General features: G+C 50.9%; 14 protein-coding genes, 5 long non-coding RNA genes, 1 other non-coding gene and 1 pseudogene across 65 annotated transcripts in view; 13 read left to right on the top strand and 8 right to left on the bottom strand.

Moving 5' to 3' along the window:
• SETD3 (SET domain containing 3, actin N3(tau)-histidine methyltransferase) overlaps positions 1-66,457 on the bottom strand; it is a 69,364-nt gene extending 2,907 nt beyond the window's left edge. The window contains exons 1-11 of one of the 5 annotated variants that reach the window (XM_019952542.3): positions 66,302-66,457; positions 53,855-53,964; positions 51,224-51,316; positions 48,871-49,019; positions 46,791-46,863; positions 46,229-46,485; positions 10,293-10,351; positions 9,317-9,431; positions 4,533-4,607; positions 3,351-3,517; positions 2,383-2,468 (exon numbers count right to left, since the gene is read on the bottom strand). In XM_019952542.3, coding sequence (XP_019808101.1) covers positions 2,383-2,468; positions 3,351-3,517; positions 4,533-4,607; positions 9,317-9,431; positions 10,293-10,351; positions 46,229-46,485; positions 46,791-46,863; positions 48,871-49,019; positions 51,224-51,316; positions 53,855-53,957 — 1,177 coding nt within the window. In that variant the 5' untranslated portion in view covers positions 53,958-53,964; positions 66,302-66,457. Of the gene's footprint in view, positions 1-2,382; positions 3,518-4,532; positions 4,608-9,316; positions 9,432-10,292; positions 10,352-46,228; positions 46,486-46,790; positions 46,864-48,870; positions 49,020-51,223; positions 51,317-53,365; positions 53,584-53,854; positions 53,965-54,078; positions 54,220-66,301 lie in introns of those variants that run through there. The other 4 variants (XM_019952534.3, XR_002179914.3, XR_002179915.3 and 1 more) reach the window with 4 other exon arrangements.
• On the top strand, positions 66,000-86,178 carry CCNK (cyclin K). Of its 6 annotated transcripts, XM_073800062.1 has the most exons (13): positions 66,589-66,737; positions 66,897-67,025; positions 70,542-70,696; positions 71,179-71,427; positions 71,905-71,986; positions 73,493-73,624; positions 77,469-77,574; positions 78,077-78,134; positions 79,098-79,267; positions 79,618-79,889; positions 80,594-80,627; positions 83,445-83,516; positions 84,790-86,178. In XM_073800062.1, exons 4-13 carry the CDS (start codon positions 71,231-71,233, stop codon positions 85,434-85,436), a joined length of 1,770 nt encoding a protein of 589 aa, XP_073656163.1. In that variant the 5' UTR covers positions 66,589-66,737; positions 66,897-67,025; positions 70,542-70,696; positions 71,179-71,230; the 3' UTR covers positions 85,437-86,178. The 6 variants fall into 6 exon arrangements, with proteins under 6 accessions (XP_073656162.1, XP_073656163.1, XP_073656161.1 ...); XM_073800061.1 differs by lacking the exons at positions 66,589-66,737; positions 70,542-70,696 and adding an exon at positions 66,000-66,017; XM_073800060.1 differs by lacking the exon at positions 70,542-70,696.
• A 432-nt stretch (positions 86,179-86,610) lies between these two features.
• On the bottom strand, positions 86,611-170,395 carry CCDC85C (coiled-coil domain containing 85C). Of its 9 annotated transcripts, none has more exons than XM_033850634.2 (8): positions 169,299-170,395; positions 107,150-107,223; positions 105,647-105,709; positions 96,514-96,621; positions 91,700-91,795; positions 91,163-91,381; positions 90,743-90,841; positions 86,611-89,833 (listed from the first exon to the last, which is right to left on the bottom strand). In XM_033850634.2, exons 1-8 carry the CDS (start codon positions 170,104-170,106, stop codon positions 89,744-89,746), a joined length of 1,557 nt encoding a protein of 518 aa, XP_033706525.1. In that variant the 5' UTR covers positions 170,107-170,395; the 3' UTR covers positions 86,611-89,743. The 9 variants fall into 9 exon arrangements, with proteins under 9 accessions (XP_033706525.1, XP_073656165.1, XP_033706527.1 ...); XM_073800064.1 differs by lacking the exon at positions 105,647-105,709 and adding an exon at positions 100,647-100,685 and having other exon boundaries at positions 169,299-170,392; XM_033850636.2 differs by lacking the exon at positions 105,647-105,709 and having other exon boundaries at positions 96,514-96,618; positions 169,299-170,383.
• LOC141277926 (uncharacterized) lies at positions 132,578-139,950 on the top strand. Its single transcript, XR_012329837.1, has 2 exons — positions 132,578-133,666; positions 133,892-139,950. It is a non-coding gene; the product is annotated as an uncharacterized lncRNA (long non-coding RNA).
• Positions 170,396-200,881: 30,486 nt separating the features above from the next.
• Positions 200,882-230,223, top strand: HHIPL1 (HHIP like 1). Of its 4 annotated transcripts, XR_012329836.1 has the most exons (11): positions 200,884-201,416; positions 208,212-208,858; positions 211,624-211,767; positions 214,119-214,447; positions 214,774-214,900; positions 216,890-217,035; positions 220,201-220,282; positions 221,695-221,790; positions 222,706-222,788; positions 225,095-225,687; positions 230,098-230,223. XR_012329836.1 is itself a non-coding variant. In XM_073800058.1 (10 exons), exons 1-10 carry the CDS (start codon positions 201,135-201,137, stop codon positions 225,613-225,615), a joined length of 2,457 nt encoding a protein of 818 aa, XP_073656159.1. In that variant the 5' UTR covers positions 200,884-201,134; the 3' UTR covers positions 225,616-225,711. The 4 variants fall into 4 exon arrangements, 3 of the variants coding, with proteins under 3 accessions (XP_073656160.1, XP_073656159.1, XP_033706516.1); XM_073800058.1 differs by lacking the exon at positions 230,098-230,223 and having other exon boundaries at positions 225,095-225,711; XM_073800059.1 differs by lacking the exons at positions 211,624-211,767; positions 230,098-230,223 and having other exon boundaries at positions 200,882-201,416; positions 225,095-225,711.
• A 128-nt stretch (positions 230,224-230,351) lies between these two features.
• On the top strand, positions 230,352-266,494 carry CYP46A1 (cytochrome P450 family 46 subfamily A member 1). Its single transcript, XM_033850624.2, has 15 exons — positions 230,352-232,537; positions 239,096-239,176; positions 239,766-239,847; positions 246,403-246,476; positions 246,948-247,034; positions 253,025-253,163; positions 253,849-253,959; positions 255,552-255,702; positions 255,880-255,942; positions 258,005-258,077; positions 260,600-260,684; positions 261,342-261,452; positions 264,677-264,765; positions 265,536-265,602; positions 265,783-266,494. Exons 1-15 carry the CDS (start codon positions 232,416-232,418, stop codon positions 265,951-265,953), a joined length of 1,506 nt encoding a protein of 501 aa, XP_033706515.1. The 5' UTR covers positions 230,352-232,415; the 3' UTR covers positions 265,954-266,494.
• An 8,713-nt stretch (positions 266,495-275,207) lies between these two features.
• EML1 (EMAP like 1) lies at positions 275,208-473,158 on the top strand. 5 transcript variants are annotated; one of them, XM_033850621.2, is made up of 23 exons: positions 329,242-329,464; positions 389,916-390,098; positions 406,288-406,423; positions 418,305-418,439; positions 429,624-429,652; positions 432,965-433,094; positions 433,673-433,822; positions 434,592-434,661; positions 436,357-436,467; positions 437,322-437,417; positions 438,961-439,095; positions 439,823-439,922; positions 441,438-441,592; positions 443,809-443,934; positions 444,187-444,318; positions 447,202-447,269; positions 450,122-450,210; positions 467,968-468,065; positions 468,176-468,263; positions 469,584-469,679; positions 470,935-471,065; positions 471,632-471,795; positions 472,951-473,158. In XM_033850621.2, exons 1-22 carry the CDS (start codon positions 329,257-329,259, stop codon positions 471,755-471,757), a joined length of 2,592 nt encoding a protein of 863 aa, XP_033706512.2. In that variant the 5' UTR covers positions 329,242-329,256; the 3' UTR covers positions 471,758-471,795; positions 472,951-473,158. The 5 variants fall into 5 exon arrangements, with proteins under 5 accessions (XP_073656157.1, XP_033706512.2, XP_004322856.3 ...); XM_073800056.1 differs by lacking the exon at positions 329,242-329,464 and adding an exon at positions 275,208-275,318 and having other exon boundaries at positions 471,632-473,158; XM_004322808.4 differs by having other exon boundaries at positions 471,632-473,158.
• A 28,916-nt stretch (positions 473,159-502,074) lies between these two features.
• EVL (Enah/Vasp-like) lies at positions 502,075-667,549 on the top strand. The gene is given in 15 exon segments (XM_033850618.2): positions 502,075-502,592; positions 604,372-604,540; positions 616,465-616,642; positions 644,696-644,759; positions 648,624-648,679; positions 650,421-650,545; positions 650,547-650,651; positions 651,386-651,507; positions 655,178-655,238; positions 659,342-659,405; positions 661,019-661,085; positions 661,187-661,249; positions 665,020-665,086; positions 665,519-665,576; positions 667,345-667,549. Coding segments are annotated over 15 exon segments (1,242 nt in total). The 5' UTR covers positions 502,075-502,587; the 3' UTR covers positions 667,383-667,549.
• A 139-nt stretch (positions 667,550-667,688) lies between these two features.
• On the bottom strand, positions 667,689-742,473 carry DEGS2 (delta 4-desaturase, sphingolipid 2). 8 transcript variants are annotated; one of them, XM_073800052.1, is made up of 7 exons: positions 742,153-742,293; positions 734,991-735,085; positions 732,181-732,342; positions 731,953-732,043; positions 723,500-723,562; positions 672,006-672,748; positions 667,689-670,225 (listed from the first exon to the last, which is right to left on the bottom strand). In XM_073800052.1, the coding sequence occupies exons 6-7, from the start codon at positions 672,720-672,722 to the stop codon at positions 670,079-670,081; spliced, it is 864 nt and encodes a 287-aa protein (XP_073656153.1). In that variant the 5' UTR covers positions 672,723-672,748; positions 723,500-723,562; positions 731,953-732,043; positions 732,181-732,342; positions 734,991-735,085; positions 742,153-742,293; the 3' UTR covers positions 667,689-670,078. The 8 variants fall into 8 exon arrangements, with proteins under 8 accessions (XP_073656153.1, XP_073656152.1, XP_073656155.1 ...); XM_073800051.1 differs by lacking the exon at positions 734,991-735,085 and having other exon boundaries at positions 742,153-742,292; XM_073800054.1 differs by lacking the exons at positions 734,991-735,085; positions 742,153-742,293 and adding an exon at positions 733,092-734,984.
• TRNAG-CCC (transfer RNA glycine (anticodon CCC)) lies at positions 695,233-695,305 on the bottom strand. Its single transcript has one exon. It is a non-coding gene; the product is annotated as a tRNA-Gly (tRNA).
• A 271-nt stretch (positions 742,474-742,744) lies between the features above and the next one.
• YY1 (YY1 transcription factor) lies at positions 742,745-773,164 on the top strand. Its single transcript, XM_033850617.2, has 5 exons — positions 742,745-743,570; positions 756,930-757,092; positions 765,219-765,279; positions 766,987-767,145; positions 767,978-773,164. The coding sequence occupies exons 1-5, from the start codon at positions 742,898-742,900 to the stop codon at positions 768,158-768,160; spliced, it is 1,239 nt and encodes a 412-aa protein (XP_033706508.1). The 5' UTR covers positions 742,745-742,897; the 3' UTR covers positions 768,161-773,164.
• Positions 743,578-749,869, top strand: LOC141277925 (uncharacterized). Its single transcript, XR_012329835.1, has 2 exons — positions 743,578-744,901; positions 745,332-749,869. It is a non-coding gene; the product is annotated as an uncharacterized lncRNA (long non-coding RNA).
• Positions 773,165-779,958: 6,794 nt separating the features above from the next.
• Positions 779,959-793,813, bottom strand: SLC25A29 (solute carrier family 25 member 29). 2 transcript variants are annotated; one of them, XM_019952397.3, is made up of 5 exons: positions 793,677-793,812; positions 788,704-788,836; positions 788,095-788,138; positions 782,286-782,369; positions 779,959-781,968 (listed from the first exon to the last, which is right to left on the bottom strand). In XM_019952397.3, exons 2-5 carry the CDS (start codon positions 788,738-788,740, stop codon positions 781,219-781,221), a joined length of 915 nt encoding a protein of 304 aa, XP_019807956.1. In that variant the 5' UTR covers positions 788,741-788,836; positions 793,677-793,812; the 3' UTR covers positions 779,959-781,218. The 2 variants fall into 2 exon arrangements, with proteins under 2 accessions (XP_019807956.1, XP_019807965.1); XM_019952406.3 differs by lacking the exon at positions 788,704-788,836 and having other exon boundaries at positions 793,677-793,813.
• LOC117311008 (small nuclear ribonucleoprotein E-like) lies at positions 783,150-793,781 on the bottom strand (annotated as a pseudogene).
• Positions 792,972-813,670, top strand: SLC25A47 (solute carrier family 25 member 47). 3 transcript variants are annotated; one of them, XM_033850616.2, is made up of 7 exons: positions 792,972-793,556; positions 806,216-806,355; positions 808,454-808,497; positions 808,807-808,878; positions 809,591-809,773; positions 810,426-810,762; positions 811,061-811,489. In XM_033850616.2, exons 2-7 carry the CDS (start codon positions 806,328-806,330, stop codon positions 811,339-811,341), a joined length of 945 nt encoding a protein of 314 aa, XP_033706507.1. In that variant the 5' UTR covers positions 792,972-793,556; positions 806,216-806,327; the 3' UTR covers positions 811,342-811,489. The 3 variants fall into 3 exon arrangements, with proteins under 3 accessions (XP_033706507.1, XP_073656148.1, XP_033706506.1); XM_073800047.1 differs by lacking the exon at positions 806,216-806,355 and having other exon boundaries at positions 792,995-793,556; positions 809,608-809,773; positions 810,426-813,670; XM_033850615.2 differs by lacking the exon at positions 806,216-806,355 and having other exon boundaries at positions 792,995-793,556; positions 808,807-809,773; positions 810,426-813,670.
• A 971-nt stretch (positions 813,671-814,641) lies between these two features.
• On the bottom strand, positions 814,642-849,210 carry WARS1 (tryptophanyl-tRNA synthetase 1). 2 transcript variants are annotated; one of them, XM_019952383.3, is made up of 11 exons: positions 849,115-849,210; positions 843,578-843,756; positions 837,653-837,866; positions 836,413-836,521; positions 828,302-828,421; positions 827,410-827,592; positions 822,400-822,500; positions 820,378-820,490; positions 820,016-820,189; positions 817,125-817,265; positions 814,642-815,955 (listed from the first exon to the last, which is right to left on the bottom strand). In XM_019952383.3, exons 2-11 carry the CDS (start codon positions 843,689-843,691, stop codon positions 815,794-815,796), a joined length of 1,431 nt encoding a protein of 476 aa, XP_019807942.2. In that variant the 5' UTR covers positions 843,692-843,756; positions 849,115-849,210; the 3' UTR covers positions 814,642-815,793. The 2 variants fall into 2 exon arrangements, with proteins under 2 accessions (XP_019807942.2, XP_019807932.2); XM_019952373.3 differs by lacking the exon at positions 849,115-849,210 and adding an exon at positions 848,095-848,319.
• An 11-nt stretch (positions 849,211-849,221) lies between these two features.
• WDR25 (WD repeat domain 25) lies at positions 849,222-990,734 on the top strand. Of its 2 annotated transcripts, none has more exons than XM_073800048.1 (7): positions 849,222-849,349; positions 852,288-853,134; positions 931,257-931,404; positions 944,252-944,382; positions 986,983-987,153; positions 989,528-989,668; positions 990,260-990,734. In XM_073800048.1, exons 2-7 carry the CDS (start codon positions 852,328-852,330, stop codon positions 990,479-990,481), a joined length of 1,620 nt encoding a protein of 539 aa, XP_073656149.1. In that variant the 5' UTR covers positions 849,222-849,349; positions 852,288-852,327; the 3' UTR covers positions 990,482-990,734. The 2 variants fall into 2 exon arrangements, with proteins under 2 accessions (XP_073656149.1, XP_073656150.1); XM_073800049.1 differs by having other exon boundaries at positions 849,282-849,358.
• Positions 990,735-995,990: 5,256 nt separating this feature from the next.
• BEGAIN (brain enriched guanylate kinase associated) lies at positions 995,991-1,040,095 on the bottom strand. Of its 10 annotated transcripts, XM_073800043.1 has the most exons (9): positions 1,039,911-1,040,077; positions 1,023,176-1,023,204; positions 1,021,801-1,021,880; positions 1,007,691-1,007,780; positions 1,003,400-1,003,561; positions 1,002,067-1,002,133; positions 1,001,504-1,001,611; positions 999,036-999,119; positions 995,991-998,086 (listed from the first exon to the last, which is right to left on the bottom strand). In XM_073800043.1, exons 3-9 carry the CDS (start codon positions 1,021,851-1,021,853, stop codon positions 996,728-996,730), a joined length of 1,923 nt encoding a protein of 640 aa, XP_073656144.1. In that variant the 5' UTR covers positions 1,021,854-1,021,880; positions 1,023,176-1,023,204; positions 1,039,911-1,040,077; the 3' UTR covers positions 995,991-996,727. The 10 variants fall into 10 exon arrangements, with proteins under 10 accessions (XP_073656144.1, XP_033706502.1, XP_073656145.1 ...); XM_033850611.2 differs by lacking the exon at positions 1,021,801-1,021,880 and having other exon boundaries at positions 1,039,911-1,040,082; XM_073800044.1 differs by lacking the exon at positions 1,007,691-1,007,780.
• LOC141277923 (uncharacterized) lies at positions 1,039,208-1,057,138 on the top strand. The gene is made up of 3 exons (XR_012329833.1): positions 1,039,208-1,039,902; positions 1,048,362-1,048,411; positions 1,056,142-1,057,138. It is a non-coding gene; the product is annotated as an uncharacterized lncRNA (long non-coding RNA).
• A 21,613-nt stretch (positions 1,057,139-1,078,751) lies between these two features.
• LOC117311181 (uncharacterized) lies at positions 1,078,752-1,090,082 on the top strand. The gene is made up of 3 exons (XR_004525438.2): positions 1,078,752-1,078,927; positions 1,088,583-1,088,684; positions 1,089,743-1,090,082. It is a non-coding gene; the product is annotated as an uncharacterized lncRNA (long non-coding RNA).
• A 43,624-nt stretch (positions 1,090,083-1,133,706) lies between these two features.
• Positions 1,133,707-1,136,605, top strand: LOC117311180 (uncharacterized). The gene is made up of 2 exons (XR_004525437.1): positions 1,133,707-1,133,975; positions 1,135,852-1,136,605. It is a non-coding gene; the product is annotated as an uncharacterized lncRNA (long non-coding RNA).
• The last annotated feature ends 2,676 nt before the right edge of the window (positions 1,136,606-1,139,281 follow it).

The following is a 1,139,281-nucleotide window of genomic DNA, read 5'->3' as shown; positions in this document are numbered from 1 at the left end:
TGCTCTGAGCATTTTATCTCCTGGCACATTATCTTCAAAAGACCAAAACATGCCGATCCTATTCATGCTCAAGAAATACAACCGTGCTTCTTATGTAATTATGAGACAGTATCTCTTTCAGAGCAAAACGCCCTACAGCTGTCACTATTTACAATTCAAATGGAGGAACTTCTGCTGCCAGCAAACCAAACTTTTATTAGTATTAGCGAGAGTGATTCAAAGAATGCATCAATTGTCTTGACAAGACAAACTGTCTATGACTAAAGAGAAACTAAAGAGAATCAATGGAGCTAAGATGATTCAAAAGCAGGTTTGCTGGGTTTTTTTTAAGAAAATAGAAGTTAATCTAATATTCAGAAAAGAAATTTCTTAAGTTGCATTTGTTAGCAAAAGGTCATGATGAAATTCAGGATTTTTAGATTTTTGATCCTTCAGTTTATATTCTCTGCATAAAGCAATGAAGGTTTTTAAAATGCTTTTTAAGTGGAAGAAGTTTCTTTTTAGACGCCCCCAACACTAAGGTTACAATTTCTGTTTTCCTCCTCAACCTACCGAGTTGCACCCTTTAATTAACATTGGGAAGGTGAGGGGCTGAAGCAGAGTTTTCTCTCTGCCGCTCTTAACAGTGATACTGGACTGGCTTCACATGCCTGGAGAAATAAAACCCACGAAAGGCCATCACCCTGCCTGGAACACTCAGGAAGTGAACCACAGGCTCTGGGGGCAGGTTTCTTCCCCCTCTTCCCTCTCGCTGACAAGCCCTTCCTGGATTTCCTGCATTCCCTGCCCACCGCAAGAGTGTGGTTTAGTGGCCCCCAGCCTGGCCCCTGGACACCCTGCAGCGCTAGAATCTCTTCCGTGGGCTATCGGTCTTGCAAACCCGCAGGAGCCACGTGGGGGCCTGGGGTACAGGCCCTGAGGTGGCAGAGCTGGGTCCCAAGTCAGGGTCATCGCCGGCCAGCTGAGTGGCCAAGTTATGCTCCTCTTTGCATGGGAGCTTCTACGTCAGTCAAGTGGGAGCCCCACCTCCCTCCAGCAAGGCTGATGAGGATGAACAGAGCCTGCACCACGTTCAGCATCGAGCCCGGCACAGAGAGAGGGCTCCCAAATTATAGGGATTATCATCGTCGTCATCCCTCATCAGGATATGAACTGTGACATTCAACTTTGTAACCCTATATTACACCCAAGAAAAGCCCACGGTTAACCCTTAACTCGTGTTCACTAAATTGAAGTGAGGAACCAGCGCCAAAGCACAAAACCACCAGAAGCTCCCACGTGAGTGACAGGGAGTCTAGAGCAGTGTGGCTGCGAGCGAGGGACAAGGACCACCTATCACCTCTCTGGGCTCTGCAGTTGGTTGTCTGTGTTTCAGGACTCAGTTTCTTCTACTTCCAATGTCAAGCCACGACCTGGGCGGCACTTCTCTGGCCGCAGACATGAAGGGAGGGAGCCAGACGGCAGAGACCAGCAGACTCCCTCCACGGGCCGTCATTTCTGCTCCGGCCCCGGGCTGCCCTTGCTCTAGCGCTCCGACAGCTTCCTTCAGAAGAACACTTGTCTGTCTCTTCAGTTAGGTGGCACGCACTCACTGTCACTCATTCCCACCCAATCCGCTGTGCACAGGATCCAGGGTAGTTTACAACAGCAAACTCACACACAATTAAAAATGGAACCTCACAACCAGGGGATTTGGAGGAGTATATTTTCAGATGAAAAGTGAAAACACAACCGCAATAGATCACATCTCAGTGCCAGAGATCCCAAACGGCTTGTCTTAAGGAAACATAAAAGTAATGCTCAATGCATACATTTAACTTTTTGTGCCTGAAATAAGAGGCTGTAGACAGGAATATCTGCAGTTTAAACAGGTTCTGTTTGCAGTGTTATTTACTCCAACTGGATGCCTGGCACTGAAAGGCCTGCTGGCAATCTCGGATTCACACTACAGAGCTGGTTAACAAATGAAGGCCTCTGGCCCGCGTGGGTCATGGCCGACCACCCGACTTCAGTGTCGAATGACCATTCACCGCGAGGACATTTGGGCTCTGTCGTCCCGGGTAACAGGCACATCAGAAGCTCCCATCTACAAGTGTCGAATTTTGATACAGGCAGACAATCCAAGATGTATTAAGTTTTCTTCCAATGCAGTAGAGAATTATTTGTTTATTACAAGCGTATACTGACAACACACTGAGGATTTAATAAAATACTTCCAGGATAAAACAGATCAATTTCTTCTTTCTCCAATATTACCTCTTCCCCCCAAAGTGCTTTAATTTTAAGTAATTTTATCTTTAATCTGAATCCCTCTGTCTCACACTTCATGAATTAAAAAAAGAAAAAAACTCAACTTTTTTTTTTTTTTCTGAAATGATTTACCTTCGGTCATGCAGAAGACTCGGAGAAAAGCCAGAAGTTGGGCAGAGATGGGTGGCTCCGTAAAATGCAATGCAAAGACACTGGAGCTGACGAGAGGAAGAAGAGAGATCAGGCCCTGCTGCAGTGGCCTCCTCGCCCCACAGTGAAATCTCTGAATCTGCACTCCGTGTGTGGTCCTCAGGGAGCCTGGGCCAGCATGAGGGACCCCACCTCCTCACCAGAACTCTAAAAACAGAATTTTCAGCCCTGGCGAAATGCGGAAGGCCTGGGCTGGCCGAGGAGGGTGGCGGTAACCATCACTGCCTGCAGTTCTTAGTCTAATAGCCTTCATCTCGGGTGCACACAACACATCAGGAGAATTAAGCATACCCATGGCTCCTAAGAAAGGTTAACAATAATTTATGTTGAGTTCACATTTTAATCATTAATCAAATATTGACAAGTTCAATAAAAAAAGGTCTAGATAATCCATTTTCATTAAGAATGGTGCTCTCCACTCCCTGGAGAACCAATAAATCATAATTCTTGTCCTTATCATTTTGCACCTCAAATGCAAGAAAATCTTAAGATTTGATTTAACCAGAAATTCTTGAAATCACTGAGTATCATGACTTCATTACAGAAACTAATGGTGGCAAAGAATTAAATGAAACGAATTGATCCAGGTCATTAACCTTTTCAAGGTGAAAGGCATTAATGACGTGGAGACACTTATTTAACTGAACGAGGATTTCAGGCCACATCCCCTGGAACTGGCTGTGGACGCTTCCAGCGACACAATTATGTTGATCTGAAAACGCTGGTAGATCACCATGCATCTGCACGGTTTAACTTTGCAGTATAACAGGGATGAAGGGATAAAGACAAACTACGGTAGAGAAGCTTTATTAACACGCCAGTTAAACACTACGCGACTGGAAATATTTCAAGTACCACAGTAAAGAGCTGACAGATTTTTTTCTACGTACGTTGGGATGCCAGCGCGAGCCAGGACCTCGGCCTTCATGGCGTACAGCCTGTCACTTTTACTCACTCCAAGCTTTATTTTCACTCTGTCGTGTGAATTATTGTCAAAGAAAAAACCACTGTGGATCACAAACTCTGCATTTGACCGAGTGCCATAAAAAATGTAAATCTGAGATGCAGTAAAGAAAAAATAAAGGGATATAAAAGAAACTTAACATCCATTCTCAGTACAGAGCAGGGCAAAGGATCAGTTCTCATATATTTAACACAACTTCACACTAAGGAGACAAACAGCTCTGAGGTGACCACGTCCCTGTCCTGAATATCGTGTGCTGCCGGGCGGGGCCGGGCGGGCTGAGGAGAGCACACGCCGGCCTCCTAGCACCCAGAGGAGCCGGACCCCTCGTCCCAGCCTTTCTCATACCCCCTCACACTCCCAGTCACAGCGAGACTGCTGCTTTACGACTGCACTTTAAAATTCACCATGTTCTTTTCTCCCTCTCCTTTAACTACAAGAGCGTCTCCTGGAACCAGGGTTTAAGGCAAGTGTCTGTCAGAAATCCACTTCTAGATGCTGCGGCCATTCTGCACTGTCTCCAGGCACTTTGTTAGGCTAGTATTTTTCACTCTGTCCCAGCTCGAACATCAGTGGTCTGTGTCGGTTCTGTCTTTTGTGTTCCCTGCTTGGTCACAGGACTGCCAGGCAGAGTGCAGATGTCCATTCGCGCACATGTTCAACCCCACCCCAAATATTACTTAAAACTTCACAGATTAAAGTGAAAGTACAAGAAGGCAGCTCTTGCGGTTCCTGATTCCCTTATGGTTTTGCCGCTTAAATAAACTGCCTCCTTTTAAAGAAGGTTCTAATCAACAGAAAAAGATACGAAAACAATGCAGTTTATACAATCGAAAAATCTGTTCTACTGTCGTAACACAGAATTTATTTTCAGTTGACGGTGTTACACACAGTAGATGGGCTGTGCAAATAACTGCGTTCACATCTTTCTCCCTGGTGGACCCGAACGTCCCATTCAGAGCACGGCATATTTATTACGGCTTTGGGTCTCAATATGTATTCCAGAAAACAAGCCTTAAATACAAATCTCAAAATTTTCTGCCCAAGTTAAATACTTTTTAAAAATGATCAACACAGTTTGAAGTGAGGGACTCCGTGTGGAACCCACCTGCTCTCCGGCCCGGAAGTCCTGCAGGGCTACACACTCACAGCGGTCGTCCTCCAGGTTGTAGCCGGTGGTGATCTGTACACGGGAGGAAGGATGACAAGACAGCGTCTAAGTGCTCTCGCTCAGGAGGGCCTTTTTCCGGCGATTAGAGGATAAAAGACACGCAAAGCTACTTAAAGGGGTGCACTCTGCTCGCTTCACCAAACTGAGCAAAGAACTGCTTGGTTATTTTCATTGATTCTACTCACACCAGAAATCCTTATGGAAGACCCCGTACCTGCAGTGAGGGACATACTCTTCGGAAAATGTATCGTATAGGTTATCCTTGCTGGTCTCAACCAAACATAATCATTCATTACAAAGTTACAGGCTTTGAGCTCATCCCCCCCTCCCCCGCCATCTCCAGCCACCCACCCACCCACAGGACCTGCGCTCCCGCAAGGAGGGAAGCGGGATCTCTGGAGAACTCGAACTGACTTGCAAACAGCATCTTTAGTATTTGGTCATTAAGAACACAAGGCGGGTTTCCCACTGGATAAAGAATGAGGGAGAAAGAAAAGCTCTGTTTCCGAATTATGTACTTATTTTACTCTGGAACTAGAGAAATTAAAACTTTCAGATAAGCAAAGGAAACATAAAACAACTTAGTTGTATCCTATTCAGCCTCTTTATGCTGAAAGCTATCCTGTGAGAGTTTCTGAACCCCCAAATCCACTAACCACACTGACAATCCGCATCTCTTCCTAATCTCTCCTGTCAAGGGGTGTGGGAGGGGGGCAGGCGATGTCGTGGTCTCGGCACTGAAGTCACCACAAAATTCTCTGGGCCTCAACTGGTCAGCATTTTACCTTCCGAGTCACCCTTTGCATTTTGTTGGTCCTGCCGTCCCCTGGCTCTTCTCACCCAGCTCAACACGTGCAAAACCCTTCCAACTGGTCTCAAATTCCAGAACTGTCCCTCCCGTGTCCCGTGTGGCATACGTGTTTGACCTCCTGTTTAAAACTTTTCAGTGGTGCTCCACTTTGCCTTGCAGAAAACATCCAAATTTTTGAGCAAGGCCAGTTTACAAGGAGGCCCACACCTCCCTACGGTCTCTGGACACGCCACTCGCCTGCCACTCCGGGCGCCGTCCCCGCTCCCTCGTGCCTGCAACCACCTTCAGCTCCTGCTTTGCCTGAGCCCCGGCTTCTCTGGAGATGCCCCCCTTCATCCCACCCTCCCTCTCTGTTCCCCAAAGCCTCTCCCACCCAGTAATAGGGTATTTATATCTGTGCACCCCCCACCATCCAGACCTGCAGCCTAGCCCTTTTCACCTCGGCGCCTGGAGCTTAGCTCACCGGGCCCAACACCTGACACTGCCCTCGCCCTTGAGAATATCTGCTTGATGCAGGGAAAAGAATAGGCTCTCCAATTTATATTAAAAGCTCCTTCTCAGAAGTCTGTCCCTCAGAGCAGCCCCCAATCTCTTAGATTGTCTGTAAATGCTCATTAATTACTTCGATCTCCTCATTTTATCCTGGAGAATCAAAATTCAAGACGGCTACAACTGCTACTTTGCTATTCAAGGTATCAACAGCTCAAAAGATTACTTTTGAGTCCAGGGAATGGCATTTGGGGATGGAAGGGCAGATAACACTCCTCTTTAAACCCAGTATCCCCAGAACCAAGACCAATGAGAAATACGAAAGCAACGAGGACTAAATGAAGGCAGGTGTTCTGGCTCATTTTCACTCACAGAACAGCTTAAACACTTGATAAAAAAATCAGCTCCATGAAGTTCCTGCCCAATATCCAAATCACTTTTATGACCCCCAAACATGACCCTGATGATAAGGTACAGAGTGGGGATTGCCCATGACCTCCCAGCCCTAGAAGGCTGGCATTCCATGGTGCAGGCAGTACCCAGGGGCCTGACAGGAGCACGAACAGGCAGAAGGAAGTCAGGGGAAGCAGGAGGGAAGGGGGAGGGCCAACAATCTATAAGAGGAGCACGCGGAAGCACAGGAGACAGACGGTGGAGGACAGGAAGGGAGGCCCGTGGGTGGGGAGGTGTGGCCATCCTATGCGTGGTGCTCAGGATGGCCCAGCCTGGGGAAGCAGCGGGAACAGTCAGCACAGAGGCCCTCGGTGGGCGTGTAGGGCCCAGACAGACTGGGGTGTAGCGAGGACAGGCTGAGCAGGGGGCCCTGTCTGCTACTGTAAACACCTGGGCTTTCACCTTGAGACTGGAAGCCTCATGCACATCTAAATGTTTCAGATCTTCAACACTCAAACAGAAGGGCCTCGAAAAAGAGCCCCCTGCAATTCTGCTTGAATCTTCCAAAGCCCTTTCATCCTGGTTGGTAGGGTCACGTATCCAAATACAAGGGCTGATCATTCCAACACGCTTTACCTGTTGGAACTAATACAGAGGCCGAAGCCCACTTAGAAGCATCCTTCTCTGTATAAACTGAACAACCTCAAAAAAGGGAAAGCAGACCTGTTCCCGTTAGTTCTGAACAAGCCACGCAGAATTTAGATACATTATGCCTCACAGCCCAACACGCCGCCTTATAAACCTGTCTACGCTTGTTTCTCGGAGTGGCTAGGAAATAGATCACGTTCGCTAGAGTCTCCAGCCCGGCCTAGATATTCATCCAGCCTCTTAATTTCTCGTGCTTTTCCTTGCTGCTGCTGGTTTGGAATCACTGTCACAGGCTTGATTCCTCCATCTCTACCCCCATAACCAGGTTTGGGGACACTGTTAGAAGCACGCAGCGTTGCTGGGTTACAAATTTCTATCAGCTCCCCCAGCGGTAGTCAGATCAGACAGACAACGACTGTCAGGACAGACACACACAAAAAAGAAATCTACTGTCTGAAAAGCTAAGCCTTCCTTTCAAGTACCTTACTTTAAAAGAGATTAGCTGTTAATATGCATGACATACAACCTCGTAGTGCTAAAAGAGATTCTGAAATCCTACCAGACAAAATTTCCCATCAAGTGTTATTTTTACGGTGGGAAACTGTCCAACAAAGGTGTAGTAGAGTTAAGTGTGCAGAGAAGACAACCGCTGCAAGAAAAAGCACTAACATCCTGGATAAACCTTCTCAAGGTTAGCAGTGTTTCTGCCAGGACTGCGGTGGCTGAGACCTGATGAACAGTATTAGGAAAAAGACAGTATTAGTAGTTGTCATCAATTCGTTATTTTTATTTTGAGATAAACTAACTTTTTTTTTTTTTTTTTTTACTTTTAGGGGGGGAAAGAGTGAGTAGTTTACATGAAAGCCACACAAAACCAGTGTGTATGTGAGTATGTGAAGGTGCAAATGCACAGCAAGAGAGTGGGAGAGACGTGCAGAAAGCCAGTAGCCAGCTACCCAGGAGGCGTCGAGTGGACCAGCCACGGGGCCGCCGGGGCCCAGGACTGGCAGGGGACCTCCGAGTTTCACTGCAGAGGCTTCTGTTTTCTTTAACTGGTTTTCTTTGTTTACAGTAAAGTATGTACTTGTTAAATTTTAGAAAGAAAAAAATAAACCCCAATGATCAATCAAGTTTGGGAACCAATGACCTAATCCAAGAAAAAGAAAAATGTTACTGTCAAATATTAAAAGCTATTTGAAAAATTTTTAAACGTCAATGTTATAATCATTTAAAATAGCTCTGAAAGAAAACAAAAAGAACAAAATATAAAATTGTATTCATTAATGAAAATAAATGATAAAATATGCTAATACGCCTCAAAACGGCTAAATTAAGCACATCTAAATTAAGGCAAAAATATAATTATAAAAGTATAGATATTCTTTTTCTCCAATTTAAGAGTGTGCTGTGGCTAGGCCTTCCCAGGTTCACACTAGGGTTTCTCTCAAGTGTTTGGCACACGTGGCATGTGTTCTGGCCATTCTGTGGAATTAGATGTGAAATACTCATTTATAGCACCAGTCTATTTACAATACTGCTAATAATAACAAAGAAAGCTGACACTGAGAAAAGATGAACAAAAAACTAACCAAACCACTATACGATTATAATATTTAAAAATTCAAAACGTTCTGAAGTTGATCATATTTCCAACTAGTAATATCAGGAAATCTTTCTCGGCACAGAGAGCAGAGCAACCTGCTCCGAGGTTCAGAATCTGAAGAATGCTGAGAAACAGAGGCAGCCTCCTCTATGCGTCATGATTAACAATCCTCACAGCGTCTCCCTATCTTTCCAACGTCTGATGATGCCAACTGGCTCCTGCATCCAAGGCCAAGAGCCAAACGCCGAAGTGCACCTCCTCCCGCCCCACTGCCAGGGACACCAGGACTGGCTCCTGAACAAAAGCAGGTTAATCAACGGGGCCAAGGATGTGTCTGCATAGCAGGTGAAGGGAGAGGGGGCAGGAAAGAATCAGAGAAACTTAAGTAACTGACAATACAGTCAGCAAGGAGAGAAAACAAGCAACACAAAAGGAAAACCCAGAAGGAGAAAGGATTTTTTTTCAATAAATTGGTATTTTAAAAAGAATAAGAAAAAAGAAACTTTGGTTTAAGTCTGTCGTCCAATAAGATAAGAAAATGTATGTGTCTAGGCTGGAATCGTGGCTTAGCAAAGAAATGCAGTTCACTGTGGCTTCTGAAAGTGATATAAGACTCACGTTTTCAGGATTAAGTAAACACAGAGAAAAAAACGCCAGCCTCTCCTCATGGGGGGCGAGGTTTGGCGTTGTCTGCTCCTCTTGGAGGGGGCAGTAGGGGACAGTGACTTGCAGGCAGAACTTCGCCGGTTAATGAACACGACCCGAGGAGGTCCTTACCAGGCCGTTGGTGTGATTGCACATGTCCCACAGAGGAATCAGCGCCAGGGTCACCCGGGAACCATCCTCCGTGGGAATCTGGTTTTGTCGAGTCATAACGGAAGAGACCGCCCACCTGTAACAATCAGAAAAAAGGGGAATTATGGCCGGCACATCTGAAAGCCCACGGCAGTCACAACTCAACCAAAACCGAGGTGTGCCTGACCTCTCACGAATTTTCAAAACCCTTTCCTAAGTCGCAAAGGTGATGTTCATCATCATTTAAAATTAAGTCTAGGGTAAAGAGAAGAGGAGGGGGGATATGGAAGGAAAAGGGAGCCAGGGGAAATCTAGGAGTGAGAGATTAAGGGAGGACGTTCCCGGGAGAAAGCGGCCTGGAGGAAGGGCCTAGAACAGAGTCAGCCAGGCCTCAGCTGGTCCCGGTCCGCGTTGCTGCGGAGAGACCCCACCCCTCTTTTACCCAAACGCTGACTCTGTACCTATTTTGAGCCTCACTGAGAAGCAAACACTAACTCCTTTCTGATCGGAATCCTCTAAGAACTCTACAAAATGTGGAATGGTATTTTTTTTTCCTATGTTGTGCACTGCATTAAATCTTTTTGTTTAAAAAAAGTCCCTACTTTAAAGAACTAAAACAGTCTGTTTGAAAAAAAAATCCTCACCCCACACTAATGTTAACCTTGAGCATCACGTGGCTCTATCAACTAATCCCCACCAACACAGGTTAATGGCAATTTCCACATGGCTATTAAAACGCTGCTCCCTGCCCCGGGGTCCAGTGTAACTTCCAGAAAGAACAATCTCTTTTTTAAGGCTTTAAATGGTCATGCAAGTCACCTCTTACCCAAGCCCTTCGCACTTCTGAGATCCCAATTTCACTCAGAAACCACCCTCCAACACATGCCTCGCACATACGTACACCACACCCCACACACACCCCAACACACACACACACACACACACCCCTCACACCAACCTGTAGTCCTCATAAGTGAAAGAATCCTTCAAGGGCAGTTTGTGGGCATGAGGATGGGTCTGGGAATTAGAAGTTTTAGAAAGCAGAGGTGAAAAGAGAAAAAGGGAAAACAGAAATCAGTCAGCAAAATTTCATTATTTAGCTGCCTAACAGATCCTAACAAGAGCCAAATGAAGCAGGAGGCATCCAGCCGCGCTACTGAGGGATCATCGTGCTATTATGCTCTCACATCACTGTCAACTTAATTTGTTGTGCCCAGCAGCCGCCATAAATCTGCTGCTTCATATTTCGATACCAGGACCCACAGACACGGCACAGAAATAAAATTTAAGGTGGACTGAGTTTACAAAAGGTAGGCACACCCACACCGTAAGTCTCTCGTCTACACGGAAACCCGGAGTCTCCAAGTCAGGTGTCTGTCCCAGCCTCCCTTTGCATCTCTTGCCTTAATGTGCTGTACAGCCCTCACGAATAGTCCAAATCTCTTCTTGCATCAATAAAAGGAACAACTAAAGGCACTCTAATAAATTGAAACTTCTTTCATTTATCTCTGACTTAAAATCATTTGGAAGGAAATCAACTTGTTACGTGCAAATGAATCACACAACATGGCAGATGCAGCTCAAATACAGAAAATCAAGAAAAACACAGTTTGTGAAATTATGAATTACATTTTACAAACAAATGTAATAAAGATAAAATCGAGATCGGCATATGTGAATTCTACTCCTTTTCTTTTTGTCTCTGGACAAAAGAACATTTGATAAAAATATCCAAAACTCCACACTTTAGAGAAAATTGTACACATCTCACATCCTCTCTCTCCACAATACTCCCCCCACCTTGGGCCTTTCGAGCACTTAAAAAACTGTGTCTCAACTAAGAAATTCAAAGCTGTAACAGTATAATTTTAATCTTCGGTTTCCATTACAGGCTGACAGACAGATTGCAGTAAGTGATCAAATGGTGACTTCTGAGATACCAATGCGATTCGGCTGCACCGTCTCTGCAGCACTGCAAATGCACGGAGCCCCGTGCAGTGTGCAGTTCTGACTTTTGACGCATTACCATCACAAGTGCATATGGTAATTTATCATCGCTCACTGCACTGTACTCGCTGGCACCGTATGCAGGACAGTAGGGGATGAGGTAAAAGTGGCTCGAACCGTAAATCAATTAGAAAACAAAAGCTTGTGCTCGGCGCGCAATTTTAGGCAAATTATATATTACAAAAGGCTGCCAATTGGGTGCTAGCTCCCAGGTGCCTGCTTCTCCCCTCTGATCCTAAACCCAGTTTTAACCCTTTGGAAGAAAAGTCAACATATGGAAATACAGTCACATAATATGTAAATGTTCTGACAATAAAAATGAAATTAAAGAAGATATAATTTAGGTCAAAATATAAAATAAAAAAAATAAAATAATATCGCTCAGGGGCATTCTCCAGCTGCATTATTCTAGCTAGGAAGATGAGAAAAAACTATCTCTGGTTTAAAAAAAAAAAACCCAATACCATGGTCAAGCACAGCAAAGATTCGAGGAGAAGCTTCTTATTGCCTCTTCTTTGTAATGAGTGAAATGCAAGCCTGTGTCCTAAGAGTCCTAAAGAAGCTTTCCATTTAATTATGGAACTTGACCATAAGGGTGCTCAGGTTTTTCCTCGTCAGAGTACAAATTCCGCAGATAAGAACTGCCCCTCCACCCAAAACTAATTTGATGATAAGTACCATAGAAATTTTTCAGAACTTTAAAGAAAAGAAATTCCATTGCTAAAATTTCCTTTCACTTATAATAAAATGAAGCTTCACACAGTCTGACCTGCTGGGAATGTTGCACATCCTATCTCTTCTCAAACTCTAGGAGGGGGGAAAGCATTGTTGCTTTTGTTATTTTAAAATGTTTTAAATTCATTTAAGCTGGGGAATGCCCTGTGGTATTTTGAAAGCTGGTAAATTCCAATGCTAAAACCCCTGAGTATTAAAAATTCGACCCCTCCCCCCTCGAAAAGTTTGACTTACTGAATAGGAGAAGAGATGACAATTTTCAAAATTAGAATGCTGAATGTCAAAACGACTTGTGGAAGAATGTTCCAAACACTCAAAGATCTTTAAATAGCTTTGGACTCTACGAAGAAAACTCTTCAAACAAGGGCAGCCTCCCCAAGGACCAAAAAGATGGAAAATTAACTCTCCAAAATGTCTCCCTTCCTACTATTTATATACATTTCTTACCAAAAATACAAGTTTATGTTCACAGGCCTGACGAAGTCGTAAAGAATACGCAAGGGAAAAAATACGCAAATGCTTTCTTCAGGTTAATTTTGAAGATTATTTTGGCTATAGAGTTACGTAATATTTGCAGAATCTGTTAGAAATAGTTGTTCTTATCTGCTTCAAAAATAAGGTGTGCCCACTGTACGTAATTCTGGTTTAAAAAAAAAGCTATTCTACCACAGACACATGCACTTAACAGTTATACTGAAGTGGAATTTGAGGCTATAGAGAAAGGCAAGTATCTTCCATTTCAACGGGGCCCTCACTGCTGTGACACCAGCGCCACCTACTGGCCTCATGGCGGAATCGGTTACAGCTGCAGAGTTCTTGAATTATTTCCTAGGGCAAGGCCCCCAGAGCAACTTATCCTAAAGCAAACCGGGGTTTATCCAGAATGGCTACTGGCTCAGCTTTACTCAAGAGAAATTTGGTTTCTAAAAAAAAAAAAAGAAGAAAAAAAGAAACCAACCTACCTCTTTAAATTATTATATAATAGTTTTACAAGGATCTTGAAACATTCAAATATTGAAGTGATTTTCACGTGAAAAGCATTTAACTTTAAAAATAAGTATTTTCACATACCCTGAAAAAATAAACAAGAATAAGAAATATGTCTATTCCAAACACTAAGCTCTGGACAGAATTTTTTTTTTTAACACATCAAGCCTTAACGTTTAAAAATACATTTTCCAAAAATTATAATATTAACCTGAAGTTACTTGAAAGCTCCTAAAAATGTTCTTAGATGAAAGTCACTAAGTTCACACTTTATGGGGAGGATAACTGAACACTCCTCATTTATAGAGCAAAATCTTATAAGGGTTTTGTTTATCTCCAATAGAAGACATTCCTAACCTGTACTTTAAAAACTGTAAATGAAAGCAGAAAACTTACTCATTGTGGCTAATTAGTTTGAGATAGCTGTTTCCAAGATCTAGCTACACATGGGATGAGTGAGGGTCTGTCTGGCAGTAGAGAAAGACGACAGTGATGGGGTCTCTCAGGTACCAGGGCCCAAAAGGAGCAGGCCATAGGGTCCACCAAGCATTAACTTCCTCCCCACTCCCCACCCACCCCATAAATACAGGTTTAGAAACAAGCCCATATTTTTTAAGTGATCGACATTTTCACTTTCTTGTGCATTATAAACATCTGAAGTTGGAGATATGAACAGTTCCTGTAGCTCATAATCAGACTTGAAGCCCTATAGAGCTTACTTTTAAAAGAGGATTCTTGTTTCCTTAAGTCAAGCCTGACAACCCAGGGACGCTCTCTCCCATTCCCTCTTCTACCATAGGAGGTGTTCCAGATGAGACACAGTAATATTGTACCTAGTACAAAATAATCACTACGTTTGGGGAAGATTAATATCTAAAATCGTTTGTTTGGCTTCAATAAAAAGAAGTAATATTGCTAAATATGTAAGTATGACATTTTGAAGAATTTACCATATTGCATGGGTCTGGTAGCTATGCTTAAGGAAATTAAAAACCACTACAGTCAGCATATTTGATCCTTATTAAAGTTCTGTCTTGAACTATCACTCACATAAAACAAAAATAAACCAAGAAGAAATTTAAATAAAACCTATGGATTACAAGAGTTGAAGATGAAAAAATGAACAATATTCTGCCTTTTAAAAATTGATTTAGCATGCAGCTTCTCTTTATAGTCCCTTGATAAAAATGAAATCTCCCTAACAAACACTTAATAAAACCTGTCAATATCTCGGGAAAGAAAAATGACACAAATGCATTAAGTATTAAATACCCTTGGAAAAAGTCACATATTCCATGAATTTTTGATGTACTATCTTGACATTAATGTAAAACCTTGATATTTATAATTGACAGATATTTAATAAAGTATAAAGAAGATGACTGCTGTGTAGCATGCAAATTTTTCAGGTTGATCAGAAATGAAAGATACAGACATGTACTTAAACTAAATAAACAGTTAATATGTGCTACACGAATCAGCTGCAGCCTTATTTTAAGCTCACACAACAAATCTTGGTGGAGAAGCAAAATAAGCAGAATTCATTATTCTGTGAATTCCTAATTCAGAAACATCTAGTATGTGAAACAGCTTTGCAACAGCTCTGCACAGAAACAAAATACATTTGAGTTAAAGCTGCTTCTTGTTTTTAATATTTAACAGTAAACATTTCAAAAAATAAAATAAAGACAAGCACTTTCATAAATATATGGACAGGTATTTCCTAAAACAATTCTTTAAAAAAAACCACATTTAACCTAAAGAAAGATTCAAAACACTCTAAGGAAATTAAACAAAAAAAGATTAAAACACACAAATGGCCTCTAGGACACAAACACTTCTCAAAATCAGATCTTTACTTTTCTAAAGAATACTCATCTCTAACCTTGACCAGTTTTTATATGGAAACTGAGTTGAATACATTTAATAATCACCTTCAATGAGGCATTTAAATATATTAAAAGGAAAGTAGCTCAGTTCATAAAAATGACTCCTAAATACTGTATTTTAAAGAATTTTACAACCTGCTGTAATATATAATCAATTGTTAACTTGAAAAATATGTATGGTAGTTCAGTGACCTATTAATGGCTCTATAGTATCAGGAATGACAAAACATAATTTAGAAGTTGTACCTATTTTGTTCTGATAAAAAACCACAGTAGCATGCAATTTGAACTTCCTAACTAAAACATGTCGAAGACTGTATTTGGCATATGTATTAAAAGGCAGGGGGCAGGGAAGGGGCAGAAGGAAAATTTACACTTAGAACACTGAGGTTCCCCCTCCTGCTCCAAAAACAGGCTAACTAGAAGCAGCACGTCAGGCAGCAATCTCTAGTAGGTCCTCAACCCTCCTGCTCGTATTTCATTTTCTAAGTGGATATAACACAGTTTAACTGAATGACAAATTGCAAAATATCTTTTGAATCTAGAACTTAGTTTTGATGACCATAAATCAGAATCAAAGCACGGTTCACGCGTTTGGCTCTTGAGGGAAAAAAATCAATTTTAAAGACTTTCATTTTTAAACACAGATTACACCCAACTCTTCAAGGAATTTTTCATCATAAAGTTCTTTGAATTCACTCAATACGATCAAATAAATACATCAATACACATTAAATTTAAACTGTCTGCTTTTCCCTTATACTTAATTTTTATAGCAAATGGGTATTACCTTATAATACAAAAATTTTAATTAAGTAAATGAGTTTAGTAGAGAAATATCAACGCTGTTCAATAAATTCATGAAATTACTTTAGGATGGAAGAATTGGTTTTTTCATTGGAACACTGAAATCTATAACCTACATCCAGTTTAGATTAAATTGAAATCTACTGAAACACTGAAAAAGATATGCCTGTTTAAAAACTTTATTGGTTACCATTTGTATTCCCTGAAGAGGGGCAATCAGCCACGAATCAAATTTAGTCATAATCAATCTACATTTTTGACTGTCAATCATTTGTTCACTCAACAAATATTCATTGACTCAGAAAAAAGCTGAATAGGTTAGGACTAGAAATTCAACAAATACTGCATTTACTGACTATCTTGAATGCTCTGCGAGGTGCTGTGTGACAGGAGGACACAGTCACTATCCTCACAGGGGTCCTGCCAGGCAGCAGTCAGATAAGTGACTTTAAAAAGAAAGGTGATGCCAGAGGTTACAGCCCAGACCCTCCTTCTCCGACCACCAGGTTTCTCTGCTCTGTGTCCTCCCAGTCCTGGGCCCTTCTTTCCCACCGTGTGCACACGCGCACGCATGCGTGTGTGCAAGTGCGTGCGTGCGTATGCATGTGTGTGCGTGTACACGCACACAGGCACATTCGGTTCACAGTTCTTTGCCCGAGGAGGTGAGCGGGGCAGGGACGACGTCCTTTTTACCACTAGGGAACCCCCGGTGCCTCGCAGGATACCTCATTCAGAGAAACGCTCTCCTCCACAGTGAGAGGGAAACGCTCCCCCTGCCCTCTGCCCTGGGCAGCAGCGAAGGGCGAGCCGCGACCTGGGGGCTAGGAGATTTCCTCTCGGTGGACCCGTCATGGCCAAAGTGACAGGTGGGACAGAGGAGTGGCGACTCCAAAGGTGGCGAGAGGCAGCGCCAGGGTAAGCAGGCGATGTGGCGGTGACCAGACCCCACCCCAGGGTCACGTGCTTGCCACGCTCCTCCCCTGCAGCACCGCACACAGGCACTGCCCACGGGCTTCCGGAGAAACAGATCTGGGCTTCCTTTCCTTCTGTCTGCCATCTCTCATGAATAGGGTATTTTCCCACTATCTAGGGTCAAAGAATCTTCTCTCTTTTTTCCCCAAAAATCTATCTTCAAGCATATCTGAGAAAGCTTTACTCTACTTTAAGAATCCAATAAGGGGCAAAATGGACCAAGCCCAGCAGTTCCCTGTCCCAAATGGCCCTCCACCGTGCCACTCCAACTCACCCCAGCAGCGGTGCACCTTAACAGAGACAGCCTCATCCTCCCTGGTCACCTCAGATCACCTGACGCCGAGCCTCCGTCTCCTCATCTGAAAAGGGGGTCAGAGAGCAGCCTCTATCTTTTTTCTAAGCTCTTAAATCTTTTGTTTCTTTGCCTTTGACACTCCCCACCCCCAAATATCTCAATCTGCTGATTAACTTGAGGACTCCAAACCATGATCGAATCTCTCTTCTGGTCTGCAAAAAGATAATAACTCCAGCAAGCAAGCAATACTTGCAACTCCTCAACTTATCACCAAAGAAACTAGAAATAAACAGAATGGTAAAAAGCAGTTTTCATTTTTAGAAGGATGCATTTGCATCAGAAAAGCAGGCTAGAATTATTTATCATCAGCTTCATAGAATTTTATTTTTCATTTCGGCTACTTTAGATTTCAACAATTCAGGATAGAGACTTTGGACTCTGGTTAAATTAATCAAGCTAGCATGATTCGGGGCACCAGTCATTCATAAGAGGAGAGCATTCTGACCACCATTATGAAGCCCATCTCCTTGATAGGGAGACTGACGTTCAGAGATGCATACAAACCTTGTCCCAGAAAAGGAATTACCGTGGCTTGGTACACAGGAAAGCTCTCTGTATCTCTAGAAGACAGAGACACAGAGACAGACAGAGAGACAGAGAGAGACTGAGAAACTGAGAGGGAAGGAGGAAGGGAGGGATTAACAGTCACCATTTACTAAGCAGTCTGTGCAAGGAACTCTTGAGAGCTTTACTGAACTTTACGTGTATTACATAATTTAATCATCCTGCTTCCTGTGAAATAGGCACTATTAGTAGACCCATTCTGTTGCTGCAAAAACTGAGGGACAGAGAAATTAACAGCATGTCCAAGGTCATTACCCAGTTAATAAATGATGGGGCTGGGATAATAACCAGGCAAAAGTTTTCTGGAGCTTACTGAAAGGCAAAGGATAATTAGTTGTCCCGCTTTTATAAATTAAGGTTAAGTTCTGATACGGTAAACACGTTTTTTTCCTGTTGAAATTCTAGGAAAATGCTTGGTAAATATTGCTCTCATTTAAAATTCAGCACAGAGATATTTTAAAGGACATTACAACGCTTAGAGGCAGGCAATATTACCAAAACTAAGAATGTTTATGTCTGTTATTTCCAAACCACCAGAAAGCACGCCATATTTAGTTAAAGTTGCTATCTATAGTCATAAAATCTCAGACCCAGGTGGTAACTTTGAGATCATCTAGCCCAATTCCCCTGTTATTCTGGACATGAAGAACCCTGGTCCCAGAAAACACATATGTACCAAATACATGTAGATAGGTACACTCTTTTCCTTTAATACACTTTAAAACATAGAGGTCATATCTGGAATTCACTTTCTGGTATTTTCTTCATTAGAATTATGCCACATTGGTGTCCCAACAACTTCCAATATTACATTACCTGGAACGCCTACCATTTTCATGATAACTGTGAACAGCCTCTAAGACACCCCGCAGCTTTATCAATCATTAAACCAGTGTTACCTCCAAGTGCTTACACGGGTGCCATCTCTTTGGCTACTTTCAACTCTCCTCGTTGTCAAGTTGTTAGAGAAATGAACTTTGGCGCCTTAAATGTCCTGCCTTTAAGCCTAAAGGAAGCTGAAGTCACGAGCAGCTAGTAAGCGATGAACCCAGGGGTGCACCACGGAGCCTGAGAACCCGCGTATTTCAGACTTGGGATTCTGATAAAGACCGGCCACATTCTGACGTAATACATCAGTCCTAAGGATTCAGGAGGGTTCCCACAACTGAGCAAGCCTCTGAAACCCTCACATGCTCAGGCACATCACATGGATCCACACATCACATACGCTACTTGGTCACCAGCTGCTATGAGCTAACCCTGGTAAATCCCAAGGATAACAAAATCCAGGGTAGAGGTCCCTGCTGCACACAGCCAGCTGCTGGTCACAAGGGAGGTGGGTAAGAGTGGGTGGCTGAGATCACAGCACCAAGGTTCAGTGCGTCTTCGCGACCCCTGCAGGTGCTGGGGTCCACAGGGAGCGTGTACGCGACCAGTGGTGAGGGCGCTGGTGCCCCCACCATCGCAGACTACTCCTCTCCCTTCCTTTTCTGTATTCCGGATGCTTAAACTGTGCTACAAGGTACCAAAGAGAAAATCCCCAACACTACTTCTCTGGGTCCCCTTCCCATCAGGAGAGCAAAAGCACAAATGTTCCAAGCAAGGAGGAGAGGTACAGAGGCCACTCCTCTTGCTCCATGGCTGGGTACACAGGAAAGCTCTCTGTATCTCCAGGAGAGAGACAGACAGAAAGACGGAGAGAGACAGAGGGAGGGAGGGAGGGAGGGAGGTATGAACAATATAAAGTCACTGATAAAGAGCTATTGCTCAGAATAGAAAACCTTTTTTGTATCCCCTGAAAAGGGAACTTTCAAACGTATCACCCTGAGATTTGATAAATAAAAAAATTTTTCTAACATTTTTGGTAAAAATGCCCCCATTAAAAACTACAGTGAACTGAATTACAGGGCTACAATGTGTTAGAGGCACAACAGGATGTTATTACAGTAAGTCAAGACAACTCACTTGACTAACCAAGTGTAATTTAAAATGTCCGTGCCTTTGGGTAAAGTAGCTGAGAGCTTTCTTTTTGATTAAGCAAAATTATTTTATATTCAGCTTCAGTTGATAAAAAAATGTCCCTCTCTCCTTTTGAGTCCAGAAAAGGTACCATAACTCTTTCGAGCGTTGTTCTACCAAAAGATAAAAATTTAAAAACCAGGCTATTTCCCTACTGGCATCAAAATTTCTTAGGGAAAAGAAGTCATAAAAAAAATTCTTCTGTAAAGTTAGAGTCTACCTTGAAACAGAACCAGGTATAAAATCAAGAAGAGGAAAAGGGCCGATCAAATCGTGCAGGACTGTACCAGGCTCTGCCCAGCTTCCATCTCTGAAGATAAGCCCAAGTGAGAGCCCAGCAGGACGAGTGAGACAATGCAAGTCTACTTCTTTTTCCACAAAAAATATGCTTTGCCTTATATTTCCTTAATTAGATGCTTTACTGATCAATAGTTATGAGATGGATTTCACTCTCGTTTTTATCAGAGAAAATACTGTCTCACTTTCTAAGAATAATACCATTTTGTTGGAGCAGTCAATATCTGGATACAAATTTTCAGTGAAAGAACAGTTTAATCAGTGCATAGCTTTTAAGCACTACCTATAAAACAGGCAATTATCAAATTGTTCACTTGGAACCGAAAGCAAGAAATCCAATATATTAACTTAAGTCACCTTTCGATATAAGATGACTTTTGATTACAGTCATATATGAGAGAAGATTTTAGAACTGGGTTTTGAAAACCAGGTCTAACTCCTAACCCAGAGTCCCGAAAGTTGGGGAGCACTTCTATTCGGGGGGGGCAGGAATGGCAGTGAGAGAAGCCCCGGGAAGAGTGAGCTTGAAGGGTCAGCAGGAACGTCACAGAGGTCGAGGAGACAGGGCAGTGGGACAGCCACGGGATCGGACAACTGGTGGCCCAGGGACCCACCAGGGGGTATGTCACTGGTGGGGCAGTGGGAGGGCCTAGACCACAGGGGCTCGAAGAACTCTCAAGCATGGAATATTCTTGGTACATGCTGTGGTTAAAGACAGAAGGGGACAGGACGTTATCTCAAAGGCACAGGGACGTTCTGTAAACCCAAGGGCTAAAGCTGGGCAGGAAGGAAAGGATGAGAAAGATGGGGATGGAGAGACGGCACCCAGAGCAATGTCACAGAGCTCTGGGCACGGGCCACCAGGCTCACCTTAGCTGCTGGCCAGGACTCCTTCTCAGAGGGACTGAGGGAGGCAAAGACACAAAGAAACTGAGATGGAGACAACAAGAAATAGAAGAAATTCCTGTCATCTGGTCTGAGTTTTCTCTTAGTAAACTGGGAACGGGTGAGCCTGGGGGCAGCTCAGGGCTGCAGAGACTCTGAAACAACACCTGGGGGATGAGACGGTCAGCGAGGTGTGATAAGGCATCTCTCTGGCCAGGCTACGGTTTGACCTGGCTCAGAGTTAACTGTCACCTGGACACTCCTGCTGATGCTCTGGGGCCCGGGAGCAGAGGCTGAGACAGGATGGTGCGGAGGCTGCAGGTCTGCTATAAAGGGCAGCACAGCCACCTGCTTCATAACAGACACGAGAGAAGAGAGTTTAGATTTAGTCTCGAGCTTCTCAGGCTGGGGAAGGCGGTACAGAGAGAACCTCTTTCTAAACACTTAATGAATCTGCTGCAAAAAGAAAAAAACCTGTTTTCCCATCTGCACTTCCAGACACATATAATAAAGTGACATTTTCCAACATAGGTTTTTCTAGATCATTAGCTTTGTCAATTAAGACTCTCCTCGGCAAAATGGCCATTGTTTTTTCTAGTCATCTTCTAATTTCTAAAAAAAAAAAAAAAAAAAGTTGCAAAACCTGGAAGTAATCTTATATATCCCTGAAAAAAACGTGACGTGGAAAAGTTTCCCCCAATTTTCATAACTACAATTTGATATTACTTTCCAGATCAGAAAGATTTACCTCCCTTCCACTGATTCACTCTGCCAACCCTAAGATGGTTTGATATCCCTCTTCCTTCAAACCTTCAGATGCCCTCCAGTGACCTCTGCGTTTCCAACACAGAAGTCTGCAAAATACCAGCTGGTGCCTGACCTTACACCATATTAAACTGCTCTTGAGTTGATCCATTCATTCATTCACTCGTTTACCCACTCCCTTATTCAACAAATATTACAGAGTGCCCACTCTCGAGTGAAATGCTGTGCCAGGGAATGGGGAACAAGTAAGCAAGATGGCTCAGGCCCCTGCCTTCCTCCCAGAGCTTCCTGTCTGCTGGGTGGCGGGTACTAGACACAGTTATGGTCGGGATGAGAGCGGCTGAGGGGAAGAGTGCAGAGCAGGGGGAAGTGATACAGTCTGGCAGGGGGTGGGTGGCAGGTGGATCCAGGGAGGGAGAAGGGACGGGCACAGGGAGCCCTGGGCTCTCCCGCTGAACCTGTCAAACGCAAGGAGCTGATAAACACAGCCGGACTCCAGTTCACTGTTCCTGCTACGGGTCAGGCCCCGTGGGGGACAATGAGTAGGACGGGTTCCCTATGCACAAGAGTAATGACACCATCGCAGGGCATCCAGGTGGGCAAAACATGACTGTGTTTTGGCACCAGAACACATGCCGTGTGCTGGAATCACAGAGAAGGGGCTGCAGACGTTGTTGGCAACAGAGCGATCAGGCAGTGACTCAGGGAGGAGGGGGCACGTGAGTCAGGTCTCCAGGTGGGAAGGGAGAAAGTGCCCCAGACCGTACCAGGAACATCGGTGCAGGAGGAGGAGGGGCTGAGGTGTGCTGGGTGGAAAAGCTCATGTAGGGAAGCAGCAGGGAAAGGCTGGTGGGCACGCGAGGGCCCTGCAGAAGGCGCAGTGCACAGGGCAGCAGCTCTGGAGGGGCCCTACTGGTCAGCTGCCTCACGTGTAAAGGGAAGACAGGGCCCACCCCCGAGGTCTGCTGGCACCTGAGAGGCATCAGTAAGTTAGTAGCCCTCCAGAGGAAGGGACTTAAATTCAGTAGACATTGGTAAATTAATGGAAATGATGAAGAAGGTCTTCTTTAGGGAAAGTAATGTACCAAAGGATGGATCAAAACAGAGAGCAGAGGAAGTGGAGAGTGTGGGGAGGGGGCTGGTGAACCTGATAAAAACATTGGGTCTAAGGTGGCAAGGCCTCGGCCAACCACCAGTGAGAACTGAGTCCCCAAGGAGCAGAATCCTGCCACCAGTCAGGAGATGGAGTGCAGACGCTGGTCCTCCTCCAGTCGAGCCCTCAGATGAGAGCACACACTGACTGCAGCCTGAGAAACACCCTGGAACACAGGACCCGGTGAGGCTATGCCTGGATTCCTGGATTCCCAATACCACCCATGCGAGAATAAGGGTGCATTGTTTTAAGCCTCTAAAAAACAGACAACTATGGGCCTGGGAGTACTTCTCAAGAAAGTTCACACGAGCACATACATACCTTATCGGTCAGGATGGGCTAGGAGCTGCTGTAGTAACAAGTGTCTTCAGTAAATGTTAGCACCTTTCTGCCTTTTAGGAAAGGGGAAATGAACATATTTACTGGAAAAAAAAGGAAGAAGATGCACAGGATGGGGAATAAGTGACAGGACAAAGACACGTGGGCATTATGTTACCAAGAGCACAGGTAAAGGGTTGGCCTGGACAAGGAGAGAAAGGTGAAGACAAAAGAGGATGGTGACGGTAAGGGGAAATAATGAGAAGGACACAGAAAAGGCATGGAAACTAAAGGTGGACAAAACACCTCAATTCTCTTCCTATTGGAGGCAGGAGCTTGTGCTTAGAATGAGGGGCATTTGGTCTGCTTTACGATCATTAGTGTGGTGATACTGTCTCTTGTCCCCTTGGCCCCACTTGTGCTCAGCATTCACTCAGTCACCTGAAAACTAATACTTTATTTCAATCCTAAATTTACAGCTTTTGGAGACATCCAAGTTCTTTGAAACATATGCTTTGTACTCTGAACAAAGACACTGGCTAGTTAAGATGTGATAAACAGTTGCTTCTACACTGGCAGTCTCAAAGAGGATCAAATCCAATATAGAAACCCATCTGAGTTTCTTTAATTTCCAAAGTTACTTATGAAAATCAGGCAATGTGAAGGCCTCCATAAGGCCCACCTCATACGCTTATGGATTTATTTTGGTCCCTTCAATTCCATACACCTGCTTTTGATCTGTAAAACAGATGAAAACTGTGATACACAAAGGGAATTGTGAGACATTCTGGACAGGCTCCAACAGCAAGCTCTTTGCTCTTCCAAAGTCCTACAGTCCAGGACGCTGCTGTCTGGGTGCACTGCATCCAGGCCTCAGTCCAGACCTACGGACACCAAGAGTGGAGCTCAGGAAGCGCCATTTTTAACAAGTTTGCAGGTGACTTATACTCACTTGAGTTGAATCTAGGAACTGGGTATATTGCCAGCTGCCACCAAGGAGGAGGTAGTGAAGATCTTTGCTATCTGATTAAACCCCTCCCCATGCCTTGCAGGTACATATGCACATGCAGGTACATATGCACACACAGATGAATGGTGGCAAAATGCAGTCTGGGAGAAGCTAAATTTCACACTAGGGTTTCTGGCCCCATCTTTGTCCAGATCTGCCCACTTGAGGTTCCAGGTCATTGAAACTCTGCCAAACAGAATATATAAAACTTTACTTCTCCTCCTTAAGCTATTGTATTTTCTAATATTTTCTACTGTACATATGTATGGTTTCTAATTTTAAAATAATTTCACTTAAAATAAAAGAAAAAAGTCAAAAAGGCCGCTGAGAGCAAGGCCAAGGACTCAGCCATATTACTTTTTCCTCTAAAGTAATCTAAAGGTCTCCAACTCCATCCATATTACTTAGATTCTCAGGATCTCTAACACAGTTTTGGACCTGACCTGCAAATAACTGATAATTAGAATTTATTCAACTTATATTTATCATGTGCCAAACGTCAGGCTAGGAGCTGGGGAAACAAAACTGAAGAAAGTCTGTTCTCAGCCCTTTAGGGGCTCAAAATGGCCCCATTAAACAGAAATTAGTGAAATTATGCAGGTGACTCATTAATGAACAATTAAACTTCTCAATCTGCTGAGTAGTGAAGATGCAGGTAAATGCGGCGCCGCTGGCTCACGTATCACTTTCCTCCCCACGACAGAACCTCCGTGCCCGTCACCCCTGCCTAACTTCCTAGTGCCAAGGGCCACGGTCTCTATGTCAGGAACTCATCAGCCCGCTTCCAGAGGACTGGTCACTGTGTGCAGAAAAGGGTCTGACTGAGGCAGGTGCTGAATGGCATTATCATCCAAATCAACTCTACAGTAACAATAAAATAACAATTAACATTTATTGAGTACCTACTATATGCCACACACATAAAATATCCTAGGCATTTTACAGTATTAACCAAGTTAAACCTCGCAAGGAACCCTGTGAGATAGGTACCACCATCACCCCCATTTTACAGATAAAGAAACTATGCCCCAGAAGAAACGTGCCCCAGGTCACCCAGCTAGGAAGTGGAGGAGTTTCCAAATCCATTCATCTCACTTCAAGTGCTGCCTCTATAAATATAACACATATAATGGTAAGAAATTTGTTGAAAAGATTATTGGGTGGGTCCACGAAGCGGGCACCCCACGTTCCTGCGAAGATCTGTACTTCACAAAGTCCTCTTACACTTCTCAGTCAATCCTCCAGGACCAACATGAGGCAGTGACCGGCGCCTCCAATGTCAGATGTGGAAACTGAGGCTAGGTGACCTGCCATCTCTAGGTTATTTGGAGGCAGGGCTGTGACTCAAACCCAGCTGTTGATTCCAAATTAGCACCTTTCTGGCACACACCATTCACACAAATGCAGAAAAAGGGGAACTAGTGTGGCCTTAAAATAGCAACATGTGTTTTTAAGGATTTTAAAGCAAGATCTAAGCATCTAACCCTAGAACCACTGATCGCCTTGTCAGGGTCAGTTTCAACAGCAGAACAATTACCATCCCACAACGTATGCTGAACAAGGTGATATTTTCCCCATCTGACCACTCAACAGCCATAAATTCTTATATAAAATTAGATTTTAATATAAGAATACTATGAATGTACCGGACATGACCATTAAACACAGGGACAATTTCTCATAACAACGCTTCTGTCCTTGCCACCCTCTTGAAGAACAGCTGTCCACGTGGTTTAAGGGCACCACTTCTGAAGGTATTCTCTCCTCCTACCGATCCTAAAACATCACAACCTATTTTACTAGGATTTGAATATTTAAGTGGTCAGTTTTGTGGAAGACCTGACAAGTAGGCATACAACTGAGCTACAATGGAAAAACTACCAAATTCCCTTCTCTCTGGCAAATGTCTAACCATGACGCTTATATGCAAAGAACGAGATTACAGTCTAATTAAAACAGCACACTTCAGAGTCAATTTATTTTATGAATTGCATCTTTCGTGTGGGCATTTTCATTATGGTTGTAACCTGAAAGTTAAAAAACCACAAGAACAAATACTCTAAATCAAGTCCCTAATAAGCAAGTTGGAAGGGGAAAAAAATCTTCAGTTTCTGCACATGCCAGGCCATTTACTTCATGCTTTAAACGTTGCCTTTAGACCACCAAACACTGAAACTGTAGCTCTAGATGTTAAAATGCTCCATGGAAAGCTCCTGATAATTAATGTACTGAGTTTTGTTTTAAATAAAAGGCTAGGGGCACAGATGTGGAAGAATCAAGATTTTTCTCAATTTCTTCTCATCCCATACACATGAGTTAAAGAGAGACGGCTCATAGACTTAAATGTGAAAGGTGAAGCAGTAGACCTTCCAGAAGCAAACGTACAGAACATCTTCACAACCCTGTGCCAGACCAAGCCTTCCCCACCTCAGCACGCCTGACATTTCGGGGCAGATGATTCTTTGTTGTGGGGAATGTCCTGGGCGTTGCAGGCTTGGCGGCATCCCTGGCCCAGCTGTGAGAGCCAAAAATGTCTCTGTCCTCCAAGGCGCAGACCGCTCTTGGTTGAGAGCCCCTGGGTTAGGCAAAGAATTCGTTAAAGGACACAAAAACACACCACCTTTAAAAAATAAGACTGATAGATCAGACTTGATTAAAATTAAGAACTTCTGTTCATCAAATGATACATTAAGAAAGCACTAGGCAAGTCCCAGTCTGGGAGGAGAGAGTCAAAACATGTCTTATAAAGGGCACGTAATCAGAAGAAAATGCCAAATCGCAAACAGGCGACGGGGCGGGGCAGGAGGGGGGGGAAAGCTACGGTTTAACACTTACAGAGTTTCTGTTTAAGGTGATGAAAAAGTTTTGATAGAGGTGATGGTTGCACAACACGATGAATGTAATTAACGCCACTGAATTGTACGCTTAAAAATGGTCAAAATGGCAAATTTTATGTTACATATATCTTGCCTCAATTTAAAAACTTAATAACATAATATACTACTCTCCCCAAAAATACACACTGGACTTCAAAGATTCACTGCAAAAAAAGTGAAATATATCATAAATCACTTTATACTGACTATATTTTTAAAGGATAATCTTTCAGCTCTATTGGGTTAAATAAAGTATATTATTATAATTTTGTTTTAAATGAGTAAAAGATTCCAACAGGCACTTCCCTGAAGGAGATACCCAAGTAATTAATAAGCAGGTGAAAACACACTCAGCACCATTAGTCACTGGGGAATGGAAGTCGGGACTACACGCATGCCCACAGGACGGCCCTGCAGCCCAGGCTGGGAGGAAGCTGAGCAACCAGAATGTTCGAGCACTTCTCCCGCCACCAAATGGGTTTAGTCGCTCAGAAAATGGTTCATCGATATCTACTGAGGTTGGGTGGTCACATATATGACCACCCAATACCCCAGCAAGTCTTCTTCCAAGAACACCCAGGAGAAAGGAATGCATAGGTCCACAAGAAGACATATACAGGATTACTTACAGCAGCTTCGTTTACAACAGCCAAAAAGTGGGAACCACCAAAATGTCCATCCATAAGAGAATGGATAAATGTGGTTATTCAAACACTGGAAAACTATGCAGCAACAGTAAGGGAGTCAACTACCGCTACACCCAGCAACCTGGATGGATCTCACAGACATTACACTGAGCAAAGGAAGGCAGATGCAAGCGAGTACACGCTGTACAACCCTAATGACAGGAGGCTGGTGAGCAGGCAAGACTGACCCATGGTGACAGAATCGGAATAGTGGTCACCTCTGGAAAAGGGTGGGTGGACACAGCCTGGGAAAGGAGACTGGGGAGCTTCCTGGAATGGTAAAAATGTTCCATATCTTGACTTTGATTTAGCTACTTAGTATAAAGACTAATCTATACTTAATGCATGTGTGCTCTAGTGTATAAACTAAATCTCCATTTAAAAAGTCAACAGAACATTTCCCAAACTGTTCATCTTTGCCACAGAAGGTACTACTACGGAGAGCTACTAGATGGCCCTGCCTTTTTTTCTATCATATATTTATTCCATTAATATTGACCATTCTAAATAACTGGCGTTGCAAAGGCTTATTTGTTATATATGATATAATCCATCAATAGATACACACTATGTTTACCTTTTTCCATTACTTGCCATGTGGAGAGACTGAAGATAAATCTTATCAAAAAACCGTTTATAATGTTTGATGTTTGGACCGGCTTAGTCTACGTAGGGAGTCTCCTGGGTTTTTCACCACCCAGAAATTTGACCAGCATGCCTCCTAGGTCTTTTCACCATCCCGACAAAAGTGCTTGGCAGGACAGGCCCAGGAAGAGAGCCTGACACCACCTGCCATCTCTCCGACCACACTGAGAGTCCCTCCCTGTTCCTCTGCTAAGGCACCAGGATGAGTGTCTTGCTGAAATTAAGCACCTCCTTTAAATTAAAAAAGAAAAACAGTAGGTGAAGCTGGCTTGGAAAGATTTTTTCTTAATGCAGGTTTGATCTGGTCCACAGCTATGTTCTTATGTGCTTTTCATTCCTAGAGCAGCCTGTCCAGGAAGCTACTGCTACCCACACACTGGAAACAAAATCCAGAATTGCGTCCAAAAGTGTTGACACCGTGGGTCGGTCACCACCTACTCTCGGCCTCACCCAGGAGTTGTATTTCTTGGTAACTGGTTACCAAGCTCTCGCTGCGCGCCAGCACTCACTGGGCTGGGTGCCCGATCCACGCAGGCCAAGCCCTGCCTCTGTGGTGCTTCCGCTTTAGCAGGACTCGTGAGTACACGTCCACCACTTAAAGCATTGTAACTGCTTACGCTGAAATACAAACCAGATTAGTTACTGAGCCGTGGGCACCCCGTAAATGCTTACAGAGTGAGCGACCAGCTCCCTTGGTTACAGGGTGAAGTCAGCATGATACTGGAGATCCGGAAGGTACATTAGACTCAGGTAGGAATCTAAGTTCTTGTGTACCAGTAACTGGGTATGAGTTCAAGTCCTGGAACAGACAGACCAGCAAATAGTCCTCCGTTTTGTCAAACAGGAATCACAGCCAGACCCGGGAGGGTGGTTGTGAGGACTCAGTGTGCTTAATGAGTATCTGGGCACCAAATGAAGTGCTACTGCAGCGCCGGTCCTGCTTTCCCGCCCCCGTGCAGCCTGTCTCTCCACCCTCACTTCCTCTGCCCCGTGCACACCACGCTCCAGCTGCACTGAGTGGCCAGCCTGTGCCCTTTGCCCACTCCCCCCAGTAAAGCCCGGACCTTCCTCGGGGTCAGTTACCTCACCCGCCTCTGAGAAGCCTCTCCTGACTCCCCAGTCTCTCGGCTCTCCCCTCGCCTCTGGGCTAGCGCCCCCTACCCCTCGCTCTTCTCTTACGGGACGAGATTTGGTTTTCCGCTAGACGGAGAGCTCCTTGAGGCCAAACCACGTCTGCAGCCCCAGCACCTACCAGTGCTCTGCACACATCAGTGGTGCTGCGTGACAGAGGCTGACTGCCAGAGAGCAAAGGCCTAGGCGCAGCGGGACTTCTGCGTGATTCTGCGACGTGCGGGGGTGTGTGTGTGTGACACGGACAGAACTGATCCCTGCCAACAGACCTTTCTCGGCTTGGGAATAATACTCCTAAGTCCTCCATACACCCTGGTCCAACACTTCACACCCTCGAGGAAGCTTCATTTCACATCTACATTAGCAGTAACTGAAACACTGCCCTTGTCACTACACCGCCCACGTTCAGGTGACGAAGTTCCAGCATTGACACCCAGCAGCTGTATCTAGGAGGTCCCTCTGGTTAGCGTAATGACCTGTTAACAGGAAGCTGCTGTCCTTCTGCTTCTAGAAACCACAGCCACTAGACTGATGAGAAGACCACACAAGAGCAAGGACCTCCACGCTGATGGCAGCAGTTCTGATGTAAACGCCACCAAATAAAATCTAGCTTATTAATTTTAAATGATTTCACAGCATTTAAGGAAAAAACATGAGGCTGACACAAAGATTTCAGAACTCATTAGAGACAGTCTTGAAATCACTAATATATTTAAATTGAACGCTGCTCGTCTGACAGCTTTGCGTTCAGACGTGCTATTGTGCGTGTGTCACTACGGTTAAGGTTGGGTGAGCGCTTCCATTAAAACCTTCACCTTCACGAGCTTATAATTTCACAATGAAGATTTGCTCCAGGCTTGACTTTTGCATACAAAAGGTTTCTGCTTGAAATATCTATTCCAAAGTACAAAATAAACCTGTCTGGACTGAAAACTCAGATACAAAGATTACTTTCGGTGCCTTGCATTCAAACAAGTTAGAATAAGCTAGAAATTTAGGATCAAAAGTTTCCTTTCTAAACCATAAAGGTTAGAAATAGAGAAAGGCTGGTAAAGTCAGCTTAGGAATAAGGGGGGAATAGTAAACTTAAAACCAGTTTATTCCAGAAACCTCAAGGTCATCCTAAACTAACTCTCTCCCCAACTCCTCTCATCCAGTTTGTCAGCAGATGCGGTCAATCCAACCTTCAGATACTTCTCAAACTCCTCAGGCTACCTGGTCTTCTGGCCTCCCTGCCACGAGGTTATCTTTAAGCGAGCAAACAAACCCAGGCCAACCTGATCACTCTGCTGCCCAGGGCTCCCTACGACATGCAGGGCAGAAACCCCAAAGCCTGCTGAAGGCCCTCGTGCCCTCCCACCCTCCCTCCTTCCTGCACCCTCCATCCCAGCTCCTGGAAATGGACTTTTCTGTTTCATCCTCCTGCCTTTCACATCCAGTACTGGAACTTTCCTTTCTGACATCACAGAAGTGTGCTCAAATCCAGCTTCTGGTTAATTACATTAACAGAATGCTACGTTTTAAAACCACATTTTATTCCCTGACAGCTCGGCTGTGAGACAGGGTGGGAGGTAATTGTGGCAACTGAGGCTCAGAGAGTTTGAGCCACTTGGGCAGGTGGCATAAAATACAACTACTGAGGCCACAGCCATTTCACCCCATAATGGTCTGAGCTACAGGAATCCCAGGGAGATGCAGGGACCCAACTTCTGGGAGTTGGTCCCTGCTGCAAACCCCGAAATGACCTCCCTCAAATCCAGCGGCTGCGGCCTTTGCTTGGCCTCGGCTGTCTCCCCTCCTCGGAATGTGTCCTGCCGCCCCCCAACTCCACACCTTTGCTGACAGTAGTTCCCTCCCTCTACCAGACAATTTTGCCTTTCGAGCCCCAACTCAAGTACCACCTGACTGCCCCCCAGGAGCTCAGACGGCAGTCACTGCCTCAGTTTCCCATTTTTGCTTTTCAACGTCTCCTGCCAATTGTTTTCCTCCCATCTCTACTATAAATTTCTACAAGGCAAGGACTCAGATTACTTCTCTATCTCCTTATAGCACCTACCACTGGCCTGGAGGAGAAGCCAGCATTCAGCAAAACACCATTATTATTAGAAGGTATTTTAAATAGGTAGTTATTTGACTTAAAATTTTTAATGAATACTATTATAATTTTTTTCCTGATGAGGCTGAATGTAAATAAAAATAAACACAGTATCCATGATATGTTTTCAATCACTAATATTTAGAACTCACTTTTCCTTGTACGCCAAAAGAATAAAATTGATTTGTGAAATGAAAAAATTACCCAAATTGCAACACGTGACAAAGCTCAAGGACTAAAGAACACAGGTGGGCCTAAAAGTAACAGCTCCCCAAAAATATAATTCAAGCTTAAACTGTCAATAACTGTAGGGCATTTTGCTACAGTCATATGTGAGCTGGAGATACCCAGTGATTTCCAGGAGGAAACAGCTGGGGAGAGGGTCAGAAGGAATGCATACGGCCTCAGATGGCCACACGACAACACGCCGAGGAGGAGCCGTTCCCTGGAGCAACGTAAGGAGCAGCCATCAGGCCCAGCACAGCCAGAAGCCCTGGCTAGAGCGGAGTCAGCGGAGGCAGCATGGCAGTGGAGGGCATCAGGAAGCCCTGGCTAGAGCAGAGTCAGCGGAGGGAACATGGCAGTGGAGGGCATCTGGTGGGAAGTGAAGAAAAGTGGCCCAGAGCACATCTGCAGAAGGCTCTGAACCTGAGCATAAGAGCCTGGTCGTGAACACCGGGTAAGAATGAAAGCACAACAGAAGCCGACAGTGTTGTGAAATACATTTCACGTCACCTAATCTTTTGGAAAATATAGACGGTATTTTATTTTTTACAGAGAAAAACACAGTAGCCCAAGAGAGTATAAACCAGTTTTATGGACAGCTACTAGATTAAGTCTGCTAAAAGCAGAGGATGTGATAAATCCTCCCCTCACTGTAAGTTTCACATCTGGGAAGACAGAGGAAGAAAGGCCAGGGCCATGGAGCTTTGGGCAGAGTGATGGCATGCTCTGTTAGACTTGCGGCAGTCCTCATTTACATGGCTCCTCTGATGTCCCAACAGGTTTAGGGACATCAGAGGACCTTTGTACAAATTGGAAGAAGTTGCCTGCCTGTTAGGATGCAGCTTTGAGGGGACACAGCTTAGGGAGCCGAGGACAGGTTGGACTTTGGCCATCCACCTCCCACGAGGCCCTGGCCATGCGAGACTCACTTGGAGAGCTGGCAGGCAACCGGCTCCCCACTGAACAAGCTCTGCCCGGGCTCTGTGTGCCAGGCACTGTGCCGGCAACAGTGCCACGGTGGCGCCTGGAGAGCAGGGTCACTCCAGAGGAGAACACGGATAATAAGTCAATACACAGATTTTAAAAAAGCATGCTAACTGTGATGATGAATTTTATCTGTCAACTTGGCTGGGCCACATGCCCAAATATTTGGTGAAACTTTATTCCGGATGTGTCTGTGAAGCTGTTCTTGGATGAGCTTAACATTTAAATTGGTGGACTCTGGGTAAAGCAGATTGCCCTCCCTAATCGCTCTCCTTCTCATCTAGTCAGCTGAAGGCCTGAACAGAACAAAAGCCTGACCTCCCCCAAGCTAGCGGGAAGTCTGCAGCAGAAGGCCTTCAGACTTGAACTAAAACATCAGCTCTTCCCTGGGTCTCCAGCCTGCCCGCCTGGCCTGTAAATTTTGGATTTGCCAGCCTCCATAATCATGTGAGCCAATTCCTTAAAATAAATCTCCTTCTATACACATAAACACATCCTGTTGGTTCTGTTTCTCAGAAGAGTCCTGACTAACACACTAACATAGTGGATAAGGCAGATCTACTTCAGGGTAAGGGAAAGCCTCACTCAAACTGCAACATTTTAGCTGAAACCAGAAGACTGAGAAGGAGGCAGCCATGCACAGAACTGGGGGAAGGCACTGCAGAAAGGGAGCAGATGGGGCCAGGGAGGCTGGGCGAGACCAGCGAACTGATCACAGCCAGGGGGAGCGGGCTGCAGTGACGGGGAGGAAGGGGTACCCAAGGAGTCACCTGAAGTGGGAGGAGAGGCCATCTCAGCAGCCCTGCCCTTTGAGTTTTTCCAAGTGTGATGGTAAACCAGCAGCATGATATAATTTATGTTACAAAAAGATCTCTCTAGTTCTGCACACAGACCCAGACAGGAGGGTTAAGAGTGGAGAGACCCTCTGGAAGGCAGGACAGTGGGCTGGACTGGGTGTCCGTCATCACTGGAAGGAAAATGAATTCCAAAGTAAGAGAAACGACAGTAAGAAAGCCACTGGCCATTTTAAACAAGTCAGAATTGCTCCAGACCAAAAATAAAGCAAACAAACAAAATTAACTGACTTGAATATTGAAAAAACTTGTACATGTGACCATAGTCATTGCTGGTGACCACGAAAAATTAGAAAGCTATCTGAACACAGAAAACAGGCAAACAACCCCATAGAACAGAAGAGAATTAAGCTAGGGAACACAGAAGACAAGTCTGCTCCTGACCCCCTGCAGGTTCCAGAAGAGCCACAAAACAGATGATTGAGTGACAGGTGGCCTGAGTTCTGGGACTCTCAGGGGGGCAGGGAGGATTGCAGCCTGCAGAGAGCACAGGCTCTAGGGTCTGAGCCAAACCTGAGACCACCCGTGAGGCCCGGCAGGTCTGCTCTTCAGGAGGAAGGAGGAATCGCACCTCTCACTGGACGCTGACAGGAGGAAATGAACTAAGGCACAGTGTCTGACCAGTTTCATTAAATGCTACTTGCTGCTGTTTCAGCTACTGGCTGGTGGCTTTATTCACCCAACAAACTGCGACTGAGCCCTTGCTAGGTGTTAGGCACCTTCCAGCTGAGGATAAAACACAGTCCCTGCCCCCAGTGTGCTGACATTCTGGTTGGGAAGACAGACAAATGAATGAAGAAATACACATATGCTGTCAAGTACTAATGTGCTTTGAGGAAAAAATAGGCCAAAGGCGAGGTCAGAGAGCAGCGGGGGCCCGTGTCTGAGATCACCTTCTCCAACCACCACTGCTCCCATTTAAAAATGACAAAAACCAAAAGAAGTCCTCCTCCACTTCTCAGCTGGAAGGACTCTTCCTTCTCTTTCAATCTATGTCCTCAAATATCACTTTTTACCGAATTAATTTTACAGGCCCAGCAAGCAAGCTTCTGACTAACGTGGTAAACTGTCGATTCCAAGCAGGGGCACCTTGCAGAGAGGTGTCTGCTGAACAAATGCCTCAGGCGGGGATGGGGGTGGGGTGGGGGGTGTAGACAGGGAGGGAAGGAGTCGTGGCAGAAGGCAAAATCTAGTCTTTTGCTCTCGAGTCAGGAAACGACTCAGATGAACGTTCCAGGGAGGCATGCTTTGCCTCTGTACAAGGGCTGGTCCTCTAAGCAGTCCTCACGCTGGGACGGGCTGCCTTGTCAGATCGGGCTCTGAGCAGGGACCGTGTTCTAGCAGAGGCCAGAGGACGGCCCAGGAGAGGGTATGGCTGACCCACTGAGTCTGCAGGGCTGGCGTCTGTACGCTGAGCCCCGCAGAGATGCCTCTTCTCCACTCCCACACAGCCTGGCTGGCGGGCACCCATGTCTCCTTTCTACAGATAAGGGAACTCAGACTCCAACTTAACCTGACCAGATTTACCTAGCGGGTGACAAGCTCAGACTCGGACGGACTGTTCTTTCTTCTACAGGACACCGACTCCTCCGAAAACTGGCAAGCTGGGTGCAGAATGGATGGCTAGGCAGAGTGGGAAGAAGCTGCTGTTAACAAGACTATTTAAAAATTATTATATTGCATGGGCAATTTTTTGGATAATCTGCCCAGCAGAAACACGCTGCTAAAATGAGTTTCCGTAACGGTAAAAGATGTGATCCACCTGATCTAACGCCCCAGGGCTAGAATGAAGCACTAAATACTCAAAGCAGAGCGCCTCTGCAAATGCAGGAAGCAGAGCCCGATGAATACCAACAGCAAAGCCCCACCTACGCTCGGGCTCTCAATTCCAAGGAAGTCAGGCGGAGGGGACTGCGGTTGTGTCTACTCCACAGCACCTTATGGAGTAAGGGCAACAGAACACAGGCGCCTATGTTCCCTGCCTGTGAACACTCACTAACCTACCGACTCTGTTAAAGCGGTCGTCCTCACCATCTCACTCCATGCAGGTCTACACACTCCCTCAAGCTCACCGGAGGGTGAGCTCGATCCACTCTTCCGCTTGGTACTCAAATGCAGAGGGGGTGGACAGTCCCAGCTGTGCCTCCACATGCAGCTGCCGAGAGGTCCCGGCCCAACCCGAGTAAACAGGATGTATTAATAATATAATCCCTGATGTTATGGAGGTTCCTCTACTGCCTCTAATTCCTTTTCATGCTTCTACTGTAAATGCTTTTCTCCCTGAGAGAAGGCGAGAAGGATACGCAGAGTGGCCATGGGAAGGTTGCAGCCTAAGCCAGAATTTCTTAGGTCATAAGCAATTATGAAAGCAGTACAGCTGTGCAGGGAAGGGACGGAATCTGCATGTCAGCGTCAACCAGCATGAGTGGCTGCCAATGTGTCTGCTCACTCAGGAGAGTGTTCCCGTAAGGGCGCTTGTCAGAGGTCTCAAAAAACAGAAGCAGGCTCTCGTCTTATCACACACACTCAAAACAAAACAAAACAAAAATAAAACCAGAATTCCTATCCCAGAGAACAGGGAATGTAATCACCAGATACAGACCTTAGGGGGCTGGGAAGAAAAGCAGGTTTCAAGAAAAAACAATTTTGAAGCTTTTGTTTTTAAACTTGTATTTTCAAAAAAGTTCTACTGATCAGACTTGTGGGAAAGACCCAGGACTGGTAAAGCGGGGGCTAGAAGGGGAGAGAAGGAATTGTAGAGAAGATGGGTCTGTGGAGATGAGGGAAGTGGGAAAAACAGCCTCTAGGGTCGGGAGGATCTGGCCTTCAATCCTGACTCGCCACTCAGCCCATTTCCTCACCTGTAAAACGGGGTGATGCCCCAAAGACTCGGGCCCTAGGACTGGAGGTTTCCGCTGAATCTAATTTGGTTAATTCTGTCTCAGATTCTCATGGGAAGGCAGTAGTTCCTGGAATAAAAGGCAAGAAAGCTCTCACAGTGCTGGACACATAGGCAGCATTGCCATGAATGATTACCCTTGTAATGGCTTTGTTGGACTTCCGTTCCCAACTCTGATCAGCAAAGTTGGAAGCTTTTCTCAAGGGGCCCAGGTGACAAGCCGAGCAAGGGCAGGAAGGCTGTCGTTCACAGGAGGACTGCCAGACAGAAGAGCCAGCGGGCCAGCCAAGGGCAGGAGACAGGAGTGCCCTAGCAACCACGGCAGCCTGGAGATCTGGGAATCTTACCTGGAAAACTTCTACAGGAGGACACAGAGCGTGGGGCTGCCCAGCCTCCCCGCTTGTACAGACACCACAAAACGGTGACCTTCCTCAATAACTGCCAAGAAGGAATATGCGCCACCAACTGGACGCAGGTATGGCTTCCCCCATTTAGAACCAGGAATACAGAGAAAGAGCATTTCGTTTCTTGAGCCCCTCAAAGGCTGCTGAAACAAAAACTGGAAAAAACAAAGAACACTAGATTCCCAGCAGGTGAAGTCTATATCTATTTGAATTGCTATAACATTATACAAAACAAGCAAACTGTTAAAACCACAAATTAGATGTCTTTAAATGTCATATCTGCAGCCTGTATTTATAAAAATGGTGAAAATTAGATACACGTTCAGAATGAATAATCTACAAAGTCAGAAACCTTAAATAAGGACATGATAAGGACAACACTCATACACATTTAACACAAATTAGTAATGCACAAGGTCAGCTATCAGGAAAAAGCAAGGACACAGGTCAGTGCATCTCAGCAAGACAGCCAGAGGCTCTACAAAGATCACCAAGTCGCTGGAAACTCTCCAGAGAACATGCAAGCCTGAAGTGATTTTCCTAAGTTCCAGTGTTTCCACTTTTTTATAACATTAAAAGTCAAGTTGGTAAGGACAAAACAAAGAAAGAAAGAGAGAGGGAGCTTCATCAGCTTCATCCCAGCGTGGGGGAAAGCCAGCAGCCTACGGCGTCCTCCGCATGTGCCCTCTCCCACCTCTGCACAGAGTGAGACTGAGGCTGGACGAGGGCCCCTCCAGGAGCTGGAAGGAACCCCAGCAGGTGCCCTGTGCAGGCCCAGGGGATGGCACAGCTTTCTGCAAGATAAGAGCCCAAGAGAGACTTTGAACAAGACTGCCCTGCCCTTAAAACCAGACCACTTCTGGGCTTCCCTAGTGGCGCAGTGGTTAGGAATCTGCCTATAAATTCAGGGGACACGGGTTCGAACCCTGGTCCAGGAAGATCCCAACTGCTGCGGAGCAACTAAGCCCATGTGCCACAACTACTGAGCCTGCGCTCTAGAGCCCACGAGCCACAACTACTGAGCCCGTGAGTCACAACTACTGGAGCCTGCGCGCCGAGAGCCCATGCTCCACACAAGAGGAGCCGCCGCAGTGAGAAGGCCGCGCACTGCAACGAAGGGTAGCCCCCACTCGCCGCAACTAGAGAAAGCCCGCGCACAGCAATGAAGACCCGACGCAGCCAAAATTAAAATAAACAAAAACAAATAAATTTATTAAAAAAAAAAAAGAACACTAGACCACTTCTTTGCCCCAAAAGTAAGACCAGAAAGAGCTGTAGAGAAAGACTGTGACCTGCCGACCCCAGTCTGGGAGGGCTCGGGTCCGGCCGGCCTGCTCTGACCTGGGCCTGGGAACCCCACATCTCCCACTGCTCCTCTGCAAAGGGAGGATGGACACTGCCTCCCTCACAGGGTGACTGGCAGGACTAAAGCCCTGAGGAGAGAGCCCAGGGAGGGTCACACCGATGGGGCCGCTCTGTCCCCACAAAGCATCTTCTGTTAGTGACCTCAGGTCCATATAACAAGCTCAGGAGCCACTCCCACCTCCCGGTCCGGCCAGTGCTCCAGGGCACCCGGCACAGAACACGACTCACAGGATGGGAAGAGGCCCCTCGGACTTCGGGCACAGCTTGGAATCAGAGGGCTTCATTCTCTCCCCATCACATCCTGCACCTCCAACCAGTGCCCTCACCACAGAACCCACATTTACCTCGATACCCCCAGCCACTGAAGCGCCTTCTCTCATCCCCACCCTCGCCTCTGACTCACCTCCTCGGTGTCCCATACCCCCCACCCTGCGTCAGGAGTCGTGACATTGTCAGGAATTTGGCTGAGAACAAGAGCGTTACGTACGGAACACACGTGCCCCCGGAAGGGAACTTACGTGGGAACGAGGGCAGGAGCAGGGTATCCAGGAGGTGGTGCCCACGGCCAGGCTTTCAACTTTGTACTATGTTTACAACTTTTTCCTAAGTCGAAAAAATTATTTCAAGATAAAAAGTTCAAAAACACCTCTTTGTACCCCCAGGGACATTAGTCCCGGTCCCCAGGTGTGGTGCCTCACGCTTGAGATCCTCAATAAACAGTGGTTGAATGAACAATCAGGAGGATACAGTGGGCTAAAAACAAAAAGAAAGGGGAGTGAATCCAAGGTCAGGAGGAGAAGGTGGGTTGGTTTATCTGGAAGGAAGACCCTTACACAGGTTTCTAGGCGGAGGGGAAGGGCCAACGGAGGGAGAAGCCAGCTACGGAGAGCCCTCCAAGCTCCCCATGGCCTCAGGGATGACGTGGAGTAAACCTGCACATAAACCGGGGGTGCCCGCCACCACCTCAGCCACCAGCGGAAGTTCCATGAACGCAAGTGCACATCCTCCGTTGCGGGGCTCTCGGATACGCGCACCCACACGTGCCTAGGACAGCATTTGACGCCCACGTACATCGCCTGCATGTGTCAAGGCGCTGGATCTTTAAAGTATGCTGAGTCCCAGGGGTTTTACTCAAATCTGATGTTATTCCTGTAGGCCTCATGCATGATCAGATCTTCTCTATGAACTTCAGGAAAACAGAGGTAAATCTATCTCCAGCAAAAATTCACGTCTGTGCTCTTCTCCTGTGGCTCCAGCAGGGACAAGGAGAACAGCGAGAAACGGGACAGCAACTGACGCTCAGCCACAACTGCCACGGGATGCCGAGAGCCAGAAGTGGCACCTTCCTTGGCCTCTGGGCAGGCCCTGTTCACAGCAAGCTGTGAGTCTGGCTGCGCGGGTCTCCTGCCACCACGGGCCTGGCCAGGTGGGAGAAGCTGCCTGTCCGGCCAACTTAACACAGCCTCCCCCCATCCTGCAGCATCAGGCAGGAAAGGCGGAAGGCTTGAAATAAAATTCACAGCACTTAACACACACAGGCGTTTCTCCATCAGCCCTTCCCCTGTACCTCTCAGATTCGATCAGCGCAAAAAGAGGAGATCCAAGTAAGGTGGGATAAATCACTTAAACGATGAGATCAATGGGGAAATAGTAATTTTATAGATATGCCTCTATGCTGTTCAACCCCGTACACTTGAATTTACTTAAAAGAGCATCACATTCAAGCTCAACAGCACAGGAAAATGTGCTCATCCCAAGAGAGCTCTTAACCTTGGGACAGCTGGCGCTCCACATCGCAGTGCCCAGCCCACTACATGGGATTGTCAACTAGACAAACAGCTCATTCACAGGATCTGCTCATTTCTTTTCCATTGACACGGGTGAGAAATATTTGGACTATCATTCATCTACGTTAAGATATGATTTTCTTCATTTTCTCACAATCACACCACTTCAAAGTTGGGTTTAAGCCAAATCCTACTTTTTTTCCCACTGATTTCTATCACAAAACTAGTCATATATTTCCATGCAACAGTCCCAACTTGGAGCTGAACTTTGGAATGTCCTGGTCTGTCAGGCGTACTTTTATAGGTTAAAGCTCTGCAGCAGTTTTAAGGGCCAAGTTCTGCCTCTACTATTAATCCTCTCTTCTTCCCTCGCGTCCCCCTTCACAAACTGACAGGAAGAAATTCTACCACCACTCAGGTTCTCAATCCCCACGAGCCTTTTCCAGCGTTTGGCTGAGCCACAATTTCTAAATTCAGCTTCCTGAGTTTGGGTGCTGACATTTCTCAACCATGAAACTGCAGCAGAATGTTTCACCAGCAGGTGTGAGATCTTAACTGCAGGTATGCACAAAAAATTCCCTGAGTTTGAGGCTTCTGGTTACATACTATCATCTGTTAGATACCTAAAGGACACACTGTATACTGCACATCTCAAGAAGAATACAATGCAGGTACAATGTAAAAACCTTAAAGAACCGTGAAGCCCAAGCGCTACTGCACAGAAGAGGACGAGCAGAGTCCTGGAAAGACTTTTAAACCAACTCTGTGAAGCAAACTAAAGACAGAAAGTAACCTGAACTACCAAGCGGCCGCACTCAAAAGCCTTTGACCAAGAAAATATGCTGGGAGGAAATTATTTTCCTAGTTCTTAGGCAACAACAAGCAGACAGAGAGAGAGAGAGAGATAGGAGAGAGAGAGAGGTTTCTCTAAACATTAAGAATGCAATGCAGAGAAATTTACCTAGAAGCATTTATAATTCCTAGAAGTTAGTATTAGTGCCAGTTTTCTTTTAGAATAAACATCCTAAAGGCTGACGCAAGATGACTATGAACACGTCTCTGTGCTCCTCTCCCAGGGACTTGGGATCGCCACCACACAGGGACCAGCCGTGCTTGCGTCACACTGCTGGTGCCCCCAGGAGACAGTGGCCGGGCCGGGGCTGGCAGACCTTCAGGCCAGCGGCCAGCTCAGGAGAAAAAGAATGAGTTTCGGCTCAGAGCAGAGTTTGGTCTGCATCCCCAGAAAAATGACTTTAAATTGGAAGTCATAACAAAAACCTGCGCATCAGGTTCTGGAATTTGAGCCCCCAAATGGTACGCCAGGGTTTGTGATTATAGCACACATACACGTCTCTGGGAAGAGGGTTCCCAAGACCCTGAAAAAGGTTAAGAGCTACAATGCAAAAGAAAAAAAAGAAAAAATCAAACTGAGGGCAGGTCGCTGTACTGAAAATGTTAAACATGAACTGCTGTAATCCTACTCACTCTCCCCTGAGTGATAACGCATTGCTGAAGTGATCTGTCTACTAAAAGGGAGAAAAAGCCCAACATCCAAGCCTGGAAAAGCATAAGATGTATGGTTTGGTACTGAAGTGAGAAAACATGACACACAAAATAACAGCAGTACCGTGTTAACATTCATGTTTACTCTCAATTGTTACTGAAGACTTCTATAAGCAGTGGGAACATCCTGAAACTAGAAAAACAGCTAGACTCAAAATATGATTTTTAAAAAGATAACTCTTGCTTAAATCCATTTTTCTTTGTCATGAATTCTTATGCAAAAACCTTCTCCTCCATAGCCTAGACCCCCTGGTTGTCTCAGCAGTACGTCTCATTCTGGGCTGCCTTGAGGTCCTATTCCATCAGGCACAGAAATCAAATCATCAATTAAGAAATTTTCTGCCAAAGCTCATTCTGATGTATTTTCAATGTGCAATCATATCTTCTGCTGCCTATTTTTACTAACGTTAAGTGACTGTCACATTTTCTTTTACTGAAAAAGAACCACCCTTAGACTGGCCACATTGTGGGGCTCACGGCATTTACTCCACATAAAGCCACGCTTCTCCCGCTGGAATGTGGGTTCCAGGGATGCACAGCGGCAGGTAGGGTCATGGGAGAAATTGGGCTGTTTTCCTACAGTGCCAGTCTGACCTGACAGTAAGTCATTTCACATGATTGTTAAACCACAGCAAACAAACAACTGCACACATTTTTAATATTTAAAAACATGAGATAAAAAACCAATGACAGTAACAACAAAAGCATGAGATATCGAAGCAATCTGAGTTTGTGAAGAGTCACTTGGGTCTAGGCCCTAGTCCTGCAGGAATACTCTTCACTATCCATGGCCAATAGGAGTTTTTAGTAGGAATGTTAAGAAATACTACCATAAGGTACTGCAGGGACAGGGGAGATGCAACTTAAAACAATTAACACAAAACAACCAAATGACACGGCCTGAAGGATCAAAACACAAAACAGTAACAGAAATGGAGCATTTCTATGACAAGTACTGCTGTACTGAGGGCCTCACGCAGATCAACTCATTTCGTCCACTCAGCAACCCTGGGAGACAGGTGCTGTATTATCTCATTTTGCAGAAAAGGAAACAGAAGCACAGAGACCTGGCAAAAACGATGCTGTGGGGATTTGAACCCTGGCAGGTCAGCCCCAGAGCCCACCCTCTCCACTACCATGCCACCCTGGCTCGGGTGGCTTCAACCGTGACCTCCTTGGTGTTTCCTCATGCCACAGGCATTGCAGCCCGGCACTGTGCTGGGGGCTATGATGAACAGCCCAACTTGGGCTGACAGCAGTTACACTGAAAAATGGGTCTTCTACCTAACAGATCAGGAGACAAACACAGAGGGGTAGGGTAAAGCAACAAATGCCAAATTATATTTAATTTAATAGTAAATACATTTATTAGGATTTCAACTCAGGTTTGTCTGACTACAAAGCGCAGGCTCTTTCTGTGCGGCCTCTCTCTCTTGGGCAGATTATCCCACTGCTGCTTCGACCCTTCCTGAAACCACCCTCAGTCAGAGCTGCCCCGTTCGGGGCACATGGTCCTTCCCCTCCCATCAGTTAAATGCCCCCTTCCTGACTGAACTCTCACCAGCTTATGTGGAGAAATGATGATAGCCCACCACATAAAGTTCATTTTCAAAATGCAATTTCAAGGATCTCGACTCGACTCCTTGGTCCAAGTCTGTGTTTTTAAAGAGTAACCTGAATTTTACACTTAGAGTTTTTCAATCTTTGTTCCCCTGTACTTACATCCTTAACAAGTCAAACATCTCCAAACCTAGTCTTATATCTGTAAGTTTTTAAAAAGAAGTGATGTTTGTTAAACGACAGCAAGCAGAAAAGCACTTTAAAATATATTCTCCTAGCTACAGCAGGCAGCTAAAGCCGGGGGGATCTGGAACTGGCCCACGAAGACTTTCTGACATATGGAGACAGTGACCAGCAACCAATGCCAGTCAGGCCCTAGGCATCCAATCACTAGAAGGGATTGATGGTGATTTCTGGAATCACATAGGTATTTGAGGTGCTCTGTCCTCTATATATAAATACAAAGCAGGGGGTCTCGGCCTTAGCACTATTGACATTTTGGGCTGGACAATTCCTTGTTTGGGGGCTGCCCTGCACATCAAGAGAAGTTCAGCAGCAACTGCAGCCTGGAGGCCAGTGGCATTCCCCCCACCCCCAAACCTAACAATCAAAACTGTCTCCAACTGTTACCAAATACTCTCTCAAGGGCAAATACCCTCTCAACCGCCCAGCTGAGATGCACTGATGTAACACAGAAGAAGCTATTATGTGGTCACAGACATACCTTGCTTTCTCTTCGGTTTGATGCTTTTGACAGTCAAGAAAAGTACAGTTTGATTGCATCTTTAAATCATTTTTAAAATTTATGATTCTGCATATATATTTTTTTCTTTTTACCTTTTGAACCCTTTCACCCATTTTTAAAATCACAACCATTATTTTCAAATACTCAAGATTGGCTTAATTATGCAAAAAAGCCAACATTTGATTGTCTGATAATTCCACATTTGGATATACCTTGTTTCACATTTATTAATCAAAGTTTCCAATAAAAAGGAAGAATAAATAAATAAAGGAATACTAAAAAGGAATAACGGATAGATTCATTAACGCTTTAAGATTGTGGTTGTTTTTTTAAAAAGGATATTCGGATTCATTATAAGTTATCCAAATTGTTCTTGTTAGTCATGTGAGAATTTTATTACTCTTAGAAAAACTTCTGAATTAAAGTTTATTTTTAGAATGTTCTCTAGTTCCTGAGATGTTCATAATAATACTATTTACTACACAGACTGTGGTATAATTCAGTCACCTAAACATCATCTAAAGGGGTTTATTTCAGAGGGTTATTAAGAGACCTGGCATGAGACGGTTCCATCAAAATGAACAGAGTATTTTAGTGACTCACGGTCATTTAAAATCTCATTGAACCTTGAAGCAAAACTGCACTACTTTGTTAATACTGAAATAAACAGACCGGTGAGTGTAATGAAAATCCAAAGATCACGCCAAGCCAGTTGTCGGGAGACTCGACATCGTTCCAGAACCCTCGACCTGACCACAGAGGCAGTTCCTCTCAGGGTAGGCCGCCAGCCTTCGCCATCTCACAGCCCCGATTTGAGAAACACATTCCTGAAAAGAGCTGGTTTCCAGTTTGTTGCCTAACAATAGGAAATAACAAAGGTTTAGACCTGCTAGGGCCAGCTTCGCTTTTATTAGTCATTGAAGAAACACAATTAAGAACTAGGAATAGGGCTTCCCTGGTGGCGCAGTGGTTGAGAGTCCACCAGCTGATGCAGGGGACACGGGTTCGTGCCCCGGTCTGGGAAGATACCACATGCCGCGGAGCGGCTGGGCCCGTGAGCCATGGTCGCTGAGCCTGCGTGTCCAGAGCCTGTGCTCCACCACGGGGGAGGCCACAACAGTGAGAGGCCCGCGTACCGCAAAAAAAAAAAAAAAAAAACTAGGAATAAAAGCACAACCCTTTCAGGTCACGAAGAGCCACGTCACACTTTAGATTGCAGGATTGTAGGTGCAAACTAACCGAATAATCAGAGTTTTGGCCTGGCTCCATCAATATTTTTCAAACCAAGCACACTCAAAATAAATGCTATATACCTGTTATATGATAATTCTTAAAGGCTTCCTGAAGTTTAAAGTTTAGAAAAGCAGCGACTTCTACTTGAAGACAAGAGTCATAGTTTTTTATGTATCTGAAGTATTTGATACAGGGGAGGATATAATTTTGAGTGTGACATTCTTGCACAGTAGGCATGCTGTAAGGTTAAATGATGAACACCCAAACATTATTTCCTGTAGCAATGAAAACAGAGCAGAGACAGACCAGCTAAGGAACAACCAAATCAAGCCTAATCCAGGTTATCCAATTACCCAAAGAAAAGGGAAAGGGAGCAGCTCACCTTCCCACTTGCCACCTATTAGGTACAGCAGCCCAGGAGCTGATTCGTGGGCATATGAGAAAGGGGCGAGTCAAGAGGCAGAGACACTCGCCCTTTCTTAGCTCCCAAGGGAACCCTGACACTGGCCCTCAGCTGTCTGAGTGCTGTTCAGCTGGAAAGGAAAGAGAACACTGGCTGAACTGCCAAAACACAGCAAGGAGCAATCAGGTGTAATTCAAATGTTCATGACCTTATAGAGATTTCCATATGACACGTCTACTTAGAACTAATCAAAATTAATATAATACACAGTACACTTTGCAAAACATAAAGAAATCAATTGTCAATATTTTACTACTAATATACGTATGAAGAACCCACAAATGGACTTTCATTTCCTTGGAAAATTTAGACATGGGGCATATCTTTTTGTACTAGATAGATTGTAGAGCTTCTAAAAGTCCATGGTTGTCTTTCGTTTTCAGAAAATGCAGTGACTTTCATAACTTAGGAGCAACCGCTGCTTGTTTTAACACTGGGCACTGAGGAAGTCAGATGTATTCCAACCACATTTCAGTGACATTTCTGTAAAAACAGAAACAATGCACTCGATGCCTTTTACCTTAAAAAGCAAAATGTTTAGGTGGAACATTTAAGCAATCAATTTCCCTCCTTCCCCACCCTGTAACACATCCTTTAAACAGCTCCCAGCCGCTCACCTGGATGACCTTATAGAAGTAGGCGTACTGCCGCGCTGTGTTCTTATACTGGCTGAAGACGTCATGTATGGCCTGTGTGGACTGAAGGTAGCGAACCTCATCCTCTTCGAAGTAGAGAGGGGTGTCGTATTCGCTGGGGAGGGTCTGAATGTAGGGCTGCCAGAAAGAGTTAGGGTCGGCTCGCTCACACAGCAGATGAAAGGCCAGTGTGATGTTTCCCATGGCTTGAAGAATTCGGTCTTGAGAATACAAGGGCCCTGAATTAACCCAGAAGGTAACAGCATCAGTTCCACACACTGCTTTAAAAAGTGTTTATTCAAAATATATATTAAAGTTATAGGAATATCTTGATAGTCATGTAACATTTAAGGTAAGGTGCCCTCTTCTTTTGACATTCTTCTACTATGTCAGATTACAAGTGTGGAAAACACTTCATGTGGATTTGGGGAAATATTTCACTAGTTGAGAAAACAACCAAATATAGTCCCTAGCGCCACAAAATGACATTTTATATATTTTTATCATTTTTGCTCTACCTTGAACAAACAGAAATTATTCTCACCCAGCACTGAATTTTTAGCAGATTCAACAGTCATTAGTAATTTTCGTGGAACCCATAAAAATAATTCTTCTGCCTAGGAGGAAAAAAATAATAGTAGAATCACCAAGACATGTTACAATTGTCAATCCAGCTACATCTATGGTCAGAAATCCAATCACAATGACATACAACTTAAGGTTGCCTATAAGCATTTTATTTCTAATTATCAAATACGCTTTTAAATGTACACGTTTATGTCACAGTTAAATGAGTAGAAGCATCGTCTCGAATCCTGTTTCCAAAGAAAAACTATATACACTGGGGAAAAAAAAAATCAAAAAAGCAATTCGAAGCAAATATAACAATTTGGGAATAGAGCACAAGGGTGCTTATTTATTCTTTGCTGTACTTAAGTTCTAAAAACAAAACAAAACAAAATTCTACCTCCAACAAAAACCCTAACCTGCCAGTGTGAATTGCTATCGAGTTTCTGAGCTAGAGTAACATTCCTTCCTCCACATGCTTGACCTCAAAGCACACGGATACCAGCGAAAGCACAAGCCCGTAAGACATACTCTGGTTACTAATTTTTTCCCAAGGCATTATCTCACTACTTTGGCAACATGAGATGCTTCTTTCAGGAAGTCCTGTCCATGTGTCTATACTGCCTAAAGCATGCACATCAACATAGTACCTTGAGTGGGGTGATGGTGTCACGGGTATATGCATATGTCCCAGCTCATCAAAACATATACGTTAAATATGTGTGATTTTGTATATCAATTATGCCTCAATAAAGCTTAAAAAAACATGCACATAGTGAAGACGGACCACCGCTAAGATATTCTGGGCAGCATCCATACTAATGATGCTTCTCATCAGAGATGAGAACAAAGTGTGACAGCTGGTTTACTCTTGCCATTTACCAATGTCTACTATTTATTTTTATGTGTGTCTCATCCCTTACTATATCAGCCTCATGAAGGAAGAGATCCTGGTGTTTTGGGAAGCATGGTATAATAACAAGCAAGGTACTATTCACACACGAGATATTTAACAGGTATCTAATAAACCAGTGTATGGTTTATCAAGGTATCACTGAAAAGTAAACTACGACTTGACCAGAGATGCTGCTGGAAGTTTGAAGGGACCCAAATAAATAACATCCATTTCCTCCACCCAAGTTTTGAACCAACTGAGAGAGACACAAGAATACAACAGATGGTGACACAAAATATCACCTACGGAATCCCAGAATTAGACAGACTCCCCACCTAGTTACAGGCAGGACTGGAGCCCCGACAGGCCTCCCCACGTGTGGCCTGCCCTGTAAAACTCCCAGGGTGGAGAGAGCAGGGGAGAGAACACATATGGCAACCAGCTCCCACGGAGAAAAAGGCCAAGCCCAGATCCTTCTTCCAGAACCATCAGATCGTTACACCTCCTCTCTAGGAGCGGCATGAAGAGGGCCAGAGAGAGGCCTAGAGCCCCGCCGGGGGCTGCTGCTCCCTTCATCTGGAAGGAAGGGCCGAGAGTGGAGAAGAGCTTTGTCCCTTAGCACATGGATATTTCTCTTCTTCTTTCCCCTCCCCTCTGCTGCTGCTGTCTCCGTAAGTGGTACCTCCAGCCACTCAGTTACCCACTCCAGAAAACCGGTCCGCATCTCAACACTGCCCACCCTCCACCCCACCCACATCCAATCCATCACAGGGCCCTGTGTGCTCTCCCTCCAAACCACCCAAGCTCACATCCTCCTCTTCACTCAAATCTCAAAAGCCCACAAGACATGTTCTCTGGTCTCCTAACAGAGGTTCGGAGATGTGACCCGACTTGCCCCACTCACTGGCTGATAGCACAGTTCCAAGGAGGACAACCTGGGAGGGGCTGTCTAGAGCCCTGGGCTGAGGCCCCTCAGGACCACGGGGCCAGCCGGGAGACTGCAGGTCAGGGAGAGGGAGGTGGGCTGCACGCTGCCGACACGCCCACAGTGTGCTCAGGACAGCCCGAGACACCTGTCTCCAAGTCCTGGGCCCTCCACGCCACACCACCCAGATGCTCTTAGAGCCCGCCCCCCAGACCAGCAGCTCACCTACAAACTCACCTTGATATCTCTTGTCGCTCTCAAACCGAAGCCCTCTTCTTTGAAGTTCACCATTTCAAAACCCTCAACAGAGGCTCCATTTTCAGAGGCCCATTTCATTAGATCAGGAAAGTAATCTTCTCTTTTTCCATCAAAAGTAACAGACAGACCTATATCAATCCGTGTTTTAGAAAACAAGAGCTACTTTTAGAACATATCAGTCATGTTGCTCTCAGAAAATAAAAAACAGACCACTGGAACTACCTACCTAGAAATAGTAGTAAGACTCCGATCTTGAAAAAAAAAAAATCAAAACTGACCACCAGATGTCACGGTACATACCTTAACTAGTGACAGGAAAGGTGAGTTAAAATCCTGAACGCCCTGCTGGTTACAGAGCAATAGCTGCTGGTCCCAGGTGATATGAATATTGGCGGTCAGGTTCTATTAGGTGCACTAACAGGGATGGGGAAAGCCTTCATGACCACTGCAGGTTCCTAGAGCAACCTGCCATCTCTCATGTGCACACTTGCTTTAACAAAACTCACATGAAAACAAAAATCAGTAGCTCACATACATACATGCACAAGGAGACGTCTGTAAGGAGGAGCCCTAGACCCTGATTCTAAGAGCACAAAACTGGAACGCTCTGAATTTCGTCCAGCAACTTAAATGAGCAGCATCTATATGTATCACTGTAAGCGAAACACAAAACTTAACACTGGTTTTCTGAAAGTCCAGTAGTATGATACCATTTACGTAAATTGTTAAAATACCAATTACTACCATCTATTTGTATGGGGTTATATATGAAGCAGAAACACATTCACCGTAAAGACAACGCCCCCCGAGGGGGAGGGGAGGGGAGAGGAGGGAGTGGGATGGAAGTGTGGGGCTTCAGCTGTGCCTGAAACGCCTAATTTCTTAAAAACAAATATAAGAACCAATCAAAGCATGGAGGGAGGGGAAGAGATCGGACCAGTAGCTGAGAAGGAAGGAAAGAAGAACTTGAACCCACAAGACTCTGGCATGTATCCAATTGAGATAGTAGCTGCTTAGGTGTTATTTTCGGCACTTTTCAGCACGTTTGAAATATCAAAAAAGATGAAAAGCCATGCATAGGAAAAATCATTATTTTTCTGAGGAATAAAGAGAGAGGAACAGGAACTTCGACCACATGAGGTGCTGGGCACAGAACCCAGCCCAGGGCCTGTGGCCATGTCCCCAAGATACAATTCATGGTTAACTAGATCTGTGAAGCAGGACTGCCTGGCCTGACGCCGTGCCAGGCTAGGTCTGCAAAGGTACCTGCTAAATGGAGAAAACTGATTTTGTTAGGGATACTCTAAAACAGAATTTACTCTTCCCTTATTGAGAACTAGTGAATGCTCTAGCTTCAGTGCCAGTTATAGTAAATGGTCTCTACTCAGCACAGAAACTCAGGATATAAAAAAACTTTTCAGCAACCAATTTGGTGAGCCAGGATTAGCACAGTCTACCATTTAATGCAAATTAACACATTATAAAAGAACCCGTCCCCATTGAGGGTTTGAGACTATCTAACCTAAAGACTGCACGTTTGCAGATGTGCATGGGAGAGCGGTAAAACTACTCCCTAAGAGGGCAAATACAGAACAAACCGTCTTCCCACTAACTTTCATGGCAATAAATAAAAGGGGAGTCAAAGAAGTTCTCTCATCCTTCTGAACGCAGGCTCCTTATTATGCTTTCTCCTTCTACCTTCCGTGTGGCCTGCATACAAATCTACTTTTTGTGCTTTACAGCACAAAAACAATAGGTATATTGAATACGCTTTTCCGAATTGACACTTGGCCCCATTGCCAGCCTGACTGGGAATCATTAAGATGCCTACTGAATACACCCTGGAAAAACACAGCTTGAGAAATATAACTACATCTCTTATTAAATCAAGACATATTTGAGCTCATTGTAGATCTTGACAAGACACTAACCAATCCGTATATATTTGTGTGTTGACCACACAACACCATGTACTGGCCTCAAACCCTAAAGGAAACACAGGATGCAAAAACAAATTTAAATATGTATTTCATAAAATAAAAATAAATGAAAGTTATACCATCTTAGTCCCCAGATAGAAAAACTGTCCCCGCTGAAGCTCAACATTTTTATCCCTTCCAAAGCAGCAAAGGCACCTCAAACATGGGGAAAATCCTGATGGATTCCCAATGCAGTTTCCCTCCCAATATCTAGGAGCCCTTCTACAACCACCACCCAGACAGGCACGGAGGCCTGAGGGTTGATGCCGAGACCTTCATTCTCAAAGCCTCTCTGCTTATGCCAGGTTCCACAGGATATTATTAAAATGTGATGATCATTTGAGGAAATTTACCTTTTTGTTTTTTTCGTATTTTCTCAACTAGAGATCGGATCTGCACATACTCTTCCCATTCTTTTCCTGGGCCAGGGGCAGGACTACTGCATTCTGTAACACAAAAACCATGGCACCGAAACATTTCTTTCAGCTTAACCTGTTAGTCTTCAGAAGAAAGAGGATCTGGGTTTTGTTGTTGCTGTTGGTTTCTTTTTAAAGAACAAAGGTATATAGCCGTGATGACAGAGGTGAGAAGTATAAACCAGGTATACTTTTTTTTAATTAATTAATTAATTAATATTTGTTTTTTGGCTGCGTTGGGTCTTCGTTGCTGCACGCGGGCTTTCTCTAGTCGCGGCGAGCGGGGGCTCCTCTTCGTTGCGGTGCGCGGGCTTCTCACTGTGGTGGCTTCTCTTGTTGCGGAGCACGGGCTCTAGGCAAGCAGGCTTCTGTAGTTGAAGCATGCAGGCTCAGCAGTTGTGGCTCGCAGACTTAGCTGCTCCGCGGCATGTGGGATCTTCCCGGACCAGGGCTCGAACCCGTGTCCCCTGCATCGGCAGGTGGATTCTTCACCACTGTGCCACCAGGGAAGCCCATAAACCAGGTGTACTTTTTAAAGCACGTAAACCCTCTGAAACCACCCAGGCCACATATTACACTGTGACCACAGGACACAGGTGTGAGCACCTAACTTGCATCTACCCCATTCTTGCTGCTCTGATCAATTTTCCTCAGAATACTCATAACAGGAAAATCTAAAAAGCTAAGCTAAAATGCAAAACATTTTCCTGAAAACTCTTGTGGATGGTGAAAAGAAGGTATATTAAGAGTCAACATTTTTTTCTAGTTAAACTCCATCAATGATTCCCTAAGGGAACCAGTTAAATTGGACATAAGGACAATTAGTCAACAAACATTTCACATCCTTGTGTAAGGCTCTATAATAAGCACTCTGGGGGAGTTACAAAAAGAGATGGCACAGTTGCCGCTAAAAAAGAAGCTAAGATTCTGTCAGGCCAAAACCGAAAGACCTACCCGCCAAGACCGGAGCCATGGCAGTGGAAGGCCGCACCCCGGGCACCCGGCCTGTCAGCGGCCCTGACCTTTTAAGACAGTATCAGTTTAAAGAGAGAGACCCCGACCACATTCCTGATAAACCTCCTGGCCCCCTTTGTTCCCCACAGAGAAGACTAGATGTGGTAAATAATCAACAGGGGTTGTGGGGGTAGGAACTGGGAGATGGGGACTGACACATACACACCATTGATACCATGTATAAAATAGACCACTAATAAGAACCTGCTGTATAGCTCAGGGAACTCTACTCAATGCTCTGTGGTGACCTAAATGGGAAGGAAATCCAAAAAGAGGGGATATATGTATATGTATAGCTGATTCATTTTGCTGTACAGTAGAAACTAACACAACATTGTAAAGCAGCTATACTCCAATAAAAATTAATTTAAAAATTAATAATAATTAACAATAACTATACAATAATTAACAATAACTATAACAATAATTAACAATAACTATAACAATAATTAACAATAACAATAATAGTTACGCATTGACTCATAACTTAGGTTAACCAGTCTTACTTCACTCTTCCATCAACAAACACTGACTGAGGCCCCAGAATACAGGAGCCTGTCCTGAGGCCGCCTGCAGTCCAGCAGGAGAGACAGGTGGGGGCGGGCAGGTACAGCCGTGCTCTGTGGGAGCCCACACTGACCTTCTGGGGGGCTCCCCACCGGGGGATGGGAGAACTCAGGGAGGGACCTGACCCTGACTCAGTTGCTGCCTGCCTGCCTGCCTGTGTCAGGGAAAGAAAGCGCAATTTTTATTTGGGGGTTAGCCTCTCACATAATCTAAAATAAGGGGCCAAGAAAATGAGACAAACGTAGTTAGTTAATCGAGTGACCACAGCTAAATCTGAAACATACAGAGCACCAACTTAAATTCCAATTTAAAGAAAGAAGGTACCAGCTTACACTAACTTGCTAAAGCAAGTATCGGCACTTAACAGATACTTAATTTCCTAGAGCAAGAACGGATAACCTCCATACGTGAAACTGGAAAACTATTACGAATCACTGAAAGTAAAGGGAAGGGAGCCCAGTTCCTACGTTTGCTCTCTGAGCGGCACGCTGCACTCACCTCTGGCTTCACGGCCCAATGACCTTCAACCTTCACGTGCCGTAGCTCACATGGGGCTCGAGACACTCTATTTACTGATGCAAACACTGCGACTCAGCAGGGTTAAGGAACTGGTCCAAGGCCACACTGTTAAAAAGCAGTGGAGTTTGGCCTGGCCCACCGGTGCAGGCGGGGGGGTAGTTATCTACATTCATTCGTTCTGTCGTCCAAGCCTCCTTTAACCATAGTTACAGTTGGTACCATACCTGTTAGGTAAAAGTTACCTGTTGGAACCTGTTGGTACCGTACCTCCATTTTTACAGGCAGGGAAGCTGCAGGCTGGGGAAGATCTGTAATGTGCCAGGCCCCATGGCTAAACAAGCTGCGATCTGAACACAAGCTTGTTTCACCTCCTGCTCCCCAGACCAGGGACCCCCACGCGGTGCATGAGTGTGAGGAGAGAGACACACGTGTCCCACACAGAGGCGGGAAGGCCGAGCCGAGACTTACTCTGCAACAGCTCACTGGTTAGGTTCAAGGTTTCCTTCGGGGACACGCTTGCCGTAGCACCAGTGCCTGATTTCTGCGTTTTTACTCGACTCTTCTTACCCATTTTCTGACTACGGAGAAGAAAAAGAAAAAACAAAGAGAAAAGCATTACATTTCCAAAGAACAAAACTGAGTAATAAAACGTGGCACAGCAGTGGCTCGGCCTTGAGACATTAAGATCTTACCTCAAAGGTGCCATATCCTGAAGTTTCCCTCCAGAAAAAGCAACGTGTAACTAATACTAGTATTTGGAGGCACTCAAATGTGAAAAAAAAGCTGCTTTGTAGTCTCTGGAAGAAAAGTTCGTTCCTTTTCACCTACAAAAACTACAGTAGAAGCAAGTTTTACTCTAGAATTTTTTTCAAATTACATAGACTTCATTGTATATCCTAGTATTCTGTGATACTACATAGATAGAAGTTACATCTACATTCATGTATCACATGGCCACAAAAACCTATATATTCTCTCCTCCCTCTGCTTTAAACGAATAATTTCCCATAAAGAGTAACTATATCGTAAGCAACAGATTAGACCCTCTAGACACATGCTGAAGACATTTTAGAGATCAAAGAAACTTCAGAGAGCTAATTCAATTCCTTAATCTTGCTTCAAGGAAAATCCAAAGTACCTTGCCCAGGGTTTCACAGGAAGTCGATGGCAGACCCTACCCTCGAAAGAGGTCTCCACTGCCTCCCAGCCTGGCACTTCAACCACCCTGGAGCCCTCAATGGTCTAACAAATAAGAAATGGCCAGGATATGCCACAAGCAGACGAGACAGTGGGACAGGGGATGCACCGATAGACACCGGGCAGAGATGTTTATAACATCTGTCTGAAAACATTTTATAGCAGTGAGTCAGGAGACGTGTCTTGAAGAAAGAAAGGGACTGGGATGTATGAAGAAAGGGTGGGCAACTCAAAGGCAGGGCAGGAATGAGGGAAGCACATGGCAGGGCAGGGGGCACAGCACCCCAGGTGGAGAGGTCTCTGTGGGGAGCGGCGGGAAAGAGGACCCCAGCTGCAGGAGGGCTGCAACTGTTGTCTGAGGACTTTGATCTGAGCATTCCTCCTAAGACAGAAGCGCTTGAGGATGACAACCCAAGAAGACGGAGAGAGATCCCCCCAGAGAAGCCACTGGAGCCACCCACACTAATGAATACCACACACCACGATGATGCTCCATGGACCCCTCGCCAACAAGCTACAATTAATCTCAAGGGAGAACCAAAAGGCGAACTCTGACCTACTTGTTTTTTACAAAGAGAAATGACTATTGTAGTGTGGAGAGCTGTGATGGGACAAAAGGTTGAAAATGCATATTCTCCTGCAGCCTAGCTGATCACTGATTCCACTGCAATGACTCCATGCAAATACAGGCCATGCTAAAACAACAGAAAATAGCATTCTATTAAAGGGCTATCTTATGTAGCTTCTCTGATGCGTCTGATGCATGAAGTATACTTTGTAACTTACGTATCTAAAAAGCCTTCTAAAACACAAGAGTGGAACACATTGTGCCAGGCACCCTGGAACAAAAGTGAACAGATAACAATACCTAAAACTTCGGCAGCAAAGAGAATTAGTTATTTTGAGATCAAAAGCAGAAGGAAAAAAAAAGTGTGGGGTGGGGGGAGCAGGCGGGGGAATGGTTTAAGCACCTTTCCTTAAGCTCAAGGACTAAACGAGAAGGAAGCTCCCGGGTTTACTAGCTCACGGCTGAGAGCCCTGGACAGAGCACCTCCCGCTCTTCTTTGCACCAGGCCCTCTCCACATCTACCAACGGCATCTCTGCGGAGGACCACTGAACTTGACCTGAAAACAACCAAGACTACCAGTAAGCCTGGAAAGTAGGGCTTTAATCACACTTCCAAATATAGCTTGGCAGGAAGAACTGTGAAGCCCGCTGTCAGAGATGGGCTTGCCGGCCTCTCCCTGCCAGCGTGACCTTCTGTGTGTTAGGTGTCAACTCAAAAACATCACTCAGATAGTAACTCCAAGACCCTTCCCTCCTCTTAGCAGGCCTGGGGCACAGTGAACCCAAGGCAGCCACGCCCCGCCTACACCAGTCTCCCCAGCACGAAGACCCGAGGGCTACAAAACAGGCTTCTTCACTCTGCCTGCAGCCCCTTTCCCCTCCCCACCCCAAGTCTTCCCTCAGGAATCCCTCCAACTCCCATCACTCTCTGGCATCTAGATACCTGTCCTGAAATAACAATCGTTAATTAAAGCAGCAGCAGTAGTGACCCTGTGTGCAGTCCTTAACCTCTGCCAGGCACTGGGCTAAGATCATCTCTTCATTTGATCTTCCCGGACACTCTAATCAGTAGGTATTAGCCTCATCTTTTAGATGACATTCTCAAAAAGGTGAAGTCCTCCATCTTTGTCCAAGGTTAGAGGTGCAGTTAGAACTCAGGTCTGCCTGACTCTAAAGCCTGTGCTCGGCCACTGCCCCACTGCTTCTGTGACATGCAGAGCAAAAGCACAGGGCTCTGCAGGGAGCAGGAGGGCGGACACGTCTTCCAGACCCGACAGCGACAACATCCGGCCAAGTGGTAACACCCCTGAGTATCTCAGGCCACCTGCTCGTCTTGAATTCATCTCTTGCTTAGACTATAAGTGTCCTGCGTTCTCCCTGCCCAAGCCCACCCCTGCCACTTAAATCTGCCCCCACTGAGTAACAGGTACCAATATACAACACAGGTGAAACTTCAAAACACATCAGGAAATTAGCACCTGGGAGAGCAGCTGTCCTTGAACTTCATACACATGAAATTATACAACATGTAGGCTTCTTTTGCTCAACGCAAGGTCTTTCCATGGCTCTAAGGTGACACCTAACCTCCCCAGCACAGCCCTCAGGGCCCTTTACTGCTTCACCCCATTTTTCTTGCCCGGCTTTATTCTTCCCATCACCGCTTACACAACACAGCTCTAGGATTTGCTCTTGTTCTCCCCTTTTCCTGAAATAAAGCTACCCTCTGCTAACCCTGTCTCCTCCTGGCAAAATTTTTCACATACTCAGTCAAAATGTCCCCCATGGCCTTGAGGAAATTCCGGGCTCCTCCATGCAGCCCTCACTTCCATGCAAATCTGTAAGAACGGGTCAAGTTCAAGGTGATTAACAGATGCTAAAGGCTTGGCTTACCTTGAGATCAGTCTTTTGGAATTCTCTTTGGACTGTTTCCCTCCCACAGGGATATAAGCCCTAAAGAGAGAAAGCAGCCTGCCCAGGTTAGACAGTAAGAATCTACCAGTAGGCATTAACTCGCTTCTCAATTAAGGAGGGGTAGGGAGATGGCTGTCCTTCTCCCCAGGGGATGTACCTCCCTGGGGTACAAGACCCTAGGTCCAGACCAGCTCTTAATCTGTTCTACCTAGAAACCAGGTTGACAGTGACCTCACCCAGGAAAGCCTCCAGTCACTTGGACCCACTCTGTCCCGGAGCTCCTAATTACTCAGCCCCCGGCGCACTGAATCAGAGGCATGTCCTCAAGTGTGTACTTGAAGAACTAACATTTCTGGAGGGCGGGGGTTCTCTGTACCCAGTTCTATGGCCCAGCAGCCGTTTTTCTGAACTTTACAGACGTCAATGTCTATAAGATTCATTTGCCTCTGGATTCGATATGGTTTGGCACCAATTCTTCTCGCATTTGTGTGACCAATGTACCACCTAAAAGTACCTCAAAGGCGGTAGCCCCGCATTTACTTCTTTTCACCCCACAAAGCATTAGGCCCTCCTGCCACCCTCTGCCAGCTCCCTCAGCCCCTCGGCCCCATGCCATCCTCTGATCCACACGCTCCCTCTTTTCTGCGGCCTACGTGCCTTCAGCCCTTGGTGACGGTGTCTGAGTCTTGACTCAAACCCCAGCTCACCGACGGCCCCCTCCTCACTCCACACCCTGCAGAGCTCAGCCCTGGAGCCCCCACGGCCTCACGCGCTGTAGCTGACATCATTTATGTGCCTACCTCACCCACTGGTGTGGCTTTCTGTCTTGTGGCAGAAAAAACCCAAAGCTTCCATTTCTAAATTATCTGTAGGGTCTAGTATGGTGCCACGGACACAGTTGAGGGTCAAATATTTGTTGAATGAAGGAAAATCTTATCTGAATTTACTAGTGTTACTTATGGGTAAGATTTATTTCCCATCACAATAGTAAGATTATACAGCAAGGAACCATTTTGATATATTCTCCCACCAGTGACAGAACAGTAGCCAAAATGAGACATTTACTTAATACTTAACTACTACTTCTAAGAACTAGGATGACTCTTAAAAGTCAAAACATAAATTTATACATATAAAATTCACATTTAAAAAATAGTTTCCTTTGGGAAACCGTAGTTTGTTGTTAGAAAAGCTTTAAGGTATTAAAGTTCATAAAAGAATCTCTCCAATAAACACAAACTGAATTTTTAAAGTGTTTTTGGTCTCTTAGAAAACAACCAAGCAGGAATAAGTCCATTTCCAATAGAAATGGAAGAGCTGCTACTCAAGCACAACTTCAAGCTCCAGGGGCACTTGTGACTGGGGGCACGAGCATCTGTACGGCTCTCTGCACTGGCCAGACACGTTCCCGCCACAGCCTGCAGAGGCCAGTGGTGATCACTGGCCTGGCAGGGTGCTCAGGCATGGCTATGACTTGGCCAAGAGCCCACAGCCAACAAGCAGCGGACCTACAGCTTCAACCTGAAACCCTGTGTTACATCCAGCACATTTGCAACTAAACAAGGTCTCCTACATCCACATGCCAGGACCACACCAGCTGCTGCAGAAGATGACCACAGCCAGATGAGGGACAGCCAGCCCTGCGGGCCACAAGGGTGAGGAGATGAGGACCCTGGACTCAGCCTGGATAACTCCTAAAATGTGCGGGCAAAGTAACCAAACAGAGAGGGGTAAGGAATAAAGTACAGGTAAAGAAGAAGGACTAGATGTTCAGATTCAGTCTGAGAAAGTGTTAGAATCCAGGCTGAGTGGTTTCCTAAACTCAACCCCCTTCTGCCTTGTTTAGCTAACAAAGATTTCCCCAACTTCACGGATTTAAAATAACTACCTACCCTGTTCATTTATGATTCAAAAACTTGTTACATAAAATGAATAATTTTCATTGTGAGTTCAGCTGAATCCGGGGCTAGATTCCAAGTTTCAACAAATGAAAGAGCCAAATAGGTATCCTGAATATTCTTAGTGCTCTCAGTGGAAAAACAGTACCTATTAGTTTAATTCATCAACTTCCTACAAAGACCAAATATTTCTCTTCAATATTTATTTCAAATATGTATATTAGAAAAATACAAAGATGTGCTAAATTAGATATGTGTATGCACACACAAAGTTAAATGCCAAATTTTAGCCGAAGGTACAATGCTAAATGAAAGATTTTTTCCCCCAAAGTTTAGATCAAAAGCAGGTATAATTTCCAAATTCTTAATGAATTATCTGGGGAAAACAAATATACAGTAAAAAAGGACTTAAACAATACTTAAGACAAAAGAAAATAATATGCAGAAAAGCAATAGGATTGACAGGCAAAAGGATTCTACAGTAAACAATTACAGTGACAGTCCTTCAAAGGAAGGGGCATCTATAAAAAGAAACAGCAAGCTAAGAGTTCCACACATATCTACATTGCTTCACCATCAAGATATTTTAAAAATCTACAAAATCCTCAAAATCTGGCTCTTTATAACACCATAAACTATTTAGCAAGTCCATAAACAATCTCTCCACCTAAGAGATACAACAAACTTTAGAAAACAGTAAAATAGACGGCATATTCAATTATTATTTAAATTGCTGACTAATATGCAAGTGTCATCTGTAATCAACAACCACTTCTGACCAGTGAAGTGATTCTTTCACACATAATCTGCCTAAGTGAGGAGAAATAAGAACACAGTGCATTTAAGGAACTTGGCTGATGGCGTGGTGGGCGTGGTGAGGGGGATACTTAACCCATTTTTACAAAGTATACTTCACACCTACTGAACAGACCAAGATGGAATTCAGCTGTGTGGGGTTTTTTTTCTTTCCCCCAAAATTCTAAACGGAATGAATGTATATTTGCGATATTCTTGAGTTGCTTTCAACTAAATACAACTAGAATAAACATTTTTGATTATACTTATTTGGTAATTTGGTAAACCAGAAAACCTTAGCTCAAACCCAGCATCTGTTTTTCAATGTATGCTGCATCTTCCCAACTTTACAGCTGGTTTGACTAAGGGAGAGAATGGTCCTAGGGCTTCCTCCCACCTCAGGCTCCCAGCTGTAAACGGACTTGAAGGGAGTGTGAAGCCTGCCTAATCTTTTGGAGGAAGAAAAGAATCTCACTAAAATACTTCACAGGCCATTAGGATCAGATTACTACATACTGAATTAAATACACAGACTACAGGATGATGGCCTAGGAAAATGAAAGCACTCCCAAATTGAAAAGCATTTAACTGTGCTAAGCTCTCTCTCCTCCAAAAACTGATGAAGCATACATGGTCCTTGCGTTGGTACCATGTTAACTGAAATACTGGAAACACCTCTCTTTGCACAGTAGCAGGATCTAGTAACAGGGTCAAGCCTTACTAACTTATACAGGTTCAAGTGGCTAACTAGCACTCATCATTCCAATCTCTATCAAAGGAGACACTGATGTGTCACAGCTCAAAAGTACCAAGAAGTCAGGGCAAGCAGACAGGCGAGATGATGGAATTAATTTCAACTCAGTAGCTACATACATACCAAGATGAATGTAGACCTATAAGCTGCATGTAATTAAAATTTCAATCTTTATACAGAACAATCTGGGCTGTCATATATACATATATAGATAGATACGTAGATAGATACAGATATACACAAACTTGAGATTTAAACTTGCTCTCTACAATGTTTTTGCTATATTTCCACTAATACACATGATAATTTTAGAGACACTTAAACCATCTTTGATTGACTTTTCAATACATAATAGTCTTAGTTTTAAACTGCTATTGAATTAAGTTGTAAATACACTTAAAATGAGGCTCCTATTTAAAGGAAGTTGCAAAACAAACTCTTCATAAAGCAAAGAATCATTCAGTATCATGAATAACCATTTCCTATTATAGCTTTCTAAAAGAAAAATGTTAAGGGTGAAGGAACAGTTAGCTATAATCTGTCAAGAAATTACTTTCAAACCACCCACATTCCTCCCATAAGGATTCTAGATTCTAGAATTGTGGAACATCAGGTTTGGAAGAGACCTCTGGGGCTATCTGTGTTAACCCTCAAGCCTGAACATCTTTAAAATAAAGATATCTAATATTATGTAGCAGGTATGGTTATCAAAGTGCTTTGCTCTCCACTGCCAAATTCAACCCAAGGAGATGAGTCCCCAACTTACTGTGGTTCACGTTCAGATACTTCAACTTTAATACAGATGGTGCAAGCGCATACACATTCAGTAGAAACCTTGAATTTTTATCTTTTCCCAGGCTAGTGATATGCAGTGTGATACCCTCTGGTGATGCTGGGCAGTGGCGGCAAGCCTCAGCTCCCCGCCGGTTACACGGAGCATGAGCGTAAACAACGAACACACTTACAACCCTTCTGAACAGACAGCCATTCTGTTTTTCACTTTCGGTACAGTGTTCAAAAAATAACATGAGATATTCAGCACTTTATTACAAAACAGGCTTTGTGTTAGATGATTTTGCGCAACTGTAGGCAAATGAAGTGTTCTGAGCGCTTTTAAGGTCGGCTAGGCTAAGCTGTGATGTTTGGTACATTAGGTATGTTAAATGCATTTTCGACAATGGTATTTTCAACACGCTATCAGGATGTAACCCCATCATAACTCCAGGAAGATCGGTATAGCTAACACTGCCTTACTTTTCTACCAGCCAAGTGAATGAGTGAATTCATGCTTGCATTCAGTGCACATTTCTTGAGTATCTAATATGAAATGCAGGGATAAGTGAGACGTGGTCCCACAGTCTTGAGGATAAGGTGGTAACCAACTACACCCTTTGTTACGTAAACTGACCTTCAGCCAGATACATGTGCTACATTAAACAACTGAGTTTTGGAACCTAAATGCAAATTATTCATGCTGTCACGTTGTTTGTTTCTGGGCTGTTGAACCTGTGTGTGCCCTGGGGCAGGCCCCCAACATGACCGTCTTCATCATAACTGCATCATCAAGCATATTTCCTATATCAGGAACTGAGGTAAGCATTTTACACTCTAGACAAAGAAAGATATTATGCCCACTTTACAGATGAGAAAGCTGAAGTTTAGTGAGGTTAATAAATTTATGCAGCATGACAGACAGCTAGTAGCACAGCCTCATCAGCACAGCTCGATGTCAAACGTCACTGATGCCCAATAGTATTTCATGGATTCAGTGCAAAACCAACCCCCTTAGAGAGGCTCTGAAGGTTCATTATCTCTGAAATTCTAAATAACAGTATTCCTTTGCAGTTGTAAAACATACCATGTAAAGCTTTTACCCCTTTGGCCTTTTAAAACTATAGAGTCATTATGCTGGCCTTGTCCAAATACAAAGGAGTGGCCTCAGCTTAAATTTGGGACATGAACAAAACTTCCAAATTTTATGATAAAGGCAACTTTCATGAGTATTTTTCAACACTAACCCTTACTTTCTCTTAACTGTGCTTAACAGAAAACTATTGATACTGAAGAGTCAGGCCTATTTTCTGAGATTGAAACCTTAAAGGTTTGGTCATAGAATTTTTAGGCCTTGTTATGTTCTAATGAACTGTATCGTAAACAAAGGGGAAAGTGAAATTCAGGATGGTAGATAGGTAATAAGGCTAAAATACTGCATACTTATTAAGAGTTCTATGTAGACACCTGCTTATCTAATTCTCTAGACAATTTTTTAGTCCTTCTAAAAAATAGTGAAAGCACTTTTTCCTGCCCTGTCCCTCTGCCCCCCGTCCCTCTGTACCCCCATTATTCAGCCTACACATGTAAGAAGTTAAAATTTTACTCTGGCTTGGTAATCAGTATCACTCAGCTCCCTTTCAAAATCTTAACTTCAGAGCTGGACTTGTCTTCCATTGCCAGTCAAGAGTGTTTGGACTTATCTTGATTATTAATTAACTTCTACTTGGAAAGGACTTGAATAAGAAAAAAATGTTCAAAGTCTTAACTTTGGTATTTGAATTTTATAATCATTTGGAATCATTTTTCTTCCATTCAAATATATTTCAGTTGAAAATTGTCAATAGCTGTGTTTGTACCTCTGGTTTTACGATCTGTTTACTTCTAAACCTAGAAGAAACTCCCAAATGGAAATGGAGTCTACACAGCTAATCTCTGGCTTGAGTTACTGAATGAATTTAACAACAAAAAGGATTCTATTCTGTTAATCAACTTTTTCCCCATAAGACTATTAAAATGACTTGAAAAAAAAAAAACAAGTCTCAACTCCTTTGTAATAAAATATGTGTATTAATATTTTGTTAGAAATTTATTTTTACTTTGAGAATAAATATTATGTAAATTATATATGCAGATCAAACTATTTAACAATCTCCAATTTTATGAGTAGGAAAATGAGATGACATAAGGAAATCCAACGTACAGAAGTCAATTTTGTCAAGTAAGGTACACTTGTATATGCAACAAAAGTGAAAACCAGAAAAATTTAAAAGCCAAGGAATCCTTAATCTGACCCCCTTAATATGACTCAGAATGAACTGATATCCAAGATAAACACTTCTTCAACTGTAGCAAGAAAAAAAGGATGCACAGCAAATCAAAATATTCTTTCTGATAAATTAATGGGCCCAAATATAATTCTTGTTCATTGAGAAAACAAATTAACTGGCCACAAGCAAATTCCAAAGTACCATAAGAATAAAGATATATTCACTCTTCACTACTCTGTTAAAAGTGTTTAATGCCATAGTAATAAATGACTCCATTTCCTTTGTGCGGGAACAAAATCTAGGTCCCACTCCCAGGACTGAGGTACACGAAGAGAAAACACACTTGAAACTCTTCCTCCCTACTCCTCACAGAAGCCAGAGAAGACAAACCAGTTTCTAAAGATAAAAAAAACCTCCCAGTGATAGATATTCATCAAACTACACCAAAAAAGATACAGTATTATTAGTTACATTTCTAAAAGCTACTGCAGATTAGTGATAAGAAAAAAGGAGACTATGTAATTCAAACATTTTGAGAGATTTGGAAAGCTTCAAACTAAACTGACATCTAGTAAAAAGAAAGAGAAACCCTGAGCCAGGAGGTAAGGTTTTCATTCATATTTTTACTAAAATTCCACGCGCCACAGAGTAGGTACCTGGTTCCCATTGAATTCAATGATTATCTGCTAAATATTTACTGCGAGCAGACTCCAGCGTACTGTAGATACTCTCCTCCAGCTGTCATCTCCTTTGCCATTCTCTTCTGGATCATGAGAGCGGCAAGTTTTAAGGAAACGGTTGTGACCAATTATCAGAGCTCTCAGAACAAAACAGTTTTCCAGGGGTTGAATTTTAGAATGGAAAACTATTTCAGTACAACCTTCACAGCTCTCTCAGTTTCCAGTGGCTTCTAAAGCAAAGGTTTAATCGTCACTGAAAACGGGGCCTAAGTGTTCAGCAAGTGTTACTTTCTTCCTGACAATCTTATTGCACTCCTATCAACAGAACTGAACAGAAACTTTCATTTCTACAGCACACGTAGACATAAATGTTTTAATCTGCGAGTCCAACACCATTCCTATCCCAGGGATCACTGGAGAAGAGATGAGAAGCAGCAACCATTTTACTCGTTCAGACTAGAGTTTCATTTCAGACATTAAGTTACAACTTTGAATATATATGAGAGGGCAGACAGGAAGGGGTAGCAGAAGGAAAACACAGGCCGTTGGGGCCCAATAACAAGCTGTTCTGCGGCTCTCTGAGAACTTGGCTTTTCAAATTACTATCCTAGGCCCGAGAAAAACTCCTTAAAATGCTGGAACTTTTCCAAACTATCAATCACAGCAGCCCCAGCAACTAATGTGCTAAGATGAGACTGCATACATAGTAGACTCTGTATGGACACAATATATCATGGTTCAAGTAAGTCTTGCCAAATTTTAAGGGTACAGAGGAAAGCTGCGTTTATTTTGCTATATTCTTAAGTTAAATTCATTCACTTAAAATGGTAAGAAAAACCTTTCCAAAATTATTTCTGGTTCCTTCAGTTTTGAAATAGCAGTAGGGTCATTTTGGAGAAAAAAATCGGGGAGGAAGAGGTTATCATCTACACACGGCAAAATTCAAACTTCTCAGTGTCCAGTTCTGCCAGTTCTGCCAAACGCATACAGCTGTTGTAACCACACCACTATCAAGCTCTGTGCAGATCCATCACTAAAGGGTTAACTCTTCGGAGGCTCTTAAAAGCAAAATTCACCTGTCAACATACTTTAAAAAGGATTTTTTCTTTCCAAACATCACCTCCTTCATTTGGAAATGCAAAACGTCACCTCCTTCATTTAGGATCCCAAGTGATCCTACACCAGTCAACACACGGCAGGGGTAAGCCCCCCCCTCCCCCGCCGCAAGTGGCGCCCAACGCTAATCGGCTCCTCCCCCGCCCACCCCCCCCCACCCCCGAGTAGACACTGGGGATAGAGGATACACAGTTGCATCGCCAGGCTGGAGCCACGAGGAGGAAGAGTTTGATGCTGGAATGACAAACTCCAAAGCACTGAATTCTTCTCCCTAGTAGGGCACGGAGCGTGGGGAAGATGGCCAGGGCGCGTGGGAAGAAACATGACCTATTTTCAATGACTGTTTTTATAACTGGAAATTGAGGGAGAGAAGCAGGGGCTAGTCCCCGAGCACCCCCGAGGGCACCTGAGGTTTGGAGAGAGGAACATGAGAGCCACACCGTCCTCGCCTAAGCAGCCGAGTGACGACGGGAGGGAGGGAGGGAGAGAGGAAGGAAACGGGTGCGCGAGCCAGCCCCACGCAGAGCCGAGCCGACGAAAGCGAGAGGGACCGACCCCGGCCCCACCCGGTGGATGCCGAGGGGCCGGGCGCTTCCTGCACCTGCTGCCACCTCTGGGCGGGCAGAGCGGGGAACGGAGCTACGGCCGCCGGGAAGGGACGCTGGGCAGCGGTGAGCGCGCCCCCGCCCCAGGAAGGCCGGAGGGCAGAGACCGTGCGGCGCCCTCCGACCTCGCCGGGCCCCCGGCACCCAGCCTTGCCCGCCGGGCCGCAGGGCGCACCCCGACCCCTGCACCCTAGGCCCAGAGCGGCCGGCGGGGCGCGGGCCGGACCACGGCCGAGGGGCGCCGGCCGGGGTTGGGGGCAGCCTCGCAGCACTCTGGGCGGTGGGGGGGGGTTGCGACGCGAATCTGCCCCGCGGGCCACGCGCGCGGAGGGGCCGCCGCCGGCACTCACCTGCCCGCTTGCCCCTTCGCGCAGCGGCGGCGGCGCCACACTCCGCCGGGACCCACAGTCCACCTCAACCAAGCCCCAGGCGGTGGCGGCGGCGGCTGCGGCCGGACAGGCGGGGGCGGGACCGCTGCCTGAGACGGCCCCGCCGCCGCGGCCCAACCCGGTTCCGCCCGCCCCAGGCCCCGCCCCCGAGCCGCCGCCGCCGCCGCCCATTGGCCCGCGGTTCAGTCGCATGGGCGCGGCACCGCCCCACCGCACCCCGACCGTTCCGCTCGGGTTCCTGCCCAGCCATTGGGCCGGCGGGCTCCGGGGCCAGAGCGGCCTGCTCGGCCCCCGCCAGGTTCCGGGCCATAATTGGCTGGGCTGAGCCCATGCCCGGGCGTTAATTGGAAGACCGGCACCCCGAGCCCCGCCTCTCGCGCCCAAGTTCCGTTAGCAGGTTCGGTTGCTCCCGAATTCCCTCTCTCCGACGGGATGGGCCCTCTGGTGGGCTCCTCCTCCCTCACGCAGCGACCGCTGACCCGCGGGGAGGGGCCAGGAGAAGACTGGCGGCTCGTTCCACGTTTGAGAGCTCTACTTTCTTCTCATTGGTTGACAGGCGTCCCTCCGGTCGCTTATTTCTAGTCCCGGACGCAGCGCGATGACGTAGATTTCCCGACATTCCACGTCCAAGATGGCCGCAGTCAAGAAGGAGAGACGTTGCTAAGGGGCTTGCCTGAGGCGAGGGGTGAGTGACCGACGGACCGCGGGCAGGGCCACTCAAGTCCCGCGTACCTGGAGATCGGATTAGGGTATGGCCACCTGCCTCCATCCGCTGGCGGAGTCTCTCTTTCCGGCTTCCGCCTCCCTCCGCTACCCCCCGGGTGCAGATCGAAGTTAGCGGGCGACGGCGGGGCGGCGAGACGCGCTCCGGGAGAGGGTCTGAGGCGCAGGAGCGGGTCAGGGAGGCCGGCGCGGACCGTAGAGCAGGTAGCGACGCTCCAAGTGAAGGGCGGTTAGGGTTCGGGGACTTTCTGGAAGGTGGGGAGAAAGGGCAGGGGTCTTAGGCGCGCACACACTCAGCGGTCCAACCGAAGACTACCCACGTCTTTCCGGTTATTTCGCAGTGTGTTGGTCCCAACCTTGGTAACGCCTGAGACTTTGGGTATCGTTCCATATCTGGGGTACTCTGACTTCGGAATCTGAAGACCCGTGTAACAAGGGTGGGACTAGGAATGAGGAAAAGGCACTTCCGCGGTTAGTTTCGTTTTTGCCGACACATCACGCTTACCGACCCTCTCCTGGGTTGTTTGGTTTGTTACCAGAGGAATTGTTCTTTAGAAGGTTGAGGCGTAAGGCAAGAGGATATCTAAAAGCTCTCAGACTATTCCCCGCACAAAGCATGGTCGGTAGCGCTCCCGAAATTTGGCTTGCCAGTCGAACGGAGCTTTCGCTAAATCTTCTGACGTTAGGAACGGCTTCTCACAGCATTTAGTTGAAGATGGCCTGTTTTATGTTTTTAAGGTAAACTTGATAATGCTTGTGTATCTCTTGTGTATCGTTAAAGATACCTAGCACACTGCCTTGCAATTCTGGCGCTGGTTAAGGTTTGTATGAATGATGTTGCTAGAATGAAAGCTCCACGAAGGAGCTTTATATCCTCAGCATCTAGAGCACTGCCTGACAGATAGTAAACTGTCTTCATTGCTGAATGAATGGATGGATGATGGTAATAGTTGCGGTATTGATAGACATTTGGTTAAGATTCTTAGTGTTCTTAGATGCCTGCTTGTTAAATAATCTTGACTATGAATGTAATAGTTATCCAGGATTGCTTTGTTTTTTCAGAGTGACTACCGTTGGTGTCTAATTTTAGTTTTGTTTTTTTTTACTTTTGTCTCCTTTTGATTATCTTTTGATGCTTTGTTGAGAAACATTAGTTGATTCTTGTATAAAGCATGTTAAACATTCCATTTTGAAAACGTAGCTTACACCAACAAGCAATAAAGAAACATTTTACTTGCTAATGAGATCGTTAACTCTTAAATGCCATTTCTAAAATTGAACGTCATAAAGAAAAACAATGGTCATAGTTTTGGCTTACAAAATAAATTGTTCGTTTCAGGAGATTATATTTGAAAGCAATGAGAGTTTGCTAAGTATCTAGAAGGAAAAATGTTTTGTTGTCTCTAAAACTAGGTCAAGACAAAATCAAGAAGGATTAAGTTCAAGGTAATTGAGGAGATTATAAAGAATATCTAATTGGATTACATCTAATTCTATTTTCAGGGTCAAATAAATGATATACCAAAATACATGCAGATAAGATTGTGAAATTATTGTTCATAGGTTTTGAGGAATCTTAAAAGTGCAGTTAATGATAGAAGACTGGAGTCTGATAAATGTGTCAGTTTTTGCAGAGAGCAATTGGGTGGCTTTGGATGCTAGAGCTTATTAGTAATCTGTTTTAGAGTCTTGTTGGGACAACAAGAAGAGAGCTTCTAAGTACTTGGGAAAAAGGGCTCATACCCTCAGACCAACAGAGCTTCAGTTTAAGAAAACCAGGTGTCACAAATCATGTTTTCTTTTGTTATAAGTTTACTAGACTGGTGGTGGATGGGGGATTGCTAGACATGAGTCTATTTAGATTTCCTTAGGGCACTGAACATAATCCCTCTTCCTATCCTAATAGACACAAGAGAGAAGTATACTGGGTAAGGTCTAGTTAGATGGATATATGTCCGTTCAAATTACCAAACCCCAAATGCTGATTAATGGGTTGATGTCAACCTGAAGAGAGGTCTTTAGCGATAAGTTGCAGGGCTCTGGCCTTGCCCTTACTCTGGTTAGCACTTTTTTTTTTATTAACAACTTTAAATATATGAGGCATGCTTCTCAAATTAAATGCACTCAAAACCTGTAGTGATAGTTAGCCAGTATGTTAGATGGCATTCAGGATTCAAGAGTTCCTAAAGACTGAAATTATAGACCAAAACTAACAAGATGTAAATTTGCCAGGAATTATTAAATTTATCAAAACTCAGTTGTGGGGCTTCCCTGGTGGCACAGTGGTTGAGAGTGTGCCTGCCGATGTAGGGGACATGGGTTCATGACCCGGTCCGGGAAGATCCCACATGCCGCGGAGCGGCTGGGCCCGTGAGCCATGGCCACTGAGCTTGCGCGTCCGGAGCCTGTGCTCCGCAAGGGGAGAGGCCACAACAGTGAGAGGCCCGCGTACCACAAAAAAAAAGAAAAAAAGAATAGATATTTCTACTTAGTATTTCCCCGCTTTTCTTACTTAGATACTAACATAGCTATGTATGCTTTCCTGTACCTTGCTGATCCTGGAAATTTCTTTATACAAGTACTTACAGATCTTTCTCAGTCTTTTTTAATAGCTACATGGTACGCATTTGTGTTAATGTACCATATTATTCAACCAGTGCCCAATGGACTTTCACGTTGTTTACAGTTTTTGCTGTTATAAACAATACTTTGAATGATCTTGTGCACTTGTTGTTTCATAATTGTGATCTTATTGTCAGAGTAAATACTTAGAAGTGGAATTGCTAAATCCAGGAGCAAATGTGTATGTAATTTTGTTAGATATTGCCAAATTCCGAATCTCTGTGAGAGTGGTTCCGCTTTGTACTCCCACCAGCGACGTAAGAGATTACCTGCTTCTCCCTGGCCTTGACAACAGAGTGTATTGTCAAACTTTTGGACTTTTTGCTAATCTGATAGGTGAGAAAATATATCTAGTATGACATCTAACTCCCAGCTCTTCATACTCTTACTGAGCATCTGATTGGGAACTCTTCATACATACTGAGGCTTTAGTTAACCGGTCTCCCCCAGCCCCCACCCGTTGCCCAGTTCAGTCACACAGAGTGTAAATTAGTTCAAGAAGATTACTTTTCTCCAGGTAGTACTTAATTCTTCCTGTTGGAGGGAACATTTCTCTTTAGAGCTCCCAGGTGCAAGGAGGAGAGCGGTCAGCCCTCCATGTCACCTTTCCCACCAGAAATGAGGCAGCACACAGGAGAAGTTAGGCTTCCAGATTAACTGATGGCCCTGGCCCAGAGCCTGGCTGCCGAACTGCTATTTTCTTGCTGAACCAGACCAACCTGGTTCTAGCTACCTCTTTTAGAACCCTTTTGCTGCCCTGTATGAAAATGTCTATTCTCTGATCCAGTTTACAAACAATTTCCATATTATAATGGCCTCTAGGTGAGAGTCCTTATTTTTTGTTTTCTTTTCTCAGCATACAGCTTTTAGAGAATCTCTTCATTCTGAATGAAAGAGAAGAGGATGAGAAAGCAAGAAAAATTTAAAGGAACTCCTTCTTTCCCTTGTGGACTACCTCCCTCCATCCTTTCTCCCCAGATCACTACACCCACACCCGATCTACATTGCTCAGTTCAGTGGCTTGTGCAGATATGAATTCATCCAGTCTGGTGGCTTTTCTAAGTGAAAGTACCTAAATGAAATCAAGTAAACTAAAAAAGGGAAAATTTTGACTGGATGCTGGATGGAAGAAATGGATAATTTTGGAGGATAAATCTTTTGGGGGGGTTAGGACCAACCTGGGTTTTACTGAAGAACAGAATCTAGACCAGCATAAGGGAGGTGGGCCTAGTGAAAAAAGGCAGAAGGAAATGAGACAGAAAAGCTCCTCCTTTTAAGCAATGAAATTTGGGATTTATCGTACTGTGAGTCACTTAAGTATTAAATTTGTGTTTGGAGGTACACCTGGGCTTCTAACTACCAATCAGTAGTGCTTCTTCTATTGAAATTTTTTATCAAGTACAAATCTGTGATCGTAGACTGTTTATAATGATTGGGATTATTTAACGTGAGGTATCCCTTTCCAACATTACTGCTTCTTCTCTTTCTTTTAGGATTCTAACATTTTCAGAAAGTCTGTTGGAAAGAACAAGTCTACTTCAATAAATGAAGGAGAATAAGGAAAATTCAAGCCCTTCAGTAACCTCAGCAAACCTGGACCACACAAAACCATGTTGGTACTGGGATAAAAAAGACTTGGCTCATACACCCTCTCAACTAGAAGGACTCGATCCGGCCACTGAGGCCCGCTACCGCCGAGAAGGGGCTCGGTTCATCTTTGATGTGGGCACACGTTTGGGACTGTATCCTGATTCTGGGACCTGTGATAGACAGACTCCCCACCAGCACCACAAATTAAATTAAATGCTATAGACAAAAGACCAAGTAGCATCCCTGACTAAAGCAGCTCTTAATTAGCTTTCTTATTTAAATGTTGCTTCAGATTTGCTTGGCTCTTCAGGGATTTTCTATTTCCTTTTTATCATTTAAATGTGTAGAATTAGCCTTTGAGCAGGTGGCCACCAGGATGGAAAATAGCACCCAGTGACCTCAGTTGAAGTATTTCTAAAGGATAGTGAAGCCCTGCCTTACTAAAGCATAGACTTCAGCTTGTACCAGAATTCCGACACCCGGAGATTCCCATTCGCCTGCTTTGCCACTGATAGTGTTTGCTTTCCCACTGCTCTTGTTGTTATTGTTTGTCTTTATTGTTTTTTCCACATTTAACTAAGACGTAACCTGTAAAAATTCTTGGCCAAAACCCTTAACCAGAACAACAGACACTATGATACCCTGGCAACTGGAATAATTTATTTTCATCGCTTCTATATGTTTCATTCCTTCAAGCAATTCCCAAGATATGTAAGTGTTTGAATTTTATTATAATTTTCTATCACATGTTATTATTTCCACACAGTTTAGTGGACAGATTGTAATCTCTCTTTCTATTTTATTTTCCAGAAAGTATTTATTTTTGTATGGTACATATTATATATAAACAAAAACAGCCTAAAATTTGTTTTTTTCCCAATTAACTGTATTAAAGTATTTTTAAGTTTTTTATTTAGTCCAATATGAACCATAATCATATTGTACTTAGTGTGAAAATTTGCTTCCTTGTTACTTTTCCCAAGATAAAATTGGCCTTACAGTTGAGAGCCAACAAAGGCCAAGACTGCATAAGTTCTTTATGCCATATCCGTTATTCTTCAGTTACTCCTTAAGACATGGACTGTCTTATGCTCTGTGGGAGAGTCTGCCTCAAGTAGCTTTCAGTCCAGGGTAGATGGTATGACAGGTACAAAACACACTGTAGAGAGTGAGGCCATAGGAGAGGTACAGAAGGAAGGCTGTAGCATTCAAGGGAGAGATTAACTACATCATAGAGGGATCGAGGAAAATGCTGGGGAGGAGGTGCCAGCACTGGGTTAAGCCTTGACTGTAAGTAGGACTTACCCGTGCTGAGATGGGACAGAGCAGCAGTCCTACAGAAAGCAGCGTGAGCCAAGGCCTGGCGGAGGCCTGCGCGGCAGCCAGGAGGCCTGTCGGCGGGAAGGGCATGCTGGGACCCTGGGTGCTAAGGTAGACTGAACCAGACCATAGTGGGCCTTGAATGCCAGACTAGGGAACTGTGGCTTCAGTAGGTAAACTGAAGTGATGGAAGGGTTTCATGAAGAAGAAGAATTAGATGTAACAGGAAGTTAGTCTGCTGGGGGTCTTCCTTTTGCTAAGATTTTACTTAGTTTTGTACACATCTTCCTCATTAATTTGTGACGTTCTAGGGGAAGGAGACCGTGTCAGGATCCGCTTTGTACCCCGGCACAGGATCTCACTGATGTCTAACGTGGTCAGGATTCTGTGAAGGGAGGGGCATGTAGGAGAGACTGGAGCGAGCGGGCAAAGAAAAGCTGAAGGTAGAGGGTGAGAAGATCGCAGTGGAGTAGGAACTGGACCAGGAGCCAGGCAGCGTGAGGAAGGAAAAAGAAAGCGTGAGCAGTGGTGCAGAGACGAATTCCAGAGGACATGCATTTGGGTGCACCAGTCAGGGAGTCAGTGTCTTTAAGATTGCAATGTGAAAAGAAAATTTGTTTCTGTGACTTTTTTCCCTTTCTGGTGGCTACTTTGTTTACATGACATTTTATTCAGAAAACTAAATTTAAAATAATTTATGAAGCCAAATGGCGGGGCGGGTGGAATCTTTGTATGTGACATTTCCTTCAAGATTTTAGAGTGTCCAGGTGTTTGCAAATGAGAAAGAAGCTGGCAGGAGAGTGAGGGAGCCCAGTTTGTTGTGAAGGCCCAAAATGCTTTTTCTGTTCTGTGTGAGCTTTGATAACAGAGTCTCAGGAGCTTTTGTCTCCCTTTTAGGTGACAGGAGCTTGTTGTCTCTTTCTGGCTGGGAAAGTAGAAGAAACACCAAAAAAATGTAAAGATATCATCAAAACAGCTCGGAGTTTATTAAATGATGTACAATTTGGCCAGTTTGGAGATGACCCAAAGGTAAGAGTCATAACTTCCTGCCTTCAGGCCTTGATTCCTCACAACAGCATTATGATAGAGTTCCCTGTATTGACAACGGCCGTGGCCCTGTATCTGCCAGTCCCCTGTGTCCTTAAGAGGACTTATGCAGAAGGTATTCTTCCTTGCTTCTGTGAGAAAGGAGGGAAGATAACGTAGCCTACACTTAGGTAGCATCTGCTAATGTGCCATGCTGGGTTGTGAGCCCGTTAGGGGCAGTAGCACATAGAACATGTGTGAGCAAAGTCCTCTCATGGCCCTTAGCACTCCTAGGCCCAGAAGCAGTTTGGCTTCTTGGGTTCATCTCCAGCTGGCTTCTGGGAAGACAGAATGTACAGATGCTGGATGTACAAGTGTGTCTACGTGTGCTGTGTGTCTTTTGCTTCCCAAGAGTGGTGGAAGGTATTAACATTTGCAGACACCCAGGTTGATATACTATCCATCCTGTCCCTTCCCCACAACCTCTGCTAATGTCAGGAAATGGTGGTAAAATAATTGTATACATGATTTTATTATGTTCTAAAGAGACCACTTTCGGGTCGGTGGCAGCTTTCCTCCTCCCCTGTTCTTGTCAAGGTCCCCCCATTGTAACCCTTATAGCACTTGCGAATTAGCCTTCATAATGTTTGTCACAGCTCACAATTGGATAGATTTTAACCAGATAATCACACAAAGAACATTCCTCTTCTCAACTGTAGATCTGTGAGAGCTAAGACCCTGTCTGTTTTGCCTGATACCTAGTGCAGTGGCTAGATAGAGTAGGCATTCAACAGGTACTTGTTGAATAAATGACAAACTAAGGATGTGGGGAGAAACTCAGAATCACAGTTAAAGCAAAACTAAGCCAGACGATGCCGTTCAGCACGTCCACAGCCCTGTTTTTCCTAGTCAGCTGGTACTGCCTCCACGGTAGTCGGCCTCCCCCACCCAGCAGAATCTGTGTGTGTGTCTGCAACGTGTGTGCCTTCCAGGAGGTAACAGGCCCAGAATGCTTTTGCACATACTGTGGTCGTGATTTGTAAGTAATGTCAGTGTGGATAACTCTGTCCCTTGAACTTATTTTATAAATCCATTCACCTGTTTATAAAAATGTGAGCCCATGAGGAATTCATACTAACAGTGGTCAAAAATGTACTTTTATAAAAGTAACGTAGCATCAGATAATGTTTCCAGTGCCTGTGGGTTTTTGATTTTCACACAGCAGGGAGACAGTTGTAGGAATGTGTTGTGCTTTAGTCAGGTCTTGGTCACAGGGGCAGAGGGACCTTGTGGCTGATGAGCTGTAGTTACGCAGAAGGAGTCGCAAAGATCTGGAAGCACCGCAGGGCAAGGGAACGTGGCAGCAGCTGGCGTGTTCTGTCCAGGACGCCTTTGGAGGAGTCCCCTTCTGCTTTCAGCCTTTACCCACTGTACCAACACATCAGGAAACTGAGATCCCGGCCAGGCACAGTGAGGCAGAAGTTTTGCAGCTCCAGGGCCCAGAAGTCAGGAAGAGGGCAACAGCCATGCTAATGAGGCTTTTAAGCCAGGCCAGCCTGACTCAGGTGGGCAGAGGGGCTTTGCAGCCTGCCCTCCCCTCTCTCATGTGCAGTCTCCCCAGGCATGACTGGGTGTCGGGGCCAAAGGAAGGAACCCAGGATCTGGGAGCGGTGAGGACATTGCGGAAGACATTTTCCTCGCCGGAGAGGAGAGGAGGGAAGTTTGGGGAGAGGTGGCAATGTAAACAATTAGAAAAAATACGGTCCTGAATCATGTGCAACTTTTTTGTCTTACTTAGCTTTGCCCTAACTCTGTGGTTTCTCCCTGTTACATTAATTTCTCGTGTGTTCAACAAATATTTGTTCCAGGCTCTGCATTAGGCACTAGACATGAACAGGTGGCAAAGCAGGCCTGGCTTTTGCTCTCATGGATTTTACAGTTGAGTGGTGGGACAGATTTTAATCGAATATTCAGATAGCCAGCTACCTGATTATGAGTTGTGATAAATGCTATAAAAGTTATTGAAAGGTGCGGTGAGGGCATTCGATCTGGGAACCTAAACAGGTGCTCCAGACAGGAAGTGTGGGGCTGAGGGAAAGTTCCCTGAGGAATCATGTTGGCACACAGACCTATAATTATTCCATTAATTGAGTATTTGAAACACAAAGGGAGGCCAGGCCTTGGGCTGTCTCGTAATACTATATGGGCTACAGTCTGGACACTTGGTAAAAGATTGTTTCTAAATTTAAGGGATATGTTGAAACTTCTGGAAAACAGGTGGTAACAAAAGTGGGGTGGGGGGACAGTGATAGTGGGATTTTTTTTGATACTGTGTGAAAACCTTAAGATTTTAAGACGCTTTCCTGAGAGAACACTTGGGAAACAAGGGTGGAAAGACATTCACCTTGCCCTGCCATTTGGAATAACACTCATGGTAGAATCATCTCTACATTCTGTGAAGTGTGGTGCCATACTTTAACCTGAAAGCCAGTTATCTACGTGGCTTCTCTTCCCAGAGTTAACGGGTTTATGCAGCTGTTAATGATGAGATTGTCAGTCTCTCCAAGGCCCTTTCTTCTTCGACTCAAACAAGTGATTGTAATTGTTCTTGCCACACAGAGCATCTTAATTGTATTTTACAATCAAGTAAAATTATAAGTGCTCGGACAGTCAGGCTCTACAGAGGTTGAATTCAAGAAGTTGTTTATGGACATTAGAAAGCATAATAAAAGAAGAGATTCCATTTACAGTAGCAGCAGTAAAATAATATATCCAGGAATAAACCTTATAATAAATTTGTGGAAACCATGTTGGGGAGGGGAGGCTTTAAAACTACTGAAGGACTGAAAAGAAGATTTTCATAAATAAATTTTTGATAGGAAGATTCAGTGTAGTTTAAAATGCCCATTTCCCTAAATTATTCTGTAAATTCAGTGAGTTCCCAATCAGAACATCAGTAGCTTTCATTTTTCCTAGAATGATACTAAATAAAATGATATTAAAATGCAGGTGGTGGGGGGAACATGGCTAAAACAAGAAAGGTTTTTAAAAGAGGAATAATCATTGAACTGTCCCTTCCAAATGTTAAATCTCTGATCCTGGTACAGAAGTAGACAAACAGAGCAGTGAACAGAAAAGATTGTGTGTGTATGCGCACGTGTGTGTGTGTGTATAGACAGTTCAGGATGTGGCTTAATAGAGGAGAAAATGATAATTTACTTAGTAAATGACATTGGGATACCTTGTTTCAGGTAGATGAATGATTAAAACACAAAAATGATGTTCCCCCATTCTCTCTCTCTTTCTCTCTCTCTCTCTCTCTCTCTCTCTCTCTCTCTCTCTCTCTCTCTCTCTCTCTCTCTCTCTCTCTCTGTGTCTCTCTCTCTCACACACAGACACACACACACAAAATTCACTGTCCAGGTTTGCATGAAGCTGCCACTGTCATAATCTTTCTTGCTTAAAATTTTCAATGTAAATGCCTGGAAGATTGCATTTTTTTAATGGAGGTCTGGAAGGAAACTAAAGTATCTGTAAAGTAAAGGTCTATTTTGTAAAGGGAGCTCATCTGTATGGAAAATAATAACATTTCTAAGAATGTTTACTTTGTTTCAAGTAGGTTTTAAAAATTAACTGATTGTTTTGTCTTCCTACTTTTAGTTCTTTTCAGAATTTATCATTGTCTGTGAGCATGTTAAAGGCCTGAGTGGGAGAGAGGAGAAAAGGAATGAAAAATACTTGCTAAAATATAACTTGAAGAGAGAATAAAAGGAAAGCTCACTTTTTTAATGCTGTTTCTGACATGTGATTGAAATTACTGTCTCAACATTTGTTATTTCATTTTTAGGAAGAAGTAATGGTTCTGGAGAGAATCTTACTACAGACCATAAAGTTTGATTTACAGGTGGAACATCCGTACCAATTCCTACTCAAGTATGCGAAACAGCTCAAAGGTAAGAAAAAAAAGTTAAGAGAACTTTTTCATTCTGAAATCAGATCTTTATAATAATTTGATGATACTCAGATTACGCTTCTCAAAAGAGGACAGCAGAAAGTTCAGTGTGTGAAGTACCTAGGCCATAGCTTGCCAGACAATTCAATATTATAGCTGTTAACGCTGTTTCCTTTTATGTATAAACAGATTCTGTCATCCAGTTGCCAAGTGATATGAGGCAGGAAAATGAGTAAGGATTTTTTAAATAGCCTAATAAAATCAGGCTTGGAGCCAGGTTTCCCATAAATGGTGGTTCAGTGTAGGTCATGCAGAAAGAGAACAGAGGTGGGACTTGGGCCTGCTCATTTGTCCTTGTTTCCCAGGCCGAAGCTCTTTGCTGTGTATTGGGGGTGGTGCTAAGCACACAGTAGGCTTTAAATAAGTACTTGTTGCTTCTCATTCATTCTTCTTTTTTTTTTTTCCTTTCTATTACTAATTTGCCTTTTCTTCCCCGTTTCTAGGTGATAAAAACAAAATTCAAAAGTTGGTTCAAATGGCTTGGACATTCGTAAACGACAGGTACATGGGTTCAAATGTTGGTTTAATTATGGTGTTTTAAAATAGGTAGGGACTTTACGTGTCATCTAATCCAAACCCCTTATTTGGTAGTCAGGAAACTGACTTGCCCCAGCTTAAGGAGCCAGTTAACGGCAGACTTGGAGTTAAAGTCCAGGTCACCTGCTTCCCGGCAGAGGGGATACCCTGCCACATCACGGTGGTATAGGATGCTGAAATCTTATCACCGGTTTGAAACATAAGTCCTAAACAATACACCAGAGAATTTTGACAAGTATATACTTAAATCCATTTCATTTTGCAAAATTGCAAACTATATATTTGCAACTTTATACTTCCTTGTAGTGGTTTTAGAGCCTTGATGTTCTTGGAGCTGAGAGATCTAAGGAGGTGCTGGATAGGGAACAGAATGCCCGCGAGTTGCCATCATGTAAGGAGATGGTTCAGTGCTAGGGTTCCAGCCGTTTGAAGAACTTAAGCATTTTCATTTGTATTTCATGACATAGCAATTTTTTTTTTTTTTTGCGGTACGCGGGCCTCTCACTGTTGTGACCTCTCCCGTTGCGGAGCACAGGCTCCGGACGCACAGGCCCAGCGGCCATGGCTCACGGGCCCAGCCGCTCCGCGGCATGTGGGATCTTCCTGGACCGGGGCACAAACCCGCGTCCCCTGCATTGGCAGGCGGACTCTCAACCACTGCGCCACCAGGGAAGCCCAACATAGCAACTTTTGAATGTGCTGGAATTCTGATTTTTTAAGGAACAAATTAGTAGCTATAGTTAAAGTAACTTATCTCGGTACATTTAGAAGACTAAAAACTTGCTTCTTTATAATACTTTATTTGATCATGTATAGGGGAAAGTAAGCAAACTGACATTTAGATATGGCATCTAATCTCCATGCATTGGGTTAATCATAAACGTTTGCTCATCCAAGTCAAGTCACCTCTTTTTCTTGTTGAACTAGTCTCTGCACGACCTTGTCACTACAGTGGGAACCAGAGATCATAGCAGTGGCAGTGATGTATCTTGCGGGACGTTTGTGCAAATTTGAAATACAGGAATGGACCTCCAAACCCATGTACCGGAGATGGTGGGAGCAGTTTGTGCAAGACGTCCCTGTGGATGTTTTGGAAGGTACGGGGCGTGCTGAGCTTTCTGCAGGGTGTTCCACATTAGATCATTCTTCCCTGTGAGGAAGAATGAGTCCCGAGAATGGATTCTCCCAAACAAGTCCATGCAAACTATTCTTTAATTAAATTCTCTAATGTAATGTTCATTCTATCCAAACACATAGTTTTGGTGAACTAAAAATGCACACCAGTGCTGTGCACACCAGGGATTGGTGAATTACAAATATGACAGCCACATATTGGCCCTTGTAGGGGAATCGCACCTGCAAGGGAAATGGGAGTATGTTTTTTTCTAGGTAGAATTTTATTTAAAATATCAATTTGTGGCAAATGTAATTGTTTCCTATCACTTAGACATCTGCCACCAAATCCTGGATCTTTACTCACAAGGGAAACAACAGATGCCTCATCACACGCCCCATCAGCTGCAGCAGCCCCCACCTCTCCAGCCCACACCGCAAGCACCACAAGTGCCACAGTCACAGCCGGCTCAAGGCTCCGAGCTGCCCCAGCCTCCGCAGAAGGACTCGCAGCAGCCAGCCCAGCCGCAGCCACCACCACCGGCCCAGCAGCCCAAGAAACCGTCCCCGCAGCCTAGTCCCCCCCGGCAGGCGAAGCGCGCCGTGGTGAGTGCGCCAGGTTGGCACTGGGTGCGTCCGCTTCCTGTGGCGACACCCCACCTGTGTGTGTTCCCCTTTCTGAGGCAGCACACGGAACACCAAAAGCAGGGAGTGACACGATCCACCTCCCCGTCTGCCTGCATGGCCACAGGCAGCCTGACAGCTGGCGTGGTCAGAGGAGAGGTACCTTTTGGAGCCAGGACGGCTCTGTCCTCCTCCAGCTGCTGCTGCCTGTGTCAGGGCCCCAAAACGTGCCCGGGTGTAGTTTCCACATCTGCACACTGACTGCCGGAATAGGTGTCTCCCATGTCTTTAAACTTGTAAAAGTTTCTCCCCATGGTAGCAGCCGCTCCAGTGGAGGAAGCCGTACGTTGTGACACAGACCCCAAGGAAGCCCCACGGGATAGGGGCGGTCAGCAAGCACCCTCACCACGGTTAAGACAGCTCGATGGAGGGCATGAAACTTAGTGCTCAGAACTCACTAGTCAGAAAAGTTAGTAATTCTGCCTGCTGTCTGATTTGAAAGGGGAAGAGGAGGGAGGCAGAAATGATCTGTTAGGTGCCATGGTTTGCTCTGCAAGTTCAAGCCAAAATTAATTTTTGTCTGAGTCCACGTTCTGGCTATGATTCTGTTCAGTGCCTGAATAATCAGTTTTTCCTCACTGCATCTAGGGCCTTGGTTAACAGTTGTGTATTTTCTTTTGTAACAGGTTGTTTCTCCCAAAGAAGAGAGCAAAGCGTCAGGTAATTTTATGTTCTTGTGTTTCGTTTTTTAGTTTTATATGTTGTTTATCAAGACTTTAAATTCTTAGTCAAAAGTTGTTTCCTTTCAGATTTAGATTGGCCTTAAAATTTAACGTTAGAGCCCATCAAAAACTTTACGCTAGCTGCGTTGTCTTCTCTGTGTATTCCCTGACTGTATATTTTTGGATTGTACTTTAACAGTATCAATACAGAAAAAAAAAAATTAGTGGCAATAAAAATGTGCTTGGTAACATAAGTCATCCCTCGGTATCCACGGGGAATTGGCTCTAGGACCCGCCTTGGATGCCAGAACTCGCAGATGCTTGGGTTTCGTAGTCCACCCTCCCTGTCCACGGATGCGAAGGGCCAACTGTATATCAAAATATAATTAGGAAAGTAGGCGAACTGCTGCAGCAACATTTATTTTTGGAGGTTAGTTAAGCCCACCACAGTCGACAGAGTGAAGGGCCCCGGGCACCCCCAGACTGAGCACCAAGCAGCAGAGCGATGGGTAGAAAGGATCGGAGCCGCAGTAGGCGTGCTGCCCTGCTGCTTACGGGGGCAGGCTTCTTTTAAACACGTTTTTTCCCCCATATTTGTGGAGCCCAGAGTTGATTAACTTGTTTCTGTATTGGAAACTAACAAAGTGTGAGCAAAACCTGAAAGATCACAGAGGAGAAAACCAGAAGTGTTTTGTCTCCGGGTCAGCCTGTAGTACTGAACCCTGTGCTGCCACAGACCATGTTTACTCATTTCTGTTTCTCTGTCACTTAGTTCCAGGGTAGGAACCCAGTGAATTATTTATTGAACTATTGTGAGATCTTCAAGTTACAGTAAAGCTCCTTTTTCTCAGGATCTTTGTGGGGATGATGAGTTCATTACAGGGGAGTTTTTTTAGCTCCAGATGGGCAAACAGTAAGTGCGAGACACAGAAGAGGGGGCTGCACTCCGTGCCGCATGGATGTTGGGTCAGCTGAGCTGGCGCTGTGTCTTCAAGAGGCAGAAAGGAGCCCGGGTGGCCTTGGAGGGGGACTTGCCTTGAGCAACAAGGGCTGACAGGGTGGAGCCTTCAGGCAGAGGAGCACAGTGAACAGTGGGGTGGAGAATTTGGGAGATAACAGGGAGGGGAGTCTTACTGGACTGTGAAGGGTTCAACAGGAGTAGCTTTTGCTAGGACTGAAAATGTGCTAGAAGCAGGTGGCAGCGCCCACCTGGTGGAGGGTGGGTTCTGCATAGGCAGGGGAGCCAGTGGAGGCGTTTGAGCAGGAGAGTGGCACGGTCTGAGTTCACTGTAGCGAGAGTTCCCCTGGCAGCAGTAATGGCAAGAGGGTGGGGAATGGGGAGGAGCCTGCGAGCCCCAGAGTGAGACGTGGTGTCGGGGGTGCCTTGGGGCCTGGAAGCAGGACCCCACTGTGCTCTGGGTTGCAGAGGGCTGGTGAGCGCTTGACATGTGACCTACTCCAAAAACACCACGTGCCCTCAGTGCAGAAGACACACGGATCTCTAAGAGTTAGAGAAAAGAACATTAAAAATCTCATTAATAAAATTCTACATTGATTCCACATTAAGATGACAAAATTCTTGATAATACCAGGTTGAATCAAAGACCGTATTAAAATTAATTTCACCTCTTTGTACTTTTCAGCGTGGCTACTAGAAGATGTAAAATTGCCTGTGTGGCTCTCCTTATATTTCTGTCGGACAGCACTGACCTAGATGACCTCAGCTCAGCCGTCTGTGGGAGGGGCTGGAGGGGGGCGCCTGCGTGAGAGGGGTGGGCTGCTTGGTCTCGGGACAGGGCCCAGGAGCCTGCTCCATGGTTTGGGAGGAGAGATGGAAGGCAGAGGCATAGATCTGCAGCTCCTCTGCCTAGAGACGGGGGATTTGGTCTCTGAGGAAGAGAATAGAGAGAGGGATGTCCCTGGACCTTGAACCCAGCCTGTGTCTGGGACACAGGAAGCCAAGAACGTTGAGCAGTGCCAGAGCAGAAGCAGAGCAGAGCAGCGTACGAGCCAGAATAAAGTGAGTTTCAGGAAGAAAGAACCAAACCATACAAGCGAAAAGATGGCATTCTTCTCTGGTAGTGTGCGCGCACCCTGTACCGTCACAAACGGAAGGTGCTGGATGTGGCGTAGCCTGTCTTGGCGACTTAGGATTGTCAGTGAGGATGCTGGTTACATGCAGCCGCTCAACCCTAAAGGATGGGCTCTGTCCTCTGCCCCAAGCGGTCCCAACTACCTTGCTTTTCTGTCCATTCGCCAGCCTCCAGGTCTCTACCGACGCCAGTTCAGGTGTGCTGCTATAACTAGGAGTAAACATTTGTGAGAGAGAAAACAAACTTAAGTGTGCCTAGACAAGAGATAAAAGGTGCCGGCTTCTCCTGGGAGCACTTGGGGCCCTTCTCGGTGCTCTGTGTGTTAGTGAGGACCCTGACGGGTACCCCTTGGTAACTGAGATGCAGTCTGCTGCTCTCATGTCATTGGAGGGCTCGTCTTAAGTGGTCAGGAGGAAGTTGGGCAGAGGTGGAAAATGGGCTGGCGGACTGTAAGAAGCGAGAGGGTTTTTACTTTTGGAAGGAGGTGAGAGGCGTGGGGTGGCAGGAGCTGGAGGGGGGATGTATTTGTTTCATTTGTTTTGTTCTTTTAAAAGGATGGTTTAGCTGGTGCCTTCCTCAGCTTCCCTTCAAGCCTTGGTCATATCAGCCTTTTCCCCCAGAAAATTCCTTAACAGTGCATTTTTCTTTTTCTCCTCTCTCGCTCTCTCTGACATACTTACTCTATATGAAGAGTAGCTTTTTAATCTACTTTTTCTTTTCAGAACCACCACCACCTAAAATTCCTAAAATTGAGCCCCCTCACCCTCCATTGCCTCCAGCCCATCCACCTCCAGGTAAGTGTTGCCTGCAGGCAGCTGGGAGGGCCAGCTTTTCTCGCTGCCTTTTTGAAGGGCACACTTGGGAAATCCTGGGGAGGATTTATAGAAGAACTTCAGAAATTTAGAGAGACATTAATGACCTAGGATTTTTCAAAAAATTGGTTTTTTTACAACCAGATAGCTTGAGGATGTGAATTCTAAGTATATCTGAATATTCTCTGACCTCTCGCATCCAGAAATGGTGGAGGATAAATGACTTTAGAATCAGTTTTAGGAAAACAAAGCCCTGCAACTTAGGAACATTGTCGAGATCTGGGCAGATCGCTGTCGACCTTAGACTCCAGGCTCTTGCGTCGGCTTCCCGTTGGCAGGGCGTCTCCTCAGTACCCTTTGGAGAGTAAGCAGTTGTTCATGGAGTCATGTGGAGAATAGAGTGAAAAGGCCTTTACAGGCACACAGTGAACTGGGACGCTTCCTCAGCGGCATTAAAAATAGAGGAGAAAGGTTGTAAAGAACTTTCATTCTTCAGCTGTGGCAACACTTTGGAAGGTGAAGTGTCCAACTAGAGAAGGCAGGAGTTAGGGTGTGTGTGCCAGAAGGTGGGAGATACTCCAGCGACTTCTGAGCTTCTGGGGGCTTCAGCTCTTCCAGTCAGCTGCTGGCCACCAGGGAGCCGGGGCGGGGAGCGGTGCCCCCGCCACACAGGGCACGGGCCAGAATGCCGCTCATGTGGGTCGTTGGGGTGTCAGAGGCCGTCCCGGCGTGTGTTTAACGCCACGTCACTCGTGTGACCACCTCTCAGGCGTCCTGCCAAATGCCAGTGCCGCCCGCAGACGGTGCTGCATCCTGGCCCTGGGCTCACAGCCTCTGGAGGCAAGACGGGCAGAAAGAAGGGGCCCCGCGCACGTTTGTACTAGAAAGAGGGCTGGGGGTCTGGGCGGAAGGGACTCCATGCGCCCCCGGGACTGCCCGTGCCTGGTGCGCTGGGGAGCGGGGAGGGAACACCCAGAGTGGCTGGAGGCGAGGTGCAGGGCCTGCGTGACAGCACATGAGCCGCTGGCTTCGGGACACGGGCGCAGGCTGTGCTGTCTGGCCACAAAGGTGACAGCTGCTTGCCGCTCCTCTGGAAGACGGCCCACGGTGCTGTGACAGGGCCAGGAACCCCCGGGGTGGCCGTGAGCTGTTGGGGTTGCGGGGGGGCTTCCCTGCCCCGAGGGAGTTGGTGGATCCCCCCCTACACGCGCAGCCCCCAGGGGCGCCCTGCCGGGAGCCGTTCCAGAGCTGGCAGTGGCCTGTCTCCCTTCTGCAGACCGGAAGCCACCCCTTGCAGCCGCCTTGGGCGAGGCTGAGCCGCCAGGCCCCGTGGAAGCCGGCGACCTCCCCAAAGTCCAGATCCCCCCTCCGGCCCACCCGGCCCCGGTGCACCAGCCTCCACCACTGCCGCACCGGCCCCCGCCCCCGCCGCCCTCCAGCTACATCACCGGCATGTCTACCAGCAGCTCCTACATGTCCGGAGAGGGCTACCAGAGCCTCCAGTCCATGATGAAGACCGAGGGCCCCTCCTACGGGGCTCTGCCCCCTGCCTACGGCCCGCCGGCTCACCTGCCCTATCACCCCCACGTCTACCCCCCAAACCCGCCCCCGCCGCCCGTGCCACCGCCGCCAGCCTCCTTCCCGCCACCCGCCATCCCTCCCCCCGCCCCTGGCTACCCGCCCCCCCCACCCACCTACAACCCCAATTTCCCGCCGCCACCCCCCCGCATGCCGCCCACCCACGCAGTGCCCCCTCACCCTCCTCCAGGCCTGGGCCTGCCACCGGCTAGCTACCCGCCTCCAGCTGTGCCCCCTGGAGGGCAGCCGCCTGTGCCCCCACCCATCCCGCCACCTGGCATGCCTCCAGTCGGGGGGCTGGGGCGGGCAGCCTGGATGAGGTAACCTGGCGCCCTTCTTTCTTCCTTTGTTTTTTAAAGAAAAGTTTTTCTAATTAACTTGAAAAGTAGTTTAAGTGGGTAAGCCGCAGGGTACCTTGTATAATGCTACACAGTTGTAGTATGGGAAGAAATGGACCGGACCCCCAAGGTGAAATTGGGGTGGTCCTCCACATCTGGGGAGTGGGGACAGCAGCTCTCACTGGAGCCCAGGCAGAGCCGGTTGTGACCCGACTGTGCGTTTGGTCTCAACCAGTGTCGTCCGCGAGTCCTGCGCTGAGTTACTTTACACTAGTGAGAATGTTAACCAGCCATATTGGCTCAATAAATAGCTTCAGTAAGGAGTGAATTTCCTTCTAGAAATCAGTGCCTATTTTTCCTGGAAACTCCATTTTAAATAGTCCGGTTCCATCTGAAGTCAAGCTGTTGTCATTGCTGTCATTCCATGATGTTCTCTCCCATGACACGTGTAGGTCAATTGAACCATATTTTTGATTTAGAGATACTTACATCCTTTGCGTTTAAGTTATTTTGAAGGGGTTGACTTGCTGGATGGCTCTATTCTTTTTCCTCCAGGAAGAAGGGGAGAAATGTACTTGGAAGTAATGTATGTTTACATCAATTTGCAAATTCCTGTACATAGAGATATATTTTTTAAGTGTGAATGTAACAACATACTGTGAATTCCATCTTGGTTACAAATGAGACTCCTTCAGTCAGTTACCCAAATAAAATCAGTTCTGAAATGACGCCTTTGTTTGTTACGGGCACGAGGTGGGGCTCCAAGCCTTAGCAGCCCCTGGGTTTGCAGCCCAGAAGCAGATGTTCTCCTTCTGGACCCTGGGGGCCAAGCAACAGGCAGTGGAGGAACGCTGCCCAGGAGAGGCCTGGCCACCGGCCAGACCCAAGCCCCTCCCTGGGCAGTACCCTCATGGGGCAGCCTCCCACGTCCAGTGCCTGCGTGGGCTTTCTTGGGAGGAAGCAGTTGAATTTCAAGCTGGTTTGGAACTGTCAGTGTCCCTCCAATAGACAGGGTCCTGGGTTAGACCAGGGTTTGGATTTGAAATGCTTTGCATTTCTGGCCTATGACTAGAGGCCATGGAGCAGCAGTCAGCGGCCCCCACCATCCACCCTGAGGGGCCCCATCACCCAAAACAAATGAGCACTGCGTACCCACCAGAGGCTTGCAAGAGCCTTTATTTATCTAGCGCAAAGTATACACTATCACAATCTTCTGTTACTCCTTTTACTAAAATAGTTCAAATCAATGTTTTTACCACACTATCAAAAAGTTCTAATTTTTTTTCTCTCCCCAAATCAAAGTGGTTCAATAGAAGGTAGAAACGGGCACAGGAGTCCAGGGCTCCCAGCTCTGCCCAGAGCTGGGGAGGGGGCGGCCCCAGTACTCGGGCGGTCACATCCGACAGAAGGTAGATAGAGCGCGGCTGCCGGCCTGGGGCCAGGGGCCAGGCGGTCCGCCCATTCCCAGAGAGCAGCACAAGTACTTCCCCCACGTTATGAAAAATATACACCTCTCCCGCTCTGCAGTCATGCATTTCCTTTGTTTCTTAAAAAAAAAAAGTCAGTAGTATGTATTGTTTCCTCTCAAGTTTTCAAGAAAAAAAAAAAGGTCACTTTTTTCTCTTTAAACAACACTGATGTGTGGCTAATAACTTTTGGATAAAAATGTGCTCAGTGGATTCCGACTCCAGGATGGGCTTGGCCACCTGGGATGAGGCTGGAAGGGTGACATCCATCACAGTGGGAAAGGAAGCCACAGCACAGGTGTCACACGGGGCTTCGGGCGCTAGGAACAGTGTGTTTATGAAAGGACATCAGGTTCAGCAACACCCCACCACGAGCTCTCAGAGCTGAGGCTCCAGATGGGAGGTTCGCCGGTGTCACCCCCTGCACACTCCCTGCTAGTGGCAGAGCAGGGACTCACCCCGAGCTGGCCCCCGGGACCCTCCTCCCAGCCATGGGCTCCCGCTGCAGCTGGGCCCCAGGCCGGCGTGGGGCGCGCAGAGGCGCTGCAGGCTTTTCGACAGCTTACGTTAAAAGAGATGCCGTCACAGGTACGATTCTGCCCTCAAAAGCCATTCCCATGCAGTGCTGGCTCCGGGACACAGGCAGGGGCAGGAAGGAGACGTCGGCACCAGCTGGTGCTGCCTCCATGGCGGGCGGGAGGCTGCTTCTGGAGGGAACGCCTGACCCACTCCTCGGACGCCACCGCAGCACTAGGGGACAGGGTCACCTCCCTCTGGCAGGGAAAGGTCCCTTGGAGGCTGTTCTTCCCTGGGTCAGTTTGCAGGAGACCTGCAGTCACCAGGACACCTGACTTATTGCTTATTTTCAGTGGTGGCCAAGCCAGCCTGACCCAGACGTGACACACGGGTTCTCAGATGTGGCTCCCACCCAAGAGACCCAGCCCCCCCTCGAGCTGCTCCATGGTTCTTTGGACTCCAGGACCCGGGAGGGGGCCTCTGCCCTCCAGCTGACTGCCCACCCGGGCAGAAGCCACCCAGAACATGACCGAGGATGTTCACCCAGCTCCAAGTGCACACCCCTAATGACAGGGAACTCACCACATGACCTAGGGACCAGCTCCTTCCAGAGAGCCCATAGCTTCCTGTAACACCCAGGGCAAGAGGGCCGTGCCCGACGCCGTCACCGGCACCCGTTCAGCACTCCTCGGGCACAGTGAGGGCCGCGGGCCTTTCCCCTGAGTGTCGACCCAAGGGTGCCGATGGCAGAGAGGCGGTGGGGACGGCTCAGCGTCCCTGCTGGGGGGAGGGACGGGGCAGCCTCGTCCGTCCCCTCACCTGGTCCCCATCCCTCGCGTGAGCCTCGGATGAGGCCTGTCCGGTGCCAAGCCAGCCTCTCGGGCTCTTCGCTCGCCCGCGCACAGAGCTCTAATGACCACTGGAGTCCAGCGATGGGGGAGGAACTGCAGACAGCGGGTGGACGGGGGCTGGTTACAACAGCGGCCTGTCCCCGCCCCCCAGGCTCTGGGATCTCGTCTGTGATACGCCACTGATCACTTACGCCCTCGGGGCCGCACTGCCCTCGCACACAAACTTTAAAATTTACATGTCTCGCTTTACAGTTTATACACGATCCTTTTACACTGAAGGTCTTACTTGATCCCCAGAGCCCTGCAAGGAGGACCTTAGGCTGCCCACTCTGCAGGGGAGGACTCTGAGGCTCAGGAAGGGAGGTGACCGTCCACCGAGAGGAGGCAGCAAGGCAGCGGAACTCAGCTGGGGCCTCCGCCCCTCCCAGCCCACCCACCAGCCGCCTCTCCAGCAGGAGGACCCCGTTGGCTCGCGTGCTGTGAGTGAGGATACAGGCTGACTAGAGCTGATGGCCTCGAACCTCTGAGCCCTCCTTTCCCGACCAGGGGCCCAGAGAGGCTGAGTGACTTGCTGAGGGTCACACAGGAAAATGAAAACCAGAGCCAAGCAGGGCTCCTCCCAAGGAGGGCAGAACTCCTTCACCTACGGCCACGCGACTCCGTCCACAGTGATCCAAGAGGGGTCCAAGCTCCGGGGGCAACCGTTCCTGAGCAGAGGCCTGGCCACGGCCCGGTGCCACCCATGCAGAGAGAGAGGCCCAGCCCAGAGACTCCACACAGCCCATGATGCGAAGCACAGAAATGGAGGTGCCTCGGGCCCTGGGCAGGAGGGACCCAAAAGGATAGGGCACAGCCTAGGACAGGGTGAGGGGACACTGCAGAGTGTGTGGCTAGGGGTAGGGGCATGAACTCTAAAAACAAGCAGAGCCGGCAGCGGGGAGGCTGGGCCCTGGGGCCAGAGGAAGGGCCGCGGGTGAGTTTCCTCGTCCACGACTCTGGGGACCCACTGCTTATGGAGCCAGTGTTCAGGCCACAGCAGGCGGGTCAGAAGTGGTGCCCCGTGCATCAGTCCAGCTGCCAGCGGCCTCTGTCCAGCACAGGTGGCAGCCGGGGATGGAGGTCTTGATGAGGTGCCCCTCCACCAAGGCTGGGCACAGCCCGGCACGGTTCCTGGGCCGGACATCTCTGAGCAGCCTCAGCCTCTCGCCAATGGAGCCCAGAGCCCAGGCCCCCGAGCAGGAACGAGGTTGTCCAGGCCGCTCTGCTGCGGGGAATAGTCTTCCCGGTTTGCTGGTGTGTGAGAGGTGGGAAATGGAGTCGCACCCCCGGCAGCCAGGCCACAGCAGGCAGCGTCCTATGTACAATTCACCATGGAAAAAGAAGACAGTGGCTCGGCGCGAGGGCCTGCCCACGTCTGGGGACCCCAGGCAGGGCCAGTCCACGTCCACAGGGGAACGGCCCTACAAAGGCCCTTTGAACTGGTTTCCAGACAGGTGCTGCCGGATGGAGGGCTTGGAGCTGGCGGCATCTCCCAGTTTTCTCCAGACCACCTGTGGGGAGGGGCGAGCTGTGAGTGGAGGGCCCATCCCAAGCCTGCCCAGGGGCCTGTGCGCACAGACTGCCCCATCGCTCTTCAGAATCACCTGCGTCCCGAGAGCCATGGGGCCAGGAGGGGACACGGAGGCTGCGTGAGGCCCAGAGACCCTCAGAGTACGTCTTTGCACGTCCACCCTTCACAACCACACCTCCCACCCCGAGCAGGTCACATCTGGGGGCAGACTTGGCCTCGCGGCTGTCCAGTGGGGCCTACAGACCCAGGAGGCGGCAGAGGAGGGGGATTCGGGGCACCTCATCCCAAGCGAGGCCCAGGTGCACCCCGTGATCCACCTTCCCTGCTGGCTCCCTCACGAGTCCAAGGAGACCATGCGTACTGGCCAGGCGGGTCGGGGGATGACGCTCTGCCTCCCCAAAGACCCAGAGAAGCCCAGCTTCCAAAAGCCAAGGCAGCTAGCTCCAGGGTGGGGCGTCCTGCAGAATGGAGCGTTCCACCTGCACCCCCGTGAACAGCACCTGTGCGCTGGCAGCCAGCAGGGGCACCAGCATGCTGGGAGGCTGGGAGCCAGACAGACATCAGGGGACAGGGGCCAAGGGTCAGGATAAATGGGGCGAGCAAGACCAGAGATCAGGGACCCTGTTCTTGGGGAGGGAAGGGGGGAAGGAAAGAAGGCGGGGAAAGGAGAGAGAGGGAGGGGAGGAAAAGGAAAGGGGGAGGGGAGGGGAAGGGAAGAGGGAAGGGCGGTGGGAGGGGGAGGAAGTCAAGTGGACAAAGAGAGGCCAGGGCTCCCGAAGCCCCAGCACCCGCTCCCAGCCCCCCAGGTCACCGGCCCCTCCTGGGGGAGTAATGGCCACACAGGGCCCGCCCCCCCAGGTCACCCCCGGCCCGGCCCCAGGAGGCTCACGTTGCACATCTCTCGGACGATGGCCTTCTCCTTCTCACTCAGGTCCTCCTCACAGCTGTCCTGGAGCTGCCGGTCCAGGTTCTCATGTACCTCTAGGACCTGCAGGGGACAGGGCCCAGGGTCAGGGGCGGAAGCCACCAGGCAGGCCTCAGGCAGGTCGCCCTGAGCCCCGGCTGCAAACGGGAGCCGTGGGGTCCCGGGACGGAGGGGTGGTGTGCAGGGAACAGAGGCATGGAGAGGCCTAAGGGCCAGGTGGTCCTTCCCCGCTTCGCGTCCTCTCCCCGCGGTACAGCGACACCGGGGACGCTGCACGAGGGAAGCAGCACCCCGTGTCAGCATCGGGGGCAGAGCTGAAGACAGGTCACGCGGGAGCAAGGAGGACAGATGGGGTAGGGACCACTGTCACACGGGGGGACTCACTCTGCCCCCGGGCCCCCACTTGGGCCTCAGGGCGGCCCGGCTCATGCACGTCAGGGGTGTGTCCCGGTCACCGCCCGCACAGGCGCGAGTGTGCCGTGTCTGTGCAGCCGTGCCAGGCCTCACACCCGGGGGACCGTGCACTGCATCCGCGGCGCGCATACACGTGAAGGGATGGGGATGCCATGGTGGGAGATGCACCGCAGGGCGTACCCGGAGGCCCTGAGCAGGGCACAGGAGGAGAGTGGGCCTGGGAGGCCTGAGCCTCACCCCCCAACCCCCATCCCCGACCCTGGGGAGTGCCAGCCCTCCCCCCACCTCCCCCAGGCCTCAGCTTCCCTGGCCGCTACCCAGCACCCCGCGGAATCCCCACACCACGGTGCTCCAGGCAGCCACGGCCACCCAGAGACCAAAGTCCCTGCCCTGCCGCTCAGCTGCCCCCAGGCTCAGAAAGGGCAAACGTGGGGTCCAAGGTCACAGGCTCCTGAAGTGCAGCAGGATCTGGGGGCCCCCGAGGGAGCGGCAGGGCCTGGCCCTCACCTTCATCGCGTGTACGACAGCCTCGGGCTTCTGTCCCGCAGAGCTGTAGCCACCCGAGGGCGGCGGGGACAGCTCGGGAACCGTGCAGGCCGGGCCCTGTGGGAAGGAAGTGCGTCTCAGCTCGCCCTGGCTGGCTCCCAGGTGGCAGCCACAAGTGTGCCAGCAGCTGGGAGAGGGCACTGCGTCTGTGGGGCCAGGGCCCAGGCGGGAGGAAATGGGGGTGGAGGTGACGGGGGAGAGGAGGCTGGGCGTGAGGCCGGGGGGCAGCATCGGGACTCCCCACACACATCCCGCAGGCTCCTCTAAACAGCCCACAGGGAAGGTCTGCTGTCTGTTTTGCCGGTCACTCGGGAAGGTGCGAAGGACCTGGGCTCCAGCCCCAGGCGGCCTGCCTCCTAAGGTCTCTCTCCCTCCCCGGCCTCCACCCCCCAGGGCATTCCTGGGGCTTCCAGCCCTGACCCTCCCAGTTCTGTCCGGCCACCCAGGAACAGTGCCACCTCTTTCTGCCAACACCCTAATTGGCAACCATGTGCCCACCACCCACATCAGCCTGAGGGGCCGGGAGGCAGGCCGGGAGAGGAAGGGACCCACTCCCTGGCCCTCTGCCCGCCCGTGTCGGAAGCCAAGTGTCTGTCTGCCCGGCTTCTCCCCGGCTGGCCAGGTGTCCATGGGGCGGAAGGCAGGGCTTTTGGCTGGGGCTGCAGCGGGGACCCCGGCCCCAGAGCAAGGTGAAGAAGGGATCAGGGCCGCACAGAAGGAGCCCACACACAAGGAGGCCGATGCAACCGCGGGGCGGCAGGAGCCGGGAGGTCAGGAGACGCTGGGAGGGGACCTAAGGGGAACCGGCGGATGCTGGAAGGCAGAGATTAAACACCAAGAACACCAAGTGCGTGAAGGGGAGACCCTGGCGTCCTTGGGCAACCTTCCTGTCTCTGAGTCTTGGTTTCCTTCTCCGTCGGTGGCCCCCGATGACCCCTCCAGAGACCAGGCCAACTCAGTGAGCTCGGCTGATGAGGCCATCGCCCTGGGACCCTGCCCAGCCAGGCCACGCTGTGCGGGGACCCTCGGGGCCTGGAATCTTCCACCACCAGCAGCCACCCTCTGCCTTCTCCCCACCGGCCCGCGTGGCCCGGACCTGATCCCAGGGCCTCGCAGGCTCGCCCTGCTCTTGGCTCCAGGCAGAGGCCAGACCCCACAGCCTTGATGTCCGGCAGAGCTGGGCTTGGGCAGGGTTCTCCAGGCAGGCCCGACCCACTCTGCACCTCGGTTTCCTTGTCTGCACGACAGCTAGAGTCCCTGTGTCCCAGGCTGTATGGAGAGCCTGGGATGCTGTTTCCCTAACTCTGGCCCAGGCTGCCCGGTCTCTGGATCCCGGCCGGGTATGTCATGCGGGGGAAACCAAAGCGGCTTCTGGGAGACAGGTGCCGGGTGGGTCACACACACATAGGTGCGCACCCTGAGGCAGAAGGCTGCCCTCCCCACTAAAGGCCAGCAGGGGGCGACCGCACACAAGTACAGCCCAGGAAGGCGCCTGGCCCTGGGCTCCTCTGGCCTCAGGTCCTGTCTGCGCCTGGGGCTCCCTGACCGCCCGCACTGTAAGGGGACCGATTCTGAAGCAAAGACTAGGAGTGGCCACGATAGGCCGTGCAATCCAACCGCTTCCTGGGCCACCCCACCAAACAGACGGCAGGTGCTAATGAGAGCGTAGCCGCGGCTTCCTGCGACTGAAGCCACCACCGGACAGCAGTCAGGACCGCGACCTTTAGAGCATTTCCCAAACCCAGCTCACCCCTGCAGGCCTGCCATGGCAGGAGGACCACAGCCTGGAAAGCCCGGTGATGCCTCCCCCCGACCTCCTAAGAGCCCACTCGGAGCAGAGCAGCCCACGGAGTGCCGCTTGCCACCCTCTGCGCAGACGCTGTCTTTCTATGCTCCCACTTTACAGATGAGTAAGGGGAGGCTGCACGACTTGCCAAGGCCACAGAGCTAGTAAACCAGGGGGCCGAGCCTCCCCCCCGGGTCTGTGGGACTCCAGCGCTGGAGCCAAAAGTGGGGAGGTGCTCCCAAGAGCACTGAACACAGGCGTCCACACACGTGCCCGTGCAGGGGTGTTCAGAGCAGCACGAGTCACAACAGGCAGAAAATGGAAACAAACCAATGCACAGCAACTGATGAACGACACACAAGATGTGGGGCACCCACACAGCTGTTGCACATAAAACTCTGTCCAAATTTATGTGGACAATAAAATTTGACAATAAAAAGCAATGAAGGTCTGACACAGGCTACGATGTGGACGAATCTCAGAAACGCGGTGCTAAGTGAAAGAAGCCAGTCACAAAGAATGGCATGTTTTATGATTCCGGTTTATATGAAATATCCAGAAAAGGCAAATGCAGAGAGGCAGCAAGTAGATTAGCGGTTGCCAAGGGGCTGGGGGCGGGGGCTGCGGGGAGGGACTGCTAAGGAGCACGGGGTTTCTTTCCAGGGTGATGAAAATGTTCTGCTGCGATGACTGCACAAATCTGTGAAGATTCTAAAATCCACTGAAATGGACACTTAAATATAGTCAACTGACCAAAAAAAAGTAGGGAAACCAGTTTCCCCGAGGGAGCTGTCAAAAGCCTCCTCCTCTCAGACCCTGATGGGTACAACCTCCGTTGCTCGCTCCACTGACAGGCAGTGGGTGGGAGAAGTGGGTAGGGATGGGGTCGGGGAGGGTGGGGACATCCAGCCGGGCAGGGAGGAGGTGTCCCCACCCCACAGGGTCACCTGCTTCACCCCGGGATTCTCTGACATGTGGACATGCAGGTAGCCTTACAGAAAATGTGCCCACACGTAGCTGTGGAAGAGACGAGGCCCCCAGCAGCATCAGAGCACAGGGGGTCCCCCCACATAAACCTCCTCTCCCTGTGGACCCACGGGCCCTCCAGGGCCCAGCAAGGGCTCAGCGCCCTATAAACGTCCCAAGGGGCCTGGCCTCTGAACTCCCACCTCAGCTCCGGCCCCTCTACTGCCTCCTCAGCAGCCTCTGTGGCTGCCCCTCCCACAAGACACCATCACCCTCTCCATCTGCCCCAACAGCCTGCCCGCGGCCTCGTGCTGCACGCCGGCACCCGGCCTCCAAGCCCAGCTTGGCCTGGTGCTGGCACGCACTAGCCATGCGACCCTGGCAAACCGTCCCATCCCACCCCACCCCACCCCAGTGGGCCTCAGCTTCCTTCCCTCCAAAGGGGGTGACAGCCCATGGCACGCAGGCAGCCTAAAGACAGCACAGGGAGCCCCTCCTAAGGCCTCCTCCAGGAAGCCTTCCGGAAGACTCATGCCCTCCGCTAGCACTGGCAAGGCCTCAGGGGCTCAGCCTCGGGGAGTGAGCTCCCTCTGCTCCCATCTGCACGTCCTAGGAGCCAGCCAGGCTTGCACAGCACTTTACAGTTTGCAGCTCACCAAGAAGTCTTCAGTGCCCTGTCCCGTGAGCTGTTAGGATTCCCACAGTCAATCAGAATGAACAGAGGGCAGAGGGTATGAAGGGCTGGGGGAGCCGCTCCTGTGGGGGCAATGCAATGCTGGGCTTTGAGAGCCCTTCATCATGGAGCCTCATTCAGCCACGGGGCTCCTGGATAAATATTTGGATTATCTGTCATCAGCAGGCTTTGCTGCCTGCACAGCGTCAGCAGCTACATTCCTGGAGAAGGTGCGAGGGCCTCAGAAGAGAAACAGCAGAGCGCTCGGCCAGCAGCCAGCGGCAGCATCGGCCTGCTCCTGCCAGCGCAGAGGCCCAGGGAGGAACCCCGGGGCTGCCCTTGCTGGCTGGGATGGAAGGGAGACAGCCGGGCTGGGACCCTGGGGGAGAGTCCAGGCCCACCTTGCAAGGGACCTCAGGCCAGCTCGGTTTCTCATCTGTTCCGTGGGGACTTCTCACCAAGTCCCTGCCTTGCTGCAGGGCTTCTGTGTGTGGAGAGCGCCCAGCACGGCCCTGCACGTAGCAGATGCTCAATAAACATCTACAGAGCTCATGCGAACGCGTGCTTCTTGGGAGGTAGTTTTTGCACATTCACAGATTTGTACAGTCATCCAACAGAACGTTTTCATCACCTCCTCCCGCCTCCTGCCAGCCCCTGGCAACCACTAATGTACTTTCTGCTTCTGTAGATCTGCGTATTCTGAATACAAGAATACATCCCTCGGTCACAGAGGGATGACGGGCACATTCACCCACAGGGAGCAGTCCTGAGCCGGGCATGCACATCCCAGGGAGCTGGCCGCACGCTGCCCTCCCTGTCCCACCCAGGGCAGGTCAGAGCCCAGGCGAGAAGCCAGGATCACCTTGGAGGCGCCCTGATGATAACGGAAGCCCACGGTCATAAACTTGAGCTCCTCTCCCACCTCCGTTATAAAGTCTGGGGTAGTCGCCCTCACGTACACACAGGGCAGCCACTCCCTGCTGTGTCCAAGGAGTGACAGAGGCGGACGAGTTGCACAGACAGACAGCGGCTGGGCCGCGTGGCCTCTGCCCCAGCCTGCACTGCCGGCAACGGTATCCCAAGTTGGGCCCCCACCTCTCACCACCACGCCGGGCCCTTACAAGGTTCTAAGGGTCGAGGGTGGAGGGTCAAGGGTCGGGAGCCCAGGCGCCGTCCAAGCCTTGCCCTGGAAGCAGCTCGGGCAGAAGCTGAGGATCCCAATCCCAGCTCAGCCGTGGACCATCCTCGTGCCCTGGGCAGGTCACCAGCCGGTCTGAGCCTCACCCCTCCACTTCCGGAGGTTGGCGGTCCACATGGGAACAGTGGGGCTCTTGGGAGAGGGACACTTACATTCTGCAGGGCATCCTGGTAGGAGGGCGGCAGGCTGGAGAGCTGGGACTCCGAGTGGTACGGGGAGAAGCCTTTCCGCAGTGTCCGGAACTCTCCGGAGCCTGCCTGCTGCGTGAGAGAGAAGGGGAGAGGGGTTAGAGGTGAGGGGCGAGGGGCTGGGCTGAGGGGACCGAGGATGCTCCCGTCAGGTCCTCGGACCGCTGGACGAGACACCCCTGCCCGGTCCAGGCAGGGCTCCCTCCGTGGGTTCCCTCCGCTCTGTTCCTCACACCTGCCTGGAGGCCCGGCCTGTGCACCCTCCCTCCGCCCCCACCCCAATTTGATCTCACTGCCACTTTCATCAGTAGCCGTTGACGTCCATCTCTCTGTTCAAGTGTCAGAGCCACGAGGCCAGGGGCTTCGTTTCGCTCCCTGCTGTATATTTTATAAACGTTTCTTGCATGGCTGAATAGACAGGTGAGTGAATGGGAGCGTGGCTCGCCCCGCCCCGCCCCCCTCGTTCCTCTGCTCCAGCACCCTGCACTGGTCCCCGAATGGCCTGGGGAACGGCCTCTGCAGCCCCTGGGGCCCACGTCCTCGGGGAAGTCCTCCCGCCTCCACGGGGCTGGGGCTGCCCAAGGTGTGAGCCTGCAGAGCGCTCTGACACGCTGCCCGGGAGCCTCCGCCGTCAGAAAGCAGCTCGTAAGTGTGAGCCCTGGGCCTCACCCTCTGTACCCACAGGTGCCGGCGCAGCCGGGCTCATGACTAATGAATGCCCAGGGCACGCTTAGAAGGAAGGGGGAAGCGGGAATGAATGAATTACTGAATGAATGAGTGAGTGAATGAATGAACAAGCACCTATGTGGCCTTAGGTGGTTCCCCTCGGGGCAAAGCAGAGCCCCGCAGAAGCTGGGGCTGGACCCAGAGGCGGGGGGACCCAGGGGTCACGCTCAATCCAGCGGAGGCCCCCTGGTCCCGCTGAGCAGAAACCTTGGCTTCTGGACCCTCTGCATCACTACAGCCCCGGGGTGGCGCTTCTGACCCCAACACCCTCTTCTACTTCAAAGGAACTGCGGAAACACTTCTGGGCAGATAAAATGCAGCGGAACGTCCCATAAATCAGCAGCAGGCCGTTGAGTTGCCCAAACAAACCCTTGGAGGGGAAGAGGCCAGGGCTGGGGGAGCAAGACAGGGCGGCAGCCACTCCTGGGGGCCCCTCCTCCTCTCCAGCACTCCCCTGCTCTGCCCGGGGGGCCCCGCACACACCCATCTTCCCCCCCCGCCGCCGCTGGACCCAGGCCCCCATTTCTCACGGGGCCTCCAGCCTCATCAACTCCCTGGGTTCTGCCTTCCCGCCCCCATCAGACCCAGGTCAGACGCCCCAGGTCTCAAGGGCTTGGGCACACACAGCAGTGCCCTGTAAGTATCTGTAGGACAGGAGCAGAGGCGGCCCGGAGGAACAGGAGAAAGGCAGTCACTCCCCTCATTACCCCACTCCCATCGCATCCCCACCCCAGGCTCCCGCCGGCCTGAGGAGAGCCGAGACCAGCCGCCTAGCTAAGAACTGTTCCCGTGGCCTAGGGAGCACCGGAGTGTGGCCAAGGTCACCAAGGGACACAGAGGGGAGAGAAGTGGGGTCCCCTGAGTTGCAGCAGGGTCTTACAGGGGGATCTCGGTCACAGTCCTCTATCTTAAAATGGGACTGTCACGCACCGACCAAGGCCTGTTTGGGTTAACCTGAGGCGTTAGAGCCCAAGGCATACTGACCCTCCCTGGCCCAGCCAGGGGTCTATCTGAGCCGAGCTCTGCCACCGGGTGCCAACAGGAAAGAGACGCCGCCCCTCGCCCAGCACTCATTCACCCTCCCATGGGGATCCGCCCCCCCAGCTCCATTTATAGGCAAAAATCCCAAAGCCAATTATTTTCCTGGCCAGATCTCTGTGACAGTTACAAAATCTTCTCCAGTGGAAAGCGTGTTCTCAACTCAACATGCTGAACGTCCACCCCTGGGGCCGCAGGCCACACACACACTGGCATGGATTTGACCACAGGGCCAGGCATTGGAGCCACTGCTCTCTCCCGTCGGCCCCTGGGACCAGGACGGCGGGTGCTGCCCTGTCCTTACCCGCACCCCGTCTAGATTCTGCTCTGGGCTGAGTCTCCCCTCCTCCACAGCGTCTCTGATCCCGGACCAAATGGGTTCAGAAGCAGCCCACGTGCTGCTACTGAAAACACAGGTCTGTGTGTCTCCTCCCTCCCGGCAGATAATTCCCTGGGGAGGAGGTGTGTGTGCAAGAGGGTGGGGAGTTTTCACTTAGCAGCACGCAATTCCTACCCCTGCCTCCGGCGATGTCCATAACTATTTGCGAGCCCACAGCACTTTATGAGCAAAAAGCCACAAAGCTGGCGGGGAGAATGCTGGGGCAACGCAGCTAATGACGCATCGACATGAAGCAACACGACTGCACTTAAACCCAATTAAAACTCCTGCCTCTTGCCTCTTGGTGCCCTGGAAGATGAAATCCCTAGGGTTTCACCACTGAGGTGGAGCGAAGCTGAAGGGGCCTTCTGGGGTGGCGGGGCGGGCAGGACACGGGGCGCACCACTGCTCCCCAGGAGAGGACTGCCCTGCCCCCCAGGCCCCCTAACGGGGTCCCTCGGGACACAGGGAAGCGGATCTGACACACAGAGCAGGAGCTGGAACAGGGTTGCCCGGATCCTTAAAAGGGAAGGAAACGATCCAGTGCTGCAGCTACGGCAACGGCCGCTTCCACCCCGCCCTGTCCCCCACGAAAAAGCAGCACAAGAGTTCTGGACCGGGAGGGAGAGACCCAGGAGGCTGCAGAGCCTCCCATCCCACTGTTAAGGGCACCCGGGGCCTCTGTCCAGGGCCATCACTGCAACGCTATCCAGCTCAGAGTGGGTCGCGGCGGGTGGTGTGAACTCAGGCTACCCCAGCCTCTCCGGGCCTCTGTGGGGCTGCAAGGAGGCTCCCAGCCACAGAAGCACCTAGTCATCGCCTGCCCAGCGACTCCTGCTTGCAAAGCCGGGGCATCCCTGAGGCCACCTGCAGAGCCTCCTGGGGAGCACCGTCAAAGGAGGTGCTGAACAGAACCGGGCCAAGGGCAGAACTCAGAGAAAACAAGGCTAGGCGCCCACCTCCCCGCCCCTCCACTCAGGGCTCCTCCCTGGGGGGCCGCTTTCTGCGCTCGCTCAGAGGCAGCTACTCGCCCTGCCTTCCTGGTCCCAAAGGGCTCTCAGCCCCTTGGGTGGGCCGCAGGCTACAACAGGACATGGTCCTACCGGGTGCACCCAGGCAGGGAGGCAGCGCCTGACAGGTGAAGCAGGGCCTGCCACTGCGGAGATGGAAGGTGAGCACCGACACGGGGGCGCCCGGGCGTCCCCACCTGGCAATCCGCCCGCAGGTGACCGCTCAGATCCCCAGACGCAGGGCCCATGGGCCGATGTGTATGCAGTGACCAGGGGCAGGACCCCATCAGTGGGAGCCAGCCCTCAGCCTGCCAGTCCTCGTGGTACAGGGAGGTGTCGGTGTCTCTATCATGGGGACAGGTGACAAGTGACACCAGCCCCACTTTCCGAAACCCTAACACAGGGCAGTGACGCCTACCTCCCAGGGGTGGCAAGGCTGTAGCGCTCGGAGAGGGTGGGAGCCCAGCCCTGGGCGCTGGTGGGTTCCTCCTACTTCCAGGCATCCCTGGACACCTTGCCCGAGGACCTGGGCCAGCTGGGAGCCAGCACTAACTCCTGTGGCCTCAGCAAGCCCTCACCCTACCAGGCACTGCAGGTTCTCCTGCAAAGTGCAGATCTCGACCTGCCCCCTGACCTCACAAGCTGGGCAGATCCGGTGAGAGGTGGGTAAGCGGGGGCCCGGGTGCAGCATCACAAGAGGCCACTGTCTCATAACTCTTTTGCTGTCACTTTGTAAAACTGGGCAGTAACACCAGCTCAGAGAGAGGGCGGATCCCACAATGAATCTAAAGGCAGGACCAGGGCACCCTGGGTGGTGGTCAGCTCCCAGGAAGAGATGGGAGGGCGCTGCGGGGGGCACCCAGAGCAGACAGGGCATCACACAGCACTGCAAGCAGCCCCCACCCCACACAGCACTGCAAACAAGCCCTGCCGGGCAGCTCTACCTGAAGCCAGCTTCTCGGGCGGCCATAGGGGCGGGGCAGCTGGAAGGGAAGAGAGCAAGTGTCACCCAGCGATGCCAACCACGACCCTCACCTCTGCCCTCCCTCCCCTGGACGCCCACTAGCCCAAAGCCGCCAGGACCTCGGCTGGGCTGCAGTAGGGAGGCCAAGGGCCGAGGTCGGGGTCCCCAAGGCGCCTCACAGGAGCCCCGTGTTTTTAGAAACTCCAGATTGCACAAGGACTGACAGCGCGCCTACCACACGCCAGGAACTGGGGCCCAACCCCTTCACAGCCCTCCCCGAGGCTCACACCGGAACACAGCTGCCCTTCTGAGAGGCACCCCGAGATCCCAGCCAGCTGGGCGAGGCCAGATATCTGCCGGTCCTCAGGGCGAATGTGGCCTGCAAGGTCTCTCACGAGAACATACAGGTCCTACCAACCAGATTTACCTGCTTTTTTCCCCCTTTAATTTTACGAGAACTCATTAGCAGGCCGTGAATCAAAGGGGCTGCGGCGTGGCCGGGGATCCAGCGGGTTCTTCCGGTTACTGCTCAGACGAGGCAGCGTGTCGTCCACGTGCGGTTAACGCGTGGCTGATGTCTCACCCGCAGCTGGCACTGCCCCCTACCCCCATGCGACTTCAGGTCCTAAACCATTTTTCAAACCCGGATGTGTGTACTGCCCAGAACCACGTGGCCTGTAACTGATGGGTACCGCACTGACCGTCATCCCCTCACGGGTCCCCTGGTGGGACCATTACTTGCTCCGATGAGGTGAGTGAGGGGCGGGCCATGTAACCTCTGTGGAGGCAGGTGGGGGACTCTGGAGGGCACAGGTGTTGCAAAATCCAAACCCCATCGCAACTGAGTGGACCTGAGCAACTCGCCCACTCCCAGGTCTCTGTTTGCCTGCATGTCAATTGGGGTCCAGTAGGACACTCAGCTGCTGGACGGCCCACGGGTGAGGTCACAGTGGCTGACCCCCGACCCTTATCGCCAGCCAGCCCCGGCCCTCAGTGCTTTCCGTGATTTGCCCTTTAATCCTGGAGCAGACACCGTTAGTGTCCCCGTTTCACAGCTGGGAAACCTGAGGCACAGAGAGGCTAACCCACTGGCCCAATGCCACCCAGCTGGTAAGTGGCACTTTGCGGGTTGGAACCAGGCCCTCTGGCTCTGGGGTTAGCCTCTTACCATGCTGAGCACCTGGTGTCTGGCTCACGGTGGACACTGGTTAAGCCTCGGGCGTAAGGGACAGAGGTAGAGTTCCTTGTCTCTTCCTGCCCACGTTGCTAGACTGACCATCTGCTTGGATGATGGAAAGAGGGGGTTTCCTCCCTGGCTGAGGAAGAGGCTGGACTGGTTCTAAGGTTCTGCTAATGAAGCAGATGAAGCCGTCCGGAGACCACATCTCTCAGGACAGAAGGGGCGGGGACATGACAGCCAGCCCCGGAACACCAAACAGGCGAAGCAGGGACAGCCCAGAGCCTGTCAACAAAGCAGCATGGCACAGAAGATGCCAGCGAGCAGCACTGCCACCACAGACACACCATGAGGCCAGCATCTCTGCAGGGCCTGGGCAAGGGGACCAACCAACCAAAACAGCCCTCCCTGGGGAGGCGGGAATCAGTACTGAGGTGTCAGCAATGGGCTCAGATAGTAGCAGACCGTTCCTCCGTCCCAAGGCCTGGATGGTTCGAAACGCAGACAAAAGGCAAGAAGGAGCAGTCCATCAGGGACCAAGCCCGGCTGAATGGGCGTGGGCTGCCAGACCTTGAAAAATCCCAGGCTCCCAAGACCAGGAAAAGGAGAGAAGGGCAAGCACTGCCTGGGCGCCCCCAGGTTCCAGTCAGTGCTGTAGCAGGCATCACCATCGCCCCTGTCTTATAGGTGAGGAAACCAGGCGCCGGGACATAAGGTATCTTACCTAAAGCCACACAGCCGGTGAGTGGCGGAGCAGGGATTATCTGAACCCAGACTCCTCTGGGGCTCAAACCCACTTTCTTATAGCGTCAGGCCAACAGCATCATTGCTACAGGTTGAACTGTGTCCCAATCAAATTCATATGCTGACCTGTTGACCCCATGCTCCCCAGAACTGTGAGACAATACATTCAAGACATTGCAGCTGCTTAAGCCCCTTCTGCACGCACCCCGCTCCGACAAAGTGCATGGGTCTTTGTTACAGCAGCTCTAGCAAACTAATACAATCACCTGTCCCAGGCCTCAGTTTCCCCATCCATGCTTGGTGTAAATCCTGGGGTCACTTCCAACCTGAGTGTACAGTGACCCTGTGTGGCATGGCAGGATGGGAAGAGCGGGCGCCGGGGCCAGGCGAAGGGGGGCCGGCTGGGACCCGTCACAGCCACGGGCCTGGACCACTGCCTCCTCTCCCCCAGACGGCCGCCCGCTCCTGCCCAACCTGCTTCTTGCTCTTTTGTGAAGCTGGCTTCTGGGCACATGCGGAGCCTTCATTGATCAGCCCAGCAGGGAAGTGAATGGAGGGAACCACAGAGCGTAGGCCCCTGCGTCAATCAGAGCCGCCTCCAGCCCAGCCCGGCTAGGCACAGAATCCACGGGAAAAATCGTATCACATACTGGGCTCCAGATGAATCACTGCAGAGGAAGCAGCTGTGTTGATGAAATTTTAAAGCCGACATGAGAAAGAAAATATGAACTGCAATACAGTAATTTAGCCTGTGAACACTCCGGCACATTTTTAATTAAAGCTGTTTTGGAGTTAAATAGAGGCCGTGGAGGGAGAGGGTGGGCAGTGGGGAACGGGAATCCACAGCGGCTCTCTGCCCTCCCACCCAAACCCCAAAGCCACGTCACCCGAAGATAGTTAAAAGAATAACATTGCTCTCCCCTGCTTTTCGCCAAAGGCAGATTTTCCACTTGCACAGAGCTGGAGGTTTCTGTGCAATCTGATTTCACTGAAAAGATATAGGTGCCAGAATCATGAAATCTCACAAGCTAGAGCCCATGAGACCGTGGCCAGAATCCCACCCATGGCAGCAATCTCCTTCTTCAATATTCCCAAACACGGTCACCCATCACCCCCATCCATCCATCCATCCATCCATCCACACTTGATTACCTCCACAGATGGTACACTCACTACCTTATGAAGCCACTCTCCCTGGGTTAAGCAGACCTTCCTCATTCTGGGCAAGAGCCAGCCTCCCCTCCCAGCCTGGGAGACCAGGCAGGTGCAGCCAGGGTTCCCCAAGATGCATCCACCAAGTCCAGTTGGGCATTGAGACACAGACGTGACCACTGAGACCCAGCAGCCCAGTCCTTGAGTACCTAACAGTCCAGCAGGGGTCAGGGCCAGGCTTCACAAGGAGGATCCCAATATCCCATCAGCAAGAGAGGCAGCCTATGGGGCTGAGAGCCCAGAGCAAGTGCCGGGCCACCTGGGGGAAGGCTACTGGCAGGAGGCCAGGAGGAAGGAGGCTAAGAAAACCCCATCTTCCCTGGACCAGTACTCATCAAAATAAGACCAGTACTCTACTTGTGGGCTGAGCCCTGCCCACGGAGTTCTCCCCACCTCCACTGTCCTCCACAGCCCTCCCGTATACATGAGCCTGCTGGCCAGGACAAGGAGGCAGCACAAGAGTGCCCCCTGTGGGTAGGCCTCTGCCTGGACACCACTGTACACCCACCCCACCCCCCCGCCGGCCATGCACACAGCAGGTGATCAGTTACACATGGAGTGAGTGAGTGCCCATTTTACAGGTAAGCAAACAGAGGCCAGGGGAGAGGAAGTGGCTCAAGGGTCCTCATAAAGCTGATGCCACCGGAGCCACCCTAGGAACCCAGAGGCAGGCAAGGTGTCAACCGCTACCAGGAAGCCCTGAGCAGGCCAGAAGCGGTCCTCCTCTCACTGTTTCTCACATCCCCTGCGTGGCTCAGAACAGCAACGCCCTCCTCCAGGGCACCCACCCACCCTCAAGGCCAAGCCCTGGTGGCAGCGGGTGGCAGGGGCAACAGGAGTCCCACCCATGACCCTGGAGATGCCCTGCCCGCACCCTGGCCCCCGGGTGCTTCTGCATCCTGTAGCTTGAGGGTCAGCCCTCGGCTGAAGCAAGGGGACCAGGGCAGGTGGGTACGCAGTGCACTGGAGGGCCAAGGCCCCAGCACCACACGGCTGCCCCCTTCTTGGGATGCTGGGTATGGCCCTGACACCGCTCACTGGGAGACCCTGGGCAAGACCCCCACTCGCCAGCAGAGTCCTCGTGAGGAAGAGACGAGGATAGGACCCAGGGGCCCCACCCCCATGACACACACAAGCACCCACGGCTATCACCGGAGCAGCTCAGCCTCACAGGGCTTCATCTGGGGAGAAAGAAAAGTCTACTCAGGAAACAAGAAACTTGGCACACTGGCACACTGGATGGTCTCGGAGTTCCCAGCACTTCTCCTGTACCAGCGAGGAGCCGGGCCAAAGCACGTTCTTGTCCCTAAAGCCCCATCTGCCTGAAGCCAGCAAGCCTGGGCCCGGGCGAGAGGTCGCGCCCCCATCTGATGGCTGTGTGTTTCCGGAGAGCCTGGCGTGGGTACAGGTCGGGGACAGAAGCCCACTGCTGCTGCCTCCAGGACAAGGACAATGTCCCCAGTCTGACCCCTGGGAGCAGGTCAGAGCAGGCTTGGTGGGGAGGGACCAGGCAGAGAAACCCCCTGCCCAGGTGGCGGCCCGTACCCCTGATGCTGCAGACACAGGGCCCCGTCAACCTCCACCTCTGCCCTTGTGGGCACGGGGCAAGGGGACACAGCTATGGGGGGCTCCCTTATGAGACCAGGGGGCTCCCAGAGGCAGGAGGAGGAGGAAGGACTGCCACTCTGCAGCCTGTCCTTGTCCTTGGAAACAGGACCACAAGCCATGCCCTGCCTGGACCGCAGAACAGCATTGCAAATGGCATCCCAAATCTGGGGTCCAAGCTCTCAACCTGCTTCTCCCCAGAAACAGTGACACAAAGAACAGCTGGACTGGGGCAGACTCACAAGGCTGCTGACCCGCTGGTCGGAGGCTTCCACTGCCAGAGCGAGGTCCTGGCCTTCACCCTGCTGTACATGGCTGAAGTGAGTGACTCGCTTCCCTACTCGCTGGATGGGAACCAGCCCCAGAGCAAAGGCCCCCAAGTCCTGAGGCTGCCCCCATCGCTCCTGCCTACAGCGCCTGCAGCCCGCCCCACACACCCTCCTTAGCCCACATGGAGTGTTCAGGTCTAAGGAGCCCTAGCCCACCGCCAGGCGAGGCCCCAGCCCCTCCCTGCCCTTGCCAGCCCCGAGGAGCCAGCATATCTTGTAGCCAGGCCCTTCCAGCACCTTAACAAGTGACACATTTTGTTTGAAAACAAGCCTTGCGATTCAGTGCCTGGCTATGCGCCTGACACAATGCGGTGGCCATGGGATGTGGGGGAGCAAAGACCCAAATGTGAACCACATACTCTGCAGGGTCCTGCCGAGCTAGGGGGAATTTCCAGCAGCCCCTGCGAGGGCGAGAGGTGGGATGGCAGCTGTCGGGCTGCACTTGGGGCTGTGAGCATCCCAGCCGCCGCCCAGTGGGCAGAGAGGGTGTCTGAGCAGGGCAGTGGCGCCAAGCCCACTGGTCGCCTAGCAACGAGGCCAGGCAGCTGAGCCCTCCCTGGGGCTGGTTCCCAGAGAAACGCTCTGGGCATCCCGGCCGGCCACTTATGGGCCAGCAGATGTGGCAGGGGAGAGGGATACTGAGATGAAGTCAGGGATGAGTACAAGGGAGAAAGAGGCTGGAGGGTCAGCCGAGCCAGCTGGCCCCAGACACCCCGACCAACCGGGCTGATCACAGCCCCCCATCACCACCCTGCCAACAGCAGGAAAGGCCCCTCGTCCTGGCAGCCACGCCCCCTCCACGCTCCAGCCGCACTCGTCAAGGGCACAGACGCCTACCCCCCACCTCTCATCCTGCACCACCTCCTCCCCGCACTGACCCCATCACCCATCTCTAACCCGCCGTCCCTGTGCTGGGGACAGGCCAGGGGCAGGCCAGGGACGAGGCCTGGCCTCACCTGTCTGTGGACTCAGGCCAGGCAGGAGGGAGGAGGGCAGACCCCAGCCCAGAGAGAAACTGGCACAGCAGGGGCAGGGAAGTTTCCATGGGGGTCTGAGCGGGGACAGGCCAGCCCGCCTCTTGGGCCTTGATGCGCCCATCCAGAGGGCAAAGCAGTCCATTTCTTCAGCACTTGCGTGTGTGTTCTGCACCATCTCTGGGACGGGCCCAGCGCCAGCCCCCAAGGGGCTCGCAGACCACAGCGGGGACAGACAGGGAAAGGCTGTGATGGAGGGAAGGCAGGTGGCCGTCCTCGGCCAGGTGTCCCAGGAGGTGACTCCGGGCAGGAGTCGGGGGCAGGTGGAAGGTTAGGGGTGGGAGGGGGGAAGGGAACCCCAGGCGTGCTGGGGCGAGAGTGGTGGGTGGGCAGCAGGGCCTGCGCTGGCCCTCAGGGTGGGGTTGGCCCACAGCCAGCCTACCTGTGCCAGGAGCTTGTCACCCTCCAGCAGCTTCACCTTGGTCTCCAGCTGCCTGATGTAGGTGGACGAGGGATCTGTAACGACACAAAGGGGGCATGTCACCCGTCGGCAAACTGTATCCAACAGGAGGGCCCACCCTCCCCTGGGCCCCCTCCGGTGGGCCTCTGAGCCCAGGTTTCCCTGACCTGCAGAAAGTGGGTGATGGGTTCCCTCACCAGCTCGTCCTGAGCTGATTCCTTCAACTTCCACAATGCTTCAGGTCCAAAAAGAGTTCTCACAAATGCTCCCCTGATGGGACCCTCACCCAGGGGCAGCCCACCCCAAGGCCCAGGGTCCAGGGAGGCCCTCCCCTGCTCGGGGGGAAACTGAGGCCCCAAGCATGCCAAGTCAGCGTCTGGGCTTCCTCCGCTCCATCCTGCCTGACGCACAGAACTTCTACAAGCGATCTGTTTGGGGGGCTGCATAACACAGATAACCCACCACCCCTCCTGCAGTCAGAGGCCAGGGAGACACCTCCAGCCACACGCCCCCAGTTCCTGAGCGCGGAGGGGGTGAAATCCACCTTCCCTCACCACACTGACCCCGCTGCACAATCACATCAGAAGTGGGAGAGGGACTGCCCCGCTGGCGTGGCGGTTAAGAATCCTCCTGCCAATGCAGGGGACACGGGTTCGAGCCCTGGTCCAGGAAGATCCCACATGCCGCAGAGCCACTAAGCTCGTGTGCCACAACTACTGAGCGCCTGCCCTCTAGAGCCCGCGAGCCACAACTACTGAGCCTGAGTGCCACAACTACTGAAGCCCACGCACCTAGAGCCTGTGCTCTGCAACAAGAGAAGCCTCTGCTCGCCGCAACTAGAGAAAGCCCACGCGCAGCAACGAAGACCTGACGCAGCCAAAATATAAGCTAAGTAATTAATTAATTTCTAAAAACCACCTTAAAGCATCCTGTCTCTATTAAAAAAAAAAAGAAGCGGGAGAAATTCCGCCACCCTGGCTACCCACGGCCCTGGTCCTACCTCCCCATTGGGCTGGAAATCAGCTCAGAGGAGAAAACTAGTGACTAACTCACTCCAGGCCAGGACAAGGGAGCCTGCCTGGGTGGAGGCCAAGGGTGACATGGGGCAGAGAGGGCAAGGGGAGGGAGGCAGAACACGGGACAGGGAAGGTTAACACAGGGTAGGGTAGGCAAGGGGACGGAAGAGTCACAGCAGGTGCCCGTGCCGAGGGAGGAAAGGTGGGTCTGAGCACCTCTGTGACAGCATAGGGTACCTCCCCCAGGAGGTCTGCTGCCACCTGCTAAGGGACGGCTATGCTCCTCTCACCCGCATGAGCGCCCGGCCAGAGGCCACACAGCCCAGACGCCAGCCTGGGCCCTGCCCACCCCTGGGCCAGTCGCTGTTCCTGCTGCACCCACCGGCCCCGATCCCCAGCAGGACTCAGGGTCTTCCCGGACCACACCAGCGGCCCTTCATCTCAGAAGGCACCAGACCTTCGACCAAAGCCAGCTCCCTAATGCCCCACACCACTGCCCCCCCGGGGGGGCTTTTAACCTTCCCAGGTGGGCAAAGGGGGCTGAGGTGCAGGCAAAGGACAAGCTGGACTGTCATGCATCCACGCCAGCACAGTCAGCATGACCGCGGGCGAACCCTGGGCCCTTAGGTGTGTGACGCGGACGCCGTGCCCCTCCCCAACAGGGCCTGCCGGCAGAGGAGGGGTCCACGGGCGCCCTGTGAGGATGGGGCGGCCAGTGGCCCCCTCCCCAGGGCCCCAAGCCCCCTGCGCTGGAGGCTGGCCCAGGCTTCACGAGCTTCCGCCCATCAGCAGCGCCGAGCTGCCGCCTCTGACGCGCCCCCAGTTACAGGAGGTGCCCGTGTGCCCCTTGACCTGCCTGCTGTGGGTCACCGTGTTCCCCAAGCATACCCTCAGGAGCCTTGTCTCCCCAGCCCTGGACCAGGCCCAGGAGCCCTCAGCCCCGCCCTGGGCAGGAATGGGGGGCGGCCCACCCCGCCCCAATTACATAACCAACTCCTCCCCCCTGCTCCCTGCCAGTCACCTCTCAGGAATGCGGAGCCTCCTAGAGAGGAAGAGGGTCACTGGCCAGGCCACTCCCCCTCACTCCCAGGGAGACCCTGGTGACACAGGGCAGCTCTGCGAGGAGCCCCGCTGTGTGACCTGCGAGAGGCGCCATGGCTTCTTTATACACACGCGGGGCAGTGGCGGGGCAGGGTGGGGGGACCGGACCCCAGGCGGGGACTGCAGAGGCTTCCCTGTGCCCAGGGCCCGGGCAGGGGACCCTCAGCAGTCACTACAGTTCACGCCCCATGCTGGCCCCCGGCCTCGGTTTACCCGTCAATCAGCCCAAACTGACCAGCAGTTCCCACATCGTGTCCGCACCCGCCCTCACAAACAGGCCTGATGGGAAGGGCCTCAGTGTTCCAGGGGTGCTGGGCCCTGTGAGCAGGGGGACGGAGATGGGGTGCAGCCTGGCCTCCCCAATCCTCTGTGTCCTCCACCTGCTGCCGGCAGGAGGGTTCCCTGGAACACCACCCGGGAAACAGCGGATTAGACCCTCCCAGCTCCCTCAACCTTACACGTTAAAACAACCACTGACCCCTATGTGGTCCCCCTCTGGGTGGGGTCGGCGGGGGAGGGAAGGTCCCCCCCATTCACCCCCGTGTGACGCACGGCAGCCCCTGCACCTGGCGCCTCCTTGAAGGCTCACAGGGGCCAAAAGACATCGTTCCCCGTTTTCCAGACGAGGAGGCCACAAGGAATAGTGTCCCTACTTGCTGGCAGGTGAGCAGGGGGGCCCAGAGCCCAGACTTCCAGACCCTCTCCCCACCACCCAGGCCCACCCCCATAGGTCAGTGCTCAGGATCCCAAGTGTCCCGCCGCTCTGAGAGGAGCTGACAGCACCGTGCCATTTTGAGAAGCCGGCAGAGGTCCCTAATGAGACGTGGCTCTTGGTCAAGCATCTCCCCTGGACGCCCCACTACTGCCCAACCCTCGGGCACGGCCGCAAGCCAGCCCCCTTGCGCACCGCAGCCCCACCAGGGATGAGCTGCCAGGCACAGCCCTGAAGCCAGAAGGACCAGCCACCTGTGTGTGACCAGCGACCTGAGTCAGGTCACTAACTCTCACGCTGCCCTATACGGTCACAGAGCCACCCTGAAGGCGGGCACACCGCCCGCCCATGGTCTCCTGGCTATGGGGGCGATTTTGTGTCCCTCTGCCATTCCGATGCGCTGAGCCAGGAGCTCCCAGCCCTTCCCTTCTCTGTCAGACTGCCGCTGGAGCTTGGCCTGGGTGGGAGGGAGTCAGCAGACGTTCCGAGCAGCTTAGCGCCCGCGCCGGGCAACAGGCGGGCCGGGCACACGGCCACTCCACAGCCTCACGCCCACCTCCCAGGATGGCAGTCGGGAAGAAGGAGCGGCGACAGAGCCAGCGCCACGAGAAGGGACACAGGCCATCGCTCACCCCACAAACCACAGGCCGCGTCCATGGCCCCGGAACAAGGAGCCGCTCCACTCGGCCCATCTGTCTGGGTTCGCCCCAAACCCCAAGAGGCTGCAGAGGATGAACTACACTTCAGACATCAAGGTTTGTTGGGTTTTTCTTTTAAATTTCAAAAGAACAACGTGAGAAGCTTAAAATGCCTTTAATCACCCGGTGCTCCCAATGGAACGTATCCTAAGGAATGAATTGCAATCATGAAGAACGCAGACAGCGTTACAGTGACCCAAACTGGAAACAACTCTTCGTCCAACAACAGCAGAGCGTTTATACCCTTGTCGCCAACCAACGACGTTTAGGAGAGTCTCTCTCCTCAACGGTAAGAAAAACACTTAAACGCCAGTGAAAAGAACTGGACACAAAACTACAAGTAGAATGGCTATTATGTTTAAAAATACTGAAACAGAAATCCAGGAACGAGGCACACAGAGATACTGACCGTGGTGTTGCTCACGAGGAGATGGGTGACTTTATTTATTCACACTGTTTCTTGTTAATTTTCAAGTAATCTCCCTTTAGAATAGGGAGAAATCTTTCTTTATAAAAAAGGAGAAGGGACTAAACGATTGTACCTTCACATCGCAGAGTCCCGTGTTAACGTCAAGGGAAACAGAAGGGTGGCCCAGAGGATGGCGTGGAAAGTGGGCCCCATCGGCCACCCTCTGCCCACTGCCCCCAGCTCTGCTCTGGGGGCCTTTTCCGAGGTCCAGGCTCAGCCCCGAGCCTGCCCGATCCTGCAGAGTTTAACAGGCTATGAGGCCGCCTTCTCAAAGACCCAGATAAACCTCCCCGGCCACACGGGACCCCGTCCCCACCGCCCCTACCCTCAGCTCCCCAAGCCAGGCTCTGCATGCTGCCAGGAGCCAGGGAGCCGGACATCTGGTCACCTGGGGGTCAGAGCAGGTGCCCTGCCGTGGGGACGAGTGAGAGCTAGGTGGACCCTCAAGTCGGGGTTGGTGGCAGGGGCGAGAGCAGGAGGGCAGGGGATGCCAGGAAGGGCCCGGCTCCCTGGGAGGACGATCCTTCCCAGCAGCCTCGGGCAACTCACAATCCCACGGGGCGCCTCCATGCCCCCGCCTCTTGGAGACAAGCGTGTAATTAAATTAATCCCAGGTTTGCAGTAACAAGGAGTAGAGCCAGCAGGGAGGGAAGAGCCATTTCCTGGCTTGACTGCTGGGCGGGGGGGTGGAATGAGGGAGGTGACTATGAAAAGGATCCTGAGCCAGGCTGGCCAAGGTATCCCCTGGACATTCCCTGACCCTCCCAGGGCCCACTGGTCCAATTCTGGGGGACTCACGATCCACCTTCCATCTGGAGTGACAGGGAGAGCTCCCGCAACATTCTCGCCCACAGGAGCCTGAACATCAGCCCTCCTACGCCCCTCCTCACAGGTCCTTGTTCCCGGGGCGTGCAGGACCAGAGCAGCCCGTGGGTGGGTGGAGTCCTGGAGCCGAGGGTCTGCAAGCCCCTCCCCACTGGCGCTGATCGGCTCCACCGAGAAGTCCTGTGCCAGGTGCCGGCGTTGACCATCAGGGCACTCTGCCCTCCCGGAAGCTGCCAGGTCACATCTCCACCCCCTGCAGCCTGGCCCCCTGCCTGCCTAGGCAATGTCACCCCAGCCTCACCATCGGTCCAAACTGCAAGAATTTGGGGGCCAGAGGCCATGTCCAACCACCCCTGTCACCCCCTCCCCACCTAGCTCACCGCTAAGCACGCAGTAGGCCCTTGGAAAAACCTGAAGACCTAACAGGAATCAGTCCACGGGCTGGGTCGAACAGGTTTCCCCAAACGAGTTGACTCTTAATCCTATGAGCTCCCACCAGCAGCAGCTGCAATGACAGTAAGAAGCACTCAGCCTGTGACAGTGACCTGGCACCCCCAAGGCCACAGAGGGTACAGCATGCCAGCGGCCAAGGGCAACTGTCCCTCAGACCTCAGCCCACAGCATTTACCCTGTTGTCTTGTGCCAACCTCACCAGGAACTTTCATCTTAATTTGGGTGAGACAAGGATTCGCATACAAGTGGGTTACGTGGGAGGTGACCCCAGGAAGCCCAGGTGAGGGTGTGGAGAGGTGAGGCGGGGAATGGGAGCTGATGAGAAGGGTGTGAACCCGCTAGGGGTCTCACAGTTGCTCGCCTGCCCAAGGGCTCCCTGGTGGGAGCCGCTCATGGCAGGAGGGTGGTGTTCATGCCCCAGGAGTGCCCACCTGGAGGGGCAAGCTCCCAGGCAGAGCTGCAGGTGCCCACAGGTGAAGCGGGTGGTGGGCACGGAAGCGGTGAGCGCCACGGGGATCTGGGCAGGGCGCCCACAGTATCTGCCACAGCTTGGGAAAAAGTACGACTTTCCCTCTCTGCAAAGGAGGAAGTGGATGGAGACTGAGGGCAGGGGACTGGGGGGCAGCACCGTGACACACAGCCACGTGCGGGGCCTGATTCTCCAGCTGCTGCCTCTTCCAGGGTCCCCACCAGCCCTGCCTCCCTTCTACCCCCTCTCCCTGAGCGGGGTCCCTATAAGGTCTCGGGGACAGGCAGGCTTTGCGGCAGGTCATCAGCAGGAGACTCAGCAACGCCACACCTTGGGCCCCTGCTCACACCCAGCAGCTCTGCCGTGAGATGGCCGGCATTTCCACAACGCAGCCCGGCTGATTCAATTCCCTTCTCCTTCCACTTCATTACGAGGGGTCGGCTGTGGCACCAGGGCCAGTGGCTCCACCGAGGTGGAAGGGCCTCATTAGACAGAAGCACCCTCACCACTCCAGGCTTCCCTCCCTCTCTGCCCCAGAGGATGAGGGCAGCTCCTGAGAGCATCTGCCTTCCCGTGAGTCGGTTCCTGGGCTTCTCTCCTTTCTCCCGCGCCCCAGGACTGGCCCCCAAGGGGACAGGGGAGTGCCACACATACCTGTGGGCCGTGGAAATCAAAACCAAGTGGGGCAGGCCCACTCTGCACCACGGAGCCTCGGTCTCCACCCGTGCCTCCCGCCTGCCCAGGATGTGGTGGAGCTGTCAGCTCTCACAAGTAACCTCAGACACTTCACCCCCATGTGGAGGTATCCCCATCCCCCCACAGGCACAGAAACAAGGACGCGGTGATGCACAAAGTCACACAGGCAGGGCCACCAGGAGAACCGCCCCCAGGGAGCTCGGACCAGCCCCGGGCGCCAGGGACAGTGCTATGGTCTGGATGTCGGTGTCCCCCAGAATCCATATGTTGAAACCTAATGCCCAATGTGATGGTGTTAGGAGGCAGGGCCTTTGGGAGGTGATTAGGTCACGAGGGTGGAGCCCTTGTGAGTGAGATTAGTGTCCTAACCAAAGAGACCCCCACAGAGCTCTCTTGCCTCTTCCGCCAAACGAAGACACAGCAGGGAGACAACCGTCTGTGAACCAGGAAGTGGCCCTCTCCAGACACTCAGTCTGCCAGCACCCTGACCTTGGGCTTCCAGCCTCCAGACCAGAGAGAAATTCCTGTTGTTTATGAGCCACCCAGTCTGTGGTATTCTGTTATAGCAGCTCAAACAGAGTTAAGACACACAGAGCAAGGCGAGGTCGTTCCAGCAAGAAGCAGCAGTAACCACACGCTTAATGAGCACCAACGGTGTGCCTTACTTACAGGCAATCGTCCTCATCGTCTCTCACTGTGAGCAGGTACCGACCCCTGTTTACAGATGAAGAAACTGAGGCTCCGGGATGTGAAGTGACAGCTGCAGACCAGGCAGTGACGGAGCAACCTGCTCTCCCCAGGCAGCCTTTCCTACCTCGGGCTCAGTGCAGCCCTGGGCTCAAGGCAAAGGCCACACTTTCTGCAGTACCCAGTGCTGCTGGGAAACAGGCCGGTACTCAGTGCCAGAGCGGCCGCTGCCCTCCCACCCTGCCCACAGACCAGGCTGGTGTCCCTGCTGCCCTCACCTCTGATGAATGCACAGCCCCATCAAGGCCCGGGACACTGATCCGGCGGAGCCTGGGAACGGTCCTGTCTTCTTCAAGGACTTGGAGGATGTTCCAACCCCAGGCCCACCTACTCCCCAGACGCTGAACAATCCCAAAGGTCACCAAAGGACTGAATCCTTGCAGAGCAGTGGGTCCCCAAATCCAGGACTAGAAAGGCAAGTTACCTGTTTCACGACCGTCCAGGCTACCAGGGGGCTGTGAGCTCCCCATCACTAGTGAAAAGCAAGCAGAAGCTCAGTACTGGACGGAGCCCCTGGAACACTGAAGTTTCCCCACGTAGCTGGGAGGGGGGCCCCGGTGCCAACGTACTCACTCTACTACCCTCTAGATCCCCCAGGGACCCTGCCAGGTGGGCGGCAGACGGCCTATCATATAGAGGACAAAAAGAACGCTCAGCGAGTGAATGGGTCCACCCAACGTCGCAGAGCCAGGCACCGGCAGGACCAGCAATCACGCGTGCTCGTGTAAGGGCATGGTCCCCTACTGCGAGGGTCTCTCAGCCTAGTGCAGGAGCTGCAGGAATAACCACGTTTGCGGAAGGGCAAAGGGTGGAGTGAAGAGGCTCAGCCCAGGGATGAGGGGGGCCGAGAGCAAGGATGTGCTGATGGGGAGAAATCAGGGACTCCTTCCTGAAGGAGGTGGCATCTGAGCTGAGCACTTAAGAGCAAGCAGGACTCTGACAGGCAGACAAGGCAGGGTGGGGATGGGGAGGATGGAAGGCGAGTCCCAGCTGAGGGCGCATCTGCCTCCTGGCATACATCGCGGCCCCAGGAGGTGCGGGCTGAATGTGAGACAGATATTATTTATGGATGAAGGCGAAAAGGCTGAGGAGGCATATCAGAGGAACATCAGGTTCCTGCGAGGAGGAGTGGCAGCGCTGGGCGGGGAGGGCTGCCCCTGCCCCTCCCTCCTCCAGGCGGGCCTGCCCACCTGAGCTGCCCACCAGTAGGTCTGCATGGTGGACAGGCCAAGGCAGCTGGCTGCAAACTCCGAGATGACTACCAGAGCCTCGGGCGTGAAGAAGAGTTCCCCTGTCCACACAGGACATCGAGAAGGGACCCTTCTTTCCCATTCGCACACGCAAATGTTACTGAGCGCCTCTTATGTGCCAGCAGACGCCAAGCAAAACCCCAGCCCTCCCAGCACGCCCCTAATCCTCACACCGAGCTATCCCCGTTTACTGCAGAGGAGCCTGAGACTCAGAGAGGTTAAGTAGCACATCCAAAGTCACACAGCGAGAACACTGCAGGGCTGGGATTTGAACCCAGGTTTGTCCAGAGCCAAGGTTCTTTCCACCCTGCCTCAAAGCTCCCCCAGCAGCCCTGGGGGCCCCATACAATCACCCTGGGCCTCGCAGAACATCAGCACCATGGTGGCTGGCACTGCTCATTCCAAGCCTTGACTCTGCCAGGGAGACACAGAAACCAAGGTTCAGGAGGGGCCCAGTAACCGGTCCAGTCACAGAGTCATAAAGCAGGGCTGAAAGTCAAGACGTGCGCGTGCGTGCGTGCGTGCGTCCATCCCCAAACCCGGTGCTCCTGCAGGCCGCCCACCGAGGCAGAGAAGGGCAGGGCTTAGGAAGACTCATGGCTCCCCTCCCCTCCCTGAGCAAACATTCTCTTCGTGGGGCAGTTCTGGAGACTCTCAGCCTCTAAGACTGGGCCCAGGCTCCAGGGAACTCCACCCTGGACGGCGTTCTCCTGGCCCTCTCGCCCCTGGGACCCCCCACCCCAGGGCACCTGCAAGCCCCAAGACTCTGGGCCTCATGGGGTCATGAATGTCCGAAAAGCTGGCCCCCAGCCCCTCCCAAACTCCCCCCTCCATGCCCTGATACGTGGGATCCTGGAAACCTCAAATCCCACATCCCCAACTCAAGTGGACAGCCGTGACCCCACCCTCTCCATCCTGAGCCTGCAGAGGCAAGAAAATTAATGGACACAGAGAGAAACGAACAACTGCATTGATGAGAACTGAGATCTCGCCACGCTGGCCGCTCGGCCTCTCCTGACGAGGCGCACGGCTGTCTCCTGGCTTCCACCTGCCCCTCCGTGTGCCACACACACAGACCAGGACCCCACGGATCGGTGCTCTGTCCACCCGGGGCTGCCTGGCATTTAATTCAACCTGCGCTGAAATCTCGACGGAGTGGCCAAGCAGGAGGCCGAGTCCAACCCGGCTCATTTAGAACACACTCCAGTTTGGGGCCTCCCTGGTGGCGCAGTGGTTGAGAGTCTGCCTGCCGATGCAGGGGACGCAGGTTCGTGCCCCGGTCCGGGAAGATCCCACATGCCGCGGAGCGGCTGGGCCCGTGAGCCATGGCCGCTGAGCCTGCGCGTCCGGAGCCTGTGCTCCGCAACGGGAGAGGCCACAACAGTGAGAGGCCCGCATACCGCAAAAAAAAAACAAAAAGTAGAATACACCCCGGTTTGGATCCGCCTGCAGCCACAGGTGCTCTCAAGCTGAAAACTCAAACTTATTTTTCCATCTACCACTTGGGAGGCCCGACCATCCCAAAGTGAAACTGCGTTATTACTTCAAAACCAGGGGAAAACAGGAAAAAAAGAATTCCTTTCCTGTGCCTTCAATTATCAGGCCCAGAAATTAACCTGTGTGCTTAGGTGACTGTTCAGGTGTCAGCACTGTTCATGTCCCCTCCCCCCCAACCTGATTTAACTCTGAATGATTGGGAATTATTGATAGAGGCTGAACAGACCACCTAGAGGCCCCAGCACAGCCACCTAGCCACACAGAAGGCAAGTCACACCTGGCCTGGGTCTCCCTGGGGACATTTTAACATTTGATCTCTTCTCCCCTGGAACCAACTAAACTGGACTCCAGCGAAGGGGCCTGGATGCCCATACATTTTAAACGTCCTCCAGGTGATTCTAACGTGCACACAGGGCTGGGGACCCCTGATCTATGCTGAGCAGTGACTGTTCAAATTGTCCCCCTCTCGGGCTCCTTTCCCGAGGGACCCCACACCTCCTGGCCCTGACTACTCACTGGGGCTCAACCCCTGCAAACACAGCCGTACCACAGGGGCTCCGAGGCGGCCAGGACATGCGGGACGGATGTCTGAAGGTGGTGAGGAAAGGGGGTAGGCGGGTAAACATTCAGGGAGCCCCTGAGTGTATGTGCCAAGCCCCTTGGTAGCCAGAAGTGGAGACCTTGCTGGTTTCGGGGGAAAGGGAGTTTGCTTTCATTGTTAGACATCATGCATGTCTCTACCAAGCATGTACAGCTGGTGGGCCCAGAATGGAGCCAACTGTCCAGCAGAGGAGGCAGGAGGGAGGGGGCAGGACAGCAGGGCACACTCCAGCCGCCTGCAGAGGCGGTGAGGTGCGGGGAGCTGTGGCAGGTGGAGCGGGCCCAGCACACAGAAAATCTAGGTGCGGCTGCGTCATCGGCCACAGGGGAGTGGCTGGAAGTCCAGCCGGAGATCTGACACCTCAGCAGGAACCCCGCCCTGCGCGTGAGCGGCAGAGCTGGGGCTCAAAGCATAGGAAGCAAGAGAAAGAGAAAGAGGGGCTCCCAGCAGTCAGCTCTGGCGGCAGCACCACATCTGGACAGTGCTTTGCGGATTCAGTAAAAACGAGAATAAGTCATCACAAGAAAGGTGGAGGGATTCCCGGGGTGGCGAGGGCCCGCAGAAGCTCTGCGCGCCTGGCACGCATGCCCTGCAGCATTCTGTGCCGGTGGGGGAAGGCTGAATTGTTTCATGAAAGGGACTGCGGCAGGTGCGGAGAGTAAAAATTCAATCCCAACCTCACACCACACACAGAAGGCAGTTCCGAGAAGGACAGAGAGTTCTACGGGAAAAAACAACTCTAAAGACGTGGGCTTGTTTGATACAAAGCGGGTGACAACTTATGCTACAGGCAGGAAGCCAGTCACAAAACACCACATCTTGTACGACTCCATTTATATGAAATGTCCAGAGTCAGCAAATTCACAGAGACGGAAAATAGATTGGTGGCTGCCAAGGGCCGAGGGGGAGGAAGAACAGGGAGTAACTGCGGACGAGCACAGACTCTCTCTCTGGGGTGATAAAAATGACCTGGAATTAGACAGTGATGGCTGGGTAACTCTGTGAACGTAGTAAAAAGCAATGAATTGTATACTTTCATATATATATTAACTGTGTGAATTTTGTCTCAGTACAGCTGTTGTTAAAAGAGAACAACTCCAGGACTTCCCTGGCGGTCCAGTGGTTAAGACTTTGCCTTCCAATGCAGGGGGTGCAGGTTCGATCCCTGGGCGGGGAGCTAAGATCCCACATGCCTCGCGGCCAAAAAACCAAAACATAAAACAGAAGCAATATTGTAACAAAATCAATAAAAAGAGCAACTCCAAAAAGGGAGGAAGGGAGGGAGGGAGGGAGGGAGGAAAAACAAGAAAAAGAAGAAAAAAAAATAAAAAGAGCAGTTCCAGCTTTCAAGTAGGAAAGGATTTGTTAATCAAGAAGCAAAACGAACAAACCATAAAGGGAAGGCCTGTCACACTCAACTGTTTGAACATTAAAAACCCTGCCCAACAGCAGACCACAGATCTGTGAGCACAGTCAGAAGACCAGCCTCCTGCAAACAAAGACAATGAGATAGTTTCAGCCATTTGACCGACAGAAAGTGAATAGTGGTCACTCATGTGATGGCAAGAGCGTAAGAAGCAGGAAGCAGGACATGGGGCGCCCTGGCACAGCAGATCAGACAGCCACCCGGCATGGCTTCCCGCCACTGAAGATGCACCTGCCTTCAAGGACCCCCGGCGGTCCAGGCGTGCAGAAACAGGTACAAGAACGTGTCCCAGCGCTGGCCAAAGTAGTGAAAAAAATGGAGACCACCTCAAAGTCCTCCCTGGGAGACCAGATGAATTGCGGTTTAACCAAACAATGAAATACTATGCAGAACTGGAAACGAATGAAGTGGAATTACAGGTACCATCAACAAGGATACATCTCAAAAGCACGATGGGGGGAGGGGCGGGGAGGCAGAACTGAGGGACACATATAAATGTGACATCATTTATAAAGTCGGAAAACCTGCAAAGCATCATCGTACGTTGCTTATGGACATACAACCTGTAAGAGAAATAACATCTGTGCAGGAGAGGGGTTAGGTACCGAATTCCTGGCGAGGGAAGGTTCTGGGGAGGCAGGGGTGAGGAGGTGACACACAAGATGCCTCAACTCTACCTGTAACACTTTATTTCTCAAAAGGATCTGATGCTAAAAGGCTTTATTGTTGGCGATCTGATAAAGGTGGGCAGTGGAATCAATAGCCTCATTATTCTCCAAGCTTGTTTCTTTTTATATATTTCTTCACAATAATAGTAATAATAACATTTTTTAAGTAAAAGGAAGAGAGTTGGGGCAGCGCAACAGACGCTCCAGAAAAGATACTGGAAGCTTTTGATGTTGGAACACCCCCTCCCTCGGTCCCAATTCCCGGGCTGCCTTTGGAAAACCTCACAACATCCCTGGCAACGAGCCTCCTTTGGTGCCGCCCCCCACCCCTTGGGAGCAGTGAAATGGCAGCAGGTCAGGAGCCTATGGGGAGGAAGGGCCACAGGGATGGGAGGCTGACAGCAGTGGGAAACCACCCTCCCGCAGACCGCTTGGGGACAAGAGCGGGTTCCCTCTCTGCCCCAACTGCTCTGTGACCTTGAACAAGCCCTTTCCCTCACCCAGGCCCAGAGAGATGCAGGCAGGAGGCCCAGGTGACCCAGAGGGTCAGAGGGCAGGACAGAGATGTGACCCAAGAGCCCCTACAAGGCCGCATCCCTGCAAATAGGCAGCAAGGACCCGCCCGTTAAAATGACACAGACTCGGCACGAGGACAGCAAACTGCCCCTCCCCCTTCACAGAAAACCCACAGCAGGTGACTGCCGACCAGAAGATCACGGACAACACTGGGCTTCAGGGTGCATCCCCCGAGGTCCCGGGGAGGGCGCGTCCTTCCAGCCAGTGAAGGACCAACTCCTTTTGTGGCCAGGGCGTGTCGCAAGAGGAGAAAACTGGTGAAACGTTGCAGCTCCGGCAGCACCCTCGGGCCTCAGTCTCCCCAAATGACACCACAATAAAGATATCAGCCTGCACTTATGAACTGTACTAGGCAGACTACTGTCCACCCAGATGCCCACGCTCAACCCCTGGAATCTGTGAATATGTGACCTCACGCGGCCAAAGAGACTTTGCAGATGCGATTAAGGTTATGGCGGTCAAGAGGGGGGATTAGCCTGCATGATCCAGGTGGACCCAATTTAACCTCATGACTGTGTAAAAACGGAGAGCCCTTCCTGGCTGTGGTCAGGAGAGGTGACTGAGGAATGGTCAGAGAAACGTCCTCTTGCTGGCTCTGAAGACAGGAACGGAGCCACGAGCCAAGGAATGCGGGTGGCGTCTAGAAGCTGGAAGAGGCAGGAGAAGGATTCCCCCTCAGGTCTCCAGAAAGTGCGCAGCCCTGCGGACACCTTGATTTTAGCACTTCTGACCTCCAGAGCTCTAAGATAATACATTTTTTCTGTTCAAGCCACCAAGGTTGTAATTTGTGACAGCAGCCGTAGGAATCTAACAGAGGAACTAAAAGCTGTGGCTGTGCGACTTCAGGTGACTTGCCTAGCCTCTCTGAACCACAGTTTCATTTAAAAATGAGATTTAAAACACCAACCTTGGAAGGCTGCTGTGAGGATTAAGAAAGGTAGCAGCTCTAAAAGCCCCTGGCATCGCGCCTGGCAATTCCTTAGTAGATGCTCAATAAAAACCAGCCCCAACCTCTCCACTGCTCACACTCCAGTGGCATGACCTTGATGGGAAAGAACGGCGAGCTGAGGCTTCCACGCTGCCAGCTGAGGGCACACCAGCATCAGGTCACCATGGAGACGGCAGAAATCAGGCCACACTCACCTCCACTGCATGACTGCCCACCTGGGGCCTGGCCCACCCGAGCCCCCTGCATTTGCCTCCCTTTCAAATCTAGCAAAGGCTGATGCATCACCACAAACTTTTAAAAGTGAATCCAATTTAGGAATGTCGCACTCGGAGGTTATCTGAAGCAAAGGTGGTATTGTTTGCTCATAAAGCAAATGCCCCCTTCTCTATTTTAAGTTGAGATTTTTGTAGAGCATGGAGTACAGGGACCGCTGAGCTGGCTGTGATGGGGGAACAAGCCGAGGCCGGTTCCATACACCGCAGGGAAGACCTCCCCACCGTAAACAGAGTCCTGGGGCGGGTGAGGGTCCTGTGTGCCTGGACCACTGGGGCTGGACAGACCCTAGTGACTGACAGCCAGCGCCCAGCCCTGTGTTCGTGGATGCACAGCAGGCAGCCTAGAGGGAGGGAGGGAATGAGCGAGCAGGTGAGTCCAGGTTCAGCCCGCCGCCTCCCAGCAAATTGCGCCCCACCCCAGTTCAAAGCCCCCTGGGAAACAGGTCTCAAAGAGACAGTCCGAGCCAAGTCCAGGCAGAACGTGGGTCTAGAAAAGAAGAAAGGAACGTGGCGAAGAAAGGAGAAATGGCTCAAGCCGGCACTAACCGGGCCCCAGGCCCATGTGGCAATGAGAAGCCCAGGCTGAGGGAGACCAGGGAGGACGTCCGTGGTCACAGGTCGCCTGGAGGTCTGATTCGAATGCTGCAATGATGGGGCAAACCCCGAAGCTGGGGGTCCAGGTGTGAGACTCAGGGAGAGGAAGGACAAAGCTCTCCCAGGCCAGAGGAGCCTGTGCCCAGATGGCTACCACGCCAGGAAAATGGAGGGGTCTCCTCCGGGGTTCCAGGGCAGATGGGCAGGACCCGGGCTGCTGCCTGGGGGTGCCGTGAGCTTGCTGTGTGACCAAACCGCTCTGAGAAAGCTCACAGACCTGCGTGTCCACCCCAGGTCATCGTGGGGGCCTTCTCAAGGCTGGCTCCAGGGAGGCATGGACCGGCCCAGCTGGCAGCAAGGAAACGGGCACCGCCCCAGTCCCCACCACACAGCAGAGAGGGCCTGGGCGTGGGGTCGGCAGGTCCGAGCCGGCTGCATTTGCTGGACAGGGGCATCCCCGCCCAGGCCTCAGTGTGCCCTGGGAAGCAAGAAGACAGAGTAGGTTCCCCGAGCCTCCCAAAAGGAAGGGTCTGCTCCCTGCACAACACCCTTCCAGAGAAGGGCCACGGCGTTGCAGGTGTTGGTGCTGATGGGGGGCTCTGGGTGTCCGGGATTCACGCGTCACCCCAGGTGCACTCCGGTCCTGCCATCGCTCATCGGCTCAGCTCTCTGAATGACCCTGCGGCCCGGGCTGCCTTTCACCCAGTAAACTAAGTCGAAATTGCCCTTTGGACCCACAGCTTTCCGCGCAAGGGAGAGGGTGCACAAGCTTCCAGGACTCAAAGGTCACCTGCTCACCTTGGGCAGGGCCTGGAAAACCCTCCACTTCCCACCGTGACCTCAGTCGGTGGCTCACAATGGGACTGGCAAGCCTGGAGCTCAACATCCTACTCGCCACGCACTTGGTCACCCCAGGCCGCTAAGGACGCGCCGGGCGTGTGATCCTCCACGGGAGAGGGACCTGCCCTGCGACCTCACATTAGCGACTAAACATCTCTGAGCCTCTGCGTCCTCATAATGGGAGGAATGATGCTTCTCCTCACTGGGCTGCGGGGAGGACTCTGGAACACCCAGGCCAGGCCCCTGCAGCCTGGAATTGGGGCGGGGGGGGGTTTGGGGGGTGGAGACAGTCTTCTCACAGATCCTTCCAGAGCCTCCACAAGCACAAGTTCAGAGTTCGCATCCCCGTGCGGCACCTGAGCAAGGGACCTCCCTAGGGCCTCGGTCTCGCCACCTGCAGAGACAGGCCTGCTTCTCAGGGTGGCCCGCCGGGCTGCTCTGTGACTGCGCGCAGGGCCCCTGCGGACCCTCCTCCCACCACCCAGGACTGCTGGAGACATCCTGTTCCACTCGCTGCACGGATCTGCCCCCCTGCTTTCCCGCCTGAACTCCCCCTCCCCCCATGCCCTCGCTCCCTCACCCTCAGCCGAAGGTGACTGTGATTGTCCCCACACGGCAGCTCCTCCACGGCGCCTCTGGCCAAGCCTTGGCTGCCGGGGAGACCCCCAGTCCCTGCCCGAGCTGGCAGGTGAGGCACTCCCCCGGGATGCGCTGGGTCCTGGGCTGCAGGGTGCTTCTTACTGGAGTGTGCCCGCCCCACACGCCCCTTTGCAAGTTCTTGCAGGGCTGTGTCACACACCAAGACAGCACCCGGGGAAGGCTGGCAACCCTCGCATTCCTGTACGCTACACAGAGCAGGAAACACCAGCCCTCTCCCCGGCACCAAACACCCAGCCCGGGCTCTGAGAGGGGACGGTGAGGCTCGGCGTTGGAAAGGGCGGGTGGGCACCAGCAGTGAGGGGAGCAGATTCTATGCACCAGGGGCCGGGTCCTGCCATCACTTGCTGTGTGACCCTGGGCAGGTCCCCTCCCTTCTCTGGGCCCCAGAACACCTCTCTGCACAATGAGGGAGTTGGAAGCCTCCAAGGGCCCTTCTGGCCTGGTGAGCACAGGTGGGCACAGGCGGGCGTGGTGGGCACAGTGGGTAGGGGCCATCACTGCAGCACTCCGCCAGCCCACGCAGCTGTGTTTCTTTAAGAAAGATATGAAGGCTAACAGACCCAAAGGTCAGGAGAGCTGGTGCCAGGATGAGGTCAGTGTTTGGTTACTAACGAGAATAAACAGACCTCAGTCCTGCAGAGGAAGGGCCCTGCTGGAGAAGCAGCATGGGGAAGTGAGGTGGGCAGGACCAAGGAGCCTCCCTCTGCGTCATCACGCCCACAGACGACAGGTGACAGCTGGCCACCAGGAACTGCCCCACAGCCAACTCCCAGCCTCAGCAGGGGGACAGCACAAGGCCTGGAAGGGGACCCCAAAGGGAGCAAAAGGGCCTTCAAGGTCAGCCCAACCTCTCTTGCTAACATCAGGGTAACGATGGACCCCGAGGTACTCACCAACTTGCCTGAGGTCACAGGCCATCCTGGCCCCCAGGCCCTACAGTGGACACATGTCAAATCCCAACTCCCTTCTCCTCCCTGGCATCTAGCCAGCTGTTTGTGCCGGGCAAGGTGACAATGACAATGACAATGAGAGCCAGAGATTACAATCACGTTGGATAAAATAAGAATCCACACTGATAAAAGACACGTCCACACACACAGCCCGATGAGGGAGAAGGGGAAGGCCCCTCACAGCAGAATTCCAGCTGCTGGGTGCAGACGGACAGACAAGTTAGCAAGTCATCATTACCACCGCCAGAGCGGTGCCAATGGACGCAAGCCTTGTGGGCGCCCGGTGAGGATCAAGACACCTGTGTGACCTCAAAGTGCCTCCCACAAGTTACTTATTAATTACAAAGTTATATGTACTAACCTCACAGTGGGGAGACCTCCTGACCCAACGGATGGAAGTTTGCTCCCAAGACGGGCCACACCAGGTACCTCCTGGCAGGACAGGCCGACAGCACAGCATCCCCTCGGGGCCGTTCCTGCCCCAAACACACAGTCTGCATCCAACCGTGAGCCAAACGCGGGGCTGGTCTGTGGTCTTCAAAACGTAGATGACATGTCAAAGGCGGAGGGAGGAGACTTTCCGAATGAAGGAAGGCTAAAGGGAGTGTGTGATCCTGCGCTGGATCCCCGATCAGAAAGCAACTGCTCTAAAACACCGTGCTGGGACGCGCAGCGGGCCAGCTTCAATCTCCCGACACTGTCACCGTACTGTCACCACCTAAGTGAAAGTCCTCGATCCTAGGAAACCCACACTGGAGTGTTGAGGCTGAAGGGGTATGTTAACCCCAACTTCTCTCAAATGGTTCAGGGGAAGGACAGCCCACCTACAGAGAAGGAATGACCAAGTGATGAGGAAACTAACACATTCTCTCTTAGGGATGTTTAAGGGCAAGAATGGGACATGCCAAGCAACTCGCAGCCACACACATCACCTCCGACATGAGCCATGAGCCATCCCGGGCGTCACCCTGCCGTGCTGCCCGGAGTGTTGTCCACGGCGGGGCCTTGGAGTCCCTGTCACAGCCCCCAAACCGACAGCCCTCCTCCCAGGCAGAGGCCGACCGCCGACCTAAAGCACTGCGTGCAGGAAACGTAGCTGCCAACACGCCAGGACACAACCTATGCTTTCCAACAACAGAGCGCCAGTCACGTAAATTCTGGTTAACTCACTTGAAGGGGTGTTGTATAGACACTAACAAGGTTTACGAAGACCAAGAGGAAAAGCGCGTCTGATGCAATGTTGAGGGAAAAAAGCCAGATTCTACACTAAACACACAGCAAGATAACCAGCAGCCAAAACACGCCGGGGGCGGGGGGAGGCGGGATAGGTGGGGGGGGAGGCGGGGAGGGGGGGGGGGATAAAACACTGCCATTGTAGTGGGAGATATTCAGAGCAGGGTCGGGGTGCGGGGGGGGACTGGGCTAAACATGTTTTTTTGGTTTTTTTTTTTTGGTTTTTTTTTTTTGCGGTATGCGGGTCCCTCAGTGCTGTGGCCTCTCCTGAACTGAACTGTCACCTAAGCACACAGGTTAATTTCTGGGCCTGATAATTGAAGGCACAGGAAAGGAATTCTTTTTTTCCTGTTTTCCCCTGGTTTTGAAGTAATGATGCAGTTTCAGTTTGGGATGGTCGGGCCTCCCAAGCGGTAGATGGAAAAATAAGTTTGAGTTTTCAGCTTGAGAACACCCGTGGCTGCAGGCGGATCCAAACCGGGGTGTATTCTACTTTTTGGGCTTTTTTTTGCGGTATGTGGGCCTCTCACTGTTGTGGCCTCTCCCGTTGCGGAGCACAGGCTCCGGACGCGCAGGTTCAGCAGCCATGGCTCACAGGCCCAGCCGCTCCACGGCATGTGGGATCTTCCCGTGACCGGGGCACGAGCCCACGTCCCCTGCATCGGCAAGCGGACTCTCAACCACTGTGCCACCAGGGAAGCCCTGGGCTAAACATGTTTTGATTTTCTTTCTACTTTTCCAAATCTTCCTGTTTCTCTAACAAGAAATAAAATCGCCTTAGAAATAAAATCGATCAAATCAATTCCCCGCCCTGCACAGCCACGGAATTCCTCTCCTTGTCGGAACTGGCTCACACCAGCTGCCTCCCCAGGTAGACGTGCCCTGGACACAAGGGACGAGACCCAGGAGCTCTCGGGCCAGAGCTGCCTCTGAGCGGTTGCCACCCAAGGCTGCCCACTTGTCCCGGCCAACAGAGGGGTCTTCAGACCAGCACAGGGGCAGGTGGGAGGGTCTGGACTGGGAGATCCTGGGATGAACCCTCTGAGTCTCAGTTTCCCATCCGGGAAACGGTGATGGTCACACACGTGGTGAGGTCACTGGAAGGCAGCAGCGCTGGCAAAATCGCCTTGAATAAAAGTACGGGGGCAGACGGGAATGACAAAGCCCTCATGGAGCAATTCTAGAGCCCTCCCCTGCAGCAGGCCAGGAGCCGGACAGGCCCTCGGCACTCCCCATCTTGACTCTCAGAGCAGCCCCACGAGGCCACAGCATCAGGCTCGCTTTGGAGAGCCAGGGAGGGGGCTCGGTAATGTCCAGTGGGTCCTGCCCTTTCCCCGAAGACATTCCCATGCCACTGAGTAAGAGTGCAAAGGAGACACTCCCTCTCAGAGGGCCCTGGAGGGAGTCAGCTATTCAAAGCATGCTCCTCCGCCCAGGTGGGTCCACGGCCTGGAGAGAGGTCACACATGCAAGAAAACTCCCAGCTGAGAGAGTCCCTGTGCTGGTCGCACACCCCCAAGGGCGCAGTTTGGTTAATTAACAACCACTGCCCAGCTCTGCCCCGACGCTGGAGCCCGCGGGAGCCTGAGAAATCCCTTCTGCAGGGAACCAAGATCCAGAGAGGGGTCCAGCCTCTTGGGGAGTCGCAGAGCCAGGATGAGAAGCCAGGGTCCGCCCACTGCCCCCCCCCGCAGCGTTGGGGGGATTCCAGCTGCACCAGGGGACTGGCTGCAGCCACAGGCCAGCGCCCTCCGTCCAGCCAGGGCAATTCACTCACGTGCAGGCACCATCAGGTGGCACTGCCCCTGGAGGGCACCATGTGGGGCATCAATGGCCTCTCTGCGCCAGGCCAGGTGGAGCCCTGGCCTGCCACCCCTCACTGTGTGGTCCCAGCCTGTACGGTGGGCTGGACCAGAACACCTCTGACGTGGTTCTCTGCTTCTCGCGACTTCCTCCTACCCCGAGGCCCAAACGCAGCCTGGGCCGGGGCCCATCCCACAGCGGGAGAGAAGCCTCAGGCGGCACCGGCCCTTCTCCAGGGCTCCAAGGGGAGCGAGGGGAGAAGCAAGGCTTATTCCACACCCCCTGCCTGATGGCGGGCAAGCTCCTGGATCTTCAGGACCATCTTCAGTCCCCAGGCTCCAAAATTCAGTGATTACACAGGCGGCGGGGCAGTGGGGGGGTGGGGACAGGCAGCAGCAGGTCCTCAGGGAGCCACAGCGCAGACAGGCCCTGCCCGAGTCCACCCCACGCCACGCTCTCCCTCCCAGGCCTGCAGGTGCCTCACCTCTGCCCACAAGAAGTAGGACCCCAGCCTGTGGCCCTGTCGGGAAGGGTGCTCACAGGGCAGCCTCAGGAGGCTGTGCCCGTCCGGAGCGATGTCCCCCACAGCTCCAGGGTCCCTCAGGAAGCAAGAGCACCCGAGGGTGGCCTTCGCATGGCTGCCCCTGCTGCGACAGGCAACACTAAGCCTAGACGTGTCTGGATGTGAGCGCTGGAACCGCCTGAGCCTGGGCGAGCTCCTCTGGCAACCAAACCTCACTGGCATCACTCCATTTACCCGGCTTGAAAAGACACTCGCGCCCTGGGGAAAGACGTGCCGGGGGGCCAGCTGGGGCCTCCCAGAGCGGTAGGGTCAGAGGGGCAGAGGAAGAGGGGCTTCGAACCACAGAGCTGTGCCCCGATGGGCAGACCCAGGCCCAGATGACGCTCAGTGGGTGCCCCCCACCGTGCCAGGCCCTGGAAGCAGACTCTGAGCACAAGGGTTCACCCTGGGAGCTCGCAGCAGCAAAAGGGAGGGGGCCAGAGTGAGGCACCCGCAGACAGGGCAGCACACGCCCTCCGAGGGCCAGGCTGCGCCAGGGCCGCCTCTGCCTGGGGGCCCGGCTCGGTCCAGCCACATTCCACCCATGAGCTCCCAGCACCCTGCCTGCACGCACTGCGGCCTAGGACACTTCCGTGGGAGGCCAGACCGAGGATCGGGGGCCAGGCGGGAGGGCGGGAGGAAGGGGACTTCACACCCGGCCCCGCCTGGTGACTTGGGCCCCTGAGTTGCCACTCTCCCAGCTGTGAAAGAAGCACCTTTGCTGCAGAGCCGGTAAGATTCAATTAAACTCAATTCCGCAGGACACAGGACGTGGGGAGGCCTGACCCCCAGCGATGTGTACGTCCCCTCCTTCCCCTCCCCGGCCACGCACGTGATGACCTCGGTGCAGAGCTGCCCACTGGGCCTCTTGCTTCCTTCAATGCCATCCTCCCTCAGAAATGCCCAGCAGGCAGCCAGCCAAGGGTCAGCCCCACGGAGGGGCCTGTGTGTTTCGCCACAGCCCACGTCTTTGGGGGAAGGCCACCCTCCCACAAAACAAAAGCACTGTCTGGGGCAGAAGACAATGACGTGCCCCAGCAGGCTGGCCCGCTGCCTCCTGGGCTCGTGCAGCCCCCGGCAGGCAGCAGATGTTCGGAGGGACAGACGATCCAGCCAGCCGGGGCCGAGGTCCCTCCCCGGCCACAAGTCCTGCTCCCCATTTTGCCTCTGCTGCCCATGACCTTGCACCCCTCTGGCAAGCCTACTGCTCACTCAGGTCTCAAGGGCGGTGGCCACCCCCACCCAGTGCCACAACAGAGCTGGAGCTCCCTGCCTCTCAATCCTCAGAGGAGGTTAACATGCCCCTGGGTGCCTGGCACCCAGTACAGAGACGGGGACTGTCACCACGTCGTACGGGAACTGAAACTGAGCCTCCAAGGGGGCAGCCTGACCACAGCCAGAGGGCACCAGAGCTGGGGTCTGAATCAGGGCTGCCTCACAGGGGCGGGGTGACGTCCAGCGCCCACCCCGGGTCAGTCTGGCCGCGCAAGCGGAAGAGAGATAAACTATCCGGGACAGCGCACCGCCTGGCCCGAGTGACACGTGCTCCCCGAGGGCTGTGCTGGAGACCAGACATTGCGAAGGAGCCACCCACTTCTCCTTCCCCTGCACACCTCACACTCACACACGTGAGCTCGCACGTGTGCACGTACGCACACACTCCCACGTACACACATTCACACGGGGTGCACCCACACAGGTGCCCCGCCTCTCTCCAGGGTCTCAACACTGAGGAAAAAGTATTGAGCTGGGAAGCAGTCGAGGAGTCATTTATTTTAATTATTAAAACAGCGCCACTTACTCTCGAGCCATCTATAATGCCACTTAATTACCTAGTACATAAAACTGCCTTTGCATCTTAGCAGAGCGATAAATCAGCTCAGAGCCAGAGTTGTTTAAAGCATTCTAGCCGAAGATTCGGGGGGGGGGGGGGCACGGTGAGAAATCACCCCTCGGCGCCCCAGGAAGCGATAACCCAGGTCTCTGCTCTGAAGCCACATCCACGGCAGGAACAGACGGGCCGGCTCCCGCCGGCAGGGTGTGGGCTGGGAGGCTGGCGTCCTCCCTCCCGCTCCTCTGTCCACTGCTCGGCTGGCCCCTGCCCTGCCATGCTCCATCCTTTGTGTGGTCCACAATAGCCCTGCCAGATGGCATGGCGTGGCCAGCGGCCCCTTCAAGCCAATCGCTCATCCTGTCGGGACCCAGCAGGAGCTGTGGGCAGGACACTCGGGAACTGGCCCAAGCCACGCCTCGCTCGCCCCTGCCCTGACCGCCTCCTGGTCCCTGGCCCTCAGGCACAGGCGGCCTAGGGCACAGCTGGACCATCAAGAGGACCTCAGGCAGGTGTATCGCCGCCAGGGGAGTAGGCAGAACCACGGGGTGATTAAGTGGTCACTGTATCTGCAAGACACCGGGACGAAATGGGGAGGGCGACAGAGCAGGCAGGGAGACGCCGGGCACCACACTCCCCGAGTGCTGGCAGAAGGCGCAGTGCTTCCCAGCAGGCAGGCATAAATCATCCCCTCCCATGGGCTGCCCTGGCCTCCATGTGCCAGCAGCCCCAGCGTGCTTCTCCAAGGGAAAGGGGTCCTGTGCACGGCACACGAGGGAGCAGGTGGGCTCTGCAACTCCTGGGGACACGCCAGGCTGGGCTGGCCGAGTCCCGCCTTCCCTCTGAGGATGGCTCCCACGGCGCACGGGGCAGGGGGTGGGGGGATGGCAGGCACCAGTCCTAGGCAGTGGACCCCTGGGCTGTCTCCAATCTCAACTATCACAAGCACCGCTGCCATGAGGGCCTGGGCGTGCCCCATCTGCACGCGTGCTGCCCGCTGTAGGATAAATTCCCGGCAGTGGGATTGCTGGGCCAAAGGGGACATGCCTCTGCAATTTTCTAAGTCACCAAACTGCCCTCCATAGGGGCTGGCCCCATTCACACTCCCATTAGCATGCATGACAGCCTCCGTCTCCCATTAGCACGTATGAGAAAAGTTTTCTGTCTCGTCCTTTGTTCTTTGAAGAGAAGGAGTTAGCCGGCTGGAGGCCTTTTAGGCTCCGCATGCCGCCTGCTCGCTGCTTTCTGGTCCTCTCACCCGGGGAAGTGCCTCCTCTGGCCGGTGTTGGCCCCCCCGCACCCCTGGCTGGCATGGCTGGAAAAGGGGAGCAGGACCCGGCTCACCCCGGGACACACCCCCCTGCAGCTAGGCAGATGTGTGTATCCCAGCGTCGAGTTCAGCAGGCACAAGTCACCCCTTTTCTGAGGCCCCCCTCCTCCACAGAGCCTTCTAGAATTGCCCCGCTGGGGACGCGTGCTCTCCAGCTACCTGCACCAGAGCTTCAAGCTCTCTTTGATTCTCGTCTCATTGTGTCACCTTTTCCCTGAATCAGCCTCCACCATCTGACTGTGAGCTCCCTGAGGGCAGGGACTCGGCCAACCTGTGTGTGCGTCTCTCAGGTCATGTGTGTGCGTCTCTCAGGTCATGTGTGTGCGTCTCTCAGGTCATGTGTGTGCGTCTCCCTGGATGGTGCCTGGCATGGATCCTGACGGCGGGAAGTGGCCGGTTAAAGCCGTCAGGGAGCTGAGGCGGGGGGAGCTGGCTGGTGGCTCATCCGGGCTCATCTCCCGATACCAGGAACAATGTCTAGCCTGTCAAGCCCCCTCGGGGACGCTCCAAATTAAACTGTCTTTACAGAAAGATGGGCATGTGGCCAATCTGAGACCTTCGGGACAGACTGCATGGGTTTACAGGGCGACTGGATGGAGGGTGGGGAGTAGGTGGGGGCAGATGCAGGAGAAAACGGTCTGTGAGGAAAGTGTGCTTGTCCCCGGAATGCTCTGGAACTGCCAGGAATACGGGCGGGAGCAGCGGCCACCGGGGACAACCAGCCCCAAAGAAGAAGGGAAACGGCCCCTCCCCAGGTGGCCTCAGGCCTCTGAGCACGCAGCCAAGCGCCACTCTCGGAGCTTAGTCACGGGCCACTGATTGCTCTGTCCCCCAGCTGGGTTCACCAATGACAGTCAGCTCAGGCGAAAGCACAGCCGCTTGGGGACCCTGGTCCCCAAGCACTGCGTCAACTCCTGCCACCCCTCCCCTCCTCCCAGCCAGTCCGCAGTCCTCTCACAGCTACCGGGCTGAGGGGCTGTGTAGTCACAGGACCTGACAGGTCAGATACGACGTCACCAAGGGAGAGCTGACCCGTGACACTCAGCTGATGGGGGCCTCCCTGCATCCCACCCCCAACATATGGGGGTGGGCCTGGGTGGGCAGGGGTAAGGGGGGCTGCAGAGGGGGACGGGGGTCCTAAGACAGAGGCGCACCACCCTGGGCCTCACTCGGGGATGCGGCCCCTGTAGCTCCCGCCCTTGGCGCTCACCGTCTCAGGGCAGGCGGCAGACGTGCCCACTGATTGCACGAAGCTGGGATGTCCATCCTGCAGAGGTCTATTTACAGACACAAAACTCGTTTGCCCCATCACTGCGTTTGAGCCTCCCAACAGCCTCATGGACCAGCTTACATTAAGTTCTCCCATCTCACCAACAAAGAAACTGAGGCTCAGAGTCCACCACTGACCAAGTGCACTCCACCAATGAGGGCGCAGGATGCAGCCCAGATCGTCTGCCTGCAGGCCCAGACACAGCTCCATGCCCCACCGAGAGCGTCTCACATGGTACAGACACCTGCCTGCCAGCCGAGGCAAACAAGACTGCAGAAGGGGGAGGGGGCCACACAACGAGCCTGCACAACCCAGCAGAGCACGGCCTGAGCACACCGCTCCATCCCACTGAAAGCCCGGGAGTTAAAGCCCAGGGGCGGTCACAAGAAAACGCCAGCCCCAGAGGCCAGCTACCGGGCCAAGGTCCCTGAACGTGGAGACAGAGGGGCCTGGAGGGGAGAAGGAAATTGAAGGAGGTAGGGTGGCTGAGTCCCACAGCAGGGCTGGGCTGGGACTCCCTCGGCATTCCCCAGACCTGCGGGGGAGCAGGCAGTGGATGGTTTGGAAAAGTCAGCCGGGAAGGGCCACGCCAGGCGCCACGGGCCTCCGGGAGCCCCGGGAAGAGGCATGAACAGCAATGAGTCCCTCCCACACCTGCCAACAGTGCAATGCCTCTGCTCCTGTCCAGGACACTTGGACATGCTGTCCCCTTCCTTGCAGTGGTCCCCTCCTCCACTGCGACCACAGCCCGGGACTCAGGCTCTCAGAGGATCTCCCAGGACATGGAGCATGCATGTAGGGGGAGGAGAGCTGACCCCCGGCGCGGGGCGCCGGGCCGGGCACCCCTCTGGCACACAACGCCCTGCACTGTGCCGAGGGGGAGGGACTTCAGTCCCCCTCGTACAAGACGGGCCACCTAGGACCCTCTACCAGAGACGATCCAAAACCTGAGTGGCACTAACCTGGGACGAGCACAAGGAGGCCTAAAGATCAGACAGGTAACGAGCTCCACTGCACTGACCCAGGGGCAGAGTGTCCCCATGATTCATGTAGCCCTGGGAGAGAGGGTGGTACGTGCCCAGGCTGGGTGCAGGCAGGCTGCCACCTCCTCCTGCCGTGTGATGGACGTGGGAGCCCAGCAGGACGCCAGCGGCACCCCCATGCCCCGCCCCACTCGCCAGCCCCTGCTGCTTCATAACCATTGTCTGCTCTTCTATTAACAGAACTGGACCCGAGCAGAACAGCCACAAACACAAACAGGCCTCCAGCAGAGCAGGGGGACCCCAAAGAAGAGGCATCATGATGCAGGAGGGGCACGCTGGCGGCCCCCCACCCCAAGGCAAGGGAAGGCAGCTGTGGGGCGCAACGGGGCAACTTTATAGAGGGTCCCGGGAGATCGGAAGGGGCGCGGCAAGGGACCCCGCATCCTCCCGGCTTAAACTGGGTGCTACTGCAAAAGGAAGCTGGTCTTTCCTGAGCACCGACTGCGGGGAAGGCTCACTCACAGCCGTCACGGCCACTGCCAAAGTCTGCTCAGCACTTGCTACGTGCCAGGCGCTCTGCCAAACACATCACACGAATTACTCAGGCCTACGAGGGATGCGCCGTCATCGCCCTATTTTCCAGACGGGGAAACTGAGGCTCCAGGGGGGTGGTGTCAAGGGCCCACATCACCCAGAATGGTAGCTGGTGGATCTAAGACCTTGAGTCCAGGGCTGACCCTCTCAGAGCTGGGCTCTTCATCCCTAACCTACGGTCTCCTGCCTCCCTGCTCCCCGCCCCCACCCGCCGCCAGCCATCCAGGGAGGGGAGGCGTCCTGTTCACCCCCTCCTGGAGAGTGAGCAAGGTGCCCAGGCCCTACAGCTCCCCGCCTGACCCTGTGAACCCTGCACCCGTTTACAGCGGGAGAGATTCTCAGTATCAGGGTCTGGGCAGGCGCCCGCCTCCTGCCAGGTGTCTGCTGCCCTGAAAAGGCCTCAAGCACGTCCACCACCCGCCCCATGCCCAGCGACCCCCTTAGACCGGAGTCCAGCACGGTCCACCGCCCCACGTGTCTCTCCCAGCTGGGCACCTGCCTTCTGCAAGTGGCAGTGGGCTCTCGGCCGCTTCACTGTCCCTCACCCTCCGCTGAAAAGAAGGGGTTCAGTGGCTCTGATCCCCAAAGCGGCAGCGGCTGAGGAGGCTGGAACTTCTGCGCAACCCGCCACGGTCAGGGTGCTGCTGTGATGCCACGCCTGCCGCACCCAGACGCCACGAGGCAGGGCGAGGCCCGCAGATCCCAAACACCCTGGCCTCCCCAAGTCACGCAGAGAGCTGCCCCAAGTCACGCGCAGAGCTGCCCCAAGTCCCCGAGCTGCCAGCTCGGCCCGTGTCTGGGCCTCCACGGGGGCCCCTCATCTGAGGAACAGGGAAGGCAGGCCCCCATCCCCAGTCTGGCTGACACGAGGATGAAACGGCAGGAGCAGTCCCAGGAGCCCCTGGAAAAGCCGCCCTGACCCCGGCACCAGGACATGGCGTGTTGACCGATGAGACAGGACAGCACACTTTTTGTAAAGAGTTCCATGAGAGCCTTGTTCTCACGGCAGAAGGGACCCCCGGCCCGGGACACCCTCAGGGGCCAGTGTCTGTGACCTTTCCCTGCTACCCATGAATTTGCTCCCTGACTCTGGCCTCACTGACCCAGGGCTAGCCCTCAAGGGGCCACTGGCCCAGACTGGCCGGAGTCAGGACATTGGGCCAGCCCCTGTGCCCTCCGGCCTCTGCCTAGGGAAGGCCAGGGTCCCAGAGTTCCAGCATCTATAGTCCTGCCTCTGCCACTTTGGTGCCCATTTTCTGCTGGGAGTGGATAGCCAGCCTTGTGTACTTGGGGGCATCCACAGCTGTTCAACAGAGCGGCAGTGGGAAAGGCCTCTTTGCTGTGTAACCCAGGCCTCCAGACCCAAGATGGGGGGCTGCTAGCCAGGTGTGTGCATTTCCGAGGGCCTGGGAAGGAGGACGATTCCAGGGCCCCTGGGCCCCCTCCAACCTCCTCCAACCTCTTCTGCCCCTCCTCGCCCTGGAACCTCTGTCCCAGGCATCTCGAGGCACATCCCACCTCCCTAGCTGCCTTGCAGGGTGCGGGCGAGCCCCAGGGGCCTCCTCTGTGGACCCCTGGACACACGCCAACGCTCAGAAGACAGCGCCCTCCTGACGGGCTGGCAGGTGAGCAGACATGAGGACACCGCTGAAGGAGAGAAGTCGCCGCCGGACCCTGTGCCCACACGGAGGGGGACGCACACCAGCTGACGAGGGTGCAGCGTCCTCAGGGAGGAGGAAGCTGGGCCTTTCTGGGGCTGCAGGACAGGGCCGGGCCACACATCCCACAACTGTAAGGATTACTGCGAGCTGTGTGATTACTAGTGGTTTGGCCAAAAGCCAGACACAGGCTCAGAGAAAAGGGCAGATAAAACATGACTTCAGTCAGGCTGTCAACAAAGGAGAGGATTACCTCGTCAGAGACAGAACTGGAAACGATGTGAGGGTGGGAGCACTCCCATCCGGCTTCTCCAGCGTCCCCACCCCTGCTCCACCTTGAACGTGGTCCTGAAAGGCAGGCAGGGCACTCTCTCCTGGGGAGGCCGGTGCCTGGTACAGCAGCAGGAACATGGGCCCCAGAAACAGCCCCCTCAGTGGGCTGGCCGAGGGTCCCAGGGATGGCGAGGGGGTGGCTGCTACAGGGAGAAAGGGGGCAGAGAGGGATGGCCAGACCCCAAGCCTCGGCCCGGCAGCCCAGCCCCTGCCCCCAAACCCGGCCACGCAACAGCCAACTTCGACAAAAGACCCATGTGACCTCATGCCTTATCCACAAAGGAAGATCCAAATTCTAACTCCCGGCTTCCCTGGTGGCGCAGTGGTTGAGAGTCCGCCTGCCGATGCAGGGGACGCGGGTTCGTGCCCCGGTCCGGGAAGATCCCACATGCCGCGGAGCGGCTGGGCCCGTGAGCCATGGCCGCTGAGCCTGCGCGTCCGGAGCCTGTGCTCCGCAACGGGAGAGGCCACAGCAGTGAGAGGCCCGCGTACCGCAAAAAAAATAAAATAAAATAACAAATTCTAACTCCCAAGTGTGGTCCCACGGCAAGGAAGCTATAAGCCCAGGAACCAGGAAGCTGCAAACCACACGACACAGGGCTCCGGTTTCTGAAGCACTGATGCCCCCAGCCAACAGGCCACTGGCCAGCGGGGTGTTTGCTCAGCTGCACCAGGCGGGATTCCGAAGCAGTGCGTGTGGCTGGGGGCAGCACACCACCACTGCCCGGGGCTCTTGGCAGTTACGGGGGGGCCCCTGGTGCCAAGGCAAAACCCGCTGCCACAAAAGTCAACGTCTCCTATCCAGAGAGGCCCTAAGAAGACAAGAGACAGGGACCCAGCTGCCTGAGGCTACAAAGCCAGGACACTCCAGAACCAACACGTGAAAACCAAGAGCATCCGACCTCACAGTGGGATCCCACGCCACCCCAGGCGTCCTCGTTAGAGCCTGAGACCTTCATTCCGATCTCACACCTCTGAGGTACCACACAGGAGTGCTGAGCGTGGTGTCTGCACACAAAGGTGCGGACCATCACTATTAAAGTTACCGTCCCAGACGCGGGCTCATTTAGGACATTTGCTGCCGCTGAGCTGGGTGGAAAGATCCTGAGCTAAGGGCCAGCCTCCACCGGGCAGCTTACAATGAGAGCAGGACGGGACCTGTGCAAGTGAGAATGGCTCCAAAGAAGGAACCCTTGATGTGGGGCTGGAAATATGCGTTCCCAAAACCAAATCACCCTCCGCAGGGAGTGACATCCACGTGCGGACATCACAGCCTCGCTCCTTTACACACCTGAGCACCTCACACACCTCATCCCAGCCAGCGTTCACCACACCCTGCAGTAAGGAAGGTTCTAACAGTCCCCCACTAGACCCATGAGGAAAGAGGCACAGAGAGGTTAACCGGCCAGCCCAAAGCCACACAGCAGCCAACACTGGGGTTTTCTGTGAACCCTCAAAGGGGCCCTGCACAGAGAGCTTCCTCCCACCGGCCTCAGGATGGTCACGAATGCGGGGGTGGCCTGCGTGCCTGGCCCCTTACTGTACACAGACCCTGTGATGTGGGTCCCTTATCAACCCCACTCTATAGAACCACAACAGGGACCAGAAGTGGCCCAGGCAGAGGCTTCTAAGGTGGTGACAGGCCAGCAGGGGGCGGTCAGAGGGGAGCATGAGGCTACAACCTGACAGCCCAGACAGGAGAGATGAAAACGCGTCCCTGGACCTCAAGATATGCCCTGCGGGCCGCTGGAAACGAGGGGTCCTCCTGGAGCCAAGTGCGCCTTATCCAGGTGTTGACCTCCTTGGCCACTGACCTCAGAAAACACAAACCTTATGGGTATATGTGGCTTCAGAGAGAAGCAGACTCGGGCCCTGATACAAATTGAAGGGCAAAAGCAAACATGGAGACGGTGGCACATGCTGGGGCTGGCGCTGGGGCTGGCAGCAGTCTGGGGGGGTCCCAGGTGACGGAAAGAAGACCCCTTCCCTGCCACCTCCCCAGCTCCAAGCAGCAAGGCCAGCCCTTAGGGTCCCCACCACCACCCACTCACTGTCCCCCCAGCCCCGCCATCCCCACCTTTGCCAGGGGCTCACTCTCTCCAACGAACCACCCCAGCGAGAGGGCAATGCACAGGAAGGAGGACTGAGTCAAAGGAAGCCCAGCACGGGGCCACCAGGCCTTCTCACCTCGCCGAGGTCTGCCAGCCGGGGCTACCACAGCAGCGAGAATAACAGCCAACAATTTAATTAAAAACACCCAGCTCTGACTGCTATGATGACCAAGTGCCCGTTGTACATGCGTGGCGCTGAGCTGCTCCCCAGCCCCATGTGACAGGTGAGCAGCAGTTCAGAGAAGCGAAGGCCGGGCCCAAGGCCAAGGTAACAGGGCGTCCCTGGGCAGGACGCTAGGGATGCGGGCCGGCCGGGTACTCCACCACCAGGAAGGTCAAACTCGGTCCATGGATGCTAGAGCGCTTCGTACCACCTCGGACTCCTTTCTTCCCCTCTGTATGCAGCAAGATTTAGGATGCCAGGAACTCCTTGGAGAAAAAGGTGGGTGGGAACCTGAATCACAGGCACAGGGTAATTTGTGGCCTGGCCGGGGGCTGACGGATGTACATATTTTGGGCAGGCAGATGCCAGGTTCCAGGACCCTGGTTTCATGAGCCAGGCTCCGCCAGGCTGATTAGAACAACAAATCCCTCTCGCCCCTTCCCTCCTGCCTCCTGACCCATGGGAAGCTGGGACCATCACACCTGCCCGGCCTCTTCGCCCTTTATCTTGGCCCTGAGCCACAGGGAGAGGGGCTGAAGGGACGGGGTGAGGGGTTTGGGCAAAGGAGCTAGAAACTGCTCAGTGTGGGCCTCCTACCCCCAGCGGGGCGTCTTCATGAGGCCCAGAGGCTCCCCACACGCGGCCCTATAACCCGAACCCTACTCCAGGCTCTGGAAGCCTCTGGAAGTCAGGGGCGGGGTGAGATTCTCTACACGCTCTCCCAAGTCCATGGGCTCACCTTCACAGGGCGGTAGGTCCTGGAGGAACCAAGAGGGTGGGCTTCCTGTGACCCTGGCTCCACACAGCCAGCCTTGATGGGGAGGGTGTGGGGAGCAATGTTTGTGAACGGCCAAGCTGCGGCCACCCTGGGAAGTCCTCCATCCCCGGGGGACAGCCACGCCCCCTTCAAAAATGAATTGGTTTTTTGGGTTTTTTTTTTTAAAGAATATGTGCAATGGGCTTCCCTGGTGGCACAGTGGTTAAGAACCCACCTGCCAATGCAGGGGACACGGTTTCGAGCCCTGGTCTGGGAAGTTCCCACATGCTGTGGAGCAACTGGGCCCGTGCACAACTACTGAGCCTGCGCTCTAGAGCCTGCGAGCCATAACTACTGAGCCCACGTGCCACAACTACTGAAGCCTGCGCGCCTAGAGCCCGAGCTCTGCAACAAGAGAAGCCACTGCAATGAGAAGCCCGCACACCGCAACAAGGAGTGACCCCCGCTCGCCGCAACCAGGGAAAGCCCGCACACAGCAAGCAAGACCCAACGCAGCCAAAAATAAATAAATAAAATAAAATAAATTTAAATAAAGAATATGTGCCAAAAAAAAAAAAAAAAGAATATGTGCCAGGTGTTAGATTTACTTCTCTTTATTATTTAATTTATTTTTACATATTTATTTATTTTATTTATTTATTTTTATAAATTTATTTTATTTATTTTTGGCTGCTTTGGGTCTTCGTTGCTGCGCGTGGGCTTTCTCTAGTTGTGGCGAGCAGGGGCTACTCCTCATTGCGGTGCGCGGGCTTCTCATTGCGGTGGCTTCTCTTGCTGCAGAGCACAGGCTCTAGGTATGCATGGGTTTCAGTAGTTGTGGCACACGGGTTCAGTAGTTGTGACTCGCAGGCTCTAGGGCACAGGCTCAGTAGTTGTGGCGCACGGGCTTAGCTGCTCCGCGGCACGTGGGATCTTCCCGGACCAGGGATCGAACCCGAGTCCCCTGCATCGGCAGGTTCTAAACCAGATTCTAAATCACTGCGCCACCAGGGAAGTCCCCCAAAATGAATTGTTTTTAAAAACTGAATTACTTTTCTCTAAGAAATAATACATAAGTTCCAACGCCAGCATGTTGGGGTGTCACCTCCTCCCCCTAGGCTGAAAGTTGTGTACAGGGCCTTTGTCACCAGGACACCGCAGGGGTCCTCCAATGCAGGCACCCACACCCCACTCCGAGCCCATCCTCCACCGGGAAACCAGAACACCTCGAGAAGTGTAAGTGAGATGAGATGGTGTCATCTCTGCCCAACTTAGATAAAATCCCAACTCCAACAGTTCCGCCCACTCTGCCCCCTCGGTTACCAGACTCCGGCCACAGTGGCCTCCGTGCTGTCCTATCCCACCTCCGCATCCTCCCTGGGCTGCAAGACCTCCAGGGAGAGCTGCTGCTCATCCAGCCCCAGTCCAGGCGGCCCTCCTCCCAGACGCAACCCCTGCCCCCATCTCTGGTCCATTCCCAGCACTCACCGGTACACAAAACCCTCTTGTCCATTGATCTGTCGGCTAGTTTGTCTCCCCAGTGAGACCTCTGACTGTTTTTCTCCTGGGAATATCCCAAGAGCGTGGAAACGGGGCCCCGACATGAAACGGGTGCTCGATAAACAGCTGACAGCACACGCCCCGGGCACCGCAGAGGGTGAAGGGCACGGGACCACTCTGACCAGGCTCCTGGACCTCTGAGCTCCACCTTCCCTGTGCATAAGATGGGATGGTGAAAACCTCAGAGCGCCACGGTGACCACGGGAGACGACGCCACGTGCCCGGTGCCAAAGGGGACAAGTAAGGCTGCCACCGTTTCTGGGGGCACTCAGAAACCAGGCAGAGATGGCCACCGTGCACACACCACTTAACATCTCCTGGAGCCCCCAGCATCCCTGCCGGCCCCGCTGCTGTCACTGCTCACCACGCCCGCAGCTGGGCGGACCACCCAGAGTGAACGCCGGCCCCCCAGGTGCTCCCGGCAGAGGAAGGAGCCCTGGGTGGCCAAGACTCTAACGGGAGCCCCCGGGGAGCTGGCTCTGCCTGGCGCGGGGGTTGTTATGGTCTGAATGTCTGTGCCCTCCAGAATTCATACTGATACCCTAACCCCCAAAGGTGATGCTGCTGGAGGCGGGGCCTTTGGGCGGAGCTTAAGCCATGAAGGCTGCGCCCCATGAATGGGATGAGTGCCTTACCATGGGCTCCAGTCCAGAGAGCTCCCTTGCCCCTGCCACCCTGTGAGGGCACAGCGAGAAGGTGCCAGCTGTGAACCAGGAACCCGACCACGCTGGCGCCTTGATCTTGGACGTCCAACCTCCAGAAGTGTAAGCAATAACTTCTGTTTCCATAACCCCCCCCAGGCAGTGGTATTCTGTTACAGCAGCCCGCACCAACGAGGAATGGGTGCTGCCCCCCTCCGCAGCCTGCACTGCCTGACTGCTCAGGGGAGGTTTAACATCACCGAAGGCCATTTGGTCTCACTTAGAAGCACAGGACCCTCTGCTGTCACCAAATTGCAGGCACTGGCTGAGGCCACAGGCTTCACAGTCGTCACCACCCTCCCCCGCTCTGGGCCTTGATGTCCCCTTAGAGGAGCGGGCTGAACAGGGCCTTGCTTGGTCAGTGATGAGGTCCCTGCAGCCCAGCTGCTCTGGCTCGAAGAGCAGTGCGTACCCAGGAGGCTGTACTCCCGCCCGGGTCGGGGCCCTGGGCAGCAGCATTCGGCCCTGGCTCCAACCTCCTGTCTCCAAAGAGCCCCAGGCAGCACCATGCCCCCATTCCACACGGTCCCCTGTCCTCCACAATCGCTGGCAGGTGTGTGCTGCGGGGTTGGTGGGGGAGGAGGGGTGTCAGCCTTCCAGAACGACTTGGCTTTTACAACCGCCGTCGCCAAATGCACCCCTCACCACGACCCCACCTAGACCCTCAATGCCCTCTGCACCTTCCCCATGGAAGGGTGGCGGGGCAGGCGAAGACAGACGAGCCTGGGTCAGGCCCAGGCAGCTGCTGGGTGACCCTGAGCAAGTCCCTCCACATCTCTGAGCCTCAGGTTCCTGCGCGTGTTAACACTTGACCCCCGACCTGCAGAAAGCCTCTGGTCCCCACAGCCCATACACAAGTGAGGGGCAGTCCAGGGCGTCTCCAGATCCTGCCTTGCTGGAATCCTGCTGCTCGTTATCCTGGGATGTGAAGGACAGACGGGGACGGCTGAATTCAGGAGCTGCCATCTGGAACCCGGGATCTCGGCCGGACATCTTTGCTCATGGAGGGCACGTTCACCTGCCAGCTTCGTGCAGGGGTTAAATTCTGCGACACCTGCTCTTTCCTCTCTGGCCTCCCACCACCTCACAGCAGAGGACCGGGGGTGGGGGTGAGGGGGGTGGGAGGGGGGGCAGGCAGCTCAATGAAGAACTGAAAATTGCTCTGGGGGTTTCTGTGTGTTCACAGAAGCAGTTAGATCTCAGCATAAATCTTTCCTGGATCAGGGAGGCAGAGATGCTGGCTGAGCAGTATCCCAACCGCAGCTGGCTCTCCCCCCAACCAGGGCCTGGCACACGCATAGCATATTCCCCCCCGCCCCTCCCAGGCCGAGGCACAGAGAACCCAACAAGTTCAATCCAGATCCGGGGGAGTGCGGGCGGAGGAGGGGATAAAGATGAAGGGGACCTGGGAGGCAGGAGGGCCTGGAATTTAGGGAATGTAGGAAGATAAGGGTAGAAAAGAAGAGAGGCAATCAGGGCTAAAGGCACATCTGCTGGGGTTCCGAGCACTGACCAGGGGCTTCGTCGACGTGAACCGATTCTGGGACTTCCCTGGCGGTCCAGTGGTTAAGACTCCGCACTTCCACTGCAGAGGGTGTGAGTTTGATCCCTGGGAGCTAAGATCCCGAGTGCCACGCAGCGCAGCCAAAAAACAAAAAGTGAAATGATTGTGTTGGCCCTCACACTTGCCCTGAGCGGTACACCAGCGGGCAGGCTGGGGTGTGCCTGCGGCCCCGCCACTCACAGCTCCGTGACCTGGGCACATTCCTAAACATGTTCCCACAAGTGCAAAGAGGGACCAAAGAAGGACCCGCCACAGGGCATTCTGGAGGATGACGAGGCCATGGGTCAGGTCCTCACCCAGGGATGGGCTGTGGAAGCCGCTCAGTGGGACGCCGGCCACCCCGCGGGGCATCCCGCTTTGATGCCCGGAGTCCCTGAGAAGCGAGCGACTGCCAAGGTCACCAAGCAAATGGCTTCGACCAGCGACGGGGAGGAAAGGCTTCCTGGAGGTGGGGACTGCAGCCAGAGGGCAGCCTTTAGGATCTCATCTGGAATGGGGCTCAGTCCCGGCCTCTGCGGGGACGGCCTGTGCTTCCTCCTTCCTGTTTAACTAGCACCACCCCCAGGATCCGGCCGAGTTCCCTGACACGGGAGCCACGGGGTGGGGCCCGCTTCCTAACACTGGGCCAGCGCAGGGGATTAGGACGCTCAGCAGGCATTATTGTGACCGAACCAGGGGACTGGCAAGGACCTCGGGAGACGCAGAGGCCCCGCGGCTTCACACCCACGGTGCTGGGCCGCCTCTGCCACCTGGGCCCATGGCACACCGCTCACCCTGCAGGGCGCAGAGGACACCAGCACCCAGTAATCGCTCCGTGAGCCTGGTGCCCTTCTGTCAGTAATGGGCCTTGCAGGGCTGCCATGAGGACCCAGCAAGAAACGGAGGAAGCTCTCTGGAGCACAGAGCTGCACAGAAGCCCGCGCCGACCGCACCGGAGGAAATCATTCACAAACGTTTCCACAAAGCGGCAGACCTCCACACACTCACGTGCTTCAGACCATCTCCGAGCCGTGCTCCGTGCAGGGAACACTCGTGCCCCAGGCCCTACAGCAGAGGTTAACCTACTCCAGGCTTCGCAGCCCTGCCCTGAGTCACAGCGACAGTCACAGGCCATCAGAGAGAAAACAAAACCAACGGGAAGGCAGCTTCCCAGCCCGGGACACCCAGGACAGAAGGTCGGCATGCTCCCCACAGGCTGACCCCTCACAGATGGCCTGTGTTTCACGGCTGCTGGCCGGAGGGATGGGGTGGAAGTCAGGAATCCGAATCACCTCCCAGGCCAAATCAGATACCTGGGGGCCGGCGATCCCCTCCATTCCCATCCAGAACTCAAGTCGCGACAGGAAACGCTAGGGAAACCCAGGGTGTGCGTCCTCCGCCCACCCCACAAATCTCCCCTGTCCAGGCAGTTCTAATGGCCATGGCTAGACTGACAGTCACATCTCCCCCCATCCCCAAAGAGAAACCACAATCCCACAAAGGGGGCCAAGGGCACATCCAAGGGGGTGACAGATCACCAAATCAAGCGGTGACATGTGGCGGGGATTTCTAGATGCCTTCGTAAAGTGTGGCTGCTAACCTTCCCCAATGACCACATCTAAGACCCAGGGCCAGAGGCCTCGAGACAGCGAGCGTGATCCTGAGGGTCCCTGCACATGGGGTGAGCCGGCCACAGTGCATGGCGTCCATTCCGGTTCCGACACACGGGACCAGGCCGGCCTGGGAGAAGGTGCTCCTGGGAGGCTCACCCCCACCTCTGCCTGGTCACACACCGTCCCCAGGACAGAACGGCGCCGTCCACTCACATGCCACGAACCTCACCTGTGGCACCTACCTCTCCGGCATGGCAGCCTCACCTCCGAGAACCTGTGAGATCCAGGGAGCAATCAGCAAGGAGCCGAGGCCCACGTCCACACAGGGATGCCGGGAGCATGCAGGGTACACACGGTTACAAAGCTCGCCCGCAGCTCCCCCAGGGCCTATGCTCACCCCGAGCCCTTTCCCACCAGACCTGCTGAGAACAGGCTTCCTGATGAGGGACGCTTGGATAGCAGCAAACATTTGCAAGGCCTCTTTCAGGCTTACAGCCCTCTTACCCCACAACACCCTGGGGACCCGGGGGGCAGGGGGAGAGGGACAGACTCTCAGTCACTCGGCAGGAAATCAGGGCTCAGAGAGGGTAAGAACACATGCCCAAGGTAACACAGCAAGTCAGCAACTCTTTCCACACCACCCTGCCCACCCCACCACCCTGGATGCCCCTGTCCGAGCCCCTGCCCACACCCATGGATGAGCTGTCCCACCGGGCCCAGGCTGCCTGGGTTCACAGGGGGGCCACCACAGGCCCCAGGGGCCCCCACTCCCGGTGAGCTCTGCAGCCGGCCGGAGGCCTCAGCGTCACAGCAGACACCGGCAGGGGATGCGGCTGCACCTGTGCCCCGCTGGACCAGTTCCAACCCCAGAAACAATACTCCTGGCCTGTCTCCTCTCTGGTTTCCAGTCTGCATCTTGCTCGTCTCTCGCGCTCAGGGTGCTTAATAAACATATATTGGATGAACAAAGGCATCTCTACCACTGCGAGCCTGCTCTGTGCTGGGTGTGGGCCCCCGACCGGCACGGAACCACCTGAGTGTCCCTGAGTCCACTTAAAGCCACGGAGACTAAGTCCAGGTGAGGTGGGCAACTTGCCCAGCGAGTGGGCGGCAAGTCACACTGGACCCCCCGGCCCGGCACACCCCCAGGGCGGTTCCTCCTCCACTGGCCAGCAGGTTCCAGGGTATGCCACCGGCACGCCATGGGGACACCACGGCGAGGACGCTGCCTGTGGTGGGCACCCAGCCCCTCCACTTCTCCGTCCCATTGGTCCAGCGTCTCCCGGGCACCATCTCAGGGGCACCTCAGGGCTCAGGGCCACCTGGGTCTGCCAGGTGTCTGCTGCATGAGCAGGCAGCTCCCTCTGAGCTCTGGGCCTCGGTTTCCTCACCTGCACTGAGGCTTCAGATGCAGCGAAGAGGAAGGGCCGGTGTTCCCACGGGGGCACAGCTCAGCAAACGCCCACCCTCCCACGCATTCAACAGGACGTGCGGATGGAGGGAGGGTGCCGTGAGTGTGTAAACACCAACACGGATACAGACAGCACCCGCTTGTCACCTAGAACCTTCCGTGGGTGCAGTCATACCACCCGGCAGATCACTGAATCCTCACCCCAGGAAAAAGCTTGCAGAAGTCAGCTCTACTCTGGGGAGGGGCTGGAGGGGGTGGGCAGCACGGGTGCTAAGAGCAATGAAATTGCCCTTCCTCCCAATTACACGTGGTAAACTCAGCACCGCACCCAAGGCCCAGCAGTTGTGAGCATTTAAATAAAGGTGACTTGAAAGCAAGAAACAGAAGCCGTGGGGAGGGATGCTTTCAGGCTATCGCACGTGACCGAGGGGAGCGGGGACAGGCTGTGTGGGCAGGCTGGAGGCTCACACGTTCACACACACTCATACAGACACACTCACACTCAGGTAGACACAAACATGTAGACAGACACACACACACATTCTCACTCACACTCAGACAGACACTCACATAGACGCACTCTCTCACATGCACACACACTCACACCCCTTCCATCCCGGCCGCCCCACGTCTTCCCCAAGCCAATCCCCTCGGCTCCCCTTCAAATCCAGGGCCCCTCTCCTGGCTCCTGCCCGACGCCAGGCACTGGGCCCAGGGCAGCCCAGGGGGGCCCTGTTCCCAGGAGCCTGGTCAAGGGGACGCTGAGAGAGGCCATGCTTCCTCGGCTTCCTGGGTCATCGCTGCAGCTGAGTTAGCCAAGAAGCTGGTGGCTGACTCCACAGTCAGGAGACCCGGTGCTCAGGGGCAGGCAGGGGGGACCCCAAACCCCAGGCTCCTGCCAGCTCGCCCCACAGGACCCCTCAGGACCCCCAGGCACCCATGATGGGCCCGGGCGCTCCAGATGCCCCTGGCAGCCAGGGGGCCAGTGACTGACTCAGCCCACCCTCCTCCGAGCCTTGCCGAAATCCAGCCCCAAAGAGTCCAGGCAAGAAACACAGATGGACGGGGCAGAGCCCAGAAGGCAAGGAGCAGGTTCAGGATCGCTGAGGGCAGGCGGGGTGCCCTCGTGACCCAGGAGGGCATGGGACGGGGGGCTGCCTGGTGACTCTCAGGGCCCTGCCCACCCCCACCTGCTGAGAGGCTGCGAGGGCAGGACCGCTGGGGGAGGGGCTCCCACACCACCTCCTGCCCGCCGCCACCTCCCCTGACCCTCACTTGTCCTCATCTTACCAACAGGACACCAAGGCACAGAGGGTGTCAGGCTGTCCGCCCGCAGGTGGCCTGAGACACCCCTGACCACCCCCATCTGGCTGCGTCAATAGCTCTGGGCGTCGGCCTGGGGTTGGGACATGGAGTGACCCCAGCAGCGGCCACTGTGGCAAACCACACACACCCCGGAGCGAGTCACCAGGGCGAGGCTGGCCACTTCATCCAAGCCTCACAATCCTGGGCCGCTGCTGGAGAGCAGACGCCTTCCAGGAACTCGGTCACCGAGGTGGATGGAGCCACTGGGACAGGAAGCAGGCGGTCTGGCCACCGGGGCCCCTGGTGAAGCAGGGGACGGGCAGCTCGGCGTGGCACGCGGCGTCGGGCAGGGGAGGCACCAGGCGCCCACAGGGCGCTCCCCACGCGGGCAGTGGGTGCCAGACCAACGACGGTTCAGACGTGGGGCCGTCCTGGGAATTCACAGCAGAGGCTGATGCGGAAACAGCCGCATGCAGCCCCGGCAGAGTGAGACATGACTCAGAGAGACCCATGCTAAGCACTGGGGGGAAAGGGTGGCTGGAACTGTGAAAAGGGGGTGGCATTTCAGCCACAGCTTGCACACCAGCAGGATTTTCCAAATGGAAATGGAGGGGAGGGGAGGGGAGGGGAAGGGGGTTGGAGGTGGAGGAGACAGTCGGGGCAAAGGCAGGGGGGTATGGAAATGCCTGGATAGCATTCAGGAACCGCTACTGGCCTGGAGTCACGGAAGCTTCTGGGAGGGGGCGTGGAAAAGGAGTCAGGGTCAGATCACAGAGAGCCTCCAGCCGTGTTCCCAGGAGCCTGGGCTTGATGTTGAGGCTGAGGGTCCCTGTGGGTGAGGCGCAAGGTGGGGGCTGTATTTCCGGAAGAACATTCTGTAAGGGCAGAGAGAGGGCTGGAGGTGGAGACCCTGGAGGCAGGGAGGCCACCTGGGAGGCTGGAGCAGAGGCGGGCCTGGGGGGTGAAGTCCCAGCACCAGCAGCGACAGAGCGGGGCAGGAGCGCCCCACACCTGGACATCACAGACCCACACTCACGGTGCCACCGGTTCACCATAAACCACGTGCTCGGCGGGGCAGCAAAGACGTGCACAAGGCGGGAGTAGGCCATGGACTGCGCCACGCCAAGCCGGGCAGACCCCCTGTGTGTCTGGACCTCCTGCAAAGCACACGGGCCCCAAAGTTAAACTCCAAGCTCTACAGCACGCAGTGTGGCATCTCAGGCCTGGGACCTGACTCCCCTCCTTCGGGGCCAGCCCCCTGATGGGCAGAAATCCAGTGACCCGCCTGATGGTAGGCCTGGCCTGGGGCATCCACTGACCCTGCCCAACAACTGCCTTTTGTTCTGAGGTCCCATTGTCCTCAATTCTCTCGCCTGCCTGCACCAGGGCCAAAGGAGGATTTCCAGAGGGATCTCTCCATGGGCTTGTGGAGAAACATCCTGTCGGCGGGACCTGCGGCTCCTGGCCTTGCCCGGAAAGGCCACAAAGCGGGTGGGGGCCAACGAGCCTCTGGAACTGGCCCCGGACGCGAGTGGTTACTCTAGCCCAAGCGATCGTTGGGCTGCAAGGTCGTCCGCAGGTGGTGGGACTCGCCCAGGCACGTGGGGCCGTGGCGGGCAGAACCAGCCCTCCTCCTCCAAACCGTCCACCCTGCTGCCACGCTCTGCCCTCCCGCGTGACCTCATCCAGTCTGGGGACCCACGGGGGTTCCCCCAAAGCTGTCCCACCTCACAAGGAGGGGGTGCCAGGCCTGCCCCTCGGACCACCCGAGGGGGGGTGGGGTGCTGACACGACCAAAGAAGCCAAGAGGGAGCACGGTACCCCTTCTGAAGGTCCCGGCGGGGACGCCCACAAGATGGGATGAGCAGAGGGCCACTCAAACTGGCATGTAAGAACTGCCAGTGATGCTCTGATAATATACTCTCAACACAACCTGTAAATCAACTATACTTCAATAAAAGGTAAAAAAAAAAAAAAGGATATTCTCAATATGCTCCCGGGGGGAAAAAAGGGATTACAAACTGTAATACAACATGGCAAAAGTTGATTTTTAAAATGCATGTCTTAGGGCTTCCCTGGTGGCGCAGTGGTTGGGAGTCCGCCTGCCGATGCAGGGGACACGGGTTCGTGCCCCGGTCCGGAAATATCCCACATGCCGAGGAGCGGCTGGGCCCGTGAGCCATGGCCGCTGAGCCTGCGCGTCCAGAGCCTGTGCTCCGCAAAGGGAGAGGCCATGACAGTGAGAGGCCCGCGTACCGCAAAATAAATAAATAAAATGCATGTCTTAGATTAGATCCTGAACAGAAGAAGGACGTTAGGGAAAAGCTAAGGAAATGTGGAGTGTGGACTCCACTCAGTGTATCAATATCAGCTCGTGAATTGTAACGGATGCACCAATATACCAGCGGATGAAGTGAGCAACCACGGAACAGGGCGCAGGGTTTATGGGAACTCTGCTATCTTCTCAATGATTCCGTAAATCTAAAAACAGTTCTAAACAGCAACATTTATTTTTAAAAGTGTGTATAACAACTCTACACATGTGGCAAGAGCTCATAAAACTCTCCACACACATAGGAGTGAGAGCACAGAAAGACAGGCGCTGTCGGAGGGAGGGTCTGAGGTCTGGTCACTCACTGTGTGGTGCTGACGTCACTGTCCTGGTTTCAATAATGCCCCGTTCTCCAAACATACGGACACCAAGGCGGGGAAAGTTGCGGGGCGGGCGGGGGGTGATGAATTGGGGGATGGGGATTGACATATATACACTGATATGTATAAAATGGATAACTAATAAGAATCTGTTGTATAAAAAATAGATAAAATTAAATTTTTTAAAAGAAGTGGTAATGACCCGTTCTCACGAGGACGTCACTGCTGGAGGGAAGGGCACACGAGAGCCCTCTACGCTACAATTGCAACTTCTTATGAGTCTATAATTAGTTCAAAATAAAACGTTAACAGAGTTTGTTTTCTAGGTCTGTGAGTTTACTTCTGTTTCGTATGTAAGTTCATTTGAATCATTCTGTTTAGATTGATTGCACATGTAAGTGACATCATGTGCTATGCGTCTTTCTCTGTCTGACTTCCTTCACTCAGTATGATCATCTCTAGGTCCATCCATGTTGCTGCAAATGTCATTATCTGCAGACTCACAGACATAGAAAACAAACTCATGGTTACCAAAGGGGAAAGGGGGTGGAGGGGATAAATTAGGAGTTTGGGATTGACAGATACACACTACTACATATAAAACAGATAAACAACAAGGACCTGCTGTATAGCACAGGGAACTATATTCAATACATTGTTAAAAAAAAAAAATTAACAGAAGGTGTATACAGACTTCCCTTTTCCACCCAGCATTTCCTCCTTTAGGAAAGAAGGAAAACGTTAATATCTGTTCTCTGCAGAGGGCAGGATTATAGGTGATTTTCAAATTTCCATGTTGAGCCTTCCAGTACCTCCCAAGCCCCCCATTACGGGCACACAATAAGCAAAGGATTGTTTAGGGGTGGGCAATACTCTGCGTCTCCGCCAGGATAAACCACAGGGGGTTGGAGTCTGCAGCCTGAAAGGACCAGGTGAGACGACAACTGTAGGGGTGTCCCCACCCCCAGCCGGACACGACATTTGTCCGGAACGAAGTCCGGAGCTCCTCACACACTCCCACCCACAGAGTCCAGACAAAGAAGGGGCTGCCTCGTTCCCCATCCCCAGTGGGGTTCATGCATCAGCAGACATTCTAGCCGCCTGGGAACTCCTGTCAGGGGACCCCAGGATAAATTAGGAAGGCTGAGCTCAGGCTTGCAAGAGGGGTCTGTGTGTCCCCAGACGGGGGCATGTGATGCACTGGGAGATATCTACAACGTGCATCATGCTGCAAAAGGGGCTTTGGAGCCAAGAGGTTCCAGAAAACGCGTTCTACCGATGCGCATGTTTCAAGTCCACTAACTGCCCCACTGCCCACAGAGAGGAGAAAAATCGCACTCAGAACTAGAATGTTCCTGATTGTCTCCTAAACTCACCCATTTCAATGGCCAGGCCTCCCACGGGAAGTGAGAAAGTGTACCGATTACTGACAATACCACCGCTGGCCACATCGCACTGGTATGCAGAGGCCGTCTGGGTGCTGGGGCCCAAGGTGATTATTTTTCTAAATTGTCTATAATAAACAGGCAATTGTTTTAGGAGAAGAAGATGCGTCCATGGGAACGATGCGGCTTGTGCGCGGAGAGGCAGTGCAAGGCCGTGGTTAGGGATGCGGGCCCCAGAGGCGGGTACCGCTCTGCCCCTTTCTCCGCGGGACCTGGGCAGCTTAACCTCTGGGCCTCCGCTTCCCCTTCCTGTCCAACGGGGAAAACAGAGGTGCCTGCGCTTTGTAAGGGCTAAAGGAGTGGATACGCAGACAGCACCGAGCACCCACGAGTTCCTACTGTTCCTACTATTACTATGCGAGCATCTTGGTCCATCCTCAAGAGCCCTAAGATGAACTGGATGGGGTCACTCCATCTAACAGAGGCGGAAGGGTGAGGCACACGGGTGTGTGTGACCTGCCTGGGCTTACACAGGTGGACCCACGACCAGAGCTCAGGACCCTCCATCTGGACCCTATCAGGTGGCACCCAGTGCCAGCCAGGTAACAGAATCACAGCCTCAGCTGGGACCCGCTGGGTGAGTTGGGCTTGGCCAAGCACAGCAGTGGGGTGTGTGAGATGCCAGAGCCCCTCTTCCCTGGACCTCAGGCGGGAGGCTGAGAGGTGGCCACGCTCAGGGCACAGGGACAGGGGCCAGGCCAGCCACCCGGGGAACTCCTTCCTCCTCCCTGCAGGGAGGACCATCCCATTCTGGGCAGGTCTTTCTTTCCTGATGGCCCCTGCCTGCCTTGGGCGGTGCTCAGACCAAACGGTAATAATGACCCCAACGTGACTCTAAGGCCCAGATATGGGCAGGGCTGGGGGACCTCAGGGGCCCCTTACAGATGAGGCCCACAGAGGGGTCCAGGACAGACTGAGGCCAGACCAAGGCCCCTGATCCTCCTCCAGGGCTCCTACAGAAGACTGCCCACCACACAGACACACACACACACACACACACACACACAACTCAGAGACACACCAGACCCTAAGTGTCTCCTGAGCAGGGCCCAGCGGCCTGCGGGGAGGGGCGCGGTGGTCAAGGCACCAGGGGCCGGGCCCCACCCACCATGACCCCCCTCACAGCTGGGGGCACTCTGCTTGAAACAGCACAGCACGGAGCTGAGAAGACCACCAAAATCCCCACTCTGCCCCCGGGAGACAGGCGGGAAACCGAGGCACAGGGAGGGGCGGTGGTATCTGTGAAATCCCACGGGCCTGCGGACGGCGTGTCCTCATCTGTGCCACGGGGCGGCGCCAGCTCCGCCTCCCCACATCCGGGCCCCGGCAGCCCCGAGGACTTCTCCTAAAGGCCCTTCATGATAAATGCACGCATGTTTAGGAAGCAAGCTCTGTAATGAGGCATCATTTCCAGATGCCAACTCACAACTCTGGCTCACAAGCATCTCCTTGTCTGAGCCTCTCGGGACATGGACGGGAATAGTGCTGCGCCAGCGAGCCAGCCCCCGGCCCCACTGGCCCTTCCCCCACCCCTGCCGCTGCCGGTCCAGGTCCCCGAATCCTACCAGGCGGCCTCAGGGCTGGCGTGCCACAGCTAAGCCCTGCAGCCACAGGCAAACCTCCGGAGCTGGGTCCCTGCCTTCCTGACCCAGGACAGGTACCGGCAGAGCAGGGGCCCAGCCAGGCCACCTCACCTTCCCTCCAGCAGGGCAGCCTCCCACTGGGACCTCCCCTTCCCCACAAATTCCCCTCCCGGGCCTGCTGGACACCTCACGCACCCCGAGTATTAAAAGGACAAACCCTAAGGACAGCAGGAAGGACACGAGAGCACGTTATCCGAGGCGGCCACCTGCTTCGGGGGAGGCCCAGTGCCCAGTGGTTCAGAGCAGGACTCTCTGGGCTCTGACCGCCCCCATTGCCATGGGCCACTCTCCCTGCCAAGACCTTCTCCCCCCTAGTCCTCTATGAATCGTGACCAAAAACAGCCTCGGTGCCTGCAGTAAACGGTCAGAACTAAGCCTCGTTCAAGACCACTGAGGGAGGTTGTGTATGCTGGTTTTCTAACACATCAGAGAATGGTGGATTTATTCCAACCCCCTATGAAGGGGCCCTTCGAGATCCCTAACCCAAGGGTCTGCTTCACTGGTGACAAAGTGGAGCCTAACGATTGGGAGGGGGAGGGGAGGATGGGGGAGGGGCCTCAACAAGGTCAGACTGTCACTCACCGCTCCCCTGACTGAGGGGCTCCGCGGCCCAACTGGACCAGCAGAGGGCCCGGCGTGGTCTACACCCGAGTGCACCGCGCCGTGGGGAGGTGGTCACGGCAGAGCAGGTGCACCTGAGGATTCCCTGCCCCTCCCCACCTCCCTGTCCCTGCGGTGGGCTGACCCCTCCTCCCGCAGGCTCATTCCCAGGTGCAGGAATAGGACACAGCAGCAGGCAGTCACTCGCGCCCGGAGGCCCACACCACTGACAGCCTCAGAAATGTCTGCCACGCGAGTACCGAAGCCACGTCACCCTCCCCGTCCTCGTGGGGAACACAGAGAACCCAGCCCAGCATGCCTTCCATCTCCCCTTGGCGCCCCCCGCATACCCCCTGAGGCCTCCTAGACCCCATTCTCCCCTTGGGACCGTCCTTTCCGCTTCTTCCAGGCACTAATCAGCGAACCACAGAAGGGCCAGTGGGGATGCCACCGGGAGACACGGCCTCTCGGCTGGATGCGGGGCTCCCCCCTCCCCCAAAGCTGCCCTGCCCCATTGGCACCCAGGAGGCTGCAAACACCAGCTTGCACATGAGTGAATGAGCACCTTTCAGAGTCAAAGTCATTGGCTGGGCGCTGGCCCGGCAGTGCAAACCGCCTTCTCCTGGCCCCCAGGCCTCCCCCTCCCCCCAGGGCCCTAAGCCTGCCATTCTCATTAAGGCAAATGAGGCACTACTGCATATATTTTCAGCGGGAGAAAAGGGAGCCCACAGACCTAGTCAAAAGTCACCAGAGGCGTGGTCTGTAGGAGGAGAGAGGAAGGATCAAGGTTGCAATTCAAAAGAAGGAAATTAGAAGACTTTCCCATTTTCATTCTGCTCCCGCTGGCAATGGCTGCTGTGCCCACAGCCGCAGGGAGTTGGCATGTGTGCCTCTGGGGGGGGGGGGGGGGTTGGGTGCGGTGGAGGAGGGCAGCAAGCGATCCCTCCTGGCCACTGCTTTCTGATTTTGGGTCAGATCAGTCCCCCACCTGGGCAAGCACTTGGAAGGTGAGGGCCTGAGGTTAGAAACTGGGCCACCGTGGATGCTGAAAGCCCCAGAGTGGCAGGAATGTCACACAGAAAAGAAGGCCCAATGGCACTGGTTCGGCTGCATGGGGAGAAGGGGCCAGGCTGGGAACAGCCACCAGGGCAAGGCTGATACCCAGGGAGGAACTTCCTCAAGTTCCTCCAGGGTCTCTGAGCCCCCATGGACCTGGTCCAACTGCCTCATCTCCCAGCTGGGTACACTGAGGCCCAGGGAAAACGAGGCAGAAAGGAAGCAACACGTAGAGAAAAGTCCAGGAAGCAAAGATGGATGTACGTGGAAACATCTACCCAACTCTAAACCCTCACATGAATACAGACAACTTCAGGAAAGAGGAACAAGAGGTGTGACTCCTGAGAACAGAGGACGGGGTGGGCGTGAGCCAGAGCTCAACACCCACACCTCCCAGACCACAGGCTCAAACCAAGCGGCCTTTAGGTTTCACTCTCTGACTCTTGCGTGGAGCCTCCTGGCAAGGCGCGTGCATTAAGCTCATTCATTTTTACTTTTTAAAGGCTTCAAGGGGAAGCAACCTAAATGTCCACTGACAGAGGACTGGATAAAGATGCAGTATATATACGCAATGGAATATTACTCAGCCATAAAAAAAGAATGAAATGATGCCACTTGCAGCAACATGGATGGACCTAGAGATTGTCATACTCAGTGAAGTAAGCCAGACGGAGAAAGAAAATTATCATATATATCACTTACATGTGGAATCTAAAAAAAATGATACAAATGAACTTATTTACAAAACAGAAATAGACTCACAGACTTAGTAAACAAACTTACGGTTACCAAAGAGGAAGAGGGAGGAGGGATAAACTAGGAGTTTGGGATTGAAATATACACACTACTGTATATAAAATAGATTACGAACAAGGACCTACTGTTTAGCACAGGGAACTATACTCAATATCTTGTAATAACCTACAATGGAAGAGAATGTAAAAAAAAGTATATTTTTATATATAAGTACAACTGAATCACTTTGCTGTACACCTGAAACTAACACAACACACTAACTAAATCAACTATCTTTCAGTAAAAATTTTAAAAAAGACACTGAACAAAATTTTTAAAATATATATATACATATATATAAATAAATTTTTTAAAAAAAATTTTTAAAGGCTTCAGGGAGGGATTTCACTCCCACTCCCACTGTGGTTCTGGATCTTTCCTGGGCCACAGACCACTCTCCACCTCTGAGAACCTGCATAAGTACACAGCCATGTTGGGGGCCCAGGGCTCCCCAAAGCCTGTCATGCCCAGATTAAGGAGACCACTGAGCATGTGTCCACTGAAGGTCAGCACAGAGCAGGGCACAGCTGACCTTGAAGCAGCAGGGACTGCGGAGGGACCAGAGGAGGCTGAGCTGACCCGGGTGTCTCCCTCCCGTCACACCCCCCCAAATAAAGCCCCAGGCCAGGAGGTTCCAGTGACCCCACCTGTGCCGCATTTTTGGAGGGCAAGGGGGCAGACTCGGGGGGGCCGGCCCCCACCCCGACCTCCCCCCCCCGCCACTTTCCCGCTCATGAGTTTGGGTTGCACCACAAACAAGGGGTCTTTTCATCCAGCATTACCCACAGTGTTTCAGCCCCACACGCTTGGGAGCGGATCACATTGCCCACAACCAGGCCAGCTCACGGGAACGAGGCCTTAACTCGGGGGACAGGGATTATGGACTCTGCAGGGAGAGAGGCGAGATGAAAACAGCACGGTGCTAGGGACCACCCTCCAGGGCGGGGACCTCGGAGGGAGGGCAGGGAGCATCCCGGGGGGCCTCCTGGACACACTGAGGAGCTGCTGCGGGTCAGCAGGAGTTCCCACAGGCGGGGCAGGGGCTGCAGGGGCTGCATGGGGGCGTGGAGCAGGGCTCACAGGAAACCCTCGGCCCCAAGCCAGGAAATGCCCTCAGCAGAGGAGTGACAGCAGCAGGAACGGGGCCCAGCGGCTGCACGGGGTGCTGGGGGCCTCCAGGGAGCTGACGCCAAGGATCGCCCCCTCCCGCCAGCCCCCCACCGCCAACTGCATCTCCAGAGTAAGATACCTCAGAATGGGGCTCTCCTCAGACCTTCCTGGCCCCCAAGGTCAGGGAAGCCCGAATATTAGCCCCTCTTCCTGGGGCCAAGCCAGTGCCTCATCAGGCCTTCAAAGGGGGGGAGGGGACATGGGGGAGCCATGCTGCTATCATCTCACCGGTTGCCCTGATGCTCCCCGCCACACACACACACACCCAACAGTGGGCTCAAGGGCACAGGAAGGGCAGTAACCAGTGGGGTCGAGGCCAGGGCCAGAACACCAGGTGCAGTGCGTAATGGCTTCACCCGCCAGGGAGCGGCTGGCGCGATGACCCGCAGGTGCACCCAGGCAGCTCGGTTAACCCCGAGATGGTGAGAATGCCTGCTGCCCGTCACAGCCACGCATAGAGGGCCGGAGGGGGACCGGCCGGAGCAGGTCTGCAACCTCCTCTACACACAGAGGGGAGGGAGGAGAGGGCCTGTGTCCATCCCCCGCAACCTACCCCACCTCACCCCACCGTCTGAAAAGCCATTTTCTTTGTTTTCGGATCCCGCAGGCCTCCTGGCCTTGTTTCGAGGATAAGGAGCTGGTGGCTGGGAGTGGGGGGCTGGGCTCTACGGGGAAGACCTCTGCAGCCTCCTGGAGCCCTGTGGCCTCTTGGGCTTGGGTGTCCTACACGTACACGTGAACCCACACACAAGGCCACCAGCGGGAGTGGCATCCGTGGCTGCAGGGCAAACGGCAAGAGCCTGGCTTGAGGCTCCTGCAGACGAGGAGTGGACGAGGGCTGCTGGTCACACATCCTGTGACTGTCCATCTCTAAGGGCAGACCTAAGCCTCAAGGGAAAGGCGGGATCTCAGTGGGTGCAGGAGGTAAGAAAGGGCAATTCCTGCCAGCAGAAGCCCTAAGGGCCTGCTGTGCACCGGCAAGGCAAGCAGACCCTGGGATCGTGCGTGGAGCCTGGCAGGAAGGGACAGAGCCCCCGACACCACGCTCACACGCAGAGCTTCCTTCTGTGCACAAGTGCAGTGCCCGGCGCAGCAAGGAGCCGTCCAGATCAGCGCTGCCGACAGAACTCTCTGGAAGGACGGAGATGTTCCTTTTCTGCAATGACACGGTGCAGAGCACTGGCAAGGGGGCTAAGCGCAGCTCAGAAACTGAAACGCTCGTGTTACTCAATCCTAATTAAGTTGAATTGAAACAGCCTCATGTGACTAGTGGGCAGCTCAGGGCTAGAGCCAGGAAACCCTGAAGTGGGGTCGCCACCCGTTAGGCAGAGGGGACAGGAGTGTAGGTGAGACGAAGGGGCCCAAACTCAGAGGGCACAGAGTCAACAGGATGGTGACCAGGATGACACTGGACTGCTGGGTCTCCAGGTCAGGAGCGAAAGGTAGAGAAAGACTGGGGGCTTAGCCCGGGAGCGATGCTTCCCAGTACGGGCAGGAGACAGCTAGAGAAAGCCAGGAGCTGCTGCCAGGGAGGTCGGCGGTGCCCAGCCACCCTGCCCTGTTCTAGAAGACAAGCCCACAGTGGGCATCAAACACCACCAAGAGGTCAGGATGAGAACAGGCCACTGGACCAAGCTGGAACTGCCTTTCCCAGGGTCCAGGACTGCCAGGGGCCAAGAAGCTGCGGGTGGGCAGGTGGGCTGGGCCTCTGGTGCTCCTCGGAGGATTGGGTGGGGAAGGAAGGGAGCCGGGGGCAGGAAAACAGAAAGGAGAAGATTTTGTTTATTGCTTTGGACTAGGAAACATGAGCCTGTTTTCAGGGGAAGGAGCCCGGAGAGACCCGGGAACAAGAGGAGGGAGACAATGGTGGGGGGAGGTCCCACGGGAAGGGCTGGGAAAGGCGAGGAGAGGCGGGGAGCCCTCCCCGCCAGGGCAGAGGGTGCTGAGAGAGGGAGAAACCTGCCGCTTAATTTTCTGTCCCGTATAAGGGCGGTGTGTGCACGTTCCAGAAAACACAGAAAAAAAAGGAGAAAGGGCACGGCGGGAGCCTCCCATTGTCCCATCAGCTCCGAGAGATGTGAAGCGGCCGGGAAATCGAGCCTTCTGAGAGCCCTGGCACAGGCAGCGTGGCCGGAACCCGCCACAAAGGGCCACTCCCAGAGCGGGCTCATTAGGGAGAGGAGCCGGTGCGGCGCGCTCCGTGACGGGCGGGCGCATTCAGGGCCGCCGGACAATCGGGCCCTTGTGGGGGGGGGTGGGAGGGTGCCTCCCGGAGCCTCTGATTCCAAGACAAGAGCGTGCCTCCTTCTAGCCTTACAACCCGGGAGCCGACGGAAAGACAGATTTGGGAAGACAAAGAGATGCTTCCCCTGACAGTGGATGGGCTATTTTTGGAAATGGGTCGGCTCTTCTCCCAAGCTGCCGTCTGGGTGCCACTGGCCCAGCCTGCCTCTGCTCCCTTGACCGCAGCCTTAAAAGGCCCCCACCCCGTCTGGGGCGGCCTAGCACCCCACAACAGGGGTGGCAAAGGCAGCGCCTCCGTGCCGATGCCTGGCAGTCTATTCTAGCTCCCAGGGCGGGGAGCTGGGGGAGCAAACCGGGCTGTGTCCAGAGCTGGGGCAGGTGCTCAGGAAATGCAAGGCCAGGCTCAGACCCAGCTTTCCACTGCTGCCTGGGAGCCCCGCCGGGCGAACCAAAGCCAGCTCCCGGGGCATCCACACGGCGAATGTCGGCAAGGCAGTGTACAAACGGGCCTGTTTCACCCTCACGGCTAATGTGAGCTGACACCAGCCTCCCCGCCCTGCGGGCCAGGCTCCGTGATGCCCCAGTGTGGGGCCACGTCCTTGCCTCCGGCTCACCTGCTGATGGGCCATCTCCAGCTTGGGCAGCCCTGCGGGCCCAGCAGCTTCTCTCCCAGAGCTTCCCACAGTGGCTCTGCAGTCAGCAGAACGCCCAGGAACGTCTACAACCACAGGAGGCTCCGGGACCAACAGGGGCCCATCTCTGGGGGCTTGTCCAGGCAGTGGCACTTTTTAAAGTTTCCTGAGGTGATATCTAATATGCAGCCGAGGTTGGGAACCACTGATAAAAGCAAACGTGTATATAGCAAAGGAAACCATAAACAAGACGAAAAGACAACTCTCAGAATGGGAGAAAATATTTGCAAACAAATCAACAGACAAAGGATTAATCTCAAAAATATATAAACAGCTCATGCAGCTCAATATTTTAAAAAAAACAACCCAATCCAAAAATGGGCAGAAGACCTAAATAGACATTTCTCCAAAGGAGACATACAGATGGCCAACAAACACATGAAAGGATGCTCAACATCACTAATTATAGAGAAATGCAAATCAAAACTACAAGGAGGTATCACCTCACACCAGTCAGAATGGCCACCATCAAAAAACCTACAAACAATAAATGCTGGAGACGGTGTGGAGAAAAGGGAACCCTCTTGCACTGTTGGTGGGAATGTAAATTGACACAGCCACTATGGGGAACAGTATGGAGGTTCCTTAAAAAACTAAAAATAGGGCCTTCCCTGGTGGCACAGTGGTTGAGAATCTGCCTGCCAATGCAGGGGACACGGGTTCGAGCCCTGGTCTAGGAAGATCCCACATGCCGCGGAGCAACTGGGCCCGTGAGCCACAATTACTGAGCCTGCGCGTCTGGAGCCTGTGCTCCGCAACGGGAGAGGCCGCGATAGTGAGAGGCCCGCGCACCACGATGAAGAGTGGCCCCCGCTTGCCACAGCTAGAGAAAGCCCTCGCACAGAAACGAAGACCCAACACAGCCATAAATAAATATTTAATTAATTAATTTTTTAAAAAAAACTAAAAATAGAATTACCGTATGACCCAGCAATCCCACTACTGGGCATATACCCAGAGAAAACCATAATTCAGAAAGACACATGCACCCCAATATTCACTGCAGCACTATTTACAATAGCCAGGTCATGGATGCAACCTAAATGCCCATCAACAGATGAATGGATAAAGAAGATGTGGTACATATATACAATGGAAATATTACTCAGCCATAAAAAGGAATGAAATTGGGTCATTTGTAGAGACGTGGATGGACCTAGAGACTGTCATACAGAGTGAAGTAAGTCAGAAAGAGAAAAACAACTATCGTCTATTAATGCGTATTATGTGGAATCTAGAAAAATGGTACAGGTGAACCGGTTTGCAAAGCAGAAACAGAGATGCAGACATAGAGAACAAACGTATGGACACCAAGGGCGGGGGAAAGCCGGGGGTGCGGGGGATGAATTGGGAGATTGGGATTGACATATATACACTAATACGTATAAAACAGATAACTAATTAAACAAATAAAAGTAAACCAAAAACAACAAGCAAAAAAAAGCAAACATGTATTTTTTAGTAACTGTTAAAAGGAAACAGGGAAGCTGGGGAGAGGCGAGGCAGCGGGATGTACAAGTTACCATCCTGGGAGCGGGGGGCAGGTTTGTTTGTTTGTTTTGAAGAAGCTGAAGACCATTTGGTGCCAAATGGAACAAATGCAAAAAAGAAAGGCAAGTGGCCAAAGGGGCTTGATCACTGTCGGGTTTAAAACAAGAGGGAGACCTCGTCCAGTGCCTCCGGGCTGCCCATTCCTCACTCCGACATTTACTGAGCACCCACCATGTGCCAGGAAGACTGGACCCCGCCCTGGGGAAGGTTATGGTCTTGGGCAGAGATAGGACAGCAAATGGCAAAAGTCCAGAACAGGTGGCCTCGTCCCGGGCAACCCCACACCAGGGAACCAGAGCCAGGCATTCTCCTCTAGCACCAAACCTGCTACCCAGCCCTGCAGGAGGTGATCGGATGGCAGAGGCAGGTAATTCCACCGGGGCACTCACCACAGCCCCTCACGAGGACAGGCTGGCCAGCCAGGGGTCTCGGTCTAAGCCAGTGCTGGACAGAGCAGTGCCTGTGTGTCACGGCAACCACAGCACCGCCACCACCCAGACCTGCCCCAAGCTGAGGGCCAGCCACCAGGCAAGGGACCTAACCACAAAGGTAACAACAAGAGGCAGGATGGGCAGGGCAGGTGGCCCCTTCCCTGTGGCTCTGCCAGTTGTAGAGGATGCTAGGGTCTCTCGGACCCTGGGCGGGGCCCATCCAAGCTTCCCATTTTACAGATGGGCAAACAAGGGGCTTGCGTTAGGTCAGGTCACAGGTGGGCTCAAGCTGCTCGTTCTGCGTCATCTAGGCCACACAGAACAGCCCTGGAGGGCACAGCCGCGTCCCCAAAGCCCCAGATGTAGCGACCATATCAGCTGCTGGGGCCACCCGTGTATTAAGTGGGGCACAGGGGAAAGGGAGGGGATGGTCTATGTAAAAGTACTGGTTTCTGAGTGCACCCCTCACACGTAACTGTGGAAAAACGCTCAGAGAAGGTCACAGCTGGAACCACTCACAGCTAGAAAAGCCCGGCCCAGGGACTTCGGGGGGGTGGGAGGGGGAATGCAGGTACAGTGGGAGGAGTGCCACAGACCCCACCTGCCCAGCATCGCCCAGTCACCCGTCAGCCCTCAGAGCCAGATGTGCCCGCTCCCCAGCTGTTCCTCCCGCCATGCCTGGCCTCTCCCCGACTCTCCTCTGCTTGTACTGACCGGCTCCACCTCCCAGGCCCATCTCAGCTCCCAGCTCCAGCCACCCCCTCCGCGGAGCTCCCGGCACACCTGAAGGGGTTGAGAGCCAAACTAGGGCACTTCCAAGATGAAAGGGGCTTGATGAACACTCACACGGGGACGAGGGGGGCGCAGGAGGGCGCGGCTCCAGCATCACGCCGGGCGGCCCCCTCCCCACCCCACATGATCTGATGTGACTTGCCTCATTGCCCTGAGCCTTTTCCTCAGCAGAAACGGGGACCCCAGGGCATCTCAGCACCGTTGTGGCCAAGCCTGGGGCGGTTCCCCCTTCCCTTCCAAGTCTCCTCTGAGTGCCTTTAGGGCTCTGGGCAGTTTGCTCCAGGGTTTCCGGCTTTCCCAGGCATGGCATTTCCTCCACTCTAAGATACCATCAGTCACAGATGCCCAATTTTCCAGAGTAAGGGAGGGGAAGACCGTGCAGTAAACACACACACTGATTCTAAGATGCACCCTGCACTGCCACAGAGGAGGGGAAAGCCCATCTTTGAATTCAGGAAATAACAAATGACGAAGGCCTCTGGCCAATGGGGAAGCAGGAAGGAGGAAAGGGAAACAGACCCTCACCTACGTCCCAGGGCTCCCGGCTTCTGCTTTGGTTAAGTGATGCTCCGCACCTCTGTTTAAACATCATACACAGGGTGATCCCAAGAACACTTACAAACGAATCGATAAAACTCCTGATCCTTCTGCCCTGCTCCCCAGACAGCAGAGACCAACAGTGACTCGTTCGAGAGCAGGCAGGCACTCATCACCAGGGGACTGACCCAGCTCCAGACCTGCCCTCTCACACTCCACCCACCTGCCCCCTCTGGCCTGTGGCAGCAGAGGACAGCAAGAGGGGAACGTGTGACAATGACCAGCTCTGGGTGCCTGGGAAGAGGGGCACCATTCCCCTGTTCATGATCAAAGGAGCATCACGTCCCTTTAGCAGACAAGTTTGTTCCTCTGTCTCCAGGCTTTGGGGGAGCCACTGGGGTCCCCTCATGGCCTCCCCAGCTCTGATGAAATCCCAGAGCACTCCCTGCCTGGATCCCGGGCACCCAGGTTGCAGGTGTGGGCAGAGCAACCGTGGGTGTAACCATCCTGTGGAGAGGTACAGTGAGGCTGCAGAGAGAGAGAGTTTGTCGCCCACGGGTGCTGCTCTACCCGAGCCCCAGGGCGGCTCAGGACTGACCCCTGACCCCACAGGTCAGGAGTCACAAGCAGGCAGACGGGGGGTGGGGGCAGGGCTTTGGGGCAGACCCTCCTGATCTGAGAACCTCAGAGAAGGTTCTCTCCCATGACCACGGTCACAGCTATCGCCACCCTGGAGGCCCCAAGCTTCCTGCCCCTCTGTCCCCAGCCTGGCCGCCACCACGACAGACCCCAGGTTAATGCTCCGGAACCGCCGCTCCCCAAGCCCGGCTACATGAATCACCGTGAGCGGCACTCAGAATTCAGACTGAGTAACCACTCAATAAACGTCTGCTCTTGTCTTCCTTCCTGCTTGAAGGGTGAATTCTCTCAGCCACCCAGCCCTGCCCGTCCACCTCCCTGACTATTCTCTACTCGCTGTTCTGTACTCACACAACCAGATGCCCAGCTCTCTGGGTGTCCCATTACAGTGGGTTCAGGAATGCCCTGTGCTTGCATGCCTCCCCCGACAGGGAGCTCCCCACCTCCAGATGCAACCTAGTCCACCTACACCGCTCTTGTCTGTGAGGGCTGAAATCCGAATTGCTGGAACTTTGGGGGTCCACCCTGGGGGCTACACACAGCACTGACCCCGCTGGGCTGACAGCTCTCCCCGCCCAGCAGCAGCTCCCCAGCCCCAAAGCTTTTCTTCCCCCGGCTCAATGTTCTGGTTCTTTCTGTTCCCACGAGGAGGCTTCCAGGCCCCAGGCCTCCCCCACGCATCATGAGAACACCTCGCAGGCCCTGGGCTCTCGGCACCCATGGTCCAGATCCACCTGCAGACCTGCTGCTGCCGCTGGAATGCCACCCCACTTCTGTTCAACTAGACAACAACTCATTTGACTCTGACACGGGGTGGGCACAAGGGCCCCCCTCATGAGCATGTGTCAGGGGGTCCCCCATCCCCACCCCGAGGAGGCAAGTCTGCAGGGTCCAGGTGACAGTGGAGGGTCACTGAACCCATCGTTTAAGGCTCAGTTCTAGGACCAGAGTAGTATCATCCTCGAGACACAGATGAGGCTTCGAGGTGCAGTAAGCTGTCACCTCACACGGGCTGCACAGTTTACACACTTCACCACACTCCCTCCTCCCTCAACCCAAGGGCGGGCAACGGCTTCCCACTTTGCAGATGAGAAAACAGAGGTCCACAGGGGTCCTGGAACTCGAGCAGGGTCGTAGGCTTCCAATTCCTTGTGCTGATGACAAGGACAAACACGGCACAGAAAATCCCCATGGGTGCAAAACACAGACGATGAGCAGCAGAGGATTTCCTTGCTAATCGCGCTGCCCCGGGAACGATACGAAACCAAGTGTGTGTCCTAAGAACTCAGAGGCCGGGCCATGGGTAAGGGGTCTGCTGGGGCCACAACAGCAGAGGGAAACCAGCCTGGCAGGGAAGCGAGGGAATGAAAAATATAAGTGAGGAGGGACTCCGTGCGCGGAAGCCTGCGCTTTCCCCATCCCACTGATGTCCGGAACCGTGAACCGTCATGCCAGGAAGCAGGACAGCATGACTGAGCCTCTGGGTCTGGACTGAGAACAGGTGCCACACCTTTGCTACACAGGTCCAGCCCCTGGAGCTCCCGCCCCATCCTGCCTGGGTCCATCTACAGGGGGCCCTGCCCAGGACCAAGCTCCGGACAGCCTTCCACTGTTGGTGGGGGTCTCCCATGGGAGTCTCAGGCTGTCCCGGTCCAGAGGGGCAGCAGGCACAGGGCGGCAGGCCCAGACTGACACCGGAGGCCAAGACTGATTCCCCAGACTGATCCCAGGCCCCCCAGCCAGCCCACGGGACTGGGAGCAGGTCACCATACCGCTCCATGCCTCAGTTTCCCCACCTGCGATATGGGACCATTTGGGAGCTCTGAACAGAATGGAGCTGGGACTGGGACACCCTCTGTGGTAAACTGTGAAGTGCTGGGCACACCCTGGTCCCACCCTGGGTTACAGGCCAGTGAGCTCCTTACCACCAGCCCCCTTTGGTATGTGGCCCTGGGGGCTCCGTACCCCAAGGCCAGTGACGGATGGTCAGGGTCAGGATGCAGAGGGAGGGGGAAAAGCTTATTCAACCTGCCCCATTGTCTTTGCTGACCTTTGGCCCCAGGCCTGACTGGGTTTAGGAAAAGCTGCCTTATTAGCATCCTGCCCAGGAGCTGCTGAGCCGGGAGGCCCCTCATAAAAGACCTATTCAGGGCCAGAGGCCCAGACCACCCTCGCTCCATCCTCCCTTTAAACCAACAAAAACACAAGCAGGAGGACAAACCCATCTTATTTTGAGAAGCTCAAATTTTTAATCCAAACTTTAAAAAGTAAACAGGGCCCACACAAAGGCTGCTGGAGGCCCCGGTTTCTGTGGGTTAGCTAAAGGGGAGTGGACCCCGTGGTGTGATGGGGGGACTGGGACAGATGTGAATGGGGACGTGGGGGGGAAGGGAGAAAGAAGGTGGGACACGCAGGATGGGGAGGGGGAGGGGAGAATTGTTGAAAGTACTTTTGTTTGGAAATTGCATCAGCTCAAAGTGGCAAACCTGACCTTCTGATGTTTGGGGTTCACCTGCCTCAGTTTGCCCCACCGGATTAGAGTAAAGAGCATCCCAGTCCAGACTTTAGTCAGCCCAGCCCAGACCTCCATCAAAACAAAACAAAACAAAACAACCCAGAGAAAGGCCTATTTGCATCCCCATTCACAGGCCCACCAGGCCCAGCCCCAGCCAGGGACGGCATACCGATGGGCCACCACCCACCACAGCTGCTTAGGGCCCTGACAGCATCCTGAAGGGCTGCAGGTACCCTGCAGCTTCCGAGACAGGATTACAGGGCCACTGCTCCCCAGCACATCCGCAAGTGCCACCAGACGCCGGCTCAGTCACAGACACTCAAGCGAGCTCTCTGTCTAAACAGCAAACAGAGTTTCAAAGAGAACACCGATGTCTATCTGGCAAACCCCCAACAGGTCCCTCTCTTTTTCATGAGGAGCCTTGGAAGAAGGATGCACGGCAAGGATGCTGACAACCGTCGAGGCTTCTGACAACTGTCGAGGCCCACTGTGTGCAGGGATAAAGGGGGCACTCTGGGTTTTGCCCCACTCTACAGAAGAGCAGAAAGGGGCTCAGGGCAGTTACGTAACTGGCCAAAGAGAAGAGGGAAGAGTGTAGACTTGAACACGAGACAGTCTGAGCCCTCTGGGTAACGGGGTTATCAGCTATCTGCTCAGTGGTCACCGATAAGGAAGTGACACTTCCCAGGACAGGAGAAGGAGGGCAAACGTGGGTCAGGAACCAAGAATAGGGAGTCAGCAGTGTCTGCTGATGAATATTATCGGCCACAATGACAGCGGGCTGCTGGAGAGGCAAGCCAGCCCACGGGTCTGGGCAGGAGAGGACCCCCAGGGCACCACCCAGGCAGCTGGGACTGAGACACCTGAATCTCAGTTGCTTTCCCAGGAAACGCTCAGAACCTCTCTGAGCCTCCACGTGCTTGGCTTTAAAATGGGGATAAGGGCCCGAGGCACAACCCTGGTATCCGACTCCTTTCGCCACCACCCAGACTGAGGCCTGTTACCTGCCTCCACCTCTGGCTCGCTCTCCGCTCAAAACTACAGGTCCAAGTACAGAAAAGTGTTTTCTAAGAGATGGGCCTTTCCTTGTTTCTAGGCATTCTACTCATATTGTTGGAGAACAACTCAAGGCCACGCCTGACTTTATGAGACAAAACTAAACGACAGCGATGCCACCTATACCTGAAATTCATGATGAGAATATGAATGTTCATGTCACCCCAACATAAAGCTTTGCCACCACAAAATCTGTGGCAGTCCTGTTCCGAGTGTGCATGGGACTGGTGGCAGCATGGGTTCTGCAGGAAACCCTACAGCTCCACCCGTCCCGCCCTCCCCCAGTGGGGTGGGAACCTCACTCCTGCTCTGTTCACTGAGGCAGCAAAACGCTGAGCCAGACGGGGTCCGCGTCTCCTTGTCCAAAACATGACAGAACTTCTCAGCAAATGTGCTCTGACACTCCGGGGCTTCAGTGCCCTGCTGAGAATCGCCCTCGCCAAGTGTCATTGATGACGCAGCTGAAAACCAGAAACGTTTCATTTCCTAGCCACAGGCAGGACTGCAGCAACCCCCCGCCTCGTACTGCACTCGGGCAAACCGAGGCCCAGAAATCTGACCCTCCCAAGGCCCCCAGGAAGCTGAGGCCGGAGAGGCTGGGCCTGGGACTCCTCACTTCCCAGATGGTGCAACCTTAACATATTAAACCTCCTAACGCTCAGCTACTCCCACTGGCCTTAAGGAGACTGCTGGTGGGAGGTGGGGTGGATACAGAGTTACCGAGAGAAACCCAAGTTGTAGCCTTAGATTGCTAATCAGTAACAAAATATCCCTCTAAACCTAGTCCTGCCCTGAACTCACAGGCTGGGAAGGTAAACGAAGGAAAAACGGTGCTGGGCTATCACCCCACCTCCCGGGGTCCAGTTCCCACCCCAGCCCGCCCCCCCCCACAAGGCACCTGCGAGGCCACTTGGCCACCAAACCAAAGAGAGAGCGCCCTGTCCCCACCCCATCCCCCTCCAGGCTGTCACTCTGGGGAAGAACAGTCACTTAAAGCCTAGATACACTTTCTCTGAACTAGGAAAGCCTTTAAGGAGAACCAGAAAGGGCTGTTTAATCTCCACCTTCAGGCAAAGAGTTCAGGCAGCAGCAAATGCCACCAGAAGTAGGAGCCAAGCCACTTAAAAATGTGGAAGGACAGGGAGGTGGGAGAGGAGACAGGCAGCAGGCAGAACCACTGATCAGAGGGCTGGGGATGGGGGCCGGCTGCTCCGCTCCTACAGAGCCCTCTGCCTTGGGCCCAACAGTCACACAGGCGTGGAAGACAGTAGCTGAGCTTTCCTGAGGCCAAAGGTCCTCCCACCCACACCCTGGCCACCGCAGACGACTGTGGCACTTCCTGTAAGGTGACCAACAGTTTACAAACCCTTCAGAGGCTTTTATCTCCACCTCAAATCCAGGAGGTAGGGATTATTGGCTCCATTCTACAGATAAGAAAACCGAGGCCTGCAGAGACAAAAAGCCAGGATTCATTCCAAGCCCGCATTCCTCTGGAAAGTTTTAGAGCCTGAGTTGAGAAAGGTCCCTGAGCCCTGAGAAAGGCAGGACTAACAACAACCGAGTAAGGCTCTTAGCCCCGGGTACTCTGGCCCACCTGCCTCTGATCCTTCCCAGCGGGCAGGCAGCAGGGAGGTCAGGTGGAATTCCAGCCCCAGCACACAGGTGAACACTGCTTAGGTTTGGGGCTGCCTGTTGCTCCAGATAAGAGAGGGAATTTCACTTTCCCTCAAAGGGCCTTTCTTTCTTTCTTTTCCATTAAAAACTTCCCGCTCCCGGACAACGGTTTCCAGGCAGGGATGTGGTGCCCCCGGCCAGCCCTACAGTGCCAGACTCTGATACTGATAAACTCCGCAGGAGAGAAACTTTTCTGGGGTCTGGCGGCCCCCGGCCCGCTGCGTATTCAGAGGGGCAGGGGCACGCCTCCATCACTTAACCAGAAAATTACCACCCAAAGCCCCACTGCGGGTGGGCTCGGGAGCCTCTGGATGCCAGCTGGAGGAGGGGTCTGGAGTGGCGGCCGCCCGCGGGGGAAGGGACTGTGGGCCCGAGACCCGCGCCGCCAGGCAGGTGCCGTCCTTACCGTGCAGGCCGTTGGGGATGCTTCGGTGGTGCGGTGGCGCCGACAGGTCGTCCAGGGACCTGCGCGTTGCGACAGCTTTGCCGTCCGGGGCCTTGTGCGGCCCGGGGGGCAGCAGCGGGGGCGGGACGTGGTGGTGGTGGTCGGGGCTGCCGCCGCTGCCGGCGCTCGACGTGCTGCTGCCGTCGCCCACGTCGCGGGTCCCCGCTCCGGCCGCGCCGCCCGCCAGCGGCCCGCTCAGGCTGGCCTGGCTGTCGATGGAGCTACGGGAGCCGGCGCCACCACCACCACCGCCGCCGCCGCCGCCACCCGCGCCCCCCGCCAGCGCCGCGCGCTCCTCGTCCAGCAGCAGCACCAGCTCCTTGAGCTCCAGGTTCTCACGCAGCAGGGCCTCCTGGCGCGCCTCGAGCTCGCGCAGCTTCTGCTGCGAGCGGGCCACCTCGTGCCACACGGCACCGGCCGCGTGGCGCCCGAAGCGCTGCCACTCGCGCGCCAGCTTGCGCCCCTTCTGCCGGTCGTCGTCGAGGAAGCAGCAGAGCTCGCGCAGTTCCTGGTTGTCGTCCTGCAGCCGCTGGTTCACGTCCTTGAGGCCGCGGATCTCCAGCAGGTGCTGCTGCAGCCGCCGGTTCACGTCGCGCATCAGGCCGCCGTGCTCCAGCATGAGGCCCACCTTCTCGCCCTCGGCGCGCCGCAGCCGCCGCGCCAGCTCCTCCTTGCTCCAGCGCAGCAGCTCCTCGTCCGGCACCTGGCTCAGCTCCTCCGACGACGCCGCCGCCGCCGCCGCCGCCGCTGCCGCCGGGGGCTTCGCCATGGCGGGGCCGTCACCGCGGCATCGCCCGCGCCCTCGCCCGGCCGGCGCTCCCCGTGCCGGGGCTGCGCTGGGCCGGTCCGCCCGCGGGCGGGGGGCGACCAGGGGCTCGTGCGGCCTGCCCCGCGCCGCCTCGCGCGCCCTCACGCAGCGCCCTCCCGGGCCGCCCGGGAACCCGCGTGTCTCGAGGCTCAGCGAGCTGGGACCGCTGCTGCGTCGGCGGCTGCAGTGCCGGGCGCTCTCCGGGCTTAGGCGAAGCAAGCGGAGGCCCGCCCCCGGCCCAGCTCCGGAGCCCCAGCCGCCCCGCCCACTCCGGGCGGGGAGGGGCGGGGCGCCGCGGCCCGGCCCCGCCTCCGGGGAAGGGAGCGGGCAAGGCACGGCCGGCCCCCACGTCCCTCCGCGCCGTGCGCCCGCCCGCCCGGGGCCCTGCCACAGGCGCCCTCGAGCCGTGGTCCCGCCCCCAGCCCGTCCGATTGGGCCTCTCCGGGGGTGTGCGGGAGGGGCGGGGCGCAAGCGGGGGACGCCGCGGAGATGGTACAGTCCACTGGCGGTTCAAGTTTCTGCGCCGGGAGGACGCGGCCTCGGCCAATCCCAGGGCTACAGGGCGCTTTTAAAATGCAGGTACGGCTGCAAGGAGGGGGAAGGTGGGAAAGGTAGGGCAGGGCTTCCCTTAAAGGAGACGCGCGGAAATGGTCGCCCAGCCCCTTCCTGGGCCCGCGTGCCCCGCCCGGCCTCCCCCGCCCCAAATAAACAAATACCCAAGATCCGAAGGACAGCTCCCCTTCTCCCTCCCGGGGGCACCAGAGTCCAGCTTAGTGTGAGATACGACGGACAATAGGACTCTGACACGGGGGTCGCTCTCCCCGGCGGCAGAGCGGCTCTTTGTCCCCTTCCCTGCCCCCGGCTCCTCCGCCCCCATTTCCACCCCCGTCCCCTGCCGGAGCGCGCCGAGGTTGCGGCGTTCCATTCCAGCCCCGGGTTGCGCACCGGGAAGGCCATGGCCTCGCCAACCGTCCCGGAGCACGGTCCGTACCCTCTTCCCTGCCAGGAGGGGGCGAGGGCGCCGGGGACATGCACCGTTCCCCCGCCAACCCGACCGCTCGTCCCGGAATTCGGGAAAGAATCTGTGATTCACGACGTGGAGACCACTGGGGAAGGTGGAAGATGGTCTCCCACTGGGGTCTTAACTGTGGGGGCGCCGAGTCGGCGGCGAAAAGCCTTCCCCACCGCAGCCTGGCCCGGCACCCGGGTCCTCCCACTGTCTGTGTGAGTCCGTCTCGTTTATCCTCGCGTCCCTGAAGTGCATTTACTGCGCGTCTGCTGCCAGCCGGCCAGAGGTGGGCGTCCCTCCCCCGGGACCCGCAACGAGAGAAAATCCGCGCACTCGACCGTGAGCGCCACGGCCTGGCGCGCGCGCCCGCGCAACAGCTGATGTCCCCATTTACAGCTGTTCAGCCATTCATTGGACAACTGTGTACAGCCCCTACTGTAAGCCAGGCCTCTTCTAGACCACTGGGGGATTCTGTAGGGGACAACGGCAGAGGCCACTGCCCTCTGGGGGGGGGGGTACTTTGCACCCTGCGGGGAGGAGGGGAGAGACGATAATAAACAAACTAGATAGCTATGAGTCTGTAATAAGTGCTGTGCAGGGGATTAAGACAAGCTGATGTCACAGAAGGTGATTATCAGTTACTTTAGATCCCGTGGTCAGGGAGGACCTCTGAGGAGGTGCGTCTAAGCTGATATCTGAGTGACAAGAAGGACAAAGATAAGGGGGAAGGGCACTCCAGGTGAAGGGAACAGCTAGTGCAGAGGCCCGAGGGTTGGCCTGTTAGTGGCCTATTCAAAGAAGGCCAGTGGGGCTGGGAGGGGGCTCGGGAAGAAGAGTGAGAGATGAGGTCAGAGGGGCCAGATCATTCATGATTCTAAGGCAGCTGGGAAAGCAGTGGGGGGTTAGCAGGATGCAATATGACCTGATTTGCCTTTTAAGAGACTCACTCTGGCCCATGTGTGGAGAAGGGATGGGGGTGGGGGGCGTTGCAGAGAGGTCCAGATTCAGGACCTCATTCCCCACCCTTCTCCCCCTCTCTCCATATAGATGTTCAGGGAGAGGATGTGCCAGGCAGAGCATAGCTTTGAGGGTCAAGCTCCAGGGTAGCTGAGGTTCCCCCAGGCAGGTGAGCCTGCTGGGGGTCACCCTCCCCACTGGGGCACTGTGCTTCGAGGACCCAGCCCAGGGCATCTGAGTTTGAGTTTGAGGAGAGAAAGGGTTCCAGCTCCCGCTTGGGAAGGGTACAGGTCTTTCTTACCCCAAAAGGCCAACCAGATTAAATAGCTCACTGGAGGCTCTCCCCAGAACAAAGCCTGAGCTGGGAGAGTGAGGGGTGAGCACAGGACACATGGGCTCACTAGGGAAGTTGCTGAGATGGTTAACACTGTTTGTGGGAACTGCCACCCCAACTTTGTGTGTGGCCCCAGGTGGTTCCCATGGCCTGCATCTCTGCCCTCTGATCCTGCAGAGCTGGCAGCTTCAGCTGAACTCTCCAAGAGAAAAAAAAAAAAAAGCTTCCATCTAGATGGGGCTTGCTTGCATCATCTACAGACTGTGGGACCATGGGTCCCCCTCACCAAGACTCACTCAGGAGAGCATCCCTAACATCCCCCTGGTGCAGCAAAGACAAGGTGCTAGAGATGAGGCTCCTGGCTGGGTGGTCCCAGGGACAGTCTTTGCTCTCCGCACCATGGCTGGACAGGCTGGGGCAGAGCAGGATAGACGGCAGGAGATTGAGAGGGTCCAGAGCTAAAAAAGGGTCCTGAAGCAAGGGGAACCATCTAAGCCAGAGCCCCCTCCCTAAGGGTCCTGCAAGAGGTGCCAAGCCCCCTCGAATACTCACCATCCAACAGACCCTGTACCCCGAGCCAGGATCTGAAATGTCAAGTGTCTTTGCTGTTTTAGCTCTGCTTTGTCATGAAATCCGTAAAACCAAATCATGGACCTCTAATACAGTAATTCTCTAGATGCCCAGTAAAAGTAGTTGTGGGTCTTTTAAAAAATAAAGATGTACCACCACTCTCCAATTTTTTTTCTTCTGAATCTCCAGGACTGTGTGTGTCCATTTAAAGCCACACAAATGTTTTTGAGAGCCAGTACACTAATACATAGTAGACAAAATAATTCCTGATCGCAGTGTCTGTGAACCTGGGAAATGGTGAGAGCACACTGGCAGTAAGCAGACTGTCTCCTCACTGAGAGGGGATGGGGCTTTCCTATCTCCTCTGTGGCTGGGGCGCTGAACAGAGACCTCAGAGCAGCCATTATTTGCTGTTTGCTGAGTGAATGTGTGACCCTTCAGTACGTGACCAATTGAGTCTGAGCCCCTCATGTTGAAGATGAGGAAACTGAGCCCCAGAAGGGAAATGACTTGCCCAAGGTCACTTTCATTCACTGATTTCCTGAACACACAAGCAAAATTGGTTAAGTATTTATGCATAAATTCATATGTGTATGTGCAATCCCATATGCATTGTGCACGCGTTGTAAGTACCACGGAAGAGCGGGGCAAAACACGTCATTGTGGGAGCATCCTAAGGCAGTGGGAGCAGCTTCCTGGAGGAGGTGACCCCCCCGGTGAATCTTGCAGAGTGAGTAGGAGTTTATCAGATTGTAGATGGGGAAGGTGAGGGTTGGGATAATCCAGGTGGAGGGAACAACAAAGCCAAGGCCTAGAGGTGAGCAATGGTGAGGGGTGTGTGTAGACACAACCATGCCTTATTGCCGGAACATACAGGAGAGGCAGAGAACAGTGGGGAATAGTCACAGAGGAAGTGTGGCCTCCTCCCTGGGGCTCTGATAGTTAACAGCAGCAACAACAGCAATAATAATAACTACCACCTCCTACCACTTACCCAGCACCCAGTGGGTGCCAGGGGTTCTAAACCAGCCCTCACGTGATGATCAGAATGGTGGTGTCATTAGCTCTTCAGGATTTAACGTGGATTCCTGTTGGCTGCTCAGACCACTGTGTGTGAACTTATGGGCAGTGTTCAGAGGCTGCTGGACGCTCGAGGGCTCTGGTGTGGCCAGTGGAGGTTTGCGTGGTGGCTGACTATTTCTGCAGGTCAGCAAGGCAGTGGCAGCTGACCAGGTCTGGGGCTGGGCTCTGGGGTTTCTTCCCTGCACCCCACCTCAGGGAGGATCCTGAACGGGGGAAGTCACCATGCACAGATGAGGGGCTATGATGAAAAATCAGGGCTCATGGAAAAGCAACTGTCATTATTATTAATAAAGGATAGTGTTGGTTGAGCACTTTTTTTTTTTTTTTGCCACGTGACTTGCGGGATCTCAGTTCCCCGACCAGGGATTGAGCCCCAGGGCCACAGCAGTGAAAGCCCAGAATCCTAACCACTAGGCCACCAGGGAACTCGCAGTTGAGCACTTTTTATGTCTCTACCCAGCACTGTGCTAACGCTTTACAAGGATTGTCCCGTTGAGCCCTCGCTGCAGTCCTGTGAGTTAGGAGCCTCTATCCCCATTTTACAAAGGGGCAAACTGAGGCTCATAGGTTAAGTCACTTGTCCAAAGTCACACAGCAAGCAAGTGAATGAGCTGGGATTGAAACCCACGACCATCTCGGCCCAAGAGTGCACCTTACCCCATAGACTACAGCCTCCTGTACTGCAATTGCTCTGTGACATCCCTTTCACTGTGATCTGGTTCTACAATGTGGAGGCCTACGCTGTGCCCAGACCATGTCCATCACCCAGCTTCCTCCTACTTCAGCCTTCCACATTGTCACCAAGACAGAGAGACTCCCCGAGTCTCTGGATGGACCACTGGGAAGAGCTTTCCAGCTCTTCCTGCTGACAGATCAGTCACTGCATGTTGTTAGCTCCATCTCACAGCTCCTCTCTCACCAACTTGCTGGTGACCCTAGGCCAGTTCCTTAACCTCTCTGAGCCACAGTTTTCTCATACGAGCCTTCCTCCACAAGGGCCAGTGTCAAGTAGCTAGCAGGGCTCTTGCCCAGCTCTGGAGAGATGCACGTGCCTCCCTTCCCTGTGCGTTCTCCCCACCCTCTGGATCAGGACAGTCTTCCCATAATGTACATTGAAATTGCACCCATTTTCCAGATGCAAACCCTGAGGTACATTGAAACAAGGGCTCTCCTGGAAGCCTAGTGCTTGCCCCTGGCAAACGGGACTACAAAGGATGCCAGCTATGGCCCTGGGCTGCCACCAGCTTCCTTCTGGGATGGGTGCAGCATGGAATATGGGGTTTAGTGATGAACTGTCTCAACTCCCACATTTTTAGGTGAGGAAACTGCACTGATGCTGGGGCTACCAGTAGGCAAGTTTGCGGGGATGTCGACCCCTTGGAGGGCAGCACTCGGCGGCCTGGGGGGAGGGTGGGCTCGTTCACTCACACCATTACCCAATGGTCAGGCCCTGTTCTGGGGATCAGGAAGTCAGTGATGCATAGGATGGTTGCCTGGAACTGCTGATGGCAAAAGCCTCAAGGTTAACCTGAGGGCAGTGGGAACCACAGAAGAGTATAGAGCAAAGAGAAAACTGGCAGACTTTTGTTTGATAGCAGGTGACAGGAGGTGTGGGGGAAGAATGGATCAGAGAGGGTCCGCTGAGGCCAGGAGACAGGCAGGAGGCTACAAAGCCAGGCTGGCCAGAGACCAGGGCAGAGGTGGGGGAAAGGTGCCTTTAGGGACCAATGGTGGGGGGGCAGGTATCAGCATCTGCATCCCTCCTCCCTGTCTCTCCCTTCCCAGCTGGAGCCACTGAAATACCCTCCTCCCCTACAAATGCTGACATCCACTCAGACCATTGCCCCGAGGAGCAGGGCAGGGAGGGATGCTCAATCACGGGGAAACTGAGTCAGGGGAGCTCTCTGCAGGACCAGCTCCCACCTCAGTGCACTTACAAACGCTATTCTCCCAACTGCCCGGCTTAAGGAATCACCACTTTCGCCGGCCCCTGGAGCCCCTCCTGGTCACCTGGGCAGCCCACCTGACCCCAGGGTAAGCACGATCCTGAATGCTGCCTTGCTTATTCCTGTGCTTTCACAACACTGCATTTCTCCCTTCTAATATACTGCTTAATTTTGCATGCGTTTGAACTTTATTTGAATGGTATTACACTTCATGTGTTCTTTGGCAACAAGCTTTTAAGTCCTGTATTATTATGTTGATATATGTAACTGTGGCTCATTTATCTGTGCGGCTGGCTGTAGAAAGAGGTTTCTCAGCCTCAGCATGTTGACAATTTGGACTGGAGAAGTCTTTATTGTCGGGGCCGGCAGGGGCCGTCCCTCGGCACTGCCGAATGTTTACCAGCATCTCTGGCCTTCACCAGTTAGATGGAAGTGGCACCCCTGCCCCTACTGTTGTGAAAACCAAAAATGTCTCCAATCTTACAAAATGATACAAATGAACTTATTTACAAAATAGAAACAGACTCACAGACTTAGAAAACAAATTTATGGTTACCAAAGAGGAAAGCTGGGAGTGGGGGGAGGGATAAGTTAGGAATTTGGGATTAACAGATACATACTGCTATATATAAAATAGATAATCAACAAGGACCTACCGTATAGCACAGGAAACTATACTCAATATTCTGTAATGACCTAAATGGGAAAAGAATCTGAAAAAGAATAGACCTATGTATATGTATAACTGAACATCTTTGCTGTACACCTGAAACTAACACAACATTGTAAATCAACTATACCCCAATTATAAGATAAAAATTAATAAACAAACCCAAAAATGTCTCCAGACCTTGCCAAATGGCCCCTGGGGGCAAAATCTCCCCCGCTGAGAACTCTGCCATCTAATTTCCATTGCATGAATACATTACCTTTACTTTTCTCCTGTTGAAGGACATTTGTTTCTAGTTTTTTTGCTGTAACCAGCAATGCTGCCATGGACATCCCTGTACCTGGGTCCTGATGCTCAGGGGCACAAGCTTCTCTGGGGTCTGTACTCTCATAGCTCTCAGAGCACAGGAGAAACCCAGGTCAAATTTTATATTCGAGGCACCCTGTATATTAAGGGAGAAAAAAAAGAAGAAACAGTATAGCAGCCTTGCCTACCATGACTTCTTTGAAATGTTTGTTTTATCAAATTGACGCTTTCGGGGCTTCCCTGGTGGCGCAGTGGTTGAGAGTCCACCTGCCGATGCAGGGGACGCGGGTTCATGCCCCGGTCCGGGACGATCCCACATGCCGTGGAGCGGCTGGGCCCATGAGCCATGGCCACTGAGCCTGCGCGTCCGGGGGCCTGTGCTCCGCAACGGGAGAGGCCACAGCAGTGAGAGGCCCGCGTACGGCAAAAAAAAAAAAAAAAAAAAAAATTGACGCTTTCACACAGGCACAAATACAATGCTACAAGATTTATGCTACTTGTCAGATACGCAGGGTTTACTCCAGGTGATAAGTTCCAGACCCCAGACACACGGTCTTTGAGGCCAGCTGTGTATCTCTGTGACTGCCGGCGTCACTGTGCTGGGAAGCGTGAAGCCCAGGCGGGCGGGCCCACCTGTGGTGGGTGGTTTTCATCTGCCTCCCCGCAGCTGCACTGTCCTTGAGGACAAAGCCCCCTCTTCTCCAGGGCCCTCAGGGGCCTGGTCCCCGTGGTGTTCCATGGGTGTCTGCAGCTGCGCCATCTGCATGAGACACCCCCGTGCCACGCCCATCCAGCCCCTACAGCCTCCAGATGCCTTGCACCCCAGGCCTTGGAGGCTGCCCTTGGCCCAGTATCTACAGCCAGCAACGCTGCCCCTCCCGGCCCTGCCCTCTGCAGACACCGGAGACCAGCCTCCTCCAGTGCCTGAATATTTTATGCCCTGATGGTGGAACGAAGTCGGTGACGACCTTAATTGTTAATGTGGCTGCTGCCCGACTGCAGCACCAGCCTTCCCCGCCCTCTCTGTCTGCTCCTCCTGTTTGATATAGCAACAGCAGTAACAGTAATTCCTCCTGTGACCTGCTCCGGGCGAGGCTGGGCTGAAGTCAAGCTGTCCCCCCAGCCCCCAGTTGAGCCCACAGCTGGACAGAAAAGCTGTGACATGAATAACTTTAAAACTGGACCATCAGGTTCACCTTTTTGTTCGTCGCTGCTCCCTGGTGCCCTCCCAGCAGAGAGCCTGGGGACTCAGTGAGTGCTTGTGGAATAAATGAACGGTACAGGAGGAAGCTGGGTTAAGTAGAAAAGCCCTGGAGTTAGAATCTGTGTCTCTGACTTGATATTTCCTAGCAGGGTAGCCCTGGGCAGTCCCGCCCTTCTCCGAGCCTCTGGACCTTACCTGGAAATGGAATCATTCCAAGCCTCCTCCTGGGGTAGAAAGAGACTCAAATGCACAAGAAAAGGTAGGTCTGAACCACAAGCCACACAATGAGGCAGGTGGGGTGCTGGTCTGCTAGGGGAAGGCCTGGGAATGCCCCAGAGCCCAGCCTGAGACTCTGAGACCCTAAGAGAAGAGTTGAGCCTTCTTTCCAGAACAGGCTCAGCACCCCCAAGACCCAATACCAGGACACAGCTTTGCGACGAAGAACCACATCTTAGCATCCTAAGCGCTCAGAGCCCCTGTGAATAAGTCAGTGTCCTAAGGACGCAGCTAGTCAGGCTAACTCTGAACAAGGCCAGTGGGTCAGCGCAGTGGTGCTCAGCTCTGGGCACTGGTTAGAATCACCTGAAATCTGGTAAAATGCAGACTCTCAGACCCCACCCCAGATCCATCCCATCAGAACATCTGGAGGATGGGAGTCCATCAGGCAGGGCTGAGAAGCGCTGGGTTAGATGAAGCTCTTATTCATTGGCAGCAGGTTTCCCTAGGAGCCACTCTCTACAGTATCTCCAAAAACTAGAAGACTACGGAACAATGCATTCGAGATTCTGAAGGAAAATTATTTCAGTATCCGGTCAATTAAGTATGAGGGTAGAGTATGACATGTTCAGATTAAAAAAATAAAAATTACCTCTCAGACATTCTTTCTCTAAACTTAGGAATTCAATAAAGAAACGAAAGGACCCAAATTCAGGAAATGGGGAATCCCAAAGTGATGGTATAGGGAAGTGGGACAGGGAGGGCTTCAGGGCTAGAAGCAGTCAGTGCAGATTGGAACAGGGAGGGAGGACGCCAGGAGGATCTGGCCAAGGAAGAGAACACAACTCATGGAGTCCTTGGGGCCTTGGATGTCTTGAGAGGAGCATCAGAGCTCTGTCAGAGAGTCTGGTGGTGAAATAGTGACAGGCACAAAGAAAACCAAGCAAGTCAAAATAAGGAGGCAACTAATAATCACCAGGGAAACCCAGAAGTCCTACAAGGAAGGAAATACAGTCATAGGACATATCGTGGCTCTGTTGGCCATAGTGTTTAATAATATGTACACAACATTGATTTAACCAAAAAATTGCGATACAGTTATACTAGGAGGGTGGGGGAAGGGGTGGCATGTGTGAGGGTGGGCGCATGAGTAGACTAAACCTTCCTGGTCCCTAAGAGAAAGGCAGTGGTACTACCTAAACTGGAGAGTCAAGAGCAGTGTACGTGTGTTGTTTTCAAATGTGGAGAAAAGTCACAGAAGAATCGAAAGTAGTTGCTTCTGGGAAGCAGGAATCAGGGGCGGAGCCATGAGGCAAGGGATTGTTTTTTGGGTTTTTTTCTTTTAAGTTTTATAACCGTATTTGATTTTTGAAACTCTGTGCATGTGTTTTGGTTTTTTTTGGTTTTGTTTTTGGCCGTGTTGGGTCTTCGTTGCTGCGCACGGGCTTTCTCTAGTTGCGGCGAACGGGGGCTACTGTTTGTTGCGGTGCACGGGCTTCTGATCCCGGTGGCTTCTCTCGTTGTGGAGCATGGGCTCTAGGCGCGCGGACTTCAGTAGTTGTGGCACACGGGCTTAGCTGCTTCACGTCATGTGGGATCTTCCCAGACCAGGGCTTGAACCTGTGTCCCCTGCATTGGCAGGCAGATTCTTAACCACTGCGCCACCAGGGAAGCCCCTGTGCACATGTTTTTAAATTAATACATTTTTAAAAAGCTTGGCATTGGACTTCTCATTAGAAACCCTGGAAGCTAGAAGATCACAGAGCAATCAGTTGCCTTAAAAGTCTGAGGGAAAAGGATTTCCTGCCTGGATTCTAGGCCCACAGAGAGCCATGTATGAGACTGGAATCTAAACATTTTCGGAAATGCAAGGTCGTCATGAAAAGGAAAAAAATGAACTGCTGTGCACCTCTCAGGAAGCTTTGGAAGCACATGCTCCTCGAGATGCTGAGAGTAGACCAGGGCACAGGAGGGCTCCCCAGGAGGGCAGGTCCTTTCCTGGTGGGAGCAGGGGGAGGGTCAGGCCCAGGCCCCAAAGCAGGGGGTGGACGGCTCAGCCTGGAAGAGCCCAGGCCCGGAGGGGCTGGGTAAGATATCCAAATGCCTGGGCGTTTGACCATCCTACCACGAGGTTAGAGTGGAACAGATAGAGAACGTAAGAAGAGACACATAAAGACCTAACACGTTTTTCTGTTGTTTGGTTGTTTGTTTTGGCTGTACCACACGGCTTGTGGGATCTTAGTTCCCCAACCAGGGATCGAACCCCTGCCCCCCTGCAGTGGAAGCGAGGAGGCCTAAACACTGGACCGCCAGGGAATGCCCAAGTTTGTTTTTCTTTAAAGCGCATTAACGCCAGGACATAAACAAACAAAGCTCCACCATAAAAGGAACCCCTAGGTACTTCCTTTTTTTTTAAATAAATTTATTTATTTTTGGCTGCTTTGGGTCTTCGTTGCTGCGCGTGGGCTTTCTCTAGTTGCAGCGAGCGAGGGTTACTCTTTGTTGCGGTGCGCGGGCTTCTCATTGCGGTGGCTTCTCTTGTTGCAGAGAACGGGCTCTAGGAGTGAGGGCTTCGGGAGTTGTGGCACATGGGCTCAGTACCTGTGGCTTGTGGGCTCTAGAGCGCAGGCTCAGTAGCTGTGGCGCAAGGGCTTAGTTGCTCCACGGCATGTGGGATCTTCCCGGACCAGGGCTCGAACCCGTGTCCCCTGCATCGGCAGACGGATCCTTAACCACTGCGCCACCAGGGAAGCCCTACTAGGTGCTTTCACAGGTAACATTTACAGAATAATAATAAAACCCTGGACCACTGGTCAACTAAGAATTGGGTAGAGCCTTTGAGGGGATGCTGAGGGAGTGGGAGCTGAAGCCTCGTCTGTCACGACCGGAAGGAATTCTAGAAACGTCTAGAATTGAAAAATCAAGAAATAGCCACGGGAGCATCTTACTGAGAAACATGGAGACCAAAACCAGAAGGAACAACTAAATGTGGAAACAGGTGTTTCTGGGGAGTGGGGAAGGGGAGGAAGGGCCGGGGAAATATTTCATTTCCTTCTGAACCTTTTCATGTTATTTGATTTTTTTTAACCTAAGTTCATACATTGTTTTGTTTGCAGTATAAAAATAATTAATCTGGGCTTCCCTGGTGGCACAGTGGTTGAGAGTCTGCCTGCCGATGCAGAGGACACGGGTTTGTGACCCGGTCCGGGAAGATCCCACATGCCGCGGAGCGGCTGGGCCCGTGAGCCATGGCCGCTGAGCCTGAGCGTCCGGAGCCTGTGCTCCGCAATGGGAGAGGCCACAACAGTTGGAGGCCCGCGTACCGCAAAAAATAATAATAATAATAATAATAAAACCTACATCCAGGCCAGGGTGTGTTAAACAAGAGAGGAGGACCAACAAGGACCTACTGTACAGCACAGGGAACTCTGCTCAATATTATGCAACAACCTAAATGGGAAAAGAATTTGAAAAAGAATAGATGCATGTATATGTATAACTGAATCACTTTGCTGTACACCTGAAACTAACACAACACTGTTAATCAGCTATACTCCAATATAAAGTGAAAAGTTAAAGAAAGAAAATAAACGAGAGAAGAACCAGCGATGCTCCCTGACAGAAGCCCCCAGACCTGACCCTCGTCAGCTGCAGCCTAGGCCCCGCAGCCTCGCCCGTTGGCGGCCGGCCCAGCCTAATCCACCCCGACATTCTTCACGGCCATTTCCAGTTCACAAAGCATTCCCTGGGCAGCTTCCTCCTCCCATCCTCCCAGCAAGCCTGCGAGGTGAGCAGGAATTATTACGCCCATTCGTGCCCACAGAAGCTGAGGTTCTGTGTGTATCTGGGGGTCCGTAACAGGTCCCTGCCATGGCAGGTGCACCTGCTACAAAGGCCGGTGGAAGACCCATTGAAGAGCCAGGGAGAGGCAGCCTCACTGGGATTTCAGGGCTGGAGTCACCCCTCCTGGGCTGGAGGCGCTCAGCAGGGAGGCTGCAAACTCTTCACTCGACTCTACAGTTTATCTTTCCTAATATGTAGCCACACACGCCACCCCCAGTGTCCGATGGAAGGAGCATTTCGCCCAGCAGGTGGGGGGTGTCCTGTCGAGGGGGTACCACAAGCTGCCAAAGAGGAAGGGCTGGCATCAGCTGGGACTCCACTTAGATGCGGCATCCTGGGGGCTGTGAGAGAGCCGGCAGGGCAGTGGCCAGGCACCTCCAAGCGGAAGGTGCAGCCGACGGGGGCAGGGACGGCTCCAGGGATCTCCATGCTTCTGAGATGGGCTCCGAGTCATGCTTATTGCTGACGAGTTTGCTGTTGTCCAATCTATCTAGGTTTGTAGCCCCAAACTCTTAAGATTCAAAAGGGCCCCTCGGGGGAGTTCCCCGGTGGTCCCGTGGTTAAGACTCCACGTTTCCATTGCAGGGGACATGGTTCCATCCCTGGTCGGGGAACTAAGATCCCTCATGGAGCATGGCACGGCAAAAAAGAAAAAACAAAACAAAACAAAAACGCCCCTTGAGCATACGCAATGGCTCAGGACCACCAACCTGGTCCAGTCCCTCCAGTGAACACACGGAGATACCGAGAGTTATTTGGAAGAAAGAGAGTCATCCATCCAAGGAGTGGGACACCCTCATCCTCCCCGGACTCTGCGCCTAGATCTTCCTGGTTGCCTGGAGAGGCACACCCAGCCCGGCTTTATAATTGCTTCTATAGCCTCATGCCTGTTAAACCCACTCGGGGGACTTCCCTGGTGGCCCAGTGGTTAAGACTCCATCTTCCATTCAGGGGACACTGGTTCGATCCCTGGTTGGGGAACTAATATCCTGCATGCTGCACGGTGTGGCCAAAATTTTTTTTAAATAAAAAAATATAAAAAATAAACCCACTGGGACCCGAAGCTCCGGACCTGCATGTACAACCACCTCCCTAATGTCCCCTTAGCCTTGTTCCCTCAGCTGAAAAGCTAACAGCCCCAGGCCTTTGCCTGGCCTTTCCTTCCCTCTGGAAGATTCTTGGGAACTCGGCCCAGCTGCTTCCCTCAGGAGCCTCCCTCCACGGGGCCCCTCCCAATGCTTGGACCAGGTTGGGTACAGAGCAGGGGCTCAGAAACACCCAGGAACACCCCTGGCTCTTGGGGGCCCAGGTAGGAAAGGAATGGGAAGGGGAGCGGCAGTCCCCCTTCTGGAGCCTGACACACCCGGGTGCACAGGGCTGGCCACGCTCTCACGAGAGCCTCCCTCCTCCCCTCCGCTGACTGAAACTGAGCCCGGCCGGGCAGTGGGGAGCAGGGAGAAGACCCCCGCAGAAACATCACACCAGCCTTCCCACACCCCTTGGCACTGACGTCCTCAAACCAGCCTGTGTGGCCTGAGTGCAGTGCACAGCTGTAAATTCCCCTGTGGTGACAGGACGGGGTTGGGGAGAGGAAGAGGGACACATAGCCTGTGTAAGTGGTGACAGAAGCTCACAGAGCCCCGCATCCCAATGGGGCCATCGTAACCATAATCTCACTAACCCTCCCAGCATCCCACGGGTAGGCCCGGTGCTAGGCCCATTTCACAGATGCAAAAACTAAGACTTACCAAGGTTTAAATAATTGCATTGCTGAAGTTGCAATTTTAGCTGTGAGCAGGGTTTCCCACACCTGCCTGGTGATAAGAATCACGTGGGACACGTGTCACCCTGACCCCTTCCCTGGAGATTCTGATCCACCACCTCCGGGTAAAGCCTGGAGTTGGTCTGTTTGACGGGGCCAGGCTGGGGATGGGGCCATCAGGAATCGCAGGGTGACTGATCCAGGACCTCCAAGCACCACCCCCCAATTCACCCAGTTTCACAACTGGGTGTGATATTTAAACAGCAGAGGTGCTTAGCTGCTCCCCCACTGCTGGACACGAGGTTTATTTCCAGGGCTGAACTATTATAAATAACTCCCGTGGGGACGTGTTTGTGCACAGCTTGGTTTTCCTGTCAGATTGTTTCCTTGGGATGAGTTCCCAGAAGTGGGATTCCTGAGTGGAAGGATGGATGTTTTCCCGCTCCTATCCACACCCCTGATCTAGTCTAGCGCCGGGACGAGGATCCGGCCTTTCTCTGGCTTCAAGGAGGGGCAGCCGGCAAGTCCCCCTTGGCACTTCCGGAGGAAAATGACAGATCTGGCCCTTTCCTGTAAGAGCTAATTACCGGCTTGACGCGTTCACGGCTGTCAGAGGGCCCAGGTGACTCAATGCCATCTTTCTGGGGCCCGCCCGGATTGGTCCGGCCGCAGGTGATGGAGTTTCTCCATGGAGGTCACAGGAAGCGAGAAGACCATCCCTCACCTCCCTGGGGAGGCAGATCTGTCAGCAGCTTTGGGAGAGGCCAGAAAGAAGGCCTGGAAACCCAGTGGGCTGATCATTCCTTGTCTTTTCAGACAGTGAAGGGCTTCTGGCCCCTGGCCCCTCTGACCTGCCTGAGGTGGGGGCCACGCCTCCAGGGCCCATCTATGGGACACTCTGGCCCACCCCTATGGGAACGCCTCTGATAGGAGCAGGGGGAGTCAGCCCTACGAGGCCAGCCTCTCAGTGTCCATGGTCCTACAGAGCCTGACACTAGTGTGCTCCCTTCTACCACCACCCACTATGAATTCTTTGAAGGCAGGCTGGTGTCTGCTCTGTTTCAGACTCCAGGAAGTGAGCTCTCTGTCCCTGGAGGTGCACAAGCTAAGGCAGCATGGACCATGGCTGGGTAGAAGGGTCTTCCTGGGCTCAGTGCCCAGCCTACGCCACTGCTTGCCCAATACTTACTCTTCTCTGGAGGTTATACCCACTTTACAGCTGCAGAAACTGAGGCACAGGGGCTAAATTGGCTTGCCTGGTGATCTGAAGCCGGCTGACTCACTCACGACTCATCACTGTTTACGGAGCACCTGCTGTGCGCCAGGCTGCCTTGCTTCCTGAGTCTCCCCTTGACCAGTTTTCCCAGCCATTGTCTGTATTTCATCACAGGCACAGGTAGCCACCGTCCATCCACTCCCACAGGAAAGGAGTTAACTCCTCTCGCCTTGCCCCAGAGCTTCCATTCACCCGGCAGTGGCCCTCTTTGGTCTCAGGGCAGCGGGGATGGCTGTTCCTGGGTGGGACTGAGGGCTTATGTGGGTTAGGCCAACCCCAGCTGTTGTGAGGGGGTAGGGGAGCTTTACAGGCGTGGCTGGGGATGCCTTTCCTGGAGCCAGGCCGCTGGCCGCCTCCTCTGAAGGACCCTCCCAGGGCCAGGACACCTGATGGTACAGGACATCCTTCCGGGGCCCACAGACCACAGAAAGTTTATAAAAACCTTCCGTGGGCAGGCCCAGGAAACAGGTCTCCCCATCTCAGCCACAGGAGATGCCCATTTTTAAGACAATTTTGGGGGAAAATAGCCTCACCAATACCATGTCAGTCTGTGCATACAACCTTTTGTGCCTCAAGGCAGGTTACTCTGGCTCTCCTTGTTCAATTCCAGTCTGTTGGTTTCAGTCCCTTGTTTCACCTGCTGAGGTTCCTGGAAATGCTGTGTTCTCATGGGGTGTTGCCATTTGCACATCTGATAAGCAAGCCTCCGGTGGCTCCGTGCAGATGCTGGATGGAAGTGAACAGAGCTGAAGGCAGAGACCTATGGCCCATCTTTAGAGACCCCCATATCAGATTGCACCGATTTACAAGGTGAACTTTGTCCCTACGTCACTCTGTCCAGGGAGTTATGACTTCCCTCCTAACTGCTCTGCTCTCCAGCCTACATTTTCCGTTCCACCAAAAGGACAACATAAGAGCTTGTCCCGTAGACACACTCTTATCTGTCACACCTCCATGCCTTGGGCCACAGTGTTCCCTTTGTCCCTTTGATGCCCTGTCCGTCCTCCTCACCTGGCTGACTCCCACGCCAGGACACAGGTTTGTAGAGTCCGTCTCCACACCCCCCTCCCAATCCATCAGGCTCCCACAGGCCCCTGGCTTCTCTGGTCGTGGCTCCCAGGCACAGTGCTGGCCCTGTCTGCCCAGCCCCCCCCTTACACTCTGGGGTTCCCGGGGTTCCCAAAGCCCAGGCAGGACCTGGCACCTGAAGAGGAAGCTCTGTACTGTTGAGAGAGCCCAGGCTCGGGGCCAGCTGGGCTCAGGCAAATGGTTGAACCTCTCTGCGCCTCAGTTTCCTCGTTTGTCCACTGAGGACGCTCGCCGGGTCAAGGCTTACTGAGGATCACAGATCATGTGGACAAAATGCTCAGCGTGGGGCGGGCTCTCTGTGTTCATCGGCTGAATGAGCCAGGCGCCACGGTCCCTGTCATCAAGTTCACAGTCTGGCTGGGGCTAGAGAAGGGGACAGAGAGTCATGCCTTAAATGAGACTAATGTGCTATGGGAGCTGCCGGGAGGAGCAGTGATTCCAGTGAGAAGCTAGGAAGGCTTCACGGTAGAGGAGATGCATGTGCTGGGCCTGAAAGGGGGCTCCCCATTTCTGTAGGCAGCAGAGTTGGGGAAGAACATTCTAGCCTTCCTGGGTGTGCTGTTTCCTACAGAGCTGCCAGCACTGGCTTTTATCATTTTAATGATGTACGGCTGTGTGTGTGATTTAATAGGGGTGAATGGTGTTGGAGCAGCCTTATTCTGTATTTCTTTGAATGCCTGTTTCCCTTTGAGGCTGGCTCTGAGAACCACGATTCCCAAAGGTATGTATGAGCCCAGGGAAATCCTTCTCTATTATCTCAAGATTGTGGAATGAGCTCAGCTCAGGAGAATTTGGGTGATTTTTAGAAGTGGTGCTTTTGAGATGATGATAACCCCGCTTGGCAGGGGAGGAGGGCAGGACCCTGGCAGCAGCAGCCTCCCTGGGGCCGCTCACGAAGAGCCTTTCCTAGCGGCCTCCTGGCCTGACACAGCATGCCGCCGCCTCGAATTCCACCATCCCTCACTTTCCTTCTTTTTTATTTTATTTTATTTTATTTTATTTTATTTTTTAAACATCTTTATTGGGGTATAATTGCTTTACAATGGTGTGTTAGCTTCTGCTTTATAACAAAGTGAATCAGTTATACATATACATATGTTCCCATATCTCTTCCCTCTTGCATCTTCCTCCCCCCCACCCCCCCAACCCACCCCTCCAGGCGGTCATAAAGACGTTCCTTCTTAAGACAAGGGTTTCTACTAAAATGTAAATATTTTGTCTGGGAGAGGGAACACTTTGCTTTATTACCGAGGGAAAGGAAGTTGGAAACTAACTTTTATTGAGCACCTACTAAGTGCTTTATTATCAAGGGAAAGGAAGATGGAAAGTTACTGTTAATGAGCATCCGCTACGTGAGCTGGGCACCCCTGCACTGCCTTCAAGTCTACGAGGCAGCCTGGCAAGGCGGGGGAGTTACCCATGCTTGCACGCGAGGCGAGGGGATGGGATCTCAGAAGGACAAGGGCTTAGCGGAGCTGAGCTGGAATTCGAGCCCAGACCTAACTCTCCACCTCGCTCTGTTCTCAACACCCAGCTGTTCCTCTTTCTCCTTGGCAGGGGGGCTCCCTGGAGCGTGAGATGAGACAATGCAAGGGTCCTGGGGGCTCCCCGACCCGGGTTCCAGGGCAGCCCTGCCCTCCACCAGCTGTGTGGCCTAAACAGTCGCTTCATCTCTTGGATTTCACCTCCCCTGTGAATAGGGTAGCAACAGTGCCTACCCCAAGGGGGGCTGTTGTGGCAACCGGAGACATGCAAAGCCGGTGACACGGTGTCTGGGCAAAAGGGCTCAGTAAAGGACAAGTCTGGTCTCCTTATCCACTTACACAGGATGAGGCATTTATAGCCCCAGCTCCCGACCTGGGGACACCCTGCCCCTTCTCTGACCCTGGTAGTGGCAGAAGTGGGACCTGGCTTCTCCTCCCCCGTGTCTCCATCCTGGGATCTGAGCAGAGAAGGCTGGTGGCAGCTGGAGCAGCTGGCCTGTAAGCGTGAGTTTTTTCACGGCGTTGGTGGCCTCTGTAAGCCACCCGATTCCCTTCTCGCTCCCGTGTTCACGCAACTGTGATCTGTGTCCCTTTTTCTTTCCCCCAGGAGCCTAGTTCACTACACAGAGGAGGCCAAATTCGGAATCCCTGCTTGAACTACTGGCCTTGGGCCCCTCTCTAAGATCCGAAGCAAGCCCTTGGCCTCCCGTGTGCCTCAGTCACCGTATCTCTAAAATGGGCAGCCCAGGGACTTCCCTGGCTGTCCGGTGGTTAAGACTCCACGCTTCCACTGCAGGGGGCACAGGTTCAGTGTCTGGTCGGGGAAGTAAGATCCCACCTGCCTTGCGGCACAGCCGAAAAAATTAAAATAAAAATAAATAAATAAAATGGGCAGCCCATCCATTTCAAATCTGCTTAACAGAGAGGAGTCTGGAGAAAAAACTAGTCCCTGACCTAGTGAAAACTGCCTTGAGGATGAAGTGCAGAAGCCACCAGCCGAGGGCGTCTGTTGATGACAGACAGGTGCTGCAGCCCACGGAACTTGGAATTGTAGGTTCCTTGAGCTGCTGGTGGGTTCAGGCTCCACCACGTGGCAGCATCTCGGGGCCTCCCTTCCTGTGGCTGCAACTCGGTCCCCACCAGGCTGGCCAGGACCCTGCCCTGGGCAGCCCGACCCCCGGGCAGCCCGTGGGAACTGACACCTCTCCACAACCTCATCCCACTTTGCAGAGGCGGAAACTGAGGTCAGGGAGGTCACGTCACTGGCAGAAAGTCTTGCAGCCAAGGTGTGCCAGTTTGCCTGACACAGAGTCTGGTGTCCTGGCCACCACGCCAAAACTGCTTCCAGGGTTATTACCATCATCACAATAGAAGACTCATACTGGTTGTAATTATTATTATTGAGGGCAGTGCCCTCGGCAGGCAGGTCTGGGTGGCTGCGTCATTGGGACCAGGTGCCTGGTTGGTGTCCAGGGTTCGGCAGAGTCCTGTCCCATCTGGCCCCAGGACTACATTGAAGATGTGAGGCCCCATCATGCGGCCTGAGTCTGCAGGCTGGGTCAACAACATGGGGTCTCTCCCACCCTCTGGCAGATCCTGGACTCAGGCAGCCACTCAGTGCCCATCTGCTCCTGGAAGCATTTGGTGATGGATACAGCAGAGATTCATGGATGGGAACACTGAAAAATCAACCAGAGGCACTCACTGTTTCCATAAAGCAGAGTCCCCCCAGACCTACCCCCCAGGCAAGCTAAGTAAGTATCCCTGCTCCAAAAGGCAGTGCCTCCTGCTGGGTAAGCGCATGGTCCCTGGGCTCAAATCCTGGCGCTCCTGCTTGTTCCCTGTGTGACCCTGGACAAGTGACTTCAGCTGCTGCTCTGTTTCCCCATCTGCACAACAGGGCAAAGCTCAAGGTCATTGTGAGGACCGCAGGCTGGAAGTGTGCTTGGCCTGTGCTGGTGTGCAGTAAACGTTTGCACCATTATCCCTCCAGGTGGGGTCAGCTGAAGAAGGGGCTGTCTGCCCTGATGCTGGAGAAGAGGTGGGGTCACCGGGACGGGACTTGATGGTGATAGACCCTGAGGCGTGGTGGTCTCCATGTGTGGCCGGGACAGCCCTGTAGCCCCAGGGGGAATCGGCTCTGGGCTGGTGAAGCCAGAGGGCTTGCTGTCCCTGGGGGTCCAGGCCCGTGTGTTTGAGCCCCTCAGGCCCCCTGGTTCCCATGGAGCTGAGAGGCCCCGGTGGAGCCTGCCTAACAGGTTCCCTGCTTCCCTGCTCCAGCCAGGATTCCAGTTCCATCTTGTTCTGGTCTGTCCTGCATCTGGGACCAAGAGACAGGGGTAGAAACTGTTGAAGACCCATTTCCAGCCTCTGGGACACAGCCCGCCCAGCTGCCCCAGCTCTGGGCTTAGAGACCAAGTCTGCGGCCTCTGAATGGGGAACCCAGCGCCAGCGCCTGTGTCAGCCCAAAGCTGGCCCTGCAGGCTCCCAGCAGGATGGGTGCCTGGCCTGCAGGCTGCCCAGAAGGCTAGCTCACAGACACAGGGTTGAGAAAACCTGGGGCACCCAGAGGGGAGGCACCAGCGTGAGCAAAGAGGAGGAGAGGGTGGATTTGCAAGGTTCCTTCAGCAAATGGACAGCATGAAGGTGATGAGGTCCCACAGGGACCAAGGTCCCCAGGGAGTGTTGCTAAGGCAGGCTGGGGTCCCAGCATCCAGGAACAGCGGAGGGCCCAGGTGCTGAGGGGTTAGGACAGGACGGGGCAGGTGGGCAGTGGCTGTGCATGGGACAGCCTCTTCCTCTCTGTCTTTGAATGAAAAAACCCAAAAAGATGGCTTAAAAACTGTTGCTCTTGGGCTTCCCTGGTGGCGCAGTGGTTGAGAGTCCGCCTGCCGATGCAGGGGACGCGGGTTCGTGCCCCGATCCGGGAAGATCCCACATGCCGCAGAGCGGCTGGGCCCGTGAGTCATGGCCACTGAGCCTGCGCGTCCAGAGCCTGTGCTCCTCAACGGGAGAGGCCACAACAGTGAGAGGCCCGCATACCGCAAAAAAACCCACAAAAAAACAAAAAAAAAAACTGTTGCTCTTTTCAGGAGAGGTAAGTGGGGTCACAGGTGACCTCAGCTTCTTGCCCTTGCATTCCTGGACAAGGAGGACAGTGACAGGATGGAGGGAGAGGCAGTGCTCCTGGAAATTCAAGATGCTGAATCCCAGCCCAGGTGCCTCCCTCCCGCCAAGGAGCCTCCGGTGTTGTGTTGGTCACCTCGGGACATGGTGTGGCCACCGGCAGGATCGGGCCGCTCTATGGGGCCCCCTGGTGGCCTGAGGAGTTCCTGCAGACACGCAGGCCGGGGCTGGCTCACTCCCGGACACCCCCTGACATAGGACCGTTCTCAGGAAGCTGAACGCCTGCCAGGTGCTTTGCTGGGTGTCACCAGGGAAAGGTCACCTCCAAACAGCCCCATGAGGTAGGGGTTACCCCCACTTTATACATGTGGACACCTGGAGGGGACTGTCCTGAATCATCAGGCTGCCGCCAAAAAACCATTGTCAGAGAAACAAGCAAGAGACAAAGTACAATTAAAAATAACATGAACATGTATTTATTTGAAAAATTAAGAGCGAGTGTGCTGGCACACACAGACTCCGGAGGATGGCACAGAACCTGGTATCACCCATGGCTTCCAGAAGGGGACCTGAGGCCTGGGCATAGGTGGGAAGGAGCCCTTTTCACCGGTTTAGTTTTGTGCTTTCTGGTTTTTGAACTCTATAGAAATATTGCCTATACTTAAAAGTACATGAAAAGGGGCTTCCCTAGTGGCGCAGTGGTTAAGAATCCACCTGCCAATGCAGGGGACATGGGTTCGAGCCCTGGTCCGGGAAGATTCCACATGCCGCGGAGCAACTAAGCCCATGCGCCACAACTACTGAGCCTGTGCTCTAGATCCCGTGAGCCACAACTACTGAAGCCCACGTGCCACAACTACTGAAGCCTGCACGCCTAGATCCCGTGCTCTGCAACAAGAGAAGTCACCACAATAGGAAGCCCTCGCACTGCAACGAAGAGTAGCCCCCGCTCAGCGCAACTGGAGAAAGCCTGCGCACAGCAATGAAAACCCAACCCAGCCAATAAATAAATAAATATATATATATATATATATATATATATATATATATATATATAAAGTACATGAAAGATCTAAACATTCACAGATTGAGCGACAGAAAGGAACTTGGAAGTGATCAGATCTTCCCCCTGTTATAGCAGCACTGACTTGCACGCCTCCAGCAATGGGAAGCTTACTCCTTAACGGGTCAGCTCCCAGTCTGGAAAGACCCTCTGTCTATGGACAGAAACGTATCTCCCTGGTTTAAACTCCCTCTCCTGGGATGACCTTTCGGGTATCAGTAGGATGTTTAGTACTGGCTGAGCAGCCCCTGGAGCCGTGGGTCCTGGTTTTAGCCTCCAACAAACTCAGAGTCCAGTTTCTGGAATCCCAGCAACAGGTGGGATTCTGAGGCCATTGTGTACAAGCCCCCAGCCAATATAGGACTCGCCCACCGCACACAGGGCAGGCAGCTGTTTGTAACACCAGGGAGAAGGCCCTGCTGCCCAGCTCCCCCAACCACTCACAGTACCCATAAATTCCTCTTGCTGCATCCTCTTGCCCCTCTTCCTCCTGTCCAGTGTCTACAGAAATGCCCTTGCATTGTCATGTTCTGATCCAGCGCCTCTGGTCGGTCTTCAGTGTCAACATCCCGGAGCCTCAGTTTCCTCATCTGTAAAATGGCTTAATAATAATGCTTGCCCTAGAAGGTTGCTGTGAGTATCAAGTAAGATGATAGTTGACGCACACTGTGGGGTGAGAGGAGCCAGAGGTGGTGATGGAGGAGATGGGTCTGCCCCACCCAGGCCGCTGCCAGTGAGTGGACAGGATGGAGCCATGGGATTTACATTATTCCAAGTCCACACTATGAATATATATATATATATATGAATATATATACATATACACATATTTGAATGTACCTACTGATGAGGGGGAGAGGGGTGGAGAGAGGTTTCCATCTGGGGTCTCAGCTCTATCCATGGCTGGGACTTGGACCCACCTGGGCAAGTCTGGCCATGTCCAGCCAAGTGATGGGTGGGCCTGACCGGATGGATAAGGAGCCTTCTAGGGGCAGGAGGGCCACACACGAGGGGCTAGGAGCACACTGGGGAAGGCAGCTGCTCCAGGGAAGCCCTATAAGATGCTGCAGCCCATGACCCTGGAGGGGGAGGGGGGGTGACCCCAGCCCAGCACGCCTGCACCTATCAAGCCCTCTGTTGCTTCAGCTGAAGCCTCAGGGGAGCACCAGCTGCCAGGCGTTGTGGGGACACCTAAGGGAGAATCTATGTTGTCAGGCAGACCCCCCCAAAGGAACTAAGCAGAACTATTTGCAACACATCTCAAGCTGGGGGACCCCAGAGCCATGTCACAACCAATGGAGTGTGGGCCCCTATGGCTTGAGACCTGCAGGATTGGGAGGGATGAGTCAGCCCCAGCCAGGGGCTCCCTGAGGCCAGCATTAGGGTACAGACTGTTCTGGGGGTACCATACAGGCGCTGTGGGTGGGTTCTGGGCAGAGAAGGGGCAGATTTAGAAGAGACACCTGGCAACAGTTCTAAGACAGCTTTAACTTATCCCACTTCCCAAGTCCAGGGTCATCAGGTGAGGGAGGCTGTCTTCATGGACTATTTCCAGGGGCCACTGTCCTTCCAGGAAGCAGAGGGAAGGCAGAGGAGATCAGGTAGCCTCAGCCTTCCTGTCTATGAAATGACAGCCCGGTTTCCAGCTGACATCCGCATGCTGGGATTTTCCCCAGACCTTTGATTTTGAAACAAGGGCTCTGATGTCTTTTGATTGCCGTTCCTTCCTTCCTTGCACTTCCAGGACACGATTGAACAGCCCACAGTGGGCCAGAGGAGTTAAGGTCTGTCCTAGAGCAAGGCTGCAGCTCCCACTGCTGGGAGCCTGGCAGGACAGGAGCAAAGCGGGCATTTATTCCTCATGGAACCTCGGGATGAGGAAAGGAGGCTTCCCAGCAGGCAGAAGCTCTCACAGTCGCTCCAGAAAAATCTCCCAGCCCCAGACCCCTAGGGGAAGTGTGCTCAGCATGTGGGAACATCTTCCCCAGGGCTTCTGAGCAGGAGTGAGGGTTAACCTCAATCTAGGGCTGGGAGAGGAGGTGCCCGTGCTCTAGAGATGCTGGGGGACAGGGCCATCATCTACCAGCCCCCCCTCCAGGGGCCCTTCCATTGCATTTCCCATCTAAGTCTTCTCCACTCCTCCTAGGGTGAGAATGCGGTTCGTTTTTACAGATGAGGAAGTGCAGATGTGAGGGTTCTGACTTAGAGACGTATCAAGGCAACAGACTAGAAGAGTGTTAACATGTGTGCTGGGAAAATAAGAAGCCTTACTTCTGGGTCCTGGTTTTAGCCTCCCTGGCAGTCCAGCAGTTAAGACTGGCATTCCCAATACAGGGGGCATGGGTTCGATCCCTGCCCGGGGAACTAAGATCCCACATGCCGCAGAGTGTGGCCAAAGAATAAGCCTTACTTTTTTTTTTCTTTTTTTGTGTGGGCTGAGTTGCACGGCACGTGGGATCTTAGTTCCCCACCCAGGGACAGAACCTACGCCCCCTGCACGGAAGCGCAGAGTGTTAACCACTGGACCACTGGGGAAGTCCCTTTGAAGTCTTATTTGAGCAAATAAATAAACCAGGCTTTGGCTGCAGGACTTCTCAGAGCCTTTAGCATGCAGAGGTGCATCCTGAATCTCTGGGAGAGGCTTGGAATGTGGCGTTTCCCAAACTCACCTGACCGTGGCACCTCACACAGCCCAGCCCCCGATAAGAGCGCCCAGGACCCCTACTCTACAGAACAGCGCATGGGAAATGTCAGAAGAGAACATGTAAAATCCGGGCCCCCCAGAACAGCTGGGCCATCTTCCCGTGGTGCAAATGAGAAAACTGAGGCTCAGGGAGGGATTTCTCCAAGGTCAGCTTAGAATGCAGATTTGAGCCCAGGACTGTATGGTGTCCAGGCGACTTTCCTCTTGGCCTCCCATCCCTCGGTCTTCAGGTTGGTCCTTGGGCCCCTCCGACTAAAGAAAGGGTTATTTATTCCTTGACGCAGGGAGCCCGCTCTCCAAGGGCTGAGCCCGATCCTGTCGGCACGGCCACCCTCTCCACACTCCCTTTCTGGCACCGGCTCCTGGGGCCATCGGGGCTCCGAGTTCAGCCTGGAGTTAATATCCCGCCCCAGCCGCCGGCCTCTCTGCACCCAGGCCACAGGCTGGAGGTGCTGCCCGAGAGGACCAGGGCCCTGAGAATCAGCCTAGAGCACCCTTTCCTAGGAGAGGGCTGCAGTGTGGCTGGGGCTAGTTCATTAAGCTGGAGGCTTCACCAAAGCCACGGGGTGATAAGCACGCGGTTGCTGCCTCTCCGCCTGATTTATCAGCAGGATAACGAGGCAGGGCTGGAGCGATGAGGCCACATAGCCGGCAGCCAGTCAGAGGGAGGAAGCAGGCTGAGGTGACAGAGTCTGCTGCCTTCACCCTCAGGGCCTCTGGGACGCATCCTGACACTGAGCCCTGGGTTCAAATCCCGGCCCCGTCATTTCCTGACCCCATCGTGATTCCTTGTCAGCAGCACCCCGTGCCTCAGTGTCTCCAACTGCATGTGACAGGGACCTCAGTGGCAACATGGGCTGGTGCAGGCAAGAGGGGAGGGAGGTCTTCGAGGGCTGCGAGACATCAACAAGCTTGCCCCTGAGTTCATGCCGCACCCCCAGAGACTCGGAGCAGCTGGGGAGACCCGGGGATCCTGCAGGCACAGGGGTGGGGTGGAGGCGGCATGCGGGTCCGTGTGGCCCCCGCTGGCACCTGAGACCTGGCGGCACGCAGCTCATGTGTACAGCCGTGCTGTGTGAGGCCTGCACGAGGTGGCACGGACAAAGCCCCAACACCCACCCCTGCAGGTCTTCAATAAACGCTAATTCTGTCTTCTGCTTTTTTCTTCTTCTTCCAAGTTTAAAATTAAAAATAGATGTTTTGAAAAGAGACCAGCAGACTGGCAGGTGAGCAGGTCTTCGGGGACGGCCTGAGCTGCCTTTTGGTGACTAGCGAGATAGGCAGAAGGGAGCCCTGACGGTCCGACGTGGTCCTAGGTGGCAGCTCGATGAGTGAGCACCCTGATCCTTGCGGACATATCTCCAACACCGGGGTGAGGGGAAAGAAGCAAGCCACAGGAGGAAAAGTACACAGCAGAGCTCAGTTGTAGCAAGTTTAAGATGTTAGACGATGTTCTATATTCTTTGTGGTGCCTGTATGCACCCACTTTCAGGAGAACGTTCCCTCAGGAGCAGAGGAAAAGGCCATGAGGCTGATGTGAGGTGCAGGAGGCGGGAGCCGACTAGGTCTGTATTGAGGACATACTACGTGCCAGGTACTCTTCTAACAGGCTCACCTACCAGCCCATTTAACAGATGAGTAGACTGAGGCACAGAGCGGTCAAGCGGCCTGTCCAAAGTCACACAGTAAGTGGCAGAGGCCACGCTCTGGATTACTAACCCACATCGCTGCTCACACTATGGCTCAGCGTTCCTCGTGTTTTGAGAAAAGACTTAAGACGTCTACAGCAGTTGTGGTTAAATATTAACATGGGTAAAATCTGGTGGTGTGTCCTCGGGTGTTCTTTCTTCTGTGCTGTATAATTTCCTGTAGGTGTGAAATGTTTACAAAAGCCTCTTCTGGCCCTAGGCCCTTTGCCCGGCCATGACCCACATCACACCGGTAGTCCAGCTTCCCCGGGTGGCTGAGCAATGACCAGCTCACCTCCCCCTCCCCCCACAGTGCTCATGAGATGACGCCTAGCATACTCTCCTGCTGCGGCTGGGTGGCCTGGGCCCTGGGGAGAAAGGATCAGCCCATACCTGGGCTGCCCCATCGAGACAGGGAGGGCAAGTGGCCCCGCTGGGCAGACAGGTTGGCCCATGGCCTTTCCCATCACTCTGGGGAAGAAACTGATGGCTGTGTACTTGGCGGGCGTCTGGTCGGCAGGAGCTGATGCATGGCTGGCTGCCCACACTGCCCCAGTCTGGCCAGCATAGGCTTTGGTTCCTCTGGCCTGTGTGTCCTGGTTCTGGCATCTGGCAGTGCCCTCTGGGCTCCCGGAAATGTGGGCAATGCGCCTGGACCCTCAGGCAATCCTCAGGACCAATGGGCTGGGACCCAGAGTGGCCAGCAGTGGCCTGGTCTCACCTCCACCCTACCCCCACTCAAGAGGTAGGAAAATTGCGGCTGAGTTTGAGGCAGGGTCCTACCTAGGGTCACAAGGGGAGTTGACAGCAGGATTGGGTGTCCTCTTGTGCCAGGAGGGGCCTGGCTGGGCAAGAAGGCAGCCTTTGGGCCCTGAAGCATCTGCTGACAGCACACACGAAGCCAGTGTTTGGGGAAGAAAATCCGGAGGTTTCCTTAGCCACAGGCCTGGCTTCCGCCACTGTTTCCATCACGTGGGGCTCAAAGAACCAGCTTTGTTCCTGCTGCTTAGGTAGTGTCCCCCTCCCCCCGACAAATGTCCCTGGCTCCAGATGGCGTTTGGTGAAATCGTCCGGGCCACCTAGCCCATGGCCCCCCGCTCTGGCAGGAGCCCAGGCCTCAGGGGCTATGACATTCACTGGTGCTTCTTAGCTTGTCCCCCGCTTAGGTAAGAAGGCAGGTTAGACGGGGCTGCAGTTGGGGGACTGCCTTGGTGGGGTGGCGGACAGCCTCTGAGAAAGCCTTTACTCCTGGAGAGTAGGCCTTTGTTATGGAGGCCACTGTGGGAGCATTTCACTGAGGGCCACTTCCCCTCCCCCTGCAAGAGCTGTGAGGGGGGCTTGAGGGCTTCCTAGAGGTAAAGTCCCCAAACCACGCCCCTCCTTTAGACTGTGAAATCCCACCCCCACCCCGGGAGTTCCTCAGCCTCCCGTTCTTCTGCACTGAGCGCCCAGCAATTCGTCAACATGACCTTTGAAGCCTGCCGACAGACTCTGGTTCCAGAAACTTCTGCTCCAGGTGACCAGATCACCGCTGGGACTCTGGACTTATTTGTCTCTCCAGATTTGGGGGTGGCGGTTGACCCTCGGACCTCAGTTCTCAAATGGGTCTGGGAAAAGTCACCAGTTTTCAGTTTGTTCAGCCTCTTTCTTAGTGGCAAGACAGGAGTAACAACTTCCAAGCTCCTACACGCCAGAGAGGAACCAGAGACGCTCAGGCACCAGCTTGCTGTGTGACGCAGCCTGTGTTTCCTCGTCTGTCTAGTGGGTCTCAACACAAAGACTCTGTGGCCACGTGCTGCCAAGACCTGTCACAACAGGCGTGTTGGGGACCCTGGCAAATGTGAGTCCGTGGTGGAGTCACCAGAGTCCGGGCCCTCCAGCCTCCCTCCCCGTGACCTCAGGCAGCAGGCCTTCTCTGAGGTCAGACAGCGCAGCACACCAGAAAACAGCCAGGTGGGCACAGGGGCCTCGAGCCTAGTGCCCCATAGCTGCTTAATAAACATTTATGAAATGAACTAACGAACAAATCTCTAGGTTCTCCACCCGGATGGGGATGGGGGCTCAGCATGACACCATGCTCTGGTCTCAGACTGTGCCTCGGTAACTGGCCATGCCAGGTGCGTATGTTGGTGGGGAGGGTGTCTGCCTGGCCATCTCCTGTGGGAATGACATTGGGCATTGATGAGGCTGTCCCCAAAGTTCATGGCTATAGCCCAGGCTCCGTGTCTCCCCCTTCTCTCCCATCCCCATACACCCTTTCCAGGGCCCTGTGTTGATGTTATTATTATGGTCTGAATGTTTGTGTCCCTCCAAAATTCATATGTTGAAATTCTAACCCCCAAGACAATGGTATTAGGAAGTGGGGCCTTTGGGAGGTGATTAGGTCACAAGGGTGGAGCCCCCATGAGTGGGATTAGTGCCCTTGTAAAAAGACACGAGCTTGCTTCCTATCACTCTTTCTGCCATATAAGGATACGATAAGAAAGCCATTTGCAATGCAGAAGGGAACCATCATCAGAACCCAGCTGTGCTGGCACCCTGATCTTAAACTTCCAGCCTCTAGACCTGTGAGAAATAAATTTCTGTTGCTTGCAAGCCACCCAGTTTGTGGTATTTTGTTATAGCAACCTGAGCAGACTGAGACAGGTATCATCACCCTGTCTGACTCCAGGCTGGGAGGAAGGGGCCATTGCAGAAGCCCTTTTCAGCTCCTGTCTTGGCTCTGCCCTTGCCCAGATCGTGTGCAGGAGGGCCCCTGAGGGCTGCATTTCCCAGGCTTCAGCTCCAGCCTCCACCTACTAGGTAGGCCAGTGAAAGGAGCTGGAAGGCCAGAGGAAGGGAGAAGCCAGGGAATTTCTCTCCCTCTGTCTCAGGCAGAATCTCTGAAGGGCTTGCCTCCTCCAGTTCCACCAGACAGACCCACTGGGTGTCCGGCTTTGACCAAGGGACCCTCGCCCCTTGGCTTTAGTAACATTTCCTGCTGTTCCGTCAGTCAGGGACTTGTGGAATATTCCTGCTGTTGCTAGTCTCAAGGTTGCCTCACTGTCCCCTGTATGGCTTCTTGGTCATCAATTCTCTGCATTAAATTCCCCTTGTTTTAAATACTTAGAGATGTTTGATCTTCTGTGTACTCTCTGGCTCATACACGGCACCTGTTTGGGCCTAAGCCACAGAACTCAGGGAGCTCACAGTCCTGCAGAATCGAATCCACCCCCAGTCCTGCCATGAGGGGTGGCACAAAGACACAGATCCCCTTCCCCAGGGCAGCCCAAAGAGACCTGCCCAGGCTGGGTTTGTGAGTTGGGGCCATGAAGGCTAAGTAGGAGTTTGCCAGACAGAGAAGATGGAGAAAGGCATTCCTGGGAGGAGCAAGTGCCGAGGTCCACTTGGGAAAGTGCCCAGGGGTGGGGGGCGGTTTGGTGCCATGAGATTCTGGGGAGGGGGGGGGGCGTGTGTGTGTGCACGTGCGCGTGCATATAGGGGGTCCTGTCTGAGCAGCAGGAGCTGAGGCTGAGTCCCGGCCTGCTCTGTGTGTTGTACACCAGGGTTGCTCAAAGAGTGATCCCAGAATTTCTTGAATTAGAGTTTTGTAGGGGCCGTAACAATCTCTGGGCCTCAGAGGTCCATTTTTAGGGGGCTGGCTTGCTCCAAAGAGTGTGCAAACCACTGCCCTGGGCTCCGAGAGGCCTCAGACCTGGTTCAGCAGGGGAAGGACCCCATGGTATTTGCTTTTCAGAAAAACCTCTCTGGTTCTGTGGAGTGGTGGTGATGGGGAGGGAGGAGAGGCCTGGGGCTGCTGGGGAAGCTGGTTCCATAACCCAGGTGCATGATACAGGGCAGAAGCTGGGGCAGGAGCTGGAGGATGGACTGGATGCCCACCCAGGAGGTACACAGGAGTGGGCGGGGGGTGGGGGGTGGGGAGGGCCGGCCTGCAGTCCCAGGCTGTCAGGGAATCTGCTGACCCAGGAGGGCAGAAAGGGAAGAAGCCTGGGGTGGGGGCCAAGGCTGGATTCTAGAGTCTGCCCCATCCTCCCCCCCCCACCCTGGGCCGACGTTTCACTTCTTGTGAGTGTCAGGGCAACACCACCAGCCCTTTACAGGCTGCAGTCCCATTTTTAAGTGATTCTGTGAGCACTCCCAACCACTGGCTCCATCGTGTTCCTCCCCTGGCCCAGTCAGAGGTAGGACCGGGAATCCAGGGGTCCAAACCTCTGGCTGGGGGCTCCTGCACGTCCTGCGCTAAAAAGCGCCGGGGGTGGGGGCCAGCTGCGTCCCAGACGGCAACGGGAAACACAGTCCACACCCAGGCCCCAGGAGGCCGGGTCACTGCCATTGTAACTGGAAAGACTCCAGGTCCAGGAGGAAGGGGCTGCCCCAACGGCGGGAACAGAGGTTGCGCCGAGTTCCGAGTTTTGCACCGCGCCCCTCTTCCTTGAGTCCCGCCGGGACGTCCCCGACCAGAGGTGACCTCCTAGCAGGGGAGGTCTCCAAACCCCAGGCCCTGCGGGGCGGGCGCCCCGGGAGGGTGCTGGCGGGGCGAGGGGCGGGCGCTCAGGGCGCGGCCGGCGGCTACTCGTGGGCCGCACTGGGCCGGGGGTGCCCTCCCTCCGCCTCTTCCTCCGCGGGCCGGGCCGGGCCGGGGCGGAGCGGGGCGGCGGCATGGCGGGCCGGCGGGCCGGGGCCGGGACCGGGGTCTGGACGCTGCTTGCGCTGCTGGCGCTGCGGGCGCTCGGCGCCGCGGCGCACCCGCAGTGCCTGGACTTCAGGCCGCCCTTCCGGCCCCCGCAGCCGCTGCGCTTCTGCGCGCAGTACTCGGCCTTCGGCTGCTGCGCTCCCGAGCACGACGCGGCGCTGGCCCGGCGCTTCGGGGCCCTGGCGGCGCGCGTGGACGCCGCGATTTGGGCCGAGTGCGCCGGCTACGCGCTTGACCTGCTGTGCCAGGTGAGCGGGCGCGCGGGGCGCGCGCCAGGGGCCTAGTTCCTAGATGGGAGGTCGGCTCTGGCAACCCCACTGGGACAAGATCAAGGGTGGGCGGCGGGCTTTGTAACCCGAGCCCCCACCCCCACCCCCGCAGGAGTAACTGGGCACGGGGCAGAGATTCGGGCATCCTGGGATGGCTCTGGGCTTTGCCATCATTAGCTTTGTGACTTGGGCTTTATCTGGGCCTCGGTTTCCCCTCCTGATGAGGTCATCACTCCCTCAGAGTTTGGGGGGCTCTTCTGCCCTGGCACCGCCTAAAGACCCCCAGTGCCGCGGCCCTGGAGAGCCCTGCCCTTGTTGGAGTACCAGGGTGGGAAGCCTCTGTCCTGCTCGGGGCTCCCCTGCGCTGCCCCCCGGGGAGATGGGAGCCGCAGACCCCTGCAGAGGGCATGGTCAAAGCGCTGGACTTGGGTTTGTCGCGGGGTTTGGGGGCACACTTCTCCCAGCGAGGGCCCTTCCCCCAACCTGGAGGAGCTGTCTGACAGCCCCTCAGTACTCCGGGATCCTGACGTGCGCTGGTGCTCGATCCTGGGTGACCCCCGGTGCTGAGATGTCCCAGGTGATTCCAGACCATACCTTGGTTTGTGCTGTGCCCTTTTCCCGGGATGGCACTCCCACCCGGCGTAGGCATAGGCACTCTCATCCTCCAAGACTACCCCAGTGAGATCCCTTTGGTGAAACCCCTCTGCCCCTGTGGGGGCTGAGTTCCCGCTTCTGCTCGCACCAGACTGTGCCTTAGCTGTTCGTTTTCCTGATTCCGGAGTGCCTGAGCAGAAGCCCTGGCCGGCAATGGGTGGAGGCTGAGAAGTCCTAAGGCTGGCCCTGGCCCCACAGCTGGGCAGTGGGAGGACCCATGAGTGGAGGGGTCCTGCCCACACAGCACAGAGTCGTAGCCTTCAGCTGGCAGGGGCAGGCGCTGATGGGAGGAGCGAGAGGGCTGGCTTAGATCCAGACATACTAGGGTTCGATCCTGGCTCTGCCACTTCCTGGCTTTGCGACCCTGGGCAGGTCATCACTGCACTTCAGTTGCATCGTGTTTACAACAGGGGCGACCCTAGCTTCCCCCCCCAGGGTTGCCATGAAGACTAAATGACACATACTCAGGGCTCAGTGGATGATTCTGCCTGGGTTTCTCTAGTGCTTCCTTGGTCCCCACTGGTTGCCCTGCCCTGAGCAGGGACTGAGTGGGGCCTACAGGCTGATTCAGGGAACACCCAGAGTGGCAGGGACTTGCTTGGTGGTCACACAACTCAGTGGTGGCACTTGGACCACGATCGTTGCCATGTGAATGAGCCATCTGGGTAAGAAATAAGGGGGGGCTGGGAGCAGACAAGGAGACAGACCCTGGGGAGCTCCAGAATGCAAGGGGGTGGGCAGCTGTCCTTTGGCGGAGTCTGCTGAGCACCTACACTGTGCATCTCAGGGGAGCCGGAATGGTCTGGTCAGGTGTCCCCCTAGCTCACCTGCCTGGAGACTCCTGGGGCAGATCTTCTGGTCTTCCCACCCTGGTCACATAGCAGAGTACGTGCATCTACCCCCCTTTTTTTAATTGAGCATTTACTATGTGCCAGGCTCAGCAGGGCCCAAAGGTGTGCAAGTCTGAGGAGGGAGAAGGGAAGGCTCAGGCCTGCTACCCCTCCCCTGGCAGGAGGCTCCCTCTCTCCTTGGGAACCTTCCCAGTACGGCCTGGCCTTAAGCAAGCAGCGGTAGAAGGGCCACTAGCATCTCACCCCAGGCATCTCTGGGAGTGACCTCATGTCTGGAGCAAGCTTGGAGAGTACACCCGAGGCTGGATCACAGTTTCCCTGCCAGGACCTCGTGGGAGGGAGGGAAGGAGAATGCTAGATGGGGGATGGTATTCTCTGCAAGCCAAGGCTGCGTCTGGATTCAGCACCTCCTGATTTCCACGAGGGGAGGTGGCCAAGGTACTTTATTTACAAGTTTCAGTCAATGACGGCATTCAGGGATCCACATCTGCTTGGACTCCAGATGGGGAGAGAGACCATGAAACCATGCCTACGCCCAAGTCCCCCCCCGAACCTGCCCCTATCTGGCACCCACAACTCCTCTAGATGCCCAGGATGGCTCCTTAGCCAGAGGCCAGTAGTCCCTCCTGGCCCCTTCAGACCCTTTCTTGGGGCTTTGCCCTCGTCCAGCTGATGCCTATGTCATCAGGAGGAGAAGAGACAACTTGTGACACATGGCAGCTCAGGTCCCAGATTGATGGGAGCCAGTCCACATAGCGAACTTCCCATGTAACTGAGATGGCCTCTTTAAGTACCTAAAATCATCAAAGCATGGGTTCTGATAGAAGTCTGTGCAAAACATGCTCTGCAGGCTCAGGTACTGGGCAGACATTTCCTCGGAGCCTATTAGGAGTTGGCCCTATGCTGGGTGCTGGGCCCAGAGGCAGTTGGCCAGTAGCAAGCTCAGTCCCAAAAGTTCCCTTGTTCATTTCAGGAGACAGACACACAGACACTTACCAGAATGGCCAAAAGCCTTCCCAAGGGTGACTGTGGAGCCATAGTGAGAAAAGCCACACTTACCCTGAAAAAGTCAGGGAAGCCTTCCTGGAGGAGGGGACACTGAGTTGCCTCTTGATAGTCCATATTGTCTGAGCATTATTTCAACAAACACATGCATCATTTCAGTTTATTCCTCCCAATGATTCTATGAGGTTGGAATTTTTTCCCCTTTTATAGATGAAGACATAGGCACAGAGAGGTTAAGGAGATTGCCCAAGGTCACTCAGGGAATGGTAAACTCAGTCTCCAGTGTGCTCTGACTCCAAAACCCCTCTCTTAATCACTTTGCCTGCCTTCTTGAAGCCCCACCATGTGCTGGGCCCTGGGGTCGCTGCCCTGGATGGTCTCACAGCCTATGGGGTGGACACACAAAGAGGTAACTAAGTCCTAGTCAAGCAGACCAGCTGAGCAGTGGGGAGCTGACAGCAGAAGTGGAGCGCTCACACTGCAAGCTACAGAATTACAGTTTGGTGAGTGTTGTGTCTGAGATACGGACAGAGAGCTGTAGGAGCATCCACAAGGGCTGGGGGATCAGGGCCCTGAGAGAATAGAGGTGTAAGGGAAGACTGTTGAGTTGTGCTTTGAGTCATGAATAGGAGTTTGCCAGATGCAGAAGTGGGCGAGGAGGGAACGTCCGATAAGAGAATATTGTGTACAAAGACTCAGTCTTCCTGGGGAATTCCCTGGCGGTCCAGTGATAGGACTCAGCATTTTCACTGCTGAGGGCCCGGGTTCAATCCCTGGTCGGGGAACTCAGATCCCACAAGCTGCATGGTGGAACCAAAAAACAATAGACTTGGTCCACCTCAAGAGTAGACGGTGGACAGAAGAAGCCTTCGGGACCCAGGACCATGGGTCATGAGTGTCAGTGACGGCACATTGGCAACCTCGGGGCAATAATGTGGGCAGGCTGTTTGCCCCTGTGCTGAAAGGCCCAGACAGCTAAGCAATGTGATACCGGGTTGGTTTTCCATGGGTTTTCTGCTGCCTCCCCCTCACTGACCACCGTGAGGCTAGTTGCCGACTGAACTCCTTGCGAGCAGCGACCGCTGCACCCTCTTGTCATTTCCTGCTCTGGACTACTCAGGCCTGGGCACCAGGTTTGTATTGTGTGTAAGTAAGAGTGCATGGGTCATGAGTAAGGGTTGGCCGGACCCAGTGGGTTTGACGCATGGATGCTGAAATTCCAGCCTGGCTCCCCGGAGGCCCTCCCTGCTCCATCTCTAGTTCTGGGTGGGGTTTGGATGAGTGGAGGCTTTCAGATTGGCTTTCAGAAGTCTGTTTTGCTCCCCACTGTGTCTCTGGAGCCGAGGACAGTGCCTGGCACAGAGTCGGTACCCAGTAAACGCTTGTTGAATGAAACTCTGCTGAGTAATCTGAGAAGAGCCCCGGTCTGGGCCTCATGAGGCCTGGGTCTGAGCCTCGGCTTGGCCACTTTTTGGCACCTGGCCTTCTTGAAGCCTCAGGTTCTCATCTATACAGTAGAAATCACAATGACCCTACCTCGCAATGACTAAATGAGGCGTGTGAACACACAGACCCTCCCTGGTCCGCCCACGGCTGCTAGCTGGACTCACAAGAGGCCCCAGGGGAACCGTGGGAGAGGCGGCACCGCACAGAGGCCAGGGCCTGGCCGTCCGGAACATGTGGAAACACTTTCCCTGTCTGGGCCTGAGCAGTACTGACCAGAAACACAAGCACGTCACCAAGTGGCCCTCAGCCCCACAGTAGCAGTCATTGGGCCAGGAGGACAGGCCGTGGTGTGACTAAAAGCCCCAGTCGTGTAAAGGGAGGGTACGGCCCCTGGCCAGGAGCCTGAGAACACGGTCAGGAGGGCAGCCTGCCACCCTCTGCCCCTGAGGGCCTCCTGTTGGAACCCAGCCTGGCCCTGCCTGTGAGGGCGGAGCGTGTGCCTGTCTGCGCCTCCCCCACTGTGGGAAGAGCATCCCCTGATGCCTCGGGGGCCCAGGCTTGAGTCAGACCTGGCCTTGACCTGGTGAGCTCACGCAGGGGGTGGGCGGGGGGTACCGGACTCGTAACAGTTACATATGCTCAGGTCCGAAGCTCTAGCCGAGGGAGTCCCTCAGAGAGCCTGGGGTGCTGAGGCCTCTGCTCTGGGGGGCTCTCAGCTCTCAGGTGGTGGGCACTGGAGCCTGAAGCTGGGAGAGGCCTGGTCACATTTGTTGCCACTGCCTGGGTTCCCAGAAAGCAGAACCCGGGGCAAAGCTCATGGCTCTTTCCCTTATTATGGTGAGAGGACGCTGTAAGCAGACGTGGCCAGGGGCAGAGGGAGAGCCAGTCGAGAATGCAGTTGCGAGTCGGCTGCTGCCAAACGTGACGGATGCTTGAATTGGCAAGACTGGGGTTCCAGAAAAACCACACAAACTGTGAATCAGGACTGTCCTGGGGCGGGGGGTGGGGGGAGGAAGGCGGAGCAGGTTATCTGTCAGCTCCCTTTTCCCAGGGGCCAAAGGTCTGTCACATCAGGCATTAACTCCCCCACATTCCGGATGGGGCCCACGTGGGAGATGAGTGGGGTCCCAAGCGTCTCATCAATGGGGATGCCCTCGGTGGGAGGTGAGGGGTGAGCCACGGCTGCTGGGTTTTGCCCTGTGACGTTAGACCCCAGGACCAGTGAGGTCAAGAAGGTCTGAAGAGGTGCCCGGGGGTGGGGGGGTTCCTGATTCATTTGTGTCACAGAACAACAGCTCTGGCAGCAGAGGACAGCCCCAGGGCCCTGCCTGGGAGGGGCTGAGCCCAAGGTGACTAAGGGATGGAGGAAGGGGGTCCCGGTGGTCAGGGGGACATGTGGGCATGTGCGTAATCAACGCACTCACACGTGTACATGCACCAGCCTCCCCGGTGCTGGGAGGATGAGGTTGGCCCGAGACCAAACCCAGATCCTCCATGTTGACCGATGGCGCTGGGTGACACTGGAGGGCCCACACCTGGGTCTCCCCATCTGTAGCACTCTCACCCTCATGGGCTCTTTTTTTTTTTAATTAATTAATTAATTTATTATTTATTTTTGGCTGCACTGGGTCTTTGTTGCTGCGCGTGGCTTTCTCTAGTTATGCCGAGCGGGGGCTACTCTTCGTTGCGGCGCGTGAGCTTCTCATTGTAGTGGCTTCTCTTGTTGCAGAGCTCCGGCTCTAGGCGCGCGGACCTCAGTAGCTGTGGCTCGCGGGCTCTAGAGCGCAGGCTCGGTAGTTGTGGCGCACGGGCTTCGTTGCTCCGCAGCGTGTGGGATCTTCCTGGACCAGGGATCGAACCCATGTGTCCTGCATTGGCAGGAGGATTCTTAACCACTGCGCCACCAGGGAAGCCCCCCTTCATGGGCCCTTGTGATGATTAAATGAATAATGGAGGGAGGAGCCCTTATTCCCTGTTAAGGGCTGGTCAGAGTGGGTCAGTGCTCAGCACAACCCCTAGGTATTCACTGTGGGCCTCCTATGTGCTGGACATGGTCTCAGGCTCTGGAATACGGCAGTGCCCAAGACAGGCAACATTTCTGCCCTCGTGGAATTCAGGTTCTGAGGAAGACAGACAATAAACATGTAAACACACTGATTTTATAATAATATCAGGGAATGTTAAGATTTTGTTCTTTGTTTTTTAAGCCGAGTCAGAGGCCAGGAGGGAATGGAGCTGATGGCTGGGTGGTCAGGGAAGACTTCCTAGAGGTGCCCCTTGAGTAGGGATCTAAAAAAAGTGAAGTGAGGGAATTCCCTGGTGGTCCAGTGGTTAAGAATCCATGCTTCCAATGCAAGAGATGCAGGTTCGATCCCTGGTCGGGGAACTAATATCCTGCGTGCCATATGGCGTGGCCAAAAAAGTTAATTAATTTTAAAAATTTAAAAAGTGGAGTGAATCATGGAGGTATAGGGCAGAGGCAGCATATTAAAAGAGAAAGTGTATAAAAAGGCCTCAGATCCTTTCTGGCACACAGTAGGTGCTTAAGACTAGCTCCTGATGCGAATGTTAGTAGTAGTGGTAATAGTGTGGTTATTCTAACAGAAGCATCAGGTGAGAGAGAAGGAATGAAGGCGAGGAGATACAGGCCCTGTGTAGCTGCTGCTGTGGTTGAGACAGTTGGTGGTAATGGACAGATGGCGTCCTCCCATTTTACAGATCAGCAGACTGAGGTTCTAGGAGATGGGATGACCTGCCCGAGGTCACATAGCTGGTAAGACCACCCCAGAGCATCCCTGAGCCGTCCCTGTCTGTGCAGGAATGCTCGCCGTATGCGGCCCACCTCTACGACGCAGAGGATCCGTCCACGCCCCTGAGGACCGTGCCCGGGCTCTGCGAGGACTACTGCCTGGACCTGTGGCAGTCGTGCCGGGGCCTCTTCCGCCACCTGTCGCCCGACCGCGAGCTCTGGACGCTGGAGGGCAACCGCGCCAAGTTCTGCCGCTACCTGTCCCTGGACGACACGGACTACTGCTTCCCGCACCTGCTGGTCAATGAGAACCTCAACTCCAACCTGGGCCGTGTGGTGGCCGACGCCATGGGCTGCCTGCAGCTATGTCTGGAGGAGGTGGCCAATGGGCTGCGCAACCCCGTGGCCATGGTCCACGCCCAGGACGGCTCCCACCGCTTCTTCGTGGCCGAGCAGCTGGGGCTGGTGTGGGTCTACCTGCCGGACCGCTCGCGGCTGGAGAAGCCCTTCCTGAACATCAGCCGGGCCGTGCTCACCTCGCCCTGGGAGGGCGACGAGCGGGGCTTCCTGGGCCTCGCCTTCCACCCCCGCTTCCGGCACAATGGCAAGCTCTACGTCTACTACTCAGTGGGTGTGGGCTTCCACGAGTGGATACGCATCAGCGAGTTCAGGGTCTCAGAGGATGACATGAACGCTGTGGACCACGACTCGGAGAGGTGGTTCCCCGGGAGCGCAGGCGGGAGGGGCGGGGCTGCGAGCATGGATGAGCCCTGGCGTGACCACACACGGCCAATTGGAGTTGTGCCCCCCAGGAGCTGTGAAATATTTTGAATGTCACGCTTGGTGAGGGGGCCGAACCCCCTGTTCTGGGGTCAGGGGAGGGGTAGTTGCCAAACAGACATCACCGGCTCATGTCCAACTCCTGGATCAGGTACTTTAGATGGTGCCTTTCATTTGGTTCTCATACAGCCCCATTTTACAAGAAGTGGAGGCTCAGAGAGGTGATGGGACTGTTAGGTCACACAGCTAGGAAGTGTCAGAGCTGGAGCCCTGGTCTGTCTGCCTGCCTCCCAGGCCCAACCCACTGCTCCTACCAGGGCACTATGGCCCGAGGCCCCAGTCTTACCTGGCCCCACCTCCTATTTCTCACCTGGACCTTCTGCCCCCCAGGCAGATTGCTCTCCTCCCCACCCTCCCCCAACAGCTTTATCTGTTCCTTGCCTCCAGGCCTCTGCTCCTCTCAACACCCAGCCTGCTCTCTGGGTATTAGTTATGCCCCAACTGTTTTCAAAACAGGTTTGACCTAGCCTGGCAAGAAGGGCATGCATAATCTGTCTCCAATGGGAAAATAAATCCTGTACCAGGTAACTCAAATAGGCAGAATTTGATACTGGGAATTAGTTCCTCGGGTGTTGGAAATGATGAAAGAGCAACCTGGAGAAGAAGGGAGGCAACTCTGGGTTTAACAACTGGAAGGAGCTGCCTCCGTCTCTTGGGCTGTGAGAAGTGGGGTTACTGGAGCCCCTGAGCTGGGGCCACTTGGTGGAAGCTAGAACCATGGTGGACCTGGGTGGGGGGAGCTGAAGCCAGCTGGAGTCAGGGACTGCCAAGACACTGCCTGAAACAGAGAGAGAGAGAGAGAAATACTGCTGCCTCTCCACCTGCTACTCCCCACTCTCCGCCCTCCAGTCTCTGGCCAATGCCTTCCACTGGCTGAACCTAGCTGGAGGCCACATAGCGGAGGAGCATGGGAAATGTAGTTTTCAGGAGCTGGCCCCCTGAAGTAGAGGAGCATGTAAGGGGAGGACCAGGACTGATCTGAGGGCAAATAGACAAATAATAGCACATGATGCATTCAATAAAATTGTAAACTCTTGACATTGAACTTATAAAAAGAAGGAGTTAAATATGCTGGCTAATGTGAGGTCTAATGTAGATTTTGCCTGTGAGCTTCCCGGCAGCCAGGGCAAAAGGAGAAAACATAATTCTCATTACCTTATATGAGGCTGCACAACCAGTTCTCCAAGAGAGGCCAAGTTTATCACATGGATCTCACAGAGGGGAGAGAGAGGGACAGAGTGGATGTGTCTTCAATGGTGACTTTTAAATATTGATTCCTGATGAAGACTGAAGATGGAATACAAAATAAACAGATGAATATATTGCAGAGTTAGGGTTCAGCAAAGGCTCTATGGGGACCTCACACGTACAAGCCAAGAAATTGACTCTTGCAGGGGCAGAAGTAGTCACAGCTGGCTCAGGGCAGAGCCAGGAGGGAGTGACCATCCTTGCCTGAGTCAGCTGTCAGTCTCTCTTCTCAGGGCTGAGACCCCAATGGGAGATGGATGACCGACAGTCTGAGCTGTCCTCTCCATGGAGGACCTGGAGTTTGGGGTTGTGTATGACTTACCAAGTCGTGTGTGTTGGCCTCACAATAGAAAGGCTTCTGGTCTTGGCTCTGAAGGTCCAAAGTCCTGGGTTCAAGTTGCTTGACATTTCTGTATCTCGGGTTTCTCATCTGTATTAATAAGGGCTTGGCAAGTCAGTCACCAATCCTGGAACACCTAAACCAGCCTAAGCATTTCGATCAGAGGGAATTTAGTACAAGGAGTTGACTACAAAGGGATTGGGAGGCATGGAGAAGGAAAAGGGGATGGTCAGGTTACCTAAAGATGAGTTCCTGTGAGAAGCTAGAGGAACAAAAGGCAAAAGCATCTTTGTGCTTCTGAGTTTTGCCCCTCCTGGTACCCAGATGTCTGGGTGGAAACCCAGGAGTCCCTATTTGCCAGCCACTGTTGCCCTTCCTGCAACCACCCCTTCTGGAGGCAGCACCAGAAACCAGGGAAATGTGGCCCCTCCCTTCTCCTTGCCTTCCATCCTCCGTTGGCAAGCCCCTAACCAGAAGCCAGCTGGCTGGCAGTATGGCGGAAGGTTCCGCCCTGGCAGGAAAGGAGGTTGCTGAGGAATGAGTATGACTGAGCACAACCCACACCATCCAGCCCACCTCCTTAGAAGCTATGGCACATGATCAATGAGAGAGTGTGTCAGAAGTGCTCAGCTTAAGTGGCTGGCGTGTGGGTAGCTGTGATGACGAAGAAACCAGTTGTGCCAGTGATTGGGTCAACAGCTTCGCTTGATCCTAACAGGGCAGGTGCTAGCTGTGGGGAGAGTGGAAAAAGCACTAGACCAGAACTGGAAGTCCTGAGTTCTAGTCCCAGCTCTGCTATCTACGGGCTGTGTGACCTTGGGCAAGTTGCTCAACCTCTCTGAGCCTCTCGGTTCTCATTGGCACAATGGCGTGAATTATTCCTCCTGCCCAGCCTGCCAGATCCTTATAAAAATCACCTGCTATAAAGGATATGAAAAGTCTTTCCAACTATGAAACGGCATCCAGGAGACAGGAGGTTTTATTGCTGTGATCTTGTTTTGTGTTTTGGCTGAGGTTTTTTTGGGGGGGGGCGGGGTGCTTATCTTCTTTTAGGATAATCCTGGAGATCGAAGAACCAGCCTCGAACCATAATGGGGGCCAGCTGCTCTTTGGGGATGATGGGTACCTCTACATCTTTACTGGAGATGGCGGGATGGCTGGAGACCCCTTTGGAAAGTTTGGAAATGCCCAAAACAAGTATGTTCTGATTTGGTTGGCTGGTGGGTTGTTTTACATACGCCTAGTTTACATACTATCCTGGAGGGGGGGTTACTTCCTCAGCCACGAAGTGTAGGGTAGTAGCAAGGGCTTTGGACCCCAGCTCAGTCTGCAGCTAGCTGGCTGGGGAACCCAGTCACTTCCTCTCATCAGTTAGAGAAGAAGAAGAATCCCCATGGGATTCATCATCATCATTATCTAGTCATGAAGAATAAAGGTGATCACGTTGTCATGGGTACCTGAGAGGTGACATCACAGAGCCTCTGGGAAGATCAGATTTTCTCTGAAGTCTGCCCAGCCCTGCTGGAGCCAGAGGAAGGAAAAGGATGTTTTTCAGACCTAATGGGGAGTGTGGGCTGGTTGGGGCAGGGCTGTGTGGATGGGCATGTGGGTTTTCTGCCCCAAGGGTCACCCAAGATGGCCCAGAAATTGAAGCATAGTCTTGCTTTCAGTTCCTCACTTCTGGACTTGAGTAGATGGCCTGCCACCATTCCCCTCCTTACACACACACACACACACACACACACACCCCTAGTGCATATAGATGAGGATATCCAGGAGTCTCAGGGCAGCCTCCTCCATTCTCTTAGTCAAAATCACAAAACCTTCCTCAGCCCAGAAAGTAAAAATAGCGAGTATGCCGTTGATTACAGTAATTAAAGTGCTCCCAATTTGTGACTTGTGCTTTCATATGTGACAGTGTAAGAATCATTGCAGCGTTCTCATGTTTGGGATGTATTTAGAGATGAAGTTGAGAAAATAGAAATTAAGGATTTGTGGATAATTGGACAGGACTTAAAACATTACTTTGCTGTTATGAGTTTTGCCCACTTATATAGCAAAGCTTGGTGCGTGGCGTATGGGCTCCGGGGAGTAATCTGTAGCTTGGTGGTGAGCAGACTGGAGCGTATGAGAGGAACTCACTGGGGCAAAACCTAGAAGTCCGCAATAGGGGATTAACTGTGGGACATCTACTGGGGGAGAGCGTTTTATCATCATGAAAGAGAATACTTGTGAGGTACCTTTAATGAGGAGGGAAAAGCTTGGGTGCTGATGCTATGTGAGAATGATGGGGTACACAGTTGCATCAAATGGGCGGACCAGCCAGTCCTGCCTTGAAAAGCAAGCCAAAGGGAGTGCACCAAAATGCTAACAGCTGGGGAAAACCACGCAGTAAGTAAGCGCATCAAAAAATCACAGATGAAGAGGGCGTACATCTTTAAGCATGTTACAGGCTCCATCATGTGTCACTTTTGTTATGCGATGAATGAGACCCAAAAGCCGCTCACCCCCAGGGGCTGCATGGAGGTTAGGGCTGCACCCCGTTCTGCGCGGCCCTGGAGGGCACATCCTGAGGTCTCCTCGCTCCAAGGGCTCCAGAAGCTGATGTTGCACGGTGCCGAGGAGTGGCCTCGCTTCCGGTCCAGAGCTGCCTGAGGGACCTGGCAAGTTGTCCCCCTCATCTTTGAGATCAGGGTGGTGTGTGTGGAGTGTGGGGTGAACTAAACCGCTTCTGAGGCCTGTTTGGCTCTCTGACATGCTGCGATGGCACTGGGGGTGTATGAGAGAGATGGCGAGTACCCCAGCCTCCCGTTTCCTGCTAAGATCTGAGGTGCTCTCTCTCCCGTCTCCCTGCCCTGGCCTGTACTCTTGTATGGGGCACTTGACTTTGATTGCAGGTGTTCATTCATTCGCTCAGCAAACACTTCATGAGCACCTGCTACGTGCCAGTCACCGTGCTAGGTGCTGGAAGAAAGCTGTAAATAGAAATAATTCTTCTGGCATGATCTGCACCCTGTAGCACAGCCCTGTGAGTAGGCAGGAAAGAGAGGGACCACCTAATATCACAGTGGATGACACCAAGGTCCGGGGAGATTAGAAAGTGTGGTAAAGAGCTTGGATTTCTGCAGCCAGGCTGCCTAGGCTGGATCCCAGTCCTATCATTTCCTGGGAATGTTTTATGCCCTTTCTGAGCTCAGCTGCCCCGTCTGTAAAAAGGGGATCACAACAGCACCCACCTACCTAAAAGATTCGTTGTGAGGATGAAACAAAGCAATAGATGGTACGTATGCCCAATACTTAGGACAGGGCCTGGGACTTGGTAAGGTGCCCCATAAATGTCGAATGAATGAATGAGGTTACCCAGCTGGTAAGTGGCTGAGGAGGTCGTGAACCTGGGGTCTCTGGCCGCACAGCCGAGGCTCTCCTTGCACCTGGGTTGGCCGTGGGCCCCGGGCCCCGGCACACCCATCCCCGCACCTGCCCCGCGCTGCCCGAGCCCCTGGCGCGGGGACACCCCGAGCCGGCTCCTTCTCTCACCCGGCCCGCAGGTCGGCGCTGCTGGGCAAGGTGCTGCGCATCGACGTGAACCGCAACGAGCGCGGCCCGCTCTACCGCATCCCGTCCGACAACCCATTCGTGGGCGACCCCGCCGCGCGGCCAGAGGTCTACGCCCTCGGGGTGCGCAACATGTGGCGCTGCTCCTTCGACCGCGGCGACCCGGCGTCGGGCGCGGGCCGCGGGCGCCTCTTCTGCGGCGACGTGGGCCAGAACAAGTTCGAGGAGGTGGACCTGGTGGAGCGCGGCCGCAACTACGGCTGGCGCGCCCGCGAAGGCTTTGAGTGCTACGACCGCAAGCTGTGTGCCAACACCTCCCTCGGTGACCGCCCCCCGCCCCCTACCCCCGCGCCCTCGAGAATCTGTCTCCCCGGATCTGCCCCCCACTCCACGGCTGTGCGCCCGCGCCTCCCTCCGTGGCCAACCGCGCCCCCGACCGGGACTTCCTTGCCCGCGCAAACCCATGCCCTCCCCCCCGCTTTACAAACTTGAACCACCACCCTTTCTGGTTGACTGTCTGGGGCCCTCTCGGGAACCTCCCCCCATCCCCTCCCTCCTCCCCACCCCCACCCCGCAAGACTCAGGACCACCCAAGAAGCCTTGTTGGGAGCCGGCCGCAGACTCACCCAGCTTCTCCCGCCTCTGCAGATGATGTGCTGCCGATTTTCGCCTACCCGCACAAACTGGGCAAGTCGGTCACTGGGGGCTACGTGTACCGGGGCTGCGAGTACCCGAACCTGAACGGCCTCTACATTTTCGGAGACTTCATGAGCGGGTAAGTGGCCTGACAACATTTCTGAGGGGGCAGGGACTGCAGAGGTGAAACGTGGGGGAATGTACAACACCCTTGACAGCCCCGGGGCCATCTGGCTCCTGTGAGCCAGGACCTGCCGTTGCGCCAACAGGCCAGAGAGGTCACCCTGCTGGAGAGAGGGGAGCTGGGGCTCCAGCTGGGGTCTGCCCGTGGGACCCGTGGAGCCATGCTTTACGGCAGTGTTGCCTCCACCCACTGAGCCCCTAGAGGGTGTGTGTGTGTGTCTGGGAGAGGGGTTGGGATGAGTCACACCCCAAACAGGTTTCAGAGGGGGTAGAACATACCTCCCAAGGCTGCTGTGGGTCAGACTCTCTCCCCAGGGGAGCTTATGGAGACCCATGACCATCTCGTTCTCCTGCTGTATAGAGGGGGGAAAACTGAGGACCAGAGAGGCCCAGGGAAGTCACACACCTGGCATGATGTTTACAAGTACAGCTGAGATGGCCTGTGTTCAAAGCCTGGCACGCTTGCTGGCCATGTGACCTTGAGCCGGTTTACTTCGCCACTCTGTGCTTCAGTTTCCTCACCTGCAAAATGATCATAGTACCTGCTTACTAGGGTTGTTTGAGACCTGTTCATACACATACAGCACTTAGAATCTAGAATGTGCTCAATTTCTGTGTTTTTTTTTTTTTTGCTTGTTTAATAAGGTGGAAGGATCTGTTGGTTACCTGAGGACCCTTCCAGCCTCCTGTGAAATGAATTTTTTGCTTGTGTGTTTGTTTTTTTGCCACACCGTGCAGCTTGTAGGATCTTAGTTCCCTGACCAGGGATTGAACCCGGGCTTCCTGTAGTGGAAGCGTAGAATTCTAACCACTGGACCACCAGTTCTTAATTATTCCCACCCTAGCCTCTCCACGTAAGGGCAGCTGAACTGGGTCTCTTGGGAGAGGAAATAAGGAAGCCCGAGGATGGCAGAATTCTTACCTCCTCCAGGCTGTTGACCTAGGGTGGCTTTGTGGCCAGTGCATCTACAGCTGAAGCTGACAGAGAACCTGACCTGGGCCTCTGGTTGCTGGGTCCTTCCCGCAGCTTAGGGTCTCCCTCTGGGACTCAGTTATCTCATCTGGAAAATGGGTCTAGATGAAACCCCTTTTTTTTACCCCGATTCTCCTTTTTCCCTTCTGCCGTCCCCCAGGAGTGCCCAAGCCACCCGAACGCAGAAATTCAATGAATTTTGCCAACACTTCCCAAACCCCTCTGCTGGGTCAGGCTTTGTGCCAGGGCCAAAGCAACAGAGTTGGCGAGTACCTCATACCCAAGTCGGGGAGACAGACCCACACTCGGTCCACTCGAGACCAGCCTCAGAGAGCCTGTGAGCAGTGCTGGGGAAGCCCAGCACAGGGGCAGTCAGGAGGGCTTCCCAGAGGAGGGGATGACCGAGCAGGGCCTGAAAGTATCAATAGGTGATTGACAGGCATAGAAGGGAGTAAGGGACAAGATCAACATTTTCTGAAGATGCCAAATTCTCCATTTCACGCTCCGAAGTGGAGGCAGCTCCAGAGTATGTGGAAACTCCAGGGCACCAGCCTTGGAGGCTTCTGAACTGGAAGTCAGCTCCTGACTGCCTCCTGCTGGTCAGCAGGTGGCGTTGAGCTGAGGGGGCAGGAACCAAGCTGGTCTTGTTCACCCCTGTGCTTCTCCTGGTACGTAGCAGGTGTTCAGTAAAGCCTGCACCTGAGTCCGGCTTCATGGATGTGCGGCCTGTGCGCTTACACGGGGCTCCGTCTCAGAAGTGCCCACGCTTGGTTTAATGCTCTGCTGTTACTGTCTTGAAATTTTTAGTACTTTTTGAACAAGGGGCCCTGAATGCTCACTTTGCACTGGACCCTGCAAGTTATGTATGGTCCTGGTTGCATGGATAATAGATGATTGGATGGATGGATTGGTGGGTGGGGTTCCCTTGGGCACCCTGCCAGGCATGACCCCACAGGCCATCCTCCTTTGCAGGCGTCTGATGTCCCTCCGAGAGAACCTGGGGACAGGCCAGTGGCGGTACAATGAGATCTGCATGGGCCGTGGCCAGACCTGTGCGTTCCCGGGCCTCATCAACAACTACTATCCACACATCATCTCCTTCGCGGAGGACGAGGCCGGTGAGCGCCCCTGAGGCCTCTCCACTCAGGCTGCCGATGCCTGGGACTGTGCCCCACCCCAGGGGTCCTTCTGGCCTGGGATTCGAGGGATGGCATCTCAGGCCTGAAATCACCTTCTGGCTGGAGAGTGACGGGTTCAGAGGGCTTGAGCCTTGCTTCGGTGTCAGTTCTCACTCATCTGAGCTTCCATTTCCTTATCTGGAAGATGGGAGCAGTGGTCCCCGTCCTTCCCTTTCCCCAACTCTCACCCTGGGCAGGCTTGCCAGGAGGGATAGCGTGACCCCACAGGTAAGAGTCCAGGGCCGTTATGGGACCAGGAAAGGATCTGTGATGGTGGAAATGCAGGCAGGTGGGGGAAGAGTGCCTCCCTGGGGACCTCCAGCTCCCTGGGTTCCTGATGGCAAATGTATCAGGGCCTATAAATGAAGCCGCGTTGTCTTCAGAACGTGGTGGGCACCGCTTTCTTGCCTGTTAGTGGGTCCCCCATTCAGGCACTTGTGTTTTCAATGCAAGGAGCAGAGGGGGAGGGGAGAGGAAGAAGGACCATGGAGGCTGGATCCCGCCTTTGTCCTTGGCCCCGGATTGTCCCTGGACAAAAGCTGAGGGGCCCCCAGTGGGGCCTGGTGGATGCTTGGCCAGGTTACTAAGCAACGCCTTTCCAGGGGCCTTTCGAGAGGTGTCCCCTGCAGGGCCCAGTGCCCAGAGCCCCCAGGCCTGAGTCTGGGAAACCTTTGTTGAACCGATACACGTCAGAGTCTAAATTTTCAAAAGGGCAGCCTCAGACCCCACCACCCTCCCTGAGCCCACTGGGCCCTTGAAAGCCATTTCTTTTGGTCATTAGGGAGTTAACATGTTTTGGAAAGGGGAGGATGCCCTCCCCCCACCCTCCTCCGCCTCCAGAGCCCAGACCCAGAGGAGGGCCTGGAAAGCCCAGTTCCCAGGGGGCCCTTCCTCAGCCCTCTGAGTGACACCAAGGGCTGGACAGCCAGGAGGAGACCCCTCAAAGACAGACAGCCCAGGGGTAGCATGTTGGTGAGTTGGGCAGGTGGCCCCGGAAGGCCCAGAGACCTGGGGGTCTGAAGCCAGCAAACGTCTCCCAGCTCCCTCTGGCCTCTGCCTCTCTGCATGATCTTCTGACACGTGCAAATTGCAAAACAAGGACCTCTGCTGGCCCAGTGTCCTCCAGGGACAGTCCATACCGCAGACACCAGGAGGGTAGTGTGGCCCTGGGCAGGGCTTAATAGTGCCATGGGGGCTCCCCGCCCATGCACGGGGTTGGGGGCTTCCTGCAGATTAAGGCTGGATGGGGCCTTGGGGTGCACCCGGTCCAATGCTGTCACTTTACGGATGGGGAAACTGAGGCTGACTTTTCCTGCCTGGTCGTGGGGTGGGGGGCACTGGACATAGCCTGGCCCCTGGAGGCCTCCCAGAGCAGGACCTCAAGCACAAGCTTGGTTAGGCAAAGGCAGACAATGGAGAAGGGCATCCAGGCCAAGGGAGCAGCACGTGCGGGGAGCTCCGAGTTGCTCCAGCGCCTGGAGCATAGGGTCAAGGAGGGCTGCACAGCCAGGGAGGGGACTGTGGCCGCTCCCAAGGGCCTCTCTCCAGACAGGAGCCCAGAAAGGGAAGTAAGGCTCAAAGCCACATGCAAATTCATAGCTGTGCCTGTGGACTCTCCAGCAGGGGCCTGCTTGCCAGGGGCCCTGCTCCCTCCCACAGGGTACATCACACCTTGTGGGCCTATTCCTCCCCCCACCAACTTGACACCCCCCCCGCCCCACTCCCACCGGCCACGCTCCCACCACCCACCAAGGCAGGGCTGGTGCTCCTGGAGGGAGGTCAGGGGCCATTGACCACTCAGCATCCTGCCCTCCCCAGCCCCCAGCTCCCCACCACAGCTGGTCTACCCTAGTTGCACAGGTCACCTCTCAAGTGTCTTCCCCTTCCAGAATTCCCCAGGTTTCCTGGGCCTTGATTCTCAAACACCTCCCTCATGCAGCCCTCCCTGACTGCACCAGTCACCAGGGACATACTTTCCTTCAAGCTCCCTTCTCACTGTCTGTATTGGCCTCTCCTTGGGGAAACCACCCCCACCCCCATCCTTGGGAGGGCTCTCCATTGCCTCTTACAAGGACAGAAGGTATTAGCATGGCTGAACCATCATAACGAGCCACATGTGGCCTGTGTCTGGGCCTCCCAGCTACCACGTCTCCTACATTAGCAGATGTTTCTGAGTTCCAGTCCTGCTTAACCGTTCACCAGTTGCGTGACTTTGGGCAAGTCACTTGACCTCTCTGGGCCTCTGTTTTCTCATCTGGAAGCTGAGAATAATGAAGCTTAATTCCTGGGCATGGGTACCTGTGGCAACAAGGGCCAGGGGGCAGGATGGGGGTGGGAGAGAGCAGAAAGCTCAATTTCCCCGAGAGCATCCGTGGCACCAGGTGCTCATAATTCCATTTCTACAAACAGAGGCTCTGCGTGGGGCTGTCCCGGAGCTGCTGGAGCTCACGTGGGGCCAAGCGCAGGGGCTGGGATTCACACTAGAGGTTCCCGAAGCACGAACTCCTCTGCCCCTGCTACTTGCCTGGGAGGCGCCTGCTGGTCAGTGGAGAGAGACTGTGTCCCCAAGGACTTGGCAGGACCTGGACCCTGGGCAACGATGACAATAGCAGCAGCAATAATAGTTCACACTGATGGAGCATCTCCTCTATGCTCTTTTCATCCTCACAACAGCCCTATGAGGCAGGCCCATTGTGGGGATGAGGAGGCTGCGTCATCAGTAAGCAGCCAGTGGGGAGCGGGGCTGTGGACCTCCGCTGGTGCTCAGAGGTGTGTGATCCTGGGCATGAAACCCAGGCAGGGACCAGAGGTGGGGCTGGGTCACCAGGGAGGAGACAAGAGTCCAGAGGTCAGAGCCTGGGAGGGTCCGGGCAGAGCAGCCGGCAGCCCGGGAGGCTGTGCTGCAGAGGCCCCTGGGCACATCTGGATGCCTTTCTCAGCCTCAGTTTCCAGTTCTGGGGACTGGAGAGTTACACTGACCTGCAGCATCTCCCCTCCTGGCTCACTGAGGTTGGGGTGCACCTCAGAACTGAGGTGGGGCAGTGGGGCTGGCTGGGATGGTATTCCAGGCAGCATTCTCACTTCTTGCCTCTTTTCTTGTCCAAGGGGAGCTGTACTTCATGTCAACGGGCGTGCCAAGTGCCACAGTGGCACGTGGGGTTGTCTACAAAGTGATCGACCCCTCCAGGTGAGTCCCCCCCACCCCACGCCCATCATGGCCTCAGCTCCTACGGTCTGCCAGGAGCCCTCCCCTCCATTACCTCATTTCCCCTCTCTACCACTCCTTAAGGTGGTTGTAGTTAATATGCCCATTTTTCAGATGAGAAAACTGAGGCCTGGAGAGGGGAAGTGACTAGCTAAGTTCAAACTGCTGGTGAGGGGCAGATCTTGGATTCAAAACCGATCTGCCAGCCTCAAAGTCCAGTTCTATTCATGCTAAGAGGGCACCAAAGATACCAGTGGGGACCCATAAATATGGGCCCCACAATCACATTTTTTTAATTCTTTTTTTTAAATTTTAGAACAGTTTTAGATTTACAGACAAGTTGCAAAGATAGTACAGAGTTTCCCATATACCCCTCACCCAGTTTTCCCTATTACTAACGTCTTACATTATCATGGTACATTTGTCACAATTAATGAACCAATATTGGTACATTACTATTCATTAAATGTCACACTTTTTTTTTTTAATTGAGGTAACTCCATACTTTAAAAACAAAAGGATGTCTCTAGTTTTTCCCTAGTGTCCTTTTCTCCGGGATCGCATACAGAATCCCACATTGCATTTAGTCATCATGTCCTGTTAGCTTCCTCTAGTCTGTGACAGCTTCTCAGACATTCCTTGTTGACCACACTTTTCTGTTGAAAGCACAAAGCTATTAATTACTGACATAACTATTTATCAAGAAAAACAAGCGCTTGCTCCTTTCCTCTCCCCGAGGTCTCAGCCCTCTTTGGGTTTATGTCATTGTGGAGCAGCACACGCAAACTTTGCATTTTTCTTCGTAGGTCTATCCTTATTTTGTATAAACATTTCCACGTTGCAACATTACCCTCAGAAGGCTCCTTTCTAATGGCGGCGTAATTTTCTGTTGAGTCGCTGCACCGTGATTGCCTGATCCGTCCCTTGGACATTTAGGTTATTTCCAGTTTTTGAAAAAAGACTGCTTCTCTAAGGAAATATCACCTAATTCATGCCAGATGCTGCCTGAGACCCACTGTTTCCTTTAGTCTGTGCCGCATCCTTCTGGGCTCATGGCCCCCCGCGCAACAGAGGGAACCCGAGGCTTAGGGATTTCTGCTCAAGGTCTCGTGGGTGGGAGGAGCCAGCAACAGGCTAGACCCCCGTCCCCTCCCTCCCTCCGTGACCCTTCTCATCCCTTTTTTCATTTTTCTCTTTTGGAATCCACGTAATTTTGTGCATCCACAACATATTGAAGAGGGGCGCCGTTCCAGAACATTTGGAAAATGAAGAAATGGGAAGCAGAGGGGGTAGGGTGGGGTCATCCGTTGCCGCCCAAACATAAACACTGTGACATTTTTTGGTGTATCTCCTACCCTTTGGCAAGACAAAAATTTTTATGTAATTTCCTTAAGGAACGAAACTCAGCTGGGTCCGTCTGAAGCGTGTGGCTATTATGTGGAGTTCAAAGCAGCCGGAAAACCCACACTTTCTGCAGCTTGGAGAAGGGTGTGAGCTGGGCTGTGTTTCAACCTCTGGGGGGAATGGCCCACGTCCCTCCTCGGTTTCCCTCTCTTGCCAGGGCTGTCTGAAAGCCACCCCGGGTCACGTGGCTGCTTCAGCCCTTGGGCTTCCCCCTCGTGCTCTTGGGACCCATTGAAGTCTTGGACCCACGTGGGTTGGTCCCAGAATAGGGTCGGTCCCATTCAAAGACTCACAGATCAACGGCCAGAAGCTCATTAAAATGGGATTCCATTCCTTACTTGTGCCCCTCAGAGATGTCCAAGGAGACCCAATTCATAGCCCTGGCAACCCTTCTCAGGCTCTTTTCTCTCCCAGCCCTCTCCAACCTCACATTCCAAGGCCCCCAGAGCCCTCAGCTCTGCTGCCAGCCCCGAGGCTTTCTCTCTCTCCCCACTTTATTCTTTAGATCGACTTAACCTTTCCCTTTGATTCTGTATCACCAGAAATCCCAGAACCAGAGGGGCAGAGAGAAACCCTCCTCAGAGACTGTGGGGAATGGGGACCAGGGTAAAGTGCAGGAATGGGGCTGTGGTGACAGTTACAGGAGCTGGACCGGCAGGCTGGGGAGAAGGACTGTGACATTTGATCACATCCCAAGGGCACTTCATGCTGAGAATTAGAAATGGCCCTCCTGCTCTGCAGGCAGAGGCTGAGCGGGCACTTGGCAGGCCGTTACAGGGGGGTCCTGTCCTGGGGTTGGACTCTCGGGGTCTGGGAGGCGTGGACCAGCAGGGTCACTGCTCCGTAAGTGGCCACTGTTGTTACCACGCACACGTGCCCAGGCCTGAATGCACACCGGCCCTTTCCCCTCCTTCCTGGCTGCAGGGGGCAGGTGATGTCGGGGGGGACATGCTCGGGGCGGGCTCCCAGGGTGCGGCTCATGACCTCTTGTGTGTCTGCAGACGGGCACCACCCGGCAAGTGTCAGATCCAAGCCGCCCACGTGAAGGTCCGGGGCCGCCTCGTCCACTTCGTGCCCAAAGAAAGTAAGTGTCCACCAAGGTGGGGACACGGCGGGAGTTCCTGCAACCCACACCCGCTGCCCCTTTTCCGGATGTGGATGCCCTTCCTTGGCCCCCATGCCCAGCACTGGGCCCCGTGCACAGGAGCTACCAGGAGTGGGTGGAGCTGCTTAAACCTCCTTCCACTCATGCAGTGTCTGCCAGTCCCAGGCCACGGTGGGAGGCTCCAAGGGGCTGCAGGCCTCACGACGAGCATGGCAAAGGGAGAAATAGCTGGTCCCAGGCAAGGTTCACTCAGAGTTCTTGGGAGGGACAGAGAAAGAGGGTATATCTCAAGATTGGAATGAGTTATTCTAGGTGCAAGGGCGCCTAGGGGAGCGTTTGGGCTGGGTCTGCTATACGAAGGCTCTGTTTTGACGAGCTTGGTGGGGAGAGAGGGGTACAAATCCTCATGGGCCGAGGGCCAGGCAAAGCCACGGTGACCACCCATGGGATCTGGGGCCATCTGAAGAGGGTATGGCCCGGGGAGAGGGCTGTTCCCCTGGGTCCAAGCTAGGTGGGAACAGAGAGTGCCCCAGTGTTGTCAGATCTTCCAGTTCTCAGGACAAGCAGACTCCATCCATCCATCCATCCACCCACCACATACATGCGCTTCACACTGGGGCTACAATGCTGAGTGAGCAGATACGGTCCCTGCCTTCTCGGGTTGTTATTACACAATCTCCCGATTTGAAAATATTGGCAACTAGGTCACAATTTTCAAAACCGCCCTGTGGGCCAAAGGAAATACTTCAGTGGGCTGAGTGTGCCCAGCAGGTCTCCAGCTGGCAGACTGGGGTGGGGGGCAGGAAGAGGGGGAGGTTGGGTGGGTGGGGGGTACCCGGCCCTGAGGAAGGGGTGCCCCACCAGGAAGAGGAAGGCTGGGGAAGCTGGCTGTTTGGGGAATTCACTTCCAGCTGCAGTTGGTTTGGGGCCTTGGCAGAGTTTTCCATTCACTCATTCAGCAGTTTCTGCATTTCTGTTAGTTACCCGCTGTGTGCTGGATGCTGGGGCCACAGAAGAAGTCAGACGAGGCCCAATCCTGGCTGGGGCAAACAGAGGGGTCATTTAGTGTCCCAGGCCCTGTGACAGAAGTTGTGCTGGGCACCATGGGGACCCAGAGCAGTGCAGAGCTGGGGGTGGAGGGGGTGGGTTGGGAAGGTCCTGGAGCCTGAGGGTTGAGCCTGGATGGAGAGGAAAGTGCATTGCAGAGGCCGGGGAAGGGCAGCCTAGGCAGTGAAGGAAGCAGGAGAAGCAGGAGCCCTGGGAGCTGGAAGTCCCTCCCCGTGGGTGGAGTGGGGGCCAGGGTGCAGGTTGGGGGAGCGTCTGCCTCATGTTCTGGCCCCGGCCTGCACTTGGTCTTGTATCCAGGCCCTTTCTCAGCCCCTGTCTCAGTGGGTTTCCAAGTGAGATGGGCCGGTGGCCCCGGGATCCCTGTCCACAGTAACTGAGCAGTTTGGGGTTTCCACCTCCCCTGAGGGAGGCAGTACCTGGCAGAGTGTCTGACGTGGAGTGACGTTTAGCCCTATGGCTGACCTGGGCCAAGCGTGAGGGCCACGTCCTGCAGGGACAAAGGGAATCACCTACCACAGCTCCCCGACACCTAATGAGTCCAGGTCCCCGTGGAGGGGTCAGTGGGCGGGGTCAGTGTGGACCACAGCCCCGCACCTAGAGAGCTCCTGACCAGCCCCCCCTGTGATGGGCAGGGGGACCAGCAGCCTTGGGAGCCTGGAGGGGAGGGCTTCACCTGAGCAGAGGGGCCCCGGGCAGGCTGGTTCCCATCCTGCTGGCCTGCCCTCCACCCACTGCAGTTCCCCGCCCCCCACCCCCATCAGCCGTCCTCAGCTTCCTCACCCTTAAACCAGAGATTGGAGCCAGAAAGCATCATTTGCTCTGAGAAGCTCTCCCAGACACTCCTTCCCTGCCACTGCGCTTAGGAATTTACAGTGTGAGAGTCCTTCCCCTGCCAGACAGGGGACTCCCAGAAGGGGAGGAGGGATGGGGGTGGGGAGAGGCCCAGCAGCAGAGGCACGAAGCACCTGCCAGCAAGTGTGTGCAGAATGGCTGCAGAAGCACCTGGCGTTCGGCTCCAGGTGGGCACCTTGTGGGGCCAGGGTGACCCGAGAAGCACGCTTGGGGCACCTCATGCTCAGGGTCTGAGTAGAGGGCAGAACGGGACATGTTTCCCTGGGGTCTGCATTCTGGGGTGAAGAGCCGGGGTGGGGTGGGGTCGCGTGGGCTGGGCTGGGGCGGCCGGGGCCCTTCCGAACACAGGCTCTTCCTCTGCGCAGAGTTCATCCGGAGGATGGAGAGCACCCCGCGGCCCACCAAGGCTCCCCGCCGCAGCCGACCCACGACCCCTCCACTTGCGCCCACCCTGCGGCCGGCACGACCCACCCCGCGGCCCGGGCGCCGTCGGGGCGGCGGGCGGCGGCGGGAACGGCTGGGCACCGCGGTCCCCGAGCCCTCGAACGGCGCCGTGCGCCTGGTGCGGCCCCCGGGCCTGAGTCCAGGCCGCGGGCGCGTGGAGGTGTTCGCGGGTGGACGTTGGGGCACCGTGTGCGATGATGCCTGGGACACCAAGGGCGCTGCCGTCGTGTGCCGCCAGCTGGGCTTCGCGTACACCGTGCGGGCCACCAAGCGTGCTGAGTTCGGCGAGGGCCACGCGCTGCCCATCCTGCTGGACGACGTGCGCTGCACAGGCAGTGAACGCAACCTACTGGAGTGCGCGCACGCCGGCCTGGGTTCCCACAACTGCGACCACCAGGAGGACGCCGGCGTCGTGTGCAGCCGCGAGAACCCCGATCTGTAGGCGAGCATCGTCTGTCTGGCCAGCTGGGCTATCCATTGTGCGTCCAGAGCCCGTCCAACCTGTGCGCGCCTGGTGCGTGCACCTGAGTCTGAGGGTGGGGGGAACGTGGGGGGTGGCCTGGGGGTGGCCCATCTGTAACGCTGTCCTGTGGTGCGTGCAGTGCACGCGTGTTCTTTGTGTGTTCCTGCCCACATGTCTTTGAAACCCCGCAGCTGCAGTATGTGTTGGGAGCCGTGTGGCCCCTGTGGGTGTGTGGTTGCAGCCTGAGGTGTTCTTTGCTCGCCTCCAAGCATCTCAAGCAGCTGCAGGAGCACAGTCTGGTAGAACCCTGAGCCCTGAGGGCAGCTGCCCCTTAAGGGCAGACATGACCTCACTGCACTAACAGAGGCACAGCCGGTGGGTGGAGGGAGGGGACCAGGCCTGCCCTGCCCACGGTGGGGAGTGGAAGGCCCCAGACCAGCTGGAGCACGGCTTGAGGAACGTGGCCCAAAGGGCGTGGACCGGTGGCCTGGCAGTCAGAGTTGCTGAAGAGAAACACGAAGGCATCTAGTAGGGCCACGGCAAGTCATCAGACTGATGGGTCCAGGGTGACCCCTGGGCTGTGGCTGTCCCAGCGAGGGTCAGGCTGCCTAGGAGGAAGCGAGTGCCGGGGTGGGCTGGCAGGGATGACTGGATGACTTCCGGGAGAAGCCTTCTGGGCCTCAGCATCACGCTGGACCCAGCCACTCCAAGCACCACGGTCGCTGGTGAGGCTTCAGATTTCTCCACTTCCGCGCCGGTGCCAGGGCCACCTCTGTCATCTCCATTCCCCACCCACCCTGCTCAGTGAGATCCCAGGGAACCCTTTGCCTCCTCAACCCAAGCCCGGGGGCCGACCGGGCTGGGGACCCAGTGAGACCACGGGTGCTCCGTCACCCAGTGCTGTGCCAACAGCGCGACTGTTTACAAACCCCTTCCTGCCTCTTTTCTCTGACTCACACCTGCCTGGAAGCGGAGGGAGGGGGTGGGAGAAGGGGGCTGGGCCTGCAGCCTCTGTCCTGCTCACAGGTGGAAGTTCCTTTGCCCACTAGGGGCCTCAGCCTTGGCTCATGCCAGGCCGGTCAAGGGGCATCAAGTATGGCTGGGCTCAGCCTCTGATAGGGGGCCAAGGAGGGGAAGCAGATAGATGGTCACCGGGCAGTGAGGACCGGATATGGCCCCTGTCGGGGAGTGGGGGAGGGCTCTGGGTGGGGCATCCCAACCCAACCTGGGTGTTGTCCTGGGAGTTGAGCTGGCACTAGGGATGGTGTGCCTGGCAGAGGAAATGGTGTGGGCAGAAGCCTGTCGGGGCCTCCCAGCTGCTCGCTGAAGCTGAGTGTGGAGTACGAGGCTGCAGAAAAAAGCTTTAGGGTCACCCTCTCGAACTCCCCCCTACCTCTGCCCTAAGTGGGGTGGGCGAGGGACCCAGACCCTTGTGGCTCCTCTAACCGTGCTGAGCCCCGCGTGGAAACCACAATTAACCCTGCCACCGAGCGTAGCCTGTGTGCTGGGCACCGTCGTAAGAACGGTGCCGCATACCTGAACTCATTCAATCCCCGCAACAGCCCGCTTCCTCCCCTTTCACAGATGAGGAAACCGAGGTGCACAGAGCTTCAATATCTCAGCTGAGATCACCCAGCCAGGCAGGGGGAAGCCAAATGTGAACACGAGCTGGCTAGCCCTAGCACCCGCCAGGTGTATAACCACTGAACTCCCTGGCTATACCTGCAGAAAGTCTCAGCATGGCCCAGGGCCCCTGCCCGCTGTAGGCTGCCAGCCTCGCTGGGAAATAGCTGATGGAGACCCCCCACTGCCCAGGGGTGGTTGACTGGGCATCTTCCAGGTCGCTGGGACATCCGGAAGTGTTAGGAGCTGGGAGGCCCGTGGGGACCATCCAGGCCAAACTCCTCACTGTGCTGATGGGGAAATGAACCTGGGAGGCTGAGTGTCCCAGGCCTTTGGTCAGATGGGGCCGAGCTAAGACTAGAGCCCAGGGAAGGCGGGGTGGCCCTCGGGGCCCTCAGAGCAGGGCAGCATCATGGCCCTGCTCAGCGGAAGGGCCAGGGCTGTTGGTCCCTCTGGCTTCGAGGTGGGGTATGGCTTTTAGTAGCCTCTGCCTCCTCTTCCTAGGGCTCCTCTGTGCTCTTTCCTGCCCCTCCCCACCCTGTGGAGCCCCCTTCCTCAGTTCAAGGCCTGGAGGACATGATGCCACAAGGCGGGGCCTGGGAGGTGGGCACCTCCCACTGCAGCTCAGCACCCACAGCCTGGGCCCACCATCTGGGGCCCGTGGCACTTTCCCCAAGTGGCAAGGGGGAGTGGTCCAGCCCTCTGCTGGGCCCTGAGTGTCACTGTTGTTTGTTGGGGCAAGTAGGGGAGGTCCCAGGCCTCATCACTCCTCTGGGCAGTGCTGGCCTTGGCCCGTCAATGTTGCAGGAAGGGTGCTTCCCCTCCCATCACCCCTCAGGCTCCAAATAAGGCTGAGGCTGCGGCCTGACTCCTGAGAATGAGGCTCACAGAGACACACTGCTGCTTTACTGGTAATAATAAGGGCAGGTGGCTGACACCGGCTGAGCACTTACTATGCCAGGCACTGTTCTAAAGGCTTTACAGATTAGTCACTCTTTAATCCTTGTATTAACTCTACGAGGTAGGTGCTAGGGTCGCCCTCCCACCCATTTTACAGATGTGGAAGCTGAGGCCCAGGGGGCCTTAGTTACTCGTCAGATGTCACACAGCCAATATTAGAAACCAGGTAGCCTGGCTCTGGAGCCCCAGCTGTGTGCTGTCACGCTGTGCTACCTCAAGAGCACTGAATTCAGGGTCCCCCTCGTTGGGCCCCATCATTGTGCGGATGGGGACACGGGCCCAGGGAGGGGCAGGGTTAGGCGCAGACTCCCTGTCCCGTGCTCCTTTCACTCCACCACCAGCCTCGGAAAGCCAAGGGAGCAGTCACAAGTGACTCTGCCCCCAGGGACTTTGATCCTGCCTCTGAGTCCTCTGAAGTCGCTGGGGATGGAGGCTGGCCTGGGCCAAGGCTCTCCGTGCTCCCTATCGGCCTCTGCCCTCACTGCCTCTAATCTGGCCTCCAGTCAGCAGCTAGAGTGATCTCTCAGAACCTGCCCAGAGAGGGACTGCCTCTGCCCAGCGTCACACAGCTTAGTTCTGGAGCCCTTGGAGCCACCGCTGCAGGGATGTCCCAGGTGTGGCCCAGCACCCAGGACTGCATGCATGGTGTCAGCCTCAGGTAACAACACTCCAGGTCTCTGGCTGGGCCTCATTGGTTCCCTGTTCACCTGCATCCCTCTGGCAAGCCTCAACTGGGCTGGGCCCTAGGTGGCCACCTTTCTCCTCTGATGACAGGAAAGGCCCACTGTCCCTGGCAGCCCTGACAGCTTCAGTCAGTGGCTGAAGGCAACCAAGCTAGGGAGCAACCTTCAGCTCCCCAAGGCATTCCTATGTTTACACGTTGCAAATGCTTGGCTGGGAGACAACGCCTGGGATGTTAGGGGTCCAGCCTTGACTGTGTGACCTTGGCAAGGTCACTTAACCTCTCTGAGCCTCATCGGAAAACAGAAGTAATCAGCAGGATTATTGGAAGAAAAATGAGGTAACATTTACAAACGTGCCCAGGACGTTCCGTATTGTTTCTGGACAGAAAGCTCAGTAGCAGGCTGTTGGCGCCCACATTGGCAGCTGCCAGATGCACAAGACAGGGTGGGAGGGGCATGCCAGGTAGAGGGGCCAGCATTAGAATGACCCAGGGACAAATCCTCAAAATGGGAGGAAGATGAGCCCCTTCAGCTAGCATGTAGAACCCACATCTTTTTTTTTTTTTTTTTTTTTTTGCGGTACGCGGGCCTCTCACTGTTGTGGCCTCTCCCGTTGCGGAGCACAGGCTCCGGACGCGCAGGCTCAGCGGCCATGGCTCACGGGCGCAGCTGCTCCGCGGCATGTGGGATCTTCCCGGACCGGGGCACGAACCCGTGTCCCCTGCATCGGCAGGCGGACTCTCAACCACTGCGCCACCAGGGAAGCCCAGAACCCACATCTTCTTGTGGGAGCATCTGTCCTCTGGTCCTGCTGCAAAAAACTTACCTTTATTGATCACTTACTATATGCCAGATGCCTCAGGTATGCAGAATCATTTAATCCTCACAACTACCCCATTAGGCACCCCTGACACTGCGGACAAAATAATGTTGCCTGCCATCCTGGTAAACGATGAATGTTGCCCGCCATCAAGCCATCAGCCACTGCAGCCACCCGCTACGGTGCGCCCTGAGGGGAATTCAAGATGGAGAAAACCTGGATACTGGCCCTGATAGTTAAGATGCATGTCTAAGGAATAATTTCAATGAGCCCAGACTCTTACATCTTCAGCACTAAAATCATTAACTTGAGATGTCTGGTTTTTGTGCTTAGCAGTAATCTTTTGATGTTTGACTACATATTTTTTATTTTCAGCAAAAACTCCTATATATGTATCCTGGCTCCACCCTGACCTCTTTGGAACAGTTCCCGAGCTATCTGAGAGGCTGTCTCCCAGGCTATAGTCCTCAGCAATGTCCCCAAATAAAACATAACTCCCAACTTTTAGGTTGTACATTTTTCTTCAGTCAACAGCTCTTTTCCAGATGATCTCCAAGTTGGCTATGTGACTGGGTCCCTTATTCAGAGGGGGGTTAGCTTTGAACCAAGGAGCTTGATCTTTCTCTTTCCCTGGTTACTGTGCCCGTGCCCTGCCTCCTAGGAAACCACTTCCCATATGGAAGCCATGTGGCCAATAGCTACCACAGTGGATAGCATTTGTCCAGATCTTCCCAGTGAAGGGCCAGGTGGTTGGCCACATGCTTCCAGGCAGCTCCCTCTGCTGGGGGCTTGCAGTGCTGCATGTCCAGGCAAAGGGCTTCCCCTGGGAGCATCAGTGTGTACAGTCTTAAGCATTCCCTGATGCTCACAGGAGAGCCGGGAGGCTCAGATGAGGTGGCGATGGGACAGAGCCAGAGGTCACTGGTATTGACCCATGCACCAGAGAATATTAATGCCCACTTCTCTCCCTAGCTTAGGTGGACAGGTTCACACTGACAATTGTACCCTGAGGCTGTCCCATGCCTGCCCCAGACTGTGGCCAGAGCAGTTTAAAATCTGGTCCTGCCCTTAAGGAACAATTGTTTGGTGTCCTCCCTTCAAATTGCCCCCAACCCCTGGAGGTTTCACAACCTAGGAGGGTCTGTCCTGGTCTCCCCGCCTCCCTCTCTCCTGCCCCTCAGGGCCAGCCAGTACGTGCCTGTGACTGCTTTTCACCACCACATGGGGGCAAGGTGGCAAGCCACCATCTCCCAGCCCTAGGGGGAGGCTGGTGCTCCCCCTAGGATGGGGCCCCATTCCCCGAGCTGGAATGGATGTCCAGCTTGCCGTGCTGGGGACAGAAATCCTGTCTCCTCCGTGCTGGACCCCACTCTTACAGCTTGGCCCTCTCTGACACCCCATAGCCCACACGCCCCAAACACTCATGCCCCTGGTGGGGACTGTCCCTGGCTGAACCTGGGAAGGAGGTATACAGGCCTTCTCTGTTTTTCCCAAACCTCTCAGGATTCTGGGACTCTGGCCCAGGGGCATGTCCTTTTCTCAGAAACCCAGCAGCATCTAAACTCTTCGGGCACCTCCTCCCCGGCTGTAAGGATCTTTATCTGGATTGGGAGGGGGCACAACTGGCCCTTCCCATCCACTGCTCTCCTTCTGGGTTGCTCCTGAGTCTAAGAATTGGGAAGTAAAAAGCCCAGAGCTGGCCTCTTCTGTCATACCCGGATTGGTAAGAAGAAGCAGGTTATAAAAGGGAGGAAAATCTTCGTTAGTAGTTCAAAAATACCCTTTGGCCACCCCGGGCACATTTCTCGGTTTCGCGCTTGAAGGGGACTTTCCGTAACCAGATTTTCACCCACTCCAACCCTTCGGACTTGGGTCAACGCCTTGGACGTTGCGGTCGCGGTCCCCCAGTGGGGCTTCCCCTTGGTCTGGGTGGCAGCCGTGTGCTCTTCATTCGCAGGCATAGGCCTCGCTGTGTCCCCGGGGTCCTCTTCACCTGTCCCGTGTGGACAGGCCGGGCAGGGGAAACCAGCTTTGGAGGTTGGGGTTCCAGGGAGAGGTTTGGGAACAGTCGGCGTGATACAGAAACTTGGAGGCTGGGATGGGGTTTCCAGGAAGGTTTAGGGAGAAAGGAAGGGGCCTAGGAACGCGCGCGGAGAAACGCCCTTATTTGGGGGCGCCAAACCGGGCTGCGAAGCCAGCAGGATTTAGCGCCGCCGCCAGGTCAGCATGCGCCGAGGAATTAGGGTTGCCAGGGACAACGCGTTCTGGGCGGAGCTGCTGTTGGGGTGGAGCTTGAGGGATGTGGGCGGAGGCTTGGGAGGCGGAGAGAAGGCGGAGCTGGGGGGGGGTCTGAGCCAGAAGTGGAGTTGTTATTGGTGGAGATCACATGCTCTGGGCGGGGCCTGGGAGCCGGGAGGAGACAGTGTTGATGTTAGGACGGAGCTTCAGGATGGGCGGTGCGAAGCCGGGGCCGGCCCGGAGAGCTGGAGCCGGAGGCGGAGACGTGGTTGGCGGGGACCGAGCTCCTGGGAGGGGTCGCAGCCGGCGGGGGCGGAGCCGAACGGGCGGGGGCGGTGCTGGGTCGCGCCAGGCCTGGGGCCGAGGCGGCGCGCGGCGCTGACAGCTGAGTCGGCTCGCGGCCTCCCGCCCCCTGCGTGCCCGGCCCCGACCCCGGCCTGGCCTGCCCCGGAGCCATGAGCCCCGGGCTGCTGATGCTGCTCGGCAGCGCCGTCCTGGTCGTCTTCGGCCTCTGCTGCACCTTCGTGCACCGCGCTCGCAGCCGCTACGAGCACATCCCCGGGCCGCCGCGGCCCAGGTGAGCGGGGGGTGGGGGCGGGGACCTGGATGGGGCTCTCGCATGGGGGGCCGGGGGACCGCGTCCAAGCCGGCATCGGGTCCAGCCTTGCCATTGCGCGCGGCCGCTTGGAAACGGCGGCAGGGAGAGGGGCGCTAACTATTCTTAGTAACAAATTACTCACAGCCGCAGCAGCTGCTCGGCGCCCACCGCGCTCTGCTGGGCCCCGAAAACGTGATGGCAGCGACAACCCTGTTAGGTAGGCGCTATTGTTACCCCATCGTTCAGACGAGGAGACTGAGGCGCGCAGAGGCAAAGTCACCTGCCCAAGGTCACACAGTTGGTAAGCCTAGATTTAAACCCAGGTCAGCCTGGTTCTAAAGTGGGTGCTCTTAACTTTGGGACTTGGATGGGGTCACTCAACCTGGGTTGTCATACACTGTACTTTGGTCACATCCCCCCTCTTTTTTAAAAATTTCTGTCCTGGTATCTCCTTTTTGTCTTCTCCTTGGTACTTCCATTCCATCCTCAGCCCTCACCCCACTCACCTTACCTCCCCCCTACTCCACCAGAAGTTCACCTTTCTGAAGTGTCATTTCTGTGTCATTCAGACGTGTCATTTCTGTGCTCCAAAGGCTTCCCATCACTTAGAACTAAATCTAATTCTAAATTAAGGCTACTCTGGGGCCAGCAAGGCCCCTGCTGGGCTCTCAGAACCCACTCTGTACTGTTCTAACCCCATGCTTGCTCACTGCTGCCTCCAGTTCTTTCTGCATGCACCCACCTCAGCTGAACCCCTCCTCCCGGGTCTTCCTTTTCCCCACCTACCCTGTGTAAAGCCCACCTCCTAGCTCCAAACTCCTTATGGGGCCATCATCCCTGAAGTTACCTTCTGTTCACCTGTTGACTGTCTGTTCACCTGTTGACTGTCTGTCTCCCCCTTTAGAATGTGAGCCCTGGGAGGGCAGGGATACTGTGTGTTCACTTGTGTATCCCCAGAGCCTGGGACATTGCAGGTGCTCAATAAATATTTGTTGACTGAATGAATAAACAAGGGTATTAGACACACTTCTTAAAACCTCAGGACACCAACATTCTGGAAGGCACCCACCTCCAGCACAAGCCGGATGCCCTGGCATTTGAAGCCTGAATCCCTGCTTGGTGGGTTTGGGAAAGATCTCTAGCTGGGGACACAGGGAGGCAACTGTTCTCCCTGCCAGCTCTCTCTCCTCCCAGGTGCCCTCTCCCACCCTTTTCCCTTACTTCACAGCTGTGTCTTCCCCTCCATCTAGATGGTTCTTCCCCCAGCCTTCTAGGCTTGTCTTAAATGCCAGCTCCTCAGGGAGGCCCTCCCTGCTCCCACACGCAAATGTATTTTGTTCATTTTATAAACTCTAAGTCACCTGAATGGTAATTGGGTAACTATTCGTGCTACCTCTTGTTAAGTGTCTGTCTCTCCCATAGGCCTGTGTCTGTCTTGTTCACTGCTGTGCCCCTGACATCTCGCTCAGCATGCACAGTAGACCCTGGATAAACTGTGATCCAAGGTGGATGGTGGAAGCCTCCTGCCAGTTCTGTTAGATACACTCTCACCCTTTCAGGTTTTCAAATCAGCCGTCAAGAGCTTGGAATTGAATGAGTTTTGTGCTCATTCTGACAGGCTTCCTCATGACTTGACCTTCTCATAAACCCAAGTGCTTCAAACACTGCAGACCTGAGCCAATCTCTGTGTCTTAAGAAGAGAGAACTTAAATCAAGCTCCTCTCGGCTACTCTCCCCACATCAATTTTTTAAATTGCATTAAAAAAATAATGTATGCCATAACATTTACCCCTTTAAAATGTACAATACAGTGCTTTTTAGTATAGTGACGGAGTTATGCAACCATCACTGCTAGTTCCAGCACATTTTCATCACTGCAAAAAGAAACCCCATAACCATTAGCTGTCACTCCTCATTGCCCCCGGAACTCCCGTAGCCCCTGACAACCACCTAATCTGCCTTCTGTGTGTATAGATTTGCCTGTTTTGGACATCTCATATAAATGGACTCATACAATATTTGACCTTTTGTGTCTGGCTTCTTTCACTTAGCAGAATGTTTCCAAGGGTCATCCATGTAGTAGCATGTGTCCATATATCTTTCCTTTTTATGCCTGAATTCTCCCTCAAGTCTTACACCACAAAATCTACATGTGACCTACAGGTGTGTGGGTGGTGGAGGAGGCTGACTATAATTTGGGTTGGGCTCTTTATTCTAAGGAGGTCAACTGAACAATGCCTATACGAAAAGATTGTGGGTTAAAAACTGGTTGGTGGTCAAATACAAAACTGCACTAAATGAAGGTTCTGGAACCTCTTTTTAGCATAAATCAGATGCTTTGGCATTCAGAGCCTGGATCCCCAAACCATGATTGGCAACACCACGGTTGACGAGAAATCTATGCGTACTGATTTCTCCAGTAGTGTGCTTTAGGGCTTTGCCAGCTTGCAGGCAAGGAACCCTCTGCCCTGCAAGAGGCAGCTGCTGTGCTCTCGCAGCCCCACTCTTCATCCTCTTTATTCTGCAAGAGTCACCAGCAAGATGCCCTCCCTGAGTGCCCTGCTTCTGTGTGCTGATTACAGACAACATCCTACTGCAACGATCCATGTAACAGCTGAAAACTCAGACCCCATGTTCAGATCCCACACAAACACTTGTAGCCTCTGTATTTCTCTGTCACTGCTCTGAGCTTCCTCATCACCCCCCACTCTCCTGGTAGTGTGGGATGAATGTAAACTTGACAATGCAAAATCTCTCTCCCCCAGTTTTTATTTCTTTTGTAATAAGTTTTTCAAAACTCCTGGGCGGTGTTGCTTCTCTCCACCCTCTCCTGCTTGCCGAGTCGCCAGGCCTGGGGGCTGTTCGACCATTGCTGGGTCGTTCTCGGTGATGGTGGAGACCCACGGCTGGCTCTGCTGGGCGGCGCATCCAGGGGACTTGGGGTGCCCAGCTGAGCACTCGACCACCGCATCCCTCTGGCACGAGGCACTTTCCTGGCCCCGCACCCTCACCCTCACTCCTAGTGGGTGGCCCACCCCTCAGCCATCTCGTGGGCTCCCGCCACCCCTCTGTGTGGCCTCACAGTGGGCTCTCCGGATGACTTCTGCTCCAGTACTGTCCCAAACTTTCTCTGCCCACAGGAAACCTCGAATTCCCACTGTGCCTGTCGCAGGGTTATAGGAAACCATGCGTGCCGGGGACCGGGCAGGGGAGGGGGATTTTTGCCCTCTCCTCTCTCCCTGGGTTGCTCTGACATATCCTGTCTACCACCAGGGGCACACCAGGTGGGCTTCGGTCCGCCCCTCCCCATCCCAGGAGTCTCCCATCCCCTCCTTGCATCATCTCTCATCTGCTGGTTTCTAACCCCTGGTCTCCGGGCCCTGCCTTCGCCCCCCACCCCCAGCGCCCCCTGCAGGAACAGGAAGGAACGGGTCGTAGGCTCCTTTCTTGCCTGGCAGTGAGGACCCCACGCCACGCCATGCCCTTGACCTTCTTGAGGTGTCACTCACGTGCCTCCCCAGGTGGCTCTGGACTCCGGTGCTTAGGGTGGAGACTCTCAGGCGTGTGCAGGTGAGGAGGGTCCAGACTCTGTTCTCACTCAGGTGACTCAAAACTGAGAATATTCTCTCCAAACCTGCAGCTTTGGGGAGTGACCATGGGTACTAGATTATTCTGGAAATACAGCCAGTCATGTGTGATGTCCACCGTCCATCTTGCTGCAGGCGGGGCGGTGTAAGTTCAAAGCCACTCCCCTCGAGTGGGCGTGGCTGCCCGGCGCCCCGCCGAGCTTCCTAGCGCAGGCCCCGCCCGCCCGCTCTCCCCTCAGTCCCTCACCTCCCGTGCCAGCCAGCGCACGCTCAGCCTTTATTCTCGCCTCCTACTTCCCTGAGCAAATGAACAGCCTGAGACAACTTCCTTCCAGGGCTCTGCCGCCACATCAGCCCCCTGGCCTGCCCTGAGCCCACGTGCCTTCCCCCCTGGGACCTCGGTGCTCCTGGCCAAGGTTGCCCGCCCCCCCCCCCCCCCCACTGCTCCAAGGCTCCAGCAATGCCCCCTCTCCTCCGTCATCACTTTTCCTTCTCTTCTGCATCATTCCTATTTTTATGTAATAGGCTGTAACACAAACCTCTTCCCCCTCATTCGCTCCAGCTGCCGCCCCCCTATCCCAGCTTTGCACGCCCACAGCAACACCCCCGTCCGAAGCCTGCCTGTCTCTGGCCCCTGTTCCTCCCTCCCCTTCTCTCTTGAAGCCACCGCCCGTCAGGCTCTGGCCCCCACCTCTCCACCCAACAGGGTTTGATCAAGGCCCAGTGACCTCCGTGGAGCTAGACGCACGGTCAGCACTTGGTCCCCATCTTGCCCTGCCACTCTGCTGCTCGGGGCAGGGCGCACCCCTACCTCCTCCTTGAAGCCTTTCTTCTCAGGTTTCCCCCTCTCTCTCCCCTGCGTCTCCTGCTCAGTCTTCCTGGCTGGTTGTCCCTTTACTGTCTGTCCCCCCAACAGTGCCTCACTCTTGGGGCCTCTTCCCTGTCTACACCCACCCCTTGTGGTCTAACCCAGTCTGTCAACACCACTTCTCTGCTGAGGAGTCTCGCATTGACATCTCTAGCTGGGAGCTCTTCCCTGAACTGCAGCCTCAGGTGCCTACCTGCCTGCTTCCCTTCCGTGTTAGATGGGCAGCGCACACCCAACCGCTCCAAGGCTGGCTCTCAGTTCCATCCACTTGTCTCAGGTTGGTTCCCAGAAGCCGATCCTGAGACAAGAATTGAAGTGTAAGTCGTTTGGGAGGCGTGATCCTGGTGGGGTTAGGGACTGGATGGAGAGAGAAGGTCAGAAGGGCAATAAAGCAAATTACCTCTGGGGGCAACTGAGATGCAACCCCCCGGCGAACTCTGGGACCCGGTGGAACACAGGCTCCCCCCACCCCACCACGAGGTGGAGGGAGGGGGGATCGTTGATGGAGGGCTGCTCTGGGGGGTGTTGAGCTGGAATTTCCAGGCTACTCCGCCTGCGGACAGAGCCGAGAGAGCACAGGGCAGAGACTCGGGTTCTGGCCTTTGGAAGCCTCTCCCCCTGCAAGGACAAGGGTGGGGGGCGGGGGCAACAGTGTCTGCTGCCCCCACCAGGCCCCCTCTCAGTCCTCCTCACCTTAGTGAGTGGTAGCTCCATCCAACCTCCCAGTGGCCCAGGCCAAAAGCCCCAGGGTCATCCCTGACCCCTGTCTCACCCGCACATCCAGTCCATCAGCAGGTCCCCTTGGCTTGGCCCACCTTCACGTACATTCAGAGTCTGACTTCTCATCTCCACTCACAGCCCCCTCACTGGTGCCCCTGCTTCTACCCCTGCCCCCCACACCTGCCCTGTTTACTCTCAGCTCTGCAGCAGCAAGGACAATGCATTTAAACCCCAATTCAGATCCCATCTCTGTTCTGCTCAAAACCCTCCAGTAGCCCCCACTTCACCAAGCTCAAAGAGAAAGTTTGGATAACAGCCCCCAAGGCCGTACACAATCTTCCCCCCATCGTGGTGACCTCATCGTGTACCAGGTTCCCCTCAAGCACTCTGCTCCAGCCACACCGCCTCCCTGCTGTTCCTTGAACTTACCAAGCACTCTCCTACCTCAGGACCTTTGCACCTACGATTCTCTTTGCCTGGAATGTTCGTCCCCCAGATACCTACGTGGCCAAGTTCCTCACTTCTTGCAGCTCACATGTCACCTTCTTAAAGGGATGTTCCCTGACCTGCCTATTTACAATAATCCTCCTACACCCATCCCCAGCTCTCCTTACCTCCCCCAAGTCTGATTTCTCTCCCATCACTGTCTGACTCCCTATTTACTTACTTATTTATTTATTCACTCTGTCTCCTCCCAGGAGAATGTGAGTGCCATGACCCAGAAAACCCCAACTGCAGTTTCGTTGTCGCCATTCTGGAAGCTGTAGTAAGTCAACTTGATGGGAATAAACAGGAGACAGGAAGTCACCAGTACCTTGGAATGTGCCTAAGGTGACACCACACAGGCCTGTTTACAATCTGGTAATCGCACTGCCGAGTTAGCATGACCAAACTATGTCCTGGTGAGAAGGACTGTGGGGGACCCTGGTACCAGCCACGCACCTGGGGCCAGATGACTTCCTCTTCCCAGCCTCGGTTGCCCTACCTATTAACTACGTTAATAATAGACCTACTTCAGGAGGTGTGGGGAGTTCAGATGCGGTCAAGCTCATCATGGTGCCCAGCATTTAGTAAGTGTTCCCTGAATGTCTCAGGTTATTCCTCATGCCAGCCCCCAATCTCTGCACCAGGGAGATGAGATGGTTTTATCCCTCTCCATCTTTCTAAGAAAACTTCCGGAGCCAGTCAGACTGGGATTTGCATCCTGCCTGGTGACCCTGAGCCAGGACTGTACCTCTCCGTGCCTCAGTCCTCCCATCTGTGAAGTGGGCCTGATAATGCCAACTTCACAAGGTCCTGTGGGGAAGGGGGCGTTCTTTGATGGCGACTTCCGGTCATCTTAATGTTTCCCATTTCTTCTAGTTTCCTTCTAGGGCACCTCCCCTACTTTTGGAAAAAGGATGAGGTTTGTGGCCGCGTGCTCCAAGATATGTTTTTGGATTGGTGGGTCCTAACTTGTCATTTGTTGCCCCTACTCCAGTCTCTGCCCCTCATGAGCCAGCTTCCCCCAATGCCCTAACCCCCAGTCCGGCACACACCCACCTCCCCAGCCCAGGTCACTCCCACCCCCAGCAGTTCCTACTCTGAGGCACACAAGGGTGGTTCAGAAGGCAAGCTCTGCCTTTTGCCAACTGCGTGGCCTTAGACCAGGCATCAGGAGCTCTCTGAGCCTCAGTTTCTTCATCTGTAAATTGGGTGGGGGTGTGACTAGGTAACAGTCATTGTTTGGGGTGGTGCTTTACACTTTTCAGAGACGTGATATGGCTTGATTCCCAGCACAACCTTTTGGGGCAAAGGAGGAGGGTAGCGACCCTATTTCATGGATTTGGAGACTGAGGGCAGTGGGGGATGCGACTCAGCAGTGAGTCAGCAGCAAGGCAGAACCTTGGCCCCAGACCCCTGCTGAGACCTGCCCCCCCACCCCCACCCCCAGGGATGGGATGCCCTGTTTCTCCAGCTGAACCTGGGCTGATCTGATGACATTCACATCTCTGGTAGCTGACAGCCTCCTTTGCATCACTTTGGTTCCCAGGGCTAAGAAGTACGGACCTGTCGTGCGGGTCAATGTCTTCCACAAAACCTCAGTCATCGTCACGAGCCCCGAGTCGGTCAAGGTAGGAGACAGAGTGGTTTCCGAGGGGAGCCCTCCTTCTCCCTGGGATGGGTGCATGAAAGTCTACCCCAGGGACTGTGGGAGAATCGTTCCAGAGTCACGTGCATTTGGGCTGGTTTCCCAAGGATCCTGAAGGGAACAGCATCTTCCCCTCTAACTACCCACTTTTTGGCAGTGGGGTTGGGGGCCTCCTAAAAGCAGGGCTGTTTGATGTGGACAGTGAGTTATTGTTACACTCTTCTGGGTTGGGAGTTTTACCCAGCTGGTGCGCACGTGTCTGGTTAGTTCACCTCTCTTAGAAGTTCCTTCATCTGCGAGGTGGGATTATAACCCCTTTCTTTGAAGACTATGATGGGAACTAAATATTGATCCATTTATTTAACAAATAAAGGGTCAAAAGATGCTTCAACATGCACTTTTCTATGTGCTTCACAATTATTAACCCATTTAATCCACAGAGGGGTAGGGACTCTAATTAGTCCCCATTTTAGAGGTGAGGAAACAGAGACAGGCAGCATTAGTTGGCCTATAATATGTGCAGGCTGGTGTCTGCCATGTAAGTACTAAGAATGGCCAGTTGGCAGAACTGGGCTTAAATCTGGGCTCTGCCACCAACTGGCTATGGAACCTTGGACAAATTACTGTTTCACTCTGAGCCATAATTTCCTCGTCTGTAAAATAGGGATGATGCCTCTCTTACAGGTGCTTATAAGAATGGAACTGATGAATTGGGAGATTGGGATTGACATATATATACACTAATATGTATAAAATAGATAACTAACGAGAACCTGCTGCGTAGCACAGGGAACTCCACTTCGCTGTACAGTAGAAACTAATACAACATTGTAAAAAACTATACCCCAATAAAATAAAATTTAAAAAAGAATGGAACTGAAATAATGTGTGTGAACCATCTAGCCCACGCGTGGCACACAGCAAGTGCTCAATAAACGATTGTGCTGTGATTCTCACGGTGGGTACTGAGCTGATGTGCGGGGATGATGCTCTGCTGAGGCAGTGGCTGTGGTGACACTAAGGGGGATAAAATACAACTTGGGGTCTAGATCACAAGACAAGTTGAATGACCATGGTGTCTCTAACAGGATGTTAAAAGTCATTTTATTTTAAAAATGTTTCATTGCAAATACAGACACATGCCTTAAGACTTTTTAAAGCATGCTACCAAAAACCATACACAAGACCTTCATGATGCTCAATGAGATAAGAACTTGAAAGACATATATTAATATGATGAATTACATTGCTTAGCATTTAAGTGTTAAATCAGCACTTCCTGGTCATGATACAATTTGTTCCTGGATACGTGGATACGATTTGCTCATCTTTTGTTAAGAATTTTTGTTTCTATATTTTTTCTTCTCTTGATCCCTGGCTTTGGGATCAGGTTAATAGGCCTCATAAGATGAGTTGGGAAATGTTCCCTCTCCTCTGTTTTCTGAAAGAGTTTGTATAGGAGTAGTGTTTTTTCTTCCTTTAATGTTTGATAGAATTTACCAGTGAAGCCATCTGGGCTTGGCATTTTCTTTGAGGGAGGTGTTTTTGTTTTCTTTAAATTATGCAGTCAATTTTTAAAGTTGATATATGGTTATTAAGATTTTCTATTTTTTCTTGAGTTTTGTATCTTTCAAGGAATTTCTCCTAAATTGTTGAAATTACTGATAAAAAGTTGTCCACAATATTTATTTATTATCTTTATCATGTCTACTGGATCTCTGGAAATGTCTCCTCTTTCATTCCTGAGAACAGTAATTTGGGTTTTCTTTTATCTTATTGAACAAGCTGGCAAGAGGTTTTTCAATCATATCCATCTTTTCAAAGACCCATCTTTGGTTTTATTGGTTTTCTCCATTGTTTGTTTCCCATTTTATTGATTTCTGCTCTTTTTTTTTTTTGCGGTACGCGGGCCTCACTGTTGTGGCCTCTCCTGTTGCGGAGCACAGGCTCCGGACGTGCAGGCCCAGCGGCCATGGCTCACGGGCCCAGCCGCTCCGCGGCACATGGGATCCTCCCAGACCGGGGCACGAACCCGCATCCCCTGCATCGGCAGGCGGACTCTCAACCACTGCGCCACCAGGGAAGCCCCAATTTCTGCTCTTTTTTATTTCCTTCCTCTACTCACTTTCAGTTGGTTCTTGTTCTAATTTTTTAAGGTGATAGCTTAGATAATTGATTTTAGATTTTGTTTCCTTTCTAATATAGGCATTTAAAGCTTTACGTTTCCCTGTAAGCCCTACTTTAGCACAAATATACCACACATTTCAATATGTTGTGCTTTTATTTTCATTCAGTTTCAAATAATTTCTTAATTCCCTTGTGATTACTTCTTTGAACCATGGATTATTTAAACGTGTGTTATTCAATTTCTAAGTATTATAAGATGTTCCAGATATTTTTCTTTTATTGATTTCTAATTTAATTATGTAAGGTCAGAGAAAGTGTTCTTCATGATTTCAATCCTTTAAAATTAATTGAAGCTTGTTGTATGGCCTAGTATATGGTCTATATTTGTGAACGTTTGTGAGCACTTAAAAAAAAAAAACATATGTTCTGTAATTGTTGGAGTGTTTTAGAAATGTCAGTTAGGTGAAGTTGGTTGATAGTGTTGTTTGAATCTTCTAAATCATTACTAATTTACTTTCTACACGTTCTAGCATGCAGAAAGTAAATTACTCTCTACTGAGAGAGGAGTGTTAAACTCTCTAACCCCATCATGGAATTGTCTATTTATACTCTCAGTTCTATCAATTTTGATTCATGTATTTTGTAGTTGAGTTACCAGGTGTGTACACATTAAGCAAAGTTATATCTTTGTGATGAGCTGATCCCTTTATCTTTAGAAATTTCCCCTTTTTCCTTGGTAGTATTCCACTTCCTGAAGTATATTTTGTTTGGTATTAATATAGCCCCTCCAGCTGTCTTATGTTTAGTGTTTCATGGCATATCTTTTTCTATCCTTTTCCTTTCTTTTTGGCCATGCCATGGGGCATGCAGGATGTTAGTTCCCCAACCAGGGATCGAACCCATGCCCCCTACAGTGGAAGCGCAGAGTCCTAACCACTGGACTGCCAGGGAATTCCCTCTATCCTTTTACTTTTTATTATTATTTATTTTTAAAAATTTATTTCACTTATTTATTCTTGGGTGTGCTGGATCTTTGTTGCTGCACGTGGGTTTTCTCTAGTTGCAGCCAGTGGGGGCTACTCTTCATTGAGGTGTGTGTGCTTATTGTGGTGGCTTCTCTTGTTGCAGAGCACAGGCTCTAGGCATGCGGGCTTCAGTAGTTGTGGCATGCAGGCTCAGCAGTTCTGGCTCGTGGGCTCTAGACCGCAGGCTCAATAGTTGTGGCACACAACTACTTAGTTGCTTAGTTGCTCCGTGGTATGTGGGATCCTCCCGGACCAGGGCTCGAACCCCCATCCCCTGAATTGGCAGGTGCACCCTTAACCACTGTGCCACTAGGGAAGCCCTATCCTTTTACTTTTAACCTATCTGGAATTTTATATTTCAAGTGGGTTTCTTATAGATAGCATATAGTGGAGTTTTGCTGTTTCAGTCAATCTGAAAATCTCTGCCTTTTAATTGGAGTGCTTAGGTCATTTACATTTAATGTAATTATTGATGTGGTTAAGTTTAAATATACCATGCTGTTGTTTGTTTTCTATTTGATCCACCTGGTTTTGTTCCCTTTTCCTCCTTTCCTGCCTTTTAGATTGAGTATGTTTTAGTATTCCATTTTATATCCACTATTGTCTTCTTAGCCTCTTTCTCTTTGTGGTTGTCCTAGGATTCATAGGATAATCTTTAACTTATATCAATCTGTCTTCAAATAATATTATATCACTTCATCTCTGTTTACTTTTAAGACTTTCTCTTTATCACTGGGCTCAGAAATGTGATTATGATCCACCTTGGTGTGCCTTTCTTTGTGTTAATTCTATGTAGGATTCTTTGAACTTCTTGGATATGTGGGTTCCTTGAGCATATTTGTAAAATTGTAATAAATGTGTTAAAGTTCTTGTCTGTGAATTCCATCATCTCCATTATTTCTAGGCTTGGTTATAGGTCAGATTTTCCTGCTCTTTGGCATGTCTAGTGGTTTTATGCTGCACAATGGACATTGTGACTTGTACATTGCTGAGTGCTCAGTTCTGTTTTACTCCTTTAAAGAGTGCTGGACTTCATTCTGGCAGATCACTTTGATCCTCTCCAGGTTGCTTTAAGGCTTTTGAGGGTTGATCAAGTGTAGACTTTTACTCTAGAGCTAGTTTAGCCCCACAACTAAGGAGTGACCCTTCTGAGGACTCTAATAAAGGCCTTGTGTCTGAGGTTTAACTGTGGCCAATGGGGACTTGAACAATTCTTAGCTTGTTTGAGCTCTGAGAATTGTTTAGCCTATAGTTACCCGGTAACTCTCCTTTCCCCAGAAGTTTTTTACCTGGTCTTGTGGAGTTTCACTCTACACATGCCCAGATTGGTAGTTATACAAACATACAGGGGATCCCTGTGCAGATTTCTGCACAGGACCTCCTTCTCTGCATAGCTCCCTCCTCTTGAGTCCTCTACCCTACAAATTCTAGGTTTTTCTGGCCTGCCTGGACTCTGACCTCTGTCTTATCAATTTGGAAAGCCTGCTGGGCTGTATTTGAGTTTATTCTTTAAATGCCTTTGTCCTAAAATTGCCTCTGGGCAGAAAGCTGTAGGGCTCCTATATTGTAGGGCTCTTGTCTTTTTTTTTTTTTTTTTCCCTTTTCCTTCTGTCATGGTTCACTGCCCACTGTCCAGTGTCTAAAAGCAGACATTGCATAATTTTTGCTTAATTTTCTGGCTGTTTATGGCCGGAGGGAAAGTGCCTAGCAGTTACTCCTCCATGGGCAGAAGTGCACTGTCAGAATGGGCAACAGGAGAAGGCAGCAAGGTGCTGGGGGTTCCCTGTACATCCCTCATGTCCCAGAGCCCAGCTCACTGGGCCAAACAAAGGATCTGTGGTTCCAGGGACAGCAGGCTGTGGGGACCCTGGTCAGAGACTGTGCCGAGGCTGTTCTGCCTCAGGGGGTGCTCCTCAGTTCAGGTTGGGAAGGGCTGGCACAGACCTTTGACCACTCAGAGGTATTTGAGTAGGGCCTGGGAGGTGGGCTTTTACTGCCAAGGTCTTTTTGCAGAAGAGGAAACCATTAGGCGTAGGATAGTGACAGAACTTGGTTTACAAATGACAGTTTGGGGGTAGGGGTGGGGTCCCTGGGATGTGGCTTGTGAGCTGAAGTCAACATTTCTGGGGTTTCCTTTGAGCTGAAAATTTGGCTTAGATTCCCAGGAGCTAAGTCCACAGTCACCAGCAGCCCCTGGGTTTAATGGATAGCAGAGATGTCACCTTACTGCGTCCCAGTGCCCACAGGGTAAAGCCAAGTGTCCCGCAGGGCAGGCTTCGGGGGTCTGGCCCAGCAGCCTCTCCAGCCCTCCTGCTGCTGCCCCTCCCCCGCCTCCACACCTCCACTCCTCTACCTGAATGCACCGCCATGTGACAGGGGTTCTCCTGCCTGTATCACAGCTTTCTCTCCCCTCGCCCCCACAGCAAATTGCCTGCATTCAAATCCTGTGTCCACCATTTACCATGTGGCGACCCTGGGCCAGTTTTAAACTTCCGTTTTTCACCTAGATGTACAATGAGCATAAAAATACCACCCACGTCTTAGGGTCGATTGGGCATTAAATGAGCTCTAGGGCGCTGGTGTGCATTTGGCATTCGTGGAGCACCTGCTGTGTGCCAGGTGCCATTCTCTGCACTTTTCACGTAGAAACAATTTTCTCTTCACAGCAACCCCACCAGGCAGGTACTCTCCCGAATCCCATCTTGTAAAATAAGGAAACAGGGGCAGAGGAGGTGAGTAACTCACCCAGGGTCATAGAGTTGGCAAGTGGTAGAGTGAAATATTTGAGCCAGATTCAGATTTAAGCCAGTGGAACCCACAGCCTGAGCTGTCAACCCCTGGGCTGTGCTGCCTCAAAAGCTGCTAGCTAATGTTACTGTTGCTACCCTCCCGCTCTTGGTGAGGAAGTGGACCCTTCCTCCAGGAAGCCTTCCTTGACTTCCACGGCTGGGTTGGCACTAACAACACTGAATCTGTGCTGAATGTCTCTCCTGTGTCCTAGAAGCCCTCCCACCAGGCTTCTCCCCTTCCCCACTCTGGTTTCAGAGCAGCCCAGGCCTTTTCTTGTTGCCACTTTGGAAGGTGGCGTGGTGTGGGCTCCTGAGTGTGGGCATGGGAGTGAGGAAGCCACCCTGCATCAGTCCCCAGCTGTGTGACCACTGGAAAAAATCACTTCACCGCTCTGTGCCCCGCTTTCCTCATCCCTGAAAGACAGGACTTCCGGAGGGAGTAGGTGAGGTCACTCATATGAGCGTCCACGCCGTAGCTGGCCCTCAGCTCAGGGTGATTATTTGGAGATGTGTTTCGTAAGAGACAAGAAAACTGCTGAGTCTTCTGCAGCTTCTCATGGGTGCACAAGCTCATGTTGTTTTTCTGGGGATGTTTAGAAGTTCCTGATGTCAACCAAGTACAACAAGGACTCCAAGATGTACCACGCGATCCAGACTGTGTTTGGTGAGAGGTAAGATGCGAGGTGTCTGGGGCGAGGCCAGGAGAGCCTCTGGCTGCAAGTGGAGGGTTCACAGGGTCCAGAGTTTTGGATGTAGCATTCAGTCCCAATACCCTGGCTGCCGAGCGCACAACAGGGGCCATCTGTGGTGGTCACCGCTCTTGTCACCAGCACCTTCCTTCTCGTCCTTTCCCCTCCGGATGGCAGGTGGGAATGCAGGGGTCACTGAGGTCGGGGCACACAATCACCCTCATGTATGTATGTATGTATTACGGTAAAATTCACATCACATAAAATTCACCGTTTTAACCGCATTGGAATTACAATTCAGTGGCATTGTTACATTCACCGTGTGGTGCAACCATCACCATTGTCTGGTTCTAGAACATCTTCATCACCCCAAAAGGTGACCCGACCCCGTCAGGCAGTCAATTCTCATTCCTTCACCCCGTTGCTCACATCAAGCGTTTGTCTCTTCCGCAGGCTGTTCGGCCAAGGCTTAGTGTCCGAATGCGACTATGAACGCTGGCACAAACAGCGGAGGGTCATGGACCTGGCCTTCAGCCGGAGGTGAGTGTGGCCGCAGACAGGCCTGGGGTCATGGCTGGTTGCTCAGAGGCGGTGCTGGGCTGCCAGCCTGGGTGGGCTGGGCAAGGGCAAGCCTTCATTGGAAGGGGCTTCACCTTCACCCAGGCTGAAGGGAGGGAGGAAGGACACGGCATTCCTGGTCAAAAAGAGACCGAGACAGCCAGCGGGGTGGGCGTCTGAGAGGCCCCCAAGTAGCCTGTGAGCGTCAGGAGCTGAATGACCACGATGCCTGGAGGCGTGGGGTCCCTGTCCCCCAGCAGCTCCCTTGGCTCAGACTTTATCACTCCTTGTCTGGGCTTTTTCATTTATTATAATTTTCATTTTTTGGTAACATTTTATTTTTAAAATAGCTGTTTTCATGAGATATAATTCAAATACTATACAATCCACCCATTTACAGGTACAATCCAATGGTTTTCAGTATATTCACAAACGTGTACAACCATTACCACGGTTGATTTTAAAACATTTTCATCACCCCCCAAATCAGTCACTCCTTATTTCCTGTCAATGCCTGCAGCTTCTGACAACCACTAATTTAATTTCTGTCTCTATGGGTTTTCATATTCTATACATTTCTTATAAATGGAATCATACAACATTTCTTTTATGCCTGGTTTATTTCACTTAGCATAATCTGTTCAAGGCTCATCCACATTATAGCATGTGTCAGAACTTCATTCTTTATTATTACCAAATGAGATTCCGTTGTGTGAACATACCACATTTAATTTTCCATTCATCAGTTGATGGACATTTAAGTTGTTTTTACTTTGTGGCTATTGCGAATAATGCTGCTATCAACATATTTGGGTGGATATATTTCCCTTGGGTATATAGTAATGGGATTGCTGGGTCATATGGTAATTCTATGTTTAACATTTTGAGGAAGATAGTCTTTTATTTTGATATAATTTCAAATTTACAGAAAAATTGTCAGAATAGTCTAAGGGACTTCTGTCTATCTTTTACCCAGATCCACTTAATTGTTTATCGTTTAAATCACCATATGTTTTGTCATTTCTTCTTTATGTGGATATATAAATATATTTATAATTTTCTCTGTGTGTGTGTGTATATACATTTTTGCATAGTGCGTGTGTTTTAAGTTATTTGAGAGTAAGTTGGAGACATTGTAATCTCTTCCCTTAAATGCTTCTGTGTGTATTTCCTATGATCATGGACATTCTTTTACGTGACTGCAGTTCAGTTATCAAAATGAGGACATTTAACATTAATCCAATACTGTTATCTAATCCATAATCCATATTCAAATTTTGTCACTTGTGTAATGACAGCTTTTTGTATTCTTGTCTAGGATCCAATCCAGGTCCATGTGTCGGGTTTAGTTACCGTATCTCTTTATTTTATTTATTTTTTTTTATTTTAAGTAATTTAATTAAATTAATTCATTTATTTTTGGCTGCATTGGGTGTTCGTTGCTGCACGCAGGCTTTTCTCTAGTTGCGGCGAGCGGGAGCTAATCTTCGCTGCGGTGCGTGCGCTTCTTATTGCAATGCCTTCTCTTTCTGCAGAGCACGGGCTCTAAGCCCATGGGCTTCAGTAGTTGTGGCACGCAGGCTCAGTAGTTGTGCCCTGTGGGCTGTAGAGAGCAGGCTCAGTAGTTTTGGTGCGTGGGCTCAGTAGTTGTGGCTCATGGGCTCTAGAGAGAAGGCTCAGTAGTTGTGGCCCACGGGCTTAGTTGCTCCACGACATGTGGGATCTTCCCAGACCAGGGCTCGAACCCACGTCCGCTGCATTGGCAGGTGGATTCTTAACCACTGCGCTACCAGGGAATTACCAGTTACCATATCTCTTTAGCCTCCTTCATTCTAGAACAGTTTTTAGTCTTTCCTTAAATTTCTTGACCTTAAGATTACAGGCCGATTTCCTAGAACATCCTTCAGTTTTGTTTGTCTGCTATTTCTGTTCAATTACACTCAGGTTGTGCCTTTTTTGGCGGGAATGGCCCAGGAGTAATGTTGTATCCTCCTTAGGGCATTGTTATCTGGAAGCATGTGTTGATCTGTCTCATTGTTGGAGATGTTAACTGCTCTCTTGGTTAAGGGAGCCTCCAGGCTTCTCCACTGTGAAGTTACTGTTTTGTATGTAGTCTGTGGACAACCGTATAAACATTTTCACCTAGACTTTCATCACAGCCTCCTCCCTGGCCTCCCCGCCTCCTGTCTCCCTCCTCCAGTGCATCCACCTGACCGCCCTGGAGAGATCTTGCTGAAACTCAGATCTGACCACATCTCTCCTCTGTCCTGAAGCCTTCAATGGCTCCCTATGATCTGAAAGATGAGGGTCAGACCTCACTCCCCCTCAGTCTGCCCCTGAGACCCCTCCAACATTTGGACCCTCTCACCTCCACCTTTCTGGAAACGCTGGGCCCTTTCTGGCATCTCTGCCTGTGTTGCTGCCATTCTCTCTGCCTTCTGTGCTACCCCAGGAAATTCCTCTGACTCCTTTGATACCCAGCTAAGATGTCACTGCTTTGGGGAACTGTTTCCTGACTTTCCAAGACTGAGTTCATGTCTCCATGACGGCTCTTGTCACATCCACTGCAAAGATTCTCATTCAATCTGCCTCCCTCACTAGACCTCGGTCCGTGAAGGCAGAAGATGTGCCCTGTTCCTGGACCCCTGCACCCAGCACGGCACCAGGCACTTCACAAGCCCTCCAGGAATGTCCATAGAATGAATACGTGGAGCGGTCTTGGTCTTACTGGAAAGTTGCCGGGAATGATAAAAGGAATAGACTAGCAGGAGGCATTTATTTAATGAATACTTGTGCCAAGTGCCAGGGTTATGAAGGCCAACCAAGGTGACGTGGTCCCACCCTCAGGAAGCTTTGAGGTTATGGGAGGACATAGATTCTAACCAGACGGCCGCCCATAGTGCTCATGATATAAATACCAGCAGCACTGTTTTGGTTGACCCTCTCCATTACACTGAACCTCACGTTTTTTTGTTTTTTTGCGGTACGCGGGCCTCTCACTGTTGTGGCCTCTCCCGTTGCGGAGCACGGGCTCAGGACGCGCAGGCTCAGCGGCCATGGCTCACGGGCCCAGCCGCTCCGCGGCACGTGGGATCTTCCCGGACCGGGGCACGAACCCGCGTCCCCTGCATCGGCAGGCGGACTCTCAACCGCTGCGCCACCAGGGAAGCCCCCGAACCTCACGTTTGAACTGCACTTTACATTTTATTAAGTGCTTTCACATTTTTATTTAAAAAATTTTAAATTGTGGTAAGATACACATAACATAAAATGCACAATCTTGCGCGTTTCCAGGTGTACAGTTCAGTGGTACTAAGTACATTCACATTGTTGTGCAACCATCACCACATATATTATCTTATTTTTTAGTTTCACAATAAGGTAGCCAGCTAAGCGATGACTATTTTACTGGAAATGCAAAATTCACAGAGTTGCATGAAAGAAGCTTTGGGAGATTCCTGTGTTTATGAAAGTGTCAGTGACCCCTGGTTAATCCGAATTCACTACTGAGGAAAAAAATAGGAACCACTGGTGAGTTTCACCTCCAGCCGTTATCCACAGAGAACATCATTATATACTTTTAATAAAATCGTGATAATGAACTGCCAGTTTCTGCTTTTCTAGATGTTAATTTTACTGATAATCTTGGTCCCAATCATTCCATAGAAGACAAGGAAATGTAAACTAGACAGCTAGTGGGAAGCAGCCGCATCGCACGGGGAGAGCAGCTCGGTGTTTTGTGACCACCTAGAGGAGTGGGATAGGGAGGGTGGGAGGGAGACGCAAGAGGGAGGAGTTATGGGAACATGTGTATATGTATAGCTGATTCACTTGGTCATAAAGCAGAAACTAACACACCATTGTAAAGCAATTGTACTCTAATAAAGACATTTTAAAAAATGCAAAAAGGGGCTTCCCTGGTGGCGCAGTGGTTGAGAGTCCGCCTGCCGATGCAGGGGACGCGGGTTTGTGCCCGGTCCGGGAGGATCCCACATGCCGCGGAGCGGCTGGGCCTGTGAGCCATGGCCGCTGAGCCTGCGCGTCCGGAGCCTGTGCTCTGCAACGGGAGAGGCCACAGCAGTGAGAGGCCCGCGTACCGCAAAAAAAAAAGCAAAAAAAAAAAAAAAAGACAAGGGGTTGGGATTTTACTGTACCGCTAACATTCCAGTCCGATATATATATATTTTTTTCGGTACACGGGCCTCTCACTGCTGTGGCCTCTCCCGCTGCGGAGCTCAGGCTCCGGACGCACAGGCTCAGCGGCCATGGCTCACGGGCCCAGCCGCTCCGCGGCATGTGGGATCCTCCCGGACCGGGGCACGAACCCGTTTCCCCTGCATCTGCAGGCGGACTCTCAACCACTGCATCACCAGAGAAGCCCCAGTCCGATATTTTGTATCTGCAGTAGCTGCAAGGGATTCAGTACTGGTGTGGTAACCAGCGCATGGGATCCAAATAGTCAATTTGAATGTGATTTTTTTTTTTAAAAAAAAGACAACTACAAAGAATCTTGCAAATAAATATATACTTGCAAACCATGTAAGTGTTATGAAAAGAAGTCAAGGGTACTATGGGAGCATATATTGGGACTACTTAGGCTTAAGAGACATTTCCCTGAGGATGTGGCATTTGGGTGTCCACCTGGAGAGAGGGCAGATGTTAAGGTGTTATGAGGCATAGGGATGGAGGGTGGGAGGGGAGACAGCTCAGGCAGAGGGGACAACATGCGCAAAGGCCCTGAGAAGGGAAGGAGCATTGGGCTTTGGAGAAGATAACAGGTCATTGTAACAGGAAAGCAGGGCTGCAGGCGGGAATGAACGAGAGCAGACAGCCTCCTGGGCCCAGGTGAGGATTTACCCTCCCTCACAACAGGGTGCTTCAAAGCATTTTAGGTGGGCAAGGGACCAGATTCGAGTGGTGCTTTCATTATATGCCTGGGCCACAGAGAACAAGACATGCAGCCAGCATGGGGTGGGAGCAGCAGTGACCAGACAGATGCTGGGGCCTGCGCTAGAGCTGGGAAACAGAGCAGGGCTGGCTGATCGGCAACGAAGAGTGGATAGTCTTTCCTAATTAAAAAAGTTACTTTTTTTTTTTCTCTTCCCCAATTTGCTCTCTTTACTGTTTTTTAAAATCTCTTATTTGGAAATAATTTCAAATTTCTAGATAAGTTTCAAGAATAAGAATAGGAGGAAAAAAACACCCTTATACCCTTTACCCAGATTGCTAACATTAAAAATGACTTTTAATTTCAAAAGCAGCACTTTCTCTTTGTAAAAATCCAGAAATATGTAATGTACAAAGGGACAAGTTCCCCCCTTTTCACTCCCTCAGGGATACCATTTTTGTGAGTTTGGAGCACATCCTTCCATACCTCTTTCTAAGCTGTATGCCAGGCAGACAAGCCAGGTAGCTGTCCCGGGACGGGGGCGCTGTGGGTTGGGAGCTCTGGGTCAGAGGACTCACTTCTGTGTAGCGTTGGGCACTATGATTGCTCAAGGACAGAGAGTGAAATGGGATAACAAAAGGCTGCAGATGGTGGCCCCAGGCAGGGCAGGTAAGGAGAGTGGGCAGTGCAACCAAGAGGTTGGAGGGGAAACTTCATGGACTCTAAGAGGCCCCAGAGGCCTTTCTTCCCTTCCTTCCCACTGTCTTCTGGAGTTTCTACATTGCCATGTCTCTTTGGGGTCGGAGTTGAAGGGCCAAGTGGCAAACAGAGGACCCATGAAACCATTAAAACAAGGGTAAAGGGACAGTGGCCATCCTGAATGGAGGGGGCTGGTGAAATCCAAGGCTTGGTTTGATTACTGCAGCCCCATCCTGTGAGCTGGGTCTTAAGGGGCGACCAGAAAGGCTGGGAGGGGCCCCCACCTCCACTCTGCACACTGGTCTCCCTTCAGAAAGGGGGGCACAGGATGTCCGCAGCCCTGGTCTGGTCCCAGTGGCTGCTGATGTCTGTGCTGTTTCCTCAGCTCCTTGGTTAGCTTGATGGAAACATTCAATGAGAAAGCGGAGCAGCTGGTGGAGATTCTGGAAGCCAAGGCGGATGGGCAGACTCCGGTGTCCATGCAGGATATGCTGACCTGCACCACCATGGACATCCTGGCCAAGGTGATGGGAGGATGGCAGAGTGGGCCGTGGGGAGGGCCACACGGGCAGAGAGCACTTCTTCCCTCCCTCTTTCCTGCTTGCTTCCCTCCCCCCTCCCCACTTCTCCACATATAAGCTGCCCCTTCTCTGGGCTGGGGGGGTCATCTGTTTTATCTCCTCGAACTTTTAAAACAACAGTGTGAGGTTGGAGCTACCTAACTCATTCTCTAGAAATGGACACAAAGAGATGCGGAGACAGGCCTTTGGCTGGTCAGTGGCAGGACTAGGACTGGATCTCAGGTCTGCCTGACTCCCAGCCCAAGCCTACCTCCCCCTCAGCAGCCCCCATGGGGTATTGCTTGACTTTTCACCCTGGCTGTCTCAGCAGTGGCCCAGATAACCCCCAACCCAGGTTAAGGATGGAGTTCAGGCACAGTGAGTGAAGTCGTCACCATTCAACAATTCACTGGGAAACTGGGTGTGAAAGAGACACACAAGGAAGGCTGCATTTCAGGGGAAGGAAGCCAAGGTTTGTTGAGTGGCTACTATGTGCCACTTAATCCTACCACATCCCACACGTTCGGGAATATCATGGGTTGTCGAAGGAGTCGATGACATGGTGCACACAACCCTTAGCTCAGGCTCTGCCCTGGGTCTTCAGTCCTCCCATCACCCACGTATGACCTTGCCCTTCTCTCTCCCCCAGGCAGCTTTTGGGATGGAGACCAGCATGCTGCTGGGTGCCCAGAAGCCTCTGTCCCGGAAAGTGAAACTGATCCTGGAGGGCATCAGTGCATCCCGAAACACTCTGGCAAAGGTACCTGCCATCGTAGCTTGTCTTGTCCTCATTTGCTGGAGAACTTCCTCCTGTGATGTTTTTCAGAATGGGTTTTGAGCTCTGATATGTCTGAAGTGACTTGCAAATCAGTTAGGATTTGCATACATCCCCTAAAGTAGGGGCTGAAAATAGAAGTGGTTTAAGTAAATTAGGAGTAAATCTTTCTCTCGTGTGAAATGATCCTGAAGCAGGACGGCAGTGCTGACCCCACAATGTCAGATATTCCTGGATTTTTCTGTCTTTCTGTTCCACTGTCTCTAGCACATCACCTCATTGTTATAAGATGGCTGCTGCAGATCCAGCTATCGCCTCCTTGTTCCAGGCATGAAGGAAGAAGAAGGGGGAAAGGTGGCACTGTTACCAAACCGAACTTGGGTCTGCTTGCCCACGCGCAGTAAAGCCAATATATTGATACTGGGTTGTGGTGAGGGAAAGCGCAGCATTTATCGCAGGGCCCCAAGCAAGGAGTCTAGGCAGCTAGGGCTTAAAAGGCCCAAACTCCCTGAAGGCTTTCAGGGAAAGGTTTTTAAAGACGGGGTGGGGGGGTGTGTGTTTGGGGTGGAGGGAGGGTGTGGGTATGTGATTAGCTTGTGGACAATCTTCTGATAACTTGGTGGTGAGGTAATCGGGAGTCAACATCAACAACCTTCTGGTTCCAACCAGTCTGGGGTCTCCGTGCTGGTGCGCAGCATACAGTTAACTTCTCCCACCTGGTGGGGGCTTCAGTATCTGGAAAACAGCTCAAAGGACATGGCTCAGAATATTCTCTGTAGCCCTTGAGGAGGAACTAAAGATTCTTGATTTTGTTTAATTGTTAAACTATTATGTTGTCTTGCTGGACTGTTTTCCTTTCTTTCTGCATTTTCCCCTTCTCTGATTAAATTCACTCTTTGGAACTCGGGGAGGGCCTAGGAGGCTAAGGTTTTTCTATAGACAAGAGGCAGGCGGAGGACATGGGGGTGGGGCTGTCTGTTCTAGGAAGACCCCATGGAGTCCTGCTCCGCTACAGTACTTGAGTTGATTCCCAGACAGATGCTCAGGGCCCCCTTCTGTACGCTGGGACTTCAGACTCTGAGCTTAGAGTCCCCTGATGCCACCGCACCTTTTCAGCAGTTAATTTCGCTCTGCTTCCCTCTGGCTGAAGTTTCCTCCTTCGATGTGATCCTAATTGCCTCCATCCTTCAGGAATCCCTTCTTATTTTCCAGTGCTCTGTGGATACTTTAAGGCGTCTTTCCCATCATTTCTAGGGATTTGGGGCAGGAAGGGGAAGCCAGTGCTCGGGCTTGGGCCACATGGCTTGCGGCACCTTAGTTGCCAGACCAGGGATCGAACCCGGGGCCCCGGCAGTGAAAGTGCCCTAACCACTGGACCGCCAGAGAATTCCCCATAGCCCATCATTCTGATAAAGTCTCCTGGCTACTTGGTCTTTTCTAGAATGTTCTCACATTCTTCCACCCTCCCAGCTTGCCGGTGCCACTGTGGATTTCTGAAGTCATTTTGGAGTTGGGGGGACAGGGGAGAGGGAAAGTGTGTGTCCAGTCCACCACGCTGAGCTGGAACTCTCATTCAGTTTATGCCGGGGAAGTGGAAGCAGCTTCGCGAGGTCCGGGAGAGCGTGCGTTTCCTGCGTCAGGTTGGCAAGGACTGTGTCCAGCGCCGCCGGGAGGCCCTGCAGAGGGGGGAGGACGTGCCTGCTGACATCCTCACACAGATTCTCAAAGGTGCCAGGGCTCCCTCGAGGGCCTTGGGAGGGCCAGGCAACGAGGGTGCCCCCCATCAGTTGACTCCAGCTGGTTCTGTCTGGCTCTAGGGGAGCGGGGAGTGGGGAGGAGACCAGGATTCTTAGTGTCCCAGGCGGCATCTCCTCCTGGGGCTCTGAGACTCGCCTTGTCTTTCAGCTGAAGAGGGGGCCCAGGACGACGAGATTCTGCTGGACAACTTCGTCACCTTCTTCATTGCTGGTTTGTAGCCACCAAAGGTTCAGAGCTTTGCAGGAGTGAAGGGGACCGTGGATGGCTTAAACCCTGGCTCAGAGATTTTCTTAGACAGTCTGAGCAGAGTTCTGCTGTGGAACTGGGGGGCTGGAGTGAGGGGAGCAGATGCCCTCTCTCTTAGCTTGGCGAGGCCCAGGAGGCTGCCTTCGTGGCCTCCCACCTGCTTCTGGAGCTGGCGATCGTGAGGATTTGTGAAGCTGCCTTTTTGGGCTCAGGAGAGGTTGACCACTTGAATTCAAGTCTCTGCCTCACTCAAAATTTATGCCGAGACCTTCCGTACACTAGCACCGGAAGATGTGCTAAGCGACCTTATTCATTTGCTCATCAAATATTTCTTGAGCGCTATCCTTCACCTGGAAAACTTCTCCTCACCCTTCAGCAATCCCTTAGGTGTCTCTACCTCACGGAAGCCCTCAGGGATTGCCCAGACTCATCAGGCCCCAGTTAGAAGCTCCCCATGGCGCCCAGAGCTCCTCTCTGCCCACACGTCTCACAGTGTTAAGTTGTATGTTTATCGGTGTAGTTCGCTAAGGTCTGTCTCCCCCAGCACATTGCGTGCTCGGTGAACCGGGGGTTATGTTGTTTTGCTCACCTGTGTATTCCCAGGGCCCAGTGCCGTAGGTACTCATAAAGATTGGATGAGATGAACGAAGACCAGGCACAGGGAAGACAGAGATGAACAAGAGGAGGGATACTTCATAGTCTGATTGTCGAGGTGGACAGACAGACAGAATTGCCTTGCTGGGCAGTGGATTTTCAGAGGAGGAAGCCTGCCTCCCCTGCGAGAGGGTCACGAAGGGGGAGGGGGTCTGCCATGTGGCCGGCGTGGAAGAGGGCCCTCCAGGTGGGGGTCACATTCGCAGATAGCCCAGGAGACCTGGAGCAGTAGGGCTGGAGCAGGACTTCAGGGCACCATCTTCTGCATGTGATAAAGAGCTTGCCGAATGAAGGCTGGCTGGTCTTCATGCTGTGAGCCAGGGGCCCGAGTCCGGGGTGTGGTTCTTCCATAGGCCGGCTCTGTAGCCTGGGCCTCAGTTTCCTCATCTGTAAAATGGAGATGTCCATCCAGCCTTCCAGCTGGGGTTTAATAACTTCCCTCACGTCCCCTCGCAGCCTACCACGAGCCCTGTGCCCCTACCGCAAGGGGCCGGGGAGAGGACAGCTGCGTCTCTCCTCCCATTGTCCTTTGAGGAAACTGAGTCACTGCTGGCAATGCAGAGCCAGGGCCAGGCTGGGACTTCCGGCCACTTCTGATTCCCCTGCCCAGCCTCCCCTCTGGGGTCCCCTGGCCGTGACTTGCCCACATTCCAGCCCTGGAAGCAGCTGGACCTCCTTCCCAGCACCTACTTGCTGGAAGGTGTAGGCCCTTCTCTTGCATTCGAGCAGCCCCTGGGGCCCCCTGGCTGGCAGTGGTTGCCACCTGTTAAGCTCCCTACCCCTTTAGAGGAGAGTGGTGCAACTCGGCTCCCTCCCTGGCCAACCGGGGTGGGGGTGGGGTTGATGCTGTCAACTTGACCAGATCCTGCCGGAACCCAGAATCAGCCCTCTGCACCTGGGAGGTCGGTCCCCGTGACAGGAGATGCACCGTCTCCAGACCTCAGGGGCTGGTGCCCGCAGCTTCATGGGCTTTGGGCTTGAAAGCTGTGCTTGACTTGAGTCCTAGCTCTGTTCCTCCTGCTGTGTGATCGAAGAGGGACACATTCCTCTCAGCCTCAGCTTGCTCTTCTGCAAAATGGGGACGAATATCCCTCCAGGCCAGGCAAGGCACAAGGATGGTTGGAGCAAGGGGCTTTTAGGGTGTGAGACACGGATGCATGGGGCGAAGGCCATTTCTTTGACAACATAGGTGGCACCAGGAACGCGGAGGTGGACAGGCGTCTCCCTCGTATCCGTACGTCTGGCTCAGCCAAGGGGGAGAAGTGAGGGCTTGAACTACCGCCAGGGGCTTGGGGTCTCAGAGGCCAGGCAGGCTGGGACAGCGGCAGCCCCGTAGGCTTCGTGGAGCCTCCGCTCTCCTCCTTTCCTGCAGGTCACGAGACCTCTGCCAATCACCTGGCATTCACGGTGATGGAGCTGTCGCGCCAGCCGGAGATCTTGGCGAGGTACGAGGAGGGGAGATGGGGGGCTCCCCTTGACGTTGGTGAAGGGGTTTATCTGATGTCTTATTCCTAGGGGACCACCTGCTCCCGTCTCCCACGGCTGAGCCCCCTCCAATGTGTCCTGCCTCCCTTCACCCCAGGGTCTTTGCACATGCCGCTCCTACTTCTAGAAGCTCCTCTTCCTGCTTTTCTCCTGGAGAATTCCCCCTCGTCCTCCTCCCCCTTCCTCTTCCCCCTCCTCAGAGGCCTTCTTAGACCCCTGAAGCATCCACACTGTTTCCCCTCCTAGCCTCCCCCCAGCTCACAGATGCCTTTTCTCCTGGGACTGTTTGCTTTGAGTCTATTTCAGTCATGAAACCAGAAGCTCCAAGAGGGCAGGGCCGTGGCTCTTTCCCTCCCAAGATGTACTCAGGGCCTGGCCAGGGGCTGGCACTGAGGACTGAACAGAATTCCAAGCAAAGTGCTGAGGGAGCGCTTGTCTGCAGCTGGCAAGACAAAGGAGGGCATCGCTGGGGAGATGGCATTTGAGCTGGGCCATTGGTTTCCTTAAATACAAACAGTGTCCCTCAAGGACTGTGGCACAGATGGGCTGAGCTAAATGTAAGAGCGCTCTGCAAATACCGCCGACAGGCTTGGGGGTGGGACCTCCGCGGACATGGGGAAGGGTCCATCAGAGCAGCGGTTGTCATCACCAGCAGGAAAGGGCAGACTGAACGATTGCCTGAGAATATAACGCCGTTGGCCCTTGAGCGACAAGGGTGTGAACCGTGCGGGTCCACTTACACATGGGTATTTTCCACTAAACACCTGCTACAGCACCACACGACCCGCAGTTGGTTGAATCCGTGGATGTGGAACCACGGACACGGAGGGCCAACTGTAAAGTTATACTCGGATTTTTGACTGTGCAGAGGGTCGGTGCCCCAACTCCTGTGTTGTGCAAGGGTCAACTGTAGCTTATGGGTGTTTAAAAATACGTAATAGTATTTATTAAAAATTTGGAAAAAAGCAGAAAAGTTAAAATAATGATTATAATGATGAATCCACCTGTGTGCCCCCCACCCAGTGACAGTTCATGATTAATTACTGAATTTTGCCAAGTATATTAGCACAACATTGCCCCACAGTTTTGCAACCTCTTCCCAAGTTCTTTTTTTTAATATTGTGTCTATGTGTATATATGTATATCATATATATATCATATATAATATCATATATATAATAAACTTTACCATTTAAACCATGTTCAAGTGTATGGTTCAGTGGCATTAAGTACATTCTCACTGTTGTGGACCCATCACCACCATCCTTCACCACCATCCATCCCCAGAACATTTCAGCATCCCAAACGGAAATCGTCCCTGTTAAACACTAACTCCTCACTCCCTGTCTCCCTCCAGCCCCTGGCAACCACCATTCAACTTCCTGTCTCCAGAAATCTGCCTCCTCCCGGGACCTCATATGAGCGGAATCATAGTGTATTTGTCCTTTTTGTTTGGCTTGTTTCACTCAGCATAATGTCCTCAAGGTTCATCCGTGTGGCAGCAAGTGGCAGGATGCCCTTCCCTTTTGAGTCTGAGTGATGTTCCCTTGTATGTATGGACCGCATCTTGTTTATCCATTCATCCATCAGTGGACACTTGGGTTGCTTCCACTTTTTGGCGATTGTGAATAGTGCTGCTGTGAACGTCGGTGTGTAAATATCTATTTGAGACCCATCTACCCAGAAGTGGGATTGCTGCATCACATGGTAGTTCTGTGTTTAACTTTTTTTTTTTTGTGGTATGCGGGCCTCTCACTGCTGTGGCCTCTCCCCTTGCGGAGCACAGGCTCTGGACGCGCAGGCTCAGCGGCCATGGCTCACGGGCCCAGCTGATCCGCGGCATGTGGGATCTTCCCGGACCGGGGCATGAACCCGTGTCCCCTGCATTAGCAGGCGGACTCTCAACCACTGCGCCACCAGGGAAGCCCTTTTGAGGAGCCTCCGTACCATTTTCTACGGCAGCTGCACCACTTTACAGCCCCGCCCGCCGTGCACAAGGGCTCTGATTTCTCCACACCCTCACCAGCCTTGTTATTTTCTGTCTTTTGACAAAAGACCCCATCATGGGTGGGAAGTGGTCCAGGTCCACCTGTACGGCTGCATATTATTCTAACGGTGCACGTCCTAAGGCTTGTACCTGCATCCCTGCATCGCTCCTTCTGCTGTTTCCAGCTGCTGTGAACCGGGCTGAAATAGGCATCTTTTTGCAAAGACCTTGTTCTGTGGTGGTTTGTTTCCCACAGCCGATTCCGAGCAGCACACACAGCGGGTGAATGTTTTAAGGGCCTGGAACGTAGTTCCCAGCTGCCCGGGCGTCTGCGTTTGGACTGGGAGGTTCTTTCAAGAACGGGGGCTGGGGAGCAGTGTGTGTAGCAGGGAAGCCCCAGGCCTCTCTCTTCACGCTTCCTCCCAGCCCGCCCTTCTTAAAACTAAGGTGGGGCATCTCTCCTTGGAGACGAACTTGTCTTTGTCTGACTGACAGGCTGCAGGCTGAGGTGGACGAGGTCATCGGTTCCAAGAGGCACCTTGACTGCGAGGACCTGGGGAGACTGCAGTACCTGTCCCAGGTGTGGGGATGGGGGAGAAGCTTCTGGGCAGAGGTGGGCGATTCATCGACCAGCCTGCTGCCTTCTTGAACCCTTTAGTACAGGGGTTCTTGAACGTCACTGCACCTGAGAATCCCCTGGGAGGTTAAAAAACTGCCCATGTCCAGGCTGCTCCAGACCAATGATACTGAGTCGCTGGGGGCGGGACCCAGCACGGCTACGGTTTCCCAGGTGATTCCAGTATGGAAACCAGCCCAGTTAGTAAAACCCAGTTAGGCCTGGGTTCCACAAGCGTTAGGCTTCCCAGCTGGGGGCCAGGCTCAGCAGAACCCCCCTCCAACCCCCAGCACAGCACAGGAGGAGGCCTTCCTCGAGCTGCCAGAGTCCTCGGGATGGTGGGAGCCCTGGTTTAGAGGGAGGCCTGGCTCGGTCTCTGGTCTGGTCTGGTCTCTGGCACTGTGGCTTTGCACAACCCCTCCTCTGGGCCTTGGTTTCTCCTTCTGTCACATGAGGGGTTGGACACGCAGAAGAGGCTAACCTTGCAGGGGTCAGGGACCCAGTTCGGCCGTGGGCGCACATTCAGCACCGTGAAATGGAGCAGAGGCTCGGGACATGCTTCTGGCACTTTCCATGGGGTCTCCTGATGTCTCTCGTTATCTCCCCGTGTGGTGTCTGCAGGTCCTCAAAGAGTCGCTGAGGCTGTACCCGCCAGCGTGGGGCACCTTTCGTCTGTTGGAGGAGGAGACCTTGATCGATGGGATCCGAGTCCCCGGCAACACCCCGCTCCTGGTGCGTGGGGGCCCTGCCTGCCTGCCCCTAGCTGGTCAATTCGGGGCTGTCCGCTGAGGTCAGGGACTCCTCCGAAGTCCGTGGCCCCGTTATCCTCCCTGGCCTCCCCGTGCATTCTTGTTTGAGTCCTACCGTAACCCTGTGATGAATTTTCTCTCCCCACCCCACTGTCCAGTGTAAGATTACAGCGGGTGATTCTAAAAGGGAGGCGCCTCATTTACAGCTGAGGCTGCCGAGGCTCAGAGAGGTTAAGTTACTTTCCTGAGGTCACAGAGCCAGCAAGGGGCAGAATGGGACGTGCCCAGTTCCAGAGCTGGCCCACATTTGCCCCAGTTCCTTCTCTCTCCACGGCCCCTCCTCCCACTGAGGTTGACTTTCTCCCCTCCCCCATCCCGTTCTCCTTTACATTTTCTTCCTCTGGCTGTTTCCTCATTCATCCATTCATTCAGGCTCCATTCATGCACAGTGACCTCCCCAAACCCACCACCTGCCCCCAAAACTAGAATGTAACCACCTATGTAGGCATCATTCTCCTGATTCCCCCCAAAAGCTGTCACCCTCCTGGATTTTGTGCTTGCCATTCCCTCGCCTTCGTGTGTGCGCACGCCCACACGAGAATACGTCCTAGGACTTGCTTTGTGACTCAGTCCAATGTCCATTAAGACAGTGTAGATTTCCACGTGTGGCTGTAGGCCATCCGTTTTCACTGCTGCGTAATATTCTGCCGTGTGAGTTGCACTATTGCACATTGATTCCGGGGTCAACAGGCACTTGAGAGGGTCCCAGCTTGTTGCCATTATGAGCACAGCTGCCGCTGTCAGCTTTCCTGTCCTTGTGTCCTGATGCAATGTGCAGATGCGTTTTTTGGGTGCGTGCCCAGGAGTGGGAGGGCTGGGTTGTAGGACAGATGACTGATCAACTTTCTAAACTAGGGACAAATTATTTTCCAAAGTGGCTTTGCCAGTTCAGACACTCCCTTGCGGTGTAAGAGAGAGTCTGTTCCTTGTCTGCCTCACCACTTAGTAGGGGCCAATTTCTTATTTTTTGCCAGTTCAGTAAGTGTAAGGGAAGTATTTTGCTGTGGTCTGGATGTGCACTTTCCCGACTACTGGTGAGGTTGGGCAGCCCTACCCTGTTTCTCCTCTTCTGTGAGGTGTTTGTTCATTTCCCTCTCTTGGGTCCTTTGTCTTTTCTTATTACTATGTAGAGTTGTCTTCACGAATTCACATGTTAATCTTTTATCAGGTAGATGTGTTGCAAATGTCATCTCTAGATAGTGGTGTGTCTTTGTTTTTAATGATCTGACGTTCTTAAATTTGTTAGTGGTTAGTTATCTTGTTTTGTCTTGTTTAAGAAATTCTTCCCTGCTTTGAAGTCAGAAGAGTATTCACTTACATTGTCTTCTACCGATTTTACACTTTTGAAAGTTAAGCTCCTATCTATCTGAAAATGATCTTGCGTATGGTGTGAGGTAAGGGTCTGTGTTTGCTGAGCCTACTATCGCAAAGCATCATGGACACAGTAGCTTAAAGAGCAGAAGTTTATTTTCCCATGGTCCTGGAGGCCAGAAGTTCAAGATTTAGGTGTCAGCGTGTTGGTTTCTTCTGAGGCCTCCCTCCTTGGCTTGCAGACAGCTATCTTCTCCCTCCATCTTACCTGGCCTCTTCTCTGTGTGTGTCTGTGTCCTAATCTCCTCTTCTTATAAGAACACCAGTCATACTGGATTAGGGGCCCCGATGACCTCATTTTAACTTAATTACCTTTTTAAAGAGCCTATCTCCAAATACAGTCATATTCTGAAGTTAGGACTTCAACTTATGAATTTTAGGGGGATGCTGTTCAGCCCCAGACAGAACCTATGTTTATTTTTACATAGGAGAAAGACGTGCTCCAGTCCCACCTGTTGAGTCTCCCGTCCCCAGGGCTCTGTCAAGCCCTCTCCAGCACGTATCAAACCTTCATCCATGTGTGCTTCTTTTTTTTTTTTTCTTGTTTTGGCCACACCATGGATTTTAGTTCCAAGACCAAGGATCGAACCTGGGTCCTCGGCAGTGAGAGCGTGGAGTCCTAACCACTGGACCGCCAGGGAATTCCGTATCTGTACTTTTTATTTTTTTTAAAACATCCTGCACCAATAATACCACCTGCCTTAATGACCATCTCTTCAGAACGCCCTTGCATCTGGCAGGGCGAGGCCCTGGGGCTGACTCTCAACCCACGTGTGCAGCTCCGTGGACCTTGAGTGGGCGGACCCAGGCTCTAATCCCGGCCCTGCTCCCTGCTGGCTGGGTCATCTCAGGGAAGACCCTGAACCTCCAGGCCTCAGTACCATCCTTGTAAGATGGGATAATGGTACCTGAGTCAACAGGATAATACAGGATAATGTACATCACGTGTCTGGCAAAAACCCCTGGCACATAGTAGGTGCCCTTTGCTGACCTTAGACCCCTCCTGGTCTTAGGCTCCCACTCAGCTCCAGGCCCCCCCTCCAGCCCTGGATGCCCTAGACTCTCACACAGAGAACCAGGGGCAGCACGGGCTTGGGGAGACACTTTGTGCAAAGGTCAGCACCCAGGGCCCAAGTTATGGGGCATGAATGGCCCCTGGGGGCCGGGGCAGGGAGCACCAACTTCAATCAGGAGGCACCAGGTGTGCAGGTGAAAGGCTAGTGGGGGCTCTGCGGCTCCCCCACCCCCACCCCGCTGAAGCAAGCCTTGTGCTGAAGAGAAACTTTGAATAGTAACAGCTCTCGGGAATCTAGAGAAAGATGGCCTCGCAGCAGACCTGAGTTTGCATCTCATTTTGGCCGCTGACTTGCCAGGTGACTTCAGGCAAGTCATGAACCTCTGAGCCTCAGGTTCCTCATCTGTAAAATGGGGATAATTGTAGCTCCCCCTGTAGGGTGAGGTCAAGCATGGGATGATGTAGCGTGCCCAGCTGGCTGGCAGCACGTTGGGCTGCCCCCTTTCTTCCTCTTAGAGACTTTTCAGGGGCCAGTGGAATTCTGCACTGGTCCAGATGGGCAGGTGGAGAGATGGCCAGGTGGAGAGATGGGTGGGGAGATGTGTGGGTGGGGAGATGGGCCGGTGGAGTAGAGCAGGGGTGGGGAGCGCGGGAGGGGGTACTCTGCTCCGAGTCTCCCCACTGGGTGACTGCAGCAGGTTGGGGAGGTTCGAGGGGACCCATCCTCGGAGCCAGAGACAAGCAGATCCTCTACCCGGCAGTTCAGCACCTATGTCATGGGGCGGATGGACACATACTTTGAGGACCCGCTGACTTTCAACCCAGATCGCTTCAGCCCCAAAGCACCCAAGTAAGTCTCTCTTCAAGCTGTCCGCAAGTGGAGACCTGGTGGGAGGTTGGTCCCAGCGGCCTCTGGTCTGAGCTGCCTGTGCTCACTGAGCCCACATAGCCTTCCAGATCACTGCGAGAGAGTTGTGAACCCCACTCTACCCACATTTACAAGGAGGAAATCACGGCTCAGAGAGGCTAGGTAACTTGCACAAAGACGAACAGCCAGGAAGGGGAAGAACCAAGGTTTGAGCCCAGCTCAGACTGGTTTTAAAGTCTGTGCTCATAACCAGTTCCTTATACTGGGAAGGCCTGTGACCTGGGCAAGTGACGGCATCCCTGCCCCCCCACACCTTGATGCTCCTATCTGAGAAATGGGAATACCAACGGCTCCCTCTAGAGGTGGCTGCGGGGGTGAATGGTTTCAAGTACTGAAGCAGTGGTGGGGAGGAGAGCCAGGCTCAGGGGACAGATGCCTGAGTCCAGACCCAGACTGCCCAGAGCTGGGCATGCGACCGGCTGAATAAGTGGAGTAAGTGACGTAGGACCTTGGGGGTGTTGCTTTGCCTCTCTGAGCCTCAGTTCCTCCATCTCTGAAATGGGAATAATAACAGCTCCTTCCGGAAGGCTCAAAGGAGGATAAAATGAGACAATGCTGACCCAGAGCTTAGCCGAGTAAGCTGTTGATGTCTTTAGCATGTTCGAAAACCAGCCCTGGCCCAAAGCCGGTCATCTTGGCTTTGTCACGACTGTCGCGGGGCTGCCTCCTGACGCCTCTCTCCCCGCACGCAGGCCGAAGTTCACCTACTTCCCATTCTCCCTGGGACCCCGCTCCTGCATCGGGCAGCAGTTTGCTCAGGTAGGGGGCCAGCGCTGGGGTTTCTGCCCAGAAGTGACTGCGGGGTGACGTCTTGTCCAGGAAGCATTTCAGAGCCCCTGGGCTGGGGGCTGGGGGCTGGGGACCCAGGCAGCTGTGGCATTTGCTGTTCATTCCCTCATTCACACCACTGACCCCCCCACCCCGCCCCCGCGCGCACAGATGGAGGTGAAGGTGGTCATGGCCAAGCTGCTGCAGAGGCTGGAGTTCCGGCTGGTGCCCGGGCAGCGATTCCGGCTGCTGGAGCAGGCCACGCTCAAGCCGCTGGACCCCGTGCTCTGCACCCTGCAGCCTCGGGGCTGGCAGCCCGCGCCCCCGCCCCCGCCCTGCTGAGGGGACCCGTGCAGGACCGGACTCCTCCGCCAGGGCCGCGCCCACGCTGTTCCCCTGCCCTCTTCCCCGGGAGCGCCCTCCACACTGGCTCCCAGCGGGCCCTCTGCGCACCGCCACCTGCTTCACAGCCCTGAGAGCTCTCCGTCCCCTGCTAACTCCGCTGCCCTTCCTGGACCAGAGCCTGCCATCGCCCAGCTGTGCTGTTGTCTCCCCCCACCTCTTTGCACAGGCCACGCCCTCTGCCAGACACCCTAACTCTTGCTCACTCCCTAAAGCCCTCTTCAGGTGTCACCTCCTCCAGGAAGCCCCCCTTGCCACCCCCCGGCTGGGCCAGGGGCTCCTCCTCTGTGCTCCCTTGGCCACCTGTGCTACCTCTAGCACCACACTGACCACACTGTATCATGAGTGTCCTTCGATGTGACTGACTGTCCTGCCAGGCTGTGAGTGCCTCAAGGGCAGAGTCTGCGTGTGATTCACCTCTGAGCCCCCTGTGCCCACCCAGGACCTGGCACAGAGTCGATGCTCAATAAATAAATGTGTTGACTGCATGAATGAACTGCCAGACCAGGCCGGGGCGCTCTGGCCTCCATTTTCTCATCTGTAAAATGGGTGCCTTGTTGAGACTGATCTCCCTAAGGGCTGAGGCAGCTCTGGAAGTTGCCCCTGGAGATGCCCAGACAATGCCACGTCGGGAGAAGACGGCCCAGGTTCCCAGGAGGGCCCCATGTTATGTGCAAGGCCATGCTCCTGGGGGGTGAGGCTGCGACTGTGGGCAGTTTTGAGAGCTTGATTTGAGAGGGTTGGGGGCCCTGGGGCCTGTGTGGTCTAGTCTGCTCCCAACAAGGTCACTGACACTCCAGAGGGCCTCACATAGGATGGAGCCCCCAGGATCTCTCTTGAGGGCAGCTTGGTGGAGCTGAGTGTGGACGCCTGGCCTCACACCCACTGCACCTGTGCACCTGCTGGCACAGGGCTGCCCCTCCTGACCTGGGCAGAGGAGGCTGCTCGGGCCCAGGGGCTGAGACCGTAACCCTCGCGGCAGTGGGTGGGTGAGGAAGCCGTCCCTTCCTCCTCGAGGCTGAGGGGTGGCCAAGGGGCAGGAAGTACTGGACCCACCATGTCCTCTGGGCCTGTCCAAGGGAAAGGGCCTGTTTCTCCTTCAGCACTTGGGAGTTCGTCATCATGCAGGAACAGCTGGCCCACTGCCCGGGGTACGTGCGCCGGACAGGTCCCCCCACCATACCTGAGAGGGCACAGATCCGGACTGGCCCCTGCTGTACGTCAGCTCCTCAGCCCCTGCTGCAGTCTTGAACGACAGCTCCGAGGGGTCTTCCCAGTTAGCAGATGGGGAAACTGAGGCTCAGGGGAGGAAGTGGCATGCTCAGCACAGGTGGGTGTTCTGCCCTAGGGTGGGGCTGCGTTCCCAGCCCAGGCTGGACATGGGGTCCCACGAGAGCAGTCGCATCTGAGCCTCTGGGCTGGGCGTCTGGCCTCTGGGACGCCTCTGTAGCTGCAGGTTCCTTGCCGAGTGAGGGTCCTCCCACTCCCGCAACCCCGGACTGACCTGAGCGCTCGGCTGGGCCCTTATCAAGCTACACTCCACCCTCTCTGTTCCCATCTCCCTGCCTTGGGGGTGGGATGGGGAGGCCAGAACCTCCTGTGGCTCTGAGAAGGGTGTGTCTGGGCCAGCTGGATCAGGTCAGCTGGGCTGGAAACCTTTCCTTTTAAGCCCCATCCCCCCAGGAGACCTCAGTGTGCACACGGCCGGTACCAACCCCCTGGGGCCCGGGCAAGATGGATGGGATTAAAACCAAGGTCCTGCAGCCAGACCTCCTGGGGTCAAATCCTACCCCATCTGTCACTGGTTACGGGGCTTTGCCCCCAGGTTCCCCATTTGTAAGGGAGGACAAATAACAGGCCCCGCATCCGAAGGTTTGTGGGAGAATTAAGAACGTTCTACGTGGACGGTGCTTAGCACAGAGCCTTTCAGCGTCAGTGCTGCACACTCAGCAGCTGTAAACTGTAACTCGCGGTGGCACCTTTATTGCTGTTACGTCCAGAGGAGGAGGCCGGGCAGTGCAGTTCCCAGAAGAGCCACACGGTGGCGCCCCGGCGCAGCTCTCAGAACTGCGGGTCCGCCGCAGGCAGGGTGGGCGGTGCCTCCCCAACCCTCGCAGGGTCCGGAGGTCCGGAGGGGGAGGGACTCGAGGCGACGCAAGCCCAGCTTCCTGGAGGAGGGGTCAGGGCGAGAGGCGCGGGTGGTCTGGGGCATCCAATGACCACTGGGATGGGAGTAGGGAGGCGGGCATCACGGTCCCTATTTCACAGATGGGGCATTGAGGCATGGCGAGGGTCAGGCAGCTGGTGGGGCGGCAGGGGCACTGCCACGCGGGTGGGGGGGTAGTGATCACTCGGTGCTTCCCCCCCCCCCCCACCTCTCCGGGCGGTGGGCCCGCGTGCGGTGGTGGGATGCCGGCAGACCCGCAGTGGGACGAGCCGGGAGGTCTGGACTCACCTGGAAGGGGCAGTTTTGGCAAGAAAAGTCCCGCGGTGGAGAAATGCCCAAAGATGAGTATGGCGTCAGGCTGTTTCCTGCTGCCTCACTAGGTCTCTCTGGTCCCCTCTGCCCTGCCGTTCCCTCCCTCAGGACCTCGGGCATTGATGGCCCTTTCCCAGCCCGCCCCCTCCTCTGTAAACCTGGACAAGGTGAGGTGGGGCTACAATCTCACTCCGGGCAGGAAGCTTCCAGCCTGCACACTCACCCAAGTCCCCCGATCCCTCAGGTTTGAGCTGCTCTAACACCTCCCCGGAAGTCACCTCCGGTGCCCTCGGACCCAGGGGTCTGGAGGCTGGTGATGGGGGACCCTCAGGCTGGGGTGGGGAGGCTGGGGTGGGGAGTGGCCTCAGGAGCCTCGTCTGCTGGTGTGGAGATGAGAAGCTTGGCCCAGCCGTGGTCAGATGGGATGTTTTCTTCCTCTGTGCTCTGGGTGCTGGGACTGGAGGCTGGCTCTGGGGTTGCCTGGCGGCCCTGCTGGGCCTCAGTGGCAGCCAGCATGGGTGGGCAGAGGGCCACAACTAGTTGCCCTGCTGGGAAGGTTCTGGATGGGGCTCAGGCCCTCCTGGTTGTCTTGGCCGAGTAGGTATGGTGTCCGCTACCCTAGTAGGTCCAGCCAGGCAGACCCCACAAGCACAGTGTGTGTGGGGTTCCCTGGGTGATCACGAGAGGGGATGGCCACCTGGAGGTGACCTCAGGGGAGGGGCGAGAGGGGGCTCAAGCCAGGGGTTCGTTCTGCGTCGCACCCCCTCTGCGTGGACGCTTCCTCCCCTCTGAGGCGAGAATCCCGCATCTTCTGGTGGCTTCCTGAGAAGTATGTGGCCCAAAGGGGGGTCTCGAACCCCTAAATGCACGTCTGCCCAGACTTCACCCTGGGCTCCTCCAGACAGCCTTGGGCATCTCTGCCTGGACATCCAAAAATAACCCCAACCGGGGGAGGGGGCAGACACTGGGGTATTTCTGGCGGGCGACAGGGGACTTGCAGAGGAGGGACATTTCTCTGAATCAGGGTTGGGATGGGGACAGATGGTCTAGGGCTTTAAAAACACTCATTCCTCCCAGAACATGGCTCTCCCACACTTTCTTCCCACTGGAGGAAACCATGGGCACCCTCCTGGTGTTGCCCACCTTAGGCAGCCTCTGCTGGTGGGCTAGCCCCAGCCAGCCAGGCCGAGTGGTCACGCCCAGGGCGGGGGGCCTGAGGGTCACAGCAGAGGATGGGGCCAGAGGAGGCCCGGAGCCTCCCACTCTCGGCGGTCCCACAGGCAGCCTCCAGCTGGCCATGCCCAGGCCCCAGGCCTGCCCTGCAGGAGGCTTCATGGACCTCAAGGCGGTGCGGCCGGGTGGGAGGTGGGGAGTCCTGGAGCCTTTCATGCAGGAGCCCGGCCTCCCAGGTGGGGTGTGGAGGGTCCCAGGGCCAATGCCAGGCGGGCAGCGGCAGAGGGCTTGTCTCCCCTCCCTACTCCCGGTCCTTGGGCCCAGCTCCGCTGGTTCAGCTTTTGGGGGGCAGAGGGGGTGATGCAGCCGTGGCAGAGCCCCTGCATCCCCAGCCTGGGGGCAGGGCCCTTCGGGCGGCCCTGGCATCCTGGCTGAGGAGGAATCCGTGATGGTGGTGTTGGCCAGCCCCGGGCCCAGCTGTACTGTGACCCCGGGCCCCTTTCTACAGACAGGGCCCCGAGAGGTGGGGCCTCACTGTCTCTGGGGGGCCTCGCCCCTGCTGTGAGCCCAGGAGCCTGAGGAGGAGGCCCAGAGTCTCCCCAGCAGCTCTGCGTCCCCTGGGCCACCCACCCCTCGCACACACCAAATGACGGCGGCTCCTTGGCCTGCGCCCAGAGGTGAGGGGTTGCCCCAAGGAACCCAGGAGCTGCCCACACCCTCACACCCCAGGGATACCCAATGCAGTTGACGGGCCTCTCAGGCTTCTTTCTTGGCCGGGAGCCTGGAGGCCACCAGGCAGCCATCAGCTTAGGGTGCCCGGGCTGGGTGGGGGTGCCCCGGGTGTGGGAAACCAGCTCCCAGAGCTGCACTGGAGTGTGTGTGTGTGTGTGTGTAAGCCCTATGTATGTGTGAGCCCATGGGTGCGTGTGTGAGCCCCACAAGTGTGTGTCCATTTGTGTCTCTCCATATATCTCTGTGTCTGGGGTCTCCCTGTCTCTGTGTATCTCTGTGTCTCGCATGTGAGGCTGTGCATACGGGTCTCAGCGTCCGTGTCTGCGTGTCTCAGGCTGCGTGCGTCTGGGTGTGTGTCTGCCGTGACCTGAGCTGTTAAAGGAGGTGTCTGTTTTAAGCTAAGGAGGTGGATACACCTGGTGTTCGGCCCTGGCTGTGCATCGCACACCCCATCCTAACCCCGACAGGTCAGGTGGTCCGCCCAAGGCCACACACCCAGGGGACGCAGGTCCATCCAACGGGGACATCCTCTGTCCTTCTTCAAGTCATGGTCACCAAGGCCCCAGGTGAGGCTCCTTGTTTGAAACGTTTCTGCCTCTATTTATGGGGCGGAGAGCCCAGGAAGATGGGGTGTCCAGCAGGGAGGAGGTGCCGGAACCCCTGAGACCCAGCTGGGGTCTGTGTGAATGTGGGGAGAGCAGGTGCCCGCAGGAAGCAGGGCGTCCACCTTGACCCCGCCAGGCTCCCATGCCCTCCCACCTCTGATCAGGCCAGCCTGACCCTCCCTCCCTCCTGGGTCACTTTGCTCCCAGCATCGGTGCTGGTTGGCTGAGCAGTGGGAACTCAGGGGCTGAGGGGGAGCGAGTGGGGTGTGGGAGGTCGCTAAGCGCACGGTCCCCAGACGAGTGGTCACTGCGAGGCTCGTGGTCGTCCTCCCCTGTGAAGCGGGACATGGCTTCCCCTGAGACCGCACGATGTTGGGGAGGGCCCGGGAGGGTCCCCAGCTCAGAGCAAACCCAGGAAATGTGCACCTCCTACCCCCTGTTCCCTTCCAAGCACCCCGACTCTGGCCAGCTGCAAAGCTCACAGGAGCAGCCCGCCCGCCCCCTCACCCTGTCTCCCTCCGCATCCATCCCCGCGGCACCCCGAGCTCTTCCCCGGAGCTTCTCCTCCACCTTGAACCTGACCCTGGGTGTCCAGGTGTCCGGCTGCCCGTCCAGGTGTCAGCCTGCTCCTCCCTGACCGCCTCCGCTCGCCCTGCGCCCTGCCCTGCCCTTCCTCCGCCACCCCCCATGTGCCCGAGAGCCCCCCAGGAGGCTGCGCCCACGTTCCCCCCAGGCCCCGGCAGCCACTGCCCATCACGGATGCCCACCGGGTGGCTGAAATGACATCACACGCTTGTGAGCTAAGACCATGCCAGGTCTCGGTGCCCGTGACAGGGACACGACAGGTGCCCTCGGCTGGGCAGTCAGGGCTGCAGGATAGCCTGGGAGGGGCCAGAGGGCGCAGGTGCACAGGTACCCGCCCCCCAAGTCCACACGCACATACATGCTCACACACACACACACATTCCCCTACACTCGTGTACACGCTCCCATGCACGCAGGTGCACACACACACACACACGCTCATGAACACACACGCAGTGGGCTCAGGGGCAGAAGAATCGAGTTGTTTTTTCCTCAATACATGTTCCCACACTAAAGAAAACAGGAAGGGACTTGGGGCCAGGGACAGGAAGAGGAAGTGGCCTGCACACAGGGAGCCGGCTCCAGCCGGGTGGGACTCAGGGGCAGACAGACGGCTGCCGGGTGGGGAGGTGGAGTGTGCCCATAGGGGGTCTACGCCCCGGTGCTGGTCCTGTCTGAGGGCCCCACAGGCGTCACCTCTCACGTATCCAGTTGAGAAACCAAGGCAGGGGTGGCTCGTCCCAGTCCCCAGGGAGGGCAGGCGGAGTTGGCCCTGGACCCAGGCTCATCTGATATCACGCTCCCCCAGCCCTGGTCCTGCAGCCCCACCTGGAAGTGGCCACGGTGGAGTCCTCTGCCTGCAAGTCCAGGTGCCTTGGTGGGGCTCTTTCTGCAGCCACGCTGCTCGTCCAGCACTGGGCACACCCGTGGTACCTGGCCTGGCCTCTGTGGTCTCGGGGGGCACCCTGAGGTGGGTTCCACAGTGTGCTCCTCTGGGGGCCCAGCCCAGGGAGCCCCAAGCACATGCTGCCGGAGATGACACACACATGATGGGGCCATCAGCCCAGCCTGCGAGGCCCCGCGGGGCCATGTGTGCCTTATGGCAAGGGCTCTGTGGGGTTCTCCCTGCCCCCAAGCCTGGCCCAGGCCTGGGTGCACGAGGTTCTCATAAATGCTCCACCCTTGTGGAGATGGAGGCACAGAGAGGGGCCATGACATGCCCAAGGACACACAGCGAGACAGGTCTGAACCCTCTCATGCCCTCCCGCTGCAGCTCCAGGGGAAACGTAAGGTGGAGGCCTGGGCACGTGGGTCCCACCTGGTTCCAGCCCCTCAGTAGAGATACAGCTGCCACCTGTGGTGCTCCAGCTGCAGCGTTATCTCGTTAGTCCTCCAGACCCAGTGGGAGAGACTCCTCCCCACTCTGCAGGTAGGGGGCGCCCAGAAGAGCTGCTTCTCTCCTTGCTGACCTGCCTCCTTTCTTTCCTGCGTGCCCTCCCAAGGCACAGGGCAGCTAGGTTTCCACTCACGCCTAGAATCCCAGTCCTGGGATCACATCTAGCTGGTGCAGAAGGAGGGGGAGGATTTCTGGGTTGCAGTGGCTGGGGGTTTAGGGCTCCAGAGACAGATCCAGTCCTTCTTTGTCTTTTTCTCACTTAAAATAAAAATCTCAGTTAGGAGAGACCCAGGATGACCAGCAGTCCTTGTTTGCCTGAGACTCAGGGTTCCCAGGATGCATGAGGACTTTCAGGGCTAGAACAGGGAAATGTCCAGGGAAACCAGGACAAGTCACTCTAAAGGGACTCCAAAGCCATTTAATCTAATTCCACCTGATGCTTGAACTCTCCACTGTGTCCTCACCCAGTAGCTGTCCAGCCCTGCTTACATACCTCCAGTGACAGTGAGCTCATTACTGTTCATAACAGCAAGAGCCAACCAAGAGGTAGACACAGCCAGGACCAGCCACTGACCACAGTGAGGTCAGAATTTGCAGAGCAGAGTGCAGGGTCCTCTGACCTGCCTTTAGGGGCAGTCAGAAAAGGCTTCCCAGAGAAGGAGACTGGGGAGGAGGACGGGGAATTCCTAACCAAGGGAACCCACAGGCAAAGGCCAAGAGGCCTAGAACCATCTCACATGGATTGAATTCCTTTGCTGTTCTCTCTGACAGCTGGTGTGGCTCTACAGCCCTCCCCCGACCCCGTCTCTGGAAAGGAGCCCCTCCTGCCTCTACTCCCCAGGTCTCCAGGCTAGGAAAGGTCTCATTGCCAATGGAAGAGCTGCTAGATGCCTTGGAATACCATTCCACCCCCCTCTCATTTTTCTGAGGCTCGTGGACCCTTCACCACCAGCATCTGCCCCCTGTTCCAGGAATCCTGCCCTGGTTTCCCCAGCCCTGTATGCCTCCCCTTTCACAAGCATCAACCTTCTTCTCTCCTTGGGGTCACTACTATCTCCAGCCCCTGCCAGGGTCCCTTGTCACTCTCCAGTTGAGCTTTCCCACTTTTCACCTTTGCACCTGCTGGTCTCTCTTCCTGGAATGTCCTTTCTTCCCCTGAAAAAACTTTCTCATTCCTCAAAGATGTAATTCAAATGCCAACTCTTCCAGGAAGCCCTCCAGTATTTCTCTGATTGGGGTTGATACCAGCCTTCTCTTTAAGTCACCGTACTCCCTCTGTGCTCTGCGTGCAGAACAAGGTAGACCTCGAGCCTGGGCGGGCTCGAGCCCTGGGACTGGCACTGAGCCCTGGGAACTCAGCCCAGAGCCCTCCACTTGCCTCACTGCCCTGGTCTCTGGCCTGGGTCCCTGTGGGGACTCAGGAGCGGGACTGGGTTGGCTCTTAGGCAAGCACACAGCAAGTGCATACTAAGTGCTTGCTGAGGTGTGTTCTCTCAACTGATATTTCCTGACCACCCCCTCTGTGCCAGACACAGGGTCACATGGCTGCCCTTGGGGGGGGTCCATCTCCATTCCCCGCCCCCCCAGCACACATGGAGCAGTTAGAACCCAGGAGGCGGAGGTGCCCCTGAGTGTGGATGGCTCCCATCTGCCAAACAAAGGCGAGGGGCACACCTTACAGTCGCCTTGGAGACAGACAGCCCGGCTCCAGAGCCCAGCTCCGGTCACACCCCTAACTGGCTTTGGGTAGGTCACTTAAGCCCTTCTGTGACATGGAGAACATAGGGGAGGCCGCCCCAGGGATCTGAGAGCAAGGACAAGGGTGGTAGCTCTCAGCACAACCCCGGCACCAGGCACATGTGCTCCAGGGTGGTATCACTCCTTGTCCTCCTTCTCTAACGCCCCTAAGTTCCCCTCACTGCGTAGGTGGGACCAGTCCCAGGGACAGAACTTGCAGGCATTCTGGGGTCCCAGGCTGGGGCGGGGGTCTCGCAGCCTGACCAAGCACCTCGGGGTGCAGTGGTTTCTTGGGCAACATTCTGAGGCTGCCGGAGAGGCCCAGGCAGGGGAGGGCAGTGCCCAGATTTATCCACCAATCCCGCCGGCTCCTGGCCCTGGAGCGCGTTCTTATCTGCCTGACCCAGCATGGGGGGCGGGGGTAGCCAGGGCTGCCGGGGCAGGACACTGTCTGGGGACTGGAGGCCGAGCAGGGCCGGCAGCCGCGAGCCCCACCAGGTGGGTGACAGCCACCGAGGGCCCTGAGCGTCCCAGCGGGCCGTGGCGGGCTGCCCGCCCATCTCCTGCACCATGTCGGACGGCGAGGGCCCCTCGGCCGGTGAGTGGCAGCGCTATATTTACCCACTGCTGCTCTGGTTGCAGCGCCAAGGCCACTGGTCAGCGAGGGCGCTGGGCCCCCCGCAGGCTGCAGGCAGCTGTGGGGCTGGACCCCCTTCCTCTGGGCCTGATGTCTGGGGGGCTGGCTCCTGGAGGGGGGTGAGAGACTTTCAAAGCTCACTGTGCCTCACACGCCCACCCACCCCCCTCCTCTTGCCCGGCTTCCCAACGGGGCTAGAGCAGGAAGCTGTTTCTGCTGCAGACCCTCCCGGCTTTCAGCGGGGCGTCCGGAGCGACCCACGGTGCAGCAGGGGCCCTGGCTGCGGCTGGACCCTGGGCGGGCTCAGGGTGCCGGCCTCTGGAATCACGTGCAAACGAGTGTGCGTGGACATTTCCCTGTCATCAGGGGGAAGGAGGAGTCCACAGCATCCATCAGACTGCCCCGCGGTCTGAGACCTCCAGGAAGTTCTGAGCTTCTGGTCTGACAGCACAAAGCAGACCCCCTCGTGGGCCCCCAAATCCTCTAGGTTGGAAATGGCCAGGGACACAGGCAGGCGGAGGGGTGGTCTGACACTGGAGTCTGCCCACATGTCCTCTGCTCTGCCCGGGGCGAGGGGCTATGGTGGGGACTGGCTGCCCATGTCCCTGGCTGGCGGCCCCTGGCTCCGTCCAGTTGAAGACAAGCTCTGATGTGGACGTCATCCTGAACCTGCCTCGGGTGGGGCAGGGGCTGGGAATATACTGGGGACTCTGGAGTCAGGCTGCCCAGGTTCAAGTTCCAGTCCCTTCACTTCCAAGTTGGGTGACCTTGGGCAAGTGGCTTGACTGCTCTGAGCCTCAGCGTCCCCAGGTGAGAAGGGAGATAGTGGTAACAGTACGTAACCCACAGGGGGTCGTCAACATTGAACGTGATGACGCATGAAAGCGTCTGCAGGTGTGTAGTGAGCGCTTAGCAGTGTCTTCGTGGAAACAGCAAGTGGGGGTCCCGGGCCGGCGCACAGAAGCCCATGGGCCTGTGCATCCCTGCCCGGCCCCCTCCAGCCAAGTCTGGCCGCCTAAGCCGCTGCGTGCCTGTAGGTCATGGATTCCTTCTCCGTCAAACGTTGCTGTGGGGAATCTCGGGCAGGTCAGGCTGTCCCGGAGGGCCTCAGGGTGCCCTGTGGGCAACAGCGGTGTGTGCCCACTCTGCCTGGTGTCGGATGGACAGTTCCAGCGCCTGGGCCTGGCTGAGTCAGATGTGGAACAGAGGGTGTGTGTATGTGTGTTGGGGAGGGGGACACCGACAAAACTGGCCTGACCTCTCCCTCTTCTGCTGGGCGCCAGTGGCGCTGGCTGCCAGGAATTGTCCGCTGAGCCAGCATGGTGGGGGAAGTGCAGACAGCCCTTTCTGGCTGGCTCTGCCCACACCTGACGCAAACCCGGAATAGCTCTCTGCCTCCACCAGGGACACAGCGCTGCTTTTAGCAGCTTGTAAAACCACCCTGCTGTGGGGATGGGTATTTCAGGAAGCCCAGGACAATATTAGCCCTTTGGGGCGATGGAGTGGGTACCGAGTGTGTGTGTGTGTGTGTGTGTGTGTGTGTGTGTGTGTGTGTGTGTGGCCTGGAGGCTGGGAGGAGACAGCCTTCACTGTCGGGTCTGGGAGAAGGTCAGCTGGTGGGCAGCATCCTTGCTCTGCCCATCCTGCCTGGGTGGGCTTCTCTGGGTGAGGTCAGTGCCTGGCTTCCTGCCTACAAAATACCGTGTGATGGTCTTTGGTCTCTGATGTCCTGGGCTTGGGATCACACCTGGTTGGCAGGAGTAAAGACAGAGACTGTGTGCAGAGACATATGTTTGTTTATGGTGAGGGGGGAGCGCTCCTAGAGTCTGTTGTCTGAAATTCAAGTCTTTCTTGGATTCCTACTGTGCAGCAGTGATTGGGCCCAGGAGGCTGCTGTGAAATATTTCCACCTATTCTCAGTATCCAGTCTCTGCGTCTGTGTAGACAGGGGGAAATTTCTCAGCTCTCTGGCCACGACCTGTGTGACCTTGGGCAGATTACTCAAGGGTGCTGTGCCTCAGTTTCCTCATCCGTTAAATGGGGACAATAATAGACGTTAGCTCTTCAAGTTCCAGGGAGGATTAAGTGACAGAAAGCATGTAACACACTGAACATAATGCCAGGCTTGTTGTTAGCAGTCATAGCTGTTGTTTTTATTATTCAACCAGTAAATGAGCTGCGACCCAGAAAGGAAAATGAAGGGACCAAACTGTCTGCTGTGTACTGGCCATTGTGGACACTCTGTTTAATCCCAGGAGGGGGGTGGCATGAACTCCACTGTATAACTAAGGAAACTGAAACTCAGAGAGGCAGACAGACTTGTGCAAGTTCACCCAGCTTTGAACCCAGCTTCCTGGACCCTGTTTGTGCAGAACCCAGATCAGATGCCCCTTCCAGGAAGTCCCACCCTGCTTACCTGGGGGGTGGGGAAGCTAGCCATCTTGCAGGTATTTCTGGCTCTCCTGTGAGCAATGGCCCTTCTCATTGGGAGACCGCTAGCTCAACATTTCTCCAATGTTACAGGCTCCAATTATTTCCAATAATTTGCAGCCTGTAAAAAAAGAAAAGGTGGTACCTTGTTAGAGCGCCAGGAAAATTCCGCAGCGCGGAGCGCAGTGGCAGGTAGTCCGCTCTGGGATTTATGGCCCTGTGCCTGGGCAAGGGAGCCTGGAGGCTAAGGTTACCGGGAGTCAGCATCATATTTATAGCAGGGACTCGCCTGCACCGAGAACTGCCAGCCTGTAACCATGTCCAGTGAAGGTGCTTCCCTTACAGTCGCCTGGCTTCCAGGCCTGGCTCTGCCCCTTAGCAAGGTGGCGGGCTGGACAGGTCACTTCCTCACTGAGGCTCGGCTTCCTCATCTGTAAAGTGGGGCCTTGCCGCATCCCTCACTGGCCCTGAGACTTACACAGTGTCTGTAAGTGCTGGCACCTGCCGGGGTAGAGGGGCTCCTTATACCCTGGGTCTGCTGACTGTCTTTTCCTGCCTTTGACCTTGTGGTGACTTTGACCTCTTGACAGAACTCCACAGGAAGAGAATCCAACCTCCGTGCTGTCAGTTCCTCCCATGTTTGGGAGAGTTTCCAGCAAAGCAAGTTTATGATTCCAAGCACCGAGGAATAGGCCGTTGTATTCTCAGCAGAGCACCTGAATGCAGGTCCATCAGAGCCTGGGGTTTGAATCCCTGCTCTGCCATTCCCTGGCTCTGTGGTCTTAGGCAAGTCACTTAACCTCTCTGGGGCTCAGTGACAGGTGGACACTTGCCCTTTCCCGAGGCTGTGGTGAGGATGGACGCCCCTAACCTGAGTAAGGGCTCAGCCAGCAGAGTGACCTCCTTTCTCCTCCTGTAAAACCTTCTTCCACCAACACCACTGCCCACTCCATCCCCCCGACCCCGGGGACTGCAGTCACATTGTTTGTACAGTTGGAAGTGGTTTTTCTGGGGAGAGGGGGGCTGGTGGCTGACATCGGGGTGGTCTACCCCTTTCTCACTCAACTCCTGGCATCCCAGAGCCAGAGACAGCCTACCCCAGCCTCCTGCCCCCAGACCTCATGGTGGGCCCCCCGCCAGTCTGCAGAACAGCGTCCACCTCCTCCAAGGTGTGGGCTGGGTTCTGCTCTCCTTTATGGTTACCGACCGACCTCTGGGCCTGGGTCTGGGGCGAGCATCTCTGTGAGGAGATAAAAGCAAAACGCTTTAATTATTATTTATTTAATAATTATTAATTATTTAGGCCCCACTCTTGGAGAGGAAGCGTCTTCCCCTGGGAGAAGCAGGCTTGGCCCCTGGGCCTCAGCATTTCTCTATGTGGCTCCCCTCCTGGCAGTGAGGGCTGTCCCCGACCCCAGACAGCAACTGGGTTCCATTTTCACCTCTTGGCTGGGAGCCAGGGAAACCTCAAGTCGGGGAGGTGCCTGGATCACTTCCATGTGGGGGGGTGAAAGGTCAGGAGAGAGACTCTGGGGGCCAGGAGGCCCGGGAGGAGGCTGGTGAAATGGTCCTGAGCAGAGAGGGTGAGGCCCACTGGGGGGTGGGGGGAGAACGGGAGGATGGGGCAGCTGCTGGGGCAGGACAGGCCGAGGCCCGATGCCGCCTCCCCACCAGGACGGTCCAGAGGACAGAGGGCTCATCCGTCAGGGACTCGGGGTACAGTGGGGTGACCTGGCAAAGCCCCAGGTGTCGGTCTGCACAGCATGTTGGAGTCGATGGAGAATGGCTTCCTGGGTCAGGCACACCTGTCCCCACCGGACACAGGCAGGTCTCTGCCCCCCCTGGACACAGGCAGGTCTTTGCCCTCTGAACTTCGGCCGGCTCAGCTGTAAGTGCGCGTGACACCAAGGCCTAGGGCGCGTCATGGGGGTTAGATGAGATGTCGCCTTCAGACTCCCGTGAACCGCGGGCCGGGAGAAGTATGGGTGGCAGCTGGTGGTCCTCAGGAATGAACCTTCAGACTGTGGCCATAGGTGGTCCAGGTACCTGTGCTAGTGACGGCAGGAAGGGCTTAAGCTGAGAAGCATCAGACCTGGCGCAGGAGGCTGGGGTCAGGGGCGGCTCGGGACCCTCCAGACAGCGCCCCGTTTCCACCACTCTCGGTTCCCACGCGTCACAGTTCACTCCAAGTCCACACTCCCTACCCGTGGATCCCCATGTTATGGAGGGGGAAACTGAGGCCCAAGAGAAAGAGAGATTGGCTCAGGGTCAGCGGCTAGAGAGTGATGAGCCCGGACTTGATTCCCTGACACAGGCCTCTCGGCACCTGTGCGCGGGCTTCAGCCCTTCACTCTTCCCGCTCAAAGCCGGCCCGTCATCCAGGCTGGTGGGGCCCTACCTTCTCCAGGGACCCTTCCCTGGAGTCTGCAGCCCCAGGGGCCCTGCACTCGTGGAGGGCGCCCCCCCACCCCACCCCACCATCTGCCCGTCTTGCTCAGAAACAGCTTGACTGGTGCCAACCTGGACACCCCTGTACCGCTCACAGGATACTGGGCGTTGGGCGATGTGTTGGGGGTTCGTTGCTGTGTGACCCAGAACAAGCCTCCTGCCCTTTCTGGTCCCAGAGGGGGTTTTTTAATTTGCATCCACCCCGGTAGAATCCTACAGGTGAGCACAGAGCTCTGCACATGTGTCCTGTGTTCAGACATCAGGCAGGGCTCAGGGGCCCCGGCTCTACCCGTGAACCTCTGAGCAGCAAATGAAGAAATCTACGCGGCTCCAGTCCCAGCTCCAGTGTCTGAAGCCCCCTCGGGGGCTTTTACGCTTAGGACAAGAAATACAGTTTAGAAGCTGTTAGGAATTCAACCAGGAAATCAAAGTTACCCTCTTCTGTTTTTTGTTTTGCTTTTGTTTTTTTTTTTTTTGCCTGTGCCACACAACATGCTGGATCTTAGTTTCCCAACCAGGGATGGAACCCGTGACCCCTGCAGTGGAAGTGCTGAGCCCTAACCACTGGACCACCAGGGAATTCCACCCCCCCCCCCCACTTCTGTTCCTTTAAAGTATTGGGTCCATTCTAACTGACCTTTCTTGAGATAGCGGGATACATTTTAAATATTTTAAATTATATTTTTTAAATGACACAAAGCTGTGGGTGTCTGCAACCGTTTATCAGCTTTTTTCTTGAAACTATGCAGGCAAAATAACATACAGAAACTGGCGGCTGAGATGGGCCAAAGCTATCTGCTATCATCCATATTTATTGATTTCCAGTTTTTGCATTGATCAAAACAGCCCCTTTTGGTTTGCCCTGTTACTCAGGACAGGCTCAGTATCCTGTGAAAAAAACAAATCTCAGTGGCTTAAAGCAACAAAAGTGTATTCCTCGCTCATGCAAAGTCTGTTGCAGGTCTGAGTAACTCTCCAGGGCAGGTCGCCTGCATGATGACTCAGTGGGTGTGACGCCTCCACAGGGACCCAGCTCCCCTTCTCACGAGGCAGGTGACAGGAGGGGCTGAGACATCACACCGGCAATTAAATGCTTCTGCCCAGAAGTGATCAATATCATCACTACCAGCATTTCATCGGCTAAAACAAGTCCTGTAGCCACACCTAATGGCATGAGGGCAGGGTACAGGCCCCCGTTAGGGAACAGATTAGGAATGTCTTCCCCGCCCCCTTAACTTTTTCTCCCAATTGACTCTTTGGAAAGTAATCCATTTTAATGATGAAATGTTTGGAGCGTATTGTACGTGCTGTGGTCAGCAAGCCTCTGAAATGTGAATCACGAGTCCTTCTGATATGCAAATCCCAAAACCAAGGGCAAGATTTTTCAAAACGTGTTCTCTCCCACAGATGTGAACCTGAGTTGAAAAGCCCCAAAATTAATTTCTGAAAGACGTGGTCACAACACCAGCGAGGAAAACAAAAGCAAGAGAAAAGTTTGCTGCTTATGGCCCCAAAGCTCTCTCGATTTATCATTTGCTCAGGCACAAAGGAGGGAGCTGGGATGAACAGTTCATGAGCCAGTTTAATCACTGAGATCAACAGATGAAAAAAATAGGACGTGCGTTTAGAAGGAAATGGTTATGCAAATATATTGGAAAAAAAAAAAAACTGTGAGTCTGTACCTCCTTCTTCTCGTACAGACACTGTTTCCTCGATTGTACGACGTCACCAAATAAATCCTGCAGCGTCAGTTTTGTTACAGGCTTTCCTACCTGACTTTTAATAGTATATAACTAAACAAATTTCAATAAGAATGCACAGCCTAACAGGGCTGTGGCAATGGACGACACACGTTGTTTTGTGTAACGAGGTCAGACCTGGTTTAAAAATAATGTTTGCAGGGACTGGAGGTGGTCTCCGAGCCCTGCCCCAAGAGTCGATGATGTCACCCAAATTGCAAGACTTAAAACTGGAATTTGGGGATACTGGGCTCCGTGTTGGGGCACAAACCTTCCTGCAGTTCTGGGCCCCGTATTTCAACATCTAAGCCAAACCGTTTAAAGAACTCTCTACCAGCTTAAAACACATTTCTAGGAATCCCACCTCATTTATTTCGGGTGGAAAAACACATCAGAGCACTGGTGCAGTTGCCGAAAACACCCCTCCTGCCACTTCTTGCTGAAGGGATGAGCTGGCGGTCTGAGTGGACACCCTGATTCAGAGTGTTTGTCGTAAGCATGTCCTCCGTGCACATATCCTGCTGGGCCCTGCAGTGTGAGGGGAGAGCTGGGTCTCCTCCTGCAGACTTGCCTTCACCAAGCCACATCAGTTTCCTCCTCTACAGGGTTAACAGACTTAAGTTATGAGGGCACTAAATAAATGCTCTCTCCCCTTTTCCTAGGTCCTTTCGCATACCTGATTCAGCATGACTCTCCTTATACTGTAACCCTATGTGGTAAACACTGTTTTTCCATTTTACAGATGAGCAAACTGAGGTTTAGAGACACTGAGTGACTTACCCCAGAGCACACAGTGGGGGAGGTGGGACCAGGATGCAGGTGTGCTGGCCCCAACCTGGGTCTCCTCTTTTGCACCAAGCAGCCTTGGAGGAGGGCCGGGAGAGCTTCAGTCCTTCCCAAGGAAGGCCAGTGGGTCAGGGAGCAGGCTTGGGAGAGGGCTTTTATGAGAGCCAAGACAGCAGATGAGATTCGCTCTGAATTCCTTTGGAAGGCAGGGGTGTGCCACCGGGAGCACCGGGGTTGAAGCCTGGACACCTGGCCCTGAGCTCAGTCCTGACATGAAAGTACTCAGTGACCTCCAGCAAGTCCTTTGCCCTTTCTGAAGAGGTTTCCATCAGAATCTGGACCCAGGAATGTTATGTGAGATAATCAGTTCTCTTTCTTGTAGCAGAATCTTAGGACTCCGCAGGGGCCTCCAAAGGCCCAGCATCTCTCTGGAGCAGTTCTCTGCTTGCTCGGTGACTGTCACCCGGCTCTGCCCCAGGACCACAGTGGGGGCTCAGCCACACCCGTGACAGTGGGGCCCCTCCACGCAGCCCGGGGCTACAGTCCATCCCTGAACTGCTGCTGGAGGGTGCTCCTGGCAACTCTGTACCCAAGAAGTGTGGCTGAGGCTGGAACAGAGCCTGGGCTGTGGCTCCACCCATTGGGCAGTCCCCACCCCAGGCCCCCCCTGTTCCTCCCAGAGAGAGAAGCACCAGCGGCCACGAGCTCCGGTTCACTGAGCATCGGCTGTGTGGCCTGCTCTGGGCAGCTCCCTCCCATCTGCGTTTGCTACCCCATGCCGTCACAGCTCTGTGAGGGACGCTGTCCCCATCTCACAGGCCTGGACACTTGTGGGTGATGAATTACCACTGAGTTCCAGCCTGGAACTTGGGAGCCCCCCCAGCAGGTACTCCTTCCTGACACCTGGGGGCGTGACCGGGAGGAAATCCAGCCCTCAGCGCTGTCAGAGGGGGACACGGGGAGGCCCTGCAGAAGCTGCATCCCTCAGCCCCCATGGAATGCCTTCCCTTTTCTTTCCATCTTGAAGCTTGTTGAGAGAGGAGGAACCTCAGCCATGACCCCAACCCAGGAGGCAAGGTGCTATAAATAAATTGGAACCACCAGGCCTGGCAGCTGCGCCGTCGTGAGACCGTCCAATTCCTGGGAGGAGCCCCACCCCAATCCGCATCCACACCCGTGCATCTGGCAGGAGGACAGGCCACAGCTGGGAGCTCCCTGGTCCTGCGGGGTCTGGGGGGTGGCCTTAACCCAGAGCATGCGGGGGTCCCAGGCTCCCAAGCCTGCCCTGAAGCTGTGGGATCAGCTGTGGGGTCAGCCGGTCAGGGAAGCTGTGCTCAGGCCCCTCTGAGTGCCACAGGGCAGCAGGAGGGTATAGCCAGTGACCTTCAGGGCTGCAGGCTCTGTGGAGAGTCCTGGGCCATCACTTTTTAAATTTTGTGGTAACTGCCTTATTGAGATGTAATTTACATACCATACAACTTACCCATTGAAAGTGAGTTATGCAACCATCACCAAAATCAATTTTAGAACAATTTTAACACCCCCCCCCCCCCGCAAAGAAACCCCTAACCCGTTAGCAGTCAACCCCCAGCCCCCGGCAACCAGCACTCTACTTTCTGGTTCTATAGGTTTGCCTGTACTGGACATTCCATGGAAGTGGAATCATACAGTACCTGGCGTTTTGTGATCAGCTGCTTTCACTCCGCATTTTTAGGTTCACTCGTGTTTGGGTGTGTGTCAGTGCTTCGCTCCTTTGTGGACAAATAGTATTCCATTGTATGGATCTAGATCACATTGTATCTATCCATTCATCAAGTGATGAACATTTAGCTTGTGTCTACTTTTTGGCTCTTACGAGTAATGCCACCGTGAATGCTAGTGCACGAGTTTCTGTGTGAACGTAGGTTTTCATCTCTCTAGGGTTGTTATACACCTAGAAGTGGAACTCCTGGATCCACGTTCACCTTTTTGAAAAGCAGCCGGACTGTTTTCCACCGAGGCTGCACCACTTTATATTCCCACCAGCAGCGTGTGAGGGTCTTGATTTCCCTGCCTCCTCACCAGCACTTGTTATGATCTTTTTGATTCTAGCCATCCCAGTGGGTGTGAAGTGGTGTCTCACTGTGGCTTTGATTTGCTTTCCCCTAGTGACTAACGGTGTTGAGCATCTTTTCATGTGCTTGTTGGCCATCACCTCTCGGCTCTGAGAACTTATGCCTCAGTTTCCTCATCTGTAAAATGGGGATAATGACAGCAGCACCTGCCTCACAGGCTGTGGTGAGGATTCAGTGAGATAATTCTAGGGTCCTGGTGCAGAGAGGCTGTCAGCAAACATTTGCTGCTCGAAGCTGCAGGCTGGGGTCCGAGCCTCTCCTCTGAGGGCTGGTGTGAAGGAGGAACATGGAGAAAGCTGGAAATCTCGAGCCTTCTGCAAGTTCCAGAGAAAGGGACAAACACCATCAGAGAAGGTGCTGACTGGCAGTGGCCCAGCCCTGGCTGACTTCCCCAGCTTTGAAGCTCTGCTCGGCTGGGCAGTCCAAGTGACTGGGCTGTGTCTATGCAGCCGGGCGAAATGCAGATGAGGCAGGTGTCCAGACCACATGCGCAGTGAAGATAAGCCCGGCCTGTCATCTGGGTTTCTGGGGAGGGGCACCTGTGGGTTTTCTTATCATGAGTTATTTGGCCTCCTCCCCATGGCTGCTCCCAAGGGGGGTGATGTTGCCCTTCCTGGATTTGTACCCTTGCGTCTGTCAAAAGAGAGCTCTGGAACTAGGCCAGGAGCATCCTCCCATGAGGTTGGGTGAGAGCCTGGGACCTGGCGGAGGTGCCAATGGTCAGGCCGATTGTGTAGCAGAAACCTGAGCCAGGAGCCAGGCGGGAGGTGAGGGAACACAGTCAGCTCATCACGGGTGGAAAACAAATCCACTGTTGGACGGCGAGCTCATTAGGCTGCCCCGGAGGGAACAATTATATCCTGTTCTGGAGCCCACCCTGATGGCCCTGGAATGCTCAGCTGAGTCTCTAACCTGGGAAGGGCGGGTCACATCCTAAGGGGGCTCCAGGCCCTGGGGGTGGGGGTGGATGCCGCAGCCTGCAGGAGTCCCAGTTTCCTTCCTCATCCTGCCACTCTGTCCACAGTCACGCGGGACACAGGTGGGAAGCAGGGACAGGGAATCAGACAGGCTGGCCCTGGCATGCCAACTCCGCACCTGGTGCTGTGTGGTCTTTGCAAGTCATATAATCTCCCTGGGCCTTTGTCTCCTCATGTGCAAAACAAGGCTGATGATACCTTATAGGATGGCTGCTAAGTGTGAATGAAATAGCACACGCGGTCAAGGGCAGAAGTGGGGGGGGGGATTCTAGTCCATAGAGCAGAGCTCCTATCCTATGCGCCTGGCTTATCAGGAGAGACTTTTAGGAGAGGAGGGAGGGAAAAAGGGTAGGGTTTCAGGTGACATCTAGCCTTTTTTTTTTTTTAAATAATAGTTTAATAAAATAAATAGTGGTTTAATAAAACTGTCCACTCCATGGGGAGACTTTGGAGAGATAAAATAAATAGTGGTTTAATAAAACTGTCCACTCCATGGGGAGACTTTGGAGAGAAACACGTCTAGCTTTCTTTTGTTCGCTGTCCGTGCACTCCAGTGTGGGCAGGGACCACGCCTTCCTCGTCTGCGCTGATCAGTAAATGTTTGTTGAATGATTAATGACCAAAGGTTGCTGCCTCCTCTGCTTCTGTGCCGGGTCACCCAGGACCTCGCAGTAGCCTGGCCCTGCGTGCGGAAGCTCTGGGATACAGACTTACAGACTGCACCATGGAGTCTGAGACAGGAAGGCCCAGCTTTTGCACCCCAGCCCCAGTGAGTCAGGTGGCTTCAACCCTAAGGGTCCCATTTTATTCTCCCCTCCTCCCTGCCTCCCCCTCTGCTCCTGCACAGTTCGGCTGAGGTGCTGTATTAATTCCCCGTGGGGTCAGCAGGGCTCGGCTCCCACTGGACGAGACTCTGTCCCCGGCCTCTCCCAGCTTCTGGTGGTTCTGGGCATCCTGGACTCGTGGCCACATCACTCCCATCTCTGGCTCCAAGGCCACACTGCCTTCTCCTCTGTGCATCAAATCTCTGTCTGCTTCCCTCTTATAAGTACGCTTGTGGTGGTGTTTAGGCCCACCTGGATAATCCAGGATAATCTCCCCATCTTGACATCCTTAATTTAATCACACCTGCAAAGACCCTTTCTCCACATATGGTAACATTCAAAGGGTCCAGGGATTAGGGCCTTCAGCCCACTGCAGGCACAAGTACAGGAATCTTCAGAGAAGCTTATAGTTTCCCGGGGCTCTTGCTGGGGACCAAAGGAAATGGCCCAAGGGTCTCAGATGTCCCCAGGTGGCTTTGCCCCCAAGGGAGGGGCAGCAAGCGCCTGCCTTACCTGTGGCCCCTCCTCGCCCTGCCCTACCCTCTCTGTGCTCTTTAGGCTTTTCTCTTGCTGTGGAAAGGGAAGTTTGGAGGCTTAGAAACCCTTTTAATCTTTCTATGAAAGATCCAAGTCTATTCTCTCTGGAAGGACTCAGTCTGGGCTGAACATCCCAGTAAGCCATGGCCTCGGTGCAGGCTGTGACCTCCGCCCCCCACGGAATGGCCGCGGAGAGTCCCACAGCAGCTGGGGGTGTGGCCAGGGGAGGAGTCTCCCTGCTCAGACACTGGTGCTGGGCTCAGAGAACATGCTGGGAAGGAATTAGTTCCCACGCCTTTCATCTTCCGGGTCTCAGTTTCCCTGCCTGTGAAATGAACCAGTCTGGAGCCAGTGCCTCCAGTGAAGCACCAGGATCTATGAAGGAGAAGCTTAAAAGAAAATAAAAAGAAACTATGCAAGCCATTGTTCACTTAGCTGCCAATCATGCCCTGAGCACCTGCTGTCGGTCGGGCCACCGCAGGGTCCTGGGGACACAGAGGGCTCTCTGTCACAGCTGGGAAGGGAGACAACTGAGAATAAGGACAATGAGAGCCCAGTAACCCGTGTGCTGTGACTCAAATTATGAGGGATAGACAGGGAAGACTTCCTGGAGGAGGTGACCCTGAGTTGGGTCTTGAGGGACAATTGGGAGGTGACAAGGGAGGGGAGAGTCTTCCAGATCAGAGGGCAGCACGATTGGCTCAGAGGCACACGAAAGCACAGCCATCCGGGGCCCAGGAAGAGCTGAGCCTCCAGGGTGCTGGAGACAGCCTCACATACAGGTCTTCCTATGACAAAGTGAGTCCTTGAAGCGAGGCCTGCTGCATGGAAGGTCCTGGGTGACCTGGCACAGAAGCAGAGGCAGCAGCAGCATTTGGTCAATCAGTCAATCAACAAACATTTGTTGATCAGCTGTAAAGAGTGTGTGGTCCCTGCCCTCACAGGGTTGACACTTCAGTGTACAGACAATGAACAAAATAAATAGCCAAAGGATGTACAATGGTGATGAGGGTGAAAAGGATGGAGGGCAGTGAATCCGGGAAGAGAGAGAGCAGTGCTTTGGAGAGAGCCCGGGAAGGTCTTTCTAAGAGGGTGACAGAGAACAGTGAGCCCTGGGAATAGCTGAGGGAAGGGAGTTCCCAGCAGAAGAAACAGCAGGGCCAAAGGCCCTGAGGTGGAGGTGCCCGATCTTTTCAAAGAACACCAGTGAGGTCAGTTTGGGCAGAGTGAATAGGGGTGTGGGGAGAGATGAGCCCAGAGAGGAGGGGGCAGGAAGGTTGTGAAGGGCCTTTCTGCAGTCCAAGAGGGGCCCTTGGCTTTGACCCTCTGTGAGGTGGGAGCTTGGAAGGGTTTAGAGCAGAGGAGTGGAGAAGCCTCACTGGGTTTTACGAGCAAGCAGCAGGAAGGAAGTGGAGATGCTAATTTCCAGTGATTCTGAGCATCAGAAGATAAGAGGTGTCAAAGCCAAGGCCTTTTGCCAGCCCAGGCTGGAGTTGTTAATCACCGCATCCCAGATGGAGCTGCTCCAGAGGCCCTCTTGATGGACCCGGCAAACGACTGGTCCAGCAATCCCACTACTGGGCATATACCCTGAGAAAACCATAATTCAAAAAGAGTCATGTACCAAAATGTTCATTGCAGCTCTATTTATAATAGCCCGGAGATGGAAACAACCTAAGTGCCCGTCATCGGATGAATGGATAAAGAAGACGTGGCACATATATACAATGGAATATTACTCAGCCATAAAAAGAAACGAAATTGAGCTATTTGTAATGAGGTGGATAGACCTAGAGTCTGTCATACCGAGTGAAGTAAGTCAGGAAGAGAAAAACAAATACTGAATGCTAACACATATATATGGAATTTAAGAAAAAAAATGTCAGGAAGAACCTAGGGGTAAGACAGGAATAAAAACACAGACCTACTAGGGAATGCACTTGCGGATATGGGGAGGGGGAAGGGTAAGATGTGACAAAGCGAGAGAGAGGCATGGACATATATACACTACCAAACATACGGTAGTTAGATAGTGGGAATGTGACCGCCTGGAGGTGTGGGATAGGGAGGGTGGGGGGGAGGGAGACGCAAGAGGGAAGAGATATGGGAACATATGTATACATATAACTGACTCATTTTGTTGTAAAGCAGAAACTAACACACACACTATATTGGAGCGATTATACTCCAATAAAGATGTTAAAATAAATAAATAAATAAATAAATTAAATAAAATAAAATGCAGCCAGCTCTCAGTGCAAACGTGCTGGGAGCTCCAAGCCCTCTGTCTGGAGACAGTGCAGCCATCACAGCCCCCAGGAGAGGCGTTTTTTATTCCAAGTCCTTGTCCCTGGACTCCGCCACGACACACACACATGGGTAGGCACTCACTGTAATTCCCGTGAGCAACACCGGGGCTGCCAGATAGAATGCACATGTCTGCTCCAGGGTGAATTTCAGATCAACAACAGGTAGTTTTTTAAGTGCAAGTAAAACCCCCAAATTTCTCCTGATTGGCAACTAGAGCATCCCTCCAAGAATATCTCCCGTGATGACGGTTCTGAACCTTCCAGGCTCACAGGACTGAGGGCCTGGCTGGTCTGGACCTTCACCCCCAGCACATCCCTGAGCCCTGTGTGTGGAGCCAGAGGGTGAGGATCTGGGTCTCAGAGCTCAGGCCTGCAGCGGCAGAAAGCTTTCTGGTCCCGCTGGTCTGAAGAACAGACATGAGGGGCTGGGGCGTTTTCCCAGGGGAGCAGTGCCTGCCTCAGGGTCTGGCGACTCCCGGCTGCCCCTCTGGGCCTCGGGAGCCCAAACCTCTTTGGCTGGTGAACCGCAGCTTGTCTCCCGGCCCCCTTTAAGAAAGTGATTTATGGCCCTGAGAAAATGGGGCTGGAGGGAGAGGATGCATGGGGGACCGACTCCAGAAGAATCAGCTGCTACTTTTTAAAAAGATGCATTAAAAATGCACATTTTGAAATAGAAGGGTTTTTTTTGTTTTTTTGTTTTTTTTTTGAAATAGAAGTTTTTTAAAATAGTGAAGCCTGAATTAGGAAACAAACCCTGAAATGTGTGGCTAATGGAAGAAATACTCCAGGAAGCTGAAAGGTAGCATAGTCAAAGGAAGGAGCAAGGGCTTCGACTCCCTGCTGAGCGCCTGCCCCTGGCTGAGCCTTGGTTTCCCCATCTGTAACTCGGGGCCCACCTCAAGATGGCCGTGAGAAGGAGGCAGGGGAGGTGGCACAGTGAGCACAGCCCGTGCTGGGGGGGGTCCTGCCTACTGATGACTTGTGCCCCACGGAAGCACCCCAGCCCCCCACCTGCCCTTTCCGCGGGGCAACCTCTGGTCTCAGCCCAGCGGCCTGGGGTCCCTGACACTTCAGCTAGTGAGACCCTTCAGGGAGAATTCCCCGTTAGAGTTGAGTCTGAGCCCTTTGGCCTGGCGCCCACTGGCCCTCTCTGGGTGGCCTGACACCGCTGGCCACCCCGGGCTCCCTGCCCAGCACTGCCAGCACCCCACCCCCTCACATCCCAAGTGCAGCCAAGCGGATGGAATTCCACATATTTCACGCCGTTTCTCGCCCTTTGGTCCTGACCGGTGCTGGTCCCTCTTCCTGGAATGCCTTATCTTTCCCAGGGATGCCCTCCTGCCCTCCCCCACCTCCTTCCCTGGCAGGGAAGGGCCTCCTCTGTGTGCCTCCATTGCTCCACTCTGTGCATCTTCTCATCAGATGCTGACCATCTTGAGGGCAGCAGTTATGTCTGAGTCATCTTTATGCCCAGAACCTGGCACGTAGCAGGTGTTCAACAAACTGTCTTGTTATTTCTCTGTTGCTTCTAGTCATTGTTCCTCCAACAGCCCTTACAAAGACTTAGGGTTGAGAGCTCTCTGCAAAGCCTTTAAGTCGTAGTGTCTGTTATCTTTTCCCTGCAACCCTGTTAGCTGGTTGTTATTAACACTCTCATTTTATGGACAAGAAAACTTAGGGTCAGAGGGTGTGGATCCATGGAGGCATGAGGGTTCAACTGCAGGGCTGCTGGGATGCAAAGCCAGAGAGCTTTCCAACCAATGCCTCATCCACCCCATTTGACAACCCCCTTGGCCCTGGGGGTTCATGGATAAATCCCTTCCCCCCTCTGGTCCTCAGTTCCCTGATGTGTAAAATGGGTGGGGCTGCAGTGGGTGATATTAAAGTGTCTCATCACTGGGGGTGGGGAGACACAAGACATTGCCACGTTTTGCTCATGCCCAGGTGTCACTGGAGTGCCTGTCAACATTCTGAAGACGTTAATTTGTCCCAGCACTAGGCTGCTTCCCATTACATCACCTCAATCCTGTGTGGGCAGTGGCATCATCAGCATGGTGGGGTCTGCCAGGGCAGGGAGGGACCCAGCTCCTAGCCTGGAAGGCTGCCTCCCTGCCCTGCTTCCCCCACGGTGGCACCCCTGACACTTGGAGACCAAAGGCATCCTTTGATCCAGGGACTCCGTCGAACCTCTGAGTGGAGTCGTGACTCGCTCCCAGAGCAGCTGCCCAGCTCCCTGTGCTGAAGGCAGAGGAGGAAGGGGTGAGGGGGCCGCAGGCCGACCTTCCGCGGCTCCCTGTCGTGGCCTCGCATTTCTGTTCTCTCTTTATGATTTCTGCTTGAGGCAAGCATCGAGTTAGACGTGGAGGTGCTGGCGGGCAGGGTTTGCTCATACATGAGTTCACTTCTTCCGAGGCTTGTTTTGAGGACAAATGAGTCAGCTTGCCAGCCGGCATGGGGCAGGGCTCCCTGGCAAAGTCGTCCACTGGCTGTGTGGTCTGAGTGAGCCTCAATTTCCTCACCTCTAACACAAGACTAGTAGCACCGACCTTGAAAAGAGTTGCATGGGCTCCACGATGCAGCTGAAGCTGGGCTTGTGGGAGCTGATGCCGCCCCTGCCCAAGACCCCGCAGTGGGCAGGCGCCCGCCCCTCGTGCCCATGCAGTGTTACAGGAGGGAACAGGTGGCCACAAGGAAAAGCTGTAACTCTAATCCTGTAATCCTGCTGATGGCTTGTCTTCCTTTCAGGAGAGGGAGGTCCGGCCTCCTGCACTGGGCCAGGAACAACAGGCCTTCGTGTTCTTTGGGGAAATTGAGATGGAGCGCAGAGGAGGATGAGTCAGGGGTTGGCGTGTTATCTTTCCTGGCAACGCTGGGGCCTCTGGGCCAGGTCCCCATTGACAAAGAGAGGCATGAATAATAGGAGGGCTGGCCTTGTGCTCCCAGCCACCTGAGCTGTGTCAGGGAGCTGAGGGGGGACCCATGAGAGCTACACAGCCTCAGATGGCATGATGACCCTAGGGGCCCAGAGGAGCTTGGGGCTAGGCTGACACTGCTCAGAGAGGCGAGGTGTCACTGTGAAGGCCCCAGCTTCCGTCTGAGGTCTCATAAGCTGTGTGTCCTTGGGCAAGATGCCTAACCTCTCTGAGCCCTCATCTCCTCATCTATGACATCCCTGCCTACCACTTATGATCATTTCAGGGGCTCCAGGATCCAGCCTGCAGAGTGCCTGGTACACAGTAGGTGGCTGGCAGGGGCAGCTATGGAAGAAAGCATTCAATGGCAGGGAGGGAGCAGCAGAAAATATCTGTCCCGTTACAGCTTCGGGCTGGCAGTGTGGTACTGGGCCAGCCTGTTTCCCGTCCTGGAGCCGCTTCCCTCCTGGGAAACTGGGAGCTCCTTCTGGTCCACCCAAAACTTGCAGAACTCTAAGTCTTTCTTTTTGGTTTTGTTTTCAGATTGTGACTATATTTCAAACACACATTAGGTTTTTTTTGTTTGTTTGCAGTACGCGGACCTCTCACCACTGTGGCCTCTCCCGTTGCGGAGCACAGGCTCCGGACGCGCAGGCTCAGCGGCCATAGCTCACGGGCCCAGCCGCTCCGTGGCATGTGGGATCCTCCCGGACCGGGGCACGAACCCATGTCCCCTGCATCGGCAGGCGGACTCTCAACCACTGCGCCACCAGGGAAGCCCCATACATTAGTTTTTTATAATACATTTAAACAATTTTTATTGGAGTATATTGATTTACTTTTTTTAAATTTTTGATTGGAATATAGTTGCTTTACGATGTTGTGTCAGTTTCTTGCTGCACAGCAAAGTGAATCAGTCTTATGTATCCATATATCCACTCCTCTTTAGCTTTCCTTCCCATTTAGGTCACCACAGAGCACTGAGTAGAGTTCCCTGTGCTATAGAGTAGGTGCTCATTTGTTATCTGTTTTGTACATAGTCGTGTATATATGTCGGTCCCTGTCTCCCAATTCATCCCACTGCCCCCTTCCCTTCCTTGGTAACCATAAGTTTCAGAACTCTAAGTCTAATTTACACTGGTGCTGATGAGTGGCTCCACTCCCAACCCCCCACAGGGCAGGGATGGGGAACCGAGATGAGCTTCTGGTGGCCAAGAGGGGCTGCTGGGAATAGGTGTGGCCAGAGGGAGGCCGGAGGCAGGAGCCAGGCCCCAGGCCAAGGGCTGGCACAGGAAAGGGTCGTTTCACAGATGAGAAAACTGAGGCTCAGAGAGCTCAAGGGATTGCCCAGTGGCAGCGGCAGCCTGCTGCCCTGCAACCCCTCACCCAGCCGTGATGTGCTCAGCGAGGGGGACCACTTTGACCCTGGGATGGCTTTTCAGTGAGAGGGAGCCTGGGAACAGTTATTCTGGGTGGGGTCAGGTGCCAGCAATCTGAGGGCCAGTGCCAGCTAGGCCCCAGGAGGGTACAGTTAGGACCTCCCCTGGGCTTCTGGAGGTGGCATCCCCTGATGGCAGCGGGGGTGCTGGCCAATGCCAATCACTTCTGATTTAGGGGGGGTCTCAGTGTGGGTGAGGGTCAGGCCAGGAACACGGACAAGGGCGGGAACATGGGAGCAGGGCCCGCCGTAGGACCCACGCTGATAAATCGTAGAAGTCACGGCAGTGGCAGCCCTGGCCCTGCCCCCCCGATGCAGGGACGTGGGCTGGGAGCGCTGGCCGTCAAGGCCACTCTGTCCTGCTCTGCCGTGAGTCACCACCTGGCTCAGGGCCCGGGAAGCTGAGGGAGGCCTCCGGCTGGGCTTCCCCTGCTTAGCAGCCTCAGGGTTCACTGGCTCCTTCGCGTTCCTGGTGGGCTGCTGGTCCTCCGAGAACCTGAACTCGGATAATAGCGTGGGCAGGGAAGTGGTTTTGAGCGGCGTGAGTTTCTGACGCACCTGTAAAGAATGCCGCTGTGTCATGGCCTTGATTTTCAGTACCTAAGACCTATGGCCGGTGGTTCTCAAACTGTAGTCACTTTGAGGGAGGGGCTCGCGAAAATCCTGCGTTCCTGAGCTGCACCCAGGCCCGTGGAATCTGCATCTGGGGGCTCCCCTTGTGCGCTGTGGGTCCCCCTCTCAGGCACACTCTGGCACTCAATGTCCCCTCACGTCCACTTTCTCAGTCCCCACCCACACATGTCCTCACACACTCCTGCACCCCATCCGTATGGACTCACGCCCACACAGACGTGCAGACCTGCACAAGTACACCCAGGCTGGGGACACAATGAAAAGAATTTCAAGCAGGACGTCAAGCCGAGCGCAGGGCCCTATTGTGACGGCACAGGTCACGTGTCAACAAAGCCAGCACTGCAGACCCTCACATCGTACATCCCGGGACGCTCCTGGATGAGCTCAGCCCAGGGTGCAGGAGCACGCGCCTGGGCGTGCACGCCCACACACACATATACACTCGTGGGCGCGCAAGCTCAGGTGCAGCAAGGCTTCCAAAATGACTTTTTCTGGGGGATGAGCGAGTGTGCTGGTTAACGCTTAACAAGCAAAATCAAAGTTGAGTCACATGTGAGCTGCTTGTCAGCGAGAAATGCCAGCTGCGATATGCAATGAATCACCGTCCTGGGGTTCATGAGTAACATTCTAATGGGGTTGTGACTAGTTTGGGAAAACTTTTCAGTCCTCCCACCTCAACGCAAATCCACATTAAACCTGCACCACTTAATTAACGCTTCAAACACCATGAAGCTCCCCGAATAAAATGCGGACATAAGGAGTTTCGTGAACAGACTTCTCTCCCAGGCAAATTGCCATGAGCAGGACTGCCCTTTCTTCCTAGGATTGAGAAGGGGAGGAAACTCACCTTTATTGAGCACCTACTGTGCGCCAGCCCCTGTGCTTAGTGGTGTGCGTGGTGCCTGGCATACAGTAAATGGTAGCTTACTGCTGTATTTCATCAGAGGCTAGGATGCACTGATTGTAACACACACTTTGTCTTCTGGACCGCTTAGAAAGAGGAAACACTGCCCTTCAAACCCTGACCCAGTCAAGGCATTGATGGCAGGGCACACTTCTGTCTTGAAGGTGCTTAAATGTGAAAAGCATGTTTCAGAGTCGATGGAAGGAGGGATTAGCCTCCCCAGTCAACAGATGGAAAGACTGAGGCCCAGAAAGGAGGGTAACTGGCCAGAGGGCCTTTTAGCCTCTTGCTGGTCTGTGATCAGAGGCTGAGGAGGGCTCAGTCTTCAGTCACACCTGCTGGGTATGCAGGGTTGCTCTGGGGATGGAGACCTGCCTCAGGTTCCCTGAAACGCTGCTGGTCTACCCTGATCTATGCAGCCTGGGGGCTCAGGGGTTCCCCACGGTGGAGACTTCATTCTCTGCAACCCCCCTCATTTGACCAAAGGCAGGCACATTGGGAGCATTTTCTTCAAAGCAAGCTTTAGAGATTATAGACATTTTGAGGACTGGAGGCCTGCCCTCGGCCCCCATAGCTCCTTCACGCAATAATTCATTGCGGGAGGATTTTTCACAGACAGCGACTGGCCTTGGAAGGCAGCAAGCTCTTGAATATGCATAGGCTCTTCCTCATAAATTATGCATTTTTTTACCGGGGCTTCCTGGGGAGGCCGAGGAGGGCTGGGAATGGTTCAGTCCTGTGTCGGAAGTCTTGCTCCCAAGGGCTTCTTATAAAGCACGTATTCCTGCCTGCCTCCCTCCCTCCCCATCGCAGTGAACTTGCAGGACGCCTCTCTAGCTCTATTAAAACACGGCACCTTGGTTTTCACGGAATCTGGGGTTTACTTGGCTGTTGCTTCTCCGATGACAATGCTGGTGGGTCTGGAGGGGCCGTCGGGGTCAGAGCAGGCCTGCGCTCGTCTGGGAGACTTGCTTCAGGCCCGCACATCTTGAAAGAAGTTTGACTTTACCGAGGCCCCCCACAGCTGAGAAGCTGACGCCCAGATGTGTAATTTACCAGTCGTTTAAAGAGCTTATGCGTCTCTGGATCAGAGCGCACTCAGGCGCAGGCAGCCCCGGCACCACGTAACAAGCGCTGGGCCAGGAGTCAGGGTAGGGCCCAGGTTCTAGCAGGGAGGGGAGGGAGCGGCTCTGCTTCCCCCAGCGCAGGGCCCCCTGCCTCGCAGGAGCCAGCCTTGGCCTCCCGCTGGTGACGGCGTGCACGCGGTGGGCACACGGGCAGTCAGGGTTGGGGTTCGAGGTGAGCTCTGCACGGCCTCCTTGGCTGAAGGTTGCTCCTCCCTGGGGGGCCCTCCCTCCTCCTCCCCAGCTGCTGCCATTGGTGCCCACTTCCTGATGTCACTGACCTCACAGCTTTCCGACAGTTCGGCTGTTCCTTGCCAGCTACGCCTCTGCCGGCCTCGTGTGCGTTCCTGGGCAGGGAGGTTTCTCTCCTTAGCGAATGTCCTGTGGCTGCCAGCACCTTCCCTGCATCCACGGCCACCACGTGTGGCCACTTCACCCTTCCTTTCATTTCAGCCTCCCAGCAGGCTGGGCAGAAATCCGGTGCATATCGTATGGTCCAGGCCTCGGCCAGAGAGGGAAGGGCTTGTCCTGGTCAGCAGCTGGGATGTGGCACTGCGGGTCTGGAGGACGCCCGTCTACACTCAGGCACTGCTTCCAGCCCAGCCCAGCCTCAACCGTCTTCACGGGCAACAGGGCCAGGGCTATGCCCTCAAAAACACCATGATTGTTCACGGATCCGAGCTAGAGGGCTAGGCTTAAACTATTCCATTTTTTTAAAAAGTCAACTTCCAGGATTTCCCTGGTGACACAGGGGTTAAGAATCCACCTGCCAATGCAGGGGACACGGGTTTGAGCCCTGGTCCAGGAAGATCCCACATGCTGCGGAGCAACTAAGCCCGTGCGCCACAACTACTAAGCCTGCTCTCTAGAGCCCACGAGCCACAACTACCGAAGCCCGCGCACCTAGAGCCCATGCTCCGCAACAAGAGAAGCCACCGCAATGAGAAGGTCGCGCACTGCAACGAAGAGTAGCCCCCGCTCAGCGCAACTAGAGAAGCCCTCATGCGGCAACGAAGACCCAACGCAGCCAAATATAAAATAAATACAGAAATAAATGTATTTTAAAAAAAAGTCAACTTCCAAATGTGTATAAGAAACAAAACCTCTGCATTAAACAGAAAAAGAAAACAAAACCCACTGTAGTGTCTTCATTTGGAAACCCAGCATTGCCAGCCATGTGGGCCTCCTTTCTCTCCCCACCTGTTCTGAGCAGGGTTGCCAGTCAAGCCACCCATCAAACGGTATCTCCTGTTCCTTCCCCTCAGCACTGTGGTAAGTTTCCCACATCGGTGCGTCACGCCCACAGTTACCGCTTTTAACGACGGCAGAGCACTACGCATGGAATCAGTCCTTGATGTTGGGCGTTACTGTGCAGGATTTTAAAAGTCACTGGTCACGGGAGATGACTTTCAGCCTTTTGTTGATTTAATCCCTGTGTCGCGTTGCCAAAGGAGGACCATCTAGCGACCGTCCCTCCTTCACGCCTCTAGTCTCCTGCAGCCTGAAACACGTTTCTCTCCCCAGCCGCTGGTATTAATCTTGGCCTCAGCAAGCAAGCACCTACCCTGGGCTGACGGTCCCCGCGTGCGGCAGCCCTGCTTTCATCTTAGGCTGTGCAAACAGTGTCTTGCTCAGCCAGTAAGTATAGAGTTGGGTTTCAAACACGGGTGCATCTCACCCAAGTGCCTCTGGTGCATGTTTCGCTCTCTGCTGTCCGAGGGCCACAGAGACGACCCTGGGGGAACCCCAGGCAAGCAGAGAAAAAGAGAAACGGAGGAATCACAGATGGATCCACAAGTCATGCCATCCAAAGCTGTAAAGTGCTTTCTCTTTTGGAAGAGCTTTGTAATTGTTAACTCACTTAATCCTCACCACACCCCTAGGGGCACTAGTACTAACAGATGAGGAAACTGAGACTCAGAGAGGCTGAGTAACTTGGGCAGAGTCACACAGCTTTCAAGTGACAGAGTCAGGATTTGAGCTGTGGCTGTCTGGCTCCAGAGTCACCTTTCTCCTCTCAGCTCTGTAGGAGCCAAGTTCAATCCAGCTCTGTACCCGTACCATCGCCTGCACAGGGCCTTCCCAAAGGAGGTGCTGAATCAGTGTTTGTCCAGTGGAGGGACTGTTTGCCAGACAGCACGCTTGTGGATAAGTTGGGAGGAGGCAGGCTGGCAGAGCCATGGCAGGGGGGTGGGGATGTCAAACACAGACCAGAATGGATCACTGAGCCTGCGGCAATCTAGCCAGGGCTCTCGTTGGGTGTTGTGAGACCTGGCTGCCCCTTCCCAGGTAGAGGAAAGTCGCTCAGCGTTTGTATTGGCGTCTGGATGGACACATGGAAGGTACGCTTGTCAGATTCATGGATGATACTGAGCCTGGGGCCAAGAGGTGGCCTGGGAGATCACAGAATGAGTATTCAAAATGATCACACCTGGGCTAGAATTGAGGGCAACGTCAACATGAAATTTGAGGGTGACAAAATCCAGCCTGAGGAGTAACACGAACGGAAATGGGTGACCAGTTAGAGAAACACCGTGGAGGTAGAAATGACTCAGTGACCGAACAGATGTGGGGATGGGTCAGGAAAGGGACTTCACGTCAATTGACTCTGACAGTGAACCCAGCACCAGGTCGTGACCTTGACCTTCAGCATCTTCATATGAACCAGAAGGGCTATAATGGCCCCTGTGCCCCTGGATTGTTTCTAAGTTTATTTTTTTCATAAACTTTTTAATTGAAGTTGACCATTGCATACAGAAAAGTGCACAGATTGTGAGAACACAGCTTGAGTTTTCACAAAGTGAACACACACGCATGCCACTAGCACCCTGATCAAGAGACAGAGCATGACAGCACCTGAATACCCCCCGCACCCCTTCCAAGGTGAACACTACCGGACTTCTCACTCTAGATTAGCTTTGCTTGTTTTAGACATCATGCAAATGGAAATACAAATGCTGGTGAAGATTTGGAGCCACTAGAACTCATGCCTGGTGCTGGTAGAGTGTAACTTGTAAGAAGCATTTTGGAAGACTGAGATTATCTGCTAAAGCTGAATGACATTCCTAGGTATGTATGCCTGATGTACGTACATGTATATAAGTGTGTGTGTGTGTGTGTGTGTGTGTGTGTGTGTGTGTGTGTAAAGACAGACATGAATACATGTATTCACTACAAGACAAGAATGTTCACAGCAGCACTTTTATGACAGCTTCAACTGCCCAGATGTTCGTCCACAATAAAATCGATCAACCATCAGTACGTTCACGCACCACACTGCTATTCAGCAATAAGAAGGAAAGAAGGATGGACAACAGGAAGGATCTCAGAGGCAGACCCCCAGGTGCACCCACAGCGAGGTTCCCTGGGTCGTTCTGAGGGAGCCCCAAGGCCACCCCTGGGAAGTGCTTAGAGCAGCGCCTGGCAGCCCCCACGTGCCTGGGGCACGGAGCTGGTGTCCTGGTCATGACTCTCATGCTGGGGTTTCTCTCTGGCTCCTCCACTAAGCTGTACAGATGTCTCCATTGATGTTAGCATTTACCATTCACGTTCCTTAGCCTCTTGGAGTCTCAGCACAGCTGCACAACACACACGAGCGTGGATAGTGACATGGGGGGGCCTCTCAGGGCAGTGGGGGACACCAGAGGGCCCGAGACGTCACTGCCTGCCCTTCACACAAATCTGCCAAGTGGGCGGGGCCGGGCCGAAGGAGGCTTTGGCTCCAGGAGGTCGCTAACCGTGGAGACCCTCCTGGAAGGCGGGGTTTGGGTGTTGGGGCTGCACTTCACACGGTGCTAACATCACAGGTCAGCTGAAGGCCTCAGGTGCCTCCTCCAGGTGGGGACGGTCTACGGCAGGGCGAGGAGAGCCCAGAGCATTAGTCAGGGTTCTCTGGAGAAACAGAACCAATAGGACAGAGAGAGAGAGAAGTAATTGGCTGAGCCGATTCCCATCATAAATCCTGCAGACGGCAGATCACGGGAGGCCGAGAAGTCTCGTGATCTGCCCCCTGCAAGCTTCAGAACCAGGAGAGCTGGGGGTGTCATTCAGTCCCAGCCCAGAGGCCTGAGAAAGGGTGGCCAAGAAGTCCCATTAGGTGTCAGTCCCAGGCTGAATCAGGAACTCCGAGATCCACCGGCAGAGAAGATGGCTGTCCCAGATCAAGAGGAGAGAATGAGCAGGCCCTTCCTCCACTTTTTGCTCTGTTCAGGCCCTCCGTGGATTGGGTGGTATCCACCTGCACTGGGGAAGGCCAACTTCTTTTTTTTTTTATTCAAGTATAGTTGATTTACAATGTTGGGTTAGTTTCGGGTGTACAGCAAAGTGATTCAGTTATACATATATATTCTTTTTCAGATTCTTTTCCATTACAGGCTATTAAAAGATATTGAATTTAGTTCCCTGTGCTATGCAGTAGGTCCTTGTTGTTTATCTGTTTTATATATAGTAGTGTGTATATGTAAATCCTGAACTCCTAACTTATCCCTCCCAAGGCCAACATCTTTTTTAATTTCTGGCTGCGTTGTGTCTTCGTTGCTGCATGCGGGCTTTCTCTAGTGGTGGTGAGCCGGGGCTACTCTTCATTGCGGGGCACGGGCTTCTCATTGCGGTGGCTTCAGTAGTTGTGGCACGAGGGCTTAGTTGCTCCGCAGCATGTGGGATCATCCTGGACCAGGGCTCGAACCTGTGTCCCCTGCATTGGCAGGTGGATTCTTAACCACTGCGCCACCAGGGAAGTCCCAAGTCCAACTTCTTTACTCAAATGCTCCTCCAGAAACACCCTCACAGATACACTCAGAGATAACGTTTCACCAGCGATCTGGGCACCCTTATCCCAGTGAAGCTGACACAGAAATTGAACCATCACACTCACTAAGGTGTGGAGGAATGAGGCTAAAGAGTGACACTGTAAATGGTCCCCTTAGTGTGTCACTCCCTTGGTTGAAAGAAATGACATCTTTGGCGAAAATTAAGAAACACTTATTAAAAGATGCACTGACAGATGTTAGACGATAGAGTTTAACACAAACAATGACTGACACCTACTGCACGTCCAGCCGCACAGTACGAAAATCAATGAGCCATTGCTGTGGATGTAAGGTGGGTTCCCCAGAGCCGTGCTCCCAGGAGAAACCGGTATAGGAGAGGGAGAAGCAGGGCAGGGAAGGGGAAACGGCCACACTAGGTGGGACTGCATCCTGCGGGGCTCTGCAGGCTGCATGGCCCCTCAGAGTCTGCCCCTACCTGAGGTCAGGGGCTGGCCTATCCCACTGGCTCACCGGGCAGTTGTTGGCTAAGAGCCATGGTGGGGGGCAGGGTGGAAGATGGGTGACAAACCCCTCTTCACCTGGAGGGCGTGGTAAAATCCAGATTCCTGAGCCCGTCCCCCAAGATTCTGATTGGCTGGGTGGATACTCTGCATCTCTAGGCAGCTCCCAGGTGCTGTTGATGCCGCTGGTCTGAAGTTCATGCCTTGAGTCCCAAGGCATTGCATTCTGCTTTCAAGGGCTGCAGACTAGGGGGGCACAGGGGCCTGTACACAGATGGGGGGTAATGAGGGGCCTGGAAGGGCAGGGCACGGCAGGCTTTCTGCAAGAGACACCTGAGGCGCAGTGGGAAGGAAAGAAGGAGGTGGCCGACCAAGTCAGGAGTGAGAGAGGCAGCCGCCCGCCTCTCAGTTCAGGAATAGAACAGAGGAAGCAGGGTGGACCGCACATGCCCGCAGCACCCTCCATGCTTGGTGAAACATGGACTAAAGTGCCAGCAGTATAGACCCAAGTCAGAGTTCAGGGACACCAACCACTGCCTCGCCCATTCCTCGACTGGTTTTTTTTTAAGTTGTGATAAAACACATGTAACGGAAAATTTACCACCTTAACCATTTTTAAGTGTGCGTTTCAGTGGTATTAAGCACATTCACATTGTTGTACAACCACCACCACCATCCATCCCCAGAACCCTCCATTGTGCAAAACGCCAACTCTATACCCTTGAAACATTAACTCTGAATTCCACACCCCTCGGCAGCCCCTGGCAACCACCATGCTACTTTTTGTCTCTATGAATTTGATTCCTCTAGGAACCTCATATAGGTGGAATCTATATAGTGTTTGTCTTTTTGTGACTGTCACTTAGCATAATGTCCTCAAGATTCATCCATGGTGTAGAACATGTCAGAATTTCCTTCCTTTTTAAGGCTGAATAATATTCCATTTCATGGTGTACCATATATATTTTTTTATCCATTCATCTGTCAATGGACACTTGGGTTGTTTCCATCCTTTGGCTATCATGAATAATGCTGCTATAAACATGGGTGTACAAATACCTGTTCAAGCCCTTGCTTTCAATTGTTTTGAATGTATAGACAGAAGTGGAATTGCTGGATCATATGGTAATTCTATTTTGACTTTTTTTTTAAATAAATTTATTTATTTATTTGTTTTTTATTTTTGCCTATGTTGGGTCTTTGTTCTGTACGCGGGCTTGCTCTAGTTGCAGCTAGTGGTGCGCGGGCTTCTCGTTGTCGGGGCTTCTCTTGTTGCAGAGCACGGGCTCTAGAGCACAGGCTCAGTAGTCATGGCACATAGGCTTAGTTGCTCCAAGGCATGTGGGAATCTTCCCGGGCCAGGGATCGAACCCGTGTCCCCTGCATTGGCAGGCAGATTCCCACCCACTGTGCCACAATAGGGAAGCCCCTATTTTGACTTTTTTGAGGAACTCAGTTGGTATTTTTTATCACACATAGATTTACTATGAATTTTAGGGAGGCTTACCAAGAACAGGATGAGCCAGTCATGACGTTCAGACAATATTTAATGTTGGGTCATCATTCTAGACTTAAAAGCCAGGCTCGGCCTCTTCACCATTGAAATTCTATTGGACGATGTTAAATGTTCACCCAAATCAACATCAATAATTTGTTCCACTTGGCAAGGAAAGATGTTTAACATTTAATGAAGCCAGCACACGATCACAATCCCATGGTGCCGAGCTGCAGTCTTACTAATAAACGGCCAGTGCTTTTCTTACAAAAAGGAGAGAAGACCAGCGTTCACCCGGAGAAGGTTTTCTGTCGCTAATGGAGTGAGGCTGGCCTTCAGGTTTCTGTAGGAAGCGAAGTGCAATCCATCATTCTGGAGTGTTTGCTTTGAAAATACGGCATGTCCACTGGGAGTCATGGTTTTCCAAAGGTCCTTTTGCTGGTTCTGCTGATTCATATTCCCATAATATTTTCCCATCACCATGGTGACTGTGTGAGAACAAGGCACAGGGAGAAACTTCAGGATTTACTTCTTATTTCACAGAACTGACATTAGACTTCTGCTGAAGAGTGGGCTGCGTGTTTTATATTTTCGAGAAGAGAGTTAGGTCCCACGAAGCAGAGTTTACTCTAGCCAAGAGAGCGCGGGGGTCAGGGGATGAGACCAGCTGGGCTGCTGGCCCTGGTTCTGGCACTTTCTAGCTGTTGACCTTGGGCAATGCTCTTTACTTGGTTCCTCTCTCTGCAAAATGAAAATGGCAAATGGGAATCTAGGATTCTCTATAGGATTGATTGAAAAAATTCAAGACATTGACAAATTGTAAAAACTTATTCAAAAAAAAAATCACGAACAAAATACAAATACAAAACCTCTACTTAGTGCAGGCCAAGGTGCTGTTGCAGGTGGTTTTATCTTGCGTTACAGTCGACGGCATTCCTTATGGTGTCTCCAGCCCCCCATTCACACACACACACACACACACACACACACACACACACACACACACACAGTCTGGGACCCCCTAGAGGCAGGAACTTTGCTTTGCCTTACCCAGAACCCTCCACTTTGCAGAGCAGGTGATTTGACTTAGTGCAGGCCTCAAGAAATGCTTGAACTGAATTCTGCTTTGCATCCAGCAAATGCTTGCCAAGTTCCATCTGCACCAGTCTGTGGGGCATAGAGATAATTCGGGGGAGGGGGCTGAGTCCCCCTGATTCTAAGACCTGCCTGTGATTTCACAGCAGCTTCTCCCCGGGGTGGGGAACAGGGGAGAAGCCCTCCTACACAAAAGGTATGCACTGAACATTAAGAGCCAGCCTTATTTCGGAAAGCGTCAAAAGCAAAAAGGTTGGTCTTAGAGTTGAGAAAATAGGGTCATTACGACGGCACGTGTTAAGTGGACTTCCCAGAAGGGTGTCCTGTCGACAGAAGTGACCCGGAGTGGGGAAGGATGTGTTCTGCCTGGCGAGGTGAGGACTAAGAGAGTCTCCCGGGGCAGCCGTGCGGGCCGGAGGGTTAAGTCTGAGCTGGGAGGGTGAAGGCTGTGGAGCTCCGTGAGCTGCCGCAGAGGAAGAGATTTTGGAAGAAATCTGGAGGAACGTGGGCAAAGGCACAGACAGCCTGATGCAACTCAAGGAACCATCAGTAATTCCACGGGGCTGGAGCACAGGAAAGGGAGGAGGTGGAGAGGAGGCAGACGGGGCGCCACGCAGAGAACCGCCACGTGCACTGTAGCATTTGATTCATGGGCACGAAGGGAATCCCTGCTCAGATGCACCAGAACAGCTGGTCAAAGGCAAAGACTTGGAACTTCACTGGCCAGAGCCCCCAGAGCAGGTATGTCTTTCTGTCATGAGTTTGGGGCTCCAGGGTGACCCAAACTGGCATTGGTTGGTTGTTTTGATGTGGACTCAAGGTAGCCAGGGAGCACCGACCCCTCCAGCGACAAGGGAAAGCCCCCGGAGGCTCCCTCTCTGGTCCTCCTTTCTCAGCCAGCCCCCGGAGCCCCCACCTGCCAGCTACTTGCCTGAGAAGCAGAAAAGGGAACAGCGTTAATCATCTCTTTTGGCAAGTCAGGCTGGCAGGGGTTTTGCAGTATTGCTGGACACTTGGGGAGCTGGAGGGTGTCAGCGTGCAGGCAGCAAGGCCTGCTCTGCAGATGGCATCCTGGTCCCCTGTGGGGACACTTGACCCAGGTTGAGGTCTTCCTGTGGGCAGAACTCATCCCTGAGATGCCAAGAAAAGTACCAACCCAAAGGGCATGGCCCTGGCTCCAGGGCCCCTGTGGTGGGCACCAGCAGGAGAAGACCCTCTGGAGCGTGTGCAGGAGGCAACCCCCGTGGAAGTCAGAGCCAGAAGTTCCACAGGGTCGTCTTCAGTAGGCAGTGCTGACCTTGAACCTCAGTAACCTTGGCCTGCCTGGCCGTGGGCAGGGAAACAAGTGTCTTCTCATTTGTGGGCATCCCTTTCTTCCCCTAGACACGCATCTAATGCAGACAGTCCGAGGTTCCTTAGCTTATGTGGTCCATCTTATTTCACTCCTTTCGGGGCCTCCCGGATAGTGAAGGGGATGCTAATCGTTTACATGTCTCCACACGACCCATCCCCATCCTTTAAGCCGTCACTCTGGACTGGGGACAGGGAATATGTGTGTCAGCACTTGGACAAGTGTCACAATGTCCTCTAGACGTCCCTGCCGTTGATGCTCAGGTTTTCTCAGGACATTACACTGGGGACCCTCAATTTAAGTGTAGGGAAAATTCCTCCCAGGCTGCATCTCCCACATGCAGCCAGCCAAGGAGGGGGAGATGTGCACTTTATTTTGCTGCTACGTCTCTTTCTCCCTTTGCCTGGGAATGGAAATGGGGCTCAGCTTGATCTAGTGCCTGTAGACCCCTCCAGCCACATTTGCCACCAGCCCCTCCTATTCCCTCCGAGTTCCAGCCACCTGACATCCATAAACACCACACACAAACTTTCCCCCCTCCTCACCCTTGCTCATCCTCTTCCATTTCTCTCTTGTCCACCCTGTTCTGATGGCACCTAAACTTCGCTGGACCATTATTCTCCACTTTCCTCAAAAGTAAATGAACTACCTTCTCTGTCCTCCTATGGTCATTTTGTAAGAGTCAGAGCTGATTCAAATGCCAGTTCTGACACGAACCCAGTAATTTTACCTCCCTGGACCTCAGTTTCCCCATCTGTAAAATGGGGATGATAATACACCTGGACAAGTAACAGGAATTATATAACTATGTAATGTGTTGAGCACAGGGCCTGGCTCATGGTAGATACTCAGCAAACATTAATCCCTTCCCTTTCCTAGCCTTCCTTATAGCAATTTCCAAGTCTATTTTCATGATCTGTGCCTGCCTCCCCCACTAGATATTGAATTTTAAGGGTCTATGGTTCAGTCCTCTGTGTTTGCCTTGGCAGAGTGATTTTCAAACTGTTTTTTAAAGAAATGATCCATAGTAAGTAATACATTTTACAGCGTAACCTGTACATATAAATATCAGGTCAGGGTGTGTTGGAATCCTCTTTGTCATTACTGATTTTGTTGTTGTTGTTGTTCCAACTGTTCCATCAGTTGCTGAGAGGAGGGTGATACAATCTCTTAGCGTGATTGTGGGCTTGTCTATTCCTCCCCTTTAAAGCTGTCAGTTTTTGCTTCATGTATTTTTTGAGGCTCTACCATTTGGCACATAAACATTTATTATTGTTATGTCTTCCCGATGAAGACATGCTGAACTTTAAATCATTATGAAGTGTTTCTCTTTAGCTTTAGTAATATTCTTTGTCCTGAAGTCTGTTTTCCATGATATTAATAGAACCACTCCAACCTTTTCCTACTGACTGTTTACCTGTTACATCTTTTTCTATCCATTTACTTTCAGTCTACACATGTCTTTATATTTAAAGTGAGTCTCTCGTAGACAGCATATGGCTGTGTCTTACTCGTGTTTCCATTCTGGTAATCTCTGCCTTCTAACTAGAATGTTTAGCCCAATAAGATTTAATGGAATTATTGGCTTAGTTGGATATTTTTCCACAGACTGGGGGGCGATAGTTCAGAGGTAATGAGAGCGATGGGGAGCGGCAGATGAAGCTTCGCTCGCTCGTCTGCCGCTCACCTCCTGCTGTGCGACCCAGTTCCTAAAAGGCTGCAGACTGATACCGGTCCACGGCCCAGGGGTGCGGGACCCCTGCTTTACACTACAGTTGCAAAATGTATTATATCTATATCTATTATAAACCCCACAAGACAGTGTTATAATTTTTGCTTCAGAAAGTTACATGTAATTTTTTTAATTAAGAAGAAAAATCGTTTTTATATTTACCCAAATATTTACTATTTCTATTTACTATTTATTCATTCATGAATATCCGAATTTCCCACCTGCATCATTTCTCTTCAACTGAAGAACTTCCTTTAGCGTTTTTTATAATGCAGGTCTGGTGGTGATGAATTACCAAAGTTTCCTTTATTTTAAAATGTCTTTATTTCATCCATTCTTGAAAGATATTTTTGCTGAATATAGAATTCTGGGTTGATGGTATTTTTTTCTTTCAGCACTTTAAAGATGTTATTCCACTATACTCTGACTCCGTGGTTTCCGATGAGATGTCTGCAGCCATTCAAACCATTGATCCCCTGTATGAAATGCGTGGTTTTTCTCTCTCTGATTTCAAAGTTTTGACTTTACGTTTGGTTTTCAGCAGTTTGATTACGATGTGCCTAAGGCATAGTTTTCTTCATTTACTCTGTTCAGATTTTGCTGAACTTCTTAAAACTATAATGTATGTTTTTGTCCAACGGTGGGAAGTTTTTGGTTATTATTTCTTCAAATACTTTTCCTGCCCCATTCTCTCTTTCCTGTCCTCTGGGACTTTTAGACTTTGATATTGTTTTACATGTCCTTGAGGCTCTGTTAATTTTATTCTATTATGTTTTTTCTCTCTCTCTTTTTCAGATTGGAAATTTTTTATTCATCTCCCTTCAAGTTTACTGATTTTTTCAGTCTGTCATTCCATTCTCATTCTGAGTCCATCCCATGACTTTTTTTCATTTTAAATTCTGTAGTTCTCAGTTCTGAAATTTTCATTTGATTCATTTTTAAGTATATAATTCAGTGGGTTTTTTTTTTGTACATTCACAAAGTTGTGCGATCATCACAACTATATATTCCAAAACACTGCATTACACCCAAAAGAAATCTCGTACCCATTAGCAATCAATCCCTACATTCCCTTCTTCTCAGCTGCTGGCAATATCTAATCTAATTTCTGTCTTTATAGATTTTCCTCTTCGGGAAGTTTTCTGTTGATGGAATCATACAATATGTGGTCTATATGACTGACTTCTTTCACTTATTGTTTTCAAGGTTCATCCATGTTGCAGCAGGTTTGAGCAACTCATTCCTTTTTATGGCTGAAAAATAGTCCATTGTGTGGTTGAACCACAGTTTGTTTACTCATTCATTAGTTGATAGACATTTGGATATTTTCCACTTTTTGGCTGTTATGAATAATGCTGCCAAGTGGTTCATTTTTATGTATTATACCTCTTGACTGAGATGTCGTATATTTTTATTAGGACGTATTTTTCTTTACCTCACTGAGTATTATAATAGCTGCTTAAATTTCTTGCCTAATAATTCCAATATCTGGGTTGCCTTAGGACTGGTATCTATTGATTGATTTTATTCTTGAAAATGGCTCTTCATGTGTAGAGTAATTTTGGATTGTATCCTGGACATTGTGAATGTTGTGCTGTGGAAACTGATTCAGTGATATTGTTTTGTAGAACGTTGATGTTTTTGTTTCATTAGGCAATTAACTTGGCTAGACTTGAACTTTACACTCTATGACGCTTGTGGTAAGTGGGAGCTCAGACCGCTTTGATCTGTCAGGCACATGTTTGGGGCTCAGCCAGAGACTTGGGCTGGGTTTACACACAAAATCTGGATTTTTCTTCTCCAGCTCTCTGCGTCGTGGGGTTCCTTCCCACTCTCCAGTGACCCTGGTTGTCTAAGTCTCCTTCTCTTGGTCCCTCTGTCCACAGGGACAACAGGCCTCCTACTAGAATTTAGCTACCTCATGCCCCCATCACAAATGTGGCTGCCCTCAGGGCAAACCCACAAAAATAGGAAACTTGCCCCTTGTGGGTTGAGCCTTCTAGGCTTTGATGCTGCTCCAAAACACATCTACTTATGTTTACCCTCTAGGGCTCTGTTGTTTTTGGTTATATTGTCCATAGTTTGTAGATTTGTATATGTTGCCTGCAGGAAGGTTGGTTTGTGAGCAATTTACTCCTCCATACAGAAGCAGAATATATACATATATATACATATTCTTAAATATTTGAATATTTGAATTTATGTATACTTGAAACAAAAGATTCATGAATCAATACTTACCTACTACATGTCTGCATATGCTATACTCCGATCATCTCTGTTCTATTCCACAATCTTTCAGTTAAAAAAGGCTGGTCTAAATGTAAACTAGATAGCTAGTGGGAAGCAGCCGCATAGCACAGGGAGATCAACTCGGTGCTTTGTGACCTAGAGGGGTGGCATAGGGATGGTGGGAGGGAGACGCAAGAGGGAGGAGATATGGGGCCATGTGTATATGTATAGCTGATTCACTTTGTTATAAAGCAGAAACTCACACACCATTGTAAAGCAATTATACTTAAAGATATTAATAAATAAATAAAGATTTTAAAAAATGCTAAAAAAAAAGGCTGGTCTCAGTCCTCTGCTAAATTGCTTTGACCCACTGCGCTGTAACGCCCGCCAGACAAGGAGCAGGTGCTCTTACCGCACAGGCTCATTGGATGAATAAAACACAAGAGCATCTCAATCCCCTGCACAAGGTTTAGAAGCTTTGCATCCTGAACATGCTATGAGCGTGGCGGTCATGATGTTGTCCCCACAGATGGGGTGCCCATCTCTGTCCCCTCCCCCTCCCACCCCTCTGGGGCTACCGTGACCAAAGCCCGCAGTAAGAGTCCTCCAGGACCCAGGACTCCCTGCTAGATGGGATTCACGGACTTCATCCGTCTCTGGCCATGCAGGACAGAAACATAAGGCTGCCAACTTTTTATTTTGTTAAACAAGGATATTTAAAAATTATAACCATCTGGGGGTTCCCTGGTGGGCTGGTGGTTAGGATTCTGGGCTTTCACTGCCGTGGCCTGGGTTCGATCCCTGGTTGGGGAACTGAGATCCAGCAAGCCGCGTGGCATGACCAAAATAGATAAATAAATAGAGACCATCTATTCTGGCCATCATTTCATAAACCAAAGGTTACAAAGATGCCAGATGGACAATCGCAGAATAAGGCCAAGTTCACTTCCTGCCATGGAAACCTCACTCCCTACCTTTGTCACCATTCCATGGGTAGGTGTTTGGGAGTCTTCGATACAGCCGGGACCATGCTGGGAGGACACCAGAAGGTCTTGGAACCCACCTCCTTCCTGTGTCGGCCAGAGAGGGGTGGCCATTCGCCCAGGGTCCCACACCTGGGAGAGAACAAATGTTCTCCAGTTTTTGCACAGGTCATTGTCCACTGAAATTCCAAGTCACTCTGACTGCGAAGACGCAGGCACTTGTTCCCGGATTCCCTCTCTGCTCCATAGACTCCCCAGGCCACAGAGCTCATTTCATTAACCGCAGCTGGTTCCCTGGGGTGGCCTCCTCCGCCCTACTTGCCATCACCCAGATATGCAGAAAACAGAGGTGGATGGGAAGAGGAACCAGCCGGACCGAGGTGGGCACTGCTCCCTGTCACACACTCCACCCTTCTTCCCGGAGCAGCACAGAGACCCGGAGATGCATTGGTGCCCACATAATGGAGGCCTCCTCCTGTCTTCTTGGAAATCACCAGCCCGTCTTGCTTAACAACCACGAGAGAAGTCGGCTGCGAGCCTCTGCTCATAAGGCTGGTCTGTGACTCCCCGTCTCCCTTGGAGGAGGGGCAGCAGGCTGCTCACACAGGGGGAACTGGCCGGTGTCTCTTCCGCACGACGACGGAGGTTGTGTGAGCATCTCCCCCACTCCCACTCTCAGGCTGTCCTACTGAGGGACTGGGGAACTGGGCCTCTGAACTGCACTTGGGGGTGGGCCGTGGAAGAGTCCTCTGCAGGGTTCAAGGGGAGATGGGGGTGGGGAGGGAAGCAGAGTTCCAGGCAAAGAGCAGAGGGCTTGGAGGTGAGAGGGTGGGATTCTAGGGGTGGGGGCTTTTCCTGGCTCTCCGAGATAGCCGTGCAGGGGTGGCCTTGTGACATCTGCATGAACTCATCCACGCTCCTCGCCGTGACCTTCTCAGGCATCTTTGGGGCCAGGCAGGGCGCAGCGTCAGCAGGCACTCCTGGGCCTGGCCGTGGCAGCTGTTGGAAGATTCAAATATTTCTGTAGAGCTCAGTATTTCTGCAGTGTTTTCCCACCCCTCCTCCGCCGCCGAATGCGCCCTTTCCTCCTGCCAGCCAGCCTCCTCTTCTGGGACCCCCTCAGACCTCCTGTGTCCAGCAGTGGAAGGGCTCCTGCCTTGCATGTCGGGGCACCTCCAGGCTCCTGTTCCTGGTCATATAGTTTGTTGCATATTTTAAATAACTCCTTTGGGGTCTGAGGCATGATAGGTGTTCAGCTGCACGCCCGAGGCGGATTTGCAGCCATGGGCACATGCCTTGCCTGCTTGTGGGTGTGACGCAGGGATGTCAGCCTTACTCACGGCTGGCCAGCAAGCAGAGGTGTAGGGAGCTGTCTGGTTGCAGCCATGAGAAGCCCTGGGCTGGGGAGAAAGCTGAAGGGAGGAAGGCTGGGAAGAGGGGGTACATTGCCAACCTCTCCCCTGAATGGGAAAGAAAGTTGAGAGTGAAAATTTTAATTGCAGATCCCACTGACAGCTTGACTTGAAGGGAAAAGATGAGCTAAATTTAACCTAGCCAGTTAAAGAAGCCAAAAATGCAATTTACTAATTAGCTTAAAATGGAAACTAGTCCAATGATCATAAAGAGCTTTGCTGGTTGCAAAATACCAAAAAATAAAAAAGGTTGTTCCTCTCTTCGTACTGACACACACTTTACATTTAATACTGTTAATTAGGAATGCAGCTTCCTGGCACACTGCCCGAGACACAGAGGCAGGGCGCCACAGCCTTCTTGAAAAGTTACAGGAACCCATGTTTCCACGTCAAATCTATTTTCTACATGCAGAGCCTCGGGAGGGAGGGAATCTGTTCTCGGGGCGTGCAGAGCCCACGGGGTGGACCGGGCAAGGTCTCGAGGGGCCAGGCTCTCCCTGGACAGTACCAGGTTCAGAGGAGGGAGGAGGGGTCCCCAAAGCAGGTGCCATGTGAGTAGACGGCATTTGATGAACCTTGAGAGATGATGACTTGGAGAATAGGGAGGATGTTAATCAGCTCGGGCTGCCATAACAACATACTGCAGACTGGGTGGCTTAAACGTCAGACATTTCTCTTCTCACAGTTCTGGAGGCTGGAAGTCCAAGATCAAGGTGCCGGCAAGTTAGGTTTCTGGGGAGGACTCTCTCCTGGCTCGAGGATGTGTCCTCACGTGGAGGGTAGGGAAAGCCTTGAGGCTCCTCTTCCTAGGAGGACACCAATCCTATCAGAGTAGGGCCTCATGACCTCCTTTAACCTTCGTTACCTCTTCATAGGCTCTGTCTTCAAATACAGTCACATTGGGGGTTAGGGCTGCAACACAGAAATGTCAGGGGGACACAGTTCAGTCTATAACACGGAGCAACGGGAAGGGACAGCACAGAGTCTGAGATGGGACAGAGTAGGGGTGTATCCAGAGAACAGCAAACGGTCCATTTCACAGGCTAGTAAGCCAAGGCCTGAACATGTGTGATACATCCCACACTGGGAAGGACGGCCTGGCCCCTGGCTCTTCACTTAGCAGGCAGTGGGGAGCCACGGGGGACCTTTGAGCTGAGCAGTGATAGGATTAGAGCCGCACTTTAGCAGGCCAATCTGGCCGCCAGGTGGAAAAGATGTTTTCGCTACTCCGGGATGTATTTTGCCTGATACGATTTTTGTACCAACTGGAAAGGCATGCCTAATACACGAGTGTAACTTATTACCCTCTACTGTTTCCTCGTAATGGCAGTCTTGGGAGAGCAGCAAGGACTTTGAATAAAACATTCTGTAGACTCATCCAGGACATTATAAATAGTCATAGCACGAAAGTAACATTTGGAAGAAAGAGCACTTTCACAGCAAATTTTCATGATACAGTTCATGTGTATACTCTTCCAACTAAAACAGATGGTTTTTCCAAATGATGGCTATCTTTTAAGACTATTTTCTTGCTTCTCTAATTTGGTGCAATATAATGTCCTACAGGCAAAAATGAAATCTTAGCAGGTAACATATCAGTTCGTATATTAAATATACAGGAGAGGCTCTCCTCTGTACCCTTATCAATGAAGCTGAAAGGAAGCAAGTATATCTGTTATAAAGGCGGGAATTAAGCACCTGTGAATTTAATTCATGCAGAATCTCAGTGACGTACAGCTGAACACATACCATCCCATTTATTGGATATGGCTTGTTTTTAATCACTAAATGACGTCATTAAGAATGCTCATAATAATGCAATTAAGGACCACAGCTCAGCGAATGGAATATAGATGAATTCTCATTTGTTGTCATTAGTAATATTGGTCATAAATGAATTCCCCTCTTGCCAAATGGCAATGATTTCACCCATAAATTTGTTCTCAAATTACCTTTCCTGTTGCCACATCTATTTGTCACCAGAGTGGCCAATATATGAAAATATGAGTTTACACATATATTATGCAGGGTTTTTTTTTTTTTCCCAAAAGATTTGAATAGCACGCTGCAGCCATACATCTTCCCAAGACTTCAACGGATCTACAAACGTAGAATTTAGAGTTCCTCAGAAACCCACCTCATATGCAAAACAAAGTGAAAAGGCACAGAAATCTTTAACCTCCTTTAAGTTTTTCTTATAAAAAGGGAAGGTCCTTTAGCAGCAAGAATTGAGTCTTTATCTGGCATGGCACCTGACCTTCAGAAGAAGCCTCACATTAAAAAAACCAAAAAGAAAAAGAAGGCTCACAGCAAATGTCTGCAGAATGAATGAACCAACAAACAAATGAACTAAAGAGCAAATAAACATAAGACACTTTTACCCTATTGGGTTAATGCCAAAATGTTCCAAAGCCCAGGAATGAATTGTGTATTTGAATAGCAAAAAAACAAAATCCCAAAACACATTTGTTTGATTGAATGAATAAATGAAGGCCTTGATAAAAAATAAATTAAAATAAAAAGACAATTTTGCGTGAAAAAAGAGCAAATAAACAAATTGAAGTTCAAGAAGTTAGATTAACACGTGCATATGATTTTAAACTTAACTTGCATTTATTAAAGTCAGATGGCACATATTTTTAAAAATCAAGCAGTTCTACAAGGCTTAATACAAAAAAATAAGAGAAAGAGAGACAGAGCAGTTACCTTCCCTCATTCCCTATGCCATCCCCACATTTCCACTTCCCAGAAGCAACTTCCTTCCAAATATTTTATCTATTCCTTTTTGAATGCATTTATCTTTCTTGAAATAACAGGGGTATAGTGATGCTTTCTGATTTTTCCAGGTTCAGGAACTTGTTATCTGTTAAATTCCCACCATGGAAGACGAAGACCTAGTTCTCTTTCCCATCACTCACTATACACCCACACATGCACGCACACTTCTCCCTGTCTTTCCAATATAGTTATGTCATAATTTTTTAATTTGATCGTTATATGCTTGTATTATTAGGACTATGGAATGCTATTCATGGTTAAGCCATATAGTATTTGATTGTGTTTCCTTTCTTGTACAATTTTTTTTGTTTTCCTGGAGTGGGTAACTGTCTTCTGTTTTCTTTGTACCTATTACTAAGTCATCCCCAAATACTCTGGCTTGTGTGTAAATCTTGCAATAGTTTCTCGTTCCATCTTCTTGGCAGTCTTTCTCCAGAGACTGTCCTCTGGCTGCAACCTGACTGGCTGCCCACTAACACAGTTATTACTGTCCATTGCACAACCGATGTCTTGGGAGCTCTCAACACATTTTCATGGGGATTCCTTTCTCCTCTGTCCTGGGTTCCTTGTTTCTTGGATCTCACGTCTTCTTCCTTGGTGACCCCCTAATTTTGGTAGAGCACAACCTGCAGTAGCTTCTTGAGAAACGGAGCCCATGGGAGCTAAGTTTTTGAGAACTTGTGTGACTGAAAATATCTTTATTCTACTCACACACTTGATTGGATGGTTTGTCTGTAATTATAGGTTGAATTTAAGTTCCACGCCAAAATTTACATTTTTGCATTTCCTTACTGTTTTCTAGCTCCTTTCATCACTGTTGAGAAATCCAGTTTCATTGTAATTCTTAATCTTCTGTCTGAGACCTGTTGTTTTCTCTCTGCAAGCTTTTTAAACATTTCCCTTATCTCCAGTGTGGTAATATGTCACAGGGATATAAATTTTCATGTTTGGTTGTCTCTCCATTGTACTGAGCACTTTGCAGGCTCTTTCAATGCAGGAATTCATGTCCCTTTGTCCTGGAAGTTTTTCTTGAATTATTTATTTGCTGATTTCCCTCCATTTTCTTCACTTTCTCTTTCTGAAACTCCTTTTATTCAGACATTGAACTTCCCAATATGATTATTGAATTTTTTCTCCTATATTCTATATTGCTTTGTCTTTTTATTCTATTTTTCAGGGAGATTTCCTTAACTTTATTATATTTTATTTTTCAATTTTTTAGATTGACGTATAGGTGATTTACAATGTCATGTTAGTTTCAGGTGTACCTATAGGTGATTTACAATGTCATGTTAGTTTCAGGCTCAGTGATTAAGTTTTATATATATATATATATATATATATATATATATATATATGTGTGTGTATATATATATATTCTCTTTCAGATTCTTTTCCCTTATAGGTTATTACAAAATATTGAGTATAGTTCCTTTTGCTATACAGTAGGTCCTTATTGGTTATCTACTTTATATACAGTAGTGTGTCTATCTTAACTCTATTTTATACTCTTCTGTGGAGATTTTATTTCTACCATCATATTTTTAATTTCCAAATACTCATTTTTTTATTTAATTAATTTTTATGGGAGTAGAGTTGATTTACAATGTTGTGTTAGTTTCTGCTGTACAGCAAAGTGACTCAGTTATACATACGCATATATCCACTCTTTTTTAGCTTCTATTCCCATATAGGTTACATGTACAGTACAGAGTACTGAGTAGAGTTCCCTGTGCTATACAGTCGGTTCTTATTAGTTATCTGTTTTATCTGCTTTAGGGTGTATATGTCAATCCCAATCTCCCAATTTATCCCCCCCAACTTTTTCCCCCTTGGTAACCATAAGTTTGTTTTCTACATTTGTCAAATACTCATTTTTATCATCTAACTTTAGTATCTTGCCCTTGTTTTGTGGCTACAATAACGTCAGCCTCTGAGGATGTTGATGATCTTTTTGTATCCTTCTGTTCTCTGTGTTGTCTGTTTCCTCATATTTCCCTGCCCTTTTTTCCTTTTATATTTTTTCAACTGTTTAGAGATCCTTGGCTCTCCATTCAAATTTTAGAGACGAGCATTCAAAAGCTGCATGAGGCTCTGAGTCCACAGATGAGATTTGTCCACAGGAGGACTTGTCAACAACTGTGATTCCTGACCTTCCTGACCTCCAGGTCTTTTCCCAAGAGTTTGTCATGGTCCTTAAAGAAGGGTCTTCCACACTCTGCCCTGGACGGCAGACACTGGGCTGCCAGGATGCAGGAACTGAGGATGGGAAGGGGCTGGGGCCAGGTTTCACCATTCATCATTAGGCTATCACTTCTTTCTCATCTTCAGAGTCTTCCCCCCTGGCATCCATTTGTGCTGAGAACACCTTAGTACACCTGTTTCAGAGATTAAACCTCCAATCTTCTGCAGGGAGAGGAAGGAGATTGGGAAGGGGTTTAACTGCTTTTGTATTAGTCACCTTGGGTTGCCATAACAAAATATCACTAACTGGGGGTCTTAAACATCAGACATTTATTTCTTGAAGTTCTGGAGGCAGTTGTCCTCTCAGGGTGAGAGAGAGAGATCTCTTCCTCTTCTTATAAAGTCACCAATCCTATCAGATTAGGGCCCCACCCTTATGACTTCATTTAATCTTAATTAACTACTAAAAGCCCTAACTCCAAATACAGTTGTCTTGCAGGTTTGAGCTTTAACATAGGAATTTTGGGAGTACACAATTCAGTCATAGCAGCTTCTTAAGCAGACTGTTGGCCAATCTTCCTGTTTTTTTTTTTTGTTGTTGTTGTTGTTGTTGTTGTTGTTGGCTGCATTGGGTCTTTACTGCTGCACAAGGGCTTTCTCTAGTTGTGGCGAGCTGGGGCTACGCTTCGTGGTGGTGCATGAGCTTCTCATTGCAGTGGTTTCTCTTGTTGCGGAGCGTGGGCTCTAGGTGTACAGGCTTCAGTAGTTGTGGCATGCGGGCTGAGTAGTTGTGGCACGCGGGCTTAGTTGCTCCACAGCATGTGGGATCTTCCCAGACCAGGGATCAAACCTGTGTCCCCTGCATTGGCAGGCGGATTCTTAACCACTGTACCACCAGGGAAGTCCAATCCTCCTGTTTTCAGCCTCTCCTGTGTTCCCACTTCCATAGTCGTGCTGTCAGTTCCTGAATCTTTGCTGGTTCTCTGGTGGGAAGTGGGGTGCTCCTTGGTTGTCCCCAGCTTGCTGGCTTCAGTTTCAGCTTGTTTGGGGCAGATGAGACCACACCTCTCCTTTACCTGTTTACCACTGTGAAGCTGTACTGAGGTTGTCCCCTCTTCCATCCTCTTTGTCCCATGGGTATGATGAGTGTCCCCAGATGTGGAGACAAATACGCATGATCCGTGTGCTGTCTTTCCCTAGAAAGTCACTGTTAGAACTTCCTTACAAGGATGATCATGTTGCCAACAAAGATTTGTTGAACAAATGAATGAAACCTCACATTTTCTGCAGCATCTCACCCATCTCATCCTTCTGACCCTCCTCCCGGAAGACATGCCATTCCTCCTTCTTTCCCAAGTGACCCCCCCGCCACACACACACACAGTGTTCTCTGGAAGTCTGTTCCAGCCACCACCTCCCTTCTCCTTGAATTGTAACCAGTTCTCCTTCCTCTGACCCTTTCCTCCTGACAAAGCCCCTTCTGGCCATGCTGCCCCACAAGGTGGGTTTTCCAGTTCTTTTCTCCTTTCCCAGCCTGACTGCCTCTTTCCTGGCCACCACTGGCCCTCAGGCCTTGCTACAGCTCATCTGTCCGGCCTCTGTGTCCCCAAATGCATCCTCATTGCCAAGGCCTCGGCCTTCTCCCTGCACTCACCTCTCTTCCCGACATCCCACTCCGTCCCTCTCAGAGTGAGACACTCCTCTGGCGTCTTCTGTATCAATAACCTGGTCCGACTGGCCAATTCCCCACCCACCTGGGAGGATGGCTGCTGGCCACACCCAGGCTCTCACTGCCTTACCTGGAACTAGGCCCGTGGCCCACTAGTTTGTCCTGTGATTCCTGGTCCCGTTTACCTGCAGTTCCCCATCAAATTTCCTGAAGCACAGCTTAATAGTGAGGCTTCCAAGGGGCTCCTCATTGCCCATGGATCAAGTCCAACCCCTTAGTGAGGGGTCCTAGGCCCTCTGCAGTGCAGCCTGATACCTCCTGTCTGACCTCCTTGTCCCATCCTTGACTTGAACAGAGCTGGATGGCTCCTCATTTCCCAGACACATTGGGTGTGCATTTCTAGCCTCTTACTTGGATGACTTTAGCTCCTCCTCTCCACTTACTTCATCTCTCAGATCCATCAAAGCCAGAACTCTGGTCCCATCCAACACCCCCAACCTGGATTCCTTCCCTGTCTGCCCTAGCCCCTGGGGGTTCAGTAATCCTCATGCCTTCATTTATCTCAAGCCCAAGGAGCAAATACTTTCTTCACACGTACTGTTGGTAAGTTGGACCTGGGGTCTGCACCCCACAGAATGAGGTCCATGGCCGTACCCTATCTTGGGGTGTTCCTCTTTCTTGTCCCCAACCAGGCTGTCAGTTTTTATTCTTGGGTAAATCTTCCGTCCTTCCCCCAGGCTCTCTTATCCCATCCTCAGCTGCTGAGGTGGTAGTTCAGGGCAGAAAAGCAAGGTTTGGGACCTGACAGGATCAGATTTAAATCCTGCTCTACCTCTCACCAGCAAGGTGACCTTAGGCCAGGCACCTGCCCCTCTGCACACAAGGGAGTTTCCCTACACATAAAATTGAGGCAGTACTACCTTCCCCACAGGCCTATGGCACGGAAGGTGACTGATGCATGGACAGCACTGGCACTCTCCCCCAGTGAGCTCCTGGGTGCCTTGGTCCCCTCCTGTGTGTTCCTATGGTGTTTACTCCCCTCCTGGACGATGAGACCCTCAGGGGACAGGTGTTGCTCTAGTCCCGTTTGTGTCCCTTGCTCCCAGCACAGAGTGGGCACTGAGTGTGTGCAAACAAGTGAGTCAATAGTCAGCACCCAGCAACCATCTGTGATGAAGAACACACAGGGAGCTATATTCCATATCTTGTAATAAACTATAATGGAAAAGAATCTGAAAAAGAATATATATATATATATATATGAAACAGAATCACTTTGCTGTACACCAGAAACTAACACAACACTGTAAATCAACTATACTTCAATTAAAAAAAAATACAGTGAACAAGCCCATGACGGGGGGAGATGGAAAAGCATCTTACCAGTGATCCCTGCTCAGAAGACCCTTTAAACCTTTGCCTTAATCAATGCGATAACTAGAGTCTGCAGACCATAGGCAAATATATTAGCAAGGGTTCCAGGATGTTTTGTTAATTACAAGTAAGCATTATGTGTCTCAGCCACTGGGATGAAAAGGGCTCTGATGGGGGTGGTAGGAAGGGACCAGGCAAACCTCAGAAGCGGGCCTTTTGCTTGACTTTCCTGATAGGTAATTCAGATTTCCAGCAACTTGTTTTTATTTCTTGCAGTTTTGCTGCTGTGAGGAAGCTGAGGGTGGCATGGTAAATATAACCGTATGAACCTCAATCATTTTTTTCAATGCATGATATGGGTATAGTCCACATCTTTCCACATTAGCTAGGATGACTATATAATCATCTGTCATCCAAACTAGAATACTTCAGGGTCAAAGGGGGGTTATTATGCCAGGACACAAGCATAAACACGGCTGCCCCAGCACACTGGGATGAGTAGTTGACCTAATATTAGAATATTTACTCTGTGATCAGTCGGTGGTATGCCGAGAACTGCCATAAAACCTCACAGGTGACACAATGGAGCAAATGAACAAAAATTCCTGAAAATGACATTTTTCGGTGGAGACGCCACAACGGAAATTTCGTTTGCCATCCACTGCAGTACTGGCATTACTCTATGGATAAGGGACGCTTTTAACACTGAGTTTCCTCAATGGAATGCCATTCTGAAAAGAGAAAACCAGGAATTCCCTGGTGGTCCAGTGGTTAGGATTCTGAGCTCTCACTACCTGCGGCCTGGGTTCAGTCCCTGGTCGGGGAACTAAGATCCCGCAAGCTGTGCGGCACGGTCAAAAAAATAATAAATAAATAGAAGGATTAAAAAGAGAAAACCAACCAATATTGCTTTTAATTTTCCATTTCACTGCAAAATATGTAAATTTTTTTGATCAACGCAAATCATTAAGAATGCTTTTCCGTTGCGGAGCACAGGCTCCAGACGTGCAGGCTCCGCGGCCATGGCTCACGGGCCCAGCCGCTCTGCGGCATGTGGGATCTTCCCAGACCGGGGCACGAACCCGCGTCCCCTGCATCGGCAGGCGGACTCTCAACCACTGCGCCACCAGGGAAGCCCAAGCATGCTTTTGATTGGCTAACTTACTGAGGGAAAAAACCCCATGGGTTTCTTAGATAGCAAGGAGTTTTCATATCCATTTGGACTATTAGCAGATTATCTGTGGGAGGCTCAGAAGTTCATGCTTCTGCAGTGTCGTCATTTTTGTGATAGGATAATGAAGTTGATAAGGCTGTGTTTATTACACAGAGCGCTGTTTCTGGTCCGGTGCCTCTTGCCCACCCCAGCCCATCCGGGACCAGCACTGCACAGGTAGTCAGAGAGCTGGGTTCACCTTTGTGAGACGAGTTGCAAGATCTGCCTCCATATGCGGGGATGAGGCTCCCAGCCTGGTGCGAGGCCCGGGAGAGCGCTAGGAGGACACGTGTTGGCTGCTGCGGGAGGGCGAGTGAATACAGAGCGAAGAGCCGCAGCCCTGCCCCCACGGAGCCCCCAGCTTCTACAGAGCTTCAAAAAGCAGGTTGGTTTAGCACAGAGGAACGGTACCGACGGCCATCCGCGGTGGAGGGGGCAGGGACTCTGGCTGGACAGAGCGGGAGTAGCTTAAGAGCTGAGCCCACAGAGGAGCGGAAGGATATTTCCAGGAAATCATGCAAGCGAAGCCCCAGGGGCAGATAACTGCAGGGTGTTTGGGGAATGAAAAGCAAAATGAGGGACTTCCCTGACAGCCTAGTGGTTAGGACTCTGCGCTTTCACTGCGGACGGCCCAGGTTCCATCCCTGGTCAGGGAATTAAGATCCCACAAGCCATGCGGTACAGCCAAAAAAAAAAAAAAAGAAAAGAAAAAAGCAGAATGGATTGACTGAGGCAGAGAATGGGGGCCTCGAAGGACTCTGGAAGCCAGGCTGCGTATCTCGGACTTTGCGGGTTTCTTTTCCTCCAATAAGGAGAATAATCTTTAAACTGGGAAGAGTTGAAGAAATGTCCCTTAGGAGAAATTGTCAAGAGCCCAAGATAGGTGAGAGATGGGGGCAGGCGGGTGGTGCTTAGTGACTGTGAATCCAGTCTCTAGGCCTCCACAAACTTTCTCGGATTTGGCCAGATGGGAGTCGCAGAAAACTGGGAAGGGAAAAATGTCATAATTTTCCAAAAAGCAGAATAAGTTGGGTTCTGGAAAATACAGATAATAAATTTGATATTAATATTGGTTCTGAGCAAAAATTTTAACAGATTTTTGAAGAGCTGGTGTAAACTCACTTGGAAGGAAATGTTGTTACGAAGTGGCAAACCAAACTTATTCCCTCTTTTCACGGGGTTACCAGGCAGGATGTACAAAGCGTTGGTAAAGAGCCTTCCCAAAACCCTGTGGAAAGTACAGAGAAAAATAGTCTGGGCCAACAGACAATTGGGTGACTTGATATTTAGTTGGACAGACACATCCAGAGTACTTATAAAAAGATCAGTGGAGATGCAGCTGGTGAGGTGTGGCCGATGTGAGAGCTCCACGCCTCCGCCAGCCCCACCCTGTGCTTCTAATGTGTTTACCAACTACAAGGGTGAATAAGACATTAACGGGTTTATTACAGCACATTCACTGCTGTCACAATGCTGATGTGTTATATACCAGACTCAAGAGTTTAAAAGATTTTGGTTCGTTAAAAGGATGGATTGAACCAAATCAAATGACGTTTTACAGGGGTCAAGATAAATCTTATCTTTAGATTAAAAATTTTTTTAAAAATCAATTAGCTCAGTACAGGTTGGAGACGACCCAACAGTAATGCATTTGAAAAAGACTGATAGGTTTATAATTGACCAGAAGTTCAATATGAACCAACAACATATAGCCTGGCTGCTCAAAAAAAAAAAAAAAAAATCAATACAGAGTTCCGTTGTATCAATAGAATCATAATCTCCAAGTTATTTAAGGGAACTGCCACTCAGGTCACACACACACACACACACACACACACACACACACACACACACACGTTCCTACGAGACAAGGTTGATTGATGTAAGGGATGCAGTCGGGTACCAGTAGATGTGAGGGGGGTGTAGGGGGCTCTCCAAGCCCTCCCAGATGAGGCAGCTTCTCCGCTGGCAGGCAGGGAGGTGGGCACTCAGCACTGGGAAACGGTGTGGGCAGAGGTCCAGAGCACTCACGTGCGTGGCACGTATGAGAGTCGTGGATAGGGGTTGCCGTGTATGTGGTGTGGCAGGAGCGTGTCGGATGCCAAAGACAGCATTTGTGGCAGGAACACAGACAGACTGGAAGTCCACACCAAGATGTGTGCATTTAATGTGGCAGGCATCAGAGAATGAAATGATGTCGTTAACCCCTCTTTGGGCAAGTTAACCCTGGAGTAACAAAGCAGAGGTGGGGAAACTGGGACACAGGCTGTTAGAGCACCCTTTCAGGACAGACAGCAGTCTGCATCAGGACAGAGGGAGATTAAACTGACCGGACAAAAGCGGGATCAATGAAGGATGCTTTGGGAAGGGCGGTTTGGGATAAAAATAACCAACAATCTTTTTAATAATTCAAGCTCTTCAACTTTGAAATGAGCCGAGTGACCGTTTGTCAGGGATGTTGCAGAGAAATACTGCTGCGTCAGCAGGCAAGCTGGGGACAAAGGAGTTTAATATTCTTTATTGATGTCAAGAATCTGTGATTAGCTCTCATTTTATGGAGTAACAGTCTTATCATGAGAAAGTGTATTTTATATTTTATAATTTAGTGTCAGTGATGAATGGTGTCCTGAATCTCTGGAATATCCAATTCTTGGCTTCGAGATTCTGTACTAACTGTATTAGTCCGTCAGGGCTGCTGTAATGAAGTACCACACACCAGGAGGCTTAAACAACGGAAATTTATTGTTTCATGGTTCTGGAGGCTAGAAGCCCCAAATCAAGGTGTGGGCAAGGGCTGGGAGGGAAGGATGGATTTCAAGCCTCTCTCCTTAGCTTGGAGACAGCCAGCCATCTGCTCCCTGTGTCTTCACATGGTCTTTCCTTTGTGTGTGTCTATGTCCTAATTTCCTCTTCTTATAAGGACACCAGTCATATTGGATTAGGGCCCACCCTAATGAGTGCATTTTAACTTGATTACCTCTGTAAAGACCCCGTCTCCAAATAAGGTCACATTCTGAAGTACCAGGAGTTAGTACTTCAACATATGAAGTTGGCAGGAGGGGGCACAAGTTAACCGAAAACACTAACTGAGAGGCAACTTCTCTGCTCTTAGAATAAAATCAGAACCCCCTGTGAGCAGGCCACCCCGTCTCCCACCGCGGTAATCTCAGCTCCCCAGATGAGCCTTATTGGCCTGAAGCAACGTCCACTGGTTCTTTGCCCACTGCTGCTTTGTGCCCTCCTTTCATGCCTCAGTCCAGTTCAGACCCTCCACAATAATCTGAAACCCTTCCTCTGGTTTTGTTTCATAACACTTAGCACAATTGGTAATGATGTATTTATTTGTACGATTGTTATATGTCGCCTACAGGGAGAAATACATTTTACATCCCAACTCAGCACACATACAGACATTTCAAGGAAAGATCAATACTTCAGGTAAAAATGCTTGTTCTTACTATGTTCAATGCACCTTGACATTTCCTATTTCATCTGTTTTTTCTTGTAGTAAAATACATACAACATAAAATTTGCCGTTTTTACCACTTTGCAGTGTATACCGTCCAGTGGCATTAAGTACATTCACGCTGTTGGACAGCCATCACCACCATGCATCTCCTGAACTTCTTCATCATCCTAACTGGAAATGCAGTCTCCGTTAAACACTAACTACCCCCCGCCCCCTCAGCCCCTGGCAGCCGCCATTCTACTGTCTGTCTGTATGAATGTGACTCCTCTAGGGACCTCATATAAGTGGAATCATGCCGCATTTGTCTTCTTATGACTGGTTTATTTCACTCAGCATAATATCCTCAAGGTTCATCCATGTGGTAGCAAGTGTCAGAATTTCCTTTCTTTTAAGACTGAATAGTATTCCGTTGTACGGATAGATCACATTTTGTTTCTCCATTCATCCATCGGTGGAAAATGGGTTGTTTCCACATTTTGGCTATTGTGAATAATGCTTCTATAAACACGGGTGTACAAACATCTCTTCAAGACCCTGCTTTCAATTTCTTTGGGTATATACCCAGAATGGACTTTTCTGTTTCTTTTTTACAAAAATTAAAGTATAGTTGATTCTGTTTCATTTTTTAAAGTGCTGAATGACTTTTTTTTAAAATTTATTTTATTATTTTAATTTTTGGCCGCGTTGGGTCTTCGTTGTTGCGCGCGGGCTTTCTCTAGTTGTGGTGAGCAGTGGCTTCTCTTGTTGCGGAGCACGGGCTCTAGGCGCGTGGGCTTCAGTAGTTGTGGCTCACGGGCTCAGTAGTTGTGGCGCAAGGCTTAGTTGCTCTGTGGCATGTGGTTATCTTCCCGGGCTGGGGCTTGAACCTGTGTCCCCTCCATTGGCAGGCGGATTCTTAACCACTGTGCCACCAGGGAAGTCCCTGATGTGACTCTTTAACTTCATGACACCTGCAGTTTGGAAGACACTGTGTTTTGTGTGATGTATTCCCAGCCTCTGCATGGTTCCTAGTCCTGTAGAACTATTTTTGGAGGAATGTTGAATTAAACTATAGATGCACAAGGCTTTACATTCCTGGGTATTTTTTTATTACTTCTCCATGAATAATGGCTACAGAGCTCCCATTTTCCTTTCTTTTTCACATGTTGTACAAATGCTGCTATTAATTCCACTGAAAGCTATGGTTATATTGTCCTAGAGAGCATACATCATTTATGACAACAACATGTTTTGGACTCAGGCCATAAATTATCTCAAAATGACGTGGAATAACAGTCTGTTAAAATGTTTGGGCACAAAATCTCACATTATTAATTAGGTTTTCAGAGATTTTCCTTGAACTTTCTCCATAAGTCTTTTAAAAATGCTGTGTAGATTATACCTAATTGACTTAACATGCATATCCTCGTAATTACACTAAAATTTGCCCCTTTTAGAGTAAGGCTTTTATCACTGTGGGGAAAAACAGAGCTGTTTAATACTCTAGGTTAAGAGTGTAATGATGATCTTTATCATCTCAAAAGCAGTGGACTGTGTTCTTATTGTTATTTGTAACTTTGCTCTGGTGGAAGTAAAATCCTCTAAGAAAATCTCCAGCTCAATTCTTCTTCGTCCCACTTCTGAATTTTCTTTATTCCCCAACCTTCCTTTGTTGGGGCCACCAAATATCATACCTTTAACATTAGAGATCAGGAATGCTAACATTCTTAAAGAGAATCATCTTTTGATCATTTATTCATGATTATCACTTCATTTCCAAGTTTGAGAATGCCACATATCAATTTTTTATTACCAATTATCCAAAATATCCTGACGTATAAAACCACAAAGCAGAGCAGCGATAGCAGAAAGATCGGACTAGAGGGGAGGAAAGATGGGAAATGAGAAAAGAGAGAAGGGCCAAGTTCAACTGTGTACGTGTGCTCAAAAGCCCTCCTGCACAGTACCCGCCTCTTGCTTTCGGGATGCAGAGGGTCAACCCGTACTGGGCGGGGGTAGAGGCTTCATGTGGCGCTCTGCCACCTCTGCGCTCTATATTTGGCACCTATCTCCTCTCCCTGTCAAAGTTCTGAAATGTGCACCGACATGTGCTCTCCTCTTTTTTTTTTTTTTTTTTGGCCACGCCACGCGGCATTCAGGACCTTAGTTCCCCGATCAGGGATCGAACCCATGCCACCTGCAGTGGAAGTGCGGAGTCTTAAGCACTGGACCACCAGGGAAGTCCCCATGTGCTCTCCTTTTGACGTCCAGCAGCCTGGCTCCGGTCCCCACTGCTTCACCAAGATGCTCCAAGTTTCCTGGGAGCCCTCTGCCACCAGACCCAAGCCCTTTCCCCAGGCTCATCCTCTTTGACCTGTCCTCTAGAGAAACCTGTGAAAAAGCCCACCTCCTTGCAAATTGCTGTGCTCTTCGCTTAATGAGACAACCCGCTAGGCTGATCGTCCTGCCTCTTTGACAGCTCCTTCGGAATGTCCTTCTCCCTTTCCAAGGGTCTTCCCAGCTCCTTTCTGACCTTCCATTCTTTCCTTTACAGTTCATGTACAGCCTCTCTGCTGACAATTCCCACATCCCCATTCTTTCACTGGCCAGCTGGTCTGCATCCCCCGTTGCTATGGGGCATTTCTAACAGGAGGTTTGCTGTCCTTGCTTGCTTGGCCTCTCTGTCTCTCCAGCTGTATTGTCCTGGAGCAGTTTCCCTCTGGCTGGTCCCTCAGCCATTCTTCCCTCTGACTGTCTGGGCCCTGAGTGTCTGGTTTCTGGAGCGCTGCAGACACCCTGGGCTGCTCCAGCTTCAGGGCACGGCCCCTGTGGTCCGATTCACACTCAGACTCATCTCTAACACTGCTCGTGCCAGCCTCCCTCCGCCTGCTGCCAGGTCTGGCTCAGGCTCCTCTGCTGGCTCTCGGGACCTCTCTTACCGTGCCCCTCTCTCTCTCTGCACACTCATTTCCCACTTTCTATATACAGGCTGTCTGCTCTTGTCCGGCCAGCCCTTGGCCTGTCAGCAGGCCCTGCTCCTTCTCTCCTCCACAATCACTAACGCTGCCCTTCAAACACCAGGTCACAGTCAAACCCACAGCACCTGCAGCCCTTGAGCGAGCCCCCCACCTCCCCATGTACTTTTCCCATTAACAATCCCTCTTGTTTTCTCTGCTTGGTTTCCCTGACCGGGACCTGGATAAGGGCTTCAACCTCTTCCTTCTGCCCACAGCATCTAATGCCAGTCATGCTATCCCATGTGCCAAACACACCAGGCACACCACCAGAGTCCCATCCCTGACAGCATCTTCTGCTTTTGCAAAGACAGGCCTCTATCCGCCTCTGAACCCCAGTGAGGCCCCCAGGTTTTCCTAATAGTAACTTTTTACTCGGTTCTCATTTCACCTACTTGTGTTCAACCTACAGGAATTAACACCTACAACTCGGACCCACTCAGAATTTTACATGTAAGTGAATTATAACTATTGTGTAACCGGGAGCATAAATGTTATGCGGTCTGTTTTGGACAAAGCCAGAGGATCACCAAACTCATATTCTTCTCTCTTGCATCCTGATTTGTTATTTGCCAGCATCTTTACTTCAGGCCATGGGCACTGAAACTCAAACCATTAACCTGGCATGTGTCCTCAGGGAATGGAAAAGTTACAAACCCGTGGATTTGTGCATTTATCTCCTACTATGATATTTTGTCCCAACTCTTCGTCTCTCTGAGATAGAGTAAATACAGATTTCCGTGGGTCCTGTAACAAGCTAACAAGTGTGTAATGTGACAAATCTGCACCCCAGGGGCTGATCAGAGGGGGAGAGAACAGAGCAGATGTTTTAGCTCCTTTAAAGGCCGCAGCCTTTCCAGCCTGACATTACCAGGGCCTCTTTTGGAAGTGGGAACCGCATCTTTTATCGGCCCAAGAGCGGAGTTACAAGCCCTGCGCTAATTCTCACTCGAGGCAGGGCCATGCTGCGGCGGAAGACGTGCGGAAAGAGGGACGAGCCTCGCAGGACGTGGCCAAAAGCGGAGTTGCTGCGACGTGGAAAGACAGCCGAAATGAGCTCGCGAGCTGTCCGTGTTTGGTCCCGGAGCCGCCCGCGGGCGCGGTGATAGCGCCCCCGGGGAGCGTGGTCTCCGGCGTCCGCAGGAGGGGTTGCCCTGGCCGGGTCGACAACCTCGCTCCCCGCGCGCCCGCTCCCACGTCTCCGCCTCTCCTTTGTCCCCGCGCCCCCCGCGTCCCGCCCTCCTGGGGGGCGCTAGCGACCGAGCGGGGAGGCGGGGCCTGGCCGCGGCGCTCCCGCAGCATCCTGACCCCGGCCGCGCGCCGCCCTGGGCTCCCGGGACCCGGCAGCCCCGCCCGGCCGCGTCCCCGCCCCGTCCCGTCCCCGCCCGGCCACGTCCCCCGCGGAGGCCGCCCCCTGGCGGGCAGAGCGGGCGCCGGGCTAGCGCGGCGGCGGCGGCGGGCCCGGGGTTGCCATGGTAACCGGCAGCGGCCGCCGCCACAGCAGGGCCGGCCCCAGCGCCAGCGCCGGCCGCGGCTCGGCGCGGCTCAGTGTGGGGGTGAGCGGCGGCGGCGCGGCCGGGCCGGGGAAGCGGGCGCTGCCCGGCGGCCTCAGCATGGAGGACGGCTTCTCGAGCTACAGCAGCCTGTACGACACATCCTCGCTGCTCCAGTTCTGCAACGGTGAGGGGCGGCGGCCGGCTGGGCGGGGGCCGCGGCCGGGAACGGGCCGAGGGGCGAGGCCGGGCGGCCGGGGAGGCCGTGCAAAGTTGCTGCGGAGGGGCGCGCGGTTCCCGCCGCCGCGGGCGCATTGTGCTGGGCCGCGGGCCCCGGGCCGCGCCTCGCTGCGCCCCCGCCCCGCCCCGCCCCGCCCGGCGCCCGTTCCGGCTTCGGCCAGTGCGCGCGGGGCGGCCGATCCCGAGGAGACCCGCGCGAGCGCACCGGCCGGGCAGCGCGCGGGGAGGCCCGGCCGCCCCGGGGCTCCGGGGACGTGTTGCTTTCTGCTTCCAAACTCACATCTGTTTGGAAATGTCTGGATGAAGAACTCGGAAAACAAATCACTTAATAACGAAACACTCCTTCGAGGATGTGCGCAGTGTTTCTCGCGGGTGGACCCTCAGGATCCATTCAGTTCTACTTTGATGAAATCATCACAGTTTCATGCAATCTAGAGCTTTTTAAATGGACAGACAAAGTGAACCAGGCTTAAAAGTGTTTCGACTGTTTTGTTTACGAGGTGATAGATTTATTTATTTATTTATTTTTACAGGAAGGAAATATTAATAGCTACCAATATGGCATCTTTAAAAAAATATAAAATCCTACATGCTTGAAAGATTTTAATCTCCCTGGCAGGGTTGAAAAAGATTTTCACGGCAGACTGCCTAGTTTATCAGAACATGATGTGTGATAATTCATGCACAAAAGTTAACCATACAGTTTTTTATATGTCGGATTTACTGCTTTATTAGAGGATCCCAAAAGTTTGTTAAAGAAAAAAAAATGTGTGTTTTATGGAATTTGCTTATGGTGCAGTCGGAATAACTTGGAATTCTAGATGCTTTGACAACTCGAGCAATTTATTTTGCAATTGTAATTGTGATTTAGGGGAATTTTTCTAGTTATTCAACACCTGTTTGCAAATTGGAGGTATTAGCCTTGGCAATAAAGATCACTGGGTGGATTCATCCTCTGTAATGATATTTTAATCTCTGGTGAAATTTATCATCTTTTTCATGGAAGAGTGTATATTCTGATAGCTTGGGCAGCTTATAATTGTCCTATTAATCACATGTGAGCCTTCATTAACTTGTAATGCCCTCTTCAGTGGAAAGGAAGAAAGTTTTGGCTCTCTCTCCACATTTAACAACATTTCAGAGTTGAAGGCAGACAGAATGTATTTGGTACTCTCCTGGCCACTGGAATCCTTTATACAATACATAGTTTAGAGTCATGGGAACGGTTTTACTCTCCACATATTGGAGCAGTTGTTTGGGGCTGGTCATATTGTTTCTAAACAGCCGTTCAGTCATGAAGTTGACCTACACATCTATTCATGAATGTGTTGGTCTTCTGCCTTTTCTTGTTAATTGCTAGGTTAGCGATATCGGTAAGGAATTTTACTGGTAACGGTGTCTAGAAGAAAGTAAAAACCAGCTCTTATATTGTATGGCTAACAGTTTAAAGAAAAATAACTTTATTATTTATTTATTGAAGCATAGTTGATTTATCAATACAACGTTGTGTTAAATTCTGCTGTACAGCAGAGTGACTCCGTTATACAGTATATACATTATTTTTCATATTCTTTTCCATTATGGGTTATCTCAGGGTACTGAATATAGTTCCGTGTGCTATACAGTAGGACCTTGTTATTTATCCCTTCTATATGTAATAGTTTGCATCTGCTTATCCCGAAGTCCTAGTCCATCCTTCCCCCAACCAGCCTTGAAAAAAAAGGACTTTAAAATAGCTAGAATCAAGCAATAGGATCAGTTCAAAATACAATCAAATCACAACTGTTGAATTGCTTTTCTTAAAAAGCTCAGCTCTGTGTTTATTTTTGGGTTACCTTATGAATAAAGTTTAAAGCAAGAGCAGCCTGTCAGGCAGAAATGAGTGTTAACTGGTGATGTCTCAGGCAGCAGATGTTTTGATGTGAAATTATTCATTTTTAAGAGGCTTCCATTAAGTGAAAATATAAATGAATACAATCCAGTTAATGACTATGATGATTCAATTAAAGCAGTGGATCACAGATACACCATTTCACCAAGAGCTAAATTAAACATTTGGATGTTTTATTAGCTACATTGAGAAAAAATTTTTTCTTTTTAAATTAGAGATTTACATGACATTGGCAGGACTACAGCAGTGTAATAGATGAACTCATAAATTTTCATATGTTGGGTACACTCCATGCTTTTGCTAGTGACAGGAACTAAAAAGTCATAGTTGTGTATTAGCTTCAGAAAATACAACCCATACTTCTTACTTGTATGACTGTCACAGTTAACGTACTCCTGGTGAGATAAAGATAGAAGTTAGTAATAAAAATGAGAAGGAAGGAAGAAAAAACGTTGTGATGAGTGAAATCTCTTTTATCCTTATACTTTTTTTCCTTACTGTCTCTCCTACTTAATTTGTAATGGATATTAAATGTGAATGTAGGCAGTATCTAGCCTCCTGAAAAGACTATCCATTCTCATCTTTTAGATACTGGCCTTCTCATTTAAGTAGAAAATGTGTGCTGTGTTTTTTCTTCAAACTGTTTAGAACTCTGTAAAGTGAGCTAGAAATCACAAACTTCTTTTATTGCCCTAAGAAAAACTACAGTAGTTGGAAAGTGGACTAAAGCTGGCATTTGTAAGACAGTTTGTCGTTTGGGAAATACTGACCATCCTTTATTCCATTTTTTTCTTCAGAGCCTTCCCTTGACATAGGTGGAATTACCATCCTCTTTTACGTAGGAAGAAACTGATGCTCAAAGAGATTTTTCTGACTTTATAAGGCCACACAGCTAGTAAAGCTTGGATACCAGTGTGATTTCTTTGTTTTAATAACAGCTATAGAGGCATAGAATTCACATTCTATAAAAATTCACCCTTTTAAAGTGTACAGTTAAGTGGCTTTTAGTATATTCACAGAGTTGAGCAAGCATCAACATTATCTAATTTTAGAACATTTTCATCACCTCCCCAAAGAAACCCCAGGACCCACAAGGACGTATTCCCTGTTGCCCTAGCCCCTGGTAACTACTAACCTACTTTCTGTTTCTATAGATTCTGCATGTTTAATATAAATGGAATCATATACTATTTGGCCTTATGTGTCTGGCTTCTTTCACTTAGCATAATGTTTCAGGGTTCATCCATGCTATAGCATGTGTCAGTACTTTATTCCTTTATATGGACAAGTAACATTCCACTGTATGGATAGATCACATTTTATTTATCCATTCACCAGTTGATAGGCATTTAGGTTGTTCCTACTTTTTGACAATCATGAATAATACTACTTGGAACATTCATGTCCAAGTTTTTGTGTGAACAGGTGTTTTCATTCCTCATTGGTCAATACCTAGGAGTGGAATTGCTGGGGCATATGGTAACTCTGGGTTTAACATTTTTGAGGAACCAACCTGGATTTTTTGAAATCTAAATGTCAAGCTCTTTTTGTTATACCTTATTGATATAAGAATAGGGAGTCAAGGAGCTGGATGAAAGAGGGAAGGAAGTGGGTGGGAAGAACATAGTGTTGCTGTTTCATTTCTGTGAGTCACTTTTGATTCTCTCATCAGTCACAGATCATCAAAACAAGTCAATGCGCACTCCTGCTTAGTTGCCATAGGTTATAAGAGTCTCAGCGTTCAAGGGGACCAAAAAGGTGATCTCATCTCATGGTTTACTTTCTTAAGCCTTTGACTGTTTCTTCAAAGTACAGCTCACCCAGGAATCCAAACGTTAAGCAGATGAACAGGGAGCAGCTCCAGCTGAAGTGGGGAGAGGGCAGTGCTCTTTGGTCCTCCTCGCCTGTCTTGCCCTCCACTGATTCAATCCACCCATCCCTCCAAAGCTTGAAATCTCTGTTCCATGGGGGGATGCTCCAAAGGTTATTCAACCCACGTTCGAGCAGTTCCAAGGGACTGGAAACTCACTGTCGCTCATGCCATCCATTCCTTCTTTGTATAATTCAGACTGTCAGTTCCTAAATGCAGTCAAAGTTTGGCCCCAGTTCTGTCCCTTGGGTCCAGAGAAAATAGGTTTAATCTGTTTTCCATGTGCTAGGTTGTCCCATGTTTGAAGACAGTCATGATGGCTCTTTCTCAAGTCTTCTTCCAGCTAAACATTACCATTAAAAAAGAAAAAAATTCCTCACAAGACACAGTTTTAGACCCTTAATCATCCTGGTTTTCCTGGTCTACGTTTGTTTTCTTTATTCTATACGCCTTTTTAAATTTGACACTACTGGATGTTGTATTCCAAGCATGGTTTTTAAATAGAGCAAAGTAGAGCCAGACACTTCACCTCCCATGTTCTTCAGTCTATACTTCTAATAATGCAGCCCAAGATCGTGTTAACTCTTTTGCTTGTCACTTCACATTGTTACCTCTTACTGGTTTTCACCTAAAATTCTTGTCTGTTTTACATGTACTGTGGCTAAGCCCTTTTTCTTTTTTTTGAACATCTTTATTGGAGTATAGTTGCTTTACAATGGTGTGTCAGTTTCTGCTGTATAACAGTGAATCAGCTATACGTATACATATATCCCCATATCTCCTCCCTCTTGCGTCTCCCTCCCACCCTCCCTATCCCGCCCCTCTGTGTGGTCGCAAAGCACCGAGCTGATCACCCTGTGCTATGTGGCTGCTTCCCACTAGCTATCTGTTTTACATTTGGTAGTGTATATATTTCCATGCCACTCTCTCACTTCATCCCAGCTTACCCTTCCCCCTCCCCGTGTCCTCAAGTCCATTCTCTACGTCTGCATCTTTAGTCCTGTCCTGCCCCTAGGTTCTTCAGAACTTTTTTTTTTTTTTAGATTCCATATATATGTGCTAGCATACAGTATTTGTTTTTCTCTTTCTGACTTACTTCGCTCTGTAGGACAGACTCTAGGTCCATCGACCTCACTACAAATAACTCAATTTCATTTCTTTTTATGGCTGAGTAATATTCCATTGTGTATATGTGCCACATCTTCTTTATCCATTCATCTGTCGATGGACACTTAGGTTGCTTCCATGTCCTGGCTATTGTAAATAGAGCTGCAATGAAATTGTGGTACATGACGTTTTAAAAATTAATTAATTAATTAATTAATGTTTGGCTGCATTGGGTCTTCATTGCGGTGCGAGGGCTTCTCATTGCGGTGGCTTCTCTTGTTGTGGAGCATGGACTCTAGGAGCGTGGGCTTCAGTAGTTGTGGCACGTGGGCTCAGTAGTTGTGGTGCACGGGCTTAGTTGCTCTGCGGCCTGTAGGATCTTCCCAGACCAGGGATCGAACCCGGGTCCCCTGCATTGGCAGGTGGATTCTTAACCACTGCACCACCAGGGAAGTCCCATGACTCTTTTTGAATTATGGTTTTCTCAGGGTATATGACAAGTAGTGGAATTGCTGGGTCGTATGGTAGTTCTCTTTTTAGTTTTTGAAGGAACTTCCATACTGTTCTGCATAGTGGCTGTATCAATTTACATTCCTACCAACAGTGCAAGAGGGTTCCCGTTTCTCCACACCCTCTCCAGCATTTACTGTTTGTAGAATTTTTGATGATGGCCATTCTGACTGGTGTGAGGTGATACCTCATTGTAGTTTTGATTTGCATTTCTCTAATGATTAGTGATGTTGAGCATCCTTTCATGTGTTTGTTGGCAATCTGTGTATCTTCTTTGGAGAAATGTCTGTTTAGGTCTTCTGCCCATTTTTGGATTGGGTTGTTTGTTTTTTTGTTATTGAGCTGCATGAGCTGCTTGTAAATTTTGGAGATTAATCCTTTGTCGGTTGCTTCGTTTGCTAGTATTTTCTCCCATTCTGAGGGTTGTCTTTTCGTCTTGTTTATGGTTTCCTTTGCTGTGCAAAAGATTTTTTAAGTTTCATTAGGTCCCATTTGTTTAGTTTTGGTTTTATTTCCATTTCTCTAGGAGGTGGGTCAAAAAGGATCTTGCTGTGATTTGTGTCATAGGGTGTTCTGCCTGTGTTTTCCTCTAAGAGTTTTATAGTGTCTGGCCTTACATTTAGGTCCTTAATCCGTTTTGAGTTTATTTTTGTATATGGTGTTAGGGAGTGTTCTAATTTCATTCTTTTACATGTAGCTGTCCAGTTTTCCCAGCACCACTTATTGAAGAGGCTGTCTTTTCTCCATTGTATATTTTTGCCTCTTTTATCAAAAATAAGGTGACCATATGTGCGTGGGTTTATCTCTTAGTTTTCTATCCTGTTCCATCACTCTATATTTCTGTTTTTGTGCCAGTACCGTACTGTCTTGATTACTGTAGCTTTGTAGTATAGTCTGAAGTCAGCGAGCCTGATTCCTCCAGCTCCGTTTTTCTTTTTCAAGATTGCTTTGGCTATTCGGGGTCTTTTGTGTTTCCATACAAATTGGAAAATTTTTTGTTCTAGCTCTGTGAAAAATGCCAATGGTAGTTTGATAGGGATTGTATTGAATCTGTAGATTGCTTTGGGTAGTATAGTCATTTTAGCAATGTTGATTCTTCCAATCCAAGCACATGGTATGTCTCTCAGTCTGTTTGTATCACCTTTAATTTCTTTCATCAGTGTTTTATAGTTTTCTGCATACAGGTCTTTTGTCTCCTTAGGTAGGTTTATTCCTAGGTGTTTCTGTTTGGCTAGGTATTTTATTCTTTTTGTTGCAGTGGTAAATGAGAGTGTTTCCTTAATATCTCCTTCAGATTTTTCATCATTATTGTATAGGTATGCAAGAGATTTCTATGCATTAACTTTGTATCCTGCTACTTTACCGAATTCATTGATTAGCCCTAGTAGTTTTCTGGTAGCATCTTTAGGATTCTCTGTGTGTAGTATCATGTCATCTGCAAACAGTGACAGCTTTACTTCTTCTTTTCCAATTTGGATTCCTTTTATTTCTTTTTCTTCTCTGATTGCTGTGGTTAAAACTTCCAAAACTATGTTGAATAATAGTGGTGAGAGGGGACAACCTTGTCTTGTTCCTGATCTTAGTGGAAATGGTTTCATTTTTTCACCATTGAGAATGATGTTGGCTGTGGGTTTGTCATATATGGCCTTTCTTATGTTGAGGCTAAGCCCTTTTTTGCTTACTTTTACATTTTCTTTTTGAGGAGGAATTTCCTCCAGCCCAAGATGATTGTAATCTGTATTGTAATGCTGTAAATAATCCCAACACTTACGTAAAATATTTCAGTGTTATAATAACGTGGAAGTTAGTCATTGCCTTAAAGGTTATGATTCTGGCTGATAGCTTTTTTTCCATCTTGCCTGGAAAGGTGTTGTGAGAGACCTTATCAGCTTCCTTCTAAATCCTATGCATGGCGTATCTACCCCTTCCTGGTGTAGCTGGGCTTCTTCCCCTGCAGGTACTACCTGTTAATGACCATGGCTGGTCAAGTCCACACTCACAACCTGCTGCTCCCAATGACATTCTGAAGTCAGTATAACAAGCTTTTGAGCTACTGCCATTTATTTTTTTCTAGTTGTGAAATGAAAACTTGTTTTCATTTCTAAACATTTATATTGGGGGAGTTAAGAATACTTTATTTAAAATCTTAGAAATAGTTTGGCATCTGTAATTCTGACCACTTTCTCTTTACTGTGATTAGGATAGGATTTTCAGGTTGGCAAATAGTTGGGTTTGAAACAGCATCAAGGACCTCGTGTGAGGAAATCACTCTGAACTCAACAACGTGAAGTATTTTCAGACCTCCTGCGTATTCTTATGTGGCGGCAGAGGATTGATTTAGGCTTTCTCTGATAGCAAAATCTATAGAAAATGCTTTCATGGGAGAGTGCATAGCAAGCACCCGTGCTAAGCAAGAACTTCTAATTGGTACACTTGGTATTCCGGCAAGGAATTTTATTTTATAGCCAAACCACGAGCATTTATGACATTATGAACAGACCCAAGCATTTTGGTGGAGAATTCACAAAACTATGCTTAAAAGTAACCATTAGTCGGTTATTAATTTTTGAGATGGTGTAAGCCTTTTCATATAGTCTTTTAAAAAAATAAACATTTTAGTTGAGTGGAGGATGGATAAAAGAAAAATAACGTCTTTGTTTCTACTGTTACAGTCTGTTCGAGCTATAAAACTAGAAGCGTAAAAACTTAATCGTGGATAGCATCGAAAATTGAACATTAAAGCATTGCTTTTATTAAAAGCAGCTTCTCCAAGGACTTAAAATCAATGGTAATTTGTACTGCTTACAAAAATTCTTTCGGGAAAACTGTGGTTATTCATCTTAAAAATCCTAGCTTATTAATAGAGGATTTCTAGGATTTGTAAAGTGTTTTAAATGCCACCAGAAACATGGATAATAAAGAAGTATGCTGTAAACCTTAAATGCTATATAATTGTTATCAATATACCGTCCCCCCAGAGCTTCCTGTTTTTCTCACTAGATATTGGACACGTACATTTAATATTCCGCTGAAAGCAGCATGCTTGTTTTAATGTCATGTAGGACTGGGTCTGTCCTTATGTGCCAGCAGGAGCCAGCACACATCCTCCTTGGTTTACTTTAAAGAAACAGCTCTTTAGAAGTTTGTCTTTCTTTAAAGTATTTATTTTTCCATTAAGAGTTAGGTAGACATACTTCCTATTGTGTTTCCTCTCAAGCTGTATCTTTACTGGAAAATACTATTTGTGTGGAAAACCACATTTTTACAGAGTACTTAGTCGTGTCTTAAAATGCAATAGCACATTTTTTTCTGCCAGTTTTCTGGAAAAGATGTAAACTCTCTGACTTTAACAAACTACCCCCTCTGTGAAGGGGCACATTTGACCGTTACCCTTGGATGGTGCAACAGGGCAGGGACGCCAAGCCCAGAGCCTGACCACAGTGGGGAGTTCCACAGGAGACCGTGGCTACCTGCAGAGGGGGAGAGAACGGGAGGTGCCAGCCCTCCGGGGCGTGGGGGCCAGATCATTGTGCATCATTGCGGTGTGGTCCAGGACTGGCTGTGTCCTTCATGCTGTGCCCTCTGGAGGGGAAGGCATTATTGTCCTGGACTGCAAATTATTCCCACAGAAAACCTTTCCAGGACAATGGGCGGCTCACATTAAAGATAATGAGGATAGAGACGGTTAGGCACGCATTCATGGAGAGAGAGGCCTTTAAGTTCACTTGGCAAGTGGAGCCGATTTCGAGTGAATCCCTACAGTGTGCACAGGACAATGAAAAATGTTTAAAACATGGTTTTCCCTAGAAACATTAGATTGCCCTAGTCATTGTCCTACACTCTTTCTCCCGGCCTCCCATCTCCATGGGCCTGGGAGGTTCAGCTCCCCAAGTATCTCACCATTTCTCCCTGCGCGTTAGCTCAGACCCTGGTCAGTTCTCATCTGGAGTTTGTTGTAAGGACTGCAGCCCCACGCTAGCCTTTCTGCCTCCAGTCTCAGCTCCTTTTCTTATTGAACAAGTGGTCGAGTACCCACCGTGCTCATCGTTACATGGATCTGAGGGTTCCAGCAACGCGCCAGGTCCACGTGGTCCTTGCTTTCAGGAAGCCGGAGTTGCTCTTGGGGAACTGGCCGCTCGTCATCATGTTCACAAGTTGTTTAATGACCCCGGGAATCGATGGTGCTGAGAAGAAGCGTAAGGCGTGTGGCCAGGCTTCGGGCTGAGGAAGGCCTGTGTGAGCTCTTTCTGGGATGAGTGGAAGCTACTCCCTGACAGGGGTTGGGGAGAGGGCGGGCAAGAGCATTCCAGACTGGGTGGGAAGCCCGGAGGGGGGGGTGGGAAGGACCTTTTGGAAACTGAAAGAAAGTCTCCTGTGGTGAAAGAAAAAGGAGCAGAGCTTGAAATGAGGCTCGGTGTGTCCTGTGGGGCCTTTCGGCCACATTGAGGAGTTTGGTCTTATTTCCAAGGAGCAGAGAGAATGTGCTGGAGAATTTTGAGGCAAGAGAGTGACGTGGTCAGATATGCAGGAATTTTTGGAGGCCGGCTGTCCCTGGAGCATGGAGGGGTGGCCGGAAGAGCAGGGGAGGGTGGAGGAGGGAGGCTGTGGTGTGAACGCAGGGAGAGGCGATGGTGATTTCCACCAGAGGGGGTACTTAGGGGCTGACCTCACCTGGACTTAAGTCATTACAAGCGGGAGGAGGAGGAATCAGGGATGCTGCCCGGGCTCCTGACTCATCCACCCAAGTGAGTGCCATGGGCCGAGATAGAAGGACCTAGAAGGACCGGCATGTGGACGATGGTTCAGTTGGGGCTTGTGGGACCTAGAAGCTGACGGGCTGAGTAGGCTGTAGGATGTGGGGACCGGAGCCTGGGAGACGTCCGGACTGGAGATAAAAAGTTTGAGAGCCATCAGTATACAGACGGTAACAGAATCCACGTTGAAGATGAGCTCACCTAAGGTGAAATTAGCTGCTGGGAATGCTCCTCCTAGAAGACAGATCTGATCTGGAAAACCACCTCCTGTTGCAGAGTCTTCAGGGCCCCCTCCTTCCCCTTTGGCGCCCAGAGCCCCCAGGGGTGCAGCTGCCTGTCTCAGCCGACTCCGAGCTCCTTCGCCTGCCACCGCCCCGGCTCCCGCGTGTTGTGAGGTGTCCTTTCTGGGTGGCCACGTAAACCCATCATCATGATGATCCCAGAGGCCTGTCATGGCGGTTTTTTTTCAAATCTCCCGTTAGACTGGCACCACTTTCCGGGCAGAGGCTCCCGGGGGTCACGTTTGTGCTTTTTTTGCTCCTGAGCTGAGCCTGCGCCTGGTGGGTTTCCTGACGGATACTGTGTGTGTGTGAAAGACACACACACCAGTCGAAACGCTTCCCATGTAACATGTGCACTAAATTGAGGTTAAACAGGGAAAGCACTCATGCCACTTTTCTATGTGCTTGAAATAATGTGTACGCATATTTTATATTATATATCGCATATGTATATAAGTACACGTGCATACATATTGGTACCCATGTCACAGGAATGTAGATACGCACACACGTGTGACATTTAACTCTCTTCCTCATCAAAGAACCAGTAGACTTAGGCATCGCAGGCAAGGAAACATTACGGGTAAAACCCAGAAACATACGGATGTGGGACAGTGCAGAGACTGGCCAGATGGAGTCAGACTCCCCTGCACAAACAGTACAGAAAGCCCCAGCTGGACACGGGTCCACTTGAATCAATAAGTAGAAACATTTGCAAAAAGCCTGGGGTGGTTTAACAGACAACACAAATTACATTCAGCCAAAGGAACTGACACAAGGAAGCAGTTCTTGGCAAAACCGGCATTTTTAGCAGGAAAAAAAGTTTGGGCTGGGCTTCCCTGGTGGCGCAGTGGTTGAGAGTCCGCCTGCCGATGCAGGGGACGCGGGTTCGTGCCCGGGTCCGGGAAGATCCCACATGCCGTGGAGCGGCTGGGCCCGTGAGCCATGGCCGCTGAACCTGCGCGTCCGGAGCCTGTGCTCCGCAACGGGAGAGGCCACAGCAGTAGAGGCCCGCGTACCGCAAAAAAAAAAAAAAAGTTTGGACTGTTAAATTAACCCCCCAAAGTTATTTTGTGTAACAAGAATTTTACCATTTCTAGAAAAATATGCTCCAGACGAGAAGCAGTTGGGTATAGTTAGAACTGTCTTATGCCGTCGCATCTCTGTACATATTAGCCCAATTACAGTGTCAGCAACAGCTGAAAATCCTTAGGAATGGAACTTAGCGATGATACTTCGTGTAATATCAAGTTTCTTGTAATGCTTACCTATCCCGTGTATAAAACATGGAGACTGCTCCCCTGGGAATGTAGGGGCACTATAATAAAGATAATGATCTGTGAGCGTGGCTTCACCAAATTAGTCCTTTAGAAAGTAATTACGCAGCCTTGCCCACACTCCGCTGCTCTCAAAGACTAAAATCTGCTCTGTGTGTCATTTCTTTGCCTTCCTAGAAAACGGCCTCGTATTGAGTTGATATAATTTAATTATATAAAAATATGTGTTCACACTGCATCTTGTACTTAATTATAGCTCTGACACTACAGAGTTGTTATTTCCCAGCCAGAGCTTGTGCTTCTTCAAAGTGGGGGCCACGTCCCATTCATCTTTCTCTGCCCCCTGCCGGGCACCATGCACGTGCGCGTGCGCATGTGTGTGTGCGTGGCATGGCAGGGGAGGAGCGGGAGACGCAGGCAGTGCTGGAGGTCCCACCAGGCAGCCTCAGGTGTCACAGAGTCTGAGCACTTACAGGTGTCCCCTGTTTAACCCTCATTCCACGCCTTTGAGGTGGCTGCTGTGATCATCTGCGTTGTGACTGGTGAGGACACGGAGCCCTAAAAGTTTAAGTAACTTGCTTAAGGTCGCCTGGCTGGTCCTTTTCAGAGCTGGCATTTGAACCCAGGCATCTGGCTCCACGGTCCACAGGCTACAAAGTGCTCAGTTGTGTTTGATGAATGAGCAACGGATCAAGAGATGGGACCGGTCCCAGACACGAAGGGATGTGGGAGGTGTTTTTCATTGGCCCCTTGCTTCTGGGAGAGGCCACACACTAATTCCTAGTCCAGATCTGAGTTCCTTCCACTGGGGTGCTGAGAGGGTCTCCGAACAAGTTCTTGTCTTCACCCACGTTTCCCTTCAAATCACACCACTAACGCACTTTCTAAAGCAGGAGTCTCGTTTATCTCTGAGTTACCCAAAGTCCCGTGGAAGCTACCCATGGCTCTGAGGATGCAGGGCTGAGTCCGTGAACAACCTCGCGCCTGCTTCCCTGACCCAGGGCGGCCTCTCCTCCCAGGTGCCTTGGAGGCTGCCCCCTGGGCTCCGGGTAGTGTCTGGAGGCGCAGGGCTGGTTGACGTGCGTCCTCACATGCTGTGCCCCTGCCCTCCCTGCAGGTACCCTTCCCCAATCCTTCTTTACCTTTAGAGCCTGGCTTCATGCCCTGGAGGCCTCCCTGGTGCATATTGAATTTAGGCGAGATTCTCTTGGTGCCCCGAGCCCGGTGCTGTGTCTCGGTGCGCTGCAAACCTTGGTTTCCCTCCAGACCAGCAGTTCCCAGAGGAGCGCATCGTGGACCCTCAGCCCCTGTGTGCTGAACCAAAGAGTGAGTCATTTCAGAGTGGAAATATGAAGCGGTCATTTGGTCTGGTAATTGCCCACTTAGAAAGTTTTAACACGCGCTGTGCGTAGCCCCCTCCCCTGCGGTGACCAGGCATTAAGGAAACTGTTCAGTCTTCCTGTCGGTAGTTCTGGTTCTTTCCATTTTTCTCCAGCAGCCTCATCCCATTTATTACTCTCTTGCTCTTCTTAGAACACTTCTTTAGTTTTTAATTGTGGTAAAACGCACCACATGAAATGGACCCTGTTAACCATTTTCAAGTGCACAGTTCAGCGGCATGAAGTGCATTCACGTGGTTGTGCAACCATCAGGAGCATCTGTCCACAGAACTCTTCGTTTTGCAAAACTGAAACTTTGCCCCCATTAAACAGTAAATCCCATTCTTCCCTCCTCTGGCCCTGGCACCCTCCATTCACTTTCTGTCTCTAAGAATTTGATTACTCTAGGGACCTCATATAAGTGGAATCCTCCAGTATTTGTCCTTTTGTAACTGGCTTATTTCCCTTGCACAACCTTTTGTGAAACTCTAGTTTCATGAGTTACAGAATCCCAAACCGAACAATGTCTGACTAAGGGTTCAAAGCTGGGTGCCGGGGGAGGGGGGTAATTACCTCAAAGTTCGAGGCTGTCAGAGTCCCTGCTGGGGTGTCACCAGATCACACCCACGTGCGTTACCAGCAGCTCTGCTCAGCCTGTGTAAAGTCTAAGCATCTTATCTCTGGAATCCCTGCGGTAAAAAGTGTGCTCTTCCCCCAGAGCTAGCGTCAGGGCAAAGCCAGACTCAAGAAGGGTGGTGCAGAGTCCTGGAAACAGGGCTCAGACTCCAAACTGCCCTGTACACCATCAAACAGCAACAGAGGCCACTTTGACAAGCAGAGAATGGTAACAAGTGTCTAAGCTCTCTTAGGAATGGGGGGGTGGGGGGGAATTTTAGGGCAGTTTGGAAAGATGATGAGGGGCATATGTTTGCTAAAGAAATTCCAGGACATATGCCTTTTGATCACCAATAGCATACATTCTCTCTCAACTAGCTAAGAATCTAAGAAAGGAAACAACAGATGTGAGGCCCATGCTCTAGGAAGGATCTGGACTGGAGTCTTGGAATATCTCTGAGTTTTTGTTCTTTTTTTTAAAAAGATCGCTGTTGCACATTTGGCACGATCTACGGACATGAGTGTCTGACTGGAGCATCACACTCACAGGACTGTTTAAAAAGATGAGCAGACGTAGCCTACACATGCCCGGAATGAGTCATTGACTCTTGAGAATTAGCACAAAAGATTGTGTGCATTTCTTTCAAGACCTTCTATAATCTATCACTAGATTACATTCCCGAGGTTCAAAGCATGGGCTTTGGAGACAGATAGGTCTGGGTTCGAATCATTGATTCTCGAATCATGAATCAATTATGAAGAAGAAGCACCCTGACCCCACTCTCCTCCCTCCCGCCCATCTGCTGCTCTGTGTCCCATTGGGCAAACAGAGAGGGGAGCCAGGGAACAAGGGGCTGTGTTGCAATCCCCTACCCCTGCCAGAGTTAGCCTCCCAGCACAGAGGACAGGGAAGGGTCTGAGGGCAATCGCAAGAGGTCCAGTGGTGGTGTCTTGAATCAAGATGTAAATATTTATTAATGTGTTACCTTTGTAACACATTAATAAATATTTGATGGTTGCCACTGCATTGATCTAGCCTAGTTCCTGATGTCACATAGGCATCCCATAAATGTTGGATTCATCCCTCTGTCAACTGTGCATTGCTTTTCCAGTACGCCAAGAATTTCTGTGGTCCTGTAGTCATGCTTTATCAATCCTTATCCCCTCCTGTTTCCATACTGAAACACGGTTTATCCTAGGGACCCAGCCTACACATTGTCTCCTGGGTGAAATCTTCCCTGATCTACCCAGGGTCACTTGGTCTTTCCTCTGCATTTCCAAATTTTGGTACGTACGCCTCTCATTGGCACTTGGTTCATTCCATCCTGCTTTATGGTTATCTGTTCAACCTTTGTTTCCACCACCAGCTAGCACACTCCTTCAGGGTGGGGACCCTGTATTGTCTTTTTTATTTGGCTTCCTTCCGTTGCTCTGCACAGGGCCTTGGTTATGGTGTGTGTCTAATAAATGCTTGTTGAATGAAAAATCAAATACTATTCAGGATTAGAGAGTTGCATTACAGAAAGATACCTGGTGATGCTGTAATTAACTTGCTTAAAAAAAAAAAAAGAAAAATCAAATACTAAAATTAGACAAAGGGCCATGCTATCTTTAAATCATCATGAAAGGCAAAGGGAGAACTTCCTGATCCTGAAAAGCTTTCCAGTATTACCAGAAACACTTCTTCATTGTTTACAGTAGTGAAATAACTCACAATCACATGTAGCAAAGCCTCTTAGTTATTGTAGAGTGGAGTCAGTGTAGGAGCTTCCAGCATTCATGGATTATACATATTCGTGTGCATACTTGGTAAAAAAACAATATATATATACAGACACACACACAATTTTATTCTGTTTATTTACCTTTTGTTGTTGTTGACATGGCCTCTAACTAAACACAGGCCAACCACTGTAATTTGCTCCAACATTGGAGGGATTTATTGAGAGACGCTATCTCCACTCTAGTATTTTATAGTTTTCAAAGCACCTTCAGATCTGTTTCTCACTTAATTCTCACATCCAAACTCTAACATAAGTTAGATAAATACTCTTTTATCATGTTCATGTTACGGACAATGAGATCCATCAGGTGACTGATGGATGTTAAGTAACTTCACCAAGGCCAGTCAGTTCAGGAAGTGACAGACCCCCAGACACAGGTCTCCTGACAAAACCCAGCGTCCTTTGAATGGTGCCATGTTGCCTTCTATACGTTAGTATCTACACTGATTGGGTAATCGGCCTTGAAAAGAGCACTTGATTAAACAAGAAAATATGATATAGATAATTGCACCTTCTATGCTGCAGATTTTGTTGTGGTGGCGGTTGTTTTCCTGGACCTTGAAAAAAAATGATTTATAGATAACGCTTTGCTTTTGGAAAAACCTGACATTCAAAAATCTGGATGCAGCATAAGCTGTTACAAGATTATTTACAGGGTTCCATAGCATCTTCTTAAAACCGTAAATTTCCTTATCTACTTAAACATCATATTTGACAAATGTCGATCTCGTGCTTCAGGGCCACATCCTGGGTAAAGTGCCGTGCTTTTTTTTTTTTTAATTCCTGTTCTCTCTCAAATCATCCTAAAGAGTGGGGTAAACTGCTGGCTTTGCAGCAGTACCTCTTACTTGTGCAGTTTTCCATTGTGGCTGAACTGTGGGTGGAAACATGCCCAGAAGTCGTATCCAGTGTTCCAACAGGTGTCCTGTAACCTAGGCTGGGCTCTGCCTGTTTGCTTGGTTTCTCTCTCACATATTTATCTCAGATGCCTTAAGATCCAATGGCCTGAGGGAGAACTAGCTTCTAAATCAGCCCATAATCCCTTATCTGTGATTTCAAAATCCGGAACGCTCTGAACACCAAATGTTTCTTGGTGACTCAATTATTATTTCGACTCATCCTGATTGGACATCATTTCGTGAGGACTGGGGGGATGGAAGGGTGGAAAAACCTCCCCTGAATTGAAATATGTGGCTTTCAATGGTTTCTATTTCTCCCTTTTCATGTGAAAGTTCTTCTGCTCTTCTGTAGAACTTTTTTTCTTTTAACATCTTTATTGGAGTATAATTGCTTTACAATGGTGTGTTAGTTTCTGCTGTATAAGAAAGTGAATCAGCTATATGTATACATATATCCCCATATCTCCTCCCTCTTGCGTCTCTCTCCCACCCCCCTATCCCACCCCTCTAGGTGGTCACAAAGCACCGAGCTGATCTCCCTGTGCTACCTTGCTTAAAAAAAAAAAAGAAAAATCAAATACTAAAATTAGACAAAGGGCCATGCTATCTTTAAATCATCATGTAAGGCAAAGGGAGAACTTCCTGATCCTGAAAAGCTTTCCAGTATTACCAGAAACACTTCTTCATTGTTTACAGTAGTGAAATAACTCACAATCACATGTAGCAAAGCCTCCACTAACTATCTGTTTTACATTTGGTAGTGTATACATGTCCATGCCACTCTCTCACTTCGTCCCAGCTTACCCTTCCCCCTCCCCGTGTCCTCAAGTCCATTCTCTACGTCTGCATCTTTATTCCTGTCCTGCCCCTAGGTTTTTCAGAACCTTTTTTTTTTTTTTAGATTCCATATATATGTGCTAGCATACGGTATTTGTTTTTCTCTTTCTGACTTACTTCACTCTGTATGACAAACTCCAGGTCCATCCACCTCACTACAAATAACTCAATTTCGTTTCTTTTTATGGCTGAGTAATATTCCATTGTATATATGTGCCACATCTTCTTTATCCATTCATCTGTCAATGGACACTTAGGTTGCTTCCATGTCCTGGTTATTGTAAATAGAACTGCTATGAACATTGTGGTACATGACTCTTCTTTTTTTAATTTTTTTTAATACAGCAGATTCTTATTAGTTATCTGTTTTATACATACTAGTGTATACATGTCGATCCCAATCTCCCAATTCATCCCACCACTGCCCCCCCCCCACCATTTTACCCCTTGGTGTCCATACGTTTGTTCTCTACATCTGTATCTCTATTTCTGCCCTGCAAACCAGTTCATCTGTACCATTTTTCTAGATTCCACATGTATGCATTAATATACGATATTTGCTTTTCTCTCTCTGACTTCCTTCAGTCTGTATGACAGTCTCTAGATGCATCCACGTCTCTACACATGACCCAATTTCGTTCCTTTTTATGGCTGAGTAATATTCCATTGTATATAGGTACCACATCTTCTTTATCCATTCATCTGTTGATGGACACTTAGGTTGCTTCCATGTCCTGACTATTGTAAATAGAGCTGCAATGAACATTGTGGTACATGACTCTTTTTGAATTATGGTTTTCTCAGGGTATATGACAAGTAGTGGGATTGCTGGGTCGTATGGTAGTTCTCTTTTTAGTTTTTTAAGGAACCTCCATACTGTTCTCCATAGTGGCTGTATCAATTTACATTCCCACCAACAGTGCAAGAGGGTTCCCTTTCTCCACACCCTCTCCAGCATTTACTGTTTGTAGATTTTTTGATGATGGCCATTCTGGCTGGTGTGAGGTGATACCTCATTGTAGTTTTGATTTGCATTTCTCTAATGATTAGTGATGTTGAGCATCCTTTCATGTGTTTGTTGGCAATCTGTGTATCTTCTTTGGAGAAATGTCTATTTAGGTCTTCTGCCCATTTTTGGATTGGGTTGTTTGTTTTTTTGTTATTGAGCTGCATGAGCTGCTTGTAAATTTTGGAGATTAATCCTTTGTCGGTTGCTTCGTTTGCTAGTATTTTCTCCCATTCTGAGGGTTGTCTTTTCGTCTTGTTTATGGTTTCCTTTGCTGTGCAAAAGATTTTTTAAGTTTCACTAGGTCCCATTTGTTTAGTTTTGTTTTTATTTCCATTTCTCTAGGAGGTGGGTCAAAAAGGATCTTGCTGTGATTTATGCCATAGAGTGTTCTGCCTATGTTTTCCTCTAAGAGTTTTATAGTGTCTGGCCTTATATTTAGGTCTTTAATCCGTTTTGAGTTTATTTTTGTGTATGGTGTTAGAGAGTGTTCTAATTTCATTCTTTTACATGTAGCTGTCCAGTTTTCCCAGCACCACTTATTGAAGAGGCTGTCTTTTCTCCATTGTATATTCTTACCTCCTTTATCAAAAATAAGGTGACCATATGTGCATGGGTTTATCTCTGGGCTTTCTATCCTGCTGCATCGCTGTATATTTCTGTTTTTGTGCCAGTACCGTACTTTTTTTTTTTTTTTTTTTTGCGGTACACGGGGCTCTCACTGTTGCGGCCTCTTCCATTGTGGAGCACAGGCTCCGGACACGCAGGCTCAGCAGCCATGGCTTACGGGCCCAGCCGCTCCGCGGCATGTGGGATCTTCCTGGACCGGGGCACAAACCCATGTCCCCTGCATCGGCAGGAGGACTCTCAACGACTGCGCCACCAGGGAAGCCCCATACTGTCTTGATTACTGTAGCTTTGTAATATAGTCTGAAGTCCAGGAGCCTTATTCCTCCAGCTCCGTTTTTCTTTCTCAAGATTGCTTTGGCTGTTCAGGGTCTTTTGTGTTTCCATACAAATTATGAAATTTTTTGCTCTAGTTCTGTGAAAAATGCCATTGGTAGATTGATAGGGATTGCATTGAATCTGTAGCTTGCTTTGGGTAGTATAGTCATTTTCACAATATTGATTTTTCCAATCCAAGCACATGGTATATCGCTCCATCTGTTTGTATCATCTTTAATTTCTTTCATCAGTGTCTTATAGTTTTCTGCATACAGGTTTGTTGTCTCCTTAGGTAGGTTTATTCCAAGGTATTTTATTCCTTTTTTTGAAATGGTAAATGGGAGTGTTTCCTTAATTTCTCCTTCAGATTTTTCATCCTTAGTGTATAGGAATGCAGGAGATTTCTGTGGATTAATTTTGTATCCTGCTACTTTACCACATTCATTGATTAGCTCTCGTAGTTTTCTGATAGCATCTTCAGGATTCTCTATGTATAGTATCATGCCATCTACAAACAGTGACAGCTTTGCTTCTTCTTTTCCGATTTGGATTCCTTTGGACGTGGCTAAAACTTACAAAACTATGTTGAATAATAGCGGTGAGAGTGGACAACCTTGTCTTGTTCCTGATCTTAGAGGAAATGGTTTCAGTTTTTCACCATTGAGAACGATGTTGGCTGTGGGTTTGTCATATATGGCCTTTATTATGTTGAGGTAAGTTCCCTCTATGCCTACTTTCTGGAGAGTTTTTATCATAAATGGGTGTTGATTTTTGTCAATAGATTTTTGTGCATCTATTGAGATGATCATATGGTTTTTCTCCTTCAATATGTTAGTATGGTTTATCGCATTGATTGACTTGCGTATATTGAAGAATCCTTGCGTTCCTGGGATAAACCCCACTTGATCATGGTGGATGATCCTTTTAATGTGCTGTTGGATTCTGTTTGCTAATATTTTGTTGAGGATTTTTGCATCTATGTTCATCAGTGATATTGGTCTGTAGTTTTCTTTCTTTGTGGCATCTTTGTCTGGTTTTGGTATCAGGGTGATGGTGGCTTTGTAGAATGAGTTTGGGAGTGTTCTCCCTCTGCTATAATTTGGAAGAGTTTGAGACGGATAGGTGTTAGCTCTTCTGTAAATGTGTGATAGAAGTCGCCTGTAAAGCCATCTGGTCCTGGGCTTTTGTTTGTTGGAAGATTTTTAATCACAGTCTCAATTTCAGTGCTTGTGATTGGTCTGTTTATACTTTCTATTTCTTCCTGGTTCAGTCTCGGAAGGTTTTGCTTTTTCTAAGAAATCGTCCATTTCTTCCAGGTTGTCCATTTTATTGGCATAGAGTTGCTTGTAGTCATCCCTTATGATCCCTTGTATTTCTGCAGTGTCAGTTGTTATTTCTTCTTTTTCATTTCTAATTCTGTTGAGTTGAGTCTTCTCCCTTTTTTTCTTAATGAGTCTGGCTAATGGTTTATCAGTTTTGTTTGTCTTCTCAAGAACCAGCTTTTAGTTTTATTGATCTTTGCTATTGTTTCCTTCATTTCTTTTTCATTTATTTCTGATCTGATCTTTATGATTTCTTTCCTTCTGCTAACTTTGGGGTTTTTTTGTTCTTCTTTCTCTAATTGCTTTAGGTGTAAAGTTAGGTTGTTTATTTGAGATGTTTCTTGTTTCTTGAGGTAGGATTGTATTGCTATAAACTTCCCTCTTAGAACTGCTTTTGCTGCATCCCATAGGTTTTGGGTCTTCGTGTTTTCATTGTCATTTGTTTCTAGGTATTTTTTGATTTCCTCTTTGATTTCTTCAGTGGTCTCTTGGTTATTAAGTAGTGTATTGTTTAGCCAATGTGTTTGTATTTTTTACATTTTTTTCCCTGTGATTGATGTCTAGTCTCATGGCGTTGTGGTCAGAAAAGATACTTGATACAATTTCAATTTTCTTAAATTTACCAAGGCTTGATTTGTGACTCAAGATATGGTCTACCCTGGAGAATGTTCCATGAATACTTGAGAAGAAAGTGTGTTCTGTTGTTTTTGGATGGAATGTCCTATAAATATCAATTAAGTCCATCTTGTTTAATGTGTCATTTAAAGCTTGTGTTTTCTTATTAATTTCATTTTGGGTGATCTGTCCATTGGTGAAAGTGGGATGTTAAAGTCCCCTACTTTGATTGTGTTACTGTTGATTTCCCCTTTTATGGCTGTTAGCATTTGCCTTATGTATTGAGGTGCTCCTATGTTGGGTGCATAAATATTTACAGTTGTTATATCTTCTTCTTGGATTGATCCCTTGATCATTACATAGTGTCCTTCTTTGTATCTTGTAATAGTCTTTATTTTAGAGTCCATTTTGTCTGATATGAGAATTGCTACTCCAGCTTTCTTTTGATTTCCTTTTGCATGGAATATCTTTTTCCATCCCCTCACTTTCAGTCTGTACGTGTCCCTAGGTCTGAAGTGGGTCTCTTGTAGGCAGCATGTATATGGGTCTTGTTTTTGTATCCATTCAGCAAGCCTGTGTCTTTTGGTTGGAGCATTTAATCCATTTACATTTACGATAGTTATCGATATGTATGTTTCTGTTACCATTTTCTTAATTGTTTTGGGTTTGTTATTGTAGGTCTTTTCCTTCTCTTGTGTTTCCTGCCTAGAGAAGTTCCTTTAGCATTTGTTGTAAAGCTGATTTGGTGGTGCTGAATTCTCTTAGCTTTTGCTTGTGTGTAAAGGTTTTAATTTCTCCATCGAATCTGAATGAGATCCTTGCTGGGTAGAATAATCTTGGTTATAGGTTTTTCCCTTTCATCACTTTAAATATGTCCTGCCACTCCCTTCTGGCTTGCAGAGTTTCTGCAGAAAGATCAGCTGCTAACCTTATGGGGGTTCCCTTGTATGTTATTTGTTGCTTTTCCCTTATTGCTTTTAATATTTTTTCTTTGTATTTAATTTTTGATAGTTTGATTAATATGTGTCTTGGTGTGTTTCCCCTTGGATTTATCCTGTATGGGACTCTCTGCGCTTCCTGGACTTGATTGACTTTTTCCTTTCCCATATTAGGGAAGTTTTCAACTATAATCTCTTGAAATATTTTCTTAGTCCGTTTCTTTTTCTCTTCTTCTTATGGGACCCCTATAAGTGGTGTGTTGGTGCATTTAATGTTGTCCCAGAGGTCTCTGAGACTGTCCTCAATTCTTTTCATTCTTTTTTCTTTATTCTGCTCTGTGGTAGTTATTTCCACTCTTTCATCTTCCAGGTTCCTTATCTGTTCTTCTGCCTCAGTTATTCTGCTATTGATTCCTTCTAAAGAATTTTTAATTTCCTTTATTGTGCTGTTCATCATTGTTTGTTTGCTCTTTAGTTCTTCTAGATCCTTTCTTGTATTTTCTCCATTCTGTTTCATTGTTTGTTTGCTCTTCAGTTCTTCTAGATCCTTTCTTGTATTTTCTCCATTCTATTTCCAAGATTTTGGATCATCTTTACTATCACTACTCTGAATTCTTTTTCAGGTAGACTGCCTATTTCCTCTTCATTTTTTGGTCTGGTGGGTTTTTATCATGCTCCTTCCTCTGCTGTGTGTTTCTCTGTCTTCTCATTTTGCTTAAGTTACTCTGTTTGGGGTCTCCTTTTCACAGGCTGCAGGTTCGTAGTTCCTGTTGTTTTTGGTGTCTGCCACCAGTGGGTAAGGTTGGCTTAGTGGGTTTTGTTGGCTTCCTGGTGGAGGGAAGTGGTGGCTGTGTTCTGGTGGATGAGGCTGGATCTTTTCTCTCTGGTGGGCAGGTCTACGTCTGGTGGTGTGTTTTGGGGTGTCTGTAGACTTACTATGATTGGGGGCAGCCTCTCTGCTAATGGGTGGGGTTGTGTTCCTGTCTTGCTAGTTGTTTGGCATGGGGCGTCCAGCACTGTAGCTTGCTAGTCGTTGAGTGGAGCTGGATCTTAGCATTGAGTTGGAGATATCTGGGAGATGTTTCACCGTTTGATATTACGTGGAGCCAGGAGGTCTCTGGTGGACCAACGTCCTGAACTCGGCTCTCCCACCTCAGAGGCACAGGTCTGACACTCGGCTGGAGCACCAAGACCCTATCAGCCACGTGGCTCAGAAGAAAAGGGAGAAAAAAGGAAATGAAGGAAGGAAGCGAGGGAGGGAGGGAGGAAGGAAATAAAAGTTATTAAAGTTAAAAATTATTAAAAATAAAAAGTTAAAAAGTAATAAAAAAGAAAGAAAGAAAGAAGAGAGCAGCCAAACCAAAAAAACAAATCCACCAATGATAGCCAGCGCTAAAGACTATGCTAAAAAAACAAAACAAAACAAAACAAAAAACGGACAGACAGAACCCTAGGACGAATGGTAAAAACAAAGGTATACAGACAGAATCACAGAAAGAAAGAAGCATACACATACACACTCACAAAAAGAGAAAAAGGAAAAATATAGATATATCTTGTGGGAAGTCTGAGGTCTTCTGCCAGTGTTCAGTAGGTGTTCTGTAGGAGTTGTTCCACATGTAGATGTATTTCTGATGTATTTGTGGGGAGGAAGGTAACCTCCACGTCTTACTCCTCTGCCATCTAGAGCTATTTTTGAGTGCGATTAGGGGTGTTGCCCCAGACCCTTCTGGGGGTGTTGGTTATTATATGCTATATGCCCCCTGCTTTTGTTCTGAGGTCAGAACCTGGATTCAGAAGCCTGTCAGGCCCCAGGGGATTGGGAAAGGGTTTGTGGACCAGTGGGACCCGATGGCCAGGCCGGCCCGTGCCCAGAGCAGTTCCTGCTGAGACCGTATCCGTGGACCCTGGCCCGACGCTTGACTGACATTCAGGGGAGAGCCTGGTTTGTAGGTGGGTGGTGCCCTGGGGGGAGCCGTGAGGCCCTTGCAGCACAGTCGTCTGTCCCAGTGCCAGTGGGGCCAGCCAGCTGCCTACAGAGCCAGGCAGCCAGCTGTGCCAAGGTTTGTCCCGGGAAAGCAAAGTTCAGGGAGCGTCTACTGACTCTGCAAAGCTCACCCCCCTCCCTCCCTCCCTCCTCCCCTTCCTTCCACAGGAATCTGCGTCTACTAGTAACAAGGCCTGGCTCTTGGCTTGTGGAGCGGAGCAGTGATACTTCGCATCTGCTTAGTATCTACAGCTTATAATTTGTTGTCTTTTCTCATCCCGTCCGCCAGCAGTTCCTGGCAAGGCTGGGCTTGGCCTCTGTCTTCACAGCTGAGGAACTGAGGGTTATGTCACCTCCCCAGAACACACAGCTCTCAGTCTGCAGAGCCTGGCCTCAGGCTTTTCCTTTTCTGATGCCTTCAGGGGCCCTGAAATTAGTCGTTGATCCAAGCCAAGTTTCTCCCTTCTAGGACTCAAAACCCAATCCGAGTGGAGTGGTGGCTCTTTTTCAGATTCCCGGGATGAATCATTTAACCTCCGTTTTCCATGCCCTAAAGTGGGCTTCATAATCCTTACAAGCGAAGCCATCTATGAGACTGTGCCTTGGGAGCTGCAGAGCCCCTGACCACACGGCACAGTATTTCCCAATTCTTCTCCACCCCGACATCCAGATATGTCTGGCTGGGGTCTCCCCATGGTGCTTCCTCCAGGTCTTTTGGGGTTCACCTGCTCCCCTTCTTTCCACGCTCTCTTTCCTGACGTCCTCAAGGGCAAAGCCTCTATTGTCTTTGAGAACGTGTGTTGCCCTGCTCGCTACTGAACCGTAAATGGTTGTTGGAGTTTATATACCAGAGGAATGTCCGCTTGGGCTCGGTGACATGGTCAACATCACCTTGGCAGGTGTGGCAGCCCAGCCCCCTCAGTCAGGTGTGCCTGGGGGCGTTAGCAAAGCTCTGTCCTTAGGACACCAAAACAGTTGGGTATAGACTGAGAAGGAAGTCAGTCAAGGAGTCTTTTCTAACCTAAATCTAATAGTGTGGATTGCAGGCAATGTCCAGATGACAATCTTTAATACACTGTAACTGAAACAGGAACTGGGAGGCTGACAGATTGGTCTACAATCCATTAGGCCTTTGGAGGAGCCATCCAGCATTCAGGTGTTTGTGGGAATGTCTCCCCTGCCAGGAACCCCTGGGTGACCCTTTCTCCCTGCATTCTGCTCCCCCTCTGTATACAATGGCCGCTACAATCTGTCTGGCTCAGAGGTTTTCCTCCATACCAAAGAGACTCCCAGAGTCAAGATTTAGGGCTGGTTTGAGGTGGGAGGGGGTGGGAGGGGGATGCAGGCCTCTCTGCAGGCTTGCGGAATGTTTCAGGGGTCAAGGAAATAATACAGACCTTTGAATAGAGGCCCCTGAATAGTTTGTTTGGAGTTCCCAGTGACTAGCATCTCAGTTACCAACTGCTTTGTTACAATTTGCTTCTCTTTAGCTACACGTTCTTACATGGTTTTTAAAGCAAGTGAACGGATAAAGTGTTTCTAAGTGTAATAATTCTCTCTTCTGATCCATGGCTAACAAGCCGAGAGTAGGCGGAGGGGCCATAACCCAAAGGATCTCTAATTTGCTCTGCTAAAAACTCCGTTCCTTGCTCTGTCGGCTCCGCGTCTTGCCCCTTAAGGCTGAATAAATTAGTTGCCGCCCTTAGAAAAAAGCGCCACGGTTTGGCCAAGGAATCTTCATTAGCTACCTTTCTGGAGGAAAGATGATTAATCTCATTATGCTGAGCAAACCCGTTTTGTATGCTTTGAAATTCCAACCTTGTCAATTTTGTGTTTCTCTCAATCAGGGACAGCAAATGTCAGTCTCATGCAAGAGAAATACTGGCTTTTGATTTAAGGGGAAACAAATCTTGCTTACTTTTTTTTTCTTTCTTTCTAGTCTTCAAGGCAAAGATTCAGATGCCCTAGCCTATACATTTATATGATGTTGTTGTTGTTGTTTGCAGAAGAAATAATCTGGTAGATTATCAAGGCCAACAAAAATAACTGTCTTTACCTGTTAAAAAATACAGAGATGTATGAAGACTGTAAACTTTGCATGTAATCATGCTAATTCAAATTAAAAACTAGTTATCAACTAAAATTAATGAAAATGTAAGTGAATTGAATACTTCTGCTTATGCTCTGGAAGCTCTGACCCCAGAATCCCTTTCCTCCCTACCAGAAGGTTGCTGATGCCTGAGTCGAGATCTTTCTCAGCTGACCAAGGCTTCGAGGCCCTGCAGACTGCAAGTCCAAGATCAACACCAGACGGTGAAGGTCCGTGTGCTTGACACACCGTAGCCTTCAACCGTGTTTTGTGTTACTGTCACTTCTAAGAGTTGACACTGTTCTTTCCTCCAAACACTGACGATGTAGAGCTGTTGTTGTCATGGAAACCTGGAGATGGAAAGGACCTAAAAGGATTCAGGGTGAAAGTTCATCTTTTATAAAAAGAGTCCGAAAAGAAGGTCAAATGAACCAATTTTCTTCCTTTCTTTTTTCTTTCTTTCTTCTTTCGGCCACGATGCACAGCACGCAGGATCGTTAGTTCCCCAACCAGGGATTGAACCCAGGCCCCCTGAAGTGGAAGCGCAGAGTCTTAACCACTGGACTGCCAGGGAAGTCCCTGAACGAATTTCATTATAAAACATCTTTTAAATTAATAGGTCATAAAACTATAAAGGAAAGAATGGGTTATATAAATGGGTTCTGTTTTACAGGACGCAGAGGCTCTCATCCCACTGCCCTCTCCCCTCCCCCCTCCCCCCTCGGTGAATCCCAGCCCGAGGACCAGTTATCTCAGAGCCAAGAGATGCCCTATCCTTTCCCACTTTCCCAGGCCACAACTGCACGGCCAGTGCAGGGCAGCTGTCATGCAGATGTGTCTCGGTGGTCGTTATTCTAGCAGAGACAGCCCCTGACTGCATGACTTTGTGCCAGACACTGTGCTACGTCTATATGCTCTTTACTCGTCACAGCCATCGGCGGTAGGCAGGTTACCCCAGGCTTAGAGGTGGTGTAACTGAGCCTCAGAGAGGCAGAGTAACTTGCTTGAGGTCACACAGCTAGGGAGGGACCGAACCAGTACTCAGACTCGGGTCTGTTTGATTATTGTACGACCCACGTTTCATGGTTCATGCACTGCCTGTCACTTTGATATCTGTGAGCTCGCATTTTCCCTGGTGCTTCAGCTGAGATCTGTGAGGCTTCGTTTGAAAAACAAACTGTACACCTTCTAATAAAGTAATGATACGCCCCCTTGTTGCGTCACAATTAACATTGATTTATTTGAGGCAAAATCTAAAATGGTCTGTTTTTTTTTTTTCTACAAAACCATGGTTTCTTCTTGTTCGTCTTTGTTAAAATGGGGAGGAATCAATATTTATTTTCAGTAGCCAAATGCAGCAGCTCTGTGTAATACTTTCTGCCGTTGGAGAGAACAATTTTGAAGGGGCAGCAGCATTGGAGCTGGTAGCATAGCTCAGAGTTGCTTTTTGCTGGGTTGCGTAAACTGAGAGGACCTTTAGGGTGTTGGTGATATCTCTTCTTTATCTTCTTTGTGATTTGAAAGATAAACCACGTTGGTGACACTGGCATTACTTCTGTGGTGGAGATGCTTATCAGCATTTTGTGTTTGCTTCCAGGGAAAAGGTGGCTCCTGTGAGATAGGAATCTGGCAGGATTAAGAATGCGGGGATTCCTGTGAAGCAGGTACTTCCGGAGGTGCCTGCTGACTTCAGAGCACAGATGTTTAAATACTGTTGTACTCTTTCTTCGTTCTAGCCTTTTCCACTTTATTTTTCCATACCATATTTGTCCCATTGACTTAAAAAATTTTTTTAATGGAAGTATAGTTGCTGTACAATGTTATATAATGTACAGGTGTACAATGTAGTGAGTCCCAATTTTTAAAGGTTATACTCCATCGATAGTTATTGTAAAATATTGGCTATGTTCCCTGTACAATATATCCTTGTAGCTTATTTTATACCTGATAGTTTGTACCTCTTAATTCCCTATCCCTATACTGCCCCTTCCCCCTTCCCTCTCCTGACTGTAACCATTGACTTTTTTTTTTTCTTTTGGCTGTGCCACGCCTTGCGGCATGTGGGATCTTAGTTCCTGGGCCAGTGATCAAACCCGTGCCCCTTCCAGTGGAAGCACAGAGTCTTAACCACCAGACCACCTGGAAAGTCCCTGTAACCATTGACTTTCGACACCCCTTCCTCTTGGAGGATTAGTACTGATACCAGATGCTGTCGGGTGACACCTGACATGTGGCCTGGGGACCCCTGTGGTCAAGGAGCTCAGCTGCAGGTCTTCCCCTCAGACAGGTGCTCTGCAAGCACACGGGGCTCCTCCCGCTGCAGGTGAAGGCACTGCCGTCTTGCAAGCTGGATACCTTGCTTAGCTTACCCGGTGGCACCTGGGGCCCCTGCTGACAGCTGGAGGGCAGTTCTTGTGGCCCCTGGTCCACGGGCTTCCTCCTCCTGGATCACATCACCTCTCAGTTTTCCCCAACTTCGAAAGGTTCATGTTTCCTTTGAAACGAGGAAAGCTCAAGTTGAAATGGTACCATTGTCAGATGCAGGTACAAGTCATACCTCTAACTGCTAGAGCGCACGGCCAATTCCTGAGGGAGGGGAGGAGTCCACTTTGCTGGAAATTTGTCGGCCTGTCTTTCTACTCTGAGTCCTTCAGCTTGACCCTGGCGGTTGGAGGTTCTCTTTTGGTCCATGTTTCCTTTGAACATCTCTGGATCATGCATGATTTTCTGATGTCACACTTCAGTCACGTGAAAAGTATTGATTCACTGGTTATGCAGATCTTCCAAATGTTGACACATTTCATTATACAATTTAGAAGAATCATATGGGCTAATGTCACCACCAAGTCATCAGAAAAGGCTTAAAGTATGGGATGCTGTCCAGCTCACGGGGGCTGATACAGACTTTCCAATGTTCTGTTTTTTTCTTGAAAGCTCAGATTTTATCATTGGTAGCAAACACTGTCAATTGTTTTCCTTGACGGGACAGGCTCACTTCATTGCCTGTTGAGAAAATGACCGCACAGCACTCCCGTCTGAATAACCGCAGTTTGCCGCGCTGTTGTTCTTTCAGGTGAAAATGATGCTCCCCGAGTCAGAGCCCACGGCGGCTGAGACGGCCTGCGGGCCTCGGGCAGCCGAGGGCCTCCTGTGCTTTCCGTTCCTCTCACAGAGGAAAGAGGCTCACTCTCGAGGGTTTGTCTGAATAACGTTAGGATATCGTGCGGCTTCGCTAAAGGCACCTTGCGTGAACTTAGCTCTTCGCCCTCGGTGGCAGCCAGGCTCTGCGCTAAGGCACAGCAGCATTGCCCCTACCCTGCTGGCAGCTTCCGCGCTATCAGCACGCGTGTCAGCACGGTGACAGAGGCAGTACTATCTGGGTATTACTGTGAGGATCGTTTTGACCTCATGGATGTCCTGAAGGGGCCTCAGGGACTCTCAGGGGTCTTTGCCCTGTGCTTTTGGAACTGCTGCTGTCAGTGTTGGAAACAGCTCTTCATTCGGCACCTTCACGGGGGTGGAGTGGGGCAGCTTTGTGCCAGGTAATGTGCTAGGGGTTGAGGATGGCTGTCCCTGTTTTCAAGGAGCTCGCAGGCTAGTGGAGAAGGGCTCAAGTAAGTGGATGCCTTCAAAACATCCTAGTAAGTGCAGTGATAATGGTCACCCGACGGGATGCTCTGGAAATAGCGGAAGGACCTCTCAGCCCAGCTCGCTCTTCTAGCAGTGGGTGGTGAGGGGTGTGTCTTGGAGGGAATAGCCCTGAGCTGATGAGCTTCGAGAGGAGAAGTAATCCAGGTGAAGAAGAGGGGGAGAGTCCCAGGAAGATTGAGTGGCTTGGGAGAAGGCTTGGAAGCAGGAGAGAGCTTGAAATACAGTAAGAGCCCTACGTATGAACCTTCAAGATGTGAATGTGCATCTGACCCCAGCAAGGCACCAGAACCTGTGCCGTCAGCGTCAGGCGTGAGTGAAATCGCAGCTCGCCCTCCTTCTATTGCTGACGATCCTTCAGCTCTACCATCTCCCACCTCCTCTCCCTCCTCCAGTCAGTAACTCTTCTTGCCTGTTCACTCGATGCCAGCCCCCGTATGCCAGCTGTTGTGCTGTACTACTGTACTTTTCAGGGTACTGTACTGTAGATTAAAAAGGTTTTCTTTATTTTTTGTGTTTGTTTTTTATGTATTATTTGTGCAAAAAGTATTATAAACCTATTACAACACAGTACTATATAGCTGGTTGTGTTATTTGGGTACCTAGGCTACTTTGTTGGACTTACGAACAAATTGGGCTTAGGAACGCGGTCTCGGAACGGCACTCGTTCGTATGTAGGGGACTTACTGTATTTGAGAAGCTACAAGAGTCCAGCTAGAGCTGGAGCACAGGAGCTGGGGTGTCACATGGGCTGAAGACATATACAAGGCAGATTGATCCCAAGCGCTGAGTATTTGATCCCAAAGACAGTGGATTTAAGCAGAGATGTGATCCAATTTGTATTTTAGAAAGATCACGCTGCCTTATGAAAAAGAGTGGGGAGGGAACGGGTAAGACTGCTGACAGGTGAGCCAGTGGAGGCTGGATGGAGTCCAGAGAGCATGTGACCAGGGCCAGACCAGGGTGTGATAGAGGAGATGAGATCTGTCGATACTGAGACGGTATTTAATATTCTGGATACTTAGGTACTTAGAGTCAGCAGGATTTGAGGATTGATCTGATGCTGAGGGTGAGAAATACGGAAGCAGCCAAGGATACTCCGAGATTTGTAGATCAATGGTAGGCTGCATGGCGCTTCATGCAGAGGTGAGGGAGCAGAGGAGGTGGTCACAGGCAGGATGGCCAGTTTAACTTCATGTGTCATGTTCCTACGCACGCACGTATGTATACATGTCTATACGTGCCCGTGTCTCCAGGTGAAGATGTCAGTGGGCTGATGGGGTCAGATCTGGAGCTCGAGACGACTCTGGTCAGAGATGTCAGTTGAGGAGTCAGCAGCAGAGGTCATGGCTGCAACCGGGAGGGTTGGTGAGGTCACCCAAGAGGAGGGGGGCTCACGTCAGGAGGGAAGTCACAGCGGCTCAGTAGGTCTGGGAGGAAGGAAACCCAGACCTGGGTCTTCTAGTCCCTGTCACGTGCAGAAAGAGTAGAGAAAAGATCGTAAGTCGTAACTCTTCCACCAAACGTTTAGTTACGGTCCGAGCGCGCTTTCAAATGTTTCACGCCAAACACGATGCTCCGCGAGCAGTACGGCCCCCATAACACATATTTTTGTTCCCGAACTAACACAGACTTTAAATCTGTAAAGGATGGTGAAAATACCAATTATGATTTATATTTCCTTAGCCACCCCTTTGAATATTTTTTTTTCTTTTAAAAATAGGGTGGCTTTCCCCCCATCTATGGTTTTCCAGTTCGCAGAAGTTCTACCCTTCTTCCTTTATACTAATAAGATAGACTGGTAATTTCAGAAGTTACGGTTTTCATTCTGTCGGATGGCCAAAGATGGGAACAATAACATCAGAAGTGCTGTCTGTCACGTGAGGTTTGGATGAGCGCTGTGCTTTGGCATTGCAGTGGCAGGAAGAGGGAAGTAGCGGGATTTGTTCCCATCTTAGAACTAAAGTAGCATCTTAGAGCTAAGTAGTATCAGGGGCATTTTCTAGTGGTTTCCCCCATGGTGGCAGGTGTGAAGCAGACGTGGGTGGGAAGACGGGAGAGTCTGGACTGGCAGTTCAGCCTTTCCCCCTCCCCAGCATCCCTGATAATGCCTAGGTTGGGCCTGAGCCATGGCTTGGCACCGGCAGCCTCACTTGGGAGGGGGAAGGGCTGATGATCACTTTCCATTTCTCTTTCCATTTTAAAATCTTTTCGAATATGTTTCTGTACTTTAAAAATCCAAATGAAAAAAAGAATAACCAGTTAAAATGTCTTCTAATCCTACACTTGGGACACTCAGACGATTTGCTTATAACCCAGACTGTCTATTAAAGGGACTCCCCCATAACTCAGGATCCAGGAGGGTTAGTTATGATGGAAGGACTGTGCGTGCACGCAGAGGATGGTACCATCTCATCAGCAGGCAGCTTGCCAGCAAGGGTTTTCGAGGCTTTATCAACCTGCTAGGTGGTTGTGAAAGTTGATCTATCTTTAAATATTTGTATTTGAAGCTTTTTAGCCCTGCGTATACACTGTGTCTTTTTGGGGGTGGGGGGTATTTTTTTCAGTATCTTCTTAGTTCTGTGTTTACTGGAAATGAATCATATGGTCTGTTGCTCTTACTCGTAGTGAGTGTTGATGTGTCCCGAGAAACCCAGACTCAACCACATTGCCTGGTGTGGAGGAAGCCTTCAGAAGGAAACTTCACACCTTTGAGGCTCAGCACGTGGCAGGTTTTCGAGGATGAAGAGGGAGAATCTTGATTTCCCAGCACCTTCGCAGTCTGGTTTCTGCATCAGAGTTTTACCGTTTGGTGTGAAGCAAATTCTTAGGAAAGTCCTATGCCTAGTTCTGGTAATAGGCAAAAACATCAGACCAAAGACGCGGAATCATTATTTTTCCATTAACCTATTGCACTTTCTCTGAGCAAACCAATTGCTACCATGTCCTGACATCATGTAAGGATCCAGGAGTAGGTTCACAACCGAAGCTGCGTTTGCTTTAGTTCAACTCCTCCATTAACAACTGTGTTAAAGTGTAACATCTAAGTAGTTGCTGTAAAGTGAACTGAAGTGCATTGATTACGAGGAGATGGGGGAAAGTGCAGGAGGAAGCAGCTGAGGGAGGAAGCCCACAGAGGCCCAGTAGCAGATTCCGGCTAAGATTTGTTTAAAAAACCCTACACACTTCCCAGCTGTGCCTTAGAGAGTAGCCCCCTCTGACATCATTTGCAGATGGAAACAGAGGCTGATAACTAACATGGTTATTACAGAAGGGATTCTTGAACTAACTTTACAATTTTTCCTGCTTTTATACAGAGCGCTTTAAATTTGAGCATCTCAGTAATATGCCCTTGTGAAATAGGGTCATTATCCCTATTGTACAGATGAGGAAATTGAATCGAGGGTCAAAGGACGTGTTAGGGGTAACATACCCCTAACCTGGGTCTTTTAAGGACTCTGGTTATTGCACTGGTGCCTTCTGCACCAGGAGGAAGGGGACATTCATCTCTTCGATCCTAGAGGTTCTATACCGTGAGACAGCAAATGAAACAGAATAGGAGCAGATCTGAAAAGCATTTAGATGAGGATCTGCAGTTGTGTTTCGTCTCTATCATGTACCTCTGTGGCTAACCACAGACCATTAACAGTAAGTGTATCTGTGGTTAGAAAACCAGAATATTCGCTCCCTGTCAGGAGGGCAGGAAAGCAGGTTGAAGCGCAGCTTCAGGGATGGCACGCCGCTGTGGAACACTGAGTAACAGGAGCAGACAGACAGCCTGGTGTGCAGAAATGAGAGGCTGGGTTGCTCTTTTTTGAACAAAGGCATTTTGCAGCCTGTGGGGTGGTGGGAAATGATGGTGAATAGAAGCTCTGGCATCTAACCGGAGGGCAGACCGTGTATATTCTCAGTATGGCTAGGACTGCTTCTCATTCTAAGGTTCTTTTTTTAAAAAAAAATTCCACCTTTTTAAACCATAACACTGTCATGAATGGTGTTTTTGAATATCAAATACAGGCGCTATGTATGAGAATCTATGTGAGAGCGAGAGGGGGAGGGGATGTGTGTGTGTGTGTGTGTGTGTGTGTGTGTGTGTGTGTATGTGTGTGGAGGGGACCCTGGTGGCTGATGAATAATCATTTAACAACATTCATTTGTTTGAATAACACTAGTAATAATCCCTTATATTTATAAGGTACATTAACATTTCCAAAGTGCTTGCCCAGATATCATTTGAATGATAATTCAGTTAGAGTTACAGCTCTTTCCTGTTCCCACCAGTGCTCTGAGGAGGTTGAGCCCCCAGCTGGGTGGTGAGGGTGGGGAAGCAGAGATGTGCCCCCCCATCCCTTCCCTCTCCGGCTTTGATCTCCTTTATTCACATTGATATCATTTTTCCACCCCCAACCTCCTCCCCGGTTCCCTTCTCAGCCTCTATTATGAAACACCTCTTGGGCCGGGTCTCCCAGAACCAGTGACTGTGGTGAGCACCTTTGTTGGGTTTGTTTTAAAATGCCGTTAATTTTCCTTTTGTTGTCACGTGTGTCGCAAGTGAAAGGCCCTTGGACTTGAATTTGCCCGCACAGGTTAGCAGTCGAGGACACCCCCTTGGAGCGGATCTGCTGGCCAGCACCTCACCGGCTCCTTTCTCCAATTGTTTCTTTATTTCCATTCTTTTGGTCCCCGTTTCAGGCTGCTGGAACCTCTCTCGAGCCTTTTCATATTTTAACACACCCTCTTTTTGGCCTACTTTGCCCCACCAGACATGCTGCTTGTCACCAGTCCAATCCATCTGTGTTTTCTGGATTCACACAAGTGCCAAAGCCTTGAAAAGCTGGGTCCCTGTGCATCGAAGGCCCAGGCCCTCCAGCAGCCACTTCCTCCAGGAAGAGGACCAAGTCCCCCTGGCCCACACATCCCCCTGTCTCTGAGAACTCACCATCCTGCCATGCCCATCAGTTCCAGGGGATGGTGGGGAGGCTGGCTTAGGATGTGTAACCAGCATCTTTTTATACTGACTCCGTTTCTTTGTATAAAATTTGTCACTTAGGAGATCCCACTGCTAGCAGAATAGCTTCTTTTCTTAGGCTGGTGCTGGCTCCCAGCTCCAGCAGCATGTGACCGTATGTGGGCCTTGTTGGCTGCACGTGGGTGTTGCTCTTGTCCTGGCCTGGCCTGGCAGAGCTGCGTCCCAGCCCAGGCATCAGAGCCGGAGCCCCTTCTGGTGGAGTGTGGTGTGGCAGAGGGTCACGTGGCCTGGCATCACGAGAGCCACAGGAGACCTGGGGTCCACGTGTGATACCTCCTCTCGGAGGCTGAATTTCTGTCATCTATGAAATTGGATTAAGTTACCAAATAAGATCTATCCCATTGGCTTGTTCATTGTAGAGACAGATGAAACAGCGTGTGTGCAAAAGACTGTGGACTGTACAAGCACTAGAGGAGGGTTGGCCTGCTTAATCTTCCAAAATGTGCTTATTGCGTGCCTCCAGCTTGCCAAGCCCACTTCTAGGCTCTGGGGAAAGAGCAGTGAAGAAAATAAACCCCAGAAGGGCATTACATCCTAGTGGGAGAGGGACAGTAAGTGAGCAGGTAAGTAACAAAGTCATTTCCTCTGAAGAAAATGAACCAGTGACTGAAATGACGTGGATTGAGTTGTCTGGGTATCACTTAGTATCACTCGGGGTTAAGTACCATTTCCTCCAGGAAGCTCTCCCTGATTGTCCAGATGAAACAAGAATATCTGTGGTTTTTTGAGTAACTTTTAGGAGCCAAGGACTTTCCTATGCGTTATTTCTAATCTTCACTCTCCTCTCTAGTGCTTATAGTATATATAACAGTTTTTAATAAGGAGACCCAGGCTCAGAGAGATCAGCACTTGCCCGATATCTCAGAGCTAGAAAGCAGAAGAAGTGAATGTCTGACTGCAGTCTCTACCCTTTCTACCACACCTCCTATCCTCCCTGTTCCCTCAGGACCATATGTTCATCCAACACTCACCATAGCCTATGGACATTGATGTTTTCCTGTGTTTTTCCCCCGTGAGCCTCCGAGTTCCCGAAGGGTGGGAACTGTTACCCATAGCACCTGGAGCAGTGCCCGATGGTTCCCGGGAGCTTATCCCAAGTTCATTAAATCCATAACCAGCTCCAGCCACAACAGGCCCTGGCCGTGTGTACGGACGCCGTGGATTTCCACTTACGGGTTCCCAGAATTCAGCTCTGTAGACTGCAGGGAATGGTCAAGCTGGATATGTTTGGAGAGAAGATAAGGGAAAAGTAAGGTTCTTTCATGTTAGAAAATTGTTTTAGACAGTAAGCATCTCCGTTCACCGAGCGATGACTTGTTTGAAAGTCTTGCCACTGAACTGTACCTTCAGCAAGTAGAGATCTGTACCTACGACAGCTGAAAAGCCTTGCTGCACCGTTGCACGTAACAGGCAATTAGCTTATCACGAGTGGTCGTTCTTGGGAGGGGTGACGTTTGACATCTGGAAAGTCTGTAGTGTTTAAAGTGTGCTTCCGTGCGTTGCTTTGGAGCAGGAAAAGGATACAATCAAGTTCTGTGGATACACTGAGCAACTGTCAGGGAGGGCTAGCATTCCAGTCCTGACCGCTCCCTTCTCCAGCGGACTGCAGTCCAGCCACTCAGAGCATCGTTACTTTGAGGCACATGCCACAGCCCTCCACAGCTCCCTCGAGTCTTGTGAAAATGAACTGTGGCTCACGTGCCGTCACGGATGGACGCTTTGCTCTGTTCACTGGCAGCACCACCCTGTAAGACAGTGGTAGTGTCCAATTTTAGTATCGCCCTGCTTCTTGAAAAACATCTTAGGGCAAAGCATGACTGTTTGGACTATTCGAGAATTCTGAGCATTAACAAATGTGATTCCATTTTAAAGGCAAGAAAGCTGAAGTCACGTCAATGCCAAAGAGAAGAAATGAGTCAGGAACGGAGAGCGTTTAGAACTTTGTTGTGACCAGGAATGTTGTACAAAACAAAGACTTCTGTACTGACTGAGGACAGAACACGAGTGTGGTTCAGAACAGTGAAGGAGACTGTTCAAGGTGGTTCCAGATACTGATTTCAGCGACTTAGAGTGTCAGGAAATTCATCCATTTATTTTTTCATTCATTCAGAGCCAGGCATTGTGCTCACGCTAGGTGCAAAATAAAGACCACGGTGATGACGGCAGTCAGAGTCCTGCCCCACAGAGAGCCATTTAGCAGCCGGCAAACACCCTGGCAGAGCAGCCGGACCTGGTCTGTCCTGGCACTGTGTCAATATCCTCGTAGCGCCTGCGGACCTAGAAGGCATGGGTGTTGCAAATACTGTCTGTTATGGGCTGAATCGTGTCCACTCCGAAATTCATATGTTGAAGCTCTAACCCCCCAGAACCTCAGAATGTGACCTTATTTGGAGATAGGGTCTTGACAGGTAATGAGGTTAAGGTGAAGTCATTAGGGTGGACCCTAATCCAATCTGCCTGGTGTCCTTATGAGAAGAGGAGATGAGGACACAGACACGTACATGGGGAAGCCCACGTGAGGACACACGGAGAAGACGGCCGTCTACGAGCTAGAGAGGGAGGTCTCAGGAGAACCCAACCGTGCCAAGACCTTGATCTCGGACTTCCAGCCTCCAGAACTGCGAGGAGGTGAATTTGGTTGCTTGAGGCCCCTGGTCTGTGCTTCTTGGTTACGGCAGCCCCAGCATCCCTCGTAGAGTTTTTGGACTCAGTTGACATGAGTGCTGGAAATACCCCAGCAGAGCATCTGGACCCAGGAGGCTTGCAGTGCACGTGCGGTGCAGGAAGACAGACAGATGTTTTTGCTCTGCAGTCTTCACCCGTGAAGGGGTTGAAGCTGTCGGTGTGCCTGCAGCCTGTGTATTGATCTCTAGGTTCATTTCAGAGATGTTTGATAGTTAACAGTTCTTTCTCTTGTTGGTTCCAAATCATTTATGTGTATTAGCCACTGGCATTTCATTTTCTTTTTTTTAATTAAAATTTAAAGGTTGAAGTATAATTGATGTACAATGTTACATAAGTTACAGGTATATAATATAGTGATTCACAATTTTTAAAGGTTATCCTCCATTTATAGTTATTATAAAATATTGGCTGTATTCCCCATGTTGTACAATATATCCTTGTAGCTTATTCTATACCTAATAGTTTGTACCTCTTATTTCCCTCCCCCTCCCCCCCTTCCCTCTCCCCACTGGTAACCACTAGTTTGTTCTCCGTATCTGTGAGTCTGCTTCTTTTTTGTTATAGTCACTAGTCTGTTGTATTTTTTAGATTCCACATATAACTGATACCATAGAGTATGTGTCTTTTTCTGCCTGGCTTATTTCACTTAGCATAATACCCTCCAAGTCCATCCATGTTGCTGCAGATGGCGACATTTAATTCTTTTTATGGCTGAGTAGTATTCCATTGTATATATACACCAATCTTCCTTGTCCATTCATCTGTTGATGGACATTCAGGTTGCTTCCATATCTTGGCTATTGTGAATAATGCTGCTGTGAACACTGGGGTGCATGTATCTTTTCAAATTAGTGGTTTTGGTTTTTTTCAGATATATATCCAGCAGTGGAATTGCTGGATCATATGGTAGTTCTCTTTATCGTTTTCGGGGAGATCTCCATACTGTTTTCCACAGTGGCTGCACCAATTTACATTCCCACCAACAGTGTACAAATGTTCCTTTTGCTTCACATCCTTCATTTTCTTTACTTTAAAATACCGGATGCATTAGCTCCTGTTTGGGACACTCTGTTAGCTGTTCTTATACAGACCGGCAGTTCTTGGGATGCCGTTTTTTTTTTTTTTTTTTCCAGACCCTCCAGTCTGGTCTGAGGGCCCCCGTCCATGCTGGTTTTCTGCCACTGCACTGTTCTGTGCCGTCATCTGTGCCGACAAGCCTCTGCTACAGAGTGAGCAGATGAACGGAAGGATGGAGATATCATTCCCTTGAGAGCCAGTCATTCAAAATGGGTGAAGTTTTTTGGGTACTTTTTTATTGTGGTAAAAACCATAGAGTGAAATTTGGGATTTTACCCCTTGTTACGTGTACAAATTCAATGACATTAATTGCGTTCACAGCATTGCGCAGCTATCACCACCATCTGTTTCCAAGAATTTTTCATCACCCCAAGCAAAAACTGTACCCATTAGGCAGTAACTCCCCATTCTTTCTCCGCCAATCCCCCAGGCCCAGGTAACCGCTAATCTACTTTCTGCCTCTATGAATTTGCCTATTCTAGGCGTTTCACATAAGTAGAATCGTACAGTATTTGGCTTTTTATAACCACCTTATTTCACTCGGCCTCATGTGTTCAGGTGCCATCCATGTTGTAGCATCAGAACTTCATTTCTTTTTATGCCTGAGTAAGAGTCAAGTTTGTGGAAAGACCACATTTTGTTTATTCACTCATCAGCTAACGGACACCTGGGTTATTTCTACCTTTTGGCTGTTGTGACTAATGCTGCTATCACGTGAGTGTACAGATACCCTTTGGAGTCCCTGTTTTCAGTTCTTTTTCTATGTATACCCTAGAGGTAGAGTGGTAATTCTGTGGTAATTCTGTTTACCTTTTTGAGGAACCACTGGACTGTTTTCCACAGAGGCTGCACCACTTTACATTCCCACCAGCAATGTACAAGGTTCAGTTTCTCCACGCCCTCCCCAGCACTTGTCATTTTCAATGTTGTTGATCATACCCATTTTAGTATATGGGAAGGGGTGTCTCGTTGTGGTTTTGATTTACAGTTCCCTAATGATGTTGAACGTTTTTTCACGTGCTTAGTGGACATTTGTGCATTTTCTTTGGAGAAATGTCTATTCAAGTCCTTTGACCATTTTTTAATTGGGCGATTTATCTTTCTGTTATTGAACAAAATGTTTGAAACTTGAAAGAAATGTGCTCCTTGAAAGGATGACCCCTCCTCATACTTGGCTTTCTAGAAAGCTTATTCTCCGAGGGTTCTAGATTGACAAGGTTATTTTAATCATCTCCTGTCCCTCCCCCTCCCACTCTCTTGGCTCTCCCCACCACCATTTTTTCTAGCATTCATCTTTCAGATTAAACTTAAAATGATACTCAAATAAAGAATCAAACTGGGACTTCCCTGGTGGCGCAGTGGTTGAGAATGCGCCTGCCAATGCAGGGGACACGGGTTCGATCCCTGGTCCGGGAGGATCCCACATGCCGTGGAGCAACTAAGCCCGTGTGCCACAACTACTGAGCCTGCGCCCTAGAGCCCACATGCCACAACTACTGAGCCTGTGTGCCACAACTACTGAAGACTGCGCACTGCAACTACTGAGCCCGTGTGCTGCAACTACTGAAGCCTGACCGCCTAGAGCCCACGCTCTACAACAAGAGAAGCCACTGCAGTGAGAAGCCCACACATCGCAACGAAGAGTAGCCCCCACTCACCACAACTAGAGAAAGTCCCCGCACAGCAGCGAAGACCCAACACAGCCAAAACTAAATAAAAATTAAAAAAAATACAATGATAATAAAATATATAAAAAGAAAAATCAAACTGCAAAATTTTGCTTTGGAAAATGCTCAAATGCGCCAATACCCTTTTCAAGTGCATTAAAGAAATTAGAGAACTAGATTGTCAATTTGTGTTATTTGAATGCCGTTTGAAGGTGATAACATTATGGAAGTGTACTCTGAGCAGTATTTGCCAATGTGTTTGGGTATGGGGGTTGGAAGCAGGGTTTCGAATGTGGAGAGGCAAATGTCCTTGTGGATAGGTCTGAATGTTCAGATGAATGGTTCCGTTGGTTGTTTTAATCTCAGTCTCACTCTCTAAACTCTCAGTGGAAAGAGAACCAGGTGGGGAGGACAGCAGCCCTTAGGACAGGTACCATGGAAGTGCATCTGGCAGGGCCTTGGACCTGAGCCCTTGGCTCTGTGGCACTGCTCCCATTGGACCATTAGCAGCTGTGAGCCAGGGAATTTGTATCTTTTATAGAATTTGGAATGAGGAATTTCCAGTGCGATTTTTTTTTTAAATAAATTTATTTATTTTTGGCTGTGTTGGGTCTTCGTTGCTGTGCACGGGCTTTCTCTAGTTGCGGCAAGCGGGGGCTACTCTTCGTTGCGGTGCATGGGCTTCTCACTGTGGTGGCTTCTCTTGTTGCGGAGCACAGGCTCTAGGCGCGTGGGCTTCAGTAGTTGCGGCATGTGGGCTCAGTAGTTGTGGCTCACGGGCCCTAGGGCGCAGGCTCAGTAGTTGTGGCGCACGGGCTTAGTTGCTCTGCGGCATGTGGGATCTTCCCGGACCAGGGCTTGAATCCTTGTCTCCTGCATTGGCAGGAGGATTCTTAACCACTGTGCCTCCAGTGGGATTTTAAAAGCTATTCTAAGAGAGTAAAATTGAGGGGGGGGTGGGAGATGGGGGAAATATAGTTTTGCTATGACTGCTGGCATATATAGCCTTTGACTGGCCTTAATCAAAAATATTTTTCCTTTTTTTTTTAAGTCGATTAAGAAAAACATCTGCTATAACTTTAGGTCCAGAAACAGGTTAATTTATCCTTTTCCTTTCTTTCTCCAAGCCAAATATTTTCTTAATTTTTGTATCTTGCCTCATTCTACAAAGGATTTTTGGTATCATGTAACACTTTGATTTTTTGGAATCATTAAAATATATATATACTTTCTTTTCTTTTCTTCCCCCCTTTGTTTTTTTTTTGCTGCTTCTTTCCTCCCCTTAAAAAAAAAAAAAAAGCTTTCTGGAAGTATCATTGACACACAATAATCTGAACATATTTAAAGGAACAATTTGATAAGTTTTGACATATGCATGTATCCATGAAACCATAACCACAATCAGATAAGGAAGATAATCATCCTCCCCTAAAGTTTCTTTGTGCCCCTTCATCATCCCTCTGCCTCGCCCACCCTTCCAACCACTGATCTTCAGTCACTATAGATTAGTTTGCATCTTGTGTAATTTTATAGAAATGGAATCATACAGCACGTACTCTATTTTCTGGCTTCTTTTACTCAGCATAATGATTTTGAGATTCCTCCATGTTGTTGCTTGTTCAGTGTGAGTATATTTTTATTCCTGACTAGCATATCCGCTGTGTGGACGTACCACAGTTTGTTTACGCATTCACTTGAAGGACGTTGGGGCTGTTTCCAGTCTTTGTATGTGCATATGTTTTTATTTCTCTTGGGTAAACACCTATGAGTGGAATGATGGGATCAGGCGGTGGGTGTGGGTGTAACCGTTTCCCAGAGTGGCTGCACCATTTTACACACCCACAGCAGCATGTCAGAGACTCAGTTGCTCCATGTGCTAGCCAGCACTTTTTTTGTCTTATATTGGTCTGACTTGAACATTCGAGTAATGCTGGTCTGATAGATGAGATGAGAAATATTCCCTCCTCTTCAGTTATCTGGAAGAGTGTGTGTAGAATTGGTGTTATTTCTTCCTGAAATGTTTGGTAGAATCTACTGGTGAAGTTGTCTGAGTCTGGGTTGGTTTGTTTGTCTTGAAAAGTTTTTAACGAAAAATTTCATTTCTTTAGTAGTACTATTTAGATTGCCTCTTTATTCTTGCAGGAGCTTTGGTAGTTTTGTCTCTCAAAGAATTTTTGTATTTCATCTAAGTTATTGAATTTATTGGTATAAAGTTATTCTTAATATTTCCTATTATCCTTCTGATCTGTAGATCTGCAGTAATGTCACCTCTGGTTCCTCATATTGATGTTTTGTGTCCTTTCTCTTTTTCTCTTTTTTTTCTCAATAATTTGACTATAGGTTTGTCAAATTTATTTCCTCAAAGACCTAGCTTTCGGTTTCATAGATTTTCCCTATTTAATTGATTTCTGCTCTGCTGCGTATTACTTACTTTCTTCTGCTTACTTTAGGTTTCTTAAGTCAGATGCTGAGGTCATTTTCCTTCACGTCCTCGTCTTCCTTCTTCTTCTTTTCTAATGTAGGTGTTTAGAGCTCTAAAACTCTCCTTAAGAACTATTTTAGCAGCATCCCACAGATTTTGATATGCTGTGTTTTCATGTTCATTCAGTTCAAAATATTATCTAATTTTCCTTTCTATAAAGCTTGAGTTAATTTTTCTGCAGGTTGTAAGGTCTGTGTCTAGATTGTATTTATTTATATGTATTTATTTATTTATGGTGAAAATACTGTCCTTTCTCCATTGAATTGCCTTTGCTCCTTTGTCAAGGATTGACTGCGTTTGAGCAGGTCTGTCTCTGGGCTCTCTGTTCTGTTCCACTGACCTATACGTCCCTTGTTTCACCAATAGCATGATGTCTAGGTAATATCAGTTCTCCAACTTCGTTGCCCTTCTTCAGTATTGTGTTGGCTCTTCTGGGCCCTTTGCCTTTCCATATAAATCAGTTTGTCAATATTCACAAAATAGCCTGCTAGGATTATGACTGGGGACTGTGTGGAATCTATAGATCAAGTTGGGAAGAATCAACATCATAAAGTATCGGGATTTCTAATACATGAACATGGAATATCTTTCCATTTCTTTAGTTCTCTTATTATTTCTTTGATCATAATTTTATAGTTTTCTGCATATAGATTCTGAATATATTTTGTTAGATTTATAACTATTTCTTTTTTTGGTGCTATTGTAAATGGTATTATGTTTTTAATTGCAATTGTTCATCAGTAGTACATGGGAAAGTGGTTGACTTTTGTATATTAATCTTGCTTCATGCAACAGCGTTCTAGTCACGTTTTAGGAGGTTTTTCTGATCAATTCTTTGGAGTTTTCTACATAAACAATCACGTCATCTGCAGACAGACAGTTTTATTTCTTCCTTCCCAATTTGTATACCGTTCACTTCCGTTTTTGGTCTTCTTGCACTAGCCCGGACTTCCAGTATGATGTCGAATAGGAGTGGTGAGAGGGGACGTCTTTGCTTTGTTCCCAGTCTTAGGGGGAAGCATCCTGTTTCTCACCATTAAGGGTGGCGTCAGCTGTAGGCTCTTTGTAGATGTTCTTTATCAGGTTGAGGAAGTTCACCTGGATTCCTAGTTTGCCTAATTTTCTCTTTATCTCTGGTCTTAAGCAATTGGATTTTGATCTGCCTTGGTGTAATTTTCTTCATGTTTTCTGTGCCTGGGCTTCATTGAGCTCCTTGATCTGTGACTTTATAATTTTCATCAAATTTGGAAATTTTTCAGCCATTATTTCTCTAATTAGTTTTTGTTCCCCCCCCCTCCTTTAGAGACTTGAGCCACACAGATATTATTAGTACACTTGAAGTTGTCTTACAACCCCCCAATGCTTCATGCTTATTCATTTTCTCTCTCTCTCTCTCCCTCCCTCCCTCCTTCCCTTGAGTCTTTTTTTTTTTTCTCTAAATTTCATTTTGGGTGGTTTCTATTGTTGTTTCTTCATGTTCACTAATCTTTTCATTTACTCTCATCTAGTATATTGTAGTTTTCCTCTCTAGAAGTTTGCCTTATTTTGTAAATATATACCTTCCATGCCTCTGCCTAACACATTCAGTTTTTTCTTTTAGCTTCTTGAACATAGGCTATACAGTTACAATAACTTTAATTTTCTTTGCCGAGTAATTCTGTCATTTCCAGGTTAGTTTTGCTCGATTGGTTCTTTTCCTTATTATGGGTCATATATTTTCCTGCTTCTTTGAATGCCTGGCGGTTTTTTGTTGGATGCCAGACGTTATGAATTTTACCTTGTTGGGAGATGGATATTTTCATATTCCCATACAAATTTTTGAGCTTTGTTCTGGGATGTGGTTAAGTTACTTGGAAACAGTTTGGTCCTTTCCTGTCTTGCTCTTAAGCTTTATTAGGGGAAACCAGAGTAGCGTTTAGTCTAGGGTAAAATTTTCTGCGTTCTCTACCCAGTGCCCTGTGGATGTTGTGGTTTCCACTCTAGCGAAGGGTGACAGGAGCTACTCCCAGCCCTGTGTGAGCTCCAGTGATTGCTCTCGCTGCTCGTATTGGATGGTTGCTTCCCCAGACCTGGGTAATTTCCTCATACGTAAATGCTGATCAATACTCAGCTGAAGATACGGGGGGGTATTCTCTGCAGGTTTCTGAAGTTTCCTCCCTTTGCAAGTCTCTCCTCTTTGGTACTCTGCCCCCTGAACTCTAGTCACCTTGGCTCTTCTGGACTTCCAGCACGGTCTCCTCCACCAAGGGAGAGCTCCAGGTTCCACCTGGTTCCCCTCCTGGCGTCGCTTCCTGGAAAGTCTTCAGGCTGTATCCTGGGGCAGTCATAGGGTTCAGCTCTTTTGCTTGTCATCACTGAGCAATCACTGCCCCTCATTGTCCGACGTCCAATGTCTTAAAAACCATTGTGTAATATATTCTGTCTGTTCTTTTTAGCTGTTTCAGGTAGGATAGCAAATCCAGTCCCTGTTGCTCCGTCTTGGCTGGAAGCAGAAGTTAATGGCACTTGAAAAAAAAGTTCCACAGTGTCAATAAGAAAGGGCAAAGAAAAAGCTTTACAGCAAGAACAATAATCACAAAAAAGAATGTGGGTGGAAGAGGTTAGATTTCAAACCTCCCTTTAGATTCTAACCTTAGAATGTTATAGCTCCACTTTTTTGAAAGGAACCTAAAAGATAAGTGCTACAACGAGGACCTAGATATTTCACTTGTAACGTCTTCTATGAACCAGTCATATCTACCGTATTATCCTGAAGATGGACCACTAGTTTCAGTATGTTTTAGAACTTGAAGACCAGTGGTCTGGCTTTAGCCCCAGTGGTGGATTTCAGACCATTTCAACTGTGCTTTTCTACCTTCATCTCAACTATTAAAGCACAGGCTCTCACATGAGGGAATATTATCTAAAACTAATCAAAACGATTCGGTCTAGAAGACAGTCAGTGTTAAGGGTAATGTAACCGTATAGAGTACTCTATTTTTTAACTTTTTGTTTATTTTTAATTTTTTTGGCCATGCCATGCAGTGTGTGGGATCTTAGTTCCCTGACCAGGGATTGAACCCAGGCCACAGCAGTGAAAGCGCCAAGTCCTAACAACTGGACCGCCGGGGAATTCTGTGGATTTTATTGATTGAATGATTGATTGGCTGGACTGTGTGGCTTGTGGGAACGTCCCTACCCTGACCAGGGATTGAACCCGGGCCACAGCAGTGAAAGCCCTGAATCCTAACCACTAGGCCACCAGGGAACTCCCTCGTAGAGTACTTTAAATAGAAATGTTCTTGTACTAATGGAAATTAATAGAAAAAAATGAAGATAAGAATAGCTTTTCTTTTATTCCTTTTGCTGAAAGGTTTTAAAACCATTGTATCAAATAAAAACTTGTTAAAGCTACCTTTTTAGATACTTTTTATTAGGTCAGTTTATGAACCGAGGCCATCTTATGGAGAAGTGTACAACAATTGTGACGAGCGAATATTGCATAGTCTCCACGTAAAATAAAAATTTGGACTATGGGTTTAGATCTTTATCAAGTTCCACCCTTAGGCTTGGCATTCTGTCTGCGCTCCCCTTCCCCACCTCCGTAACTTTAATCTTTCCTTTTATGGTAAGAATTTGGTGATCCTGCATGACTTGCTGGGGGCTTTATTACAAAGCTTCAGGTTTTTTTCTTCTCCCTCTCCTCCCCTCCTCCCCTCTCCCTTCCCCTCTCCCCCTTTCCCCTCCCTCTCATCCCAGCTGTCCCAGAGACTGGATATGCCATTTCTGCCTCAGCGCTCCTGGGCTTCTGAGCTTCAGAGCAAAGGCCAAGTTTTAGGGCAGATCACTTCACACACTGTTGGGAGTTTCTCTTCTGCTCAATTGCAGCATCTCTTGTTTGCTTTAAAACTGTAAAGTGGGTGGGGGAAAGGTATTAACGACTTTACAGTTCCTAGGTCTTTTAGTATCTAACAGAAACAAGAAACAGAATTACATCTGCAAAGGTAGGGGTGTGTGTGTGCATGCACGTGTGTGTCTGCGTGTGTGTGTGTGTATGTGTGGGAGTGCGTGTATAGTGTTAAAAGTAAATATTCAGGGCTTCCCTGGTGGCGCAGTGGCTGAGAGTCCGCCTGCTGATGCAGGGGACACGGGTTCGTGCCCCGGTCCGGGAAGATCCCATGTGCCACGGGGCGGCTGGGCCCGTGAGCCATGGCCGCTGAGCCTGCGCGTCCGGAGCCTGTGCTCCTCAACGGGAGAGGCCACAACAGTGAGAGGCCCGCGTACCGCAAAAAAAAAAAAAAAAAAATTCAAGTATTAAATATTGAAGTGTTAGTTGTTAAATAAGCATTCTAAGGATTTCAGAGAATCTCAGGGCTCCGTGGGAAGTCTTTGCTGGCTTGGTAACTATGGTTTAGGCAAAATGAAATTAGAGCATGTTTCAAGATAAAGTAATTAACACATTTCCTAAATAGGCAACTAGAGAATTTCAAGGCTGTTCTCTCTATAAGTGATTGTTGGTATTCTTCCTCTTTTGCCTCGTCCGTTATGCATTCATTGAAACCCAGTAGCTCACCTGAAATCCTGTTCTTCCTCCTTCACCTGTGTTTTGTTCTAGGTTTGACTAGTCCTCATATTACATTTCCAGCCAGCTTTTTACCCAGCTTGTGATGGGGGCGGGGTGGGGACAGTTTAATTGCCCTCTTGTCTGTGTCCCTGTATTTCCTGGGGAGTTATTTGTTGGCCAGTCTCTCCTCTGCCAGACGGAAGGTCGCGGTGTTGATTGCCGGTCTGGTCCAGAAGACGCTTGGTAACGTTGCATTGAACTGAATGGAAAGTTTGTTAGCTTTAAACTCTGTGTCACCTAAATGCTGCTGAGTCACATACTGCTTCTTAGGGTGATTCTTATGCGTTTTTTTCTGGTCTCCAGCACCACTGTTTTACAACCCAAGACTCATAAAATATCTTGATACATTTCCTTCCAGATTCAAGAGGCTCTGCTGAAGTTCCTTTAATCAGTAGGCAATGCCAGCATTTTTATAGCAGTTAAGGGCTGTTGTAGAATTCTCTCACAATCGAGTATAGGAACATTTGCTCAGCGTCATTTGAGATGGGTTTACCGATGGATGGGGTCAGTTCTTGTAATTATCTATGAAGTGATGAGTCTCAGAGCGAGAGCTCAAGTGACGGGTCCAGCCCAGGGATGTGCAAGTCTCAGAGCTCCTGACTGACCCAGTTGATCAAAGAAGAAGCCAGTCTCAGAAGTGAAATAAAGCTGGAGCCCTTCAGCCAGGAGTGGGGTACAGGGCTGCAGATCTGACAGTAGGGCTGAAATCCAGACCTTAAATGACAGAGGATATGTTGTTTCTCTATGCTACCTGTTTCCATTTTTCTTTTGCTAGTGGATACTATAGTGGTTCAGACTATGACAACAAAATATAACTTTTCTGCAAACAGTGTATAATATGGAAAACCAGCTTTTACATAGGTGTCTGCCTACAGGTTATTGACTGAAAGGTTGTTAGTCCTTATTGCTTATGTGATTGGTTCCTGAAATACTAGAACCTTATAATAAGATTTCTAAATAGCATTTGTCTAATGTTTTGGAAAGGTAAAATGATGCAAAAGTTGTATGTGTATTTTACTTAGTACCACACAAGTCCCACTGGAATTAAAGCTTGTCATTTGGATGGACCACAGGAGACAGTGTAAAGGCTAGCCCTTGGCTTCAGATTAGGTGGATGAGAAACCTAAGTTCTTCAACCTCATCTCTGAAACGGGGACAGCACCCAGATGGAGGAAGCTGTATGGGTTGGAGATAACACACTGCAAGACATAGGGTCTGACACATAGTGGGTGGGGAATAAGGGTAGCTGTTATTGTTTTGGTGCTATCCTTATTGTTTTAAATAGTTAGGGGAAAGAGAGACCATCTCAACATAAAGGGGACAGATTCTAAGTTAACCTTTTAAAATGAATCGGCCCCCTTTGAGCTCCTGGAAGATTATTACTCAGATAATAGCAGTACCTTCATATCACCAGAAGATTTAGAGGCAAGAGCCTGTTTTTATCTCCAGGTAATGAGATGATCATATGAATGGAGGAAAAAGTATACTTTCCTTGCCTTTTAAATAGAGTAAAACAGACAAGTTAGCTGAAGATCTTTTTGTGCCGCTTTTTACTGTAAAACGGTAATTAAACTTGAAAGTCATCACCACAGATAGCTACACGAAGATCTAGGGAAGAGGCAGAGCTCAAGGTCATCTTTTTACCTGTGGAACGAGGGGTGATGTAGGACCTACCTGGATCCATGACATCACTTTGAAACTCAGAAAGAAGCCGGCATTTGGCTAGGTTCTCACAAGAGGCAAGTCAGGATGGAGCCGTTGGTGTCATGCTCGGTCCATCCTTTGGCCACTAATCAGGCGCTGTCATGGGAGAGGGCTTTTATGAAACAATTCTTCACCTTAAGCTTAATGTCACGTTTCCTCAACTTGACCTGAGGTGCTGCAGACCAGGAATGGTACCTTTTAGTCTAGCCTTGACCTGTCTCGTGGGGCAAGCACTGCACATACTCACAGAATTTGTTCAGTAACTATTGTTAATGTTGATTTTACTGATGGTCTATGATAAACAATATTAACAACAGTCAACTATGGAAATACTAAACTACCATTTGTGTTGAGCACCTATCTGCCACCATCCTATTAGATGTTTCATAAACATTAACGTTTATCTTCACAAGAACGTCAGAAGACCGGTTATGGTATTATTCCTGGAGTGGTCAAGTTGTTTGCCAAGGTTACACAGCTCCTAAGTGCCAGACCCAGGAATGGAACGCTGCCCGATTTGAACCCCAGGTCAGTGTCCTGTCTAAAGCCCCAGGACCCAGACCATCCAGTGTAGGTGACACTGATTACTGGCCTTTCCAAGAGCCAGTTTACTGAACCACATTTGGACCTTGACAGAATGCCGGGAGGTTGGAAATTGTAGCCCCAGGAAGGTCTGCTGCTGGTAGAGCATCTTCTAGAGAAGTTGGCCAGCTGAGACATCTACATTAAGGTCCTCGCACCACTGTGGGTCTGGTTCTATCTCAGATTAAATCCTGTCTACCTCCTTGCCCATAGCATGATCACCATCTGAGAGATGGTTACCCAATACCGAGATAAAGGGACACCCTACCTGCCGTGTGTAAATAGATCCCCGTGCCTTCCTGAGTAAATGAGAAGGTACCCCAGCCCCAGCCAGTGGTTCTAGCTCAAAACTCAACAAGTGAAAATATAGACTATTATCCTTTTTCAAACCTTCCCTAACATCACAAAGTGCAGTGGTGCTTGAAAGAATGAGAATACTTTGAAAAAGGTTAAAGCCGCTCTCATGTTAACACTGTTTTAATGACCGCCATAGATAAATTTTAGAGGCACTGAAATGAAAATTACTTTAAAATAAATAACCTGTGAAGGTTTTATTTGGGCTGGATTCCCAATCTAGTGAGGTTTTCTTTGATAGAATTCAGATAAACTCTCCCATTCTGTGCTCCAGACTCCTATGCAATGTACAGAGGTCGGAAACGGTTCCGCGTCGGTTAAACCAAGCTTTGGGTTTTGTTTTTCATTATGCTAATCAGTTTGGCCCCAGCTGAATTGGAATGTAAAGTCATTTGAACAACACTGGCCTTTTCTGTGCACCAGAAGGCTGAGAACCTCAGGCAGCTCCCACTGCTGCCAAGAAGCCTCCAGTCTGTCCTCCAGAGTCAGTTACCTGCAGGAGCAGAAGTCAGTTCCCGACAGGTTATAGCAGCGGTGCTGGCAGGATTTGATAAGCACTAGGTTTATGGCCTGGGGGGAATTTCAGCCCATCTCACAAATGGAGGGTCTCTTAAGCAGATCAGACATTGCAGTTTTTAATCGCTTGTATTTGAAGGCAGATATTCAGGTGGTTAGGGTTTTGGTTTGGGGATTTTGAAGGGTTATTTTGGGTAAAATATTAAAATTAGACTTTTTCCTATGCAGACTTGGCAGTCTAATTAAAATAGAGCCTGATTTATGCAGTTTATTAAAGCCATCTATAGTGCAAACTGAGGCCACAGGGATGCTGTTTCGCATCATAAATTTTGGTAACGTGGAGCAGGCCTGCCTTGTCTTACTTGGTAGGTTATAGGATAGTGATTAGAAAATGCAACGTTGGGTGATAGAGGCCAACTTATTGACCTCCAGGACTGCTGGCCACCGCTGTCCGTGGGCTCAGGTCCCAGTGATGGGTGTAGCACCCTCTTCAAAGCAGCTGTCTAGGCAGACAACCCAAAAAGATCAGAGGAATACAATACTCTATATGCCAGATCCTTTTATGACTTAGAAAGCATTTTGTTAACAAAACGCTAATTTCTAATTAATTTTTCAGTGCTCTTTTGCACTACAGTGTTCAGACAGCACATAGAAGTCTTGACGGAAAAATGTTAAACTTGAATTTGCTTTGGTCATCCGTATCAGTAATAATAATGACAATAGCTTACAGCTTACATTTTGAGAACACTTACTATATGCAAAAACAGATCCCAAGTGCTCTCTCTATATTAACTCATTTACTATTACGACAACCCTCTGAGGTAGATAACTTCTGTTGCTCCCCAAATGGAGAAACTGAGGCACATCGTGATTCAATAATTTGCCCTATGTCACGTAGCTAGTAGGTAGTAGGGCTGCAGTTTGAACCCAGGAAGCTTGACGTCAGAGTTCATGCTTTTAATGACTAAAGTACATGCTGGTCCTGCAAGTACTCTCCCACACTAACTTAGCTCTAGAACCATCCCTCATCCCCCCCACCGCCTGCTTCCTGAGGCCGGAGACCTTCCCAGTTAGGTCTGCAATGGCCCAGGCTTGCACGTGACTGAAGGTTTTCGTCAGCTCTGTAGTTGCTCCCAGAGGGAAGACAGATATAAAATACTATCTTATCCTCCCCACTTCTCCCTTCCAATCAGCTTGACATTATGAAGTGGGACTTTCCCGCTTTCCCATCCAGGTCAAAGGACAAATGGAGAAATTTAACAGAACTACTGTCCATTCACAAGAAGTTATCTAGAACTTAAAGGATGGTCTCTTTCTAATGAGCAACCAGTATTCAGTTTTCATTGAAATATTTCTTTGCTGAGATCTCATGGTATAAAAGCAACCAACTTCAGGGCTTCCCTGGTGGCGCAGTGGTTGAGAGTCTGCCTGCCGTTGCAGGGGACACGGGTTCGTGCCCCGGTCCGGGAAGATCCCACATGCCATGGAGAGGGTAGGCCTGTGAGCCATGGCCGCTGAGCCTGTGCGTCCGGAGCCTGTGCTCCGCAACGGGAGAGGCCACAACAGTGAGAGGCCCGGGTACCACCAAAAAAAAAAAAAAAAAAAGCAACCAACTTCAACAAGCAAATATAATAACCTCTCATTGACAAAGCCTTTATCTCACTTGAAGAAGACTTTAAGACTTTATCTCACTTGAACTCTCAGAAAGCTGTTTTATTTATGTTAACATTCAACAAAACTTCTTTTTTTGAGAGAATTCTATGTATTTTAACACAGTATAGATTCATGTAACTACCACCACCATCAGGACAGAACATTTCCATCATCCCCCCAAAACTCCCCTGTGCTCTATCCCTACCCTAACCCTTGGCAACCACTGATCTATACTCCTTCACTATGGTTTTGTCTTTTAGAGAATATCAGATAAATGGAATCATGCAATGTGTAACCTTCTGAGACTGGCTGTCTTCATTCAGCATAATGCCCTTGACATCCATCCCAGTCGTTGGCATGTATCAGTAGTTTGTTCCTTTTTATTGCTGAGTGGTATTCCACTATGTTGCATATACCACAGTGTATACACATTTGAGTAGCTTCCAGTTTTTACCAAGTGTGAATTGAGCCACTGTAAACACTGATGTACAGGCTTTGTATGAATGCGAATGTGCATTTCTCTAGACTAAGTGCTTAGGATTGCTAGATCGCATGGCAATTGTATGTTTATCTTTACAAGAAACTGCAAAAGTGTTTTCCAGAGTGACCATACCATTTTATGTGCCCACCAGCAACGTAGGAGAGTTTCATTTGCTCCGTATCCTCATTGCATTTTGTTTTGTTAATATTTTGTGTTTTAACCATTCTGATAGGTATGCAGCAGTATCTCATTGCGGTTTTAATTTGCATTTCCCTAATGGCTAGTGACAGTGACATCTTTTCATGTGTCTGTCATCTGTATATCCTCTTTGGCGAAGTGTCTGCTTGAGACTTTTGCCTATTTTTTTCTTTTCTCTCTTTTTTAATCAGGTTATTTCTTTTCTCATTGTTGGGTTTTTAAAGTTCTTTATGCGTCTCAATCCACAGGAGGAGACAGAGAAAAAGGTTACCCCCAGGTTGCTGGCTGAAAAAGTGTGAATTCTATATTATTAGTGTAAAGGATGGAGTACGCAGCTCTAGGAAGGGGAGGAGTGCGAGAAGAGGATTGTTTGTAAGTTCTTACCTCACAGTTTGATTTCTTTAAACAAATATGTCTTGATACTTTTTTTTTTTTTTTTGGTGATACGCGGGCCTCTCACTGTTGTGGCCTCTCCCGTTGCGGAGCACAGGCTCTGTATGCGTGGGCTCAGCAGCCGTGGCTCACGGGCCCAGCCGCTCCGTGGCATGTGGGATCTTCCCAGACTGGGGCACGAACCCGCGTCTCCTGCATCGGCAGGTGGACTCTCAACCACTGCGCCACCAGGGAAGCCCGATACATTTTTTTAAAGAGCTATATAATGTCTCTTCATAAAAGGGTAACAATTTTAGATATGTGTGACTGCTTAATAAGTTCTCTGCGTTATCAGATATTTAATACGTTATTCTCCCTCAGAAGTGCCATTGACACTTGACTTGACATTGACTTAAAAAACATTTCTATGTATGAAACAGTTATACTACTTAGAAAGTTGGCAGAGCTCGAATTTCAGGGCAAGACAGAATTATATCCAGTAAGTAGAAGTTACAAGATGGTAGATTTCAATTTCAAAGGCCATGATTATCTGAATATTCCTTATGCTTTCATGTTCTCATGTTTTGTTTAAATTGTTTCCTTTGCCTGGAATGCAAAGGATTCTTCTTTTTTTGGTTGTTTGTTTTGTTTTGTTTTGCTTTTTTGTTTTCACTTGGCAATTTATTTACGATATTGTCCATATTGCTATTTGTGGATCTGTCTTACACTTCGTTTAAAATTAATTTCAAACTGCACGAGTAGTACACACACACATATATATAAAATCTTCCTAAAACATTGTAATATTACAGGCAAGTCTAAGTTTCTCTTTGACCACCACCTATAATCCCATACTTGCTGCATTCTCCAGAGATGACAATTTGTGCATATCCTTCTAGAACGTTTTCTATACATTTACATACATATAAATGAATATTGGAGAATACATATATTATTTTGTCTTTTTGAAACATGATTCTTTTTCTCAACAAGATGTCTTAGAAATTTATCCATGTTAGTACATGTGCTTCCATCTTGCTCTTTTATTTATTTATTTATTTTAACATCCTTATTGGAGTATAGTTGCTTTACAATGTTGTATTAGTTTCTGCTGTATAACGAAGTGAATCAACTCTATGTATACATATATCCCCATATCCCCTCCCTCTTGCGTCTCCCTCCCACGCTCCCTACCCCACCCCTCTGTGTGGTCGCAAAGCACCGAGCTGATCTCCCTGTGCTATGTGGCTGCTTCCCACTAGCTATTTTACATTTGGTAGTGTATATATGTCCATGCCACTCTCTCACTTCATCCCAGCTTACCCTTCCCCCTCTCCGTGTCCTCAAGTCCATTCTCTATGTCTGCGTCTTTATTCCTGTCCTGCCCCTAGGTTCATCAGAACCAATTTTTTTTTTTTTTTTTAGAATCCACATACATGTGTTAGCATACGGTATTTGTTTTTCTCTTTCTGACTTACTTCACTCTGTATGACAGACTCTAGGTCCATCCACCTCACTACAAATAACTCAATTTCATTTCTTTTAATGGCTGAGTAATATTCCATTGTATATATGTGCCACATCTTCCTTATCCATTCATCTGTCTATGGACGCTTAGGTTGCTTCCATGTCCTGGCTATTGTAAATAGTGCTGCAGTGAACATTGTGGTACATGACTCTTTTTGAATTATGTTTTTCTCAGGGTATATGCCCAGTAGTGGGATTGCTGTGTCATATGGTAGTTCTACTTTTAGTTTTTTAAGGCACCTCCATACTGTTCTGCATAGTGGCTGTATCAATTTACATTCCCACCAAGAGTGCAAGAGGGTTCTCTTTTCTCCACACCCTCTCCAGCATTTATTGTTTGTAGATTTTTTGACGATGGCCATTGTGACCAGTGTGAGGTGATACCTCATTGTAGTTTTGATTTGCATTTCTCTAATGATTAGTGATGTTGAGCATCCTTTCATGTGTTTGTGGGCAATCTGTATATCTTCTTTGGAGAAATGTCTACTTAGGTCTTCCATCCATTTTTGGATTGGGTTGTTTGTATTTTTGATATTGAGCTGCATGAGCTGCTTGTATATTTTGGAGCTTAATCCTTTGTCAGTTGCTGTGTTTGCAAATATTTCCTCCCATTCTGAGGGTTGTCTTTTCATCTTGTTTATGGTTTCCTTTGCTGTGCAAAAGCATTTTATTAGGTCCCATTTGTTTATTTTTGTTTTTATTTCCATTTCTCTAAGAGGTGGGTCCAAAAGGACAAAGAATTCTTCTTGCTTTTCCACCTTGTAAATGTTTTTATCTTTCATGGCCAACCCCCTACTTTCTTCTGTTTTTCCAAATACCATTAATATTTCTTCTCTGTGTTCATTTATCACTCTGTATATTTCTCAATTATATAACTTATCACATTGTTTTAGGGATTTGGGGACATTTGTCTTCTCCACCACAGAGAGAGCTTCTAAAGGACGGTGAATCAGTCATCTTTACATCCCCAGAAACTAATTTGATGTATGCTTCATAAAAGATACCCATTTACACATTAATTCATTCATTTACCAAATATTTATTGAGTTCTTACTCTGTGTTACATATTGGAAACATAGAGCAGTGAACCAGCAAAAAAGGTCCCTGCTTTCATGGAGCTTACACTTTATTGATGTTTTAGAGAACCAGCCTTTGAGTTCATTGATTTTCTTCATTGCTTGTTCATGTTTTATTCCATTGATTTCTGCTCTTTACTCTTTCCCTTTCTTTTGCTTGATTTGGGTTTAATTTGCTCTTCTTTTTCTAGTTACTTAATGTGATAGCTGAGAATCACTGATTTGAGAATACTCTCCTTTTCTAATAGAGATTTTAAAGCTATTAATTTTCCTCAAAGACCTGCTTTACCTGCAACCCATACATTTTGATATGTTATATTTTCATTATCATTCAACTTAAATTTTTTTCTATTTTCTCCTGTGATGTCTTCTTTTACCTAATGATTATATAGAAGTGTGTTGTTTAATTTCCAAAATTTGGGGGTGTTTCCTTTTTCTCTTATTGTTTTTATTTTTAATTTATTGTCACTGTGGTCAGAGAACATACTCTTTCAATCTTTAGGTTTATTCAGGTCTGTTTCATGGCCCAGAATATGACGTGTCTTGGTAAATGTACCATGTACACTGCTATCATTGGCTGTAGTTTCTTATACATATCAATTTAGTCAAAGTGGTTTATAATGTTATTCAGATTGTCTGTCTTTACTGATTTTTTAAATTAGTTCCGTCAGTTGCTGAAAAGGGGTGTTAAAATCTTGAGGAATAACTGTGGAACTGTCTATTTCTCACTTTAATTCTGTCAATTTTTGTTTCATGTATTTTACTTACTAATTTTTTTAACTCAATTTTTAAATTTTATATTGGAGTATAGTTGATTTACAATGTTGTGTTAGTTTCAGGTATACAGCAAAGTGATTCCTTTATACATACACATATATGCATTCTTTTTTCAGATTCTTTTTAATAGTCACTTATTATAGAATATTGAGTAGAGTTCCCTGTGCTATACAGTAGGTCCTTGCTGATTATCTGTTTTATTCATTATGCATAGTAGTGTGTATATGTTAATCCCAATCTCCTACTTTATCCCCCCCCCATTTCCCCTTTGGTAACCATAAGTTTATTTTCGAAGTCTGTGAGTCTGTTTGTTTTGTAAATAAGTTCATTTGTATCACTATTTTTAGATTCCACATGTAAGTGATATATGACATTTATCTGACTTACTTTACTTAGTATGATAAACTCTAGGTCCATCTATGTTGCTGCAAATGGAGTTTCATGTATTTTAAAGCTCTGTTACTGGGCATATTTTTCATTGCCTTTCTGATAAGTTAATACTTTTTTCATTATGAAATGTCCTTCTTTGTAGCTGGTAATACATTTTATTTGACATCTATTTTATCTGATATTAATATTGCTACTCCAGCCTTCTTATGCTTACTATTTGCATGCTATATCTTTTTCTCCATTCATTTACTTTCAATCTATCTGTGTCTTTGCATTTAAAGTGTGTGTCTTGGGCTTCCCTGGTGGTGCAGTTGTCGAGAGTCCGCCTGCCGATGCAGGGGACACGGGTTCGTGCCCCGGTCCGGGAAGATCCCACATGCCGCAGAGCGGCCGGGCCCATGAGCCATGGCCGCTGAGCCTGCGCATCCGGAGCCTGTGCTCCGCAATGGGAGAGGCCACAACAGTGAGAGGCCTGTGTACCGCAAAAAAATAAATAAATAAAAAATAAAAAAATATAAAGTGTGTGTCTTGTGGTCAGCATGTAGTTGAGTCTTGCTTTTTTCCCCCCCTGAAATTCTCAAAGGAAGAAGAAAAAGGAAAATGCAAAAAGAAAAAAAGTCTTGAGCTCCTTCAAATATTTATCATTTCCAGTGCTCTTCATTCTTTTCTGAGGGTCTGAGTTTCCATTTTATGTAATTTCCCTTTACTCTGAAGAACTTCCTTTAACTTCTTGTAATGCAGATCTACTGGCAATAAATTCTTTCAGTTTTCTTTCATCTGAAAATGCCTTAATTTGCCTTCATTCTTGGAGGATGTTTTTGCAGGATATAGAATTCTGGATTGAATTTTTTTTCATCCAGTACTTTAAAGATGTTGCTTCACTCTCTTCTAGTCTCCATGGTTTATGACAACCAGCTATTAATCAGATTATTGTTCCCTGTATAGTTATATATGTTGTTTTTCTCTTGCTGCTTTCAAGATGCGTACTTTATCTTTGGTTTTCAACAGTATGATTATGATAGACCTTGAGTATGATTATGATAGACCTTTTTTGTGTTTATTTTGCTTGCTTTTTGCATAGCATTTTGTAATTTTACATTTCTTTCCTTTATTGAACTTGGGATGTTTGGGGCCATTATTTTTCAGATATTTTTTTCTGTCCTGCTCTTTCTCTTTTTATATTCCAATTAAATGTATGTTGGACTGTTTGAGATTGTCCTAACAAGTCCCCAGGGCTCTGTTAATTTTTTCCCGCTGTGTTCTTCACCTTGGATACTTCTGATTGATCTGTCTTCAGATTTGCTTGGTTTTTCAGATGTCATGTCTGTTAATTCCATTTAGTGAATTTTTTATTGTCATAAATTATATTTTTCAGTTCTTGAATTTCCATTAAGTTCATTTTTCATTTCTATCTTTCTGCCGATACTTCCCACTTCTCTCTGAAATTTTCATTCATTGAAAAAAATACTGATTTTACATATAGAGGGTAGTCTTGATAGCCATTTTAAATTCCTTATCTGTTAGTTCCAATGTTTGTTCATTTTGGAGTTGGACTCAATTTATTTTCTTTTCTCTTGAGAATGTGTTCCATTTCTGGATGCTTAGTATGTTACTAATTTTGGATTATATCCTGGACATAGTGAATGTTAAGTTATGGAGATTCTGTATTCTAGTAGTTTTTCTCTGACAAGTATTGTTTGTTTCAGTGGATACTTTAATTGGGCTTGAACTGCAAGCTCTGCTTTGAGTCTATTCCATGCATGTGTGATTCACAGGTCAGTCAGAGATATAAAGAGGTAGAGTTTGGGGATCCCCTCTCTAGTTTTTTTTTTTTTCCTTCTGGGATTTCCCCACTCTTTTTAGTGTTCATGGTTTTCAGACTTCACTTTTTTATTTTTTAAGGACAAAAAGGCAACAGGGTTTTCTGAGTGTGTCCTCACCCCCATTGTATACAACATTTAGCCCTGGGCTCAAAGCCGTGAAAAAGGGAGTTTACTTGTATAGTTCCCCATCTCCCTTCTACCAGGTGAGTGCAAACTCCCACCAGAGTCTATATGCTTGTGTCCACGCTCCAGTACTTCTGCTGTTATTTGTATAATTTCCAGGCTTAACAATTACTTTCTGCAGCGGGTGCTGTCCAATAGGGGTTTCTCATGCCCGGAAGCAGAAGCGACTCCATGATGCTTACATGTTAATTGGGAGACATAGACAGGAAGCAAACAAGCAAGATGATTCTAGGTCATAGTGATGCTATGAAAGAAAGAAATAAGGTAGACATGACTGAAAGGAACAACTTAAAGGAAGGTTATTAGCAAGGTTCTCTGAAAAACTTCCATGTGAGTTGAGACCGAAAGAACAGAACTTGGTCATGAAAAAAATCTGGTTGAGAAATGCTTCCGGCAAAGGCAACAGCAGATACCAAATCCCTAAAGTAGGAGAGAAAGGGCAGTGTGGCTGGAGCATGGGAAGAGAGGGGCAGAAGGATGTAAAATGAGGTTGGAGAGGTAAGGAAGATCATGAAGGGCCCTGGTAGACCTTGGTAAGGGCCTGGGAGTTAGTGCCTCTAGATAAGAAACTATGATCACTCTAGCTGTAAGGGTGTGCTTACCAAACAGATTTGACCACTCCTATTGCTTTGTCCTTAAGAGTCTTGACTGGAAGATAGTATGGCCCTGTGATTATCTGCACAAACTGTCAGCATCACTGGAACAAAAACTAGGAGACCATGCAGTCAATTTCTGCCATGTGTGGGAAGTTGTAGTACATGTATTCTAATATCCACTCTAGTTCTGAGGTTCTCTGATATCACGGAAAAGAAAATGGCCTGAATCTACAAACATATCATGAAAATTAAAACCACAGTTTAAAAAAAACATGAAAAGCACAAACCTAGAGAATGAAAAGATGGTAGCAGAATGAAGCAGTACAGTTCTTCGTAATTTTAAAAGATTTCACACGGGGACTTCCCTAGTGGCGCAGTGGTTAAGAATCCGCCTGCCAATGCAGGGACACAGGTTCGAGCCCTGATCCAGGAAGATCCCACATGCCCTGGAGCAACTAAGCCCGTGCGCCACAACTACTGAGTCTGCACTCTAGAGCCCGCGAGCCACAACTACTGAGCCCACGTGCCACGACTACCGAAGCCTGCGCTCCTAGAGCCCATGTTCCAAAACAAGAGAAGCCACCGCAATGAGAAGCCCGCGCACAGCAATGAAGAGCAGCCCCTGCTCGCCGCAACTAGAGAAAGCCTGCGCACGGCAATGAAGACCCAACGCAGCCAAAATATAAATAAATAAATAAATATTTTAAAAAAAGAAAAAAAAATATTTCGCATGAGTTCTGCCTACAAGCCGTGGTCTCCAGCTTTTAAATGTTGTTGTGTTACATAATAGCAACGTGTTGGTGTGTGTTTCTTAGTCTGGTTTCTCTGGGGAGCAGCTGAGACTCATTTGCCCCTTTCCCTCGGTCTAGATGACAGCGCTTCTGCCGCCAGTAGCATGGAGGTGACAGACCGCATCGCCTCCCTGGAGCAGAAAGTCCAGATGCAGGAAGACGACATCCAGCTGCTCAAGTCGGCTCTGGCCGATGTGGTTCGGCGGCTGAACATCACCGAGGAGCAGCAGGCCGTGCTCAACAGGAAAGGACCTACCAAAGGTGGGCATTCGAGACTCACGGGAATGGTGCTCGTGGCACGTTCTTCTTGTTTTCTTTCATTCTGAGTATCCTTGTTTGTTAATTTGATTGAAGTATAGTTGATTTAGTGTTGTGTTAGTTTCAGGTGTACAGCAGAGTGATTCAGTTGTACAGACCTATATATCTATTTCTTTCAGATTCTTTCCCCTTATAGGTTATTATAAAATATTGAATATAGTTCCCTGTGCTATACAGTAGGTCCTTGTTGGTTATCTGTTTTATATACAGTAGTGAGTCTATGTTAATTCCAACCTCCTAATTTATCCCTCCCCCTCCTTTCCCCTTAGGTAACCATAAGTTTGTTTTCTATGTCTGTGGGTCTATTTCTATTTTGTAAGTAAGTTCATTTGTGTCATTTTTTTTTTTTAGATTCCACATAGCAGTGATATCATATGATATTCATCCTTGTTTGGCTTACTTCACTTAGTATGATAATCTCTAGGTCCATCGATATTGCTGAAAATGGTATTAGTTCATTCCTTTTTCATGACTGAGTAGTATTCCATTTATATATATACCACATCTTCTTTATCCACTCCTCTGTTGATGGACAGTTAGGTTGCTTGCACGTCTTGGCTATTGTAAATAGTGCTGCAGTGAACATAGGGGTGCACGTATCTTTTTGAATTAAGGTTTTCTCTGGATATATGCCCAGGAGGGGAATTGATGGATCATATGGTAGCTCATTGCAGATTCTTGCTCCAGCAAATATGTTGCTCTCTTAATATTGACAGAGAACCCAAGCTTAGAAAAACAGTGAAGCAGCCTTAGGATTGTTGAAATCATCACACAAAGTGTGATAGTATTTTTTGGCTGGACGTTGGTGAACTGTAGCCCAGTGGTGCACAGTTGTAGGTGACCCGTAAATGCTGGTTGAGTCAAGGAAGGAATGTCCGCAGTGGACCAGAGAACTGTCATTTATCCAGACTCTCTGGGATAGAGAGAGCTTGCAAAACAAAACCGAAAGCCAAAGCAAACACGATTCTTTGGGCCCCTGTGGAGGCTGTTTCACCTAGAAACTTTTGGCGACTCTCATCTCTTTCTCTGTCCTCAGTTTAAAGATTTTTATTTTATTTATTTAGTTCTTTGGCTGTGTTGGGTCTTCATTGCGGTGCGCGGGCTTCTCATTGCGGTGGTTTCTCTTGCTGTGGAGCATGGGCTGTAGGCGTGTGGGCTTCAGTAGTTGTGGCACTCGGGCTCAGTAGTTGTGGCTCGCAGGCTCTAGAGCACAGGCTCACTAGTTGTGGCGCACAGGCTTAGTTGCTCCGCGGCATGTGGGATCTTCCCAGACCAGGGCTCGAACCTGTGTCCCCTGCATTGGCAGGTGGATGCTTAACCACTGGACCACCAGGGAAGCCTGTCCTCAGTTCACACTGTTGTCCAGTTCAGCGCAGCAAACACTTACTTGATCACATGCCACATGTGAAGCTCTGAGTTGAGGACTGGGACCCAGAGGCGGGCAGGCCCCTCCCTGATTTGCTCAGAACCCTGAAGCTCATCACCAACTTTCCCTCCGCCTTCTAGCGAGTAAGCTCATTTGGGGCAAAGCCTCCTGGTTTTTTAAAATCCCTTTTTCTTTTGTCCAGAAGAGCATAGCCTACAACAGAATTCTATACCTATAAATAGTGGATTTCTGGCACATTTAGATCACCATTTCATTTCCCAGTGGTGCCTGGGAACAAAACAAAAAGCAATATTTGTGCTTTAAATAACTTTGTAGTGACCCTCTTCTTACAATTTTGGAAATAAAACGCCTCGTAAAAGCTTCTCTCCTAGTTAGTGCCCTGACGTCTGCTTCCAACCAGTATGCATTGCTCATCTTTTGCCAGAACGGCTTTTCCTCATGGCTAACTCTAGGAAACAGAATTCATCTTGGCTGTAAAATTCCTTTAGTTAAAACATTTTGAGTCTGCGGCATGTAAATGTCCCCTTAAAATTAACTTTCTTATTTTGTTTGGATTTAACAAATTATTTCACAGTTACCATCTTTTCCTTGGAGTCAGGAGAGGGTACTGTCTTGATGTTGCATATGTTAGTTTTTTCTCTGGTCTTGGATACATTTTCACACGTTTATGGAAAGAAATCTATTTCCTTGTCCTTCAGGATAACTATCACCAGCTCCATGTGAGATATACACACTGGGCGATGTCTACATTTTGAATAATCGTTTTAAATAATCTTTTTCTCCTAAGTTACAAAGCAATTAGGGTGTTTTAAATAGAAACCAGGTTATTCTAGGTATTCTTGACCTACTCGGCTTTCCAAAAATAAATCTGATGACTACCTATCCTAAAGGGTACATTTGAAGTCGCTGCTTTATATCCAACTCCAGGCTTCTAAAACTTCTATTTTTAGAAAAAGGAGGGGGAAAAATAATACCAGGGGACTGCCCAGGAGTCTTATTTTCTTGATCGAGAGTAAAGTTTGAATTTTGGAAACTTTTAACTTTTTTTCATAGTTAGATCTGATGTTTCTTTATAACATTATTTTCAAAAGTGAAAATAAACCAAAGCACGAGAGCCAAAGTCACACCAAGAAACAGAAAAAAGATTGTAAGAGAGCTGGTGAGCGGCGTGCCCTGAATTCAGTGGGCTGTGGGCCCCCCTACTTCATACGCAGTTAGAGGGTGGTGGGAGCAGAGGGGAGAAGGGGGAGTGATTCCATAAGAAGCCCTGGGTCGCTGCTTCTCTTTCAGACAGTGCCATGTTGGCACGGTATGTACACCCCTATCTGGACAGCTGGCACTCCATAGCCGTGGCTTAGTTAGGGGATATTCAGACAAGACAGCTTTGAGACAAGCCTCCTTTGGTTCTTAGAAGGCCGCATTATTATTATCATTTGCCATTCTTTGGGACTGCCATCCTAACACAGGCTTGAAGTAGCCTGGACACGTGGCATTCTAATTTTTAAATATCACATGATTTTTTCCCCCAAGGTTAATTGTCAGAAGCTTAGGGCTCAGGGTTTCGAGCTTCTGGTGCACATCTTTGTGCCGTTTGCCCAGGGACAGGGACGGCTGTGCCACAGAGAAACAGGCTGCCTCGGAAGGCAGTGAGCGTCCGTGTGGGTCAGCTTAAAGGAAGTGCGTGGCGAGCACAACGTCCCCTCTGCAGCCATCCTGAACCGTTAGACTGCAGTGTCCACTCACTGGCCTTAGTCATTGCCTGGGAGACCACGGATAATAACTCTTATCCTTTTCACGACGGTACTTCACTTATGAAGAAAGGTGTTCTGACATCTAAACTTTCACTTACTTTATCATCATTCTTCATATGACTAACCTAGTGCACCAGTGAGAACTGCAGTCTCATGAAGATAATTCACTAACAGATCAAGTTCGAGGCCTCCTGAAACAGAGGAAAGATTGTGGCCAACCCTGTAAAGTGCGAGGCCTGTGGACACACAGTTTATGGAGACAGAGTCATGTCTCAGACGCTACCTTTTCTTGGTAACCCTTTTCTGTGCCCGGGATTGGCTTTTTGTGCTAATTTTCCGTCTCTTTTTAACCCAGCGATACTGCCCTGGGTTTTAGGATTGCTATTCTCCTTTTCCTTTGCTTTTGTTATTAAAAAAAAAAAACATATGAAGAACTTGTTGCCTTGTCATGCATCTCGACCATAGAGAACCTCAGCCTGCAAAGTTTGCTTTGTTTGGGTGGGATTTACTTTCAGATAGGAAGATTTGGGGTGTTCTAATTATACTGAACTTGGGCTACCGTACAGTGGAGAAAGGAGAATCAAATAGTTTCTGGAGGCCTGTATTCTTAAAATTCTTGCCGATATTAAAGTTTTTTCAGTGTTGTGGTTGGACTGGGGGCACAGAGTGCAGTGAACAGACACCATTTTTTTGCTATTCTGAGTGTAAATACAGAAAAACGTGTGAGGAACAAGGGAGTTCCTTGCAGAATTACGTATATTGGAGAAAAATTGTGTAGGAAACAGTTAAGCAAAAGCAAGCAATAGGGGCGTGGCCAGAAAACTGTGGATCCTCGTATGATGGAAAGCCATGTAATCTTTAAAAATGTTTGTGTTCCCGGTAACAACAGGAAAGATGCTTGTGTATTATATTAAAAGGCAGAATCAGGATATAAAACTGGATATGTTGTATTTTTCAACTAAATAGACAAAATCTATGCAAAGAAGAATGGAGAGAAGTATACCAAGAGTTATCTTTCTTTTTTTCTGAGTGGGAGGATGATGATTTTTTTTTTCTTTTTTATACTTTTACTTCATTTCTAAACGCTCTTTGGTGTGTATTCTTTAATAAGCAGAAGGAATTTGTGTTTTAAAATGACTCCTTTCTTACCACTGAAGCTGATCTTCACTGCACCAAGGTCAATAGCAGAGCTCAGAGCAAATGTCCGGAGGCTGGAGCGTGCTCATGTGTGTTCTCAAGAAGACAAGGAGGGGCTTCCCTGGTGGCGCAGGGGTTAAGAACGTGCCTGCCAATGCAGGGGACACGGGTTCGATCCCTGGTCTGGGAAGATCCCACTTGCCGCAGAGCAACTAAGCCCGTGCACCACAACTACTGATCCTGCGCTCTAGAGCCCACAAGCCACAACTACTGAGCCCACGTGCCACAACTACTGAAGAGCCCGTGCTCCACAACAAGAGAAGCTCCTGCAATGAGAAGCCCACGCACCGCAACAAAGAGCAGCCCCCGCTCGCCACAGCTAGAGAAAGCCTGCGTGCAGCAGCAATGAAGACCCAATGCAGCCAAAAATAAATAAATTTTTTTAAAAAAAGAAGAGAAGGAATCATGGTGTGGAGTTAAATTCATAATAGATCCATTGTAGACATGCACGGCTAATTTCCATTTCAGTGCTAGGGGAGTGTTACAGGATTTCAGTGTAAAACGTAGGTTAAAATATACTCATTGTCCCATGTATGTGGGGATGGTCTGCTTCGCTATGCATTAACCAGCAAGAGTTCCTGTTTCTCATTTTCGATTTTGCTTGGGAGTTCAGACTGTCTTTGGCAGCTTGCCTTTTAAAAAACTTGAATGCACCTTTTGCAAACTTTTCTGTTCTTTATATTAAGAACCCCATTAATTAACAGATCGGAGAGTGAATAAATATAAGCAAAAACCTTCAGCTGGAGATGCTGACAAGCAAGACAGTCCTGTTGTTCCAGGACATCAAAATCTGGTCTCAGAATTTAGTCTCTGCAACTGGTGTTGAAAGCTGACTGCAGGTTGCCTTTTTTTGTTTGTTTGTTTTGTTTTTCTGGGGTTTTTTTTGCAGTACGCGGGCCTCTCACTGTTGTGGCCTCACCCGTTGCGGAGCACAGGCTCCGGACGCGCAGGCTCAGCGGCCATGGCTCACGGGCCCAGCCGCTCCGCGGCACGTGGGATCTTCCAGGACCGGGGCACGAACCCGTGTCCCCTGCATCGGCAGGCGGACTCTCAACCACTGCGCCGCCAGGGGAAGCCCTGCAGGTTGTCTTTAAGTAGCCTCTGCTATATTAACACTTAACCCTGATAGTCATAATCATTCTTGTAGCTACCATTTATTAACTGGGTGGGTGCAGGCCTTTGCAATAGATACTTTGTATGTATTAGCTCATTTTTACCTCTCCACAACCCTTTGAGGTAGGTATTATTGTGCCCATTTTACAGATGAGAAAGCTGCCTCTAGGAGATGGAATAATTTGCCTCCGGTTACACAGCTGGTTATGGAAAATCTGGGACTAGACCCTAGGGCCTGGCTGAACGTCCTTTCTTGCTGCCATCTGTGTTGCTTGGCTGTGCTTATGCCTCTCAGCGGTATTATTTAAATTAGCATTATTCAAATCAAACCAAATATTTAAGGAATGAATAAGGATAAGACTTGAAATGAGGTTTTTTCAAGGTTTAATTTGATTTGCAAAGTGTCCCAAATACAACAAATCACATTCAGCGTATAATTGTATCAAATATTGTATCATAGTCCTTTCACAAATCTTATTAGCTAGGTGCAACTAACAAATGAAAAACTTTTAAGTTCTTTGCAGTGAATGAAATTAATGAATATTTAGCTTAGTTCTTTATCCTGGTTAACCAAACTAGCAATTTTTCCCTCTCTCTGGTCTACTGTGCTTTCTCCTTATCTTTCTCCTTACAAATTGGCTAATTACAGAAAATAACTTGTGCTTTCTTTTAGACAGAACATGCTATAGTTTCTTCCATTTTCCTCTTTAATTGCCTTCCCCAGTTTAAATAGGTGTTCGTTAGTGATTTATAGAAAAGACTTGGTAGATATATTCAGTTTTTCAGAGACTGAGAAAGATTGTTTTTAAACGTTGTCTTATGAAAATGTTGAAATGCATATAAAAGTAGAAAAAAGTGGGCATGTGCCACTCCCTATGGGTGGTCTTTTGTTTTACAAATAATTGGCCTTGTGTGTATGGCATTATTTATTTTTGCCAGTGTATCTTTTTTTTTTAACATCTTTATTGGAGTATCATTGCTTTACAATGGTGTGTTAGTTTCTGCTTTATAACAAAGTGAATCAGTTATACATATACATATGTTCCCATATCTCTTCCGTCTTGCGTCTCCCTCCCTCCGACCTTCCCTATCCCCCCCCCTAGGTGGTCACAGAGCACCGAGCTGATCTCCCTGTGCCATGCGGCTGCTTCCCACTAGCTTTCTGTTTTACGTTTGGTAGTGTTTACATGTCCATGCCACTCTCTCACTTTGTCACAGTTTACCCTTCCCCCTCCCCATATCCTCAAGTCCATTCTCTAGTAGGTCTGTGTCTTTATTCCCATCTTACTCCTAGGTTCTTCATGACCTTTTTTTTTTCTTATATTCCATATATATGTGTTAGCATACAGTATTTGTTTTTCACTTTCTGACTTACTTCACTCTGTATGACAGACTCTAGGTCCATCCACCTCACTACAAATGTCTCAATTTTCTTTCTTTTTATTTGCCAGTATATCTTTAGGATAGGTTCCTGGAAGTGGGATTGCTGGATCCAAGGATAAATGCATCTGTAATATTGCTAGGTATTAGTGACGGGAACCTTCCCCAGCACATAAGTAATTATCTACTTTGACAATTTAGCGAAAGCAAGTTGCCTTCTCCAATTCCAAGTACAGACATCTTTTCAATTTCGAAGTAGATACTTAGGAATTCTGGGTTCATAATGGTCAGGTGTGTTAAAGTTAAACTTTGAATTTCTACACATAATCACATACGTGGTCATGCTTTGCGTAATTAAATTTATTGTGGGGCTTCCCTGGTGCCGCAGTGGTTGAGAGTCCGCCTGCCGATGCAGGGGACACGGGTTCGTGCCCCGGTCCGGGAGGACCCCACATGCCGTGGAGCGGATGGGCCTGTGGGCCATGGCCGCTTGGCCTGCGCGTCCGGAGCCTGTGCTCCGCAGCGGGAGGGGCTGCATCGGTGAGAGGCCCGTGTACCGCAAAAAAAAAAAAAAAAAGAATTTATTGTGAAACCTAATGGAAAGTTTTACTTATCAAATATTGCACACTGAGTTATTAATGTAAGTTAAAAGGATTTCTTCATCTTTAGATTATGACAGTATCATAATAACAAGCATTAGTAGATTTGACTACCTATACTTGAATTTCTATATTTACATCAACTGTAGTTTTGGAAATATATTGCCACAGATAGTACTTCATGGAAGTCTGAGTATTCCAATCCTCCCGTTTAGAAAGATGAAACCTTTTTATTTCAGGCGTACTTGTGAATGCTTTAGACCTGAGATTCTGAATACCTTTGTTAGAGATTTTTAAAGATTTTTTTGATGTGGACCATTTTTAAAGTCTTTATTGAATTTGTTACAGTATTACTTCTGTTTTATGTTTTGGGGTTTTTTTTGGCCACGAGGCAGGTGGGATCTCAGCTCCCTGACCAGGGATTGAATCCGCACCCCCTGCACTGGAAGGCGAAGTCTTAACCACTGGACTGCCGGGGAAGTCCCATGTTAGAGATTTTCAGTTCCCACACTCTGGAGTCATTTTTTTTTTTTTTTTTTTTTTTTTTTTTTTTTTGCGGTACGCGGGCCTCTCACTGGCGTGGCCTCTCCCGTTGCAGAGCACAGGCTCCGGATGTGCAGGCTCAGTGGCCATGGCTCACAGGCCCAGCCGCTCCGCGGCATGTGGGATCCTCCCGGACCGGGGCACGAACCCATGTCCCCTGCATTGGCAGGCGAACCCTCAACGACTGCGCCACCAGGGAAGCCCTGGTGTCATTTTTCAGGGATGTTAACTTGAGGTACTTTATGGGGACCTTATACTAAATAGTACGCACAGTAACAGGAAACTGGGGGCCATGAACACTGTGCATGTGACTGCATCTGTCCCTCTGACAAGGCCTGTCCACTTCAGTAGCTCCTCTCCTTCACTTCTGGTGGATTGGTGGGTCTAAAGGAACTTACGCAGTGTGAAAAGTCCCACAGAAACTCGGGTGTTTCTCTCCTGAACACTCTTATCACATGAATTAGGATCATAGATTTCAGAGCACGAAGAGCCACCCTTAGAGCATTTATAGACTGAAGTCTTTCCTTTATGGGTTAGGGAAGTAGGGTCCAGAGGGCCTTGCCTGCAGTCGCACTGCCAGTCGAGGACACACTGGAATTCACGCCGTAGCCCCCGACTCCCAGACCTGAGCTCCTTCTGATCTCTCCTCCCCCCTCTCACTTTGCCTGGGCACGAGGAGGAAAGCAACCGTTTGGGGGATGAGAACTGTCTGGGGTCTTCCTCGACTCCTCCGTGTGTGCGCGGGATGATGCAGTGGGGACACTCACTGGACCTGATTCTGCCTCAGGGACCTTTGCTCATAACTGAAATCCTGCATTTAATGTTTCTCACATTGTATTCAAGCTACGAGATTGCATCCCGGTGTCCAAAACAGAGCATTTCATCATCTGGGCGTGGCCGTGGGGTAATAGCTGCCACCTTTTACGTGCTGCTCCATGAAGGGCACTGTGTAGCTTGCCACTCCTCATTCCAAAACCTCACAGCAGCCCTGCAAGGTGGGCACTGTTATCCTATTTTACAAAGGAGCCGAGGCTTGGAAAGGTGACTTGCCCAAGGCTACGTAATAAAGCCGAGTTGAGAATGAGTGGGTCCTAACTCAAGACTCTTTGCCCTTTGTTCCTCTGTGCTCCTCCCACCATCCCGACATCCCTTCCAATGAATGCATTCTGAACATATATCATGTATCACTCATTCTCCTTTTATTTTGAGAAATTCTCCTTTCAGTGCTGTGTGTCTATGTTTTGCCCCTAAGAACAATTAAAATAATTATTTTTAAAAAGCCTTTAATGAACTGGAAGAACGTCTCATATCTTGGTGTCATCTCAAAGCCAGGGATCCATTCATCTTAGCACCTGATCAGCAGGAGATTGTGTTTGAAGCTTCCCTGGTGCTGTTTCTCTTCTGCAGTTTCTGAGATCGCTTGTCTGAAAGATGACTCATTATGGCTGTTCTTGTGTCCTGCTGCCCTCATGATCCAAGGTAGTACCTGTTCAGATTGGACATTAGGAGATACTCTTTTCTTCCAAAACTTTTCTTTATGGTGGCAGCATTTTTTCCTTGAGTGGCTAATCATGTTTAGATCCGGAAACATGAAAGAGACCTGACGAGATGTCGTGTGCAAAATAGGTATTTAGCACGCATATTGGCGTAGTCGTGATGCTATTTAAAAAGTCAGTGGTGACAAAAAGCCAAAGATATTATCAAGATAAGGATGTAGTGGTGATTGGATGTTGCCAAAATGAGAACCTTTCAACTTCTTGTCACTCCAAGTGTGGCCGCCATCCCCCGCTCCCTCCTTCTCCCCACTTCCTCTCCATATCCACTATTTTTCTTTTATGATTTCTCATTACAACTTTAACAGTTCTGTTTGCTTTTGATGCTACTCTGTTATAGTTTAATGTGTAAGGTTTATTATGCCCTCTGAGAAGGCCCGTTGCATGCAATTGATGTTCTTTTTATGGGCTTTAAAAAAGTCCCATTTCCTTTTTGGGGAGAAGGACAATACTGGATTATTGAGACTGAAGTTTGAAATTATGACTCAAGGAAAGATAAAAAAACGGTGACTCAGACGGACTTCCCTGGGGGTCCAGTGGTTGAGACCCCATGCTTCCACTGCAGGGGGTGAGGGTTTGATCCCTAGTCGGGGAACTAGGATCCCGCATGCCGTGTGGCATGGCCAAAAAATAAAATTAAAAAAAAACAACAACAACAGTGGGGCTTCCCTGATGGCGCAGTGGTTGGGAGTCCGCCTGCCGATGCAGGGGACACGGGTTCGTGCCCCGGTCCGGGAAGATCCCACATGCCGCGGAGCGGCAGGGCCCATGAGCCATGGCCGCTGAGCCTGCGCGTCCGGAGCCTGTGCTCCGCAACGGGAGAGGTCACAACAGTGAGAGGCCCGCATACCGCAAAAAAAAAAACAGTGACTCAGAAATGGCAACACAATGCCTTTTCTTGAAAGTGGGGTCTTTGTTCTCGAAATTTAGTGCAGTCTGATCAACAAATGCATGTTGAACACCTTCTGTGTCAGCATCACAGGGGCTGCTGCCGTCGTGGAGCCCCCGGGCAATGGAGTGGACAGGAATAAACAATGTGAGGACAGCGGCAAAGCAGGGACCAGGGGAGCCCAGGTCCCTGGGAGCCCGGGGAGGCTTGCCCGGGGAGCAGGGACCCGGGGGAGGCTTGCCCGGCCTGGTTTGGTGGGCATGTAAGTGGGTGAGGCAGGTCCTGGCCCAGGTGCCGGAGAGAAGCCGGGGGCCAGGCATCTTCCATCGGCCCCTCCAGGCCCTTTCCTTACCCTCCTCCAGCCAGCTCTCTGCCCCGGCAGCTGAGTTGTATGGACCACACCGCTCTCTGCTCCAGTGAGGTTTGAGCAGGGGATCCCTAGCTGGGGACTGGAAGGAGGGAGAGTGTGGCCAGAGGATCCACCCCCGACTCCTTCCACATGGGGCCCCTCGGCTTGGCTGTGTCCCCACCCCCTGGATGCAGCTGCTGCTCCCCCAGCAGCGTCTCTCCTCTTAGGGTCTGGTGACCTCCCTCCCCTTGGCCCTGCAGGCATGGGATTAGCTATAGCTGTGCTGCTGTCAGCCTGGGAGACGGGGCAGTAAGCCTGGGGCTCGGTGTGGAGTCCAGTCCACTCCCCAAGCACACGGAGAAGGATCTAGGTGATGCCCTCCCCCAGCACGATGTGTGCACCCGCTCTAACTGGGGAAGTAAGGCTAGCCCGCCTGAAACAGCAGTCCGTAATCAGGCACTCATTTGTGAGCTACAGACTGACGTGTGACAGAAGATGAGAGCGGGACAGCCAAGGAGGTCTGGGCTAACGAGGAGAGGCCCTTCGAAGCTGGAGGATGGCACCGACCAGTGGTTCTCAAAGTGTGGTCCCTAGAGCAGCAGCGGCAGCAACCCGGAAACTGGTTAGACATGCAGAGTCTCAGGCTCTGCCCCAGACCTCCTGAATCTGGGGATGGGGCCCAGCGATCTGTATTTTAACTCCAGGGGATTCTTCTCCACAGAAACAAGCTAAGGAGGTGGGAATGAGGCAGGATTTGCTTGTTGGGGGTCAGGGGGTGGATGTTGGAGCGCCTGGGTGCGTGGTGGGAACAAGAAAATTGGTGGATTGAAAGACGCCCAGCAAGCTGATATGCATACTGTAGTCACTGCCTAGGGCCTCTGTTGTGAGTTAGTACAAACAGAAATTGATTCCCTCACCGTTCTGGAGACCAGATGCCTGAAGTCAGTGCCACTGGGCTGAAATCAGGGTGCTGGCAGCATTGTCCCTCCTGGAGGCTCTGAGGGAGAAACTGGTCCATGCCTGTTGCCGGGCTTCGTGGCTGCTGTCTGGCCTCGGCTAGAGGATGTGCCACTCCAGTCTCTTGCCTCTGTCCTTACGTGGCGAGCTCCTCCTTATGCATCTTCACCTGGGCCTCTTTTTTTCCCCTTAATTTATCTTATTGAAGTGTAGTTGATTTACAATGTTGTGTTAATTTCTGCTGTACAACAAAGTGATTCAGTTATTCATATACATACATTCTTTCTTTTTTTGTATTACTAGTCTTTTTTTTAACATCTTTATTGGAGTATAATTGCTTTACAATGGTGTGTTAGTTTCTGCTTTATAACGAAGTGAATCAGTTATACATATACATATATCCCCATATCTCCTCCCTCTTGAGTCTCCCTCCCTCCCACCCTCCCTATCCCACCCCTCTAGGTGGCCACAAAGCACGGAGCTGATCTCCCTGTGCTATGCTGCTGCTTCCCACTAGCTTATCTGTTTTACATTTGGTAGTGTATATATGTCAATGCCATTCTTTTTCATATTCTTTTCTGTATGGTTTATCACAGGATATTGAATATAGTTCCCTGTGCTATACAGTAGGACCTTGTTTATCCATTCTATATATAATAGTTTGCACCTGCTAATCCCAAACTCCCAATCCATCCCTCCCCCGCCCCTCCTTCCCTTGGCAAACACAAGTCTCTTCTCTATGTCTGTGAGTCTGTTTCTGTTTCGTAGATAAGTTTATTTGTGTCATATTTTAGATTCCTCATATGATATTTGTCTTTCTCTGTCTGACTTACTTCAGTTAGCATGATCATCTCTAGTTCCATCCATGTTGCTGCAAATGGCATTATTTCATTCTTTTTTATGGCTGAGTAGTATTCCATTATATGTGCATATATACACATGGGCTTCTTAAAAGGACACGAGTCATTGGATTCAGGGCCCACCCAAATCCAGTATGAGCTTAACCAATTACATCTGCAAAGACACTGTTTCCTAATAAGGTCACATTCTGAGGTTCTGGGTAGACATGAATTTCGGGGAGGACCCTAACACAGTACATGTATTTAAAGGAAAAAGACAGAATGGAGACTGAAATGGTAGGTGAAGTAGAAAGAGGAGATAGAGATGAGGTGAGGATGGCATTTCTTCCTACTTGGGAAGGGTTCTGTCCCGGCAGAGAGTGGACCTCAGCACGGGGAGCAGATTGTGTGTGTTAGGAAAGATTCAGGATCTCTGTTTTGGAACTGTGGTGTTTTCACTGTGGAATATTAGCTCTGAGCACTGGTCTAGGCCCTTGGCTGGAGCAGGTGTTCAGAGGATGAAGAAAGAGAGAGCTTGGAGAGAGTGAAGAAGGGTGTTCTGCTCTGGCTGGAGGGGCCTGACTGTGGCTTTTTAAACTCTCTTTCACAGTTAAAAAAAAAGGTAGTCTGGCCCTCAGCTTTAGGGACTGAAAAGTTTCAGTATATTAAAATTTTGACATTCTAGGCAGTTTTGTCACTGGTCGTGTTTTTAAGAGCCTGCGCTGAGGTAGATTTAATTCTGGGATGAACAAAATTAATTCTGCTAGCATTTTAAAATAAACTTTTAATTTTAGAGTAGTTTTAGATTTACAGAAACGTTGCAGGCAGAATACAGACGGTTCCCGTATCTCCTGCACCCGGTTTCCCCTACTGTTAACATCTTATATTAGCGTGACGCGTTTGTCACCACTAATGGGACGATATTGATACATTATTATCAATCGAGGGGCATACTTTATTCAGATTTCCTTAGTTTATCCCTTATGTCCTTTTTTGGTCCCGGGATCCCATTTGGGATTATATTTAGTCATGGTGCCTCCTGAGGCTCCTCTGAACCGACAGTTTCTCACATTTTCCTTGCTGCTGAAGACCTTGACAGTTCTGAGGAGTACCACTTAGGTCATCCATCGACGGTCCTTCAGTCTGGGTTTGTGTGATGTTTTTCTCACGATCAGACTAGGGCTGGGTTTAGGGAGGAAGACCACAGAGGTCAGGTGCCATTCTCATCACATCTACCAAGGACGTGTCCTGTGAACATGACTTACCACTGTTGACGTTGACCGTGATCACCTGAGATGCGTTGGTCGGGTTTCTCCTTCTCGCCGCACCTCCGCACTGCGTGGTTTAGAAGGAAGTCACTACGCACAGCCCACACGGAAGGAGTGGAGAATGTGCCCCACCACCTCAAGGACAGAGTATCTACATAAATCATTCAGAATTCTTCTGCCTGGGGATTTGTCCTCCTCATGCATTTATTCCATCGTGCATTTATATCAGTGTGGACCTGTGGATATTTATGTGATAGTTGGGGGTATAACCCAGCACGACTTTATTTATTCTGTTGCCCACATTGCTGCGGCTTTGGCTCTTCCCATTGGCTCCTGGGTCCCTTTGCCACACCCCCCGTCAGTGTGGGTTCTGTGAGCACTTCCTTACTTTCTGGCACCATAAGATGCTCTGGGCTCATGTTGGATAGTCCCTGTCTCAGCCCTGGATTCAGGTGCTTCCCCAAGGAGCCCTGGTTCCTTTTGCTGTAGATTGGTATTAGGAACCCAGGTTTGGGCCCTGGGTCTCTCAGCAGACAGAGCTGGGAAATAGATGTGTTTATACAACCCGTGTACACAGACTTACCTATAATTACGTCTCTGTGTGTCTTTGTCTCTGTTAAGCTAGACATGAGTTCACACTGATGTCTCCTCTTCTCCATTCCACCTGGTTCATTCTAGCCTTCCCCCCTTGCTGGTCTGTAACCCCCCTCTCCAACAGTGAGAAGCCGGGCTCCTACCTTATGGCCCTGTGGGAAACAACTTTACCAACTAGAATACAGTGCTTATGTGCAGTTCCTTTTGTAGTCTTCCAGTCTCTGCTCATTACCAGAATCACTTTGTCTGCACCTTTCCTCTCCAGCCCCTTCCGTGAGGTTACGTTGCATGTGTGTAACGCAGTTAGATTCTTTTGTCACAGTCTGCATTCCGTCATGGGGTTCCCCCATCTCCTATTGACTATTATCGTATTTGCGTGTATTAAGGTTTACTCTTTGTGCTGTAAGGGTCTGTGGGTTTTGACAAATGCATAGCATCACACACCCACCACTACGATTTACCACCTGAAGAATCTCTGTGCTTCACCTCGTGACACCGCCCCCAGTCTCTGGCAACCACTGATCCACTTTCTGTCGCTATAGTTTACCCTTTTGTAGAATGTCACTTTAAATGGAATCTTGCAGTATAGAGCCTCTCAGACTGGCTTCTTTCGCTTGGCAATATGAATTTAAGACTCAAGCGTGGTTGTGTGGATTGGTTCATTCCTGTCATCACCGAATCCTATTCCATTGTCTGGATGGACCCCAGTCTGTTTATCCATCACCAATTGAAGGACATCTTGGTTGCTTCCAGTTTTCACAGCTATAAATAAAGCTGCTATAAATATTAAAGGAAAGTTTTGTGTAGACATAAGTTTCCAACTCACTTGGGTCAATGCTTAGTGTGAAGCACAATTACTGCATCCTATGGTAGAATTTATGAGCCTCAACTTTGTAAGCACCGCCAAGCTGTCTTCCAAAGCGGCCGTACCATTTTGCATTCCCACCAGGAATGAAGGAGAGTTCCTCTTGCTCTGCGTCCTGGCCAGCAGTTGGTATGTTGTCTGTGTTTTGGATTTTAGCCATCCTCATAGGTGTAATAGAGATATCTCATTATTGTTTTAATTTGCATTTCCCTAATGATAAAAGATGTTGAGCATCTTTTCATATGCTTATTTGCCATCTGTATATATTCTTTGGTGAGGTTTCTGTTCAGATCTTTTGCACATTTTTTAAATTGGGCTATTCATTTTCTTATTGTTGAATTTTAAGAGTTCTTTTTATATTCTGTATACAAGTCCTTTATCAGATATGTGATTTGCAAATATTTCCCCCAGTCTATAAATTGTCTTTTCATCCTCCTAATGATGTCTTTTACAGAGCAAAAGTTTTGTTGTTGTTTTAATTTTAATGAGGCCCAAGATACCAATTTTTCCTTTCATGGATGTGCTTTTGGTATTGTATCTAAAAACCCATCACCAAACGCAGGGTCACACAGATTTTTCTCCTATATTTTCATCTAGAAGTTTTAGTTTTGCATTTCACACATAGGCCCGTGGTCCCTTCTGAGTTAATTTTTGTGTAAGGCCTGAGGTTGGTGTCTGGGTTCATTGTTTCAGCACCACTGTTGAAAAGGTCCGTTGTCTTTGCACCTTTGTCGATTCTGCTAGCATTTGAAATGGACGTCCTTTTTCTTTCTACATTATCTGAAGTCCTGTAAGGAGTTCCCTTGAAAAGGCGAAAGTTCTGATTGCCTTTTCTGCTTGTCTTACAGCAAGACCACTGGTGCAGACCTTGCCTTTAAGAACCACCGTCAACAACGGCACTGTGGTACCAAAGAAAGCCAGTGGCTCCCTGCCAGCCCCTTCGGGGGCCAGGAAAGAAACCGCTGTACCTGCCACAGCCAAAAGGTAGGCGAGAAGCACCTTACATGAACTCTGACAGCAGTTCTGGCTCAGATGCTAAAATAAGTATGACTCTTTTATATGACACTTTAATAAAATTTCTCCTTTGAGTTAAAGCTTATAAAAGCACAATATTTGGTATGTTGCCAAAACAGGAACCATGTCGATTTATTAGTCTGCGTTCTTTTTGTTGTAATCATATAGTCTTTGAAATCTCATTCACTAAAGCCGCAGTGCAGCATTTTGTGTTTTTACTTAAACTTCTCTTTTGAAAAAACAAGTGGGAGTATATAACCTATATAAAAAATGAATATGCTTGGAATATAGCAAAATTCAGATTGCTGTACTGAGCTTAAATTTTTATCAGTAAAATTTGGATAAGCTCGTACTTTTAAATGATGCCTAACAGTGGAGCTTCAGATGTTTATGTTTGTCAGATAGAGCATAGATTGCTCTTAATTTTCTATAATTTCATAGTTGTCATATTAAAATTGTATATTTTATATGCCAGGCCAGTTTTCTAATTTTTTATGCCCTAAAAAAACGAACTATCTGGTAATAATATAGCATAGAAAACCTTAAAGAAATTCTTTCTGCAATGCTACCTCATGGGCTTGTTAGAAGAACTCGTAAAGTTCATGAAAATGCTAACTTGCTTTATGTGCACTGGGAATTCTGGGTGTGAGTATGCTCTGCGGTGTGCTGGGATACCCATTGGGCTGGTGAGAGGAGGTTTGATGCTGCATCGTGACTCGGAATGAAAATGTAACAACCCCGTCTTATCTTTTAAATATATAGTGTTTATACATAAAGCTTTATCCTTCGCCAAGCAAACTTGCATTGTGTTTCATCAGGTAGAGTTTCATGTACTTATTGTTTGTGAATTGTAAGAAAATTGGTTTTGCAGGGCTTTTTAGAACTTTAAAATGAAATTCTCCGCCTCATTTCATCCCTTTTTAATACTTCTTTGACTCATTCATTTATAATCAACATGAAATGACCTTCTGGATTCTAATTGGCAGCAGTAGATACGGGCTGTCTTTTATTCATCTAGATGTTATAAGAGTGACACTGACTTTTTAAGTGTCAGGTTGCCATCTGGTACCATTTCTTTCTTCTTTTTTTTTTAATAGTGGTAAAAACCACATCACATTAAATTTACCATCTTAACCATTTTTAAGCATACAGTTCAGTTCAGTAGTGTCAAGTATATTCTGTACAGCAGATCTCCAGGACGTTTCCGTCTTGCAGAACTGAAACTATTTATTGGCCACAAAGTTCGTTCGAATTGTTCCTTAAGATGGGAAGGAAAAACCAGAACGCACTTTTTGGCCAACCCAATATATCTCTTCAACAGTAAATCCTCCTCAGAGCCCTTGGTGGCCACCTTTTTCCTTTCTGTGTCTATGATTTGACTACATTAGATACTTCATACGAGTGGAATCATGCAGTATTTGTCCTTTCGTGGCTGACTTATTTCACTTAACATAATATCATCAAGGTTCATTCATACTGTAGCATGTGACAATATTTCCTTTTTTTTTTTTTTTAAAGTGGCTTTGTATTTTATTTATTTATTTAGGCTGCGCTAGGTCTTAGTTGCAGCATGCGGGATCTTTAGCTGCAGCATGCCGACTCTTAGTTGCAGCATGCAGGATCTAGTTCCCCCACCAGGGATCGAACCCGGGCCCCCTGCACAGGGAACATGGAGTCTTACCCACTGGACCACCAGGGAAGTCCCAGGATTTTCTTCTTTTTTAAGTCTATATAACATTCCGTTGTGTGTATATACCACCTTTTCTTTTTTTTGTTTTTTTTTTTTGCGGTACACGGGCCTCTCACTGTTGTGGCCTCTCCCGTTGCGGAGCACAGGCTCCGGATGCGCAGGCTCAGTGGCCATGGCTCATGGGCCCAGCCGCTCCACGGCATGTGGGATCTTCCCGGACTGGGGCACAAACCTGTGTCCCCTGCATCGGCAGGCGGACTCTCAACCACTGCGCCACCAGGGAAGCCCAGTATACCACCTTTTCTTTATCCATTCATGTCAATGGATGTTAGTGTTTCTTCTACCTCTTGGCTATTGTGAATAATGCTGCAATCAACATAGGTGTGCAGATATCTCTTTGAGATCCTGCTTTGAATTCTTTTGGATATATACTCAGAAGTGGGATTGCTGAGTCATATGGTAATTCTTTTTTTAATTTTTTGAGGAACCTCCGTAATGTTTTCCATAATGACTGCACCATTTTACATTCCCACTAACAGTGCACAAGGGTTCCAATTTCTCCTCATCCTTGCCCACATTTGTTATTTTCTGTTCTTGATAGTGGCCATTCTAATGGGTGTGAGGTGATATCTCATTATGGTTTTCATTTGCATTTCTCTTATTATTAGTGATGTTGAGCATCTTTTTCATATGCTTGTTGGCAACTTGTATATATCTTTTGGAAAATTTTCTATTCAATTCCTTTTCCCATTTTTAATTGGGTTATTCATTTTTTTGTTGTTGAATTGTAGGAGTTCCTTATATATTCTGGATATTAATCCCTTACCAGATACATGATTCACAAATATTTTCTCCTATTCCATACATTGCTTTCTCACTCTATTGACAGTTTCCTTTGCACCGAAGTTTTTAAGTTTGATGCAGTCCCATGTGTTTATTTTTACATTTGGTGTCATATCCAAGAAATAATTGCTGAATCCAATGTCCTAAAGCTTTCCCCCTATGTTTTCTTCTAGGAGTTTCATAGTTCTAGGTCTTTAACACATTTCAAGTTAATTTCTGTATGTAGCATAAGGTAAGGGTCCAACTTCATTCTTTTGCATGTGGATGTCCAGTTTTCCCTACACCATTTGTTGATGAAACTGACTTTCCCCCTGGTGTAGTATTGGCACCCTTGCTGAAAATCATTTGCCCGTATATGCAAGGGATTATTTCTGGGCTCTCTATCCTGTTCCATTGGCCTATATTATCTGTCTTTATTCCAGTACCACACTGTCTTGATTACTGTTACTTTGTAGTATATTTTGAAATCAGGAAATGTGAGTCCTCCAATTTTGTTCTTCTTTTTCAAGATTGTTTTGGCTATTTGCAGTCCCTTTAGATTCCATATGAATTTTAGGATTTTTTTTTTCTATTTCTACAAAAAATGCCATTGGTATTTTGATAGGGATTGCATTGAATCTGTAAATCACTTTGGGTAGTGTAGACATTTTAACATATTAAGTCTTCCAATCCCACAAAAATAGGATGACTTTCCATTTCTTTGTATCTTCTTTGATTTCTTTCAGCAGTGTTTTGTAGTTTTCTGTCTACAAGTCTTTCACCTCTTTGGTTAAGTTTATTCCTAAGTAGTTTGTACTTTTTGATGCTATAATAAATGAGGTTATTTTCTGAATTTCCTTTTCAGATTGGTCATTGTTAGTGCATAGAAATACAACTGATTTCTGTGTTTTGGTTTTTGTATCCTGCAACTTTGGTGAAATTATTAGTTTTAACATTTTTTTGTGTGGAATCTTTAGGGTTTTCCCTAAGATCATGTCATCTGCAAACAGAGGTCGTTTTACTTCTTCCTTTCCAACATGGATGCCTTTTATTTTTTTACATGTCTTATTGCTCTGGCTAGGACTTCCAGTACTGTGTTCAATAGTGATGAGACTGAGTATCCTTGCCTTATTCCTGACCTTAGGAGAAAAGCTTTCACCGTTGAGTGTTTCACCATTGAGTATGTGTTCACTGTGGGCATTTCATATATGGTTTTTACTATGTTGAGGTAGTTTTCTTCTATTCCTAGTTTGAGTGTTTTTATCATGAGGGGTGTTGAGTTTTGTCAAGTGCTTTTTCTGCATCAATTTAGATGATCATGTGGTTTTTGTCTTTCATTCTCTTAATGTGATGTACAATATTATATCAATTTTCTTATGTTGAACCATCCTTGCATTACAGGTGTAAATCCCACTTGGTCATGGTGTATAATCCTTTTAATGTGCTGTTAAATTCAGTTTGGTAGTATTTTGTTGATTTCTGCATCATTATTTATCAGAGTTATTGGCGTGTATTTTTTCTTGTTGTGTCTTTTTTTTTTTTTTTTTTTTAGTATCTGAATAATGCTGGCCTCCTAGAATGAGATTGGATGTGCCCCCACTGCCCCTTTAGTCTTTAGAGGAGTTTGAGGAGGATTGGTATTAGTTCTTTAAATGTTTGGTAGAATTCTGGAGTCATGCCATCTGGTCCTGGGCTTTGCTTTGTTGGGAGGGTTTTGATTACTGCTTCAATTTCCTTACTAGTTATAGGTCTATTCAGAGTTTTCAATACTTCATGATTCAGTCTTGATAGGTTGTATGTTTCTAAGAATTTATTCATTTCTTCTAGTTTATTCAGTTTGTTGGCATGCATTTATTCATTGTAGTCTCTTATAATCCTTTTTATTTCTGTGACATCAGTTGTAATAGTCCCTCTTTAGTTTCTAATTTTAGTTATTTGAGTCTTCTCTCTTTTTCTCAGTTTAATGGAGGATTTGGCAATTTTATTGATCTTTTCAAAAATCAACTCTTGATTTCACTGGTTTTTTTCTATTGTTTTTCTTTTCTCCATTTTGTTTATCTCTACTGTAATCTTTGTTATTACCTTCCCTCTGCTAACTTTTAGCTTTATTTGTTCTTGTTTTTTTCGGTTTCCTTGAGGTATAAAGTTAAGTTGTTGATTTCAGATCTTTCTTCTTTTTAATGTAAGTGTTTCCACAGCTGTAAACTTCCCTCTTGGCGCTGCTTTTTCTGCATCCCACAAGTTTCAGAATGTTTTGTTTTTGTTTTCATTTGTCTCTAGATACTTTCAGAATTCTCTTGCAATTCCTTCTTTAACTCATTGGCTGTTTAAAAGCGAGTTGTTGAATTTCAAGACTGACTTTTTGAAGTAGCAAGTAGTTAATGAAAACATGAGATTCTTTTTCTTTATTCTTAAAGAAAATACACTTTTTAAATTTATATCTCTTTATATATTTGGCATTTAAGTAAAAGGAAAATTTTTTTTCAGAGCAAAAAATCATAAAAGTAAAATTTGAAATGTAGATACAATTTCTAGCTTTCAGTTCCTTTCACGAGAGCATATGTCAAGCATTCTTGCACTTTGATTCTGTGGAAGGCTCTGTGTTTGATCCAAAGTAACTTTGATGTAGTACAATAATATCCTTCACTTAACAGACTGTTTATGGTTTTCTTAGACCTTGCAGGATTAATTGGCACAACTGTTAAGAATCCCTGGCAAATTGTGTTTTGAGTTCTAGTATTTGAAACATCGATTCAGGGTAGGGTAAGGCTGGGGGATGGGATTTATGCAGATGACTACAGGAGAGAGGCTCTGCTGAAGAATCTAATTGATACTTTCCCACAGGATGTGAAAAAGACAAAGAGCCCTCATGGTGCTTCGGGCCCTCTTTAAATCAGTGATGATGATAGAAATTATCTTTTAATAATAAAAGTGTACTAAGCATCAAGCTTTTAATACCATTATCACTGATCCTCCAAACAACCTTCCAAGGTAGATATTATTATCCCTGTTTTGCCAGTGGGTAAACTGATGCTCAAAGAAGTGAAGTAACTTGCCCGGGATCAAGTGAGTAGAGAACCTGGGCTCCAACGCAGGTCTGTCTGGATCCAGAGCTCACACTCCTTTCACTGTGACAGGCTGCTTCTTGCAAAGATTTCCAGGTCAGCGCTTACATCTACTCATACAAAAATGCTTGATATAATTGCTCTTCGGAAACCATCCCTTTTGTGTTCCCCATCCTGTCTGGGTGATGCTCTTTAGAAACGGTGATGTTCTGAGATGCCCCTGAGGGTGCTGACAGGAGTAGCAGGCAGGGGCGAGGGTGACTGAGCAGAGATTGGCAGCAAGTTGCAACTCTGAGAGACAGAATCGCCCATTCATATGGGGCTGCAGGGCCTGAACTCCCATTACAGGACCAGGCCCCTTGCTGTGAGCAGAAGCCTGGGTCCTCTGCCCCCCGTTTCAGCCATGTATGAAGGAGCTCACGGACAGTGCTTGCCCTCAGCAATATTATCTTAGAAGGAAAGGATGGTGGCGGGGGAAGATAGTCGGTAGCCATCATATTTTATATATGTGTGTATGTGCGTGTGTGTGTGTGTGTGTGTGTGTGTGTGTGTGTATTAGCATTTAAACAATAACCTTCCTTCTAGAAATGTTCTTAGGCCTTTGTAGACTTTTCTTTTTAATTTACAAAATAATCAGTTTTATTCATTTGATAAGCTCATGTCCGGCAGCCAACTAGAAATACGTGGTTTTCTAGGTTGTCTGAGACGCTTGGTGTTTCGGGGTAAAGCACAGTGGTTCATTTATTTTGTTCCTCTGCCTTTTGTGGGCTTCCGTGGATGTGAATTCCCATCTGTCTGGAAGTTGGAAACCCAAACAGTGGCACATAATCATTACTCTGTGACGAAGTTCCTATAGATCTCTCCTTAGAGAATTTTGAAATCCGCCTGTTAGGATTAAAACAACCTCCGAGCCATTTCAAATACATTTATAATCACGTAGGAATTTGTCTGTAATCAGAGTTCCAAATTAACCAAGCTGGGGCATCTCTGGTGTGTGGATGGGTATATGTTTGTTTTCTTTTCTCTGGGGTTTTTTCAGCCTAGTACTAAAGAACAAAATCCCCTTTGGAAATTGTCCAGCACCCAGGGGTTGTGCTTTGTGTTGCCAATTAAGACTTCGATTGGGGGCGTGATTTGGAATCCTTGGGAAAAGCTTTGTTTCCATTAGTGAAAGGAGAAAAGGCAGAAAATCCGGGGAAGACATTGTAGGGTCATACCTTCCTCGGTGGGGATGCTGGAGCTGACAATAGAATAACATTTCCACTGGCTCAAAACAATCACTCATTCTTTCCACTCCTAAGTAGAGTTTTACAATAGGGCAAAGCTGTGAGAAGAGAGATCAAAAGAACAAAACTGGTACAAAAAGAGAGCATTATTTTTAAAATGCCCTGCTCCAGTTGGAAGGTAGGATGGTAAATAGCTATGGCTTTCAAACAAACAGCTGATAGTCCTTTAGAAAACTAGTTGCACTCATTAGAAATAACAGCATTTGTAAAAGTACCAAAGTCAGTGCCAGGTACTTACATGATTTAAATCTGCTTTGGTTTTGTTTTTTTTTTCTAATATACTCTTTATCATTGAGATCCACTGAAATGTATGTGTTAAATTCAGGTTTTGAGTGTGATCTCTGTAACAAGCTAGAAATGGGAGTTGATGCTCTTGAACAGAGGAAGATGAATTGGTACTTACTCTCTTATCAGAAGTGTTGCAATTCCCCCCTCTGGGCTCAGGTAGTTGGCTTCATATGATAGAAAAAAAACTTATTTTGGTCTGTCAAATTCTCTAAGGCCACCAGCCTTCTTAGGAAATGCCTTGGTTTTTGCTACAAAGATGTCTTTAGACAAAGATAAGAGCATTTCCTAATTACTGAAGTTGCGTGACCTCAATCTGTCACAATTACCTCACCCCTTGCAGGACAAAAACCAGGTTAGTCCTGGTCCCATGTTGATTTGCCAGTGCTCAGCGTAGAGCCCAGTATAAATTGATTCCAAATGAGTATTTGTTGAGTAGATAATCGTTTTAATCTAGCGTTAATCCCTCCGGCTGTCATGGCAAATGACCTCATCAGAAAATCTTGGGTCACGAGTACAAGCTTCCCCTCAGATTAGTATTTTCTTTCTTTCTTTCCTTTTTATTTACTTATTCATTTATTTATTTATAAATAGGACCCGGCTGTGCCGGGTCTTCGTTGCAGCATGCGGGATCTTTTAGTTGCGGCATGCGGGATCTAGTTTCCTGACCAGAGATTGAACCCGGGCCCCCTGCGTTGGGAGCGCAGAGGCTTCCACCGGACCACCAGGGAAGTCCCAGTATTTTTTTCAGTTGTAAAAGTTTGAGATCTTTTCTGCAAAACTTTGGAAAACCAATTCTTGGTTTTAAATCACATAATGAAAGAAAGATGCTGTGGTAACTTATTACATTTAGCGTTATTATCTAACCATAAGAAGAAAGATGGCCATTTTCCCTCTGTTCTCCCTTTGCAGAGATTTTATTATGTCTAAAATTTAGTTTAAATTGGCAAAAACCATTGAATGCAACTGTAGTGTAAGGCAAAGAACCATTGTATTTTCAGAACTTTGGGTTTGAGAGTGGAGGTTGAGAGCAGAAGGGAAGAGAAATGATGGTATCTGCATTTCTACCCCAAAAATGCTTGCCTTAAGCAGTAAAAAATTGTGCTGTGTTATTATACAGTCTTTCACAAGCTAGGACTTCTACCACTTGCAAAATAAAGCACATGATTTCTCACTTGCTGTCCAGAGGGAGCATAACTTCTTTGATATTCCCTGCTGGTTGTTGAAGGAGACTTCTCTCAGCGAGTATACAGTATTACTTCTTCTGGCCGCCCTTGTTCCTGCAGATGTCTTGTCTTCAAGCTCTATTTTCTGTCCTTCACTCTGAGTCCTAGTAAATCCTCTTTAATTCATGAGAGCTCTTGGCTCTCAAAAGGAAATTTCTTGTTTTTTCTACGTATACAACAATAGTAGATTTTTTTAAAAGCTGAACATTTTAATGCAAATGCGTGAATGACAAATATCTTGAAGGAGCCGGATGGATTATATCCAAGTCTGTATGTGCAAACCAAAATGTTTTCCCGTTTTAATGTGCGGTGTATTCTGTAATTTATTGAAGTTTACCAAAATATTTTTCCTCGCTTTTATTACTGCAGTCGTGTTTATTCTGCTTTGTTTCCGTGCCTCTCACACGTAGATTAAACAGGTCTGTGAGTCTTCTCAGTGCATGCAGACTGAACAGTTCCACACCCAGGTGAGGAGTACTTAGACTTACTTTGTAACCCTCACTAATGCTTTGGTAGTTCTACCACCCTTTTAGTGCAGTAGCTTAGAGGGCCTTCTCCGATGCCTGCCATTGATCAAGGCTTAAATCATATAACTGTATTAATTATTGACCTTTATTGGATTTTTAGACGTCCAACATCTCTGTTCAACAGGTCCTCAAAACTAACGTACCTCGGTGTTTCATAAATTGCAGGCGGTCTTTATTTTATTTATTTATTTTTTGGCCATGCCGCACAGCTTGTGGGATCTTAGTTCCCTGAGCAGGGATCAAACGCGGGCCCTCTGCAGTGAAAGCGAGGAGTCCTAACCACTGGCCCACCAGGGAATTCCCTAGGTGGCCTTAACTAGGAGGCCCAGTAGAGAGCCAGGGGTCAAGTAACCTCAGACGTGTTGCTTTGTATCCCTGAAGCTGTCGCCTCATCTGGAGAATAAGGACAATGATACTTTTGCAGGGGATGTGAGGTTTAAATTAAATGATTCATATAAAACGCGAAGCTCTTAATACATGCGAACCGTTGGCTGCCCATGGTTCCATCACTGATCTCCCCTCTTAACTCTTCCAGCCACCAGGTTGAGTGTTGATTATTAGAAAATCGATTAACGTTTGCTATCATTGATTAATAGTCATGGCTTTTCAGCTCTTTAAGGGTGTTTTATACAAGCCTTTAAAATGCCATGAACTTACCCTGAACTCCCACAAGGACACCATGGAGGTGCCGCTCAGGGCTGCCAGCTGCTGAGGCAGTGTGCCTGAGAGCCTCGGCGGGCCAGATGCTTAGCAGAGAGAGCTCCCACAACGTGAAGTTAGCTTGGTGTTTTTCGTCACTGGAAGATCTTGAACTTTAAACATAAAGGTTTCTGTAATTTTTAGACTTCAATCCTAAATTTCAGAGACGTAACGCTCTCCTAAGATCTGTAATTTCCTTGTCCTCAAATTGAGAGTTCTAAAAATTCACATTTTGACCTTAAGGCACACCCGTGCAGATCCCAGCTGTGAGATCCTGGGGCTGTCAATTCAGAGTTTCCTCAGTGACCAAAAAGACTACGCAGAAAGTGTCTTCAGATCATCATGATTATGGTCGTTTTATTTATGTTCATTCACTCAGGGAGCGAGATGGCTTTTCAAAAGCCGATACACCGTGCAGTTTTTGAAAACGTGCTAAGAGATTATTTACTGACCGATCGGAAGTTACAGAGGAAAAAGGACTTAAAGTTGGCCCAAAGGAAGGCAGAGATGAGGAGGAAAAAGAGAATGAAGGGAAGACAGCAGAGCATCCCGTGTGCAAGGCTCTTGCACATTCTGTGTTATTTAATTGTGAGAAAGGAGGGCTTTGGAATCCAGCCCAGGGGCAGTAGTCTCACTGTCTCAAGCTTCTCAGCTCCTGCCTGTGTCCTCCGGATTGAAATTCAGGTCCGTCTCCACCCTCCCCTGACTGGAGCCCCTGAGGCTTCATCATCATCATCGAGGTCCCCCTCCTGCATCCACGACCCCAGCACCTTAACTGTCCTCTGGGGGTTCTTCCTCCCCAGTCCCTCGGGGTTTATCTGCTACCTGAGATTCCTGTGGCAGTTCCTCAACCAACGTCTTATAAAGTCACTCTTTGCCGGGGAGGTTCTCTCCGTTCTCATCTTCTCTCCTTCCCGGCGTGGAGATTTCCTCCGCGTCCATGGTTCAGTGACCCCCCCAGTTGACAGTGCCAATCCCGAGCCACCTCCTGGGTCGCAGACTTGGCGTTATCGCCCACCTGCACCTTGACTCTGTGCGTGCAGACCAGACCTCCCCCGCAGCCCCACCCGGGAGCGGCACCACCATCCACTCTCGTCCTTCTTTCTTCCTCACGGAGCGGGTGCTAAATTATAGCATCACATGCCTCTGCCTGCGACAGGGTCAGGGTGACACTACCATTGATCGTTTCATTTATTTCACCCTTTCATTTAATTAATCTTTATCAAGCTTCTATACTAGGCTCTGCAAAGAATATAAGAATGATAAATGAGATGGGATCTCAGGAAACATATGGCTTAATGATGAAGATAAAAAAAAGATACAAAGATAAAAAAAACAAACAAAGAAACTTTACAGGGCTGCCTGTAATACACTTCCGGGCTCCAAGAGCAAACCATCAACCCACAGCCCCTGCCCTGGCTAACTGACCCCTCACGCCTGTGAATTACCTGTGCGTGTGGTATCCCTTTTCCTAGGACAGGATCTTCCCTACTGTGTCATTGTAACACGTCCAAGCCCTTCATTTTCTGTCTCCCAGAAATTCACAGTCTTCAGGAAGTCTTCCCCAGACATCCCTCACCAGGCTTCCAACCACTCTAGTCCCTCTGTTTATTCAGAAGGAAGTAAGCACTTGCATGGGCACCACCTCTAAACAGAGGCATCCTATAGAGAGTGGAATGTCTTTGTCCCACGTACGCCTTTAGACCAGAGTTCTTCCTTATCAGCACTGTTGACGTTTGGGGGTGGGTCACGCTTTGTCGCAGGGCTGTCCTGGGCATTACAGGGTGTTTAGCAGCACCCCTGGCCTCTATGCATCAGGTGTAGCGGCCCTCCCCCTGCCCCCGTTGTGACAAGCAGAAGTGTCTCCAGACATTGTCAGATGTCCCTGGGGGGGCAGAGTCACCCCTGGTTGAGCCCCACTGGTCTAGACTGAAAACTGCACAAGGGCGGGGTCACCTCCCACTAGGCCCCTGGAGAGTTCTCACGGTATTGTTGGGAATCTTACCTTTCAGATTCCTCTATGACCTTGAACTACACTGATTGCCGCAGTTACAAAGGCAATGAGGAGAGGCATTGATCTCAAGTGACATTCTGAAAAGTTTTTTGATCTCTGTAGTTAGGAATTTCAAACCACTCTATCTTTTAAATATCCACATGGAAATAGAATGTTCTGTGTATATATCTTCACACTCAGCAATAAAATAAAATCACTCCGTGAAGGATTTCATTGTCATTTACTTTGTACTTTTAGTACCATCAAGAGGACCAGCTCTTCCGAACGGGTATCTCCTGGTGGTCGAAGGGAAAGCTATGGGGATTCCAAAGGAAACCGGAATCGCACGGGATCCACCAGCAGTTCTTCTAGTGGCAAAAAGAACAGTGAAAGGTAAGGGGCGTCTTACTTCTGGTTCCTGCGGTTCAGATATTGTGTGGCCTCTTTTCCCAGAGGTGAATCAGAAGACCCCCTAATACGCACACAAGCTGTGAGCCCTCCATGCCCCATACTCCTTCTCCTGACGTCACTGTGGGCGCTCATCAAACAGCTGCGGGTCACAGCTCACACCACTTATCATCCAAGTAGAAAATTACAACTTGAACTCTCAGGGCTCCTATTCAGACAGAAGTCGTTTCTGAGAATTTGCTTAGTGCCAACTCCATGGAATTTGAGAACCTGTTCTGAATTTCCATACGGAGCACATTATATTTCTAATACTCTCTGCTGCCATTTTAAAATTAATTTTAGTGGCTTGTTTGTGAACAGTATTTTCTGTGACAGACTGGGTGAAAAGTTGTAATTTTATGATTTGTCAGAAACTATTTTTAATATTGAGCTAACACCAGAACTAGGAACTATTTTCTTTCTGGTTTCATGAAACATGCTTTGAGTTTTTTCTTTGAGGTTGGTTTATAGTGGATTATGATAGCTCCCTGTTAATAGTAACATTTTATTAGTGAAAGCTAATTTGGGGCATTTTAAGAGCTTGTATTTTTTGTTTTTTGTTTTTGCGGTACGCGGGCCTCTCACTGTTGTGGCCTCTCCCGTTGCGGAGCACAGGCTCCGGACGCACAGGCTCAGCGGCCATGGCTCACGGGCCCAGCCGCTCAGCGGCATGTGGGATCTTCCCGGACCGGGGCACGAACCCGTGTCCCCTGCATCGGCAGGCAGACTCTCAACCACTGCGCCACCAGGGAAGCCCTGAGAGCTTGTTTTATGTTTAAGAATGTATTGTGTATTTGAGATCAGTTTCTCTGTCTCTGTATATATCCACTCAATGTACTTTATTCTCTCTTTTTAAACATTGTGCTTTAATTCTATTCTCTCTATTGAGCAAGGCTTAGGAAGGAATTTCAGCTTCACAGGCTAACCATGTTTTGTTTTGTTTTTTTCCAAATGTTCGTGTAAGGAGAAGGCTTAGTCATAAAGCAGTGGACTCCAACCCACAGGCTGAAAAATTTCCAAGCTTGTAAGTCCATTCTGATTCAATCCTGTAAAGGAAGCTTAAACCCTTTTTCAGTTTTATTCCTAAAAGATATGTTTCGTAGAAAGAGATACAGGGGCCTCTCCTATCTCTAGCAGGTCAAGTCCACAGTCCATTAACAATCTCAAAACCACTAACCTGGGGTTGTCTTCTAATTTAGACTATTAATAGGACTTCTTATCAGAAGATTATGCTAATTGGGTGATAATACCTTGGAAATAAGGCCAAGTAGTTACAATGGTAGCAGAGCGTGAGTGAGAGATGCAGGGTGGCCTTTAGGCTTCTCTGAATTCAGCGTAAGCTTGGAAGTTGACCTGAGATGTCTAGATCTTGGCAGTTCTTAAAAACCTGGCTTCTTCTCTGCACATCTGATTTGTATTAAGAATTTCCAAAAAGAATCTGCATTGTGCAAACTCCAGATCTGTTGTATCTTTTAAATCCTATGGCTTTGCTAAGTGTGCTGGGTAAATATTTCCATGAAAGATATTTACAAAGGGTTTTTTTGTTTTTTAATGCTACCGTAGGAAATTTTGATTTGGAAATGAGGGACTGGGAAAATTTACTAATCATTTTATAAAAATAATTCAGGCAACTAAACACGTCCATTTAAGCATAAATTCTTCGTCTCATTAGAGCCCAGGAATAGTAGTTGAGGCCCACGTAGCACTGAACTGGTTGAGTTGCACCTAAGGAGCTTCAGAGAGAAAGTTCCTGCCTTCTCGTAGGTCATTGCTGGTACCGACAGACACCTTTAGGGGCCCATGGGAATGATGGCAGCAGGAACTCCGACAGAAGGAAGAAGTAGCTGAGAAGCAATAGAGGTGAAGGTCAAGCTGGTTCTTCTGTTGCTGCCTGCCCATTTCCCTTCATCTTTCCTTTCCATCCCCATATGAAGAGCCCTACTCTTGGGCTACCTTGACCTTGTACCGAATCAGAGCTGGAGTCTAATGGACCAATGCCCAGTCCCCATGGCTTAAAGCAGGCAAAGAAAGGGATAGAGAGGTGGCCTCGATGCAATTCCCCTTTTAAACATGATCCTCGGTGGTCTAAGACAGCGTGACCTCTTCTGCATCACACACAAGTATTTGTCCATGGTGCCAGGACGCTGTCTTACGTTGTTCATGGTTCCAGAAAGCTGTCTTGCATTTTAACACATTGTCCATGTTTGGTTACTATAAACAGCAAGATGTAATGGAAAGGACACATGCTCTGGAGTAAAAGGGAGATCTGGGTTTGTAAGTGAATTTGGCCAGTTAACTTCTCTGAGCCTCAGTTTTCCCCCTCTGTGAAAAAGGGATTTTATACCTAATTCCCTTCCATCTTGTCAGAGAGCTAACTGGGTAGGAAAACACCCATCGTAGCACTTGGCACTCAGTAATGGCAGCTGTTATAAATTGAGACCTGTGCAGAGTAGAAGAAAATAATTCATGAGGCTTTCCAAAATTCTGAACTTCATTTCCTCATTGGTAAGATGAAGGTGGTGGATGACATCTGAAATTATTAGTCTATTTTTGGTCTAACACATATTAACTTACATTCACAGGACACAGTCCTATGAGTGCAACCTGGATTTTGGCAAAATGTAAAATTGGTTGGGGAGAAATAAAGTATTATACAGTCATCCCAGGTTGTCCGAGGGGGAATGGTTCCAGGATCCCACCCCCATACCAAGGACAGACGCTCAAGTCCTTTAGCCCGTGGGTTCTGCACCCACAGATTCAACCAGCCGTGGATTTCTACGATTGTGGGTGTTTAATTCCGCAGATGCAGAACCTGCGGATGCAGAGGACCGACCATGTATTCTCATGGTTGTTACTGTCACATCAGAATGAGCTGGTGTGCAGGCCCCGAGCTTCACAGGAAAGCTTATCAGAATGTGAGTGAGTGAGGTGTAGCTTTGGGTCTGTCCTGATTTGCAGAAGCAAGTCCTTCACGCAGGGCAGTGCTTTAACTTGTGTCAATCGCAGGCTGTCGGCTGTAACGCTCACAGTGACCACGCACCACACACAGCGCTGGCTCCAGTGCACCTGGCACTTCTGTGAAAATTAGGAGGCTCCTTTCAACATTTATATTCCTCAGTAATAATAATTACACTCCCTATAAACTGTACAGATCTTACTGTCCAACATAAAATACCAGTGTTTTTGATGTCCTAAGCATTCCCGTTTTCCAAGATACATTAATTTAGTTAATAATAATCATGTGTTCTGTGTTCATAGAAACTGTTATTCCTGAGAGTGTCACTTTTCGTGCTCCTGTATCTCCTTTTCTTTGGAAATGGCCGTGAGAGTCAACAGTTTCTCTTGTGACATTGTAGACTTTTATCTTAGCATAGTTAACATTTTAAAATATTTTGCTTGCAATGAGCCACAGAATTTTAACAGCCCTTATTAATCTTTGTACCGACAAAACTTTCATAAGAACAAAAGCAATATATGGCAATGTAATATTCACTTTATATGTTATTGATTGTAAGTGAATATTAACAGTTATACCGTGATTTGTGTCATAAGGAAGTATTTATTAAATTTAAATAGGGAATCGCCAATAACATTCTGATAAACAACCTGTACTATCTAATGTCGCCAGTAGACTAATCCAAGAGAGGTTTTTTAAAATTTTTTTTAAAAAATGTTTTATATCAGACAGAAAAACAACTACTGTTTGTAATGCATAGTTTATGTTAGATGTTGCTAGACTGATAAAATGTTTCAATTATCCAACTGGTTCCTCCTTTGTAATTCTGACTGGAATAGCATATATCAACTTTGTAAGCAAGACACTTTGTTTCCATCAAAAAGTTGTTGCAGTATGAGCTGATTTTGTTAGAACAAGAAGTGTTTCAGCCATCTGCTGGAAACCTTGTAACACACAAATAAACTGCCCATCTCTGGAGTAAACAAATATGAAGAAAGCTTCAAAATTATGAAGACGTCTGCCACATAAAAGTGTTCCCTTAGATCCCCTTCTGTGTTGTGCAACTGGCTGCTTTATCCAGGCCGTGAAGTTCAGAACCCTAAGCGGAACTCTCAGCTCCATCCTTCTTTAAGCTCTAGCGTTCAATGAGGCAGTCTTGTTTTTTTTAATTATTTTATTTAAGTAGAGTTGATTTACAATGTTGTGTTAGTTTCTGCTATACAGCCAAGTGGTTCCGTTATATATATAATATATATAATTATAATAATATAATATGTATATTCTTTTCTATTATGGTTTATTACAGGGTATTGAATATAGTTCCCTGTGCTATACAGTAGGTCCTTGTTGGTTATCCATTCTATATACAATAGTTTGTATCTGCTAATCCCAAACTCCCAATCCATCCCTACCTGCCCCCGCCCCCCCCGCCCGCCGCCCCCGGCAACCACAAGTCTGTTCTCTATGTCTGTGAGTCTGTTTCTGTTTCATGGATAAGTTCATTTATGTCATAGTTTAGATTCCACATATAAGTGATATCATATGGTATTTGTCTTTCTCTGTCTGACTTCACTCAGTATGATGATCTCTAGGTCCATCCGTATTGCTGCAAATGGCATTATTTCATTCTTTTTTATGCTGAGTAATATTCCATTACACACACACACACACACACACACACACACACACATCTTCTTTATCCATTCATCTGTCGATGGACATTCAGGTTGCTTCCACATCTTGGCTATTGTAAACAGTGCTGCTGTGAACATAGGGGGTGCATGTATCTTTTCGAATTATAGTTTTGTCCAGATATATGCCCAGGAGTGGAATGGCTGGATCATATGGCAACTCTATTTTTAGTTTTTTGAGGAACCTCCATACCGTTTTCCATAGTGGCTGCACCAATTTACATTCCCACCAACAATGCAGGAGGGTTCCCTTTTCTGCACACCAATGAGGCAGTCTTTTGATTGACACCTCAGGGTCCTCAAGGCTCAGCATTGCTTTTCTTTTCCTTTCGCATCACTGATGGTGGAATGTAAATCTTAATCTTCAGCCTGGGTTCAAGGTCCTTCATCTACTGGCTCCTCACCCTGTCTTGTACCCTGATATCCACAGCTTCCAACACTGGCTCTTACTTTCCCCCAGCAGGATTTATTTTCCTTTTTGTAGTAATCTATTTATTACACAAGTAAACATGTGTTTTAGGATATCCAAATGTACAAAACAGAGGAAAGGAAAATCCCCTATTATCTCAGCACTCAGAGAACTCACAGCTACCATTTTATTGTGTTTCCATCCAGACTTTATTTCTAGGGTGTTGCATGTGTGTAGGGTATACCTTTTACATAAAGAATATTCTTCTGCATACATTTTTGAACCCTCTTTTTCATTTGCTGTATGAGCATGTCTTTGTGTCAGGAAATATACTCTGACAACGTTATTTCAGATGTGGATCATTATTTATCTAGGCGAATGCACTTTTGTTGGACGTTTGGATACCAACAAGGCTTTTCTAGTCCTGTCAGACCAGCCCAACGTCTAGAACAATGCCCAGCATACAGTGGGTACCCAATAAACATTTGTTGAACAACTCGTTTTACCCCAATCAATATAACAAAACGAGTGTAGACGGATGGGGCATTATAGCCGTAACCGAATTTTAATCCCAGCTCTGCCACTTTCGTTGTGTGACTGTGAACTAGTTACTTAACCTCTTTGGGGTTTCCCTCAGCACCAGTAAAAACCAGTACCTACCTCTCAGGGCTGTTGTGCGGATTAAACCAGATGGTGTGCGTAGCGTGGGGCTGGCCGACGTTGGTGCTCCGTAGATGGTGTGAGTACTGATGTTTGCCTTCTCCCTCCCAGAGTCGGAGCTGATGTTTGTACACCTTTGCTCACCCCACTCCCCAATCTTGAGTGCCTCTCTTTTCTTTTTTTGCGGTACGCGGGCCTCTCACTGTTGTGGCCTCTCCCGTTGCGGAGCACAGGCTCCGGACGCGCAGGCTCAGCGGCCATGGCTCACGGGCCCAGCCGCTCCGCGGCATGTGGGATCTTCCCGGACCGGGGCACGAACCCGCGTCCCCTGCATCGGCAGGCGGACTCTCAACCACTGCGCCACCAGGGAAGCCCTTGAGTGCCTCTCTTTATTGGGACATTCCAGAATTCTCCAACTCCCATTTCTAATCTCACCCCAACCTGAAAAGGGAGGAATCAGAAATTCTGAAGATTTCTCTCACCTTACTCATACCCTTTCCCAGCACTGTTTGACTCACTGAGCACCTACCATGTGCAGGACAGAGCGTAAGGCTTGGCGGGAAGTGGGAAGGAAAAGCCCACGAAGACTCATCCTCTCAACAAATACGAATGACACCCACAACTGAAGAGGGCCAATGTCCTTCATTTCCAAAGGTCACAACACACACCAGCGAGGGAAAGGACAGTTAGCTCAATCGGAAAGTGGGTAAAAGGTTTGAACAGAGACAGTTCGCTGAGAAAGAAATACGAGTAGCCAATTAACTAAGGAAAAGATATTCAAACTCAGTCTTCATTAAAGAAACCCAGATGAAAGTAAGAAGATAGCATATGTAGAAAAATCTTTTTTTTTTTTTTTTTTTGCGGTACGCGGGCCTCTCACTGCCGTGGCCTCTCCTATTGCGGAGCACAGGCTCCGGACACGCGGGCTCAGAGGCCATGGCTCACGGGCCCAGCCGCTCCGCAGCATGTGGGATCTTCCCGGACCGGGGCACGAACCCGTGTGCCCTGCATCGGCAGGCGGACTCCCAACCACTGCGCCACCAGGGAAGCCCCTAGAAAAATCTTTTTATTGTAGTATTAGAAAATCAAACAGATACCAAAACCAAACAAATGCAGAGCTTGATGAATTACACTTTTTAACACTTAGTAAGTGGAGGTTTGTCCCTTGTCCTAAGTGGCATATGTATGTGTCTGGAAACTTGGCAGGAGAACTCCAGCTAATCCTTCAGGATGCCCCTTTCTCTGGGAAGCCTGCCTGAGCGCCCTGGTCTGAGTTAGCTGCCTTCCAGATTGCTTTGTTCCTGCCCATTAACTTTATCTGTAACTGTAACTCCTCCCTCCCCACCCCCCAGGGGCTTCCCACACATTCCGCCCCCCCCACCCCCGCCCCCTTAAGCTTTGGGAGGGCAGAGCTGTGTCATTTTTTCTTCTTTATATTCCTAGCACTTTGCACAGTTCTGGCACACAGTAAGTGCTCAATAAACATTCGCTGAATGAATGAAAGGATGTTACCTATATACTGTACTTAGATTTTAAAACCATAGTCATTTAAGAACTATGCAAACAGCACCACCTATTGGTAGATGATTTTAACACTACATTTTGGATTCCGAAACGTTGGAAATTAGGTGATTTAAATGAATCTTTTTTTTTTTTTCAAATGAAAAGATTGTTTCACTCCTTAAGCCAAGGGGTCATTTAGTTTTTAACAAATGTTAAAATAATAAGTGCTGGTATGGTATTCTTTATTTTGTTTTAGTTTTGAGGCTATTAGGTGAAGAGCTCAAAAGTACATACATGTATTGATAGGTTATTGTCAGTGAAATTAGGAGGAAGAGGGAAGTAATATTAATTAATAACCGTGTGTTAGATACTTTGTCACATGTTATATACGATCCTGCCGGTACCCTATGCCTCACAGTGGTTTTAGTCCCATTTTTGTAGATGAAAGAATCTAAAGTCTATGGAGGTAAAATGATTTGCCCAAATAAAACACGAATCCAACTGCCTTCGAAATCTGTGCTCCTGGGACTTCCCTGGTGGTGCAGTGGGTAAGGCTCCGTGCTTCCAGTGCAGGGGACCTGGGTTTGATCCCTGGTCAGGGAACTAGATCCCACATGCTGCAACTAAGAGTTCACATGCCACAACTAAGGAGCCCGCCTGCCGCAACTAAGGAGGCCTGGAGCCGCAACTAAGGAGCCCGCCTGCTGCAACTAAGGAGCCCACGTGCTGCAATTAAGGAGCCCGCGAGCCTCAACTAAGACCCAGTGCAACCAAAAAACAAAAAACCCTGTGCTCCTTCTGCCACGTTAAACTGGAAGTATTGGTTGGAAATGTCTATGAAGCAGTAGTTTTTGTCCCCAGTAGCAACTTCTAAATATTTTAAATAGATGGTTCCTGAATGACCCTACTTGGAGTTAACAGCTGCTTACTTAAGGGCAATTTATAAAAAGAATCATTATTTACGTAGCAGAGTATCTTGACTCCCAGCAGGGATCACATTTCATCAAGTGAAGTCATTTTCAGAAGGAGTCATGGTATGTATGCCGAGAGGTACCATTTTTGTAGACGAATAAGTTGCAGGGAAAAAACATGTTTGACTTTGGAACGGTCTCCTCCTCGATCAGGCCTTATTAATCATTTTGTAAAGCAAGTATCTCTGCTCGGAAGCATTTGGCCACTGTCAGTCTGCCCTAATTCCCGTCTCCAGAGCTCCCTGTTACATGCGTCACCCATGTGTCGGAGACCGGCTTTCAGGACCTTGGGGTAAATTAGTAACAGATACGAATGTGCTAAGCGCGGATCCCACCGCAGAGGAGCAGTGCAGGGAATACTCGTTGCATCTGAGTCTGAACGAGTTCTTGGCTGGACTCTCCCCCTTACAAACACCCAGCCCACAGTGAGTCATCTGAGTGATATCAGATGAAGGGGAAACAGCCACTTTTGACAGTCCCGGCAACCAGAGTCCACAGTGAACGTTTTCGGGGATAACATGTCACTTAGGTGATTATAGCTGCTTCGTGGTGTGAGCTCACAGCTCCGGGTGGGAGTTTTTCTTTGGGCCAACTGTCTGGTTTCCTCCTACTGCCTCTAGATCCAGCTACTGGTCTGGTGAAGGCTCCAGGCTTCCTCACGTCCTCCGTGACCCCCAGGTACTGCTTCTAGTTAGGAGAGTCTCCCGAACCTTCCAGCTTTAGGGAGTGTACAGCCAAGCTCTTTCAGCAAATCTCCTTCCTGCCAAAAACAGAGCAGTAAAAAGACCCGCACTGGATTGCACCGTGGTTCATTTTGGAGATATTGGGCCCAGCAGCCTGAGGCCGGAATAGCCAAGAGACGAGGGTTTGCTTGCCAGAAGGGAAATCCTTTCTCTCCTCTGGGCTTACTTCAGTCCTGGGCTTCAGGGTGGGGAACATCTGCGCTGACTCCAGACTCGGACAGGGATGGATGGAGCCTCATTCTGGTCCCAGAGTTTATTCACTCTCCCCCTGCCCCCAGGAACCGCACCCTGGCGGCAGAGGCAGTGCCAAGTCCCCCACTTCAGTTTTCCATTTAGCCCATTTAAGGAATGGGTGCCCAGGGACAAATTACACCACTCCTTGAGAGGCCGTCGTCTCCCGTTCCAAGTGAGTCCACAACCCGAGCGTGTTTCCAGTGTGCTGGGTCTGAAGGGTCCACGCTCAGCTCTATTGACGGTGAGTTCAAGATCGGACAGGTGATGGGCGCGCGGCTGCCATTCACTGATGTTGACCTGGGGCCACGGCATCTTTAACTTTGGATCCTCGTCATCACATGTTCTGTGGGTTTGCCCTTCTGTCAATCGTTGGAAAGATTTGTTGTCATTTTATAGGTTTGTATTTATCAGACGTGCATGTGTGAGTTGGAATAGTACCTTTTCCCAGGCTTCTTGCCTTTCACGAGGGTGGTATGTGGGCAGGAATCGTGGGTTCTAAAGTAAGCATAGTATATCTTTCTATAAAAATTGAACTTTCTAAAATAACGAAGCCTAGCGATAGTATGTTTTCTAAATACAATACCTGTATACCCAAAAGGTAAGGCATAGTTTAGAGCAAGGTGTAAAGAACTATGAGAACTTCAGTGCCTGGTACCTCTCAGTGACCTTTAGCTGTTAACACTTAGCTGCCTTTTTCTGGTCTTTTAACTGATCTTTCATCCATCTTCTTCAACATCAAAATTCCACTGGCTTCCCTATATTTGAAGTTCAAATTCCCCTATGGATGTTCTCTTTCTAAGAGGAACATAGTCTGTAATTGCTCTTTTCTATCTCTAGGGAGGGTTCCAGATTGCTTATATCTGTTTCATGGACTTGGCATCTTTCTGCTTTTGTGATCAAAGTCATGATGGAAAAATAACATTCCTGTCTTCTAATTCCCTGCCTGGCTTACCTAACCAGTAGGTTTGCTTTGTAGTCTTCCGTTTTAGCTTTTCCTCTTGTGTCCTTGCCCTGCCTGTGAATCTAATAAGATATAAAAGTTGCAGTTAAGACTTAACGCTTCTGCTTAGAAAATCACAAGAGTGTCACTCCCCCCAACGACGAGAACAAGCCAGGTGAGCCCGCCGTGGAGCCGAGGCCACCGAGTGATATGACGAACTCCAGCCCCGAAAGTGACAAGCCCCTCTTAGGAGGGACTGCCCTGGCCGCCGTGATCTTCCCTTGTCTGGCACGAGGTGACAGTCTTCCCACAGGCGGCTGTCAGGTTGTCACGGGGAGGGCTGTGCCCTCCTGCACTTGGGGGGACTCCCCATGCAGGCTCGTCCTGTGGGATGATTGCCCCTAGGGATGACCTCAGTCTCTGGTGGTGTGAACCTGAACACGGTGGGGTTCTGGTTTCCCAGGTGCCGTCATGGGGGGTCTCGGCCTGGCCAAGGCCCACAGTGGGGATCCCCACACGTCCCAGGATGTGGCCACACCCTGACATTCCTTATTCTTCCCTCTCTCCCACCCCTTCATCTTCCCCCCGCCCACCCCGTACCCATCCCTGCTGGGAGCTGGACGCTAAAAGCTCTCTCCCCAAAGCCCCTGTGGCAGGAGTTTGCTAGTTTTAAGTAAGTTCTTCAGATAATCTGCCAGAAGAGAAGGAAAACAAACCTTTCTACACGTTTAGGCAGGGCTGTTCGCGTCGTGATGAGCCACATGTGTTCCGTCTCCAAACCTTTATCTGCTCTCATAAAAAGCACATCTTTGGTGGTAAAGTCGGGATTGTCGTCTCTGGCACCTGGTTTTGGACACTTCTGCTTACGTTCCTCCTCTTTGCAGTTACATGGTTTTGTTTTTCTTTTTAACAGCATCCGTGTGACAAACTGCGGCAGCTAGTGGGGTGTGGGGTCTTCTGTGAATGAGACTAACCACCCCCCCCAGCCTCCCTTTACAAACTGGTTTGGTTTTATCTCCACAGCAAACCCAAGGAGCCGGTCTTCAGCGCAGGTAAGGCTGATTGAATGTTGGTGCGGGCGTCCCTCAGTCACCTCAGGACTTGAGGGGCGATAAGAAGTAGTTATTCAGGGGCAGCTGGGACGGGCAGAACATGGGGGTCCATGTGGCAGGACTGGGGGCTGAGCGCTCACTGTCAGCCTGTACCTGGGGGTCTGATGGCTCACGTCATACAGAAACCACCCAGAAAATGGTCATAAAGACTAAACCCTTTACTCACCCCCTTTAAACCGATTCAAGATACATCAATAAGGAGGAAGAGTGAGATGCCATTATACTGAAACAAAAGTTCTAGGTTAAGAGACTCCTGTTGCTTTGTTATCTCTTCCTTACTAATGGGGCTCCCCCCCCATCATCAACATTTACATTTCTCTGAAGGGGAAAGTTTCTGATGCATCCAGTTATAACTTTGTCTAAAAGCAACTTTTTTTTTCTTTTTCTGCCTTTGATTTCCTAAACTGCAAACTAATAGTTCATATATATCTTTCTATATGTCTTTTCTAACACATTTTATAATAAGGGAGCTGCTATTTTGAGAATAGTAACCTTATTTGAAAGTGTGTTTAAAAACGCAAAATCATTGACAAGTGTGCAACGGGTTAAATAAATTCATTTAATTTTCCAAGGTTTTTTTCCCCCTTAAGTGCACAATTGAAACATGAAAGTCGGACTTTCCTATTTATCCGCATGTGCTTCAGTATTCATTTCGTTTTCAAGAAGCATGAAATTACTCACTGAAAATGTAATCACCCTAAGCCTGCAGAGCTAGGTCTGGAGTGCACTTGTCAGAATCCCCGAAATGTGTCCAGGTTTTTCTAGCAGGGGGCCGGGAGCCTCTCGGCCTGAGGGCTCGGGAGTGCTCCCGGGCAGGCCAGTCACTCTTGCAGTGCCCCATCGTCTCTTTACCCAGCACTTCTGTCTCTGTCTCCGAAATCACAAGGGAAACGCCGGGTGACACACTGCAAAGGTAGGCGGCATTTCTGAAACCTCATAGCTCTCTGAGCAAAGCTGTGACCCAGGCTGCAGAAACTCTTTTCATACAGGCCAACAGATAGTCTCCTTGTATGAAAATGTTTTTGTGATGCAAACCACTTTGATTCGTTGGAAGTTAAAAGCATTCCTGAGCATTTACTTGGGTGGGTTTTAATGAGCAGCTATAAATTGGATCTTGATGGATTATTGGCTGATTATAGGAACTCTTTTTAAAATCTGTATAACCTTAAGAGAGCTATAGGGCAACCCCTGGATGCCCCACTGTTTGAAACCTGCACTGCTGCTGGCCGCTCCCTCTAGCACCTTTGGGTTTGGTGGGTGTGTGCTGTCATCCTAATATGCCTGAAAAAAAACCCCAAAAAACAAAAAAAAAGCATTGCTTTCCCTTGCTGCGTTTTTCGTTTTAGTTGTAGAATGTCTGACTTACCCGTACAAAACAGTGCCAAGGCTAACTCCAGCGCTTTTTTGCCCAGTCCGGTGACGTAGAACTGCCCAGTGAGCAAACCTCCACCATAAGGACTTTACCAGCACATAACAACCATATACTCAAGTAGATGCTTCACTTACGTTGATCATATGCAGCCCTACTAGGCTTCTTGTGTGTGCTGTGGGATGGCATCGTAGTCCCTTTATTCGGAATCTGCATTCCGTGATTCCCCTTACAAAGAGAATTAACGGAATCGCTTGTCACTTAAGCTGTCACACCCACCCCTCCTTGTCCCCCTTCTATCGGTCTGCTGGGTGCTTTTAGGGTCTGCAGCTGAGGTAGCCACACTGTCTGATGAGCTGAGACTTGGGTGAGGGATTAAGGAAGGGAAGAGGTCAGCTGAGGCGAGCATGGGTAGAGGCACGGAGTGGTGTGCAGGCGGCAGAGAGAGAGAAGGTTCCACGGGGTGGGGGGTAGCTGTGGCCAGTGAGGTCACGTACGGGAATAGCAGGGCAGGGCAGTTCGAGCTTTGGGTCCAGCAGGTAAGAGAGTGGGAGAAGGATTCTGAATCCATTGTGGGCCTTGACAGGTTTGGCAGCAGCATCTAGGATGACCGGGGCGGGGGGCGGGGTGATGAGAAGGCCTGCAGTGCCGTGGGCCTCAGATGGGCTAGTCCCAGCGGAGCTGGGGAGGCGGATCACAGAACAGAGCAGCTGGCACGCTGTGTGCAGGAGTGAAGAGTGTATCGCATGCATTTATGACCTGAATTGCACGCACACCATAACAGAAAAGTGGGATGGCCTCTCAACTTCCAGGCAATGTTGCATGTGGCATTGTTTGCAAATCCTTAGGAATAAGACTTACAAAACTAATTTGTAAATGTGGTACTTACGACACTATAATTACTTTATGACTTCCTCAGCAATTTCCTCTCTGCGGAGGATTTTTCTGTTGAGTGATGTACAGATATCCGTGGTCCCAACTGCCCAATTTAAATGCCATTAAGACCCAGTCCTTTGATCTGCAGTGAAGCATCAGAATGCAGTGAGTTCTGAATCAGAACAGAATTCATCAAGAGCTCACAAGACATTTTCTTTGGTCTTATTATATCCTGAAAACTGTAGCCAGAAAACCCGAAGTCGTTTCTTTTTAAAAGTCCAGGAGTTGCCCCTTGTCCATATGTTATTGGGTTTTACTTTCATCCCTATAATTTATCAAAACATCATAAGTTATTTTGTTATTAAAAATGTTTGTTTAGGGAAGGTTTATTTCCCAGTTTCTCTCTCTAATGGGTCTTTTGTTCTCTGGTTTCCTATTTCTAGCTTTTCTTTGAGCATTTTCCTCCTGCATGCATCCTAGCATGTATTTCTGCTGATTTTGTGTTCTTTACACTTGAAAGAAGTGTCCAGTGTAAAAGATACATAAAGACACATTTTTACATTGCGCTATAACACACCAATTTAAATATTGAAAGATATTTTATGAATTTTGATACTGACATTGTATATACATTGAACTCAATAAAGAATTTAAGTGGATTTCTTGTGTTAGTTGTAATTTTTTGGGGGGGTGGCATTTTTCCCCCTCCTGATGATGAAACGTAAGCACTAAAATCTCTCATGGAAAATAATTGTGGGAATCCAGTTCTTTCCTGCCTTTTACAATTTCTTACATTACTTAAGTAAGCAGAATGTCAAAGGCAAACAAGATGAAAAATTTTGTTTCAAACCGTTTGTGTTTTAGGTAGTTTTCCCTAGGACTTTAACCAGAAAGGACATAAAGGGCAAAGTTTCCGCTTTCCCATTGAAAGGCTAGAGAAAATATAACCTTTTTTCAGGTACGCTGGGCACTGAGGTATCCTACTGACCTCTTTGTTCTCTTCATAGAAGAAGGATATGTAAAGATGTTTCTTCGTGGACGCCCCGTTACCATGCACATGCCCAAAGATCAAGTGGATTCTTACAGCTTGGAAGCAAAAGTAGAACTACCAACGAAGAGACTTAAGCTGGAATGGGTGTATCCTTTATTCGTTGATTAAGTCTTACACGAAGTACTCAGTCGATGAATGCTTTTATCGAAATTCAGCTGTAGAAAATCATGTAACTAAACCATGCTGGCACAAAGTTTTTAAACCCAAAGAAAGAAAGAGGGGTACCCTGGAAGGAAAGACTAGCATTGCCCCCTCCGCCAAGTAGGGACTTGGCTAACCTTGGGGCCTAACTTCGAGTTAACACCGACTAATTAAAGAAGGAACATGAGGATGAACCCAGGACTAAATGAAGGAAATACAGTGTATGGCTTATATTAAATGGACATGTAGCACAGGTAGGATACCCTTTACAGAAAAGCAAACGACAAAGCTCCCACAAAATCTAAGCCACAAAAATCTGAGTCAGCCGTATGACTAGCGTTCTTGAAATAAAGCTGCTGGAGCCTTCATAGTATGAGATTTGGGAACATGAACGAGCTTCCGAGAAGAAAAATATGAAAGGCAAGAAAATAGAGCCCGTGAAAGAGTTGGGTTTTTATTTTATTTTACTTTATTTTTTACTTTTAAAAAACATATTTTTTATTTTGTCTTGACGTACACGAAGCTATGGGTACAGGGGTCGAGACTGTCGTAACAACCTGTACTTGCTTCCAACGGGCGAGACTGTGTATTTCATCGCGTCCGTGGTCGTGCTGTACAATGTGGAGGAGCAGCTTCAGCGGCATTACACGGGCCATAATGATGACGTGAAGTGGTGAGTCCTCAAAACTGGGATTCCTCTGACACCTGTGGGAAGAGCATTGGCAGAAAGGGTTCAGTGATGGGATATAACTAAGGAGAAAGAAAGGGATCTGAGAAAATAGGATCTTTGGGGAAAACTCTTCTTTGTGTTCTGGGTAGCCTGCTCTCTAAGACACCTTTTTAGTTTTCTATCCTTATAACACATCATCTTAACCAACCATGTTACCTAAACAAATAGCTCTAACAGACCCCTATCTGGAGGCCTTCTCGTGCTAACGGCTTCTAATTTGAGTCTTTAGTTTTTAATAAAAATGTTTTGCCTCATGTGTATGTCTGGGTCTGCTATTCCTATAATTCATTTATACCTTTGGTAGCGATTTTATGTATCTGGAAAAGATGATGGATGAATAGATGGATTTATGTATTTCTATTTATCCTGACTCCCTGGTCAGTTATTAAAATGCTGTTGGAAAAAGATGATGCTTTTGCTATTTGATATACTCAAATGACTTCTTAATAAAGATTGTATACTAATGAAGTGGTTCTGAGACTGAAATGGTATTTCCCAAGCAGAGGGTGCTTTTTCTTTGAATTTGGAAATTCTCTATAGATAATGGAATTAAGATGAAACGAAATGAGGTGCTTAGAGAATTTATCATGACTGTAAGAAGTTAGGCACTGTGTATATCTTACTTTTAAATTTTTGACCAGATTGTATTTGATCAAGGGAAGAGTGAAGCTTACCTTTAAACGGTAGATGTTTTTTAAATATCTCTTTTTAGCCTTGCAGTTCATCCTGATAGGATCACGATAGCCACAGGACAAGTTGCAGGCACATCTAAGGATGGAAAAGTGAGTTCTATTTTAATATTTTTGTAATGAACTGGTAACACAAAATAATTTTCTGAAAATTTTGCTGACGAATGAGCCTGCTTAGATATAAAATGTCTGAGTACTTCTTAATCCCTCATTTGAATTTTTTATTGCAAATTAAAGTTCTTACACTGACTTTACAAACCCCTTGAGCTCACCTTAGTTTCAGCTAATTTTTAAATAGCATTGTTCTTGCCTAAGAATCCATTAACTCTTAAGATATTTATTTACACACGTGATGAACATTAAAATGTTAAGTACACATTTAATAAGCAAAGTTAAAATCATAATAAATAATCATTTGAATTGGGGGCACGTTGCCTCTTCAGTGAATTTCAGACACCCTCTGCCATGAATTCCCTGTAATCATGACTTCAGCCCATGGAATTTGTGTCTGGGTGTCATCTATAAGGGCTGCTGGAAGGATTTTAGCCCAAATTCTGTAAGCACTTCAGCAAGACTTCAGTTTGTATCTTAAGGAATCAGAGAAGGAGCTAGTAGAATTTGACGAAGAGAACAACTCAAAACTGGCTTCCACGTACTTATTTACCACAATCTGTGGTCATTGTCATGTCTTATCCAAAACTTCTTGTAACTTTTCTGATGTCCATTTTTGTATAGCGTTGTGTATCCGTGCACAATGTATGATCTGAAACTAATTACATTAAGTTCTTCCATTTTTATCCTGAGTGCTACCATTTTTCAGAAAATATTTTAATAACATCAAATTTTAACTATGCTATTTTCCATTAAAATCCTATACTTGAAAGGAGGTAACAGGAACAACGGAAATCAGACTACTCTTCTGTAAACACAGAGGGGACAGGGTCTTCATCATCTTTTTTTTTTTTTTAACTGTTAAATGATCTTTAAAAGTTATTTGAAATTAGTAGTAAATCATTTGTTCCTCCCCTCTAGTGGCTTAACTGTGTATTTCAGTTTCTGGCCTTGAAATTGAATCAGAACCTTAGAGCCAGAGAAAATGTCATAGCTATCTGAACCATGCCTTGGCATTTACAAGTGGAGAAGTCTGGAGAGGCCGAGGGACTGTCTGCGGACGCCCAGCTACTTAGAGACAAGTCCAACCTAGAGCCTACTTCACCCATCTACGGGGTACAATGCTAGTCCTTTTCTTGATAAACCTGCTGATTATTCTGTGATGTTTTCTCCTATTAAGGAAGAGAAAAATTAACATAGTTGAGAGGGTTTTGAACTAATCATAACAATTCTAAATTTTCGTTTGCATACAATCAATTTCCTGTGGGGCCCAAGGACGTTAAGCTCTTAATACCATTGGTGGCAACCATCGTGGTGAATTGAACCACGCTTGATCCTCAGTAACGATACAGACTTTGCAAGGATAACCCTTAAATGAGACTCCATGTTCTTCATCATTTTTCATTTTTAAAACTCAGACGCATTCGATACGCACATGAGAATATCACTTCCTGTGGTACAGTTATCAATAACGGGCTCTCCTGAAGTTAAATTGGCCCCGAGAGCCACGACCTCTGGGAGAGATTGGGAATGTTTTATTTATATTAAAAGGCAGAGTCCTCAAATGCATCAAAAAAAATTTTTTTTTGACAGCATTAAAGTATTCTCATAATTTCAAGGTAAAGATAAACTCGTAGACGCGGCACAGTGGGTGACTCTGCCTTGTTTTCTAAGCAGCAGTTGCCCCCAAACGTGCGCATCTGGGATTCCGTGACGCTGAACACGCTGCACGTCATCGGAATCGGGTTTTTTGACCGAGCCGTCACCTGTATCGCATTCTCAAAATCCGTAAGTACGAGCCCTGTGGGTATTGCAGCCTTTGTCCACAGGGAGGAGAGACTCAGCTCAAGGTGGAAGAGGGAGAGAGTTAACACGCCCGTAACTGCCCAGGTGTGTGTACAGATTTGGACTCCGAAACCCCCCGCATTCCAGGTCCCCTCATTCAGAGGGCGCAGGCGCCGCCTCGGTGACACATGCTCCCAATCCGACATTTCCACGGTGATGAGAAGAGGCCCTGCAGCCACACGGTCTTCAGGCTCCTGGAGCAGTCTTGCCTGCTCTGGCCTTGAATTTCCCCTGCCTGTCTGTGCCGTCCCCGGCCGGCCTGGCTCGCTGCCTGGCCATAAGCAGGGGCTGGATGGACCTCGTGGTCTCCCAGGCTTCCTCAGGATGTGCCCGTTCAACAGGGCCACCCTTTAAAGCACTTGTTCAGCCAGTTCAGAAACATACATGTGTTCACATCAGTACACCGCGCGCCTCACCCCCAGTGCCCCCTCCCCTCGTACGGCCTTGCGGTAACCTGGTCATCGCTCAGCGCAGACCTGTGCCCTGGAGCCGCAGATGCCTTCTCCTCCAGGACGGGGGCTCTGCAGCCCCTAGGAGGCTGGTTCTAACAGAACCAGTGGTGAAGCGCAGCCCCCGACCCCTCCCTCCCGCTCCTGTCCCTTGTCACCCCACATTCCCCTGCTCCCACTGTCTGTGTGCCCAAGTCATAAGTAGGTCTCGACGGTGGTGGGTAAATATTCTTTAATGAAGATGTAGCGGGCTCTTTATTAAAAATAAAATTATGTTCCTTTTTAATCACTCTCAACCTAGTTTATTCTCAAATGTAGTCTTCCTGTGAATACCTTTTTTTTTTCCAGAATGGAGGAAGCAACCTCTGTGCCGTGGATGACTCCAATGACCACGTGCTGTCCGTGTGGGACTGGCAGAAGGAAGAGAGGCTGGCGGATGTCAAGGTCTCTCTCCAAGCCTCATGTTGGGCTATGCTGTCCTTTTCCCATGTGGAGCCTTCCCCTGCTGGCCCCTGGCCAGCTTTCTGTGTCTCGGTGGGCTGTGGGCTCCGTCCCCGCCACAGCCCCTAGGCAGGACCCCTTCACCGAGAAGCCCTTGGGCCCCCACCCCTCCCCCAATTCCCAAGGCCTGGTAGGGTTTCTTCTTCTCATCACAGCGTCTATAAGGGTTTTCCTTCCTCATTTTACAGTCACCACCCTTTTAATTCGCTCCGTCGCTCATTTGCTCGCGTTCTCTCCGTCATCCACAAATGCCGAGTGTCCCCTTTGCACACGCGTGTCGAGGAGACACCGGCGCAATGGTGACAAGTGAGATGTGCCTGCTGCCCAGCGGGAGGGCCAGGCAGGGAGCAGGGGCACGAGGAGGGCGGCACAGCCAGCACGGGGCTTGTCCCGAGCTGAGTGGACTCCGGAATGGGGTCCTCCCAGCGGTGCTCTTCCTGCAGTGGGACCCACTGGACTTTCCTTATGTCAGTGTACCTTCCTTGAGCTTTCTTATGCTTTCCTCCTGTTAAAACCATGATTGGATCTATTTTTATAGAACTGACTTCAGATTTCTCACCCTGGCATCCATTAACCGTAGATCACCTGACTTACCTAAGATTAGCATCACCACTGGACCACCTGACTTACCTAAGATTAGCATCACCATTGGATCACTTTACCTGCCTAACATTCGGAGCACCATTGGATCACCCCACTATAACTTTCTCCCTTGTTTGTGTGTGGGCTGCAGACCCTGTGTTCTAATAAGGCATTGAATAACTATCTTTATGCTGTGGCTATGCCTTCTAATAGTCTGCTCAAGTATTTAAGTCCTTGCCATGTCGCTGGGTTGGAAGCGGTCAGCGCAGGTTACTGTCCGGGTTTAAGAATGTATAACTGAATTATCAAGCACAGAGAGCCATCAGGGTCCGATTCATGGGACCAGGGTGCAAGTCGTGGAAATCAAGATAGCAGGGTGAGGGTGCTGAAGTGGTACCCAAAGAGCCAGATCCCCTGCTGGATTCCAGGCTTGGTCGGCAAACCACCGGCAGAGTCCTGGGCATCCGTATCAGGAGGGACTCCCCAGACAAGCAGGGCAGCCAAAGTGGGCCAGGAGCGATGGAGCCGAATACGATCCAGACGCCGGGGCCCTTCCAATCACGCGATGGCGATGAACCTGCAATTCTTAGTTCCCCGGCCGCCCCTTCAGCCAGAGCTCACTGTGTGCCTGCTGTGTCCCAGTTCCTGTGAGTCCCCATACGGAAGGATGACCTCGTGGCCCCATCCTCAGGGCTCAGTGCAGTGGGGGAGACAGACGAGGAGGAGAGGGGTCGGCACGTACAGACACAAGTTCAGTGATTCCAAAAGACGAATTCAGTGGGAGAAAATACCAAGAGGCCTAGTGCTTACCTTGATGAATTATTTATTTGTGGTTCAGATTGTATTTATTTTCTTAAGTGTCTTCAGAGACTTGAGACATTTGATTCTCCTGTTTTGCACCAAGTGTTCTAATGAAGCTGTATTTGCTGCGGATTTCCACCCCACGGACACGAATATAATTGTTACCTGTGGAAAGTCCCATCTCTACTTTTGGACACTAGAAGGAAGCTCCCTTATTAAGAAGCAAGGATTATTCGAGGTAAAGTGAAATTGCATCTGTCGTTTTATTTTTCACCGATGGTACTTGCGGTCACCTAGCTTTTAAGGAAGCTTCAAGGCATCCCAGTGCTAGAATTTGTTTTAATGGGCAAATGCGGGGGTGTCGTGATAAAGACTGTTCCTGGAGATCCCTGGCAGAGCTGGGGAGCCCCTCGTGTCTCATGGATAACACTGGTGATGCTGAGAAGGAAGGATCAGCACAGGCAGAAGCACCAGGAAAGGATGCCCAGGGGCTGGGCCCTCGCCGAGGCCTGCTGGCTGCAAAGAGCGAGGAAGAAGGCGCCCAGGAGACCCCAGTGGGACTCTGCAGAGAGCGATGGGCAGTCTCTGTGCCATTTAGTCCAGCATCTGCGGGCCTTGTGAGAGCACCGGGAGGGCACCTGCTGCCCTGTGGGCCCAGAGGCTGAGTCAGAGGATGCCAGGCCCATCCTTCAGGCCGTAGTCAGGGCAACACGGCCCCTTAGCCTCTCCAACACCCTCCTCTGCTCAAACTGCCTTCAACCTGATAAGTAGCAGAAATCTCTTTACTTTAGACCAGATAATCTCAGGGCATAAGTTACATAATGGTGGATAAGAATGAAAGGTACACAGTGTGGTAGCAGAAGCTGACACTATCCAGCTTGGGGTGACTGTGCTTCTAGATGGTATTAATACAAACAAAAGGATGTCTTGATTGTATATACGTATTCTTTTAAAATATTCTGCAGAAGCAAGAAAAGCCAAAGTTTGTCCTCTGTGTGACATTTTCTGAAAATGGTGACACCATCACCGGAGATTCAAGTGGCAACATCCTGGTATGGGGAAAAGGTAACACGTGATTCCTCCCAAAGCAGACATTTCTGGGTGATGTTATAAATATGAAGCCAAACGTGGCTCCTGTAAGAATTGTCTGTTAATATCATTTCCGGGTTTACTATTCGATTCCAAGGTACATAGGTACATACATGCATGTGTGCGGGTGTAACTTGGAACCAAAACACTGGGACTGAGGAAAATGAGACTAGTAAGCTGTGGACTTCTGTCGCTCTAAAAGGCTCTTTAAGCCCAAGACATTATAATGGAGCTAACAGCTTATTTAGGAGATCTGATAACAACTTATAATGGTGAAATCATCAAAGACTGTTTATTTAGCTCTACAGTATTTAACTTCTCTGGTCCACATAGTGCTTGGCAGACGCTGACTGAGTGCTGTCTGAGGCAGCATGCTAGGTGCTGAGCAAACGTGAGTCAGATGGGCATCCCCGCCGTCAGTGGGCAAACAGTGTGGTGAGGAGGTCTCCTTACTCAGAAACATTTATTTGGTCAAGTTCAATGAGCATTTATTTATTGACTTTAAATTATTTCTTTATTTCTTTACTTATTATTTATTTTGGCTGCACTGGGTCTTAGATGCGGCATGCGGACTTCTTAGTTGCGGCATGCAGGATCTAGTTCCCCGACCAGGGATCAAACCCGGGCCCCCTGCATTGGGAGCTCGGCGTCTTAACCCACTGGACCGCCAGGGAAGTTCTTCAGTGAGCACTTATGAGTGCTTGCCATGTGCCAGGAAAAATGCACTATCCCTGTCCTCAAGGATCTTAGTATTTGAGTGGGGGGTGAAGGTGAAAACAGACCCATCAGTGTAATTTCAGATTAATATGGTGACCTTTGTAGTATCCTGCTACTCTGGGTGCCGTGGACTGTATGTATACATCAGTTCATTCCACCCTTAGAACAATCCCGTGGGATAAGCAGTAGCCCCATTACACCAAGGGGGAAACTGAGACAGAGCAGTTAAGTCACTTGTCCAGAGACACACAGCTCATTTCTCAGCCACATGTAGTCTGGCTGTACTCTTCACACACTATGCTTCGTGTTAGCATGTTTTCCTTAATTATTTTTTTCTTAGTTTATTTTATTGAAGTATAGTTGATTTACAACGTGTTAATTTCTGCTGTACGGCAAGGAGATTCAGTTATACATATATATCCTTTTTCATATTCTTTTCCATTATGGTTTATCACAGGATATTGAATATAGTTCCCTGTGCTATGCAGTAGGACCTTGTTGTTTACCCATCCTATATATAATAGTTTGTATCTGCTCTTCCCAAACTCCCAGTCTGTCCCTCCCCCCAACCCCCTCCCCCTGTTTTCCTTAATTATAAAGTAATTCAGTTCATGCTTGTCTGGTGCTCTGGGAACTTCTAGAAAGTGGATCCTTGATAGAGTCACACTGCAATGATGTTCTAACCGACAGTATCGCATTTTAAAACAAAAATGAAATGAGATGGGCAGAGGTGAGCCTTTGACGATGTCCTCAGCTTGGTCTTGCTGTGTTTAGGTACGAATCGAATAAGCTACGCAGTTCAAGGGGCCCACGAGGGCGGTATTTTTGCACTTTGTATGTTGAGGGACGGCACGCTGGTGTCGGGAGGAGGGAAAGACCGGAAGCTCATTTCTTGGGATGGAAACTACCAGAAACTTCATAAAACCGAGGTAAGACGGCAAGTCATGCTATTGACATTCGTTTTGAACGTTAAACTGTTATACTGACCAGTTTCCTTGTTTGAAATCTTCAGCTTACCGTTTTGAGAATTGTTTAGATAAAATTTTCCTAAATGGGGTAGTATTTTACCAAAATCACGAAGGCAGTTTAAGTACTAAAAGGAAATTAGGTTTATAAAATGTGAGGTGGTCGCGTTTCACATCTAGAATATTTTTATCAAAGACCCAATCTCACTTTTCCAAGGGAACATTTATCCACATTTTGATTCATCGTTAAAACGTTTCTTCTCTTTTCACTTTAATTTCCATCGTGTTACTTTGGAGACATTTTCACTTTGAACTAGTGTTCACTGAGTATTTACGTTGTGCGTGGCTGAGTGCCAACACCATCTCTAGAGCTCTGACCCCTTTTGGCATCTCCTTCGCCTCCTTATTACCTGGTTAGCAGACCTGGACTCCAACAGGAGCCGGAGGCAAGAAATTCAATATCCCTTCTACACACTCACTGAATTTTCACTCCCCCAGGCCCTGGGAAATTATGAGCAGACAGATATCAAGGTCGGCATCAATCCGAAGGTTGAGTTTCTTCCTCTCTAGCATAGCATGGACACCTTGTAGAACTTTTCCAACTTCTAAGTCAGATGCACACAGCACAGTTACATCAGAGAGCAGCGTGGCATGGTGCTCTCACAGTATGAGAATTTGGTTTTGTTGATTCCTGCTCTTCATAAAGGAAGGCCTGGGCTTCCCTGGTGGCGCAGTGGTTGAGTGTCCGCCTGCCGATGCAGGGGACACCGGTTCGTGCCCTGGTCCGGGAAGATCCCACATGCCGCGGAGCGGCTGGGCCCGTGAGCCGTGGCCACTGAGCCTGCGTGTCCGGAGCCTGTGCTCCGCAACGGGAGAGGCCACAACAGTGAGAGGCCCGCGTACCGCAAAAAAAAAAAAAGGAAAGCCTTCATCTGAGTTTTGGAAATCACCTTCCTTTCATGGAGACTTTAATTGCGGTAGCATTTTTTTATAATAAGATTTGACCAGCATTTGATGAACCAAGTTACATTATAATCATAACAAATACTCCAAAGTCTCACCTAGTTTTATAGAAGATACTCATCGTTTTTAAGTATCTGTAAGTCCTCTTCATTAGCGTGGATTGTTACCCACTTTCCTCCAGTCTGTGCTAACAGAGCGCGCTGGAAGTAGACAGTTTGTATGAGGACAGGCTGCGCCTCACCGTCCCAGAACCGCAGTGCCTGGAGTCCACCTCAGGCTTTCACTGCGATTTTCTGTTCTTTGTATAAAGTGCAAGCACCTCTGTTTATTTTATCATAGCAAATCGTTCTTGGCTGGTGTGTTTTGAAATTATTTTTCTTAACACTTAGATAATCATATATGTTTGCCAACATGAGAAGTGGATTTCAAAACTAAATGAAGTCGCCAAAGAATTTAACCTTTTAAGTTATAAAAAATGTTTAGGAACTCTTATTACAGCAGATTACATATTCTTTACTTTCCACATTTTACCTGGTTCTGCTATCAGAAGTCATAACAGGAGTAAACTACTCAGTTGTATTTCTTGTTTTCATATTTTGTCAAGACAAAAATGTTTTATTCTTTGTTTTTTAAACAACCTTACTGGGCTTCCCTGGTGGCGCGGTGGTTAAGAATCCGCCTGCCAGTGCAGGGGACGTGGGTTCGAGCCCTGGTCCGGGAAGATCCCACATGCCGCAGAGCAACTAAGCCCGTGCGCCACAACTACTGAGCCTGCGCTCTAGAGCCCATGAGCCACAACTGCTGAGCCCGTGAGCCACAACTAGTGAAGCCCGCACACCTAGAGCCCGTGCTCCACAGCAAGAGAAGCCACTTCAATGAGAAGGCCGCGCACTGCAACGAAGAGTAGCCCTCGCTCACCTCAACTAGAGAAAGCCCGCGCGCAGCAGTGAAGACCCAATGCAACCAAAACTAAATAAATAAATAAATGTATAAAAAAGAAAAAAAAACCTTACTATTGCTGATTTTTTTTTAGGTATATTAAATGTTTGGAGTTTAAATGTAAGATTTGGGATCATTCACTCAAGTACTTTCTCTCTCTCCATAGCACATGCATGTGTGTATGTCATTGTGATAGGAGCTGTCATCATGATAAGTAAACAAGTATTTTGAATGACGGAGCTAAGCATTGAATGACATTTGAAATCTTTTCCATGCAGATTCCAGAACAGTTTGGTCCCATACGGACAGTGGCTGAGGGGAAGGGCGATGTGATCTTGATAGGCACCACCAGAAACTTTGTCCTACAGGGCACACTGTCCGGAGACTTCACGCCCATCACTCAGGTACGCGCCAGCTCAGCCAGCCCACCAAACACCTTCATTCTGTGCAATAGTAGAACATAAGACAGAGTTACAAAGAGGAGATTTTTCCTGTGTTTTATACTAACATCACCTTCCTCGGCTTCAGTCAGTGAGGAAGAAAAACAGATGGGAGAAATTCCAGAGTGTGCAGTAAGCCATGGTTCATGGTCCTGCAGGGCTCCTGGGTGTTGGCTGTAATATTTCAGAGCTTCTGTTTGTCTCGGTTCTTTGTAGGGTCACACTGATGAGCTCTGGGGACTGGCCGTCCACGCCTCAAAACCTCAGTTCTTGACCTGTGGGCATGACAGGCACGCCACCCTGTGGGACGCTGTTGGTCACCGGCCTGTCTGGAACAAAATAATAGAGGTAGACATGCATGTTATATTCCATCTTTCTTATAAAAATTCATCTGGAACGTGTTGATTTTTCTTTTTGCATGAGATTAATAGTGATATAAATTCGTCCCAAAGCAAATGTCACTTACTTTATCTCCTTCAAATTGCACTGCTTTAAACATTGCCTCAAGTGGTCTCATCCGTGTAGTTCGGAAGTTTGCTGTTGCATTTTTGGACAGCAAGTGAGCCTTTCCGAGTTGGTTGCTGGGTTTCCCAAGTGCAATCTCTTCTGGCTTAAAGGCTGAAAAACCCTCGTTATGAGCCTGCATTCTATTTACAGAGTACCTTTTGAATGAGGATTTATTAACTATTCTTACAGCGTACAGTTTAATTTATCTCTGCGCTTTGAGTCTGATGGTAAAGTTTAAAGTCAGCATGTCTGTGACCTTTGCAAACGGAACTCCAGTTGTACATCAGAGTGCTGAAGTATCCTTTCCCTACATAGCACACAGCAGTGTCTGCACTTACCGAGCACTGTTTGCATACCCAGCATTGTACACGTATTATCCTTAATCCTTGCAGCAGCCTTGCAGGTTGAAGTTTTTTACCCTGATTTTATTGATTAGGAAGTTGAAGCTTAGGTAAGTCAATAGCTCACCAAGGTCCCTGAATCCATGATGGAGCCAGTGTTCACCCCCAGCTCAGTCTGACTCCCAAAGTCAGGGTCTCCTGCCACAGCCTACTGTAGTGAGTGAAATACACCTCCCATCTTACTTATGCCCTTAATGACACATCCAGCCCCAGGCAAGGGGTTGCCCCTCTGTAGACCCCACACGTCCTCCTTTCGGCCCCCGCAGAGTTGCCAGCATTTCCTGATGTGCTGGGTCCGTGTTTTGGTCCTCCTGCCCTTCGCTTATTTTAATAAATAAATTTATTTATTTATTTAATTTTGGCTGCGTTGGGTCTTCGTTGCTGCACGCTGGCTTTCTCTAGTTGCGGCGAGCGGAGGCTACTCTTCGTTGCGGTGCATGGGTTTCTCATTGCGGTGGCTTCTCTTGTTGCGGAGCACGGGCTCTAGGCGCACGGGCTTCAGTAGTTGTGGCACACGGGCTCAGTAGTTGTGGCTCGCAGGCTCAGTAGTTGTGGCACACGGGCTTAGTTGTTCTGTGACATGTGGGATCTTCCCGGACCAGGGCTCGAACCCATGTCCCCTGCATTGGCAGGCGGATTCTTAACCACTGCACCACCAGGGAAGCCCCTGCCCTTTGCTTTTGGAGAAGGTCTGTAAGAGACTGGAGCTGGCTGGTCACTGGGGGAGCTGATCACTGAGATGACAGGCCTGGGGGTGACACCGCCACCAGAGGGCAGAGCGGGAGTGGCCCAGGTGGCAGGGCATAGCTACAGGAAGTGGCGTCCCATGTCGTGACCGTCCCCTGGTGGGGGCTTGGAGGATCAGATGGAATGGCGAATACATGAAGGGCTGGTGCAGAGCTGACAGCCACTGATGCAGCAGGGACAGTGATGGTCCAGGAGAGCAGCCTTCCCTGTGGCCTCGGTCTACACGGCACTCTGGCCAAAAGCAATGCCAGTTACTCCATCACCAGCCTGGCATCAGGGCACAGGCGCCAAACTGGAGCCCAGAAAGAGCTGCAGTTCCGTAGCTTCTTTACCCACTGGCCACTAGACAGAAACACTCAAGTGTCTTCATCTCAAAAATGGTATGAGCCTCAAATCAACTAGGCAGTAAAGCTTCAAGTGCACATGATTTCTCTCTGTGTGTCAGTGGAGGCCCTGAGCTTAATCACAGCTCCCGCTTTGGAAAAGCAACGCAGTAACGTCATCAGTCCCTGGAGAGTTTCTCTCTGGTCTCTCTCTTTTTTTTTCGGGTTCTCCAGTGGTACCTCAGTGCCTCCTTCCATTTCCATTTCCAGTACTCCTACTTTCTTGGTCTTCCTGTGACTAATCTCTTCTCACTTCAGTTCGTCCTGAGCACTCCTACCAAGTGATCTAAGACATAGATTTGATCACGTCATTCTTGTTAGTGAAAGGAAACAGTTATTCTCACTGTGTTTTTCCTGATGATCACAGCCCTTGACGTGGCAGTGCAGCCCACATTACTAGCATCCTCCGTAGCATTCTCCGCTTTCCCGGTCCCCACCCTGTAAACCTACTGACTCTACCTGCCATTCCTCAAACATGCCCCAAACTGTGTTGCTTCTACCTCCTTGACCATATTTTTGTCCCCTTAACACTCGATCCAAAAAAAATATTGGTGTGTCCATGTCTGCCTTCACCTATACCGGAAGGCCTGGGTCAAAGGCTTCCAGCACCAGCATGCCTCGGCCCAGCTTCCCCGTCTGACTTCACCTAATGCTCCGTCTCCAGCTCCTTTTACCTCTCTCATCAGTCTCATTTCACCTTGTTAGGAACAAACACGTACGTGTCCCACTAGAGCCAAACCTGGAACGTGCCCTGCTCATCTTGAGATCCGTCTAGGGCTACCGTGGTGTCTTGCACCCAGTGGGGGGCGTTTACCCAGTATCGACCTGATGGCATTGGGTGCAGGGGTCATAATTCCAGACGGATGGAGCACAAGCTTCCCACTCAGCATGGGGGTCAACTGAAGGAACTTCCAAGACCTGGAGGAGGAGCGTGTCTTTGTTGATCTGTCATCTGATTACTGTAGCTGTGAAAGGATATAAGACAGAAAGAGAAAAATTATAAGAGGATAAAAATTTAGTATTATTGAGACATGACCTTCATTAAAGTAGGAAAATGTTTTCCTCTCTGGAGAGAAAAGCGATTTTTTAAATGGGGCCACGTAGCCCTAAGGGATTACAGCTGTGCTTGTGTGTGTTTTATGTGATCGCACTGTGTCTGGCCATCAATTTACACTTCCTTTACAATGTTTTAGGATCCAGCTCAGTCTTCTGGTTTTCATCCTTCAGGGTCTGTGGTTGCAGTCGGAACACTGACTGGGAGGTAAGTGCATGTCAGCATGGCTTGTGCTTTCAAAGTTCATGGGAAAGAGGCTTGTTGTCTGTGTTTCCCCGGCGACAGGCACAGGGTAGCTCTTGGCTGCCTCTCTGAGCTCCTAATGACTTGCCGGGAGTTAAGTCCGAACTCGAAAGTGAAACCTGAGGCAGTGGCCCTTCACGTTTTGGACTTTGGGAAAAGCCGAGGGAAGCTGTGGACCCCTCTCCCAGAAGAGGCCCCAGCTCCACACACACAGGATTGTGGGGCTTCTCAACTTTGGAATGGGGCAACACAGCATTTCAAAGCACTGCGAATTTTAAATGCTTTTTCTTGCTGCCCTGTCAGACTTAGAGAAACTGCCCAGCTCCTGAGCCTCATGTTGGATTCAGCCAACACTTATTTGCCAAAGCGCCTCTGATATGCGAGGCACTAGCTCTGCGCTTGAATCCCAGCTTCGCCACTTAGCCGCAGTGTGTCTCTGAGCCAGTTACATGATCTCTCTGAGTTTGTTTCTTCCTCTGTAAATTGTGACAATATATCTGCCTGGCCGTACGCTGATGACTGAGGGAGACAATGGATGAAGCAGCTCCTGGGGTCGCCTGGCAGGCGATTTCGGTGGTTATTATTATATCATTGTTTCATAAGATTCGATTATACTTTTATATTGTTTGTCATAGTATCTACACGTATTATAGCTTAATTCATATACCATTGGTGATCCCCTCCTCTCTAAAGAGCGTACCACTTACGGAGAGGGAAGTGGGGAGGGGCAGCACAGGGGTAGGGGAGTAAGAGGTGCAGACTATTAGGTATACAGTAAGCTACAAGGATGTATTGTACACCATGGGGAGTAGAGCCAATATTTTATAATAACTATAAGTGGAGTGTAAGCTTTAAAAATTGTGAATCACTACATTGTACGCTTGTAACTTATAAAATATTGTACAGCAACTGTGCTTCAAAAAAAAGAATACCACTTAGATTCTGTTGCTAGGAACTTAGAGTATGTATAAAGAAAGAGTAACCATTTGTAAGTCATAGGTGGCAACATCTTAAGAGTTGGGCACCTTGTATCCAACAGAATCCTTCGTGAAAATGTTTGCACACACACACACACACACACACACACACACACTCACACACACTCCTTTGACCTCTCTTAGAGACATATGAAGCTTCCAACTCAGCAGGCTCTGAAGAACGGCTGCCAGCCAGTTACTGCCGTCAGCTACGTGCTGAGTCTGTGTGGCAGGACAGGGTATGGGACAGTGCCAGCTGCTCAGAATCACAGACAGTGCCCTGTAGGAGGAAGAGAGGTGGAACATGCAACTTAATCCTTCCCCTCTGTTTATGCCTCCCCCACCCCTGGTCCTGGTACCAGGCTTAGCTCTCCATGGGGCAGTTTAACACGATGTTTCAAAGGCACAGCCCAGACAGCCCGGTCTCTCTGCTTCTTCTATTCTGACCTCTGTTAAAGTTAAATAGCACAGGGACTTCCCTGGTGGTGCAGTGGTTAAGAATCTGCCTGCCGATGCAGGGGACACGGGTTCGAGCCCTGGTCCGGGAAGATCCCACGTGCGGCGGAGCAACTAAGCCCATGCGCCACAACTACTGAGCCTGCACTCTAGAGCCCGTGAGCCACAACTACTGAGCCCACGCGCCACAACTACTGAAGCCCGCACGCCTAGAGCCTGTGCTCTGCAACAAGAGAAGCCGCCGCAATGAGAAGCCTGCGCACTGCAATGAAGAGTAGCCCCCGCTCGCCGCAACTAGAGAAAGCCCACATGCAGCAACGAAGACCCAAGGCAGCCAAAAATAAATTAATTAAATTTATATTTTTTAAAAAAAGTTAAATAGCACACATTAAAGGTAAATGGTTGTTAGAGATGCAAGGAAGCAAAGCTGAGACGCCAAATCCAGATGTCGGGGGTCAGCCGGTCCCCTTGAGTGGTGCCGACTAGGGCCCGGAGTGGATGGTGACTCTGGCTCGAGGGACTCGCTGATGGATGTGTGTCATCAAGGTTTGAAACGGCAGCAGCAGGGAGTCCACATTCCTTTTCATCCCTGAAAACACTGGGGTCCCACTCACTGCCACTACTTGAGAACACGTGGGCAGGAGAGTTCAATCTTCCCGCCATGTAACAAACATTGACCGAGTACCGTGTCCTGATTAGAGGATTCGGAGCACTTCCGTGTCCATTATCATTTGACCGATTGGACGCTGGGCCTGCAAAGTCATTCTGGGCCTTTATTCCCATTTTACAGTTGGGGAAACTGAGCCCAGAGAGGCTAAATTCAAAGGCCAGTCCTCTACTCGCCCTTCTGCCATTCTCTGGGTCATTTCTTTCACCCAGCTGGTTGCACACCCGCATCACAGAAGGTCAGGTGCTGGCCCAGCTCTGCTTGCAGCAGCCCTGGAGGTTGTCCCGGCCCCATCCTCCTGTACCCATCCTGCCTTGCCCTGGGCCAGATCTCTGGGTGAGTGTGTGCAGTGGCCCCTTTGCTGCTTCCTCTGGCCACAGGCTGGGGGTAGGTGTTGGTTCATCTTCCCTGCCCAGGGCTTTCTCTCCTTTAATGTGTAAGTGACAAAACTCAAACACCAGGGAACCCTGCCATAGCATCAGTAACTGAATCATTTCCCATAGTACCCAGTTTGCTGCTCCTATCTTTAGGAACTGCTCATATGCAGGAAATTTTCTTTAAATGAAAGCTGGGAATAAGAATTCTTATTAAGCAAATACAGAGCATTTTTAAGCTCTTAGGTTAATTTTTTTTAATAGCCTTGCTGTGACTGTAGTAGTCTTACTTCATTTTCTCGCTAAACAATTGATTTGTACTTTTCCCCATGTTTACAACAGGTGGTTCGTGTTTGACACAGAAACGAAAGACTTGGTCACCGTCCACACGGATGGAAATGAACAGCTGTCTGTAATGCGTTACTCACCAGGTTAGAATACGGTCCATTCACTCTGACAGATTGATGAAGTTCTCTGTAGATGTCTGTAAAGAAAAAACATTCACAGGCCCCCTCAAGAGCAAAATTTAAACTATATCTGCACATAATTGTGGCACTTGGGCGTTCTCAACCTCCCTTCTTCGGGTCACTATGCTTGTGTGGGTTTTTTTGTTTGTTTCAGCATGTCAAAAAGCACCTTTATTATATTTATAATAGCCTCTCATGCACTCATGCTTTCTTGCCAGGTGCCTTTGGAGCAGTTTACTTGTGTGTTTTTAACTTTTTATTACGGAAAATTTCAAACAGGGACAAAATTGCACAGAATAGCATAATGAACCCCCAACGTACCCATCACCCAGCTTCAATAATTATCGACTCTTAGCCGCTTTGTTCACCCGTAGCCCCACCCACTGCCCCCTCCCATGTTGTTTCTGAAGCCGCTCCCAGATGTCTTATCCTTTCATCTGTTAATGTTAATAACTAGAGAGATCTAAAGAATATGAGGACCCTTTTTAAACAGCTTTATTGAGGTATAATTTACATACAATATTTTACTCTTCATGAAATGTACAATTCAGTGATTCTTAGTAAATTTGTAGAGTTGTGCGACCGTCACCACCAGCCAGTTTCGGAACCTTCCCATCACCCCCAGAAGTTCCCTCCCTGCCTCTTAGTAATTAATCTCTACTCCCACCCCCAGCCCTAGGCAACATAAGTGGCCTTTTCTGAACATCTCATGTCAATGGAGTCGTTCAACACGTCACCTGTTGCATCTGACTTCTTTTAGTTAAAATAATGTTTGTGAGGTTATTCATGTTATTGTGTGTGTATCAGTAGTTTATTCCTTTTTAACTGCTAGATAGTATCCCATTTTACGGATATGTCATGTCTGGTTCATCCATTCATCAGGGGATATTTGGATCGTTTCTGTGTTTTGGCTATTATGAATAATGCTGCTAGGAACATTGATCATATGTCCATTTTGGTTGGTTTCTTTTTTTTTTTGGCCACGCCTCATGGCTTGCGGGATCTTAGTTCCCTGATCAGCGATCGAACTGACACCCTCAGCAGTGAAAGCTCGGAGTTCTAACTACTGGACTGCCAGGGAAGTCCCCATATGCACATTTTGTACTCATAAGTCTCTTTTACTCCATAGGCGCTCGCTCTCTCTCTCTCTCTCTCTCTCTCTCCCCGCCTCTCTCTCTTTCCCTCCACACACACACAGGCAAACACACGCCACCCTCGCTTGCAGTTCATTTGTTGAACAAGCTGCTTCATTTTTCCCAGAGCATTTTCCACACTCTGGGTTTTTGTGAGTGCATCTCTGTGGTGTTGCTTAACACGTCCCTCTGTCCCCCATATTTCCTGTAATGTAATTTGGGATCTAGATCCGCTTCCGCCTCTGTGTGTATTGGTCTCCTCTTCCTACAAGAGACACATGAGGTCTGCTTGTCTCACTGTCTATGCCATTAGAGCCGTCACTGCCCAACACTTAGATCCGTACGGGGACTGGTTTTTCTATTTTAGCCTTTCTTCATTTATCAGATATAGTACTTCTATAAAGAGAAACTTCCCTTCATCTACTTTTTGTTACCCAAATAGTATACTGTTTTGTTACCCAGTCATATGGTAGAGTTAACCAAGATAAATGCTTAGCTTCTTTCCCTTTATTTACCAGTTTCCAAGATAGTGAGTTTGTTCTCTGCTCCCTTTAACAATGATAGGTTGCTGGTGGTGGTGTTTTTGGTGCCGTTATGAATTTAAGTGTATTTGGTATGTTTCAGTCTGGGATAGTTATGGTACGTGGAACCATTTATCCATTATTGGCCACTTCAGTTTGGCTCCTGAGTCCTTTTGACAGCTTGGGTTCCTGGGATGCTCGTGGCTACTGGGTAGGTCATCGTTTCTAAGCCTCGTCATTTACGCTTTTGGTTTAAGAAGCACTCCTTCTCCGTGATATGTAGGACCTTCAGCTATGTGAACACTCTTGGAAATAGCAGTTTTAGCCCTTGGAAATACTTGGCCACGACTGAATTGCCGTCACTCTGTAGGAGTCTTCCATTTTATAAGCTGATAGACGGTCGTACCTATCTCATGGTGGGGCTGTGTTCTGGTTCTCTAGAGGTAACCTCATAGAAAGAATAGCCTTTTTAGACCCTTGCACCCAAAGACTTATAACTTCTTATCCTAAACAGACAACTGCACAGCCACCTTGGGAACCTTTTCTCCATGTTGAGAAGTACCTTACTTCACTCGACATTTTAAGTGTCATATTTTGTTCTGTTCATCCCAGGCAATATTTTGCATATCCTCCTATGTGCTTCTCGTCATTTTCTTAGTTACTTTGAACCTCTGCTGAGTGCAGGAGGGCCTCATCTACAGCTGCTTTTTATCTACTAGCTCCTGCTAACATAGCAGGGTCCTTTCGGGAGTCCATTTCTGTTTCTTGTCAGTTATACTAATGACTGTCCCCTGGAGACCAGAGAGCTCTCACTACCAGTAACTCTGCCTCTCAGGTTTTAGAGTCATTGACTGGAGGCTGTGTGGGGCAGAGGTGATGAGCCTGGGCCAAATCAGGGCGGGCTGCATGTGGACCCAGTGCCCTCTCTTCATTAGCCAGCTGTCCCTTGTCAAATCAGACACGTTATTGTGGGGCTCAACCAAAGGAGGAGGCGTGAACGTGCTCTCTGAAGAGCAGAGCATTACGCAGATGACATGGGGGATGGGATGTCATCAGCAGCCGTGGCAGTGGTGGTGGCCCCAGATCCTCGGGCTGTGGCCCCCAGCCCCACAGTGTCTTGTTCGGCACTGTGTGCCCAGCACCTAGCTGAGAGGAGATGCAACAGAGTACGAAGAGGAGGTAATATATACCTAGACAGAATAGATGCTCAGTGAATATTAGTTGATGCACGAATGCAGACAGACTAACTACAGTGCATCTGACTAGATGCAAAGCACACTGTGATCATCATTATGCGTTTTCTGCTTACGCACGAGATCTTTCAGGCACGTGGGCTATACTATTGTAGATTACCGGCTGGCTCCTTTTCGGATTCAGGTATTTACAGATTTTAGACACACACACACACACACACACACACACACACACACACACACACGAAACTGCTGCGAAACCCCAGCCTGCGTTTGCAGCCGTCTCGCCGCGGCTCCCTGGGCTGTGCTTTGCTGAGAAGACATCAAACTAGGAGGGCTTTCTTCTCATTCCTTCAGTCTCATGCAAGTTCTGGATGCTGTGCTAGCAGCTAGAGGAAAAGCAAACGATTCTTAAGCTTTATGGGTGGAGCTGACCCCCAGGATGCTGGGAAGGACCAGTACACTCCAGCTGCCAGGCTTGACCGTGATAAATGCCGCCTTTGCGGTCAGTGACATAGGCAGTGTCGAGGGAAGTAATCAATAAACCAGTCTATAACAGGGGTAGAAAGAGCTTTCCTGGAGTCGAACTGAGGACTGTTGCCCAGGAGACGGCCTCTCAGATAACTCTGAGGCACTGCTCCAGAGAAGTGTGGTTTTCAGCAGTTTCATGTCTTGTCAGAACGAAGAACATCAAACAGGTCAAGGGTAGATTTCTGCAAGGTTAAAATAAACAGACCAACATGTGCACAGAAGTCAATATGGCGCCTGGTGCCTAGGAAGGGAGTCTTATCATTGAAGGAGTAACAGCTTTGGCATCCTAGGAAAGGAGGCATTTGATCCTTATTTCTAACATGGACATTCTTTTTTTTTTTTTTTTTAACATCTTTCTTGGAGTATAATTGCTTTACAATGGTGTGTTAGTTTCTGCTGTATAACAAAGTGAATCAGCTATATGCATACATATATCCCCATATCTCCTCTCTCTTGCGTCTCCCTCCCACCCTCCCTATCCCACCCCTCTGTGTGGTCACAAAGCACCGAGCTGATCTCCCTGTGCTATGCGGCTGCTTCCCACTAGCTAGCTATTTTACGTTTGGTAGTGTATACATGTCCATGCCACTCTCTCACTTTGCCCCAGCTTACCCTTCCCCCTCCCCGTGTCCTCAAGTCCATTCTCTACGTCTGCGTCTTTATTCCTGTCCTGCCCCTAGGTTCGAAGATATACAGACTGCCAACAAACACATGAAAGGATGCTCAACATCACTAATCATTAGAGAAATGCAAATCAAAACTACAATGAGGTATCACCTCACACCAGTCAGAATGGCCATCATCAAAAAATCTAGAAACAATAAATGCTGGAGAGTGTGTGGAGAAAAGGGAGCCCTCCTGCACTGTTGATGGGAATGTAAATTAACATGGACATTCTTTACTTTGGTCAGTGCACCCTTTTCTTTAATGATTAAAGCAGATGTATGTTTGATAAGCCACAAACAGACTGTTTTAGTTAGTGTAAAATTCAAGTTAAATCATGTATAAGCCAGAATGACTTCTCCGTGTCTCAGTATGTGAAAAATTTTGCGTTAATTACCTCTTTTGATCATAAATCTTTCAATAGAAAGCATTGACGATCAAAATGTTTGTCCCTTGACGTCAGGGTGGTTGCCGCCTGCCCTGTGTCCATCATGTCCCTCGGTGCTTGGCCTCTTTTTGGTTGTTTATATATGCGTGGAGATTTGCCTAGTTATCCACATTAGGGGGAAACTAAGCAGACATAGTGAACAAGTACAGAGGTATGCTAATTGGGAAATACTTTATAGGCGATATGTTTTTTCAGTTGTATCAAATTGTCATGCAAACATTGTACATGTGCTTTTAGCAGCAGGCCTAAAGCAAGCAGTGATGTATGTCATGAGTAACTTGACGGCTAGGAAAAGAATAATAATACACATTATGAAAATGATAATCATCTGTAGAGCAGAGCAAAAAAGTTGCCTATTTCTGAGGGGAGCCAACGAAACAGATCATTGAAAGGGTCAGTTTTTCTTATATGTTATAACCGTTTTGCCTTCTGGGACATTCTTTCCAGGTGCATCTCAGTTTCTCCAGCGGTACTGATATAAGTGCAACAAACAGTATGAACAATAATAGCGCAAACACCCCCTTGTTTAGGCAGTAGAAAATCTAAGGCAGCCCTGTTATCTAATGTTACTTGGGCTGAGGAACTTAGGGATGTCTGTTGTGCTGCAATGCTTTTTGCCGTCTCTTTGGCTATTTAAGCAATGGTGGCTGATAGATTTCTGATCATCTTTTTTGTAACAATATGTAAACCGTACATTCCTGCACTAGGAATTAATATTCCCCAAAGATTTTGCCACCGGGTATCTTAGTATCTTGCTAACATGGTTCTCTTGACTCTGTAATGAAGAGACAAAGGAGGTTCGTCTATTTCCTGATGTACAGACAATGGAGTAACATGATGTCCCAATAAGAGTAAACCTTCTGTTTGTCAGCTTTTAAGAAATGTATGTGCCCATCCTTGGGAAGGTGGGTCAATTCCAATACCACCTATGAAGAGAAAACCTGGGGGAGCACAGGTGATCCCTCCCAGAGTGCTCTCATTGATAGCCTCATGAATTGGGAGTTTTGTCAACACAATTTTTTTTAATTTATTTATTTTATTTATTTATTTTTGGCTGTGTTGGGTCTTTGTTGCTGCGCGCGGGCATTCTCCAGTTGCAGTGAGTGGGGGCTACTCTTCGTTGCAGTGTGTGGGCTTCTCATTGCAGTGGCTTCTCTTGTTGTGGAGCACAGGCTCTAGGCGCGTGGGCTTCAGTAGTTGTGGCATGCAGGCTCAGTAGTTGTGGCTCGCGGGCTCAGTAGTTGTGGGTCACGGGCTCTAGAGAGCAGGCTCAGTAGTGGCGCACGGGCTTAGTTGCTCCGCAGCATGTTGGGATCTTCCCGGACCAGGGCTTGAACCTGTGTCCCCTGCATTGGCAGATGGATTCTTAACCACTGCGCCACCAGAGAAGCCTGTCAACACAATATTAAACTATGGATCACTTCTCTCGTAGACTTTCCAAAGGTCATTTGCATGGTATTTAATATACAGTAGTTGCTGGCATAATTTACTCGCATTTTTCTCTTCCAGACATTTTTCAGTTAAGTAAGGGACAGATCAAGGAGCCCTAGGGTAAGTTGTGCTCAGTCTCTAAGGACTGAGGATAGTATCCGACAAGGGATGGACATATTAATAGGTTGAAAAGTTTGAACCTGAAAGATTAGGCCAGACAGAGGTTAGTCTGGGTGAGTGGTCACATTAGGAAAACCTGAACAGTCAGTGATACGTATTATGAGGGGCTTATATCGGTCTTGTATTGACCAAGGAATTTGACGACAGATCCACCAATTGGTTAGATTTTGCCCCAGTAGCTATACTCTGTGATAACTTTAGTAAAGAATTTTTTTTCCATCCTGAACATTGGGGCAAAAATATAGCTAAAAGCAAAACAGTAACCTTCAATTTTGATAGGGAGACAAACATTTAGCAAACAGTTCAATTGAACTAGTAGGATGGGTCTTCCAGACCTAGTCTGGATTTGCGGGCCACCTGTCTACTGTTGTTGTCATCTTCTCTACCTGGCTTGTTGGTTGTTTTAAGGTGAGTTTGAGGTTAGCGGTCCTCTCTATAGAGCAGTCTGGTGCGGAGGCCCTTTTTAGGTGGGGAATATGAATTCAGGAGTCAATTCCCTTCACTTTCACTGTGCGGAGTACCTGATAAGGGTCCTTCCATCTAGGTTGGAGAGAGAGTTTTTTAAAAAATGTCTTTTACAGTATTCATAATCTCCATGGTGCATCTGATCTTCATCCAAAGGTAAATAACTGTAATTAGCTTCAGAAACAAGCTTAGAATATCCTGTTAATAATTCAGTTAAACTTTAATGTAACATAGCAGCAAAGAAGCATCTTGGATGTAGGTAGTAAATACAGAAACCTCAATATATATAAAACCTCAGTATCCACAAAGGTATATTATTGAAACATAATTTTTCTTTCTAAATTATCCTCATTTTAGCCAATAAATATTTGAAAAACTAACAAAGCAAATAACTTGACCTTGAAATAATCTTAAAGATGAAAAAAAAGAACCTAATCTGATGCCCATCCCCACCCCAAATTCACATGTGAGTAAAGAGAAATTTCATATTAACTCATATGGCCAGGATTCAACATGCTGTGCTTTAAGTCCAGGGAAGAAAATGCAGGCTTTTAAATAAATATATACAATTTTGTATTAAATAAATAGATAATCCTCATTTTTACCAAATATAGTCAAATTAAGATTAAATTGTTTCCAAAATACGTCTGGTTTCAGTAAACTTGGCCTGATTACTTACATAAATGTAATTGATCATATAGGCTCTTTTTTTTTTTTTTTTTTTTTTTTTTTTTTGGTGGTACGCGGGCCTCTCACTGTTGTGGCCTCTCCCGTTGCGGAGCACAGGCTCCGGACACGCAGGCTCAGCGGTCGTGGCTCACGGGCCCAGCCACTCTGCGGCATGTGGGATCTTCCCGTACCGGGGCACGAACCCGTGTCCCCTGCATCGGCAGGCGGACTCTCAACCACTGTGCCACCAGGGAAGCCCCAGGCTCTTTTAAATTTGGCTTTGCTGGAACTTTTCATAGGGAATTTCAAATTGAACTTTCAAAAGCCCTCTCAAAGCCAGGAAGGCCACACCAAAGACTTGCCATTAGATTCTGCCTGCAATACCTACAGACTTAGGTGAATTCCTCTCTTCTCAAGGTCCAAAATATCTTGAGGTTACTGCACCTGCCAGGAACGGGCCTTCCTTATTCACCTGGAAAGGCTGCTGGGAACCTAAGAGTTTCCAAATTCTGGAGAGGTCAGGTAGAAAGAAAAGATAAATGCTTCAGTTCTGTTTACAAAGGTATAATTTACTAAATTGCTGTAAGTCATAATTAGCTTAAGGGGAAAGGTTCCCTTATCTGGAAAACAAAGATTAAAAGCCAGTAATATTTCAGATGAAAGTCACACAAATTATAATCATATTTATCAGTTCATTCAATCCCATGTAAATTAATTTTTGTTCCACTTGAGTCCAGTTTTTCCATCAGTTCTGTTGACCTTGCCTGACGATTGAGGGTGATAGTGACAGTGATAATTTCAAGAAATTTGTAAGGTTTTTGTTAAGGCTTATATGATTTGCCCAGTGACATGGGTGCCTTTGATCACTGGACACTGTGGAAAGTATATCCCAAGTGGAAAACACAATTTCTAACAGTTTCTTTGTCATCGTGAGGACATTAGCCTTGCAGCAAGAGAAGGCTTTAACCCATCAAACAAAAATGGGGTTTTCCAGGGAACAGGGAGAGCCAAGCAACCGTCGTGGATTTCCCATAGCCCTGGCTGTTTAAACTCACAGCTGTTGAATACCCATCTTAACTATCTGATTTAGGAGCAGACTGTTGCCATGTCACAAGCGTCAGGATGGCAGAAGTCTAACAATGGGGGGTTAACTTTTGTAGAAGCAGAAAATTTTTTGTATCTACATCGTTACATAATCTTTACAGATTTTGTTGTTGCCTTTGCCTGAAAGTCAGCTGGAGTATTTCCCTAATACTTGGGTTCATTCCCTTTCGTGTGAGCCTCAATTTTGATGACAAATAGCATTTTATGTCGGGACATATAAGATTTCCAAGAATTTCATATAATTTCTGGAACACCTATAACATATACTTATATAGACAGAACATTAAAAAGGCTTAACGTTATCTTTTATTTGACCACGCTTCCCATGTTATTTAACATACCAAATAAATACCAAATAAACCTAATTAGTTTAATATCTCTCTTTGAGATGCTTCAGGACAAAATCACTTTCTTTTCCCTTAACAAAATGCATTTCCATTCCATATCTTCTTTTACTGAAAACCTTATTTTCCTTGTATACTGAAATATCTCCCTTAATATTTCTAGTAGCATGAATTACATATATAATTTTTAACCCTTAAAAAACATTAATCTCTAGCAAAAACCAAGAAGCAAACAACTGTGAACTGTTTCTCATATTAACATTTCCCGATTGGCAAACTTACGAAAATTTTCTATAACGTCTAGAAACATACATCTTCTTATAGCGTAATTTCTTTTCTCAATGTGGTATAAGATGTGTGTCCAAATAAACCCAAACATCTTTAGTTTTTCTCTAATAAGAAGACAAAGAGGGAAACTTAGATTTGCTTAGCAATTAATGTTTTCGTATTTTATCTTATTTGGAAATTATCTGTATATTTAATGAATTTCCATAATTTATATTAACTTAGCAAAACTCTCAAGTTTCAAGTTACCAAAATCTGGAGGAACTATTTTTAAGTAAACGTACTATATATAAAACATAATCATTCTTAAAGAGTTTACCTAAAAACTTTTATCTCATGTGCCTCTATTTCCCTACTTATGAAAACATCATCATACCAAGTTAATTTTCTTGTTGACAAGTGTTGGAACAGAGATAACATGAGCTTATTGATTTCTTTTTTAAGATTTTTTGGGGTTTTTTTTGGCTGCGTCGGGTCCTAGTTGCGGCGCGCGGGATATTCATTGAGGCATTCGGGATCTTTTGTTGTGGCGCACCAGCTCTTCGTTGTGGTGCGCAGGCTTCTCTCTAGTTGTGGTGTGCGGGTTTTTTCTTCTCTTCTCTAGCGGCGCGCAGGTTCCAGGGGTCATGGGCTCTGTAGTTTGCAGCACATGGGCTCCAGCTGAGGTACACAAGCTCAGTAGTTGTGGCGCACAGGCTTAGCTACACCGCGGCATGTGGGGTCTTAGTTCCCTGACCAGGGATCGAACCCACATCCCCTGCATTGGAAGGCGGATTCTTTACCACTGCACCACCAGGGAAGTCCCTTAATTGACTTTCAGTAAACCTAGGTATCATAAAAGTATTATACTTAATGTTGATGACTTAAAGACATGTCTGTATTAACCAAACCAACAACTTAAACTTATTTTCATTTATTAAAGATTAATCCTGGATCATATGATACTTTAAAAATGTGAGGGGTTAGTTTCTTGTTATAGTTAGAAATATTTCATTGGTAAGCACTTACTTCTAAGTCAATTAAATAGAACTCTTTTTCAAATTAGTTTTGATAATATCATTTGGAGGTAGAAACATGCTATATTTATAATGTACATACAGACATACACACATCCAGATAGACAGACAGAGATCTCATAGTTTTCCTGCTTCAGTTTTTAAAGGTCTCATTTCCCCTTTTCTGCAGTTTTAGGTTCTACTAGTTGAGCCAAGGCTGTGGTCTCAGGCAGTGTGGGCTGTGCTTGCATTTCAAGGACATGATAAGAGTTATACCTTCAAATTTGCTTGAATACTTTTATTCAAGCATAAAAAGGAGTACTTTTATTGTCTCAGGTCAGAATTTTGAAAAAAAATGTTTTATCAAGCCAGCTTTGTTTTTTTTTTCTGCGGTACACGGGCCTCTCACTGTTGTGGCCTCTCCCATTGCGGAGCACAGGCTCCAGACACGCAGGCTCAGCGGCCATGGCTCACGGGCCCAGCCACTCCGCGGCATGTGGGATCTTCCCGGGCTGGGGCACGAACTCGTGTCCCCTGCATCGGCAGGCGGACTCTCAACCACTGCGCCACCAGGGAAGCCCGAGCCAGCTTTCTTTAATTGCACATGCAAAACTCAGTTTTAGAACGTCAGAAGAGTCCCATTCTGGCCATTTTAGAGCTATGTCATTTCTACAATTGTAGAAGCCAGCCGGAGTTCTAGTGAGTGGCTGGCCTGTCTGGGAGCTGTTAGGCGTTAGAAGCACAATTTCCTGATTTATTTCAGTTTCATTTTATTATACAGTACAAATCTTTCCAATTTTAAGCCACATTTTAAAAAAAGTCAACCAACCCAGTTCACCCCAAAGTTCCTTCTAGGCCTTTCCTGCCTGGAAATTTCTTCTAGGTTTCTTACCTGGAAACTCCATCTAGATCCCTTGCCTGGAACTTCCCACTAGGTTCCTTTCACCTAGGAAATGTACTGGTACCCCCTTAAGAGTCCAGGTCTTAAGGTAGCAGCTCAAATAAAAGTCATGGACTGCCACTTCATACAAGAAGATCCAGACATCAGGAAAAACTCACCGAACCAACCAACCTCAAGAGTGCTGTGAAGCTGGGGGGCTGGGGCTGGGGCTCAAAGGGTCCGTGTTTGCTGCCCAGCATCCATCCAGGGTAGACTCCAGCGACTTCCCTGGTGGTCCAGTGGTAAAGAATCCGCCTTCCAGTGCAGGAGACGCAGGTTCGATTCCTGGTCAGGGAACCAAGATCCCACATGCTGCGGGGCAACTAAGCCCGTGCGCCACAACTACTGAGCTTGCACGCCTCATCTAGAGAGCCCACGTGCTGCAACTACAGAGCCCATGCGCCTTGGAGCTCACACGCCATAACTAGAGAGAATCCCGTGCACCACAACGAAAGATCCCACGTGCCTCAACTAAAACCCGATGCAGCCCTAAATAAATAAATAAATAAACATCAAAGGCTGGGGGGAGAAAAGTAGACTCCAGGTGACCCCACGTGGGTTTTTCTGATATCCTGCCAGCTACGCCAAGCAATGTAGACGGAAATAATCAATAAGCCAATCTCTAATAGGCATAGAACTGAGCCAAAGTGAGGACCAAAGCCCAGGAGACAGCCTCTCAGATAATTCTGCGGCACTGCTCCAGAGAAGCATGGTTTCAGCAGTTTTATATTGCGTCGGAACAAAGAACTTCACACAAGTCAGGGATACATTTCTTCAAGGTTTAAAAGAAAGAACAGAACAGCACATACACAGCAAGTCAGGACGGCACCTGGTGCCTGGAAAAGGAATCTTATCATTGAGGGCAGACCAGCACCGGCGTCCCAGGAAGAGAGGCATTTAATCTTTATTTTTAACGTGGGTATTCTTTAGTTCTGGTCAAGGCACCTTTTTCTTTAGTGAGTAAAGCAGGTGTACGGCGTGTTTGCTAGGCCACAAATAGGCTGTTTTAGCTAGCCGAAAATTCAAGTTAAATCACGAATAAGCCAGAATGCCTTCCCCAGGCTTCCGCATGATGACATTTCTTCGCTAGCAGACACCTACCTACTGCCGCAGATGGGTTGTGTAGGATGAGCTCAGGTGGAAGTGAGACTGCTTTGTAAATCCCCTTTAAGGTTGATGTTATGTTGTGCAGGGATGGTGAGAGGTGAGCAGTTGCTCCCTGAAGTTAACCGTGTGGACTGAGAACTAAATCTTTCAGATAATTTCTCAATTCCGCAGGCACTAGTGAGAGGTCCAGGTTTCAGCGGCTAATAACCTGTATCTGGCCTTTGGTTGAAGTGGGAGGTTCAGAGCGATAGTCCCAGACACAGGTGCACGCTGGGAGCCGGTGAAGCAGAGCCTTTGGCGTGCATTAGAATCGCCCAGAGGGTGTGGGCTTGTGGAGGGGTTCTTTGGCATCCTGAGAACCACAAACCTAGAGCATTTCAATGGATCATCTGATAACCATTTCAGTCACATTTTATTACATGTTTTCATTTATGAAATGTCTTACATAAGATGGCCTAATGCTAATAAGCTAACGTTACGTGAATTTTTACTGAAACCATAGTCAACTACGGTTGCCAGGCCCCTCGTAGGTTCATTAAATATAGAACTGTAGTAGGGACAGTTCTCGAAGTTGACACGCACATCAGAGCACTTACAGAGCACTTTGTCAGTGGACCAATGGAGTTTTGATTGGATTAAATTTGTAAATTTTTTAAAAGAAGAATGGAGATTGGAAGAAGATAATTTCATGTTCGTTAAGCCCAACTGCAAATACTTAGCCTGCCTGGTCTAGTTTCAACCTGTTGAAACTTGGATTAAAAATCTAAAACCCTAAACGTGAAGATGAAAAAGGGAAAATCACAATGAACTAATGCATTGCTCATGTGATTATATTGATCTCTTCTCTAATCTTATCCGTATCATCGAGACATGGAGTTTCTCTGCTTTTATAAGAATGAACCAGAATCTGGTGTTCATTTGCATCACCCCAGCATCGAATCCCACGTCTGCTTTCCAGGTGGGACTAGAGACCCGCTGGGATGCAGCCCCTGCCACCCAGCCAACCTCTCTCCTGCCCACACAACGTCCCCAAGCCTGCACTCCACCAGGCATGCTCCCCGTCCAGGTGCAGCAGTCTCCTGCGGAGCCCCAAATCACCTGCCCCGTGTGATAAGCAGGGCAGGTGCACAGCAGCCGTACAGCTACCCTGGAGACCCTGCTGTGCTCCCACCTGGCGCACTGTCTCCCATGCCCACGGTTCACTCGTCCTTCCAGCCCAGGTCAAGCCGTGCCACGCACTCAGCTGTGTCGTCTTAGGCAAGTTACTGAACCTCAGTTTCGTCATTTGCACAGCTGGACAAATTCTCCCTGCTCTTAAAATACTGTTGGACTTAGTTAAGAGCTGTGTGGAAACCCATCCCCAGACCTTGTAAAGAGGCAATCAGTGAAACTGGCTATGGTGTTATCTTTCTCCTCCAGGTGGCCAGACCCCTGCTCTCTGTTCTTATGAGTCAGTCCTCCAGCTGATTTTTATTTGGGACCAAATGCCCGCTTCTTTTAGTCGAGTAAGTTTAGGAATTTTGTACTCTCTGAGAGAGCTGGGGGTGAGGCATAGAGAGTTTAGGGGTGAGAGGACGTGGTTCACGGGATGAGAAAGTGCTCTGGAGGTCCGAGAAATAGGCAGCGCTTGGGTTTCATCTGGCCGCTGATCAGCATATTGACTGGAACTGCTTGGTTTTGATGTATGAGGCAGACAGTGTTATTACATATTTACGAATGAGCTTAAACCGTTACATGAAAACTTTCTATTTCGAATTTTAAGGAGAAATTACAATCTCATTAGGCTGTTAGAAGTGAATTGCCAAGGGAGATTGTGAAATCCTATTTTTCATTCATCTTTAAAAACAGGTATGGGGCTTCCCTGGTGGCGCAGGGGTTGAGAGTCCGCCTGCCGATGCAGGGGACACGGGTTCGTGCCCCGGTCCGGGAAGATCCCACATGCCGCGGAGCGGCTGGGCCCGTGAGCCATGGCCGCTGAGCCTGCGCCTCCGGAGCCTGTGCTCCGCAACGGGAGAGGCCACAACAGTGAGAGGCCCGTGTACCGCAAAAAAAAAAAAAAAACAACAACAAAAAAACAGATATGGAGATGGTAGTTATACAGGTATTTTTGTCAAAACTCTTAGAATATGTGCATTTTATTGTGTGTAGATTATACCTCAAAGTTGACTTTTAAGTGGGGGGGTTTGAGAGAAGATTCTGGGAAGATGGTGAGTAGGAACCAGCAGGAATCTGTCTCTCCACCTAGACAGCAACTGGCAGAATCTGTCTGATAGAACTGTTTTGGAAAGCCAGAGTCTATTGAAGGCTTGCAACTTCCAGAGAAAGACTTGGATGGTAAGTTGCAGTTAATTTCAGTCAGTTTCAGCTCTTAGCACAGTGGCAGCGACCCACCCCTCACCTCCAGTCCCCTGACAGGCAACTGTGCATGTGTTCCTGGAGCAACAACAAAAAAACTAGCAACCCACTCAAAAATGGGCAAAAGGCTCGAATGGGCATTTCTTCAGAGAAGACATACAAATGGCCAGTAAGCATGTGAGAAGGTGCTCAACATCACTACTCATTAGGGAAATGCAAATCAAAACTACAATGAGACGCCATCTCACACCCATTAAGATGGCTACTATCAAAACAAACAGAAAACAGGGCTTCCCCGGTGGCGCAGTGGTTGGGAGTCCGCCTGCCGATGCAGGGGACACGGGTTTGTGCCCCAGTCCGGGAAGATCCCACATGCTGCAGAGCGGCTGGGCCCGTGAGCCATGGCCGCTGAGCCTGCACGTCCGGAGCCTGTGCTCCGCAACGGGAGAGGCCATGGCAGTGAGAGGCCCGCGTACCACAAAAAAAAAGAAAGAAAAAAAACAGAAAACAACAAGTGTTGGTGAGGATGTGGAGAAAAGTGCACTGTTGTTGGGAATGTAAAGTGGTGCAGCCATTGCAGAAAACAGTACAGCGGTTCCTAAAAAAATTCAAAGTAGAATTAGCATATGGTCCAGCAATTCCACTTCTGGGTACATACCCAAAAGAATTGAAAGCAGAGTCCCAAAGAGGTCTGTGTACACCCATGTTCATAGCATCCTTATTGACAATAACTAAACCATGGAGGCAATCCAGGTGTCCATCAACAGATGAATGGACAAGTAAAATGTGATATACAGTGGAATATTATTCAGCCTTCAAAAGGAAGGAAATTCTAACACATGCTGCAACGTGGAAGAACCTTGACATCATGCTGAGTGAAAGAAGCCAGTCACCAAAAGACAAATATTGTATGGTTTCACTTATGAGGAACTTAGAGTCGTCAAAATCATAAAAGGTGGAGTAGACAAAATCATAACAAATGGTTCCACGATGAAAGAGAGCTCATTATTTTAGAGTTAACAAATGATACGGTCGTTCTTATCTAAAGATCGTTGTGCTTAGGAGTGTACACACGTAGATAGCTGGTGGGAAGCAGCAGCATAGCACAGGGAGATCAGCTGGGTGCTTTGTGACCACCTAGAGGGGTGGGATAGGGAGGGTGGCAGGGAGATGCAAGAGGGAGGGGACATGGGGATATATGTATATGTATAGCTAACTCACTTTGTTATAAAGCCGAAACTAACACACCATTGTAAAGCAATTATACTGCAATAAAGATGTTAATAAAAAGAGTGTACAAGCCAGGGTGCATACATCATTTATCAGATTTTCAGCTGTTCTTTACTGTTATTCTTTGTCACAGGGGCAATGGCATTTAGCAAAGAAATGCTCAGGCTCTAGTCAGACTGCTGGGTTCGAATCCTAGCTTCTCTAAACCTGTGTGACCTTGTGCAAGTTACTTTATCATCCATGCCTCAGTTTCCTCTCCTGAAAAGTGGAGATAATATCTACCTCACAGGGGTCTATGAGGATTAAGTAAGTTAATATAGGAAGAGTTTAGAATAGTACTGGTACATAGTAGTTATTCAACAAACGTCGACTCATAATTATTTGATAGTAATTCTTGTTAGCATTTACTGTTTACTGTCATCATCATCATTATTGTCAGGGCTTGGTCAGTTGGAGGACCAAGTGCAGGTGGTCTGCCGGGCAGCTCTCTGGCCTTCTCTAGAACCATCAGCAGCAGAAGGTGGCCCATCCCCCAGCTAAGGCAGTCCTCGGCCCATTTACCCCACCCCCTCACGAGCCTGCTTTGGACAGGCTAACTCTGACTTGCCAACACCTTGATTTTGGCCAGGCATTGGCCAAGACTTCCGAAAATACCATTTCCTGATGGTGCCAGGCTATGCTATTTCCTGTAGGTCTTCCTACCTTGCGAGAAGGAAAACCAGGGGGAAGAGGTGGGGGGAGAACCCTTATTGACCTCATGATGTGCCAGTGACCGCTAGGACCTTTACAGACATTGTCCAAGGGAATCCTCTGAATTTCGATGAGAAGGTGCCGTGCTTCGTGGATGGAGGAACTGGCGCTCAGTGAGAGGAGGGACGCATTTGCTGTCCCCGAGCTCGTGGGCAGAGACCGCCCCTCCTCTAGGCTCCATTCTGGGTGCAGGTTGTCCGGCCCCCATGTGGTTCCTTTCTCCTTCCTTCCGGTTCCTGGCCCCAGGAAGGTCTGACCCCCTCCAGACTAGTCTCTCAGGCCCCGCTTCCATCCCATACATCCTGGGCCTCCCCACTCCGGCTTCACACTGGGCAGGTTCATCTGCCAGCGACAGGGGCTGCTCTGCTCTTACATTACAGTGAGCGCCTTCCCTTGTGTTTCTACACGAGCGTCACGGCCTGATTCCTTAAGCCTTCCTGATGCCAGGAACCTGGGTAAAGGAGATGCTAACTGATGGCCCATTGGAAGAGCGGCCAGGCGGGGCGGCGGAGGAATAAGGGGGGCGCTGTGTGCACAGAGGTGAGGGGAGAGGGCCCTCCAGGCATGGGAGGAGGGGGCAGTGTGCACTGAGGTGAGGGGAGAGGGCCCTCCAGGCATGGGGGGAGGGGACAGTGTGCACTGAGGTGAGGGGGAGGGCCTTCCAGGCAGCGGGGAGGGGAAGCGTGCACAGAGGTGACGGGGAGGGTCTTCCAGGCTGGGGATGAGGGGGGCAGTGTGTGCAGAGGTGAGGGGGAGGGTTTTCCAGGCTGGGGGGAGGGGGCAGAGTGCACAGAGGTGAGGGGGAGGACCTTCCAGGCAGGGGGGAGGGGCAGCGTGTGCAGAGGTAAGGGGAAGGGCTTTCCAGAAAGGGGGGAGGGGGCAGCGTGTGCAGAGGTGAGGGGGAGGGCTTTCCAGGCAGGGGGGAGGGGCAGCGTGTGCAGAGGTGAGGGGGAGGGCCTTCCAGGCAGGGGGGAGGGGCACTGTGCACAGAGGTGAGGGGGAGGGCTATCCAGGCGGGGAGGGGGTGGGCAGGAGGAAGTGTGCCAGAGGCCTGAGAGAACCCGGTCTGTTCAGGGAGGAATGATGCAGCCACATCCTGGCGGGCCTTGGGGACCCCACTGAGGAACTGAGTCTTGATCCTTCAGCAGTGGGGACAGCCAGGGAAGGTTTTTTTTAAGGGGCAGAATCTGATCAGATGTGGATTTTCAAAAGATAGCTTTGGAAGTGGTATAGGAGTGATTTAAAAGCAAATTTTGTCTCTTTGAAATAATTCATGGCTATTTTTTCTAACTCTGTAATGGCCACTAGCATTATCGCTTGTAATTGATAAAATGTTTATTCTTAACAACTGAAATGTAATCCCGCGTGTTTTTGCAGATGGGAATTTCTTAGCAATAGGCTCCCATGACAACTGCATCTACATATACGGAGTCAGTGACAATGGGAGGAAGTACGCACGGGTCGGCAAGTGCTCGGTGAGCGGGCTGGTCACTCCTCGTGGGTCTGTGCGGTTGTTTGTCACATTGCGACAGTGTGGGTGGGAATCTATAAGGCAAGTGAAACTCACCCATGTGTTCTCTCCCAGGGTCATTCCAGCTTCATCACTCACCTGGACTGGTCTGTAAACTCACAATTCCTCATGTCGAATTCCGGAGACTATGAAATCCTTTACTGTGAGTGGTTCCCCAGGTGTGGTCGGGGTGCAGATCACGTAGAACCTTCACTCTGAGACCAAATGGGGCCTCCTGCAAAAACCCACGCCCCTTACAACTTGGGCACGTGATGGCGTCTCTGGGCCTGGGCCCCTCCTCTGCACAGTACAGGAGTTGGGCTGGACACCTCCGCCTTGGCACTGAGATACTTGGGGTTTGGGCCTCCAGGAGGAGAAGGTGGGGCCCTGCAGGGAGAGGCAGAGAGAGTGGGTCAGAGCTGTCCCGGCAAGAGGGATGGCCCCTCGTGAAGGCATCACCCTCACGGGCAGAGACCCAGCAGCCCCCTGGGCCCCTCCTCCTCCCTCAGCCCCTCCTGGCCAGGTCTGAGCCCAGGCAGGGCAGCGCAGTGGAGGCATGAATGACGAAGGCTGCACTTGCTGAGCACATGCTACATGCCGTGCACTGCTTCCTCCAGCATCTGGCAAGCACCTGCCGCGCACCAAGTGCAGGGTCCCAGGGCAGAGGAGGGCCCGGTCTCTGCCCTGGTGGAAGGTACCAGCAAGTGCAGTGTGCTTCACCCACAGGCTCTCAGGTGATCCACAGCACTTTCTGGCTTGTCCCATTTTAAGGAAGAGGAAATATCATCTCAGATACAAGGCCACAGGCATCAGGAGCCAGTGGGTGGGGAGGTGGGCGCCCCCTTGTTGAGGAGCAGGCCTGGGCAGGGCTGCTGGTGCTGGAGGGAAGGGGCCTCCCTCGGGCGGGGCAGGAGGCCCTGCCTGATGTGGGGCAGGAGTGGGGGATGGTTTTCAGGGACAGGCCATGGGTCTAGAATCTTCTCAGACATGGTCTCATACTCCACTAGTGAGAGTTTAACTGGGGAACAAACAAATCACCTGCAACGCCACAGGTACTTGGTATGACTGGTTTCCGTAAGCTTCCATTCCTAACTCGGAGCTGAAGGGATGGTGTGTGTGTGTGCGTGCGTGTGCCCAAGTGTATGTTGGGAGAGGGCTAGGGAGCCTGACAGCAGGGGGTGGAGTTGTATCCAGGGGAACAGTGAGCAGACAGGGGCCTCAGAACCAGAGGTGGTCAAAGAAAAGAAGCCAGACTGGGGGAACAGACACAGAGGAGATGAGAAGAAGCGGAAGAAGTGGGGTCCCCACCGAGGCCCTGGGCCTTGGGCAGTGAGCATGGTCCCCGCAGAGCTGGGAGGTGGATGGTGTCCCCCTCCCAGAGGGCTTTGTAGCCGATGGGGCCTGGCTCCGAGGGCCCAGCCTTGCCCAAGAAGGAGAGAGGGCTTTGGCACTGATGTCACCAGACCTGCATTTGCCTTTCCAGGGATTCCCTCTGCTTGTAAGCAAGTCGTAAGTGTGGAAACTACGAGAGACATCGAATGGGCCACATACACCTGCACTTTGGGATTCCACGTCTTTGGTAAGGTTTCTGCACCTTTCATTCTGTCCAAACGTAGGATGTATCTACTTTCAGAATGACTTTCGAATAGTAGTGAAGTCTCTTGGTCGGCTTCAAACTGCTCTGCTACCCCGTGGACCCCACAGGACACACTCCCCACAGCCCTGGGGAAGGGCCAGGGCTTGCCCAGCTATGGCCAGGCGAGAGGAACCAGAACCCTTTTCTCTCGTACGAAATGGGTCCTGAGATAATTCTCTAGAACACTTGTATGAGGTAGTGCCAAACGTCCTCGATAAATGGACCAGATGGTACCCTATCAATTTATTTACCATTTGTTAGACTGATTGTATCTTTTTGGCCCTTAAACTAAATTTTTCACCTCCTTCAAAGTTTAGATTAGGAATATGTTTATAAACGGTCTAAAATAAATTGCCACAATTTAGTAGAATAAAAAAAGAAAAGGCAGTACTTATAATCTCTTTATGTATGACTGCAAGTCAGTAAGTTGGTCAGAAGTTCACAGGTCTCCTTAGGGCTGGCGTTTTGCCATCTTCTGGTGTTGAATGCTAGGACGCCCTGGGTTTACTCTAGATCTGCCTGTTAGGAAACTGATGTGCATGCAGCTCTCTCATATCCAAAGTTATTGGGACCAACAGGGTTTCCTGAAGCAATGGTCAGGAGATCCCATCCCCCAGACCACACCCCAGGCCCACCTGGGCACAGGGCTGTGGAGTCAGAGCTGCTGCATCACCCGGCCCACAGTGAGCAGACACCCCACCTGCCCAGTGCCACCAGGCAGACAGAAGCCATGAAGGGCTGACACCAAGGAACACCTGAAACACACAGGCAGTCCCAGAGTTAAAAAGCTCTTTGGAGGGCCTCTCATATGTAAAGAGTTACCCCCAAAAAAGAAAAGTTAGGAAACTGCAGGCTTAGGACTAGTCAGCTTCCCATCAGATGCTTTGGGGATAAAGAAAGCCATCATGTCCAGAACCAGGGATTCTGGCCTGCTTTCTGATGTAGCATCAAGAAGGGGCCCGAAAGAGGTGGAAGCCCTGAAGGCCTGTCACTGCGACTCTCATGCAGCAGAACAGTATACGCAGTGAGGGTTTCCTGGAACAGCCTGCAGGGAGATCATCTGAGACGAAGCGTTCCTTGGGCGTGGTTTCTAAATCGGGGACATTTCTGTTTTCGTGGGAGTTCGATGGCCAGTCCCCACACAGTGTGGCCCTGTGTCCTGGTATTTCCAGTGCTCTGTCTGGGGTCTTTGTTTTAGGAGTGTGGCCAGAAGGCTCGGACGGAACCGACATCAATGCTGCCTGTCGGGCCCACGAGAAAAAACTCCTGTCAACCGGTGACGACTTTGGCAAAGTGCACCTCTTCTCCTACCCCTGCTCACAGTTCAGGGTAAAGGCTCATCTTCTTCTCTAGCCTTACCCCACGGGGCGCACTTACTGCCTGGCCTGTTGGTAATTGAATAGAAAGGTGCTGTGAGTCATGCCACCAGTCACAGATGCAGGGGTGACCGTCATTCGGCTGCCCCAGAGCACTCCAGGTCCCCCTCCACTGCCCTCTGGGGAGAACCCCGCCCCCCCACGTGGTGCTGGCTTGTCCTCCTCTGCACTTCGTGGGCCTCCCCCCTCTGCTGTCCACCACGGCTTCCTCTGCTCCAGCCATGCTGAGCCGAGCCCACACCAGTTCCTGGAACACCCCTCTTCGTTCTTCCCAGACCTGACCCTCCTCCTAGAAGACCCTCCCCTCCACCCCTGCATCCGGTCCTCCCTCCTTTGGGCCGGCCTGTGCCTGGTGCAGCCTCTGGGGTTGAACCTCTCCCTGCCCGCATTCGTCCCCTCCAGACCAGATTCTCAATGTACAGGGGCTCCGTGTGGTTTGGCACGAATGTAGACGTCCAGCACTTCCAACCCCGCCTCGATGGCTTTGCGTTCAGCTCCCTCCATATCATTCTTCCCCAGGCTCCCAGCCACGTGTACAGCGGGCACAGCAGTCACGTCACCAACGTCGATTTCCTCTGTGACGACAGCCACCTTATCTCCACTGGCGGCAAAGACACGAGCATCATGCAGTGGCGGGTCATTTAGTCCCGGCAAGAACCCGGGGGAGCAGAACGGGCCAGGAGGTACAGACTCGAGTTTCGCTCACTCGGTCACTGTGATTTCTGCTTTGTTTGAAGAGTTCTCACAAACCTCAGGAAAATTATGCCCTTTACTGGTTACCTTAGCTTAGTGGATCGGTGAGCATCACAGCAGGTCAGCCATTCAGGTCTCTCTTTTGTTGTACAATATATAAAACACTTAATATAAAAAAGATGCCAAGGTTTACATTACGGTGACATCAAGAAGTGACTGGTGTATCCTTCATAACTTTTCTATGAACTCTTCAAAAACGGTCACAGAATGCCTTTTCAAAGATTGTATATAGGCTTTACTGTTTCACCATGGAGGTTGCTAAGTCAGATATTTATGATAACGAGGTGCTGCATCGTGATCGCTGTTGATTAACTGGTCCTCAAAGGATAAGTCGTTGGGGAAGAGAATGGATAACTGATTTGCACAACTGAATCAGGAAATGCAAATAAGACTTTATTTGGTTAACATTTTCTAAGGTTTCATTCAGTGCTCCCTCCGGGAGGCTGGTGAGAAAGGGGTCAGATTCTTCTTGTGTTAAGCAGATTCTACTCCAGATTCACTTAACTATTGCAGCAGGGTACCCAGGCATTTCAGAGTTCCAGCTAGACTGTCTGCCTAACCATATGCAGTCAGCCACCTAACGCCTACACGAATCACGTCCCCTCTGTTCCCCGCTCACAGGCCCTTGGTGAATGGTGGAGACAACGAGCCACCTTCCTCTGTATATTAATTGGCATGATATGGTATCGTACTTGTATAGGATTTTAGCAATTCATAATGAATACGTAAGGCTAGGCTTTACTATTTTAATGCTTACGGACATTGTATATTTGTATTTTAAGACCAAGTAGACCAAGTCAAAAAGATCTCTCTCTAGTGTACCATACCCCTGCAGCGGGGAGAAGTCTGGAAGGCTCCACCAGGTACTAAGGGCAGCTTCTTTTCCTGTCTTTTGTGCATGGACGGCTTATTACGCTATGAAATAAGATTGCGCTCTGATGAGTAAAACAGAGAAGGCCTTATCCATTTCAGTTGTGTGGCAGATTGAAGGTTATTGTTTACATTGGGGAATGTATCTCAGATTTTAAAATAGAAGAGTAATAAACAGACTGAAAGACGAATGTTAAGATTTTTACTTGTTCTAGGCAAGTAAATGAACTGAACCATCAACTCTACAGCACTGGTTGTTTAGAGTGGCCGATGAAGCTGAACATTGGGGAGCGTTTTTTATTCCATCTCCAGCCGGCTGCGGAAATGCCGGGCACCAGTAAACAATGTGTATTAAAGATGATTCTGTTTGTAATGTATCCTTATCAAATATATTCTATAATGAAATAAAATCTGAAAAGTGGATTTCTTATTGACCTATAATCATGAAAGTATATAAATTAAAATATTTAAAATTAGATATGATTCACACAATATTCTGTTTCATATCCAGATTTTTTTTTTCTCACCTGGGTCATTTGCAGATAAAACAGCAGTTTGCATATGGTGTGTAAGCATTCATCAGATTAGACAACTGTAAAGAATTCAACTTTTTGTTGTTGTTGTTTTTGGCCGCCCCACGTGGCTTGTGGGATCTCAGTTCCCTGACCGGGGATTGAACCCAGGGCACAGCAGTGAAAGGCCAGAATCCTAACCACTAGGCCACCAGGGAACTCCCAAGCATTTAGCTTAATTACCATACCCAGTTGTTAGTTTACTTGGTTATGTAAATATTGGCAAAAATAATCATTTTTAAATTAATAATTAAGGAATAACCAGATCAGAGAAGGGAAGGAAACCCTTATTGACTCAAAAGTTATAAGATCTACTTTTATGTATTTTCCAAGCTCGATAATGGACAAGGGGTATGTATATAAATCATTATTGCTACCTTCATACTTGCCTACATTTTAAATGAAATTCTCAGTATTAACCTTGCAGGTATTCATTAACATAGGAAGCAGTGGCCACGTACCACCACTTACCACCTCTCAGGCAAGTTCTAGGCCTAGGTTCTAGGCCTAGAACCCCGGGATTCTGCTGGAATGAGAGACCCCAGAAGCAGAGCCAGGCCTGTTCCTCCCAGTGGTCTATGGCCACATCAGCTCTTAGCCCTACTGCGGAGAGTGACAGATGACGGACTATGACCCTAATCTCGGTGAAGTGATGGTGTGGACTAAGGTGCAAGCAGTGGACAGGGGAGAGGTGAATGGAGTGTCTGAGAGCGGTTCCTGGGGTGACGTCAGCAGGGCCAGGCGGTGGGTGAGGCCCAGGTCCCCGACTGTTCTCTGGGCAGATGTTGGTGCCGTCGGCTAAGATGGGGGGCGCTGCAAGTTTGCAAGAGGATAATGAGTCAGGCCTGGTATGGGCTGGAGTGAGGTGAGGGGCCGCTGAGACATCCAAGCGTTAAGTGCGAAGCAGGCGTTTGGCTGGCAGGCGCAGAACAGAAGTCGGGCTGGAGGCACCAGCGTGAGTGATGCTCTCCGCAGGAGGCTGACGCTGAAGCCAGGATGCGCTGAGTCTGCGGGTCCTGGGCAAGCAGGGTGAGGAGAGGGCCTCCGACCCAGCCAGGGGGACTCCGATGGACTTCAAGGTTAGGTAGAGCATGAGCTGTCAGCAAGGAAGGAGAAAAGCCAGCAGAGGGCTGGGTGGGGCAGAAAAGAGACCCACACGAGGGCTGTGGAGGACCCGGCAGCCGGGTGGCTTGGTTTGGTGCTCGCTGTGGAGCCACTGTGGGCTCTTTACTTGTTTAGCAAATGGTTTTCCAGCATCTTTGTACAAAGTGATGCTGGGCAGGGGACCCAGGCGTGCTGGGAGAGCCTCAGCAAGTGGAGGAGAGAGGGCACAAGGTCAGGGGTGAGGGCATGGGGTGGGAGGCCTCCAGAGCCAGCTGGAGCTGCATGGGGGGAAAGTTCAGTGGATCCTGGCATCTGTGGACTTACATCTGCGGTTTCCACTGCATGAGGTGCACCCTGGCAGTGGGTCAGAGGGGCTGTCCGTGGTTCACTGGAAAGCCCGCTCAGACATCTTCCCAACCCCTCCAATTTTTTTTGAGGGATTGCTTCCACTGCCCAGAGGCTGCACACGGCACTCATTGGTCGTTTTTTCTCTGATTTGGGAACAGGCTACCATCATCTGATCTTTGAGGCAGAAGAGCACCCAGAAGAAGTAACGTTGGAGACCCTCTGGCCTCCTCAAGGGGGTTCAATCTAATACACAACCGGGAAGCAAGACGATAAGTCTGTACTTCTCACGAGGTAGAAACTGACTCCAGGCTACTCTCCGTACTGGTTCTCAATTTTTTTAATAGAAAATTTCAAACATACACAGAAGTAGAGAAAGCCTCTCACCCAGTTTCAAAAACTATTGACATCCTGAAAGCCTCGTTTCTACTCTCTCTCCTAACTGTGGGTGGGGAGGGGGACTGGAGTACTTTAAGAGTCAGTCCAGCAGATGGCGGACCAGGAGGACGCGGAATTCGCGTCTCCTCACAACCAGGGCACCTACCAGGCCCCGGTGGGGGACCGCAGACACCTAAGGGGACGGGCAGAACCCCCAGCGACCAGGTAGGACGTGGGACTTGAGGGGAGTGAGGGGGGAGGACAAGTGGAGGCGGGACGGGGCTGGCGACCCTGAAGGGCGGCTGGGGGAGGGGAAGGGAGCCCATGCCCGGAGGGGGAAATTGGGGAAACACTGGCAGGGCAGAGGATCAAAAGGGAGCGTGGCCAGGTTTCCCTTGACCACTTGGGACCCCGGGAGCCTGCTGAGATCCCGGCCCGATCCTCTGCCCACCAAGGCCCCCTCCAGTCAGACGGATCCTGAGGGAGCGGGAGGGAGGGAAGGGGGAGCAAAAGTAAAGGCCGGACCTCTGGGACCGGCACCCCTGAGGGGTGGCTGGGGGAGGGGAGGAGTTCCTACACCCAGCGGGACCTACCCACGGTTAGGGGTCCAGCGGAGATGGGGGAGACCCTGGGGGAGATGATGGGGGAGGGCACGAAGGAACAGAAGGCAACGGGGCCAGTGCTCTCCCTGTCCACTCAGGCACTGGGTAGCCTGCTGGCATAATCCTCTGCCCTCGGAGCCTCCCTCCTGCCATGCAGAGCCCAAGCCCCGCCCCTGCACCCCCAGCCAGGGCCCCGCCTCTACACTCAGAGACCCCCTCCAAGGCGCTGGGCCTAAGCCCACCCACACACCCGCACGCAGGGCCCTACCTCCAAACTCCGGAACGCCATACTCCAGAGGCCCTACTTCCAAAGTGCAGCCTCTCCCCTTCTGCCAGGTCCTAAGCAGAGGCCCCGCCCATGCTTGAACGTCACCCGCCTAGGCCCGGCCCCACGCTCAAACGTCACCCCCCACACCCGCCTAGGTCCCGCCCCACCCTAAAAGCCGTCCCTGCCTAAGTTCCACCCCCACCTAAACTCCGCCCCCATAGCCAAAGCTTTTCTTTTTTCTTTTCCTTTTTCCTCTTTTAGATTGGGGTTCTGTTTTACATTGTTGATTCATTGTTGTTGATTCTTTAATATTTTTATTTTTCCTAATAAATCTTGTATTTTTCTAATTTTTTTTTATTCTTTATACTTTGTTAGTGATCTCTCCTTTTGGCTTGTTCCCTAACACCCCCGTTTTTTTTTTCTTTTTTCTGTTGTGGTTTTGTTTTACCTTGTTGCAGTTGTTTCAATTATAGTTTTATTTTTCCTAATATACTTTTTATCTTTCTAATTTTATTTTATTTTTTATTCTTTGATATTGTATGGCTCCTTTTTTTCTTTCTTTCTTCCTTTTTTTTTTTTCCAACCACACCACGAAGCTTGTGGGATCTTGATTCCCAGGCTGGAGGTAGGGCCTGAGCTCCTGTGGTGGGAGCTTCGAGTCCAAACCACTGGACTAACACAGAACTTCAGACCCCAGGGAATATCAATCGGAGTGAGGTCTCCCGGAGGTCCTCATCTCAGCACCAAGCCCCAGCTCTACCCAACTGCCTGCAAACTCCAGTGCTGGACGTCTCAGGCCAAACAACCAGTAAGACAGGAATACCACACCACCCATCAAAGAAAATAAAATGAAACGACAAAAAAATACGTTACAGATGAAGGAGCAAGGTAAAAACCTACAAGACCAAATAAATGAAGATGAAATAGGCAAGCTACCTGAAAAAGAATTCACAGTAATGATAGTAAAGATGATCCAGAATCTCAGAAGCAGAATGGACAAAATACAAGAAACATTTAACAAGGATCCAGAAGAATTAAAGAGCAAACAAACAGTGATGAACAACACAATTACTGAAATTAAAAATACTCTAGAAGGAATCAATAACAGAATAACTGAGGCAGAAGAATGAATAAGTGAGCTGGAAGATAAAATGGTCGAAATAACTGCCAGGGAGCAGAATAAAGAAACAAGAATGAAAAGAATTGAGGACCGTCTCAGAGACCTCTGGGACAACATTAAAGGCACTAACATTTGAATTATAGGGGTACCAGAAGAAGAGAAAAAGAAAGGGTCTGAGAAAATATTTGAAGAGATTATAGTCGAAAACTTCCCTAACATGGGACAAGAAATAGTCAATCAAGTCCAGGAAGCACAGAGAGTCCCATACAGGATAAACCCAAGGAGAAACACGCCGAGACACATACTAATCAAACTATCAAAAATTAAATACAAAGGAAAAATAGTAAAAGCAGCAAGGTAAAAGCAACAAATAACATATAAGGGAATCCCCATAAGGTTAACAGCTGATCTTTCAACAGAAACTCTGCAAGCCAGAAGGGAGTGTCAGGACATATTTAAAGTGATGAAACGGAAAAACCTACAATCAAGATTACCCAGCAAGGATCTCATTCAGATTCGATGGAGAAATAAAAACCTTTACAGATAAGCAAAGGTTAAAAGAATTCAGCACCACCAACCCAGCTTTACAACAAATGCTAAAGAAACTTCTCTAGGCAGGAAACACAAGAGAAGGAAAAGACCTACAATAACAAACCCAAAACAATTAAGAAAATGGTAATAGGAACATACATATCAATAATTACCTTAAATATAGATGGATTAAATTCTCCAACCAAAAGACATAGACTGGCTAAATGGATACAAAAACAAGACATATATATGCTGTCTACAAGAGACCCACTTCAGACCTAGGGACACATACAGACTGAAAGTGGGGGGATGGAAAAAGATATTCCATGCAAATGGGAATCAGAAGAAAGCTGGAGTAGCAATTCTCATATCAGACAAAATAGACTTTAAAATAAAGACTATTACAAGAGACAAAGAAGGACACTACATAATGATCAAGGGATCGATCCAAGAAGTAGATATAACAATTGTAAATATTTATGCACCCAACATAGGAGCACCTCAATACATAAGGCAAATGCTAACAGCCATAAAAGGGGAAATCGACAGTAACACAATCATAGTAGGGGAATTTAACACCCCACTTTCACCAATGGACGGATATCCAAAATGAAAATAAATAAGGAAACACAAGCTTTCAATGATACATTAAACAAGATGGACTTAATTGATATTTATAGGACATTCCATCCAAAACCAACACAATACACATGCTTCTCAAGTGCTCATGGAACATTCTCCAGAATAGACCATATCTTGGGTCACAAATCAAGCCTTGGTAAATTTAAGAAAATTGAAATCATATCAAGTATCGTTTTTGACCACAATGCTATGAGACTAGATATCAATTACAGGAAAAAAAAATCTGTAAAAAATACAAACACATGGAGGCTAAACAATACACTACTAAATAACCAAGAGATCACTGAAGAAATCAAAGAGGCAATCAAAAAATACCTAGAAACAAATGACAATGAAAACACGAAGACCCAAAACCTATGGGATGCAGCAAAAGCAGTTCTAAGAGGGAAATTTATAGCAATACAATCCTACCTTAAGAAACAAGAAACACCTTAAATAAACAACCTAACCTTACACCTAAAACAATTAGACAAAGAAGAACAAGAAAACCCCAAAGTTAGCAGAAGGAAAGAAATCATAAAGATCAGATCAGAAATAAATGAAAAAGAAGTGAAGGAAACAATAGCAAAGATCAATAAAACTAAAACCTGGTTCTTTGAGAAGATAAAGAAAATTGATAAACCATTAGCCAGACTCATCAGGAAAAATAGGGAGAAGACTCAAGTCAACAGAATGAGAAATGAAAAAGAAGTAACAACTGACACTGCAGAAATACAAAGGGTCATGAGAGATTAGTACAAGAAACTATATGTCAATAAAATGGACAACCTGGAAGAAATGGACAAATTCTTAGAAAAGCACAATCTTCCAAGACTGAACCAGGAAGAAATAGAAAGTATAAACAGACCAATCACAAACACTGAAATTGAAACTGTAATTAAAAACCTTGCAACAAACAAAAGCCCAGGACCAGGTGGCTTCACAGATGGCAAATTCTATCAAACATTTAGAGAAGAGCTAACACCTATCCTTCTCAAACTCTTCCAAAATATAGCAGAGGGAGGAACACTCCCAAGCTCATTCTATGAGGCCACCATCACCCTGATACCAAAACCACACAAGGATGTCACAAAAAAAGAAAACCACAGGCCAATATCTCTGATGAACATAGATGCGAAAATCCTCAACAAAATACTAGCAAACAGAATCCAACAGCACAGGGGCTTCCCTGGTGGCACAGTGGTTAAGAACCCACCTGCCAATGCAGGAGACACGGGTTCGATCCCTGGTCTGGGAAGATCCCACATGCCGTGGAACAACTAAGCGTGTGCGCCACAACTACTGAGCCTGCACTCTAGACCCCATGAGCCACAACTACTGAGTCCATGTGCCACAACTACTGAAGCCCATGCACCTAGAGCCTGCAACAAGAGAAGCCACCATAATGAGAAGCCTGCGCACCACAATGAACAGTAGACCCCACTCGCCTCAACTAGAGAAAGCCTGTGCGCAGCAACAAAGACCCAATGCAGCCATTAATTAATTAATTAATTAAAAAAAGAATCCAACAGCACATTAAAAGGATCATACCCCGTCAAGTGGGGTTTATCCCAGGAATGCAAGGATTCTTCGGTATATGCAAATCAATCCATCTGATACACCATGTTAACAAATTGAAGAAGAAAAACCATATGATCATCTCAATAGATGCCAAGAAAGTTTTTGACAAAATTCACCATGATTTATGATAAAAACTCCCCAGAAAGTAGGCAGATAGAGAACTTACCTCAACACAATAAAGGCCATATATGACAAACCCACAACCAATATCGTTCTCAGTGGTGAAAAACTGAAACCATTTCCTCTAAGATCAGGAACAAGAAAAGGTTGCCCACTCTCACCACTATTATTCAACATAGTTTGGAAGTTTTAGCTACAGCAATCAGGGAAGAAAAAGAAAGAAAAGGAATCCAAATCAGAAAGGAAGAAGTAAAACTGTCACTGTTTGCTGATGACATGATACTATACATAGAGAACCCTAAAGATGTTACCAGAAAAACTACTAGAGCTAATCAATGAATTTGGTAGAGTAGCAGGATACAAAATTAATGCACAGAAATCCCTTTCATTCCTATATACTAATGATGAAAAATCTGAAAGAGAAATTAAGAAAACACTCCCATTTACCATTGCAACAAAAAGAATAAAATACCTAGGAATAAACCTACCTAAGGAGACAAAAGACCTGTATGCAGAAAACTATCACTGATAAATGAAAAATGATACAAACATATGGAGAGATATACTATGTTCTTGCATGGGAAGAATCAACATCGTGAAAATGACTCTACTACCCAAAGCAATCTACAGATTCAATGCAATCCCTATCCAACTACCAATGGCATTTTTCACAGAACTAGAACAAAAAATTTCACAATTTTTATGGAAACACGAAAGACCTCCAATAGCCAAAACAGTCTTGAGAAAGAAAAACAGAGCTGGAGGAACCAGGCTTGCTGACTTCAGACTATACTACAAAGCTACAGTAATCAAGACAGTATGGTACTGGCACATAAGCAAATATAGATCAATGGAACAGGATAGAAAGCCTGGAGAAAAACCCACGCACCTATCATCACCTTACCTTTGATAAAGGAGGCACAAATATACAGTGGAGAAAAGACAGCCTCTTCAATAAGTGGTGCTGGGAAAACTGGACAGCTATATGTAAAAGAATGAAATTAGAACACTCCCTAACACCATACACAAAAATAAACTCAAAATGGATTAAAGACCTAAATCTAAGGCCAGACACTATAAAACTCTTAGAGGAAAACACAGGCAGAACACTCTATGACAAAAATCACAGCAAGATCCTTTTTGACCCACCTCCTAGAGAAATGGAAATAAAAGCAAAAATACACAAATGGGGCCTAATGAAATTTAAAAGCTTTTGCACAGCAAACGAAACCATAAACAAGACAAAAAGACAACCCTCAGAATGGGAGAAAATATTAGCAAGCGAAGCAACTGACAAAGGATTAATCTCCAAAATATATAAGCAGCTCATGCAGCTCAATATCAGAAACACAAACAACCCAATCCAAAAATGGGCAGAAGACCTAAAAAGACATTTCTCCAAAGAAGATATACAGATTGTCAACAAACACGTGAAAAGATGCTCAACATCACTAATAATTAGAGAAATGCAAATCAAAACTACAATGAGGTATCACCTCATTCCAGTCAGAATTGCCGTCATCAAAAAATCTACAAACAGTAAATGCTGGAGAGGGTGTGGAGAAAAGGGAGCCCTCTTGCACTGTTGGTGGGAATGTAAATTGGGACAGCCACTATGGGGAACAGTATGGAGGTTCCTTAAAAACTAAAAATAGAACTACCATACGACCCAGCAATCCTACTACTGGGCATATACCCTGAGAAAACAGTAATTCAAAAAGAGTCATGATGTTCATTGCAGCTCTATTTACAATAGCCAGGACATGGAAGTAACCTAAGTGTCCATCAACAGATGAATGGATAAAGAAGATGTGGCAGATATATACAATGGAATATTACTCAGCCATAAAAAGAAACGAAACTGAGTTATTTGTAGTGAGGTGGTAGGACCTAGAGACTGTCATACAGAGTGAAGTAATTCAGAAGGAGAAAAGCAAATACCGTATGCTAGCACATATATATGGAATCTAAAAAACAAAAAAATGGTTCTGATGAATCTAGGGGCAGGACAGGAATAAAGATGCAGACGTAGAGAATGGACTTGAGGACATGGGGAGGGGGAAGGGTAAGCTGGGACGAGGTGAGAGAATAGCATTGATATATATACACTACCAAATGTCAAATAGATAGCTAGTGGGAAGCAGCTGCATGGCACAGGGAGATCAGCTCAGTGTTTTGTGACCACCTAGAGGGGTGGGATAAGGAGAGAGAGAGGGAGATGCAAGAGGGAGGGGATATGGGGATATACGTATGCATATAGCTGATTCATTTTGTTTTACAGCAGAAACTAACACAACACTGTAAAGCAATTATACTCCAATAAAGATGTTAAAAAAAAAGTCCAAGCCACCATGTCATTTCACGTAGAAATACTTCAGTCTGCTTCTCTGATGAGGACAGTTTATTTTATGTAACCACCATGACCTCATCACAGCGGACAGACTTAATAGCGATTCCCCGCTACTGTCTAATGCCCAGTCCATATGCAGATTTCTCCAGGTGTCAAACCAGCCCCATGTCTCAATGCCTAAGCACTGCCTGGGTGTTCGATACAGCCATATAAAGCCTTGGGCATACAGCTGCCATGTGTGCCCCCTCCCCTGAAAGTGCGGATAGGGGCTCAAGCCTGCATGTGCCCTTAGTTCCGGACCCTTGTCTGACCCTGTGGCTCACTGCCGCATTGTACCCTTCCCCTCCCACTCCCTCCACCCCTGGGTAGTATGCTTAGCTGTCCCCTCCCCCCACCCTGCCTCAGGCCCCCTCGGGACACTCCCCTCCTAGGCCACCCAGCTGGATCCTTCCCATCTTGGCTGGCGGGTGGGACCAGACCCAAGTGCCTGTTGAGAAACCTCCGCTCCCTCTTGAAGGTGGAGCCCTGTTCAAGGTGAGCCTTTCTGGCAGGGGTTCAGTCCCTCCCAGGGGGTCCCAGCTGTTCCAACTTGCCTCCTCCACGCTCTTCCACACGTTTCAACAAAAACAGGACGCAAGTTCAGACCGACGTGGGGAGGGAGTGGTGGCGACCCTGCACTTGGGACGCCTAAGGGAGTGATGTGCTTGTGGACAGAGATTTTGTCTGAGCTCAAAATGTGGATGAGCTAAGAATAAATTTGGTTGTTTCGGCTTAGAACCAAAGTAGGTGCGTAGCACCCATAAGATGAAAACTGAAAAGGTAATCATCAAAACTTGGAAATAGATTTACGTGTAAACCTTCCCTCCTCTACCCTTCTGGCTACAGGTGCGCCACCTGGTGGCAGAAAGCAGAGCTCACCTTCTCTTCCCCAGCTTGCCAATTTCCTGTCCGACCTCCTTAGACTAGGAGTGTGGGGAGAGAGAAAGGAAATTCTTTTCTTTTTTTTGAATTATAGTTGATTTACAATGTTGTGTTAGTTTCAGGTGTACAGCAAAGTGATTCAGTTATATTTAGATATATAGATATGTATATTCAGATTGTTTTCCATTACAAGTTATTACAAGATATTGAATATAGTTCCCTGTGCTATACAGTAGGACCTTTTTGTTTAACTTTTTTATATGTAGTACAATAGTTTCTATCTGCTAATCCCAAACTCCTAATTTACCCCTCCCCCCTTCCCCTTTGGTAACCATAGGATTGTTTTCTATGTCCCTGAGTCTGTTTCTGTTTTGTAAGTAAGTTCATTTGTATGATTTTTTTAGACTCCACAAATAAGTGACATCATATGATATTTGTCTTTCTCTGTCTGACTTACTGCATTTAGTATGATCATCTCTAGGTCCATCCATATTGTTGCAAGTGGCATTATTATGTTCTTTTTTATGGCTGAGTAATATTCCATTATATATATATCTATATCTATCTATATATGTATATATATATCACATCTTCTTTACCCATTCATCTGTTAATGGACACTTAGGTGGCTTCCATGTCTTGGCTATTGTATATAGTGCTGCAGTGAACATTGGGGAGCATGTATCTTTTCCAATTAGAGTTTTCATCTTTTCCAGATATATGCCCAGGAGTGGGATTGCTGAATCGTATAGTAACTCTAATTTTAGTTTTTTAAGGAACCTCCATACTGTTCTCCATAGTGGCTGCAACAACTTACATTCCCACCAACAGGGTAAGAGCATTCCCCTTTCTCCACACCCTCTCCAGCATTTATTATTTGTAGACTTTTTGATGATGGCCATTTTGACTGGTGTGAGATGATACCTCACTGTAGTTTCGATTTGCATTTCTCTAATAATTAGCAATGTTGAGCATCTTTTCATGTGTCTGTTGGCCATCTGTATGTCTTATTTGGAGAAATATCTATTTAGGTCTTCTGCCCATTTTTTTATAGGGTTGTTTGTTTTTTTTAATATTGAGTTATATGAGCTGTTTGTATATCTTGGCAATTAAGCCCTTGTCGGTCTCATCGTTTGCAAATATTTTCTCCCAGTCTGTAGGTTGTCTTTTCATTTTGTTTATGGTTTCCTTTGCTGTTCAAAAGCTTATAAATTTGATTAGGTCCCATTTGTTTGTTTTTGCTTTAATTTCTTTTGCCTTGGGAGACTGACCTAAGAAAACATTGCTATGATTTATGTCAGAGAATGTTATGCCTATGTTCTCTTCTAGGAGTTTTATGGTGTCGTGTCTTATGTTTAAGTCTTTAAGCCATTTTGAGCTTATTTTTGTGTATAGTGTAAGGAAGTATTCTAACTTCTTTGATTTACATGCAGCTGTCCATCTTTCCTAGCACCACTTGCTGAAAAGACTTTTTTCTCCATTGTATATTCTTGCCTCTTTTGTCGAAGATTAATTGACCATAGGCGTGTGTTTATTTCTAGGCTCTCTATTCCATTCCATTGACTTATATGTCTGTTTTTGCACTAATACCATGCTGTTTTGATTACTGTAGCTTTGTAGTATTGTCTGAAGTCTGGGAGGGTTATGCCTCCAGCTTTGTTCTTTTTCCTCAGGACTGCTTTGGCAATTCTGGGTCTTTTGTGGTTCCATATAAATTTTAGGATTATTTGTTCTAGTTCATGAAAAATGTCCTGGGTAATTTGATAGGGAGCACATTGAATCTGTAGATTGCTTTGGATAGTGTGGCGATTTTAACAATATTGATTCTTCCAATCCAAGAGCATGGGATGTCTTTCCACGAGAAAGGAAATTCTTATCAGACAACGATTGTTCTCACTCTCTGGGCAGCTGTTTCAGCCGACCCTTCCCAGGGAGATTCCAGAGGTTCTTGGGGAGCCCCTACGTTGCCAGTGTTCTCTCACACATAGTGTAGTCCCCTTGACCTGGGGAAAGGTGTTCTTTCCATTAGGCAGCTGCGTTCTCCTGCAGCCCCTGAGCACAGGGCAGTCCACCTCTTGTCCTCTTTCTGTGGAAGTCCGACAGCCCCTGCTGGTGGCCCTGTGGACGGGATCTAAGATGATTCCTCCTCTGGCTCGCATCTTGTCCCACCCCCAACACCGACGGGTGGGCAGTTATGCCCTCCCACACAGCCTCCTCCGGCATCTGCTGAGAGCCACCTAGTCACCTGTAGATTTTTCAGCCACTAAGTCCACAAATTCCAGGAGATCATGCTCGAGCTCTCAAGAAATTGGGGTGAGAAGGAAGCAACACCCACCCCTCCTTCTTGGGGAAAGGTGGTTGGAATCAACAGCTCAACTTTCCCCGAAAGAAATTCTCCTTACAAATACTTTTTAAGAATTTGAATTCCTGACCCTCTTATACCCTTAATGTGGTTGTGAGAGGCTGAGAGGTCTCTTGGGGACCTCCTTTGTAAACTCTGCCCGTGGTCCGGCAGCACCTTTGGAACGCAGGTCTACTGGGTCTCAGCTCCTCCCCCAGGACTTGGCTGGCATGCATGCACGCATGCACACACGCAAGTATTCATGCACACACACACGCGCGCACACATGCACGCAGGCTTGCACGGGCTCAGATTCACTGGATCTCGCCCAGCCTTTCTCCAGTTCCCAACCTTCCACTTCCTCTCTGCATGACCAGCCTGAGAGGTAGGATCACTTGCCCATCTTCTACGAGGAAGAGACCTAGGGTCAGAAAGATAGAGGTGCTTGCCCATGTCACTCAGTGAGTTGGTGGCAGAGCCAAGGGAGACCCCCCCAGTTCTCCCAAGCTACGTTCTCGGACCCATGCTCCGCAGAGCGCCATTCAAGGAGCAGCAATAGAGGATTTCCAAATAACTTGAGAAATGCCACGTGCTACGTACAGTGTGTGGTCTATGGGGACTCAAGGGAAGGCATTGGGAAGCTCTGTCATAAAGAAACCTGTTGGGACTTCCCTGGTGGTCCAGTGGCTAAGACTCCACACTCCCAATACAGGGGGCCGGGGTTCGATCCCTGATCAGGAACTAGATCCCACATGCCGCAACTAAGAGTTCGCATGCTGCAACTAAAGATCCTGCGTGCCACACCTAAAAAAGATCCCGCATGCCACAACGAAGATCCCACGTGCCGCAATTAAGACCCGGCGTGGCCAAAAAGAATAAATACATAAATATTTTTTTAAAAAAGAGAGACCTGTTTACACCAGCATTTCCCAAATGTGAGCGTTGGGCACCTGTGCTCTCAAGACACTGATTATCGGCCATGAACGTTCCATCTTGGGAGAAGCTGTGAGAGAAAGTTCATCATCCAGGAGCTGAATATAGCAAAGAAAGGGGACTCGGAGGCCACGTGATTCTCCCTCCCCTCCTCCATCCCCAGTGTCTGCTAAGAAGGGCTTCAAGGCCGTATTCTCAACAGCAGGGACGAGGAGCATGAGGGCTCTTCTGCTTTCCTGTGTTCCCAGCCAACTCCTTTAGACTATGTCCTGCTCTCCTCTAGAGCAACCAGCCTCACTGATGCACAGAATCTGTAACTGGAGACCCTAGGGTGCAATGCAACAAGCCCCTAGACAGCGGAGAACACCAACCCTCGCCTCCCTCGCCCCTTTTATTAGGCCAGTTGCCATGGCGATGGGGGGGAACCAGGATGGCAGGCACTGGGAGCGAATTTGCTTAGAATATTTCAGCTTATAACATTTGGGGGCAATCTCTCCCTCCTTACCAGGCCTGAACTAAGGAATTGCCTGACTCCCTGCTGTGTGACACGGTCTGTGGCATTTCTGAGATTCCCTTGGCCAAATGGGCTTCTTTTTTATTATTATTATTTATATATTTATTTATTTATTTTTGGCTGCATTGGGTCTTCGTTGCTGCATGTGGGCTTTCTCTAGTTGCAGCGAGCAGGGGCTACTCTTCATTGCGGTGCACAGGCTCTAGGCGCCCGGGCTCAGTAGCTGTGGCTCACGGGCTCTAGAGCACAGGCTCAGTAGTTGTGGCGCACGGACTTAGTTGCTCCACGGCATGTGGGATCTTCCCGGACCAGGGCTCAAACCCACGTCCTCTGCATTGGCAGGCGGATTCTTAACCACTGCGCCACCAGGGAAGTCCCCCAAATGGGCTTCTGTATCTTTTAGGTTACCCCCAGAACGCTTACAGCCATGACTACCAAAAAGGAGAGTGAGCTGTGATAGTCACAGTCCAGCACGCTGCCCACCCCTCACTTACACCCATGGCACCGCACACTGTTCTGTTCTCATGTGGTTTATTTGGGTTTATATTACTCTGATTCACACAGAAGTGGCAGGTGGCAGAAGTGGCAGGTTTAGAAACCACAGCAGCGGCTCATCATCTGGATCTGAAGCCAGCCGTGGTAGAAGCCAGACAGCACCCCTGTGCTGCTTGTTTCGGGAGCACCTGAGGTTGCCCCATCCTCACCTTCAATCATCCTTGGCATCGGGCTGCTGTGAAAGCACTTTCAGATGCTGTGGGAAAGGCTTTTCCCTCGTTCTGGCATGTTCACTCCTGTGTGTCTCCTTCCCAGGCTGAGGCAGCTCTCGGGCTCAGACGTCAGCAGGGTTCAGAGGAAGGAGAGGACCCAGCAGGCTCAGGACAGCCAGATGGGGAGATCTGGAGTCCAGGAGGACAGCCACGCAGCTACTGCACCCTTACCTCCCCCGAGGTACTCTGGCCGACCCCCACAGCAAGGCTGTTTATTTGTAGAATGGTGGGGCTGCAGGAGAGCTCCGGGAGGGGGTCATCTTGGGGGAGTATTTCCCCAAGTGTGTTCTGTGGAACAGCAATTCCACAAGGTGTTAATAGACCCTGGGTTTGTGAGTCAATGAGTTAGACAGGTTTGAGTATGCTTTGAGTGTGGATCTTCTCAGAGTTTTAATACATCGATGTGCATTGTCCAGAGAGACATCGTGTCCATCCATCCATCCAATAAGTACCATCTCCTTTCTGCACCAGACACCATACTAGGACCAGGGATACCAAAGGATACCAGAGTTCTTGCTCTTGTGAAGCCAGACAGCTGGTGACAGGCAGCGAGGGGTGAGCAGAGGTGGAGACCCCTTAAGCCTGGGGACTCAGGCAGGTGGCCTTTGAGCAGAGAGTGGCAGAGTGAGGGGCCGAAGCATGCAGCCATCTGGGGGAGGCCTCCTGGGTGCCAAGCACGCAGGGTCCCCAGGGCTGTCTGACCACACTCACCGCCTTTCCTTCCTGGGATGTGTCTGCAAGGCAGAGTCTCTGGAGCACATGGTGGGGGGGATGCGATTTTGTTCAGCCCTGTCTTTCTGTAGATGTAGAAACCAGAGTACTGGGAAAACAGGGATTTGCTCTAGGTCACTGTGACCTTGGCAGGGACAGCCCCCCAGCCACCTTAGTTTGTTTGTTTTTTTATAAAATAAAGTTTACTGTAGTTTTTCATGATAAAACTAATACATACCCATCACAGCAAATTCAGAAGGGAGCCCTCCCATATCCCTACCACCCAGAAATAGCACTGATACTTCTTAGTGCATTTCCTTCCTGCGTTTTATTTCTGGGAGTACATTTTTGGATGTGTTTCTGTAGTTAACATATTGCATAGACAATGCTTTGTATTGCTTTTCTCATGTAACTTTGTAAGCATTTTCCCCTGTCATTTATAACTTCATTATAAAGAACTCCGATCAGCTGCAGATAAACGGGCTGCTGTGACTAATATCACTCTCTTAGCTCAGTCCTCTCACCCCTATGGTGGTGGTGATGATGATGATAAGAAAAAGTAATAAAGGCCACACTTACAGAGGGCATTTGTCCACAATGCATTCTCTGAAGTCTCCTTCCATCAACATTTAAAGAGGCTCAAATCTTTCCCATTAGAAGAAAATCTCCCTGGTCTGTTCCTCAACTCTCGGTGCTCTGCCCACTTCTCTTTCTTCTCCGCCCCTCCCGGGGCTGTGTCCTCAGCTCCTGGGGTCTCAGTCACCTCTTCAGCTCTGATAAGCCCCCCAGATCAGTATCTTTGACTCATCTTCCTTAGCACCACACCTGGATGTCCATCTGCTTGCCCACTGGGACCTCAACTTCATGTCTCAAGTCAGTTCATCCACTTTTCTCCCCAAACCCTGTGCTCCATCCTCCCAACTGCCCAAGCCAGCAGTGGGCATCCCTCTGCACCCCTCTTTTGGACTCACTGCCCATATCGACAAGCCACCAATAATAGTCACGACTCCACAGCATCCCTTAGAGAGCCCTTAGCCATGCCCCGCACAGGGCGACTCCTTCAACACTCTCACCACTCGAGCAGGGCGCTTCTCCTTTTCGCAGGCTGCAGGTTCGTAGTTCCCGTTGTTTTTGGTGTCTGTCCCCAGTGGCTAAGGTTGGTTCAGTGGGTTGTGTAGGCTTCCTGGTGGAGGGGACTAGTGCCTGTGTTCTGGTGGATGAGGCTGGATCTTGTCTCTCTGGTGGGCAGGTCCACGTCTGGTGGTGTGTTTTGGGGTGTCTGTGGACTTATTATGATTTTGGGCAGCCTCCCTGCTAATGGGTGGGGTTGTGTTCCTGTCTTGCTAGTTGTTTGGCATAGGGTGTCCAGCACTGTAGCTTGCTGGTCGTTGAGTGAAGCTGGGTGCTGGCGTTGAGATGGAGATCTCTGGGAGATTTTCGCCTTTTGATATTATGTGGAGCTGGGAGGTCTCTTGTGGACCAGTGTCCTGAAGTTGGCTGTCCCACCTCAGAGGCACAGCACTGACTCCTGGCTGCAGCACCAAGAGCCTTTCATCCACACGGCTCCTCAATTTGGGATGATTCGTTGTCTATTCATGTATTCCACAGATGCAGGTACATCAAGTTGATTGTGGAGCTTTAATCCGCTGCTTCTGAGGCTCGAGAGTGCTTCTCTTTATGATGGCCCTCCTTTTATTGACAATGAGGAAACTAAAACTCAGAGAGGTCAGGTGACTTTCTAGGGCTGCACAGTGAGTGAGCTGGGATTTGAACCCATGTAGTCAAGTTTCAGAGTTCACGCTCAGCAGTCCTGCATCTCCAGCACTGAAGGGGCCATCACCTGCGTCCACGTCATCTCCCCATCTGTGCTGCCTCTGCCCTGGCCCAGCTGCAGCCCCACTGGCCTTGCGCCACGTGGCAGCCGAGTGAGCTTTCCAAACACCCCCATTCTCTTGCTTAAACCCCTTTAGCGGCTCTTAGGGAAAAGCTCCTTCACGCTGTGCACGGGGCCTGCTCAGAGGACTCCGGGCTCCTCTCCCACACCACCTCTCTCTGCTACCACTCTCTGTCCCCACACCTCAGCACGTCCCCTGTCAACACCCAGCCTTCACCAGTCTTTACATGTGCTCTCTGCCCCAACACTCTTCCTCCCATTTTTCCTGGTCAACCATCATAACTTTCATAACTCAGCTAAAAAGCCCCCTCCTGGGGACTTCCCTGGCGGTCCCGTGGTTAGGACTCCACGCTTCTGCTGCAGGGAGCATGGGTTTGATCCCTGGTTGGGGAACTAAGATCCTGCAAGCCACAAGGCGTAACAAAAGAGAAAAAAAAGCCACCTCCTCCAGGAAGCCTTCCCGGAGTGCCTAGTCTGATTTCTGGTCCCTCTTATGTGTTCCCCTCCCCCTCCATTGTACTTCCCTTATCACAGTGAATTGTAAGCATGGGTTTCCTTAGTCTACTTGCCTGTAGCCCTTCTGTCCATAAGCTGCCTAAAGCATAAACACTCCTCATCTTGTTCATTCTTCTTTCTCCAGCACTTAGCACAGTGCCTGGTGAGGACAGCCTATCAGTAAGTTAGGGGGATACACGAATGAATGGAGCTACAGGCAAGGTGAGCATTCGGACTTGTATTCAATTCCTAAACCTTTGCCCTTATCCCCGAATATCTTTTCCTGCTTCCAGTGTTTTACTATTGCAAACCACACTGCTGAGAACAGCTTTGTCCCCTGAGTCTTTCTTTTAGATTTACTTCAAGACAAACGCCCAGAAGTAGAATTACTGAATTAGAGGGCAAGAACATCTCTATGTCCCCTGATAGGTTTTGCAAAAACTGAATTCCAAAATTATGGTAACAATCTAGGAGGCTTTTTCTTTTGTAGCAAATGAATCCTCTTTCCTTTTCTGTGTGTCTTCCTGGTGGAAGCCGCAGAAAGCTATTTTTACCCAAAGGCTGTAAAGCTCGTCCTTCTCAGGGGAGAAAGTTGGGCGTGTGTGTGGATAGACAGTGTGCCCGCCTCATCAGCCCGTCAGCCCCTGCATGCTATCTAGTTCTAGGTCATTTGGGGAAAGCAAATTTCAATTATGTTCCAAATTAAGCAGCACTTCTGTAAAAGAAGGAACGCATGCAGACACAGATACACACACGCACACATCCATCTCCATTGGGGACTTACCTTTAAAATCCTAAGGGACAAGCAAGTTGTCAAAGCATAACCCATGAACTTTGGCAGGTGAATGCTATGAAGAGATCAAAGCTGAAAGCACTTTGGGGGCGGGGGGATCATCTGACTTCCAATGTTCGTTTTAGCAACAGCGTTCTGCAGATAAAATCTTACAGGAAGGGAGGGAGCCGCAGGGGGAGGAGAAACGGGGGTATATGTATATGTATAGCTTTGTTATACAGCAGAAACTAACACACCATTGTAAAGCAATGATACTCCAATAAAGATGTTAAAACTAATAATAATAAATAAATAACAATAAAAGAAGCCAGTAGAGAAACAAGTATATGCTGTTACATAATAAAGTCTACCTTGTATCGCTCTGAACTGAATAAAATCGGAAATGATTTCATTAAAGTGGACAGATGAGAATAAATCAAAGAGAAAAAGAAAAAAATCTTACAGGAAAATCCGCGCTATAATATGGTTGAGAATGCAGCTGCTGCGGCTTCAGGGGGCGGAGGTGACCAGAAATGCTCTCATCCTGTGTTCGCTCCCTCTCCCACCTCCCCACCCTCCATCCCACCTCCACTTGGGGCTCCAAAGTCTCCTGTCCAGGATCCAACGCGGGAGGACACCCAGGCCCAGCAAGGGCAGAGGCCTGCCCAGGGCCCCACAGTGAGTGGTGGCCTCCCTGTCTGGGGCTGACTCTCCACCTGCTGTCTTGCCAGGAGCCACTCGGCCACTCACAGGCACAGTGCCTGACGTGTCCCCAAGGAGGTCCTGGAGGTGGCTGGCTTCCCCCCAATACTTACCATCTAGGCAGCCCCGCTATCAGTTTGGTTTTAGGGTTCAGTCCAATTTAAGTTCTCTTATTACCAGCCTTTCTATCTGTCTTTTAAGAAAATCATCCATTTCATGTAGATTCTCAAATTTATTGAAATCAAACTGCAATAGTATCCTCATGTAATTATTTTGTTCTCATTTACCCCATGCAATTATAAGTCCTTTTTACATTCCTAGTTTACTTTTCTTTTCTGGTCTTTTATTTCTTGGGCTTTGTGGGTTTTCCATTTTATTTCTTCTGGAAGAAGCATATTTTAATTTCGTTTTTTGGTATTTCTGTTTTCTAGTTCATTCTTTTCAGCTTTTTATCCTAAATAATTTCCTTCTCATAATTTTTTAATTTATTTTGTTGTGTTTTAAGTTGAATGCTTCATTCCTTTATACATATTCTTGTTATATGATAAAAACGTGTAAGGTTTGCTGTTGGTGTATCCCATAGGTGTTACCCTGACGTTTTCTCATTTTCATTAATTTCTTATTAATTTGTAGTTTTAATATTGATCTCCTCTTTCAGCTCAAAGTTATCTAGAAGAGTATTTTTACATTTCCAAGCTAAATTTTTACCATATTTTTTATGGTTATTTAGGGTTTCATTGCATTCTGGTGAAATTTCTGAACTCCTAGGATAACAAGGGTAATTCCAGGAATCTTTCAGCCTCCTGGGAGAAAAAACAGATTTCCTATGTGCAGAATGCACCCTCCACCCCTCCCTAAAATATCCAGTCCTAACCCCAGGAACCATGAGTATGGAGGTTCCATGGCAAAGGGGAATGAAGGCTGCAGGTAGAATTACGGTTGCTGATCAGCTGACCTTGAAATAGATTATCATGGATTATTCAGGTGGCCCAATGTAACCACAAGGGTCCCTAATTATGGGAGAAGGAGGGAAAAGACGTGAGGGACATGTGACTACACAGCAAGGTCAGAGTGATGCCCCGTGAGAAAGACCTGACCTTAGTTGCTGGCTTTGAAGATGGCCCCTTCCTAAGGCGACATGAGCTGAGGAATGTAGGTGACCTCTAGAAGCTAGAAAAGGCAAGGAACAGACGCTCTCCTGGAGCCTCCAGAAGGAGCATCGTGATTTTAGCCCAGTGAGGTCAGACTTCTGCCCTCCAGAACTGTAAGAGAATACATGAGTGTTGCTTTTTTTTTTTAATTAATTAATCTATTTTTGGCTGCGTTGGGTCTCGCAGGCTTTCTCTAGTTGCGGCGAGCAGGGGCTACTCTTCGTTTTAGTGCGCAGGCTCCTCATTGCAGTGGCTCCTCTTGCTGTGGAGCACGGACTCTAGGCGCGTGGGCTTCAGTAGTTGTGGCACGAGGACTTAGTTGCTCCGTGGCATGTGGGATCTTCCCGGACCAGGGATCGAACCCGTGTCCTCTGCATTGGTAGGCAGATTCTTAACCACTGCGCCACCAGGGAAGTCCCCATATGTGTTGTTTTAAGCCAGCAACTTTGGGGTAATTTGCACGGCAGCAACAGGAAACTAAGACACTGGGTAAAAGGGAGAAACAGATGTGTTACTCGGCTTCTTACCTGCATTTGAAACTCGAAGTTTTCAGATCTCTGAGAAAAGAGGAGTGCAGGCCTAAACTCCTGTCCTGTCCAAGGGTATCATCCACATGGGAGAGGAAACAAGGCTGCTCCTCCCAGGTTGTGGCCAGGTGAGTGTCTTTCTCCACCAACCCTCCCAAATGCCTGGTGAGCTCTGTCTTCTCAAACAGCTTTGCTGAGACATCCCTCACATTCCTTAAAATCCACCCATTTAAGGAATACCACTCAATGGTTTTTAATATATTCACAGTTGTGCAACCATCACTACAGTATAATTTTATAACATTTTCATCACCCCAAAAGAAACTCCATGCCCATTGGCATTGCACTTGTTTACTAGGGCTGCCATAACAAAATATCACGGACTGGGGGGCGTAAACCACAGACGTTTATTTCCTCACTGTTCTGGGGGCTGGAAGTCCAAGATCCAGGTGCAGCAGGTTTGGTTCCTTCTGAGCCCTCTTCCTGGGGACTTGCAGACGGCCACCTTCTCAAGGCGTCCTTTCCTCTGTTCCAAGAGTCTCTCTGTGCGTCCTAATCTCTGCTTATAAGGACACCAGTCAGATTGGATTAGGGCTCATACTAATGGCCTCATTTTAACTTAACTGTTTAAAGGTCCTATCTCCAAATACATTCTGGGGTACACAGGAATAGCGCTTCAACAAATGAATTTTGAGCGAACACAATTCAGTTCATAACAGATAGTTATTCCCTATTCCCTTCCTGCTCCCTGACCCCAGCCCTTGACAACCACTAAACTACTTTATGTCTCCATGGGTTTACCTTTTCTGGACATTTCCTATAAGGGGAATCATACAATATGTGGTCTTTGTGACTGGTTTCTTTCACTTAGCGTAATATTTTCAAGGTTCATCAATGTTGTAGCATGTGTCAGTACTTCATTGCTCTTTATTGCCAACTAACGTTCCAGTATATGGAGGGACCCCACTGTGTTTATCCACTCATCGGGTGATGGACATTTGGGTTGTTTCCACTTTGGGGCTATTATGAATACTTCTGCTGTGAACATTTGTGTACAGGTTTTTGCGTAGATATGTTTTTATTTCACGTGGGCATATACCTAGAAGTTATATTACTGGGTTATATTATAACTTTTTTGAACAGTTTGAAGAACTGCCAATCTGTTTTCCAAAGAGATTGCATCATTTTACAATTCCACCAGAATTATGAGGGTTCCAATTTCTCTGCATCTTCAACATCACTTATTTCCCTTTTTTAATTAAAAAAATTTTAATTTATAGCCATGTCAGTGGGTGTGAAGTCGTATCTCATTGCAGTTTTGATTTGCATTTCCCTGATAGCTAATGAGGTTGAGCATCTTTTCATTGCCTGTTGGCCATTTCTATATCTTCTTTGGAGAAATATGTATTCAGATCCTTTGCCCACTTTTTAATTGGCTTATCTGTATTTTTATTATTGAGTTGTAAGAGTTCATTATATAGTCTGGATACAAGGCTCTTTTCACATATATGTTTGCAAATATTTTCCCCCATTCTGTGGGTTGTCTTTTCACTCTAATGGTATTACTTGCAACAAAATTTTTAATGCTGATGAAGTCCAATTTATCTATTTTTTTCTTCCATTGCTTGTGCCTTTGGAATCATATCTAGGAAGCCTTTGCCTAACCCAAGGTTATGAAGATTTAAACATGTTTCCTTCTAAGGGTTTTATTGTTTTAGCGCTTACATTTAGGACTATGATTTATTTTAAGGTGATTTCTGTGTATGATGTAAAGGGTCCAAACTTCATTCGTTCGTATGTGGATGTCTAGTTTCCAGCGCCATTTATTGAAGACTATTCTTTCCTGCAGTGACTTATCTTGGAGCCCCTGTCAAAAATCAACTGAACATAAGTATAAGGGTTTATTTCTGGACTCTCAATTCAATTCCATTGATCTATATTATCTACGCCAGTACCACACTGTCTTGATTACTAAAGCTTTTCAATACATTTTGAAATCAGGAAATATGAGTCCTCCAACTTTGTTCTTTTTCAAGATTGTTGGCTGTTCTGGGTCCTTTGCATTTCCAAATGAATTTTAGGATCAGCTTGCTCGTTTCTGAAAAAGAGATTTTGGCGGGGATTGCATTGAGTTTGCATTCAATCTGCGGACTGTTGCCTTTGTAACAATATTGTCTTCCAATCCACGAATGGATGTCTTTACTTTTATTTAGGTCTTCTTTAATTTCTTCCAATGACATTTTGTAGTTTTCAGTGTATGTCTTAACACTTCTTTTGTTAAATTTATTCCTAAGTATTTTATCCTTTTTGATGTTATTGTAAATAGAACTGTTTTCTTAATTTAATTTTCAGATTGTTCATAGCAAGTATATAGAAATACAATTGATTTTTTGAATATCTCTCTTGCATCCTGCAACCTTAGTGAGCTCGTGTATTAGTTTTAATAGTTTTTCAGTCGATTATTTAGGATTTTCTAAACGCAAGATCATGTAATCTGCAGATAGAGATCGTTTCACTTCTTCCTTTCCAATCGAATGCCTTTTTTTCATTGCCTAATTTCCTCCAGTACAATCTTGAAAAGCAGTGGTGAGAGTCGATAACCCTGTCTTCTGACGAGCCTCCAGTCTTCTGACGAGCTCTTTTGATTTAAAAACTCTTATTTTGTTCTCAATTATGGCTTTTCCTCCCCATTTGGAACTCCTCTTATTTAGAAGTTAGATCTCTTGAATCCATCATTTACGTGCTTTATCTTGTCAACGATAATTTCCACTTCTTTCTTTTTTTACTCTGCTTCACAAAGTAATTTTTTCATCTGATCTTTTAGGTCCCTGGATTGCAGGCCCAATCCTGCCTGCCACCTGTTTTTGTCAATAAAGTTTTATTGGAACACACTCACATCCATTGGTTTAGGGATTGTCTGTGGCTGCCTTCACGCTGTGATGGCCGAGAGGAGTAGTTGTGACAGAGACCGAATGGTCTGCAAAAAGCCAAAAATATTTACTATCTGGCCCTTTGCAGAAAAGTGTGCCAACCCTAGTTCTAGATCAGCGTCTTTTCTGTTTTTCCCTGCCTCTAATTAATCTTTTAAATTATGAAGTAATGGTTTTTGTTCTCAAGAATTGTCTTTTGTTCTCAGATTGTTCATCTGCAAGATCTCCTGACTCTCCTGATAACTTCTCTGTCATTGCCTCCTCTAGACATGTCACCTTCTGACTGCTCAGCGTGGTAGAGCATTTTTTGGGGGGATGGCAGTCTTTAAACTTCCCAAGCTCACGGTTTCAGAGGCCCCAGGCCTCCCGGCTCTGTTGCAGAAATGAGTTCCCCACAGAGGCCTGGCTGTCAGAGTCTCCAAGGCAGGTGTGAGACAGCCGACAGGGAGAGAAGTAACCAGGACATTTCTTCCGCAGGCTACTGGTGAACAGCCACCCACACTGCGACCTGATGGCTGTTGCTGGGAATGCCAAGGAGGTTGGGCTTCCTAGGTAGGAGCTGGCTGGGGCATCCTTTTCCAAAGGTCTGGAGGCTCCTGGGTAAAGGCTTCCCAGGGATCAGCAGCTCCCTCTAGGATTGCAGGCTAGGCTGGCTTGAGGGATGCACTTGGCTAAGTTTTCTTAATTTAATGAAGTGGGAACATTAAGATCCTGTTAAGTGGGAACACTCAGGCAGCCCAGGATGGCAGGACTTGGCTCCAGGCTCCTCCAGAAAGGCAGGCCTGCTCCAGCCTGGGTCCTCGATGCTCCTCTCCCAGTGCAAAGAGGTACTAAGAAGTTGCCCTCTGCCAGATGGGTACCCAAGGTCCTCCCCCTGCCCCCAACATGCACACATCTGGCCCAGCTTCCCCTAGATTGGTCCAGGTCTTTGAGTTACCGAGGAGTCATCCCCGGTAGGACCACTGCCGGCTCCTCTCCCAAGAGTTGGCCCCTCCTGGGCCTTCAAAGTGGGTGAAACATAATCTTCAGGGGAGTTGCTTTCTGAGCTGAGGCGCCTGAGAGATGGAGTCAAAGAGAAGCTCCAGCTGTGTGCCCCACACCAACCTCAGTGTGCGGAAGGCAAGGTGGGCCAGGAACAACTTATATTTCCCACCAGATGCAACCAGAACACAAGCGAGAGCTTTGGTTTCCAAAATATAATGCCTGCAGGCTCGTCCCTGCCCCACACAAGCACCGTTTGGATGAGGATGACATGTCAGTTCTGTGCTGTAAGAAGCTTGGGGGCGGGGGGCGTGGGGGGAAGAAACTCGGGGGGGACAAAGAGGAATAAGCACGGAAGACATGACTGCTGCTCTCATGGAGTTCACAGTCCAGTGCGGGGGCCAGCAAGTGAAAAGACCATTCCAGAATGGGATGGCAAGGGTGTGATGGAGTGGAGCCCAAAGCCCTGAAGCCTTTCGGAGATGGGTGCCTACAGCCCTGTGGGAGGGGGTGCCGAGTGTTTGGGGGGCGGGGAGGGGAGGTGACATGTGGGTGGAGTTGAAGATAATCGGCCAGGTAGAGAGTCAGTGGGCTGGGCGTGAGAGGAGGCAGACGTGTGTAGGTGCTCAATAAACAATGAATGAATGAATGAAAACAAATGGTGCTGTATCTAAGGGAAACAACTATTGGTAATAACTGAATTGGTCAAGGAGATTAACGGTCTGAGTGGGGATTTTCAAAAAAGGGCTGCAGGGTCACAGGTGATCCCAAGTTCCCTGAGACCTCTGTTGTCTTCCCTTTGAAGAAGACACTTCAGGTGTCTGACACGAATTAGTAATTTACCTCGGCTCATTAATATAAACCAGACATGTTCTCCTTGGTGAGTCATCAAAAGCAACTGTGTTTCTTTTTATTATTAGTGATGAGTGAGGCAATTACTTTGTTTTGGCAACCTCAGGTAATGGAGAAGATGATCCATGGAGTTGGTTCCTCACCAGTGACTCCAGGCTGGAAAAACTTCTAGAAACAGGGAGGGAGTATGGGATAACGTGGGCAGTCCTGGGGCTTGTTGTTTGCAGAAATGTGTTCGTTAGGCTCTTCATCCACTCACCCGTGCACCCTCTCAGGGTCTCACCTCCACCCTCTGGACAAGGAGGTTGCATAGGATACTCTTTAAGGACTTTTTAGCTCTATTATGTATCTGTGGCTCTATGACTAGCCTGGGCTTAACACACAGCAGAAACCCCATCTTTCCTGCCTCCCCCGTGAATGAGAAATCCAGTCCAGGAGTGCCTCAGAGCTGACCCACAGATAGCTTGGCCACTTGTCCCGAACCCCAGTACAAAGTCACTGACTTTGGTGAGCAATCTTTTCAAATACAAGAACTGGTGACTTCAGATACACATTGTTCAGGGGCCACATGTCCCCCCAAAATGTTAATTTTCTTTTTAGCAGAAGAATGGAAAACATGAACTCATGTACTTTTAAGAAATAAAGCCTTCATTCAGCAAACGGGAGAGATGCTAAATAGATGATGGGTTTAAGTGCTGCACAGTCAAGGGAAAGGGGAAGGAGCTGTGAGAATGAGGCACTGGAGAAGGGCAGGAAGGATCTTCTGGGAGCTGACTTTGTGCTTATCCTCAGCAGTGCCTGCAAGACAGCGTTAGGAGTCCCATCTGTCAGTAAGAAATGGAGGCTCAGAGAGGTCTGAGCTGCTGAGTAAAACGCAGGGCTCTGTCTCCCCAAGCATCCTCGGGCTGGTTGGACAAATACCAATGCCCATTCATGGGGAAGTGGGGCTCAGCTTAGGGCACAAGTGGTCCCTACCTGCCCACCCGGCCCTTTCTGCAGCTCAAGAAGCCCTCTAACGAACAAACATCACATGGAAGAAACCTACCAAGGAGGCTGACACAGCTGATTTCGTGAATTCACTGAGTGACGTTGGGCCGCTTAAACCTTTCGCAGTGTTCTGTGCGCCAAACCCCTTACTAAGAGTAGGATTTGCAGGTCCCCAATAGCATCCATATTCTCTGATGCTCCTTAAAGGAACTTGAATGTCTTTACTGTTCCAGGAGATTAGTAGTTAGCAGGAAAGGTTGACGGAGGCAAGTCCCCCTCACCTTTGGTGCTAATGTTCTATAGGAAGTCTGCCATCAACATCTCCCAGCAAATCATCTTCCAGTTGCAGAGTCCAAGACAGCAGGGAAAGTGCTTGATCTAGAGGTTAGAGTGCACCACATGCTTCAATAAATCAGGCTGGGAACAAACAGGCCAACATCCTGGGAGGGTCTTCTCACAGAACTTTGATATGCATGAACCAGGGGTGACCCTGCCTCTGCAGAGCACATTGGGACATCTCCAAGTGACCTGGGGCTTGTCCATTTCAGTAATTTTTAGGGTCTAACAAGTCTCTTCTGTAGCAAAGAGACCGATCTTGACCCTGGAAAGAGAGGGACAGATAAGGTTAGGAGGGGCTGAAATCCTCTGGGGCTGCTAACAGGACTGTTAGAGGACCAAGGTGCCCTTTTGAGTTTGAAGACTCTAGCTCAAAGAAATCGGGGAAGGAAAGTGGAGATGTGACAGCCAATCGCTAAAGAACTCTGAGGACAAGTGGATGGTGACGAAGAGAGATCAATCGGCAACGTGTAAGAATGATGAACAACTGCAGCAAACAAGAATGGATGGGGGACTTCCCTGGTGGTGCAGTGGTTAAGAATCCGCCTGCCAATGCAGGGAACATGGGTTCGAGCTCTGGTCCAGGAAGATCCTACATTCCTCAGAGCAACTCAGCCCACGAGCCACAACTACTGAAGCCTGCGAGCCCTGGAGCCTGTGCTCCGCAGCAAGCAATGAGAAGCACGTGCATCGCAACGAAGAGTAGCCCCTGCTCGCCACAACTAGAGAAAGCCTGCGTGCAGCAATGAAGACCCAAGGCAACTGAAAATAAATAAATTTATTTTTTTAAAAAAAGAATGGGGCTTCCCTGGTGGCGCAGTGGTTGAGAGTCTGCCTGACGTTGCAGGGGACTCGGGTTCGTGTCCCGGTCCGGGAGCATCCCGCATGCCGCGGAGTGGTTGGGCCCGTGGGCCATGGCCGCTGAGCCTGCGCGTCCAGAGCCTGTGCTCCGCAACGGGAGAGGCCACAACAGTGAGAGGCCCGCGTACAGCAAAAAAAAAAAAAAAAAAAAGAATGGATGGGCACTGGGATTTTGAGTCGGAAAAACCTTGGCTTGAGAACTGACTCCACCACTTCCTGTATCTTGGGAAAAACCACTCTTCTCACTCTGGGCCAGGAGTAGAATTGCGACCCTTCGCTGCCCTCCTACTATATGCCAGAAACCACTTAACGCTTGATGTGCTCTTGCTCAGAGGCAATTTTTAAAAAGGTAGATACGATTCCATTGTTGCTGTGATAGAGGGGAACGGGAGCATAAGTGGCGATGCTGAGAAAGCGTGACGAACTGTGTCTAATTAGAAGTGAGAAGTGAGACTCAGAGGGTTTAGGGTTTCCAGCCAGCTATGAGGATGACTAACCTTTAGGAAGGGTGGGGATTTAACAACCAGAGAAAACCTGGACGGCCTCGTGCAGTCGATGTGATTTTTCACAAGGTGTGGTTTGCAGGCGCCAGGTGGGGCTTTTTTGGACTGGGAGATCCTTCAGCTGTTGATATTGCCTCAAAGATACGACTCCCCGTCCCAGCCTTGGCTCTTTATTTACAAAGAGAGGGGGTTGCTCACTGCCTCGGAGCAGGCTGGGCACGCCGCAGGGCCGGGGAAGGTGGACTCCTCCCGCCAACTCGCACGGACGCCGGCGCGCTCAGCTGCCTTTGTAGTTGAGAGAGTCACCCCGCGCGGGGAGGGGGACACAGCGCTCCACGTGCCGCGCCAGCGCCCCGCCCACTTTGGGCCCCGCCCTCCTCCTCGGCCCCGCCCCTCACGGATCGCGCTTTCTTCTATGCCCCGGCCCCCTCACATCCGCCAGTCCCTCCCCGCCCTCGGAGCTCCTCCCCGCCCCTCACTGAGCACCCTTCCTTCGAAGCCCCGCCCCTTGCGGCCCGGCCGGGCCCTCACGACCCGCCCCCCAAGGTTCCGCCCCGCCCTTCGCACACCCCGGCTCAGCTCTCCTGGAGGCGCGGACGGTGGGGCCCCGCGCCTTTTGTGTCGGGTTTGGGCCGCCGCGCGCGCTCTCCCCTCAGTTTCGACTCGCGGGCTGACTTTGCCCGCGCGCCCTCTTGCCTCTCCGTCGGCGGCCTCGCAGCCGCCCGCGCCCGCCCGGGGACCGCGTCCCCAGTCTCGGGCGGGCGCACGCTCCCCCGGCCGGAGGGACCCGGGCGACGCTCGCCCCCTCCCCTCCACTCCCCTCCTCCCGGCGGCGTGCGCACACGGCGGCCCGGGCACGCGCCCGCCAAGATGGCAGGGGCCGGGGCCCAGCTGTCAGGCGCCGCCGCCGCAGCCCGTCCCCGCAGCTAGCGGCCCGGACGCCAGCCCCGAGAAGATGAGCCCTCGCTGCCCCCCGCAGCCCAGCGAGACGCGGAGCCGCCGCGCCCGGGGCCGGCTGCCCCGCTAACGCCCCGCGCCCCGCGCCGCGCCCCCGGCCCCGCGCGCCCGCCCCGGCAGCGACAATGAGGTGAGTCGGCGGGCGCCTGGGCGTGGGGAGGTCGGGCGGGCGGCGTCCGGAGCGCTGGGCGGGCTTCGGTAATACCGTGGGCGTGTGGGGGACCGTGAGAGGGTCTGGGGGAGTCGGAGTGGGCGGCCTTCTGGAAGCAGCGGGGTGTGCCGGCCTTTGCAGCTCGCGGGAGGCACACGTGGGGGCTGGGGGCCGCGCGGGGAGGCCGACCGCGCGGCAGGTGTGGCCGCGCCCGGCCCGGAGCCCCTCCGGCCTCCCTCCCCGGGGTTCTGTACCCTTGGTCGAAGCCTCCCTGTGCCAGCGCTCTGGGGCTTACACGTTAAGTGGTCGTTTCTTTCCACCTGGAGCTCCTTGCCGGCTTCAGCTCCCTTTTTCTTGTCCCCGTCTCCTTTCTTCTTGCACGCCGGTCAAGTGCAAGACCCGCAATGTACAACTTATTGGTTTATCACCCAGCCAGGGGGACTGGTGGTTACCAGTTCGAGAAAAAACATTGCCAGCACCCAGGAGCTCGGAATTCTCTCTCCGGAGGTAACCCAATCCTGACTTTTTGGGGATGATCACGTCCTTGCCTTTTGTCTGTGTGAATTTACCTTCGAAACATATATCCCATAAAAACTGTAGTGTCGTTTCATTTTGACTGTTTTGTGATCTTTATATAAACGAAATACTAATGAAATATATATTCTTTTGTGTCCGGCTTTTTCACTCAACGTGCTTCTGAGATTCATCCATTATGTCGTAACCGTTGTTCATTTTTATTAATCTATAGTATTCCGTTGCATGAAGTACTACAATTTAGCTATTCTGGTATTGGTAGACATTTGAATTGTTTCTAGCTTTAGACTATTAATAATAATGCTGTTTTGAATATTCTTATACATCTGGTACATTCATTTCTGTTGGGTATATACCTAGCAGTGGAACTTCTAGGTCAAAAATACCCATATCTTCAACTTTAGGAAGTAACACCAAGTTTCCAAAGTGTTTGTACCAATTTACACTCCTACCAGCAAATGTATGAGAGTTCTCGTGCTCCATGTCCTTCTCAGTACTTGTCAACACTTACATTTTAGCCATCCTGGTGAGTGTGAAGCCATCCTGGTGAGGTATCCCATTGTGTTTTCGGATTGCAGTTTCTTGCTGACTGATGAGGTTGAACATCTTTTCATGTTTGTTTGGTATCCTCTTTTGTGAAGTGCCTGTTCAAAAGTGTTTTCTTTTGGGATTTACATGCCTTTTTCTTCCTAATTTGTAGAAGTTCTATTCCAAAGTCAAGAAGATAGTTTCCTATGATGTCTTCTAAAAACCTTACTGTTCTGCCTTTCAAATTAAGATCTACAGCCCACTTGTGACTTTTGTGTAACTTGTGGAAAAGCGGTCAAATTTTATATTTAGCAGAACCGTTTATTCAGTACTGTCTATCAGAAAGGTCATCTTTTCCCCATAGTTCTGCAGTGCCACCTTTGTCATCTTCCAGTCTTCCATTTGGGATCATTTCTTTCTATCTGAGGAATACCCTTTAGAATTCCTCGTGCAGGTCTGCTGGTGACAAATTCTTACAGTGTTTGTTTGCAAATGTCATTATTTAGCCTTCATTTGAAAAAAAAAACAGATTTATTGAGATATAATTCACATACCATAAAATTTACCCATTTAGAGTATGCAGTTTGGTGGTTTTTAGTATTTTAACAGAGTTATGAAACCCTACCACAATCTAATTTTAGAACATTTTCCTCCGTTTTAGAAGGATCTTTTCAGTAGTTACAGAATTCTTGATTTACCGTTGCTTTCTTTTAGCACTTTAAAGATACCTCATTGTCTCTGACTTGGATTGTTTCTGTTGAGAAGTAACTTGTCTGTCGTTCTTTGAAAGTCGTGTTTTTCTCTGGCTGGTTTTAAAATGTTCTCTGTGTTTGGTTTTCAGCAGTTTTTTCTGTGCTGTCCTTAGTATGGATTTTTTTTTTTTTAATAACTTATAACTTAGGGCTTCTTGAGTGTTTGGCTTTATGTCTCTCATTAGTTTTGGAAGTCATGAGCCCTTAGGACTTCAAATATTGCTTCTGTCCCATTCTCCCTCACCTTTCCTTCTGGGGCTACCATTATACATGTTAGGCTATTTCACTGTATCTTCCTTCTGTGTTTTCTTAACCTTCCTTCTGTGTTTTCTGTTTGTCTCTTTGCCCTTCATTCTGGTTATCTCCTCACTTATCTCTCCTATCAATTGACTTTTTAATTTCAGTTATTATATATTTTTTGATACTTTAATTTCCATTTGCTTTTTTTTATGGTTTCCAGCTGTCTGCCAAAATTATCAATATTGTCTTTCATCTCCTTGAATATAGTATGTATGATTATGTTAATGTTTGTCCAATTATGGCAGTATTTGTGAGTCATTTCCAACGTCTGTTTCTCTTGGTTTTCATTCATATTGTCTTAGCTCCTTTTGTGCCTAGTTGTTTTTGTTTTTTAATTCCATGCTGGACATCATATTTGCAGAATTGTTTGTAGAAATAATTTGAGGCCTAAGAAGATGTTTTTCTCTTCCAGAGATAATTCACATTTGCTTTTGCCAGACAAACGGGGCACTTATAATCTGGGGTCACTTCAGTGTAGTCTCAAGGAATTGGGCTGTTTCTAAGCTGAGCTCCAGTCCTTATGAGAGCCAGCCTGTTCTGTTCACCTTTAGTGCTCATGTTCAGCTCTTCACCAGCACCTTTATCCTCCAACCTAAAGCCAAACTTTTAGGATTCCCTTCAAAGTTGGCAGAAATCTCCAGGGAAAAGTAGCCCCAAATACTGAACTTACCTCCCTGAGCCTCTGATAGCCCTTCTTCCTCCAGGCCTCCAAGCAGATATTTATTCTGCTTTTTTCCCTGCTTTTTTAGTTCTTTTCAGCTGGAGGATTGTTCTGATGTACTAAGTTCATGTTTACTGGAAGTAAAAGTCTCTGATGTATGCATGTTAGGAGCAGTTTGAGTCAATATTCAATTTCAGAGGAGACTCGAGCTACCTGGTTACAGAAGCTGTGGGGAATAACACCACCAATTTTTTTGTGTTATAACTATTTTAGATCATTTCAGTTTGTGAAATGCACTTAGAATCAAGATAACTTTAAGAATAAATCTTTATTTCCTCTTAATATGTAATTAATTGAAAAAATGGCAGATCATTACTGTAAAGCAAAGGATTTTGGAAGCAGATGCTTTCCTCTCTTCTTTTAATATTCATTTCTTTCTCCTGTCTTGATTTCCTTAATTGTTTATTTGATAAAAATTACCCCTTTCTTGGCCCACTTGAATAGAACATTTCATTTTTTGATCAATAATGACATAATAGTATTCTCAGATCCCGTTTTGGGGGGATCAAATGACAAGGCATGGATATAGAAATGAAAGTTTTTAAATACTTTTTCCAAAATGAGTCATTCAGTTACCCTTTTTCTTTACACAGATTTTTTTTAAAACGCTGCTAACCGTTTAACATGGTTCTCTGTTGCAGACTGTTTGTAGTTAAACATCTATACGTGTATATTTACATGTACCTCTTGAGGTACGTGGCTTTTGCAAATGGACCTGAATGAGTCGAGGAGGTCTGTTCATCATTACCGCTGTTGTCAGTTCATTTGATTTGCATATTTATAAGCAGTGTGGCTCATCTGTGAAAAATGCTCTTTTTTGTTCATTCTGAATTTTTTTAACGAAAACGACACATTTTTCTTGTTAGATAATCTCATGGGAGTACATAGATATGACGTTTTGAAAATGGTCTGAAATGGAGCCTCTAAACTGATGCTTTTCAGGAATGTCTCAGAAAGGCATAGAGCTAGAGATGCATTCTAACAAATAAATTGAACATTTGAGGCACATGTCCACATAGTTTAGTTTTGCTAAACTATGTGGACATGGTGAATTATCCGAGTCACTGTTTTGCTGACTTGGATAATTAAGGATGTGTCTGAATTTTTCTTAATTTTCTAGACTATTGCCTGAATTCTTATTTCCCTTTTCCTAAGAGACGTTATGTATTCTCATATCTCATTCAGAAATCATTTTTCGAGGCCTTACCGTTGCCTGATACTGGATTTGGTGGTAAGGAGGTAGAAGGGGCCAAACCTCCCCTCCCCCAAATAGTCTCTATCCCTAAAAGATTTACAGAAATTTACTAAATCCCTTTGTGCATCATTTTTCTACTTAAAAACAAAGATGCCCACATACACAGTATACAATATATTTCTGCTTATATACTTCAGTCATTTATCTGTTGGGAAGGTTCTCTTCTGTGAACGTTTTCCCCCTCTGCCTTTTATCTTTTAAAGATTTGATATATAGAAGTTTAAGATTTTTATGTTATCAAGTCATTTTCTTTGTGATTTTTCCATCGTTTCTTATGTTTTAGCATTTGTCTAGTAGTTCGGTAAGTATTAAGTTGTTTTTTATATGTAAAATTTCACAGAAGTTCATCCTTCAAATTGTCTGGAATATGAAGTAAAGATCAAAATTACATTTTTCTTCAAAATTGCTGATCAGATACTTGATTATTTTAGTAGATACGTGGCGGAGGTATCAGGAATGGTTTCTAAGTTGGATGGCAGAACAAACCTGCAGATTCCAAAATCCTCTCCAGGGCTGCATGGTAACATCGGAAGCAGGATCACCCCCAGTCTTCAGAGAGCTTGCCTGCCCCCGCCAGGGCCAGCCTTGTGTGTGTAAGGCATGGCCAGCCTACCATCTCACAGGTCTGGTTATGTGCCAGGGAACTACCTCATCTGGGCCAAGGGCACTTTATCAATTTGGAGTTCTGCAGAATGCAGTGCAGTTACAGGGTACAGCATGAGATACCCAAGCACAGACACAGTCTTCACACACCACAGTTAGCCAGCACTAGCTGACACAAGTACATCTCAGCTTATTGCTGCAGGATAGGGGCAGGGGAGCATTCCTCCAGGAATCTTTGGAAGTTGTGTTCGGGAGACCAGCTGTGGGGTTGCGGCGCTTCTGTGTGTGTACCTTCGACTCTCTTCGGTTGTTCTGTTTTTAGACCTGTACCGTTACTATATTTACCTTGTGGGTGGTGATTTTTAATATGAGCAACATCATCTTTTTATTAATGTCCTTTTGAATTTTGCTGGGTTGGTGGTTTTGTTTGTATCTAGTTACATAAACGTAAGAAATTTAAACTTAGTTTTATAATTGCACATAAACAAGCTACATGAAAATATATCGGATTGTTTCACATGAAGATTTTTTTCCCTGTAAAGGTAATCTATATACTACCCAGGTTTGAACCTTGCGGTAGACTATAGGCTCGGTGCCTCCGAGTTGAGTGAATATCATAACTGCCTTAATAGTGTGACGATAACTTAGACAAGAGTACCTCCAGCTGACGTCAGGGTGGGGTGGGAAGGACAGTGGTCCCCGCAGCAAACAGCTTTTTCTCTTTCTTAGCCTGAAAGGAGAAGACCTCATAGAAATGGCTTCTAGTGGCAGTTTTTATTTTTCTGGTTTAAATGTAGTATGTATTGAATGTGGAGAATTTGAAAACAGAGAAAGTATAAAGAAGACAATAAAAATCAGCATTGATCCCGCTGTTTAGGGATAACCCATTAAACGTGGGGTATAGTCTCTTTATCTTTTTCACGTGTAAGTGTAACGTTTTCACAAAATTGATATTATACTGTGTATTCGTATTGGGCATTTTACATTCAACATATATGCATTTCCCCTTCGTTAAATGTTCTTTGAAAACATTTAAAATAGCTGCATAATAGTCTATCAGATGATATACCATAATTTATTTACCAGTACCCCAAGTTTGGGACAGTTAGCTTTGTTTTTAGGATTTCATCATTGTAAATAATACGATGATAATGACTGTACATAAATCTTAGGGTATGTCTCTGATTATTTCCTTAAGATCAGTTAGAAAAATAGTATTATTAGTGGAACCAAAGGCTGTTGATAAATTTTAAGCAAAGAAGAGAGAAAGATAAAGTTAATGAAAGGAACTTTATTCCTGGTCTTAAATTGGAGGTTCCCCTCCCAAAAAGCAAAGGCCTAGGAGAGGAATCAGAAGTAAATGGTGTGGTTGCATCTGCTTGCCAGTGGGGGGAGCCCTGTTCTCAGGTCCTCTATAGCTACTGTGAAGATGGATTGTCTGTCTTTGTCTTTAAGGCTGTGGGAAAGGCATCTTCTGCTTCTGGGTTTGGACTTAACGTAGGAATGTGAATGACCTTTTTCTTTTTATAATATTGAGTTAGGCCACATTTGTCCCTTGTATTCTAAACAGCCTGGGTTTTAGAGTCTAATAGACCTGGATTCTGCCCCAGAGCCACTCCTTACCAGCTGACTGACTTTGAGCAAATTACATAGCCTTTATGAGCTGACACTTTTCTCAAACATAAATGAGGATAACCCTCCTTCTTTCTCGGGGTTTTGTGAGGATCAGATGAGAATACATAGAAAGGTCTCGGCTTACGGTGTCCAGTAAAGGTGAGCTGTTTACTTCCCCCACCTCAATTTGTTATGTCTGTGAAGGAGATGAACCCGGAAAGATCTGGGACAATTCTGATTTCAGATATTCTGCCCTTTTGTCAAGATTGCTATATAAGTTCTCTACCATATGTGATAATTTTTTGGTTTAGAAACCACAGTTGCTATTGATGCTTCAACTTCTAAAAATGATTCAGGGCCATTCTCTGTAAAAGAGACAAAATAGAACTACTGAAATAAAGACAAAACAGGAGGCATGTTATTTTGGGGTAGAGGAGATCATTGTACCAGGAAATTTAGATTAAGAAACAGTTACTGCAGTTGAGCAGTTAGTTGTGAAAGTCATGGAGGTGGTGGCAGAAAGGGCAGTGGGAGCCAATGTGACACGTTTTCTGAGTGTCTTAGCGGAAATGGGCAACGTCCCTTACAAGGGCTTGGTTTTGGAAGCCTCTTACTCACCTTCTCCAGTCCTTCCCCCTTGTCGTATATCTGCCCTGGGCCCCTGTGTAAAGCTTCCAGCACCTTAAACGCTCTGTGGGTACTGCCCTCCTCTCTGGGCTCTCTCTGTGGAGCTGTGTCTATTGCTCTGATCTTGTCTACTTCATTCTCCTCCAGAGGATCCTTAAGTAAGAAAAGGTCTGATGGACTAATTCATGAGTTGACCAGAGTTCAGCTACTTCCTTTTCCTCTTCACCTTGCTAAGTTCTTAGCCTTCAAATCTTAGCTTAAATGTCACTTCCTCAGGGAGGCAGTCCTTGACTCCGGCCTGGGCTGATGGCCCTTCCCGATTATTTGCCTCTGTGGCATTCCATATTTCCTCTTCTGTTATTTTATTTTATTTTATTTTTGGCCAAGCTGCGTGGCATGTGGGATCCTAGCGCCCTGACCAGGGATCGAACCCATGTCCCCTGCACTGGAAGCACGGAGTCTTAACCACTGAACCGCCAGGAAAGTCCCTCTGTTACTTTTTATATTTATAATTACTTATCTTTTTCCTCCTATGCTTCATAAAGGATTATGCTAGTTTCCATCTCTGTTGGGTCCCTAGAGCCTAGCGCTGTGCCTGGCAATTGGTAGATGCTTAATGAATATTGATGCTGCCACTTGTACGTAAAATGGGTAGTAAATCATGACATTCCTTCTGCATTGTCATGGGTCCTTCCAAGTACCACATTCAAGGCAGCTCCCAAATGAGTGAAGCTGGCATCCAAGATGAAAACTCTTTCATTATGTGCTCAATGAGTTCATGAATTACTGGGTGACAGTGCTTTCATCTGGTGTTTCCGTACCACTACCAGGAGACAGGATTTGTTTATTGATGTGTGGATGGATTCTTTTTTCCTGAATTTTCTTTGTAAGGACATTGTGCACTGTAACTCTCGATGTCCCTGATGTTTCTCGAACTTTAATGTGCGTAGGAATCCATGTGTGTATGTCCTTCCAAAATGCAGATCCCAGGCCCCATTGCCAGGGATGGAGGAATGCTTTTCATAAATCTTTTTTTTTCCTGTTTTTATTAATAGACTTTATATTTTTTACTCTTTTTTTTTTTTTTGCGGTACGCAGGCCTCTCACTGCTGTGGCCTCTCCCGTTGCGGAGCACAGGCTCCGGACGCGCAGGCTCAGCGGCCATGGCTCACGGGCCCAGCCGCTCCGGGGCATGTGGGATCTTCCCGGACCGGGGCACGAACCCGCGTCCCCTGCATCAGCAGGCAGACTCTCAACCACTGCGCCACCAGGGAAGCCCTAGACTTTATATTTTAAAACAATTTTAGAGTTATGGAAAAGTTGAGCAGATAGTACAGAGAGTTCCCATACACTCTCCACATATATAGTTTCCCCTGTTATTAATATCTTACGTGGTACATTTGTTATACTTAGTAAACTAATATTGATACAATATTATTAGCTGAAGTGCATAGTGTATTCAAGTTTGCTTGTTTTCACCTAATGTCCTTTTTCTGTTCCAAGGTCTGATCCAGGATACCACATTACATTTAGTTGTTAAATCTCCTTAGACCCCTCTGCTGTGGATAGTTTTCCAGACTGTCTTTAATATTTGAAGATCTTGACTATTTTGAGGAGTACTTGTTTAGGTACATTGTAGCATGCCCTTCTGTTGGAATTTGTTTCATGTTTTTCTCATGGTTAGCCTGGGGTTGTTAAGTTTCAGGCAGGAAGATCGCAGAGATGAAGTGACATTCCATTCCATGTTACAGAGGGTACATACTGCAGCGTGACTTATCACTGTTGACGTTGACCTCGATCACCTGGCTGAAGCAGTGTTTGTCAGGTTTCATCACTGTAAAGTTACTCTTCTAGTCCCCTTTTCATACTGTCTTCTTTTCAAGACGGTCACGATTCGTAGCTCACACGTAAGGAGGAGGGAGTCATGCTCCTTCTGCTGAGCGCTTTTTAAATTTTAATAATTAAGTATTTATTTTTGTGTATTAGAAGAAAATCAGTGCATCAAATTAGTGGCATTTTAACTGGGTTCCCCAGAAAACTGTACCCGAGATGAAGGCTCCTGTGTGTTTGGAGGAGAGCACAGGATTGATATTTGTGGGGCCCGAAGGGAGAAGCCTATATCCGTTAGCTACTGTCTCCATTTGGCAAAGGATTGCTCCACGGGGCACTAATTGCCCCTGTACATGGTGATGTTCTCAGTGGGTCCTGACAGGGCTCACGTGGCAGCCCCCTGCGGCCGCAGCAGGGACTGGACACAGGTCAGAGCCCGGGCAGAACTGGTTGCCTCAGGGGTGGCTAGGATAAGAAACAGGTAAGGCAGGAGGGGCTGAAATGACACCGACTAGGTGCTTAATGCACGTGATTTTGTGGGGATTACTTCTCTCTTTTTGAAATTTTTTTTTACTCACTGCTTCTCGATTTTCAGTCATGGCTCGAAAGTTTTCTGTGATACCAGCTTGAATTCACCTATGTTTTTTCTAGTACTTGTACAGTTTCTTTTCTTTGTCAAACATTTAAATCTTTGATCCATTTGGAATTAAATATATGGTATGAGAGCTGGATCCAATTTTAACCTTTTCTATCTGGTTTTTCAGTTATCCCAATACCCCTTATTAAAAATTTCATTTTCTGGGACTTCCCTGGTGGTGCAGTGGGTAAGACTCCACACTCCCAATGCAGGGTGTCCAGGTTCAATCCCTGGTCAGGGAACTAGATCCCACATGCATGCCTCAAATAAGAGTTCGCACATACCACAACTAAGGAGCCCACGTGCCACAACTAAGGAGACTGCCTGCCGGAATTAAGGAGCCCATGTGCTGCAACTAAGGAGCCAGCGAGCCACAACTAAGGAGCCCCCTGCTGCAGCTAAGACCCAGCACAACCATATTAATTAATTATTTTAAAATTCCATTTTCTCCCAGTGTTCTGAGATTCTGTCCTTTGTCATATTTAATTAATTTAACCTATTTCTGGATTTTCCATTATGTTCCATTGGTCTGCATTTATTCATGTGTCAATACCTCACTTTTGATTAAAGAGGTTCTATAGTGTGTTTTAATATTTAGTAGGGCTAATATTCTCTTACTGCTCTAGTGAGTTGATTTTAAAGAAAAAGATTAATTGATAGCACTCACGTTAAACAGATATGACAAAAATCATGAATGACCAAACAGTGCTTTAATCCAAGGGAACAAATCCAGAATGGCATGAGTCAGGCGTCTGTCTGCCCCTCGGGGAGAATTCTCACTTATAACATGACATGTGTGGCTTTTGAATATGAATCCAAGGAGGCATCTGTGAGGCTGGAGGACACTTACAGGCAATGCGACCCCTCGGGCCAGGATTGTCAGCACAGTTGAAGCACCCCCTCTGTCACTCTCCCTCCAAAGTATTGATGAAACTGGTTTATTTTGGAGGGTTTTGACCTGTAAAAAATACTCATTTGTCAAACCATAGAAAGTTAGATTCAGAAACTTAGAAATTCTCTAAGTCCAGTGGTTTTTAACCCTCACTGGGCATCAGCAACAGTTGAAAAGGCCCTCTTCCCCACCCTCCACCTGATGCCCGGGCCCTACCTTAGAGAGTCCATTAACCTGGGATGAGATGTTTTGCTGTTGTTTCATTTGAAATCTCCAGGTTATTTAAGTGTGCAGCCACAGTTAAGAACTGCTGATCTAGTCCTGAGTTTCAAGACTGGGGCTGGGTTTTTGGAATGTAGTAAGTGCTCAATAAGTGTTTGTTGACGAATGAATGAGCCCCTATTTCTCAGATGAGAAAAAGGACACAGACTCCAGAGGCCACTTGCCTAGGCCTCACAGGTAGTGAGGTATTAGGGGCATGAAGCTCAGATTTCTTGTCTCGCAGTTCTGGTCTTATTTTTCACTCTTCTTCACCCACGGTTTCCTCTTTAGTTATAGGCAGAAGTGGGCAAGAGCATTTGCTCTCTTGATTCGTGGGTTCATCTTTATGACCTCAACCCTAGCTCCTCCTATTCAGTACAGCAAAAACTTGGGAATGAGCCTGAGACTTCGTAGTGAGACAGCTGGACTATGCTGAAATTTCAGCCTGCGTTCAGTGTCTGCCCACCTCTAGGTAGGGGTCAGGGGGAGACAGGAAAGGAGGAGCAGGGGCACCAGGGACTGCCATTCCTTGTGTATCCGTGCTGTGTCAGGCTCTGTGCCTAGGAGTTTTCAGCTCTCTCATTTTTTGAAGGGAGGTCCATGCCTCCAGCCATAAGGTGTGTGAGATTTTAGATTACAGTGCATGATGACATTACTTTTGATTAATGCTTTGTTTGAATTCAGGCTTTATGGTTTTCTGTTAGTCAGCAGTAATGCCTAATCTCTATTTTCTCACACTCCACATTGCTTCATCCCCTAAATTTCTTAGTCACCTGGGAAAAACTCAAACTTCAGAACTGCAGAAATTGTAGAGACCAACTAGAGAAGACTTGAATTAAATTATGAGTGATTTATGTTAGAAAATTGCCGTTTGGTTTCGTTTTAAACACGTTAAGTTGTACTGGATTGAGGGGTTCTACTTCTGGAACTGTTTTAGTCCTATTAAGAGCATGAAAAGTTAAAAAATAACATCCCAACCAAAAGACACAGACTGGCTGAATGGATACAAAAACAGGACACATATATATGCTGTCTACAAGAGACCCACTTCAGACCTAGGGACACATACAGACTGAAAGTGAGGGGATGGAAAAAGATATTCCATGCAAATGGAAATTAAAAGAAAGCTGGAGTAGCAATTCTCATATCAGACAAAATAGACTTTAAAGACTATTACAAGAGACAAAGAAGGACACTACATAATGATCAAGGGATTGATCCAAAAAGAAGATATAACAATTGTAAATATTTATGCACCCAACATAGGAGCACCTCAATACATAAGGCAAATACTAACAGCCATAAAAGGGGAAATCAACAGTAACACAATCATAGTAGGGGACTTTAACACCCCACTTTCACCAATGGACAGATCATCCAAAATGAAAATAAATAAGGAAACACAAACTTTAAATGATACATTAAACAAGATGGACTTAATTGATATATTTATATTCCATCCAAAAACAACACAATACACATTCTTCTCAAGTGCTCATGGACCATTCTCCAGGATAGATCATATCTTAGGTCACAAATCAAGCCTTGGTAAATTTAAGAAAATTGAAATCGTATCAAGTATCTTTTCCGACCACAACGCTATGAGACTAGATATCAATTACAGGAAAAAAAATCTACAAAAAATACAAACACATGGAGGCTAAACTGTACGTGACTTAATAACCAAGAGATCACTGAAGAAATCAAAGAGGAAATCAAAACATACCTAGAAAGAAATGACAGTGAAAACACTATGATCCAAAACCTATGGGATGCAGCAAAAGCAGTTCTAAGAGGGAAGTTTATAGCAATACAATCCTACCTTAAGAAACAAGAAACATCTCAAACAACCTAACCTTACACCTAAAGCAATTAGAGAAAGAAGAAGTTAGCAGAAGGAAAGAAATCATAAAGATCAGATCAGAAATAAATGAAAAAGAAATGAAGGAAACAATAGCAAAGATCAATAAAACTAAAAGCTGGTTCTTTGAGAAGATAAAAAATTGATAAACCATTAGCCAGACTCATCAAGAAAAAAAGGGAGAAGACTCAAATCAGTAGAATTAGAAATGGAACAGGAGAAGTAACAACTGGCACTGCAGAAATACAAAAGATCATGAGAGATTACTACAAGCACCTATATGCCAATAAAATGGACAACCTGGAAGAAATGGACAAATTCTTAGAAATGCACAACCTTCCGAGACTGAACCAGGAAGAAATAGAAAATATGAACAGACCAGTCACAAGCATTGAAATTGAGACTGTTATTAAAAATCTTGCAACAAACAAAAGCCCAGGACCAGATGGCTTCACAGGCGAATTCTATTAAACATTTAGAGAAGAACTAACACCTATCCTTCTCAAACTCCAAACTCAAAATATAACAGAGGGAGGAACACTCCCAAACTCATTCTACGAGGCCACCATCACCCTGATACCAAAACCAGACAAAGATGTCACAAAAAAAGAAAACTACAGGCCAACATCACTGATGAACATAGATACAAAAATCCTCAACAAAATACTAGCAAACAGAATCCAACAGCATATTAAAAGGATCATCCACCATGATCAAGTGGGGTTTATCCCAGGAATGCAAGGATTCTTCAATATATGCAAATCAATCAATGTGATAAACCATACTAACAAATTGAAGGAGAAAAACCATATGATCATCTCAATAGATGCAAAGAAAGCTTTCGACAAAATTCAACACCCATTTATGATAAAAACCCTCCAGAAAGTAGGCATAGAGGGAACTTTCCTCAACATAAGAAAGGCCATATATGACAAACCCACAGCCAGCATCGTCCTCAATGGTGAAAATCTGAAAGCATTTCCACTAAGATCAGGAAGAAGACAAGGTTGCCCACTCTCACCACTATTATTCAACATAGTTTTGGAAGTTTTAGCCATAGCAATCAGAGAAGAAAAAGAAACAGGACTCCAAATCGGAAAAGAAGAAGTAAAGCTGTCACTGTTTGCAGATGACATGCTACTATACATAGAGAATCCTAAAGATGCTACCAGAAAACTATTAGAGCTAATCAATGAATTTGGTAAAGTAGCAGGATACAAAATTAATGCACAGAAATCTCTGGCATTCCTATGCACTAATGATGAAAAATCTGAAAGTGAAATTAAGAAAATACTCCCATTTACCATTGCAACCAAAAGAATAAAATAACTTGGAATAAACCTACCTAAGGAGACAAAAGACCTATATTCAGAAAATTATAAGACACTGTTGAAAGAAATGAAAGATGATACAAATAGATGGAGACATATACCATTTTCTTGGATTGGAAGTATCAACATTGTGAAAATGACTCTACTACCCAAAGCAATCTACAGATTCAATGCAATCCCTATCAAACTACCACTGGCATTTTTCACAGAACTAGAACAAAAAATTTCGGCTTCCCTGGTGGCACAGTGGTTGAGAGTCCGCCTGCCAATGCAGGGGACGTGGCTTCATGCCCCGGTCCGGGAAGATCCCACATGCCACGGAGCGGCTGGGCCCGTGAGCCATGGCCGCTGAGCCCGCGTGTCTGGAGCCTGTGCTCTGCAATGGGAAAGGCCACAACAGTGAGAGGCCCGCGTACCACAAAAAAAAAAAAAAAAAAAAAATTCACAATTTGTATGGAAACACAAAAGACCCCGAATAGCCAAAGCAATCTTGAGAAAGAAAAACAGAGCCGGAGGAATCAGGCTCCCTGACTTCAGGCTATACTACAAAGCTACAGTAATCAAGACAGTATGGTACTGGCACAAAAACAGAAATATAGATCAGTGGAACAGGATAGAAAGCCCAGAGATAAACCCATGCACATATGGTCACCTTATCTTTGATAAAGGAGGCAAGAATATACAGTGGAGGAAAGACATCCTCTTCAATAAGTGGTGCTGGGAAAACTGGACAGGTACATGTAAAAGTATGAAATTAGAACACTCCCTAACACCATATACAAAAATAAACTCAAAATGGATTAAAGACCTAAATGTAAGGCCAGACACTATAAAACTCTTAGAGGAAAACATAGGCAGAACACTCTATGACATAAATCACAGCAAGATCCTTTTTGACCCACCTCCTAGAGAAACGGAAATAAAAATAAACAAATGGGACCTAATGAAACTTAAAAGCTTTTGCACAGCAAAGGAAACCACAAACAAGACGAAAAGACAACCCACTGAATGGGAGAAAATATTTGCAACTGACAAAGGATTAATCTGCAAAACTTACAAGCAGCTCATCTAGTTCAATATCAAAAAAAAAAACAACCCAATCCAAAAATAAGCAGAAGATCTAAGCACACATTTCTGCAAAGAAGATATACAGATTGTCAACAAACATGAAAGGATGCCCAACATCACTAATCATTAAGGAAATGCAAATCAAAACTACAGTGAGGTATCACCTCACACCAGAATGGCCATCAAAAAAATCTACAAACAATAAATGCCGGAGAGGGTGTGGATAAAAGGGAACCCTCTTGCGCTGTTGGTGGAAATGTAAATTGCTACAGCCACTATGGAGAACAGTATGGAGGTTCCTCAAAATACTAAAAACAGAACTACCATAAAACCCAGCAATCCCACTACGGGGCATGTACCCTGAGAAAACCATAATTCAAAAAGAGTCATGTACCAAAATGTTCATTGCAGCTCTATTTACAATAGCCAGGACATGGATGCAACCTAAGTGTCCATTAACAGATGAATGGATAAAGAAGATGTGGCACATATATACAATGGAATATTACTCAGCCATAAAACGAAATGAAATTGAGTTATTTGTAGTGAGGTGGATGGACCTAGAGTCTATCATACAGAGTGAAGTAAGTCAGAAAGAGAAAAACAAATACTGTATGCTAGCACATATATGGAATCTAAAAAAAAAAAAAAAAATGGTCACGAAGAACCTAGGGGCAAGTCGGGAATAAAGAGACAGACCTACTAGAGAATGGACTTGAGGATATGGGGAGGGGGAAGGGTAAGCTGTGACAAAGTGAGAGAGTGGCATGGACATATATACACTACCAAATGTACAACAGATAGCTAGTAGGAAGCAGCCGCATAGCCCAGGGAGATCAGCTCAGTACTTTGTGACCACCTAGAGGGTTGGGGTAGGGAGGATTCGAGGGAGGGAGATGCAAGAGGGAAGACATATGGGAACATATGCATATGTATAACTGATTCACTTTGTTACAAAGCAGAAACTAACACACCATTGTAAAGCAATTATACTCCAATAAAGATGTTAAAATAAATAAATAAATACAAATACACACCAAAGGGGGGGAAAATGAATCAGTTTGAAGGCATAGGAGAGCTACAAGGCAGAAAGGATTTGCAGAGCCAAGATTTGGTAGAGGGCTGTCAGGTAAGCCCGACATTGGGCACCAGTTCTTCCTTTGACGCAGTTGTCATTGCTGAAATTGTCAACTGAGAAGCTGGTTAGAGCTTTCGGGAGATTCATGGGACAGGGGAGATTTTAAAAAAAAAGTTGGTATTTGCACCCTTGCCAGGGACGAGGAGCCCTAGTAAACGCCCCAGTTTTCATAAGGGCTCTGCTTAGGAGCAAGGGTGAACTTAGGCATAGACTGGCCTTCTCAGGAGCTGGAGTACTGCTTTGAATCATCTCAATATCTAACTAGATTAAGGTGACCCGGAGTGGTTTGTACCCCTGACCTACCTATCTGCGCATTAGAAACAAAAGCAAATCCTCCTAGAGGAGCCGTGAATTACCTATACAGTTTTTATTTTTAATAATAAATTTGTTTTTACTTTTGGCTGTGTTGGGTCTTCGTTGCTGCGCATGGGCTTTCTCTAGTTGAGGCAAGAGGGGCCTACTCTTCGTTGTGGTGCACAGGTCTCTTATTGTCGTGGCTTCTCTTGTTGCAGAGCACGGGCTCTAGAGCGCAGGCTCAGTAGTTGTGGCGCACGGGCTTCATTGCTCTGCGGTTGTGGGATCTTCCCGGGCCAGGGATCGGACCCGTGTCCCCTGCACCGGCAGGCAGATTCTTAACCACTGCGCCACCAGGGAAGCCCTATACAGTTTTCATATACAGTGACTGGCACTCGATCAAAAATTATCAGATATATGAGAAGATAAGACTTAACCAAAAACCAAGGGAAAACATAGACAGTAAGGACAGACATAATAAAATGATCGACTTGGATTTTAAAAGAACTATGATTAGCATATTTAAGGAAATAAGTTGTGTTTTACCTTTTCTTGTTCACCATGGCCATCTCAGCTTAGAGGCTGACTCAGACTCCAGACAAGAGTGTTTATAGTATTTCAGTGGAGGACACGTGTGAACAAGTGTGACTGCCAGTTGTCCTTGGGCGTATTTGCATGGTTCTAATCATCTTTGCTTAATCCCCTGCTGTGTAGCTTTGAGGTAGGGACAGAAGAGAATTGGAATGATGATCACAGGCTTTTAGATCTCAGAACTAGAAGAGCCCCTGGAAGTCAGTATATTGACCTTTTTATTTTTATCTTTGAGAGACGTGTACATGGTGATTGGTTTAGGCAATGTAAACACATGTGGAAGTTATTTGACACAATAAAGGTGGTGTTAAATACTTAATGTAAACATAATTTCAGTAAATATGAGTAGTTTTTTTTTTGTCTGAGCCACATGGCTTGTGGGATCTTAGTTCCACGACCAGGGATTGAACCTGGGCCCCAGCACTGAAAGCGCCAAGTTCTGACCACTGGACCTCCAGTGAATTCCCTAAATGTGAATACTTTAAAAATACTTTAGAATTTTAAATTTACTATAATAAATGTGAATTTTTTTTAAATAAAGTATAGACTTCTCTGTATTATAAATACATGACTACTGCTTATTTATCTATTTTCACATGTCACACCTGCTTAAATTTTTACTTGAAAGATAGATATTGAGTACCTACCATATGCAAGACAGTGGTACTAGGGATGGGGCGAGTGAAAGTTGGACCTTGGGTAGTAGTATGTAGCCAAGAAGGGGAGCGTGAGGCATCTGAGATGAGAGTGCCAGAAAAGAGGTATGGACAACACAGTTTTTTTAATTTATGTTTTTGCATTTGCAGTGGGCTAGGCTAGGCTCTTCTATCTTCTGTTTTCGTTCTTTTACACTTCTTTTTACTGGTTTCTTTCGTCCAGTTGGCTTTTCAGTTGCTTGAAAACAATAGTCTTCAGAAAGTCTCTCATCAATTTAGTTTAATGTCTCCGGTTCTTCAAGTTATTCATGATTTCCCTCTAATTAGTGGCCCTTTAGAGGGCTTTCCTTTCGCTGAGCTCTGACCCACTGAAGTCATTAGCAATTTAAAAATTTAAATTCTCTAACATTTGCCTGAACACAGAAAACTGTTGGGCCTGGCACACGTTTGAAGCCCTTTATACAAAATGGAAACACCACACCTTGGAGCCTCGGTGCCTATAAACAGATGAAAATCAAATATACCCATTGACGCTGCGTTCTTCTACCAGCTGAGATTTCTAACTGATCAGCTTTAGGGACTTCCTTTCCTAGGAAGAAGGAAAATGCTCTCCTCGTTTTGTGTCACTGTACAAAATAGAAGTGTAAGCAATACACTGAATCAGAGAAGAGTCCCAAATGGAAGAGCAGTACTAGAAAGAGAACCAGCTGGTCCCTTCACGAGAGCAAAGAGTGATACACCTCAGAGTGTCCACATCTGTGGGTGATGAGGCAGCGACTGTGAATCACACAGATGGATAATCGTCCACTGACTTTCATCGAGTTCACTGATTCCTGGGCTGTGAGTAGAAGACATGGTTATCCACACCTGTAGCTTATTCCTAAGAAGACAGAGCACAGGTACCTCAGGTTCAGCGTGTCTAAAACTAGACTCACTACCACTATTTTATGAGCAATTGATTTTTGACAAAGATGCCAAGACAATTCAATGGGAAAAATAGCCTTTTTAGCAAATGCTGGGACAACTGAATATCAACATACAGAAGAATGAAGTTGAACCTACCTACCTCCATATACAAAAGAACTCAAAATAGGTAATGAACTTAAATGTGGAAGCCAAAACTTTAGTCTCTTATAGGAGAAAATATGAGTAAATCTTCATGGCCTTGGGTTAGGCAGTGATTTTTTAGACATAACACCAAAACACAAATGGTATCAATAAAAGAAATAAATTGGATTTCATCTAAAGTAGAAACATGTGTGCTGCAAAGTATACTATCAAGCAAGTGAGAAGACAGTTCACAGAATGGGAGAAAGTATCTGCACGTTATATATCTGATAAGGGACTTATATCTAACATATACAAAGAACTCTTACAACTCAATAATAAAAAGAAAACTGACTTTAAAAATGGGCGAATGATTTAAATGGACGCTTCTCCAAAGAAGATGTACAGATGGCCAATAAGCACATGAAAAGGTACTCAGCATCCTTAGACATGAGGAAGTACAAACCAAACCCCAGTGAGATACCACTTCACACTCACTGGAATAAAAAGGACAGATGATAACAAATGTTGGTGAGGGTGTGGATGCTCTGCACACACTGGGTGAGTGGCTCTGTGGGTAAACCTCATTGGAGCCCTCAGACACTGGCTGGGGTGAATATAAAAGGGTACAGTTGCTTTGGAAAACAGTTCGGTAGTCCTTCAAAACATTAAACAGAGTTTCCATGTGTCTTGGCATTTCCCCTGTGAGGCACATACCCGAGAGAAATTAAACATACGTCCATACAAAACTTCTACATGAATGTTCATAGGAGCATTATTTATAGTAGCCGAACAGTGAAAACAACCCAAATGTCTGATAAATGGACAAATAAAATGTGGGCTCTTCATACAGTGGGATGTTATTCAGCAATAAAAAGGAATGAGGTACCCATACTGATACAACAGGGATGAACCTTGAAAACGTTATGCTAAGAGAAAGAAGCCAGTCACAAAAGACCACATATTGTTTGATTCCATTTATGTGAAATCCGTAGAGACGGGAAGTAGGTTAGTAGGGCTGAGGTTAAGGGGTAAGAATGGGGAGGGGCTGCCGAGGGGTGTAAGGTTTCTTTGGGGGATGATGAAAACATTCTAAAATTAGATTGCAGTGATTGTCGTGCCGCCTTGTGAACATACTAAAAAATCATTGAATTGTGTACTTTAAATGGGTGGTTTTTATGGAATAAAAAATCTCTTTCTAAATAAATCTGTTTAAAAAAAAATAACTGAACACATTGCTCTCCTTCCCAGACTTTCCTTCTTCCAAAATCCTCAATCTCAGTGAGCTGCGCAAACTAGGAACCTAGAGGCTTGATGGAGTCAGATCCAAGTGGATGCATCAGTATCATTATCATCTCTTCCTCCTTAAACTCTCTCTTGTCCCCTTCAGAGCCGTGATACTGACATACATAGGCCTTCATCATTATTAAAATGCCATAATTATATTCCGCTTTTGTTCTCTACCTCTTAAACTGTCTCCTCTGTATTTTGTTAAATTGTCAATACTCAAATCTGAGTTAATATTCTCTTCCTAAGTTTCTTCAGGATATTTCTGTGTCTTTCTGGGTAAAGTTATGACTCTTTAGCTTAGTTTACAAAGTATTGCATGAACTGGCCTCTCTCTCCCTCTTCAGAGTAATTTCCTCTGTTCTCCATATTATAAGGAGCCTACCCTCACATGTTCTTTCATATGATACCTCCTGATTATAATGCCAATTTCAAGTGGTCAGCAGCCCCCTGTGGCTACCATGCTGGACAGCACAGATTACGGAACTTGCATTATTGCATCATAAGCACTCAGTTAATACTTCTTGAATGTAATCATAGCCATTATCTATGTTCGGCATTTACCCAGCTTCTGCTTTTATACTTTTGGTGGTAAGGTGTTCCCTGGGTTGTTACGTTACTAACCCAGCCCTGGGTATCTCTTCCTTCTTCTTATATTCAGCTGGTGTTTGCTTCTCTAAAATGTCTACTAGTTGATCCAAGTACTGCATCATCCAAAACGGCACCCAGGTTCTTAGACTATGGCAGTCATTTCCTCGACTTTGCCCCAGGTTAACACACTGCTCACTTGAGCTTTGTACAACAGGTTCTAGTTTGTCAGTGGTGCTTACAGATTGTTGACTCCAGTTAAGATGTGGATATGGTGTGACTGGTGCAGAATTCAGGGCTTTATCAGCTCTCTTTCTGATATGTACATTTCAAGTTGTGCAGCCCTAATTGTTAATAAGTTTCAGCATTGGGCACAAAGTTCAGCGGGTAGGCAGTAGCTGGCTGAAAGAACTATTCATTGAATGCATGTTGAATAAGCTTAAGACTTTTAAAGGTTTTTGGAGGGAGTGTTTTCTGTCACCGAGGTTGTGATCAAGTAAATTCTAATCAGTCTTGTCTGAAATTATTTATTGCCTCACTGCTATTAAGGCACCTCTTTTTTAAAAAATAAATTTATTTATTGTTTTTTGGGGGGCTGCGTTGGGTCTTTGTTGCTGCGCGCGGGCTTTCTCTAGTTGCGGCGAGCAGGGGCTACTCTTCGTTGCGTTGCGTGTGCTTCTCATTGCAGTGGCTTCTCCTGTTGCAGAGCACGGGCTCTAGGCGTGGTGTGGGCTTCAGTAGTTGTAGAGCGCGGGCTCAGGAGTTGTGGCTCGCGGGCTGTAGAGCGCAGGTTCAGTAGTTGTGGTGCACAGGCTTAGTTGCTCCGCGGCATGTGGGATCTTCCCGGACCAGGGCTCGAACCCGTGTTCCCTGCATTGGCAGGCAGACTCCCAACCACTGCACCACCAGGGCTCTTCTTTTTTTAAATCATAAGAATATTTGATCATTATAGAAAAATTTGAAGACGACGGATCAGCAAAAATAAGAGGAAAAGCAGTTGTCATCACATCATCCATTGACAGTCACTGTTAACTTTCTGCTGTGTATCCTTTTCCACCGGGCGCACGTTAAAAAAAATGTATATATTGTGGATTTGTACTATGCATACAGCTTTGTAATCTTTTTTATTTACCAGTTCATCGTGTTTGATGACATATTTGTGTTATGAAGTATTCTAGAGCTTAACCTTTTTCAACATCTTATGAAAATTTTCAGACTTAGAAAAATCACATTATCCAGTAAATATCTATACTCCCACCACCATTTCACTATATATGCTTTGTCACTTCTCAATCCATATACCCATCCTTCTGTCCTTCTGTCAATTCATGTTGTTTTTTTTGATGAGTTTAAACTTTTTAACAACTCACTAGTATTTCACTGACTGGAAGTAGCTAGATTATCTAACCAGTCCTCATTGTTGTATATTTATATAGGTTATTTTCAGTTTATATTATGGTTGTTCTCTCATTGTTGAGTTTTGAGATTTTGTTACTCAGTGTGGATGTAAGCATTTATCAGATATGTGATTTCTCCCGGTCTGTAGCTTGCCCTTTCATTTTCTTGGCAGTGTCTTAAAGCACATATATCTTTAATTTTGATGAAGTCCAGCTTACCAATACTTTCTTCTATGGACTGTTCTTTGCCTGACTCAAGATTAGAGAGATTTTCCCTTATGTTTTCTTCTAGAGGTTTATAGTTTTATACTTAGTCTGTGATCCATTTTATATGGTGTGAAGTAAGGGTCTCAGTTCATTTTTTTCGTATGGATCTTCAGTTGTTTTGGCACCATTTGTTGGAAAGACTATCCTTTCCCCATTGAGTTGTCATAGCACCTTTGTTGAAAGTCACTTGACTATCTACCCATTCTTTTTTTTTTTTTTTTTTTTGCGGTACGCGGGCCTCTCACTGTTGTGGCCTCTCCCGTTGCGGAGCACAGGCTCAACGGCCATGGCTCACGGGCCCAGCCGCTCCGCGGCATGTGGGATCTTCCCGGACCGGGACACGAACCCGTGTCCCCTGCATCGTCAGGCGGACTCTCAACCACTGCGCCACCAGGGAAGCCCCAGTGCCTCTCATCTTGATTATTGATGCTGGGTGGCAGAGATCTGAGGGCATTGTGAAGAATTGGGAAAATACGGTGGCGGGCCCTGCGTCTTACCCCTTCTCCCTTCCACCAAGGTTGGTTATTTGCCTGGGAAAGTAAGTGATAACTATTGAGTGCCTAATTGGTGAAAATTTCATAAGAACAACGATTGAATACATGCTTTAACTGTAAAAAAAAAAAAAAATACCATCTAGCATGTACTAGGATATCAGCAAAGCTCAGAAAGCTTTCTTAAGACTAAAAGTTAGTTTCTTCCAGTACTCTCTCTCTTGAAGTCATCTTTCTCTGGGCAGTAATTTAATTGTTTTACAGTTTGTGAAAATGTGATTAAATGTAAAAGTGCAGCTTGGTAAGAAGATGTGAAATCTGTTTCTCAATTAATGTACTCAGTAATAAGGACGGCAATAGCTTGTACTAATGAGTACTCTTCACATGCCATCACTGTTCTAACCACTTAACATACACTGTCTCGTTTTACCTTCGCAGTACTCCCAGAAGGTAGGTGCTGTTACTGCTCTCTTTTCATGGTGAAAAGCCTGAGGCACAAAGAGACAAGCGACTTGTCCTTTTGGCTGGAAAGCATGGGCCCCAGCAGGTCCCAAGCACAGGAGTCACAGCCCTGTACTGCTCAAAAATTCACAGTGGTGGAGTTCCAGATACTCTGTGTATCTGTGATCCTAGCCTTCAGTTAGTACTCGATATTCCCCGTGTTTGCTATTGCATTTATTTTTTAAATCACTTGTAAATGTAATTGTTTGCCCGAGCGTAGCTCCTTCAGCATTTCTCGTATGGCTAACATAGCTCTCTGACTTCTCGTTGAGAATTTCAAGCTTTGAGGAAGTTGAGAAGCAGAAGGAAAGGACAGTTCAGTTTCTTTTGTCTGTTGCCGTTCGTGCCTAAAGGGCAGGTTGACGGCCAGCCTGTATCTGTTAATCAGCATGTAGGCTCATCCCTTATGTAGTAAAGGTCTGGAGATGGGGGTGTTTTACTGCCACATTGAGCATGTGGTGTTTTCTGAGCGTCCACTTACCAAGAGGCATGACTTCGATTCCGAGAGAGGAAAGGATTAGGATACGGAGGGCATAGGGAGCGAGGGTGGCGTAGGGCTGTTGTCACTGGAGATAGGTCTGAGGTCAGTCGCTTGAGGAAGGCGGTAAAGAGGGCATTAGGCCTGGATCCAGGAGAGCTGGGTTCTGGGCCTGCGCCGCCCAAGCTCCCTGGCAGCCTTGGTGAGTCATTTCCCTCCTCTGAACCTCATCGTCACCATCGATCTGTTTTTGAAAGGAGACTGAACTAAGTGATGTCCAAGGACGCTTCTGGTATGCTAGCCTGTGGTCCCGTGGCTCTTTCAGACCCGGGAGGACAGTGTGCTGACGTGCAAAATTAGGGCAGAATAAGTCAACCGGAGGCATAAACATAAGTATCTTTCTCGGTTGTTCGCATTAGGGAAAAGTGATCCTGATGTAAGCTACCTGGTGTCAGCCTCTGGCCCCGTCCTTGATTAAGCAGGGCTAAAGGCACAGCTTTATTTTCCCTCCCCTCTCATCTTTCCCAAAGGGAAGTACAGGGTTGGTCAAAAAGTTCGTTCGGTTTTTTCCGTAAGCTGGCTCTAGTAGCGCTTAGTTGTCTTTAACTTCATTTGAAACAATTTTGTTAGATTGTATTGTGACAGCTGTCATATCAGCATGCATTTTAAAAAAACTTATCAAAATTGGTAAATTTTTGTGTAGCCATTTTAGTATTGAAGATGGAAGAAAAAAAGCAACATTTTCAGCATATTATGCTTTATGATTTTAAGAAAGGTAAAAACAACTGAAATGCAAAAAAAGATTTGAGCAGCTTATGGAGAAGGTGCGACGACTGATCAAACATGTCAAACGTGGTTTGCGAAGTTTCGTGCTGGAGATTTCTTGCTGGACAGTGCTCCATGGTCAGGTAGACCAGTTGAAGTTGAGAGTTGATGTCAAATTGAGACATTAATTGAGAACAATCAATGTTATACCACGTGGGAGATAGCCGACATACTCAAAATATCCAATGCTATGTGCAGTTCCCTGTCTGTTACCAAGCATGGCTGGCAGTGTAAGGCTTGACTTTGATCAGGGGCACTTTAACCGCTTAGATCCATAGTTTCCCCCCCCTGAAGTCAGCATAATAATCCCTGCCTTGCCTGCCATGGCAGATGATTCTTTGGCCAGAGAAGACGGTGTGGAGAACTGCTTTGAAAGGGTTCTGTAGATGTCAGCTGTCACTGAGGTGCTCCACAGTGAGAGCGTGGGTGTGTCCATTAGGTAAGGGTTTCAGCTGGAGGCATCTCAGATGGGTTAGTACTTCCTCTTAAACAGTGGGAAGAAGCAAGAGTTCCCATCGTTCTCATCAGGAGAACAAAACCACAAGCCGCCAGCACTTCCGCCAGCTCCCTCGTTCCGTGCTGTGCAGTCTTTAGCAACGGGCTGAAATAGACCAGGGTTTCTTGGGAGGCAGTGATTCCAGCCAGATCAAGGCAGACTTTATTTTCAGGTAGACAGGGATTAGGCTATTCTGGGAACGTTCATGAAGGTCAGTAAATTATTACTAATTAATAAAATCTGCATGTTTCTCAGATTTTAAAGGCTGTCCAAGTTTAGTTTATTGGAGCCAAGAGGCTATAATATAAATTGAACCAAAAAACTCCCATAATAATCATAGTAAGTCTTTCCATTTGTATAGTACCTGATACTATACAAAAAGCTTTTACATAATTATCACAACATCCCAAGGGGTAGGTGAATATTATACTCATTTCATAGGTGAAAAACTGAGAACTTGTCCAGTGTCACACAGTTTGTCATTAGCAAACTTGAGACTAGAGGGAAAGAACTCTTTCATTGAACTTTTACTAAATGCAAACTGCTTTCACGTTTACTGTCTCATTTAATCCACATAATAGTCTTATAAATTGGTACAATCCCATTTTATAGGTGAGGAAACGCAGGATCAGAGGGGTTAAAAATGAAGTGTTCAAGCTTAACAGCTAGAAATTGACAGAACTGGTATTTGAATCCAGCTGTTTGGCTCCAAAACTCAGCACTGCTGCCCTCTGTTGCCTCTCAATTCATCTGTTCCTTCATTCATTCAACAGTGTTCCAGGCCCAGGGTCTCAGGCTCCCCAGCGTGCTCTGTTTCTAATCTGAGATATTGCCTATCACGTGAATTCTATTGGAATAGAGAGCACGTTCATATAGTACACTTATCTGTATGTTGGGAGGGTATATACAAAGCAGTGTTGTTGTTTTTATAAAAACCATACCTATTCATTGTAAAAATTCAGCAGTACGGGAAAGTACAAAAAATAAAGTACAGATGACCAGGGCATATTCAATCCCCTGGAGATAAACAGTTGTTAGCATTTTGGCTAACATGCTTCCGAACATCTCCTTATGCACATATGTACACAGATAAAAGCATAGTAATAATGAAACAGCTCAGCCTAAGAGCTGTTTCATAGTGGCTCCATGTGCATCGCATCATTTGATTCTCACCAAAACCCTATGAGACGACAGTGTTACCCCATTTTACTCAGAAGGAAACTGATGTTGACAGCAGTGCAGTAATTTGCTCCTTAGTGGTGAGCTCTGTGATCTAAAGACTTAGTCTGTAACTACTGCGCTGTGTTGTATGTGATGTACAGGCCGACCTGGCTTTACTGCGCTTCGCAGGTACTGCGTTTTTTTATTACAGGTGGAAGGTTCGTGGCAACCCTGTGTCCTGCAAGTTTGTGGGCACCATTTTTCCAACAGCATTTGCTCAGTCACTTCGTGTCTCTGTGCCACGTTTTGGTAATTCTTGCAATATTTCGAACTTTATTATTATTTTGTTTTGTAATCTGTGCGTGATCTTTGATGTTCCTACTACGACTCGCTGAAGGCTCAGATGATGGTGAGCGTTTTTTAGTAATAAAGTATTTTCTAACTAAGGTATGTACATTTTTTAGACATAATGCTATTGCACACTTAATAAGCTGTAGTGTAAATAGAACTTTTCTATTCACTGGGAAATCAAAACATTTGTGTGATTCATTGTATTGCATTATTGTGGTGATCTGGAGCTGAACCCGCAGTATCTCTGGTGTGCCTGTGTATGATGGGGCATAAGTGAGAATACACTATGGGCCTTTCTATAACTTGTTTTATTGTTTGATTTCTGGAAGTGTGTATCATACGATAATTGACAGTTTGTAATAATCCTCTAATGTTTTTACTCAACAGTAGTAACGTCTAGGCAGTTGATGTAGGTCTATACTTATAAAGACTCTTTGTATATGTACTTTATTTGAGCAATCCCTCGTTGAGGACATTTAGTTTATTTCCAGTTTTTTGCTATTTTAAGTTATGCAAGAATTAACGTCTTCGTGCCCTTTGGGTTTTAACTTGTTCTGTAGTGATTAAGAGGACAGAATCCCCCCAAGCTGAGAATCACAGGTGTTAGAGCGGTCAGTATTTCTCCATCTTGACCATGCATCAGACTCCCCTGGAGAGCTTGTTAAAACACACAGCTTGCTGGGTTCCGTCCTCCCAAAGTCTCTGATGCACTTCGTCTGGAGACAGGGCTGAGGATTTTCCTCTTTGACAAGCTCCCAAGTAATGCTCACACAGCTGGCGAAGAACCCCATTTTTGAGAGCCACTGATGTACAGGAAAAGCACTTAAATTGGAAATCAGAAGACTTCAGTTCTAATTCCAGCTCTGACAGTAGTTCTGTGACCCTGAACGGGGGGCTGTGGTTTTCTCTGTCTTTGGTCAAAGTGGGAGGATCGGACTGACCTTTTCCTTAGGCCACTTCTCGTTATCAGTGAAAACTATGAAATCCTTCAAAATCCATGTTCTTCTGATGTCGTACAGTGGCTCTCAAGGTTTGCTTCATTCAGTGCCTGTGTCCTTTTTGCCCTCTTTTTCTTTCTTTTATTCAGTATTTACTGTGAGCCCATGGAAGGTAGTATCATAGGAGAGTTGAATGGTTTGAGAGTGAGGCTTAGAAAATGCTTATTTTTTTCGTGTTAGCAAGAATACATCTTTTAAAAAAGAACCGCAGTTCCAAATTTAGTCAGCTACCTAACAAATCCCAGCGTAGCACTAGCAATCCACAGGAAGGTCTTTAATCAGTTTGTCCTCATACCTATTAATTTAAACACCAGGGTTATATGCTGGTTGTCAGAGCTTTTTGTAAGAAGGAATATAAACACCATTGTAAGATTCATGCAAATGGAACTTTTTTGGAAACTAAGAAGCCGTGCTATTTTGGATGAGGAAAAACACTACCCTGTATATTTTAGTAGGAGATCAGAAATAGAGAAAGCCTGATTATCAGAAATAAAATATGAGAAAGAGGGGCTTCCCTGGTGGCGCAGTGGTTGAGAGTCCGCCTGCCGATGCAGGGGATGCAGGTTCGTGCCCCTGTCCGGGAAGATCCCACATGCCGCGGAGCGGCTGGGCGCGTGAGCCATGGCCGCTGAGCCTGCGCGTCCGGAGCCTGTGCTCCGCAACGGGAGAGGCCGCAACAGTGAGAGGCCCGCGTACCACCAAATAAATAAATAAACAAACAAACAAAATAAAATATGAGAAAGAAAAACTAGCTTTTAGAGGGAAAAAAATACATTTATCTAAAGCAGGACTTTTCACGTTACACCTCTCTTAGGCATATATTCATGTAATTCCTTTGTCATTATCTCTGCTCTCAGAACATGTGTGAAATGAAGGTTTTCCTTTTTAGTGCTTGCAGATTAGGAAGAGCTTGCATGGCCTGGATTGGTGCCTAGACTTCAGACCTTAGGGAGGACCGCTGGCTTTGAGGGCAGCATAGGTGCCTTCAGACCTGTGTGGGTTGATTTTACATGTATGCATTTATGCTCCTTTAATTCCCTGCCTTCAAAATCAAATATCTTCATCCCTGCCTTGCCAGTAGGTGCTAGAAATTCCCACAGTGTTCATTCATTTGGTCGTTGCTATGATGTGAATGTTCGTGTCCCCCCAAAATTCACATGTTGTAATCCCTATGTGATGGTGTTAGGAGGTGTGGGGCCTTTGGGTGATTGTGTTACGAGGGTGGAGCCCTCAGAAGTGGGATTAGTTCTCTTGTGAGAGAGACCCCGCAGGGCTCCCTGGTTCTTTCCACTGTGTGAGGACCCGGTGAGAGGTCTGTGACCTGGAAGAGGGTCCTCGCCTGACCATGCTGGCACTCTGATCTCAGACCTCCAGCCCCCAGAACTGTAAGAAATAAATTGTTATAAGCCACGGGGTCCGTTACGCCACAACCCAAGCGGACTAAGCCGGTCTCCATTTCTGAAGGCTCCCGCTGGACTAGTCCCCGGAAATTACCTTCCTTACTTAGCCTCTTAAGAGACACTTAACATGCCAAAGCCTTTGGAATCCATTCATTCTTTCAGTTCTTTAGAGCATTTACTTAATTAATCTGTTTGTTTATTCATTCTAATTTCCTAGCCTCTGTGGAAAATACAGATATGAACAAGACATTCTCTGATCCATTAGATTTCTTCTTTGACTTCATATTATTGTGCATTTAGTGTGGGTTGGGTTTATATGTGCCTCTCTGTAGTGGGTTTGGTTTGTGACTTCCAAGCACGGTTATATTGGAAAGGAAGGAGTGATAGGGGTGGTTTTGTGAAGTTAGGAAATTAGAGTTAATTATGGTAACTGCCTCAGAATAGCCAGAGCCTGGGGGAGGGGACTCTGTGAATCAGTGCCTGTGAATCAGATGTTCCCTTTTTGTCTTTAAGAGACTCACAAGTGTGATAGCTGGAGAGAATTCAGAGAAGCACTGAAGGCTGGAAATTCTGGAAAACAGGGCCCCCCCAAATTTCAGATGATTTGACCTAGGAAGACAAAGCAATAATTTAGAATTGACTTCAATTATTTGAAAGGATTTCTTTTACAAATTAAGAGGATATAAATGAGGCAGAAGCAAAAAATGGACCAGATAGGAAAGAACTTCTCATCCTTTCCAACCAGTTCATTGGAATGGATAGTAAGCTAGGTTTAGATATTTTAGGAAAATTACCTAAAACTTGGAGAAAAGGCAAATTGATTATTATGTGCCCTTCCAATGTCACTCAAGAGCATTGTCTAGCAAACCTGTCTAAGGGGTATCTGATATTCTTGGAGTTGACTTACTTTTGTAAAGTTAGATTTTAACTTGTGAAAAATTGATAAGTGACAGGTGATCTTTTTCTGTCCAGAAGAGATCTAAATGATTTCTGTTTAGTAGAAGAGATAACCTCAAAAGTTACAGTTTAATTGCTGTGTAGGATATTAACCAGTTTTGTATCTAATTTGGCAAGATTATTACAGCATTCTTTTTTTCCACCACCTTTGAACCAGCTTTGCCATCCTGCTGGTTCCCTCATTAAGGACTTAGTTAATACATGCATACTATATATTTGTGAGAGAGTTATGTTTTTAGCTTTTTGAAGTTTATACTTTGACAGAAATGAGTGCTTGTGGAGGATATAAGCATCTTAGGTAGCTTACCCAGGAGTGGGGTTTGACTAATTTGACTTCATGTCCTTTCAGCCCTGAATTCCCACAATTTTGGGTGTTTATATGAATTCTCTTGGTCACCTGGGTAGTAAATTGCATTTATGGATCATCTAATTATCTGACCTGAATGAATACTTAAAATTCCTGCTTTATCAAGATCTCAGATAGCACGAAGTAGAAAAGGATCATTTCTTTTGTTGTTAAGAATAGCACTATTGGGGTTTCCCTGGTGACGCAGTGGTTAAGAATCTGCCTGCTAATGCAGGGGACATGGGTTCGAGCCCTGGTCCTGGAAGATCCCACATGCCGTGGAGCAACTAAGTCCGTGCACCACAACTACTGAGCCTGCGCTCTAGAGCCCGCGAGCCACAACTACTGAGCCTGCGTGCCACAACTACTGAAGCCCACGTGCCTAGAGCCCGTGCTCCGCAACAAGAGAAGCCACCGCAATGAGAAGCCCGCGCACCACAACGAAGAGCAGCCCCCGCTCACCACAACTAGAGAAAGCCCGCACACAGCAATGAAGACCCAATGCAGCCAAAAATAAATTAATTAATTCATTAAATAAATTTATAATAAAAAAAGAATAACACATTTATTTATGTAGCACTCACAGTTACAAAACACTGGCACACCTACTGTTGTATCTGACCCTCTCTCTTTCTTTGTGAGGGAGCAGGACAGGAATTATGGTCCCCATTTTATAGGTAACTAAGCTGAGCCTCCGGTAAAGTGCCCTTGCTGCAGGGCACTCAGCTGGTGACGAGTGGAGCTGGGACCACAGCGCAGCCCTTCACACTCCAAGCTCATCAGCAGCTGCACGAGGGAACCAGGGTTCAAGAGGGTCTTGATAAGAACAGTGAGCTGAAGTAGGGAAAAACTGAAGCAACCTAAATGCCCATCGACAGACAAATGGATGAAGAAGATGTGGTACGTAGGTACAATGGAATATTACTCAGCCATAGAAAGGAACGAAATTGGGTCATTTGTAGAGACGTGGATGGACCTAGAGACTGTCATACAGAGTGAAGTAAGTCAGAAAGAGAAAAACAAATGTATATTAACGCATACATGTGGAACCTAGAAAAATGGTATAGTTGAACTGATTTGCAGGGGAGAAATAGAGACACAGACGTAGAGAACAAACGTATAGACACCAAGGGGGGAATCAGCGGTGGCGGGGGGTTGGGGGGGGTGATGAATTGGGAGGTTGGGATTGACACATATACACTAATATGTATTAAATGGATAACTAATAAGAACCTGCTGTATTAAAAAAAATTTTTCAAAAAAAACCAACTATAAAATCCTACATCACGGCTCCAGACCCCTTGCACACTGACTTACCAGTCCTGACTCTCATCCTGTAGTTTTGTTCGTCTGTGTGCTCTGTTCCTGACTGTTGGAGAGACCTGAGATGTGTCTGAATCTTCCTTCACCCTCCCTCCCCTCTCAGGGATAGAGCGTTGCTGGACACACAGCAGGTGCCCAGGAAACAGTTCTCGAATGAATGTAGGAATTTGCTTTACGTGCTTGTATATCTTGATTCTCCCTCTATTCCTGGTAAGACTCTCTCGGCAAATTTCTGTCTCTCTGGGTGACATCGGAGCAGCTGCACTTGTTCATTCAAAAGGATAATCTGCCCTTTTATTTGATGCTTGCACTGGAAAGAGGACTGCTGACTTAACCCAATTTCATCTTTTTATGAAATCTTCCCTAAATCTACAAACTGCTGATTCGTTAATTCAGCAGATATTGATTGACTAGTCCTGTGTTCCAGGCCCTGGGGTAGAACGGGAAAGACGAGGCAGGACCTCCTCTTGTGGGGCTCCCACTCCCTTTGGCTCATGGCCCTGGTGGTGTCTTAGTATTTTTCTTTTTTCTTTGGCATGCAGGATCTCAGTTCCCCGACCAGGGATCGAACCTGCACCCCCTGCAGTGGAAGTCTTAGCCACTGGACTGCCAGGGAAGTCCAGTGTCTTAGTATTTCTGTTGAAGTATTTTCAGTCTTTGCCCTGTTTCATGAAACACAACGTGAAACAACTGAGTTGTGAAAAAGACTCTCTGAAACCTGCCCCCAACCTATCAACTTGTCTCTCATCTGCTGCTGCCCCTGGAGTCCACAGCCCACCATCTCTCACCTGCACAGCTGCAGCAGCTTCTCCCACTTCCATTTCCTTCTAAAAATGAAAATCAGGTCATGGTACTCCATTGCTTAAAGCTCTTCAGCAGCTTCCCTGCTGATAAAGCCCTGCTTTCCCCTCTGTCTCCATCCCCCTCTACTCGCTCCTTCTCCGTTCCGGCCACACTTGTGGAAGGGCAGAAGCCAAGCTAGTTTCCTCCTCCCTCGGGCCTCTGTACCAGCTATGTTGTCTGCCCACACTGATCTTCCCCTGGTATTTGCACAACTGTCCCTACTTGTCATTCACATCTCAGCTTAAATATCCCTACCTGAGAGGGGCCTTTCCTGTTACCTCTTTTAAGTTCAGTAGCTCCTCCCCCATCACTCTGGTACTTTGCCCTATTTTACCATCTTTTTCTTATTTATTATCTTACTTCCTTCATTAGAATATGAAACTGAAGGCTTTAGCTTTTCACACAGAAATTTGTTGAGGGAATGCAAGGATAGTTTTCAATAACCTGGTACAGATACTTAGAGAGTGCTCATTGGGTGAGAGGGATTGATGTCGACAGGAATGAAGAAGTAATTACCAGTAAACTCCTACTTCTGAACAGTGGGAGACTGAAAAATGGATTCTGATTGTGTTTGCTTAATCGTGGAATGATTTTTTTGGATAGCTTTTACTTTATTTTATTCTTTTAACATCTTTATTGCAGTATAATTGCTTTACAATGGTGTGTTAGTTTCTGCTTTATAACAAAGTGAATCAGTTATACATACACATATGTTCCCATATCTCTTCACTCTTATGTTTCCCTCCCTCCCACCCTCCCTATCCCCCCCCTCTAGGTGGTCACAAAACACCGAGCTGATCTCCCTGTGCCATGCGGCTGCTTCCTACTAGCCATCCATTTTACATTTGGTAGTGTATATATGCCCATGCCACTCTCTCTCTTCGTTCCAGCTTACCCCTCCCCCTCCCCATATCCTCAAGTCCATTCTTTAGTAGGTCTGTGTCTTTATTCCTGCCTTACCCCTAGGTTCTTCATGACTTTTTTTTTTTTCCTTAGATTCCATATATATGTGTTAGCATACAGTATTTGTTTTTCTCTTTCTGACTTACTTTACTCTGTATGACAGACTCTAGGTCCATCCACCTCACTACAAATAACTCAATTTCATTTCTTTTTATGGCGGAGTAATATTCCATTGTATATATGTGCCACATCTTCTTTATCCATTCATCTGCTGATGGACACTTAGGTTGCTTCCATGTCCTGGCTATTGTAAATAGAGCTGCAATGAACATCTTGGTACATGACTCTTTTTGAATTATGGTTTTCTCAGGGTATATGCCCAGTAGTGGGATTGCTGGGTCGTATGGTCTTTCTATTTGTAGTTTTTTAAGGAACCTCCATACTGTTTTCCATAGTGGCTGTACCAATTCACATTCCCACCAACAGTGCAAGAGTGTTCCCTTTTCTCCACACCCTCTCCAGCATTTATTGTTTCTAGATTTTTTGATGATGGCCATTCTGACTAGTGTGAGGTGATACCTCATTGTAGCTTTGATTTGCATTTCTCTAATGATTAATGATGTTGAGCATTCTTTCATGTGTTTGTTGGCAGTCTGTATATCTTCTTTGGAGAAATGTCTAGATCCTTTTTGACCCTACTCCTAGAGAAATAGAAATAAAAACAAAAATAAACAAATGGGACCGAATGAGACTTAAAAGCTTTTGCCCAGCAAAGGAAATCATAAACAAGACCAACAGACAACCCTCAGAATGGGAGAAAATATTTGCAAATGAAGCAACTGACAAAGGATTAATCTCCAAAATTTACAAGCAGCTCATGCAGCTCAATAACAAAAAAACCAACAACCCAATCCAAAAATGGGCAGAAGACCTAAATAGACATTGCTCCAAAGATAGCTTTTACTTTAAATAGAATTCTCAACATGGAGGCAAGGGATGTCTTTAAAACTTTTGTTTTGAAGTTAAATAGTTCAGGTGACATGTAGTTTGGGGGGAGGAGTTACTGGAGCAGGACTCACACGTTCCCTGTGCTTTCAACGAGGTGAGGGTTTTGTGTGGTTTTAAATTTTTGAAAGGTTAATTCAACTGGAATAAAAGCACGTTCAGTGCATTCAGCACATCTCTGACAAAGAAATCTATGCCTAAGATTGTGCTCTGCCTTGTGAAGGCTTAGAAAGGACTGAAAACAAAGGTCATTGCTAGTGGGCTCCCCACCGATTCAAAATAGGAGAGTTCAGAGCCGGTGGTTCCATATCGTGGCGGATTTCTCTTGACGCTGTATTTGCATAGCAAGCATGTTGTTTCACCTGGAATGTCTGTACATTTCTCTTTTTTTAATATTTATTTATTTATTTGGCCGCACCGGGTCTTAGTTGTGGCGTGCGGGGTCTTCAGTTGCAGCATGCATGCGGGATCTAGTTCCCCAACCAGGGATCGAACCTGGGCCCCCTGCATTGGGAGCGCGGAGTCTTAAGCACTGGACCGCCAGGGAAGGCCCTGTCCATACATTTCTGGTGGAGGTTGTGAGGGGCTAAACCCCTCAGGTCTCCTGTCACCAGCCCCCTTAGACACTGTCCCCAGTGACTCTCACCTGGTCAGAGGCCTAAGACACGTGATGGACAGAGATTACTCCTCAGTACAAGACTTTTGTACAGTATGTGAGATTTTTAAAATAATAGCTGTTGATTGTCACAGGAATTGCTGAGTTTTAGAGCTTATTGTCGGCTGGCTTTGGTCAGGAGGGCGCTCAATGGGATTTTGCAACATGCGGTAATATTAGCCACCGTGGCGTGCGGTTAACGTGTGCCAGCACTTCCTCTCCCCAGCATCCCACACGCACGCTGTCATCCCCGTTCTGAGATTAGAGACTGAGGCTTAGATGGGAGCGAGTTTTCCCGAGGCTTCTCAGGCAGGTAGTAGCAGCACTGGGTTCAGAACCCCAGTCTCCATAACCTCTGTGGAGAGGAGGCGGGGAGACCCCCACGTCCGGGTCCCGGGTTGGCAGGGTGGGAAGTGGGTGGAGGCGGGAAGGCCCGGCTGGGGTGCCGAGACTCCATTCTGCAGTGAGGAGGAGTTGTGGGTTTTCCCTGGGAGGTGCTGGGGTGGGTGACTGTGCCGGAAGGGGTCAGATGGCAGGGTGATCAGGAGCTGGGGTGCGACCAGGAAGGCCACTGAGCACACTCTCGAGCGTCTCTTGTTAGGCTCATCCCCCTGCTCAGTGGAACATCTGCGGCCAGGCCGTGAGGACAGAGCCGGATTTTCAGTCTTGTCTGTAGCTGGTTTCCCTTTATGCTCCCTCCCGCTTGGTCTGTATGCAGCACAGCCGCAAGTGTACGGGCCCGTGCATGTCAGAGCGTACCTGCTCATATGATGGGAATGCTAGTCTCTGCTCAGATGCCCAGTCCTTGTTTTGTTGCACATACATCATGGCTGTGCAAACCTAAAAACGTAACCTAAAAAAGTGGCAGAGGGGCTTCCCTGGTGGCACAGTGGTTGAGAGTCTGCCTGCCGATGCAGGGGACACGGGTTCGTGCCCCGGTCTGGGAAGATCCCACATACCGCAGAGCGGCTGGGCCCGTGAGCCATGGCCACTGAGCCTGCGTGTCCGGAGCCTGTGCTCCGCAACGGGAGAGGCCACAACAGTGAGAGGCCCGCGTACCGCAAAAAAAAAAAAAAAAAAAAAAGTGGCAGAGGAAACATTGGTTGTGATGCCTCAAACCCATGGGGCCTCAGGGCCTGGAACTCATAGATTGTGTCTCTGAAGGAGCTGTGAGGAGGATTCAGTGCCAACACTTAAATCATGACTCCACTTCCTTGGGAAATCGACCATCTCACGTGGAAGCCATGCTGCGGCAGGCTGAGCGTGTGCGCCTTAAGCTAAGGAAGGACACCGGTTTCAAACATCCTTCTCATGTGGCTTTCCAAGATTGTCCCAGGTTTGGGAACACCTCCTGTCACCCACCGTGCTTCTGCTCCGTTATCCCCACGCCTGTTTTTCTGCGGAAGCCTCGGGCAGCCCGCACGGCCAGTACAGGCAGCAGGTCAGTACTGGGACCTGATGGGACAGCCGGGCCCAGTCAGGAGGCTTCTGTTCATAGGATGAGACCGGGAAGAGGAAGTGAGTCCAGAGTGACAAGGGTGAGCGTGATGACGTGTAGCTCGGAGAGGCCTCAGAAGGTCAGCGCTGATGGGGCTGCCAGGTCATCTAGGCCTGGTGTTGCCGGGCTGACTCTGGTCCTGACCCTGGTGGAGGGAGGGGAAAGCCCGGTAGCAGGTAGTCTGGGGCTCTTCCATTTTTATCAGTTTTGTGTTCATATCAGTTTCATGTTCCAAGTAAGTGGCATTTAAAAAAACAAAAGCCTAAAAAATTACTGTCTGGTTGTTCCTTCGTGTTACAAAGGGAACGTAAGTCACAGAGTAGGAGCGTGCTTTGTCACTGGTGGATGGCCTGGGATCACTCTTTTTCAAAGCATTGTATGGTCACAGAAGTGCCACTTAGAGGGGAGTGGAGTGGTCAGGAGTCCCTGTTCCTGACACTGGTGTTATTAGTTATCAAGTGGCCAGGTGCGATTGCCCAGCCTCTGAAGCACACTCCTTCCCAATCTGGTCCGAAGGCCATGTCAACTCAGGTTTTCCTACTTCCTGGGGCAGCTGAACCACCTTTTCAGCCCTTAGCCGTCTCTTGTCTGGCTGTCAAATCTGGGGATTAGCCAGGGCCAGCTGGATGAAGGAACCTCAAAGGTTTGCCATGTCCCAGCCCTGTCTCAGGGCCACGGCTGCCTGACAGTCTGTGGAATAAGTCCTCTTAGGGAGGTAGCCTGAGGCAGTTGGGTCTGTGGCGTTGGAACCCCAAGCAGGCACAGGGGTTAAAAACTGTGGCATTAAACCTAACCAGGTGCAGGCGGGACTTCCCTGGTGGTCCCGTGTTAAGACTCCACGCTCCCTATGTAGGGGACCTGGGTTTGATCCCTGGTCAGGGAACTAGATCCTGCATGCATGCCACAACTAAAAATCCCTCATGCCGCAACTAAGACCCGGCACAGCCAAATAAATAAATAAATAAACCTACCCGGGTGCAAGTCATTGCTCTGCCACTTCATAGCAATATGATCTTGGGCAAGTTACTTAACCACTGTGGCCTCTGTTCTCTTATTAGTAAATTGGGGAATCTCATAAAATTATGTCTCAAATACACTTGGTGCTAGGATTTGGCGATTTTTCACCATTTCTATCAACTCTACTAGGACCTTAAAAGAATTGCCCTGAAAGGTATAACCAGCTCTCCAAGAGGAGATTCTTGAGTCGCCGGTGGAAACCAGGCATGAAGTCCAAAGGTTCTCTAACCCACCAGGCCTCATCACCACGCTGGACCTTCCTGGCGGCCATGGTAGAGCACATCTGGCAGTTCTCACCGTGCCCAGTCTCTGGGGGTTAAGGCCCCTGCTACTCCCTCCATGCCTTGCAAAGAGTACCGGGAATGTAGGTTTTGACCTTTATTAGACCAACCAACAGATCCGTCAGGTCATTGTGGGGTGTCTGCTGTTTACTACCCCCGCCCTCAAGGGTGGGAAGGATGGGCAGTGGGTGCTCGGTCTGGTGTCTCCTTTCCCTCGAGAAGCTTGCCCCTACCCCTATCCATCTGTGACTCTAACCAGGTAGTTTAATAAATTAAAACATCATATCATTTTATTTGGTATGGGTAAATTGTTCTTCCTAAGACTTGGATAAACTCTACTGCTTTTTTTTTTTTTTTTAAAGGACTTAGGACAGTGATTTTATCTGCATATCCATTTATCTTGTATTCCTGTCCTGAGAATCACAGGACAGAAATACCTTGCCCCTCTTCCCCCTGGGAAAAAAATTAAATGAGCTCCTGTGAACAGACAGAACTTCAGTGCCAGGGTGGCCTCACATAGAGAAGAGCCGTCCCAGCGCTGTCAGCGAGAGACCACCTTGTGAAGTAATGAAGACAGTGAAGAACATCTCTGTAACTCTACATGCTTGTAAAGAACTTTCACAAGTCCTGCCTTGTCGGGTCCTTGCCCCCATCCTGTGACAGAGGCCTGGGCAGGATCCGCATTCTTCCCGTTTTACATACAGGGAGTCTCAGGCTGCCGGTGATCACAGAGTTAGCAGGTGGCAGGTCTGGGACTTAAACTTGGGTTATTTAGTGACTCTGCCTCTCCTGCGTTTTCTGATCTATCACAGTGCGGCCAGGAAGCTGCCACCCCTAGAGGGTCTCGGCAGAGGCTGTCAGGAATACTGTGGAAGGCATCTGGGCCGGCGTAGTTGACGACTGCTGTGTGGTTTGAGGGACAGAGGACTCCCCAGAGTATCCTGCTCACCAGTCAGTCGCCTCAGTTGGCCGTCATCACTTCATTACTTTAAAGAGGAGCTCCTTCATCCTGAGCACCTTTGTGTGAATGCACACATGCCCTAGCTTGCTTTTGCTCCCTGATAGAAAGCTGCGGAGGTTCGCTCAGCAAACCTTTACTAACTCCTCCCTGTCAAGCTCTCTACCGGGCCCTGGGAATACAGACATTAACTTACACAGACCTCCCTCAAGGGCCTCATAGATGTGGGGTGGGCAGGGTGCTGTAATGCAGCGCAGTTGACAGCAGAGAGAGCAGCTGACCATCCTGCGGATGGGTCAGGCCCCTGGGGACGGAACAGCCCAGGGAACAATGGGGGCCACGTGGAAGGGTGCAGCCCATGTGGGGAGCAAGAAATAATCTGGGCTAGTTGGTCTGGGGACCAGAGGACAGAGGGCCTGGCTTATTTTGGGAACTGGGAGTGTCTAGCTGAATTTTGGGGGCTGTGAAAAGTTTTAATGGAAGAAAGTTGGAGAAATAAGACTTTGTGTGTTGCGCTGAGACATTTTTACTCAATCCCGTGACCACCGAGGAACTAAGGGTTGAAATAGGTGGACATCAAAGTCAGACTGAGCACAATTGTTCTGGTAGATTGTTAGAGAAGGGACGGAACCAGGAAGACCGGTTACTAATGCAGGAGTCTACGAGGGAAATGCTGAAGGCGAGAGCCGAGGCAGTGGGTCTGGGAGTGGGGCAGGGTCAGATTCAAAGAAACCTTCCTGAGGTAGAATCAGAGTCAGTGACCGGTGTGAGGGAGAGGAGAAAAGTCAAGAGTGACTCGCCGGTTTTTATTTGAGATCTGCCTGCCTTATTTTATAAAGATTTGCAATCCAGATGCTACAGTTCTCCTTAATGGCAACTTTTAGAGCACAGCCTCAGCTCACTTGCCAAAGCTCGCCAGCTCGGGCTTTACAAGCGGGGAAACATTCCTCTTTTTTTGGCTGACGTCTTGTTTCCTTTTTCTTAACTTCTGTTCTGAAATTATTACAGCAGTTTTTGTACTTCAAGGAATTGGAGCCTGGTACATATTAGGTACTCAATAAATGAATAATCAGATAAATGAGGTCACGCTTCCTGGTTGACCTACAGGGTGATGTTGTTCGTGGTAAAGTGCTGGGCATAAAATGTGAATTCTGTCATTCCAGAGCAGCTTGTGCATTTGTGCTAAAATAATGTTTGATAGTGGAAGGGTAAAATACAGAATTCTGAAGAATTTCCGGTAGCACGCAGCCCGGTATCAGTCTCCTCTGCGTTCGCTGCCCACGGTGGTCATCGTACCTGACCCTGAGCACAGCGGCGGCCGCGGGAGGGTGAGGTGACCCAGCAGCGCGCGGGGGAACAGATCGCGCTCTGGTGCCTTTACACTCTTGCCCCCCACCCCATCCCCCGTACGGTTCTTGCTGGGGGGGGGGGGCGTGTGTTGTGTGATTTCCCCAGGATCCCAGGCGTGCCTGGGGTTCCACTTCTTGCCCGGGACTGACCCAGCTCCCAGCGTGGAGCCTCAGCGTTCGCTGCGTTAATCAGACTTGCTGGAATGATCACGTGGTCCTCTAGCTGCCTGCCTGTCAGCTGCTGCTCGTCAGCAGCTGGCTGGCTGGAGGCTGCAGGCCCGTCTGCAGAAAGCCTTCTACTTCAGAATATGGGGGGTCGGGGGGTGCAGACCCGCCTCTTTCTTCTGCACTTTGCACCATCTGACTGACTAAACGGTTGTCCTCCGAACCAGAAAGGCTACCAGGCAGTATAAGGAAATTGTCTCTGACTAGGTCATGTTTGCATTTGAAGAATTCAGGTATGTTCTGGGTTTTCTACATCAGTCTGCCGCTGGGTTTTTGTTCTCGCTAGGTTTTTGCTGTGTAATGACAGCTTAGGCTCTGGCTCCTTCTCACAAAAGAAGGGTTCTTTTCTGTGGCGGGGTTTCTCCCGGTCACGGGGGCGGGAGGCGCGGAGGTGGTACCGGTCCAGGCTGTTTACTGCAGGACAGATGCAGCGTGGGTAATTGGTTTGATCGTGTGTGAATGTGCCGAGGACCCCACCTTGTGCCTCATCTGAGCTGTGCTGTTGCTGGTGTAGAGGTATGAATACAGAATAGGAACTGCTTATCCAGAAGGAGTCTCTTGCTGCCTTTTGTTTTTCTTCCTTTGTCAAACTCATGGAGCCTGACTGCTCTTTTAAAAAACGCTAACTGTAGCGGTGAAGGTGAAAATCCTGCAAGTCCGTCTGATCTGGGCTCTGATTTTGCTCGTTGTGAATAGTGATCTCGCGGCTGGGCGGTTTTCTGGGAAGTACCCTCATGATGTTTTGTTAACAGGGTCCTTCTTTGCTTTCGTCAGCTTTTCAGCTGCTGTAATTATCAATGCTCCAGATTAGAGTCTTTTGTGAATCTTATGCCTTCTCTTTCCTCCATCTCTCCTCCCCGGGTATGAATGCAGGGGCGGGGGGGGGGGGGGTGCTCCAGAAGAGATAGTCTCTAAGAAATGAAAATAAAGGAGCTGGGATGGGAGGGTTACCGGCTCATTCTTGTGCAGGTCTCCACCTCTTCGGAGCGTACGGAAGACAGTGTGTCTGTTTCTAACCTCTGACAGCTCATTTCTCAGATGGAATTTTTGTGTATTTTAGAACTGGACGAAAATACCATATTGATGGGCGAAGAAGTGATTGTGTGGGAACCTCCACAGGCCTTTTTCGTTCCCTCCAAATGTTGCTGCAATAGACATGAAAATGATAGTAGAATTACCGCCTTTCATTACTTGTAAGAGGAAACTAGAGACCTTTTGATCAAAATCAAGGGAGAGGATGAGAGCATTATCAGCTTTCCACAAGGAAAAGCAGGGCTACGGAGCTTGTTCCCGCCCTTTCTATAAACTTGGGGCTTTGGATCCAGGAAGTTATCCTTTGTTTAAGAGCGTGCCTCTGCATTATTTCTAATGGACTGGGTTTGTGAAAAGAACATTCTTCCTACGTGGCAACGTGCTCGGATGACATGGGGTGACACCGTGACCAGAACTGACAGTTTTAGGATAGCTCCATTAGATAACTAACAAGAATTCATTTAATGCCTGGCATGTAACAGTAGATAGGTCCTTAGGGAATGAATCGTGAGTCTTGGGTTCTAATCCGAGTTTCAGAATTGGCTTTCCTGATCCTTGTGAGAGTTACGGAAGAGCTTTGTACATCGTAGAAAGTAGTACGATGGTGAGGCTCAGATTTTATTGCTAGCATTTGTTTGAGATGGAGTAAGTCTTGGCTTTTGCCTCTAACAAGCTTGGAGCCTTTCGTTGCATTTTGTAGTCAGTGGGGAGGGATGCATATCAACAAACCCACTCCCACCGTGGTGGCACCTAGTCCCGGAGCCAAGAGCTGGGTCTGATGAGGTGGAAGGGGATTGAGTTAAAGGCCACTGCTCTGCTGAGCTGAGAAAGTGGGGAAGTCTGTTACCCTTCAAGTTTCTGCTTAAGCTGGCCCTGAAGAATTTCGCTGAGTATGATTGCATTTTATGATGGCTGCACGGGGGCCAGACCAGGTGGCTTTCTTCTTTAGTCATGGGGCCTATGCACATGGGGGCCAGGTGATTGTGGTGGGGCAACGCTGCGCTCGAGAGGAGCTTAGCTTAGCTTTTTAGTTTAGGTCAGGTCGGTCCTGAAGCTATAGCACACAGCAGAATCACCCGGAGGGCTCATGAAAACCCACCCCCAGAGTTTCAGATCTAGCAGGTCTGGAATGGGGCTCAGGATCTGTGTGTCCGATAAGTTCCCAGGTTTTCTGATGCTGCAGTTCTGGGGACCAGACTTTGAGAACCATTGGCTTGGGGAAAGCAGACGGTGTTGTTGTCGTTGAGGTGGGAAGTCTGAGGCAGAGGCGAGGAGGGAGGTACAGGGAGGAGCCAGAAGCTGCAGTTCAGGTACGGGCAGGTGGGCCAAGGCGGGGGTGCAGGCATGAGGGGGGCACGCTCGTGGGGCGGCGGTGGAAGGGAACACTGGGACGAGAACCAGGGGACTTGCTTTATAATCCTCGTTCTGCCGTGTGCTCCTTTGTGGGCTTGGCCAGCCTCTTCATCGTTCTGAAGTCTCAATTTTCTCAACTGAAAATGGGGATAGTTGTTCTTGCCAAGAAAGTGTATAATACTGTTAGAATTAAATGAGATAACATAAACTTACTTAATAAATTATAGCACTCTTTCCACATGAGTGTAAAGGGAGTAGAGGACCCTGGGGGTCTCCATCAGGTTATCTGGACACAGCCCTCCATACACACACCCAACTCCAAGAGCGCAAGGGCCACGTTCATTTTAAAAGGAAGTCTGATTGACAGACACGTTTACCTGCCGTTACTCCCTATTGGACTCTGAGTTCCAATGTGGTCTGTCAGTCCCGTCTTTTTAACTTTGTCTCCTTAGTGCCTAAAACTGCTTGACACACAGTAAGGCCTTAGTAAGTGGCGGACGCAGTTCATTTTCACGAGGACTTAATAAGGAAGAAAAGGCAAGCAAGCTCTCTGGCCAGCTCGGCGCAGGCCTGGGATAGTACCATGGTGCCCGCTGAGTGTGCTGGTTCAGAAGAGCATGTCGAAAAGCTGACATCTGACCTCCTGAGAAAAATGTGAAGTGTCCTCAGCACACCCCCATGGCAGGAGTGCCAGAGAACTGCGAGCACACTTCACGAGGAATCTCCGCGATGCCCTCACTCTAGAATGGGCTGCTGATTGTCGTGACGTGCCGGGGCCCAGGGCCCAAGCCTGGAGCGCTGCAGGGTCCCGAGAGCTTGAGAGACCGGGCCGGCATTTTCCAGCTGGTTAGAGGGTTTCTACCTTCCACTGACTGCAAGACTGTGTTGTCCTAACACGAGGCCAGCTGTTCTAGCTAGCTGTGCTGGGAGACGCACTGCATTTGTGTTTTTGCTTTAAAAAAAAAAAAACTTCCTAGGCGAGATGTGTGCTGAACTGATAGTTTAAGTCAACATTTACCTGTTAACTGCACACCACAGAGGCTATCCTCTGAGCCCTGCTGGAGACAACTTTGTGGCATACTGTAGTTTTTCCTCTACCTCTAGACCCAGAATAATGACTGCATCCTCTTACAGACCCTGGAATAAAGAGTTTGAAATGTGATTTTCGGCTTCGTAATCCCTCAAGTGAGAATGGAACCCAAATCAGAAACCGCTGTTTCTCAGAATTCCTGCCACTTATTCTGATTTATTTCCAGAAGGAATGTGATATATCAACTCCAGTATTTAAAATCCACAGTTGGAGGGTTTCCCCGGTGGCGCAGTGGTTGAGAGTCCGCCTGTCGATGCAGGGGACACGGGTTCGTGCCCTGGTCCGGGAAGATCCCACATGCCGCGGAGCAGCTGGGCCCGTGAGCCATGGCCGCTGAGCCTGCGCGTCCGGAGTCTGTGCTCCGCAACAGGAGAGGCCACGACAGTGAGAGGCCCGCGTACCGCAAAAAAAAAAAAAAAGTGGCATCAGGGAAGACCTGAAGTTCGCACACGAGGAGAGCCCCACCACCCCGTTCGAGTGTCCAGAGCCCAAGCCAGCTTAGTCCCTCTCGTTTCCCAGGGTCCTGTAATCCCTTGAAGAAACAGATATTTAGGTACAGTGACTTTCACATGGTAGTGAGGAAATAAATCTCAGATCAACAGGAGATGGAAACTGGGCTGGGCAGGGAAAGGAAAGGTACAGAAACTTGATCACTGAGTACCTACTATATACCAGACACTGCTAGCTGCTTTGCCCCTGGTAACTTTAACCCACATAAAAATGAAAACAGAGGCTCAGAGACATGGGACTGTCCCCAAACCTCCAATCCATAAATAATGTTAAGTGAGTGAAGGAAATGAGAACAGAGGCTCAAAGGGGTGAGGTAATTTCCCTGAAGTCACCCAGCGGTTATGGGGATCTGGTCAACTTCAGTTCAGTCCCTCTTTCTCTGATACTCTGGGCCTAGAATGCCATCCTATGAATTGACCTTGTGTCTTCCAGCCAGCACAGCCTTTCTGAGTCTCTCCTCTGGGCCCAGAGCCTGTTGTAGCTCCAGGCACTTGGCTCACCTCCCTGACTGTGGGAAAAGATGGGGAATAGAAGAGGAATATTCTGCCCCCAAGGGTAGAACAGACTGACCCCTCCTCCTAGCTCCCAGGGCTCCTAGTGATGTAGCGATGTATCAGTAGTACTTACTGTAGTGCGGTTGTGTAACAATCAGTTTCTTTCACATCCTTCTACCCTACTAGAGTATGGGCTCTTGGAGGCCAGGAGGCATTATCTTAGTCATCTTACCTCACTACCAACTATTAGCCCAGTATCAGCTCTAGGAGGGATTAGTAAACGTCTGACTATTAAATGTCTACACTACTGACATTGTGGGCATTAGAATAACTTTAATTGAATAAGTCACAGTCCCTAACTGCGGGGAGCTTACCGTCACGCTGTCTGATCCCCCAGGGCCATTAGTATGCACAGCCACGTGGGTCTTTAGTAGGGGGTGGTAGGGGCACCTGGTTGGAGTACATGGGCGGAGGGTGGAGGGCTGAGGGAGAGAAAGGTAGAGCAGCAGAGAGGGAAGGACAGAAAGTTTCACTGACTTGACAGTTTCGCCGAGTGTTTGTCTAGCCACAAGCAAAACTTATTTTGCGAAACAGATAATTTAGCTGTAGGGTGGCCACGCAGGTATATTTAAAAATACCAGTCTGTTCTCCATTATTAAGTGTTACAGTTGTTGAGTTTCGCTCAAAGCGAAGCAGTGTTGTGGAACCAGACTCCCCTGCAGTTCATACAATGTAAATTTAAAAGCTGGGACCTTGCAGAAGTCACTTTATCTCTCTTAGAGGAAAAGGGCTATTTTGAGGATAACATATAGGAAAGAAGTGTATAAATTATAAAACTTTGCTATAAATGTTTGCATTTTATATTTTGGAATCAGTTCATAGTTGACCGGTTCAGGTGCTGCTTTATAAAACAATTTTTGTTTCCATCTCCCATTTCTCTTTGCTTAGCATTCTGGTCTCTTATGTAGAAAACAAAGCAAAACTGAACTAAGAGGAAAGAATTTTAACTGGACTCATTACCTAGAGGAATAAGCCCCAGAATAGGACACAAGCTTGGGTCTGTGTAACTCTTGCTAGTTACTTAGGATGGCTGCAGAAGAGTCTCCCAACTGTGCAGGTGTGTCCTTTTGGAGGTGGGAGGGCCTTTTTGCTATTAGGATAGCCCTTCATCCAACAGACCACTTCCTGAACATCAGTAGAAAATGCAAATATGTGTCATCCTTGGTCCTGCCCTCAGGGAATTACTGTCCCCGAGAAGGTGCTGAACCAACACCAAAAGCATGGCGTGGGGGTGGCCAAAGACAAAAGGAGTCCAGGGAAAGCCAGGGGAAGTTCCACAGGGGTCCGGATAAGGTGCCTGGGCTGGGAGGAGGATCTGGTTTTTCTGTTGTGGAAGTTAGGGAGACTTGCGGGCCGGGCCGGGCCGTCTCTTGGAGCGAGTCTTAGGGAAGCATAGGATTTGAGTGGGTGAAAATAAAGGGAAGGGCTGTTGGCAGCAGTGCAGGAGCTGAGGCCCAGGGAGCCGGGAGCCAGGGGCAGTGTGCTCTCAGCCGTATTTTGGCTGGTAAAACCTGAGGAGAAGGGACTTTGTCTCACTCTCTTCAGAGTAACCCAACCTGGTTGTCTTCCTCATGATGGTCACTTCTCTCTGCCCTGAAGGTCACTATTTTGCAGAGGCACACATTTTTCACCTTTAGGGAACAGGTAAGTATTCGTGGGAGACGCATGTTTTGCAGTGCTGGCTTGTTACTTCGCACAAGTTACCTAAGTTCTTCGTGGTTTAGTCTGCCTGTCTGTAAGATGGGGGTATTACTTACCTCCCAGAGCCACTGTGTTGATTAAATGAGATTACTTATATAAAGCATCTGGCAGGGTTCCTGGCACTTAGTAGATACTCAATAAATTAATTCCTTTAATTTACCTTAAGCAGCAGAGCATTTAATTCAGACCCTCATCCTGGATTAGAAATTACACAGGAGCCAGGAAGGAGACCTGACACACTCTTAAGGGTGGGGAGCACCTCTGATCTCCCCGTTTCCTTGGCATTCAGACTCAGAATGCCAGCAGTCAGTCCGTGGAAGATAATCCTGTTTGCTGCTGAAATGTTTATGACACAGTGAACTGACTGTGGTGTGACTAGTCAGCTGAGAGCCTGGATCTCGGCTTGGTTGGCACACAGATTCACTGGGCTGAGAGATTAATTAAGTTCCCTGAAGTTGACATAACTGGGACGCTGCCGCTTTCTGCCTAATCATGATAACATAGCCAGAGCCCACCATCAAGTGTCAACATTGTCCCAGTGCCTCCCTGGTTAGTCCGTGGCCCGTTCCTCATTGTTCTGTATTCCTCCGGGTCATATCTCTTTATCTCCAGAGACTGACATGAGCAGTAGATGTCTGTTGAACTGACATGGGCCGCACTGGACAGGTTCGGTGTGTGAGCCCTCCTTTGGGGGGAAGCAGAGTGAATTACGGGGGGGAACTCTGTGGAGAGCACCATTCCACCCAGCGGGCGCTGTTGTGGATGTGGCGTAGTATATCCTGGAGCAGCTCTGCTGGGCCTCAGGAGAAGCCACTGGAGACCTCAACTGGGGGATCCCCCGTAATGGTTCCCTACTGGGAGGGTGCACTGAAACCTGACACAGGTGCCCAGGTCGCACCTCAAACCCACCGAGTCCAGGTATTCAGAGGTGGAGTCCAGGCGCGTCCATTTTTTTTTCAAGGCTCCGCTGATGACACACCTCCCTAGCTGGAGTGTGGGGAGAACCTGAGCTTGGGAACCTGAAAGCCCTAGGTTCTAATGATACTGTGTTACCTTAGATATGCCACTTAACTTCACTGGGATGTAGTTGGTCCACCTGGAAAATACAAATAATAATTTATGTGGTTCAGAGAGAACAAGATGACGGCCATGCGGGAGCGTGGGAAAGTCAGGAGCCCTGGATAATGAAAGGCGCTGTCACACGTGCTTTCAAGTTCAGCTGGCGCCTCCTGCGGCAGATTGAACCCAGGTGTGTTGAGTGTGTGGGGCTCGTACAGACACACACTGGGTCTAGAACTGACGGCCTGCTGGTTTGTGGTCTGTTGGGTTTGGTAACTGGTCACGTGGCTCTCGAGTTCATCCTGAACCCGGTTACAAGTGAGTGGGATTGTTTTCACTCCAGTCAGCCACTTAAGGGCCTGCCCGACGCCAGGACGGATCTCGCTGTGCGTCTTTGAGACTAGCTTGGCCTCTGTCTTCCTCAGCACGAGGGCTGGAGGAGAGAAAAGGCAGCCTGCGTTTACTTGTGGAGGCACTGGAGAAAACTGGAAGCGGGGAGCCCTTCCGTCCCTGAGATCACCCCTATGCCCCTGGAGCACAGGGTCATTGGAAAGAGAACCCAGAGCAGGAAGGTGGGTGTCCCTCCGGGGCTCCCTCCAGGGTATTCAGAAGCTCTGTCCTTCCTGTTTCACTGTGTGCCGTGGATCAGAAGCTGTGTATTGAGTCAAGATAGAGCCTTCTCAGGACAGATGGGGAGATGGGTAAAACTATGTGGTTGGATATACGTTTATGAACAGGACATCAAGCAAACTGTATGATTTAAAGAAGTGTTTGTACTCAGTGATGAAATTCCTTTTCCTGGAGAGAGGATGCTTTCATAGTCGAATGAACCCTGGAGCACTTCCAAAGCCAGAGTGAAGACTGTGTATTTTCCTTATTCACCAACTTGCTGAAGAGTTGAGGGCATTAGAGATTCCTAAGGTAGAGGAAGGCAGATATGTTTTGCTACAGTTGATAAAACTGTTTGTTTTCCTGGTCTTGGTTGGGGCATTATGATAATCAGGTTCCTGTGGTGATTCGAAGTGTGAATCAACTCACCCCGCCCTGACTGAAAACTTAAATACAGCCTGCCTCAAAGAAAGGTGGGCAATGCGGGGAACAAGTCCTAGTATTGGGGGGACGGCCCTTTACCAAGTTGCAATAGAACTCTGTCCACCACCAGTGCAGCTCCCCTTTGTCTTCTGCGAATGAAGCCGTCTGTGGCCTGACTGCGTCCTCTCTCTTAAAGCTTAACTCCCAGGAATCTTCCCTCTGCTCCAAAAAACGGATTTAGTCACAGATCTGCACGTGCCACTTTGCTTCCCCGTCTCTAAACTGAAACCACAGAACGCGTTTCAAGAATTCAGCGAGAGGCAGAGTGACAGGTAAGCAAAGAGTTTATTAGTAAGTATAGGATGCTTGTGAGAGATACAAGCGGGCAGGCAAGGGAGTGCCGCCCCCAGAACTTAGTGGGCTACGGTTTATAATCGAAGGAGAAGTGGGGCGGGGGAGAAGACCACCTTCGTCTTCACTCTTAAGCAGACGTCAGGCCTCCACCATCAGCTCCTCCTCCACGGCGGGTGGGGGAGTTCTCTTGCCCCTACACTGGCGAACTGGGACTGTCACGGAGCCATGGAAACGAGCAAAACGGCGGTAACATACACTGAAATGCAGTAAACCGTCTCAGGTTTCAGTGTAATGTCACCTTTTCCTCACATTTTTGTTTTTTGTGTGTGTAGAGGAGCATGTCCTAGGATTCACTAACTTCCTGGCCTCACTGGGCAGGATGTGGGCCTCATTCCACCATTATTTTAGTGTTTTGGGGGGGCATGTCTCATGCTTCTGTTGCATGGTTTTGTTGCTAAGCAAGCCTGTTCGGTTTTGTGGTTAAGCAAACCTGCTTTCTTGACTGATCATTAACTCACAGGATTCGCCCATACCTTTTTCTTTACTTAAGATTCCCTAGTGCAATTAACTGTTTAATCACCAACTTCATCCCTTTACTCTTTTCCTGTCAAAACCGTTGTTTTCTTCCCATGAAACCCTTCGAAACCCAGGACTGCACACGCTACCTTCAGGAGCCTTTTCTGACCTCTGTCGCCCAAATACGTTCTCCTTTCACTGAACTCCCATAGAGCACTCAAGCTGTATAACACATAATCTAATACTTAATGTTTCTCAGTCTGATTTTCCTGACTAGACTGAGGGATACTTGAAGGCAGAAGCAGGGTTTGTTGCATCTTCATCCCATCTGTCCCACTTGAGCAGAGCTGGATGCAGCCTGGCTTCTCGGCACTTTTTATTTGCTCATTTTTATGACTTATTTAAAACCCTCTGCCATATGCCAGTCATTGTTCTAGGCCCTAGAAGGGGAAACGGCAGGAAAAAGGACAATTTGCTGCCTCTCTGACGTCTGTTCATTACTGAGCACGGAGGCATGATTGGGATTTTGAGAGAGGTACTGAGTCTGGGGAGCAGGACCTGCTGTGCACGGGCAGGGTCTGTCCGGGCAGTAGACCAGCAGGAAGGCCTGGAAGGGCCAGGTGGTAGGGTTTCAAAGCTGTAGGGACTTAGAAAAGGTTTGAGCTAGTAAAAATGCATGTGAAGTTTAAAGAGTCGTTACGTATTTAAATGAAGTTTTTCTGGTTCTTCTGGATTCAGATGCAAACAAGATAACACCTGTGCACGTGTACCCGCCATATTCCAGGCACTTTTGTTATCATCTCTAATTTTCCCAACAATCCTATGAGCTAGGCATTATTATTACCATCTTATCTAAGAGGCACCTAAGGTTCAGAGAGGTTAGGTCACTTCCTCAGAGTCACACATCTGCTTAATTGGTAAAGCTGGAAATTGGATCTAGGTCTTCTAACTAAAACGTCAATGCTTGTTTTTATCATTCGGACCCTAATTTTGTAGAACAGAGTCTGTGAGGTATTCTGGCACTATTTGTTTTATATAATGTTTCATTGGATAAGTGAGTATATCACATTTATTGAGCCCTGACTGTGATCATTGTAACCTGCTAAGCCCTTTGTAGGCATGAACACATGTGCCGCCGTCCTCATAGGAATCCTGAGACAGCTGCTGTTATTGTCGTACCTGTTTCACAACTTGTCCAGCATCACACAGAGCTGGCATTTGAACCCAGGGCCGTCTGACTCTGAGACCTGTGCTTTTGACTGCTGTCTTAGTCGTACAAGGGGCTTCATGGGGAGCAAAGTTCTGTGGTCAGCTGTTTGAGGAAAATTGCACACCCCATGCCCTGGAGAGTAGCATGAAGGCTCTGAGAAGTCCTGTAGCGGCGGGTGTGTGTATATGTGTGAATTTTGCCCCAAGTTTCCCATGTGTGTTTGATGAAGGAACTTTTATTGCCTAACACTTAATTTTTAGTTTTAACTCTGGAAAATGCTGCTGTAGCGGAAGGAGAATCTGAGCCTGGGAATTAGAAGAGGGGGGAGAGGAGAATATTCAGAGCAAAATACATAAATGGAAGAAGAGAATAAATGGAGCCTGTGATTTGAAGTCTCGTTTAGGTGTGAGTTCAGGCTTCTGCTCTTACTGGCTGTGTCATTTGGGGCAAATCACTTATTCTTTTTGGGTCTCACTTGCCTTATCTGTAAAATATTGTTGTGAGGAAAAGTGTGATTATATACGCAAAAGTGCTTTGTTAACAGTAAAACGCATAGTTCTTTTTTCAGTTGTTATTTGCCAAGTTCATTTAGTGCCTTAGTACCTAACACGGCATCTACTAGATGTTTGAAGGACAATTAAAAGTTGTTCCATGGGGGCTTCCCTGGTGGCTCAGTGGTTGAGAGTCCGCCTGCCGATGCAGGGGACACGGGTTCGTGCCCCGGTCTGGGAAGATCCTGCATGCCGCGGAGTGGCTGGGCCCGTGAGCCATGGCCGCTGAGCCTGCACGTCCGGAGCCTGCGCTCTGCCATGGGAGAGGCCACAACAGTGAGAGGCCTGCGTACTGCCAAAAAAAAAAAAAAAAAGTTGTTCCATGAATGAATAAATTTTGTCTTATGTGTCTCTGAGTTCTGTAGCTGACATGTTACAACTGAAAAGTTTTTTTAAATGTTCCTTGAATTTTCTTTCTCAGTTGTGTTTTTGCTAGGTTTTATGTTTTTGGAGTTTAATGAAGTCACTCAATTGGAAAATCAAGAACCATGTTTCTGTCATTCACTTTGTTGTACCCCAATTTGGACTGCCAAGGCAGTTTATTTTGTGTGTTTCTGACATGTCCCTGGCAGCAAGAAACTTTTGACAGTTCCAAATGGTAAATTTCATTCAACAGTGTGCACGTGTTAGCTTTTTTTCTTTAATAAATTTATTTATTTATTTTTGGCTGCGTTGGGTTTTCATTGCCGTGTGCGGGCTTTCTCTAGTTGCAGCGAGTGGGAGCTACTCTTCATTGCGGTGCATGGGCTTCTTATTGCGGTGGCTTCTCTTGTTGCGGAGCACGGGCTGTAGGCTCATGGGCTTCAGTAGTTGTGGCGCGTGGACTCAGTAATTGTGGCTCGTGGGCTCTAGAGCGCAGGCTCAGTAGTTGTGGCACACAGGCTTTAGTTGCTCTGCGGCATGTGGGATTTTCCCAGACCAGGGCTCGAACCCATGTCCCCTGCGTTGGCAGGCAGATTCTTAACCACTGCGCTACCATGGAAGCCCTCTTTTATTTTTTACAATGCTCATTCTCTCAGATGTGCCCATCTGTGGTGGGTTTTTTTTTAAAGGAATTTCTAATGTATCACCCTCTTGATGGAATTACTCTTGATGTCTCCATGATAAAGTCTAGCTCTTTTCAAGGACTGTAAGGAGGAGAAACTTGCTGCGGTTTTGCTTTCCAGTACAGATCTTACTGATGGGAAGTACTAAGATGTCAGGGCATTCTTTACCCACTTCAAATAAGTCATTGGTTTTTTAGCACCTGGCCAAAGAGACAGAGATGGGCTTGAGGTTATTTCAATAAGTAAGATGTTGTACAAAGATCAAGAAATTTTTAAAAAGAGAGAGGCAGTCAAAATACTTTTTAGCACACCTGTTTGTTTGCTGGAATAGCATTTATTGCTAGAAAGATACTGTGTTTTGCCCAGCAGCCGTTCTGGAGAGGAGGGTTAAGTAGAGGGGAGCTAGCTTTCCGTTCCCTGGTAACTTGACCTGATCATGCAGTTTGTGTGGGCCTGACAACTCACCGCCACTCTGGGGTAGCACACAACCCAGGCCTGGCCCGGCCAAAACTCAATCCCCTGACTGTGGTGATTGGCTTAGGTGCAGGCATGTCATCTAAGAGTCCTCTAGGAGACCGCTGATGGGCTAGAGCTACTAGGAAAGATGCTGGTTTTCTCTGTCAGGATCATGAAAGCCTCAAGTCACTGGTAACCTTCTTTCCCACCATGTGGGGAAAGATGGTCTGCTAGTGAAGCCAGAGAGAGAAGTAGGGTTCAGCAAAGGCCAAAGAAACCGAATTCTCCTGGCATCGCTGAGCTTGTGTGTCCCGCTTTCCGCCCTGCTTAATCCAGGCGTATTCATGAGCCCACTTTTTTGTACTGTATGAACTAATAAATTCCATTTTTTCCCCATTAATATCTGTCACCTACAACCTAAAGAATCCCAAATAATACAAAACCATGCAAGATAAATAAAAACAGACCCAAAACTGTATCATTTTTACCTCCGGAGGAGATGACTGTCCCAGTAATCTTCAAAATTGTCAGACCACATTTACAGTGTTGTATTCCATCTGGGTGTTTAACAAAGGACTGTGGCCTAGGACACTGATATGGATGGAATTGTGTCCCCCTGAATTCATAGGTTGAAGCTCTAATCCCCAGTGTGACTGTATTTGGAGATGGGGCCTTTAAGGAGGTACTGAAGGTTAAATTAGGTCGTAAGGGTGGAGCCCTAATCCAATACGACTTGTGTTCATATAAGAAGAGGCAGAGTCACCAGGAGAGCTCGCGCACAGAGGAAGGCTGTGTGACGACACAAGGAAAGGCGACATCTATTGTACAAATCAGGTGAGAGACCTCTAGAGAAACCAACCCTGCTGACACCTTGATTTGGACTTGCAGCCTCCAGAACTGTGAGAAAGTGAATTGCTGCTTCTAAGCTCCCACTCTGGGGTATTTCGTTACAGCCACCCAAGTTGACTAATACAGGTTCGTTCACTTAACTTTTTTTTTTTTTTTTTTTTTTTTGCGGTACGCGGGCCTCTCACTGTGTGGCCTCTCCCGTTGCGGAGCACAGGCTCCGGACGTGCAGGCTCAGTGGCCATGGCTCACGGGCCCAGCCGCTCCGCGGCATGTGGGATCCTCCCGGACTGAGGCACGAACCCGTGTCCCCTGCATCGGCAGGCGGACTCTCAACCACTGCGCCACCAGGGAAGCCCTATCTTTTTTTTTAAGGTTTTTTTTTTTTAACATCTTTATTGGAGTATAATTGCTTTACAGTGGTGTGTTAGCTGATTCACTGCTATACATATACATATATCCCGATATCTCCTCCTCCTTGCGTCTTCCTCCTGCCCTCGCTATCCCACCCCTCTATGTGGTCACAAAGCACTGAGCTGATCTCCCTGTTCTATGCGTCTGCTTCCCATTAGCTATCTCTTTTACATTTGGTAGTGTATACATGTCCATGCCACTCTGTCACTTCGTCCCAGCTTACCCTTCCCGGGTCCTCAAGTCCATTCTCTACGTCTGCATCTTTATTCCTGTCCTGCCCCTAGGTTCTTCAGAACCTTTTTTTTTTTTTTTTTTAGTTTCCACATATATGTGTTAGCATACGGTATTTATTTTTCTCTTTCTGACTTACTTCACTCTGTATGACAGTCTCCAGGGCCATCCATCTCACTACAAATAACTCAATTTTGTTTCTTTTTATGGCTGAGTAATATTCCATTGTGTATATGTGCCACATCTTCTTTTTCTCTTCATCTGTTGATGGACAGATGGACAGGTTGCTTCCATGTCCTGGCTATTGTAAATAGAGCTGCAATGAACATTGTGGTACATGACTCTTTTTGAATTACGGTTTTCTTAGGGTACATGCCCCGTAGTGGGATTGCTGGGTCATATGGTAGTTCTGTTTTTAGTATTTTGAGGAACCTCCATGCTGTTCTCCATAGTGGCTGTATCAATTTACACTCCCACCAACAGTGCAAGAGGGTTCCCTTTTCGCCACACCCTCTCCAGCATTTATTGTTTGTAGATTTTTTGGTGGCCATTCTGACTGGTGTGAAGTGATACCTCATTGTAGTTTTGATTTGCATTTCTCTAATGATTAGTAATGTTGGGCATCCTTTCATGTGTTTATTGACAATCTCTATATCTTCCTTGGAGAAATGTGTGCTTAGATCTTCTGCCCATTTTTGGATTGGGTTGTTTGTTTTTTTGTTATTGAGCTGCATGAGCTACTTGTAAATTTTGGAGATGCATCATTTGTTAGTTGCTTCATTTGCAAATCTTTTCTCCCATTCGGAGGGTTGTCTTTTCATCTTGTTTATGGTTTCCTTTGCTGTGCAAAAGCTTTTAAGTTTCATTAGGTCCCATTTGTTTATTTTTGTTTCTATTTCCATCTCTCTAGGAGGTGGGTCAAAAAGGATCTTACTGTGATTTTTGTCATAGAGTGTTCTGCCTATGTTTTCCTCTAAGAGTTTTATAGTGTCTGGCCTTACATTTAGGTCTTTAATCCATTTTGAGTTTATTTTTGTGTATGGTGTTAGGGAGTGTTTTAATTTCATTCTTTTACATATAGCTGTCCAGGTTTCCCAGCACCACTTATTGAAGAGGCTGTCTTTTCTCCATTGTATATTCTTGCCTCCTTTATCAAAAATAAGGTGACCATATGTGTGTGGGTTTATCTCTGGACTTTGTATTCTGTCTGTTCCGTTGATCTATATTTCTGTTTTTGTGCCTGTACCATACTGTCTTGATTACTGTAGCTTTGTAGTATAGTCTGAAGTCCAGGAGCCTTATTTCTCCAGCTCCATTTTTCTTTCTCAAGATTGCTTTGGCTGTTCAGGGTCTTTTGTGTTTCCATACAAATTATGAAATTTTTTGCTCTAGTTCTGTGAAAAATGCCATTGGTAGATTGATAGGGATTGCATTGAATCTCTAGATTGCTTTGGGTAGTATAGTCATTTTCACAATGTTGATTCTCCAATCCAAGAACAGGGTATATCTCTCCATATGTTTGTATCATCTTTAATTTCTCTCATCAGTGTCTCATAGTTTTATGCATACAGGTCTTTTGTCTCCTTAGGTAGGTTTATTCCTAGGTATTTTATTCTTTTTGTTGCAATGGTAAATGGGAGTGTGTCCTTAATTTCTCCTTCAGATTTTTCGTCATTAGTGTATAGGAACGCAAGCGATTTCTGTGCATTAATTTTGTATCCTGCTACTTTACTAAATTCATTGACTAGCTCTAGTAGTTTTCTGGTAGCATCTTTAGGATTCTCTATGTATAGTATCATGTCATCTGCAAACAGTGACAGCTTTACTTCTTCTTGTCCGATTTGGATTCCTTTTTCTTCTTTGATTGATGTGGCTAAAATGTCCAAAACTATGTTGAATAATAGTGATGAGAGTGAACAACCTTGTCTGGTTCCTTTTATCTTAGTGGAAATGGTTTCAGTTTTTCACCATTGAGAACGATGTTGGCTGTGGGTTTGTCATTTATGGCCTTTCTTAGTTGAGGTAAGTTCCCTCTATGCCTACTTTCCGGAGGGTTTTTATCATAAATGCGTGTTGAATTTTGTCGAAAGCTTTCTCTGCATCTACTGAGATGATCATATGGTTTTTCTCCTTCAATTTGTTAATGTGGTTTATCACATTGATTGATTTGCGTATATTGAAGAATTCTTGCATTCCTGGGATAAACCCCACTTGGTCATGGTGTATGATCCTTTTAATGTGCTGTTGGATTCTGTTTGCTAGTATTTTGTTGAGGATTTTTGCATCTATGTTCATCAGTGATATTGGCCTGTAGTTTTCTTTCTTTGTGACATCTTTGTCTGGTTTTGGTATCAGGGTGACGGTGGCCTCGTACAATGAGTTTGGGAGTGTTTCTCCCTCTGCTATATTTTGGAAGAGTTTGAGAAGGATAGGTGTTAGCTCTTCTCTAAATGTTTGATAGAATTCGCCTGTGAAGCCATCTGGTCCTGGGCTTTTGTTTGTTGGAAGATTTTTAATCACAGTCTCAATTTCAGTGCTTGTGACTTGTCTGTTTATATTGTCTGTTTCTTCCTGGTTCTGTCTCGGAAGGTTTTGCTTTTCTTTTCTTCCAGGTTGTCCATTTTATTGGCATAGAGTTGCTTGTAGTCATCTCTCATGATCCCTTGTATTTCTGCAGTGTCAGTTGTTATTTCTTCTTTTTCATTTCTAATTCTGTTGAGTTGAGTCTTCTCCCTTTTTTTCTTAATGAGTCTGGCTAATGGTTTATCAGTTTTGTTTGTCTTCTCAAGGACCAGCTTTTAGGTTTATTGATCTTTGCTATTGTTTCCTTCATTTCTTTTTCATTTATTTCTGATCTGATCTTTATGGTTTCTTCCCTTCTGCTAACTTTGGGGGTTTTTTGTTCTTCTTTCTCTAATTGCTTTAGGTTTAATGTTAGTTTGTTTATTTGAGATGTTTCTTGTTTCTTGAGGTAGGCTTGTATTGCTAATAACTTCCGTCTTAGAACTGCTTTTGCTGTATCCCATAGGTTTTGGGTCTTCGTGTTTTCATTGTCATTTGTTTCTAGGTATTTTTTGATTGCCTCTTTGATTTCTTCAGTGATCTCTTGGTTATTAAGTAGTGTATTGTTTAGCCTCCAATGTGTTTGTATTTTTTACAGATTTTTCCTATAAGTGATATCTAGTCTCATAGCCTGTGGTCCAAAAAGATACTTGATATGATTTCAGTTTTCTTAAATTTACCAAGGCTGGATTTGTGACCCAAGATATGATCTATCCTGGAGAATGTTCCATGAGCACTTGAGAAGAAAGGGTATTCTGTTGGTTTTGGATGGGATGTCCTATAAATATCAGTTAAGTCCATCTTGTTTAATGTATTATTTACAGCTTGTGTTTCCTTATTTATTTTCATTTTTGATGATCTGTCCATTGGTGAAAGTAGGGTGTTAAAGTCCCCTACTATGATTGTGTTACTGTCCATTCCCCCTTTTATGGCTGTTAGCATTTGCCTTATGTGTTGAGATGCTCCTATGTTGGGTGCATAAATATTTACAATTGTTATATCTTCTTATTGGATTGATCCCTTGATTATTATGTACTGTCCTTCTTTGTCTCTTGTAATAGTCTTTATTTCAAAGTCTATTTTGTCTGATATGAGAATTGCTACTCCAGCTTTCTTTTGATTTCCATTTGCATGGAATATCTTTTTCCATCCCCTCACTTTCAGTCTGTATGTGTCCCTAGGTCTGAAGTGGGTCTCTTGTAGACAGGATAAATACGGGTCTTGTTTTTGTATTTATTCAGCCAGTCTGTGTCTTTTGGTTGGAGCATTTAGTCCATTTACATTTAAGTAATTGTCAATATGTATGTTCCGCTTACCATTTTCTTAATTGTTTTGGGTTTGTTTTTGCAGGCCTTTTCCTTCTCTTGTGTTTCCTGCCTGGAGAAGTTCCTTTATCATTTGTTTTAAAGCTGGTTTGGTGGTGCTGAATTCTCTTAGCTTTTGCTTGTCTGTAAATGTTTTAATTTGTCCATCTAATCTGAATGAGATCCTTGCTGGGTAGAGTAATCTTGGTTGTAGGTTTCTCCCTTTCATCACTTTAAATATGCCCTGCAAAAAAAAAAAAAAAAAAAAAAAATGCCCTGCCACTCACTTCTGGCTTGCAGAGTTTCTGCTGAAAGATCAGCTCTTAACCTTATGGGGATTCCCTTGTGTGTTATTTGTTGCTTTTCCCTTGCTGCTTTTAGTATTTTTTCTTTGTATTTATTTTTTGATAGTTTGATTAGTATGTGTCTTGGCGTGTTTCTCCTTGGATTTATCCTGTATGGGACTCTCTGCGCTTCCTGGACTTGATTGACTATTTCCTTTCCCATATTAGGGAAGTTTTTGACTATAATCTCTTCAAATATTTTCTCAGTCCCTTTCTTTTCCTCTTCTTCTTCTGGGACCCCTATAATTCAAATGTTGGTATGTTTAATATTGTCCCAGAAGTCTGTGAGTCTGCCCTCAATTCTTTTCATTCTTTTTTCTTTATTCTTCTCTGCAGTAGTTATTTCCACTATTTTATCTTCCAGGTCCCTTATCCGTTCTTCTGCCTCAGTTATTCTGCTATTGATTCCTTCTAGAGAATTTATAATTTCATTTATTGTATTGTTCATCATTGTTTGTTTGTGCTTTAGTTCTTCTAGGTCCTTGTTAAATGTTTCTTGTATTTTCTCCATTCTGTTTCCAAGATTTTGTATCATGTTTACTATCATTACTATGAATTCTTTTTCAGGTCGACTGCTTATTCCCCTTCATTTGTTTGGTCTGGTGGGTTTCACCTTGCTCCTTCATCTGCTGCGTATTTCTCTGTCTTCCCAGTTTGCTTAACTTACTGTGTTTGGGGCCTCCTTTTCACAGGCTGCAGGTTCGTAGTTCCTGTTGTTTTTGGTGTCTGCCCCCAGTGGGTGAGGTTGGTTCAGTGGGTTGTGTAGGTTTCCTGCTGGAGGGGACTAGTGCCTGTGTTCTGGTAGATGAGGCTGGATCTTGTCTTTCTGGTGGGCAGGACTGTGTCTGGTGGTGTGTTTTGGGGTGTCTGTGAAGTTAGTATGATTTTAGGCCGCCTCTCTGCTAATGGGTGGGGTTGTGTTCCTGTCTTGCTAGTTGTTTGGCATCGGGCGTCCAGCCCTGGAGCTTGCTGGCCATTGGGTGGAACTGGGTCTTAGCGTTGAGACGGGGATCTCTGGGAGAGCTCTCGCTGATTGATATTATGTGGGGCCGGGAGGTCTCTGGTGCACCAATGTCCTGAACTTGGCTCTCCCACCTCAGAGGCACAGGCCTGACACCCGGACAGAGCACGAAGACCCTGTCAGCCACATGGCTTTAGGCTGGAGGGCTCTGGTGTCAAGATTGCCAGATTCAAAACTCAGTTTGGCTTCTCTGGCTCTGTGGTCTCAGGTGAATTTCATCATCCACTGGGTCCTAAAGTACAGCACCCGTTCCCTGTGACTCCGAAACTAAAGGGCAGGAGTGGTGGACTGAACTCTGAGGGGAAAAAAAGTGCAAGGAAATGCAGAAGATGGACAGCCGGTGGTAGAAACCTGAAGAAGGAAGACTGGGCAGGGTGAAGCTGATGCTGCGCAGCAACAGCGGAAGCTGGAGGAGCCCATGTCAGGCTTCTTAAAGTGGACCTTTAAGGAAAGTGAATAACCTCGGGTGCACAGTATAGATAAAAGAACTAGGTTTAAACCATGTGCAAGAAAGTTCTAAATAAATGACAACGTGGGTCCATCCCTGCATGCTAAGGGGGTCCTAAGTAATTTCCTCTCCTGGACTCGGCAGCATCTTAACCCACTCTTTTCCCCTGGCTCGTGTGTCCCAGTGGTGGCTTCGAGCCGGTCCTGGGTGGTGTCTGTCCCTCTGCATGCTGGCTTCTGGCACGTGGACAGCTCGGCCAGCGGCTCAGTACGTGGTGATGGTGTTACTAGCACCTTGCTCCCTCTGCAGTTTCTTACAAGCTCCTCTTGTTTCCCCGCTTTCTCTCCTCCCTGTTCTTGTCCGCTGTCATCAGTTGCTGTGTTTTTCTCTTGTGAACTTCTCCTTGCTCCTTGTTCATAATCTGCTGTGTGGGGTTACTCCTGCGCCTGCATCCTCTCCCTCTGGTCCACATGCGGGCTTACCTTCTCCGCTGTACTTGGATTACTTCTGTGTTTCACTGTTTTTCCCATATTTTGACTTCAAGCGTTAGGGCAGAGCGAGGATGGAGTGTGGTTGCCCTCTTGCTCCTCTGGAAACTCACCTGAGGACAAAACAAGACAGAACAAAACCAACCCTGACTCCTACACAGTGGATGCCCTTCCCTCTCAAGAAGTTAAACCTTTTTATGCATCTTCTGTGCTTTTGCTTTTACATTTTCCCACCTGCACCAAGGAGTTTATACATCCATCAGTCAGACCTTCCCTGGGCTGTTAGAGACCAAGAAGAAGGGCTTCTCCCAGGCGCTTCTTTGTTTAACCTTTGCTGCCTGTGTGTTTAATTTGTTTGGTCCATAAGTAGCTCTGAGAGCTTTTGTAAAAGTCACTCAACTGTCCCATGTCTCAGTTTCTTCCTCTTTCAAATGAGTCTGACACTATAAGCGTGGAAGAGCTGATGAATACATAAAATATCACACTGAAAATTCATGGTGCCGTTCCTACACTCATAATATAAGAGTATATCATATGCGGTAATACGTGTTTGTCACTGAACATGAATATGACTATTATTGACAGTAATGGTCTGCCTTCTGTTGTTCCCTTAATTCCAAGACCAGGAACGCAGTCAGTATTAATTAAAGGAGGAGGTTATGTTTGGTAGCATGGAGAGGGTACATTGGAACGGATATTGAACTTGTTTTCACAACTCCTAGGTGTAAGACTGTGCTCCACCAAGCTGTTAGGTGTAGGGCAAGTCCTTCACACAGCTTTTCATGCCTTGCTTTTAATATGGTGATTGATAACCTCCATGTCTATCTCACAGAATAGCTTGGATAATTAGATGATATAATGTATCTCAAAGTACTTTATGTTTGCCTCACCCTTTACAGTTTACCAAGGCAGAATGTTGGCAGAGGGAGGGATGGGGCAGTGTGCTGTGGTACCAGGACCGGGGTTCAAGGTGACCTGCCACGTACAAGTAAAGTGGCCTTGAACCCCCTCTCTGAGCTTCAGTTCTCTCGTATTTAAAATGAAAGTAATGATAATAAATGTGAAGAGCCCAGCATTCAGTAGGTGCTCAGTAAATGTCTACAGAAATAGATGATTATTAGACGTATATCCTGGATGTGACATTTTCACCTGCATATTGCCAAGGGGATTTGGACCCCATAAATAAATGTGTCTGTCTTCGTGTATTTTCCCAGGTATTTTTGCCAAACTGTTTTTTATTTGTGTGAAAATACTAGTATCTGACGTAGAAAATCCTCTCTGAAAGTTTTGCTTTTGGTTTGCAAAGAATAGAACGATTCTAAGCTGGGAATCAATTAAGCAGTGATAGAGTGAATAGAAGCACAGAATAGTGGCTAGTGTGCCACATTTTCTGGAGCAGCCCTGGCCAACAGAATAGAGCACAAGCCACAGATGGGAGCCATATGCCACATTTAAAATATTTCATAGCCCTATTAAGTAAGAAGAACAGATTCAATTAATTTTAGTCATATATTTATTTAAAATACTGTGTCTAAAATATAATTTCAACATGTAATCAAGCTAAAAATTAATGAGCTCTATTAGATGACTTTTGGTACTGAGTCTTTGAAGTCTGGTATGTCCTTTACACTAGCATCGCGTCTCTACTCGGACTGGCGACACTTCTAGTGCTCTTGGTCACGTGGCTCGGGGCGTGGCACTGGACAGTGCAGCTCCGTGTCCCCATGAACTGAGAAGGAAAAGTAACTCAGACAGATCTCTTTCACGTTGCTGCATTTAGCAAACGGACTTGAAAGTGCTGAGCTAAATAGAATTTCCAGATTTGTGCAGTATTCCTTGCTCTGTATTAGGTTGCAGTGATATTGGAGGCTTCCACATACTCCTCGTTGCTCCTAATTTCTCTGCTCCTGACACGAGCGCCATGGGCATGCTGCCTGCCTTAACCCCCTCGTCTGTGGGCGCAGTGGTCCCTGAGCAGGGGAACGTACCGTGATGGGGCTTCAGCGGCAGCCCCCAGGCTGGGGGCAGTTCATAAGCTTCCGGCGGTGGGAAGGTCTCTTTTTGGAGATTTGGAGCACCTTTGAAACCTGAATGGAAGTTATTAACACAGTCCCTGGAAAAGTCCAACATGCTTAAAACACAGCATTCTGTGCAGTTTCAGGGGGTTATGGATCCCCGAAGCCAGCGTGCGCACCTCCGGTGTAGAGCGGGTGTGCCGCCTGCGCCCGTTTGTGAGGGAGGGAAGAGGCTGGGGGCTCACCACACACTTGGCTGTGCGTGGGGGTGGGTGGGAAGGAACAGACATGGAACTAGTACCAGCAGTTACCCCTGGACAGAGCTTTTTATTTAAAAAAATTCTTTATGACATGCAACATTGCCTAAACACAGAGATTTTGCTTCAACACACATACATACAAACACAACACCACCCCTCCATCCAGAATCCCATGTTAGAACTGTCCAGAAAGCGTCGACTAAAGCCATAGGAAAATAAACGTGGGCTGAGCGCTCTCAGGCTGCCAGGTGCTGGGGAAGATAAAGTAGGGCCTGGTGCCTGCCCTCCCAGAGCCCCCAGTGGCAGACAGACCCCGAAACAGACCTTGTAGTGGGGTCCAAGCATGTCCTAGGCAAACCTGGAGGAGGGGGTAATTAAATGCATAGGCTCCTCTGGGTGAGTCCTGAATTCCCCCAGAGACAGAGCCTAAAGGGAGCCCTTTCACATCAGCGGGGGTGGCCAGAGTGGCCGCCGGTGGGAGCCGGCCTGGACTGTGCTTGCGGATAAGCTCCCCAGCATTGAAGCTTGGGCCGGCTTTACACCACTTCCCACAGGAGATGGGTCTTCTTCGGGGGGTTTTGTGTGAGGACCTGACATTGTCAGATTTGCATTTTATCCAGTTACTCTTGGAACTAAGTATGTGGAAGCTGGGTTTGAAGGAGCTATAGCTAGAGGCAGGGCAGCCAGTTAGGGAGCTGTTAGTCCACGTGAGAACTGCTGAGGTTTAATCTGGGTTGCCAGTTCTTGGCAAATTATTGGTTGAGGAATAGGAAAGAAATTCCAGATTGCCTGCCAAATAAATGTGGTAGCATTAATTAAAGTAGAAACTATTAGAGGAAAAGCTGGGCATAGAGACGATGAAAGAGTAGCTAATTCCAGCCAGTGTGTTGATACCGTCCTAGGGTGGTGAGCCTCCTGCCTGGGGTTGGTGGAGTTAGAGCTGCCTGTGAACTCTGGGTGGGGGAAGGGCTGTGAAAAGAAGGAGACACCTGAGAGGCAGGAGGCGGCAGGAGGAAGAGGATCTGAGCGTCTGTCTTCTCGTAGGGACACTGAGGCCCAGAGAGGGGACTCACTTGGCCAGGCTGCTGGGGAACTGACAGGAGACCTGACGGGAAACCCAGGACCAGCTGCCCAAGTCACGTGCTTCCTGGGCCAGGGCTCTTTCCTCTGTGCCCGAAAATGAGCATCTCCTAAGTTTAAGATTTTAGAGAACAGTGCTGGTACATGGGATTAGCCTGGCATCCATCATGTTTGCAGAGCAAGGAGCTCCCAGGAAAAGTTCTGATTGACAGTCACTATCCCAAATGCCAGGCTAGGAGAGGTTTTTTTTAAAATAAAAACAACTGGTCACTTTTTTTTTTTTTTCGGTACGCGGGCCTCTCACTGTTGTGGCCTCTCCCATTGTGGAGCACAGGCTCCGGACGCACAGGCTCAGGGGCCACGGCTCATGGGCCCAGCCGCTCCACGGCATGTGGGATCCTCCCAGACCGGGGCACGAACCCGCGTCCCCCGCATCGGCAGGCGGACTCTGAACCACTGCGCCACCAGGGAAGCCCCAACGGGTCACTTTTGTACTTGCTTTGTAGAATACCCATGGCTTCCAGGTCTGCTGTCTCCTCATCAGTCCTAGGCAGAATAAGGACCAGTCACCTCATCTTACAGGTGATGAAATAGGCCAAGGGTAGAAAGGTAAAGAGATTTGCCTGGAGTCCCGCTGCTACTAAAGGACAGAGCTTGGGCTTGTCTAGGTCTTCTGATGCCAAGGTCAGGCCGTTTCACTATAATGTACTGTACTTCCCAAGTCAGCCTTCCTCCATCCAGTAATCCTCCATTTATACAGCAGCCCGAATCCAGTCCTGTGTCAGGGCCTGGGGCTGCAGAGATGACCAAAACACTATCCCTGCCCGATGGCTCAGTTTGGTGGTGGTTTCCCAGAGGACACAGTGCTGCAGTAGATACAGGTGGATGGAGCAGAGTGTGTCTGCCCTCCATATTCCCTTGCTGGGTTCTCAGGTAGGTCTGTTCTGAATCAGTTTGGGCAGGACCTTAGGCAACCATTTCCTGGCTGTGAACTCAAGGTTGAAAAAGAGACTGGTATTGGTGGAAAATAGAGGTTGACTGTTACTAAAATTTTAGACCTAGGATGCTTTGTGAAGAACTGGAGATTGTGACCTCCTTTAGGGCCTGACAGATGGAGCAGCTGGATCTGTCTCGTCACTGTCGAGTAGACGACTTCAAGGCAACGACCTTGAGGAGTTTCTACTGAAGTGCTGGGTCAGTGGGCATCCGGAAGAGGCAGAGTTCCATGGACTTATGTGCCTATTGTCATCCTGCAAAGATTTTAGTGGCATGTGTCAAAAACAGATACATTAGTTCATAGATTCCAGGCCAGCCTGATAGGGTCTTTTTAGATTTTTAAATCATGAACTCTGTTATTAGCTAGATCTAGACTGATGAAACTGGAGTGGAATTAAGCAGAAGTTGAAGACAGTCCCCCAAACCAGGAAGTGACTGTCAGATGGGTGGTAGTCGCTTAGAGGATGCCCACCCAGGGTTGTATGGAATGTGATTCCACCTGTCTGCTAAAAAGATCATATTGTAATGTAAATTGGCAAGAATGATGTTATAGGGGTAACTTTGATTCATCTTGGTGATGGGGAAAAAGGTAATTCTTGCAAACGTTGATACTTCATGGTAATAACTTGCAATGCAATTTTCTGTAGAACTTTTCCTGACACACGGGGTGAGCTGCACTTCCTTAGTTGAGAACTGCTGCTGAAGACCCCTGTGCCTGTGTAAACTGGCATCCACATGCATGGCCTTTCGTGTGCTAATTAAGCGGAGTGCTAAGCTCCACACCCCTCTGACAAGTGAAATGTTTTACTTTTCAAGAATCTTCCCCATTCGTTGTTGTATTTAATCTTCACAAGCAGCATGGTAATGAAGAAACAGACTCAGACCAGTTGAGACTTAAAGTAGTTTGAGACAGTGTTGGCTGTGTGCAGGTGGCCTCCTAATCCCGTCCCTCATTTTAAAGATGAGGAGATTATGGCCCTGAAAGGTAACTCGTTTCCCTGAGACCCGACCAGGTGTAGCTTGTATCCCGACTCCCCACTCCCAGCTCATCCCATCACACCTGCCCTGTGTGTCCCCGAGGCCCTGAGGCCCAGTCAGGGCATCAGTCACAGGAGAAATGTTAGCGTGAACAGGAACTAAACCGTCATCAGCAAAGCTGCCTGAAACAGCAGCCAGGATATTTGGACAGAGATTTTTTTTTAAGGATTCATTTTTTTTGAAAATTAATTCATTAACGAAGTAATTATATTTCCTGTCAGCGTAGGCTAAGGCACTAAGCTATACCAGCTGCCTCACCCATAACAGTTTTTGTTGGCCACACTTAAAAGCAGTATCATTGGCTTCAGGAATAGAGAATTTTAAAATAGCATGGACTCCGTTTTCAGAGCAGGGAGGGCTCTCAAAGGTGATCTGTGGTTCTCTCACTGTGCGCACAGGCAGTGATGCCCAGAGAAGCCAGCAGGCTCACCTGATCTCGAAACAGGGAGCGGCCCAGGCCTGCAGTGCCTCCCTGCTCGGGGCCTCAGTTCACCAGGAGGCGTGCGTGCTTGCCGTCACAGGGAGCCCTTTCAGAGACACCTGTCCCATCTCCGTGGGCCGCAGGGGGGCCGAGAAACTCACGGCGGGTGCAGGGCTGGGGTGCAGCGCTTGTCGACTGCCCGAGACGGTGCTGACCGTCGAGTCCTGCCTCTCTCTGCAAAGCTCAGGGACCCTGGGTACAGCATTTCGCCCTTCTGGGCTTCAGAGAATGGAGTATATTTTTATCTTCACCTCTCCCACCTCGCTGGTGAGGCTGTTGTGATGACTGAGAGTGTGAAACCCACTTCTTTAAGTGCAGATCACTATAGAAATGTTAAAGGGTGTTCTAAGAGTCAGAAATAGAGACGGCCAGCTGCCTGCTTCTTCCTTTGCTTTTTTCCTTCTCCCCTTCTCTCTCCTTCCTCTCTCTCACTGCTCCAAGTCTGTGCTGCTCTGATACTAGGACTCAGGTTTATCCTCCAGCATCAGTCAAGCTGCTGCCCCAGCCCATTGTCCTTCATGCTTTCCCTCTGCTGCCCAGGTGTAGACCTGTACAGGCGATGACCTGGGACACCTGTCTGGGGTGCTTGGTCACGGGAGACCGGCGTTCAGGTTCCAGCCCTTCCACTAGCTTGCTGTGGCCTTTCGGACGAGTTGCTTCTCCTCTGCAGGCCTGTCTCCTTTACAGCAGGCCTGCTCAACATTGGCACAGTCGACATCTGGGGCCAGGTAACCCTTTGTCGGGGAGGCTGCCCTGTGCATTGTATTAATAGGGTATCTACAGCATCCCTGGTCTTACCTGCCAGGTGCCAGTAACCTCCCTGGTTGGGAGCCACTGCTTTATGCTACAGTAAGGGTAATAGTAAAATCATGGCCCACTTTTGCAGATATCTCGTGCATCATATAAAATAAACAGAGTGAGGTATTTTCTAAAATCTGGTACCGTCTTCTGCTACCTTAATACCCTGTTCATGCCATAACTTCACAATCGTCGTTTCTAACTGCCCAGCCTGGGAATGGACCCCTCCTGAGCTCTCCCATCACCCTGTACTTTCCCGTCATTGTGCTTGCAACAGTATGTTATGTCTGACTGTCTGGACTGCGGGGATATATTTTAGTTTACTTTATATCCATGAAATTTCACATGGTGCCCGCCATTTAATAGGTGCCTGGCACATGGTTGTTAAATGAGTAAATCTCTCCCTTAAGTACAGTGCTTTTCACTTTTCCTATCGGTCATCTCCTTTGATCCCCACCAGAACTCTGTCTGCTAGAAAGGACTGGGGTTATTTCTTCCCTTCTATAACTGAGCACACATCAGAAAGGAAGAGGTGGGACTGTCCGCCTCAGCCCTGTGGCGACTTCCTCCTGTCCCGCACCCTTGCTTGGGGAGCTTGGGGAAGGGAGGGGCTGGCAATAAACTGAAGCGTTAGCTACTTTTCTGCTTTGTCCTGTCCTGGGTATATTGGTTAATACTAAATCATTCAGTGATGTTTGTGCTCCTTGTTTGTCTGTGTTGATGGTTACTTGATGGAATGAATTATGGAATGAATCAGTGAATTCCCGGAATGCTCTGATGCCACTGTTGGCACTGATGACGCTAAGTAGTCTTGACAACTTTTTCCTCCTGCCATAGTCTGAATCTCATGAAAGCAAGGTCTACTTCCAGCCTAATTAGAGTAGTAGGTCACCCAGAAGCAGCTCAGAGCAGAACGAAAATCTTCAGAAGAGCCCTGTCTGACTTGATATGCTTTTTTTCCCCCGTCTTGTCATTGAAAAAAAGTGTTGAAATTCCAAATGTAGGATTCCTTTCTCTTTAAAGGCCTCTGAGACAGTGAGCCTGCGAGACTGAAAGCCCAAAGGGTCAGAAAAACCCAGGAGACACTATATATACAAGAGGAGGCACCGGGTTACTGAGTCTTCAGCAAATACAGTGTCGACTAGTAATTTTGACAAGCAGTGAAAAGTAGTCCTGGACTAAGCATGAGGAGGCTTGGTTTACAAATCCAGTTCTGCAGCCACTGTTTGGAGACCCTGGGCAGATCGCTTTCACGTGGCCTGAGCCTCTTCCTGAGGCCATTAAACCCAAAGACAGAAACAAGTCGTTTGTTCAAAAATAGAGTTGTTGGGCCACCTTTGGCAACCATGCAAAATCAGCGGCAAACAAGCCATTCAATCCGGTCTCCTATAAAGCAGATGTCCGTTACACTTAAAATTGCTTGGATGGCCCACGTCAAAACAAAACAGTCTTTCCTGTGGCTTCCCCCTCTGAAAGCAGGAAGCATATCTTGTCAGTCTCCGGGCTCCCAGCACATAGCACAGCGCCTGCTTTAGCCACTGGTCCTAATCATCTCCCTAAAGATCCCACAACAGAAGCACTCCGTCTTTCCGGTGAGCTCCACTGCATAGGTCCAGAGCTCGTGTTCACATTCGCCTTTCATCTCTCCAGGCTAGGCAGCCCCAGTTTTCTCAGCCAGTCCTCATGTGTTATGATTGCTCTTTGCCTCACTATCTTAGTCACCCTCTCAGAGTGTTTCCAGGTGGCCAGTACCTTTCATATTGCAATATCAAAAACTGACCTCGGGGCTTCCCTGGTGGCGCACTGGTTGAGAGTCCGCCTGCCGATGCAGGGGATGCGGGTTCGTGCCCTGGTCCGGGAAGATCCCACATGCCGCGGAGCGGCTGGGCCCGTGAGCCATGGCCACTGGGCCTGCACGTCCAGAGCCTGTGCTCCACAACGGGAGAGGCCACAACAGTGAGAGGCCCGCGTACCGCAAAAAAAAAAAAAAATTGATCTCAATATTCCATGTGTGGTCCAGCCTGGAGAGGGCACGGGTTACATACTCCACAGCCTGTAGCACAAAGATAAATGAATCAAGTACCTAATCACTGTTTCTGATTCAGGTTCTGAGTGCTGATGTTGAGACGTGTGTGAGATACCAACAGGCTTGCCTTGTGATTTTGCAAGGTGACTTAGAGACATGTTGGACACTTGGGTGGAAAATCCGGAAATAGGTCCATACAGATTTGTCAGTTGATGTTTGACAGAGGTGCAAAGGCAATTCAATGGAGAAAGCATTGTCTTTCACCAAATGGAGTTGGAACAATTAGACATTAATCTGCCAAAAATTGAACTTTGATCTAATCCCCACACATTATACAAAAATTACCTCAAGATGGATGCTAAATCTAAATGGAACATACAAAGCTGTAAGAATTCTGGAAGAAACCTTGAGACGGCCTCCACGAGCTGGGCTTAGGCAAAGGGGTTGAGACACGACAGCAGAAGCAGCCATCCGTAAAAGAAGAAAAAGAGAGATGAATTGGACTTAATGAAATTAAAATAATTTTGACAAGGCAGGAGACAGACTTGGAAAAAATAATTGCTCATCCCAAAGGACTTGTCTTTGGAATGTATAGAGAACTCTCAAAGCTTAACAGTATTAAAACAGCCTGATTTTTAAAAAATGGGCAAAAGACTTGAATAGACGTTTCACCAAAGACGATATACAGATGGCAAACAAGCACATGAAAAGATACACAGCATCATTAGTCATTAGAGAAATGCAAATTAAAATTACAATGAGGTACTACAACGCACTTACTAAAATGACTGAAATGAAGAAAATATTGACAATGCCAAATGCTGGTGGGGATGCAGCTCTCCTACATCGCTGGTAGGAACAGAAATGGTACAGCTACTCTGGACAACAGTTTGGCAGTGTCTTATAAAGTTAAACATATAACCCAGTAATCTCAATCCTGGATGTTTACCTTATAGAAAAGAAAACTTACATTCACGTAAAAACCTGTGTGTGTGTGTGTGTGTGTGTGTGTGTGTGTGTGTGTGTGTGTGTGTGAGAGAGAGAGAGAGAGAGAGAGACTGTTTACAGTGGCTCTATTTATAACGGCCAAAACCGTAAACAACTCAAATGTGCTTCGGCTTAGTGGATAAACAATTCGTGGTATATCCGTATGATGGAGTACTACTCTGCAAAACAAGAGAAAAGAACCAAATTATTTAATGAACACAGTAACTTGGATGAACCTCAGACGCATTATGCTGAGTGAAGGAAGCGTCCTAAAAGGTTACATACCGTAGAGTTCCATTAGTATAGCATTCTATGAAAGAAAACTGTAGATCTGGAGAACAGATCAGTGAGAGCAAGGCGGGGGGCGGGGGGGAGGGAACGTGTGACCACTAAGGGACAATGGAGGAGGTTTAGGGGGTGATGGAACTGTATCCTCTGATTGCGGTGGTGGTTACTCAGATCCATATGGGTGTTAAATTCACTGAAATGAGATAAAACCAAAACCAAGCCAAACCAAAAGTTCTGAGGAACAAACAAACAAAAAACTCCAGTTGTTTGGATGATAAAAAATGGTTTCTCATTATTGTGTTCCTTTGGATTTATTTGATTTATAGTTAACCAAAACTACCTAATGTGTCCTTCTATCTTCAGATGATCATTAAAACCATTGGAAATCACTGAAAGGAGGCAGAAGGCTTGGCAACATTAAAATACTCAACATATAGCTTGAGATATGAATTGTTCTTGGGTTAGGTTCGTAGGCTTCCCTTGAAGCCTGAGCATAATTCAAGTTCATAGGCATTGCCTTGAAGCCAAAGAGCATATATACTGCAACTGCTGGATTCTGGGGAGGTCTTTTTAGTCAGAAGTCCCCTTGATTCATTTTATATTCTCTATATTCTAGAAGGCTGAAATAACTTGAGGGTTGTCACCCTACGTGAGGTCCTTTCTACTGGGTATTGTTTCTGATGTGAGCCAGAATGGTTTTCTTCAACAATCTCAAAGTCCCACTAATTCATAATCCAGTTGGAAGCATTATATTTGCTGCATTTGGGGTTAATTTTTTTTGTTGTTTGTTTTTGTGGGCTTTTTTTGCTTTGTTTTTGGTTTTGTTTTTTTTTGCAGTACGCGGGCCTCTCACTGCTGTGGCCTCTCCCGTTGCGGAGCACAGGCTCCGGACGCGCAGGCTCAGCGGCCATGGCTCACGGGCCCAGCCGCTCCGCGGCATGTGGGATCTTCCTGGACCAGGGCACGAACCCGCGTCCCCTGCATCGGCAGGCGGACTCTCAACCACTGCGCCACCAGGGAAGCCCTTGGGGTTAGTTTTTAATCATAGCTTTACTCAGACATAATTTACATACCATAAAATTCATCCACTTCAAGTGTACTGTTCAGGGGTTTTAGTATATTCAGTTTTGCCACTGTTACCACAGTGAATTTTGGAACATTATCGTCACCCCACAAGGAAACTCTGTACCCATTAGCAGTCCTTTCCCATTTCCCCCAGTCTCTTCCCCCGGCAACCACCAATCTACTTCTGTCTCTGTGGATTTGCCTGTTCTGGGCATTTCATATAAACGGAATTGTATGATGTGTGGTTCTTCGTGGTGGGCATCCCTCCCTTAGCCTGATGTTTTCAGTGTGCCTGAATGTTACACTGGCATTCCTTTTTGAGATGCTAAGTTGCACGAGTCCCTCTACTAAGCAGGGCTCATTTTAGTCCATCCCCACATTATACCTGACGCGGGTGTAATGGAAGCAGCGCTGGACCATGATAAATGAAAATTGTGACCCCTTATTCCGTACAAACATTTTCCCCAGCATGAACAATGGTTCTCTTTGGGGAGAGAGGACCAGAGGAGAGGAGAGGGGCCTTAATTTACTTTCCATATCTTTCTATAGTTTGAGTTTTCTAACTTTAAACAAATATAACTTTAAAGCAAGGACTAGCTGAGTGGAGAGCTAATGCCTCCCACTTTGTTTACTTTGTATCTCTCTGTTTTAAGAAAGATCTAATAAGTCATATGTTTCTAAAATTTCACTGGGATGGTTTATTTAACTGTTTCTCCTCATAATTTTTTGGTTACTTTACACAGTTGAAGCTATATTACATATGTATGTGCTCATGATTTGTTTTTGTATTTAATATTCCTCTGGATCCTTAATCATGTTTTTCTCCTTAAATTGTATTTGTGTGATATTAAAATTGCTAATGATGTTCTCTTTATATTTGCCTTATAACTTTTCCATTTATTTATTTTCAATCTTGAAGTATCCTTTTGTTTTAACTGTCTTGTGTTGACTCTGTAACTCTGGTTCTTATTTTTTATGAAATCCAACAAATCCCCGTCTGCTGACCAGTGATTTTAACCCACTTATGGTAGGTCGTGACTATTACATTAGCACAGCCATCTTCAAACTGGGGCACGTTCATTCCTGGGGGTGTGTTAAGACTTCCTGGGGCTACACTGGCAAAGATAGCTTGAAGGGAATAAGTCTCCTGAGTTCCCAGTTCTGTGTGCCTGTGCTATGCTGGCTCCCCTTCCTCACATCACCTCTCATGATTCCTCTTTTCTCACTATGTGGAAGAGAGGCGTATCGCCTGCCCTTTCCAAATCTTATGAAGATTCATTGCCTCAGGATATAATAACTTTCAGTAGACCAAACAGAGGAATAATTTGAGAATGCATTGGCCTTGAAGGAGCGTCTCCTGAGAGCAGACCAAAGAAAGCATCTATAGAAAATACCAGGGGCTTCCCTGGTGGCACAGTGGTTAAGAATCTGCCTGCCAATGCAGGGGACACGGGTTCGAGCCCTGGTCCGGGGAGAGCCCACATGCTGCGGAGCAACTAAGCCCCAACTAAGCCCGTGCACCACAGCTACTGAGCCTGTGCTCTAGAGCCTGTGAGCCACAACTACTGAAGCCTGCGAGCCACAACTACTGGAGCCCACACGCTTTACGACCCGCGTGCCGCAACTATTTGAGCCCACGTGCTGCAGCTACTGAAGCCCACGTGCCTAGAGCCCGTGCTCCACAGCAAGAGAAGCCACCGCAATGAGAAGCCCGTGCACCGCAATGAAGAGTATCCCCTGCTCACCACAGCTAGAGAAACCCGCGTGCAGCAATGAAGACCCCATGCAGCCAAAAAAACCATAAGTTTAAAAAAAAAAGAAAGAAAATACCGAAGAGGGCAGCTCTTATTTCATCTAGGCTGCCAACTCGTGCAAAGTGCCGTGCCTTATACGTGTAGCTCTCTGTTCTACAATTAAGAATTCTCTCACTGTGCTGTGTATAAGCATGTTAGAGTTCAAAATTTAGTCAAGGACAGGACTTCCCTGGTGGTGCAGTGGTTAAGAATCCACCTGCCAATGCAGGAGACACGGGTTCGAGCCCTGGTCCAGAAAGATCCCACATGCCGCGGAGCAACTAAGCCTGTGGGCCACAACTATTGAGTCTGCACACTCTAGAGCCCGTAAGCCACAACTACTGAGCCTGCATGCCACAACTACTGAAGCCCGCAACCTAGAGCTCATGCCCTGCAACAAGAGAAGCCACCGCAATGAGAAGCCCGCACACCGCAACAAAGAGTAGCCCCCGCTCGCCGCAACTAGAGAAAGCCTGCGCGCAGCAACAAAGACCTGACGCAACCAAAAAATAAATAAATAAATGTATTAAAAAGAAAAAAAGTTAGTCAAGGCTTCCCTGGTGGCACAGTGGTTGAGAATCCACCTGCTAATGCAGGCGACACAGGGTCGAGCCCCTGTCCGGGAAGATCCCACATGCCGCGGAGCATCTAAGCCCGTGTGCCACAACTACTCAGCATGCGCACCACAGCTACTGAGCCCACGCGCCACAACTACTGAAGCCCGCATTCCTAGAGCCTGTGCTCCGCAACAAGAGAAGCCACCGCATAGAAGCCTGCGCACCACAACGAAGAGTAGCTCCTGCTCACCGCAATTAGAGGAAGCCCGCGCACAGCAACAGAGACCCAACTCAGCCAAAAATAATAATAATTAATTAATTTTTTTAAAAAGTTAGTCAAACTTTTTCTGATAGAAAGTATAACTGATTTGGCCGAATAGTTTTATAGAGCAAGCAAGTTCTACCAGTTAAGTTTTATGGCAGACCTTTTTCATAAATTGAAAGAACTTAAGCTTACATCTTAAATTGCGTTTATAAATTTAGCGTATTTAGTGCACATATACCACATATGATGTTTCTAAATATTAAATCCTTCGCAACCATCTACACTTCCTGTGAAAAATTATACATGTTGTCTTAAAAATATGCAGGAGGATATATAATTTTCTAAATATTTCTAGAAGGTACATAAGCAGAAAAATTGGGTGACCAGAGTAATACACTGATTTCTGCTGTCTTATTCTATATTTCTGTTTTTAACGCTTTTTACTCCTTGTTTTTTTCCTCCCGCCCTGCCTTCTAGTGTATTATGTATATTGAATTTTCCTAAATTGAATTGAAAGCTGTAAATTCTATTTTTATTCTCCTGGTTTCTGCTCCTGACTTACTGTGACCCATGCTTGCCCCTCTTTCATCATCATTATTGTTCTAAGGCTTGTCAGTGTCTGCGCTTCCCTCAGCCTTTAATGTTCTCTGACCTCCCTCTGTTCCTCATCGGCAGTACTCCCCCACCCCCCCAACACACACACACACACAAGTTGGTATATCTGGAATTTTTGTTCAAAATTATAGATACACTTCCTTAAAAAATGGTTACTGATTATCATTGCTTATTCAAACATAGATTAAACCTCAGGCTATAAGAAGCTTCACTAGATTTTTGCCCCGCCCCCGTAATTTTTCTAACTATTTTAAAAGACCATTTGAATCATTCTGCAGTCTGCAATTCAGTGATATTTAGTACATTCACAGTGCAGTGCAACCGTCACTACTATTTAGTTTCAAAGCCTTTTTATCACTTTTATCAAAAGGAAACTCCGTACTCATTAAGTAATCTCTTCCCATACCTCCCTCCCCTCCCCTCCATATTAATTATATTTTTAATGGGTTTTTTTTGATGTCTTGACATCTTTGGGGGGCCTTGCTGGCTGGGGAGAGACTGCCCCTCCAGGGCTGGCTAATTCCTCTAGACAGTAAATTTGTTGGTGGGTCCACCTTTCATGTACAGACCAACCAGTCTGGAGTCCATACCCTCAGCCGCCCCCTTTATCTAACTCACACACCAGGCCAGTATTTCCCCTGCCCTAAATCAAGCCTGGGACAGGTACCAGACAGCTAGGGACAGGCCCTGGGCCCCACAGCCTGCTGGAATTATTCAAACCAGCCAATCCTAATCTGTTTACCCTGCTCTGCTCTTCCCACGGAAACTCCAAGAAGGGCTGTCGCCTCTGCCTTCCCCTTGCTCCTTCCTGCCTCCTGACCAACACTGGTGCTTTCGCAATCCCAAACCTCTTGTTTCGAGGGAAACTGTCGGTAACGTTAAACTTTTCTTAGAACGGCATTGTCATCACTCAGTCACCTTTATAAATGAAAATCCAGACACAAATGACCCTCCTCACCCCACCCCGCCCCGTGACAGCACTAATCTGTGAATTCTGGAGATCACATGTAAATGGAATCATACAGTATGTGGCCTTTCATGTCTGGCTTCTTTCACTTCGCATAATGATTTCAAGGTTAATCCGTGCTGTAGCGTGTGTCAGTACCTGCCTCCTTTTTATGGCTGAATAGTATTCAATTATATGCTCCCATTTTTTATATCTTATTTCTTCCTTCGTAAATTTTCTTTTCTTTTTTTTTTTTTTTTTTTTTTTGCGTTACGTGGGCCTCTCGCTGCCTTGCCCTCTCCCGCTGCGGAGCACAGGCTCCGGACGCGCAAGCTCAGCGGCCATGGCTCACGGGCCCAGCCGCTCCGCAGCATGTGGGATCCTCCCAGACCGGGGCACGAACCCGCATCCCCTGCATCGGCAGTCGGACTCCCAACCACTGCGCCACCAGGGAAGCCCTCTAAGATCTTATATACCTGAAAGTACATTTCCCCCGCCCCACATTTAAATAATGGTTTAGCGAGGTATGAAATGTGAGTATCAAAGTTTTTCGTCCAGTATTCTGAAGCTAATATCCTGTTGTCTTACTGCAGCTAGGATATAGAAGTCTGTTCTGATTTTTGTTCTTTAACTGGTCATCTGATTTTACTTGGAAAACTTTTTAGAATTTTCTCTCTGTCTGATTTTTTTTAATTAATTAATTTTGTTTTATTTATTTCCTTTTGGCTGCATTGGGTCTTCGTTCCTGCACATGGGCCTTCTCTAGTTGTGGCAAGCCGGAGCTACTCTTTGTCGCGGAGCGCGGGCTTCTCATTGTGGTGGCTTCTCTTGTTGCAGAGCATGGGTTCTAGGTGCATGGGCTTCAGTAGTTGTGGCACGCGAGCTCAGTAGTTGTGGCTCGCAGGCTCTAGAGCACAGGCTCAGTAGTAGTGGTGCACGGGCTTAGTTGCTCCGCAGCATGTGGGATCTCCCCGCACCGGGGATTGAACCTGTGTCCCCTGCATTGGCAGGTGGATTCTTAACCACTGCACCAGCAGGGAAGTCCTCGTCTGATGTTTTTGAATATTATTATAATCCTTGTATGTGCACATGCACACTTACATTTTTTACTTATCAATTCTGTTTGTCACCCTGTGAGCCTTTTCAGTCTGAGGTCTTACATCTTTCTTGAATTCTGAAAAATTCTGCCATTATTTCTGCAAATATTTCATCTCTTTGTTTTTCTTTCCTTCTCAGATGCCTTTTTCACAGAAACTGGTACTTTTCTCCTGTCCTCCTCTTTTTCACTTCCTGATGTGTCTAGGTCAGTTCTTTGACCTGATTTTGTGTTTTTCATCTCTCTCAGTTCTTCTGCTGAGGCTATGCATTGAGTTATTTCAACAATTATATTTTTATACTAAAATATTGCTTGGTTCTTCTTTCTCACTGCTTATTCCCACGTCATTATTAAATCTTTCCTTATATCTCCAATAACTTTTATCATGCTTATTAAATTTTCAAATTCCGTTTCCCATGGTATAGGTTCTCTAAAGGAGAAACTCCTGTGTGTTTCATTCACTGTTACACTGCTCTGCTACAATACTGCTTCACTTCCTACTTCATTTTTTTTTATGTTTTAGTTTTATTGAAGTATAGTTGATTTACAATGTTGTGTTAGTTTCTGGTGTAAAGCAAAGTGATTCAGTTTTGTTTTGTTCTTTTTCAGATTCTTTTCCATTGTAATTTATTACAAGATATTGAATGTAGTTCCCTGTGCTATATAGTAGGACCTTGTTGTTTATCTATTTTATGTACAGTAGTTTATATCTGCTAATCCCAAGCTCCTAATTTATCCCTTACTCCCTTTCCCCTTTGGTAACCATAAGTTTATATTCCATGTCTGTGAGTCTGTTTCTGTGTCGTAAAAAAGTTCATTTGTGTCATATTTTAGATTCCACATACAAGTGATATCATATGGTATTTGTCTTTGTCTGACTTACTTCACGTAGTACGTTAATCTCCAGGTCCATCCTTGTTGCTGCAAATGGCTTTATTTCATTTTTTTATGGCTGAGTAATATTCCATTGTGTATATATTACCACATCTTCTTTATCCATTCATCTGTCGATGGACACTTAGGTTGCTTCCATGCCTTGGCTATTGTAAATATTGCCACTATGAACATTGGGGTGCATGTATCTTTTCAAATTATGGTTTTCTCCTGATAAATGCCCGGGAGTGGGATTGCTGGATCATATGGTAACTCTATTTTTAGTCTTTTAAGGGACCTCCATACTGTTCTCCATAGTGGCTGCACCAATTTGCATTCCCATCAGCAGTGTAGGAGGGGTCCCTTTTCGCCACACTCTCTGCAGCATTTATTATTTGTAGACCAACACTGCTTCACTTCTGACACCGGATGTGGGGTTTTCACACATCAAGCAGTTCTGCAGTACCAGCTGGGTGTTCTAAGTTTAACTCAATTCTGATGCTGTTTACCTGGAGATAGCATCAGATCCCACAGGTTAAGGGCTCTGTCCCACAAGGCTGTTCCTCCCCCTGCTTCAAATGCCAATCACAAATCCAGGTTATTACCTGGGCTTCAGACCAACTGGCTATTAATTGGAGGCTCCCATGCCCCCTTCCTGGGGTTCAGTTAATTTGATAGGAGAGCTTCCGGAACTCAGGAAAGCAGATTATTACAAAGGATATTAAAGGATACAAATGAACGGCTAGAGAAGATATCAAAGGCAGGGTCCAGAGGGTGCTGAGCGCAGGGGCTTCTGTTCTCATGTTTAGGTTGTGCGCCCCTCCCAGCTTGCGGATACATTCTCTCCACCCACCTGGAAGCTCTCCAACCCTGTCCTTTTGGGAGTTTATGGAGGCTTCATTAAAGAGGTGTGACTGAGTAAATCATTAGCCATTGGTGACTGAACTCAATACAGTAAGTCCCCTACATACAAACGAGTTCCATTCCGAGAGCTCGTTCGTGAGTCCAATTTGTTCTTAAGTCCAACGGAGTTAGTCTAGGCACCCAACTAACATAATCGGCTATATAGTACTGTACTGTAATAGGTTTATAATACTTTTCACACAAGTAATACATAAAAAAACAAACAGAGGGCTTCCCTGGTGGCGCAGTGGTTGAGAGTCCGCCTGCCGATGCGGGGGACACGGGTTCGTGCCCTGGTCCAGGAAGATCCCACATGCCGCGGAGCGGCTGGGACCGTGAGCCATGGCCGCTGAGCCTGCGCGTCCGGAGCCTGTGCTCCGCAGCGGGAGAGGCCAGAACAGTGAGAGGCCCGCATACCGCAAAAAAAAAAAAAAAAAAAAAAAAAGAAAACCCAATAAAACAGTTTTAACCTTACAGTATAGTACCTTGAAAAGTACAGTACAACAGCTGGCATACGGGGGCTGGCATCGAGTGAACAGGCAAGAAGAGTTACTGACTGGAGGAGGGAGAGGAGGTGGGAGATGGTAGAGCTGCAGGATCATCAGCAATAGGAGATGGAGGGCCAGCTGCAATTTCACTCACGCCTGACGTTGATGGACTGCACGTTTGCATCTTTGAAAGTTCACAGCTTGAAGGTTCGTATGTAGGGGACTTACTGTATCAGCCTCTCTGCCCTCCTTGGAAGTTGAGGTCAAGGCTGTGGGTTGCAAGTTACAACCCTCTAATCACATGGTTGGTTCTCCAGGCAACCAGCCCTCACTCATCCTTAGGGGCTTTCCAAAAGTCACCTCATTAACATTAATTCAAGGGTAGTTGAAAGGGGCTTGTTATCAGTAACAAAAGACATCAGTTTCACTGTTATCACACAAAACTCTTTCAGGAAGTGAAGACCAGAGGCCAAGTATTATAACAAAGGATGCTTCCATTCCTCTTACACTTTGGAAATTCCAAGGGTTTTGAGAGCTATGAGCCAGAAACAGGGACGAAGACCAGATATATATTTCTTATTGTATATCACAGGTTTCTTCATTAGTTGCCTTTCTTTTAAGTCTTTTTTTTTTTTTATAGTGCTTACACTTCTCAGAGATATTATCATTTTCCCCTGTGAGTTCATCACTGTTTCCTTGGAACATTCAGTTGCCTCCGCCAGTCCTGCTGATTTATGCTGCAGATGAGTTTGGCCAGGACCTTAGTTGGGATGGAAGTTCCTTGGGGCAGAGGACCGTGGTATTATGGGCAAGGCTCAACCATTCCCTTTCCAAATGCTGAGATTTGAAAAACAAGCCCGTATCTGTCCCCTCTCTGTACCACTAATAATTCCTGTACTTTTTGAGTCCCAGTCTCTGCAGCAGAATAACTTAACAAACATTCTGAACACCCAGTATGTACCAAGAATTGTGCTGGTGGGTACAGGTGGTTATAAAAGATGAATAAAACATGGTAGCCCTTACCTAAAGGATAGTGATCTGTGACAACTATTGATAATGCTGTAAAATGCTGAAGAAACACAGCAGCAGGAATAATTTTCTCTGGGGGCCTGGAGGGCATTAGACACCTCACTGAAGAGGCGATATGTAAGCTGGGTCTTGAAGGACAAATCCAAGTTTGACTACAGTTGGTCATGAACCTTGCTAGTAGGTTTTCATAACATGTCAATGATGTTAACTAATTCTGTGTAGCCGTTTCTCTATCCTCTTTTTCTCTACTCCTAGAACACAAGGACCTACTGCTCAGAACACTTTGCTTCTTTTTAACGCAAATTCTCATGGAAAGCCAGTATTACACAAGCATAATTTTTTTCTGTATTTCTTAGTCAAAGACCCTTTTATGCTCAAATATACCACTGAGGCAGAGTAGAAGAGCGGTTAGTCTGTTTAAAGGAAAGGAAACTAAAATCCACAGAAGGTGACTTCTCCAAGCCACACAGCAACTAGATCTTAACTAGATCTCCTAAGTAAGGTGTCTTTTAGTATAGCTCCCTGATTCGTTGTCAACCATTCTGCTTCCTTTTGGGATCTAGCCCCATGGAAAACATGACTCCTTCTTGACTCCTTCAAGTCAATATAGTTGCTGTTTATTGAACATGACCAAGGGCCAGATGCTTTAGCATTTAACATCCTGTGTGAGATTTGCTGCCCTTCTCTTTCATCTGTTCATTCATACATTCATTCGTGCAGTTAGCATCTACCCTGTGCCTACTATATCCTAAACAGTATACTAGGTGCTGAGCTCAATTCATAGGAACACAGTATAGGGTGCTACCTTAAACGACATTTCTTAACTCTCTCACTAAATTGCTCTTCAAGTGTCAACAGCCCCTATCCTGTTTTTCCAATACTTTCTGTTTCCCTGACACAGTTGACGTAGGAATTGGTGGTGTACCTGCAGCCCATAGTTATTAATATAACCAGTCCTTTCATTGAACAGATGAGGAAGCCAGGGTCGAAAGTGAGGAAGTGAATGCCCCTGGACATACAGCGTACCAATGATAAAGCGTGGGCTGGAGTCCATGTCTCATAACACCCTGTTCATAAATCTTGCCACATTTCTTGCTCCGTCTCATAATCCTACTCAAGTGCTGTATTAAGCCAGATGGTAGAGTTTTTAAAAAATGCCCCCAAAAGATTCACTCTTACCTGTGACCTACTTATTGAAACCAAGAAAAAGCAGTAGTAACATGTTTGGAGGACAGAGGAAATGAAGGATGAAAGTGAAAGGCACATTTCTCACAGTGAGGATATTTACACTGAAACTAATATCTTTAGGAAATGCTCAGGAAATGAAAAAGAATACCCTTTGGTACTTTAATAATCATAATCAACTTCTGCTTCTGGCCATGACAGAGTATTTGTAATAGACTTGTCATCTTGACAAAAACAACTGTGAAACTGAACAAAATATACAAAATTCCTAAATATATGAAGGATATTGAAACTCAGACAAAATATTAAATTCTGGCTGTTTTCAGTCATTGAACAGGCGGCGCAGTACTCTGATCTTTGAGTGGAGAAACGCACATGATAAGCCCCACAATGGCTCTAGCTTTCTACCTGGAGTCTCTTTCTGGTCTTGGCACAGAATGGTGGAACCCAAGCTAAAAGTTGATCTTAGTGAGCGGAAGAGTCAGTTGTTGGAATTCCAAGCTACTGAAATAGCTGGATGTTGCAGGGCAAGGAAATAGGGAAGAGGAAGCGATGTTGAGTTTTGTTTAGGGAATTCACTTTGGGTTGTTGGCTAAGGGCTGGCTGTGCATGAGTAGAATGGCACTCTCCGTGAGACCTAGCACAGATTCCCTTCTCTAGGGCTAAGAGCTGAATGATGATGCCAGAGGTCATGCAGTGCTGGGAAATGCTGGAGATCCCTGTCCACCTGAATGAAGAGACCTCACTGAGCAGCACCTAGGCATTCAGTTGAGACCCCAGAACAGCTATGCATTAGGAGTAAGGACTATGCCCTTGAGTAAGGGACATACCCTAGGGCTAAATCAAAATGGAAGTAGAACTTAAGAAAGAATTAATCCAAGCTTGTTAACAATAAAAGGACATGCCAATAATTTACCTAACTGCCAGGACAAACTCAATACCTTTAAAGGAAGACAGCATAGCTGAGACTGTGCAGTGTATCATAACTGCAGTGTATCATAACGGGAGAGAAATTATATAGAGAGGATTATATGAATGACGGCTGACTTCTCGTCAGATACCATGGATGCCAGAAGACAGTAGAACAACATTTTTAAGGTGCTGAAAGGGAAAGGAAAAAATCTCAGAATTCTCTATTCAGAAAAAAAAGTGCCTTTAAGTATGTAAGCAAAATGAAGACATTTTTCAGATAAAAGAAGAGTAAGAGGGCTTCCCTGGTGGCGCAGTGGTTGAGAGTCCGCCTGCCGATGCAGGGGACACGGGTTCGTGCCCCAATCTGGGAAGATCCCACATGCCGCGGAGCGGCTAGGCCCGTGAGCCATGGCCGCTGAGCCTACGCGTCCGGAGCCTGTGCTCCGCAACGGGAGAGGCCACAACAGTGAGAGGCCCGCGTACAGAGAAAAAAAAAAAAAAAAGAAGAGTAAGAGAATTTATTGCCGGCATACCTGATGTACAAGACATGCTATTGGCAGTTCCTCAGGCTGAAGAAAAAGGATGCCAGGCAACTCAGATGTTTAGGAAAGGGTGAAGAATACTGGGAAGGATAAATATATATGGGTAAATATAAAAGACTTTTTTCCATAATTAAAAAATACAAACACACATACAGCGTTCTAGTGAGATTATATAATGCATAGGACTACTATACCATTAAGGGTGGGAGTGGATTTATGCAGTTATAAAGTTCTTACATTTTACATGAAGTGTACAATATTAATTCTAAGTATACTGTACGAAATTAAGAATGTATATTTTAATCCCTAGAAAGATGTCTAAAAAGTAATGTAAAGAGGAATAGCTAAAAAGTCAATAGAAAAATTAAAATGGAATTCTAAAGGGTATTTAGTTTACCCAGAAGAATGCAGGAAAGGCACAACAGGGGAACCAAAAACAAATGAGATAAACAGAAAAGTAGCAAAATGGTAGATCTCTACCCAATCATATCAATAAATTAAATGTAAATGGACCAAATATTCCAATTAAAAGGTAGAGATAGGGCTTCCCTGGTGGCACAGTGGTTAAGAATCCGCCTGCCAATGCAGGGGACACAGGTTTGAGCCCTGGTCCGAGAAGATCGCACATGCCACGGAGCAACTAAGCCTGTGCGTCACAACTGCTGAGCCTGCACTGTAGAGCCTGTGAGCCACAACTACTGAGCCCAAGCACCACAACTACTGAAGCCTGCGCACCTAGAGCCCGTGCTCTGCAACAAGAGAAGCCACCGCAATAAGAAGCCCGCACACCACAATGAAAAGTAGCCCTGCTCGCCACAACTAGGGAAAGCCCGTGCACAGCAGCAAAGACCCAACACAGCCAAAAATAAATAAATATATAAAATAAAATAAAATGAATAAAATCTATCTTAAAAAAAAAAGGTAGGGATGGGATATTTCATAACATACATATATATCATGAGCCAAGGAGTACAGGTAGCCTCTAGAATCTGAAGAAAAGGCCAGGAAGTTCTTCTCCTTTAGAGCCTCCAGAAGAGACTGTATCACTTCCAACACCTTGAGTTGAGCCCAGTGAGGCCACGAGATCTATGTCAGATGGCTGGCCTACTATTATCTTACAAAACTAAGGTAATAAATTTGTGTTGTGGTAATTTGTTATAGCAGCAGTGGAAAACCAATAAGGATGGAAGAAGATATACTAGGTATATAGTAAGCATAAGAAAGTTCCAATGGCTACATTAATATCAGATAAAGTAACCTTAAAGACAAAGAGTGTTACCAGCAATAAAGAGGGGCATTTCATACTGATCAAAGGGTCAGTTCATCCGGAAGATAGAATAGTCTTAAAAATATATGTACCTAACAAGAGCTTCAAAATACATAAAATAAAAATTGGCAGAAATACAAATCCACAATCATGTTTGGAGATTTGCCGCTCCACGGCATGTGGGATCCTCCCGGACTGGGGCACGAACCCGTGTCCCCTGCATCGGCAGGCGGACTCTCAACCACTGCGCCACCAGGGAAGCCCATGTTTGGAGATTTTAACACCTTTGTCTCAGCAATTGATACAATTAGACAAAAATAAATCAACAACGACAGCAAACCAATAAAGACATAAGATCCGAACCACACTTTTTTTTTTTTTTTAATTCATTTATGGCTGCGTTGGGTCTTCGTTGCTGCATGCAGGCTTTCTCTAGTTGTAGTGAGCGGGGGCTACTCTTCGTTGCTGTGCGCGGGCTTCTCATTGTGGTGGCTTCTCGTTGCGGAGCACGGGCTCTAGGTGCATGGGCTTCCGTAGTTGTGGCACGTGGGCTCAGTAGTTGTGGCTCACGGGCTCTAGAGCACAGGTTCAGTAGTTGTGGCACACGGGCTTAGTTGCTCTGCGGCATGTGGGATCTTCCCAGACCGGGGCTCAAACCCGTGTCTCCTGCATTGGCAGGCGAATTCTTAACCACTGTGCCACCAGGGAAGCCCCGAACCACACTTTTAACCACCTTGACTTAATTGACATTTTTAGAAAAATGCACCCAGTTTCAGAACACATCTTCTGACTACCTGCTGGACCATCAAACAAGTCTCAGTAAATTTAAAAGGACTGCAGTCATACCAGGAAGAACCAAAGAAGAAATTCTAAGTATGTTCTTTGACCACAGTAGAATTAAATTAGAAATAAATAATAATAACAGAGGTAAGATAACACCAAATATTTGGAAATTAAACAAAATATTTCTCAATAATCTATGGATAAAAGAAGTCAGGGAAAAATAGAAAATATTTTGAACTAAGAGAAAATGAAAACCACAATATGTCAAAGTTTGTGGTTTGCAACCTGAAGCTGTGCTTAAAGGGAGATGCATATCTTTGAAATCCTTTGAAAGTGCACTTTCAGCCTTCAGCTCTCACTGCCTGTGCTTTCAGCTCTCTAGTTAGAAGTGATCTTGCTTTTGTACTGTTCTCGGTGTAGCTGTTTTCCACTGTATCAATCATAACATCTTAACACATCAACTTGCTAACCTGTCGGTCTCTTCCTTTCTAACCCGCAAAAACCCTTTAAGGACAAGTAACTGCTGTTCCCATCGACGTTTCGTCTCTAGTTTCTAGCACAGGGCATGACACTTGGTGGGTCCCAGTCAATTTTGAATGAAAGATTGGGAATGGACCTTATCTTCATGAGGACCCTGTGGAGACAAGCAAACGAAGAATTATTAGCCCCATTTTACAGTTGAGAAAACAGAAGCCCAGGTTCCCTTAATGAGCCAGTGACAAGGCCAGGTTTCCATCATTCCTCAGAAATTTTCCTTTCGGGTCCTAAGTTGCTGACAGAAACGTCACCATTAGTGAGAAGCGTCTCCCCAGCAGAATTGTAGAATTTATACCGGGGTAGAACTAAAGCCTTCACCAGCTGTAACCTCATCATGTCGTCTTTTATTCTCTGGAGGCTGGGCCAGGGCACCTTTCCGTGAATGCTTGTAGGAAGCCCTCGGCGCTGGGCCTCGGCGTCCTGACCGGTGAGGGAGTCTGGCCCTTGACCTTTCAAAACGCCCTGCCCGGCTGCGACCTCATCCCGGCCCTGCAGAAAGCGCTGGAGCTGGAGGCTGCAGCCTGGCGCTTTCAGGCAGCCCACGCTGGTGGGTCTGTGCACCACGAGCTCTGTTTCTCTATTTTCTACCTAGGTTTCAGTTCTCAACTGGGGTTTGTTTCTCCGTTGCCTCTGGTTCAGCTTCCTTTTCCTGTTTGGTTTTAAGTAGAGTCTAAAAATCAAGTTGCTGCCTTCCGAGGGTCTGTGCTCTCTGATCAGCTGGCCTGGTGGGAATACAGGACTTACCTCCTCGGGTTCCCTGTGCTACAGACGTGCAGCCATGGCCACAGTGTGAGTACGGGGACCAGAGGGGACAGAGGGACGTCAGAGGAGACCGAGAATCACGGGGACTGTAGAGATCTCCCCAGATCCCCTGGGTGTACTGATGGGGAGACCGAGGACCCAGAGGGCAGAGGACTCTCTCACAGTCACACAGCAGGTTACGATGGAGCCTGCCCTCTCCGTCTGCTGGCCTGTCCACTACGCTGGCCTGTGTCTCTGGGTGCCTGTCATCTTTAATGGCTTTTTTGTGTGTGTCAGAATCACTTCCTCAGCAGTCAGGTGCCTGCCTCGGGTGGTAGAGGGGGCTCTGAACTATCTGAGGGGACTGGGGCTTGGCTGAGAGATGCTGTGGACAGGTCCTGGCTCTTCTCTCAGAACGACCTGAAAGCATCAGGGGGTTTTCTCTGAATGCTGGGCACAGAAGGAGGAGCTGGGGTGCCTTCTGTACAAGTTGAGACCTCATGGGCTGTCACAGCAGAGCCCTGACCTTCTGCTTGAGAGACTTGGGACTGACTTTAGACCGCAGATCACTTAGGCTGCTGCGGTTTAGCACATGTGTGGGCACCAGCCGGTCTGTGTCCTGAGCTGGTCATTGTGAGCGCCCTTTCCAAAGGTGAGATTACGATTCAGACGTGATTTGCCCCTGCCCTGCGACCCCGTACAATACTGTGGCTCGTAGGACAGAGCTTCATCCTCTGGGATTTGGGGCATTGACTTGATCGACTCACTGCAGCTGTGCGTCTCAGCATAAATTATAATCCCTCCCCTTAAAAATTACTTCACAGTTCCCAAACTGCTGTTTCACCGGTTTTCTTGATTCTTTCAACTGTGTTGGTTGGTTAGCTCAGGAAGGGGGCATCACTGCTGTTCTGTGGGCGAGGAGGCCTGGCCTCTGATCGGCTGTGGCCCTCGCTCAGGGTTGCATGGCTGGTTGAGGAGGGACTGGAAGGAGAACCACCCAGAACAGCTGCGTCCAGCGTTTCTCCCAGGATGCAACACGGGCTCTCTAGGAGCATTTTGCAGGGAGTTACGAGAGCTGACACACAGTAAGTGGGGCCCGTCCGATGCTTCTGGTCGGCAGGGGAGCTTTGGAGAGGGCGGCGCTCTCGCGCCATGGCGCGGCCTTGGGCAGGCTGCCGGAGCCCTTCCTCCAGGCGCTGGCAGCTCTCAAGGCCAGGGCCGCAGTTGGCCTTCCCTGCTCCTTTGCAGCCAGTTTCCTATCATCCTCGAGCTCTAGAGGACTTGTGGGTGGAGCTGCAGCAAACCAGACTTTCCGTTTCAAAGGCTCGTTAGCTTCCAAAGTGGGCAGGCGCCAAAGTCATTACCTGCCGAAAACTACACTGAAAAGCTGAGTCTACTCTATCCTGTCAACTACTGACTGCAGAAAATAGTATCAGAAGTAAACCAGGAGGAAGCAAAGCAGTTCTTAAAAGTCTTTTAAAGTTGTAGAACTCTTCGGAGTTTCCATCTTGAAAGCAGGTTGAGACCATCTACAGTAGATCACCTGGGTTAGTGGTGCTTCAGGCATCTTACCCTCCACTTCAACCAGATCCACTCTCTTTTATCTTTTTAAAGTACTCCTCGATATTTCTTTGAGGAAAAGAAGTTGTATTATTGCTGGTGATGATGATTTTGAAATCTGAAAACTACTTATTTAGTCCAGCTCTGAGGTATACACAGTGGGGAAATTGAGGCCCAGAGCTGGGGCAGAACTTGTTCTTTGGTGAGTGAGTTAGTGGTCCAGCCAAACCAAAACCCAGGTTCTCGGCACCCACCCTCCCCGTACCAGGCTGCCTGCGCTCACGGTGCCAGCGGGACCGCACGTACAGCAGCTGTGAGAGCCGTAGATGGTTTGCTTTCCACATGCTGACATAACAGAGATGTGATCGCTGGATTCCTAGGTCACCGTGGTTCCTGTGGTGGGGATGGAAAAGGCCTTCCCATCATGAAAGCGGGTCAGTCCCAGCTCCGGCCATCCATCAGTCAAGAAACATTTTCTGAGCACTCAACCCTGGGCTGGGACCGGGGAGTTCTCTTGAGCACGTGCCGGCGTACAGCACGCTCTCTCGGGCATGATTTCATTTAATGCCTACGGCGATCCTGAAGGTGGCAGCTATTGCTTTTATTGTTCCCACTTCATAGTGGAAGAAACCACGGTAGAGAGGCAGGGAGTAAGTTGCCCAGGAAGTGAGAGACCCAGGCTGGAGCGGGCCTCCTGATGCAGACGCTCTGCACTCTTGCCCCTGAGCTGGTCGAGTGGGAAGGCGGTGTTCTCAGGAATGAAGGAATCACAGGGCCTTAGTCCGGTGCAGTGTAGACCATGGTGAGTGTAGACAGGAGGCACGGCAGGAGTTGAGAAGTCGGGGGCTGCCAGGAGGTACTTCAGGGAGAAAGTGGGGTCTCAGGTAGACTCGAAGGATAGGGGTGAGTTGTATTTTTATTTTTTATTTTTATTTTCGGCTGCTCTGGGTCTTAATTGCAGCATGAGGGATCTTCGTTGTGCCATGTGGGATCTTTAGTTGCAGCATGCCGGCTCTTAGTTGCAGCATGCGAACTCTTAGTTGCAGCATGCATGCGGGATCCAGTTCCTGACCAGGGATTGAACCCAGGCCCCCTGCATTGGGAGTGCAGAGTCTTACCCACTGGACCACCAGGGAAGTCCCAGGGATGAGTTTTAAAAGGGACCGAGGGGCTGCTCTCGGTGGCAGGGAGACAGAGGGAACAGGACAGACGTCCTGAGACTGCACTAGGGGCAGTAGGAAGCGGGCGCACGGTCGAAAATCGTGGAGAAGCGGAAAGCCCAGCTAGAGCGACAGCAGAGGCGGGGCCCTGCTCACGCCCGCTGCAGCCTTCACCCCTCGACCTGCGCGAGGGCATGAGGCAGCCACGCCAGACCTGGGCATGAAAATATGAGGAGGGGCCACACGGGGAGGGACAGCGAGGGGAAAGACCCTGAGACGGGAACGGCTCGGTGCGTCCAAAGGTCAGGAAAGGAACGGGGAGGCTGAAGCGACATAAGGGGAGAGTGAAGGGAGGTGGGGCGGAGGGGCAGCCAGGCCTCATCACGCAGAGCCCGGGAGCCCGGAAGGAGTCCAGGCTGTGTCTGTCGTGTCACGAGAAGCCTTTGGAGGGGGTTACGCAAGGGGAAACACATCCGATAGAGCTTCAAGAAAAGTCACTCTGGTCACTGAGTGGATAAGGGTCTGTAGCGCGACAAGAATGGAGGTAGGAAGGCGTCGGGGAGGCTGCTGCAGTCACGCAGGTGACAGGCCACGGTTGGGACCAGTGATGGAGCCAGTGGCATAGCGGGAGAGTGGCCGGATTTGGGAGGTGCTGTGGAGGTCTAGCCTCTGGGACTGCCCGCTGGATCCAGGGTGGTGTGAAGGAGGGAAGTGAATCAAACCCAACTCGGGTGGACTCGGGGAAGGCCGGGTGCAAGCCTGTGTACTGGCTGGGTCGGTGAGGGTTAAGCCGGTGCAGGACGGCTTCCAGGGAGTGTTGGCTGAATGAGGCTGCACGAAGCGGGAACTCAGCGCGCCACGGCAGCGGGAGGACCGCACGCGTCAGTGATGCGTCTGACCCTTCCTGGTGCCGCCGGGTAACTCCAGCCCCTTCCCTCGTCTCCCTCTTGTCCTTACCGTGCTTGCTTGGTTAGTTTTCTAATGCACTTGTCACCTTCTGACATATCACATGACTTTTTAGTTTGTTGTTTGTCATCTGTCTCCACCCCACAAGGATGTAAGTTCAAAAGCAGAGGGTTTTTTGTGTTTTGCTGACTAGGGCGTCCTCAGTGCCTAGAACAGTGCCCAGCAATACACATTTATTAACTTGCTGGAATTAATTAAGTACTTTCGTTACGATACTGGAGATGGCTGGGCCACCGACGCTGCCAGCGGAGCTCCGCAGTGTGGCCTGTTGGAGCAGCGGCCAGGAGAGCAGATGTTCCGTGCGTTCTCAGCTCGTGATGGAGCCAGGGCTCCCTGTGCGACCAGTCGGTAGTCAGCTGCCTGGGCCCAGCAGTCACCACTTATTCCACAGCCCTTCAGAGCTTGAATAAGCAAACGTGGAAGAAGTCCCACGGCCTGGCCACCCCACGGTGCCCCCCAGCCCACACCCTTGCCTCTGCTACAGGGTTTGGAAGACCGTCTCTAAGGGCAGCTGGTGTTTCCTTTGACGTCTTGTCCTCACAGGCGAGTGTGAGTCCCGGAAGCTCACAACCAAACGAGCCCTCAGAGATCATGCTGTGCGTTTGCTGTCCCGGGATGTGTAGCCCAGTCATTTGAAGACGTCTTGAAACTTTGCTGTCTTCTTCTATTCAAAGAATCCAATGTGTCTGCAGTGGAGAAACACTCCCATAACGACTCTAAGTTCTTCTCATGGGAGTGTGTTGTGTTCCCTGGGCTTCCTGAGGCAGGAGATGGTTGAGAGCTAGTCTAGACTTTGACACCTGAACCCTTAAAAGAGAAAAGTAGCAGCAGTACCCTTTTCTGAGTGTTCCATGCCAAGCACTGTGCTAATTACATTGATGTGATTCGACATGTGTTGTACTTGACCCTCATCCTCGGAGGTGTTCGTTGCTGTTCCCATCTCACTGGTAGAACAGGGGTCAGCAAAGGTAGCTTGCTTGCTCCAGGTCACACTGGTATCACTTGGCAGAGTTGGGCTTTGAAGCCAGGTCTCTTGTGTTTTCAAAAGCTAAGCTTAGCTGTAGCCTCTCGAAGGAACTTGCCCAGAATGACCATCAGAGTTAGAATCAAGGCTCCTAATCTCTGTCTTTCTTTGTAGTCTCCGATTTTCCACCGTTAGTACCACCGGAGACGGGAGACCTCCTCAGCCCTCCTGTGGCGCCCACGCTTCTCTCCGTCAGTCATCTGTTCATTCACCACCTCCCCTCCCAGCCTAGAGCTGTTCGTGGACAGGGTCTGCGTCCGCCCCCATGGCCAGGGGATGGCACGCACTCATTCTGATGCGAATCTGAGCCGAACCGCCCCGCCGATAATCAGGGGTGTCAGCCGAGGCGCAGCCGGGTCTCATTCCCAGGCGATTGATTAACTTACCCTCGGGGATGCGTGTACCGCCCCAGTCCTTGGCCCAGCCAGGTCTCTACCTCTGTCCCAAGGCCGTGTTAAAACCTGTTCCACTCCCACAAGTGGTCAGAGGCACAGACTCTGGGGACACAGGCATAGAGTGGAATTTAAATACGTTTGAAGTTGGAGCAGTCCTCGTGTGCACATGGCCTGTCAGGTGGCTCCCCAAGGGAAGGGCTGCGTCGGTGGCCTCGAGAGAAAGTGTGGGAAGGGGTTGAGACAGGATCAGTCTAAGGATGTCAGGCCCTCTCAACAGTTGGTTGGAGTGTTTGTTCCAGATTCCACTAGACTTCACAGAGAAGTGGAGCCAGCTGTCCAGGCATCCGGGACACTGGCATCAGAGCAGAGAAAAGGCAAACAGTCTTTTTTTTTTTTTTTTTTTTGCGGTACGCGGGCCTCTCACTGTTGTGGCCTCTCCCGTTGCGGAGCACAGGCTCCGGATGCGCAGGCTCAGCGGCCATGGCTCACGGGCCCAGCCGCTCCACGGCATGTGGGATCTTCCCGGACCGCGGCACAAACCCGTGTCCCCTGCATCGGCAGGCGGACTCTCAACCACTGCGCCACCAGGGAAGCCGTGGCAAACAGTCTTGACCGCACATGACGTGGCAGTCTGGCTCTCCCAACCAACTTGGGTAGAAGAAAAGATACTTGGGTTTGATACCAAATTTGTTCTTCACTTACCCAAAGCCTTTCTTTAATTCTAACACTCACAAAAATGGAGCTTAGTCACCATTTGAGATTATGCGTGTTATTCTGTGCGGATCTAATTTATTGTTTTCATTACTGTAATGCAGCAGTTCTCAAAATGTGATCAGGAGACCTACTCTTTTAGGGGTCTGTGAGTCAAAACTATATTTGTAATAATACTGAGACATTATTTGCCTTTTTCACTCTCATGAGTGCAAAGTGGAATTTTCCAGAGGCTTACATGACATGTGTTGACATTGTCACGGTGACAGCCAAGGAAGTGTATACTTGTGTTTTTAAAACTTCTTAGTTTTAATTTCAAATATGGTAAATACAGATAGACTTAATCTCCATAAACAGAAGCTTTTTGGCACCCTCAATAATTTTTTAAAATTTATTGAAGTATAGTTGATTTACAGTGTTGTGTTAATTTCTGCTGTACAGCAAAGGGATTCAGTTATACATGTATATACATTCTTTTTCATATTCTTCTCAATTATGGTTTATCACAGGATATTGAATATAGTTCCCTGTGCTATACACTAGGACCTTGTCGTTTATCCATCCTATACATACTAGTTTGCATCTGCTAATCCCAAACTCCCACTCCATCCTTCCCCCACCCCCACCTCCTTTGGCAACCACAGGTCTGTTCTCTGTGTCTGTGAGTCTGTTTCTGTTTTGTGAATAAGTTCATTTGTGTCATATTTTAGAGTCCACGTGTAAGTGATATCATATGGTATTTGTCTTTCTCTTTCTGACTCATTTCGCTTAGTAGGGTAATCTCTAGGTCCATCTATGTTGCTGCAGATGGCACTGTTTCATTCTTTTTTATGGCTGAGTAATATTCCATTGTATATGGATAGGTACCACATCTTCTTTATCCAATCATCTGTTGATGGACATTTAGGTGGCTTCCATGTCTTGGCTATTGTAAATAGTGCTGCTGTGAACATAGGGGTGCGTGTATCTTTTTGAATTATAGTTTTGTCCAGGTATACACCCAGGAGTGGGATTGCAGGATCATATGGTAATTCTATTTTTAGTTTTTTGAGGAACCTCCATACTGTTCTCCATAGTGGCTGCACCAATTTACATTCCCGCCAGCAGTGTAGGAGGGTTCCCTTTTCTCCACACCCTCCCCAGCATTTGTTATTTGTAGACTTTTTAGTGATGGCCGTTCTGACTGGTGTGAGGTGGTACCTCACTGTAGTTTTGATTTGCATTTCTGTACTAATTAGCTGCCATCTCCAGTAGTTTATACGGGCGTACAGGGGTCCTGAGACCAAAACAGTTTGAGAACCACTTCTGTAACATAGTCTGTTATGTGACTGTGCTATGAAGGACACGCACAGAATTGGTAAAAGCCCCTGGTTCAGGGGGGTGGCTCCCACTGGTCGAGAGGAGGGCACTGGGATGCAGGGGCCTCCCAGCTGAACAGCCTTCTGAGATGACATCACATTTCCTGGCCTGAGTGGTGGGATCATGGGAACCTACTTCTCACAGGCGTGAACTGTTTTCAGAATAACATTTTACGTTTAGAACAAAACACCAAAGCTGTAGGCATGAACTGTTTCAGAATAAACATTTTAAGTTGAGATGAAAACACCAAACCTGTTTCAGGCCTGTTTCCATTAAGAGGAAAAAAGGTCACCCTAGAGGGGATTTACTCATTACCAAGAAGGAAGGCACCTTTCCATTGGAGACATCTGGCGTCTGCTCCGGTAGACAGTCTTGCCTCTGCAAGAGAAGGCACCTGAGTGTGCTGCCCCATGTGATGTGGTAGGATACATGCCCACTACCACCTGTGCTGTGTTCTTCCTGTTTACCCTGAATTTAGTCACGAGGAAACAATCCAGGATGGGGACGGCCCCCAACACAATTGGCCTGATCTCTTCACACACACAAAAATCAGTATCAGTGATAAACAGGAAAAAAATAGGCCCTAACATTCTAGCTTAAACGAGAGTAAGCAGACAACACAACTAAATGTAATGCATGAGCGGATCCTAGATCTATAAAAAATCAAAACATTTTGGGGAAACTTGGGTAACTTTTAATATGGGCTCTGTATTGGATCTATTAGTAAATTACTAATTTTCTTAGATGTAATAATGGTGTTTAAGTTATATATCAGAACGTCCTTATTTTAAAGAAATGTAAAAACCTTAGGATTGATGTATCATGATATCTGGAACTGTCAAATGGTTCAGAAAAAAATGACATAAAAAAGAGAAAACTTGCATGTGGCAAAAATGCTTTATTCAGGAGGCAGAGAAGCTCTATCTTGTAGCAGAAAGGGGTCTGCAGTCTAGTCCCGGCCTCCCGCATTTAGCTGTGGGACGTTGGTAAGCTTGCCCCCTTCACTTGGCCTGACTCCTCCATCTAAAGGTTCCTTACGAATGTTTCTGGGCTCTGACAGGGCTCTGTTTCCATCCCTGTTCCTTGGTCCCTGGATTGGGATGCGGTGCCAGTACGCCTGGTGCAGGCTCCCTGGTTCCCCTGGAACGCGTGCGTGTTGAGAAGTAACGGGAGGCCCAGGGTGATGGCCAGGAGCACCAGGCACTCTGCCCGAGACGCACGCACCCCCACCCTGGGCCAGACGCGCCAGGCTCCCCTTCTGCTGCGGGCGCTCTGCACCCCTGGAGTGCCGTGGGCTGCGCGCGCGCCTTCCCTTGATGGCGCAGACCGCGGCTTCTGTTCAACACACGGTCTGCTTTCTAAGGACCAGGCGTGGGGATATATTTGCTTCGTAGTCGGTACTCAGTGAAAGGGGTGTGTTCTTGGTTTATTTGTTAAATTAATGCGGGAAGAGAAAGCAGTGGTGGCCCGATCTCAGGTGGGTCGTGACCCCCTCCCCACCCCAAAGAATCCTCGAAGGCTGAGAAGCAGGATGCCTGGCAGAACTAGGCACACTCAGAAGCAAGCATGTATTCAGAGATAATTACTGAGCAATCCAGCAGGTCCCAGTTATTGGAGCTACAGAGATGAACATCTTTAAAGCAACCACAAAAAACCTGCCTCGTGGGGGAGAGAGAAAATCAGCAGACCTTCAGGACAGTGGCAGTGAATGGACAGGTGTTTCCTGAAGGCAGTGGCACTGAGCTGAGAAAGGTGAGATGCAAACTGTGGATGTAGGAAAGAGAAGTTGTCTTGAACGAGGGACATACTGGCTCAAGTAAACAGCACGTCTGCATGAGGTAAGACTTGAGGTGAAGCCAGTGTGAGGCGCCTTCTGTATCCACGTTGGAGCTGCCCTTACCCCTTATTCTTTTAACCTCCAAGGAGAAAACTAAGGTCGGGGGCTCCTGAGTGTGACCTGGAGAGCCACCCTGGGCGTTCAGGTGGCAGCGCGCAGGCTGTTGGGTCCTGCCTTTGCCGGGAGCCCCAGGGCGGAGGCCTGCCCACTGGGGGCACAGGCTGTGCTGCCGGGGCATCTCCCACGCCGAGTCTCCGAGCCCTGCTTTGCCCACTTACTCTCCTGAGTGCCTGCCCCTGGGAGGGTGATGGCCCACCCCCTGGAGAAGGTGCTGGGTGGCTTTCCTTCATGCCACTTACTGTACCTGCCACTGTTCTGCAGGTCTGTCTGGCCGGGTATCATATGTCTCAGCCTGACGGAAGAGAAAACGAGAGCTAGAGAGGTAGCGGCTGGGAGCAGGGAGTGGTGCCAGCTCATATCAGCTTACATCAGCCAGACTCACATTCACTGGGTGTTTATTGGGCGCTTAATCCCGCGATAGTTATTGTGGAGAGGGAGAGGAAGCTCCCAGTAGGGTAACCACTCACTCTGCTTTGCCTGGGACCATCCTGGTCTTAGCGCTGAGTGTCCTGCCCCACCTCCCGGGAAACGCCTCAGTCCCAGGCAAACCTGGATTCCTGGTCCTGCTGGGGCGACAAGATACGCCTTCAGGACAGAGTGTGATGAGTTGTTCTGTCTGAAGGGAGTGACCGAGCTGGGCATTGGGTTGAGCCCGTGCTGGCGGGGAGGGTGAGGTGTGATCCAGGCGACAGAGTGCGCTCCTAGGCTGACCCTCCAGAGGACCCCGAGAGGGCAGCCTGCACTTTCCCAGAGCCGCGGGTCTGTGTCTGCAGCTGGCCTCCTGGGAGCCTCACTCTCCGTAGGCCCACCCTCAGCACTGCGGTCTCCTGACTCTCAGATCCCAGGCCGCGGTGATCTGACGGTGCTCTGTAACCGAGACTTTTATTCAGCTACTCTCTCTGAGGATTAACGGACTCGGATTGTAGACGGAATGTTCCCACGGGCACGCGGTCATAAATGCACTTATTCACAGTTAGAGAGTCATGTATTCAACAGTTTGTAGTGTCAGCAGCACACAAGGGAGCAGATTTACGAAGGGGAAAGCAATAGAGCCCCTGCCTTCAAGGAGCTCACCTTCTAATGGGGCAGACGGATGCTGATGCAGATGTTGAGAAGCAGGACAGACAGGTAAGAGCTTTGGTGAGAGGCAGAGACGAGCACAGTGCTGCGGGGGCTGGTTCTTCTTACAGGTCCAAGTGCTGTACAGGTTCCAAGCTCAACCCTGGGCTTAGTTTTCCAATGAGCCTCTCTTCGTTGGACCTGTTGTTCTCTGTTCCCTTTTTGGCTTTGCACCTTTTTGCTCTTACTTTATGAAATTACACTCTGTTCTTCAAATTTTTGTAGTAAATGCCTGGAAAAGCCCCGAAAGGTATTTGTAGAGTGGAAAGGATTCCACATTCACTGCGCACAGGGAAGAGCGTGGCCAGGATGGGGTGTCACCGCAAGCCCGAGAGAGGTTCGGAGACCTCATTCCCGGTCACGTAGGGAGCGGTGGGGCGGGAGTCCACCAGCTGGTGGGACATGGAAGCTGCGCTTTTCCAGAAGGAATAGACAGAAGCAGAGGTGGAGACTGACTTCAGGCTACTTTCACTGTGTTTTCCCGTGTATTAGTTTTATCCACAGTGTATCAGTGGTTTCTTATGTCAAGTCCAGGAATATCTGTGAGTTTGTTTCACAGTTATATGCAGAAAGTTTGGGGTGTGTTTGCGCTTTTTCTTTTTAAGTGAGAGATTTCAACAGGGATTCAGTAGTGGTCTCTGACGTATAGCCTAGAGGAGTTAACTGCTGAACCAGTGACAAGACACTGACTGCTGACCCGGGGCTGGGCTTATGGGCAGAGCTCAGCACGAACGCTTGGCTGTCTGAGGGGGGCCCTGAGGTCAGACTAGCCTTGTACAGATGAGGAAACTGAGGCCCAGAGGACGCCATCTTCCTCCTCTACGGTTCTAACAGAAGAGCTGTCCCAGCTTTCTTAGTGTATGTCTCACCTGCCACTGGGAGGGAAGTTACAGACTTGAATATTTTGCTGGGCCCACAAATACCCATACAAAAGCCCAAAATGAGACTGGAATTGGACTGCTAGCTCTGCAAGAGCCTTCTCCTGGGAGAGAAACTGCTTGTACCTGCAGCTCAGAGCAGCCTGTTAGGTCCCAGGGGGCAAAAGTCCATCAGCCTGGCAGTTCAGCACCATGTGGAACAAACCAAACGGCATATTGGACTGATTCCCACTGGTCAGTGGTTGTTTGCTCACGTGAAGGCAGCCTGTCCGAGATGAGCCCTCAGGAGGACCAGTTTTGGCGCAAGTTGTGTAGGGCCAGGGCTGGGGGAGGGGAGGGGTAGCAGTAGTCCTTCTCAGTTTAGTAAAGGGAATCTTGTATGTATGTGTTTGAAAAATAGTTCAGCCATTCTGATATTTGTCTACCAAATTAACTTTCCTCAAAAAACTGATTTAGACAAATGAAGTGTCTGGTGCCTGTGAAATAACACGTGTAGTGTAGAGTTTGCATATTCATCCCCATGGAGGTGTCGAGAAGACAGTGAATATATGGCGCTCAGAGGCACTGTCTAGGCTGGAGAGGAATCAAGAGTTTACTAAAACAAAACACAAGAAAAAATTTTCATAACTAGGTGTGGTGATGGATGTTAACTAGACTTACTGTGGTGATCATTTTGCAATATATATAAATATGGAATCATTGTGTTACACACCTGAAGCTAATATAATGTTACACGTCAATTATATCTCAGTAAAAATAAAAAGTAATAAAGTGCTGACTCCTGCAAAACAAAACAAAAATCCCGAAGGGATAATAAGACGAATCTTAAGTAAACACGTGTTTTCTTGCACTTAGGGTTTGTTCGTGGTAATAAAATAAGCAGAGATAGACAAGCACTAGTCAAATGGGAACAAAAATAGGGATTTTTGATTAACCACAAGTTCAATTTGAACCTAAACTGCTAAAAAAAAACAAAAAAAACACAAAAAGGGAGCCTGTGGCTATGATTACAATTTTTAAAAAGTGGTTGATGTTGAAGCACCTAGCAGGGGCAAGCACAGCGGGGGGTCCGTTGCCGTATCATGTCCGTTGAACAGCCCCGAGAGGTGTATGTGGTGCCCCAGGTGGGCTCTGCACGCAGTGCGCTGTCCTTGCCTCGCTGGCTGCGGGCCGCCCCCGCCCGGAATCCCACATCCCCTTCCTGAACCCGCCTGGGGTTGAGAGCTCTTCAGCATTAAACCCACACTGCGGTTTCTGCAGAAAGTCTCCCCTGTTCCCTCAGTCCCTCCAGGCTGAGGAAGGTGTGTAATTATTTGTCTTATTTCCTGAGTAGCTGTGAGCAGAGACTGTCATGTGCATCTCTGCATCACTAAATGTTTTTGGACTCACTGGCATCTGTGCTTGTCAGACGAAGGCAAGAGTATCATACCCAGATCCTGAGAGAACATGTGACAGGTGGTGACTCACTGGGGTGGCACGGCGGCCTGTCACTGTGTTGTGTGAGTGGTGGATGGCAGAGCCAAGGTGCTCCTTCAGTTGTCCACTAGACTGGCAGAGCTGTCCAGAGCCCCTTTGTGCCTCTGGAGGGCGGGGAGTGGGCTGACCCTCAGGACAAGGACAACTCAAACCGTTTCACAACAAACAGGCTGCTCTGGAGAGCAGAGTTCTCCGTCGCCAGCAGTTCCATTCAGAGGCTCGGCGCGCTCTTCGGGCTGCTTTAGGAGGTGTGCTGTGTTGAGCAGGAGAGGGGCTAGGTCCTCTCCAGAGCTCTCTTCACAGGGAGCAGTCCTCAGGCCCCTGCTGTCTGCCGGGTTCTGGAGATAGTGGAGAATGAGACCCCTGTGTCCCTGCCCTCGGGGAGCCTGCACCGTGCAGGCTGTGTTACTTCGGGTCTTCCAGAAGCAGACACCAAGTCCCCCAGGACGGCTACATTCCAGAGATTTATCAGAAGGTCAGTGAAGGGTGGAGGGAGTGGAGAGGCCCAGAGAGCCTCAGGCCAAGGTGCAGGTCTGGCGTCTGCAGAAGAAGGGGCGAGAAGGACTGAGGAGGAAGCGTCTCAGCCCACAGCACAGTTCTGAGACAATCTGGGCCTGGCTGATGAGGTTTCCCCTGGGGAGGAGCCCTGCGTGGGCCAGCCATCCCTGCCACCACTGAGTCATTGGCAGACAGTAGCCCAGAGAATGTGGCCTCTGTGCAGACGTGGTGGGCATCCAGAGGGCAGCAGCTGGGACCACTGGTCAGCTCTGCTCCAGAACAGGCTCGTTTGAAGGTGATCAGAAGGGCGGCACTCCGCGGCCTTCACACAGGGACTCTACCACACGGTTCCTTCCCGGCTTGCTCCCCCAGAGGCATCTCGAGGGCTTCTGTGTCACGTGCCAGTGAGCGCTACGCCTGGGACTTTGGCTCAGATCCCTCTGACTTGATCGAGTCTGTGCTTTGTTACCTAACACTGTGCCGCGTCTCAGGATCTCTCCCAGCTCCTGAGCCAGCATTCAGAGCACACACCTACTTGCCCACTGTCACCATGAGCGCCTAAGTGCGTGAGTAGCAGTAAGTGACACAGCTTAGCCCGGAACTTGATTAGTAATTAGTTTACATTGGTGTGGGACTCTGACTTGATCTGAACCAAGGTCTAATTCTGTGTACAGTTTACTCTGATTCCTACCTTCGACTTCATGAGGACAGGGCCCCAATGACTCAGCCAGGGGAGCGGCAACTCCTCCTAATATTCTCGTAGAAGGTAACATGGTTTCGGGCTCCAGAGCTCAGAGAAGGCAAAGCTTAGTGCTGTGTTTGGTTCTCCTTTTGTTTTTCTTTTTTCTCCCTGCCGGTATGATATGGCTGTCTTCAGGGGAAGCCCATGCCTGCTCGGCTCATCACTGATTTCCCCTTAATTATTTGTTGAATGAATAATGAATTATGAGAAAAAAGATGCAGCACAATTGCACAACAAAACCCACCTAATTCACTCCCAGTACACGTGTCCACAGAGGGAGCCTCGGCACAGGGCGTGGGCGGCTGGCGTCCAGGGCACCCCAGACTCCTGCACCCTCGGGCAGAGCCGAGGGGCCAGCAGAAGGATTGAGGTGGAGCAGCGTAGGCCTGGAGCGGGTCTGAGAGCGCCGGCACGCGAAGTCGTTAGCCGGACAGCCATCAAATGTACGTAGGGATTCGTGTAACATGAGGTGAGGGGATGTGTACGGACAGGTTTGTGTGTGCACATACCCAGAATCGTTGCTAAGGTGGTGACCATCTGTACGTGTCTCCTCCGCCGTCTTGGAGTCGTAGGGGAGCCGGGTCCCGGGGAAGTTCAGCCCACAAGAGCCCTCAGGCAGGCTGCCTCGGCCAAGCTGAGGTTTCCAGGTCCCTGAGGGCCAGTCTCCTGAAAACCATCGTTTTGTCACCTGGTGACCGCTGGGACTGGGGAGAGAACTTCTCCGAGTATTTGGTTTCCCTGCCCTCTTAGAGGTGGTGAAGGGAACGGACTGTGACTTTCTCCTGACTGCTTGGTCTCCTCATCACGACTATCACAATTACACTTTCACTTCTTTATAACTTGCCGCCGACTTGCTGGGCTTTAACTTTCCGTTTCTAATTCTTCAGCCTCCCTTTCTGCTAACAGCCACTCCTCGCTGCTGTTGGGGTGCCTACCTTTGAAAACCACGTCTTACCTTTTTTTTTTTTTTGCAGTACGCGGGCCTCTCACTGCTGTGGCCTCTCCCGTTGCGGAGCACAGGCTCCGGACGCGCAGGCTCAGCGGCCATGGCTCACGGGCCCAGCCGCTCCGCGGCATGTGGGATCTTCCCGGACCGGGGCACGAACCCGTGTCCCCTGCATCGGCAGGCAAACTCTCAACCACTGCGCCACCAGGGAAGCCCGTCTTACCTTTTTAATTGGGGGATTCTAATATACTAGAGACTGAGAAAGTAAATGTTTAAGATTATTAGGCTTATATGTAAATGAAGAGGCCGGTGGGCTCTGGGAGACTTGCCCTGCGTGCTGTGGCAGGAGTTGCAGTGTGCTGACTTCAGTCATGACTACCTTCTCTCTCCGGGTGCTTCTTTTGCTTCTTCCCTCGTTTTCTGTCACATGCTGAACAGGGGAGTTTGCTCGGAAATGTCTCCATTGAAGCAGGGTGGACCATCTATTCATTTTGATTTTCATCACTCTGTTCTTCAGAAGATCACCTAATCATGTTATTGTCTACATAGCATGTGTGAAGCCACACTGTCGTGCTATCATAAACTGAGCGTTTTGTTGGATGTTGTGGAGAATATTATCTGTATCATGTATTCTAGAGTCAGACAGAACAGGTTGGAAATCCCAGATAGAGTCGCTGAGTCCCTATGTGAATTTGTATAAATCTTTCCAAGTCTCTGAGCCACTCTCTTGTCATCTACAAAATGGGGGAAATAAATGGCTGCTTCATAAGTTGCGAAGCTTATGTGCTTTAGTGCATTGTCTTATTCAACACCGTGCCTAGGACATCGTGGACAGTTGGCAAATTATAGCTGTAATTCCTTTCTAATTCAAGCACCTTTTCCCCTGAAAGTGAAGCTGGGAGTCTCTTCCATGCTATCAAAAACTTTGGCATAGAACCTCCTGTCCACTCCCCCTGGTCTTTGGAGAGTCAAAACTTATCACCGCACAGAGCGGCCCTTCCACAGACAGTTGGAAGCTCTGGCAACTAGGAAGTTCCTTTGTGTCAAGCGGCAGTTGGCCTCTGTTTCAGAAAAGGACAAAGCCAGCATCCATCCCTTGTAACTGAGGCTGACGCTTAACGTTTTCTCTTGGTCTGCAGCGAACAGAGTATCTGCCAAGCCCGGGCTTCCGTGATGGTCTACGATGACACCAGTAAGAAGTGGGTACCAATCAAACCTGGCCAGCAGGGATTCAGCCGGATCAACATCTACCACAACACTGCCAGCAACACCTTCAGAGTCGTCGGAGTCAAGCTTCAGGATCAGCAGGTGAGTGCTGGGGTGACAGGCCGTCCCCACACACACCCCTCACACACACACACCTCGCACACACACACACCTCACACACACACACACACACCTCACACACACCAGACACACACACACCCCTCACACACACACACCCCTCACACACACACACCCCTCACACACACACACACCCCTCACACACACACACCAGACACACACACACCCCTCACACACACACACCTCACACACACACACCCCTCACACACACACACACCTCACACACACCAGACACACACACACACCTCACACACACACACCCCTCACACACACCACACACACACACCTCACACACACAGACACACACACCTCACACACACACACCCCTCACACACACACACCCCTCACACACACACACACCTCACACACAACTCACACACACCACACACACACAAAACCTCAGGCACACCTCACTTCACACACCCACACCTCACACACACACCTCACACACCACACACACACACACACACACACACACACACACACACACACACACACTGGTGGACAATGGTCAGAGAACAACAAGGTCACGATTTAGAGTCAAAGGTCTGGGTTCAGTGTCTGGCTCTGTTCTCATACTCCAAGGTGTAAGATCTTGAGCAAACTATCTTTTCTGAACTTCATTTTTCACAGCTGTCTTACACAGGCAGTAATCCACACCCTGCCTACCTCACTGTGTTATTGTCATATTAGAATATAAATAAAATAATAGATGTGAAACAGCTTTGAAAAATATATTGTACAAATGTGTTAGTATTCTCTGCCTGCATACCCATAAGTAATATAGCTGTGAAGATTTTGGGTCCACCAACCCCCTAAGTCTTACTTTGGGGGGAATATCAAGATGATTTAAAGAATCTGGGATCATTCTCCTCCATAATAGTACATCCTGGAAAAATCAGATGAGGTAGTTTGTGAGTGTACCTGGTAAGTACCTGTGCCAATAAATACAAGGTCAGTCCACCTGTGTCCGCGGTAGTCGTGTACAAATAACTCAGACAGAGTGAGCTGATGTGTCGTGGACTGAAATAGAGACATGGAGAAAGGGCTCGTGTGGCTTCACCACAGTGACTCTGTTAGGGCCTCAGGCTCTCCCTCCAGCTCTCTTCTTAGAGATGGACAAGGACATTTTTCAGCAGTGAAATCGGCAGATCTGTAGTTCAGCGTTTATGAACACCTCTGCCTTAAATAGGCAGCCCTTGTCAGTCAGCCCTGGGCTGAGTTGAGCAGCAGGTTTGCTGCTATCTTTGCAAGAATCATCGTGTTCTCAAATAGGAAAGAGAACAGAAACTGAGGACTCTGTTTTTAGTGTGTTGCCTATTGAATGGGTTTCTGCTTTTGCCAAAATAGCCCTATTAGATTTCAGATTCTTGTGGCTAAAAGGGACCTCCTCACTTCAGAACCCCTGATCAAAGGTGGTCCTTCTGACCTGGAACTCTGGGTACCTTCAGGGGCATCCCTGTCCCTTGTTGATGAGCCTTACGGATAGGCAGGTTATTCTAAAAACCTTCTAGAAGCTGCTTCCCTGTTCTTCTAGTTCACTGATTCTGGCTCTGCCTTTTAGAGGCACACCGCACCATACGCTGCAGGATTTATAACACCTTTAGCCCCAACTATAGTGACAACCAAAAACATCTCACACATTTCCCTGACAGCCAGGGCAGTTCCACCCTGGTACTCGCCTTTGACGTAAGGCGCATTATCTCAGGCAGTTCCTGAATCATAGTGGGTGTTCCCTAAGTGGCTGCTTTTATTATGACAAGTTTTCCATTCTCTTCATGCCTCTTGGTTGCCCTGCAGGGCACACTAGGAAGATACCATGGTGTGTGGGAACCAACGTGAACCTGGTTCTCGGAAGCCTCAGCTTCCTTCAGAGGAAAGCACGTGTTGGGGCTCGTTTGGGAGGAGACCTTTGCTGCGTTCAGGGAGGGACTGGCAGCCGTCCTCAGTGATCTCCTGGGGAAACTCAGAGAGACTCTGTTGCCTCAAACTTAGAGATCTTCTGGGACCTGATGGAGAAGTTACCAACATAGCCTTCCAGCTGGAATTACACGTTCATCAGACAGGCTCCTGGAACATGGTTGCAACTCTGCCCAGGTGGGTGGGACACATTAGCCAGGAACACAAAAGAGATTCTCAGTAAACCAAGGTATTAGAGAAAGTGGCAGGAAACCTGGTCCATAATAACTTTTATGGACCCAGGAGAAAATATGAATTTTCACAGGTCTGATTTCCAGGCAGTATGGATTACAAGGTCAGACATCTTAAGAGAGACAGAGATTCCTGGTCTTATAACCAGAGGGGGACATCGTACATGCTCAGTGCTCTCTGTGGCTTACAGGGCACTCTTCATGTTTATTATTTCAGTCCCCCAGTAACCCCATGAGGATAATGGTATAAGAATTGTCTCCCCCGTTTTGCTAATAGGTGGACATAAAACCAGGTGATCATTTGTGGGGAAAAGGACTGGTAAGTTATAGTATCATTAGCCAGGGTCTAACCTGAATCTCACATCAAAGGTGAAGAAACCAAAAGATGTTTAGTTGAGAAGGAGTTATGGCCACTAAAAATGTTAGTGACTCTCAGGCTGAATTAATAGAAGTAGAGGCCCAGAAGGAGGGATTTTATAGTCGTGCTCTGCTCTGCACTGGTTGTACTTTCCCGTGAATGTTGGGACCAAATCTGAGTGCCGTAAATGAAATCTGTAAGGAGGAGGGCGTCCAAACTGCTGAGAGGTCTGAAAGCAGCATTACTATGTGGAACAGTTGAAGAAGTAGCAAGAGATATTTACTTGGAGGAGAGAAAAACGGAAAGGGGCATGGCCACAGTTTTCAAATCTCTGAAGAGCTCCTTCTCCATGTGGAGGAGAAATCTTACTTTTTCTGTGAAGCCCTGAGAGCAGAACTAGAAATACTGCGTGGATACTACGATGGAGACGATTGAAACTCCATAAAAGGAAGAGCTTTCTTAGAAGCACACTACGGAAGAGGGGCTGTGTTGCTTTGTGAGCCCACGAGCCAGCAGGCCATTTGGTAAGCATCCTGGGAAGAACGTCCCATCACTGGGTGGACATTTGGATGAGACCCCAGAGGCCTTTGCCAACCTGTAGATCCTGGGAGTTTTAGACCCAGGTGAACATGTGGGTCAGGAAGACCATTCCCCACCATCAGCTTTTTCTGTAAAGGGCTCTTGACTCTTCTTACTCAGAAGCCTCAGAAACCTGTTAGACAGTATTTGGAGTTACAAGGTCTCCTTGAAGAGAACCGGAAAACACTCCCACTTGTTCCTACACTTCCCAAAATAAAACATGTGCAAACATTGTTAATTGTGGGCTCTTACACAAGAAGTGTGACCTTTTAAAATAAGTTTTACTACAATGAGGTACCACCTCACACTGGTCACAATGGCCATCATCAAAAAATCTACAAACAGTAAATGCTGGAGAAGGTGTGGAGAAAAGGGAACCCTCCTGCACTATTGGTGGGAATGTAAATTGATACAGCCACTATGGAGAACAGTATGGAGGTTCCTTAAAAAACTAAAAACAGAACTACCATATGACCCAGCAATCCCACTACTGGGCATATACCCTGAGGAAACCATAATTCAAAAACAGTCATGTACCACAATGTTCACTGCAGCACTATTTACAATAGCCAGGACATGGAAGCAACCTAAGTGTCCATCAACAGATGAATGGATAAAGAAGATGTGGTACATATATACAGTGGAATATTACTCAGCCATGAAAAGAACGAAATTGAGTTATTTGTAGTGAGGTGGATGGACCTAGAGACTGTCATACAGAGTGAAATAAGTCAGAAAGAGAAAAACAAATACCATACGCTAACACATATATATGGAATCTAAAAAAATAGTTTCTGAAGAACCTAGGGGCAGGACAGGAATAAAGACGCAAACATAGAGAATGGACTTGACATGGGGAGGGGAAAGGGTAAGCTGGGACGAAGTGAGAGAGCGGCATGGACATATATACACTACCAAATGTAAAACAGACAGCTAGTGGGAAGTAGCCACATAGCACAGGGAGATCAGCTCGGTGCTTTGTGACCACCTAGAGGGGTATGATAGGGAGGGTGGGAGGGAGACGCAAGAGGGAAAAGATACGGGGATATATGTATACATATAGCTGATTTGCTTTGTTATACAGCAACAACTAACATAACATTATAAAGCAATTATACTCCAATAAAGATGTTAAAAAATAAAATAAAATAAGTTTTATCCTTCAGCACTTGTCTAGATTAGTCCTACCAAAGCTTGGAGAATTAGTTTTAATATAAAGCTGATAAGGACACAGGTTGAAAGTAATAGAGTGGAAAAAGATGAACCTTAACAGACACTAACCAAAGAAAATGGTGTGACTATATTAATATTACACAAAGTAGACTTTAAGGCAAGAATTATTAGTGAAGATAAAGGACCTTTTTAATGATAAAAGAGTCAACTGAAAAGGATGACATAACAATCCTAAATTTGTAGGCATCTAATATATCTTCAAAATATATAAAGCAAAAATGGACAGATCTAAAGGGAGAAATAAAGGAATCCAGAAGCCTGGTCGGAGATTCTGTTCATACCTGCAAGAGACTGGAATAAGTAGACGTAGAAAATTTGAAGAGCGTTATTAACCAACTTGACGTAATTTACATTTATAGAAACTACAGGCAGCCACAGTAGAATATACAGTCTTCTCAAGTGTACATTGAGCATTTAACAGGACAGACTACATGCTAGGCCACAAAGCCAATCTCAACAAATTTAAAAGGATTAAAATCATACAGAGTTTTTCTTAGACCACAGAGGAATTAAGCTAGAAATCAGTAATAGAAGGATAACTAGAAAATCTTCAAATGTTTAGAAATTAAGCAGTATACTACTAAATAACCCATAGGACCAAAAAAAAAAGTCACAATGTAAAACTAGAAAATATTTTGAACAGAACAATAGTGCAACTGCAATGTAGCAAAACTTGTGGGATGCAACTAAAGCACAGCATATAGACAAACGTATAGCTAGAAATGCATAGCTTAGAAAAAGAATGATTGAAAGTCAGTGACCTAAGCTTCTATCTCAAGAAGCCAGAAGAAAAAAATTAAACCAACAAAAGTAGAAGGAAAAATTAAAAGCAAAACCAAAAATCTAATGAAACAGAAAGCAGATACACAATAGAGAAAAGCAAAATGTTGTAGTTTTTTTTGAAAAAAAGAGTCTAGATAGACCCACATATATATGGTCACCTGATTTATGACAAAGCCCCGTTGCACTCAGTGGGCTAAAGATGGTCTTTTCAACAGATGATGACAGAACAATGAGATATCAATATGAAAAAAAAACTTTATCCCTAGTTCCCACTATACCCCCAAATTAATTAAAAATCAACCTAAATATGCAAAGTAAATCAATAAAGTGTCTAGAAGAAAATTCAGGAAAATATCTTCATTATATTAAGGGGAAAATACAGGAAAATATCTTTATGACCTTGAACGGGACACACAAAGCATTAACTGTAAAAGAAAAAAAATTAAGTTGGACTTCTTTAAATTTAAGGAGTTTTCTTTGTTAAAAGGCCCCATTAAGAGAATGAAAGGGCAAGCTACAAACAGGGAGAATATACGTACGTACACACACACATACGTACATACATATATACATGCATACATATGGGCAGGGAGAAAGAGAGGGAGAGAAATGAATATGACAAAGGATTCATATGAAGAATATATACAGAACTCCTACAAATCAAAAAGAAAAATCATACAACCTCTTAAAAATGAGCGAAATGACTGGGACAGGAGTTTCACAAAAGAGAAAAGAGCAGCGGAACAGAAGACGTGGCCAGTGAGCACGTGAAGGTTGCTCTACATCATTACCCATAAGGGAAATACAAACGAAAACTGCAATCAGAGTACTGCACGCACACCAGAAAGGCTAAAATTCAAAGGACTAAAGGCTAAAATTAAAAGGACACCAAATGTTGGTGAGGATGCAGAGCAGCTGGAGTTCCCATTACCGCTGGCGGAGGTGTCAATCAATACAGCCTGTTTGAAAAATGGTTTGCCAGAACCTAGTAAAACTCAGTATACACCTACCCTATAACCGACTCTTGGGCACCTACCCAAGAGAAATGAGTGTCTGTGTCCACTGAAAGACCTATATGAAAATATTCCCAGCAGTTTTATTCCTGATACCCAACAGTTAGAAACTACGAGAATGTCCATCAACAGGAGAATGGATAGGTTATTTATAGTATATCAAAAAATGGAATGTTATGTAGCAATCAAAAAAAACTATATACTTATAAATACAGTGACGCAGGTGAATCTCATAGATATTATATTGAGTGAAAGAACACAGAAACAAAAGTGAACATACCATATGAATCCATTTCTGTGTAGTTCAAGAACAGGCGAAAGTAACTGATGGTGATACTCAGAAACGTGGACATCTCTGGGGAGGAGTGTATTAAATGAAGCTGATCCGCACCCCTAAGTGGACTTGTAGTAATGCACATGCTCTAAGGAGAGTAAACAAGGGAATGGAACCATTGAGTAGGTACAGAGATTTTTAACTATCAGCGCTCGTAAGTTCTGTCTGTCAGTTAATGAACACTGACCACCTCTCGAGATGGTCAAGTGACAAATAGGCCATGTGTCATCTGCACATATGTCCAAAACACATTGCATGGACTCTCCTTTTTTAGAAGGCAGTTTAGAAGTTTCAGAGTAGATCTTTTCAAACAGAAAATATAAATGTTTAAATGGTCATGTCCATTGATCCAGAAATTCTGCTCATAGGAATGTTCACACAGACATATGCACAAGGATATTCAGTCCAGCATTATTTATAATATTTTCATTTTACATATGAAGAAGCTAATGCCAGTAACTTTTCCAAGTTTATTCAGCTGCAAAGTAATAAGGCCAGAATTTTAATCCTGAACCGTTTGACTCAAAACCCTCTGCTCAGTCCTTGTACCTAGTACGGTAGTTGTGTTTGGAGCAGTCGTAGACCCTTGTGGGCTATGTCTGGCTAGCAGACACAGCACTCGGTGAGCAGCCTTTATAACTCTATGCTCTAGGTGTAGATGGATCAGAAATGGTAACCCAAGAGCTGCAGTTGGAGGACAGGCCAGCCATGTGCAGCAAAGAACCCAGAGGACTTCTGGGACAGCTTTATCACACTCTCCCAGTCCAGTAGCCGAAAATCTCTGAAAGTAGAGAATCGATTTCTGAGGCTCTTTAGAGGTTAGAGCTAGGACCAGAGAAGGAATTATGGGAAGAAAGATTGCAGCTCATTATGCTGGCAGTCAGAAGCAGCACAAAGTGCTAGGCTACAGGCTTGGATTCTAAATTCAGTTCTACCATTACTTACCTTGTAACCTTGGGCAAATCACTCATTCTCCCTGGGCCTCAGTTTTCCCAACTGTAAAAAGGGAGGATTGAGTTAGACATTCTGTCTGGTCTCTGAGTTCCTTACGCCACACTGTTTCTAGATTCTGGATAGGCATCCACCTCCCCCAGTTCCCGCTCCCTCTAAGTCCCCCTCCAAGAACATAGCCAACCAGAGATGTCAGATCTTAGGATTCTAAACCTCACTTCCCCAGATCATCCCCTCGAGTACCTGGAAAGATATGTGATACACTGAAGAGTCTTCTTTTATCTTGCTTCCGTATCCCTCAACCATTCTTGATATGATGTGGTTTCCAGACCTTCGTCCATTTGAAACACATCCCTCTGGCTTGCTCTAGTTTGTCAATGTCCACTAAAAGTGCAGCACCAAAACCACACAGACACAGACCTTCTGGTATAGACTTAACCACGGCAGAAAGGAAGAGGGTCTCATCTCCCTCATTCTGGTCACTGTACCGCTATCATCGTGCCCTCTCCTCTGAAGAGCTGTGTTAACCACAAGTCACTGTGCTTCTTATCATGCATGTAGCCACAAAACCTCCAGCCCTTTTCTGACGATCTAGAGCCAAACCCAGAGAGAGAACCACCGAGGAACCTGGTTATAGATGTTGGCCAAAACTGCAGTGTCAGTATGTAACAAGTTAAGAAACTGTTGGGCTTCCCTGGTGGCGCAGTGATTGCGAGTCCGCCTGCTGATGCAGGGGACACGGGTTCGTGCCCCGGTCCGGGAAGATCCCACATGCCGCGGAGCGGCTGGGCCCGTGAGCCGTGGCCGCTGAGCCTGCGCGTCCGGAGCCTGTGCTCTGCAATGGGAGAGGCCACAACAGTGAGAGGCCCGCGTACCAAAAAAAAAAAAAAAAACTGTTGTGTTTCTTTAGCTAATTTAGTACACGTGCTTCTCTCCCTCCGTCTCTCTCACTTGCTGGCTCTTTTTTCACTATAGGGCAATCCAAACCTACCTTCCACCTGGCTGAGACTTGGGAAAAACCTCTTGTGGGTATTGCCCGTGTTTGCTATCCTCTGGCCTTTATCCAACAGCACAGCAGGATGGAGCAGTAAATCAGAGTTCTCATCTTAGTGCCCCAGCCAGCACACAGGGTGTCTTGGCCATGTCCCCTTGCATCTCCAAATCTTTTCCTGAGCTCTCCTTCCTGACCAGGGGGACAATAGACTGAGTTACCTCCAATTCAAGTCACAAAACCCTAGAGCCTCAAAGCCAGAGGAGATCCGAGAAATCATCTTGTACCTCTCCTAAAGCAGAATCTTTCCATTGTATCACTAACAGCAGGCCATCCAGCCTTATCTAGACTCTGCTTGCATATTTCCATCTCTGAGGACCTTAATATTTCTCAGTTAACACTTGCTGGCAGCCTGTGTGCTAGCAGCTGTGTTAAGAGGTTTCATATGCATAATTTCTCCCTGCCATTCCCTACCCCCCCACCACCACCTCTGGCAACCATCAATCTGTTCTCTGTATCCATGAGCTTTTTTTTTTTTTTAAGATTCCACATACAAGATAGATCATACGGTTTTTGTCTTTCTCTGTCTGACTTCTTTCCCTTAGCATAATGCCCTTGAGATCCATCCATGTTGTCACAGATGGCTAGATTTCATTCTTTTTTATGGCTGAGTAATATTCCATTGTGTATATACCACAGTTTCTTAATCTGTTCATACATCAATGGACACTTAGGTTATTTCCATATCTTGGCTGTTGTGAATAATGCTGCCGTGAACATGGGGGTGCATATATGTTTCTGATTGAGTGTTTATATTTTCTTCGGGTAAATACCCAAAAGTGGAATTGCAGGATCATGGGATAGTTCTATTTTTAACTTTAAGGAACCTCTCTACTGTTTCCTGTAGTGGCTGCACCAATTTGCATTCCCACTGACAGTGCACAAGGGTTCCCTTTTCTCCGTATCCTTGCCAACACTTTATTTCTTGTCTTTTTGATAACAGCCGTTCTGACATGTGTGAGCTGATAGCTCCTTGTGGTTTTGATTTGCATTTCCCTGATCATCAGTAACGTTGAGCATCTTTTCTTGTACCTGTTAGCCATCTGTATGTCTGCTTTAGATAAATATCTATTCGGATCTTCTGCCCATTTCTTAATTGGATTGTTTCTTTGCTATTGAGCAATACAGGTTCTTTATGTATTTTAGATATTAGTCCCTTATGAGATATATGTTTTGCAAACAGTTTCTCCCATTCAGTAGATTGCCTTTTCATTCTGTTGATGGCTTTCTTTGCTATACAGAAGCTTTTTAGTTTGATGTAGTCCCACTTGTTTATTTTTGCTTTTGTCACTTTTGTTTTTGGTATCAGATTCAAAAAATCATCACCAAGGCCTATGTCAAGGAGCTTACCACTTATATTTTCTTCTAGGGGCTTTATGGTTTCAGGTCACAAGTATGTGGAGATTAAACAACATGCTACGGAGGTGGGTTGAAGGAGAAATCAAAAGAGAAATTTAAAAAGTACCTGGAGACAGGGCTTCCCTGGTGGCGCAGTGGTTGAGAGTCCGCCTGCCGATACAGGGGACATGGGTTCGTGCCCCGGTCGGGGAAGATCCCACGTGCCGCAGAGCGGCTGGGCCCATGAGCCATGGCCGCTGAGCCTGCGCGTCCGGAGCCTGTGCTCTGCAATGGGAGAGGTCACAACAGTGAGAGGCCCGCGTACCGCAAAAAAAAAAAAGTACCTGGAGACAAATGAAAATGGAAGTATAACATAACAGAATTTGTGGGATGTAGCAAAAGCAGTTCTGCATTCTACCGCTAAGTTCATAGCAGTCAGTGCCTACCTCAAGAAACAAAAGTCACAAACAACCTAACTTTATGCCCCAGGGAACTGGAAAAAGATGAACAAAAGAAGTCCAAAGTTAGTAGAAGGAAGGAAATGACAAAGATGAGAGCAGAAATCAATGAAATAGGACTTCCCTGGTGGCACAGTGGTTAAGAATCCACCTGCCAGTGCAGGGAACGCGGGTTCGAGCCCTGATCCGGGAAGATCCCACATGCCGCGGAACAACAAAGCCTGTGCACCACAACTACTGAGCCTGAGCTCTAGAGCCCATGAGCCACAACTGCTGAGCCCACGTGCCCCAACTACTGAAGCCCGTGCCCCTAGTGCCCACGCTCTGCCACAAGAGAAGCCACCGCAGTGAGAAGCCTGCGCATTGCAATGAAGAGTAGCCCCTGCTCGCCACAACTGGAGAAAGCCCACACACAGCAGTGAAGACCCAACGCAGCCAAGAAAGAAAGGAAGGAGGGAGGGTGGGGAAAGGAGGGAGGGAGGGGAGGGAGGAAAGGAAGGAAGGAAGGAGGTGATCATTTTAAAAAAGAAGAAGAAATCAGTGAAATAGAGACTAAAAAGACAATAGAGAAGGTCAAGGAAACTAAGAGCTGATTCTTTGAAAATGTAAACAAAACTGACAAGCCTTCAGCCAGACTCACCAAGGCAAAGAGAGCAGACTCTGTGCTCATGTTAGAATGTCCACACCACCCAAAGCAATCAACAAGATTCAACGCAATCCCTATCAAAATGCCACAGAACTAGAACAATAATCCTAAAATTTGTATGGAACCTCAGAAGACCCCAAACGGCAAAAGCAATCTTGAGAAAGAAGAACAAAGCTGGAGACACCACACTCCCTCATTTCAAACTATATTACTGTAATTTTAGTATAGTAATTAAAAACCTTAGTAAATAAAAAGCATGATATTGGCATAAAAACAGACACAAAAATCAACGGAACAGAATAGAGAACACAGTAATAAACCCATCAGATACGGTTTTATTAATTTATGACAGAGGAGTCAGGAGCATATAGTGGGGAGAGGACAGTCTCTTCAGTAAATGGTGTTGAGAAAACTGAATAGCCACATGCAAAAGAATGGCTAGTTGTCCTTTTAACTAATAACCCATTTATTAGTGCATTCTGAGTATTAAGACGCTATGCAGAGGGCTGTGGGAGGCATAAATATGAATTAGAAAAGGCTCTCGCCCTTAAGGATCTTTATATCCGGAAGCCTCCATAAGATATGTGTCACTGTGTGACCTTTGCAGTAACCCCATTAGGTCAGTAGAGCCAGGATCATTATCCCCATTTTATAACTGGCGAAACTGAGACCCAGAGAAGTGCAGTGCCGCCTAGGGTGACATGGCTGGGAGGCAGGGCCAGGACCAGGACCCAGGGAACCTGACTCCCAGCTTAGGGCTGTCCTGTGGAGGTCACGACCACACTCTTTGTTAGTTAAATGAAATAACTAGTTTTCAAACCCTCAGTGTTGTATAGATCATGTTGAAAAGCTGCCGGTCGTGCTTTCCCCTTCTGCTGACCCCATCCCCGTCCCCCTGTCCTCTTGTAGCCCCAGGGGACACAATATCCTTGCCCCACACAGCTCACTTACCTTTTATTTATTTACACGTATTTCTCTCTCTTTTCCCTTTCAGGTTGTGATCAATTATTCAATCGTGAAAGGGCTGAAGTACAATCAGGCAACGCCAACCTTCCACCAGTGGCGAGATGCCCGCCAGGTCTATGGTTTAAACTTTGCGAGTAAGGAAGAGGCGACCACGTTCTCCAATGCCATGCTGTTTGCCCTGAACATCATGAATTCCCAAGAAGGAGGTAAGCGGGGCTCGGTCTTGGCCTGGTGCCTAGACTCTCTCTCATTCTACCTCTGCCCTCCTACAGTTCTGGCTGCCTGGGTGTCCTCGCCCTGCAGCTGCGCTGAGCTGATGCTTTGTGGGTTCTCAGAGAAACGCACTGCCTGACTCTAGATTTAAAGCTACGTTAGCAATTTGAAGGAGGAGAGAATGGCATTTACATCTTTTGGCCCTCGGTGAGATACAGATTTGTGCTGTGTTCCTAAAGCCAAGTGTCCAGATGCATCTTACATTTGTCATCCTAATTCGATATTCTAGACACATGTTTGGCGTAGACCGGAGGGAACGAGCAAAAATGTATTCTTGTATTCAGTCATGCGTATGTTTAGCACACTTTTACTCAACATTTACTGAGTGTTAGAAACTGACTAGACAGAATAGGTAACAAATGGGGAGATGGAGTCCTTTCCCTCAAGGCACTTGGTATCTTGGAGTAGACGGATTCATGAACTGCTAACTGTAACGTATTGTGATAAGTGCTCATAAGGTATAAGCAGGGCAGGGACTTGGGGAGCACAGAAAGGGAAATCAGGGACTGCCCCTGTGGGCTGCCAAGGGAGGCCTTGAGCGGGTGGTGACATCTGAGCTGGAGTTTTGAAGGGCAAAGAGGTGTGAGTGGGCATCCCAGGCAGAGGGAACAGCAAATACAAAGGCACGTGGGCCCGAAAGCCCAGCACACGCTGGGAAAGAGAGCGCTGCAGTGTCTGCAGACCGCGGTGCCGGTAGCAAGGAGATTGGATGTGGAATTAGAAGGGTGGCACGGACTGCACAGTGAAGGGCTCCAAATTGGAAGGCTTGGGGTGTAGACAGTGGGCTGGGGGCGGCAAGGGGCGCTAGCAGAAGCTTCCGTGCAGGGCAGGTAGAGCAAAGGAGCAAGAGCACACGCGGCCGTTCTCGGAAATTTGTAGCGTTAGCTTCAGAGGGAGGTCGCAGGCCTTCCAGGATGTTGGCATCTCGGTGGCCACAGACAGTCCTGCACTTTGCTGGAGATCTTACCTTGGTAGAGCGTGGTAGTGAGGAACTGGGCCTCGGGGTGCCCTGCTGGCCTTGAGTCCTGGTCATTTTTCTAGGCTTCAATTTCTTTAGCTATAAGATGGGTGATATGTGGTTGTTTCTAAGTTTAAATGAAGTCGAATGTATGTTAGCAGGCTGCCTGACACGTATTAATCACCCAGTATTAGTATTTGTGGGTATTATTACTGTCACTGCTGCTGCTGCTGCTACTGCTGCCAGAATTGGGGTGGGAAGTGGAACCTGGAGGGAGATGGCTTTTCAATACCTATTGTGCCTGACAGGTTGGAGCTTTGGGACCCAATTTAAACCCTAGGAGAGTTTTTTTAAGAAAATAAAGAACACGTTTTGAGTATGCTTCCCGCAGGTCGTACATAGAACTGGTACTTGTAGAGTTCTGTCCCCACTGTGAAAAGGCCCCAGGGTTTGTGGATTTTCTGCTGAGAACTGGGGGTGCGCAGCGAGGAACCACAGCGGTGTGCGTGATGAGTGCAGGGCCTGCCTGCAACATTGTAGGCACCAAATAACTGCGTAGTCAGCTGTCTTTTTTTCCACCCAAAAGCCTTGAGCTTCGTGGTGGAGGGAGCTGAGTTTAAGGTTTCCGATCCGAGCTGCCTCACTGGCCCCGGGATGTGGGAGTTAAGCTTTATTTTATCTGTACATACAGATACATTAAGGGGGGAAAAGAAGGTCTTATTTTATTCAGATGACTGATGCAAAGCAACTACTAGTTATTTTTTTAACTTCACCATAGAATCACAAGGAAATCAGCTAATCCAGCCCTCATTTTCAGATAGGAATCATGTGACCTAGTATGAAGAAATAACTTCCCGGTGCCAGGTAGTAACTCAGATTCAGAACCCCGACCTCCTGCGTCTCCTCTGGGTTGAACGGGTGTCTTTGTTGGGGTAGGGGGTGGATGTGTGCTCACGAGGTGACAGCGGCCTGATTTGAAACTTTCATCATGAATAGTAGTCGCCCATCCCGGTTCCACGGCCTTTGGTGGAGGGGAGACCGTGGGGCCGCTGAGGAGGAAGCGTTTTCTTCACCTGGGGTGTACCGCACTGTACCGTACAGAAACCTGAAGTGTGAGCTCGCTGAGCTTGTACAAATGCATATGCAGAACCCCTGCCAGGCCCTGACAGGGACCAAATCCCTCCGCCCCCTCCCAGGAAAACCAGGATGTCAAGTTCCGTGACAACAGAGCACTCTTACCTGTGTTCGAACTTCGTGTAAATGGATCATATAGTGTACGCCTGATTTCTGTCCCTCGACATTACGTCTGAGAGACCCGCCCCTGGACCCATGTGTCTCTGCAGCCGGCTCTGTCACTGTGGAGTGCCACTCCACGATACGGCTGTGCCACGCTGACCTGTAGTTCAGGCCTCAGAGCGCGGGCAGGGCACAGGCAGCCTCTCCACCAGCTACCGCAGGAGGCCTCTGCTGCAGGATAATAGTGAGGCTTCTATCAGATCCCCTCTGTATCGGCAAACTGTGTTCTGCCCTCCTCGGTGGGAGGCCGTTTGCGGTGCAGTGGACCCTTGAACCAACACGGCTTTGAAGCAAGTGGTCCACTGACAGTGGTTTCTTTTCCATGAATGCGTCTCCGGCCCTACATGATCCGCAGTTGGTCGCATCTGCGGGTGCAGAGCCGTGGATGTGGAGGCCAGCTGTGCCGTTACACGCAGGTTTTCACCCATGCAGACTCAGAGCCCGACCGCCACGTTGTTCAGGGGTCAAGTGTAGTGAGAAAAGCATGTGTTCGGAGGCAGTGAGATCTTATACTAAGTGGCCTTGGGGTAATAAACCCTACTTCCTAGGGTTGTCATGAGGGTTAAGTTTAAAACGTTTATAGAGTACTTAGTGTATCGTGCCTGGTATGGAATAAGAGCGTGAATGATACTGGTTCTTTCCGCTTTGGTCCTGTTGAATTTGCTTATCTTCTGTAGGCTTCAGCATCCTTATTTGTAAAATGGGGTCATAAGTCCCTCTTCCAGAGTTGTGGAGAGGATTCAGTTGCCCGGCATGGAGCCTGGCACCTCCTAAGTGCCCACCTCTGCTCCCTCCTCTCCTCACTGGCATGTCCTGTTCTGTGCTAGGCATCTGGGGCTCGGGCCATCGGATCGTGGACTTCCTGAGACTCAGGGTCTCATCAGCATGTCCCACCTCCCCCTCATGCGTGAGCGACACTAGTGTGGCCTCCTGGGGTCCAACAAAGCTGGCAGACACAAGATGCTTAGATACAAACCTGAAAGCAAAGGAGAGCAAATCGTGGCTGCCCAGTCTTCACACCCCTTTCTCTTACCTGATTCTCACCGCAGCCCTGGGAAGTGAGTCCCCACACAGCATGGCTGGGTTAGGAGGCTGGGGCTCAAGAGGGGAAGGGGCTTCCCTGGATGTACACCCAGGACTTGACCCACTCTCGCAGTTTGCACCCTCTGTGTGCTGAGGACAGGTCACGACTCTGTTCTTTCTTTGTTCCTTCCTGCCTGTCACCCTGGTGAAACCCATTGTTCAGCCAGAGTTCTTGACATTATTCTGGAGAAAGAACGGGCGCAACAGAGCAATGTTCTCGCTGCCTGACTTCTACGTGGAAGAGAGAGGAGAGAGTCAGACCCTTGAGAGATCTGTTTTGCTGGCCTTGTTCCTTGGCACCCACAAAACCTGTCTTTTTATGCCAGTGAGTTTTGGATACTCATTCTTCAACTTCAGGCCCAACCTAGGGAACCTAAAGCCAATTTAGCAAGTCAAATCAACAAATTAAATAATGGTCCTGCTGCCTGGTGCTTTCGGTTCCCTGGGGAGGCACAGGAGTGCAGAGCTGGCTCAGGGTTCTCTTGGGACCCACAAGGCTCTGGGTTCAGGGGTTATCTCAGTGGATAGGGGGACAGTCAGCCCCTGGGTTCTTGGGGCTTTTTCTATAGAAATTGGCACCTGGAGGTAGTTTGGGGTGTGGGGAGGAGCCGTCTGTCTCCTAACGCGCAGCCGTCTTCTGCGTGAAGGAGGAGTGCCGACATTGGCGGAAACGGGGCCTCCCTGTGGGTACCGCTCCGTGACGAGGTGTGATGGCCGCGGGTGGTGTGTGTGCTTAGGGAGACTCAGAGTGGGGCTTCTGTGGTCTAGTTGGATGGCAGAGATAATGACTGTAGTAATAATAACATCTAGGCTTCCTCTGCAAAGCCCAGGATTTTCGTTTCTTACCAGGATCTTCTCCCACATGCCCCTTCCCTGCCCTTCTTGAGGGAAGGGGCTCCCACTAACCAGGCAGCCCCACAGGTAGGCCTCAGCTGGCTAAGAAAGGACTTCTTATACTCTAAAGAGCCTATAATTTGGCTTTTATTTCCCACAGGTTGTCAGGCCGGCTACTGTTAGACACATTTATTCAGATGGGGACTTGGGGTTAAAAGAGGTGGCATGTCTGCCAGGACCTTCCAGTGGAACTGAGACTCAATTTTAGGGCTCCTGCTTTAAAATCCAGTGTTTTTTCTACAGCTCTGCAGGGCCTCAGTAGGTCAGAGGGGAGGGTCAGCCAGCCGTGGGCCCAGCCTGAGCCCACAGCTCCGGGTGGGCTTCTTGCTCTGGGGATCACAGGGGCTTGGTCAGGGCGGTGAGCATGGCTCATGGCACGTTACAGCTGCTACAGAAAGAGGACCGAGGACGCGGGCCTCGGTGCCGGCAGGTCTGCACCGTCTCAGCTCCCACACCACTGATGCACGTACCTGGACTCCCTGCGGCTGCTGTCCTCAGTGGGCGCGCACCACCGTCTGGTAAAGCCGCCAGCTGTCAGGCAGGGCAGCAGTGTTTACAGGCTATACTTGGCCACCCGGCCCAGCTCAGCTTCCCTCCCCGCTGCAGTTCATTCTCTTAGCAGACTTCAGTTCACAGTTTAGTGGCCTTGTAAAGGCAACTGCTTCCATATGCTTCCATGTGAGCCTGCTTCTGACCTTAAACAGGTCATTTCTCTGGGGGCCCCAGTTTCCCCGTCTCTGAAAGGAGGGATACAGACTTGATCAAGCTCTCTACAGGTCCTTCTAGCCCTAACGGTTTAGGTTTTATGTATATTGTCTGGACAGAGTGAATGCTAGTTCACTGCTAACAGATGTGGTCACTGTGGCCGATGCTAGAAGCAGGAAAAGCCCTGTGTAGAAACGGGAAGGAAGAATGTCCTTCTTTACTTCCCGAAGGACCTAGCACGTCCGGGAGGCAGCATTCCTCATCATCCGTAGTCCTTGTTTATAACTGAAAAATAGAAAATACAGACCAGCAAACAAAAAATTATCTCTGATCCTAAAACCCAGAGATGACTGCTGTTAACACTTACGTAGCCTTCCAGAGTTTTCTGTGTTCACATATGACTGAAGAGCTATTCCCCAGAAATAGTCTGTATGTACTGTCTTGTAAGCTTTTCTCACTTGGCACTATGGTACGCATGTCCTTCTGTGCCAAGGAAGTCGGATCTCCTCACCATTTAAGTGGCCAGAGTGTTGCACTGAGTACCATATAGAGATGTTACTACAATTTAACCAGCCTTCGGCTTGTAAGTAAGTTGTCCCCATTTTTCACTACTATATTCGTGTAACAGAGGGCTGTTACAGGCTCTCAGGCTCTGTTGTATGTTTATATGTTAATTTGTATGTATGCTTTGTGTCTCATGTTCATCTTTACACACTTGTCCGATTATATCTTGGGATATTTCTGAGTCAAACAATACATACATTTCTAAAGCTTTGACGTATCTTGCTGAATACACCTTCCGGAATGAGAGTACTGGTTTGTACTGTGTCCAGCCCAGTCGATGGTCACCCACTGCTGAGCCCGCACCAGGACCAGGCCTTAGTACTCCTATAACCTTAGCAAACACAAGAGAAGGGAAAACGTATCATTTTAATTTGCGTTTTTGTTTACTAGTATGATGACCGTTCTTCATATGCTAATTTGAGCTTTCATTTTTCCCATTATTTTCAGGAGTAGCTTTAATTAAGTACAGTACAACACGCAGGGCTGCAAACCTCCTGCGCCTTTAGTCACGTCTGCATAATTTCCCACTCCCACGGCAGGTGCGTCCTCTAATGACCAAGAGATCTTTTATTTCCTTTGGCAAACGAGTGGAGGCAGCCTGCTCTCATGTAGTGTGTTTCAGGCTCACGACAGATAATAAATACACCTCCCTCGCCCGGCTGCTGTGGCGTAGTGTTACTTCATCTGTATCTTAGGAGTCGTTGTTATTCATGCTCGGCTGCATAGACGTAGAAGAAAACATTCACTCTCTTTCATTCCCTGGAACTTTACTTCTGCTGGAGGAACTTCTTTCTGTTTAGAATCTAGAATCATGTCAGTAGGTCAGAGAGGTTCCTTGGCTGTTCCTTCATCTGGCTTCCTAAAGCAGGGAGGGGGTCTAGGAGTTAGAAGACCTAGCTGTCAGGTGTCTGGGTGCCCGTCTGAGAAAGCGTTTCCCTGAATGAGTCACTCGGTAACATGAAAAAGAAGAATGGCTCTTTTGTTGGAAAAGCAAGTGTGTAGATGAATAATTCCCTCATTAACCTATATTTAGAAATAAATTTAAAGATGGGAAGGATCTTAGAGATACTTAGCCAAGTTTTTTTTTCCAAAAAAACTGGAGGGCTTCCCTGGTGGCACAGTGGTTGAGAGTCTGCCTGCCGATGCAGGGGACACGGGTTCGTGCCCTGGTCCGGGAAGATCCCACATGCCGCGGAGCGGCTGGGCCCGTGAGCCATGGCCGCTGAGCCTGCGCCTCCGGAGCCTGTGCTCTGCAATAGGAGAGGCCAGAACAGAAAAAAACTGGAGTTTTTTTGTTTTTTTGTTTTGCCGTTTGGAGCTACTTCTCTGGTTGAAGGGGGAGGACAGAGGGGAGCTGGCCTCCCCGATGGCTCTGCGGCAGCTCTGGAGAGCACAGACCTCGGCGGGTGGTGCCAGCACCCGGCCCGTGCACCTGCTGCCGCACCCCACGGCCTCCTGTCGCGGGCGCTACAGCCAGCACCCTCGGCCCTGCACATCCCCTCTGCCGGGGTACTTACGTGTTTTACTCACAACACCTCTGTGGGGTCTGCTTCCCCGCCACCTTACTGGTTCTACTGGTGGTAGGACTGGTATAGCCTTAGTCACCAGCCATTTTCCAGGAACAGAGCCGGAGAGGCACCCAGGGAGCTCAGGAAATGCGTGTGAGAAGCAGCAGCCTTTTTGACTTCCTGAATCTCAGGAGCCCAAGTTCTGTTCCTCTGGGCTAGGACTCAGGAGGTCTGGCTCTGGTCGCAGCTCTGCTCCTCACGTGTGCCCTCGATCAGCACAGTGACCTCCATGGGCCTCAGTTTCCTCATCTGAAACATGCAGTGCTGGTTGTCCTCCAAGGTCCCCCCAGGCCAGAGGCCCTCAGAGCCCTTTGTGTGTGGTGCCCGTCGGCTCCGCGGAGGAAGAGGCCATGGTGGCCCGGAGGTGAGCAGACCTGGGTGCTGCCCGCCTGCATGCAGCCTGGGCAAATCACCTCCCTTTTCTGTGCCTCGGTTTCTCCATCTGTAAGATGGGCAGATTCTGAGGCGTTTAGCGCAGCATGACGCATGAAAGGCTGTGATGGTGACCAGCCAAGCCCCGTCCGACTAAGGCAGAGGCTCCCCCAGCACAGCGTCTGGGTTCCCCGGGAAGCTCCGCCCTCGGTGGGAAGAGCCTGGCCTGGAGGTCGGGCATCTGCTTGTTGGCCAGCTCGGCCGCCACCATGCCTGTGGCTTCAGGCGTGTCTCCTCTGCCGTGCAGGCATCGGTGCTTAGGCTGGACTAGTCAGGTGGTTCCAACAGGGACAGTGTGGGAGCGGAGAGGAGGCATTTGGTGGCCGGTGGACAGAGGGCCAGGAGCACTGGACGCATCACGGTGCGCTGGGCAGCCCCGCGTGATCCCGTACTGTCCTGCGTGTTCCACCAAACACATGGAAGCAAGGAACCTAATTATCTGAGACAGAACTTTACTGTGTTGCGAGAAAAAGCACTCCTTTTTTTTTTTTTTAATTAAGTTATTTATTTATGTTTGGCTGCGTCGGGTCTTCATTGCTGCACTTTCTCTAGTTGCAGCAAGCGGGGGCTACTCTTCGTTGCAGTGCACGGGCTTCTCATCGCGGTGGCTTCTCTTGTTGCAGAGCACAGGCTGTAGGTGTGCAGACTTCTGTAGTCGTGGCACGTGGGCTCAGTAGCTGTGGCTCGCAGGCTCTAGAGCACAGGCTCAGTAGTTGTGGCCCACGGGCTTAGTTGCTCCATGGCATGTGGGATCTTCCCAGACCAGGGCTCAAACCCGTGTCCCCTGCATTGGCAGGCGGGTTCTTAACCACTACGCCACCAGGGAAGCCCCTCCTTTTTTTTTTAATACCAGTTCTAGTATGTGCTGGATTTTCTAGGAATGCAGCCACCCCGTGCTTCGGAAGAAAATTGTGCTTTAGTTTGTTTGTAACTTTACCAAGAGTTGTTTTCTCTTTTGGAAAATCTTATGTCCAGCGTTATGGCTGGTGAGATACACAGCACCGCATTATTGAAACCGCTTGTGTCAGTAGTGGCCACTGTGTGTCTGGGGGCGGTGCCGGCACCTGACTGATGATGTCTCCTACTGTAGTTGTCTGAGCTGTTACGTGGTGCAGTGTTGTCTTATTATTGGTTACTTCTCTCTCTTCTCTCCTTTATTATTTTTTTCTAATTTATGTAGGTAGGTTATATAATCTTTAAATTTCACTTCAGTATAATACAGGGAGTGTTATAAAATGTTTGTAATAAAAAGGGGCCATTGAGTCTGAAAGGAAGGGCTAGAAGTTCTGTAAAAACGAGACGAGTTCGGTCTTCGTCACGTCTGGTATCTCCTTGGGTCGTCACCTAACAGTGCCGGCTGGATAAGGGAGGCTGGGATCTGAACACTGTTCCTCTTCTCCTCCAGAGACAAGCAGGAGAGGCAGCGGGGCCCCCGGGAGGCGGGGGGTGGGTGGGGAATGTACATTTTGGAGCCAGGGTACCGCGGTGTGAAGGAGAGCCACGCGTTCCTCCCACCTCTCCTCCGAGCACGCCTGTGCTCCGGCACCGCGTCCCTCCGACAGCGCGCCAAGCGGTCCAGACGCTGCCTGCAGGCAGCATCCCACAGGCTACGGGCTCAGCCCCAAAAGACCGCCCCCACCCCCTTCAGGAGCCAGTCACCTGTGCTTCTGACCAACAGGCCATGAGTCAGAGGGGCCTGTGCCCTCCTCAGGTTCAATGAATTTGCTAGAGTGGCTTGCAGAACTCAGAGAAATGTCTGACTTACTGGATTACCGACCAGTGTATTAGAAAGGATGGAACTCTGGAACAGCCGGATGGACGAGATGCACAGGGCAAGGCGTGTGGGACGGGCCCAGAGCTTCTGTGCCCTCTCTAGGCAGCACCCTCGCCAGCCTCCACATGTCCACCAGCCCAAGATCTCTGAGCCCCATCCTTTTGGGTTTTTTATGGGGGTTTCATTACATAGGCCACAGGCGATTGAACCCAATCTCTAGCCAGTCTGCCCTCCGTAGAGGTTGAGGGCGTGGGGACTGAAAGTTCCAGCCCTCCAATCAAAAGTCACTGCATTAACATCAGCTCAAGGGTGGTTGAAAGGGCCTGTTAGAATACACCCATCTCACCTCCATGCTCTGCAGCTGTGTCAGGAATTGGGAAGGAGCCTAAATGTTATCACGAAAGATGCCCCTTTGGCTCCTGTTTAGGAAATTACAAGGGTTTTAGGAGCTATATGCCGGGAACAGTGTGCAAAGACCGAATGTACATTTCTTATTATAAATCACAGTATCACCCTTGGGTTCAAATTTCTGCTACTCACAAGCAGTGTGACCCTGACGAGTCACTTCGTCTATAAAACGGATATAATAATACCACTGATGGCTGGAGGATCACCCCACACAATTCCTGTGTGACACCTGTACCTGTAGGTGTCCGGTAAATAAAGCTTGTTTCCTCCAGGCCTCTGCTCTGCCCCCCTCACAGGCACTGCTGTTCCTTGTCAGCAGAGGAGCGCTCTTTCGTTAAACTAGGTTCTCTCGGAACTTCCCGCAGTCACTGTCTAGTTGTCTTTCCTTGTTCCTGAAGGGTAGGGCCTTGGTGGCACCGGATGCGAGGCCCCAGGCTGATGGCCTCCAGCCCTCTGGCGGGAGTGGGCTTTTGAGAATAATCTTCCCCCTCCAAGCCTCCACAGGTGTGGAGGACAGATGGTGGAGGCCCGGCCAGCACTGATGTGGGACCAGAGAAGGGCTTAGACGTCAGGGCGCTGGGCTTCCCTTTTGCCGCTGGGACCCGGTGCGGGGAGGGACTTGTGCGGGTTGCACAGCACATCGGGGCGGAGCTGCACCCAAGCCCCCTCCCGCTGTCCCACATCACGCCCATTCCTTCCTAAAGAAGGATTTTCCCTGGGACCCAGGCCCAGGGTGGGGCTAGGAAGAGAGCTGTGGAGCCTGGAAGGCGGGGCTCGGGAGGGCTGGAGAGCTTGGCTTGTCTGTGTTCTCTCCAGTGACATCCAGTCCACCCTCCCAATGGGCAGAGTCATGCTGTCCTGTAGCTCACTCAGAGTGGGAAGACCCCAGACCAAAACTGAGGGTCCCCTCCTCCATTCCCGCTAAGACCTCAAGAAACTCTTCAAATCCGAAGATGCGGCGACCCTCAACTCATCCCAGAGTCATAGACGCTCCCAGTAGGTCACCAGCAGTGATGAGGGGAGGGGGCCAATGTCATGTGCATGTGACCAAGCCTGAGTGTGCCGGGAAGAGTGGAAGAGACGGCCCAGAGGGCACCCCACGGCATGTTGGGCCTTCCGCACAGACTGCCAGGGTCTGGGGCCCAAGAATGCTTGAAGCAGGAGACCATTAAAGCCAGCACTGGAGGCGGGAGTCCGTTTCCCCAGAACCTTAGGGCTTCTGGAGCCCCCGGAGGGGTGCTGGGAGGACCTATGTCCCAGTGCCTGGGCTTCTAGGGCAGGACCGTGAAGTTGCATTCACAGGGGAGAGGCCAGGAGCAGCCCTGCTGCTGTAGGCTGTCAGACCTTGGGCAGGACTCCTCCCAGCCTCAGCTTCTTCATCTGTAAAATGGGGTGGTCATGCCTACCTCAGATGAGATCATGGGTGTACAGCAAAGCATGGTGCTGGTGGCAGGAGTTCTGAAGACTGGCTGGCTTGTCACGAGCAGGAGGTAACACCTCAGAGCATCCAGGCTCCGTGGGAGTGTGGCTTTCCTTTAAAGGCCTTGGGCTCAGGATTACATGCAGGAATGCCTCAGGGCGTTAAAGCCTGATGCTGGCGCTGGGCAGGGAGGGGCACAGGGGCTTGCCTGGTCAAAGGCAACTTTGCTTACAGTTTGGGGTTGAATGCAGTGAATTTCAAACTGTCTATGTTGTGGAGTTCCAGGGGTTCACCAGGCATGTCCTACCCTCACACCCTGATGACAACCAGAATAGTTCCATTTTATCTTTTGGGACTCTGCAAAAAAGGAAAAGGAGCACCTGGTAGCTTGGTGCAAATCCACACGGGATGAGTTAAAGCACGTCTCTCAGAACATAGCGGTGTGGCCTTTTGTTACCTGGTTTGCTTGTGATAACATCATTCGTTGGTGCATTTCAAGCCGGTGCTGGTGATGAATGTTCCCCCAGTCTTTCCAATGTCCTTAACCGCTGCAGCGTCAGCTCCCACAGGAGGGCGCCCAGGCCAGGGGCCTCTCCTGAAGAGTGAGGCCCGGAGCCGTTTCCTCTCACTGCCCCACCTCCCGGCTTCGTAGAGCCGGGGCTGGATTCTGCTTTTCATAAACCTCTTTTCTTCTTAAAATTACCTGCTTTTTTCTCCTAAGGAAAAAAGCTGTTTTCACCTCCCTCCTGCGGAGGCCGTGGGCACTTTCTATCCCCGACAAAGGGTCACTGAGGACACCCGTTCCCTGAGGCTCCGCGTCATCTCCTGCCTGCCCCCTGGTGGCCGCTTCCTGCGCACCAGCCCCCGGGGCGTCCTACCACCTGCACCCACGGTGACTCACCAGGGCACCTTCCCCAGAGCCCCCCCACCCCCGGCGTGCCCTCCTGTCCCCACTCTTCCGAGCCCCACTCCTTCTGCAGGACCCTGGCTCTGCAGACAAAGCCGTTTCCGGCCACCGTGGCAGGGTGCCCCGCTCCTTCCCCGCACTCCCACGGTGCTCATTTACGCCTCCATCGCAGGGGTTAATGCCGCCTAGCATGTCACATTGTTCTCAGCATGTGCGTTCGGTCAGGCTGGGAAGTCAGAAAGTGTCCTGTTTGTCTCTGGACCCTCAAAAACCAGCACACTGTCTAACTGACAAGCTCTGGCTGCATCCATACAGGTGAGGGGGGGCAAACCAAGACCCGGGGACTTGCCGGTCTTGAGACCTCCAGCCCCATATTGCGATTGCACTGGATGGTCTATCCTGACACGGACGTGCACTGGGCCCGACCCCAGACCCCAGCCTCACGTGTGTTGTCCTCGTGCTTCGTGCTTGGGCTGCGAGCCACAAGGCACCCTCCCCTCCCCTCCCCTCCCCTCCCCTCCCCTCCCCTCCAGGGGCCTCCTCCTGCCTCTCAGCACATGGTCATCCACTTGGTTTGAGCTCGCTATTTGCTCATCTAGACTGTGAGCCCGTTGAGGGCAGGAGCCCCGAAGAAGGGCCAACACAACCCAGGTGTTTGGACAGTAGGTGAGCTCACTGGTGCGGTCACACATCTGTCTGTCTGTCCCTCACGTGGCCTGATGCTTCCTGCCGTCACGCCATCCTCTGCAGACCAAGACGACGTTCCTGGACCAGCACCACTTTTGGAACTGGGCGCAAGGCGAGGGGTGCTATCTGTGATTGAGGGACATGGCACATAGAATTGTCTCACACAGAAATCGCACCCGTCACCTTGGCCCGCCTAGCAGCACCCTGAACCGAGGAATACGCCTTCCCCAGCCAGCAGCCGTGTTCTCACCGACCTCCAGCTCTTTGTGGCCCTGGGGTACACGTGTATCGGACGTGGAGTCAGGCAAGTCTGGGTTCGTGCATTGCTTGTGCCAAGGCTGTGCCCTCGGGCAAGTCACTTCAGATTTCTGAGACTTAGTTTCTCCATCTGTACAATGGGTTTACTACACCTACCTCACAGGGTTGTTGTGAGGATAACATGAGATGATGTTTGTGCAAGTTTTTTGTCACCTGTAAATTACTATAACAATTTGAAGTTACTCTTTTTTTTTTTTTTTTTTTTTTTTTAGTATTTGAAAAGTTAACTAACTAACATATCAACTCCTGTGGTGATGCCTTGGGAGACACAGGGAGGCCGGGCTGCTTGGGCTGGGCTGGTGAGTTCAAGTCAAGGGTCCAAGGAGAGGCTGTACCTGACCCTTGGGGTCTCCCTCTGCACCTTGGCAGTACTTTGTAGCCTTCTTGGGACCCCTGATTTCTGAGCATCCCAGCAGCAGCCTGCTGCCATCATTGTCTTCCTTTAAAGCACTGCTGGTTTGTGTGTAGCTCCCATCCTGGAGAAGGAGGACCTCCTTCCACCGGCCCCAGGGTCATCTCCCTAACGCTAATGGGAGGATTTCTTTGGGGCTTTTCGTTTTCCTTAGATCTGACCTGGGTACCACATGCTCAGTTGGGGCTTGAGCTCCTGAATGGTCCATTATGGATGCCCGCCTCGCCAGTGCCCACCAAGTACATCTCGCGTTGGGTCGTGGTGAGCAGCCTGTGGTCAGCACAGCGACTGACAGATGACACAGACTCTGGGGGCAGAGGACAGAGTGCCAGGCCCGTGCTCCAGGCCCTGTCACACAAGAGCCTGTGAAACCTTGAGCAAGCCGTTTCATCACCCCGAGCCTCAGTTTCCTCATCGTTAAAGGTGGTTATAATAACCACCTGCAAAGTTGCTGTGAGACTCAAATGATAACATAAGTGGGAATGTGACTTGCAAGCTGTAAAGCACCCTAAGAATGCAACAGTGTCCTGGAGCACCCCATCCCAGGACACTGTCTGAGATCTCAGCCCTCAGAAACGGCCAGAGTCCTCACTGGTGTGGGAAGAAACAGTGACGTGCCCGGGGGCTGGCCCACACGCTCCTCAAGGAAAGGAACGTGTCTTTTGTTGTACCTGTCCCGCCTGGTCTCACTGGGTCCCCTGGCATCCTCCTGAGACTGTCGGGGACAGGTTAGGAATTCCTGTCCCCACTTTAAGGCTGAAGAAACGAAGGCTCACAGCAGTGATTCGCCAAAGGCTACACTAGTGAGTGACAGAGCCCAAGTCTCTGATTCAAAGTCCAGGCCTTTGCCCAGTGGGCCAGATGGCCTGTCAAAGAGATCCCAGTCAGCTGGTGGCCTCCACACTTTCTAAATCATAACCCAGCTTGATCACGGGTTGATTATTATGGGCGTTTAACCTGGCCCATCTTTATAGCGAAATGCCTACTTCTTCTGAAATAAGTCAAAAATTAATTAGCATCCATTTTCTTTTTTCTCAGTTAGCATACTCAATATCTTTCCTAAAGAATGATAATTTCCAGGTCAGCCTTCTGCCAACTTTAGCTCATATAGGATAAGAGCCAGCTCAAACATTTTAGTAAGTGACCATCCCAGGGACGCAGAAACCCAGGTGCTGGACCTGGATGCAACCTGCAGCTTCTAGAGTGGACAGGGTGTGAGCATTTGAGACCCTGCCCCCCACCCGCTTGTCAGCTGCCTGCCTTCATTCATCATTTATTCATTCAACAAACGACTGGGCTTTCACAGTGGACACCTACTTGATTTGCCTGCTTCTGCGCTTAGTCTGTTCTCCACACACAAGCAGATTGATCTTTCCATGTCTAGGTCAAGCCAGGTCGAGCCTTGCTCAGGACTCTCCAGAGACTTACAGTCTGACCCAGAATCAAATCCAAACCCTGACTGAGGCCCGCGTGGACCTCCCTGGCCCTGGCTGCCTTGCTCATTCATTTCCACCCCACTCTCTACCTCACCCACTTACTTCCAATCACAGCGGCCTCCTGGTCGCCCCCCGATTGTGCCACACGTGCCCCTTCACCCCGGTGTCCCTTCTATCTGGAATGCTCTTCCCTCCGAGTAACCCATGGCTCACATGACGCCTCGTCAGGGAGGCAGGACCCACACACCTGCCCCTTCAGCTCTTCCTGCTGCGTTCCTCCTGTTACGTGCTACCGTGTTGCCTGTCTTTCCTCTCGAGAACCAAGGGCCCAGGAGAGTGGTTTGTGTCCACAGCTGTATCCCCAGTGCCGCGCACAGTGACGTTTGTGTGATGGATGAAGGACCAGGCATATCCTGGGCCTGTTCTGTTATGGGCCGTGCACCAGCACACAGAGAGGACCAAGACACGGTTCCTGCATCTGCAGAGCTCAGTCAGGCAGAGAAGAGGGACTTGACAGTACAGTGTGGCTAGTGCGGGGACAGAGGGAAGTAAGTCCAGGGCCTCGGGAGCCTGAGATGCAGGGACAGGGCTCCAGGAAAGCCTCTGCAGAGGGCATGCTGGATCTGGGGCTTCAAGGATGGATAGAAGTTTGCCAGTTAGAGAAGAGAGAGGACAGTCAGGTGAGGAAGCCGCGCGTGCAAAGGCACAGAGACGTGCTTGAGCCTTTCACGGGGGCACTTCCCACCCTGGACGGGTGTGGGGGAATCGGTGAGGCTTGCGGAACAGTCAGGGCCAGGTCTGGAAGGGCCTAGACCTTCCCCTCGAGCCCCAGGCCTTCATGGCCTCCTCTCCCTGCCAGACAGATCTTCAGAGGTGAAAAGTTACATGCTGATGTCCTGCCCTGGCGCCGTGGCTCTTGCCGGGGCTTAGAGGGAGCATCCGTGCCGATTCCCGGCTGCCTGGGACTTCCTGAGGCCTGAGAGCCTCGTGCTCTGCCTCTGCGGCTCCTGCGCAGCTCTTGGCCACAGCCCGTGGCTTCTAAATGGACTCAGCGATGGTTTGCCCCGGCCGGCCAGCCCCAGTTGCCACTGTCCGTGGATAGCACCCCACCTGTCTCCCAGCTTTGGAGGGACACGGCATGCTGTTTGCGGTGGCAGACGGGTGGGACTGAAAGAGTCCTGGCTTCACCCATCTTTACCACCGATTGGGGGTAATTCATGCCTCTGAAACTCCATTTCTGATCTGTTGCATGGGGTTGTACTGACAGCCTGTCAGGTGGTTTTGAGAAGTAGACACGGTGGTGTGGGGCATAAATGTAGGGTATTTCACTTCTCAAGGCGCTCGCAGTCCGGCAGGGGTGCACACAGGCACCTACACAACTCTGATAAAGGACAGCCTGGGGCCTGGCGGGCGGGGCTTCACCAAGTCCCTGAGCAAGCCTGGGGCCATGGGCTTGTGGGGCAGAGGAGGGAACGTGCCACATCACAGGCAGAGGAAGCACCAGAGAAAGGCGGGAAAGAAAGCAACATTTCAGGAGGCCGCAGGCGACCGACTGAAGAACAGAGAGGTTAGGAGAGCGCACCGGGGCGAGGCTCAGAGAGTGAGTCACAGGGCCCTGGATGCCGGTCAGGATCCCGCCTGTCCTGGGGCTGGTGTGCGGTGGAGCTGCAAGAGACCCCCAGCCTCCAGAGTCCTTGCAAGTCCTGGGCCATGTTGTAAAAACTCACGCAGATTTTATGTTCTTCTCCGTGGTGTATCTGTGCCTCCTTCCCTATTTGGAATTATTTCCCATCCAGTAAAACTGATGCTCCAGGGCTTCCCCGGCGGCGCAGTGGTTGAGAGTCCGCCTGCCGATGCATGGGACGCGGGTTCGTGCCCCGGTCCGGGACGATCCCACATGCCGCAGAGCGGCTGGGCCCGTGAGCCATGGCCGCTGAGCCTGCGCGTCTGGAGCCTGTGCTCCGCAACGGGAGAGGCCACAGCAGTGAGAGGCCCACGTACCGCAAAAAAAAAAAAAACAAACTGATGCTCCAGAAGGGTGCCCTCCTGTTTCTGCACATAGCGCAGAGCACCCCACGCCGGGGAAGGGTCTGCCCAAGACACAGGGGCCTCTCCAGTTGAGGCGTGGAGGGCGGAGAGTGGCCTGGCCTCAGCGGCAGAGTGCAGGAGCAGCCCTACCGTGTGACCTCAGTGACTCAGGCACAGCTGGAGGTTAGCCAAGCCACGCATAACCGGCAGGACGTTCTTACGTGAGCTCATCTAGAAAACTTAGAATAAATCCTTGCTGAAGAACCAAATCCATTTAATTAGCTAGTTCACAGGCTCATAGCGTAGAAAAGGACCTTACAAGCCACATCAGCCAAGACCCTCGCGTTACACACAGAGAAACTAGCTCGGAAAGCCCCGCACCGGCAGCAACAGGGCTCAAATCCAGCTGTTTGCCTGACTGTGTTTCGGTAGCTCGTGATTCCCTTTGCAAACACTGCTAATGAAATGTCATCACACACTTCTGGAGCATCTAGCAGCTGGAGGTGGAGCAGGCAGCTTAGTCGGGGTCCGAGCCCTGCCACCTGCAGGGTGTGAATTCTGCGCATCCCATCCACTGCGCCTTCAGCAGTTGGAGGTAATGGAGACACTAAAGCCCAAAGAGAATTAACACTCGGCTCTGCTGACCCGCATCCTAGCTTCGGTTGCAACCTCACCTTCAGTTTCTCCAGCTGCTTGCACCTAACGCATAGCGCTTTTCTAAGGAGAAGTGGTCCGTGGCTGGTGGGGTGGCCCGGAGCTGCGTTTCTGACCACTGGATACCAAGGAGAGAAACTGCTCCTGAAGACCTCCCCTTTGGGGAGTTTTCTCAACATGACCCATTGCAGAGCTGACCTCTGAAGAGACAGGAAGCTGATGGGGACAGAACATGGGCTCGGAAGCTGCAGGAGCTCGTTCTGCTTCTGACTCTGTCACTTACTTGATATAGACAAGCTTTTAATCTCTCTGGGCGTCCCTGGCCTGCTGAGGTAACGATTATTCCACTCCTGGGATGTGTTATGAGAATTTAATAGATAGAGATATGAAATGTTAGTCACTCAGAATTCCCTAAGAAGGAGGGGCACTGGCAGAGGGCTGAGTCGTGCTATGTCAGACTCTAGGCTGACACTAACGCGTTGAAGATGCACACCCCAAGATAAGGGATGCTCTCGCTGTGTTTCAGACCAGACAACAGAGAGAAAGAGCTTCAGCCATATGCCCAAGGTCAAAGAGTGGCAGAGCCAGGACTCAGATTTAGCTCCAAGTGGCCTCAAGTCCGTGCGCTGTGTGAACGGGGAGTGCCGCTCTCAGCACCCGATGCCTGCTCTGGCTCAGCCCCGCAGGTGGGAAATTAAGTCCCAAAGAGGGAAAGCGACTAGCTACCCAAGGCCCCAAAGCCCAGCAGAACCGATGCGTTAATCATCCGGGGAAAGATCTGGACAGGCAAGGCCGTGTGAGCCCCGCGTCAGGGAGGAAGGTCGGGGTGGGGGCGGGGGGTAGGAGGTGCCAACCTTGAGCTGCCCCTCCTAGGCAGCAAGTCTGGGGGATCCCAGATTCCTTTGAAGTCCTTTGTGGTACCTTACAAAGCCGTACATGTTTGCATTTTAGCTCAGGGCAGTAAAGACGGAGCAGTCAGCATCACAAGGGAAGATGGTAAGGGAGGTGGGGCCTGACCCCAGTAGGTCACTGGTAGGGAAAGAGGAGCTGGAGGAGGGGCTGGGGGCCGGGAAGCGTTTCCCAAGGGACCCATGGGAATGATGTTTCCCACGTGGGGACCAGCACAGAAGCGCTATGCTTTCTGATGTTTCGTGTGAGAGCAGGGCTCAAGGGGAAGAGTCAGAGACAGAGAGACCGCAGGAGGCAACCTAGGAGTCGAGGAAGGCTCCACGGGGTCAGCGACCCCCTTGACTCTGGGCTTTATGGGCCCTGGGGCTTTGCCCGCTGGGGAAGTGCAGAGGCACCTTCTCAGCGGAAGGAGCAGCCACTGCACCCACAGGTATGATGGCAGAAGGGGGTCCAGGGTGGTGGAAGGGGGTGAAGGATTGACTTCCCGCGGGCCTTGAAGCCGGTTGGGCTGGAAAGCAGGCAGGAGGGGCAGGGATTGGCTGAGAGAAGCAGCGAGGAGAGGAGAGGAAATCCAAGGAACGGCCGATGGAGCTCGGGAAGAGTGGGCGGCCAAGGTCAGCAGTGCCTGGGACTCTTCCCTCGGTTGGTCACCTGTTCCCTCTGGGTCCGCACCCACCTCGTCCCCTCCCACGGCCCGCGGGGGCAAGAGGAGAGCGAGCCACGGTGGGAGGCTCCTTCTGGAAGACACCTGGCGTCACCAGGGCCCGTGGGCTGGCCCCACGAGGGGTCTGGACCCTCCTCCTGGGCCCCCAGAGCTTTCTGGAGTCGGGTAGGCAGGCGGGTTCTGATAGGTTAGCTGGGAAGCCTCATTAAACATTGAAGCGGCGAAGCCCATTTGACGGCTGCCCGGCGTATCAGTTTCCCAGTGCCCAAGCCAGGCGGCTGAGGAAGGAGAGGTAAGTGGGCAGGATGTGAGCAGCGCGCCTCCGGACTGCGCCCCGGGGCCTGCCCGTAATGGTCAGCAGGGAGTGGACCTTCCACTGCTTCTGCTTCTGCCACTGCGACTGCACCGTGCTTTGCAGAGTGAGCTGTAGGTGACGGGAGCCCCTCCCCCTCCTCCCCGCTCCTCCCGGGCCTCCCCTTCCGCTCCCAGGTGCTGGGGGAGGCGGGGCCGGAGCTCTGGGTCTTGCGACGACCTCCCTGTCACTGACGGTCGGAGGGTTGAGATGCTGTTCTGACCGAGGCCTTGCAGGAAGGGTGGGCAGACGCGGCAGCACGCGGGCTGGGCCGCGGCCAGTGTGGGCTCCGGTCCCAGCAGCCCCGTCCACTTGGGGTACCTGTGGCCTTGGGAAGTCGCTCACCCTTTCCAAGCCTCAGTTTCCCCGTCTGTGACATAGGTCTGACAGGCTCTGCCCTGGATGATTGAGCAGATTAATCACAAAAATGACGCAAAGGTGGTTTGTCACGCAGGCAATAAATGTGTGACAGATTTTATTCTATTTGAGATCCTTTTCAAGGTGTGTAATGTATGCTGAAAGGAGCTTATTAAGAAAGGGAGAAAAAATATTTTACTAGGATGATAATTAGCCTGAGGACCACAGCCTGAGTGGGACTAAGCAGGCTGGTTGGCAGCATCCTGGCCTGGAAGCCAGGAGACCTCGGTTCTCGCCCCGTTCACCCCTGTTTGGATGTGTTCTTGGGCAAGTCCCTCCCTTTCCCCTGGCCTCAGGATCCCTCTACGCCAGGAGAGGGGACCCTGCTTGCTAGCACCCAGGGTGGCACACAGGCCTCCTGCTGTCATTGGAGTGAAAGGGCCTTTGCTGTCTGGCGTACCATGCTGGTGCTTAATTGCAAGGCTGGTAGGTGCTTCTTACTGTGTGGCCTTGGGCAGTTCGCCCCTCTCTGAATTGCAGCCTCTGCATCTGCACGTGCTGACCTGGGTCTACAGGTCATTTCGACACTGGCCTCTTAGACACAGCTTTAACCACCGGTCACCCTGGGGTTGAGCCATAACTGGCGGGCCCGTGGATGAGGGTGTATTACAGGATTGCAGTGGATGATAAAACAGCTGGCCCTGGTGATCTGAGTAAAACAAAGCAAGCTGCCTCACGTAGCAGCCACTGTGAGCCTAAACTCACTCATAAGGACTGGCAGAAAGGCACTAGAAAATTGACACGGGGTAGCTTTCAGCAAGCAATCAGACTGGCAGGGCCGTGGCAGTCGGGATTTGTCTGCTGCTGAGCCAGGCTCAGGAGGTGGGTTAGGCACCCCTGCCTGGGCTTCCTGAGCATCTCAGAGGTGGTGAGGCAGCTGTCTGTCCAACCAGAGCCGAGCATCAGCATGCTGGTGTGGACAGAGCCCTGGGCTGGGAGACACTCGTCCTGGGCGCTGGTCCCAGCTCTGCCACCGATTCCTGGGTGGCCTTGGCAGGGTGGCTCTGAAGACCGTGGCCAGGCCTGAGCTTAGGCCCGGATCACAGGCTCCATTCCCACGTGTGTGTTTGCTCGCTTGGCAGCAGGAACCTAGACACGAGAAGGGAAGGCTGCACCCCATCTCAGAGTGTGGCTCTGAGCCGGTCCAAAATGGAGACACCTCTGGAGAAAGGAGAAGGAGTCAGCCAGAGAGACGGCAGAGGGGAAGGGGGCTCGAAAGGGCTTGGGGCTCTGCCCAGCCTGGGCCAGGTGGCTGTCACTTGCTGGCCAGAAATTCCATCAGGCATCACTGAGCAGGTGCTGGATCCTTGGTTTCTGGTGCTGCTGGGATCTCAGGTTCCATCTTTTCAGGAGGCCCAGGGGATGCCTTTCCTGTAGAGACTGCCTGGAAACCTGGCCTGTCCCTTCTGTCCCAGAGGAGCTGGGGGCTGGTGTCCCAGGGCCTCATAAATGTTAATGGCCAGCAGGAGGACGGCCTTTCTCATGAGAAGGTGTCCGCAGTGCTTATCTGCCTACCTCAGCTGTGTAACTTGAAGTGCGGTACCTGGGGCAGGAGCGGTACGGCCTCTGCCTGCCCTGCACAGCCAGACTCAGGGTGGAGTCGCAGTGGAGCGCTTATCCCCTCCGTGGGGACTCTTAAGTCTTTTGTTTCTTTATTATAAGCTGATGCGTCCTGCTTGTGCAGAATTTGGAAGTTCAGAAAGAGGGGAAGAACCCACAATCCAGAGGTAGCCACTGTGAACATTTAGGTGTATTTCCTTGTTTGTCCTTTTAAGTTGCAGAGATTCAGAACTAGGAGATCCTTGCTTCCATCCTTCTCACTCTATAGGAAACTGAGGCCAGGAGCGGGGAGGGGCTTAACTACGGCGTGGCCGAAATCCAGCAAGAACCTGGGTCTCCCCGGCTCCAGGTTCACTCCAGAGGGGATTTGAACAAACTGAAACGGTCCAGGGAGGCTAGCCAGGAACGGGGAGGGGCTGGGAAACAGGAATGAGGGGTGCTGGGAGGACTGGAGGGGGAACACGAGCTCCGCTCTCCACCGTCCAGGCCCCTGTCTGGTCCTGACCGGCTCCCGTGGGAACAGTGCCAGCAGGACGGGCTTCAGCCCACTGGGAAGTAGACCCCGGGTAGGCTCTGGGGTCTCTCCTCGCTGCGGCCCTTCAGGCTCTGCACAGCTGAGAGCCTGGGATACAGATCTTTCTCCTGGGTCAGGAGCGTTCATTTGCGCTCACTTCACCCAAGCACTACGTGGGCAGGGCACCTACGTGGGGTCAGGCAGGATGGCGGCAGGCAGGCCGACCCACGGTCTCCCTCTCCAGAGGCCAGTGGGTGCTGAGAGTCTGGGGGGCTGGACTCCGGCCGGGAAAGGGCGCCGGGGCTCCCCCCACTCCCCCCCTCCCCGACCCGGCGGCCGCTGCCTGCCTCCCGCCCTGCACGCTGCTCTCTAGGACCCTCTGCCTCTGTCCTCCCATCCGGCCTCCCCCACCCTCCCTTCCCCGGGAGGCGGAGCAGTTCAAGGGCATGTGTCTAAGGGAGCTGAAGTCTGCTCTCCGGCTTCCTTAGGATGAAATACGGATGCTACCAAGGCTCCTGGGGTGAGGGTGCGGGTCAAGTGAGTGACGTCTGGGAGTCTCTGGCGCAGGACCTGGCACGCAGCATGGTGGCTGCTCGATAAACTTGAGTTCTCTCATCCCGCATCCCGTCGCCTCGAGTTGGCCAAGTGCCACCCCCGCCGGTGACCACGGTGTCTCCCTGCTCGCGAATCTCCCGCTCGCGAGGCGCGTCCCCGGCTCGGCCACGGCCTGTTTCCAGCGTGAGGGGAAAGCTCTAGAATGTGCCACCTGCACAGCCTCGACAGCTGTTGGAGATCATCAGACAGTTTGCCTGGGGCCCGGTCATGCATTTATTCAACAGATATTTGTCGAGTGTTGACCGGATGCCAAGAAGTACGTTAAGTGCCGGGCACGTGGAGAACAGGACAGTTACGTGCCTGGGGGTTAAGTCGGACGGCTGTGCGCCCGGGTCCTGGCACATACAGGTGCATGTAATACGTCCTAGGGGACAGGGAGCCTGGGCTCGCAGAGTCCCCGTGAGGAGGTGCCCCCTGCACAGCAGAGCAGGGCCTGGGCCCCGCCTGTCCCCTGCACCCCTCTCAGCAAGGCTGGGGCGGGGCCGGGGGTCAGCCCCTTTGGGTCCCTTCTCCCGGAAGCCTGACCCTGTGCAGCCGGCTTTTCCTCCATCTGCTCTCCCCGGCCCCTTGCTGCTGAATGAGGGCAGTGTTCCCGAGGATGATCGCATCTCACGCTGGAATCTGCGTCACAGATGGAGGCCGTGGAAGTCTTCGGGGGCGCAGTACCCGGACCGGGCGCTCTCACCCCACCTGGGAACAGCCCTGTACCCCGTGGAGGGCGCGGGGTCGTTCACGCCCTGCTCGCTGCTGAGGCCCCAGGTCTGACCTCAGTCCTCCCAGCCCCTCTCTCCCCTTCAGTGTGGCCTCCGGTCACTCAGTGACTTGCCCTAGGGCCCTTCGGCTGCCAGCCCCCCTCCCGGGCGGGCTCATGGCCTGGGTCTGGCCAGCCTCTCCCTCCCCTCTGGTGTTGTCTCTCCTTCCCGTCCCCCACCTCATGACCCCCAAGGGTAAAAGGGCCTCCTCTGAGTCACCAGCGTGTTTGTAGGAGTGGGTGTGTGATGGGACTCCGACCTGAAGCTGGAATGTGGGCCTCAGGGGACAAGAAGTCACTCCTGCCCCAAGAAGCATCATGTCAGATGGACTCAGAGCGGATGAGCCTGCCTGTCCCATGCCCAGGCTCCTCTCTGTGGTCAGACAGGGGCTCCATCGGGCACGGGCCACCCTCTGCCCTGGCCTGCCACCAGGGTGTGCACTCTGACGCTGTGGGCTGGACCCACAAGACACCAGAACCTCACAGGCGCCCCGCTTCTCCCGATGTTGGGTCCATGTTCCACGTTCAATTTTCCTCTTTGTCACGTGTCTGTAGTGCAAATTAGCTCTTTATTGTGACTTTGCAAAACTTGTTTGAAGTGAGTGAGAGAAGGGCAGCATCTGTCTTAGTTGGAGCTCCCAGACTTGGCAAGCTTGTGACACCGAGCCCCATGGCCTTGGGCAAGCCCCCTCCCCACCTCTCAAAGCCACCAACACCCCTTCTCCGGGCGGCAGTGGGCCCCGGTGCCGGCGGGGAGTAGTTAGCCTGGGAACTGGGCCTCAGTCGGCCTCCTCTCTGAACAGGCACGGACCTGGGGAGCCCTGGTTCTGTGGCTCACTTCTAGGTGGGTCTTATCTTCATCTGAGCGAGTTCAGTCCCATTCCTTCACCTGTGCTTTTTTCCCTGGGCTTGGTGATCACACCAAGGTTCCCTCAGACCTTCCCAACTCCGTTTGATAAAATACGCCGAGTACCTGATGTGAGCCGGCCTTGAGCAGGGAGTGATGAGTGACAGGCGTGGTCTCTGCCCTCCAATCACTGTAATATCAGAAAGTGGTGTGGGAGAGGCCGAGCAGTGGAGGCAGGAGGAGGTAGGGCAGGCTTCCTGGCAGAGGCAGCTATGCAGTTGGGCCTTGAAGACGTGGTAGGTGAGGAAGGTGTCCCGGGTGGATGGGGGCCACACAGAGACGGGGAGGTGGGAAGCACAGCAGGTGATCCAGGCTTAGTGAGCAGGTGCAGAAGGCCTGCTGTGGGGGCGGGGTGGGGGGCGGTGAGTCCAGGAGAAGCGGCTGTGGGGATGGGCTGGACTCCTAACTCCATTGAGCTTGGACTTGACCCCATAGGGGTCAGACTTGTGTTTTCCAGAGATCATGTGATCTGCAGTCAGTGTGGAAGCTGGATGGGGAGAAAGGGGTGTGGGTAGAGGCGGAGGTCCCTTTGGTTGACTAAGGCACGGGTCCAGGAGAGATGCTGAGGCAGCCGCGTGAGCAGGGAGAGGCAGGTGGATTCTGCTGGGGTCTCAGACGCAGCAGCAGAGAACTTGGTAGCTAAGGAGACTGGGGGGTGGGTGGCCTGCGGTCCTCACCTGGATCCTGGATCCTGGAGGTTGGGGGCACGGCTGGCCTGCGGTGACTCGGGCACAGGACACTCCGCGTGTTTGGCTTCTGATCGCACCGCTCAGAGAATCATGGGAAGTAACTCGGGACGCGGGACAGACGGGAGTGATGACCAGACGCCCGATGCTCCCGCCCTGAGATGTCAACACAAGAGGCATCTACAGATGGGCTGTGCCCAGGCTTCCCGAAGGCCCTAGACCGTCCTGGAGGGTGGAGCCTCCTCCCCGTTCTCCTCCCGCCTCTGCCAGTGGGGCACCGTGGCCAGTGGGTGGAATGGGCCAGGAGGAAGGAGGCACGCCCCGCGCGCCCCTGGACAGACCCCTCCCCTCTGAGACAGAGGGCCTGTACTTCCTAATGCTAAGGACCCTCGCAGCTCAAAACATAGCCACGTTTTCTGAGGTTAAAAAGAGTGGGAGGCCTCACGCAACCAGTGTTGTCTCTTCCTGCCCCGTAGTGTCTAAAGTTCTAGCCGTCGCATTTTGAGATGCCTCACGCGCAGGGACTGGAGCCCCCTGGGAGCAGCGAGGGCTGCGCTCGGTCCTCCCACCCTGGCCAGGCCGGCTGGCTGAGGGTGTCAGGAGGCAGTCCAGACCGGCGGGCGGAACAAGGGGCACAAGCGCAGGACCTCCGCAGTTCACGCCGTGGCAGCTGGCTGCCAGCGGGGGTCCTGACAGCTGGCGGAGCCCGGTCAGAGCGAGGGTGCGCTCCCGTCCTCAGACCAGGGGCCAGGCGGGGGCTCCGGGGCAGGGGCTTGGCCCCGGAAGAGGGGCAGATCCGGACGCGGGCACGGGCCCAGCAGCCGAGGCCGGGTCTTGGAACAAGGCAGGAGTCCAGCTGTCAGGCCTGAGCCCCAAATGCTGGGCTGAGTGGGTGGCACTGTCCGCCGCGCGGACACCAAGCAGAGCCTGGGTGCTGTCTGAGGGCTGCGGCCCCTCACCCAGGACTCTTCTGGCCAGTCTGCCACCTGCACTCTTCATCCTACAGGCCGGTCTCAGCCGACACCACAGTGCGACTGAATTTAAGAAAGGAAGTGGCGTTTTGCGGGTAGTCTGAGCTTGGTTCTCCTGTTTACAGGTGTGTCACTTACCCTTTCTGGGCTGTGCCCTCGCCTGTTACAAGCCTTCCTGGGAGCTGTCCAGTAGGGTTGTGAGAATTACAGTAACTGTAAATTAAATTAAGAGAAGTGACCTGACACTGCTGTAAAGCAGTGTTCTCGTATTCTTTCTCTGGTTTCCTGAGAACAAGAGGAGAGGAGCCCTAAGGCCTGGGCCTCACGGAGTAGGAGAGAAAAGAGGTCCCCTCCACCGCGGATTTTTTTTTTAATTAGGAATGTTTTTTCTTTATTAAACTTGAAAATTTTTCTAATGTCTATACTGGACATATTTACAGAAAAACCTATTTTTAGAAAGAGCAGAGTTATTTTATGTTAAATAAAGCAGAACAAGCATGTTTAGAGACAGGAAAAGAAAACCAGTATTTATTTCACACCTACTAATGTGCCAAGCCACCAGATATTTGTGTAGTCACCTCTGTAAAGAGTACGCAGGCGTCTTCTCTCCTGCCCGGCCCCTGAGTTCAGCAGTTGGCATTGAACAAGGCAGGGTCAGGCAGGGCCACCCAGGGGAGAAATTTATCCTCAGGTGCTGGGAGGCCCTCCTCCCGTCAAGCAGCTGGCCCACTGCCCACCACCTGGATCCTCTTTCCCCAACTAAAGCATCCACACAGGGGTCCGGAAGCAGCAAAGCAAGGCTCACTGAAAACGTGACTGAAGCCCATACTGGGGCCTAGGACTGGGCACTGCTGAACATGGAAGCAAACTCCCGGCTTGGAAAGGACTGTCAAGCATAGAAAAGTAGAAAAGGATTCAACCCGTGTTGTCACACCTGGGGGTGGAAATCGGGCCTTCCTGGGTGGGTAGATTTGGGACCTCGGTGTAGGAAGGGACCTGCTCCCTTGGGAGGTGAGGCTTGCGTTGCGGGGATCATGCTCGGAGAGCCGGCCTGGAGGGCACCTGTGCTGGGCAGAAGCTTGCCCCAGAATCAGATGACCTGTTTCGGCTTTGAGATTCTGTTACTCTCTGTGCCGCTGTGCCCCTGGCCCAGGGGACGCCCTGCTAATCTCTCAGCTGTTTGAAACACCTGTGGGAGAAGCCTTCTGCCCATCGTGGATTTTGTCATATGCCCCTCATCCTAGAGAGGAGACAATGCCCCTTCCCCACCTAGGCAGCGAGGCGTGAGGCCAGCTTGCCCGGAGTCCCTCCCCCATTGCTGTGACTCCACAGTTCCCCAGTGACACCTGAGCTGGCGAAGAGAAGGAACAATCAGCTCCTTCTCAGATTGGAGCAAAAGCTTGATTTTCCTGTGAATGTAACACAGCACCAGCCCCGGTCTGAACAGGAGGTACACTCCACAGACCTCGCCTGTTCTGGGGCCCTGCCTTCAGGGTCAAGGGCAAGAATGTAGCCTGGAAGGCTCCACAGTTGCTCTGTCCTCTTCTGCCCACCGCACAGCTCCAGACTCCTAGATGCAGGCAGGAGGGCGTCACATCGCGGTGAGGGGCACGGGGCTGCGGCCCAGACCCGGTGCTGAAACCCCGGCTCCGACGCATACCTGCCGTAAGGGTCATTCGCCTGCTCAAAAGGCGGAATAAAATGGATCTGCTGGGTTCAGTGATTCCAAATTTTCGTTAGAACAGCTTTGTGGGGCATGGAGAGGCCAGAGCCAGATGGTGAGGGTCGAGGGCACAGTGGCAAGGAGGAAGTGGCAACGGCAGGTGCAGTTTGAGAGGGAGGCCAGAGGGGTCAGGCGAGAAGGGGCGATTCTGAGCCGTGTGAAATGGCACCCCCTTTACTGGCGCCAGGGCAGGAGCCGCAAGAAAGGGAGAAGGAGGTTTGACTGAGAGGGTGAGGTGGGACAGGGTGTTGCAGGGCTGAGGACCCGCGGTTGAGACCGTCTCCGGTGGGACCAGAGGGCAGAGGCAGGGAGAGTCCCGGGGGTCCTTGCTTCTCTGTTAACCGCTGCGCTCTTGTGCTTCTCTGCCCCACAGGCTCCTCCAGCCAGCGTCAGGTGCAGAATGGCCCGTCTCCTGATGAGATGGACATCCAGAGAAGGTAACCCCCCAGCAGCAGGGGCCAGCCTGGAGGACACACCTGTGGCTGCAGCCAGGACTCCCAGAGAGACACGGGGGCGGGGGAACAGGCCTGACCAGAAAGGAAGGGGAGCCAGCTCACTGCTGCTTTGCCAGTGACCGTGAGAGGGTGTGGTTTCACGGGGGGCAGGGGGCGGGGGTGAGCTCGCCGGCGCTGCAGCCTCGTGATCAGCCTGGCAGTGTCCTGTGTCGTTCACTTATTGAGCACAGCCCTCCTGGGTATATTAGGAGGTAGTCATCTGGGGATTCAGTAACGTGGCCAAGGCTGTACTGCTGGAGATGGGCGGACATGACCCGCCAGGCCTGTGCGACTGAGGCCCGTCCTTGACCCCGTCCTGTGCTCTGTCCGAAGGCCTCGTGAGCCCTGGTCCTGGCACACTCTCGCTGGGTGCCCTGGGTGGGTGCCACGGCCTCTCTGGAGGATCTTAACCCCTTGCCTGCTCACCTCCCGGTGGAGGTTAAAGCAGACAGAGGCTGTGAGAGCACTTTGTGCACTGCAGCTGCTCTTGGACAGCTGGGCCAGGGCTGCGCCGGTGGGATTTGGGCCATAGGGTGACGCCCTGCCCCCCCGGCCCCCTCCAAGGAGCCTCTTAAGTGTTAGAACTGGGAGGAAGGGCCAGTGCCATTGTCCTGAAGTTACAAAAGAGGTCGTGGTGGCCAAGGAGGGAGCAGCCTCCCCAGGTCACGTTGCCAGGTGAGGCAGCGCCAGGGCTTGAACCTGCTCTGTGCCTCCTGGGTGGGGACTCAGCGTCTCTGAGGGGCTTGGAGTCCCGGCTCTGTGGGAGCCGTGCTGCGGAGGCAGGCCTGGGGCCTGCATCCTCACCCGGGTCAGCGGGAGAGGGCGTGCCTCCAGGGGCCTGTGGTGAGGCAGGCAGAGCCCGGGGCCGGGAGCTGGGCAGGCGACATCCCCACCCTCAACTGGCTGTGAGACTCTCTCAGGGAGTTCTCTTCTCGAGCCTCTCCCCTGCTCTGAGCACCTTCTGGCCGCCATGGTGTACTTTGTGACCTTGGGCCAGTTACTGCTCTAGGCCTCGGCTTCCTGTTTGAAGGTAACAGTGTTAACGAAGGAAAGATGGGAATATGCTTCCCAGACTCAGGTTGGAGAGGTTCCTTTTTTTTTTTTTTTTTCGGCTTTTTAACAATTTATTTAAAATTTTAAAAATTTTAAAAATCATCAGATTTACCATATTAGCCATTTTTAAGCATACAGATCAGTGGTATTAAGGACATCCACGTCATTGTGCACCCATCCACAGAACGTTTGCATCAAAAATGAAACTCTGTCCCCATTAAACACTAACACCCGGGCTTCCCTGGTGGCGCAGTGGTTGGGAGTCCGCCTGCCGATGCAGGGGACACGGGTTCGTGCCCCGGTCCGGGAAGATCCCACATGCCGCGGAGCGGCTGGGCCCGGGAGCCATGGCCGCTGAGCCTGCACGGCCAGAGCCTGTGCTCCGCAACAGGAGAGGCCACAACAGTGAGAGGCCCGCATACCGCAAAAAAAAACCCCAAAAACAAACAAACAAATAAACAAACTGAAACTCTATGCCCAGTGAACATTAACTCCCCCCTCCCCACTCCCATAGCCCCTGGCAGCCACCATCCTACTTTCCATCTTTATGAACTTGACTACTCTGTGTACCTAATGTAAACAGAATCATACAGTAAGTGTTTTGTGGCTGGTTAATGTCACTGAGCATAATGTCTTCAGGGGGCATCCAGGCTGTATCATGTGTCAGAATTTTCTAACTTTTAAAAAAAAATTTTTTTCTTCCTTTTTAAAGTACGTAATATTGCATCGTATGTGTAGACCACATTTTTCCTATATTATTTTTCTTGCTTTGACATTTTGGCTATAGTAAATAATGCTGATATGAACACGATTGTCCAGTGGATGAAGGTGGCAGCCTTGCAGCGAGTGGCCGAGACCAGTTCCCCTGACCTCAGAGGTTCCTTTTTTTTTTTGCGGTACGCGGGCCTCTCACTGCCGTGGCCTCTCCCGTTGCGGAGCACAGGCTCCGGACGCGCAGGCTCAGCGGCCATGGCTCACGGGCCCAGCCGCTCCGCGGCATGTGGGATCTTCCCGGACCGGGGCACGAACCCGTGTCCCCTGCATCGGCAGGCGGACTCTCAACCCTGAGCCAGCAGGGAAGCCCAGAGGTTCCTTCTTATTAATTCCCGTGGCCTGTCTGCTAGCCTCTCAGGAGTATCACATACTGCAGTTTACAGGGGCTTTTACACACTTTGTTTCATTTTAATCCTCACATCAGCCGTCAGGGGTTGTTACGACCCATACTATTTCTCACATGAGCCAACTGAAGCTCAGAGAACAGAAATGACTTGCCCAAAGTAAGCAAAACTTAGTAGCAGAACCAGAACTGGCCCCCGCTCAGCCCTGTGCCAGGTCCCAGGGCTGCCTCCACCCAGAGAAGGGCCTGCGTCCTAAACACACCCTGCAGTTGTGCTCTCAGAACTGGTGAAACACCACGCACTTTATCCAACGCCACCCCCCAAGTCCAGTGTTCCAGGCCACTGGCTGCAGAGGGCCATTCAGTTTTGTCTGCAGTCGACTGTGCACAGACCGAGCGACCCCGAGAGGTCAGTCTATGAACCACAGGCATCAAACTGCAGAGCAGGGATCCTACTCCCCCTGCATCCCTGGCAGTCACCACGGAGCGGGGCCCAGAAAGAGAGGAATTGCGTGGTGCCCAGCAGTGAGGTAGGGACTCTTTAGGGTCAAAAGGGTCTTTTTCATTATTTTTTAGATCTCGGGCATAATCCTCAAAAGAACCCCATGAAACAGGTGTTCTTATGCTTATTTATGGAGAGGAATCTGAGGCCCAGGAAAGGGAAATGACTTGCCTGTAATCACAAACCAGTGAATCCCAGAACGGGAACCAGAAAGCTCTCTACCTCTAAATGACCTTGCAGTAAACCCCGGGTCCCACTTGACCTTCCTCCAAGGGGAAGGCAGCTGGGCAGCCCCGTGTAGCTCTTCCACACGCAGCGCGTACTGAGCAGCTGCTGCACGCACACCCGGCCCCAGCCCCAGACATCAGCGCGCTGCACACCAGCGGAGCAGACGCGTGGCCCACAGCCTCCCGCTCAGCCCCGCGCCCCATTACAGGCCTTCAGAGTTGGCTCTCAGCAGTTGAAGCCCTGCTGCCACCCGGGCCCACATGACTCCTCGAGCCCCTCCTCCCCCAGCATCTCAGCCCCAGGTTCTCTGGATGTGTTTGTGGGTCAGTGTGTTCACTCGTCCAGCCTTGAAGAGCAACCCAGGGCCACTCGTGCGAGGAGCTAGGAGGTTAGTCCCCGCAGAGGTACACCGCGCACTACAGCGCAGCCTCCCAAATGGCCCTCCAGATGGAGGCCAGGCCGCAGCTGGATCAGTGGGAAAGGAAGGGGACAGGTAGCCTTAGTGTCCGCTTCTCTCACAGCCAACAATGCCTGACAGTTGTTCCAGGAAACTGAGCCAGGTGCGGTAAGAATGGGTGCCCCTGAGGTCGAGTCTGTTGTGGCCATAGGCCCCCAAAAGCTAGGCGAGCTTGTCCAGCCTAGGGGAGAGCCTGGTCTGCCCAGATGTCTTAAGACTCAGCGGCTGCCGGTGCTCCCCTGTGTGAGCCCTGGAGCCAGGGCCTACAACTCTGCCTCTGTAAGCAGGGCGGCAAGCCCAGCAGCCGGAGCCTAGGGTGGGGTGAGGCGAGCTCATTGCTGAGCCCCCAGGGGCGCCGGCAAAGCCCAGCTCTGCAGCCTGGGCTCTGACGCGGAGCCGCGCGGTCTCGCCCCAGGAGGTGAGACCCACTCTGATGTGTTTGCTTTTCAGACAAGTGATGGAGCAGCAGCGCCAGGAGTCTCTAGAGAGAAGAGCCTCAGCCACAGGTGAGAGTGTCCCCTGCCTGTGCCCACTGGCGCCCCTTCACCAGATGGTGCCCAGGGACACACTGGGAACGCTGTGACCAGCTGCTGGTCGCACAGGCCTCAGAGCGTGACAGCCACGCCCGGTGAACGTGGGGAAACGAGGGAACAGAGCACGGGTGCGGGGATTAGCTCAGCTTGGCCCAGCCCTGCCCACGGGCCTCTGGTCCTCCCCCGACTCATCCCCTGAGTAGAGCGTGTCTCAGGCCCTGTACTAAGGGCTGAGGACACAGCGGTGGACGAGGCGGATGCACCCTCTGCCCCAGGGAGCTGACTGTCCAGTCAAGGACACAGACTAATGACCCTGGGTCACCGCGGGGCACATGCAGTTACCAAGTCAGTGCAGGGGTGGAGGCACGTGGAGGGGGCCCCAGCTGCCCTGGGGGTCAGAGAAGACCCCAGGGGAGGGGTGGCTTCAGTCCTGAACAGTGACTGGAGCTCAGCACAGTGAAGCAGAGGGGTTTTCTGGAACAGGGTAATGTTGATTAGTAAGCATGGGACTTCATAGCTTACAAAGTACTTTCACGTCCTTCGTTTCACTTAATTCTCTCGAAGTAAGAGAGAGCTTACTTCACTTACTGTGAAGTAAGCAGGTGAATGTTTCCCTGTCTTACTGACGAGGACCCCGGGCCCCAGCTGGTTGCAGAAGCCCCCGCTGGTGGGGATGCTGTCTGGTGCCGCCCCCTCTCAGCTGGGCCGCTGCACCCCTCGGGCTCCTGTCCCGCTCTGCCCCACCCCTGCGTTACTAATGCGGGTCTCACCCTGTCACCGGGTCACCCTTCTCCATCACTCCTGAACAACCTGGGTCCTTGGCACGGGCTCCCGGTGCGCAGGCCCAGTCCCCGCAGACCCACTGCCCTGCACGCTCCCTCCCGCGGCTCCTTCAGTTCCCGCAGGGCCTCCCCCCTCGCGCTCACTCACCCTTCACCAGACGTCACTCCTGCTGTCCTGTCCTGTCCCAGCGCAGTCACTGCTTCCCTGAGGAGGCCTTGCACGGCCTTCTGGTCGGGTTGGGGCGCCTCCTCACAGGCCAGGGCGGCCCACGTGCGCCTGCTCTAGGAGGCACTTGCCCCCCTGCCGCGGGGACAGTTCTGCCTTCAGCCATGTGATGGGTTTGCTGCTACCAGGCCATGAGCACCGTGAGCAGGGAGCCTGTGGCCGCTTGTCCCCAGCGCCCTGCACGGGGCCAGGCCTGCAGCAGAGGCTCGGGCGTTGGATGCTGGGTGGGGGACGGGGGACTGCCTAGCACGCAGCAGTGCTCCTGGACAGATGCCCCGGTCTGCCCTGCGACCCGCAGCTGCTTGCTGCTGTCCCCACAGGCCAAGGGGCAGTCACAGCTATATCTTGGGGACTAACAATTGCTGAAGCCTAGGGGGGTGCTAGGAGCTGAGGAGAAACAGAGAAGGAAAATAAGACACAATTCGTGCCACCGAAGGGCTTCTTGTCCCACTGGAAGACCACAGTTGAGCAAGAGAAAGTTAGCGTAGCTCAAGAGCTGCTAAGCAAGTATGTGACGCTGGGTCCAGCCCGGCCCCCGAAGTAGGGAGAGACTGGAACAACGCCAGGTGCATCCCGCGGGGGCTTCCTGGAAGAGGCCACCTTGAGCTGTTCCTCATCCCTCAGGGGAGTAGGCTGCCCTCTGTCCCTGCTCCCGGGGAGGCGCCCGCTGGGGGCTGGGCACTCACTGAGCGCACTGTTGTTTCAGGACCCACCCTCCCAGCGGGGCACCCCTCCATTGCAGCTGGCGCCCCCCTCTCGTGTAGCGGGCCTCCACCCCCACCCCCACCCCCTGTCCCGCCTCCACCCACAGGGGCCGCCCCCCCTCCCCCACCCCCCCCTGCCAGCCGGAGGAGCCCAGGGCGCCAGCCACGACGAGGGCTCCGTGTCCGGCCTGGCCGCCGCCCTGGCTGGGGCCAAGCTGAGAAGAGTCCCGCGGGTAAGTGTCCCGGGCCCTGGCAGACAGGCGGGCGGGTGGGCAGGACGGACCAGGCTGGGGGACGGGTTTCTAACTGGCAGAGGGGCGGGCGGGGAGCGCAGCGCCGCCCTCCCCAGCCAGACGGCACCTCCCATCTCCTCAGTCACAGTTACCGGGTTACTGAGACCACTGGGACAGGGCCGCGTGAGAGCCGTAGGTGCCTGCAGTTACGTAACCTGCTGCTAGTCCTTTACAAGCGAGGCAGGGATCTCTGCCCTCGTAGATGAGGAAGCCGAGGCGCAGGCACGAGCAGCTTGTTCAAAGCACGCAGGTCATCAGTTGCGGTTTGGAGTCAGGCCCTGGGTCTCCTGCATTTAAGCCCACCAGCTCCCTCAGGCTCAGCTGGCCCTCCCAGCCTTCCGCAGCGTCCTGGGAGGTGGGGCTTCTAGAAGGCCGTACGTGTGGCTGTGGGATTAGGAGCACCTGGGACACAGAACTGTGCCTCCTCCCCCCTCAAGCCACGCTGGCCTTGGCGAGGGTGCTGACCGTGAGCCAGTGAAGCTGGGGGTGCCTGCCAACCGTGGCCCTCCAGGCCCGGTCGCTCTCTGGACTCCAGCTCTGCCGCCAGCAGGTGGGGTTGGGGGACTAGATGGCCTCGACCTCTTCCAGCACTGCCATCACACGTGGCCCCGTCTCCCCTCGAGTGGCGTCCCGCCACGGACACCAGACCGAAGCGCGCCGTCCTCTCCCCTTAGCCAGAAGATGCGTCCGGAGGCTCCAGTCCCAGCGGGACCTCGAAGTCTGACGCCAACCGGGCGAGCAGTGGGGGTGGAGGAGGAGGCCTCATGGAAGAAATGAACAAGCTGCTGGCCAAGAGGTGAGTGCTTAGGCTTCCCCCAGACCCAGCCACTGTCAGGAGCTGCTGTTCCTCAGCGGAAGGGGAAGCCTGCCTGGCCCCAGGACCCACCGTCCCCTGGGTTCAGCCAAGCAGGGGACTGGTCGTCGCGCTTTCCCTTCTCCAGGGCTCAGTCTGAGACGTCAAGCCAAAGGAGTCCTCTGAGCTCTGCGTCCTTCCTCATTTCAGTTTAGCAAGTATCGTTGAAACATCTGCCATGTGTCAGCCTTGTCCTGAGCAGAGAGGAATTTGGAGATCATTTCAGAGATCAATTCCGAGGGAAAATAGGAGTATTCCCAGCGGTGAACGTATGACGGAGGGGCCCGTCTTGTGGGGGCCCTTACGGAGGACTCGGGAGAAGGGGTGCTGAGGTGGTAGGAGCCCAGAGGACATTACCCCTCAGGGACGGAGCAGCAGTTCCCTCCCCGTCGTGCTCAGCTCTGCGGCCCCCGCCTCCATCCTCACCAGCACATGTGCCTCCAGCTTGCCCAAGGCCATCAGCCTGTCACTATGGCTCTTCGTTGTTCCCCAACTGAATCCCAGGCAGTTGGAGAGATCAGACAGCTCCCTCTCAGAAGGGTCGCAAAAGCTTGGGTCTTACTTGTAAATGTGGTGTGGCAGCGGGAATGCCCTGATGGGGTTTCCAGGGCCATGGCTCACCCGGGCACCAGAGGACCCAGGAGTGGGCCTCACCTGTCAGCACGCTCCTTGTTGCCCAAGAAAAGCAACGGCAGGGGCCTTGCTCCCCCGTGACCCCTCCTGCCTTCTCTCAGTCTCCAGGCTCTTCCCGGTGCCCCCATGGCGGCTGACCCCGGGCGAGCGCTTTCTGTGCCGGGTCTTCGGTAAACCCACACGGCACTGCGAGGACACGGGGGAGACAGAGGCCCCCAGAGTGCAGGTAGCTGGTCTGGCACGTCTCGGCAGGGCCGGTCCAGGGCCCTGTGTGCCCAGCAAGGGAGGGCACAGGGGGAGGGGAGCAGCCAGGTGGGTCCACGTGCCGTGACCAGAGGTGAGCCGGCGACTGTGGCCGGACAGTGCAGAGCAGCTCCAGGGAGCCGGGGCGCTTCACGGAGGAGGTTCTGCACGTCCTCTGGGCCGAAGCAGCAGAGGAGAGGTTCCGTGCAGAGGAGGAGCAGAGGTGGGTGTGGTGGGTGGAGTTACACTACCTGGAGAGGCTGAGACACGCCCCCCACCCCCCAGAGCCCAGGGCCTGGAGGAGGTGGACCAGGATGCAGGCTAGAGGGGAGAGCCTCGTGTGCCCGTGCGTTAGAGTCCATTCCAGAGGGGCCTCGCATAAAAATAGAAGATTCTTTAAAAAAGGAAGTGTTTACACTTTCCCCAAGTCCAACACCAGTGCGTTCCAGTGCGTTCCAACACCAGTGACTGCTTGGCCTAGATGGTTTAGACCAAACGGAGAGGAAGTTTCTGAGAACAGGAAAAGGCCGGTGTGCCAGGAGCCAGTGAGATGCCAGAAGCTGGTGGCAGAGCCGGGCCCACCGAGAGCACTCACCCTGCACGACCGGCAAGGGGCGGCCACGCTGCTCTCTGAAGCCCACCTGGGCGCGCAGGATGCTGGGTGGAGCCTACAAGGAGATGCGCGCGAGGGCTACTTTTTTTTTTTTTTTAAAGAAGATCTCTACTTCCACTTTGTACAGACAGCTAATTCTCTATCTTAATCAGCTTGCGATGCTATAAAAATAAATCAGCATGCATGGCTTATAAACAGAATTTTATTTCTCACAGTTCTAGAGAAGTACAAGACTCCTAGAGAAGTACAAGACCACGGCACTGACCAATGCAGTGTCTGGTGAGAGCCCACCGCCTGGTCCATAAATGGCCATCTCTGCTGTGTCCTCACGTGGTGAAAGGGAGCAGGGAGCTCTCTGGGGTCTCTTTTATTTATTTATTTATTTTTTGGCTAGGGTCTTGTTAAAGCCCTTTTTTTTTTTTTTTGAATTAGGGTATAGCTGTTTTACAATGTTGTGTTAGTTTCTACTGTACAGCGAAGTGCAGTTCCCAGTGCCATACAGCAGGTTCTTATTAGTTATCTATTTTATACATATTAGTGTTTACGTGTCAATCCCAGCCTCCCAGTTCATCCCACCCCCACTTCTCCCCTTGGTGTCCATACGTTTGTCCTCTACGTCTTTGTCTCTGTTTCTGCCTTGCAAACAGGTTCATCTGTACCATTTTTCTAGATTCCGCATATATGCGTTAAGATACGCTATTTGTTTTTCTCTTTCTGACTTACCTCACTCCGTATGACGGTCTCTAGGTCCGTCCGTGTCTCTACAAATGACCCCATTTCGTTCCTTTTCATTAGGACTTCTTTTTCTTATCTGTCAAACAGGCATAGTAACAGAGCTTAGCTGATCAAAGGTCCTTGCGGAGTCGCTGCCTCCTCAGTTGCTGAGGCCTGTCCCGGCAGTGGACCAGGCGGGGGAACCGTGTCGCTGGGAGCTGCTCGATGCCGAGCGTGTCCACAGACACTCAGCCCAGGGAATCTTCACAGGCCTGGAGGGGCCTGGTCTGCTGGGTATCCTTAGAAGATTAAACGCAGGCTCTGGGTAGGAGCAGAACGTCACGGGCGCGGTGGCAGTAGCAGGCCAGGCAGGAGCTGGTGGTGCTCGCATGCAGCGTTGGGAGTGAAGACGGGCCAGACAGCCCAGAAACAAAGTACAGAGCCAGAAGTGAGCGGACCCACTGTCACGAGGAAGAAGTCGGGCGTGAGTCCCGGGCTTCTGGGAAGGGCCATAGGTGGATGGGATGAGAAGATGAGGAAGGAGCCCCCGTGGCCGGTCCCTAGACGGGGACAGGCAGCCGGTGGCCCTCACCCCTGCCAGGCCAGCTTCCCTCCTGACAGCCAGCTACCTCGTGAGCTCCGAGAGCTTTGTTTGTGTCCTGGCGGCTTCACCGAGTTGAGAGCCCCCGGGGCCGGATCTTTGGAGAGTAGGAAGGGGTATGTGTGTAGATTTGGGAATTAGCCAGAGGTAGGCCACCACTGAGGCCGGAAAAGAGCAGCGAGTTCTCAGTGTCTAAGAAGGGGGCTCATCCCTGCAGGGAGGTGCGCGCCGTGACTAGAGGGCGTCTCTCGGGTTCTTTCCTTCCTGAGCACGTGCCGCTCTTCGTGGTGTCCAGGTCGGGGAGGACATGGCTGCTGAGCTCTGAGGTAGGAGGAGCTTTAGGGCGATAGGGAAAGGCTTCCTCCTCCGTCCCGCAGGCGGCCTGCAGACGGGATGCCCCCAGGCTGACCTGTGGCGGGGGCAGCTCTCCTGCCCCTCGTGGCCAGGCATTGAGCGTCCTGGGAGGACAGCGGCCACCCGGCTGAGCCCAGGTCCCCCGGGACCTGGACAGGGTGTGGACCAACCTCCTCGGCCTTCAGGTGCTGTAGACAGAGATGGGGTGCCCCCCACCCCACCACCCAGACCAGTTTTGTGTCCAGGGTCCTGGGGCCAGCACAGAAGGCCTGGACACTCACCCGGGCATCGCCACAGGCCAGATGGGTGCCTGGACAAGTCATCTCCTTCACACGAAACAGGGGTCACACCCCAGCAAGGAGTCTCTGAGGACCAAGCTGTGTCCGCACAGAGGCGACGTCTGCTCTGTGTGGAAACCTTTAGGGCTGATTGTATCTTCCCCCTCCTTGTGTTAGGAGAAAAGCAGCCTCCCAGACAGACAAGCCGGCTGATAAAAAGGAAGACGAAAGCCAAGCGGTAAGCACACCCCACGGCCAGCCCAGCCCGGCTTCCCCAGAGGTGTGAATGCACCGGGCCTGCGGGACACCGTGTTTGGACATACACGCGGTAGATACTTCGCTGGGTGATTTGTAGGAGGGCGGGGGGACGGGTGACAAGAGGGACAGGAGGGGGTAGTGCAGGGGGACAGGGCCTGTGGGCGCTCATGTCCGTCCCCGCTGCACCGGGTGGCAGGCCTGTGCTCACTGAGCATCTAGCAGACACTGGTCTGCTTTGGAGCTCGCAGCCTCGCAGGGAAGGCAGGGAAGAGGCAGAGAAGCAGGACCCGCCAGGGAGCGCCTTGAGGGAAGGGCCTGGAGGCTGGGGAGCTCAGAGGGGCAGCAGACAGATCTCAAGGGACTCGGGGGGTTGGAGAGTACAGTCGCAGTAGGCAGTGTCTGCTTGAAGACCAGGGCAGTTATTATTTTCAAATTATTCCTGTTCTTGAAAGGCTTCACTTGAGTCCGTGGATTCCAGCAAGAGCCGCAGGGGAGCTGGGCAGAGGAACCCAGCGCTCTGGCTCTTGTCCTGAGGGGGTCCTGGAGCCTAGTCTATCCACACAGGTTCCAGGCTCCCGCCGTCACTAGGGTGGCTAACACTCTTTCCCTCTGTGTTAAGCTTTCCCTGTAAAAATAGACTCCTACTGAAACGGCTAAGTTTAGACCTTAACTACAGATGGCATACGGGTTGCATCTCGGTGGCAGGAGACAGAAGAAATATTACAACCACCAGGCGCCAGGGTACCGTGCCACCCCCGTCAGCAGGGCAAGGCTTACCGGGTGTGACCCCTGGGCTCCAGCCTTGCCAGCGGCCCTCCCTTCCCCTGGTCCCCCCGCCTGGCACATGCGGTCCCCTCGGCCCCAGCAGCTAACTCCTCCTCGGCTGCACTTCTCTGTGTAAACAGTACTCCCTGAGAAACAGGCTCCCGACCTCCAGGCTAGTAAGGCTCTCTGCTACGTGGACCCCGGGCCCCTCTCCCCACCATGCTTCTCCCTGCCCTTAGCACACACATCTCTGCTTGTTCAGACTCGCTCGTTCCTGCTGAATCGTGAGCCCTGTGAGTACCAGGCGTGCATATTCCACTGTTCCCATGCCTTGCACAGAGTATGGAGTTCATCCAGCTAACTCCCCACTAATTTCTCAAACTGCAGAGGCCTGTCTGGCCAGGAGCCCAGGAATAATTACAGGTCTCCAAAGGCGCCGGCCAGTTCCCGCCATCACAGCTCCAGCCCCAGTACCCAACCTCCCTCCTCCCTGGTCTCCAGGAAGAGTGTGTTTCAAATCCCAGGGACCCAGGAGAAATCTTTGACCCCAAGGGTAGAGTTTTCTTCCTCTGACTCTCCTTTTTCTTTTCTTTCCTTTCCTTTTTTAAGAAGCCTCCTGGTCACTGGGAGTTCTGTTTGCCTTGGTCCCCCGCAGTCAGGAGGCCCTGCCCACCCGGGAGCAGCCTCTTCCAGGGCAAGGGCTAGGGCAGTTCCACACACCAGAGCAGGTGCCGCGTGGATGGAGACACTGGAGACTGGCTTTTCTTCTTTTTCTCTTTTCTTTTTTGTTTTTTTGGCCACGCTGTGCAGTTGGCAGGGTCTGAGTTCCCCGCCCAGGGATTGAACCCGGGCCCTCAGCAGTGAGAGCACCGAGTCCTAACCACTGGACTGCCAGGAATTCCCTGGCTTTTCTTTTTTATACTTTTCAGTGTTTTCCAGATCCTCTTCATTGAACATGTACTAGGTTTATAATTAATGAGAAACAAATAAGCATTAGTTAAAGAAGGAAAACACCCCAAATGTGGAGTCAGATGTGGCTCAGGCGGGCGCTCTGCCGCTTGCTGGCCGCAGGCCAGTTATGTCACTGCTCTAAGGACGTGTTCCATGGCATGAAAACACAGCCCCCAGGCGCTGGGCCGGCAGCCTCGGGGCAGGGGTGTGGGCACGGCTGAGCCCCGTGCGCTGGGAGCGAGGATTCTTGTTAACTGTTTCTGAAATAATAATAGGATGACACAAAACAACTTACTGATTTTTTTCAGTTACTCTAACTTCACCCATAATGGCTTTCATTCTTGCCTGTTTCCTCTGGGCCCTGGTCCCCACGCATACGTGTTGATTTATATAGTTTCATTTATTCCACTCTCTCTTTAAACCAGAACGCTCAGGAGACTTGGCCTGAGACCCACGCCTAGCACGTTCTTTTGCCCCTGGACCAGCAACTCCCGGGTTCATTCAGTCACCACGCAGATACAGGGTGGGGGTTCCTGATAGGTCTGATAGGTGCCAGGTCTGCTCTCGGCGCAGGGACCAGGCGTGAGCAGCCGTGGTCCTGGCTCTCACAGGCTCGCATTAGGTGGACCGGGCGTGGTGGGTCCTGATTGGAGCGCTGAGCCTGGAGTCCTGGCCCTGGAGGTGGCCGTGAGCGTCCGAGAGCCCTCACCCCAAGGCTCGGATGGACCAGATGGGAAGCAGAGTTGACGTGGGCAGTGGCAGAAGGCGATTCTTGGCTTTGGTCAGCATTATGCTAGTTCCGTCTCGTCAGGTCGGCTGGCTGTCTCTGGTCAAAAGCTCCGGGTAGGGCGTCCCTGGTGGCACAGCGGTTGAGAGTCCGCCTGCCGATGCAGGGGACACGGGTTGGTGCCCCGGTCCGGGACGATCCCACATGCTACGGAGCAGCTGGGCCCGTGAGCCATGGCCGCTGAGCCTGCGTGTCCGGAGCCTGTGCTCCGCAACGGGAGAGGCCGCAACAGTGAGAGGCCCGCGTACCGCAAAAAAAAAAAAAAAAAAAAAAAAGCTCCAGGTAGCAGCTGTATGTGTTTTGCTTGAGAAAAATGGAGGAATTATGATTACTTAATAAATGCTATTTTCCTAAGAGTGTAGAATCTTTCCAAAATATGTGCGATAATAAACGTCAGCTTGTGTTACTGCTGCATTACTCACCTCCATTACAAGTGTCGCCACAGACTTATTCCACGGGCAGAGCAGACACGCACGGGCCGCCTTCGTGGGGCCCCGCTGGGAGCCAGGCACGGGGGTCCTGGGTGGATAGGACCATGGCCTCTGTGCTCAAGGTAGGACACAATAAACTGACTGCCGATACAGAAAAGTGCTGAGGACAGAGACGGAGCACCAGGGCCCTGAGCCCTGCGAGAGCTCCCAGGACAGGCGGCACCTGCCCCGAGCTCTGAGAGGAGCAGGCGTGCAGGACAGAGACGCGCAGCGGCCGTGTCTGGGGGATGGTGGGGTGCACGGGCGAGCGGCCGGAGGCTCGGGGCTCCGCCTGGCCCACTGGTCAGCAACATTGATGAACCCGTAGCCTGGTTGGGCTAAAGATAACCTTCAGAGCATTCTGAATTCTATTTTTCTTTTTTAATTTTTGGCCGCGTTGGGCCTTCTTTGCTGCACGAGGGCTTTCTCTAGTTGTGGGAGCAGGGGCTGCTCTTCCTTGCGGTGCACGGGCTTCTCACTGCCGTGGCTTCTCTTGTGGCACACGGGCTCTAGAGCTCAGGCTCAGTAGTTGTGGTACACGGGCTTAGTTGTTCCGTGGTATGTGGGATCTTCCTGGACCAGGGCTCGAACCCATGTGCCCTGCATGGGCAGGCGGATTCTTGACCACTGCGCCACCAGGGAAGCCCCTACATTCTAAATTCTTAACGCTTCCTCCTCTCCTGTGAAAGAGAAGTGAAGTGCTGGGGTCTCTAGGACTCAGGCTGTGTCCGTACCAAGCCTTGACCAGCAGTGCTGACCGGAAGCGGGCTCCTCCCAGGGCTGTGGAAGGGTCCCGGTGGACAAGGGGTGGCAGCGCCTCATGAGGGACAGTGAGTCTGTGGGCAGCGCTGGCCCGGGGTCCAGGCCACGTCCACTGTGTCCCCCTGCAGCCTTCTCCTCCCTGACTTCCGTGGGGTGGACCACCTCCCCACCGCGACCTGGGGTTTTCATTGGTGAATCGTATTTGTTGTTTCACTGATTATAAAAATAATATATGTTCGTTGGCTAATTTGGAAAACTGAGGTTTTCTAGATGACCTGGCCCAAAGGTCCCCCACCCAGCCGGCCTTCCTAAGCAGGCCGACAGCAGAGCCTTTCTCTTCCATTTCAGGAAGAGCCGAGCACCTCTCCATCTCCGGGGACCCGAGCAGCCAGCCAGCCCCCCAACTCCTCAGGTAAGGCGCACCGCCCTGCCAGCGCCAGCACGGGGTCTTAGCACAGGAGGGGCTCTTACAGGAAGGCGATCTGATCCCCCTGCCTCACTTTACGGTGAGCAGAGAGGCCCCGCCATCTTCGCGGCCTCCACGCCGAGCCTGAGCAGGGGCACCCTGGAGGAAAGACTGCCCAGTCTAAGCCTCGCGTCTCCCAGCCGGCCTGCCAGCACCTACCGAGTGGTGTGGGAGACCGTGCCCTGGGGCTCAGGTTCCTGGCCTTGGGCCCGTGCTCCGAAGAGGGGCACGTAAATGTCACGTTCCTGCGCCCTGCAAAACGCCAGCTGTGACCCATGTTACAGTGATTAGCAGTGAATCTCGCTCGCTGAGAAGTCAACCAAACAAGGCGGTCCTGAACCCCGCGCAGAAATCCCCCAGTCTGAGCTGTGGAGCGGGGGTTGCGATAAGAAGAGTGCCTTGAGGCTCTACGGTGGGAAGAAGCCACCGCAGTCAGTCACTCGTCCAGCGTTTCAGTGTCTGCTCTGAGCCAGGCCTGTGCTCCTGAGCACATGGTGCGGTGCAGGCTTGGGAGAGGCGGAGGGGAAGTAGCGCCCCCGCCCCAGCCAGCGGAGGGCAGCTCTTGCCAGGGGCTGGCTGCTCGCTGGGGCACGGCTCTGCCCCGCACGGGCCTAGCGTCCTGACTCTGTTGGCGCGTCTGCCTCCCTTGCGAGGCTGCAGTCTGTGCCCTCTCCTTCTCAGGCAGTGCCACCACAGTTCTTGGTGAGTGACTGCATGAACAGCTCACGTCCCGGTGGATGGGTTGTTCCCAGTCTAGGGGGTTGAGGCTCAGTGTGTTTAAATGGCTTCCTCCAGGCTGCATGCCTGGACCCTGGACGTGGTCCCAGCTCTCGTACCTGCCCTGCAGGCCCAGCGTGGGCCTGTCGGCCTGCACAGTCTCCAGGCTCAGCTCAGAGTGGTTGGCCCCCTGCTGCCCCAGGGGGTTTTCCTTCTGCCTCTCTGCTCATCCTGCAAAGTCAGTGAATTCTGTCCAGCTCGACAAATCTCTTGAAGTAAAGTGAGATGTAGTTTAACACGAGTTAAAAAGGAAAAAGGAAAGACAAATCAGCTTTGAAGCCCAGGCTGGGAAAGAACCAGCTGCAGTGTCAGGGGAGAAAGCAAGGAGTCAGGGTCCTGGGTCGTGGGCCTGGCCCCTGAAGGCGAACGTGGACCCCGGGCTGCCCGGAGAGTGTCCTGGTGGGGGCCTCCTGTGCCCTGCTCGGCCCACTGCTGGAGTCCCAGGTCGCCTCTAGAAGTCGTAGTTAAGAGGTTCCCTGACCAGCTGGCTCACGTTCCAAGGACAGACCCAGTCATGGTGAGAGGGCTCAAAGCCAGGCCACAAGGTCAACCGAGTCGAGGGAACAGAGGCTCATGTCCTGAGGGGGGGTAGACGCCGGGTGACAGCAGGGCCATCTGCACCCTGCCAGGGCCGCCTGGGCCAAAGGGGACTGGAATAAGGAGCCGGGTCTCAGCTGTGACGGGGGAGCACGGGTGGGCCTCCTGCCCGGGACGCTGTGGGATGGGGGCCACTGAGCGCCCTCCCAGCTCTGAGGCGCTTCATCCATGACGTGAACCGACAGAGGCCGGCCGGAAGCCCTGGGAGCGGAGCAGCTCGGCGGAGAAGCCCGTGTCCTCCTTGCTGTCCAGGTGAGCTGCCCCAGGAAGGCTGGCCCTGCGCCCGGGTCGGTGGGCCCAGGCGGGCGACGGCGCCAACTCACCTCTCTGTTCCATTCCGTTCCACCGCGCAGAACCCCGTCTGTGGCCAAGAGCCCCGAAGCTAAGAGCCCCCTTCAGTCGCAGCCTCACTCTAGGTACCGAACAGCCCCGCCTCTGGGGCCTCCTTTGTCCCTTGCCCATGACTAACACCCCGGATCCCACCTGTGTCCTATCATCTAACAGTCGGCCCTGGGAAAGGGTGGTCTGCGCTTCATCAGGGACAGGGCGGGCCAGCTGCTTCCTGTCTTCTAGACAGAGGGCCCGAGGCCAGGGGAGGGGAGTGACTGTCCAGAGAGGCAGCGAGGTGGAGCTGGGATCGAATCCCAGCTCTGGCCTCGCTAATTCTGACACCGGGCAAGCCAGGGGACCTCTCCGAGCCTCCACTGCTCCCCCACGCCACGAGGAGGTCTCTTCATCCCTCACGCACAGGGTGACCATGTGTGGACAACAGCTGGACACAGGAAATCTTCAGCAGCCCTGGCTGCATCCCGCAGCTCAAAATCCTGGGGGCTGGCCCAGCACCCCACCTCCTCTCCTTCCTCTGCCTTTTCCCCGGAGATACGCTGACCATATTTCCCAAACCAAAAGCTGATGTGATAACAGGATGGGTTGTTTGAAACTGAGGTCGCCCAAAAAATCGAGAGACAGTCACACAGTAGCTATGGGCCAAGTGTGGCCTGAATTTTGCAGGCTTCTAGAATCCGTACTAGGAAGTGTCTTCAGTGCCCATCACAAATTGGAGGGGAACAGCCCAAATCCCAGAGCAGGTGGAGTTTGAGCCTGGTCTTGCCAAATCAAACAAGGTGACCAGAGAGAGCTCCAGCCGGCCCAGCAGGAGTGACGATGACAGATGCGGGTGAACAGGGTGAGGGGTCTCGGCGGCAGCCAGGACTTGTGGAGGGCCTTTGTCAGCCAGGCCCTGAGCTGGGCCCTGCAGGTCCCTGCCTGCGAGGAGCTCATTTTCCTGTTGGAAAGGCCCGTAAATAAGACAACTGTGAGTTCTGAAAGGTGCTCTGGGGAAGACATAGAGGGCCGCGTGGTGGACGGGGCTGGGGACGGGGGTGCTTTAGCGAGTGGGCCTCTCAGAGGTGGCATTCGAGTTGACCCGGGTGAGAGGGAGCCTGCCCCGTGGAGACTGTGGGCACGGCCCTCCAGGCCGAACGAGTGTAAGTGCTAAGGCCCTGAGCCTGCCACCAGCCTGGCAAGTTCAAAGAACAGAAAGCAGGCCCTTGTGGCTGGCAGGTGATCGGACGTGGGGAGGGCAGAGGGAGGCACGTTTAGAGGGGCAGGAAGGAGCCGCACGGTGAGAAGTGTGGATTTTATTCTGTGTGCGGGCCCCAGTCTCCGAGCTCTGAGCAAAGGGCGCCGCGATGGAGTTGCTCTCTGGGCAGCTCGCTCTGGCTGTGAAGCGAGAGGTGGACCGGAGCCGGGCGGGAGCCAGAGCAGCCGGGGAGGCGAGGCGGCCGGGGCTGACCTGCAGCTCCCAGCAGAGCTAGCTGCTTCCTGGTCGTGGAGTAAGGACGGGCGGCCAAGTTCTGAGTGGCCAGGCGTCCCTCACAGGGCAGGAGCGTCGTCTAGGGCATTCCTACACGTAAGAGGGCTCTCCGGCTCCAGACTCACAGATGGGGCGGGTGCCGCAGGGCTCACAAAAGCTGTCGGGGTCACCATCGGGGGCACTTTCCAGGTCTGCAGATGGGGGGACCGAGGCCCAGAGAGGTGAAGCGGTTTGTCCAGGTGACTGGAAACTACAGGATGGGTATGACGGATCCAGGGATCTCAGGCCGGACCTCTTTCCACATCAGGACCCAAAGTTACTTACAAACTCAGTCAGGACCACATTTATTGAGTCTCTTTATTGAGTTCATCCAGGAGGGGTGCAGGAGCACTTTTTCTTTTCTTTTTTAACCCAGCTTTGTGCACTGGACACTAAAATTTTATTTACATAGCATTCAGTGGTTTTTTTTAATCCAGTTTTATTGAGATATAATTGACATCTAGTGTTGTGTAAGTTCAAGATGAACCACGCTGTGATTTGATATACGTGTGCATTGTAAAATGGTTACCACAGTCAAGTAAGTTAACTCGTCCGTAACCTCACACAGTTACCTTTTTTTGTACGTGTGTGGTGAGAACTTTCAGATCTATTTTCTTCGCTCCTTTCAAGCATACGATACAGTATCGTTAACCATAGTTACCGTGCTGTACGTCACACCCCCAAGAGGGAGCCCATCTTATTAGCGGAAGTGTGTGCCCGTGGACCACCTCCACCAGTTGCCGCCACCCGCCAGCCCCTGGCAGCCACGAGTCTGCGCTCTGTTTCTGAGTTTGGCTTTCCTAGATTTTACATATAAGTGAGATCATGCGGCATTTGTTTTTCTCTGGCTTATTTCACTTAGCATAATGTCCATGTTGTCACAAATGGCAGGGTTGCCTTCTTTCTTGTGGCAGAATTCTCCATTATGTAACCGTGTGATGTACATATGTACACGTGTGTGTACATACACTCACACACGCACACAGATGCAGACATGACATCTTCTGTCTCCATTCATCTGTCAGCGGACCCTTGGGTTGTTCCCATGTCATGGCAGTTGTGAATAACGCTGCAGTGAACATGGGGGTGCAGCTGTCTCCTGGGACAGTGATTTCATTCCCTTCGGCTGTGTACCCAGAGGTGGGATTGCTGGCTCGTGTGGTCATTACGTTCTTAATCCTTTGAGGCCCCTCCACACTGTTCTCCATCGCGGCGGCACCAGCACTTTAGTTTTCATGCTTGTTCTCCTTCACTGTGGAGAACACCAGCCCTCGATTTCCCCAGATGGACCTAATCTGTACAGTGACCCCTGGTAGCCATGCCAGTCTGCCAGGTCAGTGTCTGTCTGCCAGCTGTCACATCCACGATCCCTGCAGCTGGCTCTAGCCACATCATTTCCCTGAACCTGCCTTTCTCTCCACGTGGGGACAGAAAGTGTACCCTCAGCACCATGGTCCTGCTTTGAAAGGCCAAGTGGTTAGACGAGCGTTTGCCAAGATTTCCTTCCTTCCTCCCTTCCTCCGTCCTTCCGTCCTTCCATCTTTCCCTCCCCTCCTCTCTTCCACTGGTGGGATCTTAGTTCCCCGACCAGGGAGTGAACCTGGGCCCCGGCTCTGAAAGCAGCAAGTCCTAACCACTGGACCACCAGGCAATTCCCTGCCAAGATTTTCCAGGGAGGATTCATGTGCAAGAGACATGAAGTTTCAAACCAGCTAACCTTAGTTCGGAAGCATCAGGACAGTCCCCAAAACTGAAACCTTTGCCTGAGACGAGCAAAACCACATCCAAGGACGTTTCCTGAAGTAATTACACACCAGAGCCGGTTACCAACACCAGGGACACGTGTTTGTGTTGGAAGTGGGTGCCTTTAGGATGAGTGTTTAAGGTTTTTGCAATTTTGTCTCGTATTTAATGCCATCGTTACTGGTTTCCCCCAAGCCTCCGTCTAGCCAGGAACGCAGACCCTCACACTGAGGGCCAGCTTATCAGGGTCCCTTTCCAGGGGAGGCAGCATGTGACGCTGTCCGCTTACGTGGCTGCTTCTGTGTGAGAGCTGTCCAGGCAGAAGACCCCAAGTCCTGACTCTTGGGTTGGGAAATATGGTCACAGTATCCATGAGCCCCTCTCGAGGTGGAGACAGGGCATTGGAGTCCTTTTCAGGTAGCTAAGGAGCGGCCGGAGGTAGAAGCAGAAAGCGTGTGAAGGACGATGGGAGAGGGCAGGGCTGGGCCCGCAGCCGGGAGGCTCCGGGGCACCGCTCAGTCTCCCAGCACGGGGGCGCCTGCCGGGCCCCAACGCCCACCTGACCGCACCCTGCCGCCCTCTCCCCAGGATGAAGCCGGCGGGAAGTGTAAACGACGTGGCCCTGGATGCCTTAGATTTAGACCGGATGAAACAGGTGAGTGTGTCCTTCCCGGAGAGGCTGTGAAGGAGCCAGAGGCTGGGGACTTGTCGGGGCCGCGTGGGCAGGCAGGCCCGCGCTCTTGCCCAAGAGGGCCACGTGCGGCTGCCAGCAGTCGGGAGCCGGCGGTGGGGGAGGGGACACGCGCAGCGTCGGTCCCCCTGCCCCTGTCCTCACCAGGAAAAGGCTCTGGGCGCTCCCGGCCCGCCTCTGGGGCTTCCCCTTCCGGGCACCCCGGCTCCTCCTGAGTATTTCTCAGGCGTGGGAGGGTGTCTCACGTCCCACTCACACACCGTTCCCCAGCTTGGGGAGGGAGCCGAGAACACGGGTGACATGGGCAGGGGTGAGGGTTGTGGCGCTGCCCCTGCCCCTCGGTCAAGGCCACTTCTCCTCTGCTGTCCCTTCACTCCGAGGCTCTGCCCCCACCAGGAGATCCTCGAGGAGGTGGTCCGCGAGCTCCACAAAGTGAAGGAGGAGATCATCGACGGTGAGTAGAGGGCCCCCACCCCCGGCATCGCCCTGAGCCGGGGTGCACCCAGCGTCCTTGAAGACGGAGGCCTGCCTGCGCCCAGGGCGGCCAAGCAGGGGTCCAGGATGGTCCAGCCAGGGAGGCCGTCCTGGGCCAGGAGGCCTGGGCCTTGTACCAGCACGGGGGCGGGGGCCAGTCTTCCCCCCAGCGGCCAGCACCACCCTCCCGCCTCTCTGAGCAAACTGAGACTCAGATTAAGCGCCTCGTGTAAGGCCGGGGACGCCCTGCTGGTCTGCTGCCGCAGTCTGGCTTCCCAGGATTAGCCTGTGTCGAGGAGGAAGATCCGCGAGTGCATTCCCAAGCCCAGAGCGGCCCTGAGTTGTCTGCTGCTTAGCTCAGCACCTGTGGACGTAGATTACTTCTGTTTATTCTGCCACTTCTGATCACTGGGTTTGGGGTTATAAGGGCAACCGCTGCCTTCCCAGAGGTTTAGGGGTCCAAGAAGCCACAGAATTACCTATGGGCCTGACCTAGTTCACAGCCTGCTCGGCCTGGCCTGAGGGCGCGGGCATGTGGCTCCAGCGGCAGGGCCTCGTCACGGTGAATCACATCCGTCCTTCCGGGCCCCACCGTAGCCTTTGATGCCGCTGGCTCAGATCTGGAGCCAGAGGAAAAGGAAAGGTTCGGGCAGGGCTGGCTCCGCCCGACAGAGCAGTGAGGCACAGCCTGGTGCCCACACCCCTCCCCATCCCACCTGCTGGGTGCTGGTGGCGGAGGGCCGCCAGACATGGGAGAGAGGAGAGGCGGCTGGGAGCCTGCGTGGGGTGCCAGCAGAGCCGGACCCCTGCCCAGGGCTGGGTGACGGCCACACCCCGTCCTTGACCCAGAGAGCACTCAGTTCCTGTTTGCCCAGTCCCCCCACAGGCCTGGGATGGGCAGATAAGGAGTTAATGAATGAAGAGAGAAAGCAGAGCCAGAGAGGAGACAGAGGCCAACTATTAACCCTGCTCTGATGCTGGGCGCTCCCGCCTCAGGAGGGCTGCTTGTGTGGCCCCAGTGCCAGGGCTGGTGTGGGGCCCGAAGCAGGGCTGCCAGCCAGCCAGCGAGCAGAGGGCACAGGCCTCGACGGAGGGAGCCAGTGGGTGTGGGGGGGCCCCCGTCTCTGCACCTGCCACAGCGCGGCCATGGTGGACGCAGCCTCTGGGGCGGGCGGCTGAGAGGCTGGGGGAGATGTGGGCCATGGGGGTCTCCTGGAACCCTCCCCTCGTTCCCCTGCTGCTGGAGACGGGCCCGGCCCTTAGCTCTCTCTCCTGGCCTTCGGCTGCAGGCCCCCTGGGGTCTGTCCTGGCAGAGGCTCACATCTGGGGGAGGACTCTGGGGAGAGGAGCAGGGAGAAGCCCCGGCCCCCTCCGGATGGGGCGAGCCCAGGCCCGGGAGGCAGGGCGTGGGAGCCCTCCGCCTGCTCAAGGTCACCGACCTGATGCTGCCCCTGGGGGCGGGGTGGGGGGCTTGCCGGTCCTCCGACCAGAGCTGGGCTGCCTGCCTGCCCCTTACCAGTCCGTCCTCTGACGGGGAAGGGGCAGTGCCATCCTTGAGGGGCTGCCAGCTCACGAGAAGCGGCAGATGAGCCCCACAGAGGGCTTTGCTGTCACCCCGGAGTCGGCCGGAGCCCGCTGCGCTGCCTGCCCTCTGGCCTGGGGGGAGACAGAGCGGGGCAGACCCCAGGCAGGACCTGAGCAGGCCGGGGGGCGGCGCCTGAGCCTCCTGTCCCGCCCTGTCCCCTCAGCCATCAGGCAGGAGCTGAGTGGGATCAGCACATCGTAGGTCGCTCGGCCCCCGACGCCGCCTGAGACCCGGTCCAGCCGAAGGCGGGGACAGCAAGGAGCCCAGCGCCCCGGGCCTCCAGCACACACGAGCACGCACTGAAGCTAGGATGTGCTTCGTTTAAAAGTCTTAACCTGTGATAAAATATTAAAATGAGGAAAAAAGTTCAGCTCCTGGATTTTTTTAGATTCAACCTGACACAGCACACCAGGCCTATCGCCTTTTTTTGTATTTTATATTTGCCTATTTAAGTGTACATTCCTTTCGGTTTATAGAGAAGACACCCCGAGTCAGTCACGCGCCTCGCTAGGTGGTTTCAAGTTTTCTCCTAGGTGCCACCGGGAGCAGCGGCCGCTTCCACGCGGCTCCTTCCCAGCGTCCTGGTGGTTGGGGTCCATCCACGCGCCAGGCGGTCTGTGTGCACGTGGTAATAAACGCTTACCGTCCACACCCCGGCTCCGACTCGCTCGCTGTTGGCGGCTCCCGGCCGGGGAGACCTCTTTTGGGGGAAGGGCCCACGGCAGTGGCGGCCGTGGGTGCGAGGCTGGGCTGACTCAGATGCGAGGGGGGACGGGCCGCTGAGCCGCGCAGCTCAGGCACTGCCGGCGGGGGGCCCAGGAGCCGCCCCCCAGGGCCTCCTCCGGGGAGACGGGCTCTGAGTGGCGCCTGGAACATCAGCAGGGCCGGGAGGAGGCACCAGCTTACCCTCCCCGCCGCGCAGAGGGGCGCCCCGTGACTCGGGCCCAGCAAGGCGGGCAGGGAAGGCCTCCGCCCTGCCCCACGAGTCTCCTGCAGCCCCCAGGGAGGAGCACAGGTCCCCGCCTCCGTGGCAGGAGTGAGGCCCCAGCCAGTGGGAAGGCTTTGGCGTCCTTTGACTATCACGCAGGCACCACGGCACAGTGTGCCCAGGCGCTGGCCCAGCCGTCCCCTGGGGGCCACGGGAGGAGGGCCCCCAGTCTGGCTCGTGACAGTGGGGCTGTTTTCTGGCCAGGCTCTGGACACATCGTCTCACCGAGTGCTCCCAGCGACCCTGGGACACAGGAATAGGGCTGTCCTGCCGGCTGGGAGGTGAGCGGCTTAACCCACACACAGCTGCATGAGCCGCTCTCCCGGGCTCCTCCTGCCTCCCGCTGTCCAAGAACCCTGTCGCCTCGGTGCCTCGGGGAGAGAGTCCTGGCAGGTGGCGACGGGGTGCTCCCCTCTTCTGGGCAGCTGCCTCTCGAGAGATTTGTGCCAGAACCCTGCCCTGGGCCCACCTTCGGCTCTGGGTGAGGCCCAGCCGTGACCGTCCCGTCGGCAGATAAGCTCGCTGGCGGACACGGAGAGCTCGCGAGGCTCAGCTGGGCTCTCTGGGGCTCCCCTGGGCCCAGGCCAGCGTGTGTGCACAGGAGGGGCCGCCTGCCCAGGCTCAGAGCCGCATTGCCCTCCCACAGCCAGTCCAAGGGCCTCTTCCCCGGGCCACCTCAGTGGGCAGAACACCCGTGGACAGGGGTGCCTGGCACACGCGAGGCCACTCCCAGCCCTGAGCAGGAAGCCCTTGCGTAGCAACTGCCCTGTCTCAGGCACCTGAGACCTTCCTCCCCGCCCAGCTGGGCCTTCCTCCCAGCCCTCTCTCTCCCGGGCCAGCTAAGGCAGCCCCGCCATGCCCGCCCCTGGGCCGTGGTCCTCGGCCTCCCCAGCCTCACGGCTCCAAAGGGAGGCCGTCTTGGCCCGGCCGCTTTCTCTGGCAGGGAGGGCCTCGCCCAGGCATCCCTCCTGCTGCCCGCCTGCCTCTGGAAGACCAGGACCCACACCCCGACACAGCCCCCGGGCCCAGGGGCTGGCGCCAGCGATGCCTCCCCACCTCTCAGCTGGGCCATTAGCCCTCCGCACAGTCCGGCCGAGCCGCATCCCGCTTCGCAGAGACACCGAGGACACCAGCCAGCTTCCGTCAGAGCCCTAGCTCACTTGGGCAGTCACCCGTCGGTCCAGCCGCCTGTGCACCCGCCATCTGCCTGGCCTGTGGTACCTGTTCTCCTCAAGCCCCACGTCTGAGCTGGTGGGGGTGAGGGCCCCAACGTGCAGCAGGAGCTCGGCAGGCGCGGGGGTGGGGGTGGGGGGCAGGGTTGTGGCGGGAGCAGGGACGTGGCCCGAGGACCACGTGGATCTCATCTCTGCCCACACCCCCAAAACCGGCCACTCAATGACAGGGCCCCCGGGGAAGGCTGCCCCAGAGGGAGGAGCGTGGCCTCAGGCCCTGCTGGCCAGGAGCCGAGCCCGCTCCTGGGAAGCACCCTCTGTGGCCTTGAAAACATGCTGCTTTAATTTAGGGCATGGGCACGCCAGAGAAATCAGCTCCCTGGGCACAGGGCACCCAGCGCCGGGCCAGGCCTCGCGCGTGACGTCCTGAAAGGGAGGGCCTGGCCTGCGGTCACCAGTCCCCGTGCAGACCAAGCTTCTCCAGGCTGCCACCCGCGCCCGCTGTCTCCAGGCGTGGTCTCGGGACTCCAGGGGGACAAGAACAGCAGCCTAGGGTGCGGGAACTAAATGCAGCCAAACCAGTTCTGGGCACTGCACGCCCTGGGGACAGGTGACGGCCAGCCCTGCAGGTGGGCGGGGCGAGGCCGGGCAGCAGACAGAGAGCACAGGCCCTGCTCCCACCGGGCACTGAGGCGCGCGCAGCAGGGTCCGTGCTCTCGGGGCGCCGGCCGTCGGGCTCACAGGCCGTCCTTCGCCAGCTTGCACACCCGCTTCACCCTGGCGTAGGGCCCCAGGGAGTCCTCGGACACAAAGTCCCAGAGCACCTTCACCCACGAGTAGTGCTGGGGCAGGTGGTCGTAGTACTCGGGCGCGATCTTCCGCACCTGTGGAGAGGGCACATGGGTCAGAGGCCGCGCACAGGCACGTGCACAGCCACAGGCGCACGTGTGCGCAGACACACGTGAGCACACAGACCACGTGAGCACACGCGCAACCCTGTCATCTCCCAGGGTACCCGTGTCCGGGCCAGCCGGGCAGGAGGCCGCCCGGCGCTGCCCATAGGCGGAGGGGCCATTGGCCGGGGCCACCAAGAGGCGCTGAGGCCCCTGCCCCAGATGGGGGTGAGGAGGTAAAATGCCCACACCCCGAGTTTCTGATCCAGGAGCCTCGGGGTGGCCGAGTCCTGCTGAGCCAAGGTCACGCCCACGCGCCTCAGCCCGGCCCCTCTGACCTTGGCTCCCACCATACTCCCACCCCGTCGCCCTCCTGCCAGCCTCAGGACTTATTTCCCCCTCCAGCTCCCTGCCCCTCTCTGCACCTGACACCCTCAGCCCGCCTCCTCCAAGAAGTGCTCCAGCCTCAGCACCTACATGCACACCAACTGCAGGGGAGGCCTCCCCCTCCCCCCACAGAGGACACACCAGGTGCACAGGGCCTGCTTTATAACTGAAAAGGGGGGCCTAAGGGGGATGAGGTGACACGCACGGCAGGAACAGGGAGCCTTTGACTTTGCTTGGGAGAAGGAAAGGCTCACAGCTGACAGCAGCTGCTTCTGTGAGTGTCCTGGGTCAAGATTCTGGCTCTGCTGCTTCCTGAGTCAGGGACCCCTGCTCCCTGAGCCTCTCCCTTCGCGTCCATGAAATGGGCGTGATGGGCTTGAAATGCTGCGTAGGCTTGTGGTGAGGCTTCAGTGAGATGGTGCCCAGCACAGAGCAGGACCTCAGTACCATTGGCGGGGCGGGGGGGGGGGGCCTACACAGCCAGGGTGGACACACAGGCTGTCAGACTCCAGAGTCACGTGGGCCACGGCACAAACACCTGCACACCCAGACCAGCGCTCACGTGCACTCCAGCACACCAGTGGGTGAACATGCACTCACAGACATGCACATATGGACAGGCACACCTAATCACGTGTAGGAATGCGGGCACACTCAGTCTCGCACACTCAGACACCCTTCCCACGACCACAGTCTCCAACCCCCTGTGCGCGGTCACTTCTGCTCTAACCGACCAGTGCCAGACCAGAACAACAACAACTCCTCCCCCCTCCCCCCTCCTCCTCCCCCTCCCCCGTTCTTCTTTAGAAATTCTCCAACCCAGATCTCCCAAGACAGAGGTGCCAGCCCAGAGGCTTCCACTCCGAGGCAGCTCGGGCCAAGCCCCTTGGGTCACAAAGGGCAAGGCCCACCCTGTCCTCTCTGTGCCGTGAGGGGGCCCCTGGAGGGTCACAGGGCAGTGACAAGAAATGCGGAGGGACAGGGTCAGGAAGGCGAGGCGCTTCACTTGCAGTATCGTTACTGCTGCACCATTTACAGGAGAGAAAGCTGAGGCACAGAGAGGGCAAGCGGCTTGCCCCAGGACACACAGCCAGCCAGTGAATATCACAGCTGTGCTCAAACGGGTTTTCATTAAACCAAGAGGCCTGAACTGTAAAATGCCCCTTGAGCCCCTGCCCCGCCCCCCCGAATTCACCTTCCTATTCTCCAGCCAGGCACTCCGTGTGCCAGGTGGCCTTTCCTTCTCCCCTGGGGACCCCAAGTGAGCACGTAGCCATCCCGTGATCAGCATGAGAGAAAGGCCGGAGTGTGGCCCAGAGCCCTCCCCGCGTTCCCCCACCTCCCACTAAGGTGCCACTGCAGCCCCGCGACCATGGCCACGTACCAGGGGCAGGTTGCAGCCCGGGATGCTGGGGAAGTCGTGGTGTTCCATGTGGTAGCCCACGTTGAAGGTGATCCAGTTGAGGGGCCCGTAGTAGGAGTAGGTCTCGTGGCCCTTGAGGAACATGTAGTGCTCAGCCACGAAGTGGCCCGAGATGGGGTGCAGGCCCAGGCCCAGCAGGGAGCTGGCCAGCAGGTAGACCATGGGCTTGGGCCCCCAGAGGGTGAAGATGGTGGCGTTGGCCGCCAGCTGCGCCAGGGCGTTGAACACCTCCATGCGGGTCATGGCCTTGGGGTGCACGCAGAGCGGCCGCAGCGAGTAGAAGAAGGGCTGCAGCGCCAGCCAGAGCAGCTTGCGGGCCGGCGTGCAGAAGAGCCAGCCCTCGAGGCGCGTGGGCACGTCCACGTCCAGCCCGTCGCCGCCCAGGTAGCGGTGGTGGTCCACGTGGTACTTCTTGAAGGAGGAGGCGTAGGGCACACCCAAGGGCAGGTTGGCGAAGACGGCGAACCAGCGGTTGTGGGCGGGGTGGCCAGTGCCGAAGGCCGTGTTGTGCGAGATGTCGTGGATGGCCAGCGTCAGCGCGTGGTTCACGCAGCCCCCGAAGGCGTAGGCCCAGAAGAGCAGCCAGCGCCACGCCAGGCCTCGCACCAGCCAGCAGGCCAGCAGCTGCGCCAGCACCAGCCCCAGCACCAGCCACTTGAGGTGAGGGTCCGGCCGCATCAGGGCCTTGATGGCCGGGTACTTGGCTGCAGGGAGGACGGGAGAGAAGGTGAGGGGGTGCTGGCCGCGTGGGTCCAGATGCGTGCTTCCCCTCCCCCCTCCTTCAATCTTTCCTGCCATCTTCCCCGTCTTTCCCTCCACCATCCATCAAGCCCCCAGGCAGTGCTCTGAGATCCGGCACTGCGGCTCTGGGCCTAGAAGCAGCCTCGCCTGTGCTCGTGCCGAGGGAGGCAGGCAGACCTGTCTCCCCCCACCACCCAGGGGGCTCTGGGGAGACTCCCCAGGGTGGGGGTCTTTGTCACCAGCCTACACAAAGAGCAGGCGTCAGCATGGGCCACAGAAACGTAATTCCCGCCATCAAAACAGATGCCAGGAGCCACAGGTTCAGCGCACGCGGTGCTGTGTACGGCTGCTTGGTTGCTGTGGGCTTCCAGGGAGCCCGAGAGCCACAAGCAGACTCTTCGGGGGGCGGGGGGGGGCCCTGGGAGGGGGCAGGGTGGCTGGGAGAGGGGAAGCTGGAGGGCTCTGGCTTTGTCTCGGTGTTTCAGTTCGTAAAACAAACAAGATCTGAAGGAAATATGATAAAATGTTGAATACACTTATTTTGGGTGGTGGGTGTTTGTTATAGTATCTTTTGTACTTTTCTGTATTTTGTTTTACAGAAAAGGAAAAAACAATGGCAGTGGGAGCTGCCCAAGCAGGGAGGGCCTTCTCAGCCGAGGAGGCAGCCGGAAGAGAACAGGGTGGGGTGGGGGCCTTGGGGCAAGAGAGCGGTGCCTTCTAGAAACCTCTGCTTGTGGGAGGGGGCTGGCAGGCTTAAGGCTGGTGAAGCAGCTGGTGCTGTATCCAGGGGCACGGAGGGACAGGGCCGGGGGGCATCACATGCTCAAGGGGACAGTCAACCCTCCCACGCCAGGTCTGCTGTGTCCCTTGGTTCCCTGGCAGAGGAGACAGGCCCTCAGGTGGAACCAGCGTCCTGACACACAGATTGGGATCCAGGCCGGCGAGGGCAGGGCTCGTCCCAGGCACCCTTAGGACAGTCAGTACCCGTCTCCAGTGCCTTCAGTGCCCGCCCCTCCTACCCATCCAGCAGCTGGGTGGCCTCAGGCTGGCCTGTGAAGAGGGTGTCCAGGGCTGCAGCAGAGGCTGGGCCCCAAATGGAATTGGCCAGGCCAAGGTTGAATCCTGGCCTACGCTTCCCTCCTAGTGACCCAGGAAGTCGCTGCCCTTTAGTGCTCAGAATGGAAGTGTGTGACAGGGCTGCCTTCTTCCTCCCAGACCAGAGAACTTTCTGTCAGAGCCCCCCAGCAATGGAACAGGCTGCCTCACAGGTGGTGAGCTGCCTGTCCCTGGGGGTATGCAAGGAGAAACACAACAAGGACTTCTGCCCCAGAGGGGAGACTCAGGCTCAGAGTCTTCCTGCCCAAGCTATGGTGGTGCCACAAGCCCATCTCGAGGTCAGTCTTGATCCTGCTGTGTGGCCATGGTGCATTCCCACCCTCTCTGGGCCTCTGTGTCCCAGTGTGACACAGTGTGGGCAGGATGTGCCTCACGGGGTATGTGTTCCACATACCGGTCCTGGAGCCTGATGGTGGGACAGCCCGCGTCTGCTGGAGATGTTGGGGCGGGGGCGGGGGGCGGTAGTCGGGGTTCCCACATCCTAGAACCGCTGCCCAGGAAGCCCACAGAATCCCCCAGGCAGCACTGACACCCCTGCTATCTACACACCAGCACTCCCACCGAGCCTCCACCTCGTCTGGCAGCTACGGTGGTTTTGGCTCCGACCAACTGAGCAGTGGCGCTATACAGCCCTCAGGACAGCCTGCCAGGGGAGGCAGCCGAACCTCACACCCCTACCCCCGGCTCCCATTCCAGCCTCCTTCCCCCTACTGCTGGGGCCACCCCCCCCAGGCTTCCAAGCTCGGCAAGACTGCCTGGGCCCTTTGATCCTGGGAGCTTTCCCCGAAGCTGCCAAGGACACCCCCTAATCAGGCCCCGAAGGATGGTGGTCACAGCACAAGCGTCAAAGCAGAACTTAGGAAAGAGCAAGCGAGCCCAGGCCTGGCAATAAACCACAGCCCTGCTTAAGAGGGGCCCAGGGGGCCACAGCATCTCCCGGGGGGTGGAAGGGAGCAGCGTTCAGAAAGCGTTCAAATTCCAGCTCTGGATACAGGTTTAGTAACAAGAATATATAAAGATATCCTACAACCCAAAAACAAAAAGACAAACAACCCAACAAAAAATGAGCAAAGGACTTGAATAGATATTTCTCCCAAGATGTGCACCTGTTTCTCTAAGCACATGAAAAGGTGCTCAGCAGCAGCAGTCGCAGGGATGCAGCCAGCCCGACGGTGAGATCCCACCGCAGAGCCGCTAACGGCCAAACTCAAAAAACGGAAGATAGCAAGTGCTGACGAGGCTGCAGAGAAATGGGGGCCCTTGTTTGTATGCTGCTGGTAGGAATGGAAAACGGTGCAGCCACTGTGGAAAACAATTGGGCGGTTCCTCAAAAGGTTAAACATGGAATTACCATAAGACCCAGCAATTCCACTGCTAAATATATACCCCACAGAATTTAAATCAGGGACACAGACAGAAACGTGCATATCCATGTTCACAGAACTATTCGCAATAGCCAGAAGGTGGAAACAACCCAAGTATCTGTTAACTGATGAGTAAACAAAATATGGTCTCTCTACACAATGGAATATTATTCAGCCTTAGGAAGGAATGAAACTTCCAGTTACAAAATAAGTAGGACATGGGGGTGTAATGTCTAGAATGGTGACTGTAGTTATTAATACCGTGTTGCATATTTTAAAGTTGTTAGGAAAGTAGATCTTGAAAGTTCTCATCAAGAACTTCTCATCCAAATAAAGAGGGAGACATAGAGAATGGACTTGAGGACTTGGGGTGGGAGCGGGAAGCTGGGGCGAAGTGAGAGTAGCATCGACATATATCCACTACCGAACGTAAACTAGGTGGCTGGTGGGAAGCAGCCGCATAGCACAGGGGGATCGGCTCGGTGCTTTGCGATGACCTAGAGGGGTGGGATAGGGAGGGTGGGAGGGAGGCTCAAAGGGAGGGGATATGGGGACACGTGTATGCATATGGCTGATTCAGTTGTGCAAGAAAAACTAACACAGTATTGTGAAGCAATTATACTCCAATAAAGGTCTATTAAAAAAAAGAACTTGTCATCCAAGAACTCATCAAGAAAAAAAATATTTGTAACTGTGTATAGTGACTTGTTGGGGTCATTTCACAGGATACCATATCAAGTCACTATGTTGGTGGGGGAGGGATAAATTAGGGATTAAAATATACACACTACTGGGACTTCCCTGGTGGTCCAGTGGTTAAGACTCCATGCTCCCAATGCAGGGGGCCTGGGTTGGATCCCTGGTCAGGGAACTAGATCCCGCACGCTGCAACTGAGAGCCCGCATCCCGCAACTAAAGATCCCGCATGCCGCGATTAAGACCTGGCACAGCCAAATAAGTAAATATTTTTAAAAATATACGTACACAGGGCTTCCCTGGTGGCGCAGTGGTTGAGAATCTGCCTGCTAATGCAGGGGACACGGGTTCGAGCCCTGGTCTGGGAAGATCCCACATGCCGCGGAGCAACTGGGCCCGTGAGCCACAACTACTGAGCCTGCGCGTCTGGAGCCTGTGCTCCTCAACAAGAGAAGCCGCGATAGTGAGAGGCCCGCGCACCGTGATGAAGAGTGGCCACTGCTTGCCACAACTAGAGAAAGCCCTCACACAGAAACGAAGACCCAACACAGCAAAAATAAATAAATAAACTCCTACCCCCAACATCTTCTTTAAAATATATACATATATATATATATATATATGCACAGTACTATACATAAAATAGATAACCAACAAGGACCTACTGTATAGTACAGGGAACTCTACTCAATATCTTGTAATAACCTATAATGGAAGAGAATGCAGAAAAATTATATATATATATATTTTTTATATATATGTATGTATAACTGAATCACTTTGCTGTACACCTGAAACCAACACAACATTGTAAATCAACTATATTTCAATAAAATTTTTTTTTAAATCATTATGTTGTACACCTGAAGCTAATATAATGCTATAGGTCAATTATGCCTCAATTTTAAAAGCCCTTCTATTGAATTCGCTGCTTCTCTGTCACAGCGCCGGCTCCCTCAATCCTGCTCCCGGGAACTGACTCCCAAATAAACCAGCAGCACCTCCGCCGCCCAAAACACAGGCATGAAGGACTCCCGCGGGCTGCGTACAACACGGATGAACCTTGAAGACATGATGCCGAGTGAAAGAAGCCAGTCAGGAAAGGCCACATACCGTACGATTCCACTTACGTGAAATATCTAGAACAGGCAAGTTCACAGAACCAGAAAGTAGAGGTTTCCAGGGCTTGGGGGGTGGGGGGAATGGACAGTGACTGGTAATGGGTGTAGAATTTCTGTTTGGAGTCATGAAAAAGTTTTGGAAATAGTAGTGATGGCTACACCACACCGTGAAAGTCATGAATGTCCCCAAATCACATGCTTCACACACGGTTAAAATGGCAAATTCTATGTTATCCTTTACCACAATTTTGTTTTTTAAGTTTAAAAAAAAAAAATCCGGGGCTTCCCTGGTGGCACAGTGGTTGAGAGTCTGCCTGCCAGTGCAGGGGACGCGGGTTCGTGCCCCGGTCCGGGAAGATCCCACATGCCGCGGAGTGGCTGGGCCCGTGAGCCATGGCCGCTGAGCCTGCGCGTCCAGAGCCTGTGCTCCGCAACAGGAGAGGCCCGCGTACTGCAAAAAACAAAAAAACAAAAAAATCCCAGCTCCGAGCAGGTTACGTCAGCTCCAAGGCTCGTTTCTGAACCATAAACAGGTCACTGGGAGGATGACTAGATAAGGCACGGAAAGCTCAGGCTGACTGGCCGGGAGCAGACGCCCAGGTGAATCTGCGCTTTACGACGACCACCCAACAAAGTGCACCGTGAAGGCCGGCGGCCAGGATGCTGCCCGAAGACGGGCATGCTGGGGACAGCGGTGGTGGGATTAGGCTGCATAGCGCTCTCCTCCCGGGCCTGCCCACATGGCCCAGCGGCGGCCAAGTGGGCTGTCCCTGCGTTGCATGTGGGAGGCGACTTGGCTGTCCCAGAAAGGCCAGAGGCCCAGAAGGGTACTCGCTGCCCCCGGCCGGTGGAGGAAGATGCAGGGAAGGGGATGCCAAGGCCCCGCCGCCTGGAACCAGCTCAAGGTGGAGGGAGAGACTGGCAACTGGGGTGGGCAGAACAGGGGCCCCCCAAACGCGTCCAGGTCCTACTCCCCTCACTGTGAATCGGTCAGCTTCTGAGGGACCCTGGAAGTCAGGCTGCACCCAGGGTGCTGGTCTGCTGACCTCACAACAGCAAGGAGAGCCTGGAGTATCCCGGCGGCACAGCGTCATCCCAGGCTCGGGACAGTGGGAAAGGGAGCAGGAGAGGAGGTCTGGGGATGTGCAAGGTCTCCACCGGCCTCGCCAGCTGTGAAGATCGAGGGGCACAGGCGGCTCCAGAAGCTGGAAAGGCCAGGAAACAGATTCCCCCCGGAGCCTCCAGAAGAAACTTCACCCAGTGGGACCCGGGTCAGAGTTCTGACCTCCAGAACCGTAAGATAAGCGCGTTGTCCGTGGTCATTTGTCTCTGCAGCTCTAGGAAACACACAGCAACTGGACGGGGGATGAGGAAACCCCGAGGCTCTGACAGCCCAGCTGACCTCACTGCCCCATCCCTGCACTGGCCTGGCGCTGGGCGCAGCGGCAGCTCACATTCGACCCTGCCCCTCAAGGGCGCCACTGCCTGCCAGCCTCAGCTGAGGTGGACCAGCCAGCATGACGTTCGCCCAGCATCACCCCGCCAGACGGGGCAAAGGAGACGAAAGGACCCCAACCGGGGAGGTTGGCCCCACTCGGGAGGGGGGCGGGGGCAAGCCTCATCCCAGCTTGTTCCTGCCGCCAAAGGGGGTCAGAGTGAGCGGGCACATTTCAGAAGGCAGGCCTCAGTGGTGCCCAGGAAGCTGCGTGATTCCGCTGTGGGGCTGAGAGGCCTGAGGGGGTGGTGATCCAGCAGCCGCAGTGAGGTGGAGCAGGGGAGGACAGAAGTGTCTTCACGAAGGCCAGGGCAAGAAGGATGCGCCTGCAGCCCAGCCTTCAGGAATGTTCTCGCCCAGTGCCCAGGAAATCACGTGCAAAGTTCCCGAACATTTGCATACCTGAATGTCAGGTTGGAACCACAGGCCGCAGGGCTCCATCAGCCTCCCGCCCACCAGAGGTGGCCTCTGGACGCCAGCCTCCAGGGGTCCGGGCCCTCGCCCGCCCAGGCACACCTGGGAGCTCAGCCAGGCAGCCAGAGGCCACCAGCCTCCACAGGGCAGGTCTCTCCATCTTCCCCTTGGAAGGAGGCCAGGCCTGGGGCAGGCCACACCTGCAGCAGGTGAGCACAGACTGGCAAGCCAGCAGGGACAAGCACCCCAGCTCAGGGATCCAGGCCAGCAAACAGGCCACTTCCGTACCCCTCAGAGGCAAGGGCAGTGACAGAGCCCAGCAGCTGTGACCTTGGACGGTGGGCCTCTGGTGCCCCGTCTGTCATACAAGGCCAGTAAGTCGTGCGTGAGTGGAAGCAAAGGAGAACATCCTTGGGTGTCCCTTCCCTGCCTGGCCTGGCGCCCCTTCCTCCTTTCCTGACAGTTTCCCAGGGACTCAGCTGCCCTCAGCTCGGGTGCGGCCTCAACACAGCCTGGGGTGCCTGGTCCCCAGCCCCTCACCCCGGCCGACTGGGTAGGCCACAGCACTGCCCCAGCCTAGGTCTCCACATCTGGGAAATGGGGGTGACACCCCGACCTGCCCATCCAGGCTCTGGTGAGGCTGGGATGACAGCTCTGAGCCCTGGGAGCCGTTACTACTGTTGTTATTAAATACAGTTTTCTGATCTGAGAGTAAAAAACATCCCATCTCTGACCTTTGGGGCTGTGGGCTGCTCTTGGAGGTGATCTGGCCCCAGGCTTGCTTTAACCTATGAGCAAAGGCCCCATGCTCCCCGGCCACGATAGTCACTGGGCCCAGCCACCCTACTGGAAGCAACGGAAAAAGGCGGCCCACGCACAAGCCGGATGCTGGGCAGCTCAGGGGCGATCCCGAGAAGGGGCCAAACACGTGAGCTCCAGACCACCTCCACCCTGCCCAGAGGCCCTGTCCAGACCACAGTGCAGGCAGGAGGAGCCCCAGCAAGCCAGGCGACTCAAAACGGGGGGCTCAGGGGCTTCCCTGGTGGCGCAATGGTTGAGAGTCCGCCTGCCGATGCAGGGGACACGGGTTCGTGCCCCGGTCCGGGAGGATCCCACATGCCGTGGAGCGGCTGGGCCCGTGAGCCATGGCCGCTGAGCCTGCGCATCCAGAGCCTGTGCTCCGCAACGGGAGAGGCCACAACAGTGAGAGGCCCGCGTACCGCAAAAAAAAAATAATAAATTTTTTTTTAAAAAGTGGGGGCTCAGAGACAGTGGCCAGGGGGCTAGGAGCCCAGCGGATTCCAGGGGTGACACGGCTCGGAGACCTCGCTGAACACCCCTGGCCTTCGGCGGAGACCCCAGGAAGGCCCATCTAAGGAGTGGGGCCCCTCCGGACCCACCCGAGCCGCGCCGGCGAGCAGGGTCAGGCTGGTTCACTAGCTCATCTACCGCCTGCTGGACGGAGATCCATCTTCGCTCAAACGAAACAGCAAACATCGAACCTTTTCACTTCCAGGGCTTCTGGGTCCCTAGGAGGTGGGAGGCCTAGAGGCCTCCCTGAGAAGATGCTCTGGGGCCCTCCAGCCAGGCGGGCCTAATGAGGTCACTGGGTGCAGTCGGGTTTGGGATAAATGGAGCCGTGGGCTTGGGGGTACCCAGCTGCCGGGGGGTCAAGGAGGGTCACGGCAAGGAAGGCCGGACAGGCACCTGCTGGACTTAGCAAGGCCCTGGGGGCCCCAGCAAGAACCGTGTCAGCAGGAGGCGAGGTGAGAAGGTGAGGCCAAGCGCAGGCCTGGGGAGGGAGGCCTGGCTCGGGGGGTGAGATGGGAGAGATTGGGGCCAGCGGATGGCAGAAGGAGAGGACAGAGATGCGGGGCGGGGGTCACGGAGAAGGCCAGGGGGTGCTGGCCTGACAGAGGGGCGCCTCTTCTGGGGCTCAGGGGTGAGGCTGGGTAGGGGAAAGCTGCTGGCTTCATGTTCTCTGGGCCCCAGGAGAGGTGGGATGCCCAGGAGGAGGGCGAGAGTGCCCTGGCAGCCCCACGAGGAGTCCTCCGGGCCTGGCTGGACACCCAAACCTGGCCCAGCCTGACCAGGCTCTGCCCCCCTGGGGGATCTCAGCTGATGTCGGAGGGGGGAACCTGCTCGCTCAGGCCTCCAGCACAGAGCACCAGAGAAGCTGGGTTAGGACACTCACGCCTCAAGGGCTCTCTGCTCCAGTGGGGCAGCCTGGAGCCCGCATGGACAGCCACATGGAACCAGAGACAAACAGACCCATGCAAATGGCCTTCCAGCAGCAGCCCGGGCGGGGCCCAAGGCAAGCTGCCCACGAAAACAACCATTGCTAGAAGCCACACTGTCCAGGCATGACACAGAAAGGAGGGGCAGAGGCCCAGGGAAGGGTCTGACAAGGCAGGGCGAGGCCGACAGAGCCAAGACTTGACCTCAGGACCCCCCGCCTTCAGGCCCGTGGACGTGGCCGGAGCCCGGGTGTGGACGTGGTGCTCAGCAGGTGAAACGTGCCCGGCGTCTGACACACTTCCTCGTGCAGCCCTCACCACCCTGCCCGGGAGGGGACCGTCCCCCCGTCTTAGAGATGAGCATGCAAAGCTTCCACCACACGGAGAAACGACCTAATTCTCCACTGGCTCCTCCAGAGTCCACAGGGATTCCTCAGCCCCGAGAGGAGCTGTTTCCTGGAGCTGGGCTACATCGTCAGGGCAGAGCGCCCAGAGAAAATCCTGGGTCCCAGTTCAAGAGAGCCTCACTGCAGCCTGGCTCAGTCCAACTGCTGCGTGCCCTTGGGCCAGCCCCTGTCCCTCTCTGGGCCAGCTTCCTCACTCTCCGTCCCTAAGGCACCCACTCGGACAGCTCTGGGCTGTGAGGGCCTGGAGGTGGGGCCTTCCCCGGGGCACATGGGCCTCGGGGGGACAACGGAGAGGAGGCCGCAGGCCCCGAGGTGTTGGGGAGCTTGGCTCCAGCAGCTGTGAACATTTCCGTGCATTACATATATTTACATACGTGGCGAACTTGTTCATGAGGACCCAGAGGGCTCAGCAGAGGAGCCTGCCTGAAGGGAAGCAGCCTGACCCCACTGCCCTACGCTGACCCCACAGAACAGTCTCCCCGTGGACACCAGGTTATTCCCAGAAGATTCCTGACAAATCCTGCTGTGCCAGGCGTGGTGGGGAGGAAACGGCAGAAACAGGCAGCCCGGCGGGGGCGCTGCCGGGCCCTCGCCCTCCGCAGGGAGCGAGCGTCCCCACGCAGCCCCTGCTAACCGGCGGCGATAAGGTCCCTTCTCATTGGCCTCCTCCAGGGCTCCCAGGAGCACATGGGGCTTCTCCCCACTCTGGGTCCTCCACGCACCCGGGTCGGGCACCATCTAGGGCTAGATGCCCTGACTGCTTCCCCAGGGAGGTCAAGTGACATCGCAGGACAGTCCCGCTGGCTCCAGGGGGCCTTGTCACCGCCTTTCACCACCAAGCGCTCTCCAGCCTGAACATTCCATCGTGTCGGTCAGCTCGCTGTGCCCACCTGCCTCCAGCGCCTGTCTGACCCTGTCCCGCCACAAGCCACCCCGTGCGGAGCACCTTCCCTCTCCCCCCAGCGGCTGAGCACCTGTCCTCTGACAGCATCTCCAGCAAAGGCACCCAAGCCCTCTTCATCCCCTCCTTCCTAAACGGCTCCCCCGCAGCTCTGGCCCCAGTGCTTCCTAAGCCGCCTTGTTCTGCCCCATCTCGCCCCCTCCTTTCCGGTTTGGGAGCCCAAAGGCAAGCCTAAGCCTGGCTGGTCAGTGTGGGCGGTGCTCTGGGGGAACCGGGGAAGCGGCCCAAAGTGCCTTCAGGAATCACTGACCCACCTCCCGCCAAACCTGCTCTTGATTCCGGACAAATATTTGCCGAAGGTCTGGGCCGAGCCGGCCCCAGGCCCCAGAGGCGGGAGGGGCTCGCAGGCTCAGCGGGGGTGGGAGGCACACGTGCGGGGCACAGTGGTGTGTCCCGACTAGGACGTGCTTAGGACACACACACTGAGTCCCGTGACACTCGAGCCGAAACTCGAGGGACGAGGAGTGGCTCTAAGGATACAGGGCGGGCTGCCGAGTGGCTGCAGGGGGTCCTAGGGACCTCTGGGGTGAGGGGAAGGCTCCAAAACTGGACTGTGTAACTTTACTAAAAAATCACTGCACTGGGCCTTTAAAATGAGTGAATGTTATGGCATGTAAATCACTTCATAAAAGCTGGTACGAGTGAAAGAATGTGGATTAGAAGCAGGCCAGGTGAAGGCACAGCACACACATCAGTACAGAGGCAGAAAGAAGGAGAGGAAGGGGCCACGTGAGCTGGTGACTGCCCGTGGGTCACGTGCCAGGGAGGACAGGAGGGGGGACAGGCTCTCTTCAGGTCCCGCGTGGAGAAGAGGGTGGAACAGAGGCGCAGGCCGGAGTTACCAAGTTACAGCCCTGTCCTAACCCTAACCAGGCTGGGTGACCTTTGGGCAAGGGGCCTAACTTCCCAGGGTCCTGCCCTGCATTAAAAAAAATGCAAATGTCTGTAAGGCAAAAAAAAAAAAAAAAAGGAGTCGGGGGGGAGAAACGAAACGAATGAAAAAAATGTTAGGACTTCCCTGGCGGTCCAGTGGTTAAGACTCCACGCTTCCAATGCAGGGGTGCGGGTTCAATCCCTGGTCAGGGAACTAAGTTTCCACATGATGTGCGGTGTGCACCCTGCCTCAAAAAATAAAAAAAGTTCCAAGGGAAAAGACAAGGGACAGACATGGGAAGATTCTCGTTACATGTGGCAAAAGCAGGGCCACCACAAGTCATGTGTAAAAGACTCCTACGGATCCAGGAAAAGGGCTCCTCAGATAGAAAAAGGACATGAGTCGAAAATTCACATAAGGAGAAAGACAGTGAAATCATGGAAGAAACACTCAGCCTCACTAATCAGCTCAGAAATGCCAATTAAAACGGGATGTCTCAGGACCTTCCTGGTGGTCCAGTGCCTGGGACTCTGCGCTCCCAATGCAGGGGGCCGACGTTCAATCCCCGGTCAGGGAACTAGATCCCAGAGGCCGCAACTAAGAGTTCACATGCCACAACTAAAGATCCAACGTGTCCGCAACTAAAAAGATCCAGTGTGCGGCAACTAAAGATCCTGCGTGCCAACTAAGACCCAGCAAACCAAATAAATAAATAGAGAGAGAGAGAGAGATATTAGAGGGGAAGAAAAAACGGGATGTCTCCCTGCTCTCCAGCTGGCAAGGATTAAACCGCGTGCTCTGAGCTGTGGCTGACAGGTCCCTGGCACCTCTGGATGGAGGGAAACCCTGCGACGGTCGTGGCAGGTTGGACTAGAGTTGCTCAAGCTTTGGTAGGTGCCTACTGCCTCACTCAGCCTCGCTGGGAAGGGCACTGGTGGAGGTGGGCCCGGCCCTGCCCTTGGGAAGCTCAGAGTTGAGTGGGAGAGTCAGACAAAGCTATCACCCCACAAATCAATGTAGAATTACAGATGGGAGCAAAGGTCACAAGGTAACAGTGCACAGCACCCTACGGAAGGATAGGGAAGGAATAGCTGGGCGGCGGAGACGGGGGTAGACTGTGGTGTGGGCAACCAGCCTATGCCTGCCGCTGTCAAGTGCCCAAATATACCGCCCTCTCCCCAACTCAGTGGGCAGCGATGCACGTTGGTAGTTGAAATGGGCCATGATGGAAATAGCTACAAAAATTGGCAAATGCCAATTTGCGAATCAGGGTCTTTCGTTCCCTCCAGAGATTCAGTTGATTATTTAACATTTCCCAGCATACGGCGTGTGAGGGCACGCGCTGTTAGACAGTGTTTCTGAGAAAGGGACATTTAGGCTGAGACCTGAAGGATGCATAGGAGCTCCGTAGACGAAGAGTAGGGAAAAAGAATTCAAGCAGAGGAAACAGCATTTGCAAAAGCCAGGAAGTAGGAAATGGGCAGCTGGCGGGTATATTCCACCAAGTGGCTAGAGAGCAGACAGTAAGGAGAAAGGGCAGGGGCCAGAGCATGGGGGTGCCAGTACGCAGAGCAGAGATGAGATTCTAGGAAAGGAAGCCCTCGGAGGACTCAAGCCAGGGAGGACACAGTCAGCTCGGATAGGGTCCTAGAGGGACTCCCTGGTGGTCCAGTGGGTAAGACGCCATGCTCCCAATTCAGGGGCCTGGGTTCAATCCCCGGTCAGGGTGCTAGGTCCCACATGCCGCAACTGAGACCCAGATAAATAAATATTTTTTTAAAAAATAGGGTCCCAGGGATCACCTATTGTCTGTGCTGCTGTGTGCCCATGCACCCAGCACCCCTCCCTCCCCACCCAACTTAGGATCACAGCACCCCTTTCTCGGAGAGCTGCAACTCTCTGACGTCACAATGTGACACTGTGCGGTTTGCCCATCACAGCCCCCCGCCCACTGGCCAATCAGAGGACTCACAGCTCTGGCCAGAGATGAGCTGGCTCAAGGGGAGGACGGGCTACTCAGGGCAGAAGGGGAGAGAGGCACCTCTCTCTCTTCTGTGGGAATCTCAGAGCTGGGTGGACACAGGCTGCAGCCCGCCTGGAGGACAAGGAGAAGGCTGACGGCAGCAAGGACAGGGGCGGGAGAGAATGGCCGTGTGGCCGGCCGGCCGGCCCTCCACCCCTGGCTCCAGCATCTCTGTGGTTGGGTGAAGAGCCTCCACGAATGCACATACATGGTAAAACACAAAAAACAAAAACTCACAAAGCTATTTGTTTTTGAAAAGACAAATTCAAACCCTGCTTCTTATTCCGCTGGGCACACCTGGCTTGGACTCTGGTCTCCAATGTGACCAGAGTCTCGCCGGCTCCGTTCCTGCCCTCACAGCACAGGGAGCCTCAGCCCTGGCCTGCAAGGCACGCCCCCATCCAGGCGGGATCTGGAGACGGACCTTGGTCCTGCGCGAAGAGCACGGCAACCAGCTCTAGGCGAGGCCTTCCTGGGTTCTGACTTCAAGATTAGGATCCTTGAGCATCCAGTGGCCCCCCAAGGAGCTTGGTGTGGGCCACAGCGGCCAGCTGGCTGGGACTGGAGCACATCCCTGCCTGAACACCAACTTGGCCTCTGTGGCCACTGAGCTGTGTGGCCCTAGGCAAGTCACTTCCGCTCTCTGAGCCCCACTCTGGGGCCTCCTCTGTAAAGAGAGGCTGACAGTTACACATAGGATTTCCCTCAGGCTGGGAACAGCACAAGCTTCAGGAAAACAGAGATGGAAAGGCATTCCCTGTCCTTGGGGAAAACATGGGCCTTTCTGCAAGAGGTAATAATTATCATCGCAGCTAACGTTTTGTTGAGTGCTGGGCTGAGCATGAACACCACCTCATTTAATCTGCACAATAGGGACTTCCGTGGTGGCACAGTGTTTAAGACTCTGCGCTCCCGGTGCAGGGGGCCCAGCTTCCATCCCTGGTTGGGGAGCTAGATCCCACATGCATGCCGCAACTAAGAGTTTGCATGCCACAGCTAAGGAGCCAACCAGCCACAACTAAGACCTGTCGCAACCAAATAAATAAATACATTTTTTTAAATAAATAAAAATGATATTTTAAAAAAAATCTGCACAACAACTCCATAAAGAAAGTGCTACAATTCACCCCTTTTAACTCAATCAAACCTCAGTTTCCTCATCTGCTTATCGACTTGCCCAGGGTCACATGACTAATGAGTGGGTGTTGTCCTTGCCAGGAGATCAGCTCACAGCCAAGGTCTAGAGCCACATAACGTGCCCCAGAGAGATAAGGACCCGATGGGCTGGAGCAGTGGAGGGGAATCCGCCTGAAGCACCCTCCTCTGGCCCGGGCTCGGTGGGGGGTGGGGGGGGGTAATTCCTACAGGAGGGAGAACTGAGCGAGCGGGGCACAGTAGCAAGGAAGGTCCCCCAGGCGGAGGAACAGCGTGCGCAAATGCCTGAGAGGGAGGGGGAATGGCACATTCCAAGTTCGTTAGCTCAAAACTGGATGCGTGGGGAGGAATCCACAGCACACACTGCACAGGGGGAATTTGCAAAGCTCCCTGGAGAGTCAGCCCTTGAGAACCTGTGCTGTCCCCACCCTGGCCCAAGTCACCTCCCTCTCCTCCAAGTCTTCCAGGCTTCCCAGCCACCCTGTCCAGGATGCTTCCTGGATTGGTTCCAGGGTCCGTGGCTTCCATCTTGAGAGACAGATCATTCCCCATGTCCTGGCGTGCTGGGTACCACAGTGAGCACCTTCTCACCCAAGCTCTCCTTTTATCCTCATACCCACTCCTCCAGAAAGGATGATGGTGCCCATTATGCAGATTGGGAAAGTAAGTCTGCAACCCAGAGTGTCTGGATCCCTCCAGGCAGCTCTGTGGGCCAGGATACATCCCTCCCACAGCCTTCTCCACCTGGGGCCAGGTGCCCCGTGAGTCCTGTAAGGGGGAGGTGGGGGACAGCCAGGGGAGGGGATGGAAACACAGCCCTGCCTTGAAACTGCTGAGAGACAGCAGCCACGATGCCTGTGCTCCGTGGGGGAGGGAGGACCAGATGATCACCAAGTGCCCTCTGAGCCACCTGCAGGAAGTTCGCAGGCGTAAATAGTGCTGGGTTACTGCTCACCTCACAGGAGAAAACCACAGACGTTACAGACCCACCCAGGGGTCTCTAGGCCCTGAACCCCCAGCAACAGCAGGGCACGGTCATACACTAACCACTCAGTGCATCCGGTGTCTGAAAGGTAACAGGACAGATATTTCCCTAGTCTTGGGGTGGGGCAGGAAGACACCAAAGGGAAAATTCTAAAGAGAAAAAAGCCAACCTATTCAAATGCATTTAAAAAAAAAAAAAGCTTTTGTGACTATAAAGGGGAAAAGATTTGCAACGTATAAGACAAAGGGTTAAAAGCCTCTATACAAAGAGAGCTCTAACACCAACAAGCAAAAGACGAAGCCAAGAGAAAAAAAATTTTTAAATGGCCAATTACACGTTGAAACCAATCATCAAATTAAAAATTTAACCCACAATGAAATAGTATTGTTTTGTCAATCTGCTTGGTAAAGATTAAAAACGTTTGCCAAGCCCAGGTGTAGGCGAGGGTGTGGTGAAATGGCGACGGACTCTGGGGCAGGGGAGCGCGTTCACCCTGCTGCAAGCTGGCCCGGCACTGCAAAGGCCATTTGGCGGCACCTAGTAAAAGCTGTTCTGGAGGTGCGAGCCCTTTAACCCCTAATTGCGGGTAAAGGACTGTACATCCTGGGTCTTCCTGAGAGACGGATGGAGCCCATCAGGATGGGTGAATCCAAAGGATGAGCGACCACGTAGGTAAAAATGACCTCCCGGGACACTGAACGACAGAGAGGGGGGCCACCGTGTATTAGGCTATAAAATAAAAGGACAGACTCTTTGGTACAGTCTGTTTTTTAAAAACTTGTCTCTCTGGTTCAGCGTTTGTTTCCTTCGAGGCGCTCATTCTGCCCTAAACTCCGGGATTGGGGGTGGGCTTGGCGACTCCTCCGGCTGGGCCGCCGGGACCCCGGCGCTCAGCGCACGTAGGAGCCCGGGATGCGGCGGAGGACAGGTGGCTGCGGAGCTGCCTTCGAAGGCGGGGGCGGTGCATCCCGTACAAAGACAGTCCCTGGGGCCGACCTCTGCGCTGCGACCTCTCCCCAGAGCTCGAGCCCTGGTCCCGGCCCTGGGAGTGGTTCGCGTCCCACAGCCAGGATGGAGCAGCTGAAACGCGCTCCCCTGACGCGCGGAGCGCGTGTCTTAGAGCCCAGGACAGAGGCAGAGACGCAAGGGGAGTTCCAGGCCGGAGCTGGGGACCCTCAGGAACCCCGAGCCGGGGACGCTGAGGGAGGAGGAGTGGCGCTCCTACCCTCTCTGGAGCAGAGGTAGGGGAGGGCCTGCTGGGCATCCGGGCCTCAGGAGCGACCCCTGGGCTCGGGCTGTCCCGGGACACCAGACGGCCCCAGGGCTGTCCCCACCTGGGGCCCGAGCTCACCGAGCATCTCCTTGCGCCGCTGCGTGTGCGGCTGGTCCGTGTAGACCCACTCGAAGTCGCTGCGGCCCGCGCTGTTGCCCATGGTGGCGCCAGGAGCGCGGCTCAGGGCTGGGCTCCCCTCCACCTGTCTCCCTGCTCTGCGCGAGGACCAGTTCGGGCTCAGGGCGGGGCCTCCGGGGGCGGGGCCTCCGGGGGCGGGGCCGGGAGCGCCTCTGCCACCAGACCTGGGCGCGGTCGTGTCGGGGCAGAGGCGGGTCCCCGGGGCTCTCGGAGCCTCAGTTACCTCGGTTGGAAAATGAGACTGTTAGGACGCAACCCGTGCAGAGTCCCCGGACCCCACGTTGTGTGGCGACGCCCCGTTCCCTCGGTTTCACTGCGGCCCGGCCCCCCCCCCCCCCCGCGGCTGAGCACCAGTTCTCTCCGCGGCCCAGGGCCACTCGCGCTTCTGCAACCCCTGCCCCTACAGACCCACCGGTGAAAGCGCCCACCTGGCACGGGGCAGGGGTTGGAGGGTAGAGATTAAATGGATGCGACAGTGCTGGTAAAGAGAAGGGGCTCGGGAAAGGTTCGCCACAGCGATTCTCCCTTCCCCTACCCACTCCTTTCATGCAATAAGGCAGAGGACAATGAGGTGTCTGCAGGTTGGAGTAGGTAAAAACTAAGGGAATCTGAATAAAGTATGGGCTTTAGTTAATAATAATGTATGAATATTTGGTTCATTCCTTGTATATTAGATTATAATATGTCCCTATATTTTAAGAGAATTGGGTGTGGAAGCAATGGAACCATCAATACTATCTTCACAGTTTTTCTGTAAATCTAAACCAGATGTTAAAGTTTATTTTAAAAATGAAGCGGGGCTTTCCTGGTGGTGCAGTGGTTAGGAATCTGCCTGCCAATGCAGGGGATACAGTGTTCGAGCCCTGGTCCGGGAAGATCTCACATGCTGCGGAGCAACTAAGCCCGTACGCCACACTACTGAGCCTGTGCTCTAGAGCCCGTGAGCCACAGCTACTGAGCCCACGTGCCACAACTACTGAAGCCCGCGCACCTAGAGCCCGTGCTCTGCAACAAGAGAAGCCACTGCAATGAGAAGCCTGTGCACCACAACGAAGAGTAGCCCCTGCTCACTGCAACTAGAGAAAGCCCGTGCTCAGCAACAAAGACCCAACACAGCCATAAATAAATAAATAAATAAATATTTCTTTTAAATTAAAATAAATAAAAGTGAAGTGTATGGACTTCCCTGGCGGTCCAGTGGTTAAGACTCCGCACTTCCACTGAAGGGGGCACAGGTTCGATCCCTGGTCGGGGAACTAAGATCCTGCATGTCAGAGGGTGCAGCCAAACAATAAAAATAAAATTAAAATGAAGTGTCTAAAATGTACATATGTACAAATACATACATTCATAGATACATACATATATATACAGATACATATATATGTGTGTGTGTGTGTGTGTGTATATATATATATATATATATATATATATATATATATATATATAGTAGTTGTTGTTAAATCCCTAACAATATTGGAAAACAGGGACTTTTGTGGATGGAAACTGAGAGGAACCCAAGGCCAGCCACTCTTCCATGACTCCTGCACACCCTCCACTCCCCCACTTCCCCTAAGCTGGGTACCAGCCCCAGTAGGCAGGGTTCACCGAACCCCAGGAGGGACCCTGATCGGAGGCTCTTGGTCAGGGTGCTCTGGTGTCTTCAGCTGCCTGTGAGAAGCAGGAAGCACCTATGCCCAGAAGTTTTGACTATAGTGTTTGCTGTCCCAGCAGAAAGTCCTCTCCTGCCCCGTGTTTGCAGAAAACAGGCCAGAATGCATTCCACACAGCACCTCCCAGCCCTCCCCAAAGCCAGCTGAGTCTAACAGCCCGTGACCCAGAGCCAGCCAACGACAGAGAGAAATCACTCCACGAAAAAGGGCAACCACCCCAAGAATGGGAAGAACTTCACACCTGGGAAAACAGAGCCACTGGAGAAAACAGAACTGGACTGAGGAATGAGAGTAACGTCTCCCAGGAGACATAAAGGGCTATTCCAACCTATCAAAATAAACAAACACACCAGAGATGGGCAGGTATGTATTGTTCTTTAAAAAAAAAAAAAAAAAAACCCTCAGAACTTCCCTGGTGGTCCAGTGGTTAAGAATCCTCACTTCCACCGCAGGGGGCACAGGTTCAATCCCTGGTTGGGGAGCTAAGATCCCACTTGCCACATGGGGCAGCCACAGGAGAATAAAAAAACCTCTATTGAAATGAGAGGGACTTCCCTGGTGTCGCAGTGGTTAAGAATCCGCCTGCCAATGCAGGGGACATGGGTTTGAGCCCTGGTCCGGGAAAATCCCACATGCCGTGGAGCAACTAAGTCCGTGCGCCACAACTACTGAGCCTGCATGCCACAACTCCTGAAGCCCACACGCCTAGAGCCCATGCTCCACAAGAGAAGCCACCGCAATGAGAAGCCTGTGCACCGCAACAAAGAGTAGCCCCCACTAACCGCAACTGGAGAAAAGCCCACACGCAGCAATGAAGACCCAACACAGCCAAAATAAACTAATTAATCAAAAAAAAAAAAGAAATGAGAGCTGGGGGACAGGAACAGAACCCCAACATCCTTTTAATGAGATTTCTAGGAGAGAGAATGAAGGAGAGGTGACATTTACCCCTCCCCTGCCTTGTTTTCTTCAAAGAAGCCATCTCCCACTGGAATTATAATTTGATTATATGCACGTATGATTCTGCCAACCTTAAATAAATTGTTACATCATGTACTTATTTATTTGCTTACTGTCTGCTCCCTCCTCTCCAGTGTCTTGTTCCCTTGGGTTCACCCCTTGCATCCCTAATGCCCAGAAGAGTTCCTGGCACAGGAGATGACCTTAATAACAATTTGCTAAATGAAAGAATGAATGGGGACTTCCCTAGTGGCACAGTGGTTAAGACTACATGCTCCCAATGCAGGGGACCCGGGTTCGATCCCTGGTCAGGGAACTAGATCCCACATGCATGCCACAACTAAGAGTTTGCATGCCGCAACTAAGGAGCCCATGTGCTGCAACTAAGGAGCCTGCCTGCTACAACTAAGACCCGGTGCAACCAAATTAATTAAAAAATTTTAAAAGCCTACCAAAAAAAAAACAAGGAGGGACTTCCCTGGTGGCACGGTGGTTAAGAATCCATCTGCCAATGCAGGGAACATGGGTTCGAGTCCTGGTCTGGGAAGATCTCACATGCCGTGGAGCAACTAAGCCCATGCACCACAACTACTGGGCCTGCGCCGTAGAGCCCGCGAGCCACAACTACTGAAGCCCGTGCACCTAGAGCCCATGCTCCACAACAAGAGAAGCCACCGCAATGAGAAGCCCACGCGCTGCAAAAAACAACAGCCCCTGCTCAACGCAACTAGAGAAAGCCCACACGCAGCAACAAAGACCCAGCGCAGCCTAAAATAAATAAATAATTAAAAAAAAAAAAAAGAATGAATGAGTCACATCAAACAAGTAATAACTGAGGATTTCCCCAGAACAAAGGAAAGACACGAGTCTTCAGACTGAAAAGTGTGTTGTCAAGATGAAAACTTGGTTCAGCCAGTTTGGAAAACTCTGCAGCAAAATCTGCGAAGCTCCACAGCCAACCACCTCATGATGCAGGACTTTCACAGCAGGGCGCATCTTGCAGAGAAATGAAAATAGACGTTCGCCAAAGACACGGGCAGGGATGTTCATAGCAGCTTTACTGGTAGGAGCCCTGTCCTGGAGACAACACCAACCTCCAACCACAGGAGAATGGACAGACGTCTCATGGCAAATCCACCTGCTTAAAGGTGTGCCACAATCAAACCGTGGCACCAAAACCTACACCGACGTGGTGTATCATCTGAGCTTTTAAAATTTACTGTATTTCTAATGCTTTGACATCTTGGGGCATTGCTGACCCTGAAGAGACTGTCCTCCAGGGCTGGCCAGTTCCTAGAGATGTAAATGCTTGGCCGGGGAGTGTGCCTTCCATAAGCAAACTCAGACCTATCTCCAGCCCACCACCTGACCTACCTGCTCTGTACGCAGGGCCAGTATTCCCCTGCCCAAATCACCCCAGGGCCAGGTACCAGACAACTCGACAGACAACCTGAATAAAATTATTCAAACTAACCAATGCTAAGCCTGTTGACCCTACCTCATCCTTCATGGAAACCACAATAAAGGCTCCTGCCCTGCTTCCCCCTCACACCCTGGGCTCCTGACCCTTGTGCTTCCCCGTATGACCCTGGTGGCACTGCCTCTGCTCTTGGGAACCATGCAGGACAAACTGTCTTGTCCAGGGCAGTGGCCTCCTGATCTCTTGGCCTCACCACACCTGAATAATAATAAAACCTGCATTTTAAAACAATTGGTGCAGCGAGCAGGGTGTTTTGGCCTCAGACTAAAAGGATATGCTCTTGGCATACTAACTGGTCCCACCAGGTGGCAGTGGTAGCCTGGGAGGGTGGCGCCACCTGCTGGCAACACTTGTGCTTGGTGCCACTGCCGCTGGGGACTGGCGGACGTGGCCACAATTCCTGGAGTTCTGGTCTGAGCCATTACTTGCCGAGATTCCAGGAGGACGTTCCCAGGGTCCCCCTTTTTCTTGGTTGACCAGCTAAGTTTACAAAGGCCCCTCCGAAGGGAAGGAGGTGTGACTTCCCGCTAAGAGCTGTGGCCGGGCCTGACCGGGCAGCACCGATACGTGTGCACAAACTGAGCTGCCGTGAAAGGTGCCCTGCCTTTCAGCCCGGCCCGTGGGGCAGAGTCGTGCTCTTCAGAGCCACACTGCCAGGGCGCCCACCCCAGGGACTGTGGCACCCTGCAGGTCCTGGGGGAAGGGCCATCGTCGTTGTGTTGTTTGCCTTGCTGCAGTCCCATTTTCCCTCCACCCAGAGGAATAGGAGGGAGCACACTGGTGGAGACCTGCGGTGGGGTGGGGGGGGGGGGCAAAAGATGCGTCCCAGGTAGTGGCTGCTACCTAGAGGCTGACAACTGGGCTCCTTGTCCCTGCCCCTTTTTTGCTTATCGGCCCAAGACAGAAACTAAAAACCACAGAATCAAGCAGCTAAACGCCTCAAACAGAAAAGAAGAGAAAAAAAAAAAGAAAAGAAAAGAAAAAGAAAAAAAGCGGGGTAGGGGAAAAGAGAAAAAAAGGAAGAATAAAGAAAACCCTAGATACAGGGGGAGAAAGCAAAAGGTGAATAAATAAATTACATATCTTATAAATATATAAATATATTTATAAAATATATAACAAATAAATTTTACATATCGTATTTTTACATATAGTATTTTTAGTATATTTTACATATAGTATTTACATATAGTATTTTTAAATATTTTAAATATATTTATAAAATATATAATAAATTTTACATATATACATAAATTAAAGGTCCATAGTTTGACCCAACTGGAGATCCAAAATTTAGACACTAACAATTTATACAATAAATTATATGTATATCAATACATAACTGTACATAACAAAAATACCACAGAATTTATACAACAAAAAAAATTAAAAAGCACCAGTTGGCTTTTGTGCTTCTATAACATAGGTTCTAAATTAGCTTTAGTATTTGCTGACGTCACCCACTGACAAAACTTCATGGGGCTTAATCAATACTGGGGCTCAAATGATTGTCATACCTGGGGATCCCACCAAATTTGAACACTGTGGCCCCTATAATCTTAGGGAAGAAACTGAATATAAAGTAGAGAGGAAATAGATAATACTTCACTTTAATAGTAGCCTTGCCTAAATTTCCCATAGTCATAGTACTTTTGCCCTAAAATATCTCATATTGAGCAAAGACGCTCTAATGCTATGAATAATAAAATTAAAGTCTTTGGCATCTACAAATTGACCTGATAAAATGGGACCCCACAGACCCCCAATTAAAATAGTTAATATGACCCAACGTAAGTTAAAACAGGGCCGTCAGGGAGTAAAACTTTTATATAAAACCTAATTAACAAAGGGTGAATATCCCCACTGCTTCCATTTAACGACCCAACTTTGTCTATTCTGAAACCTGGGAAAAGAAAGGGTTCCTCCTGGTGGATTCACAACAGTAAAGCTGTGGTTCATGCATTAAGGCCCCTGACCCAATACCCAATTTTTTAAAGAATATTTATTTATTTGGCTGTGCTGGGTCGTCGTCGCGGCACGTGGGAACTTCACTGCAGCATGCATGCAGGATCTAGTTCCCTGACCAGGGATCGAACCTGGGCCCCCTGCATTGGGAGCGCAGAGTCTTAGCCACTGGACCATCAGGGAAGTCCCTCCGATATTATTAAAATCACTCCCTCCACCCAATCAAGACCAGTATTTATTTTGCTCTTACAGATTTGGCTAATATGCTCTGTTCAGTGCCTATATCAACAGTCTTTCTGCCAGTTTGCCTTCAACTCTAAAGGGACACACACACCTTTTGCAGGCTACCCACGGGGACTTCGACAGCTTTGCCATCACCTCTACATGAGAACACCCACTCCCCAGGGCCTTCCCCTACTACACCCTCCAGCTTCCCAGCAGGACCACGATGACTGCCCCTTCCCCTTGGTTACGCACACCACCACTCACCCTCACATAGACTTTACCCGACGGTCACCTCATGCCCCCAGCAACTGCCCCCCAAAACACACCAAGATAATATTGTAGAAAAACAGCCAACAGCAGCAAATCATATGTATCTCTTATATTAATATTTTTAACACACTCTAGGACTCCACAGAGATATTGTTAGAGACCCTGGAAATTTCAGGTCTGTTTTCTTGGGTAATGCCATATAGATGAGAACCTTCGGTATAGACCAGCCTAGAAGGACCCCTAATACTTGCCCCTGTGTCCTTCCTATTCTCACAATAGAAACTTATGGCCTACTCTCTAACATCCTCCTCTATCATCTCCCCACAAGGGTTCCTTAAAATTATGTCCAAGCAGCGCAAGGCCAATTACATTCATCATACCTATTCATTCTCTGTAATTCGAATGCGCTGACATCTTGAAGCCTTGCTGACATTGAAGAGGCTACCCACCTCCCAGGGCTAGCCACATCCTAGAGAGAATACACGGGGAGTGTGCTTTCCACACGCAAATTAACCAATCCCAAGCCCATGAGCCGCAATACTAAAGAATAACGAAGTAAAGATTTCAGGACTTACTGTGAGACAAGATGTCCACGTGAAAGAACAGACGCGCAGACCCACAGGACAGAACAGAAAGCCCAGAAACAGACCCCACACAAATGTGCTCAGCTGATCTTTGACAACGGAGCAAAGGCATTCCATGGAGAAAAGAGTCTCTTCAGCAAAGTTCTAGAACCACCGGACGCCCACATGCAAAAGAACAAATGAACCTAGACACAGACCTCACACAAAAAATTAACTCAAGATGGATCACAGACCTAACTGTGAAGTGCAAAATGATAAAACTTCTTCAAGAAAACAGGACGCTCAGGTTCGCCCAGGCCTTCGCAGATGGGTGCGCCGGCAACTGCTGGGCAGCGACACTGAGGCAGAGGAGGGGGAGGGGGGAAGGAGATCCCAGCTTCGGGGGACGGCAACGCCCTTAACCCCCCTGCGGGCCCGGCCCTGGCCGCCCCTGTGAAACGAGGGCCCTGGGGGTCCCTCTCACCCCACTGGCCCAAGGGCGCCACCTCTAGGCCAAGGCCCGCTAAACGGCCTCCTGTGACCGCGTGCTGAGCCAGGGCTTGGGCCGCGCGGAGGGGGCCCAGAAGCCGGCCTTGGGAAAGGGCATCTTGGATTACGCGGCGGGAGCGATGCCCTCTGCCCCCCAGTGCCGGGACGCCAGCTCTCAGCCATCTCGGTGGAGATGGGCCCGGCCATCACGCTCTGGTGGCTGGGCGCCTGCTGGGAGTACCACTCCCTTCGGGGACTCCCACACCACAGTCAGCAAGGTCATAGTGGGGTGTCGGGTCCCTGCCACGTGCTGCCCTCAGAGGGCTCGTCTGCAGTCCTGGCGGCTGCTTTCTGTAGCGTTACACGGCTCCTGCTGCTGGAAGCGTCCCATTCTGGCCCCGGGGATGCTCATAGCTGACTGTAAAGCGTCTGGCACTCATTGGTCGGGGAGGTCCTCTGAAGAATCTGGATTCAGGCTGCCTTGGGGGTGCCACGATGCGCCACCACCCGGGACTTCAGGGTTGGCTCCGCGGGTCGCCCAGGCCGGAGGCATGTTGTTCCCAGGAGCATAGAGGGTGCTTGCATGTGGAGTGCAGAGTACGCCTTGCTCCCGTGGTTGATGAATACCCTTTGCAGGTGAGATAGGAGCATCCCAGGTGCGGGGAGAGTTTAATCCAGGCTGTTCGCTAGGCCTGGGCACACTGGGTAGGGCAGGGCGTTTGAAACAGGGCAGGGCAGGGCTGTGACCTTCCCACCCACACTCATTGCTCTTGCTGCCTACTTCGCCTGTAACTGTAGTGTGAAGGCTGGGAAGAAGGCTGCTGGGATGGCTGGCTCCACTGGACTGGAAGAAAGAGGGAACCGGAGCAGCCAGGAGCCCCAGAAGAGGAGAAAGGGAGGTGAGGCCGATTCGACACCAGCTGTGTCAGGCTTCGAAGGATGAACCCACGAGGGCATCGGGCCACACGGCGACATTTTCATCCCTCCTCGCCAGCCGTTCCTGGCTCCCCAAGACTCAACCACGGAAGGTACAGAAAGGTGTGTGACAAGAAACTCATGGCTTTTAATCCTGGCAGGAAGGACAAGGAAAACCAAGGATAAAGATTTGATCAAGTTTTACTATTCTCCCCCTGGAGATGGGGGAGGGGGAATCAGTCATATTTAATAAACATCTCTCTCCTCAAAAAAAAAAAAAAGAAAACATAGGATGGACTTCCCTGATGCTGCAGTGGTTAAGAGTCTGCCTGCCACTGCAGGGGACACGGTTCGAGCCCTGGTCCGGGAAGATCCCACATGCCGCAGAGCAACTAAGTCTGTGCGCCACAACTACTGAACTTGTGCTGTAGAGCCCGTGCTCCGCAACAAGAAGCCACCGCAATGAGAAGCCTGTGCCCCACAATGAAGAACGGCCCCCGCTCTCTGCAACTAAAGAAAGCCCACGCGCAGCAACAAAGACCCAACACAGCCAAAAAATTCATTCATTCATTCATTCATTTTTTAATAAAAGAAAACAGGAGAAAAATCTACAGGACTTCGGGTTTGGTGATGAGTTTTTAAATGCAACAGCAATAGTACAATCCATGAAAGAGAAAAAAAATTATAGTTTCCACTTTATTAAAATTTAAAATGTTTGCTCTGTGACAGACACTGTTGTTAAAAGAATGAACAGACAAGTCACAGAGGAGGAAAAAATATTTGCAAAACACGTATCTGATAAAGGACTTGTATCCAAAACATGCAAACTACTACAAAAAGTCAACAATAAGAAAACAAATAACCCAATTAACAAATGGGTAAAAGATCTGAACAGATACCTCACCATAGAAGATATACGGGTAGCAAATAGCTTATGGAAAGACGCTCAACATCATGCCGAGCAAATTAAACAATAATGAGATACGACTGCACACCTATCAGAATGGCTAAACTCCAGAGCACGGACCCCACGAATACTGTCAAGGATGTGGGGCGACAGGAACTGGGCTGCATCCATACAATGGAATATTATTCAGAGATAAAAAGAAATGAACTAAAAAAAAAAAAAAAGAAATGAACTAATAATTCACGGAAAGATGTGGATGACTCTTCAATGCACACTGGTAAGTGAAAGAAGCCAGTCTGAAAATACTGTGCGACTCCAATTATAGAATATTCTGGAAAAGGCAAAACTATTGTGAATACAAACAGAACAGTAGTTGCCAGAGCGCTGAGGGTAGGGTTAGGGATTGATGGGGGTAGCAGGCAAAGCACAGGGGAATTTTTAAGGAGGTGAAATTATTGTGTAATAGTGACTATAAGACATTAGCAATTGTCAAAACTCGTAGAACTTTATATCACAGAGAGTGAATCTTAATGCATGCAAAAAGCCATTTAGGAGGTACGCATCCCAGGATGCAATGCAGAATATGACAAAAGAATCTAATTGTCTTAAAAATGGGTGAAACAACCTCACTGAAGGGCCTGGAGGAATAAGGTGCTGACCTAAGTAACACTGGAAATGTGTACAGACTGCAAGACTAAAGGCAAAAGAACTGTACTCTAGTTGAGAAAGTTGTTTCCTGTGGGGACATGTGTTAACAATTTTAGAACCACTCTACAAGTATCCTGGAATTGAACAATTAAGTAAATAAATGGCAGACGGTAAGAGCCAGGTTTCTTGCTGTTGGAGTGGGATGTTAGGATAAGCAACGGCGAGAGGCTGACATGTTCCAGGCAGTAATGGATTAGGGTTGGAGACGTCAACGTAAATTTATGTTTAGCTTAACATATACACAATGGTTACATGTTGAAATAGTAATAGATTGCCTTGCTTTGTTAGCTCTGAGCACCTAGAAACAAGGACATCCCAGTAGCTATGATCACATGTGATCTTCATTTCTAATACCCTTCTCCAGTGAAGAACCCAGGCTCCTTGGAGAAATGGCAGATGGTACGACTAGGGCTAGAAATATACAAGATGAGCCTGGAGCATCCTGTAATGGCTGAAAGTAAGGAAGCGCTCAACACACACGCACACACACACACACGCACACACACAGAGTGACGAGGGCATGACAAAGAGACCCAGGAGCCAACCACAAGAGTTCCCAATAGCCAAAGCTAGGACAATTTGAGCAATAAAATAAAGTAGCATTGAATCATCAGAGAAATGCAAATCAAAACGACATGAGGTACCAACTCACACCGGTCAGAATGGCCATCATTAAAAAGTCTGCAGGGCTTCCCTGGTGGTACAGTGGTTAAGAGTCTGCCTGCCAATGCAGGGCACACGGGTTCGTGCCCCAGTCCGGGAAGATCCCACATGCCGCGGGGCGGCTGGGCCCGTGAGCCATTGCCCGTGAGCCATGGCCGTGGAGCCTGCGCGTCCGGAGCCTGTGCTTCGCAACGGGAGAGGCCACAACAGTGAGAGGCCCGCATACCGCAAAAAAAAAAAAAAAAAAAAAAAAAGCCTACAAATGACAAATGCTGGAGAGGGTGTGGAGAAAAGGGAACCCTCCTACACTGTTGGCGGGAACGTAATTGGTGCAGCCACTATGGAGAACAGTAACGAAGTTCCCTAAAAAACTAAAAATGGAGTTGCCGTATGATCCTGCAATCCCACTCCTGGGCATGTATCTGGAGAAAACTCTAATTCGAAAAGATACACGCACCTCACTGTTTATACCAGCACTATTTACAATAGCCAGGACATGGAAGCAACGTAGCTGTCCATCGACAGAGGAATGGATAAAGATGTGGTACATATATACAATGGAATATTACTCAGCCATAAAAAAAGAATGAAATAGGACTTCCCTGGTGGAGCAGTGGTTAAGAATCTGCCTGCCAATGCAGGGGACACGGGTTCAAGCCCTGGTCCAGGAAGATCCCACATGCCACGGAGCAACTAAGCCCGTGTGCCACAACTACTGAGCCTGCACTCTAGAGCCCACGAGCCACAACTACTGAGCCCACATGCCACAACTACTGAAGCCCACACGCCTAGAGCCCGTGCTCCGCAACGAGAAGCCACCGCAATGAGAAGCCCGCGCACAGCAACAAAGAGTAGCCCCTGCTCGCCGCAACTAGAGAAAGCCCGCACGCAGCAATGAAGGCCCAACGTAGCCAAAACTAAATAAATTTTTTAAAAAAGAATGAAATAATGCCATTTGCAGCAACACGGATGGGCCTAGAGATTATCATACTACGTGAAGTCAGACAGAGAAAGACAAATACCATATGATATCCCTTATATGTGGAATCTAAACTATGACACAAATGAACTTATTTATGACACAGAAACAGACTCACAGACATGGAATATAAACTTATGGTTACCAAAGGGGAAAGGTGGGGAGAAATTTGGGATTAGCAGATAGAAGCTACTAGATATAAAATAGATAAACAACAAGGTTCTACTGTTTAGCACAGGGAACTATAATCAATATCCTGTAATAAACCATTATGGAAAAGAATCTGGAAAGAATAAAGAGAGATATATATATGTATATTTCGGAGATATATATATATATATAATTGAATCACTTTGCTGTGCACCAGAAACTAACACAACATTGTAAATCAACTATGGAAGGAAGGAAGGGAGGAAGGAAGGGAGGACTGAGACTTCCCTGGCGGTCCAGTGGTTAAGACTTCACCTTCCAGTGCAGGGGATGTGGCTTCGATCCCTGATTGGGGAGCTAAGATCCCACATGCCTCGCAGCCAAAAAACCAAAACATAAAACAGAAGCAAGATTGTAACAAACTCAATAAAGACTTTAAAAATGGTCCACATCCAAAAAAAATCTTAAAAAAAGAAGAAAGAAAGAAAATGGCATTGGATTATAGCCCAAAGCATTAAACAAATACCCATGAGGCCATATTGATATAAATGACTGAGTAAATAACTAAATGGAGAAGAGACAAGCCTCCCGTGCAGAAGAATTCCGAGAGATTTAGGTTCACACCCCACCCTCAAGGACAACTCCCCACTCCTCAAGTGTGGGCTGCACCATGACTTCCTTCCTTCCGAAGACGACAGTATAGGCAATTCCCTGGCAGTCCAGTGGTTAGGACTCAGTGCTTTCACTGCTGAGGACCAGGATTCAATCCCTGGTCAGGGAACTAAGAGAGAACAAGCCGCGCTGTGCGCGGCCAAGAAAAAAAAACAAAGCAAAACAAAAAAAACCCCGAAGAGGACAGTATGGAAGGGGAGGGGGAAGAGTCACTTCATGGAGGAGAAACCCGACAAGCACATCTCAGCCAGGTGACCCAGGGCAACATCAACAGTGATGAATCTCGTTGATAGTATGTGGCCTTGATATGAAGAAAGGACACTTCACCTCTGTGGTCTTCCTCCCAAACCCGTCACTCAAGTCTAATCACGAGAAACAGTCAGAAAAATCCCAGCTGAGGAACATTATACAAAACACCTGGAGGTACTTAAAACTGCCGATACCATCAGAAACAAGGAAAGCCTGAGCAAGTGTCACGGCCAGGAGGCGCCGGAAGAGACCTGACAACTGAATGTAATGTGCTGTCCTGGAAGGAAGTTTGGAACAGAAAAAGGACATCAGGGAAAAGCTGAGGAAATCTGAACAATGTATGGATTCTAGTTGGTAATAATGTATTGACATCAATCCGTGTTCACTAATTGTAGCGAATCTACCATACTAATGAGCATGAGTATAGAGAACTCTCTGGACTATCTTCCCAGTAACTGTAAATCTAAAACTGTTCTAAAATTTCAGACGTTTACTTTAAAAATATACACGAAGGCACGCAGACTATGTTTCCACTTACGTGAAGTTCAAGAATAGGCAAAACTAATCCATGGTGTTAGTGGTCAGAATCGTGGTTTCCTTTGCGGGTGAAAGGGAGCCCACCAGGGGCTGGAAGTGAGTGGTCTGCATCCGGACTGGGGTGGTGGTTACACAGGTGTAGACAATTGTGAAAATTCACGGAGCTGTATTCCTAAAATGTGTGCATTTAATAGGTTACATTTTTAAAAATTGGAGTAGAGTTGCTTTACAACGTTGTGTTAGTTTCTGCTGTGCAGCAAAGTGAATCAGCTACACGTATACATGTATCCCCTCTTTTTTGGATTTCCTTCCCATTTAGGTCACCACAGAGCTTTGAGTAGAGTTCCCTGAGCTATACAGCAGGTTCTCATTAGTTACCTGTTTTATACATAGTGGTGTATATATGTCAATCCCCATCTCCCAATTCGTCCCATGCCCCCAATACATGTTACAATTTAATTAAACAATGAACACAGGAACTTTCCTGGTGGCGCAGTGGTTAAGAATCCGCCTGCCAATGCAGGGAACATGGGTTCAAGCCCTGGACCGGCAAGATCCCACATGCCGCGGAGCAACTAAGCCCGTGCGCCCCAACTACTGAGCCTGCACTCTAGAGCCCACGAGCCACAATTACTGAGCCCGCGTGCCATAACTACTGAAGCCCGCACGCCTAGAGCCTGTGCTCCGCAGCAAGAGAAGCCACCACGATGAGAAGCCCACGGACCGCAATGAAGAGTAGCCCCCGCTCGCCGCCACTTGAAAAAGCCTGCGGACAGCAATGAAGACCCGAGGCAGCCAAAAATAAATTAATTAATTTTTAAAACAATGAACACAAAAGGAAACAATAACAGCAAAAATGCCTGACATCACCATCTACAAACACGGTCGAGAAATTTCTGAATACCTGCAATGAAGAGAAAAATGCCAAAAGCTCCCAAGAAGAGACAGAAAAGAAACAACCTGTAAAAAAACACGAGTCAGCCTGGCCACAGACTCCTCAGCAATGCTGTGCACAGGAAGCCCTGGAGCCGGCTGCCAGGTCCACCCCTCCTGCCTCTCTCCCACCTTGGCGCCCCCAGCCCACCCAGTACGCCCAGACCAGGCCAGCTCTGCCCTCGTAGCTAAGTCTGAGCAGCTTCTCCAGCTGCACCCCACAATGCCCCCACCCCCTCCCTGTGTCCCCAAATCTCTTACCTTGCACGCCTTCCCCATCTCTCTCCAAATCCTTCATGCCCAGCCCAAGTGCCACCTCCTCCAGAAGCGTCCCAGACCTGTGAGCCTGAACGAGAGGCTCATCTCTCTTCCACCCTCTCCCCTCAGCACTGGTCGCTATATAATACGGAAGAACCTTTGTATTCTATTACAAGTTAATCACTAAAGGGATGTTGCCTATAAACCTCAATTATACACAATGGCCCGTCTCTGGGGACCCTGCCTCCCAGGTAATGAGTGTTAAGCTAAAATACTTTTGTTTAGCTCATAGGAAACCTCCTGACCGGGTCCGTCTGTGAACGGCTGCGGGAAGGAAGAAAGGAACACATCCCCTCCAGAGGCTGGCGGAAACCAGGACTTTACCCTGTCCCCTTTCAGTGTAAAAGCAGCCTGAATTCTAGCTCAGGGAAGATGGTTCTTTGGGACATCCAGTCCACCACCTTCTCAGTGTGATGGCTTTCTGAAGAAAGTCGCTATTTCTTGCCCCAGCACCTTGTCTCTCCATTTATTGGCCTGTCCTACAGCAAAGCAGTAACATCTGTCTGTGTGATCTCTGTCTTCCCAGTTCTGCCCAAGGGGCAGTGCAGCCTCTAGACACAGATAGACCCAACTGGGATGGCAGCTCTGCCTCTCACCTGCCAGGTGACCTTGGGCAAGCTTCACATCCCAGCCTCGGTTTCCCCACCTGTAAAGTGGGGATAGCTACTCCACTTCCCAGGGTGGTTGGATGTAAGTGGAAGCCTGTGTAGGAAGCACCCAAGACCTCGCCTGGCACCTCGTAGGCCCTCAAATGAAGGCAGTTATCCGCTGGGAGAACCAGCTGATCACGGGATTGATGGACGCCTCCTCCGTGGGGCCCTTGGCACTCCGGGCGGGGAGCCAGGCCCTGAGCACTCTTGTTGAGATTTAATTCATGACCTTCTTTGATTAAGTCATTTCAAACATGTGGCTTAAGGATAAAATTAAAACCAGTTGGAGAAGTCCGCCCTGATTTGGCGGGGGGAGGGTTCCAACCACAGACAAACGAACCCAGTCAGGTGTGGATGGATGTTTGGGGCATGGGATGCGGTGCCAGTCCCACGGGCCCGAAGTCAGGCCCTGCCCCAGGCCACGCCGGCGCCTCCCCTGGGCCAACAGTAAACTGGGCCCTCCCCCTCCCGTGTGACTGTGGCAGAAACAGGTTCAGCAGAGACCGGAGCTTCTGCCCAGGACTGCCTGGCTTGTGCGTGTTCCAAATCAAAGCTCTGGAAGGCCCTTGGTCTCCAGGGCCAGATCCCCAGCCCAGGCCCAGGTGTGACAGTGTGACAGCCAGGCGCAGGGGCAGCCTAGGGCTGGCACGCTGCACACTCAGTCCTCTCCTGCCTCCGTCCACGCCTGTCTGTGGATCCTGGCAAGGTGTCTCCGCAGGGCCCACTCTGGACCTGGCAGCCTGCTGAGAAGCGTTCTGAAGCTCAGATCTTATTCAGGGTGTGAGGCCTCTAGGTGCCTTTGAAGCAGGAGGGGGGCGGACAGGGCACAACCTCTGAAAGAATGACACAGCCCTCGAGGACAGGACATAAACTGGTTAGAACCAGCTAGCTCCAAGAGAGCGGAAGATTCGACTTCCAGTGGACCCTGAGCCTCATTATACGCTCATTGTACTACATTAGCATAAGCTAAGTGACACACCCACCAGCAGCATGACAGTCCCCAGGCCGACCATAAAAGGCCAAAAAGTGGGCGGCGGCCCAGTGCCTGGAAATCTCGGCCCTTTCTCCAAAATAGTTGGAATAATCCTCCCATTCATTACCCAGCTCATAAAAACTAACCACCCCATATTTCGGGGCCTCTCGCCTCTGAGACAGCCCCAAACCTGTCTGTGGAGTGTGTTTCTCCCAAGGCCGGTCTTGCCTTTTGAGATGGACCGCATTCTGTCTATAATGTGTATCTCTCTAAATAGATCCACTTCTTACCTATCACTTAGTCTCTCACTGAATTCTTTCTGTGATGAGACATAAAGAACCTGAGCTTCGGACTTCCCTTGTGGCGCAGTGTTTAAGAATTCTCTAGCCATGGGCTTCCCTGGTGGTGCAGTGGTTAAGAATCCGCCTGCCAGTGCAGGGGACACGGGTTCGATCCCTGGTCCAGGAAGATCCCACATGCCGTGGAGCAACTAAGTCTGTGCGCCACAACTACTGAGCCTGCGCTCTAGAGCCCACGAGCCACAACTACTGAAGCCCGCGCGCCAAGATCCCGTGCTCTGCAACAAGAGAAGCCACCGCAATGAGTAGCCCCCGCTCACCGCAACTAGAGAAAGCCCACACGCAGCAACGAAGACCCGACCCAGCCAAAAATAAATAAATTAAATAAATAAAAGAACCTGAGCTTCATTAAGTCCTGAGACCAGGTGTGTGATTTTAATTAAAAGACAGTGGGTTCAGGGCTTCCCTGGTGGCGCAGTGGTTGAGGGTCCGCCTGCCGATGCAGGGGACACGGGTTCGTGCCCCGGTCTGGGAGGATCCCACGTGCCGCGGACCGGCTGGGCCCGTGGGCCATGGCCGCTGAGCCTGCGCGTCTGGGGTCTGTGCTCCGCGGCAGGAGAGGCCACAACAGTGAGAGGCCCGTGTACCGCCAAAAAAAAAAAAAAAGACAGTGGGTTCAAGTCCCAGTCCAGGTTTCGGCTGCATTCAAATCCCATCTGAGCTGTGCGCTTCACCTTCACTGCCGGCGCCACCCAGTGGGACCACCTTCTGAGCTGGGCCTGGAGTTGGGAGTTGAAATGCTTCCTCCCCACACCCAACACACACACCCACAGACTGTAGAAGACAGTGTCAACCAGTCAGGCCCCCTGGGGGCTCTGCTGGGGCTAGGATCACCTGCGCCATAGTGGCTTTCAAGAGAACTCCCCAGAATTCACCAGAGTGGGGGTAATGGTGGCATTGCAGGCAGAGTGACTGGGCCCCCATGTGTTCAGGTAGACCAAAAGCCCCGGGTGTGGGAGGGCCCTCTCCTTAAGGGTCTCTCCGGGGTCTGCTTTCAGCTCAACATGGTTGCATTTTCAGGGGATAATCAGTGTTTGCGGCCCACACGAATCCAAAGAGCCCCCAAGGCCTCAGACATGTCCCTTGAGAGGGTCAAGGGGTGGCCCCAGGCCAGCCACTGGCCTCTGACTTCTCCCCTCCTTGGCTTTGCCCTCACTCTCAGGGCCTCTTCCTGAATCCCAAGGGGTAGGCAATACCCCATGCCCACACCCAGGGCCCCCCATCACCACCACCCAAGCAGCCCCGGCAATGTGTCATCAGCCGTGAAGAGTTTAGACATGGGCCACCTTGCACCTAGCAGCTGGGCTCACCCACAGTGCGGAAGATGGGATGGAAATGTGAAATGCCTGTTGGTGTGGCAGCAGGAAAGCCGGAAAAGGAGGCGAGGTTTTTATGCAAAACCTGTAAAAATAAAATGTATGTAGATTCATCACCAGAGATGTGTCTGCCTAAATACACCCACGCCACAGAGGATTCTGACCAACCTATTTATGTGCTACAAGTGTTCTCATGTATCGGCGTGTCCCTGTGTGGCTGGGTGAGTGCGTGTCTGTGAGTGCATCTGGGAGCCTGGCACCTTGCTCTGTGTGTGTGTGTGTGTGTGTGTGTGTGTGTGTGTGTGTCCTTGCACACGTGAATGCTCTGGAGGAGGCCTGGAAGGATGCTCCCCAAGAGGGGAGGGCAGGGCAGGGATTACTTCCGAGAGGAGGGGCTGTGGGACCAGGGCTGTTATTTTAATGCTTCTGTCCTGTTTGAGTTTTATAAGCTTAGATCATTAAAAGAATAAAAAATATCTACATGGACCAAAAAACGTTGCCTGCCATCAAGCCAGCAGCCACTGCAGCCGCCTCCCACGGTGCGCCCTGAGGGGAATTCAGGATGGAGAAAAACGGGATACTGACCCTAAGTAGTTAGGGTGCATATATAAGGAATAATTTCAATGAGCCCAGACTCTTGCATCTTTTTTTTTTGCATTGGGTCTTCTTTGCTGCACTTTCTCTAGTTGTGGCTCACGGGCTCTGGAGCACAGGTTCAGTAGTTGTGGCCCATGGGCTTACTTGCTCTGCGCCATGTGGGATCTTCCTAGACCAGGGCTCGAACCCATGTCCCCTGCATTGGCAGGCAGATTCTTAACCACTGGACCACCGGGGAAGTCCCTAGACTCTTTCCTCTTTCCATACATAGAAAGGCACTAGAATCATTAACTTGAGATGCCTGGTTTTTGTGATTAGCAGTAATCGTTTGATGTTCTACTACTTTTTTTTTTTCCCCAGCAAAAACTCCTATATACCCTGGCTCCTCACTTACCTCTTTGGAGCAGTTCCTCAAAGCTATCTGAGAGGCACTGAGCTCTCAAGTTACAGTCCTCGGTAAGGCCACCAAATAAAACATAATTCTCAATTTTTAGGTTTTGCATTTCTTTTTCAGTTGCCATCTAATTTAATGTTTTAAAATTAACAGACCTCTCTGGTCCAGCATCGTTCAGTCTCGCCCTCCTCCACCCCCAAGGCCAACCCGCGCCCCCTGCTGGCTGGAAGGTACACACGCGTCCCTAGCCCTCACTGGGTCACCTGGCCTGTGGCCTTTGCTGTTTTGCCTCTGAGAGTCCCACCCTCCCACCCCGAATCCCGGCCCACCGAGGCAGCCCAGCCCAGCCCCTGCCTTGAACTGCCCCCGCCCCGCTCCGCCCCGTCCCCACCCCGGGGCTCCCCGGCGTGCAGCCGGTGGGAACCGGGGCACTGATGGCCCGACGGCCCCCCATCCCACCCTCCCGCGAACAAGCGCCAGAGGTAAGAAGGCCCCAGAGGGGAGACTCGCAGGTCTAGCAGAGAGCTTGGTAGCGGGGAGGGGGGGCCGCAAGGAAGGGAGAAATTCGCTTTTGGAATCCTTCTTTTAACCCCTTTTCTGCCGGCCCATCTGTCTCCTATCTCGGGGAGGGGGGCAACAGGCCCCTCCCTGGGCCACGCTCAGGGCTCTCAGCTCTCCGGGCGCCAGCCACGCCCATGCGGGGACGGGGGTGGGGGGCGGGAGCGGGGAGGGAACAGCCACCCAGATGCCACAACCTTGGTGAGGGTGGGAAGCCCTGAAGCTGCGAGTTCGGGCCTCCAAGGAGAGGGAAGAGAGGGTTCCTGACCAGAGGGAGAAGAGGGAAGAGACTCCCAGCGGAGGGCACCACTGGGCAGAGGCCTGGCATTGGGAAGGAGCCCGCGGGCTGCGGCTGGAGAGGGCGATCACAGGGGCCTCGGGAGGGGCTCCAGCCGTTGCGGGGGAGAAGGGGCAGATGACAGGCGGCCACGAGAGAGACCATTAGAAGTCCTGTAAAACGGGGGCTCCCCCCACAGTCCCGTGGTTAAGACTTCCACTGCAGGAGGCGCCGGTTCATACCTAGTAAGGGAAGTTCCGCATGAAGCCAAAAGAAAAGGAAGGGATGGAGGGAGGGAGGGCGGGAGGAAGAAAGAAAGGAAAGAAAAAGAGTGAATCCTCCTTCAACATTTCTTCTTGGGCCCCTGCTCCTGGGGCCACCTCCATGGGGTCTGGATCAGGGACACCTCCACTTCTGCAAAGAGCAAAGGGGACTGTACCTGAGACCTTGAAGGAGACAAATGCAACCAGCAAGTCAGTCAGTGGCTGAACCAGGGGAGGTGGCCAAGCCTCCTGTTGGTCCTGCCAGAGAAGCTGAGTGTGCCCCCCATCGGTGGAGTGCAGGAATGGCCTGCTCCAGGAGATGAGAGTAGAGAGCATGCCTAATAGAGCCAAGACTAATCCTTGTGCTGATTTCATCACCTGTAGGCCTAGGGCCCTGGCTCATTCAACCCCACCTGCCTCCCTGGCATGGACTGCAGCTTTCAAACCCCATTCACTGATTCACTACACCCCACCCTCCATTCATCTATCTGCCACAGGGAGAGATTTGGAGAGATTTACCCAGGGGCCAACATAGGGTCACACAGAGGGTGAAAGGAAAGCCTAGAGCTCAGGTCCTGCACCTGCTCCAAAGGGAGTCTCCAAGGTTCACCAACACCACCCCAAGGAGGGTCTTGGACCAGCTTCAACAAGCCTTTCTCCTGGGGAATTCCCTGGCAGTCCAGTGGTTAGGACTCTGTGCTTCCACTGCAGGGGACCTGGGTTCGATCCCTGGTCAGGGAACTGAGGTCCCACAAGTCTTGGTGCAGGGAAAAAAAAAAACAAAGGAAATAAAAAACAAAACAAAAAAACAAGCCTCTCTCCTGAACACTTCTCTCAGCCAGCAGCCCATCGCTGGCCCCAGATCACTCTCCCACTGCTAAGCCTTTGTTCCAGCGGTTCCCTCTGCCTGGAATAACCTCACTTAGGCCTGGCCAAAGTCCCTGAGGCTTCAAAGGCCAAGTGCCTGGTGAAGCTTCCCCAGACCCCTCCCCGGAGCACGGCTCTCCTTGGCCTGGACAGGTTGGCTTATCTCTGGGTCTTCAGTGCCTACTCAGGGTACACAGTAGTCGCCTAATAGGTGCTGGCTGAGTGCTCATCCACTCCCTGAATAAACACTCAGCCTGCACTTGGAGCTTCAGTTTCCCATCTGTGTGAGGGAAGCTAGGAAGAGCAGACATGGCCTGTCCCTCCGGGAGGGACTTCAGAACCAACGAGAACCCACCCCCTAGGAGCCCCTGGATTAAGGCACCAGTCCAGAGATTTCAACCTGGGGGCTCTGGAGCAGGATGACGGAATGTTTTCTCCCCTCCAGACCAAGGCCAAGGCTTGCATGTCTCACCTCCTGGGTATCTACACACAGAGGAGGACAGCAGAGTCCTAGACACCAAGGCTAGACAAGAGCAGGCGCTTGACCTGGGTAGACCAGGGCGGGGCGGAGGGGTAGGGCCCAGTGACCCCAAGGGATGACAGAAGCCACCAGCTTGAGGTAACCTCAGGACGCTGCCAGGGCATTTATAAACAGCAAAGCCAAACCACAGATACCAACGACCAGTAAAGTGAACTCCCTGGCGTTCTCTGCTGCCCTGATTTCCACCTTCAGAACAGTTTTCAACAATGGAGTCGACTCAGGTCACGTTCTCGTACAAAAAAAAAAAAAAAAAGCTGAAAGGGTCAAGTTCCCTCAACCAAGCCTCACTATTAACTAATCACTTGCCATGTGCCAGGCCCCAGGGGGAGGGGGATACAATTATTATTATTGTCGTTATTAGTATAATAACATATAGACGGATAACATAATAATGTTGAGTGAAAGAAGTCAGACCCAAGAGAGCACATACTGTATGATTCCATTGATGTAAAGTACAAAAATCAGGCCAAATTCATCTATGGTGGTTAAAGGCAAGGTAGCAGTTGCCCTTGGTGGGGAATTTTGGGGGCTGAAATGCGGTTTGTTTTTTTATTTTTTATTTTTGTCTGCACTGGGTCTTCCTTGTGGTGCATGGGCTTCTCTAGTTGCTGACTGGGTGGGCTCAGTAGTTGTGGTGTGTGGGCTTAGTTGCCCCGCGGCATGTGGGATCTCAGTTCCCCCACCAGGGATCGACCCCGCGTCCCCTGCATTGGGAGGCGGACTCTTAACCACTGTGCCACCGGGGAAGTCCCTGAAATGTGCTATAACTTGATCTGCATGGAGTCACAGTGTAGACATAGGGAAGAATTCATCTGGCTGCTCACATAAGATTTTACACTTTAATGTAAATAAACCAGTAAAGCTAATATAATAATACTATACCAAAATACTAATGATTGCCCCCCCCCCCCATTTTTGAGCCCCGCTGGCAGGAAGGGCCGTCTCCAACCGCCGTGTCCTCACTGCCACGCACAGGGCAGCCACTTGGCCGCAACTCTCTCTATTCAACCTCACAACTTTTACAACCATGGAAACCGCGGTTTGGTGGAAGTGGGTCTTGTCTGACTCCAGTGCCTTTCCCGGGAGGTTCTGTGGCCACTGCAGCTCTAGGAATGAAGGCAGAGACGTGAGTCCGAGGATGGAGCCAGGGTTTCCAGCGGCCTGGTGGCCAGCTACCCCCGGCCAGGCCGTGAGGGGCCAGAAGAGGGAGGGTCTAATGCTTCCAGCAGGAGGTGACGTTCAGGCTGAGGGTTTAGACCAGTGGGTGAGGTTTAGACCAGCAAAAACTGGAGGGAGGACGGCAGCCCAGGTGGAAGAAACAGCAGAAGCAAAGGCCTGGAGGGAGGCAAGTACAAGGCGTGGGCGGGATAGGGTGCCCTGGTCAGGCTGGCACACAGGAGCTAGAGGAGGCTCAGCGGAGCAGGTGTGACTGGCACAGCCATGGGTTGGCACCAGGCAATGCTGGGTTCTGCTGAGAACTCTGGGGTCCTGAGAAACTTCCAGAAGGCTTTAATGAGATGTTATTAAACAGGAGTTGTTTGGGGGACTTCCCTGGCGGTCCAGTGGTTAAGACTGCAATCCCAATGCAGGGGGCACGAGTTTGATCCCTGGTCGGGGAACTAAGATCCCACATGCCGTACAATGTGGCCAAAAACAAAAATAAAAACAAAAAAAACAGGAGTTGTATTTGAGCTAATGTCAGCCACGCCCAGATTCACAAAAAAGGCTGGAGAAAGAAGACAGTCAAGACAGGGCGGATGTGACATCACCGCCCCCCCCACCCATCCCCCCTCCCCCCACTCCCACCACCCCCACCCCACCCCCGACACAGAGCTTCGCGCGTGCCTGGAATCCAGGGAGACACAACCAGAGCCCCTCCACCCAGGTGGCTCCTGCTGAGACACTCACAGCTGTGATCACTGGCAAGGACGCTGGACACCTCCCCCAAATGGCCCTAAGGAGGACAGGAACTCTGTTGGCAGCCCAGTCAGGGACACAGGGTTCAGAGACAAGCCGATCAAGAGGCCCCTGAATTCCATCTTGGGCATGACCACCGTTAGCCCTCTGCAGGGACTGCGGGATGGGAAAGAGTTTTGTTTTTGTTCAAGAAGCTGTTACTACGTCAGTGGAGCATCTTAAAATCAATGCCATCTTAGACACAAGGACATATTTTATATATATGTGATATAAATGGATATATTTAACCTGATGTTTCTTTCATTTAAAATTATATTGTGAAAAGGATGGTGGAGAAAAGGAAGGAGAAAGGAAAGACATAATAGTGTCATCATTACTCATAGCTGGGAGTCAGTAGATAAATAAAGGACTAAGGGTGTTATATAAACTTACAGAGGTAACCACAAGTACACAGCTACAAAATTTCCAAAATATCAGAAGAAATCTTGCACCTAAATTAAGCCAATAGTTTATAAACTACAAAAATAGAAAGCGTAAAATAAGATGACTTCACTGAGTCTAAGATAGATTTGTCACATCGATATATGCAAACTCATCTGTAAAGGGACCTGCCCGTCAGATGGCTCACGTTCAACTTTAAGCTGGAGGCAAAAGACACTCCCCAATCCAGAGGACTCAGAAGGAATGAAAATAGAAGCATGGTGCAAGGGATAACAGGCAAATGCAAACAAACAGAAAGCAGGGGTCAAGTTCAAGGCAAAACATTAGGTGGGGCCAAGAGGTGCACTTTATAATGAGAATGAGTGCAAGTCACAGTGAAGGTATCACATATCTAGTATGCACCAAACTGCATTCATTTGCTCTTCGGTGCCAACCCTGCATCAAATAACACAGTATCCACATTCATACAATGAAAAAAATACAGGGAGCAAGTGAAAAGCACATCGGTAGTAGGAAATTTCAATTCATCTCTCACAGATACGTGTATTAAGAAAATTAAGAAAAATTAAGATTAGAGAAGACAATAATATAATTATTGACATAGATTTAATTAATTTTTTTAAAGATCTTTTCTTTCTTTATTTATTTATTTTTTAAAAGTTAGCCTTTTGGGCTTCGCTGGTGGCTCAGTGGTTAAGAGTCCGCCTGCCGATGCAGGGGACACGGGTTCGTGCCCCAGTCCGGGAAGATCCCACATGCCGCGGAGCGGCTGAGCCCGTGAGCCATGGCCGCTGAGCCTGCGTGTCCGGAGCCTGTGCTCCGCAACGGGAGAGGCCACGACAGTGAGAGGCCCGCGTACCGCAAAAAAAAAATTGTAAAATGGTTTAGAAGAGAAAAAACAGTAGAACTAATTCAAATAAAATAAATCCAGTAGAAATAATTTTTTAACAATTGAAAATAGCAGGAATTCCCTGGCAGTCCAGTGGTTAGGACTCAGCTCTCACTGCCCAGGGCCTGGGTTCAATCTCTAGTGGGAGAACTAAGATCCCACACGCCCCACAGTGCAGCTAAAAATAAAAGAAAAAAGAAAGATTGAAAACAGCTAAATCAGTAGTTGATCTAGTCAAGGAAAGAAAGGAATAAAATACAAATACACTACAGATGACGACAGTGGTGGTAAATTTTTCACTGCACACCCTCTGATGCCTTTAGAGCTTACCTTTTGCGGGGAGAGAGGCCATAGCGAGATAAATCAATAAGGTTGTTTCGTGTTTTGGCAAAGTCCTTGCTCCCACGGGGGTGAGTGGCCTCTGCAGCAGGACCTGACGCCTGCTAGGAGTGCCTGTTTACCCGAAGCTTTGCCCTGCGCTTTGCGTATTTTTTTTTTAATAAATTTATTTATTTTATTTATTTATTTATTTTTGGCTGTGTTGGGTCTTTGTTGCTGCGCATGGCCTTCCTCTAGTTGCTGAGAGCGGGGGCTACTCTTTGTTGCGGTGCGCAGGCCTCTTACTGTGGTGGCCTCTCTCGTCGTGGAGTACGGGCTCTAGGCACGCGGGCCTCAGTAGCTGCAGCACGTGGGCTCAGTAGTTGTGGGTTGCGGGCTTAGTACTTGTGGCTCACGGGCTCTAGAGCGCAGGCCCAGTAGTTGTAGCACACGGGGCCCAGCCGCTCTGCAGCATGTGGGGTCTTCCCAGACCAGGGCTTGAACTCGTGTCTCCAGCATTGGCAGGCGGACTCTCAACCACTGCGCCACCAGGGAAGCCCGCTTCCCATAGTTTTGATGCAGTTACACGCCGTTTTCACAGCTTGAATACTGGGTGCAAACGGTCCTTCCTTGGATGCTTTCTAAGGCGCATCTCCCTTACCCTCGGGCCGTCTGAGGGGTCGAGGCCGGATCATTGGTCCCCATCTGGACTGGTACAGGTGGGGGTTCCGGGGCCAGAGGACACTTCCGGCTTCCCAGGCCTCACAAGTCACGACCGGCCTTGGCGGAAGAAGCCTCCCTGTCTGCATCTCCTCCGGGTCAGTTGCGGGTGGGCCAACTTCAGCCCTTTACTTTGCCTTGATGGACCCCCCAACGAGCCTGGGGCCCTGCCTGGGGAGAGGGCCCCTGCCCTCCGGGATAAACATCCCCATATAACGATGCTTCCGGATGGAGAGAAAAGCCCAGAGCCCTGGGAAGCCCCAGGGAGTCCAGCCGCTGGGGCCTCCAGGGAAGGCTTCTTGGACGAGGCGGCGTGCACGCTGAGACTTATAAGTCGGGACCTCACAAAGGGGGAGAGTGAGTGTTGGGGGGAGGAGGGCAGACTTGTAACTCCACGGCCCCCACAGACCCCCTCACTCCCGCCCTCAGAGGCTTGGAACTCTGGCTCAGCAGAGCAGGGTGGGATAGAGACAACGAGAAATGATCACTTTCCAGCGGACGCCGGACGACCTCGGCCAACACACACGTCATCGTCAGTTCATAGAAATTGGTCTTTTGGCCAAGTGGACGTCCGGGGAATTGCTAATCTGCAACCTGCTGCCAGCCCCCATTCGTGAGCCCCAGCAGCCCGAGGCGCCCTTTGCCGCCCCCTGCCAGCTGGTCTGTAAGCGCCTCGCTGCGCGGCAGAGCTCGGGGCCCGGGGCCCTGCCAGCGCGAGGATTGGCCGCTCTGAGTCAGGTGCCCCCGCCCCGGGCCAACCAGAGAGGGGGAGGCGGAGTCACCGGCGTGTCTCCTGCTGGGCGGGGCTGTGGGCGGGACGGCTGGGCTGTTCGCTCCGCCCCGAGCGCCCGGCGGGGGACTGGGTGCGCCCCTCCCGGCCCCCTGGGACTTCAGGACGCGGCGCCCTGGAGCTGCAGCTCCCGCCTCCTTTCCCCACTGCCTCCCTTCCCCACTTAGTGGCGGGGCAAGGTTTTCAAACCCCGAAGTGGCTTTTTTGGGATAAAGACGCAAATCCTTGCTAGGCCAAGAGGCCCTGCGGATCGGAGCCTTGCGGCCTCTCAGCCTCCCTTCGGGCCTCGTCCTTGCCGTTGGCTCCTCAGCTCCAGCCACAGCTCCCTCCTGCCCTGGGCTTTCACCCAGTCTGTGCCCTGTGCATAGTCAGCCCTTCCCCCTCCGGTCCCCTCCCCCTCCAGCCCCCATCTCTCCTCAACTGCAGCCTCCCTCCCCCCATTCTCCAGTTACGCTGACCCGTGCCAAACTCCCAGATCAAGGCCCCTGGGACTTTGCGCACGCCGCCGCCTCCGGGGTTCACCCAACCCCACCCCCATCACGTGGTCAAGAACAGTCCCTACTTTCCAGAGCCCAGTGCCTCTGCTCTGGCCCCACCAGTTCCCTGAGGACCCACAGTTGCAGAGACTTGAGTTCAAACCCAGCCCTCTGCCTGACACATTTGTGGCCGCCCTGGGAGAATGGCTCATCGGTGTTCTTGCAAAACAGTGCAGCCAACTTAGGGAGAACTCTGCTGATTTGCCGTCACTGAGCAGGGGCTTGGTGGACATTGAACCTCCACAGCCCAGCCTGCAAGGTCAGACATGTGGAAAGGGCCTTTCAGGTTCATAAACAGCTTTTTAACATTAACTCTCAGGTTCTAACTTCAGCAACATCTGACAGTGAAAATAGCCTGTCCTCAACATGAGTCTGGTCCCTCTGGCCAGATGGCCTTCTGTGCACCTCCAGCATCAGGTCAGGCGGGGCTGTAGGGCCCACCTCCGTCTCAAGTCTGAACTCTGGCTCAGCTCTGAATCCTGTGTGACCTTGGGCAAGTTCCTTCACCTCTCTGATCCTCTGTTTTCTTTCTCTCTTCTTTTTTTCTCTTTTATTTTCAATAAAATTAGTAACAGGTACACATCTTTAAAGGACAAATAGAATTACAAGGCTTAAAATGAAAAAACGGCAGTTTCCCGACCTTCTCCCCCTCCCTCAGCCCCACCCTGAGTCCTCCCCTCAGAGGCAGCCATTTGTGCTCCTAGAAGTTTCTTCTGGCTTTCACTTTTTTTTTTTGCGGTACGTGGGCCTCTCACTGTTGCGGCCTCTCCCGTTGCGGAGCACAGGCTCCAGATGCGCAGGCTCAGTGGCCATGGCTCACGGGCCCAGCCGCTCCGCGGCATGTGGGATCTTCCTGGACCGGGGCACGAACCCGTGTCCCCTGCATCAGCAGGTGGACTCTCAACCACCAGGGAAGCCTTTCACTTTTATATGTGTAAGCGACAGGCTTATACTGACAATTACTGATTTTTCACTTTTTTTTTTTTTTTTTTTTGGCCGCACAGCACAGCATGTGGGATCTTAGTTCCCCAACCAGGGATCGAACCCGCACCCCCTAAAGTGGAATCGTGGAGTCTTAACCACTGGACCGCCGGGGAAGTCCCTGATTTCTCATTTTTTTTTTTTTTTTTAAGATACGATCCAATGGCTGCCTGCTGCTGAAAGATGAGGATTTAGCTCCGTTAAACCCTGGTACCTCCACACTTGTCCCTCGCCCTGTCCTCCCAACGTTACCACACGCCTCTAGGTCTCTCACCTGTAACAGGTGCTGGCTCCTCAGGCCTGGTGTGAGGTTAAAATGACCTCCTGGATCCTAGGAACACTTCACACAGTGCTTGGCACACAGCAGGCGCTCAATAAATGCAGCTATTCAGTGATAAATATCTGCTGATTGCTTCAGGTATATTTTAAATTTTTTATTATAAACAGTTCCAAACATATGTAAAAGTAGAGAGAAGTTAACAGTCTGATGAACCTCCAAGGACCCATCACCAGCTACAGCTACATCAACCCACAAGCCTAAGGGCAACCACTTTATATTATGGGTTTTCCTCCCATCATTTCTAACATAAATAAAAATGTAGCTATTTGTGTCCCCCTAACCTTTTTAGATAGATGATGACATGATATATACAAGAATCAAGTGGGTTTTTTTAAAATACCTTTTCATTTATTTATTTATTCTCTTTTTGGCCATGCAGCATGAGCGATCCTAGTTCCCTGACCAGGGATTGAACCCGTGCCCCCTGCAGTGGAAGCACGGAGTCTTAACCACTGGACCGCCAGGGAAGTCCAAGAATCAAGTGTTTTTTTTTTTTTTTTCCTGTTTTTTTAACATTTATTTATTTATGGCTGTGTTGGGTCTTAGTTGCGGCACGCAGGATCTTTCATTGCGACACATGGGCTCTTCGTTGCAGTGCGTGGGCTTTTCTCTACTTGTGGCAGGGGCTCCAGAGTGCATCGGCTCTCTAGTTGTGGCACCCAGGCTCAGTAGTTGTGGCGTACAGGCTCAGTAACTGCGGCACGTGGGCTTAGTTGCCCTGCAGCATGTGGGATCTTAGTTCCCCGACCAGGGATCGAACCCATGTACCCTGCATTGGAAGGCAGATTCTTAACCACTGGACCACCAGGGAAGTCCCAAGAATCAAGTGTTCTTAAGTAAACTTTTTAAAACTACTGATTACAAATGTAACACAAGTTTATTATGTGTGTTTATCTCACACAATAATCTCACTGCCCAGCTCTGTGCAGGGACCACATTGCAGGAACGTGTGGAAATTGACAGAAATGTAGGTATTTGCCTACACACCTTTTAATAACACATTTATTGAGATACAATTCTCATGGCCTAAAATTCACCCATTTAAGCGGTTTTCAGTATATTCACAGAGTTTTGCAACCATCACCACTGTCTAATTTTAGAGCATTTTCAACACCCCAACAAGAAACCCTGTACCCAGTAGCAGTCGTGCCCCATTCCCCAGCCCCAACTAATCTACTTTCTATCTCTTTGGATTTGCCAATTCTGGACATTCCATATAAATTGGATCTTACAATATGTGGCCTTTTGTGGCTGGCTTCTTTCACTTAGTATATTTTCAAGATTCATCCATATTGTAGCATGTGTCAGTACTTCATTCCTTTTTAAGGCCATATAATATTCCACTGTAGTTAAAACATTGTTTTTAACCTGCTTTAAAAAATAACAACTTAAAGAAAACCCCGCATATTAGGAAAGTAACACACATCATTGCAGGCGGTCTCCTCTGAAACATGAGTCATGCAAGAAGCTTAGAGATCATGGCAGGGAACAACTTTGTCATTCACTCATTCACTCTTTCATTTATTCATTCAACAAACACCTGCTGAGCCCTGACGTTGAGTTGGGCCCTGGAGACCCAGAGGTGGAGCAGCCCTGGCCGAGACCTTGCCTGGGTCCGTCCAGCAGGATAGCCCAGCCTGAATACAAACACTTGAGATCAATGCAGATGCTCTGAGGAGAGATGGTAACAGCAGGAAACTAGAGTGAGGGGGGACCTTGTGCTGGGGCTGAAGCAGGTGGAGGCTTTCCAAGGAGTTGGGTGGGGGTGGCAGATGGGGCAAGGGCATGGGGTGGAAAGGCCTAGCAGCGGGAACAGCATGTGCAAAGGCCCAGAGGCATAAAAATCGGCCCTATGCTTCCCTTTCAAGCAGACCCACCCAGTCAGGAAGGCTTGCCTCTCTCTGCACACACCCTCCCCCGCTCCTCTCCTAGTCCCTCTTTCACAAGCCTATTACCAGAGCAGGCCTCTTAACCAGGCTTCACAGAGAGAACCGCAGGGAGGGGAGACCGGAGGCTAGAGAAGCCAGGGGTTTCTGAAATTGGACACAAAAATTTTACATCCTCATCTCCACACACCTCTGACTGATATTTACTTTCTCATCAGTTAGGAATGGGGGCAACAGTGGTGTCAGCTGCACCCGTGACTTTGTCACCAACAGAAACCCAGATATTTTCAAATCACATTTCAACTGAAGAAAAATCTTTAAATATCATTTACACTCACTGCTACTTTAAAATGATGAATTTTAATTTTATTTATTTAATTTTGGCTGCCTTGGGTCTTTTTTTTTTTTTTTTTTTGCGGTACACGGGCCTCTCACTGCTGTGGCCTCTCACGTCGCGGAGCACAGGCTCTGGATGCGCAGGCTCAGCGGCCATGGCTCACGGGTCCAGCCACTCCACGGCATAGTGGGATCCTCCCAGACCAGGGCACGAACCCGTGTCCCCTGCATCGGCAGGCAGACTCTCAACCACTGTGCCACCAGGGAAGCCCCTGCCTTGGGTCTTTGTTGCTGCACTAGGGCTTCCTCTAGTTGCGGCGAGCAGGGGCTATTCTTTGTTGAGGTGCGCGGGCTTCTCATTGTGGTGGCTTCTCTTGCTGCAGAGCACGGGCTCTAGGCGCGCGGGCTTCAGTAGTTGTGGCCCACGGGTCCCGCCGCTCCGCGGCATGTGGGATCTTCCCGGACCAGGTCTTGAACCCGTGTCTCCTGCATTGGCAGGCGGATTCTTAACCACTGCGCCACCGGGGAAGTCCTAAAATGATGAATTTTGGACTTGCAGCTTTGGTCTTTTTATTTAATGTGCTAATAAATAAAATACACTACTACATTGCACACGTGTTTAAAATTTTTTATTAATTGCTTTTCTATATAATTGGTTTCCTCCATCTACTCATTTTAAAATACTGTTTAGAGAAGTCCATAGGTTTCCCCCAGACTGCCTCTGGGGTCCGTGGCATGCAAAGTTCAAAGGTGCCTGGTCGAGAAAGAGGAAAGTTCTCAGGGGTGGCAGTGGAGGCCCCAGGGGAGGAGCAGGGGCAAGAGGCCAGGGCCCGGACCGTGGGGAGAGCCCGTAAAGGGCCTGCCACCCGGCCTACGGAGGGCGCAGACGGGACTGGTCCTTGCGGGGAGGGAGGAAGCCACTCCGGCCACTAACCCGGTTAATCTAACCGGACCCCAAAGCCCGACTTGTGAGGATGGTCAAGGCTGCCGCATTTGACAGCCTACAGCGTGCCAGGAGCTCCAAGCGCATCCCGTGTTACTTTCGCACCTTCCGATGACACAGGCCGGGAAGGCGAGGCGGAGGTCCCCAGGGCAGCCTGTGGTTCCCTGACGCCGCAAGTCACCCCCACGCTCCGCCAGCGCAGCCTCCGGACCCTGCCTGCCTGTCCCGCCCACCCTGAGCGCAGGTGCCACGGGGCGAGGGGGCACAGCGTCCGGAGCCATCGCCCTCTTGGGACGCTTGCTGGTGCTGATTCCCCCTGGCCTGGGGGAGCGACTTTCCCAGCTGCTGCCATGGGCCTTCGGACCCGGACGCGACGGGGCGCACCGGCCATGCCGGTGGGGGGAGGTGGGCCCCATGGGCCCAGATGCGCCGCGGCGCGCAGCCTTGGACAGCCCAGCACTCGGCAGAGATCCCGAGAGTGCCACCCGCTCAACAGAGGGGGCTCCTCAAGGCCGGCCTGTAGTGTGACAGAATCCCATCTCCTTTTTTACAGGTGGAGAAACTGAGGCTTAGAGAGGCTGCGTGACTAGCTCGAGGTCACACAGTGAGTTGGTGGCAAGGCGAGAAGAACCCAAGCCCCTGAACTCCCCGGGCGGGGCCTCTCCCCACGACAGTCTGAGAAGGCAGCAGGTAGAGCCCATGAGGTGTGATACTAAGGTAGGGGCCAGCTGCACATTTCGGTGTTCCCAAGGTAAGATGTGTGTCGTAAGAGAAGTGAAAAATTTGGGCCCCCAAACAGGGACACACAGTTTGACCCATTATATTTTTTAAAGGGCCGGTGGTGTGGGGTGGGAACTCAGAGCCAGGCTACCTGAGTTAAAACCCTGCCCTCCGTCTTCCCTGTGACCTTTAATTTAAGAGCTCTGTGCCTCAGGTTCCTTACCTGTAATAGACATACCTAGTCAGGCAGGTTATTAATGCATTTCTAAAGCTGGGAAGAAATGCACCAATAGTTAACAGTGAGATTTGGGGTGATTTAATTTTGCTTTATTTATACTCATACCTGTACAGTGCAAGCTGTTTTAATTCCTGCTCACTGGAAAGTTTCGAAACACTTGGAACCTGTCTGTCTTAGTTACTGACGTATCCCAGCACTGAGCATGGTGCCTGGTGCACTGGACATGTTTGTTGACTGAATAAGTAAACTATCAAAAACAATGCCCGCCCTCTTGGAACACTCATTTGAGTAAAGAATAATTCTACCCAAAGCAATTTTGATAATATGCAGAAATAGAGAAAGAAGAAGAAGAAGAATGTATGTATATGTATAACTGAATCACTTTGTTGTACAGTAGAAATTAACACAACATTGTAAATCAACTGTACTTAAATAAATTTTTAAAAAATGAGGGCAGCACAGAAAAAGAAAAGAAAAGAAATAGAGAGCCACAGGAGGGAGGGGACCCATAGCTAAAGGGAAGGGGCAGGCTGCCTGGAAGAGGTGATGTTAGTGGCAAAAGGGGTACGGACGTGACAGCCTTTGGTAGTGTGTCCGCACGGACAGAAGCTAGGTGTGCCACAAGCTCCGCAGGGCACAGCACTAGGGAAGGGTGGACAGGTGGTCCAGCCACAGTTGAGGGCCATGAGCATCTTGCTATAAGTCTGGATTTTGCCTGGGGGCAGTGGGGACCCATGCATGCTCTGAAGCAGGAGAGAGCTAGGATGGAGATGGAGCTTCGGGAAGACTAGCTGGGGAGGCCCAGGGCAGTACCCCTTAGGGTGCCACAATGGTCCATTTGTGAGGTGGTCTGGTCTGGGAGGAGGAGAAGAAAGGGATGACATTTCTGAGAAAGTTGATCAGGAGTCGAACTTCCCACAGAGCAAATGGCCAGCCCAGATGGCTTCACCTGTGACTCTCACATGCATTTAAGGAACAAAGAGTTCCACTCTTACACAAACTCAGAATGTAGAAAAAGAGGGAAATGCCCCAGTCCTTCTGTGAGGCAGTCATAGCCTTGACACCAAAACCTGATAAGGGAAATGGGAAAAAGAAAAAGTACAGGGCAATCTCATGCATGAAATACAGGCAAAAATTCAACGTGAGTAACAAACGGAATCCAGCAATACGTGAAAAGGATAACAACACAGCCAAGGTGGGTTAATCCCAAGAGTGCAAGCAGATTGGTTCAACATTGGTAAACTCAGCATAATCTATTGCTTTAACAGAAAAAAAATGAGAAGTCATACCATCCTCTCTATGGTTGCAGATGAAATTCAAGCTCCATTCATGAGAAAAACTGTTGGCGAACTAGGAATGGAAGGGACTTCCTTGCCCTGATAAAGGGCAGCTACAAAACCCTATAACAAGCATCACATACAGTGCTGAAGCACTGAAAGCTTTCCCTGTGAGACTGAAAACACGACAAAGATGTCCATTGTCCACTTCCAGTATGGTTCAAACTGTCCTGAAGGTCCTGGCTAGAGCAGTAAGGCAAGGAGAAAAAGGGTATAAAGATTCAAAACGAAGAAGCAAAATTGTCCTTATTTAGAGAGGATAGAAAAGTCACAGAACCAACACATAAGTTACTAGGACACAAAGGTTTTAGCAAGGACACAAAGGTTTTAGCAAGGTTGCTGGATATAAAAATCAATGTGCAAACCCCGCCCCCCCCAACCCACCAGTGTTAAAAAAATTCTAGCTAAGACAATTAGAAAATGAAGGAAGAACAACCATTTACAATAACGTCAAATATAAGCCTCTTAAAACACGTACAAGACCTCTTTGGAGAAAATCATAAGACTTGATAATGAGATAAAGAGGCCTCAGTAAATGGTGAGATATACCATGTCCATGGATTGGAAGACTTAACATTATAAAGAGAGCCACTCTCCCCACATGATACATACGTTCAATGCCATCCCAGGTAAAACCCCAATGGGCTGCATCACAAGGCTCTGCACTGGGCTTACCTGCAGGGAGAAGGGAGGATCATGGTCAGGACAGGGCAATGTCTCTGGGGTTCAGCAGTGTTTTTATGGGGGGGGGAACATTTTCAGGCGAAACTGGTCCATTGCTGTTGGCCTTGTAAACTGATGCATCCCTTTGGGGGCAAAATTTGATAATTGTATATATCAAGATCTATGAAAATGTGGAATGCTTTGACTCTGTCATTGCTCTCCTGAGAATAATCCAAAAGAAAAAAAAAAGTAATTTATTCCTTGCCAACGTTATTTTAATCCTGAAAACTGGGAGGAAAAAGCCCCTCAGTATCCAGCCACGTGGCTTGAATTCTGGCCACCTACTAGCTGCTTGACGTCAGGAAAGCCCCCTCTTCTCTGGGTCCGTTTCCTCCTGTGTGGAATGGAGGGAATGGTGTCCAGCCCTCGGAGTGACTGCAAGGCACCTGGCACCCAGCCAACAGCTCCCTGAAGCCTTTCTGGAGTAAGCATGCCCCATGCTCCCGGGAGGTGACTCTCCTGAGGTTGATGCAGCCAGCTAGGCTCGGCTACCAGCCCAAGTGCCCTGGAGACAACGTCCCCATGGCTGCAAAACCCCACCATTCTGCTCTGCTCAGCACTCCCCGACCACCCCCGCTTCCGGCACCCCAGTGCTGTTCTACAAGCCGCTTCAGCTTCCCAAGCACCCACCTCCACACCCCATCCAGAGGTGCCCCGGCCAGGGCCAGCTGCTGCAGCTCACCAGAGTGGATAGCAGCACCTGGCTACAGCACAGCACCTGCTCACACACCTGCTGGCCCTGGGCTAGACCCGGCTTCAGCGCAGCTGCCCGCCTGCCCACCGTCACTCCCGTCTGTCTGGATCAACTGCCATTTCCTGCATTTCCTGTGCTCTGACCGACTTGGCAAAGGCACAGGGCGAAAGGGAGGTGGCCCCCGGCCTCACGAGCTCCTGGGTAAGTTAACGACAAGCCTCCAGGCTCGTGGCTGTCTTCCATGAGGATGGCCTCCACAACCAGCTGATCCCACCACAGAGGCCCCATCTAGGAGCCCCCGCCCTGGTCCTGCTGAGGAGTGCTCCTTGGTCTGCAGTCTCCCCACCCTGGGTCCTGAGCCCCTGGATGCTACTGCAAGTTACAGATAAAAGGCCATGTAGAAACTAGCGAAATGGGCCACGTTGTGACTTTTTTGGGGTATTTTTCACAGATATCACAAAATAAGTCCATTTCAACCCAGAGGGGACTGACTTACCCAAGGTCACATGGAGTTAGCAGAGACAAACAGAATCCAGGTCTCTGATTGTGGGCTAGGGCCCGCCCCGCGCGCCAAGCTAAGGTGCTTTACATACAGAACCTCACCTCATTCTTACAAGTGCCCTGAAAGCCAGGCCTGTTTCCCCACTGTGGCTCAGAGAGGTTAGGTCACCTGTCCAAGGTCACACAGCTAATAAAGAAGCAAGGGGGGCCCTGTTCTTCCTAGTCAGTGTCCAGCTTGGGTCGCATTTAGGACGCAGCCACAGAAGCAAAGAATTGTCAAGCTGGAGCAGGCAGGCACTGGAGAAGCCCAGCTCATCCACGGTCAAAGCCCAGCAGGACACAGCAGTGAGCGGGAGTCTGTTTGGAGGCGCAGACAAGTTCCTCCGTGCTATGTGGGGACAACAACAGACACTCAGAAGGACGTGCAACCCCCAAAGCAGCAGATGATGATACATATCTGTGGAGAATGTCCCACAGAAAATGAAATAAAATCCAGGGATCCAATCTGACGCAGAGAATGCAGATACAGAATAATGCACAAGGACTAAAAGACTGGTGGTTTCTGACGCTCGATGAAACGTGGAATTCAGAGGAATATCTCCATTTGGATTTGGATTTGCTGTTAATGTTGTATAGCTTTTGATTAGTGTACTTTATGAATACAATGCTATACACATGATTTCATTTGAAAAACCATATTGTATTTGGGTATCTATTAATAGCTTATATTGGGCCCGGGTTTGATCCCTGGTCGGGGAACTAAGATCCCGCCAGCCGCAAGGCACGGACGAAAAAAAAAAAAAAAAGAAGAAAAAGTTTATACTGTATAGAGAGATTATTTTTTAGTTCAATTTAAAAAAAAGAAAAGAAAAGCACAGCAGATGCGGGGCGCTTCCCACGGCTCACACTTAGCGGCTCCTGTGGCGTTTCCCTCCCCAACCAGAAGGTAAGGCGGGGTCAGGCTCCCGTTGCAGGAACCCAGGAGCCCCCACAAGCACGCGCTGCTCAGCCTGCTCTCCCCTTGCCTTCACACCCTTTTGTCCCAGTTAACTCGGAAAGCTTTAAGGTCGTTTGGGAGCCCAGACAGTGCAGATTCCCACTGGAAGGGACGGCCGGCCTACTGTAGCTCCAGGAAGGCGCCTCCGTCCTGTGTGCCCCACTTGCCTCTCCTGCAAATCCAGGCGGCTTCCTCACCTCACCTGGATCCCGAGGCAGTTGTTCCACTCCAGAAATAGCTCGTATTTGTTTTACAACTTTTGAGCTGATACAGATTCCAGCCTCATTTAAGGCAGAGGAGTTTCTTTGTCCCTGAGGTAGGCCAGAACCTGCCCTGAGGACAGAGCCACACCCATGACCCAGGTCCTGCTAGAATTCCTTGATGGGCTTTGGAATCAGAGCTTTGTTAAAACCAACCAGCAACTAGGTTTAAGGGCAGGGGGCCCGGCCAGGTGTTAAACCACCCCCAGGTATATGCAGTGTGTAAAGGATAGGCTGAGTTTAAAGCAGGAAGTGACAGCTAGTTAGTTCTACCCCTTCCCTGACCCATTTTGCATTGGGAATTAGAAAGACGGAGGCTCTGGGAAGTCACTTTAGTCCAGATTCCATATTAAGCACCTCTCTGTACAAGCCCTGGGAAACCAGCTGCTTGCTAACAATGGAAGGAGGAGAGAGAAACAACAGGTACCCAAGGCAGTACAGAACTACACGCCACGATGCTGCAGGGGAAGGGAGAAGGAATAATGGGGAGGGGTTGCTGCCCAGTGCGGATGGTGAGAGACGGCTCTGTCTGGCCAGGCCGCTGTAACACAGTGCCATAGGCTGGGTGGCTTATAGACAACAGATATTTATTTCCCATAGTTCTGGAGGCTGGAAGCCTGAGGTCAGGGTGCCAGCACGGTCGGGTCCAGGTGAGAGGTCTCCTCCTGGCTGCAGATGCCCGTTTTCTCACTGTGTCCTCACAGGGCAGAAGGAGCAGAGGAGCTCTCTGGGGTCCATTAGGGCACTAATCCCATTCACAAGGGCTCCACTCTCATGACCTAATCACCTCCCAAAAGTCCCACCTCTTAATTAATACCATCACATTGGAGACTGGATTTCAACACATGAATTTTGCTCGGGGAAACATTTAGTCCTTAGCAGGCTCTCTCTCTGCAGTGGTTATATTTCTTATTTTATTCATTTATTTATAAAATAAATTTATTTATTTTTGGCTGCGTTGGGTCTTTGTTGCTGCATGTGGGCTTTCTCTAGTTGCGGTGAGCGGGGGCTACTCTTCGCTGCAGTGCGGGGGTTTCTCTTGTTGCAGAGCATGGGCTCTAGGTGCGCGGGCTTCAGTAGTAGTTGTGGCTTGTGGGCTCTAGAACGCAGGCTCAGTAGTTGTGGCACACAGGCTTAGTTGCTCCGCGGCATGTGGGATCTTCCTGGACCAGGGCTCGAAATCGTGTCCCCCGCATCGGCAGGCGGATTCTTAACCACTGCACCACCAGGGAACCCCTGCATTGGTTGTATTTTAAACCGACAGGGGTTAACACAGGGAATTAATTTACAAAATCACTGGATGGGCTGAAAACAATGGGCCAGAGATCCAGGGATGGCTGAACCACGAACAAGGGCCGAGACCAGGAAGGCCACCACCGGGATTGCCGAATTCAAAGGTGTGCAGCAGGGAATTGACCCAGGGATCAGAAGGCAGGGTGACGGCTGGAGGTACAGCCGTGGATGCGCTGGTGTCTCTGTGATCTTTCTCGCCAGAAAACCAAGTACTGAGAAGCCTTGCACGGAGGGGTGCTCAATATGGGAACTGGACTGGAAGTGATTTCCCTCCAGAGCCTCTGTCTTTCTAATTCCCAACGCAAAACAGCCCTCAGCGTCAGAGAGGGGGTAGAACCAATGAACAAACGAATGAAGGAACGAACTAACTGCACTGCCACCTCCTGCTTTAAATTCAGCCTGTCATTTACACACTGCATATGCCTGTACACGGCAAAGCTGACACTTTATTTCAGCCTTCCAAAATTGAGTATCTGATCGAAGAAACCCAATTTTCACCCAGAACCCCAGCGACCAGGGAGTCTGGGAAGCAGAGCAGGGAAGAAGGTGCCCAGCCCATCCTCCTTCCCAGGAGGCAGAGGGAGAAAAACTCCCCACAGGCCCGACGCTGCTGGTGCCAGGGACTGGATGGGGAGGGAGAAGGCCTGTTCCCAGGTTTTGGTTGGTGCAGTGGGTGGGCGGCGGGGAAAGCGTGGAGCTGGGGGGCCGGAGAGGGCCAGAGTTCAGCTCCCACAGAGCTGAGTCTCTGGGCCTCTTTCCCAGGCCTGTATTTCACAGGGCAGTGGGGAGCTTTTCTGTAGAAGATCATTGATCAGGGGAGAAAAATCAATTAAAGCCCACTGACTGGAAAAGTAACTTGGGCTGGAATTTTTCTAGGGGAAAAGCAGCTCCAAACCGTAACTTATCTACTGCTCTATTAATAACACACGAAGCCACAGCCGATAAGCAGAACAAGCGTGAAGCGTATACATTAACTTTATACTGAAGAGGGAGGAGCCAGTGAAGCCGGGGAGGGAAGGATGACGTATGGGGACAGGAAAAGGGAAAGCAACAGAGGAGGAGAGGAAAGCCCGGGAAGAAGCCAGGGAGACAAGGTGCAGAAAGGAGAGAATCAAGAGGAGGGAGAGCTGGGTGCAGAGGGGGAAGCGTTGGGCGACAGGGCCGCAGCCCCACATAGGCAGCGAGAGGCCCGGGTGATGAGAGGCTGACTGTGCCTGTTCTCCCATAAATAAGAACTCTATTTAGTTCACCAGGAATATAAAAATACGCCATGCTTCTGGAAGCAGGCTCCAGCTCCTCTGCCCCGAGTCGCTGACGTAACCCATAACCAGCAGGAAGAGCCGTGATGCGATCCTCAGCCTGCTTCCTAGTGACCCAGATGTGCGCTGCCTGCCTCCTTCCAGCTTATTTCCCGCACTTGCTCAGAGCTCAGTAGATAAGCTTGTTTTCAATTCTTTACATTCTCCCTTGCCTCGCCTAAGGTGACCGTTACTAACTAAAGAGTGGGTACATTCCCGTTCCTTTCTTCGTGCTCATATAACATAAAGATTATCTGTATATCTATATCTGGGGGGGGGGTGGGGAGAGGATGGGGACGATGGAGGGGAGAGAGGAGCCGACAACATATACACACAAGCACAACCGCAAGCCTGCTGCCACACGGAACATAAACGGCGCACCGATCAGAGAACAGAGGTGGATCAAACAGGGAGGTCTTCTGCCCTGCCCGGCTGGAGTGCTGAGGAGGTGGCCTTTGAGGTGGAAGTTGAAGGATCCAGCGGGCAGAGGTGGAGCCTGGGGAGGAAGACATTCCAGAAGGAAGGAAAGGCAGGGAGGGACAAGGCACACCCAGTGTGACCGCAGAGTGACATCTTGCAAAGGAGGAAGGAGTAGGGCTGACAGGAGGCTTGTAAGAGGAGGTTAGGGCCAAAGAGCTGACTTGGGTCTGCCTGGATGGTCAGAGCTCACAGACGATGGGCGTCAACCAGGATGAGCGCGGGAAAGGCCCTTTCAGCTGAACCTACAGCCTGAATGCCTCGCCTAAGTGTCTCACGTGGCTGGACGAAATCAGGTCTAGGGGCTCTGGACTCAAATTCTTTTTTTTTTTTTGGCCACGCTGCGCAGCTTGCAGGATCTCAGTTCCCCAACCAGGGACTGAACCCAGGCCACGGCAGTGAAAAACATCAAATCCTAACCACTAGGCCACCAGGAAACTCCCCTCTGGGCTCAAATTCCACGACGCCCACCAAGTTAGTGGATTCTAACACTGCCTCTTCCACCTGAAGCAACAGGTTCCCTGAAGGCCGTCTGGTACCCGGTGGGCCTGTTCTTCGCTGACCCCTGGGTGCCTAGCGGGGTGGCTGCCACGTGGGAGCACCTAATCTAGTGACTTGAACTTGCTGCTCTCTCGCTTTCTGTGTAGTTCGCTGGGGAAACTGATGACGCCACTACACCTTCTGAGTGCTGCAGGAACACCCAGGGCTGTGGGCACAGTGAGCGGCTCTCCAGGGACGGTCTCAGAGGCAGGGGGCCGACAGGTACTAGGGGAGCATTCTCGGGTGGTAAGAAGTCAAATAACCTGCTCTTTAACTACGAGGGAAGGGGGGAGATAGGTAGAACGCTTGAAAATGGTTAACCACTTCACTACTCTTAGGTTTTTAAATGGGGAGAAAGCTCCCAGCCACCATTCTTCCTTCTGATAGGGAAATGGTACAGTTAGTTGTCTAAAGTATCCAAAAGATCTGATACAAAATGGGAAATGATGGGAAAAAAGCACAAATTTAATATGGATAATTTGGCTTCCACAAGCTTTTCTTCATTTGCTACTTTAAAAAAAATTATAAAATACTTATTTGTACACCCATGTTCACAGCAGCATTATTCACAACACCTAAAATGTGGAAACAACCCAAGTGTCCGCTGAGGGATGAGTGGATTAGCAAAATGTGATATATACATACGAAGGACCATCATTTGGCCTTAACAAGGAAGGAAATTCTGACATACCTCATGACATGGATGAATACTGAGGATATTTTGTTAAGTGAAATAAGCCAGACAATAAAAGGACAAACACTGCGTGATTTACTTACATGAGTGAGGTACCTAGAAGTCAAATTTACAGAGACAGAAAGTGAATGGTGAGTGTCAGAGGCTGCAGGGAGTGGCAAGTGGGGAGTTACTGTTCGACAGGAACAGAGTTTCAGTTTGACAAGATGAAAAGAGTTCTGGGGACGGACGGTGGTGAGGGATATACAACAATACAAACATACTTAACACCAACGAACTGCACACTTAAACAGGCCTATGATGGTAAATTCTATGTCTTTTACCACAATAAAAAAATCTAACAGTAAAAATACATGTGTGATAACTGCACACAAATATAAACAAACAAACAAACAAAAACCTACCACATAAACCCCAACTGCTCAAAATCCTAGTTCCCGGAAGCAAACGACACTGTTTTGACATGTTTACTTTCCACTTCTCCTATACCTTTCCCTCAAAAGAGCTGGGATTATAATATATACATAAATGTGCTACATTTTTGCTTATTATTGTATCGTAGCATTTTTTTCATATTAAAAACGTTTACAAAATTAAAAATCATTACATATAAAATCTATCCCGTGGATTCCATATGGACGGACCATAAAATTACCAAGAGACAACCCTTTAGACACGCAGAACGGTAACACCCCCTTCAATGTCCCTTCCCCTCCATCCCATTCCCTGGTCTCTCGTTCCCCAAGGGAACAACTTACAGTCTCCCCTGTGGCAGTAGGTCAAGAATGGGCCCCTGCAAGTTCCTCGCACCCCAGGACAAGGGTTTACGTGAGAAGCCCAGTGGGAGCAGTGGGTTCACGGCTCCACAGGGCCTGACCCCTGACTCTGCAATTCCCTTCGCCTTTCCACACAGTCACAAGATAACGCCACAGTCCTTGCCATCACGCCAGTTTCTGGGCAGGAAGGAAGAGGGGCCGTCTTCTCTTGGGGCTTTATCTTCTTATTAGGGAAGGGAAGCCTCTAATGTAACATGTTTTCCTTAATATTTCACTGGCCAGAACTGGGTCACGTTCTCCCCGACTCCTTTTCACATCCATCACTGGCTAAAGGAAGTAAGACTGCCTTGGGGGGAAAAGAAAGGGACTTCCTGGCGGTCCAGCAGTTAGGACACTGTGCTTCCACTGCTGGGGACCTGGGTTTGATCCCTGCTCGGGGAACGCAGATCCCGCAAGCCATGTGGCGTGGCCCAAAAATAAATTAAAAAAAAAAATTTTTTTTAAAAAAGGACTGCCTTCGCTGTTTAGCCAATCATGATTTATCCCGCGAGCTAAGATAGTTCCACCCTCTTCCCGAAGGAGCAGATTTCTACCTGCTACCCGAAGAAAAAACTGGGGCTCTGTAAGGAGGGAGCATTGGATGCTGGGAGAAGAGTGGTCGCTGGCCAGACACCAGAGTGGATGCCACAGGGACCTGATGTATTCTGCTAAACAAATGCACACACGTACATCCGCGTGACATACAGTAACGTGTTCAACCACTCCTCGAGGCTATTTCTAGAAGGGATTTCTGATGTACGACCCCAGCTTACATAAAGGCTATGTGAGAGTCAGCAGCTAACATCGAGCTGGTGGAATAACGTGATGGACGACGGTCAAGACGCCTCCCGTCTCCACAGGCTCCTATGACAGACACAGCCAATAAGATGAAGATCCACATATTACATCTCGTATGTAACAGGTAAGTCACTAAATTTGGATCCAAAGAAAAGCAACGGTTTGAATAGAGGATGGGGAAAGGCGATTTAAAAGCTACATACATGTGAAAGCAAGCAGTGGCTGGTTTGCAGCTCTGAACACTGAAAGGGATGAGTTCCAGTGAACCTTGACACCATGAAGTCACAGCTGAACATGGCCAGGCCCGCTACAGGTGGAAGCCAGAAGCGGACAGACTGTAGTCTTTCATCGAGTAGGCTTTGCATCTAGAATTCAGTGGTTTGGGGAAAAAAAAAAAAAAAGGGATGAGTAAGCGTCCAAGGGAAACTACCACTTCATGGCTGGAGAGATGTGTGTGAGCAGATCTATAAAACACCTCTACCTGCCTGTAACACAAGCAGCATTGTTACCTGCTTACCACTGGATTAATACATGAATCAAGGCATTTACTTCGGCAGGAAATGGTCTTTCTATGTGGACTCCCTCTTTGTTGTGGCAGTTGCACTGGGGGTTTGCTTGTAGTAAAACGTTTGCTTTGAGAGGGCTGGAGCAAAGACTGTGTGGGCTTTGTGCAGGTCAAAATAAGACCGTTTTTCCAAAGCACAGTCTCCTTAAAGGGTTTCATTTTTGAAGACACTTTTGAGAGATAATTAGAAATATACACTTTCATGTAGTTTGGGATAAGCAATATTCTTTACTTGTTTCACATTATAAACCAGTTTTCACTGTTTGAATTTCCTAGAATTATGTCTAATTTCCAGACACTTATTTGCTCGCAAACGTGGAAATTCCTACTACTCAAAAAATCTTAAGGACGAGTAAGCTAAATTCAGGGTTCCCAGAGTCTGATTACTTTAAGACTCTGCCACGCTGCTTAGCCCATGAAGCAGCATTTTCCTGTCCCCACCAACCCCCATCAAAGTACACCACCATTCATTTAACACTTAGGGCGTTCCAGGTCCTGAGTAACTCAGATGCAGGAACAGCTACGAGAAAGCAGAAGAAACATCTCTACCTTCCGGAAGCTTCCAACTCAGGAACTATCTACAAGTAATTAAAGTAAAAGACAGCTAACTGCTTAGCAAGTTGGGAATTTTCCATGCTGCGGGGAAACGGAAGACCAGGGAGGGCGTTATTTGCAACTGGAGGGTCTAGGACGCCTTGAGGCAGGCTCCGAACTGAGCGTGAGGAAGGCATTCCTTAAAGAACGGGAGTATGAACAAAGGCGGAAAACGAAGGGGCAGATTCACCAACAATGACGCTTCTGTGAGGCGGAACTGCGGGGGTGGGGTGGTGCCGGGAAGCAGCAGGAGGGAGAGTGAAAACCAGGAAGAGGTGAGGGAATTTATTTCGCACCTATTACATGCCAGGAGCATTGTGCGTATTATTTAGATCAAACGTTACAACAATCTTGCATAGTAATATTCTGATTTTACAGATCAAGAAACTGGCCCAGAGGGGGTCTCCTGGTGGCCTAGTGGTAAGGATTCCCGGCTTTCACTGCCGGGGCCCAGGGTCAGTCCCTGGTCGAGGAACTGAGATCCCACCAGCCATGTGGCCCGGCCAAAAAAAAAAGAGTGAGAAATGCGAGTAGAGGGAGGAAAGAGAAGACGACTGAAAATTGGGGCATTATTCCAAGGTGAGGTTGCCAGACAAAACGCAGGACAGCCAGTTAAATCTGAATTTCAAATAAACAAGGAAGACTTGTTTATCTGAAAAACCAAAAAACAGAAAGAAACTGGCCCAGAGAGTTCAACAAACTCACCTGAGATCACTTAGCTTATAAATAGTGGAGCAAATATTCAAAACCGGGTCTGTCTGATCAGAACTCCTATTTTTTTCCTGCTATGCCATGCTTCCTTTGAGCCCAGCCAAGGATTCGGGACTTTATTCCACGTGCAGGAGGGCTGGAGGACACAGAAGGAGCATCAACGGGCACTTCTGCTCTGACAGGGCGGACGCAGGTCCGGCATTGGGCAGACGAGAAACTCCCTACCCTCAAAGCATGTGCAGCTTTGTGGATGAGCAGAAACATTAACAGCCGTTTTCATTATAATGTGAGGACAGTGAGAGCAATTTGGTCAGAATGCTATGGAAATTCCCCCCCAAGGAAGGCTTCCTAGAGAGGTCATCTGAGCTGTTTCGGAAGAGGAATAAGGTCGAAGGAGGTGAGAAAGGATCTCCTAGGCAGAGAAAAACAGTCTGAAAACAAAGGTGTGAGCTCTTGTGGTGCATGTATCTGGGAGTAGCGGGAAGGACAGAAAACGAGGCCGGCAGGTTTAGGAATGCCTGGCTGAGGAGCAGCTCCACCCCGAGTTTGCACTGGAGTAACGTGGTCCCATCTGCATGTTAGAAAAACCCAGGAGAGCCTTGGGAACAGAGAGGGCTGGAGGCAGGTAGAGCGGCTGGTCGCCAAAGCTTTAGGTGAGAGAGCGCCAAGGCCTGCACCAAGACAGTAAGAGCAGGAATGGAGAAAAGTTGGTTTGAAAAATATTTAGGAGGACTTGGTGGCTACACACGGGGATTACGAAGCCAGAGGAGTAGATGATTTCCAGATTTCGGCCCCGGGCAACTGGGTGTGACTGGTGAGAGGGTAGGTGCCCGAGAGGAAGAGGGCAAGAAGGTTGTTAGGGAGACCCCGTGGGACACTGAGTGGGGACAGTGGATGTACGTCTAGAGCTCTGTGGAGAATCCAGACTAGAGACAGAAGCTAAGACTGCTCAGCACGCAGGTGGCTGTTAAGGCCACAGGGATGGATGAGGTGACGCAGGACAGCATACAGAAGAGGGCCAAAAGGAGGAAAAGTCAGAAGCGAGAAGATGGACAGCAGAGCTAAGGAAGGAATCCGGGGACCGAGCAGCCGGCCACATGAAGTGCAAGAAAGGATGAGAAAACGAGGTCAGAAAAGCCTCACCTGGGCAGGGCACCACAGCAGGTGAGGACACAGTACCTGCGGCTCAACAGATGGAGCAGAGACTCTCAACACAGACCTGGTCTCAGGAGGCTTCGCTGGGAATGGAAGGAGATGGGCAATGGTTACAAGGAGACACAGGGTCAAGAGACAGCCTTGTTTCTGAAGACCAGGAGAGGGATTTCCCTGGTGGTGCAGTGGTTAAGAATCCACCTGCCAAGGCAGGGGATGAGCCCTGGTCCGGGAGGATCCCACATGCCGCGGAGCAAACTAAGCCTGTGTGCTACAACTATTGAGTCCACGTGCCACAACTACTGAAGCCCGCGCACCCAGAGTCTGTGCTCTGCAACAAGAGAAGCCACCGCAATGAGAAGCCAGCGCACTGCAACAAAGAGTAGCCCCCGCTCGCTTGCAACTAGAGAAAGCCCGCGTGCAGCAACGAAGACCCAATGCAGCCAAAAATAAATATATTAAATAATAATAAAGACCAGGAGAGACTTAATCCAAAGAAAAAGAGCCAGGGACAAGAAAAGAGCCAGGGACAGACAAGAGATGACAAGTGATGGCACAGAGCCCGAGAGGAAGAGGAGGAGGGAACACAGGTAGAGACAGGACACAGGCTCATCCAGGAGCGGCCACAAAGGGAGAGCTGGTGTCTGAGGGAATGAATTCTGACCCTTCCAACTTTCTTGAAGTAGGAGGCATTGGAAGTGGGCTACTGCAGTGGGGATGGAGAGAAGGACACAAGCAGATTTCTTATGAACTTTGAGGCAAGTAATTTAAAGAATCTGCTGAGCAAAATGGTGGAGGGGGGCTGAGTCGGGACAAGTAAAAAGAAATGTCAAGTGACATCACTTAGGTGATGTCGGGGACCATAAGTCACTGCAGAACTCTACATACACAAGTGGCGTTTCTTCCAGTAGATGCCAGGATCTCAGAAGTATACAGACAAAAGTGATACAGACAAAAGGGTGACGTTTTATCAGCCATAAGCAGTGCGGGAAGCTGAGGATGCTGGTAATCGATTGTGGAGTTCTGGTCTGGGAAGGAAAGAGAGATTAGAAAATTGAAGGTTTGAGGCTGAAATAAAGGGATAACAGGAAAGACGGTGTGAGAGCTGGAAAGGATAGGAGATTGGGAGTTTAATGTTCCAAATGTGGGACTTCCCTGGCGGTCCAGTGGTTAAGACTCTGTGCTCCCAATGCAGGGGGCATGGGTTCGATCCCTGGTTAGGGAACTAAGATCCCGCATGTTGCACAGCGCAGCCAAAAACAAACAAAAAGAGATTCCAAATATGGCACTGCTCCTAGGAATGACAAGGACCAGGATATGGCAGCCGAAGAGGTGGGAATGAAGGTAGCTGGAGTTTTGGAAGCCAACATAAAGAGGCTGCAGTGACTCAGACGACTCAGGGGCTGGTATGGCCTAGGTTTGAGAGAAAGATATTACACAAGTTTAAGCGCCAGGTCTTCGATGAGCACGGGAGACAGTGAGGTGATGATAGAGAGGGGCATTGTGGGGTGATGGCTTTAGCTTCCAACCATGTCAGTCGGCACTGCCTTTGGTATGATTTGGTCAGTCACTAGGAAAAGATCCAGGCGATCCACGATCACATTCTCGCTGCAATGACACCGCTGTTTACTCAAAACAGTGCAAGGACACTCCCAATCCACCCCTCGGGGAATAAGGGGATGGCATGGTTTAGAATATGATAGTTCTTCCTTTGCATCCACCCTTTAAATCCCCCAATTAAAACTGTACACAAGCGCTAAGGAAGTTTGTTGGCAACCCTGTACTGGGACGTGGAGAGAGGAGACCGATGCTCATCCTCTTCTGTCTGCCACCTCTGGACTGCTGTTTCCCTGAGTGGCAGCTGTTGACCCCTCCGTGACGACGATACCCTTGCCAAGTCTTCCTGGGTCTACCCTTTCCAAAGCACCTCTGTGTCACAAGGGGAAAAGTGACCAGTAAGACACAAGCAGCTGGATCCCAATGTCGACCCACTTCCAAAAAGAGCTCCAGTGTTGAGAAGTTGAGTTCTGATTGACACAGAAAACACAAAAGCAGTTGTTTAGCCTACTTTTAGTAGACAGTAATCCACCTAGCTCGGGGAGATTCAAAACTTATCCCTGATATGACAAATCTCTTTAAGAAAAGTCTGGCTAGCAAATGAATTCTTATCTGCTCTAAGAAACCAAGTAAGCACTGGGTCCAGCCTATAAGGATGAGCCCTGAAACCAGCACAGAAACTGAGAGGTGAGTGGCAGAGGCTAGCTCACCTGGAGCGAGATGGTAAGAAGGAAATATAATCAGTCCTGGGAAGCATCAAGCCTTCACACTGTTTACTTACCGTCACGGCGGATTCCTATAAGCCTGAAGACTGGCACCGTTAGGCCCGTTTTGAAGCCGAGGAAATGAAGACCCGAGAGGCTACAAGACCTTGTGGATGTCACCTGGATGACAAAGGGCACAGCCAGGCCCCGACCTGTTTGGACGGCACTGCTCTGCTGCTGCCACTCATCAGTTTTGCCTCCCTAAGTACCTTTGTAGCTGGTCTACCTTCCAAGGCCTGGAACTCCAAGACCATTTCCATTATTAATCCCCAAGTTCAAGTGGGACTCTGAACAAGGAATGGCTCATAAAAAACGAAAACGAAAAAAAAGGACATGATGTCAGTAACCAAGTACTGAGAAAACCTCAGGCATCTCAGTAGCAGTTTTGGTGGATTAATTTGCTCATTTGATGAGTTTCTGAGACAAAAATAGCCCTTTTACACTGAGTGTTGTGGGCTTATCGCAAATATTTACAAATTTATCACTTAATTTATTTTATCTACTTTCTTTTCACATAGAAATTAACATTTCAGGAAAAAAAAAAAAAGCTGGTTTGCAGCCAAGCACTGGCCTTGGCACTTGGTGGTTTATTTAACTCTCAAGTCCCAGGTGAAATGTCCCCTCCTCAGGAAGGCCTTTATCTGACTAGCTTGGCCTAGGTCCACTTGTCCCCAGACTCTCCACTTCTTGTCAGGACTGCCAAGTGGAAGTGAGACCGGTATCTCTGAGCTCTCTGGTCATAGCCTGTCTCCCGTCTGGGCGCATTGTTTGGTTAACGGCAGTATTCTCCAGCCTCGAAGAGCAGGTGCTTGACAAACAGGGATGAACAGCTGGGCTCACCTAATCCGCCCGTCACTCCTCTTTAGCAAACGGAGAAAATCCCTAACAGAGGCTGCGTGTCCAGCCCACTCTCACTGAGCTCCAGCACTGACCTGCCTCACACACCGATGCAGGAGTGGCTCGGCTTCCTGTATTTCTGCGCTGCAGTAAGTATGCCGTGAAGCAAGGTACCGCGGATTGAGACAGAACTTGCCATTCATTCTGTTCAATCACACGGGTGACATTCATTTGGATGGGCAGGTGGCAGGAGCAACTGCAGTACAAAGAAGCTGATTTAGCTTCTACTTTGGAGGGGCACACAACGAGCGAAGTAGAGAAAAACAAGGCGAATTTATCACTAGAGATTTCAACTTTCCTTAGACTTATGGGCAATAACCAGATTCATCTACTGTACTAAACCACTTAGCCTCAGAAAAAGAGTCTAAGACCCTATAAAAGCGAAGGACATAAAACGTTGCAGAAATGGTGCTAGCTTTACAGACTTGTATGGTTAAGGTATTTCACCACAATTTAAGCTCCAAATCTAATGTATGCATTGATTTGGGGGGAAGGGAGGAGTATCCCCTGAATAGCCCAGGTTTCAAAAATTCCACAATCAAGAAATAGTTTAGATGATTAGGAAAATGTGTACACACCTATGGTCAATTAACTTGTATTGATCTAAACCAGGGGTAACTAATTTAGATGCAGAAACACAAATTTTCATCCTGATTTTTCTACATGTTTTATAGGAAACTCGGCATGGATCTGGAACAGGGTCCGACCAGCAAATGTAAAAAGACTTCTAGCCTAACAAAAGGCAAAGCTCTAGCTGCAGCCCCATCACTACGCTGCAATGTGACCTTCAGCAGCTCCTCTCTCAGCTGGTTTCCTTAACTGCAAAATAGAGACTGGGCTAATATTCTCCATACAGTAACCGATGCACAGCACCAACTACCTGCTAGAAGTAACTCCAAAAGAACTAGACATTAGAACTAACCAAAAAGCAATTTCATGAGACAGCCAAACTAGTTTGCAGTAAGGGAAATTACTTAGCATGAGTTCACTGCCTGAATCGTTTCCGATCTGTTAGAAATAAAAATAAGGTAGAATCAGATTTCATCGCTAGCCTCCCTATAATTAATAAATGAGAAGATACTCTGAAAAAAGGAGAGAAAGAGATACTGGGTGTCTCTCAATTCACATCCTTTATTCTTCCACCCACTCCCACCCTCTCCCCTCCTCTCCACGCATGTCCCTTCCTAAACCACATGGTCTTAAAGCTGAGTTGGAAATTTAATGGAGGTTTCCGGAAAGGAACCATTAGGAATGAGGGAGGAGAGAAGCCATCCAAAGAGCTGTGGGTAACAGTCCACACCTTTGTCCTGTGCTGTCCTGTCAAGGGACACACTCCTTGCAGGATATGTGTCACGTCTCCTCAGCCATTAGTGAGCTGTGACTTCTCAAAGATTCTAGAAACTTTACACAATTCAGGATTCTTCCAACCTTCTACTTTCTTCTATAGTTGTTGACATTCATTTCCACGGTGGACTGGAAGTCGTTGGAGCTTTTTTTTTTCTTCTTTTTTTGCGGTACGTGGGCCTCTCACTGTTGTGGCCTCTCCCGTTGCGGAACAACAGGCTCCGGACGCGCAGGCTCAGCGGCCATGGCTCACGGGCGCAGCCGCTTCGCGGCATGTGGGATCTTCCCGGACCGGGGCACGAACCCGTGTCCCCTGCATCGGCAGGCGGACTCTCAACCACTGCGCCACCAGGGAAGCCCTCGTTGGAGCTTTTGAGACACCTAAAATGGCCGAGCACTTTCACACAGAAGTCCTCTCTGTCATGGTGCCTTCATTTTTTGATGAACCAACCAACCAACCATCATTCCATGTACAAGGCATTAGGCTGTAGACGGACCCAGCCGTGGTCTTTGCCCTCAGTTGGAAGGATGAAAGCACGCAAACATGGCTGTAAAATACCCAGTTTAATTAAGTGGGGTCAGTCAATTTTCTTGCTGCCAAGACAAAAGGACTCTAGAAGTTCCGAGGGAAGGTTCATTGGCCCAGTCTACTCTGCCCAAACAGAACAGGATAAAAGCAGTGAAATTATCCCTACCTTTAGAGGCCCATGGCTCTGGAACTGCACTTTAACCTGTCCTTTTAAATGGATTTTCACCTTTAGCAGCAAACGCAAGCAAGCTAGAGCAAATACAGCACCGTGTCTTTGCATGCCTATTCATAAGGTACTCCACAGCTAAAGAACACAAGACGAGAATCTCTCCCACCATGGAAAACTCAAGACCTATCTAACAGGTCACCTGCTCTGGGGCAATTTTTAAAAGCTCTTCATGCAGCAGGTGAATAGCTGGACCGTCTCAGTGCTTTCTCCCACCTACTACCCTTCCTGACAGATAAACCCTTTTCAGCTTTCTCCACTTGACTGTGAAGTCTGTAGACCTATGACTCAGGAGCTAGGCTGCCTAACTGGGTACTTCCCCCATTTCTCTTGTATCTATGGGGAAGCATCAACTACTTGCAAAGACATCCTCCCATCAATTACTAGAGAGTGGGGAAAGTGAAATTAATTAAGCCACACAAAAATTCTCCCACAATTCGTTTTCATTTGTGAAATATTTATGCAGAATTTATAAGCTACGAAGCCAGAAATGACTTATTTCAACAGACTTGACTTTGTCAAACTGTGTGGGTGTAGCACTCCAATGGGAATTACTCAGAATTTAAAACTCAAAGAGACAATGATCTAATTTTTCACTCCCTATACCAACATCCTCAAATATCAAGTCCAATGCCGTTGAAAAATAAGCACGGACTAAACGAGATTGACAAAGTCACTTTTTAATCAGAACACACAAACCTCTTTCTCTAAAGGTTCTCAAGAAAGACACTTGCTTGCTTTAATAAGTTGGATCTAAGATTAATGTATATATTACAGTTCAGAATAATCACAGTGTTCACCTGCAAGTACACTGTTCCAAAAGACAAGGCTAAACGTTGTGAATATACACGTTTGAGAAATGCACTCAGCCGTTAAATTGGCCAAACGGGTACAACAAAGACACACCTTCCCAGCTTCTCACTTTCACATGATTTTCTTTCTTAAAAACCAGTTTTTATTTCCGTTGCTTCAAACTCAAAGTCAGGTCGACCAAAACAATGAATAAGGGCAAAACCACTTCACCGCAGCTATTCAGGAAGGGTTAATTGCTGCTAATTCGTGCCAGAAAAAATATAGGCTCTGCTGCAGGTATTAAGGAGAACAGTGCGGGAAAATTGTGGAATTTTCAACGAGGAAACAAATGCAAAGCCTGGTGGGCATTAGGAGGAGCGTCTATGCAAGTGAGAAAAAGGTGAAGACGGTGGTCGAGGGAAACAATGATTGGCTGGAGAGCGAAGAAAGGGAAGCTCAGAAGGAAATTTTCGAAAGCCACAGAAAGCCAAGCTACCGGACCAGCGGCCGGGACCCTGCTGTTCTTAAGACCTATGGGGAAGCAGGCACCCAACGGCTTCGTCTCAGGTTTCCGCGGGTCACAAAAGGATAACGGACATCCTCCCAACGGTGGACCTGGGGGCTCCGCGCGCCGCTTCCGCCCGCCCCGCCCCGCGTGCAGCCCACCTGCGCTCAGCCCCGGACCCAGCGGGGACGGGGCGCTCGCGGCGATATGTGCCGACCCGCGGCCGCCGGCGGACGTTTCCCTCCGCTGCCCGCCCGCCCACCCTCCTTTGTTCGCCTGGCCCTCCTCCCTCACTCGGCCGCCATCGCCCGCCCGAAGCTAGGCGTCAAGAGCGAGCGCCGCCCGACATGAAAAAGGAGGCACAAGCGTTTCTCGTCAAAGCAGACTTTATTGGGGCGCCGGGACCGCCCCGCGCGCGCCGCCCGCTCCCCCTCGCGGCCCCCGGGCCGCCCACCGGCCGGGACCCTGCGCTCGGCCGGCCCCGCCCTGCCCCGCAGGCCCCCTCCCCCGCGGCGCCGGGGGCCGCGCGGACGGCTCACCGGCTCCAAGGCGGCGGCTGCAGCGTCGACGCCCCGCTCCCGAGTGCGGCCCGGGCCCGGGGCGGCGGGCTCCGCAGCTGTGGCACCGCGAAGGGCGGGGGCCGCGCGACTCGCGGCGGCGGCGGTGGCGGCGGCGCGCTGACGTCACGCGCAGCGGCCAGCCAGCGCGCGCGGAGGCCGTCCCGGCGGCCCCAATCCGGGAGGAGCCCGGGTTGAGTGGGCTGGGCCGCGGCGGCGAACGGGCAGATCGATTGGCAGAGGAGGAGGAGCGAGAGGGCGAGCAGGCAAGTAGGAGCGAGGCGGGGCGGGCCGAGGCTGCACGGAAGTCTCGCGAGGCCGAGCTTGAGCGGAGTGTGGCGGCGGCGGCGGCGGCGAGATCTGGGCTCGGGGTGAGGAGTTGGTATTTGTGTGGAAGGAGGCGGAGGCGCAGGAGGAAGGGGAAAGCGGAGCGCCAGCCCGGAGGGCGGGAGGAGGCGCGGCCAAAGCGGGCGGCCGAGGCGCGGCGGGGCGCCGGGGCGAGCAGCGGCCGAGCGAGCGCGGGGCGCACCGAGGCGAGGAGGCGGGGAAGCCCGCCGCCGCCGCCGCCGCGCCCGCCCCTTCCCCCCGCCGCCCGCCCCCTCTCCCCCCGCCCGCCCGCCGCCTTCCTCCCTCTGCCTTCCTTCCCCACGGCCGGCTGCCTCCTCGCCCGCCTGCCCGCAGCCCCGGAGCTGAGGCCGCCGCGGCCGTGGCGGCCGAGCCCTCAGTCATGGCCTCGGGCGACACCCTCTACATCGCCACGGACGGCTCGGAGATGCCGGCCGAGATCGTGGAGCTGCACGAGATCGAGGTGGAGACCATCCCGGTGGAGACCATCGAGACCACGGTGGTGGGCGAGGAGGAGGAGGAGGACGACGACGACGAGGACGGCGGCGGCGGCGACCACGGCGGCGGGGGCGGCCACGGGCACGCGGGCGGCCACCACCACCACCACCACCACCATCACCACCCGCCCATGATCGCGCTGCAGCCGCTCGTCACCGACGACCCGACCCAGGTGCACCACCACCAGGAGGTGATCCTGGTGCAGACGCGCGAGGAGGTGGTGGGCGGCGACGACTCGGACGGGCTGCGCGCCGAGGACGGCTTCGAGGACCAGATCCTCATCCCGGTGCCCGCGCCTGCCGGCGGCGACGACGACTACATTGAGCAGACGCTGGTCACCGTGGCGGCGGCGGGCAAGAGCGGCGGCGGCGGCTCGTCGTCGTCGGGCGGCGGCCGCGTCAAGAAGGGCGGCGGCAAGAAGAGCGGCAAGAAGGGCTACCTCGGCGGCGGGGCCGGGGCGGCGGGCGGCGCGGACGCGGGCAACAAGAAGTGGGAGCAGAAGCAGGTGCAGATCAAGACCCTGGAGGGCGAGTTCTCGGTCACCATGTGGTCCTCAGGTGAGCGCCGGCGCGCGCCGGCCCCCGGGATGTTTTTGTTTTGAAGGGAAGCCATGTTTTATGTGTGTGATGGGCGCCGCCATCTTCTTCGCGGGGCAAGTATGGCGGCCCCAAAAGATGGCGGGCCGCGGCGGGGGCGGCGGGCGGCGGCGCGGCGAAGATGGCGGCGGAGGCGCGGCGCCGCCCGCTAGGCCGCAATGGCGTAGTTTGCTCGGGCGGGGCGGGGCGGGGCGGGGCGTGCTCGGCCAACAGCCGGCCCAGGGCCCGTTGTTCGCGGCCCCCGGCCGGCCGGCCGCGAGGCCGTCTCCCCGCGAGGCCCGGGGGTGCGGGAGGGCGTTGGCGGGGCTGCGCGGCCTGGACCTCGCGCCCGGGCTGGGCCGCCGCCTTTCCCCGGCCTTCCTCTGGGGGGCGTCGCTGTCCCGGCTCCGCCCCCGCCCCTACCCGGAGCCTCAACTGATCCCGGGAGGCGCCTTCCGAGGGGGGCGGGGGCGCCCGCCCGGCCCTCCTCTCGCCCGCCCCGCGTGCAGGCCGGATCCTGCCCGCGGCCGCGCTAGCCTTGCCCGCCTCGGCGGGGCGGGACTTGGGCGGCACGTCGAGCTCGCGTGTGTGCGGGCTCGGCGTCGGCGGGGCCTGTCACCGCGCTGCGGCGAGGGCCTTGCCTCTGCTCCCCCCGCGGCGCCTAGCGAGAGGGGCCGCGGGTTTTTGCAGATTGTTCTCAGTCCTGGGCGTTTGGGGGAGTTTTCTTTCCCTTCTTAAGTATTTGGCTCTTTGCAGGAAGGCTGGTTAGTTACACAGCTAGGAACGTTTGCCACTAAATTGATCAAATCGAGTAAAGCTGCCAGATGCTTTTTACTTGACAGAAAACTCCTTATTTTTCCCGTGAAAAGAAGGATTCTGGAAAGGGTCTTTCTACTGTTTTAGTACTGCTTTGAAGGAGGGCCAGAAAAAATATCTGGGGCAGAAAAGCCTTATCTGCATATGTAAATTTTCTTGTTTTTAACTTCGTAACTGGTGTTTTCAAGTCTTTATCCTATTATTTTATCCACAGGCTATCTTGTTAAATTGTTGGAATAGTAAATAGACTGAGAATAATCCTACCATAACTAGTTAACCTAGTACCTGTGATAATTAGATTTAAGTGGTAGAATCCTTTACGCCATAGTTACTCCAGCGCTGTCTTAATAAATTCTCACAGTTGGATGGAGCCTCAAAATGCGGTGAACGTTGAGTATTGAAGCGTTGTTAACATTCTCAGGAACGAATGAAATAGGCGAAAAGTCTGGACTGAGAAGCTGGTCTGGTTGTATCGTATCTATCTACCCCAGGCGGAGGTAACTAAAGCTGGATGGATCTGTGACTCAGGACTGAGCGAAGGAGCGGAGGTTCTGTCAAAATGTAATAGCAAGTGCTAACAGCGCTGCTGTTCTGGATTTCGGAGGGCCTGGTAGAACTGTCAGTACTTTGAGTTTAGCGGGGGCTATAGGTTTCAATGAAACATATATTTGAGTACTTAAAAGGTTATCAAAAGATCCTTTCTGTATGCATTCTGGTAGCGCAGAATGATTGCACAGTGATCATGTTGGAACTAAAAGCCATGTTTTCCCATTATTAATCGGAATGGAATAAGAGAGGGGGTGTTGGTTATTGATGAGTTTGCTGAATTCGGGATATCGTTTGAAATTTTTTAATTTTTTAATTTTTTATTTTTTTTGCGGTACGCGGGTCTCTTACTGTTGTGGCCTCTCCCGTTGCGGAGCACAGGCTCCGGACGCGCAGGCTCAGCGGCCATGGCTCACGGGCCCAGCCGCTCCGCGGCATGTGGGATCTTCCCGGACCGGGGCACGAACCCGTGTCCCCTGCATCGGCAGGCGGACTCTCAACCACTGCGCCACCAGGGAAGCCCAGGGTATTTTATATATTCTGCATTTGATCTTATCAAATTGTTAATCTACTTTTCCATACTCAGAAAACTTGGTGATGTAGGCTTTACTTGAAGTGGTACATATCAGGTTAGCTTAAAAGTCATTATTTTCTCTGTGCAGGTGGTTGCTGCAGGGTTGTACAGTTTAGGGGTATTGTAATGTCCATTTCTTTAAATTGTTACCTTGGCATGTATGGTTGGTATCTTTTGAATGGAACAGCAGAAAGGGAATCTAGTAGTTCTGTAGTAGAGTAGTTATAGATCTGAAAGAGTGCCTAGAGATCCGCTTTTTTTCTTTTCTTTTTATTGACATAATTCCCACGTGCACAGTTCGGTGGTTTTTAGTGTATTCACCAGTTTGTGCAATCATCACCACTATCTAATTCCAGAACATTTTTATCATCCCAGAAAGAAACCCCATAACTGTTATTCCCCACCCCCACCCCCAGCCCTTGGCAACCACTATCTCACTTTTTCACCGGATTTGCCTATTCTGGACATTTCGTTTGCATGGAATCATATAATATGTTGCCTTTTGTGTCTGGCTTAGTCTGTTTTCAAGATTTCATCCAAGTTGTAGAATGTGCTTCATTCCTTTTTACGGCTGAGTAATACGCCATTGTAGAGAGAAAACAGCAGGAGCTGCTTATTTTTGCAGATGAGAAAAGTAAGGTCTAGTTAAGGCTGAATATGTTTTAATATTTAATCACGGTTTAACTGTGTTTTGAATAGTTTTAATCCTTTGCTTTAAGGCTCGTGTTTGTTTTTGCTTTTTTTCCCTGGCATGTAATTAATGAACATTTCATTGTTGCCAGATTTAGGGCATAGTATTATGTATTTTTTTTCCCCTAGATGTTCATCACTATAGTTTGGGAGCGACATCCTCTTTTGTAGAACTTACTAAAAACTAAACCACTTAACTAAATCACTGGGTCGAGTAGGAAAGCTAAGAATAAGAGCTGAGTATTTAAAACATTTAGTTTTGAGAGAACCCTAAGAAGCCTTTCAAATCTTGAGGTTTCAGGTAGTTAGAATTCGTGATCTTCACTGTAGGTTGTTGGTATTTTAACTATCTTCGGTTAGACCAAATATAGAAGTGCTTTGTGCTAGATCGAGTAAAACGTCTCAGAGCAGAAAGCCATTGACATCAGAATCAGCAAATTGAAAGAAAGTCAAAAAGTATTAAATTTTTTCTCACTTTCATATATTCAGAAGGTTCAGGTTTGCCAAAAATTACTAATCCTGACCATTCCATTCACTATTTTTTCCTTTTTTACCATGCTCTTTAACACTAAGGAGAGATGCCATAAATGTAAATTCCCGTGGAGCCAAGCCCAAGAAACCCTCCAAAGTAATCATGTCAACCCCATGACCTACATAGGGCAGCCTAAGTCTTAGAGCCCAATGCCTAACCTGGTAGCTCTGGAAGCCTGGCTTACTGATAAGCCTCGGTGCTGTCAGATTGCATCTCCCGGTTATTAACCCTCCCTCCCCACCACCCCCAGTCAACAGCTGTCTCCCCCAGTAGGAAAAGAAAAATCCGTGTCGGAAGAGGCCCCAGCTCCTGACCTACCTACAACTAGCATTTTAGGCTTTTGGAAGAGAATGAATAATAATTTTTTAAAGTATGCCAGACTCCTGGGTTGATATTTACAAAAAGGTTTTCTATTTGTTTTGATGCCTGCTTTAGTAAGATCAGTTTTATTTATTTATTTATTTATCTAAAAAATTATTTTGGCTGCGTTGGGTCTTCGTTGCTGCGCGCAGGCTTTCTCTAGTTGCAGTGAGCGCGGGCTTCTCATTGTGGTGGCTTCTCATTGCGGAGCACGGGCTCTAGGCGCTCGGGCTTCAGTAGTTGTGGCACGCGGGCTCAGTAGTTGTGGCGCACGGGCCTAGTTGCTCCACGGCATGTGGGATCTTCCCTGACCTGGGATTGAACCTATGTCCCCTGCATTGGCAGGCAGATTCTAAACCACTGCGCCACCGGGGAAGCCCGATCAGTTGGTTTTGAGGCTGGGAAATTCAGGGCCCACAACAGGTTATTAGCAAAAACAATTATCAAGAACGAACATTTCCTAAGATCTACATTCTTTTGTCATCTCATGACCTTCTCTTTCTAGGTGACCAATTTATAAACTGCTCTCACTACTTCCCATGGGAAGAGTGAATAAAAGTGAAAACTTTTTATAATTTTTAAATCTGAACATTTACCAGTGAGTTGTGTCCTATCGTATTATTGGATAAACACGCAAACATTGTATTTTCAAAATTTGGCATCAGAAACACTACCTGGATGTTGAAGAAAACATTCATGTCATTACTGTTAGCAGACTATTAGGAAGATGTGGGCAGGTCTTGGAAGTTAGTCGACTCTGTTGTGTAAGGTTGTGCCTTCCTATTTATGGTGGACTTCACAGGTCAGGAGAGGAGCCATTTTCTAGTCCTAGGTGTCTTGTGTTAGTAGGTCCCATTCTGTTTAACTTTATGATTAATTATCAGTAACAGCAAGCCCAGTGGTTTCTGGGAATCTTATAGTAGCAGCATCAGATTTCCCTTTAGAGGGCACTGACCAGAGGTCTGACCTTGGCATATCTTAACTTCTGACCTTGGGATCTTTGTAAAATGACTTGTTTGAGTAGGAGGACCCCAAAAGGCATTTTTCATTTCCTTTACAGCAAAGAAATTCTACTCCTTTATGAATTCTTATGTGACAAAAGGAAGCAGTAAACTCAATTTCTTAAAGAAAACTACCCAATTTTAACATGATCTGGTGAGATAATAGGAACTCTCTTGAGTAAAATTCATAGTAACTATTCAGTTACTTTAGTCTTACAGTGTGGTTTCAGATATGAATAAACATTAATGTAAATGGTTGTGATGGGCTCTTTTCTTTCTTGTGTAAGTTATTCCCCTCAAATACAAGAACTGAGGGGCAGGGAAAGAGGCACTGTTGTGCTGGAGGCTGTTCTGTGGTGTCTGGACCCTGTCTCCTCTCCTAGGAGAGCCATAAACTTCAGGTAGAATTTCTAGCGTCTCACAGTATCACACTCTTAAAAACACTCCAAAGTGTCTTTCTCCTTTTACAGTTCTCAACTCTGCCCCCTTCTTTCCCCTTTTTGTCTTCTAGATTTTAAGCACCCCAAAAAAATAGAAGCTGCTGCCATGACTCCAAATTGAGAGTTGGTTTTTAATTTTTTATTTTGTTGATAACTCACTTGTAATTTGCAGTAATACATATGGTTATTGTACTAACTACTGTTTTATAGATTCTTGACAAGGATTGAATACAAACTGCTGGATTTTACTTCTGGGGATCTGACTGGATCACACACACACTATTCCTTTCTGAATTAGATTCTAAGGCTTAAATTATGTGAATTCACTCCCTTGCATAAAAATCCCTCAAGCACAACAGTGAGGATATACTTGATACCACTGAACTGTAAATTTAAAAATGGTTATCAGAATGGTAAATTTTATGTTTTATATCTGCACACACACACACATCATCATCATCACCATCATCCCAGAGACATATCATTGCATTCAGTAGAATCCAGGCTTCTCATAAGCCACCAGCCACACGTGATGTGGCCTTGCTTCCTCCCTGACTTCCTTCCTTGTCCCTATGCTCCCATTATGCTCCAGCCTTCCCGGCCTTCTTTGGGTTTCTTGAACTTGTTTCTTTGGACTTATTCTTACCTCTGCTTCCAATGCTCTGACCTCAGATGTTCACCTTCTTAGTGCCATCTGTTTTTCAAGTCTCAGCTCTAAGAGGCCTACACTTTCATCCTTTCAAATTAGCACCCCCCTCGCCATCGTTCTCTCTCAACCCTGTTTTTCTTTGTAGCACCGTCTGAAATTGTCTTGCTTTTATCTTCTAACTTGCTGCTTGTCTGTCTACTTCCTCTAGAGTATAAGTCCTGGGCTGTAACCCTGCAGCCTTACGATGGTACAAGGCACATAGAAGATTCTCAGTAAATAACTTAGTGAATGAGTGCATGGAATTGTGCTATAAGGCAGAATCCTAGTCTAGAGTCCAAAATACCACTCTTACCTGTTACTACTTTCAGAAAAGGAGTAGTGAGTGTGGGGGAGAGGGTGGAGAAGCATTCCTTTTTTAGAAAAAGCATGGACTTTAGTCAGTTCTAGATTCAAATCCTGGATCTACCACTTTGCCTCTTTAGATACACTACTTGGCATTTCTCCCCTGCCCCGGCCGCGCCATGCAGCATGTGGGATCTTAGTTCCCCGACCAGAGGTCGAACCCTCACCCCCTGCATTGGAAGCGTGGAGTCTTAACCACTGGACCACCAGGGAAGTCCCACTACTTGGCATTTCTGAGGCTTGATTTCTTCAACCAAAAACTTGAGGTTAATACCATAAAAGTTTTGTTTGAATTGAGGAATGTGACAGTTGCTGGCATGAAACAGGTACTCAGTAAATGATAGTATCCTTTCCTAAGGTCTCTGTTAGTGGGGAAAAGTGGAAACAGCCTATGTCTGATTTTTGTCTGTTGCTTAACAATGAATCTCAAGTATTAGCTCCCCCCCATTTCGGTGAAGGTTTGGCTTCATGGCGGTGGTGAGTATATAATGTCATTTTGGTCAAAAGTTACCTAGAATGGTCAGACCAAAGTTAATGGCCTAAGATGGAAGGTGTGGAGAAACAAAATCTAGCCAACCCACAAATAAATAAATAGGGAAGTAGGTAAAAAAATATGTAAATTGGTGAAAATCAGGATCACAGAAAAAAAGGAAGCATTAGGGTCAACCCTAATGAGCTTCCTGGCAATCAAGATAAACAAGGAAATTATACTACTGTTAGCTGATTCTAAGATAGAAAAGCTTCTAAGGGAATCAAACTTTTCTTAGGACTGAATTCTAAAATAAACTGTTTTCTATATAAGGGGCCCACTGAGTGATAGCAATGCACAGATTCCAGCTAGTATAGTGTCAGATTTCATGTAGTGTCTTGGAGCAGCCAAAAGACTTAAATGTAGCCTAATTGAAGGTGATTCTTTACTTGGCTTACTACAGTTTTTAAAAGTTCAACATTCTTTAAAAACCATAAGCATAGGACCTACTCTTCCCCTTAGGCCCAGGAGGGAGGGCAAAGTGGAATAAAGGTTTTTTGTTTGTTTATTTTTTGGAATAAAGGTGTTTTTGCACACCTCTTTTCCAGACACCATGGTTCCCATTTAATGTGTTACCTTGTTTCAGCCTTATATATGATAGGTGGTCTACTCTTTAATAAGTAAGGAGACCAAAGAAGGGTCAGTGATAGCAATGAGAGGCCTCTTGAAGGAAAGAGATCTTGATCTGGGCTTTGGAAAGCCCAGGTGGGGGATGAGAGGTGGGCAGGAAGGGAAGGAGCGTTGTGTTTATTCACATACCTTTTATCAGACATTGAATAACATTGCAAGCAAACCAGTTTGGTGGGAGCATGGAGGGCATGTGAAGCTCCACTTATGAACCTGTTTTCTAGGCCTGTAGAGTGCTCCCAGCCTTTACATTTAGTTCAGTTCCTTAGTCATTTCTTTTTGACTGTAAATGTTTTGAGTCTCTTTGCTTTGCCTCTCAAATGACTGAGAGCTTTGGTAACTTAGAAACTGAATAGCTAAGAGACAGGGACTTATTTATGTACCTTTTTAACCTTTTGAATAGTTCCATGTACAGAAAAAAGAATGTTTTTAAAATGTAAATGAATAGATTGTCCTGCTGAAACAACTCAAGGTGTGCCACCCCATTGCTGGATGGTATTGGCTAGAGTTTGTTTTTCCAACACCTTCCATCTTAGGCCTGGTTGTTGTAGGTCATTTGCCTCTAGCCATAGTATTAGTGAGCACGGGAATCATCTAATCCACACTTTTGACTAGAAGTTTTCTCAATATTACGTTTTTCCTACCACCCTACTTCTTTGAATCAATGACTTGTTTTCTCAGTTTTTTCCAAACAGGAATTCTGATATTTGGTTTTCATTTGCACTGCCCAGTTGTGTTGTATAATCACAATTATAAGTTTAAGTCACACTGATTATAGAAACTGATTTTTTTGTTTGTTTTGGAGTATAGTTGATTTACTGTGTTACGTTAGTTTCAAGACTATAGAAACTGATTTTGGTGACACTTCTAATGTGGATTAACCCTGTCCCCTTGAAACAATGAGATAATTAACTAAGTCCTACCCTCAAGGAAAACTCCAGAGAATAATATACAAAACAGATTTTAAAGCAAATTTAGATACTTTGCTTCATGAACATGCTTTACTTTGATGTGTATTTGTTTGTTTGTTTTTAATTTATTTTATTTTATTTATTTTTGGCTGCGTGGGTCTTCATTGCTGTGCACGGGCTTTCTCTAGTTGCGGCTAGTGGGGGCTACTCTTGGTTGCAGTGTGTGGGCTTCTCATTGCGGTGGCTTCTCTTGTTGCAGAGCACGGGCTCTAGGCGCTTGGCCTTCAGTAGTTGTGGCGCTTGGGCTTAGTTGCTCCGCAGCATGCGGGATCTTCCCAGACCAGGGCTTGAACCCGTGTCCCCTGCATTGGCAGGCGGATTCTTAACCACTGTGCCACCAGGGAAGTCCCTTGATGTGTATTTGATAATTACTCTGTTGCCAGTCACTAGAACTCAGTAACACATATAAGAAACTTGATAATCAGAGCTGATCAGTGAACACCTTCATTCTCTTCTATACAGTGAATCTATTTCAGTAGTCATTCTGAAATGGAAGGAATATAATAATGGCCACTGCAGGCAGTGAAAATCTGTATTTGAATACATATTATAATAGTAAAACATTTTAAAATAAAATTGTACAAAAAGAAAAAATGAATTAATACTTCTCACTTAGGTGTTTTGAACAAAGAGGGAAGCTTATGTACATATGGTCTGTAAATGCCGTTATTTGTCTTTCAGTGCATCATAAATTTCTCTTCTATTTGGCAAAAACTTATGAAGATTTTCTTTGCAAAAATCAGATAAAATGGACAAAGTATAGCAAACAGTGACATAATTTGATCTGTTGCTTTAATATGTGTCCAGTTCTTGGTGAAAATGAGGCAGACATCTTTGATTTCTTCTGGCAATAGATCCTAGCATCTTTTGTCATTTCTCTAGCAGTCTTCTTTGAAATGTGATTTTTTCCCCCTATATAAATAGTTTATTTTCTTAAATTTTGCTGTTGAATAGTTAACAACCGTCTGTTTTACAGTTTCTGTGCACTGGTCTTCAAGGAGTTCTCCAAATTAACTTCCATGAAATACAGTGTTTGTTAAGGAATAAGTAAGAAATATGTGATGATAATTTGAAGTTTTAAGTATATATTATGAAAGCGTACAGTAACCACAGCAATTATTTAGAACTTAGGCCAACAAAAGTTTTTTAAATTTTTTTTTTTAAGGAAAGAATATTGTATCACTGACATTGCTTTCAAAGTGCAGGTATATAGTGATAATCAAAAGCAGACTGATTTTTAATCAGTTTAGTTGCGGTTTTTAAAATGATGTACAGATCATGCACTTATTGTGTGTACTTCAGGGCAGATTGCTTTCACTGTGTGCCACTTTCACTTGGTGTGTCACTGATTAAGATTCTCATTAGACAAAGGTAGTTTTCTCTCTATCTGAACACATCTCTTTAGTCTCCTTTGCAAAGTCCTCCTCATTCTCTCAGTATTGGAATTACACAGCTTTTGGTTCTGAGCCTTTTCTCTTCCTATATTTTTTTTATAGATAAGATATATTTCTGCAGCTTTAAATGCAGTTTGTATGCCAGTGATTCCCATTATATTTCTCTCCAACCTAGATTTCTTTTTATCCCCAGTACGTAGCTATGTCTTACCTCCTTGAGGTCTGTCCACTAGGTGTCGCACAGTTAGCCAGTGGAGCCAAACGAAAGTGGGATTCCAGATCCTCTACTGCAGGTTGTCTCTTCCCCCATTTTCCATCTTAGCTAATGACACCACTGTCCTCCAGGAAACACAAACAAGAAACTGAGATGGCATACTTGACATCCCTCTTCCACCCCCCCCCGTCTGATTCATCACCCAGCCATGTTCATTCCTTTTCCACAATAAAACTTGAATCTAACCTGTTTTGTTTTTTTTTAATAAATTTATTTATTTATTTTTGGCTGCATTGGGTCTTCATTGCTGCACGTGGGCTTTCTCTAGTTACAGCGAGTGGGGGCTACTCTTCAGTGCGGTGCGTGGGCTTCTCATTGCGGTGCTTCTCTTGTCGCAGAGCACGGGCTCTAGGCGCACTGGCTTCTGTAGTTGTGGCACGTGGGCTTATTTGCTCTGTGGCATGTGGGATCTTCCTGGACCAGGGCTTGAACCCTTGTCCCCTGCATTGGCAGGCTGATTCTTAACCACTGTGCTACCAGGGAAGTCCCATGTATTCTGATTCTTAATCATTTGATTGTTTTCTGGGTATTTTATATTCTTGAATGTTGGAACTAAGAACTGATCCTCAAGAAGTATTTCCTCATTCGACTTCAGTTTGTGTCACCCCAGAATTCGTACGTTGAAGCCCTAATCCCTGATGCAGTGGCATTTGGAGGGTGGAGCCTTTGGAAAGTTATTAGGTTATAAAGCCCTCATGGATGGGGTTAGTGCTTTTATAATAAGAGACAGAAGCTATGTAATGTGATGAGAAATGGTGTGTATGTAAGGATACAACAAGAAGACATCTGATGTGTGGGAACCAGGAAGAAGGGATTCAATGGGCTGGCACCTTGATCTCCAGAACTGTAAGGAATACATTTCTGTTTAAGCCACCCAGTCTAGAGTATTTTTGCTGTAGCAGCCTGAAACAACTGAGACCACTTCCCTCGCCAGAATGTAAGTCCCATGAGGGCAGAGACCTGGTTTTGTTTCTGCTGCCTAGATCAGTGCCAGGCTCACAGGAGGCCCTCAGTTATTACGTGTTGAACTAATACAAGGAATGGTTGAGCCTGTGATTCCTTTATGCCAAGAGTTCAGCTTTGTTTCTGCCCCAGCACACTTGAGACATAATCCTTATCAGTGGCTTGCTCAGAGCAGCAGTGATTCTCAACCTTGCCATCATTCTTATATTTATTAGAAAGATACCAACAAGAATGTGTCTTCACTGTGAGAAGAAAAATAGTTTCAGTGAAGAAAAATAGCCTCCCTAACCACCAGTTTATTTCGATACCACTAGAAAGTTGATGTGGTAGTAGTTGTGCCTAGGCTGGAGCGATCAGAGGGTAAAGGAATTATCACAGCCCTGAGAAAAGAAATGAAAGAATCTGGTTACAGTGCGGAATCCCAGCTTTGTAACTTGTGATCAGTAGCCACATTTCCTCTTCTTTTTTATTAATGCATCCAGCGAGATTTTCTTAGGCTTCTTCATATGTAAACGGGTAACCTGGGTTATATTATCAGATTCTTTCTAGTTCCAAACAAGAGGCGGCTGAGCCTAACAGTAAAGCGCTCAGGTCTTAGAGTTCACCCGTCAGTTACTAACTGGTTAACCCTGAGCAAGTTACTTAACCTCTCTGTGTCTCAGCTTTCTCTTCTGTGAAATGAACTTGCTAATTTGCCCACCTCATAGGGTAATATGTGCAGTGATTAAAATAGTGCCTTCCCAGAAACATTCAATAACATGTCAGCTGCTATTATATTCTGTGGTTCCTTGTAATGACCTATAATGTTCCCTGAAGTGAAGAGCGGTGGGAAAGGAGAAGCATTTAAAGTTTAAAACTGTTGTATTCTGTGCTTTTCATTGTGAAGCAATTTGATGGAGAAGCAGAAATTTTCAGTTAGCATCGAGAGTTTTGAAGCATTCTATTTTCTGCTTTAGTCACCAAAGTAGTAGAAGACTGGTTTTGGTCTCTGGGCGCTTCACTCTAGTTTGAGAGACAAGGCCAACAAAAGTTCAAAACAGCGTGATTTAGAGTTCATCAATGTTATTATTCAGAAATAATCCAGGAATTCAAAGGTAAGGATCTGAGGTTGGAGCGATGGAATCAGCCAGCCCTTAGAGAATTTGAGCTAGACTCCAGAGGGTAGGCTGGGTTTGGAGAGAGGTGATGAGAAAGAGCAAAGGCAGAAACTCCTTATTCTTATTGAATATTTCCTTCCAAGCACTTCTGAATTAACCTGTGTGAAAAACAGACTGGTTGGAATATAGAGGGCATGTGCAAAGGAGAAATAAAATACTAGATATGGTAAAATGAGACCAGACAGCATAGGACCCAGAATGGTCAATAGTATTTGGTGTCTAGAATATAGGAGACTCATTGTGGGGGTCAGTATTCCTTTTCTTTTTTTTTTTTTAACCTGTTGGATTTGTGATGGTAGTAGAGCTCTCCTACATTCTTTGAACACATATTTTATTTATTTATTTATTTATTTTTCTTCATTTCTTTGGTTGCGTCGGGTCTCAGTTGTGGCACGCGGGGTCTTTGTTGAGGCATGTGGGATCTTCTGCCGCCGCGCGGGGGCTTCTCTCTAGTTGTGGCGTGTGGATTTTCCCTCTCTAGTTGTGGCACACGGGCTTTCTCATTGAGGCACACAAGGTCAGTAGTTGAGAGGTCTGTGGGCTTAGTTGCCCCGAGGCATGTGGGATCTTAGTTCCCCAACCAGGGATCGAACCCATGTCCCTTGCATTCGAAAGTGGATTCTTTACCACTGGATCACCAGGGAAGTCCCTGAACACATATTTATTGAGGACCAACCTACATGCCGACTCAGAGCAAGGCTCTAGGGATACGGGATACATGGGGATCAAAACGGACAAATATCCCTGTCTTCGTGGAGTTTACAGTCTAGTGGGAGTGGGTGACGGAAATCACACAGCTCTGAGTACACGTCGTAGTCAATAAAAATTGCACGGGTAAAGGCCATGAGGTTAGGGTGGATGGGCCATGGTACCTTGGAGGAACTTAAAAGGCCAATATAGCTGGAGCTAAGAGTGAGCGGAGAAGAGTGAAGAATGAGGAGGCTGGAGCGGTAGGCAAGAGGCTAGCTAAGAGGTGAAGGCTAGAAAATCAGATCTGAGTCAGCGTTGCAGAGTTGCTGGTTAACAGGAAGTGTGTGTGGTGGACAGAAAGCAGAACTCTGAGAAGTGGTAGGAGGAGAAGCAAGGAAGCCGAAAATAAGCCGCCAGTTAGAGAAGTGGGCGTAGAACCGGGAAAAGTGGACGCCGAGGACAGTGATGGCCAACGCTTCCCACTAGGCTAAGAAGGAGCAGTGAGGGAAAGGTTGTTGACTTTGGCATTGAGGATTTTGGTGACCTTCAAGCAGAAACAGGGTTTTAAGAGATTGAGGAGAAAGACTGGGTGGTTAAGAGGTAATGGCTATAAATCACCCATTTAAGAAGCTGCTAAGGAAAGCATTTTTTATGGTTTTAAAAATGTGTTTGCTTACATATACTTCTTTACTCAGCTAAGACGATCCATCTTATGATGTTTTTCAGATGAAAAAAAAGATATTGACCATGAGACGGTGGTTGAAGAACAGATCATTGGAGAGAACTCACCTCCCGATTATTCAGAGTATATGACAGGAAAGAAACTTCCTCCTGGAGGGATACCTGGCATTGATCTCTCAGATCCCAAACAACTAGCAGAATTTGCTAGGTAAGTTATAAGAACTTTTCCTTTCTTTTAGTTAAAGAAAGTACTTGAGTGTTGCCAGCTGTGTTTTTTGGTGCCTAAGTTACAATAGTGGTTTGTATTCTTGCTCTAGGGAAGCTTCTGAAAACAAAAGCAGTTGGTTTTTATTTTCAGTGGTAACTATGCTATGAATGTAACTGGCACCATTTTAGATTTGAATAAGATGAAGCAAATACCTACTCTTTAATTCTGTAATTGATGTTGCTTGTGAATAAATAAAATTGCACTTAATTTGTTTGGAAATGGATCTTTACACTGCCTCCTGGCCTCTTTGTATACATTTTAAATTTGCGTGTATTGTCCTGGTCTGAAGCTGCTGGAGGCCTGGGTCTGTACTGGATTTGTACAGCTGACCGCTGGAAAGGACTTCATCAGTTCCAATTTCAGCAGGTCATCAGTTAGGCTCCCGGTGTTTTGTTGATTTAAGCTGGCATGACAGGAAGAGATCAAATATTTAGGGCCAGGACCCTGTGCCTGACTATCCAAGGTGAGGAGCAGGAAGGAAGGTCTGAACCCAATGGTTGTCTATTTGTTTTGCCTGAAACCAGCCAGATTCCTATAGAAACCTTGGCCCCTTTTTACATTATTTTCTAGTATAGTTTGGCAGTTTTTATAAGGATGTGAAAAAACCCACACAGATGTAAAATTCTGAATAAAATGAAATGAACTAATAAAATCTAGAGTAGGAAGTATACTCCTTTTCCCTACTTGAGGTTGAATGGAACCTGGAACAGCCCAGGAAATTGAAGAAAGACAGAATCAGTAAGAAAGAAATCTTTGTGCTCTCCTGTCCTGTCTAACAGAGTGGAGCACCTTTTCTTTCCGCCCCCCTCTCTTGGGAGCAGAGTAGGGAAGAGCTGGAGACCCTGGGGTGTACTGGTTCCTCCCAGCCTGCCAACAACAAGCTGGGCGGCCTCTGGCCATTTGGAGCCTCAGTTTCTCCACATGTCACGTGGGTATAAGAATACCATTGTGCTTTGATAAAAGGGTCTGTACGCTTTTCTCCTTTCCAGTGAACTGTAGTTATAGGGAATATAAACATTAATTTATTTCTGACTTATCATGGCTTTAAAAAACTTAAGGCCCTATCCTTTTGTTAATGACACCGTGTTCCAGCTTTTTTTGCTGTTTGTATTTTAAATACAGATATGTGAATTGAATATTAACTGCCCTGCTCCCCTCCCCACCAGAAGTACAAATAAAAATGGAATCTGTAGGGTACATAGTTAGCAGTGAGGTCAAGAGTTTTTGGACAGATTGAGCCAAATATCATACCTGTGTTTAATGTTGTCATGTGTTCCTAAAGTTAGTCACATCTTCCTTATGGTACTCGGATTTATTAGGGTATATGGGCTGCTATCCCAGCGATAGAGAGCTGGAACACGGGAATCAAGGAGGGCTTTGTGGAGGGGCCAGCATTTGATTTGGGCCTTGAAGAACATAGAGTTGTGACAGGTGGATGGGGCTTTCATGGTGGGGCCTCCATGCCAGAACAACATGAACACAGAATACACATTCGCTGTCCAGTATATATTCAGAAAACAGAAGTAGTCAAGTTTGGCTGTGAATTAGGGTGCTTACAGGGAAATGACTGGGTTTAGGTAAACATAAACCAGATCATTAGAGCCTGTGAATACTGGGCCAAGATACGGGCTCTTTAGTATGTAGTAGACAGCTGGTGAAGGTTTTTGAGCAGTAGAGAAGGGGTTGTATGATCAGAGATTTAATCTGAGAGAATTACTTTTCAGCTGTATCCAGGCTGGATGGGTGCAGGGACACCCAGGAAGCGGGAGAAACCAGTTGAACAAGAGCTCATGAAGGCCTGAGCCAGAATTGTGGTGGGTGGCGGTCAGACTATGTAAATGTGAGTAAATGTGACAGAGATGACAGGAGACAGTGGAAGACAGAGACAGTTTGGCTGTATGTCTAGAGGGAGGGGCAAATGCACATTAATTTTTTTAAAATGCACATTAAAAGCTTTGCTCCATAGGTGACAGGGAAATTGGGAGAGGGTGCTGGTGTGTGGTTCAGAGTATGCAGTGTTTGGTTTTAGATGCTGAAGAGACATCCGTGCTGGACTTGAGATGGATTCAGGAAGTAAGTTAGGGCTAGAGCCGTCTGATGGGGGCCAGCTAAGAGCATGAGAGTGTTCTGTAAATAAGCTCTTGGCGCGGGGCAGTAGGAGGTTTTGGAGAGAAAAGAGTAAAGTCTTGGGAAGGCCCTTGTATTCAGAACCAGTGACAGAGCCAAAGGATCATTCAGACTCAAGAAAATAAGTACAGCGGACTTCCCCTGGCAGTGTAGTGGTTAAGACTCCGTGCTTCCACCGCAGGGGGCACAGGTTCTACTGCATCTCCCTGGTTAGGGAGCTAATAAGATCCCACATGCTGTGGGGTGCGGCCAAAAAAGAAAAGAGAAAAGAAAAAGGTAAGTACAGCATTCCAAGAGCCAGTAGAGTTTCCAGAAGGGCCAAGAGAGGGAAGAATAAATATTTCTCTAAATAATATATTGTGAAGTAATTCTGGTGGAGGAGCAGAGGGCTGAGGCAAGATTTTGCAGAGAGGTGGGGCCCATGGGTAGTGAGCAGTAGAAGTAATTAGGTGTTGGTGACCCTTAGCCTTGTTCCCCTTGCTGGAGAATTGGGGCAGCAATCTTAAAGCTTGTCCCCAGTTTTCTGAACAGAAACTCCAGGATGTTTCAGCTCTAAACTCAGGCACATGTCGCTAAAAGCTTCCAGGGAGAAAAGATAGGTCTACAAAAGGATGATAATTAAACCTGAATGAGAATTTTCTTCAACAGCAATAGATAATTAGAAGACAAAGGAGCAATGTTCTGAGATTTCTGAGGAAAATTATTGTAAACAGAATTCTTGATCCAGCAAAGCTATCAGTCCAACACAAGGGCAAAACAATGACAGTTTTAGACACCTAAGGATTCGTTTTATGTTACATGCATCCTTTCTGAAGAGGTTACTTGAGGGTGTGCTCCAGTATAATGAGGATGAACATCAAAGGGAAGACTTCCTAAAGAATACAGTGAACAGAAAATCAAGAAGACTGCTGTGCAACAGGCTGGAAAACTTGTTCAGTTTAGAATAGGAAGTCAGTGGGTTGTAAGAATTTCTTCAAGAAAAGTCCATTTCATTCAGTAGTGGATAGAATGAGCAAGGAGCTAGAAGATCTTGGTAGTATGGGAAAGAGTCTTCTAAAGAAGAGAAGATAGAAAGTCCATGACAAGCGTGGCAGGGTTAAGAAAACCATGGCCTGAAAATGGGGCATAATCTTGACCATATTTAAAGAGAGAACACTCATTTGACTCGACTCTAGGAAAGTTCTCTCCTTGGTAACTGAAGCTCTACTGTATTGGACTTGCAGAGCAGGAAATACGATCCTAGCACACAGTTAAATTCTTTAGTAAGCATTACTTATGTAATTACCTGAATATAGTGTGTGTTTATTATCTTTTATAATCAGCCTGTTAAAGATTCCATTTTGTATACAGAATAGAATGTAATCTTGCTCCCCTTGACAACATGTACAAAGTAAAGGTACAGGATTTGGGCAGTTGTGAGGTTGGGCTCATTCTCCTCCCCATTTTCCATAGTATCTCTTGAAAAGATGAGTAAAACCAAATAAATCTCTCTAATTGGGCAGTGGTGGTGAGAAATAGTTGAGCCTGGAATGCCCTATTCTGTTAGGGCTTCACATTTTGACAATGTAACAGCTGTGAATAGGACTTTCCAGAGACCCCAGAATGGTGACTGGGTCTCAAAGCTGTTGACAAAGAAGCACCAAGTTTCAAACTGTTGGGGGCCATATCTTATCTTCTTGGCTCATAAAAATGCACAGAAGGGCTTCCCTGGTGGCGCAGTGGTTGAGAGTCCGCCTGCCGATGCAGGGGACACGGGTTTGTGCCCCGGTCCGGGAGGATCCCACATGCCGCGGAGCGGCTGGGCCCGGGAGCCATGGCCCCTGAGCCTGCGCGTCTGGAGCCTGTGCTTCACAACGGGAGAGGCCACAACAGCGAGAGGGCCGCGTACCGCAAAAAAAAAAAAAAAAAAAAAAAAATGCACAGAACTTGTTCTCCTCTTTTCATCCACCTCCACCCTGTGACTCAGTTCTCGGCTTAAGGTGGCATGTTAGTTGCTTTCCCCTCCCCTCCATGTACTGGCATGGTAGGATTCTAGACTGGACTTGGAACTGACCAAAGAATGTTCAGGTTCCTGCTGCACTGAGCCTAGACCGCTTGTAAATCACTTAGTGTGTGTGAACAGGTATAAGAAATAATGACTTATTTGAAAGTCATGGTATCGCGGAGGTGGGACTATGGTGATTTTGTTCTTTCTTGAAATGTGTTTTTAGTAAATACTTCAAAAATTGGTCAGTGGGTGGGACCTAGAGAATTCTGTTCCCTGATTAAATTTTGTGCATTTTTCATTAACTAAACTTAGCCCTTTGAAACCTTCTGAGCAGGAAGATCAGAATAACACGTGGTTCGATCAGTCCCGAGTGGGCGGTGGTTTGTTGTTGTGGTTCACTACCCACCCTGAGGCTTTTTCACTGGTTTGATATAAAGATGAGGTGTGATGGTGGAGCTGAAATGCCATAAAACCCCTCAATATCACATGAACGTACACTAAGAGAGAACCCCTTGAACAAACTTGGGCTCGTTTGCCTTAGGCAACACAAAGAAGGGAGGTGAACGGTTCTTGCAGATGGCAGCGCTGTTACACAGGGCCTTCTGTCCCGTCAGCACAGCTGGTTCCAGTCTGGAGTCAGCTAAGCTGCTTATTTTCATTCAGGAATCACTTCTTCAGAAATGTTTCATCTTGGCTTCTGGGACATTTACAGATTTAACTTAGTCAGAACTTCTGGTTTACATAACGCCCTGCTGAAAATTGTCCAGGAAATTCCTGCAGTTAGTGGTACTGGTGTCCAGCCTTGACAATGTATGCAGAATGGCAGAGTGTAAAATCAGCAGTCACGTCATAGGGCACGTAGTCTCTATTTTTAATTGAATGGGAAACTTCTGTTGCCTACCTGGCTCCTCCATATCATTTCTAATACATGGAGGGGCCTTTCCACGTTACCTGTGCAGTTCTTTCTCAGTCTCTCAGTCCTTTATTTGACAATGGTGGTTTGGAGCCACCAGTACCTTCTGGGTTGTTAAATACAACTGGCATTTTTTTAAGGAATGAACTCAGTTTTGCCTCGGCCCATTTAGCACAGGTTGGCGGTAATAAAAGCCGTCATTTCTCAAGAGCTTAACGTACATCATCTCTTAATTTCCACAGCTTTAAGTAGGTAGCATTAATACCTTTTTACAGAATAAGAAACTGAGGCTGAGAAGTTAAGTGATTTGCTCAAGGTCGTGCAGCTGGTTGAAGCCGGCACCCAGTCACACATCCCATTCCACCTCGCTCACGATGCTAATGCTCTTGTCATCGTCTCCGGGTCCAAGAGCTTTGTAAGCTTCTCAGTCAGTGAGAAACTCGTATCTTGGTTACTTGTGACTGACTAGTTTAGGTGGGTCAAGAAGGTATTCTAAGTAGTAGTATATAATTTTAGTCTTTTTAAAAAATTACTCTCTTTTTTAGGATTTCAAATATATATATATTTTTTTATTTTGTAGGTTTATGTACCAATTGTTGCCACAAAGATTTTAATTTTAATCTTTACTCACAAAACAGAACACTTTCAATCTAGGCACGCTTGTTTGGAAAATGCCCTTTTTAGTGTTTGCATTCGAATATAATGTAAAAGGTACCTGCGTATACTGCCACTCTGAAGTGAACAAGACTGATTTGCTCAGGAGCTTAAGAGTGGCTGCAATTAAATACCTCCACTTCCTCCTTGAGTCCAAGGGTGTTTGCCCAGATGCGTTTTAAACTCTAGTTCTAAAATTAAGTATATTGCTAAATATTAGCACACATTTTAAAAATGACATTTTAAGAAGAAATGCCACTTAATAACATTCAAAAAATGAATCAAGAGTTGGGTGAATGGCACATAGGACTGTTCTCTTTACTTTTGTGTATATTTGAAATTTTCCATGATAAAACAAAATTAAGTTCCTAGGAATGAATTTAAGAAAATTTGTGAGGTCTGGGGACACTCGTAGGTAACTGGGCCACACCTATCCTACGGTCATAGGCATTTGACTGCCACTGTCCCCACGTTCAAGCCCTAAGGCGGGTGGAAGAGGGGAAAGGTTGTCAGTACGACGTATTTGTCAACCCAGTGAATGTGTTTTTAAAGTCAGAGTTTTTTGTTTTTGAGATAATTTGCATACAGTAAAATTCACCTATTTTAGGTTAGTACCATTCTATGAATTTGGACAATCATGTAGTTATCTTCACAGCCAAGACAGCATTTGAGTGGAATCATCAAAGAGTAAACATCTTAATTGGGAAGATTAAAGCTTGGTTCTTAATATACAGTTCTTATTATTAACATTTGATTGGTGTAGAACCCTGTCGTATGAATCACTATTATTTTTCAGACTCTGTTATTATAACCTCCAGGTGGCGCAGTGGCACCAAATTTTTGTGTACCTGGTTTTGTGAACTCAGACCCAAACTCTATTTAAGGTAACATAGGCTAGTTCAGAGCCCTGTACACAGCAGGCACTTAGAAGATGTTTGCTAACTGATGTGGTAATCTTCCAAGTACAAGAAAGAACAAGTATCTACACGGTTGGACTGGGGAGGATACCAGACTGAAAACGTTCTCTTAGAATTCCAAGTAGGAAATTTGTACTGTCTTGAACAAACTCCTTTAGAGATAAGTTATAGGTACCAGATGAATTGTTTCACCTCTGCTCATCCAGGATGTGGAAAGTTTAAGGAGGTGATTTCATGAGTTCAGGTTTTAATAAAGTAAGGAGCCTCAGGGAATCCTTTTCTCAGATCAGGAGTGAAGAAGGATGATACTGTTAGGGCCTTTGCTCCCTTCAAGATGACAGCAGCAGTCTTTCATAGTAAAAGAGGGGTGGTAAGTGAGCCTGCTCTCAGGGAGCATCAGCTTAGTTGTGTATTAAATATGCATCCTCACACAGGAGTGTGAGATGGCAAAGCTAGGGACAAGAACATCGGTTTCAGAGATTTTAAATCTTTTTTTCTAGTTTTTCTAGGAACTCTTAATTTCTCACCCTCTGCCACACACAGATCTTTAGTGAGTTTTGGAGAGAAAGTTTTGACAAAAGACCAAAGGTTGGTTCAGTGAAAATAGCAGGTAGGTAAGTTACCAAATAAGCAAGCTCTGGGTAGTAACTCCACAAGCAGGACTCTCCCTGACTGCCCAAGTGGTCGAAACTATAATCTCCCTCCCATCACCACCAACACCAAAACTAATAGTATGATAAAAATTAAACAGTGTGAAAAGGTTTGGGGGTTTTCCCGCCAGTCCCTAGGGGCTCCTCCCCAGAGTAACCATTACTCACAGTTTGCTGTGTTTCCTTCTAGAGCTATTATACGTATATGTATATAAATAATTCTCTGTTTAAAAGGACTTTTCTGTACCCTTTTTAAAAAAGAGTCTATTATAAAGATCATTTCTGTCAGTATGAGATGGACAACCCCCCCTTTTTTAAGCAGTTGTGTAGGATATATAGTTTTAAGACCCCCCTCCCATATCTTCCTTTTTTAAAGCACCCTTATTATCACAGCAGCTGCTTTTGGATACCTCACTTTGCTTACCTCACTTTGCTCCCACTAGGAGTTTCATCTGTGGTTTTGGGGCTGTTGGTCTTTTTTATTTTTTAAAGAGTTCGGGGAAAAGAGCAGATACTTAAATCATGCAGCTCACAGTGCCATCCTAAGCTGCACCAGCTTATCAGCTACGAGAGCATAGGCAGCCACTCAGTCCTGTTTGTGCCTGAGAATACTTACCTGTAGGTTGGAAGAGTGCTTCTTCACAGTCGCAGGTCCTCGGAGAATGTGAGTTTTCTCATCCCTTCCCCTTCACGGAAGCATGTTGTAATCTTAGTTTTTGTACCTATAGGGAAAGCATTTTAGGGACTATACGATTTATGCCAGATGAGTCTACCCATTCCTACAAACCTCTCTCTCTTTTTTTCCCCCCTTTGGTAAGAATGAAGCCAAGAAAAATTAAAGAAGATGATGCTCCAAGAACAATAGCTTGCCCTCATAAAGTAAGTAACGCTAGGGGGAAGGTGTGCATTACTGTGGATGAAGTTAGAGAGCCTGTAAGAAATCGCACTTTCTGTTTCCATCTTCATAGTTGAGATTCAGTGAGGAACTATAATCTGGTTTCTAAATTCAAGAGACTGTATCTTGTGATGTAAGTATTGTTGTTCCATAAAGCCACTTAAATTTAAGTACCATTAAATGGGGTTACTGTAGGGTGCCAGTGTTTTTATTATCACTGTACTGAATATACTCTGTTAGGATTTTCTTCTTTTTGGATTGTTAAACAAGTCAGTCTTAAGGCATTGGGTTGTGCCTCACCCATGGACCTTTATGGGACTGTGGGCTCCTTATGGAAATTTGGAAATCTTTTTGGATGTGGCTGAAGTGACCCTAATAAGACTTCATCATTTCCTTCGCAATTTTAATTTACCCTGTTAATTGTGTGTTGCTAGGGAGTACTTAATTGTTTTCAAATGTGGCTGTTTATTAGTCTTTAATGACAGCCTAAAAAGTACTTTGAGATATTGATTGGGTCTGTTTTAAACGTAATTGGAGGTGAAAATAAAGTATCAAGTAGGTGGTACAGAAAAACAGGAGGGGAGAGATTTTGAATGGAGTAAAAAATTTAAAAAGACAACAACAATTGGAGAAGGATAAATTTACTTTCGTGGTCTCCTCTCTGATGGCTGTGCACCCATAAGTTCTTTTTGTCTCTTTTTTTAATGTTCTTGCTGTGGAAATTTTGATATGTAAAAGCATTTCTGTTGAGGCCAAATACTAATAAGCTTTTGAAAACAGTTATGCCTTAAGTGCTCGTCTTCTCTCTAGCTTCTCTCTGTACTTCTTTTCCAGAAAGATTTTTTTTTTTTTCCAATTCCATTTTCTGGATGGAAACTCAGCCTAGGGGTCAAGGTGAAAAATCTGTGGTGCCCCGCCCCCCTTGCCTGTGAAGCTGTGCAGTGTTGACTCGTGCTGTCCTTCTGTCCTGCTGTCTGATCATTTCCCCATTCACTCCATTATTGGGCAACAACTGCAGAAGAAATGGTGCAGGACATGCTTCTCCCGAGCATCGCCTACCCATCTACCTCCCCCCCCCCCCCCCGCTCTGGTATCAGTTTACCTGCTTCTTTTCCTAGTGTCTCACAAAATAAATTTCTTCTGTAGTTGCCATTCCTTGGAGACCCTCTTGCTTCTTTCTCTGTCAAGAAGGGGAAAGAGGCAAAGAGAGAAGAGGGAACAGTAGGCGATGGAGAATGACAGCCCATTCTTGCAGCACAGAATACGGGGCCCACCAAAGGTAGTGGTGGACTGCCGTCATCTTAACTCCGTTTCTCTCAGTGCTTCTGTTACTTCATCTGGGGGCATAGCCGGGTGAGGCGGCCGTGGTGTAGCCGGCAGCCAGGGTGTCTGGGTTCTACTCCCAGCCTGGCTCCTACTACTAGCGTGACCTTGGGCAAGTCTACTTAAAGACATCTCTAAGCCTCAGTTTCCTCACTGTAAAACAGAAGTTTGCATTTCATGTTAAGGCCTTTTTCAGCTGTTTTTTGGGTTTTTTTGGTCGTAAATAATATTTCTACTGTAATATGAAGTAAAATGTATGTGGGGAGGTTGGGAGGGTCGTTGTATTGTGTCAGTGAAGGCTGTCAGGCGGTAGAATCGTTTGTAACAGTTTGCAGTGTGAACCACTAAGCTTCTCTCTCTGTTCAAAGGGCTGCACAAAGATGTTCAGGGATAACTCTGCCATGAGAAAACATCTGCACACCCACGGCCCCAGAGTCCACGTCTGTGCAGAGTGTGGCAAAGCTTTTGTTGAGAGCTCAAAACTAAAACGACACCAACTGGTTCATACTGGAGAGAAGCCCTTTCAGGTAGAGCCAGCCCTCCTCCCCTCCGCTGTCCCCGCAGGTGTAGGCAGGGCGGCAGCCTGCTGGAGAGATGCCGCCCAGAGAGGCCACAGTGGGGTCCTGGTGACTCACTCGGGGGGCTGCCCCAGCTCTCGCCTCCGCTGCGTGTGATCTGTGTGGTACCAGAGATGGGATGTATCGAGGTGTTTCTGGAGTGTACTTGGCGTCAGGAGAAACACGGGATTGCTCGAGAGCAAGCCTAAAACAGAAGTTCTCATGTGTTCACTGCGGGATTAAAGCAATTTACTTGCTGTAGTTAACTTATTTTTTAGAGTATATTGAACTGCTAATTGACAGGGAACTTCTAAAATTTTTCCTGTAAGAGAGTAACTTTGAAAATAGTGTTTATTGCCTTGTTTTTAGAAGCCCATGGACAAGTGAGCGAATTAGCAGTGCAGCTGGTAAATCTCACATGGTTCTTTTTGATACTTGACACCAGGAACCTTCCTAACCATTTGCCTCTTATTATTTGAAATATTTACACAAATGTTAGGATCCTAACATAAGATTTAGGAAGATTCTTGCTGTTTTGCTGAATGTTTCTTTTACGTTGTAGTTAAACAATTCATGAGGGCTACGCATGGGTCCTAGGAGTTGTCTGGGCAGAGTTACAGCTCCCTGCCCCCTAATTTAGACTGTATCTCAAAAGCTTCCCCCCAGGGCAGGGCAGGGCAAGGAGGGGCAGGGAGGAGCGAGTGAGGTAGAAGAGGTAGGCTGCTCTCCCCCCAGCAGTGAGCTGCCCCCTCCCGGGCCTGGTCGGAGTCTGAGCGGGTTGTCTCTGGTCTCTCCTCGACAGTGCACGTTCGAAGGCTGCGGGAAACGCTTTTCACTGGACTTCAATTTGCGCACGCATGTGCGAATCCATACCGGAGACAGGCCCTATGTGTGCCCCTTCGACGGTTGTAATAAGAAGTTCGCTCAGTCGACTAACCTGAAATCTCACATCTTAACACATGCTAAGGCCAAAAACAACCAGTGAGAAGAAGAGAGAGAAGACCCTTCTCAGCCTCGGGAAGCATCTTCCAGGAGTGTGATTGGGAATAAATATGCCTCTCCTTTGTATATTGTTTCTAGAAAAGAATTTTAAAAATGAATCCTACATACCCAAGGGACATGTTTTGATAAAGTAGTAAAAATTTAAAAAAAAACTTTAATAAGATGACATTGCTAAGATGCTCTATCTTGCTCTGTAATCTCGTTTCAAAAACACGGTGTTTTTGTAAAGTGTGGTCCCAACAGGAGGACAATTCATGAACTTCGCATCAAAAGACAATTCTTTATACAACAGTGCTAAAAATGGGACTTCTTTTCACACTCTTATAAATATGGAGCTCACCTGTTGCTTACAATTTTTTAATTTTGTATTTTCCAAGTGTGCATATTGTACACTTTTTGGGGATATGCTTAGTAATGCTATGTGTGATTTTTCTGGAGGTTGATAACTTTGCTTGCAGTAGATTTTCTTTAAAAGAATGGGCAGTTACATGCATACTTCAAAAGTATTTTCCTGTAAAAAAAAGTTATATAGGTTTTGTTTGCTATCTTAATTTTGGTTGTATTCTTTGATGTTAACACATTTTGTATAATTGTATCGTATAGCTGTATTGAATCATGTAGTATCAAAATATTAGATGTGATTTAATAGTGTTAATCAATTTAAACCCATTTTAGTCACTTTTTTTTTTCCGAAAAATACTGCCAGATGCTGATGTTCAGTGTAATTTCTTTGCCTGTTCAGTTACAGAAAGTGGTGCTCAGTCGTAGAATGTATTGTACCTTTTAACACCTGATGTGTACATGCCGTGTAACAGAAAGGGCAACAATAAAATAGCAATCCTACAGAAAGAATATGGCAGAAAAAGATCTGTAAGCACAGTCTTATTTCCTTTTGTTGTCCAGAATAATTATAATTCTTGAGCCTCCCAGAAATTGGAAGTTAAATAAAGCAACTCAAGTTTCCTTTATTTTGCACTCAATTCCAGTGACTTGTGGTTAAAGCGATGCATGGCTATTGTAATGCTTCCCATGTGTACTGAATTCTGAGAGAGTAGGTAACAGGCATCCCGAGTTAAGGAACTACCTCAGAGTACCCCGCGCCAGGCCCGTTGGTAATAGGATTTTGATTTTAGCTCCCCCAGCAAACGTGTGACCGAAGCAGTTTGTGCTACCCTGGCCTGTGTGTGTTCTCAAGGTAAGGTGTTACCTGGCAGGGGACGCGAGCAGAGGGGAGACCAGGCATTTCCATTGCTCAGGCCGCCTTCAGGGCAACTCCCGCAGGTCCTGGCTTGTCTAACAGGAAACGCTTATGGTTATTGGCTATTTGGTTTGAGAGCCTTGGTTCCTCCATCTAGTGGAATCTTGCAGCCCTAGCACATTGTAGCAGTTGAGCGCCAGTAGCTTACTTTTGTGCTTCTAAACAAACGGATACTGAGTGCAGATTGGCAAGGTGATTCGGTTATTAAGAAAACTGTACTCAATGAGTACTTTACCTCTCACATTGTGACCTCTTAAATGTACGATTATAATTTTTGGATTTTACTTAGAGTCAAATATCAAACTCATAAGACTGTTTTATAAACTGCCATGATACAGCAAAATCCCATTTATTCAAAATGCAAACATACTGTGTGTCTTTGTGCTGTATGCTTGACTCTGCAAAGTAATTGACGGACTAGCTAATACCAGAGATTCAGGTACAAGACGTCCAGGACATCATCAGGTCAAAAACAGAGCCCTGTCTCTTACAGCTTCTCCATTGGTCCTATACAGGAGGATTGGTGGCCTAATGACAGTGACCCTGTGGCCCTCCGGAATTTTGAAGTGCCTTCTGAATCATAGATGAAAAATTTAACTTGAGACACTTTTTTCTATTTGTTCAGAATCTGTTATCCATTGAGTAGTTTGATGGAACTGAGTTAATCAGAAGACCCCAGCTGTTCTCTGGGTAAGCCAGGCTTTGCTGTATCTGGCAGTCAGGAGAGAGGTAAGCCCATGGCGGAGGTCCCCTTCAAAGCTGAGCGTCCCAGTGCGAACCTGTGGTTCTTTGACTAGACCTGGGGCAGAGGCCTCCACCGCCGCCCGTGGTGTCAGTGCCCGTGCTTCCCTCCCCACCCCACCATCGGGTGAGCAGTCCCCGGCTGGCTGCGTTAGGCATCTGGAGCTGCGTCACCCTCACCCAGCGTTGTGCCACACTGGAGCCTGGTCCTGGCACCGTCCTCAGGACTCCTGCCCAAGGGCCCACGGCAAGACAGACTTGGGCTGTGGGGAAGTCTCCCCGGCAGCCCCGAGAGCCATGTCATGACCTACAGCAGCCAGGCTCCTGAGTTGGAGGGAGGTCCCTCTTCCTCTGTGCCTTGACCCCTTGGGGGATACCTTTGGTCATCTCTTCTGTCCCTTTCTGTCTCTGAGTGGAATAGCCATCGCTCCCCTTGACTCTTTTCTCTGTTCACATGTTTGCTCTCAATCTGCAGTTAATTTGTGAAAGGCATTTCATTGGGCGTTTGAGGAAAATGTAATGCCCAAGCTCCTCATTGACAAAGCACTCTCAACTTAACACCGGTAGTGTAGGAAACTGATAAATGAGCAGCAGCTTACAGAGTAGGGGTAGTTCTCCTTGGGTATAACATACCCATTTTGCTCGTGGTTAGAATTTATAATTTTGGTAAAGATGTAATTTACTAAAATTTAAAATCATGTTCTCACAGTGAGTCAATTGTTTTGAGGATTAATCTGATTTATAAGTAATACTGATAGACATATTTTCTTACATCTGAGCTGAAATAAATGCATGTTTCTAGCATATATAAAAACTCCAGAGGATAAGTTTACATTTAACAAGATGTTGTTTTCTATTTTTGGATTTCTTATTATTTTCCCCTTTTTTTGGTGGTAGGGGTTTAGGGGGAAGCATAATATTTGTATAAAGAACTGTCACCCCAGAGTGACATTTATTTTCCAAGGTGACATTGAGCTCTCTGTTGGTTTCATATGGTGTTTGTGTGCTGTGCGCCTAGGTTCAAGGCCTGCGGATTTGAGGAAAATCAAAGTTGTTCTTGTGGGTTTTTTTTATTTGGTTTTTACGTACATTCTTTTAAATGTCGACTATTCTGCTAAATTTGAGTAAAGCGAGACCCGTTGGATAGTACCCTGGACGCCTGATGGTGTTGCTGAGTTCTGGTTTGTTTCTTCATGATCTATGAGACCCTTCATTCAGAAGGGCGCCTGTAGAGACCGGCGGCTCTGCCTGAGCAGCTGTTGAAGCTCTTTAAGGAGGTTTACTGCTGCCGTCGCTGCTTAGCCAGACTTACCTACTGTACCTTAACCTCAGGATCGGTGTCTGTGGCGCAGGAAGCCCTGGTCTCTCTACGTTTTTGAGTTGGAACCCTGATAATCCACCCGCACAACAACTACAGGAAGGGAACACGGATCACTTCTTGTGTCTGGTTCTTCTGGTTTGGGATCAGCATGCTTAGTAAGGCCACGTTACTAATCCTCAGTTCCTTCTATATTCTTGACATCTGACCACCAGCAAAAGCAAGGACCCCAGAGGGCAGAGCAGTGGCGAGAGCTGAAGCGGTTCGTGGGCGTCCGCTGGACGCCGGGCCGCACCGCGAGGCTCCCTCTCCCTGCCCCCGCCCGCCCCGTGACTGCCACTGGATGGCCTTGACCGTGGCCTCCCGGGCACCTGACTGCAGAGCCCCTTGCCCTGGCTCCCGTTGGCAGCGCTGCAAGTGCAGCACATCGTCAGAGCTCAGACCCGGCAGGTCCAGGCAGGTGTGTTCCACCCTAACTTTGACCCCAAGAGGTTGAGGAGGAGGCGCGACCCCCCAAGCTGTGCTTCCTCGCAGCCGAGGTCGCGCGCTCCACAGTCTGCTCCTCTACTTAACAGAGGGTGGCCTCGGGGTCCTTCGCGCCTGCGCAGAAGCACTTGACTGCGTGGCTGGCTAGGTCTCCTGCACCGCAGCTTCCTGCCCTTTATGGGCCTTGACTGTCACTGCCCGGACTGTGCGGACTGTGCTCGGGTTCCCTGGTTGCCTGAAGGCCTGTAAGTGCGGGCCCTTCAGAGCCACGGCAGCAGGCAGGAGGGGCGGGCCCTCCACGAGTGGGCGTGTCCTGCCAAAGGCTTCCGGTGTCTGTCCTCATGACCGAGTGGTCTCCGGAGGGCCGGAGAGGATGTTTGCTGGAGCTGGGGCTGGATGGAGACCTGATGGGAGGGGCGGGCGGCGTGCGGTTGGCACACTTCATGCGCTCCCATTGGAAAAACCGGAAGTGATAGAACGTTGGCGTTAGGTCAGCAGGCAAATCAAAATTCGCACAGGTTGGTCACCCGGGCCCCCAGGTCTTCAGCCAGCATTCGGGGAGTCCGCAGAGGAAGGTGGGTGTGGTGGCATCACATTCATCTAAAGCGCGATGATTGGTTTTCCACAAAGTGGCAGGTTTGATCAGATTGACTGCTTTTCGTTCAAGGCACTCAGACGCCGTAAGAAACAGCCTTGGGATGTCATAGGGAGGGGGCCAGTCGCTGTGCTGTATTCTGTTTGCTGCTCTATCAGGGGGCTGCACGATGTCTGCATACAGTATGGAGGGGGAAAGGGCATCAGTACCAAACAATACCCTTTTTTCTACAACATCCAAAACTGGTATGAGGCTCTGTTATCTACAGATGGTGATTGGTTAAACTATTTTCATAGAACAATTCTGTTTTTATTCACTTTCTGGTAACTTCTGTAGGCCCTGGTTCAAGGACTTAGCATTGCGTCTCATGTACATCTTTTTCTTAAATGTTCTTTGCCATTTCTGGAATTGTCCTTGGTTTTTCCTTAGCTCATAGGTCATAGATGCAGAAATATTAATAGTATTTAAGGCATCCGCATCAAATGGCTTTGCATCCAGAAAAACATTTAACAATAACTCAGTTTGAAGCACCAAGCATGTGTAACATGGCTCTATAAACTATAATAAACGCATAATATTGTTAAGCTTTTTAACGCCTGTGCTTCTTGTTTGTTCCGCAATCTCTAAGCCACCTCTTTTCCTGAGTGTCATCACACAGTACAGCTGGCCGCAAGCTCCCGCTTGGTCTGCCGGCTGCCTCGGCTGCCCGGGGCAGATCCTTGTGGGTCTCCTTCTGGCACAGGAATGGGAACTCCTAGGATTCAATCTTTCTTGTGTTAAGAAATGCTTTCATAACATAACCTCATCTCCAAGATGGACTAATGGGCCAGAAGGAGTTTAAATGAGAACCTCACCCGCTTTTTTTTTTTTTTTTTTTAAGAATTCAGAACCTTTAAGACCCAGAGCACGGTTTCAGGCCGTAGTAAACAGCAACATTATTATAATTTGTCGTTTTTCGTTTTTGGGTTTTTTTTTGGCCATGCGGCATGTGGGATCCTAGTTCCCAGGCCAGGGGTCGAACCTGTGCCCCGTGCAGTGGAAGCGTGGAGTCTTAACCACTGGACCGCCAGGGAAGTCCCTTCACCTACTTTTTTTTTTTTTGCGGTACGCGGGCCTCTCACTGTTGTGGCCTCTCCCGTTGCGGAGCACAGGCTCCGGACGCGCAGGCTCAGCGGCCATGGCTCACGGGCCCAGCCGCTCCGCGGCATGTGGGATCTTCCCGGACCGGGGCACGAACCCGTGTCCCCTGCATCGGCAGGCGGACTCTCAAGCACTGCGCCACCAGGGAAGCCCTCACCTACTTTTTAGAGGGCACAGCCAAATGAAATTCTCATGCACTTGGGTCCATGACCCTCACTCAGTGTTAGTTCTGGAAGCTTCTGTGGCAAAAAGAAAAGCTTACTAAAACTGAGATAGACTCTTTAACACTTGGTAAATATACTGAGAACTAGATAGGATTTAGGGACTGGGGAACGAAGTACTCCCCCACCCTCACCCAGCCAGGCTCCTGTGACTTATGTACTGCAGATCAAGGTTTATTATTACCCCTTAATTCACGTGACTTTACCTCCTCTTTGCTAATGATGGAGGGGCTGCTGACAGAATGTGGCTGAGGGGGCACGTCCACGTGAGGCCCAGACTGCTGAGTGAAGGGCCAAGGTCGAGCTGAGCCGAGGAGCAGCCATGGTGAAAAACTGCGCATCTTCAGGCGTGAGATGGGAAGGACCTCGGATTGTGAGGGCTTTGGCGTTGCTTTCTGTGGGCACCCCCAGATAACAGCGAGACCAGTGTCCCTCCTTTGCACGTGCCTGTACCTCCACCCGGCGAAAATACCATTTGTTGAGAGCTGTGCCCAGGACCGTGCCCGGCATTGTGAACACCCTCTCAGTCATTCCTCCAAACTGCCCTTGGAGGAATTCCACAGATCACCCCATGCCATGGATGAGGGGCACTGGTGAAGGTTCGGGCAGCCACAAGTCAAAGCCCAGGCTACCTGGCTCCCAGCGGCACTCTGTTTGCCCCAGAACCCTCAGCCTGAGTTCATCTCCAACCCCCTTTCAAAGAAGCCCTGGTCCCTGTCTGTGGTGGACGCCATGGCCTCTGGGCTCCCAGCTAGGCAGCCTCTCTGGCTCTTAGAAGAGAGCATCTCCTGGTCTTGGATCTGGCTCTCCAGGCACTCCCACTGCCAGCAGTTTTTCAGCTCCTAGATCTGGCCCCTGCGGCCTGCCGTCACTGCCGTGCCAGGTTCCAGCGTGGGAGCTGTCACCGCACCGGAACCTCCAGTGACTCCCTGCTTGTACCCGGTAAAACCCTAAGCCCCAGCCCCGACCTACTTTTCCAGCCTCTTGCCTCCCTCTTGGAGGTTTTCATTTCCAAAGCTTCCCTGTCCTTGAATTGCCAGGTTTATTCATACCGCTGAGCACCAATGATGTGTCACGCCCCGTTTCAGGTGCTGATGGGACCGCACTAACTAAGGGTACTAGGATTACATCTAGTAGAGGAGATGGCAAGAGACGATAAAAGATAAGTATGGGGGGGTGCTGTGAAAGAAAAGAGAGGAAGGGGCTGGGGAGGGAGGGCAGCCTCAGGGCAGGAGGCCCCAAGGAAGGGTGTGCTTGCCTGTCTGGAAGCGACCTGCCTTCTGCAACGTGTTGCTTATGTACTGGATCCCCCGAGTGTCCCCGGAGCTGGTGGCCAGAGACCCGCTCCAGCTCTGCCCACCACTCCCCCACACCCCAGGCTCTGCCATGGCGAGTTCAGGCTCTGGTCCCAGGTCCCACGCTGCCTCGCACCTCCGGCTTTGGAGCAGCTCGGCCGTGGGGGGACCGCGGGTGGGGCGGGGGGTCGTGTCCGGGCTGGTGGGGACAGGTGCCCGCGTGCGCGGCGTCGAGGTGCCGGGACCCCGAAAGCCAGCTCCCCTGGAGACGCCTGGCCATTTCGGGAGCCCGAGTGCCATGGGAAGCTTAGGGGCCCTCCGCCTCGGCACCCCATGGCCCCCATGCCCGCCGCGGGCCAGGGGGAGGGGACACGGTGGTTGGAAAGGCCTTGGCATTCGACCAACACGAAGGGCACATGACCTTGGGCCTGTTGACCTTGGGCCTCAGGAGCTTCCTCTTCCTGGATGGAAGATGGGAGGCCTGCTCCACCGTGAGGGGCCGGCAGGGGGACCAGGGGCCAGCCTCGGAGTCCAGGAGGAGGAGGCACCCGCCCTCCAGGGACCAAAGGCAGGAGGGGAGTGGGTGCTCGGCTGGCCCCCAGGAGAGGCCGGGAGGGCGGTCGGGGGGGCGTCGGGGGGTCATCTGAGCGGGCCTGGGGCTGGGAGGGCTCCTGGCACACGCCCAGACCAGGGAGAGGGCGGTGCCTGCCCGTGGAGGGTGGGGCAGGGGGAGCAGCGGCCCCAGGAGGCCTGGCCATCTCGGCTGAAGTCAGGACCTGTATCGGGAGGGTGGGAGACGCTGAGGCTTCAGTGAGGGGGGCGTGGGAGCCCCCCAGGCCAGCGCTGCTTTGTCTCCGTCACCCTCCTTCCGTGGGCCAGGGGCTGGGCTGCTCATCTTCCCTCCCCCCCAGCCCCTCTCTGCTGCAGTCACCCCCTTCTAGTGCCAGGCCTCAGGCTCCCCACCACCCCTGGTGACCTCAGCATCTGTCCTAGGATGGCCCACCCCCGTCTGGCCTGTCTGTTCCTTGGCTTCTTCCTCCTGATGACCCCACCCCTGAATGCACTGCCATGGCTGCCCCCAAATTGCCTTGTCTTCACTGACACCCGCCCCCTCCAGTCTGTCCCTGGGCGTCCTGCTCTCTGATTGCCACTCCTGCCTCAGCCTGCAGGCTGCCAGCAGATCACCCGTCGCCATTCGGCCACTCAACCCCATGTCCCGGCTTCACTCTCCTGCATCCTTGCCTTCCCTCCCTCTGCGTAGGCTCAGCTCCCAGCAGCCGTAGCTAGTGGCCCTGGTCACGGTGGACACTGCCTCCCCCACGGAGCCCGGGTGGGTGCCAAGAGGTCAGGGTCTGGGTACCAACGCAGCAAGGGAGTTGAGACCAAGGCTCGCACAGAGTGGGCGCTGGCCTGTCCCAGGCTCCTCTGCTACGTGAACTGCCACTCCAACCGCAGAACTTGACGAGTCGGCCGCCAGGAGTCGGCGGGGCGGGTAGGGTGGGAGCCCAGGCTGATCCTGGTTCTTGTGAAGCTCCCGCCGGTGGGTGGAGGACGGCCGGTCGCCGTGAGGGCTGTGGGCCCACAGGGCCTGGGGCTCTGGCCTCGTGACCCTGGACAGGGCCCCCCGCCCCCCGCTGGTGTCCTCTGTTGGGCTCTTGGGAGTATTAAAGTGTGTGTGTGTGTGCAAAGGGCTGATCCGTTGTTCCTGCAGTCACAGGAGCCCGCCCCCCATGGGGGAGCCATGAAGGCCCCAGCTCTGTGTGGGGCGAGGGGCTTTTGACCAGGAGAATTGATTACATCAGTGAAGGCGGGCCAGGTGGGGCCAGTGAGGATGGTGTCAGGAGGAGGGGCATGCTTTGTTCACTCCCTGTGCCTGGGGCCCAAAGGATAAAAAAGGAAAAGGAGAGAGGCGTGAAGGGGCACGGGGAAGGGGACGCACTTTCCCACGGCCGGCCTCCCGTGCTGCAGAAATCGGGGAAAACGGTTGGTGGGTTGACTCGGGGTTTCCCTCAAACTGCATGGGGGCTTCACCTGTCTCCCTTCATTCCCCAGTGGCCCCGCCCACCTGCCACTGGCACCCTCCCTTCCCAGTCTGGAACTGCCCTTTGGCTCAGATGCCCCCATCCAGGCTTGCCTCCTCTTGCCCAGTGTAGCCCACTCACCTCACAGCCTCCTGGGGGGGTCTTCAAGGCATGACCCAGATCACCCCCCACCCCGGGCAAAACCTGCCAGCTCCTTACCGGGTCGTGATGCATTTGGCTACAAATGACAGAGAAACCAAGGAAGAGTGTGTGACTGGCCTTCCGCAGGCCAGGCTGGTTCAGTGGCCCACCAAGGCCACGGGGCCAGCTCTATCCCCACTGCACCTGCAGGCATCCTGTCCCCATTTCATCAGTAAAAGGGGGCAGGGTCAGAGGGCAAGGGGTGTGTCACAGCTGCGTGTGTCCCTTTCACAAAGCTTTCTCAGAAGCCCCAGCCACAGCTTTCATCTCACTGGCAGGATCTGGGACCCATGGCCACCTCTAGCTGCAAGGGAGTCTGGAAAGGTGTTTTTTTATTTTTCTGGACACACTGAAGCACAGAACAAACTGGGATTCTAGGCACCTGGGAGCGTCTGCCACGCCGCCCTTCCTTCCCGTCCTCCCTCCCAGGCCTTGGCTAAATCTGCCCCCTCAGCTCCAGCCTCACTGTCCCTCTGTGGCCTGGTCAGCTGTTGCCCTTCCTCCAAGACTGTTCAGCTGTCCCCATCCAGTTACTGTCCCAAGCGTAGCTGAAAGAATAAAGTAAGGAATGCTCACCCGATGAAAGGCCATGCAACTGTTCACAAAAACATGGCCGACTGGAACACACTGATAAGGAAAGGTGTCTGTTGTGGGTTGAATTGAGTCCCCTCAGACGTGTTGAGGTTCTTAACCCAGGTGCCTGTGAATGTGACCTTATTTGGAAACGGTCTTTGCAGGTGTTATTAGTTAGGTCATCCAGGAGTAGGTGGGCCCTTAAGCCAACGCCTGGTGTCCTTATAAAAAGAGAAGACAGGGAATTCCCTGGCTGTCCAGTGGTTAGGATGCCCGCTTTCACTGCCGGGGGCCCGGGTTCAATCCCTGGTTGGGGAACTAAGATCCTGCAGGCCGCATGGTTCCGGGTTGGGGCTGGGGAGAGAAGACGGAGACCCACAGGGGAAAAGGGCACATGAAGATGGAGGCAGACACTGGAGGAGCGATGTGCTTACAAGCCAAGGACTGCTGGTCACCAGGTGCTGGAAGAGGCCAGGAGAGATTCTCCCTCAGAACCTCCAGAAGGAACCAACACTGCTGACACCTGAATTTCACACTTCTGGCCTCCAGAACTTAAGAGGATAAATGTCTGTTGTTTTAGCCACACAATCTGTGGGCTGTTGTTATGGCAGCCCTGGGAAACTGCTACAATCTCCAAGATAATTGTCAACTGAAAAAAGCAAAGAACAGAACGGTCAGTACCTGGGCCGTGCTTTGCGGGAGCGTGGATGTTCCCACGTGCTGGGACTCGCCTGGGACGTGCCGGGAGGGGTGCACGGCTGGGAGGCGAGGACCCGGTTTTTCTCTTCGCAGCATAGCCTGGGTTCCGTTTGCATTTTTTTACTTTGTAATGTTAATATAGTATTCATTGCAAATAAAACAAGTAAAAATTCAAATCAGGGAGAAAATAAAGTGTCAAAAATCCACACAAACCCTACACCTCTCCCAACCCCTCCTCCCGCCTGAGTCTTTGGTAACGTTTAACCATCGCAGCATGGATGGGAGTGGGGGACCCTGGGCTTTAGCAATTGCCTGGTTTCTTTCAGAGGGAAGAGAAGTGAGAGAGAGGCCAGAGGAACCTCACGGGGGAAGGAGCTGCTGCCTGGGACACGGGGGTCAGGGGGAACACCGCTGGGTTAACAGAGCCTGTGACGTGTCTGAGGACACCCTGCCCGGGGTCACCAGCCAGCCCCTTCCTACCCTCCTGTCCCCGGAAGCTGCAGACAAGCCTGACGTCACAGGCTGATGCTGGAGATTCAACGGGGTGTGAAGGCCCAGGAGAGCTGGCCCCTCCTGCAGCGGAAGCTGGGCCCTCTCCTGCCTTCCTCTGCGGGCGGGCGGGGGCTTCTGGCTCAGCAGTTGGAAGGAGCGTCCAGGCTGTAGCTGTGGAGACTCAGCGTGTCCAGGATTGACTGCAGGAGGCTGGGCAGAAGTGGGGGTGGGCAGACATGAAGACACTCCTTTGGCAAGCGAGGCTTCCTCCAGGAAGCCCTCTCGGATCACTTAGGTTGGGCTAGGTCTAACCTCAGAGGGACAGGTCCATTCGCCCTTCAGAGCTCCACTCAGACCTCCCCTCCTCCGGGAGGCCGAGTCTGGCCTCAGCTCGTGTCCCCTGAGCCCTCCCACCTCAGTACTTGCAGAGAGCTCCTAGCACAGGTCGCCTGCCCTGCCCAGCGGGAGGATGGGCGGGGCCCAGGCCTCCCATCACCCGGTCACAACAGTCACGGAGAAGCGCTTGCTGCCCGGCTGCGACTGTGCTCAGCATGTTTGTGAGCCGTACTCCCTTAATCCTCACGCCTCCATTAGCCCCATTTTGTAGATGAGGAAACCGAGGGTCTGGAGGTACCCCGTAGCTGGCCCAGGTCAGGCAGACCACCACCATGCTGGCCCCTCTGACTCGTGTCGGGGTGGGACTGAGACCTCTTCCTCTATGATACACAAAGCCCCGCTGTCTTAAAAAAACAAAGAACACTTTATTCCCTTGGCGGTTTCTGTACAACAATGATGCCACGTGTACAAGGTGGGAGACCTGTCCTTCCTTGAGCACAGCCTGCCTCCTGGGAGAGCTTATCACTTTGCCCAAGAGGCTGAGCGCCACTCGGGGCAAAGGAGGCCACAGTCACCTCCAACTTGTGCAGAAGCATCCTCCTCCCCGCCTATTCCCACGGCCATGAGGCACTGGATGCGCCCAGGCTGCCCTGAGCTCACACCACAGCCCCGCTTCTAGTGACAGTCCCTGGAGCGTGGGCTCAGATGCCCTTCGGCCTGGAGGGGCCCAAACTGGCGGTACCTGTGCCCACTTACAGGCCCTGCGATGATTCACAGGGACACGAAACATTGAGGTTGCCTGGGAAAGACACCATTTCCTGGGGAACCCTGGTGTTGGTTCCTGGCCGTTGGTAGTGGGCCAGAGCCCCAGACATCCGCTGACCCACGTCCCCATTTTACAGATGGGCAGCCTGAAAACCCAGAGGGTGAAAAGACTTCTCCTTGCCATGGCTGTATTTACCTGTTGAGATCTCCCCTCCCACTGACCTGTGCCCGCTCCCCCACCCCGGCCCCTAGGCCAATACGGAGCTTCCAGAAGGTCTCATGGCTTCTTAGTGGTCCCCCAGATTACCCTCCAGTGGGAGCGTCAGGGGTAGGGGTATTCCCAGCCTTGCCACATGGAGAAGCTGGAGTGCACTGGCAGAGGATTCAGTTCTATGACACCAGGAGCCCCTGAGCTGCCTCTCTGTCCCTAACACAGACTGGACAGGTGGCCGAGAAGTGTCCCGAGAGCTCCGCCAGGTGGAGGATTTGCAGCGTTAGCGAGTCGCTGGCAAGCTCATGGGTGGGTCATCAGAGACCCCATGGTGGTGTGGCTGGGATCCCAGGAAAGGGCTGGCGTGTTGGCTGGGTTTCTGGAAGACTCCAAGTAACAGTGCCAGGCTGGGCGCCGCAGGGGCATCATCTCTGAGCTTCCTGACTGTACAACGTGGGCATGAGGATCCCCATTTCACAGAGGAGAAAACCGAGGATGTCAAATTTGTGGCCAGGGTCACCCAGCTCGGGCGTGGAATTCAACCCAGGTCTGATGGAGTCCACAGCCCACGGGGTCTGGGAGTCCGGTGCAGGGCGGTTGGCGTCAGGGGCCCAATTTATGTCTAGGCTGCGTTTTGGAAAAGCGGCCCCGGGAGAGGTCGGGCCCTCTGGTGCCGGGGGCCCCGGGTGTCACAGGCTGGAGGGCTGGGCCAAGGCGGGCCCCGCCGGGGCGGCGGGCACGGCATCGCCCTCGGGCCGGGCCTCCTCGCCGCGCGCGTAGCTGAGCACCACGGTGACGGTGGCGAAGGTGGCGGCGTTGACGGGGAAGGCGCGCAGCAGCGTGGAGGCCAGCCCGCGCGTGAAGACGCGCCAGCCCTCGGCGCGGTAGCTCTGGCGCACGCAGTCGAGGATGCCCCGGTAGCGTGGGGCGCCCCGCAGCCCGTCAGCCTGCAGCCGCGACTTGACCACGTCCAAGGGGTAGGTGGAGAGCCAGGACGCGATGCCCGACGTGCCGCCCGCCAGCAGCAGCTTGGGCACCAGCAGGCGGTCGCCCGGCTCGCAGCCCAGCGCGCGTGTCAGCGTGTCGTAGGTGAGGAAGTAGACGCCGAAGCTGGGGGTCTCGCGCAGCAGCGTGGACACCATGCCCCGGTTGACGCCGCGCAGGCCCTCCCGCCGGTAGACCTGCGCCAGGCAGTCCAGGGGCCCGCGGTAGGTGCGGGCCGGCCCCGCCTCCTGCAGCTGCAGCCGCGTCTTGGCCAGCTCCATGGGGCAGCAGATGACACACTGGATGGCGCCCGCCGCCGCGCCCGCCAGGAACTGGTTCAGCGGCGAGTCCCGGCCCAGGGCCCGGAGGGTGTTGCCCTGCACGCCGAACACCAGCGCGTTGATGAAGGTGAGCCCCAGGAGGGGCGAGCCCAGGCCGCGGTACAGGCCCAGCACCTGCGGGGCGCACAGAGACGCGTCAGGGGCGTTCCCGCTTGGAGTCCGGGGTTGCCCAAGCCCACCTCTCCAGGGACCCTCCATGCAGCTGGCAGCTGCCCCGGCCCACCCTAGCGGTACACGAGGATCAAGCAGAATTTTAGTAGAACCGAAGCCCTCAATCTGAGAGGCCTGGGCACTTGCACCCTGCCATTCGCAAAGCCCGGATTTGCCCGACAGTTGCCCCGACGCCACTTCTTCCAGCTCTGTGGTCTGCGGAGGGCAGCATCCCAGAGGCTGGTTCCCCGCCACACCCCCACCGGCCCCAGGCCACTCACGCCTTCCTGCTTGATGATGGCTTGGAAGCAGTGCAAGGTCCCTCGGTACTGCGGCTTCTCCACGCTCTGGACCTGGAGCCGCACCTGGAAGGAGGGCCCGGTGAAAGGCAGGCTAGTGGAGCCAGGACGCCCAGCTCCCCGGAGCCAGCACTCAGGACACCCGGGGAGGCGCTCTCCAGGAGGCCCGAGGCCAGACCCAGAAGGCAGGGAGCCAGGGAGCTTTCTGTGGCTTTAGGAGTTCCGGGGGGGGGGGGCGGGGGGCAGGGCTGGGTGTCTGTGCCTCTTCAGGGAAGGCTATCAGCGGGCAGTCACAGGGACAGCCAGCTGCAGAGGGGCAGGGGTCCTCAAGACCCCTGCTTCACTATCTCTGCACCGTGTAGTGACAGTGGGGCATGAGACATCTCTCGAGACCTCCCCACCCTCCCGGTAGCAAATCGTGGCCGACGCCAAAGGGGCTCAGGATCTAACATCCCACCACGCACTCCCTTCATCAGGGGCTGGCAGCGCGCAACGGGCACTGAAAGTGAGGAGCCTCGGGCCTCGTGGGCCTTCCGCTTGGTTTCTGCCAGTGCCCCCCGCTGAGGGCAGTGGTCATGAGTTAGTAAAGCGGTGACAGGAGAGCAGCTGGCAGCCTCCTTGGGGACCGTGTCAGCAACTCTGGGGCCTGGGGGATCAGGCTGCGCTGCCCTTGGAGCCCAGCGGGCCAGAACCTCACTGTGAAAGCGTTCTTTGTTGACCGAGAGCTTATCTCTGTCCTTGATACGCAGGCCCCACAGTGCAGAGCAGAAGCACATTTCCTGAACTCCGAATCCCTGTCACGCGGGTCGGGGTGAGCTAGGTTAGGTCCCATTCCGGGAGCTGGTCTCCGGCTCTGACTCAGAGATTATCACCATTACAGGCATAATCACTGGCTGAAGTGGGTTCGGTCACTCCCATTTCAAAGGTGGGAAGACAGGCTCGGAGATGTTTTGCAGCTCGGTCAGGCTGTCCACTCCAGGGACCTGAGTGGCTGTGTTGGTCGGGGCCAGGGTGGGGTAGGGGTGCTGGCGAGTGCACTTACAGGAACTGTTTTGTAAGGAAGAAAAGAATATACCATCTCGGCACACGAGGACCTCAGCCAACAGCTGGCAGACACTGCTCTGAGAGGCAGCTGACCACCGAGGGCACCCTGCGACGTTCACCCCAGCACCCCTCCCTGCCCTGGCTGCCAGCTCAGAGGAGAGAAGCACAACCACTCGATGAACTTGGAGAACATATTAACACCATGAGCTCTGTCTCAGGTTGTTTTCTGTGATGGGAGGCTCTTCATTTTCCCTTCAATGTTCTGGGGTCTCTGGGGGACTGTCTCTTCCTCCTGTGGTCCCCCGACACTGACACCAAGAGGGCTGTGTCAGCAGACATGACCTGAAACGGAGCTGTTCCCTCCGAGGCTGGACTTTCAGATGCCTCGGGGGAGTCTTTTAAGTCTTGACAGGATGTCATTTGAGGACCGAGGGACCCACCCCTGGAAAAGTGGTCATTCGCACACAAGCCCCGGAGGCTCCCAGCTCCCCGACGGGGCTGGGAGACCCCACGTGAAGACTCCCTGATCCAGAGGGGACTGATTTTTCTCAGCCAGCCCCCAGGGCTCCCACCCCAGGATCTGGGCTGGGCCCAAGCTCACCTCACACCCTCCCTGTCCCTAGCTGGGGAGAGACCTCTGGGGCATGGGGGGTGGGGAGGGGCGTGGCGTGGCGGGGTCCAGGCCCAGGGTCTGATTGGGGGGGCGGGGAGGGGGGAACGACAGAGAAGAGAAGCGTTGGGTTCACCTGGTCTGTACTTACTAGCGCTCTCCGGGGTGAGGCTTAACGCTCATCTACAACAAAGTTACATTTTGCTATGGATGGAGACAGCCCCTAGCTCAGAAAGTAAAGGCGGTTAAAGCAACACAAAATTTCAACATCACATCCAGGCAGGGACCCCCGAGGCCAGCCCCCAGCCTCCCCGCCCCCTCCCCTGCCCGGGCCGGCTGTTCCCTGGTGAAAGAGGGCTCAGACACGGTGTCCCTGGTCACTGTCACATCCAGTGACACAGGACAGAAAATGGCCTTCCCACAGAAACATGTGCGAAGGCGGTGTGTCTGCGGACAGCGGCTGTGGTTCTGGGTGCAACAGAGGAAAACCAAACTTTGGACTCAGATTTTAGCCCCAAAGACCTGGAGGAACAAGCTGCCAATGTTGCAGCCATAAGGCAGCGTGGATGGGCATGGAGCACGGGTGTCCCTGCGCGCATAAGACAGCGTGGATGTGGCCATGGAGCACGGGTGTCCCTGCGCACATAAGGCAGGTGGATGTGGCCATGGAGCACGGGTCTCCCTGCGCGCATAAGGCAGGTGGATGGGCATGGAGCACGGGTGTCCCTGCGCGCATAAGACAGCATGGATGTGGCCATGGAGCACGGGTGTCCCTGCGCGCATAAGACAGCGTGGATGTGGCCATGGAGCACGGGTGTCCCTGCGCACATAAGGCAGGTGGATGTGGCCATGGAGCACGGGTCTCCCTGTGCGCATTCCGGAGCCCAGGTCCGAGTTCATGAGGTTCAAGAGGTAAAACAGACCACAGATGAGAAGTTAGGATGGTGGCCGCCTGGAAAAGGGGAGGGCGGAGGTGTCAGGAGGGGAGGGGGGCTTCGGGGGGACCGGCCTCGTTTCTTCTCCCAGGTGTGTGCTTCACGGTGATTCATAGATTCGTACACGGAGCGCGTGCGCACATTTCTCTGTGTGTGACACTTCAATTAAAACAACCACCGCAGAGCTATGAAGTAAATCCCACCTTTGCCAAAAGCAAGCAATATATATGCGCCTGTGTACATGTCTGTTTTTTGGTAGAAATCATTAACAAGGTTTGGGGGAAAGGTTACATAAAGGACTGTTGTCTTTTTGTTTTCTTTTTAGTTTATATGTCTCTGTTACGGTGAACATTTTTTATGACCTACATTACTTTTGTAATAGAAAGTCAACGAAAAAAATGTGTATGTACCCGATGATTAAAAAAGCCATCAAAAAAAAATCACGTTTCCCAATTTTCTTTGAGAATGCTTAACTTTTATAATGGAAAACAGTAAAAAAAAAAAAAAAAAAAAAGGCCATTGGTGATAGAGCATTAAATCAAACCAAATGAGTGTCTCCCGAATCAGCACAATTTAGTGGTACCTGAGCCCATGGGTGGGACAAGAGTGTCAGTGGTGACTGCTGGGGGTGGGTTTTCTCCCCCTTCCGAATAAAAAGCTTGGCTTTTTTTTTTTTTTAAGAAGGAAACAATGTAAATATTTTAATAAAAACAATCCCACAGCATTTATTGTCATCTGGTAATAACATAAAGGTGAGCAAAACAACACGAATAAATGCTTTAGAACTACACTCCTAACAAAGGACACCTAACACACTGCATTGCCTTCTCAACAACTTCTCACTTCACTGATCATCTCTAGCTGGAGACACTCTGGAGCACAGTAATGTTATCTCCTTTCAGCGTGATCCGACTCAGCTGTTTTCTTGACTTTGTTTTAGCATGAATCTCTTCTGCATCATCTAATACGGAGTTCATATACTCATCAAAACCAGTGATACAGCCCTCTATCTGCATATTCACTTGCTCATAAAGCCACACCTGAATCCCAGATTTTGCAAGCATCGGACGATAAGATCGATGGGATGCACCTGCACCTTCTGCACCTTCCGGCCCCGGCCCCGGTACGCCATGGTAGAAGTTCACAAAGACCACACTACCCCGCACACCAAGAGCTTGGCTTTTTAAAGACAGCTTTGCCCAGATGGGATGCTGGTGGGCCACGGTGGCAAAAACACAGTTCCAAACGGATCTCCTCAAAGCCCACCCTCCAGGTGCCAGGTAAGGTGGGGGGAGAGGGGTGTCCCGGGGGCAGGAACCCAGTGGGGCAGAGGCTCCTGTGCTCAAATTACTGCCGGGGGTGCTGGTCATGGTTCAGAAGGTCCGAGGGAGCTAGAGACGCCAGAGCAAAGTGCCCCCCAGCCTGGCGGGCCTGACTGAGGGGCCGGGGGCGGGGAGCTGCAGAAGGCCTGGCCAGGCCTGGCCGAGTCCTAGCTCAGAGAGGCCTCTGCAAAGCTGGGCTGAAGAAGTGACTCGGAGACACTTCCTGGCTGGATGCAGCTCTGAGAGGCATTCGCAACACATGAACACGCGACAGAAACACAGCACGACGTGGACCCTGCTCGGCTGTCCTGGGCTGCTCTGGCCCGTGGGCAGGCCCCGGGGGGTGGCCAGCTGGGCAGACACCGGAAGCCGTGCGGACAGGCTGCCCCAGCACCTCACTCTCACAGGCCCATATGGGGGCTCAGGGGCTGCTGAGTGGCCAGAAAGCCCGGCCTTTCCAACTCCTCCCCAAATGCGCTGAGTGGCTTGGAAGGAATAAGGAATTCCACGACCTTCGGAACCAGCACTTCACCCGGCACAAACTGCACTGTTGAGCACCGGGCCCAAAGGCCTCAGTAATCTTGCCAACCCCTCACTGTGCAGGTCAGAACTTTACCCAGAGGTAAAGTGACTGACCCACAGTCCCATGACAGATCAGCCGGGCAGGGGGCCCGGAGCTGCACAGGCCCAGGGACAGACTTATTTTTTTTGGCAGGGGGTGGGGTGGGGGGCGGGGGAGACTTTGCTGAGTGGCTTGAGGGATCTGAGTTCCCCGACCAGGGATTGAACCTGGACCCTCAGCAGTGGAAGTGGGGAGTCCTAACTACTGGACCACCAGGGAATTCCCGGGACAGACCTTTTTAAAGTCAGAGCCAGTGCATAAGGCAGGGCCCTCACGCCTGTGCTGGAGAAAATCCCTGCCCTAGTTCACAAGACTTGTTCTCAGCCCAGGAACACCTGGGTTCCTGAAGAAAGAGGAGACAGGGAGTCCTCTCAAACCCACCTAGGGCTGACGTCCTCGCCTGCGCTCTGCCCTCGCCCCCCTGGGAAGAGATGCCAAGTTCAGTGTTCACAGCGGGACACCAGGTCTGGCCGAGTGCCTGCTGCTGGCAGCTCACCGGGCTCCCAGGGGAAGCCCGCAAGGAAGGGTCCTGACGTGGCTACAGCTGAAGGACCAAAAAGCCCCAGAAACGGGGGTATCTTATTTGGGAATTTCCAACTGGGTATGCGGACTTCCTTGGTTTCCGTTGAGGTGCCGGAGAACCTGGGGCCCGACGACGTGCCAAGGTGTGGGCTCGCAGAGGGGAACTGGGCGCCGGCCCCGGGGCCATGCTCAGGAGCCACCAGCACCCTACAGGTGCACACCAGCCCTCGGGAAACGACTGCTCAGTTTCTCAGCCCTGATCACCACCGCTCTGTGAAGATCACGGTCACGGGAAAGGCTGACAAGGTTTGATTTTTCTGCATTTTCTCCCTGAACTTTCTTTCTTTTTCAGGAAGCTGTCTGGAGGAGTTCTGTGTAAAAACGGGGGGTGGGGGTGCCCCTTGCTCTGGGTGGGAGGAAACCTGTCCTTCGGCCCCTCAGTCCCAGCTGGCCAAGCCCCAGAATGGAGCTCCAAGTTCAGCCCCAGCTGGGAGACTGCAGGGACAAACCTGGGAGGAAAGGCCGACTTGGCCCGGTGGACAAGCTGCCTCTCACCTGGGCAGCAGGGAGAAGAACCCTGACTCTACCTTCATTCTAGAACCTGTGGGAGGACCTTGGAAGGGCTCCCAAGGTGGTGCCCAGAAAGGGGGGTCCAGCCACCAGGACGCTGCAGGCCGCCCTCCAATGTCTGTGCCTCCACGAGGGCCTGAGAATAAAACCTCGACGAGAGACTCACCTTGACCGTGTCAAACGGGTGTCCCACCAGCACACCTGCCACACCTGGAGGGAGAAGGGAGGACGTGTGACCCAGATGCCTTGGAAACCGCAGCGTGGGGCACGGTTCTGGCAAGGACGTGCCTGGCACATCCGGAGAGCCCCTTAATCCTCCGCGTGAGGGTAAGTGAGGGTGACCGCCCCGAGGTCAGGCCAGCACCTGGCCAGCTCAAAGCTGGTGACCCTCCCTCCGCCCTGCTGCTCACTGCAGGTGACAACAGAAGCTCCCCCTTGGGAGGCTGCACGTGCCATTTCTAAGATGCTCACATCACTCCAAATACCTGGCACGGCTGGGGGCTCCAGGGCTCTGGACTTGGGGCCGGTCCCTCGCCCAGATTTGAACTTTCCCTGTCATTTACCAGCTGCTCGAGCTCACAGAGAACTCGGTGTCCGAGCATCACTCTCCACCTGTACAGGTGTGAAGATCAACCTCCCCAGGGCTGCTCCTGGCCCCGAAGTGCTGACCCAGGACCTGAGGCGTTCATGCCTGGTTATGTACCAGTCCAGGACCTGTCCGAATCCAGCCCCCCTCAGAGGACAAAGGCTCCCCCTCCAAATGGCCCACAAGCACCTGTCAGAGTCCTGCGTGCTGTGTGCGTTACAAACATCCCTGTGAATCAGGCAGTCTTGTTACTCTGCTTCATGGAAGAAGTGAGGCTCAGTGAGGTCGGGTGACTGCTGCGCTGACTCCCATGCTTTCCTCCCTAGAATTTCATGTGTGTACATCTTACAGTTCTTTTTTTTTTTTTTTTTTTTTGCTATATTTAAATACAGCAATTAAACAGGCTAACATTTGTTGAGTAACAAACAGTAACGTTTCTACCTTCTGGTTACCGTTCTTAGTTTTGTCCGTGTACCAACTCTCTTTCTTATGTATGTAAAGAAAGGACCATTAGCCCGTTTTACAGATGAGGAAACTGAGGCATAGAAAAGTAATATGTCCATGCCACACAGCTAGGTAAGCGGTGGAGCCGAGATCTGGACCCAAACCTTCTGGCCCTGGAGCCGCCCTCCTTAACCACTCAGAGCTAACTCCCTGTCAGAGCTGGTTAGCATGTTCATGGATGCCCAGAGTCAACGGGAGTTACTACGCTTCTTCATAAATTGAATTTTTAAAAATTTATTATTATTATTACTTTTTGGCCGCACCGCACAGCATGTGGGATCTTAGTTCCCCGACCAGGGATTGAACCCGTGCTCCCTGCACCGGAAGCGTGGAGTCTTAACCACTGGACTGCCAGGGAATTCCCCCATAAATTGTATTTTTAATCCTTGTATAATGTCCTCTTCATCTTAATGCTTCGGACCTTAAAATCCACTTTGTTTGATATTAGCTTTGCCAATCCTCCCTTCTCCCAGTCACGTGTGTCTGGTATAGTTTTGTCCAGTTCCTAATTTTCAACCTTGTCTTACTGCTTTGTTTTAGTTGTTCCACAATCTACAGCTGGGTTTTGGTTTCTACTCTGGCCTGCAGCAGTCTCAGATTTTGCCAAGACAAGAGCTCTGACGTGATTCCGTCTTATTTTATGGGCATGATCTATGTACTTCCTTTCCTTTCGACATTTTTGCTGGTTCAGGCAAACTACTATTTATCCCCTTTCTGCTTGCTAATTTCTAACTTCAGCTAAGAGTTACTTCTGCTTTTGAACACTCATAACCCTTATGTAGAAACAGGGTGAGAACCGTCCCTGCCATGGGGTGAGAGTAGGAGGCTCTCTCTGCCCTCTACTGCCCCACCCTACCCCCAAGGGGGTTCCCACCCTGCCAGCTTCCACTGATCTACAAACCCCACGGGACTCGGGGCTATCCCATCTCCTCTTCACCTCTCCCGCCATCTCGGGGTCTCTACTCCGATCGTTGGAGCCTTTCTTGACTATGGCCCTCAGTTGTAACACATGGGAGACATGCCCTCTGAATTCCTGCTCATCTGCAAAATCTGCTTCTTTAACGCCATTAGGGAAAACAGTCCTGTGCTCTGGTGAGAATTCCGGGCCCAGGCCATTAAGGGCGGCAACGTCCCAGAATCTTCCGGTTTCCAGTGCAGATGAGAAATCTGTTGTCAGCGTGTCTGTTCTCCTTTATCAATAACTTATTTATTCTATGAAGAAGCCACTGAGATTTTATCTGTAGATTTCGGGAATGTCACCAGGAGATACCAAGGGTGTTGTCTTTTTCCTTTAAAAGAACCCAGCCTGGAACTCTCCCAGCACAGACTAGCCTTTTCCTGATCAGAGAAAATTTCCTCTATTATCTATTCATCATCTCCAGACCTTTTTCTCCCTCTGGGACCCCTAACATTCAAGGTGGGTGAAAAGACACCCCAAGCCTGTCTTTCCCCTCGAGACTTCCACCTCTGTGTTTCTGATCTTCGAGACACACTTTGTTTTTATCGCTTGAGATCTACCTTCTTTTTCATTTCATGTTTCGAATTTTCTGAATTTGAAAATCCTAATTCTAGGACCTCCTCTCGTGGGCTGTAACTGGATCTCCTCGGGTTCTGGAAACCTAACACTGCCTGGGGTGCGTTGCCTGGCCTTCCTTCTCTCTCCAGCCGTGCCCCCTGCAGCCAGGCCCAGCTGGGGTGGGGGTCCCCTTCCTGTGGGTGGATGCCCCCGCCTCTGGTCCCAGACTTGCCCAGGTGCTAGTAACAGCCTTCATCAGCCTGTGGGGTGGGAGAGGCGCCCCTCAATCCCACCAAGGGCTCCGAGAGCAGGCAGCTGCATTCCTATTTTCTCCCTTGATCTGAGGGCCCTCAGGCGAAGGGCTGGCGCCCCTCACCCTAAACATCTCCATCCACAGAAACAAGAGTCGGCTACGGGCCTGCCTCCATCAGGGCCTCCAGTCCCCCAAATCCTTACCCTTTTAACCTCCCAGTCACCTTGAGAGCCAGGAAGCCTGAGGGCCGTCTCCCTGAGAGGGGCCTACAGTCACAGCAGCCAAAGTGGACCGTGTCTCCCAACTCCAAAGCCGGTGCCCACTGCCTTACATAAGCTGGCCTTTGAGGGGCAACCCGCATCCCATGACCCTCAAGGGCAGGAGGTGGGACCACTGTCCTGGAGGCGCCTGGCAGAAGAAGTGGTGGGAAGGGACACCAGGATGACTGACCTGTCCCCCATATGCAGGGTCCCACTGCCTACTGTTGAATTTCTCTCCTCCCATCCATGCCTGTGGCAAGGGGACCCCCATTCAGAGCCCAAGGTCAGACCAGGAACTGACCCGTGGTGGGGGAGTGCAGGCGGGCATTGGGACCCTTCCATCCCGGGAGACCTCGGGGAAGCTGGCAATCAAGGTCCCACCCGCACCTCCCCGGAAGGCGAGGTTGAACACGTGGCCCACACTCAGCCAATCAGAGGTGACGTACTGTCCTTCCTCCGGGCAATCTGAATCAAGAGGCACCCCAGCTGCGGAAAGGCAGCCTTCATCTGCCCTGAGCCTCTAGGCCTTGAGGAGCTCAAACCCCAAGGAGCCAGGCAGCTTCTGGGGGACAGGCCCCAGGGCAGGGGCGCCACCTGAGCAAGGTTCCTGGACGGCCCCTCTACTCCAGCCAGGCCGTGCCAGGGGCCCGGAAGGCAGGCCTGGGACACAATCCGGTCACTGTCCTGTGGGCCAGCCCCTAGCGCCCGTGAGGCTGGGGGCAGGGAAGAGCTTGGCAGCCTCTCTCCACTTCTGAGGGCCTAGGTTTCTCCTGGGTCAAATATACCAGGAGAGGGTCTCTCCTACCCTTTCCCGTCACCGCTCACACAGTGCGGGAGAAGGTGGGCACCACCAGCCCCAGGCTTCCACCTGGATCCAGGTAGGGCAGTGGGTTTGGGGGTTGTGGAGTACCTACAGCTCTCCCGGGTGCTGGACCCTGGCCTTGCCCCAACCCTGGGGCCTGGACAGGATCTCTCCCAGGTGGGCTTGGCGAGGATGGGCAGAAGGCATTCCAGGCAGGGTCCTGGGTAAGCAAGAGCCCAGAGTGACTTAACAAGTGTGTCTGGGGGGATGGGCCTGGCCTTAGGATGAGTGTTCCCAGCCCAATCCCCGTGGATCCCAGGACGCCTGCGTGAATACAGAAGGAATCCTGCGCCTCTGGGGAAAGAACCCACTCTGCCTAGCGGAAAGGGGTTGGAAGGGGTGTTGGCCCTGGGGCTGAGCCACCACTGGGGGTGGGTAGAGAAGGGTCTGGGGCCCAGGAGAAGCTGGCAGCCTGGTGGCAGGACGCTCAGGGAGGTCCCTCAAGGGGGACAGGAAGAGCAGAGAGTGGAATGGGGATGGGGGGGATTGAGAGCTGGGTCTACAGAGGCCAACCCCTCCTGTCTCCTCTGGCACCCTGGGCTTGGGAGAAATGCTCCCCAAATTACTGAAAGCTCTGGGGCCTGGAGGCCTGATTGGGTGACCGTCTGGGACACTTCCTGGGCACACCCCCTTCTCCACCAGCCCTCCTCTGGTGCAGAACAGGAAGCTAGCAACGCACTGGTTTAAATGCTAGATGCTCTCCTCTTCCTCCAGGGTGCCCACGGCTGGCAGGCAGCTGAGAGCTTTATTAAAGACAACAGGGGCAGGTGCCGGAGAAGAGAAGCACCTGATGTCAGAGACTGGATGGGGCCTGGGGACACCCAGCCAGCAGCCCTCTCCCCGTGAGGCAGAGCCCTGCCACTTCTGTCCACTCTGCTGAATTCCTGAGGGCTAAACCTGGCTCCCAGTGAATACCTGTTGAATAAATTAACTCTACAAGTAAAAGCAGAGAAACTAAAGGCCAGAGAGGCCAGTGCAGAGCCCGACGCCCGACGGTCAGGCCACAGCAGAGCCCGCACAACACACTGACTCAGGTCCTCCCGGGGACACAGGACCCCAGCGCCACGCCCCGGCTCCGGTGACACGCACGCGTGAGACCAAGGCCTAGCTCGCGCGGCGTGTCAGGCCCACTCTGCCAGCCGGGTGGAGTCTAACCACCAGCAGAACCACGTAGGAAGGGGGCGGGGCGCCAAAGCGTGACTCGGTGCCTGGGGTCGTGCCGGCGCCTTTTACGCCATCTCCCTAGGGCATCGTCCAGTGGCCCCGGCCCCAGCCCCACCCAGACGGCTACGGGAGAGGGGGTAGAGCCAGCTTCAAACTTTTTGGGTCGAGGGAGGGGACCCTGCTCCAGGTGGGCGCGGGCTGGGGGAGGGGGAGAGGGAAATGGGCTCGGGGCCTCGCCGTCCGCCGGCCTCGGGCGAGGAGGGCTGTGGGGCATCCTTCTGGCAGTCCCCTGGCAGCCACGGTACTGTCCCGGAGCGCCAGACCTCTCGTCCGAACGTGCCCTGAAGGACTTAGAAGACACCTGCCCTCGCGGACAGCGTGCTAGGCACCCTCCCGGCTTGTCGGCAATTCACGCCCACGAGAATCCCGTGAGACAAGAGCACTGTTAACCCATTTTACAGACGAGGAATCCCCAGCCTCAGGGTAAGCCACTGGGCCGAGAGCTCGCAGGTGAGCTGGCCTCCCAGCCCGGATGCCTCGCCCCGGCGTCCCGGCGTTCCCGGCCCCCGCACGCGCCCGGGCAGGACCCGCCCGCCTCCTTACCCCCAGCGCATCCAGCCAGAAAGTCGAGCGCCATTGCCGGGTCCTCGGTGAGGCCGCCCTTCCTCCTTGTCCTCTTTCTCTAGCCCCTCGCCGGGCTGGTCGCCGTCGAGGGCTCCCCCTGCCCTGCTGGGCCGGGACTCGGCCTGGCCGCCTCCAGGCACAGAGCACCGCGCAGGCTGGGGTCTGGCGGCGGCGAAGGCGGCGAAGGCGGCTCAGCGCGCGACTCCTCGCCGGGCGCACGTCCTTCGCTGGCCGGCTCGCCGGCCCTTGCTGTCGCCAGCGCACCACCCGTGGTCCCTCACCTCGGTCGGCGTGTCCGGCCCCTCGGACCTGCCGGCCGGGCTCGGGCGGGGCGCAGAGCTCAGCCAACGGGCGGGCGAGGCTCGGACAACACCCCGGGCCCTGCGCGCCGCCGCCGCGCTTCATTGGCTGGGCGGACCTGGGGCGGGCGGGGCGGGAGGCACGTAACAGGCAGGCGGGCGGGCGGGGGAGCTGCCGAGGCGCTGCAGACAAAGAATGTGCTTCGTGCGCCCGCCCGCGCCGCCCCGGGCGGGAGAGGAAGCCGGGTGTGTGCTGCTGCGGGAAGGTGGGGCCCGGCCCGGACGGGGAGCCAACGGCCTGCGCGGCCCAGGAGCTTCCCGGCGTGCGCGATGCGGGTCAGCGGGGCGGGAGGTGGCGTGCGCTCGCTCCGGATTGGGCCTGGGATCCTGGGGCCTGGGTTTAGATCCCGACTCCGCCGCCCAGCCTCAGGGTCCTCGCCTGTATAATGGGGACACGCCGCGGTAACGAACGTGGAAGCGCCAGGACCCTCCAAGGCCTGCAGGCTCGGACACTAATTGTCACACTCCTCGAGCGGCGAAACACCCCCTCGGGGAGTCTTCGCCCCTCCCGTCTGTGCGCCCTCCTGGCGGCGGCCCTGCGGCTTCCGGCCGCCTGGCTCACCTCGGGAGGGGCGAGGGGCGTGGTCAGGCCCTCGCGGGCCCGCACCTGAGCGCGAACTGCGGGAGCCGCGGAAGGTTGTGAGGCGGTGGAGGTTCCTGGACTGGTCCGAGAGCCGCGAGGCGGGAGAGGCCAGATCGCGGCGCCTCCATATCGGCGGCCAGGCGCTGTGTGGCCGGAGGGGACGGTCCTCGAGCCGCGGCTCTGGGAGGCCTGCGGGCCTGGAGAGCCGGGCGGAGGGGAGGGAGGGTGCGAAGGCGAAGTGGGAGGGCGCTGGGCTCCTGTCTACGCGGGTGGCTGGGCGGCGGGGGGTCGGGGGGGTTAAGTAGGAGCCGAATCCGACGCCGCTCCCCGCCCCTCCCCCCCAGTCCCCGAGATTGGCAGTGGCAAGGGACCCCCTCCCTGCTCCCTGGGGAGGGTCCTGGTCAGAGACTTCCCCCCTGCCCTCCTTCCCCAGCGCCTCACGAAGTCCTGATTGGCCGGTTGGGACCGGGCTTGGCTGGACGCTTCCTCACAATGGGAGTCAGGTGACACCTTCAGGCCTGCGCCCAACTTCCTTCTTCGTGCTCCTGTGGTCAGGACCACACCTTGCGGTGTGGCAGATCACACAGTTCTTTTATTTGCATTTTACTGTTTCTGAAATCGACACGGGGGTTGCCGTGGACATGTATCTCATGGACAGGTTTTAAATATTATATATACTTGGTACTAGGGGGTATATGTCAGGAGAATGTACAATAAGTAGTGAACCCTGGTGGTACAGAGGCCACTAGGAATCCGACGATTATGTGCGGTTTCCTTTTCTTCTTCTTAGAATCTAAATAGAACATTCCGTAAGCAGAGACCCAAACCCAGGTCTGCTGACTCCTAGTCCAGTGCTTGTGATGGCTGGTGGGCCCTGAGCTAGGGGTCTGGAGGCCTGGGTTTGAACATCGCCAGCCTCTGACCCAGCTCAGGCCTCAACAAGGCCCATGAGCCAGAAAAGCATGTGGGCCCCAGGAGCAGCCCAGACTCAAAACAGGGGCAGGAGTTGGCTGGAGACCTCTGAGGCCGTGGCGATTAAACTGGACAACCTACGTCCAGGTGACTCACCTCTAGGAACAGGGGGTCCCTGGGTGACTGAGGCCTCAGGAGATAAAGCACAAATGCCTGTAGCATCCGTCCCTGTTTTTGGAGGTTTGAGAGGAGAGTCAAGTGCCTTAACAGGGCAGTGAGTCAGAAGATTATTATGGACCAATTCATAAGGAGACAAAGAGGACCCGCTTTGTTTTGCTTTTAAGAGAACACAAGTGCCTTTAAGTTAATGCCATGCTTGGGGCAGGTGGCATGAGCCCTGACTCCTTGGGGGGGGCGGTCCTTGGGAAGGGGCCCAGCAGCCTGGTGCACAGTAGGCACTCAATATTTGAGCTTCAGAAAGCTCCTTGGAGGGAAGCCCTGTTCGGGCCGACCCTACAGGGATCCAGGTGGGGGAGCTGGTAGCTGGAGGGTGGGATCCTACAGGCCAGGGAGGAGGGGTGAGGTGTGAGGCCTCTAGCTGTGCATCCTGCTGGGAGGGCTTGGAAGTGGGGCTGGGCTGCGGGGGAGCCAGCCTTCAGGCTGAGGCGTGTCGGGTCTGGGGACAAAGGTCCAGTATGTGGTGAGCAGTAGAGGGGTGGGCTCTGGGGCAGGTCTGCCCACAGCGGCGTGTTGGAGAGGCCTAGGCTGTGGGTGCTGGGCAGTGGCCTCCAGCTGGGAGCACCCCAAGGGCAAGTCCAGGGTCTGTCCCATTCATCCCAGGGTGTGCTGGAAGCAGCATTTTCAAGGCCGTGAGGAAGGAGTAAAAGCAGGCACTGCGAGGGGTGCGCCGCTGGCTTACTAAACCCTACGACCACAGCTCCTGAAAGCCGCCTCTCCCTGAGAATCACGCATGTCCCCGCTGCCCGGGAATCCCTCCCCCGGCTGGTGCTCTGGGCCTGGAGCAGACCCTGGACCACATACAGTGTCACTCTAGGAACTGGACGAAAGCAGGGCATGGGGATGGGGTGGGGGGAGACCCTCCTCCCTGACCTCCTGGGCCTTCCATGACAGCTGGGGAGAGACCCAGAAGCGAAGAAGTCGTGGCCAAGTAAATGAGTACGTCCAGACAGGCCTGCGTTATTACATCAGCTGCTGGGGCCCATGTCTGTTTTTCTTCATTTCCTGAGGCTAAAATTACAGCACAGAATGTGCTCTTTCAAACTTCTCACGTTCCACGGGGCCCCAGGACACTTCCCCCTCCCAGGGGAGGCCACCTTGCGGGGCTCAGACCCCAGCCTTTAAGAGGTGGGAGGGGCCCAAGGCCAGAGCAGTATGAGGACAGCTGGGAGGGGAGAAGTGGCACAGGGGACCAGGGGTCAAGCCAGGTCACTGAATGCACGGTAGAGTTTTTATTTTGCACAACTTTTATAACTTCTTCCACAAGACAGTTTGGGTTTGGAAAATTTGGAAACACGAGCAGGTAAAAAAAAAAAATGGGTCGTAAATGTTCTCACCTTGGAATCTGATGAATTCAGTGACGGGAGGCTATTTGGACCCCGGGTGGGGTGGGGAGTGAGGTTGGAGCTCAAGGTGTCACAGGGTGAGTGGGGTGAGGGTGGACCGAGGCACCTGCTGTGTAGACCTTCTGGGGTGTTAGGCCATGCCGGAGGGTGCGCAGGGCGAGGCTGGGGGCCAGGGCAGGCGTGATTCTAGGATGGAAGCCACCGGAACAGGTTCCAAAGCTCCTGGGCAAAGGCTGGTGGGGGGGACAGGGCTGTCAACTGGCCCCCCTCTCACTTGGAATAAAACCCAAGCTCAGTGCCTCAGAGCCCAAGGTGACCTGGCTGCACCCTCACAACTCCAAGTTCATTCCCACCTCAGGGCCTTTGCACTGACTGCTTCCCCTGGGTGGCAGCTCCTCCTCCCAGCCTGGCACAGGTCATCTCCAGAACTCAGTTCCCTGCTCAACTCTCAGCTCCTCAAAAGGGGCTCGGCTGGGGGCCCCCCCACCCCATCCCCATGCCCTGCTTTCATCCAGTTCCTAGAGTGACACTGTATGTTCCTCTGTGTTTATCACCTCCCTTCCTCAGGCATGTTAGCTCCACCAGGGCCGGGACTTTGCCCCTCTTTACTAACACTAAACTGGGCCTGGCACACAGCAGGGGGTGAGCAGGCAGCCGAGGAGCCTGCCCTGGGTGAGTGAGTCCTGCCCTGTGGCCACGGGTCTCCCACCCCAAACCTCTAGGATTGGAGTCTCCCAGAGAGACCGCTAAAATGCAGATTCTAGGGCCCCACCTGGGCCCTCGGAGCAGGCAGAGGCAAAACCTGCATTGAAACTGACCTCTTCAGGGGCTGAGACCGTCTCCAAGGACAGGTTCGGGAAGCTCTGGCTCAGTTTTGCTTTTCAGTCTCAACTTGGACCCCTCCTGGCTGTGTGGCCCTGTGAGCCATCTTTGTCTCAGGTTCGTCATCTGTCAGATGGCTTCAGGAGGATTCTAGGGTCCAGAGCAAGTGAAGGAGGCCACGCAGAGTGGGCACAGAGCAGGCGCAGACCCGGCCTTGCTGTCGTTCCTCCAGAGCAAAGTGCCCGGCTCTCTGCCTTTATCCATTGACACCTTTGCAGGAAACATGGAAGATCAGAATTAATTAATCAGCTGAGGTACTGAAGGGTTTCCTAAGGGCCTCTTTTTTTTTTTTCCTAAGGTCTTCTTAAACCCTGACCCCACAGCTGGGCTCTAGGCCCTGGCTCAGGAGGGCCCTCTAATGGCTGCTGAAGATGCTGCAGTGAACAGGCGTGGTGGCTTTGTGCCGGTGCCGATGAAGGGGCTCTGCCCAAGGGGCGTCTTTCTCCCGGTGGATAAACGTCTGCCGTCTGCGTGACCCTCTGGCCTCTGGTCCAGTCTGCACTGGGAGTGACTCAGCCACCCCAGTGAGGGTGTCTGCGCTGGGCCTCAGAGGGTGGAGGGCCTGGGACCCCTTAGGGACAGTCAGCCAGTGTCCTGGCGGCCCCTCCCGAGTCCACGGCGCCCAGAGTTCTCCTGTTGGGTAGATTTTGTGGAATTCACATCTCAGTTGAATTTAGTCATCCCCAAAGCGGCCACCGCGCTGTGTGTGTGGGTTTCTTGCATCTTCCTTCAGCTGCAAACAGTCACAGTTTTCCCCAGGGCCACCTCTCCAAGTGAGCTGTGGCCTCCGCTGCGCTCCGCACCCACTTGGCCTTGGAGTGAGTGGACCGAGAGGCAGGATCGAGGGAGGCTCTGGCCAGAGTATGAGATGAACAGAAACTCAAGATGGGGAGTGACATAAATAGACACGGCAAGTGCTCCTGGTGTAAAAATAGAGCTAAGGGGAAGTGCCTGGGGCGCCCTGGACCCGGAAGGCCAGTAGGGGTGGACCCCGGCTTGGGTTGGGCTAACTGGCCAGCACAGAGGGGCTGGGCTGGGGGGAGCTCGGCCAAGCGTGGACACGTGTGCTTGCTGCCCACGGGCCTCCTGGGGCCAGGCCTGATCGGTGCCCTCTGGGGGCTCCACTGTCATGGTGGGGGCAGCTGGGTGAGCAGACCGTCCCCGGCTGACGGGCAGTGTGAGCAGGCACCCAGCGCAGTGGCCAGAGGAGGGCCGTGTGACCCCACCCAGGCGGAGTCGGTGGGAGGGTGGGGCCCCGGGCAGGGGCACTGGGTACTGAGCCCAGGGGCGTGTCCGGACGGCAGGGTGGCAGGCAGGCTCCTCGCCAGTGCCGGAGACCATGGAGAAAGGGGCTGAGAGAAAGACCTCGGCACCCTGGAACCCAGGAGCCCTGCTGTGGTTGTTGGACCCAGAGTCCAAGCTCCCCTTTTCCAGAACCTGTCCGGGCGGGAGGGGCCTTTGTCAGCGCTGTGTCCCTCCTCCCTCCTGTGGCTTCCTCTGTCCTGCCTGCCCAGCCTGGGGCAGTCACCCAGCCAGACGTGAGCCAGCGCCCGACTGGGGCAACCGAGCAGGGAGAACGGTCCCCTCTGCCCGAGCCAGAATCCCCCCTCTGCCACCTGCCCCGCTGCTTTGGGCTCTGCCCTCTGGAGCCCCTGCCACAGGCCCGGCCTTGGGCCCCTTGGGTGTCTGACACTCGGCTCCTGTGCCACTCAGCCAGGGGCCAGGCTCACCTCCCAGGTGAACCCCTCTCGGGGCCTTGCTGTCCAAATGGAGGGTGGCGGGCCGGCTTCTGTCATCCGCCTTTGAGCATCTGTTGTGCCAGCGGGGGTGCAGGTGAGCCTTCCCTCAGGGGCTTCCTGTCAGAGTGTGCCTCTCTCTCCTTCGCAGCTGGCTCAGGCGTCTCCTCCGCCCTGACACTTTGTCCCAGCCTCCCCTCCTTCACTGGCCACTGCCCCCCCAGGCCCGCCGCTTCCCCTGGATGTGCCCGTGCCCACAACCAATGAGATGTGTCCACATGCTCCAGCCAGGGTGGTCCAAGCCCCTCCCAGTCCTGGCCCGCCTTCGGCCTTCCCCCACCGCGCTCCCTGCCGGTCTCGTCCAGGTCTCATGTGCTGAGGACGCCCGTCCAGGCAAGCGCTCCTCTTGCTGCCTGTGAGCAATTTGTCTTTTTTTTTTTTTTTTTTTTGGCTGCACGACGTGGCCTGCGGAACTTCCCCAGCCAGGGATCAAACCCAAGCACCCTGCAGTGGAAGTGCGGAGTCTTAACCGCTGGACCACCAGGCAGGTCCCCCTGTTGCTGCCTGTGCAGAAACCACCCCCTTCAAGAGGGCCACGACTGCATAAAGGCACTGTGGCCGGACCCCGGCTGTGTGGGAAGCTAGGCGCCGTGTTTTGAGCCTGCTCAGGCGGTCCTGTGGAGCAGGTCCATTTGGCCAGGAACTGAGGCCCCCAGCCGACAGCCGTGTGAGCGAGTCAGCCTGGAACACGGTCCTCCGGCCCCCGGCAGGCGTCCGATGGCGCAGCCCTGGCTGACAGCTTGACTGCAGCCTCACGAGAGACCGTGAGCCAGAGCCTCGAAACTAAGCTGTTACCGGATCCCCGACCCTCAGAAATGGCGAGATAATAAACATTTGGTATCATAAGCTTCTGAGGAATTTGGGGATAATTTCTCATGCAGTAATAGATAACGAATACACTCCCCAGCCAGGCCGGGGCTGCCGGGCAGCATCTGAGTCATTTTTGAATCCCAGCACCCAGTGTGAGGCCTGCACAAGAAGGTGTGCGCTGGAATGAATGACTGACAGACGTCAATAGCTTGCTCTCCCCACATCATCAGATATGCTAGGCCTCAGGCCCTGCTTGGGAGAGAACCTCATTCCTCAATCCACGCCCCTGGGTCTTAGATCTGGGTGGTGTCAGAGGTCACCTTGTCCAGGCGAGAAGCCTGAGGCCCAGGGGGTATGGTCCTCTCAGCCCTTCCAGCCAGTGGACCCCAGGGTTGAAGATGCCTCCTGGGCAGGTCGTGAAGGGGTCACAGGGGACTGGAAACAGGAGACGCTGCAAGAAGTGACCAGAGGGTTTTGGCTATGGCCTGGGTGCCGGGGAACTGGGGAGACAAGGCCGGCGTGTGGGTGGAGGCAGGGCAGGACTGGAGGAGCCTGACCGCAGGCCCAGGAGCAAGCCAGCAGCGGAGCCGGGCCTGAGGCTGCTGGCTGGCCCTTCGAGGGTCTCTTCTGCTCCGTCTGACAGCCGGTGCCTGGAGCCTTCAAAGTCCTTACTGGCATTGGGACTTCCCTGGCCGTCCAGTGGTTAAGACTCCGCGCTTCCACTGCAGGTGCTGTGGGTTTGACCCCTGGTCGGGGAGCTAAGATCCCACATGCTGTGTGGTGAGGCCAACAAAATAAGAAAAAAAGAATTTTAAAAGTCCTTATCTGCATTAACCCTGCCCTAGGTAGCTGTCGTCCCTGTTCGCAGATAGGGAAACTGAGTCATGGGGTCCAGTTCATCGGTGTCACCGGTGGCACAGCGGGGCTCAAATTCCAGGTCTTCCCCTAACTGTCGCTGGTTGTTTCTCTCTGGCCCACGGTGTCCTCATCTGTAACACAGGGGTGGCTCCAGGGGGCCTGGCGCTCTGAGCTGAGCTCAGACGTAAAGGCGGCACCATCTGGCACCCCCACTGGGAGCAGTGGGAGCTGGGGGCAGCCCTTCCTGTTCACCCCGTTGCCAGGGTGGAGGTGGGGGCACGGGAGACAGCAGGGGACGCGCTGTCATATGCTTTGTGACCGAGGCCCTGGGAGCCAGGGCCCTAACGCCTCAGGATATCAGAGGGGGGCTAGGGTGTCTGGGAGAAGTGAGGTGGGGACTCTTCCACCCCCTTTCCCCCGAACCAGTCACACCCTAGAGATAACCCCCCCCCAAAGGTGGGTGCAGCCTTGCCTCCTGCCCGTGGCCGTGTGGTCTCAGCGCCCAGCTGGGCATGGTGCCATCGGGCAGAGCACGGCTGGGGTCGAGCCAGAGTGTACAGGCTTCTCTCCTGTCCCATTTTACAGATGAAGAAACTGAGGCTCGGAGAGTCACAGAGTAAGCCAGGAGAGCACCTGGGCCCTCCTGACCTCGTCCAGTCTTGCCAAGGAGCCCCGTTTTCTGGAAATGCCAATCTCCGGGGCCAGCCCGGTCCTCCAGTGCCCATTCTGGACTCATTGCCTGGAAATCCCACTGTCCCCCTCACCCCCGCCCCTCTAAATCCTGCCAAAAATGGCAACGTACGTGACAGATAAAAATAGTTCAGGTATCCTTGACCCAACAGGCTCCTCTCTGAGAACGTGCCCACTGAAACGCCAAAGACTCCAAAGCGTGATTATTGGAGCACTTTCTGTAATAGACCAGAGTATCAAGTACAGTCCAAAGGACGCCACTAGCTCCAAGGACACCACTAGCAAGTTGAATCATAAGGGTGATGTTCAGAGCGTCTCCTGGCTGAAGGCATGGCTCCAGGAGCCTCGTGGCTGCTGACGCCTTAGCTCTCTCAAAGCCATACGGTGGGAAGCAACAGAACTGCTCTCTTACAAAGACACTGAGGCCCCAGTGGATCACACAGTGAGAAGCGCAGGGTGAAGGCCACGCCCGGGCAGCCTGGCTCAGCCTCCTGTCCACCCAGGCCCCGCGGCCACCCCATGGGCACTGTGTTCATGCAGGAGAAGGAAGTGAGTCCCCAGGTGCCACGGTGGCAAGGCGTCCCAGATGTACTGATAAGGAAAGGAAGCAAGTCGCAAAACGATGGTAAAAAAGAACTTGTATCTGCCTGCGTCGTGCTGGGTGGCGGGGCTCTCACTTCTGTGCCGGCTGCATCTCTTTGGTCTGGACTTTTTGTTAGTAACTTGCAGTCATTCCTTTTGCTACGAAGTGTAAGAACGCGTTTTAGGATGTGTCAAGCTCCTCCACGGCGCCTCGGCCAGCAAACAGCCCCGCCGTGCCCGGGGGGGGCTCGCTCCCCCGAGCCCTTTGCATTGGCGGGGCCACGGTTGTTTGTGCCATGTCTGTCTCCCCCTAGAGGGCGGCTCGGAACTCCTCGCTCGGGCTTTGTAGGGCCGCACGTGGTGGGGCTCTGCCGTTGGTGGAGGAGGCCTACAGCTGACCTTGCTGCTAGTAATAGTAACCCTTGCCACTGGGAGGCGTGGCCCCAGCAGCTGCCCATGGGCTCTGTCTCCTGCCATCCATGCAAGACTCAGAGAGGTCACACCACTGTCCGAGTTCACACAGCTGGGAGAGGTGGAGCCAGGAGCCAAGTCTAGGCTGGGGTCTCCCCCAAACCATGTGGGGTTCTCCTGAGCCAAAACCCCTGCCCACCCTGCCACCAGACGGCCTCTTTGCCAACTCCTGTGTCAGGGGTGAGCACATGACCCTGCCCTGGGTTCATCCATCTGTCCATCCACTATCCATCCATCCAACCATCCCTCATCTACCTACCCATCCCCCACCTTTCCATCTCTCTGTCTGTCCTTCCATCTACCAGTCCTTCTCTTCTTCCGTCTATCCATCCATCCATCTCTCCATCTATCCGCCCTTCCATTCACTGACGCATTTTTTTCACGCATTTACTCATCCAGTCTCGCTAGGGTGCTCTCCCTGGGCTGGGCGCTGTGGGCTCAGGGACAAGTCCAGTACGACCCTGCCTGCAGAAGCTCACAGCTGGCTGGGGAAACGCGTAGACCTGCACAAAGCAGCCTGAACAGTGAGGTGGCATGTTTTCTGTTTCTGCTGTGGAGAAGGCTAAAGTTTGGGCATGTTTGTTCAGGAGACAAAGGGCAGGTGAAACCTGGCTGCAGTGACCAAGAAAACACGCCTGTCTCAAATGCCACCTCTTGGGGTGCCCTTTCTAGCACTGTCCCCGCCCCCACCAACACCCCCTGTCCCTTCCCTACTCTGACTCTCACTGGCACTTATCGCCCTCTGGCAGACTCTTTATTTTGGTTATTTATTGTGTTGGTTTTCTGTCTCCTCCCCTGGAACGTAAGAGCCAGGAAAGGACCTTTGCCTGTGTTTACTGCAGTGGCCCAGTGCCTAGAATGTGGCATGTAGCAGGCATGCAGCGTGTGTTGCCCAGGTGGGGGGCATGGGTGGGGTGGGCTGTTGTCCAGGGGTGGATACCATGCAGCTGGGGGCTGTGCACATAGGTAGCGGGAGTGGATCCCAACGTGAACTTCAGAGGGTTGACCTCAGGACCGGGTGCCTCACAGGATGTGGGGTGCAGGGGGAAGGGTGGCCAGGGCAATTCCTGGGCTCTGGCTCAGGTGCCTGGGGCTGGGTGGCACTTAACTACATTAGACACTGCAGGAAACATGAGACTAGACAGTTCCCTGTTCTTTCAGTTAGACAACACGCCTCAAGCTCCCTCATCATCCAAGGTTCCGGCCCCTCAAGTGTAACATCTGCAGTTGAACCCATGTCCCAAATGGATTTGCCCTGCTCAGAACTGTCCTGTCGTCACCTCCCTCCTTCTAGAACCTATGCTCCTACTAATGCAGCCTTAGTGTCTGGCTGGCCACTCCCGCAGGGACACACGCGGGGTTTGCCCTGAGTGCTCACAGACGAGAGGCAGGCACTGTCCTCATTTCATGGGTGCAGAAACGGAGGTTCAGAGAGGTCAAGGGCTTGCGCAAGGTCTCAGAGCTGGGATTTGAAGGCAGACAGCCTGGCTCCTAACCAGATGCTAGCCTGAACCTCTCTAAAGGCCAGGATGGATATCAGGACTGGCCTTGGAAAGGCTGCCTTTTGCCCTTTGTCCTCTGTCGTGGCAGCGGCCACTGCCAACCTGTGTCCCCCCCCTTGCTCCACAAACAGCTGGGCAGGTGGAGGCAGGGCTCCCCCTCTGTCAGCACCAGTCAGTTCAAGGCCAGCCTGCAGATCCTTCTGTCAGAGGACAGGAAATGGGCGGACACATGGCCCCTGCCCCAGGGCCGCCTGGACAGGGCTGCCCAGACACGGCCCTGTCAACACCTCTCCCCACCGGGGGTGACCCTGGGCAAGTGCACAGCCTCCCTGAGCCTCAGTGACCTCGAAGGGCTGTGTGGGGTCACGTGGGGGCGTGTTGAGCACACCACTGGGTTGATGGCCATGAGCGCAGGGCTCACGGGCGTCAGGGCCTGGCCCTCGGCAGCAGAGAGGGGCTGGTTGTGCAAGTATCCAGCGATCGACTCTGGCCCTGCCGCTTGCATGGCCCTGGACGAGTGCCTTTTCCGGGCCTCAGCGGCTCCATCTGTAAAATGAGACCATCAGCCCTGCCTCCCTCCCGGGACTGTGACGGGGACCCCCTGAGCTGGTGAAGGAGGGCTTGGTTAACTAAAGTGGGCTGCAGCTGCCGGGGGGTGCGTCACCATTCTTTACAGTGGTTTCCAGTGCCCAGCAGACAGAAGTGGCCTCTTATTGGAGCGGCGTCCCCTCCAGGAGTGCCCTGGTTTGGTTAGAGGCCAAATCAGCAGCCCCTGCCCCCGTCCTTCTGTTCAGTGAGCCCTGCTCAGAGCTGGGTCCGTGTTGGGCGCTAGGGACTCAGAACAGAGGCAGACCTGGCTGGGGCCCTGGGCGCAGGGAGAGAGGTATGGAAGCGGCAGGGGAAGTGTGGGCCCAGGGTGGTGTGAAGGGCGTGGAGTACAGGGTGGGCTGCCCGTGACCTCTGTTGGGGCTGCTCACAGAAGGGCTCTGGCCAGCCTCCTGGATGCTTAGTCGTCGGTGGCCTGTCGCCCCCAACTCCCTCCCTGCTAACTGGAGCTCCTTGGGGACAGGGCCAGGGTCTTATTTGCCTCAGTGCAGCCTCAACTCAGATAGTGTTTGTTGAATGAATCAGCGACGGAGCTTTGAGGGTTCCCTGGGCAGGAACAATTCCAGGGGAGTCGAGGAGGCCCCAGGACACGGATAAAGTCTGAGCTTGGGCTGGGAGGGATGGGGGCATCACAGCCTCCCAGGAGTGGTCTGGACGTGGCCTGGGGCCAGGCCTACAGGCGGTGCAGACGGTGATCCTGCTTCCCGAGCTTAAGCCTCCCGTGGTCTCCCACACACTTCCCGACACCTGGGTTCTGAGCACACTGGAACAAGGGTCCTTTGGGGTAGTGGGGAGGGAGTCCAGGTGGGCACTGACCTGCCTGCTGCCCAGCACGGCCTCTGCCTTCGGGGCCACTGGTCAGCAGGCTCCGCCCCCCACCGCAGGTATAAGGTCTGAGAGGAGCCAGCGGGGAGCTGTTGAGGCCACCCTGGTGGTGGCAACGTACCTCCCTCAGGCACGCTGACCGCAGGGCCTTCCCTACCAGCCACGCTGTCCATGGAGTTTGCTGCTGGAGCCATCGGAGGTAACAGTGGGGACAGAGGGGTCTCGGGGGGGACGCTGCTCCTGGGGCCAGCAGGAGGGGCTGGAGGGGGTGCTCTGCCCGGGCAGCAGTGGGGTTTGAAGCCCCCCGGAAGTGGCCGGCACCTGGTGTGGGCCACAGGTGCTGGGAGGACAGAGCAGTCTTCCCGGAGGCTCAGGGCAGGCGACACAGGGCCCAGGAGGAGCTTTTGGGGGGCCGGCGGGGGGGAGTCTGCACTGGCCTGGGGGGGCTCAGCCTGGGAGGCTGAGGGACTGCTGGGTGGGAGCAGAGGGTGGTCTCTGCGTGGCCAGGGGGAGCCTGGGAGCTGTAAGCATGGAGTGGGATGGCGGAGTCATGGGAGGGGAGGGGAGGCTCCAGGAGAGGGTGGACAGTCAGGACAGATGGGGCCTGGGGCCTGCCACACTGACTGCAAGGGTGGGCGCGGAAAGGGAGGGTCCCAGCCGAGCCCAGCACCCCCGTCCGCTGGCTGTGTGCACACACAGGGCCAATCCCGGCCTTGCTGACCCCCGGACCGTTTTCACTTTTGGGGAAAGGGCTATTGTGAACGCCCGATCCAGAGGTAGCTGGCCCACGGGGAACGGGCTCCTACCGGCATCGATCACACACACAGGCTATTTTGGGCGAGGCGCCCTTGGCCTTGCTCTTCTTGTGAAACAGCAGCGGCTGCCCGTCAATACTTCTGGGAACGGTGTGGGGTGTTTTCAGAAGGGGAGGGCGGTGCCGAGCCAGGAAAGACCAGGGCCCTGGCCTCATCAGTGGGTTTCCTGAGGTCCCGCTGTGGGCCGGGCCTGAGGCCAGCTGCTTCCCTGGACATTAGCCCCCTAAGGAGGAGGCTCAGAGAAGGGGCTTGACTTGCCCAAGATCACACGGCAGGAAGGGCTCCCGAGTCCTGCATCTTTTCTCCAGAGCCCAGGGAAGCCCTAGGTGGCAAGGGCTCCTGCTCTGTGCCTGGCTCCGGGTCATGGGGATCAGACCTGGGCCTCTTCCTTGAGGAACTCTAGTTCTGGAGTCAGAGACGGCAGGCGGTGGGACAGCAGCAAAGCCATATGACAGGGGCTGTGACTAACGTGTTTTCTGGCACAGAGGCAGCCCGGAGTATAGGGGTCAGGGAGGGCTCCTGAGAGGAGGTGATGCTACGGCAGGGCTTTGATGGATGAGTAGGAGTTTGGTGAGGTATATGTAAGGGTCAAGGAGGGGTAATTCTACCCAAGTCAGTCAGTCAGTCTTTTGCTTCACTCTTTGTTCCTTCACTCATTCATTCAGTTTATTCTTTCATTCATGCGTATTTCGTGAGTCCTGGGATACACAGTAAATAGGGCACAGCCCCCACATGCCTTACTGTCCTCAGATGGCCCTCACCGCCCCCCCCAACCAGGGATGAAATCCCAGGGACCTGCCCACTAGCTCTCTGTCTTTCTCATGGCAGTGCTGGGGGCTTGGACGTTGAGACCCTGGTGTCAAGACAGGAGAAAGAGATAGGCGGGTGGCACCTGGCCCTCTTTGCAGGAGGCAGAGGGTCCTGGTCCAGGAAGCCTTGAGTCCTACTCTGTCCCATGCAAACTTGTGTTTCCAGGCAGTTCCTCACAGAGGCCTGGGGTGACCTGGACTTTCCCAGCCCCCAGCCTCTGCTTGGGCTGTGTCCCCCCGCCATCACCCCCAGAGCTGTGAGGTGCAGCTGCCTCCTGGCTTGCAGACAAACCCTTCACAGACTGAGACTTGAGGGCGAGCTCGGCCTGGCTTGGAGACAGGGCCCAGCAAATTTTGGACCAAGTCTCCCAAAACACACCGCCAGAGGGGAGGCCAAGGAGTGTCCCTGGCTTTCAGAATGCGGCTCCAGTGGGCCAAGCCTCGGGAAGGAGAAACCACTAGCAGCCTGGCAGACATCAGTTCACCTCTCTGAGCCTCAGTTTCCTCATCTGTAAAATGGGGTCACGCTCCCTCACTGATGAGACACGGTGTGGAAGAGAAGAGCCAGGTGTGGCCTTTCTCAGCAGGAGCACCGTCAGGGTTCACCCACCCCCTCTCCCTGGGACGGCTCAGGCTCCCGCTCCTCTCACCGGTTCCTCTGGTTTCCTTCCAGGCGTCTGCGGTGTTGCTGTGGGCTACCCCCTGGACACGGTGAAGGTGCGGTCATCACCAGGCCCCTGCTACCCACCCCAAGGCCCCTGCCTGGGCTTAAGCCCCCCATTCATGGCCAGAAGACCTTTCTAGCCTGCTATTCAGAGCCAGTCGCCCCATGCTCCTCAGGACTGTAGTGCCCCTTTCTCCCCCTGTGCCTCAAATTTCTCATCTTAAATGGGGCTCACTGTCCCTGCTCTGCCCACAGTCAGCAAGGCTGCGACAATCAGGTGTTGGCTCTTCCCCTCCCCCAGGGCCTGCCAACCTTGCCCCTGGCCTGGAGCCACCCCTTCCTGAAGCCCACTTCTCCCACAGGTCAGGATCCAGACAGAGCCCAAGTACACAGGCATCTGGCACTGCATCCGGGACACGTATCGCCGAGAGCGGGTAGGCCTGGGGAGAGGGTCACGGCAGCAGGATGTTGGGGCCTCGGACCCCAGGGCTGCCACTCACCAACCAGCCTGGCAATACTGAGCTCCTCTCTGAGCCTCAGTTCTCTCACCTTCCAAATGGGAAAAGTTGTACCAACCTCCTGGATTCCTCCGAGAACAAGAGCCAGGGTGTCTGGCACACAGGAGGTGCTCAGAATGAGGTCCTGCCTCCAGAAGAGGGTCTAGAGGGGACATCTGGGGACTTGGAAGGTCTGGGGAGGAACCTGTTTGCATTTCTGTCCCCTCCAGCCTGGGCACCCCTTGAAAGAATGCTGGGTGGAGTCATCAGGGGTCCCAGGGTCCAGCTCGGAGCCCCGTCCAGAGGAGGGTCTCAGGGACACTTACCAAAGTGAACTTGGGAATCAGTGCCGACCAGGGGAGAGCAAAAGAGAAACAGCAACGACCAAGCTGCTAGTTCAATGTCATCGTCATCAAACAGCTGCCCTAGGTCAGGCCTGGCCCCCCGCCCTTCAATCCCTCAGCACAACCTCACGAGTCGGGGGTTACAATCCCCATTTTACAGCCAAGGAAACTGAGGCCTGAGGCAGTCTACATGACTTGCCTGAGGGAGGACAGGGCAGGGGCTCAGGACCCCCTCGGGCAGCCACTCCCCCCAGCTGGGCCTCTGGCCTGACTCGAGCCCTCGGGCCCCCTCCACCTGCCGCCAGGTGTGGGGCTTCTACAGGGGCCTCTCGCTGCCCGTGTGCACCGTGTCCCTGGTGTCGTCCGTGTCTTTCGGCACCTATCGCCACTGCCTGGCACACGTCTGCCGGTTCCGCTACGGCAGCGCCGACGCCAAGCCTGCCAAGACGGACATCACGCTCTCCGGATTCGCCTCCGGCCTCGTCCGCGTGAGTGGGGCGGGGTGACGGGGTCCCGGGACCGCAGGGGTGGGGAGAGGCTGGATGGATCCTGGGGGACTGCGGCTGAGGACACAGCTGACTCGGTAACTGAGGGCAGGCTAGGGAGCCTCTCTGAGCTTCTGTCTCTTCATCTGTAAGAGGCGTGGTGAGGTCACGCACGTGAAGCCCCCAGCACAGGGTCTGACAGGTATGAGCGAGCACGACATGTAGCCAATGTTATTAGTAAAATTATCCTTTATGTTATCTATTAACTTTATCAATGCTTACATTAAGTGTTACGTTATTCTTACACTAAATACTTACATTAATTAAATAATACATTAATATGTCATTAATAGATTAATGATGAGATTAAGCGCTTCCGTGAACTGGAGTCACATTTACCCGACACCTACTGTGTGTCAGGCCACTCTGCCAGCAGAGAACGTGTAGCTAAAGGAAGCACTGCCTCCGGCTGGGTGGGCGCAGCCGGCTTTGAACCCCACTCCACCATGGCCCGTGGGCCAGCCCGGAGCCTCCTGGGGCCCAGGCTCCCTGGCGGTCACCACGGGCCACAGGGGCGGAGGGAGGCCAGGGGCAGGGAGTGCGGGCAGCGGGCAGCGCTGCATCCTCATCCCTGTCGGCCCCGCCCCTGCTCCAGGTGTTCCTGACCTCGCCCACCGAGGTGGCCAAGGTCCGCCTGCAGACGCAGACGCACACACACACGCAGATGCAGACGCAGCAGCGGCGCCCCTCGGCCTCAGGGCCCTCGGCTGCGCCCCCCACGTGCCCTGCGCCAGCTGTGGGTCGGGCGCCAGGGCCCAAGTACCGCGGGCCGCTGCACTGCCTGGCCTCGGTGGCCCGGGAGGAGGGGCTGCGCGGCCTCTACAAGGGCAGCTTGGCCCTGCTTTTCCGGGACGGTCACTCCTTTGCCACCTACTTCCTCTCGTACGCCGTCCTCTGTGAGCAGCTGACTCCCGCTGGCCGCAGCCGGCCAGGTGAGCGGGGGCCAGGGCCTGGGGCGGTGCTGGTGGTGAGGCTCAGCCTGGCGGGGGTTGACGTGGGGGGAGGAGACGGGCTGAGGTCACACTGGCACCCAGGGCCTCCCAGGTGGGAAGCTCATTGCCCTCAACAGGAGTCAGGACAGGCCTGCTCTGGGTGGCCCTGGACAGGTCATGTCGGTGGCGAGAGCCCAGGGCTCCCTCATGGCCAGGCCCCGCCCTGGGTGCACACCAGCTCTCCTCGGGGGCCCCAGTGCGGCTTCCAACCAACGTGCCTGTGGGGCCCTCCCCGCAGACGTCTTGGGCGTGCTGGTGGCCGGTGGCTGTGCAGGGGTGCTGGCCTGGGCCGTGGCCACCCCCATGGACGTGATCAAGTCGCGCCTGCAGGCGGATGGGCAGGGCCAGCGCCGCTACCGGGGCCTCCTGCACTGCGTGGTGACCAGCGTTCGGGAGGAGGGGCCGAGGGTGCTCTTCAAGGGGCTGTCGCTCAACTGCTGCCGCGCCTTCCCCGTCAACATGGTGGTCTTTGTCACCTACGAGGCCGTGCTGAGGCTCATGCAGGGCCTGCTCTCATAGCTGGCGCCCATCCCCCCGGGGCCAACCCGCCAGCAGCTTCCAGAGGCCGCAGGGGCTGGAGGGGGCGGAGGGGAGTGTCGGGGTCTGGGCCCCAGGGGGCCATCCCCTCGGCTGACCACGAGGAGGTCAAGGGGCCCAGGGCTGGCCTGAGGGTCACAGGAGCCAGGGAAAAGCGGGCCTCTGGGATGAGGATGCGGCCGCCTGCAGCCGTCTTTGCGTGTGGTCAGTGGCTCGTACCGGCTCCCCTCCCACCTCGTCCCGCCGCCCCCTCGGCTCCCCATCCTTCTCTCCCCGCTCAGCTCTCCCTGCTGGGCAGCGTGCTCTTCATTCCTGGTCCGCAGACGCAGCCAACTGGTCTCCCCACCAGCCGGAACCCGGGTGCAGCCGCCTGGCACCCGGCACGCTCGGTCCCCACACCAGGATGCTCAGGGAGGTGTCGCCCGAGCCCCGTCACCCCCCCTCACTCCGCCTGTGGACCCGAGACTCAGCGGCGAGCTGTTGCCAATAAAACGTTTCTCGGGCAGTTCGGTGGTGTTGCTCCGTGGTCTGTGGGGCTGGTGACTGGGTCCCCATCTCCAGCTTGTCCTCAGAGGCCAAGCCCTCCAAACCTGTGTGACCAGGGCTCCCACTGCACTGACGGCACGCTGAGGCCCCGCCAGCTCTCCGGCTGGCCCCGCTCCCTCGGCCTTTGGGGCCGGGGGCCACGCCTGTGCGCTGAACCTGCCCCAGGGGGCCGTTCAGCGTTCAGCATGATGCCTGCTCTCCTCACCACCTCCATCCCAAACCCACCCCCTTTCTGAGTGAAACTGATCTCCAGCCAGTTCCAGACACCAGGATGTGAGCTGCCTTTCCATGGGGCCTGGAGGAGGGAGGCTCTGTGTGTCCTCAACACTGCTGGGTCCGTACACAGGTTATCACAATGGCTCAGAGAGGACCGGCCTACCCAAGGCCACCCAGCAGGGAGAATGGGGGTCTCACACCTGCACTTCTGAGGCCCCAGCCCTCTCTCTGGCATCACGTGGCTTCCGCTGACGGTCCAACACGAACCTTCTGGGTGCCCACCACAGCAGCCCTCTGGTAAAGCCAGACAGCACCTGCCTCGACGCTCACTCAGACACTAGCCTTGACCGTGACTTTGGACTGAAGTCCAGTGTTCACTGGTCCACCTCCAGTGTTCTGGCTGAACACAACTCGTTCCTGTTCCCAGAACACGTGGGTGGACCCTCTCCTCCGGCCTCTGCTGTCGTACGGACCCAAGCATTTGCTTACACCCTGTGCTCCCTGCCAGGGACGCCCTTCCCTCCGCTCTGCCTGGCTAACTCCACGCATCACTAATCCCAGACATCACTTCCCCCAGGAAGCTCAGCTGCTTTGAGGCGTCTCCTGCTCTGCTCCGTGGGGCCTGGTTTGTGGTCTGGTCACTTACCCACCTCCTGCCCCCCCCCCCCGCCCCCGCCGCCCCGAGACGATGAGCCGCGCACGGGCTGCACATGCCTGATGTCAGGGCCCGGCACGCAGCAGGTGCTCAGGGAGTGTGGAATGCATGAATGCACGAGTGAGTGAACGAAGGCCCGCAGTGGATTCCTGGAAGTTCATCAGGCTTGCGGTTAAAGATGCTGGGATGCTTTGGCCAGGTGCTGGGAAAAGGGGGTCTCCTAACAAAAGGTTTCAATATTCGTCAAGCCCTGTGTCCACTTGTGGCAAGAAGACGACTAGTGTGTCCTCCTGCTTTGGCCCTGGAAGGAGAGTTACTCCTTCCTCATGGGGAGGGTGGGGACCGTCGGTCACGGAGCACCAGCTCTGCTGTGCTGGGGAAGTGGCTCTGCAGGAAGGCCCGGGCCTTGCTCCGGCTGCATCCTCTGGGAAGCAGGGCCCTTCGGAGGGCGGATGTGAAGGGACAGGGAAGAGAAGGGCTGGGCCCAGTGTCAGCGGGCCAGAGCTGGGCTCTCCTACTGAACGGGGCCACCCTAACCACGTCCGGGCTGCACCTGAAGTTTCAAATGGGAGATAAAGGGTGGTCACCCAAGGGCTCCCAGAGCCTGTGCTGACTGGGGGTCATGGGGCCTCCGAGCCGCATCTGCCGCAGTCTGCGCAGGGCCTGGCCCAGCTCTCCACTGCCGTCAGCGGGCTCCTCAGTGCCCCTCAGATGCAGCTCCACTGGGCTCCCCCAGACTGGGGACAGAGGCGGAGCAAGGTCTGAGGGGTGGACATTAACAGTCACGGGGGCTGGGGACCGACCTCCCACTTCAGCCCCCAGACACCGCCGGGCCGCACACCTGCCCATCCTCATCCAGGGCGTCTCTCGGGGAACTTTAAGAATCTACTGGTTTGCAGCAAAATGTGGCGGGTGGGAGGGTCTGTGGCCCTTACCAGCAGTGACCTTGGGCAAGTCACCTGACCTCTGGCCCAGGGCCCGGCTGACCCAAACATGAGGTGTCAGTGCTCTTGTTTTACGGGCAACGGGGGGTCCCGCCCAAAGTCACTGGCCTGTGTGGGGCCTCAGCCCTGCCCTTCTGTGGCCCCGGGATGACACCCACTCCTTCTGGAGGCTCTGGCTGGTGAAGGGGCGGCTCTGCCACCCCGGGGACTTTGTTGTGGTCCCTCCTGTGACGTGGACACAATGGAGCAGAGAGAGGTTGTCTCAGCTGCCCAGGCCACACAGCCTCGCCACCTTCTGGGCTCACCTCCACGGGCCACATCCGGTCCAGCGGGAGCTGAGGCCGGGAGAGGAGACGGGATGAGCTCGTGCCGCACACGGCACCCGGCCACCCAGGTGGAAACCTCAGGGCCCTCACGTGTAAAACAGCCTGTGCGAGGGGACAGCACACGAGACAGGATGGGCACGTTGGGTCGCAACTCACTGTGTGGCCTCGGACAAGTCACATTCCTCTCCTGAGCCTCAGTTTGCCCACGTGCAGTACAGGGTGGGCGGGCAGAGCGAGCCCAGGGCTCCATTCCGGCTGGGCCCCTGGCCTGGGCCCTGTCACTACATGGCGCTGCTCTGATGCCCCCGTGCTGTCCGCGAAACAAGGACATCTGCTTGCATTCTCCAGCAGCTGCTGGGAACCTCCAGGAGGGTGGAAACCAGCACGGGGAGACCGCTGAGCGCCAGGAAGGCGCTGCTTCCAGCCTATTCCCGAAGGCTGCACCTCCACACCGTGGGGCTCCTGGGACCACACACATCCTGGTATGACCCGTGCAGGAGCTAGGGCATCCACGGAGGGTCAGGCGCAGCACGGCCCTGGGCTGGAGCGAGGCCTCTGCTCACCCCTCAAACCCCAGACGGAGCACAGTGACACAGGCGGGACCAAAGGAAGTTTATCTGTCACGAGTGAGACCAGAGCGGGGCACCCGGGAGTGGACCCTGCACCTCCAGCCAGGGCAGGCTCTTGGACCCAGGCTTCCCCGAGACAGGCCATTGCTTTTCCGAAAGTACACAGGGCGCTTGGTTAAACAGGCCTCCCACAGACACACAGCTGAGGGCCTCGAGGGCTGCTGCACGCTGCCTAGCTGTGCCCACCCGTCTGGGGCACAGGCAGGGCACTGCTCTGTGCAGACAGACTTCCACGCCAGTCAAGTGTCAAAACAAAAGCACCTGCAAAGGCAGCAGACTCCCCTCAGCGTCTGGCACCATCAGAGTAAAGCAGCCATCAGTTCTCAGGATGGAGTGTCTAGGATTACTTGGTGCAAACAAAATATTAGTATGTTCAGGGAAAACAGCTTGATTTCTGGAGTACAGTACATGCAAGGTCTGGAGTCTGGCACGCAAACTGGGAAGTTTCACCCACAGAAGACTCAATTTAGTAAAAACTGGCCCACTCTGGCCAATATTCAGAAACGTTCAAGGCCACTTCCAAGCCGAGAGGTCTCTTGGTTAAATGCTTAGCAAAGTTCTTGGCCAGCACTTCTTTTTTGATTTTGGGGGCATTGCTGAAATGCCTCTTGTGCCCATTAAGCTTCCCCACAACAATTTTTCGAAGCACTTCTTTTTGGTTTTATGATAATAACATCTTTTTTTTTTTTTTAAGGGATAATAACATCTTGATTCCAGGTATGCATACACAGACTACATATTCTTTGATAGAGCACGTTTAAGAGTATGTTTGGATGTGGGATGCTTTCAAACAGGAGCTGTCCTGTGGACCAGAACAGGCTGGCCAGTGGACATCCAGCCCAAGGCTGCACATCCTTGGGGCTGCTTTGTGGGAGAGACTCCAGCTGGACTTGCCTGTGTGGCCACTCAGTGTTACCCAGCACCCAATCACCCCACAGGGTTATGCTCACAGGAGACAGGGAATGACATTCAGCAGAAGAAACAGCATTGATACACACAGAGGGCTTATAGACACCAGGCCAGTAATTACCGTGTGACACAGCCTAAGGGAAGTGGTGATTCGACTGGGCTGGGATTCTTGGTAAATTACATCTCAGTAAATGTATAGAAAGTGAGCGTTACTCAAAGTCGTAGGACAGCTTCCGGGGAGTCATGAACTCTTTCACTATCTCGTCTGTGACCTCCTTGCGCCGGGCCTGGTGCTCGGCGATCAAGGGCTGCAGAACTTCTATGAGCTCCTTCTTGAGCTCGCCGGTGAGCATGGCCCCGCTGGTATAATCCTGCCCGGGAGGAGACAGGCCATGTGAGAAACGGCTGCGCACGCCCTGGGTACCTCCCTTGCCCGGGCACCACCCATGCAGAGCCTGGCACACGGGCGGCATAGAAAAACGAGAACCTTAAGCCATGCCTTTCTTAAAATGACTCTGGGCCCTGGTAAGCAGCCGCGACTCAGGCTGGCACAGCGAGGGGAACAACGGGGTCCGCCCCCCCACCTCGCCCACCCTCCTGCGGGGTCGGGGGACTCCAAGCCCTGAGCCCGGGGCTGCCCCCTTCAGCCTTACTGGCTTCTCTAAAATCTCTGCCGAATCTTTTTTCATTTTCTGATCGTGATGGTAACATGTACTTACTGAACAAACTTAACAAGGTACCGAAACCACAGAGCAGCAGCAAAGTAAAGAAAAAAACCCCCTGCGAAGCCAGTGCCCAGAGGCTAAGGGCCACTGCTACTATCCTGGCATGTCTCCTTTTAGACTTTTTCCGGTGCGTTGTATTTAAACATAGTGGATCTCACTGCACGTCCAATTTGGGGTCCTTTTATCACTGTCACTGGCGTACTCCCCCGTGTGATCATAAACCTCACACCTGTGTGATAATCCCTCCTGACGATTCTCAGTTAAGGTTTCCTCTGTTGTACAGAGTCTCTTCTGAACTTTTTGCTACTGTCATTTTTACCGTCTTTGCATAGAGAGCTCTTTCTTATTCAGGATTAGTTTCTTGGAAAAGATGCCAAGAATTGGAAAACCTGAAGCAGGAGCTATGAACATTCTTCGGGCTCTCTGGCTCGCTGAGAGGCACGCAGGGAACGCTCGACTCACCCGGGTGAGCCCCAAAGCGTCTGGATTACAATCAGTGCAAATACGGCACAAACCCGCTAAATTGGTAGTGGAATTGTTTCAACACTGAAGGCGTCTTGATTTCACTTCTGTTTCTCGATGACTCGTGGGATTAAACCTCTCTGTGTGGCTCCTCACTAGCGGTTTGTATTTTCTCTTTTGGGAACTATCTGTTCAGGAGGTTTCTGGGCACGTGGTCAGAACACGACCGACCTACTCAACTCTGATCTGGTCTCAGCTGAGCACCTGCCCCCCAGGCACCAGGGACACCGGCTGCCCCCAGCGTGGCTGCCAGGCCTTCCCGGTCCCGTGTGGGCACTGGGCCCCCGCCTCACCTTCCTGATCTGCTCCAGCCTGTCGTCATCCTCCAGGAAGAAGGTCAGGTACATGAAGGACACGTCCACGTCGCAGTTGCCCCCAAACTGCCGGTGCTCCTCCGTGGTGTCTCTGCCTCCGGAGAACGCGTGCTTGTTGACCTGCGCCAGCGAGAGGACACACATGCTCGTCGGGCCGCCGCCCTGCGCATGCAAGCCGGCCCGAGCAGTGGGGGGAGGCCGCGGACGCTCCTTCCCACCGAGCCCGGGACGGGCCACCGCGGGGCTCGCTGTGGAGAAGGGGGGACCGGAGGGGGGATGAGCTCTGACCCCCCCACTCCCCAGAGACACAGAATAGAATCGGGAAAGCCAAAGCACCACCTGTGCTGAAATTTGGGGAAAATGTCCTAAAGTGTCCTCGGATTCAGTAAGAGGACAGATACGAGCCATCTTCAGAGCAAAAGGGACGAGCAGGGAAGGGCGGCTGCTGCCTGCGAGGCGCGCTCTTGGCGGAGGACAGGAGAGCAGAGCACCCCCCCACCAGCCCCCCACCGTGGACGGGAGGACGCGAGGCACAGGACCGGGCTCCCGGGAGGGCAGAACCCGTGAGGAGCGCCGAGGTGGACAGGGCCCGCAGGCGGTGCCCACCTAAAGACAGGCACTTCGAGAAGCTGAAGAAAGACAGACTCAGAAACTAACAAAATGGTTTGTAGGATTGAAGATAATCTTAGAGAAATCAGGATCAAGAGGTAAGAGAAGAAAAGCCAAAAAGGGGAGACAAAGTTCCTTCAGTGTTCTTTCAACGACTATTTGAGAAACCTATCACGTACAAACGTCACCCTCATTTTCTTCCGGAAAAGGGAGTGTCAGCAGTCTCAGTGGAGACCTTTGGTAAGCCTCCCAGCAGGACTCCATAGCAGATTCCTAACCGGATCATCCAGAATCGCAGACTAACGTCAGGGGGCAGAGGCTGGCGGCCAGGAGTGAGGCCAGAAAAAGCTGGACTTTCTGGTGGGAGTGCCAGTGGCTCTGAGGGACAGCAGAAGCTCCGACCTGTCCCTGGGCGTGACGTCCCAGGGAGGCGGGAGGCACGTTTTGGCCCGCATGACAAAGGAGCGGTCCAACGATCCACATTTGAACTGAAATCTTAAATTTGGGTGGTACTCTACAGTTTGCAACCACTTTATATGTGATCTCATGCAAGCCTTGCCCCTAGTCTGCAGTTTTGTACAGCTGCTCCCACTTGACAGTGACACCTGGACAGCCATGGTCACCCACCAATGGCAGGTAAGTGGCGGGGCCCAGACAACCCAGGGCTCCTGCCTCCAGGCCACCCGAGGGCCCAAGCCGTGTGGGACCCGGGTTATGGCCCTGCCCCACTGCTTCCCAGCTGTGTGAAAGTAGGGAAGCTGCCGGACCCCTCTGAGCCCTACGTCCTTGCTTCTGAAATGGACGCAGCCCCCGGGGTGGCTGTCAGGACTCAGTGAGCTCGCACAGGTGAGCACATGGCAGGTGATCACGCAGCCAAGCTGCCGTGTCCCCGGCACTCTACTGTTGTTATTCATGGGAAGGGCCTGGAGCAGATGCCCCCTCTCCTGGCTGGCGTGGAGATTCTGCTTCTGGAGTTGAAGGTGGGCTTGGGGATTGGGAACAAGGGTCTGGCCTGACCCTGTCCTGCCCCACAGGGTGCTCGTGACCCTGGCAGCCTGGGTGGCTCCCGACCCTCCACTCACTCCTCACCCAGCCCTCGGGTCTTTGCTCATCCTGAGTGAATGAAAAATGTCGCAGAGCCAAAATGACTTCTTTAAAACTTCCAAAAACAAAACAAAATGACTTCTCTGCTAGAGGGAACAGGAGCTTCCCGTCCCCTCTAATGCACTCCGTGCTCTGGAATTTTCGGCCAGAAGTGAAAGAGAAAGGAAAGCCCTGCCGAGGCTGGGAAAGCTGGTGGCTACCACTTCCTGGAAGACAGTTCTGATACTAAGGGTTCCCCATTGTCAACCAGAATCTGGGACTTTCCAGAAGGCGTAGGGGCCCGGTGGTCACTCAGATGGGTGCACTACATGCCTCAAATCCAGTTTCTGTCACTCCTGTTGTGATCGTCCAACCTGCAAACGTGCACTTGGTTCCAAATGAAATGTCAACAGCTTTGTGGAACAGAGAGGGGACTGAACACATACTGGCAGTTCAGAACTGAGCAACAGAAGTGCGGCCCTGAAAAGTAAGGAAGTTCAAACTAATTCTGATTTCCAGTTTCTCTGGTGACCCGGAAAGTATTTACTGAGCTCCTGCTGCACGCCGGGCCGGGCATAGCACTCCCAGGTGGGACCCGACTGTGGAAGGAGGCTTATCAGTCCTGAGTCTCAGTGAGAACGCTCTGGAGAAAACCAGCCCCTACCAGCTTGGTAACGGCAGCTCGTGGGCCGTGGGCCAGGAGGGCATCTCCTGGTTTCCGGTGGAAACCTGGTCAAGCTGGTCATCCTCTCCGGGCCTCATCCTTCTTGTCTTTAAAGGGAACACACCACTATCTCCCAGTGAGGATTAAAACCTAGAAACATAAAGAAAGCACCTGGCCCAGCTCCTGGAATACGGCTGATGCCCAGAAATACACTACATTTTTTCTATTGTTTAACTGTAACTAAAGAAAATTGCCGTGATTTTGCTTCCCAAACAGTGTTGGTGAGGAAATCAGAGAAGAAAAAAAAAGAAAAAAATTCCAAAGTCTTGCCCACATGAAAAGACACAAATAAGAAAATCCCCCTGTCATCTGGGAGCGGGGACAGGCTGCCTGGACCCTGGAATTCAGGGCCCCCGTGGCAGCGGAGGCCAAAGGACAGAGCAGCACCACGCGTGCGTGTCTCCCCGGGGTGTGGCCCTGCGCAGGGGCCGCCCGCGCCCCAGCTGCCGCTCACCTTGGTCTTGATCTGCTTGGCCGTGTCTGTGAGGAAGATGGAGGAGTTGGGGTCGCTGGCGCTCATCTTGGTCTGGGCCCCCTGCAGGGCGGGGAAGAAGGTCGAGTGCAGCAGGGCTGGCTTAGGGTAGCCGATCCTGGGGGCCACGTCTCTGGTCATCCTGAAGTATGGGTCCTGTGGGGAGGGAGGGGACGGTGGGAGGCGTGGGCCAGCTGCTAGCCCGTGAGCAACCCCACGCTTCCGGTGAGCGCAAAGAGTCAGCTCCGCCCCGCGGCACCTTTTCGACCCTCCTTTCCCACCGAAGAGGGCAAAGAGCCTCCTGCAACACCCAGGATGACACAACCCTGGCCCTGCCTCCTGACCTGGTCAATGGCACACGGGATGAGGCACTGGACATCTGTCCGGTCTTGGAAGATCTGGGGGAACGAGTTGCTGAAGGAGGGAGCGGCCTGGATGGCAGGAAAACTGATCTTCCCTGGAAAGGAGGACAAAACATCTTTATACACGAGACCGCTTCCTGCTGGAACTGTAAAAGGGGTGAACAAAAATCGGCTTTCTCCCCACTGGAGAAGTAACAGTCATTAAAGAAAACCTGAAAACTACAGAAGAGCAGAAGGAAGAAAAAAACCCCTATAGTGCCAGTTTGTGTCTCTTTTCACCCATTTCCTCTCCCTCTCACACTCTGCCTTTCAGTTGTGATTCTCCTCCGGTCTGTTTTTACAGGCTCCACTTTGTACCCACACTCTATCCCATCCACGTGCCCTGGAGAGTCAGCGGTTCTCCACCCCCTGGGCGTCTGGGGTGTTCCTCGGCTTTAATTATGATACATTATGACCTCCTGGTGCATAAAACGTTCTCAATATTTTGGATGCTGCTGTTGTTAACACTGCTACTGCTATTTGCTTAGACCTGCAGAAGCGGAACTCTGGGGTCAAAGGGCATGGATCTTGGTGTGACCCTTGATAAGTGGAGCTGGGCCAGTCTACCCCTCTGCGCTGCTCAGGCATTTCCCAGGTAGCCCACGTGGCTCCAGCCCTGAAACGCTGTCTCTGTGATGCTCTTTCCCGGCAGCTGTTCTCTCCCCTCTGCAGAAAGACATGCCTCATTTCTGGGCTCCTTTCTGCCTCTGGGTGTCCGCGTGGCAGCTGCCACTGACACCAGCACCCCCTTTACAGCACTGAGCAGCCCCGGCTCTGGCTCAGGGCCTTCCCTGGGCTCGTCTACGCCCCACGACTCTATGGAGAAGGTGTCACTGTCGTCCCCATTTTATGCACGTGGACACCAGGCTCAGACTGCCTCTGTGGTTTCCTGGGACTAGTGTGCAGTCAGTGAGTGGCTGAGCCAGGGTTCGAGCCCAGGTCCCCTGGCAGCAAAGTGTGTGCAGCTCCTCGTCGCGCCTGCTGTCTCCCTACTCACTTGGGCAGCCTTCAGGGAGACACCTCTCCACTCCATGCCGGGATTCCCAGGGTTAAAAAACCCTTTCAAAAGCACCGGGTTTATGCCCCAGTTGTCAGGAATGATCTGACCGAAACATCGAAGGGTTCTGCTTATGTGAAAAGCCTCCCAATAAGGCCTCTGCGCATTTCTCTCTGCACTCTTCCTTACAGGCCCCTCACGGTGGGCCCTGGAATGTGCTCCATCCCAGCAGGCACCCCCGGCACAGAGCGCCTGCAGGCACATCCTGGGAGCTGCCTGGGGCCGTGCACCCAAAATAAAGGGGAGGGGGTCCGGAGGCCCAGCCGCTAGTCTCAGGATTGATTCTCTGCCCAAGGAGCTAAGGGTCTCAAAGGAGAGAAAGCCAACGCATCTGAAGGGGGCGTGGAGGGAGACACAGGGAGAGGGGCATAAACGTGGGCAAAGGGGCCTATCTGCTGCAGACAAGCCTGGAAGGAGAGCGAGGGAGCGCAGGTAGGGTGGGCTTCCCAGGGCCTCCAGTCAGGACCCTCCTTTTGCAGGTGGGGAAGCTGAGGTCCAGGGAGACAAAGACGGCAGGTTCCGGCCATAGAGCAGGCCCTCCTGCAGCCCCTGGGCCCCCACCAAGGCCTCCCACGCGGACTGGCGTCCCAGGAGCAGGCGGAGGACAGAAGTCATCCGTACCCTTCTCTTCCTTCTAAACCTTAAAACGAACGGATAACTAAGGAGAGGGACAGAGGGTGTCCCGAGGGATAGCTCCACATGGCCCAGAAAAGGGGCCAAAGGCATCACACCAGCTCTTGATGTTCCAGGGAAAACCCACCTATTTAAAGAGACAAACTGCAAATGCTACCACCTCAGAGAGAGCTCAGCCCCGGGCAGGCAGCAAGCGCGTCAACCTGCCTCCTGCTGAGCTTGGCTCCTGTCTGAGGGCAGCGGGGCGGGGACCGCGGGCAGCAGCGGCTCCTTACCGATGCAGTCACTGTCAGTGAAGCCGAAAATGCCTTTCACCTGGTTGAAGGTGACGTGCTTCTGTATCTTCACCACGTTCTTGTAGAAGCCTGGGCTCATCCTGCAAAGACAGTCAGAATCAAACTCCGGACCCAGAGGGTGGCGTCCACTGAGGGCAAAGCGGCAGATGGTACAACATGGCAGGCCAGACACAGGCCGGAACACACTGGGGAGGAAGGCGCTGTGACGCCCCCTGTACGCAAAGATGCCTGCGGCAGGCGAGGCGAACACACCTCTACCTGTGGAAGGAAATCAACATGAAGCTGATAAGCAACTAAGGCAAGAACACACCGGATTCAGTGGTTGACTCAGCGGCTAACATGAGATATTGAGATTCTGCCAGGGTCACTGCTGAGCTTATGGGGCTGTAAGTTTGGGGGCCCCAGTGCAGCTTTTCTGTTGAGACGGACCGTGTGCTTTCTCGTGGGAGATTACCGTTGACCCTGGAACAACGCGGGTCCACTTACACGTGGTACTTTTCAATAGTTAACACTGCAGTGCTACATGGTCTTGGCTTGTTGAATCCACGGATGTGGGGAACTTAGGCTGTGGAGGGCCGACTGTGAGTTATACGTGGATTAACCTTCTCATTGTTCAAGGGTATTTGCAACCTGTTGCTGGATGTAGTGTCCGGATAGCAACTGACGGGCCCAGGAAGGAGGGTGTGTCTCAGTGCAGCTGGTCCTCCCTGCATCCGGCCACCACTGTCCCCTCCACCGTGGGGCAGCCAGGCTGTCTGGACAGGGCGAACTCTCCTGGGTGGTGAGGGGTGTGAATACAAGGCCTGGATCTGTGGCAGCCATTCTGCTATTAGAAGGAACTAGGCTGAAGGGGCAAAACCCAGAGGGGCTTCTTACACTGCATCTTTTGACTGACATATTCAGTAGCTTTTCCTCCAGGCCCTATTATGTGTCAGGCACCATAAAGATAAAAGGAAAAGGCGGGAAAGCTGCCGTTTACTATCGGGGGCAGGAGCTGTGCTGAGTGCGGGAGATACACTGCCACTGCCCCGCTCCCCTGTGAGGCGGCAGCTTTGCCTCCACTTTCACAGAGGCTCAGAGAGGTTATGGTCATAGACCTAGTGAATCTAGGACCTGGGATCCAAACCTAGGCTCGCCTGGCCCCAAGGCCTGTGCTTTTCTCACCACATCTCACAGCGTTTGAAGAGTTTAAGGCTTCTGGCCTGACGGAGGGCCACCGAATGCCTCTGGGCAGGCACGGGGCGAGCGTCAGAAGCGCAGGGATGCCGGCTGCCTGCGTCTAGGGCAGCCACAAGGCAGGGAGGCCGGTAAAGGCCAAGGCCACCGCAGCAGGGTCTGTTTGAGTTGAGCAGAGTCCCACTCAGACAGGGAGCAAGGGCGGGGGAGGGATGGTGGCTTCCACTTCAGCCCTGGGGGCACCGGCCAGGGTGGGAACAGCGCTGCGAGGACGCGCCAGGAGCAGTGGCAGCAAAGCGCTCCCAGCACAGGTCACCCCCCCCCCACACCCCCCGACGTACACTGAACACACCAGAGAGCAGAGCGGGATAGCCACCTGCAGAGATGCCCGCTCGTTCATCCTGCGGGAACAGGAGCGACCTCCGTGCCAGGGGTCTCCTGGGGGAAAGCAGCAGGCCTCGTGCTGCCTACGCGGGGCGAGGACCAGCGCTGTCCACCACCGGGGGGGATGGGCAAGAACTCCGTGCATCCTGGGGTTGAGGCGACCCTCAATGCTAGTCCCCTGGGCAGGTCAGCCGGTAGGCCCATCCTCTTGTGTCTGGGGTCGTGCTGCATAAGATGGCCTCCAAGGCCCACAAGGAGGGAAAGTCTACAGCAGCCCTAGTATCAGAAGCAGTGCTTCTGAAGAAGACCGCCTTGACCGTTCTTGGAGGCCGGGCCGCTCTCTGGCTGCACCGAGAGCATGGCCACCCCCCGCCACCCCCCCAGGGATGTCTGTCCCCCGGGCTCGCCCCTGTGCCGATGCAGCGTGACGCACCCCGAGGCTTCGCCTTGGGGACCAGGAACAGACCCAGCTGCATCCTGTAAATGAGGGCTGGGTACCAGTTTGTCCCCCGAGAACACCTGCCCTTCACACTCACATAGCTTGGAGAACATGGCCTGGATTTCCTCACACAGGCAGGCAAATGAGCGACAGGGTTCTAAGTTGGAAGAGATTTTCAAGAGTGACACTGGGCACTCACCAGGGCCAGGCTCTGCTGGAAGCGCCCCACATGCAGCAGTTCAGTGGTCAGTCCTTATGAAGCTGCAGCGTAGGTGCTCCCGTCCACTGAGCTAACCACCCTGTCCTTTCTGTTCTTCCTTTGTCCTCACAACACTCATTCTCACCTGGTTTACTACCTGTTAAGTCCCGTTAGAGAGAACCTGACGGAGCGGCTGGATAACTGTCTTGGCTGCTGACCCCCAGCATCATCTGACATGTAGCAGATGCTCAATAAACACCTGTCCAACACTCACTGCCCGAGTCACACAGGAGGTGGCGGTCAGGATGCGAGCCCAGGCGGGCACTCTGAACCCCTCAGCTAGACCACCCCTAACTAGTAGTAACCCCCCACTGCATAGGAAAACGGGAGCTCAGAGAACTGAAGGACTTGCCCACAGGAACCAAACCAAGCCCGGCACAGAGCTGGGTCTGGACCACTGGCTTTCAGCGTCCCGGAGCAGTGTCCTTCCACCCCTCGGGGGTCCTGTCAGGAAGGCCCCTCTGGGCCCAAACGTGTGGGGGGACAGGGTGGCGGGAAGCCTCAGCCCCAGCACCGACTCCTTCCCCCATGGAGCCCCCCGAGGGGGTGGAGGAGGCTTTGTTGTGTTTCTTGTTCGTAAGGAAGACTGGCTTGGGAAGGAGCTTTATGAAGTCAGAGGTTTAGATTTTGAGTTAAACTTCAAGAAAAACAGTAAAATGCTTGAGTGTTTAGAAGAAACTCTTAAAGGGAAAAAGACACTTGAAAACAGACTTTAACATTTAAATGTCCCTCCTAACTTTAGGTTCAACATAAAATACCTAAGAAGAGCTAGGACAGGCCCTTTGTCTGGGCTTTCATCTTTACCCCACGTTCATAAAGAAAAAGGGAGTTCTTAGGGAGCAAAGGTGGCAGAATTGAAGCTGCAGGTACCAGAAAGACAGGGTGGAAACCAGTCGCCACAGACGCCACATTCTCTCAGAACGAGCTGAAAGCACGTGGGCCATGGTGGTCTTCTCACGCGGACTGTTCAGAAGTTCACGCCCCCGCCCTGACATTCTCACGGACTCGTCAGAGGTGTTTGTTTCTGTCCTATCAACATCTCAGCACCACAACAGGGGACTTTGTTTTGCTCAGTGCTGTGTTCTCGGGGCCTCGGGGGGCACCTGCCACGGCGAGCACCCCGTGACGGCTGCTTTACTGGTCTAGTGTGAGAGGACAACCCCTCACACTGCACCAGAGGGGTGGCCCGGGGTGCAGGGGGACCAGAGAGGGGTATCTAAATCTGGCTGCAGGAGGGACAGCTCCCAGGAGAAGGTGGTGCTTGACCACGTGTTTGGAAGGCAGCATAGGAATCCGCGGAGCTGGGAGTCCTGGGGTCAGGGCAGAGAAGAGCAGGGACAAAGGCGAGGGTGTGGAACAGCAAATTGTTCTGTATAGCTGCAGGGGGCGGTGACCAGAGAGGAACACAGGTCAAATCACAAGGGGCTGGTGTGCAAAGGAGAAAGCGAGAACTTTATCCTGATGATGATGGAGAACCAGGAAAGCTGTGAGCAGGGGACTGAGCCACACCTGCCTTTTAGAAAGATCGCTGGCTGGTGGGGGACCAGAGGCTGAGAGGGGCCACGGTGGGTGGGAAGAGGCTGCACAAAAGGATGCCAGTGACTGTGTGATGCCAGTACTGCCTTGTCCTAAAAAGAGCAGAACCCATGGTGTGTCTATGGGTTCAAGCAGTTGAATCAGGTCCTTTTAAGGAATAGGGGGAGAGAAATAAAACTAAGTGTCATGAAAATGATAATAACGGTGACAACTAAGGTCTCATCTAACCCTATTTCATGGACCAGACTTGCTGACTCACAGACCCTGAACAGAGGAGACCTGGGACTCGAACCCAGGTCTATTTTCCTCCCTTGGAAGGTCATGTTTCTTCATGGACCCCACAATGCCTCTGTGCCCACAAGAGAGTGGTTAAAAAAATGTAATAGGTAAAATTAGAAAATGCATTCATTTACTGGCTGCTAGAAAGGTCAGATTTCATACCAAGGCGTGTATTCCTCTCAATGGCTATAAAGCTCCCCCTCAGATCTCAGTAGTTACAGAAGGGACCCTTCTGGGCAGTGTTAACCAGCAAGCTCCTCTGCACCTACTGCTCACGCAGCCTTTGGTGTTTCCGCTACACCCCGTCTGGGCCTCTAACGAATCTCCTAACAGGGGCCACACTCCACCAGCAAGGTGGGCCCTCAAGCACTGTCCCCCACGGGCGGCCAGACCCGTGCAGGGAGCGCCATATCTTAGGGGCTCATGCAAGACTTGGTGACCTGAAGAGCATTCTTCTTGGGACGGTGGACAGAGTCTTACTTTTCTAACACACTTCTTGGTAGTCGTCTGGAATGAAGTTCAAAACCGCAGAAGTTACAGTTTGAGGACTTCCAGAAGGAAATCTTTTGGACTATTAAGTGTCTGGTTTAACTAGACTGTGAGGGAACTGTGTCACCAGTGAGTCTTTTCTCTGTAGGGAAAAAGGTACACTGAGAAAGAGAAAGACACCCAAATTGGCACAACTGACCATCCGTGGAGAGAAACTACGACACAGATGCACATCTGTCACAAGCTGAGGATGGAAATCGTATTTGTCAATAAACCAATAAACCAGACCATAACATTTAATAAGGGAAGAAAAACACCTTCCAGACCTCGAGATGCTTCAGGTGTTTCAGCTGCAGCCGTGGCCATGATGACTTGTCTACAATCTGCATCTACTTATTTAAAAGGCAGGCAGGCGTTCTCTCCTTACCCCATGTAGTCAAGGTCAGAGAAGATGAAAGTCTTCTTGATGTCAAAGCCGCAGGCGATGATGTCCTTGGCGTTCTCCACAGCGTAGCCATAGGCCTGGTCCAGGGTCAGGTCCTTCCACAGGTACTTCTCGTCATCGGTCATCTGGATGACCAAGGGCACATTGAACACATCCTGCAGCCACCTAAGAGAGGGGGGGAAGAAGGCCGTCATCTCATTTCCCTGCAGAAAAACGCCACTGTGCCTCTGAAAACACGGTTCCTGCTAACAATGTATGTCAAAACGTCCCTGCCCACAAAATCACACGCTCTGATCACACTGTGAATTTGACTCCTGTTAATAAGGGCTACAACTGTTTATTACCATGTCAGCTCTGTGCTGGTTTCCCTGCACACTTTATTTTGAAGCCTTACGAGAACTGTAGGTGGTAGGTATTATTACTCCCTCTGGCAGATGTGGAAACTAAGGCCCAGAGAAGTAACTCTTCTATGGTCACATGGACAGGGGAAGAGGAGGACGCAGGTCCACTGACTCCAAAGCAGTGCTCTCTCTACCACCCACATCCCGCTAAAGCGACACCAGGAACAGGGTGAAGAGAAGCCACAAAGGCAGCAACTCCCCAAGACCTTGGTTGTTCAAGCAGATGTGAACTAGTACTGTCTTGTCAGTTCTAGACAAGGTTTGTGACTAACATTTCTTTCTTTTTTTTTTTTTGGCAAAATAATACATATATTATCTATGATTGGCAGATATACTGCTGATTTAGTCTCTCCATGGTTCAAAAGAATTTCAAAATAACAAAGTAATTTTATACACCATACTTGATCAGTAATGTGACTAACATTTCTGATTCACTAATACAAGTGAGAACAGTCACACGACGCAATACTTACTTTGTGAAGATAAACGGGATGAGATGACCTACGTGCATTGCTTCAGAAGAGGGGCCCCTGCCCGTATACAGGTAAAATGGTTTCTTATTTTCATAGGCATCAAGAATTTGATGCATGTCTCTAAAGGAAAAAGGAGAAAAGAAAATAGTGTGATGTTCTGAGAAAAAAATCGCGGTGTGAATGCTCATTTGGAAATGATAAACAGACAAAACAACCCGGATAATCACTAGAGCTTGTTATCCTTGGCGCTTATGCTGTAAAAACAACAGGAAACTTCTTCTGAGCTGGTTCTCCTGTGATTGTTTTCAAAGTGGAAGACATGCAGATTGGGAATAATATATTTAAATGTTGGTCAGACACTGGATCTCTCTTGGAATTCCTCCAAGTATCGATGTTGACGTACTGCCTGCTTCACACACTTTCCTGGGAGCGACACCAGGCCAACACCACCCCGTCCTTGTTGAGAACCACACAGCGCCGACACTCTGCTGGCCCAGATGGGGGAAATCACAGGGCTCCCACAGTCCTGACTTAGGCAGGGAAGTGAGGGATGCCCCCAGGCGGAGATCTGCTTTGGGCTCCCTCAGCTACACTGGGACCAGGTGTCTTCATCTGGGAGTTATTCTGGAATCATCCACCCTCCCCAAGGACTGGGGTCCACTAACAGCGCACACGAAGAGGCCTCCTCCCTGGCGGTGCATCAGAATCACCTGGCCGGCTGTTTCCACACCACATCTGCCTGAGCTGTGCCTCCACAGACTCTGGTCCAGTGGGTCTGGGGTGACGCCTGGGAATCTGTATTTTTAAAACCCCTGCCGGTTCAGAATGGCCATCATCAAAAAATCTACAAACAATAAATGCTGGAGAGGGTGTGGAGAAAAGGGAACCCTCTTGCACTGTTGGTGGGAATATAAATTGATACAGCCACTGTGGAGAACAGTATGGAGGTTCCTCAAAAAACTAAAAACAGAACTACCATGTGACCCAGCAATCCCACTACTGGGCATATACCCAGAGAAAACCATAATTCAAAAAGGGTCATGTACCACAATGTTCACTGCAGTTCTATTTACAATAGCCAGGACATGGAAGCAACCTAAATGCCCATCAACAGGTGAATGGATAAAGAAGATGTGGCACATATGTACAATGGAATATTACTCAGCCATAAAAAGAAATGAAATTGAGTTATTTGTAGTGAGGTGGATGGACCTAGAGACTGTCATACAGAGTGAAGTAAGTCAGAAAGAGAAAAACAAATACTGTATGCTAAAGCACATGTATGGAATCTAAAGAAATGGTACTGATGAACCTAGTGGCAGGGCAGGAATAAAGATGCAGATGTAGAGAATGGACTTGAGGACACGGGGAGGGGGAAGGGTAAGCTGGGACGAAGTGAAAGAGAGGCATGGACATGTATACACTACCAAATGTAAAACAGCTAGCTAGTGGGAAGCAGCTGCTTAGCACAGGGAGATCAGCTCAGTGCTTTGTGACCACCTAGAGGGGTGGGATAGGGAAGGTGGGAGGGAGATGCAAGAGGGAGGAGATATGGGGATATATGTATATGTATAGCTGATTCACTTTGTTATACAGCAGAAACTAACACACCATTGTAAAGCAATTATACTCCAGTCAAGACGTTAAAAAAATCCCACAAAACAAAACAAACCCTGCCAGTGACTGCAACGTTTGGCAGGGTATGAAACCACCCTTCCAGGGTGTGAATGTTCTTTGTTTCTGGGCAAAGTATGCCCAAATAAAAGAGGAATAGCTGCCTTTTCCAGAGGTCTGGGTAGGAGAACCCAGACAAGAGTATTCTGAAAGTGACTTCTCCTTATGCCCCAGACCAGGGGCTAACAGTGCTTATCTCTGGGCTGATAGGATTAGGGGGATTCTGGTTTTCGTGCATAGTTTTGATTTTTCCCCAAGGAATGATCACCCAGTGCTTCTGAGATAAGGAAAGAATGAAACACTTGATTTTGGAAGAAAAAGAGTCCTTCTCTGTTTCTCATGAGTAACCAAATCAAACTTCTATCAGCTTATAGAAAAGAAAAAGAGCACAGCCGTCCCATGAGCTGCTCTTTTTATTTTTTTGCCGCACCGTGTGGCATGTGAGATCTTAGCTCCCCAACCAGGGACTGAACCTGTGCCACCTGCAGTGGGAGCACGGAGACCAGGTCCCGGCTGCGCTGCTCCAGATGGCTTTGCAGGAAGTCTCTGAGCACTCACGACGTGCTGTCCCGAGGGGTGCTGTCCCGAGGGCAGGGCGCCGACGAGGCTCCCGTGCTGGGCTCAGCTTTGTGAGGATGGCTTCCCGCAGGGCCCCCTCGGCTGCAGAGGGAGACAGCGCGTGGCAGATCTCATCAAACGCCTACTTCACAGACCTGAGAGGCGTTCTTAAATCTGAGCATGGCCAAAGCTTCAAGTCCTATGCCTCCCTAAACCAAGAGCCCACAGCATTATTATACTGAAGTAAATACGTCACAGGGCAGTGAGAACTGTAAAATGCTAAGATAAAAATTTGATTTAAGATCAACAAAATTGATAAAGCTTGAGCTAAAAAAACAAAAGACTCAAATTACCAAAGTCAACAGTACTAAACACTTTATAGGAGTAAAAAGGATTATAAGGGAATAATACTAGGAACAGCTGTATGCCAGCAAGTTAGACAACCTTGATGTAATAGACAAATTTACCAAAACTGACTCAAGAAGAAATAGAAAATCTGAACAGATCTATAGCAAGCAAAGAAATTGAACTAGGAATAAAAAAAAGTCACACAAAGAAAAGCCTCGGGCCAGATGGCTTCACTAGTGAATTCTCTCAAATTTTCAAAAGAGAATTAACAACAATCCTTCACAAACTTCCAGAAAAATGGAAGAGGGAATACGTCTCAACTCATGCTATGAAGCCAGTATTATTCTGATACCCAAAGCAAAGACATCAAAAGAAAACTACAGACCAATGTCCCTTATGAATACAGATGAAAAAATCTTCAGCAACTCACAAACCAAATCCAGCAACATATAAAAAGGATTACACACCATAATCAACTGGAATTTGTTCCAGGAATGCAAACTTGGTTCAACATACAAAAATCCATCAATGTGATACACGGTATTAATAGAAAGCATGACAAAAGCCACATGATCATCTCAACAGAGGAAGAAAAAGGATTTGATAAAACCCAATATTCTTTCATGATAAAAATACTCAACAAACTCAGAACAGAAGGGAACTTCCTTAAAATGAAGGGCATTTATGGAAAACCCAAAGCTACTCAATGGTGAAAGACTGAAAGATTTCCCCCTAAGATCAGGAATCAGACAAGGATGCTCACTTTCACAAGGACTGTACTAGAATTTCTAGCCAGAGCAATTAGGCAAGAAAAAGAAATCCAAATTGGAAAGGAAGAAGTAAAATTATCCTTACTCACAGGTGAAATAATGCTATATAACAAAAATGCTCCAGAATCCACAAAAAAAGAAAAAAAAAAAGAGAATGTTAAAAAGAAAACCACAGGCCCACATGGTATCATGTTAAAGCCCATGACACTAAACCTAGACTTAATATCTGATTTAACTGCACTTTCCACCTTCCCCAGAAATGTAATCTTAATCAACCAGTCTGGAATTTCCTGCTCAGCACCTATGAGGTAAACTGTCTCCTGCCCTACACCTTCGATCCCTCAAGAATCAATCTGCCTGGTAAAACCCTTGCCATTCCCGTCCACAAAAAGATGTCCTGGCCTAAAAATAGTCCTTTTTTCCCTTTTGCTAATTCCTCCCTTGCCCCACCCCTCTCCCTGTAAAAAGCTTCCATTTTGTAAAACCCCTTGGAGCGCCTTTCTAGTTGCTAGATGGGAGGCTGCCTGATTTATGAATCACTGAATAAAGATAATTAGATCTTCAAATTTATGTGGCTGAATTTTGTTTTTTTTAATAAGAACTAATAAATGAACTCGGCAAAGTTGCAGCACGTAAGATCAACAAACAAAAATCAGTTGTGGTATTTCTCTACAGTAGTGCAATATTGTGATTGATTGTAAGAAATACACATTTGGTCTTCGTTCTATCCTGTTTCAAGCACAGAGCTCCTTTAACCATTGTGGGAATTTCCTACGTGAAAAGAATGATAAAGATAGGAGTGTTATTCATATAATAAGCTCCTTTCAACCACACCAAAATTTATGTTACTTAAGTGACTTTTGGAAAGCCCATAGATAACCTAAGGAGGCGGGCTGGTTCCCAGGGGAGCTAACTCTGATTAGAGGATTGGAACTTTCAGTCCCCCCTGCCTTCGCCCCACTTTCTGGGGAGGGCGGAGGGGCTGGATATTGAGTTTAATTACCAGTGGCCAGTGATTTAAATAATCACGTCTATGTAGTGAAGGCTCTATAAAAACCCAAAGGACAGCTTCAGAGAGCTTCCGGGTTGGTGAACACATGGAGAAGTGGGGAGAGAGGTGCCCAGCGAGACCATGGAAGCGCTGTGCTCCCACACACCCTGCCTTGTGCACCTCTTCCATCTGGCTGTTCTTGAATTATACCTTTTATAATAAACTGGTAATCTAGTAAGTAAAATGTTTTCCTGACTTACGTGAGATGCTCTGGCAAATTCACTCCACGAAGCAGTCATGGGACCCTCTGATTTATGGCACGGGTAACAGTCCAGACCCGTGATTCCTGTCTGAAGTAGGGAGGTGGGGGGCAGTCTTCTGGGACTGAGCCCTTAACCTGTGGGATCACACGCTATCTCCAGGTAGACAGTGTCAGAACTGGGTATAATTGTAAGACACCAGCTTGTGCTGCAGAACCTGATGTGTGGAAACCCCACACATCCGGTATCAGAAGTGAAGCAGAGCTGCAGTGAGCACTGAGCTAGAGGAAACACGCAGGAGTGTGCTTTCCCTTCAGAAACAGCAATGAACAATCCAAAAAAGAAATGAAGAAAACGTTATCTTCAACAGCATCAAAACAAACAAAACCTTAGGAATAAATCTAACAAAAGAAGTGCAAGGCTTGGGGCTTCCCTGGTGGCACAGTGGTTAAGAATCTGCCTGCCAATGTCGGGGACACGGGTTTGAGCCCTGGTCTGGGAAGATCCCACATGCCACGGAGCAACTAAGCCCGTGTGCCACAACTACTGAGGCTGCGCTCTAGAGCCCACGTGGCACAACTACTGAAGCCCACGCACCTAGAGCCCATGCTCCACAACAAGAGAAGCCACCGCAGTGAGAAGCCCGCGCGCAGCAACAAAGACCCAATGCAGCCAAAAATAAATAAATAAATAAATTTATTTAAAAAAAGGAAGTGCAAGACTTGTACACTGAAAACTATAAAACACTGCTGGAAGAAACTAAAGACCTGGTGAATGGAAAGACGTCTATGTGCATGGATAGGAAGACTTGATATTTTAAGATGGCAACACTCCCCAAATTGATCTATAGATTCAGTGCAAAATCTCTACCAAAATCCTAGCTGCCTTTTTTACAGAAATTAGCAAGTTGATCCTAAAATTCACTTGGAAATGCAAGGGACCTAGAACAGCCAAAATAATCTTGAGAAGAACAACGTTGGAGGACTCACACTTTCCAGTGTCAAAACTTACTACAAAGCTACAGTAATCAAGACTATGTAGTATATTTAATAAACCCTTAAATATACGGTCAATTGATTTTCAACAAGAGTGTCAAGAAAATTCAACAACAGTCTTCAAAAATTGGCGCTGGGACAACTGGATATTCACATGCAAAAGAATGAAGTTGAATCCTCCCTCACATATATACAAAAATTAACTCAAAATGGATCAGAGACCTAAATGTAAGGGCTAAAAGAATAAAACTCTTAGAAGAAAAAACAGGTGTAAATATTCATGACCTTGAATTAGGCAATGGTTTCTTAGATATGACACCAAGCAACGAAAAACAAACAGAAGAAAACTGGATTTCATCAAAATTAAAAATTTGTGCTTCTAAGGACACTGTAAATTAAGAGCTAATATTTGAAAATCAAGTATTTGATAAGAAACTAGTATCCAGAATATATAAAGAACTATTATAACTCAATAATGAAAAGATAAATAACCCAATTAAAAAGTTGGCAAAGGATCAGAGGAGACAGTTCTCTAAAGAATACATAAAAACAGTCAATAAGCATATGAAAAGGTTCTCAACATCATTAGTCATTATGGAAATACAAATCAAAATCACAGTGAAATACCACCTCACACTTACTAGTATGGTTATGGAAAAACACAAAATGGAAAAGAATAAATGTTGGCGAGGATGTGGAGAAACTGGGACCTTTGTTTGCACTTTGCTGGTGGGAATGCAAAATGATGCAGTCACTGTGGAAAACAGTTTGGAAGTTCCTCAAAAAGTTAAATGGTTAACTTATGACCCAGCAGTTCCACTCCCACGTACACACTCAAGAGAACTTAAAATATATGTCCACATAAAAGCCTGTATACAGGACTTCCCTGGTGGCGCAGTGGTTAAGAATCCTCCTGCCAATGCAGGGGACACGGGTTCGAGCCCTGGTCTGGGAAGATCCCACATGCCGTGCAGCAACTAAGCCCGTGCACCACAACTACTGAGCCTGCGCGCCACAACTACTGAAGCCCGAGTGCCTAGAGCCTGTGCTCCGCAACAAGAGAAGCCACGGCAGTGAGAAGTCCGCCCACCGCAACGAAGAGAAGCCTCCGCTCGCCGCAACTAGAAAAAGCCCACAGACAGCAATGAAGACCCAACACAGCCAAAACTAAATAAATAAAATAAATAAATTTATTAAAAAAAAAAACCTGTATGCAAGTGTTCGGAGCAGCATTATTGATAACCCAAAAGTGAAAATACCCCAAATGTCCATCAACTGTTGAATGGGAGGGTATGTCCATTCAATAAAATATTTTTCAGGTATGAAAAGGAATGAAGTACTGACATATGATACATCATGGAGGAACTTTGAAAACATGATGCTAAGTGAATGAAGCCAGACACAAAAGGCCACATGTGGTATGATTCTATTTATATGAAATGTTCAGAACAGGCAAATCCACGGACACAGGAAGTAGGTTAGTGGTTGCCAGTGGTGCTGGTGGGGAGGGAGGAATAGGGAGTGACTGCTAATGGGTAGAGGGTTATTTTTTGGGGTGAGGAAAATGTTCTGGAATTAGACAGTGGTGATGGTTGCACAACCTTGCGAATACACCAGAAAAACCCACTGAATTATGTACTTTCAGAAGGTGAATTTTATGTCATGTGAATTAAATCTCAATTAAGGAAAAAGCTTTGATTGCATTCTGCCCAGAAAGAGGGCTGAGCGGGGCTTGGAGTTCTCGGCCTGTAGAATTTAAAGTGTTCGGCAGACTGCCGAGTTCTGTCCTGCACGTGCTCTCCGTAACCCTGATGTGCGGGCAGAACAGAACAACCCTACCTCGGACTATAAGCTCCACGAACATGGCCTTGAACCCAACCCGAGGCGATGTGTGGGGTGGGAGAGGCAAGACCTCACTCAGAAGCCGGCTGTTCTCTGATGTTATCTGCATGGAATTTATGATCTCAGGTAGGGATATTCTGTGCGTGTTCGCTCTATTAGTTTCTCTCTCTTTTTTTAACTTTTTTTTAACTTTTAATTTTGTATTGGTGTATAGCTGATGAACAACGCTGTGATAGTTTCAGGTGCACAGCAAAGCGACTCTTTGGCTATTATTTATGAGTAGGCCAGAACAATAGGAGGAAGAAGTATGTAATTTCAGGAAGCCTCCTGCTTATCTCATGGGAAATGCTGAACTTGGACACGTTGATCTCTTTTGTTTTGTGACATTTTATAGTTTATTGCACGTAACCTGGCATGAATCTCATCTGCTGTGTACTTGACCTTCACCTTGTGAGGTGGGCAGTTTACAGGTGAATAAACTAAGGGCCAGAGGTGAAGGGACGGGCACCATCCCACGGCCAGTCACTGCCAGCACAGGAGGTGGAACCGGCCTTCTGCCAACTGGCAACCACTCGCCGCAAGGGCCTGGAGGTCTGAGGGAACAGCACCCTGATAGTTTTCTTCATTAGAAGAAGAGGAGGGGTGGGAGGCCCTGCAGTGAGAAGACCCTGACCTGTGTGAGAAGAAGATTCCCCTGCGCAGGAAGCGGTGCGGCCTCTGACCCGTGGCTCTCTCTATTCGGTTTATCAGCTCCTTGTCAATTTTACTGCTTCCGAACCGAACTGGAAAAAAAAAGAAGAGATGCCGATCTCAGGTGGTGGGAGGTTTGGTGATATTGCTGAAACGAGAGGGAAAGCCTTGTGATCCACGCACAGTCTCAACAGACCCAGGCCTCTTCAGGCCTGAGGCTCTGGTCCCTTCCACCAGCCCAGAGTGGAGGTCACAGCCAGCAGAACAGAGAATAAATTACAGAACAAAATGCTCTTTTGTCTGGGATGGGATTCTGACAGGAAGCAGATCCAGAATGCAGTTTAGCCAGCAACTCCAGGCAACCACACACACACACACACACACACACACACGCACACGCACACACACACACACGCACACACGCGCACACGCACACACACACGCACGCACACGCACACACACACACACGCACATGCACACACACACGCACACACACACGCACGCACACACACACACACACACGCACACACACACACGCCCCCGCTGCTGACTGCTCATTAAGCTATCATTTATATTCACTCACAACCATAAATTTAAATAGTCTTTAACCGAATTAACAGCTGTCTTCAAGAGAATTTTCCCTCATTGATAGTCTATAATAAATCATGGAAAATGGCTTAGACTTAGGTAAGAACATTTTAGTTCTGTTTCTTTTTTGACAGCCATCAATGTTCTCAGAGTAAGGATTTTCCTGAGCAGGAAGCCCTCCAGTGAAGGGCTTGGCAGTGAGGACCTGCCCCCTGTGAGGAGTCATCTTTCTTAAGCTGACTTCCAGCTGTTTAGCTCCACACTCAGTATCACACTGGAGGAGAAACCTTAAGTAATCTATGACTGACTTGTACCCACTAAGTTAGAGACAACGTAAGTGACTGTAAAGATGCCCAGTTCCATGGACCTTCCCCAAGTTCTGAATTGCTCAAAAAAAGGAAAAAGCTTCTACTAAGCTCTCTACTATAAATCATTATTTTGAGATTTATTTTATATTGTTATGTTAATTAACAATAATCCTCTGGGAATAAAATGCACCACAAAAGATTTTAGGATCTATTTTCTCCTTGGCATTGAAGCTTGACTGGATGTATGATTAATTCAAATTAGAAAACATCAGTGGAATCAACTCAATGGAATCACTCCTAAAAGCTGGGGCTTTTCCCATAACGTACCGATGAGCTTGTCATAGTCAATGCCTTTCGCACTGCTTGTCTGTACTGTCCATGGGTCCACAAAATCCTCGCCTGCTTCTGTGGCATCCAGGCCACCATCACTCCCAGGTGCCGGGTCCCTTGGAGGGTAGTCAGCCTTGTAATCCTCCCCCGTGGCAGCTTTGTAGCTCATTTTCAAGGATAACAACATCTCCACTGCGGAATCAATTTCATTCTGCAGAAAGGAGCAAGGGTGAAGGCTGAGTGTATTAACGACGACTAACATTTGCCGAATGTTACTGCTGTGTGGCAGGTGTTGTGCTAACTGCTTTCACACACATTACCTCCTTTAGCCTTACAATGACCCTACGAGGAAGGCGTCATTGTCACTGTTCTTTTCCAGTTGAAGAACGTGAGACTCAGAGAGGTGAAGGAGCTTGCCCATGGACACACAGCAAGTCATGGGCCTGAACTTATTTTAATTTATGATTTAAAAAAAATCTATTTATTTTATTTATTTATTTGTGGCTGCGTTGGGTCTTCGTTGCTGCGCGTGGGCTCTCTCTAGTTGCGGAGCACGGGCTTCTCATTGCGGTGGCTTCTCTTGTTGCGGAGCACAGGCTCTAGGCGCGCCAGCCTCAGTAGTTGTGGCTCATGGGCTCTAGAGCGCAGGCTCAGTAGTTGTGGTGCACAGGCTTAGTAGCTCCGCGGCATATGGGATCTTCCTGGACCAGGGCTCGAACCCGTGTCCCCTGCATTGGCAGGCGGATTCTTAACCACTGCATCACCAGGGAAGCCCCTTTGTTTTTTTTTATCTGTTGGTCTAGTGCTACGGATTACTACCACAAACACTATAGGATACGTGTAGCGACACAATTTACACCGTTGTTTATGACAGAGTTAATGTGCTAAATGTTACTTAAACACCACCAATGCCAGCGAACATATGGGACAAGCTCCACTAATCAATTACACTGAGCTCTGCACTGGAACTTGTTTTTACAATCCACACAGGTTGAGATGAATATTTATGGAAACTTAAACAACGATGCCACCAAGGACAGCAACAGCAACTCAAGTAGACATTGTGAAAACAGATAAAGGCAAGGAAAAAATACAGACTTTCAGGTCATAAATTAAGGAGGGATTCACTGGGAAACAGTTATACTACAGCATTTTGGAGTCTTATCAAGCTGTCCAAAGTGTTTGCACATTTAGTGTTTTAAAATAAGCATAAGAAAAACAAATGTAAAATATATCCTTGGGTAAGCTGGAAACCTATTAAAGACCTCCTCTCTTCCAGGAGCCCACACTAGCCACCCCTGGAAGCCTGGCATTTGAAAAAGCAAACCTAATTAAGCAGATCAGTCATGCTATGCCCTAAAGCTCTACTCCCACAATTGGCCTTGCTGGATTAGATCACAAAGAATATACACAGTCCAATCTGCTTGCCAAGGGAAATACAAACACTTCCATTTAGAGTTTATACACAATGTGCTATAAACTGGGCTTCCCAGTGGAGAAACATCACAGCACCAAACTCCATTCAGAGAGAGCTCCTCTGTCAGGTACGGCACCTGGGCCACAGAGGACTGTTACTGTAGGGTGATTTCGCAAGCACAGATTTGTGTTTCAAACTCCGAAACCATCTGGAATTCATCGTTTAAACGAGTCAGAGTTGTGGCATCAATAGCCCCATGGATAGACCTCATGCAAGAGACAGGATGTTGGCCTACCTTAGACAGGCAAGCATGTTTTCCTCACCTCATTACGGTAGTGCCTAGGCTGTACGTGCAGCAGAATAAAGGCTTAGCAAGCATGATCTATCAAGTTATCTATGGGAGAATTACCTTGCTTTGAAGTGCCCTGAAGTCACTACCCTTTAATCACCAGCTGTGTGACATTCATACTCTATGTGGCCTAACTCAGCTTCCAACCAGGTGGCTCTTTGAAAGTCAAACATCTAACCAGGGTCCCAGTTCAAGGACCACCTGTTAACTGGAATGGGACCGAAACAGACAAGCAGGCTCGTCTTGTCCGTTTTCTTGTTCTCAATCTAACATGGACCAGGACATTGAAACAGATTTTAAAAGCTGATGTTCTGAAAAAAGCCAGACATGAAAGACTCTATATACACTACCTGATTAAATAAAGTTCCAACACAGAAGGAACTATCCACAGTGGGGGAGGCAGGGTGGAGGCCTCTCTTGGGAGAGTAGAGGCAGGGCCTGAAGCGGCCCGAGGGTGGCTTCTGTGCCATTTCTCCAACTGGATGCTGGTTACACAGGTTTGGTCATTTTGTGAAAATTCAGTGAGCTGCCTGTTTGTGATCTCCATATTTTTCTGAACGAATGATGTATTTCAATTTAAAAAGTTTACTTAAACTAAAAGAAGAAGAAAAAAGGCTCTGTTCTCTACCTTAACCCCTACGATCCAGTGTCATTTCGTGAATCCCGCTCTAACCGTCTCCCGTTAGAGCCCCCAGATTCCGACCTACCCGCCAGGAGAAGCTTTGTGAGCTACTGCTTCTGAAAGCAGTGGGTGTTATTCTCTTGGTACACGAAGGAGAAAGAACGCCGAGGGCCATGACCTGGACAGACGGCAGAGAGAGTGGAGGAAGAGCCTGCGGCACCCTCACTGGACCAGAGATCCCCGAGTAGCTCAGCTATTTCACTTAAAGTGAATTTCCAAAACATCAGGTGCTTCTAGTATGATACATTTCAGGGTCAGATACAAACTTACTCCATTTAACTCTGGTTTCATCATGTAACCTCTGATCTCTCTTGTTGAGTCAGCTGACTACGCATTAGTCAAAGACCACCCTCTAAAGAGTTATTCTAAACTGTGTTAACAATGTTCATTGCAGCACTACTTACAATAGCCAGGACATGGAAGCAACCTAAGTGTCCACTTACAGATGAATGGATAAAGAAGATGTGGTACATACATACAAGGGAATATTACTCAGACACAAAAAGGAACGAAATTGAGTTATTTGTGATGAGGTGGATGGACCTAGAGTCTGTCACACAGAGTGAAGTAAGTCAGAAAGAGAAAAACAAATAACGTATGCTAAAGCACATGTATGGAATCTAAAGAAATGGTACTGATGAACCTAGGGGCAGGGCAGGAATAAAGATGCAGATGTAGAGAATGGACTTGAGGACACGGGGAGGGGGAAGGGTAAGCTGGGACGAAGTGAGAGAGAGGCATGGACTTATATATACTACCAAATGTAAAATAGCTACCTAGTGGGAAGCAGCTGCTTAGCACAGGGAGATCAGCTCAGTGCTTTGTGACCACCTAGAGGGGTGGGATAGGGAGGGTGGGAGGGAGACGCAAGAGGGAGGAGATATGGGGATGTATGTATATGTAGAACTGATTCACTTTGTTATACAGCAGAAACTAACACACCATTGTAAAGCAATTGTACTCCAATCAAGATGTTAAAAAAAAAACCATGTTAAGTATTGTTTGCTAAAATGCTGAACATAACTGGAGTCACTAAGAGTTACTAACTAAAAGCATTTATTAACATTATTCGAATTTAACGTTAAATGACAAAAATATCACCGTCAGGTTCCTGAAATGGGTTTATAGAGTAAATGATCAACATTTCGGTCCTTTATTTATTTTAGGTTTTCAGATTTTTTTTTTTTAAAACAACTTAGCCTCATCTATTGAGCCCTGCCTGGTGTTGTAAACCCCTTTCTGTGAATAATCAACTCCTTTTTTTGGATATCACTGTTTCTTTCTTTTAAAATGTAATGGATTATTTAGGGTCCAAATAGTCAAAGTAAACTACTGGAGTGACTGTGATATGGTTGATACCATCTGGTGAGAACCTAGGAAGAGATTTTTGAAAAGACGACGACAGGGATTGGAAGTGACAGACGAGGAAGTCATGGACATGAAGAAGCTGGGTGACCGAGAGTGAAAGAAAGTGCTTAGGTGATGGTTACAGACGCAGACTGAATGGGTTACACTTCTAAAACCCACTGCAGCAACAGCAAAGAGATCTTTAAAAAAGGCATAACCCACGAGGACCAAGGGAACAGGAAGAGGATGACAGCAACAAGATTCAGAAGCTGGAAAGCGGAGGGATGAGTGGTACCTGACCGAACACGGGAGAAGAACAAATGCTAAGACAACACGGGGAACCTGGGCAGCGACTGGACTTACATTGCTGTGGAATCCCTGAGAGGTCTGGGCATTGGCGGCCCTAGGTACTCAAAGAAGTGAGGGTGAAAGCGGGCTGTAAAACTAGGAGCACTTTGAAAGTCTGTCTAAGAAGCAGTTACTGAGATCTCCCCGCTACCCGGTACATCCCCCCTCCCCCATCCAGAGGTTTAGTGTCTCATCAAGGAGAGTAAAAAGTGTCCAGACTGGAGGCGCTTTGCCCAGCGGGGGCGGGGGCGGGGGCAGTGCACAGAGAACGGGGGCTTCAGCGAGCGATCACACAGCCCAGCTCCTCTGCCCCACTCAGCTCACAAGGCTGGCGGCCGGACCCGTACCCTCTGGACAGCAGACTGGAGGAGTCCTCTCTGGGGACTCTACAAGCCTCAAAGAAGAGCTCTAAAGACCCTGACACTGAAGCCTTCCCAAGGCCAGAGAGCAGCGTGGCTGCCGTCCAGGGAAGGGAAAGCCACAGGACAAGCCCCTCCCAGCTCTGAGCGCTCCCGCTAAAGTGCCACTACACGGCTGAGCGTCACCAAACACCAGACGACGGCATCTAATGCAAAAGGCAGAAGGAACAAAAAGCTAACTTGGAAGAAACCGAGTTTATAAAGTGGGTGGAGAACACTGGGAAAACTATCACCAAGATCTCAGAGACAGAAGGACAGTGCACCCATGAAATAGGAGCAGAGAGCTATGAGGAAAGGCATGTTCAGAGGTCAAACGAGCTCTTGGAAGCCAAAAATGACAGAATAAGTGAAAAACCATAGGAGGGTTAGAAGTTGACGAAACATACCTAAAAGAAGAACAAAAAGAAAAATAAATGAGGAAAATAAGTCAAAAAATAAAAAATTCAGAGGACCAGTCTTTGAATTAAAAAAATACACAAAGAAACAGAAACCAAAACAAAAAACCCAGGATAAATCAAAGAAATGATATAATTTCTGAGAATTAAAGGTCATGAATTTCTGGTTTGAAAGGAACAACTAAAAGATCCTGTACACTGCAACTAGATCCCACGTGCTGCGACTAAGACCTGGCGGGCACAGCCAAATTAAAAAGGAAAAAGAAAAGCCAAGCAGGGGAGTTCCCAAGCGGTCTAGTGTTTAGGATTCTGGGCTTTCGCTGCCGCGGCCTGGGTTCAGTCCCTGGTTGGGGAACTGAGATCCTGCAGGCCGCAAGGTGCAGCCAAAAAACCCCAAAATGAAACAAAGACAAGCCAAGCAAAAAGCAATTAAGACAACTATCAACTCTGGAGAAAACAAAAGTTGGGCAGGAAAGGAGAAGCACTTATGCTATACCCAGTGGGTCAGCAGCGTTTACATGGAGACTGGGGGGATGGGAAGTGCTTACGAAAGTGCTAATTCCTTGTCGTCCACAGTGAAAGCCCCAAACCCGAACACCTATCAGGAGCAATATAATGTGTGGGTTTTTTTTTTTTAATGTGTGGTTTTGAGAGACGTAGGGGTTACATAGCCAAAGAATCAGCGAAAAGAATTGAAAATCGTTGTTTCTGGGAGCAGGAAACAGAGAGAGGCGGGGTGGATGGCTGCTGTGTTTCCCAGGGGCTTCCCTTTAGACTATACGCATCGATGCTGATAAAGGAGAAAATACATTTAAATTGAGAGCCAAAACACCTCAGGTGGTGAGGGAACGGAATCCTGGTAACATGACCCTACAGACGTGGCTTGGATGTGCATGTGTGCGTGCGTGCGTGCGTGTGTGTGTGTGTGTGTGCGTGTGTGTGTAGGACCCAGCTAAATGACATACCTTTGCCGCGTTTCTGGCTTTGAGGGCCCTCACGAGCTCCCCTTGAGCAGCAATGTTCTTGAACAGCTCCAGTGGAGACCCACAGCCCTGCTCACCGTTGGGCACATCTGCCATTTTCCAGGACCTGCGTTCACAGCCGGCTAGGGTGTTGGCAGATTTGCTCAGTGGTCCAGACAAGACTGTGGGGGGAGGAGAGAGAGAGATTAGCAAACCATCGCAGCTGTTTTTCCTTTACCGTAGCTAGTTCTTCTTTCCAAAAAGGTTGGAGATGAGTTATAAGAAAGGGCATAGATAATATAACATTAATACAAATATAAGCAGAAATTTGGAGCCATGAAACAGGGGAAAAGAGGAAGAACAAATGCTAATGATGAGGTCGAAAGGAATCGCTGTGATATACAGACTTAGGGCAAAGAAAGACCCCTCCTAACCAAGGGCAAGTGTGCATCTGCCGAGGTGCCCCTGTGCCTCGGCCAGTGCCCAGGACACAGGAAGGACTCGTGTCTGCTCAGGCAGCAAACACCAAAGTGCTTTAGTAACCCTAAGTTCACCACAGCTAGAAACATTTGGCAAATGGCTATTTACTCTTTATCTTAATTGCTTTCGGGATGAATTCCCAGGCCTTTGCAGTCATAACCAACATACTGCTGAACAAATGGCTTCCTTTGCTGGCCAGCTGTTCCGTTCTCAGACGAAGGGAAGTCTGGGTGGAGGCAGGGCCTTATCCCTTTTGGGTTCCAAATGAGGTAAGAATCATATACAGCCTGTCCACTCCACATGCTGCCTTATTTAACTGCAAACCTCTGAAGAAGGTGTCCCTGCACCTCCTATTGGCCATTATTTACTATTAACCTTAAGAAAGGTGGGGCACACGGCAGGCTACCTGAGGCCGCCTTGGGGCCCCTTTTGGGTTGGTCACTTCCCTTTTCTGAGTGTCAGCTTCCTCAGCTATAAAGCAGCAGCCTCGGGAACTCTGTCACCTACCTCAAGAGCTGTTATGAGAAGAAATGAGAAAAAAACGACATGGTGGCATTTTACAAAATGTAAAGCAAGGCACAAACCCATTGCAAGCATTATTTGTTAGGGCTCCAGAGCTTGGCTGAGCTCCAGTTCCATCTGTAACTTGCTGTTACACCTTGGACGAGGAGGATGACCGTGACAGTGCGGCTACACCAGAGCAGCTAACCTCCAGCTCTTAAGTGCCTGGTACTCTTCTAAGCACTTAAACCTACAGCAATCCTATGGGACAGATTTGTTATCTCTGTTTCGTAGATGAGCAAACTGAGAGGCTGTAACACTTGCCCAAGATAACGCAGTTAGTGAGTGGTCGAGATGAGATACAAACTCAAACAGTGTGACCCCAGAACCTATGCTCTCAAACATTATCCTATGGGCTACTTAACTATCATACGCCTCAGTTTCTCAACTGTAAAATGGGAATAACAATAACAACACTAACTTGCAGGACTGGTCACGGAATAAGTGCGATAATGTGGGTAAGTAAATAGTCTAGCACAGCATCAGCCACAGAGGAGAGGTTTAACGAATGACTATTTTGTGTCTTTAATCATTAAAATTTTTTTTTCTAGCAGCTCTATGAACAAAACACAAATTTGAGGGGGTAATTTATTTTTATTCATCCATTTGTTAAATATCTGTTTAAAAAATACGTAAAATTTAAACCAATCTTTATATAAGTCAATGAAACCGTAATACTGAAACCAGGATGGGACAGCAGCCAGTTTCTTTCTCCTCCTTGCTGAGAATTGCCTCAATTCCTGGAAAGGGAGGCCCGTAAAAAAGAGAAGGAATGTGGAAGAAGCTTCTGACTAGCGCTGGAGAGGAGAAACACTCAGGCCCGTATCAAACAACAACCAAAGTGAGGAAAATTCCTTCTAGCCACCAATGCTCGATGCTTTACCCATGATGCCCAATTCTCCCAACCTTCAAAGCTGGGTGGTACAGTATCTGCTCTGCATTAGCGACCAGAGGCGGACGGCTCAGGGAAGTTAGAACCGTCCTCTGAGGTTCCATGCCAGAGTAGCCGAACCGGGATCTGATGCCAAAGCCCCCCTCGAGCACGTGCTCTCTCAAATTCCAGCTGCTCCCCCTGCCCGGAACGTCTCATACCCTCCTCTGCCCGCTGTCTTACTAATTCAAACCTCGGCTCCTCTTTGCGGCCTTTCCTGACCCCTGCACCCAGGGGCCAAGCTGGTTGCTCTGTCCTTGGTGATCCCTGAGCGCTCGTGAGTGAGGTTATTAGAGCACTCACACTGCATGTAGTTACTTATGAAAATCCGTCACACAGAGAATGCAAGTACTGGGTTTTATTCTTTCATGTGCTTCTAGCACCTGGTACAGAGTAGCTCATCAACAGACGTTTACGGAATGAATGTCTCACAAATCATCTAGTTTACTTTTCCCCTTCTGGTTTATATCCTCTTATAATACCTCTGCAGTATTCCAGTTTAAGGTAGATTTCTCCTACCTGGACTTTAGAAGTCCTCTTAGAACGTCCTGACACTGCACTGAGCCTTCCGAGACTTGAGAAGAGCCAGGTTAATCCCACGTACCCAGTCTTGTTTCCTCACCCATTGCGAACACCTGCCCACTATCCTGGTCATTCTTTTTGGAATTCCCTTCGGTTTACCCTTGTCCTTCCAAAAATGTGGTGTCCTGCACGGAAGGCAACAAGTGGCTTTTGAAGTCTGCTAGTAGGACCCAAATCAAGCACAGATTAAAATTACCCTTAAAAATTCCTAGGGAAAGCGCCAGGTAGAATGACTTGGTGAGCCCCAGACGGCTAATCTACCCCTGCGAAGGAGCAGATAACTGCAGAGGATCAGCTAGATGAACTGAGCCTGCATTTAGGGTCCCTGTTGTAGGGAAAAACATGTATCTTTAACTATCAGAATCCCATTTAAGGAAGAAGAGGCACACGGGAATGAAACTTGACTGAGGAAACAGCAGGTGAGGTCTCCCTGCTCTCAGGATCATGAGGCATGTACTCACTGTGTGGGAATCACCCACACTGTAATCTCGTGTGTGTGTGCATGATGCAACTTCCTGATTGATTACAGTGCTTCGGCAGTGATCAGAGACAAAGAGAATAGAACTATCACTTCCCTCATGTCAGGCATCCATTCATTAGCCCATTTATGGGCACATACTCTCCTTTTGTCCTCCTATCTGGTCAACATTCTCCTTTATTTCTTTGTTAACTAACTTTTAGAATTTAATTTAGCTTCAGAGGTTTTTAACCCAGAGTTCAGAACCTCTGAAATGACGTCAACGGTTTGCCCGCACGTTTGCGGTTCTAAGCAGAGTATCCAGGCTTTACTACTTTCTCAAAGTGGTCCGAGATGCCAAGAGACTAAGGACCACTGCCTTCAGTGTTTACTGTGTAAACTGCAAATAGGGCTTTGAATTTTTGTCAAGGAAAACTGCTTTATCTATTTCACAAATACTACAATCTAAAACAAAGAAATGAAGCTATATCTGTGAAGTAATGTATCATCTCCTCTAAAAAAGGACTGGGAGTGAAAAGAGCAAAACTGCAGAGTCCACAGCAGGTCAGCACACAGCTAAGGAGGAAACGACAAGACTCTTCAAAATGAACTCTCCGTCCCTCTTTTTAAGGAACTTGAAACTTGTGCTCATTTTGAAAGGTTCCACTGTTCCCAAGGAGCATAACAGGCACCTGAAGAAACTGTGCACAGTTTTGGGATGAGGAATGGAAAGAGGAATTACAGAACTGTTTAACAGAACGGCAGGACAATCCCTTGGGCCACAATGAAACCATCTCACAGATAAGATCAGAATACACTGATTCTGCAATTTGGGGGAAGGGTGGCATTACGCACTACAGCCAATTCTGGAGCAGCTGAGAAGAGTGGGGTACCCAGAAGTTCCTGGATGCCTGGAATATTACCAGGAGGTGGGAGACCATCTTCCACATCCTGACCCCTGAGTGTGGATGACAATGGCCTTGGACTGTCAAGTTTCCAGAGGACAAGAAAATGATGTCTTACCAGCTAGGAGTCCTTTAACGCTTCAAACCTTGGAACAGATTGAGGTCACTTTTTCTTTTTTAAACACTGAGAGGAAAGCTTACTTTCCCCTCCAAATAATAAAATGAACATCATCTTAAAAGGCAAAGAGGACATTAATTTATATGAAGCCAGGCATAAGCTACTTATGAGTATCACAATGAGATACCGTGGATGGATATCGACTATTTAAGGAGGGCTCATCAGTGTAAAATAGGATAGCCAACATCAAAGTGCTGAAAGTCAAGCTACGAATCCAAATAGGCAGCTACTCTTCCAGTATCTCCACTCCCTACAGAAGCTGTGAGCCACCTGAACTTTGGGACAATGAGATGAAATAAAATGCACAACACCCTGGTCCTAAGAGATGCTACTCCTCATGCCCTAAGCCAAGGTTTCCAGTACTTTGGGAAAAGGCTGGTAGAAATACTAATAAACTCTAAGCCTAGCAAAGACGGCAATACATACCCAGGTTGCAGGAGGTGCTGCAGAGGTGGCCACTGGTCACGCTGGGCAGTTGAGAAGCTGAGACTGCCCAGTGCAGCTCGAGCTCCTCTTTAATAGTCTTTCCCTTTTTCTTTCAGTTTCCTTTCTAGAAAAGACTCTTCTCTCTCTCTTTTTTTCCTGTTTACCCCACCCTTTACTACTTGCATGTAGGAGCTTCTCGTAAATCACCCAATTTCTCAGAAACACTTGAGCCTCTCGACCAACCTCTTCGATGAGACTGTCCAATCAGGGGTGGGCGGAGGGGGGGATGCGGGTGGGGACCAGGGAAACTCTCTCGGGAAGCAAGACATTAGCTGGTCATTGCATCAGCCACCCCGTATCCCAGGTTGGCCTCCATATAACCTCCCCACCCTCTTCCCGTTCCCTATTCTCAGGATCAGTATGAATAACTGTGTTTGTGTATAGTCTTGGGGCGGGGAGGGAGGGGGTTGGGGGGGAAGGCGGATGGTAAATTCCTCGCCGCTGCTGTTCACGGAGGCGGCACAGGGCAGTGGAGAGATCATGAGTTCTGGGGTCAGACCCGGATTTCAAACCCAGTTTGGGAGTCTTCTTGTTACAAGACCTTGCGCAAGTCACATTCCCTCTCCGCTTCATCCTGCGTTTCCTCATTTGTGAAATGGGCATAAAGAAGCCTCGTAACTTTATCGTGGAGGGAACTAAGTGCGATACTACCGGCAAAGCCCCTGTCACATGGCAGGCACTCGTTAAAAGTGAGGGCCTCTCCCCTCGGCGAACGAGGAGGGAGACGATGAAAGGTCGGTGCCGGTGGCAGTGGGCGACAGGCCAGGTCGGCAGCGCTGGGGAGGACGGGGGCGATGGGCGCCGTGGCAGCCTCCGCGCACCCCGTGGTGCCAGAACCCGGCGAGCAGCGAGCCGGGCTCTGAGGAGGATACTCCGGGCCTTGGTGTGCAGGAGGCTCCGGGAGGGCCAGGTCATCTGGCGCCGCCCCGGCCTCCCTCCCTCTTTCATCCCCTCACTTACCCGCCCAGCCGGGGCCGTCAGCGCTGCCGGCTCAGCCACGGGTGGCCTCCTGGGCGTCCGTGGAAACGCCTTCCGGCCGGAACAACTTCCGGCCTGGCTGCGCCATCATTGGCTGTTCGCGTCGCGGGGCCGGACGGAGGCCGCCGCTGATTGGCTGGCGGCCCCGGCGCTGGCAGAACGCGACTGGGTTGCGGGGTACAGGCAGGACAGCCTCCGGGAGGACCGAGAGCTTCCGGTGCGTGTGGTGAGCGGAGGGCCGGGGGCGGTAGGGGACTGGGATCTGGCGGTGGGCCGAGCGCTCCACGCCACTCCGCGCGGGCAGTTCACTGCCGCTCGCCTGTCCTGTGTCTCCGGTTACTTCCGAACGCGCAGTGCTCTGGACGATCCTCACCTCTCACTCTTGACAGCCCGGCTAACTCCTTTGCATTCTTCAAAACCCATCTCTGGTCGTATCTTGTTTGTTGCCTTCATCAGTCTGTGGCCTCCGGCGCAGGATCCGTGTTTTGTGCTTAATCTCTGTCCATAAGACCTAACATAAGACTTGGCACGGAGTAGGTAATCAGGAATATTTGTTGAATGAGAATATCCTATTCCTTTTACTTTCTCTGTGCCCCCCCCCCACCCCCCAGGTTGCATTTCACAAATATTTCTAGATGCTGGCGATCAAACAGTGAACAGAACACAAAAAGTCCAGCCTTGGTGGAGCAGACATGCTGAGGACTGCCAATGCCACTCCCCCCTTTTGTAGCCTTATTTCTCCAAAGATGACTTTTTCTTCTGGCTGTTCTTCTTGGTTTAATCGCTCCCTCTTTCCATGAAAAAGTTTCCTTTTCTTCCCCCTTTGCCTTAGAAACATAAAAGGCAGCAAACACTTTCCCCCTAAAGTTTACATTGTCCCCAGTGGCTCACAATCTTCTCCATTTTTGCCTGTTTTTCTTGAGTCATCCTTGCCTCCTTCTCTCTCACCCCATTTGATCAGTTTTGTTGGTCCGGTCTTCAGTGTTTTTTTATCACCTCTGCTCCCTCACCTGCAGAGCATCACCTTCTGCCTTAGGCCTGCCTCGGCCTCCCAATGTTAAACTGCATCCCAGGCCCACTACCACGCCTCCTTTTCTTTTCTGTTTTACTTTTCTCCTTAGGATTTCTCACCTCCGGACATGCTCTGTTTCGCTTGGTTCTGGTCTGTCTCTCCCCACTGGCATGTGAGCATGGCGAGCACAGGGCATCGTCGACTGTCTCATTTGCCCTGGTGTTCCTGGTGCCTCGTGTGGGGCTTGGCTAGTAGCCCATGCTCCGTCAGTGTTTGTTGAATGACTGAATGAAATGTACATGAAGCAGATGGGGAGCCCTATCATCCACCTGCCTGCATTCATTCAGTCCTTGCTGCCTTGCCTTGTAGGAAGTGGGGCTCATGGGCCCCAAGCCCACTACTCTCTGATCTTTTGCTGTAGACTTCATCTTTAGTTCTGGTCATTGGCGTCTCCTGTGATTCGACAACTGTGGACAACTGGGTGGGTAGGAATCCATCCCAGTGGCTGCAGACAGGAACCTTTGTGGTGGGAACCTGGTGGGTTCCCTCTGGCAGGACGGAATGCTGTGGTGGGCGGTCCTGTGCATAGGAATTGAGACAGATGAAGTGTCTGATCAGGATGCAGGACCAGACTAAGTAGTGAGAGAAAAGAAATGCCAAATCCTTCACAGTGCACGCTTCCCTTTGTTTATAATTCGTCCGTTATATTAGTTCCATTTGAGATGGGCTGGCTTGTTGTGGAAGTTTTATTTAGATAACGGCTCTGTGTGTGGAAGGTGTTACCTGCCTGGATTGGGCTACAGGTGGGGGTGGGATTTTTGGAGGAGGTAGGCAACAGACATTTTTTGAATGATGACATAACTTGTTTGGTACCCTTTATGGGAAAGGCATGGAAGGGGTGGGATGGTTGATTCCAGGGGACATGAAACCCACTGCCCAGGGGAAGACGTGGGTGATAGACAGGCTGTCTGGAATGGCGTAACCGAGGACCCCCAGGGAGTCTTCAGGCCTCACCTGACCCCACGTGTGGGAAGAGGAGCTCAGGATGGTTTATTAAGGTAGGGGACGCAGGCTTTCCTGGAAGTGGCCTGTTGCCTGAGCTTTCAGGGCTGCTCCACCGCGCCCTCTGCTGTCCTGGATGTGTGCAGCAGCGTTGTTTTCCTCTTGATTACTTGCTTCATGTTAACTGCACAGAATTGAATTCCAGGAGGAAGTACTTCTTTGTAGAAACTAGTTGGCTACAACTGATTCTGTAGGATGTTTCAGAATTCCAGGAAGAGTTTTTTTAGAAAGGGGAAGTTGTTGTGTGAGCCTGTGTTTGGAGTGAAACTGGCAGATTTGGTTCACACCCTTGGAATGGGGTGGACCCATGCCTCAGGCACCTCTCCGCCCTGTGTTGCCGGTCTATCTCTCCGACTGGCTTGTAGTTGAGATGGGATATCTGGGGAAGAGTGTTCTAGGCAGAGAGAATAAAAGGAAGGACTGGAGCATAAAGGGAGGACAAAGGAGAGGGCAGCTGCTCTTAGCACGTGGTGGGTCCTGGTCATCTTTGCATTTCGGTATTTTCAGAACTAACCTCACTCGCGTTGATGAGTGTATGCTCTTCTTGTCTGTTGCTCATAAACAGTGCTGCAGGCTCTCTGTACACCTATCTTTGCAAACACGTGCTAGTATTTGTGTAGGACAGAGTTCCAAAGTGGGTTGTGGCAGTAAAAGCTATGTGTGTTTAAATTTACAATAGATCCTGCCCAAAGCGCCCTTCCAAAACGTCTCTTTAAAACCATGAGTCTTTCTGTCCAGGCACCCTGTCTCCATTTAGTCAGGTCCTCTTTTATATCTTTCAGTACATTTTTAGTTTTCTTTGTGTAGGTCTTACTATTTTCTTGTTGTTAAATTTTTTTTTTTTTTTTTTTTGGCCGTGCGGCACAGCATGTGGGGGGATCCCCGACCAGGGATCGAACCCGCGCGTGGAAGCACGGAGTCTTAACCACTGGACCCCCAGGGAAGTCCCAAGGCCTCATTTTTAATGTGTTTATTCTTATGGGTTTTTCAGTCTTGGATTTGCTCTGTGGCACGTTTGCTTTTGGCATGTGGTAGGAAACATCCTGCCATGCACATCTTCTGACACTTTGTTTGACCTTAGGTAGTTTGCCCTTGACGCACAAGGAGAAACTGTGTCTTCAATGGCTTCGCTGGTGGCTTATGACGACTCGGACTCAGAGCCTGAGACTGAGCCTGGGGGCAGTTTTAATCCTGCCGGCCAGATGAAAGATGCTTCAGATGCCATCAGACCTCCTGGGCGGGATTTTGCCTCGGAAGTCCTGGATGCGAAGGACAGGGGCGCACTGCCCACAAAGCATGGTTCTTGTGAAGATGCAGCCAGCTGTCGTCTCCCTCTGGCTCGGCTCTGGAGCAGTGACTCAGGATCTTGCCCCAACCAGAGGCTGCAGTGGCCCAGGACAGAGCCTGAGGTCACCTTCCCCACCAGCCAGCCTGCTCGTCCTTCCCTGTGGACCAGCCATGCTCCAGCTGGCCACGTGCCCCTGGCAGCTGCCCGCTTAAAGCAGGTGAAACTCTCCTGGGGAACTTCTGGCTCCCCTGAGCCATCTTTCTGTGCCCGAACTGGATCTGAAACCCCAGGTAAAAACGGCAGCTCTCTTCAGAGGCAGTGGTGTGAGGACTGTGTTGTACCCTATACCCCGAAAAGACTAAGACAGTTGCAAGCATTAAGCACGGAAACAGGCAAGAGTAAAGACATGGAGCCCCAGGGTCCCTGTGCAGGGCGTGCCCCAGCCCCTCTCTGTGTGGCGCCCCAAGTGTCCGAGTTTATTCAGCCGTATTTGGACTGTCAGTATAAGGAAACCAAGATTCCCAGGAAGGTACTCTTCCATCTGAGAGGCCACCGGGGCCCAGTCAACAACATTCAGTGGTGTCCAGTCTCTTCCAAGAGCCACATGCTTCTCTCAACTTCTATGGATAAAACCTTCAAGGTAAGACTTGAGTGAAATTGCTCTTTTCAGCTGCTCTTAGGAATAAACTGCTGGGCTGTTTTGTTCTTCAAAACGGTGAGGTGGGGCCTGGTTACAGGTTTCTTTTTGGGCATTTCTGGAGTTCTCTTTGTTGCCTTTGGGAGAGGGTTTTCAATGGCCCACCTGGACGGCTGGTGCGTCCTGTCCCATCACCGCCCCCCTCCCCCGAGGCGGCCTTGCCCAGGCCACCAGAGGATGCTAGCCCTGCCCCCTGCTGGGGGCGCCAGGGGCGCCCAGACACACTCACGCCCCCGGAGGATGAGGTCGCTGAGTGAGAGGGAGCAGAGGGGGAAGAAAGGCCCAGGCCAGGCCCCAGGACCTTGGGGACATCCACTGCGACCCCCACTGAGTGCCGAACAACAGTTAGCTCTGTACCAGGTGCTGTGCCGGATGCAGGGGGTGTAAAGGTCGCTGAGCTGACCCTGGCTTCCAGGCCGGCACAGTGGACTAGGGGCCACGGACTAGCGGAGAGGCGCTCACAAGCCCGCGTCGGGGCCGTGAGGATGGGGCCCCAGGGGGTTCCATGGGGGCTGAGGGCACCCCGGGGAGGGCAGCAGCTCAGCTGGAAAGGGCTTGGTGAAGGCTTCCAGGAGGGAAGTTTCACTTGGTGAAGGGAGTGGGCTTGGCTCTAAGCATGGGCAGCTATGAGGCCCATGATGGGGTGAGGGGCCCGAGGCTGGGGAAGAGGGCAGGGTCAGAGCAGGGAGGGCTCTGGATGCCCCGCCGGGGACTTCCGGTTTACGCAGAAACTCTTTTTTGGTTGTTATTTATTTATTTTAAAAGCTCCCGAGGTAAGGCAGACTTGTAGTAAGCAGTGCCCATGTGGACAGGTAGGTAGTGTGACAGGTGTGTCACACCTGCCTGGAACCTGCCCTCCAGCCCCCTCGCCTGCCCCCCGCCCCGCCCCAGACTGTCCTCTGTCCCCCTCCTCACTTTCCTCGGCCCCTAGCAAAGCCCAGTACATAGTTGGTGCCAAATACACGTGAGCCAAGCAAAAGCTTCCTGGAAAGAAAGTAGCTTTGGAGTTGCAGGGACGGGGCTTCGGGTGCAGCTTTGCTGTGAGTGGCTGGCCAGCTGCCCAAGCCGCCCCCTCTGAGTCTGGAGGCTCATCTGTGAAGGGCCTGGTTGTACCTGGGTCATGGGACTGTGTGATGAAAACGCTTCCAAAGCCCCTGGCGCAGAGGCAGGAGCCCCATAGGTGCTCAATAGATGTCAGCTTCCCCGCCTGTTTTCCTCACGGTTTTGGATCCTGCCTGCCGAGGACACTGTATTTGCACGTTTCATTTTGAGCTTTTTTTCTCAGGAGGCATTTTTGGAAGCTAAGAAAGGAAGCCCAAGTACAGTGAAGTCTTGGAAACGACCTCTGTCGATGAGTGTCATTTTAGGTGGCACGTTTGAGTCCTGGAATGACGTGTCTGTGTTCTTGTCTGCGAGGCTGATGGAGTTCTGTGGGGACAGTGTCGTGTCCCGTCTGCAGCCTGGAGCCCCAGGGTTTACATGCATATTTTTGTTGCTTTTCCTGCGAGTTCGGGGGCCCTGTGGTCCGCTCAGGAGGCTCCTCACGTCCCTGGTGTGCGTTGTCACGTGCTTGGACCCATCCCCCAGTCCTGGGGCTTCTTGGCCCTTCCTCCCGCGAGCCTGCACCTGTCCCTCTGGTCAGGAGCCTGTCTGGAGGGTTCCTGGTGGGCAGTGTCTGGCTGGCCCCTGGAGTTAGAATGATCTGGGCTCAAGGGCTGGCTCCATCCCCAAAGCTTCGTGATCTTGGGCAAGGCACTTGACCTCTCTGAGCCTCTTTCCTCGATGAGACAAGCTTGTGAGACCTACGGCCGGGGCTTCTCAGGTGGGACACACGCCCAGGTGCTGTGTGTAAAGCCCCCGGTCTGATGCCGGGCCCGTGGTGTGGTGGAGTTCTGTGGAGAGTGGCATGGTTACAGGTGGGCCACCTGAAGGGCGTGGGCAGCCCCTTCCTAGGACCCCAGGGGGTGGGGCCAGTCTGCCAGACATGGGCAGCCCAGGCTTTTGTGTGTGTGTATATGTGTGTATAGTATGTGGCGTGATGTGTGTGTGTGCACGAACATGCAGGTATTTAAATTTTTTCCTTTTTTCTTCCTATTTTTTTAATTTTTTAATTTTATTTTTTTATACAGCAGGTTCTTATTAGTCATCCATTTTATACACATCCGTGTGTACATGTCAATCCCAATCTCCCAATTCATCACACCACCCCCACCCCGCTGCTTTCCCCCCTTGGTGTCCATACGTTTGTTCTCTGCATCTGTGTCTCCATTTCTGCCCTGCAGGCCGGTTCACCTGTACCATTTTTCTAGGCTCCACATACATGCGTTAATATACGACACTTGTTGAGGAGGAGGCAAGCTTGCCGGGGGCCTCAGAGGACAGGCTGGGTCGCTGTGGGCAGAGCTGGGTGGAGGGATGTGTCTGCCCACCCGCCCTCGGGGCTGTGTCTCCTGGTGGGGAAGGGCAGGCCTGGAGCCCTGTGGGGACCGGTCTGCACCCGGCCTCAGTCAGGTGCTCTGCGGGCCCTGCTCCGGTCACTTTTGCCCAGAAAGTTTAGATTTGCTGAGCAGGGGCATCCCATGATAGTTTTGGAACACAGAGCGTCTGAGTGACGCCTCTGACTCGGGGCGTGGTGTTTGTTCGAACGTGTAGCGGGTGTTCGCGCAGAGATGAGCCTGCGGGCTGTGTGCTGGGGAGGCGGGGAGGCCCCGCGGAGGGGACCTGGGAGCAGCCAACCCGCTGTGACAGCTCATGACCAGAAGAGGGCGCAGTTGGTCCACCTTGGGACGGCTGCTCAGGCAGAGGGACTATCTGTTACAGGAAAGCAAGCCCTGCTTGGGGCAATTCCCTGAGGCCTCCCCTGGCCGTGGGGCTGCCCTGGGCGGGGCCTGGCACCGCTGCGTCGCCCATCTGTCCCGAGGACGGTGGTGTGTGCTGCAGGCAATGACGCGGGCACTGGCTCCTTGCTTGGCCTGGCACCCTCCAGGGAGCCCTGCCCCCGGCGCTGTCCGTCTCTCATGGTGGGGCTGCAGAGTGGCGTTGGGGGTGGCCCCCGGGGCAGAGTGTGGCTGCCGTCATGGCTGCTGCGGTCCGCATCTCCTGACCATTTTCTTACCGTGGGTGTCTCGAAAATCAGGGCCTCTACAAGCCATAGATGCAAATAGTCTGGCCAGGGTCCTCTCTGCTTTATGATGTTTGACAGTTTTCAGTGACAGAATTATTTGGCAAATCGACCTTAAGCAACTTTTCAGTGTGAAGACCTTGAGGCAGGGCTGGAGGAGCCAGGATGGGAAGATGGATGGAGAGCAGCTGGGGGCGGGGGGCTGGAAGCCCGGGAGGGAAGTCCCGGCTGGGGCCTTGGAAGCGCTGGGCTCTCAGGGTTGTGTGTGTACCGGTGGGCAGCTGGCAGCTTTTCCCTCCCCGGTGTCGGAAGGTGGGCCACGTGGGGGTCCTTGTGGTCGGGTAGGAGCTGGAGGGGTGCTTGGGAGGCACTGCGTGGATGCTTCATCTGAGGTGGGGACAGGATCGTGGGCGCAGGCAGGAGTCCTGGCTTGCTGCAGCCCAGTCCTGGGCGGAGAGCAGATGCTGGGTGAGTAGGGAATGAGCTAGAAGAGGTGGGTGCGACAGGGCACGCCCCCCCTCCCCCCCGCTCGCCACTCTGCACTCTCTTTGGAGGGTACCTTCCCCTTGTCTTTCAGTTAAAGTCTACCAGAGTGCCTTCTTACCGGCCCCCCCGCCTTGGTCAGGAAGGAGGGGAGAGCTTGGGGGCTGGGGTCCTAGGACTTCAATTTGAATCCTCCCTCTGCTGCTGACTGGCTGTGTGATATCAGGCAAGTTACTTCACTTCTCTGAGCCTCAACCTGTGTTATGTAAAGTAGAGGTAGTTATGCATAGCTTGCTGGGTTTTCATGAAAAATAAATGCTATTAGTTATGAATTACCTGGTGCGGCTCCTGGCACATAGGAGGCACTTACTGCGTGCTCCCTCTCTTGCTCTCCCTGGGAATTTTCACCCTTCCTTAACCATGGGGTGGTATCTCTTTCTACCTGCATTGCCATGGAACCGTGTCTGCTTGTAGATTTTAAACTTCTTGAGCATGGGAACTGTACCAAATCCACTTTTATATTCCCCAGAGCACCTGGCACAAAGTTTTGTACATGTTAAGTGATCAATAAAGATTAAAAAATTATTTTGGATTTTACTTCCAGCCTTTGGGAAAGGATTCTCTTTGACGTGCATAAATGCTCTTTGCCACTAGGGGGCACAGTAGGACAGTATAAGCTGCTCACCCAAGCTTCTAGAACGTGGAAGAATCCTTGATTCAAGGTAACATGTACAGAAATACGATTTCCTTTCTGATCAGGAGAAAAACAGCACAATCCATGTGATTGATCTAAAGAACGTGGCGCGCCAGTTCCTTCATTGCCTTAAAATGCAGCTTTGGAATTCACAAAGTTCAACTGGGCACATTACGGCAGAAAGATACTTATTTTAATATGTTCTAAATGTTCTGTGAGCGGTAAATTATGGTTATATTAGTTTTGAAAAATTTACAGCTGGAGAAATTAAGTAAAACAAAACAATGACTCATAATTCCTCATCGATGCTCCGTTTTCTTTCCTGCCCGTCCCTCCCTGGCCCTGTCGGTACTGTGCGTCTGTTCCCGTAGTTGTAATCCCAGCACGAATACCCTGCTGTACACTCTTTTCATTTCCCCCCTGTCTTCACTTGGCTCAACATGCTTGAATACCCATTCCACGTAAAGGTAGACTTCAGACTTTGAGGCCCTTTTTGAAGGAAAAAGCACAAATGGAATGTATCCTGCTTTGGCCAAACACGGGCAGCCCTGATGGTCAGCCCCGTGTGCAGAGCCCTCTGCCAGGCACCGAGAAGACTCCCAGAGGCATACGGCATGTTTCTTGCTGCCAGGGACCGACTTTGAAAATGCAGAAAACTCGAAGAATGAAGGAGAAAACAGAAATCACTGACAATCCTCACCCGAGCCAGCAGCTCATTAACACAGGGAGCTCCCCTGGTCAGGACAGCGCATCCCTCTGCGTTTACAGAATCGGTCTGGCGCTGCAGAGCGTGTGTGGTTTTGACTGTGCGCTTCCCCACCCGCATCTTTTTTTTTTTTTTTTTTGCGGTACGTGGGCCTCTCACTGTTGTGGCCTCTTCCGTTGCGGAGCACAGGCTCCGGACGCGCAGGCTCAGCGGCCATGGCTCACGGGCCCAGCCACTCCGCGGCATGTGGGATCTTCCCGGACCGGGGCACGAACCCGTGTCCCCTGCATCGGCAGGCGGACTCTCAACCACTGCGCCACCAGGGAAGCCCCCCACCCGCATCTTTTGTACTGTTTGTAAGGGGCATTTTTCTACCTCATTCAAAACTTTCCCCAAACATATTTTTCTCACTCTCTCAGATTCCAAACTTTGCTTGGTCATTTCCATGTTGTGTCCTATTGTTTCCTGCTTTTGTTTTTCAAATAGCCAGTACGGCAGTGAACATGGCTGTACATAAATGTCTTTTTGCTGTTTTAATGCATTAAGGAGGGCTTTGATTTGAACGCAAGCTTTAGCTGAAACCTTTGTGTGTGGTGAGGAGAACCTGATTAGATTGGCCAACCTCCATCAGTGCCATTGTTATTCGAGACTCCTGGGTTGCCATTTCGTATCTGCTGCTTGGTAGCTTTGTGACTTTGGGAGAATCACCTAGCCTCTCTGATCCCACATTTTTTTACTGGTAAAATGGGGATAATGGCTACCTGTTAGGGTTGTTGCTGTGGAAGAGAAATGAGAAGATGCAGCCCAGTGCCTAGCAGTGGGAGGGGCTGAAGAAACAGGTTCCCGACTCCCCTGCATCTGGATCTATTAATTAAAAACAACTGGATGAGAGACAAGTCACCCAGAATCCTCCGACTTCATGTAACTCTTGTTCTTGTGAATCTCTTCATAATCTGTCTATAGCTATATAGTTTTCAAGAGTTTCAATATTACTTCCTGGGATGGCTACTTTTAAAATTTAGAAAGTTTTTGAGATTGTCTGTAGCAAGCCATTTACCCGCTCCGTTTTCATGCACCGTGCGCTTGGAAGTTTATATTGGAGGGCTGGGTCCCCGTCTCCAAACTGATCGCGTTCAAGTGTGATGGAGGAGCATGGACCCAGCGACATTCGCCAGTTTGCAGAGTGTTTCTGTGTCTGGGCCTCTGGCAGTGCTGGGGGCAGCGATTTCCCACCCGAAGAGACCCAGGAGAGTGAGTGCCCGGTAGGGTAGGTGTGCCGCCAGGTGGGCCTCGGGTCCCCTTCTTATGTACGTTGTCCTGGAGGCTGCGACCTCTGCCTGTGATACAGATGAGAGGATGGGGAGAGCCAACCATCCTGGAGCGCCCACCACCTGCTAGGCACACCCCTAAAACACCCCATCTCGTCTTCATAACAGGCGTACAAGGCAAGCGCTGTTATTATTCCCATTTTACAGGTGAGGAAGTCGAGGCACAGAGGGTTAAGGGATTTGTCCACGGTGACACAGCTGGTAAACGGTAGAGGCAACTGGCTGTCAGGCTCCAGAGCCTGAGCAACAAAAGCTAGAAGACCCATTCTGCTCCTCTGCCTCTGAGAATAAAGGATGGAAAAGCGTATCCCCTCGCCTCGGGGGTGCCCAAGCACTGCCCAGCTTCAAAGCCTTGTGGTTCTTGTCAGGGGCATCAGGAGACGAGGTGATTTCCGTGGTGGTTTGGATTTGCATTTTTATGTATTACAGGATCCCGTTGATTTGTCATTGTTAGCGTATCAGATGATGTTAGGGTATCTTAAATGTGCTTTGTAGCAAGTAGTATATCTCAGATTCAAAGACAAGGAATTTATGGATTCAAGTGCCAGAGTGAGGGTTTATTTCAGTTTTGAAAGAATTATTCTTGACGGATTTTACAAAATGAGATTGAGAAAGGACGTGGTGTGTACAGTGAGGAGTCGTGGAACATTATGCAGATGACCGGCAATGTATTCCAAGCACGAGGCAGATCTATTGGAAATGAGAGCCGCACAGCTGGGGAGGAGGGCTGGGTTGTGGTGGTGGGCGTTTGGTATTTGGGGAGTGAATGATTAACAGTGCATCGAGGGTAATTAGGTGAAGGCGAGGAGAGAATGGGTGGTGTGTGCGCGCGCGCGCGTGTGTGTGCACGCAGAGATCATCTGGTTCCATCTGCATTTGACAGAAGCCCAGAGAGGGGAAGACACTTGCCCGAGGGCACGCAGGGAGGTCAGGTGTAGGAAGTGTTCGGCTGCTCCCCTCTCTGTACCCTATGTTTGCTCCTCTCTGTTCCCATCCTTTAAGGGTTTTCCTTCCAGGGAAAGTTCACGACCATCTGAATTGTAACAGACCGGGGAGTGAGGGCTTTAGGCTGGTCGACAGCAGGGCTGCCGAGCCTCCGGGAGGAGCTGTGAGATCCTGGGTTGGAACCTTCTCCTCGTGGGAAGTGAAGTTTTGACACTCCTCTCCCCCATATGAAAGCTGCGACGTTTCTGAGGCCAACAAATGAGATATTTCCCACTTCTCCCTCGCCTGCCAGAAGGGCCTTGTAAGCTTGTGACTTGCAGGAAAAACCCTGGGTTGAAAGAGGGATAAGAGAGGAAAGTGTGGCAGAACCCAAGCTGTGTTTTCTTTATGTCTTTTGAAAACTTCATTCGGTTTAACTTAAACAGTTCAGTGTCCCCAGTGCCAGAGGCTGATGGGGAGAAAACAGTGCCGTGTGAAGGTGCAGACTCTGTTCTCCGGGAACCGGCCTCATCCAGTCTCATCCTGTGTCATTAAGGGAAGAATAGAGCAATTTGGGAAAATGCTTTTAATGTAATTGAAAAATGCTGATTGCAAAATTGGCACACTTAGGAGTTGAGACAATCTAGTAAATTATTTCTTGCTGCTTTTAAAACTTGGACACCGAAGACTCTTAAAGGCCCCTATCTAGTGCCCAGTGATGGCTTTGTCCTCCTTTTTTTTAAGAAAAAAGGCAGAAAATTAAAGATGTAACCATAGACCCTCCACTCAAACATATGGACTATGAACATCGGGCAGGGAGTGTTTCCCTCCAGTCTTTTTCCCCATGTGCATCAGCTGATTTTAATCATAGCCTAGGTACTTTATTTGTGTAACCAGCATTAAAAACTGTCATGGTGGTCATTTCCTCTCCCAACTGCTAGGATTTTTATCCCTTAAAAGAAGGAGTGGATGAGTCTCTCCAACTTCTCAGCCTTTTCTCCCGGCTTCCGCAGTTTGTAGTTTCGTGTCTCTCCCAGATGAACACGGCTCTAGCAAAGACCCCACGAACTGGGGGAGTAGAGCGGGTTGCAGGGGCCAGAGCCCTTGAGTGAGGCCGCGGTGTCAGCCCAGCATCCCTGGAAGCCTGCCTTCACATAGCTTCCCTTTGGCAAGCTTCCTGAAGTTTCTTTACTCAACAAGAAAAAAGAGAGCATGCTTCAGCCCCCTCACAAGATACTGTGACCCAGCATGAAACGGAGGAGGGGCAGGAGGGCTTTGGAAACCTAGCACCGGGGAGGGTGTAGCTCTGCTTTGCCAGGGGTCTTGGAGCTGGTCCAGGGCTGTCTTTCCTCACGAGGAGTGAGGTGTGGGGACCTCAGGCCCTCGCAGGGAAGGGGGGCCACGGGGAGATGGGCGACACCCCCCGTCTATTGCCGGTCAAGGGCGTTGACTCTGGGACTCTGATTAGTTAGATGATCTGCGTGTCCCTGGGTTGCGCTTCTAATTTTTCTTATCTAGTTTTCTGTTGCTTTGCCTTTTTCTGTTTTATTTTTCTGGGGAATTTCCTCCTTTATCTTTCAATCCTTTTTTTCCTGGGATTTTGTTATTTCTGATGTCCTATGCTTAAACTTTTCTATTGAAGTATAACATATATTCAGAGAAGTATTCCGTTCTATCATATTTTTACATTCCAAGAGCTGTTTATTTTCTGAATGTTCCTTTTTTTTTTTTTTTTTTTTTTTTTTTTTTTTTGCGTTATGTGGGCCTCTCACTGTCGTGGCCTCTCTCGTTGCGGAGCACAGGCTCCGGACATGCTGGCTCAGCGGCCATGGCTTATGGGCCTAGCCGCTCTGCGGCATGTGGGATCTTCCTGGACCAGGGCACGAACCCGTGTCCCCTGCATCGGCAGGTGGACTCTCAACCACTGCGCCACCAGGGAAGCCCTGAATGTTCCTTTTAAAAGATATTCATAGGGTATTATTTTTTATTGCATGTTTACAAGGTCTTTTCTTAGCTCTCTGAGTTCTTTGAAATTTTTCCCATGTTTTCTGAAATGTTTCTGTCTTTTTTCAGCTCCTTTTGTCTTTTTTTTTTTTTTTTTTTTTGCGGTACGCGGGCCTCTCACTGCTGTGGCCTCTCCCGTTGCGGAGCACAGGCTCTGGACGTGCAGGCTCAGCGGCCATGGCTCACGGGCCCAGCCGCTCCGCGGCATGTGGGATCTTCCCAGACCGGGGCACGAACCCGTGTCCCCTGCATCGGCAGGTGGACCCCCAACCACTGCACCACCAGGGAAGCCCTGTCTTTTTGTTTTGGTGTCTGTGTTTCACATTAGAGATTTTCTGCTGCTCATTCTGATTCAGGAGGGAGACCCAAAAAAGCTGATGTGACCATAGGCTCTGTGTGTGCGTGTGTGCGTGTGTGTGTGTGTGTGTGGCTTGTCCACAGTGACATTGTTACAGAGTGATGAGGTAAGCTGGACCCCCACATGTGAACATCTCTGATGATTTTCTCTCAGCCTAGTCAGCTTCCCAGAGAGGAACCTTCCACTCCCTGGGGTGCGCTTAGCCCTGCTACCTGCATTCTGGCATCTGAGTGGGAAAGAGGACTGGGGTCTTTGTTTAGCATGCAAACTGCCCTCTCCGTGCCGTCCTCCAGCTGGATTTTTCACTCACGTGTGGTGCACATCTTTCCCTCTCAGTGCCCAGATCTACTTTCTTCTTTCTTTTTTTTTTCTTTTAATTGGCGTATAGTTGCTTTACAATATTGTATTAGTTTCTGCTGTACAATGAAGTGAATCAGCTATATGTATACATATATCCCCTCCCTCTTGGACCTCCCTCCCCCCGCCCCCAATCCCACCCATCTAGGTCCCCGCAGAGCACCGAGCTGAGCTCCCTGCGCTATACGGCAGGTTCCCACTAGCTATCTGTTTTACGCATGGTAGCGTATATATGTCATTCCCAATCTCCCAATTCTGTTTATGGCACACAGCATCATTTACGAATGTGATCATGTCTCCTCATCCGCGACAGCGCTAGAATTATTACATTTTTAAACGCTTGCTAATCTAGTGGTATCTTGTTTGAGAACCAAATGAGTTCATTTATGTGCAGCTCTTTTAGAACTGAGCCTGGCACCTCGTTAAGGCTGAAGGAGTGTTTGTGGTGGTGGTTCTTGCCCATTAATCTCCTGTAGTCTTGGTGTTTCTCTTACCAGAGCAATTTACATACTAATGCTATTGACCTGTCAAAATAATCGCCCCTCCCCACCCCCTGCCATGTGGTGTTTGACTTTGGTATTTCATCGTTTTATTTTATTTTTTGCAGAGAAAACCTAACATTTTTTGTGGTCAAGTCTGTGGACCTTCCCCTTTGTAACTGTCCTCTGGCTTTAGAGCATGTCCTCTCCCATCCGGGTGCTGATAAATAGTCACCTATATTTGACCTTCATCTAGAAGTGATTGGCTGGGGCCCGCTTCAATTCTCGTCATCTCTCCCTGGCTCTCCGTGGGTCTGGACAGGCCGTGCGTACTGTGATGGATGTGGTCCGGGTACCAGCGATCGATGGGTATACCAGGAGCAGCCGCGCTTGGTGACGCTCCCCACACGGATGCTGGCTACCAATGATTTAAAATGACCTTCTTCCCATCGGCTGCTTCCGTAGGGCACGGATATACCGCGGCTACCCAAGCCATTCCTCCAAAAAGAAATGTTGTTTTTGACCATAAAAGAAATATACATACACTATGGAAAAAACAGGAAGGCATAAAGAAAGAAATTGCCCAGCGCCTTTCCACCCAGAGGCAATGACTGCAGACTTTTTAGTATATTTCCATCCACTCTTCAAAAAAAATTCCACGTTGTTGAGTTCCAGCTATACATATAATTTTAAAGCACCCCCTCCCCATTACAGCAGCAGTTTTCAATGCTGTAGTTTATTGCAGTGGTTTTCAGTGTGTCTGCAAACCCCTAGGGGTCCTCGAGACCCTCTCATGGGGGTCTGTGGGGTGAAAATTATTTTCATAATAACACCTAGAAGTTCCTTGCCTTTTCACTCTCATTCTCTCATGAGTGTACGTGGAGCTTTCCAGAGGCTATGGGATGTGTGCTGTTGCCGTTGATTAAATGCAGAAGCAGCTATGAGAACGCAGCTGTCTTGTATTAAGCCAGCCATTAAAGAGATGGCAAAAATGTAAACAGTGCTTTCTCACTCTTTTATTTTTGCCTTGGAAAACAGTTATTTTTCATAAGAGATACGTTATTTATGTTAACGTGTAATGAGTTTATTATTGTTACTTTTACATAAATTAGTAAATATTTTAAAATGTCCTCGGTTTTAATTTTTAATATGCTAAATGTGGAGGGATTAAAACTCACATAAACAGCAGCTCTTTGGAGTCCTCCCTCGCTTTAGAGAGTGTCAACGGGACCAGAGGGTTTGAGAACTGCGGTTTTATCCTCATCTGTAATTCCATCTGGGGGCATGTTTGTAGTGTTCACAGCGGTGTCACATCCCCGCTCCGGCGCGTGTGTGCAGGTCAGCCCCAGCTCTGCCACTGCCGCCTCTTGTTTGGTTGGATTTCCAAACTGTGTGACCGAAACACGACCCTGCAGGGTGCAAGCCTCGCTCGGTCCCCCTGCCTCTCCTCCCTGCCCTCCATTTTGCCCTTTACAAAGATGATTTAACAGCATTACAAAATGATGGGGGAAGATCGCCCAATTCCAACGTACACTAAAATTATGATTATCCTTTTAACACCCTCCCATCAATTTCTGGTCCATATGGGCTTGTGTTTCTCACAGGGTGCACGCACAATTTTGCAGCCTGCTTTTCCCACTTAACATTCTCTCCCAGCCTCTCCTGCCACAGCGCTACCGGCTGCCTCTGAGTCGTTGGAGGGCCGTCAATTTCCACTGGTTCCATGATACTCTATCGAGTTGATTAACTGTAATTTACTTAGCTGTCCTTGGACACTTAGGTGGTTGCTAATTTTTGCTATTATAGATAATGCTGAAGTGGTTATCTTCATGCATGAAACCTTTTCTGTTGGATTATTTCTTTCAGATTGATTCCCAGAAGTGGGACTGCTGGGTCAAAGGGTTGTACATTTTCATGGGTCCAGATACATCTCCTGTCAGATTGCTTTCCAAAAGGATTATACCAATTTGCACTGCCACCACAAAGCCTGCGTAATAACCAACTATTTTGCTTAACTATCATGCCTAGAATTTTCCCTTGGAGCCCCGAGGGGGCAAAGGCTCTTATCTAAGTGAATGTGACCTATAATTATTTAGACTAACACCCAAATTGCTTTCAGAACATTTTTAACCTGCTGAGTTTAGGATTCTAATTCACATACATGCCAGCATTAAAAGTTTCACAAGTAGCAATTTCTCTCTCCCCGCTCACAGTGTGTTTACACAAGCCCTGGCAACTGGAGGAAAACTCAAGGGCTTTTATAAACAGAAGTGGTTTCTTTCTAAACTAGCTGAAGTGTTATTTTGAAAGGTACAAAAACACAAATTAAAACTCATTTTCATTGTAACCTTTGGTTAGAGAAGTTGTTTGTTCTCATCCTGGTTTCTTTTCATGTTCTTTTGCTCTCACCCAAGTGTGTTCTGAAATGTCCTGGCTCCTCAGGGTCTCGTTGTGATGCTCTTAGCCAGGTGGTGGGGGGGACGAGTGGGGAGCACGTGGTGCTGGCAGGGCCTTGGTGGGGAAGAGGAACGAGACGCACTCTGATTTGCTCCTAGGGCAGGAGCAGGACTAAAGGTGGAAACTGCAGGGGACAGAGTCAGCACAGGGGAGGGAGAACCTTCCAGCACTCAAGAACTGGTCACCATGGCGAGCGGATTCCTCTCAAAAGGGCTGAGGATGGAAGGGTTCAGGGCAGGCTGGAGCCCACGTGGCCAGTGGGCAGGGAGGTGGGTGCGGGTGTGCGTCAAGGCTCCAAGGCCCCTTCTGGAACAGTGGCTCTGCTGCCCACGGCCAGCCCCAAGCTTGGTCTTGACACGCGGCAGCCCTGGCCTGCACGTGTTCAGAATAAGGTCGCGAGTCCTCCCCTGATTTGTCTGGGCTTCCGTGTTCTCATCTGTGAAATAATTACCTCGCAGGGCTGTAAGGATCAGATGAGGTTAGATGTGTGAAACCACTTTGTAAACTCTAAACCCTTACAAATGGAAGGTGTTATCAAGAAACTTCAAGCCAGGGTTTCTTCTGTAATTGCCTCCTAAGCCTCGTTCCTAAGCACACGGGGCTGGCGGTCCAGTTTGCCTCCAGTTGCCTCGATTTGTTGAACGAATAACCTGGCGGGCGCCCACTGACGCCAGCAGCCTCTCCAGGCACCTGGGCTGCGCCTGCCTATTTTCCGGCTCAGCAGCATGACGTCGGCCGCTGGTCATTGGGGTGTAGACTTGGGACGTGCAAGCCAGGCCTTCTGGACTCTCTGTTGTACGGCCAGTGAGTTGCTCGGACCTTGTTTTAGGCTCTGTCTGTGGTGTGAGCGGCGAGGGCCCCAGAGGGGCACCAGGTGCCAGGGTGCATGAGTTGCCCCTCCGAGTCTGTATCAGGAGACCTGCTTCCCCTAGCACTTCCTTTGATTGAGCATCCGTTGGTCCAGCCATTGATTAAATGCTGGCTCTGGACAGGCTCGGAGGGGATCAGACACCCTTGCTGGCACGAAAGCTAATGGGGGACAGGCATCAAAACAGACTGACAGTGTGACAGGCCCTCCAGGGGCCCCCTGTGCTGGGGACGGGAAGACAAGGGCAGTGGGGTGGCTCTCTTGGGGACAGGGGCTGAGGACCAGCCAGACTTCAGGGAAGGGGAAGGTTGAGCCGGGTCTTAGAGGACGAGGCGGTGGGCAGCTGGCTGGGTGACAGGGATGGCCCTGCGCCGTGCTGACTGCCACGCTGTAGGGGGGCCAGGGAGGGTGGGCCTAGGCAGTGCTGGGGCCCACCGAGGGCAGCCAGGTGGGGGTTCTTGTGGGCGCTAGGCCTGGACAGTCGGTGGCATGAGGCCAGCGCCTGTTTCCTGTGTCGGGTCAGCCTCCATACTGGGCTTTTGCATCTCATTTACCCCCAGCTGCGGCACAGGGCAGTCAGCAGAGCTGGAGTCTCACTGTGGTGGGTGAGGGTGTGTGCTCAACCCTGGCCCCCGCACTTTCTAACTGTGTAGCTTTGAGTAAGTTACATAACTCTTGGGACCTCAGCTTCTCCATCAGTAAAGCAGGGGTAATCACAGCATCCATCTCAGTCATCTGACAATTAAGCAAGAAAACTCGTGGAAAACTCTTTGCCGAGCATACAGCAGGCGCTCCCTAATGTAAGCTGGCACCGCCATTAGCAGCATCCTTATGTCCATTTTACAGATGAGGAAACTGAGGAGCAGAGAGGGGCAAGCACAGAGCTGGTATGTGATCTCCCCTCTCTCTGCTCTTGCCTTCTGGGGTTGTTCCCTGTGCCCTTCCTGCTTGGGAACTCCAGAAGGCAGTCACATGTGTGTTGGCAGGGCCCTTAATCTTCGTGAGTCTTAACTAGTTCATCTGTGAAATGAGAAGAACTCTAATAACAATTCCATGACGGCAGGGAGTTTATTTTCTTCCTTTGTTGTATCTCCCCTTCTGGGAGGTGAGCTGAGCACATAGTAGGTGCTGAAGAAACATTTGGGAATGAATGAATAACACCTACTCGGTCTGCCGCACTTTTGTGGGCCTCCTTGGACCTCAGGGGCATGGAGGCTCTTGGGGCTGGTCTTGTCCACACACCTTGACGCCGTCCCCCACCTCCAATCCGTGCAGGAAGCATCCCTGCAGAGGTGGCTGGGCTTTGGAAAGGGCTTCGAAGACCATAGCTGGACACTAAATCAAAGCAATGATTGTTCCCCATCTGTTGAGATGTTTGCCTGTACACTCTCAGGTAATGGGCTTGGGCCGACGCTTGCAGCTTGTATGTCTGTTTATTTATTATTTATTTATAAATCATAAATCGAGAAAAGGTTTGAGGAGGCTTACTATAAAAGACACGAATACAGTAAAGCTGTTAAAACAAAACACAGCATGAAAAGCCACCCTGAACGGAGAAGGAGGCCCCTAAATCAGGGCTGAGCACCGCCGTAGGGCTGGCGTGGCTCTGCGTGTCCTCGCGGCCCCAGGGCAGGGGTGCAGGGATGCGCAGTCTTGCTGCCTGAGCGTAGCCACAGCAAGTGGTCCCGAGCGGGGACGTGGGCTGGCAGGACGGTGGGGCTTGGGGACAGGCATTTTATTCCAGGGCCTTGGCTGCCCTGCGATGAGATCTGAGGGTCAGAGCGGAGGCTTGGGGCAGTTGTGTAGAGACAGCCTGAGGAGTTCGTGTGCTCTCCCCGGGGCCCTGGGCCGAGTGGCCTGGGATGCCCCTCACTTTTCTGCACCTCAGTTTCTCTCCTGTCAAATGGTGCTGAGAATACGTACCCGGCTCGGCGGACCATTGTGAGGATTAAACGTGGCCCGAGACCTGGCACTTGGCAAGCGCAGTTGTTGCGAATCTGACCTGTGTGGGCTGATTCCCCTGATGAATGTGGTCCTGGGCAGGTCCTCACCCGGGCCCCCGGGTTCAGAGGGGGCCCCGCTGGAGGCGGTGGCAGGACGGGGTGCCCCCGCATGTTCTCGGCTCGTCCGTACTGACGCCGTGCACACTGAGCCTGGCCTGTTCGTTATTGCTTATAAACACTTAAGGAGTTCGAAGCAAAGAGAACATACTTTTTAATTATTTCCCTGCTTGTCTCCAGCAATGCTGTTGTCAAGGAAACCAAAACCTTTGAAAAGCTTTTCAGCTCTCTGGTCAGAAGAGGATACTTGTGCGGGACTCGTGTTATCTGTGGAAACGGACCCGTCATTCTGTAACAAAAATCTGTTTCTCTTAAAAGGGCTTGCTTCCTTCACTTCTGACAAATAGGACCCTTTTTTTTTTTTTTTTTTTAAATAGGACCTTTTTGACCCTTTAACGGACGATGGAAGGTTGTATACTGGTATTTTCTCTTTTAAAAGAGTTGCCCATATTCTTGACTCTGAGGCTTTCATTCATTGAGTATCTGTCCCAAGACTTGGGTGCTGGGGATGGGAGTGGGATGCAGAGATGAATACAGCGTCTCACCCTTCCTTGAAAGACTCCTGGCCTCTTTGGGAGAAAGAAACAGGTGGACGTATACTTCTAGTGCATCATAGCTGCTCTGGTGGGTGGAGGATAAGATGCCCTGGGGCACAAAGGATAGCCCTGGGGGCGCAGTTTCAGCCAGAGTCACAGGGGGTCTTAGAGGATGGGTAGAAGTTGTTCAGCAGGAAAGAGACGGAAGAGCATTCGGGCAGAGGGAGTGGACTGTGTGAAGGCTGCGACGCGTGGAGGAGCCTGCAGATTAGGCAGGGCTGGTCGTTGGACCCATGGACCGAGGGGAGCGAGGTTCTCTGGAGAAGTCTCAGGAGGCAGGGAATCCAGAGCGTGCAGTGTGAGGAGGTTGTAAAGGCAGGTTCTTCAAAGCTGTTCTAGTTCTGTCAGACAGAAACCTCGCTCCTTGATGCGCGGGGACACGCCACTCCTTATATCCCAGGTGCAAAGCGCAGGGACACTGCTAACATGTTCCGAGTTCAGTAATTCACTTTTGCTGCAGGAGTACAGCTTTCGCTATAATGTTTCAGTCAGCCTTCCAGTAAAGCTTTAGGATAGTTAAACCCTATCAAGGGCGTTGGTTTTATATGAAAAAACTAAATCAGTGTGAGAAAAACAGGAGTCTCGTTTTTAAACAGACCTCGTTGTTTTTCTTTGAAAACTGTAAAAAATAATTTTAGATTTATAGAAGAGTTGTAATCCAGAGAGTTCCTGTATACCCGTCCCCAGCTTACCGTGGGGCGTTTGTCAAAACCAAGATGATAACATCCGTATAATTCCGTTAACTAAACTATAGACTTTCCTGGGGTTTCACCAGTTTTTCCCCTCATGTCCTTTTCTCTTTCAGGATCCAAGCCAGGATCCCATGTTGCGTTTAGAGCGCTTGTTATTTTTATTTGTTAATTATCCGCTCTTGGGGGGGGGGGAGCTGGGGGGACAGGAAGTGGACTGAATCTTGTCCTGGCCACTTATTCTGAGCTCCTTGCACTGAGGCCCCCCACCCCCTGTCCCCCAGTCCCTGGCTGCTATCCCCTGTCAGAGCCCCACAGCCAAGCTCAGGCTGGACACTTTTTGGTTTTCAGGACCTGTTTCCTTGTGGAATCTCGAGCAGGACCCGCAGGTTGGCCCGTTAATGAGGCTCAGCGAGCACGCTCACTCATCAGGCACCAGTGGGTCCCTGTCCTAATGGCTGTAGGTCAGTGATAGCAGGTCTCCGGGGCCTTTTCTTTTTTCTTTCTTTTTTCCTTCTGGATTTAAGCCAGCCAGACCTTTGGGCTGATGTTGACATTAGTGAGGGTTTGGAGTTAGACCTCTCACTGCACGGACGTTTTTACACAGCTTTCCTGGGGTTTATCAGATAATTGAGCGTGTCTCGGGGCACTGACTGAGAGTTGAAATGTGTTACATTTAATGACTGAAACTAGAACATTCTTTGCGGACAGATAGAAGCACATCTGTAGGTGATTTGGCCTGACTGAAGTCTCAGCTTCTGATGTTTCCTCCCCTCCCTTCCCTTCCTTCTCTCACACCCCTCCCCACATTCCCCCATCCTTTCTTTCGCTGTCTTTTTCTGTACTTCCTCCCCGCCCCCCCCCCCGCCTTCCCCCACGTCCTGTCCCCGTTTGCCCTCTTTTTAGCTTTTCCTCCTTTCCACTCCCCCCTTGCCTCTTTTCCCTCTCCCCCTCCAGTTTCCTCCTTCCATTCCTTTCTGTGACAGGCCAGTGAAGCTGTTACCACAGAAACAGAAGCCCAGCAGAAGCTCTGCTCTGCTTTCCGGATGCTTCTAACGATGATGACGCAGATAATGTTGAGCTCTAGAATCAGCTGAGCCCCGGCCTGTGGCCTTCAGAGTCCCTTCATTTATCAAAGGCCAAACTGTACCACGGCTCGTAAGTCTGTTCAGTAGACGGTCCCTTTTGATTTGGCAGCTTCAAAATTTTGAGTCATCCACTTCCCCGTGGCCCCAGAAGACTGGTTGCAACCCGTGTGAAAAATACTCGGTGGAGTTTACTTATATTAACGGAGGGAAAACGCCAGGGGAAAGGCAGTGGGGCTGCCCGGTTCAGAGAGTCATTTACATTCCACCTGGGAGGTGGGTGCTGCACGGTGGTCGCGTTCTTGGGGTGGGTGCCTGATTGCTTTTAAAGGAGGTTGGGGGAAAGAGAAATATAGTTGGGGCCTTAAAAAATCTTCAGATACTTAGTTTCACTCAACAAATGTTCAGTGAGGACTTGCCAGTTCCAAGACAGGCGCTGCTCCTCTGGAGAAGCCCGTACTTGAGTAACAGAGCTGGGGTACGTGTGTGCGCGCACGTGTACGCAAGAGTGCACGCGCGAGCACACACACGCACACACACACACTTTACTGCAGAGTCACATTCCTTGATATTTGTCATAGTAATCCAGTGAGTCCAGCTGTTGTCAGTTCTGCGGAACAGCCCGCATGCCTGCACATTAAGTAGGCTTTGTGGTCCCCTCAGAGGACTATTGGCTTCTGCGTCTTCGTGGAGCTGGTTTATAGTGGTGGCAGCGTTGCTCCTCTCTGTTTGTTCAGGGTCTGACTTAGGCCCAGCTTGTTGGCATTAGCTCAGATTTGGAGTTTTGCCATTCAGCCAATAACCCAGCTAAGAACCCAGCAGGGAAGAGTTAGTTCATGGATTATATTTAAGTTAGTACTTATTCCCAAAGGTAACTTTACTTAATGAAAACCTTAAGCCTTTATTACTGTGCTTATGGGTATCTTAGCTCCAGGGTGTAAAAATAAGACTTGTAAAATCCAAGCATTATTTGTGGAAATGCAAAAACATTTTCATTAATAGAGGGTGTGACAAAAAGCAAAAGGTGCTTCTCGTTGATGCCTAAGTGGTCTTTCCGCACTCGGGTCTTTTTATTTTCATAGTCATTTCGAGCTTATTTAAATATCGTCCTTTCAGCGGTGAGTTTTAAAGGAAGGAAGCTTTGGTGTGTGAATAACTTTATCACAACCCACGGTATTTCCAGCCAGTTGCTGTGACTTAAGTTGATAATGGACCCCACACAGCAGTCACTAATGGCTGATAATCTGGAGTGTTTTTGTTATTGTGGTTTTTATTTTAGAAGAAAGGATTGAAATTAGCATAGTAAATCTCTGTGGGATCTTTGCAAATAAAAGAATATTCACGTTAAAAACAACTTTCAGGAAAGATGTATGGTAATGAATAAAACATCAGTGAGTGAAAATAAGCGTGTTTAATTATTCAAGTAGAAGTAGTAATTTAAACTAATTATTGCTTGCGGATTTCATAATTCAGTTTTTGTCTTGCAATAATATTTCCTCTGGGCCTCTGGGGCGCATCGGCGGCTGCTCCCATTCCCGGGGCGGGGCCCCCCTCCCTCCCCACCACAGCCCCTTCTCCTCTGAGCATCTGCACGGCCTCCTGGGTGGCCTCGGGCCCGCGTGGATCCCCCCTTGCACTGCTTGATTAAGCATTTCCTTGCTTATGGCTTTCTCTGGCTGCTTCAGGGAGTCCCAGACCAGTCCTGCCCACGGGTCCTAGGTGTTATGGGGGCAAGACACCTCTCCCCGCCGCAGTGTCTTAGACTTCTCTCCCCTACCCTGGCAGAAGTGACCCCAGGGCCCACGTCCCTGCATCCCCAGTTCTTCACGAGGCAGGTCCTTGCCTTCCTGGGCTGCCGCGAGTTCCCTCTCTGCTGGATGGCCATCCTCACCCCCTGCTGGAATTGATCATTTCTTTCTCCTCGTAGCTTTGGACCAGTAGGCTCTTAGGACCAGTGGTCCGTTAAAAAATTTTTTTGTTTGTTTACAGTTTTTTATTTCTTTGGCTTTTCACTTTGTTTCTGATTCTAAAAGAAAAACATGTTCATGTGGAGGAATTGAAAAGTCCCGGAGAGGACAAGAAACTGCGGGTGATGAATTGCCCGTAACTCGCGCCTGGGCCTCTCTCCTCCTTCCGCAGCTGCCCTCTGCCCTCGTAGTTCAGCTCATCCTCTGCGTGCTGGTGCTTGCCATCTTCCCCCTGGATTTTGGGGGGTCATCTTATTTATTTATTTTTGGCCGCACCGTGCGGCTTGTGGGATCTTAGTTCCCCAACCAGGGATCAAATTCGGGTCCACGGCAGTGAACGTGGACCGGGACCGCCAGGGAATTCCCTCGGGGTGTCATTTTAGCACGACTCCTGGGAGGGGCTCTAGCTCACTCTCCTTGGTGCACCTTTCTGGGGTCTGACTGGCATTAGTAGGTGCTGGGGAAGGAGTAGTAAGTGCTGGAAAGGACTCGTGCTCAATCGTGTGGGGCTTTTAAAACCCAGTGATTACTGCTGCCGCCATGAATGCCTGCGATGGTGCGGGAGCTCTGGAACCTCCCTCTATTACACATATGCCACCCTGAACAAGTCTTGACGATTCAGGTGAATTATTATTCTACCCCTCAGAAAGTAAAGGGAAAGCTTTCTCTGTGTAACTTCTTCTTCCCGAGTGCCCTCTGTCAAAAGGTAGTGACATCTGCTCTCCTGACATGCGACAGCCATTATTAGCTTGGTATAATCACACACCATTCCATCTCATGCCCAAAAGCTTTCCATCCATCATGTCAGGAAGGACAGGCTTTATTTAAGACACCCCCCCCTGCCTCTGTTATTACTTTTTCCTAAAAAAACAACCTTCTGATTTTACAGGCATGATCTGGGTGAGCAAGTGACTCATTTCTTTGTGCAGCTATTACTGTGGATGGGAACAAGACAGGAGAGCCACGGGGGTGGGGAGAGCCGTGGGCTGGCTGTCGGGGCCGGAGTCCACGTGCGGATCTGCGTCTACCAGCTGAGACCCTGAGAAGTCAGGCCAGCTCTGGCTTTGGTCTCTTATTGGGAAAACAGGAAGGTTCCACGGATCTCCAGGGCCCTTTTAAGTGGTTTTGTGATCTGCAACCTAACTTTAGCTAAATGAGGTAATGAGAGGATTACAGGTGTCACCCCAGCTCTTGCTGCAGAGTCACTGAAATGAGCTTTCCGGATGCTGAATCGGAAGTCGTTAAGCGAGCAGGGAAGTTACTAACACCTTGTGACCACCGTGAAAGAAAATGCCACGGGGATGAAACCGAGGCAGCAGCACCGTGCGGGTCCTTCCCTCTCGGAGGAACTGACGGCTGAGTTTCACTGCCTTTGTGACCTGTCTGGCCGAGCTCAGGGCCTCCATAACACAAGAGCCCAATAAATGGTTGTTGGGGTGAATGAAATTTTTCCTGTAGATCAAATCTCATCTCCCCTATTTGACTGTAAGCTTCCTCAGGAGGAAGAAACCATTTTTACTTATGTCATTAAAAAACTTATTTTTAAGAGTAGAAATACATGAATTTGGTACAAAATTCAAAAGAAATGGGTGAACTGTTTTTAATTTTTTTAGTTTAAATAACTTGGGAAAAAAATAGGCAATTAAAAGAAATCAAAGGAGACAAAGGATGTACAGAGAAAAATGGGTCTCCTCCTCTCTGCCCTCGTGCCCCCCGGTCCCCTGTCCTGAGTCTGGAAGAGCCACTCATCACTCATCTCTGAACCTTGGGGAGCAGTCCGCCCAACCGCAAACTGACTTGGGCTCAGTCGAATTAGAAGGACCTAGCTGCCTTTCCAACCAAAGCACTTATGGCCACATATTGAGAGAGTGAACTGGAGGCAAAAGCCTTCGGAATTATTGGGATCAGTGGGACTCCTGGAAGAAGCTAGCGGACTTGTCCTTTAGCGGCCGGTCTACCTGGGGCCTAGGGAAGGCCCTTGGCCTCTCTCTCCTGTGTCTCGTGAAGTGAGGCTAGTGCCACTCCGCCTGCAGGACTGCTTTGCACAGTCAGCAAGATGGCAGCCCTGAGTGACGCCCGGAGCTTCGCGCAGCCATGGTAACTCCCGGTTCCTTCCCGGTGCTTAAAATTCAAGATGGAGAATGAATATGCATCGTTTTGAATGATAATGTAAAATCATTGTGGAGGTGTGATTTCATTAATAGATTGCTGATTAACGCAACTTTTTAGGAGCCCATTTGTTGCCCAGGGTGAAGCTGGCTGGAATGAAGTGGAATTAGAATGGCCAGCCTACTCTTCTAATTGAAACGTACATAAAGTGCTTGGCCCTCAGACTTCCATCGAGATGATTGCGGCGATCAATATTCCAGTTTGTTTGGCTGGCAGCTTGCAGGGAATAGAATGGATGACGGACCTAGGGAAGCACTGCCAAACGGAGCATTAAGTTAATTCTCGTTGGCCTGGTTTCTGCCTTGCCTGATGAAGTGTCTCGAGGAGAAGGGGCCCATGCTGGTGCAGACTTTACCATGGGCCGCCTCTCGTATCACCAGAACTCAAGGTGAGATGGAATTTTGGTGGGATGATAAGTCCCACTGGCTGAGATGAATTTTGGTGGGATGATAAGTCCCACTGGCTGAGATCCCACCATGTTCCCAGCTCAGTGCTGGCGTCACACACATGATCAGTCCTCCCCGAACCTCTGAGATGTTGATGGTCTGCCCATCCTACAGTCAAGGAGCCCAGGGCTCAGGCCCATCCTACAGTCAAGGAGCCCAGGGCTCAGAGGGCCCAGGGGCTTGCCGCTAGCAGGTGGCGGAGTTGGGACTGGAGTCCGCGACTGTTTACTTCCAAAGCCAGCGTTCTTCCCACCCTCGCGTGCAGAGTAAGTCACATATTTGGATTCTCCCAAGGCTTTGAGGCTCCAACTCAATCAAGACGTGTGGGCCCCGAGTTCAAAGCAAAGGACGGAGAAGGGAAGTCTGGAGTCCTCGTGCTCACATGGATAGACGTGTGCCCGCACTGAGACCTGGATGACTGGCTTTGGAGGCCGGCTGGGCTGCTGAGTACTGATGGAGTGGGCTCGCCGCAGGAGCACAGGGCAAGCGTGTGTCCTGGTCGTCATACACCCAGGAGGGGGTGTGGGACGATTCAGTGACATAATTCAGCAGCAGCTGTTGACTGTTCACCGTGCGCGTGGACCTCCGTGTGGATAGCCCCCACTTCTTCAGGAGCCACTTTTAGGTGTTCTGTCTTCATTCTGCGGTTGAAGAAATTGAGACTTAAGCTGGTGGTGTCTGTATTTAGTGTGAGGAGCTGGGAGTTGAGTGGGAAATGCACGTGTGGCAGCAGGTACCAGGTCCCTCCTGGGCGGCTTGCCCAAGGTCAGGCTGCTACCGGTGGTAGAGCAGGAATCCGTGCCACCCAGCTTCATTAATCCCCACCCCGCCCCACGCACCTCCAGAATTTGTGCCTGTCGTATGTGTGCAGCCTGGGTCCCCTGATCGTCTTCATGTGCTTTTGGACTGGGTTCTTTAAGGTCGGGGCCGCGTCTGCGCTTCCCGGGCTCTCTGCCTTGCACAGAGTGGGTGCCGGCTAGGCATTGGTGCCGTGAGTGAATGAATGGCACACCATGGGGACAGAGAAAGGAGGGGCAGGCTCAGGGCAGTTGGGAAGATGCGAAACATGATTTAAAGACTCGGCAGTAGATCTGTAGTTGGGTCCCCTCCTTTCTCCATTCCCTTCTTTTTTCCTCATTGTGACTCAGAATTGCTGTCTGGGCAGGGGGCCACCGAGCAGGACCAAAGGTGGGGACCTGGGATGAGCCCAACTTGTTAGGGAAGCCCCGAGGCGTGCGTTGTGGGGATTCAGCATGGTGGTGGCTGCAGTTTGGGAGTGGAGTGAGTTAAGCGCAGAAGACAAAGTTTGCTGAAGTCCTTTCAGGGGAAGAAGCTCGATGCCGGGCTGAGTCTGCAGTTAACGTCGTGACAGTAACCAAAGAGTTTCTCAGAGATTAGGTATATATATATATATACACTGATGTATGTGCAGTGCTCAGACATATATATATATACACTGATGTATGTGCAGTGCTCAGACATTTAATTTGCATTGTGTCCTATATTCCTGGAAAGTTGCTTTCACATTCTTATTGATGTGCTCCCATTCTGCGGGGTACTTGTTCTCCTTTGACATGAATAACTCCCCTGTTTACTCTCAGGCCCACATACCTCTCACAGTCCGGGGGCAGTGAGGAAAAGCTTTTAATTCTAAGCGCTATTCACCTTCCCAGCTCAGGTGAGATGGGGATTGGAAAGTCAACTTGGCTTTGATCAGCGAGGCTGGCTCCTGGCTGGCTGCTGTGGGCTCCCTCGACTCCTTCTTCAGGGTGCCCTCGTTGGGAGCTGGTGCATTCCCAGGGCAGCTGCTACTGGTGGCTGCTTATTACATGCAAATCAGAGAAACCTGCCAGGCCACCTGTACTCTGGGAGCTCTGGCTATGTCCTTTCTGGAGGCTTTGGAGGCAGCTGTCCCCTGAAGCATAAATGTATTAAGAGCGGGGACCACAGTTTCACACTTTGGTGCCCAAACAGGCTCCGATGCCCAGTATTGCTAGGTTGAGTCTGGGTGCCAGAGATTGGAGCGGGGACAGAGATGTGGCCAGGCCCTCCCCTGAGCGCTCATGGTGTCTGATGAACGTCCAGACAATTATAATAACGTGGGCTGTAGGAAGGACCCTTGGCTGGCGTAAACCGGGTGTCGGAGAGCAACGAGGAAGAGAGCCAGTCCTGATGGGGGCGGGAGGGGACAGGTGAGCTGGGCCTGGGGGTTGGGAGGTGGTTGGGGTGGGAGAGAGACTGCAGGCCGAAGGCCCTTGGGTGCAGAGTACAGATGCCTGCACATCAGAAGGGGAGGAGGGGTCTGGGGTGGGGAGCCGTGGTCATGGTAGTGGCCTGTAGTGGGGGGTCGGGGCTTTGTGGGGCATGTGGCTGGATCTCAAGTGTTTCGTATAAGAAGTGGGAGCCGTGGCGAGTTTGTGTACCGGTGTGTATGCAGTTGGAGGGAAACCCCCCTGGGGAGACCTCTTCTGAGGCTCCTGTGATAATGTAGACCCCGGGGTAGAGCAGATGGGGAACGGGTGTAGCAAGCCCGACTTCAGACAGCTTTGCCCACTCCTTTATTGCAGACTCCCGAGATTTAGGTATAAATGTAATCAAAATTTAGGGGCTTAAAAATGCCTGCATTTACTGAAAATCCACTTGTACGTACATTGAGCTGCAGTATTGCCTGGCCCTGCGTGGCGGATGTTAGGGGTGAAGAAACCCGAGGTGTGGGAAGGCCAAGATCTTTCTGGAAGCTTCCACAGAGCCCCTGCCCTCTTAGTGCCGGCTCTTTTCCTTCCGGTGCCCCCCCTTCCGCCCCCAGTCTCTAAAGCTGAAGGCGGCTGGGGTTATGAGTGTTTACGCAGGCCTGCACAGGGCTCGGTGACGCAGCAGAGAGCCGCAGAGCGCTGGGTGACTCATCAGACCTTTCCAGACACCGTGGTATTTTGCTGCTCTGAAGGGACGAAAGCAATTAGCTGTTAACGCTGGCAGATGACGCTGGAAGAGTACAAAAACCTTCCCGGCTGGTCTCTTCTGTGCCTCGGGTGTTTTTGTTTTGTTTTTTTTAAAGCCATGTGAATTATTTTCTTTTTAATAATGTTTGTTTTCTTCCGGTTATTAAAATAATGTATGCTTATTGTATAAAATACATAAATGCATTAAATAGGAAATAAAATGCATGAATTATTTTTCCATTACAGTCCTATTAAGAGCGTTTTGCTTGTGCAAAGGAAACTCGGAGCACTAGACTTATTTTATTGGAGGGTCCGGTCGAGATAACTCAGATGGTTGGTTTGCAGACTGTGCTTTGGGGGCTCTGAGGGCTTCATGGAAATTTTCGGGGGCTGCCGCCAAGGAGGGTGAGCTGGGGGGCTCGAGCACCCTCCCCCCTCGCCCCGCATAGTTCTGCATTATCTGTCTCAGGTGGGCTTCCTCACGTGGCTGCCTTGGAGCAAATGGCTCCGTGGCTTATATCAGGATGGGGACTCAGTGATCCGGGCCCAGCCTGTCATCTCACAAGTGAGGAGTCTGAGGCCGTGGGGAGATGTGTCTGGCCTAAGGTGACATGGTGGCTTGGGGCTGGTCTCTGTGCTTTCTGACTCTGCATCGCCTTTTAGAATATGCATCAGAAATATTGGCAGACTTGAATGTCGTTATCCCAAGCTATGCCACCGTGCAGAGATCCCCCGCAGGGTGAGCAGGGATCTCTAAAGGGCGTGCTTTGGAGGGAAGGGGAGACCTCAGAGCAGCTGGCCCTCGAAAAGATGAAAAGCAAAAGCGCCATCATGACTGTTAGGCACACAGAGGACGAGAAGTTGCTCTGGGTGATCCCTGGTTGTATGAATAATGAGAAGAAATTAAGTAAAGGCCGTGTTTCCTGACACTGATGTATTAGAACACAGAGTAGCTTTCTACAGGAAATTGGAACAGGGATCCCTTTAAATTGAATTTGAAGCTGTGAATAGCAAGCCTACATTGGCCCTGCTTGTCCTAAAGCAAGTTAAGTAAGCAGTTTCCTGGGTAGGAGTTAAGTACTTTAGGGATACAGGTTAATGTTGAGGCCAACATGGCACGAGTTAATAAATTACCTCTCCCGTGTACTGTCTGTGAAGACGCAGAAGAGTAATTTGCTGCCCGCAGAGCCGCGCCAGATTTCTCCTACTTGTTTTATTAGATTTTTGGCCCAATACATTTGTTCCCTCTCGTTGGTTTCGTTGATAATAATTACCCACCCTCCTTCCATCTCCCCATGGATCGCTTTCGATTTTAATTGTTTGCAGTAGCTGAAAAAGTTTACCATTCTAGAAAACAAGTGTTTTAAAATAAGAACAGTCGGGGCCAGAGCCCTTCTGAGTTTCCAGAGGGAGATTGTTAAAGCTCTGTTTTAAAAGGGATTCTGAGGATGACAGCCACTGAGATCAGGAAAAAGAGCAGCCCCCAGCAGCCGCGTGAGGCCAGTCCCTGGCCTCAGGGAGCTGCTTCCTGGCGTTTGGAGCTGCTCGAGGGCCTCCCAGGGGAGGATGGAGGCCAGAGCGCGCGGCCTCCGCTATGCTGCTCAGGTGTGGCTCTTGACCCTGCGGGCCCAGGGGAAGACAGCCGTGGGTAATGGCAGCCGTACTCACTGAGGGCCTCCGGGGTGCCAGACGCCATGTGGGGCCGCTGTGCCTAGCTCACAGTCTAATAACTTAGCTCATTTACAAGGTAATTACAAGTAGCAAAGTGCTCTTTACTGGGAAATAGAGGAAAATGGCCAGCAGGTAGGGGAGAACCCGTGGAAAGACAGCATGGAAGCTGAGCTTGGAGGTGTGAGGGAAGGACTCAGGAACGAGAATGGAGGGGGCAGGGCAGGCGGTGGGGCACGGAGGCTGGGGCTGGGGGTTGGTGTGGCAAGAAGGGAGACAGATGCAAGAGCCGGCTCGTCCTCAGGTTCTCCTCAGACGAGGCATTTCCTGTATAGTTGAGTCTGTTGAAGTTTCTCAAATTATAGGACACTCTCTTAATTTTGGACCACAAAGTTTAAGCAGATCTTTTGATATTTTGTCTATCACTTAGTTTGTTCCAGCCCATCTCTCTCTCTCTCTCTCTCTCTCTCTCTCTCACACACACACACACACACACACACATACACACACACACACACACACTCATACACACAGTCTTGATAAAGCATTTAGCAGTAAATGCATCTGTGAAGGCCATGTTGCTTTGTGCTGGGTTTGGACCCCAACTTCTTAGCTCTGTGATTTTGGGTGAGCAATCGCTTGGTGCCTCAGTTTCCCCATCTGTAAAATAGAGACAGTGGCGCAGAGGGTCTCAGTTTACAACGCTCTTAGTGTCACAGTAACGTCTCCCACCTTTCTCCAGGCCAAAGGAAGCCCCTTAGTGGTCCTGTTTACTAAGGAGTTCGGGCCAAACAGCTTAAGTATTTGTGTCCTAACAGCTCGGCACCTGTTGGACACGCACAAGTTCTCCAGTGTCAGGGGCGGGCCGGGCACTGCCACCCACATGTCCTGTTCCACCTTGATTTTCATGTGATACTTGCTTTTTATCACAGAACCTCTGATGAAAACCCAGCTTTGCATAGATATGACCATGGAATATAGAAACGCAGAGTGATCTAACGTTGAAACGGTTAACGACCTCAGCTAGCAGTCTGCATGGTGTCAACAGATAGTACTGCGTTTCCTTTAAAAAGTTAAAATATCTCTTGACACTCACCCTGGTGAGTTTGCTGGTGTGCCTTGGGGTGCCCTGGTGCAGAGTTTGGGAACTGCAGTGATGTTTACCTCTTGTGGTTTTGTGAAGGTTTAAATGAAGTGTTCATTGCAAATGCTCAAGGCAGTGCCCTATACTAGGTGCTTAGTAACCGCTGGGTTCCCTTTTGGACACGCGTAGAATCGTCTCCTTGGAGTGGTGAATACACTGATCTTGAGGATGCCTAGGGATGGCAGTGGAAGGAGACAGTATTTCTGCACTTGTCATAATAGGTGATTCTAAATATGCATGTGTGTAAGTTAATAAATTAAATATAAATATTTGATTATTTCCTCAGTATCTCTACAAGTGTATATGTTCAAGATGGCCTCTCTCCTTTTTGTTTTGTTTTTAATCTTCTCATTGGGAAAATGAGGGAGTTCCCTACAGTTTGCCTTAGGTTTGGGATATTAGCAAAGGGGAGAGTGGTGTGAGTTGAGGTTGGTGACTTAGGCAGGAACCAGATTGTGAGAGGCCTCGAAGGACATGACCAGGCCTTAGGGTTTTGTTTTAGTTTTTAATTTTTTTGCTAGGCACTGTTTTATTTATTTATTTATTTTTCCTTTTTTTTTTTCTTTAACTTTTTATTTTATATTGGAGTATAGTTGATTAACAGTGTTGTGATAGTCTTAGGTGTACAGCAAAGTGATTCAGTTATACATATACACGTATCTATTCTTTTTCGATTCTTTTCCCATTTAGGTCATTACATAATATTGAGCAGAGTTCCCTGTGCGGTACAGTAGGTGGGATTTTATTCATAATGAAGTAGAGAGGTTTTACATTTTTAAAAAAGTGAATTAACTTTATTAAGGTGCAATTTACATGTAATGAAAGGCACCCATTTTAAGTGCGCTGTTGGATGAGCTTTGACAGATCTGTGCACTTGTGCAGTCATCCACCCCTTCTGCATCATCAAGATACGGAACATTTCCACGACCCAGAAAGTTCCTAGTGTCCTTTATCAGTTACCCTCTTCCTCCTAACCCCAGCCCCAGGCAACCATTGATCTGCCTTGTTATTATAGATTAGTTTTGTCTGTTCTAGAATGTCACGTAAATGGAATTATGCAGCGTGTAATCTCTGTGTCCGGCTTCTCGCACTCGGTGTAATGTCTTGGAGGCTGGTCCACATCACCGTGTGCATCAGCGGTGCGTTCCTTTTTATTGCTGAGTAGTACCCATGGCATGAAAATGCCACCATTTGTTTATCTGTTCTTCTGCTGATGGGTATTTGGTCTGTTTCCAGTTTGGGGCTATTAGAGTTAGGACTTTTATGAACACCTGTGTGTGGACATTTGTTTTCGTGCCTCAAGTAAATATCTAGGAGTGGAACTCCTGGGTTGTATGGTCATTGTACGTTCAAGTTTGCAGGAAACCACCTATCTTGAGCAGGGGTGCGACCTATTACCTGTGGGCATCTGCTGTGCCGGGCCTGTGCCGACACCAGCTGAGGGAGGAGTGCTTTAGCAGGACACTTAACACATGCTGGAGGCTTCGAGTTCCTCAGTCTCCCATCACCCAGTGAGTCCCTGGGGAGGCAGAGGACCTCAGGCCTGAAGAGCTAGAGTTGGAGCCATGTTTGGGACCAGGCTCTTTCCCACAACCTGGGTGACTTGCCCCGAAAGGGCCTGAGCCTCCAGGCTGTGGATCCAGCCGCCCTGGCCCTGGCCCTGCCCCTGCCCTGATGCTACTGTGAGCATCTCCCTCCCACAGGAAGGAGAGCTGTGAGCATTACCTCATCCTGCGGATAGGGGTGCTAGAGACTGAGCCTTGTGCCGGCTGCGTCTGCCTGCGAGGTGGGAGAGCGAGCCTTTACCTCGACGCTGCCTGGTCTGTCTGTGTGACAGACACAGAGCCGCCATCGCATTTTCCGCCCGACTTCTCTGGGGCCGCAGTGACCCTGAGCTGTTCCTGGCCACTGCCATCTACCTTCCACTGTCTCTGTGATGGTGACCTTCTCCCCGCGCTGGGCCCCGACACTTAAACTCCGTGCGTGTGCTTTTAGGTTGGCATGAAGGTCATTACTGAATTCCTCACATCCTGCTTCCCTGCCCGTGATTTTGTACATTATGCACACAATGACGGCCCTGCATTCACTTCCCTGCATCTATTAAAAGTGACCACTTTGAGCAAAGTGGTGCCGTAGTCCCAGCCACGTGCGTAAAAGGCAGGATGTGTGACTGGGACACACACCTGGGACAGGCCTAGGGGTCACCGCAGGCCGTACTGAGTGGAAGTCTCCCCCCTGCCAGCATCACCCACGATGGCAGAGCGGGCCGGGGAGTGGTCTCCACGCCGCAACTCACATGAATCCCGTCCCCTCTCCTCTGTTTTCTCACGTGGGACCCCGGCCCTGAAATGCCGCGCTCCAGGGAAGCTCTGTTCCCCTCTCCGTGGGGGCTTCGTCTCTCTGGCTTCCTGGTGCCTCTCACGGCCTGCCTCTCACTGCCTGCCCTGTAATGTGATCTCCTTCTCAGGGAGTCTTCAAATGAACAGTTTTTAGAATTGTCAAAAGCTCTGTTGGAAAACAGAAAAGGCTATTTCATGGGAAGATGATGCCCTTTTTAACTATAATTAGGCAATTCACAGAGGTTTCCAGTACAGTCCAGCATCTTGCCTGGTTGAAATTCGGGGAAAATTCTATGGTAATGTCTTTGGGGATGTAATAGTCTTTAACACATTAACAGTTTAATTTCTTCTTGAAGGTTTGGCAGCCTGGTGTTTTCATTTAGCAAGCCGAGGTAGAGTTTTACAGTCATCCACATTAATATAATGATTATAATTGTGAGCAAGTCATTTCAGACACTGACATCAGGAGCTGTTTTTATAGCGGGAGGAGATCTCAGGTAAGAAGGTGGAGCCTCACGTCTAATCTCCCACGAGAAGCATGATACGGCAAACACAGGCGGTTCACGTCTCTGGACTAGACTTCATATTTCGGGCCGGGGATGTAAAGGCTCAGAAATTCTTTCTGCACTCAGTCCTCAGAGAACACGCGTATTTGAAGTTAATGGGAAACTTTCTTTCCTGAAGAGTTTCAAGTACATGAGCCCATGCTCTGAAATTCCTTCTGGACTCTTTGTATCAGGTTGCCCCGTGCCCTGGGGTTGTGTGAGGATGCACCTGGGAGGGGGCAGCACCCACCGAGTCCCACGAGAGCTTCCCTCACCAGGCTGTGTTGCCCAGACCTCTGAGGGCCCCTGGCAGCCTGGAGCTGCCATCTTCTGGGCAAGGAGGCTGTTACTCCCCACCCCCCGGCCCCCTGCACCCCTCCCCTCCGCACGCATCAGGCCCTGGCCGCTCCCTGTCCTCTCCGCTCCTTTTGCTGGCTGGGCCGTCCCTGCCCACAGCGAATAACCTGGGTTTTGTGTCTCACCTTTCCCTTGTGAACAGATTTTTTACAGTTCTGTAGGTATTATTCATATATCATTTTGGATCCTGTTTCTGAAGCTTAATGTCTCTCCTCTTTTTATAGGCTTCCAAGTAGACGACTTCTTTCATGTGGTTGCACCACAACTTACTAAATCGTGTCCCTATTGCTGAACATTGAGGTTTGTTCCAGCAGGTTTTTTATTGTTGTTTTATAGGCAAGGCTGCGGTGATCATCTTTATGTACATAATGTTTAGCTTCTGTGTAGTTATTTTCTTGGGCTTGGTTCCTAGGGCTGGAATTTCTAGCCAAGACTCGGATCAACTTAAAGAAAAACATAAAAATTTTCTTATCATGGTAACAGCATTTGGAAAATAGGAAAAGGGAGAAAAGGGAGAATAAAGATGGCCAGTTGTCCCCTCACTTGGCGTTTGTACCCTGTGGACTAGGAGTGCCCTAGGCTGCACATAACAGGAAACGCCCCCCCCCCCCGCCCCCCCAGGGCAGCTCAACCAGGTGGAGGCGCGTGGCTCAGGGGACAGGATGCTCGAGGGGGCCCGTGGCTGGCTCCTGGGTACCGCTGAGCCGTTAGAGGTGCTGCCTGTTCTCTTCCACCCCCCGTCCTCAGTGGCTTGGCCGTGGTCCACAGCCCGCTTCCTCGTCCTCTGCTCAGCCTTCCCCATGCAGCAGCTTCCTCCTTGCCTGGCTGCAGCCTTCCCCATCCCTTCCTCTGGATGAGTCTTTTGATTTCTGTCCGCTTCTGCTCCTCAGACAGACCGTCTCCGTCTCCTGCATTTGGGCTGTTATTATAATGAGATATTTGCTGCTATTTTCTGTACCTTCTGCATTTGCAGCTGCCTGTGTTTGTGACATACCGTTTGGCCAAAGCTGCAATCTTAACAGTGTCCAGGCAGAGAAGGGGGAGCCGTGCGCCTCAGGCCGAGGAAGGGGCTCGTCTTTCTCTTTAGTGGAGCTGTCTTTCATCCTGCGTTTTGAGGCCTGCCGAGTCCCTTGGGTTAATTAGCGCATCTCCTTTGCTCTCTGCTTGGCTCCCATGCACCAGGGGAGGGAATGCACTCTTCCTGCGGCCTGTTGGTTTCTCCGGTCGACCTGGCAAAGGGAAGTCCGTCAAGCACCAACCGCGTGCAGTGGCGATCTCGAGCACAGTCCTTGCCTCAGGGAACTCCCAGGAGAGTGGAGGAATCAGCCAGAAATGCCATCACCAGCCTATCATCGTGTAAACCAAGCTGAGCGGCACAGAAATGAGCAGTTAGTGACCTGCTCTAATCCTACAGAAAATAAAAGATAATAAAAGGCTCCCATGGACCCCCACCGGATCTAACTGTTACTAACGTTTTGCCGTGTTTGTGTTGGGTCCCTCTTCTTGTTTTGTAAGGAGTAAAATATTTCTGATATAGCCAAAGGCCTGCCTCCCTCCCTGGCAATGGCTGCTCGCCTGAGTCTGGTGGATCTGCTTTTGAACTTTACTGCATGTGCTTATCCATAAACAACGTGTAATATCGGCTTTGTACTTTAAAGATTTATGGAAATATTACCATGCGCTATATCCTTTTGTAATTCGTAAAACATTAAACATTATGTTTTTGCAGTTTTTCCATACACACAAACACACACTCGCATCTGTCTGTTTTTCTGGATTATTCATTTTTAACTGCTGTGTACTATTCCACAGGAAGGACTAACCTATAGTTTGTTTATTCATTCCGCTACTCATGGAAGGTTGTTTTTCGCTTTTTATCTCTTGCAAACAATATTTCAGTGAACGTGTTCCAGTCATCCACTGCTGTATAATAAAGCACCTCCAAATTTAGTAACTTAAAACAGTAATGTTTCTTTTGCTTGTGAATCTGCAATTTGGGCCGGGCTTCGTGGGGAGAGCTCATCTCTGCTCTGCTTGGCGTCATGTGGGGTGGAGTCATCTGAAGGCTGTGCGCTCACATGGCCGAGGGTGACTCTGGCTGCTAGCCAGGTCCTTGACTATGCTGCTGCCTGGAGTGCTGTGGCCTGGGCTTCCTCACAACGTGGCGTCTGGTTCTGTGCGCGAAAGAGCCAGGCCGTAACGGGATTGCTTTTATGATCTTGGCTCAGAAGTCAGGAAGCGTCCTGTTTGCTGCATTCTGTTCGCTGGAAGCCAGTCACCAAGGCTGACTCCCATTAAGGCTGGGGGGGATCCGGCTCCATCTTAACGGGACAAACGTCACAGCTTTTAGAGCTGCTTTAAAACCGACAGCCTTAGCTCTGCTTCCTGTACACACCTGGGAGGGGCTCTTGGACCCCTCTGGGTGGGCTGACAGGCCTTGGCGTGGTGCCCCTTTGGCCCACCCTGATGTTGCCAGATTGCTGTCCTGGGTGTTTGTTCTCCTGACGCCACCACAGCACTCGAGAGTTCCATTACTTCACACCCTCTCCAGCCCTTGCTGGTAGGGATTTTGAGTTTTGCCCCTCTGGTGGGTGTGAAACAGGATCTTGTTGTTTTAATCTGTCTGTCCACCAGTGAGGCCAAGCGCCACACTGCCTCCTGAGATGGTGTTGTGTTCCCTTTCCCAGCTGGTTGCCCTAAAGAAGACAGAAACGTCAAAGGGCTATTTTTTTGGCTTATGATGTCAATTTTTCAAAAGAGAAGTGGTGAGTATCCCACAGAGTTTATTGAAAACTATTATAAAGACCTTGGAGTTATTATTGGTGTGACTCACTTATGAAAAAAATATGATCTCAGTAACTGCAGGCTGAATTTGTAATGTGATAGATTTTCATTTAATCTCTCACCTCTCTATAATTTGCCCAATTTAAAAATGCCCTGAAGCTTGCTTTCTCCTTGTCTGGGAGTCCTGTTCTTGCTGTGTGTTATCACAATAATAGTAATAAGAAATGATGCCGATATGAGTCTGTCTTCAAGCCTTGCTGCCTCCTTGGTCATTTAATTACTTCTGGTACCGATTCCCCCACCCTGGTCTCCTGCTAGAACAGCGTGTACGTGAAGCTTCTGGGCAGAAGGCCATCCAGGACTGGTAGCCATCGGGGTTGGCAGGCCCCAGGTTGGGAGGCTCACCGTGACCCCCAGGCTGGGTTGGGGTCCTCCCTGGGCCGCCTGGCACCCCACTACTCAAACACACCTTGCTTAATGACGCTGTGAGGTCCAGTGGGCAGTCTATCGCCTTCAGAAAGCCTGGCACCTGGGAGCGTTCAGGAAATGCTCACTGAATCAAATAATTCAAAACGCTTGATTATTGTAATGATCAGTCTGACCTACTGGCTTCTCTCCCAAACATCTGGAAAATAGCCACATCTGATCACGAGTTTTAAAATGAATCCCTAGGCCTTCCTTGAAAAGCGAACTTTGGGCTACTTTTAAATTTAATCAGGTTCCGTCTGAACACTCTCTCCGCGGCTTGCTGGAGAACATTATCTTCTCCATCGCCCTCCTAAGGGGCGCTCGGCTTCTTATCTGTGCTTAGAGCCGGAGCCTCTGTGCCGGAAATGAGGCCTCGTCTGTGTGCTGAGAGCTGGCTCAGATCCTCTGCAGACTCTCTGGAAGCAGCCTCTGCCTCCAAACCAGGGCCCCCGGTGAACCGTGCATGCCACTGCCTGAAGCTTCTAGGTCGGGTGCCTGCAGCGTCCTCATGCCATCGCTGCTGCCTTGCTGTCCAGACCTTGCAGCGGGCGCACAGGTCACTGCAGGAAGCTCAGGGGAGCTTCTGTCCTGGCCAGGCTCCATGCTGGTCCTGGGGAGCTGGTGATGGGTGTTGCTTCACAGAACAGGGCGGCCAGCCAGGACTGTCAATGCTGGTCTCACGGGGCTTGCCCTGTACCAACCAGAGTGGGTATAAATGAATAGTTCATTATCTGTATTTTTCAGGGGAGGAAGGCTTTGTGGTGGTTCGTTCGCTCCTACGTGGAGCCGCTGGGTCCTATTTGGGTTCTACTTGGGCAAGGCCTCCTAGGCTGGGGGGGTGGGTGCCCGCAGCTCAGGCACTCCCAAGACCATCCCACTTCCGGGGAGCCAAGTTTCCGAGCCTGTGGAGTTTTCACACCACATTCCAGGGGCCAGCAAAAGTCTAACAAGGGCAGGGCATTAGCTCCATTTTTGTGACAAGTTTGTTCACGGCCTAACAGTTTGTATCCCGTGTAAGCAAATACAAGTACCTGCTGTCTTAAACTCAGACCTCATTTGCATAAGGAGAGTAAGCAGGACATATCCTTTGCTGTTGGGGACCTACCCACTGACCCCAGGGCTTCCTTATCTGATGACCCAGGTGTGACCTGACTATGCTTTGCCAAGGGGCCCCAACCTCCTGTGGGTCTTGAAGGCGAGGACCCTCGCCGTTGCTTGGCATTTGGGCCGGAGCATCCTGGGCCCAGGGGTCTGGGGCCTGCGTTCTGGGACAGCCCTTCCCAGCTCGGATCTTGGTTTCCTAGTCTGTGAGATTCGTGGGTTGGGCTGATTTGGGGCTCCACCCAACAGCAGCTGATGCTGTCATCACCTAGAGGGCACCCGCGATGGACCAGCCTCTGCCAGGTACCTTGCAGTCACGCAGGGCAAGAGTTTAATCATTCATCGCCCTGGTAGGGATACGTAGGTCCAACAAGATGATACCTTGCCCGGCACACCCGCCCCTCCTGCCTGCCCCTCACAGCGAATGATCCCACCTCCTGCTTGGTGGTTGGGTGAAGATACAGAGGTTGCTGTGGGGTGCACAGCTAATAATTAGGGAGACCAGGATTTGGACCCGCATCTGTTAGATTCCAAAACTTCGAGGTGTGATGGGGAACGATACCCAGGCCAAAGCCCGCCTTGTGTATTTCGAAGGAAGCGTCCCTGGCAGCCTGACTCGCCTCTGTGTGAAACCCATTAGTCAGGGCCGTCCCATGCTGACGACGGTGGGACCCGTCCCGCGTTGACGCGCACTCGGCAGGCTGTTATGAAGGCCTTGGCAAATTTTTGTTTTAAAAGAGTTCTCGAAAATGACAGCCATCATTTCGGGGGTCTTTGTTAATCTAACAGTGTTTCCTGGCTGAAATGTGTGGACTGTTTACCAAAGTTCTTGCACATAATGAGCTCGGGGCAGAATTAAAACAATTCTGGCTTGTTTCAGGCCCGGTGTGCAGCCGGAGAAGCCATCTGGGGGAAGGAGCCCTCAACACGAGCCCAGGGCTATCCGGGTGGTGCCAGGGTTAGACCTTGAGGCTGTCGAAGGCCCCGTGCTAACATTTTCACCCCCAAGTGGATTTGCATCAGCACAAAGCAGTGCCCGGTTATTCTCCGCACGGTGTCACTGCACATATGCATTCCACGGCTTCGCATGGCGTAGTTTAAAAAATTAATAGACGAGCCTTTATTTCTCTCTCTGTGAGCCAATGCTTAGAATTAATTTTTTCTGGCCCACTAACTCCTGTGGTTAAAAGTACAAATTAAGCTTTCTGGGAGAATCCATCACAAAATTATTGAAAAGTCAGTGTGGAGAAGATAATGGGGCCTGTATTGGGTTATGTCTATAGGGTTATTGTTTTCTGCAATTACACTTTTCTTTGTTTTTCTTCTTCTGTGCTTTGGGAAATCAACCCGAGAATGGTCTTCCAACTCGGAAGAGTTATGGGCTATTTTTCCCGAATGGGATTGCCCTTCCCGAGAACAGTGGGCATCTATTTGACAACAGGTTATAAATTTGTGCTCCAAGTTCTCTGAAGAAAGCATGAATCTCAGACAATGGTGCTGTGGCGCGATATTTCAGGCGGGCGTGTAGAGGTGTCAGAAGTCAATAAAGTCCTCAGGCTCCAGCGTGTACCCAGGCAGCATCTGTCAAGCATTCTGTGTGGACTTTGCGCGGGATTAGAAGGTGGATTACAGCGAGTTCTCCAGCGTTTCTTGCCCTGCAACTTCCCTGTGCCCCAAAGCCCATCCTAGAGCGTGCTCCGCTCGAGCCCCAGCCCTCTGGGGGAGTGTGCCCGAGCCGCGCCATCTGTCGGCCACGCTCACAGCATCTTTCCAGTCACTAGACCCTGCTGGGTGCCAGGCGTGGGGCCGGGCAGTAGAGCACACAGAACGCAGGTGTGCCCTGCCCCGGAGAGCAGCTCCCCTGCCAGGTGGGCCCTGTGCCTGTTTCCCGCTCGTTTCTCTAGTGGCAGCTACTGAAGTTGCAGGCAGAGGGGCTCAGAGGTCCTTGATCGCTCCCAGTCTTGCTTCAAACCATCCAGAGGTGCCCCTGCATCTCCAGAAGAGAGTCCCGATTCCCCCGTGCGCCTCTGAGGCCTTCTGGGGCCTTCCTCTTCCCTTCTGCGGTTTCATCCGCGTAATTCCAGCTGGACCTTTTCCCAGGGTCCACCCCCCCACACTGGGTTGGGTGCCCCTCCCAGCGTGTCCCCACTGCCCCTAATCTCTCCCCTCACCACACTTGTCTGTCACCTCTTGGAATGTGTCCCTTTGGTTAACATGGGGGCAGGGCCGCGGGGTCTTTCTCATGGCTGTGTCCCCAGCATGATCATGGTGCTTTGTCAGTGTTTGTGGAGTGACACACGGTGCCCTGCGGGATGGCGCCGGCTCCGTGGGCTGAGCGTGACGGCCCAGCAGCCGCCAGCATGTTAGCGGAGGTCTCAGGGAAGGAGCTGGAGGTGGCGTGTAGGTGAAGGATGTGTGCTGGGGTCCCAGTCATCACTTTCTTTATTAAACTGGGCCTATCACTTGACATCCTTCGCCACTGAGGGAAAAATAGCCTGTTTCAAAGTACAAGTTCAGGGGTGTCTGGGCTGCTGCCGCTGGGAGAAAAATGACTCCTGGCGAGAGTGCTGGGGTGGGCGGGGCTGCCGTTAGGCTGCATTGACGGGCTTCCTTCCTGCTGCCCGCTCCGCTGTACCCACAAGGACACTGGGGCCAGAGGGCAGGGGGAGGAGCTGGGGCCCTGGCTGCCTGACTCCTGGTGCAGGGCTCCTTCCTGCTGTTTTTCCAGGCAGCGGAAGGGCCGAGCAGGCAAGAAGGCAGGCCTGTGCGCTGGAGTGGACGTCTTTGGCCCAACGGCCAGGTGGGTGCTTCTGGTGATTCTGCTGATGCCCCGCCTGGGGTGGGAGGCTCCTCCTTTACCGTTCCCAGCCTGGTTCCCCTGGGGAGCGCCCACCAAGGCCACTTTTCCCTCCCGGGGAAACACCTGTTGTGTGCGCCCATCGCGAGATTTGAGGCTGTGCTGTGGGTTCCCAGACGCCGGCTAGAGGCAGGCGGCGTCCCCTCTGCCCCTGGACGGTGAGGGTGGCCTGGGGCCCACGGGCAGAGGGCCGGGACGACTGGGCTCCGGTGTGGGTGGGCTGGTCAGCGTGGAGTGCGCGCTGGTGGGTGTGCGGAGCCACTGTCCCGGCCCCTCTGGGCTCCGTCCCCTCGTCTGCGGAGGGCTGGCCCCTGAGCTCTGTGCCTGTCGAGGGGAGCAGACCCCTCCGTGTGGTTCCTCCCGGTGCCGTGCCCTGCCTGCAGCTGCCCCTGAGCGGCGCCCTCTCTTCTCTTTCATCAAGGGGATGCGCGTGTGTTTTGTTTTCATCTATAACACGTTTTTCAAAAGTGCCGCACCTTAGTTTTTATTCTACTTTGAATGTAAGTTTAATTTCAATGCACATTTATGTTTAAACCTCATATGTATTAACTTCATGATACTGGTTTGTTTTTCTTCTCACCGTCACGAAGCAGTATTATCGAGCGTTCTCCTGCCTCTCTGGCACCCGCGTCATCACGATCCCCCAGGCCACTCTGAGACATCTGATAGAGTTTTCCAGAGCGTGGCAGCTTCACTTCCACCTAAGTCATTTCAGATCCTGCACTTATTGAATCAGTGAACGGTGCTGTCACTGGAAGCTTTCTACCGGGCCGCAGGTGCTCATTTGTAAAACTTTTGGACATTTTGTTTTTCTATTTGGCACTTTGTGGACGTGGTCCACCCACCTTCTAGAACTCTGACCTTCAGCTTGTCACCACTCCCCCTGTCCTTGGGGACCAGGGAGGTATGGGGGCAGGGTAGCACAGCAGAGGGAAAGGGGGCCTTGCATACTCCCACCGCTTGGGGCTCACAGGAGACCTACCTACTAGCAGGTGAGCAGGGCCCAGAGTGAAAGGAAAGAGATGGAGCCATCCCCTCCGGGTTCAGGGGCTCGAGTGGTACAGGATACAAGCCTGTCCTCTTGTAGGACAATCCACTGTTTATCTGCAAGATGCCTTTTTTTTTTTTTTTTGAGGTACGCGGGCCTCTCACTGCTGTGGCCTCTCCCGTTGCAGAGCACAGGCTCCGGACGCGCAGGCCCAGTGGCCATGGCTCACGGGCCCAGCCGCTCCGCGGCATGTGGGATCTTCCCAGACCGGGGCACGAACCCGTGTCCCCTGCATCGGCAGGCGGACTCTCAACCACTGCGCCACCAGGGAAGCCCTGCAAGATGTCTTTTATAAACAAGGTCCCAGTGGCTTGTGGGGAGGCCTAGGCAGTCCTACACATACAGCTTCTAAGAGCCTCAGAAAATCAAAGATTCAACCCAGTGATGTATGTGAAATGCCATGTCTTAGTCTGCCCGGGCTGCCATGACAAAATACCACAGACTGCGTGGCTTACACAACAGAAATTTATTTTCCCACAGTTCTGGAGACTAGAAATCCAAGATCAAGGTGCAAAGGGTTGGTATCTGGGGAGGGCTCTCCTCTTAGGCTGCAGACGGCCACCTTCTTGCTGTATGCTCACGTGGCCTTTTCTCCTGCATGGAGAGAGAGTGAGCAAGCTCTCTGGTGTCTCTTACGAGGACACTAATGCTGTCAGATCAGAGCCCCACTCTTGTGACCCCATTTTATCTTATTTACTTCCTTAGAGGCCCTGTCTCCAAATACAACCACGCTGGGGGTTTTAGGCTTCAACTTATGAATTTTGGGGGGACACAATTCAGTCTGTAATATGTTTAGCACATTGCCTGACACATGGTGGGTGCTGCTCAGTGAACATTTGTTGCACGTGAATCTGAAACGTCTTAGGTAAGATGGAATTTGCCCCAAAGGCTCTAGCCAAATCCTGAAGATCAAGAGGCCCTGGGGAGTGGTGTGTCTTCCTAGGAAGGCACATCCTGAACCTGTGCCCTTTAATCTGAGCCATCTCCAGATGCCTTGGTCTCTGACTTCCTGACCCTCCTGGGGAAGTGGAAGAGTTGCAAGGTTTGACCAAGGTGAGGGGATGATACTAATGGGGCCAAATACTGTGAAGCCCAAATTCTTAGTCTGTTTGTTAATCATAATACCTTATTTCTGAGGAATTAGCTCCAGGAAAGCCAGGAGTTTGACTGTTTCATGACCAGCATGTTAAACAGTGCCCCGCAAAAATTAGGTGCTCCCTGAATGGATGTTGAATGGGTGTTGACTTAATCGGAAGAGTTGCAGGGTCCTCATGGACCGCTTAATGCTTCCTGCACTGGCAACTTCGGACGAGGCTGGCAGGGCTGCTGTCCCCGCTGGTAGGTGAGGACACAGAGGCGCAGCCGGGACCGGGGACCGTGTAGGTGATCCAGTAAGGAAGCCTGGGCCTGCTGGACTCAAGGGGGCGACGTGGGGCAGGTCCCAGGAGGACCGGGCTGGGCAGGCGTGCACGGGAGGGGCTTGCTCTTCGGGTCCCCCCCCCCCCCCCGCCCCCGGCGGCCTGTGCCTTTCTGGCAGGTGGGGAGGGCCCCGGGAGGTGCCCACTCTGCGGTGCTCCAGTCCTCAGCCTGCAGGGACAAACCGCTGGAGAAAGCCTCCCTTCTGGCCTGCCTCGGGTCTCCATGGCCAGCCCGAGGCAGGGGTTTCCTGAGTGAGTGAGTGAGTCAATGCAAGGACACGTTAACCACCCTCGCAGGTTTAAATGGAGGCCATTTCTGCTCAGCTGGTTAACCTGTCACTCCCTTTGGCCCCTGACATTCATTCTGAGGTGCATTCTTCTTTTATTGGTGTGGCTAATTAATGCATGACATTAAAATATTGACATGGATTGATTCGGGTATCTGAACCCTTGGAGCCTCAGTTAATAAAACAACTTTTGATAAGACTAGTGGTTTTAAAACGTTTAGACTTAATTATATTTTCTAAAGGATTTTTCTAGACTCATATGACTGCCTGGCAAGGTACTTCAATTCCCTAGTTAACTGAAAGAAATTGGTTTTTCATTTGGTTTTGCTTAATACAAATTAAAAGTCATATACATTTGATGCAAGTAGTTAAAGGATTATTTATTAAAGTCTCCCTCTTTATGTATTGGGGGAAAAATCTGTCAGAACTGAATTAACTTTGAGCATGATGTGAGGAGAATCTGACAGTTGGAGAGCTGTTTGGCCTGGCGAAAGCTCATTTCTGTCTAGAACTCCCTTTTCGATTCTTCCTCCGGGATGACTGCATTTCTTCTTTGAGTTTCTTCTGTGCGGTAGATGTGTTAGCCCACGTGCATCTCACTTTCAGCGTCAGCAAGTTGTGAATTAAGACAGTGCTTGAAATGGGAGAGCTGAGGAGAATTCAGGTGTTTTATTCTCATCTCACTCAGGTTAGGAAGCCTGCCAGAGGTAGCAATTTCAAAAGAAAGAAAAAAAGAGAGGAAATGAAAAGGAAAGTATCCTCAGAAACACTAACTGTAAGAGGATATAATAAGTCAATGGATATTACCCCACTTGTAAGAGTCAACTCCTCTCATTAATTATTTTCAGAAAGCTCACTGTCACAATGCCAAAATCTCCCAAAAGCATAGCCTAACAAAAGACCTTGCAAATAACTCCATCAAATTTACCAGCCTTCAAAAGAAATCTTTTCTCCTTTCTTCTTCTTTTTTAAGGTTTTGACATAATTTCAGCCTTACAGAAAAGTTTTGAGAGTAGTGCAAAGAATTTCCAGACACCCTTTACCCAGATTCCACTACTGTTAATACCATTTTATCCTCTCTCTTTCTCTCTCTCTTGATATATAGATGTACGTGTATATACATTCGTACATACATACTTAGGTACATTTTTTTTTCTGAACCACTTAAGAGTAAGTTGCAGACTGATGGCCCTTTACCTCTAAATACTTCAATGTGTATTTCTTAAAAACAACAAATTCTCTTTCATAACCACAGTGCATTTATCAAAATCAGGAAAATAACATTGAAACAACATTATTATTTAATCTCCTGTGTATACCTTACTGAGATTTTTTTCCAACAGTGTCCTAATAATGTCCTTTATAGTGAAAGAAAACTCAAGATCATGTGTTACCTTCATTGTCATGTCTCTTTAGTCCCCTTTAGTTTACAGCCTGTAAACATTCCTGTATTTCATGACATTCACATGTTTGGAGGGTACAAGCCAGTTATTTTGTAGACTATACTTCATTTTGGGTTTGTCTGGTGCTTCCTCATGGTTAGATTCAGGTTGTAGACTTTTGGGCAGGAATGTCCTAGGGGTGATGCTGTGTCCTTCTCGGTGCCTTGTGTCAGGAGGCACATGCTGTCAGTTAGTCCTATTGTTGGAGTTACTGGCTTTGTTTGGTTAGTGTGATGTCTGCCAGGTGATGTCTTTCCAGTATAGTTACTGTTTTGCCTCTTTTTTTTTTTTTTTTTTGCGGAACGTGGGCCTCTCACTGTTGTGTCCTCTCCCGTTGCGGAGCACAGGCTCTGGACGCGCAGGCTCAGCGGCCATGGCTCACTGGCCCAGCCGCTCCGCGGCATGTGGCATCCTCCTGGACTGGGGCACGAACCTGTGTCCCCTGCATCGTCAGGCGGACTCTCAACCACTGCGCCACCAGGGAAGCCCGTTTTGCCTTTTGTAACTCAAAAGTATCATGTAGGGAGAAACTTTGAGACTAAATAGCCTGTTATCCCTCAAACTTTATCCACTAGTTTTAGCATACACTGATGATTCTTGCTGTATCAGTTCCTATGATGATGGTTGGAAAATGGTGATTTCTGACTCTATCATTTCTTCCTACTATAAAGAGACCCCCCGCTCCCCATAAGTTTATTTATTTTATAAGAGTGTGGGTTCATGGACTCTTTGTCTAACAAATTCTAATTTTTTTTTTAAATAGAATTGCTGGGATTCTTTCTCCTGTGGGTTTTTTTTTTTAATTATTTATTTTTGGCTGTGTTGGGTCTTCATTGCTGCGCGCAGGCTTTCTCTAGTGGTGGCGAGTGGGGGCTACTCTTCGTTGCGGTGCGTGGGCTTCTTATTGCGGTGGCTTCTCTTGTTGCGGAGCACGGGCTCTAGGTGTGCAGGCTTCAGTATTTGTGGCACATGGGCTCAGTAGTTGTAGCGCACGGGCTTAGTTGCTCCGCAACATGTGGGATCTTCCCGGACCAGGGCTCGAACCCGTGTCCTCTGCATTGGCAGGTGGATTCTTAACCACTGCGCCACCAGGGAAGCCCTCTAATCTGTTTTTATCATTGGACCAGTGGAAGCTCCTTCAAGCTGGCTCCTGTGTCCATTTGTCTCCATCATTCCGTGAACACCCACTTACTATTTGGCACGGCAAAATAATCCGGTCTCATCTTGTTCTATCCCTGTCCCATCTCCAAGGAGCTATCTCCAAGGAGCTCTAAGGAGCTCTGCCTTCTTTTAGTGGAGAAAGGCATTTAGAAACCAAGATTTGGGTTTTAAGTGTGCTCACCACTGCTGGGGTGTCAGTGCATCTCAGAAGACAGATCAGTAGATGTACACGTGCACATACCCATATATACCTCTATCTAGTTCTTTCCATTAAACCCACGAGTTCATGTGGGTTTCTCTGAATCCTACCCGGTGTTGTGGGGTTCATTTCGCCCTTTTCCATTTCCGTATTTGTGACTTCCTTCTCTAGTAATGTGAGACTTAGCTCCCATTTTCACAACATATTTATATACTTGCTCAATTCTAGAATGTCAAAAAGCCATTTCAGAATTGTTAACCTCTGTAAAAAAGCCTACTAATTAGGATTCATTATTAAGAGTTCTTTTATGCCTTTAGCCTGAGGGTATAGAGTCCAAATGTATTCAGATGTTCCTTGGGCTAAGTTCTTTTTCTCTTTCCCTTTCAGTGTGATTTTGTTGTTTGTTTGAAATACCATTTGGTGCATTTGTTTTTCTTTGTGTTCTATTTTTTCCTTTTCCCTCCCTTCCTTCCTGCCTCCCTCCCTTCCCCCTTTCCTTCCTTCCTTCCATCTTCCATGTGAACCACTCACATATATATGCAAGTCAAATCTATAAAAAAAGTTCTATTTAGAGAGGTATCCCCCATCCCCACACCATTTTCTCTATCCCATCTGCCCACTTCCCAGCCCTGCCCTGTAGGTAACCAATCTCATTAGTCTTTGGCTTTTCCTTCTATGTTTCTTTTTGCTCAAATGGGTAGTTTCTTTTTTCTTTCTTTCTTTTTTTTTTTTTGATGTGGACCATTTTTAAAGTCTTTATTGAATTTGTTGCAGTATTGTTTCTGTTTTGGTTTTTTGGCCCCGAGGCATGTGGGATCTTAGCTCCCCAACCAGGGATAGAACCTGCACCCCCTGCACTGGAAGGTGAAGTCTTAACCACTGGACCACCAGGGAAGTTTCTTTCTTCTCCTTTTTTTTTTTTTTTTTGTGACTGTGCCCTGAGGCTTGTGGGATCTTAGCTCCCCGACCAGGGATTAAACCGGAGCCCCCGGCAGTGAGAGTGTGGAGTCCCAACCACTGAACCGGCAGGGAAGTCCCTCTCCTTCTTTCTTCATGAAAACATATTAGCATATTATAGATCCTCTTTCACATTTTGCTTTTTTTTTTTCCCCTCCCACTTAACAATGTGTCCAATCAGGCCACACCAGTCCCTAGAGCTCCCCTGGTAGCTTTGTCACAGCTGCAGAGTATTCCATTGCATTCTCCTTCCTTTTGGCTATCATTTGGGTACATGAGAATGAACTATACTGCGTGTATCTAGGTGCTGGTAATAGTACAGTCCTTCCTGGATGTCACCTCATTTCCACCTGATGGTGGAAGAGTGGCAGTGTGCTTGGAGGAGGAAACTGAGGCTAAGAGTAGTAGCATTGACCCCATGTTATGCACACTGAGCTGGATCCTGGGGTTTGAGGTCCGTCTGTGTGGTGCTGGAGATCGAGCTCATGCACGACGGCTACATTACACACCCTAGTGGCCCGTCCTCTGTCAGGAGACGGGGATCAAACGGAGGGTGCTCCTAAAAGCAAGGCTCACATCCCTGGGTGCCATGATCCTGGGGGAGGGAGGGTAACCCAGGAGAAATTGTTGTGCATTCCATTTAGAGCTACTTTTCATATCATCATTCTGAAATTTCTGTTTGTGTGTGTACGTGTTTTATTTTTTTATTTTTTATTTTTTTGCGGTACGCGGGCCTCTCACTGCCGTGGCCTCTCCCGTTGCGGAGCACAGGCTCCGGACGTGCAGGCTCAGCGGCCATGGCTCATGGGCCCAGCCGCTCCGTGGCATGTGGGATCTTCCCGGACCGGGGCACGAACCTGTGTCCCCTGCATCGGCAGGCGGACTCTCAACCACTGCGCCACCAGGCAAGCCCTGTACGTGTTTTATAATGTATCTAATGTGTCGGTAGAATAGTATTTCTGTACTCGAGGTTGTGTGCTCAAAAAAAAAAATTTTTTTTTAATGCTAGTGATAAGTGATCAAAAAAGTTTGGAGGCTACTGAAAGAGTTGTTCTCTCAGCTGTCCTGGAGTGGAAAGAGCCTGGCTGGGCCTTTGGTCCAGAGGTGACTCTTGTGACCCGACCTGTCCCTGCCAAGCGGGGTGAGGAGCTGGGCACTCATTGATTCATTTACTCAGCTCTGCTGGGTGGTGGGTTAATGCGGTGAGCAGTGCATTGCCCAGACCTCATCTAGTGGCTCCCAGTCCAGATGGGAACTCCCAGGCCTCTCAGGGAAGAACACGGTGCTGCGGCTCACCTAGGAGAGGCGCCTAAGCGAGATTTGGTGGTTGGACACGTCTTCCAGGGAGAAACGAGTGACAGCGCAGGAGACACCTGCGAGCCTTCAGCTGAAGAGGGGCCTGGAGGAGGGAGAGCGCAGCTGCGGGTGGAGTTCACCGTGCACAGATCTTTAATCTCCCCGGGGCCTCAGTTGACTGCTGTGCACCACCAGCCCAAGGGCGAGTCTTCTCAGATGAGTGTAGATGCTTCCAGCCCAGACTCAGGCATCACCCTTCCAGACTCTTCCTTCTACTGACCAGCCACGTGAGCTTGAGATGTGTAGTGTCTGAGCACGTAACTTTCTCCCTCTCCACTCATCTCATTTAACCCTCCCATCAACATAGCATTTTTTGCATACGGGATCTTGAGGCTCAGGGAGGTGAAATGCTTATGGAGGGTCACACAGCTAGCTGGGGATTGAGGCCAGGCGGGAACGCAGGGCTGATTGCCAAGTCTGGGCTCAGCTTTTCACCACAGATTGCGTGCTTTTTACTTAGAATTCTCTTGAGCTTGAGAAAGGGGTTGTTTGCTTTAACGTTACTTTAATGTTTCTTGGAATCTATTTCCTTTGTTTATTTTACAGCAGTATAATTTGCAATAGAATAGTTTTGCATTGAGCTTCCATGTTTTAATGGTGTTTTAATGGCCTCTTAATGGTGTCTCCATGGATTTGTAGTCAGATACTTTTGTTATCCTAACTTCCTCGCGGCCTGAGCGCCCCTCCAGGCCTGTTGGACGGCTCTGCGATGGGTGCCGCGTGTCTCAGGGCGAAGAGGCCTCTGTGCGCTGGGGAGAGGAGAAGGGGACGTAGGTTGCCCGTGCGCCTGGGTTTCACTTTGCCACGTCATTGGGTCGCTCCTGGGGTTGATTTCCACCTAACAGCACCTGCCCGGGCATCATCTACATAGAAGAGAAAGTCCGAGTCTCTGTCCCCGAGTCCTTGGGGATGTGGAGGGCGTGCACCCACCCTGGAAGCCAGGACGCTGACCCCACAGGGCCTCGGTTTGCTAGGATGCCCTGCTTGCAGTTGTCCCTGTGCCACACCATAGGCTGAACCATCTGTTCTGCCTTTCTGTTTTGGAAACCGTGACACAACAGTTAGGGTCTTGCCTGGTGGAGCACAGAAGGCCCTTTAGGTCTGCGGCTGGGCCTCAGCCTTTTGGGTCCCCCCAGTGCTTGGCATGGAGCAGGGGCTCAGTGCTTGCTCATTGAATGAATGAATGAATGAATGAAGGCTTGAATGCTGAAGACGATGATAAGAAACGAGGAGGTGAAACCCAGTCCCGGGGACTTCTGTTCAGGACGAGCCCACTTGTTGGCCTTGCTCCTGGGACAGTGTCCAGCTACAGAGAGCAGGTCCCTCCATCTCTACCGCCATCCAGCCTCAGCCCTACTTTCTTCTTGGCTTCAGCAAGACCCACCTCCAAGGTACCAGCCGGTGCTCGTCGAGGGCCGAACCTTGCTGTTGTGGTGGTGTTGGCACCCAGTACGTGGTGCTCGTGCGCTAGGGAAAGCTACCCAAAGCTGGGCTCGTACTCCCGCTCTGGCGCTCACTAGCTGTGTGGCCTTGGACCAGGTGGGTGCCGAGCTCCGGCACCTCAGTGCCCTTATCTCGAAGTGGGGACAGTGTGTCCCCGTTTGCAGAGAGTGGCTGTGGGGACTTGGAATGCTGTGTGTCCTGCCCAGCACCCAGACACGCGGACATTAGTTGCTGCTGTCATCATTGTCATTACTATTACTGTGCCACCCCAATGCGATTATCTGCTGTCCCCCACTAGCACACTCCCCCCACTGCGTGTTCACCCACAGCCCTGGCGCGTTAACTCTCCCTCAGTGAGACAGGAGAGACGCTGGCGTCAGTGTGTATGTCTGCTAAGCTGCTCAGAGGCCCCAGCGGATGACTGGGGATTGAGGACCGGAGGGGCTGGAAGGGAGCGTCTGCCCTCCCTTTTCCTCGCCTTCTCTCTCTCTCCTCTCCTGACGCACCACACTTTTCTCAAAAGAAAAAAAGACATGGTTTGAGTCAGGGAGAGAAATCCCCAGGGCCCTGTTTCACACAATTGTCCCATTTCTAAACTTGAGTTAATAAGAATAAACAAAGTAGTAGGAGGGTTTGCACAGAAGAATATTATTCTGACGATTATGTAAATATTTATGTGTTCTGGCTTTCTCATTTTGTTACTGGTGTCTAATTTCTGAGTCTCATAATGAAGTGTAATTTGGAGAAGATTTGCAAAGACAGGCGCAGCCGTGAAATAATTTGATTTGTTCAGTAAACTTGGTTTCAGCTATTCCTTTTCATCAGTTGTTTTAGAACCGCTTCAAGTTCTTTGTGATTTGACAACCGCTTTTAGCCTGATGAAGATATGACTCTTAAACATTGCCAGGAATTCAGAAGAGGTTTATAATATCATTGCTTAATAAGAAAATGCATTCATCGGCAGGATATAAAATTTATGGGCTTCAAATGGATTTGAGTTTGTAGTTTTAGCCTTCTGTGCTCCTGCCATTCTTGAGGCTACGAGTGGGGTTTTTTCATTAAGTTAAATTGAATTGAATGAGCTTTTACTGAGCGCCCACTCCCTGCTAGACACAGTCTCCTTAACCCGTGCACTGCCTGTACGGTGGCAATGGGGGGCGAGCTAGCGGAGGCCCAGCGAGGTTCTGCCCCGCGCTCACGCACATCCGGCTGGCGAATCTGGGAGGTGGGATCTGAAGTTAGGGCTGAGGCGTCTGCTCTTTCATCCCCTGCTGATTCCAGGCAGAGCTGATTAGAGAGAAGAGACGGGTTGAGTGGCTTTGCATATGTTACCTGGTTTAATCTTCTCAACCACCCTGTGAAGTTCAAGTTTGTTACATTTCCTTTCCTTTACATCTGAGGAAACTAAGGCTCCGAATGGTGTGGTGACACGCCAGGTCACAGAGCTGGTGAGAGACGGAGCTGGGATTTGAACTCAGAAGCCTCTGGCTCCAAAGCCAGCGTTCCTTCTAGAACTCCTGGGGGGAGGTGGGGGGAGGAGTGTCTGCATTTCCTCCAGCATGTGGCTGACCGCCTGCCGTGAAAGTGGCCTAGCACTAGTGACTGGGGCACCTTCCTGTAAACTGAGGCAAGGGGAGGTATGGAGGCGGGGCTGGCCTTCAGTTTCCTGGGCACTTTCTAACTCTCTGCCCCAGCCAGGGCCATCTGTCCTCTCTGACCCTCCCTTTTCCCGCTGGTGAATGAATGGCCACGATGACACATCCTGGGTTGTTGGTGGGATTACAGAGAGTATGTGTGAGGCACCTGGCGGTGTGTCTGGCGCGTGGCGGGCCCTGCAGTGAGGAGCCCTGCCCTTTAGAGACCCGCTCGCTGCCGCGGCTGAGAAGCTGCCATTGCTTCAGCCCCGGGACTCCTGTGCATCATGGAGCTGATTGCCAGTGGAGACGGGCGATTCATTCGACGGCCTTTTGTGTGGCATTGTGCAGTTCAGCCTGGCACAGCACGCCACGTCCACAGCAGGTATTCAAGAGCCATTAGTGCTTATGAAGGTGGTAAAATTGCTGAGATGGAGGGAAGCCGTCAAAGTAAGAGCCTCTGGCTGTCTTGTGAAAGTTAACTCGCAAACCTAATGACTGTTGCGCTGTCGAAAAAGTGTCATCTGGGTTTCTCGCTGGAGATAGAACCCTCTGGAAGGGTAGTCGGGCAGCCCCTGATGGCTGTGCGGGGGCGGTGCTTTTTCTATGACAGTGAGTTGGAGAAATTAACAGTGGTCTCTGAGGAGCCGCACTCAGCTTAACCCTTTGAATGGCAAAAGCTTTAAAATGGATCCTGGAAATAGCTGTATATTCTTCATACCCCGCCATGTTTTCTCTGAAAATGAAAGCGACTTTGAATGTTTGAGGTTTTGGTGACAAAGATCCCTCTCCTTCGTAAAGCATGTTGCAGTGGTTGGGAACGAAACCAGCACAGCGTGTTCTGTGCTGTAGGGGAGGCTGAGAGATTCGTCCAAGCCCCACTTCTGTTCGGTGGGGGGGAAACAAGGACCCCGACTTTTGGTCCGTGTCCAGATCTATGTCAAGGAGAGGATTCATTCTTTAGAAACAAATGTGAGTAACAGCCCCTGAATAGTCATTTTCAAGTCATTCTCTGATAAAGATAGAATGCTTAATTGAGGCACATTGAATGGTTTCAGGGCATTTGGAGTAGTCCCAGGGTGGAACGTTTCTACCTGACTTCATTCTGCCATGTGGGTTAAGTGTCGTTATACCAGGGGAGCATTTTCCTCTTGGCTGCGTTTGTACCTGGCAAGTTGCACAGGAATTCCTTAATTGCAAAGTAGCTGCTCTCAGAATGCAGCCAGGCAGCCGCACTCAGTAGCCTCTTGGCCACGGGCAGCGGGCTGGTGCCAGACACCTGGGCTTGAGTCCTGTTGCGCACGCTGCTTAGCTGTTCTCAGCTGCCATTTGCTCGCTTGTAAAATGGGGCTAGGATGGGACCCCTCGGAAGGTTCTGGGGGGCACGGAGGCCGGCTAGTGTGATGCGGTGTGTTAGCTCTGCGGGGGCCGCACTGGGCGCTGAGGGACCGTGGGACAGAAAGACAGGCCCCGGTCCACTGAGGTGGAAGAAGCTCGTGTGTCCGGGGCCGCGCGACACCCACCTTTCCCGGCGACCTCTACCTTCTGGGGTATTGCGAGGCTCGTTCCTTGTTTTTGTTCCCTTTTCTTATGTAGGGAGAGTCGGAGCAGCAATTCTCAGGTCAGATTATTTGGAAGATCCATATTACCACTGATTATTTACGAAGGGACAGGCCAGGGGGAGGTAACCAACTCGATTAATTTGTCAGCGAGGCAGCTGGAAGGATGTGTGACAAACAGACCAAGCTGTCATTTGGCCAGAGATTGTCAGCGCTGGGGTTGTTCCCCCAGGAGAGCCATGATGGCAAATGTAATTGACATTTTTTATTAACCCTGAAATGATTAAAGATGCCACTGCTGACTTTGTGTCAAAGTGCCCAGTCCCTGGCATTTTGAACCAGGGTTCTGTGTTGGAGCCAGTAAACAGCCTTGTGTTTACTTCCTGCTCATCGCTTTAATCAAACAAGGCATACAGAGATCTGCCTGATTTGGTCTTGAAACCAAGCCAGGGAGCCAAGGCTCTGCTTCCTGGCTTAGGTTCTCAGAACATTCTGGTACGAGCGTCATGATGGACACTTAGAAGGCACTCTGTTCATTGACCCACTTAGGCATCAAGCGTTAGCTGAGCTCCTACTGTGTGCTGGGTACCGAGGTGTACAGAGGTGCGGGTTGGGGGCCGTCCTCTCGAGGGAGGTGTCACTACAGAGCGGGGATGGATAAATGTTCATCACTAATTGCGTGACCCAAGCTGTTGGGACCGCGACCAGGGCTGCCCTCATTGCCGGGGGAGTGAGGAAAGTGGCACAGGGGTGATTTGGGTCTCAAAGGGAGAGCGTCTCCTCGCCATGCAGGACTCACCTCAGGGGCTTTCCAGGCAGAGGTGGAAGCAGCCGTGCCTGGGGTGAGCGGGCACGTGGAGGGGCGTGAGGGGGGAGGGTGAAGGGCACATAGGGCCGCTGGCAAGAGCATCCCTGCAGGTGGGCTGGGGGCTCAGTGGAGAGCGGCGTGGGCCTGCTGCTTCCTCTCCTGCCGCCCAAGTTACTGAAGCTCTGTGTGCTCAGTTTCCTCATCTGTGAAGTAGAAGCAGTCATAATCTCCCATCTGTCAGGGCTGCTCTGAGGAGGGAATGACCCTGGGGGTAAAGCTCCCGACCAGCCCGGGCCTGGCAGAGGGCCTGCAGGCACGCCGACGGGGGAGGAGGGAGGTTTGCGGCCATGCAGAGTCCTCACTCTGACTCTCTGTTAGGTATTTTTATTCCCATTTTATAGCGGAGAAGCCTCCTCGTAAGAGGGTCAAGCAGCTGCCCAAGGTCGTACACGGCAGTGCAGGGGCTGGGAGGGTGCAGGGGGGCTCCCGGAAGAGGAGCGGGCCTGTGTAGCAAGGGGGTTAGGACGTGGCCCATCACGGCAAAAGTCGGTTTGTCGCACCGCCCCTGAGTGGAGCAAGGACTCGTATGTTTCCTGAGCACCTGCTTTGTGGCCCGCTCTCAGATGGGCGGTACACACGTTCACTCAGTCACTGAGCAGTATTTAGTAGGCACCGACTGCATCCCAGGTATTCTACCAGATCCAGAGTACCCTAGTGGGTACCTGGCGGGGAAAGAAGGAAAGAAAATAAAATTATGACATGTCCAGCAATGTGGATAATTGCTGTTTCAGCCTTGAAATAGTGGGTGCGTGTCATTAAAGTTTTATATACTAGCTCCCCTACAGCCCCAGCTAAAGCCCCCCCTGTCGCCCTCCCCCACTCCCCCCCTCCTCCCCACAGTACAGGCTTAGAACGAGATTTATCACTTGTGACTTAGACCTGTTGCTTGGGAGCCTTCCCCATCAGTTTAATCTCTTCTCCCTTTTAATCCTGTGGCTGGCAGGATGTTGCAGGGGCAGTAATTTAATAAAAGTACGCAGTTTGTAAAGCAGCTGCTATTCTGTGTACTAAGCACATTTGCCAACCTTTTCGGGGAAACCTCCAAGCTGTTCTAGGAACTTGGCGATATTGCAGGAAGAAAAAAGTTATATTTAATTTCATCCTTTGGGTTCTGCGGCTAATAGAAGCGTAAATGCGAGCCATGTCTGAAAGCCATTTCTTTATGTGATTCAGAGAATCAGGACGCTGCAATTACCCCGTGTATGAGATTTATGAAAACATTAATGCCTAACGAGAAGAAAACATCTCGGTAAGTTATTTAATTTGAAGTTGCAGGCCTGGCTGCTGGTTCCTAATTCAGACCTCGTGCTCTGCCGCCAGCCCACAGGCACTCACTGCCCTCTGGCTCGCCCAGGAGCAGGGGTGGGGCAGGGCAAGGCGGAGCTGGGTTTGAATCCCATCCGTCTGATTCCGAGCCCACCCCTCGCTCCCCAGCCCTGCACGGGCAACCTCTTTAGGTTTGTCACATGTGGCAGCTGCATGATCTGCACACATTTAAAAAAATTTACGTGCCGCATGCTTTTCCTTTCTTTATTTCGCTTTCCCCTGAACTGACATAAAAAGGGGAGTCACACACAAGCAGATGTCAAAATGACTGCCGTGCTTTGCCTCATCAACTGGAAAAGCCACCGACTGAATTACTCGCGACACCATTTCTGTTTACTCTGTTTACGGCAGATGCAGAGCGGGCGCTCGGGCTGGGGGCCGTATGTTTTCCTGTTTTTGGCGGTGGCTGAAGCCTTAATTCAAAAACAAATTAAGTCCTTCAGCTGTCACTTGATTGTTCCCTCCGATCTTTGGGGATAAATATCATCGCTCCTACCTCGTATCTCTTCTCTCTCCTTTTCCCCAAAGGTTTTCCCCCCTTAATTTTTTTCTCTTTGCCCAGAACTGAACATTTTTTTTTGACAAAAGCATGCATTATTTAGAGCCTGTCGCTTCCTGAAGTTCTTTAATTACAGAATTAAACCAAAGTAATGACAGTTTAATTTGTTCTTTCATTAATTGGGAGCGCTCCGGGCCGATGTGAAATGAATGCATTTGGAAAGCATGAGGAATGTGCGTTGAGTGATTGGAGCATGGTAATAATGATCGCTGTCGTTTAACGCCTGGCACTGGGCAAGGCGCTCTTAAAGCATGTTCTCAGTTTATCCTCCTAGCCACCTTGAGGAGGGGGTCACGCTTCTCTGTCCTGCAGATTGGATCTGGAGGCCAAGAGAGGAATGACAGGGCGAAGTCCTCCCGGGTGCCCGGAGGGAGAGTCAGGCCCGCACACCAGGTCGGGCCGCCGAGCCCCTGTCCTGTCCACAGCACCCCTCGGTCCTCAGGCCCGAGCGGTGGTCTCAGTTCTACAAGGAGCCGCCCACAGGAAGACAGGCGCAGCCTGGTGGGGTGTGCCTGCGAAGCACGCACCCGCGCCAGGCTGAATGCTGAGGTTGAACCCGTGGAAATGAAAGGAAAGCTGGGCAGGAGGGGGCTGATGCTTCGCCGAGGCTGCTGGTGGTTTTTCTACTTTGAAAGTAGCCATGGGGATGCAGAGAGGCGCGCTTGCAAGCACGGCCCGTTCCGTTTCGTTGTGGGTCAGGAGAGCTGCCCCAGAGAACCACAGGACCTATGTCTCTCTGAAGCCTGTGGTTCAGGGTGGAACCCAGGTGTGTGGGGCTCTGTCAGGCCTGCACTCCTGGGCTCCACTCTGTCCAGGGCCCGGTCCAGGTCTGCTCCGGCTTAGGACGGGTCTCATCTCCAGCTGAGGCCAAGGCCAGGGCAGCTGCTGAAGCCAAGATGGCAGTCATCAGGGCAGCTGCCTTTCCACGGACACACGTGGCCCGGGCATCGTCCTCCTCACACTGGCCTCAGGGTCCGCCAGACCTTTGGACCCTTCTGTGCAGACTTCGGATGTCCCCGTCATGTCTGCATTGGCCCTGGGCTGGGGCTTTGGTACTGGGCTTCTGGGACCGAACTGAGGGTGGACACTTGGTACCTTCACTTGTGCAGCTGAGCCATCTGGCCCGGCCAGCATCCCGAAGGGAGGCACTCAAGAAGGACCTTACTTTGTAGGGTCTCGAGTCCTGTTTGCTCCAACAGAGGGTCATTTCGGCAGCAGGTGGTAAAAGACGGGAAAGAGAACAGACGGCTAGTGGCGCCTTCCTTTGTACCTTCTACTTTACCGTAATGCCCTCTGAGCCTCCCTGCAGCTCTGGGAAGCGGTAGGCCTGGCCCCATTTTCTAGCTGTGGACATGGCAGCTCAGAGACGTGGTCGTCTGCTCAGGCCATGTCAATAGAAGGGGCACAGCGGGGTTAGGATTCGGGGTGTCTGAAGTGCCCTGTGGAATCGGACCTTGATGTCCTTGTTGCTTTCATCCGGTGTCCCCCAGGCCGCCTGCTTGCTCTCACGGTTCCCAACCCCCGGGACTCTCAGAGCCCCGCGCTACAGTTCCCCTGTGAACTTGGGATTTTATTATTAATGCGTTCTCTGCAGCGACGTCTAGATGAGTTTAGGATTAGAGGATTCAGTTACACTTTATTATTGTTTGCCATTAAAAATCATGCAAATAAGACAGAGAATAAAGCAACTTGTATTGTTTTGGACAGCAGATTTACATGTTTACTGCAAGAAAAATGACACCAAACGCCTGCAAGGTGGTAATAAGATTGTACCTCAGAGCTTTCGCTTTGTTGGTCTTTATTCATAATTTATGCCACGACAACTTCCAAAAGAGGTTTTAGACTAGTTTATCATAAAAACTTACAGCACAGCAAGAGGATTTTAAAGCTTACTGTTGTAGAGATGAAAAGAAAGCCTGGAAGCCATGTAGCTCGGGGGAGGGGGTGGAGGCGGCAACACATGCTGTAGCCGGCTGACCTGGGCCCCGAAACTGCCGCAAGCTTCCTGGTCGCTAGAGCTGAAAGGAGGCCTGCTGGGTGGCAGGCTTCTCAGTTTTGGATTAGCAGGAAGCTTTCCTCCACCTCCGTTCTCAAGCTCTTGGGTTGCCTTGTTGGGCTTCTGACTTCTCTCTGGGAAGAAGTGGGCACGGAGCCTGTCTGGGAGCATCTGGGCGGAGAAGGGCTGGTGTAGAAAGACACTCTGTTCCATCCTAACCCGAGTGTCGGAGGTGGTGCTGGGGAGCTGTTACCACGCCTTGGAGTTTAGAACCCTGGGCTTCTGACTTGGTGGTGGGGCTGCCTGGGCGATGCCAGCCTTAGGGGCAAGGACTTTAGGTCGGCCACGGAAAAGGAGGCTCAGTCCACGGTGACCCCAAGCCTTCAGTTAACTGCTACGTCTGGTGCTTCCCCAGCACTGTGACCACCTGATGTTTCAGCCCTGGGCCCACCTTCCGGCGGGCAGGGTGGGAAGGATCGACCGAGGCCCAATCAGAGTCCAGAGCAGAAGCGGGCTGGCCTTGTGCGCCTGCTCCTGGGGTCCCCAGGGGTCTTCACAGATGATGTGGAGCCACAACAGGTGCACTGCCGACGTTGATGGTCACATCAGTAAAAATATATAAATCACAGCACACGGTACACACAGCGCAGTACTGGTAATAATTAACTCAACAAAGGACAGCTCGAAAGCTAAGCAGCAGCTGTCCTGCTTTCCCTCTTCCAAAAAAAAAAGTTGGAAGCCGCGTGCCATGTCTGAAAGCTTGTGATCAAGAGTGTAGGAGAGACAGATTGACTAATGGCCAAATGAGCCTCCTGTAATCACTACAGGTATTGCTGACCTCACCTGGCTCTTGGGGGAACTGCTGTTCTCTGATGTGTGAATCCTTGTTGCTGTCAGCACAGGTTCAGGTAAAGGGATTTCTGGCCGTTAAACTCCCAGCCAAGCAGCTTCTGTAAACTACAGGCTGTGTGACCGCAAAAATCATTGACCTAAGTGCTATGGACTTATTATCCTATTATATAACTTTTCTTAATCCTTTAGAATCACTTGTTAGACTTTTATAGGTAACATAATTTTGTGCTCATTGAAGTAATGTAATTATACAGACTAATTCAAGACTATTAGAAATTTTGGGGACACCATTTATAATACCACCGAATGCATTCCAGGCACAGTTTGTTAGGGAATAATGAATATTCAACCCCCAAGAACCCCAGGCCTGGGCGTGAGCTTGGGCGCTGAGGAGGTTTGAGTTGACCGAAAGCTACTGGAAACTGGTTAGTTAGTCCTTAGCTGGCCCCTTCAGAAGCCATTAGACTTAGGGGTTGTTTCTGAGAAATGAACTTGAGACGCATAAATGTACTATGATTTTATTTTTGGGCACCAGCCTGGAGATATCACAAAGATAATTTCTGGGGAGTTAACAGCAGTGCCGGCCGCAGAGCAGGAACTTCTGCTGCCGGTGGGCATGGTGGGCATGCGAGCTTTCCGGGGGGAGATGGGACTTGTTCCTTGTCAAGTGTCAGCAGCTCTTTTACTGTCTGTGAATTGAGCAGATCAGAACCATCTCCTTGTCTTTCAGGAGGGATTTGGGGGTGATCTGGGCCGAGGGGCTCAGCCTGCTACCACCCCGGGTGCGAGTGCTCTGAGTTTGTCTAATGCAGCGCCGTGGGGCACCACTGGGCGGGTCGGGGAGGTGGCAGAAGCCGGGCCTGCAGAATGACATTTCTGTGGCCTAATGATTTTCAAAAACCATTTGTGAGATTGAGGTAATGTATTTCCCAGGCACAAGCAATTTACTCCTTCCCACCGTGCTGAACCAGGCTGTTAAATCCTCTTGCTGTGTGCATATAGCTGTCGGCACCAGGGGGAAATGGTCAAGTTCAGTGCCCCTGCCATAGCCATGCTTGGCTTTTCTGGAATTGATGAGTAACTGCTCTTTTGGAAAGGAAGTTTTTAAGAACACTGGAAAGTGTTAAGTGAGGAAAGCAGGAGGCCAAATTGTATATTCAGTGAGATCCCAGGAAAAACCAAGCCTGCAGAGAAAAACACTGGGCGGGTGCTGGCAGCAGGGTCACAGTGGCTCCTTCGCCTGAGCACAAGGATTAGATTCAGTGTCCCCTTCTGTACTTTTTCAGTCCCTTACCCACTTCCCACTGCCTAGAGTGGCAACACCTGGCACCCAGGCGAGGAGCACCCCAGCGAGAAGCACACAGATTTGGACACTGGCCATGAATCCTGGGCCCGTTACTTGCACATTGTGTAACCTTGGGCAACTCTCTTCATACCTCAGTCTCTTCACCTATCAAATGGCCCAGTTACATCTACCTCAGAGGGGTGCTGTGAAGATTCCATCACTCGGCTCAGCACCTGGCAGTGTGGGGCAGGTGGGGGTCTAAAGAAGTGATAGCCCCGGGCTTCCCTGGTGGCGCAGTGGTTAAGAATCCGCCTGCCAATGCAGGGGACATGGGTTCGAGCCCTGGTCCGGGAAGATCCCACACACCGCAGAGCAACTAAGCCCGTGCGCCACAACTACTGAGCCCACATGCCACAACTACTGAAGCCCGCATGGCTAGAGCCCGTGCTCCACAACAAGAGAAGCCACCGCAATGAGAAGCCCGCGCACCGCAACGAAGAGTAGCCCCCGCTCGCTGCAACTAGAGAAGAGCCTGCACTCAGCATCAAAGACCCAACGCAGCCAAAAATAAAAAAGAAATAAAATAAATTAAAAAAAAGAAATGATAGCCCTTGTGGGGGTTATTATATAAGTGCATGTGTTTCTTTCATAATCTTAAAAACATTATAAATAAATAATGGGAGAAAGGAGTAATGACTGAAAATGGAAGAACAAAGCAGTCCATCTAGCTGCACAGTGCCACCGACCACTCTGTCCCGACCACAATGACCACTCTTCACTTGTCTTCAGGAAAGAGGTCAGAGGGCAACCACTGCCACATGGTGCATCCAGCCCTCCAGGAGGGAAAGCATGGAGCGCGATGGGAACATCCACTGGGATTATATCCCAGATAGTCAGGAGGGCTTCCTGGAGGAAGGAACATCTCAGCTGAGACTGGAGGGAAGAGTAGGGGCCAATGTGGTGGAGAGGGAGGAATTTGCTTTGGGTACAGGGAAGGGCATGTGTAAAGCCACAGGTCGCAAAGAGCAAGGTGAGTTTGGGAAGCCTAGCTAGAGGGCGATGCGCAGGTGAGGTGGTGGTGAGAGGTGAGGCTGGGCAGGTGAGTAGGTGGCTCTCAGGCCAACTGGAGGCTTTCCCACTAGACTGGGTCCATTTGCAACCCGTATGGAGTCCCTGAGCGTGGCCAGCAGAAGCCCACAGGCAGATAAGGCCTTAAGGCCAGAAGGCTCTGAGCGTACCTCCTTGCTGGGTGTCTGCATGCGTTTTAGGGTGAGGGGCCTGCGTTTTTTGTTTCGTTTTGTTTTTTAATGCATAGTGAGAAATCATAATGAGAATGACCACCCCCATCCAAACCCCCTCACGGAGGGCTGGTGAGAACCGTGGCTTTGGTGGGCAGTGTGGGCCTGACGGAGCCTGCCCTCAGGGCTGCCCTGGAAGGCCTCTTTGGGGAGCAGAGACAGCCTGGTGCTGGCCTGTGGCGGTTGCCGTGGCAGCAGGACCTGAGTGGCCTCACTTTCTGAGAGTGGTCACCCTGTTGGGGGGTCCTGCCCTGGCTGGCGTCAGGTGGGGTGGGGGACTTAGCTGGGTCTCTGGAAAAGCTGTCAGGAGGTGCTCCCCGGGGACAAGGCTGTGTGTGACAGCCAGGACACCAGGGCCCCCCAGCCTGGGCCTGCACAAGGATTAAGTTGGAGGCCACTGGAAATAAGTCAGGCCGTGCTCTCAGGGGCCCCCACTCAGTGACTGCTGCACGCAGCCCCTCCCTGCCCGTGGGTGAAGCAGACACGCTGATCACGAACCGGCTCCTCCCCCGGCTCAGGTGGCGGGTGTCCCACCTCCCTGCCACTACTGTCCCTTGTCCCCGTCTGTCTTCCCTGCCACTCCTCCAGTGGTGCCCCCTCTGTCTGCAGCACCCCACCTTCTCAGCTTCTCTCCTTCCACCTCACTGCCAGTCAGATCCACCCCCAGGTCCTGGTGACACTTCTCCAAAATGACGTCCAGTGTGTCCTTAGCCCCGGCCTGCTCCCTCCCCTCTGGTCGTCCTCTTCACTGGTCTCCCCACAGGTTTCTGGCCTCCTGTGCAGCAGCCAGACTGTTCTTTCAAAAGGAAAGCTGACTCCTGCTTTTCTCTCCTATGTTTAACCCTTCAACAGCTCCCCATCTTTTGTGGAGGGAGACACTTCCAAAGTTCTCCGATCTGTTTCGCCCACCCCTGCTGCGCTCCCATCCACATGGGGCCCCTGGCCTCTCTGCAGGCTGGCTCTCCCCGCCCTCCCACCTCCCACCTTCCTCAGCAGCCCGCCCACCTCCCCAGTCAGAATTAAGCTTCACCTGCTATTATTATCTCTTGGAGGCCAGCTCTTTTCTCTTAGCACTGTCCCCAGTTGTAATACCCGTTTGTACATTTGCTTAATATCTTTTTCTTTCATTAGACTCTTGTGAGCTGTTTTGTTCCCCGGAGATTCTAGCAGTGAGCAGTGTTCTTGGCACGTAGTGGACCCTGAATATATAAATATCTGTGGAATAAACCCAGTGAATGAATGAGAGTTGCCCAATTTTCAAAGCCTCTGTTTGCACATCTGTAAAATGGAGGTAACTTCCCTGCTGACCTCATGGGTCTATGTGAGGGTCACATGGTTCCGTAATTTGGAAAAGTACTGTGGAAAGTGATGCACAGAAGTTAAAGTATGATATTATGACTCCTTCTAACCAGGTCACACCCTCCTCTTTCCCCGGGCATTTTTTGAGAACGAGTACTTCTTAGCATAAAAGAGTAGGGAGCAGTACGAAGCCCCTTTTGATGATCTGGCTTTAGGGTAGGTGCGCCGCGGAGGAGAGAGGCCTGCGGCTCAAGGGCAGATGTGACATTCAGCCTGGAAAAGTCCCTAACTGCCCTTCCTGTTCCCCCTGAGGTGGGCTGGTCTGGAAGAGCACCTGGCAGTGTTTAAGTGAGCTCCAGCACTGAGACCTAGAGCATTCTACCTATGTTGATGGGCTGCGGTAGTGCTTAGAAACTGTGGAGAAGGGGGGAAATTTGAGGAGACTAGATGGGCTTTCCAAGAGAGAGAAAAGGTGGTGTTAGAAGCTAACTATCAATAAAACTAACATTGACCTCTGGAAAAATTCTACAATGGATTTGTGTTAGAACTCTTGGTTCCAAGTGATAGAACACTCAATTCCTAGTAGCTTAAAGCAAAAAAGTGAATCTGTTGGTTCAAGGGTGACAATGCTGAGGGCTGTTTAGCTTCAGGCGTGGCTGCACTCAGGGGTCAGATGTCCTCATGTCTTTGTCTCACCTTCTCTGTCTCTAGGTGTGCCCTGGTCCCAGGGACACACCACCCCTGTGGTGGCTCCCTTTCAGCCTCAGGGCTACTGCTTCGCAGCCCCAATAGAGAGGAAATGCCTCTTCCCCTCTACTGCCTGCTGCAGCCCTGGGCTTGTACCCCAGTGCCTCGGGTTGTCCAGGACTGGGTTACGTGTCCTTTGTAGAAGCTTTGAGCCAGTGCCTCGTGCAACACACTAGCCGAGTGGGGCATGCGTGGTTCTCCAAGGAAGGTGGGCGCATGGACACCAGGCAAGCAGTAGAATCCATGGCACTGCAGGACTAAAAGACAGGTGTGCTGCTGGGAGCCAGCATTCAGTCACCAAAACCATTCATTCTTTTTTGAGTTCTTAGACTCACAGGATCTGTGTATATTGAGGCCGGAGACCAAGTGTATCTTAATTTGCAAAGGCACCTGACACTCATGGGGCCCAGGTCTTTAGAATCTTGACGATTCTATCTCATCCTTATTTTGCAGAAGAGCTGGAACCCCAGGTCCTCCTGGTGCCAGAGAATCTCAGGCTGTTCTTGCGAACATGGCAGGGTGGTGGTGGTGGTGTCTACCATGCGATAGTGTCCAACTAGATGGCCGTGGCTTGTTCAAAAATAGCACCCAACCTAAAGAATCAACGATTTACTTCTAGGGTGGTAGAGGTTTCTCATGACCAAAGGGCACGATACTTAGCATTCTTCTGTTCCACAGCTTAATAATAAACAAATTGGGTAGCATTTCAGAAGGGAGGTCTGCTTGTCCAAGCTATAGAGGACTCAAAACTAGGATAGCCATCCTTTGGTTCCTCTGTCCATTCGTCCATACATCTGTTCATCTGTCCATTTGTCTATTCATCCGTCCCTAAAGGGCTGTCAGTGGGAAGAGGGCTCCGTCTGACTTTGTGTTGTATTAGTCCAGAGCCGTGTATGGGACCGCAGAGCACACTGCAGGTGGGAGGTGGGTGAGCGTTGATGGTTAAGCCTGAAGGCTTTCCAGCCAGTCTGCCTCTATCTGATTCTCTGCTCCACCCCTCACCATGTGACCTGGGGCAGATAACCTCTCTGTGCTTCAGTTATCTCAACTGTCAAATGATGTTTATAATAATACCCACCTCCTTCTGTGCGGTAAGGATTGGGTTAATTCTTGTGAAGTGCTTAAAACACGGCTTCTGTGTAGTACGGTTGAGTGCGTGATTACTGTTACCTGGAGGTATGAGGTGAGGTGGTATTTTGTCTCAGAATAATGTCCAAGGTTGCAGTGCTCTCAGAAGGGTCTCCAGCTCCTCCTGGAGTCGGGCAATCCCCACCGCTGGACAGGCTGCACCACCTGCTGGGGGCCCTGCAGGCCGCCGAGGGCTCCTCCCCACTCCACAAGGAGAGTGGAGTGATGACCTCTAGAGCCCCCGCCTCCACTCTCCACACATTCTTCAGCAACCTCTGCAGACATCTTGCTCTTAATCCTTTTTACGCAAAGAAAACTCTTTTTTGCTCCTTTACATCTTCTACTGGCATTTAAAACTCCTTCCCTTTGTTCTGACCTTATTGAACGAGAGAATAATTTCTTGGAATTCTCTGTCTAATGAAAATGCTCATGTACTTACAGATTCTGATCAAGTTTCTCCTCAACCTTTACTTTGAGGAAACTTGCATCATTTGGTATAGAAAACATTTTTTTTTTTTTGCGGTACACGGGCCTCTCACTGCTGTGGCCTCTCCCGTTGCAGAGCACAGGCTCTGGACGCGCAGACTCAGCGGCCATGGCTCACGGGCCCAGCCGCTCCGCGGCATGTGGGATCTTCCCAGACCGGGGCACGAACCCGTGTCCCCCGCATCGGCAGGCGGACTCTCAACCACTGTGCCACCAGGGAAGCCCCTGGAATGGCATCTTTAAAGTGCTGATAGAGAAATAAAAATTCTCAACTCATGATTCTGTATCCTTTAAGAATGAAGGTGAAATAAAGACATTTTCAGATGAATGAGAAGTAAGTGAGAATTCATTGGAAGCAGATGTGCACTACAGAAATGTTAAAGGAAGTTCTTTAGGATGGAGGAATATGATACCAGATAGGAACTCGTATCTTTAGGAAGGATTGAAGTGGCTGTCAATGGCAAATATGTGGGAAGATATAAAAGACTATTTTTTCCTCTTAAATTAAAAGAATACATATGACTATTTAAAGCAAACGTTTTCACATTGCATTGTGGGGTTTATAACATATATGGGTGGAATACATATGACAACTATAGTGTAAAGAATGGGGGTTGGAGAAGACATTTATGGTTGCAAGCTTCTTATATTTTATGTAAACTGGTACAATTTACTATAAGAAGACTTTAAAATATTAAGCATGACATATATACAATGGAATGTTACTCAGCCGTAGAAAGAATGAAATTGAGTTATTTGTAGTGAGGTGGATGGACCTAGAGTCTATCATACAGAGTGAAGTAAGTCAGAAAGAGAAAAACAAATACTGTATGCTAACGCACATATATGAAATCTAAAAAAATGGTACTGAAGAGCCTAGTCACAGGGTAGGAATAAAGACTCAGACGTAGAGAATGGACTTGAGGACACGGGGGGCACAGGAAGCTGGGATGAAGTGAGAGAGTAGCATTGACATATATACACTACCAAATGTAAAATAGGTAGTGGGAAGCAGCTGCATAGCACAGGGAGGTCAGCTCGGTGCTTTGCAATGACCTAGAGTGGTGGGATAGGGAGGGTGGGAGGGAGGCTCAAGAGGGAGGGGATATGGGGATATATGTATACATATAGCTGATTCACTTTGTTATACAGCAGAAACTAACACAACATTGTAAAGCAATTATACTCCAATAAAGATGAAAAAAATAAAATATTAAGCATGTATATTATAATCCCTAGAGCAACCACTTTAAAAAGGTTAAGAGGCATAGCTAAGAAGCCAATAGATAAAATGGAATTCTAAAAATAGGTATTTCAAAAGAAGGCAGTAAAGGGGGAAAGGAGGAATAAAACAGAGGTAAAACAGAAAACTAATAGCAAAATGGTAGATGTAAATCTGCTCATATCAACAATTACATTAAATGTACATGGACTAAACACTACAATCAAAAGAGATTGTCAGGGCTTCCCTGGTGGCGCAGTGGTTGAGAGTCCGCCTGCCGATGCAGGGGACACGGGTTTGTGCCCTGGTCCGGGAAGATCCCACATGCCGCGGAGCGACTGGGCCCGTGAGCCATGGCCGCTAAGCCTGCGCGTCCGGAGCCTGTGCTCTGCAACGGGAGAGGCCACAAAAAAAAAAAAAAAAAAAAAAAGAGATTGTCAGAATGGATACAAAAGCAAGACTAAATTATATGCTGTTGACAAGAGGTGCACTTCAAGTAAAAAAGAAACAAATAAGCTAAAAGTAAATAGGTGGAATAAAGGGATATCATCCAAATAGTAAGCATAAGAAGACTGGAAGTATTATAATACTAACTAATAAAATAGACTTCAAGACAAAGGGTATTACCAGAGATAAGAGGGACTTTTCATAGTGATAAAATGATTAATTCATCAGGAAGACGTAACAATCTGTGTACCTAAAAACAGAGCTTCAAAATACATGAAAAAGTTTTCATAGAATTAAAGGGAGAATAAACAAATCCATAGTCATAATTGGAGATATTAACACTCTTCTCTAAGTAGTTGATAGAACAACTAGACACATCAATAAAGATGGAAGATCTGCATAACATTATCAACTACCTTAACTAAACTGACATTTATGGAACACTATACGTAACAATGCTGGGTACAGATGCTTTTCAAATTCAAATAGTACTTCTCTAAGGTAGGCCACGTGCTAGGACATAAAGCAAATATCAATACATTTAAAAAAGCTTAGAGACTTCCCTGGTGGTCCAGTGGGTAAGAATCCATGCTCCAAATGCAGGGGACCCGGGTTCAATCCCTGGTCGGGGAACTAGATCCCACATGCATGCTGCAACTAAAACATGCTGCAGTGAAAATCCTGTGTGCCACAACTAAGATCCGGCACAGCCTAAATAAATGTAAATAAATGAATATTAAAAGAGGGTTTAAACAATAGAAAGCCAAGTCTTTGATCACAGTGGAATTAAATTAATAATAAATAATAATAAGATACTGAAAAGTAAGAAAAACTCCATAAACATTTGACGGTTAAATCACATACTTCTAAATAACTTATGGGGATTTATGCTTTCGGCTAAGATGGAGTAATAGGGACCAGATTTATGCTTCAATCTTAAATAATTAAAAGAAACAGGTAAAATATAAGGAACAGTGGTTTTCAGGCACTGAACACCAGGTAGTGTAGACAGTGATCCCTGAGAGAGGGGAAACAAAATGGGATGAGCCCTGAGATTGTTGCAGCTTACAGCCCGATGAGAGTTTCTGGACTATAGCACAGGGAGAAGAAACCCAGATGGGTCCCAGTGATCTTCCTGAGTTGAGGAGACAGAGCTGGAATCCAGGAAGGGCAAGGCAGCTAGAGTTCTCAGAGTTCTCTCTAGAGTTCTGGTTCTCAGAATAGAGAACCAGAGACTAGAGAGCTGCCCAGAGAGAGAGAGAGCTCCAGAGCCTACAGGAGGTTCCCTCAAAGTCTTCAGTGAAATACTGATCAGCACACGTGTAGGAGGAAACTCCCCAAGGTGGGGAAAGAGCCACTTGAAAGGAACAGGATGAACAATCCCCAGAGCTCACAGGACCAAGAATACGTCATATTCCCATAAGCCAGAGTGGGAAATCCTTGTAATTCACAAGGGTATTGCCTCAGGAATGGAGTAAAACAACCCTAGATAAATGCTGCTCTTTTTCCTCCTATCAAAGCTTAGAGACTATCCTGGCGAGAAGTGAACTGTTTCCAAGTAATTTAATTGTGTCCCAGAACAAACCTCAAGACTATTATAGGAATACAAAAATAAAAAAAAAAATCCACTAAAGTAAAATTCACTGTGTCTTGCTTCCAAACAAAGATTACAAAGGCATGTGAAAGAAGAAGAAAAATCTGAACCATGATGAGAAGAAAAATCAATAAATAGAAACATACCTAGAAATGGCAAGATGATACAATTAGTAAATAACGTTATACCAGCTGTTATAAATATGCCTTATATATACAAAGAGGTGGAGAAAAGTATGAACAGAATAAGGAGAGACATGGAAGACAGAAGAAAGGTCCAAATCGAACTCTAGAGGTGAAAAAAAAATGTTTTGGATGAAAACTACACTAGATGGAATTAATTGCAGATCATAAACTGTAAAAGAAAAGGTTAGCAAATTTGAAGACATAGTTATAGAAACTATCTAAAATGCAGCACAGAGAGTAAAAAGCTTGGGAAAAAAAATAAACAGAGCACCAGTGAACTGTGAGATAACTTCAAGCTTACCCAATATACATGAAATTGGAGTCTTCAGAGGAAGAGAGAACAGAAAAAATTATTTAAAGAAATAAAGGCTGAGGGCTTCCCTGGTGGCGCAGTGGTTAAGAATCCACCTGCCAATGCAGGGGACACGGGTTCAAGCCCTGTTCCGGGAAGATCCCACATACCATGGAGCAACTTAGCCTGTGCACCACAACTACTGAGCCTGCGCTCTAGAGCCCACAAGCCACAACTACTGAGCCCGCACGCCTAGAGTCCGTGCTCCACAACAAGAGAAGCCACTGCAATGAGAAGCCCACATACCGCAACAAAGAGTAGCCTCTGCTCACAGCAACTAGAGAAAGCCTGCATGGAGCAACGAAGACCCATCACAGACAAAAATTAAAAATAAATAAATAAATAGAAAGAAAAAAATTTTAAATAAAAGAAAGAATGGCTGAAAGTTTTCCAAATTTGATGAAAATTAGAAACCCATATATCCAAGAACCTCAATGAACCCCAAGCACAAGAAATATGAGGAAAAAGTTTACCAAGGTACATCATAATGGAATTTCTTATAATCAATGATAAAGATAAAAATCTTAAATGCAGCCAGAGAGGGAGAAAAAGACAAGTTACATACAGAGGAACAAAGATAAGAATGGCAACAGACCTTTTATTGGAAATGATGCCAGTGGAATAGCATACTTAAAGTACCAAGAGAAAACAAACAGACCACTGTTAACCCAAAATTCAAAACCCAGCAAAACATCTTTTTAAAACAAAGGCAAAATACTGTTTCAGACATTTAAAAGTTGAAGCAATTCATTTCCAGCAGACCTGCACTAAAGGAAATGTTAAAGTTCTTGAAACAGAAAGAAGGTGATGCCAGATAGAAATTACATCTTCACAGAGGAATGATGAGCACCAGAAATGGTGAATATGTGGGTAAATGTAAATATTTTTCTTTTTATTAAAAAATCACTTTAAATGATGATTTATGTTTAAAGTAAAAATAATAACAATGTTTTGTGGAGTTTATAACATATGTAGGTATAAAATATATGATAACATGCATAAAAGCTGAGATAGGAGGAATGGTGTATATTGTTATTATGATTGTTATGATTCTTAAGGCAAGTGCTAATATTACTTGAAGGTAGACTGTGATAAATTACAAATGCATGCTGTAAGTCTTAAAGCAAATAGTAATAAAACAAAACCAAGATTTATGGTTAGTAATCTAACAATGGAGATAAAATGAAGTAACAAAAGATACTCTTAACAAAAGATAAAATGAAGTAACAAAAGTTACTCAATCCAAAAGAAGGCCAAAAAAAAATTAGGAAAGAGGGAACAATCGAGATAAATGGAAAACAAATAGCAAATTTAAGCCCAAACCATATCAGTAGTGGATAAAATGGCCTAAATACCCATTTAAAAGACAAAGTTTGGGGACTTCCCTGGTGGTGCAGTGGTTAAGAATCCACCTGCCAATGCAGGGGACATGGGTTTGATCGCTGGTCTGGGAAGCCTGTGCCACAACTACTGAACCTGCTCTCTAAAGCCCACGAGCCACAACTACTGAAGCCTGCACGCCACAACTACTGAAGCCCACGTGCCTAGAGCCCATGCTCCGCAACAAGAGAAGCAACCGCAACGAGAAGCCTGTGCACTGCAACGAAGAGTAGCCCCTCCTCGCCACAACTAGAGAAAAGCCTGTGTGCAGCAACGAAAACCCAACACAGCCAAAATAAATAAATTAAAAAAAAAAAAGACAAAGTTTGTTAGGTTGGTTAAAAAGGCAAGACCCAATTATACAATACCCGCAAGAAACCTTAAATGAAAAGACACCAAAGGTTAAATGTAAAAGGATGGAAGAAGATATACCATACTAATAGTAATTAAAAAAAAGAGTGGCCATATTAATATTAGACAAAGTACTTAACTTCGGGCACATAAACATTAAGGGCATAAATATGTATACATCTAATAAGAGAGCTTTAAAACACATGAGGCAAAGCTGATAGAACTGCATGGAGAAATAATCATATATACAATTATAGTTGGAGCTTTCAACACCATTTTTTCGATAATCAATAGATCAAGTAGACAGAAAATCAGTAAAGGTGTGGAAGACTTGAACAACACTATCACCAACTTGGCCTAATTGGCATTGATAGAACAATCCATGTAACAACAGCAGAACACACATTCTTTTCAAGTGTACATGGAATGTTTACCAAGATAGACCACATTCTAGGCCATAAAACAAGGCTCAGTAAATTTAAAAGGATTGAAATTATTCAAAGTATATTCTCTAATGGTGATAAGATTAAATTAAAAATCAATGACAGATATCCCAAATATTTGGAAACTAGACAGCACACTTGTAATTAACCTCTGGGTTCAGGGAGAAACTGATAGGGATATTAGAAAGTATTTTGAACCAAATGCAAATGAAAACACAACATATAAAATTTTGTGGAATGTAGCTAGAGTAGTTCTCAGATGGTAATTTATAGCATTAATGCCTATATTAAAGAACAAAATTTCAAATCAATGATCTTAGCTTCCACTTTACATACAAAAGAAAGAAAAGCAAATACAACCCAAAGTAAGCAAAAGAGAGGAGATAAAGAAAAAGCAGAAATAATTGAAAGAGAAAACAGATAAACAGTAGAGAAAAGTCAGTGGTGCCAAAAGCTGGTTCTTTGAGATCAGTGAAAGTGATAAACCTTTAGCCACTCATCAGGAATAAAGAGAAAACATACAAGTTACCAATATGAGGAATAAGAGAAGTGACTTAATTACAAATTCTAAAGATATTAAGAGAGTACTAAGGTAATATTATGATCAACTTTCTGTCAATGAATTCTACAACTTAGATGACCTGGATAAATCCCTTGAGAGACTCAAGCAATAAAAGCTCACTGACAAAATTAGATAACTCCAAAGCCTTGTCTCTATTAAAGAAATTGAATTCATAGTTAAAAGCCTTCCCATAAAGAAAACTCCATGCCCCAAAACTTCACTAGTGAATTTTACCGAACATTTAAGTAAGAAATAGGACCAATTTGTTATGGGTTGAATTGTGTCTCTCTCAAAATTTGTATTTCTAAGTCCTAACCCCCAGTGCCTCAGAATATGTCTTTATTTGGAGATGGGATCTTTTTTTTTTTTTTTTTTTTTGCGGTACGCGGGCCTCTCACCTCTGCGGCCTCTCCCGCTGCGGAGCACAGGCTCCAGACGCACAGGCTCAGCGGCCATGGCTCACAGGCCCAGCTGCTCTGCGGCACGTGGGATCTTCCCGGACCGGGGCACGAACCCGTGTCCCCTGAATCGGCAGGCGGACTCTCAACCACTGTGCCACTAGGGAAGCCCTGGAGATGGGATCTTTATAGAGATATTCAAGTTAAAATGAAGTCTTTAGGATGGACCCTAATCCAGTATGACTTTCATTTTCTTTTCTTTTTTTAAAATTTATTTATTTATTTATTTATTTTTGGCTGCGTTGGGTCTTCGTTGCTGTGTGTGGGTTTTCTCTAGTTGTGGTGAGCAGGTGAGCAGAAGACTGCTCACCACTCTTCGTTGTGGTGAGCAGGCTTCTCATTGCAGTGGCTTCTCCTCTTGCAGAGCACAAGCTCCAGGTATGCGGGCTTCAGTAGTTGTGGCTCTTGGGCTCTATAATGCATGCTCAGCAGTTGTGACGCATGGGCTTAGCTGCTCTCTGGCATGCGGGATCTTCCCGGACCAGGCTTGAACCCGTGTCCCCTGCATTGACAGGTGGATTCTTAACCACTGCACCACCAGGGAAGTCCCTATGTTTTCATAAAAAGGGGATATATGAAGACAGACAGGCATAGAAGGAGAACACCATGTGAGCGTGAAGACAGCCATCTACAAGTCAAGAAGAGAGGTCTGGAACAGATCCTTCCCTCACAGCCCTCAGAAGGAACCAATCCTGCCTTGATTTCTGACTTTTGACTTCCAGAACCACGAGACAATACATATCTAGTGTTTAAACCAGCCAGTTTGTGGTATTTTGTTATGGCAGCCCTAGAAAATTAATACACAATTCTTTTCAAACTCCTCCAGAAAATCAAAGAGGAGGAAGCACTTCCCAACTTGTTCTGTGAGGCCACCATTACTGTGGTACCAAACCAAGAGAAGAAATAAGATTTAGCAAATCAATCCAACATTTATTTATTTATTTATTTATTTATTTATTTATTTATATGTCATGACTAAGTAGGATCTGTCCCAGGAATTCAAGTTTAGCTTAATATTTGAAAATCAATTAATATAATACAGCCTATTGATGAACTATAAAAGAAGAACCATATGATGATCATCTCAAGAGATATAGAAAGAGCTTTTGACAATATCCAGCTTTCATTCCTGATAAAAACTTTCAGCAAACTGGAAATAGAAGATAATTTTCTCAAACTGTTAAGGAGCATTTATGAAAACATAACCTCTAGCATCTTACTTAACTGTGTAAAAGACTGACTGCTTTCCCCATGAGGTCAGGAACAAGGCAGGGGTGTTCACTCACACCGTGTCTATTCAGCATTGTTCTGGGGATTATAGCCTGTGCAATAAGGCAAGAAAAAGAAATAAAAGGTATCTGGATTGGAAAGGAGGAAGTGAACTTGTTTTTGTTCACATATGTGATTGTCTATGTAGAAAACTCTTCTGAATCTACAAAAAAAAACCCTTTAGAACTAATAGTTTAGCAAGTTTGCCGAATTCAAGGTCAATATAGAAAATTAATTGTATTTCTACATTAGAAAAGAACCTGAAATTTAAAAATTTTAAATACTATTTACAATATCATCACAACATGAAAAAAATAGGGATACATTTGACAAAAGTTGTGCAAGATTTTTTCATCAAAAAACTATAAACCATTGCTTAGAGAAATTAAAGACCTAAATATTGATAAAAAGAGAGATATATCCTGTTCATGCATCAGAAAACTCAATATTGTTAGGACATCTCCCCAAATTGGTCTGTGGATTCAACGCAATTCCAGCCCTTGAATACACACACATCCTGAAGGATTCCCAAAACTTTTGCAGGTAAATGGCCTGATGAAGGCTTGGGCACTGGCTGCACCGGCTTGTGCTAAGCTGTGCAAGCCTGACAGCGGTCTCTAGAATGATATCCTGGGACAGCAGAGACTGTCGAGGATAAACAGGAGTCCATGAGCTGGCACTGAACTAGGAGGGTCTGTGAGGCAGGAGCTGGCAGGACAGGGCCAAACGGGAGGCAAAGATTCACCCAGAAGTCTGACAGCTATTATCTCCAGGTAGTGGGATGATAGCTGCCTCTTATTTTCTTCTTTGTGTTTTTCTGTTTTTTTTGTTTGTTTGTTTTGAAAAATTTTTTGCAGAACACTTATTTACAATGTAATCAGAGAAGCAGCCATCCTGTTGTTGGTTCCTATGGGGTTTTACTTTTTGCACTTTTGTATAATTTGAGTATTTTTTACAGAGATTGTATTTGTTTTATAATATTGGGTTGGCCAAAAAGTGCCTTCGGTTTTTAAGGAAAAATAAAAGACACATTTTTCATTTTCACCAAGAACTTTATTGAGCAACATATTCACCCTTTCGTTCCACTACCTTCTGCCATTTTTTTAGGCAACTTCATAATTCCATCTTCCCAAAACTTTTTATCTTTTTGAGCAAAGAACTGTTCCAGGTGCCTTTTACAGTCTTCTAGGGAATTGAAATTTTTTCCCTTAAGAGAATTTTGTAAAGACTGAAATAAATGGAAATCCAAAGGTGCAATATCTGCTGAGTACGGCGGATGAATCAGAACTTCCCAGCCAAGCGGTAACAGTTTTTGCCTGGTCATCAAAAAACATGTGGTCTTGCGTTATCCTAATGGAAGATTATGCGTTTTCTGTTGACTAATTCTGGATGCTTTTCGTCAAGTGCTGCTTTCAGTTGGTCTAACTGGGAGCAGCACTTGTTGGAATTAATCGTTTGGTTTTCTGGAAGGAGCTCGTAATAGAGGGCTCCTTTCTAACCCCACCATACACACAACATCGCCTTCTTTGGATGAAGACTGGCCTTTGGTGTGGTTGGTGGTGATTCATTTCACTTGCCCCACGATCTCTTCTGTTCCACATCATTGTACAGTATCCACTTTTCATCGCCCATCACAATTTGTTTTAAAAACGGAGCATTTTCGTTATGTTTAAGTAGAGAATCACATGTGGAAATGCAGTCAAGAAGGTTATTTTCACTTAACTTATGTGGAACCCAAACATTAAAGTGATGAACATAACCAAGCTGGTGCGAATGATTGTCAACGCATGAGTTGGATACTTTGAGTATGTCAGCTATCTCCTGAGTGGTTCTCAATGTCTCGATTTGATTGGTATCAACTTCAACTGGTCTACCTGACCATGGAGCATCGTCCAGCGAGAAATCTCCAGCATGAAACTTTGCAAACCACTTTTGACATGTTCAATCAGTCAGAGCATCATCTCCATACACTGCACAAATCTTTCTTAGTGTTTCAGTTGCATTTTTACCTTTCTTAAAATAATAAAGCATAGTATGCCGAAAATGTTGCTTTCTTTCTTCCATCTTCAATATTAAAATGGCAACACAAAAATTCACCAATTTTGATGTATTTATTTTTATTGGGGTATAGCTGTTTTACAATGTTGTGTTAGTTTCTACCGTACAGCGAAGTGAAGTAGAGTTCCCTGTGCCATACAGCAGGTTCTCATCAGTTATCTGTTGTATACATATTAGTGTATATATGTCAATCCCAATCTCCCAGTTCATCCCACCCCCCCTTTCCCTCGTTGGTGTCCATACATTTGTTCTCTATGTCTATGTCTCTGTTTCTGCCTTGCAGACCGGTTCATCTGTACCGTTTTTCTAGATTCCACATATATGTGTTAATAGACGATATTTGTTTTTCTCTTTCTGACTTACTTCACTCTGTATGACAGTCTCTAGGTCCATCCACGTCTCTACAAATGACCCAATTTCATTCCTTTTTATGGCTGAATAATATTCCATTGTACCACATCTTCTTTATCCATTCGTCTGTCAATGGGCATTTAGGTTGCTTCCATGACCTGGCTATTGTAAATAGTGCTGCAGTGAACATTGGGGTGCATGTGTCGATAAGTCTTTTTTATAAATGCACGCTGATATGACAGCTGTCACATACAATCTAACAAAATCGTTTTGAATGAAGTTAAAGACAACTAAGCGCTACTAGAGCCATCTTATGGGAAAAACTGAACAAACCTTTTGGCCAACCCAGTAAAAAACAAAAGCCAGGCAGGTAGGCAGAGAGAAGGTGACCCGTGGCTAAAGCTATAGGTCTTGAGAGACTGTTAGGAACTCCTGGTGGGGCCATGTCTCAGTAAGCAGAACACGGAAACTGCAGTGAACGTGCACCTGCACCACATTTCACTTGTCATGTTCTTTCTAAACCTGACTTTTGTTGGACACGTAGAATGTCTCCAGTTAATACAGCAAGTCATCTTAGCACATGTGACAGAAGACTTAACTCCTTAATTCCATGAAGGCAGATTGGGCTCTCTAATTACTTAATTGAAAAAAGGTACACACTTCAGGCTGCGCGGTGCTTGGGAATTAATCTTTAAAACCTGACAGCAAACATTAAATTCAATTAGGGAGAGCGATTAGCAAAGATTCTTCTCTCCCTCACCCTGGTTACTTTGAGAAGTGGCTGACTGGGGTGCATTGATTCTGATGCTATCGTTGTGTATATATCAACCAGGAGAGCCAAGTATGCATTTTTCATTTCAGAGGGGAGTTACTGGATAATTTACGGATTGATGGATTTCCTTAAACATGTCTCCGCGGCTGATTTAGGAGGCCGTGGCCAGGAACTCAGACCTCTCTGGTTGCTGCTTTCGGCCTTGGTGCCACCGGGTTTAAGGTCTCTTTTTTCCTCCGTCTTTGATTAGGGTTATGAGCCACCCCCTCCTCGTCCCCCACCACCTCCTTCTCCTCCTTTCCCAACACCTAGCTGATAGCAGGTACCCAGGAAGTGTTTGCTGAATGAATGATTAAATGAATGACTTTAATAGATGGGGACATTTGGGCATATTTGCTTTGGAGCACATTCATTTTCTCACGCTCTCTCTCTTTTTTTTTTTTTCTGTACGCGGGCCTCTCACTGCTGTGGCCTCTCCCGTTGCGGAGCACACGCTCCGGACGTACAGGCTCAGCAGCCATGGCCCACGGGCCCAGCCGCTCCGCGGCATGTGGGATCTTCCGGGACCAGGGCACGAACCCGCGTCCCCTGCATCGGCAGGCGGACTCCCAACCACTGTGCCACCAGGGAAGCCCTCTCACGCTCTCTTTGCCTCTCTTTAGGGGAAATACAGTGTAGTGTTCACAGCTCCCATCCCCCAACCCTGCCCCTCTCCCTCTCCCCTCTCCAAGCATATTTTTTATAGTCTGACTACAAGTACACAAAGAAACATGATAGAGTTTTGCTTCATGTGTGTTTTTAAAATTGTGGTGAAATACACGTAAGGGTTACCAGCGTAGCCATTTCTAAGTGTAGGTTCAGCGGCATTGAGTACATTCATTCACATGGTTGTGCAGCCGTCATCGCCATCCACCTGCAGAACTCTTCATCTTGCAAAACTGAAACTCTGTCCCCATTAAAAAGTCTCCATTTCCCCCTCCCCGCAGCCCCTGGTAACCGCCGTTCTACCTTCTACGTCTATGATTTTGACTACGCCAGGGACCCCACATATGTGGAATTATACTTTCTGTCTTTTTGTGAGTGGCTTATGTCACTTAGCGTGTTGTCTTCAAGGTTTATCCATGTGGTGGGTTGTGTCAGAATTTCATTTCTTCTTAAGACAGTAATATTCCATTGTGTGTGTGTATATATATATATATATATGTATATATATATCACATTTTGTTTATCCATCTATCCATCAGTGGACACTTGGGTTGCTTCCACATTTTCACTGTTGTGGCTAATGCAGCTGTGAACATTGGGATACAGATATCTCTTTGAGATCCTGGTTTTAATTTTTTGAGCACATACACACACGTGGAATTGCTGGATCACACTGTAAGTCTATGCTTAATGTTTTGAAGTTCTGCTCTGCTGTTTTCTCTAGTGGCTGGACCATTTTGCCTTCCCACTAACAATGTACAAAGGTTCTGATTTCTCCACCTCCTTGCCAACACATATCTTCTTCTTTTTTTTTTTGATAGAAGCCATTCTGCTGGGTGTGAGGTGGTGTTCCATGTGTTTTTAAAACTTAGATGGCATCGTACTGCATATATGCGCTTGTCTTATGTATTCAATATTATCTTTTCACTGTTTAGCCAAGTTAACCCTGTAGATCTAGCTCATTCATTTTACTTTATTTTTTCCTTTCAAGTCATACTTGCACATCGTTTTGAGAGAACAGCAGTTCCCTGTGCTCTGCGTTTCTGCCATGAATTCTCACTTCACTTTGAAGTCTTCTGGCTCTTTCCTCTGTTACCTCTGTTCGTATTTCTAAATGTAAATGTTGCTACTTTTTGCTTTTCAGTCTGAAACCCCAGCTGTTGACCCCTAATTAGGAAGAAAGGAACTGAGCTGTCTTACCATTCTTTCAAGGCTACCCTTGACCTCTTGTTTTCTTAATCTTAGACATTTCCGTATGCCCGGGAAATACGCGTTCAGAGCTCTCATCCTATGCATTTTGAGAACCTTCAGGATGTGGTGGGGTGAACTTTCTCATCTTGAAAGGGGAGCTTATCTCTCACATCCAGTTTGTGGATCTGTGTGGGCACGCTTTGGGTTTACTCTTATCAAGGAAATAAGAGAGGGTCAGGGAATCCTGCTGTTAAGAACCGCATGCACTACCTGCCTCAAGAAGCACAGCCTCCGGCGCCGTGGCTCCTGCTGTGCTCCAGCTGCGGTGCGGTGTGCCCAGCCCTCGCTCATTCCTCACCACTGCCCTTGGGACGGGGCTCTTCTTATGCCCATTATATGGACGAGGAGACTGAGGCCTGAAGAGGCCAAGCTTCAGCCAAGTCTCAAGGCTGGAAGCATCACACAGGAGGCCCTGTGGGTGCCTTCCTGCTTCTGTGTTCAGTCCTCTGACCCACCTTGGATGGCAGGTGAGAGCATCCCTTTCTGCCAGCAGTGACACCAAGGGAGGACAGTAGCACTGCTGAGCACCTCCGCGTGCCAGGCCCTGGGCCAGCCTGGTTGGGCTCCTCGCCTGCCGGCCTTTCCCTGGGGTGTGTGGTGGTCGGCAGAGTTTCCTGGGAGAGCCGGTGGGAAGCCGAACGCAGCCCTTTCATGCACAAGTGGTCCTGGCCCTTGGAATGTACAGTTCTATACTTGAGGGCCTAAAAACACATTTCAGAGGTCATTAAGTATACATAGGGCTTTCTGCCACAAGCCTCGCTCCCCAGGGAAAGCAGAGGGGAGTGAGGGGCAGTACTTTCTCTCCCAGAAAAAAGGCCAGCTTGCCCCTCGGGCAGAGATCTGCTCTGCCTGGTTGCAAACACAGGTGTGGCAGACTCTATTTTGGATCTTAGTCTTAAAGCGGGACCCGTGCAGGTAGCCTGGCCTGGTGCGGCATCCACTACAGGTCTCAGAAAGTCCTGTCTCGGAGGACACATGTCAGAGGTGCAGGTGAGGCTGGGCTGGAACTTTTTGGTGGTGAGCAGGTGTGAATCAGGTGTGAAGGGCTGGGCAGGTGAGCGGCAGAACACAGGACATGCTGTTTCCTTGTGAGCTCCCTTAACCCCCAGAAAAAATTTTGTGAAAGTCTCCCCCTCGACTTGCCAGTCCCAAGGCCTTATTACATTTCCACGAAGAGAAGTTTAACATCTAGATGTTGCTTTGATGGTAAAATATTGGGAATCTAGTTCCACTGTGAGAGCCTTTTCCCCGTGCACAGGGGCTGAGCTGAGCCCCCAGGATCAGGCCCCCGCTTGTGACATCTGGCGCTGTGTTTGCCTCGTAGGTGTGGAACGCCGTGGACTCGGGAAGCTGCTTGCAGACCTACTCCCTGCACAGTGAGGCAGTGCGGGCCGCCCGGTGGTCCCCCTGTGGCCAGCGCATCCTCAGTGGTGGCTTCGACTCCGCCCTGCACCTAACAGACCTCGAAACAGGTGTGTTTCATTACCCCGAGGCGCCCCCTCCTCCGAGTTGGCGCCTTTCTCACTGGGGAGGTTTCTGGGAGGGGGATTCTGCAGCCGCCAGCTGCAGACGGTTTCAGGGCAGGGGCAGATGGGACGAGGGGAGACTCATACTCGGCAAGCCTGTCTCCAGGCTGTTTGCCTGAAACCGAGACTGGCCCGTAGGCTTCACAGTGGACCTCTGCCAACCTGCCCGGAGGACAGAGTCCCAAGGTTGTCCCAGCCCCAACCTGTGGAGCTGGATAGAGGTGGCTTTTTAATCAACTTCTGACATGCAATTTGTACTGAGATAGGTTTAGCTTCATCACAGCGTCCTTTGGTTGGAATCAGTTTAGAATTCCTGTCAATTCACTGTCGCTGAAAGGCTGTAAGGAATGATTCCAGCTCGTACGGAAAGCCAGCAAATGAGCTCTGCTTTCATGCCCACACTGAAAAGGCATTTGGGCGAGATGGATTCGCGCTGGCTAAATCCTAAGGGGGCTCTCAACAAGCAGCGCGAGGAGGAGAGAGGAGTCAGTGGGAGGAACTTTCCATTCCCCGGCATTCCGATGCAGCCGGCACGTTGAGCACGAATCCCGCCACAGCCCTGGAGCGGGGGCCTGTCTGTGCTTCGGGCGAGAACAGAGCCAGCGAGCGCAGACCTGGGTTCCAGCCTTGCCCCTGACCCCCGGGCCGGCTGCCCTCAGCGCCCACGTTGCCTTTTCCTCCCTGGGTTCCTCCTGGGTCACTTTTCTGCTGGGCATCGCTGCCAGCACCAGGAGGGGAGGCCTGGGTTCACACCAGTGCCCGGGGCGTCCCTCGAGCCCTCAGGCAGCCCCTGCCTGCCTGGCCCAGCTGTGGTGGTCCTGGGGTCCGTGCCTCTCCCAGAGCCTGGCAAACAGGGGGTGATCACTCCGGGGTCCAGCCACCCAGCTCCGCCCCGCAGCTTGGATGCAGCGGGTTTGTTGCTACCTGGAGTGTCCTCCTCTCTTGCTGGGTCACTGAGGGACGACCCTTTTGAGGCCATGCAGCTCCTTTGGCTGGGCCCCGTGTGCCGTCAGTGGGGTGTTGACCAGGCTGTTGGCTGTGTCGGCGGCTGGTACTGTGCCACAGGCTTTGCACACATTTCAATCCTGCCAGCCATTGTTATCCCCATTTCACAGGCGACTAGACTGAGGCTGCAAGGGCCGAGTGACTGGCTCAGGGCCTCCAGTGGTGCAGGGCAGGTGGGGGTTTGGAGCCACGTCCGTGCAGCTGCAAACCCTGGGCCCTTTACACAGTGCTGAGTGTACGGTGTTCTTTTTGGCAACAAAGACCACGCTCTTCCTGTGAGCCCCTCTGAGAGGGAGTCGAGGCTTAGGGGGTTTGGTGCCCTGGGTGACGGTGACAGTTGGGTCGCTGGTGCCAGCAGTAGGTACTGTCACTGAGCACCGACTGTGTGCAAGGCATTCCTCTGCAGCTTAACATGTGGGGTGAGGGCCCATTCACCCTTTGAGACTGGCACCACCGGAATCCCCTCGTCACACACAGGCACGGGGCACAACCAGGAAGTGGCTGAACCAGGATGCACACAGGTCTGCCAGGCTCCGAAGCCAGCTGCCTGACTGTTATACTTTGTTACCTGTGTGTCCAATAAGCCGTGCTCGGTATTGGAGACACAGAGGTGAATAAGTCCCAGGATCCACCCTGGAGGAGCTCACATCCACTGAGGGAGACAGAATTGCAGAGAGTCCCAGGGTACAGTGATGGAGAGAGATATAGGAACCGCAAGGACATCTAGCCTGGGAGATCAAGGAAGGCTTCCTGGAGGAAGTGGGACCCAAGCTGAGGCAGGAACTGGGGGACAGAGAATCAGGATGGAGTGGGGCTGGGGAGGGGGAGGGAAGTGGGTTCTCAGCAGATGGAATGAGGACGGAGTTCAGGAACATGAACCACGTGGTGTGTGTGGAAGTGTGGGGTGCAGGGAGCTGGGGGAAGTGAGTTTGGGGGTGCAGGAAGGGGAGCTCGGGCTCCACGCGCTTCCTGGCCTGTGGGGTGTGCATTCCCCAGATGCCGCTCCCCAGTCCAGTGTCACTGAGCACCCATGGGTACCTGCACTGCCTGCCCAAGAGTGGAGAAGGGATGCTTCTCACATGCTGGTGATGCTGTCGTGTTAATCAAATACAAGTTCATTTGATAACATTAATGGATTCCTAGCGGCCCTTTGTCATGATCTATCTTCTCAATCAACAGATGTTAAGCAGACATTGCCATTGTGTGTGTGTATGTGTGTGTGTGAGTGAGTGAGTGTGGGGGGGGCTCTGACATTTTCAGACGTTCGAAGAGAGTCCTCTCACCTGGGCAGTTAGGCACTGCCGCAGCAGGTGGCAGTAGGGGCCATTGCTGAGTTTGGAGCAGGAGAGAATCATGGCTCCATGTGCACCCTGGGCAGGCCTCCCTGGTGGCTGTAGCGGGCTGGGGGTGACCCGAGGCTGGGTGGGGAGCTTCAGGAGGGGATGTGGCAGCCCTGCCCAGCTGGTGGTAGAACTCGCTGGAGGGAACATTGTCTGGCCCGGTCCCAGCTGCTCCTCTAGCTGTGGTGTGTTGGGTGGGACAGGGAAAGCATGGCCGGGCCCTCAGGGCTTTGCCACTTTTTTTTTTGCACTTTTGCCCCCCACCCCTCTGCTGGGAATGGGCTCACCACCCGATTTGCCTATTGAAGGCCCCCTCTCATTCCTTCAGCAGCTACTTGTACAGGACCTGGGCTGGGGCTACCATGGTCAGCGTGCTGGATGTCCTTTGTTGCTTGGTGCGTAGGGTCCAGGGGTCTGGCCTTGCCCTTGGGGAAGGCCGCCAACCCCTGGGTGGGGCCTCTGCCACTGAGAGGTTTGGTTTCTGTGTCCATCTCCATGGCTAGTGTGGGAGCTCCTTGAGGATGGGGCCCATCCAGGTGGTCTTTGTGTCTCTGTCACGTGGCCAGGCCTGGCTCGGAGCAGCTGCTCAGCGTGCGTGCACGTGAGGCAGAGCTGAGGAGGCCCTTGCCAGGCGGGGGTGGGTTCATCAGGGGCCGCCGGAGTGGGGTCTGCACGCACGCCCACGCCGCATTCCGGCACCCCACCTGGCCCAGGGCGTGCGGGAGCCCCCGTGGCTCTCGGCCTCGTTTGACTTCTGTCCTTTCTTGTCACCGAGTCTGATCTTCCTTTTCACTTGCTTTGCCTCTTTCCGCCCTTGGTGATTTGGCTGTTCCATTTCAATCTAATTAGAACTCCCCGCCAGGAGAAAGCAGCGCAGGGCGTTCTCACCGCAGCGCTCTGGGAATTAGTCACTCGGTGCCCATTGTCGTTAATGGGAATTTGGCGCCAAGGCCATTTATCCTGGTGTCCTCAGTCAATACAGTTAAAAATCTGTGGATTCTAAAACGTCAATACCCGGCCTGAAATATGGAGGGCCAGCAACATTTTATCTCGTTAATTTATAGTTCTGACGGGCTGTTGGCTTAGAGAACAACCATGAATCAACACTTAAATAAAATCTGCTCACAGGTTAATTATTTCTGGTGCTATCATTTCAGTCTGTAATCTTCCTAAGGAAACGTCTCTGGTGCGTCAGGCTGAGGCGGCCTCGGGGAGCGCTGGTCTTCGACTCCACCAGGGCCCCGAGTGCCGCCGGCTTTATGAGTCAGCTGTCCGGCACACCACATCGGCCAGTCTCCTCAAAAGCCCCCGAAGAGCTTGAGCTCGTTCAGTTCTAAGTGGTACTGGTTCTTGCAGATTCCACCCCTTAGACCATCGCCCCCAGCCTGGCTGTTAAGGCCTGGGAGGCACACGAGGCCTTGAACTTTGCATTTGTTGGCTGCAAAGGAGATGGTCCTTTCCCTGGAGCCTCCAGGGCCCTGGATGGGCAGGGCACCCTGTCCTCCTTCCTGTGCCCAGTCAGCTCTCCTGACGTGTGTCCAGCCCATCCGGGGCATCCAGGCCGTGCCACCCGGTCCCAGCTCCCGGATGCTGGAGGCAGCCCCGTGTGGTAGGAGGAACTTGGATGGGGTGGAGACACGGCTCTTCCACCTACCCAAGCTGGGCGTCCTCGGGGAAGCTTCCTTTACTTCCGTTTCCGCATCTGTGAGATGGGTAGCAATGCCCAGCAGCTGAGGTCATGGAGGGGAACAGCTGGGATAACGTATCCAGAGTGCCTGCTGCACGGCAAGCACTCAGCAAAGGCTGCCCTTCCCTTCCCCGCCCCTGCCCCACAAGGCCCTTCAGAAGGTAGGAAATCATAGCCGTGTTCCTCTGAGCATCCGGAGAGCCGCAGTGGCTGGACCACGTCCCCAAACGGGGCAGCTTTGGTGGCTCAGTTCCAAAAGCCCCCAGAGGTCCCCCCGAGCCAGCTTCCTGGTGTCGCTCTTGATCCCACGTGTGGGTCTGGGGGCAGACCAGCAGGAAGACCGCCTTTCAGGGTCTCCCAGCCTCTCCTACGTCCTCCGCTGCTCCGTGACAAAATGGCCTGAGCGGGGTAGCAGCTTCCTCCTCGTGATGGGTCGGCACGTGCCTTTCACTTGAGCGGGCGTCCTCTTCACTCAGACCCCGCTTCCCGCGCCCTGCTGCCCCCGCCCCTGCCTGGCTCCTTCTGCTCTGGGGTCCCTGTGTCTTTCCGTGGGGGTCATGGTGCGTGGGCCCGAGTGACCGACTGGAACTGGACCCATGAATGATCATGACTTTTCTTTTCCAAGAAGTGTCTTCTGGTGTCTCCCTTGTTTTTGCATCATGACTGGGGCCTCCATCACAGGAATGCTCCAAGGAAAAGGGGAGTGACAAATCGGCTGGGCGCTCCCTGTGGGCCAGGCTGTGAGCCGTGTAGCCCTGGTTCCTGGCACCCTGCCTGGCCTGGATCAAGCCAGAATGAATAAGTGGATGTTAGGCTCTCTGCTTATTACATAGTTAGTCTTCACGCTAACCTATGGGGGAAGTGTTTTCATCCCTATTTCATGGGCTCAGAAACTGAGGCTTGGAGCGTTGGATGACTTGCAGTGACAGAGCTGGAGTTCAGCTCCGGCCCGTGTGACTGGCAGAGGCTTTGGCTGTTCAAGGACAAGAGTGGGTACCCTCAAGCACGTGTGTTTCTGGGCTGTGACCGAACAGTTTGCTTAAGCCGACTCCGGGGGAGCCCGCTCTCACCCGGGCAGCTGGCTCACCACCTGCCGAGGATAACTCGGGGCCTCTGGGAAGAAAGCGCGCCCAGACTGATCCCTCTGATGAAGTGACTGGCTGAAGGGTGCTTCTCCGGCTATCGACAGCCGCCGTCCCAGCAGGAGAAATGTTTGCCCTGACGATTTTAAAACACTTGTCAGAGGAAGGGTGAGAAGCGTCCATATTAAAAGCCCGGAGAAGAGTGTCAGGGGCTCACTCGGCTTTGGAGAAGTGGCGGCAGGGGGGCTCCTTGTTGGGCTAAAGCCTTCAGAGTGGTGCCGCCCCCTGACCCTGGGTCTCCTGGGAGGCGCTGGTGAGAGGGGCCTGGGCTTTTCCAGCCTTTAGGCTTTCCAGCACCATGACTATTCTCTGGAACAGCTCAGAGGAACCCGGTTAGGTGTCCTTCACGCGCCCGCGGACAGCAGCGGGCATGGACATGGAGCTCCCGAGGGTGTGGGCACGTCTCGTGTCATTGCTCCTTTGGTCCTCGGGGTTTTACTACTAGATCCAGATATGGAGGCTGTGCAGAGCTCTGTGCCCCAGTGAGGTCTGAGCTGATGGCGGTCCCTGGCTGCCGCCCCTCCAGTGCCCTCTTGCCCTGGGAGCAGCCGCCTGCCCTCCTGTCCTCCGTCCCACAGATACAGGCGGGACCCCGCAGACTCCTCTACACAGTGGAGTCCCACTTTCTCCTAAGCTCGCTCCTTCACCGGCATCCCTTTCCCAGCCCTCCTTTAAACTAGTCTGTTCTCAAGGCTGTGCCCTTTTGATCCCGGGCACCGGTCCCCATTCCCACCCACGCTCTTCTCCTCCGCTGAGGAGTATTTCTCTGCAGTCCCAACCTCGATTTCTCCCCCTCTTTCCATACAGCTTTGGAGTAAGAAGCTGACCTAGTTGTGGATATTAAATCAGATGTTACCAAGCTTGAGTAAAGCCCCTGCCAGCCCCGTATCTCACACTTTAGAACCTGCCTTCGAGGTCCTTCCACGCCTCCACAAACCTCTGACTAGTCATCTGCCTCTAGTTAAGCTCGTGCCAGCCCTCTGGATAAATCAAAGGTGGTTTTTAATCAACGGCACTGTTTCATTCATTACCATTATTGCACAGACGTGATGTTTTTATCTGTGTGTGTGTTTAATTGTGCTTGCACTGCAGTTTGGCTCCCTTTGTAGGTAGGACGACCTCTGTTGACTGACCCCGGAGGCTAAACACAGTCACGGCTTGTTCGTTGTCCTGGTGGTGACTTCTGAGTCCCAGAAAACCAACATAAGTTGTACCTTTGGGACCTGTTTGCAAGTTGAGAACTTTTTTTTTTTTTTTTAATTTTGGAAAATTCAGACTTGTCCAGTTAATGAAATGCAGTGGCCAAACTTGATATGAAAGAAATTTCTACAACAGCTACTGCTGTTTCTGCTGTGACTACTGCTGCTGCTGCAGCCGCTGTCTGTCGGGCCTGTCGTTTGCCTGGGGCTTGCTGTCTTATGTGCATTATTTCTAATTCTCACAACAAGCCCTGAAGGTAAGATTTATTCTCCTGAGTGCACGTATTAGGAGCCCACGGATCTGAGAGACTTGCCGGCGGATCCCGGGGCTGCTAGCTTACCTACAGGGAGCGTGCAGACGCGGGCCCGTCTGACTCTGGCCTGGACCCTCCCCGGGACTCTGCCCGGCGTGCCAAGATGGTGCTCGTTTCTGATTCACAGAGTTTGATTTGAAAGTTAGTAAGCTCCTTTCTTCGTTAACTTTGAGTCAGGAGGGTTAAATTTACGGCTGGCTGAATACTTCCCAGAGGATGAGTGTAACGATATTGATTTTCACAGGATGAGTCATACACCGCCTGCCTGGGAACACGAGCTCAATCACCACCAGCCGACAGCACCAGCCAATCCCTCGTCAGCATCTCCCCTACCGGCTCCCGAGCCTGTGATGTGCGCGCAGAGCTCAGCGGAAGGAAAGGTCACGAATCGCTCGCGGGCGGGCTCCGGGGTCACAGGGGTCCAGCCTCTGTCCCAGCGTGGCCGACTCACAAGGCCCTGGACGAGGCCTCACCTCTCTGGGCTTCCATCCCTCATTCCCCCAGCGCTGAGAAATGGGGTAATTACACCTCCCACGCAGGGTTGTGGCATGACACGTGCAAGCCCCAGGCAGGCCTGGAGGCGATAGGCGCCATCTCTCTGGAGAGGAGGGCATGAGCTTCCCTGCTCTTTCTTGGGGACCCGTACTTGGGTTTCACCTGACCTGTGTCAAGTGCTTCTTACGTGCCAGGAGCTGGGCCGGGGGCCAGACGTGCTGGGACAGAGGAGGCCCCTCAGGGCCCTGGAGCCCTCGTGACCATAGGGTCCCACAGGGGAGGCGTTAGGGTTGACAGGCAGTGTTGCCTGGCCACGCAGGTGGTCACCCTGGGAAGCTCAGTGTCTCCACCGGAGAAAGAGGGGGGCTCCCCGAGGAGGAGCGCGGCCAGTGTTACAGCTGCCTTATCACAGCAATATTGGTGACGGTGCATTGCCAGCGCTAGTCGTGTCAAGAGACCCAGTTGAGTTTCTGCGTTCTGTCTTAAACAGGCTTTTGTTTTAATGGCGATTTATAGTTTATCTCTATCATTATGGATTCAAGGAGGAAAAGAAGTGGTTTTTCCTAACTCCAAGAGAGTCTGAACAGTTCTTTTATCCTGGTTGAGATCATTAGAACAAGATCAATAAAGTCAGTGTCAGTGGACTAAATATTTTAAAACTCGGTTTCTTATAAGCAGCATGCAGTGAATAAATGGAATTTTCCATAACAAACATGTAAACAAGCCAGATAAGTCTCACGGTTAAAGGTTATATACAACTAACCATTGTGCTCAAAGTAGCATTGCCCAGGAGGGGGTGCGATAAACAAGCTACTCCCGGCTTCCCTGGTGGCACAGTGGTTAAGAATCCGCCTGCCAATGCAGGGGACACGGGTTCGAGCCCTGGTCCAGGAAGATCCCACATGCTGCGGAGCAACTAAGCCTGTGTGCCACAAATACTGAGCCTGCGCTCTAGAGCCCGCGAGCCACAGCTACTGAAGCCCGCGCGTCTAGGGCCTGTGCTCCGCAACAAGAGAAGACACCGCAGTGAGAAGCCTGTGCGCTGCAAGGAAGAGCAGCCTCCGCTCACCACAACTAGAGAAAGCCCGCGCACAGCAACGAAGACCTAACACAGCCAAAAATAAAAATAAAAAAAATAAAGAAAATAAATAAAGAAAAATTAAAAAAAACAAAAACAACAAACAAAAAAAGCTACTCCATTTATGAAAAGTTGCAGAGTAGGAACACATCTGACAGCAAAGGACCTTCACCTCCAGCGTGGCTGTCACCTTCAAGACAGTTTCTGATAAATATTTACCAGCCTTTATTTGTATCTCTTTAACTAAATGTAAAGGCAGCCCAAGGCATTGTATTCTCATAGCCTCAGAACAAAAACTCAACGTCAGTAATCTCTCAAGTTCCCTGCTCTTAAAAACTCATATCCCTTGGCTTTAGCTTTCAGTTTAACTAAGGGTGAATTCAATAATTTGAGGTTTAGTTTTTTTCAAACTGTAAGAGTTTTCCCCTTTGTTGTTTGCTGTCTGCCAGGCCCTCTAGAATGCTTTCCGTACAGCCCTCCCGACTGACGCGTGTTTATGAGGGCGTGTGACACAGCAGGGAAGGGCCCTGCCCAAGGTCGCTCCACTGGAAGTGACAGAGCTGGGGCGGGACCCGGGTGTGTGTGACTCCCCACCCCTCTGCTGTATCACCTCCCACTTTGAACAGGTTGCTGGGTGACAGTGGCTGGGGTCCTGATTTCTGTGCCACAGTCTCGCCCCAGACCTCCTTACCTCGTGTTTCCCAATAGGTATCTGTAATTATTATTCAAAACTGGAAAAATTTCATTTTGGTCCCTTTTAACAAAGAAGTACAGTGAAGGCCTAGTTATTACAAGTAAAAGTAGGAAAAAGTAGAAATTACAGCTTGTCTTCTAACTGGAAAATTTTAGTACTTAAAAGACATAGATTCTCTCTCAGTCTCTTTGGGGGATTGAGGATGAATAACGTAGTCAGAAATACATTTTTTCAGCAAAAAAGTCCAGTCATTATCTTTTAGCAACTCGACTTTCACTTTTCCTCTCATCTTTTTCCCCCATTATTGGCAAGACTGTCACGGCACTTTTTGAAAAAAACATGGCTAATTCACTGCTTTTCCTGAAATAAGCATATGGTATGTGCTATGGTCCAAGAAACAGGGAGAATTTTTTCTCCAGGCATATAGAGTTTGTTTTTCCTTTTGGACTTAAGGGTTGGCAGTGAGTTCCAAATGAGCAAGGAGTCGGCATTAGGCGCGGCTGTATCTGTCTGGAGAGAAGACTTCTGGCCTACAGGGGCCTTCTTGCGCCGGTGTGATGGTCGCAGCGACATCTGTGCTCCTTTTCCATCGAGGGGATGTAGTGATAGTCCCTCGCCCTTAGCCCCCATGTGGCTCCCCCAGCCCCCTGGCTGGAGCGAAGCTCCTGCAGCCAGCGCTGCAGGCACGAAGCCCATCCCCAGGGCACGCGGTACCGCACGGGCGGGCGGCCCCCTGCTCCATCCTCCCTGGGCGGGGGGCTTGCTAACCGGGCATGTCACGCTTGCTTTCTGACCCCGAAGTGTAGCAGAAAAGGCGAGGAAGAGTTTGGGTCCCAGACAAGTTTCAGGAAAGGAAAAGAAGAATAAGAACTGGGAATACCAGGTTTCCAATTAGACCAGTTCCTCAGGAAGTGATTTTTTTGGTCTACTTGAGAGTGTTGCTTGTCTCTTGACCTAATGAGAGGGACACAGCACACAGCATACGACAGGTCTGCTCATCTTCCTCGTGCTTTTATAGAAGAGTTCTTTACTTATTAGAAAAACAGTATTATGACAGCAATATTAGTATAATTTAAGAAGTTACCTTACTACCCCTAGAACAGCTCATTTCCTGTGGGTGAATCACGTCTTCCCTATCTTTGTTCATGTCAGTCCTTCTTTAATACTCCTGTAATTTAAGAACGGGTATCGAGCTTTGTCCCTCTTGCCACAGAATGCTATTTATCATTCCAGTTGGAAATGGCTTTTCAACATCCCACCAGGCAGAGAACCACATCTGCCTTAACTGCCCTCTCAGCTCGGACAGCTAGGCTGCTGTCTATAGTCCCGTCACCGTAGTCAGTGCAACGACCCAAACTGGCCAGGTCTTGACAGCATTGTGATGACATAGGATGACCGTGGAAATCTTTGTGAGTTGCATTTTGTAGCAAAATAGTTAAGGGGCTTGTTGAGCTTAAAGAGGTATAGAGTCTTCATTTACAAAAAGCCAAGTGTTTCCAGAGTTTTCTCTGATGACAACTGACTGCCAATTGTAGGCCCTTAGAAGATACTAGAAAAAAATCCACACAGTTAGTCATCCATCAGGGTAAAGGTGATGCTTGAACAAAGAACAAGGGAGCAGCCTCTTTCCAAGAAATCTGCGCTTTGGAGAGAACACTTTGAAAACAGATGTTTTTAATTGTTTATACCACTGTAATTTTTGTTGCCAAAAACTATGTGAACGTGTCACCTATTAAAAACTTCAGTGTCAGCACTGTTAACCTGGGAACAGTGTTTTTCTAATCCTGCTTTAAAATCCTGTAAATGAAAATTTCAGTGGATTTTGAATTAGGTTGTTAGAAATAGGAGCATATACAGCAATACCCGCTGATTAGTGGCGGGAGCCATTATTTGACATTAGGGGAACTGGAGCTTTACTAGCAAATTGTTCACAAAATCCTTTGCATCAGTGGTAGATGGAAGCGGAAAATGTCTCCCCTGTTGCTAGTGGTAAACGTCTCTTCCATTCTGGGTCCTCACGTCTCTGGAAGGAGGCTTTGGGGCTCTGACAGTGTTCAGTGTGTAAACTTAAGCTGTAACCGGGCTACTGTCAAATCACTGACTCACAAAAAGGTCCCTACATTTTAAAAAAGTGTAAGCATATTCAGTCCTGTTGCTCTTACTAAAATTATTATAACTCATTTGATTTAATAATTTCCAAGAGGTTTGTTGATACTCTTAATAAATGGCATATTAAAATATATTTTAAAATATTGTTTGTTTTATCCTTGTCTCATCTTTCAAAATGTTCTTATTTTGGTAATTGCTTTTAGACTCATAATATACTGGTACAGTAGCACATAAATAAATATACACGTGTTGGCGGTATGCGCCTAAGGGTTTCTCATGGCTGGGATGTACTGTCAGACAAGTTTGGAGACCAAGGATCTAGGCAAATTGGATTTGTCAAGGCTTCTGCTGTAACTCTCGAGAGGACCAATTGATGCCTTTCATTTCCTTACCTGGTGAGCCGGTGGAGCATTTAACTACAGTGTGGTCCTAAACACAGAGCAGGACAGCCTTCCGGAAGTGCTCTCTGAATTGAAGGACCAAGTGTACTTCCTGGGTTCCCGTAAGAGGAGGTGATGCTTGAGATCTTGGCGTTGCATTGGTATCCAGCTTCTTATGTCCAGGGGAAGGGTTTCAAGCTAATTGAGTACCAGGTGGCCAGAGAGTGAGGGCAAATGCCGCTGCTGTTGTGTTTCCAGAAAGTCTCTGTTGGCCGCCTCAGGCCCAGGGGAAGGGTTTCAAGGTTGTCCCTCCTGGGCTGTGGCACCGTGTAGAGGAAAGCATGCTGGCTTTCGAGACCTGGGCTCAGCACAAAAGATCTGTTCCCCGAGTCTGACCTGTTCTAAATGATCGACATTTCTGGCGTTTTTATGGCTTACCTCTAAGAGAGCTCAGTGACAGGAAGACAGTTTCCACGGCAGAGGTGTGTGTGTGCACGCAGACGTTTGCACAGCATCCAGGAGCAGTTGACAGCATTTCATGGCAGATAGAAAAGGTGGTCCACGTACCCCCTCCAACCTGTGGCCTGAGCCACTGTGACGTCACACTCGCATTTATTGCCCAGACGCTGACGCCACCCCACTGGCCACGCTCTATGGAAAACCATCGATGGGTTATCATGAGGGTGTGACTGTAAGATGCTGATCCTAAAAAGAATCACTTTGGAGCATTCTGCTTTTTTTGGTTTTTTTTTTGCGGTACGCAGGCCTCTCACTGCCGTGGCCTCTCCTGTTGCGGAGCACAGGCTCCGGACGCGCAGGCTCAGCGGCCATGGCTCACGGGCGCAGCCGCTCCGCGGCATGTGGGATCCTCCCGGACCGGGGCACGAACCCGTGTCCCCTGCATCGGCAGGCGGACTCTCAAGCACTGCGCCACCAGGGAAGCCCCTGCTTTTGGTTTTTAGACTCCCAGTAAATAATCTAACAAAATTAATTGTGTAGCTCTGGAAATGTTATTCAGTCTCCCCGAGTCTTGGTTTTTTCAACTGCAAACTGGATTATGTGCTTGAAATGAGTTGATGTGCATGATGTTTACAGAGCACCTAAAAGGTGGATTCAGACGTCTCGTTTATCCCTGGGGGTGGGGGGATTCAGCTAATTGAGTACCAGGTGGCCAGAGAGTGAGGGCAAATGCTGCTGCTGTTGTGTTTCCAGAAAGTCTCCGTTGGCCGCCTCAGGCCCAGGTGGGCTTGTGCTTTCCCGTGGCTCCGTATCAGATGGCATCTTAGTGTCAAGGTATTTCGTTTGTGATCTGAGTAGTTTCTAACCCTCTCTTCTCTTTTCGTGTTGTAGGAACCCAGCTCTTCAGTGGTCAAAGTGACTTTAGAATCACTACCTTGAAATTTCATCCAAGAGACCACAACGTTTTCGTATGTGGCGGCTTCAGCTCTGAAATGAAAGCTTGGGATGTAAGGACCAGCAAGGTAACACCCCTCTTCCTCACATGGCCTTTCCAGCAGAGCTTGCCTGGACATTTTGAATGATTGGGGGTGGGTCAGCATCTATATATAGGACCCTTGAGATGGAATAATTACCACTTAATATTGAATCAGTGGGAAGCATAATTTTTAGATGTTTTGAAAGAACATTCTTGAGTTGTTAGATTATTAAAGCACTATAGGTGCAATTCTATACAGCATGTTACTAAACATATTTGTTGAGCACCTACTGTGTGCAAATGCTTCCTGATGTTATAAGATGAATCAACCTCAGATTACTCAGGGGAATAATATGTAGATACAAATAAGTGGGGTGGAGAAGTGCTCTGTGTGTGTATGTGAGTGAGAGGAGGGGTGGTGGGGAGGGAGGGGCTGGCATTCAGAGCGGGTGAGCTTTCAGTTCAGCTCAGTGTAAGGAAGGCTTCTCGGAGGAGACAGTGTTCCCGTTGGGGCTTAAAGGCTGGTCGCCGTCAGTCCCATAGAGAAGTGATGTCCACTCCCGTCCTTCACCACAGCCTGCCACTCCTGTTGCTTCCCTAACTTAGGAAATGGCAAGTCCAGGACTTCCCTGGCGGTCCAGTGGTTAAAACTCCACGTTCTCAATGCAGGGGGCATGGGTTCAATCCCTGGCCAGGGAACTAAGATACTGCGTGCCACACAGTGTGGCCAAAAAAAAAAAAAAAAAAAAAGTGGCAACTCCATCTTTCTGGTTGTTTAGGCCCAAACCATCAGAATCATCCCTCTCTCCACTCTTCCTGTCATCCCCCCAACACCCAAACCATCAGCAAACCCAGTCGTAACTCAGGTTTAAGCTGCCGTTGTCTCTTGCTCAGATAATTGCAGTAGTTTCCTCTCTGGTATCTGTCTTCCCCCACCACACCCCCCACCTCCCCCGACCCCTTACGGTTTGTTCTCAACACAGTAGCCGGCGTAGCCTGTGACAGTGGAAGTCAGATGTGTCACTCTTCTGGTCAGAACCCTCCAGGCTCAGGTCTCACTCACAGGAAAAGCTGTGTCCCTAGGGCGGCCCACAAGGCCTCCTGATCTCTGCTCAGCCTCAGCCCCACCCGCCTCCTTGCCTTTCCTAGAACACACCAGCACAGTCCTGCCTCAGGGCCTTTGCACTTTCTGCCTGGAATGCTCTCCTCCCAGTTTTCTATGGAGAGGCTCCCTCCCTCCTACAGGGTTCTGCTCAAATGCCACCTCTGCAGTGAGGCCTTCCCAGACCACCATGCCAGCCACCCCTGCATTCACTAGTCCCCCTGCCACCTCTTTTCTCCCCATAGCACTTATGATCACCCGGCACACTATGGATTTTCGTTGTCTATTTGCCTTGTCTCCATCCCCTCGAATGTAAGCTCTTCCAGGGCAGGGATTTTTGTCTGTTTTGTTTGCTGCTGACTTCTAGCTCCTAGAACAGTGCCTGGCACATAGTAGGCACTCATCAGACCGTGGGTGACCGAATGAGTGGACGGAGGCAGAGGGCAGCCACACGGGATGGGGGATACAACGTGTGTGCAGGGCCAGTGGCCTGCTCGACTTGGGGGATACAACGTGTGTGCAGGGCCAGTGGCCTGCTCGACTTGGGGGATACAAGGTGTGTACATGGCCAGTGGCCTGCTCAACTTGGCCAGGCGTGGGCCCCAGGCAGTGGGACAGGCCGGGCAGAGAGGTTTTTAATGCCATGAGTCTGGGTTTGGATCAGCAGCGGGGAGCCATGGGAGGTTTGTGAGCAGGGGTCTGGGATCAGGGGTGCAGAGGGGCTCAGGGAGGGGCAGTGGGGAAGAGCCTGACTGCCTCCTGCCTCTGGGGGGGCTCAGTGATTTCAGGATGGCTGTTTCAAGCTCTGAGAAGCACCGCCCTGGTCTGAAGGAGGCACACAGCCACTAGGATGCTACAGGGTAGTTCATGATGATACCGGCATTGATCTTGACCTTGAAAGAAGAGGGTGTGGAACGTCAGAGAGTGTCCTCCTCCATTAGGGATTCAGGGGAGTCAGTGGTCCCACACCAAAGGGCTCTAGCCTGCTGCATCTGCAGCGCCAAAGCCTCTACCTAAAGGCATCCCCCTCCAGGGCCGCCTCCTGCCCCATCCTGGGCAGGTGCAGCCCCCCATCAGGTCTTCACTGAGCAGAGGCCGTTCTGCGTGGCCAGGATGGAAGGAGGTGGGACACGACCTCCACTGCCGGATTCGAAAGGCGAGTTGGTGCGTCAGACCGGCTGCTGCAGAAAGACGCTTTCCCCCCAGGCTGTGGGAAGGGGCTGCTGGTGTTTGCAGGAGAACCTAAAACCAGAGACAGTTTCCTTAAAGAGAACAGGATGTTCTATCCGTAGGTATTTTGCCTAAAGTACTAAACAAGTGGGAGAATTAGAGCATAGAGAGATGTACTCTTTTTAAAAAAAACACACATTTTTCTTTTACAAGACTTTTTAAAAACAAGAACATTTGGAAAAGAGAGAAAAGTTACCCGTAAAGAAGTGGATATGTGGACTTTTAAAAGCACTTGAACACTTGTATATGGGATATAAATACATGATAAATGAAAGAAGACATTGGAAAGTGCTGCTGGAGTTAGAAACTCTTAGTCATGCTGTTTGAAGCGGGGCCTCCTGATCAACCAGCCCCTGGTGACAGCCACGTCCCTTAGAGGTGTGCTGTTTTTAGCCTCAAAGAGCAAACACGTAAGAAATTACTCATCAAGGACGCCATCTGATTTAAGACTTTGTTAAAAATATCGGATTTTCTCCTAGGGCAGACGCCAGCTGACGTGTTCTGAGAATGCTGGGGGAGAAGCAATTAGGAGCAGATGTTGCTGTGACTGGTATCGGCATGTTTGCCAGTCTCTCCCCAGCTAATAATGTGGGTAAAGGGATCTGTGCAATATTTGTTTCTACTTCCTTTTTACCAACAATCTGACTGCCTGTCCTCCCTTGCTGGGTCACAAGGACTGTTTCCATGTGCATCAGCCAGACTCAGGGGACCAGTCTCTTTCCTGCTTCAGTTCTGTTTCCTCTGATAGGTGTGGCCCAAGTGCCTTGTACGGACCCAGCAGGAGGACCAGAGAGGAAAGGTGTGGACAGCCACCTGGGGTGGCTCTCTGCCCTCCTGCTGGGCTCCCGTGGGGCCTGGGGCTCTGTCCCAGGTGCTGAACTTTCCAGCCCTCCCTGGTGAGTGTAGGAACACCTAGGGCTGAGCGGCTTGTCTTCTGACTGCCTTCAGGGGCAGCTATGGAAACTGCAGGAGGGACACAGACCTTAGCTTAAAATCAAGACGGGTTTCCTCTTTTAAAAACAACGGAAGGACTGTTATTATTATAAAAGTAATATGCGATTATATGAAAAAACAAATAGAAACAGAGAGAAGGGGTAGTTGAGCCAGCCAAAGGTAAACATTAGTAACATTTAAATATTTTTATTTCATTGTTCTTTTCCACTGTGTGTTTTTTAAAACACTTATTTTGCTTTTCACGCAGCATTGCAAGGGTTTTCCTCGCAGTGAAATGAACTCTTGTAGGTGTTTAATGCGTCCCTCTGACGCAGCTGCTCGGCTAATTCGCTCCATGTTTTAGCCTCAGCGCTCAGGGCCGCGTCTGACACAGCAGGCACTCGATAAATATGGATCGAATGAGTCAATTTCAGATGGTTGAGCTTATTAAGCCATTTCCTGAGGTTGGATTTTAGGACATTTCCTTTTGTTTGGTTTGGTTTGCCATTTAAAGTTAATAGATGTGAAGGTGGAGATCAGGGATCGGCAAGTGCAGCCTGGGGCTAAATCTGACTTGCTGCCTGTTTTTGTAAATAAAGTTTTATCGGAATGCAGTTCCTGTCATTCATTTGTGTAACGGCTGCAGCTGCTTTCACACCACAGTGGTAGAGTTGAGTAATTGCACCGGAGACCACATGGCCCGCGAAGCCAAAAATACTTAGGATCTGGCCCATCCCTGCTAAGACGTATCTGGCTGTGGTGTGTGTCACGCTGTGGCTTGTGGGGACTGATCCTTCTGACCTGGCTGACAAGATGGGTGCCCCTGTGCCTCACCCTATTATGGGCACCCTGTGGAAGCCGTGTGCTCAGAGAATGTCTTTTCCAGAGAACCGTGCCTCAGTCAGGGGTATATGGGTCGTTTCCCCCTCTTCTTTTAATCTCCAGACAAACCATCGCAGTCTACTTTGTGATACATTCCACTGTGGGACACGTTTGTGCATCTAGTGTTTTCCACATTTGCAGTTTCTTTCCTGCAGCTTGTGCCCCAGAACTCAAACTGCTGGGTTAAAAGTGAGTCAGCATTTTGAAGGTAAGGGGTAGGTTTCCGACGATGGAGCTGAGCCCACCACTGGAGCAGGACGGTGCGGCCAGACAGCCTCTTGCCGGGTCTGAGGAGTAGTTGGAACAGATAACTTTAAAGCTACTTTACAGTTATAGACTTTCATTCCTTAAGCTTAGCCACACGATGAATGTTGGGATTCTGGACTTCTCTGGTCCAGCCCGGTGCATTACAGCAAACGGGCTCTTTGGTTCCCCTGTCTTTTCTTGGTCCATCTCTCTCTGCTCTGGTTTGATGAGTGGATCACATCCCTTGTCGCCGCAGAGCGCCTGGCTTCATTTCCGGCAGGTCGGCAGGATGTGTTCTGCACGAACCCTCCGAGCCTGCTTACTCGTGCCGACCCCGTGCTGCCAGTGCAGGGTCTTCTGACTCTTCTGTCTCCCGACGGTCTGCTTGAACGTGGGTCTGGTCTGGAACCCAGGATGTCTGTGGTCTGACCTTCATGTTACCACGGGGGTCCAAGCCCCTCCGGGCTGCCAGTGCTTATTGGCCTGAGATCCAGCAGCCCTGGGTTCCCATCCTCCCTCTCCTACTTGCTTAGCTGGCTGATTTTAGGCAAATCTCTAAACTCAAGCCTCTCCCAGTCAAGGGTTTCCCCCGTGGTATAGTAAAGGGGCAGGATGAGGTCATCTTTCAAGCAGGGCCTCTGAACTCTCCTGTGCGTACGAGAGCGCCTGGGACTCTTGTTAGGATGCAGACTCTGTTTCAGCAAGATGATGTCTTAGCTCAGACTGCTGTAATGAAATACCACAGCCTGGGGGGCTTAAACAGCAGACATTTATTTCTCATTGTTCTGGAGGCTGGAAGTCCGAGATCAGGGTGCCAGGGTGGTCAGGTTCTGGTGAGGGGGCTCCTCCTGGTTTGTAGATAGCTGCCTCTTGCTGTGTCCTCACATGATGGAGAGCGAGCAAGCTCTGGCCTCTTCATCCCTTAGAAAGGTCCCATCCACTCCCATCATGGGACCTCCACCCTCATGACCTTATCCAAACCTAATTACCTCACAAAGGCCCCACCTCCAGATATCATCACACTGGGGATTAGAGCTTCAAAATATAGATTTTGGGGGGGACACAAACATTCAGTCCTTTGCAGGTGAGATCCTGCATTTCAGCAAGCTCCCAGGAGATGCAGAGACAGACGGCCCATGGACCACACTTTGAGAAGCCAGGTCTCAAAGGGCCTCTGAACACAGAGGTCCCATGCTTCTCTCACGTGGGCACCCTTGGTCTTCGTCCTCGATTGACCTGCACCACCTGTGACCTATCTCAGCGATAAATAGGTTGTGAGCACCTTCACCTGACAGCTATTCATTTACAACTGCCTGTGAGGGGGGCTCGGTCCAGTCATGTCTGCGCCTTGGCATCTTCCACAGGACCTGGAACCGGAGCAGGTGCTCAGGGGGTAACTTGGAGTGAGCTGCTGGGGTCAGCCGCCCCTCCCATCACGATGGAGCCCTGCAGGAGCATCCACCTGCCCACATTTCGAGGGGCAGTGGCCTCCCTGGGATTTCTGCAGAGGGAGTGCGCCCTCCAACAAATGGGAAATAAAGGCTAGCTGCAATTCAGCTGTAACTGGTCATTCCAGAAGTGTAGACAGAGGCCGAGGACTTGGGAGATCCTGGGCCAGATGAGGGCTGGTGCAGTGAAGCTGTCAGCCAAGTCTGAGCTCTCATGTGCCCCAGTGTCTCGTAGATGACGGAGTGTCCAGCCTCGCAGGGCCCTGGCTCTTTGCCCGGCCGGGAATGGGAGCTGGAGAGTTCCAGATCTGCAGGGCCCACCAGCACTGTGGGAAAGGCTCCAAGGTAGTTACTTTTAGGTTTGCTTTAAGATGACTATGTAGTTTGAGCCAAAAGTTAGGATAGGTAATAAAATTTCTCCCTTGTATCATGCATTAAAGTTGTAGAAAAACTCCTACAGAGGCTTAAAAATCCTATTGCATATTTCGTGAATCACCCTTTTTGCGAGACTAAATTCTGGAACCCCAACCTCAGCAAATGACCTCTCGGTCAAGCAAAACTGAGCACTGCCAATTGGAGCAGCCCTGGAAAATCTGGGACATGTGGCTCCCGACACTGGGAGCCTGGCCTCTGCTCCAGTTCTCTTCCCTTCCGTGGGCAGGGCCGACACTGGGCAGGCTAGGGCCCAGCACGACTTCCGATGCATAGGTCTACTCTGCTCCCGAGAAGGAGAGTCTCAGGTGCCCTCAGGTCCCCACTGGGCCTCGAAAACACCGACCCCCACCCGCTCGGGTCGTTCTCAGGATGAGATCTACTCTGACAGACCAGCTCACTTTCTTTGCTCTAGTGTTGGTTTGACCCGAATCATCATCAATAGTCCATGCTTGTTCTACATCTTTCTTTCCTTTTAAGTTTGTAAAGGGCCGTCTTGACTTCCAGATCTTGAGTTCATTCCTTGACCTCCTTTGGGAGCTTTGTCCCAAACCCACTGCAGGTGTGTGTCCTATCATGCAGGTGACAGTGGGCGAGGCCTCTGGCTCGTCCTTCCCACCTGCTTGGGTTCTCATCTCTGCCTGTTGTTGTCACAGCCCCTCACTCTGCTGCAGTTTCCCCACAGAATGTAAGCTCCCTGAGGGCAGGGATTTGCTCCTTTCCTGCTGTTTTCCCTGAGCCTAGCGAAGTGCTGGCTGGATGGGATGGGACTGTTGCAGGAATGACTAACGGCCTTAATCCAGGCCAATTAAAAAAAAATCCCAAGTGATAAGCCTACCCAGGTGAAGTGGAAGCTGAGTCAGCATCTGTTAACACGCTCTTCTCCGGCACCGACCGACCTTGGCCGTCCTGCCCCGAGGGGGAATGAACCAGCTGGTCACGCAGCCAGTGGTTGCCGGTCTGGACTGGCTGCCCTGGTGCCATGGTTAGAGCACCCGGAGCCTTAGAGGATACCCACCCGCCCCTGCAGGTGGCCTCGGCCTCCAGCATTGTGAAAACTCTCCAGGTGGTTCTAATGAAGAGCCCGAGTGGCGAACCACAGCCCTGGGGGCCAGGGTTTGGGAGCAACAGTGCGAGTCCTGAAGGGTGTTTTGCAGGGTCTCTGCTGGTGTAGGTGAGGGTGTCCTGAAATGTCCATTCCTGCAGTGGCAGCTGTCGGGAAGACTCAGCACCTTCACCTCCTGGTTCCTGGGCGCCATCAGTCTTCGTGGCGTTGTAGGCCGGTTGCTTATTTGCCCTAATGAGGTTCTGATTACTCTCCATTTGTCTCTTTCATCAGCTTTATACTAAAAAGCCTTTTGTTTGGACTCTCCATACTTCTGCAGTTCTGGCTAAGTTTTGCCTTTGGCCAAACTTTTTATGAGATGAGAGCGGGAGCCTAAGGGAGGTGGAGACGGGGAAGGGCGTGGACAGCCTGGGGCTGAGGGAAGCGTGGTCGCCGCTCCGTGTGACTCGCCATGGGTCCTTGTCTCTTCCGGGCTCCCATTGCCCCACCTGTCAGGTGGCGGTGGGGTGCTCTCGGGTGGCATGGACTGGGCGGCCACCGCCTGCCAGGCTCTGTACTGGACCCTCCCTGTGTGTCATCTACCGCGACACAGCAGTCCTGGGAGGTGTACCAGGTGCTGCTGTCACCCCATCCCCCTGGCGGGGTGCCCGAGGTTCAGCAAGGTTCCAGCAGCCAGCACACGGCTGGTTGGTCGGGGGGTAAGACCTTGACCCGGTGCCTCGATTCCCGCGCCCTTGCAGGCCCTCCTGTTCACAGGTCGAAGGAAGCGCTGGTCTTGGGTGTAAATAAAGCTTTGGCAGTGAGAGCCGTGTGCTTTCTTCTTGGAGAAGCCTGCAGGGGGCAGCCCTTGAGTTCAGACGCCTGCTCGGTCCCGCCGCTTGCAGCTCGAAGCCCGGTGTCAGGGGCCCCCCCTGTGAACTTGACAGTGGTGGGCCCTGCGGCCTCAGGCCTGAAGTCACAACCCCGGCGCCTCTGTGAGGGCAGCCCTTCGGCCTCCACAGGTGGATGTGGAAACCAGTCCTGAAAGGCTCAGCTTTCAGCGCAGGGGTGGACGGCCACGGTGGGGCTTGGACCTGATCTGTCGGCCTCACCGGCTGCCTTCACAAGCGGCCAGGGGGTCCCCATGTGTCTCCTGGGTCATCCAAAATCTTGGGCGAAGCTGGGGAAGGGGTCCCTGGAATCCAGAACCTCAGACCCCTGCCCCCAGCCCAGTCCTCCTCTTCACCTTCACTCGGCAGCGCTGTCTTGGGGTGTCAAGCAGACTCCAGTTAAAAACCTGAAATGTGAGTTGCCACCTGGAGCTCAGTGTGTGACAACGGGAGAGCATGGCACTCAGGAGGGCCACGTCCCTGTGTGATCACTTGGGCTCTTAAAGATGCAGTAGGATGTATCAGAAAATATAAAGCAGACTCTGGACCCGTAATAATTATATAAATAAAATATTTATGTAATGCTAATGTATATGACCTTTGTAATTCGTTTTGCCGCTAAAATAAGCTGTGTTACATACACTGAACATCTCTCGTTGAGATTTTTTATCTCCTTGAGATTTTTAAAAATTTAATATCTTTATGAAATAGATTCACAGTTTTTGTTTTACCTAAAAACTTATTTTAGTTTGCCATAACTGATAGTATCCAAAAAAAATCATGGGTTTGATGCCCTAGTTATTTTTTTGTCTTAATATACTTTAAATACTTATTAAATTTTTTTGGTAGCAACATTTTTTCTTTTAATTAATTAATTAATTAATTAATTAATTTTTTTGCGGTACGCGGGCCTCTCACTGTTGTGGCCTCTCCCGTTGCGGAGCACAGGCTCCGGATGCGCAGGCTCAGCGGCCATGGCTCACGGGCCCAGCCACTCCGCGGCATGTGGGATCTTCCCGGACCAGGGCACGAACCCGTGTCCCCTGCATCGGCAGGCGGACCCTCAACCACTGCGCCACCAGGGAAGCCCTAATTTACTTATTTACTTGCCTGCTCCAGGTCTTAGTTGTGGCATGCAAGATCTGGGTTGCGGCGTGTGGGATCTTTAGTTGCGGCATGCAGGCTCTTTTAGTTGCAGCATGCGGGCTCTTAGTTGCGGCATGCAGGATCAAGTTCCCTGACCAGAGATCGAACCCGGGCCCCCTGCACTGGGAGCGCGGAGTTTTAACCGCTGGACCACCAGGGAAGTCCCAGTAGCAGCTTTGTTGAGATGCAATTCATATACCATACAATGCGCTCATTTAAAGTATACAATGCGTTCGTTGTTAGTATATTTACAGAGTTATACAACCATCATCACTGTCAGTTTAGAACATTTTCATCACCTCAGAAAGAAACCCTCTACCCTTTTTAGCAGTCACCCCAACTCCCCTGCCTCTATCCCCTACCCCCAGCCCCTGGCAACCACTGATCTACCTTCTGTCTCTATAGATTCACCTATTCTGTACATTTTATAGAAACAGAATCATACAGTATGTCACTTAGAATAATGTTTTCAAGGTTCACCTATGTTGTAGCATGTGTCAGTACTTCATTCCTTTTTACGGTCAAATAATATTCCATTGTACGGACAGATGCATTTCGTTTATTCATCAGTTGATAGGCATTTGTGTTCTTTCCATTTTTTGGCTCTTATGAATAATACTGTTATAAATATTCATTTACAAGTTTTTGTGTGGACATGTGTTTTCGTTCCTCTCGGACTCCACCTGGGAGTGAAATTGCTGAGTCATGGTCCCTCTATGGGTGACCTTTTGAGAAACTGCCAGACTGTCTTCCAGAGTGGTTGCACCATTTTGCAATGTATGAAGGGTCCGATTTCCCCCTGTCCTCACCTTACTTCTTATCGGTCTTTTTGCTTTTCCCCATCCCAGTGGGTGTGAGGTGGTGTCTCCTTGTGGTCTCCTTAAGGTTTGATATAGGACTGTGCAGACTGTATATTTCTTCATGAATGAGCTCTGGTAGTTTGTGTCTCTCAAAGAATTTGTTCATTACATCTAAGTTATCAAATTTATAAACATAAACTTGTTCATAATATTCCTTTATTATCCCTTCTGATGTCTTTAGGTTCTGTCTTCTCCTTCATTCCTGATATTGATAGTTATGTCTTCTTTTTTTTCCTTAGTCAGTGTGGCTAGAGATTTATTTTCTTCTACTTGCTTTGGGTGTAATTAGCTCTTCTTTTTCTCATTTCTTAAGGTAGCAATTTAGATCATTGATTCAAAATCCTTTTTAATGTAAGCATTTTAATGCTATACACTTCCCTCTAAGAATGCATCCCACAAATCTTGATATGCAGTATTTACATTTTCATTCAATTAAAACATATTTTCTAATTTGATTTTTGCCTCCTCTTTGAACTATGGGATATTTAGAACTTATTACTCAGCTTCCAAATTTGTGGGGATTTCCCTGATATCTTTCTGTTGTTAATTTCCTTGTTATTAATTCTGTTATGCTCAGAAAACATACTTTATATGATTCAAATACTTCTGCGGCCCAGAATATGGTCTGTTTCGCTGAATGTTTCATGCGCTCTTGGCAAGAATGTATATTTCAGTGTTGTTGGGTGGAGTGTTCTATAAACGACAGTTTGGTCAAGTTAGATGATGGTATTGTTCAGTTAGTTCTTCTCGATCCTTGCCGATGTTTTGTCTACTTGTTCTTTCAGTTATTGAGAGAGGAGTGTTGAGGTCGCCAGCTAGAATTGTGGATTTGTGGATTTCTCTCTTCAGTTCTGCCTTTTCTCCCTTATGTATTTTGAAGCTGCTACCACAGCTCCACTGGGGGCCTGCTTGCTGGTCAAAGCTGTTAGACAAAAGAAGACGAAGAAGAAGAAAAAAAAAGACCAAGGAAAGAAAATAGCAGCTCGTCCCCGTGCTGCGCACTCCTCCAGCTTTGCCCTCTCTCCGGGGTCTGTCTGCTTGTGTCCACTTTCAGTGTTCTCAAACGCCAGAGCCTGTCGTAATCAGTGGGCAGAGAGGCTCTGGTGGGCTTACTGGATCCCACGTGGCCCCAGGTGGACTTTGAACATATTTTTTTCCTGGCCTTGAGTTTCCCCTCTTCTGTTGGCTGGATGCCACCTGCCCGTGGGCCTCCACTGCTGTCTCCTCTCCAGGGGCTTTTCCCAAGCCCCCCTGGGTCGGGTGCCCCCCTCCTTCTCTCAGCCTGGGTTGTAGCTGCTTGGCAAGTGTCACCCCCGCACTGGAATGTGAGCCGCATGAGGGCTGGGGGACACGACGGCCTTGTCCTACCTGGCATTGTGTCCCCACACTCTATTGCTGGCATGGGGTCAGCGGCTCAATCAGTGTTTCTCGAATAAATGGTCACAGCAACCTCCATGAATCTGCAGCCTAACTCTGCAAAGATGCTATGACTTTGGGAAAGTTTGTGCAATCCAAATTCGTGCCCCAACCAAGAGCCCCCCAGCTAGAGGGCGGTGTGGACAGCTGTGCTGTTTCCAGTGCATGGATGTTCTGTGTACCCTGCCAGTGGGCAGACTCTCCCGGTGGCCACAGCCTTCCCTACCTACCCTGAGGGAAGACTGCCTGGTGGCTTTCACAGACGTAGTGCGCAAGCTGAGAAGGATGAGGGGACGTGTGAGAGGAAACCTCGTGGTGCATCCTGTAATTAGGCTGTGCCGAGCTGTCCACTCATCACGCTGGATTCAGAGAGGAGATGAAGGGTGGACATCTCTCCTCACCCGCTGTGTGCCCTTTTTATATCAAGTGAATTTCTCAGTTTTTAATTCTAGTATTTTACTTAAAAAATTTTTTTAAAAAGATGTGGTTACCTGGTTTGCCTCATTCATTTATTCATTGAACATTTGCTGGGCACCTGCCACGTGTAGGACATCTTCCTAGTTTCCAAGACTCAAAGAAGCTACAGGAAACGCCTCACGCCTGCTGTTGCCACCGTTATCCACCAAGTTGCTAGACCATGTGGGAAACCTCCCTGGCAGCTTTAGGATTGCCCTCCCCATACCACCCCCATACCCTGTGCTTCCCTCTTCTGGGGTCGTGCAGGCTGTCCACTGCGCACAGGCACCTGGCCAAGGGGGTGGCTGGGTGCTGGAATCCAGCCTATGCTCCGCTGGCCAAGCGATGCCCCTAGCATGGGGTGATCTCCACCTGAAGGAGGGTCTTTTCCCGATATGCACCAAGGGGCCAAGTGGGCCAGCCATGGCCCCATCCCTTCCCCTCTGTCTGCTCTATCCACTCCCTCTCCATCCCCGCAGCCTCACCAGGTCTGCCCCTCGCCCTCTCCCCCCGAGATGCCAGCGCTGCCCACTGCCCACCGCCTTACGTCTTCCACACCACGGCAAGTATCATCATTTGGAAACGCAAATCCGAACACATCGCCCTTGGGCTCAGGGCTCTTCCCGGCCCAGCACCCTGCAGTGCCCGTGAGAGCAGGTCCAGGCCTTCCTTCCTGGTGAGGACAGCTCCGCACCGCCCAGCCCAGCCTCCCTCACCAGGCTTGGCTCTGAGAGCCCAGCCTGCCCCAAGCCACCACCTCACAGGACTGGGGGACTTCACACCTTTCCAGACTGTTTGACTTGTCTGCCACGAGTGGGATTTACTCTTCAGAATAAAAGAGTAGATACATTATTTTCCAAAGAAGATAGAGGAAGGGGAGCTTGCAAAGGAGCAGCCAGAGACCTGGGAGGAGAGCTGGGTCCAGGGCTGCGAGCTGATGGGGATTGGGGGAGGGACTGTGGACTCGGGGTTCCAGCAACATGCAGAGGTAGAGGTGTGAAAGGATGTCAGGGACCTGGAGACGTGGTGTGCCCGTGACATGAGAGCAGAAAGGGAGGCTGTTCTCTAGACGTTCAGATTACAGAAGTAATCTGTGCTTTTTGCAGGCTACTTGCAAAATGGAAAACTGTAATGAGGACGATAACGCATTCAATTTCAACACAGCCAGAACCACCGTTGACAGTTGGGGTCCTTCCTTCCAGTTTTTCAATGCATATATTTACATTTTTAAGTAATTTCCCCCCAACTGAATATATCCTTAGTGTTTCTGTATTGTTAAACAGTTTTTGGGTGGTGTAATTTTTAATAGTTACCCAATATACTGTCATGTATTTAACCAGCCCTCTATGATCGGGTATTTATCATCTTCCCAGTGTTCCCTTTATGACAGCACTAAGGCGAACATCCCTGTGTGCAAATTCCCAGATGCAGACTTGATCAAAGGGTACGTGTGCTTTTAGGTTCTGGATCGCACTGAATCCAGAAGCCACTCCTTCCAGAAGGGATTACCAGTTCACCCTGGGAACGGGCTTGGTGGGCTAGCTCGCTTGTTTTGGGCATAGGCGAGGCGCATGCAGGCTCACCACCGTCCGGGGAAGAGCTGGTTCAGGGGGAGGGGCTGAAGGTTGGGGTGGGCGGGGCGACCGGAGGTGGAAGGAAGTGGGGCGGGGGGCCAGGGCAGCCAGGCCAGGGGGGCCTGCTTCCTTCCAGGGCCCCTGTCTCGGCCATGGACTAGGTCCCTTGTGCTCTGGTTTCCTTCTCTCCGGCCCAGGCAGGACAGCCCCACACTCTCCGTCTGTCCTGTCCAGAGTAGGCCTGAGCCTCTGTGCGTTGCCCCGTGTTGCTTCTTGAGGGTCCGAGACGCCTGGAAGAGATGGGTGCATACCGTGCACGGCGCAGGCGCCCAGACTCCGCCGAGCTGCGCTGCCCTTGGAGGTGGCTGCACTGTTAGAACCCTATTTAAGTCATACCTCCATTGTAAAGTGAGGAAAACCAATTTTTCACTTGAGAGGTTCAGCAATGTGGATACATGTGTAATTGTCTATTTCTGCCTTTCTTCCTTTCTCTCGTGTTCTGTAGCCGTAATTTAAAATTTCACGGTCTCCAACCTGATGGCTTCTCTGTGGGCATGTTCAGATCCGCCTCAGGTTCAGCAGGCACTAATTGAGCAGCTACTCTCTGCCTCTGGCTGGGCAGCCTGTGGGGTGCGGTGGGGGGTGGGGACGGGCTCCGGTGTCGGCCGCAGATCGCATGTCACGCCGGCTCTGCCTCTACTCAGCTGTGTGGTCACCGGCAGGCCCTTCCCGTTTCTGAGCCTGGGTGTCCTCGTCTGCACAGTGGGGCTGGTAATCTCCACCCCGCAAGGTGGTCATGAGGATTAAGTGAGGTCACACGTGAAGCCCCTAGCAAGGCGCATGGCACACAGTAGGTGTTCAGTTAATGCACCCTGCCATCTCCGATGATCACCACAGGGTCGTGCTTTCCATGAGCTTGGGATAATTGGCAGTCAGGAGCTGCCTTCAGCTTTGCTAAAAGCTGAGTGGGGATCGTACCTTTCCACCAGCCAGGCAGCGCGCCTGACCGAAGTGTCAAGTGCCTGCTTCCGGCTGAAGACGTTCTAACCGGTTGTGATAACACGGGCTCTCTCAAGCTGATCAGAGGCTCAGATATGCATTCCCCCGCGCCTCTGATTAATTTTTAAAAGAGAGAAATGAATTAATTATTGCCTAGTGAGCATGGATGCTCAGGGCACAGGGGAAGAGCAGACAGCGGGACCGCAGGAGATGCCTCGTTGGGAACCTAGCCCCAGGCGCCCAGGAGTTGTCCCAGGTCCGGTGAGTCCCAGAAAACTGGCCAGTGCAGAGACAGAGGAAGGTGGCGACTCAGGCCCTATCCAGGGGTGACTGTGTGGGTGTGGGTTTCCTGGATTCCCTGGGGCTCCTGGACAGTGAGATGCAGTTGGCTGCTTCTCTCCAGGTGTCCCCTCATGTCCCCCTCCCCCAGGCCCGAGGCCCACGACCTGCCCTGCTACTCCCTGGCCAGCTCCTCGGGCTACATTGTGGAGGGTCACACCTAGGAAGGCGGTCCTTGGGGGCCATATCCTGCTCCTGCTTGGCCGTGGTGGAGGAGCCTGAGGCAGTTTCTGGAGGTGCCGTGTGGGGAGAGGTGCGGTGCCCTGGGCCTCCCACCCAGCTGCAGACAGCTGGTGGCTTCCTTCTCCACGTGGTCTGAGGGACAATCGTCCCCGCCACTCCTCCACCCCCACCCCCTTGGGGAAAAGGCCCGTCCTCTGGGCCGTAGTCCTCCCATCGGTCAGGAAGGGGCTGGACTCTGTGATGGGGTCTGCACCGAGCAGAGCCCCCTCCGCACAGGGTGTATCTGGGAAGGGCTCAGCTGAGGCTTCATGCTGCAAGCAGTCAGCCTCCTGTCCCGCGCTCAGGGGAACTGGAGGCCCAGACGGGGCTGCTCCCCACCCGCTGACTCCCCAGGGTCCTGGAGTGCTTGGTCTAGATCCATTCATCAGGGGCTCCTTCAGACGCTCACCAAATACCTGCCGGGTGGCATGTGGCCACAGGATGGAGGGAAACGAGGCTCATCCCTGCTCCGAGCCCTGAGCTCACAGTCAAGGGGAAGAGACAGAATCAGGCAGAGTGTAGTGTGATGGTAGCTGCCGTGGAGGGGATGACGAGAGGCCCACAGAGGAAGGAACTGATGAGTCTGCCTGGCACTTTGGGAGGCTTGGTTGGCAGAGGGTTTTAAAGGATGCATAGGAGTGTTCTAGGCATCAAGTCTGGGTAAGGAATTCTAGGCATAAGGAATGCACAAAGGCACAGAGGCGTGAAAGGGCTTGACAGGTGAGGGAATGGTGAGGGGTCTGTGTGGCTGGAGTGCGCACAGGGTGTGTGTGTAAGTCGATGTGGGTATGTTTGTGTGTGTGTGTCCAGGAGGGTTAGGAATCAAGGTGGCTGTCTGTGCAGGGCCTCCACCCCAGCCATGTTTAGGTTGTGGCCCAGGGCTGAACACCTCGAGGGAGGCTTTAGAGACAGGGAGCCCTCGGACACCCCCGGTGCCCTCAAACAGGCACGCAGGCACCCCCAGTGCTCACGACATTGCCTTTAGGGAAGGCTCAGAGCAGAGGCTGGTCCTCTGGGAGCCCGAGCCAGCTCATCAGTTACACCTAAATGTAAAAGGGAAAGGTGTCCTCCCCCAGCATATGGTTATTAAAGCTCGCCATCTTTAAACCTCATTAAGGAGTGTTAAATGCTAATGAATTTACAGAAGGGCATCTTGGGGCCTCTGTTTCCTAGGAAACATTTGAGAGCAGGTGCTTTATAATGAGCTGTACCTATTTTAAAAGTGAGCCACGAGGCCCACTTTGATAGGCTGGATCTCAGATGCTGATGGGTAAGTGTGAACAAAGCCGGTGGAGGCCAGTGGAGATGCTCTGAGCTCTCTGAAATATCATTCTCTGGTGGTTTCTATAGAAACCACTGGCACCTAGGTAGGAGAATTGCCGAGCTCTGGAGTCTCATTTACGCAACACAGCGTTGCCTGCAGCCTCAGCAACTCGGCCCCAGCCTCTGAAGACCACTGGAGTCCTGTTGGCAGGTTGGGACTGGGTTCTGGACAAAACAGGACAGATGTGTGTTGCCACAGCTGTAATTTTGCTTTAATTATGTCTGTTCTATACCTGCTGCTTGATTTCCGCTGGTCCCCACTCTGCTTGTTATTTCAGGCCCACTGACAATGAGAAGAATTAACATTTGTGGAGCTCATTCCTCCCCACAGAGCACTTTAAAGAAACTTTTTATTATTGAAGCAGTTAAATATATACCAAAGTAGAGAAACTGATGAACCTCCAGCACCCTGTTTAAACAATTATAAACATATGGCCAAGCTTCTTTTAGCTATAATCCTACCCGTTTTCCCAACAGTCTCTCCCTCCGTGCCCCCGCTGCTGAATTATTCTGAAGCAAATCCCAGAAACATGCTAGTATTTCATTTGTACACACTCTTGTTTCTTTAAAAGATAAGGACTGAAAAAGATGATTATCATACTGTTGTCCCTTCTAACAATTTAGCAATAATTCCTTTATGTCATCAGATATTCAGTACATATTTAAGTTTCCCTGATTGCCTCATAATTTTAAACATTTTAAGACAGTTGCCTTGTTCAAATGGGAATCTGAACATTTGGTTGATAAATCTCCCAAGCCTTGTTTAATCTCTGGGTTTCTCTCCTTCTTTGTTTTCCTTGTAACTTATTTACTGGGGAATGAATTGGTTTTTTGTCCTTCATTTTCCTCACTGCATCCCCTGTGGTGTGATTTAACACATTCCTCTGTTCCCTGTATGTCTTATAAACCGGCAGTTAAGGCCAGACAGGGCTTCTCATGCTGTGGCGTGCATGCAGATCACCTGCGGAGCTTGTTACTCCAATTCTAATTGACTCTGTGGCTCCAGAGAAGGTACATTTCTAATAAGCTCCCAGGTAATACCTATGATGGAGGCTTGATAAGATTCAGGGACTTATTTTCTCTTTCCTTTTTTAAAAAAAATTTTTATTATAAATTTATTTATTTTATCTTTGGCTGCATTGGGTCTTCGTTGCTGCGCGTGGGCTTTCTCTAGTGGCGGCGAGCGGGGGCTACTCTGTTGTGGTGCGGGGCCTTCTCATTGCGGTGGCTTCTCTTGTTGCAGAGCACAGGCTCTAGGTGCGTGGGCTTCAGTAGTTGTGGCGTGCGGGCTCAGTAGCTGTGGCTCATGGGCTCTAGAGCACAGGCTCAGTAGTTGTGGCGCACAGGCTTAGTTGCTCCGTGGCATGTGGGATCTTCCCGGACAGGGCTCGAACCCATGTCCCCTGCATTGACAGGTGGATTCTTAACCACTGTGCCACCAGGGAAACGCTCTTTTCTTTTTTTCAAGAATATTTGATCAGATTCAGGCTCAGTTTTTTGAAGACGAGGTCATAGGTGGTGGTACATACTTCCATCAGGAGGCACCTAATGTCTGCTTGAACCATTTTTGATGATGATGTGATTGATCAGGGAGTTCAGGGGTTGTCTGCCTGGTACCTCATTTATAAAGTCCTCATCAGCTTTGCACCTAATGGTCTCAGTAGTTACTAATGATCATTGTCTAGATCTATGCAGTCATTAGAAGTTGGAAAATACTGGACTACTTCTATAGAGAAAGATTTGCTTTCAAACTTAGCTACCCTGAGGTCAGGAAAGCCAAGAGAAAGGCTTGAATCTTTTCCTTTATTCACAAGTTTTCAGAATAATGGGTTGCTTCCCTAGCATCTCCAAAGGTACCTAATTGGGTTTTCATGGGTGTTCTTTTTTTTTTTTTAGTGTCATTATGAACTTTTGGCTTTATAAAATATTTGCTATGTCTCAATCAGTTGTGGCCCTTATTACCGCGGTGGTCAAATTGCCCTGTATTTCGTGAGTGAGTCTCTTTAAATATGCTTCTGAATCTTTTTTTTAAACTCAGCTTTACTGGAGTATAACTTGATACAGTTAACTGCCACCCATTAGGGCGCACAAATCAGTGAGTTTTGACAGATGTACACATGTGTGGGGCCACCGCTACAATCAAGATACAGAACATTTCCATCACCCCAAAATTCCCTCGTGCCCCTTTGCGATGAATCCATTCCTCTATTTCAGCCCCTTGGTAACTACTGATCTACTTTCTGTCACTAAAGAGAGGTTTGCATTTTCCTGGACTTTTCTATAAATGGAATCATAAGTAGGTAATCTTCTGTATCTGGTTTCTTTTAGCATCATTATTTTTGGGTTCATCCATATTGTTGTTTGTATCAGTATTCCTTCTTATTGCTGAGTAGTATTCCATTGTACGAATATGTCACACATTGTTTATCCGTTTACCTGCTGATGGACATTTTGGGTTGTCTCCAGTTTGGGGCTGTTACAAATGAAGCTGCTGTGACTGTTCATGAGCAGGTCTTTGCGTGGATATGTATTGATATTTTCATTTCTCTGGGGTATGTAACTGGGAGTGTAGGTGTTAAGTGGTCTAGTATGTGTAAGTTTACATTTATAATAAACTGCTAAGCTGTTTCCCAAGTGGTTGCACCATTTTGCATTCCCATCAACAGTGCAGGAGAGTTTCGGTTCCCCCCACGCTCTGACCAACACTTCGCGTTGTCGATCTTTTCCATTTTAGCCATTGTAGTGGGTGTGTAGTGGTATCTGATTGTGGCTTTCATTTCATTTTCCTGATGACTAATGATGCTGCTCATCTTTTCCTGGGTTTGTAAACCAACCATGTGAATATCTTCTCCTGTGAAGGTCTGTTCAAATCTTTTGCCTATTTAAGATGATGATGATGATGATGAAGAAGAAGTTCTACGAATTCTTTGTATATTTTCTTCTCCCATTCCATGGCTTTTTGTGTCCTAGCTAAGAAATCTTTGTCCACTGTAAGGCTGCAAAGATTTTCTCCTGTTTTCTTATACAAGTTTTATAGTTTTTCCTTGGTTTTTTTTTTTGTTTTTTTTTTTGGCTGCGTTGGGTCTTCGTTGCTGCGTGTGGGCTTTCTCTAGTTGTGGCGAGCGGGGGCTCCTCTTCGTTGTGGCGCATGGGCTTCTCACTGTGGTTGCTTCTCCTGTTGCGGAACACGGGCCCTAGGCTCACGGGCTTCAGTAGTTGTGGCGTGCAGGCTTCAGTAGTTGCGGCACATGGGCTCAGTAGTTGCGGTGGGCTCAGTAGTTGTGGCTTGCAGGCTCTCGAGCACAGGCTCAGTAGTTGTTGCTTGTATTTTTAAGTCTATGATCCATTTCGAGTTAATTTTTGTGTATGGTATGAGGTAAGGTTTTTTTTTTTTTTTTTTTTTTTTGGCTGTGTTGGGTCGTCGCTTCTGTGCAAGGGCTTTCTGTAGTTGCGGCGAGCGGGGGCCACTCTTCATCGCGGTGCGCGGGCCTCTCACTGTCTCGGCCTCTCTTGTTGCGGAGCACAGGCTCCAGACGCGCAGGCTCAGTAGTTGTGGCTCACAGGCCCAGTTGCTCCGCGGCATGTGGGATCCTCCCAGACCAGGGCTCGAACCCGTGTTCCCTGCATTGGCAGGCAGGTTCTCAACCACTGCGCCACCAGGGAAGCCCTGAGGTAAGGTTTTTATTTTTGTCACAGTATTTTGTAGGATACTCAGTTGCTTTAGCACCATTTGTTGAAAAGACATTCCCTTCCCCATTAGATTGTTTTAGGACCTCTGTATGAAAATCAATTGGCCATGTAAGCATAGTCTCTTTCTGGGTTCTCAGTTCTGTTCATTGATTGATATAGCTATCCTTTTACCAATACCATTCTCTCTTGGTTACTGTAGCTTTACAGTAGTTCTTGAAATTGGAGAGTACAAGCCCTCCAACTTTGTTTTTCTTTTTCAACATTTTTCTGGCTATTTTAGGTTCTTTATCGTCCCATTTCAGTTTTATAATCACCGTGTCAGTGTCTACAATAAAGTACCTCCTGATATTTTGATTAGGATTATGTTTAATTTATAGATTGATTTCAGGAGAACTGACATCTTAACAATATTGAGTCTTCTGACTCATGAGCATTATATCTTTCTGTTTGTTTAGATCTTCTTTAATTTCTCTCAGCAGTGTTTTGTAGTTTCCAGTGTTGAGATGTTTCACATATTGTATGACATTTATTCCTTGGTATAAACTATATTTCATGGTTTTGGATACTATTGTGAATGAATTCTTTTAAAATTTCATTTTCCAATGTTTGTTGCTTGTATATAGAATACTGTTTACTTTCTCATTTGACCTTGTATCCTGTGACCTTACTAAATTAACCTCTTAGTCCTAGTAGTTTTTTCATAGATTACTTAGGAATTTTCATGTACATGATCATGTTGTCTGCAAATAATAGTTTCATAGCTTCCTTTCCAATGTATATGCATTTCTATCTTTTTCTCACTATATTGCAATGGCTAGCACCTCCAGTACAGTGTTGGATAAAAGTGGTGAGAGTGAACATCCTTGTCCTGTTCCTGATCTTATGGGGTTTTACCATTAAGAATGATGTTATATGTGGGGGTTTCTAGATATCTTAAATTGGCTTAAGGGACTTACCTTCTAGTCTTAATTTTCTGAAAGTTTTTATCATATGTTGGTGTTGAATTTTGTCAAATCTTTTTTCCTAGATTCAGTTAATATGGTGGATTACATTGATTTTTTTAAAAATGTTAAATCAATATTTATGCATTTCTGGGATAAACCCTACTTGGTTGTGATATATTATCCTTTTTATATACAGTTTAATTCTAGTTGCTAATAATTTGTTAAGGATTTTATATCTATGTTCATGATGATTATTGGCTTATACTTTTTTCTTATGTTGTCTTTGTCTGGTTTTGATGTGAGGTTAATATTTTCCTCACAAAAATGAATTGAGAAAGGTTCTCTCCTTGTATACTTTCTGAATGTTTGTGTAGGATTGGTGTTATTTCTTTCTTAATGTTTGATAGAATTCACCAGTGAAGATACCTGAATCCAGGGTTTTCTTTGTTGGAAGGCTTTTACTTATAAAATAATTTTTTTAAGTATAAATAAGGAAACCATAAACAAAATGAAAAGACAGCGCACAGAATGGGAGAAAATATTTGCAAATGAAGCCACTGATGAGGGATTATCTCCAAAATATACAAACAGCTCATGCAGCTGAATATCGAAAAAACAAACACCCAATCAAAAAATGGGCTGAAGATCTAAATAGACATTTCTCTAAAGAAGACATACAGATGGAATAGACACATGAAAAGATGCTCAACATTGCTAATTATTAGAGAAATGCAGATCTAAACTACAGTGAGGTATTACCTCACACCGGTCACAATGGCCATCATCAAAAAGTCTACAAAAAATAAATGCAGAGAGGGTGTGGAGAAAAGGGAGCCCTCCTACACCGTTGGTGGGAATGTAAATTGGTACAACTACTACGGGGAACAAACAGTATGGAGGTTCCTTAAAAAACTAAAAGTAGAAGTACCATAGAATCCAGCAGTCCCACTCTTGGCCATATATCCAGAGAAAACCATAATTCAAAAAGACACATGCACCCCAGTGTTCATTGCAACACTATTTACAATAGCCAAGACATGGAAGCAACCTAAATGTCCATCAACAGATGAATGGATAAAGAAGATGTGGTACATATATATACAATGGAATATTACTCAGCTGTAAAAAAGAATGAAACAGTGCCATTTGCAGCAATATGGATAGACTAGAGGTTATCATACTACGTGAAGTAAGTCAGACAGAGAAAGACAAATATCATATGATATCACTTATATGTGGAATCTAAAAAAAATGATACAGGTGAACTTATTTACAAAATAGACTCACAGACTTCAAAAATAAACTTATGGTTACCAGAGGGGAAAGGTGGGGGTGGGGGGCTTCCCTGGTGGCGCAGTGGTTAGGAACCCACCTGCCAACGCAGGGGACATGGGTTCGAGCCCTGGTCCAGGAAGATCCCACATGCCGCGGAGCAACTAAGCCCATGAACCACAACTACTGAGCCCGCGTACCACAACAACTGAAAGCCCATGTGCCTAGAGCCCGTGCTCGGCAACAAGACGAGCCACCACAACGAGAAGCCCATGCACCGCAACGAAGAGTAGCCCCCTCTTGCTGCAACTAGAGAAAGATCATGCACAACAGCAGAGACCCAACTCAGCCAAAATAAATGAATAAATTAATTAATTAAAATTTTTTTCTTAAAAAAAAAATCTGAAAAAGAATGGATATGTGTATATGGATAACTGAATCACTTTGGTGTACACCTGAAACTAACACAACATGTAAATCAACTATACCCCGATATAATATAAAAAGTAAATTAAAAAAATTATATATAGGGCTATTCAGGTATTCTATTTCTTCCTCATTTTTGTAACTTTTTTCTTTCAAGGAATTTGTCCATTTCATCTAAGTTGTCAGATTTGTTGGCCTAAAATTGCTCTTATCATTATTTCTTTCAATTTATTTTTTAATTGGCTGTAAGGTCTTCATTTCTTCCTGTTGATCTGAGTACCAATCTGCTGTCATTACCCTTCAGCCTGAAGAACTTCCTTTAACGTTTCTTGTAGTACAGGTTTGCGGGTTGTGAATTCTCTCAGTTTTTGTTTATCAAAAAAGTCTTTATTTTGCCTTCATTTTTTCCATGTCAGCCCTTTAAAAAACACCTTTATAGAAGTACAAATGACATATAATAAACAGCACATATCTGAAGCATACAGTTTGATAAGTGTCGACATGCACATATGTCCATGAAACCATCAACACAACCAGGGTTAAGTATTGATACATCCATGACCTTCAGCTGTTTCTGTGCCCCTTCATAATGCTTTCCTCCTACCCCTCCACTGATTTGTTTCCTGTCATTGTAAGTTAGTGTCCATTTTCTAGAATTTTTGTGTAAATATGGTCATATGGCAGGTGATTTTTGATTTTGCGTGATTTTTTTTCCCATTCAGCATAATTATTTTGAGATTGATCCATGTTGTTGTGTATCAGTAATAGTTCATTCCTTCATATTGCTAAGTATTCCATAGTATTCCATTGTAAGGATATACCACAGTGTATCTTTTTACATATTGATGGACATTGGGTTGTTTCCAGTGTTTAGTTATTACAAACAACGTTACAATGACCATTCATGTACATGCCTTTGTGTGGACACATGTTTTCATTTCTTTAGGTGTTATGGGCCGAATTGTGTCCCCACCCCCCGGACCCCTTCCCCCAAACTAAACTGGTATGTTGAAGACCTAACCCCTAATGTAACTATATTTTGAAAGCAGGACTTTAAAGACATAATTAAGGTTAAATGAGGTCATAAGAGTGAGGCCCTAAACCAATAGGACTGGTGTTCTTAGAAGAAGAGGAAGAATCACCAGAGCTTTCCCTGTGCACCGCATAGAGAAAAGGCCACGTGGGAACACAGCAAGAAGGCACCGTCGTCAAGCCAAAGAGAAAGGCCTCCCCAGAAACCAGCCCTGTTGGCACCTTGATCTTAAGACTTCCAGCCTCCAGAACTGTGGGAAAATAAACGTCTGTTGTGTTAAGCCCCCAAGTCTATGGAACTTTGTTATGGCAGCCTGAGCTGCCTGAGACATTGGGTAAATACCTAGGACTGGAATGTCTGGGTCATATGCTGGGGTACGTGTAACTCTTTTAGAGAAACTGCCAGTTTTCCAAATGATTGCACTATTTTACATTCCCGCCAACATTTTGTGAGGATTCCGTTGCTCTCTGTCTTAGCCAACATTTGGTATGGTCAATCTTTCTAAGTTTAGACGTTCTAAAATGTACTGATACATAGTGTGGTATCTCACTGTGGTTTTGATTTGCATTTCCCTAATGACTAACAATGTTGAGGATGTTTTCATGAACTTATTTGCCATCTGTTGATTTTTTTGATGAAGTGTTTGTTCAGATTTTTTGCTCATTTAAAAAATCGGACTGTTTGTTTTTGTAATACTGAGTTTTGAGTGTTCTTTATATTTAGAATATAAGATGTTTATCACATATGTGATGTGCAGATACTTCCTCACAGTCTATAGGTTGTATTTTCATTCTCATAACAGTTTTTTTTTAAAAGAGCAAATTAAAAAATTTTTGGTAAAGTCCGATTTATCAACATATCTTATTGGTGTACAATCTAAGTAAACTTTGCCTAACCTAAGGCCACAAAGATTTGCTCCTGTTTACTTCCAGAAGTGGTATAGTTTTGGGCTTTATATTAGTCTGTGGTCCATTTTGTATTAATTTTTATTTTTGGTGCAAGGTATGGATGGAAGTTAATGGTTTTGCATATAGATACTCAATATTCCTGTAACATTTGTTGAAAACAATATCTGTGCCTTTATGCCTCTGTGGAAAATCAGATGACTAAATATGTGTAGGTCTTTTTTGAACTCTCTCTTCAATTCCATTGTTTTCTTTGTCTATCTTTACCCCATTGTTTCCATTATTGTAATCTTATAATGGGTCTTGTAATCAGGTAGTGTAAGTCTTCCAATTTTTTTCTTTCGCAAAATTGTTTTGACTATTCTAGGTTCTTCGCATTTACATTTCAATTTTACAATCACTTTGTCAGTTTCCACAAGAAAAGCCTGCTTAAACGTTGAATGATATTGCATTTATTTAATCTACAGATCAATTTGGAGGAGGACTGAATTCTTTTTTCTTTTTATATTGACTTACAGTTTTGTTTCAGTGTTCTTATGTGAGCTTATGTGAGCTTTATGAGGGAGGACTCTACCCTAGTTTTATTTATACCTTAATTACCATTCCTCCAAAAACCAACCAACCAACCAACCAACCAGCACTCCTTATTGCTATCTAAAGGGACATTTTATATATATATATATATATATATATATATATATATATATATATATATAAAATTTTTAATTTTTGAATTTTATTTTATTTATTTTTTTATACAGCAGGTTCTTATTAGTCATCAATTTTATACACATCAGTGTATACATGTCAATCCCAATCGCCCAATTCATCACACCACCATCCCCACCCCCCTGCGGCTTTCCTCCTTGGTGTCCATAGGTTTGTTCTCTACATCTGTGTCTCAACTTCTGCCCTGCAAACTGGTTCATCTGTACCATTTTTCTAGGTTCCACATATATGCGTTAATATACGATATTTGTTTTTCTCTTTCTGACTTACTTCACTCTGTATGACAGTCTCTAGATCCATCGATGTCTCAACAAGTGACCCAATTTCATTCCTCTTTATGGCTGAGTAATATTCCATTGTATATATGTACCACAACTTCTTTATCCATTCGTCTGTTGATGGGCATTTAGGTTGCTTCCATGACCTGGCTATTGTAAATAGTGCTGCAATGAACATTGGGGTACATGTGTCTTTCTGAATTATGGTTTTCTCTGGGTATATGCCCAGTAGTGGGATTGCTGGATCATATGGTAATTCTATTTTTAGTTTTTTAAGGACCCTCCGTACTGTTCTCCATAGTGGCTGTATCAATTTACACTGCCACCAACAGTGCAAGAGGGTTCCCTTTTACCCACACCCTCTCCAGCATTTGTTGTTTGTAGATTTCCTGATGATGGCCATTCTAACTGGTGTGAGGTGATACCTCATTGTAGTTTTGATTTGCATTTCTCTAATAATTAGTGATGTTGAGCAGCTTTTCATGTGCTTCTTGGCCATCTTTATGTCTTCTTTGGAGAAATGTCTGTTTAGGTCTTCTGCCCATTTTTGGATTGGATTGTTTGTTTCTTTAATATTGAGCTGCATGAGTTGTTTATATATTTTGGAGATTAATCCTTTGTCCATTGGTTCATTTGCAAATATTTTCTCCTGTTCTGAGGGTTGTCTTTTCATCTTGTTTATGGTTTCCTTTGCTGTGAAAAGCTTTGCAGTTTCATTAGGTCCCATTTGTTTATGTTTGGTTTTATTTCCATTACTCTAGGAGGTGGATCAAAAAAGATCTTGCTGTGATTTATGTCAAAGAGTGTTCTTCCTATGTTTTCCTCTAAGAGTTTTATAGTGTTTGGTCTTACATTTAGGTCTCGAATCCATTTTGAGTTTATTTTTGTGTATGGTGTTAGGGAGTGTTCTAATTTCATTCTTTTTCATGTAGCTGTCCAGTTTTCCCAGCACCACTTATTGAAGAAACTGTCTTTTCTCTATTGTATATCCTTGCCTCCTTTGTCATAGATTAGTTGACCATAGGTGCATGGGTTTATCTCTGGGCTTTCTGTCTTATTCCATTGATCTATGTTTCTGTTTTTGTGCCAGTACCATATTGTCTTGATTACTGTAGCTTTGTAGTATAGTCTGAGGTCAGGGAGTCTGATTCCTCCAGCTCCGTTTTTTTCCCTCAAGACTGCTTTGGCTATTGGGGGTCTTTTGTGTCTCCATACAAATTTTAAGACTTTTTGTTCTAGTTCTGTAAAAACTGCCATTGGTAATTTGATAGGGATTGCATTGAATCTGTAGATTGCTTTGGGTAGTATAGTCATTTTCACAGTATTGATTCTTCCAGTCCGAGAACATGGTATACCTCTCCATCTGTTGGTGTCATCTTTAATTTCTTTCATCAGTGTCTTATAGTTTTCTGCATACAGGTCTTTTGTCTCCCTAGGTAGGTTTATTCCTAGGTATTTTATTCTTTTTGGTGCAATGGTAAATGGGAGTGTTTCCTTAATTTCTCTTTCAGATTTTTCATCATTAGTGTATAGGAATGCAAGAGATTTCTGTGCATTAATTTTGTATCCTGCAACTTTACCAAATTCATTGCTTAGCTCTAGTAGTTTTCTGGTGACATTTTTAGGATTCTCTATGTATAGTATCATGTCATCTGCAAACAGTGACAGTTTTACTTCTTCTTTTCCAATTTGTATTCCTTTTATTTCTTTTTCTTCTCTGATTGCCATGGCTAGGACTTCCAAAACTATGTTGAATAACAGTGTTGAGAATGGACATTCTTGTCTTTTTCCTGATCTTAGAGGAAATGCTTTCAGTTTTTCACCATTGAGAATGATGTTTGCTGTGGGTTTGTCATATATGGCCTTTATTATGTTTAGGTAGGTTCCCTCTATGCCCACTTTCTGGAGAGTTTTTATCATAAATGGGTGTTGAATTTTGTCAAAAGCTTTTTGTGCATCTATTGAGATGATCGTATGGTTTTTATTCTTCAATTTGTTAGTATGGTGTATCACATTGATTGATTTGCGAATATTGAAGAATCCTTGCATCCCTGGGATAAATCCCACTTGATCATGGTGTATGATCCTTTTAATGGGTTCTTGGATTCTGTTTGCTAGTATTTTGTTGAGGATTTTTGCATCTATATTCATCAGTGATATTGGTCTGTAGTTTTCTTTTTTTGTAGTACCTTTGTCTAGTTTTGGTATCAGGGTGATGGTGGCCTCATAGAATGAGTTTGGGAGTGTTCCTTCCTCTGCAATTTTTTGGAAGAGTTTGAGAAGGATGGGTGTTAGCTCTTCTCTAAATGTTTGATAGAATTCACCTATGAAGCCATCTGGTCCAGGACTTTTGTTTGTTGGAAGATTTTTAATCACAATTTCAATTTCAGTGCTTGTGATTGGTCTGTTCATATTTTCTATTTCTTCCTGGTTCAGTCTTGGAAGGTTATACCTTTCTAAGAATTTGTCCATTTCTTCCAGGTTGTCCATTTTATTGGCATAGAGTTGCTTGTAGTAGTCTCTTAGGATGCTTTGTATTTCTGCAGTGTCTGTTGTAACTTCTCCTTTTTCATTTCTAATTTTATTGATTTGAGTCCTCTGCCTCTTGATGAGTCTGGCTAATGGTTTATCAATTTTATTTTCTCAAAGAACCAGCTTTTAGTATTATTGATCTTTGCTATTGTGTTCTTTGTTTCTATTTCAATTATTTCTGCTCTGATTGTTATGATTTCTTTCCTTCTGCTAATTTTGGGTTTTGTGTGTTCTTCTTTCTCTAGTTCCTTTAGGTGTAAGGTTAGATTGTTTATTTGAGATTTGTCTCGTTTCTTGAGGTAGGCTTGTATAGCTATAAACTTCCCTCTTAGAACTGCTTTTGCTGCATCCCATAGTTTTTGGATCGTCGCATTTTCATTGTCATTTGTCTCTAGGTATTTTTTTATTTCCTCTTTGATTTCTTCAGTGATCTCTTGGTTATTTAGTAACGTATTGTTTAGCCTCCATGTGTTTGTGTTTTTTAGGTTTTTTTCCCTGTAATTCATTTCTAATCTCATAGTGTTATGGTCAGAAAAGATGCTTGATATGATTTCAATTTTCTTAAATTCACTGAGGCTTGATTTGTGACCCAAGATGTGATCTATCCTGGAGAATGTTCCGTGCGCACTTGAGAAGAAAGTGTAATCTGCTGTTTTTGGATGGAATGTCCTATAAATATCAATTAAATCTATCTGACCTATTGTGTCATTTAAAGCTTCTGTTTCCTTATTTATTTTCATTTTGGATGATCTGTCCATTGGTGTAAGTGAGGTGTTAAAGTCCCCCACTAATATTGTGTTACTGTCGATTTCCTCTTTTATAGCTGTGAGCAGTTGCCTTATGTATTGAGGTGCTCCTATGTTGGGTGCATATATATTTATAATTGTTATATCTTCTTCTTGGATTGATCCCTTGATCATTAGGTAGTGTCCTTCCTTGTCTCTTGTAACATTCTTTATTTTAAAGTCTATTTTATCTGATATGAGTATTGCTACTCCAGCTTTCTTTTGATTTCCGTTGGCATGGAATATCTTTCTCCATCCCCTCACTTTCAGTCTGTATGTGTCCCTAGGTCTGAAGTGGGTCTCTTGTAGACAGCATATATGCGCGTCTTGTTTTTGTATCCATTCAGCAAGGCTGTGTCTTTTGGTTGGAGCATTTAATCCGTTCATGTTTAAGGTAATTATCGATATGTATGTTCCTATGACCATTTTCTTAATTGTTTTGGGTTTGCTTTTGTAGGTCCTTTTCTTCTCTTGTGTTTCCCACTTAGAGAAGTTCCTTTAGCATTTGTTGTAGAGCTGGTTTGGTGGTGCTGGATTCTCTTAGCTTTTGCTTGTCTGTAAAGCTTTTGATTTCTCCATCGAATCTGAATGAGATCCTTGCCGGGTAGAGTAATCTTGGTTGTAGGTTCTTCCCTTTCATCACTTTAAGTATATCATGCCACTCCCTTCTGGCTTGTAGAGTTTCTGCTGAGAAATCAGCTGTTAACCTTATGGGAGTTCCCTTGTATGTTATTTGTCATTTTTCCCTTGCTGCTTTCAATAATTTGTCTTTGTCTTTAATTTTTGCCAATTTGATTACTATGTGTCTCGGCGTGTTTCTCCCTGGGTTTATCCTGTATGGGACTCACTGCGCTTCCTGGACTTGGGTGGCTATTTCCTTTCCCATGTTAGGGAAGTTTTCGACTGTAATCTCTTCAAATATTTTCTCTGGTCCTTTCTCTGTCTCTTCTTCTGCTACCCCTACAATGCGAATGTTGTTGTGTTTAATGTTGTCCCAGAGGTCTCTTAGGCTGTCTTCATTTCTTTTCATTCTTTTTTCTTTATTCTGTTCTGCAGCAGTGAATTCCACCATTCTGTCTTCCAGGTCACTTATCCGTTCTTCTGCCTCAGTTATTCTGCTATTGATCCTTTCTAGTGTAGTTTTTCATTTCAGTTATTGTATTGTTCATCTCTGTTTGTTTGTTCTTTAATTCTTCTAGGTCTTTGTTAAACATTTCTTGCATCTTCTCGATCTTTGCCTCCATTCTTTTGACAAGGTCCTGGATCATCTTCACTATCATTATTCTGAATTCTTTTTCTGGAAGGTTGCCTATCTCCACTTCATTTAGTTGTTTTTCTGGGGTTTTATCTTGTTTCTTCATCTGGTACATAGCCCTCTGCCTTTTCATCTTGTCTGTCTTTCTGTGAATGTCAGCACTGAATTCTTAACTTCAAGTCTTCCAATCCTTAATCATAGTATATTTCTCCATATATTTAAACCTTTATTTTTTCTCACCAGTGTTTTGTAGTTTTTATTGTACAACTCCATCACATTGTTTTTGTTTAGATTTATCCCTAAGTATTTATATATTTTTATGCTATTGTAAATAGTATTTTTCAATTTCAATTTCTGGTTATACATTGTTAGAATATAGAAATATAGTGGATATTTGTATATTTACCTTGAATTCTGCAACTGTGGTAAGCTCATTTATTAGTTCTAGTTGCTTCTTTGTAGGTTCTATTTCTGCAAAGATGATCATGTCATCTGTGAATAAAGGCAGCTTTAATTCTTCTTTTCTAATTTGGATGTAATTTCTTCTTTCCTTCTTCCTCCTGTTACCTTATTGCACTGGCTCAAACCTCTAGAACAATGTTGACTTAGAAGTGGTGAGAATGGACATACTTGCCTTTCCAATCTTAGAAAAAAAAATTTCATTCTTTTTCATAGTTACATATGATGTTAACTGTAGTTTTTTTCGGTAGATGCCCCTAGCAGTTTGAGGACATCCCCTTTTATTCCTAGTTTGTTGAGATTTTTTATCATGAATAAACGTTGGATTTTGTCAAATGCCTTTCTCACATCTATTGAAGGGATAGTGTGGTTTTTCTCTTTTATTTTGTTAATATGGTGGAATTTCTTGATAGATTTTCAAATATTAAAACAACATTGTATTACTGGGATAAATCTCACTTTATTATGATACATTATCTTCTTTATATCTTTATGGGATTCTATTAGGTAAAATGTGTTAAGAATTTTTAATGTATGTTCATCAGGGGTATTGATCTATAGTTTTCTTATAATATCTTTGTCTGGTTTTGGTATCAGAGTAATTCTGGCCTCATAAGTAATTTGGGAAGTTTTCCTTTCTCTTCAGTTTTCTGGAAGAGTTCATGTATAATTGATATTATTTATTCCATAAATATTTGCTAGAATTGACTAGTGATGAGACTGGCTTGGCCTGAAATTTTCTTTGCGGGAAGATTTGAAACCTCAAATAAATTTATTTAGTAAATATAAGGTTATTCCAATTTTCTGTTTCTCTTTGAGTGACCTTTAGTAGTTTGTATCCTTCAAGAAATTTATCCATTTCATCAAAGTTATCTCTTTGACATAAAGTTTTTCATACTATTTTAATTATTTAAAAATATCTGTATAATCTGTAGTGATGTCACCTCATTTCTCTCATTCCTGATATCGGTAATTTGAGTCTTTTCTCTTTTTCCTCTGATCAGTCTGGATAGAGATTTATCAATTTTGTTGATCTTTTTTAAGTATACATTTTTGTATCATTGATTTTTCTCTATTTCTTGTTTTTAATAAATTTATTTATTTTTGGCTGTGTTGGGTCTTTGTTGCTGCACGTGGGCTTTCTCTAGTTGAGGGGAGAGGGGGCTACTCTTCATTGTGGTTTGTGGGCTTGTCATTGGGTGGCTTCTCTTGTTGCAGAGCATGGGCTCTAGGTGCATGGGCTTCAGCAGTTGTGGCTCACGGGCTCTAGAGCACAGGCTCAGTAGTTGTGGCGCATGGGCTTTGTTGCTCTGCGGCATGTGGGATCTTCCCGGACCAGGAATTGAACCCATGTCCTCTGCATTAGCAGGCATATTCTTAACCACTGGGTCACCAGGGATGCCCTGATTTTTCTCTATTTCTTTTATTTAAAAAAGTGATCAATTTTGCTTTTAAACATTTTTTTTCTGCTTAAAATTTAGGTTTATCATTTTTTTCCATCATAGAGTGGAAGTTGAGGTCATTATTTTGGGATTTTTATTCTTTTCTATTGTAGATGTTCAGTACTTTTAATTTTCCTCTAGGTTTTGCAGCTGTATTACACAACTGTTGATATATTGTTTTTCATTTTCATTCAGTTAAAAATACTTTCTAATTACGTTTTGTATTTCTTCTTGATTCATGGATTATTTAAGAGTGTTTAGATTACAAATACTTGGGAAATTTCTACATACCTGTTAGTGATTTCTAATTTAACTCCATTGTGGTCACAAAACATACATTGTATGTTTGAATCCTTTTAAATTTATTGAAATTTTGTTTGATGTCCTATAACATGGTCTATTTTGGTAAATGCTCTGTGTGCATTTGGAAATAATGTATATTCTACTGTGTTGTGTGCAATGTTCTATAAATGTCAATTATCTCAAGTTGTTTAATAGTGTTATTCAAGTATTCTGTATCCTTTCTGATATTTGTATTTGTTCTGTTAGTTATGAGCACCTAGTTGAAATTTGTGACTATAAGTGTAAATTTGTCTAATTTACTTTTTAAGTTCTGTTAGTTTCCCGTCACTTATTTTGAAGCCCTGTTATCAGGTGCATAAACATTTAGGATTGTTGTGTTATCCTGATGAATTGATTCTTTTATCATTGTGAAGGACCCTTTTCATCCCTGAAAATATTTTTTACTGTGAAATCTACTTTGTCTGTTACTAACAGGCATTCTTGGTTTATTTTGATTACTGTTAGCATGGTATATCTTTTTCATCTTTTTACTTTAACCTATTTGTGTCTTTATTTTTAAAACATGTTTCTTATAGACAGCATTTAGTTGGGTATTGCTCTTTCATTTTAATTCTGTATAACAATCTTTTCCTTTGACTTGTGTATTTACCCTATTTTAATTTAATGTAATTTTTGATATGGCTGGGTTTAAATCTAGCATCTTGCTATTGTTTTTTGTTTGTTCCATCTATTCCTTTTTCTCCTTTTTTTTGTTTTTATGGTTTCCTTATAGATTAATTTAGCTTTTATTTTGTGATTTCTTTCTTATCTCCTTTGTTGCTTTATCATCTGTGGATTTGTGTTGTGGTTTATTTTTAGTGGTTGCTTTAGAGTTTATAATATATATTTTTATCTCATCAGTCTACCTTCAAGTCTTAACTCCTTTTGTATTGTATGAGGACCTTGGAACAATATGCAGATGTTCAATTTTACCCCTCAGGGTCTTTGTGCTATTTTTGGCATACATTTTACTTGTACGTATATTACAATCCCCTACAATACATTGTTATTATTTTTGCTAGAAACAGCAAGTTATCTTAAAAATATTTTAATAATAGAAAAGCATTTTTTATTTTCCTTCATATTTACCATTTTTTGCTGCTTTTCATCCTCTTGTGTAGATTCAAGTCTGGTATAGTTTTCTTTCTGCCTTAAGGACTTAGAATTTTTGTTTTCAACAGTCATGCATATTTTAAAGAACTTAACTGGAGAAAAATGACCTTTTATATTTGCCCAATCGTATGCCATTTCTGTTGTTCTTCCTTCATTCCCGAAGTTCCAAGTTTTCCTCTGCTATTATTTCTCTTCAACTTGAAGAACTTCCTTTAGCGCTTGTTTTAAATAGAGCAGGTCTCCTGATGACAAATTCTCTTAGTTTTTCTTCATCTGTCAAGGTCTTTATTTCACCTTCATTGCTGAAGGATATTTTTACTGTCTATAAAATTCTGGGTTGACACTCCTTTCTTTCACCATTTTCAGTATGTCCCACTGCCTTTTAACCTCCATAGTTTCTGATGAGAAATCCACAGCATTTAAATTGTCGTTCATATAATGGTTCATTTTTTCCCCAGGTGCTTTCAAGATTTTTTTCTTTGAGGTTTTCAGCAGTTGGATTGTGGTGTGTCAGGGCTTGGATTTCTTTGATTTTTACCCTCTTTGTGGCTTGCTGAATCTCTTGACTCTAAATTTATGCCTTTCACCAAATTTGGGCATGTTCAGTCAGTATTTCTTTTCTGCACTGCTCTCTTTTCCCTCTCCTTCAGGAACTCCATTGACAAAAATGTTTAAGCTTCTGATATTATCTCACAGGTTCCTAAGTCTTTGCTTATTTTTTCTTTAGATTAAATTATTTCTATTGATCCTTTTTCAAGTTCACTAAGTCTTTCTTTTGTCACTTCCATTTTGTTATTGTGCTTATCCCATGATTAAAAAATTTTTTTTTCAGTTCTAAAATTTCTACTTAAAAGTATATATATAATTTCTGTTTCTCTGTTGAAATCATCTCTCCATTTATTTCAAGGGTGTTTATCTCATTGATGATTATTTAATAGCTGTTTAAATGTGTCTGATAATATGGGTCAAACATCTGGGTCACTTCAGGGTTGACATCTATGGTTTCTCTTTTCTCAAGGGTACTGTTTACATTTTCCTGGTTTTTGTGTGTCAAGTAATTTCAGAATATATCCTGAATATTTTGAACATTATGTTGTAAGATCCTGGGTCCTATTAAAATTCTGTAGAGAGTAGTGATTTGTTTGTCTTAACAGGCAACCAAACCTGCTAGATTCATATTGCAAGTTCCTTCTCTCCTGTGGTCAGTGGCTCCATTTTCAGTTCTGTATTGAAAACCTTTGTTATGCGGAACCACTAAAGGGTTAGTTTCGGACTGAGGCAGCAGTTACATGGTACTCCACGTCTCAAAGCTTTAGCTGTGCCCCTTTGGCCGTGTTCCATGCACATGTAGCTTAGGGATTGTCCTGGGATGTGTGTCAGTTCATACACAGAAGTAGAGGATTCCCTTCTCAGCTATCTCCTCTTTGGAATTTCACCCACACTGCCTGGCTCCCTGGGCCTCCTTTCCTGGTTCTTCTGCCCAGAGCAATGGAGTTCTTTCAGAATGTTAGCCTTCTCCCTTGTCACACAGTGTCCATAACCGGGATCACTTTCAAAGCAAATGGGCCAGAGAAGATAGAGGAAAAAATAACATGAATTTCCGTCCCTTTTCCCAGTTCTTCTATTCAGGTTTTTTTCCCTTCTGGTTTTTAGGTATTTGCGCTGCACTACCAGAGCTGTTGGGATTGGCATCAGGGCAGGGCTAGGAGAGCAAGGAGATATTTTAAAAATTTCACCCGATACTCTCTGGCTCACAAGGACCCACTTTCTTGTTCCTCTGGCCAGGATGATGGATTTAGTTCAGAAGCTTTGCTGTCCATGTCTACTGTGTAATTCCTTGATTTAGTCTGTCTGTGGGTCAACACCAGGAGTTAAAAGACAAAAAAACTCCCCCAAACCCCCAAAGTAAAAACTAAAACAAAAAACTAGAACCTTACCTGTCATATGGGTCTTTCTTCAAATTTTGACTTCCCTCTTCAACCTATCAGCTGTTATTTACTTTTCAGAATCTTCAGGTAGTTGCTTCTTGAATTTCGTCCAGAGTTTTTAGTTGTAATTTATGAAAGAGAGTGAGAGACCATGGTGGGTTTGCTCCATTTTGGTTTAAAACTAGATTTTGTTCATTTTAAAAATTCAGTCTTTTTTCTCTCCAGTATGTTTTGGAATTTTCCATTGCTATGTCCTCTAGTTTCAGTAATGTTCTCTTTTGCAATGTCTCATCTGATGTTAATGCCATCTAATATAGCTTTTCCTCAAACATTGTGCATTTCATCTTTAGAAATTCAGTGAGGGGCTCATACATCCTCCATGTCTCTACTAACCTTGCTCAGTCTTCCTTCTACCTTCTTAAACATATGTTATGTATAGCTGTGATGACCATTGTAATGCCTTGCTCTGTCATCTGTGTCACTTGTGGGTTTAGAGACCAGAATCTGAGTGTTGTGGTTGGTCATTGCTTCTAGACTTCTTCTGTGGGCAGACCTAAGAAATGTTTTTCTTGTTAAGAAAAAAATATATCATTGTTTATGCTGACTTGTCCCATTCAAATTTAGCATTACAGAATTTTTCTTTAGCTTCTTTGTTTTTATATGTTTTTGATCTCTTTTAAACTGAAAAATTTTATTTCTGTCTTCCTTACCACAATTTTTTGGGTGTATGTGGACACTAGCAATGTAATGACTGAAAACAATTGAAGATTTCTCACAGTTCTTTTTGTCCATAAGGTATATCCAATTAGGGTTTACCATCAGATTACTGGTTTTCTGTTCATGATGTATATTCAGCTGAGGATCTGCCTTAAACTACTGTGCTTTAATGTCTCTTAAAATAAACCCCATTTGTGTGATTAAGCTACCAACTCAATACATGTTTAGTTTCATTTGCTTAATTTTGCTTTCACATTTTAGAGCCTGCTTTTTAAGTTAATTTTGTTGTATAATTTTATAAAATACGTACATGGTTCTGGAGAAGGGATTGGAAAACTACAGCCCATGGGCCCAGTCTGGCCTACGGCCTGTTTTTGTATGGTCCTTGAGTTAAGAGTGATTTTTGCATTTTTAAATGGCTGTAATACACACACACACAAACACATTCACACACACACACACACACACACACACACACACACACACACAAAGAGAAGGCAACAGTGACTAAATGTAGCTTCCAAATCCTAAGATATTTACTGTCTGCCCCTCTACAGAAAGCCTCTACTTTCTGCCTCCAGCCCTGTCTCCCCCGTTCTGTCCCCTCCCCTCTAGAGGCAGTCTGACTGATTTATTTATTTAGTTTCTGGTTTATCTTTCTACTGTTTTTTATGGAAGCAGACACAAACCTCTCGTATTTGCTGTACGCCCTTTTGCTCTCCACCTTGCTTTTGCACTGAGCAGTACCTCCTGGAAGCCAGCCCACAGCAGGCGGGGAGATGGGCCTCTTTTTTACAGCAGCACACATGGTATTCCAGAGTGTGTCTGGACTGATGTCTGTTTAACTGGTCCCTTCTTGTACATTTGGGTTATTTCTGCTTTTTAATTTTACAGGTAGTGCTGCTTTCAGCGGCCTTGTGCTTGTGTTTTCTGGTGTTTGCTGCTGTAACTTCGGGGTCAGTTCCTACAAGTTGGTTTGCTGGGTTATGTATATTGCCGAGTAACAAGGCACCTGCTGCTTTGCTTGGTGTCACCCGAATTCTCTCCATAGGGACCGTACCATTTTGCATTTCTGTCAGCAGTGTGCAAAGTAAGTAATGCCCAACAGCCACCTAACGGAGTGTGTTGTCAAACTTCTGGCTTTTCTAATCTGACAAGTAAGAAATGATACCTCCATGTCATTTAAAATTTCATTTCTTATGAGCAAGATTGAAGGACCAGTTACATTCCCTCTCATATGAACTCTCTGTTCACTTCTCTTGCCCATTTTTCTGTAGAGCTCTTGGTCTTTTTCATTGATTTTTAGACCCTGTCTGTGTACTAGGGACAGTGACCTTTGCCTCTAATATAAGTTGCAAATATCTCTCCCATTTGTCTTTTTTATTTTTCTTAATTATTTACCTGTTTTTTATGCCGTGCAATAATGTTTATTATTATTATTACTACTACTATTATTTTCATGTAGCCAGATTTATGCATCTTTTCTTTTATTGCTCTGGCCTTGGCGTGATGACCAGGAAAGTTTCCCCTACTCTCAGATTGCACAAAAATTCAGTCATACTCTTTTTTCATACTTGTATAGTTTCTTTTGTTTTAATATAAATTTCTGTTTTTTTTAAAAAATTATCCACAGAGCACTTTTTTTTTTTTTTTTTTTTTTTTTTTTGCGGTACGCGGGCCTCTCACTGTTGTGGCCTCTCCCGTTGCGGAGCACAGGCTCCGGACGCGCAGGCTCAGCGGCCATGGCTCACGGGCCCAGCCGCTCCGCGGCATGTGGGATCCTCCCGGACCGGGGCACGAACCCGTGTCCCCTGCATCGGCAGGCGGACTCTCAACCACTGCGCCACCAGGGAAGCCCCACAGAGCACTTTAGGTGTACACTATCCCATGTGATTGGCTACTTTTACTTGCGTGATTTTAAACCGTAGAAAGGGGCTCTCTACTCACCTCTCCAGTTTGCCATTGTGCAGAGACTCCTCGCATCTTAGAATTTGAAGAGGCCAATATATTCAAGGGGAAGGAATTGAAATCTGGGGAGAAGGGACTTGCCCAAGGACCCCCAGCCCCATCCCAGGGACTAGCTCTGGCCGGCCTGGGAAGAGGTTTGTGAGCATCTGCTGTGTGTTGGCCTCTTGGCCAGGCCTGTCACCGTCCTTCACGCCCAAGCTCTAGGTCCTGCTATTAGCCCCACCTTATAGGTGTGGGGACTGAAGCGCTGAGAGGTGAGCTGCCTGCCCAGCGGCGCGCAGCCAGTGATAGGCCATCAGGCTCAGATACCCGGGCGTCTGCCTGAGAGCTTGGCCCTCCCGCCTCCGGATGTCTGGTGGTGGCATGCATGCACTGAGCCCTTCCCTCCCCTCCCCCCTCCACGGTCTTGGAGGACCTTGGCGGATGAGGTGTTCTTGTCTCCACGCCGAGGGCCATGGAGGGCCCCGTGAATGAACATCATCTCCCAGGGCGCCTGCTGGAGCCAGTGGCGGCAGGTCCACGTGCATTGCCTCAGCCCCAAGGGCCCGCCTGCTACTGGCAGCCAGAGGCCTTTCAAGCTGTCCTTTCGTTCGTCCGTCCATTTGGTTATCTGCTCATTCACTTATCCAGCCCTTAATTCAGCACAACTTACTGATGCCTGCAGTGTGCAGACCCAGTCCTGGCCAAGGGTGTCCCAGAAATGTGACAGGCGTCTGTCCCCAGGAACTCACAGTCCTGTAGGGCGGGCAGGTGGCCTCGGCCGTCCTGGGGGGCCCAGAGCAGTGTCTCCCTCATTTTCCCTCCAGGCTTGGGTGCAGAGGACTGGCCGGGGTGGAGGGGAGGGGGGAGCTGGGCCCCCAGCCTCCCTCTTTCTGGGGTCCGGTAGCGCATAGACGCGAGAGGCTGGTTTGTTGTCCAGTCCAGGCCCCTGGTGGTGATGACTCAAAACCAGCCGCGGAGCGGGCAGGGATGCCCCAGGCACACAGTGAGTCAGCAGCGGGCCAGGACCGGAGCCTGCCCTCCAACCCCGCGCACCTCGGAAGCGGCACGGCCCGGGGAAGGGAAAGGCGAGCCTTCGGAGGTCTGTTTGGTGGGCCAAGCAGACAAGATTTTAAGGATATTAGGTGATTTTCATCACACCTGAATGTGTCTTGATCACGTCTTCCATTTTTCCCAAAGCCGTAGACTTTTGGCCAAGTGTCTGCAACTGTCTGCCGACAGGGGCCCTGGTTGCCAGAAGGGTCTGAGTGAGGTTCCCTCCGGCTCCAGCTAGTTAGGCCCTGCAGCGCTGTCCCACGCCCCTGGGATGGGACGTACCAGCTGTCGGTGTAATTAAGGTTGCCATAAAACCCACCAGCTAGACACACAAATGGCTCCTCTGCTCTTTCCCGGGGCAGCAGCAGTTGTGAAGGCAAGTGAATCATGCTCGGCGGCAATCACTTCAAAGGTCAGCCTTCCACTTACAGCAGCGCTGTTGGCAGGGATCGCCCGTAACACGGCTTGTTTCCCGGCCATTCGATTTTACGACGCCCTAATGAATTGGGCCATTTCCATCCATTCTCAGGAAGTGTACAGAACGAGGGTTTTCGTTCTCCTGGAAAAGGCAGGTGGTGTGTCGGTGGGCACGTGGGTGGTTCTGCCGGGGACAGGCCGAGGACCCGTGGCACGTCGCTTCTCTGGGCCTTCGCACCGCCCTCTGGGATCAGCTTCTCCCTGCTGCCATCAGGAGATGATTTCTGTGAAACCCCCGGCCTGTGGCTGGAACTCAACGGGCCCTCCTCTTCCTCCAGGCTTTCCTGGGTCAGTGTGTTTTCCGAGTGCGTGTGGGGATCCAGGTGCCGCCGCTGGAGAGGGGCTCAGGTGCCCACAGATGTCACGGTCCTGCCCATCGGCAGCCACTCCCTATGGGCTCTTGGGGCTGTGTCCCCGCTGCCCGGGAGGAGACGCGCCTCAGTGCACAGGCCACATCTAGGGACGTGAGTTGGGCCGGACTTATCACTCTCCCTTGATTCCCTGCTCCTCGCCTGGACTGTGGTGATGGGGAGGGCGTCGGGAAAGGCGGCAGGAAGGCCTTCAGGCCCCACGTGGCCTTGGCAGATGGAGGCCTGGGGCTGCTGGTGGAGAGGGTGGTTTAAGTCAGAGGTGACCGTGGCGCTGGGGATGGGAGGTGGGGATGGATCTGGAGCCGTGACGATGGGCCTTGCTCCCTCCCCTCCCTTCTCTTCCCACCAGAGCAGATTCCAAACCCTGCCCTGGGACAGCGCTGTTCTTTGAGTCGGGATGTTGTGCACTTCTCAGAGCACGTGTTGGGGACTCTGGTGGTCCACGTCCCCTCCCAGGCCCTAGACCGCTGCCCCAGCTCCAGACTGGGCAGGCCAGAGCATCTGCCAGCAGCACGGCTCCTATGCCCCTCCTGGCGGGGGCTCTGGAGCTTTCCTTCCAGTCCACACTCCAGGAGACTCATGGCTACCTGGGAGGGCAAAGCGGGCATGTGGGATCCTGGTGCACAGAGTGGGAGAGGAAGGGAGGGAGGAGGGTGGGCAGTTCCACGCTGCCTGGGGCACAGCTACACAGGCTGGCCAGTGTTCAGAGGCCTGCAGGACTGCCTTCACTTTTCTACCCCTGGACTACTCCTCAGGCTCCAGGGGGCCCACCCTGAAATCGCCCTAGCTGAGGGCTGCTTCTGAAAAGGCTCAGAGAAGGTAATCGTTTGTTCCCCACCCTCCACCAGGAATTTGCCCCAGCGTTTACTGAGGCAGGACTTGGCCAGAAGGAGACGGGGATGTAGGCCCCAGAGAAGCACCACACCCTGGCCCTGCGCCCTGGAGTAAATCCCTGCATCTCTCTGAGCCTCAGTGTTCCTCATCTGGAGAATGGGTCTCAAAATACCCCTCTGTCTAAATTGGATTTATGGAGTGCTGCATTTAATGTGAATTTGACTTATATATATTTGAAAGAGGATGATAGAAAATCTATGTCTGAAACATTTTGAAAGTTTGTAAACTCCAGTTTTTATTTTATTTATTTTTTTAGATATTTACTATTTAAAATTATGTTTATTTATTTCTCTTTGGCTGCTTTGGGTCTTCGCTGCTGCGCGTGGGCTTTCTCTAGTTGTGGTGAGCAGGGGCTACTCTTCCTTGGTGTGCGCGGGCTTCTCACTGCGGTGGCTTCCCTTGCTGCAGAGCATGGGCTCTAGGTGCCGCAGGCTCCAGTAGCTGTGGCGGACGGGCTGAGTTGCCCTGCGGCATGTGGGATCTTCAGGGACCAGGGCTCAAACCCATGTACCCTGTCTTCTCAGGCGGATTCTTAACCACTGCGCCACCAGGGAATCCCTAAACTCCAGTTTGTAAGTAAGTGTGAAGACAGCTCGTTTCACGGCCGGCTGCCAAGGTGCCGGAGAGCTGTGTTTATGCTGTGGCCACATGGTGGCGCCCTGGGAGCTGGTAAACAGGCCGCCAGACCCGGCAGGCGGGCCCGAGGCACTGTGCCCGCGGCCTGTTGCTCACTATTGCAATTTGAAGTCGTGTTGCCCAGGAGTTTACTGGAGGTGCGTGTTAGTCCGGGCGCTGGGACCTCCACCCTGCCCCTGCCCAGCCCTGTTGCTGTAGGCTGGAAGGTTCAGGTGAGAAAACACCCTGAAGGAAGCGGGACAGCAGCTTGCCGCTTGATTGTGTTAGTTTGGAGACAGGAGGCTGTGCAGTGTTGGTGATGACGTAAGAAAGAAAGAGTGTCTTTAAAGCTAACTTACATGCTGCGGTTCTGGTTCCGTGGGCTCGAGAACACTGGCTCCCACGATGCACTTATCACTCCAGGGACGTTAGGCTGAGGCTTTGAAAGCTGTGAATTACGTGACCTCTTCAGAAGCCAGACCCTCGCACAGAGTATCGCCCTGGCATTGATGGGCATCACTGGTGCCTTTAGGTGCCCTGGGCTAGGCGTGGGCCCTTCCCTAAGCTCTCCTTCGCTGGACCCCCGCTGCTCTCCAGGGCACCAGTCTGACTGGGGAGATCTTCATGCCTCCCTGCACCCATGCGCCAGTGGGTGTGGGGAGGGGACGCGGAGGACTGCCCACTGTGGAGGTATCACGGGGCAGGGCCTGAGGTCACCCCGCAGCAGCCCCACCTCCACGCTTGGGCTCCTCAGCCTGGGGGCGCATTTTCCAGCACCAGCCTCTCCAAACTCTCCAGCCCTCGGGGCACTCAGCGGCCCTCCTTGTCCCTGTCTGTGGCACCCGCCCTGTACCCCTGGGGCCCACCGGCATGACGGGTGCCCACTCTTGCAGGTGGTGAGAAGCTACAAGGCCACCATCCAGCAGACCCTGGACATCCTCTTCCTCCGGGAAGGCTCCGAGTTTCTGAGCAGCACAGATGCCTCGAGCCGGGACTCTGCCGACCGCACCATTATTGCCTGGGATTTCCGGAGCTCCGCCAAAATCTCCAACCAGATTTTCCACGTGAGAAACCCTGTTTGGCATTGCTTCCAGTTTCAGGGTGCATCCGTGTAGTCCCAGGCTGTCCGGGGCCCCAGGTCACTTCTGCGGAGATGGTTCAGCAGACAGGACCTTTGGAGACAGATGGGCTGCCTGAAATCTGTAGGGTCGGGGAAGGCAAAATGCAGGTCCAGGCCTGCGCAGAGAACCTTCCACTGGCTCCCAGATCGGAGTGACTCCCTAACGGTCCTCTCACTCATCCTCCGTCCAGCACAGCCTGGCTCCGGGGTAAGCGTGTGGAGGGGCGGCCTGGTCCAGATCCACGGGAACGCGGATGCACCCCCGAGACACCCCTACCCTCCCTCCGCCACCCCAGCCAGCCTGCAGGGTTCCACCTTGCCCTGGCTCAGTGGTTTTGGCAGGGGCTGTGGCTCAAGGGTTCAAGCAGGGACCCCGAAGGTAGACCACCTGCATTAAAATCCTGCATTCACCACTTATAGGCAGAGGGCCTGGGCCCGTTATTTACCCTCTTTGATTCTCATTTTTCTCTTCATAAACTGAGGGTGAGAATGTTTCTTGCCTCATAGAGAGGCTTTGAGAATTAAAAGACATAAAGAATCCAGCACAGTGCCAGGCACAGGGAGTTCTCCATAAAATGCACTACCTGTCATCACCCCACCTCTATTACCATCACCACTGTCATCATCATCACTACCGTCATCACCATCACCATCTCCAACACCATCACCACGCGTCACCGCCATCACCGACATCACTATCGCCACCCACCATCATCTTTTAAGGTTTCAAATTAGCGATGGCTAGTCTCTTTGGTGCTACCACCCTGAATTTAAAAATACATGTCACGTGTATATATACACCATCTTCCTCTCCCTGCTTTTCCCCTTGTTCTTAGAGGATTCTAAGTGACCCTGAGCCAACCTGCCTCTAGACCTTCACTTCAGGGTTCTAGTGCAACCCACCGGGAACAGTAAGCCCTGGGAGGGCCCGGAGGGTCATGTGTAGCCATTGGGGCATCCTGCCTCTGACGGCCCTGCAGAGACCAGGGAAGCAAGTGAGGTAGCGAAAGTGCTGTGTGCCTGAGCCACCAGCCCTCCTAGGGTCACACCTCCTCACCTTCTGTGCAGGCAAGCAGGCACTCTGCCCGGTAGCATCACACCAGGAGCTCATCATCAGGTTCCCATGTGCCTCTGACAGCACATCAGTCTGCAGCCATGGTTCCACCTGCTCCTGACGTCACCCTCTGAATTTGGGCTCAGTTAGAGGCTGTGGCTTCAGGACATCACCTAGAACACGGAACGCGTACAATGGAGAAGGGAGCTTTTAGGGGTGTTTCTGTGTGGCCGAGCCTGTTAAACAGTGAGATTTTCCCTCCTGTTTGGAACCCCTTGTGCAGGCGTTTACCTCCCCGCTTGGCCAGTCACCTTCTCACTTACTATGTGTTCTGGCTGCGTGGGACCCTGGGCTGGGTCGGGGACCCTTGACGGCTCACTGTGGAGGTGGGGAGATGGGCGTGTGGATTCGTTTTCTATCGCTGTATGACAAATTACAAATTACCATAAACCTGGTGGCTTAAATCAACAGAAACGTATTTTTTCAGTGATGGAGGCCAGAAATTTGTAAAAAGTATCACGGGGCTGAAATCAAGATGTCGTCAGGGCCCGCTCCCCTTGGAGGCTCGGGGGAGCGCCTGTCCCTTGCTTCTTCCAGCTTCTGGTGATACTGGCTTGTGGCTGCATCACTCCGGTCTCCGTGCCAGCATCTTCAGGTCTCTCTCTGCTCCGTCTTCACATCGCCTCCTCTGTGTGTCTGATCTCCTCTGCTTCCCTTTTATAAGGGTGCCTGTGATTTCATTTAGGGCAGTAATACGCGATAATCTCATCTCAAGACCCTTAAGTTAATTATACCTGCAAGCTCCCACCGCCTTTTTTTTTTTTTTTTGACATATAAGGGGACATTCACAGGTCCCAGGAATTAGGACATGGAAGTATTTGGTGGGACATTTTTCAGTCTACTCCAAAGGCCATGAGCCGAGGAGTGCAGGGGGCCCCTAGAAGCCAGAAAAGACAAGGGAACAGATTCCCCCCTGAGGACTCCGGAAGGAACGAAGCCCTGCCGGCCTCTTGAGTTCAGTTAGCCCAGAGAGCCCGTTTCGGACTTCTGAGCCCCAGAACTGTAAGATGATACATGTGTTGCTTTAAGCCACGACCCTGGAGGCATTTTGTTACAGCAGCAGCAGGAAACCCACACACCCCTAAGCCAGGTCTGGGCAGAGGGCCCGGGGCCCCGCGGGCAGAGTCTGGGGGGCGAGTCCGTCAGAGGCAGAAGCCCAGTTGGGAGCCTCCTCCGCCCTCTCTGTGGCCCTGCTGTTTCTCAGGAGCGGTACACCTGCCCCAGCCTCACCTTGCACCCGAGGGAGCCTGTGTTCCTGGCGCAGACCAACGGCAACTACCTGGCCCTCTTCTCTGCCGTGTGGCCCTACCGGATGAGCAGAAGGCGGCGCTACGAAGGCCACAAGGTACCTCGTCCCTGTCCCCCAGGTGGAAAATGGTCCCACTGACAACGCCAGCACGGGGCTTGCGGCCCCCGAGGGCAGGGACCCTCTGTCCAGGCAATTCGTGTTTTCTCTTTCCTGGGTGACCCCCATGCCACGTGGCCTGGTGTCCGCTCGAGGCCCCGGGCCACATCTGGGCAGGGACAGTTTCGTTGATCTGTCAGCTCACATGGACAGGTCACGGGGCTTGGGGAGGGGCGCAGGACGGAACGGGAGTGGGGCTGTTTCTCCATCTGCCCCCTTTCCCTGCTGAGGGCTGCCTCATGGGGCAGAGCCAGTGGGGACCCAGCGCCTGGCGCGGAGGCCAGACGCCATCAGCTGTGCTGGAGCTGGGCTGTCTGGGTTACGCTAAACCAGCCTTGTGACACAGGCCGATGCCGGGGCCCTGGCCTCAGGGCAGGAGCTCGGCCGCTGGGTGTGAGGCCCAGCCCTGCTCCTGGCCGGCTCTGGGCCCCAGCCCGCTCCCCTGTGGGAGGGGCGGGCGAGGCCATGCGCCCTGTGCCGCGCGGCCTGCTCACCCCGGGTCGCCCTCTGACCCCGGGTCGCCCTCTGCAGGTGGAAGGCTACTCGGTGGGCTGCGAGTGCTCTCCAGATGGTGACCTGCTGCTGACGGGCAGTGCCGACGGCCGGGTCCTCGTGTACAGCTTCCGCACCGCCAGCCGCGCCCGCACGCTGCACGGACACACGCAGGCCTGTGTGGGCACCACCTTCCACCCCGTGCTGCCCTCCGTCCTCGCCACCTGCTCCTGGGAGGGCGACGTTAAGATCTGGCACTGAGCCTCCCAGCACGGAACCTTCCAGACACCGGCCGGGGTGGGCGTGTGTGTGTGATGAGGAGGCTCTGAGGTTGGCTTCGGGGTCAGGCTCGGGTGGCCGCTGCCTTCTCCACCCTCTGAGCCTCAGCGTCCTCATCTGTAAAATGGGGACAAAATCCCGTGTGCCTCGGGGTTCTGAGGACTGCGTGAGAGAAAGCGCCTGGCGCGGTGCTGGTGACGCTCAATAAACGAGTGTTTTGCTCTTTCTTAGGTTATTTCAGCGACAAATATGTATCGGCTCCCCAGTCGCAGGCCTGCTGGAGCTTGGAGACAAAGCCTGGGGTGGGAGCTGGAGGGGGGGCAGCCCCCGGGGGCGCTGGGTCCGGGTCTGCCCACCCCCGGTCTCACAGGGCCTGCTCAGGCGCGGGCCGCCCTCTCCCTCCCCCGAAGTGTGGCCAGCGGGGTCCCCGGGTTTGTCCGAGCCCTGGGCCATCTGCGCTCCTCCTTGCCCACTGCCTGTCAGGTGTGCGCGCTGCCCACGGGAGTGCGTCTGCCCCGGGGGAGGGAGCAATGTGGAGAAGCAAAGGTCCCTTGAGGAGCCGCAAGGAGCCCTAAGCCCCAGGAGCCCAAGGTCCACCGATGGGTGGGGGTGGGGACCGAAGGTGCGCACGTCTCAGGACAGGGGCGTCCCCGAAGCCTTGGACGTCTCCCTGGAGGGGGCAGACCGTGAGCCTGTGAGGAGGGTGTCCCCGGCAGGGGGTCAGTGAGAAAACACAGGGGACCCGAGGAGGAAGCCACGGAGCAGGTGGTGCCCAGCCTGGCCTCTCCAGAGCCTGGGCTCTAGGCCCAGCTCTGCTGTCCGTGTAGCCGAGACCAAGTCACATTTCCTCCCGGAGCCTCAGTTCCCCCCTCTGTAAAGTGGTGTCAGGATCCCCAGCCTGCAGGCTTGCTGTGAGGGTCCAAGAAGGTCAAGTGTGTGGGGGTGTCAGCACCCTGGGAGCTCCAGTCTGGGAGGGGCACTGGGCAGATTGGGGGGGGCTCTGGGGCTTGCTGGGGCTGGTGGTAAACGTTTATTTCAGTGTGTCTAACCCACCCCCGGGCCCTCGGGAATCTTGGGGTCCACAAGCAGGGCATCCCAAGCGGAGGGAAGGGCAGTGCAAAGGCCCTGAGGCGGGACTCATCCTGAGGGCCGACCCCTTTTCTGTCCTTCGTCCTCTTCCCCTGCAGTCAGCACGAAGCCTGGCCTGCAGTGGGTGTTGAGCGGACGCTGTGTCCCCGAGCTGGGCTGGAGAGGCCAGGGCCAAGCGCGTGGGTGGGTGGCGAGCACAGGATCCCGGGTGTCCCTCACACCAGGGAGGTGAAGAATGGCTCAAGAATGGCTCAAGGCTCAAGAATGGCTTCTTTGGTGGAGGGAAAGATAACCGCACCCCACGCTCAGCCCTGGCAGAAGTGGAGGCCCGCACGGGGGGCTGCCCCAGCCTGAGCAGAGGGGAGGCTGAGTGTGCATCCGCTCAGAGCCTGGGCAGGCAGTGGACACTCCTGCCTCGCCCCTCACGCCCCCAGGTGGCTTCGCCTGCTCTGAGTGGGGAGCTCTGTGACCTGTGAAGCCCGCCCCGGGGTCACTTCCTCTGTGAAGCCTTCCCAGGTTACAGCTGCCTCCCGCCGCCCCCTGTGCTGGGCCCCTCTTCCCCCCGCACCCCGCACCCCGCTCCTTCAGGGCCCCGAGTGTAACAGGCGCCCTGAGCCCCGTCCCCTCCTGACGCTGCCTCCCAGCGTGCGTGCTCAGTGCAGTGCAAACTTCCCGGGCTCGCAGGGCCCTGCTCCCGGCTGCATCCCTGGCCCCTGCGTGCGGGGGGCATTCTGTGAATAACTGCAGGTAAGACCTGCCCACAGGATGTGGGCTTTGGGATCAGACGGCCGTGGACTTCAACCCCGTCACCCCCTTTCGCTATTGCGCGGTCACAGCCAGTGCTGAGCTGCCCCGTGCCTCCGTGTCCCCTGCTGTAAACGAGAACTCACAGCACCCAGCTTGTGGGGATTCATGAGGTTGGGTGCGATGGCTCTCGGCAGGACGTGTATGCAGCAGGCGCTCAGGAGCAGCAGTGGGAGTATCGGTATTAGCGATAGTATTAGCATCAGTGTCAGCCCAGCCACTGGTGCAGGAGTTGAGCCAGTTCAGGCCAGAGGGCGCGGTTGGGTTCATCCTCAGACCTGGTCTGGCGAGGCCCCCTCTGGCCAGCTCTGGCTCACTCTCACGGCAGAAGCCCCCCGTGAGCTCCTCCCACTTGACAAGTCTCAGGGAAGGCCTCTGACTGGCTGGCTTGTGTCACATGCCCGCCCCAGACCAGGGGTCCCTGGCCAGGCATAGCTGCCACTATGCAGCTGGAGGGGAGAGTGACGGGACCCCCACAGTACTGTCATGAGGGTGTGTCCCCCCAGGTCCAGCCCGAACAGCCCCTTGGCTGGCATTTGTCGGATGGATTGACCACGTGTGAATGAGCCCAGACACAGGCCGGGAGGGGAGGCTGTGCTCGTCTGGGGCGTAGCGGGGCCCGGCCTTCCCAGGTGCCTCTCGCCCGCCTCTCCTGCCCCCACCTTGCATCCAGCCCCAGATCCTGGGGTCCAGACATCCTGCTTTCTAGCCCAGCCCGAAGCGGGCGTTTTTCTGCCTTCCTTGTTGTGGAGTGTGTACTGAGTGAGAATTTCATCGCGTGGTTTGCTGACTGCTCTCCCCGCTGTGATATGTCAATATGACCACTCCTTTGTTTAATGAGCATCAGTTACACACGTACTCGACTGGCTTTGGCGTGGCTGCTGGGGTGTGGCCAGGGGATGACCTCCCTGTCCACCGAGCTGCCCGGCCCCTCCCCTGTGCTGAGTCCACACCCCGGCTACCTGCAGCCCTGTGGGACACCCTGGGTCCCAGACCCGTCACCTGCTTGCATGGGGCCTTTGTGGGCTAGGACCCTTTCGACTTCTCTCGGGGCAAACACCAGCCAAGTCTCTGTCCTTGGAGGCCGTTTCTTTACCACACTGGTCACCTGGAGCCAGCCGAAGCTCTGACCCTCCTGGGACAGGGATATCCAGGGATCCCCGGACACCACTGCAGCTGCTTCTTAGCACCCCTCCCCTGTGGATTTGATTTCCTAACTACGTGCCCTGCAAGCCCTACCCCTTCTTAGGTTATTTTACTGGGAAGAATGGCAGGTGCTCTCCGTACCCTGATCCTCTGCAAGGCGTCTAGGAGTTCACCATTTGCAATTTTAAAATAAGAGAGCTAAATTTAGAAAGTATGGAGCAGGAAAGAAAAAGGAGTGTGGGCTGCCCCTCCACCCACCTTCCTGGGGCTGAGTGCCTACCTTCGCCTCACCCGTGAATCTGAAATACAGATCCGAAGCCATCGTGGGAGAAGAACGCTTTCATGTTGAGATGCCAGCGTGGCTGTGTCTGTTGCTGAGCGAGGCTGATGCTCGCAGCCCCCGTGAGGTGGCTGTGGGCCCCACCGTCCCGGTGGGCAGAGGGACAGGCCCGGGAAGCCTGCGCTCCTCCCCTCCCTCGGGACCCATCTCTGGCCCAGCCTGGGGCTCTCCGTGCAGTGGGACAGCCACCAGTCTCGAGGGCCCCTGGGAATCTCACGAGTCACAGTCCTCAGGCTCCAGAAGGGGAAACTGGCCCAGAGGGCCCAGGACTTGCCCAAGGTCACACAGCCCTGCACTGCCTGCTGTGGGTTGAGAAGAAACATGGACAGAAGGGTCGGTGGACGGTGGGTGCACAGCCAGGGTCCTGTTGGGAGTGAGGCAGGACCGGAGTGGAGCGAGGGGTGCTTGGTGAGGGAGGGAAGGAGGGAAGGAGGGAAGGAGGGAAGGAGGGAAGCCCATCCCGGCCGTGGCTGGCTTCAGAGGCCATGGCAGGACAGCTCTGTGAGGCCTGTTGGCCGCCTGCAGGGACGAGCAGTCAGACTCTGAAGTGACCATGTAGGGGCCCGCCCTTCTGGGCCCAGACTGCAAAGCCCTCGGGGTTCCCAGCCCTGCTGTACAGTCTCACAGCCCACGTGGTGCTGACGAGGCTCAGGGCCCCTCTGGGAGCGTCTCTGAGCGAGAGCCTGCTGGGTGCCGGGGGCCATGTGTTTTCCCCTCCACCCACTCATTTGCCCCCCAGTTCCGTGAGGGTTGCTTCCCCACCTGCCCACAGGGAAACCGGGCCCCACACAGGGGAGCTGACTCCGGAGCCTCTCCACAGCCCCTCCCCCGCCAGCAGGCTGCTTCCTGGGGCGCATCTGCTCCTGGGGGTGGGCAGCCGGGCCTGCAGTGGCAGGTCAGGTGCAGGCACCCTGGAGCTACACAAAGCTGGGTGGGCCGGAGAACTTCAGGTGTGCACCTGGGCCGAGGTGGTCCCCTCCCAGTGGGAAGAAGCAGACATAAAGCCCCCTGGAGGAGGGGCCCTCCATCCTAGGCCTTGCAGAACGTTCACAAGTACTTTCTCAAGGGCATCAATGAGCATGCTCAAAGATAACCAGGCACACACAGAAACAAGGCGACATGGGCAGGAGCCAAGATAAACAGTCCACACAGACCCCACCTGATGGATGTGTCAGGCCCAGACCGTGAGCCAGCTGTGCCCGCTCTGTTTAAGGAAACAAAAGACAAGCTTGGAAATCTCTCCAGGGAATAGGAAACTATTAGAAAGTGGCATAGTGGGTTTGTAGAATGATCAGACAGAACTTCTAGAAATGGAAAACATTAATAACAAAAACTAAAAACGTGGTGGCTGTGTTGGGCAGCTGAATGGACGCAGCAGAAGAGAATTAGTGACCTGGAAGAATGCAGGTTGAGCACGGTGACACCAAGGTGTGGGTCTCAAGGAGGCAGGGACACGGAGGTAGAGGCAGTCCCAGGAGGAGGGACGGGTGGAGAAATAGTTTAAGAAGCAGCTGAGGATTTTCCTCAACTACTGAGATACACCAATCCACAGATGCAAGACTCCCTGTGAATTCCCAGCAAGGAGAAATCCACAGCGAGACACACCTCAGGGAAATTGCAGAAAACCAAAGGGAAGATCTTCCACCGCTGGAGAGAAGAAGACAGATTAGCACCAAAGGAACAACTCCTGGGAAGGGGGGGGACTGATGGCGAGTCCCACCCCAGCAGGAAGCCAGGGGACATCTCTGTGCACTGAGGGTAAGAGACCCCCGCTGACATTCTCCCCAGTGAGAATATCCTTCAGAAATGGGGCAAAGACATCTTCAGAGCAAAAAAAAAAAAACCCAAAAGAGTTTGTCACCAGCAGAGCCGAACTAAAGGACATCCTAAGGAAGCTTGAGGCAGAAGCAAAGTCTATAAGGAACATCGTATGAAATGGCAAAAACAACGTTTAGTGGGTTGAGACGATGGAAGAATTCAAACACTGGACGACACGGTGCCAGGGCGGGGGAGGAGTGTTATCATCAGGCTGCCCTGGCCTCAGAGAGGGGAGGATGGGGGGAGACACCCAAGGCCACACGTCCCGAGATCAAAAGGCAGGGGGGGAGAAAAAACTACCGAAACCCAAATTCTTTCCACCGACGTCTTTTATTAATGAATGCAAAATACAGTACTGAGACGGGGCATGCATCACAGACGACAGGAAAGCAAGCTACAGAAACCGGGGTCGGAGGGCCTCATTACATCTGAGGTAGAGCGAGGTGGTACCGGGGCGCGGGACACTGGGGGGACGAGCACCGGCCCCACTTGGGACTACGGACCACGGGGGAGCTGGGGGGTGGTCGGTCGTCGGCCACACGGCAAGAACAGCTGAAAACGTTACACATCCCTCCACCCGTTCCAGTCCCCCTCTTTGTGGACAGAGCGTCAGGGTTCCCTTGTCACTGGCTGGCGGGGGGTCTCCGCGGGACACCGTCCTTCCCTCTGAGGGGCAGGCCCCACTCACCCTCACCCGAAAATCAAGGAGCGTCGCGTCGAAAACGCCTAGGCCACCATCCAGGGAGCTGGAGGCTGAGTGCGTTAAGAAAGACCCTTTTGCTCTATAAAAATAGTTGCACTTTATAAAAGGGGGGATGCTCATCTCCGGTGGGGAAGGAGGCTGCTGTGTGAGAAACGGTCCACCGTGGCGGTGCGGGGGCGGACGAGACACGTGGGTGGGGTGCCCCCCTCCCCCGGCTCAACGGGGTCCTCGTTTGCGGGGCCGGGAGGACGGGTATCAGGGAGGCGAGGCAGCACCCCTCGGGACCCGGTGTGCGGGGTGGCCACGGCCGAGGCCTGCACGTGGGTGCTCAGTTGAGCAGGGTTCCGTAGAGCTGGGCTTTTGTGAGACTGTCCTTGCGGCTGAGCCCCGAGCCGCCAGTCCGAGGGAAGGCGGGCTGGGGGCTGAGGCGGGCGCCGGGGTGCATCTCCGGGGAGGCCTCCATGGAGCTGGGCTCCAGGGAATCCCTGGAGCTCCGAGGGCTGTGCTCGGGCTCGGGGCTGCCCCCCGCCCCACAGAGCTGCACCCCGAGCCTCTCCCGCTCCCCCTCGCTGGCCGCGTAGCTGGGCAGGGGCTCAGCCGAGCGGCCGGGGCTGAGGCTCAGGTCACCGGCCGCCCGGAGGTAGCGGGGCTCGGCCAGGTGGCCCTGGGAGAGGTCATCGCCCTCCGAGAAGCTGTCAGCCTTGTAGCTGGCATAGAGGGGGCTGGCGCGGCCCTCGGCCTTCTCGCCCGGGCCGCCTCCGGCCCCGAAGTAGCGGTCGTTGAAGCCGCCGGGCGAGGCGCGGCCGGGGGCGGCGGCGGCCGCAGCGGCGGCCGGGAAGGGGTAGGCGCCGATGTCCTCCACGCTCAGCGGCCGCCACTGGCCGCGCACGTCCTCTGCGGCCAGCCGGGCCGACCCCGGCTTGGCCCGCAGGTTCCACAGGTTGGGGGGCATCAGGGCGGGCTGGGGGCCGGGGGAGACCGGGAAGCGGTAGGGCTCGGCGGGGTACGGCGACACAGTCCTCGCGAACCCCGGGGCCGCCTCGGCCTCGAGCGGGGCGGCCACCGCAGCCGCGGCCGAGGCATAGCGCGGGCTGCTCCCGTAGGCCGCAGGCGGCGTGCGGCCGAAGAGCTCGTCGCGGCTGTTCAGGTAGATGGCCTGCTGCGAGGCGGTGAGCGTGCTGGCCTGGGCGTGCTCCTTCTCCTCCGACGCGGCGCTGAAGCTCGAGTAGGAGCTGGACGTGGGCAGCGAGGCCGCGTAGCCCCCGAAGGCCCCGTGCCGGTAGCCCGCGGGGTAGGCCGCCGCCTCGGGCTCCTCCTCCTCGGCCGCGCTGTCAGTGGAATTCTGGGCCCGCAGGAAGCCCACGTCGGTCACGGGCCCGTCCGCACTGGGCCGCCGGTCACGGCGCCGCTCCTCGGGGCAGTAGAGGGCCGTGTCGCTGCAGTAGATGTCCCCCTTGTAGGGGGGCCGGGGGCCCGGCTTTTCCAGCCTGTCGCGGAAGGCCAGGTCACGGGCTGAGGCATCCGACAGATGGGAGGACAGGCTGCCGGGGTCTGGCTTCTCCAGCACCTTGGCGAGGACGCAGGGGGGGACACTGTCAGCGTACGCCGGGCGGCAGAGCGGGGAGGGCAGGCTGCAGCCTTGCTTCTCCATGTGCAGGCTCACGTGCTCCTGGAACTCTGAGGGCAGCTAGAATGGGATGCCGCGAGGAAGAGGAGGGGACGGGGGTCACGGTCGGCCCCGGACCGGCAGCCGAGGCTGACCCACCGGGGACCTGCCCAGGGCCTCTCTAATCCCACCAGCTGGAGCCGACGCCCGGGATGCTCTATTTCGCAAGCTCCCGGGATGTGCCTGTGAACCCCTGGTCACCGCCACCCACCCAGGCCCACTCCAGTGGGGCACTGCAGAGCCTGGAGGCTGGAACCCGGCTCTGACTCAGGCCTCTCTCGGGCCTTCCCCTGAGGGGCTGACTTGCTCTCCCAGCCCCAGGGTCTCTGGGAGGGCACCCCTGGCCCACGCACGTGACTTGGGTGCTCCCAAACCAGACAGACTCAGAAACAGATGCGACAAAGATTGAGGGCCAGGCGCCCAGCGGTTTCCGCAGGAGCGCCTGGTGCCCTGTGGGGGGCGTCCCGCTACTGTTTGATCTATTTTGTGAGCGTCTTAGGTGTGGCCCAGGCTCGGGGAGGCGGCAGGTGGAAAGGCCTGGGTGAGGGGAAGGGCAGCCTGGCTGGGGTGGGAGCCCTGGGTCCGAGGCTGGGCCCTGTGGCCTTGGCCCAGTGACTCCCGTGTGAAGCCAGTTTCTTATCTCTGAAATGAGCACTGTTAGGAATTGTACCCAAACCAAACCACAGGGTTTTGGGGGGGGGGGGCTCACACAGCAGGTGGGGACTGGGGGCTGTGCCCAGAGGAAACGGGGTGGGGGGTGTGCTGGCTGTCTGGGCTTGGCAGGGAGGTGTGTATGCGGTGGTCCCTCCACCACGTACCCAGAGAGGCCAGGGCACGGCAGGATCGAGTAGGGCCAGGGGGCCTCGGGCGCAGCCAGCCCCTTCGCTCTCAAGGGTGGGACCTGCGAGGAAGGGGCCCCGAGTGGTGGCAGGGGCAGCGGTGGGCCTGGCCGGGGCGGGGCTCACGTTACCTCGGACACCTTATGGCCCCTGCCGTACGTCTGGCTGCACTGCAGCAGCTGGGCCGCTAGATTGCAGTCCTTCCTATAGAGCTCCTAAAAGACAAGAGAAGCTGTTCTGCACAGGCTCGCCCCTCGCCAAGGTCGCTGCCACCCTGACCGGTGCCCAGTGGCCAATGCGGAAACCGGCGGGCAGAGCCAGCTGTGCAGTGGGCAGCACGAGGACCCTCTCTGGGCCTCACACTCTCGCCTGCAGAACGGGGGCCCCTGCTCTGACCTGGAGCCGCTGGTGCATGGAGGGCGCCCTCCCAGGCAGTCCCACCACTGACCCGGGTGAGAAGCTCCCACAGGGTGGGGGGCAGTGGGAGAAGAAGGGCCTGCAACGTGCCCTAAAGTCCCAGAGGCCCCAGGCATGGACACCAGGCCCGGTCTCCCTGCCCGCGGCCTCTGAGTCCCTCCCAAGGGAACACAGTGGAGAGCGCCGGCAACGGCGAGGGACGAGGAACGGGCCTGCCGCTCCCACGTCTCAGAGTGAGGCCTGGACTCGGGCGTGGCTGCAGGGCCGGGCAAGGGTCAGGGCGAGTGGGGGGCAGAGGGCCTGTGTGACCCCGGGTCCGGGCGGGGACCAGCTCAGCCTCCTGAGCTGAAAACAGATGCAAACAGTAGGCCTCGAGGGGTTTTGGTTTCATCTTTGGAAAATCTCTGTTGCACGTGCCTGCCTCTGGGCCTTGGTTCCCACTGCCGGCCAGGGACCCTCTGCAGCCAGGGCTCTGACGGGGGCGGGGGGTCTGGGGTCCACGGATGGGCCCTGAGGTCCACCTGCTCCCATAGTCTCAAGTCAACCAGGCCCAGGCGTCCTGCAGCTCAGGCGAGCTGCTGAGGGCGTGGGCGCCCCTGCCATGCCCTGACCCTGGTCCTGGTGGCTGCCGCCCCTCCACCTTCTGCACTGAGGCTGGTGCCCCGGCTTGGCCTGCACAGTGGAGGGAACCCGGGTCTCCCACTCCTTCATGCATCCCTGAAAGGGTATAGTTGGTTGAGAGCTGGGAACTGGGCTTCTGTGAGGCCCCAGACTGGCTGCCGCTGGCATCAGAGGGCTGCAGGCACCGTCTGGCCAGCCCAGACCTGCCACCAAGCTGTTAACAGTCTTCTGAGAGCCGCCCCTCATCTCTGTGCACTCTTCCGCCATCTCCTACCTGTGGCATCTCCACCTGGCTGTCCAGGGCCCGGCTCCAGCCCAACGCCTGCCACCCCTCCCACGTCTCCCCCAGAAGGTCCCAGCCCAGGAGATGGCAGGTGGCTCCCTTCCAGCAGACTCGGACCCCTGCAGTCGGGCTGGACCCATTTTTTCTTCTCATAACCCACATCCCAAATCAGTCAATCACTTTGGTTCCAGCTTCAAAATATAACCAGAATCCAAGCCCCCCGCTTCCCACCTCCCTGGCCGCCATCCTGGCCAAGCCACCATCGTCTTTCTCCCAGGTTGCTGTCTCATTGACCTTCCCACTCATGGCTTTGTCCTCTACGGTCTGTCCTCAGCAGAGCAACCACTGGAGCCCAGTAAGAGTAAGTTCAGTCAGGCTACCCCTCTGTTCAAGAACCTTCAGTGGCTCCCTACTTCACTCAAAAAAAACCCCCAGATTCCTATTGAAGCCTATACAATGTGGCCTCCTGTTTTCCTTCTGATCTCAGACCCTCGGCCTCTCCTCCCCACAAGAGCCCCTTCTGGTCTCTTTGCTGGTCTTCAAGTTACTCAGACCCACCTTTGCCGCTGTGGCTCTTTCTGCCTGGGAAGCGCCCTTCCCCGCTGTCGCATGGCTAGCTCCCTCATCGCTTTCAGGTCTCGGCTCCAGCAGCCTCTTCCAGAAGCACCCGACTGAGATTCCCTAACCCTGCACCTGGCAACTCCCAGCGCCATCCCCTGCTTTATTTTTCTCTGCAGCATTTAGCACTTCTAAGTCACTACACAGTTGACATATCTATCCTGTTTACTGTCCGCCCTCCCCACTCCCCTGCTCAGATGTAAACTCCACGTGGGCAGGGCGCTTGCCTGTGTTGTTCACACGTATTCTCAGAGCCTCGTAGGGTCTGGCCCGGCGAGGAGCAGAGGCTAATCAGTGAGTGTGTGCTCAGCTGACGGGTCTGTGGCAGGCAGCGGGGCCCTTCTCGCGGGACCCTGGAAGTCAGGACCCACGGGTAGCCACAGGACTCTGATGTCCACTGAGAGTGGCCGAAGGCAGGAGTCCTGAGTGGCCACGCCCCAACCCTGGGGTCAGGAAGCCCTGCCTTGACTGGGACAGCGTGGCCCCATGCTCCCTATCTCAAGCCCCATCTCCTTCCAGTAGAGGGTCTCGCGGGATGCAGTTTGTGAGGCAGCCCCCGTCCTTCCCCGACTGCCCAGGTACTCCGTGAGGTCCTGACCATCCCATCTGTCCACCCGGCCCTGCGCCAGCCCCTCAGGGTCAGAATGGCCCGGCACTCACGTTGTCCTCCGATAGCTTGTCGATGGTCACCTTGGCCTCCAGCAGGTGGCTGTTGAGGGCGACGATCTCGTGGCTAAGCGCTCGTTTCTCTTCCTCATAGTGCTGGCCCTGGAGGTGGGGGACAGGCAGAAGAGGGAGGCGCTCAGCAGCCAGCCAAGGCCTGGGGGCTCCTGGGTCCCCTCTCGCAGCCGATAACGAGGAGGAGTTTGGAGGCCAAGGCACGCAAGGGTCAGAGCACAGAGCAGCCCATGTTCCAGTCCCGCTCCGCCAGGGAGGAGCCAGACGGCCTTGGGCAAGTCACGGCCTCTCTGAGCCTCAGTCTCTCCTCTGCACCATGGGGACAGTGATAGGTGAGTGCTGGAGAGCACCCAATCAGGGCAGAGACAGGTGGGACTGGCCCAACCCCGGGGAGCAGGGAGCGGGCAGCGTGGAAACGAGGCCTTTGGCCCAGCTCCTCATGGGCAAGGGCATGACCACCAGGCCCGAGGTCCTCACCATGGTTCCAGAGCTGGGGGCCCAGGGCTGGGAGTGCTGGGGTGTGGGGGTGTGTGGCGTGCCCTCACCATGCGGTACAGCTTGTCCTCCAGCTCCTGGTTGATCCTCTGCAGCGCCATGTAGTTGCTCTGAATCCTGGAACGGAGGCCTTGACGTCACTGCTGTGCCAGGCCTGACCCTCCCACGGCCCCCGTAGCCATACAGCCCGCTGAGGGCTGGACACAGGCCCCACCCTGCTCTAACTGCTCCTGTGCTAGAAAGCATCTGATTGAAGCTAACTTGTTGCAACATTTCCTGGGCCAGGGCCGAGGACCCCTGTAGATGAGAAGGGAAGGCCTGTTATTCACAAGGGACTCTGTCGGGTCCTCACTCAGAGCCGGTTAACTCACAGTTTACACACAGTCCTTACAAAGCTGGCGAAAGGGTTCACAGTTCAATAGCAGTTTAGCAGGGGTCTAACCTGAAGACTGTGTGATGTGCCCTGGGGTGAGTGCTGGGGACACACAGTGAATAGGATACGGTTCCCCCTGGAAGAGGCTGAGACGGAGGCAGGTGTTGGGTGGGAAGCCGTTGACGCCATGCGGTGTGACGGTGGAAGGGGCAGTGTCCATCCTCTCGACAACCTATGTGTAGTGTTATTGCCCCTGTCTTGCGAGTGGGGAAACTGAGGCTGGAGGTGCTTAAGTAGTGAGGGACAAACAGCCTCCCTGCAAATCCAATGCTCTATAAACATTTATAACAAACCAAGCCAACAGCAAAGTTTGCGTTTCCTTTCATTCTTCCTAAAAGAAGCCTGGAAAGCGTGTAATAGTTTTTAGAAGAATACCCATCTTACACGTGCAGCACGATGTTTACAGAAGTTTTGTTTTTAAGGGAGCCATTGCTCAGGGTCCCGCACCCTAGCCTGCTGTCACTGGCTGCTGTGCTGCTCAAGGGAACCGTCTCTAAATTATGGTTCACCTCCGAGGCTGGACATCATTTCCCGGTCAGAGACCCAGGCGCCAGTGGCTGGGGTCTGGGTCTAGGGATGGCTGCTCCTGTGTCTTGCTGCCGCCCCACCACATAGATACAAGAGAAGGAATGAGCAGGGGACGCAGAGGTGCCTGGGAAGAGCCTGTACCCGGCAGTAGCCAGCGCCAGTTCAGATCCTGGTGTGGCAGCTCTTGGCACAAAGCGCGACTCTTGTCAGAACCGCCTGCCCTCGCTGAGCCTTGGACTCCCCGTGTACGAATGGGGTCATCAGCTCGGGTGGGAGGCACGGCCCTGCTAGCGGCAGGTCGCCGGCCCCGCGCCCCGCGCCGCCCAGGCCCCGCCCCTCCCAGGCCCCGCGCCGCCCAGGCCCCGCCCCTCCCTGGCCCCGCGCCGCCCAGGCCCCGCCCCTCCCAGGCCCCGCCCCCTTACCTGCGCAGCTTCTCCGTGACCTTCTCCAGCTCCTCCTGCGCTCGGCGCAGCTCGATCTCCAGGTAGTGGCGGGTGGAGTCGAACTCGGTCTCGAGCTTCTCGAGCTTGTGCGTAGTGTAGGACAGCCGCTTGCGCAGCTCGCCCTTCTGCTCCTGCAGCGCGCTGCAACGACACGCGGCGGCGGGCCGGGCCGCGGCGCTGAGCTCGAGGCGCCGGTGGGTGCGCACGGGGTGCGCCAGGCCGCACCAACGCACGCGCACACGCACCACAAGCACGCACACCGCCCAGCCCCCGCCCCGGGGGTCAGGGTCTCTGACCCTGAGCCAGTCTGGCACTGGGGGGGGCAAGTGCTTGGGGCGGCTTAAAGGACCCTGGTTTAAAGAGCACCCATCGGCACCCAGTCTCTCGGTCTGCGAGCCGACCTCCAGATGGCATCGCTTACAGGGTCCCCCACTTTTGCTCCTCCACAGCGCTGGCTGGGGACGCTGAGGCCCAGAGGCACTAGTGCCACACCCTAGACCAGGATTGTCTTCCCCAAATTGACTGTGTGGTCCCAGCAGGCTGTGTGATCTCTGGGCCAGGGAGAGGATGAGCCTGGATGCCCCACGTCCAGGTAGCATCCGCCACAGTGGCCAGCTAGCTGCACAGAGCATCAGACACTCAGAAAACCACTGGCCTGCTCATGTCTCCCTTTCTCCAGGAAGCCTTCCAGGGCCAGGCTTGGCTCTTGAGGCGCTATTTTCCCCACAGACTGAGGGCTCCTCTGGGACCCCAGGCCGCCGAGTTCCCATGCTCAGGAAAGAGGAACGGGATGATTCACCCTCTGAGCCATATGCCATCAATTCACATCAGCTACCGTTGGGCACAAGGCAGGAGGGACAGGTGTGGTGGCCACACCCAGGGGACTGGCCGCGAACTCCACCAGGGCAGGGGCCACACCCTCCTGTCGGCAGCCACCCAGGTCCCAGGGAGCACCTAACCACGGGCCGACCTGAGGCACCTTCCCCGTGACTGGCTGAGCACGCAGAAGGGGCCAAGGGGGAAGGACTCACCTTAAATAGCCGGGAGGGCTGATTTCTGCAGGGAAGGGAGAGCGGCCCGGTGGGTGAGGGGCGCCAGGGGAGTTCTGCTGGCTGTTAGCCACGAGTGAGGCTAAGGTTCAAGCTGCCGTTCAGTGCCCTGGGTGTGCACTTTGCTCTGTCACTCCCTGCACTTTGCCCCCGTCACCCCCTACATTACAGTCACAACGAAGCCCAGAATGGTGCAGCCTGAAGGTGAACTCCATGGTGTCACGGGGTGGGCGGGGTCCCTGCCATCACACAGACCTGGCTGCTGGTCCCCGCCACGCACCCCCCCAGTCCACCTGCGACTGTCCTCATCTTGCCCTGGGGACACAAAGCCCTGGCTTCAGAGAGGTGTCCGGGTCGGAGTAGGGGCCCAACTGGGCTGTTTGCTGGAGGAAGCCCAACCCTCCTCAGGGGACCATTTGGAGCTAAGACCCTTTGGATGGTAACTTCTGGTGGGTTTGCTGTGGGCAAGCAGGAGGCTTCCTCCAGAGCCCGGGGTAGAGTGGGCTTCAGTCTTGGGCCCTGTCTGTAAACCACGCGTGTTACCATAGGCGCACACCCAGAGAGCCCCGATTAAGCCTTCCTGGATTCCTGCCCAGGTCTACATTCTTAAAAATAAATAAAAATAGGGCTTCCCTGGTGGCGCAGTGGTTGAGAGTCCGCCTGCCGATGCAGGGGACACGGGTTCGTGCCCCGGTCCGGGAAGATCCCACATGCCGCGGAGCGGCTGGGCCCGTGAGCCGTGGCCGCTGAGCCTGCACGTCCGGAGCCTGTGCTCCACAACGGGGGAGGCCACAACAGTGAGAGGCCGCATACCCCACAAAAATAAATAAATTAATTAATTAAAAAAATAAAGCATTGCCTACGTTTTGAGAACCTCAGAGAAGGGCGGGGTGGGTCCTCCCAAGAGTTGGTCCCCAAGGAAGATGCAGAGTGACAAGCAAGGAGGGAGACCAGTGGCAGAGTGCCCGCCCATGGCTGCCAAGCAGGCCCTGCCGCTTCCTCCAGGCAGCACGCCTGACTGACTCACTCCAAGCCCCCTGCAGCTACAGGTCCCAGACTGCCCCTGGCCCAGGCCTTTCTCCCCAGGGGTCTGGCGAGCTTCCTGGGGGCTCTCCCATGTCACCCAGGGCCCCCTGCACACATGGGGTCAGGCGTGGGAGTGGGGCGGCGGTCCCTGAAGTCAGTCATCCTGCAGGGGCTGCAGGTCACCCACAGCCCTCGGTCACAGGGTACAGGCGGGGTCCGCACCCTCGGAAAGAGGTGAGAGCACCCGTGGGGCCACCTGAGCCCCCGCCCTCCCCCACCTTGGTCACTCGCCTGCAGCCACAGCTCGGACCCTGCCGTCAAGACTCTCCACACCTGACGTGACCCAGCCGTATCCCCCTACGATGCATCCACCCGTCACCCTCCTTCCTTCCTTTCCTGCCCTGTCCCACCATTCCCTGCGCCTCACAGCACGAATGAGACAAATGTGGTCCCCGCCCCGCGGAGCTTATAGTCTCGAGGGGAGACAAACAGTGAACAAGGGAGCAGGTTCACCAACAAGGCACGTGTAGGAGGAAAATATGACAGGGCTGTAAGGTGGGCTCCGAGCAGAGCCGGGACCCGCCAGACGGGCATCTGAGCCGCGACGGCCCCTCGCGAGGCAGCCAGCTTCATCGAGCCGGCCCACCCCAGCCTCAGTTTACCCTTGGCCTCCGGATGGCCTTCCAGACATACTGGGCGGCTCTGTCCCACCACCCGTCAAGTACTGCTCTCACCTCCTGAGCCCCTCACACCCACCCACCCACCCCTCAGCCGCAGCGGGTCCGGCCCTGGGCTGCCACAGCCCCCAGCCCGCTTGCTGGAGGTACCTGGGCCCTGGCCCTGGACACGCCCCCCTGGTCCCTCAGTCACAGCAGCGCCAACCCCGGTGCCCCACCACGCCTCCCCACCTCTGCCGCTCCAGCTCCGTCGCCCAGGCTGATCCTCAGGGCCCTGGTTTACCCCTCGCCCCCTCCCCGCACATCTCAGGCCTAAGGTCCTCTGTGCCCAGCCACACACGAACCCCTCCCCAGCCTCCATCTGCAGCCCCGACCTCTCTCTAGGGCTCTACTGCCCTCCACGTCCAGCCGCCCACCGGCCTCTCCTCCCAGAAGGCCTACAGGCACCTCACAGCCAGTGCGTCCAGTGCTGACTCTTCTCTGCCCCCTGTGCTCCCCAGCCCCGGGAAGGTCACAGCTACCAGCGGTCCCCAGTCAGACCCTGAGAAGCCGTGGTGACCCCTCTCACTGCCTGTGGCCACCCTTCACAGTCCTTCACCAAGTCCTGGCCATCAACTACTCCAGAGCTTTGGACATGTCCCCTCCCCTGCCTGGTCCAGGGAGGGCCCTGGGCTGGGCACCCTGAGGTCTTCAGTCACCTGTTTGGTACCACCATCCTTTCCTGCCTTTCCCTCCCAGGGAATTTGCCCGAGCCCTGCCTGACCTCAGCCTCAGTCTCCACATCTGTAAAAGGGGGATGTGTGCACCCACACGCTGAAGCACCCGCCCTCAGGGAGCAGGGCTGTCACCGTGGTCCCTGCATTCCCCGGATCATCAGAACCGCCAAGAGACGATGCCGGGGGCAGGCACCATGGGGGGAATGCTCAGTGCCTCTGCCTCCCCCCTGGTGTGGAGTTGGCTCAGGGGGCCCCTCAGCAGATGCACAGGGAGGGCCTGGAAATCCCTCATGCGCCACCCTCCGGATCAGGGTCACCCTCCCGGCTGGGGGGCTCGGGAAGCCCTGCTCACACTGCTGCCCGGGGGGGTCCCCTCGCTTTGACCTGGGTCCTGGTGAATTGATCAGTATCTGGCCTCACCCGGCAGGGTGTGTGCTGGTGGGTGCATGCTTCGTGGTTCCCTCCTTGCCCGTGGGAAGCCCCTGGAAGGCTTCCCCACCTCACAGGGGAGAAAGATGAGCTCCCTCGGCACAGAGTGGGACCCCGCCTGCCTCCCACCAGGAGCCCCTCTGGCTGCTCAGCAGAGGCCTGAGCCCGATGACCGAGCCCAGGGCTGGTCTGTGGGGACACCGGGGCCTCGCCTCCAAGACCAGATGGCCGGGAAGCAATGGCGAGGGTGTGCTGGCAGCCGACACCCTCCCCCTCTCTGGGCCTCATCGGGGGAGTTGATGCAGATGTGGGATGGACGTCTGAGGACAGGCGCAGAGACACCGAGGAGCCGGGGAGACAACAGGTGTATTACCTGTCCCAGAGCGAGGGTGAGGACCTGGCCAGTCGGCCCTGCAGGACGCGGGGTTGCCCGAGGCACGAGGGCACCCAGGGGCTGCGCAGCCTGTGGGTGAAGAGGACAGAGCTGCTCAGAACGGGGACCGGGGGCCACGCCGGGCCCGCCATGGGCACGCAGTCACAGAGAGATGGGGGATCGTCCCCCACCGGCAGGAGAGCTCCTTGTCATCAGCAGGGTGGCAGGGTAGGAGCGTAGGAGCTGGGGGGTAGGCACCTGCCAGCCCCGGCTGCCCAACTGCATTGCTGTCACCGAGTCCCACCCCAGGCCTGCATCCCCATCTCAGCCTCAGAGGGGAGCCACGGGGGGCAGGCTCCCCCAGCTCCAGGTTTCTGTCTGGCTACTGCTCCTTCCTTGCAGGACCCGTTGGTCAGAGAGCCTGGGAGGCAAGGAGGATGGAGGGCGTGTGACCCCCGACCTCTGCTGACGGACACCAGTGGGGTATTCTGGAGGTTGTGGGACCTACTGGATGTTAGGGGTCCAGGGCAGGACCCACTTCACCCCTCCTGGCACCCCTTCTCACTCACCCTGCCTGTGGCCTGTCTGGGCTGGGCGGGGGGTGGGACAGAGGCGGGTGGATGACCCACCCCAGCCCCATGGTGCCACCCTGCTTGGGGGCAACGGGACGTACATCACAGCTTTAGGCGCAAGTCGGCTTGGTCGCCCCCTTCCTGTAGTCTCTCCAGGGAGGGCTCCCGGTGGCCTGGCTGGCCCCGGAGCCGGAGCAGAAATCTGACGGGAGGACGCTGCCCCGGACATCAGGCGTCCAGACAAGGCTTAGAGACACGGGCGAGTGTATGTGCTAAGGAAAGGGCGGCACAACCCCATTTACAAAATCACTGCGCGCAGGCGCCGCACAAGACAGCAGAAGGGAAGGAACGTTAATGTCGTCTTGGGTGGGTGGTGGGATTCTGGGCAATTAAAAAATTTTCTTTTATACTTTTCTGGATTTGTCATATTTCCTACAGCGAGGATGAAAAATCCTCACTGGCGGTCCAGTGGTTAAGATTCCGTGATTCCACTGCAGGGGGCGCGGTTTTGTTCCCCGGTCAGGGAACTAAGATCCCACATGCTGTGGGGTGCAGCAAAAAAAAAAATTTACTAAGGATCAAATTTTGCCCCTCCCCCCAGAGAAGGTTGAAAGTGTTGATTTGATAGGCTGGGGGCTGAGGGGACCGCGAGCTGCACGTCGATCACCACTTCCGTAAGCCCCCATCTGCTCATCTGTGAAATGGGCTGCCCCTGGCCCTGGCCTCCTGGGCTGATCTGCAGGCTGGGCTGGGGGAGGGGTGGGGGGAGAGGCGGCCGCTTGATCTCCATTTGAACTGGACTTTGGAAGTCCAGGCCCAGGGTTCACTCTTGGCCCATGACCCCGACGCTGCTGAGTGAACGGAGAGGAGGGGCAGGACTGGCCCGTTCCGTGGGAGCAGCCAGAGACCCAGTCTCCCCTTTGGCGGCTCGGCTGGGTCCAGCAATCCCTGGGGGAGTCCCCGTCCCAGCCCTCGCCAGCCAGTCCCCACCCCAGAAGGCCCTTCCGCTGGGGACTCCTGGCAGGTGAGTTCTCAAAAGAGTAGAAGGGAGGCTGGGACCCTGGGAAACTGAGGCCCAGGGAAGGGGCGGGGCTTGCCTGGAAGCACAGAGAATGGGGGGCATGGCTGTGACTTGACCCAGACTCTGCCGCTGGTCACACACAAGGCATTTATCCCTGACAACCGCTCTTGTTCTGACCCAGATTCTCATTTCAGGCCTATGGCATGGGGGAGCGCCTCTTCCTAGAGTTAAGAAAACTGGGGCCCAGAGAGGTTAAGCAAGATCACACAGCAAGTCTGGGATGCGGCTGAAATCCCCCGATGCCTGTGATGCTGTGCTGGGCACGGGGTGGAAGGACACGTGAGCTCTGGGGCCCGGGGGCCATCCTTCCCTCCTCCGCGGTGTGAACAAGGTTCCTGGGGGCAGAGGTGCTCCCTGGTGGGCTGTGGTGATGGGGCGGGTGGGGCTAAGGAGTGTCCGCCCTCCGGCTCCCAGGTACCAGGAGCCGGTCCCCGTGGCACCCCCGTGGCACTGCCTGTCTCCACACGCACTGTCCGCGCTCAGGCTCTGGCCCCCAGTCATGCTCCAGTGACACCAAATTGCTTGTCATTCTTCACACGCTGCAGGCAGCTTCTCATCCTGGTGACTTTGTCGCTGTGTCCCCTCTGCCAGGACGGCACTACTCCTTCCCGCTCAGGTTAACTCCTCCCCACCCAGGGCTCACTGGTGGGACCCTGACACCCATCCCGCCCCAGCCTGCCCGCCAGGGAGCGTCACTGGGGTTGAGCCTCTGTCCCGGGGCCCAGTCTCCTGCCCTCCGCCAGGTCACGAAACCCAGCCAGACCACTCCCGCCTCTGGGCAAAATTCCCCGAGATTCCTTCCCGAAGCCCCCGTCCCCTCAGACCCCCACGGCCCCCACCTCGCCCTGCGCTGGCCCCCTTCCCGCGCGCTGGCTCCAGGCTGTGCCCGAGTTACCCTGAGCCCCTTCCTCTCCACCTCAGGGTCTTTGTCCTCGCCGTCCTCTCGGCCAGGTACCCCCCCCCCCCCACCTCAGGCCCCTGCAGCCAGGGACAGCATTCCCTCCTCCACCCTCTCCCATTCCTGCAGGGACAAGGACCTGGGGACCTACCTGCCTGCCCTCCCCTGGGACCACCTCCCTCCTTCACCGACTCGTCCTGGTGCCCCGTGCTGTGTCCACGTGGAGCCAGGGACCAGCAGCATGTGCTGCGTGAACGGCTGCAGAAACATCTGCAGAAACATCTGCAGGAGAGGAGCCGATCTTGTCTCCGGGGCTGCAAGGTCCGGTGCATTTTTATATCCCCGGGGCCTACTCTGGGGTTGGATAAATGGGGGGGTAAGCCCCCCCAAGTCCTCCTTGCTCCCCTGAGGTGCTGGTGAGAGCACCCGGTCCCTCCCCCACTGGCCTCTCCCCTTCCCGCAGGGGCCGACACCCTGGAACTCATGGCACAGGGACTCGTGCCAGCTCCCAGTGTCAAGGGCAATGCCCAGCAGAGGCAGACACCATGGAACCACCCTCAGAGCTACCACTGACGGGCCACCTTGGCCAAGGTGAGCCCAGCCCTGGGAGAAGGTCTTTGCCCCCAGAGCTGCTCAGACCCAGCTGGTCCTCTCCCAGCTGGGCCTCCAGTGGGCACCTTGGGACCACCGCATCAGACTCTTGGGATGCCCTGCGTGGGCCCGGGGGCGGGTCCCTGGAGAATAGCCTCTGGCCCTGTCCCATGCTGGCATCATCTCTGAGTCTCCCTGTAGAAGGTCTGGTACCACCATCCTTCCACAAAAGGAGCCAGAGGCAACCCCTGCAGGGCCTCAGAGCCCCCTCGCCCCTGCCGCACCCCCCGTGCCCTGGCCTGTGCCCCCGTGCTTGGTGGCCACCGCTTTTCTGTGTCTCAGAACAAACAGTCTTTCTCTGTTCCCCTTGAACTTGTTCACTGCTGCACTGATTCCATCCTGTGTCCCCAGTGGGAACCTACTGAGGACCCTTCTCGAGGGGCAGGTGGGCATGAACGGTTCACCAACGCCCCCAGCACCTGCCGAGGGCCTGCCCTGCCCCAGGTGCCCACACGCACCTACTCATCTAGTCTCAGGCCACCCTGTGAGGGAGGCGTGCACCACACCCATGCGACAGATGAGTAAACTGAGGCTCACGGCAACGACGCCACACAGCCCTCCTGGGGCTCGACACCGGGCAGCTGTTCTTCCCCTCACGTTGAGCCAGGTTTTAGCGCCAATCGCAGCCCTTTACTCTTCCTTGAACCGCCTCCCACACATCAGAATCACAAGGCACAGCCACGGGCTCCCTGTGAGGGTCGACCGCGGCCAGCTTGACGGGGCAGAGGCTGGAGTCTAAGAGGTGAGCCACCTGGCGGGGTCAAGGGCAGGGGCCTGGAGTCCCACAGGACAGCTCATCCCGCTTCCTGGTGGGCCGTGAGCTTCTCCTTGGAGGGAAGCAGTCCTGGGCCTCCGGCTGGCACTGGTCTGCGGCTCAGACACGCCTGCGCAGCCCCTGGGCAGCCCCTGGGCTGACTGTAGCCATTTCACCAGCACCGCCACGTGCACGGAGAAGGGGACTCTGGACACGCCAGGCCACTGTGCAACAGCGTGTGCGTGTGTACTGGGGGAGGGGACTGTCACAGGGCTGGCCTGGGGGCCCACAGCCAGGAGGGGTCACCCACTCAAGCCAGACAGGGGGTGACCTCAAACTCTACGCCTGCTCAGGCCCTGCTCTCTCCTGGTTTGCTGACCGAGGTCATCCAGTGGAACCAGTCCCTCTTCCCTCCTCGCGGCCCGGTGACACGGACGCTCCACTGCTCTCCTGCCCAGAGACAGGAGATGGGAGACGCTGCAGGGAACATTTCATCTCGCTTCCGCCTCATCTTATCAGGCGGCTGCAGCCCTGCTCCCGCCACCCCCTCCCCCCACGCCCATCAAGGCAGAACCACGTGCTGGGAGCTGGCAGCTCTGCAGCCTGGGAGCCCTCAGTGGGCGGGTGGACCCAGGGGTGCTCAGGGCCAGGACAAAGAAGAGCAACCTGGGCAAGTGGGCGGAGGAGCTGCAGAGTCACCGCCGGGCCTTTGCACATGCTGCCGCTCCTGCTGAGAACACCCCCTCCCTGTTCTTTAGTTCATTCTGTCTACCTCCTCCAAGAAGCCCTCCCGGACCTCCCAAACCCCACTCTGGTTAGGGTCAGCTCTCCATAGACTCGGCGCCTGCACCTGTACAGATGGCAGGAAGTCACACGGCCGAGCTGACAGGCCTCCCTTTCTGCTCATCCGGCAGACTGACCCGGGAACCTTACCACATCCCCTGTTCCGTTCCTTCACTTTCTCCTCCCTGCTCAACCTCCCAACGCCTCCTCCCGCACCGCCACTCACAGCTGATGACCTCGCTTCCTTTTCCTCGGGAAAAAAGAAGCCACCCCTAGGGAACTTTCGCAGATGCCACCGCCAGGTCTCCCCACCTACCAGCATCTGCCCGCCTGTTACTATAGACAGCCCGCCAGGCAGCCCCTCCGCCCACTCCAGGCGCGGCTCCAGCTACCCTCCCCTCACTCCCAGACCACCAATTTTCCCCTCTTTACTGCATCATTGTCTCCAGCACAAGAACATGCAGGTACGCTTGCCATATTGAGAACAACCCTCTGCTGACCCTCCTGGACCTGTCCTCATTCTCTGCTCCAAGAAACGTTGCCTGTCCTTGCACCCAGCCTGCCAGGACCAATACCCAACCTGGCTCGCGTCCCCTCCACGCGACTGAACCAGCTCTCGCCGGTCCCTGAGCTCAGTGCCCAGGCGACCTGAGCCCTCAGCGGCCAATGGCACGGTCGACGCCTCCCTCCTCCTGCAAACACCATCCTCACCTGGCCGTCCTTCTCAGCCCCCTCTGCGGGTGGCCCTCCTCTCCCTGGCCTCCTAACCAGCAGGACCCAGGAATAGTGCCTCCAATCTCTCTCCTGCCCCGGGTACACTCACCCCATGGTGGCCTCAGCCACAAATACCATCGCTCCACTGAGGGCCCCCAAATCTGTGTCTCCCCGACTCCAGGCGTGCATACCCTCTGCTGCCTCTGACTCTGCTTGGATATCTCGCAGGCGGCACAGACCTGTGGGGCCCACTGTATCCCACTCCGCTCGCCCTCCCCAAATCCACAGCCTTCCCTCCCCAGTCCCTGCCCCGACCCAGCAGGGCCAGCACTCCTCCCCGAGCCTGGAGGCACCCTTGACTCCTTTGCTCTTTCCAGCGCCGCCCACCACGCTGAGTCCAACTTTTCTTGTGCGGCATTGCTACACAGCCTCCTAACTGGCTCCTGCCCTCACCTGCTCTCAGCCAGAGGGGTCCTGTTGAAGGCTAAGTCCAATCCGCCCTCCATCTCCAAAGCTCCTACATCGCCAGGGTCAGGCCCAACGTGTTCACACTGATCACTGATGGCAGGTAGCCTTCCCATTGCCCCCTGGACCTCACCTTCCAGCCGCATTCAGCACGGCCTTGCCTCAGGGCCTTTGCACGTGCTGTTCTTCTGCCTGGATCTGTCTCCCAGATACCCCACGGCTGCCCCTCTCCTCCTTCACTCAACATTCAAACGCAACTTTATTGGCGAGGCCTTTCCTACACTCTGCAGGCATCCTCTCTCCCCGTTTCCCTGCCGGGCCTGTGTGTCCTTGGCCTCACCCCCCTGGAGTGGCAGCTCCCCAGGACAGGGATTTCTGTCTGCCTCGTTCCCTGCTGGGTCCTCAGACCCTGCAGCAGAGGCTGGCAACCAGGAGGGCCCAATAAACATTCGCTGAATGAGTGAAAAACACAGAGTGAATGCATTTTACAGATGAGCAAACTGGGGCTTCGAGGGAGAAAGCGCGCCCCGCCCCAGGTCAACAGGCTGCGGGCCTCCTGGCAATCAACCCGAATTCCCCTCCGCAGCCTCCAGTGTTTTGGGCTCTTCCTTGCCTCTGAGGTCAGCGGCTTTAGGGGGTTGGCTTTGTTTGTCTGGCTCTGCCAGAAGAAGTTGCTCTCTGATTTCCATAAGGGCTGAGCGCCCTGAAATGATCATGAGAGGGTGAGATGTGAATTTCAGGTCAATAATGAGTGTTCAGTGTAAGTATGTGCAAAACACGGCATGGAAGTACTTACACTAAGTAAGCATCCAGCTGTTTACTGAGGTCGGGGAGCCCGACAAAGTAGAGGATGCCCAGTGAAATTTATTTAAACTCGTTTAAATTCCACTGGCCATTCTGTACTTTATCTGGCAGCCCGAGTACGGAGACAGAGGTGACCCCATGCAGGAGGGCCTCCAGCACCGGCAGGAGAGGTCATCCCGTGCCCGTCACGAAGAAGGCCAGCCATCTGCGTGGGAAACACAGCTTGGGCAAAGGCCGGGAGATGAGTGTGGCCAGAGCCCAGGCCTGGGGCAGCTGGCAGGAGGCCGAGAGCGCCTGGCCCTAAGTGTGGGCCAAGTGTCCGGTCCCCTTGCTCGGGGCGCCGGGAGCCCCAGGGGAGCTCCACAGTGGAAGGGACTGGCGACAGGCTCCGGCCTGGGGCTGTCCCTCTGGTGGGTGAGTCGGGACAGGGAGTCCCAAGGAGGCTGCCTCAGGAGAGGTAGGGCCAGCCACACAGCGGGCCCCAGGAAGCCCCCAAGGCCCCCCTTTCTGGCTGTGTTGGGGCTCCTTGGGCACCCCCGCCTGGCCTCGTCTTTCCTAGCACCCAGCCCAGCACCGCTGCTCATCTACTCTCTTTCCTCACCCCCTAGACTGAGGGGGCCTGGAGGGTGGGACTGTGCACACGTTGGCCCTGGACCCCTCCCCTGCCCCAAGGCCACACCTGCTCTCTGCCCAGAATCCGAGTGCAGGGGGCGTCCGCTGGGAGGACAGGTGGGTGGTGTGGTGCGACCGCGGGTGAGGCTCCCAGATGAAGCTCCCAGCGCCCGCCACGCTGCCCTGGAGCCCAGGTGAGAAGAGGCTGCCGTGCAACACTCTGATGATCAGGTTCTGCCCACCACGGAGCCCACGCTGGCTTCACTCATGTGACCACCCCACCACAGACACGGGCACGCATTAACTGGACTGGCGGTGGGGCCCGCTTTCCAGAATTCTGGGGATCATAAAGGTAATCAGGGCTGTGGGAGGCTTGTTGATGACCCTGGAGCGCGGGGCATAGGGTGGCCTGCCCAATCCCAGCACTCTCTACGTGCCCCTGGGCCCCTCCGGGATGCCCTTGGTCCCTGGTCCCTCTGCCCTCACCGCCCCACCTACCCCGCACCTCTCCACACCCACAGGAGACAGTCCTGGGGGCCAAACTGAGTCTAGAAGAAAAGAACACTGGCGTTATGATCATAGATTTTAGCAGCAGCTGGTGGTTGCAAGGCACTGGGGCCGAGGAAGGAGGCTGCTTTTCTGGGCCTCAGTTTCCCCATCAGTAACCAAAGCCCAAAGGACACCTGTGACCATCACCTCCTCTGGAAGCTTCCCCCGAGATCACCCCCATTCAATCACTCAATCACCCAGTGAGACCTACTGCGTGCCCTTGACAGTCCCCTCACTGAATCCTCACCCGAGGCCTGGCAGGGAGTGGGGAAGCTACCCATTGTACAGATGAAAGAATTGTGGCCTGGAGGGCCAGGGCCTTTCTCAAGGGCACCCAGCTAGTGAGCATGGGAGCCAGGATAGAACCCTCCCCATGGCAGCCCCTCTGGCCAGGACACAGGACACAGAGGCGCAACCCCCTGCCCTGGCAGGGCACCCCCCCATGCTGTCTGCCACGAGGGCTGAGGATCCCAGGATACCTGCTCCCGAGCACCCATCCCACAGACATCTCGTGCATCCCCGCCTGCCCCATCTCCATCCTCCCCATGTCAGGTAGCAGCAGCTCCATCGCTCAAGAAAGACACCCAGGCCTTGCCCCCGACACCGGCGCCCTGATGGGCAACGCCTCCAGAGCCTCAGTGGGCCTGTCGAGGGATGCAGGCAATGCAGCAGCTCTCAGGCTGTCATGAAGGTAGGGTGAGAGCGTGCAGGAGGGGGCCAGAGATCTCAAACAGTCAGGGCTGGCTTTCTGCCCGTGGTGAACGGGGGTGAGGCAGAACGCTGAGAAACAGGTACACGGCACGTCCTTGCTCTGAAATACTCAGCCACCACCAGGACTGGTGATGCGCCCGCTCTGGGAAAGATGCAGTCTGGGGGCACAGCAGAGCCGGCCCGCTGCCCCCGACCCTGAAATGCTCTCGCAGTCCTAATTCAGTCTATGTCTGCAGGTCACAGCCCGACACCACCCCTCGCCAGGCGGTCCTCTCCTTCACGATGGGAATAATGCCATCTGCCCAATGGTTGGGGAAACAGGGTCTGGGAACAAATGAGACCATGTGAGAGGCGGGCAGGAGGCTAACAGGGTGAAGCGGCCCACACAGCGCCAGCCACGTGCCCAGCTCCACGTTCACGAGTTCATTCGCAAAACAACCTTCCAAGTTAGGTGCTATTATTATGATCTGCGTTTTAGAGATGCAGAAACTGAGAATCAGAGAGGTTCAGAAACTTGCCCAGGTCCACACAGCCAGTAAGTGGCAGGTCTGGGATTCAAATCCAGGTAAGTCCACCTTCTTAACCACGTACTTCATCAGGGAGCCTTTGCAGAGGAGTGGGACTCAGATGGGCTGTGAGGACAGGAGACTTTGAAGGGCAGGGCAGAAGAAGGTAAGAGAGAACAGTCCATGTGGATGGTCCCTTTATAATGCCCTGACTCCCAAAGGGAGAAATCAAAGTGAGGCAGTCATTCACAGCTTAGTAAGAATTAGCGCATAAGACTTCCTCTGCTAGAATCATGTTTAGAAGTGAGGCAGAGCTGGGAGGAGCAGCTGGGTCCAGGGCTCAGGTGGCCACACAGAGGGGCGCTGGGTGCCACACAAGAGCTTTGGGTTTTCTGAAGGGTCAGTGGGGGCCCGGAGGCCTCGGAGGTGCATCCTCACTCTGGGCTTCGGGAAGGGTGTGGGTGTGGCCCTCAGGAGGGAAGGGGCGAGTGGGCTGCAAATTTTGGCCCAGACACAGAGAGGCCTCCTCCCACTGGGCAGTGTCCAGCTGCTCTGGGAGGCTGTGGCTGTCCTGACCCCGGAGACCTAGACAAGCCCCTTTCCGCCTCTGGCCTCTGTTTCCCCAAACCCCTTCGGCTCCGTGATCCCTCCTGGCTGGCAGGGGCGGGAGGCCGAGAGCCCGAGAACAGCAGAGCTCAGCTGCCAGGTGAGGAAGAGCATCCCCCCTGCCCGTGGGCCTTTGCCCACGTCGGACCCCCTGCCGGGAATGCCCTCCCCCCACTCCTCCTTATCTCCGTCCAAGCATCTCCCTCTCAGGAAGGCTCCTCTACATGCTGCTGAGGCCAGATCCCTCCGGTGGAGGCTCTCACACCTCTGAGGGCCTCTCACGGGGTGATTTTTTTTAAAAAACACTACTCCCTGAGGGGGTGGGGGGCAAAAGTGTCCCCAACACTCCCCTTCCTGGGGGGCAGAGTGGAGGCCCCCCTCTCGGGCATCATGAAGCGTGGGGAATCGCTGTTCCCCATCCTCCTTCCTCACTGTGCACCACACTTTGGTCTCATTCCAGAGCATTTACTGAGCATCTACTACGTGACAGCTCTAAGTGCTGGGGGTCAGCAGTCAGTTGCTGTTCTTGGCGGGGAGACGGATGTAAATAAGATAAATAAATAAGACAAATTGAGAGTCAGGTGGGGATGAGGGAGATGGAAAATCAAGGCAGGGAGGAGGAGGAGGCTGGGGGAGGGGCTATAATTGTACATGGAATGAGTGGTCAGGAGCACCACCCTGACCAGGGATGACATTTGAGAAAGATGTGAGAGGAGGGGAGGCAGGGAGTCACGTGGATATCTGGGGATGAACATTCCACGCAGAAGGAAAGGCACCTGCAAAGGCCCTGGGGCAGGAGCCTAAAAAAAAAACAAACCCAAAACAAGGAAAACCAAAAATATTTAAAAAACAAAAAACGAAAAAATTAAAAACACAACAAAAACACAAAACAACCCCCCAAACAAAAAAAAGCCAAAAAACAAAAAACCCCCAAACTCCCACAAAACCCCAAAAAACACAAACCCAAAAAAACACAACAAAAAAACCCAAACAAAAAAACGAAAAAATTAAAAAACACAAAACCCAAAACACAAAAAATCTCCAAAAACCAAAAAAAAATTTAAAAACAGAAAACCCAGAAAACCAGAAAACAAAAAAAGCCAAAAAACCGAAAAAAAATTTTTAACCCCAAAAACAAAAAAATCCCCCAAACCAATTAAAAAAAACCCAAAGTAAAACCCCACAAAACTCCAAAAAGCAAAAAAACACATACACACAAAACGAAAAACCAAAACCAAACCAACCAACCAAACAACAGCAGCAACAAAAACCCACAAAGAACGACGACCAAGAGGAGCCTGACCTCAAAACCATACGCGAAAATCACTTTCAATAGCTTCATGACGACAGAAGGGTTTCTTAAACAAGACACGAAAAGCGTTCATCAAAAAGTGAAAGTCTGAAAGATTCAAGAGAAATTCAACGGAATTAAAATTAAGAACTTCTGTTCATCAGAGGACCATTGAAAGAGTGAGAAGCAAGCAAACCAGCGGGAGGTGCATTTGCCACACGTGTGACTGACAAGGGCTCTCTGAAGAGCTCCAAATCAATAGGACAAGCGATGGAAAAACACACAGAAGTCACAAACGAGGAAGCCCAAACGGGCAGTAATCCAGGGCCGTGCAATTAACGCTACAGCTACCGGAGGAGCAGCTCCCCGCCTGTGGCCTGAGGGAGCCCAGGGAGGGGAGGCTGCGGAGACACACGAAGTCCCAGTGCTGCGGGGAGGGCGTGGCCTCATCTCCTAAAGCTGGCGGTGGGCGTGCCCTGTGCCCCCGCAGTGCCGCCCCGAGGTACCCCAGGGAGGCTGCACGAGCTCCCCAGCACCTGGACAGGCACGGTCACAGCAGTTTCATTCAACAATGGTCCAGGCTGGAAGCCGCCCGTCCGGATGGCCATCAGTGAACAAAGAGGTATAACTTCACTCACAAATGCCGTTCCCCAAGACAGCCAGCAATGGGCAGCTCCACGCACTCTAAGGACACCTCTCGAAAACATGATGCTTTAGTGGAAAAAAAAAAAAAGCCAACCTGAAAGCACAGGCTAATAGACACCATGTATGTGAAGTTCCAGACCGGGCAAAACAAAACGATCTCTGTTAGGGATGCTTTCAGGCAGCCAAATCGGGAAGAAAACAAGCAACCACTTTATCACAAAAGCCAGGATCCTGAAGACTTCCGGGGGAGGGGGAGGGGGCTGTGACTGGGGAAGGGTCTCGATGGGGGCTGATCCCTGGGAGGTCGGCAGCATTCAACGTGTTGACCTGGGTGGCGGTCGTCCTAAAGTTAACCTCTAAACGGCACAGATGTTTATTACTTTTTCTAGATGCCTATCACAGTTCACAACTTTGAACAATTATATTGTGGGGGGAGGGATGGACTTGGAACAGGAATAGCTCTGGGTTTCCTAGGCACCTTCTGTGTCCCAGGTGCCATGTGAGGCGACTGACCCACTTTGCTCTATGACAGAGGAGAGAACTGAGGCTCCCACAGAGGAAATGGCTTGCCAAAAGGCATGCAGCAAAGCGGCCACGGCAGTTGTTAAAACAGGCGGAGCCGGGGCAGACAAGGCAGAGGAGGGGATTAACTTGGGATTAGCGGTGCAGCGGCTCCGCGTGCTGACAGCCAGCCGGGACTCGCTAATATCTGCAAATATTTGAGTGTCACGGGAAGAGTTTTTCAAGCAGTCAGAGGCAGGAGAGCTGGGTGAGCGAGGGACAGGGGGCATGCATCAGGCCAGAGCAGAGGCGGCCAGATCTGGGGCTGGAGAAATGGACCCCATGCTCTGCTCCCAGGGGCTTCCTTATGGGGTGCAGAGGACAGAGGACACCCCACCGACCTCCACTCCCCACCCCTCACCGGTCTCCCTGAACACAGCCTTGTTTCCTCAGGCCCCCAGGACTCTGCACCTCTAGGAAGGCTTGTCCTATCTGTCCTCCTTGCAAACTCCTATTCATTCTTTAAGCCTTGGCTCAAGTGTCCCTGCTTCCAGGAAGCCCTCTCTGATTCCCCAGGCTAGTGTCTCCAACCTGGGATCCCCGGGGGCCTGTGTTTTGGGCCTGGGTCCCTGTTCTGGAGGGCTGACCTGTCTCAGCACGAGCGCAGGACCTGGTACACAGAGGGGGAATGAGCCCATCTGGGGGTGAGGGATAGGAGAGTCACAAAAGCCACAGAGAAAAGTGACAAGGAGGATAACTAGTCTGTCATGTGGACAAGAAGGTGGGTGGAAGGGCATTCTGAGCAGAGACAACAGCATGGGAGGCCTGAAAGGCAGAGAGGCATGAAGGTGACAGCTAGTTCGGGACTCAGAAGTGGGGCTGCAGCGTGGGGTGGTGGTGAGGAGAGAGGCTCGGGCAGAGGGAGCCCCAGCTGGGTACCTGCTCACAAAGGGAGCCGCTGAGGGTCACAGGACATAGTCCTTGTGGTTCGGGCACTGCGGGTGGGTGTGTGTGTTGCGTGACAAGTGTTGGACGGGGCAAAGGGCCTGCCCTCTCGGAGCTCAGTTCAGATTCCTAGGCCCAGCCTGCGATGCGGGCCCCAGGACAGGAGGAAGGACCCCGGCACAGAGCCATCCTGCTGGACAGCCAAGACCCCTTCACTTGGACCACAGATGAATCTTCTCCCACCTGAGAACCCAGAGTTGTGCAGGTCGGATGCCCCACAGTGAACCTCTACCTGGACACCTGCTGTGGGCCAGGTCCTGGGTGAGGCCCGCCAGACCCCAGTATCTCAGGTCGTCCTCCCAACAGCCCTGCAAGGTGGGGGTGCTCAGGATACCCACTTTACAGATGAGGAAACTGAGCCCCAGAGAGGGTCAGGACTTTGCCAGAAGACCCTGTGACCTACACCATGGGAGGCCATGCTGACCAGCTTCCCCTACATCCCTTGGGGCCTCTTGGTCCTGGACCCCCAACACTAAATGCAGGGCAGAACCCTACAGGGGCAGCCCCAGTACTGGCTGGGAAGAAATAGTCTGGAAAGGCCCTCGAGGTCGCTCTGAAACTACTAATAGGGTGAGAGGGAGAGGAGAGCAGGATGCTCCCCAATTCTGGGAGGCTATGCTGTGTCCTGGCCACACGGGACCCCCAATCCCACCAGCTCCTGAGCTCTGCTTCCGATGCCTCAGTGAAGCCAAGAAGCCTGGGCCCTGGCCACTGCGACCAACCTTCAGGATTCCGCTCAGGGAAGCCCTCAGACCACCCAACAAAGAGATGCTCGTGCCCTCAGCAGCTGGGACAGTGGATCTGCCCACCCGGCTCACTTGTCCACCTGTGTTCCAGCCAGGCTGGGCCATGTCTCTGTCCCTACTGCTCACAAGCTCCAGGCTGGGCATGGAGAGAGAGGGAAAGAGAACCAGAGAGGGGCCCCCCACCAGGCTGGCCTCAAGGTGCCCCATGAATACTACCTTCTTTTCAAGTCCCAGCTACGTAGTGATGCCTCCTCCACAGACAGCCCCATCCAGTAGGGGTACTGGTGAGATGATAGCTGATGGGGGTATAGAGGAGGGTCCTGGCATGAGGTCAGAGGCCCGAGCTCATCTATGTGGCCAGAGGCAGAGCTGCCGCTGTCTGGGCCTCATAAGCCCCACCTGGACCTTGACCATGATAAGGTGGGCCTGGCTGATGGACGTTTGGTTTTGTGTCTGAGCTCCTACGACCTAAGAGACTGGACTCCTCCTCCCAGCCCAAGACAGATGGGTTCTGGTCCTGTGGGACCCACAAGGGAGGGCTGCACTCCAGCTCAGCGGCCAGAAGAAGGCCCTGCTCTCATGTCCAGTCTGGGGCCTCCGTGTGGGCCCACCTGTCCCCAGGTCCCCCGGGCATTCCCGAGTGACTCATCCACAGCACTGAGGGTCACTTGGGAAGGCCCCGGGGCCCTCTCCCCTAGCCCGTGGGGCCTGCCCTGGAACAAGCTGGGCTCTGCTGGGTCCCTGCCCCCTGGGGAATGGGTGCACCCGCTACCGAGCTGCCTCCCCAGGGGTGCTGATCCTGGCCTTGGGAGGGGGGAAGAGGGGGAAGGAGGAGGCCAAGAGACCCTCCAGGCCCCGCGGATCTTCCTGAAACCCAGCAGCCAGAGCTGGGCCTCGGTTCAGCTTCCGGAAGGAAGACACAGGAGGGGTGATCCCAAAGTGGGGGTCAGGGCGCCCAAGGGAAGTTGTGAATATTCAAATCGACTGATCCCGGGCCAGCCGAGAAGGGCGCCCAGTGGAGTCCTTAAGGCTCAAAGTTTAGCACCTGGAGGGAGGCCGAGGGAGACTCTCCCCAGACGCCCTCTCGGGATTCCCCTAAAATGGCTCCAAGACGCGACTGCCTGGCCCGCCGGGAGGACCCCATCCCCCGTCCCTGCCCCCACAAAGTGGAAACTTAAAAACTCAGAACAGGCAACTGTCAGCTGGGGGATGGGAGACCGGCCGGCGCGGGGGACTGATGCGTAACGGCAGGAGCAGGGTCCCGGGGGACAATCCAGAGTCCAGGGCAGGGCCGGGGGTACCGCGTAACCCCGCGCGCGCGCCGACCCGGCCCTGGGTGGCGCACTCCCACCCGCAGCCGCATCGGCCCAAGCCCGGCCGGGGACCCCCCGCGCGGCGCTCCCCGCGGTCTAGCCGAGCGCGCGCGCGCGCACACACGCACCACACACACGCATACCGGCCCGGGCCAGCCCCGCCGGGCGGCCGCGGGCCGTAGATGCGCTCGGGCAAAGCCCTCTCCCGTCGCCCTCCCTAGCGCCCCCATCCCCGACCCCGGCCCCGGGAGCCGCGGCACGGAAGACGCTCCACTCACCTGAGTTTCTCCATGTCTGCGGCAGAGGCCTGCGAGAAACCAAACGAGAGGGTCAGCAGGCAGGAGGCGTGCGCTCCGCGGCCGCGCCGGGCGGAGCTGGGCACCGCGGGCACAGGCGGGCGCGGCGGCGGGTCACCCCCGCGCGGCTCGGTTGTTGGAAAGTCCGGCCCGCGCGCCCCCAGCCCACACTCACTGGCCGCAGTCCCTGGGACTCAGTGGGTGCGCGGGGCCTCGGCCGAGTAACAGGTGAGCCCGCCCGGGCCGCCGCGCACCGAGTTACGCCCCCCGGGGAGAGGAAGGGGCTGGCCCGGGGACTCGGGACCGCGCTGACCGGGCCGATCCCAGTCTCGCCTGCCCGAAAAAGAGGGGACCCGGACTGGCTGCGTTAACTCTCCGGCGGCCGCGGTCCCCGCTGCACCCCCCGCCCCGCCCCACCCCGCCCGTTAACCCTTCCAGCCCCGCGCTCCCTCCCGGAGGAAGCCAAGCCCTGAATTGCAGAATCTCCGAGTCGGAGAATGTTCAAATCGGGCAATTGGGGGCCATATGGAAGTGCAGAACCTGACACGCACACGATCCGAGGGTGCTAGCAGTCGGGACCTCAGACTCCTCAATCAGGGACCCTGCTGCCCTCAGCTCCTGGGGTCCGGGCCTGGCTCGCCCCTCCGGGCCCAAGGGATTAACCCTTGCGCGCCCTGTTCGCCAGCGGGGCTCCCTGCCGGGCTTGCGCAGACCCGCCCGCGCGCGCCTTGGAGACCCTCCCCGCCCAGCCCGGCGCAGCCGGGAAGCCCCTCCGAGGGCCGGACGGGGGGCCCATCGGCTGCCATTAACCCTGCGGGCGCCGGCGAACAACCCGGACCGCTAGCGGCCCGGGCGGGATCGCACTTCCTGCGCGAAGCGGGGTGCGCGGGAAGGGCTCTCCATCGCCCGGGAGAGGCCGCTCCCGGGGGCTTTTCCCCGTCCTTCCGTACCATGGCCGGCATTAAAGGGGGACGGGGGGCTGAGCCCAGGGACCACGCGACACACCTGGGAAGACTGATGGCTGCCCATCCCGGCCCCTCGCGCCAGGAGCCGCCGCCGCGTCCGCCGGGAGCGCGCTCCGCTCCGGTCGGGGCCCCACGCCGCCTCCCCACCGCCCCGCCGGGCGAGGGCGCAGCCCGGCAGCCAGCGCCGAGCTGGAAGGCCCGACCGGGGGCCCTCCGCCAGGCTCGGCCACCAATTCCCCGGGTGCTGGTCAGGCCCTCCCGAGACTCCCCTGGCCTCAGTTTCCTCACCTGCGAGCTGGGCTTGGGGGCAGGGGGAGCAAGACAAGGCGCTCTGCTGCCCTTCTGCATCGCGGACTGCGGAGGGGCTGGGGTGCGGGAAGGAATTCCAGAGGAAAGGATCCCCGAGGCGTCTGGACTGGCGGCCAGACACAATCCCCGACGCTCTAAAAGTTGTCGGAGACCACGAGCCCAGACCCCTCTATATACCCTCCTCCCCCAAGACAAAGAGCTGGCCGATTGGCCAGCATCTCCCCGACGCCCCCTATGTACCCAGGCCCACCTTTCCCAGGTTCCCATCACCGCGCTCAGCACACTAGATCCCAGCATACAGCAGGCGCTCAATAAACACGGATAATGCATGCTTGAATCCTACACCTCTCTGGCGTGTCTTTCCTGCCTCTTCCCTTCTGGCTGTGAGTTCCAGGCAGGAGCCCGGTCCCTTCACCAGGGCACCCCCAGCACCCAGCAGGCCTGGCTTCCACCCCGCCAACGCAGGGTGGGAGGAGCCCTGCGCTGCGAGGGTCAGCCCCAAGCCCCAAAGTCCAAGTGTTCCATCATCCACCCACGGTGTCTCGCTCATTCATTAGCTCTGGGCTTGGTTCTTGCGGTTCGGAGGCGGCAGCAAATGAGGCGAGCCCTGCCCTCAGGGGCTAATGGTTGAGAAATGAAACCGCGGCTTGCCTCGCGGGAGTGTCCACTCACAGCAGAACGGCAGAGATAATAAGGACACCACCGCCCAGCAGCCCCGCGTTCACCGCACTGTCCGGCTCTTCCTCAGGGAAGCAGTCACTCGCATTTTACGCGTAAGGAGAGCGAAGCTCAGAGACAGAGCCCAGCCGGGCCTGGACCCCATTCCTCAGAGACCTTTCCCACCCAAAGCCTGGGGACACCCCTCAGATGCCTCCAGTTGCCTCAGTCACTCACAGTGAATGACCTGCCAGGGAGTTTGTCTAAAATTAATAAGAATGTATTAAAATTTAATTATAAAAATCTCACATTTATTATTTATATTGAATGTTTCAGCTCTTCTCAAAGGCCTGTCTGGGGATTTCTTCCCCAAGAAGGGACTCTAGGAGAGGCTGCTGAGTCGCCCTGGTGGCAGGGGGTGGGGTGGGAGGGAGGGAGGGGGGTGGGAGGGGCAGAAGGCTGACAGGGAATGGGGGGGGGGTCCAGCCGCAGCACCTCAGCAGCCCCTGCCTTCACTCTGCTAATCCAGACCCTGAAGCCTGGCTCTGATCCTACCACGCAGTCTCCCCAGACCCAGTGACTGTGTGGTCACCACCGCCCTCACCCTTAAAGGCCGCTTCCTCCAGTCAGCCCTCCATGATGGAGGCCCAGCGGAGTAGTTGGGTTTGGCCTCCACACCAGTTCTGTACTCCCTGGGGCAGGGCCTGTGTCTTGCCCAGCTGTGTCCCGGGGCTAGCCCAGCACCTCACCCAGGGGGTGGGAGCTGTGCGTGAAGCTCTGGGTGTATGTGCAAAGAGTGTCACAGCTGTGTGTGGCTGGCCCTGTGCGGAGGGGCTATGCCTTTGGCAATGGTCTTGGTATTGGGGCCAGAGAACCACGTTTGAGTCTTGACTCTGCAAATCATAATCACAAGATTTGGGGATACTCCTGACATGCCCCTCTTCTGGATGAGGAGACCTGGGCCGGAGCATGAAGTGGCTTGCCCTGCCACCTGAGGTTAGCTGAGGCTGCCTGTTGGGCTGGGTGCAGGAGAATGGGGCACTGCGTGGGTCTCAGACCACAGGTGGTGCCTCCATTATAGGAGGGGGGCCGGGGCTGGTGGAGACCATGACTATGAGGGACCTTGAGATGTCTAGGGTCCCCAGTGTGAAATGATGGGGCAGGAAATACCCTCAAGGTCCTATCTGGCCCCTCCAGGGACCACAGGCAAGTGGGGTCCCAGTGCTCTCCTGATACAGGTAGGAACACAGGCTGGCACTCCGGGTGCCCTCAGAGGGAGGGTTCATCCCTGCCCTGGGCGCTGTCCCTCTGGTTCACCCCATACTCACAGCCCCACGCCTATTCCTGCGACACACCTGTGACATTGTCACTGTCTGTCCTAGACTCTCCTCTTGTCTCTTCTAGGTGGTCCAGCCCGGTGGCCGTCTTTATTTCACACAAGCCCCACTTGTTGGCTAAACCGGACCACACCATGCATCCCTGCCTCAGCCCACCTGCTACGTCTTCCTCCATGCCTTTGCTGGTGCTGGCCCCTGCCGCCCCGAATGCTCACCCTCCTTCACCCCAAGCCATATTCTGAGCTCCCTGCCGACCACCACGGCCCCACCACCTCCCTCCTTTCCCTATTCCCTGAGAGACTCTGAGCTTCCCGAGGGCCAGAGACAGGCCCCTCCACCCTTAGTTGCCTACTGTACAGCCCGCGCAGCCTTTGGCCCTGTTAAGGAAATCAATCCCGTTTAATCCCCATCGTGACTTGCGAGGCGGGTCTTACAACCCCCATTTTACAGATGCAAAAACAGAGGCTCCAAGAGGCAAACCCCTGCAGGTCGGGTGCAGAAGCGTGGAGGGTTGGGGCAGCTTCCCGAGCGGCCATCCTCCCGGTGGCACCTGGGCACGTGACTGATGCACACAGTAGGTGCTCCCAAGGGCAATGGAGGGAGGCGACTCTGCGTCACAAGTCAAGCCTCAACGAGGGGTCGGTAAATACTGACTGGGCCCGGCCTAACCCTCTGACCACACCCCCACCACCTGCCCTTCACTTGGCACACATTGGCCACACTGGCCACTTTGCTGGTCCCAAGCTCACCCAGCTCACTCCTGCCTCAGGGCCTTTGCACTTCCTTCCCTCTGCCTGGATCTTTCCTTCTCTGACTACCCACCTAAAGTAGCTCCTCTCTCCCACCAAATGATTTCTCATCACGCCCTGTCCCTTTGGACGCATCCTCCGTGTCCGTTTGCCTGCCCCCGCCCCTGCACCTGCACTACAAGAGACACCCCTGACAGCAGGGTCCCTCTGCTTCAGCTACGGTGTCTCCATCACCAGGGCCTGTTGCAGAGGCCTCTGATGAGCCGTTGGTGACGCCTGAATGAATGCAATCGCTCTTAATCCCCAGCCAGTGGCATCTGCTCTCCACCTCGAGCAGCCTCTGGTCTGCTCTCACGGTCCCTGTCACTCACCCGTCGTCCCATCCCCTCCCCCAAGCCCACCCCCATGTTGGGGGCACCTGAGCCCGCTTGGTACCCAGCACACACACACCTGCACAGAGCCCTGCCCAGGGAACCCCTCTGCTGATGGGGGTCAGTCCCACACTGGCTCCCACGAGCAGATGTGTGAACCCTCTACTGGACCATCTGGCCCGGGTGTGTTGCTGCCCTTTCCCACCCAAATCTTGTGATGCTTGGAAACTGTCGCGAGAAGGAAAGCGGGTCCAGGTCAAGGAGGGGTCTGCTGGGTGCTGAGGCCTCCCCTCTGCTTCCGACTCACCCTGTGACCCTGGGCGAGTCCCTGCCTCCCTCAGGGCCTGTGATGGGTCCCCTGGGCCCTCCTTAGATCTACTCTGAGCTCCAGCTTCCTTGTTCCTGACCCTGTTCCCTCACCCTCTTCTCAAGGGGAGGAAACGAGCTGAAGAGTACAGAGGGCAGAGATGGGGGGGGACCAAATCCCAGATGTGGCCCAGGCAGCGGCCACCCACCTCCCACTGACGGAGACTTGGGCTTCCTATGCAGCTTTGTGAACTTGGGCAAAACCCTCAACCTCTCCGAGCTCAATCCCTCATCTAGGGAGGATGGAAGATCTTCAAAGGACGTTGTGAGTGACACGGTGGCCACGCATGCGTATGGGCCTGTCTTGGGGATAGGGCTGCAGCCACTCCCGAGCCAGACTCTAGACGTCATCACTCAGGGTGGACCCTCTTCTAAGAGGTTTTACATCACTCCTTGCCTTCTTGCATTCACTCAACAAACATTCACTGTGTGCCCTGTTCTAGGGGACTCAGCAGTGAACAGACTAAACTAGAGGACCTTCTCTGCTCTCACGGTGCTGAGATTCCCACCGCGGGGAGGCAGATTAGCCAGGGCATCAGTGCAGTGCCCGTCCTGCCCTGAGTTCAGGAAGCGTCCGGTCACCAGTGGGCAGCAGAGGTTGAGTTGGGGGCCCCTCGGGCTGCTGTGCGGAGGACGCACTGAGGGGTGAGGGCAGGGCCCGAGGAGTCCAGCTGCAGGCACCTACACAAATCCAGTGGGGACCAGGGTGGAGGCGGGAGAGGCACTCAGATGCCCTGACAGACTAGAGAAGGGGGTGGAAGGAAGAATCGCCAAAGATGAGGCCACGGGTTTTGGCCTGAGCAGCTTGAAGGGGGCTGGGGAGAAGCTCGGGATTCGGGTCCAGACATCCCAGCAGGGATACGGACAAGAGGGTGGGGACTTGGGTTTGGAGTTCAGAGGAGGGTCCAGGAGATGTGAATCTGGGAGTGGCCAGCATGGAGACAGCAATTAGGCTTGGAAACTGGATGAGGTCGCCAAGGGAGCAAGCGTAGATGGGGAAGAGGAGGGGCTCTGCCAGGCGAGGGTTCAGAGAGGGGGCGGGGCCAGCCCAGGGCACCGAGGAGGGGCAGGCGGGGAGGTAGGAGGAGAGTGTCACGGGTGAGAAGCCAGCCTCGGGTCCCTCAGCATCCCCCGCAGGGCTCGCTGCGCTGGGCACACAGTGGGTCATCCTGATACCTCAGTCGGAATACCAAGGTGAGCACAGGTGGACGGGAAAGGGGCGAGCGCTGGCCCAAGGTCACTCAGCAAGTTGGGGGCTTGAACCCGTACCTTGGCTTGGGGCTGTCCCCAGATGGGGCCAAGAATGTCCTTCCCCTGGGGATTCTGGAGGACCTCGCTGCGGGCTGAGAGGTGCCCCGTCCCATCCCCCCGGCCGGGCCCCAAGCTTCTCTGCGTGGCCTGGGCAGGGCCTCGGCTTCCCAGCCGTGCGCCGGTACAGACGGACTAGGCCCGCGGCAGCAAACTGGCCCGCTGAGCTAAATCGGGCCCGCCGGCATGTTGTATTTGGCCTGCGAGAGGGTTTTAATTTTTTTTTTTTAAACGTTTGAGCCAACATTTAAAAATTGGGAGAGTTTACATTTTAAAATCCGTATTTTTGGCTTCTACTGAAATTTTGGAAGATCTGGCAACTCCGGCCCACATTCCCACATGGCAACAGTTGGGGAGCAGGGAAGCAGCTGCCCCCTCCAGAAGCACCTTGGGGGTCCCCCACCGGGGAGAGGCGCTATCACACCTTACGCTGGCCCTACAGACGGGGAGCCTGAGGCCCAGAGGGTGGAGGGGGCTCACTCGTGAGGTCTCACGTGGGAAAGCCCCTCAGGCCGGATCCAAACGCAGCCCTGGGGAGTTCCAGGCCTGGCGTCTGGGGTCTTGTCACATCACTAAGGCCACTTCAGAGCCGCCAGCCCGCCTCTCCTTCCTTGACCCCGGCCTGTGCTTTCTGCTCTCTTCTGCCCGTTTTGTTCTCAGGAAACGCCTGGCTTCAGTCATTGACACTGTAGTACGAGTGAGCCTGGTACCAGGTCTGTGACAGTGACGGCTGGAGGTCCCTGAGACCTTCCACAGTGGCTTCTTGTTTGCTGGACAGTGAAGGGGCGGACCAGAGTCCCCCACGACCATGCCGCCAGACGGGGCAGAGGCCTTCCCCCACCCTTGCCTGCTCTGCCACTTCCTCCCTGAACTGGCTGACGGCGCGGCTCCAGGCACTGTCCTCCAGAAAGGGCTTTCAGACGGCTGCCTGGAAGCCCGGGGTCTCCCTACCTTCCCGAAGCCCCACCTGCACCCTGGGAACTGTTCCGAGGACACAAGCCTGTCCAGGCTAGGTAGAGGGGCCGTCGTCATCACCTTCACGGCCACCATCGTCCCAGGGACGGGATTCCTGTCGTGCGCCAGGCACCTCCACTGGCCACACACACGAAGACACTGGGGGATGCGGCTTGTCCGGGTTCCCTGAGCCGGGGCACAGCCCAGCCAGAACCCTGCCGGGCCCTGCTCGCTGAGCCTCAGTTCCTAGTCTGAGAAATGGGCCAGATCCTAGTATCTCTCACTGGCCTGTTTGGAGTATTCGACGCGAGGCTGGAGCTGACCACATATGATGCTGGGCTGGGCTGGGCTGGGCTGGGGGCTGAGGCCCACCTCCCGCTTCAAGGAGCCAACACCAGCTCCTTGGGAAGGACATGCTGGCCGGGACCCAGGACAGAGCCCTGCCCCCCAGCACCTGCTGCAGGACCCCGACAGGTCCCCGAGGCCCTGTGCTGCCTTCAGACAGAATCTTCCAGAGGCCTGAGCATCACGGGGCTCCCCCGGGCCCAGTGGTCCCTGGAGTGAGGTCTGCATGGTGTGCAGAGCCTAGAGCGGAGGGTGGGGAGGTCCCGGATGGCCAGGCCCACGTGGAGGGGGCCGGGGACGCGATCCTTACTGGGTGCCTGCTGGATGCTTTCCCCGTGACAAGGCGAAAGAAAACTCGTGACCATGACCGCTTTTCCACGGCCGGGGAAACCGAGGCCCCGAGTGGGTGGGCAACCTGCCCAGGTCCTTGAGCTGGGTCCCCCTGAGCTGAGAACTCCCCGGCTGCACTTGGCCCAGCAGACCCCAGAGGAAGGGCTGGTGGTCTTCAAATACCCAGAGCTTCCCTCCAGCCACGCTGCTCCCTGGCTCTCCCTGGAGAAAGGCAGTTCAGGTCATTGGAGGCAAGTGACGCGGAGAAGCGTAGGTGCAGAGGGGGAGGTGAGACGGCCTGTGTCCAGCCCCGGCTCCTCCCGTGACCTCCCCTCGCCTGTCACCTCCCAGTGCGCAGTAGTTCCGCAGCACAAGGATGACACCGACCCGCTGGGGGTGCACAGGGATGGAGAGTTAGAACAACTCTGGTAAGCACTCGGCAAGCATCAGCTCTCTGCTACCGCTCAGGATCTTATTTTTAAAAGAACCCCTCCGTGCAGGGCGGCCATTCCGGGAGGGGCCGGGACGAGATCTCCACCACCTGGCCCTGCAGCCCCACCTCGAGCCTGTGGCCAGGACAAGGCCCTCAACAGCCCATAAGGACCCGCCCTGGTCCCTGGGGACACAGGTGGTTTGGGAGACGAAGGCTAGCAGCGAGGTGGGGTGCCGTCATCCTGACACCTGCACGACCCGATCCCCCAGGACGGCCGAGCAGGTCTCACCGAGTCCTTCTTCCCACCTGTCTGAGGCTGAAGTGTGTGTGTGGGGGGGGTGATGATGGGCTACTTAGATTCCAAGACCTCAGTCCAAGCCCAGACTCCCCAGGGGGCCCCGGGGCAACTCAGAGCCTCAGTTTTCCAACTCCATAAAATGGGCAGCTAGGAAGGACGTGGACCCACCCGTCTGCCTGACAGGACTGTGACATCCGACCTCACGTGGACGTGTCTGAGGTTCAAAACTTCAAAAGAATCATCATATAAAATCCCGCGGTGAAACACCAAGGTCTCTGCCACTGGGGGTGTGATATTATTGTTATCATTGTTTACTCGTGAGTACTCCAGAAATAGCCTGCCTGCCCCAAAGCCGGAAATCTCATCCTAGAGCTGCATTCTTCGGGTGCTTAAGGTCTTTCCCGTGACAGTGATTATGAAAGGGGGGTGATGAGGGAACTCGGAGGGGGTCAGCCAGAACTTGTGAGGAAATGGCCCATCAAGGAGAAGGGAAGGGGCCCCAGCAGACCTCTGTCCAGCTGCCCCCTGGGGGATGGGCGGGGGCTGAGACTCACCGGGCTTGGAGGCCTCTGGGGGGAAGCAGCTGGGCCTCCATGCTTGCCGCCGCCCACGCGAGTCTCCGTGGCCCGGCCCGGCCCCCCTCTGCTTGCAGCCTCCGGGGCCACCTCCGAGGACAGCTGGGGGCTCAGGGCCAGGGTCTTCTCTGGGGCTGCAGATTCTGCGAGGGGCTCCCGGGCCAGGCCTGGGTCTTGCTCGCCTGGGGAGGGCTCCGGGCTGCGGCCTCTGGGGCCCCGGAAGGCCTCCAGGGTCCCGGGGTCCAGAACCCGCACGGCGACCTCATCCAGGAATCTGGAGAAGGGCAGCCTGGCCTCCTGTCGGCGGCTCAGCCGGGCGAGAGGGCCGGTGGCAGCCCTGCTGCCAGTGCCCAGGGGCTCCGGGATGGACAGCGGGCCAGGTGATGCCTTTGTCTCCTCCTGGCCAGGCTGTTTCAGCCAGCTGGGGTGAGATGGTGGGCCCTTGGGGTTCTGACCTGAGCTGGGGCTCAGTCTGCAGCTTTGAAGGTCCTCTCTGCAGACCTCCTTCCTGGGGGCTTCGGCCCTAGGCTCCACAAGGGAGCCGTGGCCATCCTGTCTGCGGCTGCCGGGGTCAGAGCCCCGTGCCTGGAAGCCGGCCCCTGAGAGCATCCTCCTTGGGCAGTCCAAGGCCAAGCCTCTCCAAGTACCTCACTGACACCTACTTCTCTCCTCCCACGTGGCTGGGACCCCTTTGCCCTCTGTGGGGGGCGGCGGCAGGGCCACCCGTCCCTCACTGGCCAGAGTGATCAGCTGAACGCTCGCCCCCATCGATCCAGAGAGCACGTGGCAGGGGGCCTCCCGCCCCCTAAATTGATTCTCAGTAAATAGGAGCTGGACTCCAGGGCTTAGAAAGTGCTAGAGAAGGGAAGGTCATGTCCTGGGCTCTTCATCTGCCTGGGGAGGCAGCCTGCACTGAATGAGCACCTGCTGTGTGCCGGGGGGCGGGGGGAAGCCCTGGGCTGGGCCTCACACCCTGCACTCCCCACGTCTCCTCATCTCTGCCAGGTGTGGGGTTGGGTGCAGGGACATGGGTGAATATGGGGCCTGAAGGAGGGGAAATTAGAACCGCAACCATCTGGCAGAATGGGAGGGTGTGGTGGAGACTGCTGGCTGCCCACTGTCCTCCCACTCTTCCTTAGTGAAGAACCCTCCTTTTATTCTGGGAGGCAAGATACCCAACTAAAAGACTGCATTTCCCAGGCTCCTCTGCAGCCAGGGGTAGCCAATGAGATATAAACAGAAATTACTGGGTGTGACTGCTCCTTAAAAGGGATCAGAAAGCTTGGCTGTGCCCTTTTTGCTCCCACTCCCAAACTCTCCTGCTTCTTATCTAGAACATGGAAGTGATGGTCGGAGCTACTGCAGCTGTTTCGCACTGCGAGGCAAACTTGAGGCGGAAGCCATATATAAAGGCTGGAGGAACAGAAAGACAAAAAAGAACCTGGGTTCCTGATGACCACTGAGTCATCACACTAGCCCTGGACCACCTGCCTCTGGCACTGCCTTAACTTGACAGAAATAACCCCCTGTCTTACTTAAGCCCTGGTTATTTCCAGTCCCTGTTACTAGCAGCTGTGTGCAATTCCTCACTGATACACAGGGGATAAGGTTAGGAACCATGGTTGACAGCGCTATGAGGCCAGAGCCTTTGGCACATGGGGGCCCAGGGTGCAGTTAGATGGGGAGTGAGGTGGGGAAGAATACCCCAGAGAAGGGCCAGAGCCCTTGCTCCTTTGCGTGAAGGGAGACACGCAGATCCCTGGCATCTCAGGAAGCCAGGGGTCCACGCAGAACTCCTGGGATGCAGCTGCATGAGTCAAAGGAAGGCTCGCTAGGGGGTGGCAGCCCCAGGCTCTTGGCCATGATCCCCAGCCCTGGCTTCTGGTGCTGCTTGGAGGATGGCCTAGGCTCTCTTTGGCACTGCCGGCTCACGGCTGTGTACCTGGGGCCTCTGCCCATCTGGCAGTGCCGAGGTGCCTCACATCAAGTGCTGGGGACCCTTCTTTTCTGAGCTCGGCTGGACACCTCTCTGGACGCCTCACAGCACCTGTGACTAAATGTCTGAAAAGCTTCATGAGCTCACCTGCCCAAGACAGGGGTGGAAGCTGCCTGGACCTGCCCTCTCCCTCTCCCCCTTTCCCCCACTGTACCCCTAGCCGTCAGGCCCTGACTATTCAGCCTTTCTCACACCTGGCCACCTCCCTCCATCTTCAGCATCACCTTGCTGGTCCCAGGTGCCACCATGTTTCATCCGAACACCTATAATCACCCCTCCCTGGGGTCCCTGACCCCAGCTTGGTCCACCCCACAAACGAGCCAGTGTGAACTTTTAAAATCACAGACCAGATAACCAGACAACATCACACATTCATACGCCCTGCAAGGCCCCAGTGTCTTTTCTACCCTCCCCCACAGACCACTCCAGGAACTTCCGTCTAGTTCCTGGATGTGCCAAGCTCTCTCTGGCCTCACTTTGCACTTGCTGTTCCCTCTCATCATCTAACTCCCAGCTAACTTTCAGGGCCCCAGTTCAATAGCCTGTCACCTTCCTGGCCCCAGTTCAACAGCCGGTCCCCAGGCTATTGAACTGGGGCCCTGAAAGTACATGATGCTAGCATGTACCCATTCACACCTGGTCTGATCTGGACTAGCCCCAGATCAGATCAGGCACCCCTGCAGCAGCCTCTCATAACCCCTGCTCTTCTTAACATGACGCCTACCTGTAATCGACATTGCAATTATTTGTTTATTATCTGTATCCCCCTAGAATGTAAGCTCTACCCCAGCTCCCCGCACAGGGCCAGGCACATAGGGGGCACTCAACAAGTAGTTCTCGAATGAATGAGTAAGTGAAGGCACCCCAGGTCCGACTCTCTCTTCACAGGCATCCCCAGCCTGGTGTGGGCCTCCTCTGGGCTGGGCACTGGGCAGGAGAACGTGGGGAGTCAGGGGTCTCAGGCTCTTTGGAAGGCCACAGTGCTCCCAGCCACTGCTGCAGGCCCTGGAAGGCCACCCCTTTACGCATGGACACCCCCCTCCCCCGCAGCAGTCATCCAGCCCTGCTTCATTACTAGTGGGAACTGAACTTGGAGGCCGGCAGGTCCAAGGTCAAATCTACCTCCAACACCCCAACTGATCCTGGGCAAGTCACGTCCCCTCCTCATTGCCACGTGGGGACACAGCAGTACCCCGCCCCGGGCAGTGATGTAGTGACAGTGCAGAGAGCGCGCTGGGTGTCTTCAGCACAGAGCCTGGCATCTCGTGGGACCTCAGAACCCATCAGCCCAGGGCTCTAAGTTGGCCATTCCCCTACTATGTGCGGTCACAGGAATGTGCTGGGGGCCCTGGCCAGCCGGTCCTCTGAGCCTCTCCCAGAGTTGCTGGCTGTATCAGACAAGTTCCTGTTGTCATAACAACCCCCTGGCTGTCCGCCGCCTGGGCCCGAGGCCCCGGAGGATGCTGTCGGCTGCCACGGCTCGCAGCCTGGGCCTGCTCACCTCTTAGCAGCCCGGGCTGCCTCTCCTGAAAGGGCTTCCGGCTCCCCTGCCTCTTGACTCATCTGCTCCAGCCCCGCTTCCTGAGCCCCTACTGTGTGCCAAGCTCCACACCATCGCCCAGATCCTCACCCAGTCCTGTGAGGGGGGACAGCCGTGAACTGTCTTATGCTTAAAGGAGCAGCCTCTCACGGGGGGCAGGTGACTTGTCTGAGGTCACGTGGCTTGGAGGCGGCAGACCCAGGATGAGACCCCCAGAGGTCAGGCACTCATGCCCTGTTTCACTCCTGGACCCCCTCAGTCCCTCCTCTACCACCCAGACCCACCCTGCTCCCAAGGATGGGAAGCTGGTGTCTGTGAGCTCCGAGGGAGGAGGGACCCAGCTCCTGGTTGCCTCCTGGGGCTGGAACAGGAAAACCCGGCCACAGGGCACTGGTGGGACCCTGCAGCGGGGGCTGGGGGGTGGGGAGGGCAGGCTGAGCATTCGCTAAGAGCTCCAAACATCACCTCACTTATTCTCACGGCACCCCCCAAACTGGGCCGTGCTACCCTATTTTATGGAGGAGGGCACGGGCTTCGGGGGCTGAATGGTAAACAGCCATGGCCTGCCACAGGCCAGGGACTGCAGCCAACACCCACAGAGCGCAGTCACCTTCCAAGCCTCCCTCAAGCCAGCGCAGAAGTTCCTATTACCATCCCCCGCTTTCATAGATGAGGACTTTCCGGGTCCGAGGATTCGCACACTTTTCATCACCCTGCCTCTGCTTCTGGTTATTTCTGTGCTGGCCTCAGAACCCTCGAGGGCGGCCACAGGCCCAGCATTCATGCTCTGTGCCGTCATGCCTGCACTCTGAATTTGGCCCCGGCCTTTGTTCCTCAGAAGGGGGGTGCACTTGAGCCATCCAGACCTTCCAGAAAGTCTCCCGGGACAAGGAGCTCCATGCAGGAGTCCCCGCTGGTCACCTGTCTTTACAGAAGGCTATACTGCGGCTTCATCGTTCCCTGAGCATGTCTTCCAGCATAACTGGAGAGGCCTCATGGCCCCCTGCCCTCTCCCCAGCTCTGCAGCCTCCCTGCTATGGGATCACGGAACAGGAGGGACGGGGGGTTACATGAAAAGAGGCTTCACCCATCCATCCCCGTAACCATTCATCTGCTAGCACGTACCCATTCACGCCTCAGTGCGTCCTTCCGTGCCTGTACCTGCCATCCGCCTCCCATTCACCCATGTATCCATCCTTGTCATTTGTATCTCGTATCCACACATCCATCTGTCCATCCACGGTTGCATACCTCCACTGACGTGTGTCTATTCGTGCACTGATCCACCCTCAAGCATGTCTCCATCCACTCTTCCTGTACCCATCCATTCTCCCATCCGTTCTTACATCCATCCCCTTATTGACATTATTCAAGTCCCCATCCATCCAGCCCGGCATCCACGTGTTGCTGCAGTGGCAGCCTCCAGGCGCATGGCCTTTGGGGGCTGGAGCCACTGCTGCGTCCCCTTCCTGGCTGGGGGCGGGGGGACAGTGAAGGTCCCCGTCACTCTCCTAACACCTGCCACACTAGTCAAGGTCCATGTCTCCTGGCGGTAGACTGAGATCTTGAAAGGTGAGGTCTGTATCAGAGTCACCTAAGTGGTCCCAATGAAAGGGGCAGAGGGGTACATGGGGAGAGTGCGCTAGGGGGATGGAGAATTCCTTCATTTATTTGCTCACTCAGCCATTCATTCCTGTAATATTGAACCAACAGAGACAGCTCTGGTCAGCTCTTCCCACCACCAGCTACCATCGAGGGCCTGCTCTCGGGTCACGGAAGCCACTCCTCTGACCGAGAGAGGTGTTGTGCCTCAGACAGTGAGCCCCAGAGGGGGCAGGGCCTTGCTCAAGGTCACACAGCAGAGGAGGAACTGGAACCCGCGACTCCAGACTCCTATCCAGGCCTCTCCTCCAGGCTAGTGACCTGCTCTGCGGCAGGAGGGGGAACCCGGAGGGGACCCTGGGGGTGATTCTAGGCCAACACAGTGAGCCTGGGGTCACCCTTGGATTTGTCTCCAGAGATCTTTACCTGCTGTGAGGGGAGGAGACACACACACACACACACACACACACACATGCCGACCCATGGCCATGCCCTTGACCTCCACACTCCAGCTGGACTGACCCTCCTCTGATCCTCGCACGCCCCCCTCTCACCCCCAGGCCTTGACTCAGGCTGTGCTTCTCAGGCTCTTCCACCCCTCCCCTGTTCAACTCCTACTCACCCCTGGGCTTCACGAGCCTCCTGGGATTTGGGAAATTGTGAACCATCTCCAACCAAGCCCTGGATCCACGGACTGCCCTCCTCCCCTCTCATTCATTCATTCTTAACCATCCTTAAGTGCCTACAGGAGTAGGGGTGCTACTTCAAAGTGTTGCCGGGGAGACGATGCGTGAAGATGTTTATACCGGGCCTGGCACGTAGTAGGTGCTCAATAAGTGGCAGCTACCTGGGGCCAGACCCTGTACCCAAGGGTCTTTGAGACAGGATGGGGTATCGATCACCTTCCAGACTGCTTTGACTCACTTCCGCTCCCTGACCCGGAAACGACCCACTCCCCACGCCCGGCGCATGGAAAGCCAGACCCACACCACTGAGGCTCTAGGCACCCCTAGCCCTGCCCACTCAGCATCCCAGGTGCGAACAGCTCCAGGTTCTGAGGATAAGAGGAACTCGAGCGCAGGAATCTATAAATATGAGACAATAGCTCGGGAGGGTCCCTCTGCAGCAGCGCAGCCTCCCCTCGCCCGGCGCCAGCGCTTAGCAGCCGGGAAGAAGCCGCATCTGCCACTGTGCCTGCTTTTCTGTGCCGGCCTGATTATAGTGAGACTTGGGGAAATTAAGGGTTTTCGGGGACGCTGCCAGGGCCCAGGCTGCTGCCTTCCCGCCCTGTGCGTCACAGATGCCAGCGGAGCCGCCTCCATGGGCCACTTGCCCCAGCCGGCAGGGCCGCACCCGGCGTGCCTGGGACGGCACACCACAGTGTATAAGGGGCTTTCTTCCACAGTCCTCCCTGGCCCTGGGAGTGCAGAGGGCTCTGCTGCAGGCAGTGGGCAGGGGAACTGGGGCCCAGTGAAGGGCAAGGACCTGTCCCCGGCCCCAAAGATCTAGGGCACTGGGGCCTCCATAGGAGCCAGGCCCATGGAGACCCTGTCCTGCTGGCCTGGGGCCCCAAGGCCTTGACCCCTGGTCAGCTTTCGGTCTGCACAGCCCAGGTCTGTGGCTGACCTTGGCCATCCAGGGCTCCTCCTTTGTAGACACAGCTCATTCTGCCACCCCCGCTCACTCCTGGGTGCCTACTCTGCTCCCCTCCTGCTGGTCCAGGAGGCTCCAGGATGTCGCCCACGCTGTTCCTGCCCCAAAGGAACCACACTGGGGATGGGGTGGGGCCCAGACAAGGAAGGAAACACCTCTAAACCAGGCAGGAAGCGGAAACGCTAGGGCAGCAATTCCCATCCAACAGGGCTGGGGTTCAGGGAGGGAGGAAGCTCCAGTGGAGCGGCCCTGGGCGAGCCCTCCCCTCCCTGAGCCTCAGCGGCTTCGCTTCTTACTGAGGAGAAGGGGAACACCTGCCCCGCAGGTGCCGAATGAGACCACCGAGGGGGTCTGGGGCCGGCGCAAGCCCACGCGCTGCAAACGCTCAGTGAACCAGCCCCTGGTCCAGCCTCCTTCCGGCTCCTCGACCTCTCCCAGGCGGTCGGCCTCACCGAGCCCTGACCCCGGGCAGGAGGGGGCCTGCCTGCACCGCGGCCACCCGCCGGGCACAGCGGAGGGTCCCAGATCCCTAGGCCCCGCCCTGCCCCCCTCCCCCGTCCCACCCTCCCTTTCGCCGCAGGGACGCACGTGTTGGGGGGCGAAGACCCGGCAACTCGGGCCCAGGTGCTGAGGCCGGCCGCGTGGGGGGCAGGGCAGCGCGCTGAGGCCGAGTCCCCGCCCCGCCCCGCCCCGCGAGCGCGCCCCGCGAGTGCTCCCCGCGGCCGGGCAAGCGTTCCTGTTGGGGCCCCGGCGCACCGGCACCGGAGGGAGCGCCACGGGCGGGGGAGACGACGCTGGACCGTCGCCCCCCTAGCGGGAGGGGGCACGCGGGCCGCCTCCGGCGCCGCGCGGAGACCGCCCTGCCGCGTGGGTGGTGCCCGCCCCGCCTCCGCGCCCGCGCCCTGCCCTCCCGGCTCGCAGGTACTCACCGCCCGGCGGAGCCGGCCCGGCCGCCGGCCACCCGTCCACATGGCCCCGGGGCAGCCACGCCGCTCGCCGCCGCGCTCGGGTCCCGCCGCTGCCGCCGCCCCCGGCCCGCGCCCTCCCCGCCGAGGCCGAGCGCGCCCGGAGCCGGCGCGGCCGGGGCTCCCCCACCCCGCCCGGCTTCCCGCAGGGAGCGCCCGCCCCCCGCCCCCAGCCCGGCTCCTCGCCAGCCCCGGCCCCGCGCAGCCGCGGCTGATTCAGCGGCTCCCCCCGCAGCGCCCTGGTGGGGCGCACTCGGGGGCCGCGGGGCCGGACTGGGGGCGCGGGGCGCCACGTGCGCACGGGAACCGGGGAGGGAATGGCGGCGGGGCAGGGAATGAATGAACCTGCGTGAGCATGAATGGCAGAGCGCGTGAATGAATGAGTGCGGAGCGTGCGGGAGGAACGAATGAATGAGGAATGAATGCACAGGCCGAGCTTTGAGGGAAAGAGTGAATGAGCCCTTGAAGGCGGGAACCCTCAGTACTCACCTGTCTAACCCATTCACACATTCACTCAATCCATCCCTCAACATTTATTGAACACCTCCTGTATACCAGCCCTGCTCTAGGCCCTGGGGATACTCCGCCTCCTGGAGCTCACGCTTCCCAGATTTAGAAAATTCAGGGCGAAGGGTGCGACCCGCCGACTTCCCCCTGTCCCTTGCTCTGCCCCACTTCCCACTCGGTGGCCCACTCCAGCACTGCAGATGTCTGCCCCACTCTCCCTCTCTGCCTGACCCGGCACACGTGTGCCAAGGTAGCCAAGTGATGGGGGAGGGGCACTCCCTTCCCCCACCCCGCCAGCAATCAGGAAGGGGAGGTGGCCTCTGGATGGGTCAGTGTTGCTCCGGGAACCTCTAGCTGGAGCACCCCTGTCCCTGGCCCCAGCGGAGCCCAAGGCTGGCCCTTTCCGAGCCCTGAGGAAGGGCGCAAGGCGAGCCTCAGCCCTTCCTCCCCGAGGCACTGGGCAAGGCGACCTTGCTGCTCCAAGCCAGGCCGGGGCCTCCTCGAGAAGCAGCCTCAGTTCTGAGGGCATCAGAACCCCCTGGGGGCAGCTGGACAAGTCTGCCAGCCCACCCAGCCCAGCAGCAGCCGGTATTCGAACCCTGGAAACAAACACAAGGGGGCCAGGAAGGATCCTGGCTGGTGCGAAGAGAGGTCACAACGCACAGGCACTCGACTCGTGTCCTCCCTCAGGACCTCCGGGCCCATCGTTCACACGTGTTTATATAATTCCCAAGCACATGCTACCAATGAATATATTTTTTGACTTTTTTTCATCATATGGTAAAACATATACACAGAATGTACCGTCTTAACCATTTTGCAGCGTACAGTTCAGTGGCCTTAAGTACATTCACCTTGTTGTGCAGCCATCCAGCTTATATTTTATGTGTTGTGTACTTTGCAGATTCTATTCACTCATTTAATTAGGGGAGTAGGTTGCGACATTCAGGCATAGGACAGTGCTGTGAAAAGGCATTGAAAGCAAGGGAAGTGAGAAAAACAATAAAAGGAGACAGGAAAAAGGAGCCAGCAGCTGACTGGAGGCATGAATGTGGAGGCAGAGTCCTCTCTCTCCTCCCCCTCAGGCCCTGGGGACATTGTTGAGTAACAAATGGAGAAAGGGAGGTGCAGGGTGGGGTGAGCGTCAGAGGACAAGCTTCTGTCTCCAGGCGGCACACAGGGTCTACGATCCGGACAAGAGGAGAGGTGGCGGCTCCGTGACCTTCACTCCTGCCCTTTAGGGTTCTGACACCGTTCAGGCCACAGGCAGGGGTGGGAGTGGCCCACAAGAGGCAGTGGGAGCCCAACCCCCCACCCGCCAGCCCTAAGGTCCCTGCCCTCCCAGGTCCCAGGGGGACAACAGTAACGGCGGAATGTGGATGAAGTGTGCACACAGGGCTCTGCCCACATCTCCTGCCCAGACACTGGTCCTGCTCAGATGGTGCCAGAACATTCGCCAGCAGCCCTGGCTCTGCTGCTGCCAACGCTGCAGATGGCTGGGAAGGCGGGGGAGGGGCGGGGGCGCCCATGCCCAGCTCTGGCAGCTTGCACCCTTGAGCTTGGGGCCGGCTTGGGGAGGCCCCAGGAGAGCCCTTCCCCCACGCTGCACACCTAATCCCCACCCAGCAAGCCCTCTCTTCTCCCCTCCCCCAGCTCACTGATGATGGGAAGGAGGGGAGAATGCCAGCACTGGCTGGTGGTGGGGGGGGGGGGTCTCAGTTAACCCCCATGGGACCTTGTGAGGGAGGTGGCACTAGCCCTCTTGGGCTGATGGGAAAACTGAGGCTCAGAGAGGCAAAGTCCCTTGCCTAAGGCACTCAGCAAATAGGGACTAAGCTGGGATTTAGTACCTTGGTCATTCTGGTCAGATGTTCACCCCCATTCACATCTCACCTTAGGACCCACCTCTAGGCATCTCTGAGGAGAAGGTCCAGTTGATGCAACCTGAAGATCCTTGCAAGACGGGCTGGTCTGGAAGGGCCTCTGAAGCCAGTGTAGCAGGAGCCTGGAGCATCAGTGGCATCCAGGCAGGCTTCCTGGAGGAGGTGGGGTTTCAGGTGAAGGTGGGAAGAAGAGATAAAAGTGGCAGGGCTTGGAGACCATGCCCTGGGGCGGGGTAGGTGCCTTGTCCCCTGGCCTCCTGCCCTCATTTGGGCGTCTGTGGACCACCCTGGCCACAATCCCTGCCCTCTGTCTCTCAATCCCATTCCCTGGTTTTATCTTCTTCATGGCTCTTGCTAATCTCTGCGGTTACCTGATTTACTTGTTTCTGTGTGTTTACTTGATCTCCCCAGCCGGAGTGTGTGCTTTGAGATGAGAGGAGGGGAGCTGGGGAGGAGAATGAACAAATGAGTGGAGGAGTGATGGAGGGCGGGGAGGAGAAGGAGGGAGGGTTGGAGGAGGCCTCTGGTTGCGGTGGCCGAGTGGAAGAGGGAGGACAGCAGATCAGGGGTCATTGAGAGTGAGGTTCCTGTAGACACCCGGGTGTAGGAGTCCAGCCCGTCCCTGCCTCGGGCTCCAGAGTTGGCCGGTCTGGCCAGATGCGAGCCTTCTGTGTTTCCTGCTGCCTCTCAGGCTGGGATGGAGAAGTTTCTTGGAATGTGAGCTCTGGACCTTGCGGCAGCGGAGAGGTTTGTTCACGCCATGCCCCTACGGATGCTGTGACTTAGCCTCCAGGCTGCCCTGCAGGGTCTGGTGGAGCTGCCCTCTGCAGGGCCAACGCCCCCAAACCACTGCTGCCCCATCCTGTTGCCCTCACCGTCCCTCACTCATTTCTCCTGGGAACACTTTCTTAAAAGTCAAGGATTCAGGGAATTCCCTGGCAGTCCAGTGGTTAGGGCTCTGTGCTTCCACTGCAGGGGGCATGGCTTCCATCGCTGGTCGGGGTACCAAGATCCTGCCTGCCGCACGGTACGGCCAAAAAAAAGTCAAGGATTCAGTGTCTGCTTCTGGGGGTAACCAGACTTCCAGGCAACCAAAGAACAAAATTGTACCCAATTCACTCAAAAAAATAGGGGAGTCAACACCATGTAGCAAAGGCTCCAAGAAGAGTCCTGCCCTCTCCCGCCTCCCGCGGTCCTGGGCCCGCCTCACGGGATTGCATCCCACCCACAGGTCCCAGGACCCAGCTTCTGGCCCAGGGCTGTCTTTGGGTTCCTCATCCTCCCTGCTGTGTCCCTACCCTGGGCCATCCCTGTGGGAAACGGCAGCAGCCTCTCCAGGACTCTGCCCCGTGCTGGGCTGTTCTACCAGGGAGGATGGACTGGGCGCTGTGACCTGGGCTCAGAAACTATAAGGAGGAGAAACATTTCTACCAAATATTTATCAAAACAATACATGTGAATATACTTACTTATCACGCAGAAATAGACAAGCCACGTGAGGCAGAGAAAAATGAGGGCAGCCCTCCTGGAAGGAGGGGCTTCCAGGCACCACAGGACATGGATCATTTCATCCCACCGGGGACAGCTCTGGTCAGTGCCTTGTTCTCCCTCTGGACCACCTGTAGCCCCTGGGGAAGGGCAGCGTCCAGATTCCTGCTGGGAAGGGGCGCAGGCCTGGCAAGGGAGCCTCTCTCTGGGCCTGGACGTGGTGAGAGACACGGAGCACGGGATGGTACCAAGGTGGCCTCACTGGGACGAAATTGCCACTAAGTGTATACCTGCCGCCAGTGGGCAGGTGTTAAGTAAGGCCACACCTGGGGACCCAGGCTTCTTCAGCAGCCCACCTGCTTGGTCCTGGTCCAGGCCTTGGCTCCTGGGGTGGGTGGGCTCCCGCCCTCCTGCCAGGCTGAGGGCCCTTCCGCAGCTGGCCTCAGCTCCAGCCCCATTGTCAACGTCCACACGCTCCCGTTTCTGGGCCTTTGCACCTGGTGTCCTCTCACCGTGGGATGCCTTTCCATGGAGTGTCCTCCTGGAAAACTCCTCATCTCAGCTCCCAAAGTTGCCTTCTCTCAGGAAGTGTGACCCCAATCGCTGTGTGTGGCTTCCAAACGGCAGCAGCCTGGGGGTCACCAACCAGGTCGTAGGAGGGGGACCCTGCAGGGGCCTGGGCACTGGGGCAGGGAAATGGAGGGCAGCCCTCTGAGAGGCTCAGGAGGCAGGAACAGACCAAGAGGCAGAGCCTGAGGTCAGGGATGGCCACAAGCCAGGTTGCCTGGAGGCGGAGCGCCGACTCCTGGTGTGCTCGTCTGGCACTGTGCTGCATGGCATGGCTGACGGCGGGGGGCAAGGCAGTGCCAAGCGGGTGGGCTGGTCCAACAGGGTGGAAGCTGAGGGTGCCTGGATCTGGGCAGGTCACCACACCCACTATTCCCAGCCCAGACGCTCCCATCTCCAGGGAGCCCCCCCAGGTTCCCTGGCGCTCCCTCTCTCTGAAACCTGCCTTATGTCTATTCTGGGTCCTGGACAGTGTCCCCAGTACCTTTCTCACCCTGTCCCTCTATTGTTCAGGAACCTGCAATGGCTCCCCACTGCCTGACACATCCCATCCGGCGCTCAAGGCCTTCCGTGGGCTTCCATGAGTCTCCGGGAACCTGCAAAGGCTCCCCACTGCCCGACATGTCCCATCAGGCCCTCAGGGCCTTCCACGGGCCTCCCTGAGTCTCCGGGAACCTGCAATGTCTCCCCACTGCCTGACACGTCCCATCCGGCTCTCAGGGCATTCCGTGGGCTTCCCTGAGTCTCCGGGAACCTGCAATGTCTCCCCACTGCCTGACACGTCCCATCCGGCACTCAGGGCCTTCCACGGGCCTCCCTGAGTCTCTGGTGTGACTTAAACTCTTGACAGAGGTGGAGGCTCTTCTGCTTCCTCATGTCCCTTCCAGACTGCCCGCTGCCCCCCTCCACCCCCAGGAATGCCCACTCAGCTACTTTTCCTCTTGTCCCAGCTCAGAACAGGAGACAACACTCCAATAAAATAAAGGCTCATGGGCTTCAGAGCCCCTGGAATGGTTAGGGTGGGCCCCGGGTGTGGGGCGGGGTCCGCATGGTGCCACCTCTGTCCAGATGTCCCCCCTTCCTGGCCCCCAGCACACACCGTTTCACCACTTCATTCTTCAATAGCTGTAAACCCTCTTCTCCAACCAAAGGGTGACCCCTTCTTGGTGGCTCCCACCCAGGACGATGACAAGGTATGGGTGACCTGTAAGTCCCCTACATGTCCAAACGGCCACTGGTTAGGCCTCTGGCCTGGGCCCCAGGAGACCGCGGTTCCGGTCCTGTCTGCCTGGGATTCCCCGGCAAGACATTCTCCCCTCTGATCTGTTTCCTCACCTGGGGGATGGGAACCAAGCCTGTGAGCCCAGGGACAGAGGAGTTTGCAGCCTCGGTCTGGGGGTCAAAGACCCCGGACGCCCCGTCGCTGGGACGCGGAGCCACGCAGACGGCGAGGTGGGCGTGCAGGCCGGGGCCGCTGGAACTGGGCGGGCTGCACTTGGTGAAACTGGGCTGCAGAGGCGGACGCCAATTTTCCCCACTCCACTGGGCAGGAAAATTATTTCTTCGGATTCTTCTGTGTTCCCGCCGGTTCTGGGCCTGCAAGAGATCTAGAGGCTGGTCGGAACAGTGGCTGCGGCGAGCCTCAAAGTCACGCAGCGGCAGGGACACCCGCTCCGGCCGCGATTGGAGGCCGAGGCAGCCTGCCCGCAGTGGCCGGAGCTCTTCGGGGCCCTGGAGCATCTCCAGCTCCTCTTTCTGTGGGCTCTGCTCTGACGGCCCCCACGCCAGGGCAGTGGATTCGCTCTGGGCTTCTTACGTCCAAAACGAGGGACCCAAAAGAAAAGCGAGTGGGACCGCCCCGCACGTCCTCTGCCCATTATTGCTGATCCCATGGCAGCCTTGCCAGGAAGAGTCTCAGCCCCACCTTAGAGGGGAAACCGAGGCACAGAGGATGAGGTGAAAGTTCCCAGCGGGAGTGAAGAGGCTGCGATTTCTCTGCCACAACATCTGAGCTCTTCCCCGTAGCCAGTGGCCTCGCTTGTCCACAGATGGGGCCAGCCAGGCGGAGGGAAGCCGCAGCATGTAAAGCAATGGAGATGGTCCCTGTACTGAAGCGCCCAGGACAGAGAAGTCACGTCCGGGCGGTCAGACGCAGGGAGAACACAACCAAAGCCTCGCGTCTGAGGATGCGGGCCAGGGGTGGGGTCACAGCTGAGGTCTGGGAGCCCAACGTGCTGCTCTGGGGCTGGGGGGCGGGGGCGCCAGGGACCGGGGCAGCCTGGAACACAGCTAAGGTGACTGACCCAGTTGGCACAGGACTGAGTGGGTTCCCGGGACCTGGGGCTTTCGGCTCTCAAATGGGACAGTCCTGGGCAAACCAGGATCAGTTGGTCACCCTAGGCAGATAAAGAACTTGCAAGGGTTCAAGTCCAAAACGGTAGACTGGGAGGTAGCGGAAGCTGCAGGGCTAGAAGGAATCAAGTGGAGGGGGGGAGGGCTTTGCCTCTGGAAGCATTTCTGGCTGGGAGGGAGGTCAGGTCGGCGTGTTCCAAGGGTCTGCCAGGAGCTGAGCACAGTCCTGAGGGACTTGTGGGCTTTTCCTGGTGGAGCTGCCCCTCCGGGACCCGGTGTTGGACCCCACCCCTCCTCAGGGCAGCCACCCCCGGATGCTGGGTCCGGCCTCCGGGCCATCTGGATAGCCATCCCTTCATTGCTAGCGTCTCTCTGGCCAAACGAGCAAACCAGGAGGCAGAGGGAGCACAGTCAGGGCTTCGTTCAGTTCTCAGCTTGGCCTCCTCCTTTCCCTGGGAGAGGCCATTGCAGCTCGCGCCTTTGTTCCTGCATCTGCAAGACTGCATACTGACTCTTCTCTGCAAGGATGCTGTGAAGCTGGAAGACTTGAAATAAGGTCTGTGGAGGCCCTGGCATGGACCCCGGCGCACCGAGGGAGTGTAGCTTCCCCTGGGCATTGGGTCCGGGAGCAAGGAGCTTGGAAACGAATGGAACAAGTTTGAATTGCTGAGCAGGAAGACAGGGGCTGGATAGGGGCTCCCAGACCCCGGTCAGCCCCGGGGGCCCATCCACAGCCCCCAGGGGGTGCTAACCCAGAGACTGCACTTGTGGCCAGTGTCTCCCACCCACATGGCTCCCTCCCTCCCTCCTGAAGAGAACCTTGTTCTGGGGGCGGAGGCCCAGGCCCAGCCGAAGGACGACATTTTCCAGCCATCCTCACAGCCAGAACGGCCAGGTGAATCGTGTGGGGAATCGTGTGGAAGAAGGTGTTAAAAGGGATTTTTTGTCGTCGTGGTTTTCTTACAGCATTATTAAGGCACAATTGACTTACAATAATCTGCTCACACGTAAACTGCACAAGTTGATAAGTTTCGACATGTATGTCAGGAAACCATCACAATCAAGATAGCAAACATTTCCACCAACTGCAAACACTTCCTCCTGCCTCTTTGCAAGCCGTGCATCACTTCCCCCGTCCCCAGGCAACCCCTGATCTGCCTTCTACCATTACAGATTAGCTTGCACTTTCTAGAGTTTTATATAAGTGGAATCCTACAGTGTGTATTTGCTCTCCTTTTTTTATTTTTTATTTTTGGCTGGGGGAGTTCTGGCTCTTTCCACTCAGCATCATGATTTTAAGATTCGTCCATGCTGTTGGGTGTATCAGTAGTTCATTCCTCTTTGTTGTTGAGTCATATTCCACTGTATGAATAAGCTATCATTTGTTTATCCATTTCCCTATTAATGGACACTTGGGTTTTTCCACTCTTTGGCTATGATAAGCAAAGCTACTATGAACATTTGGGTCCAAGTTTGTGTGTGGACATATTGCTTTAACTTCTCTTGGGAAAATACCTCCGAGTGGAATGGCTTGATCATATAGTAGGTGTATCTCTAACTTGTTAAAACATTGCCAAACTGTTTTCAAAGTGGCTGCACCATTTTACCTTCCCAACAGCCGAGTATGAAAGATCCAGCCGTTCCACATCCCTGCCAGCACTGGATATGGTGAGTCTTTTAAATTTTAGCCATTCATAATGGGTGTGGGCTGATACCTCGCTGTGCTTTTAATTCTCATTTTTTGAATGACTGATGATGTTAAGAATCGATTTTAGTGAAGCGTCTGTTCAAATCATTTGCTTATTTCCTAGTTGGATTGTTTGGGTTATTATTATTCAGTTAGAACTGCTCTTTCTCTATTCCGGACATGAGTTCATTGTCAGAGACCTGTTTTACAAATACTCTCGGGCTTCACTGGTGACACAGTGGTTAAGAACCTGCCTGCCAATGCAGGGGACACAGGTTCGAGCCCTGGTCCGGGAAGATCCCACATGCCGTGGAGCAACTAAGCCCGTGCGCCACAACTACTGAAGCCTGCGCGCCTAGAGCCCGTGCTCCGCAACAAGAGAAGCCACCGCAGTGAGAAGCCCGCACACCACAACAAAGAGTAGCCCCCGCTCGCTGCAACTAGAGAAAGCCCACGTGCAGCAACAAAGACCCAAGGCAGCCAAAATTAAGTAAGTAAATTAAAAAAAAACAAACCAGACAAATACTCTTTACCAGGCTTTTTTTTTTTTTTTTTGCTGTACACGGGCCTCTCACTGCTGTGGCCTCTCCTGTTGCGGAGCACAGACTCCGGACGCATAGGCTCAGCGGCCATGGCTCATGGGCCCAGCCGCTCCGTGGCATGTGGGATCCTCCCGGACCGGGGCACGAACCTGTGTCCCCTGCATCGACAGGCGGACTCTCAACCACTGCACCACCAGGGAAGCCCCTCTTTACCAGGCTTTTGCTTGCCTTTTAACTTTCTTAAAACTCTTTTTATTTTTTTTATTTTTGGCTGTGTTGGGTCTTCGTTGCTGTGCACAGGCTTTCTTAGTTGCAGCGAGCAGGGGCTACTCTTCGTTGCGGTGCGTGGGCTTCTCATTGCAGTGGCTTCTCTTCTTGTGGAGCACAGGCTCTAGGCACCCAGGCTTCAGTAGTTGTGGCTCACAGGCTTAGTTGCTCTGTGGCATGTGGGATCTTCCCAGACCAGGGCTTGGACCCGTGTCCCTGCATTGGCAGGCGGATTCTTAACCACTGAGCCACCAGGGAAGTCCCAAAACTGTCTTTTGAAGAGTAATGTTTTGATAAAGTCCACATTATCAATTTTTAAAAATAATTTGTATTTATTGTGTTAAGAAATCCTACCTAGCCAATCGTTTGTTGCTAGTATGTAGAAATACAATTGGCTTTGTATCTGGCAATCTTGCTAATCTCACAGATTAGTTTTAATAGCTTTTTTTGTAAATTCCTTAGAAATTTTTACGTAGGTGACCATGACATCTGTGTGTAAAGTGTAGCTTTACTTCTTTCTTTACATCAGTATGATTCTCACTTTGTTTTGTTTTCTTGCCTTATTGCACTAGCTAGGAACTCCATTACAGTGTTGGATAGAAGTGGTAAGAGTGGACACCCTTACCTTGTTCTCTGTGTTGGGGGCAAGCATTGAATTCTTCACTATTAAGTGTAACTTAGTATTAAGCTGTTAGGTTTCTCTTAGATGCCTTTTTCAGGTTAAGAAAATTCCTTTCTGGGACTCCCCTGGCAGTCCAGTGGTTAAGACTCCACACTTCCACTGCAGGGGGCATGGATTTGATCTCTGGTTGGGGAACTAAGATCACACGGTGTGGCAAAAAAAAAAAAAATCCTTTCTGTTCCTAGTTTACTGAGTCTTTTTTTAAATAAATAAATAATTAATTATTGGCTGTGTTGGGTCTTTGTTGCTGTGTGCAGGCTTTCTCTAGTTGCGGCGAGTGGGGGCCACTCTTCATTGTGGTGCGTGGGCTTCTCATTGTCGTGGCTTCTCTTGTTGCGGAGCACGGGCTCCAGGCACGCAGGCTTCAGTAGTTGTGGCTCGTGGGCTCTAGAGCTCAGGCTCAGTAGTTGTGGCGCACGGGCTTAGTTGCTCCGCAGCATGTGGGATCTTCCTGGACCAGGGTTCGAACCCGTGTCCCCTGCATTGGCAGGCGGGCTCTTAACCACTGCACCACCAGGGAAGCCCTACTGAATCTTTATTAGGAATGAAAGTTGAAATATGTCAAAAAAATTTTTGCGTGTGTTGAGATGATCATATATATATATATATGATCATATATATACACATATATATTTTAGTTTGTCAATATGCTGAATCACAATGATTGATTTTCAAATGTTAAACCAATCTTATATTGCTGGGATAAACCCTACTTTGACATGTTGTCATTCTTTTTATACTTTGTTGAATTCCACTTGCAAATATTTTGTTAAGAACTTTTGTGTCTATGTTTATGAGGAATATCGGTCTGTAGATTTCTTCTCCTGTAATGTTGTTGTCTAGTTTTGGTATCAGGGTAATGCTGGCCTCAAAAGATAAGTTGGAAAGTTTTCTCGTCTTCTACCTTTTGGGAGAGTTTCTTTAGAATGGGTATTATCTCTTCCATAAGTGTTTGGTAGAATTTGCCAGAAAAGCCATCTGGGTCTGGAATTTTCTTTGTGGAAGCTTTTTAACTACAAATATAATTTATTTAATAGATATGGGGTTATTCAGATATCAATTTATTCTTCAGAGAGCTTCGGTAGTTCAGATCCTTCAAAGAATTTGTTCAGTTCACTTAAGTTGTCAACTTTTTTGGCATAAAGTTGTTCAAAATATTCACTTGTTATCCTTTTAAGTTCTGTAGGATCCATTGTCCCCTTTCATATCCCTGAGACTGGTAATGTATGTTTTCTCTCCTTTTTTCTCTGATCAGTCTGGTCAGAGATTTGTCAAGTTTATTGACTTCTTCAAGACCTAGCTTTTGGTTTCATTGATTTTTAAAATTGTTTTAGTGTTTTCTATTTCACTGATTTCTGCTCTTTATAATTTCCTTTCTTCTGTTTACTTTGGGTTTTTCTCTTCTTTTCTCTGGTTTCTTAAGGTGAATACTGATATCACTAATTTGAGACTTTTCTTCTTTTATATATAAGCATTTAGTGCTATGACTTTCCCTCCAACCATTGCTTTAGCTTCATCCCACATTTTTATATGCTGTGTTTTCACTGTATTCAGCTTAAAATATTTCCCAATTTCCATTGTAATTTCTTCTTTGACCCATGGCTTGTTTAGGAGTGTGTTGTTTAGTGTCCAAATGTTTGATGAGTTCTAGGCATCTCTCTGTTATTGATTTCTAATTTAATTCCATTGGGATAGGAGAACATACTTTGTAGGATTTCAATTCTTTAAACTTCACTGAGATTTGTTGATCGCCCAAAATATGTTTTATCTTGGTAAATGTTTTGTGTGCACTTAAGAAGAATGTGTATTCTGCTTTTATTGAGTAGTGTTCTATAAATGTCAAGTTCATTGATATTATTGTTCAGATCTTCTATATCCATATTGATTTTCTGTCTCTTCTATCAATTATTGAGAGAATAGTGTCAAAATCTCCCATTGTAATTGTGGATTTGTTTATTTTTCTTTGCCATCAGCTCTTGCATCATACATTTTGAAGTGTTGTTACTAGGTACACAAACATTAAGATTGTTAAGATTGTCCTCAAGCTGAACTCTTGAGGAATTAAAGTCTTTATCATTATGAAACTACCCTCTTTATTCCTGGTAATAGTCTTTACTCTTAAATCTACTTTGTATGTTCCTAGGATAGCCACTTCAGCTTTCTTTTGACAAGTGTTAATACAGTATATTTTTCTCTATATATTTTACTGTTAATTTATCTATGCCTTTATACTTAGAGTGGGTTTCTTGTACATACTGTATAATTGAGTCTTGCTTGTTCATCTTATCTGAAAATCTCTGCTTTTTAATTGGTGAGTTTAGACAATTTGTATTTAGTATGATGATTATTATGGTTAGGTTTAAATTGATTATCTTAATACTTATTTTACTATTCTTAATTCCCTTTTCCTATTTTCCTGCCTTCTTTTCTGATTAATAGAGTAATATTTATTATTCCATTTTACCCTTTTTTAGCTTAACAGCTGTGCTTCCTTGGTTGTGTATGTGATGTTGTGGTTTAGTGGTTTAGATCTTACATCTTTAATTTATCACAGTCTACCTTCAAATAACATTGTATTATTACTTCATGGTTAATATAAGAAGCTTACCACGATACACTTCCATTTCCCCCCATTCTAGACTTCAGGTTATTTTGTTGTACATTTTACTTCTGCATATACTATAAGCTCCACAATTTGTTTCCCCCCCCTTTAAACAGTAAATCAGTTTGTAAAGAGATTTTTAAAAATAAGAAAAAAAAAAAGCCATTTATCTTTACCTACATAATAGCCATTTCTGGTGCTCTTCATTCCTTTTTGTAGATCCAGATTCCTTCTGTTATCATTTTCCTTCTGCTTGAAGGACTCCCTTTAACATTTTGAGCTGTTCTGCTGGTGATGGGTTCCTTCCAATTATGATGGTCTGAAAAAGTCTTTATTTTACCTCCAAGTTTGAAAGGAATTTTCACTGGGCATTAAATTTAAGGTGGTCAGCTTTTATTCTTACGATAAAGCTGTTGCTCCATTTCCTTTTAGCTTGGATTATTTCCAACAAGAAATCTACTCTTACTCTTATCTTTTTTTTCACTGTACATAATTTGTCTTTTTATTCTCCTTTTATGGGTTTTCAGCAATTTGATTATAATATGGCCTGGTGTAGTTTTCTTTACCTGCTTCAGGTTCAGTGAGATTCTTTGCTTTGTTTTTTTCCCTGCTTGGGGTTCATTGAACTTTTTGGATCTGTAGATTTATACTTTTCATCAAATTTAGAAAATTTTTGGTCATTATTTCTTCAATTATTTTTTCTGTCCCCTCTCCTTTTTTCTCCCTGTGACCCCAGTTACACGTGTGTTGGGCCACTTGATGTTGTCCCACAGGTCAGTGATCTTCTGTTCATTTTTTAACCCAGTCATTTTCTTCTCTATGTTTAATTTTGGGTAGTTTTTATTGCTGTGGCTTCCAGTTCACCAGTCTTTCGTTTTGAAGTGTTTAATGTGCTGTTAAATCCCACCTAGTGTATTTTTCCATCTTGCACTTTGTATTTTTTTTGGTTTGAGAACACCTTTTTTTTTTTTTTTTAAATATTCTCTTCCATTACGGTTTATCACAGGATATTGAATATAGTTCCCTGTGCTATACATTAGGGCCTTGTTGTCTATCCATTCTATATGTAATAGTTTGCATCTACTAACCCCAAACTCCCAGTCCATCCCTCTCCCTCCCCTTCTCTCCCTTGGCAACCACAAGTCTGTTCTCTACATCTATGAGTCTGTTTCTGTTTTGTAGATAGGTTCATTTGTGCCATATTTAGATTCCACATATAAGTGATATCATATGGTACTTGTCTTTCTCTTTCTGACTTACTTCACTTAGTGTGATAATCTCTAGTTGCATCCATGTTGCTGCAAATGGCATTATTTCGTTCTTTTTTTATGGCTGAGTAGTATTCTGCTATATATATGTACCATATCTTCTTTATCCATTCACCTGTTGATGGACATTTAGGTTGTTTCCATGTTTTGGCTATTGTGAATAGTGCTGCTATGAACATAGGGTGCATGTACCTTTTTTGTTTTTTGTTTTTTTTTGGCTGAGTTGGGTCTTCATTGCTGTGTGCAGACATTCTCTAGTTGCAGTGAGCGGGGGCTACTCTTCGTTGTGTTGCGTGGGCTTCTCATTATCGTGGCTTCTCTTGTTGCGGAGCACAGGGTCTACATGTGCAGGCTTCAGTAGATGTGGCACGTGGGCTCAGTAGTTGTGGCTTGTGGGCTCTAGAACTCAGGCTCAGTAGTTGTGGCGCATGGGCTTAGTTGCTCCGTGGCATGTAGGATCTTCCTGGGCCAGGGCTCAAACCCATGTCCCTTGCATTGGCAGGCAGATTCTTAACCACTACATCACCAGGGAAGCCCTCATGTATGTTTTTGAATTATAGTTTTGTCTGGGTATATTCCCAGGAGCGGGATTGCTGGATCATATGGTAATTCTATTTTTAGTTTTCTGAGAACCTCTGTACTGTTTTCCATAATGGCTGTACCAACTTACATTCCCACCAGCAGTGTAGGAGGTTCCTTTTTCTCCACACCCTCTCCAGCACTTGTTATTTGTAGACATTTTTGATGATGGCCATTGTGACCAATATGAGGTGGTACCTCATTGTGGTCTTGATTTGCATTTCTCTAATGATTAGTGATGCTGAGCATCTTTTCATGTTGCACATTGTATATTTTAACTCTAAAAGCTCAATTTGGGCCTTTTAAAATATACTCTATTTCTTTCATTTTCATGCTCATGGTTTCTTCTACCTTCTTGCACATATACCTATTTTATCATCCTTTTTCCTCATTCTATCATCAGGTCATTTATGGATTCATTTATATTGATTTATTTGTCTTCTTATGGATCCTATTTTCCTCCTTCTTTGCATTCCTGGTAATTTTTTTTTTTTTGTGGTACGCGGGCCTCTCACTGTTGTGGCCTCTCCCGTTGTGGAGCACAGGCTCCGGACGCGCAGGCTCAGCGGCCATGGCTCACAGGCCTAGCTGCTCCGCGGCACGTGGGATCTTCCCGGACTGGGGCACGAACCCATGTCCCCTGCATCAGCAGGCGGACTCTCAACCACTGCGCCACCAAGGAAGCCCATTCCTGGTAATTTTTGATTAGATGCCAGGCATTGCAATTTTCCTTCGTTAGGTGCTAGAGTTTTTCATATTTCTTTAAATATTTTTGGCTTTGTTCTGAGCTGTAGTTACTTGGAGACAATTTGATTCTTTCAAGGTTTACTTTTAAGCTTTGAGGCAGATCCAGGTCAGCCTTTAGTCTAGGGCTAATTGGGCACAACCATGAAGGCAATAGTCTTCTGAGGACTCTACTTATGCCCTATTGTTATGAAATCTTTCCACTTGGGCTGGTGGGAAGATGAGCTATTCTCATCCCTGTACAAGTCCAGGGGATTGTTCTGCCTCTTCCATTCTTTCTTCGGCCTTGGTAGTTTCCTCACACTCATGCACTGATCAGTACTTAGCTAAAGACTGGAGGAGAACCCTCTGCAGATCTCTGAAGCTCTTTACCTCTGTGCAGCTCTCTCTTCTCTGGTGTTCTAGATTGTGAATTATAGCTGTCTTGGACGCTCTGATCTCTGTGTCCCAGCTCAGAGACACTGTTGGGCTCTGAGTAGGTCTCCCTTCTCTGGATGTGGCCTGGAAACTGTCTCTAGGGGACATTGGTAGTGCTCACCTCATTTGTTTACCTTCTCTCAGAGCTCCCTATCCTGGGCTGCCTTCTATCCACTGTTTGAAAAACCACAGTTTCATTAGCGTGTGTGTGTGTGTGTGTGTGTGTGTGTGTGTGTGTGTGTGTGTGTAGATTAAGATTGGAGGGTAAATCTTATCCCTGTTACTCAATTTTGGCTGGAAATGGAAGTGCTTTGCATGACTTTGGCGAAGGGAGACAGCTGGGCAAAGTCTCCCTTTGCATTCCCCCATCCTCGTTCCTGTTATCTGGGATTAAGACATGATGGCTGGAGCTCCAGGAGCTTTCTTAGATCAGGAGGTGACTTACAGCATGGAAGCTACCTTCTAAGGATGTAGGAAAAGAGAGATGGATGGAAGCAGCCCAGGACCCAGCCATGCCAGCTCTGCACGGCCAACTTCTCAATTTCTTTTCCTTGAGAAAACAAATCCTTGTGTGTTTAATCCTCATTATTTTGTGCTTTCTGCTTTGCAGCCAACCCTGATTCTAGTGGATACAGCCCCTCATCCCATCCCACCCCAATCTTCCTCTCAAATGTCCAAAGAGTGCCCAAAGGACGTGGCTCCACAGTGAGGAGTGGCGAGGCTGGCATTGCCCCCGACCACCGCTCATTCCATCTGGCTTGGGTCTGGGCAGGTCTGGGCTTCCCTCCCACCCTCTGTAGCTGGCCCATGGGTGGCCTTTGCTCTGGGCTCTACTTCCTGACTCTGCTCGTGCTCCTTGGATCCCACCCCCAGCCATGGTCCCGCACTCCTGGGCCCCACTCACCTTACAAGGTGCAGTGGTGGGACTTCCCTGGTGGTGCAGTGGTTAAGAATCCGCCTGCCAATGCAGGGGACATGGGTTCGATCCCTGGTCCGGGAAGATCCCACATGCCACAGAGCAACTAAGCTCGTGCGCCACAACTACTGAAGACTGCGCGCCTAGAGCCCGTGTTCCGCAACAAGAGAAGCCACCGCAATGAGAAGCCCGCGCGCTGCAATGAAGAGTAGCTCCCATCCGCTGCGACTAGAGAAAGCCCGCGTGCGGCAACGAAGACGCAACGCAGCCAAAAATAAATAAATAAATGAATGAATAAATGAATTTTTTTTAAAAAAGGTGCAGTGGTGCAGATGGTGTGGCTGTGTGGCAGTGGGGAGGGCGGTCCAGTGGGATGAGTGGTGCAGTGGCAGAGTCGTGCAGGGGCCAAGGGTTTGGTGGTTTGGTAGCGCAGGCAGGCAGCAGAGGTGGTGCAGGTGATGTGGGTGGTGCAGCGCAAGGGTGTGGCTTTGGTGCGGATGGTCTGACTTCGCTTCTACTTCTGCCTCCTGCTGACTGTGGTCCACTGGCAAGGGTGGCCGACACTGACTGGGAATTGTCCACCCACACCCTTCTACTCACTCCCTTGCCCGCCCTTCCTCCTCGCCAAGGGAACATCTATTTGCTCTGGTCACCTGGCTTCCTGCACGCAGCCAGCAAGCCAGTCACAGCAGTGCCATTGCCCTCCCCAGCAGTGGTCTGGGAAGGCCACTGGGACAGGTTGAGGAGACCAGAGGAAAGTATGCAGGGGTCTGTGGGGACCCATCAAAGAGACTCACAGCAAAGACAGCACCTCTTTCCCCTGAAGATGTGTTGTGGATGCAGGTGACATCGGGAACCCGGGGCTACCCTAGGGCAGGTGGAAGCCAGGTCGACACGCCACGGCTAGGAGAACAGACAAACGGAGGGGTCTGAGTCCCGGTGATGCCGTCAAGGTGTGTCCCCTTCCTTGGGTGACACGCCTTCCTATGGCTTGAGGCAGTCACATCCTGCAGGTCAGTGTCCCTGGTTGTGAGGCAGGGACAAGAGTCACCATTTGCCACGTGGTCATGAGGAGCAAAGGGCCCGAGCCGGGGACCCCCAACCAGCTTGGGCAAACTGTGCACCCCCGAAGTGCTTGCTTTCCTCCCTTGAACGGGAGGCGGCGTCCGTGGCAAGAAACCCGTGGGTCCTGGATGCCCACCTGGGGGCACACAGAGGACTTCAGTATTATCTGTAATGTTTCTATATTCTGCATTGAAAGAGAGACAGAGTTGAAACAATTGGAACAAAATGCCAGTGATTGTCATGTCTGCGCGGCGCGTGCACAGCTGTGCGCTCTTTGTTCCGTGTACTTTTCCAAAAAGAAATCAGAGGCGGTGCGGAGCTGCCCTTCCTCCCTCCCCCGTGCGGGTCTGCAGGCCCACTGGCGGGGCAGGAGTGGCCCCTGCTCTGCTCACATCGGGGTTGGGGGGGGGCACTGCCAGCCCAGCGGCCCTTGCTGGCGTCCTAGCTGCCGGCTCACGCGCCTCTCTGCAGCCCACCGTGCTCGGGGCACAGGAGCAGATGGCGCTCCAGGGGCCTCCCTGACGCCCTCCAGCTTGTCCCTGATCCCTGCCATTGTGCCGGGGCCACGCTGCCTTCCAGCAGCTCCTGGGCAAGGCTGCGCGAGGCCTGCCATGGGCTGAGAGCCGGGAGGTCCCTGCGGGGGGCCGGGGAGGGTCGGGGGAGATGGGGGCCAGGGGCGAGGGAGCGTTGGCGCTCTCCGCTGCTCCTGAACCAGCAGCTTTCAGACCACAGCTGTGTGTGCGTGTGTCGGGGGCAGGAGACACAGTCAAGAAACCTAGTGTCACTGGGGGTCCTGCTTTACTGCTTGGGGGTCAAAGGATGCCCTCAGTGGGGTCCCAAAGAGCAACTCGTATATCCCAACACATGCACAGTGACAGGAAGCCCCAGGAGGGCCCCTGGCTCCAATCAGTGTCATGTGTCCTCAGTCCCTCCTGCACGTCTCGCTGCCCCTGCCAGGTGCCCGGGTCCACGGGGGTTTGGCAGAGGATGACTTGGAGGAGGGGCTGGGTTGATGGCAGCAAGGTAAGGGATGGCGCAAACTGAGCATGACGGGAATGGGTTTGGGGAGGATTGGACTCTTTGAGGGAGAAAAGTGGGGCTGGTGGGTCCGGGTGGGTCAGAGCAGGGTTCAGTCCCGGTCTGGTTCAGAGTGGCTGAGTGACCTTGGGCCAGTCATACTGCCTCTCAGCCTCGGGTTTACCCCTTCATAAAATGGGTCTAATATTGACAACTCAGGGGTCAATAAAATGTATGTAAAACGTCCACCCTGGACTTCTCTGGTGGTGCAGTGGTTAAGACTCCACCCTTCCACTGCTGGGGGTGCAGGTTTGATCCCCGGTCGGGGAAGTTCCGCATGCTGCGGGGCAGAGCCCCCCCCCCCCCCAAAAAAAAAGAAAGAAAAGAAAAACCAAAAACGTCCACCCTGGTGCCTGCCTCATTCAATAATTCAATAACTACCACCCCCTTCCCCTCCTCCGTGGGCGGGCTGGCCGCCCGGTTCCAAGCACCGAAACTCGCAGAGGCCCTGCCCTCTGCCTACTGGGAGCATTTACTTGCTCTCTGTTTGGCCTTCTCTGGGGTCTCATGGCCACCGGGTCACCTGCACGCGGAGCAGCGGACACCTTGGGAACTGGGCTGAGACATCCCATGCGCGCTGTCTCCGTGCTGGACAGGCAGCTCCGGCCTGGCCGAGGAGCCGGCTCACGTACGGGTTAAACGCTGAGCCCTTGGGGCTATTTCACTATTATTGTTGCAAAAAGAAAACCCCCACAATTCTCACACCCGTCCTCCTCAGCAGCGTCTCTGGAGGTACAAACGTGTTAACCGTGTAAAGCAAAGCTGGAGATTTCTAAGCGCAACTGAACCGCAGGACTCCTGGCCTCCATCTTCCTCCCACACGCCCCTCCCCTCCCTCCACCCTCTGTTTCCGGGCTGGGAGCGGCGCCTGAGGTCTGCAAGTCTTCGAAAAGTGATAACAGCGATCAACGTGGGCTGTGTCGCTGGAGGTTTTCTCCCCTTCTGAAATTATGGAGAGGGAAGGAAAGAGCTCCTGTCTGTCCTCCGTGGGTTGTGTTTGCCGAGTGGCGTGCTGGCTGCGTGGGACTGTGAATGTGGGCGGTGCTCACCTTCCTCGTTGCCGTAGCTTCGTCCCTGGGACAGTAGTTACACCCGGAGGCTCCTGGCCGGCCACCAAGCCAGTCATTCATAGTGCCTCTCAGATTCATAGTAGCTGAACTGAGTGATTTTGCTGCAGTGACGAGCAGAAGCCCAGCTGAGCTTTCCAGCCTCCTCTCCTGCCCACTGGCCCAGCCTGAGAAGGCCTTGCTTTTTGTGTCTATTCAGTGAACCCTGTATTTTATGGCCCTGCCCTTGGGCCTCAGGCAACCAGGAGGGATGCTCTATCTCTTATAGGACTCTTTAGGTTGCAAAGGACAAAAAAACAACTCCTCGTGGCTTCAACATAAAGGGAATTTATTGGCTCATATAACTGAAAAGTTTAGAAGCTTCAGGTCAGGCTTGATCCAGCAGCTCAAAAGACTATCACCATAACCCAACTGTATTCTGTCTCTCCACTTGTTTTCCTCTTTGGGCTCCAAATGGTACCCCTAGCAGCACCAGCTGCTCTCCTCTTGGTAGCAAAATGTCTGCCCCACATGCTTAAATCTCCCCATCACCCTATCCTGGGGCAGAGAGAGAGTCATTTTCAGTAGCACCAAACACATCCTGAATTTTCTTCTCTTATTGGCTAGAATTAGGCTACATGCCCATCCCTGACCAATCACAATAGCCGGGGCGGGGGGAACATGCTGATTGGCTTAAGCCAACCCTGGTCACTTTTTAGAGTGAGGTTGGGGTCAACTGTGGAAAACTGAGGCTCAATTGGCCAGAGACGTGGGCAGCCAAGGGAACACAGTGACAGTGCGCCGTCATTGATCGAGCATCTGTGATGCACAGGGTCTGTCTGCCGCGCTCACACGTTATCATCTCATTTAGTTCTCATGACAACCCTGGGGGTGTGTGTGTATTACAACAAGGAAGCTAAGGCTCAGAGAGGAAAGCCATGCAGCCACGGCCACACACCCAAAAGCATGGAACTGGACGGAGGGGAGCCTAGGTCTGGCCCTTTGTGCACCGCAGGGCCCTGTGCGGGAGCCAGAGCTGGCGTCAGTTAGGCCCTCAGTGCAGCACTGGCCATGCCCTCCGCCCACCCCGGGGGATCCTGAGCTTGTGAGCAGTGTCTGGATAAGCTGTCCCCATCCCACCTCAAGTACCTGCATTATCCTGCAGAGGGTTCCCTGGCCTCGGAGCGCTGGGCAGCTGTGAGGTGCCTCTCCAGAGCTGGGGGTGGGAGTGGCAGATAAGCACCCAGTTTCTTCTTCTGGCTGTGGGTTGTGCCTGAGGGTGTTCCCCACCTTCTCTCTGAGGGTCCCCTGCAAGGTGAGCCACAGTGGTAACGGATCATTGACACAGCCCGTATGAACCTGCTGCCCACCCCACTCCTTTCCCTGTGTGCTTCCTGGAATCTCCTCCCGGATAAACAACTTGCACCCAAATCCTTGTCTCAGGATTGCCTTTGGGGACCCAAACTGAGACAGCAGCAGCTGGGACTGAGTCCCTCCCGGAGCTCGAGGGGTGCATGCTGCCAGGCACACTGGGATCGACCCTCTATCCAGCCCCTGGGCTCAGGGCCTGAGGACGGGGTCTGGGCATGGGGCATGCGGCAGGAGAAGATGGGGTCCAGCCCTCCAGGTCCAGCTGAGGTCAGAGGCCTGCACATTGTCCATAATCTGGCAAAAGGGGGCTCAGTGGACACTCTCCTGCGCTCCCTACCTGATGCGTAAATTCTCTGTATGGCTTCCCTGTCCTAGTCATCCACTCTGTTTGCATACCCCTAGGGATGGGGAGCTCACTACCACTCCAGCAACCTCCTCCATCTATCAATGGTGATTTCTTAGCACAAATACTGTGTGTTGGGTAAATGACTAACAAAACAGTTATTTTAATATCAACTCTCCCAGTGCCTCTGTTTGGAGGCAAAGAGTCAGAAACACGATAATGCTGGGAACAAGGACATTAGGGAGCACTTCTGTAATCTAGTTCAGAGACAGCCAGTGGCTTGAATCCAGCCTATTGTCTGTTTTCATACATCCTGCAAGCTAAGAATGATCTTTATGTTTTTAAATGGTTGGGGAAAAAAATAGAAAGAAGATTTCATGACACGTGAAATTATATGAAATTCAAAATCCAGTGTCCATAAATAGAGTTCTACTGGAGCAAAGCCAAACGAATTCATTTACATCTCGTCTGTGGCTGCTTCCTTGCCACCGCAGCACAAGTGTTTGCGACAGAGACGGTTTGGCCCACAAAGCCTAGAATATTTACTATCTGGCATTTTACAGAAACACCATGCCGGCCCCTTGTCTACATGCCTGTGAGCAATGTCACCCATTTTCCAGTTGAGGAAACTGAGGCACAACCGGGTCAGGGAACCCCGAATCCACACACGGCAGGACGTGAGGGGCTTGGCAGCTGGGACGGACAAAATGACCCCAAAGCCTCAGGACCTCTGACAGCCGGGTCGTCCCTCCTGTCCTAGTGAGCCCAGTGGCCTGGGCCTGCCCGGCCTGCCCTGCCCAGAGCTCCCCTGCGCTAGGGGCCAGAGCCAGCCGCAATCAGAGGCGCATTGAGGTGACAGCAGTGCACATCAGAAGAATCGATGCTGCCTTGCCGGGCAGCTGGTGACATCTCTGAAAGTGGGTCAGGCCCCAGGAGGGGAATTCCATTTTTAGCTTTTCATTAGGGCCTCATTCATTAATTCCTTCATTTAATATTTACTGAGCAGCTACTCAGTGCCAGCCCCTGTGGTTGAGGGTGGGGGGGGTGGGGGCCATATCTGGGCCCTAAAGGCACCTGCACTCTGCTGAGGGGACGATCACAGAAACAAGCGTGAAGTGGGTGTGTGATCCAGGCAGAGAGCACCCCCCCCTCGCTGCCTTTCAGATGAAGGCTGGACGGTCAGATGCCAACGGCCTCCCAGCTTTGAACTGGACTGAAAGGAGGATTTTGCCGGCTGGGGTGACAGGAGGGCCTGCTGGGCAGAAGGAACACTGCATGCAAAGGCGTGGAGGCGAGACAGAGTGGCACGGGCTGATGCCTGTGCAGGGTGGTGAGGCGGCACTGGGAGAGGGTCACGGGAGACACGGAGCTTGCCCTGTGTGCTGCAGGGGAAGGGGGCCCAGTGACAGCTGAGGGTGCGGTCGGGGACTGGGTCAGGCCTGCAGCTGAGAAAGCTCACCCTGGAGCCACAATGTGGAGGGGGCACTGGACACCAGAGTGAGCAGAGTCCGGAAGCAGGCAGCGGGGACGACAGGACCCACCAGCCCTCAGCCGCCAGACCAGGGCCCCAGTGCCCACCTTCCCGCTGCAGAGCCGTGGCCCCTTGGCTCCCAGCCCTGCTGGCTTTGGGGAGGCCCCCTCCTGCCTGACTTTTCTGACCTCCAATGTGCATGCCTCCCAGGACCCCACCCCTGGGGCCTGGCAGGCTCATGGCCACCGCACTTGATTCCAGACGAAGCACAGACACATCCCGCTTCGGCCGGGAGATGGCGGGGATGCTACCATCAGCGCCTTCCCTTCCTGAGGGCCGATGGAGGGACCCGGGGCCAGACCCGCCTTGGGGGAGGGATGACTCGGGGTTACTCAGAAGGCAGCCGCCACGCCTCTGCCTGGGAGGCCACGCTCACAGTGTTTCCTCTGATCTGCCGAGAGCCTGGGTGGATGTGTGTCCTCCACCCAGCCCCCACCTGGGGAGAGAGCACACTGCCACTCTCACACTTTCTTCACCTAATCATAACTCTCGTGTGACTTATGTGCCCCCGGGAGGCTGGGTCCTTGGGTCACAGTTCCCACCCTCAGCGCTGTCACCCAGGGCCCAGAAGCTGGGAGTGGGGTCACCAGACAGCCAGGGCCACGTGGCCGGGGTGGCGGGCATCTCAGGGATAATCAATGGGGTGGAAATGGGCTTCCTGGAGCTCGGCCAGAGCCTGCATCCGTACTGTTGGTTTCCAGCCTGGGGCAGGGCCCAGGGAACACGTGCCTGCATGGAGGGAGGGTAGAGAAATGTGGGAGGTCGTCAGTGACTGAGGAGAAGGGGAGGCCCCAGGCAAGGCTCCAGAGGCCCCGCTTCACGATCCCTGGTCCCAGGTGGACTTCCTGAGCACCTCGGGCTGCTCGCCAGCCCCTCAGTGGCCGTGAGCCCCGGCTCCCGACACTGTAGGTGAGGGGTCCCATCAGGCCCGGGGGTGGACCCCCTCCCTACCCAGCATCCCCTCCTGGAGTTGAACTACCTGTTCCGCCTTCTGGGTGTGGCCCGGGTATTTTTCCGGTGGGGAATCGCCACGGCTCCAGCAGCAGAAAAATAGGGTTGAGTTTGAGTCACCTAGGAGGCTCTAGCGGCGTGAACGGGAGAGCATGTCCCCGGAGGTTCTGAGTCTGCGGGTGAAGCGCCCCCCAAGCAGGAGGCAGCCGGAGCTCCGGGAAGAGACCCTCTCCTCTGTGCTGACGGTCGGGCGGCCTGGCATGGGAGGGGGCCGTGCGGAGCTGAGGGCCATGCCCCGGGCCGTGCCCGCCCCTGTCCACCACTGTCACCATCATCACAGCGGCCGGCTATGTCGTGGAGAGCAGGGCAGGCACTGACGCCTCTGGGCACGTGCCCGGGAAGCCCCCACCTCAGTTGCCTTCAAGTCACGACGGTGGTCGTCTCAAGGAGAAGTTTCTAGAAGGATCTCTCGGGGAAAGGCTTCGATGAGCTCCTTCATCTCTTCTGGGATCTCAGCACCCAGACTGAACTTTCTCTTGGGTCCTGTCCCTCCCCCTGGTTTTCCATGGTGAGTCTGAGGTGGACTGAGGTCACCAGGTCAGTAACCCTGTACTTTACGTTCAAACTGGGACACTTGTTACTAACAGGCCGGAGAGACAGGGGAAACCGAGGCAGACTGTGTCCATCCCCACCCCAGCCCTTCATCCTGTCTTGGGAAGGGATGCCCCTACCCAGGCTCAGTTCTGCTCCCCCCACCACATGATTCCCTGCCGTCATCCGTGGGGCCTGTGCATCACGCCCCCATTCATTCATTCAGTAGCCGTTCTCTGTACACCTACTGTGTGCCGGGCTCTGATGTGGCACCTGGGGACATCGCCATGAAGAAGCACCCCCGCCTTCACGTGTTAGTAGGGAAGACATAAGTCAACAAGCAAATCAATCGTGGGCGGGTGTAGGGGGAGCGGTCACTCCTGGCCCTCTATTTGGACCTGGAGACTGCAGTCAGGGGAGGCGTCTCTGCAATATAAAATTTCCCATCTTAACCGTCTGCAGGTGTTCAGTTCAGTGGGATTAACTAAATTCACAGGGTTGGGCAACCATCACCACCACCATGCCCCAAAAGTGAGGGCCGGGTGGGGAGAGCGCTCCGGTAGCAGGAAGGTCATGTGGCGGTTTTGGAAAGAAGAATCTGCCGCTCTTGGCAGTAGGGGAGGAGAGAGGAAGCGAGCCCCGGCTGCCCAGGGTGGCCCCAGGCCAGCTCGGTCCCTGGTTCCTGGCCATGCAGAAGCCTTGGTCCTGATACGGGCTGAGGCGGGGTAAGTTTGGGGCAGGACAGCGTCTCTCGTTGGCGTGGGGGGCGGGGGGGCGGGTAGAGGATGAGAACCCACCTACCAGCATCCACGCAGAGCACCCATCGGGACCGGGACCTACGACCACCACGTCCACAGGAGGGGCTGCTCTAGGACGCTCTTGCCCAGGAAGATAAGATGGAGCCGTGGATAACTTCCTCATGTGCTTTCCACACTCCCTTTGCTGCTGCCTTCTGTTTATAAGCAAGTCAGGGTCCCGCCCACACTCGGAGGCGTGAACACCAGGAGGTGTGATCTCAGGATCAGCGGCGAGTCTGTCAACCACAGGATGACGTGTGAACATCAAGTTATCCACACAGTGGGTCGCTCAACCCACCCCCTTCACAGGACAGCGGGTGCCCATATGGGCCCACGTTTCCTTCTCGGGTCAGTGGATCCCTCAAAGGGGGGAGGGCTGCTCACTTATGGATCCACTGTTTACTCATCAAGACCCACTTTCAGACCCTCCCCTCACTGTGTCCACCCATCCTAAGCTGTTATAGCAAAACCTTGACCAAGATTCCTCCAAAAATTAAACATAGCATTCCCAAATCCAGCAATTCCATTTCTGTGTGTATACGCAAAAGAATTGAAAGCAGGGAACCAGATAGATATTTGTACACGCTTGTTCACAGCGGCGTTATTCACAATAGCCAAGAGGTGGGAGCAGCTCAAGTGTCCATCGATGGCTATGTATAAACAAGATGTGGTCCATTCATATGACGGAATATTATTCAGCCTCTCAAAAGGAAGGAAAATTGACACAGGCTACAACATGCATGAACCTTGAAGACATTCTAAGTGAAATAAGGCAGTGCAAAAGGACAAATATTGTATGATTCCACTTAGAGGAGGTCCTCAGAGGAGTCAGATTCGTAGAGACAGAGAGCAGAACGGTGGTTGCCAGGGGCTTGGGGGAGGGGGCTGGGGGTTCGTGTTTAATGAGGACACAGTTTCAGTTGGGGAGGATGAAAAGAGTTCTGGGGACTTCCCTGGCGGTCCAGTGGTTAAGACTCCGCACTCCCAATGCAGGAGGCTGGGGATCGATCACTGGTCAGGGAACTGGATCCCGCGTGCCGCAACTAAGATCCCACGCGCAGCAACAAAGATCCCGTGTGCCACAACTAAGACCCAGCGCAGCCAGGTAAATAAATAAATAAAATAAATATTTAAAAAAAGAAATGAGTTCTGGGGACAGATGGCTGCCCAAGCATATGAATGTACTTAATGCCACATAAAAATGGTTAAGATGGTAAATTTCATGTTATGTGTAGTTTAAAAAAATCCTGAGGGAAAACAAAACAAAACAACCTTTGCCAACCCCTGCATTGAAAGGGTTGTCTTAAAATCACCCAAGCCCAGACCCCCAACCCCTATAGGTATTAGTCCCTCAACTCCCCCTTCCGAGACGCAACAAAGACTGTCCAGGTAGCAGGTAGCAAGAGGTAGGAAACCTGGCTTTGCTTCAGAACAAGTTATTCCGGGGCTCTTTTCTTTTGGGCAATCGGCAGTGCCTATATTATATTATATATAGGAGTACATATAGGTAATACATATAATATATTCCCAGAATGTCAGAGTCCGAGAATGGGGGTGCATACGTTGGGGGGTGCATCGCTGTGCTGGTACAACTTGGAGGAAGCCCCGCCTTTGTTCTCTCTCCTGGGATGACTTCAGAGAGGCCGCCTGAAAACACTTGTCTGGAACATATGTCTGGGGGATGGAAGGGAGAAAACACTGTCCACAGGTTCCCGTCGCCCATTGGCCAAAGCAACTGGGAAGATCTCTAAGCTCTAGGCAAACTGGAGAAGGGAAGTCTGATTGCCCTGGGTGTGTGAGGGACGGAGCCAGGGAGGGTGGGAAGCTGCAGTTTTGCGGGGAAACTGGCAGGCTGGTCCGGGCAGGGCTTTCCAAGAGCAGTGGGAGGGGTGCTGGGGCTCCCTAAAGGAACACCCCTTTTTTAAAAAAAATTATTTATTTTTGGCCGCATTGGGTCTGCGTTGTTGCGCGCGGGCTTTCTCTAGTTGCGGCGAGCGGGGGCTACTCTTCGTTGCGGTGCGCGGGCTTCTCATTACGGTGGCTTCTCTTGTTGCGGAGCATGGGCTCTAGGCGCGCGGGCTTCAGTAGTTGTGGCTCGCGGGCTCAGTAGTTGTGGCTCGCGGGCTCTAGAGCACAGGCTCAGTAGTTGTGGTGCACGGACTTAGTTGCTCCGCGGCATGTGGGATCTTCCCGGACCAGGGCTCGAACCCGTGTCCCCTGCATTGGCAGGCGGATTTTAACCACTGTGCCACCAGGGAAGCCCAGGAACACTCCTTTTTAAATGAGGGTGGAGCCTTAAAGATTTGGGTCCCTGAGGTGGAACCAGAATTAACAGCGTTTGAGCTAAAAACCAAGGCCCCTTAGGGAGGGCGGGCTTTTAGAAAAAGCCTTATTTGTTTGGGAAACTTTCCTAAAATAACACTGTTCAGAAGAAAGACGAGAGCCCAGTTGTGCAAACAGAGAGGAGTTTAGCATGTGTGCCCGCTTGTGCCCCGCCAGCTCAGCACGTGCTGGACTCGGCGGCCAGGCTCCCAGGGAGGGGGGCGGGTGGTGACATGAATGAGGCCTTCATTCAGAAGCCAGAGCCGCCCCCCTCGCTTTTCTGAAGGATGTACAGACACAGCAACGGGCTCCGGGGCCATGAATGGGGCACTGATCAGCCATGTGGATCCTGTCTATAATCCTTTCTAATGGACTGTTCCTTTTTTAACGACTCTCGGGTTTCACTTGGTGTTTCTGTATTTCTAAAGCAGGAGTCCGCCTCCTGCCCCCCTCACGCACCCCGGGGTCTGGGGGGAAGCAGGAGCGGCCACTGGGAGAGGTCTGCATTACTACAGAGCACGGCTGCCTGCCTGGGGCTTTTGGGGCACTGCAGGCTCGAAGCTGGGGATCCACGAGGCTGTCTCCACCCTGGGGTGAGGAAAATCAAATGGGGAAGTTGTGTCCCTTCTGCCCTTCCTGGAAGGAGACTGCTGTGATGTTTGGCTTATGTCACCTCTGTGAAAAGGACTCTGAGTCCAGAAAGGGCAAGGTGACTTCCAAGGCTGATTGAACTCTGGGTGCCAATAAGGCCTCCCCAAATTCTGCTACCCTGTGTCCCCCTTAAGCCATCTCCATCCGCGGGATGGCGGCAAGGTCAAGTTTACCGGCAGCTGCAAATGCCAACGTGTTTGTAATTGCTTCCAGAGGACCGGTGGCCATTGCAGGAGTCGCTCTGGAGCCAGGCCTACTGCCAAGCACTCAATCATCGTCCGTAAGCCCCCCGGCAGCTCTCCCCACACTCCCGAACCCACCAAGCTTGAAAACTGAAACTGTATTCCTAAGCTTGGCCACAGAGCCTGGCCCCAACTGACCAGAGGCCCCGTGGTCTTTATCGAGGACGAGGGGGGAATATGCACTCATTTCAGTGTGGAGATACTGACGTTTGATTCCGGGGTGCTCCCCCAGGTCCTGCGGGGGTGTCAGACAATAGTTGGTATGTGTACTTGATGACTCTCTGAATCTAAGAATTCTAAATCCTACAGGGCATCTGGCCTTGAGGGTCTAGATGAGGGATTTGGGCCCTTCTTGTTTCACAGAGGGGCCTGTGAGATATTGGAGTCAGAAAGGGAAGCTGGGATTTGCTCCCAGGCCTGTGAGACCCCAAAGCCGGGCACTTTGTAAGGCTCCTGTGAACCCAAATCCCGTCTGGCCCCCAGGTCCAGACTCAGTTAGCGCCAAGGAAAGGGTTTCTCCGGCTTTCTCTGGCCGTGTGGGCTTTGGGAGGTCACAGGGCTGTGTTCAGCTCGTTCAATGCCATCAAACATTATTAGTAAGTGACCACTGTCACCACGGTCACAGTTACTCATGGCCCAGGGGACAGTGGCACCATTTTACAGTGAGACCCAGGACTCCTGTCACAGTGCTCACAGGAGGCCCAGCCTGGAGGAGAAGCAAGTCTCTGGGCTTCGTCCCAGTTGGGCAGAAGTTTCCGCTACGTCCAGGAGGCAGGGGAAACTCATTAAACAAGACTATTTTAGATGCCTCTGGGACCAGGAATGGGTCTGACCTGGCCGCTTCCCCCAGGGAGCCCCTAGTCTACTTCAAGGGCGAGCTGCAGCCGGCAGAGGGGCAGAGGCAGCGTAAGGCGGGGCACCTCCAGGGCCTGACCAAGGGCTCTTTGAGCCCAGGTGTCTGTGGCCTCACGCTGTACCCTCCCCGCTGCCTGGAGCCAGGGGGGAAGGCCAGCCAGGGAAGGGGTGAAGAGGAAGCAACCTCTGCTGGTTAACCCGTGCCAGGAGCCGTCAGCGCCTCTGGCCTTCCAGGCCCCCCTGTAATTCAGGAGAGCGGCTTTTTGCAAGTGCTAATTTTTAGCTCTTGCGTTCATGTGGAACCTGGAAATTAATTAGCTCAGACATGAGCTCCGCAGCATAAAAAGGATCCTCGTTAGTAAAATGTTGCTCTTTGGCTGGCGGTGGTTGGCTGCTGGAAGTCAGAATGTAGAGCTGCAGCTGGGCCGACAGTGATGGTGGGAAGACCACAGCAGGTCCCCAAACCCTCCAGCTCAAGCCCACCTCCCTGCCAGAAAGGGTGTTCCAAAGCCAGTCACCACCTGGGGGTGTTCCTGAGCGTGAACCTAATGGGGATTTGGGGAATATCACAGCAGGCTTCCAGGGGCCCCAGGCTATGCACTAAGAAACCCTACAGTGGGAACCTCCTTCGGATGGGGGCCAGGGAGGGCCTATATATGGTGACTTAGATAGTGACGGTTCAGCAGGAACCCAAAGTAGGAGTCAGTTAGCCAGGCAAAGGGCAGAGGGAACAGCATTCCAGGCAGGGGAACAGCCCTTGCAAACACCCTGAGTCAGAAATAAGCTTGGCAGAAAGCCAGGGTGGCTAGAGCACAGGAGTGAGGAGCGCATGGCAGAGCTCAGAGGGGGCGAGGCCCAGCCTAGGTGGGGCCTCGGAGGGCTGCTGGGGTGTTTGCTCTTCTCTCTGACTTCATTCTAAGAGCACTGGGATTCTGCAGGGGTCGGGCAAGGGAATAAAGGCCCAGGCATCTTCCCCAATGACCCCCCTCCTCCAGCACCCTCTCCAGAGGAGGAGAATTAGCTCATCCCCCCTCTCCCAGCCCCCTCCCCCACGGTGCCGCATCTGGCTCCATCACCATCATCATTGTGGGTAATTGCTAGGTGGGCTGGGCATACGCTTTCTCTTCTGCTGAGCCAGCGAGCAAGCGATAATCACAGCTTTTCACACTCCTCCCCCCCCACCCAGCACCCTGGCCCCAGCTCCTCTCAGATCCTTTATTTGGCAAAGCGCAGAGGAGACTGAGCAAAGTGGCTCAGGGATTAAGAGCTAGGAGGGTCCTGGGAGACCACTGAAGATGGGTCAGGTGCCGCGCCAGTCTTCCCAGTGATAATGGTGACGATACGAAGAGGCAGCCAGTGTTTACTGAGCTGTCACTATACTCAGGCCCAATTATGTGCATTTCCTCGTTCATTCTGTACTTCAAACCTGACGAGATGGGGCCATCATCAGCCCATTTTACAGAGAAAAGAGAGATCCGAAAAGGTGGAGCACCTTTCCCAGGCCACGCTGCCTGGCAACCCTCCCCACTTCCTCAACCACTGCCCTGCTCTGCGGGTCTGCGTTAGCACCGACCACCATTTGCGCCCACTCAACAAGGGGCTCCTACACACCCCACTCGCACCAGTTGGGGCTGAGGCCTCATTATGTGGGCCTTGCCCCAGCCTCCACGGGGGGCGGCCCCAGGAAGGCCATGTGCCCCACCCATGGCCCCAGCTGATTGGTCTAGGACAGACGCTCGCCTGGAAGGCAGCCAATCCGCATGGCAGGGCGGGGCATGCAAAGCCGGGCAGGACCAATCAGATTCCAGTTCTCAGGCCTGGAGGGGAGAAGCAGAGAGGGGCTCTGGCCCAGACCTTGCCCAGAGGGCAGGTGTGCAGAGAGGGTCCGAGGTGCAGGGGAAGCCAGACTCCAAGGCCGAAGGGAGGAAAGGAGGAGGCTGGTCCACTCCCGTCCTGGCCTGCGTGTTTGGCTGTCCTGAGTCCTCCAGGAATGAGGAGGTGACCTCAGGGACAGAGGCCACACCCTGCCATCCAGCAAGGAGCCTGGGGCCGCCAGACGTCCTGCTGCTGCCCCACCAGTCCCCACCTCCCAGCCTGCAGACCCCGCTGGATGTGACGGGCAGCCAGCCCCCCATGAGCCCCGGTGGGGGTCACTATTGCCTCTGCTCCATGGTGGCAGCTGAATGCAGTTCCGCGTCCCTTCAGCGGCCAGAGGCTCTGACCCCACACTTCAAAGAGCCGCGCCAGGACCCTTGTAACAGCGACGTGAGGAAGGAGCTGTTGTCCTCACTTTAAGGCCCACGTGCATTATTAGGGATCATGGGGACTCCCTCACCCGGGAGGAGAGAAGCTGGAACGAGGGATGGCAGAGCGGGCAGGCGGGGGCTACGGAACAGCCGATTCTTAAGAACCGCAACTACGGCTGCGAGCCCATCCTCAGGCTGCCCTTCCTCTGAAGCCTCCCCGGCTTGCTGCCCCCTCCCCTTCCCTGCCCCGCCTGCCTCCAGCCTGCACTGCAATGGAGGGCAGGGCCGGGGTTTCTGTTTGAAGGATTCTCATGCATTTTAAAGTTTGCCTTCACGCTGATCAAGAAAAACCAAACCAGAAAGGCTGATGTGCAGCTGACGGAATAAATGACTGCCTGCCTTCCAGAGCTGGCGAGGAGGGACCGGGGAGCTGATTAGCTGCTGCGGGGGGCGGGGTCCTCAGAGATGCTGCGGTGTGTGTCTGTACGGACGGCAGGTTGGCATGAGTACCTTGAGGCGGCCGCCCAGGTGGGGAAACGTTCGATTTCAGGTTGGTTTGTATTGCTTTTGGCCAAACCTTTTCAAGAACGCAGGAGCAGAGACCTTCTGGGAGGGCCAGAGATCAGGGCGGTTTCTTTCAGGAATGACTTAAATGAGGAATCCTCAGGCGATGCGTCTTGGGGTCGGTTTAACCTGTGGCGTCGACATGGATGGCAACTCTGATTAGCAAGAAGGCTGACTGGGGACCCGGGGCCTGGCCCTTGCTCATGGGGCCTGTCGGCAGCCCCTGCCTTCCCTGATCTGGCCCAACCCGGCTCTCACTAAGGCTGCACCTGTAGGTCACCTCTTCCCCTGACCCTCCACGTCAGGTGCGTCAGACAACATTGGGGGCCAGCTGCAACTCGCTCCACCCCTCCCAGGAAAAGGGAGACCTCAGATGGAAACCCTAAACTCTTCTGAATTATAGACAATTAAGGCACTTGGTTTTCTTTCATGCCCTCTGCCCCATGCCCTGGCTGCTCTCTGAGCACTGGCTTCCCGGGCGCTTGGTGCCTGCGTTTCTCGTACAGCCTCCCCGACTAGACCTTGAAACCCTGCGGCCTGATGCAGCACCGCATCCCAGTGCCTCCTTTCCAGATGCCCCTGTCTCCAAACTACGCATGTTCAAATCCGTTGAAGCAACCAAACTCGAACACCCGTACTTCCCAGGAAGCCCTTTCCTTTCCAGTCTCCTTGGCTTTGCTCCAGCTGTAGCTGCCACCCAGGACACTGTTCCTGAGGCTTGGCCGCTTCTGATCTAACCCATCTTTCAAGGCCTACTCAGGCCATCTCGTCCTTAAGGCTGACCTCCATCTAGTTGTAGGGGAATGGCTCCACCCTGGCGCTCTGGCAGCTCCGTACAGCTCCACAGAAGCCATGTATACAAGGCCGGACCACAGCTGATCTAAAGCCTGGCGGGACGTCCTGTTGTCCCCCTGGAACAGGAGGGTTGGGGGCTTGCGAGGAGCTGCCACGAGGCTGTTTCCCATTCCCCGCCCCACCTATCAGGGCGGCCGGCGTGAGACGTGAAACTCTTACCCCTCCCAGGTTCTGGCGGGGTCTAAAAGCTTTTACAAAGGGTACAAAGGGTACAGCTGCAGGCCATAAAAAGGCTCGTCCTTAGCAGGGTGTCCACTATCCGTGTTGCGGTCATTGCCCCATTTGTTTTGCTGTTCCCCTGTATGACGGTCAAGCGGAGCTGACGCCATTGGCTGCTCTCACTTTTGCTGTCTGTGGAAGGAATAAGTTGTTTCTTTGCCAGCTGAATCTCTTAGCTTTCACCTCTTGACACAACCTGAGGTGTCAGGATCTGGGATCCCAGAACAAAGAGCTTGTCACTGACCCTAAGTTTATGATACTTCACACCCAGGGGCCCCAGTGACACAATCATGATGAACCATAGACGCTTCAAGGCTGGGATGGTAGTGGTGGTGACAGGCACACTGCCTGCCGTTTATAAGGTAATGGGCGAGGTGCCTGCTAAGGCCCCGACGTGCAGCCCTAGCAGGCTGGGTGCCATTATTATTTCCATTTTTCTAATGTGGTAACTGAGGCACAGAGGGGTTGATAATTTGCCCAGGGTCACACAGCAGTGAGTGAGTGATGGAGAAGAGAGTTAAGTCCCGGAGGTCTGGCTTCTGAACCTGCACCTTTGACTTACATATCAAAGGGGTCATCGTCTGCCCCCACCTGGGCTGATTCTGAATTCCTTTTTCTCGGACCCTGAATGCTTGGCCCTTGTTTTCGTCTGCTTGAGCTGTCATAACAATGACCATAGTCCGGGTGGCTGAAACGACAGCTCTGCCGGGAGCGGGTGGTACCCCCCACAGCTCCTGACAGCCCTGCACCCATTGCTTTTGTTGGAGGCCACCTGGCCTGTTGAAACCTAGGTGGTGGCCTTGATGGTCTCTGAATCACCTTGGGGACCATTCTCCTCCTTTCTTTGATCCCCCCAGTTTTATTTATTGAAATAATTGATATACATCACTGTATATGTTTAAGGTGTACAGCGTGATGGTTTGATTAATGTATATTTTGAAATGATTACCACACTAGATTGAGTTAACGTCCATCATCTGATACAGATACAATAAAGACAAAAAAAGTGTTCTTCCTCTCAATGAGAACTCTTAGGACCAACTCTCTTAACAACGTCCCTGTATGTCACACGGCAGTGCTAAGTACAGGCGTCACGTACTACATCACATCCCTGGTACTTATTTATCTTGCGGCAGGAAGTCGGTGCCTTTTGACTACCTTCTTCCAGTTCCCCTTCCTCTTTTCTTGAAGAATAGCGCACACTCGCAGCTGAACAGCTTTACCGTCCTGTCCTACAGAATTTAAGTAGTCCACAGCTTTCCTTCATTCTGTCCCATCTCCATCCCCTTCGGTTCGAACTGGGCTGGCTGGTTCACACCTGCAGTAAGGGCTAGTCAGCCACGCCCACAGGACTCTTCCCAACACGCTTTCTCGTTTTGTACAATATGGAACAGGCGGAGACTTTTCTAGATATTTAAGTTCTGGCTCCTTTTTGCTTAATAATTCCTTCTTCAATTCACTTCTGTCTCCTCTCATTTTACAGTCAGCAGTCAGGAGGAACCACTCTGCTTAGGCATCTCCTCAGGTCAATGGCCAGTTTCATCCCCTGCAGGTTCTGCCTTCCACGAAACACTAGAACACGGACATAATACAGCCAAATTCTTTGCCACTGTGTTGCAGGATCAACTTTTCTCCCTTGTTCAGCAACACGTTCCCCATTTCCATCCTCAAGTCCCCCTTCACCTTCACAGTTCTACCAGCGTTCTGTTCGTGATCATCTGGGTGCTCTCCAGGAGATGGAGGCTTGCTCTGCAGCTCTCCTCTTTTCTTTCTGAGGTCTTAACAGAATCACCTTTCACTGTCTGCTCGCAATATCAGCTTTTTCTAGCATGTTCTAGCAGAACTCTTCCAGCCTCTTCCCATTACCTGGTTCCAAAGCTGCTTCTGCATGTTTCAGTGTCTATTACAGCAGCACCTGACCTCTCAGTACTGATTTCCGTCCTAGGCAGCTCGGGCTGCTGTAATAAAATAGCACGGGTGGCGTGGCTTACACAACAGATATTTATTTCTCACGGTGATGGAGGCTGAGAAGTCCAGGATCCAGGTGCCGGTTGATCTGGTCCCTTGTGGAGGCTCTGTTGCAGATGTCTGCCTTCTTTCTGTACCTCCCATGGTGCTGGGGATGGGGAGAGGGAATGAATTCTCTGGTGTCTTCTTAGAAAGGCACCAATCCCATCCTGGGACCTCTATCCTCACGACCTCGACCTTATGTAAACCTAATCACCTCCCCGAGATCCCCTGCCTCCAAATACCATCACGTGGGGCACGAGGGCTTCAACAAACGAATTTTGGGGACACACAAACATTCAGTCCATAGCAGCCCCATAGCCAATGCTTAGGAGCCCCATCTTACTTTGAATTTTAGCTGAATTGGCCTCCGGGTCACTGTGCAATAGGTATTGTCACCCCCTTTGTAGGAATGAGGACTGGAGGCTCAGAGAGGCCGGCCAACCCGCCCAGAGTCACACAGCAGCTGCGCAGAGAGAAAAGAAGCAAAGTCCGAGGCTTGCTGTCTGTTGTCTCCTGGGATGCTGTCGGGGTTCTCCACTGTGGCCCACTCACTGTGCTCCTGATTTGGGAGAGGAGTTGTGGAGAAGAGGTGGCGTGGCCAGCGGTCAGTACCTGCTGGCCGTACAAGATGTGCTTGAAACATCCCCAGACCCTTCAGAATCAAGGCTCTACTGAGCCATGAAGGGAATGCCCACACCCTCCTACCTGGAAGAAGGAGAAAGGTAAAGGTTATCACCAAACAGGGAACGTAGCGACAGCCAGCCAAGGAGGACCCAGCCCTGGATGGAGGCTGGGCTCCGGACCGCACAATGCAGAAAAGTCCCTGGACCCACCCCCACCCCTTCCCGTACTCTGCCTCTCACTGGCCCCACTGACCTAAAGGGCCACCTCAAATATGGACCCCAGTCATCAGAGGCCCAAGCCCCCGGCACCCTCCACTCTCTGGTCCTTATATCCATCCCGAGTCCCCCCAAGAACGTTTAGACTCAGAATCTGGTGATGAGCACGTGCGTCTGTTTTGCTCTTGACAATTCAGTATGTTCTTATATATGATTTTGGTGTCTTTTCTGATGTGCCTTTGGTGCGAGGGTCTTTCCTTATTGTGTGACTGAACCCTCCCAAGGACCCTGGTGGGCGTCGTGATCCCTGTTTCGCAGATGAGGAAACAGGACTCAGAGAGGGTAACTGGCTCACTCAGCGCTTCCCAGCTAGGAAGCAGTAGAGCCTAGATCCCAACCCAGGACGTGCTGACTCCAGTGCCTGTGTTCCTGGCTTCCGTGTCCATTTGCCTCCCCTCCCACAGGTCCGACAGGCTGCAGATAGCTTACTTCTCAGGCAGCGAGGGCGTAAGATGTGTGGAATTTCGACTAGACAGCTTAGCAGGGGAGTGGTACTCTCGATCCCGTTTCCCTTGGGGACAGCGCTCTGGTCCTGCCCACCTGCCCAGGACGGCTCCTCATGAGACAGCCCCTGCAGCTGGACTCAGCTGTGTCAAAGTCTTGCTGGAAGAGCTCACCCAGGCAGGCTGGCTCTTGCCCAGGGCTGACGTCTCAGTGGCCGGGCTGCTGCTCTGAGCCTGGCAAAGGCATTGGGAAGCCAGCGCTGGGGGCCGAGGATCACAGCGGACCAGTGAGCTGGCCACAGGACAGACAGCCCAGGAGCCCACCACGAGATGCAGACAGAACACACAGGTGTTCCCTCTGGATGTCTGCAGGGGTTGGGACAGTCCCACTCCCGGCCCCAAACCAAACCCTCAGACATGGCAGTTGGGATGGGCAGGGCGGTCTGTTAGAGACACGCTTTCATGTCATTTGCAGCGAGAGCAGCCAGCTCTTCCCCGCAGACTGGACGCTAACGCAACGAATGCTCCAGCATCAGCCCGGTGTGGGCCCGCCCCTCCTCCCCTCACCCCCATTCACGCTGCCATTAGCTGCCCTTTTGTAGAGCAGAAGGCTCTGGGGTTATGGGCCCTGCCCAAGTGCACAAAAACCTTGGCCCCAGCACAGGGGTGTCTGCGGTAGAGAGTCCTCTTCTACTGGCCCCTTTGTCGGTAGCTCATCAGGAAACAGAGCGAGCCGGGTTATGTGGGGAAGAGTCAGGAGGCACCGGCGAGTCACTTGTTTCAGAGTGGGTTCCTTGTTCTGCCGGCGTCTGAGTGACGGAGCCTATACTTGGCACATCACGATTGTGAAGGGCCGCAATTGGCCTCTTGGCTTCTGAAGGTGCGGAGGATTCAGCTGGGGCTGTGAGCATCCTCGCGCTGAATCATCCCCTCATCATCTCTGTCCCCGCCTCCTCGCCCAAAGACCCCTCCCTCACTGCAGCCCCCGAGCTGGGGCTCTGTCCCTGGCAGGACTGTAATGTGACAAGCCCATCATTCCACAGTGGGGAAACCGAGGCCGGGAGAGGGGAGGTGACTTGCCCGAACCTGGACCAGAGGGGACCCAGCGGCAGCTCCCCGGCCCAGCCCGTGTTCTCTGGGCCGGGGAGTCGTGAACTCAAGGATGGCCTGCTGCCTTCAAAGAGGCTTATGGGAGTAGGGTAGGGAACTGGTGGCTTTACCTCCCGAGTATTTGCAGGGGGACTTCTAGGACCCTGAGGCTGGAGAGAAGGGAAAAGGGTTCTACTGAGGGCATCCCTGTCCGAACATGTGTAGGGATGAGTGAATGATGGTCATAATCAGGTGACAATAGCAAGCTCGCTGTGTGTGCTGGGCGCTGTGCAACCCTGGGGCCATTCTTGACTCCTCTGTTCCCTCACACCTTGTATCCAGGAGGCAGGTTGCTCTCTTGGTGCTCTGTATCCTAGTAGATACAGCACTGCCTAGTAGAACTGCTAGGCAGCACTGCCTAGTAGAACTTTCGACGAGGAAGGACACTGTCTGTGTTCAACTGCATGGCTACTGACCACTTGATGTGTGGCCAGTGTGACCAAGGAACTGATTTCGTTTTCCTTTAATTTTAATTAACTTAAATAGCCACCTAGGGCTAGTGGCTACCATATCGGACAGCATTGTTCTAGATAATATCCAGAATCTGATCGCCTTTCCCGCCTCCTAGACGCCCACCGTGTCCCAGCCATCATCTCCCTTTCGAGTCTCCTTTGCCCTCCTGCCTTTGCCCCTGCAGTCTCTTATCCAATACGTCTGCTCAAAACCCTGCAGTGGGGCCACCTCCCCAGGCCCTCACGTGTCCTGCAGGCCCCTGTTATCCTGCTGTTCCTCTGATCTGCACACCTCGCCCTCTCCCCTGCTCTGTCCCACTGCCCTTACCTCCTTGCTCTTCCTATACACATAGTCGTGCTCCTGCCTCAGGACCTTTGCACTGGCTGTTCCCTCTGTCTTGAGACTCTTTCCTTAGTAGCTACATGGCTCGTGCCCTCTCCTCCTTCAAGCCCCTCATCAAACCCCACTTTCTCAAAGAGACCTTTCCTGACGACGGGTAAGGGACATAGATTGGCAATGTTCCCCCTTCTCCTTCTAGTATTTTTCTTCAAAGCATTTACCACCACCTGGCATTGTAAGGTTTTTTGATTTGTTTATTTTCTACCTCCCCCGACTAGAATGTAAATTCCATGAGGGCAAGTGTATCCCCTCTGTTTTGTTCATCGACGTATCCCACGCTTCAGGAACAGCACCTGGCATACAGTAGATGCTCAATAAATGCCAACCGAATGGAGGAAAGATGATCTCAGTCAGTGCTCACTGTTGCCCAAGAGGAAGGTGTCCTTACTCCCAGGTTACAGGTGAGAAAACTGAGGCTGGGGGGGTCAACTTTAAACCCAGGTCCATGCAAATGGGAAGCCCACCTGCACAGCCACCATGTTCAGCAGTGAGACAGAGCGAGTCATTCCACCTGGAGCCTCAGTTTCCTTGCCTGGGAGTCCATGTGTCACACGCGGGGTCTCCACGGGCTCTGGGCCGAAAGGGGACTGACCGCGGCCCCATGTTAGGGAGAAGTCTTGCCAGACAGTGCAGGAAAAGCGTGTCCTCTGCCTGGTAAGCTGCCCCCTGGGCAGACGAGAAGAGGGGTGTGTGGGGTGTGGCCAGTGGCAGGAGCCGGGGTCTGGACCAGGGTGTTGGCGGCTTCCACAGGGTTCTTATAAAGCGCCTTAAGCTTCCTGTCCCTGACTTCCACACCCAGCCATTTCCATTTTCTCCTGCTGCCATGGTGTGGAGAGCAGCATCTGGGAACCGAGGCTGGGGCCGATTCCCCGGCAATGTCGCCCTGGGGGGTGGCTGGACAGGGAATGGCCAGGAGGAGTGGTGGACCGAGGCTACGAGGGTCAGGCCTTGAATGCCGAGCTCAGAGTTCTGGGACACGTGTGAGAGGTACGAGGAGAAAGGAACAGGGAGGGGCCGACATCAATTACGCACCTGCTGTGTGCAATGTGGGGCTGGCCACGGGCTCTCTCACTTAGTTCTTATGACTCACCACAAGCCAGTATTCCCACTGCTATTCATTCGTTCATTCATTCATTCATTCATTCACCATGTGCCAGGTCTGCTGACAGCTGATCCAGTGCTCTTATCCAAGGGTGAGACAGAGGCAGGGAGCTGTGAGGACAGGTGGCCACAGGGTGGCCCTGTCCAGGGGGTCCATCAAGAGAAGGACACTGAGACTCAGAGAGCTGAGGGGACACGCCCAGGTCTTGGGGCTCACAGCCTGTGCCCCACCCCCCGGTGCCTCGGGCTGGGCAGGTGCAGCCTGGGCGGGGATGCCCAGAGTCCCCTGAGCCCAATTTCCCTGGGCTCCAACAGCCAAGGCTGCAGCTCTCACTTTCCCCATCTCGGCAGAGCAGAATGACGGGCTGGTTGCTTTCCTTTCCGGGTTTCGGGGCTGCCCTCTTTACTCTGTCTCTGACTCAAACGCTAATCTCTCTGGAAACAACCAGAAAGAATGTTTTGCCAGCTCTCTGGGCATCCCTTAGCTCAGTCAAGTTGACACGTATAAAACGGTCACATTTTCCTCCAAAGTCCATAGTTTACATTGGTGTTCACTCTTGACGTTGCTCATTTTATGGATTTGCACAAATGTGTAATGATGTGTATCTATCATTATGTTATTATATAGAGTATTTCCACTGCCCTAAAAGTCCACTCTTCTCTGCCTATTCATCCCTCCCTTCCTTCTAACCCCTGGCAACCAGTGAACTTTTTACTGTCTCCACAGTATTACCTTTTCCAGAGTGTCGTATAGTTGGAATCATGCGGTCTACAGCCTTTTCAGGCTGGCTTCTTTCACTTAGTAATATCCATTGAAGGTTCCTCCATGTTTTCTTATGGCTTGATAGCTCACTTCTTTCTGTGCTGAGTAATATTCCATTGTCTGGACGGATCACAGTTTATTAACCCATTCACCTACTGAAGGACAGCTTGGTTGCTTCCAAGTTTTGCCAATTATGAATAAAACTTCCATAAACACCGAATTGCAGGGTTTTTGTTGTTGTTGTTGTTGTTTTTTGCTGTACGTGGGCCTCTCACTGTCGTGGCCTCTCCCGTTGTGGAGCACAGGCTCCGGACGCTCAGGCTCAGCGGCCATGGCTCACAGGCCCAGCTGCTCCGTGGCATGTGGGATCTTCCCGGACCGGGGCATGAACCCGTGTTCCCTGCATCGGCAGGCGGACTCTCAACCACTGCGCCACCAGGGAAGCCCTATTTTTATTTTTTTTATTTTTTTTTATTTTTTTATTTATTTATTTTTTTTGCGGTACACGGGCCTCTCACTGCTGCGGCCTCTCCCGTTGTGGAGCACAGGCTCCGGACGCGCAGGCTCAGCGGCCATGGCTCACGGGCCCAGCCGCTCTGCGCCGTGTGGGATCTTCCCGGACCGGGGCACGAACCCGTGTCCCCTGCATCTGCAGGCGGACTCTCAACCACTGCGCCACCAGGGGAGCCCATATTTTTATTTTTTAATACATTTATTTATGGCTGTGTTGGGTCTTCGTTGCTGCGCGTGGGCTTTCTCTAGTTGTGGCGAGCGGGGGGCTACTCTTTGTTGCAGTGCGCGGGCTTCTCATTGCGGTGGCTTCTCTTGTTGCGGAGCACGGGCTCTGGGCACGTGGACTTCAGTAGTTGTGATGTGCCGGCTCAGTAGTTGTGGCTTGCGGGCTCTAGAGCGTAGGCTCAGTAGTTGTGGCGCACGGGCTTAGTTGCTCCGTGGCATGTGGGATCTTCCCGGACTAGGGCTTGAACCCATGTCCCCTGCATTGGCAGGCGGATTCTTAACCACTGTGCCACCAGGGAAGTCCCTCTCACTGTTGTAATTAGAATTTCCTTGATGACATACGATGTGGAGCATCTTTTGATGTGTTTACTTGACATGTGTATATCTTCTTTGGTGAGGTGTCTATTAAGGTCTTAGGCCCATTTTTTTAAATTAATTAATTTATTTATATTTATTTTTTGCTACGTTGGGTCTTCGTTGCTGCACGCGAGCTTTCTCTAGTTGTGGCGAGTGGGGGCCACTCTTGGTTGCGGTGCGTGGGTTTCTCGTTGTGGTGGCTTTTCTTGTTGCAGAGCATGGGCTCTAGGCACGCAGGCCTCAGTAGTTGTGGCACACGGGCTCAGTAGTTGTGGCTCACGGGCTCCAGAGTGCAGGCTCCGTAGTTGTGGCGCACAGGCTTAGTTGCTCTGTGGCACGTAGGATCTTCCCGGACCAGGGCTCAAACCCGTGTGCCCTGCATTGGCAGGTGGATTCTTAACCACTGCGCCACCAGGGAAACCCCTAGGCCCATTTTTTAATTGGATTGTTTGCTTTCTTATTATTGAATTTTAAGAGTTCTTTTTATATTTTGGATAACAGTCCTTTATCAGGTATGTCTTTTGTAAATATTTTCTCCCGGTCTGTGGCTTGTCTTTTCATTCTCTTGGCAGTGACTTTCACGGAGCAGAACTTTTAAATTTCAATGAAGCCCCGTTTATCCGTTTTTTCTTTCATGGAGCATGCCTTTGATGTCTAAAAAGTTATCACCAAACCCAAGGCATCTAGATGCTCTCCGATGGTATCATCTAGAAGTCTTAACAGCTTTACATTTTACGTTTAGGTCTGTGATCCATTAGGAATTAATTTTTGTGAAGGGTGTAAAGTCTGTGTCTAGATTCATTGTTTTGCTTGTGGATGTCCAGTTGTTCCAGCACCATTTGTTGAAGAGACTATCTTTTCCTTATTGTATTGCTCTTCCTCCTTTGTCAACGGTTAATTGACTATATTTATATAAAGGGTCTATTTCTGGGCTCTCTATTCTGTTTCATTGGTCTGTTTGCCTATTCTTTCACTGATAACACACTGTCTTGATTATTGTAGATTTTTAGTATGTATTTTTTGAATTTGAGTAATGCAAGTCCTCTAACTTTGTTCTTCTTCTGTGTTGTGTTGGCTATTCTGAGTCTTTTCCCTCTTATGTAAACTTTATTTATGTATGTATTTATTTTTTGGCTGTGCCACACGGCTTACAGGATTTTAGTTCCCCGACCAGGGACTGAACCCAGGTCCATGGCAGCAAAAACTCCAAGTCCTAACCACTGGACCACCAGGGAGCTCCCATAAACTTTACAATCACTTTGCTGATGTCCACAAAATGACTTGCTGGGATTTTGACTTTTTGGAATTGCATTGAGTCTATAGATCAAGTTGGGAAGAACTGACATCTTGACAATGTTTGAGTTTTTCTGCCCGTGAACATGAAATATCCTTTTATTTAAGATTTTTTTAAAAAAAAATCTTTCATCAGAGTTTCCTTATGTAAGACTTGTGCATATTTTGTTAGGTTTATATTTCAGTTTTGGGAGCGCTAATATAAATGGTTTTGTGCTTTTTGTTTCAAATTCCACTTGTTCGTCACTGGAATATAAGAAATCAAGTGATTTTTGTACACAGGCACACCTCATTTTATTGTTCTTCGCTTTATAGTGCTTCACAGACATGGCATTTTTTTCAAATTGAAAGTCTGTGGCAACCCTGCATCGATCAAATCTGTTGACACCATTTTCCCAACAGCATTTGCTCACTTAGTGTCTCTGTGTCACACTTTGGTGATTCTCAAAATAGTTCAAACTTTTTCATTATTATTAGATTTGTTATGGTGATCTGTGATCAGTGATTTTTGATGTTACTACTACTACTCACAGAAGGCTCAGATGTTGGTTAGCATTTTTTAGCCATAAAATATTTCTAAAGTAAGGTAGGTACATTGTTTTTTAGACATAATGCTATTGCACACTTAATAGACTACAGAAGAGTGTAAACATAACTTTTATATTAATTGAGAAACCAAAAAAATTGCGTGACCTGCTTTATTAAGATATTTACTTTATTTTGGTGGTCTGCAACAAAACCCACTGTATCTGCAAAGAATGCCTATATTAATCTCGTACTGTATCTTGCAACCTTGATATACATAATCACTTGTTCTAGGAGGTTTTTGTTGTTGTTGTTGTTTGTTTGTTTTTGGTCAATTCTTCTGGATTTTTCGCATGGACAATCATGTTGAAAAAGGCGGTTTTATTTCTTCCTTCCCAATCAGTGTACATTTTATTTCATTTTCTTGTCTTATTACATTAGCTAGAACTTCCAATACAATGTTGAAAAAGTTTCAACACAACAGTAAACTATTCCTAGTTTGTTAATTTTTTTTTATGATAAATGGGTTTGGGATTGTATCAAGTGATTTTTCTGCATCTGTTAATTGACCATGTGATTTTTCTTTAGCCTGTTGATGTGATTGATTACATTAATTGATTTTCAAATGTTGAAACAGCGGTGCTTACCTGGGATAAATTCGACTTGGTGTGGTCTGTAATTCTTTTTATGCACTGTTGGATTTGGTTTGCTAATATTTTGTCGAGGATTTTTGCATATATGTTTATGAGAGATATTGGTCTGTAGTTTTCTTTTCTTGTAATCTCTCTGCCTGGCTTTGGTATTAGGATAATGTCAGCCTCACAGAATGAGTTAGGAAGTATTTCCTCTGCAAGAGATTGTAGAGAATTTGTATAATTTCTTCCTTAAATGTTTTGTGGAATTCACCAGTGAACCCATCTTGGTCTGGTGCTTTCTGTTTTGGAAGGTTATTAATTATTGACTCAGTAATCTTTAATAGATGTAGTCCTTTTAAGATTGTCTATTTCTTTTTGTGTGAATTTTGGCAGATTGTGTCTTTCAAGGAATTGGTCCATTTCATGTAGGATATCATATTTGTGGGCATAGAATTCCTTGATTCATAGTCCATAGTATTCATTTTAATGTCCATGGGATCTGTAGTGGTGTTCCCCCTTTCATTTTTAATATTAGTAATTTGAGTCTTCTTTCCTAGCTAGCCTGTCTAGAGGTTTATTGATTTTATTGATCTTTTCAAAGAACAGGTTTGGGTTTTGTTGATTTTCTCTACTGAGTTCTTGTTTTCAAGTTTATGGATTTCTGCTCTAATTCTTATCATTTCTTTTCTTCTGCTTACAGTCATTTTAATTTGATCTTTTTCCAGTTTCTTGAGGTAGATTAGATGATTGATTTTAGATCTTCCTTCTTTTCTAATACAGGCACTCAGTGCTATAAATATCCCTTTAAGTACTGCTTTTGCTGCATCCTACACATTTTGATAAGTTATGTTTTCATTCTCTTTAGTTCAAGATAGAGTTGACCCTTGAACAATGCAGGGCTAGGGGTACTGATACCCTCACAGGTGGAGATCTGCATGTAACTTTACAGTTGACCCTCCATATCGCTGTTCCACATCCACAGATTCAACCAACCAAAGATTGTGTAGTACTGTAGTATGTATTTATTGAAAAAAAATCCACATTTAAGTGGACTTGTGCATTTCAAACACATGTTGTTCAATGGTCAACTGTATTTTTAAATTTCTCTTGCAATTTCTCTTTTGACCCATGTGTAATTTAGGAGTATGTTGTTTAATCTGTAAGTGTTTTGGGATTCTCCAGTATTCTTTTTGTTATTGATCTCTAGTTTAATTCCACTGTGGTCTGAGAGCAGACATTGTATGATTTCTATTCTTTAGAACTTGTTAAGGTATGTTTTATGCCCAGAAGTGGTCTATCATGGTGCATGTTGTGTGTGAGCTTGGGAAGAGTGTACAATCTTCTCTTGTTGGATGAAGTAGTCTATAGATGTCAATTTTATCCAGTTGATTGATGGTGTTGCTGAGTTCAACTATGTCCTTACTGATTTTCCACCTGTTGGGCCTGTCCATTTCTGATAGAGGGGTGTTGAAGTCTCCAACCATGATAGTGGATTCAGCTATTTCTCTTTGAAATTCTATTCATTTTTGCCTCATATATTGTGTTGCTCTGTTGTTAGATGCACACACATTAAGGGTTATGTCCTTTTGGAAATTTGGACATTTATCACTTTTTAACACCCTTCTTTATCCCTGATAAAACTCTTTGCTTTGAAGTCTGCTCTGAAATTAATTAGCTGTTCCTGCTTTCTTTTGATTAGTGTTAGCATGGTTTATTTTTTCCATCCATTTACTTTTAATCTATATGTGTATTTATATTTAAAGTGAGTTTCTTTTAGACAACATATAGTTGACTCTTGTTTTTTGATCCACTCTACCAATCTGTCTTTTTTTTTTTTTTTTTTTTTTGCGGTACGTGGGCCTCTCACTGCTGTGGCCTCTCCCGTTGCGGAGCACAGGCTCCAGACGTGCAGGCTCAGCGGCCATGGCTCACGGGCCCAGCCTCTCCGTGGCATGTGGGATCTTCCCGGACCGGGGCATGAACCCGCGTCCCCTGCATCGGCAGGCAGACCCTCAACCACTGCGCCACCAGGGAAGCCCCAATCTGTCTTTTAATTGGTGCACTTAGACTATTGACATTCAAAGCGATTAGTGATATAGTTGGCTTAATATCTACCACATTTGTTACTGTTTTGTATTTGTTACAATGGTTCTTTGTTACTACTTTTTTCTTTCACTTTTTCTGCCTTTTTGTGGGGTTGTTGTTTTTTTTTTTTGAGTAAGAAATACATATTTATCAAGTCCTTGATATTTGGAGATTTTTGTGTTGGAGTAACTCTTCTCTTTTCCCCCAGTTTTATTGAGGTATAATTGACAGAAATAAATTGTATAAATTTAAGGTGTAAAACATGATGATTTGATATACATATATATTGTGAAATGATCACCACAATAAAGGTAGTTAACACATCTGTCACCTCACATAGTTACCTTTGTGTGTGTGTGTGTGTGTGTGTGTGTGTGTTGAGAACTTTCAATATATAATACAGTATTGTTAATGATGGTCACCATGCTGTACATTAGACCCCTGAGCTTATGCACCTTATACCTGAAAGCTTGTATCCTTTGACCAGCACTTCCACACCCCAGCCCCTGGCAACCACCATTTTACTCTCTGTGTCTATGATTTCAACTATTTTAGATTCCACATGTAAGTGAGATCATACAGTATTTGTCTTTGTCTGACTTATTTCACTTAGCATGTTTTCTCAAGGTTCATCCATGTTGTTGCAAATCTGCCTTTTGTGGTTTTAACTGAGCATTTTATATAATTCCCTTTTCTCTCCTTTCTTACCCTATCAGTTATATTGCTTGTTTTTAGTGGTTGCCCTAGAGTTTGCAATATACATTTACAGCTACTCCGATCCACTTTCAAATAACACTATATCACTTCATGGGTTGTACAAATCCCTTATAATAACAAAATAATCCTAATTCCTCCCTCCTATACTTTGTATCATTGCTGTCATTCATTTCACTTATACATAAACATTCATAAGCATATATATTATGTATATAGTCAAATACATTGTTGGTATGATTATTTTGAACACATCATTATCTGTTAGTTCAAGGTTAAGAATAAAAAAAATAAAGGTTTTATTTTACCTTCACTTTCTTTATTTCTTCCCCTATGCTCTTCCTTTGTTTATGTTAATCCATGTTTCTGACCCATATTATTTTCTTTCTCTCTAAAGAACTGCTTTGAACATTTCTTGAATGGCAGGTCTACTAGCCACAGATTCCCTCAATTTTTGTTTGTCTGAGGAAGTCTTTATTTCCCCTTCACTTTTGAAGGGTAATTTCACAGGGTACAGAATTCTAAATTTGGGGGGCTTTTCTCTCAGCACTTTAAATATTTCATTCCACTCTCAAGAAGCTGGGAGTAATTCTTACCTTTGCTCTTCTATAGATAATGTGCTTTCTTCCCCTCTGGCTGCTTTCAGGATTTTTTTTCTCTTTCTCTTTGCCTTTCTGAAGTTTGAAAATGAAATGCTTAGGTATAGTTTATTTGGGGCATTTATCTTGTTTGGTGTTCTCTGAGCTTCCTGGATCTCTGATTTGGTGTCTGACATTAATTGGGGAAATTCTCCGCCATTATTGTTTCAAATATTTCTTCTGTTCCTTTCTCTCTTCTGCTGGAATTCCCAATTACACATATGTTACACCTTTGTAGCTGTCCTGCAGCCCTCGTATATTCTGTTCTATTTTTTTTAAGTCTTTGTTCTCTTGGCTTTTCAATTTTGGAGGTTTCTGTTGAGATATTCTCAAGCTCAGAGATTCGTTCCTCAGCCGTTCCTCTACTAATAAGTCCCTCAAAGGCATTCTGCATTTCCTTTCCAGTGTGTTTGATCTGTAGCATTTCTTTTGGGTTCTTAGGATTTCCATCTCTCTGCTTACACGTCACACCTGTTCTTACATGCAGTTGACTTTACCCATTAGAGCTCTAGCATATTAATCATGGCTGTCTTAAATTCCTGGTCTGATATTTCTAACCTCCCTGCCATATCAAAATCTGGTTCTGGGGCTTCCCTGGTGGCACAGTGGTTGAGAGTCTGCCTGCCGATGCAGGGGACACGGGTTTGTGCCCCGGTCCGGGAAGATCCCACATGCCGCGGAGCGGCTGGGCCCGTGAGCCATGGCCGCTGAGCCTGCGCGTCCAGAGCCTGTGCTCCGCAACGGGAGAGGCCACAACAGTGAGAGACCCGCATATCGCAAAAAAAAAATCTGGTTCTGATGCTTGCTCTGTCTCTTCAAACTATGTTTTTTGCCTTTTAGTATGCCTTGTAACTTTTTCTTGAAAGCCGGGCATGATGTACTGGGTAAAAGAAACTTCTGGAAATAGGCTTTTAGTAATGCAGTGGTGAGGTGGGGGGAGGGGAAGAGTTCTAGGTCTCAGTCCTGTAGTGAACCTGTGCTTACGGAACTGTGAACTTCATGAATGTTTCTCATCCCTTCCCACCCCCATAAGTGGGGAGGGATGGCTAGAGTGGCTTGGAGTTGGGTGTTTCCCCTTTCTCACCTCTGTTAGGCTCTGATAAGACCCAGGGAGATTAGGCTCTGATTAGGTTAAACTAATAGATTAAATCTGATAGATTAGGAGGGCTGGCCTTGTTAAGAACGGATATTTTGGTGTATTTCACAGTGGTTCCTTTTCTCCTCCCCTGCTGGAAGCACACGGGGATTTTCCCTCCAATATTCACTTGTGAGAGCAGACTGGGGACCTGGAGGTAAAGTTCACAAACAGGTGAGGACCCCTCTGGCACTGGGCCCCCTCTGGAGTTTCAACTCTCAGCCTCATCCACACTGGGCCTCCAGCAGCTCGTCAGTTTCCGTTCCGGTTCCCTTCCCTAGCCCTGGTTCCTGGGCAGCTTTCTGCTCCCGGAGCCGTGGTTCTCTGCGCTCACCTGTCGGTGCCTCTGATGCGGTTTGCCCTGTGGCCTCGCTTCTTTCACGAATCTAACAAGAGTTGTTGATTTTTCAGCTTGTTCAGTGTTTCACTTGTTGTTAGGACTGAGGGGCAGCTTCCAAGCTTCCTCTGTTCTAGGCCAGAAACTGGAAGTCTGGGATTGGGTTTGGAACAGCTCCCCTGGCTTCGGGGTGGAGGATGGGTGGGCAGAATGGAAGGGGATACTGCAGGGTCTGGGGGAGGGTGATACGCAGAGTTACCTGAGACATTTCCCTCTGCCGTTTGTAGACTCGCCCAGTGGCTCCTTGGGCAGCTTCCAGGGCTCTGGCCACGTTCCTGGAATTCCCTGGGGGGTTCAGGAGACCCTCACTGCTCCCCCCCCCCCCCCACTGGCTTCCAGCTTCCACTTCCAGTCAGGTGGGAGGTTCTGTGTGTCAGAGGCTCCATCTGCCAGTCCCAGGGACGCCCTGTTCCCAGTGGTCCCCACTTCCCTCCTAAAGCAAGAATCCTCACGGCCGAGCTGTGTGGCAGGAGGGGCAGGTAAGAGAGGAAGGGAGAAGGCAGTGCATCAGGAGATGGTCCAGAAATGCCTGCCTTTCCCTTATGGCAAAGCCTCTGTGTGTCCCGGGGCCTTGGGCAGAGCCCAGGGGCAGAGTCCTAGAGCAAACACGCCCAGGAAGGGCACTGTCAGGGCCTCACTGATACTGGAGTGAAAACAGAAAGGCTCCTTCCCGTCTTATGCTACTCCCTCACCCAGCATCTCCTCCTCTCCTTGGTCGCCCTCTTTCTAGGGGTTTCCGCTCCCAAGAAGCCTTCTGGGGCCTCCCAGGTGAAACCGAGGAGGACCCCATGGGGCTGCTGGGCATGGAAGCATTTTGGCCCCCCGTTTCTTGTAGGCAAGACTCCAGCCTCCATGACCTCCCCTGAGTGCCAAAGGGAAGGTTCGAACAGCTGCTAATCAAGGGAGGAGCGGCCAAGAAACCACCGGAGGCGGAGGCGAGATCACAGGGACCCGAGAAGCTCGGCAAGGCCTCGAGAAGCTCATCAAGGAGGCCCGCGCCTGAGACCCCGCGGCCCCTCATCTTGTCAGCAACCCTGCCCTTGGGAGGTATTGTTATAAAACTCCTTACCAAATCCTCCCGGGCTGGGACACATAGTTTTCGAGGGCAGGAGCCCACTGTGTTCCTCCTTTGCCTGGCAAAGCAATAAAGCTATTCTTTTCTACTTCACCCAAAACCCTGTCTCTGAGGTTCGGCTTGGCACCGGTGCGCAGACGCTAAGCTCTCAGCATCCCCGGCGAGTGCCCTGGGGGGGCTTCCCCTGCTCCTTGTGCCTCACGGCAGTGTCATTAACTAGCGAATCGTGTGATGATTTGTTCGGTTCTGTCTCGCCCGCTAGACCTGGTCTGTCTCGTCCACGTCTGTGTTGTCAGCATCTGGAGGGATGCTTGCCCCATACAGGCACTCAGTGAACTTTGTTAAATAAAGGAATGAATGTTGAACAAATAGGTAAAATGGATAATGGCTCGTGACAGACTGTAGCTAAAATCACCCGATGGAGACCCCAAGGTGGAAGACCGTTCCCCGCCCTGTGGGGTCCTGTTCACTACACTGATGATCTGGGGTGAAGGGGATGCCGGTCTGCGGGCGGCCGGGCTCTGCTTTCATACCCCATCGCTTGCTCCAGGGGCAGGTGGCGGCTTCAGCAGCCCCAAGAGACTCCCTGCTCTCTGCTCTTAGGGTCCCGGCTGCGGGGAAGTGGGAATTATGGAGATGCCCATCCCTCAGGCATGGTGCTCCGTCAGTCCTGGGCTGTCCTGATAAATACGCTCTTCCAGTGTGGGCCCCAGATAATGTACTGTTCTTGCAACATGGTTTCTCCAGAAGGTGAGTCACAGCTTAAAGAGAAAACAAGCCACGGTCCTGCTGCGGAAGCTTCCCGCGTCGGGAGGCAGTGGGAGGCTTGGGGTCCTGTCCAGCCCTGGCCGGCCAGGTGTGAAGAGCTTGGTTTCTGGAGTTGGTGATTTGGTGGACGTGCCGGCCCTGCACTGCCTGGTGGGTGTGTGGGCTGCCCTGTACCTCTCCTTCTAGTCTGGTTGGTGGGGACTGACATTTCTGTCATTCATTGGAGCTGCTGCAGGAAACCCAGGCAGCTCCCTTCCCTCTGCCGGTCAGTTTCCTCACCTGTAAAGAGGGGATAGTGATGTGGTCATCCTCCCAGGTTGCTGTGGGAGGACCCCTGGAGGTAATTATTAATAACAGAGATAATAATGGAAGTTGGTGACACTTGTCAAGGACTCACCGAGCACCAAGTGTTTCTCAGACCACCTGGATGTCCCCATTCTACAGATGAGGAAATGGAGGCACGAGGCATTACGTGACCTGCCCAGGGTCCCACGGCTGGAAGTTTGGGCAACTGAGCTTCACGGCCAGCGCCCTGTCCCTCCCCGTCCAGGGTGGTGGGAGACAGGGCGGCTGCCTCGAAAGCCCCATGAGCCATGGGGGTGCTGAACGCCTGCCTCCCTCCAAGTCCCCACCCTCAGGTCCGGCTGAGCCCCCCTCAAGGCCACTGCCACTTGCAGGAACTTGGCTCTCCTCCCCCTGCCCCCCGCCTCCAGTGCCCCCTGCGTCTCAGCCTCCAGGCAGTGTGGGTCGGTCTGGCTGGGTCCCGCAGTCCAGGCCGACGGCCACAGTAAATGCAGCAGGAACAGGGCCTGGGACGCAGTCCTCTAGGGGTCTGCAAAAATGTGTTCATTTTCATTTCTCGTAGAATCAAGAGGAAAAAGATAAAATACTATGAATCCAGCCTGGATTATATTTATCTTTATACCAGTGCAGTTGTAAAATGTAATTTAAAAAATTTTTAGGGCTTCCCTGGTGGCGCAGTGGTTGGGAATCCGCCTGCCAATGCAGGGGATACGGGTTCGAGCCCTGGTCCTGGAAGATCTCACATGCCGCGGAGCAACTAAGCTCATGCTCCACAACTCCTGAGCCCGTGAGCCACAGCTACTGAGCCCACGTGCCACAACTACCGGAGCCCACACGCCTAGAGCCCGTGCTCCGCAGCAAGAGAAGCCACCGCAGTGAGAAGCCCGCGCACCGCAACGAAGAGCAGCCCTGCTCGCTGCAACTAGAGAAAGCCCGCGCGCGCGCAGCAATGAAGACCCAACGCAGCCAAAATAAATAAATACATTTATTTAAAAAAATTTTTTTTTAATATTGGAAGGGGCCCACAAAGGCAAAAGCACCTCAGGTCCCCGAAAGCCACCACGTGGCCCAGACTGCAGCGTCTCCCATCGGCGCCAGGTTAGGGCAGACCCGCCCTCCGCAGCCTCCCTCCTTGGCCCTAATGCTCCAGACACAGCCGACCATTGGCAGTCATCCTGTCTCCAGCCATCACTCCCGGGTCCCCTGGACACTCCCCTCGTGCCTGGCTCAGCCCAGCCTTCATGGGTCACCCCCCTGGAGACATTCTCTGACTGTCTCTCACGGGTCTCGGAGCGGCTCCAGACTCACGCTGTGTCCTGGTCGCCGGGTCACCCTGCCCAGGCCAGGCCTGGGGGGGCTCCAGGGGTGCTGGGGAAGGGGTGACGGTGTGGCAGACACTGTTGTTTAGAAGGCAGGAAGCACAGAGGCAGAAGCGGGCCATGCTCCCGGGCTTAGGGCAAGATGGAGGCCTGGGGTGCGAGGACTGCGGGGAGACGGGCAAGTTGTAGGTGGGGGGACGTGGGACAATGTGAGGAGGGCCCAGGGGCTGGGAGGTGACGCTGACCCTGATAACTGAGCTCACTCCTGAAGCCCACACCCCAAGGAGCTGATCCCTGAGGGGACAGGCAAATAAGCGACTGCTCCAATCCAGAGGCCCGAGGACAGGGGTGGGGCAAGGCCTTGGGGCTGGGGGAGCCCAGCGGAGCATCTCCATCCCCGGCCAAGGGTCTGGTGGGAGCCGGATGACAGGCATGGTTCCAGGCCCGGGAATCGGCATGTGTGAAGGCTCAGAGGTGGTGCTGCTCTAGGTCTGAGTGGGAGGAGGGCCTGGGATGTCCCCTGCTGCACGGGACCTTGAAAAAGCATGAGAGCCGCTTGCAGTCATCTGTGGGAGAATTTCACTGTGGTCAGACCGTGTGCCCATACCTTCTTTCACTAAGAATAGGGAGGTGGCCATCCTCGATGTCAAATACCCACAGATGCCGACTACAGACCTGGTCTTGTGAGGGTGCTGGGGACACAGATGTGGCTCAGTCCCAGGTCTCCAGCCGGTGGATGAGACGCATGGGTGGAGGCCATCGGCTGTGTCTGCAAAGAGCTTGGGAGGTAGAAGGGGAGCTGCATCTGGCTGGAGGGTGTGGGGACACTTCCTGCAGGAGGGGGGCCGGGGCTGGCCTCGAGCGAGGCAGAGGGGTCCCCAGGGGAGCCTGCAGAGTGCGGATGCTCCTGAGCTAAAGCATAGAGGGAAGAGAGTGGGGGAGACCGGGGGCCAGACTGAACTGGAGCCGATGCGGCATGACGCTGGCATCGCCCTGGGCGGACGCAGGGTGGGCGGCCGAGGGGAGGAGGAAGCGGGGGTAGGGCGTGGGGCGGCCTGGTTGGGGGCTGCTGGTGAGCTTCATCTCAGACTCTGATTTTCTAAACGAATGAAGCCACGTCCTGGTGAGGCAGGAGATGTGGTCAGAGCAGGAAGAGAGAAGCTTGGAGGTGGAGGGTCTCCCGAGATGAGGCCTGGGCCCAGCTGGTACGATGTTAGACCCCGTGTCTCGGTGCAGGTTTCCCCAGCAGCAGACCCTGAGAGGATGAATGGGAGCTTATTTGGGAGGTGATGAGCGAGGCACTGTGATGGGAAGGCAAGGGAGCTGCAAAGCCACTCCAGGAAGTGGAGCCCATGCCCGCAGGGGTCTTCAGGGTACAGCGTGGAACGTACAGCAGAGCTGACCCATCCAGGGGTGAGGGTGCTAGGGCCACTGGCTGAGGGCTGATCTGGTGGGAGGAGCGTGATCCTGGCCCTTGGGCTGCCCCACGCTGCAGCTGAATGGGCTCTGATGGCTGGAGGAGCTGCAGGTGAAGGGCCCAGGAGTGTGGAACTGGAATCTGCTGGTTCAGTGTGCTGGGGACAGTGATGGCCGAAGGGACATGGGAAGGGCGTCGACTGCATTGGCTGCACCCTGACTTGAGAACTCAGGGCGCCACTCCCTGCCAGAGCCTGGGGGACTGATGGGACCCTGTTCCTCTGAGCAATGGGGGTGAGGTGAGGGGCACCTGGACAGAGGGGCTTGGACAGCCCCTCTGAGCTTCCCCACTCCCAGGGGGGCTGCAGAAACAGCGGGAGAAGTGGGGATGTGGACCAGAGAGGAAGGAGAAACCTGGAGAAACTCTGGGGTCAGGACACCGGTGTGACTTGAATGGACCGAAAGTCAGGATCCAGGTGAGCCGTGGCCATGAGTGCCAGCATGGACCCTATAATGGGTTGAATAGTGTCCTCCAAGTTATGTCCATCTGGAACCTCAGAAGGTGCCCTCATTTGGAAATAGGGCTGCTGCAGTTAAGATGAGGTCATCCTGGAGGAGAATGGGCCCCGAATCCCACGTCTGGGGTCCTATGAGATGAGGAGAGACCCATGGCAGAAGATGGAGGAAGAGATGGGAACGCTGTGTGCGCAAAGCCGAGGGCTGCGGCTGCCACCGGAAGCTGAAGAGGGTGTTTTCCCGGAGCCTCAGAGGGCGTGCAACCCTGCCGACACCTCGATCTCAGACTTCTCGCCTCCAGAACTTTGAGAGAATACATGTCTGTTGTTTTAAGCCTCCCCGTTTGGGGCAATCTGTTACAGCGGCCACGGGGCACTAATACAGACCCCAAGGCACCTCCGAATCCTTAGTCCCAGGAGGGCTCTGGGGCAGAGACAACCCCCCGGGGGATCTCAAACCCACTGAGATTGGGAATGACGTGCAAAATGAACATGAATCTCTGTTTTAGGAAAGCAAAGCACGGCATTTCTGGCGCACCTGAGATCACGGACGGGGTGGAGGCTGCCGCCGTGTGTGAGGACTCTCTTCTCAGGCTCTGGAGGGAGGGCACGGCTACCTGGGCCCTCCCGGTCGAGTCTCTGGATCCCAGGCTGGCGACATCCCTGACCTCCAGGGCAGCACTGGAGAGCCAGTGTGTGAGCGGCCACCGTATCAGCTGCCCCACATTAATATTTGATGGTGTTGAATCGCTTTCTTCTGAGACAGAGAAAAAGAGGCCATTACACGTGGGTAATAAGATGCGCTGGGTTATTCAGCGAGCTTCCGGCTGTCCGGAGCCTGAGGAGGTCGACGATTCTGTGAATAATTCATCTGCCTGTAATGATTTTTCTAGTTCTGCATCCCTCTCGGCCAGCGAGAGCTTGGCTGCCCCCTCCCTGGCAGTCCAGCCCAGTCACACCAACGTGAGCGTGAGAGGCACGTGCTCCCCCCTGCTGGGGGATCTGGGTCTGAGGCCTCATCTGCACTAGCAGGGGTGCTGTGTGCTCTGCCTCGGTCCCTCTACCCCCCAACAGGAGGTGCAGAGAGGTGGGGAAGTACGGCACTCAACCTGGAGTCTGAGCCACCCGTGTGATGTGCGACCCTGAGCACGTTGCTTCACTTCTCTGAGCCTTGGTCTTGTTCTGTTAAATGGATTTAGGAGAACTTCCTGCCCTGCCTATCTTACTGCTTTGGTTAAACATCTCTGACCACCTTCCCAGGGCCAGGCACAGGATCAGCTATAGCCCTTTAATCTTCTCAATCAGCAGGTTTCACATTCTAGATCCAATCCAACCATCCTACTCACCTGAGCCCGCATTCTCTCCTCCACGTCATCCTGAGGAAGCCCTGGCATCTCAACTTCATGAGCTGTGGGCCACCATTGAGGCCAAGTTCTTCTGGTCAACCAACCAAATAAGCTGTCAGAGCCACTTCGGGCCGGTGGTGGGCAGACTCGAAGACGGCTCCCAGGGACCCCCGCCTCTTGGTACTCATGCTTCTGTGTGATTCCCTCCCCTTAAGGATGGGGGAGCCTGTATCAGACTTCAAACCAATGGACTATGACAGTAGGCTGTCACTTCTGGGACTAGCTTACACAAGACTGGGTCTTCCGTCTATGTCTTCTCAGCTTGCAGGCTTGGGGACAGTGACCAGGTTGAAGCGGTTCATGAGGACAGCAGCCAGCTGGTCACTGAGGCCTGCAGGGAACGGAATTCTGTCACCAACCATGTGAGCTTGGAAGCGGATCCTTCCCAAGTCAAGCTTTCGGATGAAAGGGCAAGACACTGCAGTCCCGCCCGACACCTGGGTTATAGCTCTGGGAGAAGCCTTGAAGCAGAGGACCCAGCTAAGCCATGTCCAGATTTCTGACCCATGGAGACTGTGAGATAATAAAAATGTATTGTTTTGAGTCTCTAAGTTTGTGGTAATTGGTTATATAATTAATACATAGTTACATAAGCTGCCACATTAAATGCAGAGTCTCTAGTAAGCGCAGCTATGCCCATCTTATGTGGCCTGATCTAATGTTATGTTCCTCCCTTTTTGGTCCAATCCCTTTAGAATCCATTCCCACACTGGTTTCCCAGGTTTCTGCCAGTATGTACCAGCAAAGCCTCACAATTCTTCTGCTGGTTAAGCTTTCGGTGGTCAAAGTGTATACCTGTGCTCCTGGAGTATATTGAAAATGGACCTAGTCATGTATCTAGTGGCAACAGGGCGGGGCTGTGATGGGTCTGGAGAGGGCGAAGCATCCCTTTTCAGGGCCCCAGGTGAGCTTTCACGGAATTTCCAGGCAGAGGGAGGCTAGTCTCTTCAGACACAAAAAGGAAAGCTACTTCCCCTGGCAGGGGTGGCTCAGCGTGATTTGGGGGTTCAAGGCCAACAGTTTCATTTGGATCCAATCCGATGTCCCCCTTCCAAGGTTCAGGATCCTATCCTCTGCTAACCAATGCCCTATCTGTGTCATGAGACATTTTTTGAGACTATGAATTCAATGGTTGTATTTCAGCAAACCTGCACAATTAAATTTTGTATTTGCTTTCCAGCAATACCAGGCTTGCGGCTAAAAGAAACCTGAGCTGCTTTAGAGCTGTCAGGGAAGCTGGCTGGTTCCCAGACTGCGACTCGAGCTGAGAGCTAACGGGGCTCAGCCTGTCCTTTTCTCTTTGAAAGTTCTCAAGTGCCCTCGAGAGGACCCGGAGCTCGCCCGAACCCTCATAGTCACCGTGACTGCTGTAAGCGGCAAGTTCAACATCTCCTCAGGCTCCTGAACCCTTTCATTGACATCAACAACAGGTGATGGTTTGGTTAACGGTGTTGCTGTTGTATATATGGATTACTGACACACCGCTTCCTGCAGTAGGAAGCTCAGCGCCGTGTGCAAGCCCAGAGGCATAACCAATCCCATCCCACATCTCATCTACCACCTGGGACCACTCCTGCTACCAGTGTTGTATCAGTCAGGGTCCAGGAGACAGAAACTACACATTAATTTGTTATTGTATTTTAAATTAATTAATTAATTTTATTGGTCTGCGCCGGGTCTTAGTTGCGGCACGCGGGATCTTTCATTGCGGTGCCCGGGCTTCTCTCTAGTTGTGGCGTGTGGGCTCCAGAGCGGGCGGGCTCGGTAGTTGCGGCACTCGGGCTTAGTTGCCCCTTGCAAGTGGGATCTTAGTTCCTAGACCAGGGATTGAACCCGTGTCGCCTGCATTGGAAGGCAGATTCTTAACGACTGGACCACCAGGGAAGTCCCTACACATTCATTTGAACAAGGAAAGTCTGTCCTCCGGGATTACTACCTATAACAGGATTGTAATAATGAGAGACTGGCTGGTTAGAAGTAAAGAGAACTCTGAAGAATAGCAGATAGAAGGAGCAGCCCCTGCTCTTAGGGCTGAGACAGCACCCAAAGAAGATGCCGCCCACCCCTGGACTGAGCTCTAGATATTATTGTGGGAGGAGTGGTTATGTTTTACTGAATGGCGAAGGGGTCACTGTGGTACCAGGCTGGCAGAAGCTGGAAGTCCATCGCAGGGAACTTGCTGGAAATCTGCCCTCTGGGGTGTGGGGAAAGCTGTCCATGGAGAAGTGGTCCATGGCCAAACCGCCGGGTAGGGGCCAATGCGGGGAAGCCAGGCGCACTGCAGGACCTGCTCCGCCACCGAGCAGACCAGGAATGAGCTCTCTTCCTCCTGCATGGACTCCAGAGCCTTCTGGGACAAAGCTCAGTACTGTGCCAGCAGCCCGGAAAGTCTCAGGGGCTCCTCGTCCTTCACTAGGAGAGACATCAAGGTGGCTTTGGAGCTGAAAGGCAGTACGGTGATAACCGGCGCACAGAGAACCCAGCAAGGGCCCCTCGGAAAACTGAGACATCGCTCATTTCTCCCTTTGCCCCAATTCCTGAGTTCTGTCCACTAGATTGTGATTTTTCATTTTTCCTATTGGTTTTCTTCTATTCCTCTAAATAACGTTCCAATAGCTGGTGTATCAGACCACTGAACTCAGTGGGATACAGACAGGAAGCGGCTGTGCTCTCTGCCCGTGGACTTGGCAGGCCTGGTCGAAGGGTGGGGAGAGCGGCTCTGTCTCCCCGACCCGACCCCCCCCCCGTCCTAGTCCCACTGGGCTGTTTCGGGGGGACTTCTTTAGAAAATGGGGGCCCTCAGGCTAATTGCCTGCACTTTGGGGGTTAAGGTCTTACTCTGAGAGGAAAGTCCCCATTCACCATCCTTGTCCATCCTCGAACCCCTGGGTCCCGTACCTCAGACGGTCTCTTAACTCCTGTTTGGGTTGAAGTGTGTTCCCGCACAAATTCGTATGTTGGCGTCCTAACCCCCGGTGCCTCTGACTGTGATCTTATTTGGAGACAGAGTCTTTACAGAGGTACTACGTTAAAGAGAAGGCATCAGGGTGACCCCTAATCTAATAGGACTGGTGTCCTTAAAAGTAGAAATTTGGACACAGAGACACATGTAGAGGGAGATGGCCATGTGAACACAAAGATGGCCGTCTACAAGCCGAGGGGACAGGCCCAGGACAGTCCTCCCTCGGCCTCAGAAGGAACCAACCCTGCCGACACCTTGATCTTGGACTTCCAGCCGCCAGAACTGAGACAGTACATTCTGTTGTCGGCGCCAGTCAGTTGGTGGTATTTTGTTATGACAGCAGCAGGAAACTGATGCAACTCCCAAATGCAGACGGAATCAGGATAGCATGGTAGTCAATTGTTCGGCCTCTGCGGTTGGATTTGCTGTTTCTAATCCCATCTCCACTCCCTAGCTGTGTGACCTTGAGCAAGTTGCTCAGCCTGTCTGTGCCTCGGTTTTCTCACCTGTAAAGTGGGACAATAACCGTACCCACACACTGGGCTTACACGCCTGCTTGCTTACATAAGTGATATACGTGGACCACACGGGACAGTGTTTAGCACCTTCTTCCAGGGGGTTGGGGAGAGGCCAGCAGAGGAAGAAGAGCAGAGTGTCCTCAGGGGCCCCAGAGCCAGAGAGGGCACAGTTGGGTCATGGCCATGAAGTAGTGGCTGATACTCAGGATGGACAGTCACGTCTGGCCTCGGACCCGCCACCTTCACTGACCCTCACCCGCCTACCTCTCACATACTTCCGTCATCTGGTCCCCACACAGCCCTTGGGGTGGCTGGGGAGAGGATGGGGAAACTGAGGCTCAGTGATCTCCAGATCACACGGGGAGGACACCTCTGAGTCGGAACTTGAACCCAGGTCTCTGGGCTCCAAACTTGGTGCCCCTGCTCTGTGGGACACTGTCTCCTGGTGGCCGCCTCTGTCAGGAGCGGCTCTGGATAGCGGCAGGGGTGGGGGTGGAGATCCTTCCTGGAGTGCGCACGCCCCACGCAGTACACCCCGCCCCCAGAGGTCTGTGCTCATCCTGGCTCCCCCTTCCCAAGGAGCAACTTGGGGCTCCTATGGATTGAGACCCCACTGTGTGCTTTCATTTCACCCTCACCACAACCCTGCAAGATGGGTGCAATCACCCCCATTCTAAGCGGGGGAGGAAGTGAGGCTCAGAGAGGCAAAGACACTGGCCCAAGGCCACACAGTCGGGAGGTACTGGCGCTGGGGCTTGAATCGACACAGGAGGAAAGATATACCTGCCATCCCCACCCCTGGCCTCGGGGATCCCCAACCATTCTCCTCCTGGCAGCAGAGCTGGGTGCAGGAGGGGTACAGAGGAAAAGCCCCTCAAAGGGATGCCAGTCTGGGCCCAGCAAACAACAGGTGCTCGAAGCAGGTGAGGGTGGAAGATGACCAGAAGTGGGGGTGCCACCCCCAGGCTATGTTTTGGGTGGACTCCCTGTGGGGTTCTCTGTGGGCAGCGGGCTCCCCTTCAAAGGGTTGAGGAGCACTTTGAAGAGAACTTTGCCAGCCTCTGCTCGCTAACGATCAGAGTGGAAGTTAACTGGCCGGAAGGCTCTGAGCCCTGCCAACCTGGGGGCGTCAAGGCCGAGCATCCCGGAGCCAGGGCTCCGGAAGAGGCAGGGGCCGCCTCGCACCCGCTCTGCCCAGGACTAAACTTTCAGCCACTGCTTTTCAAGGTTCCAAAAAGAAAGAAGGGGGGCAGAGAGGGAAGGCGTTGTTTTCATGCCTCTTGCCTCATTTGCATAAGGTGAAAAATGTTTCCATAGAAACAAGCAGAGTCTGTAATTTTTGAATAACGATTTCTGCACAAAGCACAACCTGTCTTTTTGCGAAAGGGAATTAAGAAATTCTCAGCAGCGTCTCACACCACGACAAGAAGCAGAGTCGCCCGATGCTGGGAGCGCTGCTTGGCTGGGGAGGGTCTTCGCTCAAACCCCTACCTCTCTGGGCCTCAGTTTCCCCACTTGTGAAGTGGGGTGACTGAGCATTGGATCAGGATCGGTGGTAATTAAACTTGGTGCGCATCAGAAGTGGGAGTGGGGCCTGGTGTGAAATTCCCATCCCTGGGCCCTCAGCCAGGATTCGGACGCAGGGGATCTGGCTGAGTTTTAAAGAGCTTTCCAGAAGAGGCTGGGGCAGAGGCCCGAGGGCCATCCAGGCTGCAGGGGAGAGGTCGGCCCCTGCCCAGCGCCTGGTCCCCTCTGCAGACCAGGACGGACAGACGCGTCCCGGTGGTGCCCGACCCAGCTCGCTGGAGCAGAGGCAGGTGCTGTGCCTGGGTGCCTCTGCCCCCTTGTGGCCCAAGGGCACTGCAGCACTTACTGGCCTGGGGCTGCCCTTCCACCACGGGGCTTGGGGTCAGGTCAGGCGGAGAGAGGGACCCTAGGATCATCCTGAAACTGGCCCTCCTCCCCAGGTCTCTAGGCAGCCGGCCCCCTACAAACGGTCCCATGGAGAGGGTACCTGGGGGCCCGGGGGAATGCAGATCCCCAGGTGTGCCTCTGCAAGTCTGACTCTGAGTCAGGATGTGGAGGCTCAAGCCGGCCGGGCTGAGCCCAGAGGGACTTGTCTGCTCCCCCATATTACAGATGGAAAAACTGAGGCCCTGAGAGAGGTCGGGCACTTCAACGGCCTCCCCACTGAGGAGGCCCTGCAGCCTCTGTCCATCTCGAGGCCACTGTCACAGTGTCCAAGGCAACAGGGTGCTCCTGGGGTCCTCAGAGCACGGTGACGGGGGCAGGGGGGACTGTCATCCTCGCAGGAGTCCGGGGCGTCTTTATTTATCCACGTCATTTAACTGTGGGCTGAAATATTGTTCTGCGACTGGAGCTGAGCAGGCAGAAATGCTCCGTACTGCGAGCTTAATTATAGCCGGAGGAGACGGGAGAAATGAGCCGTGAGCTGCCGGTGGCTCCAGGCAGGAAACAAGCCTTCGGACGTTCTTCCTTTTATTTTTACGAAATACACATAGGATGCCTCCCTGGCTGAAAAATATTGAATCCACTGGATGGTGACCTTTTGGGGAACAGGTGTATCTGCCCCCACCCAGCGCTTCTGGAAACTTCCCATCGTCCCGCTGCTCACCTGGGTGCCGGGTTGCTGGGCATGGGTCGGGATGGTGGGGGATGGGATGCAGCCTCAGAAGAACCCGTGTGGAGCCTGGCCTTGGGCAAGGACCACAACTGAGGGTGCAGATGAGGCAGAGAGCCATGGTGGAACCCTGTGCCAACGGGTCATGCCCTCTGGGAGTCCAGAGGGTGGCCCCTCACCCTGCCCGGAGAGTTTCCTGCCTCACAGGTGCAGAACCCCTATCTACTAGAAGGTCCTCCGCCCATCTGGTGGCAGGGGGCAGAGGAAGGAAGGACAGAAGCAGAATCTAGGTCACCCACCCCAGCCTTATGCGTCCAGCAGCAATACAGCCTTTAGTGGGAGACCGAGCAGAGGCCAAAGGGCAGGGGGAGGGTGACCACAGGCCATACAGATGGCGGCACGTGCCGTGTCACTGAGAAGGGGCTTTGCTGCTAGACAGACCAGACCTTATCTGCTGTGTGACGTTGGGAAAGTTACTTCACCTCTCAGAGCCTCAGTTTCCTCATCTATGAAATGGGGCTTTTGTAAGGGCTGCTGGGAGGATGAAAGGTGAGTGTATCTGTGAGCAGCCAGCTCAGGGATGAATTCCCCTCAGTTTCGGGGCAGCGAAAGAAGACGGGGCCTTTTTCCTTCCCCAGCTGGAGTCTTGGAGGAGAGCAGCTGCCTCGTAGGAACAGAAATGTAGGTCCACTGGCTACTTTGAAACAGCAGGGGGCTGGTTGTCCTGAGCCTCGGGGCTCCAGCTGCAGACTGAGCTCTCATCCCCGTTAAGCTGTCGATGCCCCTGATGGTTGGTTGGTGAAATGGGAGACCGCCAACCTCAGCGTGTTCTTGCGGGAATTCAAATCCACGGTGCTGAACTCATTTAGAAACAGTAACAGTTCATTGGAGCACGAAGTATGGTTTCTGTGATGTAACTCAGACCTCAGGATGCTCTGGGGGAGGGACAGGTGAGAAACTGAGGCATGTGACCCAAGGCCACACAGCGGGGACACATCACAGCTCAGATCTAGGCGGGTCCAGTCTTGGTGGCATCTCAACTTGTACAATTTGGGGGTCCCTCAAAGTCAGGTCAAGGGTGAATATTCAGAAGGAGAAGAGAAAACCCAAAAAAAGTCAGACAAATGTCACAGATGTCAACACCGCCAGGTCCTCCTGCCGGGACAAAGCAGCCCTGGCAGTGACTCAGACCCACATCCCAGACTCCTTCTCCAGAGCTCTTCCTGCCAGAGCAGCTACCTGTAAGGCACCCAGTTTTCTGTGAATGAGCTTCTTTACCTCTGGAATGAACCAAATATTCAGATAAGGCTTCCGAAATAAATGGTTTTGCCCTGCTTGCCTCCACAGTGCCTTCCCAGCACAGGGAGCAGAGTGAGGTAGAGATGCTCTATCTCGGAGGTGGGGTGGGTGGATTTGTGGGGGGACGAGACAGCCTCTGAGTTCTGTGCCCATTTACACATTTACTCTGTTCACTGTCAAGAAACTCCCTCCCTTCCCAGGTTCCTGAAGGCACGGCTCCCCGAGGCAGATAAAAGCTTAATGGAGTTTTACGACATGAAAGTCAGTCGGAGGGAATAGACTTGAACAACCTGCGTCGAGGAGAAAGGCAAACAGGATGTGGGAAAGATGAAAGCGTCCTAAATTATTTTATGACAAAGGCAGCCCTCGTGGCCACAGAGGTGAGGAGAGAGGACCCCAGGAAAGAGGGATAATGTATTTCATGGAAAAGTGGACACCACTCTGAAGAGTTTGGGCAATGTCCTGTGAAGTAGTGACACCTGCCGAGGGGAACACAGGGGCTCCTTACCGGGAGGCAAGGAAGAGCAGCTCACCTCCGGAGGTTGGGGAAGGCGACCGTGGGGAGGCTGGGGGACGCGGAGCCCATTGCCGGAGAAGGCCACGCTCTCAGGAGCGTAGGTGGGTCCAGCTCAGGTGGCCCTGGGCCAGCCCAGGGCAGGGAAGCTGGGGCAGCTTAGCCCTGGGGAGGAGCTGTGGGCTGGGGAGGTGCCAGGAGCCAAGGGTCTGATGAGCCCCTTGTTGACTTTGGGGTTCCACTTTGTCCGGAGTGAGGCTGCCTTCAAGGTGGACACTTGGTGGGGGCAGTGGGAGGGGAGGTGTGCCGGAGGACAGCGCTGGTGGCATCTGGGGCAGAATGGCCCTTGAAGGGCGTTAATATTTCTGCTCTGCGTGTGAAAGGGCAAGCTACCCCCTTTCTAGGTCACTTATTTATTCAACAAACATGTACCGTATCCTATGCTGGGCCCAGAGAAGCTCCGAAAGTCACTGGGGCTGTCACTGCCCCAGGAAGCCCCTGTCTGGGGCGCAGGCTGACTTGTGACAGTCCAGCCCAGTATAGGGTAGGGCCTGGACAAGGCAGAGTGGGGCTGCCGTGGACAAGCCAGGGGGGTGGGCAGGAGCCCAAGATGGCCACTGAGGGGTCGTAGGGGATGGGCAGTAAGTGGGAAAACCTTCCATCAGGAGAAGACAGCAGGAGCTCCCCAGCACCTGGGGCTCTGCTGGGTCCCCGCAGACAGTCGCAGACAGTCAGGGTTCCGGCTTGGCCGGGGTGGGGGAGGGTTGGCAAGGAGCCGGAGGGCGGGCCGGTGAGGTCGCGCCACGCTGGGTCCCGGTCCCTGGTGGGAGGAGTTGGGACTAGCCCGTTGGACCATGGGGAGCTTCCGGAGGGTCTGGCTGGGGGTGACAGAGATTCCATTTGTGATGTGGCTCAGGTAAAGAGGGAGCGGGAAGCCCACGGCCAAAGAGGAGGGCGCTGTCATGGGGGAGAGAAGAGTTCAGAGGCACCACGCTGCTTCTGCACTGGCCAGCCTCTGCTCAGACACCGCTGCTGCTTCCGGGGCTTTCCTCCCAGCCCCTTTCTTCCTTCCCTCCCCCCTCCTTCCTTCTCCCTCCCTCTCGGCAGCTTCAGCAGAAGGCCTTCGACAGCAGCTCAGGAGCAGGGGTCTGCCTCAGCCTCCCTCCCCTCCAGCCCAGATGACTTCCTCCGGAGCCCCTGCACCCCAACCAGCCTGTGTGCCCCTTCCCAGGCCTGGGGACCCCGCGGAAGCAGGGCAGGGCCCCCTGAGCTGAGCCCAGACGTCATGGATTTCCTCTGTTTTTTCTGTCTCGGCTGCAGACCTATCCCAGCGCCGGCCAACCGGGCAGCCGTGCGGGGCCCACAGACACGGGCGTGATGGAGCCCACCCTCCTCCGTCCAAGCTTAGTGGCTTAGGACTGGGTGGGGGCAGCGCCCCTGGGCCTGGGCAGGGGGTGGTGCCTGCAGATTCACCCAGACACCACCCTGGGGGCCCTGCTTGAAGCGAAGCCCAAAGCCCTGCGGGATGGAGCTGGACGGATGGGGCTGGTCTGAAGGGAGTTCCCAGGAGCATTAGCCGTCTCCGGAGCACACCTGCTGGCCGGGGGTCAGTTCGCTCAGTCTTATCCTCAGTCCCCCCACCTGTCAGGGGGCTGCTCTGGGGGGGGTGTGTGGGGTGTTGGGGGATACACTGAGGCCAAGGTAGGGGAAGTCGTTTGGAGCCACCAAAGGCCCCTAGAGAGCTCGGGGCTGCTGCGGCGTGGACACTGGGACGTGGGACCCACACAGCGTCAGGACAGCAAGAGAGACCCACACACAGAGCTGCTGGCCCATCCGAGGGCCAAGGCAGGAAGAGCTGACCCACCTTCAGAAGAAGACAGGGGGCTCGGGAAGGGGGGAGTGTGGCTAAGACAGGTGTTCCAGGGCCTGGGGCCCCAGCACCGGGCCCTGGGCTCCATATAAGGAGACACACTGCCCCTCTGCTCCCCTCCCACAGGGAGCGGAAGTGAGCTCATCCTGCCCTGTGGATTGGAAAAGCCTCCGATCGCCTTCCCACAGGGCGGAGCTGGGCCTGGGCTCCACTGCGGGGCAGGCCTGGGCTGCAGCTGGGGGCCACGCTGCCCGCTCCCCGCCCCTGCACCGTCCCCGGCTCTGCCAAGCCTCGTCCGGCCGGGCCTCCCCCGACCAGGCTCTGCTGTACAGGAGGGGAGGTTCCCGAGGCCAGGAGTACCCAGGCAGCCTGCAGTAACACCGGCCAAACGGCAGGGTGGATTTTCCATGGGGGGAGCCAAACCAAAGCTCTGGGCTCCGTTTTCCTGAAGAAGTAAAACAGAAAATCTGGAACCCATCAGCTGTCATGGGGATGGAGTGTTAAGACCGCCTCGGCCGAGGAACCCGTGATGGCCCAGGTGTGGGTCTGGGAGTGTGCATCCTGCTTCGGCACTCCCGTCCCAGAAATCCAGGCTTGGTGACCTGGGAGAGCCAGAGGGGACCGCAGGATGAGGCGGGAGAGCCTCCGCCCCACAGGGCGTGCAGCAGGCAGCCACCCACCGCCGTCCTGCACCTGCGTCTGCTATTTGAGCAGAGGCCCAGCAGCCTGCATGGGGAGGGGCAGCGTGGCTTTGTAGGAAGTGGCTGGCTTCAGGATGTCCCTTAGCCTCTGTCACTCAGCTCAGTGGCCTCCTTGCAGACCTATATGCCCTGGGATCTACCTGAGATTCAAAGACTGTCAGAAATCAGAGTGGAGTGGCCGTCACCATCAGGGCCATCTCCTGAGAGATGGAGAAGGACAGGACAGGGTAGAGAGCCCAGCAAATGACTCACCCTCCCCCATATCTCAGTTTTCTCATCTGGAAAATGGGTATAATACGAGTACCCCTTACAGACCTGCAGGATTAAGTGAGATAATGCGCCTAAAGCCTTCAGTGTGGGTGGCCGGTCACATAGTAAGTGCTCAATTAAAGGTGGTGGGGTACCAGCTATTATTCATAGCATTATTAATGTCCCAGAGCTCCACGAGGTGCCCTTCAGCTTCTACAGGAACACACGCTCAGTCGACCTCACTCCAGAGATATACTTGGGCTCGTCTTTTTGAGGAAATTGAGAACTGGAGGCCCGGGGGGAGGTGCCTGGCCCAGCGTGCTGGTGATGGAGTTGAAGCAGTTTCTCGGGTCGCCAGCCTCCTAGTCCAGGCTGTTTCCCTTCCCTGGGGTCACCTCGGCAAACCTTTCAAAACAAACAAGGTTGTACCCCCTCGTGGGTCGGTGAGGGAACCAAAGGCAGCTTTGATATGTGGACTTGGGGAACAAGCTGGTCACAGCGGATAATGGGTGCTACTTTCTGCCTGAGGAAATGACTCTAAGTGATGCTCTTCGGGTTCTCCTCCTAATGTGCTCGGTGTTTATGATTTTTTTTTTAAGGGACTCATCAAAGAAGATGCAATAATGATGTTTCTAACTTAACAGCAGTGCTTTAGAAGGGATGAATTATTCACATCAGAGATGAAACAGGGATTCTGCAAACTGGGCCAGCTGAAGCAGTCCCTTTCCTTGGGACTATTTTTATCTTCTTTTGCAGTCTTTCATCTTGGGAGACTTGCAGTTCAGAAAGTACGGGGAGCCCATCGCGCGGAGCCCAAGTTGGCAGGATGTCAAGCCTGAAGTACTAGGCATCTTGGAGCTTCTCCCTAGAGTACAAAACCGAGGAAACTTCAGAAAGTGTGAACAACGGGGCAGCAGCAGTGCTAACGAGGATGATGGAGGAATTCTGAAGACTCCGTGTTTTTTAATCTTGGAGGACCCCAGCGGACCTGGTCCCCCATCGTGGGCCAAAGTACTGTGGAGCCATCTGGCCTTTTCCTTCGCTGGCATCCGACGTATCTGGAATGATGCGTGGAGCTCTTGGGAAAGCATATGTGTGTTCTGTGCGGGGCACCTGGAACAGCCTGCCCCGAGGGAGGAAGGGATTTTGTGATTGCAAGGCTGCTCGGGGTCAAGTGCGGCCCAGCAGGGTCCCGAGCTCTCTAGGCCATGCCAGTCCAATGTCAAACTTGTCCACGCCCATTTGCTTAAAAAAACCCCTCTAGACCCTCGTGGTCCAATACAGTAGCCACAGACCTCACGGGGCTATTGAGCGCTTGAAATGTGGTTGATGCAAATTGAGATGTGCTGTGAATGTAAACAACACCCTGGATTTCAAAGATTCAGCGCTTTTAAAGAATGGGAACCATCTCATTCATCATCTTTTATATTGATTATGTGTTGAGATGATAATATTTTGGATACGTTGGGTTAAATAAAATATATTGTTAAAATTAATTTCACCCGGTTCTCCTTTTTTAAACGTGGCCACTAGAAAATTTTAAATTACCCATGTGGCTTGATTTATACCTCTATTGGAGAGCTGCTCTAGAAGGGAACGTAGGAAGCTAGGAACCAGCCGCTGTCTCTTTTTGGTGGAATTACAGAAGACTCTTTTTTCTCTTTTATACTTTGTGTATTTTCTAAGTTTTGCAGAAACTTCAAAACTAGCCACCCTTGCTTTATATCTGAAAAGCCACAGCTACTACGGGTTTTTTCTTTTTTTAACTGAAGTATAGTCGATTTACAATTTTGTATTAGTTTCAGGTATACAGCAAAGTGATTCGGTTATACATATATATTTTTTTTCCCGGTTCTTTTCCATTATAGGTTATTACAAGTTATTGAATACAGGTCCCTGCGCTATACAGTAAATCCTTGTTGTTTATCTATTTTATATATATTGGTGTGTATCTGTTAATCCCAAACTCCTAATTTATCCCTCCCTCCCCCCACTTTCCCCTTTGGTAACCGTAAGTTTGTTTTTTATGTCTGTGAGTCTGTTTTTGTTTTATAAATAAGTTCATTTGTATTATATTTTAGATTCCACATGTAAGTGATATCATATAATATTTGCCTTTCCCTGTCTGACTTATTTCACTCAGTATGATACTTTCTAGGTCCGTCTGTGTTGCTGCAAATGGCAATATTTCGTTCTTTTTCACCGCTGAGTAATATTCCATTGTCTATGTATACCACAACTTTTTTTTCATATTCTTTTCCATTATGTTTTATTACAAGATACTGAATATAGTTCCCTGTGCTATACAGTAGGATCTTGCTGTTTATTTTATTTTTTTAAATTTTTTAAAAATTTATTTATTTTATTTGTATTTATTTTTGGTTGCATTGGGTCTTCATTGCTGTGTGTGGGCTTTCTCTAGTTGCAGCAAGTGGGAGCTACTCTTTGCTGCGGTACACGGGCTTCTCATTGTGGTGTCTTCTCTTTGTTGCAGAGCACGGGCTCTAGGCTCACGGGCTTCAGCAGTTGTGGCATGCGGGCTCAGTAATTGTAGCTTGCGGGCTCTAGAGCACAGGCTCAATTGTTGTGGCACACAGGCTTATTTGCTCGTGGCATGTTGGGATCTTCCCGGAACAGGGTTCAAACCCTGCATTGGCAGGCGGATTCTTAACCGTTGTGCCACCAGGGAAACCCTATTTATTTTACATATAGTAGTTTGTAACTGCTAATCCCAAACAACTAATTTATTCCTCCCCCACTTTCCCCTTTGGTAACCATAAGTTTGTTTTCTATGTCTGTTGAGTCTGTCTCTGTGTTGTAAATAAGTTCATTTGTATCATTTTTAGATTCTACGTATAATAATTGTCTTTCTCTGTATGACTGACTTAGTATGATCATCTCTAGGTCCATCCATGTTGCTGCAAATGGCAATATTTCATTCTTTTTTATGGCCAAGTAATATTCAGTTATATGTGTGTGCATATGTGTGTGCGTGTGTGTGTGTGTGTGTGTGTGTGTGTATCACACCTTCTTTATCCATTCTCTGTTGATGGACACCTAGGTCGCTTCCATGTCTTGGCTATTGTAAATAGTGCTGCTATGAATAGTAGGGTGCATGTACCTTTCAAATTAGAGTTTTCATCTTTTCTGGATACGTGCCGAGGAGTGGGATTGTTGGATTATATAGTAACTCTATTTTTAGGTTTTTAAGGAACCTCCATACTGTTCCCCATAGTGGCTCTATCAATTAACATTCCCACCAACAGTGTAGGAGGGTTCCCTTTTCTCCACACCCTCTCCAGCATTTACTATTTGTAGACTTTTTGATCACGGCCATTCTGACCGGTGTGAGGTGATACCTCACTGTAGTTCTGATTTACATTCCTCTAATAATTCAGCTACTATTGCTTTTAACAAATTCCAGGGCTCTGTGGGAATTGGAACTGAGCTAAGCAGCTGCCCTGGAAGCGACAGTATCACCATCTGTGTAGTGAGATGGGGGTGGGAAACAGCCAAAGAAACGGGGGGTGCTGCTTTGAGGCCATCAAAGATGAGAACTGGGGCTCAGGGTCTGCGAGCTCAGGGCTCTGGCGGGCAGGGACCCAGATGGGAGGAGGGTGACAGGGAGCTCTGTCGGTGTGACACAGGAAGCCGCGATGGGGGAGCCTTTGGGGAGGGGCACACTATAGGAAGTTGTTCTCTTCCTGCTGGGGGCCGGCTGGGCTTGCCTATCTCTTCCATCGCTCCTGCAAAGACTGGAGGCCACTCTGGCGTTGGACCAAAGTCAGGAGGCCCAGGAGAGAAAAGGGCCTGGGCTCCACTTCCCAGTCAACAAGTTGTTAAAAATAGAGCCAATCCTCGCTTAGCACTTACTACCATGTGGGGCTCTCTTCTATATACTTTACATGCATTAATTATCTATTCCTCAATCGCAATTTTATGAGATAATAACTGTTATTATCCCCATTTCACAGATGAGGAAACTGAGGTGCAGTGCCGTTCAATATTAACTTGCCCCGGGTCACAGCTAGTAAGACAGGTCCTCGATGGGCTGAACTTCCCCTTCTCAGCCACCAGGGGCGCTCTTCACAGCAGCCTAAGCCCTGGACCAGCGCTGTCCAACAGAATAACGAGCCACACAAGACGGGAATAAAGACACAGACCTACTAGAGAATGGACTTGAGGACACGGGGAGGGGGAAGGGTAAGCTGGGACAAAGTGAGAGAGTGGCATGGACATATATACACTACCAAATGTACAACAGATAGCTAGTGGGAAGCAGCCGCATAGCCCAGGGAGATCAGCTCGGTGCTTTGTGTCCACCTAGAGGGTGGGATAGGGAGGGTGGGAGGGAGGGAGATGCAAGAGGGAGGAGATATGGGAACATATGCATAACTGATTCACTTTGTTATAAAGCAGAAACTCACACACCACTGTAAAGCAATTATACTCCAATAAAGATGTTAAAAAAAGAATAATGAGCCACATTTTTAAAAAGGTAAAAGAAAGGTGAAATTAATTTTACTACGATACTTCCTTTAACTCAGCGTATCCAAAATATTATCATCCTGACGCGCAGTCAACATAAAAGTTGTTAATGAGCTATTTTACACTTTTCTGGCTGTGCTGCATCTTTGAAATCAGGCATCTCCTTCGTACCTAGAACGCATCTCCTTTAAGTACTCTACGCCGCTTAGGCACTCGGTAGTGTGGCTAGTGGCTACCATACTGGACATTGCAGGCCCAGAATCTGGGAACTTAAAATCGAAGAACTAGCCTGGGACGGCAAAGCCCAGCCCGTACCATCAGCCAGCCCTGGTTGTTGGTGCCGGCTACCGGGAGGCCCGGTGTGAGGAGGGTGCTGAGGCAGTGCCAGAATTCTGTGTGGAAGAATGCTGTGATAGAGGAGCAATGCCTGCCGTGAACATGGAAGGGGACGATAGAGGGGGTCTGTGCCCCTCCAGCGTGTAGTGAGTCCAGCCTGCCTCTGCAGTCCCGTAGGCGGGCCCGTGGAACACACATGGAGGGTCATCTGGTAAGCACCCCCTTCTCTGCTTTCCTGAAGTTTTTACTGTCCACATTGGGCCAGGCTCCATGTACACAGCCTGGGTTCTGGGCCCAGATCCCTGTACTTCCACTTTCTGCCCATGTGACTCCGGAGGAGCTAATTTGCTTCGTGGAGCCTCAGTGTCCACATCTGAAATATGGGCATAATAACCCCTACTCAGCAGGACTGTGGTGAGGCTTAAAGGGCATGGAGCGTGTGAAGGGCTGGTGCACAGTAGGTGTGGAGTAGGAAGTAGCTCCCTGGTCTCCCTTCTTTTCATTCTGTGTCCCCCCCCTCCCCCCGCGGCCCCATCCTGCTCTCCATTCCACTCAGAACACAGGCAAAGTCTGCCCCCACTCGAAACCCTCTTGGGAGGCACACAGCTCCTTACTGCGCCTACCCAGAGATTTCTCCACCCCATCCAAGACTGAGGGAGGCCTCCTGCACACTCGCTCCTAGCCATGACCCTCTGACAACCCCTCCTTCAAAGCCAAGGACGGCCTCAGCTCTCAGCAGCCTAGCCCAAGAGCCCTAGCATCTTGGGCTCCACTGGCAGACATGCCGTTACAAGCTCTGAGTGGGGCCTCCACACCTATCAGACGGCTGATGGGGCTGAGACACTCTGCCAGCCCCATGTTTCTTAATTACTCCCTCCCGGCCACTGTAGACAAGGACGTCTGCTTCCCAGCCTCCCTGTAGGATGCCGGCTCTCCTCCAACCGAGCGCACAGCGGTCTCCTGTGGCTCGCGCCAGTTAACACCTCTCCCAAGACTCTCCGGGTTCTCTTCGGGGGAGGAATTTACATCCAGCAACATCTGGCAGAGAACGCGCGGTAAATGGCGAACACGCCGGCGAGGCAGTGACTCCAATTAGGAAACAACCAGCTTTCTCTGAGTATGATGGGGAAAGTAATTCTCTGGCCAACAGAGTTTAATCAAAATGTTTTATGCAAGACGTATCCCTGACCCTGACAAATCTTCCCCCTCTTGCTGGAAATTAAACAAATATATTGTCAGTGAGGATTCCAATGAGCGCATAAACAGATGCGGGGCCGGTGGAGTCATGAGGTTATGGGTTTCAACAAACTGAGATTAGCAAAGATCAGGCTTGAGGTTTTTGTATTGTCCTTTGGGCTTTCAGCAGCCCCTGCTTCCCGCCTCAGCCTTTGTGTCTTTCTTGTGGCATCTCCCATTCCCCCCCCCCCCCCCCCCCCCGCACACACACACCGCTGGAGCCGTGCCCTCTGCCTCCTCGCGGCCCTGTCGTCTGAATCATATCCTGAATTCGCTTCTGTTCTGACTTGTGCCGCCCTGTCCTGCGAACATTTGCTTCAGCATCTGTCTTCCTGGCAGCCTGCGTCCGATTTGTCTTCGCACCCCTGGCACGGAGAACAATGCCTGGCACACAGAGGACCTTGAACAACTGTTCGTGGGAGGAAGAGAGGGGAGCAGGGAGGGCGGGTGAGGTCCAGGGACCTTCCTTCAAGGGCCTAACACGGCCTAGACATGCCCAGCATCAGAGTCTGGGGAGCAGAGTTGCAACTCTGCCAGGTCTCACCTCTGTAAGTCTCAGTTTACTGACCAGGAAAGTGGGCATAATGACCCACGGCATCCGCTCCGGTTGCGGTGCGAATGAAGTGAGCTAGCAGATGCATCTGGTGCAGACGGGGCGCGAGGTGGTGGTGATGGGAACAGAGGGAGGGCGGGAGAAAGACAGAATGGTTCCATTGCAGAGAGGGTGCTGCTCGGTCTGGCTCTCAAAGGTGGAGGGACCAAGGTCCAGAGAGGTGGCTCACCTAGTCTCCCAGGGAGGACGTGTGTGTGGCTTGTCCAGGACCCTCTGATTCTAATGCCTGTATGTTCCCTGTTATACGTCCCCAGGTATTTCTGGTGGAGTGTAGACACGGATCCTAATGTGGGTCTTCCCAGTGGCTGTAGGAGAATCACGCTTGGAAAACTTTAAAAAAGTCCAGTTCCCCTGCTCCAGCCCCAGACATTCTGACTCAGGAGAGGCAGGAGGGGCCCCGCCTCCATCTTTGGAACACACTGCCCAGGTGATTCTGATGCCCAGGGAGACTGGGGGCAGTGGGTGTGGACCATCAATTTTATAAATGACTGTAAGTACAAGTGCTTTAGTGACACGGGTGCTCAGCTGTGTCAAGATGGGCAGAGCTGGTGGAGGCAGGATGCATGTGGTAAAACCAGCCTGGCTGAGGCGCCCGCTTTCCGCTTTCCGCTCTCCCAGCCCCTCCCCCTCCCTTCTCCTGGGGACCGGGGATCCCCACGGCGCAAGGGGTACCCAAGGCTCGGGAGCAATGCGCGGTGCCCAAGGAGCCTGCGGGTCCCCGCCCAGGGACCTGAATGCTGCCCACAATGTTCTGCCACGGAGAGGCCTATGTCTTCCTCCCTCTTCAAGATGGTCCTGTTGTCTCAGAGGTTTTCAGAGCGAAGGTCAGCAGCCAGCCAGGCGGGCATTGCCGAGTGATGGATTCTGAGGTCAGACAGGCTGGCTTCCTCCTAACGTTATTGATGGAGAAAAAGAGCCCAAGGTCAGAGTGGCCCCCATCAGCATTCTGGCCATGGGTATATGAGACTGAACTCCTCCTTGGGTTGAATCTCCTCAGGATTGAACAACCCTGAGGTTGTTCTCCTCAGGGAAGAACTCGGGGAGTAAGCCAACGTGCCAACCACTAACGGTCTGGCCTGGGTCTCCAGGGGTCTGAGGGGACACCTCCCAGGCCCACTCCTTCACCCCCAACCCGGCCCCACCTCTTCCTGGCTCACGGTCCCCTCTCTCCCTGCAGCCTACACAGACAGGATCCACCACTGTGGGTCTGAAAGGCACAGCTCCGGTGGGTAGTGTTTGAGGCTCTCCATTTGACAAATGACGAATGTGAGCCCAGGGAGGCCAAGGACACAGTCAAGCCTGAGTTTCACCAGAGAAGGGGATACGTGTGTGACCCAGGATATCACCTCTAGCAGGAGGAAGATGTCACCCCATTTCTCAGGCAAGGGAACTGAGGGCTCAGAGAGACTCGGCCGCACACCCAAGGACGGTGGCAGGAACCTTGGTCCCCGGCCCCCACCCAGGGCTCTGCATCGCCCCCCCTCCCCTGCGTGGCCCCAGCCTACCTGGGCCACTTTGATCTGTTTTGTGCATTTGGGGCATGTGTGTGAGAGCGTGTTTGAAGAATTATGTTCTAAAGTGAAAAAGTTTGAAGTCAACAGACTTAGCCTTTCACTGCAGGGAGCCTCCCCGGGTTGTAGAGAGGGTGGGGTTGGCCCTCTGGGTCTGGGCCGGACACGGATGTCCGCACAGTTGTTAAGAAGGGATGGCCGGGCACCCTGCCTGAAATGTCCCCAGTCACCCACTCACGTTCCAGGAGGCGACCAGGCCCAGGACCACATTCTCCAGGCCTTCCGCGACGCCATCCATTCGCCACGGGCACAGATGGAGCGTCGGGAAGCGGGAAGCATACCCGTGCTCCTTGCCAACAGATCAAATGTTCCCTGGCTGGGCGGACGTGGAAATCAGTGCTCTCTTGTCCCCTGAACTCCGATGCCTGGTCTCATCTTGAAAAAACTCTCCCCGTGGCAATGCCAGGCAGCTGGGCTCTCACGGAGGGGGCCTCTTGGCCCAGGGGACCCAGGGCAGCAGTGGCCGGATCTTCCCATGGCCCATTTGGCCTGCCCTGACCACCTGGCCAGTTGTGTCCACACCTGGGCCCATCCTCAGTGGTCCGGGCCAGGAGTCTCACCCAGTACCCGGGTCAGGGGACTGGGGGGAGTGGTGACCCCTGGCCTCTCAGATGGACGCTCTGGCGAGGTGTGTAGAAAGCACTGCTCAGCGTAGTGGGGGGATTGACGGGAAAGGGAGGGTATCACGGACCAAGACGGAGCAGGACAGGGGCAATGGGTGGGCATGAAGGAAACTGCTAGAATCAGGCGTGGGAGGGGGAGGCCCAGGCCATGCCCTGGGAGCAATGGGCCTGCATGTTAGCGCCATGGACAGTACGGTCCCCGCCTCCACTCGTGCGTCAGGGAATGCAATGGCCGGGGGAGGAGGGGGCCTTGCTGGGGGGTCTGGCTGTGCCCCAGCACTTTTCTTGGGCCTGAGGTGAGGAGGGGAAGACGAGCTGGATATCGAACACGGGACCACTGGTTTCAGCCAGCTTGTCATTCCACACGGGCGTCCTGTCTGTGCCTGGTTCCTGGAATCTCAGTCTGTCTCGTAAACTGGCCATACGTCATGGGCTGCACTGGCCTGGCTGAGGCCTCCATGGCTGCGTCTGTTTTAATGGCTTTTACTTTTAGGAGGTCCAAGCCTGTTGCAAAGTCCCAAGTGAAAGAGCGTCTTTTCCAGCAAAGAGCATCTTTGCAGTCCTTGCTGCAAAGCAAAGGGCCTGGGGGGAATGTGTCTTCCTGGAGTCTTCTTTCATGCATATACCCCATCCCTAGCAATAACTATTTAAGACTACCAGGTGCCAGGCGCTGTGCGGCGTTGAAGCAATTGCACTGATGAGACCACGTGCTTGCCTCGCACAAGCTACATCCCGGCTACAACCCCCTATTCCTCTTTTTCTACCTGACAAACTCAGGTTCACCCTACAGTCCCAGGGGAGGAAACCATAAAACATCTTACCCAGATGGAGCAGACAGAGGAGGAGCAAGGACTTGGGCCGGGTAATTGATGGAAGTCTTCCTGGAGGAGGTGATGTTGGAGTTGGTGCCTGATGGGGCAAGAGGACTCTGATGGTCAGACAAGGTGGAAGAGAGCTTTCAGACACAGGAGACTGCGTGTTAGGGTAAGGAGGAAGCCAGATCTACAGCCCTGGAGCTTTGGGAATGCAGCCTTTTTCTGGGAGGGCTACTGAAGGCTTCAGGAGGGCTGGCTAGAAGCACTGCCCATGTGTCCACTGCTGCATCCCCCTACATGGCACAGTGCCTGGCACAGAGTGGCGCTTAATAAATATCAGTTGAATACATGACTGTGCAACCCCCCTCCGCCCCCCGGACATACACCACATACTCTTGCAAAAGTAGCATGCTGAATGCTGGCTGATACACAGTGAAATAGGAACAACTGGGGGAAAACACTTCTTCCAGCCTCAGGATCTTTGCATATGCTGTCCCCTCTGCCTGTAACCCTGTTCCACACCCCACTTTCACCGCCATTTTTCATAGTGTACTGTGTCTCGCTCCCATTGTGTCCGCCTTGCCAAGCATAGGGCTGTCCGTTGGTAAATATTCATTGCCTGATTTCATGTGCCCAATACACAGAAGTAAATGTTCAATATCTTGTATGAAATGAAGATTTAGAAACGCGTAGGTGTGTGAATACCCACACAGAGATCCTGGCTGATGTCAGGAGACTGACTGATATCCAGCAAGGGAAGAGACAAACTAGGGGGAAAATGCAGTATTTCTGTTTAGCAACCTGTTTCCAAGGCTAAGAAACCTAGAGAAATGGTTCCTGGCTGCTGGTGGAGGCCACTGCCTCTTCCTGCAGAGCTCGGAGCGTTCTCTGTTTCTCGGCACTTACTGAGCTACCCTTCAGCTTCAGTTTCCTCACCTGCAGCACGAAGCCAGTGATGACCCTAGAGGGTCATTGTGAAGATTACTCACAGTAACTCGGGCAAAATACTCAGCCCAGTTCCCTGCACAGGGCAGGGGCACTGGAAGCGGTGGCGGTCGTTACTGAGGTGGGAGCAGCCCCCCACTTAGAACCAGGAATGCCACTCTCTTCCAGAGACGGTGGCAAACCTCTACCAGGTCACCTGGCCGTCCTGCAACACTGGTGTTTGGTCCTGAGCCCAAATCTGCCCCCCACCCCGGGGCTCCCCCAGCACCTGGCATCCTGAGCCGCTCTTGGGCTACTTGGTCCCAACCTGATCGCTCTGATCTGACCCCAACGCAGATTTCTCACCCTGCAATTTGGGGCCTATTGAAACGGGCTGACATTTGCCAACAAACAGCCTGCGATTCTATCGCCATCTGTTACAAGCGCATCTTTCACTTTCTGCAAAGAAAAAATCAATCTCCCGGCTTCCTGGCATTCTCCGGCTGGCTCATCGGGGGCGGAGGCGGGCAGGACCCAGAGGTGGGCCTCTCCTCGGGGGTGCTGTCCGCAACCTCCCCCGGGGCCCATCTCTGAGAGGGCGGCTGGAACGAGAGAACCAGACTGGCTCTCCATTGCCCGCTGCACCCGCCGCTTCCAGCCCAGAAGCAATTTGCTTTCATTACGAAGGCCACGCGAGTATGTTTGCAGAAGGACTCAGCTTCCCAGCCGCCTGGACTGTGGGGAAAATTTTCCTTAATTATTTTTTTATAGCCTAACTTTTGTGTGAGACGGTTTGTTATTATCCCTGCCTCACTTGAGAGTCATAAGCCTGCAAGAAGAACCATAAATAAAACTTTACTTAATATTCAAAGTCCCCGTGAAGGGATGATGGATGGGGGGGTGGGGAGGCAGCCCCTCCCCCTCCCCCTCCCCCACCACGGTGGTGGAGCCGTCCTGGCTTTCTGCCGGAAGGCAATTACTTTGAGCTCCCTATAATCAGAACCACTTACTACCTCTGCATTTTGTTTTTCTAACTTTCTCATTTAAAACACGGATGGGCGAGATTGTATCCCATTTGTATTGTGCAGAGAGAGATTACTCCAGGTGCTGCTGGGCGCAGGGCTGCTGGACTGCAATATTTTACCTGGGAACCCGCCTCTGAAACATTGAAGTGCGACAACTACAAAGACAGGGCCATGATTTGATCCCCAGCTTCCCGAAGCTTTGGGGACAAATGCCTGGCAGTGGAATTAATTTTTCTTGGGGAATAGGAGAGCTGTAACTTTCCCCTCTATTATTTCAAATCCGCCAGACTGACTCTCCCAGGGTCAAAGTAGAAACAGAGGGGGCTATGGTGGAGGAGGCCCGGGTTCTCTTGGCCAGGGCGCGCTATGTGACCTTCTGTGTGGTCCTGCCCCTCTCTGGGCTGCAGTCACCTTACCCAGAAAATGGAGGTGCTGGACAAGACAATGATACTAATATCACCCTTTTCTGAGTTGACATTTTGTTGAGCACCTACCATGTGCCAGGCACCATACTAGGCTCTTAATGTGCATTATGGTGAGAAAGCCACAACAGCCTGACAGGCAGGGCCATCCACAATGCACTCCCAAATACTATTGAGGTCCTACTGTGTGCCCAGCATGGTTATAGGCACTGAGTGCCCAGTGATGAACAAGAGAGGTAAGGATCTGGCTCTCCTAGAGCTTCTGTTCTGGAAGGGGAGAGAGAGCATAAAAACGTAAACAAAAGAGATCCTTCTGGGGAATGAGGGGGTGAAGGCTTTGGGGAAAATAAAACAGGATGATACAGCAGATGGTGACCAGAGAGAGGTAAAATGAGAGAGCGTGATCATCATGACAGGCTCTTTGAGGAGGTGATAACCAAGCAGAGCCCTAAAGACAAGGAGATACCCAGACACATGAAGATTGGGAAAAGCATTCAGGTAGAGTGAACAGCATGTGCAAAGGCCCTGAGGTGGGTGCAGTAGACACCACAGATCTCTTCACCCAGCACCATTCCATCTACCACCTGCCCTTGCCTTCTTGTGCTGCAGAGCCTGGAAAGCTAAAGCAGTGTTTCTCTATAGAAACCTTGGTCCTGAGGTGAAGGTCGTACATGGGACCTGCAGATGCTCCTGCACACGACAGGGAAGGGAAAGGCAGGTGACGGCAGAAAATGACTTTCTAGTGCACCTGGGGGCAAGTGTCACAGGTGCTGTGTGGAGAGAGGTGGCGGCAGAGGGGTCCTGCTATGACAGTGGGGGTCAGGGCTGCCACAGCCCCCCTGCACCTAGGCTTTCCCTGCCCTCTGGCCTGACTCCCCACTGGAATCACCGGCAGTGCTTCCCCTGAGCTTTCCCGTGCACAGGGCAAGTCCAAGTGCCAGAGACTTTCCCTCGCCCCCTGGGAGTAGCCCTCAACCAGTCACCGACCCCGGGGCACCCGTTGGCAGGATGCCGAGATGCGTCCTCTCCAGCGAGGGCCCGCGGTGCTGGCTGTGGTGGGAGCACCCCCTGCCCAACCCCATGCTGGCTCCTGGCCTCCCTGCCGCCTTCCTCGACCCAATGAGTCCTGCCATAGCCTCCCAAATAAATGGCTTGCCCTCGAGTCCTTGTCTCTGGTCTGCTTCTGCGAACCCCAAAGAGCTGTTCTTTCCTATCTCTTCGCTGTTTTGTTTCCCGGAGGGTGGAATCAGGCTTCATCGCCTCGAGATTCCACGAGACTTCTAATCTCCCCTCACGAAACCCTCCTGATTAAATTAGCGAGAGTGGATTCTGACGTCGGCCACTGAGAACCTGACAGGTCCCTTAGGTATCATCACTCTCATCACCGCCTTTTTACTGGCAAGGGCGCGGAGGCCCCGGGCGGGCCCAGCGGCCCACGCTGTGCTCCAGGCACCGACCTCCGTAACTGCCCGGTGCCGCTCTGCCTCTAACAGAGCTGGATTCTCAAGCCTTGGTCCTGGGCTGGCGCATCTGGAGCAGAGATCCCTCATCTCTTGGTAAACGTGCTCTTTGAAAGAGCTGAAAAGGTTAACGGGGCTTCTGCAGGCTACCGGCCAACTGCCAGGTAGCGGCTTGGGCAGCCCATGCTGTAGCTCTTTAGGTAGCAGATAGATGAGGACGCAGCCCTATCTCGCTCCTCGGGCTGAGAAGCCGCCATGGGCCGTCCTGCCAGCCCCTCCGTCGGCTCTGCAGATCCCTCCGTGTTGTTCTGCTGTCGGCTCCGCTCACGGCTCACGTGCACACGCAGTGCACCTGCTCTGTGCCTGCCCGGGGCTGGGCTGGGGGCTCAGAAGCAGCTCGGCCTCTCTCCAGGGGCTCCCAGCAGACAGAGTAGGCCCCAGCTAAGACCCCTAATAACAGGGCACAGGCTCACCTGCCCCTCCCCACTCCCTCCTGCAGGCTCAGAGGTAGGAACCAAAGTTGTCATCTTGTGACAAAAGACTGTAAGCTAAGAGTGGTGGGGAGGGGACAGAAAGAGCCTGGGGTCCACGAGGGCCTCCCTGAGCTGTGGAACGAACACCAGCACGGCCTGCCTCCAGGCTTCTTGCTAAGTGAGAAAAAGAGCCTCATTTGTTGTAGTCGCCGTTAGCCGGGTTTGCTGCAACTTGCCTCCAATATCATTCCTAATTTATAAGCCCAGGTACTGGCCCACAGAGGAAATCTGAACGCACCGTAGAAATTTAAATCACTGAGTCATGTTCTAAACATTGCAGGTCCCCTCCTAGGCGCCCTCAGGAGGTGACCCAGGACTGACCACTGCCCCCTCCATGCCCCCACCCCTGACCTTGGCCGTCCCGTGCTCGGAGCATTTTACGCTGTTGCCATAGACACGTGTAACACTCCCATCAGACCGTAAGCTCCTGAACCCTGGGGCCCAGTACGGAACTGACTTGGGGAGGTGATCAGATACTGTTCGAAGGACTGTGTGAGGGGCCTGTATGCACGGGATGATACTTTTCCATCCTGGGAGTCCGTAAGTCTTAGTTGAAATGGGGGATCGCGTGGGCAAAATTGGGAATTCAGTTGGTGGTGAGCCGGGAGGCTGGTTCTCTGGGGAATAAAAAGCCCTGGTGTGTAGCATTTGCCAATTTCCCTGGTATAAATACTCCCACCGTGGCCAGTTTCAAACTGCCGGGTGTGCAACCACCGACTCACAAAAGCTCTTGGCGATTTCGCGGTTGGTTCTTGCGAGCCCGTACAAGCCATCTTCAGAACATAGCTCATTTCCAATCCCCTTCCTTCCTTTTTTCCTTCCTTCCCTCCCCCTCCCTCTCTCGCCTCCCAGGACCCGTCTGGGTGCTGGGCCCCTGGTAACTGACTCTGCTGTTCTGGTGGGGCAGATGGTCCCGTCCATAGAAACAACACAGTCATTCAATAGAAGGGAATGATTGTACTCCGATGAAGAAGATGCGGCGGTCAGAGAAGGGGCCCCTGCTCCAGCCTTGGGGGAGGCAGTTAGGACAGCCTGGAGGAAGCATGGGGTGTCTCCGCTGAGACTCCAGAAAAAGTGAGCTTTGCCCAGCAGAGGCTTGGGGGGAGGGGTCACTCCCAACAGGAGGAACTGGGGAGTCTGGGTGTCTGCCCTGGAGACGGGGAGGGGAGAGGGCAGAGCGTGGGCAGTGCCGATGTGGTGAGGGGCTTGGCCTTCGTCCCAAGGGCAAGGTTAAGCTATTTCTTTTTAAGTGGGGAAGGAGCAGATTGGCATTTTAATAAGCTTCCCCCAAGTGCAGAGAGGAGGGGGCAGGCAGGCTGCGGGCCAGTCCTCGTGGAGGGAGAGGGAAGGATGCAGGGAGCATTGATGAGACCGCCATGCTGCAGGCTCAGGACCGAAACAGGCAGTGATGGGGGGTGGGGGGAGGGGCGCTGTCAGAGGAGGGTCAAGAGCTTGGCCACCTAGTGGATGCTGGTGCCTCTTTCCAGGATGGGGAAAAAATGGGAGGGGGAGTGAGATCTGGGGGAAAGAAGGAAAACTCTTGCCTCCTCCTGGCTTCTCCCTGGTGGGCGGCTCTGTTCCAGGGCCGGGGGGCCCTTGCGCAAGGCCCAGCCTGCCATCGCTTAGTAGAGGAATGGGTAAGAGGTAGATCAGATAGGCGGTGGCCGTATCTATACGCACAGGGGACTGACGGGTCCTGACACGATGGGGTGCTGGGAGGGTACCCCATAAACCAGCCAGGGGAAAACAGGAACCCCAGCTTGAGACGTGGAACAGCTCAAGGCTGAGAGGACTTTGAACACCAGGGAGAAAAATGGGTCTGAAAGTGAGCGATCAGGGGCCCTTGGGCTGGGACCCCATGGCCAGGCTCTGAGTCATCCCCCCTGCATTTGGGGGGCTGCAGGGGTGGCGGGAAGGCCAGCTCCGGGCTGTTTTCCTGGGCACAGGGACACAGCCATTCCCCAGGCCAGACAGGTACACAGGATTAATAAGGCTGACACGCTCTCCCAGGGGTGTGCGCTCCCCCGGGGGTGTGCAGCGGGGCTAGCAGCGCGGCCTGAGCCATCAATCACTGGCCCCTAATAGCTCTGTAGCTTGCTCCCCCCGCCGGATTTAAAGCGAGGATCCAGGCCGCCGGCAGAAAGATGCCGCAGCCCTTAACCACCGTAATTATGAAGTCTTCGTGGAAAGAGATGCTTATCGTTAATGTTAAGTGAACAGAGCAGGAGACCAGATGCCCTGCCGGTGTGTGTGCAGCCGTGTCCGCAAACGCCTGCCTAGAAATAGGGGGGCCAGGAGAGCTGCCACTTCCATGGTGGGAGCCGGAGGGGACAATCTGCGGCTTTGAACAGTTCAAAACCGCAATTAGTAACATGGACGCATCATCCTTTTATTAAAAAGTGTATCTTTTTTTTTTGTCTGATTATTAAAGGAATCAGCTCACTGTGGAATCAGTGGGAATTGTGTGAGTACAAAGAAGAAAATTAAAATCCCCGTGATCCCACCCAGAGGCAGATCACCGGCGTGAACGCGCTGCAGTGGTTTTGTTCCCACGGCTCTGTGCCTATCTGTTTGCTTTGGGTTGTTTTTACACTATGGAGATGATTCATTGTATTTTTAATACTTTTTTTTTTTTCTGTGGTACGCGGGCCTCTGACTGTTGTGGCCTCTCCCGTTGCGGAGCACAGGCTCCGGACGCGCAGGCTCAGCGGCCATGGCTCACGGGCCCAGCCGCTCCGCGGCATGTGGGATCTTCCCGGACCGGGGCACGAACCCGTGTCCCCTGCATCGGCAGGCGGACTCTCAACCACTGCGCCACCAGGGAAGCCCCACTTTCCAGTTTTGTTCACTGCTGTGTGCGTGGAGCCTAGAACAGGGTCTGACCCAGCGTATTGTGAAGTAAGCGACTTGTCTCAGGTGTGGGGCTGAACTGATCGTGAAAATTTTGTCCATTTGACCAGTAAATCCAATTTACGAGGGGAGAAAGGAGAATAGTTTATACACCTAAAATCATTATAGACCTGTGCCCCCCGAACCTAGCAAGATCGACCGTCTGTTCCATGCACACCTCAGGAGCCCCTCGGGCATGCAGGGTCAATGACAGGAGCCATGGAGGGGACCCGCCTCACCCCAGCCTCCACATTCCTAAGAGGTAGAGACACCATTGGCGGCTTGAGGAAAACCTGAGCGTCCCTGGGGTTTCCGGGGCATCCGGTGGAGCCCCTGGAGGAGGAAGCTCCCCTCCAGCTGTGGTTCTCTGTGGCTTAGAAAGGCAGGGACACACCTAAGGTTTGTGACGGCTCTGTCCTGGAAAGGCTTTCTGGGTCAGGGGTGGTAGCTTGAGCAGAAGTGTGGAGGCCAGAGGGCCCCTGGTCCAGCTGGTTTGAAATGCAGGTTGCTTTTTTTCTGGTGCTTTCCATCTTGTGTGCCCGACTCCCTCTTTGAAGAAAAAAGACTTCTTGCTTTCCATGATTACTGCCCACTCTTCCTCCAAGATCCAGTGCCACTTCCTTCAGGAAGGCCTCCTTGGTTTCTTGGACTGAGCCAGCTCTCCTACTCCAGGCCTGCAGCACTTAGCACTACTGAGATGCCAGAGTCACATGATTGATTGGTTCACATGTGTTGCCCCCCTCCCCCACTCCCACCAGTAGACCATCAGCCCCATGGTGCTGGGGATGTTTTGCTCACTGTCACCAGTGCCAAGCCCAGGGTCCCCCCGCGGTGGCGCCCAGTGGTTGAAGAACAGAGCTCACAGTCTTCACGACCTGTCAACCCACTTTAGGAGTAGGGGGTTCAGGGGCCCAGGCACCTGCATCCCCTGCCCCACGGGGCTCCGGCCTCTGTTCTCTGCTTGTCTCTCAGCTACTTTGTTGCAAAGTTCTGGGCACGGAGGGGAAGTTTCTAGGGACTCTGGCTTTTGTTTCTTTCTTTTTTTTTCTGGTGACCTTTCCATGTAATTAAAAGGCAGCTATTCCAGGAGGCGAGGCAGCCGGAAGCAGAGACGCTGCTCTCTGTGTACGTGTGTGGAAATTTATTGTCTGGAGCACAGAATTCTGCTGGAGGCTGCTGTGCTGAAAACATCTGCTGCTTCACTGCGGGTGGGGGGTGGTAAAGACCCCGATCCAGAAAACGTCCCCCCTGCAGGCCTGCAGACCAGCAGGGTGCACGGCTGGGCTCACTGACCCTCGAGCGGTCCCGCATGGGGGATGGCGCCTCTGCTTTTTTCTCGGGAGACTAGCTCTCCTGAAGGCCCATCAGCCCAGTGATGTCCATGGGGTCGGCCTCACCCGGGCGGCCACTGGGTTGATGAGCCGTGCCCCGCCCCCACCCCCGCCCCAGGATTCAGGTTTGCGGCCTTTGTCCGTCAGCACAGAGCCGGCGCTGGGGGGCCCTGGGGGGCACAGCACAGCCCTGCCCTTTTCTTGGATGTGGAATCTCATGCTCGGGCCCCTCCTTGGCTTGCCGTTTGAGGGGGACTCCCCTTGCACTAGAACTAGAGGCAATGTCAGGGAGATGAATGTCCAGCTTAGGGAAACGTGTTTCTAGACAGCCCAGGCCAGAGCACGGTGGGTGTAGCCCTCGCCTGGGAGGACCTGGTTCAGATCCCAGCACCCACTTCTTCGTTTGCCACATGACTCTGGATGAGAACCAACCCCTCCTCTGTCGGGGCCTAGCCTGCTCCCCACAAAGGTTGTGTGCACAGCACTCCCTCACTCCACTCTGGTCTAAGAATGCTGGGAAAGTTTATTTTCTGGACAGAAATCCTTCCTGGGCTGTGCCTTCCCTGAGCTGGGTCTGGGGCCCGTCTCTTCCTTCTGGTTCAGGTCAGCACCTCCCCAGAATGGTACCCCTCCCTCCAGTTGCTGGGCCCCTGGGTGCAAGGTCTAGAGGTCCTGCGGCCCCTGAGCCCCCTGCCTGGCCAGGCCTCCACCCCTTGGCTCTCCGTAGCTGCAGCTGCTGAGGATAATGCAGGCCTGGCCTGGGCCCAGCTCCCCTGTGCCACGGAGAATTGCAATTTAGCAAGTCCGTCAAAATCCCGAGGCAGGAGCCCAGAGCCACATCTGTGACATCAAGGCATCCCAGCGGCATCAGGGGCCTTCCGTCCCCATCCGCCTCCTCGCCCTGGTCCACTTCCCACAGGCCTGGATTAGGCCCCAGCAGCTGGGCGGGGGCGGGGGCCAGGGGAGCCGGGGGCGCAGGGCTGGGCGCCCAGGCCAGTGGGGCCCTGGGTCTCTCTGGCCCAGCCTTGCCACGTGGTCCCTGGTAGGGTGCTGCGCCCTGGACCTCAGGCATCCCATCGGTAAATGGGGGCGGAGTCTGCCTGCCCATCCATGGGGTCCTGGAGGCGGTAGCCACGCCCTGGCAAACCCACATGCCAACAAAGAGGGGCTGGTGGAGGGCTCTGAGGGTCTCGGAAGAGCTCAGGTCACTCAGGAAGGGGGTGAGTGGAGATGACATTGCAAGTGGGGCCTCAGGGCGGGAAGGGGCTGAAGCTGGAACGCGGTGGGTGAGTCTGGTGGTCAGGATCTTGCACTGGGCCTCAGGAGCTGGCAGAGCTGAGGCAGGAAAAAGAGAGAAGCTGGGGCCTCGGCGGACTGTGCGCAGGCCCCTCCTCTGCCTTCTCTGCTTAGAAACTAAGAATGTGGTGTTTGTAGCAACCTATGTGGCCCCTTAAAGCATCTCTGATGTGTACCAGGCACTTGCATGGCCAGGAACAGCACAGGCCTCAGGAACCACAAGGCCGAAGGGCCAAATCCCTCCCTCCAGACCCCCTGAGGATCAGAGCCTCTGCAGACCAGAGCGCAGGGCACACACAGAATCCCAGAATCCCACACACAGATTTGCTTGCCTCCAGGGATGGAGAGCTCACTACCTCATTGGGAGCCAATTCCTTCGTGGAGGAGTTCTCATCATTAGGAAAGAGCTTTCTAGAACTGCTCTTGGGTCCCAGTGCATCTGGAGATGGCAACCTGAACCTCCTGGCCTCTTTCCTCCAGACCAAGCCTCAAAGCTTCTTTTATCTGTTCCTGCATGACGCACTTCAGTGCCTTCCTCTGAACAGGAGTCATTTGTCAACTTCTCCCGGAACTGAGCGTTAGTGCCCCAGCTGTAGTCTGCAGCAGACTCTCACCTCCCTAGCTGTGAAGACCATGCTCCTATTAATTAAACCCTAGGTGTCTTTTTCTGACCCATCACACTGTTGAGTCTTGCACAGAGTGGGGTTGGTCATTCTGATGGGGATAATGGATGAAGCAGGAGGACAACATGTGCAGCTTGGGGAAACTGAGGCCCAGAGAAGAAGGACCCTGCTCAGAGTTACACAGTGCACCATCAGTAGGGCTGGGGGAAGAACCAGAGCTCCTGCCTGTCCTCTTAGGACACGGTGCCTTCATCTAGACAGAGAGAAGGGCCCCCATGCACCCTTCGCTCCCTCCTCCTCCCTCTGCTCTCCCGCCTTCACTTCCTGAGAACCTCCAAGCTAAGCCAGAGAAGGTGAGGCCCACGGCCTTCAGATGGTCATGATTACGCGTGGAGGGGTGAGCGCAGGGCAGGAGGGGACCCGGGCCCCATGTCCTGCTAACTGTTCCAGGGAATCAGCAGCGCCCAGGGGCTTGGGGGCCAAGGTCCTGCACAGCTGACCTCGTCCAGCTCATTCTGCAAACTCTGGGTGTTTCTGAGATCGCTGGGCCTGCACATTCCTTTCTGCTGAGGGAACTCCCGGCAAGTGTGGAGAGGCACCGGCCAGCTCCAGGAGGGTTTCTGGTGGGAAAAGAAAGGCAACTCGCGTTCGCTGGGTGCTAATGTGCACCAGGTGCCGATGCGAGGGAGGGGGGCGTCTCTCCTGTGCCACTCGGCCGTGTTCTCCTTGCCGAGGGGGCAGTGACCTGACATGGGGGTGGTGCAGGACTGTCGACAAAAGACTTAGCTCACGGGGGGGCCCAGCTCAGAGCCCGGAGCCCGTGGGCGGCCACTGAGTCTCGCTGTTACTGTCACCAGCCCCGTAGCAGATCTGGGATTCGAACCCGTGTCCACGAGCCAGGGCAGCGCCTCCATGGTAGGTGGTAAAGGCCACGCTGTTCCGGAATGGCTGCCTTCCTGCATCGCCACCAGTCTGGTCCCCGACCTGAGGCTTCCAGTGGTCCTGGGGAAGCAGTGGGTGTGGGGCTATGGCCTTGGCCTCTGTCCCAGCAGAGAACATTCCACAGTGGGAAGCTGCAGCCTTGGGCCCCCCTCCCCCTCCCCCCTCCCCCCTCCGCCCTCCCCCCTCCCCCCTCCGCCCTCCCTGCCCCTGCCCCTGCCCCCGCCCCACCAGAGGCCGTGCGGGTGTCCTACGGGCAGGCTGCCGCCACCGCTGCAGAGGGCTGGCCGGCAGCCCTTGAGTTTCCACCAACTAATAATTTTTACAAACCTCCAGCCTCGTAAAAAAGTGCACAGTGGCCCGAACAACCTTGGCCGCGAGCCTTGTGGGAAAGCGGAGGCACTGAGGCTGGGCACCAGTGATCTTGGCCAGAGGCCACCTGTACTCGGGATCTTTCCCTCGGGCCTCAGACCCGGACCTGTCCACTGTGGCCCTTCGGATGAAGGCTGCCCCACTAAGTGGCTCAAGGAGGTCCTCCGTGCCGGCCACCCAGCCCCGCCACCCCCATGGCCTCCCATCTGGAGCTCTTGGCCCACCGCCCTGAGCCGCCTGTAACCCACCCCTGTGCTCCCCTCCCGCTGGGCACAGGGCTTTGCATGTGCTGTTCCTTCTGCACAGAATGCCCTTCCCCTCCCTCCACAGGAATGCAGAGATAATGACATGTCTTTATCCAAGAGGGCCTCCTGTGCCTGGGGACCTCGGAGGAAGGGACATGTGTCTGCCTTGATGTTCTCCAAACAAGGGATGGGGTGTCCAGGAGAGAAGGAAGGCAGGGCAGGTGCTAGGGGCCCCGAAGCCTGAGCCCCGTCCTGGGAGTCACTGGGGAGCTCCTTGCGGGAGGGGGTGGAGCTGGGCACGGGAGACCAGACAGGCGGGAGGACAGGGGAGTGGGTGGGCTGGAGGGAGGCTGCTGAGGCAGAAGTTTGGAGACTAGAGATTACCTGGACCTGAGGGATGAGGGAGCTGGGTTAAGTGGAGGCAGGCAAGCACTTTCCGCTTTGGCCCCCGATCCCAGGAGATGGGATCCTGAGTCACAGGTGCCAGGTGTGTGATTCTGGGGTGCTTGGTGGCGGCAGGGTCCATGAGGCGGGGGTGGCCCCGGGGGCGAGCTCAGGCTTGAGCGGCAGACAGGGTCTGGGATTCCCGGGCACACAGGTGGGGTGTAAACGCTGGGGGAGGATAGTCTTGGGGGGGCGTGTCACAGAGAGAGGGCTGGGCATCCAGGATGACCCTTGAGGAAAGTCTGGGAGGGTTTCCAAAGAAGCAGGAGGAGACCCCGGTGGGTCCCAAAGCCAAGAGAAGACAGTGTTTTCACAGGAGCGAATGAGCAGCTGCAGGGGCTGGGGTCAGGGGACGGCAATGACCGGAGCCATGAGGGGCATCCGTCAGACTTAGCACTCTGGGCTCATGGGCACCCTTGTGAGGGTGGAGGCAACAGGGGGTGGGAGCAGCTCTGTGAAGGGGGAGCACCTCACCCTGGGACCCTGGTGCCCGGATGAGCAGCTGGCGGTGGAAGGTTCCCTCGGGCCCCTTTTCCTGTCCCTCCATCCGCTGCCAGGGACTCTCCGGTGAGGGGGTCGAGTCTCCAAAGGACCTGGATCAGCTCCTGGTAGGCAGCTGGGGCCATGGAGGGGGGACACCGTCCTCCCCCGCAGGATGGAAGAGCAGCCGCATGCTCCCGGGGCGTGGTGAAGCCCCGCTCGTAGGTTTCCCTGCACCTGCGGGAGGTGGTCAGGGCCCCTTGGTAGTCATGCCGTAGCTGCAGGTGGGGATTCAGCGTCCCCGGCGCAGGAGGCCTCTCTGGGAGCCCGATTTACGGGCCGCCCCTTGGTGCACCCGGATCTGGCCCTTCTCTAAGTGCGTGTTCAATCCAATTAAAAGTGCTGGAGGTCAGAGGAAACGTCAATTACCTGAGTCTCTCGGCAGCTGTCCCCACACTCAATACGCCCGAGAGGCTGGGAGCCACGTTCCTCCTCTCCCACCTACAGAGTGGCCGATGGGGAGGCCGACCCAGTCTCCAGGAGGGTCACTGGCCTCAGTGGCCCCATCTGTAAATGGGGACTCTGGGTATGGGAAAGCAGGACTGGAGGCCCACGTCCCCTGAATCTTGGTGGGAGGGTCTGTAGTGTGTTGCCTACTGCCAGGACTTCTGGGGGGTCTTGTCCCAAGCAAGGGTCTTCCTGCGGCTGACCTTAAAGACAGGCCTATGGGACCCGGGCACAGCCAGCCCACAGGGAGGGAGCCAGGCCCACCTCCTGCCCTCTCTGCATGTCACTGACCACCGTGCCTCAGTTTCGTCTCTGGAAACCTCTCTCCAGGGTCAGTGTGTGTGAGAGGCTCAACTCTGCTCCCAACTCAGACATGTTTTTATAACCTGCTTCGTATTTGTACCCCTGTGTTCACAGCAGCACTACTCACAACAGCCAAAAAGTGAAGCAACTCCATGTCCATCGACGTATGAACAGATAAACGAAACGTGGTCCCTCCATACGGTGGAATATTTTCAACCTTGGAAAGGAAGGAAATTCCAACGCAGGCTACAACGTGGATGAACCTTGAGGACGTGATGCTCAGTGAAATGAGCCAGACACAGAAGGACCGATGTTGTAGGATTCTGCTCACATGACGTACATAGAGCAGGCAAGTTCCTGGAGACAGGAAATGTAAAGGTGGTTTCCAGGGGCTCGGGGAGGGAGAGGATGGGGAATTACTGTTTGCTGGGGACAGAATTCCAGGTTGGGTAGATGAAAACATTGTAGGATGCCTGGTGACGATGGCTGCACAGCCATGTGAACGTATGGAAAGCCGCTGGAGCGCACACTTAAAAATGGTTAAGATGGCAAGTTTTCTGATTTGTATATTGTACCACAACCGAGAAAAAATCAAGATTTGTATTTCACGAAGTGTTTATTAAACCAGGGTGCCTCACAGCCCGGAGAGCGGATTGCTCGCGTCACCAGCCCGCACGTCATTTTTCTTTTCTCCTTTTCCCCCTCCCTTCACGCTTGCCAGTAAAAGCCACCTCCTTAGGGAACCGTCTGAGAATTAAGCCCGGATCTCCTGGCATCTAGCCCAGAGCTCCCGGGAAGGGACCGGATGAGCCCGGCTTGGGAAGAGACTGCAGAAGGTAGGGGTCTTGGCGACACCCTTCTAGCTGGAAAACCGCCCAAAGCTCTCTGCCAGCCGCCCACCTAGCCCGGGTCAGAGAAAGCCAGACAATTACTGGATGGACCAGAGTCGTGCAGCCTTGTCGGCCCCTGCGATATCAGATGCTTCGGAGACCTCCGCTGTCTCCCTGCTCAGCTGACACCAGCCTTTAGAGAACAAGCAAGTCAGAGGATGGAATTAATTTCCTAAAATTGAGTGTTATATCGAAAAGTCACCTCAGCATCTCTCGCCGGGGAGGAAGAAGAAATGGCCATTTGGTCCTTGCTCTCTTGATAGCTCATTGCGGCTTGCACTCAAATCTTTAGTTTTGGGATGAAATGTATGAAATTGTCTTCTCTGTAGGGCAGAGATGATAGAATCTAGGCAATTTTATGTGGTTCTATCTATTCGAAATAACTATGAAAATACTGTACCAGAGAAAAAGGGAGAAAAATACCTCTGCTATCTATTTTCTGGGTAAGTGGTATGACTGAGATTCACATCAGATTATTTTGCATCTACTGAATTAGCCGAATGCAGTCAACCCTTGAACAACACGAGAGTTATGGGCGCCGACGCTCCGTCCAAAATCTGCATATGACCTCTAGTGGCCCCTTCGTATCCGTGGTTTCTCCATATCCAAGGTTCTGCGTCTGAGGATTCGACCAACCTCAGATCACGTAGTAAATAGTATTTACTATTGAAAAAAATCTGCATAGAAGTAGACCTGCGCAGTTCAAACCTGTGTTGTTTAAGGGTCAACTGTATATACCTTTAATTACAATCCCAGAGACAAACTCGTCCCAAGGGCGGGAGGGGGATGTGAAAATGACATGGCCCCTTTAGAGGCGCATGTGAAAATAGGTACAAAGAGTTGTTATATATGTGTTGAGGCCCAGTAGTCCAGCAATCCTACTTCTGGAAATGTGCTCCTAAGAAAACCCCCCTAAGAAACCCTCGTACCCTGTTGGTAGGACTGTCAATTGGCACACCCTCTGTGGAAAACGGTATGGAGGTTCCTTAAAAAATGAAACCTAGAACTACCATATGCTCCAGCAATCCCACTCTTGGGTATATATCTGGAAAAAACAAAAACACTAATTTGAAAAGATATATGTTCACAGCAGCACTATTTACAGTAGGCAAGACATGGAAACAGCCCGAGTGCCCATCAACAGATGATTGGATTAAGAGGATGTGTTTTACACACACACACACACACACACACACACACACACACACACACACACAATGGAGTATTACTCAGCCACACACACACAAAAAGAAATACTGCCAATTGCAGCAACGTGGATGGACCTAGAGGATATTATGCTTAGTGAAGTAAGTCAAACAGAGAAAGACAAATACTATATATCACTTACATGTGGAATGTGAAAAACAATAATATGCATGTATATGCAAAACAGAAACAGACTCACAGACATAGAAAATAAACTGTGGTTACCAAAGCAGGGAGGGACAAATTAGGGGTATGGGATTAACAGATACAAACTACTATATATAAAATAGATGAGCAACGAGGATTTACTGTAGAGCACAGGGAATTATAGCCATTGTCTTGTAATAACCTATAACGGAATATAATGTGCAAAAATACTGAATCACTTTGCTGTGCACCTGAAACTAACACAATGTTGTAAATCAATTATATTTCAATTAAAAAAAAAACCACCCAAGAAAAGCAAAAAGGCATTTGCATGAAGATGTTCACTGCAGTGTGAGTCAGACTCTGAAAAACAGACCTAGACCTTTACTTCCAATGGCAGGGGGATAACCGAGCTGGTAACGAGCCACAGGGAAGCAGAATTTGGAGGCTCTTCCAAATCAGACCCGGGCGGTGCCCGAGCCCCCTGGTGACCCTGCCGCGGGAAGGTTTTCCTCCAGAGTCTGTTACTTGGGTTGGTTGCACTACAGTTCAAATATGTCAGTTTCACTACTCCAGAGTGGAAACTTCAGGGGTTAGACCTGTGTGTGTGTGTGCATGTGCGTGTGTGTGTGCACACTTCTTAAACTAGAAAATGGAGATGGCTAATGAAACATGACAAAATGAAAAAGCAGAGAGCAACCGTGGTCGTGCCTTTGACTGCGGTGGGCAGAGAGCAGACAAGGCAGCCGAGCGCAGCGGAGCAGAGGGGGCGGGGTCAGGCCGGCGCTTCTTCCTCCTGTCAGCATTGACTTCCGTGCTTAATGTTCATAACTTTTTTTAAGGTGAAGAGCCAGGAAAGCTGCCCCCCGTCTGTGCTCAGACTTGTGAGGTTGCCTCATACTTCCCATCCCTGCCAGATCTCCTCTGGTCCCTCCTAGGACCTCCCAGAGCCTCAAGGGGAACAAACCCTGCCGCCCCCCTTCTACGTCAGCACACCCTCACCGCTGCCACGGCCCCATCAGGCATGTGGGGAGGGGAGGGTGGGAGCAGGCGGTGGCCAGCTGGAGGGGCCTGGGGCTCACCTCTGGGGTGCGGGGTGCACCCCCAACTGACTACACCTACTATCCGCCCAACCCGTGCTAAAGGCAACTCCTCGCCCGCCGCCAGCTGCCCTCTCCAGGCCTGCGAGCTCCTTGCCGGGAGGGGCGGGTTGACTGTCCCCAGCTGGCAGCCACGTCCTCCTGGTCCTGGGGTCCCAGGTGCCCTCCCCTCTCCCAGGACGCCTTGAACCAGTCATCACCCTGGGTCCTGGAGCACGGGTTGGGGGTGAGGGTTCAGGCAGGTGCTCTCTGGGGTCTCCTTCCTCCATCTGACATTCGAGACCTTTTTAATTCTAAGGGAGACCGATTAGCCCCGAGGGAGAAATGGAAGTGACCTGTGTGGGCTGCTCCCCAGAGGCTGCCGAGGATGGGGAGTGAGACCCGGGAAGCTCTCTCTGCTGCTCTGCACCCTCCGTGGGGGGCCCAGGGAGGGATCCCCATGCCCCCCCCCCCCCCACTCGCTGAGCGCATGGGCTCCGGGGAGGTGGCAGAGGCAGCTGTGCATTTCGGGACTGCAAAGCAGGAGGTGAGACTTGGACACGGAATCGTTCAGGACCTGTCAGCTGCAGACCTGCCTGAGCTCATTGTCAAACGTGAGGAATGAAGGGTCTCTCTCAGGCAGGCGCCGTCAGGTGGAGAGATCTTCCTGTGGCCTCCAGTGACCTTGGCGTGGCCAGCTCCCGTCGCTGCCTCAGTGAGTAGCTCCGGGAGCTCCCCGGGAACGACATTTCTGGCTCCACTGGCCCCTCTCCAGGCTGGGAGCCCTGAGGACACCTGGGGATGTCCCGGCCTCCTCTTCTGAATGGCACAGCACCATCAACTCAGCCTCCAGGGTGCCCTTGACCATCTGCCGATCCCAGCCGCGCAGCCAGGGCCCCAGCTGAGGCCACGTCCCTCCCACCCAGACCACCTTCCAGGTGGCCGCCAAGCTCAAGTCTCACATCTATTCTGAGCCTGGGCAAGCGGCCTAGACCTCCACGCTGACCATGCCGCTGCCCTGCCCACAGCTCCCGGGACCCAGCAGCCTCGGGGTTCAGCCTGAGTCCACGGCCCTCTTGAATCGGCCCCATCCCCCTCTGGCTGCACCAGCGGCTCCTCCTGTGGTCCAAACATTCAGGCCTTCGCATCCCCCACCCCACCCTACCCTCCACTGCCTGGCTACCTGTATCCCTCGGGAAGCACAGCTCACCTGTCCTCTCCTCCAGGAAGCCTTCCCTGACCACCACCCTCATAGAACTCCCCATCCTCTGTCCTTGTGACCCCCACCTCCACCCCAGTCTAAATGGGTTTAGTTCCAAGCAACAGGAATGCGAGTGAATGACGGATGAGTAGATGGCCGTGAATGAGTGAGTGAATGAATGAATGACTATATGGATGTGTGAGCTTAGAGATGCCTCTGCAAGGCTTGGGGGTGGGCGAGGGTGCAGCCCACCAGGCCATTCTCCCCACGGCCCCTCGTGACAACGTGGGCCTCTGTCTGACTCACTTCCTGATGCCCACCTCCCCTTCCCAGCAGAAAGCAGAACAGAGGTCTCTGGGGCTTGTGGCAGGGCCGTGGCTCCGGCCCCCTCCATTTCCTCCTGTCAGTGTGGGCGTCCTCCTGTCTCCCCGGCTCAGGGTTGGGGGGGGGATTAATCACCCTGGAAGGCGAGGCCCAGTGGCTGGAGAGGAACGGCGGGGAGAGTGACCTGGTGTTGCTTCCCCGGGAACCTGAGGACACGCGGGGATGGGGGCTGCGTCCCTGGTGGGGTGCTAATCGCTGCAGGTGCCCCCTCCCCTGCTTCTGCAAGGTCCCTGTGAGCCTGTGCAGGGCCCCACCCGCAGGGCGGCCCGCATTAGTATTCCCTGCACGGGCGCCTGCAAAGAAATGACTCACACTCTGATTGACTAATTTGAAAGTAAGCTGTTTTTGCTGCAAGTGGGAAGGTTCAGTGAATCTTAAGAACTAAGCGATGGAGATTTTATTCCTCGTTCTAGACCTTTCCTTCTGTTGGGAAGGCGGCTCTGCCACGGCCGCTGTTCATGACAATAGAAACGTCTTTTGTTGGCTCACCTTCAGTGGGCGCGAGTGAGACGCCGAGTCTCAGCTTAGCTCCCACCTGCTCTGTGGCCTCGGCGAGTTACTTAACCTCCCCAGGATGCCAGGAACAGTGTATAATGAGGATAACTCCAGAGGAAGCACCGCCGCACACAATGTGCGTTTTGTGGGGCGGGGACGAGGCCCAGGCCTGCAGAACCAGGGTGAGGCTCTGGCACGTCCCCGCCTCCTGTGGGCTGGTGGGCTGCAAAGAGGGTGTGCATTTCCCCATGTGTGCGGGGCTTAGGGTAGCCTCCCATTTTACTGATGGGTGATTATCCTCCCATTTTACTAATGGGGGGCCAAGAGGCACAGAGAGGTTAGGTAATTCACCTGAGGTCACACCGCTTCTATGTGCAGAAGGTGGGATGACAACCTAGGCTGTTGGCTGCAGTCTGTCTTCCCAGTTTAGGTCACCCCATTGAGCTAGAGAGGGGGACAGGGGCTGGACCTTTGGAGCTGAGGGATGACTTTTATCTTTGTCCTGTGGCAGGTGGGGTGTGAGAAATCAGACCTGAACACACTGCAGGAAGCAGGAAGGCCCTGGAGGAGGTGACTGAGGAGTGGAGGTTGAAAGCAGAAGTCGGCTGGGCCTGGGTGGTGGCAGAGGAGGCAATGACATGGTGAAATTCAAGACACGCCTCCAAGGTGGACCCAGTGGAACCCTGGCATTCGTTAGGGAGAAGATGAGAGAAAAAGTGGTCAAAGTACTCTTGAGAGTCTGGTTGAACACCTCATCTTTAGGACCCCGACCCCCTACCCTGAATTGCCCACACCCAGTGGGCCACCTGCCTCCCCTCCCTGGCTACCTTCATCAGACACACTGTCTAGGTGTACCGTCCGTCTGTAGCACAGAGGGGGCAGCCCTGGCGAGAGCGACAGCTGCCATCTCCTCCCACGCCCTTCCGTCTGACCTCAGAATGGGGAGGCACAGAGACCGAAGAGGTCAGAGTAGGAATTCTCTGGATCCTGGGCTCTCAGGCCACCGAGTGCGACGCCCTCTGTTCGCTCCATGACTTTGGGAAAGTTTGTCAAACATTCCCTCCTCCAGGTCCCCACCTGCACATGGGAATCCTACTGACCGCTGATTATCATGTGATTCTTACTCTTTACCTTCTTAGCCCTTTCAGGGTTCACGGTCACACACTTCCTCCAGGGCTGAGCGAAGGGATGGGTGGGCTGAGCACTTGGGACAGGCACAGAGGAGGCATTTGATAAAGGTTTGCGGTGATGTTTGTTTTTCCTTACTCGCTGTGTGTCTTTGGACAAGCGGCTCTGCCTCTCTGAAATGAAGCTGTTTTGTCTGCAAAGCAGTGATGACATGGTCCCTGTTTCCCAGGAAGGAATTCGGGACGTCTTGACTAGGTGGCTCATGGAACACTCTTGGCGTGGTTCTGGCCCCTTTCACGGGCTCCGTCAAGGCTCGCTGGGATGATGATGAAGTGGCAGAGCTGGGACTGGCAGCCGGCCTGGGCAGGCTCCCCTGCTCTGCAGCGCCAGCCTCCTCTGCAGCCACCTCACCTTCCCCGGGCAGCACCTTGTACTCTGGCAGCACGAGGATGAGCAGAAAATTGAAAAACTTAATCAAACTAGCATATTACTTTCCTAGAGCCTCCCGCCACCTCTCCCCTCCACCGAAACACAAGCCAGAGATAACACCTTCCCAAATAGGTTTACTGAGGTTAGCCCATTACAAGTGCGGACATGCCCGGAGATAAGAGAAGCCTGTGAGTTCTTAATATCCTGCCCGGCATGCAGAAGGAATAAATGAGGGACGGAGGCGAGACAGCCCCGACTGCAGACACTCTGTCGTGTCCTTTGGACATCCATCAGCCCGTGTGTCAGGCAGTGTCTCTGGCCCTGGGCTGGGGAGATATGGTCACCATACGATCGAGTCAAATGCGTCCTTTCCAAGACAGATCTGCTTAAAATTCATTAACGTAGACACTCCAGCACGAGAAGCGATCAATTCCTTGAACTCTATAATCATGCTCCTCATAGGGATCTTTTTGCCTTAATGTTGGTTAAGCTAATAAAGGCTGTTTGGGTCCACTGGAAAGAGAGGCACGAGAGGGCACAAGGCAAGGAGTCTGGCCTTGATGTTCTGCAGCCAGCTCGGACCCAATTAATTCCTGGTGCCTTTGTCTCTGGACTGAGTCATTCATCACATCAGCCAGGGCTGGGGGCCTGCTCAACCCCTGCTGGGCGCCGGGCTGGGGCCAAGGGTGCCGAGCAACCCAGAAATGGTCTCACTCACAGGAGCTGCGGTTAACCAAGGAGGAGATCTGGGGACAAGCGTCTGGGATCGCTCTTGGTGATCTCATTCTGCACGTGGCCATAAATCCCATTCCCTCGCTGATGAGTCCTGAATTTATATCTGCAGCTGGGACCTCCCCACTGAACCCCAGACCCTGCTATCCCAAGGCCCACCCTGTATCTCCACCAGGATGTCTAATGAGCATCGTAAACCAGCCACGTCCGAGTGCAGCCAGACCCATCTCGAGTTCTTCCGGCGGCTCAGGCTGGAGATGGAGGGTCCCTCTGGGACTCTTCTCTGACTCTTACATCCCACTTCCAGCTTGTTGGGAAGCCCTCCGGGTCCTGCCTTTCGAGACCAGCCAGATTCCAGCCATGTCTCCAGGCCCAAGCTGCCTGCCCACAGCACCTGGATGACTGTGGGAGATCCTACCTGGTCTCCCTGCTTCTGCCCGTGCCCCTCCCCCGATCTCAGCCCCAGCTGGAGGAATCCTTTGCACATGTAAACCACAGGGCCTTTCCTCTGCCCAAAGCTCACCAAAGGCTCCTGGGTTACCCACGTCTCTCTGAAGCCCTCCAAACTGCCTGTGCCTCCCTGGCCTGACCTGTTACTCTCCACCCGCTGCACTCCACTGCAGCCACCACAAACACCCGGCCACACTCCTACCCCAGTGCCTTTGCACTTCCGGCCCCCTATCTAGATGCTCTTCCTGGGTCTGTACCCAGAAGTGAGGCTTCCCTCGTCACCTTGTCTGAAATTGTACCTCTCCCTGAGCACTTTCCGCTAACCCCAGACGCCACCAGCAGAGTGTAAGAGCCACAGAGCGGAAGGGAGTGGCGGGGGTTTCCGTGTGGTCCCTGCCCTGGAACACTGTGGGCGCTCAGGAAGTACGCAGGGAATGAATGAATGAATGAGTGAATGAATGAAACTTGTCTCTCTCTCCAGAGGGCTGCTCCCTGCCCCCTCATCAGGGAATCAAGCTCTCGGCTCCATTTGGAGACTTCTGGTCGTGGCTCTTTCACTGTGGTGACATCCTTTCCCGCCTGACGAGTCGGACGCTGGCCCCCATCTGACCTGTCCCATCTGTTGCGTCCAGCCCTCGTCATGCCTGGTGTGGACTCTGGCTCAGTCAGCCACCCACTCTCCGTGCCCTGGCTACATCAGCCCCCGCCCCACAATTCCCTTCTGGAAACTTCTATTCAACTATTCCCCTTCCGGTCCCTCTGGATACTCCCTCCTCCCGGCTCTCCCTGGGAAACCTCAACTCACGATTAAAATCTCTTTCTCTCACAGTATGGACGTTCCTTAAAAAACTAAAAATAGAACTACCATATGACCCAGCAATCCCACTACAGGGCATATACCCTGAGGAAACCATAATTCAGAGTCATGTACCACAATGTTCATTGCAGCTCTATTTACAATAGCCAGGACATGGAAGCAACCTAAGTGTCCATCAACAGATGAATGGATAAAGAAGATGTGGCACATATATACAATGGAATATGACTCACCCATAAAAAGAAACGAAATTGAGTTATTTGTAGTGAGGTGGATGGACCTAGAGTCTGTCATACAGAGTGAAGTAAGTCCGAGAGAGAAAAACAAATATCGTATACTAACACGTATATATGGAATCTAAAAAAAAAAAAAGGGTTCTGGAGAA

The sequence above is a fragment of the Tursiops truncatus genome, chromosome 2 (genome assembly GCF_011762595.2).
Source record: "Tursiops truncatus isolate mTurTru1 chromosome 2, mTurTru1.mat.Y, whole genome shotgun sequence".
Classification (NCBI taxonomy): Eukaryota; Metazoa; Chordata; class Mammalia; order Artiodactyla; family Delphinidae; genus Tursiops; species Tursiops truncatus.
Note: the sequence above shows the minus strand (reverse complement) of the source record. Positions and strands in the feature narration are given on the sequence as shown.

Bases quoted from the DNA above. Each gene is read 5' to 3' on its own strand.
- CYP46A1 (XM_033850624.2), top strand. From the start codon at position 232,416: ATGAGCCCCGGGCTGCTGATGCTGCTCGGCAGCGCCGTCCTGGTCGTC. The intron at 232,538-239,095 runs GTGAGCGGGGGG...CATTTCTTCTAG, and splicing joins CCCGGGCCGCCGCGGCCCAG to TTTCCTTCTAGGGCACCTCC. The intron at 255,703-255,879 runs GTGCCAGGGCTC...CTTGTCTTTCAG, and splicing joins CCTCACACAGATTCTCAAAG to CTGAAGAGGGGGCCCAGGAC.
- BEGAIN (XM_073800041.1), bottom strand. From the start codon at position 1,004,052: ATGCTCTGTGCAGCTAGCTGGCCACTGTGGCGGATGCTACCTGGACGT. The intron at 1,002,134-1,003,399 runs GTAAGGGGGCGG...CCTCCGTTCCAG, and splicing joins GTCACGGAGAAGCTGCGCAG to GATTCAGAGCAACTACATGG. The intron at 1,001,612-1,002,066 runs GTGAGGGCACGC...CCCCACCTCCAG, and splicing joins AGGACAAGCTGTACCGCATG to GGCCAGCACTATGAGGAAGA.
- CCNK (XM_073800061.1), top strand. From the start codon at position 71,231: ATGAAGGAGAATAAGGAAAATTCAAGCCCTTCAGTAACCTCAGCAAAC. The intron at 79,890-80,593 runs GTGAGTGCGCCA...CTTTTGTAACAG, and splicing joins GGCAGGCGAAGCGCGCCGTG to GTTGTTTCTCCCAAAGAAGA. The intron at 80,628-83,444 runs GTAATTTTATGT...TTTTCTTTTCAG, and splicing joins AGAAGAGAGCAAAGCGTCAG to AACCACCACCACCTAAAATT.
- SLC25A47 (XM_073800047.1), top strand. From the start codon at position 810,495: ATGCAGACGCAGCAGCGGCGCCCCTCGGCCTCAGGGCCCTCGGCTGCG.
- WDR25 (XM_073800048.1), top strand. From the start codon at position 852,328: ATGGCTTCGCTGGTGGCTTATGACGACTCGGACTCAGAGCCTGAGACT. The intron at 987,154-989,527 runs GTGAGAAACCCT...GCTGTTTCTCAG, and splicing joins TCTCCAACCAGATTTTCCAC to GAGCGGTACACCTGCCCCAG. The intron at 989,669-990,259 runs GTACCTCGTCCC...CGCCCTCTGCAG, and splicing joins GGCGCTACGAAGGCCACAAG to GTGGAAGGCTACTCGGTGGG.
- WARS1 (XM_019952383.3), bottom strand. From the start codon at position 843,691: ATGGCAGATGTGCCCAACGGTGAGCAGGGCTGTGGGTCTCCACTGGAG. The intron at 837,867-843,577 runs GTATGTCATTTA...TCCTTTCTGCAG, and splicing joins AAGCCAGAAACGCGGCAAAG to AATGAAATTGATTCCGCAGT. The intron at 828,422-836,412 runs GTCAGGGTCTTC...TTTTTCCTTTAG, and splicing joins GGAATCTTCTTCTCACACAG to AGACATGCATCAAATTCTTG.
- YY1 (XM_033850617.2), top strand. From the start codon at position 742,898: ATGGCCTCGGGCGACACCCTCTACATCGCCACGGACGGCTCGGAGATG. The intron at 743,571-756,929 runs GTGAGCGCCGGC...GATGTTTTTCAG, and splicing joins GGTCACCATGTGGTCCTCAG to ATGAAAAAAAAGATATTGAC. The intron at 767,146-767,977 runs GTAGAGCCAGCC...TCTCCTCGACAG, and splicing joins CTGGAGAGAAGCCCTTTCAG to TGCACGTTCGAAGGCTGCGG.
- EML1 (XM_033850621.2), top strand. From the start codon at position 329,257: ATGGTAACCGGCAGCGGCCGCCGCCACAGCAGGGCCGGCCCCAGCGCC. The intron at 433,823-434,591 runs GTGAGTCCTCAA...ATCTCTTTTTAG, and splicing joins CATAATGATGACGTGAAGTG to CCTTGCAGTTCATCCTGATA. The intron at 439,096-439,822 runs GTAAAGTGAAAT...AATATTCTGCAG, and splicing joins AGAAGCAAGGATTATTCGAG to AAGCAAGAAAAGCCAAAGTT.
- DEGS2 (XM_033850620.2), bottom strand. From the start codon at position 689,066: ATGGGCAACAGCGCGGGCCGCAGCGACTTCGAGTGGGTCTACACGGAC. The intron at 672,749-688,984 runs GTGAGCTCGGGC...TCCTCCCTGCAG, and splicing joins GCGGCGCAAGGAGATGCTCG to CCAAGTACCCGGCCATCAAG. The intron at 670,226-672,005 runs GTACGTGGCCAT...CCCTCTCCACAG, and splicing joins CGGGCTGCAACCTGCCCCTG to GTGCGGAAGATCGCGCCCGA.
- SLC25A29 (XM_019952397.3), bottom strand. From the start codon at position 788,740: ATGTTTGTAACGCACACAGCACGCAGGACTCTGACAG. The intron at 782,370-788,094 runs GTGAGTCTCTCG...CCCTCCTTCCAG, and splicing joins ACCCGTTTGACACGGTCAAG to GTGCGGCTCCAGGTCCAGAG. The intron at 781,969-782,285 runs GTGAGTGGCCTG...TGCGCCCCGCAG, and splicing joins CCATCATCAAGCAGGAAGGC to GTGCTGGGCCTGTACCGCGG.
- HHIPL1 (XM_073800058.1), top strand. From the start codon at position 201,135: ATGGCGGGCCGGCGGGCCGGGGCCGGGACCGGGGTCTGGACGCTGCTT. The intron at 208,859-211,623 runs GTGGTTCCCCGG...ATCTTCTTTTAG, and splicing joins GTGGACCACGACTCGGAGAG to GATAATCCTGGAGATCGAAG. The intron at 217,036-220,200 runs GTGAGCGCCCCT...TTCTTGTCCAAG, and splicing joins CTTCGCGGAGGACGAGGCCG to GGGAGCTGTACTTCATGTCA.
- CCDC85C (XM_033850634.2), bottom strand. From the start codon at position 170,106: ATGGCGAAGCCCCCGGCGGCAGCGGCGGCGGCGGCGGCGGCGGCGTCG. The intron at 96,622-105,646 runs GTGAGTCTGCCC...TCTCTCACGCAG, and splicing joins ACCAGCGGGTCAGCAGCCTT to CAGGCAGGCTCCGGAGAGTT. The intron at 91,796-96,513 runs GTAAGTGTCCCT...TCCTTCCCACAG, and splicing joins ACCAGGATGCCCTGCAGAAT to GGCCCGGCCTGCACGGTTCC.